General features: G+C 41.1%; 1 protein-coding gene across 5 annotated transcripts; it reads left to right on the top strand.

The window, feature by feature from the left end:
* The first annotated feature begins 441,979 nt into the window (after positions 1-441,979).
* pik3r3b (phosphoinositide-3-kinase, regulatory subunit 3b (gamma)) lies at positions 441,980-1,040,950 on the top strand. Of its 5 annotated transcripts, none has more exons than XM_072273711.1 (16): positions 441,980-442,176; positions 442,674-443,290; positions 606,338-606,430; positions 612,074-612,151; positions 750,672-750,803; positions 796,888-797,089; positions 798,834-798,919; positions 1,021,052-1,021,163; positions 1,021,997-1,022,095; positions 1,025,972-1,026,152; positions 1,028,002-1,028,127; positions 1,029,511-1,029,653; positions 1,030,591-1,030,767; positions 1,030,886-1,030,960; positions 1,032,543-1,032,713; positions 1,034,509-1,040,950. In XM_072273711.1, the coding sequence occupies exons 2-16, from the start codon at positions 442,966-442,968 to the stop codon at positions 1,034,705-1,034,707; spliced, it is 2,199 nt and encodes a 732-aa protein (XP_072129812.1). In that variant the 5' UTR covers positions 441,980-442,176; positions 442,674-442,965; the 3' UTR covers positions 1,034,708-1,040,950. The 5 variants fall into 5 exon arrangements, with proteins under 5 accessions (XP_072129812.1, XP_072129811.1, XP_072129813.1 ...); XM_072273710.1 differs by having other exon boundaries at positions 442,671-443,290; XM_072273712.1 differs by lacking the exons at positions 606,338-606,430; positions 612,074-612,151 and having other exon boundaries at positions 442,671-443,290; positions 1,034,509-1,040,948.
* Positions 1,040,951-1,153,433: the final 112,483 nt, after the last annotated feature.

Genomic DNA, 1,153,433 nt, shown 5'->3' with positions numbered 1-1,153,433 from the left:
ATCCTGGTATCTCTTTTGTGGCCACAGAATCTCCTTTCTGTCTCTCTAACTACTGAGTCCCGTATAACTACCACACTGCCTGACTTCTGACTTCAACTTTCCCGGTTGTGCCTTAGAGCCAGCCACAGTGCCTCCAGCCTGGCTGTTGCTGCCGTGCCCAATAGGTTATCCCCCTCCTCTCCGTCCTCCACCCCACCACCCCCCAGAACGGTGTACCTGTTGCCCAGGGGAATAGCCACAGGGGAACCCTGCAATGACTTCCTAATCTCCTTACCAATCCTGGTGGTTACCCATCTACTGTCTGAAGCTTGTACTCTAGGTGTGACCACTTCTTCACAATTCTTATAAGACCATAAGACAAAGGAGCAGAAGTCGGTCATTTGGCCCATTGAGTCTGCTCTGCTGTTTTATCATGAGCTGATCCATTCTCCCATTTAGTCCCACTCCCCTGCCTTCTCACCATAACCTTTGATGCCCTGGCTACTCAGATACCTATCAATCTCTGCCTTAAATACACCCAATGACTTGGCCTCCACTGCTGCCCATGGCAACAAATTCCATAGATTCATCACTCTCTGGCTAAAAAAATTTCTTCGCATCTCTGTTCTGAATGGGCGCCCTTCAATCCTTAAGTCATGCCCTCTCGTACTAGGCTCCCCCATCATGGGAAACAACTTTGCCACATCCACTCTATCCATGCCTTTCAACATTCGAAGTGCTTCTATGAGGTCCTCCCTCATTCTTCTAAACTCCAAGGAATACAGTCCAAGAGCGGACAAACGTTCCTCATATGTTAAGCCTCTCATTCCTGGAATCATTCTAGTGAATTTTCTCTGTACCCTTTCCAATGTCAACACATCCTTTCTTAAATAAGGAGCCCAAAACTGCCCACAGCACTCCAAGTGAGGTCTTACCAGCGCCTTACAGAGCCTCAACATCACATCCCTGCTCCTATACTCTATTCCTCTAGAAATGAATGCCAACTTTGCATTCGCTTTCTTCACCACCGACTCAACCTGGAGGTTAACAAGGGTATCCCGCACGAGGACTCCCAAGTCCCGTTGCATCTCAGAACTTTGAATTCTCTCCCAATTTAAATAATAGTCTGCCTGTTTATTTCTTCTGCCAAAGTGCATAGCCATACACTTTCCAACATTGTATTTCATTTGCCACTTCTTTGCCCATTCTTCCAATCTATCCAAGTCTCTCTGCAGACTCTCTGTTTCCTCAGCACTACCGGCCCCTCCACCTATCTTTATATCATCAGCAAATTTAGCCACAAAGCCAACTACTCCATAATCCAAATCGTTGATGTACAACATAAAAAGAAGCGGCCCCAACACGGACCCCTGTGGAAAACCACTGGTAACCGGCAGCCAACCAGAATAGGATCCCTTTATTCCCACTCTCTGTTTCCTGCCAATCAGCCAACGCTCTATCCACGTATGTAACTTTCCTGTAATTCCATGGGCTCTTATCTTGTTAAGCAGCCTCATGTGTGGCACCTTGTCAAAGGCCTTCTGAAAATCCAAATATACAACATCCTCTGCATCTCCCTTGTCTAGCCTACTTGTAATTTCCTCAAAAAATTGTAATAGGTTTGTCAGGCAGAATTTTCCTTTCAGGAATCCATGCTGAGTTCTGCCTATCTTGTCATATGCCTCCAAGTACTCTGTAACCTCATCCTTGACAATTGACTCCAACAACTTCCCAACCACCGATGTCAAGCTAACAGGTCTATAATTTCCTTTTTGCTTCCTTGCCTCCTTCTTAAATAGCGGAGTGACATTTGCAATCTTGCAGTCCTCCGGAACCATGCCAGAATCTATCAACTTTTGAAAAATTATTGCTAATGCCTCCGCAGTCTCCACAGCTACTTCCTTCAGAACACGTGGGTGCATTCCATCTGGTCTGGGATACTTATCTACCTTTAGACTATTCAGCTTCCTGAGTACTTTCTCTGTCGTAATTGTGACGGTGCACACTTCTCTTCCCTGCCACCCTTGAGTGTCCGGTATACTGCTGATGTCTTCCTCAGTGAAGACTGATGCAAAATACTCATTCAGTTCCTCTGCCATCTCCTTATCTCCCATTACAATTTCTCCAGCATCATTTTCTATCGGTCTTATATCTACTCTCACCTGTCTTTTACTCTTTATATACTTGAAAAAGCTTTTAGTATCCTCTTTGATATTATTTGCTAGCTTCCTTTCATAGTTCATCTTTTCCCTCTTAATGACCTTCTTAGTTTCCTTTTGTAAGCTTTTAAAAACTTCCCAATCCTCTGTCTTCCCACTAATTTTTGCTTCCTTGTATGCCCTCTCCTTTGCTTTAACTTTGGCTTTGAGTTCTCTTGTCAACCATGGTTGCATTCTTTTTCCATTTGAAAATTTCTTCTTTTTTGGAATATACCTGTCTTGCATCTTCCTCACTTCTCGCATAAACTCCAGCCACTGCTGCTCTGCTGTCTTTCCCGCCAGTGTCCCTTCCCAGTCAACTTTGGCCAGTTCCTCTCTCATGCCACTGTAATTTCCTTTACTCCACTGAAACACCGACACATTGCATTTCGGCTTCTCTTTTTCAAATTTCACAGTGAACTCAATCATGTTATGATCACTGCCGCCTAAGGGTTCCTTCACCTCAATCTCTCTAATCACCTCCGGTCATTACACAATACCAAATCCAGTACAGCCGATCCCCTAGTGGGCTCAACAACAAGCTGTTCTAAAAAGCCATCTCACAGACATTCTACAAATTCTCTCTCTTGAGATCCAGTGCTGACCTGATTTTCCCAATCCACTCGCATTTAAAATCCCCCACAATTATCATAACACTGCTCTTCTGACAAGCCTTTTCTATTTCCAGTTGTAATTTGTAGTCCACATCACTGCAGCTGTTTGGAGGCCTATAAATAACTGCCATCAGGGTCCTTTTACCCCTGCTATTCCTTAGCTCAACCCATAAAGATTCTACACCTTCCGATCCTATATCACCTCTTTCTAATGATTTAATATCATTTCTTATCAATAAAGCCACATCTCCCCCTCTGCCTATCTGCCTATCCTTCCGATACACTGTGTATCCTTGGACATTCAGTCCCCAGAGACATTAGCCATGTCTAAGTCATAGTCATACCTTATTGATCCCGGGGGAAATTGGTTTTCGTTATAGTTGCACCATAAATAATAAATAGTAATAGAACCATAAATAGTTAAATAGTAATATGAAAATTATGCCAGTAAATTATGAAATAAGTCCAGGACCAGCCTATTGGTTCAGGGTGTCTGACCCTCCAAAGGAGGAGTTGTAAAATTTGATGGCCACAGGCAGGAATGACTTCCTATGACGCTCTGTGTTGCATCTCGGTGGAATGAGTCTCTGGCTGAATGTACTCCTGTGCCCAACCAGTATGTTATGTAGTGGATGGGAGACATTGACCAAGATGGCATGCAACTTAGACAGCATCCTCTTTTTAGACACCACCGTGAGAGAGTCCAGTTCCATCCCCACAACATCACTGGCCTTACCAATGATTTGTTGATTCTGTTGGTGTCTGCTACCCTCAGCCTGCTGCCCCAGCACACAACAGCAAACATGATAGCACTGGCCACCACGGACTCATAGAGCATCCTCAGCATCATCCGGCAGATGTTAAAGGACCTCAGTCTTCTCAGGAAATAGAGACGGCTCTGATGCTTCTTGTAGACAGCCTCAGTGTTCTTTGACCAGTCCAGTTTATTGTCAATTTGTATCCCCAGGTATTTGTAATCCTCCACCATGTCCACACTGACCCCCTGGATGGAAACAGGGGTCACTGGTACCTTAGCTCTCCTCAGGTCTACCACCAGCTCCTTAGTCTTTTTCACATTAAGCTGTAGATAATTCTGCTCACACCATGTGACAAAGTTTCCTACCGTAGCCCTGTACTCAGCCTCATCTCCCTTGCTGATGCATCCAACTATGGCAGAGTCATCCGAAAACTTCTGAAGATGACAAGACTCTGCAGTAGTTGAAGTCCGAGGTGTAAATAGTGAAGAGAAAGGGAGACAAGACAGTCCCCTGTGGAGCCCCAGTGCTGCTGATCACTCTGTCACGAGTGATGGCCACAATATTATACCTGCCAATCTGTGGCTGTACGACAAGATCATCCACCTTATTCCTTATGCTGCGTGCATTTAAGTATAACACCTTAAGACCAGTATTTGGTACTTTTTGCTTTGATTGCACTGCAACTTCATTGCACTGCAACTCATCCCAATGGCTGCAAATTTGCTCCATCACCTGCCTGTCTTTCCTGACATCTTTACTGCTCACTATCTTAGATTTATTTCTGTTTTTCTCTTCCTCTGCTCTATCATTCCGGTTCCCATCCCCCTGCCAAATTAGTTTAAACCCTCCCTAACAGCTCTATTAAACTTTCCTGCCAGGATATTGGTCCCCTTCGGGTTCAGGTGTAACCTGTCCATTTTGAGCAGGTTATACTTCCCCCAGTAGAGATCCCAATGATCCAAGAATCTGAAGCCCTGCCCCCTGCACCAGTCTCTCAGCCATGCATTCATCTGCCTGATCCTACTATTGTTACCTTTGCTAGCACATGGCACAGGTAGCAATCCCGAGATTACTACCCTGGAGGTCCTGCTTCTCAGCTTCCTTCCTAGCTCCCGGAAATCTCTCTTCAGGACTTCCTCACTTCTCCTACCTATGTCATTGGTACCAACATGTACCAAGACAACTGGCTGCTCACCTCTCCCTTCAGAATATTCTGGACCCGATCAGAGACATCCCATACCCTGGCACCTGGGAGGCAACACACCATGTGGGTATCTCTATCAGGCTCACAGAATCTCCTGTCTGTTCCCCTGACATTGGAATCCCCTATGACTACCGCATTCCTCTTATCCCTCCTTCCCTCCTGCACAACAGCGCCAGGCTCAGTGCCAGAGATCCGGTCACCGTGGGCGTTCCCTGTCAGGTCATCCCCCTCAACAGCATCCAAAACAAGATACTTGTTGCTGAGGGGGATCTGTAATATCTTCAGCTTCCTGAATGATGGTGAGTATATCCAACTCCAGCTCCAAATCCTTGACCCAGTCAGTCAGGCACTGAAAAGTGAGTGCACTTCCTGCAGTTGTAGTCATTAGGGAAACCACCAGGTATCCTGAATTACCACATATGACAGGAGGAGCATTCTATCCTGACTACTCTGCACTAACAGAAAAATGCTTCCCTGTGCCTCTGCCTGCTCACTCCAAACACTGTTGAGCCAAAACCTTCCCGGTCTATCACTGGCACACTCAGACAATAGCTGCTCTGCTTGTTCCTGCCTTCCTTTTATTTGCAGCTGAGTTTAGGCCTCTGACGCTAACAGTTACAGTGCTGGCACGGCTGAAAAAGACTGACATTGCCCAAATCTGCTCCTTTTATGCTCCCTTTCCTAACTTCTGTAGGGCTCTGACACTGACACTGACACTCACACTACCCACGCCCGAGCAACCAAAAAAAGACCATATTTACCCGAGTCTGCTCTTTTTATGTTTGCACTCCAAACTTCAGTAGGCCTCTAATGCCGACACTTACCGTGCCTACATATTTGAAAAACATAAGCCTAGCCAAAATATTCCTTTTATATTCTCTTTCATGACTTCCTGAATTATGCAAATCGGTGACCAAGAAACTGGGTTTAAATCAGACAAAATAGCTACCATTCCTAAACCCTTTCAAAATGATATGAAGATAAAAAAGTGTCTGTGATAATTTCCAGCCATACAATATGTTTGATAAAGAATTTTTTTCACACTTCCTTTCAGCTTCATTTATTTTCTCATTGAGAATTGGTCATCAAAAAATTAATATATTGTTATTATGTAGGCCATGGAGTGAAATATCTGTGCTTTTATTGATTTTCCACTAAAATAGTCTTGACACATCAATTACATTGATAAATAAATGGCCTATATAATGTCTAATTATTCATTAATTCTATATGACAGTGCCTCATTTTATTTTATATTTGCTACTAAATCTTCAAGATCCTTTCACAATGTAATTACTTCGCTAGAGTAATCATATATATATTATTTCATCCAAACTTTTAAAATCTCCGTGTATAATCAACCAAATGTTTTCCCAATATGAAAAGAACTGAAAGCAAAAAAAAATACAGATGCTGGAAATCTGAAATAAAAGCAAAGATTGCTGTGAAAATTTAGTAGGTCAGACAGCATCTGTGGAGAAAGAAACAGTTTTTGTTTCATGGCCATGATATTTCGTTGTTTTCATAGAAATAGGAAAGATCAGTTATCTGAAAGAGTTGAATATAGAGCTATGGTGATGAAAGTGAACTTATCATCTGACAACCTATGTCTCTTGTCTCTCATAGACACGCTCCGATTTGCCCATCCCTCGGTTTATGTGGAACTATTTTTGTAGCACATTTATTTTCTAACTTTACCAAGTCTTTTAGAAGTGCCATTGACCTGACATGTTAACTCTGTTCTCTGCCTAATCTGCTGAGTACATCCACCATTCTCTGTTTTTGTTGTAAACGAAACAATGTCTCTCACAGTATCTGGAGCTACATGGAAACATAATGGGAAACAGTGATCTGGAAGCACTACAATGTGGAATAATTGCACTGAATTTCAGTTCAAGTAGACTTTAATATCACATTTGTCCTTCACTGGCAGGCATGATGGAAAATACTATTTGGCTGCCTCCAGAGATGGCCTACCCAGTAGTTACTGATTTAATTATCCTAAGCCATTTGGAATTACTTGAGAACGTAACAACTTGGCAACTTATCACCAACTATAATGTAAACCAAACTATATGCTTGAAATTTACAGGGAACAGGTATCTAAAAGGAAAAGTCAGTCTTCTATTAATCATTTTTAAAAAGTCTATTTTGTATGCTGGGTGCCGTTTAATATAGGTATTGGTTAGCTGAAAAAATCATTTCCAGAGCAGTTTTCTGGAATCTGTGGCTGCCAAATTGATTTGAGATTAGTTTTAGCAAATTTGTGTTCTGAGTTGCGTCATTGGTTGTTAAAAGTATGCAGATTACGAAGGTTATAATGCCAATCAGTTGAACATCACTATATTCTATGGTTGGTGGGCACAATTTTCTATCTTCTCAGAATATGACCCAGTCTACATTATTTCAGCAGCAAGATGGATCTGCCAGAAATTTTATTCAAACCAACTGCTGCTTGGGTTATTGCTGCCTGATTCTACGTGTTTTAATTTGGCATATGCACAATGCTTCCAGAGTTCTTTAATGAAGTGAAAGATTTTAGTCCAACTTCAAAGTTTCTTTGAACATATATAGTTTCCACCTATGGGTACATTAGTGCATATTAATGCACGGCTAAGAAAGTGAACAGAGGGCATGTGGAACCAGACAGGGTCTTTGGAGCCTGTAAACATATACCACCTGGATCAAGGACAGCTTCAGTCCATCGATTTAAAAATTTTTGAACATTTCCCTGGAATGGAACGATATCTTGTCCTCACATTGTGACTCTGCACCTTACACCTATCTGCACTGCACTTGCCTTTATTCTGCACTCTGTTACTGTTTTACTTTGCACTATCTCAATGCACCATTATAATGAATTGATCTGTATAGATGGTATGCAAGACAAGTTTTACAACGTAGCTCCATGAATGTGACAATAATCTGATTTAATTTATCAATTTTTCAGAAAGAAGTGCTCTTAGGAGGTCATATTAAGGATATATCCACCCAGGAGGTTGCAAGATCTTTATTATGTTGTATGCTGCACAAGCTGAGAGCTTACTTAAAGGGCAGTCAAGTGTGGAATTGGAAAATCTCTGACTGGATGTGAAAATGTAGCAGGAGGACCAGGGGTAGAACATAGACCTCTGCACAGTACAGTACAAGCCCTTTGTTGTGCTAGCTATTTAAACTACTCTACGATCAACCTAACCCTTCCCTTCTGCATAGACCTACATTCTTCTATTATCTATATGTCTATCTAAGAGGTTCTTAAGTGCCCCTTAGGTATGTTCATCTACCACCACTCCTGGCAGGGCCCTCCTCACACCCATCACCTTCTCTGTAAAGAACTTGCCTCTAATATTCCCCCTTATACTTCCTTTCAAACATCTTTAAATTATGCCCCCTTGTCATTGCCATTTCTGCCCTGTGAAAGTATCTCTGACTATCTACTCTATCTGTGCCTCTTATCATCTTGTACACTTCTATCTCCTCTCATCCTCCTTCTCTCCAAAGAGAAAAGCCCTAACTTGCTCAAAATGTCTTCATAAGACATCCCCCCTGGTCCAGGGAGTTTCCTAGTAAATATCTGCACCCTCATTAAAACTTCCACATCCTTTCTATAAGCCCCCCATTGGTAGGGGTCAACCATGGATGTCGCATCCTGGCTGCCTAGACAAGCCAGGGCAGTACTATAGGGAGAGCACGTTGTTGCCCATGCAGCAGGCTCCTCCTCTCCACACAGATGATGGATTGAAAGGAATAGCAGAGACCGATACAGTTTGGCACCAATGGCATTGCAGGAGTTGCCAGTCAGCATTGAACTCAACGTAAGACGACCTTAGGGACTCCAGCTCTTGGTTCTTCCTCGGGGTTCATTTCTGAAACTTTCCCATGAGTAAGTTTGGACGCAAGGCAGCAAAGGTTTCCTTCTCCTAGATGAGCTGCCAATTATGACTGATGAACCCCAGCTGCCTGGTGCGTCTGGTGTTAATGCACCAGTAACCCTCCTTTGCTGCTTCTCCTTTCAGTAAAAAGGGCTCCCCCAGGCTTAGTAGCTAGGCACATGGGTAGAACTATCAACAGGGCAGAAGAACCTTATGCAGGAAGATACAGGAGCCAGAGAAGCAGGGACAGTAGCTCCAGAACCAAGAGGACCAGGGTATGAACAGCAGGTTTATGAGTGGTGGGGCACAAAAAGCTTGACATGGACAGGAGGCCCTGGGACTGTGTGAGTCAGGCAGGAGGATGTTCTGGGATCAGGTGGCTGAGGCATGATTAGAGTAAAGTAAGCTGGGGAAGGATAAGAAGAGGGGCTTGGGCTGAGAAAACAGAACGGGTTACAGGATGTGGGGATGGAGCTGGAGGTTTCAAGAGGAGGTAGGAGGGGACATATGGGGTGGATCTACTGGTGCAGGAGAAACTGGTTAGGAGGTGTTGGGCAGGAGGGATGAGGAGCAGGCTCTGGGATGGGGCAAAACCACAATCCACTGTTTCTGCACATTTCTTTTGCTTGATGAATCCACTCCATCCAACAAAAGGACAGTTTAATACCCATTTCCATCATTCTTCTATCAAAAAAGATACAAATTGCATCTTGAATATGGACCAGATGGACTACACTCCAGGTATCTGGAAGTGTGTCCCCTTCCAATCATCTTTCATGCTCCACTTTCATGCTCCTATAATTCCCTTCACTCCACTGTAATACTGATACATCTGACTTTAGCTTCTCCCTCTCAAATTGCAGTGTGAAGTCTATCATATTATAAGCACTGTCTCCTAAGGGTTCCTTTAGCTTAAGCTCCCTAATCGAATCTACTTCATTACAAAACACTTAATCCAGAATAGCCTTTCACTTAGTTGACTCAATCGCAAGCTGCTCTAAAAAGCCATCTCAAGGGTATTTTACAAGCTCTCTCTCTTGGGATCCAGTACAAACCTGATTTTCCCAATCTACCTCCATGACTATCATAGCATTGCCCTTTTGACATGTTTTTTCTGCCTACTGTTGTAATTTGTAGCCCACATCCTGGTTAGTGTTCGGAGGCTTGTACATAGCTCCCATCAGGGTCATTTTATCCTTGCAGTTTCTTAACTCTACCCAAAAGGAGTCTACATCTTCCATTCCTATGTCACCTTTGTCAAAAGGTTTGATTTAATTTTTACCAACAGAGCCAGCCCATTCCCTCTGCCTATCTGCTTGCCCTATCAATACTGTGTGTATCCTTAAATGTTAAGCTTCCAATTATGATCTTCTTTCAGCCACAATCCAATGATGCCCACAATGTCATACTTACCAATCTCTAACTGCACTACAAGATAATCTACCTTATTCTGTATACTGCATCCATTCAAATATAACACCTGTATTTGTCACCCTCTTAGATTTTGTCCCCATGTTACACCGCAATTCATCCCACGAACTGCAATTTTGCCCTACCATTTGCCTATCCTTCTTGACAGTCTGACAGCACACTGCATCTAGTTGTATACCAACTGCCCCATCCTCAGCCCTATCACTCAGTATCCCATCCCTCTGCCAGTTTATTTTAAATCTACCCCAACAGTTCTAGCAAATCTGCACACTTGGATTCAGGTGTAACCTGTCCTTTTTGTACCGATTATATCATCCACAGAAGAGACCCCAACGGTCCAAAAATCTGAAGCCCTGTTCCCTGCTCCAGTTCCTCAGCCACACATTCATCTGCCAAGTCATCCCATTCTTCCCCTCACTGGTGTGTGGCACAGGCAGCAATCCAGAAATTACTATGCTGGAGGTCCTGCTTTTCGGCTTTCTAGCTAACTCCCTAAATTCTCTGTTCAGGGCCTCCTCCCTTTTCCTACCTATGTAATTGATGCCAATATGTACCAAGACATCTGGCTGCTCACCCTCCCCCTTTAGAGATTTCCCTGATCCTGGCACCTGGGAGGCAACTACCCATCTGGGCGGCTCTTTCATGTCCATAGAATCTTGTGCCGCCTACTCTAACTATGAAATCCTCTATCACTACTGCAGTCATCTTCTTTCCCCATCCCCTTCCCATCTGAGCCACATCGTCAGATTCAGTGCCAGAGACCTGGTCATTGCAGGTCCCCCTGGTGGGTTTTTCCCTTCAACAGCATCCATAGCAGTATTATTGAGGGGAACGGCCACAGGGGTGCCCTGCATTGGCTGCCCATTTCTTTTCCCACTGACAGTAACCAAACTACCTGCCTCCTGCAACTTTGGAGTGATCACCTCCCTGTAGCAACTATCTGTCACCTCCTCAGTTTTCTGTGTGGAGCTGAAGGTCATTGAGCTGTAGCTCCAGTTCCTTAACACTTTCTCTGAGGAGCTGCAGCTCGGTTCACCTCATGTAGATGTGGTTACCCTGGAGGCTGGCAAGCTCCCGGAACTCCACACCTTACAGAAAGAACACCACACAGTGCCTGGAGCCATTTTCACTGCACTAACTGATGAAGAATGCAGCAGGAAAAAACTTACCAGAAATGTACCTCGTCGAAGCCTGCCCACTCTGACACTGGCCCACTCACACAATGGTTGCTCCAACAATGGCTGCTCTGCTTGTCCCTACCTAATTTTTATTTGCCCTTGTTAATGAATCATGATTTGATTGGGCCACCGAAAAAACTGAAAATGCAAGAAAGCTCCTTTTTAAATCCCTCGCCCCAACTTTCAAGTTTTGATTGGGCAGCTGGAAAAAGCCAAAAGCCCAGAAACACTCCATTTTAAATCTCTCTATTGCCCTGACCAGTGTGTAGCCTTGTCTCTTAATTCTGCTGGAATGTTGGTCAAAGCTAAAAGCCCGTGGCTACTCTTTATTAAATCTCTCATCCTGACTCTGTGTAGCCTCTTCTCTTGATTTGATTGGGCCACCAGAAAAAAAGAAGACAGTTCCAAAAAAAAAAAGGCACTGAGCCAAGAAGACAGATCCAAAAAAGGCAATATGTTTTATTTTTCCATTTGTTCCTCCAGAAAGAGCTCATGGAATTGGTGTTCTGCACTAATTCAGAACATGAAATCCTCTTGTGATAGCTCCCAGGCATTCATCTGCCAGGTTTCCACATTTTCTTCCTTCCTGTTTGCCAGCTGCCTCTACCTGCTAAATCCAGAGAAGAAACATTGCAAGCAAGTCTTTGGAAGGGAAAAATTCCAGGCCTAGTGCTGTGGAGTTAGAAATAACCTACTTCCCACGTCAGTTGTCCCCCAGTCTGAAATAAACTCATCCTTCAATACACCACAACCTACTCATATTCTTTGGTCCATATATGTGGACAAGGAAGCTATAACTCAAAACTTCCAAACTGTAGCCCACTTCTGTTTAAAAGAAAAGTATGATACAATTTGAAATTTTTACAAATATTTTGAAACAAATATTCAGTCATTAATGAGCTATATTATTGAAAGTCATATTATAAATTCTAGGCATTGCATTGTCCTGGTTTATAAATCCATCCTCTATACTTCAAGGGCACAATCAACATCCAAAGTAATATAGTTATTATGTTGAGATTTTATGGCTCTTTATAATTACAGAAAGACATTTTCATTTGTAGAAATATCCTCTTATCGGTAGACAGAAAAATCCTCTTATCTGGTATCCACACGAGTGGAATTAGCAGTATCAATAGAATGTTGTCAGCAGAATGTAGCCTACTTAAAATGGATTTTGATATCCTACTTTTCTTCCAGGATTGAAAGTACTCAGAATATTTCTGAAGTAATTGTGAGCTTGAGACATTGATGCATTTGCATGTCCAAGAATGACATGTTCAAACTCACAGCAAGTTTGCTCCAAGCTCAAATCCTCCTCTTTTTAAACAGACTAATTTCCTGCTAAGAAGAAGCTGTTACATTTATTCTTTGACACTTCCAAACTATGTTTGTGAGGGTGCATGAATTCCAAGTCAAAGTCCACAGCCAACGCAGGACTGAGCCCAAGCTTCTATAGAGATAACTCGGTTGAAAGTCCATTGAGAGCAGCAATATTCTAAAAATTATTGAGTGGTCATACCATTTTATGATCTCTCCTTCACCTTCTTTTGCAAACGCCTTTATAAAATGGACACTGAACTGCATTCTATTACACATGTGTTATTTCTGTGAGTTCTAAATAGATGGGCAGCTCCACAGACAGAGTCAATTACAAGAACCAGGAGCTCAATTACAAGTACCAGGTGCTCAATGCAAATTCAAACCTGTTTCGTTTTGGCATTAATGCTCCAATGCTATGTCATTGCTGTGGCATAGCCAACATTACATGATCATTAACATTATGAGATAAGTTCATCTAAGAGGACCATCTACAGATGTAATACCTACCTCCTGCACTTCCATCCATGTCCTCTTTCTCATGTTTCTCTTCTCTTCACTTCTCTGATGGCTTTTTCTGATATCTGCACCCTCCTTTTCCCTTTTCCTTGTCCAACCAAATCACCACCACTCCTCCCAATTCCATTTTCCCTTTTGTCCTTCTCAGTGTTTTCCTTTATCCAGCTCCCACTCCCTCCAGCAATAACAATGACATCAGCAGCCAGAACACTGGAAGGATTCTCAGTGAGTCAGTCAGCACCTGTGGAGCCCAAAGGGGTAAGTTGGAATTTCAAGCTGAAAATATATTAGATGGAGAAGGAGGAGGAGAAATTGGCAGTGTATTGGAGTATATAGTGGGATGGATCAGAGAGTCTGATGGGTAATCGATTAAATCCACAGGAAAGGAGGTGTCAGGCAGATAGAACCAAGTGGGAGAAGGAACAAAGGGAGAAGAAAACTTTTCTTGTTAAATCTTTTTATTTATTTTTCCAAAGTTATAAACAAAATAACAATGTTGATACAAAGAGATTGGAATTATCTTATTGTTAATAAACATATACAGAAAAGATTTCAGCTAACACAGGTATAATAGACTTCCAAACTCATGATGTAATTAATCATAGAGAAAAAAGAAATAAAAAGAAAAAAATACAAAGAAACCCCCCCTAAAAAAACAAAAAAAAAGAACTAAATACTAAACCCAAAAAAACAAACGGAACAAAACAAGGCTAGCCCAATATCTTAAATCGAACATGTTCAGTAATGTTGTCAACTCTGCTCCTCTATTCATATATTTTAAGTTAATAAGAAGGATTCAGAAAGGCCAAATTACATCATATGAAAATATTGAATAAATGGTTTCCAAGTCTCTTCAAATTTAACCGAAAGATCAAAAATATCATCTCTAATTTTTTCTAAATTTAAACATAATATAGTTTGGGAAAACCATTGGAATGTAGTAGGAGGATTGGTCTCCTTCCAGTTCAATAAAATAGATCTTCTGGCCATTAAAGTAACAAATGCAATCATCCGACAGGCTGAAGAAGATAAAGATCTGGGAGAAGGAAACTAAGTGGATGGTTAAGTGTGTGCAAGAACACTGAGGGTGTGGGTTACCTGAACCAAATAATTCAATGGTCATACCATTAGGCTGCAAGCTACCCAAGAAGAATACAAGATGTAGTTCTTCCAGATTGCACTTGGCCTCTCCATATTAATGGAGAAGGCCAGTGACTGGTGGGAGAGTTAAAATCATGTGCAACTTGAAGTTCAAGATATTGTGTACTGAGCACAGGTATTCCACCTCATCTACACTTGGTCTCACTGATGCAGAGGAGGCCATATTGCAAGCACCAATTGCAATAGGTAAGTTTCAAGGAGGTGCATGTGAATCTCTGCCTCAGCTCGATGGTCTGCTTAGATCTCCTGATAGTGCTGAGGAAGGAGAAGAAGGAACAGATGTTACACCTCCTAAAGATGCAAGGGAAGGTCAAGGCACAGTCACTCTCAGTTTCCTAGCTTCAGTATAATTCTGAGAAAGATATTTACCAATGTATTTCACTAAAGCAGTACAGTGCTAATTGTTAGTTTTACTGCACCCCGCCCCCTGCTTCAGCAGCCTAGGTTTGAAACTGTCGATGTAGAGGAGGAGAAAGTTAATAGATACTACACAGATCAAAGGAAGATATTGTTTATCACTTCCAGTGTGTTTTTTTATTTTTGCTATAGGATTTTGGGGGAAAATGTAAGTCTTCTCTATCGTGAACTAAGCTAGGCTTTTCTCATATTTCCACGCAACATAAAAGGAAGCCACCTGGCCTCTCAAATCGTTCCCATCAGTCCCATTTCCCTATTAATAAACTGAGACACTCCCATCAGTCCCACTTCCCCGTTAATAAACGGAGACATTCCCATCAGTCCCATTTCCCCATTAAGAAACTCTTCTTGCTTGCATACCATTCAACACCACCTTTAAATCTTGCCAACCATCTACAACAGGGATAGCTTATAATAACCTATGAACCCATCCAGGGAAATCCATGCAGTCACAGGTGGAACATGCAAATGCCACCCAGGCAGCACCTTGACCCCTGTCAAACATACAGACATGAATTAACGCAGCTCGTGAAAGCTACACGTCTGTGCCTATCGCCTGGTATCCTCCATGGCACTGAACAGTTTTGATCAAGAAAACAAACTGAAATTTCATATTGAAGTGCAGCCTTTTTTTGGTACAGTTACACAAATACATTGAGCCCTGGCAGACACACGAAGATTACCAAGAGAGTTATAATTTTCAATGTTTTGGACAGCCAGCGCCTTTTCCCCAGGGTGGCAATGGTCAATACCAGAGGAGAGTAGTTTAAGGTGAGTGGAGGAAAGAGGTTTTTTGTACAGAGATGGTAGGTGTCTGGAGTGCACTGCAGGAATGGTGATATGGTCTGATAGAATAGAAACATTTAAGAGACTTTTGGATAGGCACATGGATTCAGGAGGGAAGGGTTAGATTGATTGTGGAATATGTTCATATAGAATGGCACAATATTGTGGGCCAAAGGACATAATACAGTTGCTGTACAGTTGTATGTTCTATGTACTGTACTATGTATCTGCATCTTTTTCTCCTGGAAAATGTATAATCTGGCTAAAAATATCTAACATTTCAAAATTATGTATTAATATTGCGCAGAACTTTAGATTAGATTATGAGAACACCCAGTCCTCTTTTATTGTCATTTAGAAATGCATAGATGCATTAAGAAATGATACAATCTTATTGAGGACTTTAGCTTTAAATCCTGTATGGAAGGCAAAGTAAAGATAAACTTTAAGGTTATTTTCACTTTCATTTTGACAACGTGAAGTGCTGAGTAATTGAAGTAATCCTAACAGGTTCAACACTATTCCAGTGCCATCATATAAGTTCTGAGTGGATTTCTGCACGTTTCCAGTACTTCCTGCTCTTGCCTCAATGCATATTATGTAGAACCCTGTTTGACTCTAAGCTAAGACTGCTCAAAACTTTACACCTGATCAAAATGACATGCAAAACTAGCAAATCTAAAATTAGCTTTAAGCAATTGAGTTTGCAATCAAGTTGGTGAATTTGTGATGTTCTATTGTGAAGGTTAACTGGAAAGGAACAGATGAGCAGGGCACAATATATTATTGTATAAGATTATTTTTATTTGACATCAATATTGGCAAATAGCCCTATCAAATCAACTACCAAATATAAATTGCTTGAGAAACTCAGTGAGTCAAGCAGCATCTGTGAGCACAGGGATCATTGATGTTCCTTGCCAGGACATCCATCAGGACTGAGAGTGTAGAAGGAGGGACACTCAATATAAAGAGGTGAAGGGGAGGGGTGAGGTAACATCTAGCGGAATATAGGTGGACCCAGGTGAGAAGAGGATAATTGACAGATATAGCCAGATGTGGAAAGGGAAGGGGTAGAATTGGAAGTCAGTGGCTGATGGATGATAGGTAGAGAGAAGGAGAGGGAGAAGTAAAAGGGAGCAGATAGATCATGATAAGGGGAGGGAAGGATGGAGATGGAGACAGAGCTGGAAGGTGATAAGTAGTTAATTACAAGCGAAGTGGAGATTCCAGACTTGACTGGAATGAATGAGGGATGCTCGACAGCTGTGGCAGGGTTTGAATGCAATAACCTCCTACAAAATTAAATCTAGTGACATAGGGGACAGCAGAGCTTTGCTTCCAGGTGATCTCAATGCCTTCTATGTTTGCTTTGACCACCCGATCAGGGAGGAACCATCACGTATCCCCATGTCTCCCGATGATCCTTTGGTCTCAATATCTGAAAATGACATGCGGACTATCTTCAAGAGAACGAATCCAAGGAAAATATCCAGTCTGGACGGCGAACTTGGCCAAGAGCCGAAAACCTGTCTGACCATCTGGCTGGTGTGTTCACAGATATCTTCAACCTCTCACTGTAGCAGTGTGTGGTGCCCACCTGCTTCAAGCAGACTTCAATCAAAATGGTGCCCAAGAAGAGTGTGGTAACCTGTGCAATGACTTTTGCCCAGTGGCACTTGCATCCACAGTGGTGTTTTAAGAGGCTGGTGTTGAAACATATCGGCTTCTGACTGAGTGGCGACTTGGGTCCATTCCAATTTGCCTACTGAAGAAACAGGTCTACAATGGATGCCATCTCATCGGCTCTTCACACAACCCTGGAACAGCTGGATGGCAAAGATGTTTACATCAGGATGCACTTAATTGATTACAGCTCAACATTTAATACCATCATCCCCTCAAAACCAATCAGTAGAGTCCTAGACCTGGGCCTCAATAGCCCCTTGTGCAATTGGATCCTGGATTTCCTCACTTGTAGACCCCAGGCAGTTCAGATTGGGGAAAAAAAATCTCTTCCACTATCTCCACCAGCAAAGGAGCACCACAGGGAAGTGTGCTTAGCCCCCTGCTCTACTCACTTTACACCTTTGACTGTGTGGCTAAGTACAACTCCAACACCACATATAAGTTTGCTGATGACACTGTGGGCTGTGTCGGGATGGTGATGAATCAGCATACAGGAGGGAGACTGAAAACTTGGCTGAGTGATGTAATAACAACAACCTCTTACTCAATGTCAACAAGACCAAGGAACTGTTTGTAGACTTCAGGGGAGGGAAACCAGAGGTCCATGAGCCAGTACTCATTGGAGAATCAGATGTGGAGAGTGTCAGTAGCTTTAAATTTCTGGGTGTCACAATCTCAGAAGACCTGTCCTGGACCCATCATATAAATGTAATTATGAAGAAAGCACAACAGCACCTCTACTTTCTCTGGAGTCTGTGGAGATTCAGCATGTCATCAAAAACCTTGGCAAACTTCTATATATGTGTGGTGGAAAGTGTGCTGATTAGCTGCATTACAGCCTGGTATGGGAATACCAATGCTTTTGAGTGGAAAATCCTACAAAAGGTAGTGGATTCATGGGTAAAGCCTTCCCAGCCACTGAGCACATCTACATGAAACCTTGCCATAGAGAAGCAGCATCCATCATCAAAGATCCTCAGTACCCAGGGTCTCTTCTCACTGCTGCCATCAGGTAAAAGATACAAGTGCCTCAGGGCTCACACCACCAGGTTCAAGAACAGTTACTACCCCTCAACCATCAGACTCTCGAGCAAAAAGGGATAACAGCATGCATTCTATTTCTGGTGATCCCACAACAGATGGTCTCACTTTAACAGCTCTTTATCTTGGTATTTCATGCTCTTGTTATTTATTGCTTTTTATTTATATATACACAGTTTGTTGCTTATTGATCCTTTTTACAATTACTGTTCTATGATTTGCCAAGTATGCCTGCAGGAAAAAGAATCTCAGGGTTGTATGTAGCGACAAGTATGTACTCTGATAATGCATTTTACTCTGAACTTTGAATTTTGAACTTTGAAGTGGTGACACTGGAGGCTGAGATGCTAAGCAGCACACAAAATGCTGATCTCAGCAGATCAGGCAGCATCTATGGAGGAAATTAGCAGTTAACAATTCGGGCCTTGTCTGGAGCTTTGAGCATCAGGACTGGAATGGAAAAAGGAAGAACCCAAAGGTAGCTGGGGGGAGTAGAAGGAGCACAATCTGGCAGGTGATAACTGTTAAGTTATGAAGGTGATAAGTGGATGTACGATGGGCAGATGGAAGCAGGTGTAGAGGAAATGGGAAACCCAGTTGATTAAGTGAGTGGGTGATTGCTCAAAGCTTTCTTGGGAGAAAAAAGTATCATTGGTTTGTGAGAAACCCAGCCCATATCAGCTAAAAATAGAAAAAAAATACACAACTAAGTACTCTACAACAGGAACAAGTCCAAGCAAAATCAGCAGAAGTCATGCTGAGCCTCTCAAACCATGAACACACCCATCCAGTGTTGTCAAGTGTCTCCTGCACTATGGCCTCAGCAGCTGCTGTGTTCGTTATTGAGGGCTAGTGCAGAGCACACCAGGATACCAGCATGCAGGATACTCAACTAAACTTTATTGATAACTGAGTGGAATAGGAATAACACTTTTAACTATCACCAAAGTAGCCACCTCTGAACCCACACAAATAGATTGGAAGCAAGTCATCCTTAACCTGAGGGACAGTCTAAAATTTTCACTGACACGCCTTTCCTCAATGTTTGCTTGGGTGATTCTAAGTCCACTTGAGCACAAAGGAGACAAGTTTATGCCCAATTGAAACTGGTTTTCTGAAATTTATTAAGATCCACCTCTGAGTTTCTGCTTCAGTTCATTGCCAAGAAATTTGTGCACCACAAAAACATAAGAGATTAGAAACTTGTATAAGACTAGGAACTGATTAGGTAGGTTTTAAAAACAATGGATTGTAGTTAATTGGGGCATATCAGGTCCAGTACATTTTGGCTTAATTAAGCAGCTGCCCCAAATAGCTGAAATTTCATTGAAATATTAAAAACATAAACTGGTATTTCACTGAGTAACCAATTATATATTTAAATGTAATACAGAACAAATTAAAACACTACCAGTACTACTACACTACTATAAAACTGTGTATTTCTTCCTAATAGTTATCAATGGAGGAATTCATTCGGTATATACTGTCTTTTGATTGACTGTATATGAACAAAATCAGCGCAAACACCCAGTGCAGATAATGGCCTGCCTTCATACAATACTTTCAACGATTACATCCTCCAAATCTTCATTTTCTTTGTAATATGTAAGATGATTGTTGATACCTTCAAATTGTTCATAGTCCCTAACTTGTTGACATAGTGAAACTTCACTTTCACTCCCTGCTATTTCTGGCATCTCTAAGCCTGAATGCTTGAAACCGCAGTGAGCAAAACAGTTCTGAATTGTCCTACTGCTTCCTTCTCGCCAACTATCATGACAAAATTTACTGCCTTTTGAACACAAATACAAGCAAATGATTCAATTTTAAGAACTGTTCATTCTAAACATGGTCTAATGATCACACAAGTGCAAGCCACTGACGCTAGTTAGAAGCTGCTTGGCAACAGACGCCTGTCCCAATTAAGCAGCATGGTGTCCCAAATAAACGAAGAGAATGCTAAAACAAACAAGGGAAAATCTGCAGATGCTGGTAATCCAAGCAACACAACCAAAATGCTGGAAGAAATCAGCAGGCCAGGCAGCATCTATGGAAAAAAAGTACAGTTGACGTTTTGGGTCAGGAGCCTTCGGCAGGACTGATGCGAGGGGTCTTGGCCGAAACGTTGACTGTACTTTTTTCCATAAATGTTGTCTGTCCTGCAGAGTTCCTCTAGCATTTTGTGTGTGTTGCTAAAGAGAATGCTAACTATTTTTGCCAATAGTTTTCTCTTTAAGAGTTGTCCTAAATAAGTGGATGCCACTGAAGGTGCCCTTCACCTTTCATAGTGATTGCCAAAATCTTCTTGAGTTCAAGCATGAGGAGGTATTCAAAGAATATCCATATTCGAAGAATATTCAATATTCCCTTTTATCAAAAGGGAATAAAGCTGTAGCAACTTTAGAGAATAGACTGCGACTTTTGCAAAGCATTTGAATGATTTATTAATTTCACAAATATTAATTTCTTGGGGACAGCTATCACTGGGTGAGATAAAATGGAATTTTTGCACTGAAGTTTTTTTACTCAAATACTGTATATTTTTTCTTTAATTAGTTTTAGTGGACTTGGTAGTAATGGAGAACAAAATTAAATCATCAGTAAAGATAGCTGCTGATAATCATTGAAAGTTTTATCCATAACATGATTAAAGCAGATGAGAGAGAGAGGGAATGAATCTACCCTGCGTCATTGATACCTTTTTGAACATTAGTCCTAAATTTGCGTTTTGCTTCATAGAATCAGATTTTCTATCACTGGCAGAGGTTATGAAATTTGTTGTTTTACAGCAGTAGTACATTGCAACAAGAAATATATAAGTAGTGCAAAAAGAGAACAAGAGAAGAGAAAAACAAAAGTAAGGTGGTGCACATGGGTTCATTGTGTATTCAGAAATCTGATCGCAGAGGGGAAGAAGTTGTTAATAAAATGTTGAATGTGTGTCTTCAGCCTCCTGTTCCTCCTCTTTGATACTAGCAATGAAAAGGTGATGAGGGTCCTTAATTACGAACGCCACCTTCTTGAGGCTTCAGCTTTTGTTGGAGAGGCTAGTGCTCATTGTGGAGCTGGTGGAGTCTACAACTTCCTTCAGCTTTTTCTGATCCTGTGCAGTGGCCCCTCCATACCAGGCCGTAAGGGAACCATTAGAATGCTCACCACAGTACACCTATAGAAGCCTTCGGGTGTCTTTGTTGACATAAAAGGTCTCCTCATACTCCGTACTTCTTTGCCTGGCACATATTGTGTGATATGATATATCACATTTCAATAAGTATACTAACTTTATCTGTTTCAAATGTCTGTGTTATGCCTTAGTGTCTTCATCATAAAATATATCCAGTTTGAGTATTTTGATTCAGTCTATTGTGTCAATTGGAATAGTGACCATTAATTAGTTCTGATGTGGGGTTTCGATCCAAAATGTTGACTGTTCCTATCCTCTCAAAGAAAGGAATTCTTCCATCTGGTTGTTTGTTGCACCATTAATTATAGAAATACTTCTAAAAAAAATAGTCTGAATTAACTCAAATCTTTCCATACTTGTCACTGGTGTATTCCAAAGTCGCAAAGATGGCCAGTAAGAAACAGAAAAACTATAAAAGTACAAACCAGCTTTCTTTTTCAAATTGCAGGAAATGGCAAAGAGTATTATCAGTATATCCTCCAACAGTTAGAGTTCTTTATATTATTCTGGAAGCTTCTTGGGGATTGCAATATTTGAATGGCGGCTGTCTGATTGGTTAACTCTTATCAACAAATTTGAATAGAATTAATTTATTTTCATTTATTTAGTAATACAGCATGGATTAAGCCCTTCTGTTCCTTCAAGTCATACTGCCCCTGACAAATCTGATTAATCTTAACCTAATCACTGTCTTTTATCTATGGTATAAGGAGAACAGAGCACATTGGTTCATCATCTTTTCTTTGTTCTTATTTCTTGCTGCTCTCTTCTCTTTGTTCTCTTAGCACTTGATAAAATGATCGTGAAGCAGCAGGTTTTGTGCTTCGTTCTTGAGTTCCAACAATTTGTCAATTTGCGATGTTTTAAGAGCTTGGGAGAATCTGAGACGAAGAGGAAATTTTCAGCACCAAAACTTAAAAGGAGGTGAGGACTCTTCCTCTATAAATTCAAAATGGTTTGAGTAAGTGGACTAGTTCTGGATTCAACACACCACCTAGTGGAAGCTTGAGTGAGGAACCTACTATACGTTGCTATTCTGCAAAGATAAGATCTGTAAAACACAGACCAGCTCTGAAATTAATATCATGCTGAAATTGAGTTGGTACAGGTTGGTGGCGTATGGGGAAATTTTCCAGCTGTAATCTAGTACTTAAAAAAAAATAAACCTAGATTGTGATTTAATGAGGACACAATCGTACAAAATTTCAGTTGCAAATTAGTAATAATATTTTGATTGCAATCTAGTGGTGAAATTTTAGCTGCATTCTAATAATGTTAGATCACAGGCCAAGTGATAAAAAAGTACAAATAAATTAAGTGGTACATGAGATTGAATTAAGACAATGGCCAAAGTCGTGAAACATAACTGCAGAATCTCCACTTATGTGTGAATAGATGACTGAGCTCTTGCCTGAATAAAACATTTTAGTTTGCTAAGAGTAATGAAAAAAAGCTGAAGAAAAATAACATCAATTTAAGTTTATTAAGAAGGCAAAGAGAAAGGAAATTATCTGGAAAATGTGAGTTAAAGATACAAACATTGGGATGCATACTTCAGATGCTCTTTATCGACTACATTTCAGCAATCAATACCATCATCCCCTTAAAACTAATCAATAAGCTCTAAGACCTTGGCCTCAATATCTCTTTGTGCAAAAGGATTCTTGATTTCCTCACTTGCAGAGCCCAGTCAGTTCGGGTTGTCAACAACATCGCCTCCATTATCTCCATCAGCACAGATACACTGCAAGGTTGTGTGCTTAGCCTCTGCTCTACTTGCTTTATAATTATGACAGTGCGGCTAAGCACAGTTCCTACGCCATATTCAAGTTTGCTGATGACACCACTGTCATAGGCCAAATCAAAGGTGGTGATCAATCAGCATATAGGTAGGAGATTGAAAATCTGACTGAGTGTTGCCATAACAACAACCTTCTACTCAATGCTAGCAAGACCAAGGAGCTGACTATTGACTCCAGGAGGAGAAAACCAGAGGACCATGAGCCAGTCCTCACTGGAGGATCGGAGGCGAAGAGGGTCAGCAGCCTTAAACTCCTTGGTATTATCATTTCAGAGGACCTGTCCTGGGCCCAGCAAGCAAGTGCGATTAGTTTAGATAAGATTATGAGGACACTCAGTCCTCGTTTATTGTCATTTAGAAATGCATATATGCATTAAGAAATGATACAATGTTCCTCCAGAGTGATATCACAAAAAAACAAGACAAACCAAAGACGAGAGTGTCTTGGACCTTCAGGTGGTCCATAGCCAGGGGTGATTGATAAGTTCGTGGCCTGAGGTAGAAGGAGATGAGTTATACCGCTGTCGTTACATGCACGTGCAGGTCAACTGTTTGAGTGAAAATGCAAGAAGTTTGAAGTTAATAACTCATCTCCTTCTACCTTAGGCTATTAACTTATCAATCACCCCTGCTGTGGACCACTTCTGGAGGTCCAAGACGCCGACTTCTACAAAGAAGGGATCTGTATGCTCCACGACCGCTGGATTAAGTGTGTAAATGTAGGAAAAATAAATGTGCTAGGTTTTCTAAAATTGACGACTTCTACCTTAGGCCACGAACTTATCAATCACCCCTTGTGTATATACTTCAATAATAAATTTACTTTGAACTTTGAACACGTGGTCAGTTTGATTAAATGTATGAGCAAGTGAAAAAGTTAATGAAGCAAGTAAAGCAATTAACTAAGCAATTGGGAAAGAAAAGTGAAACGTGATAAACTATGCACATGCTATGATAGAGACAGTAAGACAGTATAAACAGCAAATTTCTGCATTAACTGAACGAATGAAAAAACAATGTGGGAAGTGCAATCGAATCAAAGTGCATTGCATTGAGCTTCAAGACCAACTGAAGCAATATGTTAATGGAGAGTAGGACTGCACAAAGGTCCCACTGTCTGTCACATGGCTGTGAGACAGCACCTGAGAGACTCACCAGCCACTGATTCGAATATCATACAATACATGGCTGATGTCCCGATTACATCTGAAGTTGCAGACCAGCTTGAACATGATGTATTTTATTTTCTCCAACGATCACAAAGCAGCTCTAGACATGGCACAATTGCAACTAGAGGAAGTAATTTACTTGGGACAGAAAATTTCCCAAGGTAAGCATGAAATCACTGAGGATCATGCAAAAGTCTGCAAAGCCTCTTGCAACAACTTGAATCGTGTGTGTGTGTGTGTGTGTGTGTGTGTGTGTGTGTGTGTGTGTGTGTGTGTGTGTGTAACTACAACTGAGTATGGGTCAATTCATCTGCTGAAATTGCCCAACCACTCAACAATCTGCTGAAGGGACGTAAGCACTCAGATGACCCTATGACTCTTAATGAAGAACAAGTGAAAACGTTTCAAACTTTAAAGATGACATTGTGACTTTAGGAATCTCTGATACAGGTAAATCTTTTATACCTTATGTCTATGAAAAACATATGATGGCAGTCTTAACTCAAGAACATGGAGACCAACAGCTTCCTGTTGGTTATTACTCTGCCAAAGATCTGAATCTGTGCCGATACCTTCTCAATGATTAAGGGAGGCATTTGAATACCTGGATGGACTGTTGCTTCTGAAACTGAAATGCTGGCATCAGAAAGCATGGCTCCTGGTACCTCTGAAAAACAAGCAGAACTGAAAGATCTGATTTGAAACCTGTGAGATGGCAGAAGAAGGAAGGTCAGCTAATATCTACAGTGATTCTCAATATGCTTTTAAAGTTGTTTGAAAACCTAAGGAGACAAAGGAGATTTCTTACAGCTAGAAGAATCCTAATCAAGAATGGCCAACTAGTGCAAGAACTCATGAATGTTGTGCAATTGCTCTCAGAAGTTGCTGTATTAAAATGTAAAAGTCACTCCAAAATGACAATTGAAAGCTGTAGAAATGCACTTGTGGATGAAATTGTGAAAAAGGCAGCACAGGAAGGGGTAAAAGAAATAAAAGAAGTTAAAGAAGTTTTAAGAAAGGTCAAAGAATTAAAAGAATACTGAGAATTTAAGCATTGAACCCAACAACTGAAATTATGAAAATGAAGTTAAAATCTATATCATAGATGAAGATACAAGATAGTCAAGAGATGCTCGCTCGATGCTCCAGCCGGGGAAAGTTCTGGATGGAGAATGGTGTGAGGTTTAACAGTGATGGAGCATGGAGATATGACTATAATCATAGACTAGAAGCTCCAACTGCATTGCTTCCATATCTGACACAGCAGATAGACTCCCTAGGACATATAATGGAGTGGAAAAGATGATCAACAGATTTTCCCCATGGTGGTAGAATCCAAAGTTCAAGTAACAAGCTTGACAAATGTTTGAAAGATGCACGTCATACCGGAAAACTAATCCTGGAGCAGTGGAAAAGCTACATTGTGGGCTGAAGGGCCTGTACTGTGCTGTACTATTCTATGTTCTTTGTTCTACCACAATGGAGAGCTTCTGCTCCACCTGGTCCATCTTTACACTTACAAGTGGACTACGTTACTTTGTCAAAGTGTCAAGGATTCTCAGATGTACTGGTAATAGTAGACAAGTTTTCAAGATGTATAGAAGCTATTCCACCAAGGAAAGCCAATCCCACACACAGAAAAAAAACTCCCATCAAGGATTATATTCCTAGATGGGGATTGCCATGTCACATCAACTCTGATCAAGGTTAATATTTCACTGGGAATGTTTTCAGGAATTATGTTGACTGATGAACATTTAATAGTCTCTTCATTGTCCACATCACCCAGAGTCAGTAACACAAATCGAATGAATGAATGGAACCACTAAGTATCTTGAAGAAGGGGTACCCATGCTCTATGGCTCTTCCTATGGTCTTGTGTAGCGTCGCAGCAATCCCAAACAAGAAAACTAAGTCCATTCGAAGTAGTAACAGGATGTCCTATGTCACTGCAGAGAGCTCTTGATCTCTGAGAGGCTGATATATGTATTATGGCAGACTATTTAGATAACGATGGTGTGAAATTAACTCAAACTGTCCAGTCTGCTTCTCAACAGGTTTCTACTACTTGGAGTGAGCCATCAGAAGGAGAACCCTCCCTGATGCATGGTGAGTGGGTCTTGATTAAGAAATCACATAAGAATCATTGAGATCTTGAAAAGGAATGCCCTTCTCAAGTGCTGTTAGTTATTAACTCAGTGGAATCATAGCAGCCACTGCAAGCGGGTAAAGTGACATGTGACAAGGATAAGCTCTGTGATTAATGTATTAGTAACCTCTGGCTTAGTTCCTACACTGCTGGGCTACAGAGAGGAAATCATTAATCAGCCAGAAAACTTCAAGCAAGTCAACAACTACTGGAATGGAGGTTTATTCTCATATTATTAGTTATTATTATATGTAACGCTCTGTAAGGTTTCACTTCTAACGTAACGGTTTCTCTGTAGCAGCAGTGTTTGGGTTACATCTAGAGATAATGGGGGCTTTGGAGTGTACGGTGTCCAATGAGAGGCAGGTTGTTTCTTTCTTGTGTGTCTGAGAGAAGGGAATCACGGGCTTTTGTTCGGCGGAAAATGGAGAGAGAAGATACCAGAACGGAGAGGCCGTAGACTGCAGGATGGAGTGGACTTGGAGTGGAGCCGGGAGTCGACGATGCCCGGGGGGAAATCAATGGAGAACTAATGGACTGGAAAACAGTAAGCTCCAACGTGCACATTAGACTGTTTCATAAAAATGGGCCCTTTTTCTTTTTGTTTACTTTACTAACCCTATAGTCTAATTAAGGATTATAAAGCTCAATTGTTTGGTAACATATTGTGTACTGTTTGTTATGATGTGGTACTGATTTGTAACAGAGGAACACATCATGCAGCATCCATCCAAACAAGATTTCTCAAGCTTGGTCAGGCCAGAGGCTGTCTCCCCCTAGATTAACGAAACTGGCCGAACCTGAAAGTTACACATATATTATTCAATTTTCCCTACTCACATTATGCCAATTGAGATGATGCATAATGTATACTCGTGAGTATCACATGAATTTGCTGATGCTGTTAATGCATCTTTCTGTAGGTTATGTCAATATACCATACACTTAGAAATAGTTACCATGGGTAAGATAGTTCATCAAAATTGTATGGCTTTAGATCTTCTCTTAGCAGTTAAGGGGAGAATATCTACAATTTCAGGCAAGGAGTGTTGTACTTGCATACCCAAAGACCTATCTGATTCGGCAGATCATGTTCGTAAAGCTGCAGCTAAAATACATCAATCAGATGTATGAGATTTAGTTGATTAAATTCATTTCCGTGTAGGAAACTGGGGTTACCCAATATTACAAGTCAAGGTATTTGTCTTGATATGCTTTATCATAATTTACATATTTTATTATTGTATATGGGTGTTTGTTAATAGAGCAGTTCAAACTCCTGTAAGTGTACCTACTTTCAAAGACAATCTACCTGTCAATGACATAATCCTATGAATACCCTTTTGTTTGTCTATAACTTATGTAATTTTTGGATTATTTTATATTTACATAATTAGCACAAGTCTTCTGCCTCTGAATTTTCAGATATTATGATTATAAATGTATGATTTAGAATCAAATGGGGAATGTTGGATTAGACAGTATAATTGTTATTTTCTTTGCAGTTTAACTTTCTTACGACTGCTTGTATGTACATGCAATTGTTCAGTGTGTTGCTAGTGGTTACAGTTTGTATTATTCTGGAAGCTTCTTGGATATTGTGTTATTTGAATAGGAGCTATCTGATTGGTTAACACATCTACAAATTTGAATGGAATGTCTGTTATTAATCGTATAGGAAGAGCAGACCACATTGGCTCACCATGTTAGGAGGGTTTAGGAGGGGGAAGGGGAAGAGTCAGGTAATAGAGAGTACCCCGGTGGCTGTGCCCCTTGACAATAGGTACTCCTGTTTGGGTACTATTGTGGGGGACAGCTTACCCGGGGAAAGCGACAGTGGCCGTGCCTCCGGCACAGAGTCTGGCTCTGTAGCTCAGAAGGGTAGGGAAAGGAAGAGGAGGGCAGTTGTAATAGGGGACTCGATAGTAAGGGGGTCAGATAGGCGATCCTGTGGACACAGTCCAGAGACCCGGATGGTAGTTTGCCTCCCTGGTGCCAGGGTCCAGGATATTTCTGATCGTGTCCAAGATATCCTGAAGTGGGAGGGTGAGGAGCCAGAGGTCGTGGTACATATAGGTACCAATGACATAGGTAGGAAAAGGGAAGAGGTCCTGAAAGGAGAATATAGAGAGTTAAGAAGGGAGTTGAGAAAAAGGACCACAAAGGTAGTAATCTCGGGATTATTGCCTGTGCCACGCAACAGTGAGAGTAGGAATGCAATGAGGTGGAGGATAAATGTGTGGCTGAGGGATTGGAGTAGGGGGCAGGGATTCAACTTTTTGGATCATTGGGACCTCTTTTGGCGCAGGTGTGACCTGTACAAAAAGGATTGGTTACACTTGAATCCTAGGGGGACCAATATCCTGGCGGGGAGATTTGCGAGGGCTACTGAGGTGACCTTAAACTAGAATGGTTGGGGGGTGGGAATCAAATTAAAGAGACTAGGAGAGAGGAGGTTAGTTCACAACAGGGGGATGGGAACCAGTGCAGAGAGACAGAGGGTTGTAAAATGAGGTTAGAAGCAAAAAGCAGTAAGGTGAAAAGTAAAAGTGGCAGGCCGGCAAATTCACGGCAAAAATCAAAAAGGGCCACTTTTCAACATAATTGTATAAGGGCTAAGAGTGTTGTAAAAGCAAGCCTGAAGGCTTTGTGTGTCAATGCAAGGAGTATTCGTAACAGGGTGGATGAATTAAAAGTGCAGATTGTTATTAATGAATATGATATAGTTGGGATCACAGAGACATGGCTCCAGGGTGACCAAGGATGGGAGCTCAACATTCAGGGATATTCAATATTCAGGAGGGATAGACATGAAAGAAAAGGAGGTGGGGTAGCATTGCTGGTTAGAGAGGAGATTAACACAATAAAAAGGAAGGATATTAGCCGGGAAGATGTGGAATCAATATGGGTAGAGCTGCATAACACTAAGGGGCAGAAAACGCTGGTGGGAGTTGTGTACAGGCCACCTAACAGTAGTAGTGAGGTTGGGTATGGTATTAAACAGGAAATTAGAAATGTGTGCAATAAAGGAACAGCAGTTATAATGGGTGACTTCAATCTACATGTAGATTGGGTGAACCAAATTGGTAAAGGTGCTGAGGAAGAGGATTTCTTGGAATGTATGCGGGATGGTTTTTTGAACCAACATGTCGAGGAACCAACTAGAGAGCAGGCTATTCTAGACTGGGTATTGAGCAATGAGGAAGGGTTAATTAGCCATCTTGTCGTGAGAGGCCCCTTGGGTAAGAGTGACCATAATATGGTGGAATTCTTCATTAAAGTGGAGAGTGACATAGTTAATTCAGAAACAAAGGTTCTGAACTTAAAGAAGGGTAACTTTGAAGGTATGAGTCGTGAATTAGCTAAGATAGACTGGCAAATGACACTTAAAGGGTTGACGGTGGATATGCAATGGCAAGCATTTAAAGATCGCATGGATGAACTACAACAATTGTTCATCCCAGTTTGGCAAAAGAATAAATGAAGGAAGGTAGTGCACCCGTGGCTGACAAGGGAAATTAGGGATAGTATCAAATCCAAAGAAGAAGCATAGAAATTAGCCAGAAAAAGTGGCTCAGCTGAGGACTGGGAGAAATTCAGAGTCCAGCAGAGAAGGACAAAGGGCTTAGTTAGGAAGGGGAAAAAAGATTATGAGAGATAACTGGCAGGGAACATAAAAAGTGACTGTAAAAGCTTTTATAGATACGTGGAAAGAAAAAGATAGGTTAAGACTAATGTAGGTCCCCTACAGACAGAAACAGGTGAATTGATTAAGGGGAGCAAGGACATGGCAGACCAAATGAATAACTACTTTGGTTCTGTCTTCACTAAGGAGGACATAAATAATCTTCCGGAAATAGGAGGGGACAGAGGGTCCAGTGAGATGGAGGAACTGAGGGAAATACATGTTAGTAGGGAAGTGGTGGTAGGTAAATTGAAGGGATTAACGGCAGATAAATCCCTAGGTCTGCATCCCAGAGTGCTTAAGAAAGTAGCCCAAGAAATAGTGGAAGCATTAGTGATAATTTTTCAAAACTCTTTAGATTCTGGACTAGTTCCTGAGGATTGGAGGGTGGCTAATGTAACCCCACTTTTTAAAAAAGGAGGGAGAGAGAAACCAGGGAATTATAGACTGGTTAGGCTAACATCGGTGGTGGGGAAAATGCTAGAGTCAGTTATCAAAGATGTGATAACAGCACATTTGGAAAGCGGTGAAATCATCGGACAAAGTCAGCATGGATTTGTGAAAGGAAAATCATGTCTGACGAATCTCATAGAATTTTTTGAGGATGTAACTAGTAGAGTGGATAGGGGAGAACCAGTGGATGTGGTATATTTGGATTTTCAAAAGGCTTTTGACAAGGTCCCACACAGGAGATTAGTGTGCAAACTTAAAGCACACGGTATTGGGGGTAAGGTATTGATGTGGATAGAGAATTGGTTGGCAGACAGGAAGCAAAGAGTGGGAATAAACGGGACCTTTTCAGAATGGCAGGCAGTGACTAGTGGGGTACCGCAAGGCTCAGTGCTGGGACCCCAGTTGTTTACAATATATATTAATGACTTAGATGAAGGAATTAAATGCAGCATCTCCAAGTTTGCTGATGACACGAAGCTGGGCGGCAGTGTTAGCTGTGAGGAGGATGCTAAGAGGATGCAGGGTGACTTGGATAGGTTAGGTGAGTGGGCAAATTCATGGCAGATGCAATTTAATGTGGATAAATGTGAGGTTCTCCACTTTGGTGGCAAAAACAGGAAAACAGATTATTATCTGAATGGTGGCCGATTAGGAAAAGGGGAGGTGCAATGAGACATGGGTGTCATTATACACCAGTCATTGAAAGTGGGCATACAGGTACAGCAGGCGGTGAAAAGGGCGAATGGTATGCTGGCATTCATAGCAAGAGGATTCGAGTACAGGAGCAGGGAGGTACTACTGCAGTTGTACAAGGCCTTGGTGAGACCACACCTGGAGTATTGTGTGCAGTTTTGGTCCCCTAATCTGAGGAAAGACATCCTTGCCATAGAGGGAGTACAAAGAACGTTCACCAGATTGATTCCTGCGATGGCAGGACTTTCATATGATGAAAGACTGGATCGGCTAGGCTTATACTAGTTGGAATTTAGAAAATTGAGGGGAGATCTGATTGAAACGTATAAAATCCTAAAGGGATTGGACAGGCTAGATGCAGGAAGATTGTTCCTGATGTTGGGGAAGTCCAGAATGAGGGGTCACAGTTTGAGAATAAAGGGGAAGCCTTTTAGGACCGAGATTAGGAAAAACTTCTTTACACAGAGAGTGGTGAATCTGTGGAATTCTCTGCCACAGGAAACAGTTGAGGCCAGTTCATTGGATATATTTAAGAGGGAGTTGGACGTGGCCCTTGTGGCTAAAGGAATCAGGGGGTATGGAGGGAAGGCTGGTACAGGGTTCTGAGTTGAATGATCAGCCATGATCATACTGAATGGTGGTGCAGGCACGAAGGGCCGAAAGGCCTACTCCTGCACCTATTTTCTATGTTTCTATGTTTTCTTCACCTTTCTTTCTTCTTATTTCTTGCTACTCTCCTTTCTCCGTTCCTTTGTTCTCTTAGTGCTCAATAAAATGATCGTGAAATAGCAAGTTTTGTGCCTTGTTCTTGATTCCTGAAAGAACCTTAGATTAAAAATACCATAATCCAACAAGTGATAGTGCTTTATTGAGAGTAAGTTTAAAGTATAGTAAATTGATGTGCTAAGAATTAAATGTTTATCTACATCTGTTTTGTAGTAACTTCACCCTTAATTTCATTTTAATGTGAAAAATGGGCCAAAAATTGTTTTCTATATTTGAAACATGTTGAACTGTCATTACAGTGAGTTTCACTTTACAGTACTTAGGACTTGGAGCGATGGTGAAAGAGTTTAAAAGAGTTGGGTCTTGGGGCTTGCTTGTGAGTTTCATTTCACTGGAGCTGTGACTTGGAGCAGGAAAATTTAAAAGAGGTAAATCTGGGGCACTTCCTGGATTGTTCAGGCCATTAAAATAATTTTACTTGATTGCATATTTACGAATCTGCTTGTAACCAAAGTTTCTCCAGCAACAGCTGCTTTTTGCTATATCATATTTTTTTCCTCTGGAGATCACTGTGGGTCTGTCACGGACCAACTGCCCTTTAGCAAAATTTTTACAGATATACACCAGCCTTTATGCAAACACTGGGATCCAGCTCTCACTCTCTACCTACAATCTTGTCTCTTCTACTGGATGCATTAATACAGATACAGAAGTAAACTCTGGGCTGCAATGACTTCCAGATGGGAAGAGCAAACAATAGTGTTTGCCTCTCGCTGGAAATCTATGCTCCAGCCCTGCCATTGAGAATATCTGTCACCTCCCCGGAGACCCATGTTGAGCCAATGCTACAGCATTTTCCTTCACAAATAATCCTGTTAGTTCCTCAATGCCCTTCCCCATGGTGCTCCAGCTATACAGCACCTCAACTGTGACTTTTTGTGACCTCCCTATTTTACTGTTCTGATGAACAATCAATGAAATGAGCTGATGGCTCTGGCTCTGTCTCTGTTTCCACAGATGTTGATTGACCTGTTAAGAATCTCTAGCAGTTTCTATTTTTGTTTAAGATTTCTCCTTCCGCCACTCTCACTGTCTCATTAATCTCTCACCTTGTATTTCCAGATGGTTCTCAGTTGGTCTAAATTCTGTGTTACTAAACTTCTGTTAGTACTAAAGTCTATGATACATCCTGCATCAGTTGCTCCTCGCCTATTACACCACACCCCTCTGTGCAACATTGGCTAACAGACCCTACCACTCAAGTTTAAAATTCTCATCCAAAGTCTAAAGTCAAGTTTATTGTCATGTGCACAGGTACTTGTATACTGTACACAGGTGCAATGAAAAACTTGCTTGCAGCTGCATCACAGGAATTCACAAGAAATACATAAAGTATACACAATTCATACAAAAAATTGTGGATGAATTTCTTCACAAAAATAGAGAAAGTTAATTTTAGTGCAAAATGATCAGAGTGGTCATAGTGTTATTAAACTGTAGTGGTCAATAGTAGTTTGCCAATTGGTTCAAGAACAGAATGGTTGAAAGGAATTAGCTGTTCGTGAATCTGGTGGAATTTCAGGCTTCTGTACCTTCTGCCTAAAGGTAACAGCATAAATATGGCACGGCCAGGATTATGAGGATTTTTGATAATGGATGTTGCCTTCTTGAGGTTGCACTTCATGTACAGACGGTGGGGAAAGATTTGTTCATGATGTACTGTACTCTCTTCAGGTTCTTATGTTCCTGCACATTCGAATAGCTATGCCAGAGGATGATGAAACTAGTCTGGATACTTTCAACAGAACATCTGTGGACGTTTGTTAATGTTCAGTGACAAGCCAAAACTCCTTAACCTCAGAAGAAAGTAAGGACACTGGTGTGCTTTCCTAGTGACTGAATTTATGTTCTGGGCTGAAGTCCATCTGAGGCTATGCAACTCCCCGGTCTCTACAAACTTACACAGTTTGACATGGACTGCAGACTCGAGGGACTGCGGATGCTGGAATCTGAAGCAACAAACAATCAGGTCTTGATGCAGGATTTCAACCTGAAACACTGACGATTCCTTTCTCCTCTGCAGATGCTGCCTGACTTGCTGAGTTCTTCCAACAAATTGTTTGTGGCAATGGGCTCCACATTGGATTCGGGATGAGGAAAGAAATAGTGTTGTTCTGAAGTTGGGCAATCTGCATTTGTGGATCCTGAGTATAAGAGGAGTTTGTAATTTCTTTGTTGTTGCCTGCTTCTTGCATACCTGCTTACTGATTGACGGGCTGGCCTGGTGCCTAGGAATTCCAACAGCAGGCTTCCAGCTGTGCTGGGCTGACAGTGAGGAGATGTTGGAGGGGTCTGTAGGGAAAGAGAGATCGCAGGGATTGGGGTGGTATTTTCAGCTTGTAGATGTGGGATTGTGTCTGCCAGCTTGGAGTATGGGGTGCTGTGATGACAGTGGGTGAAGAAGGAGGCCTGTCTGAGGTGTGCTACGGGGTCTACTCACAGGAATGATACAAATGCAGTATGGGGGGGGGGAAGAGGGAGCTATTGATCACTGGGCTTCTGAACCCCTTGGTTGCTCTAGCTGTAGGGATTGAATTGTAGGATAAGAGCTGCATTTACTCATTTGGGCTTTAACGGCGCTGAGTTCCTAACCACAAGGGGGTACCAGTCATGGAGGAGCTCCATTTGTGGAGTGGAGGGCAGTGAGAATGTTATGATAACAAAAGGGATGATGAGCGCAAGTGGAAGAGGTAGTTAAGACGGTATGACTGTGGGGTGGATGGTGGGCAGAGGGATCAAATGCAAGAGTGAATGTGGAGGTTTGTAGTTGAGGGAAGAGCATTAGGTAGCAGACAGGAAGGGATGAAAAGTAATCTGGGGGAATGATGGTTGGGAAGGTGAGTGGGACAAATATTTGTGAGACGCATGGCATGGGTGAAAGAAAATAAATTGTGGACAAGGTTTGTCAGGTCTGAAAGAAACATGTCAGCCTGCAGTACCTGCTGCTAAGATACCTACCTCATGGATACAGTCCTTTCCATCTTCTCTCACCTGCCCATATTTCTAAAGTGTTGGAAGTCTGGCCAACCAAACTTCAGAATTGATTGAGCCTTAAAATGAAGACAGCTGTCTCATTTGAATGTTTAGGTATCAACCTGCCACCAGCAAGTGGGTTAATTATTTGTATCTCATCCCACTGGGATGAATAAAATCTTTCTTTTATGTTTCTTGAACGTTAATGTCCCTGTTGGCCAACCCACCTGTTTTGAGATACAATTCAACGTTTTTATATGCAAGTGAGCACTGCACCCTCCTTGTCATCATTTCCCATATTCTGTCTCTCAGCCTGCCAATCTTTCTTTAAAACTAACCTTAAAACACAGAATTAGAATGAGAATCAGATGCAGGTTTAATATCTTTGGCATGTGTTGAGAAATTCGTTGGGTGCAATACATGCGTAACACATCATAAAAACTATAATTTAGAATAATTTTTTAAAAAATAGGTAACTTAAGTAGTGCAAAACGAGAGCAGTAAGAAGTAATGAGTTGTCCATTCAGCAATCAGATGGTGGAGGAGACGAATATGAGTCGTCTTGCTCCTGTCCAGCCATATTGATGGTAGCAATGAGAAGATGGTATGTCCACAGTGATGGGGGTCCTTATTAATGGATGAGACACTTTGAGGCATCGCCTTTTGAAGGTGTCCTTAATGCTGAGGAGGCTAATGCCCATGACGGAACTGACTGAGTTTGCAGCTTTCAGCAGTTATTTTGTATCATTTTAGTAGCCCCTTCATACGAGATGGCAATGCATCCAGTTAGAATGCTTTCCATAGTATATTTGTAGACATGTGCACGAGCCTTTGGTAACATACACAATCTCCTTAAACTCCAATAAAATATATCCACTGTCATGCCTTCTTTGTAATTGCATCAATGAGTTGGGCCCAGAATGTTGACACGCAGGGACTTGAAACTGCTCTCTCTTTCCACTATGATCCCTTGATGAGTACTGGTGTATGTTCCCTTGATTGTCCCTTTCTGAAGTCCACAATCAATTCCTTGATCTTAGTGACAATGAGTGCAATGTTGTTGTGACAACACCACTCAACCAGCTGATCTATCTCTCTCCTTTATGCCTCCTCGCACCATCTGAAATTCTGCCAACAAAAGTTGTATCATTGGCAAATTTATGGATGGCACTTGAGCTGTGCCTGGGTGAGAATGTGGTGATGGGTGTAGAGAGAGTAGAGCAGTGGGCTAAGCATGCATCTTGAGGTGCACTGTTGTTGATTGTCAGTGAGGAGGAGATGATGTTTCTGAATCACATTGACTGTGGTTTCCCAATGAAGAAGTCAAGGATCCAGTTGCAGAGGGAGGTACAGAGACCTAGGTCTTGGAACTTGATGATTAGTACTGACTATATGATCAATTGAATTTATTTATTTAAATCTTACATCAGTCCTACAATATGAGGGAGTAAAAACCTTTGTGTTATGACAATGTTGCAATGCACAGACATATGAATTAATAAGTCTAATGGCTTGTAGAAAGAAGCTGTCCCGTAGCCTGTTGGTCCCGGCTTTAATGCAGTGGTACCATTTGCCAGACGGAAGCAGCTGAAACAGTTTCTGGCTGGGGTGACTGGTGTCCCTGATGATCACGCAGGCCTTCTTTACACACCTGTAAATGTCCTCAGTGGGGAAGTTCACTTCCACAGATGTGCTGGGCTGTCCGTACCACTCTCTGCAGTGCCCAGTGATCAAAGTTGATGCAGTTCCTGTACCAGGCAGTGATACTGCCAGTCAGGTTGCTCTCAATGGTGCCCTTGCAGGAGGTCTTGAGGATTTGGGGGCTCATGCCAAACTACTTCAGTTACCTGAGGTGGAAGAGATGCTGTTGTGCTTTTTTGCCACACAACCGGTGTGTACAGTCCAGGTGAGATCTTCAGTGATGTGTATACTGAGGAACTTGAAACAATTCACCCTCTCAACTGCAGTCCCATTGATGTTGATTGGGGCGAGCTGGTCTCTGTGCCTCCTGTAATCCATGATCAGCTCTTTTGTTTTTTGGACATTGAAGGAGAAGTTGTTATCCTGGTGCCACTGTGTCAAGGTGTCAACCTCTCCTCTGTAGGCTGTCTTGTCACTGCTAGAAATAAGGCCGATCAGTGTTGCCATCTGCAAATTTGATCAGCAGATTGGATTAAGCGTTCAAGGGAAAGAGATTACAGATCCTTCTCTCCACAACATTCATTTTGTTATTGCAAAGCATTTTGGCATATTTTTCTATATTAAAGTCACTTTATAAATTCACATTATTTTGCAGTTGTTCCAACTGCAAATAAATGGGAAGTGCAGACTTTTGAACGGTTGCCTGGTTCAAATCTGCTTTGAGTCTCACTGAAGATCACATCTCTGATATTGAGAAATGCATACGTTTATTTCATGGAATAGCATTAACACTATCCAGATGTCCCAAGTAAGTTTAGTTTGTGTTCAGTGGTTTTGCCTTGTTTTGACTAAATAAATGGAAGAATTTTGTAGCTGAAAGAGTCCCACCATCAATAACAACTTTGCAAAAGTGAACAATTGTAAAGAAGTCAGATAATTGTTACTGTCTTTATACCCTTCCCTAATCCCCTGCTCTTGCATTGAATTTTGACAGTGGGTGCATGTGACATTATGACAACTGCCTCTGAGGAATTACTGGATTTGACTGTGCAAGAGAGATGAATTTCAATGAGGTGAGGGGGTGTCATTGGTCGTGCTTCAGTGATCTTTTCGATTCAGGTGTGCTTTCATTCAGCAACCACACATGGTCAGCCTCAGCAGCTAATTCAAACCTGCTCCCCTGATAATCATCTTTGAAAATTAAAACAAAATCATGAGCAGTGAAAAGAGAGAAACAAATTCCCTGTGGCTCATTCTGCCTTCAAGCGAGATCCACTGAAGAATGAATTAGATTGAGTTTTGATCATGATCTTTACAAGCATTGCACTGAAACTCAGTTTTCTGGTCAGGGTATTAAGTACCTGGCTTATCCCACTAACAATCCACATGGAAATAAATGAATAATAACAGAAAGTGAAAATATCTATAAACAAAGTGAATTCAAAAAATAACAGTGTTGTTAAATTGAGACTAAAATTTGTTCTGCCTGGTTATCCATTTTTCTCTTTCATGTCTGACTAGTTTTCTAGAATCTCCTATGGTTGAACCATACAACTAACCATTGGTTAGACCACACAGAGCTTGGGTTTTCCAGAATGCAATTACCTTATCCTTCAGTATAAAACAAACGCAGTACAAAGTAATTCAGTAAAAGAGATTTCATCCAGATGTTGTGCACCTCAAAGGATATTTTAGACATGATCATTGGACGCTTCATTTATTTCCTGGACTGATATGATATGCAGCATACTTCCAGCTCAAAACCTGTTTCCATTTTGAGCATTTTGGTTTTGCAAAGGGAGCAGAACATTAGATTTTAGGTCAATACCTCCACCTTAGGCTGGATATAGACTTATTTCAAATACGCTTTCATGAAACGCTTCAGGGTATTTTCCTAAGTTAGACCTACTATGTAAATACAAAATGAAATTATAGAGAAACATTGGAAATACTGAGTAGGTCAGGCAGCGTATATGGTGAGAGAAACAAAGTTAACATCTCAAATGACATTGAATTGGAATTGAGAGAAGTTGAGAGATAAGAACATGTTTTGATGTGCCTTGTGAGAGGATGGGAAAATAGGGGACAAAAGGGGGAGGAGGTGATGAGAGGGATGATGACCAGGAAAGATTACATGACCAAAGGGTGAAATTGTAAATATAAGTACTGATTCTACAGCAAAACGTAATCGGCTTTTGAGATATTTCTCTGATGCTTGCATCTTGGATCAATTTTATTTGGCTATATACCGTACAGTATTTCTCAACAAGTCCCTCTGCAGGGTCATCAATCCCTCCCATGTCATTGCTGCTATAATCAGGAATATTTCAGTCCAGCTTGGTACAATTACTTCAAGGTAGATTTCACTTTTATCAAAGAACACCTCTTAATTATGGAATCCAAATATTACATGAGGAACTTTCACATGGAAATGCTACTTTTTACAGTGGTAGATGTTAAAACCCTTAAAGATTTAGAACATGAGAAGGCAGGAACGTTTAACACAAGGTTGTGTCACTAAGGACATTTTTGTGTGTTAAGTAGAAGGAAAGTGGTGTTGGGTTTCCTTCTTGAAACAGTATTGCTGGTGAAAGGTCTCCCATGTAGGTGTTAGATAAGGCAATGGGAGAATATCTATGTGGTTCTAAGCCAGTGTGATGTGGGACATGTAATGTCTCCTTGCCACAGCTCTGAACTGCTTTCTAGGTGGTAGAGACTGGGGGTTTGGGAAATCTCATTGGGTTGATCTTGATGAGTTATTGAAAGGGCTTGCAGCAGTATTGTAGCTACGGTACTGTGGAAGGAATAGAAGGATTAAAATCAAGCGAGATATTCCACACTGGATGTTATTGACCATCGGAAATCATAGGCACAAGCAACTCTGCAGTAATTGGAAATCCAGAGCAGCACATACAAAATGCTGGAGGAACTCAGCAGGCCTGGCAGCATCTATGGAAAGGTATAAGCAATCAACATTTCAGTCAAGACCCATCATCAGGACAGGAAAGGAAAGGAGAAGAAGCCAGAATAAAGTGGTGGGGAAAGGGAAGGAGTACAAGCTAGAGGGTGATAGGTGAAGCCAGGTGCATGGGGAGGGGAGGGAGGGGGCAGTTGTTGACTGTTTGTTGACTGATGGAATTGCACTGACACAGGGAAATAGAAAGTGCCCCACTATAGTCCTTCCTTTTAACTTGTAATATTGATAAGGCTTAACAGAGCCACAGAAAACACAGACTCTGATCTGTTCTTACAGGCAGAGGATTGATGAATCTGACCAAGTTAAGTTCCCTTTCAAAGATGACCTCAAGAGAATTGAGTGCACACAGCCAAATGTATTTCAATGAAATGCAGGGCCGTGCAGGTTAGATTGAACTTTTTGTATACTTGGAATTTTGGTCCATTTAATCCTCCTAATACACCTAATTCCACCAGCTCAACACATTTAAATTATCCTCATCTGCACACAGAACTGCTCAATTAATAGCTATTATTCTAAATAATGTATAAGATGCAATCTCAGTGTGGAGGAGTTGATGGCAGATCAACATTCTGGGAGAAAGCAGAGCTGTGGTGGGTTGGGATTGGTCCCTACCATTGGTGCTTCTCTCCAGTGTTGGCTCCGTGGAAGATCAGCAGGATTGTGTTCATCTGTGACTGCACTAGCATGTGATGAGGACAACACCCGATGTGTCATCAACCTTCCGGGCATGCCACTCAGGGACTTGGGTCATTATTATTAGTTATTTTTTCTCAGCTCAGGCTGGTAAAACAGGAGGTACAGGCATAGCCAAGCACACTTATTTCTCCAATGCTAGGAACTTCTGGACTATTCGAGTGGTGTTTAGTATTTTGCCTTTCTGAAGATTTACATAAATAATGCTGTGTAGGCCTAATTGCTTAATGCTATTGTGTAGTGAATTTGGGATGATACCAGCTGTAGATATTAATATTGTGACAAAGTATACCCTGTTCCTGTTCCATAGTCTTTCAATTTCCTCTTTTATTCTGACTCTAAAACTGGATCAGTTTTGTATTTATAGTAAGGTATGGTGTCTTTTGTGAGTTTGTATTTTAAAGCAAGATTTTGGTGAATGATGTTTCATGGCTCCACCTCCTCCTCCCCCCTTTGCCCTCCTCCCTCCTACTTCCTCCATCCTCCCTCACCCCTCCCTCCCCCTCCCTCCCCTCTTCTCCTTTTCCATCTCATCATCCTTCCTTCCCCCCTCTGTCTCATCCTCCCTCATCCATCATCCTCAGCTGACTATGGCAACAAATTCCACAGATCCACCACTCTCTGGCTAAATGAATCCCTCCTCCTCTCCATTCTAAAAAGATGGTCTTTATTCTGAAGCTGAGACTTCTTGCCTTAGACTCTCCCACCATAGGAAGCATCCTCTCTACATCCACTCTATCAAGGCCTTTCACCATTGGATAAGTTTTAACTAGGTCAGCCCTCATTCTTCTGAACTCTACTGAATACAGGCCCAAAGCCATCAAGCGCTCTTCATATGACAAGCTGTTCAATCCTGGAATAATTTTGTGAACCTCCTTGGAACCCTGTTCCATTTCATCACATCCTTTCTAAGATAAGGAGCCCAAGTGAGGCTAATGCTTTATAAAGTCTCAACATTATATCCTTGGTTTTATATTCCAGTAGTTTTGAAATGAATGCTATCATTGCATTTACTTTCTTCACCACAGACTCAACTTGCAATTTAACCTTTAGGGAGTCCTGCGTAAGGACTCCCAAGTCCTTTTGCACCTCTCTTTTCAGTATTTTCTCTCCATTGCCACTACTTTACCCATTCTCCTAATCTGTCTAAGTCTTCTGTTTCCTCTCTACTTCCTTAAAACTACCTGTCCCTCCACTTATCTTTGTATCATCTGCAAACTTTTCAACAAAGCCATCAATTCAGTCATCCTAATCATTGACATATAATGTAAAAAGAAGCGGTCCCAACTCAGACCCCTGTGGAACACCACTAGTCATCGGCAGCCAACCAGAAGACGCTCCCTTTATTCCCACTCTTTGCCTCCTGCCAATCAGCCACTGCTTTCTTCATGCTAGAATTTTCCTATAATAACATAGGCTCATAACTTGTTAAACAGCAAGATTTGTCAGGTAAGATTTTTCCTTGAGAAAACTATGCTGACTATGCCAATTTTATCATGAGCCTTCAAGTACCCCAAAACAACATCTTTAACATTCGGTTCCAACATCTTCCTAACCACTGACTAACTGGCCTAGTTTCCTTTCTTTTTTCTTTCTTTACGTGGTCCACTAACACCACAACAATAGTTAAGAAAGCACAGCAACACTTGTTTTTCCTCAGGACACTGAAGAAAGCTGGTCTAACTGAACAGATGCTTGTGACCTTTTACCACTGCACCATAGAGAGCATCTTAACATACTGCATCTCTGTGTGGTATCTCAGTTGTACAGCAGCTGATAGAAGAGCACTTCAGCGGGTTGTCTCTAGCGCACAGATCATTGGGACACAGCTTCCAGCCCTGGAGACACCTACAGCTCTCGCTGCCTAAGGAAAGCTACAGGCATCTGTAAGGACAATACACACCCATGCAATCATCTGTTTGAACTTCTTCCACCAGGCAGACGTTATAAGATTTTCTATGCCAGCACTTCCAGACTGAAAAAATAGCTTTTTCCCCAGAGCTATAATTGCTCTGAACCAATCGATCAAGCATCATCCATAAATTTGTTATATTACTACTTTAATACTGGTTTTATGACTGTCATGCATCTGAGTTGCATTTTTGTACTGCTGGACATTGCTTGTACTGCCTGTTTACTTGATTTTATTTATTGTTTATTTATTTTATTTGTTGTTTTGTAGCATTGAGTATGAGAGTTGTAAACTCATTTTTGCTGTCTTGGTGCATGACAAATTGTACTATGCAATGACAATAAAGATATTTCATTTCATTTTCTCCATTCTTGAAGAGTGGAGTGACACTTGCAATTTTCCAGTCTTTCAGAACCATTCCAGAATCTAGTGGTTCTTGACAGATCATAACTAATCCCTCCACAATTTCTTCAGCCACCTTTTTTAGAACCCTGGGGTGTACACCATTTGGTCCAGATGACTTCTCCACCTTCAGACCTTTCAATTTCCCAAGAACCTTCTCCTAGCAATGGTAATTTCACACACTTCATGACCCCCGACACCTGGAACTTCCATCATAGTGCTGGTGTCTTCCACAGTGAAGACTGATGCAAAACACTTATTCAATGTGTCTGTCATTTTCTTATCCCCCTTTATTAGTTCTCCAGCATTGTTTTCCAGTAATTCAGCATTCTCTGTCATTTCTCCCTTACACTTTATGTATCTGAAAAAACTTTTGGTATCCTCTTTAATATTATTGGCTAGCTTTCTTCCGTATTCCACCTTTACCTTAATTACTTTTTTAGTTGTCTTCAGTTGGTTTTTAAAAGCTTCTCAATCCCCTAACTTTCTGGTAATTTTTGCTCTAATGCCTGCTCTCCTTTTGGCTTTTATGTTGGCCTTGCCTTCTCTTGTTAGCTACGGTTGTGTTATCTTGCCTCTTGAATACTTCTTCTTTGGTATGTATGTATCCTGTGCCTTCTGCCATTACTGCTCTGCCATCATCCCTACCAGTGTCCTTTTCCAGTCAATTCTGGCCAACTCCTCTGTCATATCTCTGTAATTCGCTTTACTCCACTGTAACTGATACACTTGACTTCAGATTCTCCTTCTCAAATTTCAGGGTGAATTTAATCATATTATGATCCCTAAGGGTTCCTTCACCGTAAGATTTCTAATCATTTCTGGTTCATTGCACAGCACCCATTGCAGAATAGTTGATCCCTTAGTGGGATCAGCTTCATTGATCTAAAAAACTATCTCATAGGAATTCTGGAAATTCCCCCTATTGGGATCCAGCACCAACCTGATTTTCCCAATCTAACTGCAAATGGATATCCACCATGACTATTGTAACATTGTCCTTTTAGCATGCATTTTCTATCTGCCGTTGTAATTTGTAAACCTAACTACTGTTTGGGCATCTGTATACAACTCCCATCAGGGTCTTCATACACTTGCTCTTTTTATAGTATGAGTAAATACAAAATAATGATGATTAGTTGGTCAGTATGTTCCATTACATGTTGCTCGAGGAAGCTGAAGTCAGCTAACTCATTTATGAATGTTTTAAATTTTTATCAGAGGGTTTTATTACCTGCAGTGTTTGGTAGACCTTTAGGTGGCACTGCAATAACTGTTTTAAATATTAAATATTCTGCAGCATGAACTACTAACAAAAGGAGACCCCTCTTTCACCTTTTCCAATAAAGACCTTACTTTGAACCTTTTGTCCCTATATGTCTCATTCTTTTTTTTTACTTTTCTTGCTGAGGGCAGCTTTATTTACTTAGCCTCCACCTGAATTTAATTAGTTTTTCTATTGTTTCTGGGTGTCTTTATTTAAGTTTGTGAAATCCTTCCTCGGTCCCTATCTAATTCCTTATTTTTAGATGTGAAAGTAGTAAAAATGGAAACTCGTGGTGGTGGATGTTTATGTGCTTCTGGGAATGTTCTCCTACGTACGTGTGCATTAGTCATGATGTATTGATCAGACTCTGCTGGTAAGTCTGATCCTGCTGGGAATACATTCCAATGGGAGTATTTCCCGGGTAGGTTTGTAAGTTAATATGTGCACTAATAGGAATGACTGTTCTTGGGTATGTATGCTGCTTGGAATCAGTAATGGGTTTAGATGCTGCTGGGTTTGCATTCTGCTGGGATTATGGATTACCTGGATTCTGTACTGCTAGGACTGTATACTGTGTGGTTGGTGTTTAGCTGGAATGCTGTGTTGCTATGATGTCTGTTGGTACGGTGTGCTGCAGGTATCAGGTGGAACTGGATGGCGTTCTGCTGGGTTTGAGATCTGCTGGTATTGTGTGTTTCATTGGGTCTCCCCAGGCTTCACTGTCATGTGAAGCAAGCTCACAGCTGGTTGTCCTTGCCTTTTCTATTGTTCCTTCATTGCAGTAAAACCACTACCATCCTGGTAACTAAGAAAAACAAGACAACACACCTTAATAGCTACCATTTAGTGGATATGATATGCAAGATCATGAACTTGTTCAAGAGTCTGGTCATGGCATGCGTTAACTCCAGTCTCCCAGACAACCATAACTCACTGAAATTTGCCTACCATCAAAACAAGTCTACATCAGATACTTTCTCCCTGGCCCTTCACTTTTCTTTGGGGCATCTGGACAGTAAAACAACTTATAAGACAATAATATATTGGAGCAGAATTATGCCAACTGGCCCATTGAGTCTGCATGCCATTTCATTAAAGCTGATCCATTTTTCCTCTCAGCTTGAATCTCCTCCCTCTCCCCAAGGAGGACAGGGAGGACCGCACATTGTAGCATCGACTCCTTTCCTGGACATTACCTTTTCTATTCTTTGACAGTTCACGGATGGTCAGGGTAGCACACTGGTAGTTACTTGTGTAAATTCACATGTAGATAGGCACACAGGTAGTTACTTGTGTAAATTCACATGCTCTTTGTTTTAAACATGCAACGTATTTATCAGTAAGTACAGATCCTCTCTGTGCCTAACTGATCATTACTATTAAGGGCTAATCCTGGTAACAATTTAATATTTCAGGTAAGAGACTGTTTGTCAGAAGTGGCCAGCAGAACTGACAAAGGGTCTTCAGTCTGACGTAGAACATAAGACAGTACAGCACAGGAACAGGCCTTAGAGCCCATCATGTTGTGCTAAATTAATTATGTTAATGACAACTAATCAAATTAATCCATTCTACCATATCTTCTGCATAATTACATTCTCATCTTGGAACTTCTTAAACAACTCTTCTATATTTGTCTCTGCCATCACCCCGCCAGTGCATTTGACAGACCCACCACCCTCTGTGTAAATTTTTTCTCCTTTGAACTTTCCTCCTGTCATCTTCAATGCATGCCCTCGAGCATTAGACATTTCAGCTGGGGGGGAAAAAAGCTGTCTGCTCTATTTATGCCCCTCATAATCTTATAAACCTCTATCAAGTCTGCTCTTAGCCTTCAGAGCAAACAACCATAGAGTAGACCATAAGATACAGGAACAGAATTAGGCCATTTGGCCCATCGAGTCTGTTCTGCCATTTCATCACAGCTGATCCATTTTCCTTCCCAGCCCCAGTCTCCTGCCTTCACCCCCATATCCCTTCATGCCCTGATCAATCAAAAATCTATCAACTTCTGCCTTAAATATACATAATGACTTTGTCTCCTCAGCTGCCACTGGCAATGAATTTCACAGATTCATCACTCTCTGGCTCAAGAAGTTGCACTTCATCTCCGTTCTAAAAGGATGCCCCTCTATTTTGAGGCTGTATTCTCTGGTCTTAGACTCTCCCACCATAGGAACTATCCCTTCAGCATTCACTCTATCAAGGCCTTTCATCGTTCGATAGGTTTCAATTAGGTCACCACTCTTTCTTCTGAATTCCAGTATATTCAGGCCCAGAGCCATCAAACACTCTGCATAACAAAAGCTGTTTAATCCTGGAATTATTTTTGTGAACCTCCTTTGAACCCTCTCCAGTTTCAGCACATCCTTTCTAAGAAAAGGGGCCCAAAATTGCCAGTACTCTAAGTGAGACCTCGTCAGTGCTTTATAAAGGCTCAACGTTACATCCTTGCTTTTATATTTTAGTCCTCTTGAATTGAATGGTAACATTGCATCTGCCTTCCTCACCTCAGACTCAACCAGCAATTTAACCTTTATGGAATCCTGCACAAGGACTCCCAAATCCCTTTGCACCTCAGCCTTTTTTTGTATTTTCTGTCCATTTAGTCAACCCTTTCATTTCTTCTACCAAAGTGTATGACCATATACTTCCCAAAATTGTATTCCATCTGCCACTTTTCCCATTCTTCCAATCTGTCTCAGTCCTTCTGTAGCCTTCCTATTTCCTGAAAACTACCTGCCCCTCTTTGTATTGTCCGCAAACTTTGCAACAAAGGCATCAATTCCATTATGCAAATTATTGACATATAACGTAAAGAGAATCCGTCCCTACATAGATCTCCGTGGGACACCATTAGTCACTGGTAGCCAGCCAGAAAAAACTCCCTTTATTCCCAGTCTTTGCCTCCTACCAATCAGCCCCTGCTTTATCTATGCCAGAATCTTCCCTGTAATACCATAGGCTTGTAGCTTGTTAAGCAGCCTTATTTGTGGCACCTTGTCAAAGGCCTTCTGAAAATCCAAGTACACAACATCAACCGATAATCTACGTTAGATTTTTTAAATTGACTACAGCTTTGCGTTCAATACTATAATTCCAAACAAACTCACTTCCAAACTCATGGACCCAGGACTTAACACTTCCTTGAACTGGATTCATGACTTCCTGACTAGCAGATTACAATCAGTAAGGATGGGTTTTAACCCTTGCACCATGATTATCCTCAGCATTCATGACCCACAAGGCTATGTCCTCATTCTCCTTCTCTACTGCCTATACCCTCATGACTGCTTGGCCAGGTTCCCCGCTAACTCCATCTAAACTGTGTAGATGATACCAGCGTAGTAGTCCCTATCTCAAATAATGATGAGTCAGAATACAGGAAGGAGATAGAGTGCCTAGTGACAATGTATCATGACACGAATCTTTCCTTCAATGTCAGCAAATCAAAAGGGCTGTACAGTAGTTATTGAATTCAGGAAGTTGGGGGGGAGGGCACATGCTCCTGTTTACATCAGCTGTGCTGAGGTCATGATGGTCGAGAACTTCAAGGTCCTAGGAATGAACCTTATCGATAATCTGACCAAGTCCAACCACAATGATGCTGCAGCCAAGAAAGCTCAGCAGCATCTCTACTTCCTCAGGAGGCCAAGGGTATATATCCACTTTGAACCGCACCAATTTTTATTGCTGCACCATAGAAAGCGTCCTATCATACAACTTGGTGTGGCAATTGCTCCACTCATGAGTGCAGAGAGTTGTGGACACAGCTCAGCTCATCATGGAAACCAGTCTCCTCTCAGTGGACTTCTCGCTACCTTAGTAAAGCATCCAGCAGAATCAAAGGCCCACCCACCCTGGGCACTCTCTCTCCTTTCCATCAGCCAGAAGATACAAAAGCCTGAAAGCATGCACCACCAGACTCAAAGACGGCTTCTATCTCTCTGGTATAAGACTATTGAACAGTTTCCTATTTCAATACAATTGACTCTTGACCTTACAATCTACCTCATATGTCCACCTGCACTATACTTTGTAACTGTAAAACTTTATTCTGTAGTTTGTTATTGTTTTACGTTGTACTACTCCAATGCACTTGTAATGAATGATATGCCAGACACATTTTTCACCGTAACCTGGTACATGTGGCAGTAATAAACCACTTTTACAATTTAGATGTTTCCCAGAAACCTCCCAGTTAATTTAAGTCTTGTACAAAGGCATGGTCCTGTAAGCCCCAGTAAAATCAGTGGGCAATGACAGAGAAATGCATGGTCAACTAATAACTCTATTGTCTAGAAATGGTGGGAGAATTGTGATCTAGGAGTTAACTGGTGGGGTACGCATTAGGGAACTGCCTGAGCATAACAGTATTGCAAAGTATTCCCTTTAGCTTGTTTCTTCTGTCAGATATCAACTGGCCTTCAACTGGCAGTAGTCATGGAAAAGCAGTAGGGAGTGAAGATGAGTGGTGGCAGAGTGAGTGAGATCATTCAGTATGGGATTAGAAATCAGCAGCCAATGGAGAAGTGTCAGATCCTTGGAGATTATTCAGCACCTAACTCCCTGGCCAGGAACAGACCCATTAAGGAACTTAGGAGGAGAAGAGCTCCTCCAACGTTCAAGCTTTGCCAATTGAAAAAAAGATGCAGAAGTAATACTGAATGTGCTTTTTCAAAAAATATTGCACAGTCTTAAACTTCTATTAGCCTGGTTACCCCTGGGTGAGACAAGGTAAAACGCAAACACAAGAAAATCTGCAGATGCTAGAATTTCAAGCAACACACATAAAAGTTGCTGGTGAACGCAGCAGGCCAGGCAGCATCTCTAGGAAGAGGTACAGTCGACGTTTCGGGCCGAGACCCTTCATCAGGACTAACTGAAAGAAGAGCTAGTAAGAGATTTGAAAGCGGGAGGGGGAGGGATGGAGCCAAGAGCTGGACAGTTGATTGACAAAAGGGATAAGAGAGGATCATGGGACAGGTGGTCCGGGGAGAAAGAAAAGGGGGAGGGGGGGGAACCCAGAGGATGGGCAAGGGGTATAGTCAGAGGGACAGAGGGAGAAAAAGGAGAGAGAGAAAAAGAATGTGTGTATATAAATAAATAACGGATGGGGTACGAGGGGGAGGTGGGACGTTAAAGGAAGTTTGCGAAGTTGATGTTCATGCCATCAGGTTGGAGGTTACCCAGACGGAATATAAGGTGTTGTTCCTCCAACCTGAGTGTGGCTTCATCTTTACAGTAGAGGAGGCCTGTGGCTTCTTCCTCCACTATCAACTCTGCTCTCAAAAGCATCTCCCCCCCCCCCCCCCATTTCACGCACATCTGCTCTCATCCCATCCTCCCACCACCCCACTAGGAATAGGGTTCCCCTTGTCCTCACCTACCATCCCACCAGCCTCCGGGTCCAACATATTATTCTCCATAACTTCCGCCACCTCCAATGGGATCCCACCACTAAGCACATCTTTCCCTCCCCCCCCCTGCATTCCGCAGGGATCGCTCCCTACGCGACTCCCTTGTCCATTCGTCCCCCCCATCCCTCCCCACTGATCTCCCTCCTGGCACTTATCCTTGTAAGCGGAACAAGTGCTACACATGCCCTTACACTTCCTCCTTTATCACCATTCGGGACCCCAGACAGTCCTTCCAGGTGAGGCGACACTTCACCTGTGAGTTGGCTGGGGTGATATACTGTGTCCGGTGCTCCCAGAGTGGCCTTCTATATATTGGCGAGACCCGACGCAGACTGGGAGATTGTTTCGCTGAACACCTACGCTCTGTCTGCCAGAGAAAGCAGGATCTCCCAGTGGCCACACATTTTAATTCCACGTCCCTTTCCCATTCTGATATGTCTATCCATGGCCTCCTCTACTGTAAAGATGAAGCCACACTCAGGTTGGAGGAACAACACCTTATATTCCGTCTGGGTAGCCTCCAACCTGATGGCATGAACATTAACTTCTCAAACTTCCGCTAATGCCTCACCTCCCCCTCGTACCCCATCCGTTATTTATTTATATACACACATTCTTTTTCTCTCTCTCCTTTTTTTCCCTCTGTCCCTCTCCCTATACCCCTTGCCCATCTTCTGGGCTTTCCCCCCCCCCTCCCTTTTCTTTCTCCCTAGGCCTTCTGTCCCATTATCCTCTCATATCCCTTTTGCCAATCAACTGTCCAGCTCCTGGCTCCATCCCTCCCCCTCCTGTCTTCTATCATTTTGGATCTCCCCCTCCCCCTCCCACTTTCAAATCTCTTACTAGCTCTTCTTTCAGTTAGTCCTGACGAAGGGTCTTGGCCCGAAACGTTGGCTGTACCTCTTCCTGTAGATGCTGCATGGCCGGCTGCGTTCACCAGCAACTTTTATGTGTGTTGCTTGAGACAAGGTAAAACATCACTTGTATAACACAATTGAACAGTCATTTATTAATTCAATGTGTACTGCTGCTTGGGAACATGTCTCATCATTGATTTATCAACGTACTGTTGAGGCTCCTTCTCTGCTGGAAAAAGTAATTTTTATGAATCCTATTTGTTGTAAATGTATTGTTGTTTCCATACACCATCCTTTGTTTCTAAACACTGATTGAAAAGTGATAAGATATTATGTATATGTGTGCATCATGTTGGAGTGACATTCTCTAGGGACATCATGGCTCTAGAGGCTGCTAGGTATGCATAGTGATGTCTACTATTACATAACATATGGTTAGCATTACCTGTGCAATTTATTTTCCAGTTGATGGCATTTGAACACTGTAGGGAAACCTATCAAAGACCTTCATTTTCCTGGGGGTAGAGTAGTGAATAATCTACAAGAATGTATCAATTTCCATTGGTTCCTGTTCTCTATTTCCAATGTGAATGACCTCACTGACTCTGCTGTCACTGGCTTTCATTCCCTGCCATTGTCTCCTTGATCCCACTTCCTGACAATTGATCTCCTCTTTGGTATTTTTCATCTTCAGTCTGACCTCCAGACTTCTTCCTGAGTCCCCTCCTTGAATTCCCATTTCTTGCTCTCCATCTCTGATTAACACCCCATTCTGTAATCAGCTAAGCAACTCATTCCAAGCTTTCCTTCATGTCTCTCCCCACCTCAGTCATCTCCCTGCACTCATGCCCTGTGATCTTCTCTGCATGCTCATCTTCCATTTCCTATCCATACAGCAATGCCACAATGTGAATTTCTAGCCCATTGTACTTGTATACTTCTTTAGCATGTTCTGATGGCTTTGCTAAGTGCTTACATCTGATGCATGATCTTGGACTGGAGTCACTTTTATGTTGGCTAGTTTGCATGCCGCACGATCAGAAATAGAGTGGAGAAAGAGCAAGGGAAAGGAAGTGAGCAGAGTCCTTGCATCAAGATTTATTGAAGGAATTCTTAAACAGATTAGTTTTATTATTGAAGATGTCATTCTGTACACCACCGCTGCTGACTTTGAAGAATTAACCAGTTCTTGTAAAAGACAAAAGAGTTGGTGAAATGTATGTAGAGACAGAAGAGTTTGATCTCCACACAAATATAAGGTGCGATATATGGATTCAGTTAGTAGAAATCTCTGATAATGTACAAGAGCTAGCTCCCTGCATTTTAAATGACCCTGAATTGCTGAATATAGCTGCATACAATGGGATTCAGGAAATTGAATAGAATGTTGCCCTCCAGTTATTGTTAGGACTCTTATATTAATTCACTCAGATATTGAGTGAAAACAGAAACAGCTCAAAATTACTGGAAACCAGGGAACTGGAAGTTTTTCTATACCTTTCCTTGCACCTTGGCACAAATTCTTCAGGAAATGCCAGAGTTAATTTTGAGAAATATATGTTTTAACTGTAATGCTTTAGTTGATGTACAACCCTGATACATTCACAACGTGCAGAGACAAAGAAAGGAAAAACCTCATGATGAGCTGCTGTTCATTTATTGACCTCAACAACACATTCTGTCCTTCAACGACTATACCACTTGGGCCCTTCATACCTGAAATCATTCTCCAGTGTCTAGCTAAACCAAGGCTGCTTCAGCAATTAATCTTTCACAAGGGAAGTCTGTGACTGCCAAAGAATTCCTAACTTCACTTGCTGCTCCAAGTTTTGCAGTGTCCATTTTGCCAGTCAGCACAACAGCATGTGGAAACTATCAAACCTAAATGGTGTGAGATCTCCAGTGACTGGCTCATTCTCCATGTAAGGCTTCTGATGGGTCCGTTAACTCTTAAAGAGACACGGTTGCTGATTTACCAGAACCTGGAGACAGGCAGCTCAGCATAACTGAAGCTTAGGGAGCTGACGACTGTAATCCCTTCAATGATCAGAGCCTGAAAGTATCTAGAGTGCCCCTGGAGAAACTGTATCTTGAGCCACATCATAAATCTTCTCCTGGAGTATGGTATGAATGCTCTCATACACTGCTAATTGGAAACTACACTCATTGTTTAACCTCATTTCATCACTTGCCAATTGCTTGATATTTACTCAGATATTGCTGAATATCAAAATAGATTACACAAATCAGAATCAGATTTATTATGTGAAGTGAAACGGTAACTTAGCAGCAGCAGTTCAATGTAATACATAATATAGGTGATAAAAAAATAAAGTAAAAATAATAAATAAGTAAATCGATTACAGTATACATATATTGAATAGATTTAAAAATGTGCAAAAACAGAAATAATGTATATTAAAAAAGTGAGGTAGTGTCCAAGGGTTCAATGTCCATTTAGGAATTGGATGGCAGAGGGGAAGAAGCTGTTCCTGAATCGCTGAGTGTGTGTCTTCAGGCTTCTGTACCTCCTACCTGATGGTTACAGTGATAAAAAGGCATGCCCTGGGTGTTGGAGGTCCTTAATAATGGACACTGCCTTCCTGAGACACCGCTTCCTAAAGATGTCCTGGGTACTTTGTAGGCTAGTGCCCAAGATGGAGCTGACTAGATTTACAACCCTCTGCTGCTCCTTGCGGTCCTGTGCAGCTGCTCCCCCAAACAGCCTGTCAGAAACTAAAAGTAAGCACTAAAAGTAATCAAACACTAAATGTAATGTTCAATTCATGAATTTTGAGAATCATGAATTGAATCCATGGAGACTTGGTAGACTGGGCTCAAAATTGCTTTGTCCTTGGGAGACAGAGGGCAGCTGTGGAAGGGTGCTATTCTGCCAGGAGCTTTGTGAGTAGTGGCATTCCGCTGATGGAAATTTCAGATACAGGCCAATTTGCAAGGTCTGAAACAAAAGGAAAGCACACAATGAAAGGTAGGACCCTTCAGAGAATTGAAGTACGGAAGGATTTTGGGAACAAGTCCACCATTTCCTGAAAGTGGCACACAACTAGATAGAGGTGGTAAAGAAGGCATCTTTGTCAGTTGTGCTGTCAAGGATAAAATTTGGGAATTCATGTCACAGCTGCATAAAACTGGTTAGGCCACATTTGGAGCATTGTGTGCAATGTTTGTCACCACATTACAGGAAGGATGTGGAGGTGTTGGAAGGGATGTAGATGACGTTAACCAGGGTGTTGCCTGAATGAGATAGTATTAACTCTAAGGGGAGTTTGGATCATTTTTTCAGGGACTGAGAGATGACCTGATTATGAGGGTGTGGTAAACTATATATATGTTGTAACTGGGTTAACTGTCTGGACATGTCCCTCTGCTGACCGCCCCTGTGGCTCCTCCCACAGATTCATGAATAAATGTGTTTTGCCTTGCCCCTCCCCCTCAGTCCGGGGGCAGACACTCACCATGGAGGTCGTATTGTACAGCGGATAAAAGCCTTTCGGTATTCTATCTAACCTCAGTCTTTTGAGTTATTGAAGGTGCTTCAGAGGGGCATAGAAAGGGCAGAGTTTTTTTTTCCTGAAGTGGAAATGTCAAATATTAGAGGGTATAGCTTTAAGGTCAGAGAAGGAAAGTTCAAAGGAGATTTTCAAGAGAAGTTCTTTCACACGGAGAAGTGTAAGTGCCTGGAATGTCCGCGCAGGAGAAGTGGTGGAAGCAGATATGACTGAAGTATTCAAAAGGCATTTAAATAGGCACAGGAACAGGCAGGGAATGGACCATTTACTGGCAGGTGGAATTAGTTTAAACTGAGATCACATACCTCACAGACTTTGTGGGCCAAAAAGCCTGTTCCTGTGCTGTGATATTCTAAGTTCTATGTTCCAAATATCTTCTTCTCTCTTCCGTCTTGCACAATTGTATTAGGAGCCTGAACAGAGTCAGTTCTGATATTTCCAGGCAAAATAAATAGTCCTGTCAGTGTTCATGTCTAAGATTCAATGGAAGATGTGTCGCAGCAACACTTAATTATGGCTGCCCCCTTTAGGACAATAATGTAGGAGATGAGGAAGGGAGAATGTTTCTTATTGTGGGTCTGGAGTTGTCAGAGACATCCTGTAGATGGGCCTGTAAGTGCTACAAAATAGCTGAGTCTCCATATGAGATGATTGTAAAAAACTACTCCAGGGTTTCTCAACTAGCATTCTCAACTAGCATTCCTGTTTTTCCACGAGGGGTCGCCAGGGGCTCTCTGAGAGGTCGTAATAAAAAAAACATCGTTTTTTTGCATGTCGTGCAATGCTAGTGTTTGCAGTGGTTGGCAGTGACCGAGCAGCCCCATTAGCAATCTCGTTAGATATCTCTCAGCCCAGCATGGCTGTGCGCAGTAGGACTGTGGTTACTTGGTTGAGTCCATTCTCAGTTTTCGATGTGAGATAGGGGAGGCCTTTGATAATGGGTGAGCGCTGTATTGCACTGGAAGGGAGGTCGGGAGACTGATGAGGAGTGTAAAGTCTGGTTTCTGATTATTGAATGGACTTACTCAACGTGAGCTTTTAGAGGCTATTAACCCCTGTAATTTACAGACATGTCTGATGATCCAAAGTGGCGATTTTTAAAGTGGAGGTGTGAGATGGAAGAGGATGACTCTAGCCCTAGGTCTACAGACAATTCTGATAAGCTTAATGATGAAGAATTACAATCTTCTGAGTTACTTCACTGCATGAGTGCAAAACTGGACACAAAAAAGTCTATCTTCACAATGAAAACTACATATCAATGGGTTTTACATGGACAGGTGATCCAAATTGTCCTATTCCCTGTGTGTGGTCTGTGGCTCCATCAAAACTGAAAAAAAACTTAACTGCAAATCACAGCCATTTGTCACGTAAAAGTAATTAATGTTTTAAATGGCTATTGGAATCTCAAAACAAACAGTAAAATTTTTGTTAATAAAGTCATAGTCAGTAAAAGGAAACAGGAAGCAAGTTATTTAGTAGCAAAACTTATTACCCAGAAAAGGTTCTCACACAGTTGGTGAGAACCTCATAATGCCAGTATGTAAAATTACAGTGGATAAAGGCTAGGTCAAGATACAGTGACAGAAATTGAAAAGGTTTCACTCTCAAACAGTATAATAAGTCAACATATTGATGACATGTCACATGATGCTGAAGAGGTTTTGTGTGATAAACTGGAAAACAACAGCTTCTCTATCCAGGTTGATGAGTCAACAAATTTCACCAATAAATGGCATGTTATAGCATTTGTAAGATTTGTAAATGATGGTGAAATCCAAGGAAACCTTTTCTGTTGCAAAGTGCCGCCTGAAACAAGCAAAGGACAAGATATATTTAATGTTTTGTCTTCATATCTGGAAACAGAAGGTCTGTCTTGGAGGAACTGTGTTGGCATCTGTACTGATGGTGCCCCATCAATGGTTGGCTTCATCAGAGGTTTTGTTTCTCTTGTGTAAAAAAAAAGGGAAATCCTGACATTGTCACTACAACATACACAAAAAACTCAATAAGCCAGGCAGCATCTATGGAAAAAAGTACAATGGACATTTTGGGCTGAAACCCTTTGGTAGAACTGGAGAAAAAAGTTGAGGAGTAGATTTAAAAGGTGGGGTAGGGGAGAGAGAAACATGATGTGATAGGTGAAACCAGGAGGGGGAGGGATGAAGTAAAGAGCTGGGAAGTTGATTGGTGAAAGAGATACAGGCTGGAGAAGGGGTAGTTCTATAGGAAAGAACAGAACGCAGTGAAAAAAAGAAATGTGGGGGGGGGAAGAAGCACTAGAGGGAGTCAATGGGCAGGCAAGGAGATAAGGTAAGAGAGGGAAAAGGGGATGGGAAATGGTGAAGAAGGTGGGGGAGCATTACCAGAAGTTTGAGAAATCGATGTTCATGTGATCAGGTCAGAGGCTACCCAGATGGAATGTAAGGTGTTGTTCCTTCAACTTGAGTGTGGACTCATCGCGACAGTAGGGGAGGCCTTGGATTGACATATTGGAATGGGAATGGGAAGTGATCATTCATGGGAAAGCAATGAACATTTTGCTGCAGTTTTCAACTTCTTACATGTGTGAGCAAGCTTTTTCTTGTGTAACAAGCATCAAGAACAAGGATAGAAATTGTCTCATTTCAATTGAAGGTGAAAGCCATTTGTGTTTATCTCAAATTCGACCCAGAATAGAGTATTAGTGAAGCAAAAACAAGCACAGGTTTCACATGCTAGGCCTGTATTTGAACCTGATTACGTCATTTAGTAAGAAAACATTTTTTTTCAAAATCTTGTATAAAATTGTGTCTTAGGATATATTTTTATTCATATTGCTTTGACTTATGGATTTTAGTAGCTTTACTATTCAACATTGTCAATAAATTTTCATGCAACACACATGCAAGTTGCCGGTGAACACAGCAGGCCAGGCAGCATCTCTAGGAAGAAGTACAGTCGACGTTATGGGCCGAGACCCTTCGTCAGGATTAACTGAAAGAAGAGCTAGTAAGAGATTTGAAAGTGGGAGGGGGAGATCCAAAACGATAGGAGAAGACAGGACGGGGAGGGATTCAGCCAAGAGCTGGACAGTTGATTGGCAAAAGGGATATGAGAGGATTATGGGAAAGGAGGCCTAGGGAGAAGGAAAAAGGGGATGAGGGAGAAAACCCAGGATGAGCCTACCGTTAGAAAAATAAAATCCTATTTTGGCTTAAGCCAGTTATTTAACAGAAATTTATTATGTTTTCCTCGTGATTTTAAAATTGATGAGAAAGGAAAGAGATAAATTTCAGAAAAGGTAAGTTAAGCTTAGCAACCTGTTTTTTTAAGAAAGATTGGCAAAAAATTGATTCTCTAGTCAAAAGAGCATTGACAATTATTTTTGGATTATTATATCTACAACTTACTAATCACGCTGATGTACCGTGAGCTGTAGATATCATCATTTTTTATGCAGGGGTTCCCTGAGCTTTGAAAATTATTTCAAGGGTTCCACCAGGGCAAACAGGTTGAGAAAGACTGACCTAAACCAACATCTCAATCTGCTGGATATTGTTGGGAGAATTCAGCAAAGTGTGTTACTATAATGAACCTGACAGTTGGGTGAGCATACAGGGAGGTGGACAGTGAGCCGGTGATGCACTTTCACTCAGGGCACGTCATCTGAGATACAGGAGGGAAACAAGCCTACAGAAATGGTAATGACCACTGGGTCATCTATGTAGCTGAGTCATATAGACTTTGGATGTGGTTTAGCAGGAAACCAGGTCCCATGAGTGCTGAAGGTAGAAAAGCTGCATGTTATGCAGTCAGAAAATGCTGGAGGTCTTATCAACAGTAATCTTTCAAATATATTTACAAATTCCACCCCCTCCACTCCTTTCCCATCTAAGCTACTGATATAAATGGGAAATAATTCAGACCAAAGCACTCATCCTTGTGACCTCTTTTCAGGCAGTCATCTGGGATTGAGGTTTACTTATGTCTATTCCAGTTTTGTGGGTTCTGAAGTGGCTGATGAGAGAAAGGGGAGGAAGTGGTTGCTGGGGGGGCTAGTTCATTAGCTTGTACAATGATTGGCTCCCTCTGCTATTCGCACAGAACTCTGATGTTCTCCTGAAGCTTGGACTCTATGCTCCTTTTCAACTTGCAGTGCTCATAGGTCAAACGTTCTGTGGAAAGAGAAATAGAGTTAACATTTGGGATTGAGAAGCCTTCATCAGAGCAGGAACATAGTTTCTGCTTTGTATTAACCACCTTTATTAAGTAGTGAGGTCATACTCGATATCTTCCAATCTACAAGAACAATTCTGGACTCTGCAGAATTTTGCAAGTTGATAACCAGGACAGCTACTTCTTTAAAATCTCTGGAATACACATCAACTGGTCATTAGGATTTTTCATCATTTAGGGTCACCAAATTTTCTTGTAGTTTTCTTTTAACTAATGCCTATTTCATTTATTTCCTGATTCTTGATTTACCAATGGTACTTCTGGCAAGTTTTTAATGTCATTATCTCTGAAGATAGAGACAAAGTGTTATTTAATTTCTCCGACATTTCTTTTCTTCCCCATTATAACTTCTCCGATCTTTATATTAACCTCTTTCAGATATTCTATTACTGCTACGTTAGCATTTTTTTTCTTCTACTTCAGACTGGACTATCATCCTTGTACTATTCTGTTTTTTGCACTCATCACTGAATTGTTGTTACCATGCATACTGTTTACTCTGAGTCCCATTCAAAAAAACTCTATTACATTCTATTTGTATATGATAACAAGCTCATCTGAATCCGAAGTGATTCACATTTGCTTCTGCCAATTTTTTCTTCATTTACCAGTAGAAGGTCCTATATTTCTTTCTCATATTTCACTCTCACAATCCATCTAGCTTTTCATCATCGATTAACTCTCTGAATACCATGGGGGGAATTGTTGGGGGCTTGAAGGAGTTAGAGGAGGGTTTGCTGACCCTATTGTTCTACAGTCTGGCTCAGCCTGCCAGTTGATACCACAGGTCTGCTCTTGCGAACAATCAGCTAGGTTGCAAAGCCATTCCAATCAATAGGTTTGACCTTACTTACAGTAAAGTACATCATAAACCCATGATGATCAATGCTTCTGGATTTACCTTTCGTGAACAGGATTGTAAACCCATGCCAATCAATAGGTCAGGGTTTTATTGCAATGAGGATTGCCAATGTTTGCATTTTATTAACTATTTATGAATTTGCACTGTTGTTTTAATATGCACAAATCAATGATTCAGCAAGGAGAGAAAGGGATAAATGTTTTATCTCTCTGTACTCGAGTAGCACTGAAGAACAAATAAATCATTGACATAATTGTAAACATTTTCAGTGCTGACATCCCAAATCTGTTCCAATTACACAGGGGATGGATTGTAAATCCAAAGTGATTGAAGGACTTTTGGAGATTGCAGTGATAGGTTTCAAATCCCTGAAAGTGAAAGCAGTTAGTTTTGCTCTTTCAGTTAGATGCTATTTACAAACCGCCTAAAATCTAGTACTGTAAATGTTCTGCTCCCAAACTCCTTGCATAGCACATAAATTCACAAGATAATATACCAAAGCAAAGTTAAGGGGATGATGGAAAGCTAAATGAATAGAAAGTGATGGAAATGCTCAGTCAGTTGGCAGTATCTATCATGGCTGGGATGGGGTTGAGCTCTCAGACTGGTGACCTGGTAACTGGAGATGTAAACAAAAAAGGTTCTGGAGATGCTGGAAATTTTGAACAACACACATAAAACACTGGAGAAACACATCAAGTCTGGCAGCTTCTTTGTCGTCTTGGTCCAGCCTCCTCAACATTGGTAAGACATGACACAGATTGGGAGACCACTTCATTGAGCACCTTTACTCTACCAACCACAAAAGGTGGGATTTTCTGCTGGCCACCCATTTCAATTCAACGTCCCAATTGCATTCTGACATTTCGGTCCCTGACTATCTCTGCTGCCATGATGAGGCCACACTCAGGTTTGAGGAGAAACACCTCATATTCCATTTGGGTAACCTCCAATCTAATGCCACAAATGTTGATTTCTCTAACTTCTAGTAATTCATTCCCCTTCCATTTTTGTCTTTTTTGTATTCCCTATTATGGTTCTCCTCTCACCCGTTCTTGTCTCACCTGGCCATCGCCTCCCTCTGGTGCCCCTCCTCCTTCCCTTTCAAAATAGTCTACTTTCCTTTCCTATCAGGGTCCTCCTTCTTCAGCCCTTTACGTCTTCTACCTATCACCTCTCAGCTTCTTACTTTATCCACCCCCTCACTCCACTCTGGCTTCACGTATCACTTGACAGCTTGTACTCCTTCCCCTCCCCCCACCTTCTTATTCTGGCTTCTGCCTCCTTCCTTTCCAGTATGGATGAAGGGTCTTGGCCCAAAACGTCAACTGATCATTTCCCCCCCCTCCACCACAGATGGTGCATGACTGGAAATCTGACAGAATGGCAGCAGGAAACACAGCAATACAGTTAAGGGAAGGGCTGTTCTATTATTGTATGCTGGTATCTGAAATCAGAAAACATCAAGGAACATTGAACGTCCCTGTGCCGAAGTGTCCTGTGGGGGGCATGGCTTATTTTGTTGGTCAAAAGCCACTTCTGTTGTGTTGATTGTGATTGCTCAGTTTCAGAACCGTGTCAGCTCTTCCCACTGGTTGGCTGGCCTGCCACAGCACCTCGTGTCCAGTTTTAAACACCTCGGGGGTATAAAGGATAGCACATGTGAAAGATTCTTTCACTTTCCCATTGTCCCCAGAACTGCTGGGAAGGTATGCTCCACCTGCACTTTTAACTAAGTATCTGTTTGTTGAATATTTAGTTCTGTAGTTTGTGTAACTTGGGGGAACTTAAATGTTTGGTTTAATTTTTACTGTTTGTAAATAAATGATTAATATACTTATTCGTACTTGGTGTTTTCTGTCTCACTCACCAAACCGGTGAAACTGCTTCAACGATATATTTTGGCACTGCAAGCAGTGTTCGTTGTCTGAGCAGAAACTGCTTTTCTTTAAAAGGTTATTTAAAACTGAAGACCATACCCTTCCCCCCCCCCCCCCCACCATATGAGAGATGCTGAGTCCTGGGGTGGAGTGATAACAGTGAGGGCTTTGAGAGTCTTTCTAACCTGCAGCTAATGCATACGGAATGAAATTGGACGCCACATTGTGTCCATACTTAAAACATTGGGTTTGCCCAGGAGAAAGGATAGCTGGAGAGATGCTTTCCTGCTGTTTGCAGCGATTGTAAGACACCAGCATAAGATGATTGTGAATCTTAAGAATGAGCTGGAGGACTTAAATCACTGCTGCGTCATTATGAGATGGCCCAGATAGAGGCTGCAAAGTCAGAAGATAAAAATATAGAGATAGCTTGTCAGATAATGAAGGTACAGCAATTAGAGGCTGCCCAGTGAGCCAATTGACAGCCCGATCCTGTTAACGTTGGAACTTTCACGTGGCGGGGCAGTGATCCTGCTGTGTTGTTGGGGATGGGGATATTTGGTTGGATGATGAAAAAGAGGGAAAGAGGGTAGCGTGGACTCTTCGGTTTATTCTTCAAAATGATTGGCCTCTCCCCTGCATACCTGCCAGGCTAGTTATCACATGCTCCCACTCCCGCCGTGAAGACATTTGCCTGTGGCTTCTTAGGTAAAGAGCAGATGTCAGGGGTGAGTTTTCTACGTAGAGAGTGGTGAGTGCATGGAATGGGCTGCCAGCAGCTGTGGTGGAAGCAGATACGATAGGGTCTTTTCAGAGACTCCTGGACAGGTACACGGAACCTAGAAAAATAGAGGGCTATAGGTAAGCCTAGGTAATTTTTAAGTTAAGGACATGTTTGGCACAGCTTTGTGGGCTGAAGGGCCTGTATTGTGCTGTAGGTTTTACATGTTTCTATGCTTTCCCAGGAGGGGGAGGAGGGTCACGAATGTGGGGGCAATAGTACAATGGGCCCCTTCAAAACAACAGAGATCAAGGAGTCCTCTGCTAATGAATTAATGAGATTAGGGGATAAGTATAGACAGAAGCCTGGAAAGTCTCTGGCCGTGTGGTTGTTAAAGATATGGGATGAGGGAGTTACTGGAAGTGATCCTATCTAATAGAGGGACAAGTGTTTTAGGGAGCCTATCATCCCAACATGTGATCAATAACACCCTGAGAACACTGCTTGCTTCCCCTGAGCATAATGCATCACTAAGGGATCGAGTAGTAGCAGCAATTAGATTCAGGTGTCCTTCTATCTCTGAAAAGATTTGAAAACCCCAAGCAGAATGGAACACAGTAGAGTGAGGCACAACAACCCCCCCCCCCACTTTGCCTGGGGGCTCTTATTACAGAATTATACAGCGTTATGGGAGCCCACCAGAGGATGTTGAGCTAACATCTGGCCTTATAGGACATGTGGTTATAGCAGCAGCTTCCCATTTAAAAGGAATAGTGCTGTCTTTAATAGCACCAGCTGTTGGTTGGCCAATAAGTACAGAGATTCAACTATGACAAGGTCAGGAGTATGTAGAAGAGGGTATAGAAGTTGGATGAGCAGATGGGGTGTGGGAGATCCTGCATGTTCCGTAAGGGAGGATTTTGGTGTTGCTTAAAGCTGGGGTCATGGAGGACCAGGTAAATGGGATTCCCACCTTCACCCTCAATGCAAAGTGGAAGGAGTACTACCAGGGGAAGCGAGAAAAGGGGGAAGGGTCATTCAGGGAGAAAGGTCATTCTTCAAGCCCTCTCATAATAAGGATTCCTGTTGTCCTCTGCTGACAGACCTTCAGCACTGGGAATTGGGGGTCATTCAACCTGCACCCCTCTTTCCTGCAAACAGAGAAGGATTTGAATATGGAGAAATATTTGAGGTTGGTCACATCAATCAATTTTCTTGAGAGAGATAGAGAGAGTGTGTGTGTGTGTGTGTGGATTTTGCCTTTAAGAGGGATGTGAATGCAGAACAGTGTATGTTGGCCAGATGGGATGCATGGTGGAGCACAGGAGGTGTATCTGTTTGGGTTACCCAGAGAATTTGGTGGCAGCAGAACACTGCATTCGCAATGGCCATATGATTGACTTCGGTGGCACAAAACTACTGTGGCAAGCCAAGGGCTTATGGGACCACCTGGTAAAGGAAACCACTGGAATGAAGGTGAATGTCTCGCTCTAAGTAAGAACTGGAATTCGATTATAAACAAGGTGAGAGAGTAGAAACCTGATTGGATGAGGACTGACCAATAAACACAGATGGACAATGGGGTATAAATACCACTGGACTAGACATGCTCAGGCATCATCCCTGATGAAGATGACAGAGTACGCCATCGAAACATTGGTTATAATCGATACCTGTACCCCGCTAGAAGCCCAAGAAAAGTTTATTCAGTTTTAAGGATATGGTAGATGTGGTAGAAATTTGGGAAACTTTATTCTGAAGATGAGATGCCCACATTTGAGATGGATATATGTATTTGGGGACTTGGGGGAAATTCTAGTCATACTTTTTGTTTTTTCGAGATACTTGGTGACTAATCAGGAACAAGCGTGTTTGTATCTTCCTGCGTTACAGAATGGCAAAACAGTGGATGCAGACTTATGGTGGGAAATCTTGCGATACATTCCTGAGGACGGCTTTTGAATTTGCACACTGGAATATCAGGTCAGAATGATGTAAATGTATGAGAACTCTTTACTACATCGTGGACGGGATGCAACTAATAGCAATCCCTTTTGAGGACAAGGAAAAAGATTGCTGGGGAAAATGATCTGGCTTCTTGGGTTTGGCATTCTGTCTTGGGGAAGCTGGGAGGGAGTAGTCTATTCCAGCCAACGTCGACCCGGAGTTTGGTATCAGCCCTGAGCCTTCATATCCTTGGCAGAGTAAGTGTTTTAAGGTTGGGTACTCCCCTACGTAGCATTCGTTTAACTGGAAGGTCCCAACACTTAAAGTGATTTCCCCACCTGACAGAGCGTTGGTAAGCACAGGTACAAGGTGGATGGTAATTGTAAGCAGGAACAGTATGCTGGTGTGGCTGTGTCTTTGTCAAATGGTGTTGAGAAGGTGAGCGCTTGTTGGACACTGGCACTTACTGGGTATGTAGTTCCTCAGCTTACCCGTGGCTCCCCGTAGGGTGTTGCAGCTGCTATGTGGTGCCAGACATGTAGAATCCCAGTGCTCTGGATGAGTACCTTGCCAATGCCGGTTGGCTACTACAGAGGAAGGAAGGTTTTGAATGCTACCTTTTCCCTGTATGATACTGCCAGATTGTCTCAGGAACATCAAAATAGTGACGCTTGTCTCCCCTGTCATTGTGGAAGGAGTGATATCTTTTCTCTTTTTAGTGTGTGTGTGTGTGTGTGAGAGAGAGAGAGAGAGAACGCGCGCTGCGGGATGTCTTGATGCTGCTTTCTGCTGCATGTGTGTGGGAGGGCAGCGGGGGCTTTGGGGCTCTTACGGTCTTTCTGTCATTCATTCTTTGGGATTTTTCTTCTGTTTTGAGGATGTCTGCAGAGAGTAAGAATTTCAGGTTGGATATTGTGTACATTCTCTGATATTAAATGGAGGTATTGAACTGATATCAATGGCTTAGATTACCTGCTCACAAAAGAAAGGTCACAGATGTTATTGGTCAGGAATGCTGCACCTACATTCCTGATGAGTCAGGAAACATCACTCACCTCGCTGATCACATCTGAGAGTCAATGTATAGAATTAAGTGGGAGACCATCTCAATGGCTATTACACTCCGGGGGATGTATGGTGGTTTTTTGGGGCACAGGAAGGTTGCTGGACTACTGTAGTACACTGGGGGGGGGGAAATGACTATTGGGTTTACAGCACTGGGTATTGTACTTGTGTTTTATACGTAGATTAGTGGCAATTTCACAAGAGTCATACTAGTCTGAAGGTTGGATTGTCACGGTGTTGTGACTTTTGAGGGGTGGATGGTCCTGTGGGGGTGTGGCTTACTTTGCTGATCAAAGGCCACTTCCATTGTGTCCATTGTGATTGCTCAGTTTCAGGACTGTGTCAGCTCTGCCCACTGGTTGGCTGGCGTGCCACAGCACCTCGTGTCCAGTTTCAAACACCTCGGGGGTATAAAGAACAGCACATGTGAAAGGTTTTGTCTCTTTCCCTTTGTCCCCAGAACCGTTGGGAAGGTATACACCACGTGCACTTTTAACTAAGTATCTGTTTGTTGGCTATTTCATTCTGTAGTTTGTGTAACTTGGGGGGACGTAAGTGATTTGCTGATTTTTTTTTAAAAAACTTTTTGTAAATAAATAATTAATGTACTTATTCGCAGTCAGTGTTTTCTGTCTCACTCACCAAACCAGTGAACCGGCTTCAAAGTTATAAGTAGATGGCATCAGGTTAGGCGATGAGGATAGATTAAATGAGCTTTTTTGTTTGGAACAAAGGAGGATGAGAGATGTGCAAGATAAGAGGCAGAATTTTAGGCAGGAAATGGTGTTGGATAGGCTGTTGGGTCTGAAGGCTGATAAGTTCCCAGGACCTGATGGGCTGCATCCCAGGGTACTTAAGGAGGTGGCTTTAGAAATCGTGGACGCATTGGTAATCATTTTCCAATGTTCTATAGATTCAGGATCAGTTCCTGTGGATTGGAGGGTGGCTAATGTTGTCCCTCTCTTCAAGAAGGGAGGAAGAGAGAAGGCAGGGAATTATAAACCGGTTAGCCTGACGCCGGTGGTGGGAAAGATGCTGGAGTCAATTATAAAAGATGAAATTACGACACATCTGGATAGCAGTAACAGGATTGGTCTGAGTCAGCATGGATTTACGAAAGGGAAATCATGCTTGACTAATCTTCTGGAATTTTTTGAGGATGTAACTATGAAAATGGACAAGGGAGAGCCAGTGGATGTAGTGTACTTGGACTTTCAGAAAGCCTTTGATAAAGTCCCACATAGGAGATTAGTGGGCAAAACTAGGGCACATGGTATTGGGGGCAGAGTACTGACATGGATTGAAAATTGGCTGGCTGACAGGAAACAAAGAGTAGCGATTAACGGTCCCTTTCGGAATGGCAGGCGGTGACCAGTGGGGTACCATAGGGTTCAGTGCTGGGAGTGCAGCTGCTTACAATATATATTAATGATTTAGATGAGGGAATTAAAAGTAACATTAGTAAATTTGCCGATGACACAAAGCTGGGTGGCAGTGTAAAATGTGAGGAGGATGTTATGAGAATACAGGGTGACTTGGACAGGCTGGGTGAGTGGGCAGATGCATGGCAGATGCAGTTTAATGTGGATGAATGTGAGGTTATCCACTTTGGTGGTAAGAATGGGAAGGCAGATTATTATCTAAATGGAGTCAAGTTAGGAAAAGGGGAAGTACAACGAGATCTAGGTAATCTTGTACATCAGTCACTGAAAGCAAGCATGCAGGTACAGCAGGCAGTGAAGAAAGCTAATGGCATGCTGGCCTTCAGAACAAGGGGAATTGAGTATAAGAGCAAAGAGGTCCTTCTGCAGCTGTACAGGGCCCTGGTGAGACCACACCTGGAGTACTGTGTGCAGTTTTGGTCTCCATATTTGAGGAAGGACATTCTTGCTATTGAGGGAGTGCAGTGTAGGTTCACAAGGTTAATTCCCAGGATGGCAGGGCTGTCATATGTCAAAAGATTGGAGCGACTGGGCTTGTATACTCTGGAACTTAGAAGGCTGAGAGGAGATCTTATTGAAACATAGAAGATTATTAAGGGATTGGACACGCTGAAGGCAGGAAGCATGTTCCTGCTGATGGGTGAGTCCAGAACCAGAGGCCACAGTTTAAGAATAAAGGGTAGGCCATTTAGAACGGAGTTGAGGAAAAACTTTTTCACCCAGAGAGTGGTGGATATATGGAATGCTCTGCCCCAGAAGGCTGTGGAGGCCAAGTCTCGGGATGCTTTCAAGAAAGAGATGGATAGAGCTCTTAAAGATAGCGGAATCAAAGGTTATGGGGATAAGGCAGGAACTGGATACTGATTGTGGATGATCAGCTATGGTCACAGTGAATGGTGGTGCTGGCTCGAAGGGCCGCATGGCCTACTCCTGCACCTATTGTCTATTGTCTATTTGTGAGGATAGCCAGAGACCTTTTCCCTTGGTGGAAATGGCTAATACTTGGGGCTTAATTTTAGGGTGATTGGAGGAAAGTATGGGGGAGGGTGTCAGAGGTAAGTTATCTTGCACAGAGATTGGTGAGTGGAATGCCCTGCTGGGATTAGGCAGATACAATAGGAGCATGTAAGAAATTCTTACATGGGCACATAGATGATAGAAAAATGGATGGCTATGTCAGAAGGAAGGGTTAGATTGATCTTAGAGCAGGTTAAAAGTTTGGTACAACATCGTGGGCCAAAGGGCCTCCACTGATTTGTCATGTTCTCTGTTCTACATCCTATGACTTAGACTGTGGTCATAACAGACACTCTTAAAATGGTAGTTTCAGACCAATGTCACACTCCATCACTGCATAATACTTTGAAATAGTGAAAGGCTATGAGAAGAATGATCTCTCCATACCTGTAGAAGTCTTTATAACAACTGATCAGGTGTGATAATACTGCGTGGGGCTTCAGGTACTTCTCTCGCCTATATGACGAGGGGAAGCCACCAAATTGGATACAGAAATTATTATTGGAGCCAGTGCCATCTGCAACAATGGTTAAAACATAAAGCATCAACTTAGAGATAGAATGTTAGCAAAAAAAACTGAAAGCTCGCTTTACTTATGATGATGGCTATGCAGGAGGACAGGGTCAGAATGCCGGCAGTGCATTCCACGCACCCACCACTTCCTTCCTGTAGTGAGGTGACCAGAACCGAATACAGTATTCCAAGTGGGGTCTAACTAAGGTCTTATATAGTTGTAACATTACCCCATGGATCTTGAACTCAATCCCACGGTTGAGGAAGGCCATCATGCCATACACCTGCGGAACACAACTGGTCACCGATCTCCATGCAGAATACGAACCATCTACAACCACCCTTTGCCTTCTGTGGGCAAGCCAATTCTGGATCCACGAAGCAAGTTCTCCTTGGATCCCATACCTCCTTACTTTCTGAATAAGCCTAGCATGGGGAACCTTATCATGTGCCTTACTGAAATCCATATACACTACATCCACTGCTCTACCTTCATCAAATGGTGGAAAAGACGAGTTAGTGTTTATGGGTTTGTGGACTGTTCAGAAATCTGATGGTGTCAGGGAAGAAGCTGTTCCTAAACTCCTGAGTGTCAGTCTATAGACTCCTGCTCCTGTACCTTCTTTCAGATAGCTGGAACGCAAAGAGGGCATATCTCAGGTGGTGAGGGTCTTTAATGATGGATGCTGCCTCCTTGCGTGGGAAGGCTTGTGCCCATGAAGGAGCTAGTTAAGTCTACAATCCTTTGTAGCCTCTTGTGATCCTGTGCAGAAGCGGTTTCATACCAGGCTGTGGTGCAACCAATCAGAATATTCTCCACTGTACATCTATTGTATAACAATTTCAAGCAAAGCCATTTGGGCTAGTTCTGTGTAAAGAAATAAATACAGCTAAATACTTTGTTAATGACACTTTTTCTGTGGAAAAGTGTGGTAAACAATCACTGCAGACAAGGTGAGGCTGACTTGAGGTGTGCCGTGCAATGCAACGTCAGAGCAAGGTCGAGGCATTTTCAAGGAGAAGTGGTTGGAGCACGGTTGAGACATGGTGGAGATGGAGTTGGGGCGTGCGAAGCAAAGTAAAGTCAGAGTGGAGGAGTTTCAGAAGCCATTCACCTGAACCGAGAGTGAGGTCTGATCGATTTAAATGCCAGGTCAATTTGGATAGGTCAGGTATGGGCTGAAACATGGCAGCAAGGTCCAGACCCAGAGTGTATGGACGCGACAAGGCCCAGGTGCTAATGTGGGGAACGACCGGTGTTTGGACAATTTAAATGCTGGGCCAGATGGATTGAAAAGGCAGGGTGTCAGGACTGGAGGTGGGACTGGCTGGTTCTGGTCAGCGCTCTGTGGGGTTTGCTCTTCTCTCCGCTGCACTGAAGCTGAAGCTGGGGCCTACTTTGGCCTTCATGTCTATGGACTCACTTTTGTTCTGAATGCTGTTACTTGCTTTTATTCTTTCCACGATTTGTGTTTCCTTTTTCTCTCTGTGCATCAGATATTAGTCAGTCTTTTTTAAATGGGTTCTTTGGGTTTCTTGTTTTATGACTGCCTGTAAGGAGACAAATCTCAGTCCTATAATCTATACATGATTTGATGATAAATGTACTTTGAACTTTGAGATGTTATTCCGAAGCTTGTTTTCACCCTTCAAGAAAATTGACAGTTAGATGACTCAGACCACCTTTCAAAGTTGACTGGTTTCATTTATGTGGATTGGGAGTGGGTGAACCACAACATTTTAATGGATTGCCTTACATTTGGCATGTAATGGGAGAAGGGAGCATTTCATTTTATTCTTATTTGTTTTCTCTTTTCTTATATATAAATCCACCATTATCAATTACTGAACAATCCCTATGCTCTAAGATGTATACACACACACACACACACACACACACACACACACACACACACACAGCGCCTATAAAAATTATTCACCCCATTGGAAGTTTTCATGTTATTATCATTTTACAACATTGAATCACAGTGAATTTAATTCGACTTTTTTTTTTACACTGATCAACAGAAAAAGACTCTTTTGTGTCAAAGTGAAAACAGAACTCTACAAAGTGATCTAAATTAATTACAAATATAAAATAATTAATATGACACACCAAATCATCACTGGTGCCGCCTAGTTTTAGAGGTCACATAGTCAGTTCAATGGAGATCACCTGCGTGCAGTCAAGGTGTTTCAATTGATTGTAGTAAAACTACACCTGTGTCTGGAAGGTTCAACTACTGCTGAGTCAGTCTCCTGGTAAAAATGAGACCATGAAGATGAAAGAACACGCCAAACATCTCTGCAAAAAAAGTTACTGAAAAGCACATGTCAGGAGTTGGACACATGAAAATTTCCAAGTCACTGAATACCCCTTGGAGTACAGTTAAGGAAAGAATATGGCACTGCTGTGAATCTGCCTAGAGCAGGCTGTCCTCAAAAACTGAGTGATGGTGCAAGAAAGGGACTAGTGAGGGAGGCCACCAAGAGACCTATGACAACACTGGAGGAGTTACAGGCTTTAGTGGTTGAGATGGGAGAGAGTGCTCAGATGCTGTCACCCAGGTGTTTCACCAGTCACAGCTTTATGGGAGAGTGGCAAAGAGAAAGCCACTGCTGGAAAAGATCCTACATGAAATCTTGGCTAGAGTTTGCTGGAAGGCATGTGGGAAACTTCGATGTCAGCTGGAAGAAGGTTCTATGGTCTGATGAAACCAAAATTGAGATTTTTGGCCATCAGACTAAACACTATGTTTGGCATAAGCCAAATACCACACATCATCAAAAACACACCATCCCTACTGTGAAGCATAGTGGTGGCTGCATCATGCTGTGGGGATGCTTCACTGCAGCAGGCCCTGGAAGGCTTGTGAAGGTAGAGGGTAAAATGAATGCAGCAAAGTACAGGGAAATCCTGGAAGAAAAGCTGATGCAGTGTGCAAGAGAACTGCGACTTAGGAGAAGATTTGTTTTCCAGCAAGGCAATGGCCCCAAGGATAAAACCAAAGCTACACAGGAATAGCTTAAAAACAACAATGTTAGTGTCCTGGGGTGGCCAAGTCAGAGTCCAGACCTCAATCCAATTGAGAATTTGTGGCTGTTCACTCAAGATCCCCATGCAATCTGACAGAGCTTGAGCAGTTTTGTAAAGGAAAGGAAAGGTACATCGCATCCGGAGATTCTCTGGTTAGTGGACGATTTACCTCCACGCCTCTCTGAGATAGTGGGGAACTGCGTACAAGGTAAGTTACAGCAGTGGTTTGCTATTGCCTTCTGCCCGGTGAATTTCCAAAGAGATCACCAGCTCATAACCCAGCATGGATGGAAAGCGTGCAGGGGAGCCGGCTAGATTCGAAGTAGGGACGTTCTGTCCCGAAGTCCGGCACTGATGCCACTACACCACCAGCCGGGTCTCAGTTTTGTAAAGAAGAATGGGAAAAAATTGCAGTGTCCAGATGTGCAAAGCTGATAGAGACCTATCCTCACAAACTCAAGGCTGTAATTGCTGCCAAAGGTGCATCTAATAAATACTGACTTGAAGGGGGTGACTAATTGTGCAATCAATTATTTTATGTTTAAGAAATTTAGACCAATTTATAGAAATTTGTTTTCACTTTGACACAAGAAGGGTATTTTTCTGTTGACCAGTGTCAAAAAAGCTAAATTAAATCCATTGTGATTCAATGTTGTAAAACAATAAAACACAGAAACTTCCAAGGGGGAGGGTGCTGTATATATAGCAGGACTTCTGTCTGCCCTGTGGGTTCAAGGGTATACAGTAAATGAAAAAATGTTGAATTAGTTTGTTTATGGTTAGTATTTGATTATATTAATTTGAGACATATTAAGTTTCTTGAATTGTAGACAGTAATATTATATTACATATGACTTGTTAGACCAAGGAGATTTGGGGAATTGCAAAGATTGCAGACAACCCAAAGCTAGAATGCAGTTTCTCTGTATAATACCAAAACAGCTTAGCAATTTAGCAGCCATTTCCATAGATGTGTGAACATTGTGACGAGAATACACATAAATTAAGATGTTTTCTGGCCTGGGCTAGCATCAGTGGCATCAGCAGTTGGTCTGCCACCTGTCCTCAGGGGAAGGAGAGATAAGGAACAATGAAGCAGCATCTGGAGATGTGTAATGAAGGGACGGGAGAGAGAGCTGTCTGGAGCGGCTCCCCCTTTGAACCCTGAACTGTTTGAAGTGATGGACAGGCGATACCCCAGCAGGGGGATAAAAAGGGACAGGTTCGCTAAGGCAGGATACACACGACACCCGAGGTAACGAGACCCTGGAAGCGGTGCGCCTCTCACGAGTCGGTGGGAAGTACCGGACCATAAACGCACAGGGTGGAAAGGTACGATCAGCAGGAACCCGGTGTGTGTCCACCCTCGCTTGGGTGCCGGGTTCACTGCAGAGGATCGATCGCATCTGGAGGAGGGATCACAGTCGGTGACCTCAGGTGACATCACAAAGGACCCGCCCGAAAACTGCTTGTGAGCAATATCGCCGGTCTGTGAGTGGAAGCCGTTTCTGAATGATCAGTCGTTCTCGTTCTCTCTCTCCCTCCCCCCCCCACATTGTCCATCGCCATGGCAATGATTACTGCGAACTGAACTAAATCGAACTGGACTTTTGTGTCACTTTGAAATTGGTCATTTACCCCTAGACAACGATAGAGCTTGATTGATGCTATTATCTTAATTCTGTGCACATGTGTGTTTATCATTGCTGAACTGTTGCATTTATTATCCTTTCGATTACTGTGTTGCTTGTTTCTTTAATAAAACTTTCTTAGATCTAGTAACCCAGACTCCAACTGAGTGATCCATTTCTGCTGGTTTGGCAACCCAGTTACGGGGTACGTAACAACATCATCTCAACTTATTAAATCATTCTCTATAGCTTTAATCTGAATGATTTAATAGGGTTAAGAAGAAAAGGAGATCCTGGAGGCAAATGAAATATCAAAGGCTAGTTCTATGAATCATCTTGATTTTTAATGTTCAGATCACTTCCGAGAGTTGTAAGTAAAATTTGCCCAAAGACTTTACTTTTTGAGCCAAATTGCAGAACAAAATAGTGAAAACAAGTTTATTCATTGTTAAAATAGGAAAATCAAAATTTTATGGTTGTTACGAGTGTGGAAGAAATAGATTAGATTTTAAGGCTTCGTTCTTGACTGAGTAGCACAGTTAAGTACAACAGCAGCAAAAGTGGTAACTTATTACAAAATTTTAGCCAAAGGCTCCACAATTATTAGCTCTTTCTACATGACCCCTTTTCTTTCATAGTTGATTGCTAATTGCCTATTCTACCCTCAGTGTTTGAAGAAACACTATGCAGCCATATAATGTGTAGCCGAAAAGAATAAGAGTGAAGCACAATGCGGGCCTTTCAGAAAGCTGATCTATATTTCTAAACTGTCATTGTTCTAAAAATCTGCATATTGTTCTTATCAGCATCTCAGGTACAGTTAACTATGAAAATTTTCTCTTTCCTCAATGTGAAAATCAACCTTTCATGCAAATCATGCGAACTACTCAGCAGACAGTGACCTTACAGTGAACTCACTATTACCACACCATATAAGCAAGATTAATAGCTTTTATTTTTATTCATGAGTTTTCCACCAACAATGACGTATTGAAATACAACTTTTTAAGTGTTAATTATTTCAGTAAAGCCTTTGTCCAGGTAACACTAAGCTAGAGGACCTGCATTGAATTCCATTTTGGTATTGTGCAAACTAGTTCCAGTTATGTAGAATAATTGGCCTCAATATTCCTGGATTAGAGTAATGCGGTGGGAGTGGGGAGTGGGGGAAGAAAAACATGTTATGTATTAACTTACATAGGTGTGACCATACAGTTAGGAAAGAAATAGAACTAGTTTTGTTTCCTTTTATAGTGAACATGTTGGTGACATAATTCAAACAAGAAATAGCAAATAGAATGAGACATGGGAACAAATGGAAAAGTTCTAGACTGTACACATACAGTATAAATGGCCAAATATTTCATATATGGTTATGAATTTCATATATATACAAGCTGTCAGAAAAAGAATTTAATTTTGTTATATATGTGAGTTTAAATGAAGAACATTTAAAATGGTCTAAATTCTTTTTTAATTTTTAAGATAGTATTTTTTAATAGAGGGTTTCTTTCCTGCAGTTGGGCTATCCACATACTGTTTCAAGGCCATATTAGACTTTGTATTGGGAAACAAGCTGGCCTGGTGATTAGGGTTTTGGTGGGAGATTGTTTTGAGAACAGTGATCACTACATCTTAAGTTTTAAGATTGTTATGAATAAGGATGTCTGGACCACAGGGAAATTGGCAACTGGGGGAAGCCAAGTTACAACAGTATTAGATGGGATTTTGGAAGAGTGGGAGCAATTGTTTTTGAGCACTCCCAAATCTGTCATATGGGAGTTGTTTAAAGAGCAGCTAATTGGAATTTAGGATGAATATTTTCCGGTCTGGAGGAAAGACCAGGATAGCAAGGCAAGGAAAGATGGGAGCTGTAGTTTAGTGAAAAGGAAATGTACCGTCTGATGTAGGAAGCTGAAATCATACAGGACCCTTAATGAATATAATGGAAAGCAAGAAATAAATAAAGTGAGGCAATAGGAGGACCAAAAGGGCCAATGACATGTCCTTGGTAAGTTTATTAGGTAAATCTAAAGGCATTTTATACAATACATTTAAAATAAAAGGTTAACTAGGGAAACAGTCTGACCACAGGGACAAAGGAGAGAAATTATGCCCAGAGCTTATTTTGCCTAAACAAGGTAGTGGTGATTAAGAGACATTTATACATACATATGAATATACATGGAAATGGGGGGTATGGATCAAGTCTAGGCAGATGGAATTAGTTCAATTTGGCACCATGGTTGGTTTAGATACTATGTGCATTTTCCTGTGCTCTACTATCTATGTTATAAATATGACAAATTGTGTGGGCATCAGGTTAAAACAAAACTCACTTTGTAAGACATTTAGCCCATTATTCAGTTATGCAGATGTAATTGAAAGTGATTTGCAATTTTATCATTTCTATTAACCTAACATAAATCATCTGGAACTGAATAAGAGAAGGCAAATAAATTTTGATCAAATTCAGGGTTTCTTGAGTATTGAGCAGTCTGCTCTTGTCAATTGAGTAATATTGAGATCCATGAGGATGCTGAGGAGACTAAAGCCAGGAAAGCCAATTACAAACAGTCCCAGCTTTCTGTCAATCTTCCTGCTTTCTTTTGCAAAGCTCAATCCACAGACTTTTCAATTGTAGTTAATTATACCATTCATCATGAATTTGATTTTTGTCTAACAGAGGCCATTAGCTTTGATTTGCCTATTATTTATGGTGTTTAAATAACCTCTCATGATTGAATTTATTGAAATACTTTTGAATGTAGATAGCATATTAACTATTTTCACTAGGCAAAATCAATCCAGCTCTAGACTCCACTGTTAATATCTATAGTCTAAAGGTTATTATGGTGGATATTAATGTATGAATCACAAGCAAATGCATATTGTCTTCTGCCTTTATTTTACCACAAGATGCTGCTTAATGCCAATGCAAATTGCAGTTGAAAGAGTCAGGGAGTCATGGAGACCCACAGCATGGAAACTAGCCATTCTGCCCAACATATCCATGCTAACAGCGGGCAGTCAACTCCTCTAATTACATCTCCCAGTACATGGCCCATGCCCTTCTCTACCTAAATGACTTGAGCCATCTAGACACTTCTTAAATGCTGCCTGCAGCCCCTCATCATCCACCTTCTTGTGCAGTGCATTCCAGGTACTCACCACTCTCTGGGTGAGAAAGGTCTGACTGGCCTATGCTGATTCATTTCTAGGAGTGCTGTGTCAATGTATTTAACATTGACCCTCTAATATCATCCACGTTAATTTCTGACTTTGTAAGTACTGTTAGTAATTGTTTGTATTGCGATCTGATCCCTACACTCCCAACTGGTAAGATATTAGCCCCTCAGTGCACTTGTGATTAATTACCCAAGTAAGACAGAAGAAGGATCAGGGATCAGTGCTGGGTCCATTGTTATTTGTCATCTATATCAATGATCTGGATGATAATGTGGTAAATTGGATCAGCAAGTTTGCTGATGATACAAAGATTGGCGGTGTAGTAGACAGTGAGGAAGGTTTTCAGAGCCTGCAGAGGGACTTGGACCATCTGGAAAAATGGGCTGAAAAATGGCAGATGGAGTTTAATACTGACAAGTGTGAGGTATTGCACGTTGGAAGGACAAACCAAGGTAGAACATACAGGGTTAATGGTAAGGCACTGAGGAGTGCAGTGGAACAGAGGGATCTGGGAGTACAGATACAAAATTCCCTAAAAGTGTCGTCACAGGTAGATAGGGTCGTAAAGAAAGCTTTTGGTACATTGGCCTTTATTAATCGTAGTATTGAGTATAAGAGCTGGAATGTTATGATGAGGTTGTATAAGGCATTGGTGAGGCCGAATCTGGAGTATTTTGTTCAGTTTTGGTCACCAAATTACAGGAAGGATATAAATAAGGTTGAAAGAGTGCAGAGAAGGTTTACAAGGATGTTGCCAGGTCTTGAGAAACTCAGTTACAGAGAAAGGTTGAATAGGTTAGGACTTTATTCCCTGGAGCGTAGAAGAATGAGGGGAGATTTGATAGAGGTATATAAAATTATGATGGGTATAGATAGAGTGAATGCAAGCAAGCTTTTTCCACTGAGGCAAGGGGAGAAAAAAACCAGAGGACATGGGTTAAGGGTGAGGGGGGAAAAGTTTAAAGGGAACATTAGGGGGGGCTTCTTCACACAGAGAGTAGTGGGAGTATGGAATGAGCTGCCAGATGAGGTGGTAAATGTGGGTTCTTTTTTAACATTTAAGAATAAATTGGACAGATACATGGATGGGAGGTGTATGGAGGGATATGGTCCATGTGCAGGTCAGTGGGACGAGACAGAAAATGGTTCGGCACAGCCAAGAAGGGCCAAAGGGCCTGTTTCTGTGCTGTAGTTTCTATGGTTTCTATGGTTTAAGAGTGAAGGTTTAAAGAATGGCGGTGGCCATGTAAGCAGATACACAGAGAACGACTGCAAGGAGTAAATTTGGAGCTGTTGCTCAGCTCAGTGTAGACAGATAGAAAAAGTAAGGGAACATACTTTTCTCTAATGTTCTTATGTTCTCTGATTTTAAAAAAACAAATCATACATTAATCATAAAAATGTGAAATATATTTCAATTTGTACAGACACAGAAAAGTATTGATTTGGACATGTCTAAATATAATTACATGGAAACTTCAGCCCAACCGGTCGATAGAAGTGAGCCTTCATTCATTCATTCTTCATTCCTTTTCAATCAATGGGCAAGTTTGCTTGAGCTGTTGTGGAGGGTTTAGACTAGTTTAGCAGGGGTCGAGAAACTGGAGTGATGGGACTGAGGATGGGACAGTTGGTATACAAGTAGATGGAATTTGTAATGAGACTGTGAGGATGGACAGACAAAATTGGATAGGGAAAATTGCAGTCAGTGGGGTGAGTTGAGGTGTAATATTGGAGCAAAATTGAAAAGGACGATGAATACAGGACTGACAGTGTTATATTTGAACGTATCCCATATATGGAATAAAGGATATTAACTTGTAGCACATTTAGATATTGGCTGGTATGACACTGTGTACATCACTGAATTGTGATTGAAAGAACATTATAGCTGGGAGATTAACATCCAAAGATACACATTGCATCGAAAGGACAGGCAGGTAGGCAGAGGGGGTAGGGTGGGCCTGTTAGTTAAAAAAATGAAATCAAATCCTTAGTAAGAGGTGTCATAGGATCAGAAGATGTTGAATTCTTGTGGGTAGAGCTATGAAACTGCAAAAAGACCCCAACTGGAGTTATACAGACCTCCAAACAATGGCAAAGATGTGGCCTACAAATTACAATAGGAAATAGAAAATGCATGTCAAAAGGGCAATATTACAATAGTCATGGGAGATTTCAATATGCAGGTTGATTGGGAAATTCAGGTTGGTGCTGGATCCCAAGAGGGTGAGCTTTATATAACTTTAAAGAATTTTCTTGTACCACACAGCTTTTTGCTTTCAGAAAATAATCATGAAGTGCTACAAGACAACAACAGGAGCTTTGGCCACCATGTCATTTTGACTGTTCTGTCCACTTGCACTATTCCCATTCGCCCCCATTAGGCCCATGTCCTTCCATGCCTTACCTGCTTAAATGCCTGTCTAAGTGTCTCTAAAATGCTGTGATTGTAACTGACTCCATAATCTCCTCTGGCAGCAAGTTTCAGATATCAACCACTCTCTGCATTTTTAAAAAAAAACAAATTCCATTTATAATTCCTTCCTCTCACTTAAATCTATGTCCTCTTTTTTTTTGATTCTGACTGTCTACCCAATCTACCACTCTTATAATTTTGCATATCCTGATCAGGTTAGCCTCTAATCTACTTTTGCTCCAAGGGAATCAAACCCAGACTAATCAATCTCACCATGAACCAGGCAACATCCTAGTGAACCTCCTTTGCTTTCAGTCCAGTGCAACTATATCCTTCCAACTGGGTGACGACCAGAACTGTACCCTGTGTACCTCGAGCTCGCTCTAGACACTGTTCTGAAAAATTGCATTTTAAGTCCCAATTTTTATATTCTATGCCCTGACCCATTGTGGTAAACCATGTATATATGTTGTAACTCGGTTACCTGTCTGGACACACCCCTCTGCTGACTGCCCCTGTGGCTCCTCCCACAGAGTCCTGTATAAAGGTGTTCGCCTAGCCCCTCCCCCTCAGTCCGGGGGCAGACACTCACTGTGGAGGTCGTATTGTACAGCGAAAAAAAGCCTTTCAGTATTTTACCAAACCTCAGTGTTTTGGAGTAATTGAAGGTGCTTCAATTTTAATCGCTGTACGTTTTAAAACATGGAACAGTCCCTGAGACCAGAAAAATTAGACCTCAATCCGCAAACACCTGAAGCTGGAAACGCTTTCGAACTCTGGCTGGCCTGCTTCAAAGCGTATCTAGAGGAGATTAAAGCGACTGACCCCGTAGCGAAGTGCAGAGTTCTACTCTCCAGGGTCAGTCCACGGGTCTATTCGCTGATCAGAGACCAGCCGACCTACGACAGCGCAATGAACGCACTCAAAAGACAATACCTGCGGCCGATAAACAGCGTCTATGCTCGGCATCGCTTAGCAACACGGCAACAACGCCCCGGGGAATCGAGTGCTGAGTTTGTCCAGGCCCTACGGACACTCGTGCGATCCTGCAATTGCCAGGAGCTGACGGCGGTGCAGCATGCAGAGCTCCTAGTGAGGGACGCCTTCGTCACGGGGACCAGGTCAGTGTACGTGCGCCAGCGGCTGCTGGAAAAAGCCAATCTTACCCTAAGTTCGGCGATCGAGCTGGCTGGTACGTTGGAGGCCACTCTGCACAACTCTAAGGCTCTCCAGGCACGTGATCCCCCGATGGCCTCGTGGGTGCCGCAGACCCCGCAACCTGCTGGCGAATCGACCTCGGCTGCCACCAGTCGTGAGTCCGCGAAGTGCTACTTCTGCGGACTGGAGAAGCACCCCTGGAAATGCTGCCCGGCTCGACAAGCTCCCTGCTCTAGCTGTGGAAAGAAAGGCCACTTCGCCAAGGTCTGTAAGTCAAAACCGCGAGCGGGTTCGAGCAACGCCGTGTGCGAGACGTGGGGGTCGCCATCTTCCCTGCACACTGCCACCACGTGTGAGACATGAGGGCCGCCATCTTCCCTGCCGCCATCTTCCCTGCACGCCACCACCACATGCGAGACATGGGGGCGGCCATCTTGGTTGGCGCCACCTCCCACTGCCTACGACCACGCCGGACCAAGACAGCGACCCCACCCTGGCTTCTGTGACCCTCGACCAAAGCGCTCCCCACCAGCTCGCAAGGTCAATGATGGACATCCTGGCGGAGGGGCACAGGACAAGCTGCCTGTTTGACACAGGCAGCACGGAGAGTTTTATCCACCCGGCCACGGTGCAGCATTGTGGACTCATGATACGGCCAGTAAGTCGGAGGGTCACCATGGCCTCCAGGTCGCATACAACAGACATCCGGGGGGGTTGTGTAGTGACACTAGTGGTGCAGGGCACAGAATATCGGGACTTTACGTTACTGGTCTTGCCTCAACTGTGTGCCCCTGTGCTGTTGGGGTTGGACTTCCAGATCCACCTGAAAAGCGTGACAATGAAGTATGATGGGCCCCTCCCGCTAATTACTGTCATAAATCCCTGTTTTGTAGAGATATGTCACGTACCCCGCTACTGACGACACACACACACACACACACACACACACACACACACACACACACACACACACACACACACACACACACCGACCCGTGCATTCCACCCAGCACCATGCCAACTGCCACACTACCGACACCACTTGCGGCCTCTCCTCCCTCAGGATCCCTCCCCCACCGCTGTTCGCCAACCTGACCCCCGACTGTAAACCTGTGGCAACTAAAAGCAGGAGGTACAGCGCGGGGGACAGAGCCTTCATTAAGTCGGAGGTGCAGCGGCTGCTCAGGGAGGGGGTCATTGAGGCAAGCACAAGTCCTTGGAGGGCGCAGGTGGTGGTTGTTCAGAACGGGGAGAAGAATAGGATGGTCGTGGACTATAGCCAGACCATCAATAGGTTCACGCAGCTCGACGCGTACCCTCTACCCCGCATCGCGGATATGGTCAATCAGATAGCACAGTACAAGGTGTACTCGATCATAGACCTAAAATCCGCTTACCATCAGCTCCCCATCCACCGGGAGGACCGCCCTTACACTGCGTTCGAGGCGGACGGCAGGCTTTATCAATTCCTGTGCGTGCCCTTTGGTGTCACGAATGGTGTATCTGTCTTCCAGAGGGCAATGGACCGGATGGTGGACCAGTGCCAACTGAAGGCCACGTTCCCATATCTGGATAACATCACCATCTGCGGTCACGACCAGCCTCCAAAAATTTCTCCAAGCGGCCAAATCTTTCAACCTCACCTATAACATGGACAAGTGTGTATTTGGGACCACCCGACTTGCTATCCTTGGGTGTGTCGTGGAGAATGGAGTCATTGGCCCTGACCCCAACTGTATGCGCCCCTTGTTGGAACTCCCTCATCCCAATACCCTCAGAGCCCTCAAAAGGTGCCTGGGCTTCTTTTCATATTTCGCCCAATGGGTCTCTAACTATGCAGACAAGGCCCGCCCCCTGGTCAAGTCCACCACATTCCCCCTCTCTGCCGAGGCCCACGCGGCCTTCAACCGCATAAAAGGGGACATTGCCAAAGCAGCAATGCATGCGGTGGATGAGGCCATTCCCTTCCAAGTAGAGAGTGACGCCTCCGACTTTGCGCTGGCTGCTACCCTCAACCAGGCAGGAAGACCAGTGGTGTTCTTCTCCAGTACCCTTCAAGGCCCTGAAATTCGGCACTCTGCGGTACAGAAAGAGGCCCAGGCCATAGTGGAAGCTATAAGGCACTGGAGGCACTATCTTGCTGGCAAAAGGTTCACCCTGCTAACTGACCAGCGCTCAGTCGCATTCATGTTTAATAATCAACAGCAGAGCAAAAGCAAAAATGATAAAATTCTGAGGTGGAGAATTGAACTCTCCATCTACAACTGTGACATCATGTACAGGCCTGGGAAGCTCAACGAGCCCTCCGATGCCCTATCCCGGCGAACATGCGCCAGCGCGCAGATCGACCGGCTATACGCCCTACATGTAGACCTTTGCCACCCGGGAGTCACCCGGCTTTTCCACTTCGTGAAAGCCCAGACCCTGCCTTGCTCCCTTGAGGAGATCAGGATGATGACCAGGGACTGCCAAGTCTGCGCAGAGTGCAAACCGCACTTCTACCGACCCGAAAAGGCACCATTCATCAAGGCCACCCGCCCCTTTGAGCGACTGAGTGTTGACTTTAAGGGCCCCCTTCCCTCCACCGACCGCAATGTGTACTTTCTTAACGTAATTGACGAGTACTCGCGGTTCCCCTTCGCCATCCCCTGCCCCGACACCACTACCACGTCAGTTATAAAAGCCCTGCGCAAGCTCTTCACTCTGTTCGGATACCCATGCTATATCCACAGTGACAGAGGGTCCTCGTTTATGAGTGACGAGCTGTGCCAATATCTACTGGCTAGGGGAATTGCAAGCAGTAGGACCACGAGCTATAATCCCCGGGGGAATGGACAGGTGGAGAAGGAGAATGGCACAGTGTGGAAAGCCACACTCTTAGCCCTCAGGTCAAAGGGACTGCCGGTCTCCTGCTGGCAGGAGGTCCTTCCCGAGGCACTCCACTCCATCCGCTCCCTGTTATGCACGGCCACCAATGCCACCCCTCATGAGCGGCTCTTTTCTTTTCCCAGAAAATCGACCACTGGAACCACCCTACCAACTTGGCTGACGTCCCCGGGGCCAGTGCTGCTCTGGAAACATGCGAGGAGCAATAAATACTCCCCGATAGTCGAGAGGGTTCACTTACCTCATGCGAACCCCCAGTATGCCTACGTGGTTTTACCTGATGGGCGGGAGGACACGGTCTCCATCCGCGACCCGGCGCCTGCAGGAGCTCCGGGCCCCTACCCTGAACACTCCGTGGTGACTATTGACCCCGTACCCACCAATGTATGTACCTACGAGACACCGTGCAGCCCAAACCCTATACAGACACCACACGACACTCCCATACCGGGCGCGACGCACACGCACGAGGGATTACCGACACCTAATGTGCTGGCACCTGAAGTCAGGCCGGAGCCAGCACAACCGCCATCGCCGGTGCAATCACCGCCGGTGCTACGTATATCACAGCGACGGGCTCCACCGCCTGATAGACTTGACTTGTAAATATGCTTCTTGTAAATATTGTCAGTCACTTCACCCCGCGGGACTCTTTTTAAAAAAAGGAGGGGTGAATGTGGTAAACCATCTATATATGTTGTAACTCGGTTGCCTGTCTGGACACACCCCTCTGCTGACTGCCCCTGTAGCTCCTCCCACAGAGTCCTGTATAAAGGTGTTCGCCTTGCCCCTCCCCCTCAGTCCGGGGGCAGACACTCACTGTGGAGGTCGTATTGTACAGCGAATAAAAGCCTTTCAGTATTTTACCAAACCTCAGTCTTTTGGAGTAATTGAAGGTGCTTCACCCATGCAGGCAAGAATGCCAATTTAGTATCTTCACTCTATCTACCTGTGTTGAGGCTTTCAGGGAAATGTGGTCTTGAATTTTGAGGTTCCTTTGTTCATCAGCATTCCACAGTGCCCTACTAATTACTGAGTACGTCCTACCTGTATTTGACTTCCCAACATGCGTCACTTTGTACTTATCAGTATTAAATTCCTTTTGCCAATGCTCTGCTCAACTTTCCATCCGATCTATAACCTGAAGTAGCCTCAGACAACATTCCTCAATTTCCATCAGGCCACACACTTTCTTGTCATCCACAAACTTACTGACCATACTTAATTGTACCTCTTTATATAAATGGCCAAGTGGTTAAGGTGTTCGTCTTGTGATTTGAAGGTCGCTAGTTCGAGCCTTGGCTGAGGCAGCGTGTGTGTCCTTGAGCAAGGCACTTAACCACACATTGCTCTGCAACAACATCGGTGCCAAGCTGTACGGGTCCTAGTGCCCTTCCCTTGGACAGCATTGGTGGCGTGGAGAGGGGAGACTTGCAGCATGGGCAACTGCTGGTCTTCCATACAACCTTGCCCAGGCCTGCACCCTGGAAACCTTCCAAGGCGCATATCCATGGTCTCATGAGACTAACGGATGCCTATAATAATAATAATAAATATATAAATATAACATATACAAAATGGATCCCAGTATTGATCAGAAAAATTGGAAAAGTATCTTTCTACCATTATCATCCATCTCCTATCAGCAGGCTAATATTGGATCCAATTAACTTGTCTGATTTGGAAGCCATATGCTCTAACTTTGGAAGCACCTGCCATGTGGGACCTTATCAAGTAGACACTACCTATTCATTTCCTCCTGGTTGGTGACGCCAACTTTCACTATCTTTCAAAGCACCCTCACCATTGCTTCACTAACTTTTTTGTAATTTAATGGCTTGAATGTACTCAGCACAATTTTCTGAACAGTGTATTCCTGCAAGCCTAAACATTGGTAGGAATTTAAACACACACCAGTTGTGAAGGGATAATTTGTTAACCCATTGTCTCTGTCAGCCCCAAATACTTAACATTTTCATTTGTTTTGGCTGAATGATTTCGTTCATTAATGGTTGCCAATTGCTTTTCCAAATGAACCACAGTACTTCAAGGTTTTCATGTTTTACTGCTAAGATTTGAAATGTTTTGTGAAGCAATCCTGAAAACATTTTGCTAAGGGATTGTTTGGGAGGCTATTAAAATTTTAGGAAACATACACTGAGGTGGAAGTTAGTTATTTTGACATGATTTATTGATGCATTCTTTTATGATTATAAGAAATTATTCCATTTACAATGAGATAGGAAACCTGAAACCATTTTGTGATTACCTGCCGTGAAGCACTGAGATTTGTTAATATTTTGACATTCTTTCATGTGACCATAGTATTATTTATAGAAACTAATTTAAATAACACTTTACAACTCAGTGCCCCAGATTAGTTCTGTCATCTCTCTTACACGATCAAATGTGTGACTTCATTATTCAATAGGATTTAAAAGAAATAATCTCTGCTATTTCACTCTGTTCATATTTTATCTTGGATGGCATGGTAGCATAGTGGTTAGTGTAATGCTTTACAGTGCTAGTGGACCGGGTTCAATTCCTGCCACTGTCAGTAACTGTGACTGTGTGGATTTCCTCTGGGTCTTCCAGTTTCTTCCCACATTCCCAAGAACTACGGGTTAGTTGGTTAACTGATCACATGCGAGTAATTTGGTGGTGTAGGCTTGTTGGGCTGGAAGGACCTGTTACTGTGCTAAATAATAAAAATAAATAAATCTCACAGTCCCTCTGCAATTGCATCTCAGTATTTTTCTTACATTGGATAACACAACTGGAAAATATATTCTAGATATATTTTTCCTTTGAAGGACTGTAAATGCCTTTCATGCTTTGGATGGTGGTGTCTATGGGATATGAAAGGTAAAGAGAAACACAGCACATTTTGCAGGGCTCCAAATGCATGTTAAAATCTTGAGAGGTTTCTACACAAATGAGAAGGCTTTGATCTCAACCTTTGGATCTTCTTGGTATGCACAGGAGTATTTAAGATGATTTAAGGTATAGATAGAAACTATCTTCTCTCATGGGGAATCCAAAACAAAGGGGAATAAATTCACCAGCTCTAATAAATGAGATTAACATATTAACATAACCTATATCACAAAGTAAAGAAAGCATGAATTAAAGTCATCTCACAGATGAAGCAAGAATTAAGATGAAAGCTGGAAATGATGTACTGAAGTTTTCAAGTGATAGAAAGAGCCAGGATGTTTTTTAAAGCTTGTTATTTCTTTAATTTGGCAGATGCTTGGATGTTGCTATGATATTCCAAATCTCTCATAAAATGATATTCTTTTTGAACCTGCCTTATTTTGCATTTTTTTTTTACTTTGCTTTAACTTTTAAAAATTGCCACTAGCCTGCTCTAGTTACAATTTCAACTGTGGATAAACTGATAAATATTTTGAGAGAGATAAATTTACTTGATGTTCCTGCACATTGACCTGCACTCTTTCCTATTTGTTATAGATGTATATGCAAGTTTTGAAAATTAAGTACTTGACATGGTTTTGATAAGTGGTTTTAAAATATGGTCTAATAGAACAATGAAAACCTGAGATGGGAAGCTGCAATAAATAATATCAATGCTACTTGTCAGTTGAGCTACGTTTCTAAGAAATTATAATTAAATATTTGAGTGTAAAAATTGCCTTTGGTAGCTGTACTAGACAATTGCTATAGAATGGCCACCCCTTTAATTCCTAATTATGCTCCGCATTATAATTTAAGCAGTTACAGAATACTGACTGACAAATAGTAATTAATATCATTGTGCACCATAACATTTAATTTGCCCAATTAAAAAACATTCTTTTATTTTCTTTAAAGCAGCAGTTTTACAAATAAAAAGGGAAGAGTACTTTTTCTTTATTTATAATCTGTTCCATTGAATGGAATGAAATACATGGTCAGAAATTAGAAGAATAGGCAGAGGACATAATGTCCTTTCAGCATTACAGATAAATTCTTGCCCTTGTTTTCTTTGCAGTGTTAACACATTAATGTCTTAATGATTGAAGAAAATGCTTCTGCCATTTCGTGTGACCTTTCACACCACCAGGTGTAGAACTACTTGCACTGTTCTAGACACAGAAAACTAGAGAAAAATAACAAAGGCATTAAAGAAAAATCTTTGCATTTCTCCCCATTCTCTTTTGACATTTTTGCTTTAGGTTATTGGAACATCAGAGATAGTGGAACAGAAATAGGCTGATTTATGTGTGAGACCATATAATTTAATTTCCAAAAGCTACCCAACCAGAATTGGAAACCAGAAGCAGGAGACAGTCCTTTGAATTTGCTTGTAGTAACTGATGAACATTTGTGTTTGCCGCATTCAGCAGTATTTGATATTTAGCAAAAGTGCATCTACTTCCAGCTGCCCTGGTCTGGTTCTCATCTCTTCATATCGGTAAAACTAATCACACCTGATTTCAGTTTCACTCGGGTATCTGTGATTTTTTTTAAAGCTTTGACAAATAGCTTTCTGCTTTCAAAGTCATGAAACAACGCAACTCATTAAACAGAGGATAAATCATTGGGTGCTGCGATATGCTGTTCAGCTATTTTCAACTGATAAATACTGTCTCTTTAATGAAACTGTCATTTTGAATTTTGATGCCTCTGGAAAACAAAATATTGGAGCATCTAGCTTTTGATAAAGCCTTTCTTGTTCCACTTGGCACAATTTTATCTTAAACAAAATAGGTAGCTTGTGATTAGACCAACAAAAAAGTGTAAGAAGCTCTCTGATGGCTTGAACTGGACAAGATTAGGAGTTAAGGTTTCCATTCTATATCTTCTTTTGAAATGACAGGAAATTAAAGGAAGCAGTAAAGCTGATTTTATGAAAACACAATTAAAGGAATGGAAAGGGAGGATTTCCGGCTATGTTACAATGTTGCAGATAATATTAAAGAATATTAAGAAATGCAAGATTTATAAACATAAAAAAGCTACAGTACAATACAGGCCCTTTGGCCCACAATGCTGTGCTGAACATGTACTTACTTTAGAAATTACCTAGGGTTACCCATAGCCCTCTATTTTTCTAACCTCTATGTACCTATCAATGCATACTCAAATCAAAAGGTGTGGATGAACCAGGAGGTCTGTAGTCTGCTGAGGGTTAGATCTGTGGCATTTAAGTCTGGCAATCCAGGTCTGTACAAGAAGACCAGGTATGATGTGGAGGGCTATTTCAAGAGCTAAGAAACAATTCCAATTTAGAGGCAACATTGGATGCACATCAACTCTGCCATTACTTCCTACAAAGTGAAACCCAACATCATGAATGGCAGTGATGTTTCACTCATATGCGCTTGCTTCCCGGAATCTTCTCAGCGACAGTAAAGCACTGGGTCACACAAATGGTCTCCAAACTGTAAACCGCAGGCTCTAACAGTTCCAGAAACATAATTAAGGTGAAAAACAGATGTAAAAGAAGTAAAAAAGATATTTTTGTGAGCTATCTGGAATTGTCGATCAAGGGAGCATTTTGCGCTGGTGCCATCTTGACCAGTATTGACAGAACACTGGCACATTACTGGCAGTATTGCATCCTGCTTTACCCCCTGATCCTTGAAGATGCAGATTATCCATGAGGAGGTTCAATCAGCAAGTAACCTGGGTTTAAAGGTTAATAATGACAATTGACAACAATGTAGTAAACTGGATCAGGAAATTTGCAGATTACACCAACAGTAGGGGCACAGGGGAAACAAGCCAGGCTTGCAGTGGGATTTGGACCAGCTAGAAAAATGGTCTGAAAAGGTGGCAGATAGAATTTAATGCTGATAAGCATGAGGTGCTGCACATTGGGCGGACAAACTAGGGTAGGACATACACAGTGAATGGTGGGCACTGCGGAGTGCAGAAGAGGAAAGGGATCTGGGAATACAGGTCTATAATTCATTGGAGGAGATGTCACATAGATAGGGTGATAAAGCGAGCTTTTGGCACGTTGGCCTTCATAAACCAAAGTAGAGATTACAGGAGATAGGGTGTTATGTTAAAGTTGTATAAGATATTGGCAAGATCTAATTTGTAGTATTGTCTGCAGTTCTAGTCACTACCTATGGGACAGAGATCAATAAAAATGAAAGAGTACTGAGAAAATTTACAAGGCTGTTGCCGGGCCTTGAGGACCTGAGTCATAGGAATAGGTTAGGACTTTATTCACTGGAGCATAAGAGAATGAGGAAAGATTTGATAGAAGTATAAAAAATTGAGGGGTATAAATGAGGTAAAGGCAACCAGGCTTTTTCCACTGAGGTTGGGTGAGACTAGAACTAGAGGTCAAAGGTTAAGGGTGAAAGGTGACATAGCTAAGGGGAAACTGAGGGGCAATTTTTTTTCACTTAGCATTCGATGCAAGTGTAGAATGAGCTGCCGGTGGAAGTGGTGGATGAGGATTCTATTGCAACATTTAATAGAAGTTTGGGCAAGTATGTATATGGATGGGAGGAAGCTTATGGTCCAGGTGTATGTCCATGGGACTAGGCAGAAGAACAGTTTGCCATCGACTAAATGGGCTGAAGGGCCTGTTTCAGTGCTGGAGTGCTCTATGACTCTAAATGATAACTATGTGTTAAATGCATTTACTTTTGGCTTGTAAAATTGGACAATATGAGCTAATTAAGATTAATCAGAAAGTTTCAATATCCCCATTAAAAGAAGACCCCTAAGTAAAGAGGCATTATCCTTTCAACAATGTTTGGAAGCTGGAACAACTGCACTTTTCAATACTAGTTAATAAATTTTTTGTTGGGGTGGAAATTCAAGGAACATGAATCAAAGTTGGGCAAGCTTAGCGTTACACAATTACAGCTTGTGGCAATGGAGTTCAAAGTTCAATGCTTGCATTGTCTGTACGTCCTCCCCATGGAATATGTGGGCATTCTCTGGGTGGTCTGGTTCTCTTCCACAATCCAAAGATGTATTGGTTAGTAAGTTAATTGGTCTTGGTAAATTGTCCCATGATTATGCTAGGGGTTGCTGGGCAGCATGGCTCGAAGGGCATATTCCGTGCGGTATCGCGATAAAATTAAACAATAGACAATAGGTGCAGAAGTAGACCATTCGGCCCTTTGAGCCTTCATCGCCATTCTGAGATCGTGGCTGATAATCTACTATCAATACCCGGTTCCTGCCTTGTCCCCATAACCCTTGATTCCCCTATCCATAAGATACCTATCTAGCTCCTTCTTGAAAGCATCCAGAGAATTGGCCTCCACTGCCTTCTGAGGCAGCGCGTTCCACACCTCCACAACTCTCTGGGAGAAGAAGTGCCTCCTCAACTCTATCCTAAATGACCTACCCCTTATTCTTAAACCATGCCCTCTGGTACTGGACTCTCCCAGCATCTGGAACATATTTCCTGCCTCTATCTTGTCCAATCCCTTAATAATCTTATATGTCTCAATCAGATCCCCCCTCAATTCCAGCATGTACAAGCCCAGTCTCTCTAACCTGTCTGCGTAAGACAGTCTGGACATCCCAGGAATTAACCTAGTGAACCTACGCTGCACCTCCTCCACAGCCAGGATGTCTTTCCTTAACCCTGGAGACCAAAACTGAACACAATACTCCAGGTGTGGTCTCAGCAGGGGCCTGTACAAATGCAAAAGGATTTCCTTGCTCTTGTACTCAATTCCCTTTGTAATAAAGGCCAACATTCCATTAGCTTTCTTCACTGCCTGCTGCACTTGCTCATTCACCTTCAGAGACTGATGAACAGATACTCCTAGATCTCTTTGTATTTCTCCCTTAGCTAACTCCACACCGTTCAGATAATAATCTGTCTTCCTGTTCTTGCTCCCAAAGTGAATAACCTCACACTTATTCACATTAAACGCCATCTGCCAAGTTTCTGCCCACTCACCCAGCCTATCCAAGTCACCTTGAATTCTCCTAACATCCTCATCACATGTCACACTGCCACCCAGCTTAGTATCATCAGCAAACTTGCTGATGTTATTCACAATGCCTTCCCCTAAATCATTGACGTAAATCGTAAACAGCTGTGGTCCCAATACCGAGCCCTGTGGCACCCCACTAGTCACCACCTGCCATTCCGAGAAACACCTATTCACTGCTACCCTTTGCTTTCTATCTGCCAACCAGTTTTCTATCCATGTCAATATCCTCCCCCCAATGCCATGAGCTCTGATTTTACCCACCAATCTCCTATGTGGTACCTTATCAAATGCCTTCTGAAAGTCAAGGTACACCACATCTCCCGCGTCTATCTTCCTGGTTACATCCTCGAAAAAGTCCAATAGATTAGTCGAGCATGATTTTTCCTTGGTAAATCCATGCTGGCTCTGCCCAATCCTATCACTGCTATCAAGATATGCCACTATTTCATCTTTAATAATGGACTCTAGCATCTTCCCCACTACTGATGTTAGGCTAACAGGGCGATAGTTCTCTGTTTTCTCCCTCCCTCCTTTCTTAAAAAGTGGGATAACATTAGCCATTCGCCAATCCTCAGGAACTGATCCTGAATCTAAGGGACATTGGAAAATGATCACCAATGCATCCGCAATTTCCAGAGCCACCTCCTTTAGTACCCTAAGATGCAGACCATCTGGACCTGGGGATTTGTTAGCCTTCAGTCCCATCGGTCTACTCATCACCGTTTCCTTCCTAATGTCAATCTGTTTCAGTTCCTCTGTTACCCTATGTCCTTGGCCCATCCATACATCTGGGAGATTGCTTGTGTCTCCCCTAGTGAAGACAGAACCAAAGTACTTATTAAATTCGTCTGCCATTTCTCTGTTTCCCAATACAATTTCTCCCAATTCATTCTTCAAGGGCCCAACATTGTTCTTAACCATCTTCCTTCTCTTCACATACCTAAAAAAACTTTTGCTATCCTCCTTTATATTCCTAGCTAGCTTGCATTCATACCTAATTTTTTCTCCCCGTATCGCCTTTTTAGTTAAGTTCTGTTGCTCCTTAAAAATTTCCCAATCATCCGTCTTCCCACTCACCTTAGCTCTGTTATACTTCCTTTTTAATTCTGTGCTATCTCTGACTTTCTTTGTCAACCACTGTGGCCACTTTCCCCCCCTTTGAATCCTTCCTTCTCCGGGGGATGAACTGATTTTGCACCTTGTGCATTATTCCCAAGAATACCTGCCATTGCTGTTCCACTGTCTTTTCTGCCAGGATATCCAACCAGTCAACTTTGGCCAGCTCCTCCCTCATGGCTCCATAGTCTCCTTTGTTCAACTGCAATACTGACACTTCTGATCTGCCCTTATCCCTCTCAACTTGCAGATAAAAACTTATCATATTATGGTCACTCCTGTACATATCAATGGTGTAACATGCTAGAGAGGTTGAGTGGTCCACTCCTATTGCCCTCTTATTAGTAAAGCAAACTCTGATAATCTGCTATTTGATTATCCAAAATCCCATTGGTTCAGAATCTGTTGCTTACAAACTCACTGGGTACCCATTCCCCCACCCTTTAACATTGTCTGTTACTTGTACACACTTTCCTTTTAAACTGAACAGGTTCCATGTTTTCTATACTCCAACACACGAGAGGGCTCTTTTGCTCACCAGGTTTTGTTTTCCGCACTCCCTTTAAACTTACTGGGCTCCTATTTCCATTGCTACCTTAAACACACAGGGTTCTGCGTCCAGCTCGCTTTAAACTCACCAAGTTCACTGAAAACATGATGAGCACTTACCTACTTTGAAACACAAAAAAAAAGTGAAATTGAAATGGGTTGGGGCACTAATATAAATAACACTCAAAAATCCAGTGTATTTGTGGATTATGTAGAGAAAATTCCATTTTATAGATTGTGTATAATTGAAGTCACAGTTTATAGCAAATTTATTATCAACGTACAAATTTGTCACTAGATTCAATCCTGAGATTGATCTTCTAGCAGGCATTCAAAGTAAATACAAGAAACACAATAGAATCATTTGAAGTCAGGACCGATGAACAACCAATATGCAAAAGAAAACAAACTGGGCAAATACAAAGAGATAAATAAAGAAATAATACCAGTAAATAAAAAAAGTAATAATTATTGAGAACATAATATGAAGAGTTCTTGAAAGTGAGTCCATATGTTGTGGGAATAGTTCAGTGATGGGCAAGAGAAGTTGTCTCCTCTTGTTCAAGAGTCTGATAGTTGATGGGTAATAATAGTTCCTGAAACTGGAGGTGTGAGCTTTGAGGCTCCTAAACCACCTTCTTGATGGGAGCAGTGAGAGGAGAACATGGCCTAGGTGGTTGGTGGTCCTTGATGATGGACGATGTTTTCCTGTGACAGAGCTCCGTGTAGATGTGCTCAATGTGGGGAGGGCTTTACTGTACTTGTATTCGCTACTTTTTGATGGCATTTCCATTCAAGGGTATTGGTGTTTCCATACCAGTCTGGGATGCAACCAATCGATATACTCACCACTGCATATCTATAGAAGTTTGTCAAAGTTTCAGAGGATGTGTCATATCTTCACAAACTTCTAAGAAAGTACAGGCACTGCCATGGTTTCTTCATCATGGCACTTGTGTGCTGGGCCCAGGACAGATCCTCTGAAATGCTAACACCAAGGAGTTGAAAGTTGCTGACCCTCTCCACCTCTGATCCCCCAGTGAGGACTGGCTCATGGACCTCCGGTTTCCTCCTCCTGATGTCAATAATTAGCTCCTTTGTCGTGCTGACATTGAGTGAGAGGTTGTTGTTGTGGCACCACTCAACCAGATTTTCAATCTCTCTCCTATATACTGATTCATCAAAGGTTTCAAAGGTACATTTAATGTCAGAGAAATGTACACAATATACACATCCTGAAATTCTTTTTCTTCACAACCATCTGTGAAAACAGAGGAGTGCCCCAAAGAATGGATGACAGTTAAATGTTAGAACCCCAAAGCTTCCTCCAGCTCCCCCCTCCCACTTGTAAGCAGCAGCAAAGCGGCAACCCTCCCTCCTCCACCAGCAAAAAGCATCGGCACATCCACTGAGCACTCAAACGTGCAGCAAAGCATCAATAAAGACATAGACTTGCAGTACCTCAAAGATGACTTGTTCACCTGGTAATTTGACATACCACAAGCTCTCTCTCTCTCTCTCTCCCTAATAAGGGAAAAAGAGGCATCCCCGTCACTACCTTTGATTCAACCAACAGCTGTGGTATCAACAACAAACTTAACTATGACTTCGGAGTTGTGCTTAGCCTCAAAGTCGTAAGTATAAAGTGAGTAGAACGGGGGGGGGGGGGGGTGGCAAGGCACACAGCCTTCTGGTGCACCTGTGCTGATGGAGGTCGTGGAGGACATGTTGCTTCCAATCCGAGCTGTGAACTGAGGAAATTGAGGATCCAATTGCACAAGGAGGTATTGAGGCCAAGGTCTTGAGCTTGTTGATAATTTTTGAGGGATGATAGTGTTGAATGCTGAGCTGTAGTCAATGAAGAGCATCCTGATGTGTGCATTTTTGCTGACTAGATGTTCCAGGGTTTAGTGAATAGCCAATGAAATGGCATCTGTTGGTAGGCAAATTGGAATGGGTCCAAGTTGCTGCTCAGGCAGGAGAAATGACCTACAATATTTTAGTGACTGTAAGCACTTTGATTTCCCACTTTAGTTGAAATTAGAAATGTAGCCCCAGCCATTGACATGGCAGCTCACTGAAAGACGAAATAAATTTTTCAATAACTGTTTAATGAGAAGGCTTCATGCAATTGCACAGTGTTTTATAACACTTTGATTAATGCGTGTCTCTCCTGACAACCATGTATTTACCAGTGAGATAAAGGTAGGGTCAAATGCAGGTCTGGGCATAGAAAACAGACTATTTTGCAGCAAGCAGAAATTATTTTCTCAAAGAAGAGAGAATGAGAAAAACATTCAGTGGTACAGTAAGCTTGTTGAGCTAGTAATGTGGGGATAGCAATGAATGGTTTTTGTATGGAACCCTTTATGGAAGTATTTTATTACATGAATCATGGGCCCTTAGGATCGGTCTTACACAGAGAAGACACAAGCAAAAGCCCTTTGCCCTGCTGTTAGAGACCTTATGGAGTAACATAGATGGGTCGAGGGGGAATTAGGGGAGGGAGTTTACAGCTGACAAAGTTTGAAATTGAATCCAGGGGTTAAATATCATGTTGTCAAATCTCTGGTCAGTGTCTCTGGTTGACTCAGAAATTGACTTAGGCCATATCTGATGTTGGGGTTGTCCCAAGGACAGATGCTGTGAAGTCATTTAACACAATACTAATAATCTGGGAGTAAAGGAGTCTTTAAGGAAGAGTGATCATAATGTGCCTGATTTTTACTAACAATTGGCACGGTATTGTAGTGGTTAGCGCACTGCCTTACAGCATGAGATTTAAGATCAGGGTTTGATCCCTGCCACTGTAGGTAAAGAGGTTGTGTGCTCTCCCTGTGACCATGTGCGTTTCCTCTGGTGCTCCATCTTCCCTCTACATTGCAAAGGCATATCGCTCGGGTTAGCAAGTTGTGGGCAGGTTATGTTTGTGCTGGAAGTGTGGCAACACTTGCGGGCTACTCAGCACAACCCTTGTTGATTTGATTTGATGTAAATGATGCATTTCACTGCATGTTGTTAATGTGCATGTGGCAAATAAAGCTAGTCTTTTTATTTTTTCTTCTTTTAAAGTTTGAAAGTGATTGAGCGTAACCAGTCGATCATTATTTGACTTCCAGGCACCTTGGAGTCTGTGGCTGATTAGTAAAGATCAGAGGGAAATATTTCACATACTGTAAGAAACGTTCTGCCTGGTGGAAAACAGGGAAGATTTAAAATGACTAAAACACTTGTGCACCAACATTTATGCCTTTCCACAGAGTTCAGTTTTTCTTCCATTAGAAAATTGAACCCTGTACTTCCAATCTGCCCATTCCCCCTTCCAGTTCCTCTCCGTCCCTTCCTTTTATTCCATGGTTTACTGTCCTCTCCTATCAAATTCCATTTTCTTTAGCTGTTTTGTCTTCCCCACCTATCATCTCTCAGCTTTGTACTTCACTCACTTCCCCTTCTTGTGTCCCCCCCCCCCACCAAACTTGGATTGACCTATCTCCCACTAACAATTGCTCCCCATCCCCTACACTTTTATATTTGCTTTTCCTCTCTTTCTCTCCTGATGAAGGGTCTTGACTCAAAACATTGACTATAGATGCTGCCTGACCCACTCAGTTTCTCAGCATGTGTGTTGTTTCTGAGTTTCATTTTTAACCTGGTCAGATAGACAGGCAAAGACAACTTTCAGAAATCTACTGGGTCCTTTAAGAATGCAAATTTACTCTGATGTCAACAATACCCATGAGTGGCTTCTTGCTGTGAAGCCAACAGGAAGAAAGTGTTAGTTGTAACAGCAAAACTAATCCAAAACCAAAACAAAACATTACTGCTTGTCTGCAACCGTACAGACTGTTACACTTGAATGACCTGTCCACAGCTCTAATGATTGCTCCAAAAGTTCAACCCTTTATTAGCAATCAGAAAACATGCAATTTAAGCAAAATTCAGTGTAATCTCGGTGGTCAGCAAAAGAAATGACCTCCGCCAATCTCAAACCACAAACTGCAACGAAATAAGCAAGAATGCATGACTTATTTCCTTCACTTTTACCACGCCCCCACTCATGTGACTTGTTACCATCTGTGTACGTACATCTATTGATGCTTATACATGTCACTCATGTGACTTGTTACCATAATAAACATAGTAAGCACACAAGACAGAATACAAAGTCGATACATGATTCCTACAATAGTTTCCTAGCCCCTCAAGGAACATTAAAGGTTTCCCTGTCCCTAGTGCCCTTCTGACCAGGAAACCCTTCCTGTATTCTTGCAGTCTCCATTGGTTAGAGACATGGCAATTCTAGCTGATGGCCTGTTTCTGCTTTGCTTTGGTTTGGAGTAATTAACTTGCGACATGCAGGTGATCCACGGCCTCTGTAACTCCCAGACCACGTGCTGCTGAGGTAGGCACCTGGCAGGTTTACTGCTTACTCTAGCCCCCATCAGTTTATAACTGGGTTGTTTCAGTAACAGCTGTGCAAACCAGTGGAGGTTCCAATGCCTTTTTTATTTCTACTACTCATTCAAATCTCGCTTTAGGTGAAATAATTCTTGTTTTTTTCAGATGTGACAAGGAAACAAAAATTGAGGACTGTTTACAGATAATAGTAATAGCTCATATATGGCTTGTCTATAAATGGAAAATGGTTCAAAGAAATAATTGCTGAGAGCTAGTGCAAGTAATCCATTCCAGTCCACTTGTGATATGTGCATCTTGTCAGCCATGTCACAGATGTGAGTGCAAGAGTAAGAGCCTAGTAGGGAGTGAAGGCTCCTGAGATGCAATACACCAGTTATTTATTACAAACTGTCTGAAATTCCTGTATCACTGTCATTCTTTTCTTTGGTTTATTCACACCCCTCCCTTTTTTGTGTTAGTATTTTTCTTACTTCCAAATACATCCTTTTCTTGTCCTGCAGCATAGATTCTATTGAGATTCCAGCAGCAGTTACCAGGCAAGGCATGTTTGAGTATTCAGGTCAAACTTCTTAACTGTCAAAGTGATGAGAACGTGCAATGCCTCACCAGGGAGCAGCTGAGGCTCAAAGCATCGACGTGATGGACATGTTTAAGAGAAAGTGAGATTGGGGTAAGGGGAAGAGGAGGATTTAAATGGTACATTGATAGGGTTTAACAGAAACAGGAAGGAGAAACCTAATGGGGAACTTCCCACTTCCTCCAAACTAAAGGTGTAGCTATGGGCACCCGTATGGGTCCTAGCTATGCCTGCCTTTTTGTTGGGTTTGTGGAACAATCTATGTTCCGTGCCTATTCTGGTATCTGTCCCCCACTTTTCCTTCGCTACATCGACGACTGCATTGGCGCTGCTTCCTGCATGCATGCAGAACTCGTTGACTTTATTAATTTTGCCTCCAACTTTCACCCTGCCCTCAAGTTTACCTGGTCCATTTCCGACACCTCCCTCCCCTTTCTAGATCTTTCTGTCTCTGTCTCTGGAGATAGCTTATCCACTGACGTCTACTATAAGCCTACTGACTCTCACAGCTATCTGGACTATTCCTCTTCTCACCCTGTCTCTTGCGAAAACACCATCCCTTTCTCGCAATTCCTCCGTCTCCGCCGCATCTGCTCTCAGGATGAGGCTTTTCATTCTAGGACGAGGGAGATGTCTTCCTTTTTTAAAGAACGGGGCTTCCCTTCCTCCACTATCAACTCTGCTCTTAAACGCATCTCCCCCATTTCACGTGCATCTGCTCTCACTCCATCCTCCCGCCACTCCACTAGGAATAGGGTTCCCCTGGTCCTCACCTACCACCCCACCAGCCTCCGGGTCCAACATATTATTCTCCGTAACTTCCGCCACCTCCAACGGGATCCCACCACTAAGCACATCTTTCCCTCCCCCCCACCCCGCATTCTGCAGGGATCGCTCCCTACACAACTCCCTTGTCCATTCGTCCCCCCCATCCCTCCCCACTGATCTCCCTCCTGGCACTTATCCGTGTAAGTGGAACAAGTGCTACACATGCCCTTACACTTCCTCCCTTACCACCATTCAGGGCCCCAAACAGTCCTTCCAGGTGAGGCAACACTTCACCTGTGAGTCGACTGGGGTGATATACTGCGTCTGGTGCTCCGGATGTGGCCTTTTATATATTGGCGAGACCCGACGCAGACTGGGAGACCGCTTTGCTGAACATCTACGCTCTGTCCGCCAGAGAAAGCAGGATCTCCCAGTGGCCACACATTTTAATTCCACATCCCATTCCCATTCTGACATGTCTATCCATGGCCTCCTCTACTGTAAAGATGAAGCCACACTCAGGTTGGAGGAACAACACCTTATATTCCGTCTGAGTAGCCTCCAACCTGATGGCATGAACATCGACTTCTCTAACTTCCGCTAAGGCCCCACCTCCCCCTCGTACCCCATCTGTTACTTATTTTTATGCACACATTCTTGCTCTCACTCTCCTTTTTCTCCCTCTGTCCCTCTGAATATACCTCTTGCCCATCCTCTGGGTCCCCCCCCCCCTTGTCTTCCTTCCCAGACCTCCTGTCCCATGATCCTCTTGTATCCCCTTTTGCCTATCACCTGTCCAGCTCTTGGCTCTATCCCTCCCCCTCCTGTCTTCTCCTATCATTTTGGATCTCCCCCTCCCCCTCCAACTTTCAAATCCCTTATTCACTCTTCCTTCAGTTAGTCCTGACGAAGGGTCTCGGCCTGAAACGTCGACTGCGCCTCTTCCTACAGATGCTGCCTGGCCTGCTGCGTTCACCAGCAACTTTGATGTGTGTTGCTGGTAATGAACATTTAGGCTGAATGGCCACCTCTTGTATTCTAGAGTCGATGGACAGGAATTTGCTGATGAATGTCTGCTGTTCTGTATGAATCTGTCTGCTTAAATCCCAAATGTGAGCTCTGTTAGACATCTGTAGGTTGTGTGTATGCTGGGAAAGAGCTAAGGTGGGTTAGAGCAACACACATCAAAGTTGCTGGTGAACGCAGCAGGCCAGGCAGCATCTCTAGGAAGCGGTATAGTCGACGTTTCAGGCCAAGACCCTTCGTCAGGTGGGTTAGACCCAGTGCAGGATCCTTTGGTCTAGTTAAATCAATGGGCTTGTAAGGTTTTAGGGAACAAAGAAAAGAATAAGTTAGTTCATTTTTTTTTCTCTGTCATCTTATGAAACAATATTTGTTTTTCATTCACTGCAATACTCGTCTGACTTGGCAGAGAGCAAGAGCTTGCCATTGGATGTAGGTAATCCAATCACACTATGAAATATAACACCATTGTTTCACCTTCCTGGGCTGCAGGAATTTTAGTGTTATGTATAAATTGAAGCAGTAACAGGCCCACTGAGTCCTTACATCAATCATTAAGATTATTGCTGATCTCTTACCTTGACACCAATTTCCAACAAGAGCCCCATATCCCTTATTTCCCTTAGTATCTAACAACCAATCAATCTTTGTCTTGAACATAGTCAGCAGCTGAACCTCCGCAGCCTTCTTCGGCAGAGATTTTCAAAGACTGACTTACCAACCGTTAATGAAATTTTCTCATCTTAGCTCCACATGGCTGCTTCCTTATTTTTAGACACTAGCTCCAGGTTTTAAATTCTCAGCCAGGGGAAATTTCAAATTTGCATTAATTCCACCACACACTGTGCAAGAATTCTGTGTGTTTTGCTGGAAAATATTTGTAATACAACATAGAACAAAGAACAATGCAACACAAATTATGTCCACTCATATTAGCCGTTTCAGGCCTGGAAAGAAGTCGCTGGCTGTCCACTCTTTATATGTCTCCTATCAACTTCAGCCCACAATGTTGTGTTGACCTTTTAACCTACTCCACAATCAATCTAACACATCCCCCCTGCGTAGCCCTCCATTCTGCTTTCACCCTGTGCCTATTTAAGAGTCTCCTAAATATCCCTAATGTATCCACCTGAACCACCACCCCTGGCAGCCCTGGAAGCATGCTCTATGCCCCCTCCACACTGTTGTTTTTTTCAAAATCTACCTCTGATATCCTCCAGAAACTTTTCTCCAATCTCCTTAAAATTATGGCCACTCATATGAACCATTTCAGACCTGGAAATAAAGTTTCTGGCTGTCCACTCTATATATGTCCCTTATCATCCAACATATCTTTATCAAACCTCCTCCCATCGCCTTTCATTCAAAAAAGAAAAACCTGTGCTCTAATCCAGACAACATCCTGGTAAATCTCCTCTGTTCCCTCTCTATATCTTCCTCATCCTTCCTACAATGAGGCAACCAGAATTGAACACAATGCCCTAACTGTGGTTAACCAGAGTTTTATAGAACTGCAACATTATCTTGCAGTTCTTGAACTCAATCTGTAAACTAATGAAGGCCAAAACACCATGTGTCCTCTTAACCACTCTATCAACTTGTGTGGTATCCCCGAGGGATCTATGGAGTTAGACCTGAAGATCCCTCTGTTCCTCCATATTACTCAGAATCCTACATTTAACCCTGTACTCTGCCTTTAAGCTTGATGTTCCAAAGTATCACTTTACTGTTTTCCAGATTGAACTCCATTTGCTACTTCTCAGACCAACTCTGCATCCTGTCAATGTCCCCTTATAACTTAGGACAAACTTCTATACTATTAAGATCAGAAGACACAGCCACAGAATAGAGGGGCATCCTTTTAATATGGAGATGAGGAGGAATTTCCTTAGCCAGAAAGTGGTGAACTTTGCCACAAGCAGCTGTGGAGACCAAGTCCTTATGTATACTTAAAGCAGCAATTGATAGATTCTTGATTCGTCAGGGCATGAAAGGATATGGGAAGAAGACAGGAGGTTGGGGCTGAGAGGAAAATTGGATCAGCCATGATGAAATGGCGGAGCAGCCTCAATGGGCCAAATGGCCCAATTCTGCTCCTATAGCTTATAGTCTTAGGATCTTATCCACAACCTGAACAATCTCTGTGTCTTCTGCAAACTTGTTAACTCACCCTTCCGTTTCCTCAACCAAGTTATTTATAAAAATTACAAAGAACAGGGATCCCAGTACAGGTTTCTATTTCTGTGGAACGATATTGGTCGCTGACTTCCAGTCAGAATACACTCCATCTACTACTACCCTCTGCCTTATGTGGGCAAGCCGGTTCCCAATCCATGCAACTAAGTCTCCTTGGACTTCGTGCCTTCTGACTTTCTGAATGACCATGTCAAATGCCTAACTAAAGTCTATATATACAGCACATCCGCAGCTGTACCTTCATCAATATTTTTTGTCACTTCCTCAAAGAATTTGATCAGCTTTGTGAGGCAAGACCTGCCCCTCAAGAAGCCATGCTGATAATTCCTAATCAGACCATGTTACTCTAAATGCTCATAAATCCTCTCTCTATGAATTCTTCTCAATAGAATGTCCACCACTGATGTAAGACACACTGGTCTATAATTCCCAGAATTATTCCCATGACCTTTGTTGTACAAAGGAATATCATTTGCCACCCTCCGGTCCTCTGGTACTATTCCCATGGACAATAAGGATGCAAGGATCATCGCTAAAGGCACAGAAGTCTCTTCTCTCTCTTTCCATAGCAACCTGGGATCTATACCATCTGGTCTTGGGGCCTTATCTATTCAAATATTTTTCAAAAGTTTGAGACATTCTCGTCCTTAACATTGACGTGTTGCAGCGTATCAGCCTGTTTTACATTGTCTTCTGTCACTGATGAATTCTGAAGCAAAGAATTCCCTCCCTGTCTCTATGGAACTATCTAAACTCCAGAACATCCAGTAGCCATTCCTGCCCTCGGGACAGCTAAATCTCCATTAGGACCACAACATTGTGGTTCCATGTACTGATCCGTGCTCTAAGTTCATCACCCTTGTTCCTCTTACTTCTTGCATTCAAATAGATACATTTCAGCCCATCCAACTGACTGCATTTTTGCCCTGTCAACTGCTTAATCTTCCTTACAGTCTCTATACACATTGCATCTACCTTTACACCAACCTTTCCAGCCTTGGATCTATCACTCCAGTTCCAATCCCCCTGCCAACCTAGTTTAAAACCTCCCCAGCAGCTCTAGCAAACCTGCCTGGAAGTATGTTGGTCCCCCTCGAACTCAAGTGTCAACCCATCCCTGTAGAGACCACACCTTCCCCAGAAGAGAGACCAATGATCCATAAATCTAACGGTCTATGTTCCAAGCATCTCAGGTACTGCTCCCCAACTCTTCCACCACTACATTGACGGCTGCACTGGTGCTGCTTCATGCACCCATGCTGATCTTATTAATTTCATCAACTTTGCCTCCAACTTCCACCCTGCTCTTAAATTCAATTAGATCATATCTGACAACTCTGTCCCCTTTTTCAATCTCTCTATCTCCATCTCTGGAGACAAACAGTTGACTGACATTGTATATAAACCTACTGATTCCCACAGTTCCTTAACTATTCCTCTTCCCACCCTGTCTCCTGTAAAACTGCTATTCTCTTCTCTCAGTTCCTTCATCTCCACTGAATCTGTTCCCAGGACGTGGCTTTCCTTTCCAGGACATCAGAGATCTCCTCTTACTTTAAAGAATGGGGTTTTCCTTCCTCCACCATTGATGTTGCCCTCACTCATGCATCTGTGCTCACCCCATCATCTCACCACCTTAACAGTGATGGAGTTCCTCTGGTCCTTGCCTACCATTCCATGAGCCTCCACATCCAGCACATCATTCCCCACAACTTCCAGCATCTTCAAAGAGATCCTATCACTAAACATATCTTTACCCCCCAAACTCTCTCCTTCTTCCACAAGGACCACTCCCTTCACGATTCCCTTGTCCATTCATCCCTCCCCACTAATCTCCCTCCTGTCACTTATCCCTGCAAATGGCCGAGGTGCAACATCTGCCCATTCACCTCCTCTCTCGCCTCCATTCAGGTCTTCCAGGAGAAGATGAATCTGCTGGGGTTGTCTATTGTGTCCATTGCGCCTGATATGGCCTCTTCTACATTGCTGAGACCCATTGTAAACTGGGGGACTGCTACATTGAGCACCTCCGTTCCATCCACCAAAAGCCGAACTTCCTAGTGGCGAACCATTTTAATTCCACTTTCCATTCCCATTCCAACATGTTAGTCTGTGGCCTCCTCTTGTGTCACGATGAGGGTATCCTCAAGGTGGAAGAGCAACACCTTGTATTCTGATTATGTAGCCTCCAACCTGATAGCATGAATTTTGATTTTTCCTTCTGGAAAAAATAAATTTTCTTTCCCCTCTCCCCTCTTCTCCTATTCTGCACTCTGTCCTTTTGCCTCTTCTCATCTGCCTCTCATCACCCCCTCCCCCCGATCTCTTCCTCCTTCCTTTTCTCCTATGGTCCACTCTCCACTCCTATCAGATTCTTTCTTCTGCGGCCCTTTACCTTTCCTATCCACTTGGCTTCACCTATAACCTTCTAGCTATCCCCCTTCCTCACCCCCTACCTTTTAATTTGGGTATCTTCTTCCCGCGCTTCCAGTCATGAAATGTTGACTGTTCATTCATTTCCACAGATGCTGCCTGACCTGCTGAGTTCCTCCAGCATTTTGTGTGTGTTGCTTTGGATTTCCAGCATCTGCAGGATTTCTCTTGTTCTCTTTTCCTCCCCTTTTTCTCTTTGTACATTCTGTTTTGAAATAAGTAATTAATTTTGCTTATATAAATTGCATAGGAGTCTGCCCATGGCCAAATGCGATTAAATTGTCTTGTGCAGCTGGCTGTAGTTCTCTCCAGAGGCAGCAGGGTGCACGATAGAACAAAGCAAGCAAATGAAAATAAATGGATTCCTTAGAAAGGGGATGTTGAATCAGAAGATGAGAACTGATTAAAATCAATTTATTTTTGTGGGTTGATTTTGTAGACCAGGAGCTGTTTGTATTGTGATTTAATTCTGATTCAACATTCACCAGTTTGCTCCATATTTTTCTCTGTTTTATGTTTGCATGCCCGAGTAAAAGAACGACAATATTAGGCCAGTGAAGACGTGGCATGCTGTTCGATGGTGGTGATGTAATGCAGGTGCCTGGAAGTTGCCTAATTCCAGCTACAGCTGCCAAGTAGAGGTCAGGCATTTTTGGGAGAAGAGGTGGGAAACTGAGAAGAGCAATTAGATCAACATCTTATGCATGTCTTAATGATACCAGTTTTTCAGGAAGGTTGGAAGGGATTGTGATACAGTTGGAATAAATTACATCCTTGTACTAAATAGTTCAGTCTGTTTAGAAACAGGTTTGTGTGAATACGCTGATTGACCAGGAACATTAGAATGTTTTCTAATTGCAGGAATACTGCCAACTGCTAGGAAAATAGAATGAAAGGATTATATCTTGCTAATCCATGTATAATTCCCATTTTTTTACATTGTGAACATGAGAAAACCTGATTTAACCATTCTTATAAACGATTGCAAGAATTAATTGACCAGTTTGCATTCCTTGAGTCTGACTATGACCCTCCCAAAACTGCAACACTCCGGAATTCTTCAATTCTGCTCTTCCCCACATTTGGTCATTGCAGTTCTAACTTGCTGATTGATGTCCTTTCCTCTTTGCGGCTATGCTCCTGTCTCCCTACGGGAGCTTCTCCATCCACGCACTTTGGCTGCTTTCCACATATCACAACATCAACGTGATGCAGATTAATCTCTCCTTCCTCTTTGTTGTGAGTGAAAAAATCTTTAGTGTCTTATCCATCTTATTAGACTGTCTCTATCTGTAAAGTGTGGTTGATGTAACCATGGTTGGGATCAATCATTGAAGCTGAGTCACACAAAAAAATTGTATCATGTGACAAACTCCTATCGTGGTTGTTGTGGAAAGTTAGGGTCTATGTCTATTTCTTCAGCGAAAGGAACAATAAAAGATGCTGTCTTGGAATGCTTTTCTTTTACTAAATAAGCACTATTTAATATGTTACATACTTCATGGATATCTTGTGACTGTCTTATGAGGATGATGTAATTGTCTTGCGGAGGTCACATGATGTAATTTTCCCGCCGATGTGAGGTCACATGATGACCTGTTCTCACCAGGTATATAAGGGTAGACACCTAGTGACACAGTTAGTTTTCAGTTAGATCGTCAGTCAGATACACTGCTACGCCGCGTATTAGTCTCATGAAGCAGTATAGTTTTAAAACAGAGTTTTACTTTCTGTTGTAAGGTACAGAAGTGTTGGGCTGGCAGTTTCACCAATAGCTGCCAGATTTGTTGATGTACTTTTTCAGTAATATTGGAGAGTGAAGACGGGAACCTGAAGAAGTCGTTCAGTGGTTTTGGAGCAGCTCGACCATTATTGAATTCGTTCAAGTAAGAGTGATCTGCATGAGATAACCTCTGCTAAAAGTAGCAGAAAAGGTTGTGCAGCATCTAGTCTACAGAGGAAAAAGGTCAGTGCCTTTAAACCGTTTTATTTCCGTTGTCGTGAGTCCTGCGGACAAGGTGGGTTCCAGCTTGGATCAGCAGTAACGTCGCGTCTTCGAGGAATTCTTTACTTCATGAAAGTCTCTCCTAATTGACTGTATAAATATCTTGGACTTACAAATTTACCATTCTAAGAACTGTGTTCCAATTTACCACGTTAATACTGTGTTCACATCTACCGCTTTAAGAACTAGTACTGAGTTTGGCGGTTTGTTAAATGGCTGCATAGCAGCTTACTTCCAGTAAAGGTTTCATTTGTTTATCTTTTTACTAATATTGAGCAGAGTTTAATAAATGTTTATTTGTTTATAAAACTTGACTCATTTCTATATTCATTGTTGCCTGTCATGTGACAAATAAAATAGTTAGTTTGAATTACTGAATATTTTCCAGTATTTAAGATGAGCTACCAAGACTCTAACTTCACAGATTTTCATTTTCATTATTATTCAGAGCAACATTTAATTCCTTTGCCTAATTCACCTTCTGTTTGGTCCTTGAGCCCCATGATGAATACATGGGTCTTCTCTGAACGACTTGATCTTTTACCAGAACCAAGTTATCTCTGCTTGTGGGTTAGGTACAGAAAAATGGTTCAGGTTTCCGAAGCTGTCTGCTGTCCTGGACCTGTACAGCAACACCTTCAGAAAAGGAAGAACGGGGATAATTGGTGATCAGATACGATTTCTGATAACAATTGTCAGCAATGCATATAGTTTCAAATCTATTAATTAAATATACACAAGGCATTTCAAAGTTTTAAGTGAATTTATTATCAAAGTACATATATGTCACTATATACAATGTGAGATTCATTTTCTTGCAGGCATTCACAGTAAATACAAAGAACAACAGAATCGAAGAAAATCCTTACACAACAACATAGATAAGCAAGATAATAATAATAAAAAATAAATAAACAATAATCATGGGATGAGGAGTCCTTGAAAGTGTATCCATAGGTTGTGGGTACAGTTCAGTGTTGGGGTGAGTGAAGCTGAGTGAAGTTATCCACTCTGGTTCAAGGGTGATAACTATTCCTGAACCTGGTGGTGTGGGTACCATCACTCCTTCCTGATGGTAGCAGTGAGAATAGAACACGGTCTGGATGGTGATGGTCCCTGATATGGATGCTGCTTTCCTGCGACAGTGCTTCCAATAGATGAGCTCAATAATGGGGAGGGCTATACCTGTAATGGACTGGGCTGTCTCCACTACATTTTGTAAGCTTTTATGTTCAAGGGCATTGACGTTTCTGTACCAGGCTGTGATGAAAGCAGTCAATGCAGTCTCCAGCTCACATCTATGAAGTCTGTCAAAGTTTTAGATTACATGCCAAGTCTTTGTGAAGCTGATAGAAAGCAGAAGCTCAGCTGTGCTTTCTTTATAATGGCACTTGAGTGCTGGACCCAGCAGAGATCCTCTGAAATGATAACACTGAGGAATTTAAAGCTGCTGACCCTCTCCACCTCTGATCCTCCGATGAGGGCTGGCTCAGGGATCTCTGGCTTCCTCCTCCTGAATCAATAATCAGCTCCTCGGTCTTGCCGACGTCGAGTGAGAGGTTACTGTTGTGGCACCACTCAAACAGATTTTAAATCTCCCTCCTATATGCTGATTTTGTCGCAATCTTTGATTCAGCCAGTGAGTGTTGTTGTTGGCAAAAGCTCACTAAGTATGACATTGGAGCTGTGCCTATCCTCACAGTCATGATTATAAAGTGACACGAGCAGGGGGTAACTTTCATATTGCATAGACATTTATAGTAATGCATTCCAGGAGAGGGAAGCTTGGTCAACCAGCACTACCAGCTCTGAGTAACTTAGTGAGGTCACGTTACCAATTCTCAGTTCAATCTACTTGAACTTCAAGGAAGACTCTGCTTCCAGCAGTCAGATAGCTGTGTCCATACAGCATGTGTATCCAGCTGGTAACCTTCTAGCTGAAACTTAGCAGAGTCATAAATCACTACATTGGGCAAGTTCACATAATACTACATAGTTCACTCTAATGTGAAATGAACTCTTATCTCCTTACGTTGCAAGGATGTGGTCTGCATAAAAAGAATGATGATAAATTTCGTATTGCAATCAAACCACTGATCGGGTGTGCCCCGATTATTGAGTAGCTTAGCATGGCTCTGCCATTTTTTACTGTTTCTTCTAAATATTGCAATTAATGATCTGTGTCAATAGTCACTTTATTATGACTTTACAGTTTTGATTCGTTTTCCTAGTCTGGATAGAGTAAAGGTGGGAATTGATGCCAATTCAATGGTTGCAGTACTATAATGTTGCAGCTCTTAAACCCTGGTTAGACCATACCTGGAACGTTGTGTTCTGTTCATTATAGGAAGGACATTGATGCTTAAGAGAGCATGGAGAGGAGATTTACTGGGATGCTTTCTGGATTAGAAAGCATTCCTTATGTGGATCGGTTGAGCAAGCTAGGACTTTTCTCTTTGAATCAAAGGGGGATGAGAGGTGACTTGATGGAGGTGTACAAGGTAAGAAAAGTCATAGATGGAGTGGAGATCCAGAGACATTTCCCTAGAGGCAGAAATGACTAATAGGAGGAGAGAAAATGTTAAGGTGATTAGAGGAAAGTATAGGGGGCAATCAGAAGTACGTTCTTTACATAGAGAGTGATGAATGCTTGGAACATCCTGCCAGGGGTGGTGGTAAGGGCAGATACATCAAGAAACTCTTAGATAGCCACATGGATGCTATGTTTGTAGAAAAATGGAAGGCAATAAGGGTGGGAAGGGTTAAAATGTTCTCAGAATAGATTAAGAGGACAGCATAACATCAAGGACCAAAGGGCCTGTACTGAGCTGTAATGTTCTACACTTACACGAAAAAGTTTGGGAATTCTTTGCAATTACCTGGTTTTCAGCATTAATTATGAAATATAGTCTGATCTTCATCTAAGTCACAACAATAGACAAACACAATCGGTCTAAACTAATAACACAGAAACAAATGTACTCTTCATGTCTTTACTGAACACATTGTTTAATCATTCACAATACAGGCTGGTAAGAGAATGTGAACCCTTGTATTTAATAGCTGGTAGAACCGCCTTTAGCAGCAATAACCTCCACCAAATGTTTCCTGTAGCTGCTGATCAGACTTGCACAATGGTGAGGAGAAATTTTAGACTATTCCTCCATACAAAACTGTTTTAGTTCATCAATATTTCTGGGATACCTTGCATGAACAGCCCTCCTCAGGTCATGCCACAGTATCTCAGTTGGGTTAAGGTCTGGACTCTAACTTGGTCATTCCAAAACATGAATTTTCTTCTTTTTAAACTATCTGTTGTTGATTTACTTTTGTGTTTCTGATCATTGTCTTCTTGCATCAACCAATCTCTATTAAGCTTCAGGTGACAGACCACTATCCTGACATTCTCCTGTAAAATGTCTTGTTATAATTTTCAGTTCATTGTTCCCTCTATGACTGCAAGCTGTCCAGGCTCTGAGGCAGCAAAGCATCCCCAAACTATGATGCTCTTTCCACCATGCTTCACAGTTGGGATGAGGTTTTGCTGTTGGTGTCCAGTGCCCTTTTTCCTCCAACCATAGCAGTATGCATTTCTGTCAAAAAGTTCAACTTTTGTCTCATCCATCCACAGAACAATGTCCCAGAAGAATTGTGAAATATCTAGGTGGAATTTGCAAACTTGAGACATGCAGCAATATTCTTTTTTTTTGGAGAGTTGTAGTTTCTCTGTGCTGTCCTTCCATGAACACCCTTCTTATTCAGTATTTTCCTTATACTGGACACATAAACAGAGACTTTAGCAAGTTCTAGATATTTCTGCAGGTTTTTTGCTGTTACCCTTGGGTTCTTTTTCACTTCTTTCAGCATTGCACGTTGTGTTCTTGGTGTGATCTTTGCAGGATGCCTGCTCCTAGGGAGAGTAGCAATAGTACTGAATTTCCTCCATTTGTAGACAATTTCTCTTACTGTGGGCTGATGAACACTCAGTTCTTTAGAAATGGTTCTGTAGCCTTCTCCAGCTTTATGCACCTCTGAAAGTTGTTTTGATCGAGGCATGGTGCACATAAATAGATCTTTCTTAAGAACTGCAAGCTCTGTTAGTAAGCATCCTGACTCTGTGAGACTTTTTCATAGGGCAGGGCACCTTTACAATCCACACTTCCAATCTCATCTCATCGATGGGAACATCTGACTCTGAATAGCTTTTGTAGAAGGCATTATGCCAGAGGTTCACATACTCTTTGAACCTAGATTGTGATTGTTTAAATGGTGTACTCAGCACTGATGAGAAGAAATACAGTTGTTTGTGTGTTATTAGTTCAGGCAGATTGTGCTTGTCTATTATTGTGACTTAGATGAAGATCAGACCACATTTTATGAGTCATTAGTGCAGAAAATTAAAGCATTCATTTCAAGGGGACTAGAATATAAAAGCAAGAATATAACTTTGAGGCAGTATAAAGCACTGGTAAGGCCTCAGAGTGTTGTGAGCAGTTTTGGGCCTCTTATCTTTGAAAGGAGGTTCACAGAAATGATTCTAGGATTAATCTGTTTGTCATATGAAGACCATTTGATGGCTCTGGGTCTGTATTCACTGGAATTCAGAAGAATGAAGGGTGATATCATTGAAACCTATCAAATGGTGAAATGCCTTGATAAAGTGGATGAGGAGAGGTTGTTTCCTATGGTAGGAGAGTCTAAGACCAGAGCTCACAGCCTCAGAATAGAGGGGCATTCTTTTAGAAAAGAGATGAGGAGGAATTTCTTTAGCCAGAGAGAAGTGAATCTGCTATGGAGGCCAATCCTTTATGCATATTTAAGGCAGAGGTTAATAGATTCTTGATTGTTCAGGGCATGAAGGGTGGAGCAAACTCGATGGGCCAAATAGCCTAAATCTGCTCCTATATCTTATGGTCCTATGGGCTTAAAGCCAGGCAATTGCAAGGGGTTCACAAACTTTTTCTTGCAACTGTATGTTCTATTATAGAATCAGCCAGGTTAATTAAAACAAAACACTTCCAAAGAATCACTTGAGTTCTATAAGTGAACTTCAGGTAAGTATAGCAGTATTTCATGTTTCAACAAGAAGCATTCTCAACCCAGTACCTTACTGAATTGAGTCTGCTTCACACGTGAGCTAGGAAGAGATGTCAACGCCAAGCCCGAGCCTTTCTTATGTGTGCACATAGAGATATTATATGAAGATCACTGCTCAGCAATCAGATATGGGAACCCTGGCTAGTTTATTCCTGTAATTTTTCCTAATTCAGAAATATGAGGTTACTGTTCACTCCTGACTAGATCAAGTTGTGATCTAGTACCAGTGCAAATAGTGTATACAACGGACGAGACGTGGAGCTTGTAGGTGTTTTTTTAAAATTGTGCAGCTAGCATTCACCTGAATAAATCAAGAGCAAGTTTAAAAGAAAACATACAAAGCTGAAAACTTGCCATATGTGAACGCTGCCTTCTAGGGCTCTGTAGATTACAGAGAGAGTCTTGCCAGCCAAATTGCAACTGCCTGCTTTTGGGCATTGAGTCACCATGAAATCTCTGACTTCAGTACATTCACAAGCAATGACAGAAGTTTGAGATAGCTCAGCAGCAGTCACCCATGTTGTCTTGTGCAGTCCACCAGCAGAGACAGTCTTGCCAGGAATCCCCAACATGGTGTTGTGGACACCTACTGATTTCAAAGAGGATTCTAGGCTTGCAGAGTGCAAGGCCAAAAGTCCTTGTTTCACTTAATCTTAACCTTCACAATTATTTCTGTGTTTTCTATTTTAAAAATTTCTTATGTTTTGCTACTTGCATTTTAATGGATTTTGTTTGAATTTAAATGTCATGTTCAGAAACATTTTAATGACTGTTAGTGTTAACGATGATTTAACAGGAGGCAAACATTCACCTTGGAAACGTCATTGGCACTGCACTGCCCGAGGCCTGATTGCTGATGGATTTTGTTGCCTGATTCAAGCCTACAGAGGGCCAGGTAAGGGCCGGTGTGTGGAGAACATAGGCTGCATTATCTAGTCCATTTTATTTAGATGCATCTGTACACCTTGATATCAACACTTTTCTAACTTCAATCACTGACTTTTTTTTGTGCCCCATTTAGTATATATCTATAGCAATACACCAAAATAGGACTTTCCTCTTGCAAAGTACGCATGATTCTGATCTTCTTGCAGTTGGGTACAACAATTATGTTTTATTTGAGCTTTCATGTCTCTCTGGATTGGTACCATTTAAATTTATGAACAAAACAGCTGATAAAAATAGCACCTTCTGAGAAGACATAACTCATTACCCCATGAAATTTACTAGAAATTATTTAGTTTGAGAGAGAAAATTATGATGTGGCTGTACTCAGTACTGTATTTCCTTGTGCTGCAGAAGGAAACCTTTCAGCCTATCAAGTACATGCTGGCAGTCTGAGCAATATCTTTCTCCAACTTATTTCGCAAAACCTTTTTTCTCTTGGGGCTGCCATCAGTTCTGCTCTGATTCATCTAATACTCAGCTGCACTGAGGCAATTTACCTACCAACCAGCATATCTTTGGGATGTGAGGGAAAACTAGAAAGCACAGGGAAACCAACACACTGCAGACTCCGTATCTGATCAGCATCTGATGTCAGGGACAAACCCTCATCACTGGAGCTTTGAAACATTGGCAATAACAGCTCTATCATTGTGCTCCCATTGAGCATGTTTTGCTTGAAAATGAAATGATATTCACAAATGATAAATGCTGAAAACCTGGGATCTATGTCATGAAAATATCGGGACTTAAGTCGAACTTGTAATTGGGGTAGCAGGAAAATGGTCTACAGTTAAAGACTGAATAGTTATTTGGTCTCAGAACAGTAGCAAAGACAATAGAAACAACTAGACAGAAGCACAACCTGATTTGAAAGTACAAGTTATTTAAAAAGCGTATAAATATTAGGAGGGAAAAAACGTATCTAGCAAGATGTACAATAATTATTGAGAAAGCCACCGAGAAAAGATCTGTTCATTATTGCAGACAACTTCTCGCAGAAAACAATAAATCTATTTCTTCAGGATTATCATTTCAATACAAGTATAAAATGGAACCAAAGTGTCAGCCAGTTTTACTAGTTCTAGAAAATATACCAATTCTTCTTAAATGGTCATTTGGTCATTCTTAAATGGTTCAGGATGATGTGTTCCATTCCAGTCCTCTGGTTTCCGAGGTGAATAATGAGTGTTATGGGGATCCACAGATTTTGCCATAGCTTCAGCAGTTGGGTGAAATGATTACATTCATTGACTTTCCTTCCATTTCTTGTGCCCATTCTGCACGGAGCCTCCTTGCCGAATTGCCTTGGACCAAGAATTCTCAAGAGGTGGTGGGAGCATTGGGTATTTTTGAAAGGAAACTTTAAGGAGGTCCTTGAAACATCTTTGCAGTCTTCCTAAAAACTACTTTATTTGATGGGACTTGGAGCAGACTGCCTCCTTCAGGAGCCCACCAACTGAAGTTGGCTGAGGACATTGGCATGGGGGAGATCACAGACATTACTTTACCTGCCCTGCGTATAAGGATTGTACAGAAGCAGAGTTGATGGAGTTTCTCCAGTGCTTTGAAGTAAGTTGTTAATTTCTCCAAATATTAGTAATCGAGGACTTGGTGCTGTGGTTGATATCTCCATTTTACACTTCCTGTTCCTGTGTTGGTCATTGCTGATGGACTACACCACTGATACTTGACCTTTTTGAGACATGGCAGTGGAATAAACAGTCACAAACTAGATAAAAAATACTTGCGCCTGAGAGGAGCAGAAGACATTTACTGAAGTTGTTGGATTTATGAGAGATAAACATAGAAAGAATTTGTTGGCCTTGGTAATTAAAAGCAGCAAGGACATATGTTTCAGTTTGAACATTTTTCTTTTGTCAATGGCAGTGTGAAACTCATGATCCAATTGAATTGATTTCAGATTTCTAATTGAACTAAAGAAGAACAAAATCTTGGGCAAAAAGGGGGGGGAGGGACTGATGTTAGCAGCTCCAGGAGAAACAGTTAAAGTAAAGAACTAGATTTTAAATGATGCCAGATATTTCCAGCAGTAGAATTCATAACTTGTGAAACATCATAATAGCTACTATGGCAAGGCTTCCAGACCTAAAAGTAAAGTCCAAATGCTAAAATGTCCTCAGAAGAAAAGGAAGTAATAGGCGGCACTCACTCAAGTATCAGTGAATCACAATGCAGTGTCGCATTAGTTGCCAACTGACTGGCAGCATTAAAAACTTAGGAGTTAATTGTAAATTGAATCAGTTAGGTTTTTCCAACTGTGGTAGCCGTGGATGGGTCTAAAAAGGGATCTTGTCCTGTAATGTTGATTGTTTATTCCTCTCCATCAATGCTGCCTGACCTGCTGAGTTCCTCCATTTTGTGATTTGCGTGTGTTACAATAAAGGTCATGTTATTAGGCTCTGTTTTGTTTTTCTAATTTGTTTTCAAATGAATATAAATGCCATAGCATTAACTTAACCACACTTTAAGCTTCCTTCAGTATTAAATTCTGGAAAGCACAAATATAATATTGCTTGAATGTTTCTTAAAATGCTAGAGCCAGCATTTCTCTTGAAAGCTTACTCTGGCAATTGTCCAGGTGGCCCTTTAAGCAACTCTATGCCTTGACTGCAAAGTATCAATTAAATTATGACACATCTTTTATCCCTTTTTTAATAGTGCATGTAGCAACAATTTTCCCATTTGTGGCCACAAGTATCTTCAATCATTTTCCTAAGAAAGATCAAATACTATGTGAGTTTTCTCTGCCCTCTCTGGAGGATTGCTGCCAGCTGTAGATATGGAAAATAAAATGGAACTCTATCTTTATAAATGTATCTTTTCCCATAATTGACTGTTTTTAAACTTGGATTACTTGGCTATTTCCTTCATATGAATTTTCCATCTGTAAACCTGAAGAACACAACCAGTTTTCAAATTAGGACTGATCCATGATGCAAACATTTACAAGAAAAGCATTTAATTTATTTTGGAAGTATGCCATCCTGTTAGTCTGTTATCAATTTATACCTCCTCCTCCATCAATTTTAGTTATTTCATGACTTGCTCTGCTTTGTTACTTGTATTCACCCATAAGGACATAAGCAATAAAAGCATGAATTGGCCAATTGGCCCCTCATGCCTTCTCCACCATTTGATAAGATTACAGCTAATCTTGTACCTCGGTGTCATTCTTTTACAATATCCCAATGACGATTAACATCTAAAAAAATTCCATCAATTCCTGTTTTGAAATTATCCAGTGACAGCTCTGTCTGGGTAAAGACATTTCTCCTCATCCCTTCTCCTTTGATATATCAAATAGAACAGTGTTCTCTGTTGAATTCCGCTGCTTGGTCTTTATGCTTTGCACGTTTGCATTCTTTGCATGGCAATTCCATTCTATCTCCTCAGCTTATCTTTTTCTTTATCTTCAGGGCCAGTGAGCGTAGGCAAAGGTTGATAGGTCAGAGGAGGGAGAGCTTTAGATTTCTCGCTCATAAGGACTGTTTCTAGGGAAGACAAAATTACACCATCAAGAAGGATGGTTTGCACCTCAACGAGAACATCTTTGGTGCCCTTGCTGCTGGGGAGGATTTAAACTAATTGTCTGTGGAATGGCATGCAGAGTAGATGTACTGCTTTGGGGCGGGAGGGTAGAGGGGGTGGCAAGGAAGGGACATGCACATATAGACAACTAACAGCTTTGTCCTGTAGAAGGAGCAGGTCTGGGCATGCAAAGATACATAGGAGAACTGGAAGAACTAAATTTTAGAACACAGAACATTACATCACAGTAGAGGTCTTCAGCCCATGATGTTGTACCACATTTTTAAACCTTCCCTCCTACATAGCTCTCCATTTCTCTATCATTCTTTTGCCTACTTAAGGGTCTCTTAAATGTCCCTGTTTAGCTGTCTCCACTATTCCCATGGCAACACATTCCATGCACACCACGCTCTGTATACTGTATAAAAAACCCTTACATTTTCCTCTAATCACCTTAATATTATGCCCCCTCTTTTTAGCCATGTCCAACTTGGAAAAAAACTCTTCCTGTCCACTTGATCTATAGATCTTATTAGCTTTAAATCTCTATCAGGACATCGCTCATCCTCCTTCGCTCCAGAGAGAAAAGCTATAGCTCACTTAACCTATCCTCATAAGACACGCAATCTGATCCAAATCTCCTCTGAGCTCTCTCTAAAGCTTCCACATCCTATCTCTAATGAGGTGACAATATTCCAAGTGTGGACTAAGCAGGGTTTCACATGACCTTGTGGCTCTTGAACTCAGTGAGGACTTAGATAGTGTGTTGTGTGTGGTTCTGGTCACTATGGAACAGGAAGAGTGTGATTGCACTGGAGTCTATGTAGAGAGGATTCACCAGGATGTTCCCTTGGACGCAGTGTTTCAGTAGTGAGGAAATACTGGATGGGTGGGGTTTATTTTCTTTGAAGCAGAGGAAGCTCGGTGGGGGTGGGGGGACAACTCAGTAGAGGTATAAAAAAGTATAAAATTGTGAGGGTATAGAAGGTGTGGTGTAGACATATGGATAGTGAGAAACTTTTTTCCCCATAATGGAAACAGTAAAATTCTGGGGCATAGTTTTAAGATCATGAATAAGAGGGTTAGAAGGGCTCTAATGATTTTCTTTTCATTTAGAGAGTGTTTTAAATCTGGAACATATTGCTTGAGTGGATGATTTTCACAAATTATTTTGCAACATTTTAGGAAGCATCTAAATGAGTATTTGAATCACCAACACATCAAAGGTACAGACTAAGTGCTGGTAAATGGAATTAGTATGGATAAATGAAAGGTCTCAGCCCAAAACATCCACTGTTTACTCATTTCCATCGATGCTTCCTGGCCTGCTGAGTCCCCCCAGCATCTTGTGTGTGTTGTTTGGGTTTGCAGCATCTGTAGATTTTCGTGTGTAGTGTGGATAGTAGGAGTTTGCGTTGATATGTATAGTGGACTGTAGGTGCTGGTCTGGTTCCTTATGGTTGTTATATCCAGGACACATTCCCACTACCTATTAAATGCTCGTAATGGTGTGCACTTCAGATAGTCCTTTACAACCAGGTTTGGCTTCTGGCCTTCATGTGTAGCTTAGCTACTAAGCCTAGCAGAATCATTTCTACTGACAGGACAAGGGGCAAAGGTGGGTTACTGGCACCTGAAAACTAGTTGCTTTTGGCAGATGGGGCTTGTCAGCCATGGTTGACAGCTCATTTAGGAGAAAGAAGACTCTAATCTCGAACCTCAAACACAAAATACCGCTTTGTCAAGCACCTCCGCTCCGTCCGCCACAACAGACAGGATCTCCCGATTGCCGCCCACTTCAACTCTGCTTCACATTCCCATTCGGATATGTCCATACATGGCCTTCTCTACTGTCATGATGAGGCTAAACTCAGGTTGGAGAAGCAATACTTCATATACCGTCTGGGTAGTCTCCAGCCCCTTGGTATGAACGTTGAATTCTCCAACTTCCAGTAATTCCCTCCCCCTCCCTTCCCCTATCCCAGTTTCACTCTGCCCCCTCCCCCAGCTGCCTACCACCTCCCTCATGGTTCCACCTCCTTCTACGATCCATTGTGTTTTCCCCTATTCCTTCTTCACCTTTCCTGCCTATCACCTCCCTGCTTCCCCTCCCCCACCCCTTTATCTTTCCCCTTACTGGTTTTTCACCTGGAACCTACCAGCCTTCTCCTTCCCACCCTCTCCCCACCTTCTTTATAGGGCCTCTGCCCCTTCCCTCTTCAGTCCTGACAAAGGGTTCCGGCCCGAAACGTTGACTGGTCATTTCCACGGATGCTGCCCAACCTGCTGAGTTCCTCCAGTGTATTGTGAGTGTTGCTAATCTCAAACCTCAACTGCCTTGTGACTATACCCATTCACGGGGAAGGATTCAGGAGTAAACCCCGAGGGAAAAATCCGAAGCTGGATCCCCTAAGGCAGTCCTACACTGAGTTCCATGCCGACTACCAACTCCTGTGATGCTGCTGGTGCCAAACTGTATTGGTCTCTGCCGTTGCTTGGGGTTTATCTGCCGTTCCTTAGTGTTGCCTGGAGAGAGGGGAGCTTGCTACATGGGCAACAGTTCTCCTTATTGTGCTGGCCAGGCTTGCATATCGAGACAGCGAGGATGCAAAAACCCTGATCAACGGAGGCCTCAGTTTGTCACTCAGGTCCTGGCCTGTGCTATAGCTCTGAGAAATGAGCACATACTGCAAAGAACACCTTCCAATGTCTATGGTGCAGTCTAAATATAATAGGGATAGCTTCTTCCAAAACTCAGCTGCTGAGGTACTCACACAATGGATGTCTAATGTGATTTCAAATGTGTCTCTTCATAACTACCCTCATGGCCATGGCTCATTACTCAGTGTACAGTCAGGATTACAGGGTAGATGGCAAAGCAAAGAACTTGTTGACAGAATGCCACGAGAAACAACCCTTCCTCATCTGAATCTCTCCCTCAGTGAAGAGCGCATTCACATGCTCAAATTTTCATGTCCGGATGGCATGACAGCTTTCTCTGTTCAGTTCAAGGCTGTGTGGACTCTCATACAGTATACCTCACAGACCAGAGCTTTAGATAAAGGTAGGAACAGTATCCCTCTGTGGCAATCACAATAACCATTCCTTCCTGTGTGCCAGAGTGATTGTACCCTTTAGGGCCGAAGCCATTCTCTGGGTGCTGCAGAGCAAAGCACCAGGAGGTGCGTAAAGCTGGGCGATTTCCTGTGAGGAATCAGGCAACTATTGCCTTAGCTCTTGCTCCTGGCAGTAAACTACTCTAGCACTGTATTGGTTTATTATTGTCATATGTACTGAGGTGCAGCGGAAAAGTGTGTAGCACATTCTGTTTAGATGGCCCACACACAAAAGTTTTCACTGGGTATACGAATGCCATGCTCACTGAAGGAGAGGTGCAAACACATTTTGGAACAATGTTATGGGGAATCTGATTGGTATTAGGGCTTCAAAAATTGGTGCAAATCAATTTCTGGTCAATTTTTAAAGTTTCTGCACCCTGAGATATTAAAGTGAAATTCTGTATCAATACAACTGGTGAGAGATGCTAAAAAGTTGGAGCAGAGCAGTTACATGACTGGGTTGGTAATCCAGAAATAATCTTCAAAATGTCAATTTAACTCCACATTGGAAGTTTTTCAATTTGAATGCTGCTCAAAGTAAACAATTCTTAAAAACTTACAAAAAAAAAACAAATAAAATTTGTGTTACTTCAGTTCTGGCTAACATAATATTGGTCTGTACTTTGCAGGGAAACCAGCTGCTAAAGTTCCCCATGGAGGGATTGTAGTCAGCAGCGACAGTCCACAGTTCTAGTGGAACAATGTGGCCATTTTTTGAATGTACTGCTGAATCATACAGTGGTCAGGAAGAATTACTAGATTATGGTAATTTCCCACCGCTTGCATTTGGTATTCCTATAGAAGCAACCTTTGCAAGGTCAATGCTTTTTTTAATCTCATAAAGAGTGAGGTGGCATTTTTGGAAGAACAACATCAGATTGAGAGCATATTTTATTATTTCTATTTGACTGCAAAACCTTTCTCCATTGCTGAAGATGCTGCTTGACTTGTCTGTACAGAAATTTTGGTCCACTTACATACCCTGTGACGTTTTCATTGGTACCAGGAAGAAAATCAAATTGAGGAGATTAATTGAAGATGAACTATATGTGGTCACAAGCTATGGTTTGACTATAAATCTTTCCTATCTACATAATTAATATTAATGTTTTTTTGGGGGGAAAGAACCCTTTGGTGTCTAAAACCATTTAGTGGATATTGCAAGGAAGACATTATTAGTGTTGTCATAATTATGAAAAGATGTATTTAATGTTTTCTCTTATTTCAAAATACTCCAAAACAATTTATTTCTTTATTACTTTAAAATCCCATCACATGAACAAATGCTTCATGCTCCCTCAACCTGATTTTGCTTTGCTTTCCAGAGTGGTGTAACTGTACATACTGATTTTCAAGTGACGCTTCGCCAACACCCATTCAAAACAAGAAGCTGGCCCAGTTTTTAGGCAGTAGAACTTTTTCAGCTGCCTTCATTCGATTTTGTTGGTTTGAAAATTGTTTCCTTTCCCACCAGCAGTACAATGGCGTGGTGGTTAAGTTACTGGACATAACCAGAAGCCTGGGCCTTTAATTCAAAAATCTGAGTTTGAAATGTGTCTTCACAACTAAGAAATTTAAAGTTTTGTGATTAAATAAATCTGGAATAGGAATCCAGACTCAGTAATACTGATCGTGAAAGTACAGAATTTTATAGAATCCCAGCTGGTTCATGGATGTCACTCAGAGAAGGACTCTAGTTTGTCCTTGTCTGGTCTGGTTTGCATGTGACTCCAAATTCACAGCAATATTATGGACTCTTTACTGCTGTTTGAAATCACCCAGCAAGTCCCTTGCTAAAGGAGCAGTTAAGGGATAGTCAATAAATGCCTGCCTTACCAGTGCACACTAAATTGCTCTTCAACTTGTCATTAAAACTTAAGTTTAAGCACTATATATAAGTACCATCTGAGTAGTAGTGCTGATCTTAGAAGTTAACTATTTCAAGCCTGGACTCCTATCAGGTTTTGAAATTATTATAATGTTTTCATTTATTAATTTAATGTTTTGTTCACCCACTTTAAATCTTGTTCTTTCTGAGTTTAACTCAAAATCTTTTAAACTTTATCAGATTAGATTCCTGATTTAAATATGGTCCCAATTAACACATCCTCTCATCAATAGCAAGACTGTACACATCAGTGTTTACATTCCATCATGCCATGGCATGATTTGTGGCAGGCAGAATGTATTTACATTCAGGGCATTGATAGTAATTTTTGGCCTCTTGTGTGGAAAATGTGACAGCATTGCTTTAAAGCCCATTGACTTTAAATTGCAGTAATTAGAACCATGCCTACCTTCATATGACAGCTGATACCGTGCTCGACAGAGTCCTTGTTCATTAGTTATGGCATACGAAACCTCAAAAGACCAAAAAGAAAAGTGCTGCTCATTTGTTTCTATTAATTAGAATATACACTTTATTTGAGGCAGTGTGCAGCATCTTATTTACATTTCAAATATTGTGAAGCTGTGCTTTCCTGATGCCAGGATCTCTGAGCTTTGATTTTATGAGCTCTACAAGTGCATACCATGGAGCCTCGGGAGCCACATATAAAGATTCATTCCATTTTCCTATTAACTTGTAAACCCAGTTAGCGCAGCATTCCAGTTGATGATACCAGAAGACTTCAAAGTTCTGATTTGAAATTCGCCCTTTGGGGTGACAACAAGGCATAAAGCAACTATTTGAAAGCTTCCTATCCAGTACTTTTTTAAATGAGAAAAGTTGTTAAGAAAGTGTAAGCACTAAAAAAATACAGCTGGCTGACCCAATTGCAAATACTTTATGGATTTTTATGATGAGTGACGATTTGCATGGCAGAAAAGATTTTAGAAAATTAATACTTATTCTAAAGGCAGGAAATACTTTCTTAAAGTTAAGCAACTGTTTGCTAGAAGGATGGCTGGAGTGGGAACGAGGAAGCAGCAGTCTAGTGAGAATACAAACTTGTCTTTGAGCCTTTATCACTCATTGACTACTCCTTCTCCAATCTATTTTCCCTACCAAGGTTCCTGCATGACTACAATCACTCCTACACTCCTGATTGAAAAGCTACGGAACCTGAGCCTCTGTACCTCCCTCTGCAACTGGATCCTCGACTTCCAAACCCGACGACCACAATCTGTGCGGATTGGAAATAACATTTCCACCTCACTGACAATCAATGTTAGTGCATCTCAGGGATGTGAGCTGAGCCCACTGTTCTACTCTCTTTACACCCATATCTATGTGGCTAGTCACAGCTCAAATGCCATCTATAAATTTTGCTAATGGTACAACCATTGTTGGCAGAATCTCAGAGGGTGATGAGAGGGCATACAGGAGCCATATATACCAGCTAGTCGAGTGGTGTCGCAGCAACAACCTTGCACTGAATGTCAGTAAGACCAAGGAGCTGATTGTGGACTTCAGGAAAGGTAAGATAAGGGAATACACACCAGTCCACGTAGAGTATTCAGAAGTGGAGAGATCGAAGCAATTTCAAATTCCTGGGTGTCAATGTCTCTGAGGACCTAACCTGGTCCCAACATATCGATGCAGCCATAAGGAAGGCAAGACAGTGGCTGTATTTCTAGGAGTTTGAGGAGATTTGGTATGTCACCTGAAACATTCAAATTTCTACAGATATAGCATGGGGAGCATTCTAACTGGCTGCATTACTGTCTGGTCTGAGGGTGGGAGGTGTGGATGCTACGGCACAGGATCAAAGTAAACTGCAGAGAGTTGTAAAGTTAGTCAGCTCTCATAGGGCTACCCTCCATAGAATCTAAGACATCTTCAAGGTGTGGTGTCTCAAAAAGGTAGTATCCATTATTAAGGACCTCCACCACCTAGGGCATGCCCTTTTCTCACTGTTACCATCAGGTAGGAGATACAGAAGCCTGAAGGCACACACTCAGTGATACAGGAACGGTTTCCTCCCCTCTGCCATCCGATTTCTGTATGGACATTGAACCCATGAATACTACCTCACAACTTTTTATTTCTGTTTTTGCACTACATATTTAATATAACTATTTAATATACATACCTCTGGCTATCCATCCCATAGGATGATGATGGTTCCTTTCAGTCAGTTAGTGGGGTGGTACCCCACTCCTCAGAAAGGAACAGCGTGTGCGTGAATGGATTTTAGGTGAGTAGGGGGTTGCACAGTTCCAGACCCACCCTCTCAACATCCCCTCCCGGATCCAGCGACATGGTGGAGTCCAAGACGGCTGGGGGAAGTTCTGTTGCAGTGAATGGCCAGACCAAGCTTCAGTGCAAGGGATGCCCTCTCCGCGCTTCACGGCACGTGCTTGCTAGATGGCCATTGACCCTACGAGAGGGTTCACCTGCCCTTTGACAGGTCTTGTTTTTCGTCCTGCAGGGTGTCTAGCCACCCTCCTCACCAGGCAAGCCTGATGGGGGAGCTGGGTTAGTCTCTGACCACCTGACCATGCGACAGGTAGTAAGTACTGGGTTACACGGTACCAGTAGCACTCAGACAAGTGACCTGACCTGAATTTAATATACATATCTAATTACTGTAGTTCAGTTTTTTCTATATTACCATGTATTGCATTGTACTGCAGCCAGAAAGTTAACAAATTTCACAACATATGCTGGTGATATTAAACCTGATTCTGATTCTGAATAATGGCTCTCATTCTTCTTGTTAATACCTTTCAGGAGGAGGTACTCAAAACTTTGGGAACAGCTTCATCCACTCCACTATCAAATTTCTAAATTGACCATGAATCCATGAACACTGCCTTTTTATTCTTTTGTTTGCATTATTTACAGTGCCTATAAAATGTATTCACCCCTACCCACCCAACCTCCCCCCCCAGAAGTTTTCATATTTTATTGTTTTAAAACATTGAATCACAGTGGATTTAATTTGGCTTTTTTTGATTCCGATCAACAGAAAAAGAGTCTTTCATGTCAAAGCGAAACCAAATCTCTACAAAGTGATTTAAATTAATTACAAATATAAAACAGAAAATAATTGATTGCATAAGTAGAGATCTTATGTAGAGATCTGCTTTCACTTTGACACAAAAGAGCCTTTTTCTGTTGATAGTGTCAAGTCAGTATTTAGTAGATGCACCTTTGGCAGCAATTACAGCCTTGAGTCTGTGTGGATAGGTCTCTGTCAGCTTGGCACATCTGGACACTGCAATTTTCCCCCATTCTTTACAAAACTCCTCAAGCTCTGTCAAATTGCATTGGAATCAAGTCCAACCACAAATTCTCAGCTGGATTGAGGTCTGGACACTGACTTGGGCACTCCAAGACATTAACTTTGTTTTTTTTAAGCCATTTCTGCGGAACTTTGGGCTTGTGCTTGAGGTCATTGTTTTGCTGGAAAAAAATCTTCTCCCAAGTCACAGTTCTCTGGCAGACTGCATCAGGTTTTCCTCCAGTATTTCTCTGTATTTTGCTGCATTCATTTTACCGTCTACCTTCACAAGCCCTGCAGGGCCTGCTGCAGTGAAGCATCCCCACAGCATGATGCAGCCACCACCGTGCTTCACAGTAGGGATGGTGTGTTTTAGATAGTGTGCATAGCATTTAGTCTGATGGCCAAAATGCTCAATTTTGGTTTTATCAGACTGGAGAACTTTCTTCCAGCTGAATTCAGAGTCTCCCACATGCCTTTTGGCAAACTCTAGCCGAGATTTCATATGAGGCATTTTCAACAATAGCTTTCTCGTTGCCATTTTCCCATAAAGCTGCGACTGGTGAAGCACAGTTGTTATATACACAGTCTCTTCTATCTCAGCCACTGAAGCTAGTAACTCTTGCGGAGCTGTCATACGTCTCTTGGTGACCTCCCGTCACTAGTCCCCTTCTTGCACGGTCACTCAGTTTTTCAGGACGGCCTGCTCTAGGCAGATTTACAGCTGTGCCATATTCTTTCCTTAACTGTACTCCAAGTAGTATTCAGTGACTTGGAAATTTTCATGTATCCAACTCCTGACTTGTGTGCTTTTCAATAACTTTTTTGTGGAGTTGCTTGGAGAGTTCTTTTGTCTTCATGATGTAGCGTTTGCCAGGATATTGACTCATCTGCAGTTAGACCTTCCAGATACAGGTGTACTTTTCCTACAATCAGTTGAAATGCCTTGACTCCACACGGTAATCTCTATTTAACTAATTATGTGACCTCTAAAACCAATTGGCTGCACCAGTGGTGATTTGATGTGTCATATTAAAGGGGTAAAGAGGGGAGGAGGGATAAATGAATACTTATGCAATCAATTATTTTGTGTTTCATAGTTGTAATTAATTTAGATCACTTTGTAGAGATCTGTTTTCACTTTGACACAAAAGAGTCTTTTTCTGTTGATCAGTGTCAAAAAAAAACAAATTTAATCGACTGAGATTCAATGTTATGAAACAATAAAACCTGAAAACTTCCGAGGTGGGGGTGAGGTGAATACATTTTATAGGCACCGTATTTATTTTGTAATTTATAGTAATTTTTATGTCTTTACACTGTACTGCTGCAGCAAAATAATGAGGTTCACATCAAATATGTCAGTGATAATAAACCTGATTCTGAAAATGATGCAAACACAAGGAAATCTGCAGATCCTGGAAATTCAAGCAACTGGCCTGCTGCGTTCCATCAGCATTTTGTGTGTGTTGTCTGAATATGATGCTGTGGTTTTTGTCCATCTTTCTCTTAGTTCTCATTCAATCAAACTCTTGTATCTCTCTGGCATTATTCTGGATTTGTGAAGTCACAAAGAAACACTTGCTGCCTCTAGAGACTCGGATGCGTTATCTTTTCACAGCTTCCTCCGGTCCTCTGCAACCTTTGAGCTTTCAGTCCTTCCCTTGTGTTGAGCTCCCTCTCTTTTACTATATCATCTTTGAAAATACCATAAAATTGATGATAAAATGCAAAATAAAATACATTAAAATATTGTGGTCATAAAAAATTGTTAATTCAAAAGTAATATGTTTCCAAATTTAGTGCTGCTGCTGGTTTTGTGGCTATGGTCTTACTGACACTTGCTGTAAAATGGTGGTCAGAACACACACTTAGATGTTGAAATACAAGCAGGTCCAGATATCTTTGTATGTGCATTCAGATGCTGAATCCTCGAGCTACTGTATCTGAATGATGGATGAGAACATATTTATTAATAACTCTCCTTCCTGGGGCAGATACAGAGCTCATCTTGCTGAGATCATACTTGAGAATGAGTTCTTGGATGCTATATCCTGGCTCAGCATCTGACCCCCAAATGATTTCAGTGGTGATTGCAGAGCTACTGGGAAGACAGGGATGAAGCTAAGTTACTTTTTCAATGATTCATGTACTGTTTTAGGTTGTCTATTATTTAAACATCTTTTAAACTAATTATTACAATTTTCATTTTATTTTCATGGTTTTTAAATGTATCTGAATGACTGAATTCTGAATGTGGGTGGAAAATTATGAGAAGTGTATTCCTATGAAAGGTATTACAATGGACAGAATATATAAATATTTGGATAGATAGAGCCTGTTTAGGGACCAACAACATGGTTTTGTGTGTGGCAAGTCATGTCTGACAGACTTTCTTGAGGAGGTTACCAGGAAAGCTGGTGAAGGAAAGGCAGTAGACATTATCTACAAGGACTTGAGTAAGGCCGTGACAAAGTCCTGCATGGCAGCTGTGCCAGAAAGTTAAATTGCTTGGCATTCAGGATGAACCAATCAAATGGATTCAATGTTAGATTATTGGGAGAAGCCAAGGTGGATGGTAGCTCTTCACCCCAGGATAGGGGAGTCCAAAACTAAGAGACAAAGGTTTAGGGTGAACTGGGAAAGATTTAAAAGGGGCATGAGGGACAAATGTTTCACGCAGAGGGTGGAGAGAGTATCATTTAAGATGCACTTGGATAGGTATATGGAGGGGTGAGATTTATAATGATATGAGCCAAACACAGGAAATTGGGATTAGCACAGCGGGCACTGTGGCCATCATGAACTAGTTGGGCCAAAGGGCCTGTATCATGCTGTACTACTCTCCAATATTCCAATCGCTTTAACAGCTGAGGGATCTCATTGAAACCTATTGAATATTGAAAAGTGGAAGTGGAGAGGAGGTTTCACATAGTAGGAGAGTCTCGGAGCAGGGGGCACAGCCTCAGAATAGAAGCTTGTCCCTTTAGAGCAGAGGTGAGGAGTAATTTCTTTTGCCAGAGGTTTGTGAATCCATGGAGTTCATTGCCACAGATGGCTGTAGAAGCCAAGTTAATGGATACACTTAAAGTGGAGGTTCATAAATTCAGGGAGAGACAGAGAATGGAGTTGAGAGGGATAATGAATCAGCAGACCAGATGTGCTAAATAGCCTAATTCTACTCCTCCACTGGTGAGGCCTCACCTCGAGTATTGTGAACAGTTTTGGGCCCCTCATCTTAGAAAAGATGTGCTGGCATTGGAGATGGTCCAGAGGAGGTTCACAAGGATGATTCTAGGAATGAAAGGGTTATCATACGAGGAACATTTGATGGCTCTGGGTCTGTACTCACTGGAATTCAAAAGGGTGAGGGGGGATCTCATTGAAACCTTTCGAATGTTGAAAGGCCGAGACAGAGTAGATGTGGAAAGGATATTTCCCATGATGGGAGAGTCTAGGACAAGAGGGCACAGCCTCAGGATAGAGGGGCGTCCTTTCAAAACAGGGATATGGAGAAATTTCTTTAGTGGTGAATTTGTGGAAATTGTTGTCACAGGCAGCTGTGGAGGCCAGGTTGTTGCGTGTATTTAAGACAGATATTGATAGATTCTTGACTGGACATAGCATCAAAGATTACAGGGAGAGGGCTGAGAACTGGGGTTGAGGAGGAGAAAAAAAAAAGATAGGCCATGATTGAATGGCAGAGCAGACTCGATGGGCCAGATGGTCTGGTTCTGCTCCTGTGTCTTCTGGTCTCATGGCAAAACTGGGAAATAGGCTAACTGAGCTTTTGGGCTTTCCATCTATCGAAGAAGTTAAAGGCTGATCTACGTAGATGCAAGTGTTAGTTGCACAATTTTGGGCCCTTGTCCTTCTCCGGCCTTGCCACTGAAGTTTGGAACACTGAAGGTTAGCAAGTTAGATTTCTGCATCTGGTTATGTAGATTAGAGTGTGGACGAACCAAGGAAAATTGCTAGCACAATCCAGCTCAGTAGTGTGGGAAGTGATTTGGGGTTGGGGAAAAAAGTACCTCAGTGATCATGATAGCAGTGTACTGGGAGTTTCTGCTATTGTGGCAAATATTAAAAATGCATAGGTCCATTTATCAAGCAATGGAATATATTTATAGTACAATGGAATACGTTAGTACTGCATCTGGAGCATACTTAATGGATGTACTTAAATGTGCTAAAGAGGTAGAAATGAACATTGTTAATATGCTTATTCTGCAGAGAAGCGCAAGAAGTTCCTTCATGATCTCTTTGGTTGAAATGTGCTACTGATCAGTTATTCTATCAACAGCATCTGACAATGCCAAAAGTAGATGCTGGAAGTGGATTACGGAAAAGGATATGAGTGACTTTTTTGACTGGCTTAATAAAAAATGAATGCAAATTTGTTTTCCAAGCTCCAATCTTAGCAAGCTAAAATCTAGTTTCTCTTATCTCCATTAAGTAACTTTCTTTGAAAAATGATTAACAAGTGTGCTTGGGTTTATCACTAAAAATCTAAGATTGACATTGCACTAGGTGTTTTGTGTGGGTGCCTGACTTGTGGAAATGACAGAATTCTGTCTTGCTTTTGCATCTGAGGAACAACTTTTCCACACTGAGGATAGTGGGTATATGGAATGAGCTGCCAGAGGATGTGTAGAGCCAGATGCAATTAAAAGGCATTTGGACAGATAGGAAATATTTAGAGAGAAATGAGACTAGCTCAGGCAGGTAGCTTGGTTGGCAAGAAGGAACTGTGCAGAGGAGGCCATTTTTCAATGCCTCTTTTGCTTGCTGCCTATCAAAACACAGATTGTGGAAAACTCTAAAATTTCTTTTGAAAGCACACGCATGTTCTTACTTGATCCAAAGATGTAAAAGATAGAAAAATCTGGAAGTACTCAAGTTCAGCAGCTTGTCTGGAGAAGGAAACCCAATTAAGAAGAATGTATTGGCCATTCTTGTGGGGACAGGTGATATTTCCTACAACTCTTCACAACAATGATGCTTTTCCTCTTCCTCCACACTTGACACTAAATCTTTTACTCCCCACGAGGCCTTTAATCATGTCATAAAATAAAATACTTTCTAGAACTAAAGTATAGTTAGAGGTGGTATAAAGAGAACAGAAGACTAGGAATAGGTAATTTCAGAGGATATTGTTGCAGAACAAGCATTGCGTATAGAGTTATCTTATTGGTAAGAAATCCTACACCATTGGCGTGTTTGTCAAATTCACCACTGTAGTATAGTATATGGTCTTCCTCAGTAAGATGTTCACTGAGGTTTTCCACCTGATTTCACAGAGTCCCACGGTTGCCAGGTATGCCTCTCTAGCTCATATTCGAGCTCCTGCATTTTCCCTGTTTGGGCAGGTGTTCTCACATTCCACGTGGCAAATGAGATGTCTCTCCCACAGATCTTCTGTGTTGAGGTTACACCAGCAGCTTACTTAACACCTCCGCATCTGGTATGCAACGGATGGTGCAGTCCTTGGTGACCCAGGCGGTGACTGATCTGGTATGGGGTCTGTTGCTGTGTCCATCATGTCACGCATCTTGGGCTGGTGAGGCTTGGAAGCGCCAATCTCTCTCCAGGCCAGACCACAGTAGATGTCCTCCAACTTGGTGGCTCACCCTGGTCTCAAACACATGGCTGTTGTAGTTCTTTCAGGAACTCATCCTCCCAGGCTGGTGATTTCATCAGTGAGGTCCTTTGTCCAGTGGTGCTGTGTTAACACCACCCGCTCATGTTGTTTAATCCTGAAGCCATGTACCAGGATGCGCCACTTGGAGGTAGACAGGAGATGCCCATCCACTATATGAGGTAGAGTTCAGCTGCCAGACATCAAAGGTACTAGGTTCTATCTCTATCAAGAGCCCCCTACACCCTATGGCATGATGCACTCTGGCCCACAATGGTGAGATACAACCTGGGCCAAAAGTTGATCCAAATCATCAAACGGCTCTACACCAAAGCTAGCAGTGCGGTACTTGATTAAGGCACAGTTGGAGAGTGGTTCCACAGAACAGTTGGAGTCCAAAGAGGGTGCCTTTCATCCATGCTGTTCAACATTTTCCTGAAGGAAATAATGACTGATGCCTTGGAAGACTATGTCGGCACTGTCAGCATCAGAGGACAGATCATAACCAACCTCAGATTCACCAGTGATATTGATCGGCTGGCAGGAAGTAAGGGTGAATTGGTCTACCTTGTGGACCATCTGGACGATACATCTACCAGATATGGCATGAAGATCAGCACAGAGCAAACCAAGCTGATGAGAAACAGTGAGGAGCCAATCACAACAGAAGTCACAGTCAATAGACAAAAACTAGAGACTGCCAAATGGTTCAAGCATCTTGGTGTCATCATCAACAAAGGAGGATCAAAGCCTGAAGTCCCTGCAAGGAGAGTCCAAACAACTGCAACACTGGCTAAACTAAAACCAACCTGGAGAGACAATACCATCACTCTCAGATCCAAGTTGAAACTCCTGCATGCACATGTGCTCTCCATCTTCTTGTATGCAGGCGACTCATGGACTTTGACAGCAGAACTGCAAAAGGAGATACAGGCAGTAGAAATAAGATGCTGCAGAAGCATCTCGGCATCTCCTGCACAGATCATGTCTCAAACAACGAAGTACAAAGTACCATCACCCAGCATAGGAGACACTATAAAGTTCTACTGTCCACAGTAAAGAAGAAGAAACTGAGATGGTATGCCCTCATAACAAGACCAAGTGGACTCTCAAAGACCATTCTTCAGGGAACTGTGCAGGGGAAAAGAAAAAGGGGCAGACAGAGGAAGAAATGGACAGACAACACTGCAGAGTGGACCAGAGAGAGCTTTGCTACAACCCAGGTGCTTGCCCATAACCGTGAGAGATGGAGGCAACTGGTGCAGTGCTCATCTGTACAGAGCCCTGATGACTCAGGTGGGATGCAGCATCCGTAACCTTAACCTTTTCATCTCAATAGCTATGATGGTGGATTTTCCTACCTGCTACGTGGTTCTCACATTCCAGGTACCCAAGGTAGAAATGGACTTTGATGACAAAAGGGTTTTCAGCTGTGCAGGATCCTGATGATTACTCCTGCACTGCATCATGTGCTCACTCGATGATGAGCCTCTTCTCACGAAGTCAATGGTATGGTTGGAGTTCGTCAATGTATCTGAAATCCATTCTATCCTCTGAACAGGAGATTGGCCTATACAGCTTCATCGGAGTCCTGTTGGTTGGTCTTACTCATTCCACTAACGACAGGGACATAGGTTGGACTTTGAGAGGTTTATAGAGTTATATTGAATGGAAACAGACCCAAATCATCCATGAAGACTCTGTCGCCCAGCAAGCTAATTCCATCTCTCGCCTCTCATTTTAAACCTAAGCCTTCTTGTTTTTAGTACCCCCTCTCTGGGGAAAAAGACTATGTGCTTCCACCCCGTCTAAGCCCCTCATGATTTTATACTTCTATCAGGCCCCCTGTGATTCTTCTTTGTTTCAGCAAATAAAGTCCCAAGTCCAGGAAACATTCCTGGTAAGTCTTCTCAGCACCAACGTGTTTAATAATATCTTTCCTGTAACAGGGTGATCAAAACGTTATGCAGTACTTCAAGTGTGGCCTTAGCAATACTGTATATATGTGTAATCCATCTTCCCAGCTCCTATACTCAATGCCCTGACTGATGGAAGGCTAATGTGCCAAATGGCTCCTTCAAATTGAAGTTCAAGTTTATTGTCATCTGACTGCATATATATACAACCAAACAAAACAATCTTCTTCTGGACCACGGTGCAACCACATAACATATGACACACACAGTACGTAAACCAAAATATTACTGTAACTAAGTTAATAAAATATAAGTCAAAATGCATTCTGCACAGGTAAGCTGTTCAGAATACAGTAAATAGCTCACTGACCTAGTGACAATACTTTGTTGGTGGCAAGGCCTTTATTAGTTTCACAGCCTGAGGGAAGAAGCTGTTAGACAGTCTGGTGGTCCTAGTCCTGATGCTTCTGCACCTCTTTCTTGATGGTAGTTGGTCAAGGAGATTGTGAGATGGGTGGTAGGGATCCTAAACAATTCTTTAAGCCCATTGTTTGCAATGCTCTTGATAAATGTCACAAATGAGGGAAAGGAGACCCCATTGATCTTCTCGGTGGTTTTCACTGTTTGCTATAGGTCATGTGGCTTGATGCCTTACAGCTTCTGTACCACACAATGATATAGCCAGACAGGACACTCTTGATAGTACTCCTGAAGAAAATTGTTAGATTGGGGGTGGGGTGTCTTTCCATACCTCAATCTCCTCAGTGTAGACACTGCTGTGTCTCCTTCACTAGTGAGGAAGTGATGTGAAATCATCTGTTATATTCACACCAAGGAAATTTGTACTCTTCACTCTCTTCACAGCAGAGCCATGGAAAGTGGTCGACCTCTTTTTCCTGAAGTACACAATTATCTCTTTTACCTTGTCCGGATTGAGACTCAAGTTGTTGTTCTCACACCGTTTGACAAGCCTCTCTACCTCTCCATTTGCTGAATCACCATTGTTGCCAATGAGGCCAACTGCTGTTGTATTATCAGTGAATATGATGTGATTTGAGATGAATCTGGCAGTGTGAGACAGCAGTAGGCTGAGCACACAGCCCTGGGGGCCAGCAGTGCTCAGCATGATGGAGCTTGAGATGTTGCTGCCAACTCGAACTGACTGGGGTCTTTCCATTAAGAAGTCCAAGATCCAGTTACAGGGAGGGGTATTGAGTCCAAACAAGGACAGTTTACCCACCAGCCTCTGAAGGATGATCACGTTAAATGCCAAGCTGATGTCGATGAACAGTATCCCGGTGAGTGAGGCATTGTTTTCCGGGTGGGAAGGATACAGTGGAGGGCTGAGGCTGTGGCATCATCAGTGCATTGGTTTGAGCAGTAGGCAAACTGCAAAGGGTCCAATGTAGCTGGAAGGTGGCGCTCAAACACTTGATGATTGTTGAAGTCAGAGCCACTGGGCAGTAATCATTTAATTGTTCACTACCCTACCTATCAGTGGCACTACTTTCAATGAGCTATGCACCTGCACTACCAAATCCCGCATTCCATAAAACTCCCCAGCCCCCTATCATTCACTCGATGTTCTAACCTGGCTGGATCTCCCAAAATGCACTGTGCATAATTTCTCAATATTTGTCAAACATTTGATTAAATTAACTTTACCAATGAGAAGGCTGAGTTGAGGAAGGCTGACTGAATAGTTAAAGTCCATAGCAGAAGTATTGAGGTAATAAAAATGAAAGCTGCTGTTTGGTTTCAATTAACAGATTTATATTCAAAAAATCAGTTCTGTATGGAAAAAATGGAGAAAGTATGGGTTGGAGGGTGGAAAGGAAAAGGACTGAGAGAGGCGATGATATTCCTCTCAAGTTAAGAAAGATGAACCCAGGCATAAACTATCAAGAACATGGCAATCAAGCAAAATAATTGGAAGATAATTTAAAGATTAGCTTTCTTTCTCATCGAAACATGCAGCAAATATATCACTGGTATCGGGGATGTGCTGGGGTAGGCCACAAATGTTACCTTGCTTCTGGCCCCAACGTAGCATGCCCACAACTTACTAATACTAACTTGTACATCTTTGGAACAAGGGAGAAAACTGATGCATTCGGAGGGAACCCGTGCAGTCACGAGAGGACATACAAACTCCTTACAGACTGTCGAGGGAATTGAACTCCAGTATTACAGCTGGCACTGTAAGGTGTTGAGCTAACCACTATGCTGTCCAAAATAATTACTTTGATTACAATAATGGACAAATATTCAACCATTGTGCAGCTATGCAGGTAAGTTTGCAATTTGTTTTTCAGGGGGAGAAATGTCTGGTTTCTATTTTGAGCAAAAATAACAATATACGGATAGCAACCTTTACATAAGGAGAAGATGATCCCCATTCCTTCAGCAATGTTTATCAGACAACTGATACAGTCTGACAAGCCCTGCACTGACATCAATGTAGCAGAATGTATGCTGAAAGAGACATTGATCTTATAGCAATCTAATGTAAATCATGTAAGCAAGTGGAGCAATATTTTTAGTGCTGTGAATGGCCACATCAGTATGTACTGTTACGTGTATTTGAAATTTCAGTACCTTAATAATTCTCTTAATGTGATTCATGGACAGGAACAACCAGTCACTGGTTTTAAAATTACACTGCCCCTTTCCTTCCATTTAGCTTTCTATGTTAAAATGACCATGAGAGCTGCAGAAAAGGTACACAGCATCAGGATGGACTCTACCATTCACAGTGAAGTAGGTTCTTCCAGGTTTGTGCTGGTAAACCAGGATTCAGCTCTGACATCTGAGTCGAATCGCTTGAGCTCCTCTGCTGTCCCCGCTTGGGTAAGATTTGGATTGTTTCCCAGCAACTCATGCCTTGTCTGGCTGTAACCCAGGCTGTCCCCTACTCTATTGTTACCATTGTTTGTTAAAAATGCACAAATAGCTGATTGATTGACATTTTTAGTTTCATCTTCAAATCTTTTTGTTGACTTCTACACTACTCTTCAGCCAAAACAATCCCATTCCTTCATGACACTACTTTCCTAATTATGGATAACTATTTCTTATTTCAGATCTATTCACATTCTGTGGTAAACCATATATATGTTGTAACTGGGTTAACTGTCTGGACATGTCCCTCTGCTGACTGCCCCTGTGGCTCCTCCCACAGTTCCTGAATAAAGGTGATTTTGCCTTGCCCCTCCCCTTCAGTCTGGGGGCAGACACTCACCATGGAGGTCGTATTGTACAGCGAATAAAAGCCTTTCAGTATTTTACCCAACTTCAGTCTTTTGGAGTTATTGAAGGTGCTTCAATTTTATTCGCTGTAAATTTTAAAGCATGGAACATGCTCTGAGACCCGACAAGTTAGACCTCGATCCACAAACGCCAGAAGCTGGAAACACTTTCGAACTCTGGCTGGCCTGCTTCGAAGCGTACCTAGAGGAGATTAAAGCGACCGACCCCGTAGCGAAGTGCAGAGTTCTACTGTCCAGGGTCAGTCCACGGGTCTATTCGCTGATCAGAGACCAGCCGAGCTACGACAGCGCAATGAGTGCACTCAAAGGACAATACCTGCGGCCGATAAACAGCATCTACGCACGACATCGCTTAGCGACTCGGCGACAACGGCCCGGGAAATCAAGTGCTGAGTTCGTCTGAGCCTTACAGACACCCCTGCGGACCTGCAATTGCCAGGAGCTGACGGCGGCACAGCATGCAGAACTCCTAGTGAGAGACGCCTTCGTCACGGGGACCAGGTCAGTGTATGTGCGCCAGCGGCTGTTGGAAAATGCCGATCTTACCTTAAGTTCGCCGATCGAACTGGCCGACACGTTGGGGGCTGCTCTGCATAATTCCGAGGCTCTCCAGGCACGTGATCCCCTGACGGCCTCGTGGGCGCCGCAGACCACGCAACCTGCCAGCGAATTGACCTCGGCTGTTGCCAGTCGCGAGTCCGCAAAGTCCTCGAGAAGCACCCCCAGAAACGCTGCCCGGCTCGACAAGTTACTTGCTCCAGCTGCGGAAAGAAGGGCCACTTCGCCAAGGTCTGTAAGTCCAAACCGCCAGCGGGATCGAGCAGCGCTGCGTGCGAGACATGGGAGTCGCCATCTTCCCTGCACACAGCTACCACGTGCGAGACATGGGGTTGGCCATTTTCGTCGGTGCCCCCTCCCACAGCCTACGACCAAAGGGTGCTCACGGGACACCCTACCGCGCCGGACCAAGACAACGACTCAACCCTGGCTTCCGTGACCCTCGACCAAAGCGCTCCCCACCAGCTTGCAAGGTCAATGATGGACATCCTGGTGGAGGGGCGCAGGACAATCTGCCTGTTTGACACGAACAGCACAGAGAGTTTTATCCACCCGGCCACGGTGCAGCATTGTGGACTCATGATACGGCCGGTAAGTCAAAGGGTCACCATGGCTTCCGGTCGCATACAACAGACATGTCCTTGGAGGGCGCAGGTGGTCGTTGTTCGGAACGGGGAGAAAAATAGGATGGTCGTGGACTATAGCCAGACCATCAATAGGTTCACGCAGCTCCCCATCCGCTGGGAGGACCGCCCTTACACCACCTTCGAGGCGGCGGCAGGCTTTATCAATTCCTGCACGTCCCTTTTGGTGTCACGAATGGTATATCTGTCTTCCAGAGGACAATGGACTGGATGGTGGACCAATGCCAACTGAAGGCCACGTTCCCATATCTGGATAACATCACCATCTGCGGTAATGAATGGCAGGATCTCAACAACAACCTCCAAAAATTTCTCCAAGCGGCCAAAGCCTTCAACCTCACCTATAACAAGGACAAGTGTGTATTCGGGACCACCCCACTTGCTATCCTTGGGTGTCTTGTGGAAAATGGAGTCATTGGCCCTGACCCCGACTGTATGCGCCCCTTGTTGGAACTCCCTCTTCCCAACACCCTCAGAGCCCTCAAAAGGTGCCTGGGCTTCTTTTCATATTATGCCCAATGGGTCTCTAACTACGCAGACGAGGCCCGCCCCCTGGTCAAGTCCACCACATTCCCCCTCTCAGCCGAGGCCAGTGCGGCCTTCAGCCGCATAAAAGGGGACATTGCCAAAGCAGCAATGCATGCGGTGGATGAGGCCATTCCCTTCCAAGTAGAGAGTGACGCCTCCGACTTTGCGCTGGCTTCTACCCCAACCAGGTGGGAAGACCAGTGGCGTTCTTCTCCCGTACCCTTCAAGGCCCTGAAATTCGGGACTCCACGGGGGAGAAAGAGGCCCAGGCCATAGTGGAAGCTATTAGGCACTGGAGGCACTATCTCGCCAGCAAAAGGTTTACCCTGCTAACTGACCAGCACTCAGTCGCATTCATGTTTAATAATCAACAGCGGGGCAAAATCAAAAATGATAAAATTCTGAGGTGGAGAGTCGAACTCTCCACCTACAACTACGACATCATGTACAGGCCTGGAAAGCTCAACAAGCCCTCTGATATCCTATCCCAGGAATCGTGCGCCAGCACGCAGATCGACTGGCTATACACCCTACGTATAGATCTTTGCCACCAGGGGGTCACCCGGATTTTCCACTTAGTGAAAGCCTGGAACCTGCCTTACTCCATTGAGGAGATCAGGACGATGACCAGGGACTGCCAAGTCTGCGCAGGGAGCAAACCACACTTCTACTGACCCGAAAAGGCACAACTCATCAAGGCCACCCGCCCCTTTGAACGGCTGAGTGTTGACTTTAAGGGCCCCCTTCCCTCCACCGACCACAATGTGTACTTCCTGAATGTTATCGACGAGTACTCGTGGTTCCCCTTCGCCATCCCCTGCCCCGACACCACTACCACGTCAGTTATAAAAGCCCTGCGCAAGCTCTTCACTCTGTTTGGATACCCATGCTATATCCACAGTGACAAAGGGTCCTTGTTTATGAGTGACGAGCTGTGCCAATACCTGCTGGCTAGGGGTATTGCAACTAGTAGGACCACGAGCTATAATCCCTGGGGGAATGGCATGGTGTGGAAAGCCACACTCTTAGCCCTCAGGTCAAAGGGACTGCCGGTCTCCCGCTGGCAGGAGGTCCTTCCCGAGGCACTCCACTCCATCCGCTCCCTGTTATGCACGGCCACCAGTGCCACCCCTCATGAGCGGCTCTTTTCTTTTCCCAGAAAGTCAACCACAGAAACCACCCTACCAACTTGGCTGACGTCCCTGGGGCCAGTGCTGCTCCGGAAACATGTGAGGAGCAATAAGTACTCCCCGATGGTCGAGAGAGTTCACTTACTTCATGCGAACCCCCAACATGCTTATGTGGTTTTACCTGATGGGCGGGAGGACACGGTTTCCATCCGCGACCTGGCGCCCGCAGGAGCTCCGGGTCCCTACCCTGAACACTCCATGGTGACTATTGACCCCGTACCCACTGATATATGTACCCACGAGACACCGCGCACTCCAAGCCCTACACAGACACCACACGACACTCCCATACCGGGTGCGACGCACACGCACAAGGCATTACCAATGCCTAACGTGATGGCACCTCAAGTCAGGCTGGAGCCAGCACAACCGCCGTTGCTAATGCAGTCACCACCGGTGCTACGTAGATCACAGCGACGGACTCAACTGCCTGATAGACTTGACCTGTAAAAATACTTGTTTTAAGTATTGTCAGTCACTTCACCCCACGGGACTCTTTGTAAAAAAAAAAAGAGAGATGAATGTGGTAAACCATATATATGTTGTAACTGAGTTAACTGTCTGGACACGCCCCTCTGCTGACTGCCCCTGCGGCACCTCCCACAGAGTCCTGAATAAAGGTGATTTCACCTTGCCCCTCCCCCTCAGTCCGGGGGCAGACACTGAGCATGGAGGTCGTATTGTACAGCGAATAAAAGCCTTTCAGTGTTTTACCCAACTTCAGTCTTTTGGAGTTATTGAAGGTGCTTCACATTCTCAATTTCTGATTCCACAATCCATGCCTACTGTTTCCTTCCTCCATTAATGTAAAATTGTTTTTAACATACTGCAACATATATAATTATGTTAATATCAGCCATTGCCTCCATTGGATTTAGCCAGTTTTATTGCTATTAATAATGTTATTTTCTGTGATCTATAAGTTATGTTTTATGGAAGTGCCAATTATTTCTCTTTGGTTATTATCTTCAAAACCTTCAATATTCCCTTTTAAAAATATACACACATCCCTTTTTGGCAAATGTATTATCTTAAATATTATAAAGGAAATTCAGTATTCAAACTTGGGATACCTCACTAACTTCCATAAACAATTGGAGATTGGCACTATTTTATCAACCATTCTGAGAGTGGCTAGTTCAAGGAGCAGGAAAACAGTTTTAAAGCAGTCGGTAGATACAGAAATGAAGTTAGGGATAAAGAAAACTGGGGACTGACTATGATCTGGATTTCACTGCCTTTAGAGATGGTAAGCACAAAGTTATTAAAGGTTTCATGAAGGATTTATGTAGGCACTTGAATATTCTGTTTGTTTTGGCCGTGGTTAACTGGTACCTGGGAGGTTGTGGGTCCAAGCCCACTTTTGACTTCAAATGCTGTATAATAATTCTGGCTGAGTGTAATTGCTTGAAATGAAAACTCAACTGCCAATTATTTGCTTTTATATAGTAAGGAAACCTAGATCATTTCAACTGTTGGTAGGTCTGTAACAAATAAAGCTTCCCATCCCCCGCCTACTCCAATTAATCAAAACATAAGCATTTGTCTTTCTGGCTGCTGTGAGCATAACATCACCTTGACAAGACCTCATGAGCTTGAATTGCCATTGAACAAGAGTGTCAAACTAAAGTGCAATATCTATTAAATCTCGTAATGTTTGTGTCAAAATGTTTCTATTTTCCTGTTGCCTTTAGATGCTTTGACGTTGCTTTTTTACTATTTCTCATTATCATGCTGCCTTAGTTAAACTTGAAAGTCAGTTTCAGAATAAATTGACTGCTGATTTGGGTAAGTCCTTCAGTGATACTTTAAGGCAGATAAAATGCATGAAAGATTGCCCATGGTCTCCTGGGCAAACTAGCTCTGACATTATGAATGCTCCTGAGAGAGTGAATGGAGCTGATAGAACAGAACCCTCATCGAAACCTACTGCATCAGTTGCACTTAGTCCAGGTCATTGAATGAAATCTGTTTTACAGGATGGCTGATCTAATGGAGCTCATCAAAACCAAGACACAAAGAATTGTGTCTTGTAAACTGACCCCAGATTTCCAAGACCATTGATCTATTAAATCTATTCTACCAGGGCACCTAACAATCTATGCTTTCATAAACACGAAAGGGATTCTACAGATACTGGAAATCCAGAGAGATCCACAAAAAAATACTGGAGGAACTCAGCAGGTCAGGCAGCATCTATGGAAATGGAAAAACAGTCAACATTTCAGGCCAGAATCCTTCATCAGAACTGGAAAAGAAAGGGGGAATATGTCAGAATAAGAATGTGGGGAAAAGGGGAACACAAATTAGAAAGGATAGGTAAAGCCAGGTCGCTGGGGGAGGTAGATGAAGTAAGAAGCTGGGAGATGATAAGTGGAAAAGGCAAAGGGCTGGAGAAGAAAGAATCTGATAGGAGAGGAGAGTGGACTATGGGAAAAAGAGAAGGAGGAGAGGCACCAGGAGGGGAGTGATAGGCATGTGAGAATAGGTAGGAGGCCAGTGTGGGAAATTGAAGAAAAGGGAAGAGGAGGGAATTAAATTAGCAGAAGTTGGAGAAACCTTTGTTCATGCCATCGGGTTGGAGGCTACCTAGATGGAATATGAGCTGTTGCTTCTCCAACGTGAGAGTGGTGTCATCATTGCAGAAGAGGAGGTCACAGGCATGAGGGTAGGAATTAAAATGGTTCGCCACGGAAAATTCCTTTTTTGCAGATAAGACCATAGGACCATAAGATACAGAAGCAGAATTAGGCCATTTGGCCCATTGAGTCTGCTCTGCCATTTCATCATGGCTGATCCGCTTCTCTCTCCACCCAAGTCTCCTGCCTTCTCCCTGTATTCCTTCAAGCCCTGACTAATCAAGAATCTATCAACCTCTGTCTTATATATACCCAATGACTTGGCCTCCATTGCCACCTGTGGCAACAAATTCCACTGATTCACCACTCTCTGGCTAAGAAATTCCTCCTCATCTCTGTTCTAAATGGACGTCCCTCTATTCTGAGGCTGTGTCCTCTTATCTTAGTCTCCCCCACCATAGGAAATACCCTCTCTATATCCACTATTGAGTCCTTTCAACATTCAATAGCTGTCAATGTAATTCCTTTTCATCTTCTAAATTCCTGTGAGTACATGCCCAGAGCCGTCAAACACTTCTCATCTGATAAGCCTTTCAATCCCAGAATCATTTTTGTGAACCTCCTTTGAACTCCCTCCAACGTCAACACAGTAGTACTTTATTAAGCCTCAACATTACATCCTTGCTTTTATGTTCTAGTGAATGCTAATATTGCATTTGCCTTCCTCACTACCGACTCAAACTCCAAATTAACATTTAAGGAGTCCTTGGGCAGGATTGCTTTAGTCCCTTTGCACCTCAAGTTTTTGAATTTTCTGTCCATTTAGAAAATAAGCTAATTTTATTTCTTCTACCAAACTGTATGACCATACGTTTTCTGACACTATATTCTATCTGTCACTTCTTTGTCCATCTCCTAAACTTTGTAAGTCCTTCTGCAGACTTCATGCTTCCTCCACATTACCTGCTCCTCCACCTGTCTTCAAATCGTCCACAAACTTGGCCAAGAAAAAAGAAAAGAAAAAAGAAGCATTGTACTTTAGGTCATTGTCTGTTGTGGTTAAGCTGATGTTGCTTCACAATAAAAACACTTGAAACACAAACTTGGCCACAAAGCCATAAATTCTGTCATCCAAGTCATTGACATGTAACATAAAAAGAAATGGTCCCAACATAGAACCCTGCGGAACACCATTAGTCACCAGCAGCCAATCAGAAAAGGCTCCCTTTATAAGATGGGGCAGAGGTGTTCCCTTTGCTTTCACTCCAGAGAATCAATTTACTTTACGTTGGTATTTTGGGAGGTTTGATTGTTTTGGTTTGAAATGAAGTTGCATTGAGGAGAAGCTTCCTAAATGTTGCAATATACAGAAGATGGATAAAATCAATCTTGATGCTTGTATGTGGAATGGGTTTTCTCAAACATCTTTTGTAACCAGTATTGTGAGAGCTCTACCTATGAGTTTATCAGATGGCAGAGTATACAAATAGACTGTTCTAATGAATAGTGATCAACTCCTCACTCCCCTGGTTTGCTTTCAATGAGTCATTGAAAATATTATGATTGGCTCAGTTTATCTCCAGTTCCTCTGAATTAGATACTTGAAAAATTACAAAAGGTATAATAAAGAAAGAGGGGATTGCCTGAGAGAACAGCAAGAGATGGGCTGTATATCACTGTCCTAATCATCCTCATCCTCCCCTACCTTCACCTTACCAACCATAATTTACATGCAGCAACATCAGCCTTCTTCCATTCCTTGCCCAGTTTGATTCAGAAATTTTACTGCAAATTTGCAGTCGTTGCATCAGCCAGCAAACTACTCCAGAGGTCATAGCCCCTGTGGAACAAAAGGAAGCTGCTGATTTATTTATAGAAGTGCAGGGTAATCATTGTTTTTAAAATTGGGAGATAGGTTTTCTTTCTGACTGTAATGAATCATGTTCAGGTAACCTTTACGAGCGCAAATAGGCCAGGTCCTCAAGCATTACATTTGGTTATCAAAGAAGAAGGAATCCATGTGCTCCCAGTGCCCTTGCTCTTCAATTGTCAAAGGAAAAGTGTGATTTTAATTTGCAGGTCATGTCTCAAAGCTCCATAAATATCTGGCAGAGAACTTGGAGTTGTAATTCAATTTTTGAGTTCTGTGTAACGTTTCGAGATATTCGAATTTCTGCTATGATTTACCATATTACATAAAGTGCTCAATTGAATTAATCTCTTACAGCTGGCAAGTGTCCAGAGTCCTCCATTTATTGGTTACAGCAATATGGAAGGATGCAACAGATGACTAAGCAAAGATATCTAATCTGTATTTGTAATGATACTTCGCTTAGAAGGAATGCCACCATACACCACTGTTACTGTACTTGTAGAACCATAGTGTGCAAAGTCTGACAACACGCAAAGAACTGAGCATGGAGAGATTGAGATTCATAGATTGATTGAGCTAAACAGCTCAGAAACAGGCCTTTCAGCCCAACTTAACAAGGCTGGCCAAGATGCCTGCTGACACTAACCTCATTTGCCAACCTCTGGCTACACATTTCACTAAAACTTTCTGATAGATTGTAACTTTAGTCTCTGGGCTTCCAGCAGTGATTGGATAAAACCTTTTTTAACATAGGGACCTTTGGAAAACCTTCCCATAAAATTCTGTTTAGGTGCAGTAGCATAGTGTAACACTATTCCAGGCCTGCAACCTTGATTCAATTCCACAGCAGTCTGTAAAGAGTTTGTACACTCTTCCTGTGACCACATAGATTTCCTCCATGTGCTGCAGTTTCCTCCCAAATTCCAAAGTAGGCTAATTGGTCAATTGGATGTAAATGGACGGCACAGGCTTATTGGGCTAGAAGAGCCTGCTAACATGTTGTAATTCTAAATAAAAAATATATAAATAATAAAACAATTCTATTTCATACCACCCATTGTTTGTGAGTATGCAGTGTATCTCAGAATCATTTGATATGCCATTGCAAGCTATTGGATCAGATATTGATGTTATACTTGCAGGACATTAGGTATGTGCACCTGGTGAGGTCTACAGCAATGGCAGAGGGAAGGGGATAGATATAATGCAAATACTTTCTCCTCAAAAGGAAAGATTGTACTCAGCTTCTGCTATTCAAGATTCAAATCTGAGTTTTAAGAGTGAAACCAAAAGACCTGCGTAGTTGGCTGAGGAGCATAGAGGAGTCTAGGATGAGGAGACAGCTCATCCTTTCCAGCGTGGAAATAGTGTGGAATGCTATTAGCACACCTGCAGGTTTAGAAATAATCCAGCACCTGACATCCATGTTGCACTGCAACACAACCAGAAGCTAGTGAAAGCCTGTGAGTTGTAATGCAGGAGCACCTTCCGTGTCCAGTCTGATGTCATTATGATTATGATACCAATCATACTGTTCAAAAGTAACACATACAAAATACTGAAGGGGGGAGGGGATGAAATAAGATGTTAGGAGGAGACATCTTACCTCTAAATAGGTGTTTCTTTGGGGGTGGCGCAGTAGTATAATGGTTAGCACAATGTTTTTCAGTACAGGTGACGTGGTTTCAATTCCCACTGCTGCCTGTAAGGAGTTTGTACGTTCTCCCCATGACTTTGTGGGTTTCCTCTGGGTGCTCCAGTTTCCTCCCACAGTGCAAAGACGTACCAGTTGGTAGGATAATAGGTCGTTGTAAATTGTCCCATGATTCCGCTAGGATTAAATCGGGAAATTGCAGGGCAGCACAGCTCGAAGTGCAGGAAGGGCCTATTCCATGCTGTGTCTCAATAAATGAAAAAGTGAAGGGCTGGAAAAAGTAGGAATCTGATAGGAGAGGAGAGTGGATCGTGGGAGAAAGGGAAGGAGGAGACGCTTAGTAGAGATCATAGAAGATGCAACTGGACGCCTATTTAGATAGAAAAATAAAAGAAAATCTGGAAATCAAAGTGATACACACAATGCTGGAGTTCCTCCAGTATTTTGTATGTATAGATAACTGGATAAGAAAGGTATAGATGCAGGGCTCTAATGCAGGCAAATGGGCTAATATTCCCATTTACCAATTTGCTGGTCAGAGCCTCATAAATAACTGCTCCAAACATAGGAGAAAATGTCTTCCCGGATTAAAGTGCTATAGCCGCACAGTGTGTATGTGCCCTGAGGTGTGATGGTAATGCTTGCAACTCTGGAGGGAAAATGAGAGTGGAATGAAGTAGTTGAATTTATCTGATAAATGTGTCATAGAAAATCCTTACCTAAGGAACCCAAACTACTGAATTATTTTATTTTAATTGAGAGAATTTTATTTTCCAAGGTTGCTGGGGTACCTCCACATGCATATAGGGTTGATGATGTGGCAATTAAGTATCAGATTATGCTTGGTTGTCTGCGCAATTTTTCTAATGGTAAGGCTCTGTGAAATGCAAAACAGGACAATCAATACAAAATAATTACTGTCAGAAATGATCAGTTCTGACACAGTTACATGACTCTTTATTTGATACTGGATCCTGATGGCTACAACATGCCCAGACAGAAGATGAGCTGTTGAAGATTGATGAGGTTATTTCTGAAATTTGCTATCCTTAATGTAGCAGAAAAAGAGGCCACAGATAGATAGAATTGAGTGCTATGGAGAAATATAGTGGCTAATTTCCAATTCCATCATTTTTATTTAAGATCTTCAGCATTTTTGTCTTTTTGTGATTTTCAAGATGATATGCCCCATTGTGAAATTATGTTTTGAACTGTGTAATGAAGGGTTCTTGGAATTTATTAACAATTGTCAGCAAATGGCTGATAGGGGAGCACTGAATTGAACAATGCTTAAGGTTATTGATGTCCGTGGTGGGACAGGGATCTAAAAGATGGATTCTTTGACGGTAAGTGTGTTCATGAGGCCACCAAATGGCACAGCATCTTGATTCTTTTCTTGTAATTCCCGACTGCTCATCCCAGCTATCTCTTCCTGGAGTGCATTTTGCCTTTCCATTCTCACTCTAGGGTAAACTTAAAAAATTGAGGACCCTATTCAGTTCCATGCTGTGCCTGTCCTCGTTGTCTCCCAGGTCAATTTCAGTGGAGGGTTTAAAAGCAGAAAATGTTGGTAATAGATTAGGCAATGTGCCTGGAGAGAGGAAATAAAAGGATGGGCTAAACATTGGTTAATTCAATTTCCACTGATCAGTGATTTTCTCATTTTTATTTCAAATAGCTGGCATTCACTATTCATTCTGGCCATTTCAGATAACTACTATATTTCCCCATTTGTACCCTCGCTAATTTGGCCTTTGGTTCTCTTTCTCGTCCTGTACTCACTTTCCTTTGACCAACATTATCGTCCCTTTGGACATTCAACTGTCGCCAACCTTCCATTTTCGACTCTTCTCTTTGTCTTAAAACCTATTTTACTTCTAAATTTTCCCAGTTCTTATATCAATGACATAGTACATAAACTTTGTTCCTCCTGCTAAATATACTGTCTCACCTGCTGAGCATTTCCAGTATTTCAGGATTTTATTTTGGATTTACAACATGTACAGAGTTTTGCCTCAGTTGTCAAACGCTGTCATTTAGTTAAGGAACAACATTGACAGAAACGTAATCATCGGAGAACGGGACATTAATTGGGTCTAAACTGTGAAAGCTTAACCTTTAAAAGAACTGAGTTCTTTATGAAAAGCATTTAAAAATGAGATATCCTGGAACATTAACAATCTCAGGTCACTTTCAGTCTGTCCTCCAGCAGAATGTAATTTATTGATTTGTCTATTTTTCTTGACTATGATCTCACTTACTTTACCTGATCCACCAGATTCAAATGAAGTTTCATTTTTATATTTTAAAGCACTTGCTTTGATAAGAGATCATTTTCAGTACTGCATATAGACTTGTGTCCATGAAGTGAACATTTTCCATTAGCTCTTACAGGAAATTAACTCACACAGTTGCTAATGTCAAGCATTTTGGTGAATGTTTACACTACTATCAATTGACACTATAGTACCAATATCTCATATAGTACCAATATCTCATATAGTACCAATATCTCATATACAAATATACTATGCCCCTCATTAGTAACTATGAAAAATAAAACTATGTGGGACAGACATAAATTTTTGATGTGAATTTATTTTAACCTTAAATCTAGTGAATTATTATACTTAATGTGCACAAACAATGAAGCATATTCCAGATGAATTCAAAAGGAGAGCTTTTATGTGTGGATACTGTTGTGAATTTAGTAATATCTGCGAGTTTTTGTTCCCCTCTCCATCTTTAGTACAAACCAAGAACAAAGCTTTAGGCTTATTTGCTTAATTTGCTACATGCTTGACTGAACAGCACCTAGCAACCAGGACACTGGCTTCGGATTTAATGGCCATTTACACAGACATAAAAACAGTCGCCTGTCAACCATGGGAGAGAAATAGTCAAAGCCACAGTAGGTGGCTGTCAGATTTTCTTTCAATAGTAGTTCTTAATTGTGTTCTCATTTCTTCACTGTGTTAGTGGACAATTTAATGCTGCACACAATCTTTTCTGTTATAATTATATAAACAATGTGAGGTTTATGAACTGAAGTCTGGAAACATTAATAATTATATAACAAAAAATCTTGTGTAAAATTGATGATCGAATGAGTTAAGCTTCCACCTTGGGTGCAATTAATGCTTTGAAATAAAAATTGGATGTGCCTTCAATGCAATTCATCAAAGTTCAAAGCAAATCTATAATCAGAGTACGAACATGTTGCTATACACGACCTTGAGGGTCATTTTCTTGCAGGCGTTTACAGGAAAAAAGAAATACTATAGAATTTTATGGAAAAACTATATATAAACAGACAAAGACAGGCAAGCAACCAAAGTGCGAAAGGAGACAAACTGTGCAAATAAAAGTAATTCTGGTGATATGAGTCCTTGAAAGTGAGTCTGTAGATCATAGATTTTTTTTATTATCACCCCTGGGCCTGTGGACTTTCCACAGTAAAGACTTACTCCATGTGTCTGCAGGCACTTCTACACTGTGAGATCTATGAAGGAAAATTCTTGGAAATGGCCTCTCTCCTGCTGCGTGCAACCACTCTTCCAATCTTATCTCCGACACATGCCCACTATTTAATGCATAAGACCTTTGTGGACTACAGTGAGGGTTGGGACCTGAAGTAACTGGGCTTCTGAGAACCCAAATCAGAAGAAAAGGCAATTTAATCAGTAGGTGAAAGAAGGATTAAGTGCGGATAATTATAAACTAGACCAAAGATCCGGTGACTAAATGCCTAAAATTATTTGCAGTATGATTGATTACACAGATTGACTGTTAGAGCATGATTATTATCCTGGAATTGATATGGACCCTGAATATAAATAATTATTTTGTGAATTGGGTACATGTGATCGGTGGAAAGTTTAAGGAAATTAATCTATTCTTTGCAACTTTAACTTCAGTTGAGCTTCCTATTTTTAGCCTATTTTGTTGCTTTCTTCCCCCTGCATCCACATTATTCTAACTCATGTTTTCATTCTTTGATTTGAATTCTTCTGCTTTACGCTACTGAATTTTGATCATTCATGCTACTACTATTTTTGATTTTGATATTTCAGGAAATGGTCACTATTTCATTCCAAATCCCACCAATCTGTGAAAACCAGTCACTTTTGGGAAACTATTAATGACAAGGTCAAATATGCAAAGCCCAAGGAAACCACTGAAGTTATGGACAGAAACGAAATTTCAAAAAAATTTTTTTTGCCAGTGCTATTTTTACACAATTTAGAGTAATGCTTAGCTTTAAACATGTATTTTTTTTCTGTGAAAACCACGTTGCACATCTCAACTATTCCCTCGAGCAAAGCAATTCATAATCTAACAGTTCTGCTTGAAGAAATCTTTTCAAAACTTGCACCTCACTTTTATTGACCATTCTAAATCATAGGCATTTGTTTGTCTCCATATTCTTGTTGCTCAAATTAGAAGAAATTACTTTCCTCTGTTCCCCAAACTCCAGTGAATTGATCTTAATGTTGGATGACCACACGTACGGAGCCTAAACCCCATTCATTCTATTTTTTGGAGAACTCTGGATGAATTTCTATTGATTTTCAATACACTTGTACATAACGTAGACAATGCTCCTTCACTTGCTGAGCTCACAGCAATGGTATGATGAACAGATGTTTTTAATTCTTTTTTAAATATAGACATAAGAAGGTCTCAAACTTGTATGGAACAAAAAACACATTCCTTCTGACCACAATTAAAATAGAAAATTTGGGTTCAATTAGGCAGTGGCTGCAGTAACTCAAACCCTAAATCTATTACAAATTTTCAGATTTTAATTCATCTAAACGTTTACCTAAATGTTCAGCACATAAGAAGATGGTTCATACACTCGGCCATTTGTATGCCCTTGAAATGGAAACCTATCTCTGCTAACTGTGGATGAGAATGGGAGTTTATCATAAATTCATTTGTGCATTCAGAAATTCACTTCAAGCACTCCTGAGTCTTTTCTGGCAACATCTTCATTGAATATACTCTGGAAACTCACTGCAGTTAAATCTAATTGCAGTATTTCCTTGTAGTAAAATTATCTATCTGCATTACTGTCATAATTCAAATTCAAGTTCACATTCAAAATACATTTATTATCAAAGAATGTGCAGTATGAGTTACACAGCCTTGAGATTTGTTGCTGATAGGCAGTCGCAAAGCAAAGGACCTGAAAGAACCCAGTTAAAAAACAACGACCAACCCCTAATGCACACAAAAGAGAGAGAAAAAAACAAATCTTGCAAACAATGGAAGCAAACAACAACAGCATCGGGAAACAAATTGAGTCCTTAGGTCTAAGTCCCCTGAGCAGCCTGGAGAAGGCCCAAAGCCTCAGTATTCAGTTCATCACATTGGCGGGGCAAATCACCACAAAATTTGCAGTCAAGAAGCACAGCAGCTGGTGGCAGTCTCACAACTTTATCATCGTGAAGAGAGGAGCCCCCAGTCTATCTGGGCCAGGGTTTAAATTGTCCGAATAGCAGATTGTATCTCGCATTAGGATCCACAATCCGCTGCAGGGAATCATTCCAGACCTAGATTTTGCTGGCAATGAAACTAAACTCGATTTCTCCAAATTGGTCTGCACCCAGAGCCAACCTCGCCTGACTCTTGCCCGACGATTGTTTTGAAATCTTAGTGAAAGCATATGAAAAATTTGGGTTGCCTAATGCTACAATTTTTACTCCTCACGAGAGCATCTTTCCTTGGTTATGTGACAGGGGCATTCTTACATTTTGCTTAACTTTTAAAGTGAGGCCATGTTGTCTATAGGTTATTCTTTGTTTACTTTAGAAATTGCATATCTGCTGCATTGTGCAGATTGATACTGCAAACTGTTTACTTTAGTATGAAGTTTATATTTTCCACAGTGCCAATTACTTGTGTTATTAGGTAACGATGAATATTTAATATTTTTGTATAATGAATTCTAATGCGATCCTTTCTTCCTTGCTGCCTTTATTTAGAACTCGAGCTTTCATTGTACTGTGGTGACTTAGTAACCGTAGGAGCTTCCACTGCATCCTCAGATTTCTGATTGGTCCATGAACATTACCTTATTATGCCCCTTCTCGCATTATTTACTTATATTAATTCTATATCATTGCACTGTATTGCTGCTCCAAAACAACGTTTCACATTGTATAAGTCACTGATAATAAACCTGATTCTGATTCTGAGCCTCTATATTATAGAGTGATGAAGTCAAACAAAATACAAACAGACTCTTTAGCCAACCGAGCCTGAACTATCATGTGCGTTTACACTAAATTTTTATTAATCCCACTTTAGTTTCTTCACTTTCCCCTTAGTTCTCCTCAGATTCTATCCCAGTGTCCAATTAACCATAAATAGCACACTTTATCTTTCTAAATATATTATGAGGACCATTCCTTTTTTTTGTTGCTATATGTTGATCCAGATATTTTCAGATTTTTTTTGCAATGGAAACACTGGCAAAATCAAAGTATTTGGTCAAAGATTACATAAGGATGCAATTTTGAAAGTATTATGATTGCCTCCTTTAATAACTGAGGAATTGTGAATAACTTTTTAAGAGTGATAAACGGAAGCTCCTTATCTTATTGTCCACAAGGTGATGCCAGAGCCATATTATCTGATGGCCATTTTCTTCATTTGGGAGGTTTTATTGGCTAACCTTCTTGAGCCTCATTAGATGTTAGTTAAATTTTGTAAATGTTAAATCAATGTTTAATTTAGCAATTGTGGCAAGATAAATGATATCAGTTTTGAATGAAATCTTTCTATCGGATATGCCACCTTGAAACCTTTCAAATTCAGTCTTTTCATTGACCTTGTTTGATCGTAAGGGAAAATGAAGGATAATCAGATAGTTGGTCCATTTTCTTTCGTACCTTATTTTGGTCTGCACTCTGCTGATTGGAAACTGGATGGATACCCTAAAAGATTAACTTCTCACGTAAATTTATTTATCTGGATTCATGGTTAAAATTTCAGAGGGTGGAGCAAAGTCAAGATAGCGCTAAATGGCAACTCCTTTGCTTGCATTTTTGGAAACAGGTCTATTTCAATCTTTGATATCTCTTTTTTTCTCTTTTCAAGGTTCTTTTGAAGACCCTGCCCTGGAGTTACACTCTGACTTCAGTTCTTTGCGGGAATAGGACCCACTCTCAAGGTCTCACAATTGGCCAATTTTTGATATCCCAAGGAGCAGAGTGGAAGACTATTGTGCCTTCAGGGTGCCGGATTTTTGTGGCTCTGGACGTGGGCTGATTCTAGGCCAGTGCCCCTGACTGAGGCGTCGCGGGACAACAAGGAACTTCGAGAGCAACAGGTTAGCTGCCGTGGGCTGTGTGTCCAGAGACCTGAGCCCTGGGGCCAACTCTCTGGGTGCAGAGCTTGGAAAAAGCGATGCAACAGACTCTTAACATCAGAAATCAGTGAGTTGTTTGTCATGCCTTCTCTGTCACTGTGAAACGGGGACACTTTTTCCCTTATTGGGGTGGGGGGGGAGGGAGGGAGAGAGAGAGAACGCGAGCTTGTGGTATGTCGAATTACTGGGTGAATGAGTAGTCTTTGGGGTACTGCAAGTCTGTGTCTTTATTGATGCTTTGCTGCACGCTTGAGTGCTTGTTGGATGGTACCATTGGTTTTTTGCTGGTGGGGGAGAGGGAGATTGTTACCTTCCTGCTGCTTGTGTGTGGGAGGGGGGAGCTGGGGGGAGCCCTTTGTGTTCTAACATTTAACTGTCATTTATTCTTTGGGGCACTCCTCTGTTTTCGTGGATTTTTTTGCAAAGAAAAACAAGTTCAGAATGTATATCATATACATTTCTCTGACGTTAATGTACCTATTGAGCCAATTGATTTCCGAAGAGATGTGCTAGTAGTCTGGAATTTCTATTATTTAATGACATACTTCCTTGTTTATTTGCAAAGAAATGAATCTATCAGAATGGCAATTTATTTTTACTCCTGTATAAACTAAATAAGTGTATAAATACAGGCCATACCCAGATAATGAATGCCTTCCATTTTCACAGATGTCCAGAAATCAACTTGTCCATAAGTTAGAAAATACACAAAAATCCTCAATATGGTAATGATACATCCACAATATTCTAGTGAATAGCCTCAGGAGTACAAATACTGATAAGAAAGAACAATAATTAAAAGTGGAGAGAGAAGAAACTAGTTCAGCTATTTGTAAGAACAAACATATGTACATACAATAGACTTCGGACTTCAATAATATGGCTGGAGCTGTATGTAGTGTCCATAAGTCAGACATTTGTAGTCCAGAAACAGCCTTTATTCAGGATGATCAGTGAAGGAAGGGGAATTTACCACGATGCTGCCAGAATTAGATAACGTCTCTTAATGAGTGAGCTAGGGTTTTATTTTCTTTGGAACAAAGGAGGATGAGAGGCAACTTGTTAGAAGTGTATAAGATGACAGAGGCATTGATCAGGTGGACAGCCAGAGTCATTTCCCAGGATGGCAATGGCTAATATGAGAGGATATAGAAGAACTCAAATCATAGCCTACGCAGGTTAAAGATGACCTGGGACTCTGGTTGGCTGGCGTTAACAGGATTCCCTGTGAATATGGAGCAGTGTATATCTGACAGACAGGATGCATAGTGGAAACACACATCAAAGAGCACAGGAGATGTACCTGTTTGGGTTACTCAGAGAAATCAGCGGAAGCAGATCATTACAATTGCAATGGCCATAGGATTGACTTCGATGGCACAAAATTGTTGTGCCATGCCAATGGCTTTTGGGACTACCTGGTGAAGGAAATCATCGAAATAAAACTAGAGGCAAAGAATTTTAACAAAGTCATAGTCATAGTCATACTTTATTGATCCCGGGGGAAACTGGTTTTCATTACAGTTGCATCATAAATAATAAGTAGTAATAGAACCATAAATAGTTAAATAGTAGTATGTAAATTATGCCAGTAAATTATGAAATAAGTCCAGGACCAGCCTATTGGCTCAGGGTGTCTGACCCTCCAAGGGAGAAATTGTAAAGTTTAATGGCCACAGGCAGGAATGACTTCCTATGACGCTCTGTGCTGCATCTCGGTGGAATGAGTCTCTGGCTGAATGTACTCCTGTGCCTACCCAGTACATTATGTAGTGGATGGGAGACATTGACCAAGATGGCATGCAACTTAGACAGCATCCTCTTTTCAGACACCACCGTCAGAGAGTCCAGTTCCATCCCCACAACATCACTGGCCTTACAAATGAGTTTGTTGATTCTGTTGGTGTCTGCTACCCTCAGCCTGCTGCCCCAACACACAATAGCAAACATGATAGTACTGGCCACCACAGTCTCGTAGAACGTCTCTTAATGAGTGAGCTAGGGTTTCATTTTCTTTGCAAAGACGAAGGTCTCACTCTAAGTAAGATCTCGAATTCCATTGTAAACAAGGTGGGACAGTGGAAACCTGATTGGATGAGGACTGTATTCAAAATCAGGAGCAACAGGCTTCAGAGTTATAAATACCGCTGGATTAGGCATGCCCAGGCATCATCCCTGATGAAGATGGCAGAGTCTTTTTATCAAAATGTTGGCTACAATTAGCACCTGTACCCAACTGGAAGGCCGAGAAAAGTTTATTCATGAGAGGATATAACTTTATGTGATTAGAGGAAAGAGGAAAGTATAGCTAGAACGACAGCAGTAGGTTTTTTACACAGAGTGGTGGGTGTGTAGAACGTGCTTCCAGGGTGGTGGTCGATGTAGATATAGAAACATAGAAACATAGAAAATAGGTGCAGGAGTAGGCCATTCGGCCCTTCGAGCCTGCACCACCATTTATTATGATCATGGCTGATCATCCAACTCAGAACCCCGCCCCAGCCTTCCCTCCATACCCCCTGACCCCCGTAGCCACAAGGGCCATATCTAACTCCCTCTTAAATATAGCCAATGAACTGGCCTCAACTGTTTCCTGTGGCAGAGAATTCCACAGATTCACCACTCTCTGTGTGAAGAAGTTTTTCCTAACCTCGGTCCTAAAAGGCTTCCCCTCTATCCTCAAACTGTGACCCCTCGTTCTGGACTTCCCCAACATCGGGAACAATCTTCCTGCATCTAGCCTGTCCAATCCCTTTAGGATCTTATACGTTTCAATCAGATCCCCCCTCAATCTTCTAAATTCCAACGAGTACAAGCCCAGTTCATCCAGTCTTTCTTCATATGAAAGTCCTGCCATCCCAGGAATCAATCTGGTGAACCTTCTCTGTACTCCCTCTATGGCAAGGATGTCTTTCCTTAGATTAGGGGACCAAAACTGCACACAATACTCCAGGTGTGGTCTCACCAAGGCCTTGTACAACTGCAGTAGTACCTCCCTGCTCCTGTACTCGAATCCTCTCGCTATAAATGCCAGCATACCATTCGCCTTTTTCACCGCCTGCTGTACCTGCATGCCCACTTTCAATGACTGGTGTATAATGACACCCAGGTCACGTTGCACCTCCCCTTTTCCTAATCGGCCACCATTCAGATAATAATCTGTTTTCCTATTTTTGCCACCAAAGTGGATAACTTCACATTTATCCACATTAAATTGCATCTGCCATGAATTTGCCCACTCACCCAACCTATCCAAGTCACTCTGCATCCTCTTAGCATCCTCCTCACAGCTAACACTGCCACCCAGCTTCGTGTCATCCGCAAACTTGGAGATGCTGCATTTAATTCCCTCATCCAAGTCATTAATATATATTGTAAACAACTGGGGTCCCAGCACTGAGCCTTGCGGTACCCCACTAGTCACCGCCTGCCATTCTGAAAGGGTCCCGTTTATTCCCACTCTTTGCTTCCTGTCTGCTAACCAACTCTCCACCCACACCAATACCTTACCCCCAATACCGTGTGCTTTAAGTTTGCACACTAATCTCCTGTGTGGGACCTTGTCAAAAGCCTTTTGAAAATCCAAGTATACCACATCCACTGGTTCTCCCCTATCCACTCTACTAGTTACATCCTCAAAAAATTCTATGAGATTCGTCAGACATGATTTTCCTTTCACAAATCCATGCTGACTTTGTCCGATCATTTCACCGCTTTCCAAATGCGCTGTTATCACATTCTTGATAACTGACTCCAGCAGTTACATCCTTGATAACTGACTCCAGCAGTTATCTTAGGGAAATTTAAGAAACTCGTAGGTAAGCACATGCATGAATGAAAAATGCAGGGCAATGTGGGTGGGAAATGTGAGATTGATCTTGGAATAGGTTAAAGGGTTGGCACAACATAGTGGGTTGAAATGCCTGCACTGTGCTGTACTGTTCTATCTTTTATATAAGTTCCAAGGGCTATGATAAGGTAGATTGTGGGGTCAGGTCTGCCTTATCATGCAAGTAAATGTGCGTAGTTAGTTGTGAATAGTTTGGAGTTCAGAATAGAAGGATGTCCCTTCAGAAAAGAGATGGGGAGAAATTTCTTTAGCCAGAGGGTGGTCATTCTGTGGAATGCAAAAGCACAGGTGACTGTGGAGGCCATGCCATTTGGTAAACTTAAAGTAGAGGTTGATAGCTTCTTGATTAATAAAGATATCAAAGGTTACAGGAAGAGGGCCGGAGAATGGTGATTAGAGTGGGGATTAAATCAGCCATGAAGGAATGATGGAGCAGACTTAATGGGCTGACTGGTCTAATTCTGCTCCCATATCCTGTGGTCTTATGTTTTATCAAGCAGGAAGTACAGAAGCCTGAAGTCGCCAACCACCAGCTTCAAAAACAGATATTTCCCCTCAGTCTTTCAGTTCTTGAACTAACCAGTGAAACCAAATCATAGCATTGAGTGACACTAGGACAGCGTTAACTATTTGCACTGAAAGAGACAGTCTTTTTATTTTATTCTATTTGTATTTTCTTGTAAAACTTTCATAAATATATGTTCTTCCTTTGAATGCTGCTTGTATGATTGTATGTGCCTTTGCTGTGGCAAGCATGTTTTCATTGCATCTGTGCATACATGTACCTATGACAATAATCTCAATTTAGACTTTGAGTATGGATAGATTCAGCACTATGCCATCATAAGAAATTTGACTGCAAATAACACAAGAGAACTCAAAGTAGATTTGTTATTTATTTTATTATTTTGAATTCTGCATGGAGGTCGGTGACCAGTGATATTCCGCAGGGATCTGTTCTGGGACCCTTCCTCTTTGTGATTTTTATAAGTGACCTGGATGAGGAAGTAGAAGGGTGGGTTAGTAATTTTGCAGATGACACAAAGGTTGGGGGTGTTGTGGATAGTCTAGAGGGTTGTCAGAGATTACAGTGGGATAGCAATAAGATGCAGAACTGGGCTGAGAAGTGGCAGATGGACTTCAACCCAGATAAGTGTGAAATGGTTCATTTTGGTAGGTTCAATTTGAAGACAAATTATAATATAAATGGTAAGACACTAGGCAGTGTGGAGGATCTGAGAGACCTTGGGGTCCGCGTCAATAAGACACTCAAAGCTACTGAGCAGGTTGATGGTGTTGTTAAGAAGGTGTATGGTGTGTTGGCATTCATCAACTGTGAGATTGAGTTCAAGGGCCACGAGGTAATGTTACAGCTATATAAGACCTTGGTCAGACCCCAATTGGAGTACTGTGTTCAATTTTGGTCACCTCAGAATGCAGAGGAGACTTACAAGGATGTTGTCAGGATTGGAGGGCGTACCTTATGAGAATAGGTTGAGTGTACTTGGCCTTTTCTCCTTGGAGTGACGGAGGATGAAATGTGACCTGAAAGAGGTGTATAAGATGATGAGGGGCATTGATCGTGTGGATACCCAGAGGCTCTTTTTCAGGGCTGAAATGGCTAACACGAGGGGGCATAGTTTTAAGGTGCTTGGTAATAGATACCAAAGGGATGTCAGGTGTAAGTTTTTCCACACAGAGAGTGGTGGGTGCGTGGAATGCACTGCCGGAGGCGGTGGTGGAAACAGATGCAATAGGTTCTTTTAAGAGCCTCTTAGATAGTTTCATGGTGCTTAGAAAAATGGAGGTCTATGCGCTAAGGAAATTCTAGGCAGTCTCTAGAGGAGGTTACATGGTGAGCACAACATTGTGGGCTGAAGGGCCTGTAATGTTCTGTAAATTTCTATGTTCTATGTTAATAAGTATTTTCAGTTTGAATTCTAATCTTTAGTGAAATTTGAGAATGATAATTTGACTGTTGTTTTGAAGTAGATGTTCTTGTGTTTAGGAGGTCACACATGACCTAACCATATTTTCCTCTCACATTTAGTTTAGCCTGGAAGACCGGATTCTTTGTTGGCTTAACTTCCTTGTTATTGTTTCATGTCCTAATTAACTAGACATGATGTTTTAAGGAAGGCTGCCTGTTGTGTATTTAATATTTCACTAATATTAGGGTAATATATGCAAATATATTGTTTGATTAAGCCTTCTTTGGTGTTTACATAATGCATTGTATGTTATCTGTAGAAGTACATAAATTGCATACATCATCACACCACTACATGAAAAGTGAGCACCCCACTTAAATTAGAAACAAACTAAGATCCGTTCTCCTGGGCTCCCATCTTTTTCTTGTAATTAGATTTATGTTTTGGAGTTACAAAACACAACAGTGACAGCAAGGGATTTTTAAAATAACCTGAGATGTCTACCTATCTATTGAAGCACAATGAGATGTTTGAGTTTTTAAAAATGCAGCAAAACGGCTAAATAAAAAAGCAGCGCCTCACGTGTTCCTTCAGAAAAAGAGACAGAAATGATTAAGTTTTTAAAAGGCAGAAGTGGACTAAATTCACAGGTTAATAAACATTGAGTACCGGCTGATAATAATCATAAAAAAAGAGCAGAAATAGCTGGCTACATCAGAAAGACTGATGAATTTGATTACACAATAGATAACTGGATATTATATATGAAGTGGATTGAACAGTATTTTAAAGCCAGTGAAATAGCCAATGTGAAACAAATATCAGTTTTGCAGAGTGCATTGGGTATAAAGCATACAGTTCTCTTCAAAGTTAAACTGCTCCAACCAAACCAACCAAAATGAGGTTTGCTGATGAGCTTTGCTGAAATTGTGAAAATAATGCAGGAGTATTTAGAACTGAAACCATTATTGTTTGGAGAACACTTTAGATTTGATAAGTGGAATCATAACTAAGTGGAGTCCATTTCAGTGTATGGGACTGAATTAAAGAAATTGGCTGAGCTTTGCCAGTTCAGTAAAGGGCTTAATGATGAACTAGGAGATCATTTAGTTCTGGAATCCTACAATAAATCATTCAAAAATGGCTCCTAACTGAAGCACAACTTACACTTAAATGACAACAGCAGAAAGAAATGCAATTGAATTGCAGTCAGGAATGAACAAAATTGTAATATCTGGATGGAGGACTGGCTGGCTGAACAAATTGTGTTACCATCTTGGCAAGGGCTCACGTACACCAGACCAATGCAGGCTTACTTGCAGAAAATGAAACAAAGTAGGACACGTACAAAGATCTTATCAGACGGACAAAAATAAATGGACTGCAAAGGGAAGAGAAAAGGCTAAAAAGTCAAAATGCAGTTTCAAAAGAGCACTAATCTGCATGCTGTTGATGAAATATCTGATAATGATGAGAGTGGCTCATAACTGGGTAGCCTTGAGAATGACAAAGTGAAAACTAACACTAGACAAGCAATATATTTTATACCAGAAGTGAATGGTAAATTAATAAAAAAAGGAATAGGACACAGGCTTGGCTGTTTCAGTCATTCCACAAAATGAGTTTTAATGGCATTTCAAAGATACTGAACTGATGCCTGCAGATATTCAACTAAGTACTTATACTGGAAAAAAGATAACTCCTGTAGGAATGACATCTATAAAAGCAAAATGCAACAAACAACAAGTCACGTTGGGTATGTAAGTGGTAAAAATAGGAGGGTCAGCATTGTTGGGATGTGATTGGCTGAGACAATTACTACTTGATTGGAGATCTATCCACAATTTGCAAGCCCCATCCCCTGTAACAGAGTCAACTGAGAGCAAATTAAGAAAGGTACTGGATGATGTCAAAGCAGTGTTCAAGATTGTATTGAAAAACTCAAAGATATCAAGGATAAAATCGTGTTAAATGAAAATGCCACACCCAGGCTTTGCAAAGCCCTTCCAGTTCCTTATACCAACTGTGATAAAGCAGCTAGTTACCTAGATTGCATGGATGCTGAAAGAATTCTTACCAAGGTTCAGTGGAGCCCATGGACAATGCCACTGGTCCCGGTAGCCAAGTCACCATGATCATCATGTTAAAAGATTTAAAGATTTTAAGGTCACCATCAATCTAGTACTGAAAGTAGAGTAATACCCTCTGCTCAAGATAAAGGGTATCTTTACAAAGCTTCCTGGAGGAAAACACTTCAGCAAAGTGGGCTTAGCTGAGGCTTACCTACAGATGGAGATAGAAGAAGAGTCCAAAGTGTTTTTCACAAAGGGATTTATCACTATAATAGGCTCATTTTTGGAGTAGAATCTGCACCTGTGCTCTGGCAGAAAGCTATGGACCAGGTGTTGCAAGGCTGTCAGTGTTGCGTGGATGACATCTTTGTTACCAGTAAGGATGATAAGGAAAATTGTCAAAATCTAAAAAGATTAGAAGATTATGGGCTCAAAGCATGATGCAACAAGTGTGAATTCTTTAAACCGAGCATCGCTTGCTGTGGTCACACCATTGACGCGCAAGGTTTACATAAGTGTGCTGAGAAATTTCAGGTAGTGGTGGATGCCCCAAAGCCACAGGATGTGTCACAGTTGTGGTTCTTTTTAGAAATTTGTCATTTACTACAACAGGTTCCTGCCAAGCTTGGCAATGGTGCTCCACTGCTTGAACTCATTATAACAGATCAGCAAGAAATAACAATGGACAAAACAATATGAGGTGGCTTTCCAAAAGGTAAAGGAAATGATGACATCAGACACTGTACTCACACATTGTGATCCACATTATCTAGTGAAGCTTGCCTGTAAGATCTTGACCTATAGAATAAGTGCCATCATGTCGCATATGTTATGAGAGATGGAAGTAAATGCCCCACAGCCTTTGCATCACATTCTCTTACCACTGCAGAGAAAACTAACGCACAGATCGACAGAGATGCCTTGAGTGTGCTTTGGGTGTGAAATGTTTCAACAAGTACTTCTATGGGAGAGATTTGATCCTCATTACTGATCATCGACTACTAGTGTCCATTTTAATCCACAAAAGAGTGTCCCACTAACAGCAGCAGCACAAACGCAGAGATGGGCTCTGTTTCTTGGAGGATACGATTACAGGACTGAATTCAAGAGGACGACTAATTATGGAAATTCTGATGGATTGTCCTGTTTGTCCTTAGAAAAGGAAATAAACGGAAAAAGAGTACAAAACAAAAAGCACACTGTTTTGGATGTATTCTTGGTAATAACGCAAATCGGCAGAGATGACCCAAAGAGAAACCAGAAAGGGTCCCACCTTGTCTCAGGTCTACACAGCAACCCAAAATGGCTGGAATATGCAGCAGAAACTTCAGTTCCCCTATTTTTACAGGTGCTGGGATGAACTTGCCTTTCATGGAAGTTGCCTTATGTGGGGATTGAGAGCTGTTGTACCATCCAAGCTGAGACCCAAAGTGTTGGAGGAGCTACATATTGGTCATCTATATGTGGTTAAAATGAAAGCATTGGCTCGAAGCTTTGTCTGTTGGCTTGGGATAGATCAGCAGATTGAGCAGCTTGCCATGTACTGTTTGGGATGCCAACAGTACATTCAGAAGATACCAAGAACACTACCTCCTGTCCCTGGGAATGGCCTGCGTTTCCCCAGCAGAGGATTCATTTAAGTTTTGCCGGACCACTCATGGGCACAAGTTTCTTGGCAGTAGTGGATGCAGCTCCAGAATGGCCAGTAGTGTTCTCAATAGCCTCCGCTACAGCCTCGCACACTGCTGATGCGTTGAGAAGCCTCAGAAAGGTTTGCCCAGAGTCTGAAGACTGCACTGGAAGCAATGTCAGCTGAACACACCACACTAACCCTGATTCAGAAGCTCGCCAAATTCCTTCTTACATGATACAATGCAGCACACTCCTTAAACTGTCCTGGTGGTATTTTAACAGCAAATGCCATTTCAACTGTTTCTAAATGTTTTTGATGATTGGAGATACTTTGAAACAGTTTAGACCGGGGTTCCCAACTTTTTTTATGTCATGAACCACCACCATTAACCAAGGGGTCTGTGAACCCCAGGTTGGGAGCCCCCGGTTTAGAACGATTAAAAAAGTTTTAAAAAATATCAAAAATAAACTGACCTCAACATATTGTGATTTTGCACTATCCTGGACAGATGGTAATAGATGGTTTTCAATGGCAGTTCCTGCAAACCCTCACCCCTATCTATAACCCCTCCCTGCTCACTTTAGTTAGCTTCACAAGTTTTTCCTGAATATTGGGTATTGACTAAAGGCAGACTGGTTCTCAGATGGAAAACATCTTTCCCCTCTGGACTTTTCCTGCCCAGCATCACTTGGCCTGGTCCAGCCCAGCCTAGTCTTGCTCAGATCACTTCAGGATACTCATCCTGTCCTGAGGTAGAGTGGGGATGCTGAGGCCTGGCGGTTTCTGGATGATTCAGAGAAAGGAGGAGCCAGCTAAACAAACCAATTAGGCGAGAAGGAAGCAGTTTAGACTCCAACACATTCAGCTACAATAGAGATTTAACCATGTTTCAGCTGGTTAGACTGTTTATAGCCCACACACCTCAGCTTCTCTGCTGCACTCAATATCTGCAAAATTTGAGCTGCAGCTGGAGGGATGAGGCAAAAGAATATAGTATGTTATGCTGCTGTGCTACAGTGGCATTGCAACACAATTTTTAGTTTAATTAATTCTCAGCATAATGCAGAAATGGCAAGTGACAGAACAGTTCTAACTGAACCCAAGTTCGCTGGAGACCATTCTGACAGAAAGGTTGGGCCAAACGTGGGGAGGAATGTCGGCCCCAACATGTGTCACCTCTACAGTCTGAGCTTTCTGAGACTTTTCTTCTCACAGCTGATTTAGAATATAGTTTGTGTTTATTGAATAAAATGGGGAGATAACATGAAACTTGCCTGCCTAAAGTTGGTGACAGGCGTCATATTGTTTCTCCTTTATACCTTTTTACTCAATTTATTTATAGACTTATGTAAGAGATGCAGAAATTGAGTGCTGGTGTATCTGTTATGTTGAACTCTGCCATTTCCAGCAACAGATTGCTTTTAGTATTTTTGTTATGTATTCTGAGTTATAAATAGGGATCTCTATTCGTATAGTCACAAGTGTACTGTTTGCGCCATCGTACTGCATTAGTCATTAGAGCAGTATATTCATCAAAGAAAACACAAATATCACTCAGTAACACATGATCTTGTAATCAGAAAATAAATGCTACATAAGCATAAATCTTAAAATGCTATTAAGAGACAAAAGCTCAGAGAACAAAAAGATGTAACAATCTGAATATTTTTAGTATTATTAAAGGTTGGATAGGAAAACTGGAAAAGGTGGAGAGAGAATAACTTTTATTTCTGGTTAAATAACAATGAACTTTCTTTTAGCAGAGTACTTAATGCCAACTCACTTTTTATGTTGTCATAATGAATGTCAGGGGAAGCCTGAGGGGCTGAGGAGCCAATTTGTGTCCCTACTAGTATGTGTTCTGGTGTCCACACTCTAGTTTTGCAATCCACTGGATGAAAAGAAAGGCTGAAAGCTGAGTTGAAAGGTGGATTGGCAGACTCGCCACATCAAAGAGCATGATAGGAACCAGGAACAACTTTGCATATTGGCCGAGAGCTTGGAGTGATGAATTTCAGAAGGACAGCATAGGGTTAAGTCAGCTTTCCTCACTCATGTCATGATCTGCCTTCCCTGCATGTTTGTGGTGGGAGTTGATATTGAGAATATATTTGCACATGTAGTGCGGCTGAGCAAGCAGATTCTAAGCATTGTTCAATTGAGAAACAGAAGTTGTAGGAAATTGTTAGTAATCAAGGGGCAGGTGACAAATAAATACATTTTATGGTGATTTGGAAGTGTGGTGATACGTGAAAAATGAACATTATTATATTAAATATTATATTATATTATATTATATTAAATAACATTGAGCATTGCATGTTAAAACTGAATTTCCCTATATAATCCATTGAAGACTAAACAGAGATTAAGAGCACTTGGCAGAATTCTGTGAGATACTTGTGTAAATTTTGTGACAGCACTGGGCTCCAATGGACACCTCCATGTTATAAGTTGGCTACTGTTACTGCCAGCATTGGGACCACAGTCTGCAGCTGCGCCACAAAATGTAGAGATGTTGCTGCCTTGTTTGCAAAAGTACAACGTGTGAAAATGAAAATAAGGAATTTGAAGAACATGACTGAGGTCGCAACAGGACATTTTAAATCATGGTTCTCAACTTGCTGCATTGTCTATTCTTTTTGTCACTGTGAGGGAAAATGGGAAAATGGAAGATTGTTAGCTGCATCTTTTAGATCCAATTTCCTCCTAGACTGGAAAAGCAGGTTGATGATGTTGTGCTGTGAATTGTAGCAGGATGTGACTAGCCTATTTTCCTGGTCGTTAGAGTTTCAGTAAGAAATGGTGCAACCAATTTTAAAATGTGGAAAACGCATTTACGTATTAAAACTGGCACAAATATATTATCCTGTTCCGGTTTCCAAGCTACGGAGGCTGAACAGGGATAAAAGCACATTAAATGAATGCAAACAAAAATCAGATGTAATATGAGGGTAAGGTTTGGATTGTTTTCTAGAAGGTAGGGAATAGAAAAGCAGAGCACTATTTAAATGGTAAGAGACTACAAAATGGCGATCTTCAGAAAGATTTTGTGTCCTCATATGAGAAACAGAAAGTTAACAGTCCGTCACAGCAAGTAATTGTATATGAAGTATTATTCTTTGCTGAAAGGTGGTGGGGGCAAGGGAGCAAGCAGGCCTTGATGTAACTGTACTGGGCTTTTATGTGAGCACACTTTAAGTGCTGTAGTTCATTTTTTGTTTCCTTAGCATTAAAAGTATATTTCTCCCTTAGAGGTGCTGCAGTGAAGATTTATTCACCTAAATCCCAAGCTGAGAGGGGAGGATGAAAACTGCATATGGATCTAGGTTACTGGACAATAGGGGAACCGAGGTTTATGGGAACAGGCAGGAGAATGGTATTGTCTAAGATGAGTTTATTGTCATATGCACAGTACATACACACACAGGTGCGACAAAAGAAAACCTCCTTTCATCAGCATCATAGGCACATAGCATCATGTAAACACACACAGAATTCTGGAGGAACTCAGCAGGCTAGGCAGCATCTAGGAAAAGAGTACAGTCGATGTTTCAGGCCGAAACTCTTCAGCAGTATCATATAAGCCAAATTCACAAGAAAAACCTAAATTATACACAATTAGAACAAAAAACCAAAGTTCATTTTAGTGCAAAGTGATCATAGTGTTGCTATACTGTGGTGATTAGAGTTCTGCTGTTTGGTTCAAGAACCGAATAATTGAACAGAAGTAGATTTTCTTGAACCTGATGGTGTGGGTTTTCAGGCTCCTGTACCTCCTGTCCAATGATAGGGGTGAAAAGAAGACATTGCCCAGATGGTGAGGATCTGCGATGGACGATGCTTCCTTGAGGCAGTGCCTCCTTGCAGACACTACCAACAGTGAGGAGTGACATGCCTGTGATGAATTGGACAGAGCCCGCTGACTTCTGCAGCTTCTCACATCCTGTGTATGAAAAGTACCAAACCAGACCATGTTGCAGCCTGTCAGGATACTTTCAACAATACAATTGCAGAAGCTTATTTAGAGTGTTTGGGAGCTTGATGATGTTGAATGGCAGGACCAAACAGTTATATGGCCTGTTCCTGCTCCTATTTCTTAGGTTGCTATTTTGTTGTATTTTCATTTTTTTATTAATTTAAACTTCCTTATGCAGTTTCATTGATGTAATTATTCATGTACTTAATAGGAAGTTAATATCCATTTAATTCTTGGGTGAACAGAATTTTCCTTCAATTCTGTGTTAGAATTGAGACATTATCTTTATCCTCCAACACAAACTCCTTTCTCTTGTCTGATATAAGGTTCAATTGATGGGAAACAGTGACAGAGCTGATCTCTCTTCATAGTCGCTTGTGTTGTTCTAGTCTTTATTGGGCTAATGGTCTACCTGAGAATGGATCAAATTTCTCCAATTTTTTTCCTGAAATTCATGAATTAAGAAGTGCTTAATAGGCCTATTGATGCAGCCTGGCAAGTTCCCATTCATTAAACCTAGAGCCCTTCCTGTCTTCTTGTGCCGTAGAAGTCTCCTGAAAGGCTATATTCATTAGGATGTTCTATCTACCCTGGCAGCTGTGAATTATTAGGAATTCATAATATTATAAAGGAAATAATTTCAATAAGATCTGTGTTCTGAATATTGCTTCTTTTTAAGGCTGAGCTTCTGTGATCTGGACCTTTAGCTTCCTTGGCCAAAGTCAGTCATTCCTGCTTGCCCTTGAAGAAGCCTGTTTCCTCACAACCCTTTCAACTCTTTGCCTTACTCCCATTTCTCTGTGTAATACCAGCCCGGGATATCAATCTTCCTCATTGTTGGCTTAGTGCTAATGCTTTTCCTTACTCCACTTGTGGTATCTCATTGACATTGATTTGTTGGCATTTGTTACCATGCAGAGAACAAGACATTATAGAAGGTCTACAATTCATTGGAAATTGAATACCATAGTACATTTACAAACCTTCCATTGTGACAATGTATTTTGATAAACGCTGACAATAATTTCACTGTCTTTTATTCAGACACCATCCACTTTGCTCGGGGATACAAAGGAAAATAGAATGGTGCCAATAACTGAGAAGAGCACAAGGACTTGTTGCGGAGAGTTTCAATATAGTTTAAATAATTTTATTTCTTCTTTAGGGAACTGGAATGCATGAAGGAAATTTATGTTGCCTCATTCATTTCTGCATGTTAATGGGTACTAGAAGCTTTACCAAACTTAGCTGAGTGACCAGGTTCTAAATCCTATCAAAGAGCAGACAGATTGTACCAGCTCTGCCGACTCAGAGCTGCCAACTTTTTTTTGAGTCTACAACTCTGCTTTCCTGGGTTCCATACAGAACTTTTACTGCTATGATCACCTTGCCAATTCCAAAACACTTGAAGGCTTGTACACAGTATCCTGTCTCTTGCTGGTCAGTAGGCTAATATATTTCCTTCATGTGCTCTTGGCTTTATCTGTCATCTTTAGCAACTTTAACACCTTACAATAACACCTTACATTATATTGAATTCTACCAACCTATTGGAAGCAGTGGCTTAATAAGCTCCCCCTGCACCCAGCTGTAATGGTTAAAGAGCAGAAACCCTCTACCCATCACCTCCTTGAACAATGCTTTGTGTATCAGAGGTATGTGGGAGACCCACATTCCCCACAGTGCGATGCCTTGCCCAAATGTGCCTTCTAGTGATTATTTCTAACTCTGATTCTATGATAATTGTATTTTCCCATAATAGGCTGAATGGAATGGCTCTGTGCTCACAGCAGTTTTGAGAAATGAAAGATGATTGCACTGACATATTTGAGAGGGTCTGATAGTGTGGGAACTGAGTGTCTGCTTCCCTTTGCTCAAGAACACAGAACTAAGGCGGCTCAATTCACAGTCAAAGGTTACCACAGCTGTGGGGGTCCTAAGCAACCATCATCTTCCAGGTAGGACTGCCATAAAGTATGTACCCCTTTTGCTATGCACTCATCATCGCCAATGTCCTCGGGTAATTGCCAGCTGCAAACGTTCCCCAGCTACAATGGCTGTTCAAGCAAACACTGCCCTGAATGATCGATAGACATTCTCTCCCACTTCCCTCTCTATACTAATAGCGTTACTGTTAACCTATTCGATTACACACAAGGCCAAAGACTTTATGCATGATAGAAATCTATAGTCAATAGGGGACCTCCCACATTGCTGTTCTAGGTTTACCAATTCTGCTGCAATATAAGTTTTGGGTGCAGGATGATTTCTGGTCCAAAGACTTGTCCAAATTTACTCCATTATTACTATAACATAGAACATAGAACATAGCGCAGTACAGGCCCTTCAGCCCACAATGCTGTGCCAGTTCTCAAACCCTGCCTCCCATATAATCCCCACCTTAAATTCCTCCATCTACCTGTCTAGTAGTCTCTTATATTTCACTAGTGTATCTGCCTCCACCACTGACTCAGGCAGTGAATTCCACACACCAACCACTCTCTGAGTAAAAAACCTTCCTTTAATAGCCCCCTTGAACTTCCCACCCCTTACCTTAAAGCCATGTTCTCTTATATTGAGTAGTGCTGCTTTGGGGAAGAGGCGCTGGCTGTCCACTCTATATATTCCTCTTAATATCTTGTATACCTCTATCATGTCTCCTCTCATCCTCCTTCTCTCCAGAGAGTAAAGCCCTAACTCCCTTAATCTCTGATCATAATGCATACACTCTAAACCAGGCAGCATCCTGGTAAATCTCCTCTGTACCCTTTCCAATGCTTCCACATCCTTCCTATACTGAGGTGACCAGAACTGGACACAGTACTCTAAGTGTGGCCTACCCAGAGTTTTATAGAGCTGCATCATTACCTCGCGACTCTTAAACTCTATCCCTCGACTTATGAGAGCTAACACCCCATAAGCTTTCTTAACTACCCTATCTACCTGTGAGGCAACTTTCAGTGATCTGTGGACATGTACCCCCAGATCACTCTACTCCTCCACACTACCAAGTATCCTGCCATTTACTTTGCACTCTGCCTTGGAGTTTGTCCTTCCAATGTTTACCACCTCACACTTCTCAGGGTTGAACTCCATCTGCCACTTCTCAGCCCACTTCTGCATCCTATCAATGCCTCTCTGCAATCTTCAACAATCCTCTACACTATCCACAACACCACCAACCTTTGTGTCGTCTGCAAACTTGCCAACCCATCCTTCTACCCCTAAATCCAGGTCGTTAATAAAAATCACGAAAAGTAGAGGTCCCAGAACAGATCCTTGTGGGACAGCACTAGTTACAACCCTCCAATCTGAATGTACTCCCTCCACCATGACCTTATGCTTTCTGCAGGCAAGCCTATTCTGAACCCACCTGGCCAAATTTCCCTGGATCCCATGCCTTCTGACTTTCTGAAAAAGCCTACCGCGTGGAACCTTGTCAAATGCCTTACTAAAATCCATGTAGATCACATCCACTGCACTACTCTCATCTATCTGCCTGGTCACCTCCTCAAAGAACTCTATCAGGCTTGTTAGACACGATCAGCCCTTCACAAAGCCATGCTGACTGTCCCTGATCAGACCATGATTCTCTAAATGCCATAGATCCTATCTTTAAGAATTTTTCCAGCAGCTTTCCCACCACAGATGTAAGGCTCACTGGTCTATAATTACCCCAACTATCCCTACTATCTTTTTTGAACAAGGGGACAACATTCGCCTCCCTCCAATCCTCCAGTACCATTCCCGTGGACAACGGGGACATAAAGATCCTAGTCAGAGGCTCAGCAATTTCTTCCCTCACCTCATGGAGCAGCCTGAGGAATATTCCATCAGGTTCCGGGGACTTATCTGTCCTAATGTATTTTAACAACTCCAACACCTCCTCTCCCTTAATATCAACATGCTCCAGAACATCAACCTCACTGATATTGTCCTCACCGTCATCAAGTTCCCTCTCATTGGTGAATTCCAAAGAGAAGTATTCATTGAGGGCCTTGCTCAATTCCACAGCCTCCAGGCACATCTTCCCACCTTTATCTCTAATCAGTCCTACCTTCACTCCTGACATCCTTTTGTTCTTCACATAATTGAAGAATGCCTTGGGGTTTTCCTTTACCCTACTCGCCAAGGCCTTCTCATGCCTCCTTCTTGCTCTCCTCAGCCCCTTCGTAAGCTCCTTTCTTGCTACCCTATATTCCTCAATAGACCCATCTGATCCTTGCTTCCTAATCCTCATGTATGCTGCCTTCTTCCACCTGACTAGATTTTCCACCTCACTTGTCACCCATGGTTCCTTCACCCTACCATTCTTTATCTTCCTCACAGGAATAAATTTGTCCTTAATCTCCTGCAAGAGATCTCTAAACATCGACTACGTGTCCATAGTACATTTCCCTGCAAAAACATCACCCTAATTCACACCCGCAAGTTCTAGCCTTACAGCCTCATAATTTGCACTTCCCCAATTAAAAATGTTCCTGTCCTCTCTGATTCTATCCTTTTCCATGACAATGCTAAAGGCCAGGGAGTGGTTGTCACTGTCCCCCAGATGCTCACCCACTGAGAGACCTGTGACCTGACCCGGTTCGTTACCTAGTACTAGATCTAGTATGGCATTACTCCTAGTCGGCCTGTCAACATACTGTGACAGGAATCTGTCCTGAACACACTTAAAAAACTCTGCCCCGTCTAAACCAAAACATTCAACTGAAAGTGTCTAGCTGAAAACCAAATGTAATAAAATGTATTTTGAATAAAATAGTTGTTCCAGGAAAATCAGAACTGTAATATTTTTTGAAGTTAGCATTATTTTTCCATCATTATGGATGTTACTGGCTTGTTCCTATCAGGCCTTCCTAATTGCTTCCAGAAATTCCAGCCAATGCTGATCTGCCTTCATCCCTGTCAGTGTTCTTTTCCAATCAATTCTGGCCAACTCCTCTCTCATGCCTCTGTAATTTCCCTTTACTCCATTGTAATACTGATGATCTGACTATAGCTTCCCCTCAAATTCCAGGATGAACTCGATCGTATTATGATCACTGGCTCTTAAGTGTTCTTTTACCTTAATATCCCTGATCAGTTCCAGATCATTGCACAACACCCAATCCAGAATAGCTGATCCCCTAGCAGACTCTAGTAGACTCTACCACGAGCTACTCAAAAAAAATTCATCTCGTGGGCACTCTAGAAATTACCCTTCTGGAATCAAGCACCAATCTGATTTTCCCAATCTACCTGCATATTGAAATCCCCCATGACTATTGTAACATTGCCTTTTGAACATGCATTTTCTATCTCCAGTTTATATTTGTAGGCCAAATCCCCACCATAGTTTGGGGGTCTGTATACAACTCCCATCAGGGTCTTTTTACCCTTGCAATTCCTTAGCTCTCTCCACAGTGATTCAACACCTTCCAACCCCATGTCACCTCTTTTTAATGACTTGATTAATTTCTTTTACCATCAGAGCAAATCTGCCCCCTCTGTTTTCCTGCCTGTTCTTTTGATACAATGTGTATCCTTAGACATTAAGCTCCAAGCTATAATTGTCTTTCAGCTGTGATTCCGTGATGCCTACAATATCATACCTGCCAATCTGCAACTGTGCTGCAAGTTCATTTACCTTATTCCGTATACTGCGCACATTCAAATATAACACCTTCAGCCCTTTACAATTTTGTCCGCCTTTTACATTGCAACTCATCCTGTTGATTGCAATTTTGCCCAATCAACATCTTCTCCTCACTACACATTGCCTGTTTGTAAACCATCTACCTCAACTTCAGCACTATTATCCGCCTTTCCTACAGTCCTTCCTGCATTGAAATATAGGCAGCTCAGGACACTAGTTGCACTATGCTCAATCGTTTGATTCCTATCTCGTCTGAGATCTTACCAACACCTGCATCCACAACCTCTCCACTAACTGTTCTGGCACTCTGGTTCCCATCCCCCTGCAACTCCAGTTCAAACTATCGTGAAGTTTTAACAAACCTTCCTGCTAGGAAATTAGTCTTCCTCCAGTTCAGGTGCAAACTGCCTCTTCTGTACAGATTCTACCTTCCCTGAAAGAGAGCCCAATGATCCAAAAATTCTTAAGTCCTCCCTCCTAAACCAACTCCTTAGTCATGTGTTAAACTGTATAACCTTCCTAGTTCTGGTTTCACTGGCACATGGCATGGGTAGCAATCCTGTGATCACAACCCTGGAGGCCCTGCCCCTTAACTTAGCAACTCCCTGTGAGAACCTCATCACTTATCCTACCCATGTCCTTGGTACCTACATGAACTACGACTTCTGGCTGTTCACTCTCCCACTTAAGAATGCTGAGAACTTGATCCGAGATATCCCAGACCTTGGCACACAGGAGGCAACAAACCATCTGGGAATCTTGTTCTCGCCCTCAGAACCTCCTGTCCATTCCCCTATGTAACGAATCCCCTATCTCCACAACATGCCTCTTCTCCTCCCTTCCCTTCTAAGTCACAGAGAGAGAGACCTGACCACTGTGACCTCCCTCTGTTAGGTCATTCCCCCCTCCCCCCAACAGTATCCAATATGATATAACTGTCCTGTTATTGAAAGGGATGTCTACAGGGGTACTGTACTGACTCTTTAATCCCTTTCCCCTTCCTGACGGTCACCTAGTTTCCTGTGTCCTCCACCATGGGTGTAACTACCTCTCTATATGTCCTATCTATCACCCCCTCAGCCTCCCCAGTGATCCAGAATTCATCCAATTCCAGCTCCAAATCCTTAACACAGTTTGTTAGAAGCTGCAGCTGGCTGAACTTCTTGCAGTTGTAGTCTCAGGGACACCGGAGGTCTCCCTGCCTTCCCACACACTACAAGAGGAGCATTCAACTATCCTGCTTGGCATCTCCACTATCCTAGATATAAAGAAGGGAAGGAAAATATATTCTTTTCTTTGTCTTCTTTGACTGAAGCCTCTCTTCACTGAAACCTCGAAGAGCCAAAGCCTCGAGATCATCCCTCTGACTCTGTCCACTCGGACGAAAGCCACTGTGATAGCTGCTCGTTTACCCCTGCCTTCCTTCAGTTCGCTTATGCTAATCAATCCCAAAAGCCAAATGGTCACTGATTAAAGCTCTTTTTCATCATAGTGATCCACTGCTGCTTTTTGTATTCATGCTGTGTACCTGATTGAGGTCCCCTCCTCCCAAAACTTCTGATATCCGGATTGGCCGCGAACACGATAAGAAACATCCTCTCCGTTTCCAATGGGCTTTCAACATTTAATAGGTTTCAGAGACTCTTTCTCATTTTTCTGAACTCCAGAGTGTACAGGCCCAGAGCCATCAAACGCTCCTCAAAACTTTTCATTCCTAGGATCATTCTAGACTCCAATACCAGCACATCCTTTCTTAGAGAAGGTGCCCAAAATTGCTCACAACACCTCAACTGCTGTCTGACTGATGCCTTACAGGGCAAAACAAGGGGCTTAGCCTGAAACATTGACTGTTTGTTTATTTTCATAGATACTGCCTGACCAGCCTTTTGTGTTTTGTCCTGGATCTCTAGCATCTGCAGATTTTCTCGTGTTTGTGGCTCAGCATTACATCTTTGCCTTTGTATTCCAAGTCCTCTTGAAATGAATTCAAACGTTGCATTTGCCTTCCTTGCCACTGCCTCAACCTGCACAAGGAGTCCCATGTCCTTTTGCACCTCTGATTTCAGAATTTGCTCCCCATTTAGAATGTAGTCTATGGCTTTTTTTTCTACCAAAGTGCATGGTCATATACTTTCCTACACTATATTCCGATTTCCAATTCTTTACTCATTCTCCTAATCTGTCTAAATCCTTCTAAAGACTCCCTACTTCCTCAACACAATCTGCCCCTCCACCTATATTTGTATCATCCAGAAATTGGTCATAAAGCTATCAATTCTTCAATTCTGTCATCTGAGTCATTGACATATAACGTGAAAAGGAACAATCCTGACACGAACCTCTGCATAACACCACTAATCACCAACAGGCAAATGAAATAGGCCACCTTTATTCCCACTCTTTGCCTTTTGCCAATCAACCAATCTTCTATTCATGCTAGTATCTTCATACCGTGGGCACTTTTGCCTTGTTCATGTCTCATGTGCGGCACTTTTCAAAAGCTTTCTAAAAATCCAAGTAAGCAGCATCTACTGACTCTCTTTTGACTATCCTGCCTGTAATTTCCTCAAAGAACTCCAACAGACTTGTCAGGTAAGATTTCCCCTTAAGGGAAATGCTGACCTTGGTCTATTTTATCATGTGCCTCCAGTACCCGGAAACCACATCCTTATAATGGATTCCAACATCTTACTAACTACTGAAGTTAGGCTCATTGGCCTATACTTTCTATTTTTGCCTCTCTCCCTTCTTAAAAAGTTGAGTGATATCTGCAATTTCCCAGTTCTCTAGAACCTTTCTAGTACCTAGTGATTCTTGATAGACCACTACTAATACTGTACGTCCACAATCTCTTCAATTACCTTTCAAAACTTTGGGGTGTAGTCCATCTGATCCTGGTGACTTATCTACCTTCAAGCCTTCCTAAGCACTTTCTCCTTAGTAACAGCAGCTACACTCACTCCTGTCAACTGGCACTCGAATTTCTGGCATATTACTGGTGTAATTCACAGTGAAGACTGAAATAAAATACTTTTTGAGATTGTTGGCCATTTCTTTATCCTTAATTACTACTTTTCCAAAATAATTTTTCAGCTTGTTTATGTTCGCTCATCTATTTGTTATATTTTAATATTCCTCATGTGCAAATCTGTTTAGATAACAATTACAAATGTAATAAGATTATAATTAGATAATTAGAAACATAAATTGAAAACTGCTTTCTAGAAAAGCTGGTAAGGCTGTCAATTGGGAATATTGGTTCTGGTAAGATGGTGGTGCTTTCAATTGCAATGGCTTCTATGGGTTCAATAATAGGTGTTACTGTCCATTTTAAACGTATTTTTCATGAATGCAAGATCCTGCGAGACATTAAAGATTTACAGTCTGCCCATCAGCGAGCTGCTCATTGGTAGAAAAATTGAAGGAGCTGGACTTAGTGCAGTTTGTGTTGCTGCTTGCATTGGAGAGGCTTTGGAAGAGCTGGTATGCAAAGAAGGTGTGCAGTCTGATAGCAAGTGACCGTTGTAATCATTTTTCTTGTGATTGCAAGACCCTGTTTGGACTTTGTTAATGTGGAATGCTGCAATTCTGACTCACTGATTTATTTGCAGTCAGCAGGGGAGCTGCATGGCCTCAGTCATAGCAAGGACCAGGCCTCAAGCTACAGTGTTGCCTGTTTACAGCTGCCAGGAGAAAGGTGTGGAAGCCAGTGTGCTCCACCAGAGGTGATGTGGCATGGAGTCTAGATGGGAGATGGTGCTGCTCCCCCCCCGCCCCCACCCCAGTATTCGCTTGGCTGAAGACAAACCATTTTGTGGATTGTGGTCGACTGCAGATTTCTGCAGCATTCACGGACTCTGGGCCTCAAGCTGCAGTGTCACCTGTTTGCAGCTGTCAGAAGAGAGGTGTAGAAGCCAGCGTGCTCAAACAGGGGCGGCATGGCACTGTGTGCCACAGTGGAGTTGTTGCTGCCACCCCGCACCCCACCCCACCCCAGCGATCACTCGGCAGAACACAAGCTGTATTCTATTTGACTAAACATTTCTGAGGTGTACTGTACGTGGACTCAGGGTTTGGACTATTCTTTTTTTATTGATATCTAACATGTGCTTACTATCTTGTATGTGCTATTGTGCTTTGTGCTGTGTGTGACTGTTGGTATCGTGTTTTGCACCTTGATCCCAGAGTAACGCTGTCTTGTTTGGCTGTATTCGTGTTGAATGACAACTAAACTGAAATTGAATTGTGAATTAAAGGGCACAACACAAAGAAGGGATCAGCTTAAAATATTGCATTTGGTTTCTAAAATATTCAAATAAATTATCTTTTAAAAGTATTTGAGAATTATAAATCTTCATAACTGAAATAAAGAAATATTACAGAAATAATGATCGTCCAAAAATTTCAAAAGTAGCAGAAAGAAAAGATCAACACAAGAGTTGCAAGCACAATCTATAGTCCATATTTCAGCAACTGACGCTAATGCAGAGTAATTAAAAATAGGAAAAATGTCAGAATCTTTTATCTAAACAATATAGTATGTCGAAAAGAAGAAGGCAACAAGGGGGATATTTGCAGCAACATAGGTAAGCAAATTATTATAATGTAAAAAGGTCCAAAGCACAGTGCAATTTGATAGTTTTCCAGGGTTTTCATATCTACGTTTATTATAAGGGTTTCAATACTTCATAAGCCAACTGGCCATAATAAAGTATAAAATTCCAATTTAATAAGCCTACTACACCATTTTAGAAGGTATTATAAGTCTAGATATTTGATATTCTGCACTGTGTCACAGAAATATAAATAATTTTGCAGCTGCTTTGTCGGATGAATTGTGTTGACCAGGAGTAAAATGGGAATTCTAATCCAGGCAAGCTGTAATTTCAATGTAGTTGGAAACACAGCTACCTCAGATATTAGATTGACTGAATTGCTGCCTATTTAGGTCAACCTTCATCTAAATTCAAATATACTAAAAATAATCCAAACATGGATGCAACAGGAGCAGAAAATCAAGAAAGCCCTGAGTACTTTGAAAGATTCTTGATATGGAGTAAGAACAATGGAAAATCAATGAGATGTGTGCCTGCCTTTAATCCCTGAATATTTTTGTTTTTACTGTTACCGTGGAATTGCTGCTATAATATGCAAAGGTGAATTCCCATACCTTGGAATGCTAGATAATAACGTCATAAATGTCTGAAACAGGTAAAAGCAAGTGTATATAATTAATTGAATACTAGTAGTTAAGGAAACGAGATAATTTTACAATTGGAATTTTCTGACCAAAGGTATTGCTTAATATTCATCTTGAAGGGGCAAAGATTTACTGCTGCGTGTGGTACTGGTGGCCAAGTATTAAACAACCCTTACATAGTCAGTGCTGATTGAAGCGTGCTTCTCTTTTATTTGGACTTTCAGACCAGAACCAAGCCTCCTACACAAAAAAATGGCTGACGAATTAGGAGGCCTTCATTAGCAGCACTCTGAGCATATGGAAGATCATCTTCCATGTCGGGGAATTCTTGGTGCACACTTCCTCGCAGACCAATCAGATTTCTGTTTCTGATATGCAGGAATGTTGAATTATCTTGCTTAGGAATTTCCAGTGAAGAGTTCCAGTTCAAGTTTAATTGTCATTCAACCGTACACTTAAATACAGCCAAAGGAAACAGCTCTCCTCTGGGGCGAAGGTGCAAAACACAGAACTAATAGGTCATACACAGCACACAGCACACAGCACATAGCACATATAATTAGGATAGCAAAAAAACATACAGTTACAAAAAAATAATAATATAGCACAAGTCCCTGAGTGTCATGGCCTGTAGGTTTATGTGCATGGATATTGTTCTGTAGCCGCACCTCTGCAGAAAAAAAACCCGTAACATTCCTCATGTCGCTCTGTACAGTCACAGATGAAAGCAATCCACCTTGTTTCCCACCGTGCAAACACTGGAAGGCAGAATTGACAGGAGGGACCAGCGTGGATTCCAAAAGCACACAGGCAGATCCGGCTACAACAGGCAGCCCTGAGGAATGAAGGAAGGTTTGATCTGTGCCACAACTGAAGCCATGCAGCTCCCTGGCTGTTGGTCCTGTGAATCGAACTCACAGTATTCTACATTATCAGTGTCCAACGGGGTCTTGTGATCACAACGACATCTAAGAACACCAGCTGCATCGTTCATTGGATTGCACAGTGTCTAATGCCTTCATTCCTCGGTGGCTGAAGCAGGCTGCATCACAATGCACAGCAAGTCCAGCTCCACCACTGTTTACTAGCAACACACACAAAGTCATAGAGGAACTCAGCAGGCCAGGCAGCATCAATGGAAAAAAGTACAGTTGATGTTTCAGGCCGAAACCTTTCAGCAGGACTGAAGAAAAAAAGACGAGTAGAATTAAAAGGTGGGGATGGAAAATAAATATCACCAACAAGCGCACCTTTCCTGCCCCCCCCAACTTTCTGCTTTCTGCAGGGATCGATCCCTATGTGACTCCCTTGTCCATTCATCCCTCTCCACTGATCTCCCTCCTGATACATAGCCTTGCAAGCGGAACAAGTGCTACACCTGTCCCTACACCTCCTCCCTCACTACCATCCAGGGCCCTAAACAGTCCTTCCAGGTGAGGTGACACTTCACCCGTGAGTCTGTTGGGATCATTTACTGCGTCCTCCAGTGTGGCCTCCTGTATATCGGTGAGACCCGACGCAGGTTGGGAGACCGCTTCACCAAACACCTACACCCCGTCTGCCAGAATAAGCGGGATCTCCCAGTTGCCACCCATTTTAGAATCTCCCAGTGGCCACCCATTTTAATTCCACTTCCCGTTCCCATTCCGACATGTTTATCCATGGCCTCCTCTACTGTCACGATGAAGCCACACCCAGGTTAGAGGAACAACACCTTATATTCTGTCTGGGTAGCCTCCTACCAGATGGCATGAACACCGATTTCTTGAAGTTCCGGTAATGTTCCACCCCTTTCTTCCCAATTCCCCATCCCCTTTTCCCTCTTTCACCTTATCTCCTCACATGCCCATGACCATCTGTCCTCTCCTATTATATTCCCCCTTCTTCTTGTGCCCTGTATCTCTCTCACCAATCAACTTCCCAGCTCTTTATTTCACCCCCCCCCCACCCCCGGTTTCACCTATCACATTCTGTTTCTCCCTCTCCTCCCCTCACCTTTCAAATCTACTCCTCATCTTTTTTTCTCTAGTCCTGCTGAAGGATTTCGGCCCGAAACATCAACTGTACTCTTTTCCATAGATGCTGCTCGGCCTGCTGAGTTCCTCCAGCATTTTGGGTGTGTTGTTTGGATTTCCAGGATCTGCAGATTTTCTCTTGCTCGTGATTAGATCACTATTTACTAACCCACTAGTGGGTTACTCCTGTGGTAGCTGATGTTCCTGATAACCAGCAGTATCTTGCGATTGTGAAAAAGGTGCAAAGGATGAACGATTACAACTTTGGACCAAAAAAGACCGCTGCATCAGAGTGCACCATTATTTTATTGGAAATTGGAGTATGAGGCCACATTCAGTTTGGAGGAGCAACACCTTATATTCCGTTTGGGTAGCCTCCAACCAGATGGAATGAACATCAATTTCTCGAACTTTCGGTCATGGCCCCCTTCCTTTTGCTGACCATTCCCATTACCCTCTCTCACCTTATCTCTTTACTTGCCCATCATCAGCTTCCTGACTGACAGGGTGCAGCAAGTGAGGCCGGGGAGCATCATTTCTAGCACCCAGACAATCAGTACCGGTGCCCCCCAGGGATGTGTGCTCTCCCCACTGCTCTTCTCCCTTTACACTAATGACTGCACCTCACAGGATCCATCTGTTAAACTCCTGAAGTTTGCAGACGACACAACTGTCATTGGCCTTATCCGAGACGGTGACGAGTCTGCATACAGACGGGCAGTGGAACAGCTGGCCCTCTGGTGTGGTCAGAACAGTCTGGAGCTAAATACGCTCAAAACTGTGGAGATGACAGTGGGCTTCAGGAGGAGCCCCCCAGTACTCCCCCCACTCACTATACTCAACAGTATTGTGTCTGCTGTGGAGACCTGCAGGTTTCTGGGTGTCACAATCTCCCAGGATCTGAAGTGGACACCCAACACGGACACTTTATCAAAAAGGCTCAGCAGAGGTTGTATTTCCTATGTCAACTCAGGAAGTACAACCTGCCTCAGGATCTGCTGATTCAATTCTATTCAGGAATAATCCAGTCTGTTCTCTGTTCGTCCATCGCTGTCTGGTTTGGATCTGCTACCAAACGAGACAAGAATAGACTCCAAAGAACCGTCAGGGCTGCGGAATGGATTATTGGTGTGAAGCTGCCCTCGGTCCAGGACTATATGCATCTAGAGTCAGGAAGCGAGCAAGCAGCATCATTGTAGACCCATCACACCCTGGACATCACTTGTTCCAACTCCTTCCTTCTGGTAGACGCTTTAGATCACTGTATACCAGGACAAATAGGTACAAGAACAGTTTCTTCCCGTATGCCATCAGTCTTAAGAACACTTGAATTTTAATCTATTATAAACCAAGTCCACCTGTACATACACAGGTATACCTCATTGTATACAGTTCACGATTATTTACACTATTGTTTTGTTTGCTTTTTGATTCTGTACAGCGAGAACTCAGGGAAACCGGCATCAAATTCCTTCTAAGTGTCCACATACTTGGCGATAATAAAGGATTCTGATTCTGCTGCTCCTCCCAATCCCTTTCTTCCATGGTCTGTTGTCTCCTATCATATTCCTCTTTCTTCAGACCTTCCAGCTCTTTATCTCTTTCACCAATCAACTTCCCAGTTCTTTACTTCATCTCCTCCTCCTCCTCCTCTCCCAGTTTCACCTATCACCTGCCGCCTTGTACTTCTTCCTCCCACCCCCACCTTCTTACTCTGACTTCTGATTCTTTCCAGTCCTGATGAAAGGAATCAGCCTGAAATGTCAACTGTTTACTCTTTTCCATAGATGCTGCCGGGCTTACTGAGTTCCTCCTGTATTTTGTGTGTGTTAATTTCACTACTACTTATGTTAATCCATTCCAGGCACCTACCACCCTCAGCACAAAAAAATCTTGCTCCTCTGATCTTAAGATCTGTTCCTCTGGTGTCTGACAGTTCTACCTTGGGGAAAGTTTTTGTCTGTCTATGCTATCTTTACTTCTCATAACTTTAAAGCCTCTATCACGATTTCCCCTCACTCTCTGATGCTTGAGGGAAAACAGTCTAAGCTTGCCCAAGCTTTCCTTGTCGCCGATACCCTCTAATCCAGGCAACATTTTGGTAAACCTCATCTGTACCTTTTCCACATTGTTCCAATATTGGGATGCCCAGAACTACATGCAAAGCCCCAAGTGTGGTCTGACTAAAGTTTGATATAGCTGCAGCATGACTTCCTTTTCAATGAAGGCAAGCATCCTATATACCTGCTTTATCACCTTTTCCACTTGCATAGCTATTTTCAGTGAACTATGAACCAGGACCTCAAGATCCCTCTGTACCTCAATGGCTTTAAGGGGGCTGCCATTAACTATATACTTTCTTCTTTCATTTGACTTTTCAAAGTGCACCACCTCACAACTGCCTGGGTTAAATTCCATCTGATAGTTCTCCATAGTTAAAATTGATCTATATCCCACTGTATTCTTTGATAGTCTTTTGCCATTCCTGGTGTCATCCACAAGTTTACTCGTTCAACAATTTATATTCTCATCCAAGTATTTGATACAAACAACAAAGGTCCCAGCACCAATTCTTGCAGAACAACATTGGTTACAGACCTCATTTTTATTGTGTTCTGCATTGGATAAAATAACAACATATCCACTTGCATAATATAACAACATTTTTCTCACCCTTTTTATTTGACGTTCTGGATCTGAGTTAAAGTCTCTGCCAAATTAACAGGTTTTCTATACTGCTCAGTACCTGTTTCTCACTCAATGAACTAAGATTGCCTTCAAATGCATGCAGTTTTTTTCTCACCATGCTATCCCACTGGATGCATCTGCCGCCCTGAATTAAACACACAAATGTAATAACATACATTGGAAAATTAAAATAATTGAATCATATTAAATAAGGCAATATATCAGAAAATGTGCTCTAGATCAATACCTTGTTAGATTCTAGAGCATATGCACAAATTATACATTTAGAATTTGGTCAGTAATCCATTAATTATAGAATGCAATTGTTGTTTTGAAGAGAACACTGTAAGATTATTAATCATTCTTTAAATGAAATCTATGATTTTCTGAGATGTATGGATAGTACTGTCAATATATTGTAAATGTCAGCAGTTCAATAATTGCACTGGAAGCAATAACTACTCTCCTTGCTCAACCTGAACTGAAAAGAATGAGTAATTTATTAAAGCACATTTCCTTGTTGCCTAATGCAAGTCATGGCACATCGCCTGGTTTTATCACTTTGCACTTTTTACTTTGTCGTTCCACCTGCTACTTAATTCCATTTTAACAAGTACTTCCAAATTGTGGTTATTTTCCCTCTTTCTGTAGACTGAACAATTGTTATCTATAAATGAAAATTGACACTTGACAAAGAATTACATGCATTGAATATTGTTAACACGAAAATATCTTCATTAGCCGTCCAAATGGGTAATTTTGTTTATGGTGTCTTTGTTTTAAGTCAGGAAGGTATATAATGTTTACATTAAAATATAGATTACTTGCTATCCCAATTTCCATATTGGTGTATTATGATGCAAAATAAGTTGTCATAAACATCACTGATATTTGTACATTCAGTATGCTGTTTCTTAATAGTTCATCTTGAAACTTCAGAACTAGAAAGTTGTACAAAATACAGCTGTTTGTCCATGCCATAAAATGGCTTAATCCCAAATTAAACTGGAAAGAACATTGAGTGAAATGCTCAATTATTCCTTCTCAGCAGTTGGTTTTCCTCCAGTATATTTTTCAGAAGGAATGAAACTTCTCACAGCACCCCACATTTGACAATAATTTCAGAATGAATTGGAGATATTCAGAACAATAGGATATTGCATGTTAGTGATTGCAACTGTAAGAAAATTATAACTGAATGCTAAATACTTTATAATTATTTGAATATTTTCACTTTCAAATTATATTCGATTGATACACGTTTTCTATTAGGTGGAAGAGTGGTAACTGGCAGCTGTAAAAAGGATAATCTTGCCATCACATAGTGTTGCACATTCCCTCTATTCCAGGCAACATCCTGGAAAGCCTCTTCCGTGGTCTCTCCAAAGCCTCAGCGTCCTTCCTACAATGGGGCAACCAAACTGTAGGCAACACTCCAGATGCGGCCTTCATTGAGTTTTATAAAGCTGCAATATAACTTACTGACTTTTGAACTCAATGCCTCAACTAGCTAAGACAAGTATGCCAGATGCCTTCTTAACCACCCTATCAACCTATGTAGCCATTTTCAGGGAGCTATGAACGTAGACTCCATGATTCCTCTGCTCATCTTGCCCTTAACAGTGCACTGTCTATTTATATTTGTCCTACTAAGGTAATACTTTACATTTGGCCAGGTGAAACTCCATTTGCCATTTCTCCACCCATATCTGCAACTGATTTTATCCCTATGTGTTCTTTGCCAGTCTTCTATGCTATCCACAACACCACCAACCTTTAATTTATTTATTTACTGAGATACAGCATGGAATAGGCTCTTCTGGCCCTTTGAGCCATGCCGCCCAGCAATCCCCCAATTTAATCCAAACCTACTCACAGGAACATTTACAATGGCCAATTAACCTACCAACTGGACACGTCCAACTGGAACATCTTTGTATTTTGGGAGGAAACCGGAGCACCCAGAGGAAATCTGGCCAGTCACAGGGGTAATGTACAAAGTCCTTCCAGGCAGCAGCAGGACTTGAACCTGGGTCATCTGTACTGTAAAGGATCATGCTAATCACTACGCTACTGTGCCGCCTTATAGTAAACCTACTGATCTACCCATCTACATTTCCATCCAGGTCATTTATATACATCACAAACAACAGAAGTCCTGGTACAGATCCCTGTGGAACACAGCCCTCCAGCTGGAATAAGCCCCTTCGACCTCTACCCCCTGTCTTCTATGGGCAAGCCAGTTCTGAATCCAAACAGCCAATTCACCATGGATTCCATCCATCTTAATCCTCTGGATGAACCTCCCATGATGGACCTTGTCAAATGCTTTAATAAAATCCATGTAGACATCCACCACTCTACCTTCGTCAATCACCCTCATTATCTCATTTCCAAATAAATAAATAAAATCTCAATAAAGTTAGTAAGACACCACTTGCCATGCGCAAAGCCATGCTGTCTCTCCCTAGTTAGGCCATGGTTTTCCAAATGCTCATAATGCCCTACGAATTCTCTCCAATAATTTCCCTACCACTGACGTGAGACTTACTGGTCTATAGTTTTCAGGATTATCCCTGGTTCTCTTCGTGAATAATAGAACATAAGCTACTTGCCAGTCCTCCGCAAACTCACCTGTGGCTAGAGTAGACACTTAGGTATTGATCAATCTCCTCTTTTGCCTCTGTCAATGACCTGGAGTATATCCCATCAGGCCCTGGGGACTTATCCCCCTTATGGCTCTTTAAGAGACCCAGTGCTGCCTCCTCCCTTACCTTGAAATATGCTGGCACAAGGGATCCCAACCTTTCTAATGCCATGGACCAATGCCATTAAGCAAGGGATCTGTGCACCCCAAGTTGGGCAGCCCTGCTAGCATATCAATCTTCCTCTCCTCCAAGTCCATCTCCTTGTAAATACTGATGTAAAGTACTTAATTAGGGCCTCAACCTACATACTCTGCATCCAAGCCAATGATCCACCAGCCTTCCCTTATCCTTGTCCTACCCTCTCCCTAGTTATACTCTTGCTCCTGATCTAGGTACAGAATGCTTGGGACTCTCTTTAATCCTACTTGCCAAGGGCTTTGCATGGCCCCTTCTGGCTTTCTTAATTCCCTCCTTGATTTCTTTTCTGGCTTCTCTGTTTGATTCCAGATGATGCCTATACATTGAGACATTAAGCTAAGTTTCCATCTATCCTGACAAGTTCTCGCTGGCCAGTATTAATCCCTTCCTCAATATCACTTAAATAGATTCGAATTGAATTGAATTGAACTGACATTATTACTTACATCCTTCACATACACGAGGAGTAAAAATCTTTACGTTACATCTCCGTCTAAATGTGCAATGTGCAATTTATAGTAATTTGTAATAAATAGTATGTACCACAGGACAGTCAATATAGTATAGAAATACAATTGTATCAGCGTGAATTAATCAGTCTGATAGCCTGGTGGAAGAAGCTGTCCCGGAGCCTGTTGGTCCTGGCTTTTATGCTGAGGTACCATTTCTCGGATGGTAGCAGCTGGAACAGTTTGTGTTTGGGGTGATTTAGGTCCCCAATGATCCTTCAGGCCCTTTTTACACACCTGTCTCTGTAAATGTCCTGAATAGAGGGAAGTTCACATCTACAGAGGTGCTGGACTGTTCACACCACTCTCTGCCGAGTCCTGCGATTGAGGGAAGTACAGTTCCCATATCAGGCAGTGATGCAGCCAGTCAGGATGTCTCAATTGTGCCCCTGTAGAAAGTCCTTAGGATTTGGGAACCCATACCTAACTGTCTGAGGTGAAGGAGGTGCTGTTGTGCTTTTCTCATCACACAGCTAGTATGTACAGACCACGTGAGATCCTTGTTGATGCGTATGGAGAGGAATTTAAAGTTGTTCACCCTCTCAACCCCAGATCCATAGATGTCAATAGGGGTTTGCATGACTTTTTTCCTCCTGTAGTCACAACCAACTCATTTGTTTTTGCGACATTGAGGGAGAGGTTGTTTTCTTGACACCACTGTGTCAGGGTGATGACTTCTCTGTAGGTTGCCTTGTTATTATTTGAGATTAGGCCAATCTAATCATTGCCATTTTGCTCTTCATACGACTGTACTGTTTGATTCCCATATTACAACACTTACTTTGCATCATTATGTTGTTCATTTACTGAAAGGTGTTTTTGATAGTCCTAAAGATGTGAAAAGTGCCATACAAATACAGTCTTTCCTTATTGAAATAGATCGAGTAACTGCTTATTTATCTCATTCCTTTATTAAAAAGGATGTCTGGTACAGTCTTATTTTCCATCTTCCAGCTGAACTTTGCACATATAATCATTTTCAAATCTTTGCATTCTGATGCTTCATTGGTCTCTAGTACTGTAGAGCGTCTGTTCTATAATTCACTTCCCAGTTCTGACACCCCTATATGGCCGCACTATTTCCTTTCTCTATAATTCTCCAAGTTATTTAAGCTCGTCTATTTTTGACTTCTTGATCATCTCTTAAGTTAATCTCTCCACTAATGGTTGCCACGGATTCAGCTGCTAAGACCCTAAGCACAGGAATTCCACCCCCCTCCAAACCTATCCATCCCTCTCCTATTTTAAGACATGTCTTTAAACCTATCCTTTTGACTAGTCTCTTGTTTATCTGTCCTAAGCTCATATTTCTTAATATATTAGTGCAAATATTGACAGACTAACACTCGCATGAAGTGCTTTAGGTTGAGTTACAAAATTACAGATCCTAATTAAGTTCAAATTTTTGTTAAATTTACCTTGATTTTTACTATCAGTGATAGCTTTCATTGCTGCAGGTTACTGGAAAGTAACGTAAATGTCAACAGATATTATTTCAGCATTATGAGGCCCTCCATTTGTCGGGGTCGGGGTCGACCATGAATATTGCATCCTAACTGTCCACATGATACACAAGTCAGGGCAGTACGATCTGGAGAGCAAGCTGTTGCCCGCATAGCAGGCTCTCTCTCTCCATGTAGCTGATGAATCCAAAGAGAAGGCAGAGAGCAATACAGTTTGGCACCAGTGGCATCACAGGAGTTGCCAGTTGGCGTTCAGCTCAACGTAGGACTGCCTTAGGAATTCCATCTCCAGACTTCTCCTCACAGTTTATTCCCGAAGCCTTCCCCCTGAGTGGGTATAGCTGCAAGGCAGCAGAGGTTTGAGATCAGAGTTTTTCTTTTAGATGAACTGCCAACCACGGCCGATGAGCCCCATCTGCCTGAACTGACACGTTTTAAGGCACCAGTAACTCATCTTTGCCTCTTCCCCTGTTAGTATTTGCAGTTCCGCCTGTCTTAGTAACTAGCTACTTCTGAAGGCCAGAAGCTGGACTTGGTTGTCAGAGGTTATTTGAGACCGATGCTTTTGGGAGCATTTAATAGGCAGTGGGAACTTATCCCCACTAACACCCCTGGCTCTAACAACCTTAAGCAGCCTTCCCTCAGCATTATGCAATCAGTAATAGTATACAGCGATTCACCCTGTATTTTGTTGCCCTGATGTAGACATTAAGTTTCACTTTTTGATTGATAGCATGATCCTGCCGCACAACAGGTCCTGTAAACTTTGATCTTAACCCAAATAGGTTGCAAATAGTGCATTTATAGATTGAACTTTCTCCAACCTTTTGACGGTATTTTTATTATATTTTGAACAATGTCCTTTTTGCTACTAAATTCAGACAATTTAATGCCATGTCTAGCCAAGGGCATGCAGACACCTGTTGTGTAAAATTTTTCACTCATGGTATGCCAAGCAGACACCCTGTAATTTGCACTTCTTGATGAAGAACGTAGACCTCTGGATGTAAGATATTGACAAGCACTATCAAACGCAGCTTCTTCTTTCAGATTAGTTGTTTAAAGGTTCAAATGAATTGAAATATTTTCACTTCAAGTTGCAATTTACTTCCAAAATTCTAGTTGTGGAAATATTAATCCACAATTTCCTCAAAGATCATAACCTTCAGTTTATATTAAAATGGCAGAGAAACACAACAGTGCATGCTGAAATATTAAAAACTTGTGTAAAATGAGCAGGAATTTGTGTAAGCAAAACCAAGGAACCTGCAGCATGTATAAAAATAACCGATCAGAAGTCATGAAAATATGCTTATACAAGATATTGTCTAAATAAAGGGCAGCCGTTGTGAAAGGTTTAAATTTTTTGATGTTTCCTTTAAAAATAATTCAAATACTTTGTTCATCACCAAGGAATCTAATTGGGTTTTGTTTATACATCCCTGAAAAAACAAAAGCTGTTATTTCACTACAATGTTTGAAGGCTCTTTAAAATTGTGGTTTGCAAAAACAAAATGACAACCAAAGATCCATTAACAGAACATCTTATATTAAAGGCAGCAAATACAACCAGCCACAGAGTCCAATACAAAAGTGATATCATGTGATACATTTGGTCTGCAGTTGAGGATGCAGCAAGAATACTAATGGTTGAATCAAGGAAGGAAAAAAGCAAATTGCTGAGGAACCCAGCCGGTCAGGCTGTATCTGTGGAGGTAAAGGGATAGATATTTTCCCTCTGGTTTTGATTCTGCATTAGGATTGAGAGTGTAGGGTAGACAAAGGATAGCAGTACAAAGAGATGAAAGGGAGAGTGAGACGGGGGTTGGTAGGTGATAGGTCAAACCAGATGAGGTGCGATGCTGGGCAGATGAAGCAGGGTGTGGGAGAGCGAGATGACAGAAACAGGCTGATGATGAATTATAGGTTGAAATGTGAACAATGGAAATAAAAATCAATAGGCTTATTGAAGGGGAAGTGGAACCATATAAGGAAGGGGGTAATGGGCAGATGAAATCTGATGGAGGGTGTGCAGGGAGGTTAGGCCAAAGAAGAAGAAACACGTGTGTGAGAGTGATGGGCAAATGAAACTGGGAAAGGAAAACAAAGGAAAAAGAATCCTACTCTTAAATTTTATTGATGTAGTACATACATAGAAAAATGTTCAGAAGTTCATCCGGAATCATCTGAGCTGCACTATGCTCAGAGATGGTTTCTATGGTAAAGGTGGTGCTGAGCGATGGTCTCTATCAAGGTCATGGGTCTTAGTTGTTTTTTATGTTCTTGTCGATGGTTGTCAGGACAGAGTGGGGAGTTAGGGATCAGGTTGGGGTTTAGGGACGGTGGTGTGAGGTCAGATTAGGATTTAGGGACAGGGACATGAAGGAGTTAAGGGTCAGGCCAGTGTTTAGGCTTCTGCATTTGTAGGTCAGAGTCATGGATGTGTAATGAAGACATCGCATCCAGGCCTCCACTCTGCTTTCAAAGGCCAGTGCTGATAATGTAGGGTCAAGGACATCTGCAGTTTCGGCCTCCACCTGCACTTAGGCCTGTATGGATGTTGAAGGACATCCAGAGTCTTGGCCTACACTCTGTGTTCAAAGGCCAGTGACTAGGGTAGGTGATGAAGGGCGTCCGTAGATGTCGGGCTGTTCCAGGTTGGTGGGACCCCGGATCGGGGAGTCAGTGAACCCAGTGTTCGAGGCCTGGAGTTTGGTGTCCCATCATTATCTAGTCCAGGGGTCAATACTGAAAAATGAAGCCTGAAATTCAATTGGGAGTCCAGAAGTTGAAACCTGATGGCCAAAGCCGGGAGACTGGAGGCCCAGAGGCCTTTCCTGGGGTTGAGAACTGTCCATGAGGGAGTGAGGAAAGGGGCTCCTTTTGCTGTTGTTGATTGCTTATTCTGTGTTGTTCTGCTGAGCATTGCGGATATGTCTGTTGGCAACAGAATGTTTGGCGATATCAACGGGTTGCCCTCAGCACAGAGTTGGGGTTTGTTGATTGTTGATGCAAATGATGCATTTCACTACATTTCAATTGTACATGTAATTAAATAAATGAATCTGAATTGTAGGAATAAGCTTGCATCCATTCAGAACTGGCGTTAATACAATATTGCTACATTTCTTGTGTGGAGGGATGGATAATTTTGAAAGATTGGCAGGCATTTTGGCAGAATTCTCACTGAGTACATGACGATGGGAAAAATATTGGCTTAAGATCAAAATGACTGAATATCACTAATTCCAAATTGTTCTCCATCTGCTTTATCAGATAATGATTATTATCCAAAACCAGCCAAATTTGACCATAAGACCATAAGATATAAGAGCAGAAGTAGGCCATTTGGACCATCAAGTCTGTTCCGCCATTTCATCATGGCTGATCGATTTTCCCTCTCAGCTCCAATCTCCTGCCTTCTCCCTGTATCCCTTCATGCCCAGGCTAGTCAAGAAATACGCATTGATAATGTATCAATAATTTATACTTGATGTGGCTCTTGCATTTAATAGTTACAGACTGTAATTTAGAGGAGCAGTTAGTAAGTGTGACTGAGAGTGTTCATTTTATTTATTTTATTTGAAGATGCACAGTAAGGGGCTCTTTTGGCTCACTGAGTCCATGATGTCCGTTTACGCTAATGTGTCTGAAGTGTCCTACTAAGCCATACACCTTTGGAATGTAGGAGGAAACCAGAGCACTTGGAAGAAATTCACATGGGGTCACGGGGAGAATGTACAAACAGTGGCGGGATTGAACCCGGGTCACTGGTGCTGTAATGGTGTTATGCTAACTGTTATGCTACAATGCCATATTTAGATGAACTAATTACTTGGTTAGTTAATTGATCAATTATTATAGTAATAGAGGCCTTACACATTGGAGAAACTCATGCCTATGAAATGAAATATTTCAAAATATCCTTTCAGTGACCAAAGTAACAGGTAACTGATTGATGCAATGTTTTAATTGCATATGTATTCAAGAGCCATGCAATCCATGAGTAACCTGGGAGAATTATGGGATTGATATTGAGTGTACATTCAACTCTGTTCTATGTGTAAATTTGTTATTTTAATTTCACATTGTTTACAAAATCAAATTATCGTAAACCCAGATTCCAATAAAATCCATGAATTTGTTTACTTATTTATTCTGTAACTTATCTGGTAATTCAAATATGAATTTTAATTGCACCTCACAAAATATGTTGCTTTCTGTAAAATTGGGATTGCAAATCTTGACTCCAGAAAAAGTCGAAGAGAGAGAGGGTAACTTGGCACTAGGGCTTCTTAACTATGTGTTGTTATCTAAGGGAAAATTTATTCACCAAGTGATGGGAAATCTGGCAAAATGAAGGTGATAGCACAGGATTTAACATCTCTCTCACCAGCTTCTCCCTGGAGAGGATATGATCATAGGGGAAAAAGAAAGAAGAACAGACCCTCTATTAGTTATCAATGGGATCTTTCTCGCAGTGGAAAAGTATCCATGCCTAAACCAAGTTCAAAGTAATATTTATTATCAGAGTACATACAACCTCGAGCTGCTTTTTTCCTGCGGGAATGCTTAGCAAATTCATAGAACAGCATCTGTAAGCAGGATCAATGAACAACTAACTGTGCAAATCCAAATATAAATAAATAGCAAGAAATAACGAAAGCGTAAAACAACAAGATAAAGAGTCCTTAAAGTGAGTCCATCTGTTGTGGGTTAATCAGAAGCAGAATGCGTATGGTTATCCCCCTTTGATCGAGAGCTTGATGGTTCAGGGGTAGTAACTGTTCTTGAACCTGGTGGTGTGAACCCTGAGGCTCCTGTACCTTCTACCTGATGGCAGCAGCGAGAAAAGAGCGTGACCTAGGTGGTGAGGATCTTTGATGATGAATGCTTTTCTAGGGCAATGTTTCATGTAGATGTGCTCAATGGTTGGGAAGGCTTTACCCGTGATATGCTGGGTTGAATCCGCTATTTTTTGCAGATTTTCCACTCTCATACCAGGCCATAATGCAGCCAGTCAGTACACTTTCCACCACACATCTACAGAAACTTGCCAAGGTCTTTGATAACATGCCGAATCTCTGCAGACTCCTGGGTAAGTAGAGGGGCTCTTGTGCATTCTTTACAATTATTTTTATATGATGGATCCAGGGCAGATCTTCTAAGAAAATGACATGCGGGAGTTTAAGGGTACTGACCCTCCAAGTGAGAACTGCCTCATGAATCTCTGGTTTCCCTCTCCTGAAGTCTACAGTCAGTTACTTGCTCTTATTGACATCAAGTGAGAGGTTGTTGTTATGACACCGCTCAGCCAAATTTTCAGTCACCCTTCTGTATTCTGATTCATCATCGCCTTTGATATGGCCCACAACAGTGGTGTCATCAGCAAACTTGTTTATGGTGTTGGAGCTGTAGTTAGCCACACAGTCATAGGTGTAAAGTGAGTAGAGCCGGGGCTAAGTACACATTCCTGTGGTGCGCCTGTGCTGATGGAGATTGTGGAGGAGCTGTTTTTGTCAATCTGAACTGATTGGGGCCTCCAGGATCCAACTGCATAAGGGAGTATTGAGGCCCACATCTTGGAGTTTACTAATTAGTTTTGAGGGGATAATAGTATTAAATACTGAGCTGTAATTGATAACGAGCACCCCGATGTACACATCTTGGCTGACCAGACATTCCAGAGTTGCGTGAAGAACCAGTGAGATGGCATCGGCAGTGGACCCGTTGCTTCGGTAGGCAAATTGGAGCACCCAAGTCGCCAATCAGGCAGGAGCTGATCTGCTTCAACATCAGCCTCTCAAAACATTTCATCACCATGGATGTAAGTGCCACTGGGTGATAGTCATTTAGACAGATCACCATGTTCTTTTTCGACATGATCAATTGTTGAATTAGCTCTGCTGAATAGTATTATAGCATTCAACTAACCTTGACTATCTTACTTTGTTGCAGTAAGTTATAGAACATAGACCTTAGAACAAAACAGCACAGGAACAGGCCCTTTAGCCCATGATGATGTGCTGGACTAATTAAGCTAATGATGCCAAATAACACAAATGCCTTCTACCTGCACTTGATCCATACCTCTCCAAGCACTGTATGTTCATGTACCAATCAAAGAGCTTCTTAAATGCCTTTATGGATTATGCCTGCACTATCATCCCTGATAACACATTCCGGGTACTCACCATTCTCTGTGTAAAAACATCTTTCCTCAAACACCTCCTTTGAAATTCTCTCCCTCAGCTTAAATGCATGCCCTATAGCATTAGAAATTTCGACCTGGGACAAAGAACTGGGTGTCTTTTCATTCAATACCTCATACTTTTATAAACTTTCTATCTAGTCTCTCCTCAGCCTCCATCACTCCTAGTTTGTCTCACCTAATCTAGGTAGCATCCTGGTAAACCTTCCTTGCGCCCTCTTCATCATATTGGATTAAACAGAACTGAATGCAATACTTCTTAAGTCAGAGTTTTCCAAACTTAACCAGAGTTTAATAAAGTTACAACGTAACTTCATGACTTTTGAACTCAACTATTACAAGCAAGAATGCCATGTGTCTGCTTTAACACCCGATCAGCTAGTGCTGCCACTTTAACGGAGCTATGGACTTGAATTCCAGATTGGAGATGATCAACTTTTGAGTCTTCGTTTAGTAACCTGACCATGTTACAAAGTAAAATGCAGGCTCAAACAAGGGGAAGAGGTGGTGTTCTTGCAGCAAACAGTGATGACTGTTTACATCTCATAATTTGGTGGATGAGACAAGCTTCATGCAAGATCAACAAACATTGCTTTAGAACAGGGGCTCACAACCCTTTTTTATGCCATGGGTCCCTACTATACACCGAGAGTTCCATGACCTCAGGTTGGAAACCCCTGCACTAGAGGAAAAGAGGCTGAGAAGATTTTGGGCTCTTGTAGTGTGTGGTTCCACTGAAAGTTGATTGACCTATTTATTATTCACAGTGGCTGTCATTTTAATCTCATTAATGCAGAAATAGGCTTAAAATGAGTGCATTAATTCCAGCAGTGCAGCATTAATGTACTAATTTCTTTTTCCAAAATAGCTGGAGGTCCAAATAAATTGTCGAGAAAAAGATGTTGCATCCATCTGCACCAGAAATGATGGCATTGTTTGAGCTGCAGGTTCTACTGTGTTGGAATCTTCTGAAGAAGACTTTCTTTCATCCCTACTTACGTGACTCCCCCTTACCACCATCGTCACCACATAAACACTTTCTCACTGCTCTATATCAATGGAAGGTCCCACAAACATATTGTTGCAGGAGAGCTGTTGCTGAACAGAATAACAAATTAAAATCCTTTAATTGAAACTCAAGAATCAGTGTTCAACATAATTGTAGAATTGGAATTTAGCAGGCCTTTCCAGCCCACACTTCCTAGCAACTAAATTAAAATACCCAACAGCCTGAGTTGTAGATCTTCATTTTTATTGGTTTATTGTGGGGTTCAGTGGTTGTTTATATTCCAGTTTAGTATCTGCAAATGTACAATTGTTGCTAACTAGATGATGGAAGGCTGTGATATGCCAGAAAATTGGCATGTAATCTAACATAATACAGATCACAAGCCTGAAATTGTCCTTTAACAGTACACAGATGGTTCAGGAATTTGAAAGTTCTATTGTTAAGTATTCACACATGTAAAAGTAGAATAAAGGAAAGTTCATAGCTGTCCAAAAAAAACTTCTTTTTATTGATCAGCATTCTCACGCACCAGAATATGATAAAATATTTAAACCTGTGCGAAGCAATCAAATTTAGCCAAAGGCTAACCTGGCGATGAATGTGTATCTGTGTGTTATTCCACGGGTTTCAAGTTTTCAGCTCTGCTGTACTTCACATATAATAATTTCATAAAAAATAATTATAGTTCCTTTTAATATGGAAAACGGTGTGAATATATTTATTTATATACATAATTTCTTGCACTGGACAACTTTCAGATGGTAAAAACTAACCACTAACTTAATATTCTTACATCAATTTCTATTAATAATTTACATCAATTTAAGACAGTCAGCTTTAACCTAACACAACCCCTATAGACTCCTTGTAATATAATTTGTATAATATCCATTAATAGCAAAGAAGTGCCCTCCAGCTCCAATTTTGAAAAGTAGTCAATATACAGATTGTCCAAATTCTTATTCCTGTAGCTCAGCAGTTATTGTCTATTCAAGGTGGTGGTGATCTACTTTCTTGAAAATTACAACCCATTTGCTGATGGGCAGAGAGTTCCAAGATTTAGACCCAGTGATGAAGAAGGTACATACTGTAATATATTTCTTGCAGTATAATGTGTGACTTGCAGGGGAATCTATGAACAATGATGTTCTGATGAAGACTTCAATCTTGTTAGTGGTAGTGATCATAATTTCAAAGGTTGCTATCAGAATACCCAAGCAAGTAATGACAGTGGATTCTGTAGATGGCACACTACACAATGAAAGGTAAGGGGGTGGTGCAATACACCCAGGCTGTTCTGTCCTCAGTGGTGTTGGAGATTCTAGAAGGGGCTTAATAGAAATGCCGCCACCTTATCCATGTGATCATTTGTAGGGATTTTGTGGATATTATATCAGTTCAGATATGGTTAACATGAGTGACATCAGATAATATTAAATGTAGGACCCATGTATCTATTTCCTCTCTGTACTATATTTGGTGGAGAGTTGTTTGTTGCCTACTTTTATTAAATTGAATATCACCAGTGTTGTGTGCGACAAAGAGTTAATTGTGAGAGGCACAACTAGAGAAAGTAACATGAGTGTATTGAAGCATGGAACCGGTGACAATGATCCTGCAGTCAGGGCTTGCAAATGAGAAGCTAGAGCTAAAGCTTTCAAAAGGAGTATGAAACAAATGTGAACAAAATTAAAAGTTTAATGCCATCAATTAATGATCTTATTAGAATTAAAGAAAACGCTTTACAGGTGCAATCTCGTCTGAAGGATGACTAAATTCTATGAAGCTGTTAACTTCATTACTCCCCAAGATTGAGCAGGAAGGACAAAATGGATGGTTTTCGGGCATTGACAGCTATAGTAGTGCATTCATAGAGGTTATGAAACAATGGTTGAACCAGACATATTCCATTGAAGGTCATGTTGCTGCAACAAGTGAATATGTTTCTCACCTTCCATCAGATAATGTTTCTCAAATTCCAAGGCATGTTTTGACTACGCATGCAGCAGAGGGCCCACAGGATGATGTGAAACCAAATGACAGTGTGTCCAATGTCAGTGTTTGAAATTCTGCAGCACAAAAAACACTTTCTGTATCTAATAACTCCTTTGTACCCATTAATACAGAGGTTAATTTAGATGCATTGATCAGATGGCATTGATTACTGAAGGACAAACATGCTTTGGAAGAACAAGAGGAACAGCTATGGAAAAGGAAGAAACAGCTTCATTTGGAGGGGAAATTGCTGCACGGGTGACCAAAGTTAATGTGTGGTGAGTGCTAAAAGTGCTGTAGTAAGACAGGCCTATGGTGTGAGTTCCTATATTGAAGAGGCACAGAGAAAGACAAAAATACTCAATGCCAATGCTGATCCATTAGTTCCTCTAATCTTTGGGGTGCATGTGCAAGGCTCCCAAGATATAGTTCAGGTTGTTTAATCTCAGCCTGCACTCATGAGGCACTCTGAACCTATGGCACATTGAACAGCTCAAAGGACTCATGGAGACACTCACTTACTGCATGGAAACATTCCTTTGGACCTACCAAATCAGAAGACATGAAAGCTCTTTAAGACTATAGTCTTTTTCTTAGAGGCAATGCAATGGAAGAATTGCAGTACATGCGTGAGCTGGACATGCCTGTTAATATGTCAATTGACATAAAGAAATTGTCCTATAAGCTTAGGGATAAATGTAGAACAGTAGTCTGTGAACAGCAAGGAAAGAACAAGTGTAAGATTACCTTCACTGGCATTTTTGATTTTAGTGAAAGGCAAGTAAAGGTTGCTACACACCCACTGTTTGGGAATTTGCAGAATGCTACTTCTCTTGTAATTAACAAAAGTATAAACAAAACTGAGTCACAATTTCACTCTAAGGCTAAAGGAAACAACTTTGCCACTATTGTGACCACGGTGAGAAGTAAAGATAAAACTGAACCTGGAAGGAATGGAAAATGGTCTCATCAGCCAAAAGGGTTTGTCTGTTCTGTGAGAGTGAACACAAAATGGATATGTGCCCTCAGCTGGAGAAAAAGGGTCATAGTGAGAAGATTGCCTTCCTAAAGGATAATGGTTTCTGCTTTGGTTGTTTGTGTACGGACACATCAATAAGGATTGCAGGAAGCATACTTCATGCAAGGTATGCAGTGGCAAGCATCCCAGCATACTTCATATTCACTCTGACGAAAAGGGTGCAGAATCAAAACAAGCCATGGAAGAATCAGACAACAGTGAGTAGTGCTTTGGTATCCAGCGGCCTCACAGGGGCTGGCAATCATGATTGTAAACTTCTCATGATTGCATAATAAGTGAAGTCTAAGAAAGACAACAAGACAGTGGTTACTTATGCTTTCCTAGATAAAGCAGTTGTTATAAGGAGACATTGATGGCGGACCCAAATGCAAGACACGGACACTGAAGTACTAGGAACAGGACTAAGTTTATCAAGAAAGCAAGGGGAACCAGGAGGAAATGACGCTGGACATGGACACAGGCCCTGGACGAGACAAGGACACCAGGCCTGGGCTAGGACTAAGACTAGGAAAGCAGGACCAGTGCAAGGAACTTGGAACTAGGAGCCTGGGCTAGGATTCCGAGCCAGAGACTGGACAGGGACCTGGAACCTGGGTCTTGACTCGGGCTTGGACCCCAGATCTAGGTGAGGACAAGACGATGCTATAGGACTGGACATAGAACTCCTGCACAGGACGAGCCACATGGACAGGATGAGACCATAAACCTTAACTTGGACTTGATGAGGTTCTTGGACATGGCTTGGACTGGATGAGGTTCTTGGACTGGATGAGGTGCTTGGACTGAGTGAGGTGCTTGGACGAAGCTTGGACTGGACGAGGTTCTTGTATGTGGCTTGGACTGGACGAGGGATCTACAGCACTGGGCTGGGCGAGGTACTCCTGGGCAGGATGTGGCTCTTGGACTAGGCTAGGCTCGGCTCTTGGACTCGGCTTGGTTAAGCCCTTGGGTACAGAGCCGGAAGTCCTTCTTGGAGTGCAGGGCTGGGACCCTCCTAGGATGCAGGGCTGGTATCCCTTCCAGGATGCAGGGACGGGACACATTCTAGGATGCAGGACCAGGATGACTGCCGAGGATATTTGCTGAGGTAACTGCCCAGGTACCAGGTAACTGCCAAGGAGACTTGATAAGGTCACTGCTGAGGATACTTGACGAGGATTCTGATGAAGTGACAGGTGAGGTAACCATCGGGGATTCAGAAGGGAGGGGAAGGGAACAGTCCATCAGGGAATCCTTGGTTTGAGAGGTATTTATGTGCCAGCCTAAAATCAGAATCAGGTGCCTCAATTAAGGCACCCAGTGGAACAAGGGAAAACAGGAAAACCCGGAATAAGGAATCGACGGACCAGACCGTGAACCGGAATGCAGACTTCATGGACCAGACCATGACAGGAGTACAGCAGTGTTCTGCACAGTGAGCCTCATGAACAATTTCAACGTCACAGAAAAAAGCACGCACACCCTCTCACACACCATGAGTCAAGAGAAAGTCATGAGTAGCTACATTGTTTCAGGATTGGAAGTGGTTGGTTTGGATGGTGAAAACTATTGTGAACTACCTAACATCTATATGCAGGAAAGCATACCTGCCCACAAAGCTAACATTCCTCATCAGAGGGATCTCCAGGGATGGTCTCACCTGAGACATGTCCATTTTCCAGAGATTGATTCAGAAATTGAGCAACTCAGAGGGACAAATGTGGCTAAAGCACTAGAGCCATTGTAAGTGGTTCGCAGTGTTAATGATGGACCCTATGTAATAAGAACAATGTTAAGTTGGACTGTGAATGGACCACTGAAAGGAGACAATGGTGTTGGATGGAACTGTGCACAGCCAGTTAACAGGATCTCAGTTTTAAACTTGGATGAGTTTTGGCAGCAGCAGTTCTTCCCTAAATACAGTTAAGAGGAACCATCTGGTTTGTCAAGAGAAGTGCACAAGTTCATGGAGTTCATTGTAAATTCTGCAAAACAGGTGGGTGGCCACTACCTGATTCATTCACCTTTGAGAAAGATTGAGGTTAACATGCCAAATAACAGGAAGATTGCGGAACAGCAAACTCTAAATCTAAGGAAGAGGTTTAAGAGGGATTTGTCATTTTACTGTGACTACATAGCCTCTATGAAGGATATTATCTTAAAAGGTTATGCTGAAAGAGTACCAGCAGAGGATCTGAAATGTAATAAGAAAGTCTACATCATGGTGTTTACCATCCCAGAAAAGGGAAACTTTGTGTTGTGTTTGACTGTGGAGCAACTTTTCAGGGAATAACTCTTAATGCTCAGCTTTTACAGGGACCAGACCTTACTTGTTCACTGATTAGAGTCATAACCAGATTGAGAAGAGAACCAGTGATGATCATGGTCGATATTGAATCAATGCTTCATCAGGATAAACTACCGGTGAAAGATGCAGATCTGCTGGGATTTTTCTGGTTGCCTTATGGCGACCTCGGCCAAGATATGGTGGTCTTTAGAATGGTGGTACACCTCTTTGGAGCAAATTCATTACTGAGTTGTGCAAACTTTTCCCTTAGTAAGTGCACAGAAGACAATGAAGAACAGTTCAGTTGTGAATCAGTGGGCAAGGTTTTACATTCCTTCTGTGTTGATGACTACCTTATGTCAGTGTCCTCTGAGGAAAAAGTGTTGTTCTCTCTATCATGACCTTGTATCCATTTGGGCTAAAGGTGGTTTGTGACCCACAAAGTGGATAAACAACAGACATGGTGTGTTAGCTGTGGTATCAGAGAAAGACATGAAGAGCTTGGATCAAGATACATCTTGGGTGGAGAAAATACTGGGTGTGCAATGGTGCATTCAGTCTGATACTTTCAAGGTTAAGATCACAATCCATGATAGACCACTCACTAGAAGGGGGAACCTCTTCAAGTTAGTTCCATCTATGATCCTTTAGGAATCTTGAGTCCAGTCGTGCTATCTGCTAAGAAAATCCTACAAGATCTATGTAAGAGAAGGCTTAGTTCGGATGACACTATACCAAAATCAGTCGTGCTTGAGTGTACAAGCTGTCAAGAAGAACTCTGCCAGCTGGAAGACTTCAAGGTTGTTAGATGTTTGAAATCCCTGGATTTTGGAGAAGTTACTGCTACACATTTACACCACTTTACAGATGCAAGCGAAGATGGCTATGGAGCAGAGACCTACCTATTATTGCACAATATGCACAGTGCTTTTATCATGGAAAAATCTAGGGTAGTTCCATTGAAGTCAATTTCCATCACCAATGCTATGATGGCAAACCATATGGACACATTGTGGAGGAAGGAGAGAAACATGTAGCTTCATGACTCAGTTTTTTGGACAGATAGTACTTCTGTGTGGAAGCAAGTCAAGAATGAAACTTCCAGGTTCCGAATCAACATTGCAAGCAGAGCTCCACAAATTCTTGAGGTCTCACTGGCATCTCAGTAGAGGTGTGTAAACACTTCAGGCAGCTTAGCAGATGTGGCCTCTAGAGGGTTGAAGGTGGAAGCATTCCTGAAGAATGAGACATGGGTGTCAGGGCCTTGGCATTTTCTTCAGCCTGAAAAGGAATGGCCTGTGACTCCTGCTTGTTCTGGAGAACTCCTGCTAGATGATCCAGAAGTCAAGAGGAGTGTTACAATAAATGCCATGCAGATTGAAGAGGAGGCGGAGATGCTAACACTTACTATCCATCACTTCTCATCTTGCAGCTGTTTGAGGAAGACAATGGCCTGGATTCTCAGGTTTAAGAACCTACTCTTGTTTCTTAGTCTGAAGAGAAACCAATTGAACATTGCTCTTGTTCAGTTTGACTTGGATGAAGACCAACGTGGGTATTCTTTGCAGATAGAGATTGAAAGGGCCAAAGTTCAGATTGGACAAGGTTGTCTCTCGGTGGAAGAGCTCAGAAAGGCTAAAATGGAGGTCAATGGGTTTTGCCGAAGAAAGAAATTTCCAGATGAGACTCCATTTACGCATGTGGGAGTGGACTACTTTGGACCTTTTGAAGTGAAGAGCAGGAGGAGTACAGTGAAGAGATATGAACTCATACTTAACTGTCTAGCTATACGAGCTGTTGAGATTGAAATAGCATCTTCTTTAGACATAGATTCATTTGTTAATGCTCTTCAACACTTTATAGCAAGATCAAGATCGGTTCATGAACTGCACTCTGATAATGTAACAAATTTTGTTTCAGTTGTAAGAAGCCGCTGAGAAGTTGAATTATTCATTGATCAGTGATTTTTTTCCTCAGAAAGAAATCAAGTGGACTTTTAACCCCTGGGCTGGTTCACAGCATAGAGGAACATGGGAGAGATTGATCAGGTCGGAGTGAAAGGTCCTCAGATTCACCATGAAGGTACAGAATCCTAATGACGAGAGTTTTCATGCAGTCCTTTGCAAGGTAAAGGCCATTATCAATGGTTGTCCAATTCCTAAAGCATCCGCCAGTCCCAATGGTTTGGAAGCACTCATACACAACAGTCTGGTCCTAACTCTCCTTTCTACAAGGAGAGTTCAAAAGGAGGACATTTATGCCCGCCGTAGATGGAACCAAGTTCAATACATGTCAAAGTTGTTTTGGAGACAGTGGTCAAGGTGTATTTACCACAGTTACAGGAATGTCAGAAATGGTCAGATATAAAATGTAGTTTCCTCCAAGGAGACATTGTGCTTATAGTTGACAACATAATGCTTCAAAACTCATAGATCATGGGAAAAATCATTCAAGTCTTTCCAGACAGAAGAGTAGTTGTGTGGCAGAAGCACATCAAGACCAAGGTAAGCTGTCTGAACAAGCCTATAACCAAGATCTGTCTTCTACAGGAGGCAGAAATTTGAGGAGCTACAGAACTAGAAGCTTCAGGACTTTGACTTGACTTACTGACTTGAAAGAGAGTGGTGGTAAAGGTCACTCTGAACTGGGCTAATTGCTGGTAACCTCTGGCCTAGATGACTGTTGCATGACTTGACTGGAAGTAGAAAGAAAAAGGAGGACCTTCATATAAATATTACGATGTTTGTCCTTGAAGATTTTACGTCTTCTATTTTAGTAGTATGTAGTTGTAATTATTATAATGTAATAATTAGGGGCTGGGATGTATGAGCCATGTAACTATTTTCTGTCTGTATTGTATTTTGTAGCATGTTTATTATGGTAATCTGTCTTGTGGGTTGGGGCTTAGCAGAAACAAAATATAGCTACATAATCTTGCTTAGTCTAGTGGGTAGAGAGTGAGCTGTTGGGGTTGATATTTTTTGTCGACCGCTAACTAGATCACTAATTAGGGTTTGTATTGCTTAGTTATATCGCCATTTAGACCACTTAGTTATGCTGATTTGAATACTCAGATCGCTATATAGCTAATTTAGTTTTGTTGGTTTTTTAGGGCTATAAGATCGTTTGTCTTTGCTGGTTTTATAATAAAAGATCAAAGTACTTTTATCAATTTTGGAACTTCATTACACTGTGTCAATTATCCTGACCTTGTCTCTCAGCATTTTTGGTTTGTTTTTGAGTAACTGCTACATTAAGAACTTCAAATGATAAAGACAGATAATTTAATCAGTCCAAAAATTGTTCGGCGACAGTACATGGAATGTTAAACTACCAGGACAATTAAATGAAACACTTCATTACTTTTAGAGAAAATGTTGTTTCTTTGACACATTAAAATGATGCAGGAGTTCTGAAATATATAGAGTTGTGTTTTGCCCCCATGTAGCTTTCCCTGGCTAATTGTATTTCTGGTTTATTTGGTGAGGTAAAGTCAATGAAGGTCAGTCTGTGGGGAAAAAGAGAATTTGCTTAAAAGTAATCAACAATTTGATGATTCTATTTACTCAAGTATTGGAGTATCAACTTTAAGTTTTACACCAGATTTAGAGTAAGTACCATTACAAATGGATTGAGTGAGCTGGTTGTGATGCTTGCTGTTAATGACTTGGTGATCAATAAGTCAACAAAAGGAGATGTAATAAAAACTTTATTTATTTTACTTTGATTAAGTCACTTGAAACAGCTTTATTATTCATTTTCATTCATTCCAAAACCTATCAATGCAATAATTGTTGCACTTATAGAAGAATATATTTCTATGGCAACCTGCCCTAATGTTCTATTGATTCTATTGCAGCAGCCAGAGCTGGGCAAACAGTGGAAAATGGAGGATTATAGAAGAATTGTGGTGTGATTAGTGTTTCCTTTTTGGACAATTCATAGTTGCTATGACTCATTAAATTAGGTGATTTAATTAGCTTTGATTCACAAGCTGCTTTCCAAAATAGCATTTTGATCTGTTTTGCATAAAGAACGTACACTGGCAAATATCCAGCATTAACATGAAAGGTGGTATTTAAAAAGGAAATGTTGGAAATACCCTGCAGGCCAGGCAACAGCCATGGGGTGGAGATGGTTGAACAACAGAGGAGAAATACACATTCAGTTTGTTGACCTTTCTCTGCAGCTGCTGTCTGACCTGCCAGCTTTCAGATTTTCAGCATCCACTGCATTTTGTTGTTTTGCTATTTGAAGAGGATTTAATGCTATGAAAATAGATTGGTGTGTGTTTTTGAATGGACGGGCCATAAGTCTATACTTGGATACCTAGAAATAACAATTGAACTTTTAGCAAATATGCCTCTTGCAAATATACTATTTGGTCAAAATAGATGGCCTATATCATCTGGCTATAAAAGTGCCTATAATACTTTACTTTATTGTCGCCAAACAATTGATACTAGAGCGTACAATCATCACAACGATATCTGATTCTGCGCTTCGCGCTCTCTGGAGTACAAATCGAAGGTAAATATTAAAAACTTAAATTATAAAACCTAAATAGAAAATAGAAAAGGGAAAGTAAGGTAGTGCAAGAAAACTGAGAGGCAGGTCCGGATATTTGGAGGGTACGGCCCAGATCCGGGTCAGGATCCGTTCAGCAGTCTTATCACAGTTGGAAGCAAGCTGTTCCCAAATCTGGCCGTACGCGTCTTGAAGCTCCTGAGCCTTCTCCCAGAGGGAAGGGGGATGAAAAGTGTAATAATGAGTATATTAAAAATTTCTTTCCAAATTACTTAGTTTTCCAATTTACTTTCATGCTGCCTTCTGAATCCAGGTTCAACACACCTAATACACATGAATTACAAGCAGGAGAGGGTCACTTGGCACCTCAATCCTGCTCCAGAGTGATCTGATTGTGTCCTCAGCTCTCTATTCCCATCTTTCTGCAGTAGCCTTTCACCTTTTTGCTTATTTACCTCTGTCTTGGGAAAAAAATCACATTCTGTTTCTACCATCCTTGGAGTTCCAAAGACTCTTAATCATCCGGGAGGTAAAAGTTTTGCTTTATCACTGTCATTGAAATATAAACATTGGATCTGGCAGCTGCAGGAAAGCATTCACCCTTTCAAGACTGTCTCACCGTTCCATAGCATCTGAATTAATTCTCTATCTTAAGATCATTTTGCTAGTATTTTTTCACACTTCTTGATGCCTTACATGTTTATTGGTTCACAATCAGGGACAGTAACGCAATATCAAGAATGCTTTGTTAGAACGGCATAGAGTTATATAGCACAGAACAAGGCTCTTAAGCCCATGGAATCTGCACTACCAATCAAAACCCATCTGCACTAATGATACATTAATCATTTCTTATTCTCTCAATATTCATCAACTTCTCCATTCTCATCAGCCCATTTCCTAACATTCATAAGAACATAAGAAGTAGGAGCAGGAGTAGGCCATCTGCCCTGTCGAGCCTGCTCGCCATTCAATAAGAATTAGGCTGATCTGGCCATGGACTCATCTCCACCTACCTGCCTTTTCCCCAAAACCCTTAATTCCCCTACCATGCAAAAATCGATCCAAATTCATTGCCACAGTAGAGGCAGTTTACTGTGAGTAACCTACTAATTATATGTCCTTGGGATGTGGGAGAAAACTGGAGCACCTGGAGGAAGTCCATGCATTCACAGAGAGAACATATCACCTCCACACAGCACCCAAGGTCAGGTTTGCACCTAGGTTTCGAGCATCGTGAGGCAGTAGGTCTGCTCGGGGTGCCACTAGCCACTGGCTCTATTTTCTTTGTGACGAGTTATACATTGGAACCAGTATGGATCCTGTAGGAAAGTATTAAATTGGAATAGGGCAAATGATGAGAGTACATGTGAGTACCCTTTATCTGAAATGCTGATTGAAGAGGATTTAATGCTGTGAAAGTGGATTGGCGTGTGCTTTTGAGCAGCCAGGTTTGTACTTGGATACTTGGAAATAACAATTGAACTTTTCGCAAATATGCCCCTTGCAAATACGCCATTCAGTTAAAATAGATAATTCATATCATGTGGCTATAAAAGTACCTATAATAATGAGTATAAAAGGAATCTTAATTGAAACAAATTTGAAACAAATTTCATCCCAAATACTTACTTTTCCAATCTACTTTCATGCTACTCTCTGAGTCCAGGTTTAATACACCTAATACATATGAATTACAAGCAGAAGAGGGTCACTTGGCACTTCAGGCCTGCTCCAGACTGAACTGATTGTGTCCTCAGCTCTCTATTCCCATCTTTCTGCAGTAGCCTTTTACCCTCTTGCCTGCTTACTTACTTCTGGCTTGAAAGTATTCACATTCCATTTCTATCATCTAAGGTATACCAGTAAGAGAAAATCTGCAGATGCTGAAAACCAAAGCGATACACACAAAATGCTGGAGAAAGTATACAAGTTATTCTTTAGAAAAAGCTAGAAGTGATGAGAAAACGTACTGCTCAGTTCAGTGCTGGTCCACAGATTCAATGTAACCTCTTACATAAAGAACAAAAAAGGAAAATTGATCTGGAGTTTAGGTAAGGACAAATATTTATAAGTATACTGAGACATGGTAATGAATGAGGAAGCCAGCTGTTAAATCTTAAAGTTATTACTTGTATCTGGACTAAGAGAGGCTGAAAATATTTGAATCACTTAACTGAATAAATGACTTCTAATGAAGGTAACAGATACAAAGCACAAAAGAGAAGGAAAGAAAAGTATGATAATTAATAATTAAAATAAATAAGCAATACTCTTCATTTATCAATAGTAAAGTTCATATTTTGAGGTCTTCCTGCATTCATTGCTCTCTAGCTACTGTGCATGGACATATCTGGAGCGTGCACACACATGCTGCGTGTATCCTTTACTAAGCTATTGCACTTACTGACTTGGTGAAGGATTTGCCAAATGTGTTAAATGTGACAATGGCACCTCAGTAATACAGCTTTGTGTGAAAACAGCTGCAATCCTTAGTGCCCAGCAGCTGTGCGAATCTGTACATTTAGACAATCTTCAACCATTTAATAGCCTAAGCACTTTTAATTAATGTCTTTTCAGATGTTATTACAGGCAGAACAATTACCCTCTGTTTCTGATAGGTCTTTTCACAGAAATATGGTTTGTCCAAGAGTTTAAGTTACATATCCATAATATATTTTTCATTGGAGTATTGTTATTCTTTGATCAGCTGAACAGCCAGAACACAAACTGGACAGTGAACAAACATCACCTTCTTCCTCCCTTCTTGAAATCAGCTTAATGTGGAGCATTATGGATTGTAAAAGCCCACAGTGCAGAAGTTCCTGTTTGGGCCATAGATGCATTTCTTCCTCTTTATTCTTGTTTCTTTCCAATTCACTTTCTAAATGCATTACTAAACTTATTCCATAATTCTTGCAGTTAGAACTTTAAAGATCACATGATGTGCTGGTGAAAGAAATATTCCTCTTAGCTCTCTGTATTCTTTGACTACTGACCTATTCACCAGTGGAAACCATCTTTTTGGTTGCTCTATCAAGCCCATACATCATCTTGAACTCTTTCAAATATTCCTTAAACTCCTCTGCTCCAAGGAGAAAATTATCACTTTCTACAGACTTTCCACATTATCCTCTTTTCTCACCCATCATAATCTCTTTGAGGCCAAGACATCTTTCCAACTTAGTAGCATTTAGAAATGGAAATGACCTCTGATCCAAGGTTAGTGATCCACAAATCTTCAACACAACTTCTACATTTTTGTGGCCAATATTCATATCTATAGAACTATTAAATCCATTTAAAAAATAAACTTCATAAACACCCTGCCATCTTGGTGTATGCGATCCTCCAGCCCTCGTGGTTACTGCTGTACTTTAATATTGTAATATTTAGATTAAATTTAAAATTATTCCAAAATGCATCCATTCACATTTGCTGCAACAACATTGAATCTGTTCAAATTTAATCTTGTTTTGTATTCTGCCTCATCAATCAAATGTTTAAACCTGAATTGAGCAGATTTATCAATTTCACTGCCAACTTGTCAAAGGCTTGATATATCTCTGCATGGGCCTGGTTAAAAGCTCTTAGCTATTTTTCCATTGTGCTTCTCATTCCAGTTCAGCATTTGTTTTTTCTTCCCACGAATATGTGTGTTATGTGCTTCTCTTGTCAGCTCTGGCTGAGCGCATTCCCGTGAGTCAAAAGATGTTCGGTTCTAATTCCATTCCTGTTCCTTGAGCCCTTGCTCTGGACAGTCTCCAATGCAGAACTAATGGAGTAAAGCAATGGAGGACTGTTGTTTTCCAGACAAGGCATTAAGCCGAGACTCTTTTCAACCTGTTGGCTGGCTGTTAAAGGTTCCATGCTGACATTTGGAGGAGAACTTTCCTGACTCCCCAGGTAACATTATTTCCAGCCATTGTCACCAAAACCGCTTACTCACCTTGTTGCAATTAATTGAACACAGCTACATTTCTCTACTTTTCAACAATAACATCACTTCACAATGACTTTTTAGCAATGCACCTTAAATATTCATTCTCTCTCTTCTTACTCCTGTCTATAACTGGATCTATATTCTATGCCATTTAACAGCAGCTCTGCTGCAGTTTGTGCGATTCATCTGTAGCTGATAATCTCTCTTAGAAGGTCGCTACATGAGTCTGCTGACTATTACACAACCCTCTCTTGGCAGGCTGTAAGTTTTTTTCTAAAAATGAATTGGTGAGAACAGGGTGTTCCTGGAGAGATGGAATTTTTCCTTTTACTGAACGGTAATGATAGCCACGCTATTTCTAAAATGTTAACTGCAGATAGTGTTAATGTTATTGCCATGTTAAACTGCTTACATTGTTTTTGGCTTAATCACATGGCATTGAATGTGTGATAACTTATTTAACTCTCTCGTAGGACAAATGTAGGTTGTAATTAATTCTGAATTTGTTCACTTTTAGTGACAATGAGTTTACTTTTGAGAAGGTGATTTGAGCAAAAATATGACAGTGAAAAAAATTCTTTCTCTTGAAAATAAATCAATCACAGATCTGTCTCTTGAGTTAAATGCTTTGAGATTCATAGATTAAGTGAGGATGGAACTAGTTCTATGGTGCAGCTTGTCCATGCTAGCCAAGATGACTATCCATGCTAATCCTATCCGTCTACATTTTCTCTCTAGTTATACAGCGCAGAAAGAGGCTCCTCCATGCTGAATAAGATGTCTTTCTGAGCTGGGCCATTTGCCTATGGTATCCCTCCAATACTTTCTATGAATGTACTTACCTAAATGTCTTTTAAACATTTTGTCCACCTCTACAGCTTTCTCTGGCAGTCTGTTCCACAACTGACCATCCTCCACGTAGTAAAAAAGTTTCCTCTGGAGTCTCTTTTAAATCTTTCCCTTCTTGTTTTAAATCAATGTCCTCTAGTTTTCTAATGCCCAGGGAAAGAGATTGACCGTCCACCGTATCTCTGGCCCTCATGATTTTATACGCCTCTGTAAGGTCATCCCTCAGGCTCCCATGTTGTAGGGAAAAGAAGTGGCAGTCTATCTAACCTCTCCCTATATTTCAGGTGGCATCTCTGTGAATCTTTTCTGCAATTTTTACAGATTAATGACATCTTTCCTGTAGCCTGGCAACCAGAGCTACACACATACATTACTCCCAGGTATGGTCACACCAATGTTTTATACAGTTGTAACATGACGTCTCACCTCTTGTACTCTGTGCCCTGACCAATGAAGGCAAACATGACCAAATCAGCCTTTGTCACCCTGACTGCCCATGCTGCCAATTTCAGGGAACTGAGTACCTGCACCTGTAAGTCTCTCTGTTCTACAGCATTCTTCACGGCCCTGTCATTTACTGCGTAAATCCAGCTCTGGTCCCAAAATGCAACACCCCACACCTGTCTGAGTTAAGTTCCATCTGCCATTCCTGCTCTAAGTGAATGCAGAGGTGGAAAAACTTCAGACAAAAAATGTAATGGGTACTGTCTGAGAGAAATGTTTGCCAGCCAAAACATGTTAGCGATTTGGAGTTTTACACTGAACGTACAGAATTTTAAAAAAACTATTTAGAGATGTAAGAGGCCCTTCCAGCCCAATGAGGTCGTGCTGCCCAATTACACCCATGGGGCTCATTAACCTACTAACCAGTACACCACTAAAATGTGGGAGGAAACTGTAGCACCCGAAGGAAACTCACACGGTCTCTGGGAGAACTTACAAACTCGTTATATACAGCAGCAGAACTGAACCCGGTCACCAGTGCTATAATTGACTTACGCTTACCGCTGTGCTACCAAGCCGTCCCGTTTATCTGACCTAGTTTAAACTGCATAAACATTTATGCATTTATACTTTAATGAGATTATTGGAGCACCAGAGTATTTTTCTATATTGTACTGTTGAAGACAGAACCAAGGGACATATGGAGATGTACCCTTATCCAACACTACCTCATGATAATAAGGTAATAAGAAGTATGAAGCATTGCTAACTCAGATGGTGTTGTGATGATAAAGAACAACCATGTTGCCCACTTGTTAACAACTCATAAATAATCATAACATGACCCATTGAGAACTTGCAGAGTGTGAAAAGCATAGTTACTTGAGCAAAATGCAAACAAAATGCTCAGCAGGTCAGGCTGGGTCCTCCAGCATTTGGGGCTGAGACCCATCCTGATGAAGGATAATGATGATGGCTCCTGCTGAAGGCTCTCAGCCTGAAACTTTGACTGTACTCTTTTCCACAGATGCTGCCTGGGCTGCTGAGTTCCTCCAGCATTTTGTGTGTGTTTCCCTGGATTTCCAGCAACTGCAGAATATCCTGTGTTTATGACAGTTACTGGAGGCAGTCTTATGTGCTGTACTGCAAATTGCTAATGTGTTAAAAACCAGAATAAGGTTTCAGGGAGCAAGAGAGTATCAGAGGATATTGGTTCGATGCCAGTAAAGCATGCAGGATCAGATTCTGCTGAAATCAATGGGAGTGGAAGTAGAAGTAGGAACTCAAGAAGTAATGAGCCAGCAAACCTCTCTGTTTATCTTGGAGTTCTCCAAAATTAACTTTCATTCTAGTATTTGCTTCGTGGAGCAGGGTGAATTGTGCTCATATTTCTTTTAAAAAGTTATTTATCAGCAACCATAAGAAATAGGAGGAGCTCAGTAATTTTCTCGCAACTTGACATATTAAGGATCTGCTAGGCCTTCGCTGCAGAACACAATAACTGGAAAACCGCAGATAGAACAGTCTTCCAGAAAGTTCCTGACCTCCATCTTGGAAATATTAGACGGCAGGCAAGTAGAGGAGTCTGGATCACTAATTCTACATGAGCTTATCAGATCTATCTTTTCCTTTGAGACAAATAAAATTCCTGGAAGCAGTGGTTTACTTGCTGAGGTGTGTTTATCTCTGTGGGACTGGGAGGAGCTTGATCTACTGAGTATGTACAGAGCAACGCCGTTAGTGGCAGCATCTTGAAATTCATGACAAAGCAGAAAGGGAAGAAGGAAATGGTCAGAACTGATGACCCACCTCATTTCAAAGCCCTTGCCAACCAAGTCAAGTCTGCTCTGAGCTACACTACGTTCAACAGGGAGATATCTGACAGCCCGGCATTGCTCAGAGATATTATCACTTACATATGGGACAGGAGACCCAAAAGACGACTGATATTGTAATATGGAGCAAAAAACAACACAGAGTGCTGGTGAAAGCGAGCAGGGCACGCAGCATCTGTGCAGACAGATGGATGATCAGGACTGGTATGGGTTCTTGACGCAAAACATCAACCATCCCTGTCTCCACAGAGTCTGCCTGATACGCAGAGTTCCTTCAGCAGCTTGCTTTTGTTTTGCTTTACATGAGATATGTTTAGTCAGCTTGGACCAGGAGATTGTCTTTAACAGAATATTACACGTGTTTAAAGTTCAAATGTTCAAAGTGCACATATTATCAAAATACTTATACATTATACAACCTTGAGATTTGTCTCCTTTCTAGCAACCACAAAACAAAGAAACCCAAAAGAACCCATGAAGACAAAAACACTGTCAAACACCCAATGTGCAGAGAGAAAAATCACAAATCGTGCAAACAATAAAAGTAAGCAAATAGCATTCGGAACAAAAGTTAGTCCACAGACACGAAGCCTAGAGCAAGCTGCAGCCTGAGCCTCGGTTCTGCACAGAGCCAAGTAAATATCACAGAGTCCTCAGACGTGGAGCCCAGAGCAGGCCCCTGCCTGAGCCTCAGTTCAGCACAGAGCCAAGTAAATATCGCAGAGGCCTCAGACGTGGAGCCCAGAGCAGGTCCCAGCCTGAGCCTCACTTCTGCACAGAGCCAAGCAAATATCACAGAGGCCTCAGACATGGAGCCCAGAGCAGGCCCCAGCCTGAGCCTCACTTCTGCACAGAGCCAAGCAAATATCACAGAGGCCTCAGGCATGGAGCCCAGAGCAGGCCCCAGCCTGAGCCTCACTTCTGCACAGAGCCAAGCAAATATCACAGAGGCCTCAGACATGGAGCCCAGAGCAGGCCCCAGCCTGAGCCTCAGTTCAGTGCAGAGCCAAGTAAATATCACACAGTCCTCAGACCTGGAGCCCAGAGCAGGCCCCAGCCTGAGCCTCAGTCCAGAGCAGAACCGAGTAAGTGTTGCAAAGCAGTGAACAGAACCGACCCGACCCTTGCCTCGTCCCGACATCCTTTTCAATCCATCTAGCCAGGTGTTTAAATCATCCAGACATTAGGTTGTTCTTAACACTAGGACCCGGGCACCTTTGAATCGATATACTCTGGGCATGGACCCCACCGCCACATTTTGGCCCATACCCAACATTTCCAAATTGGCCTGCCGCTTAGATGGATCGAACCTCGTTCTCTGTTTAGGTGGACGTGCCTCGAATCTGCCTCTCCTCCACTCCGACTTTGCCTCGAATATGCCTCAACCTCGCACCTGCATGCTTCAACCCTTGACTCATCCTCGCCTTTGCTCACCTCTCCTTTGTTTGTGGTGATCGTTTACCATAAATACAAGAAAAAATGTTACTAATAAAGTATTTTTGTATTCTTTGCCTTGCTTGGCACCAGTAAGTAGTCACTGGGCTTTACCAGCACCATTTTAAATCAATGGCTTATGTTACACACAGACAAAAAGTTGCATTGTTTAATCGAATGCGTGGGAAAAGAAAAACTTCACAATCAAATCTAGGATCAGATAAGACTGCCCTCACTTTTTTGTTGTGTTTGTGTGTTGAACTGAGCCTTGTGCCATACCTATCAGGAAGGACACAAGTATCCGAGTGTTGATGTCCCAGGCAGACGAGGCAGTCAAGTCAAAGAGACAACGTCACTGTTTTCTGCTTGGAACCACTGTTGTCCACAGACTGAAGAGAATCTGTGCCCAGTCTGAACAAGCCTTGAGTGCCAGAATCAATCACAGCAAAAGTGAGTCCGTGTTCCCTTTACCATCAGATCCTTCCAATTACCTGAATCTGCTTCACAGGAGCTGGATTATGCGCCAAGAAATAGTAGAGTGCATAGTAAAACCAAAATAAAAACCAGAATGTGCTTCATCTTCGTTCTAGGAGAAAGCTGGAATATCAGCTTTTGTTGTTACTCTGTCTGACACAAGTGTGGCCCGTGCCCTGCTCATGCAGTTGGCATTCAAACCCTCTTTCATATAATCTAGGGATTCAAAATGGACTGTGTCCACGGGAATGTATAAACCTACAGGGCAAAATGCACCTAACTCAGCCCTGATCCCAATAGCCACTTTAATGAACACAAGAAATTCTACCTACGCAGGAAATCCAAAGCAACACACAAAATGTTGGAAGAACTCAGCAAGTCAGACAGAATCTATTCATTGATTCCCGGGGGAAATTGGTTTTCGTTACAGTTCCATGAAAAAGCTCCTTAGTCTTTTTCACATTAAGCAGCAGATAATTCTGCTCACACCATGTGACCAAGTTTTCTACCATAGCCCTGTACTCAACCTCATCTCCCTTGCTGATGCATCCAACTATGGCAGAGTCATCCGAAAACTTCTGAAGGTGACTAGACTCTGTACAGTAGTTGAAGTCCGAGGTGTAAATGGTGAAGAGAAAGGGAGACAAGACAGTCCCCTGTGGAGCCCCAGTGCTGCTGATCACTCTGTCTGACACACAGTGTTGCAAGCACACGTACTGTGGTCGGCCAGTCAGGTAATCAAGAATCCATGATACCAAGGAAGCATCCACCTGCATCGCTGTCGGCTTCTCTCCCAGCAGAGCAGGGCGGATAGTGTTGAACGCACTGGAGAAGTCAAAAAACATGACCCTCACAGTGCTCGCTGGCTTGTCCAGGTGGGCGTAGACACGGTTCAGCAGGTAGACGATGGCATCCTCAACTCTTATTCGGGGCTGTTAGGGGAACTGGAGGGGATCTAAGTGTGGCCTGACCATAGGCCGGAGCAGCTCCAGAACAAGTCTCTCGAGGGTCTTCATGATGTGGGAGGTCAATGCCACCGGTCTGTAGTCATTGAGGCCACTGGGGCGCGGCGTATTCGGCACAGGGACGAGGCAGGGTGTCTTCCACAGTACAGGAACCCTCCGGAGCCTCAGGCTCATGTTGAATACATGGCGAAGTACTCCACATTGCTGAGGGGCACAGGATTTGAACACCCTGGTACTGACACCATCCGGTCCTGCAGCCTTGCTTGGGTTGAGACATTGGAAATGTTGGAAGTGAATAACCAGACCCTTCTTCAGGACTGGAAAGGAAGAAAGATGATGACAGAATAACAAGGTGGGGGGGAGGGGAAGGAGGACAACTAGAAGGTAATAGGCAAAGCCAGGTGGGTAGGAAAGTTACGGGGCTGGACAGAAGGGAAGAGGAGGATAGGAGAGGAGGGTGGACCATAGGAGAAAGAGAAGGAGGAGGGGAACTAATGAGAGGAGATAGGCAGGTTAGAGGAGGTAAGAGGCCAGAGTGGGGAATAGAAGAAGTCAAGTCAAGTCACTTTTTATTGTCATTTCGACCATAACTGCTGGTACAGTACACAGTAAAAACGAGACAATGTTTTTCAGAATCATGGTGCTACATGAAACAATACAAAAACTACACTGAACTATGTAAAACAACACAAAAACTACACTAGACTACAGACCTACCTAGGACTGCATAAAGTGCACAAAACAGCGCAGGCATTACAATAAATAATAAACAAGACAATTGGCACAGTAGAGGGCAGTAGGTCGGTGTCAGTCCAGGCTCTGGGTATTGAGGAGTCTGATGATTTGGGGGAAGAAACTGTTACATAGTCTGGTCATGAGACCCGAATGCTTCGGTGCCTTTTGCCAGATGGCAGGAGGGAGCAGAGTTTGTATGAGGGGTACGTGGGGTCCTTCATAATGCTGTTTGCTTTGCAGATGCATCAAGTGGTAAAATGTCTGTAATGGCGGGAAGAGAGACCACGATAATCTTCTCAGCTGACCTGACTATCCGCTGCAGGGCCTTGCGATCCAAGATGGCGCAATTTCTGAACCAGGCAGTGACGCAGCTGCTCAAGAAGTCGGAAGGGGAAGGGAAAAAATTTTACCGGAAGGCAAAATTGATATTCATGCCCTCAGGTTGGAGGCTACCCAGACGGATTATGAGATGTTGCTTTGCCACCTTGAGAGTGGCCTCATCATAGTACAAGAGGAGGCCATGGACTGTCATGTCGGAATGGGAATGGGAATGGGAATTAAAATGGCTGGCCATTGGGAAATTCTGCTTTTGGCAGAAGGAATGGAGGAGCTTGACAAAGCGTCCCACAGTTGACAACAGGTCTCAGCAATGTAGAGAAGGATGCATCGGGAACACTGGATACAATAGACGACCCTAACAGAATTGCAGGTGAAGTGTTGCCTCAACCAGAAGGACTGCTTGGGGTCCTGAATGGTGGTGAGGTAGGAAGTGAGTGGGCAGGTGTGGCACTTAGCCAGGAGGGTGATTAGTGGGGAGGGACGAATGGATGTGAATCACAGAGAGGACGATCCCTGCAGAAAGCAGAGAGTAGGGGAAGGTAAAGATGCGTTTGGTGGGATGATCCCTTTGGAGGTTACGGAAGTTGTGGAGAATGATGTGTTGAATACAGAGGCTCATCAGGAGGTAGGTTAGGAAAAGAAGAATTCTATCTCTGTTAAGGCAGCGGGAAGATGGGATGACTTTTATGTGTGATTGCATTAAAAAGTGCTGACTGTGAGCAGAATCCTCCAAGTTTCCATCAGTTTGTTTCAGCATTAGATGATCAGTTGATAGACAAAGAAACGTACAGTATGCAGTGGCTAGGGTCTGTCCTCACCATTCACTTCCACAGACATTCCTTGAACTGTCTGACTGAAATTCATTTTACATCGATTTAGTTAAAATGTGGGGTTATTCAGAAGTATGCTTTGCCAAATGCTGTCACAATATAAATAAGACCCAGTGCAACAAAGCGTTTGATGACATTAACCTGTCTTCATCAGAAGTGTAAGTATATTACTTTTCAGGACTGCATGGGGTTATTATTTGCATAATGATCACTGACAGGATTTAGAAATCTACAGTCTTGGCTGAGATGCTTTAGCAGAGTAGGTGGCCTAAACTCCAACAGAATAAAAATACTTATTTGTATTAATGTGATGTTGAATAACAGTGGTGCCAAAGCCCCTTTTATTAAATCAAATCAGCATGTGGCTGCCAGATCTAGGTCACCTTCAATTCCCAAACATGTAAGTGAATTAATTCTCAATGCCACATTGAATATTACCAATTTTGTTGTAACTAATTTTTTTAAAAAGCATTTAACATAAATTAATCTCTGAAGAGACGTTATTAACAGCAAGTAACATTGGTTTAAAAAACAGCAGTACTCTAGATTATTTTCTTGTAAGTCCTTCTAATCCATTTGTTTTTCACCATACGCATACATTATACTTGGCATTGCTGAAGGACTGAATTTTAAAAACAGGTTTTAGATATGTATAAAAGGACCGAATCATGGAAGAGGATAGGATTAGAGAGGACAGGAAAATTTTTAATTGAGGAAGGGCAAATTATGAGGCTATAAGGTTAGAACTTGCGGGTGTGAATTGGGATGATATTTTTGCAGGGAAATGTACTATGGACATGTGGTCGATGTTTAGGGATCTCTTGCAGGATGTTAGGGATAAATTTGTCCTGGTGAGGAAGATAAAGAACGCTAGGGTGAAGGAACCATGGGAGACAAGTCAGGTGGAAGAAGGCAGCATACATGAGGTTTAGGAAGCAAGGATCAGATGGGTCTATTGAGGAATACAGGGTAGCAAGAAAGGAGCTTAAGAAGGGGCTGAGAAGAACAAGAAGGGGGCATGAGAAGGCCTTGGCAAGTAGGGTAAAGGAAAACCCCAAGGCATTCTTCAATTATGTGAAGAAAAAAAGGATGACAGGAGTGAAGGTAGGACCAATTAGAGATAAAGGTGGGAAGATGTGCCTGGAGGCTGTGGAAGTGAGCGAGGCCCTCAATGAATACTTCTCTTCGGTATTCACCAATGAGAGGGAACTTGATGATGGTGAGGACAATATGAGTGAGGTTGATGTTCTGGAGCATGTTGATATTAAGGATGAGAAGGTGTTGGAGTTGTTAAAATACATTAGGACGGATAAGTCCCCGGGACCTGATGGAATATTCCCCAGGTTGCTACACGAGGCAAGGGATGAGATTGCTGAGCCTCTGGCTAGAATCTTTATGTCCTCGTTGTCCACAGGAATGGTACCGGAGGATTGGAGGGAGGCAAATGTTGTCCCCTTGTTCAAAAAAGGTAGTAGGGATAGTCTGGGTAATTATAGACCAGTGAGCCTTACATCTGTGGTGGCAGAGCTGTTGGGAAAGATTCTTAGAGATAAGATCTATGGGCATTTAGAAATCATGGTCTGATGAGGGACAGTTAACATGGCTTTGTGAAGGGCAGATCGTGTCTAACAAGCCTGATAGATTTCTTTGAGGAGGTGACCAGGCATATAGATGAGGGTAGTGCAGTGGATGTGATCTACATGAATTTTAGTAAGGCATTGGACAAGGTTCCACATAGTAGGCTTATTCAGAATGTCAGAAGGCATGGGTTCCAGGGAAGTTTGGCCAGGTGGATTCAGAATTGGTTTGCCTGCAGAAGGCAGAGGGTTGTGGTGGAGGGAGTACATTCAGACTGGAGGATTGTGACTAGTGGTGTCCCACAAGGATCTGTTCTGGGACCTCTACTTTTCGTGATTTTTATTAACGACCTGGATTTAGGGGTAGAAGGGTGGGTTGGCAAGTTTGCAGATGACACAAAGGTTGGTGGTGTTGTGGATAGTGTAGAGGATTGTCGAAGATTGCAGAGAGACATTGATAGGATGCTGAAGTGGGCTGAGAAGTGGCAGATGGAGTTCAACCTGGAGAAGTGTGAGGTGGTACACTTTAGAAGGACAAACTCCAAGGCAGAGTACAAAGTAAATGGTAGGTTACTTGGTAGTGTGGAGGAGCAGAGGGATCTGGGGGTACATGTCCACAGATCCCTGAAAGTTGCCTCACAGGTAGATAGGTAGTTAAGAAAGCTTATGGGGTGTTAGCCTTCATAAGTTGAGAGATAGAGTTTAAGAGTAATGAGGTAATGATGCGGCTCTATAAAACTCTGATTAGGCCACACTTGGAGTACTGTGCCCAGTTCTGGTTGCCTCACTATAGGAAGGATGTGGAAGCATTGGAAAGGGTACAGAGGATATTTACCAAGATGCTGCCTGGTTTAGAGAGTATGCATTATGATCAGTGATTAAGGGAGCTGGGGCTTTACTCTTTGGAGAGAAGGGAGGATGAGAGGAGACATGATAGAGGTATATAAGATATTAAAAGGAATAGATAGAGTGGACAGCCAGTTCCTCTTGCCCAGGGCACCACTGCTCAATACAAGAAGACATGGCTTTAAGGTAAGGGGTAGGAAGTTCAAGGGGGATATTAGAGGAAGGTTTTTTACTCAGAGAGTGGTTGGTGCGTGGAATGCACTGCCTGAGTCAGTGGTGGAGGCAGATACACTAGTGAAGTTTAAGAGACTACTAGACAGGTATATGGAGGAATTTAAGGTGGGGGGGGGTTATATGGGAGGCCGGGTTTGAGGGTCGGCACAACATAGTGGGCCAAAGGGCCTGTACTGTGCTGTACTGTTCTATCTTCCTCTATCTATCTAAAAATCTAATTTCCAATGAGTTGCTTAGGCACAGCGTTTTATAAAAAATACTTAGTTTTATCCTTCACTGAAGAGGCAGATAAATGAATACAGATTATTGCCAGGTCCTTGAGCTAGTTGCTGGGAGATGTGGAAAAGAGTCTGTAAATTATGTGCCTGAGAGTATGAAACTAAAATAAGAAGAATCAGATTCCATCAGTCAGTGGTATCAGGCCTGCTCAGGCAAGCACCTGCCAGTCTCCACCCAGCTACCAGGAGTCACCTGCCACTCGTTTCCAACTCATCACTTGCAGCCTATTTAAACCCAGCACCCATCTTTAATTCTTGATCACTCATCAAACCAGCCAGATTAGCCTTCAGAAGTTCTCAAATGGCAGAGCTAGGCAACCGTGGCTAACAAGGGAAGTTAAAGACTGCATAAAAGCAAGGAAATAGCATATAAGGTAGCAAAAGTGAGTGGGAAGTTGGACTATCGAGAAGCTTATAATATGCAACAAAAGGCAACTAAAAAAGGTACAAGAAGGGAAAAGATGAAATATGAGAGCAAACTAGCCAATAATATAAAGCAGGATACTTAAAGTTTTCACAGTTTTATAAAAAGTAAAAGGGGGGGGTGAAAGTTGATATTGGACAACTGGAAAATGATGCTGGTGAGGTAATAATGGGGGACAAAGAAATTGCAGATGAACTTTAGTAAATACTTTGCTTCAGTCTTTACTGTGGAAGACACTAGCTGCATGCCAGAGGTCTGTGAGTGCCAGGAAGCATAAGTGAGTACCATTGCTATAACAGTGCTAGGCAAACGGAAAGGTCTTAAGGTGGATAAGTCACCTGGAACAGATAGACTACATCCCAGAGTCCTGAAAGAGGTTACTGAAGAGGTAACTGATTCATTGGTCATGATCTTTCAAGAATCACTTGAATCTGTCATGGGCCCTGAAGACTGCAAATGTCACTCCATTCTTTAAGAAGGGAGGAAGTAAAAGAGAGGATCTTATAGGCCAGTTAGCCTAACCTCAGTGGTTGGGAAAGAGTTGGAGTCCATTATTAAAGATGAGGTTTTGGAGTACTTGAGACAAATGATAAAATAAGTCAAAGTCAGCATGGTTTCTGTAAAGGGAAATCTTGCCTGGCAAATCTGATAGAGGTCTTCGCAGGAGTAACAAGCAGGGTGGACGAAGCAGAGGCAGTGGATGTCATTTACTTTGATTTTCAGAAGGCATTTGATATGGTATCACCCATGAGGCTGCTTAACAAGAAAAATTCCTATGGTGTAACAACAAAAACACTGGCATGGATAGAGGAGTGGCTGACGGGCAGGAGTGGGAATAAAGGGGCCTTTTATGGTCAGCTGCTGGTGTCTAGTTGTGTTCCTGAAGGGTGAATATTGGTACCACTGCTTTTCACATTGTTTTTCAATGATTTCCATAGTGGAATTGATGGCTTTGTGGCAAAGTTTGTAGTGATACGAAGATAAGTGGAGGAGTAGGTAGTGCTGAGGAACCAATGCGATTGTAGCAGGACTTATACAAATGGAAGAATGGGCAAAAAAGTGGCAGATGGAATACAGTGTTGGGAGATGTATGATAATACATCTTGGTAAAAGGAACGGCAGTGCGGACTATTATCTGAATGGGGAGAAACTTCAAACATCAGAGGTACAAAGAAACTTAGCAATCCTTCGACTCCCAGAATGTTAATTCACAGGCTGAGTCTGTGGTAAAGAAGGATAATGCAATGTTCGCATTTATTTCAAGGGAAATAGAATTTACAAACAAGGAGATAATGCTGAAGCTTAATAATACACTAGTTAGGACATATTTGGAGTACTGTCAACAGTTCTGGGGCCCCTTATCTCAGAAAGGATGTATTGTCATTGGAGAAGGTCCAGAGGAGGTTCACAAGGATTATTCTGGGAATGAAAGAGTTAACATATGAGGAGTGTTTGGCGTCTTTGGGCCTGTACTCAGTGGAATTTAGAAGAATGCTTGGGGATCTCATTAAAACCTACCAAATGTTGAATGAACTAGATAAGGTGGATTCCTCTGGTGTGAGTATCCAGAACCAGAGGACACAGCCTCAAATTTGAGAGGTGACCTTTTAGAACAGAAGTAAGGAGGAATTTTTTTTAGCCAAAGAGTGGTGAATCTGTGGAATCCTCTGCCACAGGCTGCAGTGAAAACCAAGTCCGTGAGTACCTTCAAAGCGGAAGTTGATAGATTCCTGATTGGTTCGGGCATCAAGGGATATGGTGAGAGGGCAGATGTATGGGGTTGAATGGGATCCGGGATCAGTCATAATGAAATGGCGGAGCAGACTCGATGGGCTGAATGACCTAATTCTGCTCCTGTGTCTTGTGGTCTTGTAGTCTAATCTACAAACCTTCTCTGCTACAGATACAGTATGTCATTATTTGAAATGCTTCATGCCTACCAAACCCTGTTTTCCCCATGGAGGAGCCAATGGTGGAGGACCCATCTGCCAGGGCCCTAGCTTGTTGCTGCTGGAATACTTGGAAGATGGCACGGAACATTATCCTAACTGCCAACCGCACCTCCTGCTACCAGGCCAACAGCAGGTGGCATCCAGTCAGGCTACTCTGTCTGGGGACCATGTCTGATTACCCACCTGAGATTTTCCCCTGCACATCCACTCCCGCAAGCTCTCGTCCCAGATCATTAGTCCCTTCAGGATTACCCATCATATCAATCCAGTCACTTATCTCCAGCTGCCACCATCCTGCAAAATCACACCTATCTTCCACCTGTCCTGCCTCAAGCCTGTTGTCCATGCACCATATTCACCCCACCTGAGCCTGCATTTCTGCGACCTAGAATGGAGGAAGGTAGTCCAGGTATATGGTTTGCTGGTTGATGGATTCATGGATGGGGTACACATTACTTGGTAGATTGGGAAAGGTACAGCCCCATGGAGAGATAATGGATCCAGTTTTATCTTGGATCTATCACTTAATGAGTTCGATCAGACCCATCAGGATCACCCTGCGCCGTCGAGTGCCCACTATAAGAGGGGGAGTCCTTTCAGGCAGTACAGGTCAGCGCCTTCCAGTCTCCAACCAGCTAACAGGAGTCACCTGGCACTCATTTCCAACTCATCACCTGTAGCCTATTAAAACCCAGCTCTCATCCACCATCCTTGTTCACTCATCAAACCAGCCAAGATTAATCATTTGATCCTACCCCTTAGTTACCTTGCTGCCTATCTGTTCCCTCTTGTTTCGTGCCCCCTCCGGCTTGTTATTTTGAAGTTTATTAGTAAAGTTAATGTTTGCCACTGTTCTGCTGTTGGATCAAGTCTCCACTATATTTCCTGACAAATGGTGCAAAATACCTCTATATGTCATGTTAAAATAATGTAGGTCTCAGTTTCTCTTTTATTTGTTTACCCCAGAGCTTCAACCTTTGGATTTGGGGAAAGGATAGGGCACCTGCATCCTCAAAAATGTATTCAAATCTCCTTGTTTTCATTATCACTAAAAATCTCTTTTGAAGGGAAGTGACAAGATAACTAATTAGCTTTTTCCATTTAAAATGATTTATTGGGACAATTCATTAGAGGTAGTGTGTTGCAATTTCCAGGCTTCATTTGTTTCAGAGATTCTCATCTGATGAATTAACATGAGGCCCGGGTCCTCCTTTATCCTGTCAAGTCTCTGACATTACTGACAGTGAATAATAGCTGATGGAGCATATCAGCTCGTGCAAAATTTCTGAATCTTTGCTTACCATCTCTACTATCTCTGCTCTGTAGATCCCTTTCTGTTGTTTACATTATGTTTCTTTTAAATAGAATGATTTTTTTTTCTTGCGTCATTTCATAAGAGTGACTGCATATAAATGAGAATGTTACTATCTCAGCCATGTTTTTGTGCTTTGTTCAACATCACGTCTAACATTACTGATTTATCGCAGCTTAGTTTTTTGAATGGAAAATAGTCCACTCTTACGCTGCTTTATGAATTCAGAATTCAATAATTTTCAAGTCTCTTATTTTGCACCATTTTAGCACCTTATTATGTATTGATTTGGGTACTTGGACATTAATCCTGTCATTTTTAACTAGTTGATTTAATTGCATCACCCAAATGCTTTCATATATTTTTTGGATCTGTACATACTTAAATGAAAGGTTATATTTGCACTAAATGTTTTGTTCACATAAATCAAGGACATGGCCTTATGAAATGTAGGAATACTTAAGAATTTGTTTGCAGTTAAAATATATTTTTAAATAGTTACATTATTGTTTCTTGGAACAAGAATTGTCAATCCCTGATCAGCCTAATCTTTGATCTATTGTATTCCACTTCTTCAGATCATTAATATATTTGAACATTACTGACAGCTTTAAATCATTCTCCATACCTTTGCTTCAATAAAAATGAAATGTTATTTACCTGTTTTTTGCACTATAATCTTCAGCTTAATTTGTTTCTTAAAGGATGCTACTTTTTCTTACAAAGTACATCCCATTTTGTTAATGCCAAGTCATAGTGATGACACTGTCACTGAGCCCTGTAAAGCCTGGTCAATCAGAGGAAACCTTTTGCTTTTCTGCATATGGCCTCGTAAGTGCATAATAATTACAGTGCTTTTATCTAGAATTATCCTCACTGTGGCTCAGTTTGACTGCAGCTCTCAGTAAACATAGTGCTCTGATGGAATGGTAGCTTTCTGTCTTGTCTCCCAGCTCTCACAATACCTCTGACCCAGCCAGTGCTTTAATTCCATTTCCAAAAGTCGGGTCCCAGCTATGCTTGCCTGTTTGCCGGCTACGTGGAACAGTCTATGTTCCAAGCCTACACCGGTGACTGTGCCACACTTTTCCGAGCTGCATCAATGTTTGCCTTGGTGCTGCTTCCTGCACCCCTGCTGAACTCGTTTATTTCATCCACTTTGCCTCCAACTTCCACCCTGCCTTCAAATTCACCTGGTCCATTTCCAACACTTCCCTTCCCTTTCTTGATCTCGTTGTCTCTATCGCTGTAGACAGCTTATCCAGCAAAATCTATTATAAACCAACAGACCCTCACAGCTACCTGGACTACACCTCATCCCACCCTGCTACTTGTAAAAATGCCATCCCTTTTTCTCTCAAATCCTACCTCTCCACCACATCTGCTCTCAGGATGAGGCTTTTCATTATAGAACAAAGGAGATGTCCTCCTTTATCAAGGAAAGGGGCTTCCTTTCCTCCACCATCAACACTGCCCTCAACTGCAATTCTTCCATTTCACCTACGTCTGCTCTTACTCTACGCTCCCGCCACACTACCAGGTATAAAGTTCCTCTGTCCTCACCTACCACCCCATCAGCCTCCGTGTCCGGCACATAATTTTCTGAAATTTCCACCAACTCCAACTGGATCCCATCACCAAACACATCTTTCCCTCCCCCCACTTTCTACTTTCTGCAGGGGTTGCTCCCTAGTCTATTCGTCCCTCCCTATTAATCTCCCTCCTGGCACTTATCCTTGTAAGCGGAACAAGTACTACACCTGCCCCGACACCACCTCCCTCACTACCATTCAGGGCCACAAATAGTCCTTCCAGGTGAGACAACACTTCACCCGTGAGTCTTTTGGGATCATATACTGTGTTCGATGCTCCAGGTGTGGCTTCTTGTATATCGGTGAGACCTGACATAGATTGGGAGACCACTTTGCTGAGCGTCTACGCTCCATCCATCAGGACAAGAGGGATGTCCTGGTGGCCACCCATTTTAATTCCACTTCCCATTCCCATTCCGATCTGTCCTTCGATGGCCTCCTTCACTGTCAGTATAAGGCCACACTTAGGTTGGAGGAACAGTTCCTTGTATTCTGTTTGGGTAGTCTCCAACCTGATGGCATGAACTTCAATTTCTCAAACTACCAGTAATGCCTCCCCCCTCACCATTTCCATCCCCTTTGCCCCTTTGTCATTTTATCTCCTTGCTTGCCTATCACCTCCCTCAGGTGCTTCCCCTTTTCTTTCTTCCATGGCCTTCTGCCTCTTTCACCAATCAACTTCCTAGCACTTTGTTTCATCCCTACCCCTCCAAATTTCACCTATAGCCTGGTGTTTCTCTCTCCCCTCCTCCACCTTTCAAATCTCCTCAGCTTGCTTTCTCCAGTCTTGCCGAATGGCTTTGCTCCGAAACATCGACTGTACTTGTTTCTACAGATGCTGCCTGGCAAAGTTTCTCCAGCAAATTTTGTGTATGTTGCTCCAAAAGTCACGCTCTATTTCTCCAGATGACAGCTCAAGCAATTTCTAGAATAGGAAATTAACTTATTGTTTTGATAACTGTTTGAATTGCTGCCCTTCCCTGGTATGCTATCCTTTTATACAAGTGAAAGCACAAGAATTAGGTTTATGGTAATCATAAAGAGTTGGTATTAATAAATCAAATAAGCATTCTTTATCAAAGAGTAAGTAAAAGCCGCAAATCATCTCTTTGAAAATGAGTGTCATCAATCCTATGGGCCTCTGTGGTGACCCATAGAGCACTGGGCTTGCAGGTTTCTCAGGCACCTGTTTTTATTCATTGTCTTAACTAGGGTCATTAAGCACTTCTGTTTAATCTTGTCAAGTTTATTGTGACTGGCATGGGGTTTCTTTGTTCTGTTATTTGTTTTAGTGGACTCCTGATTAGCTTTCATTGCGGGGTCCTTACACTGAGAATGATTTGTCTTGCGGTATTATTCAGTCATGCCACTGATATTCTGTTGGTAATCCTATATATGAACTCTTGTTTCTATCTCCACATGGGAGTCTGTTGTTCCTCCACACCTGGGTTCAGTCGTTGCCAGAATTTCATCGTGACGAAGACCTTGCCTTGATTTTAGAAGAAACTAAGGCAAAATTCAATTTGTTCACATTAATATGAAGCTTTTTTTCGTTCTCAAAACATTCTGGACATATTAATAACCATGATCTTGTAGCCTGAGTTGAGGTATTTGATAGCTTGAGCCAAACTTGTATGAACTTATCTTACTTGGAATGAAATGTATCGATGTTTCAGGTCCCAGTCCCCATCCCCTTATCAGAATGGATAAAGGGAGTTTTCTCTTGCAAGGAAGGTGAGGGTGGGGGATTGGAACAAAGAGAATATCTCTGATAGGAAAAAACAAAATTGAATAAGCATAGCATTTACAAATAGGTTTTGCCTCTTTTGTAATGTGAAATTAGTGAAGATTTTCATGTGTCTACATTCACAAAATTATTTCCCAGCAACATACAAAAGAGCTAAAGGCATTCAGTGGGTCAGGCACAGGCAGCATTTTTGGAGGGAAATGGGTGGTTGATGTTTTGGGTCAAGACCCTTGGTCCTGATGAAGGGTCCTTTGGGTGCTGCCACAATTTTCCAGCACCCACAACCTCTTGTAGTTCCATTTTTCTCTCTAGTGTTGTTTCCACATTGTAATAAATAATTAAATTAAAAATTAATAAAAGCTTCCTGCTATTGCAAAGAAAATATATCACATGCTGGATTATCATTGCTACCCCTGGGAATTAGAATAAACTCTCCATTTGTTCCAGCACAAAACTTCAAGGCACTGGCTTTCTATTCTAATAGATTACAGATTCTGCCAAAGGTTGCAGTATTAATCAGTATAGTTATAATGCAGTAAAACTAAATAACCTTGTTCTAAAGTTGGTGGTTGCAATACAAAAGGGGTATTAGAGCTTTTTTCAAAGCGGTGTAACTTGGGACCTCAAGGTTCAATGTATGGGAGGAAAGATGATTGTGGGGAGACCATAGGGATGTGATTGACCGCTAAGGAAATTGAGTTAGGAACATACTCGGCTTTGGTCCTGGCAGTGGGGAGTCAAATATTTCACTAAGCAGTTGAGCAAATTCTCAAGAATGGTTAGTTTTTCATTTGTAAATACACTGATACTGGTGAAGCCCACCAACTTGGATAGTAAATAAACTTGACCTTAAGAGCCAATTACATTCCAAAATGTAAGGTTGCTTGAGTGGTTGCAATGACATTTCTGAAAAAGTCACTTTTCTTAATGCATTAGTCACAGGCTGAGCAAGTGATTGAGTGCATATTTAATTCCTTGCAATCTGTATCCATGGAAAGTTAAATTGCTGCACTGCAATCAAGTGACCACAAAATAAGACCAAATTGACAGTGCTCTCTCGGTGATGGATTAATGCTTTCGTGATTCTACATCAAATCCTATGTTAAGTTCTTCATTGGATGCTTTAATATGAACAATTTGCCATCTACTTTTCACTGATCTATTTTCAATGCTTCCTTGTGCCTCTGACAAGCAATTGCCTGAAAGTGTCCTCATTTTTTTTTAATGCAGTCTCTCTTCTGCACATGCACACCATAAAAATAATAAAAACCAGCAACAGGAGCCCACTCCACTCTCAGTTTGATAATGGCTAATCTGTTCTTAGTTTCAGGTCTCCCTCCCTGCCCGTCCTAAAACCACTGACTTCCTGTAATGCCAGAAACCTTATCTCTGAATAGCGAGTTACGTAGCTTGGAGATAGCCCCTTCTGCCCATCTCCTCCATGCCAGCCAAAATGCAAATCTAACATAGTCCCTTCTGTTTGCATTTGGCCTGTACCCCTCTAAATATTTTCTACCTGTGTACTTCTCTAGATCTCTTTTAAATATTATAATTGTGTCTGTTTAAACATTGTAATTGTACCTGCAAAACATTGTAATTGTCCTTCCATGATTCAACCTACATGGAATTCTCTGCCACGGGAAGCAGTTGAGGCCAGTTCATTGGCTATATTTAAGAGGGAGTTAGATATGGCCCTTGTGGCTATGGGGGTCAGGGGGTATGGAGGGAAGGCTGGGACGGGGTTCTGAGTTGGATGATCAGCCATGATCATAATAAATGGCGGTGCAGGCTCGAAGGGCCGAATGGCCTACTCCTGCACCTATTTTCTATGTTTCTATGGATCTCTGGAACAGATAATTCGAAAGGTTCAGGTAAACAAATAACACAACCTTGTAAAACAGACCGGTTCTTCTTTTTACTTTAAATGGCTAACATCTTACTCTGAAAATGAGACCTTTAGCTCTAGTTTCACCCATGTTTGTGCCAGAACCGTTTTATGATTGGAAAACCTGAGTCATCCAATATTTCAATGCCAAAGTTGGGTAGGGGATTGAAAATTAGAGATCAGTGGGATTTGAGATGGATAGGATCTGGGCTTGAAGCTCAGCACACGACTAAATAGTGTCCAATTATTGACTGAGGAACTTTCATATCAGCCTGAACAGATTTTTCTATTTTTCAATGTAATTATTGAAAGGGGAGAGGTAAAAGATTTAACTGTGTTGCCTTGATTGGTTTGACACTGATTCAGCTGTTTCAAAATGAGTTTGAGAGGCACTTCAAAGATACTAAATTAAAGTCTGCAGATATCCAACTAAGAACTTCTACAGGTGAAAAGTTAACTCCTGTGGGAATGAAATTGAACTTGTATGTGGTATTAACAGAAGGAACTGCATTGTGGGACGTGATTGGCTCAGACGACTGCAACTTGATTGGAGATCCATTCACTATTTGCATGAATCATCCCCTGTAATAAAGCCACCTGAAAGTGAATCAAGAAAGGTACTGGATGATGCCACAACTGTCTCCATGCAGAACACCATGAATGGTTGCCCAGCAGAGGACAAACATGTGTTGGTGACAACCTCAGTACCTCTGGTTGGAAAGCATATTGGACTAAGGAAGGGCCAAGCTGCCCAGTGGAATTGTGAAAGTGATGAAAGCAGTTGTTCAACTACAACAGTTTTTATAGCAAAAAATCTGAGAAAGCTTCTGATATCTTAAAGAGGCAGTTACTTGTGAAATGTGATGATGAATTAAGTCGGAAAGAGTTCAAGGAGTTTCAGGAAAGTTGCATGAATTTAGCTTTTGTGAGTATAAAAACCAGAACCTACTCTATGTGCATCAAGATTGTTGCATGAATTTCAAGTGGGAGTCAAAAAGCTGCTTGTAAAAGTGGATGCAAAGACCCAAGCCCAGCTGGATGAATGGAAGGCCAAAAAGAAAGGAGTCAATGGAGATACATCAGATGATGTTGTGGATATAGAAACTAAGAGGAGAGATCAGATCGTGAAGGGAGTAATAAGGGAATACTCCACGAACTAAATACACCTTCCCATGATCATGATGCACAAATGAGAAGAAACAAAAGGAAGGTGAAGAAAGGTGTCCAGAGCTGTCAGAATCACTTCCTACAGTCTCAGAGTCGACTCCAACAACCACCACGGAGAAGGCACCAGAATCTGAGATTGGTTTCACAGCCAAAAGCCTCATCTGTCAAGCAGAGGGATCCCACTTGTCAGGAAAGATGTTATCCCACAAGAGTAAGAAAACCTCTGCAATGAAGAAATCTTTCACCCTAAACAGGACAACTTAAAATTTACTATGGTGTGGATGTCTGTATATAGTAGTAATATTATAAAATATACTGTGAGATGCATTCTACATTGAGTTGGAGCTTATAGCTAAGTAGGGAGGTGTGTTGTTTATTTAATATCTCACTGATATTTGAATAATCGTATATATATTAGTTGATTAAGCATTCTTGTTCATTTAAATGGGTTATATGTAAAAATATGTCAAGTCAAGTTTATTGTCATTTAATACATGAATATAATGTCTATAACTATATAATGTATAGAGAAACGAGACAATGTTACTCTGAACTTGGGTGTAAAGCACAGTAGTACACATAACACAATAACTTTTGAAAGTAAGGATAAAATCTACGGATGAATCACACATAAATAACAAACTAAAGTGCATTAATATTAAATATTGTAAGGTACGGAACAGATTAACCAGTGACACTTAGAATACGATGCGACAGGGAGTTCAGAAGTCTAAAGGTCTGAGGGCAGAGACTGTTGCTCATCCTGACCATTCTTCTTTTTATGCATCATAGTCTCCTGTCTGAGTCCATGATGCATAGTCTCAGGGAGACCCCTATGATCCTCTCAGCTGTTCTCGCAGTCACAGTCCTTTGTAGGGATTTCTGGTCCAATGCTCGACTGCTCCCATACCAGATGGAGATGTAACTAGTCAGGACGCTCTCAATGGTGCTCCTGCAAAACACAGTTAAGATGTGGGCGGGGGGGAGGAACCTTGCTCATCTCGGTCTTCCTAGGAAGTGAGGTGCTGCTGTGCCTTCTTGTTCAGGGAGGTGATATTAAGTGACCAGGTGAGGTAAGAAGGGACAAGCGGAGAGGCCATTGTTGGGAGTGAGAATGGGAGGGTCAGGATTTGGCTCAAATGAGTCCTCATCTTGGAAGAAGCATTGGATCTGGGTAAGTTTCTGTTAAGTTTCCCTTGTTTCCTTACCGTGTCTGGGGTACTTAGTGCAGTTTAAATGACAGTTGTGTCCTTCATGCTGCATGTTTTCCAGGGGACTACACCCGCATGGCGCATCCAGCTGCAGCTCCTCGAAGACCATGTTAGGGGTCTGGAGCAGCTGCTGAAAACCTTTGGCTTGTACAGGAGAGTGAAGAGATCACTGATTGGAGCTACAGGGAAATAGTCACCACTAAGCTGCAGGAAGCAGGTAGCTGGGTGACCGTCAGGAGGAATGGAAATTTGAATAGGCAGTTAGCGCAGAACACCCCTGTGGACATTCCTTTCAATAATAAGGATTCCATTTTGTACACTGTTGTGGGGGATGACCTCCCAGGGGAATGCTACAGAGACTAGATTACTGGCACTGAGCATGGGGCCGTGGTGCAGAAGGGATAGAAGGAGAAGAGGGGAGCAGTAGTAAAAGGGGTTCTATGGTCAGAGGAACAGACAGGAGATTCTGTGGACATGAATGGAACACACAGATAGTATGTTGCCTCCCAACTGCCAGTGTAAAGGATGCCTTGGATCGTGTCCACAGCACTTTGGAGAGGGAAGGAGAGCAGCCAGATGTCTTGGTACATATTGGTACAAACGACTTGGGTTGGAAAAGCAAAGAGGTCCAGAAGAGAGAATTTAGAGAGCTCGGCAGGAAGATAAGAAATAGGACCTCCAGGATAGTAATTTCTGGATTGCTACCTGTGCCATGCACCAATGAGGATAGAAAGAAGATGATTTGGCAGATAAATGCATGGTTGAGAAGCTTCAAGTTCTTGGATCATTGGGATCTGTTCTGGGGGAGGTATGATCTATACAAAAGGGATAGTTTGCCTGAACTTGAGGGGAACCAATATTCTCACTGGCAGGTTTTCTAGAGCTGTTGTGGAGGGTTTAAACTAATTTGGCATGGGAATGGGAACTGAAATGAAGGAACTCGGGACAGGATGGATGATAAAAAAGCAAAGGTAGTGTGCAGTCAGCCTGTCAGGAAGGGCAGGCAGATGACAGGACAAAATTGCAACCGGCAGAGTGAGTATCAGTGCATTAGGGATGCAGAATCAAAAAGGGTAGCAAATACAGAACTCAAGGTGTTGTATCTCAATGCATGGAGTATAAGAAATAAGGTGGATGACCTTGTTGCACTTTTAATGATCGTTTGATACGATGTTGTGGCCATCACTGAAACGTGGCTGAAGGATAGTTGTAATTGGGAGCTGAATGTCCACAGTTACACGTTGCATCGGAGGGATAGGAAGGTAGGCAGAGGGAGTGGCGTGACTCTGCGGGTAAAGAATGGCATCACATCACCAGAACAATATGACATAGGACTGAAAGATGTTAAATCATTGTGGTTTGAGCTAAAAACTTGCAAGGGCAATAGGACCCTGATAGCAGTTATGTACAGCCCTCAGAAAAGTAGCTGGGATGTGGACTACAGATTACAATGGGAAGTAGAAAAGACGTGTCAAAAGGGCAATGTTATGATAGTCATGGGAGATTTTAACATGCAGGTAGATTGGGAAAATCAGGTTGGAAGCAGATCGCAAGCAAGTGAATTTGTTGAATGCTTACGAGATGTCTTTTTAGAGCAGTTTGTCATTGAACCCACAAGGGGATCAGCTATACAGGATTGGGTGTTATGTAATGAAATGGAGGCAATTAGCAAGCTTAAGGTAAAAGAACCTTTTGGAGACAGTGATCACAATATGATTGATTTCAACTTGAAGTTTGATAGGGAGAAAGTAAAGTCTGATGTAGTATTTCAGTGGAGGAAAGGAAATTACAGTGGTATGAGAGAGGAGTTGGCCAAAGTAAATTGGAAGGGGCTGCTGGCAGGGATGACAGCAGAGCAGCAACGGCGTGAGTTCCTGTGAAAAATGAGGAAGGTGCAGGACAGATGTATTCAAAAAACCAAAGAAATACTCCAATGGCAAAATAGTACAACCATGGCTGACAAGGGAAGTCAAAGCTAATGTAAAAGCAAAAGAGAGTGCAGAGAGCTAAGCAAAAATTAATGGGAAAATAAAGAATTGGGAAGCTTTTATAAACCTGCAGTAAACAACTAAAAGAATCATTAGGAGGGAAAAGATAAAATATGTAAACAAGCTAGCAAATAATATCAAGGTGGATAGAAAAAGCTTTTTCAAGTATATATAAAAAATAAGAGAGATGAGAATTGATATAGGACCACAAGAAAATGACACTGGAGAGATAATAACTGGGGCCAAGGAGATGGCAGATGAACTTAATGAGTATTTTGCATAATCTTTCACTATGGAAGATACTAGCAGTGTGCCAGATGTTGTAGTGTGTGAAGGAAGAGCAGTAAGTGCAATTACTGTTACAAGGGAGAAAGTGCTCCAAAAGCTGGAAGACCTAAGGTTACATAAGTCACCCAAAGCAGATGAACTGCACTCTAGGGTTCTGAAAGAGGTAGCAGTAGAGATTGTGGAGGCATCAAAAATGACCTTTCAAGAATCATTGGAGTCTGGCATGGTTCTGGAGGACTGGAAAATTTCGGACGAACTCGGAGTCGGACTGTGGTGGGATGCTTCCGGGATGCTGCATCGGCAAGTTTGCGGTGCTGGAGGTTTACCATCTGCATGAGCTGACGGGGCTTTTGAGAGACTTTGAGACTGTACTGTGTCCATGGTCTGTTCTTATCAAATTACGGTATTGCTTTGCACTGTTGTAACTATATGTTATAATTATGTGGTTTTTGTCAGTTTTTCAGTTTTGGTTTGTCATGTGTTTCCGTGATATCATTCTGGAAAAACATTGTATCATTTCTTAATGCATGCATTACTAAATGACAATAAAAGAGGACTGCGTGTCCTCATATCTGAAAAAAATCTAAATAGCAAATATCACTCCACTTTGTAAGAAAGGAAGGAGGCAGCATGCAGGAAATTATAGACCAGTTAGCCTGACCTCAGTGGTTGGGAAGATTTTGGAGTCAATTGTTAAGGATGAGGTTATGGAGTACTTGGTGACACAGGACAATACAGGACAAAGTCAGCATGGTTTCCTTAAGGGTAAATCTAGCCTGATGAACCTGTTGGAATTCTTAGAGGAGATTACAAGTTTGGTGGGTGGCAGGTAGTATTGAGGAAACAAGTAGGCTGCAGAAGGACTTAGACTGATTAGGAGAATAATTTGGCAGGGAGATGGGATGAAATAAATGTGCAGACTACTTACTAAACGGGGAGAAAATCCAAACATCTGAGATGCAAAGGGACTTGGGAGTCCTTGTGCAGAACACCCTAAAGGTTAATTGCAGGTTGAGTCAGTGGTGAGGAAGGCAAATACCATGTTAGCATTCATTTCAAGCGGTCTAGAATACAAGAGCAGGGATGTGATGCTCAAGCTTTATAATCACTGGTGAGGCCTCACCTTGAGTATTCTGATCAGTTTTGGGCTCCTTATCTAAGAAAAGATATGCTGGCATTGTAGAGTGTTCAGAGGAGGTTCATAAGGATGATTCCGGGAATGTAAGGGTTACCATATGAGAAATGTTTAATGGCTCTAGGCCTGCAGTCGCTAAAATTTAGAAGGATAAAGGGGGATCTCATTGATCTCAAATGTTGAAAGGCCAAAACAGAGTTGATGTAGAAAAGATGTTTCCCCTGGGGGGAGTCTAGCGCAAGAAGGCACAGCCTCAGGATAGAGGAGTGTCCATTTAAAATGGAGATGTGGAGAATTTGTGGAATTTGTTATCACAGGCAGCTGTGGAGGCCAGGTCTTTGGGTATACTTAAGGCAAAAATTGATAGGTTCTTAATTGGCCATGGCATCAAAGGTTATGGGGAGAAGGCTGGGGATGGGGCTGAGCAGGGGAAAAAATGGATCAACCATGATGGAATGGTGGAGCAGACTCAATGGGTCAAATGGCCTAATGCTGCTCCTATGTCTTATGATCTTATGGTCTTCTGTGATGTGAACTCCCAGAAACTTGGTGCACTTAACTCTCTCTGCGGAGGAGCCATGTATTCACAGAGGTGGATGATTCGTCTGCACCTGGTTGAAGTCCACAATGATTTCCTTTGTCTTCTCCACGTTCAGGCTTGGGTTGTTCTTCTCACATCAATCCACCAGCCACTCCACTCCCTCTCTGTACTCCGTCTCATCATCATTCTTGATAAGGCCGATAACTGTTGTGTCATCCGCAAGCCTGATGACAAGGTTTGAGCTGGATCCTGCAACACAGTCATGTGTCAGCAGTGTGAACAGCAGTGGACTTACGGTTAGGAAGTCCAGTATCTAATTGCAGAGGGAGGTGTTGAGCCCCAGCAAGGACAGGCTCCCCACCAGTTTCTGTGGTAAGATGGTGTTGAACACCAAGCTGAAGTCTATAAACAGCAGTCTGGCATATGAGACCCCATTTTCCCGGTGGGACAGGACAGAGTGGAGAGTAGAGGCTATTGCATCGTCAGTGGATGGATTTGAGTGATAAGCGAACTGGTCAGGGTCCAATATAATCAGGAGAAAGGCTTTAAAGTGCTCCATGTCCAGCCGCTTAAAGCATTTCATAATGGTTGATGTTAAGGCCACCAGATGATAGTGACTTAGATAGGTTACCGTCACCTTCTTTGGCACTGGAATGATGGTTGCCACCTTGAAAACTGAGGGAACAATGGATTGTTCCAGAGAGATGTTGAATATATCCATCAGCCGGGCTGCAGAGTCTTTCAGAACCTGACCTGGTATATTATCGGGGGTTTGCGTGGGTTGTCCCTGTCCAGGGTTTTCCTCACCTCAATTTCATCCAGACAGAATGACTTTTCCTCTGGGGGCGGGGGGGGTACCTTCCTGCCAGCATTTTATTCTGTGCCTCAAACCGGACGTAGAAGACATTCAGCCTCTCAGGGAGTGAAGCATCCTGGTCACTGACGCACAGGGTAGACTTGTTGTCTGTAATCCTCTGAATGCCCTGCTACATGCACCTACATGCAGAAGTGACTGGAAATTCCCTGAGAATGCTCCCATTTCACTTTCCTGATGGAGAAGGAACACATAGTTCTTGTTCTCTTGACAGCTGTTGCATCCCCCGATCTACACACAGCATCACAATCCCTTGGCGATGCATGGACCTAGCAGTAAGTAGCGGCTTCTGATTTGCATATATCATCACTCTACCCCATGAAGCAGTGAGCTGAACACTGACCCATCCCTTGCCTCTGGACCTGACACCCTAATCTTTTCAATCTGGCCCAGCACTTGAATCAGCCAAACAGCAGATCATTACTCACTCTCGGGCACGGTGCTTAAATCAGTCAAATCTTGCTTGTTCCTCGCTCTCAGGCCTGGGCCCTGGTGCCGTGACTCTGCCTCACCTTGGTTCTGCTGTTTTGAATCTCCTTCCAGTCTGCTCCAGCAGCCAAACATTGGCTCATTCCCTGCTCTCGGGCCCCTCTACCTCGATTTGGCACGTAAATACCGTACCGCAACCATCCTGCACCTTTGAAACTTCAGTTCACACCAGAAAAAAATGCCAGGTCATGCAGGTGGTTCAAAAGCTCGATTCAGCATTTCATCAAGTTTAGTAATCACAGTTTCTCTTGTTTTGAAGAAAAAGTGTGATTAATAAAGTAAGCAGATGATATGCTGAATCAGCAGAAACTTCCAAGACAGTAGAAAACACTGCTGTGCATTCTTTGTAATGACACTTACACGCTGGTCCCAGGACAGGTCCTCTGTAATGATAATGCTAAGAAATTTAAAGTTACTCACTCTCTCCATCTCCGATCCCCTGATGAGGACTGGCATATGGATCTCTAGTTTCCTCCTCCTGTAGTCAATAATCCGCTCTTTGGTTTTACTGCTGTTAAGTGAGAGGTTGTTGTTGTGACATCATTCAACCAGATTTTCAATCTCCCTCCTAAATGCCAACTCATCACCACTTTTGATTCGGCCAACGCCAGTGGTGTGGTCAGCAAGCATGAACGTGGCATTGCAGCTGTACTTAGTCTCACAGTCAAATATAAATTGAGTAGAGCAGGTTTGTGGTGGAGTTGTGCTGATGGTGGTTGTGGAAGAGATGTTGTTGCCAATCCAAACTTCATGAGGTTCTGCAAGTGAGGAAATTGAGGATCCAGTTGCACCAGGAGGTATTGCAGCCTGGATTTTGCAGCTTATTGATTAATTTTGAAGAGATGATGTTGAATGCAGAGCTATAGTCAATGAAAAGCATCCTGATATCTGCATCTTCACTGCCCAGATGTTCCAGGGTTTAGTGAAGAGCCAATGAAATGGCATCTGCTGTTGACCTGTTGTGACAGTAGGCAAACTGGAGCAGTTACTCTTCAGACAGGAGTTTGATGTGTTTCATGACTAACCTCTCAAAGCACTTCATCACAGTGGATCTAAGTGCTACTGGACGATAGTCATTGAGGCAGGTTACCACCTTCTTCTCAGGGACTGTATAATTGAAGCCTGCTTGAAGCAGGTGAGTACCTCGGACTGCTGAAGCGAGAGGTTAAAGATGTCAGTAAACACTCCTGCAGTTGATTAGAACAGGTCTTCAGTACTTGGCCAGAGGCTTTCCATGGGTTCACCCTCTGGAAAGATGTCCTCACTTCGTCCTCAGAGAGTGAAATCACAGGGCCAACAGAGGCTATGGGAGTTCCTGAAGGCGCCTTCTGGTTCTGTCTGTCAAAGTGAGCATAAAATACATTGAGCTCATTTGGGAGTGAAACTTTGTCGTCACTCGGTTTTACTTTGGAGGAGAAGATAACATTCACACCCTGTTACAGCTCTTCAGCATCATTCTGTGATTCAAATTTGGTCTGGAATTGCCTCTGCATGTGAGATGGCTTTCTGGGGATTGTACCCGAACCTTGTATTTTTGATGGTGATGTCAAGATTATCCTATCATATCCGAGGATTGCTCATTAGTCTGAGAGTCGGGTCTAGAATTGAAGTGTGGGGGTTCAAAATCACATTGTTCAAAAGGTGGAGGACTGAGAGCTTTAATAGTCAACACTAAACCCAACATACAGTGTGTTCAAAAATATTAATTGCAAATGTTTATGGATGGACCATAAACAGCCCTTCTTAAGTATTTTTGAGTTGGAGTTTGTATAGTGGAGTTTATCGGAATGGAAAACAGAATTATAATATTTCAGAGAAGTATCATTCAGTAGATCTCTTTTATTTACTTGTGCCCTGGGGTAGAAACCATGTGGTGGTGAGGATACCAGGAAGGTCAACATCCTGGAAGATCTTGGTTTGGAAGAGGGGACTCTTCCACTTGCCAGGGAAAATATAGGAAGATTATTAGTCTGATGTTTTCCTTGGAGTAACATCCCTTCTCCCAGTTACTGCAATTTTGAACACAAACCAGGGAAACTAATAAATGCTTTTAAAAGTGGAGCCAAGTCAAACAACAACATCTGTTTAATTATTTTTTTCTATGGGATTTGTCCCACAAAGTAATTCACTGTACTTCCACTGGGTGCTGGGTGTGCATTTTTTAAGGCTATTTTACTGTTTTTGCCAAGTGTAACTTGGGTGCCAATGTTGTTAGTGGTTGTAATCATAGGTATAGAGCCTCTAGGGGATTTTGCCTAACATTAATCATTCTGCTGAGGACTAGCTACGCCCGTAACTCAGTGCCAGAATTTGAAAGGATCTCCAAAGGCCTGTGGTTGTGGTCTGCCATTCATCTGGATGGCTATTGCAAATTACAATAAGGTTTTCCTGCTATCCATTAGTGTATTTATTGGGAAATTCCTACTGAGAAAGTCACATTTGAGGGAGCACTATTTCCATTGTGTCCTTATCACCCAGTTCATATCCTTAGAGTGGCCCTCAACACCTCAAGCTAAGTACATTAGTAATTGATCAATATTTTCAGAGCATGTAAAGGAAGTAGAGTGTGTTGCCTTCTTTACTGGGGGTATTTATCCCCAGCCTCTTGGTCCTCTTCCCATTGCTCTGATTCTCTCAGGTGCTGTGAGTTACCCTTTGATAAGTTATGCAGGAAGCCATCATCACATCCCTTGTCTTCATCCTCTCACTTCATCCACATTGTTGTGCTGTGAACTATATGTGGGAGAGAGGAAAATGACCCCAGAATGAATGCCCTGGATGAGTCTTACTGTTGGATCTCATTAAGCACTTTAATAAATGCTGGCAGCTTACGTAATGTGTTAAATATATCTGTGTAATTTATATTAATTCTATCATTATAAAAATATAATTATATGGTCAAGTAGTACACTTGGATTTCCATCATCTGCAGATTTTCTCTTGTTTATAATTATCTGGTCTACCATTTGAGGACTCTGTTTATTTGTTTACATGGCAATAAGTTTGGATACAGGAGCCCTGTGGAGAAATTGCAGATGGATTTGTTGTCTCAGTGAGGAATGGCCTGTAGCCAACAAGCAATTTATCTTTGCTGTTCAATACTTCATCAAGTTGCTATCTGGAGTTCAATCAGACAACAACATTGCTTGCTTTTTAGATTTTAGATTATGAGGACATGCAGTCCTCTTTTATTGTCATTGCTTTAAGAAATGATACAAAGTTTTTCCAGAATGGTATCATGAAAACACATGACAAACCAACTTAAAAACTAACAAAAACCACGTGATTATAACATATAGTTACAACAGTGCAAAGCAATACCATAATTTGATAAGAGCAGACCATGGCACTGTAAAGTCTCAAAGTTTCTTGAAAGTCCCATCATCTCACGCAGACGGTAAACCTCCAGCGCTGCCAACTTGCTGATGCAGCATACTGGAAGCATCCGACCACAGTCCAACTCCGAGTCTGTCCGAAAGCTCCGGGCCTCCGAGCATCGAGCACCATCTCTGCTGAGCGCTTCGACCCCGACCTCGGCAACAAGCAATAGGCAAAGCCAAGGATTTGGGGCTCCGGAGATTCTTGATCGCACAGTAGCAGCGGCAGCGAAGCAGGCATTTCAGAAGTTACTCCAGGTGTTCCTCCGTACTCTCACGGCTGTCTCCATCAAATCCAGATTGTGCATGGCCCCCCCAGTTACACATACGATATTCATTCAGAACGGCTGCGTGCGCTGCCATCTTCTCCCCCCCTCCGGAGTGGGTCTTGCGGTGGATTAGCTACCTAAGGCTATTAACTGTAACACCCAGCAGGTCTTTCTGAAATATCTTCGGTAAAATCTCAGGTTCTGTACATAATGAATTGAGTTTGGTGCATCTTTCTGAATGTTATCTGGAGCCACTGAACTTTTATGACCATGAGCTGGCTACAACTATCAGCACCAAAAAGACCGAAGTTATGTACCAGCCTGCCCCAGGAAAGCCATACCAGGAGCCGCGCATCATGGTGAAGGGCCAGAACCTCCAGGCAGTCGACAACTTCACCTACCTGGGCAGCATACTTTCTCGCGCAGTGAACATAGACACTGAGGTCAACAACAGGATTGCCAAAGCCAGCGCCGCCTTTGGGAGACTCCATGAGAACGTCTGGGAGCGGAAAGGACTCAGCCTTACCACCAAGCTGAAGGTCTACTGTGCAGTGGTCCTTACCACCCTCCTTTACGCCACCGAGACCTGGACTGTCTACAGCAGACACGCCAAACAGCTCAACCACTTTCACCTGAGCTGTCTCCGCAGACTCCTCCACATCAGGTGGCAGGACAAAGTCCCCGACACGGAAATCCTGGAACGAGCTGGGCTCTGCAGCGTCTACACCCTCCTACTGAAAACCCAAGCCAGGTGGGCTGGACATGTGGTCAGAATGCCAGACAGCCGATTGCCTAAGCAGCTGCTGTACGGAGAACTGTGTCAGGGCAAGCGCTCAGTCGGGGGGGGGCAGAAGAAACGTTACAAAGACTGCCTCAAAGCGTCCCTCAACGGCCTGAGTGTCGACATCAACACGTGGGAGACGCTTGCCCTCCACCGTCCAGCTTGGCGCAGCAAGATCACCACAGGAGCCCGTGCAGCTGAAGTCAGGCGCATCATTGAGGCGCAACGAAAGCGTGCTGTGCGCAAGGCCTGAGCAGCATTCACTGCCACGACAGCACCCACCCACTTGTGTCCCACATGTGGGCGAGCCTTCAGGGCCCGGATTGGCCTCATTAGTCACCTCCGGACCCACCGCCACCAATCTCCCATTTGACTTTGAAGCCATGGTCATCTTCGACTACGAAGGACGAACAACAGCAACAATGACCATGATGATGCTAAGTGGTGACTCAGTCCCTAGCATTTCCCTTAGTACCTGTTTAGAACTTCTTGTTAATCTCCGAGCACATGGAATGGTTTCATTCTTCCTCTTTGGTGATCTTCCTCCTGCACTACAAAGTCCTGTGTATCAGCAGCAGCATCTCGGGAGCACTCTCATCTCTGTCACAAATATTTGAGAATCCCAATCCCATTTCAGAGAATCCAGTGAAAGGTCTAAGCAAAGCTAAGTTAGGATGATGCTCTGTTGAAAGGGAGATGAAGAGATGGCGGAGCTGTGTTTTTGGGTCCGACTTCATCCGGCCTCTAGGACAGACATAAAAATAACTTGCAGTGTCATTATGAGAACGAGCAGACTGTGGGTGTGGGAAACCAGTTAGACCCAAACAACAGGCCTTTCTGGAAAAGTAAAAGGCATTTATCTGGTCAGTGCCACTTTGCTGTTTATGACAGATTGCTGTTGAAAATTGGCTGCCATGCTAACTACATTTAAAAATCACTGCACTAGTTGTGAAGTATTCAGAATATCCTAAGGTTACAAAATGCACATGGTCAGTGTGAGTATTTCCTTCTTTCTTTCCTAATCCAACTAATCCCAGTTTGGTCAGTAGTTATATCAGTGAAGAAAGGCCTTACTCCGTAGCATTTGCACATGCACATATGAACAGCACACATATGTGCAAGCACAGAGACATGTGTGTACCCTAATATTTCATTTTATTCCATGTTACATTCTAGGTTGTTCATATAACGTTTATTAGGTCATTAAAATATATTCCTTTGATGTCCATCTGGGTTAATGTAATGCTGGCAAAATCTTCATTCTGATTGAAATTTACTGCTAGCTACATTAAGTACGTTAGGCATTTTCAAACCTGCTGATGTCAATGAAGCCATGTCTGTGTAAAAAAAAAAGATTCAGTAATTGAGGGAAAACTGATGGAAAAAAATCAAAGAATGGAATAGAACATTGTTTTAAATTAAGCTTTAATTCACCTTCAGAAATGTTGATGGTACAGTTGCCTGGCAACTAATTGAATTCCCAGTGAATGTACAAAGGAAATTGCAATGTGCCCTTTAGGTATTGAGGCATTGATAACTTTCTTGTCTTTGAGCAGAAGAACAGTGCTTGATTGCACAATAATCCTCCCTTAACCTTGATTTTTACTACAATACTTTCTTGAAATGAAGGACAATCAGTCCACTATTTCCAGTGGCATGCAAAAGTTTGGGCACTCCTAGTCAAAATTTCTCTTACTGTGAATAGTTAAGTGAGTAGAAGATGAACTGATCTCCAAAAGTCATAAAGTTAAAGATGAAACAGTCTTTTCAACATTTTAAGCAAGATTAGTGTATTATTTTTGTTTTGCAAAATTTTAGAGTGGAAAAAAGGAAAGGAGCGCCATGCAAAAGTTTGGGCACCCCAAGAGATTTGAGCTCTCAGATAACTTTTACCAAGGTCTCAGACCTTAATTCGCTTGTTAGGGCTGTGGCTTGTTCACAGTCATCGTTAGGAAAGGCCAGGTGATGCAAACTTCAAAGCTTTATAAATATCCTGACTCCTCAAACCTTGTCCCAGTAATCAGCAGCCATGGGCTCCTCTAAGCAGCTGCCTAGCACTCTGAAAATTAAAATAAATGATGCCCACAAAGCAGGAGAAGGCTATAAGAAGATAGCAAAGCGTTTTCAGGTAGCCATTTCCTCAGTTCATAATGTAATTAAGAAATGGCAGTTAATAGGAATGGTGGAGGTCAAGTTGAGGTCTGGAAGACCAAGAAAACTTTCTGAGGGAACTGCTCGTAGGATTGCTAGAAAGGCAAATCAAAAACCCCCGTTTGACTGCAAAAGACCTTCAGGGAGATTTAGTAGACTCTGGAGTGGTGGTGCACTGTTCTACTGTGCGTCAACACCTGCACAAATATGACCTTCATGGAAGAGTCATCAGAAGAAAACCTTTCCTGCGTCCTCATCACAAAATTCAGTGTCAGAAGTTTGCAAAGGAACACCTAAACAAGCCTGATGCATTTTGGAAACAAGTCCTGTGGACTGATGAAGTTAAAATAGAACTTTCTGGCTACAATGAGCAAAGGTATGTTTGGAGAAAAAAGGGTATAGAATTTCATGAAAAGAACACCTCTCCAACTGTTAAGCACGGGGGTGGATCGATCATGCTTTGGGCTTGTGTTGCAGCCAGTGGCACGGGGAACATTTCACTGGTAGAGGGAAGAATGAATTCAATTAAATACCAGCAAATTCTGGAAGCAAACATCACACCGTCTGCAAAAAAGCTGAAGATGAAAAGAGGATGGCTTCTACAACAGGATAATGATCCTAAACACACCTCAAAATCCACAATGGTCTACCTCAAGAGGCGCAAGCTGAAGGTTTTGCCATGGCCCTCACAGTCCCCTGACCTAAACATCATCAAAAATCTGTGGATAGACCTCAAAAGAGCAGTGCATACAAGATGGCCAAATAATCTCACAGAACTAGAAGCCTTTTGCAAGGGAGAATGGGTGAAAATCCCCCAAACAAGAATTGAAAGAATCTTAGCTGGCTACAGAAAGTGTTTACAAGCTGTGATACTTGCCAAAGGGGGTATAGCTAAGTACTGACCATGCAGGGTGCCCAAACTTTTGCTTTGGGCCTTTTTCCTTTTTTGTTATTGTGAAACTGTAAAAGATGGAAATAAAAAAGTAATTTTGCTTAAAGTGTTAAAGAATTGTGTCATCTTTAACTTTATGCCTTTTGGAAATCAGGTCATCTTTTACTCGCTTAGCTATTCACAGGAAAAGAAATTTTGACCAGGAGTGCCCAAACTTTTGCATGCCACTGTATATATTGGCCCTGGTTGTGTAGGGAATTGCTAAGTACCACAGAGCTGCAAAAACGTTAGTATCACTTTTCTTTTCGGGGGGAAAAAAAAGCTGCTCGTCTTGAAGTTGCTGTTAGTAGTTGATAGCCATTTTGTGATACTGAATTCAGTGTTGGGGCAGGATGTTATCAAGGTTCCCTACTATTTACTGCAGGGAATAGAATCACAGTGTTAAAGCAGCAGTGAAACAAGCCCTTCAGCCAAATTTGTATGTCCTGACTGATATGTCTGTCTGAGCTAGTCCTATTTGATTGCATTTGGCTCACATCCTTTTCTAAACCTTTTCTATGTGTGCACCTGTCTGAATGTCTTTTAGACATTCCAACTTAACCCACCTCTGCCATCTCCACTGGCAGCTCATACCATGTACAAAGCATCCTTTGTGTGAAAAGTTTCACTTAGATCCTTTTCTGTTCTCTCCTCCCCACCTTAAGTCTATGTTCTCTAATTTTAGACTCCTTACCCAAGGAAAAAGACTGCCATCTACCTTATCTATGCCCCATGTGATTTTATATACCTCGAGTTACCCTCTGCCTCCTACGATAGGAGGAAGAAATATCTAGCCTAATCTGTCTCTCCTTACAAGTCAAGGCCTCCAAACCTATTAACATCCTCATGAATCTTTTCTGCACCCTTTCCTGCTTACAGGAGTATTTACTGCCCTGAGTACTGAAGAAAACCTAGTTTAACTTAGTGAAATGCCACACCTTGCACTTGTCCAGGTAACATTCATGTACCAGGTTGGAGTTGGGGCAGGACGTATTTCCCATTCGTTTCGTTGGAGAGGAATGTCAGGAGACAATAAGGAACAATTAGTTAATTTAGATCTTTTCACTTTTTCAATTTATGTTTTAATTTTTTTTTATTGTTTTTGAATGTTTAGAAGATTCATTTCTGCTTGTTCTGGCAAACTCGTGGTGAGACTTGGCTAGCAGTAAGTTTGAACATAGAACGTAGAAATCTACAACACATTACAGGCCCTTCAACCCACAAGGTTGTACTGACCATGTAACCTACTCTAGAGACTACCTAGAATATCCCCAGCACATAGCCCTCTATTTTTCTAAGCTCCATGTACCTACCTAAGAGGCTCTTAAAATACCCAGTTGTATCCGCTTCCACCACTGCCATCGGCAGTGCACTCCACATAACCACCACTCTCTGTGTGAAAAACTGACCCCTGACATCCCCTTGGTACCTATTTCCAAGCACCTTAAAACTATGCCCCCTCGTGTTAGCCATTTCAGCCCTGGGGAAAAAGCCTCTGGCTATCCACACAATCAATGCTCCTCATCACCTTGTACACCTCTATCAGGTTACCTCTCTTCCTCCATCGCTCCGAAGAGTAAAGGCCAAACTTGCATGATCTTTTATGTGAGCAGGCTCGTTCTGTCAACCATTGCAATCTTTCTAAGAAGAGTGATTCCATTATGACATGGAAGGTGTTTTTGCTGTGTTGAGGTATGATTTGAAAGATCTGGACATCTGTCTCCCAAGCCCCACCACCTCCACAGGTTTCTTGTGGAAGCATTCCTGAGATAAATTAGGTTTTACTTAAGACGATAATGGCAAGCATGAATGACTCATGCTGACTGAATGTCTTGGTCCATCATGGGTATTCTATGGACTAATTGCTCGTAGGTGGAAGTAAATCAGAAGTAATGTAAGTGTGTGGCCTCTATTCCAAATAAAGCTACAGCATCCACCTACAGATAGAACTAATGTTGTTCTTTTTAAGTTATTTCAAAAAGTTCGTACAGTCACTTACAGATAAGAAAATCTATTAACGCAAACATGAGGAATTCTGCAGATGCTGGAAATTCAAGCAACACACATCAAAGTTGCTGGTGTACGCAGCAGGCCAGGCAGCATCTCTAGGAAGAGGTACAGTCAATTCTGCAGATGCTGGAAATTACTCCTGACGAAGGGTCTCAGCCCGAAACGTCGACTGTACCTCTTCCTAGAGATGCTGCCTGGCCTGCTGCGTTCACCAGCAACTTTGAACAAAATCTATTACCTGGTTTTTGGAAAGATGTCTCCAGTGAGATTTTTGTGAAAGAAATGCAGTTGCAGGCAAATATTGGAGAGGCAGCAGAAAGCCACACTAGACAGAATCCAGGCTGTCTGGATGTTTGTGGCATCATGATGAAAGGAACAATTAGAAACAAAGTGACTATTAAAAGTGGTTCCTTATTCAGGGGCATAAGTAGAAGGGAAATAAGAGACATCTCATTAGGTGCCTTGCACAATTTCAGAACATCCACAATGGTCGACTCATAAAGGAAAACATAATGACTTATACGCAAGGAATTCTGCAGATGCTGGAAATTCAAGTAACACACATCAAAATTGCTGGTGGACGCAGCAGGCCAGCCAGCATCTCTAGGAAGAGGTACAGTCGACGTTTTGGGCCCAGACCCTTCGTCAGGACTAACTGAAGGAAGAGCTAGTAAGAGATTTGAAAGTGGGAGGGGGAGGGGGAGATCCAAAATGATAGGAGAAGACAGGAGGGGGAGGGATGGAGCCAAGAGCTGGACAGGTGATTGGCAAAAGGGATATGAGAGGATCATGGGACAGGAGGCCCAGGGAGAAGGAAAAGGGGGGGGGGCCCAAAGGATGGGCAAGGGGTATAGTGAGAGGGACAGAGGGAGAAAAAGGAGAGAGAGAGAGAGAGAGAGAGAGAGAGAAAGAATGTGTGTATATAAATAAATAACGGATGGGGTACGAGGGGGAGGTGGGGCATTAGCGGAAGTTAGAGAAGTCAATGTTCATGCCATCAGGTTGGAGGCTACCCAGACGGAATATGTGTTGTTCCTCCAACCTGAGTGTGCACTGAAAGATTCCATATATATGAGACAAAATAAAATTGTCAATATGGAGCAATTTGGTTTACCAGGTCACCAGGAAAGCTCGTAAGTTCTATTTATTCACAAGTACCAATAGTGGGGATCACTCCTTTGTCTGAAAGAGTAGTGATGGTGTTGGTGATCTCTAGCATGGACCTTCATATTTTACTCAGATTGTGCCCTCCTCACACTGCTACTGTTGGGAAGGATGTACAGAAGCCGAAAGACACACAGTCAGTGATTCAGGAACAGCTTCTTCCCCTCCAGCATCTGATTTCTAAATGGATATTGAACCCATGAACTCTATCTCATTATTTCCTTTGATTCTTTTGCACTACTTATCTTAACTGTACTATTTAAAATGTGTAATGTAACTGATTTTCCTTCTATTATTATTTATCATGCATTTCATTGTACTGCTGCAGTAAAGTTAACAAATTTCATGACATATGCTGGTGATATTAAACCTGATTCTGAATTTAAATCTTGTTTAATTGGAGTTTGAATTTGCAGTTGTTCATTCTGAGAAAAAAAAATGTGACTAAGAGCTAAAGGTGATGCCTAACATGTGCATTGGATCCACTTACTGAGTATGCCTGCAAGAAAATGAATCTCGGGATTGTATATGCCGACGTATATGTACTTTGATAATAAATTTACTTTGAACTTTGAACTAAGGGGGGCAATTTGGGTTTTCTTTGGAGGTGCATAGCCTCCTAGTGTTTGCAAGTGGGGTCTGATATGGAGTGTGTGCATTTTTGGTGTAACCCTGGAGCATAAGTGTGTAGGTCTCCATTTTAAATTATTCACCTTCTGGGCTTTTATTGTCCACGCCTAATGGGGAAGGTGGTGATGGGCTTACCTTACTGAACTACTGCATTGCTTCTAGTACTCCCACAGTGCTGTCAGGTAGGGATTCCAGCATTTAGACTCAGCAACAAAGAAAGAATGATGAAAGATCGCCAAGTAATGATGGTGTTCGACTTGGAGCACAACCTGCAGGTGGTGGTGTTCAATCTGTTTGTTGTCCATCCAGGAGCACTAGTTTGAGAGGTGCTGTTAGACTAGCCTGGCCATGTAACTGAAGTGCATTTTGTGGATCGTACATACCACAGCCGTCGTATGCTGGTGGTGGAAGGAACAAAAGTTTAGGCCATTTAATGGGGTGCCAATCACGCAGGCTGTTTTGTCCTGAATGATGCATTGCTTCTTGCAGGTGTTTGATGCTGCACTCATCCATGCAGGTGGAGGGCATTCCATCACACTCCTGACTTGTATCTTGAGGAAGGCAGAAAGACCCTGGTGTGACAGGGATGCCTTATAAATGTTGATGGCATACAGAACGTGGAGAGGATAAAATCAGTAACTATGCATTGCTGGTTTGAAGCCAATGCTGTTCTCTTGAATGCCAGCAATCTTCTTGCTACAGATATTCATATCTCTCAATAATTCACAGTTGATGTGACATGTCTGGCAACATGTCATGGCTGGGATCAGAAAATAAACTTCATTCTTTGGATGTGCGTTAAACATAATAAGGAGCATACAAGGATTACTATATCAAATGGAAGTATTGATATGATAGATTTTCAATCTCCTGATTTATTTGTATAAGCAACATTTCAAATTCATCACCTGGGACATTTCTGAAGGAGGGGGCTGATCCATGGCACCAGACTGAACAAGGAGTATTTGCAGTACCTCTCTCTGACAGTTCAATCATTTCTGGTCCTGTTACATGAATATCCTTCCTTGGTTCTTCCCTGTCTAAATCACGATGCCACCTATATATAAAAAAAACAGACTATTTCAAGAAATGGAGCCATATCTGCTATAAATAGAGGATATTGGATGACTGCCGGCAAGTTTCAAAACAGTATTTCAGTTATCAGTGGGTTCAGATTTCATTATAATCCTGTGCAGCATCTGCCCTTCAAATGCAATCCAGTCAGATTACTTTCTGTAATCCATTGAGAGACAGCCAGGACATTTTCTTAGCTGGAGAGATTATGAATTTTCAATCTGAGGCAGTGTTTAGATGATATAGAGAAAGCTAGTTCATATATTGGGAAAATATGTGGAAAAAATCAATGTTTCAGAGTTATTTTGCCCAAAGCATTAATGAAATAAAGTTTATTTGCCAGAAATTTGATTTTCCTAGATAATATCATTTTAATCAAATATACATTGACTTTTTTTTATATCTGAAGATTCAGAAAATCCAAACCATTATTCATATTTGGGCCTATTCAATCTATAGTAAGAAAAAATTACCTGCAAATCTATTGTTTCCTTATTCTAAATTATCTTAAACTTGCTCCTTCAAATAATTGTTGAGAAATGTATGGAAAACAAAGCTGTTATAAATGAGAAACCAGCACCAGTTGAGGTTAACACCTTTGCTTTCTATTTCTGCTTATGGGAAGTGGGTAATATTCACTTCTACTACTTTGGAGAATGTAGAACCTTTGTGGGTGTTGGAGGCAATGTGTGGAATAATCAGCCAGCACAAAAGGTAGTTTCATGGAGAAATTCTTGAGAAATGATGAATTGCTTGGCAATGAAAAAACAAGTTAAAAAAAATAAAGCAGCCTGGGCAACATTTTGAAAGGAATAGAGTGATGGATAAGCAAGACAATCTAGGGAAGGAAATAGGTAATTTATTGATCAGGGAAAAATAATAGACTACCCACAAGAAGGTTAAAATGTACTGCAATAGAAGATTGCATGAGATGGTGGAAAAGCTAACAGGGATACTTTGGAGAGAACATATTAATATGTTGGCTACCATCTCTGCAAGCCATTAATAATTGTATCGAAGAGGCTTGGAATTGGAGCACTGTATTTTAAGGACATACCTATTGCAGCAAAATAAATCTCGAGTAAAATAAAAGCAACTATACCTCATGCCTCATCCTAGTGGAGAACAAGCCAATTGCCAAGGATCCTGACATACAGGACAATAGATGCAATGAAATAAGGTGAGAGAAAGTCGTGCCAAACTATGTAGCGATTACTTGTCCCGTTTGCCCACTTTCTGGCTTTCTGTGCACTATTGAAGGATTTTGACGATGTTTGAGATATCTCAGCAAGGTGAATACATTGAGAAGCAGCAGTGGCACTTGTAGCCAAGAGGAAAGGAGGCAGCTGTGAGAACGGAACCTAAATTAAAATCTGTACATGCCTGTGGAAAGAGGTGCTGCATTGTCATTGGTGGAAGAATGTTGAAGGTAGGAGACGTATAACTAGAAAGTTCCAGGCTGAATTAAATAGCTATGGTACTGCACTGAACACATGAGAGATATAAAAATGTTCTCCTTGTAGGGATGTTATAATTGGATCCTTGGAATTACTTCTCTCCATTGCTGATGGCTCACATGTACATCTTTCATTGAAGGACAAAGGGCCTTTATCATCCTGCTCACTTGTTCTGTAGATATCTCAGGTCACTGTCAAGGAAGCCATATTGCCTGCTGATCAGAACCATTGCTAAGAGCAGCTTTTCTGAAAGAACCTCCATGCTAAATTATTGTTATACCAGTTGAACTGTTGCCTTGACATGCTACTTCTAAGAACCACAATTGTTATAATTTCGGTTATGCTAACTGAACCTAAACACAAAACTGACTTGGGGCTTCTTCTGACTGCACAGTCAAAGGGGTAGAGTGACAGTTGATTTTGTATTCAAAACAATGATGAATATCTGTAACCCCTTAATGTGATTTAATGTCCAGAATTTAAGAGTGTCGCTGAGATTCATGAGTTCATCTGAAGAAAACAAGGAGGCTTCAAATTACATCTTAGTAAACTGGAAGATATGGATTTTTTAAAGACTTGCAGTGCCAGACAAGAAAGATTAATGCTTACACCTGTTTTTAAAGGAATTGAACAGAAGCTATTGCAGCTATGATTTTTTTCCCATGCTCTGACAGCAGACCACTCTTTAGTGCATGTTCTTGTAGAACACTATCTGGCTTTCCTTGGCTGGAGGCCACAATAATCATCCTAAACTAACATATCTAAAAAGGCATTTGTAGTGTAATATAGTGTGACTTTGGTGCAATTGATTTGATTATTTTCATGCCCGAACTTTGCTCTGGCTTTAGTAATAAATATTTACACCAACGCTTGTATGTTGTCCTTCTTCCATGAAACTAAACTTGGACCCATGCACCAATAATCATGCCATTAGTTGGCTAGACTCCTTAATCATTCAAATCCAAGTAGCATCTATTAGATTTGGGAAATCTGCGAACATATGCTTTATTAAGTTGCAAACTATGTCTCTCCTATGCTGCTGTATAATAAATTCTTATTACTCAAGTCTTATTTGAAAAATATATTGCTTGCAGGTAACCTTTTGAGAAGTCATGTGCTATTTTCTTTATATGCCCCTTTTACTTCTGCAGATACAAGATCATTCACTTACCTTATTTGTCTTTTAAATGTAAAGAAGGAATGAGAAACACACGCAAAATGCTGGAGGAACTCGGCAGGCCAGGCAGCATCGATGGAAAAAAGTACAGTCGGCGTATCGGGCCTATCAATGAGCATTGATTGTCATGATCTCAATGCTTTATATTATTCATTATTTTGGGTTGCAACGAATTCTATACTTAACCAAAAATCTTTGATACAAGCAACATGAAAGAAATTTCTCGTTATAAACAAAGAGAGGTTCTCGAGGCCACTGGAAGAAGTACTAGGCCATAAAACCATAAGATATAAGAGCAGAATTAGGCCATTTGGCCTGTGGAATCTGCTCTGTTATTTCATCATGGGAGGATCCAATTCTCCTCTCAGACCCAATCTCCTGCCTTCTCCCCATATCCCTTCATGCCCTGACCAATCAAGAATAGAGGACAACAAACATGAAAATTGGAATCAGGTTTATTATCGCTGACATATGTCGTGAACATTATTGTTTTGCGGCAACAGTACAGTGCAATATATAATATATTTCCTTTATAATTAAGTTTAAAAAATAAATAAGTAATATAAAAAAGAGAGAGCAAAAATAGTGGGTAGCATTCATGGGTTCATTGTCCGTTCATGAATCTCTTGGTAGAGAGGGAGGAAGCTGTTCCTAAACCACTGAGTGTGTGTCTTCAGGCTCTTTCTAATGGTGGCAATGAAAACAGGGCATGGCCTAGGTGGTAGGGGTCCTTAATGAGGGATGCCACCTTTTTGAGGCATTTCCCTTTGAAGATTTGAAGATATCCTTGATGATGCGCAGGGGGAGGCTGGTGCCCATGATGGATCTGGCTGAGTTTTCAACCCTCTGCAGATTTTTCCGATCCTGTGCAGTGGCCCTTCCATGCCAGACAGTGATGCAACCAAAAAATACAGCATTTAGAATGGGCAACCTAGGAAACAGCAAATAGTTCAGCTTAATATTGCAAGGGAAGAATTGGCAATAAATAATATGTGGAAAGAAGCTTAGCCTGCATTAAGCCAAAGCTTTTCTGCTGAGGACCAAGTATTGCAAGGCTAAAGGCATTATGTGCATTAGAGCAAACCTTGCATTCAAAAAATGCTCAGACAGCTTTTCTTCTTCAATTTCATCTTCCTCCCACCACGTCCGCATTAGGGAACAAATAAAGGAAAGCTGGTAGGCCTGTATTATAGGCCATTGAGGATGGGTTAATAGAGGTCAGAAGTTTGGTTTTGGGTGGATGGCCACAGGAAAGCTGATAGGGCATAAATTCTTCTGGCATGTGATGGGATCAACTTAGGCCAGGTCAGTTGAGACAAGGGCTGTAGTTGGAGGAGCCACGAAAGGTAAATTTGTCAATGAAAATGGACATCTGAAACCATTTCCAAATGCCAGACTCCATGGACCCCTGAAGCTTGTAGCAAAGCAGGCCTCAATTGTTTTGAAGACCTTCTGTTGTTTACATGGCTTGCTAACTCTGCAAATCACACATGTGTGAATGAAATCCACAGAAATAGAATCCTGATGTGCATTGTGCTTTTTTTTTACGATTGCACTGGGTGCTACCAGGCAGATATAAGGTATCAGATAAACTGAGCAACTGAAAGGTAAATCATTGGCTTTCTGATCAATGCAGCTTGACTCCAATTTCATTTTCACAAATCTTGTCATAAACATCAAATTGCATGGTGAATATAGATGTTGACTTCCATAATAGTTAATTTGAAGGACTTTGGCATAAGTAAAAAAGATTATTAATACAAACGCAGCTTACATAAGCTTTATTCTAAAAAGCTTCTAACGCCATTACTTTCACATTTTCTGCAAATGTGATTATGTTGTTTATTTGTGTCTCAGCTTTGACTTTTAGCTTTCAACTCCCTTTTCCTCAGAGGGCTGTTCTTAAATTCAAATGTGACTACTATTGCCTAATAAATACATTCTGATATTCTTCAGTGAGTGAATTACCTGAAATTTTCAAGCTTATCTAAGTGTAATGTCCTGGTTAAGATTTCTACTGCTATGCTCTGAGGTATTTTTATTTGAGCAATTTTCTACAAAAGCAGTGTGTCCTGCTGGTAAGAGTGTTTTGGCTTCGGCTAAAGATAAGGAGCCATGTTGTCCAGCTTAGGAATGTTGTGTCAGCCAGCCAGGATTTTCTTAGTATGTGCTGTAACTTTCTGCCCAGTGGAAGATTCGGAAGAGCTTGGCAGGATCAGATTTCTGAAGGACAGTAATTTGGTTCGGGGTCTTTGGGGCGGGAGCTGCTGAGCAGGGCACAAAGTAAAATGACGCAATATGCCGTTTGAAGGAGAAACCCTGTTGTAAGAAGTGCTTTGTGCAGGTGAATGGCTCCGAGGAAGATATGCCAATGCTCCTGACAGAGCCAGTTCATTTGAGATGATCTTCGAAGGAAGTTTGAAATGTGGCTAGTATCCTTCATGCAGAATGTGGGTTCAGCATGTGAGTAAAGCCATACACCTGACTACTCCAGAAATTAGCTCCAATGTTTATGTGCACATTAAGCTGCTTTAACTGTACTGTAATGGACTCTTTTAATTTTCTTTTCCTTTTCTGTAACTGCTTGTTAAATTTGAAATTTGTTAAGTATATTTCCTTCGTAATTTTATGGCCGTGTGTGATCTGTTAATTTCCTGGTAAAAGATAACTTTGCATGAAGCAGTATTGGCACAGCATTTGCTACAATCAATGTTCCTCCCCAGAACGTCCCAACTTCCAGTTTGGGTGAACCCAAAATCATACTGATCCTAGACGTATATTGCTTATGAAAGGTGGTCTTCTCACCACTGAGTCACGTGGCTGCTAGCAGAGTTAGCTAACAAGCCAAGCTGGTGTCCGAGCCCCAGTGAGAGGGTAGCATAAGTATTTGTCTCCTACCATGGGGATCATCTTCAAACTTAGTTGAGATCAATGGAACAGAAGTCTTTGACTTTGACTTTGTGTTTTAATTCTTGACTTTGGCCAAATTCAACACAGTTGTTTACATATACAGTTGTTTATGTACATACACAGTTGTTTACATATACAGTTGTTTATGTACATACACAGTTGTTTACATATACAGTTGTTTATGTACATATACAGTTGACCACCTGCTGTCTGAGATAAAGTCAGCTTCGCCTTTAAAGCTAGATCCCACATCTCAGTTAAGATTAGATTCTCTTGTTATGGGTTCAAATCAATTACCTTTTGAGTATCCTAGTGAGTGTAAAAGTTTAACATCATTAGTCAACCAGAGAAACTGGTCTTGACACTAGTCAGAAATTCTGTAAGGAACTTGATGTCAATATTTTCCTTGTATCAGTCTGTGTGCAGAAATGAAATTGGGTGAGATCACAAAGTTGCAATTTTTGTGTAGTGCTGTCAGATGAAGGAGTGAAATAGGATTTTTACTAAAGGGTGATAATTAGCTTTTTTTGTGTTCAGCAGCAGTGACAGTATTATAAAAGTCTGTCACTGGCAATAGATGCCATCAGGTTTTAGTGCAATCATTTTGACAACATTTTGATAAACACACTTACTAATATCCATCTCAAAGCCAACTTAGTTTCCTCATTGAAATCTTTCCAGTCCCTCTCTTTAAATAACAATGTAATAGTTCCTTCTTATAATTATTGTTTCTCTCCTTTTTATTGTTCTTAAGCAAGCAATGAAAGCTAATCTTCCAGTTTTGTTGAAATCAATATGTGGTACATCTTGTCCTACATTAATGCATTTTTTCTTGGGATCATAGTGTTATAGAGCATTGCAGCATAGAAATAGGCCCTTCAGTCCAACTAGTCCATGCTGACCACAGCATCCTTCCTGTTACTCCAATTGCCCATGTACGGCCCATACACTCCAAGCCTCCTCCCCACACCCCCCATGTGCCTATCCACTTGCTCTCTAAAATGTTGCAGCTGTACCCAGCTCAGCCACTTCCTCTGGCAGCTCATTCCAGATATTTGCTATCCTCTCTGTGAAGGACTTTCCTCTCAGGCCTCCTTATAAATCTTTTCCTCTTATCTTCTTTCTGCGCTCTCTAGTTTTATACTCTACAACTGTAGGAAAAAGACTGACTGTAAGCTTTATCCATACCCCTCATGATTTTAAAAGATTCAGTGAGGTCACTTCTCAATTGCCTCTGCTTTAAGAAATAAAAACCTCTCCCTATTACTCAGCCCCTTCAGACCGGGTCTGATGATCCTAGAATGCCCTGGTTTTCTTCATTTTCAATTCCTTACACAGTACGTTTAAATATCAAGCTCGAATGATTTATTCACCACTTCATGGTTTGTTGGACGATGAAATTCATCAGAGTCTGCAGCGGTGTGTTGACCATTGCTGTTGGGTCTTCAAAATTTATTTTGGTTATGGGTCCATCACTTAAAAGTTCAAGTTGCCCTCACTCCTCTGCCTGGACAGTCTGCTCTCAGCAGATGCTCAAGGCTGCAAACCAAACTGAACTACTAAATCTGACTGGGTTAAGAGCCCACCAACAGCCACAATTCAGAGCAATATCCACACAGCCCCCTCGGCTTTGCTCCGACTGGGAACAGATGGGATTCAGTGTGTCTGCAAGGTGAAAAATGCACGGTCAGCACAAGTGTGATTTGCAACCAGATGGCAGAATTTCTCGACTGGTACAATTCAATCTGGAAACCAGTGTGATTGAGTTCCATTTTGGAAAATACATGGCTCCATTTTCACATTTCTAGGCTACAATCCTCACTCCTCTGTCTGGATAGTCTGCACTCAGTTGGTGAAAAGGCAGAAAGAAACATGAGGCCTTAATCTTTTTTGTATGGGATTGACAGATGAGATGTAATTGAATGATCAGAGTATGTTTACCTCTTTGCTCACTTCATCTGTTGGGCATATGACAGAATGACTACTTAGAATGCCAGGCTTTAGATGTTTTAGAAAGGACAGGGAGGGAGTCAAAAGAGGTGGGGGTGTGGCACTGTTGATAAGAGATAGTGTCAGGACTGCAGAAAAGGAGGAAGTCATGGAGGGATTATCTACTGAGTCTCTGTGGGTGGAAGTTAGGAACAGGAAGGGGTCAATAACTCTACAACGTGTTTTTTATAGACCACCCAATAGTAACAGAGACATCGAGGAGCGGATAGGGAGACAGATTCTGGAAAGGTGTAATAATAACAGAGTTGTTGTGGTGCGAGATTTCAATTTCCCAAATATTGATTGGCATCTCCCTAGAGGAAGGGGTTTAGATGGGGTAGACTTTGTTAGATGTGTTCAGGAAGGTTTCTTGACACAACATATAGATAAGCTTACAAGAGGAGAAGCTGTACTTGATCTGGTATTGGGAAATGAACCTGGTCAGGTGTCAGGTCTCCCAGTGGGAGAGCATTTTGGAGAAAGTCATCATAATTCTATTTCCTTTACAATAGCATTGGAGAGGGATAAGAACAGAAAAATTAGGAAAGTGTTTAATTGGAGTAAGGGGAAATATGAAGATATCAGGCATGAACCTGGAAGCATAAATTGGGAACAGATGTTCTCAGGGAAATGTACAGCAAAAATGTGGCAAATGTTCAGCGGATATTTGCGTGGTGTTCTGTAGGTTCCAATGAAACAGGAAAAGGATGGTAGGGTACAGGAACTATGGTGTACAAAGACTGTTGAAAATCTAGTCAAGAACAGAAGAAAAGCTTATGAAAGCATTCAAAAAACTAGGTAATGATAGAGATCTAGAAAATTATAAGGCTAGCAGGAAGGAGCTTAAAATGAAATTAGGAGAGCCAGAAGGGGCCATGAGAATGCCTTGGCGAGCAGAATTAAGGAAAACCCCAAGACATTCTACAAATATGTGAAGAGCAAGAGGATAAGACATGAAAGAATAGGGCCAATCAAGTGTGACAGTGGAAAAGTGTGTATGGAGCAGGAGGAGACAGCAGAGGTACTTAATGAATACTTTGTAACAGTATTCACTACGGAAAAGGACCTTGGTGATTGTAGGGATGATTTACAGCAGACTGAAAATCTTGAGCATATAGACATTAAGAAAGAGAGTGTGCTGGAACTTTTGGAAAGCATCAAGTTCGGTAAGTCCCCGGGACCGGACGGGAGATATATCTGGCTACTGTAAGAGGCAAGGAAGAAAATTGATGAACCTCTGGCAATGATCCTTGCATCATTAATGGGGATGGGAGAGGTTCCGGAAGATTGGAAGGTTGCAGGTGTTGTTTCCTTATTCAAAAAAGGGAGTAGAGATAGCCCAGGAAATTATAGACCAGTGAGTCTTACTTTAGCAGTTGGTAAGTTGATGGAGGAGATCCTGAGAGGCAGGATTTATGAATATTTGGAGAGGCATAATATGATTAGGAATAGTCAGAATGGCTTTGTCAAAGGCAGGTCATGCCTGGTTAAATTTTTTGAGGATGTGACTAAACTCATTGATGAAGATAGAGCAGTAGATGTAGTGTATATGGATTTCAGCAGAGCATTTCATAAGGTACCCATGCAACATTTATTGAGAAAGTAAGAAGACATGGGATCCAAGGGGACCTTCCTTTATTGATCCAGAATTGGCTTGCCCACAAAAGGCAAAGACAGAACATATTCTGCATGGAGGTCGATGAACAGTGGTGTGCCTCAGGGATCTGTTCTGGGACCCCCTTCTCTTCGTGATTTTTATAAATGACCTGGATAAGGAAATGGAGGGATGGGTTAGTAAATTTGCTGATGATACAAAGGTTCGGGGCGCTGCGTTTAGTGTGGAGGGCTGTCAGAGGTTACAGCGGGACATCGATTGGATGCAAAACTCGGCTGAGAAGTGGCAGATGGAATTCAACCCAGATATGTGTGAGGTGGTTCATTTTGGTAGGTCAAGTACGATGGCAGAATGTAGTATTAATGGTAAGACTCTTGACAGTGTGGAGGATCAGAGGGACCTTGGGGTCCAAATCCTTAGGACACTCAAAGCTGCTGCACAGGTTGACTATGTGGTTAAGAAGGCATACGGTGCATTGACTTTCATCAACCATGGGATTGAGTTCAAGAGCTGTGAACTAATGTTACAGCTATTTCGGAACCTGGTCAGACCCCACTTGGAGTACTGTGCTCAGTTCTGATCACCTCACTACAGGAAGGATGTGGAAACTATAGAAAGGGTGCAGAGGAGATTTACAAGGATGTTGCCTGGATTGGGGAGCATGCTTTATGAGAACAGGTTGAGTGAACTTGGCCTTTGCTGCTTGGAGCAATGGAGGGTGAGATGTGACCTGACAGAGGTGTACAAGATGATGAGAGGCATTGATCGTATGGATAGTCAGAAGCTTTTTCCCAGGGCTGAAATGGCTAATGCGAGAGGGCACAGTTTTAAGGTGTTTGGATGTATGTACAGAGGAGATGTCAGGGGTAAGCTTTTTACGCAGAGAGTGGTGAGTGCATGGAATGGGCTGCCGGCGACAGTGGTGAAGGCAGATACAATAGGGTCTTTTAAGAGACTCCTTGATACGTACTTGGAGCTTAGAAAAATAGAGGGCTATAGGTAACCCTCATTAATTTCTAAAGTAAGTACATGTTCGGCACAGCATTGTGGGCCGAAGGGCCTAGATTGTGCTGTAGGTTTTCTATGTTTCTATGAACAGTGACACTTCTGAAATGTGAGATCCCCAAAAATAGGAGGGTGGTCTGTGACAAGGTGTGTCCTCTACCTGTCATCCTAATACAATCCTTCCCTTTCACTTTCATCAGGGCTCTATTGGAGTTGAGATGATTCCTGGCCTGCTGGGAACTCATGACTATCTGAAAGGAGGAAGGTATCCAGGTCGGTGAGGGGGTGGAAGAATGTAAGAGGTGAAATTATACGCCATTGCCATCTTGTGATTATTTGAGATGGGGGAAAATAACGTGTTGGAATAGGGTACAGGAATTAGCTATGATTCTGCCAATATCTTCAACCATCTCAGGACAATCGCTGACCATGGACTCTGTGAGGTCTAGTACAATTGTAGCCTGCAGTCCCTCAGTGTAAAGAATGATCTGTCAGGGCCACGTTCTTTCCCCATTGGTCTGTTGCAAATTGTGCAGCACCTTGTTCTACATGAGGGGGACATGTAGAAGTGCTTGTAATTGCAGGGGTTTGCATGGAGTACGTACAATAGATGAATAGCCAGCTGTGAGGTGTAGGTGTGAGCTGCAGTGGTGGTAATTGTGTGCATGTGTGCTGGGATATTTAAGGTTAGCTCTGGCTTATATTGAAACCATTAAATAGATATGGCATAGGTCTAACGTGGGCAATTGGAGTTAGTGTAGATAGGGAGAAAGGTTGGCATGAATGAGGTGAGCTGAGGGTTCACTGGTTTACAATACTGTGGCTCTATGACATGTTAGCAAATTCAAAACAAGCTGTGGAATGACTTCCACTACAGTTGCACTGCAGATGGTAGTCATGCATTTATAAAGGCTGACTTCAATTACTGTTAGCTCTTTTAAATTGATACATAAACACAAGTGATTCTGCAGATGCTGGAAATCCAGAGCGAGTCACACGAAATGCTGGAGGAACTCAGCAGGTCAGGCAGCATTTATGGAGGGGAATAAACAGTCAGTGTTTCAGGCTGAGACCCTTCAGTAGTCCTGATGAATGGGCCCGAAACACCGACTGTTTATTCCTCTCCATAAATGCTGCCTGACCTGCTGAGTTCCTCCAGCATTTTGTGTGTTAAACTGATGCAATTATCCAAAAAGACAGCTCTCATTCTGTTTGATGTTCTAGGGGAAAGAAGCAACCCAATTAACGTTGGATGCTCACTGAAATCATGCCCATTAACTGGCTGCACAAATTTTGTATGTGTTTTGCTCTGGGACATGGGATCATGGGCTAATCATAGTTTGTGATCCAATGCCTAGTTTCTGGTACTATCTGCTATAGCCACTCTCCTCCCATCCCTCCATGTGCTCTTGCTCCCTCCCACAGAAAGCAGAAATTGGATGGTACTATTAAACAGACCTGTGCCTGACAATACGTGATGAGCCTTTTTTAGCCAATGGGAGTTGTGTGAGAAATTTGTCCTCAAAACCTATTTGCATGATTGGATTGAGAAGCAAGTACTATGCATTACCTGATCACGGGTACATTCACCATAATACTGCAGAGGCTAGCACAAGCTGGAACAACCCAGTGAAAATCTGATCCTGGCCTGCATTTCTTCAAGAAACAGTTCCAAAGAATCATGGAACTATCATGGAATCATGGAATGCACATTGACATGGTGGAGAAGAGGAGGAGGAAGCCAACTTTCCTCAGGAACTGCTCTAGCAGCAGCGCTGGATGAGGTGAAGAGGCAGAGCAACACACACAAAATGCTGGAAGAACTCAGCGTGCCAAGCAGCATCTATGGAAAAGAGTACAGTTGACGTTTCAGGCCGAGACCCTTCTAGTTTGTGAGGAAGATGTTTTCTACACAAGGCAGAAAACTGTCTCGGCCATACTTTTGACCCCTTATTTAGACAGTGTCTGTGGAAGAAGAAGCAGAGCTATTAAATAGCTGGGACCGCTGCCTATGCTAATTGCAGGACTCACATGAGCTTAACACTATGTTCATTAGTGTTGGCCAGTTTTGCAGAGCTGGCAACAGTTCAATTTTCCATGAGGACTTATGTTATGCATTGCTTCCATGTGCAATTTCACTGCATTTACCATTGCCTTTATGGAATGACCAGCCATTGTATTTGGTGAAAATATCCACTACCTATTTGCTGATTAATTTGGATTAATTTCACCAACTGGAGCACTGATAAAATAAATGGTAAGGAAGAGCCAATGATACATGAGACATTGTCACTACTTTGATGTTAAGACAATGCATTGCTGGATATTTCACTTATTCTGAAGGAGTCAGTAAGAGTTGGTTGTATTTTATGGAGATCTAAATGACATTAATGAAATCCAGACTGAAAACATTGGTCTTTGCTGAAGTTTTTAATTTATTACCCTCATTAATCAGTTTTCACAGGACAAGAACACTTTTAGTTAAACCAAGAAGTAATTGTTAGTCTGTCAGAAATCACAGGGCACTGATGACTAATGGCACTGAAATTGCTTTTGCAAGAAGCCCACACATGAAGTGAGGCTAATTCTGGAGCAGAAACTGAGTCCGGTGATAGGCTGATGGCAGGAAAAGCATTCTAAGTGGAGGGACAGATGAAAGGAAATTAACATGTGGGTGGTTTAAGGAAAAAATAGCCCACCACCCTTTTTGACAAACCAGATTGTGGCTGTTTTAACAGCAAGTACTCTTCAGCTGGAAATGTGGGGCAGTGGCAGAACTTGGTTGATTGTCATATTGTTTCCCACTAACTTTCTCATTAGTTATTGTTTCTTCAAAATGATTTTCCACCAACTCCTCCAAAAGTTTATAACCCAAAGTCAAAGGAACTCTGCCAAATGCAGGCAGAATTTATGGTATCCAAGTCCTCCTCTGTGTCTCATCCAGCAGAATTTATTTATGCAGTTGAGGCATTTATTAGGGCTCAAGTATGACTGATCAGAAGCCAATTCCTTATTTTAAAGAATGTAATCAGACTGGAATAAATATTAATAAACTGGCTTTAGGAAAACTCCTCCTCAGTCCTAGCATGTGTTGGATTTCCAGTACTGACAATGCCTGAAAGCAATGTTGATTGGCTGTATTCTCTGCAGATTTAATCAAATCACATGATCTATTTTTCTGTATCACCCACCCCTATCCTCCCACTATTAGGTGTCTGTTGTCCATTGACCATTATTCAGGTCTATTGACCATTTTCCAGGCCATCTATCCACCACACAAATTGGGAAACAGTTTCTTCATTACCTGGTTGGATACTTGAAGACTCTCATTCAGCACTTTTTTGGCAATCCCACTATATTGCAGTTCCAAGTTTTTTTTTGCTGGACAGGAGAATGGAATAGAATTCCCACAGGAAATGGAGCAGGGCAATGTAGCCAGCAGTAGCAATCCTAACCCCAGAAAGTGAGATAATGAATCCAAGGAAGTGAAGGGAAGAATCAAAGAAGTGAAGAAGAATGTAGGACGGCCTCCCAGCTTCTCACTTCGTCCCCCTTCCCCAACCCATTTACCATCCTCATACCTAGTTTCATTTATCACCTTCCAGCTTATACTCCTTTCCCTCTCCCACCTTCTTATTTTGGCTTCTTCCCCCTTCCTTCCCAGTTTTGATCCAAAACATCAACTGCACAAAAAAGAATGAAGGATAAGGTTCCAGTTAGAAACTATATAGAATAACTTAGACCAGAATGTAGTTATGAATGTAGGTATGAGACGTGAATTATCTAAGATAGACTGGCAAATGATACTTAAGGGGCTGACGGTGGATATGAAATGTCAAGCATTTAAAGATCGCATGGATGAACTACAACAATTGTTCATCCCATTTTGGCAAAAGAATAAATCAGGGAAGGTAGTGCACCCATGGCTGACAAGGGAAATTAAGGATAGTATCAATTCCAAAGAAAAAACATACAAATTAGCCAGAAAAAGCGGCACACCTGAGGACTGGGAGAAATTCAGAGTCCAGCAGAGGAGGACAAAGGACTTAATTAGAAAAGGGAAAAAAGATTATGAGAGAAAGCTGGCAAGGAACATAAAAACTGACTGTAAAAGCTTTTATAGATATGTGAAAAGAAAAAGATTGGTTAAGACAAATGTAGGTCCCTTACAGTCAGAAACAGGTGAATTGATCATGGGGAACAAGGACATGGCTGACCAATTGAATAACTACTTTGGTTCTGTCTTCGCTAAGGAGGACATAAATAATCTTCCGGAAGTAGTAGGGAACCGAGGGTCTAGTGAGATGGAGGAACTGAGGGAAATACATGTTCGTAGAGAAGTGGTGTTAGGTAAATTGAAGGGATTGAAGGCAGATAAATCCCCAGGGCCAGATGGTCTGCATCCCAGAGTGCTTAAGAAAGTAGCCCAAGAAATAGTGGATGCATTAGTGATAATTTTTCAAAACTCTTTAGATTCTGCATTAGTTCCTGAGGATTGGAGGGTGGCTAATGTAACCCCGCTTTTTAAAAAAGGAGGGAGAGAGAAACTGTGGAATTATAGACCGGTGAGCCTGACATTGGTGGTGGGGAAAATGCTAGAGTCAGTTACCAAAGATGTGATAACAGCACATTTGGAAAGCGGTGAAATCATCAGACAAAGTTAGCATGGATTTGTGAAAGGAAAATCATGTATGACGAATCTCATAGAATTTTTTGAGGATGTAACTAGTAGAGTGGATAGGGGAGAACCAGTGGTTGTGGTATAGTTGGATTTTCAAAAGGCTTTTGACAAGGTCCCACACAGGAGATTAGTGTGCAAACTTAAAGCACACGGTATTGGGGGTATGGTATTGATGTGGATAGAGAATTGGTTGGCAGACAGGAAGCAAAGAGTGGGAATAAACGGGACCTTTACAGAATGGCAGGCAGTGACTAGTGGGGTACCGCAAGGCTCAGTGCCGGGATCCCAGTTGTTTACAATATATATTAATGACTTAGACGAGGGAATTAAATGCAGCATCTCCAAGTTTGCAGATGACACGAAGCTGGGCGGCAGTGTTAGCTGTAAGGAGGATGCTAAGAGAATGCAGGGTGACTTGGATAGGTTAGGTGAGTGGGCAAATTCATGGCAGAAGCAATTTAATGTGGATAAATGTGAGGTTATCCACTTTGGTGGCAAGAACAGGAAAACAGATTATTATCTGAATGGTGGCCAGTTAGGAAAAGGGGAGGTGCAACGAGACCTAGGTGTCATTGTACACCAGTCATTGAAAGTTGGCATGCAGGTACAGCAGGCAGTGAAAAAAGCGAATGGTATTCTGGCATTCATAGCAAGAGGATTCGAGTTCAGGAGCAGGGAGGTTCTACTGCAGTTGTACAAGGCCTTGGTGAGACCACACCTAGAATATTGTGTGCAGTTTTGGTCCCCTAATCTGAGGAAATACATTCTTGCCATAGAGGGAGTACAAAGAAGGTTCACCTGATTGATTCCTGGGATGGCAAGACGTTCATATGATGAAAGATTGGATGGACTAGGCTTATACTCTCTGGAATTTAGAAGATTGAGGGAGGATCTGATTGAAACGTATAAAATCTTAAAGGGATTGGACAGTCTGGATGCAAGAAGATTGTTCCCGATGTTGGGGAAGTCCAGAATGAGGGGTCACAGTTTGAGGATAAAGGGGAAGCTTTTTAGGACCGAGATGAGGAAAAACTTCTTCACACAGAGAGTGGTGAATCTGTGGAATTCTCTGCTACAGGAAACATTTGATGCCAATTCATTGGCTATATTTAAGAGGGAGTTAGATGTGGCCCTTGTGGCTAAAGGGATCGGGGGTATGGAGAGAAGGCGGGTATAGGGTTCTGAGTTGGATGATCAGCCATGATCGTAATGAATGGCGGTGCAGGCTCGAAGGGCTGAAAGGCCTACTCCTGCACCTATTTTCTATGTTTGTATGTTTTTATGAAATTGAGCTTTCATAGATACGTAATCAAAGAGGAGAAAATAAACTTGTGAAGTTTTTAAGCAAAGTCAGAATGGTACTGAACGGCGACTCCTCTGCTTCCATCTTCAGAAGGGCTCTATTTCTATCTTCGATATTTCTTTTTCCTTTTCAAGGTTCTTTTGAAGACCCTGACCCGGAACTACGCTCTGACTTTGGTTCTTTGTGGGAATGGGACCCGCTTTCAGGGCCTCATGACCGGCCGCTTTTCGATATGCCAAGGACGCAGCCTGGAAGAATAGCGCACCTTCAGGGTGCCAGATTTTTGTGGCTCTGGAGACGGGCTGATTCAAGGCCGGTGCTCCTGACTGAGGTGCTGCAGGAGAACACGTAACATCGGGAGCTGTATGTCCAGAGACCTAAGCTTTTCCAGTGCCGATTCTCTGGGTGCAGAGCTCAGGAGAAGCAACACAACAGACTTTTAACATCATAAATCAGTCTGTTTTGTCTCTCCTCTCGTTGTGAAATGTAGTCATCTCTTTTTCCCTTATTAGGAAGAGAGAGAGAGCCTGTGATGTCCAATTACTGGGTGAATGAGTAGTCTTTGGAGTACTACAAGTCTGTGTCCTTATAAATGTTTTGCTGCATGCTTGCATGCTCGGTGGAGGCTGCCGATGCTTTTTTGCTGGTGGGGGAAACTGGGGGGGCGGTTCATTGCTTTGCTGCTGCTTGTGCATGGGACGGGGGAGTTGGGGGGGGCTTTGAGACTCTAACGTTTAACTGTCATTCATTCTTTGGACACTCCTCTGTTCTTGTGGATGCTTGTGAAGAAAAAGAACTGTAAGAGATATATTGTATACATTTCTCTGACATAATATGGACCTGCTGAACCTATTGAAAAATAGAAAAAACTGAAATCTCCTCATAGAACAGGTTAGACAGTTCTGCATGGCCACTCATGACCACATTTCCTTCATGACTAATGCACAGTCCGGGATTATTTTCATTGATAGAGAACATAAATGCAGCCACACATTTTGATAATAAAACTATCAATTGCCACATTTCATATGTAGTTGGAAAAAGCAACAAGAACCACTCATGAATTCTGGTTATCCTACTGTGCAGGTTTCCCCCAGTGTCTGTGAACTGTCACTGAACCAGGCACGTGGCCAGCCATCAATTTCTTTGTCTTCTATCCTCATCCAGGACAGTGATCGGAGGGTAAGATGAGTGGGTGTTTATTCAGAGTTAGCATTGTGACTGCTTTGTTGGTCACTGGTATTTCATAATTAGGCAAAAGACAGGGCCTATTGATTAATTTCAACTTTACTTTTGAGTCATAGATTCATGGAGTAATGCAGCGCGGTTACAAATCCTTTGTCCATCCTGACTATGTTGTCCAACTAGCTACTAGCAATTTCCCGCCTGCAGATCTCATCCCTGCTCTCAATGCGTACATTGTACCTTCCAAATACAATTACTATATTAAATTTTTACTTTGCCATTGTTTTCCATTCATTGAAATACTTTCCAATTTCTTAAGTTCTTGCTTTCAGTTTTTAATTTGTTTTTTTTTTCTATCCATAAAGTTACTATAGTATTTCCATTGGGTTTCTGAATTCAAGTGGCTAACTCAAACCAAAAGCTGCAGAGGCCCTATCATGGTTCCTCGGTACATCCTGCACAGCACACCTTTCATCCTGTAACATCTCCTTAACCTTTCACAGTGTTTTTTTCCTTACCTTTCAACCAAATCATTACCCATTTCCAATGTTTGCCATAAATCTTTATTGCCATAATTTTTATTGCCTGATTTTAATGACATTCTTTATGATAAATACTGTCATAAATTTTCTGAAGGACTAAGTGCATGTGATGGCAATAGTTTCCAATTTTCACTTAGCAGTCTCAGTTGTCTAGAATAAGTCACTAATCCTATTGCTTGTATGCCTATTCCATGTTACTGAGGCTGATGCATTAGCTGGAAAGTATGCATTCATTATTGCAAGTACTGAACAAAAATTGGCCCTGATTCTCTTGTGATACTGTGATACAATTTGATTTGGATGAGATTGGCTGAAAGGAGTTGCCTCAACTTGGCAAGATGCACTTTTAATTAAAAGTACAGGAGGTCATTTATGTAATAAGGCGGGAGCATTTTCCAGCATCTTACTGAATATCATACCATCGTAACCAGCTGAAAACACAATAATTTATCCCCTGCAGGTTACATAAAATGAATGTCATTTTGCTTGGATTTCTTTAATGCCACAAACTATCTGATCAGTTCAATTTGTTATTTGCACCAATCCAATGGTTACTTTAACAGGATTTCAATATTCCTATAAATCTAGCTCTTTTATGAATGCTATTTTTTATCTTAATTTTGACTTCAACATGCCCATATATATTGCCCCAGAATTCTGCACCATGTATTCTGTATATAGGTGAAGAATCTGTTCCATTTACTCAACTGAGCAGTATCCTTCAACACCTTTCATTTACTTGTGGTTTCCATATAAAATGTGCTGACTGGCATCTAAATATCTACAGAAGACTATCATTAAGTAAATAGTTCAGCATCTGTAATTCCAAATAACAAATGTTGCTTTCCAAACAAAGCAATCAGAAGATAATCTATTCCATTTTGATTATTGAGCTATGTTCACTTGGTTTCTGTCTCTGCCACTTGCTAAAGCGGGGAATGAGGCAGCAGAACAGGATACAATTGCTATTGAAAATACATCCAATTCATCCGGTGAATAAAAAGTAAAGAACTATTTATTGAAGCTGACACCATGCCCATGCTCAAACTAGATTACATAGCTGGATGGAGAAGAATGAAGTAAATAGAATAGGGATCAGTGAATGGGGATTGAAGCATATGTGGAGGACAAACGCCAACATGAACCAATTGTCATGTTAGACTGCCGAATCCCATGTTTTAATATCAATGTAATTCCATGTTAAGCACTGGTTATGCAACAAAGCTGGCATGTTTAAGCTTGTAATCAGTATCTGGACTGGAAAGTTGCTATTTTTATAGTTAGTGAGATTTTAGAATCAGTAACTGAATAACACGCCCATTGCAACAGCGGAATACTTTCAGATCAAGGTAAAGGTCTTAAAATGAAATTAAAATTATACAGTGGAATGAATGATATTGGTGGCAAGTATCAAAATTCTGGCCATCATTCACCTGAATGATGCTAGTCTATATTTGGTATGCATTCAAGTTGCCATGACCTGAAACAAAAAGTAACAGTTAAATTACATTTCAGAGCAAAGGCTCTAATTTGATGATAGACAGAGTTCATGGACTGAATGAAATTAATTTGATTGATATACCGTATTGAAACAATAAAGCCAAGTAAATTTACGTAATAATGGAACCTATATCTAAAGAATTGACTCTGTGTCATAAGGATCTTGAGTAATATCTTATTATGGTTGTAGTTTGGGTTTAACTCTAGAGAATAATAAGTATTAATAGAAAATTATGCCAGGAAGGGAGTATTGCAAAGTCAAAACACATTTTCTTATCTAACCAAGGTTTAATATTGCAGGGTGAGAACCACTATTATAAAAAAGTTAGTAAATATATTGCCCTTGAGTGACAATCAAATTGAATATTGTAGTGGTTCTCACCTGCAGTGTGAGATTGTCTTGAGTAGGAAGGTGCATCTAAGTTTATAGGTGTTTTGTGAGGCATTGATCATGTTTAAGTAAGGTTAACAATAAAAAGTACAAATACACTTGACACATTAGTTGATGACCTTCCCTTCCATTGCCATCAGGAATTTAAGCAAGTTTTGTTAGTACGATAAGAAAATGATTCCTAATAAACATAGCTAAAATAGAAACTTATGCAAAACAGAAAAGGCTAAGGAGAGGACAGAGAAACATTTTGCATGTATCATTGGCAAGTCCAGGAGCACACTATATCGGTGGTGCTGGAGTTGCTTATAGATCAGACCAAGCTCAGTTGTTCAGAGATTATGTCTGAAAGAACTTGCTCCACTTGTAGGATGATAGACGTCACACATTTTCCCCTTTCCCCACTCCTCTCCCAAAGCTGACCATTAAAATCAACGTTGTTATTCGTTAAGGGTATATTAGATTTATGGAAACAAGTCAAGTAGATGCAGTTAAAGAATAGATCAGTCATCTTCTAAGTGAATGGTGGAACAAGCTAGAGAGCTTGTTTCTCTATGTATGATCCCACCCATGACTAGAGAATTGCATTATCAGTTTTTCATTTTGGGTGGAAAAGGGAAAATTTGGAGATGTTACTCTCCAAGTGTACATATGCAAAGCATAAATGGTTGCTTTAAAGCAGAGGTTCCCTACTTTTTTTATGCCATTGACCCCTATCATTATCCAAGGGGTTCGTGGACCTCAGGTTGGGAACGTCTGCTCTAAAGGGAGGGCACAATAATGTAGCATTAGTGTAGCACTATTGCAGTGTCAACAACCCAATTCTATTCTTCCCAGGCCATAAGGAGATTGTGTATCCTCCCCATGACCATGTGGGTTTCCTCTGGGTGCTCTGGTTTCCTCCCACGTTCCAAAGACGTACAGGTTAGCAGGTTCATTGGTCACATGGGTGTAATTGGGCAGCATGGGTTTGTTCGACCGGAAGGGCTGTTACTGTACAAATAAAATATATAAATCTGGCTATAGAACTATTAGCAACCAACCAGATCTTCTCAAGTCCTTAAAAACAGCAAGATATAATGCTATTGTACTTTGTGGATGGGGAATGGAGGAAGAATCAAGTCGGTGGTGAGGAAGGCAAATGCCATGTGTTACGTACCCCGTAACTGGGTTGCCAAACCAGCAGAAATGGACCACTAGTTGGAGTCTGGATTACTGGAAGCTAATAAAGTTTTATTAAAGAAATAAGTAACACAGTACTCTAATCGTACGGATATAAATGCAACAGGTTAGCAATGATAAAACACACATGTACACAGAACTAGGGTAATAGGAATCAATCAAGCTCTATTGCAGTCTAGGGGTAAAATGATCAGTCTCAAGTGATACAGAGTTCAGTTCAGTTTAGTACAGTTCGCAGTAATCACTGTTGTGCCGTTGAAGAGAGAGAGAAAGAGAGATATGCAAATCTGATTCAGCAGACCTCCGATGTTCACAGGTGGTTTTGGGCGAACCCTTTTTATGTCCTCTGTGGTCACCAACTGTGACCCCTCCGTTCCGGATACGACCGTTCTTCCGCGGTGAACCCGGCACCCAGGCAAGGACGGACACACACACCAGGTTCCCGCCGATCATACCTTTTCACCCTGTCAGTCTATGGTCGGTTCCCTCGAACCAGACCTCCAACTCCTAGCAACTTGTGGGGGCACACCACTCTTCCAGGGTCTCATTATCTCGTGATCTCGTGGTGTGTGTCGTGTCTTAGCGAACCTGTTCTTTTTATCCCCCTGCTGGGGTATCGCCTGTCCATCAAACTTCAAACAGTTCAGGTTCAAAGCAATCGGTCTGTCAATATCCGAAATGCGTTGCTTTCTCGTTAATCTCTCTCTTCTCTCTTATTAGCATTTTGAATGTTTCTCCATTGTCTCCCTTATCTCTCTCATCAGCATCAATCTTCTGATAACTTGGTTTGTCGTCACACATGTTAGCATTCCTTTCAGGAGGTCTAGAATACAAGAGCAAGGATGTGATGCTGAGGCTTTATAAGGCTTTATGAGGCCTCACCTTGAGCATCGTGAACAGTTTTGGGCCCCTCATCTTAAAAAGATGTGCTAACTTTGGAAAGGGTCCAGAAGTGGTTCACAACGATGATTTCAGGAATGAAAGTGTCATCATACGAGGAATTTTAGATGGCTCTGGGTCTGTACTCGCTGGAATTCAGAAGGATGAAGGGGAAATCACATTGAAACCTTTCAAATGTCAAAAGACTTAGACAGAGTAGATGTGGAAAGGATGTTTGTTGCCACATGCAGCTGTGGAGGCCAGGTCATTGGGTGTATTTAAGGCAGAGATTGTTAGGTTCTTGATTGGATATGGCATCAAAGGTAACGGGGAGAAGGCCGGAAACAGGGGTTGAGGAGGAGAGAGAAAAAAGGATCAGCTATGAGTGAATGGCGGAGCAGACTCGAATGGCTAGATGGCCTAATTCTGCTCTTATATCTTATGGTTTAAGAAATTGAGTTTTACCCAAGTTGTGATCCACTGGAACACACTGTTGCTTTGGAGCTCTTCAGTACCATTCTGTGTTGGTTTAAGTAGCTGTGGGAATCTGTTATTTATGCACTCCTGCTTTTAACATTAAAGTTGTCCTCTGGACAGATTTTAATAAGTATCGGGATATGGAATGTCAATGTTATTGGTGCTGGACACTAGCAAGCACTAAAAATTCACTGCTCAATTTTTTTCAATGAGGGCTTCTGTGGGATGGTATTGACCACAGGTACCTTTTCTTTCAAGGACTTCCCGGAACATCGCCACCAAATTTTTTATGTACATTTTGGATAGAATAATATCAGCAAATCCAAGCTCATTTGGCCTGTTAATATATCAGAAGAAGATTATTTAATTTTGCTAATTAAATAAGATGATGCTGATTTCAAACCATTTTATGAACATAATATTTTGTAACAGGATACACAAAACAGACTAACTCTCTATTGACATCACAAATCGCAAACAAAATAAATTTGAATATATGAATGGCTAAGTATATAAAATTTATTTAAATGTTATAAGTTTAGCTTAGTGAACACAATAAAAAAAATGTAGGATGATAGAAAATGAACCAGAAATTAATAAGAATTGCTTTCAGGATAAATTAAAAAAATGAAACCTTAAGAGTTTTGAGAGTGAAGAAATCCGGAAGTTGGCTAAAAGTTTGACAAATTATGAAGGTTGCTTTCAATATGGATATCGATACAACTTGGCTCAATCTCTGCGCATAAGAAAAAGTGCTCACAAAGTTATTTAAAACAAGTTGTCTAGACTATCACATTGTTCACAGTGGGGGGTGGGGGTGAGAGAGAGAGAGAGAGAGAGAGAGAGAGGAAAGAAAGAAAGTAAAAAAAAAGAGAAAACACTATAGCACTGAAACTGGTCTTTCAGTTCATGCCAAACTATTCTTCTGGCCAGTTCCATTGACCTGTGCCCCGACAATACCCCTCCCATCTATGTACTTATCCAAATTTCTCTTAAATGTTTTAAATCAAAACCACACCAACCACTTCTGCCAGCAGCTCATTCTACACTCGAACCACCTGCTAGTGAAGGAGTTCCCTCTCATGCTCCCCTTAAAGATTTCACCTTTCATGCTTAAACCATGACCTCTATTATTAGTCTCACCAAACCTCAGTGGAAAAAGCCTGGTAGCATTTACCCTATTTATGCCATTCATAATTTTATACCACTATTAAATCTTGCCTCATGCTCCTATACTTCAGGGAATAAAGTTCTAACCTATTCAATCTTCCCTACAACTCAGGTCCTTAAGTCCCGGCAACAAGAGTAAATTTACTCTTTACTCTTTCCATCTTATTGATATGTTGGTAGGTGACCAGAACTGCACACAATACTCCAAATTAGACCTCATCAATGTTTTATAGAACTTCAACATAGCAACCTAATAAACAAACTTCAAAGTTCAAAGTAAATTTATTATCAAAGTACATATATGTCACCATACACAAACTTGAGATTCTTTTTCTTGCAAGCATAAACAATAACTACAAAGAAACAATAATAATAAATAAGTTAAAAAATATTGAGAACATGAGATGAAGAGCCCTTGAAAATGAGTCTATAAGTTGTGGGAACAGTTCAGTGTTGTGGTGAGTAAAACTGAACGAAGTTATCCCCTCTGGTTCAAGGGCCTGATGGTCGACAGGTAATAACTGTTTCCGAACCTGGTGTTGTGGATCCTGAGGTTCCTGTATGTCCATCCTGACGGCAGCAGTGATGAGGATCATGGCCTGGATGGTGGGGATCTTTGAAGATGGGTGCTGCTTTCCTGTGATAGTGCTTCATTAATTCTGTGAGGATGGGACCTCAGAAAAGTATCCTTTTTGGGCATCCCATGTATTTAATTCATCTTCCTCCCAAAGCTGAAATGGAATGAATTAGTAATTAGCCTTATATTTAATAATTAACTCTCCAGTTCAAAATAACAGCCAACTTATTCAAGCTTGCTGGCTTATTCTTGAGTGTATTTTAATTTTTTCAATTTAAATAATTCAGCTCAGCAAACACAAGCAATACAAGCACCAAGCGTAGGTGAAAAAAAAATTGGCTCATGAATTATTTTAAGGGTAAATAAAAGATGAAATCACAGATTAGCAACCAAATAAGTCAAAGTTTGATGAAAATACTTAGAAATTTTGTACTTGTTAGTTTAAACTATCAGGAATTTGCTTTTTGATAAACAACACTTACTTTCTGTAGCATAGTTTAGAGTAATATTTTCACCACAGATCCTGTGCAGTTATGTTTCTAATTACTTTACAGTAATTTAATATATTTTAAATGCTATATAATCACTATTTTAATATTTATTTTGTTTATTTTATCTGTTTCAACTATCTCTGACGTGCCTGTAACCGAGATGCCACATGTGGGGGCCCTAACAGAAATATTTAAAATGTCGCTGTCTACGGATGAAGTGCCGGAGGATTAGAGAGTGGCTCATGTTGTTCCGTTGTTTAAAAAAGGATCGAAAAGTAATCCGGGACATTATAGACCGGTGAGTTTAACGTCAGTAGTAGGTAAGTTATTGGAGGGAGTACTAAGAGACAGAATCTACAAGCATTTGGATAGACAAGGGCTTATTAGGGAGAGTCAACATGGCTTTGTGCGTGGTAGGTCATGTTTGACAAATCTGTTGGAGTTTTTCGAGAAGGTTACCAGGAAAGTGGATGAAGGGAAGGCAGTGGATATTGTCTACATGGACTTCAGTAAGGCCTTTGACAAGGTCCCGCATGGGAGGTTAGTTAGGAAAATTCAGTCGCTAGGTATACATGGAGAGGTGGTAAATTGGATTAGACATTGGCTCGATGGAAGAAGCCAGAGAGTGGTGGTAGAGAATTGCTTCTCTGAGTGGAGGCCTGTGACTAGTGGTGTGCCACAGGGATCAGTGGTGGGTCCATTGTTATTTGTCATCTATATCAATGATCTGGATGATAATGTGGTAAATTGGATCAGCAAGTTTGCTGATGATACAAAAATTGGAGGTGTAGTAGACAGTGAGGAAGGTTTTCAGAGCCTGCAGAGGGACTTGGACCATCTGGAAAAATGGGCTGAAAAATGGCAGATGGAGTTTAATACTGACAAGTGTGAGGTATTGCACGTTGGAAGGACAAACCAAGGTAGAACATATAGGGTTAATGGTAAGGCACTGAGGAGTGCAGTAGAACAGAGGGATCTGGGAATACAGATACAAAATTCCCTAAAAGTGTCGTCACAGATAGATAGGGTTGTAAAGAGAGCTTTTGGTACACTGGCCTTTATTAATCGAAGTATTGAGTATAAGAGCTGGAATGTTATGATGAGGTTTTATAAGGCATTGGTGAGGCCGAATCTGGAGTATTGTGTTCAGTTTTGGTCACCAAATTACAGGAAGGATATAAATAAGGTTGAAAGAGTGCAGAGAAGGTTTACAAGGATGTTGCCGGGACTTGAGAAACTCAGTTACAGAGAAAGGTTGAATAGGTTAGGACTTTATTCCCTGGAGCGTAGAAGAATGAGGGGAGATTTGATAGAGGTATATAAAATTATGATGGGTATAGATAGAGTGAATGCAAGCAGGCTTTTTCCACTGAGGCAAGGGGAGAAAAAAACCAGAGGACATGGGTTAAGGGTGAGGGGGGAAAAGTTTAAAGGGAACATTAGGGGGGGCTTCTTCACACAGAGAGTGGTGGGAGTATGGAATGAGCTGCCAGACGAGGTGGTAAATGCGGGTTCTTTTTAACATTTAAGAATAAATTGGACAGATACATGGATGGGAGGTGTATGGAGGGATATGGTCCGTGTGCAGGTCAGTGGGACTAGGCAGAAAATGGTTCGGCACAGCCAAGAAGGGCCAAAGGGCCTATTTCTGTGCTGTAGTTTCTATGGTTCTATGGAGACACTGGCCTGAGCCAAGGTGGACAGTGGCTGTAGTCACAGAATGAGTGTGGGAAGGTGTCTTCGAAGTGTGAGCTGTGTCAAATGTAGTCCGGACCAATGACTCCAGATGTCCCAGCTTGTGGAAAGGGATGGGTTGGGATACAAGTCCTTTTCAATGAATTTCCCATTGGGTTGATGTAATCCAGATGATCCAAATGAATTTCTGATTAGTAAGATAAAGTTAGAGCATCATTCATAGCTCTAACACTCCAAAGCAATTTACACCTCATGTAGCATCAAATCACACTGATTTCAGCAGAGTAAATGAAATACATTACCTAACTAGAGATCATGAGTTTTCAAAGTTATAATACCCCAAAAATAACAAGGCCAGAATTTATCACTGAGTCATACAGTGCTATTTTCCTCACTCTCAGTTATTTTAGAATAGTTGACAAATGAAGCCATACAAAGGTAAATTAGGAAAAAAATCTATCACTTAAACAATTTTTAGTGAGTTATTTCATCTTCATCTGTAAGAATGTCTTCAGACACCCAACTGCAGTGTTTAACTTGTATTCAGCTTCAAGTCATTAAAGTGAATATCTTCAGAGAACCATATGTATTCATTGGTCTCAAAATCAATATAAAAGCATCAGAATAACAATGAAAGTGATGTGAATATAATACCATCATCAGATTAATATCAGGAGTAGAGGTAATTTAAATTTGTTTCTGCTATGGTGATATAACTAGTATTGTTAATATAACCCTTACCTGCTCATTGTGTTGGCCACTCTCTTACTGCTACTCCATATCTGCCCATACTGACCTACTGTAACTTCTTTAACAAAATTAACAAAAACAAAGGAAATGTGAATATTTTACTGGGATAATCCATATGGTATTGTGTATTTAGTAATGTTTACCTTTAAAGAGTGTACAAAAAACTTACTGAATATCTTTAAATCATCAAAAGTTAAGAAAACAAGAATGGAGGTAAATCTTTTTGATGAACATAACTTTCTGAGTTCCTGACTAAGTAATGTCTTTACATTTTCAGAACAAAGACCAGGTACTGTCATTCACCATTGAGCAGCTTATATATAAATCAATCTCTCTCTCTCTCACTCTCACTCACTCATTCGGTCTGAACTACAACTGAGCCTCCTGACCATGTAGGTATGCTTTTATGCAATGAGTTGCTGTCACGTGAATGGTTGATTATATATCTGCATTAACGAGCAGGTGGACCTAATAAAGTGGCCACATATACTTGCTCTATATTGACTGGAAATTTACCCACATATGATAACACACAATGTGGTGTTTTGTATCTTTGAAGTCTGGCTCCACAATTTATTCCATTGATTTCTATGGTGAATTTCAGAGCCTTAAAATCAGATGTTTAGTGCGCTGTTAGGCTAACTTTCCAAACAATGTTACATATTTTGACTAGAAGGGTAGCACTCAGATAATGTATGTTGAATGTACATCGGTGTTTTCTAGCTGAGGGATTGACGTAATTAAGCAACCAACTTCTTATTTACAAATTGTGAAGTTGCTTCCCTTTCGTGCATTAAATTCCAAGAAAATCTTTATAAAGTGCTTTAGATTTAAACAATTTTATCTTGCACTAATATTGGAATTGGGATACTAGATTAGACTTTAATATTCATGCTTAACTTCTGCAGTTGAAAAGAAAGACTGCATGGTGTAAAATCTAGTAGCCTTGCAAATGATATTTCTTATTTTAAGCCTCAGTACATTACTATTAAATGTTTTTCTTCTGTGGGCCAGCATCAGGAGGACTTGTCTGTCACTGGATCTTTGTCTGTTGCTACAATTGTTAACCATGTAAACATGATGTTATAACTTCATAATAAAATATTGCAGTCTGTACTTCAAGATGATGTAAAACATCAATCCTGAGCTTCTGTCTCTTTCACCAATCAACTCCGCAGCTCTTTGCCCCATCCCTCCCCCTCCAGATTTCACCTATCACCTGGTGCTTCTCTCTCCCCTCCCCTCCCCCCCACCTTTTTAAATCTACTCCTCAGCTTTTTTTCTCCAGTCCTGCCGAAGGGTTTCGGCCCAAAACGTCAACTGTACTTTTTTCCCTAGATGCTACCTGGCCTGCTGAGCTCCTCTGGCATTTTGTGTGTGTCGCTTGTTTACCAATATCATTTTCTGCTCAAACGACACCTTGATTGAATAACAAACCCTGACAGACAGTAAGCCAGAGAGCCTTATGTTCTGAATGTTTATATTTCACTGTGCAAGGCAGGTTTATGCAACACATTATCTGAATTAAATCTGTTCAAATTCTGATATTAGGGAGGGAAATATCATTCTTTTTACCATAGAGATAGGCTTGTTTCATTCGCCAACATTCTTATATGGACCTATTGAAAGAACTCATCAAGATCTCTGTTCAAAAATATCAGAAAAGTATTTGTAATTAAAGCCTTGAGGTAAAAGTTTCTGGAGGTGTGTTTCTGTCAAAAATGGAGCCAATTGGCATAATTTGTAGAAGCTATTCTATTTTTTCTCTTCCTGTGCACTTCACATAAATGTAAGTATTCAGATTCCTTTAATGTGCAAATGAAGAGACACATGTCAGTGATTTTGCTGTGAAGGTTGCAAAAGCAACGTAAGAAAATTCCTTCCAGATCATTAAAGTTCACCATCTCCAAGAGAGTTTGCATTTCTCTTTTTCAGCTGCTCACAGTTCCACTGCTTTCCCTCTTGAGAGACATAATGAGAAAAGCTGAAAGAGAGTGTGGATAATCTCTGGAACAATTCTAACTAATTCCTCTCCTGCTCTGGGAGATCGTGGTTAACCATGACCATTATCAAGGCAATTCAAACCAACCATTACACACCACAGATATTTTAATTTCTTTCAAGATTACAGTATGACTATTGATAGCAGCTACGCATTATTAACTGTGTAATAAAATATCTCTATTTCTTTGCTCTACCGTGACATAATGTCAAAACAAAGTCAATTGAATCTATTTTTTACCTTCCGTTGCAGGCCTCAATTACATTTTGCTGTTCAGAAACAAGATTGATTTTTTGGTGCATTAAAGCATTGTGTGCTTGGCACGACAAAAAACAAATCTAGAACAAGGCTAGAATAAGTTAAACACAGAAAGATATACTTGAGCAGGCCTTCATGGTGCCTAATGGGACCAGGTGCAATTGAAAGCAGCTCCCGTTACTTAGCTGCACAGCAAATACAGTCTTTAGTGACTATGCTCATTACTGCATTCAGACAGCAGTAGCCTGTGCAACAGATACCACAGCAGAGAAAGATAATGCAGCAGTGAAGCACCTTCCAAATCTACTGAAACAGATGCAGAAATCATCATTAGAGATATTTTGTATTTTGAAGCTGAATTATGTTTATTACCACTGACATATGTTGTGAGATTTATTGATCTGCAGCAGCAGTACAGTGCAACACACAAGCCTGACAGTACATTCCAAAAATAAATACGTGGTGCAAGAGAGGAGTAATGAGACAGGGCTCCAGGACCATTCCAAAATCTGATGGCAGAGGGGAAGAAGCTGTTCCTAAATCATCAAGTGTGGGTCTTCTGGCCCCTGTACCTCATCCTGGAGAGTGGCAATGTGAACAGGACAAGTGCCAGATAGTGGGAGTTTAATGCTGGACGCTGCCTTCCTGAGGCACTGCCTCTGAGTGACGTCCTTCATTGCAGGGAGGGTTGTGTCTGTGATGGAACTGGCTGCAACCCTCTGCAGCATCTTTTGATCCTGTGCATTGGAAACTCCATACTCGGATGTTTTGCAGCCAGACAGAATAGTGGCAACTGCACATCTGTAGAAATTTGCAGGAATCATTGGTGATATTCCAAATTTCCTCTAGCTCCTAATGAACAGAGGCACTGGTGTGCCTTCTTCAATATTGTAACAACGTGTTGGGTCCAGGATGGGAGTTCTGTGATGTATGTAGGTACCCAGGAACACGAAGCTGTTCATCCTTTCCACCACTGATCCCTCAATGCAGATTGGTGTCTGCTATCCCAACTTCCCCTTTCTGAAGTCCTCAGTCAGTCTCTTGGTTTGTTGATGCAAGATTGGTTTGCGACACCATTCAACCATCTGATCAGTCTTGCTCCTATATGCCTCCGAAATGTTCTGAAACATTTCTTAAATTCTTGACCATTTGCAATAAATATACTGCCATTAAAATTCCATCTCCCCTGCCTGTGAACTGTTGGATCCACTATTCAGCATTTCTGGCCCCTGTATTACTGAGTACTCTGTCTCTTATCTGTTTCTCATTATTACCTGTATTGCTGCCACCTGTGTCTCATTGTGCTCCACTATCATCTGCCTCTCTGTTTATTGCTCAGTGTATGTCAGTCCTGTGTTTTCACCTGTTTGTTGCCAGATTGTCCCAATGAATTTTCCTGAGCCTTTCCAGTATTCATATCTGTACTCTGTCTGTTTGAATATCAACTCTGCCTGTTTCCTGATTCTGGTTTTTGGATTTCTCTGGACGTTTTGATCTTTGCCTGAACTTTGACACCGACTTTGTTTGCACCTTGTGATTTGTTACTCAATTAATATCACTGTGTGCACAGTATTGGGTCTGCGATTGGATCCCTGCTCCAGCGTCCTGACAGTACAATCTGGCCAGAATGGATCCAGCAGACCCCGATTATCTGAGAGATGCCCTGGAACAACAGGGAGTGATGCTTGTGGAGACACCAGAACCAGATGGACTCCGTATCAGGGCAGTGGAGTTGCTTTCTGCCAAGGTCACCAATCTTATGGCCCAGACTCAGTCTCTCCATCTGTCCTAGAGCGCCCATCAACATTCTGTGACTGCATCTTCCGCCCTGCCCTCTGCGTCCTCGCACGGTCCTCCTGTTCAAAAGCCCTGTCTACCTCCTCCAGAAAAGTACTCAGGTGAGACCAGTACCTGCTGCTCTTCTCTTTCCCAGTGCACCCTCATTTTTGAATTACAGCCAACAACATTTCCAGCTGATTGAACCAAGGTATCCTACGTCATCACCCATCTGTCCACTGGGAGGCAGGCTCCCCTTTCTGCAGTAGTTTTCAGTTATTTTCTGAGGAGATAGGAGACGTGTTTGATTGCTCCAAACATGGGAGAGAGGCTGCCCATGAAATGCTGCACATGCACCAGGGGCGCAGATCTGTGTCAGATTACGCCATAGAGTTCTGGACCCTAGCCACCTCCAGCGGCTGGAACTCAGAGGCACAGTACGACACCTTCCTGAACGGCTTCTCTGAAGACATCAAAGATGAGCTGGTCACCCAGGACCTTCCTGCCCCCTTTGAAGCCCTGATGGATTTGGCCATCTGTATTGATGTTCACTTTCAGCAGTGGTACAGAGGGAGGTGTTCCAGAGGGTCCCTGGGGGCACTGGGTAAGTTCCAAGCTCCTCATCAGTCTGCATTACCCTGCCGTTTGCCTCCATGTACAATTTCCATCCCAGAGCCCAAGACCAAACATGTAGACTGTACCTGGCTGATGCTGACTGAAAGACAAAGAAAAGTCAGCACCTGCTCATGTCTGTACTGTGGCCAACCAAGCCACTTCATCTCCACCTGCCCAGTAAAAGCCAGTCCTCACTAGTAGGACGAGGAGTACTGGTGAACATGTCCCCTGTCCTGTCCTCCTCGACACCACTCACTTTCGTACCTGCTTCTCTGGAGTGGGGTGTCCAACACCGAGCAATCTCCGTTTTGGTCGATTCTGGTGTGGAAAGGAGTTTTATCGATTCTGGCTTGGCTGCCCAGTGGGGACTACCCACATCTGCTCTCCAGTCACCATTAATGGCCAATGCCTTGAATGGTCAGAGACTAGCTAACATCACCCATGTCACAGCCCCAGAGAGTCTCAGTTTATCTAGCAACCTTCATGACAGTTAACCCTTTGTTATTGACTCTCCTCATTGTCCTGGGTCATCCCTGGTTAGTCAATCACAACCCCCACATTGACTGGCTCAGTCACAAGATTGTAGGCTGGAGCCCATTCTGTCACTCCCACTGCCTCCAACATGCTCAGATCCCCTTGTCTCCAAACCCAGATCCCCCCGAGGAATTTCTGAACCTTAGTGCCATCCCTCCTGAATACATGGACCTCTAGGCTGTGTTCAGCAAGTCCCAGGCCACTTCTCTGCTGCCTCATTGTCCATATGACTGCGCCATTGACCTCTTGCCTGGCACACCTCCCCCAAGGGGCTGCCTGTACTCCCTGTCTGTACCTGAAACAGAAGCCATGAGTAAGTACATTAAAGAGTCTCTGGCTGCAGGCATCATCCGGCTGTCTTCCTCCCCTGCTGGTGCCGACTTTTTCTTTGTTGAAAAGAAGGATGGCTCCTTGTGTCTATGCATTGATTACCGGGGACTGAATGAGGTCACTGCTAAGAACCGTTACCCTCTTCCGCTCATGACCTCTGCATTTGAACTACTACAAGGAGCCTCAATTTTCACCAAGTTTGATCTCTGTAACGCCTACCATCTTGTCTGCACCCGTGAAGGAGACAAGTGGAAGACGGTTTTTAACACCACTTCAGGCCATTACGAGTATCTGGACATGCCATTTGGTCTCACCAATGTCCCCACCGTCTTCCAAGTCCTGGTAAATGACGTTCTCAGGGGCATGCTGATCCAATTTGTTTTTGTGTATCTCGACGACATTTTGATTTTTTTCTAAGTCCCTTGCTGAATGCACAGGTCACGTTCACAGAGTTCCCCAGCGCCTTCTGGAGAACCAGCTCTTTCTGAATACTGAGAAATGTGAGTTTTATCACAATATAGTCTCCTTCCTGGGGTACGTAATTTCAGGTGGTTCCACTCAGTTGGACCAACAGAAGGTCAAGGCAGTGGTTGAATGGCTCTAACCCTCGACTCATCGGGAGCTGCAACGCTGCTTGTGCTTCGTTAACTTCTATCGCCACTTCATCAGAACTGGCTGCATCACTCACTGCTCTTACCTCATCGACTGTCAGATTCTCCTGGTCCCCTGCTGCTGGAAAAGCATTCTCTGACCTGAAGGAACATTTCACCTCTGCCTCCATCCTGATTCAACCAGACACCGACCGACAGTTCTTTGTGGAGGTGGATGCATCTGACACTGGTGTAGGAGCTGTTCTCTCTCAGCGCTCGGCCAAGGATGAGAAGGTAAACCCCTGCGCCGCCTTCTCTCACCGCCTCACTCCCACGGTGTCGGAAACTAGGAGCTGCTGGCTGTGAAGCTAGCTCTGGAGGAGTGGAGGCATTGGCTGGAGGGAGCAAAGGTGCCATTCTTAGTCTGGACTGATCACAAGAATCTGAAATATATCTGTACTACCAAGCATCTCAACTCCTGTCAAGCTCGTTGGTCCCTGTTTTTCTCAAGGTTCAATTTTACTCTGTCCTTCCGCCTTGGTTTCAAGAATGGAAAACCTGATGCCCTCTCCCAAAGATTTCCTTCCTCTGAGACCCATGAGGTACCTGATGTCATCCTCCCGGCTCACTGTCTCGTGGGTGCAGTGCAATGGGACATTGAATCCATTGTGCAAGCTGCTCAACAGAGCGAGGCAGCCCCTAGTCAATGCCCCATTAACTGTGTTTATGTTCCCAGCTCTGTCCATTCACAGGTATTGCAGTGGGGTCATTCTTCCCGGTTATCCTGTCATCCTGGAACCAGGCGTACTCAGGCCTTCATCGGTTGGTGGTTCTGGTGGCCCTCCATGGGAGATGACATCTGCAACATTGTCTCAGCCTGCTCAGTCTCTGCTCAAGGCAAGAACTCTAACCGGTCTGTTACAACCCCTGTCTATCCCCAAGAGACCCTGGTCCCACATTGCCCTGGACTTTGTCACCGGTCTTCCCCCATCAGATGGTAATACCACCATTCTCACAGTAGTTGATCGTTTCTCCAAGTCTGTACACTTCATTCCTTTACCTAAATTCCCCTTGGCCAAAGAAACAGCCAAATTACGAATACTGCATGTTTTTAAATTACATGGTTTACCTGTAGATGTTGTGTCAGACAGGGGCTCTCAATTCACATCCAACTTCTGGAGGGCATTCTGTAATCTTCTTGGTGCCTCAGTGAGTCTGTCTTCAGGATTCCACCCACAGACCAATGGCCAGACCGAGCGGGCCAACCAACTGCTAGAGACAGTATTGTGGTGTCTGGTCTCCCAGAACCCCTCCGCGTGGAGTCAGCCGCTACCCTGGGCCGAGTACTCCATAAACTCTCATCTGTCCTCATCCACCAGTCTGTCCCCCTTCGAGTGCTGCCTTGGCTACCAACCTCCACTGTTTCCTGCCCAGGAAGAAGAGGTTGGCGTTCCATCTGCAGAGACATTCATCCGCCGTTGTCAGCGGACGTGGAGGCGCACTCGCTCTGCCCTTCTTCGTGCCTCTGCTAGGATCAAGCATAAAGCTGACCACCATCACTCCAAGACCCCACGTTACCGCCAGGGACAGCGTGTGTGGCTTTCAACCCGAGACCTACCCCTCAAGGTGGATTCCTGCAAGCTCTTCCCCCACTTCATCAGCCCCTTTCCCATTGCTAAAGTCATCAGCCCTGCTGCCGTCCGTCTCAAGCACCCCTCCACTCTCTGCCGCATTCATCCCACCTTCCATGTGTCCCGCATCAAGCCTTTCATTAGCCACCCCGTGTCCTGTCCCCAAACCATCTCCTCCCCCACGACTCATCGACGGGTTGGGGGCCTTCATGGTGCGTCGACTGCTGGACATTTGTCACCATGGCCTCCAGTGCCTCGTGGACTGGGAGGGCTATTGTCCTGAGGAGTGTGCTGATTCCCCACCCTTAACATCCTGGACCCCTCTCTCATCAGGGACTTTCATCGCCAGCACCCAGCTCTACCTATCGTGACAGCAGGAGGCGTCCATAGAGGTGGGGATACTGTCAGTACCTCCAGTTGAACTCTGTCTTTTTGTGTGTTTTCCCCCTATCTGTCAGTCTGTGGTTTTATATTGCCATGTGCTCCTGTCCCTGCTCTACTCTGGCCCCTGTATTACTGAGTACTCCGTCTCTCATCTGTTTCTCATTATTACCTGTATTGCTGCCACCTGTGTCTCATTGTGCTCCACCTATCATCTGCCTCTCTGTTTACTGCTCAGTGTATTTCAGTCCCGTGTTTTCACCTGTTTGTTGCTAGATTGTGCCAATGAATTTTCCTGAGCCTTTCCAGCATTCGTCTCTGTACTCTGTCCATCTGAATATCAACTCTGCCTGTTTCCCGATTCTAGTTTTTGCATTCTCACAAAGAACAGCCTGAACTCAGGTGGTTTTCTAGACAGAGGAAAAACCTAAAACTCTAACATATCCTGAGATAAGAAATCCTTTAGTGACGATAGTTCGGTTCCCTTTTCCAAGGTCTGAGTTCAGTTATTTCAGTCTTTTTGAGCTTTCACATACGTTGAACACCCCAAACCCATTACAGGTTTCCCCCACCATCCGAAGGTAGAGCGTTCCTATGAAATGGTTCGTAAGCTGAAATGTCGTAAAGCGAAGAAGCAATTACCATTCATTTATATGGGAAAATTTTGTGAGTGTTCGCAGACCCAAAAATAACCTACCAAATCATGTCAAACAACACATAAAACCTAAAATAACAGTAACACATGGTAAAAGCAGGAACGATATGATAAATACACAGCCTATATAAAGTAGAAATACTTTTCCACAATCATTACTGCACTGTTCTCCGTAGCGAAAATCACACGCAACTGCCGTCGGCAGAAAATCTCACGCAAGCGCTGTTGGCAAAAACACGTGCAAGTGCTCTCCAGTAACCTTTAAGCTATGAAGCTGCCAAATCATACCAAATAACACATAAAAATACACAGCCGATATGAAGTTGAAATAATGTATGTACAGTGTAGTATCACTTACCGGAATTGGGAAGACAGCGCCAAGCACACTGATGATGGTGTGTTAGACTGAGTCGTTGCAAGTTGGCTGGTGCAGTGGCCCCCACCCTCCAGGCCGCTGAACGATACATTGCCACGAAGAACGCAGGGGTCCAGCGGTAGCCGGAAGGTACACAGCACACCTTTAAGAAAAAAGCCGAAACAAACATGCTAATTAGGTGCCGCCCGTAATTGTTGGCCCAGATCAGTGCTGATTTCCGATTGCGTCGTCTCTGATCTGGGCCGACAATTACGTGTCGGCGGCACCTAACTAATTAGCATGTTTATTTCGGCTTTTTTCTTAAAGATGTGCTGTGTGCCTCCCGGCTACCTTTGCATTCTCCGCGAATCGGTATCTGTCCGTGGCCTGGGGGTTGGGGTGGTTGGACACTGGGGTGTCATCTCATCGCCTGCTTCCATTAGAGCAGGCAGCTCATCTTCTATCTCTGCCTGCCTCTATGTCGAAGGTCGAGGTTCGTCGTCTGCTGCGGCTGATGTGGAAGGCTTGCTTGATTGCTGAGCCTCGCGCATTTTTCTATCACACAGTTCTTTAATAAGGACTCAAACTATCCTGCAAATATCCCCTAAACCGACGTACCCTTTCAAAATTAAAGTTGTACTTTATCATTACTCATTCGGTTTCCATTGTTATCCTTTTTTCTTCCAATTGCATCATCTCTTCATCTGTCAGTTCTTGGTGATGGGATGCCAAAACCTCTTCAACATTATGTTCGTCAGCTTCCACAAGCCAAACTCACGTTGTCCTTACCTCGTTTACCACGATCAAAACGCTTAATTATGTCTAGTTTTACTGTAAGTGTAACACCCTTACGAGCTCTTTCAGGCTTTTCCGATACCATAGAACTCATCTTGCATACGGCTGCTCACAGGCTCGTGTTAAATCAATGCCATTCCGAATCCGGGGGAGAGTGGCTGCTCGGGGCACACTGCCTTTTATCGCGCGCTGAATTTTTTTTCCGTAACAGTGAAAACACCTTCTGAGAGCGAAAATAGGGTACTAATGTAAGTCTTTCATAACAGTGAGGTTTCATAAAGCGAACGTTCGAAAAGCGGGGGACACCTACAGTGCAATCTGTAGCATAAATTCAAATGGGGAGAGCGTAACCCAGGTTAAACCCAAAGATTTAATGTTGGAAAGCTCCACCTGTGGAGGGATAAAAATGAGGTTTATCAAGTTTGCGAGAACAAGGCAAATGTGGGAAGCAATAGAAATGCAGCAAACTATAGAAACTAATTAAAGATAAAACTGGAATTAGTAGTTAGTATCTCTACCCTACTCACTGGAAATCCTCAGGGTGAAACCCCTGGAGGAGAGATGATATTGATAAAATATTTATTGGAGGTATGGCTATAATGAGCACCAGCTATAATGAGATGATATCAGCAGAGAGTGTCCAAGATCTCCACCGTGTAACTGGGAATTAGCTCTGTTAAATCATACCAAGGAATTCGGTCAGTTTTTTTGTACAAGTATTATGAATCAACTTTCCATGGATGACCGATTACTTCATCCAATGAACCAAGAAACAAGATGGTGAGCCACCCAAGATCTACGAACCAGTGTAGGAACAAAATGTTTCAAGGTGTAGGGCACTTAATACAGTTGGATATATAACTTTGTTTTTCATTTGAAGGATCAGATTTTGATTTTCTGGAAGAACTAATTTTTTTTTCAAGACTAAGTTATTCAATGAGAGTTACTTTGTTTAAAAGTTGTGATGTTGGAAAATTTGTCATGAAAGGAGTTAGTGTTTTTATTTATCGGGATTGAATTTGTAGGCATACTGATCTGGATTGAAATTGAAGTTAACCATAATAATATTTGCAATTTTCCATTCCCCTGGAATCTAGTGATTCTTGTAAGGTTACTACTATTGTCTCCACAATCTCTTCAGCTACCTCTTTCAGAACCCATGAGTGTAGTCCATATGGTCCAGGTGACATATGTATCTGCAGACATTTCAGCTTCCCAAGCACCTTCTCCTTAGTAATAGCAATTACACTCACTACTGCCTCAACTTGGCTGGTGGCACAGTGAGATCAGTGTTGGGCTCGAGAATGGAGGTTCCCGAGTTCGATCCAGTGATAGACGGCTCCTGAGCGTGCTCTCCATCCATGCCAGGTTGATGTCGAGCTAGCAACTCGACCTTGTTTATATTTTTTAAAAAAACACTGCCACCTCCAGTTTAAATTCCCATGCGGAATATTGTGGAGGATCAAAACATCCAAACTCCTTTGATTTGCTAGCATGCTGCTGGTATCTTCCACAGAGAAGACTGACACAAAATACTTCTTCAGTCATAAGCTATTTCTTTGTTCTCCATTACTACTTCTCCAGCATCCTTTTCCAGTGGTCTGATGTCCACTCTTGTTTCTTTTACTCTGTATATACAGTATATATAACAAAAACTTTAGGTATTCTATTTTATATTATTGGTTACCTTACTTTTCATATTTCATTTACCACTCCATATTACTACTTAATTACTTTCTGTTAGCTTCCCAATCTTCTACCTTCTCATGAATTTTTGCTGTATTATATGCCATCTCTTTTGCCTTTATGGTCTCTTTGACTTCCCTTGTCAGGATGTTCACTCATCCTCCCTTTAGAATGCTTCTTATTTGTGATGAACCAATCCTGCATCATTTAAATTAATCCCAGAAACTCCAACCATTAGTGTTGTACTATCATCTCTGCTAGTGTTCCCTTCCAATCAATGTAGGCAGCTCCTATTCCATGCCTCTCTAGTTACTTTTACTCAACACATCCAATTTTATCTTCTTCCTCTCAAACTGCAGTTTGATGTAGTAGTAATATCTAAAAAGACAAGGAATATGGGGTAAAAGCTGAAGCCAGGTACTGAATTTAAAAGATCTGACATGATCATTCTGACTATGTAGCATGCTCAGTGTCAAATAGCCTTCTCCTGCCCCTAATTTTTATGTTTCTTCCATTAGTTTGATGGATTCTGTTTAAAGTGCAATATTGACACCTAGAGAATCCTATAGTGTTCGCTGTAAAACATGTTATATGCTTGAACGACTAGATGACGACTCAGTTGTAAATCCATTCTGCAGGTTGGTGCTTACCTTGCATTGCACTGAATTTTAATCTTAGGTTAGATGATTATGCTTCATTGTAAAGTAATCCAATACATGCAAACTATATGAGAAGCCAGTTTGCTTTATGACTAGAATTATTATTATTCTCATCACTGTCATCATTAATGGAGTTGCATTTTCAAGGGAAAATGGCCTTTTTTGATGTCTGCATACCAATATACATGGAGTCTTGGTGCCCTGAGGTTATAACTACGCCAAAAAATACTTCGCTTATTACTGTAAGCTCTGTGAAAGAGTTGGATGCAAGCCAATTGTAAGTCAGAAGGAAATTATCAACAACCAAAGAAACCCTGAAATATTTCACTTCCTTTTCAAACATAAGCAGCACTCTAAACAAATGTGTTTAGAAAGTAGAATAACTTGAATGACAGAATCACAGAAGGAAGCTCATTAGCTGTGGTGGGGCTTGAATGCTGTCACCTCCTACAAAATAAAACCGTTGAAATAATATCAAAAATATCAGGATTATCCTGAATTCTTTAAACATTTACTTACTTCCCTTCCTAATTTAAATGAGTATATGTTGATAATGGGCTGTGATTTTTAATTTTAATTTATGTTTGAATCCCATGTTGGATAGATCCACAAGTAGTCCGGCTTTACCAAATAAGTCGGCTACTATTATCAACTCTTTTATGTTGGATGCTGGGATTTCAAAAATTTGGAGATTTCTACATCCAAATGATAAGGAATTCTCCTTTTTTTCACATGTTCACCGTTCTTTTTCCCGAATTGATTATTTCCTGATTGACTCTCGTTTGATTCCATATGTAGTTGATTGTAATTATGATATTATTGCTATTTCAGATCATGCTCCATTGAAACTTTCCATCAAGTTAATGGATACCTTTTATACTACCAGACAATGGCGATTTAACCCTATTTTGCTTCAAGATCAGGACTTTGTCAAATTTATAAAGGAGCAGATTGATTTCTTCTTTTCAACTAATACTACGGATGAAGTTTCCAACGGAACTGTTTGGGACGCCTTCAAAGCTTATATCCGTGGTCAGATTATTTCCTATTCGGCCGGTTTGAAAAGACATATTAACAATGAAATACTTCTACTGGTTGATAAAATTAAAGAAGTTGATAAAAAATATGCTATTTCTCCTAGCAAGGAGCTGTACAAACACAGAGTTGAACTCCAATTGGAACATAGCTTATTATTAACATCCTTGATCGAAAATCAATTAATGAGAACTAGAAGTGATTTTTATATTCATAGTGATAAATCGGGTAAATTACTGGCTAACCAATTGAAATTTGATTCAGTTAAATGTCAAATTACTAAGATCCGCAAACAGGATGATACTTTCACAGTTGATCATGTTGGGATAAACCAAACCTTTCAAGAATTTTATACCTCTTTACATCATTCTGATTTTCCTCATGATTCTAATTTCATGCATGATTTTTTAAGTAAATTGAGTTTTCCGAAACTATCTCCCGAAGATTGCCTATCATTAGAAACTTCCATTTCAGAGGAAGAAATAATAACTGCAATCTCATCATTGAATTCCGGTAAAGCACCTGGTCCCGATGGGTTTACAGTGGAATTTTTAAAATTTTTTTCCTCCATTCTTTCTTCTAAGTTGTCTAGAATATTTAAGGAAGCAATTAGTTTAGGTAAATTACCACAATCGTTTTATGAAGCCTCTATTTCCTTAATTCTTAAAAAGAATAAAGATCCTACGGATTGTGCATCCTACAGACCGATATCTCTTCTGAATGTAGATTCAAAAATTCTTTCAAAAATTCTAGCTACTAAACTGGAGAAGGTGTTACCTCAAATTATTTCCATGGATCAAACCGGATTTATTAAAAATCGCTATTCATCTTTTAATATTAGGAGGTTAATGAATATTGTTTATACCCCCTCACTTACTACCCCAGAATGTATTATCTCATTAGATGCTGAGAAAGCCTTTGACAGAGTTGAATGGCCTTATTTATTTAGTGTTCTTGAGAAATTTAATTTTAATTTGACATTTATATCTTGGATTAAATTGTTAAATTACTCCCCGGTAGCCTCGGTCTGTGCAAATAATTATAGATCTCCTTTTTTTCGTCTTTTTCGCGGTACTAGGCAAGGTTGCCCTCTTAGTCCTTTACTATTTAATATTGCTCTTGAACCTTTAGCAATTGCTATCCGTGACTCGCCAAATATTGTTGGTATTACCCGTGGAAATGAAATACATAAACTATCATTATATGCAGATGATTTGTTGTTATATATCTCTAACCCGGAGAATTCAATTCCTGCTATCTTAGATCTGTTAGCTCAATTTAGTAACTTTTCTGGTTACAAATTGAATCTTAGTAAGAGTGAATTATTCCCTTTAAATAAGCATGTACCTATTTATGGATGTTTACCATTTAAATTGGTTACTGATTCATTTATATACTTAGGGATAACAATTACCAAAAAATATAAAGATTTATTTAAAGCTAATTTTTTTACCTTTAATTGATCAGATTAAACTTTTATTTACCAAATGGTCCCCAATCTCTTTGTCTTTGATTGGTCGGATTAATGCTATTAAGATGATCATTTTGCCTAAATTTTTGTATATATTTCAATCGGGTCCAATTTTTATCCCAAAATCTTTTTTTGATAACGTAGATTCAAAAATTTCCTCATATATTTGGCAGAATAAAAATCCTAGGTTAGGTAAAAGATATTTACAGAAATCCAAGAAGGAGGGGGGACTTGCCCTCCCAAATTTTAGATTCTATTATTGGGCAATTAATATTCGATATTTAAAATTTTGGCTACAAGATTTGGACGCATCTTTAAACCCTCATTGGGTAAATCTTGAATCTAATTCATTACAAGGGTTTTCCTTGGGTTCAGTTTTAGGAACTTTACTTCCTTTTACTTCTTTTAAATCATATAAACAAATGAATAACCCAATAGTTAAACATACTTTACGTATATGGTTTCAATTCCGAAGATTTTTTGGGTTTAATCAATTCATTCTAGCAAGTCCCATTATATCAAATTTTCTTTTTCAACCTTCCATGATGGATCAAGCTTACTTTGATTGGAAAACCAAAGGTATAATATCTTTTCGCGATTTATTCTTGGATAACTGTTTTATGTCTTTTGATCAACTCTCTAATAAATATAACTTACTCACTTTTTTAGATATTTACAGATTAGAAACTTTTTAATTACTGTCTCTCCTAATTTTCCACACCCATATCCAATGGACACTTTGGAAAAAATCTTAGACTTAAATCTTTCTCAGAAAGGTGTAATAGCAATTGTATATAATATAATTATGAATTTATGTCCTGATGCCTCTAATAAAATTAAAGCTGACTGGGAAAGAGAACTTGAGATTAATATACCGACTGAAAAATGGGAAAAAATTCTTCAGTTGGTGAATTCATCCTCTGTATGTGCTAAGCATAGGTTGATACAGTTTAAAGTAGTTCACAGGGCTCATATGTCCAAAGATAAACTATCTTGTTATTACTCTTATATTAATCCAATATGTGACAGATGCCAGTCTGAGATTGCTTCTCTAACTCACATGTTTTGGTCATGTCCCTTGTTGGAGAAAATAAAACCAAGTAGCATATGTGACAGCATGGCTTCACACCCAGATAAGCACAATGCTTTCTATGCTCACTTTGACCAACAAAGCATGGAAGCACCTTCACAGTCTCCCACACCCAATGACCCTGTGATTCCTTTCAACAGAGTGAATAAACGGAAAGCATTTGCCAATACCTGGCCAAATACTGAAGACCTGTGCTGATCAACTGGCTGGAGTGTTCACTGATATTTCTAATGTCTTCACTTGGCAGTCTGAGGTACCCACCTGCTTCAAGCAGGCTTCAATTATACCGATGTCTAACCTGCCTCAGTGACTATTATCCAGTGGCACTTACATTCACAGAGATTTAGTGCTTTTAGAGGTGGGTGATGAAACATATCAAGAGTGACTTGGATCTGCTCCAATTCGCCTATTGTCACAAGCAGGCCATTTCTTTTACTCTCCACTCAACCCTTGAACGTCAGGACAATAAAGATGCATACATCAGTATGCTCTTCATTGATTACAGCTCAGTATTCAACACTGTCATCCCCTTCAAAAATAATCACTAAGCTCCAAGATCTAAGCCTCAATACCTCCGTGTGCAACTTGGCTTTATACTAATCATTGTATGGCTAAGTACAGCTCCAAGGCCATATTTAAGTTTGTTGATGACGCCACCTTTGTTGGTTGACAAATCAGCAAATTGGAGGTAGATTGTAAATCTGGCTGAATGGTGCCACAACAACAAGCTCTCACTCAATGTCATCAAAACCAAAGAGCTGATTATTGATGACAGGAGGAAGAAATGTGAAATCCATGAACCATCCTTTATCATGAAATCAGAGGTGAAGAGTGCCTGCAACTTTAAATTCCACAGCTTTATCATTTCAGAGGGTCTATCCTGGAAACAGCACATAACTGTCATTATAAAGAAAGCATAGCAACACCTCGACTTTCTTTGAAGTTTATGCTGATTCAGTAAATCATCTAAAACTTTGACAAACTTCTATAGGTGCCCAGAGGAGAGTATGCTACCTGATCACAGCCTGATATGGAAACACCAATGTCAATGAATGAGAAGGCCTGCAAAAAGTAGTGAATGTAGCCCAGTTTATCATGGGTAAATCTCTCCCCACCATTGAGCACATCTACAAGGAGTGATGTTGCTGGAAAACAACACCCATCATCAGGAACACCCACCATCCAAGCCACGCTCTCTTCTCAATGCTGGCATCAGGAAGAAGAGGATCCACCCCGCCAGGTTCAGGAACAGTTATTACCCATCAACCGTCAGTGTCTTAAATCAGAGGGGATAACTTCACCCATCTTCACTCGCCCCATCACTGAACTGATTCCACAACCGATAGGCTCACTTTCAAGGACTCTGTACCTCAGGTTCTTGCTATTAATTGTTTATTTATTTATTAATATTACCTTTTTTTTAACTTTTTGTATTTTTTTTCTTTCTGCACAGTTTGTTGTCTTCTGCACTTTGGTTGTTTGTCTTTGTGTGCAACTTTCCATTGATTCAGTTGTTTCTTTGTATTTATAGTAAATGCCTGGAAGAAAATGAATCTCAGGATGGTGTATAAACATACGTATTCAGGTAATACTTGTACTCAGAACCTTGAACAACCAACCAACACACTCAGTGAAACTACTGTCACATATTGTTTAAGATAAACTTCAAAAGATGTGGCTGAACTATGTGCTAGCTGGTGCTGTCTTGTTATCTTATGATGTAGCTTACCAGACTGAAGTATTTTAATTAGCTATACATGCCATAACTTTCAGGTTATACACAAGTGGAACATAAATTTCCATTTAACTAGGAGTTTATATGATATTTCGTCCATTTGACACAAGTTTAGGATACATCTCTGAAGCACTGGAATTAGGTTATAGCCCATTAAAATCACCACTTGAATCCATTCCTGGAAAGTGACTATCTCTTATGCTAAATATCTGGATAAATTCTAATTGCAAATTTGATCTATCCAACATTTCAATTACTGAACCTAAAGGGTCAAAAGAATCTGCACATTGTACATTTGATCAATAACCATTATTTAAATCAATCACTATATTTATGCTTTCAATGAATAAATGTAGTAAAACTGAACATAATTCTATGTAGTTTACAGAAGTATGTAAATTTTCATATACACATTAATCCTCATTTCAAAGACACATGAAAACTTAAGATATATTCCATATTTGTGTTCCCCACTGTAGTAGTTTTGATCTGCATATTTGACTTCCTTGGCTGGAGATAAGACTGGTGGGGAAGATCACAAGACCTGTACAAAGAAAGGGACTTCCCTTCTTCCACCATCCACACTACCCTCAACGACATCTCTTCCATTTCACGCACATCCGCCCTCAACCCATCTTCCCGCCAGCCCACCAGGGAGAGAGTTCCTCTTGTCCTCACCAGCCACCCTACCAATCTCCACATCCAGCATATAACTCTCCATAACATCCACCATCTCCAAAGGGATCCCACCACTAAACACATTCCACCCCCCCCCCACTTTCTGCAAGAATTGCTCCCAACGCGACTTCCTTGTCCATTCATTCCCCCCCCACCCCCCCGCCTGCCACTGCTCTCCCTCCTGACACTTATACTAGCAAGCAGAACAAATGCTACGCCTCCCCCCCCCCTCCCCCCAACTACCATTCAGGGCCCCGTACAATCCTTGCAGGTGAGGCAACACTTCACCTGTGAGTCTGCTGGGGTCATCCATTGTGTTCAGTACTCCCGATGTGGCCTCCTGTATATCGGTGAGACTCAACGTAGATTGGGAGGCCGCTTCACTGAGCACCTATGCTCTGTCCATCAGAAAAAGCAGAATCTCCCAGTGGGCACTCATTTTAATTCTACTTCCCATTCCCATTCCAACATGTCAGTCCATGGCCTCCTCTACTGTCACGATGAGACCACACTCAGCTTGAAGGAACAGCGCCTTGTATTCCATCTGGGTAGCCTCCAAATTGATGGCATAAACATCATTTCTTGAACTTCCAGTAATGTTCCCACCCCCCCACTACCACCTTCCTTCACCATTCCCCATTCCTATTTCCCTCTCTGACCTTATCTCCTTACCTGCCTATCACCTCCCCCTGCTCCTCCCCCTATTCTTTCTTCCCTGGCCTTCTATTCTCTCCTATCACATTCCCCCTTCTCCAGCTCTGTATCCCTTTCACCAATCAACGTCCCAGCTCTTTACTTCACCCCTCCTCCTCTGCTAGTTTTACCTATCACCTTGTGTTTCTTCCTCCTCATCGCCTTTTTTTCCCTCCAGTCCTGATGAAGGGTGTCGGCTGGAAACATCAGCTGAATATTTTTCCATAGATGCTGCCTGGACTGCTGAGTTCCTCCGGCATTCTGTGTGTGTTGCCTGTACAAAGCCTGCCTGATTTTCATTCTATTGAATTCGGTAACAAAATTCAAATGGCTTCCACGAAGGTAAATGTACAAATATATTGCTTTAGAGTTTCTGTTCCTTGCAGAGGGCATAGATGATAAGATGACCGTGTTCCTGGCTATAGCAGCCACTGAGTCACCTGAATTTATGACTTCTGACATGCAAAGGGCAAACATAAAATCTGAGAGCCTCCCACTTTTCTTTTTTTAACAGCATAGGTCACCAACAAACGTGAACGTAAGCTGAAGTAGGCACTGGAGCCCATTGGGCCTGCTCTGCCATCAGGGCTGATATTTTACCTTGGTGTTACTTTTCTGAATTAACCAGCTTATCCCTGGATTCCTTTAACATCCAGAAATCTGTAACATCTGTCCTGCACAATCCTAGAATTCTATTTCACTTGTTCCAAGCTGCTTACCACTTTTAACTATCAATCTCACCTTCATTGATTTTTCTTTGTCCAATTCATTACTCAGTTCTTACGCATACCTTCCACTGCATCTATTTGTCTTAGTTAAAAAATCCAAAGGTAAGTAAAATTGCATTTGTTTATGCTCAGTGCTCTTAGTAGTATATTGTAATTACAAGGCTGAGCTGAGGCTCTGCCTGACATGGGCTTCATGTCTGAGAATCACTTTTCTTCCAAATACTATTTGCTTACTTTTTATTGCTTGCACAATTTGTTGTTTTTCTCTCCTTGCACATTGGGTGTTGGTCAGGTTTTTTTTGTGGGTTCTTTTGGGTTTCTGGTTTTGTGGCTGCCTATAAGGAGACAAATCTCAAGGTGTATAATATATATGTACTTTGACCTTTGAACTTTAAAACTATTACAAGAGCCATCATATGGTTGTTAGTTGTAAAGGAACTAAAATTTGAACTTTCATGGCAAATCCGTTGTTTTTAAAATGTCTCCAAATGATAGCATAGCAAGATGAGAAGTACAAGGAATTAAAAATACTTCGAACTGCTTATTCAGACAGAGGTTTTTTAGATTTTACATTTTAGAGGACATCAAGTACTCTAACCATGTTTATTACTTTTTATCAATTTTCTGTTCAAACCATTGTTAATCTTGGTAATTTCTTCATGGCAATAGCAGGCCTACTTAGAACTGGAAAGAGGTTTCTCGATGGATCTAATGCTACTAATCGATCTGATGGCTCCATGAACCATGCAATGAAATGCATCCAGAAAGCTAAGGTTTCCTGGTGACTCGCATCTTTGTCAAAATGTATTTTGTATTTAACATTGGTATCGTTTTCAAATTATCATACAGGCTATTTCCTCCAATGTGAGACAATTATTCCAAAAAAAATTCCAGCGTCTAATCAGCCACAGAGCCAGAGTATAAGATTCCATAATTTGTCATCTTTGGGTGAGTTTCATATTTAGTTGTTGCTATCTTTTCCTGATGGGCAGGTATGGTGACAGCTTCCTCTGTACTCCCACACTGGAGATGCAATCTGCACTTGATGCCCAAGAATCCTTGCTGGAATTGGAGAATGTCAGGACATCAAACTGACTCTCAGCCGGTAATGTTGTCTCTTTATTCCCTCTGTAAATGCTGCCTGACTTGTTGAGTTCCTCCAGTATATTGCACATATTGGTCAAGTTGACCTGTTGTCTCTGCTGCTTCCTGCAGTGAAGGAGACTGACAAGGCTCAACTGTGAGCAGTTTGCAGTGGACACCTGAGAAATCCTGGGGTGATGTCCATGTATTCAGGTAACAAAAGGTTGGAAGACAATTGGCAAGAAAGACTAGTTGAAGTTGATGACCCTTGTGCCAATAGTATGGTTACAACCAAAATAAGTATTCAGGAATGAGCCACTAATGAGTAATGTCACCACATCTAGAACTCCACCCTGTGTATTTGCAGGGATAATTTTATGTTGAGAAAGTTTTAAAAAGCTTCAGAGGGTTTTATAGCAGGTGGTAGTTTTTATGTCTAAATATATTAATTAATTCAAATTTGAATTGAGTCATGCAGCACTGAGAAAGATTTCATTTTGTCAGCCATATGAAAGATGTGCCATTTGTCTTAAGGGAAGTTATTGTAGAATAGCAGAAGTTTTTTGAGGCAAGAAACTCTTGGAGATGAGATTATGAACTGTTAAATAAAGCAATGTTTGCTGAAGAAGTTATGTATTCATTTATATTAGTCAGGCACATGGAAATTGACATATTGGAGTGTCCATGAATGTAGTTGCTTTGATCTACCAGAGCAACATTATAAGTGTCTGCACAAGTGATTATCAGCAAACATAAAATATATGAATTAGAAGTAGGAGGGAGACAAAGAGTAGGGAAGAAATCATGTCTTCTGATTGACAGGTTTGTGCTCATTGAGGATTTTTATTGCATCCTTGACTTTTCCATAATCTTAGGAGAGAAATGTAAATCCACATTTAAGAGATTGAACACTCTTTGACCCATATCATGTTGAGCAAAAGAATCAACATCTATCTCACAGCTTAGATGATTTCGGGTTAGGGGTAAAGTGGTTGCTTACTCAAGCAGATAGTATGTCCACCAATAGAACTTTAACTGGGTAGCTTTCTTCTCTTCATGAAATAAATACTTACCCCTTTAAATGGAGTCTAAAATAAATACTTACCCCTTTAAATTATAGGGTCTATAATTTTGAAAAGCAAAGATTTTTTTTGATATGGACAGTTTCACCCTGAGAAAATCTCAAGGAAGAACTATTTCCTGGACAAGAGCAGAGATCTGATAACAACTAGTGATATTCCTCTGGAAGCAGAAGTACATTTATAAATGCCCCTCCTGAATAAATAGTAGCAGTCCTCCACGAGAGTTGTACTTCATGATCAATGACTGGCCCAATCCAGGGTTGTACAGCAGGCTGTAAGAACTACATGATGTTTTTATCTGTAACTGACTAGAGATTTACAGTGAGATTAAACATAAAATCTGATGTCTGGATCTGATCTGAACATAATATCCTTTACCTGTACCACCAGTGTTATCCGTTATAACGTAGTTACTGCAAAACATTATTGCTGGAGTATGCTACAACGATATAGCTTTTAAGTTCACTTTAAGATGGTTCTTAATGATAAAAACAAGATATATTGAATAATAATTTCTATTCTTGTTCCATATCTCATTAAATATGAGAAACAAGCTAAATCCAAATGAACACAGAAAATGCTGGAGAAACTCAGCAGGTCAGGCAGTATCTATGGAAACGAATAAACAGACGACATATGGACAGAGCCCATTCATCAGAACTCCTGGTGGTACCAAATTACTCATATAATGAGTATTATCTCATATATATTCATAGATATGAGTGTATCTATGCATTACTTTGTAATATTTGAGGAAATTCAAACAGGGAGTTTGGTAGAACAATAGTAGGCAATAGATAAATGAATAATCTCATTTGCTAGTATAACTTTGACCTCCAAACATTTAGGAATGAAATAGCTTTTTGGTCCCTTCATCAAAAGCAATATAATAGAACAGAATGTTTTAAGTGGGCTGTCAAATGATCCTGTTGTCACGGTAGTATATAGCTAATATTAATGCCCGTCACATAATGTTTGAAAACCTAATGTGTCCTTGGCATTGAAAACCTCCCCTGCGAGATGAAATGCCTAATAATGCTTTTAACATAGAAACATGATGTCATTCTGTGAGTGCTTGCAAATCAGATTATCAATTAGGTAAAGTCACCAGGAGACAATAATGTAGCCTAGGAATATCAATTAATCAACTAGAATCTATTAGTCATTGATGGGCAATTTCAACACATTTTGTTTCTAATTATTTCTGTTCTCAATCTTTAAAGTTTCTGTTACATGTTTTGTGCTCTTTGTATAATTAAACAATTAAATCCTCTGTACACATTGTCCACTCCCCCCACCACCAACAAAGCATTGTCTTGGGTGACCGGAATCTGAAAAATTTTTGCTTTCTGAACACAAAAGCAGAATGATTAGAATAATTTGAGTACTTTCACAGCTTCAGTTGTTGCTTTTCTTCCAAAGTTGTTTGGAACATTGTGTTCTAATTGATTCTCTCGATGTTTTCTGAGTACCTGAATAGTAACTGCTGCTGACCTCATTGGGAGTATTGGCTGAGGAAAGGAATTGATCTCTCTGCTTGAAAGAGATAAATTACAGCATCCATTTGACTAAGGCGATCCACCAAACAACTTACCACGTTAATTTATCTTTGTTGCACTGTCTTAGTATGTTGTTTACTAATGTTCCGTTTCAATTGCAAAGGAAATAATCATTCCTCTGGATGTCATCTGCTGGTCCTCTGAGTCAGAGACAGTGCGTTTGAGTTCTATTTCAGAATGCTCATGATAAATTCTAGACATCCCTCAGAGACTTTGGATGCGATGTTAAACAGAAGCCTTCTTAGCTTGAAATTAAATGCACCATTTTGCTCTTCCAGAAGCATTGTGGGATTTTACTGTATGATGAACAATATTTATTCCTTAATCTATGGTCTTTATCACAATTCTGTTTGTAAGACAAACTGCCTGCTGTGTTTCCTACATTTTAAATATGACTTTGATTCTGAGGTACTACATTAGATGCAAGTTTTCAGAACATCCTGAGAATTGTGAAAAAATATTAATCTAAGTCCTTAACGTAGATGCCCAATTCTTTGCCTACTGGCAGGAGATAATATACTTGCATTGACTCAACTTACTCTGGACAGGCATAATTTCCCCTGATGTTTCCTTTGTGATCAATAAAACAAATTCCATTTGAAAAATCTCTTTCATATGGTGTTCTGGGTACCTGAGCATAGTTACATTACGAGGTGTTACAATGACAGTGTGGCAGCCTAGAAGAAACCTTGTCAATGTAAACATTTGCTTGACACATTCTTATCAGATGTTTTGAGAGAAGTGAAGCACAGAAAATAAATTGAGAATCTTGTTTCTCCACACTAGGGTGCTAAAAGTGAACAAAAATATGTAATGAGATTATCTTTTATAAACCTACTAATTCCCACAATTATCTTGACTATACCTGTCTCCTGTAAAAATGTTTTTTTTCCCTTTTCTCAGTTCCTTCATCTCCACTGCATCTGTTGCTAGGATGTGGCTTTCCTTTCCAGGATACCAGAAATTCCTCCATCTTCAATGGGTAGGGTTTCTCTTCCTCCCCTGTTGACAGTGCTCTCACCCGTATCTCTTCCATTTTTCAAACATCCACACTTGCCCCATCTTCCTGCCATCTTAACAGTTCCTTTTGTCCTCACCTACCACCCCATGAGCCTCTGCTTACAACAGACAATTCTCCACAACTTCTATCATCTCTGAAGGGATCCTACCACTAAACAATTCTTTTCCTCCCCCTCTCTCTCTGCTTTCCACAAGGATTGCTCCTTCAGTGGTTCCCTTGACAATTTGTCCCTCCTCACTAATCTCACTCCTTGCAACTGGCCAAAGAGCTGCACCTGTCCATTCACCTCCTCCCTTACCTCCATTCAGGGACCCAATCAGTCCTTCCAGGTGAGGTAACACTTCACCTGCAAATCAGCTGGGGTCACCTATTGTTTCCAGTACTCCTAATGTGGCCTCCTCTGCATTGGTGAGGTGTATCGTAAACTGGGAGACCGCTTTGTCAAGCACCTCCGCTCCATCTACCAAAAGTGAAGAGCGATGCCCAACATTTTAATTCCAATTCCCATTCTGACATGTTAGTCTATGGTCTCCTCTTGTGCTATGATGAGGCCACCCTCAGGGTTGAGGAGTAACACCTTATATTCTGTCTGGGTAGCCTCCAACCTGATGGCATGAATATCCATCTCTCTTTCCAGGAGAAAAAAAATTGCCTTTTTCCCTTCCCACCTGTCGTCTTCTATTCCCCGTTCTCTCACCTGCCTATCACCTTCCCCTGGGTCCCCTCTGCCTTCCCTTTCTTCTATAATCTACTCTCCTCGCCTATCAGATTATTTCCCTCCAGCCCTTTATCTTTCCTACCCACCTGTCTTCATTTATCACCGAGCTATCATCCTTTCCCTCCCCCCAACCTTTTTATTTGGCCATCTTCCACCCCCCCCACCCCTTTCCAGTTCTGAAGAAGGGTCTTGGCCTGAAACGTTGACTGCTTATTCATTTCCTTAGATGCTGCCTGACTTGCTGAGTTCCTCCAGTATTTTGTGTGTGTTGCAATGAAATTGTGACTTGCTTTCCATTATAATTTTCCAGAATATGTCACCTAAACTCCACTGCTGTGTAAAATAATTTTTGTTTTGAAATAAATTCATTTGCACCAATTTGATTGTGATGATTTCTCATGTTTGGAAACACCTTATGGACATTTATTGCAAGTTATTTCCACTATCCACTTAGATTCTTTTTGTTTGTTTCAGAGCATTCTGTGTAACAAAGTGAAGGTGCTTGAAATTTACCTTCAGTATAAAATTGGTATTTAAAACAAAGCAAAATAACAGCCTTGTATAATCAAGGACACGACCCACCTAGCCAACACACTCTTAGTCCCTCTTCCCTCCGGGAGAAGGCTTAGGAGCTTGAAGACTCGTACAGCCAGATTTGGGAACAGCTTCTTTCCAACTGTGACTGCTGAATGGATCCTGAGCTGGATCTGGGCCGTACCCTCCAAATATCCAGACCTGCATCTTAGTTTTTTTGCACTACCTTACTTTCCATTTTTCTATTTTCTGATCATGATTTATAATTTAAATTTTTAGTATTTACTATCGATTTGTAATCCAGGGAGCAAGAAGCGCAGAATCAAATATTGCTGTGATGATTGTACGTTCTAGTATTAATTGTTTGGCGACAATAAAGTATAAAGTAAAAGATACCTTTGCTCCATCCACTGTACTAACCAGGATCTCCTGGTGGCCAGCTATTGTAATTACACTTCCCATTCCCATGCCAACATGTCTGTCTTTTAGCCTCCTTTACTGCCAGCATCTCTCTCTCTGTCCCTTTCTTTCCTTTATCCCACCAGTTCTAATCACCCCATATCTTTCCCCTTCCCCACCCATTCAATCTGCCCGTCAAGGTCAAGTTTCTTGTCATATGCCCAAGTGCATGTCTGCTCAGGTACAGTGGAAAACCTTGTTCCAGCAGCATCACAGGTGCATAGAATTATATAAGCACAATTCTGAAGGAAAATATAAACAACATAAATTATACACAAATTTTCAAGAAAGAATACAATTAGAACAAAAAAGAATCAAAGTCCATTTTAGTGGAAAGTAATCAAAGTGGTCATAGTAATCGAGGTTTTGCCAGTTGGTTTAAGAACCAACTGGTTAAATGGGTTGAACAAGATGGTGACAGGGTGTACAGGAGTGAGGCAGATCAGCTGGCTGAGTGGTGTCATAACTACAACCTTGTACTCAACATCAGTAAGACCAAGGAATAGATTGAGGACTTCAGGAAGGGGAAGTCGAGGGAACATAGTCCAGTCCTCATCGACGGATCAGCAGTGGAAAGTGTGATTAGTTTCAAGTTCTTGGATGTCAGCATTGCTGAAGATCTGTCCTGGGCCCAACATTTTGATGCAATTACAGAGAAGCCATGGAAGTGGCTATATTTCATTGGCAGTCTGAGGAGGCTTGCTATGACACTAAAGAATCTCTCAAATTTCTAACGATGTATCACTGAAAGCACTCTAACTGGTTGCATCACCATCTGGTCTGGAGGGGCTACAGCACAGGATCAGAAAAAGCTGCAGGAAGCTCTGAACTCAGCCAGCTCCATCATGGGCACTAGACTCCCCAGCATTAAGGACACCTTCAAAAAGCAATGCATCAAAATGATAGCATCCATTAGTAATGAAGTCCAGCACGCAGGACATGCCCTTTTCTCATTACTATCCTCAAGAAGGAGGTATAGGAGCCTAAAGACCAACACTCAACATTTTAGGAACAGCTTGTTCCCCTCCACCTTAATTTCTGAGTGGACAATGAACCCACATACATTACCTCAATATTTTTCCCTCTCTTTTAGCACTACTTATTTAATTTAATATAAAATTAAATATTTCTTGTTGTAACTTATAGTTTTTAATATCATGTATTGCAATGTACTGCTGTTGCAAAACAAATTTCACAACATATCTCAGCGATATTAAACCACATTCTGATTCTGGGATTTGTAAACTTTGTGGTGTGGGATTTTATTGTTCTGTACCACCTGCCCAGTAGTAACTGTGAAAAGATGGCATGGCCCAGATGACAAGCCAGCTGCACATTCCTCAGTCCATTTCCACTCCTCAGCTTCCTTTTTTCACAGTCCACTGTCCAATTCTATCACTTTCCATCTTGTTCAGCTCTTAGTCACTTCCACCTATCACCTCCCAGCGACTTACATAATTCCCACTCTCCCTCTTCCCCACCTGCCTATCTTCCCTAATAATTCCCTAATAGCGGCCGTGGATGATGCATCCGAGCTGTCTAGACATGTAAGCCTGGGCAGTACAATATGGAGAGCAAGCTCCCCCTCTCCACACATCTGATGATCCCAAAGGAACGGCAGAGACCGATACAGTCTGGTACCAGCAGCATCGCTGGAGTTGCCAGTCAGCATTGAACTCAGCATAGGACTACCTTAGGGACATAATAAGGTAATAAGGAATGCAATTATTAGATTCAGATTGCTTCTACAGTTCAAAATACCATGTTCATTTGTATTTTGCTATAAGTGACAATCAGCTTTCTTTGGGGTTGAGAAGCAGATTTGAGGGTGATTTAGAGGGTGAGAGTGAGTGGGCCAGTGAAGGAGTGGAGCTTTGAGGCTTTGACTCGAGAGATTCTGGCAGTTTTGGCAGTTGGTCTGTGCAATCAAGTCAATCAAGATTTGAATAGATCAGCAGAAAGCTGTTGGTTGGACAATCAAGATTTGAGTAGCTCAGACTCAGCAGAAAGCAGCTGATTGAGCAATCGAGGTCAGGTGACCAAGCATTTTGAAAAGCTCGAACAGATAAATAGAGGGATAGCTCAAGCGAAGCAGCCAGTGAAGGAGTGGAGCTTTGACGAGAAGAGGCAGAGGACAAGCTTGCTCGCTTTTGCCTTTACAATGCCTCCTGAGATGGTGATGTGCCTCTCATGTGAGATGTGACAGTCCTGGGAGAACGCCCCTCTCCCGCAGAGTCATATCTGCCAGAAGTGCATACGGCTGGGTGATCTGATAAACCATGTAAGGAATCTGGAGCAGCAGCTAGATGACCTTCGACTCATAAGGGAGAATGAGGCAGTCATAGATGAGAGCTACAGGGAGGTAGTCACACCTAGGCTGTCGGAAGCAGGTGATTGGATGACAGTCAGAGTGGAGAAAGCAAAGGTGAGCAGACAGGTAGTGCAGAGCACTCCCGTAGCCATTCTCCTGAATAATAAGTTTACCGTCCTGGATACTGTTGGCGGGGACGACCGACCAGGTGTGAGCCACGGTGGCAGGGCCTCCGGCATTGAGTCTGACTCTGTGGAGCAGAAGGGTGGGACGGAGAAGAGGAGAGCTGTCGTCATTGAAGACTCTATAGTCAGGGGAGCAGACAGGAGATTTTGTGGACGTGAGAAGGACACCCGCATGGTTTGTTGCCTCCCAGGTGCCAGGGTCCGGGATGTCTCTGACTGGGTGCACGACATCCTGGTACAAGAGGGAAAGCAACCAGAAGGTGTGATACATGTTGGTACCAATAACATAGGCAGGAAGAAGGATGAGGTCCTGAAGTGTGAATTTCAGGAACTAGGCAGAAGGCTGAAGAACAGGACCTCAAGGGTGGTGTTCTCAGGATTGCTGCCAGTGCTACGTGACAGTGATGGTAAGAATTGGAGGAGATGGCAGTTGAATGCGTGGCTGAGGAGTTGGTGCAGGGAGCAGGGTTTTAGATTTTTGGACCATTGGGATCTCTTCTGGGGAAGGTGGGACCTGTACAGATTGGATGGGTTGCACCTGAACTCAAGGGGGAACAATATCCTTGCGGATAGGTCTGCTAGCATAGTTCGGGAGGGTTTAAACTATAATTTGCAAGGGGGATGGGACCCGGAGCGATAGAGCAGTGAAAGAAGTGCACGGAGTAAAGCCAGATCTAACATATAGAGAGGCTTTGAGGAAAGAGAAGCAGAATAAATGGTTTAAAGGTAGTAAGGTAGAAGGGCTGAAATGTGTGTATCTCAATGCAAGAAGCATCAAGAACAAAGGTAATGAACTGAGAGCTTGGATACATACATGGAATTATGATGTAGTGGCCATTACAGAGACTTGGCTGGCACCAGGGCAGGAATGGATTCTCAATATTCCTGGATTTCAGTGCTTTAAAAGGGTTAGAGAGGTGGGGGGGAAGGGGAGGAGGGGTGGCATTACAGGTCAGGGATACTATTACAGCTACAGAAAGGGTGGGTCATGTATCAGGATCCTCTTTTGAGTCAGTATGGGTGGAAGTCAGGAACAGGAAGGGAGCAGTTACTCTACTGGGGGTATTCTATAGGCCCCCTGGTAGCAGCAGAGATACAGAGGAGCAGATTAGGAGGCAGATTTTGGAAAGGTGCAAAAATAACAGGGTTGTTATCATGGGTGACTTTAACTTCCCTAATATTTATTGGCACCTGATTAGTTCCAAGGGTTTAGGTGGGGCAAAGTTTGTTAAGTGTGTCCAGGACAGATTCCTGTCATAGTATGTGGACAGGCCAACTAGGGGGAATGCCATACTAGATCTATTACTAGGTAATGAACCGGGTCAGGTCACAGATCTCTCAGTGGGTGAGCATCTGGGGGACAGTGACCACCTTTCCCTGGCCTTTAGCATTATCATGGAGAAGGATAGAATCAGAGAAGACAGGAAAATTTTTTAATTGGGGAAGGGCAAATTATGAGACTATAAGACTAGAGTTTGCGGGTGTGAATTGGGATGATGTTTTTGCAGGGAAATGCATTATGGACATGTGGTCGATGTTTAGAGATCTCTTGTGGGATGTTAAGGATAAATTTGTCCCAGTGAGGAAGATAAAGAATGGTAGGGTGAAGGAACCATGGGTGACAAGTGAGGTGGAAAATCTAGTCAGGAGGAAGAAGGCAGCATACATGAGGTTTAGGAAGCAAGGATCAGATGGGTCTATTGAGGAATATAGGGAAGCAAGAAAGGAGCTTAAGAAAAGGCTGAGAAGAGCAAGAAGGGGGCATCAGAAGGCCTTGGTGAGCAGGGTAAAGGAAAACCCCAAGGCATTCTTCAATTATGTGAAGAACAAAAGGATGACAGGAGTGAAGGTAGGACCAATTAAAGATGAAGGTGGGAAGATGTGCCTGGAGGCTGTGGAAGTGAGTGAGGCCCTCAATAAATACTTCTCTTTGGTATTCACCAATGAGAGGGAACTTGATGATGGTGAGGACAATATGAGTGAGGTTGATGTTCTGGAGCATGTTGATATTAAGGGAGAGGAGGTGTTGGAGTTGTTAAAATACATTAGGATGGATAAGTCCCCGGGACCTGACGGAATATTCCCCAGGCTGCTCCACGAGGCGAGAGAAGAGATTGCTGAGCCTCTGCCCAGGATCTTTATGTCCTCGTTGTCCATGGTAATGGAGGATTGGAGGGAGACGAATGCTGTCCCCTTGTTCAAAAAAGGTAGTAGGGATAGTCCGAATAATTATAGACCAGTGAGCCTTACGTCTGTGGTGGGAAAGCTGTTGGAAAAGATTCTCAGAGGAAGGATCTACGGGGATTTAGAGAATCATGGTCTGATCAGAGACAGTCAGCATGGCTTTGTGAAGGGTAGGTCGTGTCTAACAAGCCTGATAGAGTTCTTTGAGGAGGTGACCAGGCATATAGATGAAGGTAGTGCAGTGGATGTGATCTATGTGGATTTTAGTAAGGCATTTGACAAGGTTCCACACGGTAGGCTTATTCAGAAAGTCAGAAGGCATGGGTTCCAGGGAAGTTTGGCCAGGTGGTTTCAGAATTGGTTTGCCTGCAGAAGGCAGAGGGTTGTGGCGGAGGGAGTACATTCAGATTGGAGGATTGTGACTAGTGGTGTCCCACAAGGATCGGTTCTGGGACCTCTACTTTTCATTATTTTTATTAACGACCTGGATTTAGGGGTAGAAGGGTGGGTTGGCAAGTTTGCAGACGACACAAAGGGTGGTGGTGTTGTAGATAGTGTAGAGGATTGTCAAAGATTGCAGGGAGACATTGATAGGATGCAGAAGTGGGCTGAGAAGTGGCAGATGGAGTTCAACCCGGAGAAGTGTGAGGTGGTACACTTTGGAAGGACAAACTCCAAGGCAGACTACAAAGTAAATGGCAGGATACTTGGTAGTGTAAAGGAGCAGAGGGATCTGGGGGTACATGTCCACAGATCCCTGAAAGTTGCCTCACAGGTGGGTAGGGTAGTTAAGAAAGCTTATGAGGTGTTAGCTTTCATAAGTCGAGGGATAGAGTTTCAGAGTCGCGAGGTAATGATGCAGCTCTATAAAACTCTGGTTAGGCCACACTTGGAGTACTGTGTCCAGTTCTGGTCGCCTCACTATAGGAAGGATGTGGAAGCATTGGAATGGGTACAGAGGAGATTTACCAGGATGCTGCCTGGTTTAGAGAGTATGCATTATGATCAGAGATTAAGGGAGCTAGGGCTTTACTCTTTGGAGAGAAGGAGGATGAGAGGAGACATGATAGAGGTGTACAAGATAATAAGAGGAATATATAGAGTGGATAGCCAGCGCCTCTTCCCCAGGGCACCACCGTTCAATACAAGAGGATATGGCTTTAAGGTAAGGGGTGGGAAGTTCAAGGATATTAGAGGAAGTTTTTTACTCAGAGAGTGTTTGGTGCGTGGAATACATGCCTGAGTCAGTGGTGGAGGCAGATACACTAGTGAAGTTTAAGAGACTGCTAGACAGGTATATGGAGGAATTTAAGTTGGGGGGGGGGTATATGGGAGGCAGGGTTTGAGGGTCGGCACAACATTGTGGGCCGAAGGGCCTGTACTGTGCTGTACTATTCTATGTTCTATGTAATCAAAACAATGGCCTCAATTTCTCTGGAACAATTACACCTTTCATAATTACTGGTCCCCTGAACTGACCACATTCTGGTGCCATGGATCTACTTTGCTGACAAACTGCACACAATCCAGCACACAGTCTTAATAGTGGTAGAGCTTTCAGTAGCAAAATGGGAAAGTCCATCTTCTTAATCTTCTGACTTCAACCACACCTCCTGCATGTCCACTGATCAGTACATACAGGCTCTCAAAACTGCTGGGATTTTTTAATGTCCCTCTGTCTCCAATTTTTAAAGGCATCCAAACATGAAAGCAATTTTATAAATTAAAAAAATTGAATCTTTAAATAATAAAATCAACAAAACACAAAAAATGTTTCTTAATAATTAAAACCATTAAATAAATCAAAATTTATTGAGAACAAAGGAACTTGACTACAAGCCAATCTTCTCTGTAGTTCTGAAAGCTTCAGTGAAATCAATGGGCTCATTAGACCATGAAGATCTCATTGGATGTAAGACTTGAAATCTGATTTCCTGGTACTAATAATGGGAATCTCATCAAGATCCAGTTCTGTGCTGGACTTCTCAGTTCTGATGGTTAGGTGGACAAACAGACAGCTCCATCAGCATTTACCAGGAAAATCTAGGTCATTTGTAATAGTTTCATTTTACATTTGAGAAATTAAGTATTCATTTTGTATGACATGTTCATGTGTTTGTCCTTTTACAGGAAAGTCTTTTATTTTAAAGAGTGCATAAGACTCTGTACTCATATGGTATTAAGTTATATTTCAGATTAATCTCTGCAAAGTACAATTTTAAAGAAATAGGGCTTTGAAGAAAAATCCTTCAAGAAAATAAAATGGGGAATTATGTTCATGAGGACTGTGCTCACCAATTTTTTTTTTGACATCCTGAAGGAAGAAAAATTGTTGGTATAGTGTAACAAATTTATTTAGAAACAAACGTTTGATATTTTGCCCACTGATTACAGCTACTATCACCATGCTGGTGTTGATCTAACTCTACTAAGGTATATAAATGTTATTTTTCTCACTACTACAGGGTGTTTGTAGTGATGCAATAATGCTGTTATAATTGCTTTGCCCATGGCATTCTGTCAAGTAATCCTAGGGTAAGGAGATACGAAAGCCATCATCTATTTTTCAATCAATTAAGAGTGTGCTTTTCTAGTTAAATGAATATGTGCCCTTGATCACCTGTCTGACTGTGTAACTGATACTTGAGTCGCAGTAAGAATAATTCTGTGTGCTTAATTGCTCTGTTATTTGATAAGTCCGCAGTTCAAGCAAACTCCAATTTATATTTCGTGCTATTGTCATTGCAAGACTAAACAACTATTCACTTCAATGGAATGTTAGAATGGATTCAGAGTCAGAAAATTGCTTTAGGCACTGTGGAAGGAGAGAAGTGGCAGATGATTATAGTAGTGAGCAAACCACTACCCTTGTTATTGAAACCTATTGCCCTTTATGAGTAATGCTGGTTCAACGTGTGTATCTAGACAATAATAAGCTATCTAGATTCTAATTCTGATTCTATCTTTATCTGTAACGCTACAACTAAATTTAAGTAGTCTTCCTAAAAGATCCCACATCACTTCACAGCAACTGTGATGCCTTTAAAATGTGGCCAGGGTTGCAATGTAGAAAATAAGGCAGGGATTTGCTAGAAGCAATGATAATCTTTTTAATTGGTATTTTGGAACACTGGAATGAAATATTTTGGTCTTAATCATTATACCACACTACCTTTCAGAGCCACTTGAGAAGACAGGTTGTCACCCAGTAAATGTCATTTGAAAAGACAACATTTCTGGTAGTACAATCCTTGGTGGGTGCTTCTCTGCGGTTTCAGCCTCTAGTTCGTGCTCAAAGTTCTGGTCTGGGCCCGAAATAGTGAATTTCTGATTGTGACAAGAGTGCAGTCATTGGCTTACTACAATGTTCAATCTCTTCTCTGAGGATTTTCACCTTGCATTGGTGGAGATGCTTGTGAGTTCCTGAGACACCAAGAGCAATGCCATCTGTAGTTTTTCCATCTAGTGCTTCGCTCCTGGTAGGGTCACCCATGGTGGTAAGGTCAAGGGGGATGTTCCAGACAAACAGTGTTCCAACCAAACCTACAATGGTGGATCTGGTGGACGATGATGTTATACTACAGCAGCAGTGAAGGGTCCCCTGTTATCTTGCAAGCCATGCTATTGGACCCTGCCCCCGATCTGTCAAAGACTGTGTCCTGGCTGCCCATGCAATAGCTTCCCCATATAAAACAAAATCATGCACAAGTGTTCCCCATTAAGGAGAATCCACCCTAACATGCCAGTTATGTGGATCCTGGATTGACCTCTCGAGCCACCTGAGGACCCACTCATAGACAACCCCTTTGGAGAACATCACATTGGACTCGAGTGATCACGCTACTACTCAAGTGTGCAGCTTTGACTTGGATCACATACACCGAAACTCAGACTCCGACCTCTGCTGTTGACCAGTGTTTGCAACAATATCGCACATTTTATTTGTGATATTGATTAACATTATACACTGAATGTCTGGGTGCACTATTTTAGTTCTGCTGATTAAATGGCACTCATGAGTTTACAAAAACACTTCGAGTTATAGACTCTAGATTTTGGCAACAGAGCACATAGCAGACACCCATACCCATGCCAATGTGAATGTATTGGTTTAATACATTTATTGCACTTGATAACTTTCGTAAAACAGCATGAAGTGAATTTTAGAATGGAAAGAAGATGCAAATTCAAGGTGACTGTCAAACTGTAATGCTTTTACAGAGACAGTGAGAGTAGGTCCGCAGAAAGGCTGAGGTGTGTAAAAGAATATCATAGTTTGAAAAGCTGATGGTTATTCAAAGAGAATGATGTTTGGACTATAGACCAAGTTCCTAAAAAAAAATCATGTCCTCATTTCAGAGGTAAGAAGAGTAATGGTTGAGCATAATTCCTTTTTGAAATTCAGATATAATTGACATTTCCATTTCAAAATTTTCACTTTGATGTTGATTCCCTCTTTTGCATTTCCTTTTACTTTTCATCCACATATCTTTTCCTCCTGTCTCACTCTCCCTCTGTTTCTCTGTTCCTCTCTCCTTCTACTCACTCTCTCTCATCCTCTTTTTCCTTAGGACTCTCCAAAATGTCATCGTTTGCCAAACCTTTTACTTATTCATTATAATAACCTCTTGGCTCTGAATCAATTTGTTGTTTATTGTGTTCCTGTGAAATGCTTTGGTGTGTTAGATAATAAATAAATTCTGATCGCTGGATAAAAGAAAAACAACAGAATAAACAAAACACTCATTGGTAGAAGAACATATAATATACTCTTTAACTTTTTATATATATGAAATAGGATCAGGCAGGAAAGATTCTGCTGGTGATGAAGGGGAACTGCCTGTCGTTTGACTACTTTTCTTTCATCTTCACCATGGATGTGTTCTTCCCACACAACATGTAAATTTTATTCTTGTGTTGCTTTAGCCTTCACAAGCAGTATGCTTCTTTTGCACCTCCCATTCAGTAATCTTAAACTTATTTACAAACAATTGTGATTTTTGAATCATCCATTATTTTATTGTTTTCCCTTAACCTGCCTTCATTTTTTTCTGCTGCAGAATTGCTTGATCTTTCTTTAATCTTTGTTAGTTGCTAGTTTTGAAAAGTAATAACATGCATTGTAAATTGATAGAAGCCACATTACTTTATACGTTATACTTTATTGTCGCCAAACAGTTGGTACTAGAAAGTACAATCATCACAGCGATATTTGATTCTGCACTTCACACTCCCTGGATTACAAATATTAAACATTAAAAATATTAAAAATAGTTAAAATTAGTAAACATTAAAAATTTAAATTATAAATCATAAATAGAAAATAGAAAAATGGGACATGACATCATGACATCCATGACTAAGTGATCAAAGCTATATCGAGATCTCAGATAAGTGCAGTCAAATTTTGTATTCTATTCTTGAATTAGATTGACAGCTTGTTAATGTTATAAAAGAATATTTCCGATATGAACTGATTCATTGAATCATGGAGCAACCGACATTGTAATCAATGGTAAAACCGGACTTTCTTGCATCACAACAGTAAAAATGTTAATTTATGAAAAGATAAAATATACTTGACAACTGTTATTAAAATTGCTTTTGTTCCATTGACTTAGCATTTTGATGCCATTTGACCCGATGACAAAGATTGACATCAATTGTGAAGCATTTCCCCAGGTTTATTAGAGTGTGATTTTTACAATGTCAGATTCTACAGCATCTAGAGACTTGATAGAGTGAAACCTGGATGAACTGAATTATTTAACAAAGAATGGGGTCAGATCACGTTGTGACAAATTGTAAGCTCCAGGTGATTTTTGCACACAAGCGTGTCACAACATATATTCCAAACTCACAGGAAAAAAAATGGAAAATTGTTGGAACTGCCAACTGAGAGATGATGACCTCAAGTAAAACAACTCAATATTTTCTAGTTAAATCCAGCAAACAAAGAAGAAAGTAACATTAACAAGGTGAGTTGGGGTGGCACACTATTGTAGCAGTTAGCGCAATTGTTTGACAGCATCAGCGATCTGGGTTCAGTTCCCGTCGCTGTCTCTGAGGAGTTTGTCCGATCTCCCTGTTTCCCCTGGGGACTCTGGCTTCCTCTCACCTTCGGAAGCTGTACGGAGTAGTAGGTTAATTGGTCACGTGTGTAAAAGGGTGGCAGGAGCTCATTACGGCTTCTGTTACTGTTGTATCTCTAAATAAAATGTAAAGACAGCTTAGTCTGCCTCAATGTTTTAATGTGATTTAGTAACAATTTTCCAAGGAGAAAGATGAAACAACTATCAGAATAACCTGAACTATTTATTCGGAGACCAGGTTAGTCAGCATTTTGGTAGTTAGGGTGGCCATTAACAGTTTTTTATCCTTCAAAATGGTTGTTACAAAATGATTGTGTTGTGGAAAGATCTGTACACTTGATATGATGTAAACGCACATAATTTCAGGATTTATTTATCTCATGTACATTGAAATACAATATGAAATCCATTGTTTGTGTTAACATCTAACACATGCAAGTATATGCTGGGGACAGCCTGCAAGTGTTGCCATTCATTCTGACACCAACATAGCTTACCCACAATGTTCAACACAATAACAACAATGTAACACAAAACAACACAAGCAGCAACAGAACAAAACAAGACAACAGCAAACAAGCCCCTTTACCACCCTCTGCACACTGTGCCCCCAGCCCCTCACTCTGACCCATGAAAGGCTGCTGGGCCTCCAGTCCTTGGCTCCAGGCTCTCAGACAGCAGGTTTCCAACATCCAGTCTCTGCTCTGGATTTGTAGACTCGACCTGCAGGCCTTCACCTTTAGACTCACCAACATCATTCTTTGACCTTTCCGGCTTTCTACTCATGGACTTGCTAAACTTCGACTTTTCCCTCTGGACTTCACAACCTATGGCTATCAATGCCAGGACTGGTTGATCACAGGTTTGACCTTTGGGGCTCGGCCGACCTGACCCCTGGAATCTCTGGCCTTCAATTGTGAACTCACATCGACTGCTGGTCCTGGTGGCCTGCGTGGGGGTGGGGAGGGGGTGGGTGCGGGTGGAGGTGCCACTGGCCCACATGAATCCTGGCTGTATGGGCTTCTGACTCTGGTTTCACTGACCTGGGGGATTGTTGGTGTCCCTGGCGCCTGTCAACACCATTTGACCTTCAGATCGGGACCTTTGAATATGGAACGCTCCAACCTAGGCTCTGAACACAGGCTCATGCCTCTGGCTCTTCCTTCTCCCTTACCCCTGTCCCTGAATCCTAATCTGAACCTAACTCCCCTCACTATCCCCCAAACTATTCTGATGAATCTCAAGAAAAACTAACTGTTTGAGCCATGACATCAGCAGACATCACAGCTGATTGCCATTTTGACTTGAACACCAGTTCCTGCCTCTGTCTCTTCATTTTTTGCCTCTGACCTCAAATCTTCCCTCAAATCTTCCCTCATCCCTGTCCCTAAACCCTAACTTCCTGTGGTCCCTAATACCTTTGTGCAAAATGATTTTTTAAAAAACTGTGTCTGAGCCATGACATGGATAGATATCACAGCCCAACACCATCTTGATCAGAATTTAGTGGGGAAAAAGTCCCTCCATTTCACATCATAGGAAAATGCTGAATACAATTCTAACTAGAGGGATTTGAATGGTTTGCAGAGCTTGCTTGATAGCTCTTTGGAAGCTGGAGAGCTTACCAGCCCTAGAACTTGATTATCTGTGTTGTGTGAGAATTATGTCCTACTGGTGAAATATTCTGGCCTTCATCCAGACAAGTACCTCAATATGTGTCATTAGTTGTGATGGGTATTCGCTTCCTGGGCATTTTTCTCCTGTTTTGCTAAGCTCACTTCCTAAACACTGCAGCTACCACTTGTAAGATCAAACAGAAGTAAGTAAACTTCTAACTAGTTTTTCTTTGTTTAGTGTTCCATGCTCAACGAGATCTGGTTTTTTTTGTGAGAATGATGTAATGGTCTTTTGGAGGTCACCTGATGTGATTTTCCTGCCGATGTGAGGTCACGTGATGACATGTGCACCATGACTATATAAGGGTCGACCCAGATGACGTGGTAGGTTTTTAGTTTGTAGATTTCCAGGTAGAACGTGCTGTATCTCCATTTCTGTTGAGTGTTTGTTTTTGTGACACAGTTTCATTTTTAAAATGGTTTTGCGTTCTATTGCAAGATACCATATTATTAGACTGGAAATTTTTGGCTAGATGTGTTGATTTACTCAATTCAAATAGTAGAAGGGAGAGTGAAGAATTTATCGAAGTACAGGATCGAGAGGAGTCGGCATCATTTGGCAGTTTAACAAAGGATCGACCTTATTGAGTCTTCGTTGGCAGAGTAGCAACCTGCATCGAGGATAACTCTTGCCAAAAAAGAGCAAGGAGTTCATGCAACAGTTTGCTCTCTCTCTCTAAAAGAATTTAAGGTCAGTTGTTTTAAACTGTTTATTTACCTCCACGTGGATTCTGTGGACAGAACCAGCAGGAAAGTCGTGTCTGTGAAGAAATCCTTCTCCAGGGAAGTCTCTCCCAATTGAACGTGTAAATCTGTTGGATTTTTGAATTTATTGCTTTAAGAACTATATTTGACTTTTTCGCTTTAAGAACTGTTTTCGCATTTAACTCTTTAAGAAACCAGCGCCGAATGATGATTTGTTTGAACGGCTGCATACCAGTTAACTTCTGGTTAAAGTTCTCGTTTGTTTTTTTTTCCTTATTGTTTATCCGTGTTTAATAAATGTTTGGTTGTTTTTATATACCCTGTCTCGATTGATATTCATTGTTGCCGTTTACGTAACATCAGCTTCTGTTCACAAAATGGAATCAGTTCTTGTACTGTAAATGGAAAGCAGTAATCAGTTTGAAGTTAAAACAAAGTACTAACTGAGAAACAGTTTTGAAAACAAACTCTGTATATAGAAGACACCCTGTCTATAGAAAACAAATGTTGGTAACTGCATGTGGTTTATTACTGCTCAAAGAGTGCAGTATAAGACAATGGGTTATTTTCTTAAAGCTTGTTTCAAAACAGAGAAGCTGACTAAATTGCTCAGTTCAAGGAAGCTTGCAGACGAGATGGAAACAAACACTTACCATATAAATAATTGATCTATTAATGTTGGGAGTTCTATGTGCTGAAGGAAGTTAGCTTTATGTCATTAGCTGACATCTGTGTCTCTGAAAAGCTTTTTAAACTTTTGTGTAAAAAAAAGGGTATCCAAGGAAATATCAAATGTGCATGAGGTCACCCAAGTGGCAAAGAGAAAATGTATAAATGTAGGGAGCAGTTCATAATTATTAGAAAAAGTGTAAGGGACATCAAGAAGAATGACAGTAGCATGGGGTGAGCTAAAATTCATTCCTCTACCTTCAAATTCTGAAATGGATAATTCATTCTTCTGCATCGCTGATATGTCTTTTTAGTTTTTAGGAAATACTGTGGAAATCCTTTAATGTTTTAAAAATACTTTGTGTTTTGGAAAACCATTGCAGCTTGGAAATGCGTTGTGCTTTACAAATGGTTTGCGTTTTAGAAATGGTTTGTAATTTGATAATGTTTAAGATAGAAATTCTCAGTAAGCTTTAAATGTGTTTAAGAGTGTGCTTGGATTTAAATGCATATCACTGAAAATAAATGAACAGTTTTAAACCTCTTTATTAGCTGGGAGTATCTTCTCCTTGGTAGGGAGAGGGGACCCACCACTCAAATAGTTGGTCTTGGCAGCTAAACTCACTGTGGAGAATAAACAGGGAATTAAACTACTTTTTGAAGATTGGGTAGTTACAGTAAAAGTTCCCTTTAATGAGAGTACTCGAGGCTATTTATATCTGATAGGGACTTAAGGTTTTTGTTTGAGTTTAGCACTTCGTAGTCAGCAAACCCAATACCATCAGAGATTCAAAGGAACAATGCTGTTTTAAGTTTTGCAGCTATGGCCTGGAACAGAGTCAACAAGGCAACTGGAGGAGCATTGGAGGACACTATCAGGGATAGGCCATGCATACTCACCATCATCACAGCATTGCTGATTGCTAGTTCAACATTTACCTCACTTTTCTCCATTTATCTCGAAAGTCAAATGTGAAAGGTTATTATTTTCATTACACACACAGACTTCTTAGTCTTCTGGCACAGTAAGTTCCAGACTATTATCACCTTATGTGTAAAAACATAATATCTGGCTTACTCCAGAGTAGATAGGTACAAGTATTAAGATTGTTCCTCTTCATTTCGCAGTAGTTTTTCATAGTAAGTGTCCATCAAGTTGATTTGTCATTTTAAAGACTTGAAAAGTTTCACCCCAAAACTTCGAAATGAAAAATTATTATCAAAGTAATAGTGAGGCTGTGATTGTGCTGGCATTGGAGAGGGTTCAGAGGAGGTTCACAAGGATGATTCCGGGAATGAAAGGGTTATCATATGAGGAATGTTTGATGGCTCTGGGACTGGTACTCACTGGAACTGAGAAGGATTAGGGGGGGATCTCATTGAAACCTTTCAAATGTTGAAAGACCTAGACAGAGTAGATTTGGAAAGGATGTTTCCCATAGTGGGGGAGTCCAGGACAAGAGGGCACAAGCTCATAATAGAGGGGTGACCATTTAAAACAGAGATGCATAGAAATTTCTTTAGCCAGAGGGTAGTGAGTCTGTGGAATTTGTTGGCACAGGCAGCTGTGGAGACCAGGTCGTTGGGTATATTTAAAGCAGAGCTTAATAGGTTCTTGATTGGACATGGCATCAAAGGTTACGGGGAGAAGGTCGGGGAGTGGGGCTGAGGAGAGGCAAAAAGGAGCAGCCATGATTGAGTGGCAGAGCAGACTTAAAGGGCCAAGTGGCCTAATTCTGCTCCTATGTCTTATGACCTTATGGTTTATGTTCACGTACCAGAGCAATTTCTGATAAGGGCAGATACGAAACTGTATGTGGAGATCTTCAAAGTTTTGTAGGAGATGTAGTGTTTCCTAAGACATGGAGCAGAATGAGGCCATTCAGCCCATTGAGTCTGATCCATCATGGCTGACCCTGGATCCCACTCAACGCAGTACACCTGCCCTCTCACTGTATCCTTTGATGCCCTGGCCGATCAGGAAACTACCAACTTCCAGCTTAAATATACACATGGTTGTCCTCCACCACAGTCTGTGGCAGAGCATTCCACAGATTCACCAACCTCTGGCTAAAAAAATTTCCTCCTTACCTCTGTTCTAAAGGGTCACCCCTCAGTTTTGATGCTGTGCGCTGTAGGTCTGGATATTCCCACCATAGGAAACTTCCTTTCCACATCCACCCTTTCTAGTCCTGTCAAAATTCGGTAGCTTTCAATGTGATCCCCCTGCATGCTTCAAAATTCCAGTGAGTACAGGCCTAAAGCTGCCAAATGCTCCTTATATGTCAATCCCTTCATTCCCACAATCATCCCCATGAACCTTCTCTGGACTCTCTCCAATGACAACACATCCTTTCTGAGAGATGGGGCCCAGAACTGTTGACAATACTCCAAGTACAGCCTAACTAATGTCTTAAAAAGCTGTAAATTAACCTTCTAAGAGTCTTGCATGAGGATTCCTAAGTCTCTCTGCACCTCTGATGTTTGAACCTTCTCCCCGTTTAGATGATAGTTTGCATTATTGTTCCTTTTACCAATACGCATTATCATACATTTCCCAACACTATTCCATCTGCCAACTTTTGCCCATTCTTCCAATTTGCCTGAGTCCTGCTTCAATCGCATTGCTTCCTCAGCGCTACCTACCCGTCCACCTATCTTTGTATCATCCACAAACTTTGCCACAAAGCCATCAATTCCATTATCCAAATCATTGATAAACAACATGAAAAGCAGCGATCCCAAAACTGACCCCTGAAGAACACCACTAGTCACTGGCAGCCAACCAGAAAAGGCCCCTTTTATTCCCATTCACTGCCTCCTGTCTGTCAGCCATTCCACTATCCATGCCTGTACCTTTCCTGTAACACCATGCTCTGCCACAGACTGCGGTGGAGGCCAATACCATTCCTGTATCTTGTCAAGCAGCCTCATGTGTGGCACCTTATCAAATGCCTTCTGAAAATCCAAGTAAATGACTTCCACCCTGCTTATTACTTCCTCGAAGAACTCTTAACAGATTTATCAGACAAGATTTCTATTTACAGAAACCATGTTGACTTTGACTTATTTTATCTTTAGTCTCCAAGTACCCTGGAACCTCATCCTTAATAATGGACTCCAACACTTCCCCAACCACTGAGGTTAGGCTAACTGGCCTATAATCTCCTTTCGTTTGCCTTTCTCCCTTCTTAAAGAGTGGAGTGACATTTGCAATCTTCCAGTCCTTGGGGACCATACCAGAACCAAGTGATTCTTGAATGATCATGACCAATGCATCCATTATTTCTTCAGCAACCTCTCTCAGGACTCTGGGATGTAGTCCATCTGGTCCAGGTGATTTATCCATCTTAAGATCTTCGATTTTTGCCTCACAATTTTTCGTTTGTAATTGCAATGGCACTCACTCCAGCTCCCTGACACTCATGGACCTGTGGCACAGTGAAGACAAATGCAAGGTACCCATTAAGTTCATCTGCCATTTCTTTGTCCCCCATTACTTCCTTCCTAGCGTGCCTCACCAGAACGTCAGCCATTCTTGTCTGGCACGTGGTGTCAGGATTTGTCACCTTTCAGATTAACCGAGTCATGATATGAACGTTCCTGACTCGACCCTTGTTTGTCATGAGGCCAAGTGGCTACCTTGACGCTCAACCCAGCACAGATGGAAAGTGTGCTCGGGGGGGTGGCCCGATTTGGATTTGAACTTGGGAGCCTTCGCTCCGAAGTCCGGCACTGATACCACTGTGTCACCAGCCCCCCCCCCACCCCGCCTCAATTACTACCTCATCAACATTATTTTCCAGTGATCCAATATCAACTCTCAGCTCCCTTTTACAACTTATATAACTGAAAAAAACTTTTGGTATCCTGCTTTATATTATTGGCTGGTCTGCCCTTGTATTTCATCTTTTCCTTTCTCATAGATTTTTAGCTGCCTTTTGTTGGATTTTAAAAGCTTCCCAATCATCCAACTTCCCACTCACTTTTGCTACCCTATATGCCCTTTCCTAGCTTTTATGCAGTCCTTAACTTCCTTTGTCAGCCACGGTTGCCTACCCCTGCCATTTGAGAACAACTTCCTCTGTAGCTATCCTGCACCTTGTGAACTATTCCCAGAAGCTTCAGTCATCTCTGCTCTCCGTCATCCCCACCAGTATCCTCCTCCAATTCACCTGGGCAAGTTCCTCTCTCATGCCTCTGTAATTCCCATTATTCCATCGTGACACTGATACATATGTGTAATGCTTCTCTCTCTCAAATTACAGTATGAATTTAATCATATTATGATCACTGCCTCCTAAGGGTTCCTTTACATTAAGCTCCCTAATAAGATCAGAGTTTATTACACAACACTCAATCTAAGGTTGCCTTTCCCTGAGTAGGCTCAAGCACAAACTGCTCTAAAAAGCCATCTCATAGGCATTCAATAAATTCCCTCTCTTGCAATCCAATACCAACCTGATTTTCCCAATTGCCCCATTACATTTGTGTCATTGCCCTTATTACATGCCTTTTCCAGCTCCCTTTGCTATCTCAACCCCACATCTTGGCTACTATTTGGAAGCCAACATACGATTCCTATAATTTTTTTTACCCTTACAATTTCTTAACTCCACCCATAAAGATTCAACATTCTCTGACCCTATGTCACCTCTTTCAAAAGATGTAATTCTATCTCTTAATAACAGAGCCACATCACCGCCTAAACCTACTTGCCTGTCCTTTTGATACAAAGTATATCCTTTAATGTTAAGCTCCAATGATGGCCTTCTTTCAGCCACGTCATAGCAGTGATACCCACAGCATTATAGCGATCAGTCTCTAATTGCCCCATGGAGTTTGTCCACTTTATTCTGAAGGTTACGTGCATTTAAATACATCACCTTCAGTCCTGCATTCTTTGTCTTTTTGAATTTTGCCTCTATGGTACAATTTAACTCTTTGCTTTGTTTGCCTTTGTACCCAGTCATTGGCTTGTCCGTTCTTATATTCATGTTACACCCATCATCGGATTGTAAACATGCTGGCTCATCCTCAGCTCTATCATACTGGTTCCCATCCCCCTGCCATATTAGTTTAAACCACCCCCAAGAGCCCTAGTAAATCTACCCCCTCGGATTGAAGTGCAACCCATCCTTTTTGTACAGGTCCCATCTGCCCCAGAAGAGGTTTCAATCATCCAGAAATCTAAATCCCTGCTCCCTGCTCCAATTCTTCAGCCACACTTTTATCTGCCTCCTCATTCTATTTCTATCCTCACTGTCACGTGGCACAGGCAGCAATCCCGAGATTACTACATCCTTGTATTCTTTTTTCAGGAACTCCTCCCTTTTTCTTCCTATGTCATTGGTACCAATATGTTCCACAGCTTCTGGCCGCTCACCCTCCCTTTTCAGGATATTGTGGACACATCCAGAAACATCCCGGACCCTGGCACCTGGGAGGTGCTTCCTTTTTGTGTCCACAGAATCACCTGTCTGTCCCCCTGACTAAAGAGTCCCCTATCACTGCTGCCTTCCTCTTCAGTTCCCCTACCCTTCTGAGCCACAGGGCCAGACTCAGTGCCAGAGGCACGGCCACTGTTACTTCCCCCAGGTAGGTCACACCCCGCCCCCCAGCAGTACTCAAAATGGAGTACTTATTGTTGAGGGGGATGGCCACAGTGGTGCTCTCCACTATCTGATGTTCTCCCTTCCCTCTCCTGACAGTCACCCATTCATCTATCTCCGGCAGCCTTGGGGTGACTACTTTCCTGTAGCTCCTACCTGTCACTGCTTCACTTTCCCTAACAAGCCGGAGGTCATCGAGCTGCAGCTCCAGTTCCTTAACATGGTTTCTAAGGAGCTGTATCTCAATGCATCTGGTGTAGATGTGGCCATCGGGGAGGCTGGGAGTCTCCTGGAAATCCCACATCTGACACCCAGAACAGAGCACTGGCTCTGTAGACATGCCTCCTATTCTCTCAAGATTTAAATAAGAAATAATGAATGTGTTCCTCCAATAGCATCACACAAATGGTGTGACGCCTCTCTCTCTCTGATGCCTCATTCAAATAATTGAATAATATTAAGTGCCCTTTGTCCCAAAATAGAAACCAAACTGGACATAGGTTGTTCATTAAAGTAATTTAATTACCTTTTAGTGTCAGGATTGGTACTTGCTACTTCAATCAACTTCTCTGGTACTTAAAATTATTACATGTAGAATCTTATTCCTTTAGGTTTTCATTGGTATTAGAAATTATTTTAAAGATTTTTGTTTTACTTATTTTTGCTTTCTCATTGGTTTTCTCTCAATCTGATATTTCTTTCTTTTTCTCTCTCTCTCATTGCTACCTGATTTGATGTTGAATATGTGACCTAAAATTTTCACTTCTCACTGAGCCTAGGATCCTTCAGTCTGTTTGGTTAAGGGCATGCACGCTTTCTTACCCGATTCAAGCAGATCCCAGGTTTCTGTATTGGGTGCTGAACTGTTTCCATTTACCCTTGCAGCAACTTGCCCAGGATATCACAGCAATTAGACAAGAGCAAATGGCCACCGTTTGCTGATGAGTTAAAGGAATTTTCAAGCTAACATAATACAAGTGAAGTTGAAACAACTTATTTTCATAAAATAATCATTTAAGCCTGGTATAGTTCTACTCTCTCTCAAGGCTAATGGAGCACTAAAACTTGCTGTGATTATCCCTCACTAAAGAACTATCCGCAGTATGAATGCTAATCGTTTGTTCTCATTGCACACTCCCTGATCTACAATAGCCTCTTCTGAGGTTGGTCTAAAAACATCATTGCATACACACTCCAGGAACAACTATTCTGCAGTTTTATCATTAGCTAAAACCAAATTGCTGGAGGAGCTTAGCAGGTCGGGTGGCATCTGAGGAGGCAAAGGAATGAATTGTATTTCAAACTGAGGCTTTAGTAGTTTGTCTGTGTATGGTCCAAATTTTAGCATCTGCATTCTCTTGTGTCTCCATATCATTATTAATTTGGTTTGACACCAATGTCACCCCTATTACAGGTAGCTCTGATTTCTGTTTAGTTTCATTCCCTGCATCATCACTGCTCCTTGGATGTAAAAGATTCCATCGATCTGCTTTGAAGAAAAGAAAGCCTTGTCCAGTAAAACAGCAAATGGTAGAAATACTGTAATTTTATACTTGTCTCTCTTTCTCCAGTTCTGATGACAGATTATTCACTCAGAACATTACCTTAGTTTCTCCCTCTACAGATGTTGGCTGATCTGTAGAGGGAGATCTGACCAAGTGACATATTTGGCTTCACTCCCAGATGAGCTCAATGCCTTCTATGCTTGCTTCGACCGTCAAAGCACAGAGGAACCTTCATGGATTCCTGCAGCCACCAATGACCCTGTGATTTCATTCCTGAGGCCAATGTGAGAGCATGCTTCAGGAAGGTGAAACCACAGAAAGCATCTGGCCCAGATGGGGTACCTGGCCAAATACAAAAGACCTGTGCTGATCAACATTCGGTTTAAGATGGTACTGGCGAAGAACAGTGACTATGTGTTGATAGCAAACAAAACTACTAACTGCTTTATTAATTATACTTCTCTAAAATGACCGCTGCAATCAATACCCTGTAACTGCCCTTGCAGAGTTGAGCTTTTGAGCCACCTGCACGACCTGCATATCTGCCATGTAAACTGGAGTCTTGAAGGTGTAGGACTATTGTGGCGTGGCATGTAGGGACTGAATTGAGGAGGTGGGGGCCAGGGCCTGAGAGTGGGAAATAAGCCAATGTTTGGCCATTGCTGAAATGGACTTGGAGGCCATTTGAATAGGCAGAACTGAGATGAGGCTGAATTGAGGTGGGGGGGCCTGGGCCCAAGAGTAGGGAACAAGCCAGTGTTTGACTGATTTAAGCACGGGCCAGATAGGGCCAAATTGTGGCAGAGGTTTCTGCGCCCGAGAGCATATAAGATCATCAGTGCCCGGGTTTGAGAGCAAGGGATGACTCGCTGTTTGGCTGATTTAAGCACTGGGCCAAATTGAAAAGGTCAGGGTTTCAGAGCCAGAGGTGAGGGATGGGCCAGTGTTCAGCTCACTGCTTGGTGAGACTGGCTCATCTCTACACTGAACTGAGGCTGTGGCCTGCAGCTAATTTCTCCTGGATCAGCTGTGACCGGTTTCAGGGCTATGGGCTCACTTTCATGGACTGCAGTTCTGAATGTTACTTGCTTACTTTTATGGCTTGCACAATTTGTTTTTTTTCCCCTGCATATTGGACGTATGAATATTTTGTTTTTAATGGATTCTATTGGGTTTATTTGTTTTGTGGCTGCCTGTAAGGAGATGAACCTCAAGATTGTGTAAAGTATACATACTTCGATAATAAATGGACTTGAACTTTTGAACTGGTTGGAGTGTTCACTGAGATCCTTAACCTCTCGCTTCAACAGTCTGAGGTACCCGCCTGCTTCAAGCAAGCTTCATTTATACTGGTGCCTAAGAAGAATGTAGGAACCTGCCTGAGTAACTAACATCATAGCATTTACATCCACTGTGATGAAGTGCTTTGAGAGGTTGGTGATGAAACATATCAACTCTTGCCTGGGAAGTGACTTGGATCACTTCATGCCACTCCAGTTTGCCTACTGGAGCAACAGGTCCACAGCAGATGTTATTTCATTGGCTCTTCACTCAACCCTGGAGCATCTGGACAGCAAAGATGCATGCATCATGTTATTCTTTATCAACTACAAATCGACATTCAGCACTATTATCTCCTCAAAGCTAATCAATAAGCTTCAAGACCTTGTGCAATTGGATCCTCGATTTCCCCAGTTGCAGACCCTAGTCAGTTTGGATTGGCAACATCCCCTCCACAATCTCCATCAGCGCAGGTGCACCACAAGGCTGTGTGCTTAGCCCCCTGCTCTACTTGCTTTACACTCATGACTGTGTGGCTGAGCACAGCTCCATTGCCATACTTAAGTTTGCTGATGACACCGCTATCATTGGCCAAATCAAAAGTGGTGATAAATCAGCATATAGGATAGAGATTGAAAATCTGGCTGAGTGCTGCCACAAAAACAATCTCTCACTCAGTGTCAGCAAGACCAAGGAGCTGTTTATTGACTTCAGGAGGAGGAAACCAGCGGTCCATGAGCCAGTCCTCGTCGGGAAATCAGAGGTGCACAGGGTCAGCAACTTTAAATTCATCAGTGTTATCATGAGCCAGCATGTAAGTGCAATTATGAAGAAAGCACAGCTGTACTTCTACTTCCTTAGAAATTTTCAAAGATTCATCGTGACATCTAAAACTTTGTCAAACTTTGAAAGTTGTGTTTTGGTGACTAGTTGCATCACATCCTGGTCTGAAAACGCCAATGCTCTTGAATGGAAAAGCTGACAAAACAATGGATACAATCCAGTTCATCACAGGCATAGCCCTCCCCACCATCGAGCACATCTACACAAAACCACTATCACAAGAAATCAGCATTCATCATCAAGGATCCCCAACCCCCCCTGACCATGTTGTCTTCTTACTGCTGCTATCAGGAGAAAGGTACAGGAGCCTCAGGGCCCATGCCCAGGTTCAGGAACAATTATTACACCTCAGTAAACAGGCTCCTGAACCAGTGGGGATAATTTCACTCATCCCATTACAGAACTGTTCCCACAACCTGCGGACTCACTTTCAAGGACTCTTCGTGTCATGTTCTCAATATTTATTGTTTATTTATTTATTGCTCTCATTTCTTTATTCCCATTATATTTGCACAGCTTGTTGTCTTTTGTACATGAGTTGTTTGCCCATCCTGTTGGGTGTGGCCTTTTATTGACTCGATTATGTTTCTTGGATTTTTTTTCAGTGGGCCCACAAGGAAACGAATGTCAGGGTTGTATATAGTGACATATATGTACTTTGATAATAAGTTACTTTGAACTTTGTTGTGCCTTTCCACCGCTGTCTGCACCATTTGTGATTTATAGCATCTGCAATTTTTTTTAGAGATATCCCCAATATCTGGGTCAATATTTATCTTTGAACCATCGTGAAAGGAGTAACAAATCATCTGGTCATTCTGATCTTATGGGAACCAGCAATGGTCTTATTGGCTGCTCTGTTTTCTGTATCTCATTTGGGACCACACTACAACAGTTTAACGTTAATGACAATTTGGTGAATCGGCTTTTATTGCACCAGGCAGCAAATGTACCAGAGCTCAATGACTTCCAGAGTAAAGGACTGTTGTCGAGCCTCGATCAGGCAAATCATTTCCCACCTGATTGCTGGTTCTCCTTGACCTACTTAATTGGAAACAACTGTCAGCTCAAACATATACGACGCATTTTAATCATGCCACGTCTAGGTCTACATAATTTTAAAACAGAGTATTTTATTTTATGCTGATCTTGATAAAGTAGCATTAAACTGGGAATTAGTAGTCCTCCAGTGTACTCTTTCCAGAGGTTGTGAATCACTTACCATACAAACAGACCAAAACCTAATACAATGGTCTAACTTAGGCCCAACTAGGATCTTGTTCAGGACATAATAAACAGACCTATAAATGTACCTCAACAGTCTACTTGCTTGTATGATTTGACAGTTTGTTCCTCTCTTCTAAACTTACAGTGTGATTGAAGTATAAATTTAACATATAAGATAAAACCTACTCAAATCCAACATTTCCTGTAGTGTTGACTGGTTTCAAAGCATCACTCGCAGGAGGGAACAAAGAATGCTTCAATTATTGGAGGATAGATACATTCCATTGTAAAGTGCTCATGCAATTCATAAGCATGCAATGCAGGATCATATAAGCATTAGTTATTTTAATTCCATTAATATTAAAAAAAAGATAAATAACCTCCATAATTTTTTCTTGATTGTGTGTGAAGAAAAGTTAACTCCCTGCCTTTGGTTAAGTTGTCAGTGGTCTTTCCAAGAAACAGGCTTTTTCAATGCAGTGATTAAGTTAGCATTTATATTTTGAATAAAGAGAAATAAAACTTTACAGAGAGCAGTTCTGAGCCTACAGTTCATTCTTAATGCCATATTTGAGCTTGAATTTACAATGAGGCATTTTTTTCCCTGGGCATGATGCCAACAGTTATCAACTTTTGCTTTATGGCAAATGTTGTGCCAATCTTTTAGCTCTGGTTATTGTCACTGAGTAAAAGACATGGTTCTTAATTGTCAGCATAAAATTACTTTAGTAATATGGGTATTTTAGACAAAGGTGATTAATAATTTTAAGTCTTCGTGTTATCTTGAGATTAAATTATTCCCAGAGAAGATTTTAAAGTCTGTCAATTTTAAACTATACCTTTTCCATATCTTGTCAGTTCAGGTGTATCAGGTGGACAGTGTGAGACTATTTCTGTTGAAGGCCAATGCCCATGTAACTTCAGATCTGTTACATGCACAGAATTTGAACGCCGTGCCCTTAGCTGACATCACATTCGCTTCACCATAATTCCTGTTCTGGTTGATTTCCATTCCTTCCATTTTTCATATCTTCCCAGTTTGGAATTTGGAGTTGTATGCTTTAACTCTGACTTTGCGGTGCTCCTCTACTTTTTAACATCTCTATTAGATATGCACTTTCCCCAGAACTCTCCTTTTTGACTAGCTTTCTCCTTGCTGGCCAGACCTTGGAGTGCGTAGCTTCAGGGCTATGGGATTCCATTTTCAGCGAGTGTACTATTGTACTGTTCTATTTTCAACAGCACAGTGTGGGCCCTTTAGCCCACTATGTTGTGCTGACCTAAATACACCTACTCCATGACCAGTCCCTTCTACACAACCATTTTCATATCTATGTGCCCATCTAAGAGTCTTTTAATTGTTCCTATTCTATCAGATTCTTCCACCAACAACATCAGTGCAGTCCAGACACCCACTACTGATATCTCCCCTAAAATTTCCTCCACTCACCTCAAGCGGGTGTCCTCCAATATTAATCATTGCTGCCCTGGGCAAAAATTGCTGTCTGTCCTCTTGGGCTATACCTCTTATAATCTGATATACCACTGTCTAGTCGCCTCTCATCTTCCCTTGCTCCAAAGAGAAAGGCCCTGTCTCGCTCAACTTTTGTTCAGAAGGTATGCCCTATAGTCAGAATCAGAAAGGGGTTGAAAATCACTGACGTATCTCATGAAATTTGTTGTTTTAGAGCACTGCAGTACATTACAATATATAATAATATTTTTTAAAAACTATAAATTACAATGTGTATGTATAAATATTAACTTAAGTAGTGCAGAAAGAGGGGGTAAAATAGTGAGGTAGAGTTGATTGGTTCACTGTCCATTCAGAAATCTGATGGTGGAGGGAAAGAAGCTGTTCCTGAAACGTCTTCAGTCTCCTGTACCAGGGAACCAGGAAAAGTGAGGGCATACAAAGAAGCCAGAGCTGGTGGGAAGATAGAGGATTGGGAAGCTTTTAAAAACTTGCAGAATGAAACTAAGAAGGTCATTAGGAATGAAAAGATTAATTATGAAAGGAAGCTGGCGACTCACATCAAAGAAAAAACTAAAAGCTTTTTAAAGTATATAATGGTAAAAGAGAGTCGAGGGTAGATATAGAACCAATGGAAAATGACACTGGAGATATTGTAATGAGAGATGCAGAGAGGGCAGAGGAACTGAATGTGTATTTTGTGTCAGTCTTCACAGTGGAAGCTGTCTGCAGTATACCGGACATTCAAGAGTATCAGGAAAGTAAGGTTTGTGCAGTGAAAATTATGACTGAGAAGGTGCTTAGGAAGCATAATGATCTGAGGGTGGATAAATCTACTGGACCTGATGGAATGCACCCTCGGGTTCTGAAGGAAGTAGCTGGAGGGATTGTGGAGACATTAATGATGATCTTTCAAGAATTGATACATTCTGGCATTGTACTGGATGACTGGAAAATTGCAAGTGTTGCTCCACTATTTAAGAAGGATGGGAGACAGCAGAAAGGAAACTATAGACCTGTTAACCTGACATCAGTGGTTGGGAAGTTGTTGGAACCGATTGTTAGGGATGAGATTATGGACCACCTGGAGGCACATGACAAGATAGGCCAAAGCTAGTATGGTTTCCTGAAAGGAAAATCCTGCCTGACTAACCTACTGCAATTTTTTGAGGAAATTACAAGCAGGGTAGACAAAGGAGATGCAGTAGATGTGAGGGTGTACTTGGATTTTCAGAAGGCCTTTGACAAGGTGCCGCACATGAGGCTGCTTAGCAAGATAAGAGTCCATAGGATTTCAGGGGAGTTACTAGCATGGGTGGAACATTGGCAGATTTTCAGAAAACAGAGAGTGGGAATAAAGGGATCCTATTCTGGCTGGCTGCCAGTTACCACTGGAGCTCCACAGGGGTTGTTGTTGGGATCACTGCTTTTTACAATGTATGTCAATGATTTGGACTACAGTATTAATGGATTTGTGGCTAAATTTGCCAGTGATACAAAGATAGGTGGAGGAGCAGGTAGTATTGAGGAAACAGAAAGCCTGCAGAGAGACTTAGATAGTTCAGGGGAATGGGCAAAGAAGTGGTAAATGATATACAATGTTGGAAAGTGTATGGCCATGCACTTTGGTGGAGGAAACAAACAGGCAGACTACTATTTAGATGGGGAGAGAATTCAAATTGCAGAAATGCAAAAGAACTTGGGAGTCCTTGTGCAGGATACCCTGAAGTTTAACTTCCAGGTTGAGTCGGTTGTGAAGAAGGCGAATGCAATGTTGGCACTCATTTCTAGAAGTACAGAATATATGATCAAGGATGTGATGTTGAGGCTCTATAAGGCACTCGTGAAACCGCACTTGGAGTATTGTGTGCAGTTTTGGTCTCCTTATTTTAGAAAGGATATACTGATGTTAGAGAGGGTTCAGAGAAAATTCATAAGAATGATTCCAGGAATGAAAGGATTAACACATGAGGAACGTCTGGCAGCTCTTGGGCTGTATTCCCTGGAGTTCAAGAGAATGAGGGGGAACCTCACAGAAAGATTCCGAATGTTAGAAGACCTGAACAGATTAGATATGACAAAGTTATTTCCTATGGTAGGGGATTCTAGGGCAAGAGGGCACAACTTCAGGATTAAAGGACATCCATTTAGAACTGAGATGTGGAAAAATTACTTTAGTCAGAGGGTGGTAAATCTGTGGAATTTGTTGTCACGAGCAGCTGTGGAGGCCAAGCCATTGAGTGTATTTAAGGCAGAGATAGCTAGGATAGCTAGGTTCTTGATTATTCAGGGCATCAAAGGGTATGGGGAGAAGGCAGGGGAGTGGGGATGACTGGAAGAATTGGATAAGCCCATAATTGAATGGTGGAGCAGACTCGATGGGCTGAATGGCCTACTTCTGTTCCTATATCTTATGGTCTTTTGGTCTCATTTGGCAACTGGAGAGTAATCTGTGCATAAATCATGAGGATGGGGTTTTTATTGAATACTGAAAATCTGTTTTCACTAAGGAGAAGGACATTGTATTTGGAGAATTTGGGAAGAGAGATGCTGAAATTCTAGCACCTGGAAAGTGTTGATAATTTGAGAATAAAAAAATTGTAATTTTACTCAAGAAGGTCAGCAGAGATAAGCCAAGTGATTACATGTCTGCAAGTCTAGCATCAATGATATGGCAGTTATTGAAAAAAATTGCACTTGGAAAGGCTGGGATTAATTAAAACTAATGAACACTGCTTTGTTAGGAGCAGATCCTATCCGACCAATTTGACTTTTTCAAAGAGTATGGTATACTGATGAAGACTGTGAAGTTGATGTTATCTACGTAGACTTCGGCAAGGTTCCATGTAGGAGACAATTCCAATTCAATCCAAAATTGGCCTGTAAATAGAAGGTGGAGGGTAATGGCTGAGAGTTTTTTTTGTGATTGGAAGCCTGTAACCAATGGTTGCAGAGATCAATGCTTGTCCCTTTCTTTTTGTCAAATATACTGATGATTCAAATGCAGGTATATGATTTAAAAATAAAACATACCTGACACAAAAATTGATGGTTTTGTTGATAGTAAAGAGGGCTGAGTTGGGCTCCAGGATTATATTGGCAAGTTGTTGCGACGGACAGAGCAATGGGCGGATGGAATTTAATCCTGAAAAATGTACATTGTTACATTTTCAGAGGAATAATAAATTCAAAGACACACAATGAATTGGGGGGGGCGGGGGGATGGTGTGCAAGAGTGATTTTGTTGTCTATCAATATCTGCGTTTGGTCCCGGATCAGCACAATTTGACCTGGATTGGCAGTGTTCGGACCTGGGTCGGTGGTCACTCTTTAGCGAAGGACTGAGTTCATGTGGGTGCTCTCCTCATATGAAGATGAAAACATGTTTCCCATATTCTGAGATTTAAGTGATTATTGTACTGTACTCTATAGCGGGTTCTTTCAGTTTTTCAGTGCTTTTAATGTCTGATGGCCAATTAGCAGGTGAGTAATCTGTTAATTTTTGTGTGGAGGTGGGAGTGGGGGCTTGGGGGTTTGGTGCCACTGTTACAGTTCTTCTGCGACTGACAGGGTCAGGGATTGTGATGTGTAAGGGGGTCGGTGATTGTTGTGGCTACTTTTTGCTGTGGAGAAGGGGGGATTTTGGGGTCTGCGAGTTTTTTTTTCTTTTTATTTCTTTTCCTTTTTCATGCTGGGGCAGTGGAGTTGAAGTATTTTCTTTCATCAACACCCATGGTTTTTCTGTATTTCATGGCTATCTGGTGAAGACAAATATCAGAGTTGTATTGAACATGCATACTTTGACAATAAAAATTAACCTTTGAACCTTTAAGGTGGTTAAGAATGTATACAGCATACCGGCATTCACAAGCGAAGACATTGAATATATGATTGTGGAAGTTATGACACAACTTCACACAATATTAGACAACACTGAGAGTCCTGTGTGCTATTCTGGTCACAGCACTATAAGAAGGATATCATTTGAGAAGATACAGGAGAAATTCACCTGCATGCTGCTAGGAATGATGTATTTTGGTTGTGAGAGGAAACTGGATAGACTGGATTCCATGGTTTGGATAGGGGAGGCTGAGGAGAAAACTGATACGAGTGTACAAAATAATGAGAGGCATGAATAGGACAGATAATAGGGAATTATTCCCCAAAGCAGAGTTGACTGAAACTAGAGGACATAGGATTAAGGTTTGGTGAGGGAGGGTGTTAGAGGAAGAATTTCTTTCAGTTTGAGGACAGTTAGAATTTGGAATGCACTGTCTGAGCGGAAGGGTGAAAGAGTACTTGATTGACAAGGGTCTGAGTGCTGGTAGATGAGATTAGCAAAGATAGACACTCGTTAGTAGGTATAAACGTTGTAGACTGAATAGCCTATTTCTTTGTTGCATGGCTCTATGACAGTAATCTCGGTCAGATGTGCTTGACACAGTGTATACTTTAGCTAGAATACTGCTCTGAATCGTTCTTCATAATTTAATGAATTTTGAAGGATGTGGCTACTCTGTGGTGTCTTTCATCGTATGAATCTAAGAAGTGGTAGATAATATTTCCCTGCCTTGAAATAGCATTACCATGTTCAGTACAAGCCAGTGTGGGAGCAGCCAGCAGCAATATAATACAACTGCTTGGCTCCTTCTGTCTAAAAGGAAGGCTGTGAATATTTAGACTTTTCTTCCCTAGAGGACTATGAATGCTCATTTATTGAAATTATTCAAGACATTAATCAATAGGTATTTGGATTGTCATGGGACAAAAGGAAATGAAGATAGGAGAAAGTTCCATTATCTTATTGAATAGTGCAGGTTCATAATGCCTTATGGCTACCCTCTTTCGACTTCTTATGTACTTATTTTTTAAAACTGATATTTCACTAATTAACCAAAGGCCTAAGAAATGGATGAATGTCATTTCCACCTAGAGCCTGAGAAATTATGACATTATCTTCCATTTTCCCAGTGAAAGTTTATGATTCAAAACTTCATAAAGGATTGCATAATATCACCGGAAGGAGAATTAAAACAATCTGTAGACAAGAATCTTCTTCAAGACATCAATGCTAAATCACTGTAACAAAGACAGACAACTGCTTAGCAACGGATATTTCTGGATGATCAGGAGCAGCACAACAGAAAAAGATTCTTGAGATTATTTGATGTGGAGTAGTTTCTGGCATTTTGAAATCTAATATTACATGCCATCAAAGGAACTTGTCGTACAGATTTCAAAAACTCATAGGAGAGCTATTGAAAATGTTAACCCTATATATACTTAGATCCTGATACTTTGATGAAGTCAATGGATCATAATAAAATCAGACTATTTTGAACTTTGTTGTTGGCTTGAAGCCATCTGCGTAAAACTGTAAAAATGTTAAATGCCCAAAGAAGGAGAAGTGAATGAATTGTGCAGGGTGTGTCCACTTGACAGATTAGGTGATCCAATCATATTTCACAGTAATATATTTTACTCTGAAGACTGTTTATATATTTTTTTATCATTCTTACAATCGCTAATTTTATAAGGAGCAAGAATCCTCACCTAGATCTATTATTGGCAGATTATGTATAGTTGGTTGTAACTGTGAATACAATGGTTCTTCACTTAGCCTAGAAAACACTTAGAGTGCAGATTGTTTCTACTCATTTTTGATACATTAAGCGGTATAATGTTCAAGCTGGACTGTGCGCGTCTATACACGACCGGGAAACAGTACCATCGATTGCTGGATATTATTCTTCAGAGTCTTGGACCACATATATGTGTTTTGTTTTTCGAGTGACTAAGCTTATTTGCTCACTATTTTGAATTATGTTACTTGCTATTTTTAAATATTTACTTGCTATTTTAAATGTTTTACACCTGGGCCCCAGAGGAATGCTGTCTCATTCAGCTGTATCTATGTATGGTTTGAATGATAATTGATTTGATTTAATTAATAGATAACAGTTTTTAGCTCTAATGTCCATTTGAGCATCCCACAAAAAAAAACAATTGGCCAAAATCCAAGTTTAGATGGGATGGGCGTGGTTTACGCTCAGGAACAGTTGTTGAAACAGTTCTGCTTAATTCCTGAGGAAAAATTATTGTATATTTGTGTATCTCAGTACTTTGCAGTCATTAAAGGTGTCAGCCCACAAAGGCAGATTCTGCATGGTACGCACTCAGCAGAAATGTTTAGTAACACACAAAATGCTGGAAAAAGTCAGCAAGTCAGGCAATATCTATGAAGGGAAATCAACTTTCGACATTTCAGGCTGAGACTGTCATCGACCACCCTCTTATCATCCAAGCACACAGTTAGTCAGGTCACAGGGACGTATCTACCTCTATGCTCATGATGAGAGCCACCATCTCCTCTTTTTTAATATAGATATGTTTCAGGACAACACTGTTTTCTTCCCTAAATTCCCTAGCTTCCATTACTTTCTCCATGGTAAATACATGCAAGAAATATTCACTTAAGATCTCGTTTATTGTCCCTAGCACCACACATAAATGAGCACACCGCTCCTTAAGGGGACCTACCATCTCTCTGGTTACACTTCGGCTCTTAATATACATAGAATCTTTTAGGAGTCTCCATTATCTTATCTGCCAAGGCTATCTCATGCTTCCATTTTGCCCTCCTGAGTTCCTTCTCAAATATCCTCCTACATCCCTTATTCTCCTGAAGGGATTCTGTTGTATTCATTCTATCTAACGTGGTGGATGCCTGCTGCCTGCACCAGCAGCAGAATGAGGTTGTGGATGATGAGAAAGGACCTCCACTGGCAGCCAATTTGTTCTTCCTGCAGTTCCAGCTTGTGCTTCTTTAGAAGTTTCACCTCATGACCTTCAGAATGTTGAGCTTCTTGCTGTGGAAAGAGTAAAGTCGATGTTTAGGGCCTTCTTTTCCTAGATGCTGCCTGGCCTGCTGAGTTCCTCCATCATTTTGTGTGTGTTCCTTAGATTTCCAGCATCTGCAGATTTTCTCTTGTTTGTGATTGGGCTTCTTCCTGTGGTACCAGTTGTTGTCTAGGATGGGCTAAATTGTGCAACAAATCCCCATGTGCATTGCAGGGAATCCATGGACTATTATAAGAACAGATCCCATCTTCAGGAGCCCAGTGATATCTTCCATTAATGCACTCGTATGGCGCTTAAATCTGTATTCAGCTTGTGAGCAGGAGCACAAACTAACGTATGTAGCAAGATAAGTATAGCATAGTTCTCATCCCAGAGCATCTATCCTTGTAGTGAGAGTTTGATGCTGAAAATATCCAGCAATATGATCTCCCTCGGAATAAAAGAATCAGGCGTGTTTCTTTACCATATGGCATTCGCAACAGGATAAATCTCTTGTGATTTAAGCCACTTGCAGAATGAGGATTTTGAAACCTTTTCTGCCTATAATAATGTACAGTCATTGTGCAAATAAGACCATAAGGTATGGGAGCAGATGTAGGCCATTTGGCCCATTGAGTCTGCTCTAGCATTCAATCCTGGGCTGATCTAAGTCATCCAGTTATCCCCACTCCAATGCCTTCTCCCCATACCCTTTGATCCCTGGCTAATCAAGAACCTATCTATCTCTGCCTTAAATGCACCCAATGACTTGGCCTCCACAGCCGCTCGTGGCAACAAATTCCTCAGATTTACCATCCTCTGACTAAAGTAATTTCTCTGCATCTCTGTTCTAAATGGATGTCCTTCAATCCTGAAGTCGTGCCCTCTCATGCTAGAATCCCCTACCAGGGGAGATAACTTTGCCATATCTAATCTGTTCAGGCCTTTTAACATGCTACGAGATCCCACCTCATTCTCCTGAGCTCCTGAGCTCCTGGGATACAGCCCAAGAGCTGCCAGACATTCCTCATACAGTAACCCTTTCATTACTGGAATTATTCTTGTGAATCTTCTCTGAACCCTCTCCAATGTCAGTATATCCTTTCTAAATTAAGGAGCCCAAAACTGCACACAATACTCCAAGCGTTGCCTCATGAGTGCCTTACAGAGCCTCATCCCTGCTCTTATATTCCATACAACATTGTATTCACCTTCTTCACCACCAACACAACCTGGAGGTTAACCTTTAGGGTATCCTGCTCAAGTACTCCCAAGTCCCTTTGCATCTCTGCATTTTGAATTCTCTCCCCATCTAAATAACAGTCTGCTCGCAGACCATTAAGCTTCTCCAGCACCTTCTGAGTCGTAATTTTCACTGTACATACTTCACTTCTCTGTGATACCAGAGGCTCACTGCATTATAAGAAGTCAATAATGCTTTTTCTTCACTGAATAATATCCCTGGTGCTGCAGTGAACTGTAATGCTTGGAATGAAACTATTCAATGGAAGGAGAAATCAAGGCGTAGAATGTCATTTCCGTTAGCACGATGCTATTACAGCTAGGGATATCGGAGTTTCGAGTGCAGTTCTATGTTGTCTGTAAGCAGTTAACATGTCCTTCCCATAAAATTCACCCTCTGTGAATTTTAGAATGTGTAGCATGACTACATATTGTGGAACAGTTATAACAAGGAGACAAATTTCTACCAGGCAGCCAAATTTGACCGAAGTGATTCTTAGTCCCTTCTGGCTGAGTTAGCAAGCTATGTATGGTGGCTGGATCTGTATAAGGGCCACGGTTGCTTTACATAGAACAAGATACAAAAATCAAACATCAAATTTCAGGCAATATATAAGAGAATAAAATCACACAAGCAAATAGATATGATGAATAAAGTTACAGTGCGGGAGATTCTAATTAAAAGCTGCGGCAAAAAGAAAAGTTTTAAGCCTCGATTTAAAAGAGCTTAAAGTTGGGCCAGATTTCAGATCCTCTAGAAGGTTATTCCAGATATGTGGAGCGTAGTAACTAAAAGCTGCTTCACCACGTTTAGTTTTGACCCTGGGGACGGTAAGCAGACCTGCCCCAGATGACCTGAGAGCTCGGGAAGATTCATAATGCAGCAGAAGATCGGAGATGTACTTTGGCTTTATAAACCAGTAGTATCATTTTAAAGTCAATCCTCTGATGGACAGGAAGCCAGTGTAGCAATCTGAAAACTAGAGTGATGTGTTCTGCTTCTTTGGTCCTAGTGAGACAAAGGATTCTTACATTTTGAAGACAGCACATCACTGCTGCTCTGTGACAAAGTCAGCTGCACTGGTGATCCACACACACCTAGTCATTGTAAAAAGATATTATCCGCTCCAGCACTGGTTCACTTCCATTGTGGCATCTGAGGAATTCAAATACAACTCTCAGATGACATGCAGTGAAATCTGACATGTAAATAAGCATTTGGCAGCAAATACACTTAAAATATTTGTGGTCTGACACCTGTTACTGGAATTTTGTTTAACGATCTCCAGCAGCATTCATGTCAAGGAATAGTGAATCAAACCACCTATCATACATTACAGTTGGAAATGTCTCTTAGACTTCTTTAAATCAGCATTCACCTTCAGTCTCAGTGGACCCTACATTAGCTGTTGATTAATCATCTGAACCAATCCCCAACTAAATAAAAAAATCTTTTAAATGGTCTTTTTTCTTTGCCCAGATGGTTGAGTCATGTAAATTGTATCCAACTGATACTGTGCCTGGCATTCAAACTCTAAGAGAGGACTGTGAATGGGTAGACCAGATCTTCAGAACATATAGAATAAATGGAAGCAAATGAAAGGAAACAAGGGAAGGAAAAACATCCACAAATGCAACAGACCCAGAAGAATGGAAAATTAAAATAAATTTCTTTTGAGGAATGAGATTGGAATGTTCTAACAAAAGTGTTGATTTTTCCACTGCTGCTTAAAACACATTGAAGTGGATTATCTTTTTAAAAGCTTCCAAATTTCTCTTCCATTTTGCCAGCAGGGGAGTCCACTGAGATGAAGAACTACTGATAAATCAAAAGTTTTGTCAGCTCAGAGACTTGCCAAGACACAGACATAGTGAAGCTTTGGCCCAGGAAAGAAAACTGAGATCATTTTCAAAGCAGAAGAGAGGAAGAAAAAGAAGGCTAATGTCAAGTTCTGGAGGATGTAACTGTTTTTGAATGCTGCAGAGTATAGTGCCAACTCAATGTCATTTTGGCCCAATGATGTCTCGGCTTCAGATATTGAAGTGACAACGTACATTTTATTTCTTAATAAGAAACCAGACATTAGCTCTGTTCCTTGATAGCATTAAAGGAGATTAGCTAGGCTATTGGAGGATCAGTAAATCTTGTGCAATGCAGCTGCTTCTGTACTGATGTAGAACTTGCATTCCTAGTTTTGTGAGAGAGATTACAGAACACTTGACAGATGTTTGAATGTATTGATGACTTCACATCAAAGTTCTGCTAAATTTTGCATGCTATTTCATGTAAGAGTTGATGCAGAAATATTTGTGTGATTGGCACTTTCGGATGCATAGTAGAATGTCAAATTTAGTTGCTTTGCTCTTGGAAATCATGGACAATGGACAGCAGTGATCAACACTTAATCTCATACCTTGCTGTTGACTCCAGTGGAAAAAGAATTGGAGTATATATTTCCCAAAACTGCCTATTTTAATTTTCTGTGTTTTAGAAACATAGAAACATAGAAAATAGGTGCAGGAGTAGGCCATTCGGGCCTTCGAGCCTGCACCGCCACTTATTATGATCATGGCTGATCATCCAACTCAGAACCCCGCCCCAGCTTTCCCTCCATACCCCCTGATCCCCGTAGCCACAAGGGCCATATCTAACTCCCTCTTAAATACAGCCAATGAACTGGTCTCAACTGTTTCCTGTGGCAGAGAATTCCACAGATTCACCACTCTCTGTGTGAAGAAGTTTTTCCTAATCTCAGTCCTAAAAGGCATCCCCTTTATCCTCAAACTGTGACCCCTTGTTCTGGACTTCCCCAACATCGGGAACAATCTTCCTGCATCTAGCCTGTCCATTCCCTTTAGAATTTTATACGTTTCAATCAGATCCCCCCTCAATCTTCTAAATTCCAATGAGTACAAGCCCAGTTCATCCAGTCTTTCTTCATATGAAAGTCCTGCCATCCCAGGAATCAATCTGGTGAACCTTCTTTGTACTCCCTCTATGGCAAGGATGTCTTTCCTCAGATTAGGGGACCAAAACTGCACACAATACTCCAGGTGTGGTCTCACCAAGGCCTTGTACAACTGCAGTATTACCTCCCTGCTCCTGTACTCGAATCCTCTCGCTATAAATGCCAGCATACCATTCGCCTTTTTCACCGCCTGCTGTACCTGCATGCCCACTTTCAATGACTGGTGTATAATGACACCCAGGTCCCGTTGCACCTCCCCTTTTTCTAATCGGCCACCATTCAGATAATAATCTGTTTTCCTATTTTTGCCACCAAAGTGGATAACTTCACATTTATCCACATTAAATTGCATCTGCCATGAATTTGCCCACTCACCCAACCTATCCAAGTCACTCTGCTTCCTCTTAGCATCCTCCTCACAGCTAACACTGCCACCCAGCTTCGTGTCATCCGCAAACTTGGAGATGCTGCATTTAATTCCCTCATCCAAGTCATTAATATATATTGTAAACAACTGGGGTCCCAGCACTGAGCCTTGCGGTACCCCACTAGTCACTGCCTGCCATTCTGAAAAGGTCCCGTTTATTCCCACTCTTTGCTTCCTGTCTGCTAACCAATTCTCCATCCACATCAATACCTTACCCCCAGTACCGTGTGCTTTAAGTTTGCACACTAATCTCCTGTGTGGGACCTTGTCAAAAGCCTTTTGAAAATCCAAATATACCACATCCACTGGTTCTCCCCTATCCACTCTACTAGTTGCATCCTCAAAAAATTCTATGAGATTCGTCAGACATGATTTTCCTTTCACAAATCCATGCTGACTTTGTCCGATCATTTCACCGCTTTCCAAATGTGCTGTTATCACATCTTTGATAACTGACTCCAGCAGTTTCCCCACCACCGACGTTAGGCTAACCGGTCTATAATTCCCCGGTTTCTCTCTCCCTCCTTTTTTAAAAAGTGGGGTTACATTAGCCACCCTCCAATCCTCAGGAACTAGTCCAGAATCTAACGAGTTTTGAAAAATTATCACTATGCATCCACTATTTCTTGGGCTACTTCCTTAAGCACTCTGGGATGCAGACCATCTGGCCCTGGGGATTTATCTGCCTTCAATCCCTTCAATTTACCTAACACCACTTTCCTACTAACATGTATTTCGCTCAATTCCTCCATCTCACTGGACTCTCTGTCCCCTACTATTTCTGGAAGATTATTTATGTCCTCCTTAGTGAAGGCAGAACCAAAGTAATTATTCAATTGGTCTGCCATGTCCTTGCTCCCCATAACCAATTCACCTGTTTCTGTCTGTTAGGGACCTACATTTGTCTTTACCAGTCTTTTCCTTTTTACATATCTATAAAAGCTTTTACAGTCAGGTTTTATGTTCCCTGCCAGTTTTCTCTCATAATCTTTTTTCCCCTTCCTAATTAAGCCCTTTGTCCTTCTCTGTTGAACTCTGAATTTCTCCCAGTCCTCAGGTGAGCCACTTTCTCTGGCTAATTTGTATCCTTCTTCTTTGGAATTGATACTATCCCTAATTTCTCTTGTCAGCCACGGGTGCACTACCTTCCTTGATTTATTCTTTTGTCTATGAAAATATTTCATCACATTTAATTCAAAGTTACATGGACCATCATCAAATTCCAAACACTTCACTGTCACCAAATCTAGCTCAAGCAAATTCCTTTAGTTCTGTCAACTACAGAAATTAGATCAAAAGTTTGTGACTTATGCTATTTGTAAGTAACTCAATACGAACAGAAAGTTCATATTGCAAAGCAGTGTGCTATGTGTGACCTTTGGACTTACATATGTAAAAAGAGGTCTGTGATTTTTAACTTAAGAGTAATTAACATCAACAAGGTTCTATAAAAGTTAAGGAGCCTGTATGGTGTTAACTGCAGCCCTCACATCCCTCTGACCACGGGAGTTTGTAACCACCAATGGCGATGATGCATGGTCTGCCTGCTTTGTGGTCAGGAAAGGGAATTTCTGTGAAATGTATGTGACATCCTCCCTTCCATTTTTTCTACCAACACTTTTTCCAGTTCCTTTCTACACTTGTATTCTCATCTAATAAAATTCCCACGGGAAAAGAGTGAAATTTCATAACTAATGGGAAACTTTACAGTCCAGATTGATTATGTCCTAGAACCAAACTCACCTGAAACCAGTCATAGATCTGCAATATTTAGATGATGCTACCCTCAGTCAGCTCTTCTGGGCAGGCTATATCATTTACATATGCTCAGAGGCTGAGTTCCAAATCATTGATGACTTGCCCACTGAAATATATGAGGGGATGGGTCTTAAATGCAACATCTGCAAGACTATGACCAATCAGGCCCCACTGTTCCACACCCTTGGCAAGATGGTGAGATCTGAGAAAATCTGGAACACTTTGCATATCTCACGAGCCACCTCTCAATGAAGAGATGCCTCAATGAAGAAATTTACCATTGCCTTTAATGCACCAGAACAGTCCTTGGTTAACTGAAGAATGGGGTTTGAAGATCTCTTTCTTTGTTCACCAACCAATTTCTCTATTCTATATAAAACTTAATTGAAAGGGAAGTAATTTAACTTTAATATAAGGGAAAGACTTCAGTAGGTGGCAAGAGATGTTTTTACGTTTGCTCAGTTAAGCGTACTCCACATCCATATGATCGTCACTACCTGAATCCTTGGAACCAAAATATATGACAATCCTCCAATTAACTTCTTTCACAGGAGAGGTGAGGTAAGGAGAATTTTGTTTCATGATTCAGAATCAGAATCAGTTTTATTATCAATGACGAAAGTTTTGAAATTTGTTGTTTTGCAGTTGTGGTAGAGTAAGAGTAACTTGTGAGGGAGGGAGAACTGCAGGAGAGGATCTAATGGTGAGTGGTTTATGGGGTGGTGTACTTGTTTCCTCCATTTATGCATGGCTTCCGACTGCTCTTGATGCATAGACTTCTCATTCTCAACACAATCCTACAGGCTCCTTCTTTCTGACCAGTGATGGTCCAGGAATCAGGTAATTATGCTACAGCTTAATTAACCACTGCTTAGGCCACACCTAATTGCATCCAGTTCTGGTTGATCTGTAATAGGAAGGATGTGGAGGCTCTGCAGAGGGTGGAGAAGAATTTTACCAGGATGCTGCCTGGATTAGAGGGCATGTGCTTTAAGGAGAGAGTGGAAAAATGTGAGTAATTTTCTCCAATAATAATTAAGTAATAATAGAAATAATAAAGTAATGGTGATGGGGAATGTAGTGCAGTGAGTTAGTGGCTGGGGCTGTTGATCACCCTTACTGCTAGGGGGAAGTAATTGTCTTCCATTCTGGTGGTCCTGGTGTGGGTCCTGAGTAGCCTCCTCCTGATAGGAGTGGGACAAATAGTCTATGTGCAGGGTGAGTGGGATCCTTCATGATGTTACTGGTCTTTTTGCCAGCACATTTCTGTGCATTCATGTCTTTGGTGGCAGTTTTGACTACCCATTGCAGAGCCTTCCTGTCCTCTGCAGTACAGTTTCTGCATCTCGCAGTGATGCAGCATGCTAGGATGCTCTCTACTGTGCGTCTGCAGAAGATCATGAGTATTGATGTGCATAGTCCAGCACTCTTCAGCCTCCTCAGAAAGTAGTGAGCTTTCTTGATTGTGTAGGATGTGTTCTGGGACCATGAAAAGTTGTGCAAGTTGTGCCCCCCCAGGAGTTTGAAACTGCTTGTAGTTTCTGCTACTGTGCACCGATGCATAGAGGGCTGTGAGTGCAATCAATAACCATCTCCCTTGACTTGTTGCCATTAAGGAAGGGGTTATTTGTCACCTCTTCCACCTCATCTCTGAAGGCCAACTCATCATTGTTGGTGACTTGTTAGTATTGCACATTGGTCAAGTAACAAAAGTTACAGACTTGTAAACAACTTTATCTTACAGTGTCTGAATGGTCATCTAATTATGCATACAAACTTGATATATTGAAATCTATGTTAGCTTCCAGCCATTAGGTATAGTGTTATGTACTGTATTTTACGATTTGTTGGGATGTGTCATTGCATTGAGACCACCACTAATTTTAAAGTATAAGCCATATAATCAGAGGAAAATCTATCTTTAGCACTAAATTGACATCTTTCTTCTCATTCATATGTAACTGATATAACAGTTGTGTTGAAATTTTACGAGGATGCATAGTACCATGGCATTATACTGTTAGAGTGAGTTTTTGGGTAGATGTTTTGTTTACACTTAAATGACTTTGGCCACCAGACTTCTATTTGACAAAGTACTGTGGATTGAGTTCACAACAATGTGCTTCCTAAAAAGGTGTGAATACCAGATGCTTCTGGCGCCATAGTTTGACCAGATGCTGTAGTTTCGAAGACATTATTATCTATACTTTATAAATATTAATTGTCTTCTATGTTAGCATATAAAATACCAAATAAATGTATTGTGGATTTAACTTGCGTTCCTAAAGACTGTGGATACCAACCCAGACATGTTGGCATCAGAAGGAAAGGATGAAATCAGGAGGTGTGATGTTTGTATGTAGCTTCAACAGGAAGCATTGTCTATAACTTTGTAAGTAGTGATTGCCTTCGTGTTTAGCATATAAATATTGAGCCCATTGGGCTAGCAGACCTTTCTACCGAAAGTGTCTCTGTCTGTATGATGTCTGCTGTACCTTGTTGTGTCGAATAAAGAAGCTGCTTTGTATCTACCTGTGACTGTCTCTTCAGTGATTTCATCCACGCTACAACACAAGTTGTTATAATAATAATCTCCAACACTTTGCAGCCATTTTTCTGTACAGCACAGAAGCAAGCATTTCACCCACAATGTCTACCAATTCAAACTAATCTCAACTTCTACTGTACATGCTCTAATTCTATTCCTATTCATGAGCCTTTCCAGATGTTAAATGTTGCTTTTGTAATCTGCACCATCGTCCCTCTCTCTGGAAGTGCACTGCAGGTCCCTATGGCTTGGGGTGATAATAAAAAACTTGCCTTGTAAATCTCCTTCAAACTATTCCTGTCTCGTCTTTAATATATAGCCTCTAGAATTTGGCATTTCCTCCTCTGGAAAACGAATTTAGCTTTGATCCTACCTAATTTTATATACTTCGATCAGGTTACCCATCAGCCTCTGAAGCACGAGAGAAAACAATCCAAGTTTGTCCAACCACTAATCCTGGAGAACCACATCTACCTCTCCAAAAACTTCACATTTTACTTGCAATGCAGTGAAATGAGCTGCACACATTGTTCCAGATGTGACCTCGCTAAACTTCTATGCAGCTGCAACATGACAAAGTAATCGACTAATTGTATTGTGCACAAGTCAGCTCCCTGCCGACTCCACACCTGTACATTGCGACGGAGAGCTGAGGAGCAGGTTGGAAACCAGGTGCTGGCACATCTGCTTTCTTTGCAGAGTTGCTGGCCTCAGCACTTATCAACCTTTTCTGAATTATTCTCACTGCAATCTGCAGCATGTAATTTCCTTCTATGGAGTATACTTTTACATACAGATTTTACAATCTTCTGAAGGACTTGGTGGATTTGCCTCTCAAGCAAGCAGGTACAGCACCTTTAAACGGACTAAAGTTCATCACCATAGCCGGATGTGAAACAGAAAGGGGGGTCTCCAAGCCAGGCTGAAACAGAGGAATGAGATCCCCTCTGCCCAGCATCTTGCTGGCATGTGTGCAGTCGATGGAGAACAAAATTGAGGACCAGAACGCACGATTGATGTAACAGAGGGAAATGAGAGATTGTTGAGCTATGTTTGATTGAGACACGGCTTACTCCCAGTATGCCAGATATGGCATTTGGACCCGAAGACTTCTCGATTCACAGGATGGACCAAACTACTGATTCGGAAAAGGCAAAAGGTGGAGGTGTGTGTTTCATGATAAACTTCTCGGTGGTACCCTGATGTGGCGGTTTTGTCAAAATCATTTTCCCCTGACCTTGAGCACCTAATGATCAAATGTCATCCCTTCTACTTGCCTAAGGAATTCTCATCCGTGAACCAACCACCAACTATAATCAAGCGCTTGAGATACTGAATAATGCAAACTCCAAACAAGAAACAATCCATCCCAATGCGTTTCAAATCATGGTCGAAGACTTCAACCAGGCTTGTTTGAAGAAGTCCCTGCCCAATTACCATCAGCAAATAACCTGTAGCACCAGAAGTCCCAACACTAGACCACTGTTATACTAAGATAAGGAATGCCTACCGTTCCATGCCCAGACCACATTTCGGGAAATCTGATCACTTGGCTGTCCTCCTCCTACCTGCATACAGGCAGAGGTTAATGAGCAAAGCTCCAGAGATAAGGACAACAAAGAGCTGGTCACAGGAGGCAGATGGCCGGCTACAGGATAGCTTCGAGTCAGTGGAATGGGATGTGTTCAAGCACTCATCTGGGGATCTGAATGACTGTTGTGGACTTTATTAAAATGGTTGTAGGCAAGTGTGTCTCCACAGAATCATTCAGTCTTCTCCAACCAGGAGCCCTGGATGAACCATGAGATCTGTAATCTGCTGAAGGCCAGATCAGAGGCACTCAAGTCTGGTGACCAAGAAAGTTACAAGAGGTTCAGGTACAATCTCTGGAAAGAGACCTCAAAGGTGAATTAGTAATTCTGGACTAAACTTGAATCAATGAAAGAAGCTCAAAGTTTGTGATGGGGCTTGAATACTATCACCTCTTATCAAGTAAAATCAAGTGACATAGGTGACAACAAGGCTTCATTTCCAGGTGAGCTCAATATCTTTTATGCTCACTTTGACCATAAAAACATGGAGGAACCATCACAAACTGCCACAGCTCCAGATGATCCTGCAATTTCAGTCTCTGAGATCAGCTTCAGTCGTGTGAGCACCTTTCAGGCTGGTGAATCCAGAAAAGGCATCCGACCCAGACAGGGTACCTGGCCAAGCACTAAAGACCTGTGCTGATCAACTGGCTGGAGCGTTAATTGAGATCTTTAATCTCCCACTTCGGCAGTCGGAGGTACCTACAGACTTCACTTCCACTGGTGCCTAAGAAGAACTTGATAACCTACCTCAATGATTATCATCCAGCAGCATTTGCATCCACTGTGATGAAGTGTTTTTTGATGTTGGCGATGAAAAATATCAACTCCTGCCTGAGAAGCAACTTGGTTCCCTGCCAATTTGCCTACCATTGCAACAGTTCCGTTGCAGATGCCATCTCTTTGGCTCTTCGCTCAACCCTGGAACATCTGGACAGCAAAGGCACATATATCAGGATGCTCCTCAATACCATCATCTCCTCAAATCTAATCAATAAGCTTCAAGACCTTTCCCTCAATACCTCCTTCTGCAATTGGATCCTCCATTTCTTCACTTGCATGAGCCCAGTCAGTTTGGATTGGCAACATCTCCTCCACAATCTCCATCAGCTCAGATGCACGACAAGGCTGTGTGCTTAGCATCCTGCTCTACGCACTTTACATGTATGACTGTGTGGGTAAGCATAGCTACAATACCACATTCAAGTTTGCTGATGATACCACTTCTGTAGGCTGAATCAAAGGTGGTGATGAATCAGCGTATAGGAGGAAAATGGAAAATCTAGCTGAATGGTGTCATAACAACAGCCTCTCACTCAATATTAGCAAGACAAAGTAGCTGATTATTGACATCAGGAGGAGGAAATCAGACATCCATGAGCTAGTCCTCGTTGGAAGATGAGGTGGAGAAGGTCAGCAACTTTAAATTCCTCAGTATTATAAGTTCGGAGGACCTGTCCTGGGCATAGAATGCAAGTGGAATTATGAAGAAAGCACAGCACCACCTCTACATCTTTAGGAGTTTGCAAAGATTTGGCATGAAATTAAAAACTTTGACAAACTTCTATAGAAGCATGGTGGAGAGTATATTGACTGGTTACATCACAGCCTGATATGGAAGCACCAATCCCCTTGAACAAAAAATCCTACAAAAGTAGTAGAACTGGCCTAGTCCTCCAAGCCTACCCCCCACTGAGCACACCTATGCAAAGCTTTGTCACAGGAAAGCAGCATCCATCATCTGGGACCCCACTACTCAGAACATATTCTCTTCTCGCCGCTGCCATCAGGGAGAAGGTACAGGAGCTTTGGGACTCACTACACCAGGTTCAGGAACAGTCATTATCCCTCATCCATCAGGCTCCTAAACCAAAGAGGATAACTTCACTCAACTTCACTTTGTCATTGAACTGTTCCCACAATCAATAGACTCACTTTAAAGGACTCTTCATCTCATGTTCTTGATAATTATTGCCTATTTATGTATTATTATTATTATTATTATTATGTCTTTATTTTTGTATTTGTATTGTGGTTGAATGCCCAAGTTGATGCAGCCTTTCATTGATTCTATTATGGTTATTATTCTATTATGGATTTATTGAGTATGTGCACAAGAAAATAAATCTCATGGTTGTATATGGTGACATATATGTACGTTCAAAATAAATTTACTTTGAACTTTGAACTTTGAATCCAGGTGTGAAGCACAAGCTATTGCGCCTATCCACTCAATTTTATGGAAGACTTGAGTTTACTTACTCTTGTTGTTTTAGCATTTCCTGTTTGAAAAGTACAAATGGTTGATTAGTCAAAATTAAAGGAATTTAATTTTAATTGAAAGATTTTCTAATATTTTTTTAAACTGTTAAAATGTCTTTGATTACAGAGCCATTAAGGAGAAAAAGCCATTAGGATGGTCTGGGTCAGAGACTCCCCAACAGAATCTGCAGCCTGAGGACAATGTGCTGATCATTGACTGCACCACCTTGCCAGACAACCTCAGCAGCATACCCTTGACCTTATTCAACCCATGGAGTTTCAAAAGTAAGTACAGCCCCAGCAATAGAAAAATCAATTGTTAATTCCCCTCCATAGATGTTGCCTGACGTGCAAAGTTCCTCCAACATTTTGTGTGTGTTGATGAAAATTTCCAGCATCTGCGGAATCTCTTGTGATTATGAACATTGGCAATTTGTTGAGCAAGACACAATCCAGGCTAGTGCAATCATAACTGATAGTTTACAAACACTGCAGATGCTGAAAATCTAAAATAGAAACAGATAAAAGATGGAAATTCTCAGCAAGTCAGACAACACCTTTGAAGGCAGAACGAGTTAACTTTTCAGTGACCTTTCATCGGCTAATGAAGGACTTTCCCTAAAGCAGAAAAATTTGCTCTTTTCATGTACTGTAGGTTCTCCGTTAGGGAGCCTGGGCTCACAATCCTAATTTATGTGATCCATTCCATTTTCTATTTTCTAGAACGTTCCACTTCTGTGGTTTTTCCAAGAAACTAGTATGACCCTACTGTGCAGTACCAGTTTAATATGTTACTAAGAATAGATGAATTACTTAAGGCACAGATATTTTGTTCGGCAGCTTGCCTGGGTAGATAGATAATCATTGCTCATATGACCTCCCTCCTGAAAGATCTTTGCTTCCAATTTTCTTTGATGAGGATTAATAATTATAGTTTGAAGAATGAATGCTTATGCTACCTTTCTCCCCTTGTATTACGTACTGGGCTTTCAAATGACCTGCTATTTAAAAGGTACAAATGGTTGACTTATGATAATGAGAGGAATTCTGTTGCATTCATGCCATTTCATTCTGTGAAAAGTGATTAAAAATGATGATGCTTGATTCTGCAGTCTGTTGGTTGAGAACTGCACAGTCAGCTGTTGTGGGCCTTTGTGATAGATTCCATCACAGCTTTCAGCTTCAGCCAATATTTAAAAGCAAGGCTGTAAATAATGCTGGTCATAATGTATTTGGAGTGACAGGAAGGCCAATTTAAGCTGACATCAGTGGTTTTCTGCAGGAGTCACTTTCAATTCTATTTTGGTTAGTAGGCTTTGCAGTTTGGAAATATTAGTGTGAACCTTCTACTGCTGTTTCATCTTATCACTCCCCACTCTTGTAGCTGTAGAGTTTAGCAGTTTGGGCAAGAGTTCAGATAATGACATTATTTCAGGCTGTAACATTTTACATTCACCATTTTTGTTTGAAATTTCCACATAGTAACCTATTTTTGGTTGCTTCAGGGCTCTGAAGTGCAGATCAAGAGTCATGATTTTGCTTACATCACTGTTGAGGTTGTGTAGCAGGCTGTAATGATTGAATGTTAACTGCTGAGAATAGATGGATTTTGCAGCTTGTGGGCTGTTAAATTAGGGAAATAGTCAGCAAGTTGGGAATTTGACGCAAACCAACATGCTCCTGAATTTTAGAAACAAGAGAAAGTCTGCAGATGCTGAAAATCAAAGTAAATCATGCAGAATGCTGGAGGAACTCAGAAGGCCAGGCAGCATCTATGGAAAACTCAGTGTCTCAGCCCAAAACATCGAATGTTTACTCTTTTCTATTGATGCTGCCTGGCTGGCTGAGTTCCTCCAGCATTTTGTGAGTATTCCTGTATTTTACCCTAGGATTGTTAGCTAGTGATTGGGAAACCCCTGCAGGAGAGGAGAGCTTGTAGATTAAATGCTAATGGTTCTTTAGCAACAATGTTAACTGTAGTTTTGGGATTTAACCCAGAGAGCACTGTCTTCCTGGGCTCTTTCAAGCTTGTCTGTGAAACCCTGGGATAGAACAGAGTGCTTTGGACAGATGCTGAGGAGCGGAAAATACAGTTTCCCAATAAACACTGAGCTCCAGAACTGCTCTCCAGGGTAAGGCTTTCTTCACAAGAACTATTGGTTAACTTTCAACAAACTCAGGAGGAAGTTTTCAGAGACATTGCTATAATTTCATTGTTCAGCAACTACTCTTTGAAGCTGTTTACTTGTTTATTGTGATCACTGGATCATCACCAGATAGTAAAATTCATAATGCAATGGAGGAGCACAAGGACGAATCTTCAAATATGAATGGTAGTGGAATCCTGCTGGTGTCTTCGGCATGCCATGGAGAGTGAGAACTGTGGTCACTTTGACAGTCATTAGCAGAGCAAATCTGGGAAGTCCAGCAGAGCAATAAGTTAATGGCTTCGGTCATCAACATCGTCTTGATCAGCCGAACCAAACCTCTTTTCCAAGGATTAGAAAAGAATTAATTTATTATCAAAGTACCTAAATGATGCCACATACTACCTTGAGATTCATTTTTTGCAAGCATTTACATGAAATAGAGAAATAAAACAGAATTTATGAAAAACTACATATAAAGACTAACAACCAAGGTGAAAAACTGTGCTTCAACTTGTGGGACAATGCATATACGTACTAGGTTGTGAGTTTGTGTGTACAAACTCAACAGACCAGGCAGCCCTCCACCTGAAACATCAACTCTTTATTTTCTTTCTAAAGATGCTGCCTGACTTGTTGAGCTCCAGTAGCATTTTGTATGTGTGACTCTAGATTTCCAGCATCTGCAGAATCTCCTGTGTTTGTGAGTGTTGGATCTATTTTCTGATTAAAGTTAGAGTTTATTGTGTGAAATTCCTAGGCAAGAACCTTGTGGTGCAGAGCAGGCTGTCTATCATTGCATCTCTTCAGCACCATACCCCTCCAGTTTAAAGCAAAACCTCCCATCCTCTCCACAGTGAAGAGTACAGCTGTGCTGTCTACATACACGCAATCTTTATGTGGTTCCTTTCTACTGCTCCAGCAGAAGTCAATCTATCCTGCTGAATTTATGAACCATTCTCCCTCAGCTTATTTTTTAATTTAGTTTCTTCCACTTTTCTCCTCTTTTTAATCTGCTTTCTTAATAGCTTTGATATCTAGCTGGGGTTTAGTACTTGAGTCTTGTCTATTCAATTAGTTATGATGACATATTAGGAATTACAGAAAAAATACTGGGACCAATACAAGTTATCAAAAAGAGCTTTGACCAGGGCCAGTCTGGACAATGGAAGTTTATAAAGGAGGGACTTCAATCGGGTACACTGCTTGAGGATAAAAAGGCAGCAGCAAGTCATGGCAGCGAAAGAGAGCTTTGACACTCCTGTGTTTGGGATTGATTAGAAAGAGCAAATTAAAGGAAGATTCAGGAGCCAGTGCAGAGTACCCCTGTGGCCATTCCCCTGAACAACAGGTATCTCACTTTGGATACTGTTGGGGAGAGGAGGGGGGGAATGACCTAACTGAGGAAAATCACAATAGTTACGTCTCTGGCACTAAATCTGACTCAGAAGGGAACGGAGGAGAAGAGGCACATGCGGTGACAGGGGATTTGCTAGTCAGGGGAATGAGCAGGAGGTTCTGTGGGCAAGAATGAGATTCACAGATGGTATGTCACTTCCCGGGTGCCAGCAGCTGGGATATATTGGATTGAGTCCTCAGCATTCTTGTGGGAGGGTGAACAGCCAGAAGTCGTGGTCCATGTAGGTACCAATGACATCGGTAGGACGAGTCACGAGGTTCTGCATGGGCCGTTCAGGGAGTTAAGTTAAAGGGCAGGATTATGATCTCAGGATTGCTACCCAGGCCACATGCTAGGAAGGTAACACGTGGCTAAGGAGTTGGTGTAGGAGGAAGGGCAAAATATTTTTGGAGCATTGGCTCTCTTCCAGTGAAGTTGGGACCTGAACTGGAAGAGGACTAATATCCTAGTGGGAAGGTTTGTTAAGGCTGCACAGTAGGATTTAAACTAGAATTGCAGGGGGATGGGAACTGGAATGTCAGAACAGTTCGTGGAGATGTTGCAGAGGCAGATGTTAATAAGACCGCAGACAAAAAGTCAGGAATCTAAAGGTTGAGCATGATGCAACCAGTGTGCTGAGCTGCGTATACCTCAATGCAAGAAGTATCGTAGAAACGGCAGGTAATAGTGCTGAAGATGAGGTAGCTGGTTTACAAACCAAGGCAATGTGTAGTGAGGAGAGGCTGATGATAGGGCAAAATTGATGTCAACAGGATGAGTTGCAATGTAAAAAGGGGACAAAATCGAAAAAGGTGAATACAGGGCTGAAGGTGTTGTATTTGAATGTGCACTGTATATGGAATAAGATAGACGAACTTGTAGCACAGTTGCGGATTGGGAATTACAATGTTGTACACATCACTGAATCGTGGCTGAAAGATTATAGCCGGGAGCTTAATGTCCAAGAGTACACATTTTATCGAAAGGACAGGCAGAAAGGCAGAGGGGTGGCGTTGCTCTTTTGGTGAAAAATGAAAGTCATAGAGCACTACAGCACAGACACAGGCCCTTCAGCCCATCTAATTGATTCTGGCCTGGTTTTCTGCCTAGTCCCATAGCCCTCCGTACTTTCCTCATGAATGTACCTGTCCAAACATCTATCATTCTATACATTAACAGGACATTTTGACGTTCAGACTCTTATTTAGGAGAGATTTAAAGGTATTAAAAGGATAGGCAGGAAGGTGGGCGGGGGGGCTCATGTAAAAATTGAAATTAAATCATTAGAAAGAGGTGATATAGGGTCAGAATTTGTTGAATCATGAATAGAACTAAGGAGCTGCAAAAGTAAACAGACCCTGATGCGAGTTGTATATAGACCCCCAAACAGTAGTAAGGATGTGATCTACAAATTACAATGGGAGATTGGAAATGCATGCCTTAAGTCAATATTAAAATAGTCATGGGGACCTCAATATGCAAGTAGATTGGGAAAATTAGGGTAGTGCTAGATTACAGGAGGGGAAATTTCTACAGTGCCTAAGAGATGACTTTTTAGGGCAGCTCGTGGTTGAACCCACTAGGGGATCAGCTATTCTCGATTGGGTGTTGTTTAATGAACCAGAAGTGATTAGAGCTTAAGGTAAAAGAACCTTTAGGGGTAGGTGATCATAATATGATCTAATTCACCTTGAAATCTGAGGAGAATTGAAAACCAGATGTATCAGTATTACAGTGGAGTAAAGCGAATTATAGGGGCATGAGAGCAAAGTTGGCCAGAATTGATTAGAAAAGAGCACTGGCAGGGATGACAGCAGAGCGGAAAAGGCTGGAATTTCTGGAGGCAATTCAGAAGACACAGGATATATACATCCCAAAGAGGAAGAAGTGTTCTAAAAGAAAGATGACACAACTGTGGCTAACAAAAGAATTCAAAGCCAACATAAAAGCCAAAAAGAGGGCATATAGTAGAGCACAGGTTCCACTAGTCTTTGATGAATTGCTGGATACAACCTGAAGCAGATGCTATGTGCTGATTTGCTTTTTTTCATTGACCTAATATCTGAATAGGGTTAGCGCCAGTGTCACCTTGAACAATATGTTGGCACTTGAATTGCAGATGCCAATTGGACGAAAAAAGCAATCTCTTAGCCTATTATATGACCAAGAAATATCTAACTAAATTAATTTCATTCATGGAAAGCTTGGATAGACTAGATTTGATTCCTTTGTAGTCCAGAAGTGTGAGAGGGATCTTCATTTAAACTTATAAGATCATGAAAGATCCTGTGGGAAAATCCAAAATTAGTTATTCTTTAAACATTGGATAGATATATGGACAGGAAAGGAATGGAGGGTTATGGGCTGAGTGCAGGTCGGTGGGACTAGGTGAGAGTAAGAGTTCGGTACAGACTAGGAGGGCCGAGATGGCCTGTTTCCGTGCTGTAATTTTTATATAGTTATATGTTATATGGTTATAATGCCAGTCTTTTAAGACAATTATTATCCTCTCAGAGGACTGACTCGCCGAAAATCTCTTTTTCAAAGGGTGGAAGAAGCAGAAATTTTGAATACTCCTTCAACAGAAGTAGATAGTTATTTGATGAGCAAAGGGGTGGAAAATTATCTGAAGCAAACAGGATGGCAGAATAGAGGTCACAATCAGCCATGATCTCATTAAATGGTGGAAAAAGAATGAGGAGCCAAATGACCACCCCTTGCTCATAATTTGAATATTCATAATAAAGAAACACAGGCTAAAGACAAATGTGCTAGGATATTAGAAATAAATAGCTTTGATGGCAGATCTGTGATATTTCTGGATCAACTTAGTGGTGGTGTTATATGCTTTCAAACACAAAGTCTTTCACATTAGGCATGGACCATCTTGGTTGAAAAATCTGAAGCTGTTGTCTTTTATAGCATTGGGAAAAGAAAAATCCGTTGTATAAACATGTTGGGGTTAAACTAACCGAAAGTTACTGTCTTCCTGAATGTTCTGCATAAGACCATAAGATAAGCAGGAATTGGTCAGTTAGGCACTTCTCCTAATCCATCCTTCAATAAGATAGAGGGCTGATTTTAACCCTCGGTACCTTGTGATGTATCTGGATAAGATACTTTCTATGGTGCATCTATAAAAATTGGTAAGGATAATTTCTTTAGCTTTCTGAAGATGCACCTTCTTGGTCATAGAATGTACGTGGTTGGACCAGGACAAACTGTTTGTGATGTTCACTTCTAGGAACAGGAATGCTCTCAAACTCAGTGCTATTAATATAAAGAGGAGAATCTGCACTGCCTCCTTTCCTGGAGTCAGTGGCCAGCTCTTTAGTTTTGCTGATATTAAAGGAAAGGTTATCACGACACCATGTCATTAGGCACTCTATCTCTTTCCTGTACTCTGTTTCATCATTATATGCTCACTCCAGTTCTGTCATCTGCGAACTTGTGAATGGAGTTAGAGCAAAGTCTGGCCACGCAGTAGGGTGCTGAAGACCAGCCTCGTAGGGCACCAGTGTTGAGGATAATCTTGGAGGTGCTATTGCTGCCTATCCTTACTAATTGTGCTCTATAGGTCAGCAATTAAATATCCAGTTGTAAAGGGGGCTGTTGAATTACAGATCTAAGAGATTTGAATTTAACTTGCTTGGAATTATAGTATTGAATGTGGAGCCGTGGTCAATAAACAATAGTCTAACACAGAATATTCTATATTCATATAGTACTTATTTACATATTGCCTATAACACTGTTGGTGTTTAGGATAGCAATGAAGGTCCTCCATCTCTGCCTGTCAATACCATTGCACAGAGACAAAGGAGGATCCTTCATTGCTGTAACAGTTTTGCTTTACCAGTCAAGGGGTAATCTGAGCTGAACCCCTGAACCTGGAGGACCTGTGGACCACTCTTAGTCTGGTCTCTGCCATTTGACGTGTTTGGCATGGGTGACCCTACCAGGAACCAAAGCCGAAGGCCCTGACTCTAGCCAACACAGCTCTCCGGGTCACTGAGACACGCAGGCCTCCAATCCTATGACAAGGTTGTGGTCCTCTTGGAGGACATTCATATAATAGTCTGCATTATATGATCGAGTAATTCAACTGGATTACACTTGCACAACTGGATGATGCAAATAGTGAGGAATGAGTATAGTAGGCTTCTCCAATTACAACAGAAGCAGCTGATTTGAGAAGCTGGATAAATACTTCTTTGAAATCAGCTCGAAGATGTTTGAGACAGGTGTAGGTTTGTCTTCTGGGTTCTTTGCTGTTGAGTCCATTGTGTCATGCACAAATTTATTAGCCAAGTCTAACAACAGAAATCCAATATCATGATACTTTATGGAGTAGAAATACAGTCATCAGTATTAACTAAATACTGGAACATTAGCAGTCTCCCCTTCTGACATTCTACTTCATTGACTTGAGTTCTTCTGGCTTTTCCCAGAAGAATCCAAAGCAGCAAATACTTCTTTGTTAGAATATTTGATGTTTATTGTATTATTTGGTAGTTTTGCACGTATAATCAGCCAAGCAATCTAATGTGATTTATAATTGGCCATATTAAGATGACACAAAATGCCAATTTTACTTTTCCCATGGAATATTGAATGTTTCATAGATGTACAGCTTAATGTAACTTCAATAGTTTCATGACCCGATTATATCACAGCTCTACATACTGTATATGGTGATGATAAAAAGGAGATGAAACTTTTGGAGAAGGTGATAAATTAATGAGAAAAGTGTAAGAAGTGTTTTTTTTTAAATTAAGACAATTAAGACAATTTAAGAACGGAAAATGTTAAACCTAAAAAACTAATATACTTTACCATGTTATAAATACTGTCAATTACTTTTAAACAGTTTTATATACTTCAAAATATCTAAATTAGAAAGGGATTAAAGATTTCTTTAAATTCATAGAAAGATTTAAAGCTATGTTTTTAAGCTAATAAAATATATAAGATATATACAAGGGTCACTTGTAAATTAAAATCTCATTCTATTCACATCAATTTAAATCGGGGGAGAACATCCCTTCTCTGTGGTGAGCACTTCACGCAAGGCTGTGGAAGCCAACCACTGTTAAGTTGCTCTTTCATGGTTGGCATGGACTGAGCTGGCTGAATGTCTTCCTCTGTTCCATGAAACTCTACAATTCAATGATTTAACATTATGCCATAATCTGCTTGACTCCAGTGAAAAAATTATCTAACTTAAGTTTTTTTTTCTGAACTGTAACCCCTTAACCTGATCTTTGTCTCATTTTCCTCAGCTTCTATCTTCTTTGCCTGGTGCATAAATCAAGATAAAAAAAACTCCAATATAGCAGGTAATTGGACCTTAGGCCTCTAAATCCTAAGGCTTAGACTATTGATCAGGAAGCATGAGGAAATGTTCTACAACAGAGAAATTTAAATTTAATCAAATAAATCTCATATTAAAATGTTAGCATCAGGAACAGTGAACCTGAAAGCACAAGATTAAAGGAAAAACCAATCTGAATCACAATGACTACATGGAAAGAATTTGCCATCCTTTATCTAGTTTGGCCCAGCAGTGTCTCAAAGGTGAGTGTTAGGGAGCAGGAGTGAGTGCCATTCCTATTACAAAGGAAGAAGTGCGAGGCAAACTCAAAGGTTTGATAACTCAAAGGTGGATAAGTCACCTGGGCCAGATGGACTACATCCCAGAGTCCTGAGAGAGGTTGCTGATGAGATAATGGAAGCATTGTCCGTGATCTTTCAAGAATTACTTGATTCTGGCATGGTCCCAGAGGACAGGAAAATTGCAAATGTCACTCCACTCCGTAAAAAGGGAGGAAGGCAAAGGAAGGAAATTATAGGCCTGTTAGCCTAACTTCAGTGGTTGGGAAAGTGGTGGACTCGATTATTAAGGATGTCGTTTCATAGAAACATAGAACATAGAAAACCTACAGCACAATACAGGCCCTTTGGCTCACAATGCTGCGCTGAACATGTCCTTACCTTAGAAATTACCTAGGGTTACCCATAGCCCATATATTTCTAAGCTCCATGTACCTATCCAGGAGTCTCCTAAAAGACCCCACCGCTTCCGCCACCACCACCACCATCGCCGGCAGTCCACTCCACGCTCTCACCACTCTCTGTGTAAAAAAAACTTACCCCTGACATCTCCTCGGTACCTACTTCCAAGCACCTTAAAACTGTGCCCTCTTGTGCTAGCCACTTCAGTCCTGGGAAAAAGTCTCTGACTATCCACACAATCAATGCTTCACATCATCTTTTACACCTCTATCAGGTCATCTCTCATCCTCCGACGCTCCAAGGAGAAAAGGCTAGGTTCACTCTCCTCTGCTCCCTTTCTATGATTTCCACATCCTTCCTGTAGTGAGGTGACCAGAACTGAGCATACTACTCCAAGTGGGGTCTGACCAGTGTCCTATATAGCTGCAACATTACCTCTCCGCTCCTAAGCTCAATCCCATGATTGACAAAGGCCAATGCACCATATGCCTTCTTAACCACAGAGTCAACCTGTGCAGCAGCTTTGAGTGAACTATGGACTCAGACCCCAAGATCCCTCTGATCCTCCACACTGGGTACTCGGAGACTAATGATAAAATAACTCAAAGTCAGCATGGTTTCTGTAAAGGGAAATCTTGCCTGACAAATCTGTTAGAGTTTTTTGAGGAAGTAACAAGCAGGGCGGACAAAGGAGAGGTTGTGGATGTCATTCACTTGGATTTTCAGAAGGCATTTGATAATGTGCAACACACGAGGCTGCTTAACAAGGTAAAATCCTAGGGCATTACAGGAAAGGTACAGGCATGGATAGAAGAGTTGAGTGGGGTCTGGGATCAGCCATGATGGAATGGCAGAGAAGACTTGATGGGCTGAATGGCCTAATTCTGCTCCTATGTCTTATGGTCTTATAGTATTTTCATAGACAGTCCCTTAGTTATTTTACACATGTCTAATGTGGCCTCTGCAGACACTGAGGCAGAATGAGGCCATTTGACCTATCCAGACTGCTCTGCCATTTCATCATGGCTGATCCATTTTCCTCTCTACCCCATTTTCCTGCCTTCTCCCAATACCCTTTCATGTCCTGACTAATCAGGAACCTGTGAACCTCCTCCTTAAATGTACCCACTGGAGAGTGGCAATGAATTCCACTGATTCACCAGTCTCTGGCTAAAGAAATTGCTTCTCATCTCTATTCTAATTGGACTTCCCTCTATTTTGAGGTTGTGCTCTCTGGTCCTAGACTCGCCAACCAAAGGAAACATCCTCTGCACATCCACTCTAAATGGGCCTTTCAACACTCAAAAGGTTTCAATGAGATCTTCCCTCATTCTTCCAAATTCCAGTGAATACCTGCCTAGAGCCTTCAATTGCTGCTCACGTGATAACCCTTTCATTCCTGGAATTATACTTGAAAATCTCCTCTGAACTCTCTCACCACATCGTTTCTTAAATAACCAGCCCAAACCACTCACAATACTCTGTGAGGCCTCAGCAGTGCATTACACAGCCTTAGCATTACCCCCTTGCTTTTATACTCTAGTCCTCTTGAAATGAATGCTCACACTGCATTCACCTTCCTCACCAACGATACAACCTGCAAATTAACCTTCATGGAATCCTGCACAGGGATTTGCACATTGGATTTTTTAATTTTCTGTCTGTTTAATAAATAGTCTATGCTTTTTATCCTTCTACCAAGGTGCCTGGCAGTGTATTCCATATGCCACCTCTTTGCCCTTTCTCCTAATCAGTCTAGGTGCTTCTGCAGCACTCACTGGCCCTCCACCTATCTTCGTATTGTCCGCAAACTTGGCCACAAAGCCATCAATTCCATCATCAAAATCATTGACGTATGACATAAAAAGAATCAGTCCCAACACAGACCCCTGTGGAACACCATTAGTCACTGGCAGCCAGTCAGAAAAGGCTCTCTTTATTCACAACATTTGCCTGGTGCCAATCAGCCAATGCTCTTTCCATACTAGTATGTTTCCTGTAATACCCTGGGCTCTTAACTCGTTTAACAGCATCATGCGCAGCACCTTATCAAAGACCTTCTGAAAATCTAGGTACACACCATCAACTGATTCTCCTTTGTCTTTTTATCATGCTTGTTATTGCTTCAAAGAATTCCAACAGATTTGTCAGGCAAGATTTTCCCTTAAGTAAACCAGGCTGACTTTGGCCTATTTTGTCATGAGCCTCCAGGTATCCCAAAACCACATCTTTAACAATTAACTCCAACAGCTTCCCAACCACTAAAGTCAGGCTCAAGGGGATATAATTTCTTTTCTTTTGCCTCCCTCCCTTTTTGAAGAGTGGAGTGGCATTTGCAGTCTGTCAGTCCTCCGGAACCATGCAATTTTGAAAGATCATGACTAATGCCTCACAATCTCGTCAGCCACCTCTTTCAGAACCCTGGGGTGTGCAACATCTGGTCCAGGTGACTTATCCACCTTCAGACCTTTCAGTTTCCCAAGCAGCAGCCCTCTAATAACATCAACTGCACTCACTTTTGGCCCTTAACGCTCTCGAACTTCCAGTGTACTACTAGTGTCTTCCACAGTGAAGACTGCTTAAAATGCTTATTCAGTTCATCTGCCATTTCCTTGTCCCCTATTACTACCTCTCCTACATCATTTTCCAGCGGTCTGATATCCCCTTCCAAATCAATTTTGGTCAGTTCCTCCTTCAAACTTCTGAAATTCCCTTTACTCCACTGTAATACTGATCTATCTAACTTTAGTTTCTTCTCAAATTGCAGTGTGAATTCTACCATATTATGATCACTGTTTCCTGAGGGTTCCTTTACCTTAAGCTCCCTAATCATATCTGGTTAATTACACAAGACCCAATCCAGAATTGCTGATTTCCCAGTGGGCTTAACTATAAGTTTCTCCAAAAAGCCATCTTGGAGGCATTCCACAAATTCTCTCTTTTGGGATGCAGCATCAACTTGATTTTGCCAATCTATCTGCATATTGAAATCTCCCATGACTAATGTAATATTGCCTTTTTGACATGCTTTTTCTATCTCCCCTGTAATTTGTACCTCACATCCTGGCTACAATTTGGAGGCCTTTAAGTAGTCCCATTAGGGTCTTGTTACCCTTGCAGTTTCTTAATTCTACCCACAATGATTCTACATCTTCTGATCCTATGTCACCTCTTTCTAACGATTTGATTTCAATTTTTACCAACAGAACCACTCTTCCTCCTCTGCCTACCTGTCTTTCCTTTTGATAGATTGTGAATCATTGGATATTAAGCTCCCAACTACAATTGTCTTTCCACTATACTCACAACATCATATGTTAATCTCTAACTGTGCTATAAACTCATCTACTTTATTTTGTACACTGAGTGCATTCAAATATAACGCCTTCAGACCTGTATTTATCACCCTTTTCAATTTTCCCCCTTTTTACAATGCAACCCATGCACTGACTGCAATTTTGTCCTATCTTCTGCCTGTCCTTCCTGACTGTCTCACTATACATTTACTTTGCTTGTAAACCAACATCCCTATACTCGGCCCTATCACTCCGGTTCCCATCCCCATGCCAGCTTAGTTTAAACTGTCCCCAATAGCTGGAATTAAGAAATCCTCCTCTACAGGATGCATAAGATCAGCAAACGGATCCATACTAACAGATCCAGATAAAGTATTGAGAGGTGGATTCAGTATATAGAGCAGCTTTTTGAAGAGGGGAACCCCCAAAAATTCAACACCTTAATTCTGGCCGACCTATTACCAAAGAAGAAATAACTAAAGCAATGAAAAGCATGAAACATGGTAAAGCCACTGGACCTGATGAAATTTCAGTGGCTGGGCGTAGATATTCTTTTTGAACTGTTTAATGGCATATGTATATGAGTCTGATGTATTGCCTGACGATCTCTTGAAATCAGTATTTATAACTCTGCCAAAAATTCCTGGAACTATTGACTGTGAAAATTATAGAACAATCAGTCTTATGAGTCACATAATAAAGATTTTGTTGAGCATTGCTCTGAGTCGAATTAAAAACAAGTTAAGACCAGAAACTTCTAAACTGCAATATGGGTTTATTGAGGATAAAGGAACTAGGAACGCAATTTTCATACTATGGAACCATGAGGGAGGAACTGGCCAAAGTTGACTGGTCGGATATCCTAGCAGAAAAGACAGTGGAACAGCAATGGCAGGTATTCTTGGGAATAATGCACAAGGTGCAAAATCAGTTCATCCCCCGGAGAAGGAAGGATTCAAAGGGGGGAAAGTGGCCACAGTGGTTGACAAAGGAAGTCAGAGATAGCATAGCATTAAAAAACAAGTATAACAGAGCTAAGGTGAGTGGGAAGACGGATGATTGGGAAATTTTTAAGGAGCAACAGAACTTAACTAAAAAGGCAATACGGGGAGGAAAAATGAGGCATGAACGCAAGCTAGCTAGGAATATAAAGGAGAATAGCAAAAGTTTTTTTTTAGGTATGTGAAGAGAAGGAAGATAGTTAAGAACAATGTTAGGCCCTTGAAGAATGAATTGGGAAAAATTGTTATGGGAAACAGAGAAATGGCAGACGAATTTGATAAGTAATTTGGATCTGTCTTCACTAGGGAAGACACAAGCAATCTCTCAGATGTATGGATGGGCCAAGCACATAGGGTAACAGAGGAACTGAAACAGATTGACATTAGGAAGGAAACGGTGATGAGTAGACTGATGGGACTGAAGGCTAACAAATCCCCAGGTCCAGATGGTCTGCATCCTAGGGTACTAAAGGAGGTGGCTCTGGAAATTGCGGATGCATTGGTGATCATTTTCCAATGTTCCTTAGATTCAGCATCAGTTTCTGAGGATTGGCGAATGGCTAATGTTATCCCACTTTTTAAGAAAGGAGGGAGGGAGAAAACAGAGAACTATCACCCTGTTAGCCTAACATCAGTAGTGGGGAAGATGCTAGAGTCCATTATTAAAGATGAAATAGCAGCATATCTTGCTAGCAGTGATAAGATTGGGCCGAGCCAGCATGGATTTACCAAGAGCAAATCATGCTTGACTAATCTATTGGACTTTTTCGAGGATGTAACCAGGAAGATAGACGCGGGAGATCCTGTAGATGTGGTGTACCTTGACTTTCAGAAGGCACTTGATAAGGTACCACATAGGAGACTGGTGGGTAAAATCAGAGCTCATGGCATTGCGGGGAGGATATTGACATGGATAGAAAACTGGTTGGCAGATAGAAAGCAAAGGGTAGCAGTGAATGGGTGTTTCTCAGAATGGCAGGTGGTGACTAGTGGGGTGTCACAGGGCTCGGTATTGGGACCACAGCTGTTTACGATTTACATCAGTGATTTAGAGGAAGGCATTGTGAATAACATCAGCAAGTTTGCTGATGATACTAAGCTGGGAGGCAGTGTGACATGTGATGAGGATGTTAGGAGAATTCAAGATGACTTGGATAGGCTGGGTGAGTGGGCAGAAACTTGGCAGATGGCGTTTAATGTGAATAAGTGTGAGGTTATTCACTTTGGGAGCAAGAACAGGAAGGCAGATTATTATCTGAACGGTGTGGAGTTAGGTAAGGGAGAAATACAAAGAGATCTAGGAGTACTTGTTCACCAGTCTTTGAAGGTGAATGAACAAGTGCAGCAGGCAGTGAAGAAAGCTAATGGAATGTTGGCCTTTATTACAAAGGGAATTGAGTACAAGAGGAAGGAAATCCTTTTGCATTTGTACAGGGCCCTGGTGAGACCACACCTGGAGCATTGTGTGCAGTTTTGGTCCCCAGGGTTAAGGAAGGACATCCTGGCTGTGGAGGAGGTGCAGCGTAGGTTCACTAGGTTAATTCCTGGGATGTCCGGACTGTCTTACGCAGAAAGGTTAGAGAGACTGGGCTTGTACACACTGGAATTAAGGAGATTGAGGGGGGATCTGATTGAGACATATAAGATTATCAAGGGATTGGACAAGATAGAGGCAGGAAATATATTCCAGATGCTGGGAGAGTCCAGTACCAGAGGGCATGGTTTAAGAATAAGGGGTAGGTCATTTAGGGCAGAGTTGAGGAGGAACTTCTTCTCCCAGAGAGCTGTGGAGGTGTGGAACACGCTGCCTCAGAAGGCAGTGGAGGCCAATTCTCTGGATGCTTTCAAGAAGGAGATAGATAGGTATCTTATGGATAGGGGAATCAAGGGTTATAAGGACAAGGCAGGAACCAGCTATTGATAGTAGATGATCAGCCATGATCTCAGAATGGTGGTGCAGGCTCGAAGGGCCGAATGATCTACTTCTGCACCTATTCTCTATTGTCTATTGTCTATTGAATGCTTTCAAAAAGGGCAATTGAATATCAAAATGATGTCTTTTTATGTTTCATTGATTTCACTAAAGCATTCGACAAAGTGCAACATGAAAAATTATTTCAAATTCTCGCTAAACTAAACATTGACGGAAGGGACCAACAACTGCTTCAAAATTTATATTGGAACCAAACAGTGGCAGTAAAAATTGATGATAATATAGACAGTTGGACTAAAATTCAAAGAGGAGTTAGACAGGGATATCTTATCACACTGAAATTATTTATTATCTACAGTGAAATGATTCTCAGAGAAATAGAAGACCTAGATGGGATAAAAATTGGAGATGTTAACATCAACAATATAAGATATGCAGACGATACCACCCTAATAGCAAGTGCTGCAGAAGACCTACAACTCCTCCTGGACAAAGTAGTACAAACAAGTGCAGATTTTGGTCTAACCATCAACTGTAATAAAATCAAATGTATGGTAATTTCAAAACAGCAGGATACTCCCGACTGCCAATTGTACATCGGTAACCAAGGGACTGAACAAAAGACCAGCTTTAATTACCTTGGTCACTTTATATCACAAGATGCTAGAAGTAAAGTAGAAATAAAAAGAAGAATTGCCATTGCCAAAATCGACTTCCAAAAAATGAAACCCATTTTTACCAACGGACACCTGTCTATGACAACAAGGCTTAGGCTGCTAAAATGTTACATCTGGTCAAAGGGGCCTCTGCCCCTTTCCTCTTCAGAGCTGACAAAGGGTTCCAGCCTGAAACGTTGACTGATCGTTTCCACAGATGTTGCCCGACCTGCTGAGTTCCTCTAGCGTGTTGCGAGTGTTGCTTTGACCCCAGCATCTCTAGAGTATTTTGTGTTTACCTCTGGTCAATCTTGCTGTATGCTTCCGAAACATGGACTATAACACCAGAACTCCAAAGAAACTGAGAAGCAACAGAAATGTGGTTTCTTAGAAGAATGTTGAAAATATCATATAGAGATAGGGTAACTAATGAGACAGTACTCCAACATGCCCATACAAAAAGATCTTTAATGAGAACATTAAATGAGAGGAAACTTAAATTCCTGGGCCATGTCGTCAGAAAGGGAGAAATAGAATGCCTTACATTACAAGGCCTTATGCCTGGGAAACGCCAAAGAGGAAGGCAAAGAAGAAAATATATGGACACTGTGAAAGAACTAACAGATCTAAGTGTGCGAGATATCATTGACGCTGCGAGGGATCGTTCGATGTGGAGAGCCATGATCGCCCAAGCGTGTAATGCGCAAGACAAATGAAGAAGTTCTCTACTGCTTCTGCAAAGCAACAAGTTTCATGACATGACAGTGATAAGAATCCTGATTCTAATTCTGATTTTCTTTGGTCCCAGCTAGCAAAAACAGATTGGTTGATCTTTCATGTTCTTGCTGGGGAAGTTGTTGCTTGACTGTATGGTGCTTTCAGCTAAATAATAGCAATCCCTAAACTTCAAAGTGTATCATTATGTGAAATGCTTTCAGATGTCTTTGACAAAGCAGATTTGAAATTCAAGCAGCTATCTGGGGAACTGGGTAGTGTAGCGAGGAGATAATCATTCTACTTTGAAGACTGAAATACAGCCTGGACTGGAGAATAAAAATAACTCTTGCTAGTTTTAAGAATGCTTTATGTAGTGATAAAATAATTGCAATCTACTTTAATCTATTTTTTAGTGACATGAATTTATTTGTGTAATTTAGTGCAAATTAGTAACTTCACACCTCAAAGCCACTAAATGGCTGGTTTGAGATATAGGAAGCTTGTAAACCTGTTGTAATCAGGTTACATTTTCTTGACTGTGGTCTCTTAATAAGCAGAGAATAACCTCTGAACTTCAACTGTCTGAGGCAGAGTGCGATGTCCTCAGTAAGGGCCTCACCTTTGTCCCCCTTCACTCACACCTCAGCAAGTTCCACGTTCGCCATGACGCGGAACTGTTCTTCCACCAGCTCCGTCTTTGAGCCTACTTCTTCAGCAAGGACTCTCTCACCCCCACCGATGACCCCTTCTTCCACCTTCAACACTCCTTCTCTTCATGGACACCCTGCTCTGGTCTTCTGCCTGCTCTGGATCTCTTTATTGCTAACTGCCGACGGGACATCAACCGTCTCGACTTCACAGCACCTTGTTCCCATTCCAACCTCACTCCTTCCGAACGCTCTGCTCTCCACTCCCTCTGCACTAATCCTCACCTTACTATAAAACCCGTTGATAACGGGGGTGCTGTTGTAGTCCGGCATACTGACCTCTACCCTGCCGAGGCACAGCGACAACTCACGGATACCTCCTCTTATTCACCCCTCGATCATGACCCCACCAAGGAGCACCAGGCCATTGTCTCCCACACCATCACCAACTTTATCTGCTCAGGGGATCTCCCATTCACTGCTACCAACCCTATAGTTCCCACACCTCGCATTTCCCGTTTCTACCTCCTACCCAAGATCCACAAACCTGCCTGTCCAGGTAGACCCATTGTCTCAGCTTGCTCCTGCCCTACCAAACTCATTTCTGCATACCTCAACACTGTTTTATCCCCCCTTGTTCAATCCCTTCCCACCTGTGTTCATGACACTTCTCACGCTCTGAATTTTTTTGATGATTTTGAGTTCCCTGGCCCCCACCGCTTTATTTTCACCATGGATGTCCAGTTCCTATATACTTCGATCCCTCACCAGGAATGTCTCAAAGCTCTCCGCTTCTTTTTTGGATTCCAAACCTAACCAATTCCCATCTACCGCCACTCTGCTCCATCGAGCGGAATTCGTCCATACTCTTAATAATTTCTCCTTTGGCTCCTCCCACTTCCTCCAAACTAAAGGTGTAGCTATGGGCACCCGTATGGGTCCTAGCTATGCCTGCCTTTTTGTTGGCTTTGTAGAACAATCCATGTTCCAAGCCTGTACTGGTACCTGTCCCCCACTTTTCCTTCGTTACATCGACGACTGCATTGGCGCTGCTTCCTGCACACATGCTGAGCTCGTTGACTTCATTAACTTTGCTTCCAACTTTCACCCTGCCCTCAAGTTTACCTGGTCCATTTCCGACACATCCCTCCCCTTTGTTGATCTTTCTGTCTCTGTCTCTGTCTCTGGAGACAGCTTATCTACTGATGTCTACCATAAGCCTACGGACTCTCACAGCTACCTGAACTAATCCTCTTCTCACCCTGTCTCTTGCAAAAATGCCACCCACTTCTCACAATTCTTCCATCTCTGCCGCATCTGCTCTCAGGATGAGGCTTTTCATTCCAGGACAAAGCAGATGCCCTCCTTTTTTAGAGAAAGGGGCTTCCCTTCCTCCACCATCAACTCTGCTCTCAAACGCATCTCCCCCATTTCTCTCACATCTGCTCTCACCCCATCCTCCCGCCACCCCACTAGGGTCCAACATATTATTCTCCGTAACTTCCGCCACCTTCAACAGGATCCCACCACTAAGCATATCTTTCCCTCCCCCCCCCACCCCGCTTTCCTCAGGGATCGCTCCCTACGTGACTCCCTTGTCCATTCGGCCCTCCCATCCCTTCCCACCAATCTCCCTTCCGGCACTTATCCTTGTAAGCGGAACAAGTGCTACACATGCCCTTACACTTCCACCGTCACCACAGTTCAGGGCCCCAGACAGTCCTTCCAGGTGAGGCGACACTTCACCTGTGAGTCGGCTGGGGTGATATACTGCGTCTGGTGCTCCCGGTGCGGCCTTCTATATATTGGCGAGACCCGACGCAGGCTGGGAGACTGTTTCGCTGAACACCTATGCTCTGTCCACCAGAGAAAGCAGAATCTCCCAGTGGCCACACGTTTTAATTCCACGTCCCATTACCATTCTGATATGTTTATTCACAGCCTCCTCTACTGTCAAGATGAAGTCACTCTCAGGTTGGAGGAACAACACCTTGTATTCCGTCTGGGTAGCCTCCAACTTGATGGCATGAACATTGGCTTCTCTAACTTCCGTTAATGGCCCACTTCCCCTTCGTACCCCATCCATTATTTATTTATTTATTTATTTATTTTATTATTAAGTTTTTTTCTCTCTCTCCTTTTTCTCCCTCTGTCCCTCTCACTATACTCCTTGCCTATCCTCTGGGTTCCCCCCTCCCCCTTTCTTTCTCCTTAGGCCTCCCGCCCCATGATCCTCTCATATCCCTTTTGCCAATCAACTGTCCAGCTCTTGGCTCCATCCCTCCCCCTCCTGTCTTCTCCTATCATTTCGGATCTCCCCCTCCCCCTCTCAGTTTCAAATCTCTTACTAGCTCTTCTTTCAGTTAGTCCTGACGAAGGGTCTCGGCCTGAAGTGTCGACTGTACCTCTTCCTAGAGATGCTGCCTGGCCTGCTGCGTTCACCAGCAATTTTTATGTGTGTTGCTTGAAATTCCAGCATCTGCAAATTTGCTCGTGTTTGAGAGAATGATAGAGTTTACTTTGTATCTGCTTCTGCTGGTCCTAAATTGGAAGTGGTTATACCAGCATTAATACAAAACTTCCATTTAGAATAGAATGGAGAACTATAGTGTCCTTTTTGTCTAACAGTGTCTATTAAGGCCAGACATCTGACCAGAGAGTGTTCTGCGTATGTTCAGTCAACATGGGGCCAGAGCTTGCCATCTGGCTTGTCAGGCTATCACAAAGGAAACAGGGTCATAACCTCTTGCAGCATGAGAACACGCCCATTGGCCCAACTCATCGATGCCAACCAATATATTTTCCTGAGCATACATTTGGCCCATACCCCTCTAAACAAGTGGTTCCAGAACTTTGTTAGATTACTGCCTCTTGGCTCCCTGACCACATCCCAGGTGTTCCCCTCTCCCTTTCAGGCCATTACATAAAAACTATAACGAATTTAGATTTACAATGCACAGTGATGGAAACTAGGAACTGCAAATTCAAAGCAGTACAAATAATTGCAAAAATTATTCAAACCTATTTAACACTACAAATAAGATTATTTCTTTATTTGCATATTTACAGTAAAAACAATCTTCAACAACTTTAGAGTGTAATTTAGTAGTCCAGCTATTCACTACTTCATTGCTTTTTCACCTTTCAATGAGATGGGTGGGCTTGGTGCAGTGATATCAGCTTCTCAACATCAGGCTGAATGTCACTCAGGAGTTTCAGATCCCCATGTTCAGTAATTTGCAGTCTGTTTCGTTGCTTTGAAAGAAGATGGGTGACTGCACTGAAACCAAGCTTCATTAAGTATCATGTTCAAAAGGCAATAAAGAACATCTTGACCTTTTTCCTCTGGGCACGACAGCATTCAGAGATTTCTTTCTGCAACAGAAGCCTTGATATGATTTCTTTTGAACCTCGACATCAGTTCAGTCATTTTGCAGTGAGATCAGTTATTCCTCCATCTTTCCTGCTAATTCCTCATGACAGGTTTTCAGGAATGGATTTATTACCCAAATCTGGGATTTGAATTGAGAGAAGACCCTGAAGTCTCTCTGACATGTCTTTATGCAGCTCAGCCAGGTAGGCACAGGATACTGGGAGATCATTCTCTCCCATTCTTTCTTTCTCTTCCAACTCAGAGAGGCTCAGAAATTGGAAAAATATTGTGAAAGCTCATGTTGCAGATAAACAGAGTTAACTTGGGCAGAAATGTGGTGATGACTGATTTGACTTTGATAAGATTCACATCATTTCCCTGCAATTAAAAATTAATTTCATTAAACTTTGTGAATAATTCTGACAAATAAGCAATGTCATGCCTAATATTCTTGAGTTGATTACTGAATGAAGCATTTGAGTCTTTAATGAATTTTATTCCAGTTTCAAAAAGTGCATAGGCGTTTCCTTTTGAGAACTATCTGATTTCTATTTTGACCCCACTGACATTCAGCCAATATTTTACTAAATCTTATATGACATATTTCACCCCATGAATGTCTAGCAGGTCATAGACACATAAAGCTCTTCCTTCTGCTTAAAGGAAGAATACATATTAATGTCCCTTGGATGACTAAAACTAATATTACCACAATTATTAAAATATGAGAAATTATATAGATCCAAGGATTAACTTCAACATTCACATTAAAATATATGTCTCATCCCCAGGGAGGTGGAAATGAGTAAGATTTACAAACACTACGTCGTGCTCAAGAACGCAAAAGTCAAATTGCAATCAATTTGACACCTACTTGTTTCACAAAAAAAGTCTGGATGAGATCAGTCACTGGTATACAACATTCTCCCACACTTATAGTCTTGCCGAAGGGTCTCAGCCCGAAATGTCATCTGTACTCTTTTCAAAATTTTAATAAAATATTGCATAAATATTACTAAAATATTTAATATTTTAGTAATATTTAGATAATATTGTAAATGTATTATTTGATTAAACATTATTTGTTGTTCACACAATACGTTGACGGTTATATGTAAAAGTACATGAATGGCATATGTCACCATGCCACCAGGTCATAGATGCATGCCTCACTTAAAGTAAAAAGAAGAAACTAAGACATGTTCTCGGGATTTCCATCTTTTCCTTTCAATTCGATTTATGCTTTGGAGCTACAAAATAAAACTGTGATGATGAAGAAGCTTTAAATGAACCCGAGATGACTACCTACCTGTTGAAGCACAGTGAGACAGTCGAGTTTTTAAAAAAGGGAGAAAACTGATAAATTCATAGATTCATAAACATAAATAAAAAAGCAGAAATAGCTGACTACGCTGGAAAGATAGACCTGTTCAATTGCACAAGAGATAACTGGAATATGTAGACTGAGCAACACACACAAAATGCTAGAGGAACTCAGCAGGACAGACAGTGTCCATGGAAATGAATAAATAGTCTATATTTTGGGCTGAGACCTTTCTTCAGGCTGTAGGAATTTCCAGCTTCTATAGAATATCTCGTGTTTATTATATGTAAACTGAGCAAATTGAGCAGTATTTTGAAGAAAATAAATTAGCCAATGAGAAGCAAGTGCCAGTTTTGCTTGAATGCATCGGGCTTAAATGCATACAGAAATACTAACTGCTCCAATCAAACCAGCTGAAATGAATTTTGCTAATGTAGTGAAATTAATGCAGGAACATTTAGCACCAAAACCATTCTTGATTTCAGAACACTTTATATTTCTTCAGTAGAATCAAAATGAAGGGGAGTCCACTTTCAGCGCACATGGTTGAATTGAAGAAGATCTCTGAGCATTGTCAGTTCAGTAATGGGCTTAATAATGCATTGAGAGATTGTTTAGTTTGTGGAATCTTACAAGAAATAATTCAAAAAACAGTCCCTAACTGAAGCACAACTTACATTTAAAAGAGCAATTGAAACAGCTGTATCAATGGATACAGCAGACAGAGATGCAGTTGAGTTGTACTTAGGAATGAAAGTGTGTGTGAACAAAATTGCAATGTCTGTACAGAAACTGGCCTGGTTGACCAAATTGTGTTACTGTTGTGCCTGGAGCTCACTTACACCAGACCAATTCAGGTTTAAAGGCAAAAGTTGCAGATAATGCAACAAAACAGGAGACTAACAAAGAGCATGTCAGGCAAACAAAAATAAATGGACTGAACAAGGTAGAGAAAAAGATAAAAAGTGAAGTTGCAGTTTCAAAAAGAGCACTAATCTGCATGCTGTTGATGAAAAATCTGATAATGATAAGAATAACACAGTACTGCGTAGCATTGAGATTTAAAATGTGAAAACTAACAATAGAAAATTGTGAACAGTAAATTAATTAAAATGGAATTGGGTACTGGCTTGGCTGTTTCAGTCATTCTACAAAATGAGGTCGAACAGCAATTCAAAGATACTGAACTGAAGCTTGCTAAGAACATATGCTATAGAGAAGATAACTCTTATGGGAATGACATTTGTAACAGTGAAATACAACTAACTAACAGCCACACTGGGCTTGAGTGTGGTAAAAACAAGAGGGCCAGCATTGTGTATCTTTGATTGGATGTAATAACTATATCTTGATTGGAGATCCATCTACCACTTATGTGCCATGTCCCCTGCAATAGAGTGAACAGAAAGCAGATTAAGAAAGGTACTGGATGACACCACAGCAGTGTTCAAGGATGGCATAGGAAAACTCAAACATATCAGTGGTGAAGTATTGTAAGGTGAAAATACTGCACCCTCATTTTACAATGCCCATCAGATTCCTCATACCATATGTGATAAAGTAGCCAGTGAGCTAATTTGCATGGAAGTTGAAGGAATTCTTTTCAAGGTTGAGTGGAACCCATAGGCAACACCACTGGTCCCGGTAGACAAGAAGAATGGGTCTGTCAGGATCTGTGGTGATCTTAAGGTCACTATCAACCCTGTACTGAAAGTAGATCAATGCCCTCTAACCTGGATAGAGGATGTCTTTGTAAACCTTTCTAGATGGAAACACTTCAAAAAGTCGTCTTAGCTGGAGACAGAAGAAGACTCCAAAGTGTTTCTCACCATAAACACTCACAAAGAGCTTTATCGCTGTAATAGGCTTATTTCTGGAGCAGCATCTGTGCTGCATTCTGGCATAAAGCTATGGACCAGATGCTGCAAGACTCTATTTTACCTGGATGACATTGTTGTTACTAGTGAGGATGACCAAGAACATCTCCAAAATCCCAAGACAGTGTTAAAAAGATTAGAAGATAATGGGCACAGAACACGATGCAACAAGTGTGAACTCTTCAAACCAAGTATCACTTACTGTGGTCACAGCATTGATGCACAAGATTTACACAAGTGTGCTGAGAAATTTCAAGCAGTGGTGGATGCTCCAAGACCAAAGGATACGTCACAGTTGTGGTTCTTTTTAGGATTTGTCAATTACTATAGTAGGTTCCTGTCAAATCTAGCTACTGTGCTGCCCCCCCACCCCAAGGTCATTACTACTGGGGACAAAGGGAAATGACAATGGACAAAGCAATGTGAGTGAGGGGGCATTTGAAAAGGTAAAGGAAAAGATGAAGTCAGATACCGTACTCACACATTATGATCCACATTGTACAGTGAAGCTTGCCTGTGATGCCTCACCTTATGGTATAGGGGCCGTCACGTCACAAGTTATGAGTGATGGAAGTAAATGCCCCACAGCCTTTGCATCATGTTCCCTTACTGCTGCAGAGAAAAATTGCAGACAGATTGACAGAGAGGCCTTGAGTCTGGTTTGAGAAGTAAAACATTTCAACCGAACCTTTATGGGAGATAGTATACCCTTGTTACTGGTCATCAACCACTGGTGTAAATTTCAATCCACAGAAGGGTGTTCCACTAACAGCAGCAGCACAAATGTAGAGATGAGCTCTGATTCTTGGAGGACACATTAACAATATTGAATTCAAGACGATGATTATTCATGGAAATGCTGATGGATTGTCTGATTTATCCTTGGAAAATGAAATACCTGAAAAATTTGCAAAAGAGGATAGTCCTCTTGATGTGTCCTCCAAATGCAAACCTACTGCTACATAACAATAAAGAAGGCTTACCATTCCTTCCCGAAACCGCATCTTGGCAAGTTGGAACATTTGGCTGTACTCCTACTAACTGCATACAGACAGAGCAAGGCTCCAGAGATCAAGACAACTAAGAGGTGGTTGCAAGAGGCAGAGGGCTGGTTACAAGACTGCCTTGAGCCAGTGGACTGGGCCATGATCAAGAAACCATCTGAGGACCTGAATGACTACATCAGGGTCACGACAAACTTCATTAAAACGGCTGTGCATGAGTGCGCCCCATGAAATCATTCAGGGTCTTCCAAAATCAGAAGCCCTGGATGAACAATGAAAACTAGAATTTGCTGAGAGTCAGATCAGAGGCATTCAAGAATGCTACAAGAGGTACAGGTATGATCTCTGGAAAGCCATCTCTTGAGCAATGTGCAGATTCTGAACTAGACTGGAATCAACATCAAGTTCAGATTGGCAAAAACACCTCCTACGCAATCTCCATCAGCACAGGAGCACTGCAGGAATGTGAACTTAGCTCCCTGCTCTACTCGCTTTACACCTAAGACTGTGTGGCTAAGTATAGCTTCAATGCCATATATAAACTTGCTAATGATACAACTAACACACATAGAAGTTGCTGGTGAACGCAGCAGGCCAGGCAGCATCTCTAGGAAGAGGTGCAGTCGACGTTTCAGGCCGAGACCCTTCGTCAGGTCTAACTGAAGGAAGAGTGAGTAAGGGATTTGAAAGTGGGAGGGGGAGGGGGAGATTCAAAATGATAGGAGAAGACAGGAGGGGGAGGGATGGAGCCAAGAGCTAGACAAGTGATTGGCAAAGGGGATATGAGAGGATCATGGGACAGGAGGTCCGGGGAGAAAGACGGGGGGGGGGCGGGGACCCAGAGGATGGGCAAGGGGTATATTCAGAGGGACAGAGGGAGAAAAAGGAGAGTGAGAGAAAGAATCTGTGTATAAAAATAAGTAACAGATGGGGTACGAGGGGGAGGTGGGGCATTAGCGGAAGTTAGAGAAGTCGATGTTCATGCCATCAGGTTGGAGGCTACCCAGATGGAATATAAGGTGGTGTTCCTCCAACCTGAGTGTGGCTTCATCTTTACAGTAGAGGAGGCCATGGATAGACATGTCAGAATGGGAATGGGATGTGGAATTAAAATGTGTGGCCACTGGGAGATCCTGTTTTCTCTGGCGGACAGAGCGTAGGTGTTCAGCAAAGCGGTCTCCCAGTCTGCGTCGGGTCTCGCCAATATATAAAAGGCCACATCGGGAGCACTGGATGCAGTATATCACCCCAGCCGACTCACAGGTGAAGTGTTGTCTCACCTGGGAGGACTGTTTGGGGCCCTGAATGGTGGTAAGGGAGGAAGTGTAAGGGCATGTGTAGCACTTGTTCCGCTTACACGGATAAGTGCCAGGAGGGAGATCAGTGGGGAGGGATGGGGGGGACGAATGGACAAGGGAGTTGCGTAGGGAGCGATCCCTGCGGAATGCAGAGAGGGGGGGGAGGGAAAGATGTGCTTAGTGGTGGGATCCCGTTGGAGGTGGCGGAAGTTACGGAGAATAATATGTTGCACCTGGAGGCTGGTGGAGTGGTAGGTGAGGACCAGGGGAACCCTATTCCTAGTGGGGTGGCGGGAGGATGGAGTGAGAGCAGATGTACGTGAAATGGGGGAGATGCGTTTAAGAGCAGAGTTGATAGTGGAGGAAGGGAAGCCCCTTTCTTTAAAAAAGGAAGACATCTCCCTCGTCCTAGAATGAAAAGCCTCATCCTGAGAGCAGATGTGGTGGAGACGGAGGAATTGCGAGAAGGGGATGGCGTTTTTGCAAGAGACAGGGTGAGGAGAGGAATAGTCCAGATAGCTGTGAGAGTCAGTAGGCTTATAGTAGACATCAGTGGATAAGCTGTCTCCAGAGACAGAGACAGAAAGATCTAGAAAGGGGAGGGAGGTGTCGGAAATGGACCAGGTAAACTTGAGGGCAGGGTGAAAGTTGGAGGCAAAGTTAATAAAGTCAACGAGTTCTGCATGCATGCAGGAAGCAGCGCCAATGCAGTCATCGATGTAGCGAAGGAAAAGTGGGGGACAGATACCAGAATAGGCACGGAACATAGATTGTTCCACAAAGCCAACAAAAAGGCAGGCATAGCTAGGACCCATACGGGTGCCCATAGCTACACCTTTAGTTTGGAGGATGTGGGAGGAGCCAAATGAGAAATTATTAAGAGTAAGGACTAATTCTGCTAGACGGAGCAGAGTGGTGGTAGAGGGGAACTGATCAGGTCTGGAATCCAAAAAGAAGCGTAGAGCTTTGAGACCTTCCTGATGGGGGATGGAAGTATATAGGGACTGGATATCCATGGTAAAAATAAAGCGGTGGGGGCCAGGGAACTTAAAATCATCGAAAAGTTTAAGAGCGTGAGAAGTGTCACGAACATAGGTGGGAAGGGATTGAACAAGGGTGGATAAAACCCTGTCGAGGTATGCAGAAACGAGTTCGGTGGGGCAGGAGCAAGCTGAGACAATAGGTCGGCCAGGACAGGCAGGTTTGTGGATCTTGGGTAGGAGGCAGAAACGGGAAGTGCGAGGTGTGGGAACTATAAGGTTGGTAGCAGTGGATGGGAGATCCTCTGAGCGGATAAAGTCGGTGATGGTGTGGGAGACAATGGCCTGGTGCTCCTTAGTGGGGTCATGATCGAGAGGTAAATAAGAGGAGGTATCCGCGAGTTGTCACTGTGCCTCGGTAAGGTAGAGGTCAGTACGCCAGACTACAACAGCACCCCCCTTATCGGCAGGTTTAATAATAAGGTTAGGATTAGTGCAGAGGGAGTGGAGAGCAGAGCGTTCCGAAGGAGTGAGGTTGGAATGGGGACAAGGTGCGGTGAAGTCGAGACGGTTGATGTCCCGTCGGCAGTTAGCGATAAAGAGATCCAGAGCAGGCAGAAGACCAGAGTGGGGTGTCCATGAAGAAGAGGAGGGTTGAAGACGGGAGAAGGGGTCATCGGTGGGGGTGGAAGAGTCCTTGCCGAAGAAGTAGGCTCGGAGACGGCGGAAGAAAAGTTCTGCATCATGGCGAACACGGAACTCGCTGAGGTGTGGGTGAAGGGGGACAAAGGTGAGGCCCTTACTGAGTAATGATACAACTGTTGTGGGCTGTATCAAAGGTGTTGATGAATCAGCATACAGGAGGGAGATTGAAAATTTGGTTGTGTGGTGTAATAACAACAACCTCTCACTCAATGCCAACAAGACCAAGAAACTGATTGTAGACTTCAGGAGAGGGAAACCAGAGGTCCATGAGCCAGTAATCATTGGAGGATCAGAGATGGAAAGGGTCAGTAACTTTAAATTCTTGGGTGTCACAATCTCAGAGGACCTGTCCTGAACCCATCATATAAATATAATTGCAAAGAAAGCATGACAGCACTTCTACTTCCTCAGCATTCTGCAGAGATTCAGCACATCATCAAAATCTTGACAAACTTCTATAGAAGTGTGCTGACTGGCTGCATTATGGACTGGTATGGAAACATCAATGCCTTTGAGTGGAAAATCCTACAAAAGGTTGGGGATTCGGCCCAGTACATCATGGGTAAACCCCTCCCAACCATTGAGCATATCTACATGAAACGTTGCCATAGAAAAGCAGCATCCATCATCAAAGATCCTCACCACCCAGGCCATGCTCTTTTCTCACTGCTGCCAACAGGTAGAAGGCACAAGTGTCTCAGGACTCGCACCACCAGGTTCGAGGACAGTTACTACCCCTCAACCATCAGGCTCTCGAACAAAAGGGGATAACTTCACTCATTTAAGGACCCTTATCTTGTTATCTCACGCACATTATTTATTGTCGTTTATTTATATCTGCACCTGCGCAGCTTGTTTACTGTTTACAGTTCCTGATGATTTACAGTTTAAAAATTCTGTTTACAGTTACTGTTCTATAGATTTGCTAAGTATGCTGCAGAAAAAGAACCTTAGGGTTGTATGTGGTGAGAAGTATGTGCTCGGATATTAAATTTTACTCTGAACCTTGAACATCTCACTATTACTGCACAGATGATCCAAAGGGAAACCAGAAAAGGCCCCACACTGTCTTGGGTCTTATGGTCACCCAAAATGGCTGGAAGTTGCAGCAAGAATTCCAGTTCCCCCATTTTATTAGCCCTGGGATGAACTTGCCCTTGATGAAGGTTGCCTTCTGTGGGAATTGAGAGTTGTACTATCCAAGAGGAGAGCTAAAGTGCTGGAGAATCTACATGCCAGTCATCTTGGCATTGTCAGCTTCATCGGCTTGAAACTTTGTCTGGTGGCCTGAGATAGATCAGCAGATCAAGCAGCCTGCCATGCACTGTTCAGGATGCCAACACGTCCAGAAGAAAGGTATTCAGAGCTGTCAGAGCCACTTCATGCAGTCCCAGAGTCAACCCCTACAACCACCATGGAGGAGGTCCCAGAATCTGAGATTGTTTCACAGCCACAAGTCTCATCTGTCAAGCCAAGTGACCTCCAACCCCCAGTCAGGAAAGATGTTATCCCGCAAAAATAAGAAATTCTCCACAGTGATGAAATTTTTCATACTGAATGGGACAATATCAAATTTACTACATTGTGTATGTCTATATAGTAGTTGTATTGTACAGTATACCAAACACATACATACATACATACATACAAGGGGTGATTGATAAGTTCATGGCCTAAGGTAGAAGGGGTCAATTGTAGAAAACCTAGCACATTTATTTTTCCTACATGTACACACTTAGTCCAGCGGTCGTGGAGCATACAGATCCCTTCTTCGTAGAAGTTGGCATCTTGGACCTCCAGAAGTGGTCCACAGCAGGGTTGATTGATAAGTTTGTGGCCTAAGGTAGAAGTAGATGAGTTATTAACTTCAAACTTCCAGCATTTTCATTTAAAGGGTTGAACTGCACGTGCATGTAACAAGAGCTGTATAACTCATCTCTTTCTACCTAAGGCCACGAAATTATAAATCACCCCTGCTGTGGACCACTTCTACAAAGAAGGGATCCGTATGCTCCATGACCACTGGACTAAGTGTGTAAATGTAGGAAGGGACTATGTTGAAAAATAAATGTGCTAGATTTCTAAAATTGACTCCTTCTACCTTAGGCCACGAACTTATCAATCACCCCTCGTATATACTGTATGAGTTTATCAACGTGGAGCAGAAAGTGAATTTGTAACTCTGGTGGGAGTGAAGGAGGTTGGGAATGGCGAGTTGGAATGCCCTGGGAAGGATATGGGGCAGGTGGTAGAGAAGGATTGCCAGGAAGACGAATGGTGCAGGTACAGACATACCCACCCCTGAGATCATTTGATTCCAAACAATTGGTTTATTGATCAGGACAGAATGGCTCTCAGGTGCTTCCTGCTCCATCCCCTCTCCCTTCCCCTTTTCCCAACCGTGATTTTCCTCTCCTTACTCCCTACCCACTCTCAGTCCACAATAGAGACCCACATCAGAATCAGGTTTATCAACACTCACATATGTCATGAAATATGTTTTTATTTTGTGCATTGGTACAGTGCAATACATAAAATTACTACAGTACTGTGCAAAACTCATAGGCACTCTAGCTATATATACTCGCCTAAGACTTTTGCACAGTACTGAATGTATAGATGTGAATATCATACATCATCACAACACCACATCATAAATGTGCATTTCACTAAAAGTAAAAATGAAACTAAGACATGTTCTCTTGGGCTACCATCCTTTCCTTTCAATTAATGTTATGTTTTGGAGTTACAAAACATAACATGCACCATAGTGAGGAGTTTCTGGAATCGCTTCTGTAAAGGAAGGGGACCAACATTATCCATTTGCTAAATCTGAGCAGGGGCACATCAACAGAGAATAGCAACTAGGGGTCCCTTCCCATGTCCCTTCATCCTCTGACCAATCAAGAATCTATCAACATCTGCCTTACATATACATAAAGACTAGGCCTCCACAGCAGCTTATGGCAAAAAATTCCAGACATTCACCACTCTCTGGCTTAAGAAATTTCTTCTCATCTCCATTCTAAAAGGACACCCCTCAATTCTGAGGCTGTGTTCTCCGATCTTAGACACTCCCACCACAGGAAATATCTTCTCCACATCTACTCTATCAAGGCCTTTTACCATTCGACAGGTTTCAATGAAATCACCCCTTATACGTTTGAATTCTAGTGAATACAGGCCCAGAGCCACCAAAAGCTCTTCATATGAAAAGCCATTCAATCCTGGAATCATTTTCATGAATCTCCAGTTTCATCACGTCCTTTCTAAGGTAAGGGGCCCAAACCTGCTCACAATACTCCAAGTGAGATCTCGCTAGTGCTTTATAATGTTTCAGCATTTACATCCTTGCTTTTATATTCTAGCCCTCTTAAAATGAATGCTGACATTGTATTTGTCTTTGTCACCCCGGACGCAACCTGCAAATTAATCCTTAGGGAATTCTGCACAAGGACTCCCAAGTCCCTTTGTACCTCAGTTTTTTTTTGTATTTTCTCTCCATTTAGAAAATAGTCAACACTTGCATTTCTTCTACCAAGGAGCATGACCATACACTTCACAACACTGTATTCCATCTGCCATTTCTTTGCCCATTCTCCTAATCTGTCTAAGTCCTTCTGTAGTCTCTCTGCTTCCTGAAAACTGCCTACTCCTCCACCTATCTTCATATTGTCTGCAAACTTTTCAACAAAGCTACCAATACCCTTTTCCAAATCATTGACATACAACGAAAAAAGAATCAATACCAATACAGACCCCTATGGAAAACCATTAGTCACCTGCAGCTAGCCAGAAAAGGCTTCCTTTATTCCCACTCTTTGCCTTCTGCCAATAAGCCACAGCTTTATCCATCATAGAATCTTTCCTGTAATACCATGGGCTCATAGCTTGTTAAGCAGCCTCATGTGTGACACCTTGTCAAAGGCCTTCTGAAAATCCAAGTGCACATCAGCTGATTTTCCTTTGTCTATTTTGTTTGTTGTTTCTTCAAAGAATTCTAACAGGTTTGTCAGACAAGATTTTCCCTTGAAGAAACCATGCTGACTATGGGCTATTTCGTCATGTGCCTCTAAGTACCCTAAGACCTCACCCTTAAAAACTGAGCACGGACAGCTTATCTGACGTGAAGCATTCAGCTGACTAGTCCTCATCTCAGCCAGGACCAGTGGGTCCATCGTTGACTGGAACGTGACTGAAATAATTTATGAACATTATAAAATAGTTAGGAGGCTCCTAAATCTCCTGGGCAGGTGAGCCAGCTAGGCAAGAATTCCTCTGGCTGCTGATGTAGCCTTTGGGCTACGTCCTGTTGCTCAGTGATAGTGTAGTTTCAGATAGCGGTCTCAGTGGTGGCAGGGACAGCCACCGCAGCTTGATTTTGTTCATTAGCATTCCGGCATTCCTCTTTAACTTCTATATGTCTGAGGGGACGCGTCTCGATTATATAACTTCCATCAACATCAGACCAGATGTCCCTGTTCAAAGTATCTGTTTCCCAATCCTCCTGCAGGACCATAGATCGGATCTTTACAAGATCCGCCATCGTACAGCTGAGAAGCATGCAGCATTTTTGTATTATGGTAACCAATCTACAGGCCACAGCAGCTTGTTTAACTTCAGAGTACTCAGCACATTATTGCACCGTGTGTGCCATTTCGCTTAAAATAGTGTTCTGAGAACTCAAGAGAGGCTAGCTCACACAGCAGTCACTTGTTCCCTCAGAGTGCTCTGCTGTTTCAGTGCTCAACTGCTGCCATGCAGTCATCATAATCCACCGTACTTGAGGCAGAGAATCCCTCTTAGAGGCATTCTGATACTACACACAGAAGCTTAATGTCAGACAATTCAGCAAATACCTTCTCCCATCACCTGTGTGGACCCCATTTACTCAGAACATTAGCCAGTGATCTAAAACCCTTAGAGTTCGCTGTCCATCTGGGGACATGATAAGTCTTGGGTATGGTATCACTCGACTTAATTTGTCCACTTCCATATTTTCCTGGACCCTGCTTGCAGCACCAAAGTGTAATAGGCTTATTTAATGAGTCCCAAGCTATTCAAGATTTGGTAATAATCGTACAAGCACAATAAAATAACTTAAGGCTATTTTATTTTCATAAAATAGAATGCACAGAATACTAGATAGCAAATCACAAAGATTTTGAGGCTCACGATTCTTAGCCACCACTTGATAGTTACTGTTGTCAGGGGAACTCTGAATTCCAACTCACTGATTGCAATCTCTAGCCTTTGAAGAAGAAGAAGAACCTGGAAAAAGGACACTCACAAGCACAGAGACATACAGAAACAAACAAACTCTTTGATCTTTTGTCTCAACATTGCCTGTCTTTTTTCAAACACGTCCTGTGTTCATTAACACAATGTTCAGCATACCTTCATAAATCGATTAGATTAGATTAGATTCAACTTTATTGTCATTGTGCCGAGTACAGATACAAAGCCAATAAAATGCAATTAGCATCTGACCAGAAGTGCAAAAGAATAGTATTATTTACAAAATAATCGCGAATAAAAAGTAAGTGCTACAGCACACAAATATATAAATACTGAGACAGTACAATATGGGTGCAATACTGCTTAGCACTGTGATGTGAGGTTCAGCAGGGTCACAGCCTCAGGGAAGAAGCTCTTCCTGTGCCTGCTGGTGAGGGAGCGGAGGCTCCTGTATCGCCTACTGGATGGGAGGAGAGTAAAAAGTCCATGGTTAGGGTGAGATGCATCCTTGATAATGCTTTTTGCCCTGCCCAGGCAGCATTTATGGTAGATGTTCTCAATGGTGGGCAATTGGGTGCCGATAATCTGCTGGGCAGTTTTCACCACCCGCTGGAGTGCTTTGCGGTCCGATATGGGACAAATTGCCATACCACACTGAGATGCAGTTGGTGAGTATGTTCTCAATCGTACAGTGGTAAAAGTCCGTCAGTATACTAGGACAGAGGTGAGCTTTCTTGATGCTCCGCCGGAAATAAAGGCGCTGTTGCACCTTTTTGATCAGGATGGAGGAATTCAGGGACCAGGTGAGATCATCTGAAATGTGGACACCAAGGAATTTGAAGCATGATACCCGCTCCACTACAGCTCTGTTGATGTAGATGGGGACATGAGTGTGGCTCCTAGCATGCCTGAAGTCACAATAATCTCCTTAGTCTTCTGGGTGTTAAGAGCTAGGTTGTTATCGGCACACCCAGGTGCTGGACCTCGTCCCTGTAGGCCATCTCATCATCCCCTTTGATCAGGCCAACCACCGTGGTGTCATCTGCGAACTCGAATATGGAGTTAGAATCGTGTACAGGAATGCAGTCACAGGTGAAAAGGGAATACAGAAGAGGGCTCAGCACATAGCCTTGAGGCACGCCAGTGTTCAGGGTGAGAGTGGAGGAGGAGAGGTTGTCTAATTTAACTGATTGGGGCCCGTTCCTTCGAAAGTCCAAGGTCCAATTGCAGAGGGATGAGCTGATACCAAGCTGGCGAAGTTTGGCGATCAGCTTGGAGGGGATTACAGTATTGAATGACAAACTAAAGTCAATAAACAGCATTCTGACATATTGAAACATTGTAATGGTCACTCCTTACATTCCTTGTACTTACAGAAGGGCATTAATGTTTACATATAAGTGATAAGGCCAAATCCAAAAAGAATCCATCAACCCAACTATCAAACCACTTGATAGACATTCACATGTTAATGGTGCTTGAGATTAAGAAAGAATCCATCTACTATGAACATTCTACAGACAGTAACAGACCCTACATGCTACAACCTCCAAGAAGACCACAACCTTGTCATTGGGTTTTGAGGCTTGCATGCCTCAATGACCCAGGGAGCTACGTTGACTGGAGTCAGGTCTTTATGCATTAGCTCTTAGTAGGATCACCCATGCCAAACAGCTCAATGGGCCAGACTAAGAGTGGTCTACCACTCCTCCAGATTCAGGGCTTTAGCTCAGGCTAGTGCCCTTGACTGGTAAAACAGAATTGTTACAGAAACAGCAATGAAGAATCCTTCTACATCTGAGTGTGATGGTATTCCTGAGTCTCCACCCAGGACTTGCATGACAGACAGTAGTGAAAAACAAAAAGAAGCTACTGACATGATGAAGGAAGCCCTGAACACTGCCAGAAATGGAGGAGCTTCATTGCTGCCCTAAATGCTAATGGTGTAATGGGCAGTCAGTAAGTAATGTGCTACAAGATCAGAAAGAGCTAATTGTCATTTTGATCCTTCAGTGTTTTACAAAACCTAATATGATACACTCATCCAACTGCAGAGCAAATTCTGTTGTCCTAAGTATGTTGCCTAATGTGTCTTCCACATTCTCAGACAGTTCATCTATTATCTTTCCAGTGAGTTGTCACTGAGTGCAATTGCTTTAATTACTTGATCTAGTGACTTATGCAAAACCCTACTCAGAACCTCCCTTAGTGCTGGCAGGATCAGTTTTTCTCCAATTGTATGGGGCTTTCCAGATGTAGATATGATTAATGAAATGTACGAGGCTTGGAAACTATTTCTGTACTGTTGTGAAGTGCTGGCAAACATGCTTTGAAATGTTTTCTGTTTCTGAAAGTTTTGACAAAGTGACTGAAAAGAAGCCAAGTTCTTATTTGCTTCATCAGAATGTATTCCCTTAAAATGCTTAAGAAGCCTGGACATTGTCTTTGCCTTATTTGAAACAACTTTTTCACACAATAGACACATTGGCTGCCTTTGCTTGCTTGGTGCTGGAGTAAATCATATTTTCGATATTGCATACTATGCTGTCTACACTTTGTCATTTTGTCTGCTTCTGCCATTTACATTATGGATTAACATCCGCAGTCAATCACCTATTATTTCAGTCCATCCTCAAGTGCTATGATCAATAAAGGGGAAGTTATAATGTCATCAAAGCTCAGACAAAACCTGAGTCTCTGCCTGAAGGTACATAAAATGGGGTAGTGATATCTCAGTTAGGCTAGAGAAATGTGGTCAAGGCTATATGATAGGGCAGATTCTGAACTTTACCCCATTGCAGGCCATACCCTGATTCATAGGAATTATGTCATTGTGTGGTTAGAGTAAGGAAATCGCAGTAGCTAACATTGTACTATAGTAGTGAATGGCAATAATGCTCCGGCTGGGCCCGGAAATAGCACAATTCCTCCAGTCCAGATTTCTCATGGCGTGAATCTAGGAGTTTCACATTGCTTCTCAACAACGATAATGTGTTTTGAGCAAAGTCTAAGAGAACAGTAGGAGATGAGGTACGTGATCATTGTAATCAATTATGAGGCACTGAAGATCAAATTCTTATAATAAGTAATTAATTTCTTAAATTAAGCCTGTAAACCCAATCAGGACTTCAATCAGAACTTCACACAGTGTCCTGGTGCAGTATCACCAACAACTTGCAGAGATATAATATGACATTTGTACAAGCTGCATCCAGGTCTCTGTTTTATAATATTTTCCAAGATCTCGTCATTCAGTGTATACTCCATAACCTGACCTAGCTTAACTTCCCAAAATGCATCACCACACTTGATTGAGTTAAATTCCACTTGCCATTCCTTTACCCATTTTACCAGTTGATCTAGACCCTGTTGTTACCTTAGAAAACTTTCTTCACTGCCTACCCCACCATCAATTTTGGTGTCATCTGCAAATTTACTAATCCTGTCAATTTTATTCATGTATAATTCCTTATATTTGTGAATAATAAGAGGGAGATTAGCACTAATCCCCGTGGCACATCACTGGTCATATTCCAATTCGAAAACCAATTCTCCATGTGTGTGTGTGTGTGTGTGTGTGTGTGTGTGTTGCTCCACTACCACCGTTTGTGTCCTTCCACCAAGCCAATTTATTTATGCGTGTATTTACAGTTAACTTTTGTGATCGCTGCTGAGTATTTGATTGGTTCACAGCTTAGTATTTCTCCATTGGTGTCCCCTTTCTGCTATTTACATTACAAATGTGTAATTATGAGACCGGGCTGAAGCAAACACCTGAAAGATCCAGCACTAATATCACCGACGGGCATCATTTGATTGCATTGAAAATATCTCACTCGTTTTTAACTTTCTGGAAAACGAACTAATCAATTCCATCCTGTCACTCAGATTTGGTGTCTGATATGGGACGGATTTATTTTCCATACTATAACATCTGTCACTTCAGTAGATGCAATTTTGATAAATAAATCTGATACTTTCCATGCTCTAAAGCAATAACCAAGGAGACTGGTGCACCTTTTGACTGACTGACACCTGAGGTTCCATAGGCTTTGAAAAAGATGTGCGCTGATTTTAAAAAGGAAACATGATCTATTGCATCCTCTTGGTGCCTTTCATTTGCCCTAGCTGCTGTACCACATTACGAGGATGATACAGGCCGCTCGCAGGATCCAGGGTTAAGAGTTAAATGTAGAGAACATGGGTTAAAGGTGAGAAGGGAAAGATTTACAGGCCAATCACAGGATAGGGTCAGCTTAGATATGTGTGTTGCTCTCTGTGGAAGGGTTGAGGCAAATGGCCTGTTTTTGTGCTATGTTAATAAAGTCAGAGGCATAGAGTCATAGAAATGTACAGCACAGAAACAAGCCCTTCAGCCCATCTAGTCTGTGCTGAACCATTTACACTGCCTAGTTCCATCGATTTGTATCTGGATCATAACCTTCCATACCCATATCATCTATGTAACTATCCAAACATCTCTTAAACATTGCAATCAAGCACCCATACACCACTTGCACTGGCAGCTCATTCCGTGCTCTCACGACCCTCTGAGTGAAGAAGTTTCCTCTCATGTTCCCCTTGAACTTTTCACCTTTCACACTTAACTCATGACCTCTGGTTGTAGTCCCACTCAGTATCAGTGGAAAAAGCCTGCTTGCATTTACCCTATCTATACCCCTCATAATTTTATATACTTTTACCAAATATCCTGTCAATTTTCTACGTACTAAGGAATAAAATCGTAAACTATTCAATCTTTCCTTATAACTCATATGCTTTAGTCCTGGCAACATCCTTGTAAATTTTTTTCTGTACTTTTTGAACCTTATTTACATCTTTCCTGTAGGTAGGTGACCAAAATTGCACACAGTACTCCAAATTAGGCCTCACCAATGTCTTTACAACTTCAACATAACTTTCTGAGTCCTAATTTTAAAATTTGCTGCCTTTTTTCTTAATTTTCAGATTTGCTGTTTTCTGTACATCAAGCATTATAAAGTTGGGTCGCTCCTGAACTCTATAAATGCATATTAAGAAAGCAAGGGCAAGTATACACAATCTCTCATTATTAATCCCTTTAGTTTCGTTGAGTTTGACCAGTATATCTTGCTTGGAGAACAAGGCATGTTCATTTTGTAGCATTTTACACAATATTCAAACTCAGCAGATAAATCTTTTAGAGGGGACATTCAGAGATACAGCAACTAGTTGGGTGCATATACCTAATGAAGGGGCATTAAATTTTTACTTGGACAAAACAGATTTGAAGATTTAGAGTTTCTGCACCAAAGCACAGCAATTCAGAGACTCCTTCTGTGATTTTCCAAGGGAAGAACACTGTGAGGCCAGACAATATTAGAAACATTGGGACTTCTACTGTTGATACAGCTCCAAATAAAATTCGTATAAGGTCCTGATGCTTTTATATCGCTGCACAAAATGTGAAGTGTCTTGGTTTTGACATTTTGTACTAGTTTTACACACTTTCTACTTAAGTCCTCCATGACCCTTTGCAAAGATGGGGGTCACTGACAAAAGGCCAGTGTCAGCCAAAAAGTTCAATTACTTAAGTTCCAGACTGTTAACAATTATTGTTACAACAAAAATGATCTTTTTATTTTAAAACTTTTGAAGTCATGTTCTTTGTTAATAAGTAACTTTCCTTTCACAAACAGAACAGTACAAATATCTTAAAAACAAGCTAATTATCAAATGCTTTACATAATTTTCAGTTTTATGTTCATACTGCCAATACCTTAAACAAACATGTTCAGTCAGTGGGCAAAAGAGAACTTTCCAGTATGAACACAAAAGAAAACAGTCCAAGGACAAAATCTGAAACACAGAAAAGAATTAATAGAAACTGCTCACTCAGTTTTCCTAACCAGGCTAATCCTGGATAACAAATAGGTCCCATCCTTACAGACATCCATAAAATGATTTTGCCCATCCAAAGTACATAAAGATTATTCAATATGGTGACCATACCACTACCAGTATTGCAATGAAAGGTATCAAAACACATAAAATAAAACAATTACTGAAAATGGACAGAGACAGAAGCAGGGACAAGAAGAGAGAGACTAGTCCTGTCATTGATAAGAATTAATGTAAATTTCAGACATCTGAAACTAATAAATTGTGGGTACTTGTTCATATGTTGGGGGGGGGGGGGAACGTCGCTGTTCTTAACCCAGAAACAGCCTGTAGTACAAAATGACATTGAGGATGACAGAGAACAGCAATGGAATTAATAGAAGGAACTTACCCTGACCACTCATGTCTTGCCTCATACCAAAGGATGCATTTCAGATAGATATTGATCTGTTGTGCCAAGAAGCTGGTGAAGATCAGGGAGCAGTAGAAGGAGTGGCTACTGAAGTTGGACTGAAGGGGCATAGGACTTCAAGTCAGAACCAATGGATCCTGTGATGGAAATGCTTCTTAGCCACACATATGGATGAATCTTGTCAGGTGCTAGCTTCCCCTGGAACATATGACTGGGAAGACAGGGCAGACCATAGGCCTGAAAATGAATACATAGCGATATTGATTGTGGTCCCAACAGGCAATGAACCAACAGAAACCAGCCGTATCCTGGTTGTCGCAGATGTAGTCAAGGCCTGGGGGCCCAGAGTCATCTAGAGGTTTAGAATGTCCATTGGCCTCCCACAATCATCCAGTCTTACCATAAATTGCAAGAATCTCTCAGTGTCTGCATCTACAAGCTCAGATAACTGATAGCTTAGTCCCTTGCAGCACCACTGATGGTATTGGAACATTCGTCTCCTGAGGGGTGAACACAGGAAACCTAAGTCACTATCTTGTTTTGAAGGACAGCCATGACATAGGGTTTAAAACTATAATCTCAATGTGTGGGCAATGATAGTGTTAAGGCATCTTGCTGTCTGAGAAATACATCAATCCCGGTAGATATTAATTTAATTCCATATTTTTTAAAATTTAGAGATACAGCACAGTAACAGGCCCAGCTGGCCCAATGAACTCATGTCAGCCAATTACACCCCAAGTGACTAATTAACCTAATAACCCGTGAATCGTTTGGAATGTGGGAGGAAACTGGAGCACCTGGAGGAAACCCATGTAGTTGCGGGGAGAACTTACAAACTCCTTACACAGAATGACGGAAATCAAACCCTAGTCATCAAACATCAAAGGCATCCGTTAGTCTTGCGAGACCATGGATCTGCGCCTGGAAAGTCTTCACTCTTCAGGGCGTGGGCCTGGGCAAGGTTGTATGGAAGACCGGCAGTTGCCCATGCTGCAAGTCTCCCCTCTCCACAACACCAATGTTGTCCAAGGGAAGGGCATTAGGACCCATACAGCTTGGCACCAGTGTCGTCACAGAGCAATGTGTGATTAAGTGCCTTGCTCAAGGATACAAGACGTTGCCTCGGCTGGGGCTCAAACACACGACCTTCAGGTTGCTAGTCCAATGCCTTAACCACTTGGCCACGTGCCTACACTGGCACTGCAAACGCTAACTACTACACCACCATGCCACCCCATAGGCTTTGCAGACATCCAGGTTGGGTGTCGTTTATGTGAACACAAGCTGCAACCTGTTTGAGTTTGCAGTAAATAAAGCTTCTTGCTATAAGAACAAAGCATCTTATTCAGTGTCTAGATGGATTTCTACTAAAGCAGGCACAGCTAGCAAATTCAGTATATTGTTTGTGCACTATGAGACAGCTGTCACCCCACTGTAAAATCCCTATCATCTGATGCTCAGCAGCTGGCTGTCTTTAAGATAGTCATTTCTCTATAGCAAATTTCAATATGTGATTACTGAACTTTGTCCAGCAGAAAAAAAGTAAGTGAGTATTATTAGTGGCTTGCCTTGCCTGTCCTGGCCAGGTTGTTAAATTTAGACAATATTGTTCATGGATTCGTATGTTGACAGAGGTCACCATTTGTCATCAGTAAGATCAGAGAGCCTAGGCTGGATGATAAATCACATAGGTAATAAATTCCTTCAAAAAGCTCAATAAAAATGGATCCGGGATATTACACCTTTATTAACTTGCCATGTGCAAGCAGCCTGCTCCAATGGACTGCTATCGACAGCTCATAGAAACACATGGGCAGAGACAGGACTCAATGTGACTTCAGAAAGAAGTCAGAAACAAAAGGATGTCTTAGCAGTTTCATTGACTGCTTTGATATTTAGGAGATTACCAGGTGGATGGATGGAGATAACCTGCTGATGGAAATCAATCACGTTAATGTTGTTACCAGTGAAGTAGGCCATGATCTCGGTTTCCTGTACAAAATGACCACCCTCCCTGCTTTTAGTCCTGACTTACAATAGTCCGATTCTTATCGACTACTTTATGACTGTGGGATAGACGTGGAGCAGATCCATTTTAAATTGATGTGTCCTTCTTTACCAGTTTGAAAATTCCGCACTGAGTGATTCTCCACCAGCTACAAGGCACAAGTCAAGATTCTAATCGAATTGACTCTTTTAACCTTGTTGGGTCTAACATCAAAATCAAGAAGTTTGACAGCTTCCAGATTAAAGCAGCTACCTGAATGACAGTCCATTCACCATCTGTGACCTTTATTCCCTCCCTTCCACCATCCATCTGTTTAATCTCGTTTTGATTGTATCCTTGTGTCCAAGCAATTGCCATAATTATTTCCTCTCGTATTATCTTAGTTGCTTTGTCTACCTGACCATCTTCTCCCAGGAAAATTATACTTCATTCTAAATGAAAACAAAAGAAAAAGCTGCCAATGCTGGAAGTTTGAAACAAAAACAGAAGATTCTTGAAGCATTTTTCAACTCAGACAGCTTCTGTAAGAAAGGAGAACAAAATTAGTGCTTCTAGTCCAAAGACACTGCATTGGGGAAAGAATCTTGGACTTGAAATGTTAACTTTGGTACTCTTTCCTCTGATGTTGCCTGTCCTGCTGAGTGTTTCCAACATTTTCTGTTTTTATCAATGTATTTAATGTGTGTGTTAGGACAACTTCGTCAGGCCTGCCATAGGCAGGCGCCTCCCAGTCCCCTCCCAGCTAACTGGAGTCACCTGCCACACATTTCCAAGTGATCACCAGCAGCCGATATAAACCCAGCTCTCTCACAGTTCTTGTTCAGCCATTGAACCAGCCAGCATGAACCAGGTTAGATCAATGGGTGAACAAGGCTCCTAGCCTTTGGTTACCTTGCTGTGTTAAGTATCCATTCTATCTTGCATTGTGGCCCAGTTTCTTAATAAAGTGATTGCCCTCTGCTAAATTGACTCTGCAGTTGGGTCAAGCCTCCTCTTCGTTTCCTGACAATCTTGAGTTTTTCAAACCATTACTTTTGAAATTATTTTACTACATACCTTCCAGTTGCTTTAAAATTGAACTGGACGTTTGTGTAATTCATTTAGAAAACCTCTTTAAATAGCTTTAGAATTGAAGTAAAATTGCTTGTAGTTACATTTTAGAGTCTTGGGTACTTGCCTTCAAGGTTGAGTTTATTCGTATCAAAATTTCCCGAGCTGCTTGACCTGATTCAGTCAAAATGTTTATAGAATGAAGTCTGAGCAATGAGCTCAAAGATAACTGGAGTGTTTGATTTTGACTTTATGTTGTCATATGTAAAAGAGGGAATAAATTCTCATCTATTCATCAAGAACCCTTTTTACATACATAGAAAACCTACAGCACAATACAGGCCCTTGTTAATTGATCAATTGACATATTCAATTTGATTTGAGGAGCTATTATTTTATTATAGCAAGGAAACATGAAGCTTTCATTTAGCTTGTTGCAGACATAAAATTGATAGATCTCATTGTCATAACTGTAGTCAACAGAGGTCAATTCTACTGACATATAGAACATTGATGGAGCAAAATTTAGACCTTTTTGATCAGTACTAAGATGTTTGAACAGACTTTATCATAATTGCATTTTTCAGGCATTGAATGTGCTTTTACATCATTGCAGGGAGAAACAATGTTCTATTATTCTGAGCACGAGACAAGCATCGAATTGCACTTAACAATGAACTTCTGTTAATCTCTGTGCACACCCTAGTCACTAAGAGATATGGCCTGGCCTAAAAACCTGAACATGCAATTTGAACAAAGGTGTAATTACTGCTTTATCAAATCAGTACACGTAAATAGTTTTCTACTATATCACCTCCACAATGAATTTACTATAACATAAACTGAGTTTAGTTTTAAAGGGTTTTGCCAAGGATGTTGGCAAACCTGGGTGTAGTGCACAAGGTATCAGAAACCTTTGGATCTCAGGTCAATTGCTCCTGGGAAGGCTAGATATTTTGGGTTGAACAAAATGTTCACCTACATCTGCCACACTTGAATAGCAGGTTTAAAAATAAGGGAAAATTTTTGACCCACACCTTCTACTTCAAGGCAGCTACTGAAATTCTACCCAATTTACCTGTTACACCTCAAGAAGTTCTCACTATTCTGAGAAAAGGCTGAGCTTGTTGATGACTGTAGGAAGAAAGGAAATGACGTTGTTTATTAGTCATCGCTGAGCGCCTCAACTCTACTGTCGTATTGACAAGATGTTAGTAGTTTAACCAGAAATTTATCCTTGACTTGTATGAGGATTAGTGCTTAATGGAAATACAATTACAGAAACCATCTTTGCATAACAGAACAGGTTGTATATCAGCAAACAATAAGAGATTCCAACCTCGGAACATAATGGGATATATAAACAAGAGAAAATCTGCAGATGCTGGAAATCCAAGCAACACACACAAAATGCCGGAGGAAATCAGCAAGCCAGGCAGCTTCTATGAAAAAGAGTACAGTCAACATTTTGGGCCAAGGCACTTCATCATTCCTGAATGATGGTTCATTATTCCCTCTGGTTCATTATCCATTTCAGTTTACTTGATTATCCGTTGGACATTTTCTTTTCCTTTTCCAGCACTACATTGCTTGCAGTTAAAATAAGTCAAATTTGTGCAGAGTCCCAGACCCTCTCGTCTTCAGTCAAATGATAAAAATCTTAGGCTTCAGAAGCCCCGAGGAAACCTCTGAAGATAGATCTACACGTTAGCAATCAAAGCTGAGAAATGTAGTTTCAGGTCATTTGGTAGAGTGCACTACCCTGTGCGGCATTTTCAGCAGTTCCCATTGCTTTTATGGCATTAGCACTGTACACAGCCAGGGCAGGCTTGGTGCTGAATACTGCATCACCAACAGTCATCCCACAGGAGTGGAGCTAACCTTCAGAACTAATGGGAAATTGTTCAACCGACTGTGACAACACTGGAAAACTACCTGAACCTCCGGAGCTGAGCTACTATATGCCGATGATGCTTGTGTTCGTACATGATCAGAGAACAAGTTCCAAGTCATTGTTGACTGATTCATTGAAGCAAAATTTTGGGTCGGCACAGTGGCATAGCTAGTGGAATGATTCTCTCACAGTGTTGGAAGTTTGTGTTTACAACTGACCTTGAGAGCTGTCTGAGTATGCTTATTTTCCCTGAACTTCCTCTGTGTGCTCCAGTTTCCTCCTATATCCAACAGATGTGTGGGTGGCGAGATTAATTAACCACTATAAATTGTCCCTTGTGTATATGCAAGGTAGAATCTATGGGGAATTCAGAACATAGGGAGAATAAAAAAACAGGATAAATGTAGGTTTAGAGTAAAATAGGTCATTAATGATTGGTGCTAACTGAGTGTGACGAACTGCCTGTTTTTGTGGCCTATCTCTTGATGACTACTGAAAGACAAAGCTACTGTACCAATCTGCACTGCTGCCCCACATTCCCCTGCTGCAACAGAAGTTCATGAAGAGATCCTGCAAAATGTGAAGCACTTTGGCAGTCACCTTCACTGCACAACACAATTGTTCATTGTTATTGAGAATTTTAACACTTTAATAACCTTTCAACCAGGTTCCTTTTTAAAAGAAATTTTCTTCAAACCACTTTCTTTCAATCATAAATTTTGGCAAAAAGAATGAACTGCAACACTGCAACTTGTCACAAAAGAATTTCCGCTTTATCACTATTAAGCCATTTAGGAAGCTGGTGTTATCACTGATATAACCAGCAAGTACAGATCTTGCTGGTTAGAATTCTGCTGTGTGTGGAGCCTGAAGCATTCTTTATCCAGAACATAGCTTGCAGGTTATCTGAAAAAGAATTGGTACTGACCTGTCTCTCAGCATGGTCACCTGACTAGATATTTGTCCAAGGAATTGAAAACCTGCAAACCCCATCCCCCTGCAAACTAGAGTTCAAGGGAGATGGGAATCAGAACGCCAGAGCAGATAGTGTAATTGTGGAGAAAGATGTTAGTAAGCCTACATATGAGGTCAGGAATCAAAAGGTTGAGCATGGTGAGACTAATGTTCTAAGCTGCATATATCTCAATGGAAGGAGTATTGAAAAGCAGATGAGCCTGGAGCATGGATCAGCACCTGGACTTGTGATATTGTAACCATTAGTGAGACTTGGTTGCTGGAGGGCAGGACTGGCAGCTCAATGCTTTGGGTTTCCATTGTTTTAGATGTGATAGACCGCCAGAGAAAGCAGGATCTTCCAGTGGCCACACATTTTAATTCCACGTCTCATTCCCATTCTGATATGACTATCCACGGCCTCCTCTACTGTAAAGATGAAGCCACACTCAGGTTGGAGGAACAACACCTTATATTCCGTCTGGGTAGCCTCCAACCTGATGGCATGAACATCGACTTCTCTAACTTCCGCTAAGGCCCCACCTCCCCCTCGTACCCTATCTGTTATTTATTTATATACACACATTCTTTTTCCCTCTCTCCTTTTTCTCCCTCTGTCCCCCTCTCTATACCCCTTGCCCATCCTCTGGTTTTCTCTCCCTCCCCCTTTTCTTTCTCCCTAGGCCTCCTGTCCCATGATCCTCTCATATTCCTTTTACCAATCAACTGTCCAGCTCTTGGCTCCATCCCTCCACCTCCTGTCTTCTATCATTTCAGATCTCCCCCTCCCCCTCCCACTTTCAAGTCTCTTACTAGCTCTTTTTTCAGTTAGTCCTGACGAAGGGTCTCAGCCCGAAATGTCGACTGTACCTCTCCCTAGAGATGCTACCTGGTCTGCTGCGTTCATCCGCAACTTTTATGTGTGTTGCTTGAAATTCCAGCATCTGCAGATTTCCTCGTGTTTGAGCAGGTGGGATTAAAGTGTGGGGGGAGTCAGGGAAAATGTCATGGCAGTCCTCAGTCAGAACAGACTGTATAGCTTGTCTAGTGAAGAATTATGGGTAGAACTGAGGAATAAGAAAGGCATGACCTTGTTAATGGGATGATATTATAAGCTACCCAACATTCCATAGGATTTAGAGGAGCAAATTTGTAAATAGATTGCAGACTGTTGTAAGAAACATAAGGTTGTGATAGCAAGTGATTTTAACTTTCCACTTATTGACCGGGACACCCATATCCCTCATCCCTCATCCAAAAGGGATGGGTGGGATAGAATTTGTTAAATGTGTTCAGGAAAGTTTCCTTAATCAGTACATAGAAGTCCCAAGTAGAGAGAATGCAATACTTACTCTCCTATTAAGGAATGAGACAGGGCAGGTGACAGAGTTTGTGTAGTGGAGCACTTTGCATCTAGTGATCATAATGCCATTAATTTCAAGGTAATTATGAATAAAGCCTTAATGCCATAAGACATAGGAACAGGATTAGGCCATTTGGTCCATTGACTCTGCTCTGCAATTTCTTCATGTCAGATCCAATTTTCTTCTCAGCTCCAATCTCCTACCTTCTCCCTGTATCTCTTCATTCCCTGACCAATCAAGAATCTATCAATTTCTGCCTTAAATATATATAAAGATGATCTCCACAGCTGGCTGTGGCAAAGAATTCCACAGAATTACCACTCTCTGAAGAAGTTCCTCTTTGACTCCGTTCTAAAATGATATCACTCTATTCTGAGACTGTGTCCTCTGGTTTTAGACTTTCCCAGCATAGGAAGGTCCACTCCACATCCACTCTATTGAAGCCTTTCACGATTCGATAAGTTGCAATGAAGTCATCCCTCATTCTTCTGAATTCCGGTGAATGCAGGCTCAGAGCCATCAAACGTTCTTCATATGACAAGCCCTTCAATCCTGGAATAATTTTTGTGAACCTCCTTTGAACCTTCTCCAGTTTCAGCACATCCTTTCTAAGATAAGGGACCCAAAACTGCTCAAAATACTTCAAGTGAGGCCTCAGCAGTGCTTTATTACGTCTCAACATTACATCCTTGCTCATATATTTTAGTTGAAATGAACGCAAACATTGCATTTGCCTTCCTCACCACAGTTTCAACCTACAAATTAACCTTTTGTGAATCCTGCACAATGACTCCCAAGTCCCTCTCTGCCTCAGTCTTTTTTTGTATTTTCTCTCCATTTAGAAAATAGCCAACCCTTTCACCAAACTGCATGACCATACACTTCCCGACACTGTAATCCATCTGCCACTTATTTGCCCATTCTCCCAATCTGCCTAAGTCCTTCTGCAGGCTTACTTCCTCAAAACTACACATCCCTCCACCTATCTTCACATTATCTGCAGACTTTGTAACAAAGCCATCAATTCCATCATCCAAATCATTGACATATCTAACACCCTGGTTAAGATTTTACTGCTAATGCTGTAGGGTATGTGGTTTAATGGTTTTCTATAGAAGCAGTTTGTTCTGCTGGTAGTCTTTGGGTTTACCGCAAAAGATGAGGGGTTGTGATGAAAATGCTTAGGAATTCCGTGTCATCCAATCAGGATGTTAGAATTGAGAGAAGATTCTAGAGAACTCTGGGTGGAGAGCTTTTGTGATGGGCACTAAGGTGGGTGGAGGTCTCATGTACAGATCCTGTCATTTTTGTCAGTTGGATTCTGTCACTCTCCGAGAGAAACTACTCCACGCACAAATTGGAATTTCTGACATTGAAATGGGCTGTGATGGATAATTGATAATCTATGTGGTGCCAAGTTCAAGGTGAGGACTGACAACAATCCATTGACTTATATCTTGACCTTGGCGAATTTCGATGCCGCAGACCAGTGCTGGTTGGCAGTGTTGTCTGTCGACAATTTCAGCCTATAATGCCGGCCGGGGAGCCGGAACATTGGTGCAGATGCATTGTCCCGATGTTCACATGAAGGGCCAGAAATGGACTGAGAGTGAGAGAACATTCCTGCATCTGGAGTTAAAGCAAGGTGCAAGTTTTCTGCACGGGGAAATCAGAGCCGAAGCTAGGGCGGGATAGAACTGTGGATCATTTGGGAACTTCAGGTTGCACCATTCCACAAGCTTAATGCAACTTGACCACCTGAATACGAAAGAGTTGTCTGCGTTGAGTCCTGGGGAGGTGGCAGCAAGATGACCCTTGTATGGGAACCATTCGGTCAGCTGTTGTGGAAGGGGATATGGCCCAAGCTGAGAAGACAAAACAACCTGTCATACCTCTACAACTGAGAGAATGGAACAAACTGGAGTTGAGGAAACAGGTTCTGTACAGGGTCGCATCTCCTGAAGAGAGGCCTTGGCCTTCCCTGTTGGTTGTTTTGTGCATGGGCGTGGTCAACAGCCTGACCCTGCATTTCTAATGACCAGTACTGTTTACTGTTCTTGTGTTAAAATGCTTTTGTGAGATTACGGTGGGAAGTTCCAGTTCATTTATTGTTACATTTTAGCTTGTGTTATATAGTTATTTGCTTGTGTATTTGTGGGTCACCCTGACTGTAACCGGGGTGTGTGATGGTCACCTCCCCCGTCTGTGTGAGACTGGTTGGGTTTACTCTCTGGGTCATGGTGCCCAGTCTGTTTTGTGTCTATCACAATAAAACCGTTGTTGAGTGAAAGAGCTTCCCCGTCTGTCATTATAGACCAAATACTTGCCACAATATACTGTTTAAAAAGATAGGTCTGGTTCTCGAGTTGAGATTATACATTGGATAAAGACCAATTTTGATGGTATCAAAAAGGATCTGGAAAATGTGGACCGCTGCTGGTGACGTCCCAGCCGGTCGTTCTGGCCGGAGACTTCAACTGCACCATTGGTGCGGCTGGACGATCCAGCAGTGCCGACATCAGGCTGGACGGTACCTCCAGACTCCTGATGGAAATGGTGAAGGCAGCCAAGCTGCGTGACGCCTTTGGCATCCCCACACGTGGAGTACAGCCACAAGCCACCTGGACACGATCGGACAGCTCAGCCCGCACCCAGATCGACTTCCTCTTCCTCTCAGCGTCCATCTCGGTCAGGTCCAACCATGTCACGCTGGTGTTCTTCTCTGACCACTGCCTTCTGCAAGCCACCTGTCACTTACGGGAGGACCGGAAGACAGGCAAGGGGACGTGGAAGCTGAACGTAAAGCTGCTGACCCCAGAGAATATTAAGGAACTAGGGAAGGAATACACAGGTTGTAGAACCTTGAAAGCCTTCTTTGATTCCCCGGTTCACTGGAGGGAAGCCACCAAGGAGAACATCAAGATGTTATTAATTCGCAATGGTATCCAGAAAGCAAGGCAGGAGCAGAGGGAACTGCGAAAACTCCAGACTGAGTTGCAGCAACTCCTCCTTTCAGGGAGGAATTACGAGAGGATAAGGGCTGGCAAGCCCAACACTTTGCCGCTGGATCCTCCAAGATCATCTTCCGATCAAGGGCCCAAACCGTGGAGCAGGACGAGACATGCTCTCACTACTTCTTCCAGAAGGTGCACAGGAGGAGCTCTGTGATCCACAGCCTTATGGAAGAGGACGGCTCAGTCGCGCCCTCACAGACAGACATGTTGAGGATCTCCTTCTATGCCAGTCTGTACGACAGAAAGGCCACAGATTCCACAGCCACCCGCAACTTCCAGTCGTCTATCACGCAGGTCTTAGACGACGGCATGCGGGAGAGTCTGGATCAGCCACTGACCCTGGACAAGCTGACAGGCTCCGTCCGTTCCTTTGTGTCGAATAGGACTCCCAGAGGCGATGGCTTACTGGTTGAATTGCATTCGGCTCTGTGGAACTGGATGGGCCCAGACCTGCTGGAAGTGTACAATGCTATGCTTCTGGCCGGCAGCATTTCAGAATCCATGAAGAAGGGCATCATCACCCTCATCTACAAGCAGAAGGGGGAAAAGGAGGACATTAGGAATTGGAGGCCCATCTCTCTCCTGAATGTGGACTACAAGATCCTGTCCAAGGCTATCGCCAACAGGGTCAAGTCTGCTCTGGGACAAGTGATTCACCCAGACCAAACCTGTGCTGTACCGGGCAGGAAGATCTCAGACAGCCTCGCGCTGCTGAGGGACACCATCGCCTACGTGCAGGACAGGGGGGTGAACGCCTGCCTGGTCAGCTTGGACCAGGAGAAAGCCTTTGACACAATATCGCACACATACATGGCGGACGTACTCTCCAAAATGGGATTTGGGGAGGGAATCCGGAATTGGATCAGACTGCTCTACACAGACATCCGTAGTGCAGTCCAGTTCAACGGGTGGGAAACAGACAGCTTCCCCATCAGGTCTGGAGTCAGGCAGGGTTGTCCCCTCTCTTCTGTCTTGTTCGTGTGCTGCATTGAGTTCTTTGCCGAAGACGTCAGGAGGGATGAGGGCATAAGAGGGGTGACGCTGCCAGGCAGTGGAGGGATGCAAGTCAAAACCTCCCTGTACATGGACGATGTCACCATCTTCTGCTCTGATCCGAGGTCAGTTCGCAGAATTATGGACATCTGCGAACAGTTTAAGCTGGCGTTGGGGGCCAGGGTCAACCGCACGAAGAGCGAAGCCATGATCTTCGGCAACTGGCCCGACTGATCCGGTGTGCCCTTCACCATCAGGTCTGATCACATGAGGGTGTTGGGGATCTAGTTCGGAGGGGCCGAGGCGTGCAGGAAGAACTGGCTGGAACGGACTGCCAAGGTGAAACAGAAACTGGGACTGTGGGGAGGGCGCTCTCTATTGATAATGGGCAAGAACCTGGTCGTCAGGTGTGAGGTGCTCTCAGGGCTGCTGTACTTGGTGCAGGTGTGGCCCGTCCCCCACTCCTGCAGCTTGGAAGTCACCCGAGCTGTCTTCAGATTCGTCTGGGGATCAAGGATGGAGCGGGTCAGACGGGCTGCCATGCACGAGTCCCTGGACAAATGGGGGCAAGAACATCCTCAATGTCGCCCTCACCCTAATGGCCAGCTTCATGTGTGGCTGCATCAGGTTGTGCGTGGATCCCAGATATGTGGGCACAATGTACCACTATGTGCCCAGGTTCTACCTGTCGCCCTGGCTGCGAAGGATGGGTCTGGCCCCTTTCCAGCGCAACACCTCCATCAGCTGGTCTTTGCTGCCATACCTGTCCTTCATAGAGAAGTTCTTCCAGGTCAATGCCTTTGACAACAGGGCCATCAGGCAGTGGTTGGCACTAATGTCCTGCAGGCACTGCAGGAGAAGGACGTGATGGACACAGTGGGGTGTTTCCCTGAGCAGACCATCCAGTACATCTGGCAAAATGCCTCATCACCAGACCTCACCAACAGGTGCCAAGACCTCGCCTGGCTGGTGGTGAGAGGGCCCTCCCTGTCAGATCCTTCCTGTACGCCCGGGATATCGTCTCCACACCCTGCTGCCCACAGGAGGACTGCAATGAAGTGAAGTCAGTGATTCACCCCTTTGCACACTGTGGGTCCGCGAAGAACGTATGGAGGATGATGGAAAGGACGGTCTCAAGATTCATGCCCAGCAGCTGCGTAACCGAGGACTCCCTGATTTACGGGCTGTTCCCGGGGATGCACGCGGAGACCAACATCCGGTGCTGCTGGCAGATCATCAACTCAGTGAAGGACGCTCTTCGGTCGGCTTGAAACTTGATGGTCTACCAGCACATGGAGATGTCCGTGGCTGAATACTGCCGGCTGGCACATTCTCACCTGTAGGAAAATGTGCTGGGGGATGCACTGAAACTTGATGCAGCAACCATGAAGGCCCATTGGGGAAGGACGACAGTTTATTGTTTGTCACCCGCGGGAGTGGGAGGGGTCGGGTGGGGAGGAGTATACTCCTCATCAGCAGTGTGGATAGATGAATCGACATAGTGCCACAGGAGCAGCTGGTAATGTGGGAAGATATAGACCGTAAAGGAACTTCGGTAAAGGAATGAGAGTCAATGCCTGTTTTTGTTAAATTGTAAATAGTTTTATTGTAAATAAGTTTTATTCTCGACTAAGGATTGAGAGTCAACAAATGACTTATTGTAAACATCTTTATTTTGAATAAGGACTGAGAGTCAACGCATGATTTATTGTAAATAACTTTATTTATTGAATAAGGACTCAGAGATAATGAATTTTTTTTGTAAATAACTTTATTTTGTAATATTTCTGAATAAGTTATATCTTTGGGAAAAAAAACATTGTTGAGTGAAAGAGCTTCCTCGTCTGTCATTATGGACCAAATGCTTGCCACAATATACTGTTTAAAAGGATAGGTCTGGTTCTTGATTTGAGATTATAATTTGGAGAAAGACCAATTTTGTTGGTATCAGAAAGGATCTGGAAAATGTGGATTGGGACAGGCTGTTTTCTAACAAAGGCGTATTTGGTAAGTGGGGGGACTTCAAAAATGAAATTTTGAAAGTACAGAGTTTGTATGTTCCTGTCAGCATAAAAGGCAAGGATAATCAGTTGATGAAACCTTGTTATCTGAGAGACATTGAGGCCCCACCTCCGAAAAAGAATGAGGTACATAGCAGGTATAGGTAGGCAGGAACAATGAGGTACTTGAGGAGTATAAGAAATGTAAGGGAACACTTAAGCAGGAAATCAGGAGGGGAAAAGAAGACATGAGGTTGTTCTAGCAGACAAGGTGAAGGAGAATCCCAGGGGCCTCTACAGATATATTAAGGACAAAAGGATAGCAAGGCACAAAATTGGTCCTCTGGAAGGTCAGAGTGGCCATCTACACATGGAGCCAAAAGAAATGGTGGCGATCTTAAATAGATTGTTTACATCTGTATTTACTCAGGAGTCAGACACAGAGTCGAGAGATGTGAGGCAAATTAGCGTGGATAAATTCCTCAGGTCTCACAAGGTATTCCCTTGGACCTTGTGGAAAGCAAGTGCAGATATTGCAGGGGCCCCAGCAGAGATATTAAAAACATCTTTAGCCATGGGTGAGGTGCCGGAGGATTGGAAGATAGGCAATGTTGTTCTGTTGTTTAAGAAAGCCTATAAGAATAAGCCAGGAAATTATAGACTGGTGAGCCATCAGTACTGGGAAAGTTTGGAAGGTATCCTAAGGAAGCGGGTTTTGATAGACAGGGACTGATTAGGGATAGTCAACATGGCTTTGTGCATGGTAAGTCATGCCTAAGCAATCTTACAGAGTTCTTCAAGCAAGTTACCAGGAAGGTTGATGAATGCAAGGCAGTGAATGTCTTCATGGACTTTAGTAAAGCATTTGACAAGGTCCTGCTTGGGAGGTTAGACAAGAAGTTTCAGTGGCTTGGCATTCATGATAAAATAATACATTGGATTAGACATCGGGTTTGTAGAAGAAGCCAGAGAGCGGTTGAAGATGTTACCTCTCTGACTGGAGGCCTGTGACTGGTGATGTGCTGCAGGAATCGGTGCTGAGTTCATTGTTGTTTGTTATCTACATCAACTATGTGGTAAACTGGATCAGCAAGTTTGACGATGACACCAAGATTGAAGGTGTAGTGGACAACAAGGAAGACTATCAATGTATGCAACTGGATATGGACCAGCTGGACAATGGGCTGAAAAATGGCAGATGGAATTTAATTCAGACAAGTGTGAGGTGTTGGACTTCGGGAGGACAAATCTGCATATGTCTGCGTATGTAGGGCACTGAGGAGTGTGGTAGAACAAAGAGATCTGGTAATAAAGAGATCGGTGGGAGGAGAGAGAGCAGCGCGCTGCACGTGCGCAGCCCTCCGGTGAAAAATGATATCGTATCCATTAAATAGGGGCCGTGGACAATTCTGATTTGACGGAGAGGGACGAGAAAGCATAGAGGAACATCTGGAGAAATTTCTGAAGCGCTAGTTTGCTGCTGTCGTTACTGCATGGTCGGGAATCTTCCGGAGGGTAGGCCTCAAAATCCCCGGCTTTGCCTGCTGTTGGCGACTGAGATTGAGGTCGAATGGTTCGGACAGAGACGGCGCTCAGTACTCGGTGTCGGAGAGCTGATTCGGAGGCTCGAAGTTTTCGGATGATTCACAGTCGGACTGTGGTCGGGTATGGCAGGAAGAGTTTTTCTTCCTTCTCCCGTCTGCGTGAGATATGGGACATTTGAGAGACCTTGAACTTTTACTGTGCTCATGGACTTTTTCATCAAGTTATGGTATTGTTGAACTGTTGTAACTATATGTTATAATTATGTGGTTTTGTCAGTTTTTTCAATCTTGGTCTGGCCTGTGTTTTGTGATATCACACCGGAGGAAATATTGTATCATTTCTTAATGCATGCATTACTAAATGACAATAAAAGAGGACTGCGTGTCTTCATAATCTAATACAGATCCATAATTGCTTGAAAGTGGTGTCATAGGTAGATAGGATTATAAAGAAAGCGTTTGGCACATTAGCCTTCATAAATCAATGTATTGAGACAGGAGTTGGGATGTTATGTTGTCATTGTATGAAATGTTGTTGAGAACTAATTTGGAGTATTGTGTGCAGTTTTCGTCACCTATCTACAGGAAAGATGAAAATTGGATGAAAGAGTACAGAGAAAATTTACAAGAATGTTGCCAGGACCTGAAGACCTGAGTTATAGGGAAAGGTTGAATAAGTTATGATTTTATTCATTAGAACATAGAAAATTGAGGGGAGATTTGATAGAGGTATACAACATTATGAGGGTATAGATAGAACCTGCAAGCACGGTGGGCGAGACTACAACTAGAGATCATGAGTTAAGAGTGAAAGGTGAAATGTTTAAGGTGAACATGAGGGACAACTTCTCCACTCAGAGGGTGTGAATGTGTGGAATGAGCTGCTAGCGCAAGTGACGGATGTGGGGTCGACTTGTACACTTAAGAGAAAATTGAAGAGGTACGTGGATGAGAAGGGTGTCGAGGGCTATGGTCCAGGTGTAGGTCAATGGGACTAAAAAGTTTAATGGTTCGGTACAGACTAGATGAGCTTAGGGGCCTTTTTCTGTGCTGTAGTGTTCTATGACTCTACTGCCCATTGTATGAAAGTAGGATCTGAAAGGTGTAATACCTGTTCTACTTGTTACCCAGTCTGGCAACCAAGGATTCACATCTGAGCTACATACATTTATTTTTGAGTGCAATAATTGAAAGCTTCTTCACCAAGGTGACATAGGCTTACTTACACCAAATTTATTTGTGAAAGCAAACAATGCTCATTATAAGCTTCATCTAATTCCTGTCAGTTCTTCAACCACAATTAAGGAAAACTCACTCTTGCCGTAATCACCCTGAACCTAATTGGTTGTTTGCATAGTAACATTTAGAACAGGTGTAGGTGACCTTAAGCACAAATGATTTTCTAGCACGCGTTATTCATTAATTTGAGTCAAAACGTAACTAGATGTATTTAGATGGATAATTCCCATATTTCAAGTTTTCTATGGCATTTACCTGGCCCACCGTCTGCTCATTAATACGCGATCCGGCCTACAGAGGCAAAAAGGTTGCCTACCCCTGATTTGGAAAGTTAGGCAGCATCTGTGGAGACAGAGGGTTAATATTCCGGGACCGACTGAGTGATTTCCACATTTTGTGTTTTTATTTGAGATACACAGCATCTGAAGTACTTTCATATTTACATAAGCAGTTTAAGTTCATTTTTGTGCAGTTTATTCTGTCTTTGTATTTGTATACTGTATGTGAGAGAGGAGGGGGGGGATGAAAGATAATACGGGAAATACTTTGTATCCTTTTCAACTTTGAGGATTTGTCTGCCAAACTGTCAAGCAAGGTGCCATTTTACGCTTTTTAAGCTTCCAGGCTTCCAAATGCCATAAAGCTCAGAATCGCCCCAATCATAATCATAACATTCTTAAACACAAAAGGCTTTGCAGAAGTTAGAAATCCAGAGCAACATACAAAATGCTGAAGGAACTTGGCAGCTCAGGCAGAATCTATCGAGGGGAATTGATGTTTCAGGCCAAGACCCATAATCAGGACTACTTTCCCTATCTAACAGGACATCTTGGAGTGATAACTCTTGAAATCAATATCATAATATTTTAAATCTTACCATAATATTGAAGGTTTTAGCAAAAACATGCCTGCCTTTCAAGATTGTGAAAAATGAAGGAATATAATTTGGACTAAAATTACATTGTAACTTTCAAACTGCAGTTCAACCAGCTCAGTGTAGAAAACATATATATCAATTCTTCAGACCACAAACATAAGATTGTTTGCCAATTGAGCTGTTTTATATGATTTCCAACAAAAATAAAACGACACTTATCTTCTGACAAGTATTGGAGAGATTTAGCTAACCCTTATACCATGGCAGGTAATTCATCACAAGCATGAGAGAGTTTCAAGATATAATGGAAATTGATTCCAGTCATACTAGATCAAATGTAATGTGATCAAGTGTATTATTGTTAACTCCACCAATTATTAACCAGTTTACCTAGTTATCTGCTGTTTGGTGTTGAAAGGGAAACAGAAAACGAAGAACAAAAATTATTGTGCTTCTTGGCTTGAAAAAGTATTTTCAAGGGTTATACTGAATGACCCAAACAAGAAGTTCTGAAAATTACATTAACACAATTTTGTGCATATTTTAGTGGCTGTTGCAACATCCTCTCTTCATCTTCCAGCAAGATTTTCATGTTCTGGTTTGCAACTTCATGAAAGACATTGTCAGTTGGGCAACAATCACAATTCATTATGAATGAGGTTCTCAGCCATCCTAGTCTGGAAAGTGACCATGACAATGAAAAGTGAGCATTAAACTACCTTTGGAATGCTGCTTAAAATCTGCATTCATAAGCAGACAACTGCACAGTGCCCTGCAGACTGACTGTCCACTCACACAGCAGAATAAGCCATCCTGGCACATTCAAATGCTGTTCCTCAACCTCTACTGACTTTTGGGAAATGGTCTTGCCCAGGCCTCCCTGCTGCACAGCATGGAGCTACAACTGAGACCTCTAAGGCACCAAAGGCACTCATGCAGACCATGTTACAGAAATGTACAGCATCCACGCTTTATCCATCCATGAATTAGAGGGAGTCATAGTCAGGATCAAATTTATTTATCACATGTATATTGAAACATGCAGTGAAGTGCATCATTTGCATTAACAACCAACATGCAAAGATGTGATGGGGGCAGCCCACAAGTGTCACTACACATTCCAGTGCCAACATATTGTAGAATGTGCATCATGCTGGGCAGAACAACACAACAACGTATGCCCCGTTCCTCCCTCCTACACACCAATGCACAATAGTTTTGTCAACGGGGAGCAGACAGCGAGCTTGTAAATCTGGTGGGAGTAAAGAATGTTGGGAATGGTGAGGATGAAGTGCCACGAGAGGGGTGTGGGGCAGATGGCAGAGAAGGGGAGACAGGGGCTGGGGTTGGTGCGAGTACAGGCATGCCCAGCCCTGAGCCGCCAGGCAAGGTCACTCAATCACAAACAATTGGTTTATTGATCATTACAGAATGTCTCTCCAGTGCTTCCCGCTCCCTTCACCTTTTCCCAACCATGATTCTTCTCTCCCTGCCTCCTTCCCATTCAGAGTCCGAACTGCAGGCTCCCATGGGCAGTAGCATTGCTATTACCATCAAAGCTTCCCGGCTTCAGGAACATTCCAGGCTGCAGCTACACATTTGCAGTATGTCACCTCCCCGCCCCCCCAATGTTTTGCTGCTCACTGCTAACTATGGAGGCGTTTGCTTCACATTGGAGGCTTCATCTATTTTTCCTTCAGTGGACTGGAAGGGTCAGACCAAGGACACATATCCTGGACTTGTATTTATTTATTTATGAAACTCAGTGCAGAATAAGCACTGTATTCCAACCCTTCCAGCCGCACCACCCAACAATCCCCTGATTTAACCCTGGCCTAAAAATGGGACAACTTACTTCTTGACAGAAAGGCCACAGTGAGTCTGTGTTGGCAGAAACATCCTCTAGCTCCATCACACTGAGCTGTGTGCTCAGCCCACTTCTCTCCACGCTGCTGATGAGTGACTGCACTGCTAGATCCAATTCAAACTGAATCGTCAAGTTCACTGATGACACAACAGTGGTTGGCCTCATCAAAAACAATGACGAGACGGCATACAGCTAGGAGGCAGAGTGGCTGGTAGAATGGTAAGAGCACAACAACTTGAGTCTCAACATGGACAAGGCCACAGAGATGATTGTGGACTTCAGGAAGGTTTATTCTGACCACTCCTCACTGCACATACATGGCTCCTCCATGGAGAGAGTTAGGAGCACTGTTTTTTTTTGGAAGTGCAGTTGATGATCTCGCCTGGTCCCACAAAACCACCGCTTTGGTCAAGAAAGCATAGCAGCATCTCCACTTCCTGAGGAGACTGAGGTGAGTGAATCTCCCTCCACCCTCCATTCTAACCAATTTTTACAGGAGTACCATCAAGAGTATCCTGACCAGCTGCATCGCCATCTGGTAAGGCAATTGTAAGGTATCTGACCAGAAACACCTACAAAGGATTGCGAAGACTACTGAGGGGATTATCATGGTCTCTTTTCCATCCGTCAGAGGTACTTAATTAGAGGTGTTTTGTATGCAGGATCAGTGATCCCTCCCATCCATCCAACGATCTCTTTGACACCCCCCTCCCCCATCATTATCAGGCAGGAGGTACTGTAGCAATAGGACAAGGTCTGTTTGGATGGGAAACAGCTTCTTCTCCCAGACCATAAGATTACTGAACTACCTGCCACCACCCAGGTCTCTCCACATACAAAGCAGCAGCAGTGTTATACTGTTAACCTTTTAACTTGTGTCACAAATATGCCTTATTGTTTATTAACTTACTAGTGGTAATATTACTTTATGTGTTCTGTGTGTGAGTTATGTGTACTGTGCTGTGCACCTTTTGTGGTATACATTTGTGCAGTTGAATTACAATGAACTGAACTTGCTGCTTTTTTCAAGCTGCTGGCAATTGTACACTGAACATGTCTGCCCCTTGGTTGCTCGCATTCATGGCTCACAATGTTGGATAACAGAAATGTCTAAGTGCCTTGATATGCATTTGGTAGGAGACCACCAGAGAATTGTCCAACCAGTCAGCTTGAAATACAAGTTCACACAATAAATTGCTTCTTAGGTAGTCACAGCTGCCTATCTTGTTTCTAAATACATGCTGCATCATCTTGGGCAGAAGGCCATTCCTGGCTCCTGGTTACTACAACACAACAGATGGTCAGTGCTACAACAACAGCTACGCTCTCAGCTTTGTAGGGCCACAATAAGGTTGCTGCAATGTGATTACACATTAGCAGCACTCTTCAGCCTCCAGAACCCTACCAAAGGCTGGCATATAGAATATAGCTGTCCACTCCCTAAGGTCAGCACCGAAGGCCTACTGAACCCGGCTCAGCTTGCTGACGGTTCAGGAATAGCTGGGCTCTGGAGGACTGGGTCTTGGCTTCAGTGGATCTAGAAACCTGCCCTTTAGCTGTTTTGATTCCTCATCATTACCATTCACAGACAGAGGGGGGAAAGTCGCTACCCAACGTGGAACTGTAACTCTCCTTGCCATGCACCAGATCCTAGAGAATATAGACATGAACTCCTCCACACTTACTGAACTTACTCATCCCGTGAATCCATTCTAACAAGCTGGGTGCTATGCCAACTATATTAGGTGACCGTCTGAACCGTATGAACCTGAGTACTTTCTCTTTATGGAGTTCATTTGAGCCTTCCTGCTCAGCAGGTTATTCTGGCTTTAACCCATAGAGCCAAAGCATGCAGCTTGTTTTGCTCTTTTCTAAGGCCAGCATTTCCCCTCATGAAAGATGTTCCTCTGCACAAACATGTTCCCTTACAGTGCCCTTGTCTACACAGATACTTTGCCACAATGGAGACACTCTTCTACTGAAACAGACCATAGGACCATAAGATATAGCAGCAGAATCAGGCCATTTGGCCCATTGAGTCAGCTCTGTCTTTTCATCATGGCTGACCCATCTTCCCTCTCAGCTCCAATCTCACCCCTTCTCCCCATCATGCCCTGACTAATCACAAATCTATCAACCTCCGCCCTAAATACACCCAATGACTTGACATCCACAGCTGCCTGTGGCAATGAATTCCACAAATTCACCATTCTCTTGCTAAAGAAATTCCTCCTCATCTAAAAGGATGCCCCTCTATTTGGAGGCTATGTCCTTGGCTCTTAGAATCTCCCATATTTGGAAACATCATCTCCACTCTATCAAGACCTTTCAACATTCGATAGATTTCAATGAGGTCACTTCTGATTCTTCTCAATTCCAGTAAGTAGAGGCCCAGAGCATTCAAACACTCCTCATATGACAAGCCTTTCAATCCCAGAATTATTTTTGTAAATCTCCTTTGAACCCTCTCCAACATCAGCACATCCTTTCTTAGATAAGGAACGCAAAACTGCTCACAATACTCCAAGTGAGGCCCCACCAATGCTTTATAAAGCTACATTACATCCTTGCTTTTACACTCAAGTTCTCCTGAAATGAGTGCTAACATCACATTTGCCTTTCTCACCACCAACTCAACCTGTAAATTAAACTTCAAGGGACTCCTGGATGAGGACTCCCAAATCCCTTTGTACCTCATATTTTTGAATTTTCTCTCCATTTCAAAAATAGTCTGTTTTTATTTCTTCTGCCAATGTGTATGACCATACATTTTCTGACAATATATTCTGCCTTTCTTTGCCCATTCTCCTAATCAGTCTGTCCTTCTGCAGCCTCCCTAAATTCCACATAACTACCTGCCCCTCCACCTATCTTTGTATAATCTGCAAACTTGTCCACAAAATCATCAATTCTGTCATCCAAATCATTAACATATAACACAAAAAGGATTCGTCCCAACACCACTAATCACTGGCAGCCAACTAGAAAGGATTCCCTTTATTCTTACTCTTTGCCTCCTGCCAATCAACCACTGCTTTATACTTGCTAGTATCTTTCCTGATATACCATTGTCTCTGAATTTGTTAAGCAGCCTCATGTGTGTCAAATTGTCAAAGGCCTTCTGAAAATCCAAGTGCACAACATCCAGAGATTCTCCTTTGTCTATCTTGCTTGTCGTTTCTGCAAAGATTTCCAACAGATTTGTCAGGCAAGATTTTCCTTTAAGGAAACTGTGCTGATTACGGTCTATTTTACCATGTGCCTCAAGTACCCTGAAATCTCATTCTTAGCAATCGCCTCCAACATCTTCCCAACCACTGAGGTCAGACTAAATTGCCTATAATTTCCTTCTGCTTCTCTCCCTTCTTGAAGAGTGAAATAACATTAGCAATTTGCCTATCGCCGCAATAGGCCAATGGCAGATGCAATCTCAATGGCTCTCCTCATGGCTTTAGACCCCTAGACAACACAAACACCTACGTCAGGATGTAGTTCATCGACTATAGCTCAGCATTTAATACCATCATTCCCACAATCCTGATTGAGAAGTTGCAGAACCTGGGCCTTTGCAATTGTGTCCTTGACTTCCTAACCAGAAGACCACAGTCTGTGCGGATTGGTGATAACATCTCCTCCTCGCTGACAATCAACACTGGAGCACCTCAGGGGTGTGTGCTTAGCCCAATGCTCTATTCTCTATATACACATGACTGTGTGGCTAGGCAGAGCTCAAATACCATCTATAAATTTGCTGACAATACAACCATTGTTGGTAGAATCTCAGGTGGTGACGAGAGGGCGATAGGTGTGAGATATGCCAACAGGTGGAGTGGTGCTGCAGCAACAACCTGGCACTCAACGTCAGTAAGACAAAAAAGCTGATTGTGACTTCAGGAAGGGTAAAACGAAGGAGCACATACCAATTCTCATAGAAGGATCAGAAGTGGAGAGAGTGAGCAGCTTCAAATTCCTCAATGTCAAGATCTCCTAGGAGAAGATGGCGGCGCGACGCAGCACACAGCGGCCACTCCGGTGACACAATCCTGATTTGATGGAGACAGACGTGAGAGAATGGAGGAACATCTGGAGAAACTTCTGAAATGCCTTTTTCGCTGCCGCTGCTACTGCGTAATCCAGAATCTTCGGAGGAGAAGGCCCCAAGTCCTCGGCTTTGCTTGTTGCTTGACGGCCGGGGTGGGGTCGAAGCACTCGGCAGAAATGGTGCTCGGTGCACGTTGTCGGAGGGATGGTCAAAGGCTCGAAGTTTTCGGACGGATTTATAGTCGGCTGTGGTCGGGTGCTTCCAACGCATTTGCAATTGTCGGCGCCTGGAGGTTTATGGCAGGGAGAGTTTTTCCCTTCTGCCGCCTGCTATCGGGGACTATCAGGAGTCGATCGGAACTTTGAGACTTTTTTTTACCATGCCCATGGTCTGCTCTTTATCAAATTATGGTATTGCTTTGCACTGCTGTAACTATATGTTGTAATTATGTGGTCTTGTCAGTGTTAGTCTTTGGTTTGTCCTTTTTTTGTGATATCACTCTGGAGGAATATTGTATCAATACATGCATTTCTAAATGACAATAAATGAGGACTGAGCGTCCTCATAATCTAATCTCAGGATCTAACCTGGTCCCAACATACCAATGTAGTTATAAAGAAGGCAAGACAGCGGCTATACTTCATTAGGAGTTTGAAGAGACTTGGCATATCAACAAATACTCTCAAAAATTTCTATAGTTGTACCGTGGAGAGCATTCTGACAGGCTGCATCACTGTCTGTTTGGAGGGGCTACTGCACAGGACCGAAAGAAGCTGCAGAAGGTTGTAAATCTAGTCAGCTCCATCTTGAGCACTAGCCCACAAAGTACCCATGACATCTTTAGGGAGTGGTGACTCAGAAAGGCAGCGTCCATTATTAAGGACCTCCAGCATCCAGGACATGCCCTTTTCTCACTTTTACCATCAGGCAGGAGGTAGAGAAGCCTGAAAGCACACACTCAGTGATTCAGGAACAGCTTCCTTCCCCCCTACCATCCGATTCCTAAATGGACATTGAAGCTTTGGACACCACCTCACTTTTTTTTAATATACAGTATTTCTGTTTCTGCACATTTTTAAAAATATATTCAATAAACGTAATTGATTTACTTGTTTATTTATTATTATGTTTTATTTTATTTATTATTATTATTATTTTTCTTCTCTGTCTGCTAGATTATGTGTTGCATTGAACTGCTGCTGCTAAGTTGTCAAATTTCACGTCACATGCCAGTGATAATAACCCTGATTCTGATTCTGATTCCAGTCCTCCGGAACCATGCCACAATCAATTGATTCTTGAAAGATCATTACTTCACAATTTCTTCAGTCACCTCTTTCAGAAATGTCAGGGTGTACACCATCCAGTCCAGGAGACTTGTCTACCTTCAGACCTTTCAGTTTCCCTAGAACCTTCTCCATAGTAATGGCAACTTCACACATTTCTGCCCCCTGGCACTCTCAAACTTCTGGCATACTGCTGGTGTCTTCCACAGTGAAGGGTGATGGAAAACACTTATTTAGTTGGCCTGTCATTTCCTTGACCTCATTACTACCTCTGCAGCATAATTTTCTAGTGATCCGATATCTATTCTCATCTCTCTTTTACACTTTATTTAACAGAAGAAACTTGTTGACCGTGTGGTATGGGCAACAATTCAGAAATTATTACCTTGGAGGTCCTGTTTTTCAGCTTTCTACCTAGCTCCCTAAAATCTCCCTTCCGGACCTCCTATCCTTCCCACCTATGTCATTAGTGCCAATATGTACCAAGACTTCTGGCTGCTCACCCTCCCCCTTTAGAATACCGTGGACCAGATCCGAGGCATCCCTGACCCTGACCTCCACCATGTTTGCCTGCTTGGAACAGGCACTCATTCCTGCCTCTGTGCGGGCATCTTGGAAGGTAAATGATTACATATTACTTGATTGTGCTTAATTTTTAGCACCGCTGCTGAGTTGGTGGGTGAGTGTTTTGGTGTAGAGATGCAGTCATAATCATTATGTGTGCTTGAACTCAACTGGAGTGGAATAAGGGCATGGAGTTCTAATGCTTTTAATGTCTGTACGAGAGAGAGGGAGGGAAGGGGAGAGACAGATAGAAAAATAGAAAGAAACAAAGAGAGAGAGTGAATGGAGCATGAATTAAATGAGAATGTTTTCCAAATGAAGTCTGAGAAGTGTAAAAGCATTAGCTTAGCTTTGACTCTAGGAAAAGCTTACCACCTATCAAAATCTCTCTTAAGTTTCAACGTTGCCTTTGAAAAAGTATCAACTGAAGAGCTGGGAAGCAAGATCAGCCTAAATAGCCATCTTTGGTTGTCATAGGCATGATGGACAAAATGTGCCATTTAAAAAAAAAATTGGCTTTTACAAGTTCAATTTATTCAATGGTTAGATCTGAGAAGATGGAGGGCTCATGTTGTAAGGACAAATGCCTTACAACTAATTGAATTCTGAATGGTTTTGTCAATTTTTATCTATCTTTTCAGGACGTTAGTCATTTTGATCTGGCAACTTGAATGATGGATTTGGCCGTGCATCTGGAATTTACACAGTTGGTTAGTAAATAGAAGATGCATTGTTGTAGCTATTTAACTAGCTTTCATGAAAACATTGAAACTCATTTAATTAATAAAGACAAGAGGTCCTGCAGATGAGTAAATAGTCAACGGTTGGGGCCAAAACTCTTCATCGGGACTGGAAAGGAAAGGGGGGGGGGGCGAAGAGATGCCAGAATAAGAAGGCAGGGAGAGGGGGAAAGGGTAATCTAGAAGATGATAGCTGAAGCCAAGGTGAATGGGTGAGGGGGTTGAAGTAAGAAGCTGGGCAGTGATAAGTGGCAAATGTAAAGGGCTGGCAAAGAAGGGGTCTGATACCTATCACCTTCTTGCTTGTCCTCCTCCCCCTACCTCTGTCTTCTGGCATCTTCCCCCTTTCCAGTCCTGACGGATGGTCTTGGCCCAAAATGTTAACTGCTTATTCATTTCCATAGATGCTGCCTGGCCTGTCGAGTTCCTCCAGCATTCTGTGTGTATGTTGATCATTTAATTAATGTTCATGAAAAAAATTGCTATAAAATATTAGTAGGTAGTTATTTTTAAAATTCAATATTGTAGCACAGTTTGTCTATATGAGGTACCAGCAAGCAGTAATGAAGGCAAGAAACTCCTTTATATTTGAGTATGCAAAGATTCAGCATGACATCCAGTACCTTGACAAACTTCTATAGGTGTGTGGAAGACAGAATATTGACTGGTTGCATCACAGCCTGGTGTGGAAGCACCAATTCTCTTGAATGGAAAAGACTACAAAGAGTAGTGGATATGGCCCAGTCCATCACGGGTAAAGCCCTGCCATCCTTTGAGCACGTCTACATGGAGCGCTTTTGCAGAAGAGCAACATGCATGATCAGGGATCCTCAGCACCCAGGTCATGCTCTCTTCTCACTGCTGCCATCAGGAAGAAGGTACAGGAGCCTCAGGATCCACACCACCAGTTGCAAGAACAGTTATTACCCCTCCCCCCAACCAATAGGCTCTTGAACCAAGGGATTCACTCTCCCTGTCACTGAACTGTTACCACAACTTATGGACACACTTTCACAGACTCTTCACCTCATGTTTTCAATATTTGTTGCATATTTATTTGTTACTATTATTTCCTTTTTCTCTTTTGCATTTGCCCAATTTGTTCTCTTTTGCACATTGGGTATTTGTCCATCCTAATTCAGGGTCTGAAACCGACAGAAGAAATGCCTGAGCCTGCGAAATCCGCTCCGAAGAAGAGTCTTTGGCTTGAGAGTCTTCGGCGAGGAGGCTGACAGAGGAGACTACGCCACAGTTGGAGAGGGTGAGAAGTGGTGAAGAGATGACCGCTGGGCTGATTCAGTGTGCTGCGTGCATGATGTGGGAGGTCAGGGTCATTGATAGTGCCTCTGGCTCCTACACCTGTGGAAAATGTTTCCAGATTCAGCTTCTGAAGGACCGTGTTGCAGCACTAGAGAGGCAACTGGATGACCTTAGGTTCATCTGGGAAAATGAGAGTTTTCCGGACAGGACCTACAGTGAGGTCGTTACACCAAGGATACCGGAAGAGAGAAGGGGGGCGACGATGAGCAAGGAAAGAATGCTTGACGTACAAGAGACCCCTGGGGATGTGCCTCTCGTAAACAGGTTCACCCTCTTGGAAGCTGTCGGGACAGAAGATGATGCCAGCCTGAGAGGCGGACGGGTCTGCGAGTCAACAATTGGCGCTGAAGCAAAGCCGAGGAGACAGACGTCAGGCAGAGCCGTGGTAGTAGGTGACTCCATAGTGAGAGGTACAGAAAGGGGTTTCTGTGGCAACAGGTGAGATTTAAGGATGGTGTGTTGCCTCCCTGGTGCCGGGATCCAGGATGTCACAGACCGATTGCAGGGAATCCTCAAGAGTGAAGGTGAACATCCGGAAGTGGTGGTGCATGTCGACACAAATGACATGGGGAAGAAGAGGAAAGACATTCTACAGCATGACTTCAGGGTACTCAGAAAAAGGCTGAAAAGCAGGACTTCCAGGGTGATTATCTCCGGTTTGCTTCCAGTTCCTCGTGCTAGAGTAGGCAAGAACAGGGAGATAATGGATCTGAATGTGTGGCTGAGGAACTGGTGCAGGAAGCAAGGATTTACATTCTTGGACCACTGGGGTATGTTTCAGGGTGAGGATGAATTGTACAAAAAGGACGGGTTGCACCTTAATAAGTGGAGCACCAGCATTCTGGCAGGCAGGTTTGCCTCTGCAACACGGGTGTGTTTAAACTAAGTAGTGGGGGGGAGGGGATGAACTGGAAATATAAGGATGGAGATAAAGGGAAAGTGAGAATAAGAAAAGTTAAGAATGACAACAGAATCAACAGAGCAGAAAGCTCAAGAAGGGATCGTACAGTACGGCCAAGTGAAATAGGAATTGGTATGGGAGGTGAGGGGAGTAATGAATTAAAAGTATTATGTATGAATGCACGGAGTATAAGAAATAAAGTAGATGAGCTTGAGGCACAGTTGGAAATTGGTAAGTATGACGTTGTGGGAATAACAGAGACATGGCTTCAAGTGGACAGGGCCTGGGAAATGAATATTCAAGGTTATACATCCTAACGAAAGGACAGACTGATGGGCAGAGGGGGTGGGGTGGCTCTGTTGGTGAGGAATGATATTCAGTCCCTTGCGAGGGGGGACATAGAATCAGGAGACGTAGAGTCAGTATGGATAGAACTGAGAAATTCTAAGGGTAGAAAGACCCTAATGGGAGTTATCTACAGGCCCCCAAACAGTAGTCTGGATGGAGGGTGTAAGTTGAATCAAGAGTTGAAATTGGCACGTCGCAAAGGTAATGCTACAGTTGTTATGGGGGACTTCAACATGCAGGTAGACTGGAGGAATCAGGTTGGTACTGGACCCCAAGAAAGGGAGTTTGTGGAGTCCCTCCGAGATGGATTCTTAGAACAGCTTGTACCGGAGCCTACCAGAGAGAAGGCAATTCTAGATTTAGTGTTGTGCAATGAACCGGATTTGATCAGGGACCTCGAGGTAAAGGAGCCATTAGGAGGTAGTGACCATAATATGATAAGTTTTAATCTACAATTTGAGAGGGAGAAGGGAAACTCAGAAGTGTCAGTATTACAGTTGAACAAAGGGAACTATGGTGCTATGAGGGAGGAGCTGGCCAAAGTTCAATGGAACAATACCCTAGCAGGGATGACAGTGGAACAGCAATGGCAAGCGTTTCTGGGAATAATGCGGAAGGTGCAGGATCAGTTCGTTCCAAAGAGGAAGAAAGATCCTAAGGGGAGTAAGGGGAGGCAGTCGCTGACAAGGGAAGTAATGGACAGTATAAAAATAAAAGAGAAGAAGTATAACATAGCAAAGACGAGTGGGAAGCCGGAGGATTGGGAAACTTTTAAAGAGCAACAGAAGGTAACTAAAAAGGCAATACACGGAGAAAAAATGAGGTACGAAGGTAAACTAGCCAAGAATACAAAGGAGGATAGTAAAAGCTTCTTTAGATATGTGAAAAGGAAAAAAAATAGTTAAGACCAAAATTGGGCCCTTGAAGACAGAAGCGGGTGAATTTATTATGGGGAACAAGGAAATGGCAGATGAGTTGAACAGGTACTTTGGATCTGTCTTCACTAGGGAAGACACAAACAATCTCTCAGATATAATAGTGGCCAAAGGACCTGGGGTAATGGATGAATTGAAGGAAATTTAGTTAGGCAGGAAATGGTGTTGGATAGGCTGTTGGGTCTGAAGGCTGATAAGTCCCCGAGACCTGATGGTTTGCATCCTAGGGTACTTAAGGAGGTGGCTTTAGAAATCGTGGACGCATTGGTAGTCATTTTCCAATGTTCTATAGATTCAGGATCAGTTCCTGTAGTTTGGAGCGTGGCTAATGTTGTCCCTCTCTTCAAGAAGGGAGGAAGAGAGAAAACAGGGAATTATAGACCAGTTAGCCTGGCATCGGTGGTGGGAAAGATGCTGGAGTCAATTATAAAAGATGAAATTACGACAAATCTGGATAGCAGTAACAGGATCGGTCTGAGTCGGCATGGATCTACGAAGGGGAAATCGTGCTTGACTAATCTTCTGGAATTTTTTGTGGATGTAACTATGAAAATGGACAAGGGAAAGCCAGTGGATGTAGTGTACCTGGACTTTCAGAAAGCCTTTGATAAAGTCCCACATAGGAGATTAGTGGGCAAAATTTGGGCACATGGTAATGGGGGCAGAGTACTGACATGGATTGAAAATTGGCTGGCTGACAGAAAACAAAGAGTAGCGATTAACGGGTCCCTTTCGGAATGGCAGGTGGTGACCAGTGGGGTAGCGCAGGGTTCAGTGCTGGGACCGCAGCTGTTTACAATATATATTAATGATTTAGATGAGGGAATTAAAAGTAACATTAGCAAATTTGCAGATGACACAAAGCTGTGTGGTAGTGTGAAATGTGAGGAGGATGTTATAAGAATGCAGGATGACTTGGACAGGCTGGGTGAGTGGGCAGATGCATGGCAGATGCAGTTTAATGTGGATAAATGTGAGGTTATCCACTTTGGTGGTAAGAACAGGAAGGCAGATTATTATCTAAATGGAGTCAAGTTAGGAAAAGGAGAAGTACAACGAGATCTAGGTGTTCTTGTACATCAGTCACTGAAAGCGAGCATGCAAGTACAGTAGGCAGTGAAGAAAGCTGATAACATGCTGGCCTTCATAACAAGGGTAATTGAGTATAAGAGCAAAGAGGTCCTTCTGCAGCTGTACAGGGCCCTGGTGAGACCACGCCTGGAGTATCGTGTGCAGTTTTGGTCTCCAAATTTGAGGAAGGACATTCTTACTATTGAGGGAGTGCAGTGTAGGTTCACAAGGTTAATTCCCGGGATGGCGGGACTGTCATATGTCGAAAGATTGGAGCGACTGGGCTTGTATACTCTGGAATTTAGAAGGCTGAGAGGGGATCTTATTGAAACATACAAGATTATTAAGGGATTAGACACACTGGAGGCAGGAAGCATATTCCCGCTGATGGGTGAGTCCAGAACCAGAGGCCACAGTTTAATAATAGAGGGTAGGCCATTTAGAATGGATTTGAGGAAAAACTTTTTCACCCAGAGAGTGGTGGATATATGGAATGCTCTGCCCCAGAAGGCTGTGAAGGCCAAGTCTGGATGCTTTCAAGAAAGAGATGGATAGAGCTCTTAAAGATAGCGGAATCAAAGGTTATGGGGATAAGGCAGGAACTGGATACTGATAGTGGATGATCAGCCATGATCACAGTGAATGGTGGTGCTGGCTTGAACGGCCGAATGGCCTACTCCTGCACCTACTGTCTATTGTCTATTGTCTTTTGGGTGTGGTCTTTCATTAATTCTATTGTGTTTCTTGGATTTACAGAGTATCCCCACAAGAAAACGAATCTTGGGTTTGTATATGTACTTTGATAATAAATTTGCCTTGAATTTTGAATTAACTTCTAAACAATAATGTTTACTGACTAGATTTAATTAATTTAAATATACTATTTTTGCATAGCAGCCATCCTGGATGATTTGCCATCATTTGGTCAGTGCAATTACCACTCAAAAACTGCTTAGCTGTAACCTTTTGAAGGAATGATCAATTTAGCTGCATTGATCATTTGAAGACAGCCCTAACTAATGGCTGCAACTAAAATCCATTGTTCCTTACAACATATGTTATGTGCCAAGGAGTTGAGAAATAAATTATTTGCACTTTATATTGTTTTCACAAGGCAATTGACAGTCAATAAAATATTCATGAAGTTTGCTCACTGTTGTAATGAATGTAAACACAGACTCAGGTCTCACCAACAGCAATAAAAGAAAGAGTCCACATAGTGACACAGCAACTTCCAGCCAGAAGTGGTATGATTGCGTAATCATGCTCACAACCCCAAATCTGCTGCTGGTATTGCTGTAAGTCACCGATTTTATCCAACCACCCTCCACTCAATGTATTGCAACTGAAATCACAAAATAAAGAAACCGCAAGTGCTGGATCCCTCTCGGTGGAGTCAACATCTTTGTGAAGACTTTTCGGATCAGAGAACCTTAGTCAGAACTAGCAAAACTAAGATGAAGTAAGGTATTTTTTAAGTTGCAGAAAAGCTACCAGTCAGAATGCACATAACAAAAGGAATATCCATAATCAGTGGAGACCAGGTAAAATGATTAATAATGCAATTAATAGAACATAGAACATAGAATAGTACCACACAGTACAGGGCCTTCAGCCCGTAATGTTGTGCCGACCATCAAACCCTGCCTCCCATATAAACCCCCACCTTAAATTCCTCCATATACCTGTCTAGTAGTCTCTTAAACTTCACCAGTGTATCTGCCTCCACCACTGACTCAGGCAGTGCATTCCACGCACCAACCACTCTCTGAGTAAAAAACCTCCCTGTAATATCCCCCTTGAAATTCCCTCCCCTTACCTTAAAGCCATGTCCTCTTGTATTGAGCAGTGGTGCCCTGGAGAAGAGGCACTGGCTATCCACTCTATCTATTCCTCTTATTAACTTATACATCTCCATCATGTCTCCTCTCATCCTCCTTCTCTCCAAAGAGTAAAGCCCTAGCTCCCTTAATCTCTGATCATAATGCATACTCTCTAAACCAGGCAGCATCCTGGTAAATCTCCTCTGTACCCTTTCCAATGCTTCCACATCCTTCCTATAGTGAGGTGACCAGAACTGGACACAGTACTCCAAGTGTGGCCTAACCAGAGTTTTATAGAGCTGCATCATTACATCACAACTCTTAAACTCTATTCCTCGACTTATGAAAGCTAACACCCCATAAGCTTTCTTAACTACCCTATCTACCTATGAGGCAACTTTCAGGGATCTGTGGACAGGTACCCCCAGATCCCTCTGCTCCTTCACACTACCAAGAATCCTGCCATTTACTTTGTAGTCTGCCTTGGAGTTTGTTCTTCCAAAGTGTACCACCTCACACTTCTCCGGGTTGAACTCCATCTGCCACTTCTCAGCCCACTTCTGCATCGTATCAATGTCTCTCTGCAATCTTTGACAATCCTCTACACTATCTACAACACCACCAACCTTTTCACTGTCTGCAAACTTGCCAACCCACCCTTCTACCCCCACATCCAGGTCGTTAATAAAAATCACGAAAAGTAGAGGTCCCAGAACAGATCCTTGTGGGACACCACTGGTCACAATCCTCCAATCTGAATGTACTCCCTCCACCACCCTCCACTCTCTGCCTTCTGCAGGCAAGCCAATTCTGAATCCACCTGGCCAAACTTCCCTGGATCCCATGCCTTCTGACTTTCTGAATAAGGCTACCATGTGGAACCTTGTCAAATGCCTTACTTAAATCCATATAGATCACATCCACTGCACTACCCTCATCTATATGCCTGGTCACCTCCTCAAAGAACTCTATCAGGCTTGTTAGACACGATCTGCCCTTCACAAAGCCATGCTGGCTGTCCCTGATCAGACCATGACTCTCTAAATGCCCAGAGATCCTATCTCTAAGAATCTTTTCCAACAGCTTTCCCACCACAGACGTAAGGCTCACTGGTCTATAATTACCCGGACTATCCCTACTACCTTTTTTGAACAAGGGGACAACATTCACCTCCCTCCAATCCTCTGGTACCATTTCTGTGGACAACGAGGACATAAAGATCCTAGCCAGAGGCTCAGCAATTTCTTCCCTCACCTCATGGAGCAGCCTGGGGAATATTCCGTCAGGTCCCGGGGACTTATCCGTCCTAATGTATTTTAACAACTCCAACACCTCCTCTCCCTTAATATCAACATGCTCCAGAACATCAACCTCACTCATATTGTCCTCACCATCATCAAGTTCCCTCTCATTGGTGGATACCAAAGAGAAGTATTCATTGAGGACCTTGCTCAATTCCACAGCCTCCAGGCACATCTTCCCACCTTTATCTCTAATCGGTCCTACCTTCACTCCTGACATCCTTTTTTTCTTCACATAATTGAAGAATGCCTTGGGGTTTTCCTTTACCCTACTCACCAAGGCCTTCTCATGCCCCCTTCTTGCTCTTCTCAGCCCCTTCTTAGTCTCCTTTCTTGCTTCCCTATATTCCTCAATAGACCCATCTGATCCTTGCTTCCTAAACCTCATGTATGCTGCCTTCTTCCACCTGACTAGATTTTTCACCTCACTTGTCACCCATGGTTCCTTCACCCTCCCATTCGTTATCTTCCTCACTGGGACAAATTTATCCCTAACATCCTGCAAGAGATCTCTAAACATCGATCGGAGGAAAATTGTGCTTCCCTGATTCTCTGATGAGATCCATGGCATAAGGCCATAAGATATAGGAGCCAAATTAGGCTATTTGGCCCATTAAGTATACTCCACCATTTCATCATGGCTGATCTAATTTTTCTCTCAGCCTCAGTCTCTAGCCTTCTCCCTATATCCCTTCATGCCCTGACTAATCAAGAATCTATCAACATTAAATATACATAAGGACTTGGCCTCTACTGCTGCCTGTGGAAAAGCATTCCACAGATTCGCCACTCTCTGGCCAAAGAAATTCCTCCTCATCTCTGTTCTAAAAGGACGTCCCTCTATTCTGAGGCTGTGTTCTCTGATCTTAGACACTCCCACCATAGGAAACATCCTCTTCACATCCACTCTGTCAAGGCCTTTCACCATTCGATAGGTTTCAGTGAGGTCATCCCTCATTCTTCTGAATTCTAGTGAACGCAGGCCCAGAGCCATCAAACACTCTTTATATGACAGGCCATTCAATCCTGGAGTCATTTTCATAAACTTCCTTTGAACCCTCTCCAATTTCAACTCATTCTTTCTAAGATAAGGGCCCAGAACTGCTTACAATACTCTCAAAGAGGCCTCACCAGGGCTTTATAAAATCTCAAAATTATAGTCTTGCTTTTATATCCTAGTCCTCTTGAAATGAAGGCTAACATCACATTTGACTTCCTCACCACAGACTTAACTTGCAAATTAACCTTCAGGGAATCCTGCACAAAGACTCCCAAATTCCATTGTACCTCATTTTTTTTTGTATTTTCTCTTCGTTCAGAAAATTTCTGCTACCAAAGCGCATGAGCATACCTTACCTGACATTGTATCCCATCTACCATTTCTTTGCCCTATTTTACTAATCTAAGTCCTCCTCTAGCCTCTCTACATCCTCAAAACTACCTGCCCCTCCACCTATCTTCATATCCTCTGCAAACTTTTCAACAAAGCCATCAATTCCATCATCGAAATCATTGACATATAACATAAAAAGAATCGGTTCCAACACAGACCCCTGTGGAACACCACTGGTCACTGGCAGCCAGTCAGAAAAGGCTCTCTTTATTCACAATCTTTGCCTCCTGCCAATCAGCCACTTTTTTATCCATGCTAGAATCTTTCCAGTAATACCATAGCTTGTTAAGCAGCCTCATGCGTGGCACCATGTCAAAGGCCTTCTGAAATTCCAAGTACACAACATCAACAGATACTCCTTTGTCTATCCAGATTGTTATCTCTTCAAAGAATTCCAATAGAATTGTCAGGCAAGATTTTCCCTTGAGGAAACCATGCTGACTACTGCTTATTTTATCATGTGCCTCCAAGTACTGGTTGTAAGACAAAGTTTGGGCAAGGAATACTTCCTCAACATCCATGAAGGATCCTCACCACCCAGGCCATGCTCTTTTCTCACTGCTGCCATCAGGTAGAAGGCAGAAGAACCTCAGAACTTGCACTACCAGGTTCAAGAACAGTTACTACCCCTCAATCATCAGGCTCTTGAACAAAAGAGGATAACTATACTCAGTCTACTTCTGAGGTTCTTACAACTGATGGTCTCGCTTTAAGTACTCTTCATCTTGATATTTCATGCTCTCATTATTTATTGCAATTTATTTATATTTGCATTTGCACAGTTTGTTGTTCACTGATCCTGTTTACAGTTACTGTTCCATAGACTTGCTAAGTATGCCCGCAGAATAAGGAATCTCGGAGTTGGATGTGGTGACATGTATATACTCTGATAATAAATATTACTTTGAACTTTGAACTTTGACAGGGGATTCTATAGTCAGGGGCACAGACTGATGTTCCTGTGGCTGGGAGCCAGAGTCTAGTTTCCTCCCCGATGCCAGGATCAAGGATATCTCTGATATCACACAGGACCTTCTGGAATGTGAAGGTAAGCAGCCAGAGGTTGCTTTAGTACATTGGTACTAAAAACATATGCAGGCACAGAGATGAAGGCCTGTAAAGAGAATTTAGAGGGTTAGGTATAAAGTTAAAAAAGGTCCTCTAGGGTTATAAATCTGGCGAGGCAAGAAATAGTATAGTTAAGTGTGCCTTAGGAGCTGATGCAGGATATGAGGGCGGGGGTGCTTCAGGTACACGGAGTTCCGGGCTTCCTACCAGCCACGTAGCACCAGTTCAAGAAGAAGGAATGCACCTAAGCTGGAGGTGCACAGGTATCCTTGCAGAGAGGTTTGCAAGTGCTACTCAGGTGGGTTCAAACCAGTGTGATGGTTGGGCGGGAACCAGAGTAGTGGGTCAACGAGTGAGCAGCTGAGGGAAAGGTAGATATTGGGTCAAGGGTGAAAGGAAGAAAGGGCAGGGCCATGTTAAGGAACACTGTGGGGCTGATGTGCTGAAGTGTATTTTTTCAATACAAGGTGCATTACAGGTAGGGCAGAAGTATTTAGAATCTGGATTAGTACTTTACAAAAGCTTGGTTGGGATGACAGCAGGACTGACAGCTCAGTGTTCCAAACGCAACAGAGAGGGTGCATGGAAGAGATAGGGAGTTGCACTACTGAACAGAGAAAATGTCAGAGAGTGACACTCAGAGAAGTACATCTTGGAGGGCTTATCCTATGTAGAAACATGGGTAGAGCTCAGGGATAAAAAAAGTTTCAATCATGATGACGAGGTTAATCTACAGACCTCCTGAGACCCTGTAGAAAATAAAGGAACTGCTATTTTGGCTGATTATAGAAACTTAAAACAACAGGGTATTACAGTGAATCACTTTAATTTCTCTAGTATTGAAGGTTTGATGCAGTATGTTGATAGTCTTAATTTAGTCACAACTCTGAAGTTTGCCAGACAATTATGGACAAGGATAAGAATGGATCTCAGGGCCAAGTGCTGTATTGGAGAAGGACGTCTAAATCTGGCATGTGAGAGCTGTTTAAAGATCAACTGGTTAGAATTCAAGACCAACAAGTACATGTGAAGAAGAAAGACAAGGATGGCAAGATTCTGGAACCTTAAATGTTGAGAGATATTGTAAACTTAGACAGAAAGTAAACAAAGCATATGTAAGATTTAGGAAGATGAGATCAGGCAGGGCCTTTATGAAATCTAAAGGAAATAGGAAAGCACTTAAACAGGCCATCAAAAGTGCTAAAAGAGGGTATGAAGTATCTTTGGTCAGTAGAATTAAAGAGCACCCCAAGGCACATATACACATACAATGATGGTAGCTATGGGAGAGTAGGACCACTCAAGGACAAAAGCGAGTATCTTTGGAGCTTGAGGATGTGGGTGAGGTACTAAATCAGTATTTTGCCCGTCTTCACCAATGTGCCTCAGTCCGCATAGATCGCCCCAATCAAATCCCTCAAAAACAGTGAGAAAAGAATAACCAGACTCCAGAAGCACATGGAATATCAATCACAAAGTCCCCCAAAACGAACCTACAAACAGAAATCTCGTGATCAATCCTTGCAACTTTCCTCTGACAGCAACTAGTGAGAGGAAAAGGAATACCAGTCAAATGCAGGCAGGCAGTGCCAAACACCGGCCTGTCTTCCACTCTTTTTAATGGGTTATTTTGTGTTTCTTTCTGGAGATTCATGACTAGCTATGTTCATCATGGATCAGTGCTGGGACCTCTATTGTGATATACATTCAGTGGCCACTTTATAGCTGCAGTACATCTGCTCGTTATTGCAATTATCTAATTGGCCAATCATGAGGCAGCATAAGAGCATGCAGACATAGTCAAAAGGTTCAGTTGTTGTTCAGACCAGACATCAGAATGGGAAGAAATGTGACCTAGGTGACTTTAATCATGAAATAATTATTGGTGCCAGATGGTGTGGTTTGAGTATCTCGAACTGCTGATCTCCTGGGATTTTCACACACAACCGTCTCTAAAGTTTACAGAGAATGGTGTGAAAAACAAAAAAAAAATCCAGTGAGTGACAGTTCTAGGGGCAAAAATGCCTTGATTATGAGAGAAGTCAGGGAAGAATGGCCAGACTGGTGCAAGCTGACAGGAAGACAACAGTAACACAAATAACCACAGTGGTGTGCAGAAGAGCATCTGGATGGGCTACAGCAGCAGAAGAATACACCGGGTTCCACCCTGTACCTAACAAATTGGCCACTGAGTGAATGTAAATGAAATGGACAAAAATGTAGGTTGCCTGATTAGAAAGTTTGCAGAGGCCACAACAACTGGTAGAGTTGTAGATAATGAGGAAGGTTGTCAAAGATTTCAGCAGGATATAGACTATCTGGTAATTGAGCGAAGGAATGGCAGATGGAGCTTAATCTGTACACCTGTGAGGTATTGCAGTTTGTAATTGTAATTGGCTTATTAATGTCATAATAATAAGGATACCACTTTCCCAATTAGATCAAGCTATTTTATTTGCTTTCTTTAGTTGGAATACTGAGTAGTTAGTCCACATTTGGAGTCTTGACTGCAATTCTGGTTACTGTTTTGCAAGAAAACTCTGGAGGCTTTGGAAGTGATTCACTTGGATGTTGCCTGGATAGGAGAACATTAGCTATAAGGGGAGGTTGGTAAAACTTGGATTATTTTCTCTGGAGTGCCAGAGGCTGAGAAGGTGACCTGATAGAAGTATATAAAATTATGAGGGGCATAGGTAGGATACATAAAGATTATTTCCCAGGCTGGAAAGATCAAATATTAGAGGGCATAGCTTTAAGGAGAGATGGAGAAAGATTAAAGGAGATTTGAGGCAAGTTCTCTTTTTTTTACACAGAGTAGAAGGTTCTTGGAACGTGATGCTAGGGTTTAAATGGTGAAACTGGCTATGAGATCAATATTTAAGAGGTGATAAAAAGGCAGATGAATAGGCAGGGAATGGAGATGTATGGTCCACTTGCAGACAGTGTGGATAAATTAAAGTTGGCGTGATCGGCACTGACATTGTGGACTGAAGGGCCTTTTTTTCTAAGACCTCCTTTAAGATGTATCTTTTCATTTAAATATTTAACACCTCCACACTAGCTTCTTTTTCTTGAAGATTTTGTATAATGGGCAGACACTCAAATTGGCAAGACTAGTGTTTCTTACACAGTGTCAGAGCCATTAAAGTTCACTGTATTTACAACTGACAGAAGCACTACATCAATCTTTGCATGGACAAGGTAATGGTCAATGTTGTAAGCACTGTAAATCAAAGCATTAAAACACAAGGAGCTATCAATCAGTCGTGAAAAGACAAGAATGAAGCAAATGGATTTTTGCTTGGAACTTAGCAGATATAAATGATAAAAAGATGGAAACAAAAGTAAGACAGAGGTTTTGGAGTCCAGGTACTTAAATCATTAAAATATAATGTAAAGGCACAGAATATAATTAAAAAGGCTAACAGAGTGCAAGGCTCTATTAGCAGAACTCTGGAATTCACAAAGATAGAAGTTACACTGAATCAGCTGGTTATATCACACCTCAAGTATCATGAGCACCAACTACTTGGAAGATGTCATAGATGTTACAAAATGATATCTGGAGTCTGAGCTAAACTGTAAGAACAGTTACTGAAACTAGATACTCCCTGAAAATTAGAAGTTTCGTGTTTTCAATGTAAATTCAGATGGTAGATGGAAACAAAACTATTTTTGCTACTAATTGAGTCCAGGGCCTAGGACATGAGCCAAATTTGGATCCTGACTTCTCAAGAGTGAATAAACTTAGGAAGGTACTTTTTTATGTAAAGGATGTTGGAATTTTCTACGAAGAGATATTAAGTTGACTGGTAATTTTAAATTGAATACTGCTAGAGTTTTGTTAGCCACAGTTTTTAAGAGCAGTTGGACAGATGAAAGGGATATTGAGTTGTCTTGCAGCTTAGCCACTTACAGAAGGCAAGCTGCATCATGTGTACATTCATTTATACCTGCAGTGACGACAAAGAAAATGTGGCAGATGTATACAGGGGCACCTGTGTCTCAGATTGTAAAGCAGAATGTTATAAAAGGAAAGAAGAGAACATAATTGCCTGAAAACAAATATCATGCAAATCAAAAATGAGAGAAAATCTGGAAATGCTGGAAATCCAAGCAACGCACACAAAATGCAGGAGGAACTCAGCAGGCCAGGCAGCATCTCTGGAAAACAGTACAGTCGATGTTTCGGGCCGAGACCCTTCATTAGGACTGGAGAAAAAAAGATGAGGAGTCAGAGTAAGAAGGTGGAGACAGCTTAACTACTGACGTCTATTATAAACCCATTGACTCTCACAGCTACCTGGACTATACCTCTTCCCACCCTGTTACTTGTAAAAAATTCATCTGCTTCTCTCAATTCCTCCATCTCTGCTGCATCAGCTCTCAGGATGAGGCATTTCCTTCCAGAACTAAGGAGATGTCCTCCTTCTTCAAAGACAGGGGGACAGGGGCTTCCCTTCCTCCATCATCAACAATGCGCTCACCCGCATCTTTTCCATTTCACACACACTTACACTCACCCCGTCCTCCTGCCACTCTACCAGGGATAGGGTTCTCACTGACCAGCCTCCATGTCCAGTGCACAATTTTCTGTAGCTTCCTCCATCTCCAATGGGATCCCACCACCAAGCACATCTTTCCCTCCTCCCCACGTCCTATCTATTCGTCCCTCCCCACTGATCTCCCTCCTGGCACTTATCCTTGCAAGTGGAACAAGTGCTAAACCTGCCCCTACACCTCCTTCCTCACTACTATCCAGGGCCCCAAGCAGACTTTGCAGGTGAAGCAACACTTCACCTGTGAGTCTGTCGGGGTCATCTACTGTATCTGGTGCTCCCGATGTGGCATCCTGTATATCGGTGAGACCCAACGTAGTTTGGGAGACCGCTTTGCTGAGAACCTACACTGCATCTGCCAGAAAAAAACAGGATCTCCCGGTGGCCACCCATTTTAATTCCATTTCTCATTCCCATTCCAATATGTCAGTACATGGCCTCCTCTACTGTCGCGATGAGGCCACATTCAGGTTGGAGGAGCAACATCTTATGTTCTGTTTGGGTAGCCTCCAACTTGATGGCATGAACACCGATTTCTCAAACTTCTGGTAATTACCCCAACCCCCTTCACCATCTCCCATTCCCATTTCTCTCTCTCACTCTTATCATCTTACATGCCCAGCACCTCTCTCTGGTGTTCCTCCCTCTTTTCTTTCTTCCATGGCTTTCTATCCTCTCCTATCTGATTTCCAATCCTCCAGCCCTGTATCTCTTTCACCAATCAAATTCCCAGATCTTTACCTCATCCCTCCCAATCCAGGTTCACCTATCACCTTGTGTTTCTTCCTCCCCTCCCCCCACCTTCTTACACTGACTCCTCCCATCTTAGTTTCTCCAATCCTAATAAAGCGGCTTGAAATGTTGACTACTCTTCTTCATAGATGCTGCCTAGCCTGCTGAGTTCCTCCAGCATTTTGTGTGTGTTGCTAACATTGCAAATGTTAGAACCTGAAATAACTATAATTCCTTTTAGTGTTAAAAACAGAAATACTGAAAGAATTCAATCAGCCAAGAGCATCTGTGGAAAGAGAAACCAGGCAACAATTCTGTCAGCAATATTTCCTCAGAACTGGGGAGTAATAGAGTATAAAATACAAAGTGCTGGGAGAACTTAGTAGTCCCAACAGCAGCTGTACTGGTAAAGGGATCAAAGGAGGGTAAGAGGCCTGGTAGGGGTGGGTGTGAGTTATTTCAGGGGAACTAGAAATACTGGGGACAGATAGGAGTGTCATCAGGTGAGGGTTCATGGCCAAAGCAATAGAAGAAGAACTTGGCATAATCTGGGGCCAGAGTTCATTGAGGTGCAGACATAAGAGTACTGTTCTCATGTATCTAAGGTCTCAAAAGTTCAAAGTAAATTTATTATCAGTATACATACCACATGTCATCATATACTACCTTGAGATATATTTTCTTGCAGGCTTTCATATTAGAACAAAGAAATACAATAAAGTCAATGAGAAGCTACTTATCCAATGTGCAAAAGAAGATGAACTGTGCAAATAAAAAGTCTAAAGTTCAAACTAAATTTATTATCGAAGTATATACACGTCACCACGTATAACACTTGGATTCATTTTCTTGTGAGCATACTCAATAAATATATAGAACAATAATCATCAACGAAAGACTGCCCAACCTTGGTATTCAACCAGAGTGCAGAAAACAACAAACTGCGGAAATACAAAAAGAAATAAATAATAATAATAAATAAATCAGCAATAAATATCAAGGACATGAGATGAAGGGTCCTTGAAAGTGAGCTCATTGATTGTGGGAACATTTCTATAATAGGGCAAATGAAGTTCAGTTAAGTTATTCCCTTTGGTTCAAGAGCTTGATGGCTGAGAGGTAATAACTGTTCCTGAACCTGTGATTCCCGAGATTCTTGTACCGACTTCCTGATGGCATCAGTGAGAAGAGAGCATGCTCTGGGTGGTGGGGATCCCCAATGATGGATGCTGCTTTCCTACAACAGCATTCTAAGTAGCTGTGCTCAATAGCGCGGAGGGCTTTACCTGTGGTGAACTGGACCATATATACTACTTTTTCGTAAGGTTTTCTGTTCAAGTGCTTTGGTGTTTCCATATCAGGCTGTGATATAGCCAGTCAATAGACCTTCCATTACACATCTATAGAAGTTAGTCAGAGTTTTACATGTCATGCTGAATCTCCACAAACTCCTAAGGAAGTAGAGGTAGTGCTGTGCTTTCTTTGTAATTGCTGGGCTCAGAACAAGTCTTCCAAAATAATGACACTGAAGAATGTAAAGTTGCTGACCCTCTCCACCTCTGATCCTCCATTGAGGACTGGCTCATGGACCTCTGGTCAATAATCAGCTCCTTTGACCTGCTGATATTGAGTAAGAGGTTGTTTTTATGGCATCACTCTGTCAGATTTTCAATCTCTCTCCTATATACTGATTCATCCCCATCTTTGATTTGGCCTACGACAGTGGTGTCGTCAGCAAACATGAATAGGGCATTCGAATAATGATAATTCTTATTCTTGTAAATAACACGGACAGTATGAATTGCAGAGAACTTGAAAGTTAGAAACATAGGTTATGGAAATAGTACAGAGTTGAGGAGAATGAAGTTATATGCGTTGGTTCAGGAGCCTGATTGTTAAAGGGCAACAATTGTTCCTGAACCTGCTGGTCTGGGATCTAAGGCTCCTGTACCTCCTTCTGAAAGTCGTAGTAAGAAGAGAACATGGCCTGGATGGTGGGAGTTCTCTGCTGGGAGCGGATCACTTAGAGTCTGAGTTGGCGAGGTCAGAGGGAATGTGAAAATGTTGGGATTGGAATTCGGGGAAGATATGGGATCTGAGGAAAGCGAAGTGGAAGAAAGCTCAGGAGTGGTACTGGAAGTCAAAGGATGGGGAGGTTTACATCAGTTATTACCACAATGGAGGCAGCAAAAATGAAGTGTAACTGTGGGCTTTGGGATTAAGGAAGTTGATATGGTTGGAGAGCAAAGTTAATACATACATATGTAGATCTCAGGATGTAGTTATAACACTGCCTTAAGAAATAATGTACAGTTTGAACAAGTAATTGCCTGGCCTACTCCAACTTTACCTGGTTGCTAATTATGTTTCCTTTTTTGTACTACTGTATTTGTCCACATTCTGTCAATGTTTTGTCAATTATCTGAGGAAACTGCAGTCCTAACAATATTTGATGAGAGTGATGACGGTGTTTCTTGCTTTATCTTTAACAACAGTGATCCTCAGCTTGCTTTGAGTACAATATACAGTCCCTCTTCTACAACATCTCACTGCTACCCTCCGCGCTAAGTCTTTGCACACTAGAAAATCAGAACAGATGCACTGCCAGCAATGAGATGGAAGTTCTGATAATAATTGATTTTGGCAGCATACTAAACCACATATACCTCAAAGCACTTAATAAAATACAAAAATAAAGTCCTGTATACTTGATGCTCATAGACTTATTGGGATCTCACAAGCATTTCATTTTTATGCTTGTGACATGAGGTAGCACTCCCATCTTTGAGTATGAAGTTGTTACTTTCCTATTGAACGGCAAGAAATGTAGACACAGAATCCAAGTTATTATAAAGTCATAAATGACTACTGCACAGACACAGGCCCTTCAGTCCATCTAGTCTATTCTGGCCTGGTTTTCTGCCTAGTCCCATAGCCCTCCATACCTTTCTCATGAATGTACCTGTCCAAACTTCTATCATTCTATACATTAATAGGACACCTTTCCATTATTCAGACTATTATCTAGGTGGAGTTTAAAGGTATTGAAAGGATGGGCAGGAAGGCAGAGGGGACGGCATTGCTTTGTTGGTAAAATTGAAATCAAATCATTAGAAAGGGGTGACATAGGGTCGGAAGGTATTGAATCAGTTTGGATAGAGCTAAGGAACTGCAAGGATCAAAAGCCCTGATGGGAGTTGTATACAGACCTCCAAACAGCAGAAAGGATGTGGCCTACAAATTACAATGGGAGACATAAAGTGCATGCCAAAAGGGCAATGTTACAATAGTCATGAGGGACTTCAATATGCAGGTAGATTAGGAAAATCATGTTGGTGCTGGATTACAGGAGTGGGAATTTCTAGAGTGCCTATGAGACGGCTTTTTAGAGCAGCTCATGGTTAAGCCCACAAGAGGATCAGCTATTCTGGATTGGGTGTTGTGCAATGAACCAGAATTGATAAGAGAGCTTGAGGTAGAAGAATCCTAAGGGGAAAGTGATCATAATATGTTCAAATTCAGACTGAAATCTGAGAAGTAAAAGCTAAAGTCAGATGAACCAGTATTACAGTGGAGTAAAGGGAATTACAGAGGCATGAGAGAGGAATTGGCCAGAATTGATTGGAAAGGAACACTGGCAGGGATGATGGCAGAGCAGCAATGGTTGAAATTTCTGGAAAAAAAATTGGAAAGCACAGGATATATATATTTCAAAGAGGAAGAAGTATTCTAAAGGAAAGATAACTCAACTGTGGCCAACAAGAGAAGTCAAGGCCAACATGAAAGCCAAAGAGAGGGCATATAACTGAACAAAAATTAGTGGAAAGTTAGAGGATTCAGAAGCTTTTAAAAACAGACAGAAGGAAACTAAAGAAGTCATTAAGAAGGAAAGATGGAATACGAAAGTAAGCCAGCTAGTAATATCAAAGAGGACACCAACAGTTTCTTCAGGTTCATGAAATGTAAAAGATAGGCAAAAGTGGATAATGGACCACTGGAAAACGACACTGGAGAGGTAGCAATGGGGGGGGGGGGGGACACAACAAAATGGTGGACAAATTGAATAAGTATTCTGCATCAATCTTCACTGTGGAAGACACCAGCAGTATGGTGGAAGATCAAGGTGCCAGGGGTATGAAGTGTGTAAAGTTACCATAACTAGGGTTGGAAGAATTTACGAAGATAGTGAAGATAGGAAATTAAAATATTTGAAAATATTGTGTGAGCATTATGCACTTCAGCAAGGTAACAAGTGAAGACTGAATGATCTATGACAAAGCAGAATTTTAGAGTAATATAACTTTTCAGAATTGAACTAATCATTAGATCTATAATGACATCAACTTAATATCATCCTTATAGGATGTCCCTTAACTTTACTATGTATGGTATCCAAATGCCCCTCAAATCCATTTCAAAATACTTTTCGTATTATTTGAGTAAAGATATATCTCACTTCAATCTTGAACCAAATGCTCTAGTTTTTAAATTTGTCTGAAAATACTTTTATTATTATTATTATTGTCATCTGGAGGAGCCTAGATCATTTGTACACAGGATGTTTACGTATAGATCAATAAGATATTCAGTGGTAAAAATAAAATTTCAAGAGTATGTTGTTCTGCATTGTAGCTCGGGCTGTTGTGATGTGACCCATAACAATAACAACATTATTTATACAACCCTGAAATATTAAAATGTGTTTAACAGATGCACAATCAAAAATTGTATGTCAAAACAAATAAGGAGAGGGAGGAGTGACCATAAGTTTGGTCAACCACAAACAAGAGAAAATCTGCAGATGGTGGAAATCAAAGTAATAATCACGACATGCTGGAGGAGCTCAGAAGGCCACGCAGGGTCTATGGAAAAGAGTAAACAGTCGATGCTTCAGGCTGAGTCCCTTCATCGGGACTGGAAAAAGTAGATTAGAAGTCAGAGTAAGAAGGCGGGGGGAGGAGAGGAAGAAGGAGATAGGTGAAACCAGGAAAGGAGGAGGGTTGAAGTAAAGAGCTGGGAAGTCAATTGGTGAATGAGATAAAGGACTGGAGAAGGGGGAACCTTACAGGAGAGGACTGAAGTCCATAGAAGAAAGAAAAGGGGAGGAGCACCAAAGGAAGGTGATAGGCAGATATGGAGATAAGATGAAAGAGGGAAATGGGAATGGGGGATGATGAGGGATGGGGGGACATTACTGAAAGTTCAAGAAATCGATGTTCATGCCATCAGGCTGGAAGTTAACCAGATGGAATATAATGTGTTGCTCCTCCAACCTGAGTGTGGCCTCATCGTGGCAGTCGAAGAGGCCATGGACTGATATGTCGTAATAATAAGTTTGGTGAAAATGATTTTCTTGGAGAGAAGAAGATACACTTCAAAGATTGGTTTCAGGGTAATGCAACATAGTCATTAAGAGAAGCAGTAGGGAGATGTACAGGAGGGTGAAACTAACCGACAGGAGGGGAGATGCCTAGATGACTCTTTGCAGATGATGGGGATTGATAAAGTGTTCTTCTCAGGGTGAAGCCACTGGTCCTGCAACACCAGTTTGACTCCCTATAGGAGCCATAATGGCAGGACATAAGTTAACAAGGTGAAGACACAGAGGTCAAAGTGAGAGGTCAAACTAAGGAAAGGTTAAAGTGCAAAAAATTAGGATTAAAACACAGGGCCACTGTGGGTAAGCAGGGACTATAGTAATGGAGGTGTCTTTTTGAAGGGTCTTGGCCCAAAATATTGACCTTTTATTCCTCCCCATAGATGCTGTTTGAACTGCTGAGTTCCACCTGCATTCTGTGTGTGTTAAACAGACTTTTGCATAATGTGATAATGTATTTTATATTTCTGGCTATTCTCTTAAATGTGTTTTCAGAACAACTAGAACTAGACAACCAATGCTAATCAACACTGTAAGTACTTAGATGAAACAATGCCTACATTATAAACTCAGAGACACGAACCATCAAGGTCATATGCTCAGAGACAGCCTGTCCAAGATGCAAAATTACCACACTTTATCTGAAACTATGAAGGTTCTTTGTTAAAACAAAAATAATCAGTTAGTGAACAGAGAGGGAGGAGTGACAAAAAAACTAGCTTGTCTGGATCATACAATAACTGCCAATAATGCCAAATTAGTCCTTATTGTTAGTAAATAACAAACCACATTTAGTTACCTTGCTGGAATTTTAGCAAAATATCATATTGTTCCATTAGAAATTCTTCACACACTTTTTACGGTTCTGCAAAACTTATTGTTTACTTCAATGTTATATTTTCCTCAGATTTTGTCAATTCCTTCTTAATCACGTAAGTTCAAAGTTTAAATTACATTTATTATCGAAGTATGTATACATTATACAACCTTGAGATCTCCATGTAGGTAATCACAAAACCAGAAACTCAAAAGAACACATAAAAAAATGACAAATGCCCAATATGCAGAGAGGAGAAAAAGAAGAATTGTGCAAACAATAAAAGTAAACAAATAGCATTTATAAAGAAAATGAGTCCTCAGACATGAAGCCCAGTGCAGTTATAGCAGGTCCACAGTTCCCACTCTGTAGGGTTACATAGTTTTTCAACACAATTTATCCTAGTCACCTTTGAAACTTCAATTGTATTTCTAAAACTTACATTAAATTCAGTCATTTCATAGCCATTACAACACATCTTACTTCAAACTATAGTCATACAACAGCCCTTCATCCTGACCCATCCATGCAGACATAGATGCCTGTTTACATTGATCTCATTTTCCTCTATTTGGTCCATATTGTTCTAAACTTTTTCTATCCACATACTGTCCAAATGTTCTTTTTACTTGCCCCTATCACCTCTTCCGGCAGCTTGTTCCAATTGCCCACCACCATTTGTGTGAAAACTTGGTCCCCAGATCTCCTTTAAATATTTCCCATCTCACCTTAAAATTTCATGTGATCTAATTTTAGAACACCCTATTCATGGAAAAATACTGTGACAGTACAATATCTATGCCCATCATACTTCTATAAGGCCTCCTATAAGATCTCCATAAGATTTCCCTTCATCCTCCTGCATTCCAATGAGAAAAATTCCACCCTCTCCTTTTTCTCCTATAGTTCTCCATTCCAGATAACGTCCTTGTGATTCTCTTCTGGACCTTCTCTAGTGCTACAGCGTATTTTCTACAGTGTGGTGACAAGAACTGCTCACAATATTTTAAGTGTGGCCTAGCCAATATCAAATAGATTTCATCCACTACCACTCTGCACAAGTTAACAGTTTGTCTATGTCCCTCTCTATCCTGAAGGAATCATCCTCCTATCTACTCCTCCACCTACTTTTGTAATGTCAGCAAACTTACTTACCAGATCACAAAGGCATTTATGTGACAAAGGTGCCATATTTAGAACAAGTTACAAAGCTTCCAGCACTGATCTGCATAGTACACCACTAGTTACAGACTTCCAGTTAGAAAAATAACCTCCACCACTACCCTCTGTCTCTTATCACCAAGCTAATTTTGCATTTATTTTGCTACACATCTTGAACCCCATCCCCATCCATGTGCTCTAATTTTTGGACCACCCTCGCATTCTAGACTGTAATAAAAACCTTGCCAAAATCCATATATACTATATCTACAACTTTATCTTTATCAAGTTGCCTTGTAATCTCCTCAATAAACTCAGATTTGCGAGGCACAATTCTTCATGTATAGAATTATACTGACCTCGCTGCCCATCAGTCCCTATCTTTCCAAATGGATATAAATCCTATTGCTCAGAACTTCTTCCATTAGTTTGCCTTCTGGCCTGTAGTTACCTGGCTTATCTCTACCGTCCTTCTTGAGGTTGGGATTAGCAGTCTTCCAGTACCTCTGTTGTGGCTACAGATGATGCTTAAACTCCAGCCATCTCCTGCAGAACCCTCCTGGTAACTCCTCATAGACCTCATCAGGCCCTGGGGATCTTAATGTGTGTCATTATCTCTAATATGTCCTCTTTCCTGACACACACATATTGCAGACTATCAGTGTGCACTTTGCTTGACCCTCCATCCTCATCATCATTCTCCCTGGTGAATACTGAAGCAAAGTTTTTATTCAGGCCGCCACACATTTTCCCATGCTCCACATAAAGACTACTCTCACCTACCTAAAGAGGTGGTGGCCTACTCTTTCCATGGCGACCTTGCTTCTAAAATAGTTATAAGATGTTTTTAGAAATTGCTTTGGTTCTGTTAGCCAGGGCCATTTCATGTCTTTTTTTATTGTGCTCCTCACTGCGTTTTTTTTAATATCCCCCGTGCCCCCATACTTGGCTACAAACCTCAAAAGACTCACTTCATAAGAATTTCATATATTTTTCCTTATTTTCCTTGATGAAACCCTCAATATCCTTTGTTAGTCAAGGTTTCTTAATCTTGCCAACTTTGCTTCCTACCCCTACTGGGATATCTGACTCTGAACTCTTACTTTCTTGCTTTTAAGCACTGGTCATTTATCTGATTTTACTTGTCTCTGTATCAGCTACTTTCTCCAGATAAAATATACGCAATGCTGGAGGCCCTCAGCAAATGCTGACTTCCTCCAGCATTTTGTGTGTGTTGCTCGGATGTCCAGCATCCGCCGATTTTCTCTTGTTTGTGATTGGATTACTTCCTCCAGGTGCTGTCTTATACTACTGAAGTCAGACAAGACGAGCTTACGGAAAATGTTTATGTCCATACACAACACCTGCAGGGGTTTTAGCAACCTTATCCTTTTCCATGACTACCATAAATCATTCTGAATTGTCATTTTTCACATAGGTTTCCTCCACAGACTCTTCCATCACTTGTCCATTCTCTATTCCCTTTTGTCCTCAACCCCTTCACTAAAGGGAAACACCTACCTGTAGTATATTTAATATTTTACTAATATTGTAAATATACTGTTTAATTAAGCATTCTTCATTTGTTTATGTAATTCATTATGGGTTATATGTAAGAAGCAGGTGAATGGGTATGTCATTACACCACCACATCACATGTGTGCACCTCACTAAAGAAAAACTAGGTAGATGAATATCCTGGCTCCTTTGTTTTTCATTTGATTAATTTCTAGAGTTACAAAGCAAAACACCACCATTTAATCCAAATCCCTAGTTACATCTTTTTGCAAAATTATCCCTGTTCCATCTTTCCCAACTAACCTGCCTTATCTTAAGACCATATTACCTGCAATATACACCTTCCAGTCAGGCTCAGTCACTTCAAAGACAACTATACTGTAATATTGAAACTAAGTTTGTGCTACCTTACTTATCAAAACACACATACCCAAAATGCTGGAGGAACTCAGCAGGTCAGGCAACATCTATGTAAATGAATAAACAGTCGCCGTTTCGGGCTGAGGCCTTTCATTAGGACTGGTCAATGGAAGTGAATGAACGATCCTCCAACAGTTTGTGTATGTTTTTGCTCCAGATTTCCAGCATCTGCAGAATCTTAATTCATTTCTTATCTACTTGCACCTTTGTTGGGGCAACTGTTAATGCATAAAGAACTCAGTTCCTTTTTGCACAGTTTTTAAATATTGAAGAGATTTCTCCAATGTTGGTAAACCACCATTGCCCTTACCCTTCATCCCTCACCAAATTCCCTTCCCACCCCTTACACTTTAATCTGCACTTCTATTATTGCTATGATTATTTCAGTGCACTGCTGTAATAAATTGGTCTGTATGAATGGTATTTCACTGTACATGTGACAATAACACACCAATATACCAATTTCAATTTATACCTCATAAAATTCAATTAGCTCTTTCAAATTACATTTTCAAACTAATCTCATTAAACCCTTTTATAAGGTTGTAGTTCGTTTGTCAATTACTGTGAAGAGCATGTTGTTTAAATATTAAACCAAAATTGGTTTCGGTGTAGCGAGGATCTAATCTTTCCATTCTGTTCCATCCTTCCAGTCACTCACTGCCAATCTAATCATAACTAGTCTGAATACTGGCCCAATCTATAATTATGGGAATAATCCAGAGACAGCAATCTTAGAGACATTGTTGTACAGGACAGCAGCCCATCTTATCCATGTTGACAACATGATACCTACTGTATCTACACAAATCCTAATTGCCTGCATTAGGCCCATATCCCTTCACCTATTCCCTGTTGAAATGCCTGTCCAAGAGCCTTTTAACGACTGTAATTGTACCCACCCAAACACTTCCTCTGGCACCTTATTCCATACAACCATCACCCTACATGTAAAAAAATGATCTGATACTCAGATCAACTTCAAATTCTCCCCCTCACCTTAAACCTATACTTCCTACCTTTAGTCTCCCCTTTCTTAGTAAAAATGCAAACTATTTCCCCTATTCATGCCCTCATAATTTTATAAATCATAATATGATCATCCCTCAGGCTCCCACATCCAGTGAGAAAAGTTATTAGCCTATCCAAACTCTCCTTATAAAGTAAAAGGCCTCCATTCCAGGCACCATCTTGAAAATTTACTTTTTGATTAGATCCTATGTCATTGATTTCATCTGAAATTATGATCTTTGACCACTTGATCAGAACTTTTTTAAAAATGCTTGTTGTTGCTGAACCCCGTTATCTCGGAGGTAATATGCCATTTGGGGTTTTGAATCTTGTATACAAATATCTTTTCCTGAGAGAATCCCTTACAGTCACAACTCACCTATCCTTCCTATCACTGCTGTTTCCCTCATGATAACTCTTAAGGCTGATTTATACTTCTGCGTCAAATGGACGCCGTAGGTACGGCATAGCCGCGAGCCCTACGCAGTGCCTATGCGGATCTCTACGCCGTAGCCTGACGCGCACCTCTCCCAAAAAGTTACTATGCATCACGGCTTCACAGACCACAACAACTGTGATTGGTCCATTGCATTTCCTCCTACGCTGCAATAGCTTCTCATTGGGCGACTGAAGGGCAGGGAAGGAACTCTAGCTGCAATGCTTTCCATCAAGCTTTACAGACCTCTGAAATTATGGAGGACACATTTCGCTTTTACGTCAAAAGATGCTTGCTTTACCTGAGAAAGACTACCATGACCACGAAGCCTTGCACGGGCAGGTGTGTACGCATGCATGACGTGCGCAAATTGCAGAGCAACACAGACGCACCAACGCACAAGTATAAATGCTCACAACGGCATTGCCCACTTGCATAGGCTACAGCGCAAGCTTGACGCACAAGTATAAATCAGCCTTTACTTTGCACTCCACAGTAATTTTCATGGACACTTGCCACCAAATCACTTATTTGTTGATGTGACAAGTACCCTGACAAAAATGCCTATTGAGTGTATACATAGGTCCATTGACCAAGCTGCAAAGGACAATTAGTTTTATGAAGTAGTGATCATAATATGATTGAATTCATACTGCAATTTGAGAGGGAGCAGCATAAGTCACATGGATCAGTATCGCAATGGAATAAAGGGAATTACAGAGGCATGAGAGAGGAGCTTGTGAAGTTTCTGCGATGTTTTGCCTCACCTAGCGCTTCCACATGGAAGAAGTATCTGCTCTGGGCCAAGTTGTCCTACAAACACTCATCAATATCACAATGGAATTACTGAGCCATGAGAGAGTAGCTTGCTCAGGTGGATTGGAGGGGGATACAGGCAGGGATAATGGTTGAACAGAGGTGTTGAAGTTTCTGGAAATAGTTTACAAGGCGCTGGATGGATATGTCCCACAGAAGAAGTTGTTCTCAAATGGCAATGTTAGGCAACCGTGGCTGTCTAGGACTGCATAAAAGCCAAGGAAAGGGCATACAAGGTAGCAAAAGTGAATGAGAAGTTGGATGATTGGGAATCTTTTAAAATCCAACAAAAGGCAACCAAAACAGTTATAATATCAGAAAAGATGAAATATGAGGGCAAACTAGCCAACAATATAAAGCAGGTTACTAAAAGTTTTTTCAGTTATATAAGAGTAAAAGGGAGGTGAGAGTTGATATTGGACCACTGGAAAATGATGCCGGTGAGGTAGTAATGGGGGACAAAGAAATGGCAGATGAACTTAATAAGTGGAAGACACTCACAGTGTGCCTGAGGTCCGGGAGTGTTGGGGAGCAGGAGTGAGTGCCGTTGCTATTACAAATGAAAAATTGCGGGGCAAACTCAAAGGTCTTAAGGTGGATAAGTCTCCTGGGCCAGATGGACTACATCTCACAGTCCTGAAAGAGGTTGCTGTAGAGATAATGGATACATTGGTCATGACCTTTCAAGAATCACAATTCTGACATGATGCTGGAAGACTGGGAAATTGCAAATGTCAGTCCACTCTTTAAGAAGGGAGGAAGACAAGAGAGAGGAAATTATAGGCCTGTTAACCTAACCTCAGTGGTTGAGAAAGTGTTGGAATCCATTATTTAGGATGAGGTTTCGGGGTACTTGGAGGCTAATGATAAAACAGATCAAAGTCAGCATGGTTTCTGTAAAGGGAAATCTTGCCTGGCAATTCTGTTAAAATTCTTCAAGGAAGTAACAAGCAGGATGGACAAAGGATAGGCAGTAAATGTCATTTACTTGGATTTTCAGAAGGCATTTGTTAAGGTGCCTCACATGAAGCTGCTTAACAAGATAACATCTTATAGTGTTACAGGAAATATACCAGCATGGATAGAGGAATGGCTGACAGGCAGGAGGGAGCGAGTGGGAATAAAAGTGGCCTTTCCTGGTTGGCTGCCAGTGACTAATGGTGTTCCTCAGGGATCAGTGTTGGGACCATATCTGTTCACATTGTTTGTCAATGATTTATACAATGGAATTGATGGTTTTGTGGTAAAGTTTGCAGATGATATGAAGATAGTGGTGGGGTAATGCTGAGGAAGCAATACGATTTCAGCAGGAAGAATGGGCAAAAAAGTGACAGATGGAATACAGTTGGGAAATGTATGATAATGCATTTTGGTAAAAGGAACAAAAGTGCAGATTACTATCTAAATGGGGAGAAAATTCAAGCATCGGAGGTGGAGAGGGACTTTGGAGTCTTCATACAATACCTCCAGAAGGTTACTCCAGGTTGAGTCTGTGGTAAAGAAGGCAAAGGCAATTTTGGCATTTATTTCAAGGGAAACAGAATATAAAAGCAAGGAGATAATGCTGAGCCTTTATAAGACACTGGTCAGGCCGCACTTGGAGTATTGTTAACAGTTTTGGGCCCCATATCTCAGAAAGGACGTGTTGTCATTTAAGAGAGCCCAGAGGAGGTTCATGAGGATGATTCCAGGAATGAATGGGGTTAACGTATAAGGAGCATTTGGCAGCTTTAGACCTGTACTCACTGGAATTTAGAAGAATGCAGGGGTGTCTCATTGAAACCTACGAAATGTTGAAATAACTAGAAAAGATGGATGTGGAAAAGATGTTTCCTATCGTGTGGGTATCCGGAACTAAACGGCACAGCCTCAAAATTGAGAGGTGACCTTTTTAGAACAGAGGTAAAGAGGAATTTTTTAGCCAGAGGTTGGTGAATCTGTGGAATGCTCTGCCACAGACCAAGATGGCCAAGATGGTGGGTATATTTAAAGCAGAAATTGATAGTTTCCTGATTGGTCAGGGCATCAAAGGATATGGCAAGAAGGCAGGTGTATGGAGTTGAGTGGGATCCGGGATCGGCCATGATGGAATGGCGGAGCAGACTCGATCGGCTGAATGGCCTAATTCTGTTCCTATGTCTTATGGTCTTAAGGTCTTATAGTCCTAGGATCCTGCAGAGAAATGTTTGCAGCATCTTCGATGTGGGACAATGAACAGGTAGGATTCTATCCAAGGAATGAACAGCTTTACCACAATTCCCGTTGACTTCAAATTTACTTGTTTGCCATGTTAAAAGGTGCTTTGATGTCAAGCATACTCTTTCTTTTCTGTTATCCAGTTTCTATTTTCACTCCGATTCAGAAATCCATTTAATTCTGGCCTCTTGCTCATTGACAAATTGAATTTCTTCACTATTGCACCCACTCTTTTGTGGGCAAGATATTAAGCCCTGGGAACATTCCTCTCTTTAAAAAAAATACCTTAAAAGCTTCTTCTTTAAATAAGTTTTTGTCCTAATAACTCATGGAGTTTAGCATCAATTTTTGTTTGATATAACGCGCATCTTAACTAATAAGTTGTTTTGCTGCATTAAGCAAATGGAACTTGTATTTCATATATAGAACTCAATCCCTTTATCCAAAACAGGATCAAGGCTTGCTATGAGCTGTTGCTATAGAGCTTCGAATGGGCATCTACAGGTTATTGACACAAGAGGTACTGCAGTTGCAGGAAATCTAGAGCAATATACACAATGTGCTGAAGGAGCTCAGCAGGTCAGGCAGCATCTATGGATGGGAATAAACAATCCACATTTTGAGCTGAAACCCTTCATCAGGACTGGAAAAGAAGGGGGAAGAAGTCAGAGTAAGGTGGTGGGGGAAGGGGGCAGAAGTAAAGGTGGCAGGTGATAGGTGAGACTGGGAGTGGGGAAGGGGGTGGAGTGAAGTACTGGGAAGTTGCTTGGTGGAAGAGATAAAGGGCCAAAGAAGGAGGAATCTGATAGGAGAGGACAGAAGACCATGGAGGAAATGGAAAGGATGGGAGCAACAGGGAGAGGTGATGGGCAAGTAAGCGAAAAGGTGTGAGAGGTAAACAAGAATGGAGAATAGTGAAGGAGAGGATGGGGTCAATTATCAGAGGTTCAAGAAATCGATGTTTATGCTATCAGGTTGAAGGCTACCCAGATGGACTAGAAGGTGTTTTTCCTCCAACCTGAGTGTGGCCTCATCATGGCAGTAGAGGAGGCCATGGACTGACATGTCGAAATGGGAATGGGAAGTAGAATTGAAATGGGTGACCACTGAGAAATCCTGCTTTTTGTGGTGGACAGTGTGAAGGTGCTTGATGAAGTGGTCGCCCAATCTATGTCATGTCTCACCAATATGCAAGAGGTCACACCAGGAACACTGGATACAGTAGATGACCCCAACAGACTCACTGATGAAGTGTCACCTTACCTAGAAGGATGGTTTGGGTCCCTGAGCGGTAATGAGGGAGGAGGTGTAGGTGCAGGTGTGGGACTTGTTCCGCTTGCAAGGGTAAGTGCCAGGAGGGAGATCAATGGGGAGGGACAGGTGAACAAGGGAGTCACACAGAGAGGGATCCCGCAGAAAGTGGTATTTGGGGGAAGGGAAAGCTGTGCTTGGTGGTGTGATCCTGTTAGAGATGGCAGAAGTTACGGAGCATTATGTGCTGGATGCGAAGGCTGATAGGGTGGTAGATGAGGACAAGAAGAACAGGATCCCTGGTGTGGAGGCAGGAGGATGGGGTGGGGGTGGATGTGTATGAAATGGAAGAGATGCAGGGGAGGGCAGCATTTATGGTAGAGAAAGGGAAGTCCCTTTCTTTGAAGAAGGGAAACATCTGGAATGAGAAGCCTCATCCTGTGAACAAATGAAGTGGAGACTGAAGAGTGCGAGAAGGGAGTGGCATCTTTACAAGTGACATAGTGGGAAGAGGTGGAGGCAAGAAAGCTGTGAGAGTCAGTGGGTTTATAAAAGATATCAGTAGATAGACTATTTCCAGAGATGGAGACAGAGAGATTGAGAAAAGGGAGAGAGGTGTCATAAATGGACCAAAAAATTTGAGGGCAGGGTGAAAGTTGGTGGAAAAGTTGACGAAATTGATGAGCTCAGCATGGGTGCAGGAAGCAGCACAAATGCAATTGTGCAGTGTAGGAAGAGTTGGAGAGCGATGCCATTGTAGACTTGGAAATGGACTGTTCTGCATAGCCAACAAAAAGGCAGGCAAAGCTGGGAACCATGTGAGTGCCCATGGCTATACCTTGGGTTCGAAGGGTGGTGCCGAAGGAGAAATTATTGAGGGTGACGACCAGTTCCACAAGACGGAGGACAGTGGTGATGGAGGGGAACTGGTTCAGTCTGCTTTCCAGAAAGAAGTGAAGAGCTTTAAGGTCCTCCTGATGGGAGGGATAGAGCTGTACAGGGACTAGACATCCATAGTGAAAATGAGACAGGGACAGGGAACTTCAAGTTCTTGAAGAAATCGAGCGCATGTGAATTGTCACAGATTTAGAGCTGAGGTATGCAGACCTGAGTTCAATGGGGCAGAACAATGTTCAGGTTTATGGATCTTGGGTAGGAGGTAGGAAAGGGAGGTGTGGGTTAAGGAAAGTATGATGTTGGTGGCAATGGATGGGAGATCCCCAGAATTGATGAGGTTGGTGATGGTGTGGAAGATAATGGCCTGATGCTCCTTAGTGGGGTCCTGTTCAAGGGTTAAGTAAGAGGAGATGTCTGAGAGTTGCCATCTGGCCTCAGCAATGTAGAGGTCAGTCCATCAGACTACTGCAGCACCCAACCCCCCCCCCACCCCCATCTGCAAGTTTGATGTTGAGGCTGGGATTAGTGTGGAGAGAGGGGAGAGCAGCACGCTCAGGGGGAGTGAGGTTTGAATTGGAGAGAGGAGTGGTAAAGTTGAGATGGACGATGTCTCATTGGCAGTTAGACATAAAAAGATCCAGAGCAGGGTGTCCAAGAAGCGTAGGAGGGTTAAAGATGGGAGAAGGGGTCATTGGTGCAGGCTAGAGGGTCCTTGCCAAAGAAGTAGGCACAGAGATGGAGGTTTGTTATCGTCCATTACTGATAAGTGAGAAGAGCCTTATGGGGGTGAGGCAATTGGCTCTAATTGTGTTATTTTGTGGCCAGGGCATCCTTAGCATTTCAGGTTGTATATTCTATACATCCTCGGATATTAAATGGATCTATTGAATGTCTTAGTATAAATGCCAAATGCAAGATATTCTGCAGATGTTGGAAATGCAGGGCAATACACACAAACTGCCGGGAGGAACTCAGCCACTAAGGCAGCATCCATGGAGAGGAATCATCAGCAGATGTTTTGAGTTAAGATCCTTCATCAATATAAATGCCACCCTTATTGATATGCTGGAACAGAATGGCTAGAGGTGTCCCATACTTTGAACATGAATTCAACAGGACAAACAAGGTATTGTTGGGTCCCATAGCCTTTGGTGCATCCATTACACTCAGTATTTCTTAAAGTGATACAGTATTGGAAACAGTCAGATTCCCTGAGACTGGATTAAACGATACGGAGGAAGGTCATGCAGAATCTGAATTGAATCAGTAGCCCAGATAGGCCAGACTGGATAAACTCCACACACTTCCCTTCCTAGAAGGCATCCCTCAACCTAATAGGTTTCATGATTTGGCTACCATTACTGGATCTCTATTTTATATATTTAAAAAATTGTTAATTGAATGGAAATTCCTCAGCCGCTGTGACAGGATCTGAATCAGTCTTTCCAATTCACTTGACCAGACCTCTGGATTCCTCATCATCTTGACGCCATCTCACTCAATGGCATTATATTTTAATGCAATAAACAAAAAATACAGATGCTAGAAACCTGAAGTAAAATCAGAAAATGCTGGAAATACTCACTAGATCAGCCCAGAGCTGTGGGAGAGAAGCAGCGCTAATATTTCAAGTAGATGACTCTTAGTCAAAAGGGAAACTTGACCCAAAACGTTAATACGAGGAAATCTGCAGATGCCGGAATTTCAAGCAACTTTTATGTGTGTTGCCCGAAACGTTAATAACTGTTTCTCTTCCCACAGACGTGGCTTGACCTGCTGAGTATCTCCAGCCTTTTCTTCCATATAGTAGATCCTTAATTGGTAACGGTACGATTTGTTAATGGTATTAGATTAGATTCAACTTTATTGTCATTGTGCCGAGTACAGATACAAAACCGATGAAATGCAGTTAGTATATACAACTATTCATGTATTTTCCGAAACACCTACATTACAAATTGTCAGGCTTTTTACAACGATAATCTTGCTGGGGTACAAGTTTACTGCAGTCCTTCTCCAAGTCCGCGGCTCAGCGTACTTTAACGCAACACGTAGTGGCTCCAACCCAGTTAATGAACCGAGACCAGGTCCGGGTCCTGCTCGGTCCCAGCGAGGTATCAGCGCATCTGCACAGATTCTGCGGTGCAATGACCGACTTCCACTCGCAATTTATCACTGACAGTGGGTGTGGTTAGACACGTCACATTATAAATGCTGGAAGTCTGGCTGGGTGAAAGTGACTGCAATGAACAGTCCTAACTGCGGAGTTTCGGATGTCTCAGCAAGGAGCAACTAAAATAAAACAACAGCAGGGAAAAAAAACAACCATGGAACGATAGTGCGCGTCACTTCCAACACACCGTGTACTTGGGTCTGCCTGAACCCCCATCCAAGTGGCACTGAGCATCTCTACGACAAATCGCGTGGGATTTGGAGAGGTATGTATTTTTAACCCTAATGTTGAAAATTGGGGACGTCTGGAATTATTTTGTTTTAACTTGGTGTTTGTATCGCAAATTCTATAAAGAGCAATGCATCTTATTGTGGGAATTGCTCGTTTTCAAATTGCGTTTTTATTTTGCTTCACTTTCTCTTTATGTTCAATGTCAAAAGCTTCAGCAATATTTAAAAATTGGGGATTGGTGGGATTTGGTCCCCATTGGCCAGAACGGCTGAAGACGCATGTGCTCTGGAGATGAACTGCAGTGGGTTGGTTTTGCTCTGTGGTGAATTATAAGATTAACCTATTCCCAAACGCTGTTAGTGTGTCCCATGCACTTCCGCACAGACACCTCTAGTGCCTTGTACATATTAGATAATTATAAGCGCATGTAATGTCCTCTGATTTTTTTTTCTGGCCGCTTTAATGAGCTCTTCTTTTTTCTCTCGCTCCCTCTTTCTCTCCACCCGTCTCTGTCCCTGGTTAATTCAGTAGGATTACTAGAAGGACTTGAACCGGATGGATTCCGCTTGATTAGCATCTATCCGAAGCAGAAAAAACCACACAGCCAGCACACTTCGTGAAGTTTCACGGCGTCACGCAACTTGGGTGCCAGCTCTGTCGAAGTGTGGGGAATGGAAACTGCAGCAGGCGGAACAGCGGGCATTTCACACAGGGGGAATTAACAGGGTTTTGGCATTGACCTTGAGTCGGTGCTCGTCCTCAGGAGCTGCCACCATCTCTTATTTTTTAGACAGAGCATTTATTTCCTTCAGCCATACCAAAAATGTGCACCGAGGGTTTCCAATACCGGGCTCTGTTTGAGTACAAGAAGGAGCGAGAAGAAGATATCAACCTATTGCCGGGTGACCTGCTCACCGTTAGCAAGTCGGTGCTGCTGACTGCCAATTATCAAGAAGGAGATGAGAAAAATCCCAAAGGGTGGCTAAATGGAGTTAACGAAAGAAATAAGGACAAAGGAGACTTCCCTGGGACCTATGTCGAGTTCGTTGGACCGATTCGAATTGTGCCTCCAACTCCCAAGCCAAGACCGAGACCTGTTCCTCCTACCCCCAGCGGCTCGGCAGCGGCCAGTCCGGTCCCACTTTCTGGTAGGTGCCTCTTGATAGCAGTGTACAGACAGAGATATTTATAGTTATTAAAGATGAAATCAGCAGGAATGAGGTTTGGCCCGTTATTAACGGTGCACGGCGTTGATCAGACAAAATGGGTTTATTTGTGCTTACTTTATTGTTTCGTGGCTGCAAGTTCTTGGTTATTACTACGCAAGAATGGAAATTGCCCATATGAAATACAGAGGTTGAATTAAGGGGATGGAAAGTTATGCTATGCTTTGATTTTTGAAAATAAATCAACTGGCCTTTCTTGCCACCCAAGCATTCTATGTCTTTTTCATTGGTAGAACTCAAGTGAACACGCAGGGAATTAAAGAATTAAAAATTCTAAAATCCGTTGACATTCTGTATAAACATGTCTAACCTTTACTACCCAGAGCAATCTATTGGGAAAGCTTTGGAGATACTGGATTAAAACCCCATCCTCTGGCATGAAGTTATTATAACTTGTGCTTTTCGGTACCAGTGTATATTCTCAATAAGCTCTCTCGGGCTGGAATAAGCATGTTAACAGATAATGTATTGACCTACTCGCCTCTAGTTTCTAGTTGCTATAAGGAATATTCGCTAACGTCCTACGTTAATGGTGCATCATTATAATGCCATTGAAAGAGGATCGTAGTTTGTCTTGCTGTACCTAAAAAAAAGTTATTTGTTCTAGGGATGCTGTTCTCTTCCTGGAAAATCAAAAAATAAGATGATTATTAGTTGCTTAGTATTGCCACTAACAATGAACTTCAGCTTTTCAAAGTCCACTCAAATAGAGCTAGTAAATAATTCTGTATCTAGAGTGTTATGATTTAGCTACAGATACCGTTGCACCAATAGTTTCAGATATCGACGTATAAACTTCAGTAAATTAGGTTATGAGGGTGGCTTCCTTTTTGTGAAGCGATCAACCCTCTGCATCAATGTTTTGGGCAGATGTACTTAACCCTCAATTTCTGCACAATAGCTAGAATCTTGTTTTCTATACTTCTGAAAATCCATCAGAATTAAATTTCAAAGTCTTTAAGGTCATGGCTGGAGTTAAGTTTGAATTTCTGCAATTAGGGATTCAGATTCAAACTGTCACAATTTGGTTAAAGATATAAAACCATACAATTCCTCACAAGAGAAAGATGGAACAAAATATTGAAATATTTCAAATGGATTTTTTTGTTATATCTTGGCATTTTGTTTATATCTTTTGCATCAAAAGTTACTTGGATATCAAATTTAAAAATTCTTAATATTTTGAGGTTCTTGTTACAACTTCTGCAGCAATGGTTGGATAAAAGAACCAGGGATTATTAAATTTTTGCATTCCCTTAATTTAAGTACATTTTAACTACTGCACCCAATTAAAATAAAACTATGTTCATGTTCGAACAAGTGGCTAGTTGAGTATAAACAACAAAATATAACTTCTGATTATATCAATAATTTACAGCAATCAAGTAGCCTTTTGGAAGAAGTGATGATGTGAGCAGATGAGATGGTCGATTAGAGATTTGAAGCAGATAATTTGCATTTCAAATAAATTAAGTTAGATATGATTTTGATGGGTATACTTTTTATTGGCTCTACGTAAACTTTAAGTCACTTGGAAAAATATTGTCATTTATTCCATAATTAATATATCATCTTTTCTGTAAATAAACATTCTAATATAAAGAAAGTTTACATTTTAAACTTAAAGCTTCCATAGCGGCACTTTTGGCAAATTAATAACTGCATTCCTATGTGAAAACATAGGCTTTTTTTTGAATGAGCATACAGATAGTTAATTTGCTGTGTGGATATTGCCGTGGCTCATAAGAATGTGTATATGAAAGAGGTACTAAAAAATATTCTGACTTAACATTGTTACGAATTTTTGAAGGTAATTGAAAGAAGCTTATGCAGAATACTTTTACCAATATCATAACCACATCAAAGGATACCATAGTCTTTCATGGAAAAAAATGGGCTCATCAGAAGTGCAGAAAGATCTTGGAAATGGCAGAATTATCTTGGGATAGGTGAAAGATAATGCCTAATGCCACATAAACACTAAAAGCTTGCATATGTAGCTATTACACAAGACATGGAGTTGCTGTATTTGCTCAACAGAGTTCTATAGTTTTAAGAATGTTGATGTTACAATTAATAAAAGGCCTTGTTTAATAGCATGGTAAAGTCAAAGGCTATCAGAAACAAAGAACTGAAAGGTAGAATTTTGTTATAAATGCATTGAACTTATTTATCCAAAAAAATTAATGCAGTTTTTCAGAGAATAATTAAATACTATTTTTGACATAATTTAAAGGAAAAGTCTGTGAAATCAGTCCCCGTTTATAACTGTCCTTTAGCAATTGAATGTATATAACCCAAAACCTCACCTACTGTCTCCCTGCATTTCATGTTTCTGACTAGAAAGAAAATTTAAAATATGTAACATAATGTTCTTGTGCTTCAGTTTAGGCAGTTCAGCTTCACCTTGAGGTTCAGATTGTTATGTTTTGAAGCATAACTCACTGCAAGCAAAGGGTTTCCATCAACATATGGGTTTTTGAACTAATCAATAAACTGAGCGGGAGCCCGAGCAAATGGCTTTTCTTTAGCTTTTTTAATACTGAAGATCTCCGAGGAAATAGAGGGATAAAATGTTTTCAAACATGGGGATTAAACATAGTTAACAGAAGAGAATAAAATAATTATTGGTTAGGGAGTGGGAAATATCACTGCCGAATGCTATTGTGACTGCATTTTCATCTTTTGAACTGAATTTATTTTTCAGTTTGGCAGACAATTTAAAGCATTTTCCTTTTGTTATTTTATTGTTTAGAATAAATTATTTAGCATGTGAAATTAATTGCTTCCCAGTTTAAAAATGAAGTGTCTTGTTTGTCCATTTTTGCTGCTGGTATTAAATCAAAAAGAATGATTCATAAAAATATGCTAACAGACAGGATTTCTTCACTGTAGTCTTACTCCTTTGATAATTTTCAGTTAATTCAGATGACCTTTATTGATCTTTATTAACCTTTAGATCCTTGGTTTATCATGGAGAGTTCAATTTTGAGGACTAATACTCAGAATAAATTTTAAGTCAATTTTGATTTAAAGTCATTCAAGTTAAACAGTTAAAATTATGGACACTTCTGTTTTGTTTGAAATGAGTTTGTTAGCTCTATCTGGCGATTCCAGCAAAGTCACAAATGGATTGATCACATCCTGATGTGTAAAATTATACTTGGCGACCTGACTTTCAGTTAAAATTCCTGTTAAAATCTGTACCTATGGTAAATATTTCAGTGGAACTTCTCTCTCTTCTTGGTGTAGTAGGTTTATAAGTAACATGTAATAAGTAACATAAGTAATTGCTGTTTTGAAGTATGTTTTGACTCAGTCTCACATTCGCTTCATAAGTCATGCTTTTTGTTGAATAAATCTGACTGGATGCAATTCCAGCCTGGCACAGCAGCTAAGTAGCTTCAGCTAACTTGTTCTCTCAGGAAAACATGATGCCCACGCCCAAACACTGAAAGGATGCTACGGCCCTGGTAGGCAAAATATTTATTTATTGAGTGATGCACCGGTGAACAGGTCCTCCCTGACCACCGAGCTGTGCTGCCTAGCATCCCACCTGTTTAACCCTAGCCTGATCACAGGACAATTTACAATGACCAGTTAATCTACCAACTGGTACATCCTTGGCATTTTGGAGGAAACCCACATGCACACGGGAAGAATTTCTTACAGAGGATGACAGAATTGAACTCCCAAACTCTGACACCCTGAGCCGTAATAACGTTGCAATGACCACAACACCACCACAGCTCTACACTTGGGTTAAGAAGGTAATTCAGGCAGGAGGAAGAGATAGCAGCACGCCATGCGTGCGTAGCCCTCTGGTGAAAATGATACCATATCCGTTAAATAGAGGCCGTAGACAATTCTGATTTGATGGAGACAGACGTGAAAGCACAGAGGAACATCTGGAGAAATTTCTGAAACGCCAGTTCGCTGCTGTTGTTACTGCGCGATCAAGAAATCTTCCGGAGGGAAGGCCCCAAAATCCCTGGCTTTGCCTGCTGCTGGCGACCGAGATTGAGGTCGAATCGTTCAGATAGAGATGGTGCTCAGTACTCGGTGTCGGAGGGCTGATCGGAGGCTTGAAGTTTTCGGAAGACTCAAGAGTTGGACTGTGGTCGGGCATGGCAGGGAGAGTTTTCTTCCTTCTCCCGTCTGCGTGAGATGTTGGACATTTGAGAGACTTTGAACTTCTTACTGTGCCATGGACTGTTCTTCATCAAGTTATGGTATTGTTGCACTGTTGTAACTATATGTTATAATTATGTGGTTTTGTTAGTTTTCTCGTCTTGGTTTGTCCTGTGTTTTGTGATATCACACCAGAGGAAATATTGTATCATTTCTTAATGCATGTATTACTAAATGACAATAAAAGAGGACTGTGTGTCTTCATAATCTAATTGTTATCACTTTTGTGGGTTACAATCAGCCTCATCACTAGCATTCATTAAATCTTTCCACCAGAGTACTCTTCCTGGCTGCCACTGGGCTTGGCTTCTGTCTTTTTATTTCTGATAATATACTTTGTAGAAAATGACAATATATGTGGCGTTTAAGGACTTTTAATTAAAAATGGATTATTGCTCTCCCTGTGTCCATTAGCTTGACCATTTGCATGTGTGTTCTTGCACATCCATTATGCACATCTTGCACATGGGGTGGTATGATAGCATAATGCTTTACAGTGGCAGTGACCTGGGTTCAATTCTCACTGCTGTCTGTAAGGAGTTTGTACTTCCTCCCTGTGACTGTGTGGGTTTCCTGCTGGTGCTCCGGTTTCTTCCCACAGTCCAAAGACCTACCAATTAGTAGGTTAATTGGTCTTAGTAAATTGTCCTGTGATTAGGTTAGGATTAAATTGGGTGTTGCTGGCGGCTTGGCTTGAAGGGTCAGAAAGCCCTATTCCATGTGTTGTATCTCAATAAATAAATTAGCTTGCTGACACAAGTATATGCATCAAATGCTTTTTGTGGTAAATTTAAAGGTAGACTTTATAATCAAGTAAAGTACTGCCAAGTGTTTAGCTCCTTTCAACCAAGTCAGCATCGACAATATGTTCCGTAGCGGAAAGAGGGGCATGAATGAACTAATATAGGGGAAGAACCATATGGTATTAACTGAATTGATGGAGGTAAAAGTAAACAGGTTAAATTAACACAGAGGTAGAAGAGTTCTTGTATAAACTGTGAAGGTGGGAGTAGTGTTACAGTGAAAATGTGAGGGTTTGAAGGAGATACTAACCTCCTTTTCTTTCAGGTGCTTTTGGAACTAGAGTGTTGAAGACAAAATCAGGATAGAGAAAGTTAACCGCTGAACTTGTTGAAATTCCAAATGTATTTTAATCTTTTAAAAAAAACTATTAGTCATAATAGAGACAAACGCTGAGAAGTTCCTAGATATGCTATTTTTATTAACTTCGGACCTTCAATTATTTTATTAACCCTTCAGAGTTTTGGAATATTTATGATGCAAGTGAAGAAATTTATGTATATCTATATACAAAATTACGTATGGGTACTTGTCTTTAATGTAAGAGCTGTCTTTAAACTGTTGGCTGCTTGATTGCTCTAACAGTTTCACTTGCAGAAGATATGAAATTGGCCCTTGTTCATTTTTCTGGATTGCAGCTCCTAACAGTTGACCTTTGAGGATGTGGAAAGATCTATGCAAGTAGTTTTTATGGAAAAGGAGCAGCAAAAGAAACATCTCTTCTTTCTCATTTATTCTACACTTGTTTGCAAAATGACGTCTGAATGTTTTTGAAAGATCGTATATGTGTCGGAATTCAAGATTGTTTGTTGTCATTCCTCAGTAAACGAGTGTAGAGGAGAATGAAATGGTTGTTGCCACACACACAAAATACTGGAGGAACTCAGCAGGCCAGGCAGCATCTATGGAAAAAAGTACAGTTGACGTTTTGGGCCGAAACCCTTCAGCAGGACCAGTAAAAAAAGATGAGCTCTTCCAGTATTTTGTGTGTATTGCTTGGATTTCCAGCATCTGCAGATTTTCTCTTGTTTGTGAATGAAATGATTTTTACTCTGGATCAGATACAGCATTAAAAAAAAAAGCACCTTATCAGAACAAGGCAGCAATTATTCAAATCCTAAATGTCTTTTTCTTATTGGAAAGACGTTGCTATCATCTTGCATTAACAAATGATAGGCATCAGCCTCAGATAATTATTTTTGTATTAAACAGCAACAGATTGGCAACATTCTGTGCCTTTTATTGATTTTGTTTCTGCATGTAAGTAGTTTGACTAAGAATGGATATATTTTGCATTTTTGATTTAATGAGTAATATCTTCCTTTTGAAATGCTTTCATGCTGACATTGAAATCGGAACATTTTGTGGCAACGATCAGAGATGTCTTTGATTTGCCTAATTACATTTTCGAAAGAAACATTTATGAAGATTTCTTGAAACTTAATCCCAGCTATTTAACCAGGTAATGTAAAGAAGCTTGCTCCAGTAACATCAAGAGTTTAATGTTACATTTTAAATCATGGAAGATGTTGAAATAATTTCAGATCTCCTAAATCAGTGAACTGTTTTACAATCTTGAACAGTTTAGTTGAAGAACTCCATTTTAGGTGAAAATCAGTGCTGTATTTGGTTGAAGATATTTATTTTATCTCTTCATACTGTTGGCAGTAAGTTTGCAAATCTGAAATTTGTAATGCAGTGTTCAGTTTTTGTTTTGAAGGTGTATAATGTAGAAAATTATGTATCGGAGCTTAAAATATTTACTTGCTGCTTCAGTAGGAACGCACTTGTATTTTTCTGTACTTTATCTACCTTCGTATAATATGGCTTGTCTTGGGGAAGTGCATACAAAGATGATAATTGTCTAGTTATATTGGGCACAGTTTGACAATGAGATTAACAATTGGATTGTAATTTCCTCACTTTCAAATATGTTTATTAGAATCATTCTCGTCATAATTTTTCTGTTGCTTTAAGTTGTTACTAAATGGAATATTTTTCTTTGATTACATATTTTCTGTGCTAGTTATGCTAGTTAACTGTCAAATGATTGATGTTGTAGATCTCATCTAAGTGATCCTAGAGCCACCTCTGCAGCCAGATTCAAGCTCCACAGTCTTGCTGCATGCAGTCTTGAATGGTGGTGGATAAATGGCTAATGAGTGGAGACGGCTGTATGGTAGGACAGGCTGTCCCTGGGAAAGGAATTGGTTTTGTTTTCACTGATGTCCATAAGTTAGTTATTTTCCATGTTTCAGAAAATTCACTGGATGTGGTAAATGTACCTCTCCAGTATTGTAATGAACAGCATCAAATGCATGTAAGACTCGTCAGAAGTAACAATGATCAAAATTGGAAAGAGAGAGGAAAGTAGTTCTGCCATTTGTAGGAACAAATATATGCATGTTGGATTTTAATGTTATGGGAGCTTGTTTGTATTTAGGAGTCATGAGCTCATAATGTAGGGGGCAGTCTATTTTGCCCAGAAGTGTGTGCAGAAGGCAAGTCTAGGGTATTTGAAAACATTTCAGTAAATATTATAGGATCACAAAGACACCCTGTTTGTAGTGCTGAAGACTCGTGCAACCAAACTGTTTCACCATACCCATAGCATGGTATTGAGCCAATAATGAGAAATATTATCAAAGTACGTTTGAGCCACCAAGTTAGGACCAATTTATTCCAGATAAACTATCTGGGGGTTTTATTCACATCTAAGAACCATTGACTTCATTTCAGTTTGGACTTTGGGCCATAAAAACTCAAGAGAGGACAATGTAGTCCTGACAAAGTGGAAAAGGTGTGTTGTACATTTGCTAAGTCATCAAAGGCAACATATCCAGATCAAATGAAGGAAGCATTTAGTATTTAGTGGATGCTGAATTATTTTCCCCTGTACTTAATTCTTCATATAAGCACTTACCTTGCTTTTCTTTTTTGGATAATAGCTTGAATACAAGTAGAGGGAATATAATTATCATCGTCTACTGAAAATAAATACCTCCAAATCTTAAGTAACACACCAGAAAATGCTGGAGGAACTCAGCAGGTCAGGCAGCACCTATAGAAATAAATAAAGTTGTGTTTTGGGCTGATGCCCTTCATCAAGACTGAAAAGGACAGGCGAAGACCTTCAAATCTTGTTATTATGCTTGACTCTCAATTTAAAAATACTTGGCCATGTGCAGTGAAGTATTTTGTGCTGATAATACATTACACTCAGAGTGTTTGGTCAGTGCTCTTTCTGCCTAACTTAAATTGAAGTTTTGCTTCTATTTCATGTCAATATTACAACAAATGCTGTAAATATTGGATAACTTTAAAGTCATAATTTAAACAATACTTGCAAATGTTATCTTCTCAGGTCTTGCCGTCATGCTCTGCATTACAATCTGAAGCCTGTGGATAGATTACAAGTTTATTTTTATAGCCAGTCATACATATTTGCATTTTGTCTATGCTCTATATCAGAACCAAGTCTGAATAAGATTTCTTATCAGTGGGAAGCTGGTTTCTGCAGCAAACTATGGCACCTGTGAAAGATTTCTGGTGAAAGGCATCTGGCTCAAATATATTTGACAAAAAAATCTTGAACTTCACATTAGAAATCGCCAATTATTGGTTTACTAATTTTCTACTAATAGTGTATGCTGGAGTCTTTCTGGTAGTGGAATTTGACAGCTCTTTATTGCAATATAATTCAAAGATTCAAGCAGAACTATCATGCCAGAACTGTTAGAAAGACTGTTCCTCAATAATTTTATGGATATTTACATTTTAGTTCTTTCAAGAGTGCCAAAGCTTAATTTTTCATAGAATGCGAACAGCATATGATCCAGTCCCTGAGCAATTTTAGTGAGCTCTCTTTGAACAGAGTATTCTTTTTGAATAACTCTAATGCAAACAGAAGTTGAGGGGAAAAATGCACATGAGTTTCATATGTTTGTGAGTCAGTGATTACATTCATTATATAATTGAATCCTCCCCTCACAGACTAAAAGTGAAGAAAAGCAAAAAAAACGAAATGTTGCTTGCAAGACAGTTAATAGTACATGTGTCAATATGAATGTCAATGAATTGATGAGATTAAACTTTGAAACATTTTCTTTGGTGATCACAAAATATTATTGAAATAAACATCATCCAAAGGCTTGAATTTATAACACACATTTCTTGACCTGAGTAGATCAAGTATTTTGCCAGTAATGATTATTTTGAGGGAGAAGTCCTATTGTAATGGAGAAGAACGAACCCAATAGAGCACAGGAAATTACTCTACTCTTCCAGCGGGGATATAGTGGGTTCTTTTACATTCTCTTGAGAAATCAAATGAGGATTTGGTGTGACATTTTGTGTCAATGATACCACCACTGAATGTGCAGCAGAGGGATGAAGTCTCAGTCGAGATTATAAACGCAGTTCTTGGCAATGTTGTCTAAGCTCATCCACTCTGACATATACTGTATGTTTTGCATTTAAAACTTTTCCAATCAAAGATAAAGGAGAGTGATAAGAACTAACTTTGATTGTAAGTATCCAAGGAAAGTCTCTCTCTGCTAGATTACGTATTGCATTGAACTGCTGCTGCTAAGTTTACAAATTTCACGTCACATGCTGTTTATAATAAACCTGATTCTGATTCTGAAAGTTGCGCTCATGTAAATAAGGTAAATTAATCCTTTGATATACCTTGTCGGTCCTCTGGGATTAGGTTTTATAAATTAGTACTTTTCATGAAAAATTTTGGATACTAGATCTGTAAGGATGAATTTACTTATCTTTCAGTTAATACAAATCATGTGCCTCTCTGAACTTGGATCCTATTATTGATTCTTTCTAAATATAAGGCTATTTCCCTTCTCTAATGAGTTCAAATTTGTAAACATGGGGTAAAAAAATTGAATTCATGGTCCAACCGTTAATCTGAGAGAATGCAATACCCACCAGAGATTCCATCTGGTTTTCATTCCATTGCAAGTATAAGAAGTCTAGATTCAAGAATGTAAAACTACATGTGAATATCAAGTTTCATGTGACTATCAGTGGGGAAAATGTTCATGCAGAGATTCAGTACTATTCCACTGAGCATATTGAATTGGTTAGTAATCTGCCTTTGCCCTTTCTCTCCTCAGTAGAAACTGTTCCGCCGGGCTTAGTAACTAACTACACGTGAAGGCCAGGAACTGGACTTGGTTGTCAGAGGCCATTGGGAGCATTTATCATGTAGTGGAAACTTATCCCCCACTACCACCCTCCCCCCTCCAGCTATGACTACCTTAAGGAACCACTTAAAACCAGTCACTTTGGGCAGATGGGGCTCGTCAGCCATGGTTGGTAGATCATCTGGGAGAAGGAAAAATCTGATCTCAAACTGCTATCTTGTGGCTATACCAACTTATGTGGAAGGCTTTGGGTGTAAGCCTCAGGGAAATATCCAGCACTTGAGTCCCTCAGGCAGTCCTACATTGAGTTTGATGCTGACTGGCAAATTCTGTGATGCTCCTCTGCTGTTCCTTTGGATTCATCAGCTTCATGTAGAGGGGAAGCCTGCTGTGTGAGCAACATGTCTCTGTATCCTACTGCCCTGGCTTGCATACTGGCTTGTGTATCAGGTTGAGAGCTAAGACACGATATCCATGGTCGAGTTCGACCAATGAAGGGCCTCAAGTGAATTGGAAAAATGGGCTCAGTGAATCATGGACTATAGCTTTTATTGTTTTAATTTCTTATGAACTTAATTGTTAATGCATGGCTAGCTGATGGAATCTAATAGTATATTGGTTTTTGATGAAAGGGCGCGTGAAATTTCCTTTAAGTGTTGAATGTTCCGCTTCATCTGAACATTAAGTGATTTTTCTTAAATATAGGTCTATTAAAATTGCATTTCCTCTGTTAGTGTTTTTTTTTTGCTGACAGCGTGACACTCAAGGAGAAATCTAAACTGCAGTGCATATTTGCTTGACCATTTTAGCTCTTTCACATTAGCTTGACCAATTCCATGTGAATTGCTGTAAAGGCTGCCACATAACCTTCTGCAAGGAGCTCAGGTATTTTGAAACTTGCTGCACCAGACCCAGAAGTCATAAATTTAAAACCCATCAAGGAGAAATGTGGAAGTAAATTCAAGAAATTTGATAATTTAGGGACAATTGCCAAAATGGATTGGCCATGAAAAACTGCTTAATTTCAGTAAAACTTCAATATTCTTCCTTGAAAGTATCTGCTGCACATAACTGGCTCAGCCGAAATATAACACCACTCCAAGATTGCAGAAGAAATGTTTATAAATTTCAAAAATGTGGTATTTGCTTCCAATAAAACAGTTATATCTTCTGTCATCTATAATATTCACAGCATTAATTCTGACTGTAATTTTCATCTGGAATCTTTATGTAATTCTAAAATGTTGATTTTCTTATTGGGTATCATTTAAAGCTAATGAGCAGTTTCTGAGGAAGAACTATATTCAGCGGAGGATTGTCAACGCAAGATGATTGGTAATAAGAGAAGTTTTCTTTTCTGCATCAAGTGGTTGATGGCAGAAGGGGAGTGGTTGAATCAAATTCAACAGGAGTTTTTAAAAAGACAGTTGGCTATTTACTTGAATGCAAAAGTGCTTCAGTGTTATTGGAGAATCTATCAGTGACTGGAACTGAATGGCTACCTTTTTCAAAGATTAGTGGGCATGATGGGCAAAAGTCCTAATTCTATAATGTAGGAAGGATATTCTGGCAACTAAACATTTTTCATGAGTACATACATGTTTTGACCTTTGAGCCTTGTGGTCATTACTGCACGGTCATCTCTTTGGTCTACTTTAGTTACAATAGCACAAGTTCTTACTGTAAGAACAATACCAAAAGCTCAGACTTGTTCTTTAAAGACTTGTGCCATCAGTCTGGCAGTGGAAAGTGTTTGAGGTCCTGGAAAATTAGATCATCCACATTGGTGATAGTGAAGTATCTAATTTTGTAGGTGTATTTACTGGAGTTGAAATTTTAAAAAAAGTTAGCACTGCAGAGTTCGATTGCTTGTATATCAAATATATAAAATATTTCTACAATTATTTTATGTTTTAAGTGATATTATTCTGAATTAATGGAAGGATTTAATCTTTAATAAAAGACTAGCCAATTTCAATTATGATTTTCTGGAAATAAATCCATGTAGTTAGAACAAGAAGCTTGTTTTGATTTTTGGATTTCACTGATGTGCTTGTCCGAGATTGTCTGCTACATCACTTGACACTGCAGTACTGAAGCAATAGTGGCTGGCCGCTGAATGCTGCCATTGTGCAACTTTGTAAAACCAGAGTATGTTTTGGCACAATTTGGTGTTCTGTGAGATAGAACTGAAGCCAGCTGAAGATTGATCACAGCAACTGTTGCAGAGTGAAAGAAGGGCTTGTGCTTCAACTGAAACATAAATTTGGATAGGGCAAAAATTATTCTTTCACTTTCTGTAATCTTTCATTTATTGTCATTAATGAAAATAGTTTGTTGCTTTAAATGGACCGTAGCTTGTGAAATATGTGCATCATAGGAGTATTGAAGATGTTATCCTAGTACACATTTCCTGCCAGTCTCTGACCATAGGACATGAATCTGGATCACAGACAATTTTCTTCTTGGAGGCTGTCAAATTAGTTATATACAAGTTATTCTTTTCAATAATTTCTCCTTTATTGAAATTTACATTTTCCATTATCTCTTGCCAATCCACATTAATCCTAAGAATTAGGGACAAGAGGGACCAGGCTCCAATTTACAAGGAAGTTAGTGATCCATGATCTGAAAATAAACATACACAAAGTACAGCGGATGCTGGAAGTCCAAAATAAAATGGAAAATTATAGAAATACTCAGAGATAATGTTTGGGGTGGATGGCCTTTCATTACGATTTAGAATGGTGGGTTGTATAATTTTGAACAATGTGTGGATATGCACTGGACAGGGTGCTATTACAGACGTAAGATAAATCTTCCAGAGAGAGACATCACAGAAAGTACCTGGCTCAGAAGGTGTCCCTGGCCATACCCTTAGATACTGTGCAAATTAGCTGGCCCGGTTATTTTCAGACATTTTTCACCTTTCCCTGTTTCAGTCTGTGATTCCCACCTTTTTTAAGAAGAATACTGTCATCTCAGTATGCAAGGGAAAAAAAAACACAGGATTACATGCCTTAATAACTGCAACACACACAAAATGCTGGAGGAACTCAGCACGCCAGGCGTCCCTCCAGCATTGTGTGTGTGTGTGTGTGTGTGTGTGTGTGTGTGTGTTGCTCAGATTTCCAGCATCTGCAGATTTTCTCTTCCAGTGCCTGGTGGCTTTGACATCTACCACACGAAGTGGACCCAGGTATCTTGCTGACCACCAAAACTGGTCTACAGTTGATGCCACCTCCCTGGCCCTACACTCATCCCTGGAGCAACTAGACAACAAAGACATATATGTTAGACTATTTATTGTTTACAACTCTGCCTTCAAAACCTTGGAGCATTTTGGACACATCTCAGCAAGTCACATCAACCAATCTCCTGTCCATGGACTCTGTCTACACTTTTGTCTGCTTTGTAAAAGCAGCCAGCGTATTCAAAATCCCCGCTCACATGGGATATACTCTCTTCTTACTCACTCCCCCTCACCCCCGCAAAGGAAGAAGATCCAGAAAGCATGTGTGACTAGGCTCAAGGATAGGTTTCACCCTACTGTTAGAAGATGACTGGATCCCTAGTAAAACAAAATGGACTCTTAATTCCTTGTTCTGCATTCAGTTTTCGCTTTACTGTTTCCAGTTCAGTCTTAATATATTGCGGTAATGAAGTGATCTGTATGAGCTGTATGCAAGACAAGTTTTAGAATAAGCACCGGGAGAACAATCTAAGCTGAAAAGTGGGGTTAGTTAAATACTGTACTTTACTTGATACTTAATAGTTCGTCCTTTGGCAGGCATGGAAACAAGAATCAACATAGCATCTTCTTGCTTCAAGTTTCTATAATTCACCCAAGTGTTCATATTTAATAATATTGAAATGATTTCATGCATTTTCTATGGTCATATGTGGTAGAAATCCAAATTAAATGTTGCTAAGTTGAAGAAGAGTAAACAAAAACGAGAAGTGCTGGAAGCAATCGGCAGGTCAAGCAGGAAAGGTAGATGGTTAAATAGTTAAATTTCAGGTCCAGACCTTTCAACAACACTGGGGAAGAGAGGGAAATCAAGTTTTAGTAGCAAAGAAGATGGGTCAAGAATGGGTTGATAAAAAGCATATCTTTGAAAAGATGAGTCCAGATGGGCTAATGCCCATAGTCTCACTATTGACAACGCATACTTTGCTGGCATCTGTCCCATTAACACATCTGGACTTGCTCTGACAGAAATATTCCCTTTGTTCTACTCATCCGTCTGTCACCTCTTCTGTCTGAACTAATTTGTTCCCCTCTGTATCTGTTCTGATGAAGTGTTCCAAACCTGATGCATTAATTCTGTTTAGCTTTCCACAAATGCTGAATGACCCATGAGTATTTCCAGTATCTTTTATTTCAAATTTCCAGCAGCTGTAGTTTTTTAATAAAAAAATAACGGAAGTGTGTCTGCGAGGGTAAGCGTTAAATCAAAGAAGTTCTTGATTGATCGAATTAAAAAAACATTTTCTGACATGAATGCAAATACTTCTATTTCTGCTTTTGTTTGGTCAGTGGTTTTTCCTCTTTAGCTACTCTGAACAAGTCAGAAGAAAGATAATTTGCAAAAAAGAAATTTTCATCAACTGTGGTTCATCACTCAATGGTTTATAGGTTTTTTCCCCCACAAGAGAGGTACTGTAATGAGAAATCTGCATAAGTTGCCTTTTACAGTCTATGCTATGGGAACATTTTATGCAACATTGTCATAACTTGGTTACATCATTGGATGTGTATTGTCATCAGGGCAATTTTGTTGATTTTGTGGATTTTTGAAGAAATCCTGTTATAAATAAAATTCTGTTTCTATTCATTATATCCAGTTATGGCGGAAAATACTTGCACGGTATTTAGGACTGCATTTAGCATTTGAAATGTTTTGCCTTAAAATCAAAAATACTGTTGGAGAGGCGAATGAGATATATTTAGAACTGTGGAAAATAGTATTGATTACCTCTGATTAATCTTGATCTAAGATTTGTACTGGTTTCATTTATAAATCATCTCAGTTATTAAATTTGGCATTCCTTCATTTGAAGTATTTGTTAATTAATAGTGCTGGAGGGAATGCAGGTGGGGGTAAGCCTCTAACATTGTGGCTTCGATTCTTTCACTTGCACTTTGTTTATGTATAGCTCTTTACTGGAAGAATCGCTGAACTGATCCTATAGTTTCATGTGTGCTTTAAACTTGGATTATCTTCTGTGTATAGATTTTGAGTATAGTTGGGACAGAAATCGAAAGTGTAGCTTCACGTTACAAAATCTCCACATAGAGTCTTGTTGCTACCTCTCTATCCATTTCACTGTTCCAGATCCTATCGACCTTCATGGTTTCCCTCATTTTCATCCAGCCTGACAAAATGATTGTTCTTGTGTTCTGATTATTATGTAACTTGTTAATTTTTCTGAAGATCTGTCTTCTGGTTGCCTGGAACACATTAAGTATGTGAATTGTCAGGAAACACAATTATTTTGGAATTGAAGGACCTTTTAAAGTGTCTGCACAGATTTGAATTAAGTATGTTCAAATAGTTACAAAGCAGTTTTGATACTAAAATAAGAGGACTCTATCAATATGGTCATCTTGATCACTGCATTGACTGCTTTACGAAATGCTTCTGAGCATTTAAGGTGCATTTTTTCATTTATAGTACTGTTTTAATCAATTTTTATTGTTCTTCCATAATTATTTCACTGAGTGCAGTAGACTTATTCGAATTACTGCATCACCTCAGTGGGATCTAGCCAGAATTTGTTATCTCTCTGCTTACAAATCTTAAATAGGAGCTTGTGCATACCTGCGCTGGAGGAAGTGATTCTTATGTTCTAGTCATCAACAGATGTTGCTGTCTGCTCTTCTTTTAGTTAGTAATATTCTCCTAAAAATGAAGTTAGATCGTCACTGGTGGCATTCGGTTTTGGTCAAAACTGAAAATGATGATTCTAGTTGACTTATCTGATTTGTATGCAGAAAATGCTGCAAGTGTGGTCATTTTAAAATCCCTGAAAACTGCTGCAATTAAAACAAAGTAATTTCCAGAAACTTCTGGGAGGAATTGTTCAATGAGTATAAGTAGTGGTCAAGATTAGAATTTTTGTTTACTAAGTATGAACATGTTAGCAGAATACTGAGAGTATTCTAATTAAATCTAATATAACTTTCTCCTTTTCCCTTGGTGACTGAAAATTGTGGAGCTATCTGACCCATTTACTGTTTGTAACAAAGTAGAAGAGAAAATGTGAGTATGATGTATAGTTTTAGGATCTTGAGTCCAATAATAAAGAAAATACATTTCCTTGCATTCTGCTCTCATATGTGGTTACTCATCTAAACAGAGTGTCATTAAAGACTGTTCAATCTTAAAGGTCAGATAAGCTGGAATTGAACCATCTTGTGGGAAGGAAGGTTAAGTGTTTCTGTGATAACATTGTAGAGAAGTACAGCAAGCTGGGGTTTTCCTTTATGGGTCAATAATTAGAGCAGCATGAGAGCTGTAAAACAGTGGATTCTGGTTCACTGGGACATATTGGGACCCGTACATTTTGGCCCAATTAAGCAGCTGCCCCAATTAGCCGAAGTACATCGCAGTAGTTAAAAAGGCATAAAAAAAGACAAATTATGGTTTAACTGAGTGAAAATTATGTATTTAAAAGAAATGTAGGAAAAAAATTAGAAATCTACCAATACTACTACAAAGCTGCATATTAGTTCCTAGTATTGTATTTATAGATGGAGAAATTCTTCGAGTACATACTGCCATGTTTTGACTCTAAATGAACGAAGTCAGTGCAGGTGCCTAGTGCCGATAATCAAACCTATTATTGATTAATTACTTTCTTTGGACCTGATAGTGTTGCGTGTTTGTAGCCAAGGGAACTGTTTAGCATAGTATGATTTTTTTAAAGGCTGTTTTAGATACATTCTGCACAATTTTTGAAACAAGTCAGAATTTTGTAGATTTTCAGGTTTCTGCACTAACAGCATCAGCAGTATCTATTTCTTTCTCTGCTTTCTAAAATTTAAAGTAGTGCCAACATTTCCATTGCTTTAAAATCTTCATGACCCAGCTTCTTGGCTGTTTCCTCTGACTTTCTGACTTGTTTTTTTAATACTGGTCCACTGACATGCACACCTCACCCAACCACCCTGTTACAATGGAAAACCATTCATTAATGTCCTCTTCAACGGCTAGATCCCTACCTTCATGCTTTCATTTTTTGGTTGTTCCCTGTTGTCCTTTCCTTAAGCCCATTCTTCTTGCAGTTTATCTTGCTGATGTATCAAGAGTTTACTTGTAGATTTTGTCACTCCAGTTACCTCTGCCAGCTGAAGATGAGTGGTGTTAGGTGGATGGGTTTTAATTTGGGCCAGTAGGGTAATCATTTGGCTAGTGTCAAATCTTTTTGTTGCATCTTGGCAAGGGTCGGAATTTTTTAAAAGTCAAAATAAAAAAAAAAACAAAATTATCAAGAAAGACTGCTTTTTGAATCAGTGCCCATTAGCTCAAATGGATAAGCATGGTGTAATGCCTAGTGGTCATACAAATGCGCACGACTGACACTAGTTAGAAACTGTTTGGCAACTGTCTCTTGTCCCAATTACAGTGCCTTGCAAAGGTATTCAGCCCCCACAAATACTTTCACATTTTACTGTCTCATTTTCTAAATTTAAAATATATTGCATTGGGATTTTTTCAGCTAATCTATGAAACATTGTGCATTATGTCACATCAAAAGAAAAAAAAATCCAAAATCTGTCAACAATTTACTAAAAACTAAAAACCAAAATTGAGACTAAAAATTATTCATCCCCTTTGTAGTTACTATTTCCTCAGGTGCAATATTGTATATTATCTTATCTACTCACCCAATGTGATGATGTAAGAAATTGGAGGATCAGTTGAATAAATACACATTCTCTTTATGGTCTAACAGTATGGTAGATTTTCAATAGACCAAATCAAAATGAAGACCAGCATTCAAGACAAGTCAAGGAAATGATGACAGCTCTGGGGAAGGGTACAAGACCATCTCAGAGGCACTGAACATGCCTCAGACCTCAGTGCAGTCCATCACAAAAAAAGCAGAAAAAATATGAAACCACAGCCACACTACCTAGGTCAGGCTGCCCCTCTAAATGTAGTCGCTGGTGAAGAATTGAATCTAAATGTAGTCGCTGGTGAAGAATTGAATTTATAAGAGGCTACTGTGATGCCAGCAGTCACTCTGAGTGAGCTGCAGAGGTCATTGGCTGTGACTGGAAATGAAGTTAGTGGCTCCACAATCCTTGAGGCCTTGCACAGAAAAAGGTAATTATGGAAAAATGGCCAGGAAGAAGCCCTGGATAAAAAAAAAAATGCATCCTTTCCTGTAAAGACTTTGCAAAGCATCACTTAGAAGATACTGTAAAGATGTGGGAGAAGGTCTTGTTGTCAGATGAGACTAAAGTTGAACTTGGCCTGAAAACTAAGCCGTACGTGTGGTGTAGCTCTAATATTGCACATCACCATCCCTACTGTAAAGAATGGTGGAGGCAGCATCATGCTGTGGAGATGCACTTCAGCAATAGGGACTGAAAATATGGTCAGGATTAATGGGAAGAAGAATGCTGCTAACTACAGAGAGATCCTGGATAAAAGCCTGCTAGCCTCTGCCAGAAAGCTTAAACTGGGGAGGAAATTCGTCTTTCAGTAGGACAATGACACAAAGCACACTGCCAGAGCAGCCATGGAGTGGCTTCAAATGAAGAAAACTGATGTCCTTGAGTGGCCGAGTCAGAGTCCTGACCTTAATCTGATTGAGCATCTCAAGCAAGACCTCAAGATTGCTGCCCATCATTGCTGTCTAACGAACCTCACACAGCTTGATCAATTTTGCAAGGAGAAATGGGCAAATCTTGCTCCATCATGTTGTGCAAAAGTAGTAGAGACATAACCAAAAAGACTGCTGACTCTAATAGCTGAAGAGATTGTTTAACTAAGTACTGAGCTACGGAGGTTGAATGCTTTTAAACTGCTGACATTTCAGGTTTTGGATTTTTAGTGTTTCATGCTTTACAATTTTCCCTGTTTTTTTTTAAATGATATCTGCTGTTGACCTGTTGAGATGGTAGGCAAATTGGAGTGCCTCCAAATCACTCCTCAGGCAGGTGCTCGTGTATTTTGTCTCCAGCCTCTCAAAGCACTTCATTACAGAGGATGTAATTGCTGCTGGATAATGGTCATCGAGGCAGGTTACTATGCTCTTGTTGGGCACTGATATAATTAGACTGAGAGGTTAAAGATATCAGTTAACATTTCAGTACTCAGCCAGGTAGTCTGTCCGTGCCTGATGTTTTCCATGGATTCACCCTCCTGAAGGGTGCTCTCACGTTGGCCTCAGAGATTGAAATCACAAGATCGTTGGGGCTTGGGGAGTTCATGAAGGCGTCTCCATGTTTTGTTGGTCAAAGTGATGATGCGGGATGATGCAAATTTTTAAAGCTTAACTTTTGAGAGGTACAGTGGAAAGCTGGTGTCTGGATACAATAATCAATGAGTGTTTTTTTCGCCTAGTGATTAGGTAAAGAACCACATTAGAAACTAGTGCTTTGTGTTCTTTGACTTGACCGTAGATGAAGTTTGGACCTTTTACCAATAAGAGATGCCTGGCTTATCTGGAAGTGAATCCCGAATGTTGAATTGTTTATAACTTGGCAATTTCACTAAAAGAATCTCCAGTGTTTGAGAACAAGAGTGCTGCATAGAGGAAATGTTTTTTGTGTTGTTTTTGATGAGGAGAACATCATAATGGCACTTGATGAAAAATACAAGGAATTATCTTCTCTGAGTGTTAGCATATTACACAGCTAACAGATTAATTGAATATGCCACAGGTTTCATTTACCAATTGTATTCATGACAGACAAATATGAACTTTATATTAATCTCACTTTGTTTCAGGCATAGAGCATTGTATGTTGTCTCTTCTCCTTATATGGGCATCTAGGTAGTTTTAGAAATCTGCTTCTCCCACTATTCATTATCACCAAGTTCCAATCTCCATTACAAGGAAGTGACTGTGTTCCCTCAATTCACTTTTAATTCTACTTCAATCTTTATCTCCTCCTCTCTGCTGATGAAGAAATATAAATTACTTTTACAGCCTGTTGGCCATGCCTTATTGCACACTGCTCAGTTAAATATCCCTGGTTCTCTTTTATCGAGAAGAAAACAAACCGATCTTCACCAGTATCGGGGGTACTCCGTTCTCTCCTGTAGTTTGGTAACTACAATGTACAAAGTACTCAAGCTAAGGTCTGACTTGTACTTTTATAGAGCTGCGGTGTGATCTCCCTGCTTTTGTATCCTGTACCTCAGGCAATAAAAGCAAGTACCTTGCAATCTGTCTTATCCACCTTCATTGATCATACATTCCAAAGTTTTCTGTTATTATTATTATTATTATCTTGAGACCCTATCACTAATTATGCATTGTTTCCTCTTCTCAATGGCATTACTTCACTCTACTTCAGGTTGAATAGATTCAGCATGTTTTAGCAATCAAATTGATTTACCACACTGATAAATAATAGAGTAATTAAAGCCACTGGCTGAGTTAAAAGTTGAATGCATCAGCATTTTCTTCGAGTAATGTATTCAACTATTGCTCCCAAGTTTCCACATTTCTTTACCTTGGAATGAATCCAGTTCTAAATCAGCATCTTTCATAATGTTGAAAAGCAAATAGCAAGAAATCATATTATCTCTTCCTTTCTCAATGGATTAAACACTAAAGTATGTGTCTCTCATTGTATTTATTCCTTTAGGAATGGTTCTACTTTCTCGTGCTTCAATCTTATACAGTTTAGTCTAGAAATAACATAGTTTTCATGTAAAAACATTAAGTATATCTTCCTGTTATTTTAACAGTGGTACAAATCCATTCAGCTGGTAATATTTTAACATCTGGGAGCAAAGGTTGTGGCTCTGAGCCTGTTCCTTAAACTTCAATCCATAACAGTACTGTATGTAGGGAGAGCTGCACTGTCAAAGGTATTAAGTCAAGGACCATGGCATTATTTTGCCGGTATATATCCATCAAATAAATTATCTCACCGTTGAAATGTTGCTATTTAGAAATTGGTTTAGTGTGTCCTAGGATATTAAAAAAAATGATCACATGACACAAGTTCTTCATTGGTTAATAAAGTCTTTGCTATATCCTGAGTTTAGGAAAGGTGCCATATAAATGTAATTCTTCCTTTTGTGCTGTCATTTCCTGAGCGTAAATTTTAGCTAATTTCATTGAATGATCCTACTGTAGGTTTTTACAGAACTGTTGTAAATACTCCTGAAAATTGCCCTTCATCTTGTTTTAGAACACATTGGAATTTCAGGTTATGAAGCATTAGATAAAAATGATCCAATGCTTTCCCAGCATGGGCTTCCTGTCGGGTACAGGTATTGATTTTAATCAACATTTCAATGACAAACTCTGCCATCTTCATCAGCAATGATGCCTAGGCATGTCTAGCCTGGTGGTATTTATACCCCTGTCATTCGTCGCTCCTGATTGGTTAGTCCTCATCCAATCAGGTTTCTGCTGCCCTACCTTGTTACAATCAAATTCAAGTTCTTACTTTGAACGATACTTTCATCTTCATAAAATTCCTTTCCTCTAGTTTTACTTCAATGGCTTCCTTCACCAAGCAGTCCCAAACGCCATTGGCGCAGCACAGTAGTTTTGTGCCATGGAAACCTGCATCAAGGAACACAGGAGGTGTATCCGTTTGGGTTACTTGAAGAAAATAGTGGTAGTAGAACATTGCATTTGCAATGGCCGTGGGATTGACTTTGACGGCACAATACTACAGTGGCAAGCCAATGGGTTTTGGGACTACCTGGTGAAGGAAGCAGTTGAAGTAAAACTAGAGGAAAAGAATTTTCACAAAGACGAAGGTCCTGCTCTAAATAAGAACTGGGATTTAATTGCAAACAAGGTGGGACAGTGGAAACCTGATTAGATGAGGAGTAGCCAATCAGGAGGGACAGACGAGAGGGTGTATATATACTACTGGGCTAGTCATGCCTAGGCGTCATCCCTGATGAAAATGGCATTGAAAGATTGGATAAAGTCAATATCTGTACTCTGCTGGAAGTCTGAGAAAAGTTTATTCTAAGCATTAGAGAATCAGTATCTGATCTCTTTAGTGAATACTGTTGCTTAAGGATATTTGAAGTTATTCTGAACTGGGTGAAATATTTCATTGGCATCCAGCAAAATAATCTGTCTTGTTTGTACTGCAGCTAATAACAGGCAAGATGTTTCACACTTGGTTCAAAGGAAAGACAAATCAAATGTAAAGGAGACATATGGTTATTGAAGTGTTACTGACGAAGATAGATTTAAACCTTAGCAGTACATTATCCTATTATGAGTTTCTAGTAATTGAGAAATGTTTGGGAGAATTAATGGAGTTTGTTGTACATGTGTCCCTGATCCCAAATGGAGCAGCTTAATCAGGTAGAGGATATTTGCTGGAGCCATTACAGATTGTAACAGCAACCATGAATAAAGAAGGGAAAGACCAGCCATGGTTTCAATGTCACATATCTATTCCGTATTCCAAGCTAAATTTCGCTGTTGTGATATTTTAGTTCTCTTGAGAAATTAACTGTGCTCTTGAGTTAGACAGTTAACTCTACAGGGAAATGAGCTTGTATAGAAACCGGGTGACTATATTTGTCTGGGACATTATGAAAGCTGAATAGATTTCGGGTCCACTTTTGTATGTTCAAATAATCCATAAGGTATGTAGATAATGTCTTCAATTTTAAATATTTTTCTGTAGTGGCAACAAAATCTAAAAATAATTTTGTTACATGACACAGGGTATCAAGGCCTAGTCTTTGAAGCTTATTGATTAATTTTGAGGGGTTGATAGAGTTGAATGCAGAGCTATAGTTAATAAAGAGCATCTTGATGTATGCATCTTCACTGTCCAGATGTTCCTGGGTTGAGTTGAAGAGCCAATGAAATGCTGTCTACTGTTGACCTGTTGTGATGGTGGATCCTAGTCACTCCTCAGGCAAGAGGTTATATGTTTCATGACCAACCTCTCAAAGTGTCGTAGCTAATAATTTAAAAACTAAAATAACTGGGGCCCAGAACATTCACCCTCTTATGACTCAAACATAATTATTTTACTGGTGCTAAAGGAGAGCAGCATGGACACTGTCATCCACACTGTTCTGAAGCCTGGATAGAAAGCAGCTGTTTTTATACAGTATTGGGTTATCAGTTATGGATAATGGCCATTTGTTAAATTATATATGTTTGAATTCTTTACTAGCAAGATCAATTGTCATTCACAATAGAAGTGTTCAAAGTCAATTGAAACTTCCAGCTGACAGCCAAATATATTTTTAAGCTAGAAAAGCAATTGTTGCTGGGTGTACTTCACATCCCTTCTTTAGTCCTATCTTGTCTGTCTCTGTCACTCCCTATTCTGTAAAGGGAAGCTGCTGCATGTTCTTCAAGATTGATTGCACACTGCATAGTCATTCTCACCTATCTGTCCGCAGTCAGCGAGATGGGCTCTTGCGGTTTCACTTCAAAGGTCTCCCTTGTTTGGGTTTGACCATGCACCACTGCAGTCATCCTCATCTGGATGTTGTCTCTAACCCTTGCCTTACTGCAAAACCTCACAATGTACGTAATTGCTACTTGAACGATAGCCACTGAGGCAGGTTAACACATTGTTCTTGGGCACTGGTATAATTGAAGCCTGCTTGATGTTTGTGGGTACCTCAGATGGCTGGAGTGAGAAGTTAAACACGTGAGAACTTCAGCCAGTTGATCTGCATAGGTCTTTAGTACCCTACCGGTTACGCCATCTTGACCAGATTCTTTCCATGGATTCATCCTCCTGAAGGATGCTCTCATGTTGGCTTCAGAGACTGAAATTACAGGGTATTTGGGGGTAATAGGAGATGGTGAAGGTGCCACCATGTCTTCTCAGTTAAAGTGAGGATAAAAGACATTGAGGAGCGAAACCTTGTTGTCATGTATGCAAACACGAGGAGATCTGCAGATGCTGGAACTTCAAGCAACACACATAAAAATTACTGGTGAATGCAGTAGGCCAGGCAGCGTCTATAGGAAGAAGTACAGTCGACGTTTTGGGCCGAGACCCTTTGTCAGGAAGGGTCTCAGCCCGAAACATTGACTGTACTTCTTCCTATAGACGCTGCCTGGCCTGCTGCGTTCACCAGCAAATTTTATGTGTGTTCCTTGTTGTCCTGTATGTTGCTTGATTTTACTTTGGAGGAGGTGATAGCTTTCAAGCCCTGACCCAGCCGTCGAGCATCCTTCAGTGATTCCAGTTTGGTCTGGAGTTGCCACTTTGCATGTGAGATGGCTTTCTGCAGGTTATACCTGGACCATTTGTATTTTACTTCGTCGCCAAACCTGAACGCCAAGACCTGGCTCTCAGCAGATTGCTCATGTCTTGGTTCATCCAGGGCTTCTGGTTGGGGAAGACTAAATGATTTTGTGGGGCACACTCATCCTCAACTGACTTTATAAATCCCATGAGAGCAGCGGTGTATTCATGTAGAACCTCTGAGTCTTTGAACGGGGCCCAGTCCACTCACTCAAAGCAGTCCTGCCGCTTCTTTGCCTCCTGCAACCACCTGTCCGTTGTCCTTACTTTTGGAGCCTTGCTCTTTTTCCTCTGCCTGTGTGCTGTTGGGAGAGGGACAGCTAGATGAGCAGATTTTCTGAAATGCAGTCTATAGACGGAATGGTAGGCATTCCACATGGTAGAATAATGGTAGTGTGGTATAGCAGTGGTCAAGTGTATTGGGACCCCTGGTGCTGCAGGTGATATGTTGATGATAATTGGGCAGAGGTTTCTTCAAGCAAGCCTGATTGAAGTCCCCGGCAATGATTTGAAAGGCATTGGAGTAGGCTGTTTCTTGTTTACTTATCGCTGCACTCGATACATTGAGTGCTGGCTGAACATCGGCTTCTAGCTCTACGTAAACTGTGGTCATGATCACAGAGGGGAACTCCCTCTGTAAGTAGAATGGATGGCGCAATCATTAGATGTTCCAGGTCAGGTTTGTTAACTTGTTTGGCTGAAGGGCCAATATCCGTGCTGTTTTGCTACCTAACTTTATGTAAGAACAATTGAACCTAGAGATCCAAAATCACAAATCCTTGGTAAAACTATTAGATCAGCAGTTAAGTCAGTAGCCATGGGGCACTTGGGTTATAAATAGGACACTGAATGGAAAATCTTAATTATCCTTTGCAAATTTCTCATTATACCATAGTTGAATTATTAGTTTAAGGACTAATAGCTATACTCCAGGAATGATGTCATAGCCCTTGGGAAAGTGTGACGGGGGGGGGGGGGTTTGAGGGGATGTCCATACGAAGGTCTTCAATTACTTGTGTACAGAAATTCAATAAGCCAGTATCTTTTTATTTTAGCAAGGCAAAACCTAGCAGATATGCAAGATTCTATGAGATTTTGATGGAGTAAGAAAGGAAAAGCAGCTCAGTAACTTAATTAAAAATAATTAGAACAAAAGGGAAAAATGCGTACGACAAACTTGGGTGGGGCAGTATGTGGGGAGAAAAACAGAATTAGCCTTTCAAGCTGACAAAAAATTTTGAAACTGAGGTGTTAACTCCACTTCTCTCTCCAAGGAAGCTGCATGATTTGTTGGGTAGTTCCACAGTTTCCTGTTCTAACTTTAGATTTTCAGCATCTGAAGGTTCTGCTTTTTAAATTATGGCAACAGTGATAAACCCCAAACAAACTCAGAGCCACTGGGAATGTTGCAGGCACACCTTTGCAAACATCATGGATGCTGTATTCATAGTCATTGGTGTGAATTAGGATCTCACAGCCATTCTGAAGAGATTTTTTAAAAATATGAGCACGGGAAAAGCTTTCTCTTTTCACGTTTCAGAGTACATTAAGTAGGCAGAAAGACATCGGCAAGTAATTATCTTCCTAATATTTCTGATGGGTTAAACTTCAGATTATGCGGACTAAAGCATTTCATTGTTGATTCAATGTAAGAATAAAAATATTTTCTTCTCATCAGTTGACAATGTGTTTTTGTTAATGCTGTGAGTTTGCTCACTAAATTGCTCCAGGATTGCATGAATTATGAGTGTTTTTGAACAGCATTTTGAATATGGAATGCAAAATAATGAATAGAGATTTGTTGTAATTATCCTGTCACTATAAAAATAACATGTCAGCCTGGTGACAAATGATTTATTATCGAGATTCTACTTGGCTAAAATATAACTTTGGGATCTATTGCCAACTATTAAACCAAAGTAAATACCCTTTCAATCATGTGCAAAGACCATGATACTGGCCAGCTTTTCTCTTTTAACAAATAACTGGGATCTACTCCTCAGCTTTTTCTCTCCAGTCCTGCCAAAGGGTTTCGACCTGAAATATCGACTGTACTGTTTTCCTAAATGCTGCTTGACCTGCTGAGTTCCTCTGGCATTTTGTGTGTGTTACTAACAGGTTCTATCTGTCTTTGGTCCACTAGATAGACCTGGTACTTTTATACCAAGAAGTGCTAAATGATTCTATGGTACATTGTTCTACCCCTACAATCACCTTGTTGCAAAAGATAACATTGTTTTTAAAAACTCAAATTTATTTCATGTTTTTTTGATGTGTCTGAATTTAATCTTTACAGACTATTGGCAATTAATCTAATGCATGTTGCTGACATTTATATTTTCAAGTAAGTAAGCAACTAGTAAACTGCAAGCTTCATGTTAGTGCTGAGGAAACTATTGATGAAAAGTTTTAAGAGATAGGATTTGCATACATCTGAAAAGGCAGCGGCTTATCAGGGATAGTTAGCATGGCCTCGTGCGGTAAAGAGTGCCTCACTAATTTGCTTGAGTTTTTTGATGAGTTGATTAAGAAAATTAATTAAGGCAAAGATGTAGACATTGTTTATATTGATTTTAGTATGGGATTTGACAAAGTCCCAGGTGGTAGATGATTAATAGCTGATAGATGTTTAACCCAGGAGGTTAAGGCACATGGGATCCAACATAGTTTTGGTGATAGGCGAGGACAGTGGCAGAAGAATGCTTTTCTGATTGGAAGTCTGACCAGTGATATACTGCAACATTCATTGCTGGGAGTCGTGTAATTTGAGATTTATATTAATGACCTGGGTGTAAATGTGCAACGTACGAATAATGTGTGGGTGACATGGAAAATGGTGTTGGTGTGGATAGGAAAAAAGTTCTGTGGGTCTATTTGGGCAGAGTTTTGCCAGAAGGGATTTAATTCTGGCAAGTGCAAGATAATAAATTTTAAGAAATCAAGCAGTGTTAAGACTTATGCAGTATACAATAGGGTGTTGATGAAGAAAGTAACATTGGGGTTCTGGTCCATAGTAACCTATGAAATCCAACAATGGTAGATGAGATGGTGAAGAAAGCCTATGACATGTTTGCCCTCATGGGTAGGGGCATAAAATATAAAAGCTGCAGTGTAATGTTTTCAGAAACTTTGGTTAGAACGCACTTAGGCTATTATGTGAAATTCTGGTTGTTAAATGATAGGAGGGATGTGATTGCACCAGAGAGGGTACAGAGGAGATTCACCTAGACGTTGGAGGACTGTAAGTTATGAGGAGAGATCGAATAGTTATGGAATGAAGAAGTGAGGTGAGGGTTACTGCATCCTCCAGCCTTTGAAACCCCATTATCCTTTGAGTGAAAAATATTTTTTGTTTGTCAATTTTCCTATAATGGGTCCACCAATTAACTGAAACTTGTGCTACTACATGCAGACATTTTCTGCCATCTCCCTTTTTGTGGCCTGTCGTAATTTTGTACTCCTTAATCAAATGCCTCATCAGTCTCCTTCATTCCAAAACAGTAACGTACCCACAAACACGAGAAAATCTGCAGATACTAAAAATCCTAGCAACACACACAAAATCAGGGCCAAAGCTTCAACTGTGTACTCTTTTCCATAGATGCTGCCTGGCCTTCTGAGTTCTTACAGCATTTTGTGCGTGTTGCCAGTAACATACCCAGGCTGGTCAGCCTCTCCTAATAATGATGATTCTCCAGCTGTGGTAACACTACCATCTCTACCACTATATCACCTGCGTTCTATATATTCTGTACCTTCCCAAGTAAGTATTTCACTATATCTACCCAAACCACTCATTTCAAAATTGAGAAATAGAAACAGGAGTAGCCCATTCAGCCCGTCATGCTGATTCTGGCATTGAGTAAGATGACTGTTGATCATTTACCGTGCTTCTTGCTGCACCAATCCAATATTCTTTCATTTCTTTAATACATTTAATTTTATCTTGAAAATAGCAACTGACCATCTGAGCTGTCATGAGAAAACCAATAATTCACTGTTCACAGGGTGACAAGCTTTATTTTTATCCCTGTCCTTATTTAAAGAGTGCGATCCTTGTTTTTAGCACTTTAACCAGGGGAAATGTTATCTCAGCTTCGGCTGTCTTCAAACCCAGAAGAAATTTGTTTCAAGGAAAACAAAATCTCTTGTTCTTCTAAACTCAAGAGAATACAAGTCCAGTCTGCTTCATCTCATCAGGATCAATCTGATGAACTTTTGCTACACTCCCTCATTGAGACGAATGGAGATCAGATATGCGTACGATTTTCCACATGTGGTTCCATCTGGATCCAGTATAATTGCAGTCAAATGTCGCTGCTCTTGTACTCATTAGCCCTTTTGCTTAATGTATTTGCATAATACGTTTCAGCACATGGACAACCAGGCTTCTGAAAAACAATACCTTTCAACTTCTTGTTAAAAGAAAACACCTTCCTATTTTGTCTGACAAAGTAGATAACATCATTTTTTTAATGTTATATTCCATTAATCATGTTCTCATTCCTTTACCCAGTTGGTCTACGTCATCCTGACTATCTCATCATTGGAAAGCACAACACTACTCGATTTTTGTAAATATTCTTCTGGTTCACTAATGTTGTTCAAGGAAAGAACTCTGCCATCTCCGTCTGATCTGGCCCATCTGTGACTCCACATCCACCAATACAATTGGCTCATAAATGCATCCCGAATTCAGGGACAATCAGGAATTGAAAATAAATGTTTACATTGCCAGTGGTGTACACATATCTTAAAGAAAAAATAATAGCAATTGGTAATATCCAGATCACTTTAATGATTTGATTTAAAGACAAAAGCATGCAGGGTGTTAGGAATAATCTTCCTGCTTTATGAAATAGTGCAATGGGATCTTTGACAGGGCTGGAGGTTAATAATCACACCTGTAGGGCATCACCTCTCAGATTGCACTCCCTTGTTGTTACATTGAAGTGCCAGCCTTGACATTTGGAGACAGAAGAGCTCATATTTGTGGGAGGAGCTTAACAACCCAGTACTGATGAAGGGTCTCAGCCCAAATTGACGACTGTTTACTCTTTTCCATAAGATGCTGCCCAGCCTGCTAAGTTCTTCCAGCGTCTTGTGTGTATTACTTTGACTTTCAGCATCTGCAGATTTTCTCTTGTTTGTAATATTTGTGGGCCACAGTTGCCATCTAGACATTGCTTTTAATGTGGATGGCACTAAGCCAGAGCTATTCAGATTAGCATCTAGCCATATCTCAAATTACTTAAGTGGACATAGACAGTAAAGTGAACACTAAAGCTTAGAAATGGGACTTCTTTGAACAAGCTTTTGTGTATAAGTTTTGTCTGATAATGAATTTTAGTGGGGTAAATTACACTACTTTTCTTTGGGGTTCAATTAATGTTCATTAAGACATTTGCACAATCACTCACTCCGGCACATGGTTGTTCTGAATGCTACTGATGATTGCCCAGTGCCAGTTGTACAGCTTGTATCATCAGCATGTGTTAGTATTTTTACAATTACCAAATTTGTGCATGGAGATTTAACTTGTGCTCTTTTTCTATGAGGCACAGTTACGCAAGGAGCGAACCTTGTAAAGCATCGCAAATTAAAGTATATCCATTGTGACATTAGTGTTTAGCTGTCAGCCTTTTCTAGATTTAGTTTTGATTGGTCAGTATATATTCAGTGGCTTTAATGACTTTAATGCCAACACCCCCCACCACCCCCCAGCAAGGCTGTGTGGAGCCATTGACCGCATGGAACTAGATCAGGATATTTGAGAACTTCAGAAATTTATGCTCTCCACTCTTGTTGTCTGGCACGGAGAAAGGTGGTACTGACTTTTGTGCATGCGTCATTGCACAATGTCTATTTTTGTCCAGTTTTGTGAACTTTTTGATGCAGATCTACATGGGCATTGGCACTATACAACAAATGTCTGATTTGTCTTGAAATCTATCCACTGCTTCTTAATTATATTTCATGATTGTTTCCATGTGAAGAGTTTCTTATTATAGTCCTGAATGTCCTACCCTCTATCCTGAGAATGGCCACTTGTTTCTGACCCAACTCTCTTTCCCCTCTAACCTTCACCCCCCTCAGAGCGGGGGATACATCCTTCTTGCACCCACCTGTTGAGCCAGATTATTTACAGGTATATATGATATACTTCAATGATATCGCCTCTCATTTTTTCTAAACCACAGAGAATACAGGTACATTTGTCTAAACTTTTTGTACAGTACTTCCATCATTTCAAGAATCAGTTTGAATCTTCACAGAAATAGAAATGAAAGAAGTCAGCAAGTAAGCAGCATCTGTGGGAAGAGAAACCAGTGTGTGTTCTTCATGCTGGATATTGGAGTCCTGGGAGACCATGAGTCTCCCATGGACCTACATCTGTGTGAAGTGCATCCTGCTGCAGCTCCTTGAAGACCGTATTAGGGATCTGGAGCAGCAGCTAGATGACCTTTGGCTGGTGGGGGAGATCATTGATTGGAGTGGCAGGGAAATAGTCACCACTAAGGTGCTGGAGGCAGGTAGCTGGCTGACTGCCAGGGGAAGGAATGGGAAGGTGAGTAGGCAGTTAGTGTACAGAAAAACCTGAGGCCATTCCCCTCAATAAGTATACTGTTTTGGATACTGTTGTGGGGGATGACCTCCCAGGGGACTGCCATGGAGACCAGGGGACTCGATAGTTGGAGGAACAGACAGGAGATTCTATGGACATGAACGGTACACCCAGATAGTATGTTGCCTCCAAGCTGCCAGGGTCAAGGATGTATTGGATCGCATCCAAGAATTTTGGAGGGGAAGGGAGAGCAGCTTATTAGTATTAATCATATAGGAAGGAAAAGCAAAGAAATCCTGAAGAGAGAATTTAGAGAGCTGGGCAGAAAGCTGTGAAGCAGGACATCCAGGGTAGTAATTTTTGGTTTGCTACCTGTGCCGCATGCCAGTGAGGGTAGAAATAGGATGAGTTGGTTGATAAATGCATGGCAGAGAAGCTGCTACAGGGGACAGAGCTTCAGGTTCTTGGTTCATTGGGATCTCTTCTGAGGGAGGTATGACCCATACAAAAGGGATAGGTTGCACCTGGACCCGAGGGGACCAATACTCTTGCGGGCAGTTTTCTTGGAGCTGTTGGATAGGGGTTAATTTGGCGGGGGATGGGTATAGGTGTGTAGGTACAGAGGATAGGACTAATGGTAAAAAGGCAAAGATAGTGTGCGGTCAGACTGTCAGGAAGTGCAGGCAGATGATAGGACAAAATTGCAGCCAGCAGGGTGAGTATCAGCGCATTAGGGATTCAGAATTCAAAAAAGGTAGCAAAAATAATACTCAAAGTGTTATATCTCAATGCATGGAGTATAAGAAATAAGATGGATGATCTTGTTGCACTTTTACAGAATGTCGGGTATGATATTGTGGCCATCACTGAATCGTGGCTGAAGGATGGTTGCTGAATGTCCAAGGTTACACGTTGCATCAGAGGGATAGGAAGGTAGGCAGAGGGCGTGGTGTGACTCTGCAGGTAAAGAATGGCATCAATCATTAGAAAGATGTGACATGGGATCGGAAGATGTTGAATCCTTGTGGGTTGAGCTAAGAAACTGCAAGTGTAAAAGGATCCTGATGGCAGTTATATACAGGCCCCTCCAAGCAATAGCTGAGATGTGCACTGCAGATTACAACGGGAAATAGAAAAGGCAAGTCAAAAGGGCAATGTTATGATGGTCATGGGAGATTTTAACATGCAGGTAGATTGGGGAAAATCAGGTTGGAAATGGAATCCAAGAGAGTGAATTTGTTGAATGCCTACAAGATGGCTTTTTAGATCATTTGTCATTGAGCCTACTAGTGGATCAGCTATATTGGATTTGGTGTTATGTAATGAACCAGAGTTGATTAGGGAAATTAAGGTAAAGGAACCCTTCGGAGGCAGTGATCACAACATGATTGAGTGCAACTTGAAATTTGATAGGGAGAAAGTAAAATCTGATCTTAGCAGTATTTTAGTGGTGTAAAAGAAATTACAGTGGTATGAGAGAAGAGTTGGCCAAAGTAAATTGGAAGGAGATGCTGGTGGGAATGACAGCTGAGCAGCAATGGTGATGGTTTTTGGGAAAAAATGAGGAAGGTGCACGATAGATGTATTCCAAAAGCAAAGAAATACTCAAATGGCAAAGTAGTACAACTCTGGCTGACACGGGAAATCAAAACTAATGTAAAAGCAAAAAGGGCATACAACAAAGCAAAAACTGGCAGGAAGATAGAGGGCTGGAAGCTTTTAAAAACCTATAGAAAACAACTAAAAGAATCAATGGAAGGGAAAAGATGAAACATGAAAGCAACCTACCAAACAATATCAAGGTGGATTTAAAAAGCTTTTTCAGGTATATAAAAAAAGAGAGATGAGAGTAGATATAGGACCGCTAGAAAATGAGGCCAGAAAATAATAACAGGGGACAAGGAGGTGACACATGAACTAAATGAGTATTTTGCCACAGCCTTCACTGTGAAAGACACTAGCAGTGTGCCAGGTGTTGAAGGGTGTGAGGGAAGAGAATGAGTGCAGTTACTATTACAAAGGAGAAGGTGCTCAAAAAGCTGAAAGACCTAAAGGTGCATAAGCCACCTGGACCTGATGAACTGAACCCTATGTTTCTGAAAAAGGTAGTGGTAGAGAATATGGAGGCATTTGTAATAATCTTTCAAGAATCATTGGACTCTGACATGGTGCCAGTGGACTGGAAAATTGCAAATGTCACTATATTCTTTATAAAAGGAGGGAGGCAGCAGAAAGGAAACTATAGACCAGTTAGCCTGATCTCAGGGATGGGAAGATGTTGGAATCAATTGTTAAGGATGAAGTTTTGGAGTTCTTGGCAACACAGGATAAGATTGGACAAAGTCAGCATGATTTCCTCAAGGGAAAGCCTTGCCTGATGAACCTGTTAGAAATCTTTGAGGAGATTACAAGTAGGGTAGATAATGGGGATGTAGTGGATGTTGTATATTTGGATCTTCAGAATTCGTTTGACAAGTTGCCATACATGAGACTGCTTATCAAGTTAAGAGCCCGTGATATTACAGGGAAGTTACTAGCATGGTTAGAGCATTGGCTAATTGGTAGGAGGCAGCGAATGGGAATAAAAGGATCCTTTACCGGTTGGCTGCCAGTGACTAGTGGTGTTCTGCAGGGGTTGTTGTTGCGACCACGTCTTTTTATGTTGTATATCAATGATTTAGATGATGGAATTGATGGCTTTGCTGCCAAGTTGCAGATGATACTAAGATTGGTGGAAGGGCAGGTAGTGTTGAGGAAACAGGAAGGCTGTAGAGGGACTTAGATAAGGAGAATGGGCAAGAAAGTGGCAAATGAAATATAATGTTGGAGAATGTATGGTCATGCACTTTGGTAGTAGAAATGAATGTGCAGACTGCTTTCTAAATATGGAGAAAATCCAAAAATCTGAGATGCAAAGGGACTTGGAAGTCCTTGTGCAGAACACCCTAAAGGTAAACTTGGAGGTTGAGTCGGTGGTGAGGAAGGCAAATACCATGCTGGCGTTCATTTCAAGAGGTCTAGAATATAAGAGCAGGGATATGATGCTGTGGCTTTATATGGCACTGGTGAGGGAGTCTAGGACAAGAGGGCACAGTCTCAGGATAGAGGGGCATCCATTAAAATAGAGATGTGGAGAAATTTCTTTAGCCAGAGGGTGGTGAATTTGTAGAATTTGTTACCACAGACAGTTGTGGAGGCCAGGTCATTGGGTAGATTTAAGGTGGAGATTGATAAGTTCCTGACTGGCCATGGCATCAAATGTTATGGAGGAAGGCCGGGGAGTGAGGCTGAGGAGGAGAAAAGAAGGATTAGCCTTGATTGAATGGTGGAGCTGACTCGATGGGTCAAATAGCCTATTTCTGCTCCTACGTCTTGTGGTCGTATGGGCTCTTCTTCAGAACTACTGTAACTTTTCTGTTTATGTGAAGATTTCAGCAGATTTGTTTTCCATTATTGTGGAATCTTCATTGCCCTCCATTTTTCTTAGCTAGTACAGTCAGAATTGTACAGTGTTCTACAGTGACCCAGTATGATTGCAGTAAGATGTCCTTCCTCCTAAATATAAAAGCTCTTACAATGAAGCCCAGCGATTCACTTAACTTAATTGGCTGCTGTACCAACGTGTTTGCTCTATATCACTGGTGTACATGAGCACATTAAGATCTCTTTGTGCATCAATATCTCCTAAAGCATCAATTTTATCATATTTTATCTTTCTATTTTCTGTACAAAACTGAATAGTTTCACATTAATCAATTCTGTACTGTACCTGCTCTGTGCCCACTAACACAGCCTATCTTAAGTCACTTTGAAGCCTGTTTGCATCCTCTTCGCAATTCAAAATTATGCACAATTTTGTGTCAGTGGTAAACTTCAATATATGTACTCCAGATCACTGGTCAATCAAAAGAAGGCTGATTTGGTTTCAAGTTGGAGAATTTCAGATTCTATTGCCTGTACATCTTTTTGAAGTTTTCTTGTGAAACTTCATGCAGGTCGTGATCTGTATAATTCTACACAAAAAGAGCCTTATTTCTCTTTGTGATATTTACAAAAAAATAAAACCATGACTTTTGGATGTTCTGACAAATAAAGGATACTTTGTCATTCTTTTACAACTTTCATGAATTGGCACTAATCCTCCTGCAGGATGGTTACGTAATTCAGAGGGGTTGTCACTGTGATAATGTAGGCATTGAGGCAGCCATTATGCCCACTCAAGTTCCACAAACAGTAATGTGATAATAACCAGATAATCCATTTTAATGCTATTAGCTGAGGGAAGGATATTGTTGACCATCCCTCTGGAGATTCTATCATAACAATTGGCTGCCATGATTATCATGGGTCCAATATTGTGTCCCTGGAGATCAGTAATTACATCCCATCATAATACCGAAGTAAAAATGCATTTTGTACATTTGATAATGTTTCAGTTTTTAGGAAATTTAAGGAACTAGAATAGTTTGTTTCTTGTTTCCTAACATTATTCCATTTTGTTAGAAGTTTTGGTGAAGCTCTGCTTCAGGACTGATCTTACTCAATTCCTCCATTTACCCAAAACCCACATGTTTGTTGAGATTAATTAATGGGTGGAAACTGGTAAAGATAATCTTTTAAAAAGGAAAATATGCCCCAAGTTTCAATGATACCATATTCAGAATAATTAACATTAACATTTTATTATAGTTTAGTATTATGCAGCGCTTTACATGATTCAGAAATGGATGCATCTGCAATTGTTTGTGTCAGCTTTGTTAACCTTTGATTTGTCAGTGACCTTCAAATCTTATCATCAATGTCTCTCAGATCTCCAAAGTCTTTATTAAAGTGGGGTTGGAGGAAATAGTCATTTTCAGCATTAACTAATAATCATCTTTTGATCCTGGCACATTTTGCTTTTATTGTAGTCCTCTTCCTCTGGCAGCCGTCACTGCACCAGTTTCTGGCCTGAATATCCCTGGTAATTTGCCTCTTTAAATGGATGCAGGCGTGAGACTCTGGAAAAACTGAAGCCTTGGATATCCTGACAATGCTGTCAGTTCATTCTTCCAGCGGGCCCTCCATTTGGTGCCAGGATAGACCTGAGACACAGTCCTCTGTTTCCATAGGGATCATAGGGCTCTGAATTCAGAGGCAAAGTGTGTTTACTACTTTTTCTGCTGGAAGAATGAAACAGTATAAAGTATCAGGATAAGGTACAAATTATTTACCTCTGAAAATGACATTGGATTAAGTGATATATTCTACACTATATTCTGAAATGAGAATGTATATGCCCCAGCAATGTTTCTTATTTGTGCAAATAAACATTATGTAAGTTCTTTCATACTGGGTACAGCTCTTAATTGAGAGCATGTCATATGACAATTGAGTTTTTCCTATTGTACATTTGTGTTTAATTTTTGACGATGGACCAGTTGAATAAAACGCAGAAGTTGGTAACTGCACCAAAATTAGTTTAATTGTATTCATATCTAATGCGTAGATGACCACTTTTTACACACACAAATGAGTGTGTCTGTCCTACATTATTCCTAAATGGTATTGCCTAAAAATTTGAGGAGGTGGTACTGCTTCTTTTAGAGTTAGTTATCTCAAAATAACTTATTTCTGAAGTGGAACATGATTATAACCATTCTTGGTCAATTGCACCATTCTGCAAAGATTCGCCAATGTGTGCCTGGCTCAGTTTTCATATCAGTCACCTAAAGAGATGACATTATTAACTGTGCAACACTCTGTTTTAGGGGCATTGCTCTAAATTTGACAGTTATCCCATGAGTGATCGTCATTGGTATTCCTTAGCCAAACGGGTATTTTCATTTGCGTTGGGACCACTGGACATTTTATCCATCAAGTCCAGGCCCCACCAATAACTCCAACCAATTTTCAACTCTTTTTACGTAGTTATTTCATATGTTCAAAATTAAAAATCTTCTGTTCAAATATTTCCAGTGATCCAAGCTCCATAACCCCCAATGGTATAGAATTCCAGAGATTGTCTACCTTTTGCAAGAAGAAACTTGTAACCAGGATGCCTTATTCAAGGCACCCCCACAAGTAGAAATAACTGAACAACTACTCCATGACACGAGGGGTGATTGATAAGTTTGTGGCCTAAGGTAGAAAGAGTCAATTTTAGGAAACCTAGCACACTTGTTTTTCCTGCATTTACACACTTAGTCCAGCGGTCGTGGAGCATACGGATTCCTTCTTTGTAGAAGTCGGCGTCTTGGACCTCTAGAAAGTAGTCCACAGCAGTGGTGATTGATAAGTTCATGGCCCAAGGTAGAAGGAGATGAGTTATTACCTTCAAACTTTCTGCATTTTCACTCAGAGTTGAACTGCACATGCACGTAACAAGAGCTGTATAACTCATCTCCTTCTACTTTGCCCTGAACTTATCAATCACCCCTGCTGTGGACCACTTCTACAAAGAAGGGATCCGTATGCAACACAACCGCTGGACTAAGTATGTACGTGTAGGAGGGCACTATGTTGAAAAATAAATGTGCTAGGTGACTCCTTCTACCTTAGGCCATGAACTTATCAATCACCCCTTGTATATCTGTAGTTTTGCATGTCGTATCAACTTAGTTCCGCCCCCCCCCCCCGCCATTCTTAACTCTGACACCTACAGGTCTAATTTTTTTTCTTGTCAGGAACCTCTGCACTATCTGTCAAAAGTAGAACTTCCCAGTGGCCAATCATTTTAATTCCAATTCCCATTTCCGTGTTGACATGAAGAGGCCATCCTCAGGGTGGAAGAGAACCACCTTGTATTCCAACTGGTGGTCTCCAATCTGATGGCATGTATATCAATTGCTCCTTCCAGTTTTAAAAAAAAATCCCTCCTTCCCCCTCATCTCTTCTATTTCATGCTCTGGCCTCTTAGACCATAATACATATGAGCAGAATTAGGCCATTTGGCCCATCAAGTCTGCTCTGCCATTCAATCATGGTTGATCCTTTCATTTCCCCTCCTCAGCCTCACTCCCCAGCTTTCTCCCTGTAACCTTTGATGCCATGTCCAATCAAGAAACTATCAAGCTCTGCCTTAAATACACCGAACAACCTGACCTCCACAGCTGCATGTGGTAACAAATTGCACAAACTCACCACCCTCTGGCTAAAGAAATTTCTCCACATCTGTTTCAAATGGATGCCCCTCTATCCTGAGGCTGTGCCCTCTTGTCCTAGACTCCCCCACCATGGGAAACATCCTTTCCACAGCTACTCTGTCTAGGCCTTTCAACATTCAAAAAGTTTCAATGAGCTTCCTCTTCATCCTTCTAAATTCCAGCGAGTACAGACCCAGAGCCATCAAACGTTCTTCATATAATCATTTCATTCCTGGAATCATCCTTGTGAACTTCCTCTGAATGCTCTCCAATGACAGCACATCTTTTCTAAGATGAGGGGGCCCAAAACTGTACACAATACTCAAGGTGAGGCCTCACCAGTGCCTTATAAAGCCTCAGCATCACATCCCTGCTCTTGTATTCTAGACCTCTTGAAATTAATGCTAACATTGCATTTGTCTTCCTCACCACTGACTCAACCTGCAAAATCATTTTTAAGGTGTTCTGTACAAGGATTTCCCTTTGCATCTCATATTTTTAGTTTTTCTCACCATTTAGAAACAAATCTACATATTTATTTCTTTTACCAAAGTGCATGACCATACAATTTCTAACATTGCTGCTTTCTTTTGCTACTTTCTCGCCCATTCTCCTAATCTAAGTCCCTCTGCAGCCTCACACTATCTGCCCCTCCACCAATCTTCGTATCATCTGCAACTTGGCAGCAAAGCCATCTAATTCATCATCTATATCATTTATATACAGCATAAAAAGAAGCAGTCCCAACACTGACCCCTGTGGAATACCACTGGACACTGGCAGCCAATTAGGAAAAGGATCCTTTTATTCCCGCTCACTGCCTCCTGCCAATTAGCCAATGCTCTAACCACGCCAGTAACCTTCCTGTAATACCATGGGCCTTAACTTGGTAAGTAGCCTCATGTGTGGCTCCTTGTCAAAGGCTTTCTGAAAATCCAAATATACAGTACAATATCGACTGCATTCCCTTTATCTATTTGACTTGTAATCTCCTCAAAGAATTCCAACAGGTTTGTCAAGCAAGATTTTCCCTTAAGGAAACCATGCTGACTTTGTCCTATCTTGTTCTGTGTCACCAAGTACCCCAAAACCTCATCCTTAACAGTTGGCTCCAACATCTACCCAATCATTAAGGTTAGGCTAACTGGTCTATAATTTCCTTTCTGCTGCCTCCATCCTTTCTTAAGGAGTGAAGTGACACTTGCTATTTTCCCATTCTATGGAACCGTGCCAGAGTCCAATGATTTTGAAAGATCATTACTAATGCCTTGACATTCTCTACTGCTACCTCTTTCAGAACCCTAGTGTGCAGTTCATCTGGTCCGTGTGACTTGTGTACCTTTAGGTCTTCCAGCTTTTTGAGCACTTTCTCCCTTGTAACTGCATGCACTTCTCTTCCCTCAAACCCTTCAATGTCTGGCATACTGCTAGTGTCTTTCACAGTGAAGACTGATTCAAAATACTCATTTAGTTCATTTTCCATCTCTTTGTTCTCCGTTATTATTTTACTGGCCTCATTTTCTAGCCGTCCTATATCCACTCTCCTCTCTCATTTTTTATATGCTTAAAAGCTTTTTAAATCCACCTTGATATTGTTTGCTAGGTTGCTTTCATATTTTATCCTTTCCCTCCTAATGATTCTTTTGCTTGTTTTCTGAAGGTTTTTAAAAGCTTCCCAATCTTCTATCTTCCTGCTAATTTTTGCTTTGTTGTATGCCCTCTCTTTTGCTTTTACATTAGTTTTTACTTTCCTTGACGGCTACGGTTGTACTAGGTTCGCATTTGAGTATTTCTTTGTTTTTGGAATACATCTACTGTGCACCTCTCTCATTTTTCCCAGAAACTCATGAGATTGCTGTTCTGTTGTCATCCCTGCCAGCATCTTCTTCCTACGTACTTTGGCCAACTCCTTTCTCATATCACTGATTTCTTTTACTCTACTGAAATGCTGCTTCATCAGATTTTACTTTCGCCGTGTCAGATTTCAAGTTGAACTCAATCATATTGTGATCACTGCCTCCTAAGGGTTTCTTTACCTTAAGCTCCCAAATCACCACCTGTTCATTACATAACACCGTATAACTGATCCCCTAGTCAGCTCAATGACAAATTGCTCTTAAAAAACCATCTCATAGGCATTCAACAAATTCACTCTCTTGGATTCACCAACCTGATTTTCCCAATCTACTTGCATGTTGAAATCTCGCATGACTATCATAACATTGCCATTTTAACATGCCTTTTCTATTTCCCATTGTAATCTGTGGTCCATGTCCCAGCTACTGCTTTGAGAGGCTTGTATATAACTGCCATCAGGGTCCTTTTACCCTTGCAGTTTCTTAACTCAACCCACAAGGATTCAACATCTTCTGATCCTATGTCACATCTTTCTAATGATTTAATGTCTTTCTTTACCAGCAGAGCCATGCCACCTCCTCTATCTACCTTCCTGTCACTCTGATACAATGTGAAACCTAGGACATTCAGCTCCCAACAACCGTCCTTCAGCCACGATTCAGTAGTGGGCACAACATCATACCCGACAATCTGTAAAGGTGCAACAAGATTATCCTCCTCATTTCTTATACTCCATGCATTGAGTTATAATACCTTGAGTAATATTTTTGCAACCTTTTTAAATTCTGAATCCCAAATGCACTGATACTCATCCTGCTGGCTACAATTTTGTCCCATCATCTGCCTGCCCTTCCTAACAGTCTGACTGCATGCTATCTTTGCCTGTTCTACCATCCTTCCTATCCATCCCTTTACTCCGGTTCCAATCCCCTGCCAAATTAGTTTAAACCTACCCCAACAGCTCTAAGAAATCAGCCTGTGAGAATATTGGTCCCCCTTGAGTTCAGGTGCAACCTGTCCCTTTTGTACAGGTTAAGCATTTCCCTGAAGAGATCCCAATGATCCAAGAACCTGAAACCCTGCTCCTGTACTGTACTAACTTCTCAGCCATGCATTTATCTGCCAGGTCGTCTTGTTTCCACCCTCACTGGCATGTGGCACAGGTAGCAATCCAGAAATTACTACTCTGGAGGTCCAGCTTCTCAGCTTTCTACCAAGCTCTCTAAATTCTCTCTTCTGGACCTCTTTGATTTTCCTTCCAATGTCATTGGTACCAAAATGTACCAAGACAACTGTCTGCACCCCTTCCCCCTCCAAAATTTTGTGGGCATGATCTGAGACATCCCTGACCCTGCCAGCTGGGAGAAAACATACTATCTGTGTGCCCCATTCACAACTACAGGATCTCCTGTCTGTTCCACTGACTATTGAGTCCCTTTTACTACTGCTCCCCTCTTCTCCCTCTGTCTTTTCTGCACCATGGCCTCATGCTCAGTGCCAGTAATTTGGTCTCTGTAGCACTCCCATGGGAGTTAATCCTCCCCAACAATATTCAAAACAGTATACTCATTATTGAGGGGAATGTCCACAGGTGAGCTCTCTGCTAATTGCCTTTTCGCCTTCCTATTCCGTCTCCTGTTTGTTACCCAGGTACCCACCTCCTGCATCGTGGGCGTGATTACTTCCCTGTAACTCCGATCAGTGATCTCCTCAGTCTCCCAAACCAGCCAAAGGTCACCTTGCTGCTGCTCCAGATCCCTCAGCGGTCTTCAGGGTGCAGCAGCTGGATGTACCTCATGTAGAATATAGTTCCCTGGGAGATTCTGGGTGTCCCAGGGCTCCAATATCCGGCATGAAGAACTCTCAACAGCCATTTCAATTACTCTCTTCTTCTCACCTGCCTACCTCCTCCCCTTGGTTGTCTACTTCTTCCCTTTCTTCTATGGTCCAATGTCCTCTCTATCAGATTCCTTCCTCTCCAGCCTTTTATCTTAACCACCTATTTGGCTTCACCTATCACCTTCTAGCGATCTTCCTTTCCCTCTCTCCCGCCCACCTTTTTATTCTGACCTATTCCTCCTCCCTTTTCAGTTCTGAAGAACTGAAACATCAACTGCTTATTCATTTCCCTAGATATTGTCTGACCTGCCGAGTTCCTCCAGCATTTTGTGTGCGTTGCTTCTATTTTATTTTGTTTGCCTGTTGGTGATTGAAAAATCCTCTCATCCCAGGGATTATTTTTCTCCAATGCTACCTCCAATGCTAATATAAACTTAATTAAGGGGCTGAAGCCATGCAGTGCTCTAGGTGGAGCCTCAATATTTTAATGAATGTCCTTCTCATCTGTAGATATATTGGTCAATAATTGGGCATCGGTGACCTATGTTTGAGATGTAGGTGGAAGGATTGAATGAGAAAGACAAATAATGTAAAGAAATACAACATTTAAGTGGGGTACAAGACCCAAGTGAATGTCATGTAACTAAACCAGAAGTCAGATTTCATGGAGTCTGAAAAAGACAGAAGGTGAAACGGGATTACTGGACAGCCAGAGACTTATCTTTCCCCAGAATGGAATTTGCTAATATGAGTGAGCATAACTTTGAGATGTTTGGAGGAAAGTATAGGGGGATGTCACACGTAGGGTTTTTTTTTAAAAAACACAGTGGTATGTGTGTGTGGAACATGCTGCCGGAGTGGTGGTAGAGGCAGATTCATTAGAGACACTTAATAAACCCTTAGATAGTTGGAAGAAAAATGGAGAGCTATATGGGAGGAAAGGATTGATTGATCTTGGAGTAGGTTAAAATGTGGACAAAATGGCCTGTACTGTTCGATGAATGTTCCGATCTACCATAGATTTATATATTACGTAAATGGTAACTTATAAGTTATACTTAACTGTATAACATGATAATGTTTCAGTCTTTTGCACTTTGACTACAGATTGAATCAGCTTGGAATATTAAGCTTTCCTTAGAAAGGCCTGATGTGATTCAATGTGAAAATCATGGCAGCTCGTTAAATTATGAGCCAAAGGGTAGCACAGATCCTGCATTCAGGGCTGGAATGCCCCAGCTGTATTGCTTAAAACACATTCACTCAGTTTCATGAAGGAAGTGTGCAACTGGCGCCAGAATCCATTCCTTCCCCCAATTCATTGACTTCTGCTGTATACTTTGGGTTTATATACTGCAGACCTGCGACAACAAAATAACTCAAAGTATTAATTTGTTGGCCAGGCCAGATCTTGGTCTTGAATCTATTTGTCAACATGCTTGGATCAATAGCTGCTTCATGACAAGGCATCAATCAGATTAATGGAGTCTATTTACTTAATGGTGGATAATCCATTACCCCTACCATTTCCTTCAGTGTCACTAAGAAACATTTTTAGGTTTAAAGTGCTGCATGACATTAAACATGTTTTATGTTGCTATATTGAAGGTCGCTTCAATAATATTGAACTCTAGTATCTAAAATGACCCAATATATTACTATTTCAACTACTTTTGTATCTATGAATTGTACTTCATAAACTAATAATTTTGGCAGAAATGGTCTGAGTGAATGAGAATAAACATGTTAGAATGATATATCCTACATGATAGATAATAGTTGGGGTAATATTCTTATTCTACTCAGTAATGCAGATCCTAAAAATGAGCAGCTTAACAACTCAGTTCCCAAAACTCTGTGGGGTCCATGGTTCACTTCAGGTCTGACGTTGACTACTAAGTTTAAGATATGCCACACATATCATGTAGAAATTTCTGCTTGCACATGGAGAGATTCTCGTTTCAAGGTAGTAACTTTGATAGTTCACCTCATCTAATGATTTTGCTCTCTCTCTCTTTCTCTCCTCCCCCCCCCCCCATTTCCCACCTTCCATTCTGCACACTGCCCATTTTCCATAATTGGCTATATGTGTCCTGCATAATGATTCCATTATACATTGGCATTGAGTTATGAAAGTGCTTTTAAAGGTCATTTATGTGAGGTTTGAATCCCGAAGTATCTAAAATTGAGGAGGTTTTCAGGTGGCCCTCCATACAGTAGATTTTTATGCCTGGTTATACTACTAACCCAGCTGATGTGGGCTTTCTGTTTTACTTTGGAGAATCATCTTGCTGCTCATTAACAGTATTTGCCACTATACTAGATGTGGAGTACTCTTTTGTGGATTCTTACTTACTCTTCTACTTGGCAGCTAGAAGTTGAAGAGGGATATATTTTACAATATTTCAACTGAGAGAGTTCCTATTTGCAAGTATAAAGATCTAAAATGTTATGAATGCTTACATTGTTACAAAAATAAAGTATGGTCTCCACCCAAAAGATCTGTGAAGCTCCCTACCTGTATTGATTTAGAATTCAAAGTATTGCTGACCCTCATTTCTGTTTGCCCTGTACAATGTTCCTCTCCATGCTAATATATCCACAGCCTGCAAACTGAGCCAGAAATAGCAACATTACACAATGCCCAGAAACAAGACTGCATTTAAGGCGCATTGGAAGGTGACTACAATGATCAAGCCATCTGTTAGCATATTAAATTTGACAACCGTGCAATATTCAACAAAATTCTTCTCCATCTACTAACATTCAAAGTCTGTTTCCTTCATCTACAGTATATTGCTGATTCTGCTTATAATTCTAGGATTGCCTTATGCTCCACTGAGTCACCTGTTCTCCCAAACGTGTGCATCTACATGGGCCCCCTCATTTATTTTTACATAGATGTCCAGTTTCTCTTTAGCTATTTGATGCATCTAGAGATGACCAGTGACACTTTTAAAGACTTCTGCTGCCTGATAGTCAGTCCAGACCCAGTGATGCTTACGGAGCATTGTGTGCTGAGCATAGGGGACGCTGAATACTTAATGCAAAGTACTGATTTTACATAAATACACTTAGCAGGTTGCACAATGCCAGGATTGCATCATATGATTCTTCGAGCCCTATTAATGTTAGTTTTATTGAGGACATTGGAAGCTGTAGAGATGGCTTTGAAAGCTGTAGGCAGACTTTAGCAATGCCAGTATTTGGTTGATTTACTATGGGGGGGGGAGGAAATGCTCTTAAAATGCAACATTCCACAAGAAAATCTGAAAGCAGGTTTATAATCTGTTAATTTTATTTTCAGTTGTGCTGTATGCTCTGACTTGATGAGTTCCTCTTCCAACATTTATGTATTTATGCACCCTAATTCTGCCACACCTCATTCATAGCATTGATGATTCAGGACATCCCTGTTCACTTCCCTGAATTCCCTAGCTTTCATGAGTAAATATAGATGAGAATTATTCATTAAAAATCTTGCCCATATCCACAGATACACAACTGCAATAACCTTTAAGAGAACATATTCTCTCCCTAGTTTGCCCTTTTTACTTTTAATATACTTATGGAATCTCATGGGACTCTCCTTTTATCTTAAGTATCATTTGGGGCAACTGATGGATACCCTTAATCTACTGTTACAAATATTATTTTTTTGATTTTAATTAACTTGTGCAGCAGAGAAAATGAGGATTATGTATGTGTGTTGGAGTGTATTTTCAGATAAACCCCTGCTATAATGATGTACACGGAGAGTCTGTCACTTCCATTAGTCATAGGAAATTGGAGTCTGCATGTAGAAAGGGAGATGTAACAAGGTAGATATGACATTTTGCCAGGCCACAACTTTTTTGTTATTGTTAGCAGATCTCCTTTTGTGAAATAAATGGGTCTTCTGCACATATTAGCACCTAATCCAACACATTTTTTTTGTATCACAAAACAGAATTTGAGGAAAGTGTGTGTGTTGGGAAGGAAGTGGTGAAATCCTTTTTTGGATTTTAGTGTGAGGGTTAATTCACGGCTCATTTTCATTAGACGTCTCATAACCGTCCTCAAGACCGTTAATTTCATGAGAGTTGATGGGCTTCCTTCGTAGGAGCTCCCAATTCCTGTGAAAACTGAAGGTGAAACTCACTAACACAGCTTATATTTGTTTGTACACTTGGTCCTCAGAAGAATAATTCCTTCCCTCTTAAAGAGGACTTTTAAGGCATATGTCAAGCCTCTGCCCAATTAGTAGACATAGGTGTCGGTGAGAAGACAATGAACCTCAATGCTACGTACTTATTTCACTATCACAAGAGTTTTGGCAGGTGTTGGAAATCCAGAGTAACACACAGAAAATGCTGGAGGAATATAGCAGGTCAGACAAAATCTGTGGAAAGGATTAAAGTGTCTACATTTCAGGCTGAGACGTGTGCTGCCTGACCTGCTAAATTACTCCAGCATTTTGTGTGAGTTACTTATTTCACTGAGTTTTGTGGCAGGAATCAGTACATTTTTGCTGTGGTTTTGGACAATGCCCAATTGCTGCAGCGATGTCTGTTGCTCGTTGGAAAAGCAGTGGACTTCCTCTTTCCACTCCAGGAGTCAGCCTTCTGGGAACTCCATATCACCATGCTATTGGCCTAAGCCCAGGTGTAGATGGGCTCAAGTGAGATCAAAGGTGGTGAACTTCCTGGGATGGCTGCTATCCAACTGGCAGCAGGGGGTAAAATCAGCCTTTAAGTAGTGCACATGAGAGTACAGTACATGTGCTATTTGATTTATTCAATGTATTTTTGACACCATCAATCAACAAATTTTGGCTAATTGATGAACAATGATTGAACAACACCTCAATTAAACCAGCAGATTTTCATTGTTCATGTCTACTGGGTTCAGCATTTAAAAACAAATCATGAATGCTGGAGATCTAAAAATGGAAGCTGAAAGTTGTGGGAAGACACAGCAGGACAAACAGCACAAGAAACACTATCAAATGGAAACATCTCTCTCTGCAGATACTGCCTGACCTGCTGAGTATTTTCAGCTTTTCTTGCATTTATTGCAGCAAGTACCTGTGTTTACTTTGAAATAACCAAAGTTAAGCTTCATTAAAAGTTTGAAGGTTGTAGCAAGGAAACAGTGACTTCCCTGGAAGGTTGAAGCTTTACAATTCATTTTGACATCAGAAAGGGAATGACATTGCAAAAACATGACTGGCCAATGATTGAGAACATTGGATCTGTGTCTTATTAAACTGATATAATGGATTAATTTGTTCTTCCATATTATTGGAGAGTGAAGTCACTTTTTTAATATTCAGTGATTGCTTTCAGAACCACTTGGGGGGATAGATATATTGAATATTTTATTATTAGCTTGGGTATCATTTCTTTTGACTGCTTCAGCAAGATTTATTTTGGATAAAAGTGAAATGAATCGGGTGTGGGCATGATTGTTTTCGATATGATAACCAATGAAGCAGCAGATTAAATCTGCTGTGCTTGCTTGTGATATTACTGCATTATCACTAGCCTCCTGGTGGCTCCCTTCTGTACACAGTGAAGGATTCCATCTTCACTGCTTTAGTCACAATAAAAATAATATAAATACTAATGTTACTTGCCTCTTTTTTTTTGCATGAGAATATCAGAACATAAACAATAGAACTGGGATTAATCCATTTGGCCCCTTATCCCAAATGCACCATCAAATGGTTGGTTGATCTTTCATTTAATACCCCTTGATTCCCTTAGTATTTTAAAATCTAATGACCTCTGCCCTGAATATGCTCTGAGATAAAACCTCCACCACACTCTTGGCAGCTGAAGTCCAAAGATTTGCGTCATCTGGATAATGACATTTTTTCTTATTTATTCTGAATGACTGGAGGACCGGAGTTATAAGGAAAAGTTGAATAGGTTGGGATTTATTCCTTGGAAGGTAGAAGACTGAGAGGAGTTTTGATAGAAGTATAAAAAATTGAGGGTTACAAACAGGGTAAATGCAAGTAGCCTTTTTCCACTGAGATTGGGTGGGACTACAACCATAGGTCATGGTTTAAGGGTGAAAGGTGAAAAGTTTAAGGAGAACATGAAGAGAAATTTCTTCACTCAGAGGGTCATGAGAGTGTGGAATGAGCAACTAGCACAAGTGGTGTGTGTGAGCTCGATTCAGCATTTAAGCAATGTTTGGTAGGGATGGTAGAGGTGGGAAGGCTATGGTTCCAGTGCAGGATAAGACCATAAGATATAGGAGCAGAAATAGGCTATTCAGCCCATTGAGTCTGCTCTGCCATTCAATCATGGGCTGATCCAATTCTTCCAGTCAGCCGCACTCCCCTGCCTTCTCCGCATACCAGTTGATGTCCTGGCTAATCAGGAACCTATCTATCTCTGCCTTAAGTACACCCAATGACTTGGCCTCCACAGCTGTTCATGGCAACAAATTCGACAGATTTACCACCCTCTGACTAAATTAATTTCTCCGCATCTCTGTTCTAAATGAATGTCCTTCAATCCTGAATTTGTGCCCTCTTGTCCTAGACTCTCCTACCATGGGAAATAACTTTGCCTTATTAATCTGTTAAGGCTTTTTAACATTTGGAAGGTTTCTATGAGATCCCTCCTCATTCTCCTGAACTCCGGGGAATACAGCCCAAGAGCTGCCAGATGTTCCTTATACAGTAACCCTTTCATTCCTGGAATCATTCTCGTAAATCTTCTCTGAACCCTTTCCAATGTCAGTATATTCTTTCTAAAATAAGGAACCCAAAACTGCATACAATACTCCAAGTGTGGTCTCACAAGTGCCTTATAGAGCCTCAACATCATATCCCTGCTCTTATATTCTCTCGAAATGAATGCCAACATTGCATTCGCCGTCTTCACCATCGACTCAACCTGGAGGTTAACCTGTAGGGTATCCCGCACAAGGATTCCCAAGTCCTTTTGCATCTCTGCTTTTTGAATTCTCTCCCTGTCTAAATAATAGTCTGCCCGTTATTTCTTCCACCAAAGTGCATGACTATACACTTTCCAATATTGTATTTCATTTGCCACTTCTTTGCCCACTCCCCTGAACTATCTAAATCTCTCTGCAGGCTGTCTGTTTCCTCAACACTACCCGCTCCTCTATCTATCTTTGTATCACCAGTAAATTTAGCCACTAATCCCATAGTCCAAATCACTGACATACACTGTAAAAAGCAGTGGTCCCAACACCGACCCCTGTTGAACTCCACTGGTAACTGGCAGCCAGCCAGAATAGGATCGTTTTATTCCTACTCTGCTGATCAGCCAATGCTCCACCCATGCTAGTAACTCCCCTGTAATCCCATGGGCTCTTATCTTGCTAAGCAGCCTCACGTGTGGCACCTTGTCAAAGGCCATCTAAAAATCCAAGTACACCACATCTACTACATCTCCTTTGTCTACCCTGCTTGTAATTTCCTTAAAGAATTGCAGTAGGTTAGTCAGGTAGGATTTTCCTTTCAGGAAACCATGTTGGCTTTGGCCTATCTTGTCATGTGCCTAAAGGTATTCCATAATCTCATCCCTAACAATCGATTCCAATAACTTCCCAACCACTGATGTCAGGCTAACAGATCTATAGTTTCCTTTCTCCTGCCTCCCACCCTTCTTAAATAGCAGAGTAACATTTGCAGTTTTCCAGTCATCCAGTGCAATGCCAGAATCTATCGATTCTCGAAAGGTCATTGTTAATGCCTCCGCAGTCTCTGTAGCTACTTCCTTCAGGAGTGCATGGGTGCATTCCATCAGGTCCAGGAGATTTATCCAAACTCAGACCATTAAGCTTCTTTTTCAGTCGTAACTTTCACTGCACATACTCCACTTCTCTGACACTCTTGAATGTCCGGTATACTGCGGATGTCTTCCACTGTGAAGACTGATGCAAAATATGCATTCAGTTCCTCCGCCATCTCTCATTTCAATATCTCCAGCATCATTTTCTATTGGTCCTATATCTACCCTCAACTCTCTTTTATCCTTTATATACTTAAAAAAACTTTTAGTATTTTCTTTGATATTAATTGCCAGCTTCCTTTCATAATTCATCTTTTTCTTCCTAATGACCTTCTTAGTTTCCTTCTAGTTTTTAAAAGCTTCCCAATCCTCTGTCTTCCCACTTGCTTTGGCTTCCTTGTATGCCCTCTCTTTTGCTTTTACTTTGGCTCTGACTTCACTTGTTAGCAATGGTAGTGTCCTTCTTCCATTTGAAAATTTCCTCTAATTTTGAATATATCTGTCTTGCACTTCCCTCATTTTCCGCAGAAACTCCAGCCATTGCTGCTCTGCTGTCTTTCCTGCTAGTGTCCCTTTCCAGTCAACCTTGGCCAATTCCCCTGTCATGCCATTGCAACTTCCTTTATTCCACTGAAATACTGACACATTGGAATTTAGTTTTTCCTTCTCAAATTTCAAAGTGATCACAATTTCGGTCATATTGTGATCACTATTCCCTAAGGGTTCCTTAACCTTAAGCTCTCTTATCACCTCCGGATCATTGCACAACACCCAATCCCCAAGTGGGCTCAACAACAAGCTGTTCTAAAAAGCTATCCCTTAGACATTCTACAAATTTTCTCTCTTGAGGTCCAGTACTAGCCTAGTTCTCCCAATCCACTTTCATGTTAAAATCCCCAACGATTATCATGATATTGCCCTTCTGACACGCCTTTTCTATCTCCAGCCGTAATTTGTAATCCACATCCAGCTGCTGTTTGGAGGCTTGTATACATCTGTCATTAGGGTCCTTTTACCCTTGCCATTTCTTAACTCAATCCATAGAGACTCTACACCTTCCGATCTTATGTCATCCCTCTCTAATAATCTAATATTATTTCTTATACACATTGCCACACCACCCCCTCTGCCTACTAACCTATCTTTCTGATACACCATATATCCTTGGACGTTCAACTCGCAATGGCAGCCATCCTTTAGCCAAGTTTCAGAAATGGCCACAACGTCATACTTGCCAATCTGTAGCTGAATTTCAGGATGGTCCATTTTATTTCTAATGCTGCGTGCATTCAAATACAACACTTTTAGTCCAGTATTTGTTGAAGGGATTTGGCTGTTTAAATGGTTCAGCATGGAATACATGGGCCAACTGGCCTTCTGCTGTGCTTTACTTTTATATGACTAGGTCTAAACTGTCCTTTTGAGAGATAATCCTTGGTTCCAGATACCCCAACCAGAGAAAACATTAACTTAGCATCTGTCTTGCTAAGCCCGTAACAATTTGTATGCTACAATGAAATTACTCCCACTCTTCTATCTCAAAATAATGAAGGCTTATCAGCTTAATTATTCATATGGCAAAGCCGCAAATGCAGGACCCAATTTGGTGAAACATTACAGCAGTCCGTCTATTACAAGTATATTCTTGCATAGGTAAGAAGACCAAACTTTTATACAGTATACAGAGTACAGTCTCAGCAGGTTTCTGTATAATTGAAGTAAGATGTCTCTACTCTTATACTCTGTTCCTATTTCAATAAATTGTTTGATGAACTGTATATTAACATTTAATGATTTTATACAGGATGCTTAAGGCCCTTTGACACAAGCATCTGACAGTCTGTCACAATTTAATTATTCAAACTTTCTATTTTTAATACTCAAGTGGATGATTTCATATTTTTCCCACATTACATTGTATTTGCCATGTCTTTGCCCATTCATCAATTCTATTTCCTCCTAAAGCTTTTCTTCCATCTTCCACATTGTTAACACTTTCATCCGACTCTGCATCATCAGCAACTAGATTGTCTCATCTAAACAACTGGTAGAGGTTTTGTTTAATTTTGTCATGAATGGGATGTAAATAGATGGCTTCTGAAACTCCAGATCATGGCACATGATCTGGTTCAACCTTATCTGTTTGCTAGCTATAACTTCAAAAGGCTCTAGTGAATTTATCAAACATGATTTCTCTTACATAAATTTATGTTAATTCTGTACAATGCTCTTATTATTTTCCAAGAGCCTTTTATTTCTCTTCAGTACCTAAACAATGAGGTTACATTTGCAAGTGTCCAGTCTATGGCAACCCTTCCAGAATCTATGGAATTTTGGAAGAGAACAGCCAGCAAATCCATTAACTTCCTATTTTTCATTTTAAGAACATTAGGAGGCAAAATATCAGGCCCAGTGTATTTATTCACTCTTGTTAATTACAGACTCAAGGCACCAACGTTTATGGGGGGGAGGGAGAATGGGGTTGAGAGGGGAAAATAAATCAGCCATATTCTACTGGTGGAGTAGTCTCAATAGGCCAAATGACCTAATTCCGCTCCAATATTCTGTAATATTGAAAGAAAAGTGCTAATTTTGTTGACCTTATTTACAGTCCTCTACTATATTTAAGAAGTTTATTGTACAGTTTTCTCTGATACTCAATTTCTCTGCCAGTTCTTACTCCCCAATGTAATTTCTCCTGAATTGGTGGATATTGGATCAATATTAACTTTCATCAAAATTTTCCTTTTATATTTCTATAGAAACTCTTAGAAGTTGTTCTGTATCTTGCTAGCATTTTCTTTTCATGAATATCTTGGTCCTTGTTGGCTGATAATTAATAATCCTGAGGCCTTTTACTAATTGGGCTAATCTCAAATAATAATGAGGCAGCCTACAGGGAAGAAGTCATCACCCTGACACTGTGGTGTCAAGAAAACAACCTCTCCATCAATGTCGCAAAAACAAAGGTGCTGATTGTGGACTACAGGACGAATGGAGACAGGCTAACCCCTATTGACATCAGTGGATCTGGGGCTGAGAGGGCGAACAGCTTTAAATTCTTCGGCATAAACATCACCGAGGATCTCACATGGTCCGTACATACCGGCTGTGTGGTGAAAAAGGCACAACAGCACCTCTTTCACCCTAGATGGTTGAAGAAGTTTGGTATGGGCCCCCAGATCCTAAGAACTTTCTATAGGGGCACAGTTGAGAGCATCACTGCCTGATATGGGAACTGTACTTCCCTCAATCACAGGACTCTGCAGAGAGTGGTGCAGATAGCCCAGAGCATCTGTAGATCTGAACTTCCCACTATTCAGGACATTTACAAAGATAGGTGCGCAAAAAGGGCCTGAAGGATCGTTGGGGACCCAAGTCACCCCAACCACAAACTGTTCCAGCTGCTACCATCTGGGAAATGGTATCGCAGCATAAAAGCCAGGACCAGCAGGCTCCAGGACAGCTTCTTCCACCAATGAGTTAAGCAATCAGACTGCTTAATTCATGCTGATACAATTGTATTTCTATGTTATATTGACTGTCCTGTTGTACATACTATTTATTATAAATTACTATAAATTGCACATATCACATTAAGACAGATGTTTCCTGTTCATGTATATGAAGGATGTAGGTAATAAAGTCAACTCGATTCAATTCGATTTGGTTTTCGTATATTTTGTAAGCCTTTTCCTTAACTTTATCTTTTAATGTTTCTTAATTGTATATATGATTTTTTTTTGTGTTCTATCGCTGAGCAGCAGTGAACCATCAGATTGGCCTGTCAGAGTTCTCTTTGGGAACTAGTTGACTTGATCAGCATTTCTGATCTGGCTATTGTTCACGATTGCATTTAATAAAATAAATAAATAAATAAATCTTAACTTAAAAGTCAACACTGGATCATATTTCCTATTCTTTATCTGACAGGCATATATTTAACTTAAAAAATATGTAATAATTATTTAAAGGTTAGCCATTGTTATACAATGATCTTTATTAATTTATTTTCCTAGAATACCATAGCCAACTCATGGCTCATATAATCATACTTGCTTTATCCAGATTTGAGAGCATGGCTTCTGATTGAATTTAGATTGCTTTCAATTTCTATAAAATATTCGATCTCAGAGTTTTACATTCCAATCGTCATTTTTTTATGTTGATATATCTTTGTTCTTATCAAGCCCTCAATAGAAACAGCATTAATTCCAAATTAAACATTGCAATTTATTTTTCTTCTCTGACCTTTAAAGGAGGGATTTGTGCTGATGAAATAAAAATGAACGTAAGAATCTGAGAGATGCAGAAGCATCTTATCATTCTTAAATATCACTGATGTTTCTGGTGGTAAACTTAGATAAGCACAGAGATGATAGAAAAATGGAGAGATGTGAGGGAAAGGAGGGTCAGGTTGATCTTGGAGAAAGTTAAAAGGTCAGCACGACATTGTGGACCAAAGGCTCTGTAATGAACTGTCAGGTTTCACGTTCTATAACCATTCCTTTCTAATCCTCCTTTAACTGCTGCATCATCAGTATGACACTATCAATAGGGTTTGTTTACAAAAGTAGGAATTGTTAAAGTTTGTGTATAACAGCAACCCATGCCAAGCTGATCAACTGTAGAGTACATTGCAGCTGAGCTCAATGTCACTAAACGTGCTTTGAAGCAAAAGGTCATTCAACTGGCTGTAGTTTTGTTTTTGGCAAACTGGGTGATATTAGTACATGGAAATTTGTTGACAGTCTATTACCCAGTTACTAAGTATTAAATATAAACAAGGTCACTCTTTCATGGAAGGAAGTTTCAGGGAGAAGATATTGCCTTTTGAAAGACAACACTTTTGTATATGTATGTAAGTAATTTCAATTAATCCAAAGAGGCCTAGATTATAAATACTGAATAAGTATTGTCTCCAGTTGAAAATATCTTGATTAAAGAGAGGTTGCATCTTCCGTTTCTGAAGGATAAATCACTGATTGCCACAGATTGTTATGGTGCCAGCTTGCATGGCTGGGATGTTCCGCTTGATCTCCAGATTCCTACTGAAAGATAACGTGGCATACAATTCATCAATGAACAGAAAGATCTTTTAAATGTCTTAAAGCTTCTAACCTGTCTCACTACTATATCTTATTTGGGCAAACTATTACCATATGCTGCAGACAACCAAACACAATCCATACGACTGCAGGTATTTTTCAATGATTTCAGGGTAATACCCTTGTCTCTTTTCCTAAAAGACCACAGGGTGAAGTTCCCCATGTATGTGTTTAATTCCCTGGGCTTTCTTCCACAGTAATTAAAACCTTTCCGTGATTTCTGAGGGAAAGAACACTTGTCATCACGTTTAGGTTGCAGAACGTCAGCAGAAAATGAACATCTATTCCCATACTCATTGCGGTTTATGAAAATATAGCACAGAGTTTATAGGAGAATTGGAGGTGAAATTAAGCTAGGATTTTGATTGAATGTTAATCTGTAAAAATCCAGAACACTTATTTGGTCCAGATAAAGAAAGTTACTGAACTCCCTACTTTTTAGTAAAAGAAAGAAGGACTTTGTTTCCAGTGTGTGTAACAGCTGAAGTATTTTATAATAAAATGCCAAGAAATTTGGATATTATATACTCTAAAGGAATATTGTTCATACTGCACTCATTATGGTTTGTGGGATAAATAATGTTTTCAAGCTTTGGTGATGAATGAACAACATTTTTGTGACTGTTAGCTGGGGCCCCTTTAATTTCACTTTAGCAGTCTTTTTAAAATTGAGCCCAAGTCTTGCTCCTAAAGTTCCCAGCCTTTCAAACCACCATTGTGTATTGGAACAGGAATGTTTTTTCACATTCCATGGCCCCCATGGTGAACCTGTCAAAAATCCAGAGATCAGCACTTTAAAATTAAGTTATGCAGAGTGCACATGGGAGTCCTGCCAGCATTTGGTAAGACGTGCCTGAGAAGCTGAGAATATGTGGAAGAGGAGGAACGAAGTCATTTATGGGCAATGCTGCAAGACTCAGCACAGGGTTGCAATTAAAGTGGAGCCAACATCTCTTAGGAAGATGAAAACATGGCTCAAGAAACAAAGAAACTATCAAGCATTCAAATAGAAACAGTCTAGTGAAAATATGTAAATTTTAGTCATAAACCTTCTACAGTTTTGTTGATCATAATACATTAATGCTGTTCACACTTGTTGCTATTTTCCCAAGAATGAGAAAAGCTATTAAAGATTAGGCATATGATAGGGCAAAATTGCAGTCAATAGGAGCCAGGATGTGGGCTACAAATTACAATGGTGATAGAAAAGGTATGTCAAAAGGGCAATGTTATGATAGTCATGGGGGGTTTCAATATGCGGGTAGATTGCAAAAAGCAGTTTGGTGCTGGATCCCAAGAGAAAATTTGTTGAATAACTACAAGATGGCTTTTTAAAGCAGCTTGGGTTTGAGCCCACTAGGGGATCAGCTGTTCTGGATTGGATGTTGATTTGCCTCAGAGGTAGTGATCCTAATATGACAGACTTCATCCTGCAATTTAAGTGGGAGCTAAAGACAGATGTATCAGTATTACAGTGGTTGATAGGTTATTGATTAGTCAGGCTGTGAAAGGTTATGGGGGTAAAGCATGCGAGTGAGTTTGAGAGGGAAATAGATCAACCATGATGAAATGGTGGAGCAGACTTGAATGGCTAAATGTCCTAATTCAGCTCCTATGTCTTAAGATCTTATCGTGAAATCCATAATGACCTGGTATTCCCATAATATGTATTATATTCTAAAGGCTATTCAGTTTAAATCATGGGGTACTGTGCTTATTACACATGTTATACTGTTGTAGTATCAGGCAACAGTGTATGTATTTCTAATTATTTTATGTCACAGATAAACCCTTTCCAAATAAGTGCTTCTCTTATCCAAGTGCCCCTGAATATTTGGGTAACTTTCTTTGCCTGCTCAGCAAGATCCCGTAAGAGATTCTAAGAGTGTGAAAGGAGCTGATGGGAAGGAGGAGAGAACGCAATGGGTTTATTGAAGAAGTAGTTGTAAATGGTTCAGCACAGATGTTTAGGGATGAAGTGCATCGAGCTGCGGTTTCTAACAACTGCATTAAAGAGTTAGAGCTGGAACTGGATGAACTCTGGATCATTGGGGAGGCTGCAGGGGTGATAGATAGGACATACAGAGAGGTAGTTACACCCAAGGTGCAGGACTCAGGAAACTGGGTAGCAGTCAGGAAGGGGAAAAGGTCAAAGGAACCACTGCAGAGTACTCCTGTGGCCATCCCCCTCAACAACAGGTATATCACTTTGGATACTGTTGGAAGAATGACTTAATAGAAGAAAGTCACAGTGGCTGAGTCTCTGTCACTGAGTCTGCCTCTGTGCCTCAGAAGGGAAGGGGTGGAGAAAAGGCATGCTGTGGTGAGAGGGGTTTCATTAATTCGGGGAATGGACAGGGGGTTCTGTGGGTGAGAATGGGATTCCCAGTTGGTATGTCTCCCCCCTCCCCCAGGTGCCAGGGTGCAGGATGTCGCAGATATAGAGGGTGAACAGCCAGAAGTCGTGGTCCATGTAGGTAACAATGACATGGGTAGGATGTGTGATGAGGTTCTGCATAGGGAGTTCAGGGAGTTGGATGCTAAGTTAAAGGGCAGGACCTCTAGTGTTGTGATCTCAGGTTTGCTACCCGTGCCACGATTTAGTGAGGCCAGAACTAGGAAGATTATACAGTTTAATACGTAGCTAAGAAATTGGTGTAGGAGGGAGGGCATAAGGTTTTTGGATCATTAGTCTCTCTTCCAGGGGTGGTGGGACCTGTACTGAAGGGACAGTTTGCACCAGGACTGGCAGGGGACTAATATCTAAGTGAGAAGTTATGTAAATACTGCATGGTGGGGTTTAAACTAGAGTTGGAGGATGATGGGAATCAGAGTGCCAGAACAGTTAGTGGAGAGGTTGTGGAGGCAGATGTTGGTAAGACCCCGGACAAAGTTAGGAATCAAAAGGTTGAACATGCTGTGACTAGTCCTGAGCTGATTATATTTCAGTGCAAGAAGAATCGTAGGAAAGACGGATAATAGTGCTGAAGATGGAATAGCTGGTTTACAAACAGAGGCAATGTGTAGTGAAGAGAGGCTGTTGATAGGGCAACATTGCAGTCAACAGGATGAAAAGGTGAATGCAGGACTGAAAGTGTTGTATTTGAATGTGTGCAATATATGGAATAATGTAGACAAGCTTGCAGCACAGTTGTAGATTGGCAGGTATGATCACTGAACATTGGCTGAAAGATTATAGCTGGAAGCTTAATGTCCCAGGATACAATTTATATCAAAAGGATAGGCAGGAAGGCAGAGGGAGTGGCATTGCTCCATTGGTTAAAGAAAATGAAATTAATCATTCAAAAGAGGTGACATGGGGTCGGAAGGTGTTGAATCATTCTGAATGGAGTTAAGGAACTGCAAGAGTCAAAAGACCCTGGTGGGAGTTGTATACAGACCCCCATACAGTAATAAGGATATGGTCTACAAATTACAATAGGAGATAGAAAATGCATGCACAAGGCAATGTTACAACAGTCATGGGGGACTTCAATAGATTGGGAAAATCAGGTTGGTGCTGGATTCTAAGAGGGGGAGTTTCTAGAGTGCCTAGAAGATGGCTTTTTTAGAGCAGCGCGTGGTTGAGTCCACTCAAGGATTAGCTATTCCTGAATGGGTGTTGAGCAATGAAACAGAATTAATTAGAGAGCTCAAGGTAAAAGAATCCTTAGGGGAACGTGATCATAGTATGATCACATTCAGCCTGAAATTTGAAAAGGAGAAGCTTAAGTCAAATACACCAGTATTGCAGTGGAGTAGAGGGAATTACAGAGGCATGAGAGAGGATTTGGCCAGAATTGATTGGAAAAGAACACTGACAGGGATGACAGCAGAGCAGCAATGGCTGGAATTCCTGGAAACAATTCGGAAGGCACAGGATATATGCTTCCCAAGGAGACATATTCTAAAGGAAAGTTGACACAATTGTGGCGAACAGGAGAAGTCAAAGCCAACATACAAACCAAAGAGAGGACATATAATAGAGCAGAACTTAATGGGAAGTTAGAGGATTGGGAAGCTTTTTTAAAAAAAGACAAACAACAGAATGGAACTGAAAAATCATTAAAGTAAAGATGGAATATGAAAGTAAGTTGGCTAATAATAGAGAATACAAGAAGTTTCTTCAGATACATAGTGTAAAAGAGAAGTGAGAGTGGATATTAGATTGCTGGAAAACAATACTGGAGATATAGTAATGGAAAATTTCAGGCAAACTGAATGTATTTTGCATCATCCTTCACAGTGGAAGACACCAGCAGTATGTTGGAAATTCTAGGTGTCGGGGGCATGAAGTGTGTAAGTTACCATAACTAGAGAGAAGGTTCACTAAGGAGGACATAAATAATCTTCCGTAAATAGTAGGGACTGAGGGTATAGTGAGATGGAGGAACTGAGGGAAATACATGTTAGTAGGAAGTGGTGTTAGGTAAATTGAAGGGATTAAAGGCAGATAAATCCCCAGGGCCAGATGGTCTGCATCCCAGAGTGCTTAAGGAAGTAGCCCAAGAAATAGTGGATGCATTAGTGATAATTTTTCAAAACTCTCTAGATTCTGGACTAGTTCCTGAGGATTGGAGGGTGGCTAATGTAACCCCACTTTTTAAAAAAGGACGGAGAGAGAAACCGGGGAATTATAGACTGGTTAGCCTGACATCGGTGGTGGGGAAAATGCTAGAGTCAGTTATCAAAGATGTGATAACAGCACATTTGGAGAGCGGTGAAATCATCGGACAAAGTCAGCATGGATTTGTGAAAGGAAAATCATGTCTGATGAATCTCATAGAATTTTTTGAGGATGTAACTAGTAGAGTGGATGGGGAGAACATGGTTTTGGGGGTATGGTATTGATGTGAATAGAGAATTGGTTGGCAGACAAGAAGCAAAGAGTGGGAATAAACGGAACCTTTTCAGAATGGCAGGCAGTGACTAGTGGGGTACCGCAAGGCTCAGTGCTGGGACCCCAGTTGTTTACAATATATATTAATGACTTAGACGAGGGAATTAAATGCAGCATCTCCAAGTTTGCGGATGACACAAAGCTGGGCGGCAGTGTTAGCTGTGAGGAGGATGCTAAGAGGATGCAGGGTGACTTAGATAGGTTAGGCGAGTGGGCAAATTCATGGCAGATACAATTTAATGTGGATAAATGTGAGGTTATCCACTTTGGTGGCAAGAACAGGAAAACAGATTATTATCTGAATGGTGGCCGATTAGGAAAAGGGGAGGTGCAACGAGACCTGGTTGTCATTGTACACCAGTCATTGAAAGTGGGCATGCAGGTACAGCAAGCGGTAAAAAAGGTGAATGGTATACTGGCATTCATAGCAAGAGGATTCGAGTACAGGAACAGGGAGGTTCTACTGCAAACAACAGGAATTCTGCAGATGCAACGTTTCAGTGAGTCCTGACGAAGGGTCTCGGCCTGAAACTTCGACTGTACCTCTTCCTAGAGATGCTGCCTGGCCTACTGCGTTCACCAGCAACTTTGATGTGTGTTGCTTGAGGTTCTACTGCAGTTGTACAAGGCCTTGGTGAGACCACACCTGGCGTATTGTTTGCAGTTTTGGTCCCCTAATCTGAGGAAAGACATTCTTGCCATAGAGGGAGTACAAAGGAGGTTCACCAGATTGATTCCTGGGATGGCAGGACTTTCATATGAAGAAAGATTGGATCGGCTAGGCTTTTACTCGCTGGAATTTAGAAGATTGAGGGGGGATCTTATTGAAATGTATAAAATTCTAAAGGGATTGGACAGGCTAGATGCAGGAAGATTGTTCCCGATGTTGGGGAAGTCCAGAATGAGGGGTCACAGTTTAAGGATAAAGGGGAAGCCTTTTAGGACCGAGATGAAGAAAAACTTCTTCACACGGAGAGTGGTGAATCTGTGGAATTCTCTGCCAGGGGAAACAGTTGAGGCCAGTTCATTGGTTATACTTAAGAGGGAGTTAGATATGGCCCTTGTGGCTAAAGGGATCAGGGGGTATGGAGAGAAGGCAGGTACAGGGTTCTGAGTTGGATGATCAGCCATGATCATACTGAATGGTGGTGCAGGCTCGAAGGGCCGAATGCCCTACTCCTGCACCTATTTCCTATGTTTCTATGTTCTTGGAAAACTAAAAGGTCTGAAAATAGATAGGTCACCTGGACCAAATGGTGTACACCCCAGATTTCTGAAAGGGGTGGCTGAAGTGGTCATAGTGGCATTAGTAATGATCTTTCAACAATCACTAATTCTGGAATGGTTCTGGAAGACTGGGAATTTGCAGATGTCACTCCACTCTTCAAGGAGGGAGAGAGGCAGAAGAAAGGAAACTATAGGCCAGTGAGTCTGACCTCAGTGGTTGGGAAGATGTTAGAGTCAATTGTTAAGGATGAGGTCTCAGGGTACTTGGAGGCACATGATAAAGTAGGCCCTAGTCAGTATGGTTTCCTCAAGGGAAAATCTTGCTTGAGAAATCTATTCGAAAATCTTTGAAAAAATGACAAACAGATGGACAAAGGAGAATCAGTTGATGTCGTGTACTTGGACTTTCAGAGGGCCTTTGACAAGGTGCCACAAATGAGGCTGCTTCACAAGCTATGAGTCCATGGTATTACAAGAAAGATTCTCACATGGATAAAGCACTAGCTGATTGGCAGGAGGAAATGTGTGGGGAAACTTTTCTGGCTGGCTGCAAGTGACTAGTGGTGTTCCACATGGGTCTGTGTTGGGACCAATTCTTTTTACATTATATGTCAATGGTTTAGATGATGACATTAATGGCTTTGTTGCAAAGTTTACAGACGATATGGAGATAAGTGGAGTGGCAGGTGGTTTTGAGGAAGTAGAGAGGTTGCAGAAGAACTTAAGCAGATTAGGGGAATGGCAGATGGAATACAGAGTCAGGAAGTGTATATCATGCACTTCGGAAGAAGAAATGAAAGGGTTGACTATTTTCTAAATGGAGAGAAAATACAAAAAAACTGAGGTGCAAAGGGACTTGGGAGTCCTTGTGCAGGATCTCCTAAAGGATCTCCTTAATTTGCAGGTTGAGTCTGTGATGAGGAAGGTAAATGCAATGTTAGAGGACTAACATTCATTTTAAGAGGTCTAGAATATAAAAGCAAAGATGTAATGTTGAGACTTTATAAATCACTGGTGAGGCCTCACTTGGGGTATTGTGAGCAGTTTTGGGCCCCTTATCTTAGAAAGGATGTGCTGAAACTGGAGAGAGGCCAAAGGAGGTTCACAAAATGATTCCAGGATTGAATGGCTTGTCATATGAACAGCGTTTGATGGCTCTGGGCCTGTATTCACTGGAATTGAGAAGAAAGAGAAGTGACTTCATTGAAACCTATTGAATGGAGCAGATGTGTAGAGGATGTTTCATATGGTGGAAGAGTCTGAGACTAGAGGACACAGCTTCAGGATAGAGGGGTGTGTTTTTAGAATGGAGATGAGCAATTTCTTTAGCCAAAGAGTAGTGAATCTGTGGAATTCTTTGCCGAAGGCAGCTGTGGAGGCCGTCTTTATGTATATTTAAGGCTGAGGTTGATGAATTCTTGATTGGTCAGGGCATGAAGGGATACTGGGAGAAGGCAGGAGATTAGGGCTGAGAGGAAAATTGGATCAGCCATGATGAAATGGCAGAGCAGAATCATAGAAACATAGAAAAACCTACAGCACAATACAGGCCCTTCGGCCCACAAAGCTGTGCCAAACATGTCCTTATCTTTGAAATTACCTCGGGTTACCTGTGGCCCTCTATATTTCTGAGCTCCATGTACCTGTCCAGGAGTCTCTTAAAGACCCTATCGTATGCCTCCACCACCGTCGCCAGCAGCCCATTCCACGCACTCACCACTCTCTGCGTTTATATAAAAAAAAACAATCAAACTTATCCCTGACATCTCTGTACCTACTTCCAAGCACCTTAAAACTGTGCCCTCTCGTGCTAGCCATTCCAGGCCTGGGAAAAAGCCTCTGACTATCCATACGATCAATGCCTCTCATCATCTTTCACACATCTTACTTCATGGGCCAAATGACCTAATTCTGCTCCCATATCTTGGTCTTATGAAGGATTTATTTCAGTGCTCTATGACTCCAAGGTTCTATCTTGGCATTGGGTTTCTCTGGCTGAAGTGCTTCCACTTCAGAAAATCAGGCATTAGACCCATAAAAATCATGGAATTTGTAGCCTCGGCTCTTGTCCAAGGGTGGGCTCATTCTTCCCGCTCACTGCTGGCAAAACACAAGCTCAATGAAATGGTTGAAAAGGCTTATACAGGACAGGTTGGAATATATTTTTCTTCCCAAAGTGCTGGGGAATCTGGAACTCATTACCTTAGATGAAATCCTCAACTTTCTTAGGTACCTGGTTGAGCATTTGAAAAGCTACAGCAAGCCCAAGTGAGGTCTAAGTGCTAGAATGGTGATATCAATGTCAATCATTCTTTTACAGCTGGAATGCATGGGAAAAGCCTCTATCTGTGATGTTGATTCAATGAAGCTGTGTGTACTTGATAACTGGCAGGCTAAGGCCCAAGTTCCATCAACTTCCAAACCACTGGAATGCCAGAGGCATTAGGTTTTTTTATTCCTTATGTCATGAATATACAGAAAAATACTCATTTATTCTACCCATGATTGGTTAATAATTGAGATCAGCATTCTCACAACAGCAAAAATTTCTTCTAGTTTTTTATACAGCAAAAGTCAGCTATGTTCTTTATGCTGTTTACATTTCCTTAGTAGCATTAGCCAGCAGGAACTGTTCTGACAAATATTGAAAAGAAGATGTTCATTTGTGGTTTCCTGTAAAACCCCTCAGTTCAAACTGCAATTCACACATCATTTGCTCATTGCAGAGTTAATGTAAGGAGATTTATGTGTAAGGTTTATGGAGATAAAACTTTGAATGAGTTATAGAAATCTGAAGAAAATGTAATTGATGCTGTTCTTTCTCCCCCACAGGTTTCCTATGCTTCCCCATTGCACTTGCAGTAGGTGAGTGGGAGAGCTCCTACAGAAATTCAACGCTAGTATTTATACACCTGTCTCCCTCTAAATCTTTGAATGCTTATTTCCATCATTATAATGGCACTTGCAGCCAAAAGCATTGCAGTTTTATGCATGTGTACCCTTTAAGAAAAGATGCGCAGAATCTAAATGAAGAGAGTGGGTTGCACAAAGGGAAGGAAATTGTGGCTACCAGTATTTTGATTTGGTAGCACAATTATAGATACTACTCACTTACAATCTAGTCTTACAAAGCTGCCTAGGCCATCTATCATTCAGGTTACTTCTCATTTGGGAAGCTTGTTGGCTTTATAGATTTCAGCTAACTCTCACTTCTCAGTTCTTCATACCTCACGGTTTGGCACAAGTGGAACATATGGGTACAGATGCAGAGCCTAATTAAAATTCCAACTGGCACCTCACTGTATTCATCTTTTTCTGGCAACAGAAATATCCCTAGTTTTTACATCAAACTTGGGCCACTGGGGAAACTCATTATCTATGTATCTCAGAATAATGAAATAATTTAATTAACTGTGTCAAAGCTTGCTTTTGAAATACAAATGAAGTATTGCCTGAAAATAGTTTAATTTCTGCATCCTGAAATCAGTCAGTGCACTGCTGCGTTAACTTTTCACAAAAACATCTTTTAGAGTAAAACAGCTACTTTAAAAAAAGTTCAGAGCCTGAAGGAGGAAGAGGAGGAAGAAAAGGTTTTCTTTCAATATTTTTATTAGTTTCTACATAAAAGAATACAGAGTACAAGGAAGTATATATAAAGGTCAAAAATAACTATCAATTACATTATATCTACTCATAATAACAATCTCATTACCCCATATTCATGTAGGTTAAAGTTATATTGAAATATACTTATTTATTACAAAAAAAAGAATCTAACCCCTACCAAGACTGAAGCTGTTTATTAAGGAGAAAAAGGTAAAATACCTTCTCATATAATAAAAATTAATAATAGCCAACATCTAAATTTAAACAATGAATTGAGGGTTTTGAAAGTTTAGAAAATAATTCAGAAAGGGTCCCTGCAATGTTTGAAAGTCTTGACGAGATTCAGAAATTGAACAACGAATCTTCTCCAAATCTAAGCATGACATAATGTCGCATAACCATTGAGCATCAGTAGGAGGAGAAACATCTTTCCATTTAAACAAAAGCACCCTCCTAGCTATAAGAGAGCTAAAGGCCAAAATATGTAAATCCCATGTCTTCAACTTGATATCTTGTCCTGCAACAGTACCAAATAGAGCCATCAGAGGATTAGGCTTAAAATATACTTTGAAAAGTAAAGAAAAAGTTTGAACAACTTCCTTCCAATATTTTTCAAGACATAGACAAATCCAAAACATATGAACTAATGAAGCTTCTCCATTATTACATCTGTCACAGTAGGGAGATATATCCGAATAAAAACGAGATAGCTTATCTTTAGTCTTACGGACTCTATGTACCACCTTAAAAGGTTTTCTATATATTGTACTATAGTTGTAATAAATTAGAGTATTTTTAATCTTAAATTATGAAATGTATTGTAACCACTGAATTCATACAACACTTGTCCTGATTTAATTATGCAGACTAACAAAGATATTTGTAAAGTAAGGAGAAACTGAAACTCACATTTTAGGGGGGTTTGTTAATAACAAAAATATCTGATATTGCTGGTGATAAACACAAGAGGTTCTGTAGATGGTGGAATTCCAGCATGTCACACACAAAAGGCAGCATCCATGAAAAGGTATAAGCAGCTGACATTTCGCCATGTTTGTCATAGACTTTACAAAGGCTGTCTCAGTCAAGTGTATCCCCACAACATCGTTCAGTCTTCCCCGGCCAGAAGCCATGGACGAACTGAGAGATCCGTAAGCTGCTGAGGGCCAGGTTAGTGACACTCAGATTTGACAGCCAAGTAAAACACAAAAGTTCCAGGTGGGATCTCCAGAAATCCAGCCCACATGTGAAGTGGCAATTCCAGACCAAACTTGAGTCACTGAAGGATGATCGATGGCTGTGACAGGGTTTGAATGTTATCAATTCTTGCACAGTGAAACCAAGTGACATAGTTGATGACAAGATAAGCTCAATGCAGTTTATGCTCACTTTGACTGTAAAAACATTGAAGTATCTCCACAAAATCCCACTGTCCCTGGCGACTCTGTGAATTCAGTCTCAGGCTGACGTGAGAGCATCCTTCAGGAGAGTGAACCCACAGAAAGCATCTGGCCAGACAGGGGACCTGTGCTACTTAACTGGCTGCGGTGTTCTCTGATATCTTTAACCTCTCGCTTCAGCAGTCTGAGGTACTTGGGTGCTTCAAGCAGGCTTCAATTATTCCAGTGCCGAAGGAGAATGCAGTAACCTGTCTGTATGACTATTGTCCAGGAACATTTCCATCCACTGTGATAAATTGCTTTGAGAAGTTGGTGATGAAATATATCAACTCCTGTCTGAGAAACGACTTGGATCTGCCCTAATTTGCCTACCAGAGCAACAGATGCCACTTCATTGGCTCTTCACTCAGCCCTGGAACATCTAGACAGGAAAGGTGCATACATCAGGATGCTCTCATTGACTAAAACTCTGCAGCCATTGCTATCATCCCCTCAAAACTAATCAATAAGCACCAAGACCTAGGCCTCAATACCTCATTGTGCAGTCTGGTTGGATCAGCAACCACATCTTCTCCACAATTACCATCAACACAGGTGCCCCCTGCTCTACTCACTTTATAGCTTTGACTGTGAGGCCAAGTACAGTTCCAATGCCATATTTAAGTTTTGCTGATGACACCACTGTTGTGAGCCGAATCAAAGCTGGTGATGAGTCAGCATAGAGGAGGGAGATTGAAAATCTGGCTGAGTGGTGTCACAACAACAACTCAATGTCAGCAAGACCAAGGAGCTGATTTTTGACTTCAAGATGAGGAAACTGGAGGTCCCCATCAGGGGATCAGAATTGGAAAGTGTCAGTAACTTGATATTTCTCGGTGATATCATTTCAGGGGATCTCTCCTGGGTCCAGCGAGTAACTGCCATTACAAAGAACGCATGGCAGCTCCTCTACTTAGAAGTTGGCGCAGATTCAGCATGTCATCTAAAACTTTGACAAATTTCTATAAATGTGTGGTGGAGAGTATATTGACTGATTGTACCATGGCCTAGTATGGAAACACTAATGCCCTTGAATAGAAAAAAAAAACAAAAAAGTAGTATGACCGAGTCCATTATGGATAAAGCCTTCTCCAGCAATGAGCACATCTTCATGGAGTGTTATTGCAGGAAGGCAGCATCCATCATCAAGGACCCCCACCATCCAGACAATGCTCTCTTCTTGCTGTTACCGTTAAGAAGGAGGTACAGGAGCCTTAAGTCCCTCATCCACCAGGCTCAGGAAGTTATTAGACCTCAACCATCAAGCTCTTGAATGAGAGGGGATAACTTCAATCAGTCCAACACTGAACTGCTTCCACAACCTATGGACTCACTTTTAAGGACTCTACAACTTATGTTCTCAATATTTATTGCTTACTTTTTCCTTCTTGTATTGTCAGTTTGTTGTTTTTTGCACATTGGTAACTTATCCGTCTCTGTCATCTGGAAGTTTTCATTATTGTATTGTCTTTCTTTTTATTTACGGTAAATGCCCACGGGAAAATGAATCTCAGAGATATATGGTGGCATATAGTGTAAATACTTTTAGACTAGATTTACTTTGAAATTTGAGAAAGAAAACATTCCTACAATCAAAATGCTTTAAGGCATTGAGTCCTTTGAATGTTTTAGAAATACAGCAAAGATTTAAATTTACCACAAACTTAGTCTTATCTTGTGGTTATTACAATAGACATCCCAATACTAAATGACTTCAGAGGCTGTGGGAATTTGGTATATAATACATAATGCTCTTACTAAAACAAGACAGCTATAAGGACGTCTGGCTTCCCTTTTCAAGATGTGGATTCAACTGTCGAGGAGGAACTACAGTTTTTTTTTCTCTTCTCTATTATTTTGTTATTTTTCTCCTGCCTTCCATCCTGCCTTCCATCGGGAGAGAAGCTAGGCAGTTACTCCCTAGCCTCGTCACTTTGTGGCCTGTTGCTCAAAGGAAGAAGGATAACACTACAGGTTGAAGTAGAAAGTAGACTCTTCCCAGTGGGAATATGCCTCCTGGTTTGATTAATAAGAAGGAACGACAATCTTAGTCCATTCCTAAGTATTGCAAGTGTATTTTATTGCATTAATAAGACAGTCTTTTAAGGCATAATTGGAATAATAGGGTAAGGATACTATTTCCCTATCATCGCCAACACGAGGAAATCTGCAGGTGCTGGAAATTCAAGCAACACACATAAAAAATGCTGAAACGTCGACTGTACCTCTCCCGATAGATGCTGCCTGGCCTGCTGCGTTCACCAGCATTTTTTATGTGTGTTATTTCCCTATCATAATTGGTTTGATATTTTTAATAGAAAGAATCTTTTACCATCTCTGAGCACCATTAATAACCTTGGCTGCCAAAATTTTAGATGTGCTTTATTCGTGAAAACTGTTTTGAAGTGGCAATCACAGCCAACCATTTTCTTTACTAAGGTTCTGTTTTACCGTAAAAAGCAAAATTAGGGTGGCAGAATGGTGAAGAAGGTAGTGCCGCTGACGTGCAGCTCCTGCGACCTAGGTTTGATTCTGATTTTGGGTACAGTCTGTAGTGGAAATTGCGCAATCTCCTTGTGATTATGGGGGATTCAGTATTCTGTCACATCCCATTGATGTGCATGTTGGTGGGTTAATTGGATATCGTAAGTAGGTGGCAGCTGAAGGGTTGATTTGATGGGCCTGTGGGAGAAGATGGGTTTCAAAGTAATCGTGGAGGAATGGAACTGAAGAAATTCCTTAGAGTGCTGGCAGACCCTCGATTGATAAAATTGTCTCTTCCTAGGCAGTGAGAAAATATGTAAAATATTATTAAGTTACCTTAGTATACCAGTACTGTCCTGTATATGAATGTAGTCCTGAAAACTTTTAACTTATTGTATTTGTGGAGAAAGATATGTAATTCCAGATTTTATTTGGAATCTGCATCTTCTGTTCATCGTGTCCTGAAGGCTTTCTTCTTTAAAAATATGTAATCAAATTTTTATGCTACAGATGTGCATATGTTTTTTTTAACCCTATTAATAAAATGTGTCTGGAGTTGAGGTCAAATTGGAATGTTGAGGTCTGTTGGGACTAGAAAAATCTGTCTCTTTGGAATGCATGTCACCAGTTTGATTTTGAATTTTGCTTTAAAATTGTTTTTAGAAAAAAAAAGCTAGATCAAATAAATAATAGCAGTGGAATCACAGCTATGCAATCTCTCATTTTAAAATGGACCTGTAAAAACAAAATCGGACTAAAATTCTGATTGGAGCAGGATACACTTTCCTCCTTTTTCCCCTGTTGGATTAAACCTTGTAACTTCCCTTGGGTAGCTACTGTGCCTGTTGGACTCTTTAAAAATGACTCCAATCAAGTATAAAGTTTTGTTTGAAGCATGTATTTACATTTCACTTCATTTTTTTAAACATTGTGTCATATTAATAAGTCTTTCACTGCAGATTCAGAAGGATTTTCTGAGAAAGTCTGATGGGAAACCAGCTGTGGTGTTTCCTTGGGCACAAATTACTGGCGCACCCTTTTATTATACACCGAAAGTTACCTAGTTAAGTTCCTCATGGTTACCAGTTTTGTGTGATATAAAGAAATAGCCGCATTGTACAGATTTGTCATATTTAGATATTGGATCAGATGGAAATGAGAAATAATGAAACATTGTTTTATCCTGTGTTTCAAAATTAATTTGACAACTCTACTAATTATTATATCTGGAGACAAAGTGTCTACCTACGTATTTTTATAAACCTATTGATTTCCCTGGCAGCCTTGAATATAGCTCCTCCCACCTTGTCTCCTGTAAAAAAAATACTATTTCCTTTTTTCAGTTCCATTGTCTCCACCTCATCTGTTCAAGGATGAGGCTTCCCTTTCTAGAACATCAGTGTTATCCTCCTTCAAAAAAATGGGGTTTCCCTTCCTTCACCATTGATGCTGCCCTCACCCTCACACCTCTCAATTTCCTGGACATCTGCATTTACCCCATCTTCCTGCCACCTTAACAGGGAGAGAGTTCATCTTGTCCTCACCTGTCATCCCATGAACCTTCACCATAGAACACATCATCCAGCACAACTTCTGCCATCTCCAAAGGGTTCCTACCACCAAACACATCTTTACTCCCCTCCCCATCCTGCTTTCCTTAGGGATAACTTCCCCTTCCAATTTATTGCTCCCCACTCATCTCCCTCCTGTCACTTATTCCTGCAACCAGATGATGTGCTACACCTGCCCATTCACCTCCTCCCTCACATCCATTCAGGGCCCCAAACAATCCTTCCAGGTGAGGGAATGCCTCACCTCTGAAACTGCTGGGGTCGTCTATTGTATCTGGTGCTCTCGATGCAGCCTCCTCTACATTGCCAAGCTTTGTCAAACACTTCCCCTCCTCCTGCCAAAAGTAGAATTTCCTGGTGGCCAACCATTTCAATTTCAATCCCTATTCCCATTCTGACTTGTCGGTCCATGGCCTCTTCTGCTACATGAGGCCATTCTCAGGGTAGAGGAGCAGCACCTCCTATTTAGATAAGGTAGCCGCCAACCTGATGGCATGAACATAGATTTCTCCTTCTGGTAATTATTTTTTTTTCTTTTCCCCTCTCCCTTTCCTCTTCTATTCCCCATTCTGATCTCTTGCCTCTTCTCCTCACTTACCTATCACCTCCCACTGGTATGCCTTCTTCTTCCCTTTCTCTCGCAGTCCATTTTCCTCTTTCAGATTTCTTCTTCTTCAGTCCTTTACCTTTTCCGCCCATCTGGCTTCACCTATCACCTTCTAGCTTGTCCTCTTTCCCTCCCCACCCCACAACTTTTTATTCTAGCATCTTCCCCCTTCCAGTCCTGATGAAGGGTCTCTGCCTGAAGTAGTGACTGTTTATTCATTGTCACAGATGCTGCATGACCTGCTAGGTTCCTCCAGCAATTGTGTGTGTGTGTGTGTGTGTGTGTGTGTGTGTGTGTGTGTTACTTTAGAGTTTCAGCATCTGCAGAATCTCTTGAGTGTGTTAGATTAAATGAAGTTTTTATCAGAGATTTACATGATCCCTGTGCAGCACAGTATTGATGCATGTTGCCGAGATCTAGAAATAGAACTGGTTCTAGGGATTGGAAATATATCCTTCTCAGGTGCTGGTATCAAGTTCTGCATGAGCTCGACTAAAGTGAGCTCAGGGTCAATTCATCATTTGCAAACAAATCCCATCTACCTACCTGTCAGTGGCCCACAGGCGTTATCATATTGGCCTGGAACTTGCTGAGTGGTTCTCACCACTCATACCTCACTACTGAAGTCATATGATTGCCTGATTCATGTCTTCAGTGTTGACCTTGCTGGATACAAATGTTCAGGACACATCCCATGAGACCCTGTGTGGTGGCATGGCTTCATAAAATGCAGTCCACTTGTAGGCTGGCCAGAAAGAGCACAGCACAAAATAGCAGGGAATATCATTGACAGAGAACAAAGACACACCCTCCAGTTTTGCTTTCTGCCAAGCCTGCTGGTTTCTGAACCTCCAACAATTATACATAAATGTTCAAAAAGAATGTGCCAAAAGATCAAACCATGCTGAACTGGTTAGAAGCCTCTTAACCTATTGCTAAAAATAAGGAAGCAGAGGAGGAGTAAGAAGATTTATCTTGTTGTTTCCATATGATATAGCATCTGTTTGCAATCTAACAGGGTTGGGTGTGGGGAAATGTAGTAGGTTGAGGCTGTACTGTAGAATTCCATGTTGAGCTCAGCTCCAAGTCTGGGACCTAACACTGGAACTCCCAGAAGCTCTCAGCAGGTTCCAGTCCTTTTGTTTCCTAAGCAAAAACAGCTCAATATTTCAAATGGCTCCATGCCAAAAGAATGGCAGCCATTTTGATATCTGGTGACTCTAGGAACTCAGCAATGCCCAGAAGGATGATGCAAAGTGTAATAGATATTATGCATTTTTCTATGAAAGCTGCACTATTCTGGGACATACAAAGGAAATATCAGGTAAATCCAGAATTTCTGCTGGGTCTAGGTTTTTAGGAGAGAGCAGCATGGAGGTCAGAGACTAATGGAGAACTCTAGTCAGGAGGCCTCATGCAGGTAGATGGGTTAGACCGTTATCTGGCTTTATGATTGAATCAGGGTTTGGATTGAGACAGTACATCATTCCAGGAGCCAGTGAGCAACTGGAGTCACAGATTTGGTTTAATTTAATAGATTGGTGATGGAGACCAATCAGAAAGATCTTGAAGGTTAGTGTCGGTGGTGATTGGGGAGTTGAATAAGATTGGTTGAGGGAAGAGTTGTTACTGAGTAGTCTGGGGCCTGAAGGAGAGAAGGCAACTAAGGGAGCTGAGTTGATATCTTAGACTTGGAGAGCAGTGCAATTTCAAATGTAATTGTTTTGCGGGAGCTCTGTGACAGGCATACTTCAGAAAATCTTGATCACATTTCCTGGCAATAAACTAAGGGAGAATTACATGGGGATAGATGTCATTCCATGCATGTTTGATACCAAAAATATGTTACTGTGCAAATGTGACTTGTGACCAGAGAATCTGGTTGAATTTCCAAAGTGGTGCATTCCAACCCAAGTTTTACCTTCATATACAGCACTGAGAAAAATCACCAGGGCACACATAAAAGATTAGCTTTATTTGTCACATGAACATTGGGGCATACAATGAAATGGATCGTTTGGCATCACTGATGTGCTGGGGACATCGTACAAGAGTCACCACACTTCTGGCATCAACGGAGCATTCCCACAACTTACTAATCCTAGCTGTACATCCTTGGAATGTGTTGGGAAACTGGAACATCGGAGGAAACACACGGCATCGCAGGAAGACTGTACAAACTCCTTACAGACAGTGGTGTAATCTTTGACCACTGGCACAGTAAAGCGATTGTGCTTACAGCTATGTTATCGTGTTACTGTGCATATGAATTTCTTTGGTCAGATATATTCTAATAAATCATAATGGTGATGTAATCTCACAGAAATGCTTCAGATCTTAACGTATTTAAGACTTCTGACACTTTAAGGTCTTCTAAGGAAAATTATTGATTTCCAATTTCCATGGAGAAGTTCAAACTATCAAAGAATACATTTCCAAATTACAAATAGAATCCCTGAATAATTAAGTAATAGAAGCAGGTTTTGAATTATTTGTTCTTCGTTCCTGTACCTTAACTGAACCCTGAATTTTGTTGTTTCTGTTTTCATCTACTAATAATATTTGCCGTTTTGTGGGTGGATTGTCCTCTATTTCTATTATAAGTAAGAAAGCAAAACACTGGGTAAAGTAAAGATACTGTTGATTCTCAGCAAGTTTATATTGTAACTGTAAATAACCTGGCATAACTACTTGGGACAGTATGAATTTATTTTAAATTTCTTAATCCCAACCGACCATAATCAACTTACAACTTAATCACTTGTGTTTTGATTATCTATGGAAGTTAAAAAAATTTTCACACTAATAACCGCGGTTTAAACAATAATGTTTTTCAGTGGAGTGTGTCCTGCACTGTAAATCTCCACGATTAAATTGACAGCCTAATGTAATTCATTATTGTTGCAAATTATCAACAGGACTAGGAGTGTTATTAACAAAGGTAGCATTGGGACGACATGCATTACTTATGGACAGAAATTGGATTATTTCTGACTCAGTGATACAAGGAGCACATCATGTTGAAGATGGTGAATCATATGCAATTTAGTGTGTTCCTGCTGGGACATCATTTTTATTTTATAACTTACCATCCTGCCACATCACCACAGTAATAGAGACTGCTAGCAGGTGGTTCTGTGGTCTGCATCGTGAAAGCGTGAAACATGTTGGAGGTCAGACAGGGGTATTTCACACTTAAATCATCATTATTAGCACCCCTCAGCATAGCCTCCTTCACTTCAATAAGGCTCTCATTAAAAAGGTTAGTTCAGCTAAGCTGTTTGTTTTTCTCTTTTTTTCTCACTGTTTATTGTATTTGTATTTTAATTCATTTACAATAGGTCAATGTTTTAAATTAACACATTGTTTTTAATTTATTTTAATTATTTAACTTGCCTATTTTTAAATATTTCTGGATTTGGAATGCTCAGAAAATTATAGTGTGTGGAATATCACGTAGAGGTGGTAAGTAAATTATACGAGGATATTAATATTCCATACAAATGATGATGAATGGAAATTATATAGGACATGAGAATGCAATTTGCAAAATAGGGATTGGTCTGATGAAAGTCACTTAAATATTTTGTTTTTGGAAAGCCATTTAATTTGCCACCACCCACCCCAAACCGTAACACAATTCGTTTTAATCATTTGTGCTCTGAATATCATTGGCTAGGCTGCTATTTGGGGTAATTGGTTTACAAACAGAGGCAGTGAGAAGTGAGATTGCTGGCAAGGAGAGGCTGATGACAGGGCAAAATTGCAGTCAATAGGATGAGTTGCAATGTAAAAGGTGGCTAAGATTGAAAAGGGTGATTGAATACAGATTTGAAGGTGTTACATTTGAATGCACACAGTGCATAGAATAAGACCGATGTACTTGAAGCACAGTTACAACACAAAAATGCAATCAAAGCATTAGAAAGCAGTGACACAGAGTTGGAAGGTGTAGAATTGTTGTGAGTAGAGTTGAGAAGCTGCGAAGGTAAAATTACCCTATGGGAGTTGTATACAGACCTCTGCGCAGTAGTAAAGAAGTGGGCTTCAAATTACAATATGAGATAGAAAATGCATGTCAAAAGGGCAATGTTGCAGAGTAAGGTTTCTCATCACCGGCATGTGTTGTGAAATTTGTTAACTTAGCAGCAGCAGTTCAATGCAATACATAATATAGAAGAAAAATAAATAAATCAATTATAGTAAATGTACATCGGAGATTAAAAATTGTGCAAAAACAGAAACAATACATATTGAAAAAGTGAGGTAGTGTTCGCAGGCTCAACGTCCATCCAGAAATCTGATGGCAGAGGGGAAGAAGCTGTTCCTGAATCACTGAGTGTGTGCCTTCAGGCTTCCGTACCTCCTACCTGATGGTAACAATGAGAAAAGAGCATGCCTTGGGTGCTGGAGGTCCTTAATAATGGACACTGCCTCTCTTCTTGAAGATGTCCTGGGTAGTTTGTAGGCTTGTAACCAAGGTGGAGTTAACTAAACCCACAACTGTCTGCAGCTTCCTTCAGTCCTGGGGGATTTCAATATGTAGGTAGATTGGGAAAATCATTACATCTGTGATGGATGCTAAGAGGGGGTAATTTGTAGAAAAAGATCACTTTTTAGAGCAGCTCATGGTGAAGCCTACTTGGGGATCAGCTATACTGGATTGGATGTTGTGTAATGAATTGGAACTGATTAGAGAGTTTAAGGTAAAGGAACACTCAGGGGACAGTGATCATAATTTGATAGAATGCACCCTGCAATTTGAGATGGAGATGCTAAAGTCAAATATATCAGCATTATAGTGGGATAAAAGGAATTACAGAGAATCATATGAGAGAGGGGCTGGTCAAAAAGGATTGGAAGGAACACTAGCAGGGACGATGGCAGAGCACCAGTGGCTGGAGTTTCTGGGAGCAATTCAGAAGGGGCAGGATGGATATATCCTCAAAGAACAAAAGGTATTCTAAAGGCAGGATGGCACAACCATGGCTGACAAGAGAAGCCAAAGCCAACATAAAAGCCAAAAAGAAGGCACATAATAGAGCAAATATTTAGTGGGAAGTTAGAAATTGGGAAGCTTTTAAAAAACAACAGAAGGTAATTAAAAATTCAAAAATAAAGAAACTATGGAATATGAAGGTAAGCTAGCCAATAATATCAAAGGGGATACCAAATGTTACTTCAGATATATAAAGTGTAAAAGGGAGGTGTGTAGATATTGAACCACTAGAAAATGATACTGGAAAGGTAGTAATAGGTGACAAGGAAATGACGAAAGAACTGAATAAGTATTTTGCATCAGTTTTCACTATGGAAGACACTAGCAGTATGCCAGAAGTTGTGATTGTCAGCAGACAGAAGTGAGTGAAGTTGTTATTACTACAGAGATGGTGCTTGGGAAACTGAAAGGTCTAAAGTGGATAAGTCACCCAGACCTGATGGTCTACAACCCAGGGTTCTGAAAGAGGTGACTGAGGAGATTGTGGAGGCATTATTAATGATGTTTCAAGAATCATTTGTTTCTGGCATGGTTCTGGATGACTGGGAAATTACAAAGTCACTGCACTCTTCAAAAAGGGAGAGAGGCAGAGAAAGGGAATTATAGGCCAGTTAGTCTGACCTCAGTGGTTGGAAAGATGTTGGAGTCAATTGTTAAGGATGTAGTTTTGGGATACTTGAAGGCACATGATAAATTAAGTTGAAGTCAGCATGGTTTCCTTGAGGGCAAATTTTGCCTTAAAAATCTGTTTGAATTCTTTGAAGAAATAACAAGCAAGTTAGACAATGGAGAATCGGTGAATGTTTACTTGGATTTTCAGAAGACGTTTGACAAGGTGCCACATATGAGGCAGCTTAACAAGTTAAGAGCCCATGGTATTACAGGAAAGATACTAGCATGGATGGAGCATTGGCTGATTGGTGAAAGCAAAGAGTGGGAATAAAGAAGCCCTTTCTGGTTAGCTGCTGGTGACCCACGGTGTTCCACGGGTCCGCGTTGAAACTGCTTCTTTATAAGTTATGTATCAATGATTTGGTGATAGAATTGATGGCTCTGTGGCCAAGTTTGCAGACGATATGGATATAGGTGAAGGGGCAGGTAATATTGAGGAAGCAGAGAGACTGCAAAAGGAGCTAAACTGATGACGAGAATGGGCAAAGAAGTGGCGAATGGAATACAGTGTCAGGAAGTGTAAGGTCATGCACTTTGGTGGAACAAATAAAAGGGCAGACTATTTTCTAAATGGAGATAAAATTCAAAAATGTAATTGCAAAGGGATTTGGGAGTTGAAGTGCAGGATTCCCTGAAGGTTAATTTGCAGGTTGAGTCGACGGTGAGGAAGGCAAATGCAGTGTTAGCATTCATTTCAAGAGGACTAGAATATAAAAGCAAGACTGTAATGTTGAGACTTTATAAGGCACTGGTGAAGCCTCACTTGAGTATTGTGAGCAGTTTTGGGCCCCTTATCTAAGAAAGGATGTGCTGACATTGGAGAGGATTCAAAGGAGGTTCATGAAAATGATTCCAGCATTGAAAGGCTTATCATATGACGAGCGTTTGATGGCTCTGGGCCTATACTCACTGGAATTCAGAAGAATGATTAAGGTTTCAATGAGATCCCATTGAATGTAGAACGTACTCAATAGAGTGGATGTTCCCTGTGGTTGGAGTTTCTAAGGCAAGATGGCGCAACCTCAGAATAGAGGGATGTCCATTTTGAATGGAGATGAGGAGGAATTTCTTTTAGCCAGAGAGTGGTGAATTTGTGGTATTTGTTGTCACAGGCAGCTGTGGAGGCCAAGCCATTGGGTAAGGCAGAGGTTGATAGATTCTTGATTAGTCAGGGCATGAAGGGATATGGGGAGAAGGCAGGAGACTGAGAGGAAAATGGATCAGTGATGATGAAATAGTGGAGCAGACTTGATGGGCCAAATAATTCTACTCCTATATCTTATGGTCTTGGTGCCTATTCTTGTGTCTACTCGAGTAGGCAACTGTGGGCCACATTTTGGTGTTTGAAGTCAGGTAATGTTCAGAATGCAGTTGAGTTTCTATAACAAAATGGATGCCGTGGCTCAGCTGGTTGTAATCTGTCATCTGAGTCCTGGCCCATGGGTTCTGAAGCTCACGCTATAAGCACAATCTAAGGTGACTCCAGTGCAATTATGGGCAAGTGCTGTACTGTCAGAATCAATATGTTTCAGGTGAAATATTAAACCCTAATGACTCGTGGTTATAATTATCCCATCCAAAGGACGACAGGTTTATCCATGGTGTGTCAGCCAACAGTTTCAACATTACAAAGTAGAATAGATTATTTGGACATTATTGCATGGGGGGTGGGGGTTGGGTCGTAACCATGTACAGCCACTGTGTTCATTTGCAATGCATTATAATGACCTGGGTTTTACAAAACTTTGATCAAAATGTTTAATTTTACCAGTGGCAGATAATGGGCATTAAAGCAGATATTGCCCTGTTTGTACCCCCCACAAATTAAACATTTCTGCCTTAGGTTCCAAAAATATTATTGATGTTTTTTTTTGGTAGATCTCAACTGACCTCTCAGATTTGAGTAGTATTTGTCAGTTGAGTTCATAAATCTTTCCATGGGTAAATGGCTGAAGCTTGCTCCCCACCACCTGCCGAGTGTCTATAGAAGTGTGTAGTTTTCAGCCGGGCGATGCATTCCAGTCCATGGATCCAATAATAGAATACAGCACCTAGGGAGGCTGCTCAGCTCACAGTGTTGATAGAGTACCCGATTATTAACCTGCTTTCTGTCATGGGATTTTGTTTTCCCTTTCCAGGTAGTTAACTAGTTCTTCCCTAGATGTCACAATTTGCTTTCATGAGTCCTCAGAGTCACACATTCAAAATAGTTCAAGTTTGTTGTCATGGGCATCCATACACAAGGCATAACTGCCATGAAAATTGGTTCTTTACAGCCGCCAAGATGTACTTGTACAGATCATTTCATTGGGCAATTCATTAAGGGCTTTGTATAATGAGGTAAACTCTGCATAGTCTAAAATCCCAGATCCCATTCTGTGAATTCTTAAATCTGTAGATTAATTGTTGCTTATGGAATTAAAAAAAAACTGTAAGATCGCTAGATATGTGAATAATGGAAAAGTAAAAAGTTCCAATTTTGACATCCAGTGTCAATGTGAGGTGAGGCCTTAAAGAAGTGGAGAATGAAGCCTTCTTCATTTGTTCACAGATCGGTGCAGTAATGCAGTTGACCGTCAACATCATCACAAATACCTTTCCTAACCAGGCATTTTGTACAGTCCCTGAGGAATGTTTTCTATTTATTGAGCCATACCTGATTATATCTGATCTTTACATTTGGAAATGGAATGCAATAGAAGACTTCCATTAGCAGCAGTAGCTATGTTTTATTTCTAATATTTAGCAAGGTTATTGATGAGGGAATGTATTTTATAGCAGCAGTTTTTTAAAAAAAAAAAGCAAATTGGAGAAATTGCTCATCATGTGATTGCTTTAATCTAGAAGTTTTAAATTTAAATACTGCTCACTCTGCAGCAACAGTAACTACCTGTAGAGCAGTGACTTTGGATTGCTGGTACTAAATAAGTCATCTCAGAGTAATGGCTTATTTCTCCACCAACTCAACAGAGAGTAAACAATCTGCTTTACCGCCACACAGCTGGAGCATCGGTAACAAAGCACAACTTATCAGCAAAGCATTGGACCAGACGTTCACAAACTTTGAACATAGACAAAATTAAAATTGTATGGACCTTTGCATTGTTCCATTGAGAGGATTCAATGTCGATTAGGCAGGTGAACAGATGAGGCTTTCCCTATTGCTGTTGGATTTTTCCTGCACAAATATAATAGACAATAGGTGCAGGACTAGGCCATTCGGCCCTTCAAGCCAGCACTGCCAGCATCATAGCTATGAGGTACAAAAGGATCAGTTTTCACCAGCTGATGAAAACTGAATTCAGTAGGAAATAATATAGGAAAAAAAAGCTGCTGAAGTAATGATATTCTGGCTATGTGTATCTTTAGCATTATTTATTATGATACAGTATATGTAACATTCAATAAGCAGAACTTCAACTTATTCTTATTATTAATTTGTCAGTCGCCTATATGATGTTGAAATGAATCTTTTAAAATATTTAGTGCAAAAGTGATGTATGTTTTGCCTACCGGTCGTCTGGGCCAGCGTTTTTTTCCTTTTTCCAGCAGGATTGCAAGATTATTCTTGTACGCCTTTAATGGAGGTAATTTATTTTCCTATTGATTGTGGGGCAGATATGAAACCATTTATTGACAGCCTTCAATTGGATTGTGATTGCTTTTGCTACCCAGCCCAAAGGTGCTCTCATTTTTGCATGAATTGGCACTATATCAACAGCCACGCCTACAGAAAATAAAAACACAATTGCAGATGCTGGAAATCTGAAATAAAAACAAGCTGAAATAAAATCTGAAATATAAACAAGCAAAGTGAGTATGCCCACAAGAAACCAAATCTCAGGATTGAATAGTAATCTGGAACCATACTGTATATATACTTTGATAATAAATTTACTTTGAACTTTCGAACGTGCTGGAAGCACTCGGCAGGTCAGGCAGTATCTGTGGTAAAAGAAACAGTGTTAACATTTCAGGTGGTATCCCTTCATTTTTCCTCTCTTTCTTTCAATAATCTCTTAAACAGAAGGCTTCTTAAGCATTGAGGTCATCTTAGCAACCGTAGCTTCATCTGAGCTGCTACTTTCCCATTGTCCTACGTATACTGCTCCTCACCCAATTTAAAACTAACCTGTTTTTTCATATTTGCAGTCCTGATGAATGGCCTTTAACTTGCTGTGTGTTTCTAGCACTTTACAGTTGTCACCTCACCTACTACCAAACAGCTGATGTAAAGAAGCAGGATATCACATTGCTGCAGGGGCAAAATCATCTCAAGGTTCTGGCTAAGATACTTGAAAAGGGGAAAGTAGAGTTAAGAGTCCAAATTTAAATGGTGTTTATTTGACTTTGTTTAAAAGGCAACATTTTGCAGCACTTTCTATATTCCCAACATTGATCACTTCTGCAAGAGTTTAGAATTGAGAAGCTAACAATATCTAGTGCAAATCCTCATTTAGTTCCATTTCCCAACGCTGTACTGAAATGTACATTAATCGGTTTCATACCAGTTATCAGCACCACTACTATGAGTAGTAAATTTCCATTTTCATTCAATAGATTCCACCTTTCCCTCAGGTGATCTGTTGGAATCCTCATCCATGTCTTTTATACTTGAGCAAACAATATACCATTAATGGACCTCCCATTTTCTATCCTCCATCAATTCAAGGTTGTTCAATCTATTTCTGCTTGTGCTCCAAGCAGCAACACGTCAGGCTCTTCTTTACCCCTGCTCTCACTGATCTAGATTGACTCCCAGTTATCGGGTGGTTCAGTGTTAAAGTTCTCAGCTTTGTTTTCAGATCCCTGCACTGTATTGGCCCTCCTTTTCCTTAGCATTGTAATCCTCCGGGGTGTCAATACTCCTCCTGTTCTGGTTTCCTGGGTGTCCCTGAATTCATTCACTCATTCCATCATGAGTCTTGTACAATCAGCCACTCAGTTCCCGAGTTCTGGAATTCCATCTTTAAACCCGCCTGGTGGAAAAATGGCAAGGCAACTGCCTCTCTTTGTTCTTCGACCATCTTTATGGCCTTGTCATGGAATTATGTGCCATTGTTGGGGAACATGGTTGAAAAGTTACTTTGACTTTTAGCAACTCAGCCAAATCTTTCCACTTTAGCATAGCAGAAGTTCATAGAATTCAGCTACTGTGATCACTATGACTGAAATTTTGTGGTGATTCTTTTCATTGCTTGGGTGCATTTGGGAAACTCATATGAAATCCCAGAGAAGATGGATCAATCTTCCCTGAACTCTTAACACAATCATCCCACCAATCCACTTTGCAAAATATTCTTTAGCAACACGTATGAAAAAGAACAAACAGTCAACATTTTAAGCCTAACCTGCTGAGTACCTCCAGCATTCAGTGTAAGCTGCTTTGGTTTTCCAACATCTGCAGACTTCCTCATGTTTATTCTTTAGCAAGCTTTTTGTAAATGTTGTTGATACTGGTGTCTTGAATCTTGTTTTTAAGTTTGGCTAATTCTCTCCTTCTACTTTGCACATCTGCAATAATATTATGTCCTATGAGAATTGAGGACTGGAGAGAGCCCAGACCCAACTGGTACCAATGAATAAATTAAGTTCTTCAATCAAGTTGCAAATGAATGGTAGACAACTGGATAAAAGTAACTACTTTTTCCTACTTAAGTCTAACTGTTAAAAGTATTGAGCTTTGTGATTTTACATAAATATCATTACGCTGTAAACTTTCACTATAAGGACAGGCTGATGAACTTTGTGTTTTTTTAAGAAGTTGTTTAGTTGTTTAACTTTCTCTGTGGGGCAGGCTAAACAAGTAGATAAGGTATTTTTTTGAAAGCTGAAGGACAGGGTCATTAAAGGACTCAAAGATAACTGCTGCTACCAGGTGCGGTCTTTCATGGTTCAGGGTGATCAAACTGAGACAGTACAAAAGAATAACAACATAACTTGATAGGACATTATTACTGTGGAAAAATATCCCAGGGTGTTTCACAAAGCTAAAACAGTTAACAATTGTGTGAAAATAAAAGAGATACTGCATTTGGAATCAGGAAACATTACTTGCTGTTTTGCAACATATCTGACCTGTATCTTCTGTAGATTTTGATTGAAGTCTGTTGAGGATGAGAGAGGTAGAAGGGCATAACTCCTGCCCTAGGCTTAAACCCAAGGGAGGGTTAATTTCAAATAATCCCTTTCTCTTGAGGTTCGAGCCTGGATGACTGAGTGGAGAAGAGATTGGGAAATATACAAGAGGCAAAAGTTGAAGGAATGCAAAATTAGTTTTACAATATAAAATTTCAAGCTATGATAACTAATTGGTGTGGATTCTCCCACTGATGTGAACTCAATGTCACCATTGATTCATGGAGAACTATTAATATTAGTCTTAAAAAGCTTTATGGTAACATTTCAAATTAGACAAAATTGCACAGATGAACCGAACTGGCATTAAATCTTCAGATGAGAATATACGATTTAATCATTTGGGAATTTTGTATCTTAAAATGCTTTTGGCATTTTTACAAAACTCACTTCAGCAGCTGTGAAATAACTTTTGCAAATCTCGGTGGTGCCAAATTAAAATTTACTGCTGAGAGTTACAGCCAAGTAAGTTATGTTGTCCCATAATCCTTTGGAATCCCCAAGGATGCCGTTGGGTTTAATGAATTTTCTTAGATTTAACATCTGGTTCAGATTCTCTAACTTGTTATGATTTGTATTGATTAATAATCATCCTTCAATTAGTTTTCTATCATTCTGTGGGTGAAAACACCTCGTTAATGGAAGAGGTTAGAGGAGAATGGCTAGACTGAGTCTGGGTAACAGGAAGGCAACAGTAACTCAAGTAACCATGCGTGACAACAGTGGTGTGCAGAAGAGCATTTCTGAATGCACCACACGTCAAACCTTGAGGTGAATGGGATCCAGCAGCAGAAGACCATGAGCATGCACTCAGTGACCACTTTATTAGGTACAGGAGTCACGGATAAAGTAGCCACTGAGTGTGAAATAAATCGCACGGTTCAGGGAAATACATGTGATGTCCAGGCCTAGATTTATCACTCATTCAGCAATATTACATCAGATCATCAGATTATTTATTTTTATTGTTTATATATGGGATTGGACTGTTGTGCACATTGGATTCAATGGCAATAACATTTCAAAAGATAGTTAAATTGGCTTTTGAGATGTTCTGACCCATGAAGAAAGTGATATAAACTTAGGTTCATTCTTTGTTGATTTAAACATCACAGAACGAAGTGACAAAGCATGACAACTTCTGAAGGCGAAGTAAAATTCTGAGCAGTGATTAATTGTTGATACATGACAATAAATCTTGATTTCATACAACTGGTATAAAATTGATGAGAACAAGTTAGGAATCTGCTTGGTAGTTCTCCTAATTCTTCTTTCTATTATGGATGTTGTAGGTAGCTACACTTAGTGGCCACTTTACAGCTGTACACCTAGTTAATGCAAATATCTGATCAGCCAATCATATGGCAGCAACTCGTACATAAAGACATGCAGGCATGGTTAAGAAGTTTAGTTGTTGTACAGACCAAACATCAGAATGGGGAAGAAATCTGATCTCTGTGACTTTGATAGTGGAATGATTGTCGGTGCCAGACAGGATGGGTTGTGCATCTCAGAAACTGCTGCTCCCCTGCGATTTTCACGCACACCAGTCTCTATAGTTTACAGAGAACAGACAGCCTGGTTCAAGGTGCCTAATAAAGCGGACACTGAGTGTATTTTACACTGACACGGTGAACAATGACTGACTATAATAATAAAACATTATCTTGGCTTCTATGGAAAACCCTGTTTATTTTCCTTTCTACATCTCACATTTTAACTGCCTGTGTTAACTAGAAACAGTCAAAAAACAGATAGTTGGTGACCTCTTTCCAACTAGTGTATCTGGATGTATGATTCAGTACTGCAAACTTAGAGCCCAGAGAGCAGCTTTGGTCTCTTTGTTTATGTACTTACTTTGGAAACAATTCAGGGAAGGTTCATTGAGTTGTTTCCTGGAATAGAAGTGTGAATTTGAGGAAAGATTGTGTAAGTTATAGAGTTCAGAAGAGTAGTATGATTTTATCGAAACCTGCGGTACTAGAAGAGAGCTTGATTGGGTAGATGAAGAGTTTTGAGGAAAACCCAGTGACCTGAAATATTAACTGTGTTTCTCTGTATACAATGTAGCCTAAACTGCAGAAAATTCTGAACATTTTCTGTGGTTATTAGAATTTTAATGCTTGCAGTATTTTGCTTTCAGTCTAGAGGATGTTTCTCAGTGAGTGGGAGTCCAGGAGATAGACTTTCCAAATGACAGGGTGGGGGGAGGTGCGGAGGTTAGGTAGGTCACTAATTTAAGTCAGAGGAGGAGAATTCCTGATCCCAGAGCTACCTGTTGTGGTAACACACATAAAAGTTGCTGGTGAACGCAGCAGGCCAGGCAGCATCTATTGGAAGAGGTACATTCCACGTCCCATTCCCATTCTGATATGTCTATCCACGGCCTCCTCTACTGTAAAGGTGAAGCCACACTCAGGTTGGAGGAACAACACCTTATATTCCGTCTGGGTAGCCTCCAACCTGATGGCATGAACATTGACTTCTCAAACTTCTGCTAATGCCCCACCTCCCCCTCGTACCCCATTCGTTATTTATTTTTATACACACATTCTATCTCTCTCTCTCCTTTTTCTCCCTCTGTCCCTCTCACTGTACCCCTTGCCCATCCTCTGAGTTTTTCCCCCCTCCCCCATTTCTTTCTCTCTAGGCCTCCTGTCCCATGATCCTCTCATATCCCTTTTGCCAATCAACTGTCCAGCTCTTGGCTCCATCCCACCCCCTCCTGTCTTCTCCTATCATTTTGGATCTCCCCCTCCCACTCCCACTTGCAAATCTCTTACTAGCTCTTCTTTCAGTTAGTCCTGACGAAGGGTCTCGGCCCGAAGCGTCGACTGTATCTCTTCTTAGAGATGCTGCCTGGCCTGCTGCATTCACCAGCAACTTTGATGTGTGTTGCTTGAAATTCCAGCATTTGCAGATTTCCTCGTGTTTGCTGTTGTGGTAACCTCTATTTCGAAAAAGGCACACTCGACAACTTCATGCCAAAGAAACAACTTTATCTCAAACGTCAAAACCGTTTTATATATATATACAGAGGTTTTCACAACCCGTACGGCATGGCAGGAACACCATATACAAAGCACACTAGAAGTAAACCCCCCCATTATCCTAATTAGTATCAATTTGCTTTTAATAATGCTTACATTACAACACCTGTGATTCAGAGTTCCTTACCCTGATGCCTGTGGCACCTGATGCATTGAATGAATTAAAAGCTGAGCCAGACAAAAATTTTGGATGAGAGGGGAATTTGAAGGGGATGGGGAATAGGCATTAAAGTGGGCCTTAGTAAGATTGGATCATGATCTTGCTGATCGGTAAAGCAGGCCCAATGGAATATATGGCCAATTCCTGCTCCGATTGCTTCATGTATTGGAATATCTTCGGTGCAAATCTTGTTTCAGCTCTCAATTTTGCTGAAGGAGTGAGGGGTAACATCCAGGCTGCTCTGCTGAACAGCTATGGCAATGCCTTCTGTAGTGCAGTCAGGTTGTATGTCATTAGACAGTACAGTCTTCCTCACAGGACACCGCTCACATACGGCAGAATTCACACCGTATATGTAACTGTGGAGTCCCACACCACCCCCCAAATTCAAGTTCTTTGTTGTCAATCAGCATAAATAAATGCCATTAAAATCACTGCTTGCAGCAGCAGCATAGTACGCTACAAGGCAAACAAATTTACATAAACTTAAATTTACACAATATACACAACTTGCGTGCAAAATAAACAACAAAATAGTCATAAAATCCAAGGTAAATAAAAAGAAAAATCCGAAGTAGTGTTAAGAATCTTTGGTCAAGTCGAGAGCCAGCTGGCAGTAGGGAAAATTTATTGTTGAGCATCGAGGTGCAGGTCTTCAGGCTCCTGTACCTCCTGCCTCAGGGCAACAATCAGGGAGAGGCACGGGCCATGCATCATCTGCTAAATGCCTTTTAACCACTCTGTTTACCTGTTCATTGCTTTCAATGTACTCCTGGGTTCCTCTGTTTCATCACACTCCCTTATACCCCATCATTCATAGTACAACTCCTATAGTAGTTTGATTTTCCAAAATGCGTTGTCTCACACTTTTCGGTATTGAAAGCCATTTGCCACCCTTTGGACCACTTCCCTGACAAATCAAGGCATACTGAATCTCGTTAAACTTCGAAGAAAGTAGATATGCTGGCGTGCAACCTTCATGGTTGCATCTGGAAGATGATTTGAAGCCGCTCACCCTGTCCACTGCAGGTCCTTCAATAAGGATAGATTGTACACACTGCAGACACACCCTTCTGAAATCCCCAGCACGTGCTTACACATTGCTTTACTGTTCCCATGCACTGAAGCTAACTCTGTGTTCTCCTCACATTACAAGTGGCGCACTCTGTAATTGCTTTGTAATTCCAGCTCTCTGCAGTCTTCTCCCTTTGCAAGTCCAATGCCCTGATCTGCATCCATGTTGTAATTCAACGCTCTAAATTCCATTCCCACAAGCACACGCTGCGGTGTTCACTGCCACCCCAACACATTTTAGATTGAATGCTCCACAGTACATTCAACATACAAACATCGCTCTGCTCACACTGTAAAAACACCATGTTCAATCCCTTCACACTGCATCTACCACAATCTCCAGTCTCTATGTGGCAAATATAATACACTACTTTCACCTCATTTTGCAAATTCAATGGTCTATATTCCTTTTGTATGTAAGTGGAATGCTGTACCCTCGCATTGCAACTGCAATCCACTGCAATCTGCTCACATCAACGCAAGCGGCCCTCACAACGTAACAGGGACAGATCTGATCATGCATAGTGATGGAACGCTGTTGAACTGAGCTGATAAATATCTGTTTTGTTAGCTGCACAGAATGTGTTCTTCCTTCAGATTGAAAGTAATATTTCACTTTCGAAATCAGTGACAATTGTCAGCAATGACTGTAGGGTTAAAGGAACTGTGACCTTTGAACTGATGTCAGTGTTGAAATTTGTGTTTTCTCATTGATTTTCTTTCTGTCACGTGATCGGCTGCTCATATCAAGAGAAAAAGGCAAGCAAGTTCTCAGTTTCCTAGAAGTGCTTCCAATGCATTGCACACCTTATCTGCACAGTCCATCATGTGACTGGTTGGTGCACAGAGTTCAATGTGAACCTGAGCCAAACTTAGCAATGCAACCATCCATTTTGACATGTGAAGCTTCAAGTAAAGGAGACTTGCTCGCTATATTGTGTGCTCACAATCAGTGAGAAGCTGCTTAAATTAATTTTCGTTAAGGGAAAAATCTGAATAAGTGCAAGTTTTCACCTGATTCTCCCTTAACTGCATATTAGTTACTTTGAGCTAGATATATTTCCTCCTCCATCACAAATGCAAACAATGAGATAATTCATGTAGGATGTATATTAACCTGGACAATGAAACAAAAGACCTTCAATGTATTGCGGAGCGAAACAGTTGATACCAATAGGGATTTAGAGATCACTTCGTATTTGATCTTGGCAGAGGCAATTCAGCAGAATACGCTTCAGCAGTTTTAATAACCTGCAAGCAAAACAATTTTGATTGCAAATATGAAAATTATATTTCATAGACCATAGGGCAGTATGGAATAGGTGCAGTCTCCTCTGCCCACAGTGTTTACGTCAACCGTGATGCCAGTTTAAACTATTCCCTTTTGCCTGTGCATGCCAGCCAGAGGCGTGGTGACATCGGCACTAGACCTTGAGGCCCGCGGTCCCGGGTTCAAATCTGGCCGGCTCCTTGCACACTTCCAATCTTTGCTGGGTTGAGCGTTGAGCTAGCAACTCGGCCTCATAAAACAAAACAGGCTAATGCTAAGAAAACAGCAAAGGTTGCCACCCAGTGCACCACAAGGTGTGGAGAGGAGCACATATTTTGCTTGCACATGGTCAATATCCCTGCCTGTTCATGTGGCTGCATTACAGCTTCTGAAATGTTTGTTGTTATCTGCTTCCGCCACCTTCTGTCATTTTGCACTTCATTTCAGGGGTATTTCAGGCACCCACCATTCTTTGTGCAAAGCAAAAATTTTTTAAGCAAATCTCCTTGAAAATATTTTCCCCCTCACCCTAAATTTATGCCCTCTAGTATTTGATATTTGATACAGGTAAAAGATCCTGAAAATTTACCATATGCTATTGGGTAAATTTATGTCGCAGATCAAGTAGCAATGATTTAGGAAGGTATGGTTTTAATAGCATGAGGAATGAAGGCCTGGGAGGATTTCAACACATTAATGTTTCAAATACTGCAGTGTACTTGCATTAAGGGAAAATGGCTTAGGGTGCCAACAGGCATAATGAGGTCTTTCAGGACTCTGACAGAGACTATAGGGATGATGGGTAAACAGCAAATGGTCAGCAAGTTTTGTTTTGTGCTATCTGCTCTAAGACTTTGAGAAATAATAGAACTATGAACAGGCTTTGCCCTTGTACAGAATTAACAGTTGTTGAGGGTAAAATAATTTTTTGAAGCAGGTATTGTATCTAAAGCAATATTTGTGGAAGTGGGTGATTCAGTTGGCAGTAAATAGCAAAGATAAATTATGTTCCTGCAATAACGTAAACTAGAAACAGTATTGTGAAGACAGTACTGTGGCAGATGTAATTATTGTTATCAGACAGTATATTACTATCCATCTTCTACCAGGAGGCATTTTATACAACACAAGCAAAAATGCTATTGGAATTGGAAGTCTAAACTTAAAATAAAGTGCTTGGAATCCTCAGCAGGTTAGGTTGCATCCCTGGTGAGGGAAACGCAGATACCAATTCAAGTGCCTTTTCATTTTTAATACCAGTATTATGATGAAAACAATTGTGCTATTGAGCATATCATTTTGTAAGGCTTTGAAATAAAATGGCAGAGCATTGTCGTTACAGTAAACATCAAAACCTACTGCATTTCTGAAAGTAATTACTAGGTAGGGCAAGACACAAAACTCATTGAACGACGGACGAAGCTGTCAATAAACACAAATACGGATGAGGACTTTTTAAAGCTTTTAAAAACATGTAATGACAAAGGTCATGTTTCAAGTCACTAAACTCCTAAGTTTCTCTGTTAATTATTTATTTTGCATAAAGGTCACGTAAATTAATCTCTCAACTTTAATGCATTTGGTGAGATTCGTTTAGCTTCTCATCTACTAGTGGTTGGGTTAATGAGAACTATGCCATTTGTAATGTGTCAGGGGATTTGGGATTTGATTTTGTATTTGTTCCACTGTTTATGGGTTTATTAGAATATAGAAAAAATAGTACAAGTTCCAGAAGTCTGGCATAAACAGAAAATGTTGGAAGCAATCAGCAGATCAGGCAGCATCTGGAAACATTCTGCCTACAGAGTGTGCTGTAGCTAGTTAGCCATTCTATCTATTTCTAAACATTTGCAATTTTAACCGAAGTTTCCTGCTCCTTCTGAGAACCTGTACAGGTGTGTTTGTGTTTAATCATTGTACACTCTTCACTGAGAATGAAACTTTATGTAAAGCTAACTGAAGTCTGGAACTGAAATCGAGGCTATCATATTGCAGCAAATTCAGCCAATAGCATGGTACTCTGAAATGTACTTGCTCATTAATTATAATTGTCTGTAACCTTAAAGTATAGCATGCATAACATTTTTGGTGAACAATAGTCATTGCTCTATGGATGTCTCCCCTTTCTGGAGCATGACATGTAACTAACTGGGCTGAAACAGTGTGTACAGAGCAGTGGTTCCGAAACTTTATTGGGTTACTGCCCCCTTGGCTCCCAGTTCACATCCCCAGCAACCCCCTCTCCCTTTTCAGCCATTATATTAAAAACTACAAATAATTTTGATTTATGATGCACAGAGGAAGGACCTGGAACCCGCACATTCGATACCCTGACAAATAATTGCAAAAATATTTAAATCTATTTAAAGCTACAAATAAAATTATTTCTTAATTACAGTAAAAACAATTTTCATGAACAATTTTAGAGTGTTCATTTTTTTCAGCTTTCAGTGAGATGGATGGCTGGGTGCAGTGATATCAGCTTCTCAACATCAGGCTGAAAGTCACTCAGAAGGGGTCTCAAATCCTCATGTTCAGTAATATACAGTTTGTTTTGTTGCTTTGAAGGAAGGTTGGCGACTGTACTGAAACCATGCACCCCTAAGTATGATGTTGGAAAGGCAAAAAAAAACATATTGATCTTTTTCCACAATTCAGTATAGCATTCAGAGATTTCTTTCTGCAACCATAAGTCATAATGATTTTTCTGAACTTCGGCGTCAGCTCAAAGTTGTTTTGTATTGAGATCAGTTCTTCCTCCATCATTCCTGTTAATTCCTCATTACAAGTGTTCAGGAATGGATTTATTACCAATTTGGAGTTTGGATCGAGTGAAGATCCTGAAATTTCTCTGACATGTATGCAGTTCACCCATGTGGGCACAGTATACTTGAAGATCATCATCTGGTATTTTTTCCCCTCTCTTCCAACTCGGGTTCAGAAATTGGAAAAGGTTGTGACAGCAAGTGTTCAAACTGTTCATCATTCTTAGTACAAAGCTCTCGAAATAGTTAAGAATTGAGAGCATGGGCTTTGATTCTATTTACTGCTGTGATAACAGTATTTAATGATTTTTGCAGCTGATCATTTAGGTTTTTTGTGACAAGGGTAAATTCTGTTGGCCTTAAGTATGTTGCACAATGTGTCTTCCTGATTCTCAGACATTTCATCTATTCGTCTTTGAGCAGAGTTGTCGCTGAGCATAATTACTTTAATTATTTGGTCTAACCACTCTCAGAATCTCCCTTACTGCTGGCAGAATCAGTTCCTCTCCAACTGTATGGGGCTTTCTAGATTTAGCGAAGAGCAGTAGAATGTTGTATGAAGCACGCAAAGCACCACTGTTTATTTTTGTGAAGTGCTGGCAAACATGTTTTGAAGTGTTTTCCGTTTCTGAAAATTTTCACGAAGTAACTGAAAATAAACTAGTTTCTTGGCTCGTTCTATGAGAGTGTATTCTCTTCAAATGTTCAAGGAGCCTGGATGGTTTCATTGCCTCATTTTGGGAGGAAAAAGGTTCTTCACACAGCAGACATTTTGGCTGCTGTTGGTTGCTTGGTGCTGGTATAAACCCATATTTCAGATACCTCACGTGATGCTGTCAGTACTTGTTCATTTGGGCTGCTTCTGCCATTTTTTCTTAAGGATTAATAGCCATGGTCAAGTGCCTATTGTTTAAGTCCAACCATAAGCACTGTGATCAATAAAGGCGAAAGCTGTGGTGTCCTCAGCTCAGGCAAAACCTGATTCTCTGTCTAAAGGCACAATAAGTGGGGAAGTGAAATCTTGGTTGGGCCATGGGCTGGAGAAATATGGTCAAGACCATTCAAAAGGGCAAATTCTGACCTTTACCCCATTGAACACCACAGTCTAATTCATAGTAATTGCATCACTGTGTGATTAGATTATGGGAACTGTATAGCTAACACTGTACTGCAGTAGAGAGCGGCAATAATGTCTGGGCCAGGTCTGGAAATGACACGATTTCTTTAGTCCAGATTTCTCATGATATGCCAAATACAGAGGTGTCACATTGCTTTTCAACAACTATACATGCTTTAGGCAAAGTGTAAGAGAATAGTGGGTTAGCAGGAGATGGTGATTACATGTTCATTGTAATCAATTATGATGCACTGAAAATGTAATTAATTTCTTAAATTAAGTCTCTGATCCTTCAGCTACCCTCCTTGCTACTGAGCACCGCTCAAAGCCCCTTTATCTTACCACTCGCTTAGAAGTCCCCACTGCCCCTGGGGAGGGGGTGATATCACCCACTTTAGGAACCATTGGTGGAGAGAGTTTCAAAAGCAGTCTGTGAAGAATCCTTGACAGATTATTCTGCACCTTGTTTCGAAATCCTTGCATTTCACGCACACCAGTCTGTAGTCTGAACTTTATAGGAGGCTAAGATCTCAGTGAGCACACATACTGCATATGAATGACAATGTGCTCCCCAAGGAGGAATTAGATCATAAGACATAGGAGCAGAATTAGGCCATTCATCCCTTGGAGCCTGCTCTGCTATTCCATCAGGGCTGATCCCGGATCTCACCTTCTCACCATAACCTTTGATGCCCTGACCAATCTGGAAACTATCATTTTATGCTTTAAATATACCCACGGACTCGGCCTCCACACCTGTCAGTGGCAGAGCATTCCACAGATTTACTATTTTCTGGCAAAAAAGAAATCCCTCTTTACCTCTGTTCTAAAGGGTCGCCCCTCAATTTTGAGGCTGTGCCCTCTGGTTCTGGACATCCCCAACATAGGAAATATCCTCTCCACATCCACCTTATCTAGTCCATTCAACATTCAGTAGGTTTCAATGAGATTTCCCCCCCACCCCCCGTATCCTTCTAAATTTCCAGTGAGTACAGGACTCTGCCTAACACTCCTCATATGTTAACCCTTTCATTCCTGGAATCATCCTCATGAACCTCCTCTGGACTCTTTTCAATAACAACACACCCTTTCTGAGATATGGGGCCCAAAATTGTTGACAATACTCCTAGTGCAGCCTGGCTAGTGTCCTATAAAGGCTCAGCATTATCTCCTTGCTTTTTTTGTGTTCTATTCCCCTTGAATTAAATGTAAACACTGCATTTGCCTTCTTTACAACAGACTCAACCTGTAAATTAACTTTTTCCTTTGTAGTAGCAATGGCACTCATTCCTGCTCCCTGACACTCATGGACCTCTTGCACACTGCTAGTGTTTTCCACAGTGAAGACTGGTGTTAAGTTCTGCTTCCATTACTGGAGGTTGCATTAATTGAATAGGGGATTTGTTTAATCAGTTTAATAATTTAAGGGGCTCTGCAACAACCTATTGACATAAGATCTAGGGTGGCATGATTGGGCAATGGGAAGAGCTTTTTCTTCATTGACCTCATTCATCCCTGACCTGTGTTCCTGTGGAGCTTGCACGTTCTCCCTGTGACTGTATGGGTTAATCAAAGTACCCAGGTTTCCTCCTATGTCCTGAAGAAGTGCAGGTTGATGGGTTAATTATCCAGCCGTGGGTGAGTGGTAGAATTCGGGTGGAATTTTTGGGAATCTGGGGTGACTAAAATGACACAGTGATGTTGGTCATGGAGGTTCGCTTGGCCAAAGATTAAAGAGAGATCAGCTTTTTTTCTCCTGTGCATTGAAACGTGCAGTGAAATTCATTGTTTGCATCAGGAAGGATTGTGTTGGAAGTGTTGCCACACTTCTGACTCCAGCATAGCATGCCCACAACCTGCTAACCCTAACCATTAATATTTGGAATATGGGAGGAAACCAGAGCACCCAGAGGAAACCTGTGCAGTGATGGGGAGAACGTATAAGCTCTTAGCAGGCAGTGGTGGGTATTAAACCCTGATTTTATAATTGGTTCTGTGAAGAGTTGTGCTAACTGTGCTGCCCAATTGGGGAGCCTATGGCCAATCAATATCAGTCCTTGACTCTGAAGTTAAGTTCACAGAACATAGTGCAAACTAATATGTGGAAAATGCCAACCAACATATTATTACTGTGAAGCTTATGAGGCACAGTTCAGTGTTGAAGGATTTACAGTTTGTTCCAGAAGGTACAGAAGGATTTCTTTAAAATCCCCTGAAGGTCTCACAGGATAGAGTAGAATATATCCATAATTTCCTGGAATGTCAGTTGTAAAGCAATTACATAATCTCTACTTTGATCTAATGCACTTAGCTAGGCTGTAAGAAATAAATTACTCATTTGCTAGAACTCAGCTAAATGGTGTAAACAGTCATATTCACATCGAGCAAGTGGTGTGCATATACTGGTTACGATTATAAGCTAAAATAACTCTTAAGGTATTAACTCATAGGCCAGTATTTTTATGGAAGTATTTTGTTATAGCTTAATTTATTATTCATGTGATTTTGGTACTTCAGCAGGCTAGCGCTGTTCAAAGCTGAAGACTGAATTCTCTGCCTCATTCACAGGGTTTTGTAGTTCTGCATAAAATACTTGGGAGTAATTTCTTTCAGGGAAATTGTTTTTTTTTCCCCTCTCAATGTTTGCCTGTGCATTGCAAATGATTCTTCTATTCAGGCACACTGTTGTAAATAAGCTTCAGTCAAACAATCAGCTGCTTTATTGTTAAGATCATGGCAGCCTGGAAAATTGATGGTGTGCTCTGTTTATCTCCACACTGCCCAATTAAAAATGAAATTTTCCCAGGAAGAAATATAAAAACATTTCTGGGTCACTTCGTGTCACTATAAAAAACTAAATCAGGCACTTTGTGGAGTAGTTACGAGACATGCATCGAAGGGTACCATTCAGTATTTGGAACGCTGCTGGAGAAATCGGCCCACGTTGTCATGGGAGCAACCATCATTGGTCATTCCCAGGACTACCGTCCTCAGTTTGGCAACCTACTGAGATGAATCCCATATTTGTTTCTATCCTTTGGGTCTGTGCATCCCAGCCCAGTTCTCCCAGGAAATCCAACCCTCAGAACTCAGAAACTGTGTCCAATATCTCTAGTTTCAATACCACTCTTCACTAGCTCCTATCCCAGTCCTGGTATTCTGAATGCTAATTTCGCCTGCCCCTTGATCATTGACCCTCTCTTCTCTTTGGACATAGAACATGGAAAACAGTCCAGGACCTTTGTTGGCACAGAATGTTTGCCAACCTTTTAACTTGGTCAATCTCACCCTTCCCTACTACATAGCCCTCCCATTTTTCATCTGGCTATCGAAAACTTTCCTGAACGCCCCTACTGTATCTGCCTCTATCACTACCCCTGGCAGGGCATTCCACGCACTCAGCACTCTCTGCGTAAAGAACTTGCGCAGTTCTTGTCAATCCAATCTGTGCTTCAATTACTCATCAAGCTACCTTAACCTCACCACTTTGGTGATATCCCCACTGTACAGTCCCAATCTCAACCTTGATTCTTTAATTACCAATTATGCCTTCTGGGTGCATGCACTCTACCCCAGCTTGCCTCTTAAGTAGTTGGCAACCTCCAACTCTGCCTCTGTTCCCAACACCAAGGTCATAATGTAATAGAGTAATAGAAAACAGAAATGCGCCCTTCTGTCCAACTGGCCCTGCTGACCAAGATTCCCATTTGGCCCATTCCCGTCTAAAACAGGGGTTCCCAACCTGAGGTCTGTGGACCCCTCGATGAATGGTAGGAGTCCATGGTATTAAAAAGGTTGGGAACCCCTGCTGTAAAACTTCCCAAGTAGTATTTGAATTATGTTACTGTACTTGCCTCAGCCACTTCCTCTTGCAGTCCATTCCATTTAGTGACCACCCTCTGGGTGAAAAATTTGCCCTCTAGTCCCTATTAAAGCTCCTTTCACATTAATCCTACTCCTAATGGTTCTTGATTCCCCAATCCTAGGAAAAAATCTGTTCACTTTGGATTATTTAAGCTCTGGATCTGTCTCATCATCCCCATCCCCTCTCCCCCACAATATTTAGCCAGGACATTCTGGATTTAAAAAGTAAAGGGGCCTGTGTATTTTGACTCATTACCATTTTTCAAATTGTATTCGAAACCAACAGCACATAAAATAAATCCATTAAAACAAATTAAAGAAAGTCTCCTAAAATAAACTCGGGGAAAGAGACGGAGGGATGCTCCCGGAAATTTTCTGTGCAACGTGTGTGAGTTTATCTTACTACTGAGGCTAGATCAGAAGTCAAAGTGCAAAATAGTGAATTGGAATGTCCTTGCTTTAAGAAAGCATTACTGAGATGTATTGTTATTTTTGGAAAAACAGCAGCAGCAGCAACAGCAATCCCATTCTTACCCCTGGGCAATGGGGCAGCATTGTTGACGATGCCACTCACATGGAGCTGAACGGTGCGAGCATCACAACAAACAGAAGTGTGATGTGGGCAGAGGTAGAGGTGACAGCACTGGTCTTCGGAGGGAGGGCTGCCCTGGATATCCTCAGATGACCCTGACTCTCTGTCAGTCACACCATCAAGATATAAATCAGCACTTCATGCATGGCTTAATTTACACTGACTGCCAGCAATGAAGAAAAACACATATAGAAGAAAACACATCACTGTCAATGAACTTTAAGACATGAAAATAATATTCTGAGGGGACATTTTAAATCATGGCAGTTTCATTTCTTTAAACTGCATGCCAATATTCCTGTACTAAATTCCACATCGTTGATCCATTTTCTGCCGAAGTAAATAATAACCACTTTGCTTATTGTTGGCACCATTACCTGCACAAAATACGGCAGGCAATTAATGTCTGCGTTGGGGTGAATCATGTCAGCAAATGCTCGGGCCAATTTCCTGATAGGAGGGACCACACTGTGAAATTTCTGCAAACCCTGCAAAATGTGCTCAAAGTCACATGTCTTCCCTGATTTGCTCACTCAGAACGGCCACAGATTGATTTTCTCTAATCCAGTTTATAGGCTGTTTACTTCCTGGGGGGACAACATTATCCAGCTTCAAACTGAGTATGGCCACAGGTACAGATTCATGGAGAACAAATGAAATCACTAACAGTAGCTAGAAATGATACAATAACAGGATTCCAAGCAAGATCAGAGCAGTCTTGCAACGTAGCTCTCTGCCGAATGCTTTTCATTGTGGCTTACTCTATAATTAAAAATTCATTTTAAACCAGCCTGAATCAAAGACTGATTTTATGATACTGTTCACAAAATGAATGGGTCTCAATGCAACCTGGTTGTCTCAGGTTTGTACTTTATCCTTGTCTGTGATACCTTTATAACACAAAGATCCTGGACAAGAAGTTGTTCATCATTTGGAATAGTGTGTTAAGGCTGCAAATCAACAAACATTTTTTCCCAAATGTTTTCCTCTCCAAACTCGTGGAAAGTCACAGAATAAGGGTAACACGCAATAGTAATAATAATAAAATTGCATATTAAATTTATATTTTGCACAATGATAAATGCTCATTTTAATGACTTTTGCCTGATGTAATTTACACAATAACAATAGGTTCCTGGGAGGTCACTTAATGTCGGCAAATAATAGATACAATGGTGTATCTTTAATATGATCTTTTATTTTGGCTGTTCCAATTGTATTCAGTGGCCACTTTCCTAGGTACAAGAGGTACCTATTAAAGTGGCCACTGAGTGTATTTCTGTATGTTCGTGGTCTTCAGTTGTGGCAGCCCATCCATTTCAAGGTTTGAAGTGCTGTGTGTTCAGAGATGCTCTTCTGCACACCAGAAGATGTGTAGTTATTTGAGTTATTGTCACCTTCCTGTTAGCTTGAACCATTCCGGCCATTCTTCTCTCTCTTCTCTCATTAACAAGGTATTTTCACCTGCAGAACTGGGTGTTTTTTTTTGTTTTTCACACTGTTGTCTGTAAACTCTAGAGACCACTGACCATGACAATCCCAGAGGATCAGCATTTTCGGAGATGCTGAAATCGCCCTTTCTGGCACCCAACAATCATTCCACAGTCAAAATCATGGAGATAACATTTCTTCCCCTGTATATTGCTTGATCTGAACAAAAACTGGACCTATATGAGATCAAATCAGAGTTTAAGTGCTTAAAACTTTTGATCTTGGTAGACAGCATTGAAATATTTAAGAGTAACTTGGTCTTGAAAAACAGTTACCACAAAGCAAGTGGACATCTGGCCTGAGAGGAGTACTTCAGTGACAGTGGAAAATATAGAGAAAAGGCTCATGGGAATATTAACCCTGGCATTGACCAGTCTGCCTTTTATTGGGATTTGGGTCTTTTATAAAGCTCTGACGATAAAGTCTCAGATCTGAAATATTAACTCAGTATAATATTAACTCAATATTAATATCTGAAATATTCCACAGAAACTGCAGAGCTCTTTTCTTTAATATAATATTTTTTCTCAGCATAACAAAACTTACAGTTTCCAGATACACTTACATTTACATTTCTTCCCCTCACAGATATCAGGCATCAGAACACTGCCATCAAAATATAAACATCACCACAACATCCTATACAAAAGCCCTTATTAGTATAGCAGACAGGTTTACATCTATATACTGCAGAAAAGGTTGCCATGTTTTATGAAAGCTATTTGTTTTTGAGTGTACCATACATGTCAAAAAGTCCAAAGGAATGTATTCCTTTGATTAATTTATGCCAACCAGGAAGTCCAGGGGCCTTATCGGATATCCAACAAAGTAAAAGTTCTTCCTCGCACAAAAAGTCAGGATGTTTAAAAAGTTTTTTCTGATGTGCATTAATAATACAACTGCTGAGTAAGCCTAAGAGAAAAGACACTGGGTTCAGTTCAAGCTCCATCTTCAGAATCTTTTCCATTTCACCCAAAATATCATTCCAGTATGCCTAAAGTTTGGGACAAGTCCAAAAACAGTGGGTGAAAGTTCCAGTACAGTATTTACTTTACATTTAGAACACATTGGAGAAACCCCTGTCTTAAATTTCGAGAGACGATCTGGAATCAGATGGGCTCTATGCAGAATTTTGAGTTGCAATGTTTTGGTTCTATTACAAACTGAAATCTTCTTTGCATTATCACAGATGCCTTCCGATGTTTCAACTGTAATTTCTACTCCCAGACCTTTCCCAGCTGCTCAGCTTCTCCACAAGAACATTCCCTCAGGATGCTGTAAAAAGTACTAATACAGATTTCACCCTTAGAATGAAACACCCTCTTTTCTGTGTCAGAACTATAGAAATCAGTTAACAATGATGGCAGGGCTGCCCTTTATCACCACTACTTTTCACACTAGTGATCCAGCCATTGGCTGAGGCTGTTCGGCAAGACCCCAAAATATCTGCTCCAGACATAGGACTAAAGTCACATAAAATTACATTGTATGCAGATGATGTTCTAATTTCCTTATCAAACCCTGCTATATCAGTGCACCACCTTATACAATGCATCAATTCATTTAGCACCTTTTCAGGTTATAAAATCAACTTTACTAAATCAGAGGCTATGCCTCTGGGGAATCTGCAGCAGGTGCCTGACACTCAGGGTGTTTTCCCCTTTAAATGGTCGCAGACAGGTTTTGTTTACTTAGGCATATTTATCACACCTACATTTGATCAATTATTCAAAGCTAACTTTACACAGTTATTTGACAAAATCAAACAGGATCTTGAACGACGGAGCACTCTTCCCATTTCTTGGCTTGGCCGAATATCCTTGCTTAAAATGAACATTCTTCCTCATCTGCTCTACCCAATACGAATGATTCCAATCATTTTTACCCAGCAAATACTTAAAAAAAATAAATGGCTGGTTTGTTTCTTTCATCTGGAACAAAAAAAGACCCTGTATTAAAATGTTTAAGCTACAGCTTCCCAGTAGTCTAGGGGGTCTGGATTTTCCAGACATCAAAAAATATCATTTAAGTTCCTTTTATCTTGTGTGGTTGACTGGGTTTGCAGGGACCCCTCCTCAATTTGGCTAGGCATTGAAGCTTCACAAGCAAAATGCCCTCTTATTAATTTGCTTTTCCTCAATAAGATGAAACTAGTTAAGGAATATTGTCACAATCCAATAACAATTAATACAGTCAGGGCTTGGAGGGTGGTGCAACAGATTGAGGGCAACGCAGCTAAAATATCACCCTTTACTCTAATAACCGGCAATCCAGATTTTCAGCCTGGCGTAATGGATTCCGGATTTAAACTTTGGATTTCTAAGGGTATTTTCCGTCTAGGAGATTTGTTTGATGAAGGAACGATGATGTCTTTTAGTCAAATAGTACGGAAATTTAACATACCCAACAAGGATCTTTTTCGTTTCTTTCAGATAAGAGATTATATACAGAAAGAGCTCTTTTTTTTGTTCTTACTACTTTAATGTGCAGAAACTAAACTCATATCTAATCCAGTTCTGCCATCACAGATTTAGTCATTTCAGTTTAAGTTGAGACCAAGCCAAAGTTCAAAATAAATTTATTATCAAAGTACATGTATGTCACCGTAAACAATCCTGAGATACACGTTCCTGTGGGCATACTCAGTAAATCCAAGAACCATAATAGAATCGATGAAGGACCATACCCAACAGGTTGGACAAACAACCAATGTACTAAGGTCAACAAAATAATAACAATAATAATAAATAAATAAACAGTAAATATTGAGAACAGAGAGGAAGAGTCCTTGAAAATGAGTCCCTAGGTTTTGGGAATGATGGGGAAAATGAAGTTATTCCCACTAGTTTAAGAGCCTAATGGTTGAGGGGTAATAACTCATCTCGAACCTTGTGAGAGTCCTGAGGTTCCAGTTATGCATATGCCAAGTGAGACATATACCAACTGTGTGAAAAATGAATGACTAACGTTTGTGTAGGAAATTATTGGATACCTTCGTTTAGATTCCAGCAATGGAAAGGACAGAAACCCTTCATGGAATTTTTAATGGGATGTGCATTTAGTGCCTGAGTCAATTGCATAGTGCCAAAGGCAGATAAGTCAATTAGTTTAATCTATGTGAAGCTGTACAGGACTTCATCCATTGCTCTTTCTACAGCCTACTAATGAGGTTAGTTGGTACACATGGTCTATATTGAGCCAACAGTGATGGAATCCTGGAAACCTTATTTCAAGGCACAAAAGCAATTTCTTTGAAAAATCTGCTGCAGTGTACTCTTATTAAAATCCCAGTCCTAGCAAAAAATTGGTAAATTTGTTTATTATTGTCACATGTACTGAGAAAGACTTTTAAAAACTTGTCTTGAATATCTTCCAAACAGATCAATTCATTACAACAGTATATTGAGGTAAAATAATAACAGAATGCAGAATAAATCAGAATCGGGTTAGATATCACTGGCATATGTCATGAAATTTGTTGTTTTAGGACAACAATACTTTTCAATGCATAATAAAATCTATAAATTACTGTAAGTGTGTGTGTGTGTATATATCAAGAAAAGAAAGTAGTGCAAAAAAAGAGGGGAAAATATTGAGGTAGTGTTCATTGTCCATTCAGAAATCTGATGGCAGAAGGGCAAAAATGTTCCTGAAACACTGAGTGTCTCTGGTACTTCCTCCTTGATGGCAACAATAAGAAGAGGGGATGTCCTGGGTTATGGGAGTCCTTTATGATGGATGACTCCTTTCTTTGAGGCACCAACTTTTGATAATGTCCTGGATACTGGGGAGCTAGTGCCCATTTATGAAGCTGGCTGAGTTTGCAACTTTCTGTAGCTTTTTCCAATCCTGTGTAGTGGCCCCTCCATAGCAAGTGATGATACAATGAATGCTCTCCACAATACAGAGTATTTCATTGTAATTGCATCAATATGTTGGGCCCACAATAGATCCTCAGAGATGTAGACACTTTGGAACTTGTAACTGCTCACACTTTCCACTTCTCATTCCTCTGAGGACTGGTGTATGTTCTCTTGACTACCCTTCCCTGAAGTTCACAATCACTTTCTTTGCTTACTGACGTCGTCCAAGATTGTTGCTTCTGCACCACTCAAGCAGCTGATTTAACTCGCTCCTGTATGCCTCTTTGCCACCAACCGAAATTCTGCCAACAATAGTTTTGTCATCAGCAAATTTATAGATGCTGATTAAGCTGTGCTTAGCCACACAGTCAAGGGTGTAGGGAGAGTAGAGCAGTAGGCTAAGCATGCATTCTTGAGGTGTGGCAGTTTTGATTGTCAGCAAGGAGGAGATGTTATTTCCAATCCATACAGATTGTGGTTTCCCAGTGAGGAAGACAGGATTCAGTTGCAGTTGCAGGTAGAGGCCCAGGTTTGGGTTCTTTTTGATTAGAGGGTATGATTCTGAGTGTGGAGCTGTAACCAATAAGCAGCAGCCTGATGCAAATGTTACTGTTGCTCAGGTGATCAAAGACTGAGTAGAGAGCTGGTGAGATTGCATCCACTGTAGACATATTGTGCTGATACGCAAATTGCAGCAGGTCCAGATCCTTTCTTAGGCAGAGTTGATTCTACGTCTCAAAGCACGCCATCACCGTAGATGTGGGTGCCGCTGGATGATCGTCGTTGCTCTTCTTGGGCACTGGTCTGATTGCCTCCCTTTTGAAGCAGGTGGAAACTGCTGTCGCAGTGAGAGATTGAAGATGTCCTTGAACACTCCCAGCAGTTGGTTGACACAGGTTTTCAGAGGCCTACCTGGTACACCATCAGGTAGGGTTCTCCCTCTTGAAAGATGTTCTGACGTCAGCCTCCAAGACAGAGATCACAGGGTCATTAGATGCTGCAGGGATTCGCACAGGTGTAGTTATATTCTCCCATTAAAGGCATGCATTAAAGTGTTGAGCTCATCTGGGAATGAAGCATCACAGCCATTAATAATGTTAGGTTTTGCTTTGTAGAAACTTAATGGCTTGCAAACACTACCAGAGCTGATGTACATCTGATCTTGTCTCTGGCCTCAATTGAAATTGTTTTTTCACCTTTAAAATAGGCTTCTGTAGGATATACCTGGACTTTGTCAAAGTTCAAAGTAAGTAAAATTATTTCAAAGTGCATATATGTCGCCATATTCAACTGTGAGATTAATTTTCTTGTGGGCAATCACAGTAACTACAAGAAACAGAAGAGAATGGATGAAATACTGTACCCAACAGGATGGACAACAACTAATGTGCAAAAAAAAACTGTGCAAATACAAGAAGAAAGAGGGGAAAAAACATAATAGTAATAAATAAATAAGCAATAAATATTGAGAACGTGATGAAAGAGTCCTTGAAAGTGAGTCTGTAGGTTGTGGGAACAGTTAAGTGATGGGTGAGTGAAGCTATGCCCTCTGGTTCAAGGGCCTAATGTTTGAGGGGTAACTGTTTCTGAACCTGTTGTTATGGGTCTTGAGGCTCCTGTACTTTTGTCCTGATGGCAGCAGCAAGAAGAAAGCATGGCCTGGATGATGAGGGTCCTTGATGGATGCTGCTTTTCTGCAACAGAATTCCATGTAGATGTGCTCCTTGGAGGGGAGCGTTTCACCCATGATGGACTGGGCCACATCCACTAATTTTTGTATGATTTTCTGTACAAGGGCACTGGTGTTTCCATCCCAGGCCACGATGAAACCACTCCATATACTGTCTACCACACGTCTACAGAAGTTTGTCAAAGTTGTAGATAACATGCTGAATCTTAGCAAACTTCTAAGAAAGTAGAGGCACTCCCGTACTTTCTTCGGAATTGTAGTTATGTGCTGGACCCAGGCCAGATTCTCTGAAATGACAACGCAGGAATTTAAAGCTGCTAACTCTCTCCACCTCTGATTCCCTGATGTGGACTGGCTTTTGGACCTCTGGTTTCCTCCTCCTGACGTCAATAAACAGCTCCTTGGTCTTGCTGACATTGAGTGAGAAGTTGTTGTTGTGGCACCACTCAACCAGTTTTTGATCACCGGTCGTGAATGCCGTAGATCTAACTGTCGGCTGATTACAAATTTCCTCGTTCATGCAGAACTTCTGGATAAAGTGTTCCAATACCGAGAAGGTGGAATGCAAGTAGGCATAAGGTGCATTGTCACAACATGATGGTGGATTCTTGTTCTAGGGAAATGTAATAGAAACGGAAAATTAAGGAAAATACACATTTTGTATAAAATTAAATTAAAAATGTAATTTTATGAAAGTATTACTGTGTTTACCATGGTGTTTGAGTCTACTTGTGGACCTGAAATAATATCCAAGGTTCAAAAAATAATTACTCAAAATCAGTTTGAAAGCCAGTGTCTTCATGGAAATGAACAGGGTCTTTCCACCTGTCACTTCACCGGAGGAAAATTCAGTAGGATCAAAGAGCATGCACCTTAATTTTCAGTCTCCGATATCATCTGGTATGGGAAAATTTGGGACTGGAATGAAAACATAGCTGGACTTTCCAACATTGATTTGAATTTGCAAAGTTAGTCATAGGAATAGGGAACTGGACAAATCAGGTAAATGTATGCAGCAATATTCAAAAAACTTTTAATTTAATATTCCTCAGACAGATGCTTAAAACAAGGTTGTTCCCAGTAAGGCAATGGAGTAAATATCATTTACATTTAACTTGAGGGTCTTGCTTTCCATCAGGGCCAGACTTTAGGCAGGGCTAGGCTGGGCTACAGCCCAGGGGCCCGAGCTGCAGCGTGGCCCAAAATAGGTAGCTATCATCATGGCGGACAAAAAAAAATATGAGAGTGGAGTATATGAAAGAAAAAAGAAACAAGAAAAAGAGGACCGTGAGAAAGAAGCATTAAAAAAGACATTGAAATTGACAGAATTTTTTAAACCTGTTCTCGATGGTGCAGCAGTACCATTGCTCTGGTCACAGTCTGAGACCGGTGGACAAACAGTGACTTGTTCAACAGCTAGCGCTAGCACCAGCGTTAGCACAGGACCACCATCCTTGCCACAGTCAGCAGCTAATGTTGAGGAGGCAGAGAGCATGACTTTAGGATTCCCAACCACAGAGGCTTCCGAACAACCAAGTCGGGCCGTTGTTAACGTTACCGCTACTGAGGATCCTTACAGCACTGATCCTGCTCGCTGGGCTAAGAAAGGGCCGGAGTCCTGCCAGAATAAGGATGTGGATATCAAAGCTTTGAAACGAGTATACAAACAGCAGAGATTTTTTTCTCCAAATTTCACTTCAAACGCAAGCTCATAAATGGTGAGTACAATATCAAGGCAATGGCTCTTATATTCCCCTTCCACTGGCTGTGTGTTTTATGTTGCATGCCGCATCTTCAGTGATGGTAACTGTCAGTCCATCTTCAAAACTGGTTTTAGCGACTGGAAACATGCCGCTGAGCGCATAGGAGAGCATGAAAATAGCGAACATTACTGGAAAACGATACTGACCTACGTCACACTAGCGTCTGACAGTGGAAGAATAGATACAGAACTGCAAAAACAGTTCAAGTCAGAGTGTGTCTACTGGACTGACGTATTGAGAAGAATGTTGGTGGTTGTGAAGATTTTGGTCGAGAGGGGACTGGCTATCCGAGGCTCCAGTGACATATTTGGCAGGCCTGATAACGGCAACTACATAGGCTCAGATCCACAATGGGACAGGACAGGCTGAATCATCTCACTCTGATGTCACTTGAAAGTGACCTTGTTCGGAAACTGGATTTTAGTGATCTGATCAAGGACTTTGCTGCAAAGAAATCCAGAAGAACTAGGCTTTAATTTTGAAAAACAAGCATCTGACTTTGTAAATATCTGGGCTTGTCTGTCAGTGCTGTTGGTATTTTTGTGGCAATAGGCTAATAGTTGACTGTTTACAAACTTAGTAAGTAATAAGTGGTCTTTACTCTACAATCCACACAGTACAGCAATAGGTTAGTATGTGCTAGATCTCATTTTTCAAAAAGATTGTTGGAGTATTGTCAAGTTTCCTAGTTTGCCATAGTGCCATCTCTCTTGGCCTTTTTGTCTCTCATTTCCATTTTACTTTCTCAGAACACACGATTGAGAAAAATACCAAGATAAAAATGCTTTGGCATTGTTTGAGAAATAAGGCCTATGGTATGTGCAGCAATAGCTAAATAAAAATTTAAGATTGGGTACATCATACTTCATCTCCCTCATAGCTTTACTAAGCCAACTAAGCCTAGGTCAATTTTTGAGTGGTTTAACTATCCTTCAAACTAAGAATCTGCATTACTTTCTGTCCTCCCTCTTAAGGCCCGTAAGTTTATAGCCTACGTATTGTACTAAACCAATGTCTTGGTCCACAGCTTTGATATTTAGACCAGTATGACCTTTGCTCTTGTTCTTGCATTTTTTGCTTGGTACAGCAGCATCTTACGGTGTCGGCAGGGGCCCCGGCCCCACTAAATCCAGCCCTGCTTTTCATTGTTAGATTCTTACGCTTTCTGGAAATATCACTTTTGTGAATTTCATTTCTGAATGGTATTTGCTTATTTTTTATTGTTTGCATGATTTGTTTTTTTTTCCTTCACACTGGGTAAATGACAGTATTCCGTTTTAATAGGTTCTTTTGGGTTTCTTTGTTTTGTGTCTGCCTGTAAGAGAGGAGACGAGTGTCAAGGTCATGTATAGTATTCATACTTTGACAATAAATATATTGAACTTTGAATGCATAGGGTAATCAGACTATTGGTTCACCAAGTCTGTGTATACACTTAATCACCTGGACCATTCCTACCATGTGATCCACGCAGAGAAGTACTACCCAAATCAAACTCACCAAGCCTCAACATCTCCTGTTACCACCTCCCACTTCCTTCCCCCCCCCAGGTGATTTAGGAGGAGAAATGCAATGCCAATCATCTGAGAGACAACTTCATAGCTCTGTCCAGCTTCATATATAATCAATACAAAATGTAACACACACAAATTGCTGGAGGAACTCAGCAGGTCAGGCGGTATCTATGGAAATGAATAAACAGTCAGTGTTTTGAGCCAAGACCCTTCATCAGGTCTGGAAAAGAAGGGGAACATGACAGAATAAAAAGATGGTGGGAGGGGAAAGATGATAGCTGGAAGGTGATAGATGAAGCCAGGTGGGTAGGAAAGGTAAAGGGCTGGAGAGGAAGGAATCTGATAGGAGAGGAGAGTGGACCATGGGAGAAAGGGAAGGAGCAGGGAAACCAAGGAAGGTGATAGGCAGAGAAGAGGTAAGGAACCAGAGTGGGGAATAGAAGGGGGGAAAATTTGTTTTTTACTGGAAGGAGAAATCAATATACATGCCATCAGGTTGGAGGCTACCCAAAAAGAATCTAATGATGTTGCTCCTCCACCCTGAGGGTGATCTCATTGTGGCACAAGAGGTAGTATGGACCGATATGTCGGAACGCGAGTATGAGTCGGAATTAAAATGTTTGGCCAGCGGGAAGTTCTGCTTTTGGTGGATGAGGCAGAGATGTTCGGTGAAGCTGTCTCACAATGTACAGCGGGTCTTACCAACGTAGAGGAGGCTATGCCTGGAGCACCGTAAACCACAGGTGGCTCCAGCAGATTTGCAGATGAAGTGTTCCCTCGCTTGAAGGACTCCTTGGGACCCTGAATAGAGGTGAGTGAGGAGGTGAATGGGCAGGTGTAGTACTTTGGCTGCTTGCAAGAATAAGTGCTGGGAGGGAGATTAGTGAGAAGGGATGAATGGATGAGGGAACCGTGGAGGGAGTGATCCCTGCAGAAAGTGGAGAGAGGGAAGAGGTAAAGTTATGTTTGGTGGTAGGATCCCTTTGGAGATGGCGGAGGTTGCGGAAAATGATGCACTGGATGTGGAGGCTCATGGGCTAAGGACAAGAGCTCCCCCACTGTTAAGGCAGCGGGAAGATGAGGTGAGCACGGGTGTTCAGGAAAAGGAAGAGATGCGGGTGAAAGCAGTGCCAATGGTGGAGGAAGGAAAACTCTATGTTTGAAGGAGGGGGACACATCTGATATCCTGGAAAGGTACCTTTCCCATTATACATCAGTGATCAGGATGACAGAATTGTGGCCACGTAGCAGATGACACGAAGGTAGGTGGAGTGGCAGGCAGTTTTGAGGAATCAGGGAGCCTGCAGAAGAACTTGGACAGATTATGATCATGCACTTTGGTTGAAGGAATATTGGCGTAGACTATTTTCTAAATGGGGGTGAATTCAGAAATCTGAGCTGCGAGGAGATTTGGGAGTTCCAGTGCGAGATTCCCTAAAGATTAACTTGCAGGTTGAGTCAGTAGTGAGGAAAGCAAATCCAATGTTAGCATTCTTTTCAAGAGGACTAGAATATAAGAGCAAGGATATAATACTGAGGCTTAGTAAGGCATTGGTTAGGTTCCATTTGGAGAATTCTGAGCAGCTTCGGGCTTCTTATCTAAGCTGGCATTGGAGAGGGTCCAGAAGAGAGTTTAAAAGAATGATTCCAGGACTGAAATGGTACAAGGAGCATTTGATGGCTTTGGGCCTCTTCTCGCTGGAGCTTAGAAGAATAATGGCAGTGGGCGGGGGGAGGAGTACTCAGTGAAACCAACCAAATATTGAAAGGCTTAGATAGAGTGGACATGGAGAGGATGTTTCCTATAGTAGTAGAATCTAGGACCAGAGAGCACAACCTCAGAATAGAAGCATGGCCCTTGAGAACAGAGATGAGGAAGATTTCTCCAGCTAAAGAGTGGTGATTCTGTTCGCAGGCTGCTGTGGGGGCCAAGTCATTGGGTACTTTAAAGCAGAAGTTGTTCGGTTCTTGATTAGTAAGGGCATCAAAGGTTACAGGGAAAAGGCAGGAGGATGGGGTTGAGAGAGAAAATAACTCAGTCATAACTGAATGGTGGAATTCGACTCTTTTGTCTGATGCCTCATATCTTATTTTGGTCATTGAGGCAAAACCCAATACACTTCCCATTTGAAACTAGATGTTTAGAACTGAAATATTGACCTGACAGATTGAATTGAATTGGCTTTATTACTTACATCATTCATATACATGAAGAGTAAAAATCTTTATGTTATGTCTCTGTCTAAATGTGCAATGTGCAATTTATAGTAATTTATAATAAATATTAAGTACAACAGGACAGTCAGTATAACGTAGAAATACAGTTGTATCAGCCTGAATTAATCAGTCTGATGGCCTGGTGGAAGAAGCTGTCCCGGAGCCTGTTGGTCCTGGCTTTTATGCTGCGGTACTGTTTCCCAGATGGTAGCAACTGGAACGGTTTATGGTTGGAGTGACTCAGGTCCCCAACGTTCCTTCGGGCCCATTTTATGTACCTGTCTCTGTAAATGTCCTGAATAGTGGGAAGTTCACATCTGCAGATGCACTGGACTGTCCGCACGACTCTCTGCAGAGTCCTGTGATAAACAAGCAAGGAGAAGTAAATTCTGTTAGTTTTACAGTTAATCAAATTGTAGGAACAGTCACTTTTATTTGTGTGATGTAGGCAAGCAAGGTTTACTGAGCAACAAATCTGAATTTTAGAAAGTACCGACTAAAAATTGAGCCCCAAAAGACTGCAGATACTGGAATCTGGAACCACACACAATCTGGTGGGCAAATTCATTTCAAGCAGCATACTTGGGATTAAAAAAGATTTGTTTCAGGTCAAAGTGGTTTTAGCCTAAAAGATCGATATTTCCTTTCTTTCCACAGATGCTGTTAATTTCCTAAACCAGGTTGTGTTAACTAATGAATGGTCCTTTACATCATTACATTCAGATCAGACTCCTTCTACCAAGAGCAATATTCCAGTCCACTTCCACACCCATGGCCTTGACACCATTCAACAGCAGGGATAACAAGTGCATGGGACTATTCTTCTCCAAATAATACACCAAGTTAACAATTCATGGCAATATATTGCTGTTCCTTTTCTTGCTATTGGGTCAAAATCATATAATTTTCTATTTGAGGCCACTATCAACAGAAGGACTGTGGTAAAATCAAAGGGCGTTTCAGCTTAAGCTTCTGAAAGTCGCATAGTGTTGGGCATTACATGTTTTCCTTGCCGGTGATACCACATCCCATGTATGAATAAAGAAATACAAAGGCAAAAGGGGCGACAGCTGCTGGAGTCAATATAGAAAAGAAAGTTCTGGAAGAGCTCAATGGGTCAAACAGCGTTTTTGAATGTGATTTTGGGTTGAGAAACTGCAAGAAAACAAAGCTCTAAAATCCTCACTTTTGAGAAGATGTGTCAAACATAATTGATTTGGTTGTGTTGAGTGACTACATCCAAAATTCTTATATAAAATGCTAAAACATATTTTAGCGTTTAAGGGAAGCAGCCCAAATGTGTTGGCTTTTGACAGACATTTCCAGCACCATTTAGATAAAACAATTTTAGCTGACTTTTTTGAAGATCCACAAAGCTTCTGCAAATTTATGTATTTTGTCATATACCAGTGATGCTTATGCTGTTACCATATTAAATTCAGGTGGTCTTCTGCAATTACAATTAATTTATTTGCATGATAGCTTATAATTGGACTGTAACTGGAAAGCGCTGCTTGCAAATAGGTTAATTTGTATTCATGTTGTCTAATCATAATTCTTACTAGGATATAGGCTGCTGCATAAAGAAATATCTGCATCATTACAATATTAATTGGCTAGTGTATTCATTAATTATTTTAATCATCATGAATAAAAATGTCGCTTTTTTCTAATCTATGCAAGCATGTTATATTACTGCAAATGGAGCTATTTATCAGTTTGAATCCATATTCAAGATCTGGCTTCAGGTTGGAAGATGGAATGAAAGTTTCCTCTGTGCTGCCTGTAAATGCAGAATGTATTTTGGTTGACTCAGTCCACTGCTGAGTAGGCTGTGGATGGATTCACAGCAAAAAACAATCCCTTAAATGTTTAATGGCTGTGACAAAAGAATTTGACTGGCTCAGTAAGGGATACAGGAAAAAACTGATCATTGGTGGAGGGTGAGGGAGGAGAAAAGTGATATTTATCTTCATCTCCTCCAGATGTTTCTTTGGCATGGAGTACTTTGTTCTTCCTGCTGCTTGACCATTTTATATGGGCTTCTTTCCCTAGATTTAAGATTGCTGTTAGACAGTTATTGCCTTGTCTTCGTCTAGCCTGGGGGATCTCAGTGTTTATTAAATGTATTCTATTATCAGTTCCTTCTACCAACCCTGACACTAGTCACCTTGCTGCATACATACTTCATGCTCAGAATGTTCAATGCAAGACAATATTGCATATCCCTGCCATAAAATTTCATGGACAAGGTCTAAACAAAAACCCTTGAGGCCTTTATTATTAACAACAAATTATTTGAGGCTGTGACAACCATCAAATTACAATAATAAATGAAACTTTGTATTTTGTGCCATTGAAAGCGGACCCTGTAGTAAATTAAGAAATACTTTGACCGCTATTCTAGCAATTGAGAATCTAGCTTTTGAAGTATTGATGTTCAAGTCCTTTAAGTGATACTTTCCTTACTCCTCCACCATGTGTGCTACTGAAGCCCTTGCAAATGGCAGTAGTTTAAAGTCACTGTCCAAATGCTAGGTTTAGCATTTGGCACATTATTAACACAGCAGTAACCCTGAAAGTTGTTGAATGAAGCCCCCTGGCTGTCAAATGCTATTTTATGTCCTCAAAATAATTCTTTACAGTTTAATTTCCTTTTTAAAAGTAAAGTTTCATCAATTGCATACTTGTGTTCTAGTCTTCATTCCACATTTTGTAAAAGCAATCAATATGAATGATTACACTAGTTTACATCCTGCGAGAATTGATTGATCAACGTATCATCACTGCCAGGGACACCCACATTTCCAGGAAGTGGAAATACATGCTGTTAAAGTGATTGGTTGACTACCTTTGCAGCCACTAGCAAGGATTATTACCTCAAAGCTGATCTCAAAATCATATCTTGTTTCAAGTTCAAATTGAGAGTCTCTTCAGTTAATTTGTTCAAAGGTAGGAGACACCAGTGTTGAATTGGTTTTTTTGTCTAACAATAGCTTGGACATTAACTCTGATGATCAGAATAGTTCAGTCAGAGCTGGCATCACACAACAGGTAGGTACTGAACTCCAGAGAATAGAGAAGACAGGACACTTGGCCGAGTCTCTGTGTACTGAACATGCTTATAGACCTTAAAGTATCTCAAAGGGCTTTCAATTTATGATTCACACATTGGGATTAAAACTAATAAAGCATAGGACAGATTTGGGGTTAAGTGTGTGAGATAACTTCAGTACCATGGAGTTGTTAGAGGTCCCATTGTTTTTAAAAGCCATAGACCCCCTCAGTTAATGGTAAGGGTTCATGGCATAAAAGAGGTGGGAACCCCTGCTCTAGTAACATACTATGGTTTACTTTGTACATGGTACTGAAGGAAATTATAAAATTGTGAAGGTTTTTTACCAGAATTTCCCATCCCATTGTCATAAATAACTTGTTGAAACAGCTTCTTTACTTCTGACATATTTGCGACAGCAGAACAGACCTGCTCTGAAGAAGTCTCTACCTTTTGGCTGGTTTAGTGTTGTGTGTCATATCTGTTCACTGTGTGATGCTACTTAACTAAGCAAAAAAAATAGGTCAAACTTGTGTATATAATATTTCAATAATACTTGAGTAATCTTGTATGTGTGTGTATATATGTGTAATACTTGGCTCGACCAACTCACGTTCGTCTAAAGGAAGCTGCCGTCTGCCCGCCAAACTGTGTCTCACGTTTGCGTAGATGCTGTGTAATGCACCCTGGTACAAACCCACAATGTAAAACATCAGACAATACACAATATGCGATTAAATGATTACACTTTATAACTCTTATTTGTTGATGTGGTTAGTAGAAAAACAAGATAGTAAAGAACAAGGCGCCACTGTAGTTAATTTTAATTAGTCTGTGCACAAGTAAATTCATTGGAGCTAACGGAACCAGGTCTCCTTTCCACCAATCAATCTTCTCTGAACTTGGTTGACCCTCGGCTGGGACCACCCCTGGTGGCCTACCAGAGCGCTCGGAGTGCGTCCTCCCTCTTCTCCTCGACGAAAAGCCCGTGCACTAACTCCAGTTCCCACAGCTACAAGATAGAATAACATGACTTCCATTGGTTAGTTCCCCGTTATCTGTAGTTAAAACTCAAACATCGCAGCTACAAGAAACATTACCTCATCAGTTAGCATTACAGAGAAGCCATTTCATTATAACACTACAGAGAAGCCATTTTATTATTAGCAGTTAACATTACTGAGAACCCCCCCCCCCCCACATTTGTATGTGGTAACAAATTCCACAAATTCACCACCCTCCGGCTAAAGAAATTTCTCTGCATCTCTGTTTTAAATGGACACCCCTCTATCCTGAGGCTGTGCCCTCTTGTCCTCGACTCTCCCACCATGGGAAACATCCTTTCCACATCTACTCTATCTAGGCCTTTCAACGTTCAAAAGGTTTCAATGAAATTCCTCCCTTATCCTTCTAAATTCCAGCGAGTACAGACCCAGAGCCATCAAATATTCCTCATATGATAACCCTTTAATTCCTGGAATCATTCTTGTGAACCTTCTCTGAACCCTCTCCAATGCCTGCACATCTTTTCTTCTATAAAGAGCCCAAAATTGTTCACAATACTCAAGGTGAGGTCTCACCAGTGCTTTATAAAGCCTCAGCATCATATCTATCTATATATAATATATATATATAATTATTATAAATAATATATAATAAATGTGTGTATGTAGATATATATATATATATATATATATATAAAATAAATTTTTCTCACCCCTTATGGGTGGAGTGTATGTGTATTTTTCCCTCAATCTCAGGTCCTCCATCAGAGGCCTGGGAGTTTGTGGATTCAGCACAGTATCCTTGCTGTTCCTAGTAGTGCACTCTTCTGGACCGAGATCCTGGATGTTGTTCCCAGGATTTGTTGGAGCCACTCACCCAGTCCAGGTGTCACAGCTCCAAGTGCTTCTATCACCACTGGGGTTACTCTGGCTTTAACCTTCCACATCCTTTCTATCTGCTCTTTCAAGCCCTGGTATTTCTCCAGCTTCTCATATTCTTCCTTCCTGATGTTACTGTCATTCAGGATTGCCACATCTATTACTATTGCTTTCTTCTGTTCCTTGTCCAGTATTACTATGTCAGGTTGCTTATCAGCCGGTATTTAGAAGTCCCACAGGATCTTAGCTCTGTCATTCTCCACTACCTTCTCGGGAGTTTTCCCATTTGGACTTGGGAGTGTCCAGTCCATACTCAGCCCAAATGTCCCTGTGCACAAGTCCTGAAACTTGGTTATGCCGTTCAGTGTGTGCTGTCCCTCCCTGCACTTTACACCCTGCTACCATGTGCAGGATGGTTTCAGCGGATTCTTTGCACAGTCTGCATCTTGGGTCTTATCTGGTGTGATAGAGCCCTGCTTCTATTGCTGTTGTGCTCAACGCCTGTTCTTGTGCAGCCATGAGCAGTGCCTCTGTGCTGTCCCTCAGCCCTGCCATTTCCAGCCATTGGTAGGACTTTCTTACATCAGCCACCTCAGACATCTGGTGATGGTACATCCCGTGCAGTGGCTTGTCCTGCCGTGGCCTCTGATCCTCTGGCTCTGCTTCACCCACTTCCATTTCCATATCCCCTGCCTGCTGTCTGAGGTATTCTCCTAGCAGGTCATCCTTAGGAGCAATCTTCCTGACATGCTCATGGATGTTTTGCATTTCTTCCAGGACTATGGCCTTGACACTTCCAAGTCCCCATCCTCCTATATTCTGGCTGGTGTCCAGTTGCTCAACATTGGACTTCGGAAGAAATCCTCCATGTATTGTTAGTAATTTCCGGTTCTTGATGTCAGCAGCTTCCAATTTGTTCCTTGGCCAGCACACTATTGTGGCTGGGTACCTGATGACTGGTAGGGTGAATGTGTTGATGGCTCTGATTTTGTTCTTCCCATTCAGCCGACCTTTTAGGTCCTGTCACACACTTTGGAGGTATTTGGACGTTGCAGCCTTCCTTGTGTCTGACTGCAGTGGTTTTTGTAAGCAGCATATCTGTGAAAGATTCTGTTATGTTCATTGGGTAGTTACTTGCAAAATGTGGCTTGGCTATAAGCCGGAAAAATTCAGGGCTTCAGTAAAGTTGCAAGCATTAGGATTTTGTGAATATAAAGAACCAGAACTCTGGTATAAAGAACTCTGCATGCACTAAAGTTCTTGTATGAACTTCAAGTGGGAGACAAAAAGCTGCTTGTCGAAGTAAATGCTAAGTCCAAAGCCCAGCAAGATGAATGGAAGGCCAAAAGGAAAGGAGTCAATGCAGATATGAAAACAGAGGATTTGTCAGATGACGTTGCAGATGCAGAAACCAAGAGGAGAGATCAGATTGTGAAGGAAACAATGGAAGGATTAATAAGACTACTCCAGTGAACTAAATGCAACTTCCTGAGATCAAGGTGCACAAACTAGAAAGAAGAAAAAGGAGGGGGAAGATGGAGAAAAAGAATGTGAACTAGAAAGAAAAACTGTGAAAGAGAGAAGGAATGTGCAAAAGAAAAAGAAAGGCATCGAAGTAGGTGCAGAGAGAGAAAAAGGAAAAGAAAAGTGTCCAGAGGTGGAAGAACTAAGAGTTAACTTCTACAACCACCACAGAGGAGGCCCCAGAACATGAGATTGTTTCATCGCCACAAGTCTCACCTGCCAGGCAGAGTAACCCGTCCCCCTGTCAGGAAAGATGTTACCAACAAGAATAAGAAATCTTCCTCAGCAGTTAAATCTTTAGGCCTGAACAGGATAATTTAAATTTACCATGGTGAGGACAATATGAGTGAGGTTGATGTTCTGGAGCATGTTGATATTAAGGGAGAGGAGGTGTTGGAGTTGTTAAAATACATTAGGACGGAATATTCCCCAGGCTGCTCCACGAGGTGAGGGAAGAGATTGCTGAGCCTCTGGCCAGGATCTTTATGTCCTCATTGTCCACGGGAATGGTACCGGAGGATTGGAGGGAGGCGAATGTTGTCCCCTTGTTCAAAAAAGGTAGCAGGGATAGTCCGGATAATTATAGACCAGTGAGCCTTACGTCTGTGGTGGGAAAGCTGTTGGAATAGATTCTTAGAGATAGGATCTATGGGCATTCAGAGAATTATGGTCTGATCAGGGACAATCAGCATGGCTTTGTGAAGGGTAGATCGTGTCTAACAGGACTGATAGAGTTCTTTGAGGAGGTGACCAGGCATATAGATGAGGGTAGTGCAGTGGATGTGATCTATATGGATTTTAGTAAGGCATTTGACAAGGTTCCACGCGGTAGGCTTATTTAGAAGGCATGGGATCCAGGGAAGTTTGGCCAGGTGGATTCAGAATTGGCTTGCCTGCAGAAGGCAGAGGGTCGTGGTGGAGGAGGTACACTCAGATTAGAGGATTGTGACTAGTGGTGTCCCACAAGGATCTGTTCTGGGACCTCTACTTTTTGTGATTTTTAACGACCTGGATGTGGGGGGTAGAAGGGCGGGTTGGCAAGTTTGCAGACGACACAAAGGTTGGTGGTGTTGTAGATAGTGTACAGGATTGTCAAAGATTGCAGAGAGACATTGGTAGGATGCAGAAGTGGGCTGAGAAGTGGCAGATGGAGTTCAACCCTGAGAAGTCTGAGGTGGTACACTTTGGAAGGACAAACTCCAAGGCAGAGTACGAAGTAAATGGCAGGATATTTGGTGGTGTGGAGGAACAGAGGGATCTGGCGGTACATGTCCACAGATCCCTGAAAGTTGCCTCACAGGTAGATAGGGTAATTAAGAAAGCTTATGGGGTGTTAGCTTTCATAAGTCCAGGGATAGAGTTTAAGAGCTGCGATGTAATGATGCAGCTCTATAAAACTCTGGTTTGGCAACACTTGGAGTATTGTGTCCAGTTCTGGTCGCCTCACTATAGGAAGGATGTGGAAGCATTGGAAAAGGTACAGAGGTGATTTACCAGGATGCTGCCTGGTTTAGAGAGTATGCATTATGATCAGAGATTAAGGGAGCGAGGGCTTTACTCTTTGGAGAGAAGGAGGATGAGAGGAGACATGATAGAGGTATACAAGATGATAAGAGGAATAGATAGAGTGGATAGCCAGCCCCTCTTCCTCAGGGCACCACTGCTCAATACAAGGGGACATGGCTTTAAGGTAAGGGGTGGGAAGTTCAAAGGGGATATTAGAGGAAGGATTTTTACTCAGAGAGTGGTTGGTGCGTGGAATACACTGCCTGAGTCAGTGGTGGAGGCAGATACACTCATGAAGTTTAAAAGACTACTAGACAGGTATATGGAGGAATTTAAGGTGGGGGCTTATATGGGAGGCAGGGTTTGATGGTCGGCACAACATTGTGGGCCGAAGGGCCTGTACTGTGCTGTACTAATCTATGTTCTATGCTGTGGGTGTCTGTTTATAGTACCTGTATTATATAGTATACAGTGTATATAGTTGTGATGCGTTCGCTATTGAGTTGGAGTTTATAGCTAAGCATGGAGGAGTGTTGTGTACTTTATGTTTCAACAATATTTGTGTCATCTTATGTGTGTAGCATTTCTATTCGTTTAAATAATTAATTTTGGGTTATATGTAAAAATACGTTAATTGTATATGTTATCGTGCTACCAGGTGATACATTGGCAGCTTGCTTAAAGTAAAGACCAAGTTTCATCCGCATTCTCAGACTCTCTTGTCTTCATTTGAATTAATTTACAGTAATGTTTTGAAGTTGCAAAATGTAGAACTATTGTCAGAACAAACAAGAGAAAATCTGCAGATGCTGGGAATCCGAGCAACACACACAAAATGCTGGAGGAACTCAGCAGGCCAGGCAGCATCTAAGGAAAAAAGTACAGTTGAAGTCTCGGCTCCAAATGTCAAGTGTACTGTTTTCCATAGATGCTGCCTGGCCTGCTGAATTCCTCCAGCATTTTGTGTGTGTAACTATTTTCAGAATATCATTGATTGAAGTTTAAGACATTCAAAAAATCATTGGAATCTGGTACAGTAATCTAGCAAGATCACACCACTTGGTGCACTCAGTTCTTGGACATATATTTATACATTAAAGCAGATACAAGCTGTCAACCCAACCCTTTATACACTTGAAGACAATATACTGTATGTTCAATATTTCTACATGTACGCACAGCTCTCAGCTCAGCCTATTATAACTTTAATCAACTGCTTCCCTCCGTGATCTATCAGTCCTTCCCATCTGCAAAGGTACATGTTGATATCTCTGAAGAGCCCAGTGATTTTTTTTCTCAGCTTTAGTAGGCTGTGTAACATTCATTATTGTTGTGACTCCAACCCGTGCCTTGTTCAACAATGGCTGCATCATAGAGACCATCCAAAATTTAAATAGGTGCTTGATCTGAACATCCTGTACTTGATCATCATCTGTTCAAAGTTCAAAGTAACGTTTATTATCAGAGTACATACATGTCACTACACACAACCCTGAGATTCTCTTTCTGTGGTCATTCTTGGCAAATCTATAGAAGAGTAACTGTAAACAGATCAGTAAACTGTAAACATCAGGATCTGTAAACAAACTGTGCAAATGCAGATAATAAATAAATAGCAATAATTACAAGCATGAAATAACAAGGTAAGAGTCCTTAAATGAGGTAGTTAACCCCTTTTGTTCAAGAGTCTGATGGCTGAGGGGTAGTAACTGTTCCTGAACCTGGTGGAACGAGTCCTGGGGCACTTGTACCTTCTACCTGATGGCAGCAGTGAGAAAAGAGCATGGCCTGGGTGGTGAGGATCTTTGCTAATAAATGTTGCTTTTCGATGACAACGTTTCATGTGGATGTGCTCAATACTTGGGAGGATTTTACCTGTGATGTACTGGGCTGAATCCACTACCTTTCGTAGGATTTTCTGCTCAAAGGCTTTGATGTCCCCATACCAGGCCATAATGTCAACACACTTCCACAGAAGTTTACCAAGGTTTTTGATGACATGCCAAATCTACGCAGATGCCTGAGGAAGTAGAGGTGTTGTTGTTCTTTCTTCACAATTATGTTTATTTGATAGATCCAGGACTGGTCCTCTGAGATAGAGGTCTTGGGTATCACACAAATGTATTAATTGATGTAAAGAGCACTTTAGAATCACTTTGTCATATTGCACAGAAACAGGCCCCTCAGCCTGTCATGTTCATATTGACCATTGCATTTATCTGAACTAATCCCATTTACCTGAATTTGGTCCATTCCCTTGGTATTCATGTTCATGTCTCAATGCTTCATTAACTGGTCATTTGTTGCCCATTTCCACCATATAGTTCCGACATCCAGTACTTCCACAATATCCCCATGGTTCCATTTTGACAATCCATTGTGACCTGATGAACGGAGATCTTTTACAATGTCTCCCTGTGCTGAAACCATAAAACAATGACAGACATTCAAAGCTGTTTTGCTGGTGTCCTGAGACAGGGGCATGGCATAACTAGCTGTTAAAACCTCTTTAGCAATTGTATGCACAGGAAATGCTGTGGCCCCACCACTTGGTGGATTTTGTGTATAGAAGGAATCACACTGTAGGGCCTGTCAGTCCATGGAGGGATCCATGCAGAGAAGATTTAGAAGTTGTGGGGAGAGAAGTACCAAATTCAGTTGGCTTTTCACTGCCTTGAAATTCTGGCCCATTTTTTTAATATACGTCGGAACAAACAGTCGTAGGAAGACTTGCTACAAAAGTGAACCAGAGATGCCAAGTATGAAGCAGCAAGTTAAAGGTTCTGATGCTATCGTAATCAAATCCTGGCTGCTGGGAGCAAATGTTTGTCTCTGGCACTAAACAGTCAAATGCTATTGACAGAGAAATGGCACCGACTGCTCAATCTCTTCATGAAGTATCTGGCTAAGAAGGAGAGAGCTTTAAAGTACAGGATTTAGGCTTTCAGCTGGAATTTAGCAGTAGAAAAACAACTTTGATTAGATTCTGGGTGTCAGATTGAACTCAATGTATTCTTCCTTTGCCATATAAAACAGGAATAGTTGTGAAAGTACTGCCTTTAATTTCTGCTTTGTACACAAAATACCAAGGCCCTCTGATGGTTAGGGTTGACCATGAATGTTGTATTCCAACGATCCATGTGATATGCAAGCCAGGGCAGTACTGTATGGAGAGCAAGTTGTTGCCCATGTTACAGGCTCACCCTCTCCTGATGAATCGAAAGGAACGGCAGAGACCGGTACAGTTTGGCACCAGTGGTATTGCAGGAGTTTCCAGTCAGCATTGAACTCTATGTAGGACTGCCTTAGTAACTCCACCTGCAGATTCTTCCTTCGGGTTACTCCCGAAGCCTTCCGCATGGGTGGGTATAGCCACAAGGCAGTGGAGGTTTGAGGTCGGAGTTCTCCTTCTAGATGAGCTGCCAACCATGACTGACGAGCCCCATCTGCCGAAGCAACTGGTTTTAAGTTGTCGGTAACCTGCTTTTTCCTCTTCTCCTGTCAGTAGAAAGGGTTCTACTGCGTAGCCAGGAGCTGGGCTTGATTGTCAGGGGCTATATGAGATGCACTCCATTGTGAGCATTTAATAGGTAGTGGGAGCTTATCCCAACTACCAACCCCTGCTATAACAACCTTAACGAACCAAAATATTAATCAAAGAGTAAGCTAAAATAACATTATGTTCTGAACATTTAAAAATATATAAAATACTTTACTGGAAAACATGGTTATTAAAACATGCTTGTTTCAGAGGCTATCTCTTTATGCAACTCAGCATAAATTCTGCAGCTTTTCCATACATTTAATAACCCTGTGATGCAGCGATATCTCAGCACCCAGTAAAAGTCCAGAATATGGATTATGTTCTCATTAAAGTGTCAGTGCAATTTCCTCTGAGTAGAGAATATACAAATGGCTTTGTTTCTAAATTGAAACCACATGTTTGAAAACCTAGCAAAAAAAAATCCCTGAATACTTTTTGGTTGACCTGAAATGCAAATTGTTTAGGTATGTCGTATTTTATATACGGTCTGCAGTAAACCGTCTTGCAGAATGCTGAGTTCAGTCTCCCCATTGCCACAGTCCCTGTCCCCAACTACTAGCCAATAATTCTCTTTACTCTGCATTTCCCCATTATAAGGGGATTATATGTTGCAGCTTCTTTAAAATTGCTATTCCTGGCAACTTACTGTGTACAAATTACCTCGCATTTATGTCATGCCACATCTTTGACTGCAATACAAGAAGCATTTTATTGGCTGTAAAGCATTCTGGTTATGGTAGGGGTAATATAAACAGAAGTTGTCTCTTTTGTTGTACCTTGTTCCGCAGGGAGCATGTCAGAACAATTGGCGCCCTGTCACACTCATCTCATTTATAAGCAAATGCTTTGAGAGGTTGGGTTAAAGATTATATCTACAGCATGCTACCACCCATACTGGACCCTCCACAATTTGCCTACCAATGGAACCAGTCTACTGATGATGCCGTAGCCACAGCACTACACACCGTCCTCACTCACCTGGAGAAGAGGAATGCTGTTCCTGGACTACCGTTCAGTATTCAACTCCATAATTCCCTCCAGACTTGACAGGAAGCTCAGAGAACTTGGCCTGCACCCCACCTTGTGCAGATGGATCCTGGACTTTCTATCAGATTGCTGACAGGTGGGAAGGATGGGCACCCTCACCTCCGCCCCTCTGACCCTCTGACCCACAACACAGGTGCCCCTAGGGTTGTGTCCCTTTACACCCACAACAGTGCTGCCGCACACAGCTTCAATCTGCTGATCAAATGTGCAGATGACACGACATTGATTGGCCTTATTTCTAGCAGTGACGAGACAGCCTACAGAGGAGAGGTTAACACCCTCTCCCTCAAAGTCCAAAAAACAAAAGAGCTGATCGTGGATTACAGGAGGAATGGAGACAGGCTTGCCCCAATCAACGTCAATGTGACTGCAGTTGAGAGGGTGAGTAGCTTCAAGTTCCTCGGTATACACATCACCAAAGATCTCACCTGGACTGTACACACCGGCTGTGGGGCAACAAAAAAAGCACAACAGCATCTCTTCCACCTCAGGGGACTGAAGTTCTGCACGAGCCTCCAAATCCTCAAGACCTTCTGCAGGGGCACCGTTGAGAGCAACCTGACTGGCTGTATCACTGCCTGGTACGGGAACTGCACCAACTTTGGTCGCTGGGCACTGCAGAGTGGTACAGAACAGCCCAGCATATCTGTGGACATGAACTTCCCTCCATTGAGGAGATTTATAGCAGCAGGTGCATAAAGAAGACCTGGAAGATCATCAGGGACACCAGTCACCCAAACCATAAACTGTTTCAGCTGCTTCCATCTGGGAAACGGTACCGCAGCATTAAAGCCAGGACCAACAGGCTACGGGACTGCTTCTTTCTACAAGCCATTAAACTTATAAATTCACATGCCTGTACATTGCGACGGAGTCATTACAGAAAGATTTTTACTCCCTCACATTTGTCGGACAGATGTAAGATTTAAATAAATTCAAATTCACAGTCTGAACTACCAATGCGGTTGGGTAGGGATGTGTGGAGCAGATGGGTAATGTGTTCCCTCTGATTCTATGGATTTCCATAGCTGAAGATACAAAATGAGAAGACTCCATCTAAAAATCACACAACAAAATCAGAATATTTATTTATTCATTTCTGTCTTCAGAGGTACAGCACAGAACAGGCTCATCCAGTACAACAAGCTGCACCGCCCTGCAAGCTACCTATTTAACACTAGTCTAATCGCAGGACAATTTACGATGACGAACTAACCAGCTAACCAGTAGGTCTTTGGACTGTGGAAGGAAGCCTGAGCACCTGGAGGAAACCCACACAGTCGCTGGGAGAATATACAAACTCCTTACAATTGGACTTTGAACTTCAAGTTGTAATAGTGCTGCGCTAACATATACCACTCGTATTGGGCTGAAATTGAATGAATCCAGGTGGTGCAGTGTAATTTTAAGAATAATTTGTGCTGTCTTATCACTGAGAAAATTCTTCTCATCTTTTTAGGCACTATTTTCAATGCAAAGTCTCCCTAGGTAATATCAATACTCGGGCAAAAAGCAGAATTTTATCTCCAATGAGCTATTTCTGAAAAAAAAACAGTAGCTCCTGTGTACTCTCAGAACAAACAGCTCTTGTTAATCCCATTTCCAATAAAACCAATCTAATTTATGATTCAATGCCCAAATCCCATTCCTTATATTCACTGAGAGCTGTGATTTCCTGGACCTGCTAATACCTTCAAGAGGAGAAGTTTGAAAACTCATGAGGGAACACCAAGTAATTCCATTTTCAAAGACGCTTTAGGACACAGCTCATGATGCCATATTCATCAAATTTACTGTTCATTCCTTTCATTCACTGCAGCAAATCTGATAGTGCAGTATTAACTTTGAAGTGTATTTGGGATAGAAAATTGTTCTCAGTTGCGTGCACTAGATGCATATATGGCGAAGCATATATGCATATTTTCTGTGTCCAAAATTCAGGTCCAGGTATCAGAAGTGGACTATAGCATGCAGCAATTACAGCATCTGGTTTAGCATGTGGCCAAGCACAAACTTCCACTAACACAGTCTTGTTTAATTTGCCTCTATTAGAGTGATTTTTGGGTGTAGCACATTTACATTTAGCAAGTGACTTTGGCGACCAGTCTTCACATCTGAATATGTATTGTGAATCTAGTTTGGAGAACAGCTCTGAACTATGGGTTCCTAAAAGCCATGAATTCCAGACCAGACAGTGCTGATTAAAATTCATTTGCATGCGTGAGAATCAGGAGGTATGAAGTCTGTGTGTAGTTTTAAAGAAAGCATTGTAGATACATTGTAAATATGGAACTGTCTTTTGATGTTTAGCACATAAAATATTGAGCCCCACATCGGGCCTGCAGACCTTTTGAATGAAAGCGTCTCTGTATAATGCCTGCTATACCTTGTTTTGTTGAATAAAGAAGCTGCTTTGTATCTACCAGTACTTTTTTCCAATGACTTTATTTATGCAACAACAGTCTGTTGCCTTTATTTGGGCTTTAATGTGGGGCAAAGAGATGTCCATCTATTCTGTATGTGGTTATCTGATGAGTATATCCAGCACCACCACCTTCACCCATTAGATATCCCTGTTAATTAACAATATTTGTGTCATAAAATATGGTCACTACATTTTGCAATGTTAATTTAAGGTTATACTGAACAATTTGATACAGTGTAGTTCAAGCAAATAATTTCATATATACTCTATGTAGTGGGAGGATGAAATGAAAAACATTTAATTCGAGACTCCTTTTTAAATGAGAGATTAGCTGTTGGGAACATCACTTTCCTCAAAAATGGTTCAGATGCCTTTTACAGTTAGCTGTGTTCCAGGAATGAAATGTGATTTGAGGGTGGGTTATGAAGGTGACTGAATTTTCCAGTAATACTATTTATGAAACGCACAGGGTTCCCAAAATTGGGCTGCCTAATCCCATTTACCCAGACTAAGGCACGATTTGTTGGTTTCTATTTTCAATCACAAGTCACAGCCGGTATTTATAGCATGACATGTTACTCAGCAAACTGTGTTGTGTTGTGGGGGGGGGGGGGTGCAACACACATAGATGCATGCGGGGTAATCAGGTGATGAATTCAATCCTTGTGCAGTGCTGCTTTGAGCTCTGCTAGGGCAGTGATGATCCCACTAATGCCACTATGTCAACCATAGTGTATAATTTGCTGGAAGAGCCCAGTCCAACCCTGTTCCCAACCCCCCACACCACCACCACTAGGTATGCAGTTTAAAGAGATCCTCAATGATTTGAAATTAGAAAATAAACTGCTGGAGGAACCTGCTGACATGAACTTTCTCTTAAACGCTGACTACTGTTCTGCCAGAGCTACCAACACAAGGGCACTTGTCATGCTCCAGCAAAGATTTGGATACTGTCCTAGGTCTAGATATGAACTAGGGTGTATCTTGTTGCATCCAGTACAACGTAGACACCGCATGGCTACAACAGTTGGAGGAAGAGGTAGAGGATCAAGGGGTGGCAATTTTCATGCGCAAGAGGCTTTTCATCTGCACTAAGGAACATCAGAAACAACGGCAAGGCTCAGCGAACGAAACAGGCATTGGTCACATGGTGCAAAACATTCAAGCTTGTGCCGATAGGTGGCGAGAAGCGTCCATGTCCTACAAAAGATCAATGACTGTATCAAACATTTCCATACTGTAGCCAAAAGCCCCACCAGATCCGTGCTTGGGAGAGAGAAGTCAGCTTGGAGTTAGGGCAGGGTACAGGTGGTTAGGTGGAAGGGTAGGGCTGAAATCTTGCTTAGAATTTGATATTGAGGCCAGCTTTTGTTCTGTAGTGTGGGATGGTTGACGTTGTAAACATTGGAAGCAAAGTGTTTTTGATTAGAGTGCATAATGAGGCAGAGGAGGTAAATTACTTTGAAATGGCATGCAATCTTAAAATTTTTGCATGAAGCGATGAACAGCAGAGGTTATGCTGCCTGTACTTGCCAAAGTGATAGGGAGGTGGAAACAGGATCTTGTGTCTTACCAGCAGAATGTTTGACTAGTGTGGATTAGTTATGCTTTGCCATTCAGTTTTTGTTTACCACTATAGTCCGATTTCTTTACAAAGATTTTAACTGATTAAAAATACTGAAATATATTTTGTCCACATTCATTTTCAGAGTTAAATGCTGTGTTTGAGCTATGGATGGTGCAGTGGCTGCAGGCTCTATTTCTGTTTTCACCATTTGGAGGATGAGGCTTAGCACTGCGAATGTCCTTTGGGAATCTCCCACTTGGATGCCTGGTAAATGGGATTCCTGCCACATTACAGATGTCAATCAGCAAGCTAACATTTGGCATATATTTTCAAAATACTTGCAGGGCTGAAATATTTGTAGCTGGTTTTACACCTGACTTTAGAACCATGTTCAAATAACAGGTCGCTGTACACTAGATATTTAATTGTGAAACACCTTCTATCATTTTATCTACCTGAGTCACCTTGTTACCTGCAGGTAGGTTCAAACTCTGCCAGAAATTGGGCCAGCCTGTTCAGTTATGCTCCCTGTCTACCACAACAGACACAGCACAGGCAGGGTGAAGATGCTCAGCCACCAGGCCCTGGTTCCCTACGTTACGACCATTAATCTGTTCCTGGTAGACTCCTTCCACTGACCAGTCACCCACCTTGGGCAAAGTAAAATGGTTTGTTGCTGTGGGGTAACACAGCTAATGAAAAAATATACTTGATTTTCCAGAGTACTCTACCATGATGCTTAGTGCAATTAATCACTGTGTTCAATCAGTCTGTGATTAATTATACCAGGCAAGGCAAAGCTATGAAGCTGAAATCCCTCCAGACCACAGGCATTTTTAAGCTCAATGCTGTTAAAGTCCAAGCACTAACAAGTGAATATGACAGGCAGATGAAAGTCATTCTGACATGATCTACACTCATGACTCGGCATCTTGTAAACCCATAGCCCAGAAATATTCTAACAGAGTTCACTTGGCCCTGAATAGAATAAGCTCCAGGCGACAATGCTCTCCTTCACTGTTAAACTACTTGTGCTTTACAAGATGCAAGCCTAGCCTTGAACAAAAAGCCAGCTGCAAAAGCAACATGCCCCAAAAAAATCGTGGAGAAACTAGAAACCCTGAGCAGGTCAGGCAGCACCTGTGGAAAGAGGAGTGGTTCACAGTTCAGCTCATCAAATGAAAGGGTATCAACCTGAGCTCTTTTCTGAAGCTGTGGTGAATTAGCATACTCTGAACAAGATTGCAGTGTGTAGATCAGATTCACACTGCACTATGCCCAACAGCATACCTGTTCTGACTCTTGCACGGCTCTTGGCTGTCTGTCCTCAGTATGTCAAACTAAAATCGTATTTTGCTACGTAGGTAGTTTGGCTCCCTTGTTATGTTATAGAAGTCAATCCAGTCAAACTGAATCTATACTGCTGTAACAAAATAGGTTTTAGTTTTAAACCTATCTGAGTAATCAGTGGCAATTGCTTCTGTGGGATTGTGTTTTGACAAACATCAGCTGCGGTACAAATAATCTAATAACTGGCACTAATTTCTCCAAATAACATTCTACTTCTACTGGAGAGCTTCTGAAGTTGGAATAAATCATGTGTTTTACATAATTATGAATGTCTTTTTTTATTCTGAGTATTCTCCAGTAAATATGCAGAAATATTTACATATCACATATATGTTGGCATGTGGCCAAGTGGTTAAGGCGTTCGTCTCGTGATTTGAAGGTTGCTAATTTGAGCCTTGGCTGAGGCAGTGTGAGCAAGGCACTTAACCACACATTGCTCTGCGACAACACTGGTGCCAAGCTGTATGGGTCCTAATCCCTTCCCTCGGACAACATCGGTGGCGTGGAGAGGGGAGACTTGCAGCATGGGCAACTGCTGGTCTTCCATACAACCTTGCCCAGGCCTGCACTTTGGAAACCTTCCAAGGCGCAAATGCATGGTCCCATGAGACGAATGGGTGCCTATAGTAAACCATTGGTGGTTGTCTGCCATGTCTGATGATGACAGGAAAGCCTGCGCGGGAGTTTTGAAAGTGGAAAAGCCATTGCACTCTCTTGACCTTAGAAGTCCAAGTCAAGTGGTATCAGCAAAGGCAACAAACAGGACCTTGGTTGTAGAGAACGACCATGATGTCTCCTGTGTCATGTCATGCCCTTCACTCTCCATGGAGCGTTGTAGTACCACTTTCCTGCCGTTTGGATCTCATCCGCCCAGTCGGCCAGAGCCAACTTTACATGCTGGGACAGGCATGTCCCTAACTCACTGGGGTATGAAACCACCAGCTCCCCACATCTGGTTTAGCCTGCCTGTCGAAGTGGTGGATCGGGGTGTGGCCGCTGTCACATGTGAACAAGTACTTGGAGCCACAGGTGACAGCTGCGTGTCTGGTGGGGACTAAAGGTGAGTGAGCTGCCCCAGAATGGATATGACAAGTTCCTTCACCAGAGGTGCTACCCCCTGCTGGACACCCCATACACCACACATAATCAAAATTAATAAGTTATTTGTCATAAAGTAGAAATTCCATTATTTAAAAATATAAATAAAATATATTACTGTGCAACAATGACCCTAGTGATGTTTCTGATAACTTGATAACTATTTGGCTCTTCTGCATTGTCTTCAATCTTCCTAACAACATCTGATCCACTTAAAATAATATTCCTCACATTATTTTTCTATGGTTAAAAAATGAAGTTAGTTGCATTGCCTTTTTGTATGATGACCTGTACTCCATTATTCACACCTGTTGGGCACGTTGAGATAGTGTCTAATTACAGATGCGTGACTTGAAAAATTTAGCCAGTATTTACAGAAATTTGCAGATGTGACCATCACATTTTGTACATTTGTCATTAGACCATAAGACATATGCCAGATTTTGTGATAATCAAGAAATGTAGTTTGAGAAATCAGGGGCAGTGTATGCTTTAAATCACCACAGAATTGATTAAAAAAAGACACACTTTTTATACTTGTTCGGACATGGGGTTTAAAATGCAGATTGTACTATTTTATTGTGGGATAACTATCTAGAGTAAATTTGTTCATCTGCTGAATTTAAAATGTAGAGATCATTTAAGAGAATAAATCACCAAATTATTACAAGTTGGTGGTGTGTAGAGCACTGTCTGCTTTGTAATAAAACTTTTACTTGGAAGCTAATTGTTAAATATGGTCTGATGCTCACCATATTAACTCTGAAATTCACGATTTTGCTTCTGGGTTGTAAATGCAGATGATGTGTTAATGCCTGGAAACAGTTGAACATGCTGTGCTAGACTTGAAAGGAACAGTGAATGCATGAACACAAGTTCTACAATATTCTGCATGGCCTGCGGAGCAGTTCACTGAGAAACAGCTGCGGTTAGGTGGTCTGTAACTTTAAAAACTTGCACCTCATTAAGACTCTCCCTCAGGAGTGCCCCATCTCTGTTCCACTCAAAGGCAATCCTAAAACTGCCAAAAGAAATCAAACTTCACTCCCACCAACCAGACTGTGACATCAACTGCTTCCATTTACACTGCGAAGGCAAGATGGGAGTGAATATATTCCTGGAAATTCAAGGCGTATGCAACGTAGGCATGAGTTAGTAATGGTAAATTAGGAAAATACACTAAAAAATGACTAACACTTAAAGAACAAACACATAATATTAAATAATGTAAATCCCTATAAAAGGTAAGTTGGTCTATCTATGGCTTAAAGTGAGACCTCTTATTTTTTTTACGCCTATTCATCATATTTGCACCCTTTGATAGTAAAATAGAAAGTTGCAGAATTTTTTAAATGCTGAAAGACTGAAATTTGCCAGAGATCAAAGGGACCTATGTGCCCTTGTGTAAATTTAACTTTCAGATACAAGAAATATGGAAGGTGGATGCTGAGTTGAGCTTTATCACAAGAGAAGTGGAGGAGAATGGAAGCAATAACTTGTCTTATAATTGAGCTCTGGTGAGACTGATCTGGAATACTGTGTACAGGTGTGATCCTGCAGTCCATGTCAAGATAGGAGGAGAGCAGATGAATGTTACAAGTCTGTGTGCTGAGAAAACACTGAATACTGAAGGTTTCTTAACTTGTATATAGAGTAATGTGGCATATTTGTGTTTTTTTTTAATTAGACAATCTCTTTTTTCCTTTATGTCATCATTCTCACCAAACATAAAAACCACATAACCTTGTCTAAAAAAGATTAGTGGGATTATTAAAAACGCAAACAGGAGGAAATCTGTAGATGCTGGAATTTCAAGCAACACACATAAAAGTTGCTGGAGAACACAGCAAGCCAGGCAGCATCTTCAGGAAGAGGTACAGTTGACATTTTGGGCCGAGACCATTCGTCAGGACTAACTGAAAGAAGAGCTAGTAAGAGATTTGAAAGTGGGAGGGGGAGGGGGAGATCCCAAATGATAGGAGAAGACAGGAGGGGGAGGGATGAAACCAAGAGCTGGACAGTTGATTGGCAAAAGGGACATGAGAGGATCATGGGACGGGAGGCCTAGGGAGAAAGAAAGGGGGAGAGGGGAAGCCCAGAGGTTGGGCAAGGAGTACAGTGAGAGGGACAGAGGGAGAAAGAGAGAGAGAAAAAAATAATAATAATAAGTAAATAACGGATGGGGTACGAAGGGGAGGTGGGGCATTAACGGAAGACATATAGCCAGAGAAAGCAGGATCTCCCAGTGGCCACACATTTTAATTCCACGCCCCATTCCCATTCTGATATGTCTATCCACGGCCTCCTCTACTGTCAAGATGAAGCCACACTCAGGTTGGAGGAACAACACCTTATATTCCATCTGGGTAGCCTCCAACCTGATGGCATGAACACTGACTTCTCAAACTTCAGCGCTAATGCCCCACCTCCCCTTCGTACCCCATCCGTTATTTATCTATTTATTTATTTATTTATTTATTTATTATATATTTTTTCTCTCTCTCTTTTTCTCCCTCTGTCCCTCTCACTATACTCTCCTTGCCCATCCTCTGGGATTTCCCCCTCCCCCTTTCTTTCTCCTTAGGCCTCCCATCCCATGATCCTTTCATATCCCTTTTGCCAATCAACTTTCCAGCTCTTGGCTTCATCCCTCCCCCTCCTGTCTTCTCCTATCATTTTGGATCTCCCCCTCCCCCTTCCACTTTCAAATCTCTTACTACCTCTTCCTTCAGTTAGTCCTGACGAATGGTCTCAGCCCGAAACGTCGACTGTACCTCCTCCTAGAGACGCTGCCTGGCCTGCTGCGTTCACTAACAACTTTTATATGCGTTAGTGGGATTATTGTGTGTTTTAAAGTGTGATGGTATCTGAGATTAATCATTGACTTTTGTGCGAGATTCTTTTGAAATCCAGAATGTTTGAAAGGATTAATGATGATTGGTAAGATGATCCCTGCCAGTTCTGTTGTACGTCCTTTCTTTGGAAGTTGTGTGGTAATCAGTGGGTAGGTAGAGTCTTCCTGCTTCTGTGGTCCTGACTGATACAAATAACTCCCAACATGGAAATTCATTGTGCAGAACCACACCATATTGAGCTCGTTTCAGCATGCTGACCAGGCAACACACCATCATGTTGAATCACCATGACTGGTATTGAGCCTGATATTTTGGCCAGCAACATTCTTCTTCTTTGCTTGCAATGTCACTGTGGCATTGTCACACACTGCAGATTGCCAGCAGAAATAATGGATATGGAAAATAGGATTAGTCCGCAAAGAAAATATATGCAAAATAGCAACAGAAGAACTAATGTGTGTTCAAGGAATGCAACTGAGTGACTTATTACATGACCTATCACTGGAAAAGATTTTGACCAGGACTGTGATGTAATTCAACAGCCTTTCAGTAAACTATTAATTCAGTAACTATATTAGAAACAAAATCTTTTACATTCAGCATTCTGTTAATGTGTTTCTGTCGACAGCTTGGAAGTATTTTCTTTCTGTCTCCAATGCATAATTAAAAGATTCATAAAACTGTATGAGAAAGGTTGGTATAATCACAATAAAATCATAAAATGGGAAGAAAATAAAGCTCCACTGTGAACTCTCTCCCTGGTTTTAAGATCCCTTAGGAACATAAAATGAAATGTATCCAGTCCATGATATTCAGGTAGAGGACAGGCAGCAGCAGTCTTGTACATAATGATTTGAAACATGCCATTTACAGCTGTCTACTTTGCACTTCTAATTGAATAAAAGCATTTGAGTCTGATGGATGACACTGAAGATAGAATCTGTCAAGCATCTGCTGTCTTGCTTTCCCAGTACAGACAAGCACAGCCCAGTTCTGCAGTTTAATACACAGCTATTTGAGGCGAGAAGGTACTTGTGGAATTTGAACTGGTTGCTGCCCTTCGTGTTTCGGATGACTTGGTTGGTCCTTAAAAGGACAAAGAGAGGATTCTTGCCAGGGATAGGGAGTACTATTCAGGTCTATCAATTGGTGCATCTCTATAATTCATCTCTATAATCAATGAAATATTCTGCTATTCAGTTGACGGTGGCCAAAATGGACTTGGCTCTGGGTGGTGTTTGTATTACCCTTTATAAATTATTAGCTATTCCTGTAGCACTTTTGTGTTCATGTGTGTTATTGGAATAAGATCCTAATGTGCGAGATCAGTTTTCCTGGAGGTGTCTTGCTTTTATCTCGAGTGTTACTATAAATCAGCTTTTGACAGCCTGTCTAGTAATGGCAGACATTAGCTAAGAAGTTAAATTTGGAATCAAGATATATAAAAATAATTTACTAAATTCTGAAAGGTATTAATAAGACTGCTTGTGGCATGGTGGCCTTTTAAATATACTTCATAAGGTTTCATATCATAATATGATACTGTGTTATGATAAAACTGTTAATCCTTCAGGAAGTGGGTCAATGACATGATCAATAAACTGTCCTTCGTCTCATCAGCCATGTTTGAATTCAGACCTGAGCAATCTGTTCTCTATTGATTGTGAATCAGGCATTTCAGCATATAATTCAATCTATTTTCTAATGAATGAATGCAAGTATAAATTTGTGTATGTTTCACAAGCTGAACAAACTGGAAAATCATGACGATAACTGGTGTGGGAAATGTAAGTGCCCAACTATGGAATAGAAATAGAACCATAACACACAGGTTGATTACCCATCCTATCTGAACTTGGTCTTGGAAAATGAGAGATGAATCCATTATCCACAAGTTTTTAGAAATGATTTTAAACTTATGATTACTTACCCACTCACTAAGGAAACTGCTATTTTTTATACTTCATTAAAATGTCTGCCAGTTCACCTCTTCATGTTCTCTATTTCAGAGGGATAATCCAAACCTCTTTCCCAGCCTCATCTCATAACTTGTGTCCCTCTTCCCCTGCCGTGTCCTGGTAAACCTTCTCATACATCACTCCACCTGTGGCTCCCAGAATCAGCCAGTTACACTCCAGTGGACCCTAACAACTGACCTATAAATTTCTAGCATGATGTCTTTAATTTTGTTTTCCTACGTTACTCAAAGTAGGTAATCAATTTTATTTTGTAATAACCTTATCAATTCCTCTGTGGAATTCACCGAAGTCTTTCTGCTCACCTGCACCTATGTATATCACCCAGTCAATTGTATGTTCTCTTTACATGATTTCTCCCAAAGTCCATCAGTTTACTCTTCCCTTTGAATCCATCTGCCAGGCTTTTGCTTATCAATTTATGTTCTTGACAAGCTTGTATCATCTGGAAGCATTATAATACTGATAATATTGAGGTTAAGGTTGTTGATAAAATTTGCAAAGAGCAGTAGAACTAAAATTGGTCCTTGGCCATCATCACTGTCCTCAGGAAAATACCCTTTGCTTTCTGTCACTGAGCAAATATCATATGCACCACTTTCTCCTGAGCTCCATCTGCTAATAAATCTTCCTGGGACTCTTTGTTGAGGTTTTTCAGAAACTTGGTTTATGCATCTTCTTCAAGGCCCAATCAACCTTCTCTGCTGTTCATTTAACAAAATCAGTAATTTCTCCACCACCAATGTTACATTGATTGACATTTAGTCTCCCAGTTAATTTACTTAATTCCTTTAACATTGATGTAATTCTATCAGTCTTCCTGCCCTCTAAGGTCACACCAAAAGCCAAAGAAGTTTCCCACTTAAGACCAGGATTTGGGTAAGGGTGGAGCCATCTATCATTTTGTATTGTTTTCATTGTAGAATCACTTGATTTTCATGTTGAGTTCAGAACTTCAGTTAATAATTTTGAAGATGTTCGTTCCTTTCATTTTTGCCCCTGTGTTTACCTTGAAATCCAGAGAATGTCATGATTTTCTAGGTAAAAATAGCAGTGCTTGGTCGCATTTTTCAAGAATTGTTTTTATTTCTAAATTTGAGCCCCTGAAAGGAGAACGTGATCTATAGACCAAGATTGTATGCCCAATCTTGTAGCAACTAAAAGAGGTGAATGTTTAATTCTGGTTGATTGTAAATTACTTTTTGATACCTACAAAATCAATGATTATGCATGTATATGCATCGAGCCAAGAAGTATCAAGTTTAAAACAAAACAATCTTAGAAAAGTATTAACCTCATTTTGTAAACAAAGCTAAAGGTGAAATTTTCTGCCATGGCTGTGTTAAACAATCTTTTACTATTTTCACAATTCTATATTGTGCATCATCTCATTTTGAAATGCAGAGAAACGTACAGCTTGTCTCTGGCCTTTTACAGTTGGCAATTATGCTTTAAGTAGTTTTCTGGAAACCCAGAAAAGGAGCAGTAGAATGGTAGACTCACACTCAAATACAGAGCAAATTAGTTTCAAAGGTTTACATCAACTTTGACAGCATTCCTAGTTATCCTCCTGCATCTCCCCACAAGTTAAATTAGTAAATTGGTTTACCATTGATGTCACATGTACTGACGTAGGGTGAAAAATTTGCCTTGCACACCAACCATACAGATGTACATTAAGGTAGTACAAGGTAAAACAGTGCAGAATAAAGTGTTACAGTATGAGAAAGTGCAGTACAGGTAGACAGTAAAGTGCAAGGTTACAATGAGGTAGATTGTGAGGCCAATAGTCCATCTTATTATACAGGGATTCATTCAATATCTTATAACAGATGGATAGAAGCTATCCTTGAGCTTGATATTACGTGCTTTCAGGCTTTTGTATGTTCTGCCCAGTGGTAAAGAGGGAAAGAGAATGTCCAGGGTGGGTAGAATCTTTGATGTTGCTGGCTGCAGCATGGCCAGCAAAGTCCACGTGGAGTGGATAAGGGTAGAGAAAGTCCACGTGGAGCGGATAAGCGTAGACAAAGTCCACGTGGAGCGGATAAGCGTAGACAAAGTCCACGTGGAGCGGATAAGTGTAGAGAAAGTCCACGTGGAGCGGATTAGCGTAGACAAAGTCCACGTGGAGCGGATTAGCGTAGAGAAAGTCCACGTGGAGCGGATAAGCGTAGAGAAAGTCCACGTGGAGCGGATAAAGGTAGACAAAGTCCACGTGGAGCGGATAAGGGTAGGGAAAGTCCACGTGGAGCGGATAAGTGTAGAGAAAGTCCACGTGGAGCGGATAAGGGTAGACAAAGAGCGGATAAGCGTAGAGAAAGTCCACGTGGAGCAGATAAGGGTAGAGAAAGTCCACGTGGAGCAGATAAGGGTAGAGAAAATCCACGTGGAGCGGATAAGGGTAGACAAAGTCCACGTGGAGCGGATAAGCGTAGAGAAAGTCCACGTGGAGCGGATAAGCGTAGAGAAAGTCCACGTAGAGCGGATAAGGGTAGACAAAGTCCACGTGGAGCGGATAAGGGTAGAGAAAGACCACCTGGAGCAGATAAGGGTTGAGAAAGTCCACCTGGAGCGGATAAGGGTAGAGAAAGTCCACGTGGAGCGGATAAGCACAGAGAAAGTCCATGTGGAGTGGATAAGCGTAGACAAAGTCCACGTGGAGCGGCGGTTGGTTTCCGTGATGTGCGGAGCTGTGTCCACTCTGTTAGTTTCAAAGTCGTGGGCAAAGCAGCTGCTATACCAAGCAATAATACATTCAAAAAGAATACTTTCTATGTTGCATCAATTGAAAATTGATGAAGGTCAAAGGGAACATGCTAAGTTTCTTTCTTCTCTTGAGGAAATAGATACGATTATGAGCTTTCTTGGCCATGGCATCAATGTGGTTGTACCAGGACAGGCTGTTGGCAATACTCACTCCTAGGAACTTGAAACTCTCAACACCATTGATGTAAACAAGAGCATGTACACTGTCCTTTCTAGAAGTCAATAACCGGCTCTTTTGTTTTATTGATATTGAGGGTAAGGTTGTCATGACACCATGTCATGCAGCTCTCTATCTCCTTTCTATACAAAGATTGATTGTTGTTTGAGATCCAGCCCACTAGTTATATCATCTGGAAACTTGTAGATGGAGTCAGAGCAGAACCTGGTCATGTAGTCATGAGTGTGTAGGGGCTGAGGACGCAGCCTTATGGGGTAACAGTATTAAGTGGAATTAAATAGGTTATTGTCAATTGTTACTTAGCAGCGCCACTGTCTAATTGAAATTCTAACACTCCCTTGATCATGATTGTAGTGTATTCAATATTTCAGTAATATTTGTGTAATAATGTAATAGAGGATGATGCTATTGATGTTGTCTCCCTAATGCAAATCGAAAGTCTCCCTATTGTAGCAGAGATGATCCAAAGAGAAAGCAGAAAAGACCCCACACTGTCTCTGGTCTACACAGCCACCCAAAACGCTTGGAATGTGCAGCAGAAATTCCAGTTACCCTATTTTTTTTAACCAGCACCGGGAGGAACTTGCCCTTGACAGGAGTTGCCTAACGTGGAAATTGAGAGTTATTGTACCATCCAAACTGAGAGCTAAAGTGTTGGAGGAGCTACATGCTGGTCAAAATGAAAGTGCTGGCTCAAAGCTGTGTCTGGTGGTCTTGAATAGATCAGCAGATCGAGCAGCTTGCCGTGTACTGTTCGGGATACCAGCACGTCTAGAAGATGCCAAGAGTTGTGCCTTTTCATCCTTGGGAATGTCCTTGTGGTAAACCATATATATATGTTGTAACTGGGTTACCTGTCTGGATACGCCCCTCTGCTGACTGCTCCTGTGGCTCCTCCCACAGATCCCTGAATAAAGGCGATTGCGCCATTGCTCCTCCTCCTCAGTCCAGGGGCAGACACTCAGCATGCTGGAGGTCACATTTTACTGCGAATAAAAGCTTTTCGGTATTTACTCTACTCCCAGTCTTTTGGATTTATTGACAGTGCATCAGTCCTGCATTGCCCTGGCAGAGGATTTATGTGGATTTTGAAAGATCAGTCATGGCACATATTTCTTGGTAGTAATGGATGCAGCTACAAAGTGGCCAGAAGTCTTTCTAATAGCCTCTTCTAGAGCCTCACACACTGTTGATGTGTTGAAAAGCCTCTTCTCAAGAACTGGTGTTTCAGAACACTTAGTGACAACAGTCCACAGTTTGTTGTGGAACAGTTTCAGTCATTTCTGAAAATGAATGGAATAAGACATATTACCCGTATGCCGACCCACCTAGCTACGAATGGCTCAGCAGAAATGTTTGTCCAGAGTCTAATGATCACACTGCAAACAACATCAGCAGAACACACATCACTGACACTGAATCAGAACCTCACTAATTTCCTCCTTGCATATTGCAAAGCAGCGCACTCCCTAACCAACATCTCACCAGCTATACTGTTTCAGGGTGGTCCCTTGTGCTCATGCCTGAATCTCACCAAACCCAGTCTCAGGAGTATGCAGGACAAACACCTAAGAGAAATTGAAGGCTTGTCAAACAAAGAATTTCGATGTTTCACTCCTGGACAAACAGTCCTGGTGCGGGTCTAAGAAATGATCAAAAGTAGGTTCTTGAAAAGATTAAAGACAGAAATGACCACTCTCCTAAACAGTATAGATTGCGTCTCATGTCATCTGGAGACGACACATCGATCAGCTGAGGAGAGTAGAGTCAATTGTTAGAGAAGAAAGGTGTTCAGAGCTCTGATAACCAATTTCTACTGTCCCAGTTCCAGAGTCAGCTCCAACAACTGCCACAGAGTGGGCCCAAAGCCTGAGAACCTGAGATTGCTTCACAGCCACACGTCTCACCTGCCATAAGTGTGTGTGTGTGTGTATGTGTGTATGTATATATGTATGTGTATGTATGTGTATATAATATGTATATGTAATGCATATATACTATATATATATTTAAGGTGACTAGAGAGCAATACATAACATATCTGAGTTGAGATGCATTCTATATTGAGTTGGAGTTTATAGCTAGGCAGGGATAAGTGCAGGGTATTCAATATTTCAGTAATATTGTAAATCCATTCTCTGATTAAGCATTCTTTGTTTACATAATTCAATATGTGTTACATGTAAGAAGTACATGAATGGCATACATCATTATGCCCCCATGCCATGTGTGACTGCCTCACTAAAGAAAACTAAGTAGACCAGTATCTGGGCTTCTGTGTTTTTCTTTAATTCGTTTTCAGGAGTTACAAAACACAATGACGATGAATAAGCTGTTTAAATACATTGTGCTTGTAGAATTTTCCTGCATTTGAAGCAATTGCCTTTATATTCATTAATTAGGTGCAACGCAAATCTCAAACACAGCCTTCCCTATTCCTTTCTTTTAAATTGCCCCCTTGTGTTATCTGTCTTTATCCTTCTTTAATAAATTCAATGCCCCACTCCTTGTATTGCTCCCTAAGTCTTCCTGAATAATAAGTGGACTCTGTGGCACTTCAGATAGGGATAAACCAATACTGTATGGGATGAATAATTTCCCTTATCTGTAATCAGTTTCTAATCATATAAACTCTCCATGTTGAGTTGGATGGTGTTGTACAGCAGTAATATTGTGGGACTAATGCTCTAAAGGTTTGCACCAGCGGCTTAAAGACGCGAGTTTAAACTCACAGTGTTAATAACTGTGTCTATTGTATCAATGTAAATCCCTTTAGTTCTCTAATGTTCTTGCAGGCCACTAGGTTGAAGGGCAATTAGTGACAAGGTAGTGTTATGTTTCCCCACATATGGCTATTAACAATCAATCTCCATGAATTCAGACACTTTAGATTACTTCAGTTTTTATAGTATTCTTTGCTAGTAGAAATTATGATTAATTTTTAGCAGACATTGCATATTTGTTTCATGCCCTTGTGGCAAAACTGACGTCCAATAACTGAAATGAGCGCACAAAAGGAAAAAAACAAAGAGGAACATTAAGTCCTTAGTAAGATCATTTATCTTTCTTTCACCTTTGTCAAAGGGAAAAGTCAAATGATCTAAACATTCAAGGAAAGCTCAGCACAGAACAATTGGGAGACATTGAAAAAGATTTAAAATGCTGCAGTGGATGTTTGTTGTTTTACCTCAGTTACAATTGTAGAACCAAACTTGAGATCACCAAATAGTTCTACAAATTGATTCAGAAAATAAATAATCAATATTCTAGATAAGATGACAATTTCTGCCACCACTAAGTGGATGTTGAAATGCAAAGCAGTATATTTTAAAGTACATTTGGCAGTCTTGTCCTGTCTGCTCACTGTACTTGTAAATCTGATTGGTTGAAACACAACTCTTAGAAGCAGGAGAAAACTAATTATAGCATGAAGTGATAGTCCAAGTACCTAAATAACTTTGTCTGGTTGGCTAGTGCTGAGGGTGATCTGCAACTGTAGTTGGATTGACTGGTTTATGACTTTGTGGAAAAGATCCTGAAGAAATGCTTCTAATTTTCATCAGTAGCTCGAAGAAATAGATGCCAGAACAACTTATCTTGTTCTGAATCTCCTGTGAATTTAATAATAAATAGCATTATCATACAAAAATGGTGATGGTGAAACTCTGATAATGTGACTCCTTCAAGTCTGTACCAAACAGGCAGACATTCTGGACTATTATGTATATTAATACCCAAATGAACTTTTATTTCACTATTTAAATGTGTTATATGGCATTTAAAAGGAGTAGGAAATGGAATGAGTTTTAGCTTCTATGTTGCAGATAAAAGTGAGAAAAGCAGAACAAATGCAGATCAGTATCAAATTTATTTCACCGATATATGTTGTGAAATTTGTTCTTTTGTGGCAACAAAACAGTATCAGGCATAAATATTACTATAACTTAAAATAAAAAATAAATAGTGCAAAGGAGAAAGATCAAGCTAATGTCTTGGACCGTTCTGAAATCTGATGGCAGAAGGGAAGAAACGTCTGCTGGAATATTGAGTGTGTACCTTCAGGCTCCTGTACCACCTCCCTGACAGTAATGAGAAGAGCCCATCACAGATGGTGAGGATTCTTACTGATGGATGCGTCCTTCAAGCACTAACTTTTGAAGATGTCCTTGATGGTGATGATCTGAAACAAAAACAGAAAATTCTGGAACTACTCATTAGGGCAGGTCTGTGGGGAGAGAAGCAGAGTTAGTGTTTCAGGTTGGTGAACTTTTGTCAGAGCTCTGACTCCCATTTTCATGATCACAATCTTAACTATGGCTGCAAACCTCGCCCACAATTCTGAACCCAAGCCTGGCTGAAGATCTTTGTATACTTATCACTGATAGTAAATCCTTGACTCGTATAGAGTGAGCCAAATGCCAAACAATCAGATGCTGAGTTACTAGGGCTTTTCTCTATTACAATTCCATGACTATCATTGTTTTGAATTTCTCTGAAGTAAGTGAGTTCGTTATGCTAACCTAGGGAATCTAAGTCAAACATTAATGTACCCTTCCCATCTAATAACAGCTTTTCTTGTTAATATTTGTTCAGCACTTTCCCTGCATCTTTGGAATCAGTTTACCACTGCTAATTCAAAGATTTTTAAATCCAATTAACTTGGGCAAAGTCTGAATCTCATTCCAAGAGGACTTGACTCTGAAAATGCCAATTATTCATTATCAATTTATATTAAACTACAGGTCTAACTCCCAAGAGGCCATAGGGAATGGATGCTACCAAACTGAATGTGTTTGTGTTGGTCTAGTGGAAGGTTCTGTTCTAGGGTTAGCAGTATGCTGGATAGATGCAGAGGGATAGTCAGCATTAGCACTGTGATCTAAAGTTGGAAACCTTTATTTCTATGCTCCAACACAAACATGAAACCAGAGCTATGTAAAATTTAGATTTTGCTAAAAATCCATGTTCAACTCATTATTTATCTAGAACAGTAAATCTAAGGGAGAAGACATTTTATCAATGAACTAAGCAGCAAATATTATTATCTAGTTAAATTGCAGTGATGTGCTAATGGCCAAGAATTTGTTCTTCACTTAAGATAAGTGATGTTTCCATTTACTTCTGCTGAAATTACATTTTATCAGAGACGTTCTGTACGGAATAAAAACACCATGAACATCTAAGATGACATCTAAGTGCAGGCTCAAAAGTTCATGGTGTTGTGTAGTTTACTATTAGTTTTAGTGATTTTTACAGAAGTGATCACAACTTAGGTACAGACTTCAGGATGATAATCAAGAAAACTAGGGGGAGTAGCAGTCAGGGCAGGGTTTCTTTCTGCTCATTCTCCCCACTAACAGGTGGTGGTTGGCTTCTGTCTGACTCAAAGGACAATGGGTGATGATGATCATCACCACAAGCCTGGGCTATAGGTCTGGAGATCCTGAGATACCTAGTCATCAAGACCCCCCTCTCGGCCTCACCAGTGTAGTCCAAAAGGAAGCTTATGCACCAGCTTGGCTGCGGCAGCTGCTGGAAGGATGTTCAGTGACGTTCAGCCGTCTTAGGGGCTCCACTCTGGATTTGCTGTCCGGGTTTACGTCCATAGCCTTCGTCTCTCCTGACGGCAGTGGGTCTATTTACCCATCTGGTTCACAAGCACCAGAGTGTGTCCACATGCCGGTGGGCCTGCGTGCTATGTGTGCAGGGACCAGACCTCCTCCCCGTCCTCTCTAGTTCACCCAGGGTCCGAAAGGAGTTCAGTTTCCATGTGTCACTAGCAAGGAGGCACTACATGAGGCTTGCTGCTGGCAGGGAGAGAATTACACATTCAGCTCTCCTTTTCACAAGACTGCTAGCCAGCAGTGGAAGCTGAAAGTGAAAGTAACCAGCACTACCCACTACACTACCACACTAGTGTAGAAGTGTCTAATGAGTTGGAATTATAGGCCATTCCCCCACCACCACCACCACCACCTCCAAAAGTTACTGGGGTCTGGAGGAGTGGGTGTGTAGAGAAACTGCTCTTTGTTGTAAGAATAATAGATTTATATTAATGGGATATTTTCGTTCCTGGTATTGACTGGGCCACCCAAATTGAGAAAGGCGTAGTCAGGGTGGAATTTATGAAATGTGTCTTCATTAGTCAGCTGATTGAGTTCAAGAGCCACAGGGTAACGTTGCAGCTTTATAAAGACTCTGGTTAGACTACATTTGGAGTATCGTATTCAGTTCCGGTTGCTTCATTATAGGAAAGATGTGGAAGCTTTAGAGAGGGTGCAGTGGAGATTTACCAGGATGCTGCCTGGATTAGAGAACATGTCTAATGAGGAAAGGTTGAGCAAGCTAGGGCTTTTCTCTTTGGAGCGAAGGAGGGTGCAAGGCAATTTGCTAGAGGTGTGTAAAATTATAAGAGGCATAGAAAGAATGGGCAGCCAGCACCTTTTTCCCAGGGTGGCTATGGCTAATACCAGAGGACAGACCTTTAAAATGATTGGTGGAAAGTTTAGGGGAGATATCAGAGATAGGTTCTTTAAAACAGAGTGGTAGGTGCCGAGAATGCACAGCAGGGGATGGTGGTAGAAGCAGGTATGATAGAGACATTTAAGAGACTCTTAGATAGGCACATGGATGAAAGAAAAATGGAGGCTTATGGGCTATGTAGGAGGGAAAGGTCAGATTAATCTTGGAGTAGATTAAAAGGGTGGCATAACATCATGAGCCAAGTGGCCTGTACTGTGCTGCACTGCTCTGTCTTGAAAAGTTTTGTGAGTCAGCATACAGAGAGTCCTTCTTGGGATGGTGCAATAGTGCGCCTTGGGGAACCAGGCAGGCCAAATAACTGAAGTGGCAGCTAGGGAGCTATTCAGGATGTAATTTCCAGTGCACAGGTGTAGTGAAGAATGAAGATATTATTCCTCTGGATCTGATGCAGCGCAAACATATACACAATAAGATAAAGAACAGTAATAATTTTTAAAAAACAATAAATATAAGTACGTAAAATGGCTTATATACGTACATAGATTGATTGTATGCTCATAAAGTGACATACATAACTTAGCTCTAATGATCATAATTCTATTAGTTATAACATGGTGATGGAAAAGGATAGGACAGATTAATATCCGAAACTGGAGCAGGACTGATTTTTTAGAGAACTAGGCAGCAATCTCGCAGAGGTTAATTGGCTGAGTATGTTTGAAGGAAAATGAGCAGCTGGTAGGATTTTAAGTATGCAATAGCAAGAGTCCAGATGCAGCATGTTCTTGTTAGGGTGAGGGGTAAACCTGGCAAGTTTGATAAAATTTAGCTGATCAGTGATTGAGGCTCTGCCTAAGAAAAAGGAAGCGAACATTGGATTTAGAAAATCGGGGATTAGTGAATCCCTTGATGACTATAAAAAGGATTAGGAATTGTCAAAAGGAAACCAGGGTGGCAAAGGGGGTATGAGATGCTGGTCGGGTAGGATTAAGAAAAATCCCAGGAACTGTATTAAGAGTAGATGTGTGGCTAGGGAGGAAGTAGATCCCTTTAGAGATCTGCGGGGCTACCAATGTCTTGAGTTGATAGAGATTGGTGGGAATTTTAATGAATATTTCTCTTCATTGTTGACTAAGGAAGAAATCATGGTTGCTCAAGAGACAAAGAAACAAATGCTGACGTTTTGGAGGACATTCCTGTTACCAGAGAGCAGCTACTGCCTTGCAGATAATTAAGGCTGATAAGTCCTTGGGGCCTGATTAAAGGGAATTCTTTTTACTTTGTGAGAGGTTAGAGAGAAATTGCAGAAATCTCTGTGGAAATGTTTGCTTTCTTGTTCACTACAGGTGAAATTCCTGAAGACTGGAAAAAAAGCTCATGTTGTTTAAGAAGGGTAGCAAGGACGAGCCAGGAATCTTCGGGTCGATCAGCCTTTGAGTAATGTCATGAAGAACCTTAGCAGTGATGCGGACTGCAATAATTGGCCTCTGGTAGTATGATCCTCTTTCTATTAGTCCAGCTGTCTCAGCTTGGACCATCATCCCCCAGAAGTTATTGGGAAATAATTTGCGTGGGCGAACTGAATTGGTTCAAGATAGATCAAGTTGTCAGGTGGCTTGCTTTGTCACTTCAGCGAGGGAATTAGAGTCAGGTGCTTTGTATCAGATATGAACCAACTGTGGGCAAAGAGACGATAGTCGATATTCTCAAAGGACCAAAGTGGCTTAGAGATGACCTTTATTTAACCCCACCAGGGACAAATATATTGAACTAATTGCCTCACATCTCTTTGACAATTTGGACTCTCAATCTCAGAGCTACTTGTCCAGTAGCATGATCGGCCCACACTACCCTTGCAGTGTGGGCTTTAAAAGGCTTAATGCTTTGTATGTGGTTCAATAAATGCCTCATTAATCAAATAAATCACCAGATCGTTTACTTTTAATGTTTTCCAGCTGCAAATTTTTTTTTACATGTCAACTTTTTAAATTAATGTACTGTACTTTAAATAAAACGTAGAGACTTGCTGCGATGTCACACTACGTATAGCATGGCTGATTGGAGACCTAATTCATAAAGAAACTGCCATAGCAACCATAGAGCAAGATTAAATCAATAACATTTTTTAATTTAGAAAATCCCCTATTAATGTATAACATAAATCAGGAAACAGCTGGAAGTTAAGCTAAACGTTTGAGTTTTAATGATAATTGCTTTAGCTCATGTCACCCGGCTGAGCATCGGTAAATTTAAGAAAAAAGTGCTGAGAGCAGCAAAAGCAACAGTAGGAGAGATCTGTGATGGAAAATTTTTTTTTCAAAGGAGCAGCAATTTTTGGCGGCTTTCCATGGCAGGGGATAAAGGCTCCTATTTGAATCCCTGTTAGCATATGTTTGCGTGCTCGGCCTGCTTTAATTTGCTGCTGAAAGCCAGTTGAGATTTGTTTCCACTGAAACTGATAGTGACTGGGTGTCCTTGGCACAGCAGGGCAGCAAATACTGGCATGAATATTTAGAAAGCATATCACCCAGTGGAGTGTGAGAAAGAAGCTTTCCTGGCAGAAGGCAGCTGAGAAGAGAAATAAGGCCAAGATTATCACTTGTATGTTTTGACCACGAGATAAGTTTGTGAAAGATAGCTTTATCAAATATAAACTTTATGTCAAGATTTTAATGTAGACAAAATGGCAGATAATTTTTTCCCATTAACTAGCACACAGATTTTAAAATATCTGGGAAATTCTAAGCCTGTCTAAATACTGTGATATAATTTATACATTTTTCTATCATTGGTTTGTATCTTCACAGAATATTCGTACATTTTTCTCATCTGTTTTTTTGTCTTGTGCCTGGATACTCGTTGAAGGACTCACATTGTGGACCCTTATCCAGATTATTAATATTTATTGATCCATCCCTCTCTATTAAATGCCACTGCCATCTCCGGATCTTTTGTAGTGTACGCACACTTGCATGTTAAATATAATCCTAATACTTGACAAGTATGAAAAAGAAGAATTGAGCAATTTTTCTTTTGTTAAAATGACTATGAAAGTAGACATGGCTAAGCTGAAAATGTAATACACAGAATGTTGGGGTAACTCAGCAGGCTAGGAAATGTATCCTCTTTTTACTCAAGTCAGCACTATCCAGTGCTAGAGGAGAGGAGAGAGTCTGCTCTGCACGAAAACTAATCCGGAGCAGATGGTTCATTTCATGACAGCCTTCTGGGCCGATATTATTAATGGTACTAGGTTCTATTAGCTTGTCTTCTTTGTACACTGGAGTTGATTTAGAGTGCACTGCAAGAGATCGCTGACCTCTCACCTGTCAAACATGGTATCACCACTGTGGAAGATCCTTCCCAAGTTATTGTTCAGCTGAAATATGCACAAACTGTATCTTAAAATATGAAGTATAGTAATGATAAATGAAACATAGTAACTAATGAAAGGAGCAATGTTAAATATGTACTGTAAACCAATGGTCTCCAAAAGTTCAGTATACCCTGAAACAATCGTCCCAAAGTTCTGATGGAAAACTGCGTGACGTGGCATTAGTAATTGCTGGGAAGTTGATTGTTTGACTGGTGTCCCATGTTATGTGCAGGATGACTATAAAGCAATGGCGTTGGATTATAATACCTTCACAGTTCTGTAAATATACACAGTATTCTCAATTTTAAAATATCTGAATAAATAGGATGTGGGCTAGAAATGTTCACACATCTCTGTGGGGAAAAAAGCAACATTGTGCAGTTAAGTTAAAAATTAGCTTGACCAGGTGTAGAACAATTTTACACTCATTTCTATGTGTTCTAGTATTTATCAAGAATCCATCTGCTCGTTGATTGAGATTTCGGTTGCCCCAAATGTTTTTTTTTACCCCAGAGAGATGGTCCCCAAAAGATACCACCTGTACTGCAGAACACAACATATATAGACAGTGAGCTTTTCAACTCCATTGGCCTGAGAAGCATCTGTTTTTATTTACTCCCAGAACAACCGGATTTTGCTAGTCCTATTTCCCCTGAAAGCACTCAAACTGCTTTATGTAGCTGCAGAGATCTTTAAACTCTTATGATTTAAATAACAGCCTCGTGTGTGCCGTGACTGTTTAATACCCTCTGAATCATGTCAGGTTATACTATTGACCTTTGCTACATTTCACAACTTACTGTTTACTGCTGCAATAGGGAGACATCCAACCTCCATGGGCAGTAAAGCGGTTAGCTGAATAACCTTCCAGCGCCAACGATCAGCGATCAGGATACAATTCCTGCTATTGTCTGTAAGGAGTTTGAATGTGCTCCCTGGGGCCATGTGGCTTTCCTCCACATGCTCCGCTTCCCTCCCACATTCCAAAGGCGTAGGGTTAAGGTTCGTGAACTGTGGGTATGCTACGTTGAAGTCAGAAATGTGGCGACACTTGCGGTTACCCCCAGCATCGTCCTAAGACTATGTTGGTCGTTGACACAAAATGCTGCAGTTTACTATGTGTGTTAATGTTTCAATATACACGTGGAAAAAAAAAAGCCTTTTATTGATAAAATTAACCTCTCTGTCTCCAAACTCTATACTTAAGGAGAGAAGATCTCACCTCCTATTCCTTGAGGTGTGGTCAGAACTGGCATAGATATTTTCCAGCATTGCAGGTCTCCTTTATGTGCAGGCTCTTGGCTGACACTCCAGCATTGGTTCACATGGGTTTTGCACTATTGTGACATTCAAAAAATAACTAGAAGTAGAAAGGAGAAATATTACAGCGCTCCTTAGAGAAGGTCAAAAAGTGAGACTAACTAGTTACCCTTACATAGTGCTGGTAGAGACTTTATAGGCTAAGTGGATTGTCTTGCAACTGTAACCTTTCTATTAAATCCTCTGCACTTTCAGATAGCTAAAATTCTATGAATAATCTCTGCTGTCACATCTAATATTTACCCACAGTCAACATCACAAAGTCCAGTCAGGACGCTCCGCAAAAATTGTCTACACGACAACCATGGCAATGCTCCAAAACTACTTTATTGGCTGTAGAGTGCTTTGGGCCAACCTTGAGGTGCCTTTCCTTTATCCTTCACAAATTTCAAGTCTGGAACAGAATACAGGATGAATCTTTACAGGGTCCTCTCCTGTCAGTTGCAATCTTTTATGTAACGGAAGTTTGCCTCTACCTTTTTTCCAGATTTAGACCAATAGAGGAGATGAGCTGCCTCTGTTGCTGTGTGGTATCTGCTGGTTTATTTGTCCTTCTGGAAAATCATACTAATTTATTTGGTGTTGGAACTGTTGTGGCACCACTGTGTGGATATTACAAGCATTGCACATATTTTATTACTAAATTGTAAGGCAGTCACAGTTTTTATACAAATAGCATTATGGGCATTGTTGCATCACAATATTGTAAAACTTCAGGTTTGTATCATAATTATTCAATGCCAGTATTCTGTAAAATGGATAACCAATTATGCTGTAGTATAATATCCTGGGGTTGCCCCATTGGCTAATAAATCTGGATAATTTCTAGTGTCCATTCCTGCCTTATGCTATGTTAGCCAATCTTATTTTGAGGAATGGGATAGGGGGCAGAGGTGGTGCTGTGCTTGAAGAACAATTGGCTAAGAGGAAAAATTATTGTTGCTTCCATTCCTGCTCCCTCCCAGTGACCCCTTCTTGAACTGAATTGTTGACTGAAATGCCAGCTACTCTCAGTGAAAGCTAATACAGGATGAACAACCAATTCAGCAAAATAGGCAGTCAGTGCAGAGCACCCCTGTGGCCATTCCATTCAACAACAGGATATGGCAAGTGTGGATTAGGACAGGTTGTTTTCTGGCAAAGGCGTGCTTGATAATTGGGAGGCCTTCACAAGTGAAATTTTGAAAGTACAGTTTGTGTGCTGCTGTCAGAATAAAAGGCAAGGATAACAGGTTTAGAGAACCTTGGTTTTCAGGAGATATTGAGGTCCTGGTTAAGAAAAAGAAGGAGGTACATAGCAGATTTAGGCAGGAAGGAGCATATGAGGTATTTGAATATAAGAAATGCAAGAGAACACTTTAGAAAGATCAGGAGGGCTAAGGGAAGCCATGAGTTTACTCTAGTAGACAAGGTAAAGAGCAAAAGGATAGCAAGGGACAAAATTAGTCTTCTGGAAGATCAGAGTAGTCATCTATGCATGGATCTGAAAAAGATGGGGGCAATCTTAAATGGATTTTTTGCATCTGTATTTGCGCAGGAGGTAGTCGAATAGTCTATAGAAGTAAGGCAAAGCAAGAGAGGTCATAGACTATATATAGATTACAAACGAGGAGGTATTGAGGAAAATTAGGTTGGCTAATTACCCAGGGCCTGACAAAGTGTTCCCTGGGACCTTGTGGGAAGCTGGTGCAGAAATTGCAGAGCCCCTAGAAGAGGTATTTTAAAAAGCACTTACCCATGGGTGAGGTGCTAGAGTATCGGAGGTTAGCTAATGCTGTTCATTGCTTAAGAAAGATGCTAAGAATAAACTGGCAAATTACAGACTGGTGAGTCTGACATCAGCAGTGGGTAAATTATTGGAATTTATTCTAAGGGACTGGCTGTATAAGTTTTTAGATAGTCAGGGACTGATTAACGTTAGTCAACTTGATGTTTTGTGTGGTAAGTTCTGTCTAACCACTCGTGTAGTTTTTCGAGGAAGTTACCAAGAAAATTGGTTAAGGCAAGTCAGTGGATGTTGTCTACATGGACTTTAGCAAGGCGTTTGACAAGGTCCTGCAAAGGGGGCTGGTCAAGCTGATTCAGTCACTTGGCATGCAAGATGAGGTAGTAAATTAGATTATACATTGGTTTGGCAGAAGAAACCAGAGAGTGGTTGTAGATTGTTGCCTCTATTGGAGGCCTGTGACTAGTGGTGTGCTCTAGAGATCAGTGCTGGGTCCATTGTTATTTGTCAATTAGTCTAGTCAAGTCAAGTTTATTGCCATTTAACTATATGCATGTGTACCGTCAAACAAGGCAATATTTCTGTGAACCAGAGTATAAAGCACTGTAGTATACATCACACACACAACACAAAATATCGTACGAAAGTAAGGATGAAATCTATAGATAGGTTACACATAAATAAACTGAAGTGCATAAATTAAATATGATAACGTACAGAGTAGACTAACTAGTGACATTCTGAGTCTGATGCGGCAGAGAGCTCAGAAGCCTAATAGCCAGAGGGAGGAAACTGTTTCCCATCCTAACCATTCTTGCTTTTATGCATCAGAGGCTCCTGACTGATTGTATAGAATCAAAGATGATGCTGGACAGATGGGATCTATAGCAATGATCTGGTAGATAATGTAAAATGGACACCAAGACTGGGGGCGTAGAAGACAACAAGGAAGACTATCTTGCAGTGGGATCTGGATCAGCTGGAACAATGGCAGATGGAATTGAAAGCAGGCAAGTGTGAAGTGTTGTACTTTGGGAGGACAAACCTGGGGAACACTTAAATGGTAAAAAGTAGGGCACTGAGAAGTGTGGTAGAACAAAGCGATCTGGGAATATAGATTCATTATTCCTTGAAAGTAGCATCACAGGTAGATAGGGTCATAAGGAATGTTTTTGGCATGTTGGTCTTCATAAATAAAAGTAATGTGTACAGGAGTTGGGATGTTATGCTAAAGTTGTATAAGATGCTGGTAAGGTCTAATCTGAAGTTTTAGTCACCTTTCTACAGGAAGGATGTCAATAAGAGAAAACTTACAAGGATGCTGCCAGCACTTGAGAATCTGAATTATAGGGATATTTTGAATAGATTAGGATTTATTTCCTGGAGTGTATAAAAATGAGTAGAGATTTGATTGAGATATACAAAATTGAGTGATATAGATAGGGTAAATGCAAGCAGGCTTTTTCCATTGAAGTTGGGTGAGATTAGAATTAGAAATCCTAGATTGAGGTTGAAAGGTGAACATAAAGGGGAACTTCTTCAGACGGAGGGTGATAAGAGTGCAGAACAAGCTGCCAGTTGAAGTGGTGTATGTGGGTTCGATTTCAGTATTTAACAGAAACTTGGATTTGTACATAGAAAGCAGGGTTTTGGAGAGCTGTGGTCCAGTTGCAGGTTGATGAGACTAGGCAGGTTAGTATTTCAGCATGGACTAAATGGACCAAAGGGGTCTGTTTCTGTGCTGTGGTGTTCTATGACTTTATGACTCCAGTACCTGGACATATATCAGTTGCCGTGGAACTGGACTCCAGCTAAGAGTCAACATTTTAGGCAAGTATGAAGCACAGAGATTGGTGATCACTGCACAACATTAAAGAATAGTTTTAATCAAAATATAGCACAAATAACTCTCTTTATCAGTTGTAGTCAAAACGGATTAGCATAGTACCTTACCCAATAATTTTATTGGAGTTTCTCCCAGATAATGCTGTAGCTTATGCCATGGGGCAGGGAAGGTTATGTTTTGTAAACTGTGTATTCATGATTTTCTAATTATGTCATGGTGGTAAGGCAGAAGCAAACTCCTAGTCTGTATAAAGCAACTCTTTGATAGTGGTGAGTAGCAACTGCCTCAATATTACCCTTCAACCATCATGCTCCCGAACTAGTAACCTCAACACTGAACTGATCTCCACATCCCATGGACATTGAATGACTCTACAATTCTTGTTCTCAGTATTATTTACTTTTATTATTATTATTTGCTTTTTTTCTATTTGCACAGATTTGTTATATTTTGCACTTTGGCTGGTTGTCAGTCAGATTTGTTTGTAGTTTTTCAATGATTCTGTTGTATTTTTTGTCCTGTTGTGAATGTTTGCGAGAAAATGAATCTCATGGTACTATATGATCACATGTATGTACTTTGGTAATACATTTACTGTACTTTGAACTTTAATGGTGAGGCAACTTTAAACTTTTCAGAATGAGCTGAGGCGTAACAAGTTATAAGAAAGTGACGTGTGATGATCAGGCCTAATAGGATGTAAGAGAACTGTACAGATTTTATGGAGATTCAAATACAATAGTACTTACGCAAGAGTCTGAAGTAAATTGGAACACCGGTGTCAATGTAATTAATCTAACTCCATTTGGTGTGTAAACTGTATTGGATTTCATAAAGTGGTTGACCTACCCATCTCATGTTTTTGACATCAGTTTAGTTGGTCTGTTTTATTTCACTGAAGTGCTTGATTTATAGGTAGAATATGAAACACTATGATGGCAAAAGTTACGGCAAGCAGGATTTTTTACAGGCTTCCTCTTGAACAGGAGAAAAATGTTAAAGTATTTCCTCAAGCTGGCTCCAGAGTTGCAGTGGTAACCAGGGACCCAGGGCCTGTAGGGTGAAACAGTGGATAGCGGGATGTTAATGTACATTTAAAAAAAACAAAATTAGAGGCATTATTATCTTGCCAAAAGTGCCAGAAATGCATGTATCAGGCAGCATCTGTGGGGTCTTCGGGTGGGAGGAAAGAAACAGAGCTGATGTTTCAGGCAAATGACCTTTCATCAGAACTCCTTGTGTGTTGAAAGATCATCAATGCTGAAAGGCTAGGCAGCATCTATAGAGGTTCTTTCCTCACTAATGCCGCCTGACCTTGCTGTTCTGGTTTCTCAGCTATCCAGCAGTATTTTGGTTCCGTTTCATGGTGGGACACTGAAATTTCTGTTTTACACTGAGTCAAAATACATTTGTGTATGCGTTTGTGAGTGTGTTTGTTTATGCTTGTGTCTGTGTGCCTGTGTCTTCCCTACAAATCCTGGATACTCTTCTTGTGAAAGAATCTTCCTTGACATAGACCAGAAGACTAGGCTATAAACATGAAACATTTAATCCCTGATGAGCTTAACAGTAATAAATTTCCTCTGGGGGAGCTGGCTTTTCTAATTGTACATTTTACTTTACTTGTATAATACCTAAGCCTCAATAGCTCCCGAGTGCAACTAGATCCTCAGTTTCCTTACTCACAGACCCCAGTCAGTTGGGATTGGCAACAACATTTCTATCACAATCTTCATCAGCACAGGCACACCACAAGGCTGTGTGCTTAGACCTCTGTTCTACTCGCCTTATACTTATGACTGTGAGGCTAAGCACAGCTCCAGTGCTATACTTAAGTTGGCACAGGAGTCTCAAGACACACACCACCAGGTTCAGGAACAGTTGTTACTCCTCAATGATCAGACTCTTGAACCAGAGGGATAACTTCACTCACCCCATCAATGAACTACTCCCCCAACTTAGGGACTCACTTTTAAGAACTCCGCATCTCATGTTCTAAACATTTATTGCTTATTTATTATTAATTCTTTTTGTACTTGTACAGTTTTTCTTTGCCTTTTGCATATGAGTTGTTTGTCCATCCTTTTGGGTGGTCTTTCATTTGGTGTTATTGTGTTGCTTGCGTTTACTGTGAATGCCCACAAGAAAGTGAATCTCAGGGTAGTATTTGGTGACATATATGTATTTTGATAAATTTATTTTCTACTTTGAATTTGGTTGAAATTATGCATTTATGTTTACTGGAGCATGAGCTGTTGTTGCTGCTGGTTTCTCACAAAGTTTGTCTTTCTGGGGGAGCATGGAACAAAAGTACAGGAGAGTATTAACATTAAAATTCTACAGTTCATTTTCAGATGCTGGGCATTGCTCTTCCTCATTTCTGTTATCTTTTCCATTCTGAGAGCCCTCCATGACACCTGCAATCCTCTAATTCTGACCTTTTTGATTAATACTCCTAAGAACCTCTGGCTATGCTAAACATCATGAATAAATAGAAGTTGTTGTTATTTTTTGAACTATTTGTGTTAGTCTGGATCCCTGAGATTTTGTTCAGTGAAGGTGTACGGTAGTGAAAGTAATCAATCAAATTCAAAGAAAATATCTACGATATTCACTACCTTTTGATGTTATTGCAGGCTTGGATATCACCGTACCTAAAGACACAACTTACACAGTCTGAACTAGCTAACAAATTAATTGAAAGTCATATTTGATGACGTTTAATCAGGTTTGTGACGCCATTTCCTAAATAAACGAACATTTCCTGCTGAATTCAACTCAAAGGGATAGACTGCTATTATGCAGACTCAAGTTTTTGCTTGCTGCTTTACAACATCAGTACATGAACCTCACCTCATTAATACACATCTGGCAGGTTTAGGTCTGGGCCAGGTCTGTCGCTTGCAACGTCAGAATCCTGGCTGGTGTGACAGTAGGATATGGGATTGCAGGTAATGGATGGTGGTTCAGGACAGGTAGGTGTGCTTATTGTCATGACCAGTTGACCTGATGCTTCAATTAGAGAGTCCAGAGGAGTGGCTGGTTGGAAACAGATGCCTCCTTGGGCTACATTTGATCTCCAGCTGACTGCAGAGGCACATTGTACATCTGAATCCTGAAATACTAATCTGATCCACAAGAAAACCCTGATTTACATGCTAAAGCTGCCAAGTACTTGGAATAGGTTGGCTGCCTGACCGACCGCTGGATTCACCTTTGTCAGTGGCCTAAGTAACTAGTAGTGAATAGACTGTTAGTTAGTAACTCCACCCAAATTATTTTCCCATTCGAGGCAAATCTGTAAAATCTGATTCCTGCTATTTAAAATGATGACTTCTGTCAAAGCATACTTATTGTGGTTAGTTCCAAAACTCCTGGTCTGTTCGATGTACAGGAGGAACATTGATCACGTGTATTCATTTTGCATTTTCACTTTATTGACTTTGTAAAGCTGCCCTGGGGAAGGTCAGTCACTGAGGATCTCGAGGGATGAGCACAGACCTCCATTTTATTGTCTCCAGCATCCATTCAGTTTACTGTTATGCTAATTCCGAGACATTTTGCTGTTTTGACTCTTGTCTGTTTGTTCTTCTGAATTTTGGATAGCATTCCAAGTCTTCCCTCAGAGTAACAGATATGCATGTTTTTCCTTCAGAGACCAAAAACTTGGCTTTGTATGAAGTGTCATTACTGCAACCTTGAGGAAATTTGGGGCACATGTATCTTGTGAACACGTTGAGAAATGATAGATTTAGGAAGAGTCCATGGGAGAATGCTGCCGACTGGCACATTCTCGGCTGCAGGAGTATGTGCTGAGGGACGCACTGAAACTTGGTGCAGCCACCGCAAGGGCCCGGTGGGGAAGGACCACAGTATAGGTTTCTCCACCCATGGGAGTGGGAGGGGTCGGGGGGCGGGGAGTATACCCCTCAACAATGATATGGTAAGCTGAACTACTGGAGTGCCACTTGGGTGGCTATAAATACGGATATGTACTGACTATAATGGAAATGTATGTAAAAGATGAAAAGTTATTGAATGGTTTATTGTATATATTTATTTTTGAATAAAGTATATTTTGAAATATAAAAAAAAATCTTGTTAATTGGAAATTTGAGATTTTTTACTGTGAGGTGTTAAAATGTTTCATAGCAATTTGTTGTTGATCAGCTCAATACTCTATGGCCACAAAAAGAGTTGGATAACATCCAAACAACAGGAATTCTGCAGATGCTGGAAATTCAAGCAACACACATCAAAGTTGCTGGTGAACGCAGCAGGCCAGGCAGCATCTGTAGGAAGAGGTGCAGTCGACGAAGGGTCTCGGCCTGAAACGTCGACTGCACCTCTTCCTACAGATGCTGCCCGGCCTGCTGCGTTCACCAGCAACTTTGACGTGTGTTGCTTGAATAACATCCAGTTTGATTTGTGTGACTTTTCAATTAATAGCAAGTGTGTGTGTGTGTGTGTGTATGTGCATGATTATAAGGGTGTGTAAGTGTATTTTGTGAACATCCATACAAATATGTGTGTGTGTGTGCCTTGTTACATGTATGATTATGTATTAATGTGTTTTGTATCTGTGTATGATCTGCATGTGTATGTACTTGTGTATTTTTATTCCATGACTGCATGTGTTCTTTATGATTGTATACACATTTGTGTGGATGCCTTTATGCACTATGTGAATGTGCGTGCATGTATGTGTATGATTTTCATGTATGTGTTTGAGTGCAATCATTGAAGAGTCAAAGAGACTCCCTTCTCCTCATGCACACCCACACATCCACTCTGGAACAGCTGTTGTTTTATCTAATTTATGAACTGGTGAAGATTATCTGCTGTGTGTTCAGCTTTTTTGGCCAGCTTGTTCTTTAAATGCCATCTCATCGATTTATAGCACAAATTTGTGAAACAAAACAGCAACCAACTAACAGCATTAGTGAAGAATGCAAACTTTACTCAGGTACATGTATGCTACCCATGATGGCACAGTGGTGTAGTGCTTGGCACAACGCTTTACAGTACCAGTGACCCGGGTTCAATTCCCGCCACTGCCTATAAGGAGTTTGTATGTTCTCCTGTTTCCTCCCACAATACAAAGATGTATCAGTTGGTACATTAATTGGTAATTGTAAATTGTCAAGTGATTAGTCCAGGGTTAAATAGAGGAGTTGATGGATGGCATAGCTCAAAGGGCTGGGAGGGCCTGCTTCACAGTGTATCTCAATAAATATATAAAATAAAATATACCTGGGCAGCATCAATCCCACCATTCTCTGGGCAAGACTTCCTTAGGAATTTGAATCATGGAACTATAATTAATAATCAATGTGGGCTATGTACCAGAATGTAGTTCTGAACAGCAAGAAGATGTTTAATGAGGTGACCAGGGAGTCTGTTGTAGATCAGCATACATTAGACAAGTGGATGGTGGAGTATGTATTATCCAGAGCCAAGAACATTAACGTCATTGTATGGCCTTCAACAGAAGAGTTGGGACCCTGTATCCAGGAAAGACCCAAGGCATGCTCATCCAGAGACAGCCTGCTCTGCATCCTACATTACAGACACAACGCTGAATGATGGGATGGATCTTGGGAATAAGAGCTACTGCTTCTCTCCTGCGTACCTGGGCATGATTCAGTAGGAAATTGTAACTAAAGCAGTCTAGTGGAAAGTGCTATCACTATCCTCAAGGCAAGTGGATTAACTATAGGCACAGTGCTGAAGGGATTGGTGGCTACCCTCTCCGGCCTTAATCAGATTGGTGAGATCATGACATTTCTTCCAGCACTCTGGCCACATCTATTAGGCCTCACTGCTGGCATTGACTTATTCTTATGCCATTTCTTCTCAATCTCACTTTGTCACTGCCTGGAATTCATGGATTGGTTGGGGGATGGTGTTGCTTCCCGGTGAAGGATGTTGCAATCCACTGTGACCCCAGAGATGCAGGAGGCAGAGGTACCCAAGTATGTGCCTTTAGTTTCCCTGTACTTAGTAGCCTCTTTATTTTCAATGTTGCAGTGTCCTCCCCCAGGGAGAGGGCACACTGGTTAGTGGACCCAACATGGAGCATGCATCTGCAGAGGCCCAGTAGTCCATTTGTTATTTACCATCTTGTCTAAAAAGCTGCGTGTTGAAGTGGAAAAAGAACCCTAAAAGAATGCAACAATACTTGTACGCTGCTACTTGAGCCTAAATTGAAAGAAGTGTTCCTTTGCAATAGGAAAGAAAATTGTATTAAATTCGTGACATGTTTAAAACAAAGACAGATTCCTTGTTCACAAGATCACAAGACAAAAGAGCAGAAATAGGCCATTCGGCCCATCGAATCTGCGTCACCACTCCACCACGAGCTAAACTATTCTCCCATCTAGTTCCAATTTCCTGCCTTTTCCCCATATCCCTTGATACCCAGCCTAATCAGATACCTATCAATCTCCTCCTTAAACACCCTCAATGATCAGGCCTCCACAGCTGGATGTGGCAATGAATTCCATAAATCCATGACCCTCTGTCTAAAAAAATTTCTCCTTGTCTCTGTTTTAAATGGGTACCCTCTAATTCTAAGACTGTGGCCTCTTGTCCTGGACTCACCCACCAAGGGAAACAGCCTTTCCACATCTGCTCTGTGTAACCCTTTCAACATTCGAAATGTTTCTTTGAGATCCCCTCTCATTCTTCTATGCTCTAATGAATACAATCCAAGAGCCGACAAACGCTCCTCATATATTAGCCCCTGCATTCCAGGAATCATCCTCGTAAATCTTCTGAACTCTCACTAACATTAGTACATCCCTTCTAAGATAGGGGGCCAAAAACTGCACATAGAGTATTCCAAATGAGGCCTCACCAGTGCTTCATAGAGCCTCATCAACACCTCCTTACTCTTATACACTATTCCTCTTGAAATGAATGCCAACATAGCATCGCTTTCCTTACTGCTGATCCTTCCAAAATGTACAACCGTGCATTTCTGAACATTGTATTTCATCTGCTATTTCTTTGCCCACTCTTCTAAACTGACTAAGTCTCTCTGCAACCTTTCTGTTTCTTCAACACTTCCTGCTCCTCTACCTATCTTGGTGTCATCTGCAAACTTAGCCACAAAACCATTTAATCCATAACCTAAATCACCGATATACATTGTAAAAAGAAGCGGCCCCAACACCGACCCCTGCAGAACACCACTAGTAACTGGCAACCATCAGGATAGGATCCCTTTATTCCCACCCTTTGCTTTCTGCCTATCAGCCAATGCATCACCCATTCCAATATCTTTCCTGTAATTCCATGGGCTCTCATCTTGTTATTGTGGAAAATACAGTCAGTTCCAGAAAAATCAATTTAATTCAACTAATTGATAGCAGCTGAAACTCACTCCTTTACCACCTTCAATTGAGAGTTTGATTTTCAACATTGCCTGAAGGATTGATTTCTGTGACACTGCTTGCTTGGAAGTTACTGCCAGAGTCATCTCTTCTTGCACTGCTTACTCATTTAGTTTTTCTCACACTCTGTGCAAATTAGTTCATTACAAATGCAAGGAAAAACACCAACTGTCTGTTAGAATCCAGCCTTGTCTTTTGAAGAGTTTTAATAGAAAGATGATAAATATAGATGGTTTAGCTAATTTAAACATGTGGGCCAAGGAAATAGCATTATTAATGTTTGTGTTCATGGAGCTCCCTGCCTTTGAATTTCTGTGGTGCCTATAGGTATGTGTTAAAAACGGCCGCTGTGCAGAGTGCCAAATTCCAAGGCTTTGGCAATACAAGTCAGCTTCACACAGCCAAATTTCGTTTTCCACATTTTACCAGACCTCCACTGGCTTCAAGAAACTAACTGTAATGGAGACATAGAACATTTCATACTCCCTTGTTTTACAGCCTTAATAAATTCTTACTCTTTTTAGTCAAGTGATGCAAAACCACTTTTCAACTATATATATATATATATATATATATATATATATATATATGTGAAGAAAAGCATCCGTTAGTCTTGTGAGACCATGGATCTGCACCTGGAAAGTCTTCACTCTCCAGGGCGCAGGCCTGGGCAAGGTTGTATGGAAAACCAGCAGTTGCCCATGCTGCAAGTCTCCCTTCTCCACGACACCAATGTTGTCCAAAGGAAGGGCGTTAGGACCCATACAGCTTGGCACCAGTGTCGTCGCAAAGCAATGTGTGATTAAGTGCCTTGCTCAAGGACACAACACGTTCCCTCGGCTGGGGCTCGAACTCACGACCTTCAGGTCGCTAGTCCAATGCCTTAACCACTTGGCCATGTGTGCATGCATGCGCGCGGGCACACACATATATCAGCCCTTTGACTTTGCTGCACCATTCAATACAATTGCAGCCAATCCTATATCTCAACAGCATAAACCCACTCTCTCTGTATACTTTAATGCAGAATGAGTATAGAAATATACCTCTCTCTTTGAATATATTCATTTACTTGTCATTTACCATTTTCTGTGGTTGAAAATACTGTGTTAAGAGATTTTTCCTCATTCCAGTCATGTGTTCACTCTTTATTCTTAGACTATTCTATGCCTCCTGTCCGATTTGAATGATTCTTCCCACATCTGATCTGTGTACCTCCATCAGAATTGTATGTTTGAAAGAAGTTGGTGCTTTTGTTTGCTTTAATGCATTCCCTTTGCCTTCAAAATCACAAAGAGAATATTCCATACTTTATTCATTGTTAAGAAGCTTTTTGAAATGCATTAAGCATTATCTTCAGAGTAAGTGAAATAACAGTGACCTTCTACCAACACAACAGCAAAGATTAAGCGTAATGAACACTAAAGCATCTACAAGAGGCAATATGTCAGGAAGGTGGCGTCCATAATTAAAGGCCACCACCACCTAAGCCGTACCCTTTTCTCAATGATGTCATTAGATAGGAGGAACAGGAGCCTAAAGTGCCACATTTCAAGGTGCAGCTTCCCCATTGCTATTAGGCTCTTGAACCAACCTAAGAAAAGTCTAATACTACCTCGGACTATATTTCTTCCTTTTCTTTCTCTACTTTCCTTAATGTTGTTATGTTTATTTTATTCTGTATGCATAACTTTTGTTAATTTTTTGTCATGTTTGAACTGTATTGTGCTGCTGCTGTAAAAAGCTAATTAATATCCTGGGTACATATGCACATGACAATAAACTTGATTTGAACTTGAACTTCCCAAATATACCTGACGTAGGGCTGAGTGCACTGACCCTGTCATTAAAGCCTGGAATTTCCAGGAAATTTAGTTGATTCTAAGACACAGGACAAATTTCTCATGAGGAAATTTTTATGTAACTGGTATATACTTAAATATTGCTGTGTCTGGATTTCATTGATAAAGTACCAAACTTCCTTCCTTGTTTGCATAATTTTATCCAGATTACCAAACTATCTTCCCATGGAAAAGATGAGTTCCCTGAGGTTTTTGCACAAGTCATGAGCTGCTGTAAACTTAAACCCAACAATGCCACCTGTTACCTGAAGCAAGTGGAACTGAGCTCGGTGACACTCCCTTTCTAGTTAATCCTTGAATTTTATCATTAAGATTTGCACAACATCCCACAAGATGTTTTCAGCCTCATTCTGAACTCCTGATATTTTCAACTGAGTCATTGGAAAGACCTCTCCCTAGACATTATAATAGAAGAGGAAGATGTGAAGACAAGACAAAACAGAGCAAAGGGCAGTCAGTCATGGTATTGTCTCACTGGTAGCAACACATTCTTACTCACTTTAAACTGTTTTAGTGTTTTGGTGTTGATTAAACACTTAGCAGGAAATTTAAGTGCAAATTCCTAATAGTGGATGATCCCTAAAGGGATTTGTGCAGAAAGTGAAACTGAAGGAAGGGATCATCAATAATTGTAATGAATAGCAAAACAGGTAAGAAGGCCAGGGTAAAATTTCCATTGCAAATGGGACAAATAACTATGATTTCCATACAGGTCTGAAAGGTAAAATTCTAACTCGGTGTTCTTGCATTACTTCATTAACTGTAATTTGGATATATTCCTGGCAGATTTGCAAGTCAACAAAAAAAGATTGCTAGAGGACATTAGAATCAAATTCATTGCTTTGCACACACTGCTTTGTGAGCAATTTTGGGTCCCTTGCTAAGAAAGGATGTGCTGGCATTGGTTTGGGTCCAGAAAAGATTTTCAAGGAATGAAAGGGTTAATGTACAAGGTGTGTTTGATGGGTCTGGGCCTGCCTGTATTCACTGGAGTTTAGAAGAATGAGGGAGTGAAGCTCTCGCTGAAACCTTTCAAATATTGAAAGGCCTAGACAAGTGGACAGGGAAAGAATGATTATAATAGTCGTCGTCGTCGTCGTCGTGGCTATCCCTTGAGGTCGAGGATGATGCTCTTTGTTCTGAAGAAGTGGCCCACAGAGCGAAGACGCCTATGCGTGTATTTGTTTAACGTGCACTTGATGTTGCACTCTAAGAAGCACACGGTACTTCACAAATCAACCAACTGATTCCAATGGCGTGGAAACCACGACGATTGGAGCTGATGGATTTGTTGCAGCCTTCATCCGCCTTCACAGCCATTGAGTTTGAAGTAACTTCGTCCACCTGTTCCGCCGTTGAGGTCTTGGTTGGATTGTTCTTTGTCGGGGAACTCACCCTCGACCTTACCGCCATGGGTGACCCTACCAGGAGCATAGCTCCAGATGGCATTGCTCTCGGGATCACAGGATCACACAAGCTTCTCCACCACGACAAGGTGACAATCCACGGTTATAATAGTGGAAGAGTCTAGCACCAGAGAAAGTGTAACCTCATAGCCGAAAGATGTCCCTTTAGAACAGAGTTGAGAAATTTCTTTAGCCAGACGATGGTGAATCTGTGTAATTACTTGCCACAAATGGTTATGGAAGCCAAGTCATTGGGTGTATTTAAAGCAGAGGTTGGCGGGTTCTTGATTAGTAAGGGTATCAAAAGTTACGGGAGAAGGTGGGTAAATGGGATTGAGAGGGAAACAAATCAGCCGTGATTGAATGACAAATCTCGATGGGCTGAATGGCCTAATTCTGCTCCTATGTCTTAACAAATGATGAAAGGCCCAGATAGAATGGATGTGGAAAGTATGTTCCCTATGGTGGGAGTGTCTAAGACCAGAGGACACAGCCTCAAAATAGTGGATACCCTTTTAGAATGGAGCTGAGGAGGAATTTCTTTCGACAGAGTGGTGAATCTGTGGAACTTGTTGCCACAGGCAGCTGTGGAGACCAAGTCTTTATGTATATTTAAGGCAGAGGTTGATAGATTCTTGATTGGTCAGGGCATGAAGGGATACAGGGAGAAGGTTGAGAGGAAAAAGGGATCAGCCAGGATAAAATGTCAGAGCAGACTTGATGGGCCAAGTAGCCTAATTCTGCTCCTATATCTTATGGTCTTACAAGCACCCAGATCTTGCAGAATCTACCGCAATGCTTTCTGGCTTTAACTTCCAATGGAAGTGGCCCTAAAATAGTATTCTGAATCATGGAGAACTAGCTTTTTTGATTTAATCATGCATTTATTTACAGTTTGTGTTGTAGAGACTGTTGGGGTGGGTGTGGGATGTGAATGGTGATTATTACATGCCATGGTTAACACATACAGTGTAGTGGTTAAAACTTGGTACCTGTATCAGACAACATCGTATTTAGATTAGTAGCTTCAATCACCTCAAACTACTGATAGTTGAATTTGGGTTTCTGTGCCACAACCCTCCATCAGTACTCAATGCTGGGACAGCTCAGATATGCTTGACCTCACTGGACAGGTATTGTAGATAAAATGCAGAAATTATAGCTGCCCTATATTCACTACTGAACACCCAAATTATGCAGCCTTTGGGAGCATGGAGGTCAAGAATCCTGTCATGGATTAGTGAAGCTGTTGCCACTATTTGCTGAGTCATCTTTTTGTTTTCAGTCTCGGGCTCAGCAATCTTAAAGTGGGTGAGCCTAACTCACTTACTAAAGGCGCAGCACCTAAACTCAGTCATTAGCAAAAGTGTAAACTGCCATTATCTTATTTAAAAACACTTCTTGTAGGAATCGATATCTTTTTAAAAAAATAGCTTCTAAATGTAGTATTTTATATTTGAAATAGTTGATGTGAAGGAGTAATGCAGATAGAAAATGTCATCAAAGAACTCTGAAATATGCACATGTTCAGCTGGTCAGTTTTTCACCTGCAAGCTCTAACTTAATTATATTGCGGTTTCCAATTATGTGACTCTTTAACAGAAACTGTCCTGCACAAAGCAATGCTAGTTTATATAGCTACAATTGTAGAAATACCCCTTCCAAAGCTTCCGGTCCTGCTGGAATAGCCAACTGGACTGCTTGTCAAGAATGATAAGAATACATGTCAGAATACAAGATGTTTGCAGCTTGTTACATAATGGTTGTGATTAAAAATCCAGTTCAATTGATGCTCAGAGGAGTCTGCTGGCTGGCATAATAAATAGTCTCTCTGTGTTCTACATTGACAGTTCCCTCGGGGCAGGAGCTAACTGAGCTGTTAACTCTGCCGGATCAAGCACCGCAGATTGTGATGAAGCTGATTGAGGCCTTGGAAAAGCAAGGTACTGTCGTTAATAATTCTCTCAGTTACACTGTGTGGGCAAATCACAGGCATACACTTGCACAGGCGCATTCTAGTGTGCATGCGGTTCATTGCCAGAATACAGATTCTCCTCTTTTTCTGCATCAAAATTAAAGGGTTCAGGTTCCAGTCCATGCTGAGGATTGCGATAGGAGTCCTCATGTACAAACAGGAAGTGCTAGAAGTACTTGACAGGTCATCCATGGAGGGAGAAGCAGAGTTAACGTTTCAGGTCAACAACTCTTCGTCAGGGTCACTGGCATCAATCAGAGTCAGAGGCACCCACTTGGCTCCCCTTCAAACCTTCAAAGGTCAAGGCAAACAAAGCAATATGGCAGCATGACACTGCTCTACTAAGAATGTTGACTGTTGCAAGGTTTTGACCTGAAGCATCGACAATTCCGTACCTCCCACTGAAACTGCTTGAACTCGTGAGTTCCTCCAGCAGATTGTTTGTCTTCCCCCTCCCCCACCCTCGAACCCCCCCCCCGCCCCCCCACCGCAAGACCTTGCTGGCCTCAGAAAAGATTTTACCTGGCCTGAGTTTGAATTGCAAGGTTTTGGTCACAAACTGCTGGAGGCATTGATTCCTGAGAAAAGATTGTGATCATTCCTAAAAGAAAGAATATTGACTGGGCTGAGGAACATGTGAGGGAGCAGGATTTGGAATGATAGTTCACATGGGGAAGATCAGCAGCATAGCTGGCCTGCTTTCCTGCTGTGAGCTGTTGTGTTAGCAGCACTTTCCAATTCTCCAATGCTACTCAGAAGGGACTCTGAGATTGGATAGAGCAATGTGTCTTATTCTGTCCCCTGTAGCTGCCATGCCTCTGAGTGGGGTAGATTTGTGAAGGGTTAGTAAAGCGAGTTATACTCCTTTTAAGCTAAACTAACAGTTGACAGTGTTTACCTCTATTCTGCTCTCCGTTCCTTCTCTGCTCTTTGGGCTTTGACACTCACAGACCCACTTGGGTTCTTTATGATGTCTTTGCTTGGGATGCAATAAGGGAATACTATGCTTATGGAGAACTGTTGTGAGTGGAGGTACCTCACCAGGATCCAAGCTCACACCGTTGCTTTAAGGCTGGGTTCTGAAAGTTGTGTAATGTGTAATAAACTGTTACGTTGGATAGATGGAATTTGTTTGTTAGTTAGAAAAGAATAATTGTGCCCATGCAGGGCAGATGACCTGGCATTCCTCCAGCTCACCGTCCTTTGGGGCAGCTCGTACCTCTTCCAGATGAATCAGAGCTTTACGGCTAAACTAGGACACACCTTTAATATGCTCTGGCTTCCAAATTTACCAGACTGCGTTCCATTCATTTCAAGTAGCTGTAAACCAATATGTGCTTCAAAATTTCAAAGTATTTATAAAATGATGGAATTCTCTGTGATTTAAAGGAAACAGAAAGGAACCCTAACACAATGAGAATAGTCAACCACACAGCTTGTCATTAAGAAAACCGCAGCCAAACAAACCACTGAGGTGGGCTGAGTTCGTATCCATTTTATGTTGTGAAGTCTTCACCCCTCCAAAGCTTTCCATCTTTAAACCTCAGCAGTCTGGGACAATGTCCATATGAAATTTATGAGGAGATGGGAAAATACCTGACCTGTGTAGTCTCCCCTGCCTTGAATGGTTTGCAGGACAAACCTTTAATCCTCTGAGAGGCTCTGTTCTCCTAAAGCAACATGCTTGTGTCAAAGAATCAGGACAACTGACTTCCACATTTATAATTTTTTATTTGTACCATTTTATCTCAAAACTCTCTTGTTCCTCCTTCATTTGGTTCTGTGACAGAAGCCTTTCCCCATTTTTTTCAGGAATCAAAAATGACAGATTTCAGTAACTCTTGAATTCTAATACTCCTCCATATCTTTCTCACTTCCAATTCCCCTCCTTCCGCAGTTCTACACCTTGCTGAGTTTTTGGTCTCTCTGTTGGCCTTCCCCATTCTGATCGCAGACAAACAACTCATTTTTATTCCCCTACGAATTCAACTCAGTGAATTCTGAGCCGACATGATGCTGCTCACCTCTAACCCTGCAGTAAAGACAAACTCCAACATCGAATATGTTGACAAGGGCAGAGCTGTTGTTGATTGGCAAACTGATCTCCATCTCAGTGAGGCCGAAGACCAACTCAGTGCATTTCCTCATGCTTCTCACTGGGCCATGACCCCAACACTGGACATCAGGCCATTGGTTTCCAGTCACTGGCTTCACTTTCTGTGGCGATCCCTCTCCGCAACCTCCTGCCTCATGTTAACCCAGCGCCTCACAGCCCACTTCTGCCTCCTGGCAAAAGTTTACAAGCAGAACTGTCCAGGACATCCCATTACATCAGCTTTTTCTTGCTTCACATACGCAACACTGGGAATCTGCTATAAGTGGAGAGATAATTTCAATTATAGTTGCTGGGGTTGAGGTGGGTATTGGAGAACTTTCAGTTACTGCTTCCTTGTTTCTCTAATGAAGCATGTGACAAAGGAAAGTTTACTGGAGCCCGTGGATGACTTTTGCCCATCTAATTAGTATCCTGACAGCGTTCCACAGGGGCACCCCGGGCTCGTGCACAAGGACGGAAGGTGGAACCTGTATTGCTCAACTACACCCTAGTTTCTTGGGATGTGTGTGGGATCCTCTTCAGCATGAGACACCAATATGTCTTTCTAGAACACATTGCAGAGTGAGGGTGAACATTTAATTATGGTTCTTTATGTTGTCACAAATCATCTTGATCAAATTTAATTCAACCCGTTGGCAATTTACAATTGGATAGTGTTATAGCCTTCAGGTTCAGCAGTGGATAGGACATATTCCAGACTTGGATTTGGGAAGTAACATTATTTGAAGAATCTTAAAGGGGATATGTTTCAGCTCTTACCCTCCTGCAGCAGCCCCAGGGTTGCAGACAATCTTGGATCCCCTGCGCAGTTGATGCAAAATGATGGGTTGTACATTTGTTTTGTCTCAACTGGCAGGCCTTGTGGTTGAGCTTCTGTGCTTGGAGGGCAGGAGCTGATGACACACACACTAACTCTTTTAAGCAGCACCAGATTCCAAATTCAGAAAGTCCTAAAAGGAATGGACGGCTCCTGAATGGCAGCAACACCCACCCACGCGGGTAGACATCTTTCCAACATTTAGAGTTAACTGGTAATATTTTTAACTTTCCACCTGTAAATACTTTTGATGTGGTTTCATTAAGTCATTGCAACAGCAAGGGTCTTAGTCAAATTTGTTACATAGCTAATCCTCAGTGTGAAACTTGCCCTTGGAGGTCATTTCATTGGACTCGTTATGAGGCACATCTGTCTCGAATGCAAATAAAGAGAACTGCAGGTTCCAACGCAAATGTCAGAAGCATTGAATTACAGAGCTTAGACACAAAAGATTCTGCAGATGCAACACACACACACAAAATGTTGGAGGAACTCAGTAGTTAAGGCAGCATCCATAGAAAAGAATGAACAATCAATGTTTCGGGCTAAGACCCTTCATCAGCACTAGTAATGAAGGGGAAAGAAACGGGAATAAGGGGGAGGGGAGGGGGAGGAGTATGGGTACCACCCAGGACATGTTAAGTGAAGCGGGTGGGTGGGGTTGGGGATGAAGTAAGCATCTGGAAGGTGGAGGTAAAAGGTAAAAGGCTGGAGACAAAGTAGTCTGATTGGAGTGGAAAGTGAGTCTCGGAGAAAAGGAAATAGGAGAGGCATGAGGGGGAGGTGTTAAAAGAAGGAAAGCGTAAAGGGGATCCAAAATGGGGAATAGAAAAGGGGAGGGGGAGAAATTACCAGAAGTTAGAGAAATTGATGTTCTAACTTGAGTATGGCCTCATCAGAGCAGTAGAGGAGGCCATGGACCAACGTGCTGGAATGGTAATGGAGATTGGAATTAAAATGGTTGGCCACCAGGAAATCCTGCTTTATGTGGATGGAGCAAAGGTGCTCAACAAAGTGGTCCCCCATCTACGTCTGGTCTCACCAATGTAAAGGAGGCTGCATCAGGAGCATCAGATAGAGTAGGCGACCCCAACAGGTCGCAGGTGAAGTGTAGCCTCACTTGGAAGGACTTTTTGCGGCCCTGAATGGAGGTGAACGAGGAGATGAATGGACAGGTGTTGTACTTCTTCCACCTACAGGAATAGGTTGCAGGAGGGAGAAATAAACTAGGGAATCATGGAGGGAGTGAACCCTTTAGAAAGCAGAGTGTGGGGGCAGGGAAAGATGTGTTTGGTGGGAGGGTCCAGTTGAAGATGGTAGAAGTTGCGAAGGATGATGTGTTGGATGTGGACACTCATGGAGTTGTAGATGAAGACAAGAGGAACACTATCTCTTTTAAGGTGGCAGAAAGATGGGAGTGAGGGTGGATGTTTGGGAAATGGAGAAGATGTGGACAAGGGCAGTATCAATGGTGGAGGAAGGGAAACCCTGTTCTTTGAAGAAAGAGGACATCTCAGATGCCCTGGAAAGGAAAGCTTCATCCTGGGAATAGGTGCAGTGGAGACAAAGGAACTGTGAAAAGGGAATGGAATTTTTTTACAAGAGACTGTGTGAGAAAAAGTGGAGTCAAAATAGCTGTGGGAGTTGGTAGGTTTACAAAAGAGAGTTTGCCTTCACCCCATCCTCTCCCCCTTCCCTCTTCTGCAATTCTCCACTTTGACCCCCCTCTTACCCCTTCTCTTCTCCTCCCCTGCCTATCACCTTGCACTGGTGTCTCTCCTGCTTCCCTTTCTCCCATGGTTCACTCTCCTCTCCTGTCAGATTCCCTTTCCACCTTTCACTTCCCAGCTTCTCACTTCACCTCCTTTCCCCCACCCATCTGGTTTCACCTATCACCTTCCAGCTTGTACCCTTCACCTCCTCCCACCTTCTTATTCTGCCATCTTCCCCCTTCCTTTCCAGTCCTGATGAATGGCACTGACTGTTTATTTATTTCCACAGATGCCTGACCAGCTGAGCTCCTCCAACATTTACTGAACATGCATTCACTCTTCCACATCAGTCCTGTAGTTTACGTTCTACTCTGTTGATGGTTTTCTTGGTGACATTTATTTTTGGTATGCAAAACAAGAAGAATGAGTATAAAACTTGATTAATTGCTTTTGGAGGTATAGAGAATGCTGTGTCTGAAGTCACTGGGGACTTTGAGGGACATGTTAGCACAAATACTATGTATCACAGCAGAGTGCAATTTCTGTGTCCTTCTCATTTTACAACCTGCTGCTGTACAACTTGTTGGACCAATAATTTAATGAATATTTCCCACATACACCAAAAACCTTTAGTGTACTTCCCCAATCCTAAATGTGGCCTTGGCTTAGTAGAAAGTGTAATGACATACATGAAGAGTTTCTGCTTTTACAGACCCAGCGGGAACCATCCACAGTAAAAGATCACTGGAAGAACACTGTTGGTGGAGGTGAGAGCCTTGAAAGTGTAGAAACCCATCAATGGCAGCCACCTTCCACCTATCTGATCTTGAAAAGTTCTGTAGCGTCAGTGGCTGTGGTTCTTGTTAGGTACACCAGGTTAAACCCCAGGATTGTTGATTGATAAACTCACACAATGCAGTGACCTTATTTCCATCAGAAGTGAACTCTGTTTACTCTCCCTGACAGGTACAGAAAGTGAAAGCCTCTACCGGCCTCCTCCTGGCTCACACAATGGCTTGCAGATCAAGGAAGCTCTTGAAATTGGTAAGACATTAAGGGCTTCTAAACGCTTTAAATTAATTATTGTTTTCATTTGCAAAGACTGGAATTGACTTCCTCAAGATAAGGTGGATTTTCTTTCCTCCGTATTGTTCTCCTACTATGATACACTTATCTCCATGTGGGTTAAAAGCCTTGTGGTTACTTGTCCAAAGTGGGAATATTTCATCTTCAAGCATAAATAGTACTTGTTTATTTACTAAGTTTTATAAATATTAATAAAGTAGAAACCATGGCACATTCTCTCTTGCATTGCCCTCCTGTAGTCATCTGTAATGATAAGAGTTCTCCTGCCTCAAGTCCCGCAACACACAGAATGAGAATCAAATGAGACTCTCCTGTTTTGAATGTTTGGTTATATTGAAACTGAACTGCATTCTTTTGTGACCTCCATGATGTAATTTCATGCAAAATCATTAGCAGAAGGGAGTTGTAGACTGAATGTGAGTTCCATAATGCCCACAATTTACTTTAAAGTTTGTCACGTGTCTGATATGCTAAAATGCACATGACCCTGACAAGAAGTTCAAAGGCATAGACACACTGAGCTGGAATACACACAAAGGGTTTTGGGCAAACGTGTGACTCACAGACAACACGGGCGCTCCCTGATTCACCTTGTGGCTGTTTACCGTTGTGGATTTCTAAGTTAGATGCCCCTTTGTTGTCCAAGATAAAATCCCTGCCCCTGTTTCACCCCACACAGTCTGCTTGAGCTCCGTCCTGTCGTCTCTCTTCCAGGTCCATTCAAGCTCCAGCCACCCTGCTGGGTTCTCACCCACTATGTCCTTTCGCTGCTGTTTTTTTCCTCCTGCCTGCTACCTCTGCGCCTTCACTCTGTCATCACGCTGACTACTCGGGCTTCACCCTCCCTCACATCATTCTGTGCCACTTCCAATTGCCCTGCTCTCCTTGCTTCTCCCTGTGACCGATGATAACTGCACCTTCCTTGTTTACTTGCCCCCTTTGCTCTGTTCATTCTTGCTCTGAGTTCACCCTGCATCTTGTGCCCCTTTCAAGTCCACTTGGGTTTCATTCTACTGGGTCCACACCCAGTGTGTCAGAGTCACTTTGCATCATCCTGTCTCTCTGCACATCTCACTGCTGTCCTCTACCTCTGTGTTCCACCTCATTCACTCTCTCATCACACTGCCTTCTTCACCAGATCGAGCTTCACCCTCCCTGATGCACTGGCTCATCACCCTGCCCCTCCTCACGTGCTGGTCACCTTGCTCTGCCCGGTTCAGCCCATGGCCGATTCCTTCCCACTGTCCGTACCTGGTTCACCTTACCAACTCTATCTCCATCCGTATTCCTGGCTCAGCCTGCATGGTTTACTTGTGCTATATCTTGTAGTGTCCCTTTACAATCTGCTTGAGTTCCACCCTACTGGGTCTGCATCCAGCCTGTCTTCATCTGTTGCCTTTCCTTCTCTCCCATGGCCCACTACCTTCTCAGCCAGTTTGCGTTCAGCCTCCCTGGCCCACTGGCTCACTAACCTACACTTACTTCCCAGTTCTCTTCCACTTTACCCTACTGAAACTTGTAGCGGGATTGTTTAACTACGATGTACCCTAACCGGCCGCCCATTGTCTATCAATGCACCTTTTACACTGCTTGCTATTCAACTAACAGGCAATTGGCCTTAAAACAAAATCGTCATTGAGCCAGGGACTTTCATTGCAATGTGATATTTGTGCTGAAGTTAGTTTTCTTGCATTAAAGGAGCCAAATAAATGTGGCTATTGTCATGATGAAAGGCAGTGTCTTAATTTAATACATCCACAGAGATCTCTTTTGTTCCTGACAAGCTACAGTAGAATGTTTGCAGGGCTGATACCAATATCCCACTGCAACATCAGTGAAAACCTAGAGAAACCGAATAAATAGCTGCTAGGTTACCTGCCAGACTTGCGCAGGGATCAGGACAACCACCATGATAATTTTGAGCTGTTTTGGCTTCTATTATTTATTATTGTTCTTCAGCATGTGGTAAATACCAATTTATTCACTCTATTATGTATGGAGTAAGGAGATTGACAACTTGCTGTCTCGCTGTGTGATGTGGAGAAGTAGTTTGCAGTAATTGCTGTTGCCAGGCCTGGGTGTGATGAAGGGGAGCAGGCCGCAGCCAGCTCAGTCCTGCTGAGTTACAGTGGAGAGACAGCTAGGTGATAAGTACAAGTGAGTGAGTTAGAAAATAATTAGTTTGAAAAATCCTCTTTTAAAAATGTTTCAAGCAGATTATAAACTGAATTATCATTTGTCATTGAGGAAAAGTAAGAAATACATCAATCAAAGTGGTGTTTTATTGGCCCGTGCTAAGACTGGGTCACACAAGTGAGGCCGGAACATTCCGATTGCAAAGCACGAGGTCTAAGTACAAAGGGACTGCTAACCTGCTGGAGTCCTTGCTCTGTGAGTGAGATGTTTCATTGTGGGCAGCTCGTCAACCTGGCCAGTACAGATATTGGGATCCCTCCATACTCATGGGCATGTGCAAGAATTTCAATTTGCCAGCTTTGGAAGCATATGTGTGTCAGGCAGCCATAAAACTGTGTGGATGTGTTCACAAGTAACTATAGCTTTGTGTTACACGGTAAATATTGTTGAAGGGCCTTTGCTGCTCTTTGCCCGTTACATCTTGTGCACTCCTAATACTAACATTCTAAACATTTTGGGAATCACATGGTAGCCCACACAACATTTCTCAGCTTGTCAGATCTTACTTTGTGCAAATTATTAGCAGCAGTAAATGCATTTCCAATACTACGGCGCATTCTTGTCTGTGAAGCACTTTAGAAAGACATCATATGCATAGACATTTACCTCTGTTTTCAGATCTTGCGGCACTACATATTTAGCCTCACTTCCATGTGGGCATAAGCCATAGGAGCAGAATTAGGCCATTTGGCCCATCGAGTCTAATCCACTATTCCGTCATGACTGAGTTATTATCCCTTTCAACTCCATTCTCCTACCTCACCCCGTAACCTTTGGGAAATATACTAATCAAGAATCTATCAGTCTCCGCTTTAAATATACCCAAATGACTTGGCCTCCACAGCCATCTACGGCAATGAATTCCATAGATTCACTACCCTCTGGCTAAAGAAATTCCTCCTGATCTACACTAAAGATGAACCCTTACACAGTTTGCACAGAGGTGAATTTCAGAGCAATGATGACAACTGTAATCAATAACATCTTTAAAAAATGTGCAATCACTACTTTCATCTTCTTTATCAAAGTAGGTACTACACTTGATAAGGTCTTTACAGATGATGTCAAGGGCATATTCTTTCTGTAATAACTGACTAACTACACACATGAATGAAAAATTGGGGTGCTGGTATGACAAGGTGAATCTTGCCTTTGCGTTATCGTGATCAACTCATTTCTTGTACTGCATATATATACTGACTGAATAGTCTTTTCGATTGATTATGGAAGCTGAGCCTTCCTCTTGCAGATACTTGTTGCCCAGTACCAGACGTTACATGGCAATTTTCATCATAAATTGGATGATTCATACATGATGTAAAAATGTAACATCCTGTGCTTTTTATAATTTCAAGGGGACTTGATTGTCTTTGTAAATGAAAGACTCACTCAGAGTAAATGTCAGGTGCTGGGTTTCACAGATGTTGTGAGGTAGGGCTCTGACTGTTTGCCTTCTGACACTAAATTCATGCTCTGGTGTTTCTAACTTTACCTCGTCAACCTAAAGTGTACTTTTGTTGTTATGATTGCGGATAGGTGGCTGGAATAGACCAAATTGCCCTAATCAGGATCTGGGCCCCAACGTTCTGCTATAGCAAAGATTAAATCAGAATTTTGCTCTTGGGGGCACCACAACTCTCTGGGGCATGTACCAAGATATTACTAGAGAAAATCTTTGGAATAAGTTCTTTCTGGTTTAAGTGAAGCATAGAGAAGCTGTGTCTTGTCCAATGGTAATCACAACCCAAGTATTCAATGTTGCCACCATGTTTCCCGAATTGTGGATAGTGTGGCAACCTTTCGTTCATCAAAGTGGAAATATTTGGTTCAATTCCATGCTGCACTGAAATTACACCCAAATATAATCTCCCTCATTTATGAGAGCAACAGAGACTTCCATTAACAAAATCTTCTCATTCATTTGTGATGTCAATTAAGACTTTTTTGAAGACATATCTATGACCTACTTGGACCATTAACACTGTAGGTTGAAATGAAAGGAGCATTAAATTTTTGATAGGAATTAAGTAAACTAGTAGATGTTTAAAGAAAATGTTTATGATCCACTGGGAATTGACATATTTCTTAATACTTCACGTAAATTAATTGAAGTTTACAACAGAGATTTGCACCATTTGACCATTAACTGTTCTCTGCCTGTGATTCTATTCCATGTAAGCTTTTCTGTTAAATACTGCACTTGAAAATAGGCGGGTGGAACATGTCAAGTTGATTGTGGCGATGCTTGGGATGGGCTGATGGCAGAGGCTGCCAGAGAGTCTGATAATAGTATTCCCGAAACTGATTAACAGGAAGGAACTGCTATTCATCAGCTGAGAGACCAGTCTCAGTTATCTTCACAAAGGATGCAAAGCATCATTTAAAAGATGCTGCAATCAAAGATTCATCTTGCTCAACCAGCATCCCTCTGATCATTGTAAAATCATTGCCCCGTAAGCTACCTGTGGCATGCTAACCTTAAACTCCAAAGTTTCAGGGGTACATGTTTCCAATTACCATTCCAGAAAGGCAAATAAGCCCCTACCTGAAATAACAAACATTATTATCTGGTTTTGTCTTCATGCAATGCCCGTTGTGATTGTATTGATCTATTTTAACACATCTGTGAGCAACCTGACAACATTGGTGTGAGATGCTGCAAACTGCTGTGAACCCTTTAGAATGGAAATATTGTCGTCCCAGGCTTCCCAGTCCTAAGAGTATGAATGGGACAGAGTCACTTTGTCACACATTGCATGGAAGTCATGCTGAGCAAAAACAAAGGTTCCTGAAGGAGCAGTAATGTAATGCCACCACTGTCCTGGAGATATGTCAAACTCTCCACTGGTATTAGCCACAGGACTGTGGTTACTAATCGGTGGGATATTGGAGCTTTCAAAAGTGTGCACTTTCTAATATACTGGGGGGACCCAATCATATACCCTTTAGTTTGAGAAGTTGCGCTGTAAATTTGGCAATCTTTTTGATAGCTTAAATTACAGCTGCAACTATAAAGGTCCATTATGCACATCTCTTTCATAAGTACAGCTGGATAAATCACTATCACATTATACCTACAGTATAAACAACCTGTCACACATATAGCTATAGAGATCACAGTCGCATATGCATTCATAGACTTCACCATCACATCTGTATTTATTTAGATGTGACGGTGAAATCACATCTATTCAATTCAACATCAAATCAATTCCATTGTTAAAGAGAGCCCTGTCATATCTGTATACATATAGGTCCCAGTCGTACCAATGGCTATAGAGGTTCTAATCTCATTCTTAATGACTGAAGGTGGTGGAACAGCCGGAGATGCTGCCTCACATCTCTGGGGATCTGCATTCATTCCTGAACTCAGGTGGTGCCTGTGTGAAGTTTGCACATCATCGCTGCAGCCACATACGGTAGCTCAGGGCTAACAACTCTGACTGCTAAAACAAAACTGCAATGAAGAATCCTTCTGCATCTGCGTGTGATGGTGTTCTGTGACTCCACCCAGGGCCTGCATGACTGACAGTAGTGAAAACTGAGAGGAAGCCACTGGCATGATGAAGGAAGCCCTGACCACCGCCAGAGGTGGAGGACCTTCATTGCTGCCCTAAATGCTAGTGGCGTAATGGGCAGAAAATAAGTTCCGTCTCCTCCCATGTCCCAAAGGCATGCAGGGACATAAAATAGTTACTGTAAATTAACACTTAGTGTAGGCAAGTATCAAAAGAATCAAAGGGGAACTGATGGGTATGTATGAGCAAATAAATTGGAAACATAGAATAGTACAGCACAGTACAGGCCCTTCGGCCCACAATGTTGTGCTGACCCTCAAACCCTGCCTCCCATATAAGCCCCCACCTTAAATTCCTCCATATACCTGTCTAGTAGTCTCTTAAACTTCACTAGTGTATCTGCCTCCACCACTGACTTCTGACCACTGACCAGTGCATTCCACGCACCAACCACTCTCTGAGTAAAAAACCTTCCTCTAATATCCCCCTTGAACTTCCCACCCTTACCTTAAAGCCATGTCTTCTTGTATTGAGCAGTAGTGCCCTGGGGAAGAGGCGCTGGCTATCCACTCTATCTATTCCTCTTATTATCTTGTACACCTCTATCATGTCTCCTCTCATCCTCCTTCTCTCCAAAGAGTAAAGCCTTAGCTCCCTAGGGAATAGGGAGCTCCCATAGAAGGTGTAAGGAAATAAGGAAGGAGAAATGGGACTGATGGGTTTAGATTGCTGGGAGCTAGTATGGACCTTATGGTGTATGATCTCCTACACATCATGATATGTAAATTAACATCCACAACAGCAGAGTTCCTAGTCACGTCCATAGCTATAGAGGTCACAGTAAATTCCACATCTACAGAGATCCCAGTCACATCCTAAAGACATCCATACCTACAGGTATCCCAAAACCATCCAATTATTGCATCATCAATGTACAATACTTGGTATGGCTGAAGTAAAGGCTCAAGGATAATGACTCATAATCAGGATATTTTTTAGCAGCATATATTTTAGGTATTTTATTGGTAGTGGTACGTGGTTAGACGATTCGGAATCATATGGATTTTCATTGTGGGATTGGAGAGAAATGGTTTTCATCTAGTCCTTGCCTGTATTTCCTCTGACTTTTGCTGAGGAGCATGGTAAAAAGCAGCTTATAGATTCAGTGTAAAACTCAATACCACCAAGAAGCAAGTGAAGATTACATTCTTTTGTCAAGAGGGAAAAGAACTCAGGGCTGTTAATATTCACTGTTTCAGCCTTGAGGACATTCTTATAATTCTAATCATCTGCCCTGTCTCCTGGAGGATGGATGTTGGGAATCCCAATAAGCAGGCTAATAAAAGCTCTGTTCACCACTTGCTCCCATATAATTCAATGTACTTGTTACTTATGGAATGTAATGAATTTGATTTGTTCCTCTGGCTGGTTGAATGTTTGCTTGTGTACAGTACCAGCTTGAAAAGAGCAACGATGCAGATTCCAGATTGCAATATATCACAAATCAGATAACTATTGGTTTCAAGATCTATTCCCTCTGTAGGACTGGGAATAACCCGATGACAAGGGACTGTGCTTGCTGTTAGAAGCTAATCATACTTTATTCTATAAATTTAACAAAAACACGTTAACTTATGAATTAGTGACAGTGATCTTTGGGTGCTGAATGATTCAGCTCATAGGAACTCCATGCATTCTTCTATTTCTTCCTAGGCAGTTCCTCGGGATTGAGGATATTTATTCTGTCCAGTTTAATGGGTTCTCATTGCTTCATAGAGTCATACAGACAGAAACAGTCCATGTTAAGTATCAAGTATCTATCCATACTAATCCCATTTTCCAGCACTCAGCCAGCGGCCTCCTAATGTTATGGCATTTCAAGTGCTCATCTAAGTACTTAAAATGTTGCCAGAGGACCTGTCTCCACCAGCCACTTAGGCAACGTATTTCAGATTCCAACCACCTTTGGGTGTACACTTTCTTCCTAGAAATCTTTTATTTCTTATCCAAAACTCATGCCTTCTGGTTATAGGGAGCCCTGCAACAGGAAAAGGTTTCTCCCTCTCTCCCCTCCACTAAACCATTCCCTCATTATCTGCGCCTATTCCATAGATAACAAACCTATCCTTTCCGGTCTTTCTTCATAACGGAAACATTTCATTCCAGACAAGATCTTGCAACCTCTTCAGTGCAATGACATTTTTGCTGTAGCGTAGTGATCAGGAATACACACAGGATGTCCTCCAACTAACAGTTATTATGTTTGTACCATTATGGCTCTACTCTTCTATTCTATGCCTCTAACGAATGCAAATATCCCATATGTCAATTTACTAACGTCGGCTTACCTGTTGGAATTCTTGGATGTGTGCTCCAAGGTTCTTTGATTATTCATGAATTACTAGGTCCTTCCATTTATTGTGTCCATCCTCACCTTATTAGTCCTCCAAAATATATCACTTCACCTTTTTTTTTAAGAATGAAATTCCATTTACTATTTCTCTACTTATCTTACCGACTGACCAAGGCCATTATATAGCCAAAATCTGCCTTTCTCACTATCAATAATAATTATCAATCTTTGGGTCATCTATGAACTTCTTAATCACTCCTCCTACATCATAGGCAGATGATTAATGTTCAAAAGGCAGCAAGAGCCCAAGCACTGGTCCGTGCTGTACATCACTGATCACAGGCTTTCAAGATGCAAAATTAACCCTTGTTCATCATGTTCTTTGGGTACAAGGGGTGGGGCACAGTAGCATAGTGGTTAGCACAGCACTTAACAGTTGTGGTGACAGGGGTTCATTTCCCGCCACTACCTGTAAAGAGTTTGTCCATGCTCCCTGTGACCACATGGGTTCCTCCTCGTGCTCTGGTTTCCTCCTACATTCCAAAGGCATACTGGTTAGTAGGTCAGTTGGTCATTGTAATTTATCCCGTGATTTGACTAGCATTAAATTGGAGTTGCTGCCAGCGCAGCTCAAAGGGCTGTAAGGGCCTATTCCGCATTGTACGTTGAAATAAAAAAATAAATAAAATGTTTTCTTACCTTCTAGGTCTGTCCATGTACTGACTATGTCAACTGCATTCATTAACACAATGAGTTTGTTGAAGAAAGTGACTGTAACGAATCAGTTGCTACCTTTCCAAGTGCTAATTAACCTCAAGGTCAGAACTATTTTCATTAATTTCCTTACTACTGAGGAGGCTAATGGGATGAAGTAAGGAACTGCAGTCTCTACCACAAGCAAGTGGGACAAGTAGTGGCTGATCAGATGATAGTGGGGTCCTTTTCTTCTGCTGCTTATACAGGAACATGAATACATGGATGTGTGGTTCACAATGCCAGCCCAAAGAATTTTTTTTCTCCACTCTGGATGATTTTGGGTAGAAGAATGCTAGGAAATGGTGAGGATGTGCATTCATAGGGATGGTGCTGAACTTCTACCAAAACCAGGATGAGGGAATGTATCCTGTTCTAGCTACTCTGTATTGGCTTTCTGTGTCTTTTAGAATTGACTTTAAAGTTCTCTTACTTGCTTTTGAAGTTCTTAATGGCCTGGGACTGAAGTGCATCACAGAATTGTTTTTGTTTTATAATCTTGCTTGAGCTCTCCAATCTTCTTCCACTGGTCTCTTAAATTTAAACAATCTCCCTCAAAAGGTAATTGGCAGGTCAGCTTTTTTGAACTACGCTCCTAAACTGTCGAATTCAATGCTTAAAACTACAAGAGATGCAGACTCAGTTGACATTTTTAAACACCAGTTCAAGACCTCGCTTTTAAGTAATATCTTTTTGTTTTTTTATTTTCATTTTATTTTATTTCTTTTTTATTGTTTGTACTATTATCCTATTGTAAAGCACTTTGCTCTACATCATCTGTATGAAAAGTGCTCTATAAATAAAATTATTATTTTTTTCTCAAGGAGGTTTTGAAAGAATTTGGAATGGAGTGTTTGTTTCTTGAAGTCTGGTGTCAAGTATATGAGCAATATTTTTTGGCCAACAGAGTCAGCTGAGTGTAACTGGGGATGTTGGCCCTGGAGAGTATTCTACCACTGGTTCGCTGGTCATTCCAAAGACCTTGGAAGATTTTGCAGAGACAGTCTTGCATGTGACATGAGGTGAACTCTGGTAATTTGCCATCCTACGAGTTATCGCAAGATCTCCAGCAGGGTAATGCTAAAAGAGACCTACAGATACCAGTCTCAAAGATATCACCACCAGGCTCAAAGACAGCTTCTATCCCACTGTTATCAGATTCCTAAACCTACCTCTTGTACAATAAGATGAATTCTTGGCCTCACAATCTATCTCGTTATGATCCTACACTTTATTGTTTGCCTGCACTCACTCTTTCAGTAGCTTATACATTTTATTCCTGAATGTTCTTTTACCTTAATTCTAGCTCAGTGCACTATATAACAACTTGATCTGTACGAACAGCATGCAAGTCAAGCTTTTTACTGCATCTTGCTACATGTGATGATAATAAGCCAAAACTAATACCAAAGCCAAAAACCAATAGGATTGATGAAACTGACAAGAGGTTCCTTAGGGTGTAATAATTAGTCTCATATGAAATAACACAGTGAGTAGAAGGAGAGTGGTGAAGGCTGAAGCAGTTACCCACAGACATGTAGCATTTAGAATCAATGATCAAAGCTGTATTCTCTGAGAAAAGTACAATATAGTGTGTAAATCAATTGGACTCTCTCTGAATGAGACTGACTGAAGTTTTGTAAAATGCTGAAGTTTCTCTTCAGTGTAACGTTCCAGTGATATGTGGCACAGAACACCTATTACATTTCTCAGATGTGGCGTTATGTAGAACAACAGCAGAGGTAACAGGAATGAGTGACCATGGATATACAGTGGATTCTAGTTAATTGGCCACTGGTTAATCAGAGCAATTGCTTATTTGGCACAACTCTTAAAGAAGAAAACCAATTCCAGAAAATTGCTGGGATTCCCTTTGTTTATTTAGGACACAGTGCCGCTTAATTGGGGCAGGAGGTTTGCTGAACAGGTTCTAACTAGCGTCAGTCAGATGCACTTGTGTGGGTGTTAGATGCTACACCATACTAAAAACGAGCAGTTTTTAAATAGTATCAATTGCATGTGCTTGTTTTCAAAAATAGTGATTTTTGTCGCCGATAGTTGCCAAGAAATAAGCAGTAAGAACTGCTTTGCTCACTGCTGTTTCAAGCATTCAGGCTTGGAGAGGCCAGAAATGGCCGGAAGTGAAAATGAATCAATTTCATAGTTAGAAACTATGAAGAATTTAAAGGTATCTAATAACAATCATCTTGAATGTTGCAATGAAAGTGTAGATTTGGAGGATGCAGTCCATTATCTGCACTAGGTGTTTGCTCTGATTTTGTTCATTTACAGTCAATCAAAAGAACACCATCAATAACGATTAGGAACTAATACACAGTTTTATAGTACAGTAGTACTATTTGTGGTATTCTAATTTGTTCTGCATTTCATTGAAAGACATAATTTGGTATAGAGTTTGTCTTTTTCATTTTCTTAACTATTTCCATAAAACCTCAGCTAATGGGTGTATTTGCTTTATTGGGCCAAAATGTACTGGTCCCAATGTGACCCAATTAACCGAATCCACTGTATTCACTTTCCCATGGATTAGCAAGTAATAAGAAAGGCAAGCTGAGATTCAGTGAAAATGGAATATTGCCCGAGGAATTGGTAGCCCAAGAACTGAAGAATTTCCAAACTTTCATTGTAGCTAGTGGTAGAACCATGGGAAATCGGTTAACATGCTTGATTAATATATCCCTCCAAGATGTGAGCAGCAACTGTGGTGGGGCTAGGCCATTGAGTGAAGTGGGAGAGGGCGCTGGAAAGGGATGCATAGTGACTTTCCAGGTGTTGGTGGATTTTTACAATGTCTGGGTCACCAAATAGACCATTTATTGATGTTACTCAAAAAGTAATTTCTTCCTGGTTTCCTTATGCAAATGGTCAGGCATCTGAAGAGAATTACTTAAGGTGCCTGCCACCTCCCCTTTGGCCTCCGCCAAAGATGCTTCAGTATTCCCCAGTCAGCCTATCATCAGAAATATGTGATTGTGGAATGCTAACTTTCCTCTGCAACCATTTTCATCAGATGTATCCCAGAATGGAGATCTTCACTCCCCCTTCCTACAACTGATGTACAAGCTCACTCTTCCTTTCTGAATGTGCAGCATATATACTTTTTTAAAAATCACAAGTATTTGATTGTATCAGCTCAGTAACTTTGAGTCCACATTTAAAAATTAATCTGTACAGAGTCTGAAATCCTTTTGTGATCTTGTATTTCTGTCAGCTCTGAGATTCCTTTAAAAACTGGCTTTGCTGATGCTGTGTGGCCAAAATATGTGGATGTTTGAAAGTGCTTCAAGGCACAGGCAGCTATCGTGATTTAAAAACCTATAAATCTCTTGCAGAGTCGAGAGAGGAGAGTGGAGGTCAGTGAGAGGGAGCGCTGTTTCAATTCATTTTGAAACGATAGCCTTTGTTGGCCTACAGCAAGTGATAGTTTGATCTGTTTCCAAGTTGTATCTCTTTCCCTTTGATCCGCTCTGTCAACTCTGGGTCAGCTTCGTAAACTCTAAATCAGCAATGCACATTTCTCTGCAACTAGAATGGCACAGGAAAAGGACCAAGGGGAGCCAAGTTCATTACTGAAATAAAAGTGGTGGACTCCTTCAAAATGGAAAATGGTCAGTCAGTGCATTATACAACAGTGTATATTAATATCACTGTATATCCTGGTATTTTGTAACATTTAACAATCCAGTCTGATCTATTTTCTTGTGTACAGTTTTCGCCATGATGCTTTTCTCATTTATGTTTTATCTGGATCTAATAGCTGAATATTTGCAGTTAGCCACTAGGGGTTGCTGCTTTATCAGAGTTACAGCCAGCCATTTATCATTTTCCGGCACATCATTTTGGTTTCCCAGTAAAGCTCGATTGTGTAATAATTAAAATATATTGTCTTTGCATTAGTGTTATAGCAGAAATTCCCCTTCCAGGAAACCATTCATGTGCTACTAATTTATATGTGAAAAGGATTTTTCCGATCAGAGCTTGTGAGAACCACTGGAGAGAAATGCATATCTCTGGAACTGTAGCCCTTTCCCATCTGGCACCTTCAAGACAGGAGGCCACCTGGGGATTAAAAAAATACCTTTGATCTTGCTCTTTTTTCTGGAATATCTGTATATTCTTTTCCTCTACCATGTGCTTGTAGAGTAATAAATGTCTGTGTAACTCTGATTTCCAGAACTTCATGAATGCACATATCACTGCTGATTAATAGGATAACTGATTTGCTTGAAACTCTGATTCTTAAAATATATTTGGCAGAGGAAAGGTTAATCAAATGGTTATGTGATTTAAGGATTTTAAACTGAGTCTAGACATCAAATTAACTAATTGTTTTAGCGATTTCAAAAATAACATACAGCCTGGGTAAAAACTGTTCACACCACAGAATAAAAGCACAAACTACCAGTGTCCTAAGCAGTCCACCAATAGTTGCCCACAGATTGTTAAACACATGCATTTGTTATACTGAAAAGGTAATAACAGGCATCTGTTCTATGCATTTGATGATAGATGTCTGTAAAGGTGTTTTAAATCTGTGTTTACTGACAGAAAATGGATGTTACTTACTTGCCCTGATTTACACATGAATAGCACTAAATCTTAATTTCCTCTATGGTCTTCAATGTGTGCCGTGTCTGAGTGTACCTTTCATACACAAGTGCCAATGTAAATTGTGAGTGTCAAAAACTTGTTCGCTCATATTTCCCAGTAAGGGGCTAGCTGTTTCTACAATAACCTGCACTGTACACTTCCACGCAGGTGCTATCTGTCTCAAAGGGCAGGTTGTTTCAGTAAGGAAAGACTTTATTTAAATGTCCAGTCTTTGGAAATAAGAAAAAAAAACTTAAGCAAATCCACCATGAATCTCAAATGTGCTTCATAGTCAATAAAGTGTTTTTTTTAATTTGGAGATACTGCACGGTCCAACGAGTCCACACTGCCCAATTACAACCATGTGACCATTTCACCACAAAACGCATATACTGTCCTATCGAAACTAGCGTAGACAGAGGAAACCCCCATGGTCACGGGGAGAATGTACAGACAGCACCGGGAATTGAACCCAGGTCATTGGTGCTGTAATAGGGTTACACAGCGCTCTCTAAAGTATAACCATTGTTATTCTTGATCATTGTTATCTGTGACAAAAGATTTGGAAAACAATATTTGCTTAGCAAGGCCTGCTAGCAGCAGCGAATTGGGGAGTGACCAGGAAAGAGGGAGATGCTCAGTTCTTCACTGTTCTATGTACAGTACTGCTTACTGTCTAATTTCAGGTATACTAAACACTGAATAATTCTCTAGCTACGGTGAAGCTGCGCTTCCTGAAGTTTGCAGAGTCTAATTTTTTGCTAACCAAATATAGGCTTCACTCAGTCAAATTCTTAATTGATATTTGGTCAGGGAATATCACAGATTCAACTTCCACTGTAGGAGAACCTTGTATTCTCAGTTTATTTTGCATTTGTAACAATGTGCATTGTACATAAAATAGATCCATGTACAGATGTTAAGATCCTAGTCATACCAACTAAGCAACAAAAACTTATTCTGAAGAACTAGTCAAGATTCAGAAGTTTATTTGTTTAAATTTAAAGATAATGCATGGGCAATTTGTACTGTTACATATAGTGGATTCTGGTTGATTGGGAAGCATCAGGCCCACAACATGTTGGCCCAATTAACTGGCTGCCCCAATCAGTCAAAGTTTCAGGGATGTAGTTAAAAAGGTATAAAAAAGACAAACTTACCATTTAACTGAGTAATGAATTATGTATTTAAATGAAATACAGAACAAATTAGAACACCACTAGTATTACCACGATAAAATATTCTTAGTTTCTAATAGTTATTGATGGAAGAATTCATCTAGTGTACGCTGCTGCATTCTTTTGATTGACTGTAAATGAACAAAATCAGTGCAGACACCTAGTGCAAATAATAGACTGCCTTCATTGCCTTTCTGCATGAAGTAGTGTTGTAATCCAACAATAAATTTCCTGGCATCCTGGCATCGCATAATGCCCATTCTCCTCGCAGTTTATCTTGCTGCTGTATCAAGCGTGCAATTGTAGACTCCAGTTATTTTTGCCAGCCGACAATGAGTGGAGTTAAGCGGATAGCTTTTAATTTGGTCCAGTGGGGTAATTTTTTTCAGCTAGTGACAAATCTTTTTGTGGCATCTTGACAAGAGACTGAATTTTTTAAAGTCAAATAAAAAAAAACAAAATTATAAATACATACTCCTTTTTGAATTGGCATCCATCGGCCCAAATGGATAACTTAACATAAGCACATGCAACTAATGCTGCTTAAAAACTATTCACTCCAAGCATGATGTAGTATCCAATGGCCACACAAATGCACTCAACTGCTGCTAGTTAGAACCTGTCTGGCAACATTTTCCTGGCCCAATTAAGCAGCATAGTCTCCCAAATAAACAAAGGGAATGCCAACTATTTTCTCAATTAGTTTTTGTTCTTTGAGTTTTCCCAAATAGGCAGATGCCCCGATTAACCAATGGCCCATATAACCAGAATCCACTGTATTTTCTTCACATTGTGAGACCGCTAGAATAGCAGAAGTGTAAATGAGTCACTGCTTCATCTGTAGAGGCTGACTGGATGGTCGGAAAAGAGGCACAGAGACAGGGAGATGGTGATTGATTTTAGGAGGAAGAGGATTGTGACGAGTCCTGTATACATTCTGGGAGAAGTTGTTGTGGTAGTGGAGGAGTACAAATACTTGGTGTGCAGCTCGATAACAGACTTGGCTGGCAGACCAACACCAAGGCTGTTTACAAGAAGGGATGAGCAGACTCTATTTTCTAAGGAAGCTGAGGTCCTTCAATGTGTTCAGTAGTATGTTAGAGAACTTTGATCATCAATCTGTTGTGGTAAGTGCAGTCTTCTTTGCGGCTTTATGCTGCTCCCCCAACATTGGTGCTGGTGATGCAAAAAGCCTAAATAAACTCATCAAAAAGGCTGGATCAGTCCTCGGCTATAAAACGGAGTCGTTTGAGTTAGTGGTGGAGAGGAGGTCACTAAACAGACTGTTACCATTATGGACAATCTGACACATCCTCTCCATGATCTACTGAATAAGTAGCGGAACACCCTTTCAAACAGATTCATTCAGCTCCACTGTCACAAGGATCGTAACAGAAAAACTTCCCTACCAAGTGTCTGTTTTATTACTTTGTACATTATTATTGCACAGTATTGCACATTATTCTTGTGTATATTACTCTGTACTTTATCATTAGTTAAGTCTGCGCACTGCCAAGTGTTTTTAAATGTTGCTGCTGTAACGAAAGAATTTCCCACTCATTGTCAATGAAGTACTTATTAGTATTTGCTGTTGCAATTGTGTGGAAAGTGTGGGGAATGGTTGATGGGGATGGCAGGAAAATGAATCTCAAGGTTGTATATGGTATAGATGCTTTGATAGTAAATTTACTTTGAGCAATGGATCACAGAGTTGTTAAAAGAACAGTCTCCTTGAAATGCTGAGAAGGGCGGGGTGGGAAATGTGTGTCTGCTGGTGGAATCTTGCACAATGTGGCAGAAATTGGAAACGGCCCATTTAATGCAAAGGCTGAAAGGTGGGTGGGGGGAGAACTGAGGATGATGGGAAGTTGGAGGAACAGAAGGAATGAGAGCAAAGATGCAGGACATCAATGAGAGGTAGAGAAAGTGAGCAGCGTGGCATATTTGTTCAATGAGAGGACGTTTTCAGCAGTCAGTTGACTGTATTGGAGGAAGAGCGTGAACCAGGACTGCACTCACGGAAGAAGTTTGATCTCTTGGATCCTGCTATTGTGGGATGTTGGGATGAGCAACTGTGTGTTCATGAGCCACTCCTGTCCAAGAAATTGTAAACTGTTGAAGTAGCAGGGGTTCACCAAAGAGACTGGATCGGGAAGAAAGGATGAAGGCAAATTAGGAAGAAATAAATCCAATGGAGAAAGAGCAGGGTGATATGGGTCTACTCGCCGAGCCCTACAGGACAGGAGGTTAAATGGGCTGTGTGGACTGGCATACTACAAAAGCTGACACCTTGGAAATGAAGATCTTCCAATAGAACAAGGACTGAGACTGCATGAGAGACAGCTGATGTTTTGCCCTCGTCCAGAGGGAGTTAGGAAATTATAGCTGAGAGCTGATGTTCGGCCTCTGTGAGATCGCTCAGGAGATGATTGATGAGATTGTCTTTATGGATCCAGCTTTATCACCTCCTAGTTTGGCTAGGATCCTTGATGTTGAGTATTCCACAAACAGGAAAGGCAGCACTATGAGCAGGGACTGAATCAGAATCTGGTTTATTATTGTTGTGTGAAATGTTAGCAGTACTGTACAAAGGCATAAAATTACTACAAGTACAAAATAAATAAATATTCCAATGAGGTGGTGTTCATGGACCATTTAGAAATATAGCAGAGGGGAAGAAACTGTTCCTAAATTGTTGAATGTCTTCAGGCTCCTCTTACCTGGCAGTAGTAATGAGAACTGGACCTGTCCCGTATTTTGAGTGTCCTTAAGGATGGATCTTCCTTCTTAAGGAGCTGCTGCTTGAAGGTGTCTTCAATGGTGGGGTGACGTGCATGTGATGGAACTGGCTGAGTGTACAACCCAATGAAGCCTCTGTGCTTCAGAAACTCTATATCAGGTTGGCATGCCACCAGTCAGAATGCTCTCCACTATACATCTGTAGAAAATTGCAAGGTTGCATGCCAAATCCCCTCAAGCTCCTAATGAAATAGAGCTGCGGACTGCTGCTTTTGTGATTACATCAATGTGTTAGACCCAGGACAGGTCCTCTGAAATGTTGATGTCAAGGAACTTAAAGCTGGAGTTAACACATAAGAATTAAAATAATCTGATTTGACTTCTTTGTGGTGTGAGCTAAATCATGACCAGAGTGACAATGAAAATAAAACTTCTATTAACTCACGTCTTAAGTAATATCAACATTGCAAAGTAAAGTCAACGGTGCAGCTGACGTTCCTGGCTGCTCAGTATCTTGGTGACCTAAAGTTTGGAATTTCTGTACTAATCACTTTGAACTGCTGCCAGCATTGTACTTTGTGCCAATGGGCACTGAGCAACTGTGATCCACTGGTCTATGCCTAAAAATCAAGGCAAAAGTTTAGATAGAGACTCAGCTGTGTTTATTATTGAATCAGCCCTCAGCCTGTCAATGTAGTCATGGGTGAGCTAAACTATGGTTCCTTGAACCCACCCATATTACGAATGATGAAACATAGCTTCAGGGCTGATGTCTGGCATTTAGTAATTGGCTAAAAATATCACTTACTGGCACAGCTTCATTGCAATTTATCAGATTACGAAACACCAGTGTGGGGTGAGGTAGGAAATGCTTGAATGTTAATGTGAGGTGGAGAAGTCCATGCTACAGGCATTTAGCTTGTGAATATAATCAGGATTTAGCTAGAGGGATTAAGGGGTGAAACTGCAAAGCACACTTCTGATTGGGGCCAGGGATTGTGCCCAAAGGGAGGGGTTGGTCAGCAGAGGCAAGGGCCCTATGAATCATCTTCAGGACTTCAGTCTCTCTGTAAGAGATGCTCGTTTATAGTGATTCTTCACGATAAACCGTAAATAGGAAAGGTTTCAAAGGATATGACCAAACACAGACACATGGGACTAGCTAAATTATTCAACTCGGTCAGCAAGGATGAGTTGGGTCGAAGGGCCTGTTTTCTGTGTTATATAGCTCAAATTCTCAAAAGCTATCAGATTTAAATTCCTCTATCCTGTAAACATCTGGTTGGGGCTAAGGTGGAAGGTTGTATGGTACTGTTGGAGAAAGATTCTCAAAATCGACCTCTGTAGGTAGATTCTAATGCATATGCCTGGCCTTGAGTGATACGTTCTTCCCTGAAAACTATTAGTAAAACTTGCACCTACTGCTTTTTGTCAGAAGACTCTCAGACTTTGCACAAAGAAGTGTTTCCAATCTTCTTTCATGAATGGCCTGCCTGTTATTTTAAGGTTATGTCAGACACAATTCAGCTTGGCCCTGAATTGATGCCTTGTGATAGAAGCAGATGAACACAATGTCATTACTTTCTCTGCCCTCAGTGGAAACGTTATTCTGTTTAGAACAAATGGGGTTAACGCCTCCTCGCACACAGAGGAATTTCACAAATGTATTTAATTGGCATTATTTTCCATTATGTAATTGAAGAGCTTTATGTTTATGGTACTTGATGCAATCCATGAGACAGTTGAGCAGAGTTCAGGATGAAACACAAAGATAAGACCAAGCACTTCACCTGCCTGCCAGGCTTGAAATACAGCGGGGCTTCCAAGGGTCAGCTAGCTATTAGCAATGGTGGATGGTCGACTTTTCAAAACTCTTAACTAGATTTCAGGGACTGTCAATCATGTTTGATTTTTGGGGGAAAACTGAGATGTCCCCAGATGCATGTGCATTCACCCTTCTAAGCAGCTGGCAAGTGTAAAAATCAGGATAATTGGTGCCTAATTTCTAACCTCAACTTTAAATTGAACTATTTGTTAATGGTATCTATTGTAGAATATGTATGGTGTGGATGAGACCTCATTCTCCTTCCTTTCACAGCCCATACGTTTTGGGAATGTAAAGGTGACCTTTGCCATTGTGGCACTGACTCATTGAGCCTTCTTCGAACAGTACGAATCTGCCAGCTCACTTTGTTGGGAAATTTCCATTCAGCAGTAACATCTGATGCTGCCTTTCCATTACCGCATTCTCACAACGAGCGGCCCCAATCACGGGCTGTCATATCAATGAAGCAGCAGCAGACACCTCTGACAACTCAGAGGCAGAACAGAGAGCTTTTATTTCATCCCTGCTACTGAAAGCAAACGTGAGCTACCCCCAGCTTTCTTTCAGCTTCCACTGAGCTGAACGCTCAAGCCCCAAGAAAAAGGGCGATGTTCCTACAGCTGGAGACACTTGTATCTTGGAACTTAAGAACGATGGCAGCAGGACCAAACTTAAAAAAACTAAAGGGTGCTGTTATTTGTCTGCTGTCACCAGGAACACAAAACTTCCCCCCTCCCTCCCCCAAAAAAAGAAAGAATTCAGCAGACTAAACTTAGAGTAAAACAGGCTAAATCTCATCACTCCCTAGGTCTGTGTCTGTGCTTTATAGACTTGTCGCTATACAACAGCAGAACAGGCCATTCAGCCCAATTCAACCCTGCCAATCAATATGCCTACCTGAGCTAGTCCCATTTGCTTGTATTTTGCCAATATTCCTCTATCCGTGTATGTGTCTACATGTAGTTCACATACTGTATTCTAATTGTACCTATCACAACCACTTCCTCTGACAACTTGTTTCATAGACCCACCTCTGTGGCGGGGCGGGGGGGGGGGGGGAGAAATTGTTCCAAGGTCCCCTTTAAATCTTCCTCATCTCACCTTTTAAATGTCACCCCCCCCCCCCAATTGTAGACTTCCCTATCCTGAGGAAAAGACTGTGACCGTTCACCTTGTCTGTTCCCCTCATGATTTCATGATTTTATATACCCTGGTAAGGCTACTCCTCTTTGCTTCAGGAAAACAGTCCTGGCCTAGCCAGGCTCACTCTACAAGTCAAGCTCTCCATACCCAGCAACCCCCTATTCGGTACCCTTTCCCAACTTGGTAACAACCTTCCATAGCTCAGCAATCAGAACTATACACAATCCTCCAAGTGTGGTCTCACCAACATCTTGTACAGCAGTAAAATGTCACGTTGACTCTGACCAATTAAGGCAAATGTGCCAACTCCACTTTCACCACCCTTTCTACCTATGTTACCACTCTGAAGGAACTATATGTATTTACCCCGATGACTCTCTTGAGTTAAAATGTTGTCAAGGGCTCTACCAATGTCTTACCCTGGTTTAATTATATGATAAATATGTACAGTATCTGAAATACATCTTATGGAAATGTTTGTTTGATGATGAACTTCAATAAAAAAAATTACAAAAACAGGAGGAGAAAATAAATAAATAAATAATTTCCCAAAGGGCAACATTTTGCATTTGTCAGAATTATCTACCATTCCTTGGTTCATTTCCCCAGCTGATCTTGACCCTGATGTAATCTTAGATAACCTACTTTAATGTCTACCAATTTTGGTGTCATCCTCAACCTATTTTGTCACCCACATTTTCATTGAAATTGTTAATCTAGATGACTAACACCAGGGTACCCACCATTGATCCCTACAACACACCCCTGCCCACAGGCCTCCAGTCAGGAAAAAACAAACCCCCACTACCACTCTGATTCCCAGCACTAGGCCAATTTTGGATAGCTGACCATAGATCCCATGTGATCTAACCTTCCAGATCAGCCTGCCGTGTGGGACCTTTACACAGCCCCTGAGTTTCAAAGTTCAAGTTCAAAGTTAATTCATTATCAAAGTGCCTATGTCACCATATACAATCCTCAAATTCATTTTCTTGCAGGCATTCACAGTAAGCACAAGAAACACTGTAGAATCAATGAAAGACCACAACCAACAGGACAGACAAACAATCAATGTGCAAAAGGCAACGAACTGTGCAAATACAAAAATATTTTTTTCAAAGAAGAAAGAACTGCGCTGCTCCAAAGAGAGTTATATAAGGTCATTCTTACCCTCGGCCGTTAGGCTGTATAATGAGTCAACCTGTAGCTGGGAAGTGATGACCCCTCTCCTGCTAAGACTGTTCATGGTAACTTATTTTTTATTCTTTCTACTTCTCTTCTAATGCTACTGTGACATTGTAATTTCCTTTGAGATCAGAAAGTATCTGTCTTCTTATTCTTAATAATAGTAATAAATAAACAAGAAGTATCAAGAACATGAGATGAAGAATACTTGAAAATGAGACCTCAGGTTGTGGGAACAGTTAAATGATAGGGCAAGTGAAGTTATGCTCTGGTGGTTGAGGAGTAATAACTGTTCCTGACCCTGGTGGTGAGTCCTGAGGCTCATATACCTTCTTTCTGATGGTAGCAGCAAGATGAGAGCATGGCTTAGATGGTGGGGATCCTTGATTATTGACACTGCTTTCATATGGGTTCCGTGGTGGGGTGGGCTTTACCTGTGAAGGACTGGGCCATATCCACTAATTTTTAGTAGGCTTTTCCATTCAAGAGCATTGGTGTTTCCATATCAGGCCATGATGCAACCAACCTATATACTCTCCATCGCACGTCTGTATAACTTTGTCAACATTTTAGATGTCATGCTGAATCTTTGCAAACTTCTAAGAAAGTAGAAATGCTGCTGTGCATTCTTTGTAGTGACACTTACATGCTGGACACAGGACAGATCCTCTGTAATGAGCAAGTTCATGTAAACAATGTCTGCCTTCATCAATCCTGTTGGTCACCAAATATACTCCAAAATCCCTTGTACTCAAGGGATTTACATATCCAGTTGTTTATGCTTGACATATCCTGTTTCCTATCTAGACCTTCAATATCCTTCAACAAACAAGGCTTCATAATCATGCCAGCCTTACCCTTCCCCTTCACTCTCACAGGACTATATTAGTCCTGAACTCTTGCAGTTGCACTTGTAAAAGCCTCCCACTTGCCAGGGATCCCTTTACCTGCTAACCGCCTCTCCCAATCACCCTTTGCAAGTTCCTTTCTAATGGCATCAACATCAAAGTGCCAAAGGCTCATTCCAGAGAAGAATGGCCTGCCCTTGTTACAGTAACAGCATGCCCATCATTACCGTGCAACAATATCTGTCATCCACAAGTGTGGTACCACAGAAATTGTTTGCAGTGATCTCCTGCTTCTCTCCTGGCTGTTCTGTTAGTCTTCAGATATATAATTAGTGATTTTAAGGTCATGTTGGATGTATGTTGTTCGTTTAGGGGATACACAGGGCATTGTTATTGCCTGTCCCTAATTACACTGGGGAAGGTGGTCATGATCTGCCACTGTGTTTAATGCTCTCAGCCTTTGATAGGAAAGTCCAAGAATTGGACCCAATAGTGATGAAGAATAATTCCAAGTCAGAGTGGTTTGTGGTATTTTGAGGATGGCATATACCATAGCCACTCTGCATTGGTTAGTGGGTGGGATACCAGTCATGTGACTACTTTATCCCTGATGATGTCAAGCTTCACAGAAGTCATTGGTGTGGCACCCAACCAGGCAGGTGGACAGTGTTGACGAATGGGCCAGATGAAGAGTCTTGACCCAAATGTCACTTCATTTCCCTCTATAGATTCTGCCAGACCCAACGAGTTCCTCATTTTTTTTTTGCTGAAGTAATCATTATTTTATTATTTCTGCAACTTGTTCCATGGACAATAGAAAGGCCTTTAGGTGATCAAGAAGTAAGCCATTCACCCTGGAATACCCACCTTCTAGCAATGTAAATTCTTGGATTAATGCTGGATATATCTCATGCTGGAAGAAGGCTATTCAGCCCATCATGTCCATGCTGACTGCCAGGGAGCAATCTCATTGGTCATAGAGCCATAGATCATAGAGTCATAGGACACTACAGCAGAGAAGCAGACCCTTTGTCCCTTTTAGTCTATGCTGTACTATTAATCTGCCTAGTCCCATCGGTCTACACCATAGCCATCCATACCCCTCCCATCCAAATTTATTTTAAGTGTTGAAATCAGCCCTGTATCCAACACTTGCGCTGGTAGCTCTTTCCATACTCTTACCACCCACTAAGTGAAAAAAGAAGCTGTCCTTCATATTCCCCTTGAACATTTCACCTTTCAACCTTAACCCATAACCTCTAGTTCTAGTATCACGCAGACTCAGTGGAAAAAGCCTGCTTGCATTTACCCTATCTATACCCTTTCATAACTTTGTATACCTCTATCAAATCCTCCCTCATTCTCCTAAACTCTAGGGAGTAAAGTCCAAATCTATTCAACCTTTCCCTATAACTCAGGTGCTCAAGTCCTGGCAACACACTTGTAAATTTTCTCTGCACTCTTTCAATCTTATTTGACATCTTTCCTGTAGGTTGATGACCTGAACTGCAACCAATACTCCAAATTAGGCCTCAATAACATCTTAATACAACTTTAACATGACATCCCAACTCCTGTACTCAATTCTTTGATTTATGAAGTGAATATGCCAGAAGTTTTCTGTATGACACTATCAACCTGTGACGGCATTTTCAAGGAATTATAGATCTGTCATCTACCGCATCTAGATCACTCATCTACCGTACTCCTCAATCCTCTCCTGCTCATCGTACAAGTCTTACCCTGGCTTGTCCTCCCAAAGTACACCACTTCACACATGTCCACATTAAATTCAATCTGCCATTTTTCCATCTGGACCAGATCCCACTGCAAGCTTTAGTAGCCTCCATCTCTGCCCACCATGCCCCCAATCTTTGTGTCATCCACAAATTTGCTGATGCAGTTTATTAAATTATCATCCAGATCATTGATATAGATGAAACAACAGACCCACTGATCCCTGTGGTACACTACTAGTCACAGGCCTTCAGTCAGAGAGACAACCATCTACAGCAACTTTCTGGCTTCGCCTGGAAGCCAATTTCTACTTCAGTTTATTACCTCATCTTGAATGCCAAGCAACTGAACCCTCTTAACCAACCTCCCATATGGGACCTCATCAAAGGCCTTGCTGAAGTCCATGTAGACAACACCTACTGCCTTGCCTTCATCCACTTTCTTGGTAACTTCCTCAAAAAAAAAGCTCTATAAGAGTTTCGTTTAGACATGACCTACCACATACAAAGCCATGTTGACTATCCCTAGTCATTCCCTGACCATCCAAATGTGATTTATTCTGTCCCTTACAATACATTCCAATAACTTAGTGACTACTGGTATCAGGCTCATTGGCCTGTAATTTCCTAGCTTATTCTAAGAGATATTCCTTACCAGTGGAACAACATTAGCTATCCTCGAATGCTTCTGCATCTTGCCTGTGGTTAAGGAAGTTTTAAGTATCTCTAATTGGGCACTAGCTTCCCACAGAATCTGAGGGAACACCTTATCAGATCCTGTGGATTTATCCACACTAATTTGCTTCAAGACAGCAAACACCACCATGTACATGGTCCATGATCTCGCTGTTGTTTTGTCTCACTTCTGTAGACTTGGTGTTCATCTCCTGAGTAAATACAGATGCAAAAAGGTCTTCCCCCATCTCTTTTGGCTCCATGGATAGATGGTCACTCTCCTCTTTTAGAGGACCAATTTTGTCCCTTGTTATCCTTTTGCTTCTTGTATATTATAGAAGCCCTTGGGATTCTCTATCATCTTGTCTGCTAGAATAATCTGATGCCAACTCTTAGTCCACCTGAATTCCTTCTTAAGTATTCGCTTGCATTTTTAATACTCCTCAAGTACCTCATATGCTCCTTCCTGCCTATACCTGCTTACTACCTCCTTTTTAACCAGGGCTTCAATATCTCTCAAAAACCAAGGTTCCCTTAACCTGTTTTCCTTGTCTTTTATTCTGACAGGATTATATAACACTGTATTCTCAAAATTTCACTTTTGAAGACTTCCCACTTACCAAAAACACCTTTGCTAGAAAACAACCTATCCCAATCCACACTTGGCCTTTCTCCAATTTAGAATCTCAACCCGATGACCAGATCTATCCTTCTCTCTAATTATCTTGAAACTAATGGCATTATGATCACCAGATGCAAGGTGTTTCCCTGCACAAACATCTGTCACCTGTCCTGTCTCGTTCCCTAATTGGAGATCGAGTATTGTACTCTGTCCAGTTGGGCCTCGATGTATTCATTAAGAAAACTTAACTAAACACATTTGACTAACTCTATCCCATCCAATTCTTTTACTATACAGGAGACCAGGTCAATTTGTGGAAAGTTAAAAGCACTGACTATCACAACCTTATGTATCTATTTTCCTTCTCCCTGTACCTCTATTACTTACTCTCCCCCGCCCATCGATTCCTGATTGATATCTTTTTCCATTAAGTGATAGAAGCTAGTAAGCCAGCCAGCACGTTTTTGGGATGTAGTAATAAAATGAACCTCTCAGAAGAAAGCCACTTTGTCACGAAGGGAGGTTGCAAACCTCACACTCAAGATCAGGTCCAGGTTGCTGTGAGGTGACAGCTCTAAATTCTGTGCTACTGAGTGATCATAGCAATGGCTTGTTTTAGTAACAAGGCAAGGAGTCTGCAAGACTATAGCACTTCCTCTGCATTCAGGAACTAAGAAAGAATTACTTAATTAGTGCGGTAATTTAATCATATTTATACCTATTATGCAAACATATATTTTAATGAGCTGCCAGCAGAAGTGGTGGATGCAGGTTTGATTTTAACATGTAAGAAAAGTTTGGATAAGTACCTGGATGGAAAGCGTTTTGAGGGCTCTGGTTCTGGTGCAGGTGATGGGAATAGGCTAAATAATAGTTTGTCATGGATTAGATAGGTCGTAGGGCCTATTGCTGTGCTATAGTGGTCTATGATGCTAATTGAATTTTCAAAAAATACTGTATTTTCACTTGTATAGTAAAGATATCTTGCTGCCAATCTCTCCAGTTGCTTCTCAGCATGGTAGATTTTGAATCATTAACTTAAATTGCCTTGTGTACACCACGAGAGATACCTGTTAATAGAACTGCTATAGCTATGAAGGATGCAAATACCTCATTGGTGCAACCCTCATTTAGCAGTGAAGTGTGGAATACAATCTCTGGAGAACCAGACAGTGAGCAGACAATTTAGAACCCTTATATGAATAGTGGTTGAACCATGAGTACCTAGAGGCCTCCTGGTACTGTTAACGAGATCATATAAAATTCAAGCCTCAAGGCATCAGCTTCTAGACACAACACCCGGTTTCTACATTTGATATACCAGTTTAGAATATTCGAGAGTTGTTCGTTGGTATCACTACAAATCAACCCAGTGAAACTTGTTTTCAAGTAAAGTCATATACATATTTTAATTATGCGCTACATATAATCCTGACCCAATTTAAACAACTTAATCTCCCACCAACTGGGGCTAATGAATTAATATTGGGAATTCACTGCAGAGCATGGACAGTGTTTTCACCTTGCATGCAGCTATTCTGATTTATAATCATTTTTCTTGAATGATTGTAAGCATGACTTCATTCAGTAGCTGCCTGGGAGTAGGAAGGAGGCATTATCAATATTATACATAAGCCAAACACAATTTAGTAGTATTTCTATTTTCAGAAACTATTTTATACTTAATCGTTCTGTGTATTGTGCTTTTTTTTAATTTTACAGCTGTCATCAATAACACTTCAAAATGTAATCAAAGGCTGACCTTAAAGGAATGCAAATACATTGCATGTTTTATCTTGATATCATCCAAGATACCTCATAATAATGTAAGGAGAAGGGGCAGCAGAAGGCCAGGAAGTTTACATATTGATAAATGAGGCGCCTTGTTTACAATGATGTTGTGTACAGTGTTACAGCACCATTGCCTTATGAAGCACTAGGCATCACACTATTTCTGGCACAGTACCAGCTTACTTTTAGTTCATTGATGTATCTATAAAAGTTGTGCTGTAATAAAGAACATTTACTATAAGAATGATAGAATTGTATGAGCAGGGTGGGGCAGGAATGATGAGACACTGAACAAATTAACTACTTCACTTTGAAAACATTAAACTGTATTTTTGGCAGGAGATCAGTTGAGTTCATTCAGGTTAGCAATAGAAACTTTCCAAGCTGTCTTAAACACTTGCTAAATACAGACACCCTGATGTTTATATTGGCTAGAAATTACATATGATGCTGTTTTGAGACTATGATTCAATCCCAGATTACATCCCTGTCATTATTTAAACTGGGTGATTAATACATGTAATTATGAAACTACCAACCTTTCACCGGGAGCTGATGGATGAGCAATATCTTTCACTGCATTCCTCTGGCAAAATTGAAGGGTCTAAATTTAGCGGCTGCACTGCTTGCATAATGCGTGTTACTGTCCGCAAAATAAACTTTGTGTCTATCCAGATCTCTTAATCTATGAGATGTACGGAAAACATTGCTTTTAATAACTGCACACAGGAAGTTCAAACAATGAATAAAGAGGAAAATTCATGGTGTCCTTCCGCTCATATAAAAGATTAAATTAAATAGATTATTGAGGGTCCGTCACACCTCACTCATTTTTTCCTGTCTCCTGGTTTTGCTGAGGTATATTTTACCACTGGTGACCTCTTTGCTATTTATATGCACAAGATGAGACGAAGAGGCAGCAGTTTGTTCGGTAGTGGAAATGTCCAGCCAAGCCCACTCCTGTCCTCACTGCTTGGTGCGACTGGGAGTCGATGCAAAGTTTTTCTGTCGTCCTGTGTCAAAGTACAGAAATCACTTAGCTTTAGAGATGAGTAGTCAAATCTGGACTCTTCGTATGTTTCATTATTGACCTAACTGGTGTAATTGCTGTTGGGGGACGTAATTGTTAATTTTACTCTACAACTATTTCAGATCTGACCATTGTCTGTCTGCACAAAATATGAAGTAGATGGATTAAATAAGAATAAGGTTTCCCCCTTGTCAAGAAGGCGCCCAAGTTCCATCATCTTGGATGATGAATACTACACTTACATGGTTCAAACAGCCTGTCTCCATGCTTAAATTTCTATGTAATTTTGGAAGACCTGCATAATAGTGTATGTTGCTATTATTAAGAAGTTACAAGTTAGTAAGTCCACAGCTGCAAGGGAATTAGTGTCTGCCAACTTTTATATTTATAATGAAGCTCACAACATCGCAGTGGGCCTGTCAAGTCAATGCAGGCTCCTAGATCAATGTCATTCCCGATTTACTTCCTCGTAGCCTGTTAAACCCCCTCCACGTTCTCCCAACTGCATTGTAGGTAATTTGCAGTGGACAGTTAACTGACCAACACGTACATGTTTGAACTGGGAGAGGGAACCGGATCCACCCAGGGCAATTCCACATGATCACAAGGAAAGTGTGCAGTCTACGCACAGGCAGCACCAGGGATCGGGATCAAATCTGAGTTGCTCAAGCCTTGAGGCGCAACATTGCCTGCTGTGCATGGATTATTGTTCATCCCTAGTTGCCCTTTCATATACAGTGAAGATTTTCCTGAAATTAAGTTTGGAACCGAACACCAAGGATTAAAATAATAAAGCTATTCTGCAAAGGTAGAGCAAGAAATACAAAATATCAACAAATTAAGGACATAAGAAACAATTTGAAAAATGTTCACCAGGAATCTCAACAATCCCAGTTTAATTGACTGTCTGTGTCCAGGTACCATATCCAATGTGGACGTTGGTGACCATGGTTTTCCATATAGACCTATCCCTCGTTCTTTGGATGGCTTCCATTTCCTCGATGTGTAGCCACCTGGTGGCTACATAAGTCGAGGTCTTCCTCTAAGTTTGCTCCCCTTGATCTTTCCAGAGAGTATGAGTTTTTCTAGTTCATCTTTCCGCATGATCTGTCCTAGGAATCTGAGTTGTCTTTCTCTTATTGTTGGTATGAGTGATCGAACTGCTTGGGCTCTTCTGAGAACTTCTTCATTTGGTGTGTGTGTGGTCCATGATATTTGACTAGAAGTAAATGAAGACCTAAGAATGTGAATTCCTGCATCGCAGACATGATTCCTTACTACTCCAGTGATTGAGGAATGTATGTGGAAGTAGAGAATAAACTAAAATCAGTAAGAGACATGAAAATGGTTTAGGAATAGCTGTTGAGAAGGTAAGCATCCTCAACAACGGCTCAGCAGCAGATTGAAAAAAAGGCAATTTTAATGGACTGAAAAAATACTGGCTATGAAGTTAAAACTAATGAGAAGCATTTAGATATTTTAACATCATTGTTTCCATTGATGAATAAAGGTCTAAAAGAAGAGTGTAAAGAAGGCAAATAGAAAAAGAGTGTGATAAGAGGGAATGAGAAGTGATTGCAAGAGAAATCAGACGTCATTTAGGGTGGCAAAAAAAAACTTACAAAATTACATACAAGAAACCTAAATGAAACTGTAAATTATTTTACAACCACATAAATAAAAATAGGAAACATAGAATGAGAATGGGAATAAGAATGGACTGGCTAAAATCATAGATATTAGAATGGTAGAAATAAAATAAAGAAATACAATACAGAAACTTTTCTTTGGAAAAGGAAAGTTTTTTGGAAACTTTTCTTCAGGAAAGCCACTTTCCTGAACCAATGCAATGTGTCTGGTGAAGGTATTCTCATGGTGCCCATTGGGTAGGGAGCTCCAAAGTTTGGAACCAGGAAGATGATGCAGTTTCAAATCAAGATTTTGTGTTGCCTGGAGGGAGCCTGAAGATGCTACTTCCTTTCTTGGTAGCAGAGGCTGCGGGTTTGGAAGGTGCTGTCAAAGATGCCACACGAATGGCCACAGTGTATTTTGTGGATGATACACACTGCCGTGATGGTAAAATGGGTGAATGTTTAGCCTGGCAGATGGAACATCTATCCAGTATATTGGATGCTGTCAAAATTCTTGAATGTTGTTGGAACCCTCCTGACTTCTGCCTTGAAGACAATGGAAAGTTTTTTTTTCAGATGTTAGGAAATGAGTCACATTTGTCAGGATCCAGTCTTTTGCAGCCAGAATGTTGAAATAGTGAAACTATTTGTTAGATCTGTTTGTTAATGTTGAATTTCTGGTCATTACTCATCTACAGACTGTTGATGGAAGACTTGGTAAAGTTATTGAAAGTCAAGGGCAGGTGATTTTCTTGTCAGAGATGGTCATTGTCTTTCACGTCTCTAATGTCAATGGAATGTTTCACTGATCACCCCATACCCGGGCCTTGCTGCATGTAGTCATGGGCTGCTTCATTTATTGACAAGTTGTCAGTGGAATTGAATATTTTGCCATCATTAGCAAACATCTTTGATGAGATAGATGGTGCTGCTGAGCCCAGAGCACTGCTCTGAGGAAGTTATATGGTGATGTATAGCACTGGGATGATTGACCTCTTATAACCACAGCCATTTCACTTTGTGCGAGGTATGATTCCATCTATGGAGTATTCCCTTTGCCTTGATTCTGGCAAGTACTGCCTTGATGTAACTTACAACTCGCCTCTAAAATTCAGCTCTTTGGTCCACATTTAGACTAGGTTATGATTAGATGTAGAACTCAGTAGTTCTGGTTGAACAAATTCAAACTGAACATCAGTAAACAGGCTACTAGTAGACACACTTCACAGCATTGTTATTGACAGCTTCCTGTCGTTGATGATTATCAATAGACAAATTGGGCAGTAATTAAATTATATTTGTCCTGCATTGGTGTTGTGTGAACAGGGTATAATTTCATCTAAATAAAAGAGAAGAAATATGAAGTTAGGAAATTTGTTTATTAATGTTACATGTACAGTATAAAATACTGTAAAATTCTAAAGTACAGTGTGAAATTTGTCATCCATACCATTCTTACAGGTTAATTCACTGCAACGGGGCATTAAGGTAGTTAAGTAATAAGTGCTGAAACAATAACAGAGTGCAGACTAAAGTGTTACATGATAATGTTACATGGGGAGTAATTCCTCAAAGAATATAGTACTTTGACTCAAGATTAATAATAACCACATATTCAGAAACAAATCTAGAGAAGGATGTTATGTTTATAGGAAAGGTAAAGAAAGTATGGTATCAGAAATGTAAGTTGAAAGGGCGAACTGAATACATATTTGGGAGAGAAAGGAATGGAAGTTAATGCTGATGAAAGTAAATGAGGAAGAATGGGAGAGTCGTGACTGGTATAAGCACTGTCAAGGACTGGTTGAATGCTCTGAAATATATTCTTTGTAATTCTACATAATATTATGCTGTTGCGCTGTGCCATACTGTCCCATAAGGACTCAATCGTGTTTCAGCTGAGTGGCTTAAAACATTGGGTTGATTAATAATCTTAAATGAAGATTTATAAAGAAAGTCTGTGAAATCTACAACCAAACTATGAAGCAATTTAACAAGCAAATTGACACAATGGGAGTGTTAGATTGGCGTAAGAATGACTATTCAGACAATTTATATTCCCTAGGGCTACACAGTCTAGGTATTCCATAGAGTCTCTGGCACTTTAACAAAATGCACACATCTACAGTAGATATTACAACTGATAATTGGATCCACAGTAGAGAGTGAATGCAACAACTTGGTAATGGAGAAACAAAAAAAACTGCGGTGTTCAGGTGCATGTATTACTCAAGGTTAGATAATAGTAACCGGCTTTCTATGAACGGTGAGCAAACTAGATCCTTGGATGTAATCCCAGGTATATCGTAAAATAAACTGCATGCTATTTATGGGGAAATACCACAGAAAGAAACAAATTAAATAACATTGAAACAGAATGGAATTTGGGCGGAGGCAAGTAGAATGAAGCAATAATTTGTTCTCTTATTGTGATGCTGTTCCAAGAATGAAATGCATTATGTTAAGGCATAATAGGTCCCTTACATCTATTCCATTACCAGCTGAAAGGAAAATAATCCTGCAGGAGCACCAGGGAACAGAAGAAAGCACTCAGTCTTGAAAATGAATAGGAAGAGGAGAAATGGGTCAAGAGATCACTTCTGAATGGGACTGTGGATAAGGTTTTGATGGATGTGTGAAACAAGATCATTAAAAGGCACCATCCACCCTCATTTTCTTTGTCATATTCATTTGAAATGATTACTCATTCATTATCTTTAATATTCCCAGCAATTGTTTGGAAAGAGATAAACAAAAGGATAATTAAGATAATGCTAGTTCTTCAAAAATGAATGCCTTTCGCACTAATACATTTGCTTTTTTTGAATAAAAATCCTCGAAAATTGCATTACATGACATCACATTTATCTAGATTTTGTATTATCACTAAGATTTAAATTGTGATTGCACTTTCATCAAACAATATTTGCACAGTTTCTGAGCTTCACAAAAGGGCCAAAGCTTTACTTTGATGTGTGTTGTGTTGTCTAAACATTTTACCAGCATTTTTTGTATATTGGCATTCAGTGGAGTACTGATGGATAGATATATATATAATCTATAATGACAACTTTTTGCAGATTCTTTTAAGACAATACAACAATTATCAGTGGCCACATAAATCAACCCAATTTAAGCATATTAGTGAACTCCATAGTTTGAGAAACAAGAATTGAGAAACAGTGGAGGGATTGTATTTTCATGTCTGCTTGTGCCTGACCATAGGCATATAACTGATTATATTTAATGGTGCAATAAATAGAGCCATTAAGGGGCACAAATGGGCTTTGCAACTAAGGAAGTATCAGGTCAGAACCAAAAGATGAACAGTAATTAATCACAGTATTTTGTTGAAGAATAATAAGTTATCCTTTGGATTTGTATTGAAATCCACTATGAACTTATTTATTTAAGACCAAGTTGTCAGGGATACCATAAAAATAAAAGACAATAAAAATCAAAAACCCAGACAATAGGATAAACTTACAGTGCATTACAAGAGATTATTAGAGATTATAGAGGTAAAATGTGCCCCAGTATTTTCTCAGATGATTCTGTGTTCAATTGATATTACTATTGAGTTCAATCAAGTTAGGGGATACACCACTACTGTTATAGAACAGTTGATGTAGAGAGCAGCTGTTAAAAATTGAGTTGATGCTAGCAAGGTTATAACAGTGTTATTTCACAATAAGTGCTTAATTATTTTAAAATAATCAGCTGGATGGATACAGAACTTTCTCCCTGAGGGTATCATTCCAGAGAGCCTGGTTACTAATAGAATATTGGCCAGATCTTGCTAGATACTTAAAGTCATGTTGATGACATCACCAATATTAATCCACAAACTGACCAGCAATGTAGGTTGTAAACTGAATAGGCATGATTTGCAAATCATCCTGAATTAACTCCCTTTTCTTCATGCAAAGAACATTACACCTTGAACAGCCTCGGTTTAAAAAAAACGCTATAATTGTTTACCAAACTCACAAAACAAAGGTAAGCTTGGAATATGATTTTAAGTAGCTTTTTAACAATGTAATAATTGTTAATTCAATACCATTCCTTTAGAAAGGGAATAATTTACTTGTTAATCTGATTCCTGCCAGGAGTAAATCTTCTGTTTTACCTTCTTTATCTCTCTCACTTTGTCTTTAAGGCACCCATCAGTCGCCCCTCTATTTATACCTCATTCCTTGCATGAAATTGATCAAGGAGAAACTCTTAGAATTCTACCATTCATTGCATTCTCAGATATTTTGTTCCTCTTATGATTCAGCAAGTTACCATTCAAATTAAATTCAAATTCTAGGGTGCATAAAGAAATCCACTTAGCACCACGGCGTACATGTTGCCACAAGTAGGAGCAGGAGGTGGCCAAGTTGCCCTTAAGGCCTACAACACTATTCAATCTTATCATGACTGATCTCTGCTAGGCTTTGCTGCTCTTCTGTGTTGGTTCACAATAACCGTTCATTCTTCAAGAAGTCCAGATGTTTCCGCTAATGTGCCCTACACAACCAGTATCCGACCAGTTATTCCTAATGATGATGGCTAGAATTTGAAGTTGCAGTAATAGAAAACCTGCCGATACTCCGTCATTCTCTGTAAAATTAGCTACAACATTTGTGATTGTTAATTTATTAGCAGTATTCCAACAGCAACAATTGAGTTTTTAATGATGCATTAAATTGAACAACTCCTCTAATTCAGAAGAACAATTACTACGTTAGTGAAAAATCATTCTCTCAAAACATGAATGCAAGCAAAAATAAAAACAATACTTTTTGAAGATAAATTAAGTTGTACCCTCCAAAGTTTGTTTCAGCCTGACATTGATACTCTCATTTTTACTTTGCTTTGTGATAATAAGCCATAGGAGCATAAGATACAGGAGCAGAACTAGGAACAGAATGTTTGCTTTGTTGGTCTCTCTTCTTGCTGTGAAAGGGTGACATTTCTCTGTCCTTTTATTAGGGGGAGAGAGAGCCTGTGGTGTGCTGAATTGTCAGGTGAACGATTAGTTTTTGTTGTACTGCAGATCATGGTCTTTATTAGGGGGGCCTTGCTATTGCTTGCTGGGGGGGGGGTGGAGGGGGCTGATGCTTTTTTTGCTGAAATAAGTGGGGGAGGGGTGGTTGTTGTTTTGCTGTTTGTGTGTGGGAGGGGGAGTGGGGGTGGTGCTTTTGGGTTTTAATGTTTTTATTGTCACTCATTCCTTGGGGCACTCTTTTGTTTTCATGGATGTCTACGAAGAACAAGAATCTCAGGATGTATATTGTATACATCCTCTGAGAGTAAATGGAACACTTGAACTATTGAATTGAGACATTTTGCCCTCCAAGTCTGCTCTGCTGTTCTAGCGTAGTTCCATCTATTATCTGTCACAAACCCATTCTCCTGCATTCTCCCTACAGTCTTTGACACCCTGACTAATATAGAACATATCAACCTCTGCTTTCTGTGTACTTTATGACTTGGCAATAAATTCCACAGATTCACCACACACTGGCTAAAGAAATTCTTCCTCAAAGCTATTCGAAGTGGGCATTCTTTATTCTGAGGCTGTGCCCTCTGGTCCTAGAAGACTCCACTATGGGAAACATCCTGTCCACATCCACTCTCTCTAGGCCTTTTGATATTTGATAAGTTTCACCTAATTCTTCTAAACTCCGGTGAGTACAGGCTCAGAGCCATAAAAAGCTCCTCATATATTAACCCTTTCATTCCTGGAATCATTCTCATGACCTCCTCTGCACTCTTTCCAATGCCAGCGCATCTTTTCTGAGATACGGGGCCCAAAACTGCTCACAATACTCCGTGTGGTCTGACCAATGCTTTATAAGGCCTCAGCATTACATCTTTGCTCTTATATTCTAATTTTCCCAAAAATGAATGCTAACATTGCATCTACCTTCCTTACCACCAACTCAGCCTGAAAGGTGACCTTTAGGAAATCCTACACAAGGACTCCTAAGAGCTTTTGCACTTTTGACTGTTGAACTTTCTCCCCATTTTTAAAAAAGTGGACTTTGCCTTTATTCCTTCTATCAAAGAGCCTGACCCTACACTACATTTCATCTGGCATTTATTTACTCATTCTTCTATTCTAAGTCCTTTCACAGACTCAACGCTACCTGTTCCTCCACCTTTTTTTGTATCATCTGCAAACCACCACAAAGCCATCAATTCTGCCATCCATATCATTGGCATATAATGTGAAAAGAAGCGGTCCTAATACCTACTCCTGTGGAACACTACTAGCCACCAGCAACCAATCAGAAAAGGACTTCTCTTTGCCTCCTGCCAGCCAGCCAATCTTCTGTCCATGTTAGTATCTTCCCTGCAATTCCATGAGATCATATCTTGTTAAACAGCATCATGTGCAGCACCTTGTCAAAGGCCTTCTGAAAATCCAAATAAATAACATTCACTGACTCTCCTTTGTCTATCCTACTTATTAATTCCTCAAAGAATTCCATCAGATTTTGCAGGCTAAATCAGCCCTTAAGGAAATCATGCTGACTTTGGCCTACTTCATCATGTGTGTCGAAGTACACCAAAACCCTGTCCTTAATAATAGACTCCAACATCTTCCCAATAACTGAAGTCAAACTAACTGGCCTATAATTTCCTTTCTTCTGCATCCCTCTTTTCTAAAAGGGTGGAGTGACATTTGCAATTTTCCATTCCAACAGAACCATTGTAAGAATTACTTTCAAGAATTACTAGATTCTGAGTGCAGCATTGTGTTCTCAGTCCATGTCTACTCATGCTGCTAACTCACGACTGCATTGCCAGATTCAGCTCAAACCGCACCATCAGGTTCTCCGATGATACTACAGTAATTGGCCTCATCAGCAACAATGGTGAGTCAGCATACGGAAAGGAGGTAGGGAGGCTTGTGAAATGGTGCGAGAACAACCTGAGTCTCAACGTGGACAAGACAAAAGAGATGATTGTGGACTTCAGGAAGACACAGGTCGACCACTTTCCATTGCACATCAAAGGGTCTGCCATGGAGATAGGGAAGAGCATACAGTTCTTTGGTGTGCACATAATGGGCAATCTAACATGGACAAACAACACCACCTCACTTGTCTAGAAGGTACAGCTGAGGAGATTGAGGCATGCAAGTCTCCCTACCCCCCCTCCCACTCTAACAACTTTCTACAGGAGTGCCATGAAGAGTGTCCTGTCATACCATCATTGTGTAGTATGGAAGACGCAAGGCATCAGACCACATGACCTATAGAGGACAGTAAAAACCACTGAGAGGATTATCAGTCTCTCCCTCCGCCCCTATTTGTGATATTTACCAGGAGCCTACCAGTCTTCTCACAATCTCCTTGACCCAGTACCGTCAGGAAGCATCAGGACTAGGGGCTGCCAGACTGGGTAACAGCTTCTTCACTCAGGCTGTCAGACTAATGAATACCCTGCCACCACTGAGATCTCAACACTAGGTCAGCGAGCTGCTTACTGTACTGTTTACTGTTGCACTTTCCAAAATGCATTTGAATTAGATTTTATTAACTTATTTATGGTACAATATTTTGATTTTTGTGCTATGTGTGCTGTATGTTGTGTGGGTGCGCGGTGGTCCGGAGGAACATTGTTTCATTTAGTTGTATATATGTACAGTCAAATGACAATGAACTTCAACTTGATCATCACTAATGCCACCACAATCTCTTCAGCTGTCCTTTTCAGAACCCTGCTGTCACGTCCATCTGGTCCAGGGGACTTATCAAAAAAGTTCAGTCGTTCGGCATTCAGGATGAGGTAGTGAACTGAATTCACCATTGACTGTATGGGAAAAGCCAGAGAGTGCCTGGTAGATGGTTTCTTCTCAGACTGGAGGCTGTGATAAGTCCTGTGCCACAGGGACTGGTGCTGGGTCTGTTGTTGTTTGTCATTGATATTAATGAAAGAGTGGTAAAATGGATCAGCAAAATTACAGATGACTCCAAGACTGGGAACAAAGTGGACAGTGAGGGAAGCTTGCAGCGGTACCTGGAGCAGCTGGAACGATGGGCAGAAAATGGCATATGGAATTTAATGCAGACAAGTGTGAGGTGTTGCATTTTAGTCAAATTGTAAGCGGTAGGGCACTAGAAGTGCAGTGGAATGAAGGGATATGAGAATACAGATCTATAATTCCTTGAAAGTGGAGTCACAGGTAGATAGGACTGTAAAGAGAGCTCTTGACACATTGAACTTCATAAATCAAAGCTTTGAGTATCTGAATTGGCATGTCTAAGTCATAGAATATGTCAGTGAGGCCTAATTTGGAGTATTGTGTGCCGTCCTGGTCACCTACAGGAAAGATATCAATAAGATAAAGGAGTACAGAGAATATTTGCAAGCATGTTTCTGCGACTTGAGGATCTGAGTTACCAGGATAAGTTAAATAGGTTAGGTCTTTATTCCCTAAAGTAGTGGTATACAAAATTATAAAATTATACAAAATAGAATAAATGCAAGCGGGCTTTTTCCATTGATGTTGGGCAAGACTAGAACTAGAGGTCATAGATTAAGGGTGAAAAATGAAATATTTAAGAAAAATCTGAGGGGAACTTCTTCAGGTGAGGAGCAAACTGCCAGCAAAAGGGGTGGATGCAGGTGTGGAAGGCTACGGTCCAGGTGTGGGGAAATGGAGCTAGGCAGAATAAGCTTGGTATGGACTAGATGGGCTGAAGGGATTGTTTTGTTCTGCAGTGCTTTGACTCTAAATGCTAAGTGAATTCAGAAATTGGAAGTGCAAATGGACTTGAGAGTCCTGGTGCAGGAGTACCTGAAGGTTAACTTGCAGGTCGAGTTGAGTTAAGGATAGCAAATGCAATATTAACATGCATTTTGATAGAACGAGAATATAAAAGCAAGGATGTAATGCTGAAACTTTATAAGGCATTGGTCATAACATATTTGCAGTTTTGTGGGCAGTTTTGCACCCCATGTCTAAGAAATGATGTGCTGGCATTGGAGAGGGTCCAGAGGATTTTACGAGAATGATCCTGGGAATGAAAAGGTTAATGTATGAGGAACATTTGGCTCTGGACCTGCACTCTCTCGTTTTTAGTAGAATGGCGGGGGAAAATATCATCAAAAATGACAATTATGAAAAACCCTGGTAGAGTGGACGTGGAGAGGATGTTTCCAATAGTAGGAGAATCTAAGACCAGAGGTTGCTGATTCAAAATAGAAGGCTATCCCTTTACATGAGAGATGAATAAGATTTTTTTTTTAACCAGAAGGTGCTGAATCTATGGAATTCATTGCCACAGAGGACTGTGGAGCCCAAGTCATTATGTATGCTTAAAGCAGAGGTCGATAGGTTCTTGGTAAGTAAGGGCATCAAAGTTTATGGGGACAAGACAGAAGAATATGGTTGAGAAGGAAAATAAATCAGTCATGACTGGTTGAGGGGAAGTAAATCAGCCTTGATTGAATGGCTCTCAAACGGTCTTATGGAACGACTCTGAGCACAAGTTTCAATGCATTTGCATCAAACTCCTGTGCACTACTTTAACTACATCATTATCTTGCAGAATTCAAATGAATGGATTTGCTAAAGCAATGCATTTGGAATATCAGCTCTGTGTTTTGCTCAAGGAAAAAGGAAGTTATTTCATTGAGTAACAAAGTAATTCAGAGAAAGACCTGGTATGAAAAAATGGAATTTTGCTCTGAAAAGGAGAAGATTGTTTCAGAAATATAACTGGGCAAGAACATGTCATTTGAGGTCTGAAGCAGGCATCATGCAGCAGCTGAATATCTTTGTTTTTACAGGGGTGAAGGGGGTTTCTGCTTGAAATGGAGATTTCCTTCAGATGCTCTCATCTCCCTCAACTGCGTCAAATATCAATTGGTTTCTTGTAAATATTTGCAAAATACGCCATTACTACTCCAGGCGTATTGCATCATAATGATAAACAAGCATTTGTTAATTTCTTCTGGAGTTGAGAGTGATTGTAGATGTGTGTTCCATTAAGCCAGATGGTATTCAGTGTCACTATTTCAACTGTTTATGTAGCAAAACTGATTGTGAAATGTTGGAAAAGCAATTGGCAGTAACAAATACTGATTTAAATTTTGTTGATTCTTATAGGTTTAGAGACTAAAAAAGCCTATCATTATGCTTTGTGGTAAAGTGATTTTGCCACAGTATATTTTTTTTACATCTCGTATAAGAGGAGATTAATAGTATGGTTTATAGATAAACACTCGGAAATTCCAAAATTCATGTGGTCTTGATCTTGCTCATTAAAGTATTTTATCACAGTTTAAATAAATGTACTTCATTGAATTTTAAATTTTGTCACTGCTCACCTGAATGTGTCACATGGACAGCATGGTCACCTACTGCCCTATGTGAAGTGTTAATGCCTATTATTCCTCCATAAACACACTTAGATTGTGACGCTGACTGCTGTATCCTAAAATTAATCAAACTGAGGTCATATATTGAATACCATAATCATGTAAGTCAGTATTGTATTTAAATTTAAGATCAGGTGGCAATGTGAACTTGAGACACAGAGTGCACCTTGTGCAACAGCTTGAAGGGCTTTCACGCCCAATGCTGCTTTCTTCGTTTTATGTTTTTGTTGAAGTGCCAAAAATCATTGGAGTAATTTGGTAACAACTTTGCAGTGATCCTGCTTGCAGCTTCAGAAGCTAAAGTACACCACAGACAGCGTGCTCCCATTCCGTCTTGTATTTGTACATCAAGCCTAATGGAGGTGATTGAGAGGTGGATTTTCCATGATCTCTTGAGTAGAACTGAGCCCTGAATAGCCCATCTGGAAATGGAGTCTTGCCTTCATGCTAAGGCTCTTAGCCATTGTTTTGTGGTGCATAAATATCATGTCAAATTGTATAGCTTCAGAACAAATCTAACAATGCAAATTTGGGCACCCTTGAAGTGTTATAGACCAAGAATGTTTAATAGCACCTTCTCTTCTACAAACTCATGGTTTCATACTGTTGTTGTATTCTATCCATAACGCCAACCATAGTCCAATAGGGGTGCAGAAAGACAGGAGCAACACCGGGCAAACTTTAAAAATGAGGCAGCAACCTGGAATATAGCTGCATGGGATTATGAATATGTTAAAAAGGAAACAGTTTGCAATAGACAGAGCATAACAATCTCACAGCCAACAGTTCAAACTGAAGCTATACAGTCCTGCCATATCAGGTTGTGAGCGGTGTTGAACAATTACAGAGATAACGAAAAGCGGAGGCTCCATGTACTTTCCCAGTCATAACAATGGTAGGCGGGAAAATACTCAGCGGAAGCATTTGCAGCCATATTTAACGTAAAGTACTAGATAGATGATTCAACTCAACTTCCTTCTGCAAAGTCTACCCCAAAGCCAAGTGTATCAATTCCACGTGGTATGAAGAAACCTCTGAGAGCATTGAATACAACAAAGCTATGGGACCAGTTAGTATCCCAGCTGTAGTAGAGTGCTCCAGATCTTACCAAAAGCCAAGCTTTTCCAGTGCAGGTACAGCACAGGCACTTACCTAACATTATTGAAAATAAACTGTTCTGGTAGATCCTTTTCACAAAAATGATCTTCTTAGCAACCATAAAATCTGTCCGTTCCCAGTCTTCAGTAAGCTCAGAGTCATTGACCCTTTGTCAGGACTGCATAGGAAGTGGGAAGAAGTCAGAATAAGAAGGTGGAGAGAAGGAAAAAAGTACAAACTAGCAGGTGATGGGTGAAACTAGGTGAGGGGGAAGGTAGCTAATGGGGAGGGGAAGGGGGAGGGGGTTGAAGTGAGAAACTGGGAAGTGATAATTGGAAAAGGCTGAAGAAGAATGAATTTGATAGGAGAGAAGAGTGGACCATGGAAGAAAGGGAAGGAGATAAGCCACCAGAGGGACTGTTGAGAAGAGAAGGAGTAAGAGAGGAGCCAGAAGGGGAAAATAGTGAGTGGAAGAAATTACCAGACATTAGAGTAATCAATGTTTGTGCCATCAGGTTGGAAGCTCCCCAAATGGAAAATAAGGTGTTTCTCGTCCAACCTGAAAATAGTCTCATTGTGGCCGTACAGGAGACCATGAACTGACTTGCCGGAATGGGAATGGGGTGTGCAATTAAGTGATTGGCCACGGGGAAATCCGGTCTGTTGTGGACGAAGCAAAAGTATTCAAAGGATCCCAGTGAGTTCCTCCAGCAATTTTAGCACCTGCAGAATCTCTTGTGTTCTTGTTTCTATTTATCCACATTTATCATTTTAAACAACTCGAATGATTCCGCTGAGGAGTTGGATGCCATATCTAAGCAACCCTTCAAGTCAGTACGTTTGAGTTCCACCAGTGAGCTCATCAGAGGTTCTATCAGTAGAGTGGAAGGTGAGATATGACACCCCTCTGTCCTCCTGTTTGAACCTGACTTCCATCTTGCAACGCACAGTGTGTAAGTTTGCGGCAAGCTGACAGAAAGTAGGTGGTGGCTCTCTATGGAACCATCAGCGACAGTTGAACTTGACCTCAACTCAACCCCTCATGTGTTTTCTGCTTTGAAGTGCATGGAAGAGCAATGGTTAAATGTTCTGCAAAGCGTTGTGCAGATTGTTGTATCTTGTTGCTAATAATAGGTAATTTCTGTCCCAAACCAGTCTGATAGTCCTTGAGATATTTCTGCTATCTCAGCTTTAAGGAGTCAAAATCATATCTAGTTTGCTAAATACAGTAACTAGGCTTATTGTTTGATCACCAGACATTGACACATTAGAGCTGAATGTACAAAGTCACAGCCTTGAGCCCGAGCAACCAAACGTCAAATATAGCCATCGTTTTTGGCGTAGGACATGAGATAAGTATTTAAAGAAGAAACATCTAATAAAGAAGGATTTTAGAAAGTCTTTTAATATTTTAATCATGAAGATAAAGAAGTAGAGGAATAACTATGGATTTTCGATTTTTGACTTTCACATTTCTGAGCACCTTTTACAAATACTTTGTCAGTAGTAGGACACTAGGAATGAACGTTATTAAAAAACTAACATTTCTCAATTTGTTTATCCAAGTGGAAATCTTTATTTTTAATATGACATACAGTACATCAAGTAGTTACATTTTAAAATCAGTGTGAGCGACTCACTGTTACTGATTGGCATGAATGTGTGACAGAGGCAGTGGATAACTGGGCCTGGTGCCTGGCTTGGCAGAAACCATGGAGCAGATTGCCTTTGTTTCCCCATCAAACAAGGAAATTGGGTGGGATGGAGACAGTGAAACAAAGAGTTTTTTTTTCATTCTCACCGCACAGCTCTTTGTAGGGAGAAATAATTTGGTAAACTACAGCTGCCCTTGGGATGAGGAAATAGTCACTTGGCTTCTCCTAGATCCAGCTGAGGAGATGCCAACCACAGGGAACAATCTCACAACAATGACACACCTTTGGGGTTCCAAGTCACAGTTAATTGTGTTCATCCTTGATCCAGCCGAGTAGCCATCAAAACAGTCAGAATCTTTTGTTAACATCTTATATTAGAAGCTCTGCAACATCCTTCACTTAGAAACCATGAAGGTGAAATGAGGCAGAATTTATCACTGCATCCATTGCCATTTCTCAGTAGTGCGAACGATGTAAATGATGGTAAAACAAGCTCAGAGGCCTGTGTGCTCTGCTCTTGATTCTATGTTCCTACCGTACTTATAGCTAACATCTTTGGTTGCTACAAATAAATTATAATTTGCCTACAATTAAGGCATTCAAAACTTTGCTACTACCTTGTGTGTCTGAAACAACTACAAACAAGAGAAAATCTGTAGATGCCGGAAATCCACTCATCTATTTTTCTCTAGTCCTGCTGAAGGGTCTCAGCCCGAAACGTTGACTGTACTTTTTTCAATAGGTGCTGCCTGGCCTGCTGAGTTCTGAAACAACTACTGTTTTTTGAATGAGAGAAAATCTGCAGATGCTGCAAATCCAAGCAAAAACAACACACACACACACACACACACACACACACACACACACAGAGTGCTGGAGGGACAGAGCATCTATTAGAAAAGAGTACAGTTGATGTTTCGGGCTGAGACCCTTCATCAGGACTGGAGAAAAATCATGAGGTCAGAGTAAGAAGGTGGGGGGAGCGGAAGAAGACAATCAAGATAGTAGGTGACAGGTGAAACTGGGAGGGGGAGGGATGAAGTAAAGAGCTAGGAAGTAAATTGGTGAAAGAGATAAAGGGCTGGAGAAGGGGGAGGATAGAAGGCCATGAAAGAAGGGGAAGGGGAAGGAGCAGCAGAGGGAGGTGATGGGCAGGTAAGGAGATGAGGTGAGAGAGGGAGATGGGAATGGTGAGGGAGAGGTAGGGGCACATGACCAGAAGTTCAAGAAATCGATGTTCATGCCATCAGGTGGAGGCTACCCAGACAGAAGATAAGGTGTTGCTCCTCCAGCCTAAGTGTGGCCTCATTGTGGCAGTAGAGGAGACCATGGACTGACATGTCGGAATGGGAATGGGAAGTGGAATTAAAATGGGTGGCTACTGGGAGATCCCACTTTTTCTGGTAGATGGAGCGTAGGTGCTCGGTGAAGTGATCTCCCTACTTACTTTGGGTCTTATCGATAGACAGGAGGCCACACCAAGAGCACCAGATACAGTAGATGGCCCCAACAGACTCACAGATGAAGTGTCGCCTCACCTGGAAGAACTGTTTGGGGCCCTGAATAGTAGAGAGGGAAGAAGTGTAGGTGCAGGTGTAGCACTTGTTCCACTTGCAAGGGTAAGTGCCAGGAGGGAGAAGTGGACAAGAGAGTTTGTAGGGAGCAATCTCAGTAGAAAGTGGTGGGAGGAGGGAAGGATGTGCTTGGTGGGATCCTGCTGGAGATGTAGGAAGTTAAGGAGAATTAGGTGCTGATGCGGAATCAGATGGGATGGTAGGTGAGGTCAAGAGAAACCCTACCCCTGGAGGGGCGGTGGGAGAACTGGTTGAGGCAAAATGGAAGAGATGCAGGTGAGGGTAGCCTTGATGGTGAGGAAGGTAAGCCCCTTTCTTTGAAGAAGGAGGACACCTCGTTAGTTCTGGAATGAAAAGCAGATGAGGCAGAGATGGAGGAATTGAGAGAAGAGGACGGCATTTTTACATCTACCAGCGTGGGAAGACCATAAGACATAGGAGCAGAATTAGGCCACCTGGCCCCTCAAGTCTGCTCTGCCATTCGATCATGGCTGATCCTTTTTTTCTATCTCCTCCTCAACCCCAGTTCCCAGCCTTCTCCCTATAACCTTTGATGCCATACCTCATCAATCTCTGCCTTAAATACATCCAATGACCTGGCCTCCACAGCTGCATGTGGCAACTAATTCCACAAATTCACCACCCTTTGGATCAAGAAATTTCTCCGTATCTCTGTTTTGAAAGGGCGCCCTCTATCCTGAGGCTGTGTCCTTTTGTCCTAGACTCTAGAAGAGGTATAGTCCAAGTAGATGTGAGAATATCAGTAAAAGATATCAGTAGATAAGCTGTCTCCAGAGATAGAAACAGGGAGATTGAGAAAGGGGAGGGAGGTGTCGGGAATGGACCAGGTAAATTTGAGGGCAGGGTGGAAACTGGAGGCAAAGTTGATGAGCTCCACGAGGGTGTAGGAAGCAGCAGCTATGCAATTGTCAATGTAGCTTAGGGAAAGTTGAGGAGTGATACCAGTGTAGGCTTGGAACATAGATTGTTCTACATAGCCAACAAACAGGCAGGGAAAGCTGGGACCCATGCAAGTATACATGGCTACACCTTTTGTTTGAAGGAAGTGGGAGGAGCTGAAGGAGAAATTATTGAGAGAGTGGATCAGTTCTGCCAAACAGAGGAGAGTGATGGTGGAGGGGAACTGGTTGGGTCTGGTGTCCAGAAAGAAACGGAGAGCTTTGAGGCCTTCCTGGTGGATGATGGAGGTGTATAGTGAAAACAAGTTGATCAGGCCAGGGAACTTGAAATCATTGTAAAGATCAGGAGTGTGTGTGAAGTGTCATGGATGCAGGTAGGAAGGGACTAAATCAGGGGGATAAAACTGAGTCAAAGTATGCAGAAATAAGTTGGGTGGGGCAGGAAAAAGCAGAAACAATGGGTCTACCTGGACAGGCAGGTTTGTGGATCTTGGGTAGGAAATAGAAATGGGAGGTGCAGGGTGAGGAAACTATGAAGTTGGCGGTAGCGGATGGGAGATCCCTAGAATTAATAAGGTCGGTGATGGTGTGGGAGACAATGGTCGGATGCTCCTTGGTAGAGTCCTGTTTGAGTGGTAAGAAAAAGGAGTTTCCTGACAGTTGTCAGCTGGCTTCAGCAAGGTCAGTCGGCCAGATTACTACAGCACCCTGCTTACCTGGGTTTGATAGTAAACTGAAGCCCATATGCACTAATACCCGAACTCGGCTGGAAGCCCGAGAAGAGTTTATTTGTCACAGACACTGGGAAAGCACTAGATCCTTTTTGACTATATGTATATGTTTAACCTTTCTGTAATTCTGAGCATCTACCCATTACCAAAAGAGATGATTTGTTTAATACAGATCTGCTGATGACATCAATCAGTAGCCATTGTTGATGCATGAGTATGGATCTACAAGAAGGTCTGTACTGCCTGACCCTGTCGTCAGATAGTGTACAAGTGCAAATTCTGTCCACTTACCCCAACTGTAGCATCTGTTTCACTGATTCCACTGAGAATAGTTAACATTGATTTTTTTTTCAACAGTTTGCCAATGAGCCAAGAAGAATTCCTCTTCATGCTGCTTATTTGGCATTCTCCACAGTCAGTTGCCTGAATGTCACTAAAATGTATGTGAAGGTGGCTGTAAATCTGGAATAATGCCATGGCCCCTAAACCCTTCTTTCTTCCCCTCATGTGTTCATAAGAGGGGGCTATTAAGTTTAGATTGTCTATCAGACTATTCTTACTTTTCCCTTTTCTCCCACTTATTTTCTGTTCTATACCCTACTAGAAAACCATTCAGAGTCTTCTCCAGCCAGCAGCCCTGAATGAACCATGAGATCTGTAATCTGCTGAGAGCCAGATCAAAAGCATTCAAGTCTGGTGACCAAGAAAGTTATGAGAGGTCCAGCTAGAATCTCCGGAAGCCACCTCATTGGTAAAGTGGCAACTCCGGACTAAACTTGAATCAACCAACGGTTGTGGCAGGGCTTGAATTCTTCCACCTCTAATAAAGTAAAGTCAAGCAGTTTAGACAACAACAGAACTTCCCCTCCAGATGGTCTCATCGCCTTCTATGCTTGCTTTGACCACCAAATCATGGAGGGACCATCATAAACTCCCAGTTCCCCCGATGGTTCTGTGATTTCAGTCTCTCCGGCTGACACACGAGCAGCCTGCAAGAGGGTGAACCCACAAAAAGCAGACCCAGTCAGGGTACGGACCAAGTACTAAGGATCTGTGCGGATCAGCTGGCTGGGGTGTTCACCGAGATCTTTAACATCTCAATTTGGTAGGCTGAGGTACCCACCTGCTTCAAGCAGGCTTCAGTTGTTCCATTGCCTAAGAAGAACATGGTAACCTGCCTTAATGTGTATCACCTACTCCGAACTACTCCAATGTGCCTACTGGTGCAACTAGCCACAGTAGATGCCACCTCATCAGCTCTTCACTCAACCCTGGAATATCGGGACAGGAAAGATACATATGTCACGATGCTCCTTTTCAACTACAGATTGGCATTCAGTACCATCCTCCCCTCAAAACTGATCAATAAGCTTCAAGACCTTGGCCTCGGTACCTTCCTGTGCAAATGGATGCTCAATTTCCCCACTTGCAGTCCACAGTCAGTTCAGACTGCAGACAACATCGTCCGCAATCTCCATCGGTACAGGTGCACCACAAGACCACGTGCTTATCCTCCTGCTCTACTGGCTTTACATTTATGGATGTGTGCCCTAAGCACAGCTCCAATGCCTTTTTCAAGTTTGCTGACAACATTACTATTGTAGGCCGTACCAAAGGTGATGTTGAATCACCATATACAGTGGAAGGTTTGTGAACCCTTTAGGATTTTCTCTATTTCTGCATAAATATGGCCAAAAATGTATTAAGAACTTCACTTTTCCTAAAACTAGATAAAGAGAACCACATTAAATAAGCAACACAAAAACATGATACTTGTTCATTTATTTATTAAGAAAAATGATCCACTATTACATGTATTTGTTGAAAAGTATGTGAACCTCTAGGGTTATCAATTTATTTAAAGGGGAAATTAGCGTCAAGGGTTTCAATCAATGGATGACAATCAGGTGTAAGTGTGGGAGGCCTTGCCCTATTTAAAGAACATAAACCAAGGTCTTCACTGTCAAAGTCTGATCTTCACCACATAGGGTTTTGGTAGTGTGCCATGCCTCGATCAAAGGAGATTTCTGAGGACCTCAGAACAAAGGTGTTGTTGCTCACCAGGCTGGAAAAGGATACAAAACTATTTCTAAAGAGTTTGGGCTCCAACAATCCACAGTTGGATGGAACTCAGCACTGTTGTTACCCTCCCTAGGAGAGGTCGACCAACAAAAATCACTCCAAGAGCAAGGTGTGTAATATTCCAGGAGGATACAAAGAATTCCAGGATAACATCTAAGGAGCTACAGGCCTCTCTTGCATTGGCTAATGTCAGTGTCCATGAGTCTACCATCAGACAAACACCAAACAACAATGGTGTGCATGGCAGGATTGCAAGGATAAAGCCACTACACTCCTAGAAGAACATTGCTAACCTTCTAAAGTTTGCTAAAGGCCACGTGGATAAGCCAGAAGGCTATTGGAAGAACTTTCTATGGACGGATGCGTCCAAAATAGAACTTTTTGGCTTAAATGAGAAGCATTATGCTGGAATGCAGTGTTTGCTTTTTGCCAAACATAAGAACCTTATCTCATCTGTGAAACATGGTGGTGGCAGTTTCATGGTTTTGGGCCGGCCTTGCAGCCTCTGACCAGGATGATTTCCCATCACTGATGGAACTATGAATTCTGAATTGTATCCAGAACATGTCAGGATATCTGTCCGTGAACTGAAGCTCAAAGTGGGTCATGCAGCAAGAAAGCGACCCTAAACACACAAGTCAATCTACAAAAGAATGGTCGAAGCAGAAGAAATTTCGCACTTCGGAATGGCCAGTTCAAAGTCCTGACCTTAATCCTGTAGAAATGTTGTGGAAGGACCTGAAGCAAGCAGTTCATGCAAGGAAGCCCACCAACATCCAGAATTGAAGTAGGTTTGTAAAGAGGAATAGCCTAAAATTCCTCCAAGCCAATGTGCAACACTGATCAACAGTTACCAGAAACATTTGGTTGAAGTTATTGCTCTACAAGGGGGTCACACAAGCTACTGAAGGCAAAGATCCACACACTTTTCTGAAAATATATAATATTGGATCATTTTTCTCAATAAATAAATAAATGAAAAGTATAATGTTTTGTGTAGTTTATTTAATTGAGATCTCTTTAGGACTTGTGTGAAGATCTGATCACATTTTAGATCATAATTTATGCAGAAATAGAGAAAATTCTACAGGGTTCACAAACTTTCTAGCACCACTGTAAGAGGGAGATTGAAAATCTGGCTGAGTGGTGCCACAACAACAGCCTCTTACTCAATGACAGCAGGACCCAGGAGCTGATTATTAACTTCAGGAGGAGGAAACCAAATGTCCACGAGCCAGTCCTCATCAGTGGATTAAGAGGTGGACGGGGTCAGCAACTTTAAATTCCTGAGTGTTACAATTTTGGAGGACCTGTCTTTGGCCCAGCTTGTAAGTGCAATTATAAAGAGAGCATGGCAGCGCATCTAATTCCTTAGGAGTTTGCAAAGATTTGGCATGACTTTCTAACACCTTCACAAGCTTCTATAGATGTGTAGCGAAGAGAATATTGACTGGCTGCATCACAGCCTTGTATGGAAACACTAATGTCGTTGAATGGAAAATTCTACAAAGCATAGTAAATCAGGCCACCATGGACAAAGCTCTCCCCAACATTGAGCACATCTACACAGAGCATTGTTGCAGGAAAGAAGCATCTATTGTCAGGAACCCCCAACTCTCAGGCCATGCTCTCTTTATTCTGCCATCAGGTTCAGGAACAACCATCAGTCTCTTGAGATAGCTTCACTCAACTTCACTTGCCCCCATCACTGAAATATTCCTACAACCTATGAATTCACTTGCACGGTCTCTTCATTTTATGCTCTCGATATTTATTGCTTGCTTGCTTGCTTATTTATTTATCATTATTGCTATTATCATTATTATTGTTGTTATTATTATTTCATTCTTTTGTATTTGCACAATTTGTTGTCTTTTGAACCTTGGTTGAACACCCACGCTGGTGTGATCTTTCATTGATTCTATTATGGTTATTATTTTATGATGGATTTATTGAGTATGCCCATAAGATGATGAATCTCAGAGTTGTATATCATGACACATGTACTTTGGTAATAAATTTATTTTGAACTTTGAACTATTATCTCACACCCCAAGTCACCAACCAACCACTAAGATTAGGGGGCATTTATAATTGGCCAACAAACCTAACAGCACGCTGCCTTTCGTTCAAGGAAGGAAAGTGGAGCACCCAGAGGGAAACCATGCAGTCACAGGGAGAATATGCAAATTTAACATAGACAGCAGTCGAGGTCAGACTCAAACTTGTGTCACTAAAGCTAAGAGACAACTGCACCACTTGCAGAACCACCATGCTGCCTAGTCTATAGTAATTACAAATGAATAATTTATTTTGTATATCTGCCCCCTTGACCTTGCTCGATTCTTGGTTCTACTTTCCTCATAGAAGCAGGCCAATTACTCCATCTTGGATCAATAATTCATTGTGTATACTTGCTGCTACATTATATTGCTAAGAACTGGGAAATAGAAACAGGAGTCCTTTGTACTGTTCCACCACTGAATGATCATAGCTAATCAACATTAAATACTTGTTTCAAGCCCTTTCCCTCGATTCTTTTCTCTTCCTATATCCATTGATTCCTTGAATATTCAATTTTCATTGCTTTGCCATTTGAGATCCCAATAGTAATAGGAATTTCAGAATAAATCAGAAAATTGACATTTAGAAATGTGAAAAGTACTGTCTGGGAACTGGCCCTTTTGCCCACCATGTCTGTTCTGACCATAATACCAAATTAAACCTACTCCTGCATATGGTCTAATTCCCTCCATTACCCACCCTATTCATGTGTCTGTCTAAATACTTCTTAAACATTGCTGTCTTATCTGCTTCTGCCAGCATGTTCCAGACACTCGCCACTCTCTGTAAAAAGAAAGTTCCCATGCAGATCTTTAAATTTTCATCCCTTCTCCTTATACCTATGCCCTCTAGAATTTGATTTTTCATTTTCTCCTTTACTTGGTGACTGCTATCAGGACGATTCTCCTTCAGTGCCATTAGCTGTCTTTCTGATGTCACAGTTGTTGATATTGCCCCTGCCATCAGCAAAGTTCATTCCTGCTTTGAAAGGCTGCGCAGCCTGTGATCATTGTAGCTGGTGTTGGCTACCCACCTATATCTGCAACAAGGCTGTAGTTTGCATTCTGAGTCAATACTGCTAGCAATCTCCAGTGGGCATCCATCACTTCTTTTCCTCTTTCTGAATGCAGTCAGATTACCAAGCATTTATCCTTCTGATTGAACACAATGATTCTTACAACCCACTAATGTTTAATCATGTGATTATTTGTAAAACACTTTACAAATTCCTTTTTTCTTGTCTTCTTAACTATTTAACCTGTTAGTTTCAGGAAAATTACAAAATTACAATCCATAAACTATAGCTAAAATGTTGCACCATTCTAGCACTGCAATAAACTCTAATCAATTGTTAGCACATTACTATAGTATTATCCATTTCAAATTTAAAGGAAAACTTTTTAATGGATATATTCAGTTTTGAACATATTTCTTCCTTTACACATGTTCTTCCCTCTTATACAATTTTTATCTCATGTGATACTGTACCAGATCTCCAGGACTACAGTTGTAGCAGTGTATTAAAATATTTACTCTCTGGAATGTGAATTTAAATCCCTCTCAGGCTAATGGGATGAAAGTCTCCCTTTCTTTGTCACTGCAAGAGTCCCTAGCGAAATGTGTTTTGGACCAGTTTAGAGCAGTTACTGGTAAGTTTGACAACACATTTCAAAAGAAGTTGAAATTTTAGATTTTAAGCTACACTTGGCTGGGAGCATAATGATGGTTGTAAATGTGGTTATCACAAAGGATATGTGATAATGACCGTTTCCAGGTCATTTTGTGTCATTATGGAAAATCAACAATTCCTAGCATGTGTTGCAATTGTGTATTGATGTCATTTCCATGCAATGTTCCTTTCAGAACAAAGCAATTTTCTCCCACAAATGAGCACTGTTGGGCAATGCCAAGACGGCTATGCCCTTAGTGTGCTGATATAGTGAAAAATCAAGTGAGTTCTATAAAATCTAAAAATATTGTAAAAAAAAATTAAATTGAGTCCTATAGTTACATATTATGCATTGGTTCAATAGTTCATTACTATAAATTGCATATTGTACACTTAGATGGAGACATAATGTAAAAATTTTTATTCCTCATGTATATGAAGGATGTAGGTAATAAAGTCAATTCAGTTTAGTTCAGTTCAATTCATTTTTGCATGTATAGTACAACTCTGATATTCGTCTTCTCCAGATAGTCATGGTTGCCCCCTCAACTTCTGCTCTGGCGTTACTTCTCCAAACCACCCCCTCCCTTCCCACCACAGGTCACTGATCTCCCTGTAAGGTATCAGATCAATATAGACACTTCTTCATCTACTAACTGGCCATGCCCCAAACCTTGACTCAGTTGTTTCCTCTGAGGTCCCTGATGAAAATACCAATATTCATTCATGGTCTTGATCTCAACTGACTTCTGCCCAAAATTACTCCAGACTTAATCCCAGCAATGTGTCCAATCATCAACTTAGACTAGGCTCCAGACCATTACCACTGGCCCTTTCTCTTTGACCTCAGTCCCAGGCAGCAGACTTCCAGCCCAAAATAACTGCACATCTAATTAACAATGTTGGTGAAGTTGCATATGGAATATTGTCTTCAGGTTTGGTCACTGTTCTATAGGAAAGATGTCATTAAGCTGGAGAGAGTACAAAGCAGATTTATGAAGTTGCATGGCCCTGACGGACTGAGTTAGGGAAAGAAGTTGAGAAGATTGGGACATTTTTTAATTAGAGTGTAGGAGGGAAAAAAGGGTAGCTTATAAAGATAACTAGAATCATGCAGGGCATAGATAGAGTGAATGCATTGGGTGGGGAATCGAGAGCTAGAGGGCAAAGGCTTCAGATGAAAGAAGAGATTTAATAGGAACCTGAAGAATAACGTTTTCACCCAGAGAATGGTCAGAATGACCTGCCAGAAGTAGTAATTGAGTCAGATAGAATAACAACATTTAAAAGGTATTTGGACAAGTACATTCATAGGAGAGATTTAGAGGGAAATAGGCCAAACGTAAGCAAATGGGACGAGGTTAGATGGGAATCTTAGTTGGGACAAAGGGTCAGTTTCTGTACTGTGTGACTCTATGACTCTAATAACACCTGAGCTGAATCGTTGACCTTTTTCATTTTGAAACAAATTAGAACGACTATTTAACTTAAAGAGTAAAGAATTTTAGGCCAAGTGTTAAATATTCACATTAAGTAACCTATGACATTTGTTCAGTTCTTTTTCATTTACTACCTTGTTTGTACTGCATCTTGAGATGTCTCAAGAGTCAACAATATATGATGTCCAAAGGTCTTGTTCACTGTGTCATGCTTATATTCATCTGTTAAGGAGAGAGTTCTACACATTTCTGTGGAAACTAACAAGACCACTTCGAGAGATAAAATGTCTTTTGAGCTCATATATTAAAACCAGCTGTCTTTTATTGGTGGACATCCAAGTTCAAAAAGACAAAGACAGTGATATTTACGGAGAGCTAGGGAGTGTATGGGGGAGGGAGGAAAGCAAATGGCCAAGGAAGTTGCCAAGGCAAGAAATGCTTAAATCAGCAGCAGGACCAAATTTCTATTTTTTCCCCTTGTTCCCAGTTGCCAACAGCTAGAGGTGACATCCTATTGGAAATTTGTTTCCCTTTTTCCTTTCCTTCCCCTGTTCCCTATGCTCTCCTGCCTGTTAATAACGAGGCCGAAGCTCATATTGAATTGAAACGGAGATTGTCTTCTTCTCCCTCTAAAGAGTCAATGTGTGGGGATAGCAATTCATAGCCTTCACTATAGCAGTGGCACATTAAAGAGATAATCCTGGGAGATGATGCTTTGAAATTCCAGTCAGCTGTTATGTTTTTTTTCTTAAACTGAAAACCTATGGTTGGAACTTTAGAAATTGAAAAGGGATTTGCTGAGATCTGCTTAGATAATCCGTCTACTTTGTAACGGATACATAATGCACATGATCTTATGTCGAACAGGATGATTTTTTTTATAGTTAAGTAAATTTTGCACGATAATTCTAAGCTGAGGTAGCTGCAAGCTAACTTCAGGATAGCTCCTCTGAGTTTATGTTGTCTGGGCCAGCTCCTATAGTTGGTTACTGTCGGTCCTGACTCCGACTTGACAGGAAGCAATAAAAGACTTGTGGTGAAACCCTGCACTAAAACAAATGGCTTCGAGCTGTAGTTCATCCTATGTTCAATATGCTAGGAATGTCAGTTAATAAACTAAGCATGAATTCCATTTACCCAAGATGACCCCTGACATACTTCCTAACTGTAGATTTTGATGTTTCAGCTGATTTGCTTCAGCACTTTCCCTTTAAGGTAAATCTTTAGTGAGTTTCATACAAGTGCCCCTGAAGATACAACTCTCCATTGAAATCTGGAGTCACTCTTACTTACAAAGAACACAAAGACCTCTATTCCACTCAGCTGCATCCATTAGACGCACAACAATCTCCCGAATTTAGAATGAGTGGTGTGAAAAACGATAAAACATCCAGTGAGCGGCTGCTCTGCAGGTTAAACACCTTGTTAATGAGAAAGGTCAGAGGAGAATGGCCAGGCTGGTTTAAACTGACTAGAAGGTGGCAGTAACACAAATACCTATATGTTACAACAGTGGGGTGCAGAGGAGCATTTCTGAATGCACAACGCATCTAACCTTGAAGTAAATTGGATACAGCATCAGAACTCCATGAACATACACTCAGTACCTAATTGGGCACCTCCTGCAACGGATGAGAGTGGCCACTGAGTGTACATTAGCATTAAACAGTGAAAGCCAGTACCTGCTTTATAATAAATAACCTGTGCCCACCTGGGTCTCAGCCAAGTTATGGATCTGGACCAGCTCTGGGCCCTAGAGATAAGGCCAGACCCAACATGTGCCCTGGATCTCTCCTCAGTAGGTGCCTCATCCATGAGTACCTGGTCTCTGGCTCAGTCAGTATGAACCTGAGCTTACTTTGGGTTGCAAGAAACTTGTGTCCAAGAACTTGCAGAATGCAGGAAGCTGAGCAGAATATTGGGTGCCCCTTGAGGTCCATTCATATTTTGGGTCCCTGGGATCAAGATGGTATCAGATAGCCTCCAGGCACAAGGACCTAGTGAAGTGTAGCCCAAAGAGGCTGAGGTTCTCTCTCAGGTGAGCTCTGGAGAGTTTGGCTTGGGATTGGATGGGCCAGGGACCAAGTCAGTATTGGGCATGTTCAAAGAATAGGTTTAGTTGTCGGTTGGTGTAAGGTAGACCATTGGAAACTGGGTTTGGTATAGCGTGAACCAATGGGATTTTCGACCTGACCTTGCTGTTCTGTTGGCTCTGAAAGCCTGAGCTTTATTGTTTGGTTCCCAGAAACGTGATTCTGTTGTGCTGTTGGGCTCAGGAACTTGCCCTAGTTCAGAGATCCCCAGGCTCAAGGCTTAGTGTCGGGTGGCCCTACAAGACCTGGATTTGTGCAGATTGGGTCCCAGAGACTATGGTACAGTATTGGGCACTAAGGTTATGTCCCTCTGGCCCAGCAATGCTTTTAGGGATTTTTAAGGGAAAGTAACAACATATAGGATATTAGCTGATAATGTTGTGCTTGTGTGCTGTGTACAGTCCTCTCCACAGAGTTCCTACTTATCTTGATTTTAAAACAGGCTCATTTGAAAACATAATTGTATAAATATTTTGTGCTTGGTAATTTAAATGCCATGTAAAAGCAGGCATGAGAGAGAGATATTTATGCAATTTCCTAGGATACATTCAAGCCCAGCTGCCAGATGCGAAGGACATGAAAGCACTCGTGCTTTCACATCAATGTAACAGAGGCAGAGTCAAGACAAGAATTATTATTGTGTTGAATGCCTTGTTTCAGTCACTTTTCTTTTACAATGCCAATGATGTAACAGTTGGCACCAAACACTGGGAGGGGAAGGGTAATACATCTTAAGCAGGGTGGAACAAAGAATTCTTGTGATTCGGTTGGTGACATCAAGGCCTAAATTTGGTAATGGTCTCCAGGGTGTTTTGTAAGATCATCTGTTCATGTTATATTCCTACATGGCATGCATGTCAGAGGAATTATTGGTTTTCATGTGTATCTTGGTAGTTCTGCACATTATACCATTTGTACTTTTACCACTTTTGTTTGATTCTCTCCATGGGATAAAGCTGTCACGGGCAAGGCCAATATTTGCTTCCTAACCCAAGAGTACAACTCCTTCAAGGTAGAGTTGGCGAATGACCACCAAAAGATGATGCACATGATTAACCTCCTCAATATTTCAGCCGCTAATTGGAATGTTTGCTCCTGGGGTGAAGCTTCTCTCCTCTTTCCTTAGCTCCTCACTGCAGTCTGTAGTGGCATCTTTTGGGTTGCTAAGGGATTAGTGGAGAGGCTAAGTGGAGTTCTTGGCTACGACTTTTCCTTCTGAATTGTTGAAGGAATATTTATTATGAACTACCCTGCAGATAGGGGTTTACTTAGACATGAAAACATGAACTCTTTCATGTCCTTTGACATCTGGCAGTTGTTGAATGTGTCAGCAAAGTGCATAAACATCTCATTAATGAGAATGCTGCTATAGCAATTAGTAGAAAGAGAAGAAATAAGATGGCAGAAAGTGACCATGTCATGCTGTTAGGCCATGCTCTACATCCGTACTATCTACTTTGGACTTGTCTCCACTATTTCCAAACGTGGGCAAAGATGTAACTAAATCTAAATGTGATAAGGCTTTTGCACATATTAAACTTCCAGCAGCTTACAGTCACATCATACCTGCACTTGGGAATGTTGGCTTACTCAAGTGGAAATGTTATCATTTCTCCTTGATATTCACTGATATTATCATTGCTCAATTCTTCAAATTAACTACCCTGAGAATCACTGATGATCAGAAAATAATCTGAAGCAGGCACTTAATTGCTTTGACTGCAACAGTATACTGGAAATGAATAATGCACTGTACAGTCTTCTAGTAGTTCACGATGGTATGAAAGTGAAGCATCTACCGTGGGGGCACTTATTACTTTATAATTTTATTATCAACACTAGTCTTTGGAAACTAAAGCATCAGAGAACGGCAACCTTACTCCGAGTGTGTCTATTAATGCATCAGGTAATGGTTCTGTTGTTATATAACCTGATGTTAAACACAAGGCTATTTGCAATAGAAACTATTTACATCAAATACTTGGGATTAGGTCTTCTTCTTAATCAATGCTCACCTTGTAAGTGACAGTGAATCAGAAAGTACTCAGTTTATGAGAATTATTTGAATTAATACCTTTCCTTGGCAATTACTCGAAGGAAATATATGGCTACTTTTTTGTCAGCAAGGTGAACAGGTACTCTCAGGTCCTAATGAAGGGCCTTAGTCCAATTCCTATCCATAGAAGATGCTGGAGCTACTTAGATTCTCCAATCCATATTTCTAGCACCTGCAGAATTTCTTGTTTACTCTCAGATTTCCACAGTAGCTCCCCGGTGGGGTCTCAGCTGCGTGTGTAAAGATCAGTTCAAGAAATTTATTTCCCAATTCAACTTTAGTCTCTGTGCTATCTTTTCCAAAGCTAAAGTTCATATTAAGAATGCTGGGAGATTGACGACACAGGCCTTGACCCTTTTTCGATGTATGCATGTGGGTGTGTGTGGACGTTGATGTGTATGTGTCTGTGTAACTGTGTGTGATCATGAGTTTATTCCATGTTCATGCTTATGCAAATGTCTGAGTCTCTACATATCTGTGTATAAATAGTTCATTCAATCTAATATTTTATTATTACCCCAACATTTCCATTCGGTCAAGAAGCTGTTTACATCAGTAGCCCAGCACCTGGTGTGGTATTTAGCTTGATAGATTAGAAGTTCCATATGTGTGTTGATTGTACCTTCCTTCAACCCTGATCCCAGCTGCTGTGCTAAAATTGGTCTCCATAAACAGAATCATTCTTGGCTGCGATAGGATGCAAGGTCAAATAGCATAAAAACATGAATAATGGCAGCTGAAGGACCATCGCCTCAGTGTGGCAGCAATATTTATTCCTTTTGAAGATAAGTGGCACTATTGAGACAATAGCAACAAATTGGATATTCCAGAATGATTGTTACTGAAGTTTGTTCGTTGTCATTTTTCAAATTAGAAATTGTCACTCTTGGCCATTAGAAGAGAAAGATGCCACATTGTTGGAACAGCAAAGGTTAGTGCATTGTCCAGTTCCAGGTCACCATCTCTCATTGGGAAGCCCCATAATAAGAGTATAGTCAGTTAATAGCTGTATCTATCATTAAGGTGGTGGAATGACGATAAGTTTTTCAATGTAAAATGTCATTTAAAGACAACTGCTGAAACAACAATAATATGGTATATTGAAAATGAACCAGCACTTTGAACCTGAAATCAGACCCCGCTGAGCTGCATCATGACCCTGCCACTTCATGATGCTACAAAAGCTACATTGGCTTTGACTAAAGTATATAGAAATCGAGAAATTACATTAAAAATAGAGCAAGATTTGTCAAACTGGGGTGCTTTCAAACTTTAATCTCCAGGATGAAAACCTTATCATTTCAAGTCTACTACTAATGTTGATATCTGGTTCCCTTAATTCCAATTACAATAATCACAAGCAACATTGACATAAACACATCTGGATGCTCCGTCATTATTGTCAGAGTATGCCCAGAACTAATAGAAATATTTTTATACTATACACACAATAATGATGTATTATGAATCAGGCTCACTGTGCCTCTGATAGATAAAATAATTTACTTGTTATATAGTTTCTAATTTTAGCAGGTCTAGGTCCAAATGATATGTAAACCTTATAACAATATAATGGAATTCCATTACCTTTTGTGTGTCAAAATAATCTTTAGTCAGTTGGTTTGTGAATACTTTAAGATAGTGAAATGAAAGCTAGTACATTGCCTGTTGCCTCCATCCTTTTAAAAAGGCTCGAAACTCTATAGTAGAAAGGTTAAGGCGTTTAATTCCTTGTCCCATACTAGAAAATGGGACAAGTTATCAGTAAGTATTGGAAAGATTTAAAAAGAGAGCTAAGAATGAATGTTTTTAATCAAGAAATCACTGACTGGAGAAACTGTTTTCACTAAGACAAAGCAGCCAGAAGAGACAGCTACTGTAAGATAGTGAACAAAATAAAGTAAGGTCTTGATTAAAAATATCATTAGCTGACTTCTGAGTCAGTAACTAAATAAAAATAAATCATCAAATAAAGAGAGACAATTTAGGAAAATTATCAGTTTTATGCAGCAAATTAATAAAATTGTACTATCTGAAACAGTGAAAGCAGACTACTTTTGCAACAGATATGGATAAATATTTGTAAAAGAGCCATTTTAAGAGCTGCAGAAGAAAGACTAAAAAATAGCAACTTCCTTTCTAAAACAACAGGAGTTCTGCAGATGCTGGAAATTCAAGCAACACACATAAAAGTTGCTGGTGAACGCAGCAGGCCAGGCAGCATCTCTAGGAAGAGGTGCAGTTGACGTTTCAGGCCGAGACCCTTCGTCAGGACTAACTGAAGGAAGAGTGAGTAAGGGATTTGAAAGTTGGAGGGGGAGATCCAAAATGATAGGAGAAGACAGGAGGGGGAGGGATAGAGCCAAGAGCTGGACAGGTGATAGGCAAAAGGGGATACGAGAGGATCATGAGACAGGAGGTCCGGGAAGAAAGACAGGTGGGGGGGGGACCCAGAGGATGGGCAAGAGGTATATTCAGAGGGACAGAGGGAGAAAAAGGAGAGTGAGAGAAAGAATGTGTGCATAAAAATAATAAGTAACAGATGGGGTACGAGGGGGAGGTGGGGCCTTAGCGGAAGTTAGAGAAGTCGATGTTCATGCCATCAGGTTGGAGGCTACCCAGACGGAATATAAGGTGTTGTTCCTCCAACCTGAGTGTGGCTTCATCTTTACAGTAGAGGAGGCCGTGGATAGACATGTCAGAATGGGAATGGGATGTGGAATTAAAATGTGTGGCCACTGGGAGATCCTGCTTTCTCTGGCGGACAGAGCGTAGATGTTCAGCAAAGCGGTCTCCCAGTCTGCGTCGGGTCTCGCCAATATATAAAAGGCCACATCGGGAGCACCGGACGCAGTATATCACCCCAGTCGACTCACAGGTGAAGTGTTGCCTCACTTGGAAGCACATCTTTCCCTCCCCCCCTCTCTCTGCATTCCACAGGGATCGCTCCCTACGCAACTCCCTTGTCCATTCGTCCCCCCCATCCCTCCCCACTGATCTCCCTCCTGGCACTTATCCGTGTAAGCGGAACAAGTGCTACACATGCCCTTACACTTCCTCCCTTACCACCATTCAGGGCCCCAAACAGTCCTTCCAGGTGAGGCGACACTTCACCTGTGAGTCGACTGGGGTGATATGCTGCATCCGGTGCTCCTGATGTGGCCTTTTATATATTGGCGAGACCCAACGCAGACTGGGAGACCGCTTTGCTGAACATCTACGCTCTGTCCGCCAGAGAAAGCAGGATCTCCCAGTGGCCACACATTTTAATTCCACATCCCATTCCCATTCTGACATGTCTATCCACGGCCTCCTCTACTGTAAAGATGAAGCCACACTCAGGTTGGAGGAACAACATCTCATATTCCGTCTGGGTAGCCTCCAACCTGATGGCATGAACATCGACTTCTCTAACTTCCGCTAAGGCCCCACCTCCCCCTCGTACCCCATCTGTTACTTATTATTTTTATGCACACATTCTTTCTCTCACTCTCCTTTTTCTCCCTCTGTCCCTCTGAATATATCTCTTGCCCATCCTCTGGGTCCCCACCCCCCGTCTTTCTTCCCAGACTTCTTGTCCCATGATCCTCTCGTATCCCCTTTTGCCTATCACCTGTCCAGCTCTTGGCTCCATCCCTCCCCCTCCTGTCTTCCTGTCTTCTCCTATCATTTTGGATCTCCCCCTCCCACTCCAACTTTCAAATCCCTTACTCACTCTTCCTTCAGTTAGTCCTGACGAAGGGTCTCGGCCTGAAACATTGACTGTACCTCTTCCTAGAGATGCTGCCTGGCCTGCTGCGTTCACCAGCAACTTTGATGTGTGTTGCTTGAACTTCCTTTCTAAGCTTATTTTACCAGTTTTAAAGCTCGATCATGTAGGAAACATAGCAGAGCATTTGCACACAACAATCTTCCAAAGAGAGAAATATGATCACCTTATTATGTGATTTTTAAAATGATAAGTCGTACTGATTGAAGAGAAAAGATTAGTGAGAGAATTTGGAATGATCCCGAAATAGCACCATGAAATATGCAAATTAAAATAGATCAATTATTGATACGATTAGCATGTTACAGGGTTCAGTGAGAGAGAGAAAGAGGTCCAAGGAGTTGGAGATCTGGCGTAAGTCAAGGATCAATTGAAATTTTAAAGTCAGGATGGGCAGAAAATGTTTGTGTGTATTTGTATTTGGAGGGTGAGCTGTTTAGTGGCAATAAGCTGCAGGTAGTAGGATCAGGCTTGCTTTTAGATTGGGGGCACGTGTGGCATCTCAGCTGGATTCATCACAATTGGGTTTTGTCACCAGGTGGAGGAAGGGATGGGGAGCAGTTGAGCCCTCAGGAATGAAATTAAAATGGGTCTACCTGAAAGAGACTGGGTCCAGGATCTCGTTGGGGAGAGAGACCAGGGATCATAGACAGCAAGATGAAGATATGTATGAGGGTTCAGATACTGTTCAGTGATGAGGAAATGGTGTGCAATTGCTGGGAAGATGGGAGTTCTGTCTGATGTTAGATCAAATGATCAAAGGTTTATGTGATCTAGTCTTGAAGTGGTGTTGGATGATTCGGGCTTGAGTTAATGAAGGCTTTGGGTCGAAGGATTGGGGCTTGAAGGTCGGGTGAGAAAGGTTCAGTAAATTAAGCTCTAAGGGTTTAAGGTGCCCAGGGGTCAGGTAGACAAGGCTTCAGAGATTCAAGTCATTAGGGCATGAGAATTACATTTAGTTATATATGGGGCTCCTGAAAAAGGTTCTCAGTTTCAGATCCCTTTTACCAGCATTGAAGCAAGCTTCATGTAAGGTAAAGGGCTATTTTTGCATGGTTCTCATGAAAACAGTGTAGTGTATTTAATATTGTAGTAATATTTCAGTAATATAGTAAATATATTGTTTGATTAAGTGTTCTTTGTTATTTACATAATGCAGTACAGATTATATGTAAAAGTACTTAAATGGCATATGGCATTACATTGAAGGGTGATACATATGTGTCTCACTAAAAGTTAAACTCATGTTATGGACTCTCCATGTTTTCTGTTCAATTAGTTTTATGTTTTGGAGTTAGAAGGCATAACACACAGTACCAGCAGGACACATGTTAGTGATGTAGTATTCACAGAGTGCTCTTAGGCATCACAGTTTCTGTCCTGACACCACAGATGTACAGAGGACCAGAATAGATATAATTAAGGTCTTGAATTTCTTTCACAACAGTATTTGTTTTAAAAAATGTTAAAATGTAGTGCCCATTAATGTTTGTTACATAATAGAATCTCTAGGCCCCTTTCTTTACTTTTCTCAAATTACATCGCTCTACATGACATTACGTCTGAAACACAAAATACTCTGCAGATGCTGGGGTCAAAGCAACACTCACAACATGCTGGAGGAACTCAGCAGGCCGGGCAGCATCCGTGAGAACGATCAGTCAACGTTTCGGGCCGGAACCCTTCGTCAGGCTCTGGCCTGAGACGTTGACTGATCGTTCCCACGGATGTTGCCCGGCCTGCTGAGTTCCTCCAGCGTGTTGTGAGTATTGCGTCTGAAATCTACTTGACCAATCTACTAACAAAAAGAGAAAATCTGCAGATGCTGGAAATCTGAGCAACACACACAAAATGCCCGAAACGTCGACTGTACTCTTTTCCTAGATGCTGCCTGGCCTGCTGAGTTCCTCCAGCATTTTGTGTGTGTTGACCAATCTACCCATCTGAGTTTATGCTCATGTTGTCATGGCTGATCTGCTTCAGTACCATTTTCCAACAATATCCCCAAAATCCTTGAATCTCTTAATGTCTAGAATATTATTCCTAAAAAAACCAGTCTGGCCTTAGCTAATTCACATCTTATTTTTAATATTTTTTCCTTTAGGGCATATTTAGGTTTACAACTACTGGTGTTAGCCTTACCAGTTGAATTTCTCTACAGGAGTACAAAAGTAAAGGTCTCAAAGCCCTAGTACGAACCTCAACTCCTCCATAGTGTCTCAAAAGAAGAGTTGTACTTGAGATAGTCTTATCCCTTGTATAGCTTACACAGAAATGGCATCAGTTATAAGTGTGACTCAGTCGGGAAGTATCTAGAGGGACATCCAGATGGCACAAATAATTAGGGAATATCCATTATTGTATTTCTGCTTGGGTAAAGTTAATTTATAATCTAAAAGAACCAAGCAAATCACTTTGTGACTGTACTTGGCTTTAATTTCTACACAGCCCTTTGTTAACTTCCGTTAATACGACAAAGAAGTAGGCTAGTGAGCTTGTAAAAGCATAGGGTACTTGAGCAAGACACACAATATATTGGAGGAACTCAGCCAGTCAGGCAGCATCCATGGAGGGGAATTAACAGTCAACATCTCAGGCCTTCATCAGGAATGTTAAGGAAGGTTTTTATGTAGTGCCTGATCCCAAATAATTTGTAGCTACAGAACTGCGGATTATAGTGGGCTTCATAGATAGCCTAGTTTTACACCAAGAAGCTCATCTACAGTCCAGACAAAGCAGAACTATAAATGTAGTAATCAGATTACTGTCCCTGATGCTCCAAAAGTCTAATCAACTAGTACAATAGAGCAGAAAATAGATTAGAGTAAGGTGTTTTTCAGCTGATTTTAAAAAGGTCAATTAATCTGAGCAATTCTATCTGCACTGTTAGTGGTACAGCATACAGTATGTGAAGGAACATTAGTTAACCCATTCTTGCTTCTCTGTGTGAACAGCAGATCTAGGAACAATTATAAAGAACTGGCCAATACACTGTACTGTAAACAAAGTTTGTCACACAAAGATTGAAAGTGATTATAAGCTGCAACAAAAGCTAAACGTACACCACCATATTTTGTAATCATGCCAAAATTGTACTTTTGTGTAAGAAATGAACTATTCTTTAGAGTAAGGAAATTCTCAAGGTTTATGATCAATGTGCCCATGTGGAGTGTTTGGAGGGCTGCACGAGTCACTGGGTTTTTGGAGATAGAAGATCCTGGAAACTATGCTGTATTTAATGTCAATGGAAAACCGAATTGGTAATAAAACTGCCAAGAAGTGTATTTATAAAATCTACTCATAAAGAAATCAGTAGCAGAATTATGTTATCAAACTAACAAACTTTTGTTATGCTGGTAACTGCTGGGACATCCGCTAATCCGGAACAATGACTTCTGTCCAAGAAATGCAAATCAAGGCATTTTTTGATATCTATTTCCACAAATCACTGAAAACTGATGGATGTTCACAAGGCACCTACAACGGCTAATATCTGCCTTTTTCTCATGAGGGTTGTAATATAGAATGGAGAAAGCAATGCTCTATTGATAGTTTTGATGAAGACCCACTTGTCTTTATCTGTTTAAGATTAAAATTAAAGATCCCAAAACTCTATAGGTTCATTGTTGGACCTCAGATTTTCTGCTTGGAATCCCCTTGTAACCTACAAAGTATGTCAATCCACAAGGGGTTTAGTTAATTCCTGGTAGGTTGGGGCAAATGTCTATACAAAGAGCTAACTGTAGTCATACAGCAAGCTTAAAGTTCTGATTGAATGTGGAGATCCCCCCCCCATCAGATCGACATTAATTATCAAGCCCTCATCAACTGATAAAGATTAGCTTTATTTGTCACATTAATGTCAAAACGTACAGTGAAATGCATCGTTTGCATCAAATCAAATCAGTGAGGATTGTGCTGGGCCGCCCACAAGTATTGCCATGCAACCGGCGTCAGCAGAGCATGCCCACAACTCACTAACCCTAAGCATCTGCCTTTGGAATATGCAGTGAAACTGGAGCACCTGGAGGAAACCCACAGGGGAAGAGCATACAAACTCTTTACAGTTTGGGAATCGAACTTCGATCTCACAGCGTGGCACTAACCACTATGCTACTGTACCACCCCTCTGCGGATGAATTTAAGACATTTTGCAAGTAGGATAGGCAGCATTATAACAGCAGGATTTAGATCAAATAAAGAGACGCGAGGCTAGAATATCACTGGTAAAATTAATTTACCATTAAAGGTGGAACTAACCTCAAGGCGCTTTAGCGAAGTTGTAGCCAAAGGAAGGATCCCTAAACCGGAAGCAGGATTCTTTTCCAAATATTGGTTTCTTACTGGTACACCAGCTGCTTTGTGTAACTGTTACATTAAGGTTGTTGAGGTCACATTATCTTAAGCTGTCACACGTTAACTTAACAACATTATATGTTCAATGCTTCCGTTCTGAGTAGAGAGTCTGCTGTCACAATAAAACATGTTCCTTGATGCTCCCTGGGAGTTCACTTTATACTGTCAGCATAGTTACACAAATAACCTTTTCCAGGAAATACCCAGTTGAATTTCATTAATAGTATCAACTGATCTGAGAATAATTGTTTCACTTTGGGTAAAATAAGTTTTAATTCAGGCAATGCTGAAAATAACAATGTTATGGATCAAATATTTAGGTGGCTGAATCTTTCTAACACGGACATGATTCAGGCCATTAAGTCTATGTAGAGCTCCAATTCTGCTCTCCCAATAATCCTGTAAATATTTTAAATCTAAACATTAATCTATTTCCTTTTTGAAAGTTATAAATGAATCTCTATCCACCATACTTTTGGGGAATTCATTCCACATTATAAATGTTTGCAGCATAAATGATGTTTTTGTTTCCCTCATGTAACCCGATCTCTTGCCAATTGTTATAAGTCAATGTTCATTAGTTCTTAACTCTTTCATTACTTGGAACTGTTCCCCCCCCCACCATTTATCCTATCTAAACCCATTATGATTTTATATCCCTTTATTAAATCTCCTAATTTTCTTTGTTCCAAGGAGAAGGTCACCCCCCCCAACCCCACCCGAATGTGTAACAGGAACCATTCTTCCTTGAATTATTCTGATGAAATTTTGTTCATGAACTCTGTGAAGGACTGTCATATCCTCTTTGAAGTGTGGCATTCAGAACAAGAGCAATGCTTCAATATTGGCTAAGGTACTACAAACTATCTATGCACTTGGACTGTATTTATTTATGAAGCCCAAGATGTATATGCTTCACTAATTGCTTTCATATTCGAAAAGAGCTGTTACTAAAAAGAGTGTAACTGATGTAGATATCAGCCATTGGCATTGCAGCTTTGAACCAAAGTATTAACTCCTTATATCACAAGGTTTGGGATGCCATTGCTAAAGTTAACAAATTTCACGTCACATGCCGGTGATAATAAACTTGCTTCTGATTCTGAAGCTGGAGAGATGGGATCTGGAGCAGTGCACACAGTTCTGGTCACCATACTATAGGAAGGATATCAATACACCAGAGGGTGAAGAAAATATTCACAGGAGTATTGCTGGGATTGGAGGACTTGAGCTATGAAGAATGACTGGATAAGCTGACATTGTTTTACCTGCAGAGAAGGAGGCTGAGAGGTTGCATTATGGACATATATACATTCATGTTTAGCATATTTAAGGTGAATGGTCACTGTCTTTTCCCAGGATTGGAGAGTCTAAAACTAGTTGGTTTAAGAACAGGGGAAATGTTTAAAGGGCATTGGAGAGGCATTTAATTTTTGAGAAAGAGGGTTGTGGGTTTATGAAACAAGCTGCTAGAGGAAGGGATAGAGGCAGATATAATTACAATGTTGAAAAGACATTTTGACAGGTACAGGATGGGGAAGGGTTATGGGCACATGTGCTGACTGTAGGCAAATGATACTAGCTCAGGAAGACAATTTGGTGGGCAAGGACAAGTTTGGCCTGTTTCTTCACCGTCCAACTCCATAGCTCCATGCCTGTAATGCAGTGTGTCCCTAATAGCAGCATCCATTTAAAAGGAGAAATAAAGCTGCAGTAAAACAATAATAATTGAATTTAACAACAATGTAGTTTTGAGATTCTAATAATACTGACTAGGACAGAACTCTGATCTGTTATGGTGACTATAATTTGCTTATATTTTGTCTTTGGACTAAGTCATCACAGTATCTTCTCTAATAAGGAGTCTAGTTGGTGAAGCATTTCAAAATTACTTACAACTGAAAACTACTGAATAGCAGCTACTTCTAATGAAGAGAACACAAATCACCCTAATCTGTTGACCTAACTACATTATATAGTCTTGTGGTCACATGTATATATAAAATCTTTACCAATATTCAAAAGGACTTCAAATATTCATTTTCTGAATTTTGATGAACTGCATCGAGCATTAGACTTGTAAAACATCATCAAAACAATGTAATTTGATAAGCTAAGCTGTGATTATAAATCGACCATTCCCAGCAAATGCGTTTTTATGTTTGTTAATCCTTGTTAACTGAGATGTAAGAGAACTCCAAATATTCAAGAAACAGCAAATGTGCTGACTGATATGTTCTCTCATTAAGCTCAAGTAATGTGAGCACCACTGGATAAACATCCCCTTGGTCATGTTCAGCTGAAGATCAGGCAAGCCTATGCAGGTCCGAAAGTTTATCCAAAATAGCTGAAACAAAAATATTTCTTTTCGTATTTAGCTCCTTTGAGTAGATGCTTTTGTCTGTCTTCTGACAGGCTTCACAGATCTTTACTTGTGATTAGCATTAATCCACTGACTTTTTTCAACAAATTCCAGGTTTGTTTGAATTACTTTTCACTCAGCCTATGGAAGGGAAACCAACAGAATGACTGTGCTCTCACTTCTGCAGAGTGTTTTTACTTTTTGGGAAAAGCAGCCACAGTGGGGAAAATATTGAATATTTAGCTTCAACATTGACACTGAAGTGTCTTTAAAACCATCTGCCTCACTTGATGATTGCAGTTTGCTGAATCTGGCATTGAAACATGTGTTCTAAGTGATTACTAGCGGTGGCTGAATCTGCATTTGTGCTGCACATAATCACAGAGATTTTCCCCGTGCAAAATCAAATGCCAGCACTACAGAGAGAAAAACATGTTTTAGTTTCAGTGTGTTCCAAATTTTTCATGGATGCATTAAGCACATGGGGAAAGAGTGGTGGGCTTATTTCATAAAACAAAGGCACAAAGTTCTGGAAATTCCTGGTCACGATTTGGGAGTTCTTCAAAGAATCCACTTTCTGAAATATTTTCTGAGTGTGCCAAATGGGTAGAGGAGTCGCTCTCTGAGATGGGGGGTGATAAGGTAGGTGAAGAATAGGGAAAGAATGGGAAGGTGTAGTGGGAAATTATGGCATGCTGCAGAAAAAAAAACTGCAGTATTGAGAAAGCACTGCACTTGAAGCAATTGTGGCGGCCTGCACACGCAGGACTCGACCCGCCATTGGGAGCCACGGGCAGACACGCAGTAGTGTGTTTAGAACTGCCTGCTCGGGGCGGACCTTCTGGGGACAGTCTGACATCACGTCTGCCCCGCGGGTCGCAGGGGCCCATGCGAGGGGAGATTTAAGCACGCGATTTTGAATCAGTAAAGGCAATCTGAGTTCAGCTCTCTCTGCCTCCATGTGTTTCTTTAGTAGCGCGTTTGCGCGTGACTACATTGGTGACCCCGACGTTCCAGCCGGCATCTGGAGCCAGCGACTCAGTGACCAGCCATGAGTTCGAGCAACTCACACAGCGGGGTCTCTCTGAAGCTCCCAACTTTCTGGGCCACTCAGCCCCACGTTTGGTTCGAGCAGGCTGAGGCCCAGTTCAATATCAGAGACATTACAGCCGACGCCACGTGGTACTACGTGGTCAGCACGGTCGACCACGAGAAGGCAGGCTGGATCATCGACTTCCTACGCCAGCCACCAATGGAGGACAGGTACACTGAGCTTAAGGCGCTCCTGATCCGTACCTTCGGACTCTCCCGCCGCGAACGGGCCGTGCGGCTCCTACATGTGGACGGCCTGGGCGACCACACGCCATCCCAGCTCATGAATGATATACTGGCGCTCATGGATGGCCATAAGTCGTGCCTTTTATTTGAACAGTTGTTCCTTGAGCAAACGCCAGAGGACATTCGCCTCCTCCTCGCGAGTGAGGATTTCAGCGACCCACGCAGGGTCGCGGCTAAAGCAGACGTCCTTTGGCAGAGCAAGCAATGTGGAGCAGCCTCCATTGGCCTAGCCATGATCACGCGTCCCAAAGCCCAGGCCCTGCAACTGAAGCCATCGAGACCCACGGGGGAAAAGGATGAAAGTTCGGAACAATGGTGTTTCTATCGCCAAAGATGGGGCTCAGGTGCGTGCCGCTGCTGTCCACCATGTGCTTTTCTGGAAAACGCTGGGGCCAGCCATCGCTAATGGCTACGACGGCTGGCCATCGAGACAGCCTCCTGTACCTCTGGGACCGACACTCCGGGCAGCGCTTCCTGGTAGACACGGGGGCCGAAGTCAGCGTACTCTCCCCCTCGAACATGGACACTCGTAACGCAGTCCCAGGCCCCGAACTCACCGCTGCAAATGGCACCAGTATTCGGATGTACGGCCCGTGAACTATCTCACTGCGTTTCGGGTCCAGCCATTTTACTTGGACGTTAACGTTGGCAGCGGTGTCACAGCCACTACTAGGGGCAGATTTCCTATGAACCATCTGCCTCCTGGTTGACGTAAACGGCCGGTGTTTGGTCCATGCCGAGACGTTCCAGACTTTCCGGCTCAGAGAAGCCAAGCTACCGGCCCTCCACCTGGATTCCGTGACCCCCTCGGGTAACGAATTCGCCAGGGTGTTGGCGGAATTCCCCTCCATAGTAACCCTGCAGTTCTCCATGGCCGACCCCAAGCATGGCGTGCAGCACCACATCCCCACGCAAGCACTGCCACTGCACGTCCGAGCTCGCAGGCTCCCACCCGACAAACTCCACCTCGCCAAGGAGGAGTTCTGTAAAATGGAAGAGATGGGAATCGTACGTCGCTCAGACAGCCCGTGGACATCCCCGCTGCACATGGTGCCCAAGTCCGCAGGAGGATGGAGGCCCTGCGGAGACTACAGAAGGTTCAACGATGCCACAACTGGCGACAGATACCCGGTACCCCACATCCAGGACTTCACGGCGAACCTGCACGGCACGACCACCTTCTCGAAAATCGACCTGGTTAGGGGAAACTATCAAATCCCAGTGCACCCTGCCAACGTGCCCAAGATGGCCCTCATCCCCCCGTTCGGCTTGTTCGAATTCCTGAGGAAGCCTCTGGGTCTCAAGAATGCAGCCCAAACTTTCCAAAGGCTCATGGACTCGGTGGGATGCGGCATGGATTTCATTTTCATTTACTTGGACAATATCCTGGTGGCCAGCTGTTCACACCAAGAGCACATGGCACATTTGCACCAGCTCTGCCAACGCCTGAGTGACCACGGACTGGCAATCAATCCGGCAGTCCCAGTTCAGGCTGACAGAGATCGCCTTCTTGGGCCACAGAGTCAACCGACATGGCGCAGTTCCCCTACCTGACAAGGTCCAGGCCATCCGCCAGTTCCCCAAGCCCAGCCTGGTCAAGGGCCTGCAGGAGTTCGTAGGGATGGTCAACTTTTACCACCGGTTTGTGCCGGCGGCAGCACGCATCATGAGATCCTTGCCTGATGGCCGGCAAGGCCAAAGAAGTGGCATGGGACGAGGAGTCCATGGAGGCGTTCGAGCAGGCCAAGGAGGCGCTGGCAAAGGCCGCCCTCCTAGTGCACCTGAGAGTCGATGTACCCACGGTACTCACAGTCGACGCTTCCGAGACGGCAGTCAGCGGAGTCCTGGAGCAGCTCGTCGAGGACCAGTGGCGACCACCTGCTTTCTTCAGCCGGCACCTACGGCCACCAGAGGGGAAGTACAGCGCTTCCGACAGAGAGTTGCTAGCGCTCTACCTGGCTGTCCGGCATTTCCGGTACTTCCTCGAGGGAAGAGAGTTCACCTAGTATACGGACCACAAGCCCCTCACCTTCACACTGGCCACGGTATCGGACCCATGGTCAGCTCGGCAGCAGAGGCACCTGTCCTTTATTTCAGAATTCACCACGGACGTCTGCCACATCGCAGGGAAGAACAACGTCGTCGCCGACACACTGTCTCACCCCTGCCTCCATGCAGTAGGCATATCGTGCTCAGGAATAGACTACGCAGCACTGGCGGAAGCACAATGGTCGGACACCGAGATCCCGGCTTACCGCACCGCCGTTGTGTGGCTCCAGTTGGAGGACGTCTGCATCGGCCCGGCAGTCGATTGACTCCTGTATGACCGGCAAACCCCGACCTATGGTACCAGCAGCATGGAGGTGCCAGGTGTTGGACACGCTGCATGACCTGGCCCACCCGTCCATCCGGGCGTCCATCAAGCTGGTAGCGGACAGATTGCATGGTTTGCGCAAACAAGTCAGACACTGGGCCAGGACCTGTGTACACTGCCACAACGCCAAAGTCCAGCAGCAGGTGAAGGCTCCCCTCCAGCAGTTCCAGCTGACGCACAGGAGGTTCCATCACATCCACGTGGCCATCGTCAGCCCCCTGCCAGTCTTCCGGGGCACCAGGTATATCTTTACCATGGTAGGCAGGTTCACCAGATGGCCGGAAGCCGTATCGCTCGCAGACACGTCCACTGAGTCCTGTGCCAGGACGCTCATTGCGAACTGGATCGCCAGGTTCAGCCTCCCAACGAACATCACCTCGGACAGAGGGGCGCAGTTCACGTCTGGTTTGTGGACAGCACTGGCGCAGCTCCTGGGCACCCAGCTGCATCACACCACAATGTACCATCCCCAGTCCAACGGTTTGGTAGAGCGATTCCACCGGCATCTCAAGTCGGCCCTGATGGTGCACCTCAGGGGCCCCAACTGGACAGGTGAGCTTCCCAGGGTCCTACTGGGCATCCGCACAGCGCCCAAGGAGGACCTGGACACCTCGCCGGAATTGGTCTATGGCGCCCCCCCCAACGGTCCCAGGCGAGTTGGTACCAGAGGCCCGAGGTTCGGAAGAAACTCCAGCAGCAGTGCTAACGAGGCTAACGAGGCTGCGGGACAAGGTAGGGACCCTGGCACCGGTCCCGACCTCCAGGCATGGTCCCACGCCATCCTTCACCCCTAAAGACCTCTGAGACTATGAATATGTTTTTATTCGCAGGGGCATACACAGGTCACCTCTACAGTGGTGACCAGTACAGCGGCCGTACAAGGGACCCTTCAAGGTGATCCGGCACAATGGAACCACGTGTGTCATGGAGGTGGGTGGCCAGGAAGAGACTTTTACAGTGAACCGCCTCAAACCAGGGCACTTGGACATCGAGCAACTGGTGAGGGTACCTGCACTGCGCCGGTGAGGCCGGCCACCCAGGCAAGCCATACAGACTGAGGGCTCCACTCCCCCGATGGACATTTCTGGGGGGGGCGGGAGGTGGCTGCCCACACACGCGGGACTCAAACCGCCATCGGGAGCCGCGGGCAGACACGAGGTAGTGCGTTTGGAACTACCCACTCTGGGCGGACATTCTGGGGACAGTCTGACGTCACGTCCGCCCTGCGGGTCGCAGGGGCCCATAGGAGGGGAGATTTAAGCGTGCGATTTTGAATCAGTAAAGGCATTCTGAGTTCAGCTCTCTCTGCCTCCGTGTGTTTCTTTAGTAGGGCGTTTGCGTGCGACTACACAATGATATTTAAAGCAGTTATTTAACCGGCAATAATTCTAAAAAACTAGATAGCTGTTATAGAAACATAGAAAATAGGTGCAGGAGTAGGCCATTCGGCCCTCTGAGCCTGCACCACCATTCAGTATACGTGGCTGATCATCCAACTCAGAAACCTGTACCTACTTTCTGTCCATACCCCCTGATCCCTTTAGTCATAAGGGCCATATCTAACTCCCTCTTAAATATAGCCAATGAACTGGCCTCAACTGCTTCCTGTGGCAGAGAATTCCACAGATTCACCACTCTCTGTGTGAAGAAGTTTTTCCTCATCTCGGTCCTAAAAGGCTTCCCCTTTATCCTCAAACTGTGACCCCTCGTTCTGGAATTCCCCAACATCGGGAACAATCTTCCTGCATCTAGCCTGTCCAATCCCTTTAGAATTTTATACGTTTCAATAAGATCCCCCCTCAATCTTATAAATTCCAGCGAGTATAAGCCTAGTCGATCCAGTCTTTCATCATATGAAAGTCCTGCCATCCCAGGAATCAATCTGGTGAACCTTCTTTGTACTCCCTCTATGGCAAGAATGTCCTTCCTCGGATTAGGGGACTAAAACTGCTCACAGTACTCTAGGTGTGGTCTCACCAAGGCCTTGTACAACTGCAGTAGTACCTCCCTGCTCCTGTACTCGAATCCTCTTGCTACGAATGCCAGCATACCATTTGCTTTTTTCATTGCCTGCTGTACCTGCATGCCCACTTTCAATGACTGGTGTACAATGACACCCAGGTCTCATTGCACCTCCCCTTTTCCTAATCTGTTTTCCTGTTCTTGCCACCAAAGTGGATAACCTCACATTTATCCATATTAAATTGCACCTGCCATGAATTTGCCCACTCACCTCACCTATCCAAGTCACCCTGCATCCTCTTAGCATCTCCTCACAGCTAACACTGCCGCCCAGCTTCATGTCATCCGCAAACTAGGAGATGCTGCATTTAATTCCCTCGAACTTAAGAACACACCTTAAACTATAATGTACATGGCCCTCAGAGTGATGGAATGTGTAGTTTTAAGATTCTAAGAATAATGCAGGAAGCTGGCACAGAATAGTGCAAAGAAAATCAAGAATCTACAAACTATACAGAGCCTCCTATGTCTCCTTGCAGATAATTATAGAACAGCTTTGTCAGAGACGTGGGAATAGATCATTGGGCCATTTTCTGAGGCAAATAATGGATGGTGTTACGGGTTTGGAGAGACAGAGTAGGGAAACTAATAACTTGAGAGTGGAGAGAAATACACTTTCAGAATGATTTATAGAGATATAAACATTTACATGCACATTCACGGTATATGTAACCAGACATTCAACATTTAGCAGTCTACCTCTGTCAGTCAACTTTATAATGACTTAAGCCAGACTCGGGAAAAGTCCCTGCTCATCAGTGAAGATATATCAACTTTACATTATCATTAGTATTTGCCGGACATGTGAACAAGCTGGTTGAAGGTACAAACAAAATGAAGTTAGTTACTCTCCCAAAATGGGAACACAGGAGAGACTGCAGATGCTGAAAACCTGGGGCAACACACACAGTACAATGGGAAAACTCAGAATGTCGAAGTTCAAAGTAAATTTATATCAAAGTACATATATGCTCAGTGGCCACGGAGTATCTGTTCATGGTCTTCTGCTGCTGTAGCCCACCCACCTTAGGTTTTGATGTGTTGTACTTTCAGAGATACTCTTCTGCACACCACTGTTGTAAAACATGGTTATTTAAGTTACTGTCACCTCTTGTCTGCTTGAACCAGTTTGGCCATTCTCCTCTGAAGTCTCTCATTAACAAGGTGATTTTGGCCACAGAACTGCAGCTCACTGGATTATTTAATTTGTTTTATGCACCATTCTCTGTAAACTCTAGAAACTGCTGTATGAAAAAACTTCAGAAAATCAGCAGTTTCGGAGCTACTTAAACCACCCCATCTGGCACCAACAATCATGCCATGATCAAAGTCACTTAGATCACATTTATTCCCCATTCTGATTTTTGGTCTGAGCAGCAACTGAACCTCTTGACCATGCCTGCATGCTGTTGTCACATGGTTGGCTGATTAGATATTTGCATTAGCGAGCAGATGTACAGGTGTACCTAATAAAGTGGCCACTGAGTACCTGTCACCATATACTACCCTGAGATTCTTTTGCTTGTGGGCATTCACAGTAGATACAAGGAAACACAGCAGAGTCAATGGAAAACCTCACACAAACAGAGGCAGACAAACAACCAATGTGCAGAGGATGACAAATTATGTAAAATTCAAAAAGAAAATCAGAAATAATAATAAAAAATATTGAGAACGAGTCGTAGAGTCCTTGAAAGTGAGTCCATAGATTGTGGAATTGTTTCAGTGTTGGGTTGAATGAAGTTACAGTATCCACTCTCATCTCTGGAGGGAAATGGATTGTTCATGTTTCAGGTTGAGACAAGTGGGACAAATTTCCCTACAGTTTAGATAGTCATATTCTTAATGTCCCACGCAAAACCTTATTTCTAAGTCCAGATCAGTTATCTTCATAATCTTTCACTTTCATTTTCTTTAGGAACAGGATTAGCCCACTGTTTGATACTGCAGAAATCATAAAGGTTTCTGAAATACTCTTATCATCCTATACAACTATTTGTCTCCACCACAGTATATATAAAAAAAATCAATGTGTATATGTAAACTTTGTCTTGGGTTGAAGCCAATCTTGATTATAAGTCCAGGTGCACCTGCAAGAGATTAGTAATCAAGGAGCACCTGCAAGAACCTTTAAAGCTCTTTGGAGAATTTCACATCCTAACACAGGGACAGTGGGTATGTATAAACAGGATTTCAAATTGTGCTGTCAGGCCGCAGTAGAGCTTTTAAGTTGCATCATGAGTTAATTTATTCTGTGAAGTGGATGCCATGCAAACATATTAAGGTGATGACAGCATTACTGGCCAGGGAATTAACTTTTACAATCCTCTCCAACTGTTCTGCACTAGGATTTAAAGTAGGAAAGTTAAAAATAGAGATGGTGTAACTGTGAACCCTATACAAATATCATCAGAAGACAATACGGAGTTATTTTCATGGCAAGTTATGGGCTTGGGTCTCATTCCCCCACTTGTAGTTGAAGTTGGATAGAAAACTAGGCTATTGCTTGTCAAGTCAAGTTTATTGTCATTTAACTATATACATGTAGACAACATATGATGTATGCAGAAACAAGACAATGTTTCTTTGAACCACGCTGTTAAGCATAGTAGTACACATAACACACATAGCACATGATAACTTATGAAGGTAAGGATAAAATCTATAGAAGATCACACATAAATAACAAAATAAAGTGCATTAATATTAAATATTATACGGTACGGAACAGATTAACCAGTGACACATTGAATACTATGCAGCAGGGAGTTCAGAAGCCCGTACTTGTTTTTATGCATCAGAGTCTCCTGCCTGATGGTAGAAAGTCCAAGAGGATGCTGGATGGATGGGCAGGATCCTTAATAATACTAAGGGCCCTGTATATGCAGTGCTCCTGATAAATGTCCCCGATGGATGGTAGGGAGACCCCTTATGATCCTCCAAGCTGTTCTCACTGTCCTTTGTCGGGACTTATGGTCCAATGCTCGACAGCTCCCATACCAACTTATCAGGATGCTTTCAATGATGAGGGATGTGTAATCCATGCCTCAACATTGAACCTCTGATTCACCGGCACACTTCAATTTCACTGCGCTGATAACTGTTCCTGAACCTGGTGATGAGGGTCCTGACACTCCTGTACCCACCTTCCTGATGGCAGCAGCAAGATGAGAGCATGGTCTGGGTGGTGGTGGTCCTTAATCATGGATGTTGCTTTCCTACAATAGTGCTCCATCTAGATGTTCTCAACGGTAGGGTGGGCTATACTCGTGATGGACTGGGCCATATCCACTATCTTTTGTAAGATTTTCTGTTTAAGAGCATTGGTGTTTTCATACCAGGCTGCGATGCAACCAGACAATATATTCTCCACCACACATCTGTAACAGTTCATCAAAGTTTTAGATGTCATACTTCAGAAACTTCTAAGGAAGTCTGTCTAATTCCATTGCTAGGCAATGTTTCATGCCTTAGACAGATATCTTGAGACTCCAGTATTTATCAAACACCAATGGCATTAATTGCTAGCCTTATGCCATTTGATATGTCAAAAATAATATTCCGAGTACACAGGCAGATATTGGAAATTACATCACTGTGATTTGCCTTTCTTGATTGAAACATGTTTTATTTGGACCAACCAGCTCTTTGCCTTGCATGCTTTTTCTATTCAGAAAGCAGGGCAGGCAGAACACCTTTTCTCCAAGCCTCATGACAATGCTTTATAAAGCTGAACCATCCTCTGAGAAAGTGTGCTTCCATGTGGTTGGCAATAGTAAAAAGTCCTTCTCAATTTTCCAGATTATTAGTGAATTATGCTGTTATCTAACAAGCTTAAAAGTACTGTTGCAATCCCAATAGCAACAGAATCAGCACTGTGCAGTTGTTAAAATCTTGAGATAATGCTTGAATTTATATAGCATCTTTTCAAATCCAGCTGTCACAAACCTGCTATTGAAACATCTTGGTGTAGTTCTCCATATTTAAGGTTCTGTGTGCCTGAAAGTTGTTTTTATTTCTGATGCTCAATGACTGTTGTTTCAAGGGAGTAATTTCTTCTACATGTGTTGATATATGCAACAAAAGAGAATGTTACTTATCAGCAAGGTAAAACACTTCATCATATCCATATGCATATTTTTGCTACAAAATATTCTAGTCAACTTTACAATGTTGGAAACCAGTTCTGCTATGATTCTCCTGTCCAACTGGATGACTGTATATCCATACACACAGGTACACAGACCACTGATCTAAGACAGCTATCCTTCTTCCCTTAAAACGAAAATGTACAGTTTTCACACAGTTATAACCAGCTTTCCCTTTCAGATCAAGAACAGCAATACATCTAGTTTAGTAGTTACAGACTTTGATTGCACAAGTTTTTGGACTTTTTGTTCTGGGTTTGAACTCCCAGAAGCTTATGTTTCCTCCTTTGTGCTTGCTTTTGAATTAGTGTTTTACTTCCCAGAATCTGCACTAGTTCCAAATCAAACACAATTTCATGATCGTATGGCTCACTATTCAGACTAGTTTCCCCTCTGGCATATACAGTCACAAATTAAAATTCTCAGTTAAATTGATCAAAATTCCTGGTTGTAATCTTATTTATGTGAACAAAGGGTTTGGAGCTGAATACATTTTAAGGCACCGTATATGAACACAGAAGAGAGAACAGTTGTCTTTATGTTCGGTATACCCATGATGACTGTACCAAACATGATGACAATTTAACTAATCACTTCTACTTGGATATGATCCATATCCCGCTAATCTCTGCATATTCACATGCCTACCTAATAACTTCTTGAACACCACTAATGTATCTGCCTCTGCCGCCACTCCTGGCAGTGCATTCCAGGCACTTAACCATCCTCTGGGTAAAAATAATTACCCTACATACACTCATATTTCAACCCCCCGCCATCCCCCCCCCCCCCACATCTTAAAGCTATGAACCTACGCCCTTTAGTATTCGGCATTTCTACTCCGGGGCTAAAGAATCTGGCTATCAATGCCTCTCCTAATTTAACAAACCTCTATCAGGTCTCCCCTCAGCCTGGAGAAAAAATCTATGTTTAACCATTCCTTATAGATCAGACTTCCAATCCAGGTAGCTTCTGGTTAACCTCTTCAAAGCCTTCACATCCTTTCTGTAATCAAGTGACCAGAACTCCCGGTGATATTCCAAGTGCATCCTAACCATAATTTTCATACATCTTCATGGCTTCGTGACTCTTGTATGTTATGTTTCTGACACTTAAAAGACAATCGTATTATATGCCTCCTCTACCTCTCTATCTCCTTGTGTTGCCACTTGTTAAGAGCAATGGACTTGAACCCATGATCCATCTCTACGTCAATGCTGTCAAAGATCTTGCCACTAACGGTATACTTTTCCATTGCATGTGACCTGTCAGAGAGCAACTTAGTCATATCAAACTCCAACAAATATTTTTCTGCTCGTACCTTTGTCCTGTTGTATACTTTGACGATGATCTTCATTCTCTACAACTCCACCTCTGCAAGCTTACTAACCAACTCATTACATTTTCATCCAAGACTCTGGAGATCCCAACAATGATCCCTGCAGAACACCACTAGTCACATCTATCCAACCAGAATAACACTTTTCCGCAATTAACCTATTTTCTATGGACAAGCCAATTTTGTCTAAAATATCTAGTCACCATGCATCCTAATGCTTCTGATCAACCTTCCATGAGGGTCCTTGTCGAATACTTTAGTAAAGTCCATGTAGACAATATCCACTTCCCTTGCCTCATCAAGCGCATAAGGCTTCAAAGAAACTCACTCAAGTTTGTAAGACATGACCTGCTCTGTACAAAGCCATGTTGCTTGTCCCTAACAAGCCTATTTTCTAACAAGTTTGATTCCTAAGAATCCTCTCCAAAAGCTTCCCTACCACTGATGTACAGTTTACCAGCTGATAATTTAAATTATCCCTAGTTCCCTTCTTAATCAAATGAACATTGGTGACTCTCCAGACTTCCAGGACTTTACTGAAGCTAGAGAGAAAATAAAGATCTTCAGAAAGCCCCAAAGATTTCCTTATTTCTCTTCCTCAATAATCAGGATAGATCCAATCAGGCCCTGGGGATTTATCCACCTTAATACTCTTCAAGAAACCCAACACCTTCTCCTTCTTGATATCAAAATGTATTTGTGTATTAGAATACCCCACTCTGTCTCACTATCCTCCATGTCCTCAGTGAATGCCAATTTATTTGGTGCCTTGCTGGCATCTTCCAAGCCTAAGTGTAAATTCCCTGCTTTATTCTAGAGCAGTCCCGCCCTCTTCTTAGTCACCCTCTCGTTCCTAATGTATGTTAAAAAAAAATGCCTTGGAATTCTCTTTAATCCCACTTACCAAGAATATTTCTTGACTCCCGTTGTCTCTTCTAATTCCTTGCTTGAGGTCTTTCTCACTTTCTTTATGTTCTTCAAAGGCCCTATCTAATTTCAACTTCCCGAAACTTACCAGAATCAGGTTTATAATCACTGCCACGTGTCATGAAGTTTGTTGTTTAGTGGCAGCAGTACAGTGCACAAATAAAACATTTCTACAGGTTACAATAAGAAACAGTAAGTAGGGAGAGCAAAAAGTGCAGTATGTTTCCTTTCTCCTCGTGACAGAATTTACAACTTCGCTGGTCATCGGTTATCACCGTTGTCCTTCCCCCCCAAGTGGAGCATCAGTGTCCTGAACTCTGATCAGCAGGCCTTTAAATGACACCCATGTGTCAGATGTTTAGCAAATAACTGCTGATGAATGCTGTGAGAGCACCTGCCCCCACTAGTTCCTCAAGTTGTGTGTTTAAGATTTCAACCATTGAGGGGAAAAAAGTTTTCCTCAGAGCCCCTCTAAACCTCTTGCCCCTTACCTTAAACCTATGCTCTCTGGTCTTAGATGTCACTACCAAGAGGAAAGTTCATTGCAATCCACCCTCTCCATGCCTCTCACAATTTTGTACACTTCTATCAGTCCACAACCGCCCCCCAATGTGGAGTGTGCATTCCACACACTTATAACCATATAACAATATAACAATTACAGCACAGAAACAGGTCATCTCGGCCCTTCTAGTCCATGCCGAACTTACTACTTACTACTGTCTGTTTTTAAAAAACAAAAATTACATCTGACATCTCCCTATACTTTCCTCCATTTATCTTAAAGTTATGACCCCTGGGATGTGCCATTTCCCACCTGGGAAAGAAAATATCTGGCTATCCACTCTATCATCTTACATAGTACACCTCTATCATGTCTCCTTTCATCCATGTTTATTCCCCACATAGATACTGCCCGACTTACTGAGTTCCTCCAGCATTTTGTATGTTTTGATCTTTAAGGAAAGCCATTCATGGCACATGAAGATATGTTCATTTCCTCTGGCCCAGTCTTCATCATGACTATTATCTTCTTACAGTCACGTTGTTTTTGCCTGCATTATGTCTGTTTCTCCTTTAGCCTCCAGGATATTGGTCAGTCTAAATAACATATCTGTCAGTTTGATGAACTGTCAAACATGTTGGTCATTTCATGCACCCAGTCAAGATAATTATATTGTCCAACTCACACATTTATATATGTTATTTGATTGATGGGTCCATTGGAACACAAATGCCTTTGAACAGAAAATCCTACAAAAAGTAGTGGATTTGGCCCTATACATAATGGGTAAACCCCTCCTACCCATTGAGCACATCTACATGAAATGTTGCTGTAGAAGAGCAGCATCCATCATCAAATATCCTCACCACCCAGGCCATGCTCTCTTCTCAGTGCAGCTATCAGGTAGAAGGTAAAGGTCCTCAGGACTCACACCACCAGGTTCAAGAACAGTTACTACTCAACCATCAGGCTCTTGAACAAAAGAGAATAATTGCACACATCAATTGAGATGTTCCCACAACCAATGATCTCACTATAAAGACTCCTGATCTTATTACTTCATGCCCTCATTATTTATCGCTATTTATTTATATTTGCATTTCACCAGTTTGTTGTCTTCTATGCCCTTGCTGTTCATTGATCCTGTTTACAGTTACTATTCTATAGATTTGCAGGTAAAGGAATCTCAGGATTGTATGTGGTGACGACATGTATCCAACCTGATAATAAACTTTACATTCAACTTTGCATCCCTTGCCATTATTGGTCCTTGTGCTTTACACTCTAGTTACATGCCTAAGACAAGCAAGGTTCCATCTGAGTAGTTGCAGAAAATCACCACAGAAACTTGATGCTACATTGTCACTTAAACCCAACCACTGTGAATTATGAGTGTTCTTCAAAATTCCTGAAAAACTCACACGGGATCCATTGCTGTTGACAATTTTATTTGCATTCATGAAACACATGGAGGCTCAGAATGCTGCTATCTAAAGAGGTCATTGTTTATGTGTAAGGTAAAACATTTGACCTATGTACAGGCTGAAATTTCAAGCTTCTGTTACAGACTTAGTATTCCAGTCATTGTTACTTTGTTCCAAAGCAGGATTTCCGGAAGATTTTGCATAACCCACAGGATGCCCATATGCGTCGATACACAGATAGATACACTGTCATAGCAAGATATTGGATGTATACAATGAAGCTAAAGTCAAATAGGAAAGTTAGCTAGCACAAGAGAGCACTGTTGATATCCTTGGAGTACAATGCCAGAATGTGATAGAGAAATTTCAAGAGGAACAAGAGAGGGCAGTTAGGACATTCTCCACACCATAGTTCTCAAGGAGACGTTGGATTGTGCATTATTAGGCACATGTCAAGAGCCAATAAAAAGAAGTTAGGTTTAAGCAGAGTGGCCATTGTGTGAGTGGGCCAGTGTTAGAGTGGAGAGGTTGAGCTTTGGTTCTTAGAGACTTCAACGAGGAGAAGTAGAGGCTTTGTAGGTAGATTTTATTAGTTAGGATGTTATGTTTGTTTATTTATTTGGAGATACAGCATGGAATATGCCTTTTCGGCCTTTCGAGTTGCACTGCCAGCAACCTACAATTTAACCCTAGCCTAATCATGGGACAATTTACCATGACCAATTAACCTACTAACTGGTACGTCTTTGGACTGTGGGAGGAAACTGGAGCACCCAGAGGAAACTCAAGTGGTCACAGGGAGGACATCCAATCTCCTTACAGAGGACACTGGGATTGAACTCTGAACTTCCCTCTGTTCCCCCCCCCCACCCGAGCTGTATTAGCATTGCGCTAACCGCTACGTTACTTGCATAAGACATTGGCCCAATTTGGAGTTTCTGAGCAGTTAAGGGTAAAAGATGAAACGCTTAAGGGGAACATGAAGGGAAACCTCTTCACTCGGAAGATGGTGATAGTATGGAACCAGCTGCCAGTAGAAGTGGTGGATGCGGGTTCGATTTCAAATTTGGAGAGGTACATGGATAGGAGGGATATGGAAGGTTGATGCAGATTGATGGGATTTGGGAGGTTAATAGATCAGCATGGACTAAATTGGCCAAAGGGTCTGTTTCTGTGCTGTAATGTTCTAAGATTCAAATTTCAAACTAAGTTCAAAATGTAATGCCAAGACTTTGCTTCAGCTGGAGCAAGTTAAAATGAATATAACTCCCTATAAAGAAATATTCTCGTTCCACTAATGTGGATTGTCTGACTCCTGCTGAGCTTTCCTTTTCGCCGATTTAGCTCTGTTGCTCTAATTTGTATACTTGCCATATTTTCCTTTGAAGGCAAGAATGCTAGGAATTCAATTAATGTGCTTTGCAGCAAAATTTGGATATTTAGATCTCTTCTTCATTGCGGGCAGAAAAGCTGGAATCTGGAGAGTTTAAGCCTTAGGAGTGATGAAGTTAAATGCACTGTACGTTCCGTCAAGCAGAGAACAGCCAGCTCTGAAGAGCAAGGAGCAGGATCATTATGGAGTATGCGTCACTACTGAGTACAGTTTGAACTTCTGTAAGAACACTCAGGCATGTTCTGTTAGATACTCAAGTTATTGGTGCGTACCGAGTACAAACTGCTTGTTAGTTCTTGCCACCATCTTTCAAGTAACGTCCCCTAAAATGAAAGACTTTTTTTTCTTTGAGAGGTCACAATAAATATTGCCAAAAATCTGTGTTTTACATTTTTGCCACAAAACTGTTTGCTTCATCTAATCAAATTCCTGAAGGAATTGGGTAAGTGTTTTAAATGATGCATCCAGTGACATGACAGTGAATTCACTAGGATGTGATAAAGCTTTGGAAAATATTGCAAGCATACAAATACAACACAGAAAGAGCTCGTTCGGCCCTTCAGTTTATCCCATGCCTTTATTACTTGCATTTGCACAAACCTCTATTGTGTTAAATTGTTTCTCATTTGTTCCCAGAATGAATTACATTTGATAATACTGGTTATTTCTCTACATTTATGGAGTTGTTGATACTTAATGACTTATTATCCAAGCAAATCATAACATTTCCCAATACTTGGCATTGCCTTCGACGTCCATAAAGTTTGATGCCAGTGTTTTAAACTGACTGTAAATTTCAACCATAGACAACCTGTTTAAGTTTGTGTTGGGGTTGGTGAAAGAACATTAGCAGGAGTGTGAGAATGTTTATAAATTGAATAAAATTTGTCTTATGTTCTCTCTGCCATCTCCACTCTAACACCTGCTTTTTCCAGTCAAGCACCTGATGTGGTTTGAGGTTGCTGTGACATGTGTGCATGGAACATAAGGAGCATTATTTTTCACCGGGCATGTGTAAAGTAAAAACTTCATAATGCATGTTCTCTCCTGGTTACAACAGGGTTCGGTCCGTGACAGTGGTATATAACACAGACATTTTGCAGACTCCCAGCATTATACTTAAATATAAAAAATAGGCCTTCCAAGGACAACATGTTAGTTGAACCGTGAGATTTTGCTCATCCTTTCTGATTACTCTGCAAGATGCAATGATGTTGCTGAGAACTGAGTGTCCACATGTCAGAAGATGTTTGCAGCTCTACAACAGCAGGCAACTGCATCCCCCCCCCCTCCACCCCCCGGTTCATATGTGTGGGCTGTCCATAAGTTAGGCAGTCATAAAATTGAGAGGACCAGTAAAAGCAAAGGTTTGTTAGAAACATAGAAAACCTACAGCACAATACAGGCCCTTCGGCCCACAAAGCTGTGCCGAACATGTCCTTACCTTAGAACTACCTCAGCTTACCCATAGCCCTCTATTTTTCTATGTTCCATGTATCCATCCAGGAGTCTCTTAAAAAATCCTATCGTTTCTGCCTCCACCACTGTCGCCAGCAGCCCATTCCATGTACTCACCACTCTCTGCGTAAAAAAATTTACCCCTGACACTTCCTTTGTACCTACTTCCAAGCACCTTAAAACTGTGCCCTCTCGTGCTAGCTACGGTTCAGCCCTGGGAAAAAACCTCTGACTAGCCACACGATCAATGCCTCTCATCATCTTATACACCTCTTTCGGGTCACCTCTCATCCTCCATCGCTCCAAGGAAAAAAGGCCACGTTCACTTCACCTATTCTCATAAGGCATGCTCCCCAATCCAGGCAACATCCTTGTAAATCTCCTCTCCACCCTTTCTATGGTTTCCACGTCCTTCTTGTAGTGAGCCAACCAGAACTGAACACAGTACTCCAAATGGGACCTGACCAGGGTCCTATATAGCTGCAACATTACCCCTCGGCTCTTAAACTCAGTCCCATGGTTGATGAAGGCCAATGAACTGTATACTTTCTTAACCACAGAGTCAACCTGAATATCAAAGAACAAATGGACAATTTCATTATTATGGATTGTGGCTCAAAAAAGTGCTCGTGTATTCCATGCTTCTCTCCTTCCCACTTTAAGATCACAAAGTTCAATTTGCATTCAATGTAATTCCATCTCCCGGGTTTCAATAGCCACTCCACTAGCCTCTCTACCCCACAGCACCATCACCATAGCCTTCTCAACAGGTCTGTGCAACAGCCTTGTCATCATTCTGATGTTTGTTTGGATTAGTACAACAGGTTTTACTAGGCTGTTAAGATTGTTTTAAATAAAAAATCAAACAGCAGAAGACTTGCTTTTACAGGAACAGAAATCATTAATTTCAGTATTCCATGATGCATTAACATTAATATACAGTCATTATTGTCTGCCCATAACAAAACACAAATCAGAATTCAAGTTGCAACCATCCTGGTTTCTATCTACTAGTATAACCAGCCAGGTATATGATGAAAGATGCAGTCTTCAAGCACAAAAATAACTTGAATTCAAATTTTTCGAAGTTTTGCTTATATAGAAAGTTATTTCACCAAGTATGACAATGAAATTTAAACTTATGTGTGAAGTTTTTAAATCATTTTGTTGAATGGCAGTCCTTGAAAGCTAAATACCAGCAGAGACTACTGGAAATATAAGGGAAATCAGGGAAAGGATGGAGGGAGGTGTGTGAGGACAAAGAGTGGTGGTAATGGGACAGAAGGAAAGTGACTCTAGAGGTGTGGATGGATGCAGCAGAAATATTGGCTTAAATCAATCAGGCCTCAGACTGAAATTCTGAGGCCAAGTCATTTCCTGTGCCCTGTCTCTGGGCTATCCTTCACTTCTGGATCTTGTCACTCAGATCCTGCATTAGATTAGATGCTGACCCCAATTATTTCAGTGGGGATTGTTGACCTGTAGATTGAGGTGAAAGGGAAAGTTTCTACTTTCATTTACTTTGGTTTAGTTTAATGTTTTAATTATTTCTGTGCTTTTCCATGTGTTTAAACATTTTTTAAATGTTTGCAAATTGTACCTTAATTATTTATTTCAATTTTAGTTGGTTGACGTGTCTCTGAAAGCCATGTAATGAGAATTAGTGGTAATTTTGACAGAGGGCACAGATTTGCTCTCAGACATGGGTATCAGGAGCAAGAACAAAGTCCACCATTGTTGTTGCTCCGTGCTCCATGCTGCTAGAGAAAAAGTTACAGGGGCAGAGGGCCAGTGTGCTTGGGCTTCCACATCTGGCTCAGGTAGGCATGGAGACGCAAAAACAGTTGGTGATAATTCTGAGCCAACGGCCTGTCCATCTATTATCTGACATATTTGACATCTCAGTGTTGACTTTGGATGGCTGTATTGTGCAGGTTTAGAAGGTGAGGTACTGTTTCTAGAACATCCATTGAGCTTCTCTGGAAAAGTGCAGAAGACTGGGAATGCAGTTTAGAATTCATCTGTGGCTGAGCAGAGAATCAAGAATGAATGGTGGTTGTAAGCTTAGGGTCATACTTAGAGACTAAAAGGTGATATTCTGCAAAAGAGTTGTCCAGTCTCCAATTAAAGTATCCAAAACAATGACTATAGCACACAAGGCTGAGGAAGCACAAGGAAGATAAGGAGGGAGGAGAAGATGGTGGCGCAACGAAGCACGCATGGCCGTTCTGAATTGATATCGATCGGATTTGATGGAGACAGCCGTGAGAAGCACAGAGGAACATCGGGAGTAACTTCTGAAATGCCCGCCTCGCTGCCGCTGCTACTGTGCAATCGAGAATCTCTGGGGGGAAGGCCCCAAATCCTTGGCTTTGCCTATTGCCTGTTGCCGGGGTGGGGGTCGAAGTGCTCGGCAGAAATGGTGCTCAGTGCTCGGTGTTGGAGAGCTGGTCGGAGGCTTGGAGCTTTCGGACGGACTCGGAGTTAGACTGTGGTCGGATGCTTCCAGTATGCTGCATCAGCAAGTTGGCGGCGCTGGAGGTTTACCGTCTGCGTGAGATGATGGGACTTTCGAGAGACTTTGAGACTTTTACCGTGCCCATGGTCTGTTCTTATCAAATTATGGTATTACTTTGCCCTGTTGTAACTATATGTTATAATTATGTGGTTTTTGTTAGTTTTTTAAGTCGATTTGTCATGTGTTTCTGTGATATCATTCTGGAAAAACGTTGTATCATTTCTTAATGCATGCATTACTAAATGACAATAAAAGAGGACTGCGTGTCCTCATAATCTAATCTAATGGTTAATTCATCTGTACGTAGTGCTTAGAGCCATTGGGAGTAGGGGAGGAGAGTCAGGAAGTGAATAGAAAGACTGGAGATGCTTGACAAGAGACAAGCATGATCAGCACTTTGGTGGGATGTGTTGATGTTGATTATGAAATCAGCCTCTATATGGTGAAGAGGGTAGCTTTCTGCTGCAGAGAAGGAGACATGTAGGTACCATGCCGGAGGTGGAGAAATTACAGAGATCAGTCTGTTGCATGCGGCAGAAGATGAACGGTGTGTAGTGAGTACAAAAGGAGCCCTTTTGCACTTGGAGAGAGAGTGAGGAGTGGAAGCAGACGTGTGTGAAAAGAGGCTGAAACTATTGAGGGTTTTGTCAGTCACTCACTTTAGCTGAAATTAGATCCATCAGCCAGTTTTAAACTGGAAAAGCACGGGCATGCAGCCAGAGGAGGAATGAAATCCTCCAGCCCTTTGTGCTGTGGAGTTGATGGTAATCAGCACAAGTAAAATAAAGCACTGACAAAGTCTGAACGCGTCAGGCTTAAGTGCTTTGGGGTATTACTCGAAAGCACTTTCCCACAGCTCTGAGATTTGCTGATGCAGCCAGAAGCCATTTGGTATTGGTATTTCATGTTTATCAACAGAAAACGTTAAAGAAAGAACAGGATACTGGGAGTATGGATGGGGAAAAGTTAAAGAGTAATATTTGCAACCAAAGGTCCTCTATATAAACTGTAGAAGATTGTGACAATAGTAAACAGTTCGGCCTAATGTTTGATTTGGAGAAGTATTCGCTTGTGGCAGGGACAGTGAGCAACATCTGCTTTCTCTTCGCCCACATTTACTGTAAGCCTCCATGAAGCAGACTGCTGAAAGCACCGCCTGCGCATAAACCAAATTTCCCTCGGGATTAATAAAGTATATCTATCTATATATGGGTAAATAATTTATAGCATCCAAGTTAACATTTATCAAACTGAAATGAAAGTCAGAATTACAGTCATCCACACCACAAAGGGGGATATCTTTAACATTTTAAAATCAACTATTTTAGTGATGGCACCAAGGATCCTTGATTGATATTAATCCCACTGAAATACCTGATGGTGAACTGATTAATGCATGTATATACTAAAACATAGATAATAGGTAATTCTGATCATTATCAGCTCCTTTTCAGTCACTAGAAGAGCCATGGGGATTGAAGATAAGTGCGGGTGCGACTTTCTTGATGAATCGACATATTGATAAAGGTAAGGGCAGTCCTTGAGAGTTTTGCTGCGGCAAATAATGTGGTGAAATAGGCCACCTAAGTACTGAAGCAGCACTTACGCCAACTGGCCCACTCTGGAGGAGCCCTCCCATACCTTACAGAGAAAGGGTCGAATATTGGGTGGTCTGCTGCGTGCTACACAGTCTCATTATTGTGGGGGCTCTGCCCTTGTCCCCAGCAGATTAGCAATGGCAGGGTGAAGGGGAGGGAGAGGACAAGGAACAAGGCACCCAGCTTCCTTTCTGGTTGTGCTATCCATGCGCAAGCCTCACCGAGACATTCATAAGTACAAACCCAGTTCCTTGTACTGTAGCTTCATAACTTCCCATGGACACCAGAGACAAAATCAGAATCGGGTTTAATATCACCAGCATATGACATGAAATTTGCTGTTTTTGTGGTAGCAATGGAAAAATAGACACCTCCCTAAAATAAAGCATCTACATTACAGCTATGGATGGAATCATGCCCAACAGCATAAAACAGTTGGCCAAACACACTTAATCCCATTCTCCTCTGTGCCTTTCTCTGTCCTGGTGTTCCATAGCAATGCCATACTAGAGAATGCGGAGTAGCAGGTGGAAGGCTGCTGACTTCCAGTCGTGGAGACTGTAGAATAACTTTGAATCAAAATCAAGTTTATTATTCAAAGTTCAAACTATATTTATTATCAAAGAATGTATAACCTTGAGATTCATCTCCTTACAGGCAGCCACAGGAAAAAAAAGAAACCCAATAGGACCCATTAAAGAAGGCCATCAAACACCTAATGTGCAAAAAAAAACCAAGTAGTGCAGCAATAAAAAGTTAGCACATCACATTTAGAACTGAGGTTCCTGAAAGTGTGTTCACAATCACAAAGTTGGTCAATGCTGCAGCTGATCTAGGAGCTTTTTAACTGCAGACCACAACCTCAGTTCAGCGCAGAGAAAAATAAACCTTGCTGAGCAGCAAGCTGAACACCAGCCCTTCCTTCACCTCTGACCTTTTCAAACTGGCCTGGTGTTTAAATCTGCCAAATATCATGTCATTCCTTGCTCTTGGACCCCGGGCCCTGCCCCTTCAATATGCTCTCGGGCCCTGGGCCCTGCCACCTTGATGCAGCCCGTACAGACCTTTCCAATTGCTTAAATCAGTCAAAGTTTGGCTCATACCTCACTCTGTCAGGCCCAGGACCCACCACTTCGATTTGGCCCATACATGCCACACCACAGCCTTTGAAACTTCACACTGCAAAAATGCCAGGTCGTACAGGCGGTTTAAAAACCCAACTCCAAAAGGGAAGTTACAGGATATTGATTGCAGTGATCTTAAATCAGAAAAAGTGTGATTAATAGAATAATTAGTAATTTTGTTTGCTGCCAGCAAGGCTTTGCTGTGTTTCAGCAGCGCCATCTTAAACCAACAGATGTCATACACATTGATATATGTCATAAAATGTGTTGTTATGCAGCAGCAGTACAGTGCAATACATAACAATTGCTATAAAATAACATAAAATGTATTAAAAAGTGCAAAAAGAGAGCAAAATAGCAAAATAAGTTTGGGACCATTCAGAAATCTGATGGTGGAGGAGAGGAAGTTGTCGCTGAAATACTGAGCGTATGTCGTCAGGCTCCTGTACTTCCTCCCTGATAGGAGTAATAGGAGGTGAACATGACCGGGATGGTGAGAGTCATTAGTGGTGGATGCATACCAGATAGTGATGCAACCACTCAGAATACTCTCCATTGTACATCTGTAGACGTGTGCTTCTCTTTGATAAAGTACCAAATCTCCTCAAGCTCTGGCTCCTGCTGTGCCTTCTTCATGATTGCATCAATATGTTGGGCCCAGGATAGATCTTCTGAGATGCTGACACCCAGGGACTTGAAGCTGCTGACCCTTTCTGCAGCCGGCCCCTCAATGAGATGGAGATAGGGCTTCTGCCCCTTTCCCCTTCAGTCCTGACAAAGGGTTCAGGCCCGAAACATTGACTGATCATTTCCACAGAGGCTGCCCGACCTGCTGAGTTCCTCCAGTGTGTTGTAAGTGTTCCCTCGCTGACGACTGCTGAGCTTTCTTCTGACTTGCCCTTCCTGAAGTCCACAATGAATCCCATGCTCTGACTGATACTGAGTGCAAGGTTGTTGTCATGACATTACTCAACCAGTTGAGTAACCATCAGTTGTGTCATTGGCAAATTCATGTATGGCATCTGAGCTGTGCCTAGCTACATAGTCATGAGTTGGACCTTTGTGTTGTGAGGAGGAGATGTCATGGAGGATGACCTCAAGCAGACAGCAATCTGCACTAGCAACAGCAAGGGTGTTGGCAAGTGGCAGGGGAGGGAATTTTCAATATTGTCTTGTTGAGAAATGAAGGAAATTAATATACCATAGAACTGCTGATATTTCTGAGATGTTGTAGTTACCTGCTGGAGAACTGTTTGTTTACACTGAGGTACTGCAGACCCTATGATAATGTGTAATCTGCTGTCTCAATGAATATTATGGTAAACTGACATTGCTTATGAGATATATGTGCTTCAAAAAGCTTTCAGGCATTGAGAGGTTGCTGTTAGTGCTGCAATGAATGCAACAAAATGACTGAGAGCCAGAGTGAGTGATTGGAGATGCCTGCTTCAATGGAAAGAATGGGCACCTGTGCAATGTCAGATGCCAAATTGTTTTCAGCGCCTTCTAAACAAGTTAACGTGCTTTGATAACTATTGCCTGGGTAGCTCTGACATTCACCATCATGAGGCTGGTCATGGCATACATTAACTCCAATTTCCCAGGCAACATCAACCCATTGCTGTTTGCCTACTAGTGAAACAGGGCTGCAGAAGATGTCATGTCCCTGGCCCTACACCTGTCTCTAGTGCAGCTGGATAGTAAAGTCATCTACATTAGACTATCATTTACTGACTACAGCTTGGCCTTCATTACTATAATTTCAAGCAAAACCATCTCCAAATTTCTCATCCTGGGACTGAACATATTGTTTGCAACTGGATCTTTGCCTTCCTGACCAACAATCAGTAAATATGGGCAGTGACACCTCCACCATGATTATTCTCAATGCTGGTGCCCCACAAGGCTGTATCCTCAATCCCTGACTCTACTCTCTGTACACTCACAACTAGGTGGCCTAATTCTGCTCTAGCTTCATCTACAAGTTTGTGGATGATACTATCATAGTCACTATATCTCAAATAACAATGAATCAGAGTACGGAAGAGAGATAGAGAGTCCGGTGACGCTATCCTGTCTCTCAGTGTCAGCAAAAGAAAAGAACTGGTCATTGACTTCAAGAAGGGCTGAAGGTCGGGGTGTGTAGTGCTTGAGTCTACATCAAAGGTTCTAAGGTTGACATATTTAAGACTTTAAGTTCCTAGGAATAAGCACCACCAATAATCTGTCCTGATCCAACCATGTTGATCCACGACTAAGGAAGCTCACCAATGCTTCAACTTCCTCAGGAGGACAAAGAAATTCAGCCTGTCCGCTTTGACCCTCACCAATTTCCATTGATGCACCATGGAAAATATCCTATCTGGATACATCACAGCTTGGCATGGCAACTGCTCTGCTTGAGCTGTAAGAAACTGCAGAGTGGTATGACACTGCTCAGGACATCATGGAAGCTAGCCTCCCCTCCAAAGAATCTGTCTACACTTCATACTGCCTTGGTAAAGTAGTCAGCATAATCCAAGAACCCACCCATTCTGGGCATTCTTTCATTCCCCCTCCCCCACTAGACAAGAATCAGAAGCTTGAAAGAACCTACGACCATGCTCAAGGACTGCTTCTATCCCACTGTTATAAGGCCATTGAACGTCCCCAAGAATGATAAAATAAACTCTTGACCTTACAATCTGCTCTGTTTTGACCTTGTGTCTTATTATCTATCTGCATGCGTTCTCCCTGTAACTGTAACACTTAATTCAGCACCGTTATCATTTCACCTTGGACTATCTCAATGCACTGTTGTACTAAATTGATCTGGAGGAATAGGATGCAAGCTAAGTTTTTCACTGTACTTTAATACATATGACTATAATAAACCAATTTACCAACTTATGACTGGGTGCAGGAGTGAGTGACTGGAGATGTCTGTCACTCCGGAGTGAATGGGCTTTGACCTCCGTGCAATGCCAGGTACCCAATTATTTTCAGACCCCTCAAATCTCATTATAACTGAGAGAGAAGCTGAGCAGTTTTAGCTGTGAGGCCAGCTTTAACTGCTGTTACCCTTTCACAGTATTATTTACCCGTTGATGTCTGCAGCCAATGAATAATGCAGTTAGCCCTGGCTGTTGTGCTACAGTTGTGAACATTAGCAGTCTGCATTGCACTCAATGGTCTTGGATTAAATGTGCTTCGCGATCCCCAGATCTGTTTTCAGTGGCTATTGAATTAGGCCTCCAGAGGCCATTAATCAAGTCAGCTGGAATCTTACCAATGTATGCTTTTTGTGCATCTTCTTCCATACCAAAGTCTCATAGGATAACATGGGTTGATCTTTCCGGATTGTACATTTCTTCGGTCTGTTTATGAAGGCAGTATTATTTTATAAAATTGGTTGTAATGGGGATCAATGGGTTACAACTGTTCTTTCTCCTCAGGGATCTGTCTACAAATCTAATCCAGATAAATGGGGGAAAGTATCCTCCAACCACTGCTTTTATGAACTGTAAATTAAATAAGTTTGGACATTCCAAATTCTCAGCAGATGCCCATAGTACAAAGTGCTATATATTAAATATCCTTTATATTACAATGATTTTTTAACATACTGACAATTTCATGCTGTGCGAACCAACCTTGGTCGCATTCTGAGCAAATTCCACGACCCTTTGTGGTAACAGACCACAGGCTTAGTAAATAGGTGCTTTTGTAATTAGTTGGTGAGTTGCAGACTAAAGTTTCATTTCTGATCATGGAAGGAGTTGAGAGAAACCTACAAAATTTGCAGATAGCAAAAATCCAGAATAAAAACAGAAAATACTGGAGATGCTGAGTGGTTCAGACAGCTCCTGTGGAGAGAGTGAGATAGGTTTCGTATGTGAGATTGATGAAATCAGTTCTGTTGAAAGGTCATTAACCTGAAATGCTAACTCTGCTTCTCTGATGTCTGACCTTTGGAATATCTCCAGCAATTTTTCTGTTTAACTTCTTGACAGGGTTTAAATTTCAATTTGAGAATTTAATACCAACAATAAAACGCTGCAAATGGTGGATATCTGAAATAAGAACAGAAGTTTGAAAACTCAGCAGGTCAGGTAGCATCTGTGAAAGGAGAAACAGAGTTAATGCTTCAAGTCTGAGAACTGACAGTGCATCTTGGACCAAACACTTTCACACTTTCTGTTTTCACAAATGTTGCCTGAACTGCTGAGTGTTTCTAACACTTCTGTTTTTATTTTGGGGTTCTCGTCCTCACCTGGACTGAGTCTACAACCAGATTAACAACAGCAGATGTATTTCCCACCAGCAGTCTCAATAACTTCAGAGGCACCTAATGAAGGAATCTTTTAACAGTTCTAATGCTAAAAGCCCAACTGCCGTCCATGGCAAAAGGTAATGTACAATGTACAAGTTTTAGAAACAGACTTTTATGGCCAGGTATAGTCAATCTTATTTCTAAATGTAATTAAATTATTTTGTAAATATGATGCACTGTTTGTTGTGATACATTACTTTCTACAAGATTTTCTCTCCTGTGAAAAATTTGAAAGCTGTTACCTCCCAAATTTTCACATTTTATAACTTCTCCAATTAGTATTCTATCATATACAGGTGCACATTCCTTTATACGAAATTCTGAAATCCAAAAAGCTCCGAAAACCGAAGTTTTTTTCGCCAACAGCTGACGTTACTCAGGTATGACGTGGCAGCACTAGCAGATGCCGCCAGACGTCAGTTGTGGCTCAGCACTCGTATTGGTTACACGTGCATTTGCTGTTCACTGATATTTTGTGTTCACTGTTGACTTTGTGTTTAATTTCACTGTGAAAATGTCAAAAAGAGCTGCAGATACCCCTATGGGTAACAATGAGAAAAAGAGAAGGAAGCATCTATCATTATCAGTAACGCAGAAAGTGGAGTTATTGCAAAAGCTTGATCGTGGTGTGTCTGTGCGGCATCTTACTGAAGAAAATAGTGTCGGAACTACCACTGTATATGATTTAAATAAACAGAAAGACAAGTTACTGAAGTTTTATAGTGACTGTGACATTCTACATTTATTCCAATAAGTCATTTACCATGTGTTTGATTCGATTCGTTTGAAGCTGTATATTTTTATGTTTTATTAGAAATAAATTTTTTCTTGTCATTATTCCTTAAACAATACAGTATAACAACTATTTACATAGCATTTACATTGTATTAGGTATTATAAGTAATCTAGAGATGATTTAAAATATATGGGAGGATGTGCATAGGTTTGGTGTGCTGCCGGGTCCTAAAGTCCACTGCACTGAGACAGGTTAAATAAGGGACTTGAGCATACGTGATTTGTGGTATCGGTGGCGGGGGGGGGGGGGGGGGGCCTCTGAAATCCAAAAAATTCTGAATTCGGAAATAGTAATAGTAGTCATACTCTATTGATCCGGGGGAAATTGGTTTTCGTTACAGTTGCACCATAAATAATAAACAGTAATAGAACCATAAATAGTTAAATAGTAATATGTAAATTATGAAATAAGTCCAGGACCAGCCTATTGACTCAGAGTGTCTGACCCTCCAAGGGAGGAGTTGTAAAGTTTGATGGCCACAGGCAGGAATGACTTCCTATGACGCTCTGTGCTGCATCTCGGTGGAATGAGTCTCTGGCTGAATGTACTCCTGTGCCCAACCAGTACATTATGTAGTGGATGGGAGACATTGACCAAGATGGCATGCAACTTGGACAGCATCCTCTTTTCAGACACCATCGTGAGAGAGTCCAGTTCCAATCCCACAACATCACTGGCCTTATGAATGAGTTTGTTGATTCTGTTGGTGTCTGCTACCCTCAGCCTGCTGCCCCAGCACACAACAGCAAACATGATAGCACTGGCCACCACAGACTCGTAGAACATCCTCAGCATCATCAGGCAGATGTTAAAGGACCTCCGTCTCCTCAGGAAATAGAGACGGCTCTGACCCTTCTTGTAGACAGCCTCAGTGTTCTTTGACCAGTCCAGTTTATTGTCAATTCATATCCCCAGGTATTTGTAATCCTCCACCATGTCCACACTGACCCCCTGGGTGGAAACAGGGGTCACCGGTACCTTAGCCCTCCTCAGGTCTACCACCAGCTACTTAGTCTTTTTCACATTAAGCTGCAGATAATTCTGCTCACACCATGTAACAAAGTTTCCTACCGTAGCTCTGTACTCAGCCTCATCTCCCTTGCTGATGCATCCAACTATGGCAGAGTCATCTGAAAACTTCTGAAGATGACAAGACTCTGTGCAGTAGTTGAAGTCCGAGGTGTAGATGGTGAAGAGAAAAGGAGACAAGACAGTCCCCTGTGGAGCCCCAGTGCTGCTGATCACTCTGTCTGACACACAGTGTTCCAAGCACACGTACTGTGGTCTGCCAGTCAGGTAATCAAGAATCCATGATACCAGGGAAGCATCCACCTGCATCGCTGTCAGCTTCTCCCCCAGCAGAGCAGGGTGGATGGTGTTGAACACACTGGAGAAGTCAAAAAACATGACTCTCACAGTGCTCGCTGGCTTGTCCAGGTGGGCATAGACACGGTTCAGCAGGTAGACGATGGCATCCTCAACTCCTAGTCGGGGCTGGTAGGCGAACTGGAGGGGATCTGAGTGTGGCCTGACCATAGGCCGGAGCAACTCCAGAACAAGTCTCTCCTGGGTCTTCATGATGTGGGAGGTCAATGCCACCGGTCTGTAGTCATTGAGGCCACTGGGGTGCAGCGTCTTTGGCACAGGGACGAGGCAGGACGTCTTCCACAGTACAGGAACCCTCCGGAGCCTCAGGCTCAGGTTGAATACGTGGCGAAGTACTCCACATAGCTGAGGGGCACAGGCTTTGTGCACCCTGGTACTGACACCATCCGGTCCTGCAGCCTTGCTTGGGTTGAGACGTTTCAGCTGTCTGAAATGCAACTGGCCGCAAGGATTTCGTATAAAGGATTGTGGGCGTGTACTAATGAAACTGGGTATTGAAACTGTACAATCTCAACTTACAAAACGGACTCTGTGGAACTACTTATGCTACACCATCCTTCTTCATGCTTTTCAACCTCCCTTCAGTTCTTGTGATGGTGGCATCTGACTTCAATTCCTTATTTCAGCCTTTGTTTTGTGCTCCATTCCACTACTGCCAATCTGTGGGTAACAGCATCTCTCGTTGCCCCTACACTTTTACTTCTGAACAATTGAAGATCCAACTTTGGCTTCAATGTCCTACCTTTGTTATACTCCTCAATCTGTCAATATCCAGTCAGTTTTTAGCTAAATGTCTTCCAGTGAAAAGGGGTGAGGAAGGTTTCAGCTTTTGTCATAGAGTCATAGAGCAATACAGCCCAGATACACGTCCTTCAGCCTAACCAGTCCTTTCTGACCCTTTTACATTGACTTCAGTTTGAGCCAAGAACATTTAGGAAGGAAAAGTTTCCATTTATGTAGCACCCAACATATCATAGAGTGCTTTTCAACCAATCATGTACTCGTTGATCGTAGTCTGCTAGTAATGTGGTAAACACAGCAGCCTATTTGCACATAGAATACAATTAATGTTAATAAATAAATATTGGCTAAGACAAGAGAAAAACAAATCCATTCTCTTTAAAATAACATCATGTGACCGTATAGTTTTATGTGAGAAAGTAGGTGGGCCTCTATTTTAATACTTACTATGAAATGTAGTACTGCCAACAAAGCAGTAATTCCCAAAGCATAATCACTTATAATTCTATATTTCTGATCCTTGAGAAGAACTGCTCCTAAAACTGTCAGTCATGACTTTGTTGCTTTAGTTTATGACGATTCTGCTGAAAAAAAATAACAGGAGAAGCTGCAGATCTGAAATAAAAGCAGCAAGTCAGGCTGCATTTGTGGAAACAATATTACAGGTTGGTCACTGACCTAACACATTGAATCTTACCTTCCTCCCATAATGACAGCTCAATTTTCCAAGTGCCATCATAATTCTGTGCTCTTGCACCAGGTTCGGTCTGTTCTGCGACATACAGGAAAGGGTGGTTAACTGAAATTGATGAATTCAGTATTGAACTCCAAGCAATACACATAAAAGTTGCTGGTGAACGCAGCAGGCCAGGCAGCATCTCTAGGAAGAGGTACAGTCGACGTTTCAGGCCGAGACCCGTCGACTGTACCTCTTCCTAGAGATGCTGACTGGCCTGCTGTGTTCACCAGCAACTTTTATGTGTGTTGCTTGAATTTCCAGCATCTGCAGAATTCCTGTTGTTTGAACTCCAAGCATGGGCTCGATGGAAGATGAGATGTTGTGCCTTGAATTTACCTTTACTGGAAAAACATAAGAGGGCAAGCAGCGATGGCTCCATCCCACATGAAGTTAATACTTTCCTGGCCAGCCTCCTTTCTTCTTATCTGTGAGCCTCACCTCATCCATTGACTTAATTACACTATTTCCCAACCGAAATCCACCCAATCTTTACACACATCCCACTGGCATTTGACTCCCGGTGCTCCACATTTCAAATTGTCTGTATTGTGTTGAAATTGTTGTTTACTTCAATTGTTTGCATGATTTGTATTTTTCTTCCCCTTGGGCATTGAGGGCTGGTCTTTTATTTATATTTTTATTCTTTTTTTATCAGGTTCTTTCTGGTTTCTTGCTTTGTCGCTACCTCTAAGCAAGCAAATCTCAAGGTTATATAATTCATACATACTTTCATAATTTTTTTAAGCGTGTCATACCAGACATTCAGCCATTCTTGTCTGGCACGTGGTGTCAGGATTAACTGGTTCGCGCCCTTGTATTATTAACGAAGCTGAATGGCTAGCTCGACACTCAACCTGGCATGGATGGAGGGCGTGCTCGGGGGTGGCCCGACCTGGATTCGAACTCAGGAACCTTCGCTCTGGCACCGATCTCACTGTGCCGCCAGCCGGCTTACCTTCATAATGAATGTACTTGAATCTTGAAATTCTTCGTCTCTTTGCTCCCTGGGCTTTGTTATTCTCTGCCGCCATGAATCCTTCTCAATCTTCCTTTTCTATATCTCCCATTGTGTGCATTCTTCTCTCCACTCAAACTACCATGAATGGTCTTGTCTTCATTGACTCATCCCAGGATCTGAAACTCACATCCTACGTAACTCAACTTCTCTTATTCTTTACTTTATTCTTTCTAGAATCTTCCATAAAACTCACTTCTGACTAATTCTTCAGTCATCACTCCTCATATCATTATTGGCATAGCTTCCACTTTCAGGGTTTATCTCTGTTAAAATTCTTGGGCTATTTTTCTGAGTTAAAATTCCATATAAATGCAAGCTGTTCTTATTAGTTCCTGATGAAAGACATGAAGTTAGACAGATGTATAACTGAGAAGTGCTTTTGGGCACATTAATAATATGCGGCCATACAGCATTACTTTGATAAAACGGATGATCAGAAACAAGCAGAGGTGAAAACTGCATCTTACTCAGCACAACTGACAATAAATTCCAAGTGCCTCATAGGTCTCAAGTATCTAACTATGGGAATGGATGCTGTTCAATAGATGGTGTTGTTTTGGAACGGTGACTTCCTAACCAGTAAGTTCTCTCCATTCATGTATGACAACACAGGTTTGGTTCTGAACCATTAAAAGCTTGTGTGTGTGTGTGAGAATTAGTCAATTTCAGCAGTAAGAATCACTCTTTACTGCTGTGCCTCAAGTTAAGCAAGACATCTGCTTCTCATTGATGTGCGATTGTCAGTGCTGGCAATGTGTCTGCTTCTGATAGTGGCATCATGTAAAGCACCAATCATTTTGCATGCAGTAGATAAGCAAAAGAAAATAAATTAGGGGGAGAGAAAGGAGAAAGAACATTACTTTGTACTTCACTTGTGAGTGCTTAATAACACCTATGTTTTGATTGCTTGGCTTAATTGCATTATTTCCCAGCCATTCGTTGCATCAGCATGGCATATTGATTAGTTCAGTCAGTGAGAAAGTAATAATGAACTAATGAAAACTAAATGATCTCATAAGAATGGGTAATAATACAGCCATCATAATTAGCTATAACTTCAGATTGCTGGCCACATGCTCTGAACTTGTTAATTAATGACTAATTCGTGTATATAGTATACAGTATTGAAACTAGTACATTTATAAAATGGTATGATTAGCAGCTTGCTCAGAGTTAAGGAGCAAAAGGTGTAGTTTATCAAAGAGGTGGATTAATACATAAAATGTTGATTCTACCTTTACTTTCTTTTCTGGTTGTGTGTTTGATATTTGCCACTCACATGTACAAAAGAGTTATCCACTGGAATCCAGCTAATGTGTTGGATCTATTGCCTATACTCGAGAATGAAAGTCACCCCAACCTCAATAGTCCAAACTATAGTATGCAGACAGTGCTTGGTTATGTGTGTTTTCAAAGGCTAAGCTGCAAGACATCATTTACCAGAGCAAAGAAGTTTGTGAGAGGGGTCTGCTATTCTATCCCGTCTTGACAATGAAGATCTCTTGTAATATCCTGAAAGACATGGATCACTTCTGGTACCTCAGCAAAGGCAGACAGTGATTATGAAATCGGTGTCTCTAGTGCTTCTGCACTTTATCTCTCGAGAACAGAATCTCTGACCATCCAAGGAAAAGATTCAGTCCTCAAACTATGTACAAATCTCACATGTCTACCAGGCAGCAGGTACTCCTGTCATCTTATCTGCTTCTGAGACTGGGTCTTTACTTTACTTTATTACTTTATTGTCAACAAACAATTGATACTAGAGCGTACAATCATCACAGTGATATTTCATTCTGCGCTTGGCACTCCCTGGAGTACAAATCAATAGTAAATATAATAAAAATTTAAATTATAAATCATAAATAGAAAATGGAAAGTAAGGTAGTGCAAAAAAACCGAGAGGCAGGTCCGGATATTTGGAGGGTATGGCCCAGATCCGGGTTAGGATCCGTTCAGCAGTCTTATCACAGTTGGAAAGAAGCTGTTCCCAAATCTGGCCGCATGAGTCTTCAAGCTCCTGAGCCTTCTCCCGGAGGGAAGAGGGCCGAAAAGTGTTTTGGCTGGGTGGGTCGTGTCCTTGATTATCCTGGCAGCACTGCTCCGACAGCGTGCGGTGTAAAGTGAGTCTAACGACGGAAGATTGGTTTGTGTGATATGCTGCACCATGTTCACGATCTTCTGCAGCTTCTTCCGGTCTTGGACAGAACAACTTCCATACCAGGTTGTGATGCACCCCTGAAGAATGCTTTCTACGGTGCATCTATAAAAATTAGTGAGGGTTTTAGGGGACAGGCCAAATTTCTTTAGCTTTCTCAGGAAGTAAAGGTGCTGGTGGGCCTTCTTGGCAATGGACTCTGCTTGGTTGGACTAAGTCAGGTCATTTGTGATATTGACCCCGAGGAACTTAAAGCTTCTGACCTGTTCCACCTGCGCACCACCGATGTAGATGGGGTCATGCGGTCTGCTACTTCTTCTGAAGTCAACAACCAATTCCTTCATCTTGCTGACGTTGAGGGATAGGTTATTGTCTTCGCACCATGCCACCAGGTTCTTAATTTCCTCTCTGTACTCAAACTCATCATTACCCGAGATTCGGCCTACAATTGTGGTGTCATCAGCAAACTTATATATTGAGTTCGATGGAAACTTTGCTACACAATCATGGGTGTACAGTGAGTACAGCAGGGGGCTGAGTTCACAGCCTTGTGGGGTACCGGTGCTCAGAGTGATTGTAGAGGAGAGCTTGTCCCCTATTTTTACAGCCTGGGTCCTGTCTGTGAGGAAGTTGAAGATCCAGCTGCAGATCTTAGTGCTAAGGCCCAGGTTTCAGAGCTTTGGAATCAGTTTATTTGGAATGATGGTATTAAAGGCAGAGCTGTAGTCAATGAAAAGGAGCCTTACATATGCGTCTTTATTCTCCAGGTGTTCTAAGGAGGAATGTAGGGCCAGAGAGATGGCATCTGCCATTGACCTGTTGCTCTGGTAGGTGAATTGCAAAGTGTCGAGGTTGACCTTTCAGGCTATGGTTGATGTGTGCCATAACGAATCACTCGAAGCGCTTCATAGCAATTGATGTCAGAGCCACAGGTCGATAGTCATTCAGGCATGCCACCTTGCTCTTCTTCGGCACCAGGATTATCGTTGCCTTCTTAAAACATGAGGGGATCTTAGACTGAAGCAGGGAGCAGTTAAAGATGTCAGCAAACACTCCAGCTAGCTCATTTGCACAGGCCCGGGGAACCCGTCCCGCGATGCCATCTGGGCCTGTCGCCTTCGTTGGATTTATCTTCAGGAAGGCCCTTCTAACATCCTCCTCGGTGACGATGAATCTCGATGCCACCAGGTCCGGTTCATCCGGAGGGGGCAGGATGCTCCTCTTCTGTTCGAATCTTGCGTAGAATACGTTAAGTTCGTCAGGAAGAGAAGCGCCACAGTTATTGATATTCCTAGCCTTTTCTTTGCGCCCAGTGCTCACAGCAAGCAAGTCAAGGGGTATTGAAACTGTAATTGAAAATCAAAAACTGCAGCTTTTGAAACTGTAGAGTAAAAACAGCAAATGCTGCTAATACTCAGCAGGTCAGGCATCTGTGGGAAGAGAAACAAAACTAATGATTCAGATTGAAGCCACTTTGTCCGACAAAATAGTCTTTGGCCTGAAATTTTAGCTCTTTTTCTCTTCCCACAGATGTAGCCTGATCTGCTGAAGTTTTCCAGCATTATTATTTCAGAGTCCTCTGCCAGTCTGACGTCTGCAGCATTGAGGTTTAATTACGCTCAGTTGATTGGTGCAAGCAGACCTGTTATAGTCTTGTCATGGGACGAGATTACCGAATGAATGAAAGCCTCATAGATTCAAGCATATTCTCAAAACTCTTTGAAAAAGTTCAATGTACTCAGCAACAACTGAGGGTCCCTGGAAAATGATTACTCATAGTGGAGAAGGAGTATTCTAGTTGACGTCAAGAACCTCAGGTCCTTGTATTGAAAGTACAGTATGTAAGCCCAGCATAAACAGTAGTGGATGCACACCACCTCAAAGATTACCCACCTAGTCAAGTATACTTGTCCCCACCTTTGGCAGTGTTGGTGTGTCCCACTTGGGCCATGTCTTTTACACAGAACCTAAAGAGTAAGAGTGGAAGCAACCCATCCTGAAAGACTGCCAAAGATCAGTTTTGAATGACAGTAACATTTATCTTAAATCGCTAACTCTTTCACTTGAATGATTAAATGAGGAACAATGGATTACCTAGGTGCCTGCCCAACCAAAGGAGAAGATGCAGAATATTGAGCGATTCAATGCAGTTCAGGTCCAGCTGTTTTCTGTCATGAATCAACGGTGTCTCTAGCGCTTCTGCACTTTTTCTCTTGAGAACAGAATCTAGGCTGATAGTTCATAGTAGGGATTGAAAAATTGTATTGCTTGAAGATGGAAGAAAAAACTTTTTGACTTTAATCAACAACTTCAATAGATTCAAAGTAGTAGCCAATATATGCACATGAGATTGGTGTTAGCTTCTAGGGTTAAAATAATTTCATTCCGTTCTTAGAGTGAGGCATTAATAATTATCTCCCTGTGAAAATGAGTGTATAAGATTCCACCACATTATTTGAAAAAAAACATTGGGGCTAGGCTATCTCAGTTAACAAATATTCCCTGACCAACATTTATCTTTCCATCACTGAGAAAAATTAACTGCTCAGTCATTTCCCTCTGCCTGTGGGATTATAATTTCAACATAGAAACATAGAAAGCCTACAGCACAATACAGGCCCTTCGGCCATAATGCTGTGCCGATCATGTGATTTATAAGTACTAATGTGTTGCTATCTTGTCTACGTTAGAACAGGCTGCAGATACTTAGAGGTGAAAGGTGAAAAATGCCTCCATATACCATATGTGGCTAGGCACAGCTCAAATACCATCTATAAATTTGCTGATGATACAACCATTGTTGGAGGAATCTCAGGTGATGACGAGAGGGCGTACAGGAGTGAGATATATCCACTAGTGGAGTGGTGTCGCAGCAACAACCTTGCACTCAACGACAGTAAGACTAACGAGCTGATTGTGGACTTCAGGAAGGGTAAGACGAAGGAATGCATACCAATCATCATAGAGGGATCAGAAGTGGAGAAGGTGAGCAGTTTCAAATTCCTGGGTGTCACGATCTCTGAGGACCTAACCTGGTTATTGATGCAGCTACAAAGAAGGCAAGACAGCGACTATACTTCATTAAGAGTTTGAAGAGATTTGGTATGTCAACGCAAACACTGAAAAACTTTAATAGGTGTACTGTGGAGAGCATTCTGACAGGCTGCATCACTATCTGGTATGGGGGTGGGTGGGTGGTGAGGGGGGCTATTGCACAGGACTGAAAGACGCTTCAGAGGGTTGGAAATTTAGTCAGCTCCATCTTGGGTACTAGCCTACAAAGTACCCAGGACATCTTCAAGGAGCGGTGACTCAGAAACACAGCGTCCATTATTAAGGACCCCCAGTACTCAGGGCATGTGCTTGTCTTGCTGTTACCATCAGGTAGGAAGCCTGAAGGCACACACTCAGCGATTCAGAAACAGCTTCTTCCCCTCTGCCAGCTGATTCCTAAACGGACATTGAACCCGTGAACACCACCTCACTTTTTTATTATTTCTGTTTTTGCATGATTTTTAATCTATTCACTATATGAATACTGCATTTTATTTATTTATTTATTTTCTTCTGTATTATGTATAGCATTGAACTTCTACTGTTAAGTTAACAAATTTCACAACACATGCCAGTGATAATAAACCTGATTCTGATTCTGATTTTTATATATATATATATATATATACATACACACACACACATATACACACACACACACACACACACACACACACACACACACACACGTATATATACATACACACACACATATACATATATACATACACACACAGTAATATGTATTTAAATGAGATACAAAACAAATTAGAACACTACCAAAACTTCTCTCATCCACATATTATGTGGAAATATAGCCCAGTGAATTCTGTTTAACTTAAAGCTTTCACCAAGCTGACAGTGATTTTTTTTGACTTTTCAGCCAGTTTCTCCCAGCATTACCTCTGTACTAATTGCCAATAAATCAATAAATCCCATCAATAAATCCAAAAGCCTTATATTACTCTAAAATTAACAGTCTAATCTGTTTGAGGACTGTCTCCATTTTCCCCTACAGCTCATGTTGTAATCCTATATTTAGATAGAATTGTCATCAGAAAAGACAATAGAAAACACAGGGTTTTTTTAAGTTTCCCAGCATTTTGAACCTTGTTGGTTCGTATCCAGTCAGTGTTCTAGAATGTCAATCATAAAAATACCATCTTATGCCATTCAATTAAAGAGTAATGCTGATCTTTTGAAATTGAACTGTTCAGGTACTGGGTTTCAGCAACCGAGTCCAAGTGGCACATTGTATCATGGGAACCAGGTTTCAGTGGCTGCTATGAGAGAGCTGTATTACAACAAAGCCTAGTGCCAACTTAGGTCATGTAATCAGATATTCCCTCTGTAAAGTGTTATAGAGTATTTTCTCAAAGTGAAAAGTGAATTACTAAGAGCAGCTTGATTGGCCATGACTATTATTAAGCCAAGAGCCATAACACTGTGAAAACTAGGCATTAACTCATTGTGATAATTTGAGTTAAGAAAATGTGATCTCCTTAGACCCACTTTGATACTCTTCATGGAAAATTAATGTAGAGACATGGCAATCTGAACAATTCATTTTCATTTGTTTTTTATATTACAAATTGGCAAACTGCATTGGCAAATTAATTGAGATATATTAAGTACAATTCTGACCCAGAGTCTGCTTTGAGTGCAGAGATTATCTGGGACAATTACATTCCAGGATATATTTGTTCTCAGGAGGTTTTGTGTTAAGCTCAGGTTTCTATTACCACACATTTGAAAGTGGCCAGATTTAAAATCTACCATAAATTAGCAGCATCAGGCAGCTTTTAAAGGCAAGGATTTCAGCTGCTTTTTAGGCTGGTGGCAACTGCACTACTAGCTAACTTGCACTGACCTCTTCAACAGCAACACACAAAGTGCTGGAGAAACCCCTCAGGTCAGGCAGCTTTGATGGAGGGACTGGACATTCACTTGACTGTCTTATTTCCCCCCATAGACACCACCTGATCCACTGATTTTCCTCCAGAGTTTTGTGCTTGCTGCAGTTTACAGCATCTGCAGCCTCTTGTGTCTCTGTAACCTATTCCACCTATAGATAGCTGGTTCACCTTCATACACTAGCATTGTCTTGTGAAGGGAAGAGGGACAAAAAATGACAAGTCTTTATGTCGAAAGGCACTGTAATCTCTCCCACTTTCCCCAAAATACTCGGACTGCCTTTTAAAAAAACCACTGTTGACAAAAGTCTTAAAACTCTTCTTACTGTTAGATACATTCAAAACTGTTCAAAGAGATTGAAATTTCAAGTTTAATTATAGGCAATTTGTACTAAAAATTAAAATTATTAAGGTGACGTTAACTTCATAAATCCTTTACTTGTAAGTTACTCTTTTACTCAGGGTCAGCAACTCATTCAATTATAATGTATGAGGCTGAAAAATAAGAGCTGGCTTGTGCTAGCTGTTAGTGGCTCTGTACGGAATTGCTATCTTTAGGTAGGTAACATTTGAGCCAATGTGTCTGGCCAACCACCTGTGAGCAAGTTGTCATTAACCAAAAATTCTTCTTGAAGATAACTTACACAACCATTTACCACTTGGATTACTGTAAAGTAGTCCCATTCTTACTAAATTGAAATAAAATATTATTTATTTTTCTTTTCAACAGTTTTATTAATTACTTGCATAGACAAAAACAAAATACATTATGATATTATGGAAACAGAAACAAGATTGAAATGTCCCATAACTATGTATAGTAAATTAACCATAATATTGAAAAGGTATATTTTATTCTAATCTAAAGCAAAATCAAAACCTCATAACAAAATGAAAAGAGAAAAAAAATTATTTTTTAAAGCTTGATTTTCTGTCTTTGAATCTCAAAGAAAGACATTTATTTTTAGAAGCTACTCAAGTGCTTACAAATGTACTAAATTAGCTCACAAACTCACAATGATGATCAATTAATTCTCGAGGCTTTGGTCAGTCTATTGAGTGGAGTCAGTTGTTCCAACCCCGCAGGAAAGCTTGAGAACCTACCCAATCTGTGCCAGATAGATTTACTTTAGGGTGATTTCAGGTGAAATGTGCTTTTAAAAAAAAGTGTAGCGGAAACTCCTGTTCCTAAATATGTTCAACGGTATTCTAGATCTAAGTGCCAGCTGGTGCAGCCATGAAGTCCCAATGCTCATGTATAGAAGGTCAGTTCAGTCAGCCGTCAATGGTTGGAATGGTAAAGCAGCTACTACATTTGGCTTCAATACTGCCAACAAAAGAATAGAGAAAAAGCACAGCGGTGCTGGAAAATGGTATCTGTAGCTGTCAGATTCACTGATCTTGTCTTCCGTGTTTGAACCACTTGTGGACACTTATGATCTAAGATCAAGCATGGCCAATGTTGGCAAACTGCTTTCGATTCATACTCAGCAGGAGCATTGGCTTGCATTCCTTGCATTAATGTAATTTAAAGTAATTTTACTTCTCTATTAAGGTGCTAAAAGCAAATTATTCATGTTTTAAATCCAATTTTGTTTCCATTAAAACTTCTGTGTTCTAATGTCCAACAACCTGTGACCTCTCCTCTATGACTATGACATTAGAGTCATTGGAGCTAAACATGCCCTTCAGCCCATCTATTCTATCCCAAGCTATTATTCTGCCTAGTCCCGTCAACTTGTATGTAAACAATAGCTCTCCATATGCCTCCCAGGGGTATTGGAGCTATGGCTTAAATTATATTTTTCAGATAAAATTGGCAGAAAAGTTCCCCCCTCCCCCCCGTAAGAGCTTATGAGGACATTAAAAGCAACTTTGAGGACTACTGGTGCTGGAGGATATACTATGAAAATTAACAGTGAGCAGGTCTTCCAGCCTTCTTTAAACTAATTGTTCTTAGATACTGAGAAGTATTGGGTTGAAGACCGACAGCCAACACACTTGCCGTGATAACTTTCTCAAATCTTTTAGAACCTACATTGCCCCTACACCATCTCCATCACTGTCATTCGTGTCTGTAAACAATCTTTCCAGGTGAGCCAACTTGGAAAGTTCATCTGTAAACTTGCCAGGACCATCTATTCCCAACAGTCTCAGTGCGGCCTCATCTACATTGGTAAGACCTAATGCAGACTGAGGGACTTTTGTCAAATATCTTCACTCTGTCTGCCACAAAAGGCAGGATCTCGCGTTGGCCACACATTTCAATTTGACTTCCCCTTCCCATTCTGACATATCTGTCCATGGCCTCCTCTACTGCCATGATACCAAACTCAGGTTGGAGGAACAACACTTTATTTTCCATCAGAGTCACCTCCAAGCTGATGGAATGAACATTGATTTCTCTAACCTCTAATAATTTCTGCCGCATCCATCCTTCTCTCTTTTTCCATTCCCTGTTCTGGTTACACGCTACTCCCTTTTCTTCTCTTCACCTGCCAATTGCCTCCTTCTGGTTCCCCTCCTCCTTCCCTTTCTTCCCTGGTCCACTGGCCTCTCCTATTAGATTCCTTCTTCTTCGGCCCTTTGCATCTCCAACCTATCCATTCCCAGCTTCTTACTTCATCCCCCCTCCCCCCTGCACCCTCCCCCACACACACATACACTCACTCACACACACACACACACACACACACACACACACACACACACACACTCACTCCCCCTCCCCCTCCCCCTCCCCCTCTCCCTCTCCATCTACATCTCTCTCTCCCTCTCCATCTACATCTACATCTACATCTCTCTCTCCCTCTCCATCTACATCTACATCTACATCTCTCTCTCCCTCTCCCCTGCCCCTCTTCCCTCTCCCCTCTTCCCTCTCCCCTCTCCCTCTCCCTCCCTCCCTCCCTCCCTCCCTCCCCCTCTCCCTCCCCTCTCCCTCCCCTCTCCCTCCCCCTCTCCCTCCTCCTCTCCCTCCCCCTCTCCCTCCTCCTCTCCCTCCCCCTCTCCCTCCCCCTCTCCCTCTCCCTCTCCCTTTCCCCCTCCCCTCCCTCACTCTCCCTCTCTCTCTCTATCTCTCTATCTCTCTATCTCTCTATCTCTCTATCTCTCTCTCTATCTCTCGCTCTCTCTCTATCTCTCTCTCTCTCTCTATCTCTCTCTCTATCTCTATCTCTATCTCTATCTCTCTGTTTCCGGTTCTGAAGAAGGCTTCAGCGCAAAACGTGGATTGCTTATTCCCCTCCATAGAAGCTGCTTGACTTGCTGATTTTCTCCAGAATTTTGTGTGTGTTGCTCTAGAATAACATTTTGTGTTCAAGCAGCTTCCTATTGTGTAATCCGGCCTAAGTAACAATATGACAAAGTTTTCTTTACCATTCCATCTCTCCTTTGTTATCAGTTACCCCAACTTTCAACTGTCTGCCTGAAGCAAGATCCAGACAATATTCAGAACTGTGTCGGCATTTTAAAAGAAATGGTCACCTTTAACAAGACAGAATATAGTATGACCGTATTGTTTATGTTTTTGAGAGTAATACGGACAAGATGGAGTGTTTCTGCTAACGTGGCTGTATGGAACAAGGGGCATTACAACAGACTAAATGGTCACCAATTTAGACCATAAGATATAGAAGCAGAAGTAGGCCATTCGGCCCATTGTGTCTGCTCTGCCATTCAATCATGGACTGATCCAATTCTTCCAGTCATCCCTATTCCCCTGCCTTCTCCCCATATCCTTTGATGCCCTGGCTAATCAAGAACCTGTCTATCTCTGCCTTAAATGCACCGAATGACTTGGCCTCCACAGCCGCTCATGGCAACAAATTCCATAGATTTACCACCCTCTGACTAAAGTAATTTCTCCATATCTCTGTTCTAAATGGATGTCCTTCAATCCTGAAATCGTGCCCTCTTGTCCTAGGCTCTCTTCCCATGGGAAATAACTTCACCATATGTAATCTGTTCAGGCCTTTTAACATTCTATGAATTCCCCCCTCATTCTCCTGAACTCCAGGGAATACAACCCAAGAGCTGCCAGACGTTTCTCATACCCTTTCATTCCTGGAATCATTCTCGTGAATCTTCTCTGAACCCTCTCCAATGTCAGTATATCCTTTCTAAAATAAGGAGCCCAAAACTGCACACAGTACTCCAAGCAACACACACAAAATGCTGGTGGAACGCAGCAGGCCAGGCAGCATCTATAGGAAGAAATACAGTCAACGTTTCGGGTCGAGACCCTTCATCAGGACTAATGGAAAAAAGAGATAGTAAGAGATTTGAAAGTGGGAGGGGGAGGGGGAGATCCAAAATGATAGGAGAAGACAGGAGGGGGGGGGGATGAAGCCAAGAGCTGGGATATTGATTGGCAAAAGGGATACAAGGCTGGAGAAGGGGGAGTATCATGGGACTGAAGGCCTTGGAAGAAAGAAGGAAAGGGAGAGGAGCACCAGAGGAAGATGGACAACAGGCTAGGAGTTATTGTGAGAGGGAAAGAGAAAAAAATAAATAAATAAATTTACAACAAATTATCCTTGTAAGCGGAACAAGTGCTACACCTGCCCTTACACTTCCTCCCTCACCAACATTCTGGGCCCCAGACAGTCCTTCCAGGTGAGGCGACATTTCACCTGTGAGTCTGCTGGTGTGATGTACTGTGTCCGGTGCCCCTGGTGCGGCCTTCTATATGTTGGTGAGACCTGATGCTTATTGGGAGACCGCTTTGCTGAACACCTACACTCTGTCCACCAGAGGAAGCAGGATCTCCCAGTGGCCACACATTTTAATTCCATGCCCCATTCCCATTCCAATATGTCAATCCATGGCCTCCTGTACTGTCAAGATGAAGTCACACTCAGGTTGGAGAAACAACACCTTATATTCCGTCTGGGTAGCCTCCAACCTGATGGCATGAACATTGATTTCTCTAACTTCTGTTAATGCCCCTCCTCCCCTTCTTACCCCATCCCTAATTATTCATTTATTATTTTCTCTCTTTCCCTCTCACAATAACTCCTTGACTGTTCTCCATCTTGCAGTAGGTTAGTCAGGCAGGATTTTCCTTTCAGGAAACCATGCTGGCTTTGGCCTATCTTGTCATGTGCCTCCAGGTATTCCTTAATTTCATTCCTAACAATCGATTCCAACAACTTCCCAACCACTGATGTCAGCCTAACAGGTCTATAGTTTCCTTTCTGCTGCCTCCCACTCTTCTTACATAGCAGAGTAACATTTGCAATTTTCCAGTCATCTGGTACAATGCCAGAATCTATCGATTCTTGACAGATCATTGTTAATGTCTCGGCAATCTCTCCAGCTACTTCCTTCAAAACCCGAGGGTGCATTCCATCAGGTCCAGGAGATTTATCCACCCTCAGACCAGAGCACCTTCGTAGTCGTAAGTTTCACTGCACAATCTTCACTTCCCTGACACTCTTGAATTTCAGGCAGAGACGAGGACTGATGTATTCTCTCATGATCCTTGAGAATTTCTACCTCAGAAACCTATAGAGATGGGATCAGTAAATATTTGCAGATACAAGGGAGCTTAAGGGGTATAGAGGGACAGCAAGAAAGTGGCATGGAGAATGAGGTTGGATCAGCCAGGAGCTAAATGAACAGCAGAGGAGAGGGTCCAATTTGTCACAGCGGCAAGGTGAACAGTGGCTTCCCAGCCCATCCCACCTGTACAGAATCAGTCAGACGATCTCTTCATGTTCCAGATCCAAACAAGTCAAGAATATTATTGGGATCAACACCTTGCACTTAGCCACTTCCACCCTCTCCCATATGGAGCCAGCCAACAACAGTGTTGGGCAGTAAGGGTGATCCTGATTGGCAGCAGAAGTAAAACAGGAACTGGGTATCACATTCAGAGGATAGCAGCAGCAACAATGGAAGCAGCTTCAGGAGCAGGAGGAGAGGTGGTTGCCATTACCTGAGGAGCATGTAGTATGGAGCAGGAGAACAGAGCACAGCGGTGGAGGCAGTAACAAGAGAAATTACAATGAGCTGAGCAAAAATCTCATGAGAGGAGCCAGGAGTTCTGGAGAGGCAGCAGGATGCTACAGCCAAAGGAGCCTTTTTTGCACAGAGCACTTTCCTGTCTAGCTATTCAGTGTAAGTTTACTTTGTGAAATTTCCTGCATAATTGCAGTAACTTTATACACCCACTCAGAACACAATACATGCTGTCTTTTTGTATTGTCTTCAGCAAGCGTGCTAAAAGTGGTTTGTTCTAGACAGGGGCTCATTAACTGTGCAGGGTGGCTTTCAGCAGGATCACAATTGAACTGAGGGAAATATGCCACGAATAAATTATAGTGATGATAAACAACCTCCCTGAACATTCCTGTAATCTGCTTTGAGAGCCCATTAGATAAGGTATTGGGAAATAATGTAAGGGAAGACACCAGGGTTTCCACTCTTTCAGCCAGGCAGTCCTGACTTGATTATGTACTGATGAGTTTGAAGCAGTCTCCATGCCTCACCAGGCACCTTCCTCCAGTAAATCAACAAGTTGTTTTGTTTCTGTTGGTTTCCCCTCTCGCTGTGTGACGCCTCTCTGTCCCTTTATTGGGAAGAGAGAGAGCCTGTGGCATGTCGAGTTGTTGGGTGAACGATTAGTTCTTATTGTACTGTAGATCACGGTCTCTCTTGGGGCTTTGCTGTTGCTTGGCTTGTGGGTGCTGATGCTGTTTGCCGAAATAAGTGGGGGAATGGGAGGGGGAGGGTTGACGCTTTGCTGCTGCTTGTCCATGGAGGGGTGAGAAGGGGGTTTGGGGTTCTAACATTTTCACTGTCATTCATTCTATGGGGTGCTCTTCTGTTTATGTGGGTGTCTGCCAAGAGCAAGAATTTCAGATTTTATATTGTATACATTCTCTAATATTAAATGGAACTACTGAACTATTGGCCTGCCTAATGATAAGACAGGCCAGACACTGAGAGTGGGGTTGGATGCTGGTGGTGGCAGCACCTACCCGAGGTCGTGGGAACAGGGCCACGAGAGTAGGGCATTGGTGTTAGTGGTCGCTACATGGTACTTTGGCAGGTCAAAGGCAGCAGGAGCAGACGTTACAACGTATATCGTCCAACCTGTGTCATATCCCTCTTTGCCCTGTCCACTACAATTATGTGCTACAGTGCTTGCTCAAACCAGAATTGGCAGTAACATTTCTGCTGCCAACCATCAGGAACCCAATTTATCTCCACCAGTATCAGAAATATAGCGCAAAATACCTGCTCCCACTTCACCGTCATTGCCAGTGAAGCAGAGGGAAAAATGAAATGTTATTTAAAGAAATAAATTAGTGATTATGTCATCTCTGGAACTACCTTAATTGCTGTCACCAACCAAGCCTCTTGCACCATAGATCGTTAGCATAGGTGGTGATAAATCAAGTACCAGCTCAGCATTGGCTAAACCACCCCTCTTTTTTTCTAATGACATGTTTCACCCTTTATTGTTTTACTAAGACTCACACAATGATAAGGTCACTATCTGTGTATTGCAGGTATCAAACAGAAGTGTATAATATTGATAGGCATAGGTATGGTGGATGGTCAGAATCTTATTCCAAGGTTAGAAATGTTATGTACTAGAAGATATGTCTTTAATGTACGGGGGAAAGTTTAAAGGAAACATATGGTGCAAGTCTTTTTCTTTTATGTAGAGTGGTATGTGACTGGAAAGGGCTGCCGGGGTGGCAATGGAGGCAGATACGATAGTGGTGTTTAAGAGGATATAAGCCAAACACATGAATGTGCAGAGAAAGTCAGAGTACATTTAATATCAAAGAATGTATAAATTATATAACCTTGAGATTTGTTTGCTTACAGGTAGCCACAAAGCAAGAAACCCAAAAGAACTCAATTAAAGAAAAATGCAGGGATACAGATTATTTACAGGCAGAAGAAATTTAGTTTAATATGGCAATGTGCTTATGGCAGACATTTTGATCTGAGAGTACTCTTCCTATGCTATGCTGTTCTTTTTATCTGCCACAAAAGCAGGATTTGCCAGTGGCTTTGTCCATTGCAAAGGTAGCATCTCCTAGTAGCCCTGTCTGCCGCAAAAGGCAGGATCTCCTGATGTCTGCCCATTGAGATTCAACTCGCAGTCCCATTCTGAGGTATCTTTCTGTGGCCTACTGCCAGGATGAAGCCAAACTCTGGTTCCATCTGGGATGCCAACCTGATAACATGAACATCGATTTTTCTAACTTCTTTTAATTTATCCTCCCTCCCTTTTCTCTTTTTGCATTCCTCATTCTGGTTACCCCTTCTCTTCTCATCATCTGTCGCTCACCTTCCTCTGATCCCCTTCCTCCTTCACTTTATTCCATGCTCTGCTGTCCTCTCTTATTAGATTCTTACTTACTCAGCCCTTTGCCTCTTCCCCTCTTACTACTTTCACCCACCACCACAGACCCACCTCTCCCCCTCACCTGATCTCACCTGTCTCTCCAATCTTGTGCTCCAGACCCTCCGCCCACCTTATTCTGGTTTCTTCCCCCCTTCCTTTCTAGTCCTGATGAAGGTGGCATCTAAGGAGGGGAATAAACCTGCCACGTCAACTGTTTATTCCCCTCCTTAGCTTCTGCCTGACTTAAGTTCCTCCTGCCTTTTATGTATGTTGCTCAAGATCTCCATCAGCTGCAGAACCTCTTGTGTTTATTCTGGTCTATATTCTGTGACTTAGAATTGACTAGACAGTGTCTGATCAGGAGGAGTCAGAATGGCTTTGTACATGGAAAGTCATGCTTAACGAATCTTGTAGAGTTTTTTCTAGAGGTAACCAAAAAGGCAGATAAGGGTAGGGACTTTAACAAGGCCTTTGACAAGGTCGCACATGGTTGGCTGGTCTGGAAGGTGAGGCTCTAAGGAATCGAGAGAAAGATAGTTTGGTGGATTCAAAATTGGCTTGGAAGAAGAAGGAATGTGGTTGAAGGTTGTTTCTCAGATTAGAGGCAGGTGACTAGTGGTATCCTGCAGCAGGTGGTGTAGGGACCCTTGTTGTTTGTTATTTATATAAATGATTTAGATGGAAATGAAAATGCAAGATCAGCAAGCTTGCTAAAGATACTAAGTAGGGATTGTTGATAGTGAACAAGGTTCACAGATTACATGAAGATCTTGATTAGTTAGGGAGTGGGCTGAGTGGAAAAAAGATTTCAATGCAGGTAAGTGTGTGGTGATGAATTTTGGAATGTCAAGCTTGTACTAGTAAGACTTGTACTAATACTGGTAGGACACTAGGGAGTGTAATGGAACAGAACGACCCAGGAACAGAAGTACATAGTTCATTGAAAGCATAGCACACTGGTTTTCATCAGTCAGGCACTGGGGTGTTATGATTCAGGTGCGTAAGTAATTGGTGAGTCTGCATTTGGGGTACTGTGTGCAGTTTTGGTTATTCTGTTATCAGAAGGACACTGCTAAATTAGAATGAGTGCAGAAAAAAATCACGAGGATGCTGCCAGGACTAGTGGGCCTGTGATATAGGGTGAGATTGGAAAGGGTAGGTCTCTATTCTTTGGAACATGGAAGAATGAGGGGTGATCTTGCAGAGCAGCTTAAAATTATGAAGTAGATATTTTTTTCCAGGTTAAGGGAGTCCAAAACTAGTGGGCGTAGCTTTAGGGTGAGGGGTGAAAGATTGAAAATGGACCAGAGGGAGAATTTGTCCACACAGAGGGTCGTGAATATATGGAACAGCTAGCAGAGGAAATGATTGGGGGTAGATACAATGGTATCATTTAAGAGGTACTTAGATAGGTACGTGCAAGTGCAGGGCTTAGTGGGATATAGAAATTGGGACTAGCTGGGTGGTCAGGGGGATCTCCCCCTCCCCCTCCCACTTTCAAATCTCTTACTAACTCTTCCTTCAGTTAGACCTAACGAAGGGTCTCGGCCTGAAACGTCGACTGTACCTCTTCCTAGAGATGCTGCCTGGCCTGCTGCATTCACCAGCAACTTTGATGTGTGTTGCTTGAATTTCCAGCATCTGCAGAATTCCTGTTGTTTGGGTGGTCAGCATGCACCGTTTGGGCCAAAGGGCCTGTGTCTGTGTTGCGTTGCTCTATAACTCTGTGGGTGTAAGTACAGGCAGACTCGGCCTGTGCAAGGTCACACAGGAAGAACAGCCTATTTCGTGAGGTGGTGAGGAACCAGGGAGCTGCCGTGTCCTATGGAACCTTATCCAGTGTACATTGTAAAAGAGGAAAAAAATTACAGCACTTTAATAGTGATGGGATTTTAGTGCACTGATTTCAAAAGATTGTGAAATTTTGTTATAAAGCATTTACCTTACATGACTACAGATTCTGAAACTTAAAAAAAGGTGAGTGACTGGAATCTAGTTTCAGTTTTATTTGAGTACACAACTTTCCTTTGTGTATTCAGTAAGATTGCCATCAGGCTCCCAGTAATTCGTTTTATTTTACTGCATGCTTCAAATATCCCGGTGCTAAAAAAGCAGCATTATATCTCGCAGGAGTTGTTAGCTCAGCAGTGGAAACAGCAATCACACCTCTCCACACGGCTGGTTTAATTTTTCACTGGCCTACATTCTCAGTAATGATAAACGTGATCATTGTGTGCAAGTGTTTCCTGCGAAATGATCTGTCATCACAATAGGAGGCACTACAGCTGGGCATATCAGGTCAAGGCCAAAGTTCACTCCTGCACAACACAATGCAGACTTCCTTCTGTAATTTCTGATGAAAAATAGTATTTGTCCTTGCTGGGAAGTTATAATCTGACGCAGTTATCTGTTAATTTTCCGTGTTAAGAGTCACTAATTGGGACTGCATGCTCTCCCTCTTTTGTATTACCTCCAATCAACAGCTTTTCAAGTCTTTCCATAACTTTGCAGCAGATGATTTCACAAATGTGCTCAGAGTGGTGCCTGAATCTAGATCTGCAATTTGATTTTCATGGCAAATTATGCAGCATTGAGTGGGTGTTCCTTCAGATTGCTGGAGCTATTGTCACATGACTAGCCACCTCCAATCAAATTCCCCAAGACTACTCCCGCCCCTGGCTAGTTATCCACCTTTGTTCTGTATTTCCAGTACTTTCATAACAGTGTATAAAGGGGGAATGGAATATTTTTTTAACGTCACCATGATCCTTCTCTTGCGCTTCTCGACAGTGTTTAGGGGGATGAATGTTTTAATTCCTGTCGATTCCAGTGCTATACTGCAAGATTGACAACTCCCACCCACCACAACAATGCATCCTCACCCTTTGCCCATCTTTGTAAAGCCAGGCTGTTATTTTCAAATTCTACTTTGGAATGACAAGGCAGACTGTTGAAATCTGTGATAGCTGCCAGTCCCTGGAACAGACAAAGAGAACAGAATTTGAACAAAAAGACTTCCCCAAATAGCAGGGTGAGAGGTGCAATCAATCACTCTGCAGTTGGATAACTCCTTCCTCATGTTCAAAAAAAAGTGACAAGTCCCTTTGCTGCCAAAGGCAATAATTGTACACAAGGCTACAGAAATGTGCCTTAGAGCACAGTGCTCCTGAGATAAAACTGACAGGAAGGGAGTTCTGCAATAACTATATTTTATGCCCAAAATTGCACCCAACAGCAAAACTGGCAGAGATGGTGGAGGTGTTGTTCTTTCATTTGCTAGTCCTTGGGCAGTGAGGAGGACTTTGACTGAGACTAACTGACACAAAGTTGGAAATGAACCTTGTAACTTCCCGAACTGTACTGTGTGGCTGAAATCCAGCCTGGGAAATGTATCTACAAAGTGAGTCATTAGGGAGACAACCTGATTACTGTTTGAACTGATGTAAGCGCATGGGAAAACTGCGATGGTTCCTTGATAGATCGGTCAGCCAAATCTACACCAGGTTTCACATTTTCCTCATTCAATGACTTCTCCCATTCATACAATTTGCCCCAATCCTTACCAGTACAATAAGTTACAAATACAAGGTTCACTAGGGATCTCTTTATTATATTTAAAAATTTCAAAAATTAAGGGAAGCCTCAAAAATTTGTACAGGTTTGAATCAGTAAGTGTAGAACAGTTTAAGGGATTCAAGTGGCTAGAGGCTAATTATATATTGGTGGGAAATTCATTCTGCACTCTACTATCAATGCAGCAATGTTGGAACTTTGAAATTGCTCTCTGAAGTTTAATTCCATCAAAAGTTGAGTTCAATGCAGGTATGTTATTTTGTCATGTATTTAGTGCAGGTAGCGGAAGAGGAATTTTTACCCAGCATTTTACAGCTTCTAACTTGGACTGTTAATGCAGAGACATGAATTTGAACCCCACCATGAGAGTTGTGGAATTTGAATGCAATTATTTAAACAAATTGGGAATAAGAAGCTAGTGTCATTGATGGTAACTACAGAACAACTAGATAATTGTAAAGCCTCATTTACCTCACACATATCCTACAAATCTGCCAGATTTGCCCAAGCTAGCCAACATGTGACTCCAGACTCAGCAATGTAATTAACTTTCTACCACCTTCTGAAATGGACAGGAAGCACTGGAGGATGGACAATAATACCTTCCTTGCCAGTGAGGCTCTAACTCTATAAATATTAATTTTACAAAGTCCAGGATGTATGTTGATTACTCTCAAGGGGCTTTCAGCATTGATAGTTTTCTTTTGTATGAATTTTAAGTGATTGGTTCCTCACTGTCTTAACGCGCAGGTAAAAATAGTGTGGAATGAGGCCACATCTGCTTGTGCAAAGCCCTTGGTTGCCAGATTTTATTGTGCCAGAGTCCCAAGGGGGTGTGCACAATTATGCAAACTTCTTCCCCTCATACACACACAAAATCTTACCTCCACTGGCTTGAAATTTTTAACCAAGGGTTAACATGAAACACACAGAGGGCATTTACAGTCAAAGTAAGCAATTCAGTAAAAACAAGTGAGTGTCAAGTACAGGATGTATAAAAGCAAAAATTAATCCAAGATGTTATTATTCTTCCAAAATTACTAATATCTACAGGATTATGTGGCATAAGATGTTTAAAAGCATCCTTATTACTAATGTGGGTGCAGCATTCTTTCTTCCATCAAGGAATGAATTGTTGAGATTGGGACATCGGAGCCCAAATGGACGTGCATTTAACGAATAATATCGCTCCAAATGTTCTTAAAGTGCACAGCATCATTAGGACTCTCCAGCCCCTCCTTAGACGCATCATTTATTCTCAGTGTAATCTAATAGCAACGTTCAGATGAGATCATTGACTGCCAAAAGTGAAGCCTGAGAGGTTTATAGCCATTATCTGAATCTTACGATTAGATTACAGCCCTGAAATCTGTCGCTTGTCTCCTGTCTAATATATGTATTATTTAAATACTTGTACATGGTGAACATTTTTGTTTATATTTTTTAATTTCATGCTTTCAGTAGTGAAACAGCAGTTGCACGCAAATTCCATACTGTTGATAGATGAGGGATGCTTCAGTTTATAAAAGTACAAACAAGCAGCTTCTAGAGTCCAGCAGATTTATATTTTAAAAAATCCCAAATAGATAGAGATAGATATGATTTTATTTGCTGACCATCAGCAATTGGGAGTCTAATGGCAGAACTAGCATTGGTAGTGCTGGGGAAGAAATGCAGGCAGTTCCAGGATCATCAGCCTAACCACATTTGCAGGGGCAATTACACAGACACTGTTCACATATACCTGTCTGTACCTTGGCATTCTTAATGTGCTAATGATTATCGAGGAGGTGGGGGACTTTTCTTTGGTGAACCTCACCTTGTGCATATGCCAGGATCTCAGTAAAATTAAGGTGGTGCAGCACCGAAGCTGTCACAGATGAGAGAACACTGCTGAGTCTTACCTGCTTGACCCAGCATGGAGGGGCTAGCTATGGAGAATATTTGGAGTTAAATTGGAGGGATAGGAAGCCATTACAGGGACAAGGCTTGCTCCATTTTTGCACCACCTTTATGGTTGCCACTCCAGAGCTGGTGGCCGGGCATCACCCAACAATTCCTGAGACATATGACAAAAAGGATTATAGATGGACACATCTAAGACTATTTTGCAGTCAGAAGCCTAGGACAGAGTAGCCAGTCCCTGTGGTCCTGACTCAGATGATGAGAAGTATCCAAATTGGAGAAATATTGATTCCCTCGTCTCGCACAATTGTCACTTCCTGATTTGTGCATGGTCATAGAAAGGCCGCTTTAGTAAACCTTGAAGAGTTTCTCTTTTGAGGACATTATGTCAGGATTGAAATTCATTGATGAGAAGCTAAAGTCTATGTTACTCAGAACCATAAGGTGTGTCCATAAGGGGTGAAATTTGAAGAAGGAAAGATTCAGAGTGGGATTGGAATCCAAAGATCATTGTCAACTGAATGGAAAACATATTTGGATAAAGCAGCAGATGAAGTAAATGATAAAGCATAAATGTAGACTATGATCCAGTGAGATAGAGTGATTGAGTATATTGAGTAAAGGGGCAAAAATATCTGGCACAATCGTGAGAGAGTCACGGATAGTTTCAGACTTGCTGTCTTCTCAGTGTTACCATTGGGAAGGAGGGACAGAAAGAAGCCTGAAGGGAGATACTCAGCAATTCAGCAACAGCTTCTTCCCCTCTGCCATCCAATTTCTAAATGGACATTAAACTCATGAACACTACCTCACTACTTTTTTATTTCTGCTTTTTTTTACACTACTTACTTTAACTTAATTACTGTAATTCAGTTTTTTCCCTCTACGTTTATTTATCCTGTATTTCATTACAAATAAACTCTTCTCGGGCTTCCAGCCGGGTACAGGTAACAATTTTAACCAACATTTCGATGACAAACTCTGCCATCTTAATCAGAGATAATGCCTAGGCATGTCTAGTCTGGTGGTATATCTACCCAGTCATCCATCTCTCCTGTATGGTTAGTCCTCATCCAGTCTGGTTTCCGCTGTCTCTCCCTGCTTACAATTGAATTCCAGTTCTTGCTTAGAGAGAGACCTTCATCTTTGTTAAAATTTCTTTATCTCAAGTTATTTTTCAATGGCTTCTTTCACCAGTAGTTTTGTGCTGTCGAAGTCAATCCTATTGCCATTGCAAATGTATATTCTGCTGTCGCCAATTTCTCCAGGTAATCCAAATTTATACACCTCCAGTGCTCCTTGATATGAATTCCCACTGTGTGCCCCATCTGGCCAATTGTACACTGTTCCACATTCACATTCTACTGCTGTCATAAAGATAACAAATTTCACAACAAATGGTGGTGATATTAAACTTAAATCTGATTCTGGTATTTAAATGAGTTACATTCTAACCTTGAATTATTTCAAATAAATATTTATAAAAAATACTGAAACAGACAAATCAGAGCAATCTGTGGCTTGTACTACCTGTTGGCCTCATTTCATGTCAATTCATTGTATAAAGGTATAGGGCTCAGTCTTCACCCACTTAACATGCATTAGTTTTAGAGGTGGTTTTATTGATGTGAGTTAGAGCAAGTGCAAGCCTTAGTGGTGGAAGTCAAGGCCTTGTTGGTGTGTGGCTCTCAGAGAATAGATCACCAAAGATGAGAAGCAAAATAGAAAGCAATGAAGGTGAACAAGATGAAAACAAATGAAAATCCTACCAAAAAGAAGAACAGAGGTAATTCAAGGTGGGAATTCATGGCATGAAGTAGCACTAAATTCAGTAATAATCGAAAAATGAAACTGTATGTAAAAAGTTGTGTTGGAGGGTAACATAATTGGTGGAAATGTACATAATTCACAACCACCGTCATTGATTTGGGGTTTCACTTCGAGAGGCTGGTCTGATGTGGTGACGTAAATATGTAAAGGGTTTTTAGTGCACATTGAGTTCCATGTGTTTGGTGTTCAATAAATAAGTTGCTATGGCTTTTCTGAAACAAAATGCCTCTGCCATTTTATTTGCAAAAACCTATAGTGTAAGCAATGCAGTTCATTCAGCATCAGTGGAGAGATAATCAGTGAAGGTTGCAGGCAGATGATCTTTCAGAGGTGGAAGAACCCGGAAATATTAACTCCTATTTTGCTCTAATGGATGGCGCCTGAACAACTGAGAACTTCCAACAGTTTTGCATTTAATTTCAGTTTCAGAATCTGCAGTACTTTCCTTTTATGTCTTTATATATTTATTTCTGAATTATTGATTTTTCTACTTTGCAACAGTCTAAGTAATGAGCTCAGCAACTACTCTTTGTGAAAATGCTTTTGGAAGTGTAATGGCATCCATTTAGAACATGACCATTCTTTAATCAATACTTAGTTACATGCTTGTTGTTTTTTCCTCTTGCTGATCTCTGCAAGTCATAAATCTCCTGTGGAAAAGAGAGACAGGAATCAGAGTTCTGGATCTAGTGTGGTGGGGCAAGTTACTAGGAGGATTGCAAGAGCATCCAAGTTTCACTTTGATGTTCTTCTCCCTCTATGAGATCGGTTGTCTTCAGCTATAGAGAAACAGGCTCTTTGGCCAATCCAGCTTGTGCTGAACTGTTACTCTGTCTAGTCCCATGGACCCACACCTGGGCCATAGACATCCATAATCCTCCCATCCATACACTTTTCCAAACTTCTCTTAAATGTTGCCATTGAACCCGCATCCACCCCTTCCACTGGCAGGTGTCATAAATCATACACTAAGTATCCTATGATAAGTGACCTATCTATTGACAACTCTAACACATTCCATCATCTGCCAAGCACATCAAGAATTTAAGAGAATAATCTGGGCTTGCCTTTATGAGTGCAGTTGAACAACACTGAAAAATCTCTACACTTGATGACTTATTTGATAGGTACTCAGTCCACCCGGTAAGTTACTATGACACCATTTCCCAAACCCTATGACCTCTTCCACTATGAATGGCATGAACTCCAGTTTCATAGGCATAACATGACCCACAAGTTTCCCTCCAAGCGTCCAATGCCTCCTTAAGAAATTTAATAAATTATTTTTCAGATCTGAAATGCATTGGAAATTTGGCTGGCACCACAGTAAAGTGAAAGGAGAAATATTAATGGTTTTCTGTGCATAGTATTTGGTGTACTGTATCATCCTGACTTGGAAATCTACTGCTGTTCCTTCAGCATCACTGGGAATGCATTCTGGAACTCCCAAATGTGTTTGAGAGAACTTTCAACAGAAAGACTATAGTAGTCAAGAAGTTTGGTCACTGCTCATTACTCAAGGATATTTCAGTGTGGACAATCGATGTTAGCCTTTAAAGTGGTACCCAGATTGTAAAAAAAAAGTATATATTAGTGAAATACTAAGCAGTACCATCTGGGTTGGAGGTGTAGATAATCCTACCTGCTGTGAGTGGTCACCATGTCCATATGACCATTAGACAGGTCATTTGGCCCATTGAGTCTTCTCCAGCATTTCATCATGGCTGATTGATTTTCCTACTTAACCCCATTCTACTGCCTATTCCCTGTAATCTCTGACACCCTGACTAATCAAGAACCTATCAACCTCCACTCCAAATATTCCCAAAGACTTAATCTCCACAATCATCTGTAGCAATGAATTCCACAGTTTCGCCACTGTCTAGCTAAAAAAGGTGTGTCATGTCATACCTTTGAAGTTTTAAAGTAATATCGGACTGCCCAGTAGTAACTTAGTCACAGATAAACTGAGTAGTCATATTACATATAGATTGTCTAACTTATTAGATTCAAGATGTAAGCACAGCACTAAACTGAGAATCGGATGTATTGTGTAATTGCCAGGTTTTTATGCCTCCATAAGGAATGTAAATAAAGCATTTTTCAGATCTGAAATCCATTGTAAAATTGACTGATACTGCAGCAATGTGAAAGGGGAAATATTAGTGTTATATTAGTTTTTATGCTTGTCATACTTGACAAAGGGAGGCAAATTTATCCCACAAGATTTGAGGCACTGCAAAATTTTGCCCTTAACTGTTCACAGATCACATGGAATTATAAACAAAGTACAGCTTCAAACCAGACTAATCAGCCTACTTTGTTATTCTTGATGCATCAGTCCTCCTCGTCTTATCCATTATCTTGCTGCTCAGTTCCATCCATTGAAGGTTACACCGCTGTTTGAGATATGGTCTTATTCAGTAATTGGTAATAAGTCATTCAATACTGAGGAAAATTCTCACAAAATAGTTTTAATTCTGCCTTCATAAATAAAATCAGTGCAGAATGTTATTATGAAAAGAATTGTTTACTAAATCATTCAATTATTTTAATTTTTGGAGGGAGCTCCAGGTGGGATCCTGGACTTAGTGGAGACATGATTAGAATTTCAAATGTGGAAATGATAAATTGGAATACCCTCATGGGAGAAATTAGATTATAATTAACCTCAGTAGGTATATATGTCTGTCTACATATGTGCACTAGAAGATGTGTGAACTGGCTGTTCCAGACATGCTAAAACTTTCCCAGTTCAAAATGTTAGACACTGAATTATTACGGTAGGTCGGTTGACATTTTTTGGTATAATCTTCATCTTTTAAACGCTGATTCCTCTTCACTGACTTGTCAATTTGTCCAGTGACATTTGCAGATCATTGTTAAGAAAAGCAATTTTCAAGTTTGCACAGATGGTGAACTTGCTCACTGCTACAAGAAATAGTGTGGACTGCTCATTTGAGATTTTCGCTCATTTGAGATTTTCCAGCATTTGCTGGAGGCACTTGAGCTGACTCATACTGTGGTGTTGGAGCTAATTTTCCTGTGCCTACATGTTCTCTTACAATGGATAAACAGCAAAGCTGAGGATGCAGAGAAGATGAGATAATTCAATGAAGAACCAAGGAATTTTTTGAGCTGAGGGAAGGATTGTGTGTGTGTGTGTGTGTGTGTGTGTTTGTGTGTGTGTGTGTGTGTGTGTGTGTGCGCGCGCGCTTGCATGTGTGTGAGAATCTTGTCTACAATAGAACACAGATACTGTACATGAGTTCTCGATGGAATGGCAACATTATCGTTTGCCTGAGGTTAAACTTGGCTATGCCAGTGGCATTGAACAGAGTTTCAGTAGAGTGGAAATATTTACATCAAGAAAGTAAAATTATTACAGATAACTACTTTTCTTACATAATTTAGTTACAGCTTATTCTTCCTCTATTGTCATACTAAAACTTCCAATGTGACAGAGTAAAATTCGCTACTTAAAGTTTTCTACTTGTTCATCTAATCTATGTTAAACTGTTCTTTAGTTACGTATATATACATGCCTGCCCCCATCTTTTGGAAAGAGCCATTTGTCTCTCAGCACAGCTTGCTCTGGAGGGGTTAGAAATGGAGACTGTGTAAACGATGGTAAAAAGAAACCACATCCCCTGTCTCTTCTGTGTCACACTGAAGAACACAAAGGATCTGTATTATACCTTTCAGCGATATACTTCGGAATTATCACGGGAAGAATGGGCACTGAAACTTCAAGTGTGAGTACAGTTTCAGGACAGTATTCAAAAGAACTGGTTGCAAACCATAATCCAAAGTGAAACAAATGGTGTAAGTTATTGCAAATAACAAAATTATTATTGAGCTAAATTTTCCAGACAGTAGTAAACCTGTACTCACTGTTCCTGTTTTCACCATGATTACATTAAAGTGGATCAGATCTTCCTTCTTGAAATTTCCATATTTATTTCTGATTTTTATCATCTGCCGCTTTTTTGATTTTTAATTACATTTAACTTACTTTCCAAGATATGCAAGTTACTTGAATCTTACCTCCCCCTGTGTTACAACAGCTTGTCTCCATTTAAATATCTAGAGACACTGATTCAGGCTTTGTGAGCACACATCAAAACACACGCAAAATGTCAGAGGAGCTCAGCAGGTCAGACAGCATCTATGGAAGTGAATAAACAGTCGATGTTTTAGGCCGAGACCTTACTTCAGAACTGAAATGCCTGGAATGTTGACAATTTATTCATTTCCATAGATGCTGCCAGATCTGCCGAGTTCCTCCAGCATTTGGGGTGTTGCTTTGGATTTCCAGCATCTGCAGGCTTGTGCTTAAGATATAACATCCCTGTGGGGACTATGCAGGAAGTCAGTGTTCTGTCACTGGAATGCTCTGGAGTGAAAGGTGGGAACACAGTCAGGAAGTCAGAAAGTTAGGAGCTTGTGCATTCATGCACAAATGTGCTTGGATATTTAGTTACACAGAAATGAGCCTGCTTGACCAACATACCTAGGGCAAATGTATCTGTCCACAGTGGCTCTGATAGAAATGACAACCACATTATGCTTGGAGAGTTAACACCACATTTTCACACCAGGAGTACCCTTCTACAGGACGACTTGGGCTGCCACTCCTTGCAGTTGGAATGCTCAGATCCTGAAATGTGAACTAATAAACAAATGCATGTGAACTCATGCTATGTGGCCCAGAGTGGCACCCTTTGGAAACTGAGGAACGATTGGGCAGTCAGAGTCATAGACTGCTGATTCCTGCTGGTGCAGAGAGTGATTGAGGCAGACCTGTTCTCTCCCTGTTGGAGTGTTAGGTTGTATGGACTCGCCAAGTTAAGTCTGCTTTATCTCCTAATCTATCAGGGCAGCGGCTTTATTTCCTAAGAATCTGTGCAAAAGTGTCATCGGTTTGCAGAACTGAAGGCGTTTTCCTGTGCAGTTTCAAACTGTCTGAATTATTTGGAGCAATGTACACATTTGCTGTTATTAAATTTTGTGGTGAAGAATAAGGAATATTTAAAACAGATGGAATTGTGTATGTTTTAATCTATTTTTCAATACTCTGTATATAACACCAAATAATTAAGACCATTAACATGGGATCACTTTCCATGTATCTGTTGCGGTGAACAAGGAATTGATCTTCATGACGCTGTGGCAAATGACCTCATCTTCGCAATCTAAGGCTGCATGTTACCATCCCTTCCCCAACCCCCCCTCCAATCTGCCAAATAAGGTTTAGGTAATACCTATCTGGGGGGAATACTTATACATAATTTATTTTCTATTTTGAAGAATTTATGTTTCCTTTTTAAGTAGCAAGCATTACTAAATCTGCTGTGTTTCTTGTTAGGAATATTTTCGATCTTCTGGAAAGAAGTTCTGCCCTTTATTCCATAGCGACACAGTACACAAATATGCTTACTGCTTCATAATTACTTGGCGACCTATTGCAACCTGCAATTCTTTACTGACAATCATTGAAGCAGACAGAAGGCCTAGACAGCTAAAGGGCTAACATAGATTCTTAGAAGTGATCAACCTATTCTCTTATTGCACTGTACAGCAACGAAAGCTGTGACACTGATGTAGTTGCTCATTTTTCCATCTGTTCAGAGACTGTTAATTACATTGATCACAGACTGATGAATTGTTTAATAAACTGCCAGGGCTCAGAATGCCAATACACTGCAATGATCAGCTGCTCATTATACATTACTTATCACTATTCTTGCCATTAACTCGCTATAAAAAATGTTGTGTGCGGATCCTATGTCTTTTACAAAGGTATGTCTAATAATAGACCCTGATGACCTTTCCGTGGAGGATGATGCTGACATCATGCCAAATATCTACAATATAATCATCCATGCATTTATGGAGGAGATTTATATGATCACATGTATTTTCAGATTTTCCCTAAAACAAAAATGTCCTTTGTTGACCTGTGCCTGTCATGGTATTCTCAGTCTGCCTATAGGAAAGCGGTTGACTACTTATTTATGGGGCATAGCTGATCAAAATAACCCAATTAGCACAAATCCAAATGATACCACACAGCAGCACATCACCTTGGGGAGCAGCTCGTGCTTGTTTGTTTGTTTATTTAGTTAGTGATGCCGTGTGGAACGGGCCCTTTCACCCTGACAAACCCCACCACCCAGCAACCCACCTATTTAACCCTGGCCTAATCACAGGACAATTTACTACGACCGTATGTCTTTGGAATGTGGGAGAAAACCAGAGCACCCAGAGGAAACCCACGCACTCGTGTGAAGCACGTGCAAACTTCTTACAGACAGCAACGGATTTGACCTCTGAATTCCCTGAGCTGTAATAGCATCATGCTAACCACTTTGCTACCAGCTTAAAACCCTTGGAGCATTACCCTTACAGGAAGGCATTTAAAATTCCAGGAGAAAGTCACGTTCAGAAAGCACATAAGTGTAATCAAGTGCCAGAGACTAGATCTTGAAAAATGTTAAACTTTGCCTATTCATAATATTGTCACTGTGTCTTTCTTGTTAATCTTCCATTCTGCAGTCCTAGTTTACAGTTACCTCAAGTTATTTAATATTAGAACTGAAAATAGTTTGTACAGTGATAACATTGATGGGAAATGTTATCCAATCTGAAACAAAAGTCAACTATTAATTATAACCCAGTTAAATACAAAGTAGAAAGTGACTTGAAAAACGTGGTGGCTATGTTTCCATGCTATTCTTATACAAAAAAACATGTACAACATGCATAGATGCTGATTTGCAAATCAGGAATCCTATTTGAACTTTCTCTGTGAAGACGAAAATCTGTAGCCAATATACATCATTTGAAGTTAGTCAAAATGATGATGCAAATGATTTTGAATTATAGAGTAGCTTAGTATTGCTGTCCGCCCAGGAAATGCAAAGTGCCACTTTTTCAATCTCAGCTGGATTGGCAGCTAAAGGAGACTTGGTAGAAGGCCGGAGGTACAGAATAATACCAGAGATGCATCCCTGTGGTGCTGGGAGAAATATTCAAAAACAAATCGGTGCAGAGTGCTTGTTGATTTTTTTTAGCTTTTCTTTGGAGAACTCCACTGGAAGTTTAAGTAATAGTGCATGTCTTGCAAGAGGTTCAACAGCAGGAAAGCAATAAAAAAATCATTACAAACAAAGGTAGGCTTGAATAGGTCTGGGTAGGTTGTAGACCCAGAGTTCATTGCTGATGCTGCAACATGAGTCAATATGATTCAGCAAATGGCCTCCAATTGAAATGTTATTTTAGTTGTATTTAATTTGAACTTCAAAACCATCCATGTACCTCAAATGGATTGATTTTAGAAGTTAATCTATAAATATATCCATTTGCCAATGTAGCAATGCATTTGTCTGAAGGTAAGCATTGTTACAGTTAAAATGATGCTCCTTTCTTCAGCAAACCTCAGAAAAAGATTGTTTCAGTTCAGTGCTAATATCAGGGCAGCTTTGAACTTGACTTGGCACTGTCCATGCTCCTTACACAGCTAAAACACACAGCCAAGATCTAACTCACCCTACCTTGAAACTTTCATTACGTTTTGTGAATGTTTTAACAGGTTGCAAATCTGTTTTGTAGAACATATTAAACAGAACAGTGCAGTACTGGAATAGGCCTGCAGCCCATCATGTCCACATTAACCACGATGTTAATCTAAATAACCTCAAAGAGTAGTAAAATTCAACATTAAATCAAAAATCAGCAATGCATGAACAATGCCTCAAGGCTTTAAGTGCTGTACCTTAACACAAATGGAGATTTTTGCACATGATTAGTTAAAATTGAGTGCATTAAAGAGATACCAAGCTTGTTTTGCTTCCAGTTGGCCAAGGCTTCACATTCATTTGCAGTTTTCAATGAAACCTAATGAAATTCATTTTAAGGAACAAAATTGGTTTTTGAGAATAATTGAAAGGCAGGAGGCTTATTAAGGAGGGTCACATACATCACAAACCACAAGAACAAATCACAACACTGACATGATCCTGAATTCTCAGAAGAAGCTGTAACTTGAAATCATTCCTAAGGAGCAATAATTTCTAACACGACAGGACATATAAGTGAATTGCTCACCATCAAAAATTGTACTGGTCCCTGAGAAATACAAGAAATTCCACAAGACATTTATAACCAGATTCGGGACTCCCAAGTGAACATGGAAGTCTAGAATTGCTGACAGCAAGTTGATGGTGATTTCCTGGATATACTCCTATGTTGATCTGGGTGATTTCCTGAATGTGCTCCTATGTTCATCGGCAGCAATGCATGAGGTTGCAATTACTATGAACAACCTAACCAGGTTAGACCTGGCATAGAAATGTATTTAACGGATTGAGGACAAAAGACAAATGCAGTGGCTCCTTTAGCTATAGAAAACCCAATTTATGGAAATTCAACTTTATGCAAATTCTGTTATAAATATAGAACATCATTTTCAAGACAGTAATAAAATCATATATTTTGTGGTATTTATTAACTGCTGGATGCAGTTTATGTTCCATTAATGTAACTATAGATAGTGTTAGGATATAGTCAATGAAATTAAATTATTACATGAAGTGTATACACTTCAATGTGATATAGGTAGTTAAAGAAAATAGGCATTTCTAACCCATGGAAAAATCAGTTTATGGTCAGTTCTCAGGAATCGGCTCATGTAACTTGAAGTGCAAAACTGAGATTTTGTTATGAATTAACTGAGTTTCGCTAATTATTTAAATACTAATTTTGTGCCTTTTAGTTTTTCTCATCTTAATTTCTATGATTTGATTGTTTAATCTATTTTAATAACTTTATTGGAAACATTAAAAAAATGAAAACTATTTACAGCTTGAAAATGCAGGCACAGTAGCTCAGTTAACTGTCAAAGTTTTTCTTATCCTTTTTGTGGCTAGAGCTGATGTGGATCTTCATAAGGAATATTTGGGCAGTGACCTGATGTGCGAAATTAGCAGCCAAATGCTACAGCTATGCCGAAGATCCAAAAATGCCCCCAAGTGTCATAAAAGTTTGATAACTGGTTCACTATTTCAATTTGAAACTATAATAAAAAAAAAGCAATTCCAATTGGTAATATTTCATATGAATTACTAATAATTTTGAAGTGGACATGGTTTCTCTGCTTATTACTGAAATGCTGTATCCATTATACTGGTACTTCTTTTGTAAAAGTTAGACAGCCACAATGCAAAGAAAAACAATTTTAACATGGAGTTTCCTCATCTTTTCCATCAAACCTTACATTCTGTCTGGGTGGCCTCCAACTTGATGGCATGAATACCATTTTCTCCTTCAAGTAAAAAATTTCCTTCCCCCTCCCTTCTTCTATTCCCCACTTTGGCCTCTTACCTCTTCTCCCCTGCCAGTCACCTCCCCATGATACCCCTCCTCCTTCCCTTTCTCCTATGGTCCACTCTCCTCACCCTTTCAGATTCCTTCCTCTCCAGCCCATTACTTTTCCCACGTACCTAGCTTCACCTATCACCTTCTAGCTTGCCCTCCTTCTCCTCCCCCCAACCTTTTTTATTCTAGTGTCTTTCCCTTCCTTTCCAGTCCTGAAGAAGGGTTTGACGTGCTGAGTTTTCTTTCAGCATTTTATGTTGGATTTGCTTTGGATTTCCAGCATCTGCAGAATTTCTTGTATTTATGTCATGATTTCTTTTTGTTTTGCAGCAGTAGTGCAGTGCTGCTATATAAAATACACTATAAATTACTGTAGCAAATATATATTAAACAAATTAAATTCTGCAAAAAGAAAGCAAAAGTACTGAGGGTAGTGTTCATGGGTGCATTGACCGTTAAGTTAATTTGATGATGGTGGTCAAGATACTGTTTTTAAAATGCTGAGTGTGCCTACATTCCTGATGGTAGTAATGAGAGGAGGGCATGTTCTGGGTGGTGGGGATCCTTAATGATGAATGCCATATTTTTGAAGCATCACTTTTTGAAGATGTCCTTGGCGGTGGGCAGGCTAGTGCCCATTATGGAATTGGCTGAGTTTACAACCACTCTTCAGCTTTTTCTGATCTTGTGCAGTGGTTTCTCCATATCAGACCCTGATACAATCAGCTACAATGCTGTCCATGGTGTTTTTCAAGGCCCTAAACCAGCGGTCCCCAACCACTGGGCCACGGACCGGTACCAGGCCGCAAAGCATGAGCTACCGAGCTGCGAGGAAATGATATGATTTGACGATATGAGTCAGCAGCACCTTTCCTCATTCCCTGTCACGCCCTGTTGAGCTTGGACGCACACGTGGTCATTACCCGCGCGTTATCCATGTCAGCAGGGGAAGGGAGATCAACTCCTCGAGCTTGCAAATGACGGCGAGCTGAGTAGTATGTTTGACATAACATCTCTGCTGGCATTCTGGAGCAAAGACAAGGCTAAATATCCTGAGATAGCCATGAAAGCACTGAAAACGTTGCTTCCGTTTCCAACATATCTCTGCAATGAATTCAACGAAAACTAAATTGCAGAATAGACTGGACATAAGGAACCCCCTTCGAGTATCGCTGTCTCCCATCACCCCTCGATGGCACCGTCTTGTTGCAGGGAACAAGTATTCAGCCCAGGGCTCCCACTGATTCAGCGATATTGGTGTGTTGCAATGATTTTGTATGTTCATATGGGGAAAATATGTGCTGTGTGTTTAATATCCAAACATTACTTAAAATGTTATGATGCTACTGACTTATATAACCATATAACAATTACAGCACGGAAACAGGCCATCTCTGCTCTTCTAGTCCGTACCGAACGCTACTCTCACCTAGTCCCACCGACCTGCACTCAGCCCATAACCCACCATTCCTCTCCTGTCCATATACCTATCCAATTTTTCTTTAAATGATAATATCGAACCTGCCTCTACCACTTCTACCGGAAATTCGTTCAACTCTTACTTCAAGCTCCCCGGATAATTGACTTACCACTATATTCATGCAAGGAAAATATGCGCTGTGTGTTTAACATTAAATTCGTTAGATAAACCCTTTTAGATGATTAACCACCCCCCCCCGCCCCGAACAGAATCGCCAAAAACTATTTGTAGAAAAAAATCGGCAGGTACACGCATGTGCACTGATGCCCTCACAAGGCTTCATGGTCATTGTAGTCTTTTTTGGGGTAATACAACGTATTTGACTGCTACTGTTGTCCATTGGCAACCTTAACCCCTCCCCCCTGCCGGTCCGCAGTGCAAAAAAGATTGCAGACCCCTGCCCTAAACAGTCCTTCCAGGTGAGGCGTCTCTTCACCTGGGAGTCTGTTGGGGTCATCTACTGTATCCAATGCTCCCAGTGTGGCCTCCTGTATATCGGTGGACATGACATAGATTAAAAGACCACTTCGCCAAGTACCTTTTTGCTCCATCCACCAGATAATGCGGGATCTCCCAGTGGCCACCCATTTTAATTCCACTTTCCATTCCAACATGCCTATCCATAGCCTCCTGTACTGTCACGATGAGGCCACCCCCAGGGTTGAGGAGCAACACCTTATATTCTGTCTGGGTAGCCTCCAACCTGATGGCATGAATATCGATTTCTTGAACTTCCGGCAATGCCCCCTCTTCACCATTCCCATTCCCATTTCCTTTTCCTTCTCGCCTTATCTCCTTACCCACCCATAACCTCCCTCTCGTGCTCCTCCCCCTTTTCTTTCTTCTATGGCTTTCTGTCTTCTATCAGATTTCCCCTTCTCCAGCCCTGTATCTTTCACTAATCAACTTCCCAGCTCTTTACTTCACCCCTTCTCCCCCCCTCCCAGTTTCACCTACCACCTTGTGTTTCTTCTTTCTCCCCTTCCCTCCACAGCCTAATCCCAACTCCTCATCTTCTTTTCTCCAGTCCTGATGAAGGGTCTCAGCTCAAAATATCAACTAAACTCTTTTCCATAGATGCTGCCTGGCCTGCTGAATTCCTCCAGCATTTTGTGTGTGTTGCCTGAAATGGTGTTCTTGTTTGAGCTATCAAACTTGGAAATGTTGATGTCCAAGGCTTGAATATTCCACATTCCCTCTGCTGTTCACCCATCATAACTTGTCCTGACACTGATGGAGTCCTTTGGGAAGGGCAAGGAGTGAGTTACACACTCTTTAAACAAAACAATTGGTTGTACCACGAATAGAGAATTTCTAAGGGTAATGTTTGTAAAACTATTCTTCCATTCGTACACAGTATTGGCCTGTAATATCATATTGTTCATGTGCTTCGGAACTGGTTGCCAACATTGCTCATCTTCATTTTATTCATGATAAAAGTGAATAACTTTTATAACCTTTCTATGATATTTTCAAATAATGATCTTTCACTGTGTACCTTGACATCTTAATAGTGTTCCACAATTCATGGGCATGTGGCTTCAGGTTATAACTACCATTCATTGCTAGTTGGCACTAAAGCTTTCACATCCCGTAGGGATAGCAATACAGCAGATTCTGGTTAATTGGGATGCAACTGGACCAATCCATTTTGGCCTAAATAAGTGGCTACACCAATAAGCCAAAGTTCCATGGACATAGTTAAAAAGGTATAAAAACAAGACAAACTACTGTTTTACTGAGTAATAATTTCTGTATTTAAATAAAATACAGAACAAATTAGAACACTCTCAATATTACTATACTGTACTCCAGCACTATAAAGCTATTAGTTCCCACTAGTTATCGAATGAGGAACTCATCCAGTGTACCTGTTCTTTTGACTGACAGTAAATGAACAGTCAGCACAGACACCTAGTGTAGATAATGGGCTGTCTTCATGCAATGCTACCAACGATTGCATCCTCCAAATTTTCATTTTTGTTGTAATATTCAAGATGACTGGTGACACCTTCAAATTCTTTATAATTCCTAACTTCTTGAAGTAGTGAAATCGTTTCATTTTCACTCCCAACTGTTTCTAGCATCTCCAAGGCTGAATGCTTGAAACTGCAGTGAGCAAGACAGTTCTGAATTGTCTTACTGCTAATTTTGCACCAACTATTAGTGACAAAAAACACTACTTTTTGAACACAATCGCATGTGACTAACGCTATTTAAGAACTGCTCACTCGAAGTACAGGGTAGTGTCTAATGGCCACACTGTATGCATCTGATGTTAGTTAGAAAGTCGGCTACAGTCTCCTGCCCCAATTAAGTTGCATGGTTTCCCAAATAAATGAAGGGAATTCTGGATATTTTCTCGATTAGTTTTTGTTCTTTATGAGTTGTCCCAAATAAGCAACTGTGTCAATTAATTGATGGCCCAAATGTACTTAAAAAAAATGAAAGAAAGACGTACTAACATAACTACCTCAGACAACTTTTCAAGTTTTTGAAATTAAGTGATATCTTTAAAGTTGAGTGGTTGTTAGGCATTTTTACCACTGAAACCATTATTACTTGTGGAGCAGCCCAAATATATATAACAGAGCTACAGAGTGTCAACCTAATTGTTCCATAGAAAACTAGGAAGATAAAGTAAATTTTCAACCTAATGGACATGACTCACCACACCTCACCAAAATGCGAGGACTTCCTGCAGGAGGTCATAATTTCCATTATGCAGCTATGTTGTAATTCACGTTAATCAATAGATGGCAATGGGAAACCTTCTGAATTAATAAATCATTTCAGATTTGCTGATTAAATTAGAGTTTTAATAGTTTTACAAGTTAATCGAATAATTTTGGAAGAGATGCAATCTCAATTCAGTTTAAATGATCGTGTTGATTGTGTTATATGGGTTTGCTTGATTTACTTCATAATGAACTGTGTGGGTGGCAAGCTAATCTATACTCAATGCAGTAAACACAACCCTGATAAGCCACTTCTAATAGCAAAGTTGATAAGTAAGAAAAGTCAATATTCTCACTGTAGCAGTTTTAAGGATGAATTTTAAATTAATGTTGTCGGAGCTGTTGTCCCAGAACAGACCCCTTGTGATGATAGTGACTCCATTAAATCTAATGGCTAAGATTAAAATAGTTTGGATGATGTACCATTCCATGAGTAATATATCAAACCAGTTACTTCTCTCACAGTTTACGACAAATGCCATACACGGAATATTTACTGGACATCTGGATTATAACCATATCCTTCATTATCCTGCCACTTGGGAAGTTTCGAGAAATAATATTTAAGCTCAGTGTCCTTGATTTTAACTCGCAGCTAAAGAAGAAGTCAACCCAAGAGCAAATTAGCTATGAGACATGAGTTAAAGTGTCTTGTTAAGAGTTACAGTGGTCTGCATCTACCTGCCTGAGATTTTAATGTTCTTTGTGTTTCACACTTCATTGGCAGGTCTCACACCATTTGCTGCACTGCTGCATAGCAAAGATACAGTACATATTGCAAACTCTGCAGAGCGATGAATAGCTTGGGATCACTCACAGCGCAAGACTCAATCTGTGCAGGCATTCACAGTGGGTCAAGGAGTCACCACATTAAATGCATGTCTTACCCTCCCCATGTTCCCGTGTTTTCCTGCACCTCCATGGCAACTTCATTTGCTGCTGTACTGTGGCTGCCACTGTGGGATTATGCAATGTAACAATTGCAGTGTATAAACATACAAGGGTAGCATTTTTGCCGATATAATAGGAATGATTAAGATGTATTTAGACTGGTGCATGAATGGGGAATGAAGAGATACAAACCATTTTTGGGATTTGTTTGGGTTAGCATCATGGTCAGCACAGATTTCATTGGCCAAAAGCCCTGTTCCTGTGTGATAGTACTCAATGTTCTTTCAGGCTGAGTCTAAAATATCACCATCCACAGTGGCAAAAACATAGCCGTTGCACTCTCTGCTGTCAGCTACTCTTCAAGTTCAAAGTTCAAAGTATATTTATGATCCAAGTACACACTGTACACGTCGCCAAAAACTACCCTGAGATTCATTTTCTTGCAAGCATTCACAGTGCAACAATTAAGTACAATAACATCAACAAACACTACACACATGGACCAAAAAACAACCAATGTGCAAAAGAAGACAATCCATGCTAATAATAATAATAAATAAGTAAATAAATACTACTGAGAACATGAATTGTAGTGTCCTTGAAAGTGAGTCTATAGTTAAATTGGACCTTAGGTTGTGGAATCATTCAGAGTCTCATCTTAACACAGTAGTCATGGTGTTAAAACCTACCTAGTGTGTTTATTTATTTGTAACTTTTTTCCAATTTCATCATAGTAATAGGATCCCCCGATTGGATGTCAGCACTAAATACAGCACCCTTTTAGCCCTCCCAATAAGGAGGAAGTCATTTTTTTTTTGCGGGGGGATGCATGCGCAAGTTATTGTAATTTCAGAGCTTCCTTACTTCAGGAGGAAACCATAGGAAAGGATTCTGAAAATAAGACCATAAGACATAGGAGAAAAATTAGGACATTTAGCCCATTGAGTCTGCTCCACCTTTGAATCATGGCTGATCCTTTTTTCCTCTCCTCAGCCCCACTCTACGGCCTTCTCCCCAAAACCGTTGATGCTGAGTCCAATTAAGAACCTATCCCTCTCTGCCTTAAATATATCCAACGACCTGGCCTCCACGGCTGCCTGTGGTAACAAACTCCACAAATTCCCCAACCTCTGGCTAAAGAAATTTCTCTGCATTTCTATTTTAAATGGACATCTATCTATCCTGGGGCTGTGCCCTCTTGTCCAAGACTCCTCTATCATGGGAAACATCCTTTCCACATATACTCTGTCTAGGCCTTTCAACATTCAAAAGATTTCAATGAGAACCCCTCCCATCCTTCTAAATTCTAGCAAGTACAGACCTAGAGCCATCAAATGTTCCTCATATGATAACCCTTTCATTCCCAGAATCATCCTTATGAACCTCCTCTGAACCCTCTCCAATGCCAGTACATCTTTTTTTAGATGAGGAGCCCAAAGCTGTTCACGTTACCCAAGGTGAGGCTTCACCAGTGCCTTATAAAACTTCGACATCACATCACTGCCCTTGTATTCCAGACCTCTTGAAATAAATGCTAACGTTGCATTTGCCTTCCTCACCACCTTTATCCTTTAGGGTGTTCTGCATAAGGACCCCCCCCCCCAAGTCCCTTTGCATCTCAGATAGCTCTGATATGAATCAGAGGCATACCAGAACAGCAAGACAAGATTTTTTTTTTAAGATTCCAAGGCAAACTGACAACAAAGAAAGTACCTTGTGGAGGTGGGTCTGGCAGATTCAAGTATCTGGTATTCCTAGTGCCTTAATTTATGCACTCTAACCTGGAGGGATGAACAAATTAAATATATTGTTACCTCAACATTGGTAATCACAAACAATGCCAGCGACAAGGCTACTGTTGGCTATCTAGGTGCAGGAAGAGCACTGATGAATTGCACTAATAAAGATACTGTGGTCTCTAACCTCCTTCATTATGTTGCAGATATGGCAGCTGTTGACATCGATCAATATGACATCCACACCATTGCTGATGCTCTCAAGCATTACTTACGAGGGTTGCCTTCACCTGTGATTCCACCAGCTATTTACAGTGAGCTAGTCTACACTGCCCAAGGTAAAATGATGCCTGATTCTCAGCTTCTTTATAAATCTGTAAATAAAAATCTATTCTACAATGTAGTGGTGAATAATAGTCTGATAAATTGGTGGTGCTTTTCAGTTCTCCTTTTCCAAAAGCTCGGTCACGTTCTTTTCATTTAAGAGTATTGTTATACCTATCAATTTTGCTTGAGAAACATCAAAAGGCTTAAAATCAGTATATCTGTTTTATGTAGGTTTGTTTCTTGTGGAATGTTAACTGATCCTGCAACTGATTGTTTATAGAAACCAATTATTTCAGCGATGGACTAATGTAAACACCTTATAGATTTTGCATTAAACTATAATATTCATGCTTCTTTCTGAAAATTTAGATTTAGTTCTCAACTATCTAATTAGAGCATTGCATATTTTATCTTAATTAACACAGTGGCAACATGAATAAGTACTCAACTCCAAGTGCTTTGCAATAATTTAGGCCGGAAATATTTAATGTTCATGAGGTGTAAGGATCTAATAAACTGTAGCCAGGTGAGGATCCACAATCCTATTCAGAGACATAGGATGAATGTATGGAATCATTATACCATTGGCAGAGGCCATTCTGTTTACCAATCATCTAGTGTATCATCATTTCTCACCCCATAGCTCTGCAATATTTTCTCTCTAGTTCAACAATTCCAAACCTTTTTTATGCAATAGAGCCTCACCATTTACCAAGATGCCTGTGAACCCCAGGTAGGGAACTCCTGCTCTAGTACCTCCTGAATCACGTTACTTCTTATGAAATCAGACAAGATGTCTAATTATTCAGCCAATGATATCTCACAACTTACTGTAAAATATCACGTGAAGGCAGGATCAGGCACTGAAACAGTTGCGATGTCTCACCAAAGATAAATATTGTGAGCTGTCGTCAAGCCCTTCTGAAAGACGGCAGGTCTTAGTTTCTGGTGCCTACAGAACTGCATACACTTGTGGGTAAAAGGGAGATGCAAGAGAGAATAAAAATGGAAAAATTGTCAGATCAGTATATCTTTAGTTGAGCTTCAAGTCAACAGGAGCCAATTTATTATGAATAAGAAGAGATTATTGTCAGCGGGAGCAAATAGATGACATTGCACTAAGAAGCAAAAAAAAACAATACTGTTCTGGAATTAGTTCCAATTTCAGCCAGCTGGCTGCAAGCATGCAATTAGACCAGAACACAAGACATACAGAAACAGGCCACTCGGCCCCCAGTGAGCCTGCATTCCATCATGACTGATTTATTATACACTCAATCCCATTCTCCTGCCTCTCCCCATAACTTCTGATATCCCAACTAATCAAGAACCTATCAACCTCTGCTTTAAATATACCCAATGATTTGGCCTCCACAGCTGTCCATGGCAATGAATTCCAGAGATTCACTACCTTCTGGCTAAAGAAATCCCTCCTTATCGCTGTTCTACAGTATATGGATGTTCCTCTATTCTGAGGCTGTGCCCTCTGGTCCTAGACTCACCTGCTATAGGAAACATTCTCCCCACATCCATTTTATTCAGACTTTTCAACATTTGATGGGTTTCTATTACCTCATTCTTCTAATCCCCAGAGGCATCAATCACCTCCTAAACTGAATAATAACCCTTTCATTCCTGGAATCATTCTTGTGAACCTCCTCTGGACCCCTCCAATGCCAGTGCATCTTTTCTTAGATAAGGGGCCCATAACTGCTTGCAATTCTCCAAATGTGGTCTGACCAATGCCATATAAAGCCTGAGTAACATCCTTGCTCTTATATTCTAGTCCTCCTAAAATGAATGCTAATATTATTCCATGTGCCTTCCTTACCACCGACTCAACCTGCCATTTAACCTCTGGAGAATCCTAAACGACGACTCCCAAGTCCCTTTGCACCTCTGAATTTTGAATTTTCTCCTCGCTTAGAAAATAGTCTATGCCTTTATTCTTTCTACCAAAATGCATGACCATACACTTCCCTACACTATATTCCATCTTTTACTTCTTTGCCCATTCTCCCAATCTGTCTAAGTCCTTCCTCCTGCAGCCTCCCTGCCTCCCCAACACGATCTATCTCTCCACCTATCTTCCTGCCATTTGCAAACTTGGCCACAAAGCCATCAATTTGGCGTTTAAATTATTGACAAATAAAGTGAAAAGAAACTTTCCCAACACCAACCTCTGCGGAACACTGCTAGTCACTGGCAACCAATCAGTAAAGGTCCCACTTTTTGCCTTCTGCCAATCAGCCAATACTCTACCCATGTTAGCACCTTTTCTGTAATACCATGGTACCTTATCTTGTTAAGCAGCCTCATGTGCGGCACCTTGTCAAAGGTTAGTTTACCTTTATATTTCATCTTTTCACTCCTTATGGCTTTTTAGTTACCCTTTATTTTGTCCTTGACTTGCCTCCATGTAGAATACTGTGTTCAATAATAGCTGCCATTTATTAATTAAAGTCAAATGTTAGTCCAATGTTGATACTGGAAGTAATGTACTGTTCTGACTTCATAAATTACTAATTATGAACTTATTTATCATTCGAATCCAATATTTGAGGTCTTGATATTTAGTATTGTTATTTTTTGTGATATGGAGTCAATGTCAGGCCAAATCATTTGAGAGCTGACATGCAGAATCTTCATCTTCATAAAATATTACTGAAGTAATAAAAAATATCAATCAGTTCCTAAGGCTATTATAGATGGTATATCTAAAACTGGAGCAGGACAAAATGCTCTGCATTGATCTGAAGGGAAAGCTTTGTTGAATCAAATAGATTTATGAAAGCACACATGCTTAAATATTGGAGCCAATGGTTTGGGTATAAAAGGTAATAAAGCACCAACATAAGGTGCCAGGGCAGGGGAAAGGAAGGTACCCTCGCAACTGTTTCCCTGCACCAGGGAAAGCCATTGGTTGTGGTTGTTTTGGGGAACACTTTGAGAGTATGATAACATCAAAGTTCAAACTAAATTTATTATCAAAGTACATTTACAATGCTGAAATTCATTTTCTTGCAGGTGTACTCAATAAATCCATAATAGAGTCAATGAAAGGCCGCACCAACTGGGTGTTCAACCAATGTGCAAAAGACAACAAACTGTGCAAATACAAAAAAGAAAGAATAATCATAAATAACAGTAATAAATATTGAGGACATGAGATGAAGAGTCCTTGAAAGTGAGTCCATAGATTGTGGGAATGCTGCAGTGATGGGGCAAGGGAAGTTATCCCCTTTGTTTCAGGAGACTGATGGTTAAGGAGTTAATAACTGTTCCTGAACCTGGTGCTGAGAGCCCTGAGTCTTGTGTTCCTCCTTCCTGATGCACTATGAACCACTGTTAGATTATAGCACAAGGAGATCACCTCAACTAGGTAGAAATTAGAGTAAGCTTTCTCAAATAAAGGATACTAATAACTATTCCTCTACTATGCATCTTTTGTGAAAAGTTATTAAAATATCTATTATGCATTAATATGAATTTTGACGTCCACCATTATATATCTCTGCATAGTTTGAATTTAATGCAGCTGGAATTTAGAAGTCCTTGCCCCTTGAAGTCCTATGTCTTTGAAGGTGTTCCCATTTCCTCTATTCCACCTTCTTTATCTGAATGTATAAATGAAGCTTAATTTAAAGGAATAGGGGTATGTAAAGTATATCTGTAACTTACCGGTTACAGGAATAATCACACAAGTTATTAGCATTTAGTAACTTTCTTGTTGCTGCTAGCTTGAGTATAACAATAAAAGAGAGATTATGGATTTGGTGATTAATCTTGCAAAGGAAATATTAAATACATCATAAACTTGTCAGCTGAATGCTCTAACTGATAAAGGAGCTCGATCCAGCTCCATAGTGTGCCAGGTTGTAATGTAATAACACCATTGATAAAAGCCAGTGTAACAACAGGAAAAGAAAATAAACCTAATTCATCACTTACTTGTGTGTGCAAAACATAATGCAAGTACTGTACGTTTATAACTGAAGCAGAAAAGTGGTGGAAACAATTTCCAGATAAGGATGCATCATGTGTGATTCTTGAGTACAGAAAATTGCCAGAGTGTATGTTTAATAGATTCTTGTCTTGATTTTTAAGAAACACTCAAACTTCTCTTACTGTCTGTCCTATGTTAATTGTCCTCCTCCTAAATATTCTCTGTTATCCTGCTGGGGGAAGTTTACTAAACATTTGTGGTGTCAATGAAAACCAGAAGCTATGCAACAATGTATGATACCTAACAACAGATACTTGAAATAGGTACTCTGTTCTAAGCTCCATCATAGGAAAGTACTAGCCAGATGGATAAAAAGATTCACAAATGTTCTCATAACTTCTCCACTGATCCCTCCGAACCTCTGGCCCATGATAGCAGGAGCACTGAAGATGTTTGTGAGATTCTGGAGGCCGTGCATCACACAAAGGCCCTGTATAAGTTGCAATGAATAAGCACACCGAATGAGCATGAAGTATTCAACGAAGCTCACTGCAAAAGTCTGTCTAGCATAAAAAAATTGCGGATGGATTTCCATTATCTGGGTTGAATCACTTGGATTGACTAACTTCAGTGACATTAAATTGGGGTAGCAACACTACAAGTTAATACAGAGAAAGGAGTATTTGACAAGGCTTTTTCCTTACTGATCAATAGCTGGCGACATTTGGTTGAAAGCACTAAGCACTGGAACAGACTAGACAGTCAGTTCATTACCCACTACATTCAATAGGAAGCTATTTGAGAGAGTTACAGATCAATGCTCCTACCCACAGTAACATGCCAGGGTATATTGCCATTCATAAAGTGCAAGAAGCCTGTTCTGTCATCAATAAATTGTGGTTGGACTTCTAATCAGTTTCCCTTACTATTCTGAAAAGTTTTGTTCCCTAAGACCATAAGACAAAGGAGCAGAAGTCGGCCATTCGGCCCATTGAGTCTGCTCCGCCATTTTATCATGAGCTGATCCATTCTCCCATTTAGTCCCACTCCCCCACCTTCTCACCATAACCTTTGATGCCCTGGCTACTCAGATACCTATCAATCTCTGCCTTAAATACACCCAGTGACTTGGCCTCCACTGCTGCCCGTGGCAACAAATTCCATAGATTTACCACCCTCTGACTAAAAAAATTTCTTTGCACTTCTGTTCTGAATGGGCGCCCTTCAATCCTTAAGTCATGCCCTCTCGTACTAGACTCCTCCATCATGGGAAACAACTTTGCCACATCCACTCTGTCCATGCCTTTCAACATTCGAAATGTTTCTATGAGGTCTCCTCTCATTCTAAGAGGCTGAGAATTTGCTTGTCTTAATCTTGACAATGTTTAATGACCAAGCATTCCAAGAATTCCAAAGATCCACTGCCTCCTGAGTGAAAAAATGTCTCCTCATCTCAGTACTAAATGGCCAGCCCCTTATTTTATAGATTCTAGAGGTACCGGAAAATGTCAGAATTAGAATCAGAATCAGGTTTAATATCACCGGCATTTGTTGTGAAATTAGTTAACTTCATGGCAGCAGTACAATGAAATACATGATAAGTAATACAGGCAGTAACAACTGAATTACAGTATATATACGTCTATTAAATAGTTGAGCTGAAATAAGTAGCAAAAACTAAAGTAATGATGTAGTGTTCATGGGTTCAATATCCATTCAAAAATCAGATGGCAGAGGGGAAGAACCTGTTCCTGAATCGCTGAGTGTGTGCCTTCAGGCTTCTGTACCTCCTGCCCGATGGTAACAATCAGAAGAGGGCTTATCCTGGGTGGTGGGGATCCTTAATGATGGATGCCGCCTTCCTAAGGCACTGCTCCTTAAAGGTGACTTGATACCACAGAGGCTTGTACGCATGATGAAGTTAATTAATTTTACAAGTTTCTGCAACTTATTTTGATGTTGTGCAGTAGCACCCCCCCCCCATAAGAGACAGTGATGCTCCCCATGGTACATTTGTAGAAGTTTTTGAGTGTTTTACTTGACAAACCAAATCTGACTTGCCTTCTTTATAGCTGCATCAGTATGTTGCATCCAGGTTAGGTCCTCAGAGATATTGACACCCAGGAACTTGAAATTGCCCACTCTCGCCTCTTCTGATCCCTCTGAGGATTGGTTTATGTTCCCTGGTCCTACCCTTCCTGGTCTACAATCAGCTCTTTGGATTTGGCTGCTTTGAGTGCAAGTTTTTGCTGCCACACCACTCAACTAACTTGTATATCTTGTTCCTGTATGCCCTTTCATCACCATTTGAAATTCTGCCAACAATGGTTGTATCATCAGCAAATTTATATATGGCATTTGAGCTGTGCCTAGCCACACTGTCGTGGGTGTGAAAGGAGTTGAGCAGTGGGTTAAGCACACATCCCTGAGGCGTGCTGGTGTTGAAAGTCATCGAGTTGGAGGTGTTATTTCCAATCCGCACAGATAGTGGTCTTCCGGTTTGGAAGTCGAGGATCTAGTTGCAGAGGGAGGTACCAAGGCCTAGGTTCTCTAGCTTTCCAAACAGGACTGTATTAATGATGGTGTTAAGTGCTCAGCTATAGTCAATAAACAGCATCCTAACATAGGTGTTTGCATTGTCCAAGTGATCCAAGGCCACGTGGAAAGCCATTCGGAGTGTGTCAGCTGTAGACCTATTGTGGTGATAGGGAAATTGCAGTGGGTCCAGGTCCTTCCTTAGACGAATGCTGATTCTAGGCATGACCAATCTCTCAAAACATTTCATCACCATCGATGTGAGTGCTCCTGGATGATAATCGTGAAGGCAGCTCACTCTGTTCTTCTTGGGCACTGGTATTATTGTTGCCCTTTTAAAGGCAGGCAATTTGACTGTAGCAATGAGAGATTGACAATGACTTTGAATACCCCTGCCTGTTGGTTGGTACAGGTTTTCGGAGTCTTTCCAGGTATTCCATCGATCCCTGCCACCTTGTGAAGGTTTACTCTTTTGAAAGGCAGCCTGATGTTGGCATCCGAGACAGAGATCACAGGGTCACTGGATGCTGCAGGGACCATCATAGCTGCATAAAAGGCATTGAGCTCGTCTGTAGTGAAGCATTGCTGCCATTTATGATGTTGGGTTGGCTTTGTAGGAAGTTGGGGCCTACACATCCAGCCAGAGTTGACGTACATCTGATGTCACCTCTAACCTCTCCCAGAATTGTTTCTTGGCTCTCGAAAAAGCCCTCCGCATGTCATACCTGGTTTTCTGGGTGACCAGAATTAAATGCTACAGATCTAGCCCTCAGAACACTGTGAACCTTGTGGTTCATCCACAGAGTTTGTTTTCATAGGCGCACTCTCATCCGCGCAGCTTTCAATGAAGTCAGTAACAACTCTGGCATACTCATACTCATCCAGACTCAAAGGCGACTCCCTGAACACTGATTCAAAGCAATCCTGTAAGCGCTCCTGTGCTTCCCTGGTCTATGCCTTCCTGGTCCTCACTACCGGTGCTGCAGTCTCCAGTCTCTGCCTGTACTCAGAGTACGAAGTACAGCCAGGTGATCAGACCTTCCGAAGTGTGGACGTGGGATAGCACGGTAGGGACTATACCATGCCCAGATTCCAAAGGGCAACAAATGAAAAGCTTTTATCAGCATCGACCTCGACCAGTGCCCTAAGCCTTGTGTACATTTCAAAAGGATCTACTCCCTTTTTCCTAAACTTGAGGAAATATAAATTATAATATAATTTCTCTTAACATGGGAATCAAATTAATTCTGCCATAAGCAAGGAGGCTAAAAGTGTGCTCTCACCAGGCCCACGTAACACCAGGAAGATAGCCTTACTTTTATCCTCCAAGGTTCCCTACAGCATACTCCCGTTAGTAAAGACTTACATAAGGCTTTCGGCGGGGGGGGGGGGGGGGGGGGGGGGGAGGGAGTCATGTAATTTTGCATAATTGCTATGGGGTACCCTGACCATTGTTATCAGCTTTGCCATGCGCTCACAAAAGAATAGCCAGGTAAAGTGCAAGACCTTGCAAAGAAGTCTAAGTGAACATTGAACAGTAAATGTGGACTAAATTGTCTTTTATTGTGTTTATTCATTTTATGAGATAAGAATAACACTGGTAAAATCAACATTTATTGCCCACCAACAATTACACTTCAGACAGTGGTTTTAGTGAACTGCCTTACTGACTTGCTGCACTTCTGGTAAGGATAACTCCATTGGTCATTGGATAGGGATAATCAGGATTTAGAGCCAATAATGACGAAGAAATAGAATGGTGATTTGGACTGAATACTCCAGCTGGTGTTGTTTGTATGTACCTATACTATCCTTGTCTGTTTAGGTGGAATTAGGAAATGGTACAGATTCACATTGGTAAGTTACTGCAGTTTCTTTTTTCTGCAGTGTGTCAAGATTACGTATTTATATTAAAAGTATTTAAAAACTTACAGTGCAAAGAGTCAATTCTGTTAATGTCAGCTTGAGCCAAATCCATGTATGATTATTCCATCATAGATTGGCCAGCCCACACCATTTATTGATCTTCTACTTCAACAAATAATACTTGGCTTCACTAACCTCCTCTGCAAAAATAATGATGCCATTAATCTTCTCTAAAACCTTCAATCCCGTTTCGTTATTGATCCAGTTCCATTTTAAAGATGACAATTGAACTCCCATAAAATACCTGTCCTTGGAGCTTGTCCAGTATCTCACTAAACCATGCTTCGGTTTTGTGGCCCATTGTGCTCTGATTAACTATATTGGAGCATATTTATTCATGAATTATTTTGATTCAGGTTATGTCTGGTTGAACCTTGCATTCAGATAAGAAGAATTACAGTGTCAGTGTGTTTGTGTGTCTGTTGGGCAGTGGAGAGACAATGGAGAAATCTGGAAAATATTATGTTCTCATGGGCTCAGATCAGGCCCCAATTTTCTCCCACATTTGTCACTAATTTCCTGAATACATTATTGTTAGTTCAAACCCCACTCGAGAGACTTGAGCACATTTAAATCTCATCTGACACTCTTGTGAAGTGCCAAGGGTTTGCTGTACAATTAGATCTACTAACACTGAGATGAGCTGTTAAACTGAGGCTTACCGACTCTCTCAGGGAAACAGAAAAGATCCCATGACACCATTTTAGAGAGGACCAGACAAGTACCCTGTGCCCTGGCCAATATATCTATCATTTAATATACATTAATCAAGCAGATTATTTGAACAGTATCTCATTGTTTTAAATAAGGAGCTTGCTCTGTGAAAATTGGCTGTGACTACACTTCAAAAGTTCTGTGCTGTAGAATGTTTTGAAAGGGACATGAAAAGGTGCCAAGTTTTGTATTTCTCTATTGAATTTAATATATCTTCATCTTGATTGCTATATAGGAATTTATGAATTTTGTGTACATTTTTGTTCACTGCCTAGTGAATATTGTAAATTTGCACCTAATCTGCATTGTACAGGTCTCCCCTTGGTCTTTTCCTTTCAAATGTGTATTTTATTTGTATACACAGTAAATACAATCAGACCATGTTTTTTCTGCATGCATTATAACATTTAATCAATATACTCTCTTGCATTGTGTCAATGCCCCAGCGTGTCTGTAGATGTGAACTTCCCGCTATTCAAGACATTTACAAAGACAGGTGTGTAAAAAGGGCCTGAAGGATCATTGGGGACCTGAGTCACCCCAACCACAAACTGTTCCAGCTGCTGCCATCTGCGAAATGGTACTGCAGCATAAAAGCCAGGACCAACAGGTTCCAGGACAGCTTCTTCCATCAGGCCTTCAGACTGATTAATTCATGCTGATACAATTGTATTTCTATGTGATATTGACTGTCCTGTTGTACATACTATTTATTACAAATTAGTATAAATTCCACATTGGACATTTAGACTGAGACAAAACATACAGATTTTTACTCCTCATGTTTATGAAGGATGTAAGTAATAAAGTCAATTCAATTCAATGCAATACTTCCTCAAACAATGCACCAATGAAATATTTGTGAGGCTGTTACTCAGCTCCTCAGTGTCCTGTGTCTGGAACCCTGGACTGTGGTCTTTCCCAGAGAACCTTTGCAGTGGCTGCACCATGATTCAGTGAGTCTGTCAGCATGTGTCCCTGGATCTTGGAGAGTGGGTCAATCGGCAACATTCACTTGCAGACATCTCTTTACAGTGGAACAAGTTTTAGTAAGGAATAAAGTGCATTTTCGCCAAGTTGATGTCTGTCTCAGTCTGGATCTGGCTGTCTTTACCCCTAAAAACTTTTTATTGCACTTTAATCCACCTAAGTTTAGGAGCTGTGTGCTCTCTCATTTTTTTCTAGTATCCTTTTTAAAGTAGGCTGACCAAAATATGCACTGCATAGGAGAGAAATAACCCCACTGGTGATCCATGCCATGTGGATCTGAGTCTTGTTTCTCTATTGATGCTTCATAGCTACCTCATGCATCCAGATTTGTCAGGAAGGAATATCATACTACATTTTTAGGATCTTGGCTGCAGATTACAGAACTGTCTACATTTCAGAAGTGCTTCACTGACTGTGACGCACCTTGTGATGCTCTGAAAGGAACCTCAGACATGATATATAAATTCTTTTTTGGTGATAATCTCACTATTGGAGAGACAACATATCTTTTAAAAGCTCTCCTTGTTCAGCAGCAGTGGTTTTCATTTCTTGTGTGAAATATTCAGCCTTAGCAAATTCTGGGGGTAAATGGGAAGGGCAGTGTTTTTGTTCTTGCTGTAATGTGGTCAGAAAGATCTATTTGCAGTGCTGTTTCTGAAGTAGGGGTGTCAACCAGATGCATACAAAGTACAGAATATTGTGCACCTTTTAATGGCCAAGTGGGGATCAGAAACAACAAATCTCTCCAGGCTACTAGGTGCTATTCCAGGAATTGTGTGCCTCTGAGAATTCCTGCCTTTCGTGTTATTCTATGATCTTGTGTAATGGGCAATGAGAACCACACCAAGTAGGGAAGAGAATGGCAGTGGAAGTGCAGCATGATGGGACAAGGCATGAAAGATGCCAGCATAGACCAAGGGGAATGTAGCCTTTGCTGAAGGGGAAGGAGGGATGAAAACAGTCTGCATGAACTGAAGAGGTGGAGAGTACTGAGCGAACCATTTGGGGAGAGAGTGACAAAGCATGAAGTAAAGACTGTGGGTGTGTGGATGGTGTTTGAAAAAGCCAGCCTGCGCTGGAGAGCCAAGAGAAAATTAGTGATATGAACTGAAATGAAAAGGGTTGAAAAGTTTCATAAAAATCTGGGAAACTGACAGTATCTGTGCATGTGCAGGCAGAGAAGAATGAGGGTTTAATGTTCAGGAAGAGTAAATGATAGATACCAGACTGGAGGAGAAAAGATGAATAATACAGTTCTGTAAATGGAAGAGATGGAAAGAAACATTCATAAGTAGGCATGGGTAAATGGAGGTGCGGGGCGGGGGAATTTTTGTGGAAGCTATTAGATGAAATTCATTCCAGGAGCCACCCTCAAGCTCCTGACTTAGTGATAATTTGGATGTTGGTGCCGTGAGCCGTCACAACAGTCAGGAAGGAAGGAATTATTCCTTAATATTTAAGGTTAAAAAGCCACCAATTGCAAGTAATATAGGTTTTTGAATGCAGAAGGTAATGAGTTATTTCTGGGAGTATGCCTCTGGATCCTAGTGATCTAAAAAGGGTTGCAGAGTTGATAAGAATAAGTTCAGTATGAACTGTATGTGATTTGCTGTCCAGTGGACTCTAATGCCACACCATTCACTATATTCACTCATCAAGCCAAAAGAAAATGATTTTTATCAGCATCTCCTGTCCTGCAATAAAATAGAAATTGTGCTCACATTGATTGGTTAACTACAATCAATAATGATACCGAATTCAAAAATTCTGTGGTAAATGTATACCTGAATCACAGGAATAGTGACTCTTTTTCTTTGGTGACAAGCACACCAATAGCACCTCTGAATTTAGCATGTACATTTCCAGTTGATATGCAAAGGTTTAATGTATTAAATCAATAGATGTAAAATGTTAATATAAATCGTACAGATTTTAGTCTCTATTTTCTGCATAAACATTTTGTAGTTAGTTGCCACAGCATGACGTTAATTTCACTACATAATGTGCTGTGCATGTATATATTTATTTTTAAAGGTATAATATCATACTATGCCATATTTATATTTAAAAGCTTTTAATAATATGTATTCCACCTAAACCTAGAAATAACTAAACTGCAGGTAAACCTGTTTTTCCATCAGTGCCACAGCATTAAATAAATTGAACTTTTTTGTTTGTTTGCCAGAAAGGATCATTTCTGGTTCATTGATATTTGTTTGATTAAAACAATTACAACATGCTAATCATTTATAAATAGCCTTTTAAACATATGCAGATTATTAAGAAGATTTTGAGTGGGGGTCCATCTGGGCCTGAGATTATACATACAGGTTTTAACCTCCTGAAGTATAAGGGTCATTCGAAGCAGCAGTTGACTGAGTTTAAAGTTTATTGTGAGCTTCCATTGTAGAGCACACATCACTGGTAATCACTGCAAGGAAAGCAGCAGGGAATAAGTAATGTTCCAGCCATGACAAACCATGTTGGATCAAGGGCAAGTCTTTGCATTCTAATTAATCCATCCTTGCTGAGATAGGCTTACCGCCCATTCATCATCCGCAAGTTTACCAATGAGCTGGTGGTGACCTACAAACTGTAAGTGCTTGTATTATAATAAATACTTCAATAAGATATAGATCCATCAAGGCATCTTGTCAGCATGGCTATCATAAAAACATTTTGTTCCAGAAGAAAAAAATAATTTACAAGCCCTTGTATACACACACTCGCCTGAGAATATTATGGTTTCTTTTGCATTGTTCCTGAATTATATTTCCAATTTTTCTTAGAATTCATATCAAAATATCTTTGCAGCATAATAATTTCCAGCACACATCTGCAAAAATATCTTGTGAAACCCTGTCAATTACGTAGTGAGAGGTTGATTCCAAACCAGCACTTTGGGTAGCAGTCAGTGTGCTGCTGCGAAGCATTGTTCATTGTTCTGCCTGCTGCAGACAGGCTGTGTTGTTGCTTCCGTTCCCAGCCAGTCTTTCTTTTAATCCCTTATTCACCTAATACCATTTTCTATTTATGCCCAAATTCATTAATTTTCCCCCTTCTCTCTCAAACAGAGCAACTAAATCTATTTTTCCTTTTGCTGGAAGCAGATTGCTATAAATAGTTGGACAATATTTGTGTTCAAGCAGATAACATTCTTCTGTATATGGATTCGACATACTAAGAATCAGTTTCCCTTTGCCGTCAAAATTTTGTCCAGACAATATTATAGGTGGGTCTTAGTTTTCACTGTGGACACAACACTTAATTTTGGAAAGATAAAGTTGTGAGTACTCTAGTGACACAAGGCCAAAACTGAAATAAGCTAATGTATTTTACAAGTGATGAATGCATGAACAGAATCATGTATGTACAAATTGTGACCTGGTTAATAAAAATTCTAATCTTTTTTTTTTGTTTTTCTATGCAAACATTGTAACTATACACCATACATGCCCTGTGAATATGATCAGTAAGCTTTTCTGATCAATAGCGTTCCTGATCAAACCAATTGAGGAATTGAAACCAACATCAGTGCCTGAGGATAAAGGGTCACTGAATTAGCAAGGATATTTTTCTGTGGTTGAAAGATTCAAGATTGCTTAATGTTCAAGTGTAAGGAGAACAAAATATTTGTTACTCTGAATCCAATGCAGCACCAAAAACACAAAACATAAGGAATACAATAATAATTAAAAAACATAATAATTATAAATGCATAAGATAGCTTATATCCAGAGATGGATTGTATGTCTATAAAGCGATGCTCGGCTGTACAAAAGGTGACTGATGGGAAATAATAGAGTACTGGTGGAATTAGTGGGTGGAGATGTTCAACAGCCTTACTACTTGGGAAAGGTCATTGTTCCTGAGTCTGGTCATCCTGGCATAGGTGATACATAGCCTCTCCTTGATGGGAATGGTACAAACAGTCCATGAACATGGTGTGTGTGATCCTTCATGATGTTACTCACTATTTTCCAGCATCTTTCTGTATATGTGTCCTTGCTGGTGGGTAGGCTGATGCCAGTGTTGTGTTGGGCAGTTTTGACTGCCTGTCATAGAGTGTTTCTGCCCACTGAAGTGCAGATTCCATACCAAGTAGTGATGCAGCTTGTTAAGATGCTCTCTACTGCACACCTATAGAATGACGTTAGGTATGGATATGCAAAGACAAGCTCTCTTCAGACTCTTCAGAAAGTAGAGGTGTTGGTGAGCTTTCTGTTTAGGTTGTGGTCTGGGACCATGAGGTTACGTGTGATGAGGATGTGGACTCCCAGGAGTTTGAAACTGCTTGAGTTTCCACTGTTGTGTCGCCGATGTAAAGAGGTGAGTGGTGTGAGTTCTCCTGAAGTTGCCCTTTGTCATTAGGAGCAGGTTACTTGTCTGGCACTGTGCCTCAAACTCTTGTACTTCCTCTCTGTAGGCTGCCTCATTGTTGGTGATGAGCCCCACCACTTTTGTGTCTTTGGCAAACTTGATGATGTAATTACTCAGGTCTATGGCTGTGCAATCATGTGTGAACAAAGAGTACAGCAATAGGCTCAGTACAGAGCCCTGGGGGTGGGGGGTGAGGGGGCAGGCACCTGTGCTGAGCATGGTGGGGAAGGAGGAATGGTTGTGCACCCTGTCTGTTTGAGATCTGTTCATTAGAAAGTCCAACACCTAGTTGCACAGTGGTGTACTTGGACTGAGGAGTAAGAGTTTGTTGACCAAAGTCTGTTGGATAATGTGTTGAATGCCATGTGGAGCACCCCAAAAGGTTTAATGGGCCTTGTCCACATGTTTCTTCAGCCCCCAGTAGTGGAGGCATCCAACAACACCTTGCCATTTCTGTCGGAGTATAATCTTTCACTCTTCCTTGCACATTTTCAGAGCCTTTCCCTCTTCATTTAGAAGCATGTTTTTCATTTTCTGTGACAAGTTTTATTATTGACAATCACAGCCATATTATTCTTTCTCATTATTGGTATCCAGGTCTTCAAAGATGTTTTGCCTCTCTATGAGAAGACCACAAGAAATGATCTAAAGACAGCCTTACCTCCTTCTTCCAAACAAATCTATGATAAAAATCACTTCACAAAGTGCTTGACCCTTCTCACACATATCCTGATCTGTATATACATATCTCTCATAGCTGGAATTCTCCATTCATCTTGTTGATAGTCTTCCCACTTTTGAAGTTTGAAATTGACTTCAGAAATCATTTTGTATCTGTTCTCACCCACTATTTATATCCCAACCTCATTCATCTTCACTGTCCATCTCTGTTGGAGAAATGGTATGATAACCATTGCCATTTCTGATTCACAAGTCTTTTGTTACCCTCACAACACTTTACCTCTGTGCTTTCCTTTTATGCTAAGCATCTCTATTTTTCATTCACAGCTGTGCTCCCATCCGTTCCTACTGACCCCATCCTCAAACTCTCTCATCAATATTGTCCTACCAGCAAGAAGTTCCCATCTTAGAACTAAACCTGGTAGAAAATATCGTACGTTCTATTGTTTGCTACTTTCCTATTTTATTCTCTCTCTTCACAATAGATTTTCTTAAATAAAGGTTGAAGCTGACATAAATTTCAAATTATTAATGATGCAGTCAGTTTTATTGGCAGTCTCAGAGGTTTTCCACCTGCCTCTGCAGTTGTATGGAATGAATGGAATTCATCAGAGTGTGATAAATTTGGATTCAGAATCTTAGAGATGATGAGTAGAATCAAGTGTACAGGACATTTATTCCCCTTTAGTGAAATAGCAAGGGAGGCTGACTGGATGACTCATAAGAAATCACAAATGAATTTGTGTCTGTCAGGCCTGCAGAATCATTGATGGAAAAAAAATCTATTTGAGGTGCAAGTATTGAGTACTTTATCAATTATACTGATTGTGTTTTCTCATGTTTGAGTTGATCCATCTAATTTTCTTTTCTGTCCATTAAAAGAAAGATGGAGAAATCAGCCGACAAAATCATTAGGAAGCATGATTAGGCTGCAGTGATCAAACACAGAGAGAAGATTTGTGGTTGGAGTGACTCGGGTTGACACATAATGGACAAATAATCAACACGTGTTGAATGAAATGGAGACACCATGCCTCCTTTATGCAGCCTGCCAATTTGCATCATTGCCACAAAACACTCAATGGGGCTGATGCACAATCTTGATTCAAGACATTGACTCTCCCTTTATTCGAATGGTTGAGTTCCTTCAACAGTTTGTTTTCTGACCCATTGCTGTCTATCTCTGCAATGGCTGCATGCAACAGGCGGCTAAAATCATAGCATCATAACATCACCTCATTCTGGTCTGCACTTCCTGAAAGGAATGAATTCTAAATGGTATAGGTAGTGGGAGGTATGCCTCAACATAAAATGATGACAAATAGTGCAACAGGATAAAGAGTGTCTCTAATGCTTTTGAATAAAGCACTGAAGGATAGGTTGAAATAGTGGAAAGGAGAGATGCTGGGTGATACATCAGTCATACCTTCAGTAGGAAGTAGGAAAAGCAAGTTGAGTGTGTCAGTGCCTAGTCTCTTGAACTCGTGCTCTCAATCCAGTGCTTCAGAAAGTTCAAGGACTTCAAAGTTCAAAGTAATTTTATTATCAAGGCACATATTTTTATATTCTTTATAGGCATTCGTTAATCTCATAAGATCATGGATTTGCGCCTTGGAAGGTTTCCAGGTCGCAGGCTTGGACAAGGTTGTATGGAAGACCAGCAGTTGCCCATGCTGCAAGTCTCCCCTCTCCACGCCACTGATGTTGTCCAAGGGAAGGGCATTAGGACCCATACAGCTTGGCACCAGTGTTGCCGCAGAGCAATGTGTGGTTAAGTGCCTTGCTCAAAGACACAGCACGCTGCCTCAGCCAAGGCTCGAACTAGCGACCTTCAAATTACTAGACGAGCGCCTTAACCACTTGGCCACGTGCCAAGGCACATATATGTCATCATATACAACCCTGGAATTCCTTTTCTTGTGGGCATACTCAATACATCTGTAATAGAATAATAGAATCAATGAAAGACCACATCAACTTGTGTGTTCCACAAGTGTGCAAAATTCAACAAGCAGTGCAAATACAAAAAGAAGGTAATAATAATAATAATTAATAATTAAGTAAGCAATAAATAATGAGAACATGAGATAGTGTCCTTGAAAGTGAGTCCAGACCATAAGGTGTGGGAACATTTCAATGATGAAGCTTAACAACAGAAGAACAGAAAAATACAACAACATGAACATGAGGAAAGTAGAATTTGCCCAGATTTTCAACCTTTGATAGACCTGTTTATCCTATGTCTATAGTAACAAAATATAAAGGTGGGATGAGATTTGTGTGGGATCTTCAGATTCTGCCAAAGGTAGATTAAGACATGCTTAATAGGGTAGGTGTGTAGATAGTGTCCCTCATGCATTTTATACTGGGTTTTTGTGTGCTCCTGATGTGGAGTTTACTCATTTTCCATGTGGTTGAGTGGGTTTCCTCCAAATGCTCCAGTTTCCTCCCAAATCCAGGTGATCTGTGGGTTGGTAGGTTAATTGGCCGTGGTAAATATACCCCTCATGTAGATTATGGTAGAGAATGTGGAAAAACAAAATAGGTTACAGGAGAAATTAAGAAAAAGGGATTTTTCCATGAGCCAGGATAGACACAAAAAAAGGAGAAGGAACCTGTCCCACCACACAAAATGCTGGAGGAACTCAGCGGGACTTTACTTTCAGGTCTCGTCCTGAAACATTGAAATGTTTATTCCCCTCCATAGATGCTGCCCCACTTGCTGAGTTCCTCCAGCATTTTGTGTGGTTGCTCTGGGCCTCCAGCACCTGTAGAATCTCTTGTGTTTAATCATAGCTGAACTATGCTGATCTCAAATAGATGTACCAAAAAATCTCTTTCCATGCTGTAAGGAAATGTAGACAATAGGAAGCACTATAAATGCCAGAAAATTGGCATTGTATACTCATTGTCTCCATAAAACCAAATTCAGCATCCACTCTCAAGCTAGTACCCAGCTGTGACTCACTGATTACACTCAGCTGGTTCTGACAGACCAGCCAGATTCTTCACATGCCAGGCACCAGATTCCTGAATCATCCTGTTCTGAGGGATCCTGTGCAGATACTTGAATATGACTGATTCTGGAGGGAACCTTTAAATAGATGTGTATTATGCACGTAGATGCATATCTCCCCAAAATACACATTATTCATAATAGATATAGAAGTGCAACTGGGTCAAGTCATGATTTCTGTTCACAATACCAAGTGATTGGAATTGGGTGGTAATCTCAGGATTGCTACCTGTGCTACGTGCCAGTGAGGGTAGGAATAGGATGCTCTGGAGGATGAACAAGTGGCTGAGGAACTGGTGTAGGGGGCAGGGTTTCAGATTTCAGGATCATTGGGACCTCTTCTGGGGCAGGTGGGACCCGTACAAGAGAGACGGGTTACACTTGAACTACAAGGGGACCAATATCCTTTCAGCGAGGTTTGTTAGTGCTATTGGGGAGGCTTTGAACTAGATTTGCAGGGGGATGGGAACTAGAGTGCCAGAGCATAAGTGAGGCTGAGGTGAAAATAAATGATGTTAAAAGTTCAAGCAAATCCGCTGATAGAAAGGTTGTGAGTGGTGGTAAAAATCTTCTGAGGTGTATATATTTCAATGCTAGGAGTATTGCGGGGAAGGCGGATGAGTTGAGGGCGTGGATTGACACGTGAAATTATGACATTATAGCAATTAGTGAAACCTGGCTACAGGAGGGGCAGGACTGGCAGCTTAATATTCCAGGGTTCCGATGTTTCAGATGTAATAGAGGCAGAGGAATGAAAGGTGGGGGGGGTGGGGGGTAGCATTGCTTGTCAGGGAAAATGTTACAGCAGTGCTCAGGCAGGACAGATTAGAGGGCTTGTCTACTGAGTCCTTATGGGTGGAGCTGAGAAAGAGGAAAGGCATGGCCACATTAGTGGGGTTGTATTACAAACCACCCAATAGTCAACGAGACTTGGAAGAGCAAATCTGCAGAGAGATAGCAGGCAACTGCAGCAAACATAAAGTTGTAGTGATAGGGGATTTTAATTTTCCACATATTGATTGGGACTCCCATACTGTTAGGAGTCTAGATGGGTTAGAGTTTGTAAAATGTGTTCAGGAAAGTTTTCTAAATCAATATATAGAGGGACCAACTAGAGGGGATGCGATATTAGATCCCCTATTAGGAAACGAGTTAGGACAAGTAACTGAAGTCTGTGTAGGGGAGCACTTTGGTTCCAGTGATCATAACACCATTAGTTTCAACTTGATCATGGACAAGGATAAATCTGGTCCTAGGGTTGAGGTTCTGAACTGGAAGAAGGCCAAATTTGAAGAAATGAGGAAGGATCTAAAAAGCGTGGATTGGGACAGGTTGTTCTCTGGCAAGGATGTGATCGGTAAGTGGGAAGCCTTCAAAGGAGAAATTTTGAGAGTGCAGAGCTTGTATGTTCCTGTCAGGATTAAAGGCAAAGTGAATAGGAATAAGGAACCTTGGTTTTCAAGGGATATTGCAACTCTGATAAAGAAGAAGAGAGAGTTGTATGACATGTATAGGAAACAGGGAGTAAATAAGGTGCTTGAGGAGTTTAAAAAGTGCAAGAAAGTACTTAAGAAGGAAATCAGGAGGGCTAAAAGAAGACATGAGGTTGCCTTGGCTTGGAGTGAAGGATAATCCAAAGAGTTTTTACAGGTATATTAAGAGTAAAAAGATTGTAAGGGATAAAATTGGTCCTCTTGAAGATCAGAGTGGTCAGCTATGTGCGGAACGAAAAGAAATGGGGGAGATCTTAAATGGTTTTTTTGCATCTGTATTTACTAAGGATACTGGCATGAAGTCTATGGAATTACGCGAAACAAGTAGTGACATCATAGAAACTGTACAGATTGAAAAGAAGGAGGTGCTTGTTATCTTGAGGCAAATTAAAGTGGATAAATCCCCAGGACCTGACGGGGTGTTCCCTCGGACCTTGAAGGAGACTAGTGTTGAAATTGCAGAGGCCCTGGCAGATATATTTAAAATGTCAGTGTCTATTGGTGAGGTGCCGGAGGATTGGAGAATGGCTCATGTTCTTCTGTTGTTTAAAAAAGGATCGAAAAGTAATCCGGGAGATTATAGGCCGGTAAATTTGACGTCGGTAGTGGGTAAGTTATTGGAGGGAGTACTAAGAGACAGAATCTACAAGCATTTGGATAGACAGGGACTTATTAGGGAGAGTCAACATGGCTTTGTGCGTATTAGGTCATGTTTGACCAATCTATTGGAGTTTTTCGAGGAGGTTACCAGGAAAGTGGATGAAGGGAAGGCAGTGGATGTTGTCTACATGGACTTCAGTACGGCCTTTGACAAGGTCCCGCATGGGAGGTTAGTTAGGAAAATTCAGTCGCTACATATACATGGAGAGGTGGTAAATTGGATTAGGCATTGGCTCAATGGAAGAAGCCAAAGAGTGGTAGTAGAGGATTGCTTCTCAGAGTGGAGGCCTGTGACTAGTGGTGTGCCACAGGGATCAGTGCTGGGTCCATTGTTATTTATCATCTATATCAATGATCTGGATGATAATGTGGTAAATTGGATCAGCAAATTTTCTGATGATACAAAGATTGGAGGTGTAGTGGACAGTGAGGAAGGTTTTCAAAGCTTGCGACACACATCAAAGTTGCTGGTGAACGCAGCAGGCCAGGCAGCATCTCTAGGAAGAGGTACAGTCGACGTTTCAGGCCGAGACCCTTCGTCAGGACTAACTGAAGGAAGATATAGTAAGAGATTTGAAAATGGGAGGGGGAGGGGGAGATCCAAAATGATAGGAGAAGACAGGAGAGAGAGGGATAGAGCCAAGAGCTGGACAGGTGATTGGCAAAGAGGATATGAGAGGATCATGGGACAGGAGGTCCGTGAAGAAAGACAAGGGGTGGGGGGAACCCAGAGGATGGGCAAGGGGAATAGTCAGAGGGACAGAGGGAGAAAAAAGAGTGAGAGAAAGAATGTGTGTATAAAAATAAATAACGGATGGGGTATGAGGGGGAAGTGGGGCATTAGCGGAAGTTAAAGAAGTCAATGCCTGCCTGTCCTGGCAGACCTATTGTCTCAGCTTGCTCCTGCCCCACCGAACTAGTTTCTGTATACCTCAACACGGTTTTATCCCCCCTTGTTCAATCCCATCCTACCTATGTTCGTGACACATCTCACGTTCTTAAACTTTTCAATGATTTTAAGTTCTCTGGCCCCCACCGCTTTATTTTCACCATGGATGTCCAGTCCCTATATACCTCCATCCCCCATCAGGAAGGTCTCAAAGCTCTCCGCTTCTTTTTGGATTCCAGTCCTCATCAGTTCCCCTCTACCACCACTCTGCTCCGTGTAGCGGAATTAGTCCTTACTCTTAATAATTTCTCCTTTGGCTCCTCCCACTTCCTCCAAACTAAAGGTGTAGCTATGGGCACCCGTATGGGTCCTAGCTATGCCTGCCTTTTTGTTGGCTTCGTGGAACAATCTATGTTTTGTACCTATTCTGGTAACTATTCCCCACTTTTCCTTCGCTACATCGACGACTGCATTGGCGCTGCTTCCGGCACGCATGCTGAGCTCGTTGACTTTATTAACTTTGCCTTCAACTTTCACCCTGCCCTCAAGTTTACCTGGTCCATTTCTGACACCTCCCTCCCCTTTCTAGATCTTTCTCTCTATCTCTGGAGACAGCTTATAAACTGATGTCTACTATAAGCCTACTGACTCTCACAGCTACCTGGACTATTCCTCTTCTCACCCTATCTCTTGCAAAAATGCCATCCCCTTCTCGCAATTCCTCTGTCTCCGCTGCATCTGCTCTCAGGATGAGGCTTTTCATTCCAGTACAAGGGAGATGTCCTCCTTTTTTAAAGAAAGGGGCTTCCCTTCCTCCACCATCAACTCTGCTCTCAAACGCATCTCCCCCATTTCACGCACATCTGCTCTCACTCCATCCTCCCGCCACCCCACTAGAAATAGGGTTCCCCTTGTCCTCACCTACCACCCCACCAGCCTCCGGGTCCAACATATTATTCTCCGTAACTTCCGCCACCTCCGACGGGATCCCACCACTAAGCACATCTTTCCCTCCCCACCCCCCACCCCCCCTGCTTTCCGCAGGGATCGCTCCCTATGCGACTCCCTTGTCCATTCGTCCCCCCCATCCCTCCCCACTGATCTCCCTCCTGGCACTTATCCTTGTAAGCGGAACAAGTGCTACACATGCCCTTACACTTCCTCCCTCACCACCATTCAGGGCCCCAGGCAGTCCTTCCAGGTGAGTCGAAACTTCACCTGTGAGTCGGCTGGGGTGATATACTGCGTCCGGTGCTCCCAATGTGGCCTTCTATATATTGGTGAGACCCAACGCAGACTGGGAAACCGCTTTGCTGAACACCTATGCTCTGTCCGCCAGAGAAAGCAGGATCTCCCAGTGGCCACACATTTTAATTCCACATCCCATTCCCATTCTGACATGTCTATCCACGGCCTCCTCTACTGTAAAGATGAAGCCACACTCAGGTTGGAGGAACAACACCTTATATTCTGTCTGGGTAGCCTGCAACCTGATGGCATGAACATCGACTTCTCTAACTTCCGCTAATGCCCCACCTCCCCCTCGTACCCCATCCGTTATTTATTTTTATACACACATTCTTTCTCGCACTCTCCTTTTTCCTCCCTCTGTCCCTCTGACTATACCCCTTGCCCATCCTCTGGGTTCCCCCCCTCCCTTGTCTTTCTCCCCAGACCTCCCGTCCCATGATCCTCTCATATCCCCTTTGCCAATCACCTGTCCAGCTCTTGGCTCCATCCCTCCCCCTCCTGTCTTCTCCTATCATTTTGGATCTCCCCCTCCCACTTTCAAATCTCTTACTAACTCTTCCTTCAGTTCGTCCTGACGAAGGGTCTCAGCCTGAAACGTCGACTGTACCTCTTCCTAGAAATGCTGCCTGGCCTGCTGCATTCACCAGCAACTTTGATGTGTGTTGCTTGAATTTCCAGCATCTGCAGAATTCCTGTTGTTTGCGTTTCAAAGCTTGCAGAGGGATTTGGACCAGCTGGAAAAATGGGCTGAAAAATGGCAGATGGAGTTTAATACAGAAAAGTGTGAGGTACTGCACTTTGGAAGGACAAACCAAGGTACAACATACAGGGTAAATGGTAAGGCACTGAGGAGTGCAGTAGAACAGAGGGATCTGGGAATACAGATACAAAATTCCCTAAAAGTGGCGTCACAGGTAGATAGGGTCGTAAAGAGAGCATTTGGTACATTGGCCTTTATAAATCAAAGTATTGAGTATAAGAGCTGGAATGTTATGATGAGGTTGTATAAGGCGTTGGTGAGGCCGAATCTGGAGTATTATGTTCAGTTTTGGTCACCAAATTACAGGAAGGATATTAATAAGGCTGAAAGAGTGCAGAGAAGGTTTACAAGGATGTTGCTGGGACTTGAGAAACTCAGTTACAGAGAAAAGTTGAATAGGTTAGGACTTTATTCCCTGGAGCGTAGAAGAATAAGGGGAGATTTGATAGAGGTATATAAAATTATGATGGGTATAGATAGAGTGAATGCAAGCAGGCTTTTTCCACTGAGGCAAGGGGAGAAAAAACCAGAGAACATGGGTTAAGGGTGAGGGGGGAAAAGTTTAAAGGGAACATTAGGGGGGGCTTCTTCACGCAGAGAGTGGTGGAAGGTTGGAATGAGCTGCCAGACGAGGTGGTAAATGAGGGTTCTTTTTAACATTTAAGAATAAATTGGACAGATACATGGATGGAAGGTGTATGGAGGGATATGGTCCGTGTGCAGGTCAGTGGGACTAGGCAGAAAATGGTTCGGCACAGCCAAGAAGGGCCAAAAGGCCTGTTTCTGTGCTGTAGTTTTTCTATGGTTTCTTTTTATCTAGTACACTCACAACTTATCATTAATGTTTCATCCTTAAAAATTGCATCGGTGAAATACTTCAGAGGCTGTTACACTTGGGCCTTCCCTTCTGTTCTATTGTCAGGTGTTCTTCAGCCAAAACTCTTGCCCAGTAAGCTTAAAATTTTTGCAGAGATTAATTGCTAAATCCTCACTAATGTGGCATCAGATGGACAAGTGGGTGTGTTTGTCCCCAAATGAAGTGTGCTGACAGCTCCAGAGTCTTTTGAATGTTCTTCCTCAAAGGCAAGCCGAAGCAGAGTTCTGAATATTCTTAAGGTAGAGATACTTCATTAAAGGTACTTCATTGGCAAGAGATACCGAGTTATAAAAGTAGGTGGTAACATTGAGCTGTAGTTAAAATCGGATCCGCCATGATGTTACTGAATGGCAGAACAAGCTGGAGGAGAATAGTGGCCTATACCTGCTATAAATTTTAATGTTTATTATATGCTTTCATTCAATTTTATCTCCTCTTGCTTAATGACCACGAGAATTTTGAGAAACATTCAGAGAACTAAAACAGTAATGTTTATGCCCCCAGCAGGGAATTGAGCTCAGAGGAACTGTGTATTAGAAATAAAGAAATCACTGATACTAAAGTCTGCCTCAGATTTATCAATCTTATCCAAATCAGAAAGTTGGCGACTAATGATGCACTCCTGGATTTATGCACTTGATTCAAGAAGGAACACTACAACGTTACAGATGCTGTGATTCAGTTGTGATGCTAAGCTGAGGGGCGTCAACCTAGTCAGACTGATATAAAAAAATCCTCTTTCTTTTCTTTTTAAATCTTTTTATTAATTTTCAAAGTTATACACACAGTAGCAAAGTTGATACAAAGAGATTAGAATAATCTTAATAAGCATATACAAAAAGGATTTTAAGTAACATAGGTATAATAGACTTCCAAACTCATAATGAAATTAGTCATAAAGAAAAAAAAGAAATAAAAAGAAAAAAAATATGTATATAAACAAAGAAAAACCCCCAAAGGAAAAAGAAAAAAAAAAGCCCAAAAAGAAACAGGACGAAACAGGGCTAGACCAATATCTTGAACCAGACACATTCAGTAATGTCATCAACTCCGCTCCTCTATTCATATAATTTAAGTTAATAAAAAAAAAATTCGGGAAGGTCAAATTACATCATATGAAAATGTTGCATAAAAGGTTTCCAAATTTCTTCAAATTTAACTGAAGGATCAAAAATAGCGCTTCTAATTTTTTCTAAATTTAAACTTAATATAGTTTGAGAAAACCATTGGAATGTAGTAGGAGGATTGGTTCCCTTCCAGTTCAACAAAATAGATCTTCTACCCATTAAAGTAACAAATGCAATCATCCGACAGGCTGAAGAAGACAAAGATCTATGTTCTACCATTGGCAATCCAAAAATTGCCGTAATAGGATGGGGTTTTAAATCAAAGCCTAGAACTGTTGACATAATATCAAAAATATCTTTCCAATATTTTTCCAAAAGAGGACAGGACCAAAACATATGAGTTAAAGAAGCCACCTCAGAGTGACATCTATCACAAGTAGGATTTATATGGGAATAAAAATGGGCTAATTTATCTTTGGACATATGGGCTCTATGTACTACTTTAAATTGTATTAATGTATGTTTAGCACATATAGAAGAAGTACTAATTGAAAAATTTTGTCCCATTTCTCTATAGGTAGACAAAGTTGAAGTTCCCTTTCCCATTCATTTTTAATTTTATCAGATATACCTGGCTGTAATTTCATAGTTATATCATAGGTAATTGCTATTAATCCCTTCTGAAAAGGATTTAAACCTAAAATTTTATCAATAATATCAGTAGGATTTGAAGTTGGAATGGTAGGCAACGTAGTAAAAAAAATCCTCAAACAGAAGTTTTGGGTTTCTCCCAATAGTCAACAATCAATGCATCAAAGCTGTCAAATTAGATTGGTGAATTGCTGCCTGTTTGACTCTGATAAAATCCAAAACAACAATACTTCTTGAGCCTTACCCTTCTGAGCACACTGCCCTCCACTCTCTCCGCACCAATCCCAACCTGACCATCAAACCAGCAGACAAAACGTGTTCAGTTTTAATGAGGTGTACTGAACTCTACCTTGCTCAGGCCAGGCAACAACTCTCAGACACCTCCTCATACCTCCCCCTTGAAGAGAACCCCACTCCAGATCATCAGAAAATTGTCTCCAACACCATTAATAACTTCATCAACTCTGGAGAACTCCCATCCACTGCCATCAAACTCATAGTTCCTTTACCCTGCACTGCTTTCTTCTACCTCCTACCCAAGATTCACAAACCTGACTATGTGGATAGGCCCATTGTCTCTGTATGCTCCTGCGCCACTGAATTGTGTCCTTATACCTGGGCTCTATTCTATCCCCTTGGTTCAGTCACTTCCCACCTACACTCGCAACTTTTCTCATACTCATGTTCTCCTCACTAACTTTCAATTCCCTGACCCTGGCTACCTCATTTTCACCATGGATGTCCAGTCCCTATGTGCTTCTATCCCCCATCAAGGAAATCTTAATGCTCTCTGTTTCTTTCTCAATAAAAGAACCAATCATTTCCCCTTCACCACCACCCTCCTCCGTCTGACAGAACTGGTAATCACACTCAACAATTTTTCATTTGGCTTCTCCCACTTTCTCCAGACTTGAGGAGTAGCCATGGGTACTGCGTGGGCCCCAACTATGCCTGTTTTTTGTTAGTTATATAGAAGAGTACATGCTCCAAGCTTTCGCTGATACTGCTCCCCAACTCTTCAAACACTACATTGATAACTGCATTGGTGCTGCTTCATGCACCCATGCTGAGCTCATCAATTTCATAAACTTTGCCTCCAACTTAGACCCTGCACTTAAATTCACTTGGCCCATTTCTGACATCTCCATTCTTGATCTATCTGTCTCCATCTCTAGAAACAAACTGTTAACCAACATCTTTTATAAACCTAAACAACAGGAATACTGCAGAAGCTGGAAATTCAAGCAACACACATCAAAGTTGCTGGTGAACGCAGCAGGTCAGGCAGCAACTGTAGGAAGAGGTGCAGTCGACGTTTCAGGACTTCGAAGGGTCTCGGCCTGAAACGTCGACTGCACCTCTTCCTACAGATGCTGCCTGGCCTGCTGCATTCACCAGCAACTTTGATGTGTGTTTCTTTTATAAACCTACCGATTTCCTCGGTTATCTTGACTATACCTCTTCTCAACATAGCTCCTGTAAAAATGCTGTTCCTTTTTCTCAGTCTCTTCATCTCCACTGCATCTTTTCCCAGGATGCAGCTTTCCTTTCCAGGATATCAGAGATGGCCTCCTTCTTCTAAGAACAAGGTTTCTCTTCCTCCACCATTGATGCTGCCCCCACGTGCATTTCCTCCATTTTCCAAATGTTAGTGCTCACCACATCTTCCCATGTGCCATAACAGTGATAGGGTTCCTCTTGTCCTTACCTACCACTCCATGAGCTTCCACAACCAATACATCATTCTTCATAACTTCAGCCATCTATAAAGGGATCCTTCCACTAAACATAACTTTAACTCCCACCTTTCTCCACTTTCTGCAGGGATCTCTGTGATTCCCTTGTCCATTCATCCCTACTCTCTAATCTCCCTGCTAGCACTTATCCCTGCAAGTGGCCCAATGCTACATCTGCCCAAACACTCCCTTCCTCGCCTTCATTCAGGGCCCCAGACTGTCTTTCCAGATGAGGCAACACTTCACCTGCGTATCTGTTGGGGTTGTCTGTTGTATTCAGTGCTCCTGATGCAACCTCCTCTCCACTGGTGAGATCCATTGTAAATTGGGGGACCGCTGCTCCATTAGTCAAAAGTGGAACTTGCCACTGACCAAACATTTAATTCCAATTCCCATTCCCGTTCTGACCTGTCGATCCATGATCCACTGTTGTGCCACAAGGAGAAATCGATATCCAACTTGATGGCACGGATATCGATTTCTCATTTCGATTAAAAACTTTCCTCCCTCTCTCTCCTTCTTTATTGCGCACTCTGGTTCGTTACTTCTCACCTGCCTATCGTCTCCCCCCAGATCCCCTCCTCCTTCCCTTTCTCTCATGGTCCACCCTCCTCTCCTATCACATTTCTTCCTCTCCTGCCTTTTACCTTTCCTACCCACTTGGCTTCTCCTGTCATCTTCTAGGCATCCTCCTTCCCCTCCCACTCCGGAACTTTATATTCTGGTGTCTTCCCCCTTCCTTTCCAGTCCTGAAGAGTAATAATAAAGTAAGTCAAAGTCTGCATGGCTTCTGTGAAGGGAAATTTTGCCTGACAAATCTGTTAGAATTCTTTGAGGAAGTGGCAAGCAGGGTGGACAAAGGAGAAGCAGTGAATGTCTTTTACTTTGACTTTTAGAAGGCATTTGATAACATGCCTCACATGAGCTGCTTAACACGATAAAATCCTATGGTGTTACAGGAAAGATATTGGCATGGATAGAGGAATGGCTGACAAGCAGGAGAAAGCGAATGGGAATAAAAGAGGCATTTTCTGGTTGGCTGCCAGTGACTTGTGGTGTTCTTCATGGGTCAGTATTGAGACCACCTCTGTTCACATTGTTTGTCAATGATCTCGATAGTGGAATTGATGGTTTTGTGACAAAGGTTGTCGATGATATGAAGTCAGGTGGAGTGGTAGGTAGTGCTGAGGAAGCAATGCAATTGCAGCAGGACTTAGGCAAATTGGAAGAATGGGCAAAAAAGTGACAGATGGAATACAGTGTTGGGAAATGTATGATGCATTTTGGTAAAAGGAACTATAATGCAGACTATTATCTAAATGGGGAGAAAATTCAAACATCAGAGGTGCAAAGGGACTTAGGAGTCCTCATGCATGACTCCCAGAAGATTAATTCATGTCTGTGGTAAAGAAAACAAGTGCAATGTTGCCATTATTTCAAGGGTGTAACATTTTTACTATGAAATCACAGCTGCTGATGAGTCCATTCAGAATGCCTGTCTCTTGATGTGAAACCCTGAATGGCTGTACACCTAACTATCTGAAGTTAATTTTGATTTGTGAAGATGATATCCTGCCTTCGTTTATCATGTTTTATGTAAAGGGCTGCTCAACAGATCAAAGTTGGTTTGTTCAATTCTAAACATTTTATATAATCACTTAGAAAAAAATGTTTGGATTATTTTAAGGTATTGAGTGAAAAACCCACAAGTCGATAGGGATAATTTGCACTATAGAATGTTGGCTTTCTTTACTTACAGTCTGTTGCTGTAACTTGATACAGGGTCTCAAACCAAAATGTTAACTATCCTTTGCCTCCATCAATGCTGCTTAATGTACAAAGTTCCTCCAGCTGTTTGCATTTTATTTATTAATTGTATTTAGAGGTGCAGTGTGGTAACAGGCCGATCAGTCCAAAACTGCTCATGCCACCCAATTACATGCGTGTATCCAATTAACCTGCTAACTCATCGGACCATAAAATATAGAAGCAGAATAGGACTATTCAACCCATTGAATCTGCTTCAACATTCCATCGTGGCTGATCCCTCTCAACCCCATTCTCTTGCCTTCTCCCCATAACCTTTGATGCCCTTACTAATTAAGAATCCATCAGCATCTACTTTAAGTATACGCAATGACTTGGCTTCACAGCCGTCAGAGGCAATGAATTCCACAGACTCCCCACCCTCTGGCTGAAGAAATTCCTCTTCATCTCTTCTCTAAAGGGACAACCTTGTATTCTGTGGCTGTGCCCTCTGTTGCAAGATTCCCCACTATGGGAAACATCCTTTCCACATTCAGACTACCTAGGTCTTTCAATATTCAACAATTTTCAATGAGATACCCCCCTCCTCTTTCTTCTAAACACCAGCAAGTACAGCCCAGAGTCACACGTTAACCCTTTCATTCCTAGAATCATTCTCACAAACACCCTCTCCTATGTCAGAACATATTTTCATAGATAAGGGGTCGAAAACTGTTCACGATGCTCCAAGCGTGGTCTGGCAAATGCCTTACAAAGCCTCAGCATTACATGCTTGATTTTATAATCTAGTCCTCTTGAACTAAATGCCAATATTGCATTTGCCTGCTTTACCACCAACTGAACCTACAAATTAATCCTTAGGGAATCCTGAACATGGACTCCCAAGTTCCTTTGCACCTCTGAATTCTGAATTTTGTCACTGTTCAGAAAATAATCCATGCCTTTATTCCTTCTACCAAAGTGTTTGACCATACACTTCACTACACTATTATTCATCTGCCACGTCTTTGCCCATTCCCCCAATTTGTCTGAGTCTTCTGCAGACTTCCTGCTTCCTCAATGCTATCTGCCCTTCCATCCATATTGGTATCATCCCATACTTGGCCTCAGATCCATCAATGCATGAGGTGGAACGGTAGCGTAGTGGTTACCTTATACTTTACAGTTCCAGTGACTAGGGTTCAATTTCTGCAGCTGCCTGTAAGGATTTTGTATATTCTCTCTGTGACCACCAAGGTTTCCTCCAGGTGCTCCAGTTTCTTCCTACAGTCCAAACACTTACCAGCTGGTAGGTTAATTGGTCATTGTAAATTGTCCCGTAACAGGGTTCAGAGGAGTTTCACAAGGATGATTCTAGGAATGAAAGGCTTTATCATACACGGAATGTTTGATAGCTTTGGGTCTGTACTTGCTGGAATTTAGAAGGATGGGGATCTCATTGAAACCTTTCGAATGTTGAAAGGCCTAGCATGGTAGATGTGGAAAGGATGTTTCCCATGGTGCGAAGTATAGGACAAGAGGGTGCAGTCTCTAGTTGCCAAAGAGTGGTGAACTTGTGGAATTTATTACCACAGGCAGCTGTGGAGGCCAGGTCGTTGGGTGTATTTAAGGTGCCTGATTGGGCATGGTTTCAAAGTTTACAGAGAGAAGGCCGGGGAGCGGGGCTGAGGAGGTGGAAAGAAAAGGATCAGCCATGATTAAATGGCAGAGCAGACTCCATGGGCCAAATGGCCTAATTCTGCTCCAACATTTTAGGATTAAATCAGGAGTTACTGGGCAGCAAGGCTGCAAGAGCCGGGAGGGCCTATTCCGTACTGTATCTTAATAAATAAATAATTAAAATTCCCTCATCCAAAACATTGACACATAACATGAAGAGAAGCAGTTCTGACTGCTGTAGAACACCACCAGCCACTGGCAGCCAAGCAGAAAATGCTCCCTTTATTGACACGTTGTCTCCTGCTGTCAGGCAGTCTTCTGTCTGATCTTTCCTGTAATTCCGAGAACGCTTATCATGTTTATCAGCCTCATGTGCAGAACCTTGTCAAAGGCCTTCTGAAAATCCTTGTAAAACCCGTGCATTTTTGGAATGCGGGAGGAAACTGGATCACCCGGAGGAAACCCACGCAGTCTCAGGAAAAACGTACAAACTCCTTACAAACTGCAATGAAATTGAACCCTAGTGCTATAGTGCTGTAATAGTGTTATGCTAACTGTTATGCTACCATGCCACCATTATTCCATAACCCTGTAACATTTACCACGAATACATAAACACAGCCAGGGTTTTAAAACATTTGTCTGTTGTTTGACTAGAAGCAATCAACTAACTAGAGCTGAGTGACTGCACAGCTATTCTGTCATCGGATGTTCTTCCTCCAATACTCCTGCGCAGCAGGCTGATTTGCTTTGCTGTAGAGGTGTGCAGTTTCCTTGAATCAATTATCTGGGAGATTGCCTTTAGGTAATTGAAGTCTGTATCAAGGGGAAGCTGAAGCTAAGAATAAGTATGCCTGATTTTTCAATTGAGAGATAAAAAAAACCAGGCAGATCTAAGAATGTGAAGCAGATTAAATGAAACTCTTTCACTACAACACCTGTGAAGCATTTTCCCTTTTCAGGGATGAGGGAGGGATGGATGTTGGGATGCAGCTGCAATGTTTAGAAAGATATCACCTTATGCTGTCTCTGCCAAATCTTCCAAATCCATTGGCAAAGTAAGTGAACCAATGCTGTGTTTAAACACGCTGACCTTGTCTGCATTAACGTCCTGTTTACAATTAATCCCTCAGGTCAGCAGACTATGCCGTTCACATGTCTGACACCCTATTCATGAAAAATACTCCGCTGAGCTCCTTAATGTCAACATTCAAGGTTAAATTGAGTAGGTGCCTGAACATAGAGCAAGAGATTACTTGACATAAAAATGAATTGAAGGGGATTCTCCAGAACTCTTTGAAAAAATGTAATGTCCCCACATATTTCTGGAGTTCCCTAGTTCAGAAGTGTGAAAGTGTGTTTGGATGTCTTTTGGAAACTCACATCTATTCATCAGGAACATGAAGAAGCCCAGCATAACTGTTTGAAAGAGAGAACTTCCCAAATTACCTATGTATCTGCCTTTCCCATCAAACACATCCAACCCCATTGGGGGCAGAATCTCTGAGTGTCACAATGGCCTTATCAGCAACCGTAGAAGCTACAGAACTAGATTGGAATCTCAAGTCATCCTTGGTCCCAACAGACTATTTAATCTGAACAGATCTGATCCATTTACAATGCCAGATTTGGGTATTCTACATAACATTGCTGAATAAAACCAAAGTTACAGTACATTTATCTTTTGGTGCCATTTTGAAAAAACAGTTCTGCAATAGTAGGTCAGGTTGCTGGTACTTAAAATTGTCAACATTCTAATGTAGTGTAGAGTCCACGGCAGCCAAAACAACACAAAACAGCTGCTCCTACACAAGCTTGCACATGTGCATTTATTTTTAACAATGCATCTGATCACTGTTTGTTCCCAAATGGCACCATAGAACAGAAAGCAACTGGTAGCAATTAGGAAACATTGCTCCCTCTGACTGTAAGTCTGGTTTCCAATTATGTCAACACTGAGGATGGCATTACAACTGGAGATGCTCACACTGGTGCAAATGAACTATAGAGAGAGAGAACAAGATTTGCGTCATTACGGAAACAGTCTGAGATGCAGAAGTAGGTTAAGAGTCACATCATGCATTTGCACACAGCCTTCCATTAAGTAATTACACTAAAGCAAACTAATTCTGCTCTTCTAGGAATGAATGAGTAATGCAATGTGTAACATCCATAGCCACAAGCATATCATCATTATCATTATGTGCTGTGTCATATGACATGGGCAATCATGGTCTATGACCATATCTGTTCCTGGCAGATTCTACAGAAGTGCTTTTGCCATTGCCTCTTCTGGGCAGTGTCTTTACAAGATGGGAGACTCCAGCCAGTGTCAATACTCTTCAGAGATTTTCTGTCTGGTGTCAATGGTCACATAACCAAGAATTGTATGCACCAATTGCTTATACGACCATCCACCACCTGCTCCCATGGATTCGAGTGACCCTTATTGGGGACTAAGCAGGTGCTACACCTTGTTCAAGGGTGAACCGCAGGCTAGCAGAGGGAAAGAATGCTTTACACCTCCTTTGGTAGAGATCTATCTCCAACCCGCCACTCTACAAGTATATAGAAGCATAAATACAAGGAATTCAAAATGTTGAAAAGAGATCTCTTTTTACACCAAGATTGTGTTGCAGAGAACGGGTGAACCTAAACGCAGGACACTGACATGGAGATAGACTAATCTAAAGAGTGTTTATTAACGGTTATAGGGAAGGCTGGGGAGCGAGCGAGGCTTGAATGGGGATCGAACATGGGTCAATGCAGTGAGAGCGTGGCGCTTACCCACTGAGCCAATGGAGAGTGTAAGCGGGCGGCGGAATGAGGCAGAGTGGGGAAAACTTATCTTGACACGGAGCGTGGCTGGAGCTGAACGGCAAACAGGAGGATGAACGGAAAGGCAGGCGGCAGGCAATGCTTCTCTTGACATGGAGAGATAGAGCTAACGCAGGCAAACCGCAGTGCTGAAACAAAACTTAGAATACACAATCCTAAGCGGCCGGGAACGTGAACTACCACACTGGCTGAATCAATGATCTGGCCACGAGTGGATGCAAAACCGGGGTGTTTATGCTGCAGGTCTTGATGAGAATCAGGTGTGCCACCATCAAAGGGAAATAGGAGAAAATGAGGAATTAATGGAGGGACCATGACAGATTATGATATTGTGTCAAGTGTTCAAGTTGGATGACTCTATGAAGGAAAAAAGGATTGATTTGGGATGAGAACAGGGCGCAGTCAAGATTGTCTGCTCAGCTTCAGTATTTAATAGAATTGTAAAGTTACTACAAAATGATGTGCAATTTTCCCATTATTGTTGTTGGATTATTGTGGACCAAACCAGTTAGTACTATTCCTCTTAGTGCAGTAGTCTTTAAACCTGTAAAAGTTTGTTTCTACTTTCAAGAGCACTGTCACAGGTCACACTGTCGTAAAAGGTGAGCATGAGTCCAGATTTTAAGTGTTGGGTCCAAATCATCCTCAGAGTACTGTAAATTAGGGTGCTTGCAATCAAAATTGATACTAATATCGCCAACTTGCTCTAATTGCCTTGGACCTGGCCATGGAACTTACAACGTCTTTAAGCAGAGCAGTAGTTTATTAATCTCACCAACATGGGAAGTGCCTGAAACAAATTCGTTGCAAAAGCATGAAAATTATTGTTGTGCAATGACTATAGAGACGTTGCTGAAACAATTGCAAATCCTGTGCATGTGTATTTATTCTTTCTACCCTTTCTAGCTCCCATTGTGATTGGGGCTTTGTGTTTGCGCAGATAAGAATTAACTCCCTGGCCATGTAAAGTTCAATGGTTTATTAAAGTCATGTACACTGTATAGTCAGGAAAGCTGAATTAGACACCCTATCCTGATTTACATCCAGCCAATGGATTGTGGTACACCAGTTCATTTGACACATCTCTGTTTTCGCTGTATTTTACAGTATTTTTTCTCTGTGTTCTTCTGGTTTCCAGGGTATATCATAAGTCTTACACAGATATTCCATCTTGAACAAAACAAATAAGCATGTAGCAAAAGTGTATATTTCTCTTTTAGATTATCAATTAGAATTGTTTCGTACCAGAAACTGCAAACACATGAATGATTTACATAGATTGCTCACTTCCATAGTCTGTCTGTGCTTCACTCCACTGCTGTTGAAATCCTTTTCCCAAGCCCTTTATCAATTCCAGCTTTCTCCAGTGCTCCCTCAGCAAACTTTCTATTTTCATTAAGATAAGCTCCTCCAGGCATTTTCCAACTGCAGTCCTGCAGTGTTCTGCTAACTAATCATCCATGCAATTAGCTTATGTTTCCCCAATTGCTTAATCAAAAATTTGCATCCTCATGAACTATGCCCCTCATGCTTCATCTCTTCCTGTCACACATTCCCTCTACTCCCAAGTCTATCGCTTACCAAACCCTTCCCAGCTACCTAATAAGTTCAAAGTTCAAAGCAAATTTATTATCATATATGTCACCATATATTGTACACCCCTGAGATTCAACTTCTTGCGGGCATTCACAGTAAATACAAGAAACAATGAAGGACCGTACCCAAAAGAATAGACAAACAACCAATCTGCAAAAGACAACAAACCTTGCAAATACAAAGACAAAGGGAAAAGAATTATTAATAATAATAACAAATACATCAGCAATAAATATTTAGAATATGAGATGAAGGGTCCATGAAACTGAGTCCATAGATTGTGGGGATATTTCAGAGATGGGTGGTGGTGTGGGTCCTGAAGGCTCCTGTACTGCCTTCATAATGACAGTAGTGAGATGAGAGCAGAGCATGGCTTGGATAGTGGGATCTCTGATGATGGATACTTCTTTCCCGTGACAGTGCTCCATGTAGATGTGCTCAGTGGTGGTGGTGGGGGGGCTTTAAATTTGTAGGACTTTCCATTCAAGGGCATTGATATTTCCATACCAGACTGTGATGCAACCAGTCAGTATACTCTACACATCTATTGAAGTTTGTCAAAGTTTTAGATGACATGCCAAATATTCACAAACTTCCAAGAAAGTAAAGGCACTTTCTTCATAATTACACACACATTCTGGGCCCAGGGTAGGTCCTTCGAAATAATAACACCAAAGAATTTTAAATTGACCTCTGGTTTTCTCCTACTGGAGTCAATAATTGACTCCTGGAACTTGATAACATTGAATGTGAGGTTATTTACTGTGGCACCACCCAGCCAGATTTTTCAATGTCCCTCCCATATATTGATTTGTTACCACCTTTTATTTAGATAGTGATGTCAACAAACTCACAGTCATGTGAATAAAAAGAGTAGAGCAGGGTGCTAAGCACACAGCCTTGTTGTGGAGCTGTGCTGGTGGTGATTGTGGAGGAGATGATGTTGCCAATCCAAACTGACTAGAGTCTACAAATGAGGAAATCAAGGATCCAGTTGCACAAGGAGGTGTTAAGTCCTAGGTTGTGAAGCATATTCATTAGTTTTGAAGGGAAGCTGATATTGGATGCTGAGCTGTAGTCAGTGAAAAGCATCTTGATCTATACATCTTCTCTGTCCAGATGTTCCTGTGTCGATTGAAGTGCCAATGAAACGGCATCTGCTGTTGACCTGTTGTGACAGTAGGTAAATTGGAGTTGATCCATGTCACCTCTCAGGCAGGAGTTGATATGTTTCATCACCCACCCCTCAAAGCACCTCACCACAGTGGATGCAAGTGTGACTGGATGATAGTCATCAAGGCAGGTTACCACGTTCTTCTTAGGGACTGGGGGGTATTGAAGCCTGCTTGAAGCAGCTGGGTACCTCAGGCTCCTGAAGCGAGAGGTTAAAGATATGGGTGAACTCTCCAGCCAATTGATCAACGCAGGCCTGTAGTACTGAGCCAGATACCCTATCTGGGTCGGATGCTGTCCTGGGTTCACCATCTGAGGCCATCTTCTGTTGGCCTCAGAGACTGGAGTCACAGGGTCATCAGGGGCTATGGGCGTTTGTGAAGGTATCTCCATGTTTTGATGGTCAAAGCACATAACCATATAATTCTCTGACTTGGGTTTCATGAAGACATCAAACTCCAATCCTCTTTCTCTGGGGCAGTTCTGCATGTTCCTGTCTGTAGGATCAGGGGCCTGAGTATGTATATGTGCTTAAGTCTGAAGGTGGCAAAGTGCAGCCATTTGGGAATCTGGGGCATTTTAAAGAAAGACTCCATGACAAGGATGTTACGTTGCAACTTTATAAAACAATGTCTTGGCCACACTTGTAGAAGTTCGTAAATTGTTTTATCATTATCACTTAAGAAACTACAGTAATTTGCAAGGCAATGGAAAAAAAAAACACTGAAGAGTGGACTGGCAGGATAGCTCTTCTTGTGGCCAGTACACGTGATGGACTCAATACCCTGCCTCCGGCTGTTCTAGGACTTTGTCTAGGAGTCCTTGATTCATCTCAACACCAGTGGCTATGTCTGTATCTCTGTCCAACTGTCTGGATTTTTCTTCCCAGAAAGAAGGACTTGTATATAAATAGCATGCTTTCATTTGTCAGCCAGTGGAGCACTTGTATCGTCACTGCTGTATGGTAGGAAATGTGGCAGGCAATGTGTGCAGAGGAATGAGATACCAACTAGTCATACAATCATGGAAATTTCCACATTGAGATTGGCCAAATTCTTGTCAGCCAAAAATGAGGTTTCTCCCTTCTTATAAAATTCAGTAGCGTCTAATAACGTAAATAATTGGAGAAAAGCCAGTGTTCCACATTTTGGTTTGATATTGATTGAGGGAAACTGTTAAAGAGTCATGGAGTTACACATTACAGAAACAGTCCCTTTTGCTCAGCTCATCCAAGCCAACCAGGCAACTATCCTGAACTTGTCTTTTAAATATTTTAATTGTCCAGCCACTCCACTTCATCTGGCAGCCTGCCTCACCTACCCACAATCCTCTATGTAGAAAAGTCTCAAGTCTCCTTTAAAGCTTTCGTCTGTCATTTCAAACTTTGCTCACTAGTTTTAGATTCCCATACACTGGGGAGGGGAAAAACTGTGGCAATCCACCTTATATATACCCCTCTCATGATTTTGAAAACCTCTTTTAGGCCACACCTCAGCTTCCTTCACTCCAGGGAAAACAGTTCCAGTCTATCCAGTATCTCCTTATAACTCAAATCCTCTCGTCCCAGCAACAATTTTGAGGATCTAGACAGTCTGAAGAAGCTCCTGAAATCCTTTTGGTTGTCTGTCATCTCTTCCTTCATTGATTTCATTTTTGATCACCAGCCATCTGTATCTTTTCTTTGGCTGAGTCTGAATCTAATTGCACATTATCTGAATGCAGTTTGTTCATAACTATGAGTTAATATTGTGAGCAACAGCCATATGTTTCAAAAGAAAGGTCTAGTCTTGTTTAAGAACTTAAGAGATAGGAGCAGGAATGGGTCATAGGGGAATTCATCGTTGCTGTAAAAAGATCATGACATCATTTTCCAAGAATATCTCTATATTCACTGATGTACTTAATATCTATTAATCTCTGTTTTGAATGAACGTACCAATTGGACTTCCAAACATTCATGATCTTCTGAGTGAAGAAATGTCTCATCATCTCAGTCTTACATGGCCTAACCCTTATTTGCAATCTGTGGCCCTCTTATCCTAGACTCTTTAGCCAAAGGAAACATTTTTCCTGCTCTTAGACTTTAAGGATTTTGTAAGTTTCAATTTGATCACCCCTGTCCTCTAAACTTTAGAGAATATAGGCTCAGTCTTTTCAATCTCTCCTCATAGAACAATCCCATCCCTCAAACCAATCTGGTGAATCTTCAGTAGACTTCCACTGTGGTATGTGCATCCTTTCAGGTACGGAGATCAGATCTGTACAAAATACTCCGGGTGCAGTCTCAACATGCCCTACTGGATTGAAATAAGACTTCTTTACTCTTGTAAACAAACTTCGTCATGGTAAAGACTGGCATATCATTTATTCGCCTAACTGCTTGCTGCACCTGCCCGTTTCTCTTTGGTGACTTGTGTACAAGCACATCCAGGTTCATTTGTGTATCAACACTCCCCAGTCATTCATTATGTTACAAGTAGTCTGCTTTCCTGTTATGCTCATCACAGTGGATCACCTCAAAATTTTCACAGTATATTCCATCAGCCATGTTCTCATCCATCCATTTGATCTATATCCCCTTGGTGCCTCTTTGTATCCTCCTCTGTACTCTGAGTCCCACCTAATTTATTTTGTCCATAGCTTGTTTCTGTGATCAGCTAAGTTTATATTTTAAAGCAGTGACTATTTATCGCATGACTATGTTGTACCTCTTCTGATATTTGCAAGAATGAAGAAAACATTTAAGTCTAACTAGTCTGTATATTTCATAACCAAACTTCCCAAAATTTTCCATTAATTAACCTGTACAACTTAAGTCTAGGTTTTGTAATGAAATGTTTGCAGATGACACTATCTCAAGGATCCATAGCATTTAACTTGGAGTAAAACTGGGCTAGTTTCTCTTCATTACAATGGTTCCCCTCGAAGAATCAGCATCCATTTTCAGAGTTTAGTATATGTTGATAGCTTAATCTTCACTATTTGGATAAACAGAGAAAGACGGTCAAATTTATGAAGTACAGTAAGTATATTGTTTTTACTGGAAGTCTCTCTGCTCTCTTTAATTAACATGTTTTTTTTATATGACACAAACTGCAGACTAGTGAAATATACAGTGGATTCCAATTAATTGAGACACATCAGAACCAGTATGTTTTGGTCCAGTTAAACGTTGCCTTAATTAACTGAATTCATGGAAATAGTTAAAAAGGTATAAAAAAAAGACAAACTGCCATTTAACTGAGTAAAAAATTATGTATTAAATCAAATACAGAACAAATCAGAACACTGCCAGTACTACTACAGTACTATAAAACTGTGTATTAGTTCCTACTAGTTATTGACGGAGGAATTAATGCAGTGTACACAGCCATGTTCTTTTGATTGACTGTAAATGAATAAAATCAGTGCAGACACCTAGTACAGATAATGGACCGCCTTGAAACAATGCTTTCAATGTTTGCATCCTCTGAATCTTCATTTTCATTGTAGCATTCAAGATGACTGTCAATACCTTCAAATTCTTTGCAGTTCCTAACTTATTGAAGTAGTCAAATCTTTTAATTTTCACTCTTGGCAGTTTCTGTCATCTCTAAGCCTGAATGCTTGAGCCCACAGTGAGCAAAACAATTCTGAATTGTCTTAATGCTTTTTTATTCATCAACTATCAATGACAAAATCATTGCTTTTGAACAAAAACACATACAAGTGACTCTATTTAAAAACTGTTTGTTCTAAGCACAGTGTAGTGTCTAACAGCCACACAATGTGCTAGTCAGAAACTGTTCTGCAAAAGTCTCCTGTCCCAATTAAGTGGCATTGTGTCCCAAATAAACAAATAGAATCCCATCTATTTTCTCAATTTGGTTTTGTTCTTTAAAAGTTGCCCCAAATAAGCACCTGTTCTGATTAACTAATGACCCAATTATCTGCAATCCACTGTATATTCACTCTGATTATTGAATCTTAAGAGAATAATGTGCTAGCATGCAGTATATTTCAGTGGCAGGAGTTGGTGTTTAATTTTTATGAATCACTATGTTGTTCACCTGGTTATTTGGCAGATTTAAGGTCCATGTAACATCAGAGAGAGTCCATGTTAAATGCAAAGCAAATCAGGATTACAGATCTGGGAGCCTCAGAAGAATTAAATGAAGCCTAATATCAACCGTATGATATATTCTTAAATATATAGGAATTCAAAGTCTGTTGTCAAACCGAGAAGCTTTCAATATACCCCTGAACCTTGGTTATGTACTAAACAAACAAATCAAATTCAGTGCGATAAGTGACTAAATTTTGTTCTGTGCAGAATGAGGAATGGGAATTCTATGACCAGGTTTTGTGCCTCAACAATGACAGGGAAAGTTCCTCTCTCATTCCCACTACTGGAATTATTCTACGTAGACATCAGTTGGGGTCACTTACCATATAGACTTTACCATATGTGATTTTTCTGTTTCTCACACATCTAGTTAATTCACACTGATATGGAACACAATTTCAGGCTCACAAAAATCATCCAAATAAGAGGGGTGATTGATAAGTTCATGGCCTAAGGTAGAAGGAGTCAATTTTAGAAAACCTAGCACATTTATTTTTCAACGTATTCCCCTCCTACATGTACACACTTACTCCAGCGGTTATGGAGCATACGGATCCCTTCTTTGTAGAAGTGGTCCACAGCAGGGTGATTAATAAGTTCGTGGCCTAAGGTAGAAGGAGATGATTTATTAACTTCAAACTTTCTGCATTATCACTCAAAGAGTTGAACTACACGTGCATGTAACGAGAGTGTCTTGAACCTCCAGGTGGTCCACAGCAGGGGTGATTGATAAGGTTGTGGCCTAAGGTAGAAGGAGATGAGTTATAACGCAAACATGAGGAATTCTGCAGATGCTGGAAATTCAAGCAACACACATCAACGTTGCTGGTGAACGTAGCAGGCCAGGCAGCATCTCTAGGAAGAGGTACAGTCGATGTTTCGGGCCGAGACCCTTCGTCAGGACTAACTGAAGGAAGAGCTAGTAAGAGATTTGAAAGTGGGAGGGGGAGGGGGAGATCCAAAATGATAGGAGAAGACAGGAGGCGTAGGGATGGAGCCAAGAGCTGGACAGGTGATTGGCAAAAGGGATATGAGAGGGTCATGGGACAGGAGGCATAGGGAGAAGGAAAAGGGAGGGGGGGGAAAAACCCAGAGGATGGGCAAGGGGTATAGTCAGAGGGACAGAGGGAGAAAAAGGAGAGAGAGAGAAAGAATGTATGTATATAAATAAATAACGGATGGGGTACAAGGAGGAGGTGGGGCATTAGCGGAAGTTAGAGAAGTCAATGTTCATGCCATCAGGTTGGAGGCTACCCAGACGGAATATAAGGTGTTGTTCCTCCAACCTGAGTGTGGCTTCATCTTTACAGTAGAGCAGGCCATGGATAGACATGTCGGAATGGGAATGGGACGTGGAATTAAAACGTGTGGCCACTGGGAGATCCTGCTTTCTGTGGCGGACAGAGCATAGGTGTTCAGCAAAATGATCTCCCAGTCTGCGTCGGGTCTCGCCAATATATAGAAGGCCACATCGGGAGCACCGGACGCAGTATATCAGATGAGTTATACAGCTCTCGTTACATGCACATGCAGTTCAACTCTGAGTGACAGTACAGAAAGTTTGAAGTTAATAACTCATCTCCTTCTACCTTAGGCCATAAACATATCAATCACCCCTGCTGTGGACCACTTCTGGAGGTCCAAGACACTGACTTCTACAAAGGAGAGATCCGTATGCTCCACGACCGCTGGACTAAGTGTGTAAATGTAGGAAAAATAAATGTGCTAGGTTTTCTAAAATTGATTCTTCCTACCTTAGGCCACGAACTTATCAATCACTCCACGTATTTATGATCAGCTTCTGTAACTTTGAATTTCTTAGAATCTAATGGGTGACTGGAGGAGTGCAAATGGATGTGTGTGGCTTAGCATTATTGACCACACTAATAAGAGGGCCTCACATTCCTTATGTTCTACAATATGTTCTAGTGAATTTGGTCCAGTACATCATGGATAAAGCCCTCCTAACTTTTGAGCACATCTACATGAAACTCTGTCGTAGAAAAGCAGCATCCATCATCAAGGATCCCCACCACCCAGGTCATGCTCTCTTCTTGCTGCTGTCATCAGCTAGAAGGTTCAAGATCCTCAGGACTCACACCACCAGGTTCAGTAACAGTAATACCCCCCAACCATCAGGCTCCTGAATAAAAGGGATAACTACACACAACATCCTTTGGACCATCATTGAAATATTCCCGCAACCAATGATCACACTTTCAAGGACTCTTTATCTCCTTATCTCATGTTCTCGTTATTTATTGCTATTTATTTCTTTTTCATTTACACAGTTTGCTGTCTTCTGTGCTCTGGTTGGCCTTTCATTGATCTTGTTTAGTTAATTTTCGTCTTTTGATTTGCTGAGTGGACTTCCTCACCTTTGCCCCTCTGACTCTCAACGCAGGTGCCCCTCAGGGCTGTGTACTAAGCCCCTTCCTTTACTCTCTGTATACCCATGACTGTGTTATGACCCACAGCTCCAATCTGCTAATTAAATTTGCTGACGACACTACACTGGCCAAATCTCAAGTAATAATGAGGCAGTTTACAGAGAGGAAGTCATCACCCTGACACAGTGGTATCAAGAAAACAACCTCTCCGTCAATGTTGCAAAAACAAAGGAGCTGGTTGTGGACTACAGGAGGAATGGAGACAAGCTAACTCCTATAGACAACAATGGATCTGGGGTTGAGAGGGTGAACAGCTTTAAGTACATCAGCATAAACATGATCAACTATCTCTTGTGGTCTGAACGTACCAGCTGTGTGGTAAAAAAGGCACAACAGCACCTCTTCCACCTCAGACACTTGAAGAAGTTTGGTATGGCGCCCCCCCCCCCCACCAATTTCTAAGAACTTTCTATAGGGGTATGACTGAGAGCATCCTGACTGGCTGCATCACTGCCTGATATGGGAACTGTACTTCCCTCAATCGCAGGACTCTGAAGAGAGTGGGGTGCGAACAGCCCAGCACATCTGTAGATGTGAACTTTCCACTATTCAGGACATTTACAAAGACAGATATGTAAAAATGGCCTGAAGGATCATTGGAGACTCGAGTCACCCCAACCACAACCTGTTCCAGCTGCTACCGTCCGGGGAAACGGTACTGCAGCATAAAAGCCAGGACCAACAGGCTTTGGGACAGCTTCTTCCATCAAGCCTTCAGACTGCTTAATTCATGCTGATGCAACTGTATTTCTATATTATATTGACTATCCTGTTGTACATAATATTTATTATAAATTACTATCATTGCCCATTTGAGCAGAGACGCAACGTAAAGATTTTTAATCCTCATGTATATAAAGGACAAAAGTAGTAAAGTCAATTCAATTCAATTGTTTATGCTCAATATTTTAATAAAATCATGCATCGTGATTATTTAGTAGCACTTTTGCTGCAGTCATTCAAAACTCCAATTTCACAAACGGGACGACATCATCCTCAGTCTGTGCAGGAGGGAGCTAGAGTGTTCACAAACATCAATAAACCTGGAAGTCAATCACTTATTCCATGAGAAAAATGATTGGACGAAGGTAAAAATAAGGGCAAAATGCAATTTCAAATTAACTGATCCAAAGTTAGCAGTTTGGGGAAATAATAAAAAATTAAAAATTCAAAAGTCTCCCAAGGTTGTTCTTGCACGTCGGTATCATAGTTGCTGGAGTGAAGGGAATTAGAATAAAAATTACATAATTGTACTTAATCTCTAAAGATGACTAATTGAAAAGGAGTTATTGGCGTTAATGGGCTGTGCAGCTTCTCATTCCTAACTTGCACATCTTATGGCAGATATCTGAAGTACCAATGTGAGGAATTACCTCATTTCACATGGTCTCAGTGGTGGGCAACTGTTGTGCTCTGAGTCCATTGCCAGCACCAGTAGGTAGTTTAAGAATTCTGTATCACACTTCATTTGATTTTAGATATTTTCCTGCCTTAGGGCTCATGGCAGGTGGTTTTTTGCAAGCACTGGTGATGTATCAGAAATTACTCAAAGTCAAATGTCAAAGTCGACTTTATTGTCACTTGCTCGAGTATTTTATGCATAGGTGCACTGAGAAAGTAATGCAGCAGCATCAAAGGCACAGAACAGCAGATAAGCAGCATTCAGAAGAAAAGCATAAGTTATACATAAATTATATATAATGTTTACAAGAAACAGTACAATTTGACAATAAAGAACATATTACCATCCCACTAGCCTCCACATCCAGCTCATAATTCTCAGTAATTTCCACCATCTCCAAAAGGATCCCATCCCCAAGCACATCTTTCCCTCCCTCCCACTGTCCACTTTCTGCAGGGATTGCTCCCTAGATGACTTGCTTGTCCATTCATCCCTCCCCACTCATCTCCCTCCTGGGACTTATCCTTGCAGGTGGAACAAGTGCCACATCTCCTCCCTCACTACCATTTAGGGCCCCAAGCAGTCCTTCAAGGTGAGGCAACACTTCACCTGTGAATCTGTTGGTGTCATTTGCTGTATCCAGTGCCCGGGTGTGACCTCCTGTATATCAATGAGACCTGACGTAGATTGGGAGACTGCTTTGCTGTGCACTATGCTCCATCCACCAGCAAAAGCGGGATCTCCCAGTGGCCACCCATTTTAATTCCACTTCCCATTCCCATTACGACATGCCAATCCATGGTCTCCTCTACTGTCGCAATAAGTCACACTCAGGCTGGAGGAGCAACACCTTATATTCTGTCATGGTAGCCTCCAACCTGATGGCACGAACATTGATTTCTCAAACTTCTGGCAATTTCTCCCTCCCGCACCCTTCATTATTCCCCAATCCCGGTACTCTCTCTCTCCTTGTCTTCTTAGCTGCCCATCAGCTCCCACTGGTGCTCCTCCTCATTCCCGTTTTCCCATGGTCTTCTACCCTTTCCTGTCAGATTCCACCTTCTCCAGCCCTTTATCTCTTTCACCAATCAACCTCCCAGTGCTTTACTTCACCCCTCCCCTCTTCCAATTTCACCTATCACCTAACATCTTGTAGTTCTTCTTCCCTCTCCCCATCCTCTTACTCTGACTTCTCACCTCTTTTTCCAGTCCTGATGAAGGCTCTCAGCCTGAAACGTAAATTGTTTACTCTTTTCCATAGATGCTACCTGGCCTGCTGAGTTCCTCCAGCATTTTGTGTGTGTTGCTTGGATTTCCAGCATCTGCAGATTTTCTCATGTTTGTGATACAAGGGAAAGTCCATTTGTACTGCATAGTGGTCAAAGTGGTCTTCGGGAAAACGATGAGTAGCTACACCTTACCAATTTATGGGGAATTGAAGCACATGTATAGTACAGAGTACACAAATCATGAAGTTTTACCTGAAGTAACACATGACATATGTCTCAACGTCATACAATCTATTTTATTCAGAAACCCAGAACGCTGATGAGTGTGTCCAACAAATCAGAAGAATTGTGGAATCTCCCAGCATGCCTCTGCCACACTGCCTTATTCTGCAGCACCTAGTGAAGCACTTTTGTAAGGTGTGTCAGTATGAAGGTGCAAACCGTCCCACACCAAGGCTTCTGGGCGAAATCTTCAGTGATGTCTTGTTTAGGCATTCACTATCAAGGTAAATGACATAAGAAATTAATCCTTTTTCTTGTATTTTTTAATATGCCAAACTCTGTATAAAAGCCATTTACTAGTCAATACACTGAATATTTAAAACAAATTAGCTTTAGGAAAATAGCAGTTTAACCTAAAAATGATGCATGCACTTATGATTGACTATATCCTTATGATCCAAAGCATGCCACTTATATGCAGACAACAGAGCAAGGTGTTGGCTATATGGAGTTTATGGTGATACCGCATTTTAATTCGATATGATTGTGAGATTCTGCCACATCAAATGTGGCATTTTTTCTAGATATCCTGAAATATATTTATAACTCCATAGTGGTTTCTTAGCACTAAGGTCCTGCAATAAATTCTCACCATAATAATACCTTCTGGAAGATTGTGAAAATAGTAAGAAAGAAGATTCAAGGAAGGAGTTTCATGGAGATAGTGTGTAGCTAGTGGTGCTGGCAGTAACTGTGCTGATATATTTGTGGTTGCAGTCTATTCTTACACTAGACAGAAACATAATCTCATGTTTATTTTGTGTCACATGAATTCATAATGAGATTATTCCATTTTGAAATGGTTTATGAGATTGGTTCCTCATAGTGCTGTATTTTTAGTTAATTATTTTAATTGGTAGAAGAAAAGCAAATAGACATGCCTTTTTTAATTGACTGTTTGGGATAGATCAGGGTTTACTTTGCGGGATGAGTAGATCAAGTGCAGTACTGTAGGTTAGAATGGTCCCCATTATAGTTCTGTGTGTTGTGTCATTGAAATGTAATGATAATGAGATGATGATGCAATCAATAATAATGAGACCAACCTAACAGACCACCTTTCTGTCAACAGTTACCTGTATTTTAGGTGACTTCTACCATTGATAAAAGACAGTCATATGATGACATAAACTGCAGTGATTTTAATTGAATAGAAAATTTCCTTCCTGACAGGGTATGAGATATTTCACTGAATCTTAATACCAACAAAATTATCTACAGTGGTTATGTAAAATGCTGAATGGCTGTTATGTTCCAGGTTATTGGAAATTTATAGTACCTTTAATCAAGTTTCTATAATTGGATCTTTATTTAATTAACTGAGAAATATGGGTGCTGGGCCAATATCCAGAGTGTAGATTATCATGAAGTTTGAACCATGTTGTTGAGAATATGAAGTAAATCAATGCTGAGGTTAACTGTTCAAAGCATGTAGTGGGTAGCAGTAATGGAAGGTGAGGATGGGTGGAAGAGGGAGATGGCGAGTCATTTATCAAACTTTTATTTGGTATATTTCCAGTTCCAATCTCACTTGTTTGACTGACAAGTTAAAATTGGTGCACCAATATTAAATAAATATTCTTTGTTCCAGCAGTAAACCACCTCCAAACTTTTCAATGCAACTCTTTGTTGACCTGGCACATATCAGAGGACAACAAATCAAATGTACTTGTTGCATAGTCCAAGGCTGGCACGTGATTATAAGCTTTTGTCAGCAAATCTGAAAAGGCAGAGGAAGCTGTAGGAATAATGGGTCTATTTGAATTTCTCTCAGTGACTTGCAGCATTACCATGTCTCGCTCTTGATTACTATTTATTAAACACTTCTCTGTTCAGTAAATTGAAGTCAGTGGCAAGAATTTGTAGAATGCCTATGTCATGCCAATGTTGTAAATTGTGTTTGGAACTGACATTCTGCCAGGCTGAATGTATACAGAAATGTTAAATGCTTGTTATATTTGCTTCCAGTGCTGATGTGAATCCAGAGCTCCACGTTAAGATCATTGAGGCGCTGATCATGACTGGAGGCTTGGCTGAAATGCAAGTAGCACCAGGTAGGAAGCCAATATTCCTTTTCTGTGCTATGAAATCTCCTTGGCAGATACTTTTTTTTTTCATCAACCAACATCATGAGGTATTTCTAAAAGTATCTTAGATAGCAACTAGTTACAATAGTCTCTTGTTGGCCTTCACACAGAATCCATTCAGATACAGAAACTATTTTCAATATTTTTTTGGATTTCTTCAAGTTTGTCTGAACCACTGAAGTTTTTTCTAAGATGATGCATGTGGGATCTTGACCTATTAAAGGAACACTGATTTTATGTGGAAATATTCATCAAAATTGATTTTTATTTGTATGGTTTGCAAAGGGGCGATGATTTGTTATGGTGGCATTTCACACATTCTGCATTTCAATGTATTTTGTAACTGTGTCATTACATCAAGCTGAAATATATCTTATTTGCCCTATTATCTTTCTCAAACTATTTGGATGATTGAACTGGATCCAGGCATAAAGCAAGAGGAATAAATTACCATTTTGATTAGCTTGTAAAACAGTTTGATATGGTACTAACTCATGCCTTATAACTAATCATAGATCAGTTGTTCTTATGTCCCATTGATCTGTACTGAGTTAGTCTGAGGCTAATGAATACCCATGAAACTGTACCCTAAGGGAGCTTGGTGTCTGCTAGAAAATACAGGAAATAATGAGTCCCTTCACTTAGCAAGACATTTGTGTCTTCCAATTTGGATTTGAGTCAATCCGTTGTCTTTAGCGAAGATTATACAGTACTGTGCAAAAGTCCTAGCACCCCTAGTTTTTTTTTAATATGGTTTCACCTGGTACGGCTTCCAAATAGCCCTGATCTCAACATCACCAAGGCTGACTGGGATTACTTGGAGAGACAAAAGCAAGTGAGACAGCCAAAGTCTGCAAAGGAACTGTGGCAAGTTCTCCAAAATGGAACAACCACCAGTCAAGTTTCTTCTAAAACTGCATGACAGTGTATCTAAGAACATTAATGCAGTTTTAAAGGCAAAAGGTGGTCACACCAAGTATTGATTTGATTTTGTTTTTTTTTATTGTTTACTGTTCTTTATAGTAATATTTTTTGATATTTAGAAACGTTTCACTTCATTATTTTTGAAAGCATCTTATAGAAGTTTTTACACGTACCAGAGAATTTTGCACAGTACTGTTTACCTCTGAAATAAGCACAGTGTCCGTCTTATGTTGGGTGCATTGTTGTATGAGGAGTGAAACTGTGCTTCTGAAAGAAATAAAGCATAACCTGCCTGATGAAAAGGAATATTTTCTCTTATGCATTTTAATTTCTGAAATTACAGCTATGTCTGCTTAAGTATATTGAGGGTTGTGTATTCTATTGTCTCCATTCCCAGAGACAAAATTGGATGGCACTCGTTCACTTTTATATGATAATTCTTAATTGAAAAATCATTTGAGTTGCTATTACCTACTGGCTGCTGGCTTTGTTCTGCAGATGGCCAATTAAGACTAAAGCAATTTGTAGTTAATTGATAAATGAATTTTGTTCAGGCACTTATTACTGTAGCTAGAAACTGCAGAGACCCTTGTGTTATTAAGTTTACATTTGATTGGTGGCTTTATTTATTTTGAGAAATACATCTTTCCCTTTCAATTGTTGATCAAAGTAAAGGGCACTTCATGTATTCTGCTTCCAGTTTATTAGTCATTTAGAGTTCATCATGGGAAAGGTGGGAGGTGTGTGAGAGATAAAAGAGATTGTATATGGTTATCTTTAGGAATGATAACTCAGAGCTTGTGTTATTTTAAGTCTTGTGAAAGGATACCATTTGTTTGTTGTGTGATGTGGGAGGAATAGCTATATGCCATGATCTATTTTAGTTGGTTGTATTTGCCTCATATTTTATGGGACTGAGCACTCAGATTATTTTTGTTTTTAATGAACCTGTTCTGTTAATATACAGCCCAAGAGTCAGTTTAATGGAACGCTAATTGTATTCCTTTCTAGAGTTTACCAGATCTAGAAGAAATTCTATGACAGAACAAAGAAACTAAATATACCTAAAAAGATTTATCTCTTCGTACAATGTATTGTATTATGTATTTGGTTTTAGAGGGCAGTGCTGTGTTACAGGAATTGAATTGAATTGACTTTATTATGTATTTCCTTCATATACATGAGGAGTAAAAATCTTTAGGTCTCCGTCTAAATGTGCAATTTATAGTACTTTATAATAAATAGTATGTACAACAGGATAGTCAATATCACATTGAAATACAATTGTATCAGCATGAATTAATCAGTTTGATGGCCTGGTGGAAGAAGCTGTCCCGGAGCCTGTTGGTCTTGGCTTTTATGCTGCGGTACTGTTTCCCAGATGGTAGCAACTGGAACAGTTTGTGATTGGGGTGGCTCGGGTCCCCAGTGATCCTTCGGGCCCTTCTTACACACTTGTTTGTCTCTGTAAATGTCCTGAACAGTGGAAAGTTCACACCTACAGTTGCGCTGGGCTGTCCACACCACTCTCTGCAGAGTCCTGCGATAGAGGGAAGTACGGTTCCCATATCAGGCAGTGATGGAGCCAGTCAGGATGCTCTCAATCATGCCCCTATAGAAAGTTCTTAGAATCTGGGGGCCCATACCAAAATTCTTCAACCATCTGAGGTGAAGGAGGCACTGTTGTGCTTTATTCACCACATAGCCATAATGTACAGACCATGTGAGATCCTTGGTGTTGTGTATGCAGAGGAACTTAAAGCTGTTCATCCTCTCAACCCCAGACCCATTGAAGTCAATAGGGGTTAGCCTGTCTCCATTCCTCCTGTAGTACACAACCAGAACTGTGTTTACAAGAGCCGTGTAAGGCTGATTACAAGAATAATGATCTAAAATAAACCCATGAACAAGAGGGAAAGATGCACCTTGCTTCCACCATAATCATAATGTAATTAGGATATTCAAAAAGTTTCTTCTGTCTATTCTGAAGGCATCTATGATAAAGTACAGAATAGATTTCCTAATGCCTTGTACTTACTGTGTGTTCCCGAGCAGGCACCTATAGGTGCTCTGTTCTTTCTCACAAACATAAGAAACATGAAGTAGTCAAGCAAGGTAAAGAGAAGGAGGAAGAAAGAAAGTGAAATCAGGAGAGCTTTTCCTGAGTGTGCTGCAGGCAGAGTCTGACATCTGGTGCAGACTAATCATTGCAGCAGACATTCCCAACAGAAAAGTACCACCTCCAACAAGAGAGAAACTGACTAGGCATTCAATGTCATGGCATTCACTGAATCCCCATCTTCAACATATTGTGACATTTCATTGATGGAATGTGTAGTCAAGGTCTGGCAATGCTCCCTCTCAACTGCAGGAAAGAATTTGTTCTTCGTGTAATACTACAGATATAGTACTCACCCAAGTATAGCTTCCATTTTATCTGGAGAGCAAAATGGAGGTTATGATGCGCACATCTCCAGAGGAAAGGGGAAAGAATGTACTGAATGGAGCACTAACCTTGGCCTGTGCCGTTGTGATCTTTGGATCAAGCTGCGCAGGAACTCTGTGTTTACAAATACCATATCATCTGATATTCAGTCTGCCTCTGGGAATGTGAGGGTGGGCCCTGTCTGCATTTCAATTGAACAGTGATAGTGAATCCCGTCAGATAATTCTCTGAACATTCTATCAAAAGTATTTGACAGAATGGCTCATTAGCTGAAGTCCAAGTTGAGCACCAAGACCTTGCTTAGTTGCCAGTAAGAATCCTGACCAGCACCCCATCTCAACTCCCAGCGCTCTCTGTAAAATCCTTTATGCATAGCCAATTTCTCAATACCACTCCAATCGTCCTAGATGTGACTGCAGTGGGAAAGAGACATTCAGAAAGGGACATCTCCTTCTGGAATGTGCATAGAAACATAAAAACATAGAAAACCTACAGCACAATACAGGCTCTTCGGCCCACAAAGTTGTGCTGAACATGTCCCCACCTTAGAAATTACTAGGCTTACCCATAGCCCTCTATTTTTCTAAGCTCCATGTTCCTATCCAAAAGTCTCTTAAAGGACCCTATCGTATCCATCTCCACCACCGTTGCCAGCAGCCCATTCCACACACTCATCACTCTATGCATAAATAACTTACCCTGACATCTCCTCTGTACCTGCTCCCAAGCACCTTAAACCTGTGTTCTCTTGTGGCAGCCATTTCAGCCCTGGGAAAAAGCCTCTGACTATGCACACGATCAATGCCTCTCATCATCTTATACATCTCTATCAGGTCACCTCTGATCCTGCGTCGCTCCAAGGAGAAAAGTTCATAAGGCATGCTCCCCAATCCAGGCAACATCCTTGTAAATCTCCTCTGCACTCTTTCTATGGCTTCCACATCCTTCCTGTAGTGAGGCGACCAGAACTAAGCATCTGCTTAGAAGACCTGAAGTACCATCCATGTTTCATCTGTTCATTTGTGCAACACAGGGCTCCCAGCATTTTGAGATATTCCCTGAAATTGAGAAAGAAGTCACCTTCTGCTGAAAGATGTACTTTGGATCATCCCAAAGCTTGTTTGTCTTTCCAATGCAAGTTTCTGTCAATAATAAAATGCACATTCCCGTGTCTGTGGCCTGCTGAGGAATACACACATGTCAGGGAAAGGACATGGTTGCATCATGTCCTGCATACTGCGGTTCTGAAATTCTTGTTAAATACCCCTGAGACTTATTGCGTGTGGAAGGTGTGAGAGGGGGAGGGAGCGAGAGAGAGAAAAATAGTAAAGAAGTTAAAAAATATATATATACCAACTTGTCAGGAATGGAATGAGAAATCTTACACTGTGACTGATGCACTGAATTATTTACTTGCAAATTTTATGAACTAAGTACATTTTGATAAAGGAAGTACTGCAGAACACCATTGAGCAGAAAATTATAAAAGTAGCTCAGAGGTTGAGTGAATAGGGTGAGGGACAACTCCTATCTTCCAAAGCATTTTCATCATTTACAAGCCATTCTCTGTCAAGTGGTAAATGTTATTAGCTGAAGAGAAGAGAACCAGCTCAATTCCTTTGCACTCTCCATATAATAATCCATGCGATTTGTCTGAGGCAGATTGTTGGGTTGATATGAAGCCCCTGCGGCTTCATATATCAAGATCTCTGGTTGGGAGCAGTTTAATTTTGCACAGCAGATATTGAGCTTCCACTGCCATACATGGTTGTTGATTGACTTCTTCTGCAGTGGAAGGGGAGACTTGGCTGAGAGACAGAAATAGCGATTGGGTCCACGAGTCCGAAATTGAACTTGACTTTCACTTGCAGCACTCTCTTGGCTGAGAGGTGTTGTTATCAAAACAAACAATTCTTTGGGGCTTTACAGATTAGACACAGGGGGCAGATGCTTCCAGAGGCAGGAATCAGAGAATCAAAATAAGGGGCTAGCTTTTCAGAACAGAGATGAAAAGGAATTTCTATACCCAGAGATTAGTGAATCTTCAGAATCTTCTACACTGGAGGGCTATGGAGACTCAGTCAATACCTCAAGGTGGAGACTGATAATTTTTTTTAGGTAGTGAGGAAATATAGGGATGTGAGGTTAGTTCAGGAACATGGCACTGAGGTAAAAGATCAGCTATCATTTTATTGGATGGTGGAACAGACACATGAGTAAGTAATCTACACCTGTTCCTAATTCAAATACTCTCAGTAGCAAATGACCTTTGTTTAGCTTTCACAATGTTACTGCTGTTATTACTGATAATATTAAATATGGTCAAAGGCAGTAATTAAAATGGGTGGCCACTGCGAGATTCTGCTTTTTCTGGCGGATGAACCATAGATGCTTGACGAATCAGTCTCCCAATCTATGTCAGGTCTCACCGATATACAAGAGGCCACACCGAAAGCACCAGATACAGTAGATGGCACCAACAGACCCACAGGTGAAGTGTCGCCTCTCCTGGAAGGTCTGTTTGGAGCCCTGAATGGTAGGGAGGCTCTTTACTTCACCGCTCCCCCGCTTCTGATTTCACCTATCACCTTTTGTTTCTTCCTCCGTTCCCCCCGCCTTCTAACTGTGACTTCTTATCTTTTTACCTCTAGTCCCGATGATGGATCCCAGCCCAAAACATTGACTATATTCTTTTCCATAGATGCTGCCTGACCTGCAGAGTTCCTCCAGCATTTTGTGTGTGTTGCTTGAATTTCCAGCATCTGCAGATTTTCTCTTGTTCTTGATATATGCTGGTTGCATTGAGTCAGATAGTATGGACATTTATGAGGATGATATCATAAAGTTGAGCAATAGAGGATTTGAGCTGTACATCTTACAGTGGGAAAACTATTTTTCTTGATTTCTAACTTAACCTTCATTTTATCGTAGCAACTATACGTGGCTACAAGTAACATTGGTGTTCAACTAGCATAATCAAGTTTAACTTGGCTGCAAGAATCATATAATGTATTTACCAAAGCTATATAAGCTTGGCAAAATAAAGCTCATAATGATTTTGTTATAATAGGAAAACTGTATTGTTTTCTTAATTTATTTGCCCAAGACCAACATGATAGCACGCTCACAATTACAATAACTTTCCTGGGTTGGGACTACACATAGCACAATGTGAAACATAAACACTTCGACTAAACCCATGATATAATTTGAATAGTTTATTTTCCTCACGTAAACATTTTTGGTTATATAAAAGATCATTGACTCTTTGACTTATTTTTGTTGACCACTCCTGTTGATTGAAATGGCTCACGTGAGGATGAGAGGAGCTTCTTCATTTCCTTTTGAATTACAGAGGTGCAACATGATCCTGTCCCCAAAGAATAATGGCTCCCTGATACAGTATATTCACAGGAAGTAAATTGGAAGTGGCCATCCAGGAGATGCGGTAAAGGCTCTGTTATCAGGCTCGTGGCAGATTTGACATATACTAGTTTATCAGAAATATTGGTTAAGCTGATATCAACCCAGGCACTCCCTCAGCACTGCCCATGTGCTGGCCTTCGGTTGTCTCTGAAATGACAGTTAGCTAAACTTTCAATATGCATGATACTGCTGGCTAGCAGGAAAGACAGAAAAGTTATCTTTCCTGCATAGGTTTCGGAATTGTATCTAGCGTTTTAAAACCTGTTTGGTGCTACACACATTACTTTCCAGTCAAATTGCAGAGTTGAGCCCTTTCTGCAGTATTCAGCTTTATTGCACTCTACGTCAAGGAACTCTTTGGTCTATATTGTATTTTCATGATTGTTGTTAATATGCAGTTAAGCAACCATCTGGACTTTATAGCATGACAAACACATTATTTTTGACTGTGACTGTTGTACTGTGTGACAAAGGATCTTAAAAAAATTACAAAGGGGTTTCTATGTTATTATGTAGCAAAGTGCTAGTTTGAATGATTAAATGACAGAGGCCACACTCTACTGCTGCTGTATTTTCCTGGAGCCCTTACAAAGGAGGGTCAGTACTGTTGCTGATGTCTACTGAAAATAAGCCCACACTTTGCATGTATTGTCCTTCTGCAAATGTTAAACAGCATCTGGGATGTTGCTTCATGGATTGTGAATATTCAAACCAGACCTGCTGACTTTTTTGAACCGTTTTGCTGATGGCTCAGCGAGTTTGCTGAATTTGCTGAATAGCTAAGTTGGTTGGCGGCTAAGAAACCTCTCTCAGTACTGAGTCAGCTGATGTCAAGATGAAGCAGGAACAATGCCCTGGATTCCTGCAGATGACTGCTCTCCTGCTGTTGAGTGTGCACATGTAGTTGTCAGTTGAGAATAGGAGCACTGTTGGCTGTTTTCCAACAATTATCTAAACATGCACTTTTCTCCCCCAACATGCCCCCTGTTTCTCTCCCCCTCAACTTCAACCTCCCCATCTCCTGGATGTTGACAATATTGCTCAGGATGTGAACTAGTAACCTATAGCACACATGAATTGGAGCCAGGTTCCAGATTTTTGCTTATCTGCTCCTCAGGGGATATTAGTTGTGTCAGGAATTCAGTGGGAAAGGGTAATAAAATTGACATGCCATCATGTCTTATAGAAATGCAACATTGCAGCTCAACCACAAACATTACTCCATTTCTCCAATAGTTTGAAATGGAACAGTAAACCCTGGCTTTTATAAAAATATACATGTAATCCTTTAACTCTTTTGGGTGATAAACAGCAAGGAAAATGTTTCAATCTTATAATTCAGTTTTGGTTGTTCTGGTAGCTTTATGAAACTACATAGTTGCTTTGGATTATCAGTCTAGTCCTAATGAAGGATCTCTGCCTGGAATGTCAACTCTATATTCCTTTCCATGCATGCTGTCTGATTTACTGAGTTCCTCCAGCACTTTGTGTGTGTTACTCTGGGTGTTGTGCGGGCACATGGCCAAGTAGTTAAGGCGTGCAAATAGCGATCTGAAGGTCGTGAATTTGAGCCCCACCCAAGGCTGCGTGTTGTGTCCTTGAGCAAGGCACTTAATCACACAGTGCTCTGCGACGACACTGGTGCCAAGCTGTATGGGTCCTAATGCCCTTCCCTTGGACAACATCGGTGTCGTGGAGAGGGGAGACTTGCAGCATAGGCAACTGCCAGTCTTCCATACAACCTTGCCCAGGCCTGCGCCCCGGAGAGTGAAGACTTTACAGGCGCAGATCCATGGTCTCGCAAGACTAACGGATGTGTTTTGTAACTTCAAAACATTAACTAATTCAAATGAAGATACGGGAGTCCAAAGTGTAGGTCTACTTTCAAGTTTATTTTAAACAAGATGGGCACGTAAAAACGTGGTAGTGTGGTGATGTATGCAATTGACGTATTTATACATATAACCCATAATAAGTTATTTAAACAAACAAGAATGCTTAATCAAACAATATATCTACAAGATTAATCAAATATTACTTTAATATTAAATACATAACACCGGATTTCCAGCATCTGCAGAATCTCTTGTGTTTGGGTTCTTGCTCTATCTTTCCATTAATTCCGAGTCATTCCAACTATCTACTATTGTATCATGCACATTATTATCTTCTACTAGATAACTGTTGAAAATATTCATCATTTGGATGTCAGGGGTAAGTTTTTTATGCAGAGAGTGGTGAGTGCGTGGAATGGGTTGCTAGCGACTGTGGTGGAGGCAGATACAATAGGGTCTTTTAAGAGGCTCCTGGATAGGTACATGGAGCTTAGAAAAATAGAGAGCTATGGGCAACTGTAGGTAATTTCTAAAGTAAGTACATGTTGGTCACAGCATTGTGGGCGGAACGGCCTGTATAGTTCTCTAGGTTTCCGATGTTTCTATGTTTTTAATTGCTTCATGACGGTCAACCTTTCACATTGACAAGCAGAGGATATTATCTTTTTTTTTGTTTTGCTGAAATCTTTTAAAAATTAATATTTCTAAAGCAAAATGATATTCAGATGTTCATACAAAATGGTCACAATCTCTACAGAATACCTCTTAGAGATTATTGTCATTATTATTAATATAAATTCTTACTTTTCTTCAACAAGGTTGATTGCTCAAGTCAAGCATTTAGTTTGGCCCAATAAAATAGCAATTTTTCAACAAACTCTGACCAACCGCAAGCTTTATTTCTTCAGATGTAATGTTTTATACATTCTGTCATCATCAGATTTGCACATATTGTACAACAGAAATTATTTCTGAAAAGTTGGGAAAAAACTAAACTTTGAACTTAAATGTGCAGATATAGATGAAAGAGAGGTTCAAAAGTTTGAAAATATACATTAATTATTTTATTTGTTTGGACAAGGTATATAAATGTGCTGAATTTGCTATTTGCATTAAGATATTGTCATATGGTTTATGCATATTAGACATTTCTAATTTATTATATTAATATCCAGTTATTCTAACACATCCTTGGCGATTTGACTCTCAATTGCCATGGGTATTTTATAATGAGAAACAGACAAGTCTCCACTAAAAAAAATATTCACAGTTGGATTTTCAATAAGCCTTCTCCTGTTAGCCATGGTAATTGTAGACATAGCTGCTTGAAATGTGACAGTTTGACTCTCCACAGTGTCATGCCTAAAAGATGGGAAATCCAGCTCAGAGCTCAAACTGGGCAGGGTCATTGATGCATTTGCTACAGAGAGAGCGAGGGCAAGCCCAGGCAGCCAGTCCGCCCCTATCCAATGTCAAATGCAATTTGGGATGACTTTGCAGATGCTGGATGTGATTTATGAGGCTGCACTCTGAAACGGCTGGAGGAAATCGAATCTTTCCCCATTTTCTGCACAGCTCAGGTGAGGAGATATTGGAAAAATGTATCTGAAGGACGCTGCCTTGAACTAGTTCAGAGCTTGGGAAGTTTATCAAAGAGCCTTTATCTGATCAAAGATCAAATAGTAATGTCTGGGGACCAGGATGTGTCATTGCTGTATTGGATGACAAATACAAGAGTAAGGGGCTTGACAGCAGTTGTCCCTGTGGATTAAAAACTGGCACAAAGCCAAACCTTGTCTGAACAGTTAGGGGCCTGCTTAGATTTCCTGTTTATCTTTTCTGTAAGAGAGGTTAAGCTTCATTATAATGTTAATTTATTTGATTTTAACAAAATCTTTTTCTGATGCATTCATTCAGTTAGTTTCAATGTATTTATAGCCTTAAGGCTAAATGTTAAAAGCATTAAACTTTAAACTGGTACAAGTTTGCTTTTACATACACAATCCTTGTAATATCTCATATTTCCACCCAGTTTATTCACCAATAATAGAGCAATTAAAATTTGAAATTCTCGGAATGGAAAGGGTGCAAATATGTTTTGAGGGCTGGAGGAGATTAAGATTTTAAGTGAAAATTTAAAGTTGAGGTATGGCTTAACCAGATGGTCATATAGATCAGGACTTTAAATGTAAATATAAATGGGACTTTATCTGAGTTCAGAAAAATGGAACATAATTATAAAAGGAGGCCAAAAATAGGGGAGGGAATCAAGAATTGTATGCACCTGCTCTGCACAGACATTGATATTACAATCCAACATAGTTTCCCCATCAAACCTAAGGCATGGTTGCTCACTCTCTCCTGTCTTGTCAGTATGCCAAATAGAACTCTTTGCAAAGTGCATCAGGATGGATGCAGCCATAAAAGCGACATGCCAAACAGTGGGGGCTGCCTCCACGTGGATAATGTCACTCTCATTTTGGAGAGCACGTTCATCATGTATGTGTGCGATATTTTGCCAAAGGCCTTCTCCTCATTCGAACTGTCCAGGCAGGTTCACTGTCCTGCACATAAGCAATGGTTTCCCTGAGCAGTGCAAGGCTGTCAGAGATTATCTTGCTGAGTATACAGCAGGTTTGGACCAGCATGATCACCTCTCCAAGAACAGAATTGAACATATTGATAATGATAAATGAGAAAATCTGCAGATGCTGGAACCCCAAGCAACACACACAGAATGCTGGAGGAATTCAGCAGGCCAGGCAGCATCTATGGAAAAGAATATTGTTGATGTTTCGGGCCGAGACCCTTCGCCAGGACATATTGATGATGACCTTGAACAGTTCCTTGTAAACAACATTCAACAATGATATATACCTGGGTCCACCCAATCCCACAGACCCGAGTACAACCCAGCCAGTAAGCCATTGTTTCTGAGAAGTTTTATTACATTCCAGGATATGATGGAGCCCTGTTCCTCTAAAGTCGGTTGCTGGTCCAGACCTTCCTGCTTGCTGTCATTCTAAATCTCCCTGTAAGAGGATAGGAAGTTTCAGGAGGTGTGTCGCTATGGCCTTTCTATGTGCAGACTGGCATAGAAGAAATTGCAGATCGTCAGTACGTCCATCTATTTGGATGCTACTGAGTCACCTTCTTCATAAAGGCTGTAGATTACAGTGCTCCCCTGCTGATTGGACAATGACTTGGAGGGTTCCAAGGCAAAGAATAAGGCTTGCTGGCTCCTCACACTCTCACATTCACCATGACCCTGCCTCCGTGACTGCAGAAGTAACAGATTTTGCAAGTATATCCAGAGTTGACGCAATCTTTTCGATCTTGTTTTCTGAGCTGCTAAGTCAAGGAGGCAGATATAGCTAGTTGTAGTGATAGTATAAGCCTCCAATGTGAATGCTTGTTTGCTGTTTTTTTTAATTACAAATGCTGTCCTTTTGGGTCACCTGGGAAACCCCAATGAAAACGATCCTATTGTTCTGCTATCCACAATGTGAAATAAGAGCAGGAAACAAAAATCATGTTTACCCTCATTCTGGAGCTCTTCAAGTTCAACATGATTTAACTTTTGATTGAACCAGTCACACATTATACTGAATTTACAAATTACACTATTCCTTCAAAGGTGGGCAACATATGCTGTGGACATCATGGCAATGCAAAGTGTTCAAGCAGAATTATGTTCTATCTGAGCTTCTGGTAGTGGTTTTTCAGGCACCAAAATATGATGTGTCAATTGGAGAAGGCTACTTCTGATGGGTAACTAAAAGTTAGATAATGGAAACACCCACACCTGGCTGGCATATCTAAAAAAAAGTTGCTGTTGCAGGTCCACGCAAACCTCCTACAACTATTGACAAAGGTAGTTGGTTCCAAGTAGAAATAATAATACTGCACAAGTTTGCAAAACGTACCCTTCCTTGTAAATTATGTGAAAATGGAAATAACAGCCAGAATCACAAAACTGCTTCTGGAAATACAGATACTATAAAGCTAGCTAGGAAAGTGCATCACAATAAGAAGAAAGAAGTGGTTTATTAGCGATTAAAAATGAGCTTCACTTGTCACAGGTACATTGAAACATACAGTGAAATGTGTCCGTTGCTTGAAATCAAATCAGTGAGTATTGTGCTGGGCGGTCCGCAAAAATGTTGCCACATTTCCGATGTCAACATACAATAGCATGCCCACAACTCACTAACCCGAAATGTACATTTGACATAAAAAAAGTGAAATGATCAGGTAGTGACTTGTTTCAGCCAGCTTGCTGTCAGGAAACCAGGCTCCTATGACTTAGAACACTCACAACCCACTTCCTGATGGAGGCAAATCACAAAATGGTTAAAGCGTGGAAGGAAGCAAGTTTAGGTACGAAGTCCATATTGGCTCAATGCAAGTGTGTCCCTCTTCTCACTCCACAATAGATCAGAATTATTTATTTTTCCCTGCAGATGCATTTCCAGCTCTCTTTTCAATGCTACAATCAAATCTGCCTCCAGTCCAGAGCACAAACTGCTCCTATCTCTACATTAGCTGAACTATAAGATTAGGTTCCCTTTTTAAGGAAAGCATATCAATTCTACTTTTCTGTAAATAGAACTGTTCAAATGTTCTAAAGCTGGAATAAGTCATACTGTTGTAGCAAAGCTCTTCTCTGCATCTTGCCTGTGTTGCAATTGACCTGGGGTGCTTGACCTGAATTCTAAAAGTAGAAAACATTTCCATTCTGCCATTGGTAACCCTGGTGAGCAGAATAATTTATTGAAAGTCAACAGTTCATACAAGACAGAAGTTCCGATTTAATATACTTGTTCCAAAATATATTACATAACCAAGATTAGCCATAGTGTTTATTCTATTCATTATCTGTTCTTTTAAAATATCTTCTTCTCCAAATATTAGACTAATATCCCTTTGACATTGAAACTGATCTGTCGTTACTCAGTTTGACAGTGCATGGAAGATAAATTACATAATTTTGTAAAATTAAGGTACATTTACAAGAACGACTGCAACAAAACTGGCAATACCATCAAACTCTCACACATCCAGTTAAATATAGATTGCCTTACTGAGCAGTTCAAAAACACTGTCCCAGGGGAAAGAGTGCAAATAGGCTATAAGATTCAATAGTTTCATAATCATCCTTCTCTTCATCTCTGCCTTTTTGGGATGTCTCTTAAGATCAAGCATGGCTCATTTCCTACAGTGCTGTAGGTTCTGGGGTGACTGATGAGGTCAGTGTGGGATCTGCAGACTCTACCGCAGTTGGGGCAGTGGGAGGGGGGTGGCGTGGTAAGATGTATAGTTTGTGAGATGATGTATTCCTTCCACTATTTATGAAGAGCTTCTGTATATTTCCAAGGGCATGGAATCACAGACACTGGTGGCAGTTTTGAGACCATCCTTGAGTATTTTCCCCTCTCCACCCAGTAATCTCTTGCAGCGGAAGAGTAGCAGGAAAGCACTGTGTTTTAATGGAGACTCGGAATTTTCATGGTGAGGGCTGGGTACTGACAACAGGAGAGACTAGTTCAGTAATGTAAGTTGTTTAAGAGCTGTCGTGTGATTCCACACATCCTCAGCTCCAAAAGGTGATTTGAACTGTAATGTGTTCTTCCTCATCTGTGGGCAATTCCTTCATGTCATTTCAGCTCCTTAACAAATATTCCATTTAATGTGTTTTGGGAAAGTGTATCCAGCCATCAATAGTTCAATACTCTCTGAGGCAGAGTGTGCAACAATATACGGTACCCTGCTTCTGGTTAATTTATATATATTTTTTTTCCAACGGACTTTTCATTACTGCTTTGGTCTAAAAGACTGCCTGCAAGCACTGTCCCCTTACCTCCCTTTAGGCCATTTCTGCTGTCGTGAACTGCAGTTTGCATATGTTGGAAAATGTCTGTTGACAGCCCTCAACACTGACAGATTGCTGCGAACTCTAATGAATCCTCATGGCAGCTTTTGTTAGCTCACTCCTCAGATGCCAAAATGAAAGCCCTAAAACCTATTCCAGCTAATCCCTTGTGCAAGCATTCTCTGAAAGGAAAGTGCTCTGATAACACCACAGTGACACTGAAAGATGGGTTTATTGCATCGTGCTTCAACCACCACCTTGTGATTGAGATGCTAAACACAGAAGATAAAGGGCTCACATAAAGATGATAAAAATTAAGGACCAGAAAATTAAAAAGGCTATAAATACTGCAGGGATGAAGAATGATGTCACCTCATTTGCATGATCTGTAATTTCAAGCTACTTGCTCCTGAAGCTCTTGTATTGTGCAGCAGAGGGGAAAGAAAATCAATAGAATCAGTCAATGTGTAGAAACGTTGATAAAAAATTACCGTTGAATGCTTTTTCTGATGCAGCTCAGAGCAAAAAGCTAAAGGGATGAGTGAAGATACATTGAAGAACAGGTCAAAAAAATGAGTTGAGATGCCCTTTCTTACCAGTCTTGCATATTTCTATGAATATAGTTTTGATTTTTTTTCCAGGATATCCTCCAAAAAAAAATCCATTAGAAAACGGAGAAAAAGAATTGTGATGTGCCATTGACCGTTGGAGATGGCATCAATAGTAGCAGCTAATAATGTGCTAAACTTTTGATACCACCATATATTTGTCAGATTAGCATGCACCCTGCATTCTGGAGACATATAGAGATGTTTTTTTCCCTCTCTTTTTGAAGCATAAGCACAGCAATTGTACTGAAAATAGGAAAATAGGCAGGAAGTAGTATGCTCTCTGAATGCAGTCATTTTAATGTGCACAAATATTTAGTGTGTACGTGGCTCTGTGACCTCAATCTGCCACAGAGACTGAGAAATTTGAACATAATTGTACACACTTTTTCAAGTAGCCAGCACACAAGTGGACTGATAAAGTGCCAAGAGCACTGGCGAACCATGGGATCATTCCGCCATTTCCCACTCATCCAGATCTCCTTCGTGGCTTTTCTTTCATGGAGTCCTAGCATTGGTCATGAAGTGCTTCCTTAACTGACAACCTGCCACACAATCTTATATTGGAGGGAGTTGGGAGTTGGTGCTGAATATGCACTTGCATATTCTGTACCAACCTCTGCCACTCACACCCCTGTATGTGGCACAATAAGACCTAGGAAAAAAAGTAAGTTATTTTCTAACAGAAATTTACTGTTAGCATAGTACAGATTGTGGAGAGAGGGTGGGGTAGAGCAATTGCCTTTATGCAGCATATTATGCTCCTCTGTTCACTTTTTTTTAGCTTTGAAGAAGGGCCCTTGACTCAAAATGTCATCTGTTTCACTCTCCACTAGTGAGACCCGGCCTGCTGAGAGCTTCCCGCATCCTCTGCATTTGTTTCGGATTTTCAGCAGCTGTGGTTTTTTATTCTCTGACTAATCATCAGTGCCATCAGATGTAACGCCTTCCAACATGCAAAAAATATTCATTTTATCATGAAACATAATAATTCCAACAACATTGAAAATACCCACATGATCCTCCCAGAAAATCCCAACAAGTACTGAGAATAATGCAAATTAGTATCATAAAATAAAATGAAATGAATAGTTTTTCTGTTGTGTTTGTCGATTGCTACCTCATTCATTTCAGGGCTTTATCTCGTTTCAAGATGAAGAAAAATTTAGTCGGGAAGCTGAAACCTTCTCAATGACTTCCATGAATCATAGGAGACAGATATAAGGCAGGAAGCCAAATAGTAATCCTTATCAGGCCAATAAATATCGTAAACATAGCATCAAATTTTGAGGTCAGAGTTCCATTTCCCAGCCATATATAAAATTTGTAAAAGGTACTGAGACAAATGGCAGGGATAGAACTAAAAAAAGCATCTCTTATTAAAGGTACTCAACTCTGAATGAATTACAACATTCCAAATCACATTACATGATACGTTTAAATCTTAAAAGCACGCCAATATATGTATATCATATTATGTGGTTATAACTCATAACTACAATTATATAATCAATTAATCATTGGCACTTATGTAATTATGCAATCTCTAATTATTGACAAATTATTAATATACTCTCCTATAAATGTAACCAATAATACATTCACCCTGTTCTTTAGACTTTTAGATTTTTCATCTGCAAGTTAATATCATCTTCAGCAAGAATATGGCCTCTGCCAGACTCCATTAAAATGGCCTGACCACAGCATCATTTTCCAAGACTTCTGCCCTATTTGTGGACTCTTGAAATGAGATAGACAAGGTCCTAGAACACCAGTGAACATATCGAGTACAGTCTTTTCATTATGTCCTTCATACCTAAGAAGAATCTGGTTAAGCCATGGAGAATTCCAGAAGGTTACTCTCCAGAAATATTTTATTGGCGAATGTCTCATCTTGTTTTGCATTTGCTACCTCTATATAATTGTTTCATGACAATACATGTATCAGCAATTCTAAACAAAAAATGTTGGTCTAACATGAGCTTAATAATTCTATGCTTTCAGTTACATTTAATTTGCCTCATTACTTGATACCATGTAATCAATCAGTATAATTTCTATTTTAGTTTCTCCTTAATCTCACTATTTTGTGCCTTTGTTTTCACTTTGATGTCCTGCAGACATTTGGCCTACTTTTCCTCTTCTCTTCTTTTGAAGTCACAAAACCCATAAGACCATAAACATAGGAGCAAAATTAGGCCATTCAGCCCATCGACTCTGCTCCACCATTCTATCATGGCTGATCCTGGATCCCACTCAAACCCATACATCTACTTTCTCGCCATATCCTTTGATGGCCTGACCGATCAGGAACTATCAACTTCCACCTTCAATATACCCACATACTTGTTCTCCACCACATTCTATAGCTGAGCATTCCACAGATCTCTACACTCTGGATAAAAGTTTCTTCCTTATCTTGGTTCTAAAAGGTTGCCATCTCAGTTTTGAGGCTGTGCCCTCTAGTTCTGGATACCCTCACCAGAGGAAACATCCTCTCCAATGCATCCCCTCTTTCAGCCATGACTCAGTGATGCCCATAATATCATACCGACCAATCGGTAATTGCAGCACAAGTTCATCCACCTTATTCTGAATGCTACATGCATTTAAATACAGCACCTTCAGTCCTCTGGATTTTGCCTCTATGGTACAATTTAACTGTGCTCTGTCTGCATTTGTATCCAACCATTGGCTTGTCTTTCCTTACGTTCATGTAACATCCATCACCTACTTGTAAACCTGCTGGCTCAGCTCTCTTGTACTGGTTCCCATCCTCCTGCCATATTAGTTTAAACCAATTCCAACAGTTCTAGTAAACCTGCCCGCAAGAATATTGATCCCCCTCGGATTCAAGTGCAACTCTTCCCTTTTGTACAGGTCACACCTGCCCCAGAAGAGGTCCCAATTATGCAGAAATCTGAATCCCTTCCGCCTGCTCGATTCTTCAGCCACACATTTATCTGCCACCTCATTCAATTCCTATCCTCACCGCCACATGGCACAGGCAGCAGTCCTGAGATTACACCCTTGAGGTCCTGCTTCTCAGCTTCCTTCCTATCTCCCTGTATTCTCTTTTCCGGAGCTCCTCCCTTTTTTTAATCTATGTTGTTGGTACCAATATGTACCACAGCTTCTGGCTGCTCACCTTCCCTTTTCAGGATATTGTGAATAGAAGCATTGCGGATCCTGGCACCTGGGAGGCAAACTACCATCCATGTTTCCTTTTCGCACCCACAGAATTGCCTACCTTTCCTCTTGACTATAGACTCCCTTATTACTGCTGCCCTCCTCTTCAGTTCCCTACCCTTCTGAGCCACGGGGTCAGACTCAGTGCCAGAGGCGCGGTCACTGTTGCTTCCCCCAGGTAGGTTGTCCCCTGCAACAGTACTCAAAATCAAGTATCTGACTTTCACCATCTGACGTTTTCCCTTCCCCCTCCTGACAGTCACTCATTTATCTGTCTCCTGTAGCGTTGGGGTGACGACCTTCCTGTAGCTTCTGCCCGTCACTGCTTCACTTCCTCTAGCAAGCTGAAGGTCATCAAGCTGCAGCTCCAGTACCCTAAAGCGGTCTCTAAGGAGCTACATCTCAATACACCCGGTGCAGATGTGGCCATCGAGGAGACTGGAAGTCTCCTGGAAAGCCCATATCTGACACCCAGAACAGAACACTGACTCTGTAGACATACCCCCTACTCTCTCAAGAGATAATTCAGAAAAAAAAGAAATAAGAAATAAGGAATGAACTTACCTACTAGTTGGGCACAGGAGTACATTCAGCCGGAGATTCATTCCACCGAGATGCAACACAGAGCATCATAGGAAGTCGTTCCTGCCTGTGGCCATCAAACTTTACAACTCTTCCCTTGGAGGGTCAGACACCCTGAGCCAATAGGCTGGTGCTGGACTTATTTCCTGGCATAATTTACATATTACTATTTAACTATTTATGGTTTTATTACTATTTATTATTTATGGTGCAACTTTAACGAAAACCAATTTCCCCCGGGATCAATAAAGTATGACTATGACTATGACTACTTACCTTGCCTCTGCCTGTTCTTGCTGAAGTCTGTTGAGCCAAAGCCTTACTACTCTGACTCAGACTACTCCGAGCTGACTGCTCCACAAAGTGGGTCTCCTCCTTCATGAAGACTGGCTTTTTAAAGCTTTTCACCTGACCTGTGCAGAAACACTTCTGTTGCATCTACGCAAAGTCCAATCAATGACTCCCTTGGAAAAAATTCTTGCTTTTAAAAACTCTTCACCAGACTTGCGTGGGAACATCTCTGTTGTGTCTGTGCAGTACTCCAAGTCACCTTTCTGAATGTAAGAGAATGAGGAGCAGCATAAGAGAAATGTTTAAATTATGAGAAACAAACAAAAGTTGGATGGTAACAGTCTTTATGCCAGGGTAGGGGATCCCAAAATCAAGAGGCAGAGATCTAGTGTGAGAGGGAAAAGATTTAAAAGGCATCAAAAGGCAACATTTTCATGCAGAGGATGGTGACTGTATGAAACAAGCTGCCAAGGAAAGTGGTTGAGGTATGTACAATAGTATCATTTAAGGTACATGTAGGAGCAGGGTTCAAGGGAATATGGACTGTACAAAGGAATTTGTGGCTCGCTTTGTGGTATCATGCTCAGCATTGACTGGTTGGGATGAAAGACCTCTATCAGTGCTACATTGCTCTATGACTCAATATTGTAAACATTCTTTGAAGCATCCAATTAAGTGCGATCTTCGACATGAAACATTAATTATCTTTCTCTATCCAAGTGTGTTGCTGAGTATTTTGAGCGTGTTTCTTTTTGTTGTTTATTTGTCTGTTTTTATTTCAAATGTCCAGTATCTGCATTTTTCCTTTTGATTTTCATTTTAGTCTATTCAGTGACTTTGTAGCTAAATATAAAAAGCTCTATTGACAAAATCACACACAAAGTTCTGGAGGAACTCAGCAGGTCGGGCAGAATCTATGGAAATGAACAAACAGTTGACATTTTGTGTCAACACTAGACACATTTCTCCAGAATTCCCTCAGATTCATCTTACCCACCTCTTTTCATTTGTACTGGATTGAATTGAAATTAAAGTGTTGAGCCTTTTCTTTTATCTGTAATGCCATGGTAAATGCTTGCCATTTACTTCAATTCCATAGCTATTAAAATACTAAGTCACCCTTCAATGAGCCTTTGATCTGTGCAATTGATAATAAACAGTCCTTCACTCTGAACCATCTGACCATGGTCTAAGTCACAGCTCCAGCTCCAACATCTTGGGTTCAATCCTGCTGGTGAGGAGTTTCCACTTTCTCCCTGTTCCTGCATGGGTTTCTTCACACATTATAATGCAATGCGTGCTCCATACATTCTCTTTATCTCATGCAAAGTTGATATTGTTGACTTGCATTCCAGATACACCCTAGGGGATATCACATTTCTGTTTAACTCAACTCCAGTCACCATACTGCTCAATATTTTCTCAATCTCTGTTACATGCGAATCCTCTCTGCAGAATCTATCTTCTGACGAAGGGCCTCGGCCCGAAACGTCGACTGTACCTCTTCCTAGAGATGCTGCCTGGCCTGCTGCGTTCACCAGCGACTTTTACGTGTGTTGAATCTACAAACTCTTCTGATAACTTTACCTTGATCACACCTATTTTCGCTGTATCCTCATTCCAATTTGTACCTGCATCATAGTGATGTTCTTTCCTATCACTGTTTCATTGGTGCTATTGACTGCAATTCTCTATGTCAGTGTTTCTAAAGTATAGTCTTCTTGCCAGCTCTGAAGACCACCTCAGCTCTGATTAGTTTGGGACCATGAATAATGTAGGAGGTACTAATGCATCCAGAAGCATGAATGGCTCCTGGATCTCTTCACTGATCCTTTCCAAATGCAGAGTGCTTGAACCTGAATGATTCAGTCACCCATAATTATTTGGTGCATGCAAAAGGACCATCTGCTTTCACTGGCAACTTGTATCTCCTCCGTTGTTCAATGAATCCCTCCCCGACAATGGTCCAACAGAATTTTGCAGACACTGCCATGAAATGAAATTTGATTATTTTCAATAAAGGATGTTTGGTTGGTAGCTCAGCTCAATTATGTGTTTTAGTCTGCAGTCACAATATCTAGTGTGTGGTTACTGCAAACAGGTCATGCCAGATGGACATGATTAAATTCCTTAAGGGGGTGATTAAAGTTATGTTTGGAAGAATGTCAACTGATGTTATTTACGTTGACTTCCAGAAGGAATATGATCCATTTGTCAAAGTTGACTCTCGTGGGAATGCAAGCAAACTATTGTTGAGGCAAGCAAAAAGCCCAGTGTCAGAAGGAAAATAGCTCTGATTTGAAGGATGGACTCCAGCATTGTGCACATGCATGATTTCCTGGGGTGGAGGTCAGCAAGTGAATCATATATTGCATTTTAATAAGCAGCAAGGCAGAAACAGTCCATTATAGAACAACGTCCATCACAGACTCAATTCAAGTTTAATTATCAATCAACCATACATGAATACTCATGAATACAGCCAAACAAGACAGCGTTACTACAGGGCCAAGGTGCAAAACACAGTACTAACAGTCACACACAGCACAAAGCACACATAGCACATCACAGATAGCAAGCACATAGAGGTATCAGTATGAGACAGCCACACAATAAAGGAGTCCAAACTCACGCTATCAGTGCCGCAGAAATTTGCAGTTGATTGCAATATAGTTTGTCTTCTGCCGAGCGGACAGCACCATCTCCAGCTCGGATACTGCAACACAGCGCCCCCAGTGGAGCACCCTGGCTCCAACACCTCTCTCCTGGTGCCTGTAAACAAGCAACACCGTGGCTTGAGGCCTAGTGCTCGCTGTGACCAAGGCCACGCAGATCTCCTGCCATCCACCCCGCTCTCTGCCAATAAATCAGTGACTCAGACTTGCGGCATTCCACATTGACAGTGTCCAAAAGGGTCTTGCAATCACAAGAAAGGTGACCAAGACAGTCACTTGCTTTTAGACTGTACGCCTCCTTCAACTCAAGCAGCTGCACGATGCGCAGATCCTTCATTTTCTCCTCCAACGAGTAGCTCGCTGATGGTGTAGACATGCAGTACTTTAAGTTTTTAATGTATAGCAGGATCTTGTGATCATTAAAAATACTTTTAAATAGGACAGTATCACCCTTTGTTGACTTTGTAGAAGCCGCTGTAACCAAATGCATCTCCATCTTACTGGAAGACTGTGTGATATCTCACCTACTGACATCCGTGCAGAGTTTGTGACTTCTCTCCATTTTTATAAATAACCCTAGATGGGTAAGAAATCCTATTCCTGTTCATTAAAGATGTAGAAAAGTAAAATGAAAACAATATTGACGGGAATATTAAACTATGAAGTTGCTTAATAGATTAAGAGGGTAGCCAAATTTGGAGAAAGCAGATTCCAATGCATGCAAAATTAGAGCAAACAGATTTCAATGTAAAGTCATTAATTTGAACATTAAAAAATAAACCTATGACTAAATATCATGAACAGCTGGAAGCTGTGGAGATCAATGTGCATAGCTCCTAAAATGTCATGGACTAAATCAGGAAGTAATCAAGTCAAATAGAATTTATTGGACTGGACTGCAAGAGCTGAGATATGCCACAGCTATCTGAAGCCCAGTTTGACCACGTCTGGAGTATCTGCACATCTGGCTACCACAGCCCTCAGTTAAAATATGCCAGGGAGGGAGCGAGTGCAGTGTGGATATACAGGAATGATGCTTGGAGTTCAGGGTAGGGATCGGGTTTAGAAAAGGTTATACAAACTATTGTCCAATCCTGAATGTTGAAATTTAGAATGAATAAATTAAAATATTAAAGGAATATTGTTAGGGTAGGTAAAGTGGAAAAGTTAATATCATCAAGAGAATATTGGACTAGAGGACATTATCTGTAAATTAAAGAAGAGTTTTCAGGATTAAGGGAGAAAATACTTTCCCATGTAGAGAGTGCTAGAAATTCAGAATGATTTTCCACAAATAGCAATTGAAGCCAGATCAAATGGCAGAACAAAGAACTTTGTGCTCTTCACTCTCTCTACAGCAGAACTATTGATGTGCAACGGGGAATGGTGGACCTGTGCCTTCCCGAACTCCGCAATCATCTTTCTTATCTTGTTCAGGTTGAGACTCAGGTTGTTGTTCTCTCACCATTTGAGAAGCCTCTCTGTTTGTTAACGCACCATTGTTGCTGATGTGGCCAACCACTATAATATTATCAGTGAACTTGATAATGTGGTTTGAGCTGAATCTCACAGTGCAGTCATATGTCAGCAGTGTGAATAGCAGCAAGCTGAGCACAAAGCCCAGGGGTGAGGGAAACCAGTGTTCAGCGTGGTGGAGCTTAAGATGTTACTGCCAACTCGGACTAACTCGGGATTTTCCATCAAGAAGTCCAAGATCCAGTTACAGAGAGGGAGGGGCATTGAGACCCAAAGAGCACAGTTAACTTACCATCTTCTGAGGAATGATCATGTTAAGTGCAGAGCTGAAGTCAATGAACAATATCCTGGCATTTGAGGCATTACTTTCTAGATGGGACGGGACAGAGTGGAGAGCCGAGGTGATGGCATCATCAGTGAACGGGTTTGAGTGGTAGGTGAACTAGAAAGGGTCCAATGTAGCTGGAAGGTGAAATTTTATTTGATCCATTACCAGCTGCTCAAAGCCCTTCATGATTGTTGAAGTCAGTGCCACTGGGCGATAATCATATTGGCCAGTTACCATTGCTCTCTTGGGCAATGGAACTTTGGTAGCTGCCTTGAAGCCTGCAGGGACAGTGGACTATTTCAAAGAGATACTTAAGACCTCTGTTAGCTGGGCTGTGCCATCCATCAACACCTGAACAGTTACGTTTTCCAGCACTGCAGCTTTGCATGGGGTTACTCTGATTAGGATCCTCCTCACCTCTGCTGTGGCCAGACAGGGTGCCTGTTCCTCAGGGGAACAGGGGGTTTTCCTTGATGTCACATCATTCAGTGCACAAAATTATCCAAAGAAGACATTCAGTCGATCAGGAAGGGAGGCATCGCTGTTGTTGACGTGCAGGTGGACTTGTCATATGTTGTAGTTTGCATACCTTGCCACATTCGCCGCATGTCCCCGGCGTCACAAAGGTGTCTGTGGGATTTTTGTGTGTATTCAGACTTTGCATTCCTGATGGCACAGAAGAGCACAGCTCTTGCTGACCTTAGAGTTATCTTGTCCCCCAGTCTGAACGCAGCATTCTGATCCATAAGCAGGGCATGAACCTCTGCAGTCAGCCATGGTTTCTTGTTTTCTTGGCAGTGCAGTGTTTAATCACAGCAACGTCCTCAATGCAATTTCCTGTGCAGCCAGTCACCATGCCCACATATTCATCAATGTCAATGTGATGATTGTAGGTAGCTGCCTCCTGAATAGGCTACAGTCTGAATTTGCAAAGCAATCCTGCAGCATTGAGGTGGCACCTTCTGGCCAGGTCCTGATCTCCATGCGAACTGGTTGGTCTCGTGTAACCAGTGGTCTGTTATGCAGAGGTTAGCAAAATGCATACGTGGTCTAAGTGTCTGAGGTGAGGGCAAGAGGCCGCCTTGTAGGCTCCATGAATATTGGTATAACCAGGTCGAATATATTCTCTCCTCTAGTTGGATAGTTCACACGCGGGTAGAGCTTCGGCAGGATGTTTTTCAGCTGGCATGATTGAAGTCCACAGAAACAATGAAGACACTGTTACAGTGAGTTTTTTTGGGTGGATGATTTGTTTACACTTAAATGACTCTGGCCACCAGACTTCTATTTGACAAAGTACTGTGGATTGAGTTCACAACAATGCGCTTCCTAAAAAAGTGTGAATACCAGATGCTTTTGGCGCCATAGTTTGACCAGATGCTGTAGTTTCGAAGACAGTATTATCTATACTTTATAAATATTAATTGTCTTCTATGTTAGCATGTACAATGCCAAATAAATGTATTGTGGATTTAATTGCATTCCTAAAGGCTGTGGATACCAACCCAGACATGTTGGTGTCGGAAGGAAAGGATGAAGTTAGGAGGTGTGATATTTTGTACGTAGCTTCAAAAGGAAGCATTGTCTATGCATTGTCTACAACTTCTTAAGTAGCGATTGCCTTTGTGTTTAGCATATAAATATCGAGCCCACATTGGGCTAGCAGACCTTTCTACCGAAAGTGTCTCCAACCGTATGATGCCTGCTGTACCTTGTTGTGTCGAATAAAGAAGCTGCTTTGTATCTACCAGTGACTCTGTCTCTCTGGTGATTTCATCCATGCTACAACATTTGGTGGCAATGGTGGGATTTGAACCCACGCCTCCAGACACCATTGGGGTTAGTGGCTTGGGGTTGCACATGGCACCATAGAGCTCCTGCAGTGCTTCCCCAGCACTTGTACAGGGGTGGGGAGGGAATGTAAACAGCAATCATCACAATGGCAGTGAACACGAACGGCCTGCACTTCACTATTAAAAACTCTATTTGCAGTGAGCAGTGGGCTGTTAGTACTGAGGCATTCACACACCAATTCTTATGATGAGACATATAGAACTCCTCAGCGGGTCTTGCTGGAGGTCACATCATTTCCGTCAGCTTGAAGAGAGATTAGTCTTTCTAGCTGCATGGCCGAGTCTGGAATGGTGTCCTGGAGCCACCTTTCTGTCAGGACGAGTGTGCAGCACTCCCTCATTTCCTGCTGGCTCAGACACAGATGCAGGTACTCTGTTTTACTCTCTGGTAATCAAACGTTAGCAAGTAGAATTGTTGGCAGCGTGGGCCTGCAGGGACCCGCCTTTAAGTCTCGCCCGAACACCGACGCACTTACCATGCTGCAGTTTTTGAGCTTGATGACTGCTTCCCTGAGTAGCTGTAGTAGACTGAGGGCCTGCTCCCCACATTAGTCCATAACTGCGCAGCATCTTCGATATTCTGCTTACTGACGAGGTAGGCTTTCAGATTTTATCATCAGCAGCATTTTCCAATCAGAGAAAAGGTGAACAGGACAAGAAATTTCACCATTGATTGCAGCAGGAGTGGCCGCCATGACAATGCGCACTACCATCTTGTGAGGAACTGTACTTGCCTGTCACCTGATGTGGAGGGCAACAACCTGACAGGATATCCTATGGCAAGTTTCCTGAGAAACCTAGTGAGACCTCTGAGTGATGACCAGCTCCCCACCACCACCAGCCTCCTCCACCTGGCTAAACAGGTCCGCACCCTCAACAGTTTCTCTTTCGGCTCCTCCCACATTCTCCAAGCTCACGATATAGCCATGAGCAACTGCCTGGGCCACATCTATGCTTGCCTTTTCATTGAAAGTGCTACATCTGCCCATTCACCTCTTCCCTCACCTCCATTCAGGGACCAAATCAGTCCTTCCAGGTGAGGCGACTATTGACCTGTGAATCGTTGGGGTCACCTATTGTACCCGGTGCTGCCGATGTGGCCTCCTCTACATTGATGAGACCCGATGAAGATTGGGGAACCACTTTGCCAAGCACCTTCACATCATCCACAAAAAGCAGGATTTCCCAGTGGCTGATCATTTCAATTCCAATCCCCTTCTCATTCTGACATGTCAGTCTATGGCCTCCTCTTCTGCCATGATGAGACCACTCTCAGGTCGAAGCAATACCTTATGTTCCATCTAGGTAGCTCCCAAATTGATGGCATGAACATCGACCTCTCCAATATCTGGTAATTTTCCCCCTCCCTCTTTTTCATTTCCCCACTCTAGCTCCCGCTCTTTCCTCTTCTCCTCACCAGCTTATTACCTTCGCTGGTGAACCTCCTCTTTCTCTTTCTTCCATGGCCTTTTCCCACTTCTATTAGATCACTTCTTCTCCAGCCCTTTACCTTTTCCACCTATTACCTCCCGGCTTCTTCCTTAATCCCCTCCCCTTCTAGTTTGTACTCCTTCCCCTCCTCCCTCTTTCTAATTCTGGCATCTAATCTCTTCCTTTTCAGTCTAATGAAAGTTCTTGGCCGGAAACGCCAACTGTTGATTCATTTCCGTCAATGCTGTCTGACCTGCTGAGTTCCTCCAGCATTTTGTGTGTGTTGCTCTGGATTTCCAGCATCTGTAAAATCTCTTGTGTTTGAGGCCTCAGTGTGAACAAGTCTTGGGCAGCATACCGCTGAGGTCCCACCCCCAGACTCCCTGACAGCTTTGATAATAGCCAAGGCTGGAGGCGAACCTCTGGCTTTCACACAGATTTCTAAGTCTTTATATGTCTCTCATACTTAGAGGTATTTGAAAGCTATTGAAACTGCAATAAATAATTCAAAACTATTAAAAGCCTTTTTAAGTTTAATTTAAAGCAGATTAAACATGAAGAAACAGTCAAATTATTTAAATAAAGTATTATGTATAAAGAATTTTTTTTAAAACCTCTTATTTATATCCATGAAGTCTCCACTCCTCAACTAGATCCGGTTAGTGTAGACTCAGAGAAGCAGATCCCCATCATAATACCAGTGATATCCTGCTTCAGTGGATGTCACTCATCATATCTCTGACCTGCATTCAGTCTGTATAGGTCTAAGACATGCTTAGCTGGAAGCAACTGATCAGTGACATTTCCCTTCAGAGCCATAGACCACCACCTACTTAATTCACCTAATATTTACGTATATAAAACAGTGCTTTGTTGAACATCAATTAATCATTTTTCCATTGCTTACATCTCAGTTTAAATAATGACACCTTTGCCCTTTAAGAGGAAAGCATGTTGAGTTAGACATCAGATTAGGGTGAGTGAAGTTGTGATATAATTTTTCGCTCTCACTAAAGTTCTGCTGATAGAAGCAAAATGAATGGGAGCATTGTCAGGTAGAACTCCCTGCATGTGGAGGAAATAATAAAACACCAGTCTCACTTTTCTGAATGCAGGCATTGTGGAAACAAAAATGGAATACAATGGATTCCGGTTAATTGGGCTATTGATTAATCGGGACAACTGTAAAAGAACAAAAGCTAATCGAGAAAATAGCCAGGATTTCCTTCAGTTATTTGGGATAACTTGATGCTTAGACACTACACTGCATTTAGAGCTAACAGTTTTTAAGTAGTAACAGTTGTGTGTGAATGTGTTCAAAAAGCAGTGATTTTTGTCACTGATCGTTGTTGAGAAACTGTTGAGAATTCAGAATCAGAAGCAGGTTTATTATCACTGGCATGTGACATGAAATTTGTTAAATTAGCAGCAGTAGTTCAATGCAATACATAATCTAGCAGAGAAAAAAAATAATAATAAAAAATAACCAATAAACAAGTAAATCAATTACAAATATTGAATAGATTTTTCTTAAACGTGCAAAAACAGAAATACTGTATATTTTTAAAAAGTGTCCAAAGATTCAATGTCCATTTAGGAATCGGATGGCAAAGGGGAAGAAGCTGTTCCTGAATTGCTGAGTGTGAGCCTTCAGGCTTCTGTACCTCCTATCTGATGGTAACAGTGAGAAAAGGGCATGCCCTGGGTTCTGGAGGTACTTAATAATGGACGCTGCCTTTCTGAGACACCACTCCCTAAAGATGTCCTGGGTACTTTGTAGGCTAGTACCCGACATGGAGCTATCTAGATTTACAACCTGCTGCAGCTTCTTTCGGTCCTGTGCAGTAGCCCCTCCAAACAGACAGTGATGCAGCCTGTCAGAATGCTCTCCACAGTACAACTATAGAAGTTTTTGAGTGTATTTGTTGATATGCCAAATCTCTTCAAACTCCTAATTAAGTATAGCTGCTGTCTTGCCTTCTGCTCATTGTGGCTTCAAGCATTTGGGCTTGGAGATACCAGAAATGGCCAGGAATGAAACTAAATGATCTCACTATTTCAATAAGTTGGGAACAATGAAGAATTTGAAGTTATCGATACTCATCTTCAATGTTACCATGAAAATGAAGATTTGAAGGATTTAATAATCAAGAGCATTGTTTCAAGGCAGTCTACTACCTGCACTAGATACTGGCCCTGATTTTGTTCATGTACGATCAATCAGAAGAACATGGCATCGTACACTGGATGAATTCCTCCAATAACTATTAGGAACAAATGCAGAGTTTTATAGTAGGATTGGCAGTGTTCAGATTTGTTCTGTACTTCATTGAAATACATAATTGATTATATATACTTGATTATATGGTAGTTTGCCTTTTTTAAAAATAGCTTCTTAACTACCTCCATGAAATTTTCATTAATTGGGGCAGCCACATAATTGGGCCAAAATGTACTGGTCTTGATGATAGACAAAATTGCAGTCAGTGGGATTAGTTGAGGTGTAACTGGGGGGCGGGGAGGGGATTGAAAAGGGTGATGGGTACAGGACTGAATGTGCCATATTTGAATGTATGCATTATACGGAATAATGTGGATGATCTTGTAGTACAGCTGGAGATTGACAGGTACAACGATTCAAAGATCATAGTTGGGAGCTTAATATCCAAGGGTACATGGTGTATCAGAAGGGCAGGCAGGTAGGCGGAAGGCATGTGGTGGCTCTGTTGGTAAAAAATAAACCAAAAGCGGTGGGAACCAGACCCGCTTATAGCCATGCTTGGAGCAACAAACTCCCTATCTTCAGCCAATATGTATGAAAAAGTGGCTGTATTGTTTGGCATGGTGATTGCTAAGAATTTAATCCTGCAAATGTGGAAAATGGACTCTGTGCCTACGTACGATCTGTGGCTGAGAGAACTGGCAAATACATTACATTTGGAGAGACTGAGATTATGTAATGAGGACAGAGGGGACATCTTTGAAAGGATATGGGGCCCTGTACTGGACTTTCTTACGGGGTGAAGAGTGAGGTTTTTTGGTGCAGTGCACCTCTGCTGTGCATGTTTACTTTTGCCTTTATATTTTTCTCCCTTTTGCTGCCCAATATTTAATTAGATTTTGTTAAGGTCGTGGTTTTTGTAGATGTGCTGTTTTTTTGTTAATAAAAAAAATAAAAATTAAAAAAAATTCTGTGGACTAGTCAAGAGATCAAGGTCCAATCTTGTTAAATGAATTTTTCAAGTACATCCTGATCTATATGTCTCCAAATTACCTCATTTCATTTCTTTACTTAAATTGATACTGAAGTGTGTTGTGCTAATTTAACAACAATTACAATAAAATAAGGCAACTGGCTGATTGATTCTGATATGAAAAAAAGAGGAAATTGCAAAAATAAAAAGACTGATGGAAGTTAGAAGCCTCCAAATAGTAGTTGGGATGTAGGATACAAATTATAATGGGAGATAGAAAAGGCATGTAAAAAGGCCAATGTTATGACAGTGATAGGGCATTTCAATATGCAAGTAGATTGGGAAACTAAGGTTGGTGCTGAATCCCAAGAGATAGAATTTGTAGAATGCCTACAAGATGGCTTTTGAAAGCAATTTGTGGTTGAGCTTACTAGGGGAAAGGCAATTCAGGATTGAGTGTTATGTAATGAATCAGATTTAATTAGGGAGCTTAAGGTAAGAGAACCCTGAGGAGGAAGTGATCATAATATGATAGAATTCACCCTGCAGTTCGAGAGGGAGAAGCTAAAGTCAGATGTGTCAGCATTACAGTGGAGTAAAGAGGCAAACAGAGGCATGAGAAAGGAGCTGGCCAAAGTTGATTGGAAATGGACATTGGCAGGGATGATGACAGAACAGCAACATCTAGAGTTTCTGAGAACAATTTGAAAGGCGCAGGACAGATATACCCCAAAGTTGAAGAAGTATTCTAAGAGGAGGAGAGAGAATTGGGATGCTTTTAAAACCCAACAGAGGGAAACTAAAAGAAGCTATAAGGAGAGAAAGGATGAAATATAGAGGAAATCTAGCCAATACTATGAAAGAGGGTACAATCTTTTTTCAAGTATATAAAGAGTAAAATAGAGGTGAGAGTGGATATTGGGCCACTGGAAAATGACCATGGAATGATAGTAACGGGGGAAAAAGAAATGGTAAACAAACATAATAAGTATATCACTGTGAAAGAAAGTAACAGTATACCAGAGATTAAAGTGTGTTGGGGCAGAAGTGAGTGGCGTCTTCTCCCTTCCTTTCCAGTCCTGAAGAAGGGTCTCGGCCCAAAACATCAAATGTTTATTCATTTCCATAGATTCTGCCTGACCTGCTGAGTTCCTCCAGCATTTTGTATGTGTTGCTCTGGACTTCCAGCATCTGTAGCATCACTTGTGTTTAAGAAGTGACTGTAGTTGTTATTACTAAGGAGAAGGTACTTGGGAAACTGAAAGTCACCTGGACCAAATGGACTACAGTGCAAAGTTCTGAAAAAGGTAACTGAAGAGATTGTGGGGGCAGTAGTAATGATATTTCATGAATCGCTAGGTCCTGGAATAGTTCCGGAAGACTGGAAAATTACAAACTCCACTCTTTAAGAAGGGAGGGAGGGAGAAGAAAGGAAATTATAAGCCAGATAGCCTGCCTTCAGTGGTTGGGAAGATTTTGGAGACCATTATTAAGGAGGAGATTACAGGGTCCTTGGAAGGCACATGATAAAATAGGCCAAAGTTAGCATGGTTTCCTTAAAGGGAAATTTTGCCTGACAAATCTGTTGGAAATCTTTGAGGAAATAACAGTCAGGATAGACAAAGGAGAGTTAGTGGATATTGTTTACGTGGATTTTCGGAAGCCCTTTGACAAGGTGCTGCACATGATGCTACTTAACAAGACAAAAGCCCATGGTATTACAGGAAAGATACTAATATGGATAGAAAATTGGCTGACTAGCAGGAGACAGGGTGGAAATAAAGGGGGAGACCTTTCTCTTTGGCTGCCGGTGACTAGTGGTGTTTTTCAGGGGCCAGTGTTGAAACTGTTTCTTTTCACGTTATACAGTACGTCAATGATTAGATGATGGAATGCTACGAAGATAAGTGGAGGGGTACGTAGTGTTGAGGAAACAGAGAGTCTGCAGGATTTAGACAGGATAGGAGAATGGGCAAAGAAGTGGCAGATGAAATCTAGTATAGCGAATTGGTAGAAGGAACAAAGGCATAGACTATTCTCTAAATGGATAGAAAATCAGAGGTGAAAAGGGACCTGGGAGTTCCTGACTTAAGGATATTAGATAGATGATCAAATAGTTTTGTCAAACATTGCCCTATGAATGATAGAGACAATTGTAAATATAAACAAGCTCTGTCAGGGAGCACCTGCACATTGTGAAACCCAGAGATGGGAGAAAGGAGCACTAAATCCAAGAGCATGTGATAAATCTGTTTCATTAATACCCTTTGAAAAAGAAGAAGCCGAGTCAGGCTTTATTGTTCTGTGCTGAGCTGAGTCAGATCTTACTGACAGATTTACACACAGGGTTGTTCTTTAAACACTAACATTGTTCACAAATGTGGAGTTTATTTAATGTAGAATTCACCAAAGTTAATTCATTTTGCTATTATTCACACATTGCATGACCTACTAAATAAATCGGCAGGAAGAATATTCCAATAAAGCTCTAATTTGTCTTTATTTTTGCAACAACTGGTTAAATCATATTCCATTGACTTTCCATGAGCATTCACGATTAAAAGCTTTGGGACAGTCAAAGAGACAGTACACCAGCAAGTTTTATTTGTTTATGTTTTGGGCAGGGTAAACCCTCCCAAAGTATAATTTGGACTAGTTGGAAATAGGCTGGCAAGTTTGCACTAAATGCTCTTCTCAGTAGAACCATTGTATCAAAGGGAAAATACTTGAATTATACAGTATAGCATTAAAATCTGATTATTTGTAGTTGTGCTTGAGGTTCATTTTGGTTTGGTGTTCTTTTCTATGCAAACACACTATGCATATAAACTTAATTTAGTCAGAGCCAGCAAACAGGAGAATATTTTTAAATGAAGATTATTGAATGCTACTGCCAGTGTGATGCTCTGGCTGTGGTGCATCACCTTAACAAATGTATCTTGTTAACTTGTTAGACTAATCAGAGGGAATATCAAGTAAATTATGTTAACATTGAAGATGATAAATTAATCATGCTTTGACATCCTTACGCAATTGTTATTTATATTAAAGGAATCCCTGACTATATCAAAGTTTTCTTTTTGTGCTGTCTAATTACCTTTTTAAGCTTTATTAATATTGAGCCAAGTATGATATATTCCACACCATTTTAATGGTATTTATTCAGGCACAAGCTGCCTGATAATCTTTTCAAAAGTAAACTGTGGGTTACAAATGAATAAATATTTAAGGTGAAAACTGTGGTGCATGAGCAAAGTACACAGGGCAGATGGGTAAAGAGAACTAAATGCCCTCGTAAAATGAAAGGCCTTTCAAACCAATTTCAAAATTATTTTGATATCTGTATCTTTGAGGATTTTACTAAGTTCTATCAATCCTTGTATCACTGAGTTGCACAAGGGAGCCACACACATCATTTACAGGAAGCTCAGGTAACAAAAGGAAGAAACCGAACTATTTCAACAATTCTCATTTTCATTATCACCTCATTCTCTGTCTCACTCTCTTTCACCTTCACTCACTGTCTTCCTCCCTCTTCCTCCCCCACTATGTGTGTGTATATATGTATATTCTCCTTCTTGTCCTCCTTTGGTCTGGGTCGACCATGAATGTTGAGACTTGGCTGACAAAGTCAACCTGCAAGCCAGGGCAGTACAATATGTGTGCAGCAGGCTCCCACTCTCTACACATTGTCTGGGTAGCAATATTTGTACACAGGATACTTTTCTGTCACTCTTAGCCTGCCAGCAGTGTCAGTGAGCCAGGCAGGTCAAAGCATTCTACTAATTACATACCGAAATTTGTAAAGAGCAGGGGCATCTAACAATTTGGAAGGCAGCAACGTGGCAACATCTGATGACTGTGTTCTGCTCCTGTTGCCATTCAGCGGAAAATCAGATGGAACATCAACCAATTGCTTCTTACAGTATATCTATAGACTCCCAAAGGCTGCTGGAGCATGCTAGGTGGAAGCCAAAACCAGTGAAGCAGGGGTAACTTACTGCAGCTGCAGAAGTTTCAGTACGTGGGAGGTGTGTACTTCTGTAAGATCAGCATTTATTTCCTATTTCCATAATTGCTCAGTGGTGAGCCAGCTCCTTGAAATGCAGCACTTCTTTTAGAGAAGGCATTGCTAAAATACTGGCAGGTAGGAGCTCCAGGCTTTTGGCTGGAGGTTACAAGAATGAGGGGGAGGGATTTTATTGAAACTTGTCAGATATTGAAAGGCCTACATAGGGAGGACATGGAGAGAATGTTTCCTATCGTGGAGGAGTGTAGGACCAGAGGGCACAACCTCAGATAGAGAGGTATCCATTTAGAACGGGGATGAGGTGGAACTTCTTTCGTCAGATGGTGAATCTATGGAACTCATTGCCACAGATATCCATTGGGCATATTTAAAATGGAGGTTGATAGGTTCTTGGTTAGTAAGGGCATCACAGATTATGGGGGGAAGGCAGGAGAATGGGATTGAGAGGAATAAAAAAATTAGCCATAAGAAAATGGCAGAAAAGACAGTGGGGGGAATGGCCTAATTCTGCTCCCATGTCTTATGGTCTTTTAGCTCAACAATATTTTAACCAAATACAATGTATTTCAAAATCAGGTTAGTATGTAAGTTTGAGGTTGTATATAGGTGCTGCATTTCTTTGTTTAAGAAGGGTATTTGGGGGTGGGAAACGAAAAAATATAGGCCAGTAAGCCTTAGACCAGTAGTAAGGAAATTATTGGAGAAGATTCTAAGGGATAGGATCTACTCACAATTGAAATGCATAAACCCATTAGGTATAGTAACATGGGTTTTCATGGTGGGGGTGGGTGATGGGAGCATTCATTTCTTATAAACTTGATTGTATTTTCTGAGGAGCTGACACAGAAGATTGGTGAGAGTAGGGCAGTGGACATCAGCTACATGGCCTTTAGTAAAGCATCCAACAAGGTCCCTCATGATAGGCTGGTTCAAAAGATTAAGGTCAGTATGATCCATAGTGACAAAAGAGACTGCAGATGCTGGAATCTAGAGTGAGAAACAAAATGGTGGAGGAACTCAATGGGTCAAGTGGCAACCATGCAGGGAAATGAATAGTTGATGTTTCAAGTTGAAACCCTTCATCAGGACTGAAATATAGATGGGAGATAGCCAGTAGGTGAGGTGAACAGGGGAGGGAGCAAGTGCCTGCAAGCCATAGATGAGTCAAGATGAAGAGGGGAGATAGGCAGATGGAGGAGGGCAGTGTGGAAATGGTGACAGGAACAGAGTGATAGGTGCAGGCACCAAACGACTAAAGATGATGGAATGTGATCGAACAGGGTAGTGGAGTATGGAATGGAAGTGGGGAGGGCAGGTGGCGGTAAGGGAACCAGTGGGAGGAGTGTGTGGGCGCAGGACAAATGGAGTGGATGGAAGAGGGGGAAGCAACAGGGTAACTGGGGCTGTGGTGAATATAGGAAGAAACGGGTAGGTCAGAAGGGGAATGGGACAGAGAGGGAGCAATTTAGTTGAAATCGAAGAATTTAATAGACCACGCCATCAGGTTGTCATCTACCCAAGTGGAATATAAGATGCTGTTCTCTAGGTTATGATTAGCTTCGTCCTGGTAGTGGAGGAAACCAAGGAGAGAGATGTCAGTGGAAGAATGAGGAGGAGAACTAAAAGGGTTTGCAACTGGGAGCTCTGTCCACTGTGGATGTCTGGAGCTCCCAGTTGTAGATGGTGAGGATGGTTGTCAAACGACACAGGTCGGTTGGATAAATGAGTGGAGAATTGGCAGATTCAGTTTATTCTAGTGAGGTGTGGGGGTTGCATTTCAGGTCAAATGTTAAAAGTAAAGCAGGACTCTTAGGAGCAGATGTGTGATTAGTGTTTAGGGTGCATGACAATAGCTTCCTGAAAGTTACCACACAAGCAGACAAGATGATAAGGAAGGTGTAAGGCATAATTACCTTTATCAGTCAGCTCATTCAGAGTAAAAGCTGAGAAGCCATTTTGCAGGTGTGTAAAACTTCAGTGAGATTCCATTTGGCATATTGTGTGCATTTCTGATCACTGCATTACAGGAAGGATGTGGAGGCTTTGGAGAAAGTGCAACAAAGATTCACCAGGGTGGTGCCTGGAATAGAGTATATTAACTACGGATAAAGAGAGCTTGCACAGACTTGGCTTGTTTTTTTCATGAGTGTTGAAAACTGAAGGGTGACCTGGTATAAGTGTGTAAGACTACGAGAGGCAGAGATAGGCTAGATGTGTCAAATACCAGAGGGCATAGATTTAAATTGAGAAGAGTAAAGTTAAAAGGAGCTTTGCAAGGCAATGATTTTACACAGGGAGTGCTAGGTTCCTGGAGAAGACTGTCGGGGGAGGTAGAAGAAGTAGATACAAACTCAATGTTTAAGGAGCATTTAGAGAATCACATGGAGAGTCAGGGGATGTGCAGATGGATGGGATTAATTTAAATTGGCAATATGGTCAGCGGAGAGAAACATGGTAAATTGAAGGGACTCTTCCAGTGCTGTACTGTTCTGAGTCGATGTAGATTCTGCTCCTGCCTGTCACGTTTGTGGTGGTGATGGTTTTGAAGAGCCTTGCTGGGTCACCAAGTATGCTTTGTAGAAAGTATACATTACAGTTATGCTTCAGTGGTGGGGAGAGAATGGATGTTTAAGACGATGGTGGGATGTGAATAAATCAGGCTTCTTTCTTGTAGATTTTGTTGAGAATTGCTGAAGCAACTGGAAATATTTCATCACAGTCCTGACTTGTGCCTTCTATTTGGTCAAACAACTCTGAGAAGTCAGTGTGTGAGTCACAGCCTCTGACCTGCACCTCAGACCACAGTGTTTATGTGGCTAAACGCAATGAGGTACTTTGTATGCCAGGAGTGCCCTTCCTGAAATTAGATCCTGGTGCTCGGCAAAAAGCATAGTCCTTAAACAGTTAAACAAATCTTCACTAGGGGATTGGAGTCAGATATTCAAAGGAATAAATCTTTATTGGACCATGACTGGGAAGTTGGCTAATCACCGTTTACCAGGCATATCATCACCTTGCTGCTAATGTCTGCCACCACGATTTCCCCAACTGATCAGCTTCAACCAATCATCACTGCTGTTCTGTTCTTCTGATTATGTTGACAGGTATTAACCATCTCATTGATTGAATGCCTCATTCACCAGCCTATTGTCTAAATGGTTGGGTTCTGTTCCCTCTTGCAGAATCAGATTTTGATTTATTTAACACATGTGAAATTCATCATTTGTATTATCAACCAATGCACCCAAGGAGGTGCTGGGGCAGTCTGCAAGTGTTGGCACACATTCAGCACCAACATAACATGGTCATGATGTTCATCAACCATGTCCCCTCCAGCTCCTCCGCTCTAGGGAGAAAAGACATAGTTTCACTAGTCTCCTCCAATAACTGAGCTGCTCCATCTGAAGCAGTTTCATGGTGAGTCTCCTCTGCACTCTCTCTGGAGCTATCACAAGCTTTCTATACCTTGGTGATCAGAAATGCAAGCAGTATTTCAGCTGAGGTCTAGCCAAAGTTTGTAAAGTTGAAGCATAACCTCCTTACTTCTGTACTCTGTACCCCAACCAATGAAGGCCAGTATCTTGTATGTCTTCCCAACCATGTCTCCCTGTAGTGCCACCTTCAAGGATCTATGGACTTGAACTCTTGGATTCCTCAATACTCCCTAAGACAATACATTGTGCTGGCCTCATTAGTGCTACCAAAGTGCACCATCTCCTATTAGTCTGGAATAACCTCTATCTGCATTCTACCAAAATATTAATGCCGTTCTGCAGGCTAGGACTTCTGTCCATATTATCAACTACTCTGGCAATCTTCATGTATATGTGAACTTATTGATTTTACCTCCTATATCCACAACCAAGATACTTATTTATATTACAAACACAGATCCCAACATTGATCTTTAGGGGACTGCTAGCCACAGTCATCCAATTGCAAAAAAAATACTCTGTACAGCAATTTTGTCATCTTTTGACAAGCTAATTTTGGTTCCAGTTCGCCAATTTTCCTTGAGTCCCATGGACTCTAATCTTTTGCGAAAATCTCCCATGCTTAGGCATATTCTGCCCTTGACAAAGTCCTTGAGCTGGCCCAAATTTGTCCCCGCCTTTCCAAGTGATCATTCATTCTCCTCTCAGAAATGTTTCTAATATCTTCCCCACCACTGATATTAGCCTTATGAATGTATCCTAACTGCCTTTCGTGAAAAAGGGGACCAAGTTTGCTGTCCTCCACTTATCTGGTACCTCACTTGTGTCCAGCAAAGATTTAAAATTCTCAGCCACAGTCCCAGCAATCTCTTCCCTTGCCTTCACTAGCAGCCTGCGATAAATACAATTCTGTCCAGGGATGTGTCCACCTTTAAAACTGGCAAGGCATCAAGTACTTCCTTTTTCTTAATGAAGACCTGCACCATCCATTCATCTTCTCCTTCAGTGCCTACTATTTCACTTGTTATTCTTTAGCCCTTAATGTACTTAGAAAATGCCTTTGGACTTAGTTTAATCCTGTCTGTCAGTGGTTTCTCATGACCCCTCTTTGCTTTTTTACTTTTCTTTTTAAACATCTCCCTCCACTTTTTATACTCTTGATGGGTCTTCACCATTATTAGATACCAATTCTTGTCATCTGTTTATTTTTTTAATATTTCTCCAATTCCAACTATTCGTCAGGATCCGGGGTTTCGTCTATGCGTTGCCCATGGCTTTCATCCTTACAGAAACACACTGGCATAAAATTCTTGCTCTTTCTCCTTTCAGTGCAATCCACTGTGCACTTAATTGGAAGTAGATGTTCCAAGCCAACCTTTATGTTAATGAAATTGGGCTTACCTCAGTTTAAGAACTTAATTAATGGTCCATCAATATCCTTCTCCATCATCACTTCAGAATGTGGTGAGGTAGAACAAGAACAACTCAGCACAGGTCCTTATCTGTAATGACCATGATAATATCTAATCCCACACACCAACACATGGACCATGTTTTTTTTACTCCTTCCCTGATCATGTATCTGTCCAAATGACCCTTAAATATTGTTATCATATTTGCTTACAACTTCCCCAAGCTGTGCGTTTCAGGCACTAATACTTCCTGAGTAAAACAAAGCTTGCCCTCCAAATTTCCTTGAAACTTTGTCGCTTTCATGTTAAATCTATGGCTTCTAGTAAATACACTTCCAACAAAGTGAAAGTGGTGGCCATTTTGTTTCCAATCTTTATTCGTATGACCTTATTTGAGGAGCCTTTGAGGGTATCCTGCCTTCGTACCAAGGTACCACAGTCTTTAACTAGGTACAGAACAACTTCCCCTTTTACTCCCCCTTAACTATTCACAACAATAGCATAGACCCCCATATTAATTTACGTTTTGAGTCATCTATTTTACTAATGATGCTCTCATTAAAATAGATGCAATTTAGCATTGAATTCCCTTGATTGGTACCTACTCAGTTCTTCTCCCAGCAGGGTTTACTATTTCTTGTCCAGGTTATTTGTTACTCTGAGCTCCATACTTTAGTTTAAACCTACCTCACAGCACCAGCAAACCACCCTACAAAACTGGAATCAGAATTGTTCGTTATCGCCAGTGTACGTTGTGAAATCTATTGTTCAGCAGCAGTACAATGCAAGACATAAAAATTACAATAACGTACAAAAACAAATAAATAGTGCAAAGACAAATAATGAGGTTGCGCTCATGGGTTCATGGGCCATTCACAAGTGCGGTGGCTGATGAGAAGAAACTGTGCTCAAGCCATTGAGTGTGGATTGCTAGGCTCCTGCACCTCCTCCTCAAAGGATTTTTAGATGAAGTTCGGGTTTGAGTAGATGTTGGTTCTGTTCTGGTTCAGATCAACAGAATCTACCTTCCCCAAAGACAGTAAACCTAAATCCCAGCCTCCGCACCATCCTTTCAGCCATGCATTTATGTGACCTATCCTTATTTATTTATTCAGAGGTTGTATGCTTTGCAGGCTGAGCCAGCATTTAATTGCCCATCCCTAATTGCCCTTGAGAAGTTAAAGGTGAGCTGCCGTCTCAAATCACTGCTGTCCCTGAGGTGTGGATATATCCACAATGCTGTTGGGAAACATTTCCAGGGTACTGACCCAACGAGAATGAAGGAACATTGATGTATTTCCAAGTCAGGAAAAAGTGTGGTTTGGAGAGCAATTTCCAGAGGGTGGTGTTCCAAGGTTTTTGCTTCCCTTTTCCTTCTAACTGGTTGAGTTTGTGGGTTTGGAAGGTGTGGCTCTGTCTAAGGAGCCTTGGTGAGTTGTTGCAGTGAATCCTGTCAATGGTACAAACTAGTCCCACTGTGTATCAGTGGTGGAGTGAATGGGTGTGGATGAGGTGCCGATCAACTCTGCTGCTAATTCCTGAGTTTCTTGTTTGTTGTTTAAGTTGCATTTATCCAGGCAAGTGGACAGTATGCTGTCACACTTCTGACGAGCCTTGTAGATGAAGGTCAGGCTTTGCAGAATGAGGAGATGAGCTCAGCACCAAAAGAATCCTAGCCTCTGAAGATGTTGCAGAGTGTATGCACTTCTCCATGCTTTGCTCCATCCCTCATCTTTCGTTCGTAGGAATCAGACATGTAGGAGAGATCCTGTAATCAAAATTTAACAAAGATCGTGTCTTTTTTGTTTACATGCTGCAGTAATTTGCATAGATTATTTTTGCCAAATAGTTATTTAAGCTGGCTGTAGTAATACCCATTAAGTTCTGGACCTACACAACAATTGTATGTGTATCACACACATGCATATTGCAACAATTCTTCACCATAAGGTATTGTGTATTTTGCCACATAAACCAGTAAGTAAATCTAGGTCAGAAAAGTTGTGCCCTTATAAAAAGTAAACTGCACAGTTCAGAACTGTTAACTCCACAAATATACAAAAGTTAGACGGAGCCTCTGCAGACCCTGTCATCTTCCACTCATTAGTCTGACCTAAATAACCTTTATAAGATTAGCCACAATTCATTGTTAGATGTGCACAGCTTACCACGCAGGCTTATCATGTGATGTACTCCCTGATTATCATTTTTGGCCTAAGTGGAGGATTTCCAGCTTTGTTTCTTTTCTGTCTGTGCTTTGTAAGCTTTTTTTTAATCCTACATAATTTCAGAGCCAAATTAATTAAAAATCTTACAGATGCATCAGGCGTTAATAATTTGTACGTTGCCACTAATTACTGTTGTAAGTGCAAATAATGAACATGTTTGTCTCCTTAACTGAACAAAAGGAGGGTTTTTAATTGAACTTAGTGCTTTATTTATTTCATTTGTCTCCCTTTGTTGCACGCGATCCACAATTAAGACAGTAAAGACGACTAAATGCCGAGTCTCTAGAGTTCATATGTCTCTGCATGTTCTGCATTTGTTTCTTTTACAGTTTCTCTTCCTTCAAAGGACTTAGCATTTGATTGCTCCTTCCAAGAACTTCCCAAGTGGGCAAAGTCTATGCTGCTCTGCTTTCAAATTCAAAGAAATATGAATTGGGGCTGAATATTTCTTATAATAGAAAGATCGTGGGACTCCCTGCAACATCAGATTTTGCAACAGGATTTCTATATTTTTGTTCTGTCAGCTTATTTAAAATAAACATTCAAAACACCAAAGTAGTTATTTGTTTACAGACGTCATTGCATATTTGCATAAAATTAAGTTAGTCTTGCGAGACCATGGATCTGCGCCTGGAAAGTCTTCACTTTCCAGGGTGCAGGCCTGGGCAAGGTTGTATGGAAGACCAGCAGTTGCCCATGCTGCAAGTCTCCCCTCTCCACAACACCAATGTTGTTCAAGGGAAGGTCATTAGGACCCATACAGCTTGGCACCAGTGTTGTCGCAGAGCAATGTGTGATTAAGTGCCTTGCTCAAGGACACAACACGTTGCCTTGGCTGGGGCTCGAACTCACAACCTTCAGGTCGCTAGTCCAATGCCTTAACCATATAAATATGGGAAGAATTGGAGTTGCTCCCTGAATCAGCAGTTATGATTAGTATTTAGTCAAAAGCAGGAGGGGGAGTCACAACTCCAGCAACACATCCTCAAAATGACACATTGACAAAAGTCTTGTTTATGCTTGTCTAATCATCTGGTAAAAATCAAACCAATAAACATGATTTAGTTTCAGGTAAACCCAATATACTATAGCTTGTTATGCTAAAGCCCACTTAACAATCAGAAAATGCTGGTAATGGATGGACAGGTGAACAACCAGCAACAAGTTTATTTGGTGCAGCCTGAGACTGTGGAGATGTTCGCTGATCATGTCTTTGTTGTGGTGGGGAGGCTTCTGTCTTCTTAGTAACCTCAGGGTTCTGCTATCCAGATTACTGTTCTCCTGGAAGGATCACCTTTGGTGAAAGGGGTGATTTCTAAGCAAGGTGGATGCACACTCCAAAATCTCTAATGGTGGATCAGAAGGAAGGGAACATTGAGGTAGCAACTGCATGGAAGGCAAATGAGAGTCTCAACAAGAGAGATAAATTGCCAATTGCCCACAATTTTCATTAGCACTTGTTTCTCCTTATCAAGTTGACATGGTTATTGTACTGCATTACTTTTCTACAAGCTAAAACAGTCCGGGTTCTATCACTCTCATAGCCATACTTTCAATCATTGTGGTAACAGATTATCAGCATCAGAGACAAAACCAGTGCCTCTGGTCATTGCCAGCTGCAAATGTAAATGTAAGCAGTGACTGGTACAGGGGGGCGAGTTGATACCATAGTATCAGGAAATAGATTTTTTTGGGAATCTCTATTGTTGTATGCTAAATTAATGAACAACAAACAGAAATAAAAGCTAATGCTAGAGGTGAAAAGCAGATCAGGCGGCATCCATGGAGGGAGGAACAATCTCAGCCCACGAAGTCAACTGTTTTCCCTTTTCCATAGATGCTGCCTGGCCTGCTGAGTTGCTCCAGCATTTTGTGTGTGTTGCTTGGATTTCCAGCACCGGCAGATTTCGGGAGAAACAATTAATGCTTTAAGCTGTAGACTTTTCAGCAAAACGGAAATGTTAGTTTGTTCCTCCCCTCAGAGACTGTGCCTGGCCTACTGCGTCTTTCACCTGCAACTGGTGAAAATGCTAGGTTTGTGAGATTGAAAGTGGTACCTATCTTCAGGGTCAAAGATACTTACCTCAAAAAGATGCAGACTGATTTAAATAACAGGATATTTCACATGAACTTTCAACGTTGCTGTTATAAAATCATGCACATAAAATGTTCAGGCGCTTAAACAGCTGGAAGCTGAGACTTATATTTATAAACGTTTAACAGAGATCAACTATTTAACTCAACTGAGTTCATTAGGTCAAGTGAAGTGATTTACATTCAGATACTGGAGTTTCAAATGAACATGTAGACAATCAAGGAGAATTCAGGACTGGCTGCCCAAATTATGCTCCCTGCCTGGGACCTCCAGGTGGATTGACTAGGTCATGACTAGGTCCTTGGTTTTACTGGCTGGAATTGGACCAAAAAAAGCAGTGCTGTTCCAGTTTTCTCCCACATGCCAAAAATGTTCAGGTTGGCAGGTTAATTCACTTCTGTAACTTGCCTCTAGTGTGCAGTTTAGTAGAATCTTGGGGGGGGGGGGAGGGGGGAGGGGAGAGTTATTGAGAATACGAGAAGATGAAAAAAACCGGATGATTGTTGGTGGTCATCTGATGGTTGGTGCGGACTAAGTGAATGGAAAATCTGTTTTCATGCTGTATCTCTCCACCACTCTAACTTGATAAAGTGTTTTGATGAAGCAGCAGAGAAGGTCAATTGGAAACATGCAATCGATGTGATATATATGTGGCTCAAAGTACAAAAGAATCTGGCTTTTCGTGTGCATGAATCAGAAAGAGTTAGGCAGGTGCAGTAAGTGTTTAGGAAGGCAAATGACATGTTGACCTTATTTGCAAGAAGACCTAGAAAAATATTGTTTCAATTGTCCAAGCCACTAATGTGGTCATACCTGGAGTGGTGCATACACGAGTATTCCTATTAATTAAGAAAAGAAATACTGGTGTTGGAGGCAGTCCGGAAGAGATTCAGGAGACTAATTCATGGGATGAGAAGGCTGTCCTATCACAAGTGGCTAAACAAACTATATTCATACTTTTTATAAGTTTATAAAAATGAAAAGTGACCTTATTGAAACACACAAGATCCTGAAGGGGCAAAGCAAGGCTGATGATTTCATGAATGGGATCATCTTGAATGAGGAAAAATAGTGACAAGATATGGAAGTGTCATTTAATGCTGAGGTGTACAGGATGAGAATCATGAATTCCCTTCTCCAGAGGATCCAGGAACTAAACGTTGGATGGTATTTAAAGAGGAAGATGATGAATTTTTGGAAGATTAGGGAATAGAGGGCTCTGGGCAACTGCACAGGAGAGGAGCTGAGGCTGGGGCAGATAAGCACGAGCATAGTGAATGGTGAAACAAGCCTGAAACCTATTTTGCCCGCTGCTCCTCCTATTTTCCATTTTTCTCTCTGCTGGAATCACGTCCAGTGGAACTTGCTCTTCCTGCTATGAAGTTCACATCATACATTATTAATTTCAAAATTCTAGAGTGCAAATAAATGGATAGCTACTTTCAGACTAAAGGAAATATCTAACAATGCATACATTTCTTCTCACAGAGCCAATGTAGTGATTACCAGTTGATAGTACAGCTTCAATCACTCTTCCATGTATTATAAGTAATAAAATTGTGTGGTGCGTTAATGTGCTGTCCTTTCACCTCAACTGTAATCCATTCTTATTTGTCTTGATAAAACCTTTCTTCCTGTATTAGCTGTTTCCCACAAGACCCATGCAGGGTAAAATATTCCACCCATCCAGAATTAGTTTGTCTGATTATCTTCAAAGCCAGCATCTGAATTCAGAGCCAGTCTGAGGAAACTATTGATACTATAATCTGGATGTGTTATGTTATACTTAAGCAGGTGAAAAGGGAGATGACAGGTTGAGACTCTGAGTTAGGATGATTAATAGGAGCATTCAAATGCTGTTTCATTTTTGAGCCTTTTCACTGTAAGTTAAACTGATTCAGGACTGTTTGTGATACAGAGCAGTTAGCAAAGCTTACAAGACATTTCTGCAAATATTTGGGCTACAGTAACATCCCATTTAAACTAGGTTCCACGAAAAGTGAGCAATATTGTTTATGTGACAGACATTATTGTATAGTGTTATGGGCATGGTCTAGGCCCTAGACCATATCTATAATATCTTAAACTCTAGGGTAAAGCCTGTTAGTGTAAAAGGCAAAAGTAATTGCTTCTGACAATATCCAATCAGTGAAACATGGCTTTTTTTGGTATGTTATTTGAGCAGAACATTTACCAGGTGTGAAATAGCCTGGATCATCTGTGCAGTGCCTCAATTGTTTGCTTGTTGATAGGAACTGTTGTCAGTAAAAGCAAACATGTAGAATTAGGAGTGGAACCAAGAAGCTATGATAGTGTGTTTGAACAGAAGGGCAAGAGGGCAGGAACAGCTAAGACCTCTGTGTGCACACAATTGTTGCTGTAAGGCTTGAAAGTCATATTTAACTCTCTTCATGCTTCACAAAAGAGCAGATGCAAGTAAACAGCAGGATAAAAAGCAGCAATGGATCATTTTTACAAGAGGTTCTGCAGATTCTGGCAATCCAGAGCAACACACACAAAATGCTGGAGGAACTCTGCAAGTCAGGCAGTATTCATGGAAATGAATCAACAGTTGACGTTTTGTGCTAAGGTCCTTCATTAGGACTGGAAAAAAAGGGGGAAGCCACCAGAATAAAAAAGATGGGGGGGGTGAGGGGAAGGAGGTTAAATTAGAAGGTGATAGGTAAACCCAGGTGAGTAGGGAAGGTTAAAGGGTGAGGGGTGGGAAGGAATCTGATAGGAGAGGAGAGTGGACCATGGAAGAAAGGGAAGGAGAGGCATCAAGGGGAGGAGAAGTGGTGAGAGGCCAGAGTGGGGAATAGAAGAAGAGGGAAGGGGGAAGGGACAAAAATTACCGGAATGAGGAACCAGTGTTCATGTCTCCAGGTTGGAGGATACCCAGACGGAATATGAGGTGTTGCTCCTCCACCCTGTGAGTGGTTTCATCTTATCAGTTGAGGAGGCCATGGACTGACATGTCGTACTGGGAATGGGAATAAGAATTAAAATGGATACCAGGAAATTCCGCTTTTTGTGGATGAGGCAGAGGTGCTCAACAAAGCGGTCCCCCAAATTACGCCAGTCTTACCGATGTAGAAGAGGCTGCATTGGGAGCACCGGATACAATAGATGACCCCAACAGATTTGCAGTTGAAGTGTTGCCTCACCTGGAAGGACTGTTTGGGGCCCTGAATGGAGGTAAGAGAGGAGGTGAATGGGCAGGTGTAGCATTTCTGTCACTTGAGGGATCATTTGTACCAAGGCTGAGACTTGGTCCCATTGTTAAAATGTGTTCATGGAAATAAAGAGAGAGGAAGGCCATTAAGATTTCCTTTAAAGTCTTTCCTTGATTTATGTCATTATCAGTTTCTTCAGGCCAAACCAAAAAGTTAAATTTCCATATACATTGTGTGTGGTTGTGTTTGAAAAACAGTTACATTTTGGAGACTTTTGACACAGGATGATTATCTGATTGATAAATTATTGATTTGTAAAGATTGCTGAATCTCTATCTGCTTTACATTTATCTATTTTTACATATGATGCTGTGAATTTATGGAGCTCTAGAGATACAGATATAAGTTCTACCTTCATTCCCAGACAGGTTGGCACTTGGGCTGACTCTGCTGGGGAAGGTTTGACCTTGTCCCTCCCCCCAGTCTCTCAGCATGAACACACTCAGGTTACCTATAATCCTCCTGAGGCGAGTGTCTGAGGTTCAGCACAGTTCCTCACTGTTTTTTGAGAGCAAGTAAAGACACACTGCAGAAATGTGAAGATAAGATACTCCATTCTATAGAATCTCAATTGTAACACATCCTGTTTGCTACGTTACTGTGGCTGGAATAGTCAGAGCTCTGGGTAGAGTCTTTGTTTCTCCTCAACACAGTGAGAAAGCGGTGCTGAATGCTGGCATTGACAAGAGCACAATGATATCTAATGTTTACAGGGTATCACTTTTAGAGGGATGGATATTATTCCTGCAGCACCTGGGATTGCATTAGCAAATCCAGGGTGAAGAATAGGATTGACTTTTGGCTCCCATGATGAAAGATGCTGTCACATGGAACAAGCTGAACTGAGGTCACCAACTTGTGTCAATAGCACATTCAGCATGGTAAGAGTTTGTAAAGAAATCCAGCTGGTAAAGAAGATATTTCAGCTACCTGATTGCTGTATGTATCAAAAAGTTGGATTTATGTTGCATTCAATATGCCTCGCAGGAAGACCTTTCTGAACTTTATACACTAGAAGATGATCTGTGTGGGGAGTTAAGGGATAGGCGAAAATTTGAAAACAATTTTGAACATATTATGAATAGATAGGTAGGTATATACAATAAATTTTTCTTTGTGAACATTGTTGAATCTATTATCTCAGTTGTACATTGCAAAATCCAGTGTAGCACGAGATTGTACAAATCAGAAGGTGCTGGTTATCAGTCATTATCTATACTAACTTAGTCAGGACTCCAGAGGTGCAGAAAATCACTTTCATGTCCTGGGTTTAGAGAAGTGTGAAAAGTTCAAAGTAAATTTATTAACCAATATACATTTATAACTCTGAGATTCCTTTGCTTGCAGGAATACTCAATAAATCCAATAACCTTAATAGAATTAATGAAAGACCACACCAACCAATGTGCAAAAGACGACAAACTGTGCAACTACAAAAACAGAAACAAAAAGATGTAATAATAAATATAGAAGCAATTAAAGAAAAAGATAAACCATATAAATGTCTGCAGGTTGCATGTCATATACAGTACTTGAGGATACAGTGCTTGATTGTGTTGGTTAAATACTCTGTTGCACAGTGAGAAATATTAAATGATTGCTTGAACAAATAAACCATAGCAGCCTGACCAACCACATTCTAATAAGAAATAGGAGCATAAATAATAGCTGCAGGATTAGGTCACCTGGCCCCTTGAGCTGTTCTTCCATTCATCAGGATCATAGATGATCTAACTGTTGCAGACAGTTTCTTGTGGATTTTACTCGTCAGTTTTAAAAAGCGAGCAGGGCCTGTCAAGATTTGGCTGCAGAGTGGGAGATTGCTTGATTTAATAGTAACTTTAATTAGCAAGGACCAATAAAAAGTGGAATGGCCATTGTGTGAAGGGCCAGGCTTCAACTCAACAGGCTTGGGCGCAGGCTAGAACTTAAGTTTGAGAGGTTAGACGCATAACAAGTGTAGGCACAATGGTAATTAAGACAGTGGAGTGCTTCTCCTGTGAGATGTAGGATTTCAGAATATCTAATATAATGTGGTAAATTGGATCAGCAAGTTTGCTGATGACACTAAGATTGGAGGCGTTGTGGACAACAAGGAAGGCTTTCAAAGCTTGCAGAGGGATCTGGACCAACTGGAAAAATGGGCCAGAAAATGGTAGGACATACACAGTAAATGGCAGGGCACTGAGGAGTGTGGAGGAACAAAGGGATCTGGGAGTTCAGATACATAATTCCCTGAAAGTAGCGTTACAGGTAGACAGGGTTGTAGAGAAGGCTTTTGGCATCCCGGCATTCATAAATCAAAATATTGAGTATATGAGTTGGGGTGTTATGGTGAGGTTGGATAAGACATTGTTGAAGCCAAATTTGAAGTATTGTGTGCAGTTCTGGTCACCTAACTATAGGAAGGATATCAGTAAGATTGAGAGAGTGCAGAGATTTACTAGGATGTTGCCGGGTCTTCAGGAGTTGAGTTACAGGGAAAGATTGAACAGGCTAGGAGTTTATTCCTTGGAGCATAGAAGAATGAGGGGAGATTTGATAGGAGGTTTACAAAATTATGAGAGGTATAGACAGGGTAAATGCGAGTAAGCTCTTTCCACTTAGATTAGGAGAGATAAATACGAGAGGACATGGCTTTAAAGTGAAAGGGGAAAGGTTTAAGGGGGAACTTCTTCACTCAGAGAGTGGTGGGAGTGTGGAACGAGCTGCCATCTGATGTGGTAAATGTGGGCTCACTCTTAAGTTTTAAGAATAAATTGGATAGGTACATGGATGGGAGAGGTCTGGAGGGTTATGGACTGGGTGCAGGTCAATGGGACTAGCAGAATAAAGTTTTGGCACAAACTAGAAGGGCTGAATGGCTTGCTTTCTGTGCTGTAGTGTTCTATGGTTCTAACCGTGTCTCTGATGACTACATTTGCAGGAAGTGCACCCAGCTTCAACTCTTGACCTACAAAGTCAAGGAATTGGAGCTGGAGGTGGACACTGTACACTCAGGACCATCCAAGAGGCTGAACACTTCATGGATGAATCTTTCACTGAGGTGCATTCGGAGTGCAGGCTTCTGAAAGTAGATGAGGGTCCACCAGGAGAAGGAAGGGGAGTAAGCTGTCAGTGCAGGTTGCCGCTGTGGCCATTCCCCTCAGCAACAAGTATATCCCTTTGGATACTGCTGGGGGATGAGACCTATCAGGGCACAGCAGCAGCATCCGGGCCAGTGGCACTGTGGCCAGCTCAGAGGCTCAGCAGGGAAGGGTGAAGTCATGCAGGTGGGTAGTGGCAGGAGACTGGATAGTTAGGGGGACAGACAGGAGATCCTGCGACTGTGAAAGAGACACCAGAATGGAGTGTTGCTTCACAGCTGCTAAGGCCCAGGATATCTCACAGCTGCAGAAGTTTTTCAAGAGGAAGGTGAGCACCAAGAGGTCATGGTGCACACTGGCACCAATGACTTAGGTAGAAAGGGGGAAGTGGTCCTGCATAGTGAGTTTAAGGACTGAGGGAACAGGCTGAAGAACAGGACTTCCAAGGTAGTAACCTTTGGTTTACTCCCTGTGCCAAGTGCTAGTCAGGGCAGTAATAGGATGATGGTACAGATGAATGAGTGGCTGAGGAAGTGGTGCAGGGGGCAAAGTTTCAGATTTCTGATTCATTGGATCTCTTCTGGGGAAGGTATGAACCTGTACAGAAAGGACAGGTTACACCTGAGCCCAAAGGGGAACAATATTCTTGCAGGCAGGTTTTCTAGAGCTGTTGCTGAGGGTTTAAACTAATTTAGCTGGGGGATGGAACTGGAGTGATAGGCCTGAGGATGAGGCAATTGATCTCTAGGTCAATACATTGTGAAGTGAGACTGTGAGTGAGGATGGACAGGCAGATGATAGGGCAAAATTACAGACAGTGGGATGAACTGAAATGCAGCATGGGGACAAAATCTGAAAAGGTGAGGAAAACAAGACTGAAGGTTTTATATCTGAATGCACACAGTATGTGGAATAAGGTAGATGATCTTGTAGCACTGTTAGGGATTGGCAGGTATGATGTTGTGGGCATCAGAGAGATGTAGCTGTAAGAAGATCAGAGTTTGGAGCTTAACATCCAAGGATACGTCATGTATTTGAAGGATAGACAGGTAGGCAGAGAGGATGGGATGGCTCTATTGGTAAAATAATGAAATTAAATCCTTAGAAAGAGGTGACATAGGATTAGAAGATGCAGAATCCTTGTGAGTAGAATTAAGAAACAGCAAGGGTAAAAAGACCCTGATGGGAGTTTTATATACACCTCTGAATAGTACTCAGAATGAGGGATACAAATTACAGTGGGAGACAGAAAAGGCATGTAAAAAGGGAGGTGTTATGATAGTCATGGGGGGTGTGGTTTCAATATGCTGGCAGGTTGGTAAAATCAGATTGGTGCTGGATCCCAAGGGAGGGGCTTTGTAGAAGGCCCATGAGATTGTTTTTTAGAGCAGCTTGTGTTTGAGTCCACTAGGAGAAAGGCAATTCTGGATTGGGTGTTGTGTATTGAACTAGATTTGATTAGGGAGCTTAAGATAAAAGAACCCTTGGGAGGCAGTGACCATATTGTGACTTGATGCACCCCATAGTTCAAGAGAGAGAAGATAAAGTCAGATGTATAAGTAAATCGAAGTAAAGGGAATTACAGAGAGGAGATGGCCGAAGTTGATTGGAAGGGGACACCGTCAGGGTTGATAGCAGAAAAACAATGGCTGGAGTTTCAGGGGCAATTTGGAAGGCACAGAATAGATGCATCACAAAGGTGAAGAAGTATTCTAAAGGGAAAATGAGGCAACCATGGGTTACAAGTGAATTCAAGGACAGCATAAAAGCAAAAGGGAGGGCATGTGATAAAGCAAAAATTAATGGGAAGTTAGAGGATTGGGAAGCTTTCAAAAAACCAAAAGATTGCAAGTTAAAAAAAAACGTAAGGAGAGAAAAGATGAAATATGAAGATAAGCTAGCCAAAATATCAAAGAAGATACCAAAAGTTTTTGCAGATATTTTAATAGAGAGGCAAGAATGGTTATTGGACCATTGGAAAATGATGCTGGAGAGGTAGTAATTGAGGATAAAGAAATGGCAGACAAACTTAACAATAATTTTGCATCAGTCTTCACTGTGGAAGACATTAGCAGTATGCCAGAAATTCAAGAGTGTCAAGGGGCAGAAGTAAGTATTGTTGCTATCACTAAGAAGACTGGGAAGCTGAAAAGTCAGAAGTTAGATTAGTCACCTGGAACAGATGGACTACACCCCAGAGTTCTGAAGGAGGTAGCTGAAGAGATTGTAGAGGCATGCGTAATGCTCTTTCAAGAATCACTAGATCTTGGAATGGTTGAGGACTGGAAAATTGTAAATGTCACTCCACTATTTAAAAAGGAAGGGGGGGTGGAAGAAAGGAAGTTGTAGGCCAGTTACCCTGACTTCAACAGTTGGGAAGATGTTAGAGTCCATTATTAAGAAGGAGCTTTCGGGTTGCTTGGAGTTGCATGATAAAGTAGGCCAACATCACCATGGGTTCCTTAAGGGGAAATCTTATTTGACAAATCCATTAGAATTCATTGAGGAAATAATAGGCAGGATGGATATTGTTTACTTGGATTTTCAGATGGCCTTTGATGAGGTGTCTCACATGAAGCTGCTTAACAAGATAAGAGCCCATGGTATTACAGAAAAGATACTAGCATGATTAGAGCATTGGCTGATTGGTGGGAGAGAAAGAGTTGGAAGAAAGGGAGCCTATTCTGGTTCGCTGCCAGTGACAAGTGGTGTTCCAGAGGGCTTGGTATTGGAACAAACTATGTTCATGTTATATGCCAGTGATTTGGATGACAGAATTGATAGCTTTGTGGCCAAGTTAGCAGAGGATACAAATATAGGTAGAGGGGCAGGTAATGTTGAGGAAACGGGGAAGAACAGTTTGGGAGAATTGACAAAGAAATGGCAGTGGGAATATAGTGTAGGGAAGTATGTGGCCATGCACTTTGGTTTAAAAAAAGGCATTGACCATTTTCTAAATAGGTAGAACATTCAAAAATCAGAATGCAAAAGGACTTGGGAGTCTTTTTGCAGGATTCCCTAAAGGCTGACTTACAGGTTGAGTCAGTGGTAAGTAAGGAAGGAAAATGCAATGTTAGCATTAAGTTCATGAGGACTAGAATATAAAAGCAAGGCTATGATGGGAGGACATATAAGTCATAGGTCAAACAGCACTTGAAGTATTGTGAACAGTTTGGGGCCTTTATCTAAGAAAGGATATACTGGCATTGGAGAGGGTCCAGAGGAGGGTCATGAGAATGATTCCAGGAATGAAAGGGTTAACATACAGTATGTGGAGCATTTGAATGGCTCTGGGCCTATGCTCGCTGGAGTTTAGAAGAATGAGGGGAAGATCTCATTGAAACCTATTGAATGTTGAAAGGGCTACATAGAGCAGATATGGAGAGGATGTTTCCTGTAGTAGGTGAGTCTAGCACCAGAAGGCACAGCCTCAAAATAGAGGGGTGTTCATTTAGAACAGAAAGGGGAAATAATTTCTTCAGCCAGATGGTGGTGAATCTGTGGAATTTATTGCTACAGATGGCTGTGTAGGCCAAGTCATTGAGTATATTTAAAGCGGAGGTTGATTTTAAACAAAGTTCTTAGTTAGTCAGAGTGTCAAAGGTTACAGGGAAAAGGCAGGAGAGTGGGATTGAGAGGGATAATAAATCCAACCATGATGGAATGGCGGAGCTGATTCGATGAGCTGAGTGGCCTAATTCTGGTCCCATGTCTTATGGTGACATATGCAGTACATACTTCGATAATACATTTACTTTGAACTTTGAAGTTTGAACTTATTAAGTTCGCCCTGTATCTGCACATCCCTTGGTTCCCTCAGTATTCAGTGATCATTGTTTTGGACAAACCTAACAAATGAGTCTCCACAGCCCTCAGTGGGTCAAGAATTTCAGAGATTCACTGTCTTCTACATGAAGAAATTTCTCCTCATCTCTGACACAGACTGGTATGGAAACACCAACGATCTGAAATGGAAAATCCTACCAAGGTTCGGTGGATACAGACCAGTCCCTCACAGTTAAAGCCTTCCCCATCATAGAGCACACCTACTCAGAACGTTGTCACAGGAACGCAGCATCCATCATCAGGGACCGCAACCACCCAGGTCAGGCTGTCTTCTCGCTGCTGTCATCAGGAAGAAGGTACAGGAGCCTCGAGACTCATACTACCACGTTTAGGAACCATTATTACCTCTCAGCCATCAGGCTCTTGAACCAAAGGGGATTACTTCACTCAACTTCACTTGCCTCATCACTGAACTGTACCCACAACCTATGGAGTCACTTTCAAAGACTCTTCGTCTCAGGTTCTCGATATTTTTTGCTTACTTACATAAGGACATAAGAAATACGGGCAGCAGCATCTGGCCTGTGTTGCCTGCTCTTACTATTCAATAAAATCATGATTGATCTGGCCATGGACTCATCTCCACCTACCTGCCTTTTCCCCATAACCCTTAATTCCACTACCATGCAAATTATTTATTTATTATTGTTATTTTTTTGGGGGGTCTCATTTTGTACTGTATTTGCACTGTTTACTTTTGCACACTGGTTGGCCTCCCTGTTGGTGCCGTCCTTCACTGATTCGATTACGGTTATTGGATTTATTGAGTATTGCCACAAGAAAATGAATCTCTGGGTTGTAAATGGTGTCATCTATATACTTCAATAATCAATTTACTTTGTACTTTGGGATACACAGCCTACCTTATATTCTGAGATTGTGATCCTTGGCTCCAGAGTCCTTTAAAAATTTAGTGAGGTTGTCAGATTTCATCTCATTCTTCCAAATTCTGTGGAATACAGGCTTTTGCTACTCAGTTTCTCCTCATTGGAAAAACCCACCATCCTTGGAACCCATATTTTCTGTGTTCCCTTATGCCAATTAGCATTAAAATGGAATAATCCTTCAACCTTTTGCCAACTCATGAAATTTTCCTGATTATTGGAATTTATTTATATTAATATCTCAACATTCTGTTATCTCCCTTTCAAGAATTGTTACACAGTATAGGAATAAATATTCCAGTGAAGTGAATAAGCTGAAAGAGAGAGCATGAAACTTGGTCCTGGTTACTGGAAGAAGGAAGCTCAAACTGGGGCCCCAGTGGTTTGGTAGGACATGTGAAATCCAGGCCCTCAGTGATTTTGAAAGAGAAAGTGGGAGCTGGGGCCCCAATGTCTGAAGATAGCACGGGTACCGGATTCCCAGAGAGTGGGGTGGGAGTACAGCCAGCAATACCCAGTGAGCCACATACCATACCATCGGGTTTCCTGACGGCCGGATAGAGGATCTAGAATGTGCTACCAGGGTCATCGACTGGGTCAGTTCAGCCACAGTGTTCAGAAGAGAACTGGATGAATATCTGAAAGGAAATAAGATGGATGGCAGAAGGAAAGGCTGAGAATCAGGATCAGCAGGATTGCTATTGTATAGGGTGTGAATGGAGTTGATGAGCTGAATGGTCTTCATTCATTGGCATTGGTAACACATTGCAGTAAGGTTGCTTACAACAATGTGTATCTTTAAATGCTTAATATTTTACATTACATCCATTTGTTCCATGGAATCCAATCTTTATTATTCCAAATAGTAAATTATTCCATAAGGAAAAATGAAAAAGATCATAATCGGAAATAATTTTTTTTCGTATTTTAGATTTTCAAGTACATGTTACAACTCCATTATTATTAAAAAGTAATTTATTTAATTCATTGCTAGAATGTTTTAACACACAATGAGCTTTAAAATCAAGTATATGCAGTAAGAGTATATCAGCATTATTGGAGAACTTAGATAAAGCACGGAGATCTACATGCTGAGGAAACTTTTTTATTATTGAAGAATCGGTCAAATAAACAAGAAAAATAGTCCGGTTCATTGGAAAGGAGAATTTGAAGGATCCTCAAATGTTGTCTGTTGCTCATTCACAATAACAAACTTTAAAAGAAAATACAATTACAGGCCTGAAGAAAATGGGCAATCTACATCTGGTTGATTGGGCATTTTTCTTCCTTTGTCCTGTGTCTCTGCTCTGTTGCTGCATATCTGCTGAGAATGGGTGGGGGCGGGAGTCACTGTAAGACATCAGCGTGGGACTGATTGTCTCTATTGCCTGTTCAACACCACACCATTGTGCATTTTTTTGGATTTGGATTCCCCATGGGATGCAGCTGAAACACTGTATTCATGGAAATACCCTTGTTTAAAAAGCTTTGTAGGAATAGATCATATCAGTCAGCAGAGAAAGAAAAGTTGACAAACTATTCATTATCTTTCAGTTTTATTTTCATATACAGACTGGTATAAAGCGATTAAGGTTTGGTCTGTTTATTTGCAGGTCATGTGTCTATTCATCTTTCTTCTCATATTTAATAATGTAAGGGATTTTACTTGGAGTTCTGTAGCTAACAGCTTATTTTTTTTAAAGAATAGATTTCAGCAGAAAGTTAGTTAAAGCAAAAAAATGACACCGAACAGCAGACTGGAGTATTATACACAATCGGGTGCTCTTCTCTGCTTTTCCTTGTGTTTAATTACACTGCTACATTGAGCTAACATATTTTGATGCAAACGAGCAAGTCTGGCTCCCATGAAACAAGACTTTTTCAAAGAGTCAGTAACACTAAACTGGGTAGCATAGCAAATCGTCCATACACCATGCCCGAGGATGGTACATTATGAGTTATCACCATCCACTCTTCACGTTGAGAATCTTTGAGATCAGTTGGGATGTGTTTTCCATTCAAGTACAAAATAGAGTATAATGGGTATGGAAAAGGGCCTGCATCAGTATTCTGTCATGGTCTTCGTCAGAATGCTGCCGGCAAACTGTGGATGCCAAATAGCCTTCCAGAGACAGCTCCTTTTATGCTGTTGGACAGATTTGCTTCTCTAAGTAATGAGAACCAATTTCTATCCTTGGACTGAATCCTTTTTTTTAGGAGGAGGGGAAAAACACTAATTGGCCACCTTATTAGTTACACCTGTACACTTGCTCGTAAATGCAAATATTTAATCAGCCAATTATGTGGCAGCCACACAGTGCATAAAAGCATGCAGTCATGGTCATGATTGTTCAGACCAAATATCAGAATAGGAAAGCAATGTGGTCGAAGTAACGCTTTATGTGCAATGATCGTTGGTGCCAGGCGGGTTTTTTGAGTATCTCAGAAACTGCTGATCTCTTGGGATTTTCACGCACAAGTCTCTAGCGTTTACAGAGAATGGTGCGAGAAACAAAAACCATCCAGTGAGCAGCATTTCTGTGGGTGAAAACTCCTTGTTCATGAGAGTGGTCAGAGGAGAATGATCAGACTCGTTCAAGCTAACAGGAATGCGACTGCAACTCAAATACTTACACGTTACAACAGTGTTGTGCAGAAGAGCATCTCTGAACACACATGTCAAACCTTGGGAGTGGATGGGCTACAGTAGCAGAAGATCATGAACATACATTCAGTGGCCACAAACATAGAACATAGAATAGTACAGCACATTACAGGCCCTTTGGCCCACAATGTTGTGCCGACCCTCAAACCCTGCCTCCCATATAACCCCCTACATTAAATTCCTCAGGATGTACCTAATATAGCCACTGAGTGTATTTTAGCTGTGTTCAGTTTGTTGAGTATTGAAACCATGAACCACTTAGAAGATGAAGTAATATTAAAACAGATGTTGTATTCATTATGAGGCTGATCTGCATGTTGTGAAACAGGTGCAAGCATAGAAAGATGGCTTGTTTAAATGCAAATGGCACTAACAATGTAAGGCTGAATTCTGCTGAACCACAATCTTTGCATTTCTGCAGTTTCTTGGGCCAGATGTAAAGACCCAATTGCATTGGTCGTCTACATTCTCAAATCAGGCCTCCAGGAAGGGAAGATGATGCTGCAGAGGTTTTGCCTCTGAAATTTTCTTGACAGGTTTTGACAGAAGGCAAATCTAGGGGCAGAGCTTTGTATTCTGACAAAGCCGCTATGGATTTTAGCAGAACTTCAACACCTCTCAACACTCAGATATTTTAAAAACATCAAAATTTAAATTAAATATTAAATAAAATATATTAATATTCTGATGAGTTAAAGCTAAAAGTTAATTAGAACCATGTAAAATTATTATGAAATAATTGAAAACATCAAGCCAAAGTATATATATTTTTTAATTACCTTCCATTTCACAACCAAATCTTCAGACCTGGAATCTCCATTGATTTCAATGGAGGATCTCAGAATTTCCTCCAGGGGGCTATCTGGTGAAGAGTAAAATCAATCCATGTCCTAGACTCATAGCATGTGCATCTGGGTCCTGAACTTACTTCAATTCAAGTGGCTGAATGCCAACAATTGCCTTTGGAACTGCAATCATGCTTAGCAAGTTTCACCCAAAGTGGTTATGAGATCATATCTGTGGTGTCGGATATTGTGGGAAGAAATAAAAAGTGTGTGAGGTAAGGAGTTTCACTGATCCATGTGTTCTGCCAAGCGTGTGGATTTTCTGTGGTGAATTTGAATTGCAAGTAATGATGTATGAGTTAGCAGTATGCCAGAAATTCAAGAGTGGCAGGGGGCAGAAGTAAGAGTTGTTGCTATTACTGAGGAGAAGGTGCTTGGTAAGCTGAAGGGTCTGAAGGTAGGTAAAGTCACCTGGGCCAGATGGACTGCACCCTAGGGTTCTGAAAGAAATCGCTGAAGCAATTGTGGAGGCACTAGTAATGATCTTTCAAGAATCACTAGATTCTGGAAGCCTGGAAAATTCCAAATACCACTTCACTCTTTAAGAAGGGATGGAGGCAGAAGAAAGGAAATTATAGGCTAAGAAGGTCGTGGAATCCATTATCAAGGATGAGGATTCTGAGTACTTGGATGCATACGATAAAATAGGCCAAATTCAGTATGGTTTCCTGAAGGGGAAATCTTGTCTGACAATCTCTTGGAATTCTTTGAGGAAATAACAGGTAAGATAGAGAAAGGAGATTCAGTGGATATTGTTTACTGAAAGCCTTTGACAAGGTGCCGCACATGAGATCGCTTAACAAGACAAGAGCCCAAGGAATTACAGGGAAGATACTAACATGGATAGAAGATTGGCTAACTGGCAGAACGCAAGGAGGTGGAGTCAAGGGGTCTTTATCTGATTGGCTGCTGGTGACAATGGTGTTCTGTATGGATTGGTGTTGGGACCGCTTCTTTTCATGTTACATCTCACTGATATGGATGACAAAATAGGTGGCTTTGTGGCCAAGTTCGTGAATGACATGAAGATATCTGGAGTGCAAGTTGTGTTGAGGAAGCCTGCAGAAGGACTGCAGTTGTGAATACAGTGCATAGTATACAGTGAAAGACGCACTGAACCTAAGGTAAAAATATCATGGCAGTGGCTTCAGTTGGGAAAGTTGAAGAATTTGATAGCAGTAATGAAGGCTAGGAGTCCGATATCGAGAAGGTGGAACTGTATTGTAACCAGAACAATGTGGAGGAGCAAAACAAATCCTCTACACTTCTTAGCTTAATGGGCCCAAGAATGTACCGTCTCTTACGCAACTTAGTAACCCCTACAAAGCCAGCAGACAAGATGTTCAACGAAATTGTAACAATTTTACAAAATCTCTTGACCCCAAAACCACTGGTAATAGCTGAGAAATTTAGATTTTACAAAAGGAACCAGGCAAAAGATGAAAGCATTTTCTGAATACACTGTAGAACTGCGCAAACTTCCTCAGTATTGTGACTTTAGTGATGGACTTTCTTGAAGCATTGAGACAGGCTTGTATGTGACCTGCCAAGTCAAAGAACCCAAAAGAGGCCATTATCCAAAAGAGACCTAACCTTAGAACAGGCATCAACTATTGCAATATTTTTAGAGACTGCAGCAAAGGATGTAGCAGAACTATAGAAAAGGAGGTTAGAATGTGACATGCAAAAAATGTCCCTGAATGATGCAAAAAAAAAGCCAAAGATGTTATCGTTGTGGCAAATCCTCCCATGATGCAAATAACTGTTGGTTCAAAGAAAAAGTCTGCAAAAAATGTCACAGACAAGGTCACATAGAATGTGCAAAGCAGACAAAAAGCAAAACTGAGTGAAAAGCCTCAGCAAATGCATGAAGTTACTGAATGTAAAACAGAATCAGACAACACAGAGTCTGACAAAGGTGAACAGTCATGCCTAGAACAGCCTAGTATATCTGAAGCAGATCACAAAATCATTTTGATCACAATAGATGTGTCTGCTGTAAATTGAAAATGGAGCTGGATACAGGGTCACGTTTGTCCATAATTCCAGAGGTTGACTACAACAGATTGTTTTCTAAGATACCATTAGAGTAGACCTCAGTGATGCTAAAGACTTACATTGGTGAAAAAGTGTCTCCCAAAGGCAAAGAGAAAGTAAACGTGACTTATGGAGGCCAAACACAACAGTTAGAGCTTCATGTATTGGAAAGTGGAGGGCCAGCACTTTTCGGGAATGAATGGTTGAGAAAAATTCAACTGGACTGGCACTCAATCAAAGCTCTCAGTATGACATCAACAGGCATGGCAGCACTAAATAGAGACTGGCACAGTTGCTTAATGCTAATGAGAAGGTGTTTGAGAGGGCTTTGGTAAACTTAAAGGTATGAAGGCCAGAATTGAACTTGATGACGCAGCAACACCAAGGTTCCACAAAGTGCATCCAGTGCCTTACCCTTTATATCCTAAAGTGGATGCTGAACTTCAGAACATGAAGGTGCCTGGAATTCTCTCCAAGGTTGAGTGGAGTGATTGGGCCATGCTCATTGTCCTGTTCTTCAAGAAAGGGAAGGCCAGATCCATTTGCATACGTGGGGATTTCAAGGCGAGCATCAACCCTGTTCTGCATAATGTGCAGTATTCCCTGTCACGAATAGAAAACATTTTTTGCATCTTTGGCAGGTGGGGAGAGGTTTTCAAAGATTGACTTGTCACAAGCCTACAGTATCTGCAAATGGAGATTGAGAGTCAAGCAGGAAGTCCCTCACAATCAACACTCACAAAGGACTGTTCCAGTATAATTGTCTCGTCTTTCGCGTCGCATCAGCTCCAGCATTTTGGCAAAGAGCAATGGACCAAGTGCTCCAAGATATCCCAAAAAAACAATGTTACCTTGATAGCATCATTGTGACTGGAAAAAGTGATGAAGAGCACCTCCAGGACCTTGATAATGTACCTAGCAGGCTGAGTGAGTATGGTCTGCATGCAAAGTGAGAGAAATGTTGAGTTTTTCAAGAATAAAATCTTATACTGTGGACATGTCATTGACAAGCATGGCTTACATAAGTCACAAGAGAAGATTGAAGCTGTGCCACAGGCACTCAAACCGGAAAATGTGTCACAACTCAGGTCATACTTGGGCCTTGTAAACTACTACCACATTTTCTCCCAAACATTGCTACAGTGCTGCATCCACTGAATGCACCATTACAGACAGGAGCAAAATAGGAATGGTCAGAAAGTGGTGAAGAAACACTCAAGGAAACAAAGAGATATAACATCCAAAGAACTGCTCACCCATTATGACCCATCAATCTGGTGTATGATGCATCCCCTTATGACATTGGACCTATTTTGTCACACATTATAAAAGATGGATCTGAATGCCCGATTTTGTTTGCTTCAAGATCACTGTCAAGTGCAGAACACAACTATGCACAGATCGACCGAGAGGCCCATGGTATAGTATGGGACATAAAGAAATTCCACCACTACCTCTATGATCAAAAGTTTACAGTAGTTACTGATCACCTGCCCCTTGCGTCCGTTTTCAATTCCAGGAAAGGAATTCCAGTGATGACTGCTACCCAGTTACAACTTTGGGCACTATTCCTAGGAACCCACTCTTATGAAATAGAGTTCAAGGGTACCAAGCAACACAGCAATGCTGATGGCTTGTCACTTCTTCCACTATTGGCAGCTGAAGAAGAAACGTCTTCATATTGTGGCCCAGCAGAAGTGTTCCACAGCATTGATGGACCAATTGCCAGTAGCAAATTCCAAAATACAAAGGGAAACAAGGAATGACTCAACATTGTCAAAAGTCTATGAAATCACCATACAAGGATGGCCAGCTCTTGGTAACCCTATGTTTTCAGAGTTTGCAGTGAGACAAGACTAACAGTTGATACGTTAAAGAATGCTGATGTGTGGATCTTGTGTTGTGGTTCCCTCTAAACCATGCACCAGAGTATTAGAGAATCTGCTCGAAGGACACCTGGGTACTGTCATGATGAAGAGCCTCGCCCAGAGCTACGTGTTGTGGCTAGAAATAGAAAAACAGATTGAAAACTTAGTCATAAGCTGTTCAGGATGCCAAAAAGTTCAAAATGCTCCCCCATGGGAGTGGCCATCATCACTGTGGCAAAAAGTACAGAGTGACTTTGCCAGGCCATTCATGAATCCACGTTTCTGATTGTTGTGGATGTTCATTCGAAGTGGCCGAAGGTTAGACCAATGAAGTCAACCACCTCAGCAAAGACTGTCTCTGACTTGAGGAATATCTTTGCCAGAAACAGCTAACCCAAACAAATTGTGACTGACAACGGACCACAATACACAACAGAGGAATCCCAACTGTTCATGAAGAAAAAAGGCATCAGACATTTCAAGTCAGCTGCTCGCCACCCAGCAATGAATAGTTAGCTGAATGGTTTAGCCAAACCTTCAGGAAGTCCATTAAGCGATGGACAAGGAGGACATTTCTCTACAGCACAAGGTAGGTGACTTCCTTTTTGTGTATCACAAGTCTGTTCATGTGATGACAAATCAAACACATGCAATGCTGTTCATGAACAGGAATCTGAGATCTCACATAGATCTCCTGAAGCCAGATCTACAGAGGGAAGTGTAAACAATTCAGCCTGTTGCCAAGTCAAGCAGCAAAGAACTTCATGATTGGACAGGAAGTCCTAGTGCGTGATTACCGAGAAGCCAAGTGGACACTCGGTAAGATAGCTACAAGAACTGGACAACTGATGTTCACAGAGGATGCTGGAGATCAGACATGGAGACATCAATTAAACCAGATACTGGATGCTCAACTGAAGAACACCCCTGAGTTGACTGCATCTAATAAAGTGGACACATTACAGTCACTGGACTTACCTCTCAGTGATGATGTCATTGACAGCAATGTGACACTGGAAGCAGAGAATGTTGTCTTAGACAAGACACCTACCAAACCTGATGACAATCCACAGGTACAGATGTGTGACAAGAACGTTATCGTTGACAAGACACCTGCCAAACTGATGCCACTCCACAGGTCCAGAGGCGATATCCTGAAAGAAACAGAGTGCCAGCCAAGAGACTGAATCTTTAGAACTGTGAAGATAGTTATGGACTGTTATTGTGAAAACATGTTTATTTGGAATATGGATTAATGAAAGGGAAATTGAATGCTTTGTACATATACAGTTTTATGTTGCATTAATCTAAAGGGGGAGGAAGTGTGATGTATGGATCTACTTCTTTTAGAGTCATGACCCCCCTTAGCACTATATATTGATCTTTTGTCTGTGCGTGCTGTTCTCTACGCATATGCATTTTTTTCTTTCTCTCTCCCCCTCTCTCCCCGCTCTCCCCCTCCCCCTCTCCCCCTCTCCTCCCTCCCCCTCTCCCCCTCTCCTCCCACCCCCTCTCCCTCTCTCCTCCCACCCCATCTCTCCGCCCTCCCCTCCCCATCTCTCCCCCTCTCCCACCTCCCCCTCTCCCCCTCTCGCATCTCCCCATCTCCCCTCCCTCCCCATCTCCCCATCTCCCCTCCCTCCCCATCTCCCCCTCCCATTTCCCCTTCCCTTCCCCCTTCCCTTCCCCTCCCGCTTTCCCCTCCCCCTCCCCCTCCCCTTCCCCTCCCGCTTTCCCCTCCCCCTCCCCCTCCCCCTCCCCTTCCCCCCTCCACCTCCCTTCCCTTCCCCCCTCCACCTCCCTTCCCTCCTCCCCCCCCTTCCCCTTCCCTCCCCTCCCCCTTCCCCTCACCCCTCTCCTCCCTCCCCCTCTCCCCCTCCCACCTCCCCCTCTCCCCTCTCGCATCTCCCCATCCCTCCCTCCCCATCTCCCCATCTCCCCTCCCTCCCCATCTCCCCATCTCCCCCCTCCCCTTCCCCATCTCCCCCCTCCCCCTCCCCTTCCCCCTTCCCCCCTCCCCATCCCCTTCCCCCTTCCCCCCTCCCCATCCCCTTCCCCTTCCCCCTTCCCCTTCCCCCCTCCCGCTCCCCTTCCCCCTTTCCCCTCCCCCTCCCCCTTCCCCCTCCCCCTTCCCCCTCCCCCTTCCCCCTTCCCCCCTCCACCTCCCTTCCCTCCTCCCCCTCCCCTTTCCCCTTCCCCCTTCCCCCTTCCCCCTCCCCTTCCCCTTTCCCCTTCCCCCTCCCCCTCCCCCTCCCTCTCTCCCCCTCCCCCTCCCCCTCCCTCTCTCCCCCTCCCCTCCCCCTCCCTCTCTCCCCCTCCCCCTCCCCCTCCCTCTCTCCCCCTCCCTCTCTCCCCCTCCCTCTCTCCCCCTCTCCCTCCCCCTCTCTCTCTCTCAAATATGGGGGGAGGGTGGGGATCTCATTGAAACTTATTGAATATTGAAAGGTCTTGATAGAGTAGATATGTGGAGAGTGATTCCTGTAATGGAGGGCTCTAGGACCAGAGGCACAGCCTCAGAACAGAGGGACATCCATTTATAACAGAGATGAGGAGGAATTTATTTAGCCAGGGGGTAATGACTCTGTGGATTCATTGCCATTGGTGGCTGTGGAGGCAAGTCACTGAGTATATTGAAAGGGGAGGTTGATGGCTTCTTGATTAGTCAGAGCATCAAAAGTTATGGCGAGAAGGCAGGAGAATAGGGTTGAGAGGGATAATTAATCAGCCGTGATGGAATGGTAGTTCAGACTCATTGGGCTGAATGGCCTAATTCTGCTCCTGTACCTTATGGCCTTGTGGAGTTGTGTTCCTCAGCCTACACCTGTGTTAATTTATATAATTAGCTCTGGGAGGAAATGGGATGGGTGTGCCTTAAAATAGCTGGTCACCATGTAAAATTAACTATGGTTGTGGCATGGCCGAGTTAAATCTGGAACAGTTGTGCTGGTGTTCCCATGACATAGATGAATAGATTTTACCACACATTTAAATAACGTTTCCAAGTGCATTTACTGATATCATCAGTTTGGTGAAAGAACCGCATTAGCTAAAGCTTCGTGTGAAGACTGATTTTGCCATGATGAGCCAGTGACATGAATAGATATTGTTCATGAAGAGACCCTGTTAAAGTCATTTAGCATGGTATTAGTGGATTTTCCGAACGGGAGGGTGATTTTGCATCAGTCATCTTTTCATTTCTTAATTTGTAGCAGTAAGCAAAGATTGAATAAAATAGGGTCTAGTTCTTTAAGGCTAAGTGGAGATTTAATTGAGGTGTATTAAAGTATGTGGCCTACAGACTGCTGGATAAAATATTAGTATAATAGGCATTATTTGAAAACATTCTGTGGGGGAGGATTAATGTACAATTGGTAAAACAGGAATAAACCAATGATAATCAGCATGGCTCTGTTAGTGGGAGATCTTGTCTGATCAAATTAATTTAATTTTTCAAACAAAAATGAAGTGTATTGACAAGGACAATGTGGTTATAATTTCTTGAGATTTCATTTAGGGTTTTCATGGGAAACTAGTCCAAAGAATCCATTAGATCATGCTCAATTTGCATATTGGATCCAAGACTGGCTCGATTGTAGGAGGCAGTGAGCAATAGTGGAGGGTTGGTTCTGTGATTGAACCCTATGGCCAGTGACATTTCACAAGAACTGTTGATTGGGCCCTCACATTATTACATGCCTTGATAATTTATATATGTATGCAGAAGGTATGATTAATAACTTTGCAAATAATCCAGTGGTAGTGTTGATCTGCAGGAAGGGTGTCTCAGGCTATGCAATAAGAAGAGCAGAGCAATGGCAGATGGAATTTAAACCTGACTGAAATGAGCTGATGGATTTTGGAAAGACTACTAATGTAAGGGCAATAATGATAAGGCTGTCAGGAGTATTCGGAGACAAAGGCACCCTGGAATACATCCATCATCCTTGAAGGTTGCATTACAGGTAGATAAGGGAGCTTGGAATCTGAAACACACTGCTTGATAGGATGGTGAAGGCATATATTCTCATTTAACAGGTAATGAGAATTAGTATGCACAGAAGGATATGGGTCAATGGCATTAGTATACTTGAACTCAGTGGTCAGCATAGATGTGGTGGGCCAAAGGAATTCCTTTTGTGATGCATGACTCTTAATACCACTTAGATTATTTCGATAACTACTACCATCATTGTGTGCATGGACAGAATTTGTAACGGTGAACTGAGATGGTTTCCAATTCTTCTACTAAAATTGACTAAATTGTTTTAGTGTACAATTAATGACAAAACAAAATCTCTTACTTTTCTGGTGACTTCAAGGACACATTGTTTCACATTGATATAAGATCCCTCATTTATGCCAAATGGACTGATTACGATCAGGACAGCAGTTATAATATTAGCTTTGGCCATGAAGGGAAAAGAAGATGAAAGCTGCCAAATTATGTTGTAGCTGTATGAAACTTTAGTCAGGCCACACTTACTGGGAGTGAAGATGTTAAAGCTTCGGCGAGGCTGCAGAAGAGGTTTGCCAGGAAGTTGCCTGGTTTGGAGTGTACTAGCTATAAGGAAAAGTTAGGCACTCAGATTATCTTCTCTGGAGCATTGAAGACTGAGGACAAGCTGATGGAAGTATATAAAATTACATATGGCATTAATACGGTAGATAGTCAATGTTTTTTACTCAGGGTGACAATATCAAATACTATAGGACATAGGTTTAAGGTGATTTGCAAAGGAAACCTTTTACACGCAGAGTAGCTGGTGCCTGGCACATGCTGCCAGAGGAGGTGATAGAAGAAGAAACCACAGCAATGTTTAAAAGGCACTTACACAGACACATGAACAAGTAGGGACGAGAAAGATATGAACCATGTGCAGTCAAATGCGATTAATTTACGGTCTTGCATTAACTCAAAAGCTGTCCTAACCAATAGATATTTAAAGGGCAGTAATCTCATCAAGGATGTTAAATGATGCCAAAATTTCCAGGGTGTGGAACCTTAAACTGTTTGCAATTGTCTTTTGCACCTGCTGTACGATGACAGTTCCAGAGTCATGCCCATCTATTCATTATCTTCCTTTTATTAGGAAACTTCATGTTGTGGTTCAGGAAGCATTGTTTCATAACAATGGGATTCATGATAATAGAAAATGAGGTAGGTGTGACAGCAGGAAGTGTAGTTGCCACATGTGTTTCCAAATATTAATGATGGATAGCCCAGGTGCTGTGTACCATTAACTAGATAATATGAATCCTCTTTAACTGGCTCTAAACTCTCCTAATCTTTCTCTGTTCCTTTTTTTTCTCCCTCTCTCTTTCTTCCTTCTACCCATTAGTCAAGGTAAATGAGTGAAAGAAAAATGGAGGGCTTTGTTGGAGAGAAAGGTGAGATTGATCTTGGAGTAGGTTAAAAGGTTAGCACAACATCTTGAGCTGAAGGGCCTTACTGTTCTGTGTTCTAATTCATTGTTTCCCATCTCCAATATGCCTTTCACGATCAATTCTAGTTCCTGTCATCATGATAAAATATTGTAATGTCTGGTTGAAGATTTTCACAGTACGAACCAAGGTATCTTTCGAATAAATAATAAATTTAAATGTTGCCTTCCTGGTAATTTTAATTTGCATTAGTTTAAATGTCTCAGAATTTTGGGTTTTTCTAAGAGAATGATTTTGTTTGGAAGAGCGTAATGCCTTGGAGCAGATGAAATACATTTTCCTTTGTGCAAAACGGATTTAAAACATATTTACACAAAGGATTATTGAAGTGGCAAGAAGGCACATCAGCAAAAGGTGGAATGGGATGATATAACTTTACACCCGTTATTCGCCATTGTCACTTTTCTGGTCTTGGCCAATTATGTGAACAATGCTGTGAGGAACAAAGATGTATAAAGCATTTATTAGATTGCTTGCCAATAAAGCAAGATGGGAATTGGACTTGAGAACCACTTAACTGACAGAGCCAGTCTGGAATGAAGTTTGGCACAGTCATCGTGATACAAACATCCATCTGCTCGATTTATTAATGGTTAAATTTACTAAATGGCAAGGAAAATGCAAGTGAATGTTCAAGCACAGTGTGCTACCAGTTTGTTAATAGGCATAGATAGCAGTATATCTGGGGCACAGGTTTGGAGAAGTTTTATTATTTAAATCAGAGCCAAAAGTTGACATAGGAGCAAGTTGCATCAAGTTTGGATGATCTAGGAGCAGCATGTAGAAATTATGTTGAAAATAAAGCTTGTCCGTCAAGCAGATGGTTGATGAGAAGTGCAGCTGCAGCCTGCTCCCCTGATGCATTGTAATTGGTGCTTTCAAACAAAGGCAGAAAGGAAAAACACTGGAGCTAAAGTAATGCTGTCTCATAAGTCCCGATAAAATAAATTAAAAACTAGGTTGTCCAACCTCACCATACAAAGCTTTGAATTGTTTTGCATGCAAGGTAATTGGGAACAAAAATAAGCAATCAACAAAATTTCATCAAAATAATTTACATAATCATTTGCATTTATATAGTTCCTTTGAAGAAGGGTAGCTGTTTGAGTACTGTTGGGGGGGACAGCTTACCCCGGAGAAGCGACAGTGGCCGTGCCTCCGGCACAGAGTCCGGCCCTGTAGCTCAGAAGGGTAGGGCAAGGAAGAGGAGGGCAGTTGTGATAGGGGACTCGATAGTAAGGGGGTCAGATAGGCGATTCTGTGGACGCAGTCCAGAGACCCGGATGGTAGTTTGCCTCCCTGGTGCCAGGGTCCGGGATATTTCTGATCGTGTCCAAGATATCCTGAAGTGGGAGGGTGAGGAGCCAGAGGTCGTGGTACATATAGGTACCAATGACATAGGTAGGAAAAGGGATGAGGTCCTGAAAGGAGAATATAGGGAGCTAGGAAGGGAGTTGAGAAAAAGGACCGCAAAGGTAGTAATCTCGGGATTACTGCCTGTGCCACGCGACAGTGAGAGTAGGAATGCGATGAGGTGGAGGATAAATGCGTGGCTGAGGGATTGGAGCAGGGGGCAGGGATTCAAGTTTTTGGATCATTGGGACCTCTTTTGGCGCAGGCGTGACCTGTACAAAAAGGACGGGTTGCACTTGAATCCTAGGGGGACCAATATCCTGGCAGGGAGATTAGCGGGGGCTACTGAGGTGACTTTAAACTAGAATGGTTGGGGGGTGGAAATCAAATTAAAGAGGCTAGGCGTGAGGAGGTTAGTTCACTACAGGGGGATGGGAACCAGTGCAGAGAGGCAGAGGGGTGTAAAGTGAGGGTAGAACCAAAAAGTACTATGGAGAAAAGTAAAAGTGGCAGGCTGACAAATCCAGGGCAAGCATTAAAAAGGGCCACTTTTCAGCATAATTGTATAAGGGCTAAGAGAGTTGTAAAAGAGCGCCTGAAGGCTTTGTGTGTCAATGCAAGGAGCATTGGTAATAAGGTGGATGAATTGAAAGTGCAGATTGTTATTAATGATTATGATATAGTTGGGATCACAGAGACATGGCTCCAGGGTGACCAGGGATGGGAGCTCAACGTTCAGGGATATTCAATATTCAGGAGGGTTAGACATGAAGGAAGGGGAGGTGGGGTGGCGTTGCTGGTTAAAGAAGAGATTAACACAATAGAAAGGAAGGACATAAGCCAGGAAGATGTGGAATCGATATGGGTAGAGCTGCGTAACACTAAGGGGCAGAAGACGCTGGTGGGAGTTGTGTACAGGCCACCTAACAGTAGTAGTGAGGTCGGAGATGGTATTAAACAGGAAATTAGAAATGTGTGCAATAAAGGAACAGCAGTTATAATGGGTGACTTCAATCTACATGTAGATTGGGTGAACCAAATTGGTAAAGGTGCTGAGGAAGAGGATTTCTTGGAATGTATGCGGGATGGTTTTTTGAACCAACATGTCGAGGAACCGACTAGAGAGCAGGCTATTCTGGACTGGGTTTTGAGCAATGAGGAAGGGTTAATTAGCAATCTTGTCGTGAGAGGCCCCTTGGGTAAGAGTGACCATAATATGGTGGAATTCTTCATTAAGATGGAGAGTGACATAGTTAATTCAGAAACAAAGGTTCTGAACTTAAAGAGGGGTAACTTTGAAGGTATGAGACGTGAATTAGCTAAGATAGACTGGCAAATGACACTTAAAGGATTGACGGTGGATATGCAATGGCAAGCATTTAAAGGTTGCATGGATGAACTGCAACAAATGTTCATCCCAGTTTGGCAAAAGAATAAATCAAGGAAGGTAGTTCACCCGTGGCTGACAAGAGAAATTAGGGATAGTATCAATTCCAAAGAAGAAGCATACAAATTAGCCAGAGAAAGTGGCTCACCTGAGGACTGGGAGATATTCAGAGTTCAGCAGAGGAGGACAAAGGGCTTAATTAGGAAGGGGAAAAAAGATTATGAGAGAAAACTGGCAGGCAACATAAAAACGGACTGTAAAAGCTTTTATAGATATGTAAAAAGGAAAAGACTGGTAAAGACAAATGTAGGTCCCTAACAGACAGAAACAGGTGAATTGATTATGGGGAGCAAGGACATGGCAGACCAATTGAATAATTACTTTGGTTCTGTCTTCACTAAGGAGGACATAAATAATCTTCCAGAAATAGTAGGGGACAGAGGGTCCAGTGAGATGGAGGAACTGAGCGAAATACATGTTAGTAGGGAAGTGGTGTTAGGTAAATTGAAGGGATGGAAGGCAGATAGATCCCCAGGGCCAGATGGTCTGCATCCCAGGGTGCTTAAGGAAGTAGCCCAAGAAATAGTGGATGCATTAGTGATAATTTTTCAAAACTCGTTAGATTCTGGACTAGTTCCTGAGGATTGGAGGGTGGCTAATGTAACTCCACTTTTTAAAAAAGGAGGGAGAGAGAAACCGGGGAATTATAGACCGGTTAGCCTAACGTCGGTGGTGGGGAAACTGCTGGAGTCAGTTATCAAGGATGTGATAACAGCACATTTGGAAAGCAGTGAAATCATCGGACAAAGTCAGCATGGATTTGTGAAAGGAAAATCATGTCTGACGAATCTCATAGAATTTTTTGAGGATGTAACTAGTAGAGTGGATAGGAGAGAACCAGTGGATGTGGTATATTTGGATTTTCAGAAGGCTTTTGACAAGGTCCCACACAGGAGATTAGTGTGCAAACTTAAAGCACACGGTATTGGGGGTAAGGTATTGGTGTGGGTGGAGAGTTGGTTAGCAGACAGGAAGCAAAGAGTGGGAATAAACGGGACCTTTTCAGAATGGCAGGCGGTGACTAGTGGGGTACCGCAAGGCTCAGTGCTGGGACCCCAGTTGTTTACAATATATATTAATGACTTGGATGAGGGAATTAAATGCAGCATCTCTAAGTTTGCGGATGACACGAAGCTGGGTGGCAGTGTTAGCTGTGAGGAGGATGCTAAGAGGATGCAGGGTGACTTGGATAGGTTGGGTGAGTAGGCAAATTCATGGCAGATGCAATTTAATGTGGATAAATGTGAAGTTATCCACTTTGGTGGCAAAAATAGGAAAACAGATTATTATCTGAATGGTGGCCGATTAGGGAAAGGGGAGGTGCAACGAGACCTGGGTGTCATTATACACCAGTCATTGAAAGTGGGCATGCAGGTACAGCAGGCGGTGAAAAAGGCGAATGGTATGCTGGCATTTATAGCAAGAGGATTTGAGTACAGGAGCAGGGAGGTACTACTGCAGTTGTACAAGGCCTTGGTGAGACCACACCTGGAGTATTGTGTGCAGTTTTGGTCCCCTAATCTGAGGAAAGACATCCTTGCCATAGAGGGAGTACAGAGAAGGTTCACCAGATTGATTCCTGGGATGGCAGGACTTTCATATGAAGAAAGACTGGATGAACTGGGCTTGTACTCGTTGGAATTTAGAAGATTGAGGGGGGATCTGATTGAAACGTATAAAATCCTAAAGGGATTGGACAGGCTAGATGCAGGAAGATTGTTCCCGATGTTGGGGAAGTCCAGAACGAGGGGTCACAGTTTGAGGATAGAGGAGAAGCCTTTTAGGACCGAGATTAGGAAAAACTTCTTCACACAGAGAGTGGTGAATCCGTGGAATTCTCTGCCACAGGAAACAGTTGAGGCCAGTTCATTGGCTATATTTAAGAGAGAGTTAGATATGGCCCTTGTGGCTACGGGGGTCAGGGGGTATGGAGGGAAGGCTGGGGCGGTGTTCTGAGTTGGATGATCAGCCATGATCATAATAAATGGCGGTGCAGGCTCAAAGGGCCGAATGGCCTACTCCTGCACCTATTTTCTATGTTTCTATGTTTCTATGTTTCTAACATGGAGCCTTTGCAAAAAGATTGGGAGAGATGACAAAATTGTGTTTGAATACATGACCATCAATTGTAAAGCACATGCAAAATCCAGTCCTGAAATAATGGTGGTCAGTGTTCAAGTCCCCAGGTTCTTGTGGGGCTGCTAGGAAGACATAGCCATTGCAAAACAGATGTCGGGTATGGGAGGGGTTCGTGGGTGGAAACAAAAGTCTGTGATTAAATCTAGAATTAGGCAAAGCTGCCCTCTCTCCGTCTGATTCTCAGGTTTGTAGATACTTTATACTTTGTTGTCGCCAAACAATTGATACTAGAGCATACAATCATCACAACGATATTTGATTCTGCGCTTCACGCTCCCTGGAGTACAAATCAATAGTAAATATTAAAAATTTAAATTCTAAATCATAAATAGAAAACGGAAAGTAAGGTAGTGTGAAAAAATGAGAGGCAGGTCCGGATATTTGGAGGGTATGGTCCAGATCTGGGTCAGGATCCATTCAGCAGTCTTATCACAGTTGGAAAGAAGCTGTTCCCAAATCTGGCCATACGAATCTTCAAGCTCCTGAGTCTTCTCCCGGAGAGAAGAGGGACGAAAAGTGTGTTGGCTGGGTGGGTCGTGTCCTTGATTATCCTGGCAGCACTGCTCCGACAGCGTGCGGTGTAAAGTGAGTCCATGGACGGAAGGTTGGTTTGTGCGATGTGCTGGGCTGTGTTCACGATCGTCTGCAGCTTCTTCCGGTCTTGGACAGGACAACTTCCATACCAGGTTGTGATGCACCCTAGAGGAATGCTTTCTACGGTGTATCTATAAAAATTAGTGAGGGTTTTAGGGGACAGGCCAAATTTCTTCAGCTTCCTCAGGAAGTAAAGGCCTTCTTGGCAGTGGACTCTGCTTGGTTGGACCAAGTCAAGTCTTTTGTGATATTGACCCCGAGGAACTTAAAGCTTTTGACCTGTTCCACTTGCGCACCACCGATGTAAATTGGGTCGTGCCATCCGCTACTCCTTCTGAAGTCAGCATCCAATTCCTTTGTCTTGCTGAGGTTGAGGGATAAGTTATTGTCTTCGCACCATGCCACCAGGTTCCTAATTTCCTCTCTGTACTCAAACTCATCATTACCTGAGATACGGCATACAATTGTTGTGTCATTGGCAAACTTATATATTGAGTTTGATGGAAACTTGGCTACACAATCATGGGTGTACAGTGAGTACAGCAGGAGGCTGAGTACACAACCTTGTGGGGCACCGGTGCTCAGAGTGATTGTAGAGGAGAGCTTGTCCTCAATATGACCGACATACTGTATATGTATTTGGATAATAAATTTACTATGAGCTTTGAACATTTGTTATATTAAGGAAGGTGGTGGCTACAAGAGAATTAATGACTCAAGATGGTGAAAGTGCTCTGGTCAACACAAATGTACATGGATGATATTGTCATCTCCTGTTTGTAATCACTGTCAGTCATAAGATTGCCGAGCACTGAGATTACTACAACTGGTTTGAATTGGCCCTGGGTATCAGAATTAAATGCATCAAAAGTAAGGCAATTTTTTTTTAGCAACTGGTCTGACTGATCCTTTGTCCTCTTTACTACCAAATCTAATTACCTGAAGGTCCTCTACCTCTGGTTTGGAGAAGGTAAAGCAGATCGCTAGGTAACTGGGTGAAACGTGTAGCCAAGACATTGCTGGGGGAACCAGATCAGCAGGTTGCAAAGTTCTCTTGGTGTTGCTGTAAATTGTGAAGGTTGTGCCCAAACCCTGCTCTCACGCTGCAGCAAGTGCCTGGATTGCCTTCCACTTTTTCTGAAAATGGATTATATCTGCAGAACTTCAAACCTCCAGACGAAGATGGAATAAAGTTGGCCCTTATCCTGATACTTCTGTTTAACAATGGGTTCATCTACAGATAAACCCCGGGTATGCAAACCCCCACAACCACTATCTGCTACCTGTCCACAGCTTGCAAAGGATAGGTCAGGGTGCAGTACTGCCAATCAGCTGGATAATGTGTCCTTCAGAGAAAAGGTGGTGCAGAAGGATACCTTTGGCCATAATGTCCTTAGGATGCTGGAAGAAAAAGGAGAGGGTGGATTCTGCCTCAACACCAGTGCCAAGCACCAAAGCTGTGCTTGACAGGTGGGAAAAACTGCTCTCCTTTCTAATCTGTCAATTGCTGCCATACTCAGTGCCACTGTATGCCTCTCTAGCCTAGCCTACTGACTACGCTATTCACGGAGACACACAATGAGACAGTGGGCTGTCCATGACTGAACAATGCCCATCACTTCATTACAAAGTCCAGGACTATGTGCTGAGGGGTATGCTCAAGCTTCATGCAGCCACCTCAGTGGCTCTGTGAGTAATGACCAAAGTTTAATGTGCTGCCACCACATTAAAAACTCCGAGATTGTTGCTCCAGGAGAGGTAAGTTTATATCAAGATAATATATTATAAATGGGTGTTCTTTATTTTATACTTGCATATAGTGTTAATTAGATATGATGTCAGAAAACAAAATTACACAGAAACAACCGAATATGATAATAAGGTAAGTGGTAAAGTAAAGAATAAATATGCTGTAAGCATTAAGGCAAAAATTTAGCACATGGGGTATAATATGGGGAATATGAGGTTATCCACATTGATCAGAAAAATAGAAAGATAGAAAATTGATGAAGTGGAGAAACACTGCAGAAGGCTGTGCTGTCTAGGGATTTATGCGTCCTTGTAAATGAAGCAGTGTTAACATGTGAGTGAGAAATTAATAATGAAATTTCTGCCTTTCTTGCAAATGGGGTTAAATATAGAAGAAAATAAGTCCTGCTATAACTGTAGAGGATGTTGAGGAGCCCATACTTGAAAGGCTGTGTACAATTACAGTACTCTTTTTAAAAAGGGATATCGAAACATAAGAAATAACAGTAAGAGTAGTCATCGAGGCTTACATCCTGCTGCAACTCCATCAAGGTCATGGCTAATCTTTGGTTTTCCTACCATTTCCCTGCACTGTCCCCATATTCCTATGGTTCCCTACATATCCAGGTCGTTCAAATCATGACTGAGTCTCCTTAGCGCTTTAAACAGCTTTTCATATTTCAATGAGATCTTCCTTCTAAGTTCCAGCGAATAAAGACCTACTTGAAATAACCTCACCTCATATGGCCAACCCATTATCCCTGGGACAGCCTTGCTATACTCCCTTTATCGCAAGTTCATTCTTTCTTAAATAAGGTGTCCAGAACTGTACACAATATTCAAGTACAGTCTCACTAAGGCCCTACATAATTGCAGTAATCTACCTTTCTCCTGATTCAAATTCTCCTGCCCTAAAAGATAACATTTCATTTGGCCTCCTCATTATTTGTTACACCTGTATGTCAGTTTTCAATTACTTATGTTCAAGCACACCTCAGTTTCTTTGGATGTCATCACTCCCAGTCTCTCACCACTTATTTTGTGCAGGGTAGTATAGTAGTAGGCACAATGCTTTACAGTACGTTCTTCCCATCAAGGCATGAGTTTCCTCCAGGTGCCCCAGTTTCCTCCTACAGTCCAAAGTCCGTACTGGTTGGTAGGTTAATTGGGCATTGTAAGTTGTCCCACGATCAGGGTAGGGTTAAATCTAGAGTTTCTGGATGCGTGGCTCGAAGGGCTGGAAGGGCCTATTCTGGGCTGTATCTCAATAAGTAAATTAATAAATAAATAGATAAAAATTTCTCATCCTTCAGCATACAGCAATTGCAAGGTCTTTAAAAATTTAAAGGGAGGCCCAGCTTGTCTGTGTGAATTATGTCCATGTTGTTAAAGAGTGAACCTGGATTAGCTGGCCTAACCTGGAGTTGTGAGGTGGTCGTGGGAGCATCACTCTGCTCAGTTGATATGAGTGACTCTAGTGGAGGCTTCTGAGAGAAGTATAAACAGAAGAGAAAGGGAACAAACAATGGCAAACTGGCAGAAGTGATTCTATGGCAAACATTGGTAATGAGCTTTCCATTGACTGTTCAGTCTCTTTCACTCAAGCCAAACTTTGTCCTCCCTTTAAGGCCAGGGTTTATAATCAAGGTTAACACAATCTTTTCGTGAATATGTGTGCTTCACTTTTATCATGGATTTTGCTAGACTTTTTGTTATTTGTTCTCTTTTCCTGAAGCATACTGAAAAGATGAGACTGCCCAAGGGTAGTGAGAATGTAGCTACGTCTAGATCACAGGAGAATACAGTGGTAGATTTTACCCTGATGAGAAAATGTCAGGTTACAGGTCACCATTGATGCCTAGGTTCACAGAAATTATCTCAGAACGGACAAGGCATGCAATCCTGAAACGTACTATACAAGGTCCACTTCTTCCTGAGTCAACAAAAAGTTATAGTCTTCAAGTCTGGTGTGATTCATTGATATTCCTTCCTAAAATGTAAAGCTGTCACTTTTTCAGCTTTTGCTTTGAGAGCAAAAACGTTTTAATGAGCATTCTAGAAACCCATCTGCCCACAAAGGCGATCCTGCAATCTCCATGCAGACTGTACCCGAGGCTCGAACTGAACCGGAGTTCCTGAAGCCAGGAGGCAGCAGCACTAACTGCTCTACAATAACAGGGTGTTACGCACACCTCAGTACCCTGTCTGGGAAATTAGAAGGATCTCCAGTATTTCCATTGTACTTTGCTGTCAAGTTATGTAACAATGGATGTTTGCCAGTTAAAATATAATATATTTTTATTTAAACTATAATATAGTTTTAATAATATGATTATATACCTGCTCTTAATTGTGAGATCCTCCCATAAGACCAGAAGACATTGGAGCAGAATTAGGCCATTCAGCCCATCAAATCTGCTCTGCCATTCAATTATAGCTGATTTACTTTTACTCTCAATCTCACCCTCTTGCCTACCCCCATGAAGTTTGACATTCTTACAAACCTATCAACCTCTGCTTTAAATATACACAATGAATTGCCCTCCACAGCTATCTGTGGCAATGAATTCCACAGATTCACCACCCTCTGACTAAAGAAATTCCTCCTTGACTCTGTTCTAAAGAGAGGTCTTTCTGTTCTGAGGATGTACCCTCTGGACCTAGTCTGTCCCACTGTAAGAAACATCCTCTCCATGTCCACTCTATCTAGGCCTTTCAATTTTCGATTGGTTTCAATTAGATCCTTCCCCCCATTCTTCTAACTCCTTGCAAGTACAAGCCCAGGGTGATCAAACGCTCCTCATACAATATCCCTTTCATTCCCAGAATCATCCTCATGAACCTCCTTTGGATCCTCTCCAGTGTCAGCATATCCTTTCTTAGATAAGGGGCCTAAAATGGCTCATAATACTCCAAGTGAAGTCTGACTAATATCTTATATTGTCCCCCACTCCACCCTCAAACCATTCTGGTTTGGAGCATCTAGTATTCTAGGCTGACAAGAGGAGTTGATTTTATAGAACAAATCTGTATATGGTGGATCTCTGTGCGTCATTCGGGGTTTCCTTGAATGGGCAGTTCCTACTTTCATCTACTTTCAGCTGTACATCATAGGAGGAGGTAGAATTGCAGGGACAGCATCAGTTGTTAAAGTTCTGCCAGACTCGGTCCTGGTTATACTGTCTTGGTAAGTTCCATAATACTAACGCTGGCCAAAGTGGGATTCAGCTGACTGTGAAGACCAGATTCTTTGCAGCAGTGAGGCTTCAAATTCACATTACTGAAGCCACTGCCAAATTTGCTGCTCTCTTTCCTTTCCTTCCTTTTCTCTAAATGTTTTTGTCTGTTTCCTTTTCTGTGTTCCGTCTCTGTCTGTCTGACTCTCTCCCTCTCTCATTCTCTCTCTCTCTCTTTCTGACTGTCAGTAACATTTTCTCTGATACCCGTCCTCTTCAATGATTTAGAGGCAGAATCTGCCATATTTTCTTTTTATAAACAACCTTTTTTCCCCAAGTCTGACATGAATAAATTGAGTTAGTCACACTGTTAGTGATTAAAAAAAGACTGGAAAATTTCTCAGTACATCCAAACCACAAATATTAAATAAATTTAACCACAAATGCTCTTTAGTTATGTTAATTGGCTTCTCAAGCAGACAAAGCTTTCTGTGCCATAAAAAGTAAGTAGGACATTAATCTATAAATTCAACCTCCTTTATAGCCCAGAATGAAATGCAGGTTCTAATACAAATGTATCTACCTTGGGCCTCCGCTATTCTAGGCTCCAAATCTCAACCTGAGTTCCTTCACTGGAAGCTTGACCTTGTATGGTGAGCTGGTCACTCCAGCCCTGGTTGCAATACCCTGCTGACTGATTTTTCAAGAGGGAACTAGCCACAACATAAACACGAGGATATCTGCAGATGCTGGAAATTCAAGCAACACACATCAAAGTTGCTGGTGAACGCAGCAGGCCGGGCAGCATCTCTAGGAAGAGGTACAGTCGATGTTTCGGGCCGAGACCCTTCGTCAGGACTAACTGAAAGAAGAGCTAGTAGGAGATTTGAACATTGACTTCTCAAACCTCCGCTAATGCCCCACCTCCCCTTCGTACCCCATCCGTTATTTATTTATATACATACATTCTTTTTTATCTCTGTCCTTTTTCTCCCTCTGTCCCTCTCACTATACCCCTTGCCCATCCTCTGGGCTTTTTCCCCCCTCCCCCTTTTCTTTCTCCCTAGGCCTCCTGTCCCATGATCCTCTCATATCCCTTTTGCCAATCAACTGTCCAGCTCTTGGCTCCATCCCTCCCCCTCCTGTCTTCACCTATCATTTTGGATCTCCCCCTCCCCCTCCCCCTCCCACTTTTAAATCTCTTACTAGCTCTTCATTCAGTTAGTCCTGATGAAGGGTCTCGGCCCGAAATGTCGACTGTACCTCTTCCTAGAGATGATGCCTGGCCTGCTGCGTTCACCAGCAACTTTGATGTGTGTAGCCGCAACATAGTTGTTCTGCTGAAGACGACCCAGAGAAGGCATGTGCAGGGTGGAATCATGGTGTCCTCAAACCTAATAACCATTTTTTTTAAAAAACGGAAAAACTGGAGATACTCAGCAGGTCAGGCCACCTCTGTGGGAAGAGAAACAGAGGCAATGCCTCAGGTTGAAGACCAATTGGCAGAACTGGGAAGGCTAAAAAAGAATCTCGTCAACCTGCAGGGAGGACGATGAAGGGTTAGGGGCAGACCGTACTGTGAATACCAAATGCAATACTGGGAGAACTCTAAGTGACTTGCTTCTTTATCTGGAAAGTCATTTGAATCCATAGATGGTGAAAAGGGAGGAGGTGGAAAGACAGATGTTACGTCACCCGTGGTTGCAAAAGAAGGTGCTAGAAAAAAGGGCTGGTTAGAGAGGATGGACGAATGAACTAGGGAGTCACAAAGGGAATGATCCCTGTGAAATTTTGAAAGGGGAAAAGTTGAGAAGGCATGTCTGGTGATGGAATCTCTGAAGAAATTTCAGGGAATGATCTGTTGAGCGTGAAGCATGGAGAGATGGAAGGTGAACTGTCCAGGAAGTGAAGGACTGAGAGAGGAGTCATGGAAATAGATGAGATGCAGTCAAGAATTTTGTTGACAATGTTAGAGGGGAACCCATAGTTCAGTAGCAGTGATAGAAGGTCTCATCATTACAGCAAATACAACAGAGTTGGAGGAATGGGGAGAATGGGGAGGAGGAAGGGTGAAACGATGAATAGTTGATACAGCTGTAGGAGTCAGTAGGCTTGTAATGGATTAATGCAAGAGACAGCACCAGCATTGATGTACCAGGAAAAGAGCTGAGAGAGTGGGCCCAGGTAATCCTGGAACAAACGCTGTTCCACAAATCCCACAATTATGTGGATCCATAGCTATACTTTTGATCTGGAGGAATCGAATGGAGTTGAAGCAGAAGGTATTCAATGTGAGAGCAAATTCAGCAAGGCAAATCAGCTTTTTTGGTAGAGAGGAACTAGTTGAGTCCTGTTCTGAGAAGAACTAGAGCACCCTCAGAGCATCCTGATGTGGAATGGAGGAGTAGAGTGGCTGTATGCCTATTGTAAACAGAGAACTGGAAACAGTCAAAATCAGAGATGTAATTGGAAAATTACTAGAGTAGAAGAGAAAGAATGGAGTCAGAGTTGGAAGAAATAAGTAGGATCAGGAAAAACAAGCTGAAGCAATTGGTCTGTTCAGGGCATTTTGCCTTTAGATTTTGAGCAGGAGATAGAAGTGAACTTTGCAGGGTTGGTACACCTAAGGTTAGAAGCTCTGTGGGGAAGATATCATGAGAAAAGGAGGTCCATGATTCTCTGGGAAACCATGGCATGATGTTCTGTAATGGAGTAATGATCCAAAATGACAGGGAGCTGATGTCTGAACTTTTCATGCCATTTCCAGCAGGATTCCACCACCAAGCACATCTTTCCACAGGGATCACTCCCTACGCAATTCCCTGTCCATTTGTCCCTCCCCACTGAACTCCCTCCTGGCACTTATCCTTGCAAGTAGAACAAGTGCTACCCCTGTCCCTACACCTCCTCCCTCACTAGCATTCAGAGCCCTAAACAGTCCTTGCAGGTGAGGCAACACTTCACCTGTGAATGTGTTGGGGTCATCTACTGTATCTGATCCTCCCAGTGTGGCCTCCTGTGTATCGGTGAGACCCGACATAGATTGGGAGACCGCTTCACCGAGTACCTACCTCTGCCAGGAAAAGCGGGATCTCCCAGTTGCTACCTGTTATAATTTCACTTCCTATTTCCATTCCAGTGTGTCGATCCATGGCCTCCTCTACTGTCACAATGAGGCCGCCCAGGTTGGAGGAACAACACCTTATATTCGGTTGGGTAACCTCCAAACTGATGGCATGAACATTGATTTCTCGAACTTTGAGTAATGCCCCCCCCGCTTCACTATTTCCCATCCCCCTTTCCCTCTCTCATCTTATTTCCTTGCCCCCCCCCCCCCCATCGCTTCCCTCTGGTGCTCCTCCCCCCTTTTCTTTCACCCATGGCCTTCTGTCTCTTTCACTTACCAACTTCCAAGCTCTTTACTTCATCCCTCCCCTTCAGGTTTCACCTATCACCTTGTGCTCCCCTCCCCCGACCCTTTAAATCTACTCCTCGGCTTTTTTTCTCCAGTCCTGCCGAAGATTTTCGTCCAGAAACATCGACAATATTGTTTTCCATAGATGCCGCCTGGCCTGCTGAGTTCCTCCAGCATTTTGTGTGTGTTGTTTGCATGATGGAAGTCTGGTTGCCAGACCACAGCTGTACTACCTCTGTCAGGGAGTCTGTCTGTTGACGGTAATGGGGTTGGTTTTAGTGAATGGAGTGCCCCCAACGTCAAGAGGAGGCAGTGTGAGAGTGACGTTGTATTGGCAGCCAACAATGAGTAGATCTAGAGAGGGTAAGCAGCCAGAGGAAGATGTCCTGCTGGATCAGGAATACTGAAGATGAGTGACAGGGTTCACAGTTTGGGGTGAAGACTCCTGGACAAAGAAATGGGCACGGAAGTAGAAGCAGCTGAAAAGGATTTCAACATCATGTTTTGTTTGGAATTTACCAAGATGGAGGTGTAGGGGAACAAAGGTGAGGTTTCTACTTCTGATTGATTGCATAGGCGGGGAAGATCAGAAAGGTTCAAGGTTCAAGATGGTTTAATGACATTTGCAGTACACAAGGATAAAGGAGAACAAAACAATTGACGCCAGATCCGACACAGCACAAACAAAGCAGAATAAACTAAAGGACACAATAATAAAAAAAACTCAATAAATATAAGTACATAAGGTAGCTTATATACAGTACATAGATTGATTGTTCAGTAAGTGATACTAGGCATAGGAGTGTCTGTACACAAGGTCACTCTGACTGGAAATGATAAAGTAGCGGTGATGGGCAGTGTAGTGAGGTGGGTTAGTGAGTGGAAGTGTTGATCCACCTTACTGCTTGCAGAAGGGAACTGTTTTTGAGTCTGGTAGTCCTGGTGAGGATGCTACGTAGCCTTCTTCCTGAGGGGAGTGGGACAAACAATCTATGAGCAGGCTGGGTGCGATCCTTCTTGACGTCGCTGGCCTTTTTCTGGCACCTTTCTATATATGGATATGTCTTTGATGGTGAGTAAACTGGTGCTGGAGATGTTCCGGGCAGATTTGACTACCTGTTGTAGAGCCTTTCTGTCCAGTCTCTGATCTATGCAGTGATGCAGCATGTTAAGATGCTGTGTACTGCGCATCTGTAGAAGACGTTGGGTATTGATATGCATAGACCAGCTCTCTTCAGCCTCCTCAGTAAGTAGTGGCATTGCTGACTGTGTAGACTGTGTTCTTGGACCATGAGTTTGTGTGAGATGTGCACTCCCAAGAGTTTCAAACTGCCTGCTGTTTCCACTACTGTATCACCAATGTAAAGGATGGTGAAAACATGGCACGTGGTGTGTCAGAGATGGATCCAGAGGGATATTGGAATGTAAGAGCTGTTAGACTTTACATTTCTTGACATTTGAGAAAGAGAAAAATTGTCTATCGCGCACCTAATGTGACAAAAAATAAAATGGAATTGTGGACCATGATAGCTTTGAGATGAAGTGAGTTGGTGTGGTATAGCATTGAGTGTGGATCTGAGGATGCGTAGTGAACCATCGTCTAAAAGAAACTCGATATTCTGGTTGCCCTGTGACATTTAGAAATGTTGTGACTCCTTCTAATAAACACATCCCTGGTAGCTGGCTCACATCAACAGCCAAGTCAGTCATCTTGCCTTTTTTTCTGTTAGGAGATAAAAATGCATTTGAATGATATTTATTTCTTTCAGAATCTAGCAATCCTTCACTTTTTCTTAGAAATGTTTAATTTGAATGTTGTTTTTTAAAGTTTTTAGCGACTGGAAATAGTCATCTCCTATATCATCCAACAGTCTCTGGCTGAATTTCTGAAATGTTGTTATAAATTCGATCTGCTCTGAGTAAGACAATACCTCCAATTTCTGTTACTTTTGCTCATTTCTCAAGGATCGTTGGCCTGTTAAAAGGACCAACTTCGTACTTTTCTTTTTTTCATGCGCCAGAGGCGGCTTCAGTTGAATCCCTCTCTGGACAGTAAAACTTGGTTCTTTATGACTCAGTAAGAAGTCTGTTTACATAGATATGTTTTTCATGGATGAATGCCTACTTTTTTTAGAACTCTGGGAATAAGCCTCCTTTGTAAATGTTCCTTTTTTTATTTTCTTTGGTGTGTGTTATGAATTCAGTGTCACATGAATATAGGGTTATCTAAGTAAAAGCAATGCCTTTAACCCACTACATTCTTCCTTCAAATGTTTCACTGCTTCGTAGACATATGTATGCATGTCCTATGGACTGGATCACATCAGTCATTAATTGAGCCATGTAATAGCTTTAAGACTTAGTTGGAGAAATAAAGTTTTGTAAAATGTATGGCCACTTTGTGTGACATTGTGACTTAACTTCAATAATTTTCAAATTACATTGAGAAACTTGTAGCATTTAACTTTAAAGCCTCCCCTACAGTAGCTGTGTTTAATTTCTTTGCTTTTAAATAGTATGCCATTTAGTTTGAAGCCCAGTTTTAGAAGCATATATAATATAGAGTCTCATATACTGTATATAACCGGAATGCACATGTGTTGCAAACAAACAAGTATGAATTCCTTACTTAATTAAAAATATCTATCACTTGACCAACAATAATTACAAAATCAAATCAATATCATGAATTCATCATTTTGGTCTGATAGTAAATGTATACTCTTGATAAACTTGACATACTACAGTGATTGAAAATATGACGATGTGAGATTTCTCCATTTATTTAGTTCCTTTTTTAAAAAAGGCAATGTTAAACAGCAGATGTTGGGCTCTCTAGTAGTAGGAAGTACAGCTGAGCTGTGTTGGCTGGGTGTGTGAGCATCAAAGCACTATCAAGGGATAACAATTAAGGAGTAGTTTGCTCATCTCCTCTCCCCTATATTCAGCACCTGCTTTTAATCTCATGGCCTGGCCTAGAAACTCTCTGTTTGCACGACCATAATATTAAACTGATCTCAGACCGTCTTATCTCAACAAAAAGAATAGTATTTCTTGGTTCAAAAGTCTTCACAATATTTAGATTTTTTAAAAGGCAATCTGCAGAAATGAAGTGGGCTTTTCTCTCTGTTTAGAGTAGTCTCTTGTTTTATCTAACCAGCAAAGTCGTCAGTGTTAACCTACAACAAACGAGTAGCATCAAATTGGAAGTTTGACTTCTGAACCAAATCCTTTATTCTCATGCCATGTGCAGCAGCAGTAGGTTTTAATGATTAATTGGACTTTTCTGTATCCATGTTATCATCATGTGGGTGATGATCAGTCTGGCTTTATCAAGACTGTCTACAGGCCTATAATAGACCATCTGTGCTCGATCAAAGAGAGTTACAAGCAACTGCAATGCTGTTAATGATTTGGCCAACAGTAGACTGATCTTGTGAAATTGTTATTCTCAGTGGTCAACTTATATTAACCCTTTCATTTAAAATTATCCTCAATAACAGCTCAATTTTTGTAGATATTTCACATTGAAAATATGTAAAGATTGGCTATGACATCACTGAATGGTAGAGAGGCTCAAAGGGCCCTTGGCATACTCTGGGTTCTTTTTCATGTTACATAGTGGATTGCCTTTGATTTTCCTCCGTATGAACTGGCAAATTTTTCAATTACTTTGTTTACAAAACTGGTGAAACGTATTTAGGAAAACCACACAAAACAGAAGGCTGTTTCATGCACTGGTAGGTCAAAAGAAATGTTGGAGTAGAAGTTCCTTCTCTGTTACTTATACTGAATGTGCAATATTATTTTGAAAACAAATTTTGGAAACAGGGTACCAAGTTTGCTGCTTGAGTTTTACGTGTTGCATACATGAAATTTACTCACGGTCACATGAGCAAATTTCTACCCCTTTGAATATGAGCCTGTCCCCGATATCCTGCTGCTGGATTATACCCGTCTGAAATTAAACCTCCCTTTTTCAGTATTTTGCTTACTCATTTGTTCTTTTGATTTATTATCTTCAATTCTGTGTTCAATGATCCGTGTTACTTCTATCTTGTCTTTTTTGTGCTTTATCTACTGTATATTGATTGCCTTCAGTCCACAGTTCTTGGTTGAAAGCCTCTTCCTTGACGATCAAAATCTCTTATGCTTTCTTCATACTACCTCAACATCTTTTCCTGCCATCCATCTCAATCTCCTACCTACTTCATTCCTCACTTACATTCATTTTACTTACGCATGACCTCTTGCTCATCCTGTCTCCTCCTCCATCTCCATTTTGTGTAACTCTTTGGAAGAAATACATGAAAATATCTTGAACCCTTAGAAAGCTATGGAAATATTCCCTAATTCAATGCAGATACTGTGAGGGCACAGGTGGAAGGTCATAATCAGTGGCAGCGAATCCAGGAAAGGGGTATATTAAAAGGAAAGTGGCCAAGAAGCCAGGAAGCTAAAGAAATATTTTTGAGATATTCTACAATGGCATGGGGCAAGGCCACTTCCAACCCATAAAGATGTACAACAACAGCACTTAGTTTTGGGTAGCTCATAACAATAGACACCTCTCACATTCTGTCTGCTACTCTTAAATTAGTACATTGTCTATCCTAGTTCCTGTATTACAGAGCAGACATTACCCCCAAATATATATTCAGAAATTATTAGCTATCTTCTTTGAACCCTTCCATCAATTTTCTATGGTAACTGTCTGTGGCTAAATTTGATGACTTACAACTTCGACCTCATTTTTGCTCTGACCAAACTTTTTGATTGGTCGACAATATAACTTCTTATAGCCTCTACAATTCTCCATTGATGCTGCATCTCAGGTGCTTCTGGAACCTTCATCCATGTTTTTGTTACTTCTGGACTTGATATCCGGGTGGCATCCTTCGATCAGATCTCCATCAATGAGGGCATACAAAATTCTGATTTGGACAAAGATCTATTCACTCATTACCTTTCTTGAATGACTTCTTGATCTTCCCCAAATTTTAACTCTATATTATGATGGCCACCCTTTACTTGCCAAAGCCGTGAGTACTGCAGTTTCAATCCTAGCTTTGTCTTTTCTTTGTGATGCCCTCTATACATCTATCATTTTGACCAGTGTCTTGGGAAAATTGCCCAATATCTGCATATGAGGCTTGATTTTAAATGTTGTTAGTATTCCAGTAAAAAACCTTGGGAAGTTCTACTATGTCAAAGATGCTGCACAATTAAAAGATTTTATTTTACAATTTTTACTAAGTATCATCCCAACCTTTATTTTGTCAGAAAGAAGCCTAAAAACGGACTCAAAACTCATGAAATAAATTAGTAGGACATACTGTACACATATGGTGTGATATTTCATTGTTTCACCTTCCATATTTTGTACGCTTTTACCCTTTTCCTATCTGGTCTCTCTTTTTATTCCTTTTTCCTTTCTTGCTCAAACTCTTTCTGCTTTCCTCTTTTTTCTAACTCCTATCACTCACACCCTATTCTTGTGCACAAACTTGTCAAACAGTGACAAGCAGAGAATGGGATTGCAAGGTGACTTCATATGGCAAATTTTTATTATTTTGTAAATTCAGACATAGGAATTTAAGGGCTTGAAACACTCTAAAATTTTTAAGATCTTATGCATGTGATGTGACCTATTTAACAGATTGCTACTGAGACCAAAATAGCTTTGCCTCATTCTCATTACAAACTTTTAAGTTATAATATATTAATGTAAGCACTTTTCCTTCTTTAATTCTTAATTAGCATTTCTATGTAATGTTCAGAGATGTATATTAATGTAGTAACAAACTTTCTGGCTTCAAGAGTATTGAGTCACAGAGGAAAAACAGTGATAAATCGGTATTTAACTTTTTGATGACAATTAAAAGGTACAGAATGTTGTTTTGGCAACCTTAGTGAAATGAACAGCTGTGTTTTACAAAGTAGCTCCCGACAATGTAAATGTCATATTAGCCATATTGAGGTCACATGAAAATAATGCTCTCAGTATTGCAGTTGTACCAAGTTATCCAATGTTTAGTGAACTTCAAGTCTTCTAAAATAAACTGTTCTGTGCAATGAACTCAAGTTACCTCTTGCACATTGCAAATTAAAATAATCGGACTGTTATAGTTACAGCTATCACTCTTTCAGTTCACTCTCCTCAGACCATGTCAGTAGCTGCCAATGGTTTTATTTATAGTAACATAGAAAACCTACAGCACATTACAGGCCCTTCGGCCCACAAAGTTTTGCTGAACATGTCCCTACCTTAGAAATTACTAGGCTTACCTATAGCCCTCTATTTTTCTAAGCTCCATGTACCTATCCAAAAGTCTCTTCAAAGGCCCTATCGTATCCGCCTCCACCACCGTTGCCGGCAGCCCATTCCACGCACTTACCACTCTCTGAGTAAAAAACTTACCCCTGACATCTCCCCTGTACCTACTCCCCAGCACCTTAAACCCGTGTCCTCTTGTGGCAACCATTTCAGCCCTGGGAAAAAGCCTCTGACTATCCACACGATCAATTGTAGTTCTATTGTAGTTATTGTAGTTCTGTTCTGCTGTCCGTTAAGTGAAAACATCCCATCATCATTGTAACTATTTAACCATCTCTCTGTAGCAAAAATGTTTAGCTTAATAGCTGTTAATAATTTAAAGCCTGTGCCATTTGGGTTTTAGTACAGCTGTTTTTGAATCTGTGTTTCTTCTTCATCTTAAGCCTAAATCATTACTGGTCATCTGATGTATAAAAGTCTTTCATTATTGGATGACTAACCACAAATTGCCCTTCAGTGAAAGAAACATGACAAGACGGCCTCTCTTAAATTGATGCATTCACATTGACATAGCCAGTGTCAAAGCTAATAAGTGGAACCCCTATAAACTTTAGGGAGCAATTTTCAGTCTGAGTAATTTTCACATTAGATACTTTTCTTCTTTGGGCCACACACATCTCATCAAATTTCCCAATGTTGTAATGTAGTATTTCTCTTCTCATATTTTAACCATTCCTGCTACCCCTTTGTATGAGGTTTCGATGACTGATACTGACTTTCAAGCAATTTTGTGGTATTGGCTGCCACAACCAAAAACCGTTTTGGCATAAATCAAGCTCATTTTAATTAAACTTTCCAATAAAACGTCATCAACCTGAAGCAATAAATCTGTTTCCCTCTCCAGATGTTGCCTGACTATCACCATTATTTTATTTCAGAATTTCTACCATGATAGATGGAATCTTTTCCCCAGGATGGCAATTTCAAATACTAAAGGAAATTGTTTTAAGGTGTGAGGAGAAAAGTTTAAAGGAGATGAGTGTGGCAGGTTTTTTACACAGAGAGTGGTAGATGCCGAGAATGTGCCGTCAGCTAAGATGGTGGAATCGGACACTCTGGCAGCACTTAAGGGGAATTTAGGCAGGCTTGTTAACAGGCAAGGAATGGAGAGATGTAGACCATGTGCAGTCAGATGTACAGTTTAATTTGACGTTCTGGTCAGTGCAGACACTGTGGACCAAAAAATCTGTTCCTGGCCAGTATTGCATTCTAAGTTCTATGTTCCATATAGGTTCTCTGTGCTCTGTTTCCAGAATTTGCAGTACTCTGCTTTTGTTTCAGAATGAATCAAACTCATTTCATTTAAGAAGCTTATGAGGTGGTGGGAAGCAGAGAAATCATCTTTTCAAGATCCAAGCTCTATCTAAAAAATTAACATAAAAATACTATAACTCTACTTTGCTATCCAAGCCTCTCTCCTAATCACCTTCCCTAGTTAAAGCATTTTGATGTCTCATATTAACCTTTTATTCCAAAGGTTATGTATTATGCATCTCTTGCAACTACTTATTAAAAGGTTTTCTGTACCTTTTCCAATGTGCCCAGCAATATTTTGCCAACAGTGGCTTATTATCGTGATAGCACAAGTGTTACAGTGCAGTAGGCGGATTTGTTCAGGGAGCGAACTTTTTAAAAAATCTACACCAGTATAGGCATGCAGGGGTAAAATACTGTGTTTAAATTACAAACCTACTTACCCAGAAGGCTAACAAACGAAAGCCATTGAGTTCAAACCCCACCATAACAGGTACAGAAGTAAATTGTTTATAATCTAGATTTAAAAAAAGAGGAGAGTAGGTGTTTTAATGATGATCACAAAACTATTATCTGTTTCACTGGTGCTCCTCAGAAGAGGAATTCTGCCCTCCTTACCCAAACTGCCCTTGTGTGCCCCCAGATTAACAGTAATGATAAAATGAATTAAGTTGTATCAATTCACCATATTGAAGCAGAAAGGAAGAATAAATATAAATGAATCACCTAGCAACAGTTACGGCATGGAATATGGACATGACAAAGTTCCTCCTAGTTCAGCGACCTTATAAGTGGAAAGAGTGACAAATTTCAAGTTCCTGGGTGTCAACATTCTGACGATCGATCCTGGGCCCAATATATCGATGCAGCGACAGAGAAGGCACAGCAGCGGCTATATTTCATTAGGAATTTGAAGAGAATTGGTATGTCACCAAAGACACTCACAAATTTCTACAGATGTACCATGGACAGCATTCCAACTGTCTGGTCTGGGAGGGCCAGGATCGGAATTAACTATCTGGAAGGGGGAACCGAGTGTAATGTATCTAAATTTGCTGACGATACTAAATTGAGTGGAAAGGCAAATTGTGCAAAAGATGCAGAGAGTCTGCAGAGAGATATAGATAAGTGAGAGGGCAAGAGTCTAGAATACAATGTTGGTAAATGCAAGGTCATCCACTTTGGAAGAAAAAATGAAAGCAGATTATTATTTAAGTGATAAAAAATTGCAGCATGCTGCTGTACAGAGGGACTTGGGAGTGGTTGTGCATGAATCACAAAAGGTTGGTTTGCAGGCGCAGCAGCCTATCAAGAAGGCAAATGGAATGTTGGCCTCCATTGCTCGAGGGACTGAGTTTAAGAGCAGGGAGGTTATGCTGCAACTGTACAGGGTACTGATGAGGCCACACCTGGAGTACTGTGTGCAGTTTTGGTCTCCTTACTTGAGGAAGAATATACCGGCTTTGGAGGCAGTGCAGAGGAGGTTCACCAGGTTGATTCCAGAGATGAGGGGGTTAGACTATAAGGAGAGATTGAGTCGCCTGGGGCTGTACTTACTGGAAATCAGAAGAATGAGAGAGATCTTATAGAAACATATACAATTATGAAAGGGATAGACAAGATAGAGGCAGGAAAGTTGTTTCCACTGATAGGTGAGACTAGAACTAAGGGTCATAGCCTCAAGATTCGGAGGAGTAGATTTAGGACGGAGATAAGGAGGAACTGCTTTTCCCAGAGAGTGGTGAATCTGTGGAATTCTCTGCACAATGAAGCATTGGAAGCTACAAGGTTGAATAGATTTTTGCATAGTAGGGAAATTAAGGTTTATGGGGAAAAGGCATGTAGGTGAAGATGAGTCCGTGGCCAGATCAGCCATGATCTTATTGAATGGTGGGGCAGGCTCGACAGGCCAGATGGCCAACTTCTGAAACTTAGTCAGTTCCATCATGGGCACTAGCCTCTAAAGAATCCAGTTCATCCTCAAGGCATGATGCCTCAGAAAGGCGGCACCCATCATTAATGACCCCCATCGCCCTTCTCTCACTGCTGCCATCAGGGAGGAAGTACGGGAGCCTGAAGGCAGACACTCAACAATTCAGGAACAGCTTCTTCCCCTCTGCTGTCCAGTTTCTTAATGGACATTGAAGCTGTGAACACTACCTCACAACTTTTTTAAAAAATTTCTATTTTTTGCATTACTTATTTAAGTTAATTGTTTAATATACTTTGAGGCCTTGGTATAATGCACAGTAAAAAAATTCAGTCAGAAAATGTTCCAAACATGTTGGACACGAGGTGAAAGGAGTTATTGAATGACCATCTTGCTTATATAATATATATTATAAATAAATACTCACTGTAATTAACGTTTTTTTCTCTATTATTATGTATTACATTGTACTGCTGCCGCAAAGACAACAGATTTCACAACATATACCGACGATATTAAACATGATTCTAATTCTGAAGTTCTCCACATAATTATCTACAGATTGATAGTTAAATTGAAGGAGCTCTGCCCCAGGATGGGCAAGAACAACTTGACATAATTACCCTCTTAAAATCATTCCATATTGGCATTTATTTTTCAAGTTCCTTTATTACTGTCTCTGGATACTCTAGTATAACTGTAGTTAGTGTCTATCAAAGTTGGAGTTATCTCTTGAACAAAGGAAGATATTTGTGGTTGTGGAAGTCAATTATCCCTGTGCCAGAATATCGCTGCAGTCTTCCTTAGGGCATTTTTCTAGGTCCAATCCTCTTAGGCTGTTTTACCAAAGGACTTGCATTCATCACAATTTCAGAAGCAAGGATGTTTGCAGAAAATAGGATAATGTCCAGGATAATTTATATCTCTTTATCATATGAAGAGATCCATGAAGGCATTCTGCAAAACTATCAACTTTAGGGCATGGCCTGATAAGTGACAAACAACACTGGTACCAGACAATCACCTTCTCTACCAACAGATAACCTGACCATGTATCCACAACATTCACTTACTGACCACTATTGAGTTTCCCACCATCAACGTAGATACATTTCTCTTAGTAGTATGGTTCTCATACCAAAAGGGCACCTATTTGTGTAAACATATATTTAGTTTTCAAGGGAAATTGGATGGAACTGAAGAGTGTGAACCTCAAAACTCCATTTAGAAAGGAGGGGGTGGATTCAGAAGGCAACATCAGCTACAGCTTTTGGTTTTAGAAGAAGTACTAAACAAATAAAGGAGCAGATTATGGTCGTGTGTTGGGAATTGTTGGTCTAATAGATCTATGCAAATGCAAACTGAAATAAGGAACAATGCCTGGAAGAATTAATGATTATCCTCATAAACAGTAAGTTAGTTTGCCTTTTAGTCCTAACTCCAGTTTTGCTCGCTGTCACTGTTGTTGGTGTGACTTACTGGAGTTAACAATGTTCGCAATGTATGTTTCTCCCATTGTGTGTGTGTGTGTGAAAGAGATAAGGATAGCGAAAGTACGTGACTGGTCAAATATATGAAAAGACTTAACATACTCATAAAATAGAGCCTTCTTTTTCTCTTAGACTTGGGGCTGGCATTTATGAGTCAAGTGTTCCGGGACAAAAGCAAAAGCAGTTTTGTTTTTAATGTAATAGCATACAAGTAACTATTTGTACAGTGTAACTTTAGCTGTATCCCATGGGAGGGTGATAGCATTGATCAAATGAAACCATTATTCACATAAGCAAGATGGCCGTTCAATGACCCCTTTCACCTCGTATCCAACATGATTAGAACATTTTCTGACAGTGAATTTTTTTACTGTGCATTATACCAAGGCCTCAAAGTACACAAATATCAATGAATCAAGTATGAATCAAATGTATAAATGATTAAAAGATCCTTTTGACAAATATTTTGACTTTAATTGATCGTGTCAGCATGAATAATTAACCTAGGTTGGTAATAAAATTGGAACTTGTTCCTCATGCAGAAATTACTGTACATTTCTGGTTATAAAACTAACCATTCATTCTGAGTAGCTTGCCATTTTTGGGACACTGTTACTACATGTAAAATCCACAACTTACTGTGAGATATACTGTAGGTCAATGACTTCAATAATGCGTAATAGTGGTTAGCATCAGTGAAATGCAGAACATTATCCTTTTCTACTATAAATTCTGTTGAGAAAGTTTATTCTCAAAAAATGATTCTGAACTATCATTTAAATTTGGACTAAGAGGAAAGCTGCTGTCATTGGATAACAGCTGGATGAAATGATGTTCCTAATGACTCTTGGATTAAGTTTGATATTAAACAGTCAAGCAAGACTGATGATAAAGAAATGACATCCATTGATGCCAATGGAAAGGAAGTTTGTGTAATATGCACTGCTTGTCCAGTATTGCCCATTTTTGTAGTATAACCAGGGAATTGGTTCAGTTAAAATTTTGGACACAAAAAAATCAAAATACTGGAAGAACTGTGGGTCAGGAAATATCTGTGGAGGGAAATAGATAGTTGGAATTCCAGGTTCAGAAACTTACTCTGAATTTTGGCGCCAGCTTTAAAAAAAAAACAAATGGGACCTGTTGAGATGTTCTGCAAAAATTGAGATCGTATGGGGAATTATGCACTTTGCAAGGGCTAATAAAAAGAAGTTAAGTTTAGGTGGAGCGGTCATTGTGTGAGTGGGACAGAGTTAGAGCGGGGAAATGAGGTTTTGCCTCAAGAGGCTTCAGCGAGAGGTGGAGTCTAACTGGAGGTTTCAGTCAAGTTTCTCTTTCTTTTTTTTATTAGTACCTAGCATCCCAGATCAGTGGTATGCTCCTTATGCAAGATTTGAGAGATCTTGGAGACCTCCAGTTTCACTGATTTTTACATCTGTGCGAAGTGCATCTGGGTGCCGATCCCTACAGACTGTATTAGAGGACTACAGCTGCAGCTGCATGGCCTCTGGGAGAATGAGGAGGTGATAGATAAGAGCTACAGGGAGGGAATCACACCCGAGTTGCAGGAGATAGGTAGCTATATGACTGTCAAGAGAGGGAAAGGGAATAGACGGATAGTGCAAAATATCCCTATGGCTCTTCTCTTCAATAACAGGTATACCATTTTGGATACTGTTGAGGGGGGCAATGGGGGATGGAAGATGATGTGTAGGGGAAAGACACAATGACCAGGTCTCTGCCACTGAGTTTGACTTTGTGCCTCAGAAGGGAAGGGGGAAGAATAGCAGACAAGTGCTGATAGAGGATTCAAAATAGTTAGAGGAACATACAGGAAATGTTGTGGATGTGAAAGAGATACCTAGATGGCACGATTGTTCCCTCCTAGGTGCCAGGGTCAGGGACATCTCAGATCAGATCCACATCATTCTTAAGGGGGAGGGTGAGCAGCCAGACAGAAGTTGTGATACATATTGGTATCCACAACATGGGTAGGAAAACGGACGAGGTCCTGAATAGAGAATATAGGGAGCTTTGCAGGACCTCAAAGGTAGTAATCTCTGGATTGCTGCCTGTGCAAGAGTAACAGTAAGAATGTGTGGCTGAAGTGCTGGTGTAGGGGGCAGGGTTTCAAATTTCTGAATCATTGGAGCTCTTCTGGAGAAGGCATGACCTGTACAAAAGGAAGCGGTTACAATGAACTCGAGGGTGACTAAGATCCTTGGGGCAGGTTTGCAAGAACTGTTGGGGAGGGGTTAAACTAATTTGTCAGGGAGATGGGTCCGGAGTGATAGGACTGAGGATGGGGCATTTGGTACATAGGTAGGTGCAGTGGGTAGTGAGACTGGAGGAAGGACAGGCAGATGACAGGGCAAAATTGCAGTCAGTGGGATGAGTTGAAATGTGTCTGTTTTAATGTGAGAAGTAACATGAAAAAAGGTGAAGAACATAGAAACATAGAAAGATAGAAAATAGGTGCAGGAGTGGGCCATTTGGCCCTTCGAGCCTGCACCGCCATTCAGTATGATCATGGCTGATCATCCAACTCAGAACCCTGAACCAGCCTTCCCTCCATACCCCCTGATCCCTTTAGCCACAAGGGCCATATCTAACTCCCTCTTAAATATAGTCAATGAACTGGCCTCAACTGTTTCCTGTGGCAGAGAATTCCACATATTCACCACTCTCTGTGTGAGGAAGTTTTTCCTAATCTTGGTAATAAAAAGGCTTCCCCTTTATCCTCAAACTGTGACCCCTTGCTCTGGACTTCCCCAACATTGGGAACAATCTTCCTGCATCTAGCCTGTCCAATCCCTTTAGGATTTTATACGTTTCAATAAGATCCCCCCTCAATCTTCTAAATTCCAATGAGTATAAGCCTAGTCGATCCAGTCTTTCATCATATGAAAGTCCTGCAATCCCAGGAATCAATCTGGTGAACCTTCTTTGTACTCCCTCTATGGCAAGGATGTCTTTCCTCAGATTAGGGGACCAAAACTTGGAGCATGGATCAGTACATGGGACTAGTCGTATAGTGTGATCATGAAAGTCAAGTGTGATGTTCTCCAAAGGGGTTGTCTCTTTGTGGGTCTTTGACACGGAACTACGTCTACATGGAACTATAACGTTGTGGCCATTACAGAGATTTGGTTGTCACAAGGACATGAATGGCAGCTGGATGTTCTGGGTTTAGCTGTTTCAAAAGGAACAGGGAGGGAGGTAAAAGAAATGGGCAAGTAGCATTGCTGATCACTGATAGTATCACAGCTGCAGAAAGGAATGATGTCATAAGGAATTGTCTACTGAGTCAGTGTGGGTTGAAGTCAGAAACAGGAATGGAGCATTCTATAGGCCCCCTAATAGCAACTGAGACACTGAGGGGCAGATCAGAGCCAGATTTTGGAAAGGTAAAAAAAAACAAGGTATTGGGAAATGAACCTGGTCAGGTGTCAATCTCTCGGGAGTGCATCTTGGAGGTAGTGATCACAACTCTGTCTCCTTTACCATAGCACTGGGGAGGGATAGGAGCAGACATTTTGGGAAAATATTTAATTGGGGTAGAGGGAAATATGATGCTATCAGGCAGGAACTTGGGAACAGATGTTCTTAGGGAAATGCACAGCAGCAATGTGGCAAATGTTCAGGGAACATTTGCATGGCGTTCTGCATAGGTATGTTCCATTGAGGCAGGGAAAAGATGGTATGGTAAAAGAACCATGGTGTGCAATGGATGCAGAAGATCTAGTTAAGAAGAGAAGAAAAGCATACGAAATGTTCAAGAATCTAGGTACTTTAGAGCTCTTGAAAATTACAAGGGTGCCAGGCAAGAGCTCAAGAATGAAACTCGGAGAGCTAGAAGGGGCCATGAGAAGGCCTTGGTGAGCAGGATTAAGGAAAACCCCAAGGCATTCTACAAGTATGTGAAAAGCAAGAGGATGTGCAATGTGAGAATAGGACCAATCAGGAACGATAGTGGTAATGTGCATGGAGCCAGAGGAGGTAACAGAGGTACTTAATGAATACTTTGCTTCAGTATTCACCAGGGTAAAAGACCTTGACAATTGTGGGGATGGCTTGCAGCGGACTGAAATGCTTGAGTGTATAGACTTTAAGAAAGAGGATGTGCTGGAGCTTTGAAAGGTATTAAGTTAAATAAGTTGCTGGAACAGGACAAAAAATACCCAGGCTACTGTGGGAAGCAAAGGAGGAGATTCCTAAGCCTCTGGCAATGATCTTTGCATCATGAATAGGGACAGAAGTAGTACCAGAGGATTGGAAGGTTGCAAACGTATTCCCTTGTTCAAGAAAGGGAGTAGAGATAACCCAGGAAATTATAGACCAGTGAGTCTTACTTAAATGGTGGACAAGTTTTTGGAGAAGATCTGGAGAGGCAGGATTTAGGAGCATTTGGAGAGACATAGTCTGATTAGGGATAGTCAGCTTGGCTTTGTCAAGAGCAGGTCATGCCTTACAAACCTGATTGAATTCTTTGAGGATGTAACAAAATACATCCTCAAAGCAGTGGATGTAGTGTATATGGATTTCAGTAAGGCATTTGATAAGGTTCCCCATGCGAGGCTCATTCAGAAAGTAAGAAGGCATGGGATCTAAGGAAAGCTTGCTTTGTGGATCCAGAATTGGCTTGCCCAAGAAGGCAAAGGATGGTTGTGGATGGTTCTTATTCTGCATGGAGGACGGTTACCAGTGTTGTTCCTCAGAGATCTGTTCTGGGACCCCTCCTCTTCATGATTTTTGTAAGTGACATGGATGAGGAAGTAGAAGGGTGGGTTAGTAAGTTTGCTCTTGACACAAAAATTGGAGGTGTTGTGGATAGTCTGGAGGGTTGTCGAAGGTTACAGCGTGATATCAGTCGGATGCAGAACTGGGCTGAGAATTGACAGATGGAGTTCAACCCAGATAAGTGTGAAATGGTTCATTTTGGTGGGTCAATATAATATTAATGAATATAATATTAATACTCAGACTTGGCGGTGTGGAGGATCAGAGAGATGTTGGGGCTTGGGGTCTGTGTCTATAGGACACTCAAAGCTGTTGCGCAGGTTGACAGTGTTGTTAAGAAAGCATATCGTGTGTTGACCTTCATCATGAGTTCAAGAGCCGTGAGGTATTGTTACAGTTATTTAAGACCTTAATTGTACCCCACTGTATTCAGTTCTGGTCACCTCATTATAGGAAGGATGTGGATACTTCAGAGAGAGTGCAGAGGAGATATGCCTGGTTTGGAGAGAGCCTTATAGAATAGGTTGAGTGAACTTGGCCTTTTCTCCTTGGAGCAACAAAGGATGAGAGGTGACCTAATTGAGGTGTATAAGATGATGAGAGGCATTGATCAGGGGGAAAGACAGAGGCTTTTTCCCAGGGCTGAAATGGCTAACATGAGGGGGTATCGTTTTAAGGTGCTTGGAAGTAGATACAAGGGGGATGTCAGAGGTAAGTTTTTCCACAGAGAGTAGTGGGTGGTGGAATGCACTGCCAGCGAAGGTGGTAAAGGTGGATTCAATAGGGTCTTTTAAGAGACTCTTAGATAAGTACATGGAGCTTAGAAAAATAGGCAGTTATGCAGTAGGGAAATGCTAGGCAGTTTCTGGAGTAGGTTGCATGGTCGATACAACTTTGTAGGCTGAAGGGCCTGTAATGTGCTGTAGATAACAGGGTTGTTGTCATGGGTGACTTCAACTTCCCTAATATTGATTAGCACCTGCTCAGTGCCAAAAATTCAGGTGGGGTGCAATTTACTTGGTGCGTCCAGGAAGGATTCCTGACATAATATGTAGACAGGCCACACTGGATCTGGTACTGGACAATGAGTCTGGTCAGGTGACAAATCTCTTAGCAGGTGAGCAATTTGGAGATGGTGACTACAACTCTGTGACCTTTGCCATAGCCTTGAACAAGGGCAGGTGCAGACTATTTAATTGGAGCAAATTATCATGCTATTAGCCAGCAACGTGGAACATAAATTGGGAACAGGTGTAATTAGGGAGATGCAGAATGGAAATCTGGAGTTTGTATCAGGAGCACTTGCATGGGGTTCTGGATAACTTCATTCCATTGAGGGAGGGAAAGGATGGTAGAGTGAAGAAACAGTCTAGTCTAAAGGAAGAAGGAGGTTTCTTAAGATTTAAGAAGTTAAAGATCTGATAAGACTCTTGAGAGTAACAAGGTATCCAGGAAAGAGCTTTAGACTGGACTTAGAACTAGAATGGGGTATGAAAGGGCCTTGGTAAGTAAGATTAAGGAAAATCCCAAGGACCGAACAGTGATAAAAGAGGAAACATGCCTTAATGAATACTTTACTTCAGTAATCATCAGTGAGAGGGACCTTGACAAATGTGAGGACAGTGTAGTAAAGGCTAATATGCTGAAACATGTCAATGTTTAAAAAAAGGATGTGCTGGAACTTTTGGAAGCCATTAGGATAGACAAGTCCCCAGGGATGACCAGATATACTATACGAAGCAAGGGATCAGATTCTTGTGCCTTTGGTGATTACTTTTGCATCCTCAGTGGCCACAGGAGCAATACCAGATGATCAGAGGGTGGTAAGTGTTATACCTTTGTTCAACCATGGGAATTATAGTGAGTCATAGGTTAGTGATGAGAATATTCTGATTTGGGATCGTCAGCATGGCTTTGCGAGGGGCAGGTCGTGCTCACATACCTGATGAAAATCCTTGAGGAAGTGACAAAAAAATTGATGAAGGTGGAGCAGTAGATATAGTATATATGGATTTCTGATGCGTGACAAGGTTCCGCATGGTAGGCTCATTCAGAAAGCCATAAGGAATAAAATCCAGGGAAAATGTCTGTATGGATTCAGAATTGGTTTTCCCTCTGAAGGCTGAGGGTATTAAGCAAACCAAGCACATTCTGCCTGATGGTCGATGACCAGTGGCCTTCCATAGGGATCTCTTCTGGACCCTTTACTCTTGGTTAATTTTGATGGCATAGAAGAGTGAATTAGTAAGTTGGCAGATGACTTGACAGTTAATAGTGCTGAGGATAGAGTGGGAGGTTGTTGCAAACTACAATGTAACTTTGGTCGGATGCAGAGCTGGGCTAAGGAGCAGCAGATGGAGTTCAAGCTGGGAAACTGTGAAGTGACACTTTGGAAATTCCAACTTGTAGCTAAAGTTCAAGGTTATTGGTTAGATTTTTAGCAGTGTGGAGGAACAGAGGGATCTTGGTATCCATAGCCATAGATCCTTCAACATTGTTGGGCAAGTCAGGCAGACGGTGAAGAAGGTGAATGGAATGTTGGTCTTCATTAGTTGGGGAACTGGGTTCCAGAGATTTGAAGTAATATTGCAGCTCTATAAAACTCAGTTTAGGACACATATAGAGTATTATATCCAGATCTAGTCACCCCACTATAGTAGTAAGGGTGTGTGTCATCACTCGAGTTGAGTATGATATTCTCTGGAAAGATTATTCCCTTCATGGACAATGCCTCTTCATGACTTTGTTTAATGTGGGGAGGCCGATGCACAGGCAGCCACCATGTGGTCCTTGACAAATCAGGATTAGAGTCCAGTGACAAGACATGAAAGCCTGGGTCCCCTGCCTGTTGCAGCCTTCCTCTGCCTTCACTGCCATTGTGATGCGCCCTCTTCTTCCACCACTGAGCTCTTGGTTGAGTCGCTCTTTGACTGGAACCTCCCCCTTGACCTTACCATCATGGGTGACCCTTCAGGAGCTAAACTCTTAGGATTTGAGGCACTCACAACCCTCTCCATCATGATCCTCAGAGAAACCTCATTGGAGGAAGGATGTGGAAGCCTTCGGGGGGGGGGGGCGGGTGTAGAGGAGAATTACTCGGATGTTGCCTGGATTAGAGAGCATGCCTTAAGAGCGTAGGTTGAGCGAACCAGATCTATTCTCTTTGGAGTGAAGGAGGATGAGAGATGACTTGATAACGGTGTACAGGATGATAAGAGAGAGAGTGGATAGCCGGAGACTTTTCCCAAGGCAAAAATTGCTAATATGACTGATATAATTTGAAGGTGATTTGTGGAAACTATAGTGAGTATGTCAGGGATAAGTTTTGTTTTGCACAGAAAGTGGTTGCTGTGTTGCCAGGAGTGATGATAGAAGAAGATGCATTAAAACCATTTAAGAGACTCCTAGAAAAGCTCCTGAATGAAAGAAAAATTGAGAGCTGTGTGAGTACGAAGGGTTAGTTTGATCTTAGAGTAGAGTTATGAAAAGGTTGGCACAACATCACAGGGTGAGGGGTCTGTACTGTTCTATGTTCTATTTTTTGAACAGAGAGGAGATGGCCAGCATAACCTCAAGAGCAAAAGCTGGAAGGTAATGTTAAAATATTTCTCTGGATTACTTTACTGGCTGTGATTATAGAATAGTCATTATGAATGAAAGATGCTTTTTTGGAGGTTTGAATCTCACTGACAATACAAATTGATTCAAGAAAATTAATTGTGAAGTATAAAGCAAATAATTGCCCAGATCAAAGGATAAAATGGAACTTGTGTCATCTTACAAATAATCATGTAAATATGGTAACTGTAGTGGCTAAATGTAGAAAAAAAATCAAATCACAGACTTGCTACAGAATGTGGGGACTGCTTGGTAAGGTAGATCTAAAAGAAGCATTTGAGAACATTTGTTTAACCCATGGTGCTAGGGTAGACAAAAGGACAGTGGTAAAGAAAAGAATGTTTCTCAATAGACCTACACTGTTGGATAGTGTGCCTGATTGTCAGTAACTGTAGTATTGCCTCGGGCACTGTCTGAAATCAAAAGCCATACAAGAAAGGTTAAGCCAGGCAAAAGGAAGGCAAGTCATTCTTTTCAGTCGGGCACTTTATTGTTACTGGAAGCTAACATCAGCTTGTTCACTGGGACAATAGAAGCATCTTTTGAGCAATCTAAGGTTACAAGATTATTTGCATTAATTAGTGAGTTGCCTTCATTATCTGGAAGGTTCTCAATGGACACATTTTCGAAAATGAGCTCGTCAAGCTTTTATTCTTCCTAGTTACAGGGAGATCTTTTGTAACTTTGGTTAGTGAAGTCTCCTCATTTCGAAACTTGATCAGGCACTTTCTGGCTGCTTGGACAATGTGAAATAGAGTTGATATGTCAAGCCAATTTCAGGGATTAATGTAATTTTCTGTATGTCGTAGTTGAGTTCCAGCGTTGACCATTCACACGTACAGACCAGCTGATGCCATAGCAACTGCAGTGGACCAAACATACTGACCAGTATGTTATGCTTTAAGTGTAATGTTGAACAAAAGTCTTGTGTTTAAAAGTAAACCAAGGGTGGATTTATAATCACACAGGAAACAGTGTACATGGATATGGAAATAATCTATTTATTGACTTTGGAAGTGACTTGAATTTGTCAACATATCGTTGTTGAAAATACATGTCTTGTTGAAATCTTGGGTGATGACTCCGCCCACAGACACAGTACTCAAGGTGCAGACTGGTTGGTGCACTGGAGTTACATCCCCCAAATGAGCCCTCTAAATATCTTTGGTCTTAATTTAGTTTTGTGTTTACTTTGTAGATTGTCACACAGGCGCCGTTTGTATCATGTTCTGCTTGGTATCATCTCTGTCCTCAATGATCTATGTTAGCTTCCCGGTCTCCAATATGTCTAACTTAAAATATAGCTCCTTGTCATTAAGCCCTTGCTTGTCTCAATCACCGGAGCAGCTGGCCATCTCATTTCCCTATTCCACCTTTTGCAATTCTGTTGACTTTGCCTCAGTTAGCAACGGAGCATTCATTCACAAATGCCTTTGGCCCCAATTTTGCGCAAAACATGTTACACAGAGGCAGCTGGAAGATTCTATGTATTGAAGGCAAGACTAATAAATTTTGATATTGGTACTACTATATAGCATATTTAACACCAATTGGGAATGTTTTTCTTGGGCATTTTATCTTTTTACAAGCCACTTAAAACCTATTTGTTTCATTGCCTTAATTTAAACCTTTTGCCTTGCTTTCTTTTGTGTCCACCTGAAGTATCTTATCTGAAGATTTTGCTGCTGGTTATCTTCTGGGTGTTGTAGTATTCAAGTTGTCAATTTTATTGCTGCAACAGAATGGTAGAATATGTGAAAAGCATAGTTGCTGGCCTAACTACATATCTTTCATTTCACCCTTCATAAAGTTCAAGACTATTTTGAATACATAACTGTAACAGACTAAGACCAGCTAAGTCTGTTTCATGTAGGCAGCTGGAATTACTGGACATCATTCTGCATGGATTCCAGTTTCAGTTAGTTGCATCATCTTCTGAGAGAGGCAAAGCATACAAAGTGCACCACTGTTACTCATCAGGGCTAATCTGGCAGCATTTCCACACGACATAGTTTGCACCACAGGCAGGACAAGGCCAGCAGGGACGTGTGGACAGCATGATCTGAAAGTTTACCTCAAAAGTGTTCACCGTACATAAAGTATGTTGTTGAACCTATGTATCACCAGATTTATTTCCTGGAACTTCCAGCCTAACATTTCTATGGGAGTAATCTCACCAGAAACACGAAACAGTTCAAGAAGTTGTTTCACAAAAACCTTCTCGGGCCAATAAGAACAGGCAATAAATGCACATCTTGCCAGTGTTGTTCACACCTAGTCAGTAAATGGCTTAAAAGATGAATAGAAGAAAACATCTGTAGACCAACATCCAGATTGATTATCTTTACCAGTCAATGTAGACATGCAAAATAAATCCAGAAAGATGACAGTGACTAAGGCAAACATCATCCAAAGTAAAGGAACAGCCTTTTGAATCCATATCTAGATTAATAAACTACTAGGATTTTTGCCATTAGAGCATAGAATGCTGAACAGTGCAATGTAGTACAGACCCTTCAGCCCATTATATTTCTGACCTACCCTCCCACATAGCTCTCCATTTTTGTTTCATCCATGTGCCCAAGGGTCTCTTAAATGCCCTTAATGTTTCTGCTTCTACCACCACTCCTGACAGCACGTACCATACACCTCTGTGGGGGAAAAAACGTGCCCCTGACATCCAGCCTCTATACTTGCCCTCCAGCTGCTTACATCATGCCCCCTTGTATTAGCCATTTCTGCTCCGGGTAAAAGTCTCTGACTATCCATTCAATCTATGCCTTTTATCATACACTGTACACCTCTATCAAGTCACCTCTCATCCTCCTTCTCTGCAAAAAGAGAAGTCCTGGCTCAGTCAACCTATCCTCATAAGACATGCTTTCTAATCCAGGCAGCATTCTGCTAAATCTCACCTGAATCATTTCTAAAGCTTCCACATCCTTCTTATAATGAAGTGGCCAGAGCTGAACACAATACTCCAAGTGTGATATATGCAGAGTTTTATGGAGCTGAAAACGTTACCTCTTGCCTCTTGAACTCAATCCCCCAACTAATGAAGGCCAACACACCCATGGCTTCTTAACCAGCTTTTTCACTTGCGCTATAAAATTTAGGGATCTATGGATGTGAACCCCCAATTCCTCAACGCCATTAAGAACGGTGCCCTTAACCCTGTACTCTGCCTTTATGTTTGATTAATTATGTTTTACTGCTGTATGATGATGGGCAAATCAGAAAAGCCTTGTTTATTCCTTCCTGACTTTTATTCTCATCAGAAATGTAGGTTGGAGGCACAGAATTTAGCACTGGAAACTTCAGCTTAGGAAAGGAAAATATAACTAGAGGTTGTATTCTTGGCAGCTATTATTTTCTAAACACAAGAGATTCTGCAGATGCTGGAAATCTTGAGTGACTCATATAAATTGCTGGAGAAGCTTAGCAAGACGGGCAGCATCCATGGAGAGGAGGAAACAGTCGTCCAAAGTTGTTGTCTTGTAAGAACATGAATGAATCTTTGTTTGGTGGCCATCCTGGTCAAATAGCTTCTTTTAGCTCAATGCCCCGGTAGACACCTGAGCAAGATATCAGAGAGAGGATCCACACAGAGACCCATTTTGGAGAGAGAGGCCTTGCACGAGAGGATACGGGAGGATGCAGCTGCACACGGGGGATATTGGAGCATGAAACTGTACACAAGAGGATGTTAGAGGGTGAGGATATTGGAGGGCAGAATTGTATGCAGGAGGTTTTTTTGCAGAACTACATGTGACAAATACTATATGTCCCAAGGACATTTTGTTTTGAACCACTGCAAAAATTCTTGCCTTTTAAGGAAAATTTTAAGCATAAGGAGTTACAAGTTACTACATTAAATATAAGCTACCTGCATTTTACTCCCGAGCACAAGAACCTGTCTGTTGTTTTCAGTCCTGATTTGACAACAACAGGAATAGTTTGTATTTTCATGTGAGCCTCTGGGCATGTTGGAAGTATTCTGTCATTTTTTGGGAGTGGAAATATCCATCTAGATTTTAGCAGTGAGGAGTTGAAGAGGGTCTCTGCTCAATATGTCATTCCTATCTTTAATGAAATGTTCTAAAGTCTTTCAAACTGCCTACACTTTAGTGAACTGCACTCAATAGTTTTGAATAAATGGTCATGCCTGATCTTAGCTAGTAACTGGCTTGGTAAACAGCAATACAATCTTACAGGACCAAGGACCAGAAATTTGTCTAATCACTAACCACACTATTAAACCTGTGCAATTTCTCAGAACACCCATTTCACTGCTGAAATCTGGTTCTATTGAGCAAAGTAGAACCCAACTTTGAGAAAGAAATGAAACCCTATATAATGGTTCCTGTTTAGTGCAAGTAACCAGAGACAAACTCAGTGTCCACCCTTGCCATTTTCATTCAGGTGTAAAAATATGCAGACGGGCTTTAAGTGGATCTGTTGGAAGCAGCAGAATTTGTAATCTCCATCCACACACTTGGCTAAATTCCCCAGCACACTAAAAGCTTCAGCCTGTACTTTATCAGACACACAGAAAGATTGAATTCTTGGGAAGATTTTGATTAGAAAGGGCCAGATGATATCTGCTACTAAATGATTTAAGTGCTTAGAGAAACATGACAGCTCCTCACTGTCATTCTTCTTGGTTGTCATCAGGTAAATCATTGCACACAGCATTTGTTGTGAAGACTGCACTATACTGAGAATTTCAATTGCAATTATCTCCCAGTTCCTTGCGAGAGCAATTGCATGGTGAAAGAATAGAAATGACACTTAAAGAATCTGCTCTTTTGGGTATCTATGGGCTACCGATTTGAAGATATTGGAAATGCTAAGAAGCCTTCATTGAAGACAATGTAGTTGACTTTTTGCCAACCATGTATAGTAAGAAGTTGCAAGTTACTTAAGGCCAGATTCTGATTTGTGTGGCATCTGTAGAAATCCATCATTTACCATTTCTTTGTCCTTTACCTGATTCAGCTCAGCCATACAGTCCTGAAGAAGGTCTTGGCCCGAAACACCGACTGTTTACTCTTTTCCGTAGATGCCACCGAGATGCTGTTAGTTCTGCTGAGTTCCTCCAGCATTTTGTATTTGTTGCAGCCATACAGTTTACATAGATGTCATTGTCCATAAATTTGGCTGTATGGCCAAAGTTGACTGGAAAGGGACACTAGCAGGAAGGACAGCAGAGCAGAAATGGCTGGAGCTTCTGTGAAAAATGAGGGAAGTGCAAGACAAATATATTCCAAATAAGAAGAAATTTTCGAATGGAAGAAAGATATTACCGGAAGCCAAAGTAAAAGCAAAAGTGAAGGCATACAAGGAAGCCAAAGCTAGTGGGAAGATGGAGGATTGGGAAACTTTTAAAAACTTGCAGAAAGAAACGAAGAAGGTCATTAGGAATGAAAAGATGAATTATGAAAGGAAGCTGGCGACTAATATCAAAGAAGATACTAAAAGCTTTTTTAAGTATATAAAGGGTAAAAGAGAGTTGAGGGTAGATATAGGACCAATAGAAAATGACGCTGGAGATATTGTAATGGGAGATGCAGAGATGGCAAAGGAACTGAATGCATATTTCGTATCAGCCTTCACAGGGGAAGACATCTGCAGTAGACTGGACATTCAAGAGTGTCAAGGAAGTGAAGTTTGTGCAGTGAAAATTACGACTGAGAAGGTGCTCAGGAAGTTTAATGGTCTGAGGGTGGATAAATCTCCTGGACCTGCTAGAATGCACCCTTGGGATCTGAAGGAAGTAGCTGGAGAGATTGCGGAGGCATTAACAATGGTCTTTCAGGAATTGATAGATTCTGGCATTGTACCAAGTGACTGGAAAATTGTAAATGTTACTCTGCTATTTAAGAAGGGTGGGAGGCAGCAGAAAGGAAACTTATAGACCTGTTTGCCTGACATCAGTGTTGGGAAGTTGGAATCAATTAGGGATGAGATTGTTATGGAATACCTTTAGGCACATGACAAGATAGGCTAAAGCCAACATGGTTTCCTGAAAAGAAAGTCCTGCCTGACTAGCCTACTACAATATTTTGAGAAAATTACTAGTAGGGTAGATAAAAGAGGCAGTAGATGTGGTGTACTTAGATTTTCAGAAGGCCTTTGACAAGGTGCCATACATGAGGTTGCTTAGCAAGATAGAGCCCATGCAATTACAGGGGAGTTACTAGCATGGGTGGGGCATTGGCTGATTGGCAGAAAACAGAGTGGGAATAAAGGGATCCTACTCTGGCTGGCTGTTTGTTACCAGTGGAGTTCCACAGGGGTCAGTGTTGGGACCACTGTTTTTTATGATATATGTCAATGATTTGGACTATGGGATTAATGGATTTATGGCTAAATTTGCTGATGATGCAAAGAAAGGTAGAGGAGCGGGTAGTGTTGAGGAAACAGTCTGCAGAGAGACTTAGATAGTAAGGGGAATAGGCAAAGACGTGGCAAATGAAATACAATGTTGGAAAGTGTATGCTCATGCACTTTGGTGGAAGAAGAACTTTACAACTCCTCCCTTGGAGGGTCAGACACCCTGAGGCAATAGGCTGGTCCTGGACTTATTTCCTGGCATAACTTACATATTACTATTTAACTATTTATGGTTTTATTACTATTTATTATTTATGGTACAACTGTAACGAAAACCAATTTCCCCTGGGATCAATAAAGTATGACTGTCTATGACTAAGTAAATGGGCAGACTATTATTTAGATGGGGAGAGAATTCAAAATACAGAGATGCAAAGGGACTTGGGAGCCCTTGCAAAGGACACCCTAAAGGTTAACCTCCAGGTTGAGTCAGTGATGAAGAAGGCAAATGCAATTTTGGTATTCATTTCTAGAGGTATAGAATGTAAGAGCAGGGATGCAATGTTGAGGTTCTATAAGGCACTTGTGAGACCACACTTGGAGTATTGTGTGCAGTTTTAGGCTCCTTATGTTTAAAAAAAAAAAAAGATATACTGACATTGGAGAGGGTTCAGAGAAGATTCATGAGAATGATTCTAGGAATGAAAGGGTTACCGTATGAGGAACATTTGGCAGCTCTTGGGCTGTATTCCGTGGAGTTCAGGAGAATGAGGAGGGACCTCATAGAAACATTCAGAATGTTAAAAGGCCTAAACAGATTAGGTATGGCAAAGTTATTTCTCTTGGTAGGGGAGCCTAGAACAAGAGGGCACAATTTCAGGATTGAAGGACGTCCACTTAGAACACGGTTGTGGAGAAATTACTTTACTCAGAGGGTGGTAAGTCTGTGGAATTGGTTGCCATGAGCAGCTGTGGAGGGCAAGTCCTTGGGTGCCTTTAAGGCAGAGATAGGTTCTTGATTAGCCAGGGCATCAAAGGGTATGAGAAGAAGGTAGGGGAGTGGGGATGACTGGAAGAATTGGATCAGCCCATGATTGGATGGCAGAGCCGACTCGATGGGCCGAATGGCCTGTTTCTGCTCCTATATCTTATGGTCTTATTCGCAAAAAGGAAGACAACCTTTTTGCGGATGAAGATTGACACGAGCTGAGATGGATAATCAAGGCTTGTTGACTGAGAACATAATTTGATTCAAGACTAGGTGTTGGATAATTTCTACTGTAGAAAAGATGCAGTAGCCTTTTATTCAAGGGTTGCATTTGTGTCAAATTCACATTGACATTTTTCTCCAACTATTTCAGAGTTCTCTGTAAAAGGTGACCTGAAAAATGTTGACTTTTTCTTTAGTCTCTGATTGCTCTCGAACAATATCCAAAATGTAAGCAGTGAAGTCGGTATGCATTCCTCCATTTCATTTCGCTCCTTTCCAACGTGGGTGAAACTGAGACAGCCTAGAGGGAACATTAAGTTAGGGGACTTTTGATTCCGTTCAATCTTCTATGTTTAGTCTCTATTGAAATTGGGATTCAAACTACATATCTGCATATCTAAATGTGTATTATAATAACATTCAAAAGACAAAAATATGTCATCCTTTATAGTTTCTGTAATTTGTACCTCAACTGCTCTGGGCACCTATGGTCTCTGGCATCTTAAGGCTTTGAAGTTGGCAGAGCAAGCAATCAATTGCAGTTGTCAGATGCATGAACATTTCTTTTGGAACATTCATCCAGCAACACAAAAGTTGCTGGTTGCCTACGCAGCGAAGGGGCTGCCACCATTCACCCTTCTAGTTGTGAAGACCAACAAAAAGTCCAAGCTGGAAAATTGGTTGATGGCTGAAGCCTGTGTGTATGACAGATAGAGGGACCTCAATATGACGCATGCAATTCCATGCCACAAAGGCCAGTGTCTAGAATATTAACCAGTGTTCACAATATGGCAGTCTTGCTGAAATCCTGTTAATGGCTGACAGGATTCTCAGGCAAAAAAAAATCATGATTTATTCCCAATTCTTCAGATAATAATAAGACAGGAACTCAGTTCATCTTGCTTTGTCTGCAGTATGCATAAACTTTTTTTTTTGCAAACACATAACACATAAATGATCTGTCTTTTGTCTCCCAAAACATTCCTGGCGCTGACTCTTCCTCTGCTTGTTAGTGTATTTCAATAAAACTGTTAAGTGCACATCACGTTAATAGTTCCCCACTCTGCATTAATGCTGATTTTTTTATTTGGGGAAGAAGTTTGAGGGCAAAGTTGAGCATAAAATGTTTGCAAGTGTTCAGTCAGAAACTGAGTCCTGCTTTGTATCACAAAGTCCGTCCTTAACATAACTATCAACTATACATACCGCAGAAGCTTCTTATTAAGCAATAAGGGCAATGCCAATCTCCAAGCAGTGTGCCTCTATTAAAATCTCTCTCACAAGACTTTGGCAGGAGTACAGATTGAGCTTTAATCAGAGGATTTATGAAAAGGCACAGCAAACGTGATTGTAGTTTAACATCTCCACCATCTCTCTATCTCTACAAAATTGTTCATTTCCCGCTTGCCAAAGACAGGAAGATAAACTCATCCACCTCAACTTTATTTTTGGCAAATTCTTTTGAATGATTCAGTTGAGTTCATCCTCAGAGCTAGCACTGACACCAGTTCACCAAACTAGCTTTTGTGCCATTAAATTTCATTGAGGAGAATATTTAGCTCAGAAAAGGTCATGATTGAGAATCACTCTGCTCAGCATTTAGAGTACAAGACACACAAAAATCCAAGAATGATTCTTATCTTACAATCCTGTGTGTGTATTACAGGTAAAGTTCATCCATCAACTTCATGCACTCCACAGTCAATTCATAACTTCACCAGCAAGAGGTACTAGTAAATAATCAAATTCCCAACAATTGATTGATTATAGAATGAATGGCCCTGACTATTGCTTCCTAAATTAATTGGCAAGTAATTTGATATTGCATCCTACCACCCCTCCCCGACTCCAACCCCAGTTTCAAATTTTATATAAGCATTTCAAGATGTCTGGAATAAAGCAAAATTTTTCTTTGGAAATATTAAATAGGCACCATTAGTTATACAAAAGTCTAAAAGCTGCAGATACTGGAGATCTGACATAAAAGCAGAAGTTGCTGGAAACACTTAGCAGGTCGGGCAACATTCAGGAAAGTGAAATGGTTACCATCTCAGGTCCAGGATCATTGTTGTTAAACCAGACCTGAGAAAAGTGCTTTGAACCTGGAACGTCAACTGTTTATCTATCTATGGGTATTAATTTGATGATACCCTATGGAATTTTGAACATTTGTAACATCAACTGATGGTAACCTAAAACTCTTATGCTCTATAGGTTCAATCTTTTCTTTAGTGATATTTTACCGATTATCTACCAAAACAAATGCAAATCAGAAATTTAAGATTAGCCTTATTTGTCACGTACATCAAAGCTTTGAAAATTCAGTAAAATGCATCATTTGCATCAGATCAGATCAGCAAGGGTTGTTCTGAGCAGTCCACAGGTGTCACCATACTTCTGGCAGCAACGTAACATACCCACAACTCACTGTACATCTTCAGAATGTGGAAGGAAAGCAGAGCACCTGGAGGTCACAAGGAGAATCTCCTTACAGATAGCGGTGAGAATAGAACCCCAGTCCTACAACTGGCAGTGCAATGCCTTGCTCTAGCCACAGTGCTACTGTGCCAACCCGGCTTGTCCCCTTGCTTTGAACATTACCAATGTAAGAAGCATTGGGAAGTTAATAATGTATTAATGGAATATCATTTGTGTAGAAGGTATTCAAATTCATTATTAGTGTTGCAATAACGATGCAGTTGGATAAATAGGAGCTGATCAGGGAAAGTCAGATGGATTTGGAAGTTCATGTTGAATACCTGGAGTGTGGTATTAACATAGTTAGTCTTTTGCATATTTTTATAAACTATCAAAAACAGTCCAAAAAGTGCCAAATGGAACCGAATGGTAAATGGAGAGATGGATGCATGAATTGGAAGTCTGATGAAAGATGAGAGCAAGGAATGCAGATACTGTAATGGACAGATACACAGATCAGCAGGATGTGGTCAGGATTGTTCAGGGATATGTGGGCAGTGCACTTGCCCCCAGCATTTTAAAATGATTAACCTGAAGGAAGGAATGCAAAATCACATCATGCCAATGCAATGGTAATATAGTAGAGCAAATAACATAGATGTACAATCAAAGGGTGTTCATAGATTAGGTAGGTGTCAAATTAAATTCTGTGAGGTGCAATGTGAATCTAGTGATATTGGATTAAAACATTCTGATTTATAAATGTGGAAAAAATGGGGACTATAGATCAGCATAGTGATTCTGGGGTCTAGGTGTAGAAATTATTAACAGTTGGCTGGCAGGTAGTAAAAATAAAGTCAATATTTTATCAGCTTCTATAAATTATGGAAGAGCTGGAATATGTAGAAATCAGAAAGATTAAATTGAGAAGACAGGTTATAGATATAAGGGTTATAACCACAAGGTGATAGAAAATGTGATTTAATTGAGGTGTTTAAGATGTTTGAAAGATTTTCATGGGTAGTTGAAGCAAGGTACTTCTGTGGTGGGAGACTACGAGGCAAAGGGAAGAACCTTAATATTATGGAGCAGCAGTTTAGGAAACACTTATTAACACACGGGGTAGTGAAATTCTACAACATAATCAATTCTGTCTTTCTCTCCTCGGAATAGAAAAATAGCATTTATCAGATTTCTCATAGCTCGAATTTTAGACCAAAGGCAGCCATATAGGGTTAAGATGAACATAAGCCATTACATAATTAATTAGCATAATTGGTTAGAGTAGTTGATAACCTTCTTCTGTTTCTGTATTCCCAAATTCTTTAAGCAAAATCGTGACAAAGTTGAAGGGTGATTGGGTAGTATCTTCCATAAAGGCCCATTAATAGCAAAACACAGTGCTTAGATTTAATAACAGTGATTTAAGTCTTCTGTATCAGAGTTCTGCCGTCATCCTCCAAAACAGGTTTTGTGAAATCAGGGTCTCTCAGCTGACTAAAGGAGGAGCATAAAATGTCTCCTTTTACTGCATCAGGCAGAAAGTAGAAAATACACATCTTTGCTACCTCAGTTCAAACCTTCAATCACTTCAGTAATCCATTGCATGGCGAAAGATAAAGGACAAGGAGTGTCCATCTAGATTTGATTCAGAACTGCTCTTATTTGCTCTCACTTTCTCTCTCTCACACACACACTCTCTCTCTCTCTCTCTCATACATACACACACACACACACACACTCTCTACGTATCGTTTTTTCTGTTTAGTGAAAAATTCAATTATATTTTGAAAAGAAAAATTAAATTTAACATTAAACAAGCAACCATTAGTTTCAGAAGAAAAAGTAAAATGAGTTGTGAATCTCTACTGCTCCTGAAAGAAGACTTGAGTTTGTTCAAAACTTTTTAAATTCTGGTTGGGTGACTTTTTACACACTTCAGCATTAAGTAACTTCATGGGAGGTGGAAAATTGTCTTCAAGTAACAAGAAGCACTAATTTGAATAGAGGTATTCTGATGGAAGCATTTCTGCAAATGGTAACTTCACATGAGAAAGGAAAACAACCTTCTTGACCTTTTATTCCTCTCAGAAATTTCTTCACTCAGGTCTTCAGCTGAAATTTTATCTGACTCTCAAACAACATACAGCCAAAATTAAAAGCTCTGTAGGATTTGGCTATATTTTCATTCAAACTAAACTTCAGTCTTAAAAAAAAATGTACACAGGATACAAAAACCAGTAATTGGTTTCATTTACATTCATAGTCTCATCCAACTTGCATTATATATTAATAGCATTGGCAATCTATTACACTTGTATTTTCGTTAGTACATCCATGTACAAAGCACCAGGTCCACTCATTATGGTCTATTTGAACAATATCTTCATGTATTTGTTGGGGTGGATGGTTGTATCAGACTCAGCCCCTCAGTATCTAGTGGCAACTACATTCTAGATTACAGTCCTTCCCCACAAAGCATTCGTATTGGATATAACAAGCTTAAGTGCTTCCCATAGCATGTGCTCTAGCAACCTGGAAATGACCACATGGCAACATTTATTCATGGACATTTTGTACTGGAAAACCAACAAGCATCCTTCATTGAGCAGATGATCTTCCAACTGTAGCTGACGTTTGTCCCTGTATGGACCTTTGGTAACAGCCCTGTAGATAACAGAGTCTCTGATATACAGCAGCTCAGGTTGAGGTAAGGACCCTTACATATTTTAAGGCCTTCTTTGCAAACACACAGATCAGAAAAAAGGTGGGTGATCGACTCATATTCATTGCAACCATCCTAAGAACAGCATACATTGGGAATAAGACACTAACTCACTAATTGTGCAGGAAGGATCTGACTGCTGAGCTCCTCTCATTGCCGGTTAAGTAAGGCCTTGGTGCTTATTTCTGAGTTCTGGTGATGATACATTCTGCCAAATAGTTTTGATGGTCTTCTAGGGGAACTATCTCACAAGATCCATTGTGTTCTCCATCGTTGGCTACCTGCAGGGCACACCCTGCTGAAGCGATATTGATTAAAGGTGCTTTCCCACGAATAACAGACCACCTTTTCACTTCCTAATTAATATACCTTTTAAGATTTAAAAAAGGACAAATCAAAAACTACAACAGCCATGCCACAAGAAACGTTGTTTCATAAAGTAATTTCTCACACAGATGCATACACATTTTCATTGTGCAGAACAGAAGAGCCCAAGCAGTTCGATCACTCATACCAACAATAAGAGAAAGACAACTCAGATTCCTAGGACACATCATGTGGAAAGATGAACTAGAAAAACTCATACTCTCTGGAAAGATTGAGGGAAGTTAACCTAGAGGAAGACCTTGGCTTATGTACATCAAAAGCATAGCCAGGTGGCTACACATCGAGGAAATGGAAGTCATCCAAAAAACGAAGGATAGATCTATATGGAAAACCATGGTCACCAAAGTCCGCATCGGATATGGTACCTAGACAGACAGACAGAACAAAAGAACACCCACCCTAAATTATGCCCCAAGATAGTTTTAATTAGTGTTGCCTTTTGAACTTCCTTTAGAAGGAAATCTCTTAGGTGAAAAATTGTGGGAGTTGAATAGCTTCAATATATTTGAATATCCTTGGAAATGAAATGCATTGTATGTACTCCAAGTTCACAGTCCAGCAGCTCTAAATCTAACTTTGGGCAAAAACATTGAGACTGTCTAATCATTTGGGAAAGCCTTTGGCCTTCAGATTAAAATTTCAACAAAGAGTAGTTTATGTTGTGAATAATATAATTGTGCCTAGTGCCATGATTTTGGGACTGAAAATTTCAATTTATTCAGAAAAGTAACACAACTTAAAGAGTTTGTGAATATCCAGTGATTAGATTGCTCAGTATCAGTTGTGGACCAGAAACTCAGTCAGTAGATTAATGATTGTGAAATGAGCTGAAGTTGATTTGAGGATAAAGCCCTCTGAAAAATGTAAGGAGAAAATAACACCCTTTCTTTCATAATATTTTCATTTTCAGCATCTTGAAGAGGGCATTCATCCTTAAAAAGTAGCATAATCACAAAAGTTGGAAAACCACAGAGGGGGATATGTCATGCCAGAGCAAAATGCTACATTGACAATTTACTAAGCTGTTCAGTTGGAGATGAGGTGTTCAGAACTGCTTTTGATTTGGGCAACACACACAAAATGCTGGAGGAACTCAGTAGGACAGGACGCATCTATGGAAAAAAAGTACAGTCGATGTTTCGGGCTGAAACCCTTAAGCAGGACTGGCCTGCTGAGTTCCTCCAGCATTTTGTGTATGTTGCTTGTATTTCCAGCATCTGCAGATTTTCTCTTGTTTGTGCTTCTGATTTGGATTCTTTGGGAATTGTGGTGATTCTCACAAATGAGAAAATAGAAAATGAGGATTTTTTTTACCACAATTACTCTGACTGGCAACCAGTGGGCATTAGCATCATTTCCAGAGGTAGTTCAAGGACCAGACACAGTTCCAGAAATAGATCGAAAATATCCAGATTCATATGACTGGTTATATAATTAATACTTCATTGAACATCTAATATTTTTGCCAGATTTTAATTTGTGTAACTTCAGTTAATAAAATACATGAAGTAAAATGTAGATTATTTTCTCAAAGCATTAGAAGCAAAACAATTTCAGGACCCCGGAGCTGAAATTGTGCGGTCAGTATATATACATCCTTTTATTAACAACCAACCACTTGTGCGACTGAGCATGTGAATAAAATTCTGAGAAATGGGTATTATTTGCCTTGGTATCACATCACTTCATGTGATGTATTAGTCATATGCTTGACTGACCTTGAATGAAGGTCTTTGTGGAGCCAAAACTTTAAGCTGACCCATCTAACGAAGCTTCAAAGCTGGCTTCTTTCCTTCATTTCTGGCAAGCGATCAATTTTGGTCTCAAAGTTTGTGTTTCAATGGTGAGAGTTTTTTTTCCATTTATGGCATCCCCTGTTAGCATCAACTATGATCAATTTTTCCAGTTATATAACAGCACAGGCTGAACCCCTTGCAAAATGATCTCCTTTTCCTTTCAATTAACCACGTTACCCACATTCCCATAACTGTATTGCATACTTTACCAATGTGATAACCTTCATTTTTATTGTCCACCAACGTAAGGGCAGAGTCAACTGTTTTCTCTGCTTATTTAATAAATTGGTTCCCAAAAGTTAAATATCAATATAAATCACAGTGTTACAGAGCTTGAATGGAAAAAAAAGGACACATTTACTACCCATTCTTGATTACTACTTATCGCTATCAATTATTTTGACAATATTATGGCCAAGTGAGTATAGGAAGAAAAGTTCAAAGTTATGACAATTTTCAGTATAACAGACAGTGGCCTTTGCATATTTATACAATGGTTGCTTCTCTTTAGTGCAATCTGTGCCAAAATGCTCTTCCTCTCATTGACACGATATACCTTTCCATTGTACAAGAGGTGAGTTTCTTGCATTTTCTTTTGTTTTGAATGACTGTCAATATTGTGCAAAAATGTTAGTTGTAACAGGACAACACAAAATCTGTGCCTGATTTGAGCAACTTCACCTGTGAAGTTTCCAGCTATTTCTGATACAGCCTGGAAGCACTCTTGGGCAACCTGATTGATTATGCTGCAGGGAATTTGGCTGGATTACAAGATATCTCAAGAGAACGTATGAATGCCCTGGCCAGCAACATTGGAGGTCGACAGCAACATTGATGCTTCTTTTGGGCATATGAATATCCCCAATGTGCAGAGATGATGATCTGAGTATGTTTTGTGCAGTAGTATAAATGAGGTGAGGTAGAATTACAGCTGCAGTTTTCTTTATCACGCTGTGTTCAGAGCAAACACTCCCGTCACAAATTCTAAGCCGTTTTATGTTCCATGTTTTACTCTATTTCTTACATTTTGAGATCTTCTGCCAAATGTTCCTCCCTCTGCTTACACATTTCTGCTCAGATTGGCTTACATGTGTAGGTGATTTCCAGAGCTCATCATGTAATGAATCAGGGAGCCAAGCACACTGCCTTCCAGATGGTAGCAGCATTTATACTTTGCTAGCAAAAGAAATATTAATGTTTTCCAAGAAATTCCAGTACTAGTTCAGTTAATTACAGATGGCTTGACTTGAAGTTGAAAGCTTTCAAACTGTGCACTTGTCACTTCAAACTTAGAACAATTGATGTGAGTGACCTTAAGATATAGGAGCAGAATTAGGCCAATCAGCCCTTCGAGTCTGCTCCACCATTCCATCATGGCTGATCCCAGATCCCACTCAAACCCAAACACCTGCCTTCTGCTGTCTGTTTGCAATGTTGCTGGCCAGGGGATTCATATGTTCTCTTGAGATATCCTTTGATGCCCTGACCAATCAGGAAACTATCAATTTTCGCTTTAAATATACGCATGGTCTTGGTCTCCACCGCATTCTGTAGCAGAACATTTCACAGATTTACTACTCTCTGGCTAATAAAATTCCTCCTTACCTCTGTTTTAAAGGGCCATCCCTCAATTTTGAGGCTGTGCCCTCCAGCTCTGGACACCTCAACCACAGGAAACATCCACTCCACGTCCACACTACCTAGTTCTTTCAACATTCGGTAGGTTTCAATGAGATCTGCCCGCATTCTTATAAATTCCAATGAGTACAAACCCAGAGCTGACAAACATTCCTCATATGTTAACCCCTTCATTCGCAGAATCATCCTCATGAACCGCCTTTGCACTCTGTCCAATGACAACACATCCTTTCTGAGATACGGGGCCTAAAGCTATCAACGATACTCAAACTGCGACCTGTCTCGTATCGTATAAAGCCTCAGCATTATCTCCTTGTCTGTATATTCTGCTCCCCTTGAAATGACTGTCAATGTTGCTTTACCATATTCAGGATATTGTGGATGCGTTCAGAAACATTGTTGACCCTGGCACCTGGGAGGCAAACTACCATCGGTATTTCTTTTTCACATCCATATGGTCGCCTATCTGTCCCCCTGACTATAGTGTCCCTATTACTGCTACCATCCTTTTCAGCTCCCTACCCTTCTGAGCCACAGGGCCAGACTCAGTGCCTCCTCTCAAAAAGTACGCAAAATGGAGTGCTTACAAAATGGAGTGCTTTGTAATGAGAATCCAGATTGAACATGAAACATTAAGTTGAGAATGATAAAATTGTTTCACCAACTTTAATAGAATTAGAATCAGATAATAAGCTAAGTAAATTTGATAGGGAAGAATTGTTTTTTTTAATCAGATATTTCAAGTCAAAGTAAATTTATTACTAATTTGCACATGTCACCATACATGACATTGAGATTCAATTTCTTGCAGGCATTCACAATAAAACAAACAGATACAATAGAATCTGTGAAAAATTGCACACAAATATAGACTGACACAGCCAATATGCCAAAGAAGACAATCTGTGTAAATATAACAATAATAATAATGATAAATAAATACCAAGAACATGAGTCGTCGAGTGCTTGAATGTGAATCCATGATTGTGGAATCAGTACAGAGTTGAGGTGAGTGAAGTTATCCACACTCATTCAGGGTAATAAATAACTGTTTCTGAACTTGGTGGTGTGGGAACTAAGCCTCCTGCCCTCCTTCCTGATGACAGTAGTGAGAAGAGAGCATGACTTGGATGGTGGAGGGTGCTTTGCCTGTGATGGACTGGGCAGTATCCACAACTTTCTGTGGGCTTTTCCGTTCTGGTGCATTGGTGTTCCATATCAGGCTCTGATGCAATCAGTCAGGATACTCTCCACTGTGCATCTATAGAAGATGTCAAAGTTACTGATGACATGCTGAATCTGTACAAACTTATAAGAAAGTAGAGGCATTGTCATGCTTCTTTTGTTACGGCATTTAGGTGCTGGTCCCAGAACAGATCCTCTGATGTGATAACACCAAGGAAGTTAGGGTTACTGACCCTCTTCAGCTCCAATCCCCTTAGAGCTGAGTATAAGTACTTGCAAATAGAGATCTAATTTGTGTTGTTATAAAACATAATGATATTCAAACCTTGTTATTAGTTATTGTTTCAGCACAGTCAATGAGCAAAACTTTATAAGGATCCATCTCTTGGCAGTGATGGAGAAAGTATTGTTTGTTACAGAGATCAAACCAATTGGATCAAAGAAGGGAAACAAGAATTCAGTGTTCTGTTATAGTGCAACAAGGCCAGCTGACATAGTGCTATCAATTATAGGATTTTACCCCTTAATTAAACACATTGATGAAGGTAGAGCAGTGGATGTAGTGTATATGGATTTCAGTAAGGCACATGATAAGGTTCTCCATGCAAGGATCCTTCAGAAAGTGAGGAGGCATGGGATCCAAGGAGACCTTGCTTTGTGGATCCAGAATTGACTTGCCCACAGAAGGTAAAGGGTGGTTGTAGACGGTTCTTATTCTGCATGGAGCTCAGTGACCAGTGGTGTTCTAGGGCCCCTCCACTTTGTGATTTTTATAAATGACCTAGACGAAGAAGCAGGATCTCCCAGTGGCCACGCATTTTAATTCCACGTCCCATTCCCATTCTGATATGTCTATCCATGGCCTCTCCACTGTCAAGATGAAACCACACTCAGGTTGGAGGAACAACACCTTATATTCCGTCTGGGTAGCCTCCAACATGATAGCATGAACACTGACTTCTCTAACTTCCATTAATGCCCCACCTCCCCTTCATACCCCATCCGTTATTTATTTATTTGTTATTATTTATTTTATTTCTCTCTCTCTCCTTTTTCTCCCTCTGTCCCTCTCACTATACTCCTTGCCCATCCTCTGGGCTTCCCCCCTCCCCCTTGCTTTCTCCCTAGCCCTCCCATCCCATGATCCTCTCATATCCCTTTTGCCAATCAACTGTCCAGCTCTTAGCCTCATTCCTCCCCCTCCTGTCTTCTCCTATCATTTTGGATCTCCCCCTCCCCCTCCCACTTTCAAATCTCTTACTATCTCTTATTTCAGTTAGTCCTGACAAAAGGTCTTGGCCCGAAACCTCGACTGTACCTCTTCCTATAGATGCTGCCTGGCCTGCTGCGTTCACCAGCATTTTTTATGTGTGTTTAAGGAGTAGAAGGGTGGGTTAGTAAGTTTGTTGATGACACAAAGGTTGGGGTGTTGTGGATAGTCTGGAGGGTTGTCAGAGGTTACAACGGGACACCGATAGGATGCAGAACTGGGCTGAGAAGTGGCAGATGGACTTCAACCCAGATAAGTGTGAAGTGGCTCATTTCAGTGGTTCAAATTTGAAGTCAGAATGTAATATTAATGGTAAGACTTGGCAGTGTGGAGGATCAGCGAGATCTTGGGGTCCATGTCCATAGGACACTCAAAGCTGCTGAGCAGGTTGACAGTATTGTTAAGGAGTATGGTGCATTGGCATTCATCAAACATGGGATTGAGTTCAAGAGCTGTGAGGTAATGTTACAGTAACTAAGACCCTGCTCAGACCCCAATTGGAGTACTGTGTTCCGTTCTGGACACCTCACTACAGGAATGATACGGATACTATAGAGAGAGTGTAGAGGATATTTACAAGGACGTTGCTTGGATTGGAGGGCTTACCGTGTGAGAATAGGTTGAGTGAACTTGGCCTTTTCTCCTTGGAGCAACAGAGGATGAGAGGTGACCTGATAGATGATGAGGGGCGTTGATCGTGTGGATAGCCAGACGCAAAGCACAAGACTAACACAAGGAGGCATAGTTTTAAGGTGCTTGGAAATAGGTACCGAGGGGATGTCAGGGTAAGTTTTTCACACAGAGAGTGATGGGTGCATGGAATGCACTGCCAGCTGTGGTGGTGGAAGAGGATACAATAGGGTCTTTTAAGAGCCTCTTAGTTAGATACATGGTGCTTAGAAAAACAGAGGGCTGTGTGCTAGGGAAATTCTAGGCAGTTTCTTGAGTAGGTTACATGGTCGGCATAGCATTGTGGGCCGAAGGGCCTGAAATGTGCTGTAGATTTCTATGTTCTATGTTCTTAATCTAACCCACACTTCCCCACTTCGCCACTTTCATGACTCACTCCAAAACAAAAAATGTCTTATTAGCTCCACCAGCTGCAATTTAGTGATGTCAGTCTTATTAATACTTATATTAGGTAGGTTCATTTTTGGCCATTTAAAATTAATATCTTTTTCCACCATCCATGGGACAAGGAATGAAATGTATTGTCACCATAAAAAAATAATGTAACTTTCACATCACCTTCCCCAATAACTGAATGAAGAGAGCTTCTCAAGTAATCTCCATGCTTCACATGTTATGGATGTTTTATGGCATGCTTTTAGACCAATGTTTGTGTTTCGTTTCAGATAGATATTTAATAGATGTAGCAAAGAAAGCCATCTGTAGGCTGTAATTCTTCCACCACTTTACTGGAAGCTGTAAGAAATTATTGCAAGAAAAAGTGAAAAGCAAAAATGGTTAAATATGTCTGTTGTTGCTCCTTTCCGTGCCTTGTGGCGCACCAGGTGGAAACCTTGCTATTTCTTTAGCATTTTTGGCTTTTTTTTTATGAGGCCGAGTTGCTAGCTCAACACATGACCCAGCACAGATGGTGCAAGATGTTGGCTGGATTTGAACCCCGGCCACTCGCCTCAAAGAACGAACCACCAGCCGGCTATCTTTCTAGTTGTATTTATTGTGTTCTGGAATGAAAGCAGGTAGAAGATACTTAAAATTTTATTTTAGAATGTGGTTATATAAAACATTAATTATGATTGCAATGGGTGCAATATTAGCAAGATCAACGTCTGTACCTGTTTCTAGTTGCCCTTGAAAATGTGGCATTGTTTATTGGAAACATTGCAGCCTGTAAGATAAATGGGCCTTTGCAGATGAGAGTTTCAAAATTCTGGTACAGTAGCAGTAAAGAAATGTGAATATACTATACATTCAGTGGCCAATTCATTAGCTACCACCTGTATCTGCACACCACTGTTGTATCGTGTGGTTGTATGAGTACTCTCGCCTTCCTGTCAGCTTGAACCAATCTGGCCATTCTCCTCTGATCTCTCTCATTAACTAGGCATTGTTGCCCACACAACTGCAGCTCACTGGATGTTTTTTGTTTCTTGCACCATTCTCTGAAAACTCTAGAGAGGCTGCTGTGCGTGAAAATCCCAGGAGATCAGCAGTTTCTGAGTTACTCAAACCACTCTGTCTTGCACCTACAACCATTCCACTGTGAAGGATACTTAGATCACATTTCTTCCCCAGTCTGATGTCTGGTGTGAAGAACAACTGAACCTGTTGACCACATGTGCATCCTTTTATGCATTAAGTTACTGCCACATGATTGGCTGATTAGATATTTGTATTAATATCCAACTGTAAGTACAAAGTATACCTTCTGATGTTACACACTATAGCCATAGAATTGTGGTGAGGCGTTAGATTTGTTGTGGTGTTGATCAGACCCACTGTTATGGCTGTGTTAATGATGATAGAAGGGAAACATACATTTTACTTTTTAGCGTACAGAAGAAATTGTGTCGTTGATTGCCTTTTAAACATGGAGAAACAGAATGTCAGCCTGTAATGTTTTGCTACTGGTATATTACTGCCACATATACCATGATACAGTGAAAAGCTTGTCTTGCATACTGCTTCTGCAGATCAAATCATTACACAGTGCATTCAGCATGAGTAAAACAGTAACAATACAGAATCAAGCATAAAATGCAGTGCAGATAAACTATAAAGTGGCAAGTTCATAATGAGCCAAGAGTCCACCTTATTGTACAAGAAGTTCATTCAGAAGTCTTAGGACAATGGGATAGAAGCTGTTCCGGACCTTTAAGGCTTTTGTATCTTTTACCTGATGGGAGAGGGGAGAAGGGAGAATGTCTGGTGTGTGTGTGTGGGGAGTGGGCCTCTGATTATCCTGGCTGCTTTAAGGAGGCAGCAAGGAGTGTGGAGGGGAGGCTGGTCACTGTGATGTGCTGTGTCCAAAATTGCAGTTTCGTGTAGTCATGTGGAGAGCAATTGCCATACCTAGACATTATGCGTCTAGACAGAATGCTTTTTCTGGTGAATTGATAAGAAATGGAAGAGTCAGTGGGGACATGCCCCCTGAGGAAGTAGAGACGTTACTGAGTTTTCTTGGCCATGACATCAATGTGGTTGGACCAGGCTAGGCTGTTGGTGATGTTCACTCCTATGACCTTGAAGATCTCAGTCTTCTCAGCTTCAACGCTATTGATGTAAACAGGAACATGTGCTCAGCCCCATTCTGAAGTCAATGATCAGCTGTTTTGTTTTATTGACATTCAGGGAAAGGTTACGGACCCTGGGTAAAAGTGGCAAATTTCATTCTCTGAATTTCTTTGTTGAACCAAACTCTTTTTCGTGACAATCTCACAGACTCATGGCTCTCATTATCGATTTTGGCTTTCTAATCCAGATTTATTTAATTAGCTAAATTTAATATCTCCAAATGGTGCAATTTGAAATCACTCGTCCAGGCATTTTGTTTGCTAGTCCAGTAACATGAGTACTATGCTATTATTCCCACTTGCATGAGATTGAAAGAAATAAAGAAAAGCATTCGCAGAATACATTTAATCTCAGGATTTTCTCAAGCACTTCACATGCAATGTTGTGCTTTTGGAAGTGTGAAAATTACATTCTGTGAAAACTGTTGTAAATATTAAACAAGTAATATCCCAATGATAGCAATTATAAAATGACCAGATAATCTGTTCTGTGCTTATGATAGATTGATTAATTGATTTTGCCATGAATATTGTTTGGGAATTATGAGAACACTCTAGTTTGCTTCTGTATAGACCTATTGGGTTACTTAAAGGCAACACACAAGATAGTTGGTTAAGATAATTATTCTACTTAAAGGTAATACAGTACCTACCTCACTGTCAGACTAAAAAACGCTCCTGATTAAACACCCAGACTGAAACTTGCTTGATTCAGTGTCTCAACCCAGAAGGTTGACAACTCCTTCAATTCCTTCCTAACAGCCTCCCCCCCGCCCCCACAGATGCTGCTCGACCTGTTGAATTGCTTAAGCAGCTTGATTTCGTTTCAGATTCCAGCATCTAAAGACTCTTGTGTGCTTTGTCAGGCTAGACTGATTGCGCTCTGGCAGGGGATTTGAACTCATAACATTCTAACTTAAGCTTTGAAGTAGTGTTGCCAAGGCTATGTCAGATTCATGTTTATACTGCAGCCTATGACATAAGCTCTACCACAGGCTTGATCACTGAGGAAATTATATATAATTCAAAATGGGGTGTCTAAGGTGAAATATATATGCATTTAGAAGGTAATTTTTTTTGCATGATAGTGAAACAAATTCTCTTGAGCAAATTAAGGGTGATTCCGATGGTATGGCTGTTTGGGTAATAAATATATGCCCTTATAGCATTCACAAATCACTACCCAAAAATTTAGGATGTGGAATAAAATTCACTCTTTAGGAGTTTATGTAAGGAAACATAAATAAAAATAAAATATTTTTCAATTCTTGTTTCTTCATGTAATGCTTTATGACTGTTTACTGGAAATGCAATACCCTGACACAAGCAGAACTACAGTAGTGTTAATCGGGACACATCAAGACCAGTACATTTTGGCTCAGTTAAGCAGCTGCCCCAATGAGCCAAAGTTTCATGAAAGTTAAAAATGTATAAAAAAAAAAGATAAACTGCTCTTTAAATGAGTAACAAATTACGTATTTCAATGAAATACAGAACTAATTAGAACACTATCAATACCACTCATCATCATAGCTTGTCACACTGGACAGCCAGCCACTCTAGTGTTGTTTAGTTGATGTTGAACAGGTCAGTGTCAGCTAAATCAGGTGAGAGTGGGCAGTTGCGCAGAACGTGTTCGATGTTCTGCACCCTTTCGCCACACTCACAGGATTCGCTGGTCTTTAAACCCCACTTCACCATATTGTCTCCCATCCTACAAACTCCCGCTCTCGCTCTGTTGAGAGTGCACCACTTCCGTCTGTCAAGCAGTGCCCCGTCTGGTAACATTTCTGTGGGGTCTTGCGCTGTATTGTTTGGTGGGGTTCTGGCTTCTGTTTGTTGCCAGAGGTCAATCCTGTATGTTTGGGGGGATGTTCCGTGCGGTAGTTCCTCCACTGTAGCAAAACTTTTCCTTGATTTTAGACGGTTGGAAACTGGCACATGATGATGTAGTGGGTGCCGTGGATCCGAGTTCTGTTTACCTTTTTCAATTTTTGTTGTAGTGTGTCTTCAGATCTCTGGGGGAGCAATGCCTGCAAGTCTGTAAATGATGTTAATGGGTGTGGGGCACAGTGTGCCCGTGATTATTCGGCAGGCTTCGTTAAGCAATGAGTCTATTTTCTTCGCATGGGCTGATCTGCCCCACTCAGGTGCACAGTATTCTGCAGGTGCATAGCAGAGTGCTAGGGCAGTTGATCTAAGTGTGTGAGCATTAGCTCCCCATTTCATGCCTGCTAATTTTTTCAAAAGAGAATTGCGAGAGCCAACTTTCCCTCGGAGTTTTTGGATGTGGGTGGCAAATGAGAGCGTCCTATCCAGTGTCATGCCCAGGTAAATTGGAGTCGGATGGTGTTTGAGCTCCTTCCTACACCAGAAGGTCTTGAGTTTCTGAGCTGCTTCTCGATTCCTCAGGTGGAATGCACACACTAGAGTTTTTGCTGGATTTGGGTTCAGAGACCATTTTTCATAATACTGCTTCATTGCTTCGAGGACTGCTGTAAGTCATACTTCAACTTCTTGGAAGGAGTTAGCTTGTGTTGCTGTGCATAGGTCGTCTGCATAGATAAACCTGCGTGTGTTAGGAAGGGTCGGTTGGTCATTTCAATACCAATCAATACCACTACAGTACTATAAAACTGTATTATTGGCTAATAGTTACCGATGGAGGAATTCATTCAGTGTACGCCTTCCTTTGATTAATTGTAAATGAACAAAATTCGCGCAGACACCTAGTGTAGATAATGGACTGCCTTCATTCAATGCTGTGGATGAATGCATCCACCAAATCTTCATTTCATTGTAACATCCATTCAGCACGCAACTATTTAAAAACAGTTTGCTCTAATCCACTCCGTGTCTAATGGTCACACAAGTGCAGACATCTGATGCTAGTTAGAAACTGCTCGGCCAGTCTCCTACCCAAATTATGTGGCATAGTATCCCAAATAAATGAAGGAAATCCTGGCTATTTTCTTGATTCGTTTTTGTTCCTCAAGAGTTGTCCCAATAAGCATGTGCCTAGATTTACCGATGGCTAAATTAACCATTATCCGCTATATCTGTAACTATTATTTTCGTATGGTTTGAGAGTCTTTAGAGTCAATCAATAAAGGACAGTGCATGAAAAGTGTTAGCAGCAATTTAATCACACCTGAAGGACCCTCTTTTGAGCTTTCATTTTCCGCTGGTGTGATCTGGTTATCCGTTTGCATCGACAGACGTGACTGGATAAAGTGAAAAATGAGTATGGAGCATCCCGAGACAGGTGTTCAGGCCAGCTGAAGTGAGCAGAGATAAGACCACTGTAATACACAAAACGAACATATCTCTTGTGAGCTTAGCTGTGATCAAGATAGATTATTTCACATGATATGTGAACAAAACAAATAAAAGTGAGCTCTCCTAACAGACAAAAATTATCCATACCCAGTTGTATTTCAATGGTTCCTTCTCTTATTACAAGCTAAACTTTTGCTCAAAGCATTTTTGGCAAGAATGGTTGGAAACAATTTTTTTTCTGTGTTTCAGATCAGCTTGGTTACTCATTAATTGCAAGATATGGTGTCAAAATGCTCCCAGGAACAGAGCTGCCCTCAGTTTCCTTTACCTTATAACTAGAACACATTGCATGGTTCCTTTGTGCAGGGGACCGTTGAATAATGTGACAGAATCAGACATAGAAAGAAACTTCAGCTACCATACCAAGAGAATGAGGAAATAGCAGCAGTTACACAACATTTGTCTTTTTAGAAGTTTTTAAGTTTCACTTGCACTTCATGTAGTATCAGATAAATAGTTCACAATTATTTTGTTCAGCTATGATGTGAGGAGTGTTATTTACTTAGCAGTAATTTTCCTTTTCTCACCTTTTGTGAAAATTATTTGGATTCTGTTCCAAAAAGACTAATTGATTCCAAAACATCGCAAAGTCAGAGTGAAGTCAGCAGTTATTTAAATTCAACAAAAGTAACACATCAAAATTCCATTTGTACAAATCACCCTAAAACTTGAATTTGAATCATATGGCTGACAATGCTGATTTAGCAAGAAAAATGTATTAATGTGAGCTAGAACATTTGTTAGTGAGTGAAACTGGGAGACTTGTGCACCAGATAAGAAACTTTCACAGAATACTTGGTTTTGTAACATACTTTCAGATGCATTTATGCATCAGCTCACATGACCTTAATAAGTTGGCTTTATGGCATGATATTTTCAACAAAGCAATGTACAGCAGTGGTGTACCATAGAAACATAGTACCAGAAACATGACAACCAACTTGCACGTAATTAGCTTCTGCAAACAGAAATTAAGAGATAATCTTTACATGCCTATAGATGGGTTTTCAATATTAACCACAGGACAGTAGAGAACAGTTCAGGCCTTTTATGCGAACCTTTTAACCTACTCTTAAAGTGAGTGCTGCTTGGGCGTAATGGCTAGCATAACCCTAATACAGCGGCAGAGACCCGGGTTCAATTCCCGCTGCTGCTTGGGAGGAGTTTCTACTTGGGGTTCCTCCGGACACTCCATTTTCCTCCCATGTTCCAAAGATGTCCCATTTAAAAGGTTAATTGATCATATGAGTGTAATTGGGTGGCATGAGCCTGTTGGGCTGAAAGGGCCTGTCACCATGCTGTAGCTCTAAATAAAGTAAATAAATAAATAAGCAATCTAACTCTCCTCTCCTGTAAAATTCCTCATTTTACTTTCATCCATGTGCCTATCCAAGAGTTTTTTAAAAGGTTCTAATGTATACAACCACCATTGGCAACACTCAGTGCATTCCACACGTCCACCACTCTCTGTGTTTAAAAAAAACAACTCTGATATCCCCCTATATTTTCCTCCAGTCATCTTAAATTGATGCCCTCTTGTATTAACCAATTCCACCCTGGGAAAAAGGTGCTGTCTGTCTACTCTATCCATGCCTCTTCTCATCTTATACACTTCTATCAAGTCACCTCTTATCCTCCTTCGCTCCAAAAAGAAAAGCCAGAGATCACTCAACTTTTATTACAAGGGAGCACTTGACTTCTAAGATGAAGTAGGTTCCCTACTTTAATCAAAAGTGTACATTTACACTCAGCGGCCACTTTATTAGGTACACTTGTACATCTGCTCATTAATGCAAATAGTTAATCAGCCAAACAGGTTCAGTTGTTGCTCAGACCAAAGATCAGAATGGGGAAGAAATGTGATCTAAGTGACTTTGACTGTGGAATGATTGTTGGTGCTAGATGGGGTGGTTTGAGTCTCTCAGAAAATGCTGTTGCCCTGGGATTTTCACACACAAGTCTCCAGAGTTTACAGAGAACGATGTGATAAACCAAAAGCATCCAGTGAGAAGCAATTTTGTGGGTGAAAATGGCTTGTTAATGAGAGAGGTCGGAGGAGAAGGGCCGGGCTGGTTCAAGCTGACAGAAAGGCGACAGTAACTCAAATAATCATATGTTTAAGTAGTGGTATACGGAACGGCATCTCTGGATGCACATGTCAAACATGCTGGTGAATCTAATAAAGTAGATACACCAGTGTTTTGTTCTAATTATCAAATGGTAATTGAAAATTAGGACATTCTACTTACTTCAGAATTAAAATAGTTGTTATTGTGAAATATTCTTCATCCCCCACTGAATTTACTTACACAAATGTATAGACAGCAAGACAAAATCCAGCACTGCTGAACACTCTTTGTATTTTGTCTCACTCTCAGTCTTACCTCGATTTTGGTTTTATTCCTGGTGGGTAGGTGGGTTCAGGAGACTTTCAAACACCATCTTACTCCCAGTTTCACTTGCCAGTCAGGGCAGGAATAAGATGATGGTAGAGGTGGAATACCTCTTATCTGAAATTCCAAAATCAGAAAACCACTGAAATCTGAAATTTTTTGAGCGCTGACATAACATCACAAATGGGAAATTCCACAAGGCACCAGGATGGTTCTCAGGCAATGCGTAGGTCTCTGAGCAGAAGTTAATGAAAAAAAAATAGAAGCACTGCATAAAGCAAAAACTGAAGATCTTGATTGTGTACTGAAAGAGTGGATTTGTCAGTATCAGAGTGAACGTATGCCACTTAATGGTATACTGATCATGAAACAAGCAAAAATGTATCATGACGAACTGCAAATTGAAGGTAATTGTGAATTTTCAGTAGGCTGGTTGCAGAAATTTAAGGAAAGAAACAGCATTAAATTTCTAAAAACAAAGCAGCAGAGAAATTCATGATGGGTTTTAAAGATTGTTGCTGAGAAAATCTAACACCAGAGCAAGTCTGCAATGCTGATTGTTCTTATACCTTACATAAAACCTAAAAAAAAAGTAAAACAAATAGTCTTACTGTAACCTTTTAATCAAAACTCATGTAGGTGTAGAGTGAAACCCTGCCATTGTTGTTGATTAACAGTTGATTCAGGTATTCTCCTGATGCTGCTGTGTTGCTTTTGTTACCCTGCACACATTAGATTTTCATTATAATAATTGTATATATTTGGGATAGAGCAATAAAAGGAAGACATTTACATTCAATTCAGAACAGAGTAGATATGGGAAGTAGAAGAGTAAAGCAGAAGGAGCAAGTAATTATAAGTAGACTGAGAATTGGGCACAGCAACCTTAATGGCACTCTGGCCATCATAAATAAACATCCAACAGGTTTTTGCGATCTATGTCAGGAGACTGAAACAGTAGAGCATATCCTTATTTCATGCCGGAAATTTGCACAGGAAAGGCAACAAATGTTACAACAATTACACAAAATAAGACTGGTAGAGAACAGTGTTAAAGGTTTATTGCAATGTGGGGAGAGTGATCGAGGGAGGAAATAGTTGTTTAGTTTTTTAAGGGCGACAGGACTGGAAAAGTAGCTTTAAAGTGAATGGACAATGAGGGACAATAAATCCTGAAGATGGCAGTAATGCAACAGTGGGGATGCCAACTGCCGTAAAAACTCGAAGAAGAAGAAGAAGAATTGTATGTAATATATTTTACTGTTAAGTACATATGTATGATGAACAAGTGGAAGACAAAGACTGCTTACCAATAGCACATAAATTCAGAGTCAGAAATGATGGTGATCCCAGGCTGTCTCATTTGTTATGTGCCATGTCGTATGACATAGGTGTGATCGTGGTCTTTCCATGACCATGATTGTTCTTGGCAATTTTTTCTACAGAAGGGGTTTGCCATTGAAGCCTCCTGGGCAGTGTCTTTACAAGATGGGTGACCCCAGCCATTATCAAAACTTTTCAAAGATTGTCTGCCTGGCATCAGTGGTCGCATAACCAGGACTTGAGATATACACCAGCTGCTCATATGACCATCCATCACCTGCTCTCTTGGCTTCACATGATTCTCATGGGGTGGCGGGGTGGGGGTGCTAATCAAGTGCTACATCTTGCTCAAGGGTGACAGTGGAGGTACATCTCCATTTGTAGAGATGTATCTCCACCCCGCTATCCATTATATATTCCAAAATCTGAAAAAAATCACAAATCCGAAACCAGGCATTTTGGATAAAGGGCACTCAACATGGACAGATGAATGAGTAGCTATAAGGGGCAGAGTTTCAAATTTCTGGACCTTTGGGATCTTTGGATCGGTACGCCTGAACCTGAAGGGGTTCAACATCCTTGCAGGCCAGTTTACTAGAATTGGTCGGGAGGGTTTAAACTAAGTTGGTAGAGGGATGGAAATTGGAGTGATAGGGCTGAGGATGGGCATTTGGTTTACAGGTTGATGAGGTGTGTAGTGAGGCGGTGAAATTGGACAGGCAGATGATAGGGCAAAATTGCAGTCAGTGGAATGAAATGAAATGGAACATGGGGGCAAAATTGTAAAGGGTGATGAGTACAGGATTGAAGGTTTTATTTTTGAATGCATGCAGTACAGGGCATAAGGTAGATGATCTTGTAGTGAAGTTAGGAATTGGTAGCTTTGACGTTGTTGAAAGATGATCGTAGTTCAGAGCTTAACATCCCAGGATACAACTTGTATCGAAAGGACAAGCAGGTAGGAAGAGGGGTTGGGGTGGCTCTGTTGGCAAATAAAAAAGAAATCAAATCCTTATTAAGAGGCGAGATAGGATTGGACGATGTAGAATCCTTGTGGGCAGAGTTAAGAAACTGCAAGGGTAAAAAGACACTGATGGGAGTTATAAACAGGCCACTGAACGGTAGCCAGGATGTGGGATATAAATTTCAATGGAAAACTGAAAAGGCATGTAATAAGGATAATGTTACGATAATCATGGGGGACATCCATATGCAGGTAGATTAGGAGAGAGAGTTTGTAGAATGTCTGTGAGATGGCTTTATAGAGCAGCTTGTGGTTGAGCCCACTAAGGAAAGCCAATTCTGGACTGGGTGTTGTGTAATGAACTAAATTTGATTAGGGAGCTTAAGGTAAAGGAACCCTAAGGAGGCTGTTGGAATAAAATGCTGGAATTCACCCCGCAGTTTGAGAGGGAGAAAGTTATGTCAGCTGTATCAACAGTACAGTGAAGTAAAGGGAATTACAGAGGCATGAGGGAGGAGCTGACCAAAGTTGATCAAATGTGAACACTAGCAGGGATGCCGGCAGAAACACTAGCAATGGCTGGAGTTTCTGGGAGCAATATGGAAGGCACAGGGTAGATGCATCCCAAAGATGAAGTAGCATTCTAAAGGGAGGATGTTGTAACTGTGTATAATAAGGGAAGTCAAAGGCAGCATAAAAGCAAAATTGCGGGCTTATAATATAGCAAAAATTTGTGGGAATTTAGAAGACTTGGAAGCTTTTAAAAACCAACAGAAGACAACTGAAAACAAAACATAAGGAAGGAATAGATGAAATAAAAAGGTAAGCTAGCCAAATAAACCAAAGAGGATACCAAAATATTTTCCAGATATATAAAGCAATGTTTTAAGAGCTAGCAAAACAGTGTTAATAAGAACTTTAATCTCCTCTAGGTTTAATCATTTTCACTCTCATTCACCTGCACTCTCACAAAACATACGTAGCAGGCCTGTAGCGGTTAATGAAAGATTTTCTTGCTGGAGCTTTTGCACACTGTCCATATGTGATTTGCTTGCTAAATGACACTTTAAAAAGTCAAGTTTCCAAATATCTCTCCACTTCTTCCCACTTGCAAATTTTCCAGCTACTTTTGCATCATGATGATACATGCAGATAACACCAGTTTCTGTATAGCACATAAGTATTTCTCATAGTTCCTGACCTCATGAAATTTTGGTGTGCAGTTTCTACTGTTTCATTAAGCCTTTCATTTTTAAATGAACTAGCAGTTCTTTTGTGCTTCACGCCCTTTTTTTCTTTGGAATTCAACATAGTGAATCAATAATTTCTTCAATAAAAACAGTATAAATAAGCTAGTTCTAAAATCTGCAGACAAATCACCACAAGCTCCATGCTGTCCACATCAGAACCCAGAAAATAAAATATGCTTGTGTAGGATTGTGAAATATACTTACCAATGAGATAGAGGGTGACAATCTTTTTTGCACAGTTTAAATTCCTTTGTGCACTAGTAGCAGGAATTGTGTGTACACACACACACCTTAGAGGAAACATTGATAAAGAGTAAATGAGAGGTGAGAGTGAATATCAGATGGCTGGAAAATTATGAGAGGTAGTAATGGGCAACAAAGAAATGGCAGATAAACTTAATAAGTATTTTGCTTCAGTCTTCACTGTGGAAAACACTAACAGTATGCCAGAAATTAAAGAGTGTCAAGGGGCAAAAGTGAGTGTGGTTGCTATTACTAAGGAGAATGTGCTTGGGAAGCTGAAAAGAAGTGGAAAGAATTTCCCACTTGGGATCAGTAAAGTACTTATATTATTATTGCTATTATAAGTCAGAAGATAGAGAAGTCACCTGGACCAGATGGACTACACTCCAGGGTTCCGAAAGAGGTAACTGAAGAGATAGTGGCGGCATCAGTAATGATTTTTCAAGAAGCACTAGCTTCTGGAATGGTGTTTGGAGAACTGGAAAAACTGCATATGTCACTCCACTCTTTAAGGAAGCGAAGGAGACAGATGAAAGGAAATTATAGGCCAGTTAGCCTGACTTCAGTGATTGGGAAGATATTGGAGTCCATTATTAAGATGAGGTTTTGTACTTGGAGGCGCATGATAAAGTAGGCCAAAGTCAGCATGGTTTCCTTAAGAGGAGATCTTGCCTGAGAAATCTATGAGAATTCTTTGAGGAACTAACAGGCAGGATAGACAAAGGAAAGTCAGTGGATTTTGTTCACTTGGATTTTCAGAAGGCTTTTCACAAGGTGTTGCATCTTAGGCTGCTTAACACAATAAGAGCCCATGGTATCACAGGAAAAATATTAGCATGGATGGAAGATTGGTTGATTGGCAGGAGGCAAAGTATATAGGTGGCCTTTTATGGTTGGCTGCAAGTGACAAGTGGTGTTCCGCAGGGGTCACTTATGGGATCGTTTCTTTTCATATTACATGTCAATGATTTGGATAATGGAATTGAAGGTTTTGTGACCAAGTTTGCAGACAATATAAAGGTAGATGGAGGGGCAGTTAGTGTTGAGGAAGCAGGGAGTCGCAGGACTCAGACAGATTGGGAGAATGAGCCAGGAAATAGCAGATGGAATATATAGTGTAGGGAAGTGTGTGGTCATGAACTTTGATAGAAGGAATAAAGGTGTAGACTATGTTCTAATGGGGAGAAAATTCAAAAATCAAGAGTTGCAAAGGGACTTGGGAGTCCCCATGCAGGATTCCCTGAAAATTAACTTGCAGGTTATTGATGGTGAGGAAGGGAAATGCAATGTTAGCATCCATTTGGAGAGGACTAGAATATAAGAGTAAGGATATAATACTGCGGTTTTATAAGGCATTTGTTAAACTGCACAGAGTACTGTGAGCACTTTTGGGCCTATCTTTAGCCAGAAAGTGGTGAATGTGTGGAAGTTATTGTCAAGGATGGCTGTGGAGGCCAAGTCATTGAGTATCTTTAAAGAATAAGTTGATAGGTTCTTGGTTTGTTGGGGTGTCAAATGTTACAGGGATAAGGCAGGAGAATGGGGTTGACAGCGTTAAGGAAGGAGAATGAGGTTGACAGGGATAAGAGAGGAGAATAGGGTTATGGGGATAAGACAGGAGAATGGGGTTATAGGGATAAGGAAGGAGAATGGGGTTATGGGGATAAGACAGGAGAATGGGGTTATGGGGATAAGACAGGAGAATGGGGTTGACAGGGATAAGGAAGGAGAATGGAGTTATGGGAATAAAACAGGAGAATGGGGTTGACAGGGATAAGACAGGAGAATGGGGTTGACAGGGATAAGACAGGAGAATGGGGTTATGGGGATAAGACAGGAGAATGGGGTTATGGGGATAAGACAGGAGAATGGGGTTGACAGGGATAAGACAGGAGAATGGGGTTGACAGGGATAAGACAGGAGAATGGGGTTATAGGGATAAGACAGAAGAATTGGGTTCTGGGGATAAGGAAGGAGAATGGGGTTAACAGGGATAATAAATCAGCCATGATGGAATGGCAGAGCAGACATGCTGAGCCAAGTGGCCCAATTCTGCTCCCGCATTTTATGGTCTTATCATTGTTTGAAAACAGCTGTAAAAGCAAAATTGAGCTTATTTGAATACTCGTGGTGCAATTCCAGAAACTAAAGCCGGGGAAAAGAGAAGGACATAGGAGGAGGAGAAAGGCATACATAGGGGTGAGAAAAGCAGAATGCATTTATTTTTATCTCCTCACCCAAGTGTAAATGGTCTACTCCAACTTACTTCAGAATGAATCTGTAGTAATACTGCAGCATTCATTTAAAGTTATTGTGCAAACACCAATTTTCAATGACTTGAACCTCCAATATTTTATTTGCAACTAGAGGTTTCAGTGAGCTTTGATACATACATGACTTTGATATATGTGATGCCTTGAACATTTCAGGTGTGGCATGAAGAAATATCATGGGTTATTCTTCTTGAAGTGTATTTGTTTAGTTGGATTCAGTAGTAGATGCTGCATGATTTGTTTTTGCAATAGAACCATTGGCAATCTCAGACAGTCCCATTTGGACTCTAAAAAACAAAACAGAATATTGTGGAAGAACACAACAGGTCAGGCAGTGAACAAATTAACAACCCAAGTGTTGAAGCTTTTCCCCAGAACTGAAGGATGTTGTTGATTAAGAGCATGCAAAAAGAAACAAGAGAGACGATGGGAAATTTAACATGAGTTTAAAAAAAATAAAACTGAAAATAGTGAAGGCGATGTAAGAATGAAGCAGCCAGGAACTTTGATTGGAAATAAGATGTATGTAAGTAACCCAGAATATGTGTGAGTAGGTAAAAACTTAAGGTGAATAGACAATTCAAAAAGGAAACAAGAAAATCTGTCAGTGCAGAGCAATCCAAAGATCCCGAAACCAGGCAGAAGAAAAAAAGAACAGCAGGGCACCAAAGCTGCACACCATCCTGCCAGCTGACCTTTGCCAACACACAAACAGAGTTGCTTCCTCCTTCCCCCCAAATGCTGGCAGTCACACAAATTTCTAGAATTTCTGCTGCAAAGAAAATGGGAGGTTTAGTTAAAGGCTGAAATTACTGTTCTGCCCTCAGGCTGAGCACTCTAAACTAGCTCACGGAAAATCTGCTGCAGATTGTATTAAACACCATTGAAATAGGGGCAAGATGCACAGAGGACAGATTGAGATTCAGAAAGAAAGTCCAATTGACTTGTGGGGCCTTGCTCGTGGCCAGGAGGGTAAATATTGGCAAAGTGAACATCTATTTTACATTTGGGCTCTTTTGAGTGGGGTTCTGTAATGTTCACTGGGTATTGTATTTTAGATCAAAGGAAGTACATGTAAATAGTGCATTTATTTATCAGCAGTGCAAGAGGAAGACAATTCTTTGGTCTCTTGCACTTACACTGAAGGTGCCAAAGCAAGATGAAGCGATAGGCCCAGAGGAAGAATGAACCAGGGTCTTGCCGAGGAACCAATTTCTTTGGAAAGCTGAGTTCCCAATTTTCACCAGATGTAGTGCTTTGCTTCTTGTCACTAAATAGATCCTTGAACTTTAAGTGCTCATCACTACAGACTGTATGCATTGGATTGAGATGTAATAGATACAGATGTATGTACTGAGAAATGAATAAGGTGAATCAGATTGGAAAAGGAGAAGTCAAAGCCACAGAAATTGCTAAGTCTTTGTGTGCAGCTTTCACTGAGATCAGCATTAAGTGCCTTTACACCTAAGGAAACTCACATTCCCACAGGGAGCTTGTTCAAACTACATAGAAAACACCCGGGATCAGGTTTGAACTCAGATCACTGGAGATGTAAAATCGTAGCGCTAACTGCTGTGTGATTGTGCCACCTGCTTACAATCTCCTTTATTTCCCTGTTAAAATTATCATAACATTTGTTTGAGATCGTTCTCAGTGAAACATTTTTTTTATGTCTCTGTGCATGTGACCATTGTACACCTTGTTCTACACCATTTCCCATATGCAAATATGCAGTATTTAAAGTTAGGCTCCCTCTTCAACCCTCTGAATGCAGCAAACCTGAACTTTAATTCAACTTTCCCCATTATTATTGTTTGACTTTTACCTCCTGAGGTACAGGTGGGGTAAGTCAAAGGTCCTCCTGAATCCATGCCAGAGCTGACTATGGTGTGTAATCTGATTATGTCCTTTAGTATAACCTAAGCACTATGTCAACTATGTGCAATGGATGATGCCTGATATTTGTATATTGTGATTTTTCAATTTTTCATTTAAATTTACTGATACATATTTTTTGGTTAGATATTACCTTTAAAAAATAATCTTTCACTTCCCGGGAGTAGAAGTGAAGTGTCAAAGTTCATAAAGCGGTGTACAGGAAAAGAAATAGTTAATATCGGAGTCAGAAGGAATACTGTTCAGCTGTTTCTGCAGCTAAAAGTATAAGCCTTTATCAGCTAATTGGCAACAATTTGATATTGCACAGTGTATTCATACATAAATCTCATTTGTCTAAAATGTATTCATAACATCTGCAATATCCCGACTGTCAGGTGTTAAGAGATATCAAGGATTTATTATGCAAGGATTAAGTTAAATAGGTGGAGACCTAATAATTCAATAACGCTGGAAAGAACAATGCCTGCAGACTTATCCAAAACCAACTGTGGCCCATGATGTCATCACAAGGTACTTTTGAAGGAATAATCTTAAAGGGATTGAGTGGATGCAGACTGTTGCAGTGCTAAATTGCCTGCCCTGTTGTACTTCATTACTCTTTAATTTACAGATGCCAAATAGGATTTTGGATCAGAGGCAGTGAAGCAGAAAACATGTACAGGTCATCAGTATTTGGAGTTCCTATTTCCAATCAAGCATTTTAAATACACGTAATACCAAGAATCTATGAAAGCTACTGTTAATTTTGGCAACATCATGCTGGGTTTCAGCAGCATGGAAAAACATTCCTAATCATATTCAACGAGGGATACAAAACATCAGTTCATTTCTATACCAAACATATTCTGAGCCAGCCACGTTTCTCTAATTTGTGGGTATGCTGCTTCGTTCCCTGTTAGGAATGATATTTAGAAATCTCTTTTCAGTTCGTGCCATTATCTTTAGTAAGTCTGGTAATAAATTGTGCTCTTCTAATGTAATGGCTGCAGTGAAAGGCACTTACCTTTTATGTGATTGCGTCATCTATAGACTCCCTTTGCAGCCTGTTCAACAGCAAGGTATTAGCCCTGCAGTTTTTGCACATGGGAGGCAATCTAAAGGCAGCAAACTCTTCTGAATGTCTTAAAACATGTTTATAAATCAGCCTCTAGTACACAAAGAAAAGCTACCATGGGAACTGCATGCTATCTATCTGAGAGCTCAAAAACTAGCCTCCTCCTCTTATGCGTGTATATTCTAGGGCCTGTAAAGGGTGCTTATGATTAATCATGTGCACCACACAGTTTCCAAATATGTTTACCAGGACTTGAGAATGCAATTAAGCATTAAAGGAAGTATTTATCTCCAGATAAGCCGTAACTAATCTGAGAAATCAATTTGTTTAAATAATATCATTTGCAGGTATTCAGCTGCTCGCTGAGGCTGATTTTACATGGTGACATAGGCCATGGAAAACATTTAACATTATAGATTTCTATTACACAGACTTGAGCTCTTTTAAGTTTATTTCATTTACAGTCTCTGAAATATTTGACATGCAATTAAGACTATGAAATCTGGTAGAAGTAGATGCCTAATTAGCAATTTGGATGCCTAGCATAACCTACCAAAAATAGCTTCATTCAGCAGGTTCACATTCTGTAAAGCACCAGTGCTAACTGCTCTGTGTAAGACTAAACTATTCTCAGTTGCTTGTATGTAGTCTAGATCCCTCCATTCCATGAGTCTGTCTAAATGCCTCAAATGTCACTATTGTATCTGCTTCTACCTCTTACCTTAGGAGCATGTTCTAAGCACCTGTCAATCTCTGTGTAGAAGAATATATCTTCCTTGCCTCCTTTAAATTTCACCCTTTCACATTAAAGCTATGCTGCTTAGTATTTGACATTTCGATCCTGGGGAAAAAGACCCTGGCTGCCTATCCTATTTCTGCATCTCATAAACCTGTATCAGGTCACCCCCTCCCGCCCCCCAGCCTTTCATTCCAGAGAAAACAAACCAGGTCTCTCCAACCTCTCCTTATAACTGATACACTTTAATCTAGGTGACATCCTGGTAAACCTCTTCTGCAGTCCCTCCAAAGCCTGCACATCTTTCTTGGAGTGCAGTACTGCACAAAATGCTCCAAATGTGCCCTAACCAACGATTTACACAGCTATAACATGACTCCAAACTATTATACAGAGAGTCCCAAACGATGAAATCAGGCATTGCTGTACACCTTCTTAAATACCCTGTCCATTGATTTTGCCACTTTCAGGAAACAACTGATTTACATCCCAAAGTTTCTGTATATATTAATACTCTTAAGAGTCTTTACATTTACCAGATATTTTCTCCTTGTATTTAAACTGCCAAAATGCAACACCTCACGTTATTCTGGGTTAAACTCCATCTGCCGTTTCTCAGCCTATATCTACACTCAGTGACTTTTATTAGGTACAACAGCATACCTGCTCAGTAATGCATAAAAAGCATGCAGACATCGTCAACAGGTTAAGTTGTTGTTCAGATCAAATACCAGAATGAGAAATGTGATCCAAGTGACTTTTGCCATAGAATGATTGTTGGTGCCTGACATGGTGGCTTGACTATCTCAGAAACTGCTGATCTCCTGGAATTTTCACACAAAACGAAGTTTATTGAGAATAGTGTGAAATAAAAAAACAAAAATCCAGTGAGCAGCAGTTCTGTGGGGAAAAATGCCTTATTAATAAGAAAGGTCAGAGGAGACTGGCCAGACTGCTTCAAGTTGACAGAAAGGTGACAGTAACTCAGGCAACCATGCTTACAACAGTGATGTGCAGAAGAGCATCTCTGAGCTTATCAAATCATGAAGTGGATAGGCAATTGCAGTGGAAGACCACGAACATACAGAAATTCACTCAGTGGCCACATTATTAGCTACTTCCTGTACCTAATAATGTGGCCACTGAGTATATATCTGCTAGATCATTCAACAACATTCTATACTGTCCACAACTCCTCCATTTTTTGTGTTTTCTGTAGTCTTGCTAATACATCCATTTACATTTTCATTCAAATTATCTACATATATAAGATGGTGCTAGTGAATAATGTGACCAAGGGCAACATCCTCCCGACAATTCACAAAACTACTTAATTCACTTCTTCTACATTTTCCTTTTCTTTCATATGTGGTTCTGCTATTGTTGGAGCCTGTGATCTACAGCCTGATGGTGCGTTTTCAAGCCAATTGAGCGATCTGGCACTTTGTTGTCTTCGAGTGGTTTCCCTGAGGCATGTGTCCTTGAGGTCAAGAAGCCTGGAGCCCACAATGGATTCTGTTTCTCACTGATCTTGCAATTAAAGATTGAAATCATTGAGGCGAGTTTGGAAGGTGGGCTAGTGTTCAGCGTCGTCTACCAGCTTCTCACTTACTACTGCTGGAGGAAGAAGTCTCTCCCTCTCGCTTGCTACTCCCGAGGAAGGTCCTTGCATTCAAATGGTCCCTCTCTCCCTTGATGTTGCCTGAGGATGGTGCCAGAGTCCTGAGTCTTGGGCAAGGCTTAATCGATGCAGTTTGTGGATTGCACTCTGTAGTTCACGTTATGATGTGTTTCCGGTTTCTGGTTGCTCCTCTTTTTGTTGCTATTTTGGGCAACTTTGAATCAGGGCGGCCTGCAAATAATGAACACTGAGCTGAACTAAATATGCCTGGACTCATTTGATTTTGCGCTTTATACTTTGAGCTTTTCTCTCTTTTTTTGTAGCTGTTTGTGTGATTTGTTGTTTTTTTTTGCACAAGGGGGTTGAATGTTTTTCTTTGAACAGGTTCCACAGTTTTCTTCATTTTGTGGTTGTCTGTGGGAAAGGCAAATCTCAGTGTTGTTTACCATATGAATACTTCGATAATAAATGTACTTTAAATCTTTGAGTCTTTGAAAACAACAGGCCACATTACTGAGCTTTGCAGAACATCACTGGTCAAAAAATGGCAGTCAGAATAACAACCTTCCACTTCAATCTTTTATCTCTTATGGCCAAGCCAATTCTGAATGCAATCTATCTGACCACCCTGGAACTCTTGTACATTAATTTGTGGATCAGCCTACCACAGGGGATCTTGGCAAATGTCTTTCTGAAGTCCATGTATATCCACGCCCCTTCACTCATCGATCATATTTGTCTGTTCCCAAAAGAACTCAGTCAAGTTCATAAGATGACCTACTCTGCACAAGGTCATATTAACTAGTCCTAATAAGCCCATGCTTTTCCAAATGTGATATGTCTTATTTTTGTCTTATGCACTGAGGTAAAGAGTAAAGCTTATCTTGCTTATATTGCATACAAATCAGATTACTACACAGTGCATTGAGGTAGTACAAGGTAAAACAGTAACAGAGTGCTGAATAAAGTTCATCCACAAAGTGTGGTGCAAGTAGACAATAAGATGCAAGATCGTAATGAGATATTCTGTGAGGTCAAGAATCCATGTGATGTACTAGAGAACCAGTCAATAGTCTTATAGCAGCAGGGTAGAAGCTATCCTTGAGCAGGGTGGTACATGCTTTTAGGCTTATGTATCTTCTGCCTGAGATGAGAAGGGAGAATGTCTGGGGTTTGTAGGATATTTGATGATGCCAGCTGCTTTACTGAGTCAATAAGGAGTATAGACAGATTTCTTGGAGGGAGGCTTATTCAGTGGTATGCTGCATTGGTTCACAACACTCTGCTGTTTCTTGTGATCAGAGCAGAGCAGATGCCATGCTAAGTGTGATGCATCTGGATAAACACCTTCTATGGTTCATTGGTAAGAGTTGATGGGGACACGCCAAATTTTGTTAGCCTTCTGAACCCTGGTGAGCTGTCTTAGCCATAGCATCTATGTGCTGGACCAAGACAGGTTGCTGGTGATGTTGGCTCCTAGGAATTTGAAGCTCTCAACCACCTTAACCTCAACACCGTATATTAAATCATGAGCATGCATACTACCCACCCTCCTGAACTCAATGACCAACTCTTTGGTTTTTGTTGACATTGAAACAGCAAAGGTTATTTTCATGATGCCATGTTACTACACACTCTATTGTCTTTCCCAGCAATCTCCTCTCTTGCCACTGTCAATCACCTGGGGGGGATCTCCATCCGACCCGGGGGACAAAACCACATCAATATTCCTCAAGAAATCCAACCCTTCCTTGATATCGACATGCCCTGAAATATTAGCATGCTCATCCCTGACCTCACTAACTCCAATGTCTGTCTCCTTTTATGAATTATTTATTGCACTTTTAATAGTTCAACATTATAAATTGCTGTTTAAAAATAAAACTTTTACTGTCACTCTTATTTAAAATTGTTTTACAAAACTAAAATGATGAATTAAAACTTATATCTTAGTTCTAAGGATCCAATAGTGTATTCTCAACAAGGCCCTGGTCTGTCACTGGACTCCCTACGGAGTCGGGCACTGCAGCACAGGCCGGGAATTGCTAATCAATAATTTGGGGACTTCTGCATTCCCATAGGTGTGAGATTTCTGCTGAAAACTATTGGCAGGTGAATGCTTTTCATCAGTAAGGAGAAACCTCAGTTAGCAAAACCAAGCCACATAAACTGCAACATTATCCATTTCATTGTCACTTGTCCATGATACATGGGTAGGGGTAAGGTAAGTAAAGGGAAGAGGTGTGTTATCAAATACAAACTATTATTGGAATGTTGAAGCAATAAGTTGTAATATTGATTTTGTATAAAATGAAAGTTAATTATCTAATACAGGCATTTCCCTGTTAATGACAAAGACTTAGAAATTCTATGATACAGCTTAATGTTTACAGAAAGTAGCTGATTGCATTTCAGTGAGAAGCCTTCTGTTACACAAAATCAGGGGCTTACTGCAGGACTTGTAAAGCCCGTAGTTTTCCTTCTTGGTTCTTCTAGAGGCTGACACACTAGTGTGTGGATCTGCTTGCACTTGCACTGTGTTATCCAGCAGAATGCAAAGCATGCACAATTTCTGTGAGATTCCATCTCTTCCACTATCTGGGCCTATTAATAGGAGTTCAGGTACTCTTAAGCTTCCTGGTTTCTCAATATTCTTACTGTAAGTATAACAAATTCCCCCCTATGATTTCAATTCTTAATTACTTCTAGTTTTCATGAAACAAACACGGCGTGTGCTATTCTAGTTAGATAACATGGACTTCCATTTCCACAAAGGACGATGACAGCAAGCAACTGAGAACATCACCAACTTTCAGGTTGCCCTCCGATGTTTAGAAGCTGCAATGATGCATCATCATTACAGGGTCTAAATCTTGAAATCCTCTACCTAACTACACTAGGGTATCTTTAGCAGAAGGACCGCAATGCTTCAAGATTGCTGCTCAACACCACCTTTTCAAGGGCAATTAAGAGTGGATGAGACATGTCAGACCTATCAGCAACACCCACGTCCTGTAAGACTGTATAAAAACAAGTGAAATTATGACAGTGTAAACTTGTCAATGTAAGCATTTCCTGTTTCTTATTTTGTAGGGCACGTTCTGAGACATATTGCTATCAAAATGGTTTCTTCAGCTCTATGCTGGAATACCAGCTTCTGTTTTTTAAGCACGTATTAAGTATGTCGGAAAGAAATCAGATAAGCCATTACTGTTTACTAAGGGATTTATATGTTTGGGAAAGTCATCACTAAGTGCATCCAAGTACCAGAAACAATTAACATGAGGCACCAATTTATTAATCAACATAATGTAAACAGAACCGTCTGAAGATAGACTGCATTTGTCCAACACTGGGAGTGGACATTGCCAAAACTATTGACGTAAATAACTTAAGCGTGTGTTATGGAGTTTCCTCTTCAAGTAAAGTGTCGCTGCATCTTGGATTGACTTCTCAAGGCAAGGCTGTTTTTTGAAGGGTTTTGTGGTTAGAAAGTTTGGGCATATTTTCCTTAACCTGGAATCAACAGATTCAGACCTGACATGATTCCATGGTAGGAAAGTTTATATCATTTAGTCTAACGTATAGGATAAGGGCAGCTACTCCCTTGTTTATCTTTGTTTCTAATAGCTTCAGAGGGAACCATTCAAGGGAATATGGGGTCGCTTAAATAACCCTTTTATAAATTGATCTGAAGCTGGCGTTCTATTTGATTCGATTTCAGTAACTTGTCGTTTGCTACCGTAAAAGAGTAAATCCCTCAATCAACTCATTTTGCAGTGCATCATAGTTTAAGAGTGTCTGGGCTAGCTGTTATTAATGAATGTCTCAGTGGATGGGTAGCTTATGGAAATTCTAAAGTCAAAGACAACAAACGTGTCTAATGCTCACCCAAGCCATGCTGTCCAGATAGCATTGCTTACAAGATCTTGTCTCAATTCACAGAACACATGCTTACTAATAAGATCTAAATTTAGTGTGAACTGCACAAGATTTCCAAAAAAGTTAAAAATGTGTCAATATTAACTGCAGACAAGAATGTTAGATTAAATCACATGTTTCTATCAGGGACTTGGAGCCTTCTGTATTTAGCAGTGTTAGAAAAATAATAAAATTCAAACCAAAAATTAAATGTGTACTAAAGATCAAAATAAAACCACACCCAAGCCCCTAAATGACTTGTGCACAAATTATACCAAATAAAATGGACTAAAGTAGGTTATAAGACAATACAGATCTTGATTAGGATGAGTTACTTTTTTCATGAAGGCTTTCATCTGCTTTTCATAATACAAAATATTGTACTCAATTATTTTGGAGGTCTTAATAATATAATAACTTATTGATAGAGCACTCTTCATATAAATGATGTAGTTCAAAGTGCTTTACAATGGGATAAAGTGCAAACATGAAAATAAAAGACAAAATGATGTTAGTTAAAAGCAAGGTTAAATAAACAACTTCTGAGCTGGCGCTTAGAAATGTCAATTGAGTCTGCATCCCTTATAGTTTTAGGTATTGAGTTCCACGGTTGAGCATAATTTTTAAAAAAAGTTGACTTGGCAATTTTCTTTTGAGGGAGATTGTTGAAATTTAAGGGACTGGCGGAAGTAGACCTCAGTTTAAACAAGATTACATAACCAAAGTGATTCTGTGCTGTACTCTGGAAAGCTTTAAAACCAAGTAAGAGAACTTTAAAGTCAATTCTTAAAGATACAGGAAGCCAATGCAGGTGTTTCTTCATTCAGATTTTTAGTTAAAAGTCTAGTCGCAACACTCTGAATGAGTTTAAGTTTATCAGTAGATTGCTTTGGAAGGCCAGTAAAATGTGCATTGCAGTAGTCTAGTCTATTCAATATAAAGGTGTGAATTAGTTTTTCAACATCAGTATGTGATAAAAACAGATGTACCCCTATAATATTTCTTAAATGTAGAAATGCTGCTGTGGTCACTGTCATTATGAGGGATTTAAAATTCAAACCTGAATCAAGGATAACAACCATGCTATTTACTTCTGATTTTACAACAGGAGCCAAGTTCCCAAGTTTATCAAGAAGATTATCTCCTTAGGCTTTGGGACCAACTAAAAGTATTTCAGTTTTATCTTCATTTAGAAATTGTTGCTCATTCATTTGTTTATTTTAGCCATACCAAAAGTCAGAGAAGATGGGGTGTTTTCATCATCAGGCTAAACCGAGATATACAACTGTGTGTCATCTACATAACTCTGGAAATCAAGTTTATGCTCTCTAATGATGCCACTTAAGATGTTACCTAAGGGGAGCATGCATAAGGAGAAGAGTAGGGGACCAAGACAGCTTCTCTGAGCAAACCAAAAGCTATATCGTATCACCTAGAAAGATGGTCTCCAAGAGAGACAAAAAAAAATTCTCTCTGAAGTATATGAGCGAAACCAATTAAAGGTGCTACCAGAGGCTAACCCATTTCTCAAGGCAATCTAGGAAAATGTTGTGGCTAATTGTGTCAAAGGCACCACTTGTATCTAGGAGAATTATAAATGAGACCTTGTTGGCATCAATGTTGAGCCTCTGGTCATTGACAGTTTTGAGAAGGACCATTTACTTGCTGTGGTTTGCACTGGAACCTGATTAACACTTTTCTAGAATATTGTTCTAAGTAAGAATGTTGTTGAGTTGGTTGAAAATAACGTTTCTCAAGAATCTTACCCAGGAAGGGAAGATTTGAGATAGGCCTGTAGTTAGCTAGTACCTCACTATCAAGGTTTGGCTTTTTAAGTAGGGGTTTGACAACCACAATTTTGAAGGCGTCTGGAAATGTTTCCAGTTTCAAAGGATGTGTTAATAATTTTTCCAACGTAACTGAAAACACTATTAAAAGAATCCTTAAAAGTCTTCTGCAATACTAAGAGGAAAAGGGTTCTATATAGCCTTCTGTTAAACATCAGATATATAAAAGCAAGTATCCAGGCCTACTAATTAGGGTTGCTAGGATCGCACAAGGGGAACACTAAACTTGTATTCCACTGACAGTTACCTATTAATCTCGGCATAGTGCACAGGCAAAGGGAACATTTCAAAATAACATCAAAATCAGCCTGAAGAAATTCAACATTATATCTTAAAAACTGGGAAGACATTGCACTTAGTAGATAAACCTAGAAGAAATCCATTCAAGAGGGAGCTGTGCTACATGTGAACGACCTCTGCACTGCCGCTAAGGACAAGTAGCAGCTGCACAAGGAGAAACCGAGAAACCAAAAGATCCGACCATTAACCACAGCCACCACTTACTCTTGTCCACCCTGCATCAGAATATGTGGATCCTGGACTGGTCTCACCAAAGACAACCTTTTAGGAGAAAATGTCAAACTTAATTTGAGTGATTGTATTATTACTACTATTACTATGACTAGTAGTGAATTCCAACTGATAGGGGAGTATGTGGCTATGTTTAGGTCAGTGTATTTAAGTTGAGTCCATCAGAAAGATAAAATCATCTATTTTGTAAGTAGTCTGAGCACTGTTTATTTTAAAATCATGTAGAACACCATGAAGAATTTTTCAACACCCACAAAATGCTGGAGAAACTCGACAGGCTGAGCAGCAACTATGGAAAAGAGGCTGCCTAAGGGTCTCGGCTCGAAACATTGACTGTACTCTTTTTCATAGATGCTGCCTAGCCTGCTGAGTTCCTCCAGCATTTTGTGTGTGCTGACTGGATTTTCAACATCGGCAGATTTTCTCTTGTTTGTGATGAAGAATTTTTCCTTTTCTCTACTGAGTGGAATCATGTTGCTAATAGAGATTTTGACTACCAACAAAAACAATTGCTCTTTAATCAGTGGCATCTTAATTGGGGATCTTGCTATTTGTCACTTAAGAGAGAGGATGTAAGACCTGTTAGAAAGATCATTTTTCTTAAAACGTAAACATCTTTTACTGCTCTTCTAGTGTTTTTGGAAATTTTTTGTTAAGGAGTAATTGCTAACAATGTAATGAAGGGTGTTGCCTTAATATTGTCTTGTTGCAGATACCATCAAAAATACATCCATTGCCTAATTCTTGGCTTGGATTTATCACTGAGCCTCAGTAAAGAAATGAAGTGAACATTAATAATGAAGCAATCATTACCTTACATTTGTTTCAGATGATGCTTTCTTTGTTGTTTGTATCATTATTGCCAAAAATTCTTAGACATGATATTGTTCAATTGTAGCTCACCATCAGCAGTGTGGAAGGATTTTTGGAGTGCACAGTGCAGTAAGGTCATGGAATAGTGGCTGTCTTTGTCCTGCCCTTTATTACTGAATAACTTGCCAGATGATTTCTGTCTCAGCATACAACTGCCAAATAATTACAGAATGCTGGCATGCCCTAATGTACTTCAGCTTTGTGAGGGTACTGAGAAATGAGGAGAAAAATAACTAAGGGAAAGTAAAGATTTCTACTCTGTGTCCCTGAGAATTTAAAATGTGGACATGTGTTATGAATTAATGATTTTCTTCTTGTGCCAGTCACTGTAGCCGAAGTTCATTCCAATGACAGGCACATCACAAAGCTCATGAGCTGGCCTCACCAAGTTCTTCAGCTGTATAGTTTCGAGCTTTGAAAAGTGAGGAGGTTCAACAGTTCGACATAGTGTATCACTGTAGTCACAGGTCTCAGACATTTTACTGGCTTATTTTATTCTATTCATTAGTGTACTCTTGATTAACCACCTTGTGTTTGGAGCAACCTTCTGGGTGGTCCATTCATCCCCTGCTCCCGTTGAAATTTAATGCCCAGGTTGACCCCACCTATATTTATTGTGCTTGACACATAATGGCATGGATGGCACTGTCACTGACTCCCCTTGTTGTCAGGAGGAAACTCCTATCTGATGGCCTCTGTTTAATTCTGATTGGTTAGAAAATCTATACAGAATGTGTTCCTCATCGTGCTGTTACATTATAAAGTAATGTTGTTGAAGAAAAAAAATATCTATTATCTACAGTTCAAAGTATGCAACCCTGAGATTTGTCTTCCTGATGACAGCCACAAGTCAAAGAAACACCATGGAACCCACTCAAAGAAAAATTTCAGGCACCCAAAGCGTGGAAGAGAGAACAAATTGCACTAACAGCAAAAAACAAGCAAGTAACACACATCAAACTGCAGAGTCCTTGAAACAAACTGGGAATGTTCAATTTAGTTCAGTTCAGCTGTGCCATTCACTGACTGCAGACCGCAGAGTCAGTGTGCCCTGATCAAAGTTGTGTAAAATAGCAGTAGACAATGGAGTAACAGAAACAAGTATAACATGAACTGCAGAGTCCTTTAAAATCGACTCCAATCCACAAACTGCACCAATCAAACCTTGCCCAAGAGCTAAGGCTCCAGCACCTTCCTCCAGCAGCAACAAGCTAGAGGGAGACCATTCAAACGTAGGCAGACGGTGCTGAACACTCGTTCACCTTCCGCTGTCGTCCTTGTTGATTTCAATCTTGTTCAATACTTTAATCAGCAAGATTGGTGAGAAATGGTATCAATCATGGGAGTGTGCCCATGGTGCCCAGGCCACACACTCTGCACCAAACGTCACCAAACTTCCTCTGAGATGGCAAAGAGCCAGACTGGCCCGAAAACACACTATCACAATGTAAATCACAGGTTTCAATTGCATGCAGCTTAGTATTGAATCATTTTTGAAAGAGAAAGAAGTAGTTTCATGAATTGTCTGAAGAACAGTTGGTTGCATTGTTCACTAGTGTCGTCTTGATCTTCCCAGCTTCAATTCAAAATAAAAGACATGGAAGAAATTACATTTTAAATAATAGAAATATATGAATAGTGTTTTGCATTGCATTGTTGAATGCCATCCTGAGAGATACCATAGGATAACACAAGAGTGAGCCCCAGACCTTCGTACATAGTTTTTAAAGCAGAGAATATTATTCTGGACGTGTATCAGCATCCTCCCTGTCTGCAATGCCAACTGCAACTAATGGTTTCTTTTTATGCATGGAATAACGGCAGCTCCATGGGAGGTTTAACTACTAACTTCCCTGCTGAATGATAAGGATCTCTCTATGATAAACATCAGTGGCTTAGGCCATCACTTTAAGGCAATGTCATTTCGAATAATAGCACATCTGTGAATTCCTGTAAATGAAGCAGTTTGTATTAACTGATTATTTTTTAGAATCAGCATTATATACAGTGTTTGAAAGGCAAATAAAAGACAGCCATCCTTCATGTAAGATCATTGGGAGTACTGTGGGCTTTCTCACCATTAATTAAAAAGCCAATTACACTGCAGCTCTTGTGTTAATTCAGATATTGCTCTATCACCGCAATGCAGGATCTGCAGTGTGAATGTAGAGTAAGACATCAAATTTCATCACAAGTGAATTGATCAGAAGTGGTGAGGGGCTGCCCTGAAGTAATCTTTCACTCCAGCAACAGTGGGTCTGGATGGCACAAAGTTTTACCATTTTCAAGAGTCATTACTTATTTTAGAAAAGCCCAAGAAGCACAAATGCCAGGAAGTGTGTCTGCATGTGATTCTATTATAACAACGGGAGAAACCATGTTCAAAAGGATCGGTTCTCTTTTACACTGGCCATTAACAATAATCAGAGTGCAGTTCTTAGCTAATGAAAAGAACACATTTTCTCCCATAACATTCCTGAGGCACCTCGAATGTAGGAGTAGATGGTGCTATTGTTCAATTCCTCTGAATTATTTTGCATGGAAGACTGTCTGCCATACTCTACAGATGTTAAAGAGATTTAGGTATTTTAAGCATTCCTAAAGTGTTTGAAAGAAGCCAAATATATCCACTGGAGAGAGGAAAAACTAGGGATTTGTTATACCCATGATCAAATTTTATTGGAGTTAAATTTTATTTTATCTCGAAACATAAACTTACCCATTCTCTATTTGACTATGAATTTTAGCCAGCAAATTACTATTACTCAAGTGCTGTTGAAAGTAAGTTGAGGAGTAGGTTGGCGCTTTGCTTGACCTCAGTTTGTATTTACTGAGTCTGTGGTGGACTAACTAGTCAGGAACATGGTTTATGAGTAAAATGTAGCAAATATAGAATGGTGATTTATTTCTGAGAACACAACCTTGAGAAGGATTCGCCACAAATCTCATAGCTATCTGTACTAGCACATTATCTGTTTTTTTTATTATTGTTCTGCTTGAACTGGCTATATTTGCTTCTCATTAAAACAGTGACTACACTTCAGAAATTGCTTAATTAGCTTTGATGTGATTTGGCATGACCTAGGCACTTGAATTTTCTAGACATAGAAGGTTAATGGCCAAGTGTTGGAGGTGAGTGCCCTCTAGTTAGTGCAGAGATGGTGAGCTAAATGGCCTGTTTGCACGCCGCATGACTCTACAGCTGAATTTCTGGGACTCCAAGGCTGTGGAAGGAGTTATAGAAATGAAATCTTGTTTTATTTTTATACACTGAAGTTAAAACCAGTACTTTTTAGCCATTGATGAATCTAACCTCGTTTGAGTTTTTATGACTTTCACACAAAATGCTGGAGGAACTTAGCAGGCCAGGCAGCATCTATGAAGGGACATAAACAACCAATGTGTCAGGCCTTCACATAACCCTAACCCATTTATACTAGACATGGGAGATTGTTGAAGCCTGGTGATCACAGTCACGAGGTAACATCTTAATGTCTTTTGTTTTCATCTCCATTCTCTCCAGTTATTTTAATTGAGTAAGTAATATCAGTTACTGCAGCTAGTTTTCAAATCACACATTGACAAGGTGGAGATTCTAAGCACATTACAAATTTGGCACAAGGAAAAGATGTTTCTAAAGGACAAATAATACTGCTGCATCTAACCCCTTGGCACCTGAACCATGTCTGTAACTCAAACAGTCCAGGGACATGTCAGAGAAAGCTGTCTTCATTGCTTCAAGATGCCTTCTGCTGCATTGTAATCTGGTTACAGAATCTGGGTTAGGCAGATCTCTTTCTGATACCATAGTATGTAGACAGATTAGTAGATTTTTTTCAAGCCACCTCTGGAGACAATTACCACAACAGAAGTACAACATAAAGCATAATCTTCAAATGAGTCTTAAACAACTGGTGTGCTCACATTGGCCAACAGGATGGTACTTGTAATTAATCAGTTGTGAACATGTAGTCCTTACATCAAACACATGATCTCCATGAAGAGGAAAGGCTTGTAATATGCTCTTACTCTGTCTCTTTCTCCCTTCTCCTGGTCTACCCAATTCTTTCTTAGCACACCTCGCTCCATCTCCCCCCATCTGCCCATCACCCACGCATACCTCCCATTGGGTCTCCCTCTGCCAGTGTTCCTGTCTGCCCACCCACCTCTATTATTTGGGTTCATGGTCCACCTTCCTTTCCTGTTGGATTCCATCATCTGTGCAACCCTTTGTTGCCTTCACCTATCACCTCCCAGCCTCTTTCACTATGTCCACCCTTCCCTCCTCCATCTGCCAGTCACTCCTCCTCGTCTGGATCCATCTGTCACTTGCCATCTACTGCCCCACTCCTTCCCCTTCACATCATTACTCTGGCTGTCTCCCCTCTACTCTTTCAGTCCAGATGAGAGTCTCCACCTGAAATACCAACTGTCCACTTCCTTCCACAGACGCTGCTTAACCCAGCAGCTAAGTTCCTCGAGCAGATTGTTTATTGCTGCAGATTCCAGTATCTACAGTCTCATGTGTTTCTCTATTAAAATGATATTGACCACAGTAAAATATTTGTCTCTGTGAGTAACCACTGAGCTGAAAAAAAACATTATGGCTTCATAGTGCCTACGTTGTCTGCAGAAACACCAACTGAGTCGCTCTGAAGTGAAAATAGTTATATTCTTATGGTCACTACTCAAGTATACAGTAAATCTACTTGTGAGCTGAGCAGGTTTTGCTTCTCTTCTGCTCACACCTTTCACTGGTTCCCTTCCTTTCATCCATGGTCCACTCTCCTCTCTGACTAGATTCTTTCTTAATTATTTACCTCTTCTACCTATCCCCACCCAGCTTCTTACTTCATTCTTATTTGGAACCACTTACTTCATTCCCCCCCTTCCCCCAACCACCCACCACCCACCTATCCCCTCACTTGGTCTCACCTATCACCTGCCAGCTGGAATGGGAGAATAGTTTAGCTCATGGTGGAATAGCCGAGCAGACTCGATGGGCCAAATGGCCTACTTCTGCTCCTTTGTCTTGTGAGCTTGTATTCCTTCCCCTTCCCCCACCTTTTTTATTTAGTCTTCTGCCCCCTTCCTTTCACCTTGGCCCAAAACATCGGCTATTTATTGTCCTCCATAGATACTGCCTGACCTGCTGAGTTCCTTCAGCGTTTTGCGTGTGTTGCTAATATTCCCAGCATCTGCAGAATCTCTTGTGTTTAAGTTTTTGCTTCCTTTTGATTTCAGCTCCTCCTAGCTTCACGCTTCGATGCCATTAAGAATCGGTATAAAAGGCTAATAGCTATGTCAATGGTTGGCATGTCATGTCCCAGTGGTTTATTAGTACCCAACATAATGTCATGCCATACTTCATGAGCCCCAGGAGAGGTTTCTGTGAGGAATGTGCACAACTTGACCTTGATCAACTTGCACTTCTGCAGCAAAGTACAAGGAATGGGATTGACTGAGTTGTTTAATTACTGTCCTCTCTCCCTGTAAAAAGCTGCACTTTTAGCAGTGGTGGCCCTTGCATTAAGAATCAGAATTAAAATCTGGTTTATTATCACTAGCATATGCCATGAAATTTGTCATAAAAATACTGTATGTTACAAAATGAAATACATAGTGCAAAAAAAAAAGGAATAGCAAAGTAGGGATTCATGGGCCATTCAAAATCTGATGATGGAGGGCAAGGATCTGTTCCTAAAATAATGAATGAAAGTCTTCAGGCTCCTGCCCCACCTGCCCCACCTTCCCCTCCTTGAAGCCCACTGTCAGTTTCTGATTCTTGCTGATGTTGAGTGTGAAGTTCTTGTTAGGACAGCATTCAATTAGGTGACCTATCTCAATTCTGTACACCATTTCAGCACAATCTGAGGTTCTACCTATAATTGTGGTGTTAGTAGACCATTAGCAAATGTATAGATTGGTGTTTGTGCCGAGCTTATCCACACAGTCATAAATGTAGAGAGACTGGACCAAGCACACATCCTTGAGCTGTTGATTGTTAGTGAGGAGATGTTATTTCTAATCCACACTGACAGTGTTCTCCTGATAAGGAAGTCAAGCATCCAGTTGCTGAGGGAGGTACATAGACCCAGATCATAGACCCAGATGCCTCTACACCTCCAAATCCTCAGCAATAATAGGAAACAATGTACTCATTGGGATCTACTCAGCCTCAATCACAACTGACTCTCACAATTATTTGGCAGCCCTTCTACAAATTGCAGCTGCAATTCTCATTAACTTACAGGTTTCATCAGGTAACTTCCATCGCCTCACCTATTGAAACTAACTTTCTCTATTGTTTCTACTATTAGTAAACAAATGTCATAAAAACCATTGAGGGAAATTCTTTCACCCATTGCAAGTGCTAAATATATAGCTTAATAATGGCCTCTCCTGCCTGAGAAGTGACTTAGATGCTTTCCAATTTGCCAACCGGAGCAACAGGTCCATAGCAGATGCCATCTCACTGGCTCTTCACTCAACACCAGAACATCTAGTCAGCAAAGCAGCATACATCAGGATGCTCTTTATCGACTATAGTTCAGCATTCAATACCATCATCCTCTAAAAGCTAATCAGTAAGCTTTAAGACCTTGGTCTCAATGCCTCATTGTGCAATTGGATCCACGATTTCCCTACTTGCAGACCCTAGTTTGTTCAGATTGATAACAGCATCTCCACAATTTCCATCAGCACAGGTGCACCATAAGGCTGTGTGCGTATCCCCCTATTCTACTTGATTTACAATTATGATTTTGTGGCTAAGCACAACTCCATTGCCATATTTAAGTTTGCTGATGACACCACTGTCATAGGCCGAATAGTATGTAGAAGGGAGATCGAAGGTCTGGCTGACTGGTGCCATAATGACAGCCTCCTGCTCAATGTCAACAAAATCAAAGTGCTAATTGTTGATTTCAGGAGAAGAAAGCCAGGGGCCCATGAGCCAGAGAATCAGGTGAAGGGTATCAGCAATTTTAAATTACTCAGTGTTATTATTTTGGATGACCCAGCACAAAAGTGCCATTACAAAAAAAGAACAGCTGCACCTCTATTTCATTTAGGAGTTTGCGAAGATGCGGCATGACATCTAATACTTAGACAAACCTCTATAGATGTGTAGTGGGGAATGTGTTGACTGGCTGCATCACAGCCTGGCATGTGCCCTTGAACAGTAAATCCTACAAAAAGTAGGGGATACCGCCCAGTCTGTCATGGGTGAAGCTCTCTCCACCATTAAGGATATCTCCATGAAACGCTATTGCAGGAAAGCAACATCTATCATCTGGGACCCCGACCACCAAGGACATGCTCTCTTCTTACTGCTGCCATCAGGAAGAAAGTACAGGAGCCTCAGGACTCACACTTCCAGGTGCAGGAACAGTTATTACTCCTCAACCATCAGGCTCTTGAACAAAAGGGAATAACTTCACTCAACTTCACTTGCCCCATTATTGAAATGTTCCCACAACCTCTGGACTCACTTTCAAGGACTCTTCATCTTATGTTCTCAATATTTATTGCTTATTTATTAATGATGATGATTATTATTTCTTTCTATTGTACTTGCAGTTTGTTGTCTTCTGCATACTAGTTGAATGCCCAAGTTGTTGTGGCCTTTCATTGATTATGTTATAGTTATTATTTTATGGATTTATAGATAGATACTTTATTGATCCCAAAGGCAATTGCAATGTCATGGTGGCATTACAAGTGCACAGATATACAAATATACAAGTATTAGAAGAGAAGTAAGAAAGAAAGAATAAAAAATAATTTACCACAAACAGTCTAACAGGAGGGGTCATCACTTACCCGGCTATAGGTTGACTCATTATAGAGCCTGATGGTCGAGGGTAAGAATGACCTCGTATAGTGCTCTTTGGAGCAACTCAGTTATATTAGTCTATTACTGAAAGAGCTCCTCTGTTCAGCCAAGGTGGCATGCAGAGGGTGTGGAATATTGTCCAGAATTGCCAGGATTTTCCGTAGGGCCCTTTGTTCTACCACAGCCTCCAGTGTGTCCAGTTTGACTCTTATTACAGAGCCAGTCTTTCTAATCAGTTTATTGAGCCTGTTGCCATCACCCATGTTGATGCCATTGCCCAGCACACCACAAATAGAAGATTGTACTGGTAACAACAGACTGGTAGAACATGTGAAGTATGGAGTATAATTACAAGAAAATGAATCTCAGGGTTGTACATGGTGACATATATGTACCTTGACAATACATTTACTTTGAACTTTGAACACTCTTTCTGAGTTTTGGTTCCCAACAGGAAACCAATACGCCATCACACATTATTCACAATGCCCTATGCTTTTGCAAATTCTTAAAACTCTGTCGGAGATTAATTCCTGAAGGCACCATGAAAGTTAAGGAAGATTTGGTCAACCAGCAAGCTTTTCCTGTTCGTGCTCCCCGTTCAAATTCAACTCAGGTATTCAGTGTATCTTGGGGTAAAACTGCGGCACAGGCATGTGCACTCTCAATTTGTCAGGACTGAAAAATGAGGGCTTAAGTGTTTGATTTATTATTGTTTGGTATTTCTGAGTTCTAATTAAACATTCTTTTTTTAAATTCCAGTACCTTCATCACAATGAGGTAACCTGATCACAGTTACACCATTACATTATCTTCCACACAAAAAGATTGCCATGACAACAAGCCCTTCTGAGACAAGTGATAGGAAGGTGAACAATGTCTTAGTCTCATCTCTCTAAAATGAATACACATCCTTTTTTATTAACTGTGGATGATAGCAGAGCTACCTGAACAGCAGTAGGATTGTTCGCAACAGTGGATTGATTGGTACATCAGAACCAATGTTCACGAGATCACAAGGGCCAGACTTTCAGGTTCAGAGATTGTGACAGTTTTAAAAATAGTCATAAAAAATCTTGACTCACACCAGCATTTGAAATTCTAAGCTCTCTTTAAGAGGTGTTGAGAAATTCTGCATTCTGTTATTATTTTACCTTGTCTGTGTACAATGATTTGATCTATAAGAACCATATGCAAGGCAGGCTTTTATGTCTGTTGGTACATAGAACATAAATCCTTCAGCCTATGATGTTATGCCAACCTCTATAAACATACTCCATGATCAGTCTAACCCTTCCCTCACACACAGCACATAGCCCTCCATGTTTCTTAGATTCATGTGCCTATCTTTAAGTTTTTTAAATGCTCCTTTTGTATCAGCCTCTACCACAAACCCCTCCATTCCTGGCACCCAATACTGTCTGTGTAAAAATGTTTATTCTGACATTTCCCCAAAACTTTCTTCCACTCACCTTAAACAGATATCTCATTATATAGGCCATCACAGTCTGGGAAAAAGATGCTGCTAATTCACTCTATCTGTGCTTCTCATCATCTTATACAACTCTAGCATGAATTCAGCCATTAACCTTGTATTCCACCTTCAAGTTTGACCTTCCAAAGTGAATCATTTCACACTTTTCCAGATTAAACTCCAAAGGCCACTTCTCCACCAAACTCTGCATCTCTGCATTACTACCTCACTTTGTAAAAAATATACAGTATTTCTGTTTTTGTACGTTTTTAATCTATTCAATATAAGTAATTGATTTACTTGTTTAATTATTATTACTTATTATTTTATTTATTATTATTTTTTCCTCTGCTAGATTATGTATTGCATTGAACTGCTGCTGCTAAGTTAACAAATTTCACGTGACATACCAGTAATAGTAAACCTGATTCTGATTGTCTATATCCGGCCTACATCCTACGACAACTTTCTACACCATCCACACCTCCAACATTCATGTCAGCTGCAAACTTAATAAACTACCCTTCTACTTCCTCATCCAAGTCATTTATAAAAATCATAACGAGCAGGAGCTCAAAAACAGATTCTTACAAAACACCAATATCCAGGCAGAATACTCTCCATCTACCACCACCCTCTGCCTTCTGTGAGTCAGCTGATTCCAAATCCATGCAGCCAAGTCCCCATGAAGCCCATGCCTTATAACTTTCTGGATGAGCCTACTATAGTGGACCTTGTTAAGTGCCTTCTAGAAATCCATATGCACTCTACCCACTGTTTTACCTTCATCAATTTGTTTGTTTCCTCCTCAACCAAAGCTCATTTTGGCTCACGGCCTGCTTACCTAAGATAATGCTTATCTAAAAGCTCATGAATCCTGTCCCTAAGAATTCTCTCCAATAGTTTGCCAACTACTGGCATGTCTCACTGGTCTATAATTCTCAGGATTATCGTTATTACATGTGTTGAACGACAGGACGACATTTGCCTTCCTTCAATCCTGTGGTACTCTCCTGAGGCCATGGAGAATACAAACATTATTGTCAAAGCCCCAGAAATCTCTTCCCTCACTTCCTGAAGTAACCTAGGATATATCTTGCCCTGTCCTGGTGGCTTATCGATCTTACAGTTCTTCAGAAGATCTAATACCACCGCTTTCTTAACCTCAACTTGTTTCAGTACTTCAGCCTATTCTATGCTGACATCACATTCAGAGAAGCTCCCCCTCCCTGCTGAACACTGAAGCAAAGTATTCATTAAGAATATCTTGTATTTATTCATTAAAAGGACCTCCCCTATTTTCTCCGCATCTAGGCACCTGTCCCCCTTTTATTCCTGAGCAGCCCTCCCCTCAATTTAGTCATCCTCTTGTTCTTCATGTACTTGCAGAATGCCTTGAGGATTTCCTTAATCCTATTTGCCAAGGCCGTTTCATGTCCTCTTCCAACATGTGACAATAATGAACACTTCCACTCCAGAAACATATATCGGAAACACTTAAATTGTAATAGGACATGGAGAGTGTGGAAAAAAACCACAGATGGACTTGCATTGTTTTCTATTTTATTTTGAGTTCCTTAATGTCTTCCTTTATGGCTTATTGGGGACACTAATCACCAAGTGGTTTAAGACAAAAAGAAGTATTGATGAAGAAGTTCTTTACCCATAACATATTTCCATAAACAGTAATGTGTCAATGACTACAGAATCTCTTTTGACCACTTATTGAGAGCAAATTATTAGTTCAGACACTATGCATGATTCCGCTCCTCTTCTTCAGGTTAGTGCCATGAATGAGATCTTTTGCATGCATGGGAGTGCACGGACAAGGCACACCATACCTCATATAAGAAGCATTGTACATGAGCATTCTCTAGAATTTTCTGTTCATTTCTCTAAAGTTGCATTCTGTATAGCTTAGTGGTGGCAATTTTGTATATGAGCCAGAAATCCGTGAGTACTTAGCCTTATTTGGAGACTTAGGTGCATGATTACATCTTCCTTTTCATTGCATTACTAAAGGAGGTGCCATCTTTCAGACAAAATATGAAGTCACAGGGTGGTTGAGAAAGATCCCACAATGAAATTCAGAAAAAAGCAGGAGAGGTTTTATCATATCCGTGGCTGACAGGTAGCCTGTATCAATATCATTAAATCAGATTATTTAGCTGCCTATCGTATTGCTATTCAAGGGAACTTGTTACAGTCTACCTGTTTCATTTCCCCGAAGTACAGAACTGACTACATTTCTAAGGTATTTCACAAGCTATAGGGCACCTTGAGATTCTCAAAGGTTGTGAAGGTGAATATAAACCAAAGTTTGACTCCAAGGCTTGGACCCTCATGGGAAAGAAAGAAGGCTGGTGTTGAAATGCTGCAATAAAATTACTCAAATACTAACACTTTTGTGAGCATTAATAAGAAAACATTTTTCTGTGAAAGTCTGATAATTGAAAATCTCTAACTCTGGTGAAACATGTTATTTTATGTATGGTTGTTTAGTAAATTCTACAAGTCAAAATTGCAGAAAGCCGAGTTTAGAGTGATATCACTGTAAAATTAGAGAAGAGCAAATTCTTATTAATATACCACTTCAAATACCTGCAATATTTCTAGAAATATTATGTTGTGACTATGTTCAGAAATTGTAATTTTTTTGTGTATTTCTGCAGACTCTTTTTAACTGCTGCCATTTAAAAGGCAACTTCTTTCTTGCAATTTTAGGCCATATAGACGTTTTGCACAGAGTCAAAAACAGGAAAATGAAAGGATTCAAACTTACTTTAGTAATCCTCATACACATTCACCTCTGATTTCTAATTGTGGTAGTTTCAGAGTTAATGCTTGGTCTCTAAAACCAGACCAGTAGTCTTCTTCACTTCATGTCATTAGGGAGCAATGTGACTGTTCCAAGAGTTGAAAATCTGAAATTCTCCTGGAGCCTCACTTAACTAAGAAAGTACTGTGGTTCAGAAGGGTTGTCCTTAGCCATTAATAATTTTATCTGGATCCTTGTAGGAAATCTTCTGGCTTGAACCTTTTATGATGATGGTTATTTTTTGCTATGCAGACACTTACTGTTCTGTAGCCAAGGCATGAAACAAGCCATCAAACTTTTGCAATGGGGTCTCTCTGGAGGATAACTTTTTGCAAAATTTACTTTTGATTCATTGCTGCACAACCTGCCCAGTTTCTTCTCCCTCTCTCTCCTTAATGTTTTTCTAAATAAAAACATATTTGAAACAGTAATTTTTCCGCTGAGATTGTAAGATAAACAACTTGAGAAAAAAAACCTTTTAAATACTCGTTTATCTTAGAATTCCAGTCGAAAAAAAAAACACATTTGGAGGAAGAAACAAAAGATATACACCCCCTCAGTATCTGGGTAGAAGTACAAATTTTCTTAGCTGTGTACAAATACTGCAAAAATTTTTTTTTGCCAAAGTGTTCACATTTAAGAGAGTTTAGCAGTTAATTTCTTTTAGCACAGCCACAATTTTATAAGCAACACAAAGTGCAGAAGGACTAATTATGGACTAATCGGCACCTAATGTGATTAGTCCATGAGACCATAAGACATAGGAGCAAGATTAGGCCATTCAGCCCATCAAGACTGCTCCACCATTCCATCATGGCTGATCCCAGATTCCACTCAACCCCATACACCTGCTCTCTCTCCATATCCTTTAATGGCCTAACTGATTAGGAAACTATCAACTTCTACCTTTAACATACCCACAGACTTGGATTCCACCAGAGCTCTCCACATCCACTCTCTCGAGTCCTTTCAACATTCGGTAGGTTTCAATGAGATCCCCATGCATTCTTCTGAACTCCAGTCACTACAGCAGTCAAACGCTCCTCTTATGTTAACCCCTTCATTCCTGGAATCATGCTTGTGAACCTCCTATGGAACTCTCCAATGACAACACATCCTTTCTGAGACATAGGGTAAAAAAAATGTTGAGAATCCTTTATGCAGCCTAGTTAGGGTCTTATTAAGCCTCAGCATTATCTCCTTGCTTTTATATTCGATTCCACTTGAAATAAATGCCAACATTGCATTTGCCTTCTTTACCACAGACTCAACCTTGAATATTAACCTTCTGGGAATCATGCACAAGGACTCCTAATTCCCTCTGCACCACAGATGTTTGAACTTTCTCCTCATTTAGGTAATAGTCTGCACTATTGTTCCTTTTACAAAAATGCATTATCACACATTTCCCAAGACTGTATTCCATCTGCCACTTTTTTGCTCAGTCTTCCAATTTGTCTAAGTCTTGCTGCAATTGCATTGCTTCCTCAGCACTACCTACCCCTCCAACTATCTTTGTATCATTCGCAAACTTTGCCAGAAAGCCATTAATTCCGTTATTCAAATTATTGACAAACATTGTGAAAAGTAGCAGTCCCAATACTGATCCCTGAGAACACCACTAGTCACTGGCAGCCAGACAGAAAAGGCCCCCTTTATTCCCACTTGCTGTCTCCTGCCTGTCAGCCATCCCTCTATCCATGCCAGTATCTTTGCTGTAATGCTATAGGATTTGATCTTGGTAAGCAGTCTCATGTGTGGCACTTATCAAAGGCCTTTTGAAAATCCAAGTAAATGACATCAATTACCTCTTCTTGGTTCACCCTGCTTGTTACTTCCTTGAAGAATTCTAACAGATTTGTCAGGCAAGATTTCCCTTCACAGAAACTATGCTGATTTTGACTTATTTTTATTATTAGTCTCTAAGTACCCTGAAACCTCATCCTTAATAATAGACTCCAACACATTCCCAACCACTGAGGTTAGGCTAACTGGCCTATAATTTCCTTTCTTTTGTCTTCCTCCCTTCTTAAAGACTGGAGTGACATTTGCAAACTTCTATTCCTTCAGGACGATGTCAGAATCAAGTGATTCTTGAAAGATCATGACTAGTGCACCAGCTATCTCTTCAGCAACCTCTCTCAGTACTCTGGAATGTAGTCCATCTGGTCCTGGTGACTTATCCACCTTAAGACCTTTGAGTTTGTGCATATATTTAAGGTGGAATTTGATTGTTTCTGATCGGTCAGGGCAGCAAAGGATAAGGCGAGAAGGCAGATTTTTAGGGTTGAATGGGACCCAGGATCAGACATGATATGGCAGAGCAGACTCGATGGGCTGAATGGCTGAATTCTGTCCTATATCTTATGGATTTTGCCTCACACTTTTCCCTTTGTACTAGCAATGGCACTCACTCCTGCTCCCTGAGACTCATGGACCTCTGGCCCACTACTAGTGTCTTCTACAATGAAGACTGATGAAAAGTACCCATTAAGTTCTTCTGCCATTTCTTTGTCCCCCATTACTACGTCACTGGCATCATTTTCTAGTGGTCCAATATCAATTTTCACCTCCCTTTTACTCTTTATATAACTGAAAAAAAGTTTTAATATCCTGCTTTATATTAATGGCTAGTTTGCCCTGATATTTCATCTTTTCCCTTCTTCTTTTGGTTGCCTTTTGTTGGATTTTAAAAGCATCCCAATCATTCAACCTCCCACTCACTTTTGCTACCTTATATGCCCTAACCTTGGCTTTTATACAGTCCTTAATACAGCCTACTCCTGCCATTTGAGAACAACTTCTGTGGGGCATATCTATCCTGTGTTTTGTGAACTTTTCACAGAAACTTCAGCCACCTCTGTTCTGCTGTCATCCTCACCAGTATCATCCTCCAATTCACCTGGGCAAGCTCCTCTCTTATGCCTCTGTAATTCCCTTCATTAAAGAAAATCTACATAAACTCTCTGGTATTCTTTCTCTATAGTTTTCATTACTGTCATGTAAGAGGAGAAAAACAGAAGTTTGTGCACACTGCAATTCAAGAACGAAATGGAAGAATAAGATTAATATTGATTCCTTCAGATGCCTTTTGGGAAAAGGAAAAATTTGCCTTCAAGTTCAAAAGGCATTGGAAATAAACTCCCAAGACTTGCACTTGCTGCAGATACAAGTGAAGCAGTCAGAGACCAAGACCAAACATGCAGGCTTCCTGATGCAAGATGTTTGATGCTTGACACATCATTCAGGCACATGACTAAAGGCTACCCCCGACTAAACACACTTGGCAGCTATCCCTGAGAGATCACTTTCAATTTGGGTCGTTCTGACCTCGTACTAAATGTCATCATGCATGGATTGCAACATAAAGTGCTTTAAACATTAATCTACCCAGTACACTGATTGTACTGTCAAACATTCCTTAATAAGAAGCAAAATCACGCTATTACATATATCTCTTGAGACCAGACAGTAGCGCTTCCAAGAGTCAAGATGGTAAGATTGTCACGAATCTTGCAGATTTCTACACCAACCTTGCAGAGTTCTTGTTAAGAATTGTTAAAATGAAAATTAAATAGTATGAAGACTTGAGAAATCTTTAACATTTGGGGAAAATAGTAATTCCTTGCATTATATTTACACCAAATCTGTATGGTAATCTGCCCTTGGAACTCAAGTACATGCTAGTTAATTGAGTAGTATAAACCTGTTTTAATTACTTGCCCTAACATGAACATTTTCAAATTTCAATTTATATTAAGTCGAGTTTTAATTTAGTTCCCTAATAATTAATTGACAATAAGGCAAGCTGTAAATGGAACATTACAACAGTAAAAAATACCTAACATACAGTATAATGTGTAGACATTTATGTCAGAGATTCAATGAGAAGTCAATTTCTTCTTTGATTGCTACACTGTACCTAGCTATCTCATGGTCCCCTCAGCTTGCCTTACACTGTTGACAACACATTGAGATGTTCATTATTTTGGTTCTCTCCCACTGCAATCATTCAACCTGCCCCCTCCTTCTACACATCCCCCCCGCCCCACCACCACCACCATTCCACATTCAAATCTTTGGTAGTTATTATTTTTTCGGGATTTGTATTATATTTTCAATGCGGCCACCGAAACTAAAATAAATAATGTTGCAAGTGAAGGTACTTAATTCTTCAGTATGCTTAAATAACATTGTTTCTTGAAGTGCTTTTGAATGAGGTGGGTTGGCATGTCTATGACTAAAGTAATTTTTTGCAGCTCACTATTCTTTGACTCAACTCATGAAAAATTGATTTGCTTAATTGTTGTAAATATGATGTCAGCAATTGGATACCTAGTTTCTGAGGCCTACCTGAATTTCAGTTGCTTCTCCTGGACAGTTTGGAATGTGTGGCAGGAAGATAAGGCATGAAAAATTTAAAGTAAATTTTTTTCATTGAAGTACATATATGTCACCATATACAACTCTGAGACTCATCTTTCTTGCATGCATCCATAATAGAATAATAACCATAAGACATAGGAGCAGAATTAGGCTATTTGGCCCATCGAGTCTGCTCTGCCATTCAATCATGGCTGATTCTTTGTTCCCTCCTCAGCCCTACTCCCCGGCCCTCTTGATGTCCTGTTCAATCAAGAACCTATCAAGCTCTGCTTTAAATACACCCAACGAGCTGGCCTCCACATCTGCATTTTTGTTTTCCAACATTGTATTTCATTTGTCACTTTCTTGCCCATTCTCCTAATCTGTCTAAGCCCTTCTGCAGCCTACCTGTTTCCTCAACACTACCTGCCCCTCCACCAATCTTCGTATCATCTGCAAACTTGGCAACAAAGCCATCTACTCCATAGTCCAAATCATTGATATACAGCATAAAAAGAAGCGGTCCTAACACCGACCCCTGTGGAACACCACTAGTCACTGGCAGCCAACCAGAAAAGGATCCTTTTATTCCCACTCACTGCCTCCTACCGAACAGCCAATGCTCTAACCATGCCAGTAACTTTCCTATAGTACCATGGGCTCTGAAGTTGGTAAGCAGCCTCATGTGTAGCACCTTGTCAAATGACTTCTGAAAGTCCAAATATACAACATCCACTGCATCCCCTTTATCTACCTTACTTGTAAGAATTCCAACAGGTTTGTCAGACAAGATTTTTCCTTCAGGAAACCATGCTGACTTTGTCCTATCTTGTCCTGTGTCACCAAGTACTCCCTAACCTCATCCTTAACAATCGACTCCAACATCTTCCCAAGTACCCAGGTCAGGTTAACTGGTCTATAATTTCCTTTGTGCTGCCTTCCTCCTTTCTTAAAGAGTGGAGTGATATTTGCAATTTTCCAGTCCTCTGGCACTATGTCAGTGATTTTTGAAAGATCATTACTAATGCCTCTACAATCTTTACTGCTACCTCTTTCAGAACTCTAGGGTGCAGTTCTTCTGGCCTGGGTGACTTATGTATCCTTAGGTCTTTCAGCTTTTTGAGCACCTTCTCCCTTGTAATAGTAACTGTACTCACTTCTCTTCCCTCACACCTTTCAACATCTGGCACACTCCTAGTGTCTTCCAAAGTGAAGACAGATGCAAAATACTCATTTAGTTCATCTGTCATCTCCTTGTCCCCCTAAATTATTTCTCCAGCTTCATTTTCTACTGGTCCTATATCCACTCTCATCTCTTTTTTATTTTTTACATACTTGAAAATGCTTGAATAACCATAATAGAATCAATGCAAGACCGCATCAATTGGGTGTTCAACCAGAATGCGAAAGAAAACAAACAGTGCAAATACAAAAAGAAAAAAAAATAGGTAAGCAACAACTATGGAGAATATGAAGTGAAGAGTCCTTGAAAATAAGTCCATAGGTTGTGGAAACATTTCAGTGATGGGGCAAGTGAAGTTAAGTGAAGTTATCCCCTTTGGATCAAGACCCAGATGGTTGAGGGGTAACAACTGTTTCTGAATCTGGTGTTGTGAATCCTGAAGCTCCTAGACATTCTTCCTGATGGCAGAAGCAAGACAAAAGCATGGCCTGGGTGGTGGGGGTCCCTGATGATGGATCCTGCTTTCCTGCTACAATGTTGCATGTAAATGCGCTCAGTGGTGGGGAGGGCTTTACCCATGATGGACTGGGCTGTATCCACTACTTTTTGTAGAATTTTCCATTCAAGGGCGTTGGTGTTTCCATACCAGGCTCTGATGCAGCCAGACAATATATTCTCCACCACATATCTATAGAAGTTTGTCAAAATTGTAGATGGGTATGAAGCAGCATTATTAATGTACTACTTTTTGTCATTCCAGGAAATTCAGACTTTATGCCTCTGAATGAATCCTATCAATGTTATATCCAGTCATTAACTTCCTCCATTTAGTAACTCTTTATTCCATTTTGTAACTTCATGTGCCTGTAAACATAATGGTAACTGTAAATTACTTGCATCAACCACTAGTGGTGGCATGGTGTTTGCATGTTCTAGCTGCTTAACATAATACAGAGATACCAAAAGGCTCCAGCCAAATTCTGTTATTCATTTAAAAATATCTGTAAATTTCAAGGTATTATACAAATGGTGGAAAGAATATCTTGAAAAAGGAGTCAGATGCTCCAGCCTTACACCCTGTCACCACCTCCCTCCTCTGAACAAAGGATCTGTTCATTATATGCTGCCCATTGGGAAACACTATAATTACTCTAAAAAAAACTTGGGTTGTCAGTAATTTCTGAAAGTAAGTTTGATAAAACGGTGTAATACATTTTTGTAATAAACTCCAGCTTCCTGTTCAGAAATTGGGGATCAGCAATAGTTATTTCCACTGATTATGTGAATTTCGTCTCCGAAAGTGGTTATTGTAGTTTCTTCTACAGCATAAAACATTTTGTGGAATTGATTAGTTGGTGGATTTGTTCCAGCAATGCTGACCTTCAGTCAACTTTCACAGCCCTTCGACACCATCATTGATCCTGCACTCACTTTATTCTGCTTTGGTTATGATGACTACATTTCTCTCCAAATATGATTGATGCCAAGATCAATACAGACCAAGCTTGGAGGCAATGAGTGTTATGTCCTGGTAATATAATGCTCCAGACAATTGATTAACTGGATTCTGGATCTGGTCGTATGAATTAGGAGTTTTATGAATGGCTTGCTGCTTTCTTGGTTTTCCTATAACTGAGATTTGCTGGTGTGGCATTCTTGTAAAAATGGGCACTTCATACAAATTATACTATCATGAATAAATGGAAGTTCATGGATCTTAATAGACATCATAACAAATGAATTGTTCAATGCTAATCCTTCCTACCGTTTTGTAAAGATTTTGGTTTAGTTTTTTTTTTGAAAATCTCTATTTTCTACTGAATCAGAAATATTCTAGTTTGCATTTACTAATGAGTGCTATTACATACTTGGGTAGATGTCCCCCCCCCCCCCAACTCCCTCGATGATTTAGGCTCCCCTCAATGCCTCACAAATTCATACAGGCCCTCACAGATTTTTAGTCTGTGCTGATGTGGCTAATCACAGCCAGGGGAGCAATTTAAATTAAAAATAATAGATTAACTTTCTGGCATTTATATGTAGGTTCAACTTGTATGGCTTAGTTATCAAATGGTTAATAGAACATTTAAATTTGATCGACTGTTATGTAGATTAGAACCTGAGTAGTAAAGATGAGAAAAATTAGAGCAAATATTCATTTTCTATTTCAAGAAATCTTGTCATGATACATGTGTTTATTTGTGATCTGTTAGTGAAACCTTGATTATATACTGTATAATGAACCAGAACAATCATTACTCATTGCTGCCTCAGTATTCAGTAGTAAGTAGTACATTGTCAAACCCACCCCATGTTCGGCATTTTTCATCTCTCCACTACGATATACAATACCAATCAATTAAATAAATCCAGAAAACTTTACATTCTACAGGATTTTGGTGAGAGTGTGTGTTTTTAAATAAGAAAAAAAAGCTGTCTGTAAAGCAGGCGCAGTATCCAGCAAGGAAGCAGACCACAGGTATGCGATCTTTCTTTAATAAGCAACAGATCAACTTGTTTTATATGTGACAATTATAATATAACAAGATCTGTCAAGAAGCTTGGTAGAATTGTTATCACATTTGACATTAAGCCACACAAGGAGATGCTTAGAAAGATGACTGCATGCTTAAACAAAGAGAGAGGCTTTAACGAGCATTTGTACAAGGCAAAAAAGTAAAAATGTACTGAGATTGAAGGGAAAAAAATCCAAAACTTGGAAAGCTGAGTGCTTAATGGCAAATATGCTCAAGAGGTCAAAAGTGGAGCAGCGTAGACATGTCAAAAGGTTATGGAGCTGGAGGAGGACGTAGTGTTAAGAAGGAGTGAGGATTTTGAAATTAAGATTGATGATTTTAAAACTTTGGTGGTTTTAAGAGTGCAATGGAAGTACAGTGTTTTTAAAATAAGCTTGAAATGAAATATGATGGTCTAAATAGAACCATGCGGGGTGGCAACATTTGGCAGAGGCTGGGGGAAGGGTTGTGAGAAGAATATTTCTGATTCACAACATTCTATAGTTTTGAATGCCTGTGGCAGGTAAAGTAATTGAAAATGATATTGCAGAGGGAAATCAACCTCAACACCAACTTTTAACTCCATCTTCTCAAATTGTGTCCAATGAATCCCTCAGGAGAGGCATGTTGCCAATTTCAATATGTCAGTGTCACAATTAGAATGATGTTAAAATGCTTTTCCAGCTTCATTGTAAATCTACAGGATTTTTGGATTACTGGAATTTGCTTGTGGCAATGGCAGAGCTGGGCTGTGGCCGTGGTTGAGGGCTTTGGCAGATGTCTAAACTATAATTGATTTGTGATATATTTTTTCAACTTGAAGTAAAAAATCATTATTGATTTCTAAATACATAAATAATCTGAAGGTCAAGCATTTTTGTAGAAAGAAAGATAACAATCCTTCCTCCTTGTTTCCTTGTTTTGCCTTACAATCCCCATCAAAACCAAAGACAGGTCATTCTTCGTTCAAAATCTAAACTGATGTAGGATTGGAGAAACAATGCATGTGCAGAATTTGGGGACTTTCTGTTCACTGAAAAGCCGAATGCTTGCAGTTCTGACCATAACCATCAGGAAGATCCAGGCCACTGTAATCTATGTATGGATTTGAACTAAACTCTGCACTATGACCTTAAACAATTCTCTGCATTATCCAAACTGTTAGTGTTATCAATCACCGTACCCAACATCTCTAATGATATGGTAATGCCACTTTAAAAAGAACCCTCTTGTAGTCATTTCCCTTCAAAGCAGAAACACTACATACTCTTTCATACTTTATATATTCACCGTGGTGTGATCATTCTTCATCATGAGACATATGCAAGTGAAGCTATTGAGGAGAATTGAAGTACCTTCACGCTTGTAGCATTTCACAGATCTCTTTTTTTTCAGAGGGAGGATGTATATAGAACCATTTGCAAGCTTGTAGCACTCCACAGCACCTTGTATTGCTGAATGTTACAAAAGAAAAATTATAAATCAGAGTTTAAACCGACTTTCTTTAGAAACAGCCTGCTGCTACGTTTTCTTTTTTAAGCTATCATTGTAGAATATATTATTTCTATCACAGCCTGCACTTTTATGCAATTAAAAGGAGATTTATTTTTTCCTTGTTACCTCACTTATTTAAATACTAAACATAATGAAAGACAGTATGCAGACTTATACTTATTATAGAAGTCAGACACTGAAATATGGCAAGCAATCAAGAATCAATAAAGTACGCTTTCTGGAACCTTTGTCAGGCCTTCAAGTTTCCAGAACACTCAATCCCATATGCAGTTTATACTTATACAAAAAAATTTTCAATAGTTAAAGAGGTTACCCTTAGCCTTGCAATGCCTCTATTAATTCTCTTACTGAAGTTACTCATTATTACTTTGTATGAATAAAGACATGATAACTTAACTGAGAGTGATAAGCCATTGGAAACATTATAAGCAATGGAAGCAGTAAATAGAAGATGATTAGACTTTCAGTGGAATATAATCCTGTGTCTATTAATTTGGCAGTCTTTATGTTGAGTCTTTAGTACTATATGTAATCAGCATTCTTTGACACAGAACTTGTGATCAGTAGTTCCTCACCCCTGATATGACTAAAAAGGTTACTGCTCACATTGCATGGCTCTCCTGATAGGTGGCGGAACATTCCTCTGGTAAAATAGTTGATGGAGAAGTGATCGCAGACCCAAGTTGGTATGATTGTGGAAAGCCCAAAGCTGTTGCAAATTCATGTGTTTCTGACATTCAGAGCTATTCAACACTATTAGAAACAATCAAGAATGATTCAAACAACTAAACATTTAAAAAATGAAAACAATTATCAAACACAATTCCTTTAATCCCTCTCAACTAGAGATCAATGAAAAGGTGGTCTCTGCAGTGGTTTAACTAAACTCAGGTTGGTCAAACATATTTTCTGTAGTAATTGATCAGGAAATTCTGCAACATTATACTCCTCCATGGATTGTAGATGAAACTTGACCCAAGAGCATGAACAATTATTATTGCCAGTGAACAGCTGCCAGTAATTTGGGGCTTTTGTATCTGTAGACACCTTGAGAGGATTGCTGCCTTTGGTGGAAAACTGGCAGTTACATAGAGTGATGACATTATATGGAACTGTTAATAGGGAAGAAAACGTGAGGGGAGAGAAATGCAAATTTAGTAGGCATTAGATGATGACAGTTGATGCTGTTAGAGAAAGGAATGTCCTAATCCAATCATAATCCATCTGGTGAGGACAACAACTCACGTTGGTTTGAAAAACGGAAATGGCTTAGTATTGCAAGTCTAACTTTTATTCTGAGATGAAGAGTTAAGGTAAGTTTTGTAAACTCTCTTGAATTCAGTGTTTTTTCTTTAAATATTTGATCTTTGGATGTAGGCATACTGGTAAGTCTATATTTATTCCTCATGCTCGGTTGCTCTGAGAAAGCAATTGCAGGTCAGTTTGAACAACTGAAGTCTTTGTGGGAATTCAGAAGCAAAATAATGCATATGCTGGAAATACAAAAAAAAATACATATTGCAAGTGCTGAATTGCAAAACCCAACTTTAAAGGAAAAAGCCTATCACCCTTACTTCAAGAAAGGTGAAAGAAAGATGTAGACACCCAGATTCTGGCATCTAATGAGTTGAACTCAATAGAGTGATGTCTCAGTGAAGGTTTGGGCTCAATGTCATACAGTCTATAGGTTTTGTGCCATGTAGATGACTTGATCTTTACAAGAAATTAGGAGATGACCTCCATAAAGCCATAAAGCAGGGATCAGCAACTTTTTTGCCTCTGTGGGCCGGATCGCGTATTAGTAAGCGGACAGTGGGCCAGATAAATGCCATAAAAAACTTGAAATATGGGAATTATCCTTTTAAATACATCTAGTTATGTTTTGCCTCAAATTAATGAATAACGCTTGCTAGAAAATTATTTGTGCTTAACCAAGGATGCCAATAAGTAATCAAAGAACTCAGTTTAGTTGCAATTTATTTCAATCAAGGCATCTTTTGAATCTATTAAAAGAACAAAAAGAATCTTTAAACGTAAAACGTATGAACATGATACACTGAATGGTGGTAAATTAAGTATAATAAAAAAGAAAATTTTAATGCAAGCAGTTGATAAATCAATGTGGAACTTGATGCTGTTTGTTGCTTGAAAGCTTCTCAATATTGAGTGTCAAACTTGTAGATGCCAACAGCAAGACATTATCCAGATGGGCATCAGTCAATCTTGTTCTCAAATGGTTCTTGGTGTGCTTCATTTTTGAAAATAATTGCTCACACAGATAAAGTGCTGCCAAACAATGATGCCATCTTTTTTGCATGGTCCACTAAGTTAGGATACTTCCCACTTGGATGAATATATTTTCTATAGAAGTCAAGAACTGACACATCTTCAGAATGAAATTTTTATCTCAATATGTCGTCACACTGCATCTCAATCAATTCCATTTGAAAGATTTCTGATGCAGTGTCCACTTCCACATCAAATGGAGTAGGTCAACTCATTTGCATGCAAGCGAAAATCAGCAAAATGAGATGAAAACTCTCTTCTCAATTCTTGGACCATATTCACAAAAATACCTGGATCTTGTGCTTTACTTTTTTGAAAAGTGGGAAAATGTGCACAATTTCCTTTTTGAAGCTGGTACTCCCACAATTGCAGCTTTCTTTCCATTATGGCAGGTCTTGTAATGTCACCTGATTTGCCACCTTCTTCACAGCAACAGTTTCTAGGCAAATGAGACAAACTGGTTTCCCAGCTTGCTCGATGAAGAAGTAATCTCGTGTCCAAGTGTCTTGGAAATCCCAGCAATCAGTGTCTACCTTCCTGGGTTTTGCATTCGTTGCCATTGGAACTTTTTTTCTTTGATTTTATTTTGAAATGCGAGTTATTCAACAAGTATCGTAGCACATGTAAATATCTGGATTTAGCGTGGATTTCTTGTTAAAACACAGTGACACTGTTTCTGTTTACAAATTTGAACGACTCCATCTGAAAACCTACGCGTGCACGGAGAGTATCTAATACATATTAATAAAGTAGTCTGCCTTCCCGTCATTCGTATATACCAGTGTTCGGTTTGGAGCAAAACGGAACCTGGGGCCAGTGTAACAAGACGCGATGTATGTCCATCAGTGTGGTCATGTGAAACACTCAGAATAAGGAAAAATCGCTCGCAGGCCGGATCTGTCCCGCGGGCCATAGGTTGCCTACCCCTGCTATAAAGGATGCCAAGAGACAATACCAGACCAAAGTAGAGTCCCATACAAGGAATTAGTTGTGGAAGCGCTTACATGCTATAAATAGCTACAAAACAAAGTCAGGCAGCATTGCCAACAACAGAGAAGAGCTTAATACATTCTATGCACATTTTGAACAGCCTCCAATGTATCAGAACCCACAGTCACTGTTGTGACATAAGATCAGACTTCTGCAGAGAGAACCTGCGCAAAGCATGGTTTCCTAGCTATGTTCTTGCGTCTTGCACAAGTCAGTTGTAAGGGGTATTTGCAGGCATTTTTAACCTCTTCTTACTTCAATCTAAGTTTCTACCTTTTTAAGGAAGACCACTATGTAACACCTGTGTAGTGCTTGTCTTATCTTGTGTGACTGCTCTCCGCACTCTTTATGAGAAAATCTAATTACATAGCACTACACTAGGTGCTAGTAGGCCATCTGAAGCTCTCTGTATCGGAAGGAGGCAGTGAATAGAAAACACACACTTCTGGAAGTAAGTTTCATTATAAAACTAGCAATACATACAAAATATTTACATGAGTAAGAATAGAAAATTCGAACATTCTGTTTAGGTTCCAAATCTGAGATATCAAATGAAAGCCAAGTTCCTTTTTAGTTAGAATCAGTGAGATTCATTGGAATAACCTTTATTACTCCAGCTTCTCTAACTGATTAGATCTAGTGTTATTCCCTACTTAAAGGTTTACAGACTTTGCATTTCTATAGTTAGAAAACTAATTGAATTCCTATTCTTAAGTAGTATGGTTATCTCCAGTTTCAGTTCAAGTCAGTATGTCTACAAATTGAAATCCAGCACCAAAAAAAAAATACATATACAACTTAACTCATTTTATGGCAAATTCTCCAACATCACAACTTTTAAGCAAAGTAAATCTCATCCAGTAACTCATCAAAGTCTTTGCAAAAATAATCAGTTCTTGCAGAAAATCAAATTCAGATCCTCCAGATGAAAAATAAACTTGTACATCCAACCCATACTGAATCCTCTACATCATGAAACAGTTCTTTCCCGCTCTGGTTGTTCATCTTGGGTGGCTCGTCATCTTGTTTCGTGTTTCATTGGATGAAATAGTTGATCATCCATGGAAAGTTGATTCACAATACCCAAACAAAATAAAAAACCCTGACCAAATCCCTTGGTGTGATTTAACAGAACTAATTACCAGTTACATGGTAGAGATCTTGGACGCTCGTCTCTGCTGATACTGTCTCACTATAGTTGCTGCTTGTTATTGCCGTAGCTTCAATAAACCTTTTATCAATATCATCTCTCCTCAGGTGGTTTCTTCTTGTTGTTTTCAATTAAGTAGGGTAGATATACCCTCTACTAATTCCACTTATAACAGCTTTATATCTTTAGTTTCTAATCATTTGCTGTGTTTCTATCACTGGTCTGCACCTGCGTCAGGCTTGCCTTGTTCTTGCATAGCTTTTTTTTCCCCAAGTTCTCTTTTTTAAAAAGAATTTGGTGAACCTTGTTTTCATCCCTCCTTAGGTGGAGCTTTCTAACATCACATCTTTGGGTTTAATTAACCTGGGTTACAACTATCATCCCTAAGAAAAGCAAGGTAATGTGCTTTCATGACTACTGCCCAGCGGCTCTGATGTTCACCATCATAAAGTGCTTCAAGTGGGTGGTCATGGTACATATTAATTCCAGCCTCCCAGAAACTTTGATTCACTGCAATTCGCCTGCCATTAAAACAGGTCTACAGCAAGTGTCATCTTCCTGGCCAAGAAAGCTCATCAGTGCCTCTACTTCCTTAGGTGCTAAAGAAATGCAGCATGTCCTCTTTGACCCTTACCAATTTTTTATTGATGCGCTATAGAAAGCATCCTGTTTAGGTGCACCACAGCTTGATACAGCAACTGCCCAGCTCATGACCACAAGATACTGCACAGAGTTGTAGGCACAGCTCAGCACATGACTGAGAAACAGCCTTCCCTCAGTAGACTCTGTCTATACTTCGTGGTGGAATGGTCAGCATAATCAAAGGTCCCACCCACCTAAACATTCTCTCTTCTCTAATATCCCACCAGGCAGAAGATACAAAAGCATTAAAACACATACCACCAGGCTCAAGGATAACGTCTAACCTACTGTTATAAGGTTATTGAATGGTCTCCAGTATGATAAGATGGACTCTTGTCGTTACAGTCTATCGCACTGTGACCTTGCACCTTACTATCTATCTGTACTGCACTTCATCTGTAGCTGTTACACTTTATTCTGTTCTCTGTTACTCTTTTACCTTGTACTACCTCAATGCATTATTGTAATGAATTGACGTATGGTCGGTATGCAAGATACGTTTTTTCACTGTACCTCAGCACGTGACAATAATAAACCAATCTGGGGTTTGATGGAGCCGATTTTAACTGGGGCTCGGTGCGAGAAGGATGAAGATTTAAGGAGCCCCATAGCCTGCAATCTGAGATAACTCAGACCTCAATCTGTCAGTCTCCCCTGCCCCCAATAGATACCATGGGTAACTTGGAACTCAGCTTTGTGAGGGGTGCCAGACCAGACAGGATGGAAGCCCCTTATGAGGCCAGGAGAGCTACTTTTAATCTGCTTACCAGCGGGAAACAAAATGTATTTAATTTATCTGGATGTTATCTTCCTTGTAAGTTGATCTGATGACAAAGACATAACCATGCAGTCTTTCAGTTCAATTTTTATAATGGCCCCAATAACTTCTCCATACTTAGAAAAGGAACTCAGTTGAAAAAAACAGGTTAGAACTGCAACATTTGGGAAGGTAGATGGATAAATGTGGGCTGAATCACAATATATTTCCATGTCCACCAGACTTCATCGGTGTTAGCTGACTAACTGAGTGATGACAGTGGAGTCATTTCCTACCACATTGTATCTGTCACCCTGTATTCAATCTCAGTACAGTTTCAACATGCAAACTTCTGGACCAGAGTCAAGCATATCACTGCACTACTCTTAATATCTGAATAAAGAGTAGAATTTGAATCCAAAAGTAAAATCCCCTATCTTCCTTATGAGGAACAGTAAATGAAAGCCAACTCCAGTCTTCGTCAAACCCTAGGTCTTGTTGAATTTCCAAAAGAACAAATATTTTATCGAAATCTTGTCAATACTATTTTGGAAATATAAATTTTTCCCTCCAATGTAACATTTTGAAATTGAGTTCCGTGTAGCCTCAGACGATTGGGAAAAAGAAATCATAATTTGAAAAGCAATGACCAGTACAGTATACGACCAGCAAATGTTCATTTTCGTTCAAACTACTGAAATTCTTGTTAATATATCTGGAAGATGCCAATATACCTGAACATATGGGTGGAAGATAGATCTTGGCCTATTTGTCTTGAGCATGTTATTTATAGAAAACTATTTTGTATCTGTCATAACAAGGAATTACCCTTTTCGTAACTTTCTTTACATATGTTTGCAATTTATCACAGTTGCAAATTTCTTTTCCTATTCCTGTTCCTCATTATATGAAACTTAAATTTAAAACTGATAAGGTAACAAAGCTTATGGCCTACATGAAGCCTAATGTTTCAACCAATTACAATGACTTGATCTCCTGAGAAACTTAGCTGAGGTAGCACTAAGGAAAGATTTGTTCAGCAAATTGCAGCACAATCCCTGCAAGTCCCTGATTTGATGTTTTCTGCAAATATATCATGTAAGTTTAAAATAAGAAGTTATTAGATTGGTAATAGTATAGCTCATAACTTAATCAAAAGGAATAATGAATAATTAGATTCCAAATATCTGGGATTACTTATATAAAAATGCTTAATCTTATCTCATTTCACATAAGTTAACTAGAATAATCTCTGCAATATGCATAAACATAGAACAATACAGCACATTACTAGCCCTTTGTTCCATTATGTTTTGCCAACATATATAAACCTACTTTACAATCAATCTGACCCTTCCCTCCTGGCACAGTGCATAAGACCCCATTTTTCTTTCATCCATGTGCCTACCTCAGAGTCTCTTAAATGTCCCTCGTATATCTGCATCTACCACCACTCGCAGCTGTGTGCTCTGTGCGCTTACCATTCTCTGCAAATAAAACTGTCTCTGACATCGCCTCTATACCTTTATCCATTCAGCTTAAATGTATGCCCTCTTGCATCAGTCATTGCCACCCACGCATTGGACATCCGCGCTAACTATGAAGTTCTAAACTCAAACAAAGCTCATAAGCCCTATCGGATATAGATAGCTATGGGTATACTTACTAAAAGGAGGTTATAATGTAACTACGCAATCTTCAAAAACTAGTTCACTTTCTTGTTTATCATCCACGGCGAGTTTAGCTACCAATACCTACTATTTGAGTGGAAATTCTCCCTCTACCAAGGAGGAGAGACTTCCAGCTAACAGAGTGGTTTAAAAACAGTTTGTTTATTTTTAGTGATACATACTTAAATCCAGGCAAAACTCTTATAAACACATTTAAAATTCACAGGGTATTTTCCATCTTAAAACAACATTTCCAAATTTCTAAAACACGAAGTATTTCCAAAACATAGGTACACCTCCTATAAGCTTAAAAGACTTACCAGTGATCCAGATGAACAAATTGTCCATCACAGAAATTGAAGCCAGAGAAATGGATTCCAGTCACGCCATCTTTCTATCACTCTTCTTGATGTTCTTTAACTATTTCTAATAAGCATGAACTGCTCCATACATGTACACAGTGCGTTATTTCTGCCACTTGAATGACTCCATGCATAATGATATTTCTTCAGATACCCTTTTTACAAAATCAATTTAAAAGCTTCTGGGAGACACAGTTCCCAGATTTCCACAACTAATGCTGTGAAGTTGATTCTGAGCATACAAACTTCACAACTATTACCAGATCATCTATTTGATATGCTAAATGATTTTATCCATCAGGTCTGCAAGCTTCCTTAACCTAAATAATTTAGCCAGTTTGTCTGGTTTGAAAAAAAACCAATTAAATTACCCATTGTCTTACACTGCACGTCTTAAGAAGTCAGTCCAGGTGCTATGAGCCAATATCCTGCATTCTGTAGACAGTGCATCTGTTGCTAAAATTGTCTTTTCAACTTCAAACTGATTATAGCTTGCCATTTAGATTAAAAACTGAATACTGGTTCCCGTTTATGACAAGAAGCTCTACAAAGAATTTTCATTGGAAGTGTATTATTCAAAAACATCCCTTTTATCTCTAGATGTGTCAGCTGCTTAGTTCAGAAAGGTGAGCTTGACAAAAAAGAAGAGGCCCCCGGACTAGAGAACAAATATTTATCACACCAAGTTGTTGACTAGTACTTTAAGATTTACTTACTTTATTCTGAAGCTTACTGAAAATTATAAATATGTTTAGTTAATGGGTCAATGCTGAGATTTTCTACAATCACGGAGACAGTATAGAGAAAACTGCAATTTTCCTCTGGCCAAAGCTAGTCTCCAGCAGTTGCCATTTGCCTGTCCCTTCTCTAGTATCTGGGGCATCTGGACAGGAAATAAACCTACTTTAGACTATTGTTTATTGACTATAGTTCCACCTTCAATTTTATAAATCCAAGCAAACTATCTCCAATCTCCTGGACTAGAAGTCTATACCATTCCTTGCAACTAGTCCTTAACTTTCTGATCAACCAACCACAATCGGTAAGGGCAGGTAGCAACACCTCTGCCACAATTATGCTCAACACTGATGCTGCACCCAACTGTACTCCATATACACTCACAACTCTGTGGTCAGATTCAAATCTAACTCCATCCATAAATTCGCAGCCGATACCACCAGAGTGAGCTGATTCTCAAATAATGGTAAGTTGGAGTACAGAAAGCTTAGTGACATGGTGTCATGCTGATAACTTTTCCTCAGTGTCAGGAAAACAAAAGAGCTGGTCGTTGACTTCAGGAAGGGTGGGATGAGGTGGAGAACAGCTCTGTGTAATGTTATGTTTTGTCATTTGAATACCAGAAAAGAGACTGGTGAGCACTGCCACAAATGTGGAAGCTTGAGGACTTGGAAGGAAACATTTCATCATTCATGGAAAATGTCTTGAAAACCTGATAGTGCAGAATTAATCAGATTTACCATGACATGAACTTTCTTATCATGTAATGGTAAAGGAAGAATTTCAGAGTGGCGAACCCTGAACACTGCGGAATTCCTTACTTCCAATCCCCAAAAGAGCAACAAAGTTCCTTTAAAAACTGAATTAGTCATAATGGCAAAGATGACTTGAAATCCACATCTATTAACCTATTACTACATGTAGGCACGAGCCTGATATGGCAAAATTTTGCTTACAAAGGCAACGTGGCAGCATGACTGGCACATTTATTTATTTATTTAGAGATTCAGTGCAGAATAGGCCCTTGCACCCCTTCGAGTGGTACAGCCTGGCAACCTGATTTAACCCTAGCCTAATCACGGGGCAATTTACAATGACCAATTAATCTACTAACTTGTACATCTTTGCATTGTGGGAGGAAACCAGAAAAAACCCAAACATTCCACAGGAAGGAAGTACAAACTCCTTACAGAGGATGTCATGATTTAACTCCAAACTCCAATGCCCCAAGCTATAATAGCATCGCACTATTACAGCACCATCAACCCGGTTCTTTTCCCACCGCCACCTGGAGGAGTTTGTACATTCTCCCCATGACTGCATGAGTTTCCTCCCACATTCCAAAGACATATGGAACAGTAGGTTAATTGGTCACATGAGTGTAATTAGTTGGCACAGGCCTTTTGGGTTGGAATTGCCTGTTACTGTGCTATATCTCCAAATAAAATGTATAAAACAAAAATAAGTGAGCATAAGGTATGGGTTATTGTAACTTCCGACTTTATCTAGGTATTTGTGGTTGGTAGCCACAAAAAATAGGTAAAACGTGCCCAGAGATAGGATTTCTGGGGAAAGGGAGGGACTAACTCTACTGTGCAGAGCCAAGAAATGAACTCCAAGTCTAATAGGAAATTACAAAAATAAACTGGAATAGCACAGCTGACTGAGCCATTTCTCTACCCTTCTCTTCCCAGCAGCTTCATCTGGTGGGACATCTTCAATAGTACTCCTAATCTTACAAGATCAAAAGTCATCCAATCTCAGGGATATAATTGGAGCCCACCTCAGATATTTGGAGAAAGACTCTGCAAATTTTTGGTTCCTTGTGCCAAATACAGTTCTAAAGTAACAATCAATTGTGTGGAATTATATTTTCCAAAAATATTTGTTGTGTAGAATTCCAGTCTAATCTCTCCCATTTTTCAGTACAATAAAAGCTCCCTAACTGGGCTTGATGAGGCAGTACCCTTTGTCTACACTTCCACAGTCTGCAATTACAATTCATTTCCCACTTACTATTACAGTATAAGCTTCCTAAGTGAAAGGCCAAGAAGTTCCTAATTAAGTTATTTTCTTTAATGTTGAGTAAAAAGTATGGTATTTTGCCTTCAAATTAAACTTGAGACAGCAGGAAACCTCCAAAGTCTGGTCAATTATAGCTTTTAGTTTAGCAGGTGCCATTGTATGATTAGACAAAAAAAAATGCTGTAACTAAACAAATAGACTTCAGCTCAGAGATTTTCCAATTGATTAGTTTATTGAAATGCTTGGCTTCATGGCCAACCAGTTATGTGTTTATCACAATTATCCTGGTAAGGCATGAAAATGCCCAACGCAGGCCTCTCATGGTCTGAGTCAACGTTCCAAATCCTGGTGGGAGATATTCACCATGCATTTTAAAACCTCAATCAACTTCGGTACTGAGTTGAAGTAAAGTTGACCCAGATCAGAATTTTGCCAAAAGAGTCAGTCATTGTGTGACTAAAGCACGCTGGACAATGCAAAAGGTTTCATAACTAGCACAACAATTTCATTTACAAGTGCAGAATTGTTTGTAATTCAATGATGTAAAGCCAATTTTCCATATTTCTGCTAAGTGTAATCATGGAAATATTGTGATGTTATTTTCTGCTTCTACAAAAATGAAATAATACTCAGCCTTTCAGGTAGTACAGATGATAATAAGACCATAAGATATATGAGCAGAAATAGGCCATTTGGCCCATCGAGTCTGCTCCACCATTTCATCATGGCTAACACAATTTTCCTCTTATCCCCAATCTCCTGCCTTCTCTCCGTATCCCTTCATGCCCTGACCAATGAAGAATCTATCAACCTCTGCCTTGAATATACATAAAGAGTTGGCCTCCACAGCTGCCTGTGGCAAAGAATTCTACAGATTCGTCACTCTCTGCCTAAAGAAACAACGTTACCCTTTTGGCTTTAAGCAGCACAAATGATTGAAAAAGGAGCACTGTGTTTTAGGTCTCATGTGAATAATGAATGAGATGATACTACATTAAAAATATGAAGTGCCAAGGAAGAGGCTGAAGCATTTGGGACATGCTGTTGCTTAGCCTAGCATATTTTGACCTAAGAAAGGTGATGCAAATTTCACAGTAATAGAAATAAATGAGTGGCATAATGTATTCTTCCTGACTGTGAACTCCGTGTAAAGTAAATCAGAGGCTGGATATAGAATGATCAGTTGGTTTTGCTGGCAAGGAGGATTAAGCTTAAAGGAACCCCCAAATCTGATGTACCATAGCATTTCAAGGGCAGTTTTTAAGATGTTTTCTTTAACCATTAAGTTTCTTAATCCTCTGTGCAATGCCCATGTGACTATTCTTATAGTGGATTGGACGGTGAACGCTGTCTATACATCAAGTGATGTGGCGGTACTCCATTCGCTCTCACACCAATCATGTACGGAGCACTTGACGTGACCATCATTCTGACTGATGCATTGCTTAGGCCATAGTCACTCACGTTACAATATTTATGCAACCTGAGTTTGAGTGGTGGAAAGTATGCACAACATTGTCTCTGGCTTTGCTATAATAATTACTTAAGTATAATGTTCCTAATGTACTAGCAGCATCTAATCTTCAAACATTAAATTTCTATAAGTCTTTGATATTAAGTAATGCAGTGTCAAGCTGGATTAAAGAAATAAACACCATTGAATACAGGGATACACTATTAATCCAACATACTCAGAAATTTTGGTGGTTCCAGATTATTTGATTTTTCTGGACAATTGGGTATTACTCCTATTAATACCTCACACACTGTTAATTCAACTTAATACCTAACAGTAATGTAATAATTCCAGTGAATCTGGTGAGTTTCAAGTGATCATGGGACACAGAACTTCGGTAACCATAAAACAATACAGCACAGTGCAGGCCCTTTGGCTCACAAAGTTATGCTGACCTTTTAACCTGCTCTAAGATTAATCTTACCATTCTCTCCTACAAACCCTCCATTTTCCTATCACTCATGTACCAATCTAAGAGTTTTTTAAATGCCCCTGATATATCTGCCTCAACTAGCATCCTTGGCGGAGCATTGTGCACACCCACCGTTCTCTGTGTAAGGAACTTGCCCCTGACATCCCTCTATACTTTCCTCCAATCACCTTAAAATCATGCTCCCTTGTATTAGATATTTCCACCCTGGGAAGAAGTCTCTGGCTATCCATTTCATCACTGCCTTTTATCATTTCAAGTCACCTCTCATACTCCTTTGCTCCAAAGAGAAAGGCTCCAGTTTGCTCAACCTGTCTTCATAAGACATGCTCTCTAATCCAGGCAGCATCCTGCACACACTCTCTAAAGTTTCCACATGGTTTATATAATGAGCCACCCAGAACTGAGCACAATATTCTAAGTGTGGTCTAACCTTGCGGCTCTTGAGCTCAGTCCCCCGACTAATGAAGGCCAACACACCATACGCCTTCTTAACCTATAGATTTGCATGGAAACTTTGAGGGATCTATGGACGTGGACCCCAGCATCCCTTTGTTCCAAAATACTACGAAGAAACCGCTATTAACCATGTACTCTGTCTTCAAATTCAACCTTCCAAAATAACTCACTTTTCTGGGTTGATCCCCATCTGTCAGGAACTCCCAGAAAGTGGGAACTTGGACCTCAGTGAATAAAGTGAGTTTCAAGTGGTCGTGGGAAGCAGAAAGCCCTGGTGAGCTTCTGCAAGGTGAGAACTGGGGCCCCAGTGATTTCACAGGAGTATGGTCCCCTTGATGTTTAAAGGAAATGCTAGGAAGCAGGTTCCTAGTGATCCAGACGCCGAACAGTTATGATTTCAAAGAATGGGATAGCAGACTATCAGATCATTACTGTAATATCCAATGCACTTTTATTTTCCTTAAGCTGTTAAACAGTAGTAATAAATTTTCCAGTGAACTCAAATGAGTTTCAAGAAAAAACAGAGAATGGACACTAGTGAACTTCAACTGTGCAGAAAACACCACCCAGTGAGATAGATACACAACCATTGTGGTTTCTAAATTCTTGAGTTTTCAAGAATTTGAATTTCCAATGTTTTTCCCATAATTATTTAATCAACCTAGTACAAAATTTATTTTACAATATGTACAGAACTGCTTCTCCATTTCAGTTTAAGGACAAACCAAATCACACAGCAGAAAGTGCAGAAAGGCCAGCATGGTTGTGTAGTGGTCAGCATAGTGCTTTACAGCATCAGTGACTGGAAGATTATGGGTCAATTCCCACTGCTGCTCATAAAGAGTTTAGTACATTTTCCCTGTGACTCTGGGTGTTCCAGTTTCCCCCACATTTCCTAAGACATACTGGTTAGGGGTTAGTAAGCTGTGGGCATGTTTGTTGGTGCTGGAAGCATGGTAACACTTGTGGTTTGCTCCCAAGACAGTCTTGGACTTACTCATCATTGATGCAAATGACACATTTTACTCTATGTTTCAAAGTTCAAAGTACATTTGTTATTAAAGTATGTGTGTCATATACCACCCTTAAGATTTATAAGACAAATTAACCTGATCTTTAAAATGAAGAAGCCTTATGTGTCGTTTATGTTATGTCAGGGACTTTAGCAAGGGAGATCCAAATGCAATTACTCATTAAGGTGTACTTCCCACACATCCAGATGCTTCAGTATAGTGAGGTTCAACTGTTATGTTGTGCTTCATTGAAAAGTAAGCCTACCTTTCTGTTGTGGTTACAATCAGCCAGCACTGATGAGCTATAGACATAAGAGACTGTGGATGCTTGAATCTGTTGCAAAGGAATAAACTACTGGAGGATACAGCCTAAACCCAAATGTCAGCCATCCCTCTGCCTCCACAGATGTTGACTGATGAATCAATTCTTTCTTGAATAAAATTGAAGTAAGTACTGAATTTTCTTCATTTTCAAATGCACTGGACCTAAGAAACCCTAATTAGAACATTGTTGAAACCAAGCAAAGTATGAACACATACCAATTATCTCAGAATGACCAGGCTATTGATTCAGAAATGGCATCATCTAATGTATTTTTTTTTCTACTACATAGATATAGAAACATAGAAAACATACAGCACAATACAGGCCCTTCGGCCCACAAAGCTGTGCCGAGCATGGCCCTACCTTAGAACTACCTAGGCTTTACCCATAGCCTTCTATTTTTCTAAGCTCCATGTACCATCTTAATAACTATTCAGGAATATGTAATTATAATCCTAAATCCTGACAATATTTCTTGGAATAAAGTATTTCCAGTAGTTTATATATGATCATTCCATATTTTGAGTCTGCAGTCTATATATAAACCACTTTACTGAGTGGTCAGCTAATCTCTTCTCGTTTCCTTCTGGATATATTGGGATTTTACTTGCCTGTGGTGGAATCTCTGGTCTTTGTGTGCATTATGACTGAAGAATTCCATTCATGACATAACATGAGATGAGAGTGCAGCCTTTGCAAAGCTGATAAACCAGCAATTCAAAACCTATTCTTCCTTCATCACCTATGATGAATATTTCTCTTAAAGTTTGCTTTCTGATCTATGGTCTATTCCAATCTCCTTGCATCTATGTTTAGAAAGACCAATGATTTCTGATTAGAAATCAACTTTGTGATTCTTAACTAGGAGAGGGGTAACTTCTACTTGCTTTGCAGGCATGGGCACTTTGTCATTTTAACTTGCAAATAGGCTGCTCACTACTTCAATAGATATGATAACGGCAGATCCTTTATTGCTCAACATTGGTTATCCTTGATTGGCCTCCTGCTCACTGTTCCAAAGGGAACTCAGCTCCCCATAGTCTTCATGGCCCAGCACAGCACAGAGGCTGTCTCAGCACTGGCTGCGCTCACAGAGATGCTTTGTCAGCTGCTGAGCAGCCTATTGTCACCCCATGATTCAGAGGCTGTCAAAGCTCTATGTGTCATCAAATGCCTTTGCCACTTACAAAAATTCAATAACATTGGTGACACAAACAAAATAAAAGACTGTTTCTTTTTATGTTCAAAATGATAAAGCGCATCTCCATACACTAAACTTCAAATAAATTAATTTTTAAAATCCCCTCTTACCCCTTCTCACCAGCCCATCACCACTTCTCTGGGGCCTGTCTTCCTTCCATACATCCCTTGGTCTACTCTCTTCTCCTATCAGGTTCCTTCCTTTCAACCCTTTATCTCTTCCACCCATCATTTCCCAGCTTCTTACTTCAGCCCCGTCCCTCATCCACCCACCTTTCCCTTTGCACGGTTTCACCTACCATTTGCCAGCTTGAACTCCTTTCCCTGCTCCCCATCTCCTTACTGTAGTTTCTTCTCCCTTTCTTTCTAGTCTTAATGAAGGATCTCAGCCTAAAATGTCGACTGTTTATTCCCCTCCAGAGATACTGCCTAACCCCTGAGTCTCGGCCCGAAATGTTGACTGTTTATTCATTTCCATAGATGCTGCCTGATCTGCTGAGATCCTCTAGCATTTTGTTTGTGCTGTTTTGTGTGAATTGCTCTGGATTTCCAGCATCTACAGAATATGTTGTGTTTTCAAATAAATAAATTTTACTTGAATGAAATAGTACAAGAATAATTAGTTCTTCAAGGAGCTGACTGCTCCTATTTATTTGCAGGTTTAACCTGTGCAGGCTCAATTAATATATTTCCTTTGCCAGTAGCTAGATTGTACATGCCCACTGGAGGAGAGGTAATACCAATCAGTGAGGATGGGGCAGACGTTGCCAATGCCAATCTAAGTCAAAACTAATGCTCATGGAAACCCAGGTACATTAGAAAATCATTATGATGGAAGATCTGTCCCAATGATTCGGTCCAAAGCCAAAACTGGACATAGGTCTGACATTCAGTATACAGGTCTTCTCCAGGTTACGACAGAGTTCCATTCTGGGTTCAAACAGTGCACAAGAAAATCTGGTCACAGAGTCATTTATCACATGGCAGAAGCCATCTACAGCCCTGCAGTAGCTGGCAAATCCTGCCTGCCAAAAGCTTCTGTATCTCCAAAGTGCTCTTGTGAATATATGGGCTGTATATAAGAATAGTAGACAAGATAAATGCTGAAGGTGAACAATTTGGAATGAAAATAAGTGCTGCAAAGATGAAGATGATGGTAGTATCGCGGAAGAAAGAAGTCCCCAAAACCAGTATCAAAATTAACAGCGTAGGCATAGAGCAAGTCAAGAAGTTTGTGTACTTGGAACGGATGGTCACAGAAGATGGGAAATGTGATGCAGAAATTAGACGAAGCATTGAGATTGCAAGATCAGTGTTCTGGAGCCTGGGTGACATGCTGTGTGGCAAGAGGTTGGACTTTGAGCTGCGTTGTAGAATTTGGAAATGCTACATCTGGAGCAGTCTGTTGCATGGAGTCGAATCGTGGACCTTATGCAAGGAAGTGGAACGACGACTGGAGGCATTTGAAATGTGGTGTTTAAGGAGAATGCAGAAAAATAGATGGGTGATGAAGGATATGGAAGTGTTGAAGAGAGTGAGGAGAGAAAAGGAGTTGCTGAAGAATGTGCAGAAGAGGAAGCTGGAATATGCCGGGCACTTGTTAAGAGGTGGTGGACTGCAGAAATTGTTATTGGAAGGGATGATAGAAGGAAAGAGGGAAAGAGGAAGGCAGCGAACCTCTTGGTACAATAATGTGAGGTAACGGACTGGGTTGAGTTACGCTGAAGCCAGAAAAAGAGCGCAAGATCGAAGAAGATGGAAGTGCATAGCTGCCAACCCCGGGTTCAGGACAGCACCCAATGACTGACTGATATAAGTCGGATGTTCCTAAGCTGGAGAAGACCTATATTTAGTGTAGATATAACATGAAAAATATCTTGCTAACTTCGGTCCATTCCTAAATCACAATCCTCACTCATTCCTGAGGCTTGTATTATTTTTGTCAATGCTACATCTTGTGATGAGCATTCAGAATTATTTGTGCAAAACAATGAATTTGTATTCCATCCATGGACAAAGGTTTTCTTGATGGATGTTAAGACATTACAGTAGTAATTAAGTTTTTGTTGACCTAGTTTTCAGGTCTAATATTTGTTTTGTGTCAAAGATTTGAATTATAACCCTCCTGTGAAATATCATAGACTATTGTCCGTTGTTAAATGATATACTTTATTAATACAAATAGCTGTCATTTATAAACTGGGAGTGAGGTTTTTTATTTCTCTATGCCACATCTGCAAAGGTATTGACCACATATGACAAAGGTTGGAACAGGTGTGAACAGAAAATTATAAACAAATAGATATATTTATCAGAGAGTGGAACAATATCTCTCCATGCAAATTAAAAATATCCAGTGGAAACATCATCAAAGCTTGGATATTGCAGATGTGTTCTCTGCATTTTGCTGAGAAGTGGAAAATGTTATAACCTTAACAAAGATAACTCAATTGAAACATTTATTGTCAAATTTAATTATTTTTTAGTAAAGAATTATTTATGCATGGAAACAGTTAATTGTATTTTACATTCAAGAAGAGAGGGTCAGACTCAACAGGAAACTTGGCAGAACTGACATTCCACAAGGAAAGATAGGCTTTGGGCCTGGAATGTATGTGAGCACCACTGTTGATTAATGTGATATAAGGATTTATACCTGCATACCAGTGGCTCTAACAATGTACTTCATTATCATTATCAGAGTTTAGTTATTACATCAGTTTTACAAAGCTGGCACTAAGTAGTTGTTCCATGAACCCTTCATGAATGTAGGCATATTGGAAAGGACGTTGAAGCATTAGTTTGGTATTGGTTAGTCCCGAAAATATATTATCTTTTTTTCCCAGTATACTGTTCTTTCTTCAGTCTACTCCAGGCCTTATTTTGTTGAAAGTTATATAATTTCAGAAATACTGCTGTCAGTTTTCTTCTATGATTCTGAAAGGTGCCAGCAATATTATATAATTTCGAGAGCCTCCAATGCCTAATTGTTAATTTTTCACGCATTATCACAGGCAGTTCCTTCTGTGAGGCTGTTTGACCATGAAAAAATATCAATATTGGGTCTACCAAAACATAAATCATTGTTTCACATTCATATTAAATATACATTCTGACATGGTCACTGGATAATGATCAGAAACAAGGAAGGAATAGAGAACTCTGATTTTTTTCTTTCTCGTACTTTAAGTCAAGTCAAAGACCTGTGAAATAATGTATAGGATAGATGTAGAAGAAGCCACGTGCTAAAAGATTTATATTCTTTGGAAGTGGGTAAATAACCAGCACCAGTTATTTATCAGGATGTTGAAAGAAGTAAGGAGGAATCTGCAGAGGTTTATTTTATATTTTTCAATTATCATTGGTGACAGAAATGGTGATAGAGGATTGGAGTAGTCCTGAGGTTGTAGGAAGGAATGGACAAACAGAATAATTATAGATCAAAAAATGAACTGGAAGAATTCAGCGGGTCAAGCAGTATCTGAGAGAGGATTGTTGATATTTCAGGCCAAGACTCTGCATCAGGACTTTCCATAAGATTTCAGCATCTGCAGACTCTCATATCCCTGATCACAAACCTGTTAGTTTAACTTTGCTGGTAAGCAAATTATTGGAAGGTTAATCCGGAAAACCCAGAATGAATTTGTTAAGGGGAATTTTGTCTGGATTAACTTAATTGGTTTCTATTAGGTAACAAGGAACACCAAGGGAAGCAATGCATTTGGTGATGTCGATAGTCATAGTCATACTTTATTGATCCCGGGGGAAATTGGTTTTTGTTACAGTTGCACCATAAATAATTAAATAGTAATATGTAAATTATGCCAGGAAATAAGTCCAGGATCAGCCTATTGGCTCAGGGTGTCTGACCCTCCAAGGGAGGAGTTGTAAAGTTTGATGGCCACAGGCAGGAATGACTTCCTATGACGCTCTGTGTTGCATCTCAGTGGAATGAGTCCACATCCACTATGTGGATGTTAGCAAGGTTTATGATATGGTTCTGCATATCAGGCTCATCAAAATGGGAGAAGTTCATGGAATCCAAGGCAGAGTGCAAATTATGTCCCAGTTTGGTTCAATGGCCAAGCAAAGGGTCATGGTTGATGGGTGTTTTTGTGACTGGAAAGCTGTTGCCAATAAATTTCCACAGGGCTTAATATGCATTTCTTTAATTTTTTGCAGTGTTGTATATAATATATATGAACAGTTTGAAATTAAATCTGGGGCTACAGTGAAGATGTTTGCATATGATGCAAAATTGGTTAGGTGATGAACAATGAAGAAGAAAGCTTTACATGGCAAGAAAATATGAATGATCCGGCTGACAGAGGGAAAAATGGCAAATGGCAAATTAGCATTCACTTCCAGAAGATTAGAATATAAAAGTACGGATGTAATGCTAAGGCTTTATAAAGCAGTGGTCGGACTCATTTGGAGTATTGTGTGCAGTCTTGGGCCCCATATTCCAAAAAAAGCATGTGTTGGCATTGGAGAGAGTCCAGAAATGTTTATGAGAATGATCCCAGGAATGGAATAGTTAACATATGAAGAGTGTTTGATCGTTCTTTGCCTGTACTTGTTGGAGTTTAGAAGAACGAAGGAGAATCTCATTAAGACCTACCAAATATTGAAAGCCTTTGATATGGTGCATGAGGAGAGGATATTTCCAACAATGGGAGAATGTAGGACTAGATGACACAATCTCAGAATAGAAGGACATTCCTTTAGAACAGAGATAAGGAGGAATTTCTTTAGCCAGAGGGTGGTGAATCTATGGAATTCATTGCCACAGACAGATTTGGATGCCAAGTCAGAGGCTGATACGTTCTTGATTAGTAAAGATGTCAGTTTATAGGGAGAAGGCAGGAGAATGGGGTTGAGAAGGAAAAATAGAGGACAGTGAGGGAAGACAATTGAAGTACATACAACCATGATGACCCTTGACAGAGTAAGTGGAAGGGTGCCAAAAATCGGAAGGAATAACTTTAAAATAATTGATTGAAAGTTAAAAGAGGACATGAAGGAACACCCAGAACGTAGTACAAGTTTGGAATACAGTAAATGAAAATCTGGGACAGGGGGAACCTTCATCATATTTATACAGTGCTTTAGTGTGTTTGAAGAGCTGGAAGAGCTATAATTTTTGTTCCAGAATCAGGCACCTGCAGTTTCATGTGTGTCCAAAAGATTGTGGAGAAGCAAAATGCAGAGCAGAAGGACAGTCCCAGCTGGTCATGTTGGGCAACTCTTCCACTCACAGAGAGACAAAAAAAGGAGGAAAATAAAGACAAGCTGAGTTAACATTACAGATATATTGGTGTTCATTTATTATTGTCAGATGCACCGAGATACTACAAAAGGCTTGTCTTGCATACCGTTCGTATGATCATATCATTATGCAATGCATTGAGGTAAAACAAGGTAAAACAGTAACAGAATGCAGACAACAGGAATTCTGCAGATGCTGGAAATTCAAGCAACACACATCAAAGTTGCTGGTGAACGCAGCAGGCCAGGCAGCACGAAGGGTCTCGGCCTGAAACGTCGACTATACCTCTTCCTGGAGATGCTGCCTGGCCTGCTGCGTTCACCAGCAACTTTGATGTGTGTTAACAGAATGCAAAGTAAAGTGTAGCAATTGCAGGGAAAGTACTGTGTAGGTAAACAATAAGATGCAAGATCATAAAAAAGGTAGGTTGCAAGGTCAAGAGTCCATCTAGTCCTACCGTGAGCAGAATGGAAGTTGTCTTTCAGCCTGATGGTAGGTGCTTTAAGGCTTTTGTATCTTCTGCCCCATGAGAAGCAGGAAGAAGTAAAGACAAAGATCGTGGAGGGGAGGCTTGTTTCCATGATCTGCTAAGCAGTGTTTACGATTCTCCGCAGCTTCTCTCAACACATGCAGAGAAGTTGCCATACCAAGCCATTAGGCGTCAGATAGAATACCTTCTATGGTGCGTCGATTAGGATGGATGGGCTATTCCAATTTCTGTAACCTCCTGAGGAAATTGAGGTATTGATCAGCTTTCTTGCCTGTGGCATCTACATGGATGGGCCCAGACATCTCTGAGACCGTACTGATAACTGTGAATCTCTGGCAAGGTTGTCTAGATAAAGGAATCACATATGCTTCTTGAACTGTGTCTATTAACCCATGGAAATTCTTCATATCATCCACAATAAGCTGCACATTGAGGGAGCATCCTTCCTGCAGAATAGAAGTTCTGGATTCCTTGAATAGCTGTCTATATGCACAAAAAGTCAGCAAAGTCAGCACATCATAGTGCTTGAGATATCACCTGTTCCTCAGTGAAATTAAAGTAGATGGAATATCTATTTGCAAATATAGTTTCTGTATGACCTCTCTGATATAGCAAATTGGAAAAATATGACAGGCATCCACAGCAGTTGTTTAGAAAAATCTTATGATAAGGAAGATGAGGATCAATGTGATCTTGATCTTCATGCAGAGGGCGGTAAATGTACAAAAACATGGCTGCAGGTTTTCCTGCACATTGTCACATACCTTGGTATGCATGCCTTAGAAGATCTGAGAATGTGAGTGCATTGTTGATCAGGGAGTTCCAAATTGGAAGCAGTGTTTGTGAAGGTACTCAGAGAGAAGAGCTTTTGCTGCACACTTTCCCTTGACCCCTACTCCAAATCCCTGATGCATAATGCCTCTGGAATTCAATTCAGGGCCCCAAACAGTCCTTCCAGGTAAAGCAGCACTTCACCTGAGAATCTGTTGGGGTTGTCTATTGTATCTGGTGCTGCCAATGAGGCCTCTTCTACAATGGTGAGACCCGACATAAATTGAGACAGCTTTGTCGAGCACCTCCGCTCCATCCGCCAAAAATGAATTTCCCAGTGTCCAGCCATTTTAATTCATATCCACATTCCCATTTCAACATGTCAGTCCATGGCCTCCTTCTGCTACAATTAGACCACTCTTAGGCTGGAGACGAACACCTCATATTCCATCTGCATAACCTCCAACGTGATGGCATGGACAGTGATTTCAGTAAATTTTTTCCCCCCCTCTTCCTTCTTCTATTCCCCGCTCCGGCCTCATACCTCTTTTTCCTCACCTGCCTATCACCACTTCCTGATACCCCTCCTTCTTCCTTTTCTCCCATGGTCCGCTCTCCTCTCCTATCAGATTCCTTCTACTCCAGCCCTTTACCTTTCCCACACACCTGGTTTCACCTGTAACCTTCCAGCTAGACCTCCTCCCCCTCCACGCACCTTTTTATTCTGGCGTCTTCCCCCTTCTTTTCCAGTCCTGATGAAGGGTCTCAACCTGAAACATCGACTATTTGTTTCTTTCTATAGGTGCTGCCTGACCTGCTGAGTTCCTCCAGCAGTTTGTGTGATGCCTCTAGCCATGTCATCATTGAGGCCCAGATGGAATAAACATTTTGACAGATAAACACTGGAAAACTAAACACTATATTTTATTTTAAGCACATAGAGCAGTCATAGTCATAGAGCAGTTTACAGTGAATTTTGATACTGCCTATAGATTGTCCCAGTATGAGCACCCTGTCCCTTCAAGTAGTGCAAAGGGATCAAACTGGTCCAAAATGAACACAGCCCACAATGACAGTAGCTTAGAGCTTTGAGCTTCAGTTAATATTGACATGAGTAGCTTGGGGCAATACCTGAGTACAGGTTTCCCCCGCCATCCGAAGGTAGAGCGTTCCTATGAAACGGATTGTAAGCCAAAATGTCGTAAAGCGAAGAAGCAATTATCATTTACTTACATGGGAAAAATTTGTGAGCGTTCGCAGACCCAAAAATAACCTACTAAATCACACTAAATAACACATAAAACCTAAAATAACAGTAACGTATAGTAAAAGCAGGAACGATATGATAAATACACAGCCTATATAGAGTAGAAATACTTTTCCACAATCATTACTGCACTGTTCTCCGTAGCGAAAATCTCGCGCAAGCGCCGTCGGCAGAAAATCTTATGCAAGCGCTGTTGGCAAAAACATGGCGCAAGTGCTCTCCAGTAACCTTTAAGCTATGAAGCTGCCAAATCATACCAAATAACTCGTAAAAATACACAGCCGATATAAAGTAGAAATAATGCATATACAGTGTAGTATCACTTACCGAAATTGGTTCACCGCCGAGCACACTGATGATGGTGTGTTAGGCTGAGTCATCACAGGTTGGGTGGTGCAGTGGCCCCCACCCTCCAGGCCACCGACCGATACCGAACCGCAAAGCATGCAGGGGTACAGCGGTAGCCGGGAGGCATCCAGTACATCTTTAAGAAAAAAGCCGAAATAAACAAGCTAATTAATTACGTGTCAGGTGGCACCTAATTAATTAGAATGTTTATTTCGGCTTTTTTCTTAAAAATGTGCTGTGTGCCTCCTGGCTACCGCTGCATTGTCCGAGAATCACGGGGTGGTATGGGACACTGGGGTATCATCTCATCGTCTGTTTCCATTAGAGCAGGCAGCTCATCTTCTCCTATGACTGCCTGCCTCGATGTCGAAGGTCGAGGTTTGTCGTCTGCTGTGGCTGATGCGGAAGGCTTGCTTGACTGCTGAGCCTCGCGCATTTTTCTGTCATACAGTTCTTTGTAAGGACTGAAATATCCCCTAAACCTATGTACCTTTTCAAAATTAAAGTCGTACTTTATCATTGCAGTGAAAATCTCAAGCAGTTGCTTCACGTTCAGTTCCTGGACAACTTCACTTTCGGTCCGTTCGCTACTGTATTCAGTTTCAATTGTTATCCTTTCCTCTTCCAATTGCATCAGCTCTTCATCTGTCAGTTCTCGGTGATGGGATGCCAGAACCTCTTCAACATCATGTTCGTCAGCTTCCACAAGCCAAACTCACTTAGTCCTTACTTCGTTCACCATGATCGAAACGCTTAATTATGTCTAGTTTTACGCTAAGTGTAACACCCTTACGAGCTCTTTCAGGCTTTTCCAATACCTTAGAACTCATCTTGCAAACGGCTGCTCACAGGCACGTCTTAAAGCAATGCCAGTGAGAATCCGGGGGACAGCAGCTGCTCGGGGCACGCGCTGCCTTTTATCGCGCGCTGATTTTTTCGCACGCTGATTTTCCCCGCGCGCTGCTTTTTTTTCGTAACAGTGAAAACACCTTCTGAAAGCGAAAACAGGGTGCTAATGTAGGTCTTTCGTAACAGTGAGGTTTCGTAAAGCGAACGTTCAAAAAGCGGGGTCACCTAATTATATCATTTGGTGCACACCTGATACCATAAAAAGGTAAGGAATGCTGATGAGGAAGTGGCTAATCCAGTTTCACAAATAATGAAAACTTTCACTATGAAACCAGTTACGTGATATGGATGGGAACTATGCTATACAATATTTAGGTAATTATCCTTTCAAAACCAAGCTGACCATTTAAAATGTTTCTAATTACATATTGGAATAGTTTTTTTTTCGGTGCATATATACAGATCATATAAATAATAAGTGAGTTTCTTAAATGATCTATGTATAGTTCTCATGGAAAGCAGCTTTGAAAAGACTATTTAGTCACAGCTAGATCTAGCTTGCCTACAGCATTAAAATGAGAACACAAATCCATCTATCTGTAGCCATCCTTAATTCTGCGGGAATGGGGATGAGCTTTTCCACATCATTCAAAGCTATTCTTTACAGGGCAGATTATACAGCAAATGAAACTGAGATTTTATTAGCTCCAAAATACACCCCTTTCCCCACTAATGCACACACCAGACCCCACCATCACCATTGCTCCCTTTGCCTTTACTACATTTTCTGTCAGTAATAAAATGGAATTGACTGTTAAACTTCAAGCATGACCAAGAGGAAGGGAATGAGATGGAGAAGGAGGGGAAAAGAGATCACACGAACTAACCTTTCAGCTTCCCATAGTGACATAACAGGACTTTCATTTTTAGTGTTTCTCCAGTCAACACTAGCAATCACAGTTAAATATCTGGGGTTATGCAATTTATTCTAAAAGAATAAATATCACACTATTAAAAAAAGAAATAATGATAAATCTTGAGATCAGTCCTCTGCTTATGACCATTATAGGTTTTTAATTTAGCTCTTATTTTGCTAATACTTTCTTAAAATTGCATATAGATGTGTATGGAAATACATGATCTATTACTGTGTTCTCAGTGCCAATTACTGTGTACCACTCTTCTTGAATTTTGTTTTAGATTATATTTTTTCAGAGTCTAGGACTATTTATAGAACTGTAACCCAGCGTATTCCATTATAAGTAACAGAAAATACTGGAATAGAAGATAAGAGTGAAACTATGGTGGTAAACAAAAATAAAAAGAAACACTGCTACAATAAAATGACTGAATGCATGAAATTGAAGCTAAATGTGAGAAAATTAATGATCTTTAAATATGGCATTTCAGTTTTTCAAGAAATCATAGAAGTTAGATCATACTCAGTGTGGAAGTGTCTGTCGATCTTTTGTAGTACAACTTGTTGAGACAAATCTGAAAAGTTGATGCCTTTTTGTCCTCTTCATTGTGGCAGCACTTCTGCTTACTGTGACCCAGTCAACCAAGAAACACTGTTCATGGGAAAGCTGACAAAGGCTGAGAATGAGATACAAACCCTATTTTCAGGGTCTGAACTTTGGCACAAAGTGGTTTTCTGCTTAATCAATCGTGTCACCATCTCAGAATCACTTATCAAGCACCTGATGAATGGAAAACGGACTCAAAAGAATTTTGACAAAGTTCCAATAATTTCTTGTAATATTTAACGTTTATGGTCATTATGCACAGATAATAACCTCAGTATTTTTCTTTGATAAACTAGCTGGCATTCAGAAAATTTTTCATTTTCCGTAAGCCAATAGCAGTGCTGTGCTTTGACAATAACACTTTAAAAATGAATTAAAATCTGTAATTTGACAATAAGGAATATTCCAAGACAATTCATGAAGATTGCCAAATAATCCTCTGCGAGTCTGAGAGATAGATTTTCAAATTATGTCGGTTTTTAAGTATAAATTGTAAGTATAAAATTGATTCTTTTTACTTCACAGGTAACTGCTGGATGCTGAAGTTATTCTTTCTTTACCATTACACAATCTCATTAATAATGAAGTCAATTTACCAGTTGAACAGGATAGAGCAGAAATAAACAGTCTACATAGCTCTTCGTGCCAATCCAATCAGAAAACAATTTTTATTATTGAGCAATATAAAGATAAATCCAAGTGTAAAGGATTTTTTTTTTATAATTAGCTTCAAATTTTAATCATGGCAAAAATGTTTTGGACGCTGTTTGCTTGTCATTGGCTACAATAGAATAGATTGAGATTGAAGAGTTCCTGTGCTCCATCTTCCGTACCAACCATAAAATTAGGTCTAGGTATATTAAATTTAAAAGTACAAACACGAGAAAATCTGCAGATGCTGGAATTTCAAGCAACACAAATAAAAATTGCTGGTGAACCTGCAAATTAAATTTAAAAGTCCTCATTTAATTTATAAAAATGTAGTACTTTGCAATAGTTTATGTGACATTATTTGTAAACAGCTTGAGTTGCTGACTGATAATGAAATTTCTGTGTTAATTATGGACTACTTCAATAAAATCCTGTTTGCTGGTGGAGTTGACTCCAGGGAAGTGAACACCTTACTGTATTGCTATGCAATGACAACATTGCTTGACGTTAACCTAGTTGATCCTATCTAATCTGGCACTGCATCGTGTTTTAATTCCACTGGCATCAAAGGTGAATGGTTGCCAAATTAGTACCACTGTTCTTTACTGCCATATGTACATACATGTATGATTCCATTGATATCAATGGAGTTATAAAGAAGGCAAGACAGCGGCTATACTTCATTAGGAGTTTGAAGAGATTTGGTATGTCAACAAATACATGGAAAAACTTCTATAGGTGTACCGTGGAGAGCATTCTGACAGGCTGCATCACTGTCTGGTATGGAGCGGGGGGAAGCTACTGCACAGGACCGAAAGAAACTGCAGAGGGTTGTAAATTTAGTTGGTTCCATCTTTGGTACTAGCCTACAGACTACCCAGGACATCTTTAGGGAGCAGTGTCTCAGAAAGGCAGTGCCCATTATTAAGGACCTCCAGCACCCAGGGCATGCCTTTTTCTCACTGTTACCATCAAGTAGGAGTTACAGAAGCCTGAAGGCACACACTCAGTGATTCAGTAACAGTTTCTTCCCCTCTGCCATCAATTCCTAAATGGACATTGAACCCTTGGACACTACCTCACTTTTTTAATATATATAGTATTTCTGTTTTTTGCACAATTTTAATCTTTTCAATATATGTATACTGTAATTGATTTAGTTATTTATTTATTATTATTTTTTTTCTTCTATGTTATGTATTGCATTGAACTGCTGCTGCTAAGTTAACAAATTTCACATCACATCCCGGTGATAGTAAACCTGATTCTGATATGGTAGTGGAAAGGTTAGCTGGGTTCTGTGAATTATCCCCAGTATAGAACGAGGGTAGGAGAATAAAAACAGCAGCATGTGAAAGGGAATAGGTTACAGGTCACTATGAGGAGGAATGGTTCAGGTAGCATTATTCTGAAAGCTGACTTTGGCTCAATTGTATTTTATTAACATGTTTATAGTGTAATATTTTGGTTTATGAGCTGTGTGTGATATATGTTTTGTGGCTGCACCGTGGTCCGGAGGAATGCTGTTTTGTTTGGTGGAATATATGTATGGTCAGGAGACAATAAGCTTCAATTTGAACTTGATTTTCTGCAGGTGCCTGAAGTCCAGAACAATAGACACAAAATGCTCGAGAAACTCAGCAAGTCAGGCTGCATCTATTGAAATGAATAAACAGTTGACATTTCAGGCTGAGACCCTTCTTCAGAACTGGAAAGGAAGGGGAAGATGGCAGAATAAGGTGGGGGAGGGGAAGGAGTACAAGCTAGAGGTGATAGGTGAAGCCAGTGGGGGAGGGGCTATGAAGTAAGAGGCTGGGAGGTGACAGGTGATCAGTTTCTCCAACTTCCAGGAATACATTTTCCTTCTCCTTCTATTCCTTTCTCTGGCCTCTTACCTCTTCTACACATCTGCTTATTACCTCCCCCAGTGCCCCTCATCCTTCCATTTCTCCTATGGTTCTCTCACCTCTCCTATCAGATTGCTTCTTCTCCAACCCTTTACCTTTTTCACCTATCTCCTCGCAGCTTCTGACTTCATTTCCCACCCCTCCCCCACCTTGCCATTCACCTGGCTTCATCTATCACCATCGAGCTTGTTTCCCTTCCCCTCCTCCTACCTTCCTGATGGGATCGTCCCCCTTCCTTTCCAGTCCTGATGAAAGGTCTCAGCCCCAAACATTCGTTGACTGTTTGTTCATTTCCATAGATGCTGCCTGACCGGCTGAGGCCCATTATAATATCTAAATATGATGGGCTCAGATTTGGCAACATCCCCCCAGTGCTTCCCTTCCCTTCCTCAACACCTTCCAAACTGCCCATGGAAAACATGATACTGTTAAATCTTATGGTCAAGGCTCAGGAATGGGGAATAATCATGGGTACAATGGGAATGCAGGTTGCTTTGTGTGGAACCATAATCTAACAAATCTAACAAGGCCAGTTAACCTACCACCATTATAGAAATAAAAACACAAAGACAGACACACGCATGTATGCACACATGGACGCAAACACATGCACACGGACAAACACACATATACACACACTCACATTCTCATCACGCACACACACTCTCACACACACACACACAAGCACAAAATGCTACTAAATTCACACATACTGTATACTTTTTGCATACTATGAGTTTGACTTCAATATGTCAGTTTAATTTACCAAGATTATCAGAAGTAAAAACTTTTAAGTTTTTTTCCCCATCTTAATTACAGATGTAGCCCCTTTCCCAAGTCCTTGCTGCATTCAGTTTATCAGCATGGATTAATCCTGGGAATTTCTGCTTTGTACTCATTGATACATGTACTTACTAATCCCGCTGGAGCATTCCTTTACTAGAATTTTTGAATAGAAAAAAAATTAAATAAGACTGAACATGGGCCTATCTTGAAAGCCAGCATTCTCACCTCATAGTGATTTATTTAGAAAGCAAATTACTGTAGCCCAGAACATCACTTAGGTTAGTAATTTGGTAATAATAACAGATTTCCCTAGCAACAGAAAGAAATGGGGTGATACTAACACAGCCTGTGAAACGCAAAATGAGAATTATCGGGAAGGAAAGATATGATGCAAAATAGTCTATAAGTGGAACAAAAGGAAAATATTGTGACCTGTCAGAATTATTATAGTATTGCTGCTGGTTCTGTTATGAACAGAATTAAACCTTACATTATAATTTTATTTCTTTGCTTCAGATGAACAAAATCCAATTCATTCTTCACAGTGGAGGTAGGATCGTGCTTGCAGCTGATAGTAGCTCGGAATAAGAATGACTTGCTTAAAATGGTTGGCAGACTGTTGCATCAGGCGAGAGCAGGTCACATTGCAGTTAAGCATGACATCACCGTGTTGGTGAAGCCAGTGTGAAGCTAAGTATGCAGTAGCTAGGACTAGGGATTTCCATAATTCACAGAGGCAATTCGGGCTAATGCGATGAATGCATTATTGATCTCAGTTATTAACCCAAAGCAGTGCATCATTTTTGCATCTTCAATATATAAAATATTTTTAACTGTCTTTTAGAACACGAAAAATTAGGCATTTTAAAATAATACTAAAGTTGCTGCCAGACTAAGCCCTAATAATCTATATCAGTGGTTTAAAATTATTTCACATTTTATTTATGCCAATTTGACTTATTTAATTGCTTAATTTACTTATGCTCCCATACTTTCAAATGTTTATACAGTAAACAGTAGCTGGTTTTGATTTTAATTTATGAAATTGACATGTAGACTATCAGAAAAAGGATGCTGCTGCTGACATGACCTTCATTAGAGGTTTATGTTACAACAGTTAAGAGGTCCAGGACAAGGCGTACTTGAGCTCATAAGAACATGTTGATTTTTGTTTGAAACTCCATTTTATATATTAAGATATCGTGTGTTTATCTAAGAAGGTCAATTTTAACCAAATGTATAACAGTCCAAGGTTGTCTCAGTTAAGTAATTAGGTTTCTAGGGGGGAAATTAAGATACATTTTCTTTTAAGCTAACTGAGAGATTTAGTGATCCTTTAGGAATTGTTGCACTATTAAAGTGACTTTACCAATAGGATCTAAGATGGCAGTGAATTGGGACTACTCAATTCATTTAAAGAAATACTGGCTTAGAAGGAATTAAGTATTTTAAAGGTAAGTTGCTAGAAGATCATGAACTAGCATTTGTTCCGAATTGTATCATACCCAGTCATTGCATCAGCTCAAAAGAAACATTTGTAGATCTCTAGATTTCTCTGGTAATGTCATCCTGTGACTCAGGAACCGCCATGCATTTTAGAGCTGCAGTGAAGACAAGAGATCAGATACCCCACCTAGTGGAGAGTCTGAGAAATATCATTTTTTTCAACTAACTCAGCATCCAGTTGAGTTAGGATATTGTCACAGAATATACCCAATGCCTACAAGGAAATATTACCCTTTTTTTTGGGCCCACTTTATGTTAACGCAAGTCAGTATGGTGGCTAGGATTGAGAATTGAGGAATTAGCAAGGGAGAGATCAGATGCCTTATTTGAAATCAAAATGATCAATCTATTATGTACAATGAGTTTAATCTGAAATTTGAGATCAGCATTGTTTTATAATCATAAAAAAGTATACCATACATAAATTCATTGTTGAACTGGATATTTGTTGTAGCTTTGCATCAACAGAAGGTTATGCTTCTGTTTTGACAATGCTGAATAGTGTATCAAGTTCCTGCACAGATTGGTTATGATAAATTAGTCTGCCAAATGAATGTAAGATTTAACACCAAAGTTTTCCCTTTGCATGGAACCGATAACACAGACACCAAAACAATGGCTGCTGAAAAAAAATTAAGGAGTTTCTTACTTCATTAGCTTGGACATAAGGTTAAAAATTGCTTAAGTTTCTGTAATTTTTTTCATTTATTTGAAATTTTACTGACTGTTCAAGGCAAAGAATGACTAATGTGTAAATGTGACTATAGGTTAGTATTGCATTGGAGATAGTGTGTTAAAGGAGCAAGCTATTAACGCTGTGATTACCATTGTGCTATTGTCAGTATTCATTTTCCTCTTTATCCTTTATTTCCGTTACAATGCATAGAGTTAAAGATCAAGGCAATAATTAAAATGCCTATTCTCAGCTATAACTAAATATTTTAAGTAAAGTTAATCGAGCATTTGCTATAAAATACTATTTTAGCATTTTTTAAAAAATGGATTGGGAAGCTTCTTTTGTGGAAGCCTACGGATTCCTGGCAAAATAGTCAATGATCTTAGAATGACATAATCTGAACAATTTTTAAGGCAATAGTTTACAAAAAAAATCAGGTCTAATGGTTTAGTGCTTTACTGTAACGATTTAAATGTTCTTACTGGTAGGCGAAAGAGTTAACAATGGTTGAATTCACTGGGGATTTAAGGTCTCCTGCACTACTTCGCAGTCAATCTTGTGTTCCTTAGCTTTGCAAGCAGCAAGAACTCTTGGTGCCTGAGCGATCTATAACATAGGTTATTGATTTCTGTTCATACGGTTCAGGTATTTGTCTCCTAAAAGCACCCGCACAACGGCAGGAAGCTCTGTTCAGTGAATAGCAAAGGGGGGTTAGTTGGTGGACGGGGTTAAGGTGATTTCAGTTTGCTTATGCACTCGGCTTTTCAGCCATCTGTTGGTTCCCCCTTGCAGCTAAGCAGAGAGAGAGAGAGATCTGTCAGTTGTTCTATTTCAAATCAGCCTTTCCTTTGTCCCTCTTAGTAACTGTGGAGCCAATCAGCCTGCGCCTGCCAGGGCAGCTGGGAGGGGGTTGGCTGAGGCTGTGGCACGGTGCACTCGAGCAGCCTGTGAGAGAGCAGACAAAGGCCGGGCTTGGCAGCCCCATTCGCTGTGCAGCCCGGAGCTTTGCGTGCCGCGCAGCACCAGCCCTTGGCAAGGAGGCGACCCACTCGGGCCCTACCACCAGCGGGGATCCGGAGGGGAGGAGAGGAAATGACAAGGCAGGAAGCTTAGCTACATGTGCTTTATCTCCATGTAAACATTCCTCTCTCACATTTAAGGGCAGCCCGAAGAGCACAGAAATTGAAGTCAGTACTGGGGTAGACCTTTTGCATTGATTGAACTGTGAGTGAGTTACCTGTGAATCCTGCCTTTAAACGCTGATCAATTGACAGCCCATAGCTAGTGTTCAGATCCCCCCCCCCTTCCCCGGCTTGCAGTGGCACGGCCTTGTGATGTCAAAGGTCACTGGTCAGCCCCTTCAGCTCTTAAAATGAAGTCTAGCCCCTTGCTTCAAGGAAGCTCAGAATCGTAGAGCTGGTTTCTACATTCAGCCCATGACTGTTAAACTACTCTCCCTCTACCCCCCACCCCCCACCCGAATCACCAGTATTGAAAGTCAGCAAGAAATAACAGCAAAAAAAATCAAAAATAGGATTTTTCTTTGAAGAGCACAACTGAAGCAGGCTTTCAGAAATACTGCAAAAGTGGAAGCTGTATGACAGCATTTTATATAAAAGTAAATATTAATACTGCGTAGACAATGTACAACACAGTTTGGAATATGGACAAATCTGATGCAGACTGGAGAGAAGTGATGATGCCCTATTCAACAGAGCTAATATTCTACATTGAAATGGACCCTCCAGGTAACATAAGTCTTCATATTTTACCTTGGTCTGGTTATTCTCGCATTCTTAGACTACTTAAAGCCTTAGTTTATTGGGCTTTCACTACGTCTTTGTTCCTTTGTGTATTGACTGGTCTGTGCATAGTCTTTGCAGTATACTCTGTCCTGTTGCTGGTAGGGCCTGTTTCATATTTCGTAGAGCTTTATCTTTTATTCCTTGAAAAAACATTTGGCATGTCGATTTTGAAATCAAAACTATACGTTTTTTTTGAAAATGACAATGCTGTATGTATAATCATATTGAAAATATATTCTGTCTGAAATAACTTCATAAAAATAACTTGAGTGAGAAATATTTTAATTAGAAGTTGTTTGAATAGTTCACTCTAAAAACAGGTTTTTGACAGTATAAGCTGGTCTATGTGGAATGGCAGCAAACCTCTTATCATAAGCAGGCGAGGGAAAGTTTTGCGTGCAAAGGAATTGTGTGAACAGCATAAACGATAAGAGGAGCTCTTTGTAAGCCATATCAGTTCTGAATAAAGCATTATAAAGTGTCTGCTTTGTAGGGATCTAAGCACTATTTCTAAAGATTAATGTTGCTGTAGTCTCTTTTAGAGAGCAAAAAAGATAGCTAGAAATTGTGTGATAGTTTTTGTAAGAGATTAATGAATTCTGTAGTTGTATTTTGGGGGGAAATGTGCATTGTAATCATCATTGACCCCTTAAGTACTGTGGTCTTGCTTATCGTCAATAGACTATGGAGTTAAATTGACAATTTTGGTGATTTTGCTGTTTGCAGTTTTTTTTGTGAGTGAAAAGTGGCACGTAATTTGATTTCACAATGGTAGCCCTGCTATCATAACATGCACTTTGCAGGCAATCTGGGTTAGAAAGGTTTCATTTTGAAAGTTTCCAAGAGAATATTGTCCTCTTGGAGTCATTAACGAAAAGATGAAAGTTTAATAATGCTGCTTTCTTTAAAATACAGCTGCTGACTTTTAGATAAAGATTGCCAGCAGAATAGGAGACAATAGAAGAGGGTAAGGCTCTAACAATGTTCAGATAGGGATTGGGGGGGTAATGATTGGGTTGGGGGGGAGAAGAGGAGGAGTTTCTTCAGCCTTTTCTCCTTTAATATTTATTGAAGAGAAACATGAGTCTGTTTGAACTTGGCATCATTTCTGTTGGAAGCTGTGGTCTGCTTTATGAGCTTTGAATGCATAATCGGTGTGTGAACTCAGCACTACCCTGATCCACTCTGGCCAGCCTCTTCCCAATAGAGTGCTATACAGACCATGAAATTCTGCTAGCTTGGCGACTTCTGGATGTGATTGTAATGATAAGAGTTTGGCCAGACACTTTCTCTTAACACCCACACTCTCCCCTCCCCACCCGATTCTTGCTGCTGTTCTCTTTGGATCACCGCAGATCACGTTGCAGTATCTAGGGATTTTTTTAGGTGAGATTATAGAGGCATCAGCTATTTCTGCAACAGGCCATTTTAATCTTTATTTCATGCTTAGTGATTCAATGAAGTAGACGTGTAAGAATAGTTGATATGCCCATTTAAAGCATTGCATTGCTTCTTAATCCTATCCATTGCAAAGAAACTGGTTTGCTGTCTTGCTGCTAAGCCATAATTTGTAGACCAGCATTTGCAAAGATATTTGTTAATGCTGCCATATTGATCCAAATGGATTAAAATATGGAGTATGAACAGTTTCTCTTTTGGAAAAATTACAGCCATGTTGCAGTTTGGGAACTTGCACTCTGTTGCTGACAAGAATATCATTTGCATTCTGAAGATGTGCAGACATCAGAGTCTTTGCAAATGATGTCACTCATATTTGAAGACAATAGTGCATAGAGTGATACTCCAACGGCAGTATATTTCCATAACAGCTCTCCAAGAGTGGAAAGTGAACTATGCAGTTCCATCAGAGCAGTGGCCTATCTATAGCCACAATTTTTATTTGCATACTGTTACCAGATCCAGTGTAATGGGAATTAACAAAACCCTTATTATATTTTTCCGGCTTTCACATCCCAACGGGACTTGGCTGGATACATTATTCAGCTAAGGTTACACGAGCAGTGAAGAGGTTGGTGGTGTGGAGTTTGTTGGGGGGGGGGGTGGTTGGTGGTTGCTGGGTGTCATGTCTCAGCCCCTGATAATGTCACAGCAGCAAGTCTTCTTAAAACAGCTGAGCTTTGTGCTAGTATTCTGTCAGGATGTTGCTTGACTGTGTTGCTCCATTTGCCATTTGATTCACTTTTGCCAACCTGGTGATTGACAATAAAGTACTAAGTCCTATATGGAAGGTCATTGTAGGAGTAATATGTAAACCACATTACATTCAAATCCTTAAGAATATTGCTTCAAATTTAGTTTAATGCTTGTGATTCCCTATTTTATACTTGACAAAATTCATTTTCATTGTAGAAGTTAAAATATAATATGCCAGGTCAGTTTTTCTGTAAAATTTTTGATAAATGCTGCTGCAAGTAATTCTTATTATTAATGTTGATAGCAAATGGTGAAGATCAAATGATAACCTACTAGGATGTATAAGTAGTGATGTGTTCACATTCCTAGTTGCGCACTAACTTGTGTCCAAATTAGTAAGTGTGTCCAAGAATTAATCAGTTGTGCTATCTGAGTTTTGCTTGCATCTGAGTTTTCACCTTTGTCCTGTTAATGTGGAAGAAATGCAATCTGATTGCAGCAGCAATATTAAACAATTTGCAAAAAGAAGTCTTTCCAGTTGTAGAGTCAGAGGACTCGGCAGGGTTTAAGCTGTGAGTTACTTGGCCAGTTTGTGAGAGATAACTTTAGGGAAAAGTTTTGATTAGTTCCAAATAATATAACTTGTGACTTGATAAATATGTCTGTTCGATGCCCTCTGTCCACAGATTGAATTGAGAGAACCCATCCAAAGTAAATTAATCATATTGTTTAAAACTCAATGCAATTAATAATGTTTTCTGCTTCTGCAAAGTTTTTCCCTTCTTATTTCACTTTTCTAAGTAAGTTGAACATAATTGTCCAGCTAATTCAATGCCAGCTTGACTGTTACACTGAGGTTGGTAATGATGTGGGGTGGGGTGGAGGTAGATGCCAGTGAAGCATTGATAATGATGCTTTCTTGTGTGACAGCTGTACTCAAATAAGATTGGTATTTTTCTTGCTCGAGGATGTAACCAACAAGCTAGAGGCATTGTGCCAAGAAAGACCCTTCTTCTGAGTAGCTGTCCTCGAGGGTTTTGTTGGATTAAGCCAGGCAAATAGTTCAAGTTTACTGGCAGAAGTTGCCTTTAGGAGTAGTTACCCTTTTTAATATAGAAATCATTTCTTCTGGAGGTTTTGAATTGCTGATTGCTAATCACAATATTATTTGTACCTGTACTTCATACTGAGGCTGATAGTAATTACGTGATTGAAAACCATTTTGTTGAAGAGAATTTGGAAAATACCCATAATTTCCTAACTGAGCTGTCAGTATTAGGAAGAGGAATGGTATCAGACTATGGAAATTTGGGTGCTGCTTAATGCTACTGTCTCACAGCACAAGGGACTTGGGTTGCAGCCTCCTTTGGGTGCTGTATTTGTAGAACTTGGACATTCTCTCTGTGACTTTAGTTCATTCCCACATCCCAAAAATGGACCCATAGATTCATTGGCTACTGTAAATGACTTCAGTGTGGTTAATGACAAAGTGAATTAAAAGCATGTGTGACACTATGTGACAAGGGCACAAGGAAATAAGGAATGAAGGAATGAGGGAATGGGAGAAAGGTGTGTGATTGTTTTCCTGGGAGTTGTATAGACTGATGGGCTGAATTGCCTACTTCTGTTGGTAAACATTTAAGATGCATGAGAACAAGGGCAGAACTGGAATATTCTCAATGAGCAATTAGATTGTCTATGCATAGAAGACTGAGTGAAGTGCTGCAAGATCGGAATAATATGACTGGATGCCCACTAGTCAACAAAGATGTTGTGGGCCAAATGGCCTGTTCCCATGCTGCATAATTCTTTCATAACCGTTGATCCATTTATCCATTGACAATTCAGACACAGAAAAGAGCATTGTTTTCCCAATATTTCCTAACTCTCAAAAACACAATTCGAGCTTTGTAAACTTATCTCAGAACATCTATGGGTTTTGGGATCCGATCTGACCGGTTACTGAAGAGGGATGCAGGGGTTTCGAAAAATTGAAGTGATTTGCATCAAATCAACCAGTGAAGCAATGTATAATCTATGGATGGAGGTGGGAGTTGGGACAGATTGAATTTGGTTCATATTTGATTTATAGACAATGAAGTCCCATGGCTTGTAACCATCAGTGTGCAATGTTAATATTTTGCATCTTAAAGCCAATTTGACTTTGTACTTTTCACTATTGAGAGACTTTCCCCTTTAAAACAGGTTGAATGATCATGATACAGTAACTATAGTAGGAAGCATATGATAGAGAAGCAGTTCTTCATTAACATTCTCAAAATAAAACCATAAATCCATTCCAATTTATTGTGCCATTTTGGGAAAATAACCTAAATTAAAATTCCAGTGTTATTGTGAAAGAGGTGATAGACGGTATTGTATAAGTAATGTTTTGGATTTGAAAGGCTTATTCTGTACTTGCAAATACAGCTTGGCACATAGAAAAATTGTGGGTGAAGGTAGAAATTATTCAGATGGTACTATATTACCTTTTGTTTAATCATAGCTGTGCAGTGCCCAAGCAATACTTGTCCCATCTGTAGAGCAGTCCCAAAGAAACTATGAGCTGATTACATAATGAATAAAATGAGAATCATCTAAACCTCCTGGAAATTTGAGGCTTTGGAGATAGTTTGGAATAAATCCCTAAAGAATATTTGCACAAAGTGACAATACTGATAAATATGCGGTTGCCTTTTGTTTTTATATGATAACACTTTCTGTACTTAAGGCAAAAATTAGATTAGTTTTTCTGGTGAGCAAAGCCATATTGATGCAAATAACCCTTTGAATGTGTTGGGGTAGTAGCATTAATGAAATGTTTACCCCCATTGGCAGTAATAGTTGTGGGGGAAAGGATGGAGATGGCATACAGTACCATCTGTGTGCAATTGGTCTTAACTGTTTTTTAAATACTGGTTTGGAATTGCCTGAATATTTTTTGGATGCACAGCTGCAGATTAACAAAATTTGTCATTTGAAGGAAAATAGTTGAAATTAACTGAAGAATAAAAAACGCTGACTAAACCCTGCTGGAGTGAAGTGAAATGTTATTATATGAAGTGATCTGGTTCCAATGTTAACTTTTCATGGAATGAAGACCTGGTCTTGTCTTTCTGAGAGATATTGGGGTATGTGTTGGAACATATGTTCCCCAGTATTTGCTGAGTGCTTATTATTCATCACAACTTTAGAAACATACGACTTTTATACAGTACCAAGATTGAGTAACACTGCTTTCATTCAGAAGGTTAGAACTACCAGGTGGTTCTGATACAGGCCTTAAAATTCAGCAGTTGCTGAATCCAGCCTTATTAGCTGGCATGATACTGTGCAGTGGAGTGAATCCGACACAAATAAAGGAACTGACAATGCGTGAAGTAGATATCCTGAACATAGTAATACATGCCAGCCTTCTATCAGAAGTGTTTGCCATCCATAATAAGGCAACAAAGACGTATTTCTGAATTGTAGTTTTAAGTAGAAAGCTAATTGAAAGGCACATTATTAGAGAGCAAGGATTAAAAATTTAAGCATGAACATTACAATTGCATAGCTGCATATTAATTTCTGTTGAAGTTTAAGCATTGATTTGCTTTTTTATATTTGTGTACTGATTTATTTGTTGGGTAGTACTCCAATAAAATCCGTGATGTTTGAACCTTTTTTACCAGTTAATTAAATTTGCTGTCAGTCTTGTTTATGTAATTGTGTATAACATTCTTATTTATCTTTTTTCATAGCAAGTGCTCCTTTTCTTTGAAATGATAATGCAGAATTTAAAAAAACACTACTTTTCAACATGGCTGCCTCCCTTCAGTGATATGACAGAATAGATTACAACTATATACACTAATTCAGCTCTACCTTATTCTAACCTGCATTGTGAGAATTGGATTAAATTTATATTGAAATTGTGTGGTTGCTGAGTTAGAATACAGCTTATATCTTGTATATCTTATGATACCTGGAAGCACGAAGTGTGGATCTAACAAACGCATTTAATGATCTCAGGTTTTAGTGATCATATATTTTGTATCTAGAGTTGGAGCAGATTTGGTACTAGCAAATAGCCTGTCTAGAAATTGCAGTGGTCTAGAAAAAGCTCTCTGCATGGTTGTTGAATGGCACACCAATAAATGTTGTAGGCGTGGATCTGCTGTAATGTCTGAGGTCTCAACCTAGATTGGAATACCCAGAGTCAACTCCAAAGTAAATTTATGATCAAATTATGTATGTCACCATATACAACACTCAGATTCATTTTCTTGAGGGCATACTCAGTAAATCAAAGAACCATAATAGAATCAATGAAAGACTGCCCCAACAGGGCAAACAAACAACCAATGTGCAAAAGACAATAAACTGCACAAATACAAAAGAGAAGAAAAATAATAATAAATGAATATCAAGAGCATGAGGTGAAGAGTCCTTGAAAGTGAGTCCATAGGTTGTGGGAACAACTCAGTGATAGGACAGTGAGAAGTGTAGAAAATTGCCTGGCTTCCAGCATTGTGAGAGAAGTAATAGAGATACCGACATTAGTGAACTGTTCAGGACCTTGGAAAAGATTTACACCTTAAGTGATGCATTGGGATTGAAATTAGGGCTTTTATTATGAAGTTGTTTTTGATGGCTGCAGATGTAAGTGAAGTAAATGAGACTTGGTGACATTGGAGTTAAACACAGAGTTATTAAAATGTAGCTGTTCAGGGGTTTCCCTGTGAATTGGAACAATTTGTCCCATGATTGAAGTGACTGGAACAAGGAAGGCACATTTCAAGCTGTAAGCAATTAAGGTGCCAAGATTACTACCTGAAATTCATGGCTGCAAGGGTGAAATTGACAGCAAACTCCTGCATCTCCACATGCCCAATCTGAAGTATCTATCCATGTGTTGCTGTCAGTAATACCCTGCTCTTCCACAGAGGGCAATGTTGCAGTCTTTGCAGATCTAATCAACGTAGAATAAATGATCTAATGATAACTCCAATTCTGTTTCTCGAGTCATTCTTGCTATAAAAACATAAATGAGGGACAACTGAGATTTTAAATGCTGTTGAAAAAATTCAGCCCTTTTTAAAAAAAAAACATTTTTATTTGCTGTATAATATAGTTTCCTTGGGGACAAGTTCTGAAATTTCAGTTTTAAAAATATTTTAAAATTTCAGTTTCCACCTTGACTTCCAAGCTTTGCTGTCTGTAAAATTACTAAATGCAAAGGTAATTTTGTTCTTTTTTTGATATAGGCACCACCATAGCAGCACAAAGTATGTTTATACCTGCTTTGTTTACCATGCTGATTTTGAGTATCTTTGCCCAAAATGTCTTTGTGCTGCTTTATTCTCCTTTCAAATGCAAAGGAATGTACAAAGCATTTCCATGCAAAGAGATGAAGTGCATTGGAAAGTCCTGTTTTAATTTTGCAACAAAACACTTAACACCAGTTAGTCCCAATCTATAAAATTTGATTTTATACTTCTGTATAGTCTTACAGTTATTAGGTAACTGATAATAGCATAAGATGATGCTTTGGATTTGGTGTTCTTCTTTCTATGATCGTAATACTACTGTGACATGATGTTGCCTTGAAATGTTTGAATTGCTATTTTGTGGCTATTAAGCCTTTTGGTTTGATTATTGGCTAGAGCATAGGATCCTATAATCATCGAATACCGGGGTTCACAAGTAATACATAGATTATATTATTGAACTCGGACTTGGATGTTCTTCATTTCTTTTTGATATCTGTCAAAATGTTGCAAAGTTTTCTTAAGGAGTAGAAATATAATTACATTTTAGTGAAATACATAATGAGAAAGTTAGGCTTGAAGTATCCTCACGAGTATGTGAAATATGCAGGCATCATGTTTCAGTAAAAAGTTGTATATCCATACGTTGTAAAGTGAACAAAATTTATTGGGATCTGACACTGAAACGTTAACCTTTTCATATTGCCAAATGTGCTTTTTTAAGCAAATTTTTAAAAAAACAGTCATGTATCTAAATATCTTTAGAGGAATCCTTCAGCATTATTTTGTTTACTTACCCTTAATTGAGTCTGAGATTGTTGCCACATCGTACAAAAAATTCAAATTTTCTATGCAACTTATTTGAGTACCCATAATACACCAGAACAAATTTGGGTTTTGTGAAATATTTCATTCTTGTTTGTGCAAAATCTGCTGTAAAGGAATAGAACAAAACTTTATTTACAGACTTTAACACTTGTGTTATTGGGTATGGGGGCGAGATTAGCAGATGGCACCAAATTTATTCATGCCTGTTCAGGAGCCAGATGATAGCTCTTGAGCTTGATGATGTGGCACCTAAAGCTGTCTGTACCTCCTGCCTGATGTTTATAGCAAGAAGAGGGCATAGCTTGGAGGATGGAGGTCTTTTATGATCGATGCTACCTTCTTATGGCAGTCTTCCATGTTAATGTACTCAGCGGTGAGGTGGGCCTTGCCTGTGATGGATGGTGCTGTATCCACCACTCCCTGTGATCTTCTTCTGTTCCTTGGCTTTGGTGTTTCCATACCAGGCCATGATGCAGCCAGTTAGGATATGCTCTACTGTGTATCTATAGAAGTTTGTCAGAGTTTTTGGTGATATGCTGAATCTGTGCTAACTTCTAAGAAAGTGTTGTGCCTTCATTGTGATGACACTTGTGTGCTGGTCCCAGGACAGATCCTGACGGGTATCCTTAATATTCACAAGGCTTGAGTTACTGTGCCTATAAAAAGTATTCACCCCCTCGGAAGTTTGCATGTTTTCTTGTTTTACAACATTGAATCGCAGTGATTTAATTTTTTTTTGACATTGATCAACAGAAAAATATTTTTACTTGTTAAAGTGAAAACAGATCTCTATAAAGTGATCTGTGTACATACATCTATTGATGCTTCTGGACACATCTTCAGTGATGTTCCTGGAATCATCGGGTGTTTCGGGTCTTTCAACATCATACAACCTCCTCCAGGTGATCCAGCCGGGGCTGATCAGACCCCAACTTGTGTCCAGATGGCTAGCTACTTATGACTAGCTAAAATATTTTTACTTGCTAAAATGAAAACAGATCTCTATAAAGTGATCTAAATTAATTACAAATATAAAATACAAAATAATTGATTGCATAAGTATTTGTCCCCTTCACGTCAGTATTCAGTAGATGCCCCTTGGCAGCAATTACAGCCTTGAGTTTGTGTGGATAGGTCTCTATTAGCTTTGCACATCTGGACACTGCAATTTTTCCCCATTATTCTTTACAAAACTGCTCAAGCTCTATCAAAATGCATGGGGATCGTGAGTGAACAGCCCTTTTCAAATCCAGCCACAAATTCTCAATTGGATTGAAGTCTGGACTCTGACTTGGCTCCTCCAGGACATTAACTTCGTTGTTTTTAAGTCATTTCTTCGTAGCTTTGGCTTTATGCTTGGGGTCATTATCTTGCTGGAAAACAAAGCTTCTCCCAAATCGCAGTTCTTCCAGAACCTGCCGCAGTGAAGCATCCCCACAGCATGTTGCAGCCATCACCATACTTCGTGGCAGGGCTGGTATGTTTTTGATTATGTGCAGTGTGTGGCTTATGCCAAACAACATTTAGTCTGTTGGCGAAAAAGCTCATTTTGGTTTCATCAGACCATAGAACCTACTTCCAGAGTCTCCCACATTCCTTCTGGCAAACTCCAGCTGAGATTTCATATGAGTGTTTTTTGCAACAGTGGCTTTCTCTTTACCACTCTCTGATAAAGATATGACCTGTGAAGCACCCAGGCAACAGTTGTATGCACAGTCTCTCCCACTGAAGCTTGTAACTCTTTCAGAGTTGCTATAGGTCTCTTGGTGGCCTCCCTCACTAGTCCCCTTCTTGCATGGTCACTCAGTTTTTGAGGATGGTCTGCTCTCAGCAGATTTACACCTATGCCATATTTTTTCCATTTCTTGATTGATCTAACTGTACTCCCAAGGGATATTCAGTGAATTTGAAGTTGTCTTATATTTATCTCCTGACTTGTGCTTTTTAATAGTCTTTTCATGGAGTTGCTTGGAGTGTTTTTTTGTCTTCATGGTGTAGTTTTTGCCAGGATACTGACTCACCAGCAGTTGGGCCTTCCAGATACAGGTGTATTTTTACTGCAATTAATTGAAACACCTTGACTTCACACAAGTCTCCAAAAACAGATCTCTATTTAACTAATTATGTGACTTCTAAAACCAGTTGGCTGCACCAATGATGATTTGGTGTGTTACTTTTGCAATCAATTAATTTGTGTTTTGTACTTGTAATTAATTTAGATCTCTCTGTTTTCACTTTGACACGAAAGAGTCTTTCTGTTGATCAGTGTCAAAAAAGCTAAATTAAGTTCACTGTGATTCAATGTTGTAAAACAATAAAACATGAAAACTTCCTAAGGGTTGAATACTTTTTTATAGGAGAGACTTCATAGGCTAGGACTTGTTTTCCTTGAAACAAAGGAGGCTGAGTGGGTGACCTTATTCATAAGGGGCACAGATATTGGTCAGTCTTTTACACGGATAGGGATTCTAAAACTGGGGGGGGGGCATTAAATTAATGTGTGAGGGGAAAGATTTGAAGGAGAACCTAGAGGCCTCTCTTTCACACAAAAGCTGGTGGGTATGTGCATTGAGCTGCCAAAGAGATGTGTTAGGGATGGGTACAATTACCTACTTTAAAAGATACCATGGATAAGAACAGTTTAAAAGACTATCAGGCAAATGGCATTAGCTCAGGGAAGCTCCTTGCTAGGCCAGGATGAGCTTGGGATGAGCATGAGGATGGGCCTGTATCCATGTGGCATAACTAACTCTTTCATTCTTTTCTGTTCCAAATCAAAATGCAAGAAACAATAGTTCCAATAGGCACTGATTTTTATTACTGAGAAAGGAAGGCCAATTACAATGGCCAGCCAATAGTATGGAATCTAAGGTGGGCCAGTGGTAAATGGCCTACAACCAAACAGGGACACTCAGCCAAGGAGGAAAAATTCAGGCAGGTTGTCCATAAGTAATCTCTGTCCAATGACTACTGCTGAATGCCTGTCCATTTTAGGGATAGTCTTGTGTTCACACAATGCCTTTATCAGGAAAAGCAGATATGGTGCATTGGCTGAAGCCTCATCCAGAGGTTAATTTCAAAGAGGAGTATAATGGGCAGAGTTAAATGGGAAAAGGGGAAGAATGGAATATCATGCAAGAACCAGATGAAAGTGAGTGCTCTTTCTCTTTGTCTTCAGATTAATGGAAGTGTTTTTCCAAGTATTGTGGCTATTGTTAGATTCAACAGATTAAATCTCCATAAATATGTCTCTAAGCTAAGGGTTCCTAATGAGGGGTCCTTGGGCCCCTTAATGGTATTTGGTCCATGGTATAAAAAAGGTTGGGAAACCTTGCTCTAAACCAATCATCTATATTTCTGGACAAAGCATCCTAGGTGCCTTCTAAAAATAGAAGGTGATTACCCTTGCACTAATTTAAAATTATTTTTTAGCTATTCTATTAGTGTGGACTAGAGTTTAAACTTTGATTTTTGGGATGAAACTAGAAATTTCTCAGCCACTATCAACCTCTAACCTGAAAAATTTCCAATGAAGTGGTCTTTTTTTGTTTTGCTAGAGTTAATAGCCCACCATGTAGTTTCAATACTTTACAAAATTGAATGACCTTGTTTGGTGTTAGTGCCTTGAAATCTGTAGCTTGTTGATCAGATGAGTTTGGTCAATTGTTGGATAGCTTGTTCAATGAAATTTATGTTGTGGAACCCTGAGGGAACTGTCTGATAGTTGAATAACCAGGAAAAGATGTATGTGGAAAGGAGTTCTTGGCTGATGGATTTTAAGTTGCTTTTCTTAATTCTTCATCCATTTTATGATAGGAAGTCCCACAGTGAGGGAAAACTTAGACTTTGAGATTTGTTAGAAAGGTTTGGATTTCTTACAAAATCCATGTAAAACAAAGTGAGTTTGGAAAACCAAAGGGCAAAATTTGACCTTTGGACCTTGTGATTTTCAATTCTCTGAAGCCAAGAGGTTTGGACCAGTATTTTATTTGCTAAATATTCTGTTGTATCTTCCCTGTCAAGTGTGAACTAAGCTCTACTGTGCGTTATGAAAGAGAAATTAAAAGTTATTTAACAGTTTAATTGAAAAGATCTTTTTCAACGGTTATTGAAAATAAGACAATTTGGCATATTAGTTTGAAAGTGAACGCTTTATATTTCATGCTTAAACTGGCTTCTTGAATTTCATGCAATTGACTATATTTAAAAACTTTATTTTTAAGCTTTTGCAGGTTATAAATGTGTTCGTATTGCTGTTATATAGTTGGTTCATCATTGGATGGAAATTACAGTATTCTTAAATATCCAGTTATTTCAAACCAATTATATTTAATAGCTTGATTTGCAGAGATAAGGTAAGGACCTTGAATGATTTTCTTTCAAAAAGCTAGCATGTGGAAAATTATGAATAATAAATTGGAAGGAGTCAAATGTGGATCATTTCTGTGTTTGGTATGTAATCTTGGTAAATTTGCAATCAAGACCATGATCCAAATCAATTGAAAACTTTTTATAACCCAAAAAGAAGGCCAGTTATTCCTGGAGTTATCTTTGCCATTTTGTTACATAATAATTAGACTTTATCTTAATTGTATATTTCTACTGTCCATTTCTTTCATTTTCATTTGACTAAGGCGTGTGTCAGTAGGGGTTGGCAGTTTGGGCTTTGATCTTTTGTGTGAAGTGCATCTAATCATAGCAACTGATCGGGCTCTGTTCTTTGTCTTGGTCTTCCTCTGATAAATTATTCTTTCCCTATGTCAAATCATTTAGTCATCTTTAATACTTCAGTTAATTGACACTTTAATCTTCTGTGCTGAAGGAAATGCAAACCTTGTGAATGCAGTCTGCTCTTGCAATTTAATCCTTCTGACTCTGGTTTCATTCAAGTGAGTTTGTGTTATGCCCTTTCCAAGATTAATACATCTTTTTTCAGTGGGTGCTCAGTTTTGAGTACAGTCCTGCAGATGAGACTGTTCATCTATAGCAATATGTGTAACCTTTGTATTCCAGCCAGAGATTCCATTAGCTATTTTAATACATTTTTATCTGCTTCTCCCTCATGCTTTAGTAATTTCATAGTCCACTAAAAGTCTTTAGTCTGCTATTTATAAATTTCTTGCCATTTACTATGCCATCCAACTTAATCAACAAATTTAGATCGAGAATTCATTATTCCTAATTTATAAGTATAACAGAAAGCAAAGGCTAAATAAATGATGCTGAAGGACAGTGCCTGTTATGTCCTGCCTGTCTGAATACATGTACTCTATTTCATAACTCCAAGCCAATACTTTTTTTTAAACTCAATAAATAGCCTGCAGTTCAGCTTGTACTTTTATGTTGCAAATGACATTCAAAGGCTTTCCCTCGTCTCGTGTTGCTGCCTGAAAACCAATGGCATTTATTTCATTGCACTTTATTCAGAATTTGCCCCTGACAGATTCCAGCATCAAAGACCAAATAGCTTTACAATTTAGTATTTTAACTTGTCATTAAATAATAGAGCACGTTTATGAATTTTTCAATGCACAGAGACAATTCCTGAAACCATAGACTGGCGCATTAATAATTATGTTTTTTAAGACTCTGGTGTGGAAACCATTGGATTCCAATTTATCATCTTAAATTATATTAAATTTAGTTACTACCTCCTCTCAACTTATTTTGCTTTTCCTTGTAGCTCAGGTAATATCAAATTATTGATATAATAAGTATAAATGGCCAGTGTAGACAGTGTTAGAGTGGTTAGGCTTTGGCTCAACAGGCTTGGGCAAGAGCAGGCAGAGACTCTTAAGTAAGTTTCTAGTTAAATTTTATTTTTCTTCTTTCTTTGCCTAGTACATGGCTATCGCATTGAGAGTGGATCCAAAGTTAGTGTTATGTTCTTTGTGTAAGATGTGGGAACTCTGGGAGACCTCCAGTTTCCCTAATAACTACATATGCCTGAAGTGCATCTAGCTGAAACTCCAGCTGGATGACCTTTGGCTGATAGGGAAGAATGAGAAAATGATGGATAGGAGCTCCAGAGAGGTAGTCACCCCTAAGATGCAGGAGGCAGGTACCTGGGTGACTGTCAGGAGATGGAAAGGGAATAGGCAGCCGGTGCAGAGTACCCCTGCAGCCATGCCCCTCAATAATAATAATAAAACTGCTTTAGATACTGTTGGGTTGGAGAATGACCTATGGGGGCATGCTGTAGTGACTGGGTCTCTGGCACTGAGTCTGGCTCTGTGGCTCAGAAGGGAAGGGGAGGGAGAAGAGGAGTGCCCGAGTGGTAGGGGATTCCATAGAGGAGCAGACAGAAGATTTGGAGGCTGTAACGTAGACGCGCGGATGGTATATTGCCTCCCAGGTGCCAGGGTCAGGGATGTCACAGATTGGGTCAGCAGCATCCTAAGGAGGGAGAGTGAGCAGCTGGAAGAATTGGTACCAATAGTATGGCCAACTGGTGGCGCAGTGACATCAGCGCCGGACTCCGGAGCAAAGGTTCCCGAGTTCAAATCCATTCGGGCCGCTCCCGGGCACGTTTTCCATCTGTCCCAGGTTGAGTGTCGAGCTCGCAACTTGGGGGGATAAAGAACTGTGCTGTGAGAAGGACGTGGGGGACCACTCACAGAATCTTTCCTCCAAAACAACCACTTGAAAAGTGGTTGCCAAGGCTCTGGCAGAGTATGGTACGCAAAAAAAAAAATATGGGTAGGAAAAGGGAGAACATCCTGAAGAGAGTTATAGGGAGTTGGGTAGAAAACTGGAAAGTAGAATCTGAAGGGTTGTAACCTCTGGATTGTTGCCTGTTCCATGTGTCAGTGAGGGAAGGAATAGGAGGACTTGGCAGATGAATACGTAGCTGAGGAGTTGGTGCATGAGGCAGTGTTTCAGATTTCTGGATCATTAGGATCTCTTCTGCAGAACATATGACCTGTACAAAAAGGATGGATTACACCTGAATCCAAGGCAAACCAATATCCTTGTGGGCAGGTTTGTTTGAGCTGCTGGGGAGCATTTAAACTAATTTGGCAAGGGGATGGGAACTGGAATGATACGGCTGAAGATGGAACAGTATACAAGTAGGTGCAGTTTGTAGTGAGTCTGTAAGGAAGGACAGGCAGATGATTGGGCAGAATCACAGTCTGTGGGATGAGTTAAAGTGTAACATGGGGGCAAGATTGAAAAGGGTGATAAATACAGGTCCAAAGGGGTTGTATTTAATTGCATCCAGTATATGGAACAAGATAAATGAACTAGTAACAGTTAGAGATTGGCAGGTAGGGCATTGTAGGCATCACTGAGTCATGGCTGAAAGAAAATCATAGTTGGGAGCTTAACATCCAAGAATGCACATTATATCAAAAGGATAGGTCGGGCCACACCCGGCAGAGAGGCTGGGGTGTCTGACTCTGTTCATAAAAGTGAAATCAAAACCTTAGAAAAAGGTGACAGGATCAAAAGATATAGAACCCTTGTTGGTAAAGAAACTAAAAGGGTAAAAAAGACCCTGGTAGCAGTTATATACAAACCTCGGAACATTTGCCAGAAAGTGGGATACAAATTACAATGGGATATGACGAAGGCATATAAAAAGGAGAATGTTGTTATTGTCATGGGGGATTTCAATTTGCTGGGAGACTGAGGCTTTATAAGGCCACACTTGTAGTATTCTGAGCAGTTTTAGGCTCCTTATCAAAGATGTACTGGCACTGAAAAGGATCCAGAGGAAGTTAACAAGAATGATTCCGGGAACGATGAGTGTTTAAGGGCTCCGGGCCTATACTCACTGGAGTTCAGAAGAATTGGTGGCGTATGCATCTCATTGAAACCTATAGAGTTTTGAAAGGCCCAGATAGAATGGATATGGAAAGGATGTTTCCTATGGTGGGGAAGTCTAGCAGAGGGCACAGCCTCAAGTAGAGGGACATCCATTTAGAACATAGACGAGATGGTAGTTCTTTAGCCAGATGGTGGTGACCCTCTGGCAACAGAAGCCATGGATGATCGCGGAGGTGCGTGCGCTGCTGAGGACCAGTGACTCCGCCTTCAGAGCAGGCGACAAGGCAGCCCTAACAACAGAGAAGGCCAAACTGTCCCGGGCCATCAGAGAGGCAAAGCGTGCACAGGCCCAGCGAACCCACAGTCACTTTCAGGGCAGCGGTGACACGCGGTGCATGTGGAAGGGCATTCAGGACATCGCCAACTACAAGACAACACCACCTGCCTGTGCTGGTGGTGCCTCCCTCCCAGATGCGTTGAACAACTTCTACGCTCGTTTTGAGGCGGAAAATGAAGTGGCGGCGAGGAAGACCACCCCTCCTCCAAATGACCAGGTGCTGTGTCTTACCGTGGCCGATGTGAGGAGAACCCTGTGCAGGGTCAACCCACAGAAGGCTGATGGACCAGACAATATTCCTGGCAGGGTGCTTAGAGAGTGTGCAGACCAGCTAGCTGAGATTCTCACTGACATCTTCAACATCTCCCTGAGCAGCGCCGTCGTTCCTACGTGCTTCAAGGCCGCCATCGTCCCCATGCCGAAGAAGTCTTCAGTGTCCTGCCTCAACGACTACCATCCCATCGCACTCACATCCATCATCATGAAGTGTTTCGAGAGGCTCGTCATGAGGCACATCAAGACCCTGCTGCCCCCCTCACTGGACCCCTTGCAGTTCACGTACCGTCCCAACCGTTCAACAGAAGACCCCATTGCCATCACCCTCCACCTGGACAAAAAAGACACTTACGTTTGAATGCTGTTCATAGACTTCACTTCAGCATTCAACACTATCATTCCTCAGAAACTGATTGGAAAGCTGAGCCTACTGGGCCTGAACACCTCCCTCTGCAACTGGATCCTAGACTTCCTGACTGGAAGACCTCAGTCAGTCCGGATTGGAAGCAGCATCTCCAACACCATCACACTGAGCACAGAGGCCCCCCAGGGCTGTATGCTCAGTCCACTGCTGTTCACTCTGCTGACCTACGACTGTGCTGCAACACACAGCTCGAACCACATCATCAAGTTCGCCGATGACACGACCAAGGTGGGTCTCAGCAGCAAGAACGATGAGTCAGCATACAGAGAGGAGGTGCAGTAGCTAACGGACTGGTGCAGAGCCAACAACCTGTATCTGAATGTGAACAAAACAAAAGAGATGGTTGTTGACTTCAGGAGGACACAGAGCGACCACTCTCCGCTGAACATTGACAACTCCTCCGTAGAGATCGTTAACAGCACCAAATTTCTTGGTGTTCACCTGGCGGAGAATCTCACCCAGTCCCTCAACACCAGCTCCAGCAAAGAAAGCCCAGCAGTGTCTCTACTTTCTGCGAAGGCTGAGAAAAGTCCATCTCCCACCCCTCATCCTCACCACATTCTACAGAGGTTGTATTGAGAGCATCCTGAGCAGCTGCATCACTGCCTGGTTCGGAAATTGCACCATCTTGGATCGCAAGACTCTACAGCGGATAGTGAGGTCAGCTGAGAAGATTATGGGGGTCTCTCTTCCCGCCATTACAGACATTTACACCACACGCTGCATCCATAAAGCAAACAGCATTATGAAGGACCCCACACACCCCTCATACAAACTCTTCTCCCTTCTGCCATCTGGCATAAGGCACTGAAGCATTCAGGCTTTCACAACCAGACTATGAAACAGTTTCTTCCCCCAAGCCATCAGACTCCTCAATACCCAGAGCCTGGACTGGCACCAACCTTCTGTCCTCTACTGTGCCTATTGTCTTGTTTATTATTTATTGTAATGCCTGCACTGTTTTGTGCACTTTATGCATTCCTGGGTAGGTCTGTAGTCTAGTGTAGTTTTTGTGTTGTGTTTATGTAGTTCAGTGTTGTTTTTGTATTGTTTCATGTAGCACCATGGTCCTGAAAAATGTTGTCTCGTTTTTACTGTGTACTGTACCAGCAGTTATGGTTGAAATGACAATAAAAAGTGACTTGACTTGACTGTATGGAATTCATTGCCACAGACGGCTGTGGAAGCCAAGTCTTTAGGTATACAGTCGGCCCTCCTTATCCGTGAATTCCACATGCACGAATTCAACCAACTGTGAATCGGGAAAACCTGGAAGTTCTCTCTCTAGCACTTGTTCGAGCATTGTTCGCCTTGCGTCTTATTCGTTCACTACTTTGTTTCTGTGAAAAAATGGCTCCTAAGAAGCAATTACATAGTCAAAGCAATTCCTCAAAGGCTAAGAGGAAGCGTAAAGTGCTCTCTCTCGCTCAGAAATTAGAAATATTAGATCTTTTGAAAAGTGGCATGTCACATTCCGAAGCGGGCCGTAAGGTCGCTAAGAATGAATCGAGCATTCGCACAATAAAGTAGAAAGAAGCTGAAATTCGTGGAAGTGTTAGTGCCAGGGATGGCTGGCTGTCTCTGTAAAGTGCTACAGCCTCAAGAACTTAAAGATCACCGGGAGAATCGACATCAGCTGATGTCAAGGCAGTATCAGCGTTCCCAGAAGAGCTACGATGGTTGTGTCTGTACTGAACATGTACAGACTTTTTTTCTTGTCATTATTCCCTAAACAATACAGTATAACAACTATTTACATAGCATTTACATTGTATTAGGTATTATAAGTCAACGGAACAGAAACACTGCGGGTGGCAGGTCCTGTGCTGCCCTGGGTCCTAAAGTCCACCCGTACTGAGACAGGTTAATTAAGGTCAGGAGCTACCCCGGGTCCTAAAGTCCACCCGCACTGAGACAGGTTAAATAAGGGACTTGAGCATCTGCATTTTTTGGTATCCCTTGTGGATAGGGAGGGCCAACTATATTTAAACGGGAGGTTGATATGTTCTTGATTCGTATTGATTGATGTGCTCCAGATCCACAACCTAATTGCCTTTGTTTCTACCGGCTCCTGCCCCACTGAACTCATGTCCTCAATTTTTCATTTCCTGATGCAGGATCTTGGCCTGAAATGTCAGCTATCCATTTCCCTCCATAAATGCTGCCTGACCTGCTGAGTTCCTCTAGTGTTCTGTGTGTTCAACCAGTGTAATAGTATGTTCCATTTAGATTGTCTTTTCCTTGTAGAAAAAATAAATGTAATGAGCTCTACAAGGGAATTCCTCATCACTTTTAGCCAGGAGCAGATTTTACAACAACTTCTGTTTGTCAATCCAGTACTAATTATTCTCATTAAGTCATATTTTTTTCACAGAAGGTTTATTGGAGAATATTGTCTAAGTCCTTTGCACAGTGGCAGACAGAGCTTATGTTATATCTCCCAGTACCTGCTATCTTAGTCATCATTCATTTGAAGTGTGCATCAATTATTTGTTTGGCCAAGTAAGATTTTTTTGGAAGTTTTTAATGTAGTTTGTAGAGTGTGGCATGAGAAATTCATGAACAGTAGTAGAATAAACTATAAGACCTTAAGATGTAGGAGCAGAATTAGGCCAATCAGCTTCCAGTACAGGTTTTGCAAATTCCCAGAGTAACATGCACATAATACTAGAGGAAGTCAGCATGTCAGGTAGCATCTATGGAGTGGAATTAACAGTCAGCATTTCGAGCTGAGACTCTTCATCAGGACAGTTGCAAAGTTACAGATGCTTAGATGTGAAGCTGTGACTACAACAATCCAGAGAAACTCAGCCTTAACCAAAGATGCTGAAGATCAAGTCAACACCTAAACCATATCTTTGGCTGATTACTGTGCACTCCATTCAGCCATGTATTTGTGATGCAAAGCAAATACAGAGGATCCTCTGGTGTTTCTGCATTAATTTTGTTTTCTATTGCTTGCAGCTCTTCCTCCAAAGCCACCTAAACCTATGATGTCATTATCTGCCAATGGAATCAAAGACAGTGGAAGCATATCTCTACAAGATGCTGAATGGTACTGGGGAGACATATCTAGGTGGGTATTTTATGTGCCTCTAATCTTCATCTGCACTGTTTGCTACTTATATATATAAAAAAAACCATTGCCTTGATCCTTGATAACCATGGGCCTCAACATAATTCAGTTGTTACTACTTCTATTTCAACAGAAGCATTTCAAAGTCAGATCAACATAGCTTATAAAAAAATGTTTTCTAGCAAGCAGCGTCTTGAATATTAAACATGTCCATGAAGGCTCGAACAAGAAAACCAATGACAAATCAGGATTTTTCTGCATTAAAAAAGATACACAATACAAAAAGATGAAGAGGTATCACCATTAAATGCTAATAGAATTAAAGCATATAATTTGGGGAGGCGTGGTAATGAAGTATTTAGTACAAAGCTTTACAGTATCAACGACCCAGGTTCAAATCCCACCATTATCTGTAAGGAGTTTGTATGTTCTCCCCGTGACCACGTGAGTTTCTTCTGGGTGACCCATTTCCTCCCACAGCCCAAATGTGTATCGGTTGGTAGGTTAATTGGTCATTGTAAATTGTCCCATGATTAGGCTAGGGTTAAATTGGAGTAATGGTGGGCAGTGTGTCTCAAAGGGCAAGGAGGACTTACTCCACACTGCATCTCAATAAATAAGTAATTAAGATTTGCAAGCGCAGGTATTGAGAATTGACTATCAGACACAGTTCGGCAATCTGACCCATCGAGTCTGCTTTGCCATTTGATCATGACTGAAGAATACTAGTCTTGCTGTGGTGGTAATATGTTGATTTTTTGATAGGGACCGTTTTGTATAGATAAATCACTTGCTTTAGAGCCTTCTAATCCTTCCACTTCTTTTGTTCACAGGGAAGAAGTGAACGACAAGCTACGTGACATGCCAGATGGTACATTCCTAGTGCGGGATGCTTCTACCAAGATGCAGGGAGATTATACTCTGACCCTCAGGTATATAGTAATTCGGAAAATATGAAGTGTTTTCTGAAAAATTGTAATGTATTTCACATCTTTCATTAAGCAAGCAGGGTTCTAGTGAGGATCAGGATGCAGTTGTTGAATTTTAAACAGGTACCATGCTTTTTGCCTGTCACCTGTCAGCCATACAACATGTAGCACACGTTTTGAACCGCACATGGACACGTCTTTATGTTACAACTGTACAAAAACCTCCAAGGACATATAATGTGTTTTCTAAGGGACATTTTAGTTATTTGGATAGCAGGGCATGGAGGGATATGGGTCAAGGACAGACAAGAGAGATTTAGTTTAACTTGCCATTAATTTGCACCAAAAATTTGTCCTGCTGTCTCTACTGTATCTCCCAGAAGAGACTAGAATTGCTGTTTTAGGTAAGAGCAAGGGAGGTTGAAATGATAAAAACTGCAATCCAACCATTGAAGTCAAGAATCCAGATTGGTATTGATTGACAATGCCAGATTCCGGTGCTAAAAGAATCCATAGCAGTCAGCTTTGTGACCTTTCAGCCTAGGTTGCCATTCAATAAGTTGTTGAGTGATCCTTTATCTCCCATGTCTTTTTCCACCTAATCCTTGTATCAAACAATTTCATTAATGAATCTTCATCATTCTCCGTATTCTTGCTTATAGAGTACAGTCCGAGAGGAGATCAGCTTCATTACTTAGCATCCATCATCTTTGGAGATGGAATGATGGATGTAGATAAACATAATTCCCATCATCTCAGACCAAAATGACTGAACCTTTATTCTGGTACAATAAATCCAAGCAAAGAAAGCATCCTCTTAGAATCGACCCTTAACATTTCAATGCAATAAATGAGATCACTTCTGCTATTCTCTTTAGGGATCCCCTCATCCAGGAAGCAATTGAGCAACTGCACATCATATTGTACAGAGTGAGGATATCCTTGTCTGTCAACACTGAACTTCTACACTTCTGCTGTTGTGTCAGCAAAACCTTGTACAAAGGCACTTGGGCTTTTTCATTCTCATATGATCCTCTAAGAATACTTTGGATTTCCAGCACTTGCAGATATTTACTTTACAATTAGTTCATTAATTTGTGTAGTATTCTTGAATTTTATTTATGTCAGCAATTTGAATGCTATATTAACCCTAACCTCATTTCTTCACCCCTCCCCCCACCCATGGACGTTTTCAGAAAATATATTTGGTTATACTCTGGTTTCCTGACAAATAAGTTGATGGTGGGCCAGTTTCAATCAAACTTATTGGCCATCATGTGACATTGATTCTTTGGTTGTTTTGACTGCATACAATCCAATGTTTATTATCAAATGGATTAAATGTGAAACATTAGTGGAAGAACAGCAGATGCTGGAAATCTGACACAAACAGAAAATATGGAAACACTCAGCAGATTAGGAGGCATCCTTGGAAAGGAAAGCGGCCAATGTGTCATGTCTGTGACCTTGTTCGTGGAAATAATTTCATTCAGTGTGTCATGACATTAGTCATATCTGACTTCCATTCATTTCTAACTCCCGTCTTAACCATCAAATTGAAACTGTAGAGTCAATTGCATCCTTTTTCCCCCATTCTTGTACTATTAGTTCGGGCTGTCTCTCCTTAAGATTTAATTTGTGGTCTCTCCCATTTCTTTAACTGCATACAAAGTTCAACATAAAATTTATTATCAGAGTACATACATGTAACCACGTGCAACCCTGAGATTCTTTTTCTTGCAGACATATGTAGCAAATCTATAGAACAGTAACTAAACAGGATCAATGAACAACAAACTGTGCAAATGCATATATAAATAAATAGCAATAAATAATGACAGTGTGAAATAACAAGATAAATAGTCCTTAAAGTGAGACCATCGGTCATGGAAAACACCAGAAATAGAATGAGTGTAGTTATCCTCTCTTGCTCATGAGCCTGTTGGCTAAGGGGTAGTAACTGTTCTTGAACCTGTTTGTGCGAAACCTGAGACCTTCTACCTGATGGCAGCAACAAGAAAACAGCATGGCCTGGGTGGTGAGGACTTTGATGATGGATACTGTTTTTCTACAGCAACGTTTCATGTAGAATGTGCTCAATGGTTGGGAGAGCTTTACTCGTGATATACTGTGCTGAATCCACTACGTTTTATAGGATTTTTTCAAAGTCATTGATGTTCTCATGCCAGGCCATAATGCAGGCAGACAATACACTGCTAATGAGCAACATTTTCTTTCTGAAAGTCTGTTTCCACACATACACTGAGAACACCTAAACCTGCCTCCCTAATTTTGATATTTTTTTTTACCACTTTTCAGTCTCAAGTGTGAAGATTTTTACTCTGTCACCAATTTATCATCTTAACTTACAAAGAATCCTTGCACAAATAATGTTCGTCAAAGGGTTTTCTTTTATTCATATGCCTTCTAACTGACTTATGTAATGTTTCTAAAAATATTGCCAGTCTTGAGTGTACATACACTCATCCTTCTGAGTGTCAATTTTTACTCCAATTCTACTTTTTTAAGCAGAAACTGAAGAGTGCCTATACAAACTTCTTTCTGCTTCAACTCTGCGAGCTTTTCCTATCTGAAGACAGAGCAGAATTGTTTATGCCACTATGACTTCTTAATTCTTACCTATGAAACTCCACGCTTGGAAGCACCTTGCTTAACCTGCCCTTGGTAATGGCCCTGCAAGCCACCTAGTTAAGGCAAAGTGGGAGATGGGTTTTCAATGCAGGCTTTGTCATTGACAGCCTACATTTCATGACCAAATTGCTTACTGTAAAGTGAGCATCTAATTTTGAAAATGGACATGAATAGAAGAGGCTTAGTGTAAATAGAAAGCAAATACCTTGTTATTTTGAATTGGATTTTTTAGTTGTTTCAGGGAATTACACTTAATAGTCTACATTTTAAAAATTCTACTTTGATTAAAGTGTTCAGATGAATTGCTTCACTATACTGAATCCCTAGTTTGAATCCACACAAATTGAAGTAAAATCTATTTTGTTGACTTGAGCTTAGGTGCATGTAATGATGGTGTCAAACCTGGTATCAATGGATGGCCTTGTATGATGACAACATTCACAATGAAGTCACATTGAGCTGGTGGTGCTGTCTACATGGTATTGAAGTTTATGGCATAGAAACATAGAAAACCTACAGCACAATACAGGCCCTTCATCCCATAATACTGTGCCAAACATGTCCTTACCTTAGAACTACCGAGGCTTACCCATAGCCCTCTATTTTTCTAAGCTCCATGTACCTATCAGGAGTCTCTTAAAAGACCCTGTCGTTTCCGCCTCCACCACTACCGCCAGCAGCCCATTCCATGCACTCACCACTCTGTGTTTATATAAAAAAACCTAACTTTTATATACTTTGAAATATAGTTAAATCTATCAGCTGGATGCCCCTGACCTGGGTCAAGAGTAAATTTCCACTAATAATTGCTTAGAATTTTCTGTGATAGTGTTATAATTGATTTTTCAAACCAAATGATGTAAAAAAAAATATTAAACTTAAGATAATCAGTATACTTGACATTGCACCAATTATTCAAGGTGTAGTACACGGGCTACAAGTTATCTTTTCTTTGGGGGCTACCTCCTGTGATCTGAGCATCCCTGCTAAATGACTGGTAAACAAATTTGAAGTAGAGGACTGGAGTTGAGCTCAAATCTTTGTGGAATAGTCTAGTATTCTACTACCAAAGCTGTTCAGGTGCAGTTTAGGTTGTGGTATTGATTTATTTTAATGTATTCTTTAAATGAACGACACAAAAACCTTTCATGAATTTAATTGCAACCTATTGATATATTTCTGTATATAGTTTCTCAGATAATCATCTATCTATCTTGTCTTTTACAGGAAAGGAGGCAATAACAAGCTAATCAAAATATACCATCGAGATGGAAAATATGGCTTCTCTGACCCGCTCACTTTTAACTCGGTGGTGGAACTCATTAACCATTACAGACACGAGTCCCTTGCCCAGTACAACCCAAAGCTAGATGTGAAGTTAATGTATCCAGTCTCAAAGTTCCAGCAGGTCAGTTAAGCCTTTATATTTCTTGTGTATAATATTAGAATCTCTTGATGCGGTACCTTGCTAATCTAACACTAGAATATATCAATAAAGTATGGTATTGGAGCATTTAGAAATTTAAAAAATTGACAATGTTAGCAGCTGTTCATGGAATCATCATTTTTCTGAATTTTTATACGTTGATTATTAAGGGGAATCTGAGATTTAGTGTATTCGAATTTTCAAAAGATATTTGCTAATATGCTGCATGCCTATGTATATTTTATCTCGAATGTGACAAACCATCCTGAGGATCTGATGAGAAATAATATAGGCATAAATCAGTTGTTTTCAGAACAAGTTTTGAATCATTGTGACATAGCAGCTAATTTATGCAATCTCTACAATTTCTATCAATAACTTAGGTGGTTCAAGTTAATGTAGCCAGGTATAATGACAGTACAAAGCCAGGTAGAAATAATGAGGATGTGAAGTGGCTGGAAAAAAAAAGGGACTTGGGAGAGGCTCTCCATTCAGGGTCGATTATGAATGTTGCATCCCAGCTGTCAACATGATAAGCAAGCTAGGGCAATACAATATGAAGAGCAAGCTATTGCCCATCTAGCAGGTTCCTCCTCTCCATGTAGCTGATGAATCCAAAGTAACAACAGAGATCGGAACAGTTTGGCACCAGTGGCATTGCAGGAGTTGCCAGTCAACATTGAACGCGATATAGGAACTTCAGCTCCGGATTTTTCTTCAGGGGTTTACTCCCTAAGCCTTATGAGTGGGTGTAGCCGCAAGGCATCAGTAGTTTGAGATCAGAGTTTTCCTTCTCCTAGTTGAGCCCTCAGTTATGTCTTGACAAGCCCCATGTGTCTGAGATGGGACATGAAGGTTAAGTGAATGTGAAAGTAAATACCAGATGGAACTTAATGAGACATAGGAAGTTTTCCATATTTTTCTCAAACGATGAGAGACTAGGAAGTTGGTAGCCTGAACGTTTAAGGACACAAACCGTGGAGTCAACATGTAAGTACAGCAAGTAAAAAGAAAGATCATGTTTTGGCCTCATCACAAAATGATAAAGTGTACAAGTGCAGAGAAGTCATCTTGATATTAAATGGGACACTGCCCATTTTCTATGTATATTGTTAGACTCAGTTCCAAGCAAGGATATTCTGGGAGGGAATATAGTGGATCAAGGTGACAGGGTCACATTTAAAGAGTAAGTCTTTCAGCACTGCGATTCAGGAAAAAAAAAATGCTTCATTCAAAGGATTCTGAATCTTGAAAATACTTTATCTGTGAATGATATGGAGACAATAATTTGGATACAAAGAGCCACTGGATATGAAAATACTATTAGCATTATCTTACTGAATGGTGAAAGACTCACGAGGCCAGTGGACAGGCTGAATGACAATCTGCTGTTGCAGTTTCTCATGGGAGTTACTCAATCCTAACAGAGGTTACTGTAACAAGGCAGTCTGCCCTTTAAAAGGCTGTCCATTAAAAATGCAGGCAGTTAAAGTAATGTAATGACAGATCAATCTGTCATACCAAACATTTAATCATAAGTGAATCTGATGCATCAGGTGCTTCACGAGTTTGCCTTATTTTTTAGATTGATTATTTGATGCAGAATTCAGTGCAAGCTCTGCTGCCTTGGAATTCAAGTTTTATTTGGCTCTGTACAAAGGGTTTTTCTCTGCACATTAAAATATTGTGTTTATTATAGTCAGTATCTGGTGAGAAGAAAATTATGGGGAAAAGGTTTTTGGAAATGTATTTTATGTGTAATTATTAGCCCTGTATTTGTAGTGAAGCAACTCTGGTTATTCTATGATCTGCTGTTCACTTTATTAAACAGGATCAGGTGGTGAAAGAAGATAATATTGATGCTGTTGGCAAAAAACTGCAGGAATATCATAACCAATATCAGGATAAGAGTAAAGAATATGACCGGCTTTATGAAGAATACACAAGGACATCACAGGTGTGTGAACCAATGCTAGGTCATGTAATAATATTTGTATTACAGAGCACATGTTAGTTCTTACTTTTCATTCATCAATTCAAATAATAGATGCTACTTTTTGGTCATTTTAGTTGGATAAATGGCCAGCAATGATATATTGTAGATTAGTGATAAATTGAAGACCTTTGTCCTTTGTGGTTTGCTTCAAGTCATACAGTGTATAAAAGCCAAGTCCTTCAAACTGCACCTTTACAGCCTTTGCTTTTATAAAAAGTTTTGAATGAAGTTCACTAACTTGTCATTCTCAGATTTGTAAAATTTGTTACTAAAACCGTCAAAGATTAGATTATATTATACAAATCCCAAACTCCCCATGCCTTTTAAGAAGGAATAATCTAGTGCTTATTTTAATTAAATTCTGGGTGTATTTGGTTAAGTTTATATTAATGCTTATAATAATACAATAATGTTCGATGTGGCTTGATGATATCTGAATTCATTTTAGTAATATTTCTAAGAGTGCTAAGTTTGTCGTAAAACTGCTGCTTTCTTTTGGTCATTGTAGAATATTGATGCATTTCCCTAAACATAGAAAACCTACAGCACAATACAGGCCCTTCAGCCCACAATGCTGTGCCGAACATGTACTTACTTTAGATATTACCTAGGGTTACCCATAGCCCTCTATTTTTCTAAGCTCCAGGAGTCTCTTAAAAGACCCTTTTTTATCTACCTCCACCACAGTCACTGGTAGCCCATTCCACGCACCCACCACTCTCTGGCTAAAAAAACTTACCCCTGACATCCCCTCTGTACCTACTTTCAAGCACCTTAAAACTGTGCCCTCTCATGTTAGCCATTTCAGCCCTGGGAGAAAGCGTCTGACTATCCGCAGGATCAATGAACTTCATCTTGTGACTGTTACTTGGTGAAGCCATTCTACTGTCGCAAGTGTAGTACTGTGATATAGCATTATAGGTTGAATTTCACAGCACTGGAACAAAGTTCTTCTTTGTTAAGTACATCACTTTTTAAGCTCTGGTTTACCGACTGGAAGCACAGATCCATGGCTGATAAACAGCATTGTACAGACTACATGAGCTGCTTGGCACCAGAGCTCTGAGACCGCATCTCAACATGGACATTTAGCTTACTGCTGGAGAAACTCCAGTTAACATTTCAGGCTGTGACCCTTCATCAGTCCTGATGAAGAGTCTTAGTCCGAAACACCTCTCCATAGATGCTGCCTTGATCTGCTGAATTCCTCCAGCTTACTCTGGATTTACGACATCTGCAGAATCTCTCCTGTTTATTAATAGCAATTAATGGACAAAACTATTGAATTGTTTATAATTTGTTAATTGGTCACTTAAAGGTAAAACTGAACTGACTCTTTAACAGGAGATACAAATGAAGAGAACTGCAATTGAAGCCTTTAATGAAACAATAAAAATATTTGAAGAACAGTGTCACACTCAAGAGCGTTACAGCAAAGAATATATTGAGAGATTTCGCAGAGAAGGGAATGAGAAGGAAATTGAACGGTATGTGATTTTATATTTTTTCCCAAATCATAAATTTATAAATTAGCCCAGTTAATCTATCACAGTATTCTGTTAATAGGGACCTTCATTTAAAAGTTGCAACACAACACATGTATCTTTAGTTTATGTCCTGCACCCGACTCCTTCCACTTTACCGTATGCTTCGAAGCATAAGTTGACTTCCTCTTGTCATGTCCTTGTCTTGGCAAGATCTACTGTTGCTGTAAATCTGAAATAAAACAAAAAAAAATGGAGAAAACTCTCCAAAATGGGTAACAGTAATTTTTTCAGGTCAATGACCTTTCATCAGGAGCTGGTGCATTTTTTCTGGTTTTATTCCCCTTAGATCTGTTTTTAAATAATTCCCCACTAAGCATTTTTTTCCAGTGGAGTAACTACTCCTCTAATTTGATATCATCAGCAAACTTTGATATGTTCAGAATTTGAATATCACTTCACAATGAAAATCTTCTCCATAATGCACTTGTGTGCTAAAAGACTAGGAAGTGTAGAAACAGGAGTAGGTCATACAGCTTATTCAAGTTAATGGATAATCAATTATACCTCAAACTGTGTCCCAAAAATCCTGACAACTCAATGAGTGAAATACTTTCTTGCTGTCTTCTGTCAATCCTTTCTATCTCAGAAATTATCTAAATATGCACTATGTTTGAAGGCATGAGGTAACTGGGATAATTTCATTTTCATAAAGTACACTCTGATTATACCTAGCTTAAGTGAGTAGTAAATTCACTACCTGTAGCAAGTTAGAAAATACACTAAAGATAAGCACCTATGAATCTGGGAAGGAGAAATAGAATTAAGTAAAATATACAATTGGATGGAAGGTGGGTAAGTTTAAAACCATTAGCACCATGAATCAGATCCTGGTGTGCATTTGTTACTAAACTGAAGCAAATCCTTCTTTGTGTGGTAGGATAATGATGAATTATGAAAAACTCAAGTCTCGTCTTGGGGAGATTCATGACAGCAAGATGCGCCTCGAACAAGATCTGAAGAAACAAGCATCTGATAACCGGGAGATTGACAAGAAAATGAACAGCATAAAACCAGACCTTATTCAGCTGCGGAAGATCAGGGATCAGTACCTTGTGTAGGTGGCAACACAAAATAAATGACATTGAATTTACTTGATTGAGGGGCAATACTTGGCTGGGTATCACAATAATTAACAACTCGTGATGTCTTGTGCCTCTGTTTCTATTTTGCAGATGGCTCAATCACAAAGGAGTGCGCCAAAAACGAATAAATGACTGGCTTGGAATCAAAAATGAAACTACAGACGAGTGAGTGTAATTGTTCTTGTAAATATTTCTGAAACCTTAGGCTGAAATAGTAGTATGTTATCCCTACAATCTTTAGAGGTTTTCTTTTGACATTCTCAAATTTATAAATGCTGATATAATCTTTTTGAATCTAAGTCCCATACAGTAGCTTGAAAAGATATTTCTACAGAAGTGTGAATTTTTTTTTTTTTTTGGTGGTTCCCTCCCCCCCCCCTTTGAACTGCTAGCTGTAATTGAGAAACTTAAACTGCTTCTGTCTGAACTTCTACTCCATGTTGTGAGTAATTAAGATTCACCTTCCACAATTCCCATTTGTTGTGATAATGCAACAAGAGTAACATTACAGATATGGTGAAGGAGATAGTTATTTGTAGGGCTGTCTTTCACAAAGAGGAATTTTTGCTATCTTGGTGTACTTTGATTTCTTAGTGTATTAGGGATTGGTAATTTAGGAACAAATTAATTGCTTTATTAGTAACTTAAAAAAAGGAATGGATTATCAGAATATCTTTACAATGCTTCTAATTTCAGACTTGTATTATTCAAGTGTTATCTTGGCTTTTGTTAAGAGATGGCTAAATACCTTTTTTTTTCTGTGGAGGACTTCACTAATTTTGGACTTGATATCTAATATCCAGGAGTCTTAAGATATGGTGATATTGCTTCTCATATTTACAAAGCAGAGTTTAGAGCTTGAATCTTTGTGATAACTTCTGGCAAGTACTTGTGCAATTAACTGAACTGGATGCTTTGGTTCTATAGTTGTGCATGTCAACCCGTTAATTTGAATAGGTGGGCCTATAGACGTATATTGCTCCAAGAGCAAGAATAGATGATTTAATCTCTTTATGTTCTACATAATGGAGCAAAAACTAGATTGTTTACACTCAGTTGATCTCTTTATATGGGCTTGTTACTCAGTTGTTTAGGAAGACCTCTGTTATTTTGCATGCCATTATACCATAAGACATGGGAGCAGAATTAGGCTATTCAGCCCATTGACTCTGCTCCGCCACTCCATCATGGTTGATCCTGGATCCCACGCAACCACATACACCTGCTTTCTCGCCATTTCCTTTGTTGTCCTGACTGATCAGGAAACAATATGCCAGTTTAATACTCTGAAAACGCTGCAATCTTGTGCAACTAGGTTTCCTTTTTAGAAACGAGAGAAAATCTCCAGATGCTGGAAATCTGAGCAACACACAAATGCTGAAGGAACTCATTAGGCCAGGCAGTATCTATGGAAAAAAGTACAGTTAGCATTTTGGGCTGAAACCCTTCGGCAGGACTGATTTCAGCACAAAACGTTGACTGTACTTTTTCCATAGACACTGCCTGGTCTGCTGAGTTCCTCCAGCATTTGTGTGTGCTGTACCTTTTTTGAAAGCCTAGTTTCCAGTCACAGCACTAAGTATTTTAAAAACTGCAGTGATAGAAACATTTAAACTATTAATCTTTTGATGCAGTGTCATTAATGCTATAATTGAAATTAAGTTATAAAATGACAGGTTGCTCATGTCACACATCAAGTACACTGAGGGCTTCATAAAGTAACTTGTTATCTACAATTTCACCTTAGCACATATTTCATGACTGAAGAAGATGAAAACCTCCCTCACTATGATGAGAAGACGTGGTTTGTGGGAGCCATTAATCGAACACAAGCTGAAGATTTGCTTCGAGGAAAATCAGATGGTGCCTTCCTAATCAGAGAGAGCAGTAAAAAAGGCTGCTATGCCTGTTCGGTGGTGTAAGTAACTTTTATGTTTGTTTTTAAAAAGTATTTTTTAAAGCAATAAGTATTTGCCTTCCTCACCACCAACTCAACCTTCACATTAACCTTTAGGGAATCCTGCACAAGGATTCCCAAGTCCCTTTGCACCTTGGATTTCTAAATTTTCTCTGAATTTAGAAAATAGTCTACGCTTTTATTTCTTGTACCAAAGTGCATGCCCATACAGTTCCATCTGCCACATTTTTTCCCCTTTCTCCTAATACAAGTCCTTCTGCAGCCTCCCTGCTTCCTCAACATTACCTGCCCCTCCACCTGTCTTCGTATCATCCACAAGCATGATGGGATATGTAGTGTCATTTGATGTGATGGAGTACACAGGACAGGATTCAATGATGATCATATGTTTTATTTGTGATGTGTGGTAAAGACCTGACTTATGCAAGATGAGTATCTTAAAATGTTTTGGATATACCAATTCATTTCTACTATTCCTGTTCCATCTTGTTCTAAGAAGACACTTCCCTTTCTGTCAGAGGTTTTTCTAATTTTTCACTCAACCAATTTCCACAGCTTGGGGCCAGACCTAGGGTAAATCTTGTCCTATGGGAAGCTAGCATTTCAGAACTGGTATCAAGGGATATATTGAAGGCTCTTTGTCTACACGCTCTGGCACATGACCAGTACTCTATGGGACACACTGAGCAGTTCGATATGCTTCAGAAGGATGATTGTGTTGAAAAAGAATGCCTTTGTGCTGCATTCACAATAAACCTCAGTAAAAATCCAAAATCTTGCTGCCTCAAGAAATTAAAGCAGTCTTTCTTTTGGGTGGAAGACCTTGGTGGCACTTTGACATCTGCGCGGATAAATTTCTATTAATAGTTGCCAATGTAACACATGGGCATAAGTTTATACGGGAGGTCTTTATTAATTCACTGACTGTCTAAAAAAAGCCACATGAAGGAGACATAGTTGTGCAAAAGAGCTGGATTTAATTTCTTTCTGAATTGCTTGCAATTACTAACGAACTTTACTAGACGTTCACCATTTTAAAAAATCACCATTGCATTTACAATGACAGAAACAGAAGTGTTAGTGAGTTGATGGGAATGTTCCTACCATTTTTAAGTTTAAGTGAGATCTTTCAATTGTACTTCATGTGCAGTCAGTGTTTGTACTTGTACTACAGGAACAATTGCAAACAATTGATAGCCAGGTCTAATAAAGATGTATTAAGGACACGGTCTACTTTTTTGTATAAAAGTTAACAAAGGGATATGATAACTTTTGAAGATTTGGAAGGAAATCTTCATTTTCGCATTCAGCATCAAATGAGACTTTTTATTGGTATTTCCAAGTAACTGAAAGGAAACTGACACTAATCTTTGGACAATGAATTTGGAGCAATAGTATTTGAACCAAAGGGAATATCAGTTAAGATTCTTCTTACCATGCATTCTACCTACAGACAAAAATTGGATTTCTCAATAAATCACTCGTGAATGGTGTATAGGGAGGATTGAAGTAATCAGAAAATAATGGTAGGATACAATAAGTATAGAAGTATAAATACAAATTTTTCTGTCTTGGGTTTTTCAGCAATGATTACAGGATTCAATATGTTTAGCTATTGCATTATTTGAAATAATGAGATTTATTTGTGTTTACAGTTACGTTGCCTAAATATACAAAATGCATTTTACCCATTTTAATGTTCCCAAGTACCATCGAATGAAAGGAATGTTACTTGAATAAAATGTGCTGTTATAGGATTTTCTCACTGATATTTTGTTTCATTTTCTCTTTATAGTGCTGATGGAGAAGTGAAACATTGCGTGATTTATAGCACGCCAAGGGGTTATGGATTTGCCGAACCATACAATTTGTACAGCACGCTTAAAGACCTCGTGTTGCATTATCAACAAACTTCACTGGTCCAGCACAATGACTCTCTGAATGTGAGACTGGCTTATCCTGTCTACAGTCAGATGCCCTCTCTGCGCAGATGAATGTTCAAGAGTTGGCTGTGAAAGATTACAGAATACTGAGGGCATTGTACTTGGCTGCTTTTGCACAGTGAGTACAGAATGTGAATCAGGACAGTGGTGTACTCAGAGTTCAGGTGACCTGGTGCTACCTAAACTCCAACTGTGACTTTGTTTTCTGCTTTTATTTCAATCAGAGAGAAACACAAAAAAAAACTGGAAATGTATCTAATATTTTTCTTTTGGTTTTTGTTTTGGTGTCATTCGTGTGGAGCTGAAACTTTAGTCCAAATAATCTGGTGCTGATGGCTCTGGGCTACTCATCTTACGAGTTTAAAATTCTCCAGCTTTCAGATGTTCTTTTTCATGGAACAGCCAGTAAGAGCTCTGATAGTCTTAACTTCAAATCTTTACAACATCTAGTGCAACTCTTACAAGAGACCCAATGTATGAAGAAGACTTATTTACGTTTTTAGTTTAGTCAACATATTCTTCTTGAACTAGACTCGACCAGATTATCTGATTTCTTTCACTCGTTGGATGACACTGAACTTGGTGTGAAAGAAGACCAAAGGCATTCAGGAGAGCTTCTGACAAAATAAACTCTTGGAATTTGGGAAAAAAAGTTGCACAATGGGTCGCTTTTCAATGTACTGGAGTACAAGTAAAAAAGAAATACAAATAAAGAACATTTTGTGGCTTCTGTGACTCTAGAGCTCTTCACAAAAAAATATAACCAAAATGAAAAGACCAGGGCATCTTTTGATGTTGGTTTTAGCACTTAATATTCAGTCAGATGTCTGCAGCCGCACATATTTGCACCAAAATTTGTGTTTTTAAAGAATAAAAACACTAATGCGTAATGTTATTAACATAACCTTGAAATTTTGCAGTTTTATTTTGACTAGTCATACATAACCCATAAGGTAAGCTTCAGATTTTAGTTGTAAGAAGGCAATTACTTTAAAGGTACTTAGAATTTGATTTAAGAGGGAAGTAAGCATTGCTTGAAACAAAATACTTTTGTTTCATTGCTCAAGAATGAAAAATGCAATTTGTAATGCTTCTGGATGGCAAAGAAAGATCATGTTGCTTAAAGGGAGTATTGGGAAGAATGGTTATGGGGAGTACTAAATTGGTGGGTAGTTACTATTCCAATAAAAAACACAAGCTGAATTACTTTTCATATTCATGGAATCAGATTTATGTAATATGGCTGGAAATATACAACAGTAATTTTTTTGAGTTGGATGGAAGTCTTTGTAGATTATGTGAACAATTTAATTTTAAATGAAGCAAGAGACTACTTGTTAAATCCACTGAGCATGCTCCCTAATATACCATGTTTTAAAAATATTTTAAAAAGTCAAGGAAACAAGTCCCCTTGGATGCACAGGGCATTTTGTTTAGGTATGTGCAATTCAAATTAAAAAAACATTTTACAGTTCTTTTTCCAAAAGAATAAAATGATGGCAGCTAATTTTCTGCAATAATTGTCTCTTTCTTGAATCTAATATTTGCTTCAAATTCATTTTAGGAGCTGGATCAGTCATTTCATAATATATTTAAAAGTATTTTTGACCTTTTCCTGTCTCCTGCCAAAACTTTGAGACCTAGCACAGTTAATTTCCTTCAGTAATAATTTGCTCCTCCAAATTTTTCCCCTCTGTTGCACTCCCCTCTATTACTCCATTTATGCACCAACAAAAATTCTGAAAATGCTATGTTCCTTTTTTGTTATGAATAAAAGCAATGGGCTCACTCTGAGAAATGTAATTCTTTTGAAAATTACCTCCAGCATTTAGAGAGAGCCAAGGTAAGTTTTCTGTATTTCTGGTTCCTTTCCCAAATAATTTAAGAATTTACAAAACCTATTAAATGGTTGGGATTTCTTTTTCTAGCCATCCAGATGCGGTTGATTTTAAGTATGTAGCGGTTTTTGATGTTGTTGCAGACAACTGATGCACTATGTATCAAGTTATTTTAACAGTGAAGTTGGCAGAAGTAGGGGCAGCTTAAAGTATTGAGGGCAACTAGAACTAAATAAAACATTGACGTTTTATTTTGTAAGGATCCCTGCATTGCTGCAAGTAATGGCAAAAGTAGAATTAGCATATTATTACTTCACTGTGCACAAGCTGGTACTTAGCCGGCATATATGAACGGTGTGGCTGTTAACGGTTGCCCATTTACTTAAAAAAAATCTTTTCTTGGTACTTAAGCAATCTTATTTCTGTTACTGAATGTTTTTATTTGTACTGGTAAAGAAAGCTGGACCCTGGAACATAGTCGAACATTGTTTCTTGGATTCATGGGAGGGGGTGGGAATGGCATTAGTGGTAGTAGGTGATTATTATTAAGTACTTCTAAAAGGTATTAAACGGCAGATGAGAAGCACTTAGACTGGAGTGTTCTTGCTAATATTTAGATAATGTTTTTTAGTGGGTATATTGCATTTTACCCTTTTCTGAGAAAGTGTTTAAACACCAAGTCTGGGTAATTTGGTCACATTTTTAGGAAATGTTTTTAATATCAAAACTTCGCAAATTGAGTCCTTTTGGAAAGTTGCAGGAATATTGATTGGTTGTATTGATGTTATAGATGCCAATACACATTTTTATTTATCCCCTGCCATGCCTAGTGTCTTGCAGATATGTGCAGTTTTAATTATTATAAACATGAATAGGAGTGATATACAGTCCACACCGAATCTGCCAGTGAAGTGTTGTGCTCTGAGGTGTGGATCAGCCACAGCTGGTATTCTCCAGCTGGATTAATATAAGTCTTTAATTTGGAATATTTCCTCAGTTGTAGAGAATTCCTGATAGATGATTTGGAGGAAGAAAAGGAAATTAATATGGAGAGCAATCTTGCATCTCATTAACTGCGATTGGTGTTTTTTGATGCTGACATTATTCTTCCATCTGTCCAACTCTTGCAGCCAATAAAGACAATGACCGAAAATGAAGAAAGGAGGAGATTTTTCAAAGTGCAGTTGTGAGTGAGAGTAGGACATTGGGATGGAAGAGAGTAGGAATGTCCTGAAACTTTTAAAATACTTTTTTACCAATCAGTTTTAATAAGATGGCAATAAGATAACGTGCGGACTACTCAGAACATGCTGTCAATTTATATTCAGTTCAGTTAAGATAAATTTGAAAGTGCTGTATTAAAATTAAAAATTGCAATATTTAACCTGATTTTTCCAGATGAATAGTTCAATCTATCATCAATATTTTTTCATATGCTTATGTAGTAGCCAACAATTAAACAAAATTTGAAATAAGGTGCCATAAGGGCTAAAATATATAATATTTCTTGACTTGTTCTTAAGGATTGTTTCTCTTTCCCACTTATCCTGTTCTTCTACCCATCCAAACTGCACAGACTGACTGACTCTTCTGTGCCCCTAACTGGTAGAATGGGAAACCAAACTCTTGAAGCTGTTGCTTCTGAGAAGGTGGATGAGAAGGAAGGAATGTGAAATGGGATGCTTTTACCAAGGCATCTTAATTGCAGGCTACATTCTGATGCTTCCTTGGAACAAACAAATCTTTCAAGACATCTTGAAATTATTAACATACATGATTTGTAATGAAACTACTTAAACTGGAATACTTAATGAATTGTTCTTTACTGGGATTAAAATTCTAACTTGATGAAATTTCTCCTTGAGTATTAACTGAGTGAGTTTGGGGAGAAAGCTTGGCAGGTGGAACTGGAGCTTGTAGTTATAAAAGCCACTTTTTTACATCGCCATTTTACATAAGATGACCAATGATCTTGACGAAAGAAGTTTTATTGTAGCAGAAAACATGGTTTATGAAGTGTTTTCAATTTTACAGCAAAATGATTTTTAAACAAAATCCTTGTATATTATTTGAAAGAGGGAAAGTTGATTAATCTCTGTTATTATATTTTGTATTTTTAGTTGTTTAAAAGCCATATCCATTCACTTTTTGAAACTTCTCAATTTTGTTTTTTAAGTAAATTTCATAGTATCACCACTTTTGAACATGAAATAAATAATTAAAAGCCAACCAGAATAAAACAATTAAGAGCACCTGGTTACATAGGAATACTTCATCCTTTCTGTACTGGGATCTTGATTTGAATGTAGTGTGAGCTGGTAGAATGGACATTGCCCTTCTGCCATGTGCTAGGGCCCAAAGTAAAATGCATTTGTTGGTTAATGCTTAGTCCCCAAAGAACAGAGGTCTGGAATTTAAAATAGCTTGTTAGTTGGTACCCAATTAAGTAATAACTACTTGGACCACAAAGTGGTGATGGTATTAAAAATGGAATGTATTAAAATCTCAGATTGATAGGAGGTTGACAGGAAAGGAATGGCGATGAAAGCATAGCAGAAGAAGTTTTACTGTATAATCTGGCATGTTGTGCTTGATTTGATTGTTTGATGCTGATAACAAAGTGGTCTTCATTCTTGTTGCAATAGACAAAGCTGGCACAAACCAAGCCTTCAAAATTGTGTGCAACTAGTATTTCCCCTTTTCCCAGTGTATGACTGTAACATCAAATTAAGCAAATGAGGATGGAACTTAAACATGTGCATAGCTTACCAAATTAAGAACCCGAAAAAATGGCAGATAAACCTTAACTCGTAAGTGTGAAAAGCATCGACATTCTGCACAAAATAATACTAAAACTGCAAAACTTCTGTTTAATTAAGGTCAATATCTCCAGTAAAATAATCACATCAATCCTTGCCAAAATTATTGAAAAATGAAGCCCTTGAGTACATTCCACTATGGTATTCTTAATTCCAAACTTTGGAATGTGATGATTTTTTTTTTAATCCACTGCAGTCTTTCCAAGTTGCTCATTTAGCACTGAATTAAAAGCTACGTTGAGCTTAGTATTCCCGTCCGTTGGATTAAGACCATCCAAGTTAAATTAGTTTGTACTTTGAGCTATTAATGCTGATTGCTGATTTATTTGGGAAGGGAGAGGAAGAAAATTTTTGTACTTTCCAGCATTGCCATCTCCTGCTACCTGATCTTTTGTAGCATTGTTTTTCCTACCCTTGTGAAGAAAGCACATTTATTTATAAACAGTTGACAACACAGAATTCCCAGCTTGGTAGAAACTCCTAATGATGGGGCAATGCTGTGATTCCAGTGGCATCGTCACCAATTGTTAACTTAGTGTTGATTGATAACTTTTTATGCATTTCTAGTCAGTATTGTATTTGCACATTTTTATTTCAAAATAAGTTAGGTGCAGAAAAGTGTGCTTTCAAGTTTTTTTTTTAATGAACACTTTAAAATTCTAGCCTGATATACTTGCCTCATTTGAATTATTATATTCTTTGATCATTTTAATTTTGGATTGTTTTGGTTCTCTGCAGGACAGAAGGCTTACATGATTTGTTCCAGGCAGTGAAGTCAAAAAAAGACATTGTGCATTCTTCTTTCCAATTTTGCTCTTTCACTTTCATTGTGTCATCACTTTCAAACTTTATCTTTCTCTCGCTCAAAAATTTCATGTGGAAATTTCATGCACTTTTCAGAGACAAAAACCCAGCATGTAACTTAAGTATGTTGACTGTTGTATCTGTGTAATTCAACTTTGTTCTGTCTGTAAATGGTGTAGTTTTAATATGAACTTATGTAGCTTACAAGAAAAGGTCACATCGTGCATTACAACTAATAGAGTAGCATTTGCTCCCATTCCTGGTATGTTATACTTTACAGAAAACTGTATCTGCACTAGGTTGTATCAATTGTGCAAATCTGTTCCTAGTCTGCAGCTGAGTCTTTTGTGACACCAATAACAGGTCACAGCATGTATGGGATTTTCTGCATTATAAGCATTGACTCTGTGTTTCACTCTACACACAGTAACTGCTACTGTCTTCACAACTGGTGATATTTTTCCTTTTTTTGTCAAGTTGCCATAACTTCATATTATTCATCTATCTTGAAGAATAAAAATGTATTTTGTTGAGAATCAGTGTGAACGGTTTAACTTTTTAACAAAAATAAAACCGATTTCACTTACTAATTTCTACTTCTGCGCTGTTGATTGTGATGTCCTCTTCTATATTGGGGGAAAGATAGTTCAGTACAATTCCTACATAAATTTGCACCAAAGAAATTCTCATGAAATACCTTTGCAAATCTATTAGATTCTATAAACACCTTCAGGATGCTTTATAGAAACACTTGGGAACTTGTGTAATAGAAAAGCAATGCAGACTAATTTTCCATTTTAAGTGGAAGTAATTAATCATAAACTGGAAAAGTTCACTGTAATGAAAATAAAGCAACTATGCTAAATAATTTAATGATCTGATTTATTCAACTGCTTGGATACATTTGGAAAGTTTCAGGAATAGTAAGTAAAATTCTTTAGAGTAAACATTTAGCAAAAATAAATGAACTTGTAACCTGAAAGGATTTGCATTCCTCCAAAATGTTTTGGTTGGATTTCCATGCTGTTTTAATAATGGATAAATCAAAATACCGAATAATTTGCTTCCTCTATTAGAAATATGATGCCATTCAGCATGATTGGTTGTAAAATAATGGGAGTCCCAAGTTCACAAGCCAGTTTCCTACAGTGTCATAATATATACTGATATCATGTTTGTAATGATGTCTGAGACTTAATTTCTATATCTTCCATTTTACCAAATGCATAATAGGCTTCAGCTGAATAATTGTACTTGCTTTTGTAGGAAACAAATCTGTTAGTAATGAGTATTCCAGTAATGAGAAAGACTTGGTTTATATTATTTAAAGAAACTCACTAGATTTAAGAGAGGGCTATAAAATCTGACATAATGTATCAATGCATTATATTGAAGTAGGAGATGGCAGGGAGATTTTTGAAGTGTAGTAGATGAGAAAGCTGAAAGTTAAAGAAAGCAAGTCCAAGAGGCAGGAAAGGGACCAAGAAAAGTCGGATAGGGCAAAATGCATTTATTTTAATGTATTAAGGCAGCTAATCTCAGAGTATGGATTGGCACATGAGTTGTGATATTATCACTATTTGGGAAATGTGGTTGTGGGACACACAGAATTGACAGCTCAGTGTTCTGGAGTATAGATACTAGAGGCATGATAAAGGGAGGGTCCGTGCTTTGCTGGAGCAGGTGGGGAGAGGGAAAGGGTTGATGCTTTTGATGGTGTTTGGGAGGGGTGAGGGTGGCTTTGGGGTTCTCACATTTCTATCATTCATTCTTTGGGCTTTTTCCTGTTTTGTGGAGGTCTGCGAAGAATAAGAATTTCAGGTTGTATACTATATACATTCTCTGGTATTAAATTGAACCATTGAGGTACGAGAGAAGGGAGAGTTGTGTAAGGCATTGCAGTACTTGTAATGTTACTAGGGAAAGAAGGTTCAATGAGTGTACATGGGTAGAACTTCAGTGTGCTAGGCAACTGCACACAGAATTGGCTCGGTGAAAGAAGTGAGGGTGATAATGGGCCGTAGTTTTTTTTCCCAGAATGGAGGCCTATAACCACCGATTTGCCACTAGGATCAGTGCAAGGTCCCCTATTGCTAATCAGAAATGAGTTGGATGAGAATATAGGTAGCATGATTAAGTTTGTAGATGACAGCAAAATTATCTTGTGGTGGAACTGATGAATCTTGTCTTAATTTTACAACGGGATCTAGATAAACTGGGAAAGAGGGCAAAGCGAAGGCAGATGGGTTTTAACTCAGACAAGTCCAAAATGATGAACTCTGCAAAGTGAAACTAGGGCAGGAGCCTGGGTTAATGTTGTAGAACAGAGGGATTCTAGAGTACAAGTTTATAAGTTCCCTGAAAGTAGTGACAGAGTTTGGATGTCATGTTGCAGCTCTGTATGATATTGATGAAACCAGATATGGAATATAGTGTACAGTTTTTGCTACTATAGGAAGGATGTGATTCACCTAAGACAATGCAGGAATAATTCATAAGGATGAAATTGGGGTTGGTGGGCTTGAATTATGAGGAGCGATGATAAGCTGAGGGGCAAAGGTTAACTAAAATGTGGACATAGATAAAATAGATGATCTGTGTCTTTTCCCCCAAGGTAGTGGAGTCTAAATTGAAAGAGCATAAGTTTGAGGTGATGATTTTTTTAGGAAGATTTGTCACATGAGCATTGACACAGAATGAAATGCATTGTTTGCTTCAAAACCAAGTCAAATCAGTAAGGATTTTGCAGTGTCACCACGCTTCTGGTACCAATGTAGCTTGCCCACAACTTACTAATCTATATACCTTTTGGAATGTTTTCACAAAGTGGGTAGAAAGAACAAGCTACAAGAGGAAGTGGTAGTGGTGAGTATAATTATAATGTTCAAATAGACATTTGGATGGGGAAGATTTAGTGTGAAGTGGGCCAAATACAAGGCAAATAGGACTAGCTCATGAAGGCACCTTAATCAGCATGGATGAGTTGGACCCAAGGTTTTTGAAAAGTAATTACATGGGAAAAAGGCCATGCTTTCACCTGTAAGTGAAAATGCACAACTCAGGCTGTTGAACTACCATGCATTAATGTATTATGTTGTGATTGAATGATGCAGACCACACAAGTGCAACTGCTAAACAGGAGTTCAATTACACCAATGAGTATCTAATACTTTATACTGAATAATAACATTTGGTTTCAGACTATGCAATAGATTCAGAGTTTTACAACTCTAAAATGAGTCCTCAGTCCACCATATCCATGCCAGGACTTTTGTCTATCCACATTAATCCCATTTCCCTGTCTAAATGTGTATCTGATCTCCATACCATCCCTGGCAGCAAATTCCAGATATCAACCAGTCTGCATATATTTAGCATAATGCTTTTCAGTACAGTACCAGTGAAGGGAGTTCAATTCCTGCCGGTGCCTGTAAGGAGTTTTACATTCTCCCCATGACTGCATGGGTTTCCTCCAGGTGCTCCATTTTCTTCCCACAGTCCAAAGACAGACCAGTTGGGAGGTTAATTGGTCATTATAAATAATCCCCTGATTAGGCTAGGATTAAATCAGAGGATTGCTGGATGGTGCAACTCGAAGGGCTGCAATTTATCTAAATAAATAAATACATAAATATCCTTCCAGTACTGTGGTGACCGTAAATGTGTGCTATATTTCAAGTGTAGACTAACCAATGTTTCAGCATAATGTCTCAATTTTTATATTCTATGCCCCAACTTGTGAAGGAAAGCGTGCATTATGCCTCCTCACCGCTTATTTTTCCACTGTCGGAGAACCGTAGACTTGAACCCCAGAAATCAGAATCAGGTTTATTATCACCGGCATGTAACATGAAATTTGTTAACTTGGCAGCAGCAGTTCAATGCAATACATCTCTAGCAGAGAGAAAAAAATAATAATAAACAAGTAAATCAATTACGTATATTGAATAGATTTAAAAAACATGCAAAAACAGAAATAATATATATATAATTTTTTTTTAATGTCAGATGGTGTCCAAAGATTCAATGTCCATTTAGGAATCAGATGGCAGGAGAGAAGCAGCTGTTCCTGAATTGCTGAGTGTGTGCCTTCAGGCTTCTGTCTGCACCTCCTATCTGATGGTAACAGTGAGAAAAAGGCATGCCCTGGGTGCTGGAGCTCCTTAGTAATGGACACTGCCTTTCTGAGAAATTGCTCCCTTAAGATGTCCTGGGTACTTTGTAGGCTGGTAACCAAGATGGAGCTGACTAGATCTACAGCCTTTTGCAGCATTTTTCGGTCCTGTGCAGTAGCCCCCCCATACCAGACAGTGATGCAGCCTGTCAGAATGCTCTCTACGGTACATCTGTAGAAGTTTTTGAGAGTATTTGTTGACATGCCAAATCTCTTCAAACTCCTAATGAAGTATAGCTGCTGTCTTGCCTTCTTTATAACTACATTGATATGTTGGGACTACGTTAGATCCTCAGAGATCTTGACACCTAGGAACTTGAAGCTGCTCGCTCTCTCCACTTCTGACCCCTCTGAGGATTGGTATGTGTTCATTCACCTTACCTTTCCTGAAGTCCACAATCAGCTCTTTTGTCTCACTGACGTTGAGTGCCAGGTTGTTGCTGTGGCACCACTCCACTAGTTGGCATATCTCATTCCTGTATGCCCTCTCGTCACCCCCTGAGATCCTACCAACAATGGTTGTATCGTCAGCAAATTTATAGATGATATTTGAGCTATACGTAGCCATAGAGTCATGTGTATATAGAGGGTAGAGCAGTGGGCTAAGCACATACCCCTGAGGTGTACCAGTGTTGATCGTCAGCAAGGAGGATAGGTTATCACCAATCTGCGCAGATTGTGGTCTTCCAGTTGGGAAGTCAAGGATCCAATTACAGAGGCCCAGGTTCTGCAACTTCTCAATCAGGATCGTGGGAATGATGCTATTAAATGCTGACCCCTCTTTTATAAACATTCTGTGGTATCCTATCTTTACCATATATGACTTGACCCTACTTGATTTCCAAAAATGCATCACTTTACATAATGTGGGATTGAATTCCATCTGCCAAAATTCTGCCCAGCTTTCTTCAGATCTTTATCCTGTAGTAGCCTTAAGTGACCTTCATCACTATCTACAACAACACCAACTTTTGCATCGTCTGCAAAATTAATAATGAAATCTCCTACATTCACATCGCAGTTATTGTCATAGAGTTGTACAGCACATAAAAAGGCCCTTCTGCTCAGGTGTACCAAAGATGATCAAGATGTACGCAAAATACTGGAGTCTTACTGAAGGGTCTCAGACCAAAATGTCGACTGTGCTCTTTTCCATAGATGCTATCTGGCCTGCTGAGTTCCTGCAGCATTTTGTGTGTGTTACTTGGATTTCCTTTTCTCTTGTTTGTGACCAAGATGTATATCCAGTGGCCACGTATTAGGTACAGGAGTGAACCCAGTGTGATCTTCTGGTGCTATAGCCTATCCACTTCAAAGTTTGATATGATGTGCATTCAGAGATGCTCTTCTGCACACTACTGTTGGAAAGTGTAGTTATCTGAGTTGTTGTTGTCACTTTCCTGTCAGGTTGAATGAGTCTAGCAATTTACTGACTTCTCTCATTAAGTGTTTTCACCCACAGAGCTGGCTGGATAGTTTTAACCATAAGACCATAAAACATAGGAGCAGAATTAGGCCATTTGGCCCATCGAGTCTGCTCTGCCATTCAATCATAGCTGATTCTTTTTTCTTCTCTTCATCAACCCCAGTTCCTGCTTTCTCCCTGTAACCTTTGACAGGTTCCTGATTGGACATGGCATCAATCTCTACCTTAAATACACCCAATGACCAGGCCTCCACAGTTGCATGTAGCAATAAATTCACCACCCTTTGGCTAAAGAAATTTTTCCGCATCTCTGTTTTGAAAGGGCGCTGCTCTATCGTGAGGCTGTGTCTTCTTGTCCTGGACTCTCCCACCATTGGAAACATCATGTCCACACCTACTCTGTCTAGCCTTTCAACATTTGAAAGGTTTCAGTGAGATTCCTCCCTCATTCTTCTGAATTCCAGTGATTACAGACCCAGAACCAACAAACATTCCTCATGTGATAACCCTTTCATTCTTGGAATCATCCTTGTGAACCTCCTCTGGACCTCTCCAGTGCTAGCACATCTTTTCTAAGATGAGGGTCCCAAAACTGTTCACAAAATTCAAGGTGACGTCTCACCAGTGCCTTATAAAGCCTCAGTATCACAGCTATGCTCTTGTATTCTAGACCTCTTGAAATGAATGCTAACATGGCATTTGCCTTCCTCACCACTGACTCAACCTGCAGGTTAACTTTTAGGGTGTTCTGCACAAGGACTCCCAAATCTCTTTGCATTTCAGATATTTGGATTTTCTCCCAGTTTAGAAAATCCCGCACATTTATTTCTGCTACTAAAGTACATGACCATGCATTTTCCAACATGTTTTGCTTCTTGCACCATTCCTTGTAAACTCTAGAGACAGTTGTGTGTGAAAATCCCAGGAGATCAGCAGCTTCTGAGATGCCCAAACCACCTTGCCTGGCACCAATAACCATTACACAACATCGCATTTCTTCCCCATTCTGATGTTTGGTTGAAAAAACAACTGAATCTCTTGACTATGTCTGTATGCTTTTATGCATTGAGTTGCTGCCACATGATTGGCTGATTAGATATTTACATTAATGAGCAGATGTACCTAATAAAGTGGACACTGAGTGAATCTTTAAGCTAATTTCATTTACCAGTGCTTGGACCCCATCCTTCTAAACCCTCGTCATCTACATATTTGTCCACGTACAACCAAAATGTTTCTATGTCAACCACTTCCTCTGATAGCTGGTTCCATTTTGTGTGCGTGTGTGTGTGATAAATAAATATTTTTTTAAATCCTCTCAGGTTTTCATTAAACCTTTCAGCCCTAATCTTAAAACCACATCCTCTAGTTTTTCATTTCCCTGCTTTGGGGAGGAAGGCCACTCACTCTATTCCTGCACAGCATGGTTTTATTCACCTCAATGAGATCATCCTCCACACTCGTCTGTTCCAAGGAATACAGGCCAGCCTGTCTAAGCTCTCGCAATAACGCGGTCAGTCCCTTGAGTCCCGGCAACATCCTTGTAAATCACTTTTGCACTATTTCCAGTTGAATCACATCCTTCCTATTACAGGGTGACCAATACTGAAAGCAATGCTCCAAGTGTGGCCTTGCCAATATTTTGTAAAATCACACCATAGCTTCCCAACTTCTATACTCAATACCCTGACTGATAAAGGCCATTATGTCAAACACCACTGCCACCACCCTATCCATCAGTGATCCCATTCCAAGGGAAATACACTTGTACTCGAAGCTTTTTGTTCAACAGCGGCCTTTCATTTGATGTCAAATTCCTACATTGGTTTGTCTTTTTAAAATGTAATACTTCATATTTATGTGAATGTAATTCCATTTGTCATTCCTCTGCCCACTTATCTTGCTGATCAAGATACTGCTGCAATTCTTGATACTTCTATTCACTGTCACCCTAGTTTAGTGTCACCTGCAAATTTCTTAACTGTTCCACATATATTCTCATCTAAATGATTAATATTGATGTCAAAAAGCAATGGATCCAGTACCAACCTCTGTGGTACACCACTATGCACTGACTTCCAGTACAAGAAATCTCCCTCCACTGTTACCCTTTGTTTCTTACCATCCAGCCAATTTTGTGTCCAGTTTGATAGCTCTCCTTGGATGCCATGCAATCTAACCTTCCAGAGCAGCCTACCATACAGTACCTTATCAACACCCATATTGAAATCCATATAGCACATCTACCACCCTCCCCTTCCACCTTCCTCATTGCTTCATCAAAAAATACAATCAAATTAAGCCAAGTTGACTACATGTAAGTATAAATTACCCCTCAATGTTTTTCAGCTTCTTACCTACCTTGGATGTTAGGATAACAGGTTTTAATTAGTGGGTCTATCATTATAACCCTTCTTAAATGCACCACATTTGCTATCCTCCCATCTTCTGCATCTTGCCTGAGGATGGTGAAGTTCAAATATCTCAGCAAAGACTCCTGCAATTTCTTTAGCATCTCCTCGTGTCCTTGGATATATGTCATCTGGTCCTAGAGATTTGTCTACCTTCATATGTTGTTGACATATCACAAAGAACAGGAGTTGCAGCACAGATCCTTGTGGCACACAGCTAGACACAGATTTCCAGTCTGAAAAATATCCTTCCACCACTTCCCTTTGCTTCTTATTATCAAGCCAGCGCTGAATTTAATTACCCAGCTTATCTCAGCTCCCACGTGCCACAAACATTTTGTCCAGCCTAACATCTCAGACTGCGTTGATATGGACTTTAGTATGGGATTGGACAATGTTTACCACCCTGTCCTTATCAGTCTTATTAGTTACCACTTCAAAAACTTTGCCAAATTAGGAAAGATTTATTCTACTTAATGTCACTCTGACTATCCCTGATCACCCCCTGCCTTTCCAAATGTACATAAACCCTATCCTTTAATATTTTCTCCATGTCCCTACTACTGATGTAAGCTTCACTAGCTGGTAATTAACTGACCTATTGCTAAGACCTGTCTTAAGTAAATGAACATTAGCTTTCTTTCTGTCATCTGGCACCTTGCCTTTGGCTAATGAAGATGCAAACATTTCTTGTAAGGGTTGTAACTATCTCCTCCTTATTTCCCACAACATTCATGCACAATTCTCATCCAGCACTGAGGATTTAATAACCCTGTTTGACCAGTTCTAAATTATCTACATACCTCTTCCTGACTTCACCATATTTCATAAGTACAGATAAGTATTTGTTTAGAATCTTGCAGAGATCACCTGGCTCCACACATAGAATACCCCTTTAATCCCTAAGGACACTCTCCCTTTCCTAGACTACCGTTTTGGTCCTGATATGTAATGTCTTGGGATTCTTCTTAATCTTACCTTCCAAGGATGGTGCTTATTCTTTGCCCTCTAACTTAGTTAAGTTCTCTTCTATACACATACTAAAGTGACTTGAAATAGTATTCAGCCCCCACAACTATTTTCATGTTTTACTGTCTCATTTTCTAAATTTAAAATGTATTGAAATAAGGTTTTTGAGCTCATCTACAAAACATTGTGCATCATGTCAATCAAAAGGAAAATTCCAAAACCTGTCAACAAGTTACTAAAAATTGAAAACCAAAATTGTGAGGCTGAAAAAGCACTCATCCCCTTTGTAATTACTGAGCTAACTTTCCTCGGGTGCAATACTGTGTATTACCTTACCAACTCACCCAATTTGTTAATGCAGAAAACTGGAGGATTCATAAGAATATATACTCCCCTCTTTGTGAGGCCTAACAGTATGGTAGATTTTCAACAGACCAAACTAAAATGAAGACAAAAGAGCATTCAAGACAAGTCAGGGAAATGATAATAGAGGAGCACACATCTGGGACTGGGACGGGTACAAGATCATCTTGAAGCCACTGAACATACCTCGGAGAGTGTCCATTGTGGAAAAAGTGGAAAAAAAATGAAACCACGGCCACACTGCCTAGGTCAGGTCCCCCCTCTAAACTTAGTTGCTGAAGAAGTCTGGCACTTGTAAGAGAGGCTACTGTGATGCCAACAGTCACACTGAATGAGATACAGAAGTCAGTGGCTGTAAATGGAGAGCGAGATCATAGCTGCACAATCTCTAAGGCCTTGCACAAAACGGTATTAGGGTATTTATGGAAGAGTGGCAAGAAAGAAGCCCTAGCTTTAAATAAAAATATCCTTGCCCATAAAGACTTGGCAAAGTGTCATTTAGAAGATACTTTAAGATGTGGAAGAAGGTTTTGTGGTCGGATGAGAGTAAAGTGGAATTTTTTGGCCTCAACACTAAGCAGAATGTGTGGCATAGATACTATGCATCAGTGAGGTAACACCATCCCTATTGTAAATTATGTTTGAGGTAGCATCATGCTATTGGGATGCTTTTCAGCAACAGAGACTGGAAATTTGGTCAAGATTGTTGGGAAGGTGAAGGCTGCTAAATACAAAGAGATCCTGGATAAAAGCCTCCTAGCCTCTGCCAGAAAGCTTAAACTGGGGAGGAAGTTTGTCTTTCAGCAGGACAACAACCCAAAGCACTCTGCCAGAGCAGCCATGGAGTGGCTTCAAATGAAGAAAACTGATGTCCTTGAGTGGCCCAGTCAGAGTCGTGACCTTAAAACCTCCTCTGGTAAGACCTCAAGATTGCTATCCACTGCCACTCCCCTACTAATCTGGCACAGCCTGAGCAATTTTGCAAGGAGGAATGGGCAAATCTTGCTCCTTTGCATCGTGCAAAGCTAATAGAGACTTATCCAAAAAGACTACTGGCTGTAATAGATGTGAGAGGTGGTTCAAACAAGTACTGAGCAAAGAGGGATGAATACATTTGAACTGCTGACATTCCAGTTTTAAACTTTTAGTTTTTCATGCTTTGCCATTTTCCCTGATTTTGGGGCTCTACTGTAAACAAAATGAGCATGTGATTCACAAATTAAAAATTCTCAGTTAACTTGATCAAAATGCCTGGTTAGAATACTCATTTATGTGAACAAAGAGTTGGTGGCTGAATACTTTTACAAGACACTGCACATGATATTCCTCAAGACCTTCCTGATCCCAATTGTTTCCTTTTTAAAATCCTGATCAAGCCTTCAATATATTTCATCGTCCAAGGTTCCCCAATTTTATTATCTTTGACCTGCACCCTTACCAGAATGTACTGGATCCGAATCTAGAAACACAGAAAATATACAGCACAATACATGCCCTTCGGCCCACAAAGCTGTGCTAAACCTTAGAACTACCTAGGCTTTACCCATAACCCTCTATTTTTCTAAGTTCCATGTAGCCATCCAGGAGCCTCTTAAAAGACCCCATCGTTTCCGCCTCCACCACTTCTACTCACTGGGTCTGTGCCTTCTAAAGTGCACTGATGGCATCTGCAAAGCAAGACTTTGTCCAGAGCGCATTTCCAGCTCAGAAGGAAGATCTAAGCTATGGTCTGATGCTTTCTTAATTTGAAGTGTTCTTAACAACATGGAAATATTTTGTTATTGATGCTATTGGTCTTAAGGCAGTAGGAAACAATGTACTGCCACCAAGCGTTGAACGAGACATGGTGTTGAAGGAAGCTATATGAAAAGTTTTGCTGTTTGCAGTTATAGTGACATTTAGCATGGATGCGGGCCTTTCAGGACATCAAGTCCATACTGTACACCAACCACCATTTACGCTAATCCCATTTTATTCTCGCCAATCCCCCTCAACTCTCTTCCCCCCCCCCCCCACCTTTCCACCCCCCAATTCCAGATTCTATCACTCATCTACATACTGGGGACAGGTTACACCAACCTGCACACCTTTGGAATGTGGGAGGAAACCGGAGCACCTGGGGAAATCTACGCTGTCATGAGGAGAATGTGCAAACTCCAAACGGACTCTAACAGAGGTCGGGATCTCCGGACTTGTGTTTCAGCAGCTCTACCTGCTGCCCAGTTGTGCTGATCTCCATCTATTGATCTATGAGATGAAGGAACAACAACAGGGATGGAAGAAAATAAAATAGTGCTAGAACTGAGAGATAGAAAAAAATACATTCTTGGAAATCGGAAATAAAAAAAGGCTGGAATAAATCCAGCAGGCTATGTTGCATCTGTTGAGAGAATTTACAATGCAGGTTGTGACATTTGTGGTCAGAAGTGGTCAGATTCTAACATAAACTGATTGACTTGCATCTATCACATAAATAGATGAAAGATGAGAAACCATCTCTGAGTGTGTGTTGAGATTTGTTGGAACAGTAAAAGAATGAGAGTGGGAATGAAGACAAAGTATTGGGCCTCAGCAAGTTCAGGATAAAACCTTGAGGATAAAGCTTGAGAAGGTGATCAGTTAATCTGTATTTGGTTTCTCAAATGTAGAGATCATCATATGAGCACATACTGTGTAACTGCCTTTCATGTTGGCAACTAGTCCCCCAACAGGTCATTATTTAAGGTTCAATGTCAATCCACCTTTCTGATCCTCAAAAATCCAATTCTTTAGTTTTTCAAGTATCTCAACCTGCATATTTAATTGTATGTTCAATCAAGTTTGTTTAATTTTTAATACTGCTCTACCATAGCATATTTTTTTTACATGAAGCTGTTTTTGGCAATGGTTTCCTTTTACGTGCTAACAAAAATAAAGAAACATTCAGAAATAGCTTTTCAATTACCAAATGGGCTTTGGTATAAAAAGTTGGCCTGTACTTCCCTGAATGAAGATGTTTGGCAAAGGAGCTAATTAAAACTTTTTTTAAATGCAGGGAGGTGTTAGGGTCTGGAATGTACTGCTGGACTGGAAGGGAAAGAATGGGTAGTTTAATGGGAAGAGCTTTTGGGGATGGAACTAGCTAGACTGTTCTTGTACAGAACCTGCACAGATTCACTTCTTCATTCAGCCTTTATGTAATTTTCTGCTTCAAGTTCTGAAACAGAGTTCTCTTTGTATTTAGCATGAGGTAAGAGGACACTAATGTTTTTGAAAAGTTATAGTACCCTTGACTAATTAAAAAAATGATTTTTCATGCATTTTCTGAAATTAAAATGCCAACTTGTCCAAGGGCCGTAAATATTATACTGTTAATGCATGAAGATCTCCCTGTTGGCACAGTACATATAAAGTTCCTTGTGGAATGCTCTTGACCTCACTGGTTTATTCTTGGATATAACGAAGAGATCTCTGTTGATTATAGAACTGTCTAAAATGTAGGCCAGTGGATTTACATTAAGTAACAATGATTAATTTGTTTGCCAAAAATTCAAGGATTTTACCATATTTCTTCTTTCTGAGCACCAGGTTCTTTTGACTTACAAAAACTCAGCTTCTTAATGACTTTTAGGCAATAGTGCTAAAGCAACTATGAAGGTGACTAGATGTCTAAGAATTTTTGGTTTTTGTTCTGTGGCTGAAATCATTGGAAAATGTCAAGCCTAAAAACAGGGCCAGATGTTCCATTCAGCCAAGCACTTGCAGATGGATCAGCGATCCTCTAATAGTTATATTTTATATCATGTGATGTAATAGGAGAAGCAAAAATCTGTTTAAATAGACAAATCAATATTGAGCAAACTCCCCCATCAAGTGCTGGAATTCTGGCAGCATCTGTGGGGTGGGGCGAGGGGAAAAATTAAAATTTATAGTCAAAGTCTCTTTGTCTGAAGTGCTGAGAGATTCTGGAGTTTTCTATTTTATTTCCACTGTCCGCTCCCCAGACAATTAGAAAATCCATAATCCTGCTATCCTCTGGAAAAAAGGATGTCCCAACCCCACCTAATTCTCCCATTCCATAATTTATACAGTTTGCATCTTGCTCTCCCAACTTAAATAATCCTGCTTCACACCATTATTGAGAATTCAACTCTTTTTGTCCAGTGAACACAAGGAATCAAATTACATCTTTTTCTAGCAAGGCCGAGAAAGAGTTGACGTGGAGAGGATGTTTCCTTTCGTGGGCCCAGCCTCAGAATACAAGTATGTCCCTTTAGAACAGAGATAAGGAATTTCTTTAGCCAGAGAGTGGTGGGTGTCTTTGTCCCACTTTTGATCTTGCATCTAATGATTAAGTGCCAACCGTTGTTCTGACAAAGAGTGTTCTCCTCTGTGATTTTGACCACACTTTACATACTGACAAAAGTTGAAGATTATCAGGCACTTGAGATATTGAATGCTGCCATTGCCAAAAAAGAAACTGTCCACCCCAAACAAATTTCAAACCATGGCCAGGGATTTCCGTCAGGCTTCTTTGGAGAAATTTCTACACAATTAACATCAGCATATATTCTGCAGCATTAGGAATTCCAACACACTTGACCACCGCTGTATGATGATAAGGAATGCCTACCGTCCCATACCCAGACCGCATTTCGGGAAAGCTGATCACTTGGCTGTCCTTCTACCTGCGCACAGGAAGAGGCTAAAGAGCAACACTCCAAAGATGAGGACAACAAAAAGGGGTGGTTGGGGGAGGCAGAGGAGCAGATACAAAATTGCTTTGTGTCTGTCGACTGGGTCATATTCAAGGATTCATCAGAGGGTCTCAATACGCCACAGTTGTCACATACTTTATAAAAGCAGTTGTAGGTAAAGGTGTCCCCATAAAATTATTGATTCCTCCCTAACCAGAAGCCCTAGCTAAGCCATGAGATTGGCAACCTGCTGAAGGCCAAATCAGATGCATTTAGGTCTGGCGACCAAGTAAATAAAGTAGGAGGTCCGGGTACGATCTTCAGAAAGCCATCTCTCAAGTGATGTGGCAATCCAGACCTAACTTGAATCACTGAAGGATACTCAAAAGCTGTAGCAGGACTTGAATGGTATTGTAGGTTTCTGCAAGTAAAACGAAGTGAGGTGCTTTATGTTTAATGAACCTGTAACATTTTATTGAACTCCAAAACCTACACAACAAAAGCACTTTAAAAACCTTTTACGTAATAACATCATCATGTCAGACCAGCCTCTTAAAGTAAAACCCCATCTCAATGTTGGTGGTTGCGAGTTATGTCCATTTTTCCCGATTACATTATCCTAGACATTCAGTAAAACTGGCATTGTGAGCCTGTCCGGAGCTCGGACAAGCCGCCCGGCTCAGGTCCAGTGTTCCATGAGTGGAGGAACAGCAGGAGCTTCTGGCTCGTCCAGACGTGTACTGACACGCTCATGGTCATGTGACACCAGGGGCAAGGCAACGGAATCCTCCAAGTCTTGGTGGGTTGCCTTAAGGCAATCCACCGAAATTCATTCAGGTTAACCCCTCTTATCTATGATAAAAGACTTTTCTTCCCATTCCAAAATGTGGAACAGGCCATCATAAGGGGGCCTAAAGGGATGCTGGTGTGAACCATGGCAGACGAAAACAAACAAGGTAGGATGTAGGTCATAGGAACCCAAGAGTGCTGTATGCAATGTGGAGAGGTAGGAACAGGTGAAAATGAATTGATTTTACTGAGGGTGGAATGCTACTGAGAGGCCAGCCAAGTGGTCATCGCATCAGGAATGAAATCACCTGGCAATGGTAATGGCTGCCCGAATATCAGCTCTGCCATGGGTTAGGTCCGAGCCCCAAGGGGACCCACAGGAGGCAATCATGTCAATATTCGTCCATAAGGGAAGCCCTCAGAGCTGCCTTTAAGAAGCAGCGAAACCGCTCGCATAGGCCATTGGACTGCAGGTGATACGCAGTGGTGTGATGTAGCCTAACACCAAGGTTCTGGACCAGAGGTCTGAGATGAACTGGGGACTGTGGTCAGTGGAAATATCAGATGCGGTGTCAAACCCAGGTTCTGATGAATGCCTGAGCCATGTGAAGAATGCCTAATGCATTGTTGATGCTAGAGGGACAACCTATGGCCACCTAGCGGTATGGTCCACCACGGTGAGGAGGAGTGTGAAACCACAGGAGGGTGGAAGAGGACTAACAAGGTCCATATTGACATGGTCAAAGCGTTACTCAGGAACCTCAGAAGGCGCCAGTGGTGCCTGAACATGAGGGTTAATTTTTGCCCACTGGCACTCCACACAGGCTGCCGTCCAATCATACACGCCCTTTCTGAGGCCATGCCAAACAAATGTTGGTGCAACCAGTTTCTGTGAGGGCTTCCGGCCTGGATGTGAGAGGCCATGTATGGAGTCAAAGACAGTCCGTGTCCAGTTTGCGGGCATGATGAGGTGAGGGCGACCGGTTGAGCCATCACACAGGAGAGAAACCCCAGCTTCGCCAAACTTAACGTCAGTCAATGACAGGCCCATGACTACTGTTCGGTAAGCCTGGACCTCTGGGTCAGTAACTTGATTGGCAACCATGAGAGGCAATCGGCCTCACCATTATTTTTCCCCTGGCATTGCTCCCGTGCAGCTGTTTTGGGAATGTCCTCTGAGCACACAGGCACCTGATGGTAGTCCTGAACTAGATTGACTGAAATAAATTAACTTTCTGGCCAAACATGCTGAAAAGTCTTGAAAGTGTGGGACTGGGTAATGATCAGGGCTGGTGGCCTCATTAAGGTGTTGGTAGTCACCACATGGACCGCAACCATCATCGGACCTTAGGACCATATGGAGGGGTGAAACCAAAAGGCTATTCAACTGGCGTACAATTCTGAGTCTTTCCATGTTGGCAAACTCAGCCTTCGCAATTGCCAGTTTTTCTGAGTCTAGTTTACATTCACAGACATGGACTGGCGGGACAGTTGTGGGAATGCGGTGCTCGACCCCCATGTTTTGCGACTGTGTAGAGAATGTTGGCTTGGTGAGGTCTGAGAATTCACCCAGCAGTCAAGTAAATTCACATGCAGTGGTGCAAGTGCTTGATAGAGTTGTTATGGGGAACTTACTGGGCTAGCAGGGTAACAACCCAAAATCCTGACATCCTCAAACCGGCAGTTCTTAAGATTGACTGACAGTCATTGGGCACACAGGAAATCTGCTCTGAGCAAAGGTCTAGCCACTTTCGCCAGGACAATGTCACATGTGTAACGTCACCCACTGAAGCAGAGCATCACCTGTCATGTCCCGCAAGTCTGGATCCTGCTACCATTGGCAGCCTCCAGCGAGGTTTTGTCGCTCTTTGTCTTCTCATCAAAAGGCCATGCTGGCAGCACACTCACTTGAGCACCCGTGTCATACAGGAAACGTTGCCCTGAAAGGGTGTCCGTAATGAACAGCAGATGACCCTGGCAGCTGGAACCCACAGTGTTCACAGACCTCTGATGTCCCAATGCGCTGGCACTGTTGAAGCTGCAAGTTGGTTGGCACTTCCTAGCATTTTCAAATAAGAGTGTGGCAAAAACGCAGGCCCAGCAGTGTCTCTTTCACAGCTGCAGGTGTCCTTGCCTTAGGGGCCTTGCTGATCAGGCTTATTGAGGCAGAGAAAGGAGGAAGAATGATGCACTGCTATCCAGCTGAGTGTAGACCATCAGCCATTTTAGCAAGCTCCCTATGGTCCTTCGCGGGTGTGTTAACGAGGGCTGTGTGAACTCGATCAAGCTTTTGTTGCATGAGGAGTTCTTTAAAAATAAAACAAGCATGGTGATTTCCCAGGAGAGACAGAATGTGGCCCATTAGCTCAGAAGGCCTAGAGTCACTGAGATCGGGTAAGGAATGCAACTGTTTGGTGCGCTCAGACTCCGATAGTCCGAAAGTCTGGAGAAGTTGAGTTCTCAGTGATCGGTATTTATTGTGTTCAGGTGGGTGTTATAGCAGACTCACCGCTCTCATCGCCGTGAAACTGCAGAGCAAAGCTACCACATAGTAGAATTTGGTGTTGTCAGCAGTGTGAACTGGGCCTCAGCTTGTACAAGCCAGGCGATGGTATTTTGCTCATAAAACTCCAGCAGTTTTAAAGCGACTGCGTAAGCCGACATGTTCGATAACTCTCGAATCTTTCTAGAGCATCCGGGTCGCCAATTTAGGTTTCTGCAAATTAAACAAAGTGAGACATTTTATGTTTAATGAAACCCATAACACATTTTATTGAACTCCAAAACCTACGCAACAAAGGCAACAAGGTTTAACTCCCAGATAAGCTAAATGCCTGCTATGCTCACTTTGACTGTCAAAACGTGGAGGAACCATTGCAAATTGCCCTAAGGACCCTGTGATTTCAGTCTCTGAGGCAGACGTGAGAGCTTCCTTCAAGAGGGCGAACCCATGGACAGCATCCATGCCAGATGGGGTACTGACTGCTGAAGACCTATGCTGATAAACTGGCTGGAGTGTTCACCGATATCTTTAACCCCCCTCCTCCGTAATCTGAGGTACCCACGTGCTTCAAGCAGGCTTCAATTACACTGGTGTCTAAAAAGAACGTTGTTACTTGCCTCAGTGACAATCCTCCAGCAGGATTTACACCCACTGTGAGAAGTACTTTGTTGGTTATGAAGCATATCAACTCTTGTCAGAAAAGTGACTTGGATCCATTCCAGTTTGCCTTCCAACACAACAGGTCCACAGCAGATGCCATTTCATTGGCTCCCCACTCGACCCTAGAACATCAGGACAGCAAAGATGCATATGTCGGGATGTTCTTTATCGATGACAGTTCAGCATTCAATACTATCATCCCCTCATAACTAATCAATAAGCTTCAAGATCTTGGCCTCAGTACATCCCAGTGCAATTCGATCGCAGACCTGATCAGTTCAGATTGGCATAAAAACATCTCCTCCACAATCACCCTCAGCACAGGTAAATCACAAGGCTGTGTGTTTAGCCCCCTGTGTGTTTAACTCACTTTATAATTATGACCATGAGGCTAAGCACAGTTCAAATGCCATATTTAAGTTTGCTGATGATTGGCCAGATCAAAGGTGGTGACCAATCAGCATGTAGGAGGGAGGGAGATTGAAAATCTGGCTGAGTGGTACCACAACAACAATCTCTTACTCAATGTCAGCAAGACCAAGGAGCTGATTATTGACTTCAGGAGGAGGAAACCAGATTTCCATGAAGCATTACACATTGGGCGATCAGAGACTGAGAGGCTTAGCAACTTTAAATTTCTCAGTGATTTCATTTCAGAGGACCCAGCATGCAAATGCAATTACAAAGAAAGCATAGCAGCACCTCTACTTTCTTAGAAGCTTGCGAAGATTTAGCATGTCATCTAACACTTGACAAACTTCTATAAATGTGTGATGGTGAGTACTGGATATTAACTAGTTGCACCACAGCCTGGTAAGGAAACACCAATGCCCTTGAACGGAAAATCCTACAAAAAGTAGCAGGGAATACAGCACAGACCATCATGGGTAAAGCCCTCCCCACATTGAGCACATCACGGAGCGCCGTCACAGGAAAGCAGACCTATCAGCAAGAACCCCCACCACCCCGGCCATGCTCTTTTCTCGCTACTGCCATCAGGAAGAAGGTACAGGAGCCTCAGGACTCACACCACCAGGTTCAGGAACAGTTATTACCCCTCAACCATAAAGCTCTTGAACCAAAGGGGTTACTTCACTCATCTTCACTTGCCCCATCGCTGAACTGTCCCATAACCTATGGGTCACTTTCAAGGACTTTTCATTTCATGATCTCGATATCTATTGCATATTTATTTATTATTAGTTTTTTCTGTTTTGCATTTGCACAGCTTGTTGTCTTTTGCACATTGCTTGTTTGTCCATCCTAATGGATGTGGTCTTTCAGTGACTCTATTGTGTTTCTTGGATTTACGGTGCATGCCTGCAAGGAAACAAATCTCAGGATTGTGTCTGGTGACATATATGTATTTTAATAATAAATTTACTGTGAACTTTGCATCTGTGGAGCCAAGTAATTGGATATATTTAAAGCAGAAGAGAATAAGTTCTTGATTAGTAGGAGTGTCAGAGGTTATGAGGGCAAAGCAGTAAAATGGGATTGAGAGGGATAATAAGTCAGTCATGTTAGAATGGCAATAGACAATAGGTGCAGGAGTAGGGCATTCGGCCCCTTCGAGCCAGCACCGCCATTCACTGTGATCATGGCTGATCATCCACTATCAGTATCCAGTTTTCTCAAATTTTCGGCATACAGTACCCTTGCTGATTTGATTTGATGCAAGTGATGCTCTTCACTGTATACTTCTATGTACATGTGACAAATAAAGCTAATATTTCTTTTTAACTTTCTTTCTTACTTTTTTTTAACTTTCCTTTTTTTCTTTCTACTGTGAAGCAGAAGCAGAGGAGATTTGCATCTACTGTGAGAATGCAAACATTATTGCAAGTACATTAATAAGTAAAGAGTAAGGAGCAAGGTGGTATGCAACATACTGGGTCAGTGAAAACGGAAGGACACCAGGCTAATGTTAACTCAAAAAATGTTCTTGAGGAGGCAAATAGCAACAGCAGCAACCATAATACCATAAATTGACGACCTGCATTTCTATAGCTCCCTTTATATAGTAAACATTCCAAGCTCCTGGTTAACACAGGCTGGATCGGATCCTGACCTCCGCTGTCACATAGAGAATGCATGTTCTTCCTGTGACCATATGGGTTTCTCTTAGGTGCTCTTCATCCTGCATCCCAAAGGTTGTGCTGATCAGTTATTTGACTACTGTGAAATTTCCCTTAGTGTATGCAAGTGGCAAAAGTATCAAAGTAGAGTTGATGGGTGTGTGTGAGAAAGAATTATTTTAAGGGGAAGGCAGAATAGAGTTGATGGGTGTGTGTGAGAAAGAATTATTTTAAGGGGAAGGCAGATAGTTTCAATAGAATAGACAATAGACAATAAGTGCAGGAGTAGGCCATTCGGCCCTTTGAGCCAGCACCACCATTCACTCTGATAGTGGCTGATCATCCACTATCAGTATCCAGTTCCTGCCTTATCCCCATAACTTTCGATTCCGCTATCTTTAAGAGCTCTATCCATCTCTTTCTTGAAAGCATCCAGAGACTTGGCCTCCACAGCCTTCTGGGGCAGAGCATTCCATATATCCACCACTCTCTGGGTGAAAAAGTTTTTCCTAGACTCCGTTCTAAATGGCCTACCCATTATTCTTAAACTGTGGCCTCTGGTTCTGGACTCACCCATCAGCGGGAACATGCTTCCTGCCTCCAGCGTGTCCAATCCCTTAATAATCTTATATGTTTCAATAAGATCCCCTCTCAGTCTTCTAAATTCCAGAGTATACAAGCCCAGTTGCTCCAATCTTTCGACATATGACAGTCCCGTCAACCCGGGAATTAACCTTGTGAACCTACGCCGCACTCCCTCAATAGCAAGAATGTCCTTCCTCAAATTTGGAGACCAAAACTGCACACAGTACTCCAGGTGTGGTCTCACCAGGGCCCTGTACAGCTGCAGAAGGACCTCTTTGCTCTTATACACAATTCCCCTTGTTATGAAGGCCAGCATGCCATTAGCTTTCTTCACTGCCTGCTGTACTTGCATGCTTGCTTTCAGTGACTGATGTACAAGAACACCTAAATCTCGTTGTGCTTCCCCTTTTCCTAACTTGACTCCATTTAGATAATAATCTGCCTTCCCATTCTTACCACCAAAGTGGATAACCTCACATTTATCCACATTAAACTGCATCTGCCATGCATCTGCCCACTCACCCAGCCTGTCCAAGTCACCCTGCATTCTCATAACATTCTCCTCACATTTCACACTGCCACCCAGCTTTGTGTCATCTGCAAATTTGCTAATGTTACTTTTAATTCCTTCATCTAAATCATTAATACATATTGTAGACAGCTGCAGTCCCAGCACTGAACCCTGTGCTACCCCACTGGTCACCGCCTGCCATTCCGAAAGGGACCCGTTAATTGCTACTCTTTGTTTTCTGTCAGCCATCCAATTTTCAATCCATGTCAGTACTCTGCCCCCAATACCATGTGCCCTAATTTTGCCCACTAATCTCCTATGTGGGACTTTATCAAAGGCTTTCTGAAAGTCCAGGTACACTACATCCACTGGCTCTCCCTTGTCCATTTTCATAGTTACATCCTCAAAAATTTCCAGAAGATTAGTCAAGCACGATTTCCCCTTTGAAAATCCATGCTGACTCGGACTGATCCTTTTACTGCCATCCAGATGTGTCATAATTTCACCTTTTATAATTGACTCCAGCATCTTTCCCACCACCGTCATCAGGCTAACCGGTCTATAATTCCCTGTTTTCTCTCTCCCTCCTTTCTTGAAGAGAGGGACAACATTAGCCACCCTCCAATCCACAGGAACTGATCCTGAATCTATAGAACATTGGAAAATGATTACCAATGCGTCCACGATTTCTAAAGCCACCTCCTTAAGTACCCTGGGATGCAGACCATCAGGTCCCGGGGACTTATCAGCCTTCAGACCCAACAGCCTATCCAACATCATTTCCTGCCTAATATAAATTTCCTTCAATTCATCCATTACCCTAGGTCCTTTGGCCACTATTACATCTGGGAGATTGTTTGTGTCTTCCCTAGTGAAGACAGATCCAAAGTACCTGTTCAACTCGTCTGCCATTTCCTTGTTCCCCATAATAAATTCACCCGCTTCTGGGGCAGAGCATTCCATATATCCACCACTCTCTGGGTGAAAAAGTTTTTCCTAGACTCCGTTCTAAATGGCCTACCCATTATTCTTAAACTGTGGCCTCTGGTTCTGGACTCACCCATCAGCGGGAACATGCTTCCTGCCTCCAGGGCTTCAAGGGCCCAATTTTGGTCTTAACTATTTTTTTCCTTTTCACATACCGAAAGAAGCTTTTACTATCCTCCTTTATATTCTTGGCTAGTTTACCTTCGTGCCTAATTTTTTCTCCGTGTATTGCCTTTTTAGTTACCTTCTGTTGCTCTTTAAAAGTTTCCCAATCCTCCGGCTTCCCACTCGTCTTTGCTATGTTATACTACTTCTCTTTTATTTTTATACTGTCCATTACTTCTCTTGTCAGCCACGGCCTCCCCTTACTACCCTTAGGATCTTTCTTCCTCTTTAGAACGAACTGATCCTGCACCTTCCGCATTATTCCCAGAAACACTTGCCATTGCTGTTCCACTGTCATCCCTGCTAGGGTATTGTGCCATTGAACTTTGGCCAGCTCCTCCCTCATAGCACCATAGTTCCCTTTGTTCAACTGTAATACTGACATTTCCGAGTTTCCCTTCTCCCTCTCAAATTGTGGATTAAAACTTATCATATTATGGTCACTACCTCCTAATGGCTCCTTTCCCTCAAGGTCCCTGATCAAATCCGGTTCATTGCACAACACTAAATCTAGAATTGCCTTCTCTCTGGTAAGCTCCAGTACAAGCTGTTCTAAGAATCCATCTCGGAGGGACTCCACAAACTCCCTTTCTTGGGGTCCAGTACCAACCTGATTCCTCCAGCCTACCTGCATGTTGAAGTCCCCCATAACAACTGTAGCATTACCTTTGCGACATGCCAATTTTAACTCTTGATTCAACTTACACCCTCCATCCAGACTACTGTTTGGGGGCCTGTAGATAACTCCCATTAGGGTCCTTCTACCCTTAGAATTTCTCAGTTCTATCCATACTGACTCTACGACTCCTGATTCTATGTCCCCTCTTGCAAGGGACTGAATATCATTCCTCACCAACAGAGCCACCCCACCCGTCTGCCCATCAGTCTGTCCCTTCGATAGGATGTATAACCTTGAATATTCATTTCCCAGGCCCTGTCCACTTGAAGCCATGTCTCTGTTATTCCCACAACATTATACTTACCAATTTCCAACTGTGCCTCAAGCACATCTACTTTACTTCTTATACTCCGTGCATTCATATCGGAGCAGATCGATGGGGTGAATGGCCTAAATCTGCTTCTATGTCTGATGGTCTAATGGGAATTTAGTCATAATTTGGAGGACATTCAGGCAAATATATGTCATGTCCTCACTGACTGCTCCCTCCCCTGTTCCCTCCACTAGCTCCGCTTCACAGCTGCTGTCTTGCTTTTAAAGACTGACTGTTTCAAACAGAGCAAATCAGTCGATGACTTGAGCAAGGAAGTGGAGCAGCACACTGCACTGATGGCCGATGCCAAACTGTTGCAGTTTTGGAGAATCTGTACACTGCAAAATTGCAATTTAAATGGATCTTTGCCAGGCCAGAATAGATAAAATTTATACATTGTTCCATGCTACCTTATCAACTGTCTCAAATTATATGTCTTCAAAAATTAGCAGAATTCCATTTAAATGTGTTCCTGTTTGGAGGAAAAATATTGTCCAGGTACAAAGGACCTAGAAAATAATGAAAGATGATTTGTACTTGGAGATTAAACTTTCAAGATCTGTTTTTCTTGTTCCACATGTCTAGTTGAGCATGAGATTCAAAATAGTCTCACTAGATTTAATGAGTCTGACTTGGGGCATGACCCACAGCTCTTTAGCAGCTGAATACACACTAGTTCTTGGCAGATAATTCTTCACGAGGCTGATTAAATCTAAATTGACCCTTTTTTGGTCTCGGGCTATGGATATTGTCCTGTAATAGAAGCACTCAAAATGTATATTACCCCTGCCATATACTAATGATGGTACAACGAGTTTTGAAATGAAATTGTTCTGAGTTAAAAATACGCAAGTATTTTTTTAAAGAGTTGACAGAAATATTTTCAGCAAACTTTTAAGCTAGCCTTATGTTCTTTTATCATGTTTTAAACTTGAATAGGAGGAATTTTGTTCCATATTTGTTAATGCATTATCTGAAGAGGATGATTGATGCTATGTGTGAGCAGTGTTTTTAAATTGGAATATTTGTTGAGGAGAAAAATGCACTAAAATATAAATTTGCGCCTATCTGCTTTAATTAGCCGATAGTCCTGTAAGAGAATTAGTCCCAAGAAATAACAAGCTTTAAATAGTGGTAATAAATAATTAGAATTTGATTATTGTCACATGCTAAGCCACAGCTGAAAAATTTTGCCTTGCACACCAGCTACGCAGTTCAGTTCATTACAACAGTGCATTGATGTAGTACAAAGGGTAACAACAATAGAATACAGAATAATGTATTACTGTTACAGAGAAAGTACAGCACAGGCTGACCATAAGGGGCAAGGCCATAATGAGGTAGAATGTGAGGTCAAGAGTCCATATTGTTGGGATAGAAGCTGTACTTGAGCTTGGTAGTATGTGCTTGCAGGTTTTTGTATCTTCTGCCTGATGGGAGAAGGGAGAAGAGAAAATGGATATGTATGGTCTTTGATTATGTACGTTGCTTAACTGAGGCAGTGGAAAGTGTAGATAGTCCATGGAGGGGAGGCTGGTTTCCATGATGTGCTGTGCTATGTCCACAACTCTCTGCAGTTGCATATTAGCAAATATTCATTTTATCCTTGAGAACACCAAGGTGTTATTAAACTTTGACTCTAACCAAGTTTTACATATCTGAGTGGTGTACTAATATGTAGAAGTGATTTATTTCACTATTAGGACAGTGAATAATTTCTAAAGGAAACTTAAATCATGATACATTTCATTTTTAAGACTATAAGATATAGGAGCAAAACTAGGCCATTTGGCCCATCGAGCCTTCTCTGTTATCTTATCATGGCTGATTCATTTCCCCCCTCTGCCCCATCTCCTGCCTTCTCCCCGCCACCCTTCCTGCCCTGATTAAGCAGGAATCTATAAACCTCTGTCTTAAATATACCCAATGACTTCGCCTCCACAGCAGCCCATGGCAACTAATTCCACAGATTCACCACTATCTGGCTAAAGAAATTCTTCCTAACTTCTGTTCTAAATGAATGTCCTATTCTGAAGTTGTGTCCTCTGGTCTTAGACTCCCCAATATAGGAACCATCCTCTCTATATCCACTCTATATAAGTCTTTCAACATTCAATAGGTTTCAATGAGATCTCCCCCTGATTCTGCTGAATTCCAGTGAGTACAGGCCCACAGCCATGAAACACTCCTTATATGATGAGCCTTTCAACCCAGGAATCATTGTGTGAACCTCCTTTGAACTGTTTCCAATGTCAGCATATCCTTCCTTAGGTAAGGAATCCAAAACTACTCACAATACTCCAAGTGCGGTCTGAACAATGCCTCAAAGCCTTAGCATTACATCTTTGTTTTTATATTCCAGTCCTCTTCAAATGAGTGCTGGCATTGCATTTGCCTTTCTCACCACAGACTTAACCTGCAAATTAATCTCGAGGGAATCCTGCGCTAAGTCTCCCAAGACCCTTTGCACCTCTGATTTTTTGAATTTCAACTCCATTTGAAAATAAGTCTACACTTTTATTTCTTCTACCAAAGTGCATAACCATACATTGTTTCTTTGTTTCATGGCTGCTAGTTAGGAGACGAATCTCAAGGTTGTATAATGTCTACATACTTTGATAATAAATGTATTTCGAACATACACTTCCCAACACTGGATTCCATCTGCCACTTCTTTGCCTATTCTCTTAATCCGTCTAAGACCTTCTGCAGCCTCTCTGTTTTCTCAACACTACCTTCCCTTCACCTATCTTCATATCATCTGCAAACTTGGCCACAAAGCCATCAATTATGTCATCCAAATCATTGGCATATAATATAAAAAGAATCGATCCCTGTGGAACACCACTAGACACCAGCAGCCAACCAGAAAAGGCTTCCTTTATTCCCACTCTTTGTCTCCTGCCAATCAACCAATGCTCTATCCATGCTAATATCTTTCTTGTATTACCATGGGCTTTTGTTAAGCAACCTTGTCAAAGGCCTGAAAATCCAAGTTCACAACATACACTGATTCGCCTTTGTCTGTCCTTGTTGATATTTCTTTAAAGAATTGTAACAGATTTTTCAGGCAAGATTTTCCCTTAAGAAAACCATACTGACTTCGACCTATTTTATCATGTGCCTCCAAGTCGCCCGAAATCACATCCTTAACAATTGACTCCAGTGTCTTCATAACCACTGAGATCAGAATACCTGGCCTATGATTTCCTTTCTTCATCCACTCTCCCTCCTTGAAGAGTAGAGTGACATTACCAATGCCTTCACAATGGAATTAGTTTCAAAGTAAATATGGAAAAAGATAAGTCTGTTCTCTGGGTTAAGCTTCTAAATTGGAGAAAGGTTAATTTTGATGGTATCAGTAGTGAGAAGGTATTCTAAGGGACCGGATATATGAGTATTTGGATAGACATGGACTGATTAAGGATGGACAGCATAGCTTCGTGCATGGCAAGTCATGTCTAACCAAACTCAAAGAGGACGTTACTAGGAAATTTGATGAAGGCAAGTCAGTGGATGCTATCTACATAGACTTTAGCAAGGCATTTGACATGGTCCCACATGGGAGATTGGTCAGGAAGATTCAATCGCTTCTCATTCAGGATGAGTTAGTAAATTGGACTAGACATTGGGTTTGTGGGAGAAGCCAGAGAGTGGTAGTAGACGTTGCCTCTCTGACTGGAGGCCTGTGACTAGTGGAGTGCACCAGGGACTGGTGCTGGGTCTGTTTTTAACTGGATCAGCAAGTTTATGGATGACACCAAGATGGAGGTGTAGGGGACAAAGAGAAAGACTATCAGAGCTGTGGGATTTGGACCAGCTGGAAAAATAGGCTGAAATATAGCAGATGGAATTTAATGCAGTCAAGTGTAAGGTGTTGCACTTTGGTAGGACCCAAGGCAGGTCTTACATAGTCTATGATAGGGCACTGAGGAGTGCTGTAGAACAAAGGGATCAGGGAATACAAGTCCATAATTCATTGAAGGTTGTGTCACGGGTAGATAGGGTCGTAAAGAAAGCTTTTGGTACATTGGCCTTCATAAATCAAAATAGTAAGTACAGGAGTTGGAATGTTATGTTGAAGGTGTAGAGGATGTTGGTGAGGCCTAATTTAGAGTATTATTTGCAGTTTTGGTCACCTACCTACTGGAGAGATGTAAATATGTTGAAAGAGTACAGAGAAAATTTACAAGGATGTTGCTGGGACTGGAGGACCTGAGTTACAAGGAAATATTGAATAGATTAGACTTTATTTCTAGAAATGTAGAAGATTGAGTGGATATTTGAAAGAGATATGCAAAATTATGAGGAGTATAGATAGGGTAAATGCGAGCAGGCTTTTTCCGCTGAGGTTGGTTAGACTATATCTAAAGGTCATAGGTTAAGGGTGAAAGTTTAAGGGAACATGAGGAGAAACAACTTCACTCAGAGGGTTGTGAGAGTGTGGAATGAGCTGCCAGCTTAAGTAGTGCATGTGAGCCCATTTTAATGTATAAGAGAAGTTTGGATCGGTACACAAATGGTAGGGGAATGGAGGGCTATGGTCCCAGTGCAGCAGGCAGTCTTAATGATCCGGCACCAACTGGATAGGCCAAAGAGGCTGTTTCTGTGCTGTACTTTTCAATGACTCTATGGCTAGCCACCTTTCAGAACCCTGGATGTAGACCATCTGACCCAGAGAATTTAGCTACTTTCAGATCTTTCATTTCCATTAGTAATGGCAACTTCACTCACTTCTGTCCCTGACGCTCTCAAATTTTCAGCATACAGTACTGCTTGTGTCTTCCACAGCAAAGATGATGCAAAATACTTATTCAGTTAATCGGCCACTCCTTTGTCCTCCATTACTACCTCTCCTGCATCATTTTCCAGCGGTCCGATATCTACTCTTACCTCTCTTTTATTCTTTATATATCCGAAGAAACTTTTGGTATCCTCTTTACTATTATTGGCCAGCCTATCTTCATATTCCATCTTTTTCCTCTTTATGACTTTTTAGTTGCCTTCTGTTGGTTTTTAAAAGCTTCCCAATCTTCCAACTTCCCACTAACATTTGCTCTATTATATGCCCTTTCTTTGGCTTTTATGTTGGTTTAAGTCCCTTGTCAGCCACAGGTGCATCATCCTGCTTTTAGAATATTACTTCATCTTTGAGATTTATCTATCTTGTGCCTTCCAAATTGCTTCCAGAAACTTTCACCATTGCAGTTCTGCCATCAACCCTGCTAGTGTCTCCCTTCCAATCAACTTTGAGCATCTCCTCTCTTATGCCTCTGTAATTCCCTTTACTCCACTGCAATGCTGATACATCTGACTTTAGATTCTCCCTTTCAAACTGCAGTGTGAATTTTATCATAGTTTGATCACTGTCTCCTGAGGGTTCTGTTACCTTAAGCTCCCTAATCAAATCTGGTTCATTACACAACACTGAATTCAGAATTGTCTTTCCCCTAGTGGGCTCAACCACAAATTGGTCTAAAAAGTCATCATGTAGGCATTCTACAAATTCCCCCTCTTGGATTGAGCACCAACCTGATTTTCCCAAACTGCCTACATATTGAAATCTCCCATGACGATCGTACCATTACCCTTTGGACATGCATTTTCTATCTCCCATTGTAGTTTGTAGCGACATCTTTTCTACTGTTTGGAAGATTCCCATCAGGGTCTTTTTACCCTTGCAGTTTCTTAGCTCTACCCACAACGATTCTACCCGTTCCAATCAAATGTCACCTCTTTCTAAGGATTTGATTTCATTTTTTTTACCAACAGAGCCACAGCACCTCCTCTGCCTACCTGTCTGTCCTTTTGATACAATGTGTATCCTTGGTTGTCCAGCTCCCTGCCACAATACAGCGATACCCACAACGTCATTCTGGCCGATCTCTAACTGTGCTACAAGTTCATCTACCTTATTCTGTATGCAGTGTGCATTCAAATACAACACTTATAATCTTATATTCATCACCTTTTTCAATTTTGACCCCATTTACATTGCAAATAGTGTCATTGACTGCTATCTGGCAACATCATCAGACTGTCCTTGCTAACAGTCTCACTAGACACTGCTTCTGTTTGTAAACCAAATGCCCCATCCTCAGCCCCCTGCCAAATTAGTTTAAACCCTCCTGAACAGCTCTAGCAAACCTGCCTGGAAGGATATTGGGTCCCCCTCGGGTTCAAGTGTAAACTGTCCACTTGTACAGATTGTGCCTTCCCAGAAGAGAGCATTCTGACAAGCTGCATTACTGTCTGGTATGGAGGGGTGGGGTGGTGGTGGTGGGGGCACTGCACAGGACCAAAAGAAGCTGCAGAGGGTTGTAAATTTAGTCAGCTCCATCTTGGGTACTAGCCTACAAAGTACCCAGAATATCTTCAAGGAGCGGTGTCTCAGAAAGGCAGCATCCATTATTGGGGACCTCCAGCACCCAGGGCACGCCCTTTTCTCACTGTTACCATCAGATAGGAGGTACAGAAGCCTGAAGGCACACACTCAGTGATTCAGAAACAGCTTATTCCCCTCTGCTATCCAATTCCTATGAGACCATAAGGTATAGGAGCAGAAATAGGCTATTCAGCCCATTGAGATTGCTCTGCCATTCAATCATGGGCTGATCCAATTCTTCCAGTCATCCCCCCTCCCCTGCCTTCTCCCCATACCCTTTGATCCCTTGGCTAATCAAAAACCTATCTATCTTTGCCTTATATACACCTAATTACTTGGCCTACACAGCCTCTCATGACAACAAATTTCACAGATTTACCACCCTCTGACTAAAATAATTTCTCTGCATCTCTGTTCTAAATGGACGCCCTTCAATCCTGAAGTCGTGCCTTCTTGTCGTAGACTCTCCTACTATGGGAAATATCTTTGCCATATCCAATCTGCCTTTTAACATTTGGAATATTTCTATGATATCCCCCCTCATTCTCCTGAACTCAGGGAGTACAGCCCAAGAGCTGCCAGACATTCCTCATATGGTAACCCCTTCATTCCTGGAATCATTCTTGTGAGTCTTCTCTGAACCCTATCCAATTTCAGTATATCCTTTCTAAAATAAGGAGTCCAAAACTGCACACAATTCTCCAAGTGTTGTCTCAGAAGTGCCTTATAGAGCCTCAACATCACACCCCTGCACTTATATTCTAAATGCCAACATTGCATTCGCCTTCTTCAGCACCAACTCAACCTGGAGGTCAACCTTTAGGATATCCTGCACAAGGACTCCCAAGTCCCTTTGCATCTCTGCATTTTGAATTCTCTCCCCATCTAAATATTGCCTGCCCATTTATTTCTTCCACCAAAGTGCATGACCATATATTTTCCAACATTGTATTTCATTTGCCACTTTTTTGCCCATTTCCCTAAATTATCAAAGTCCCTCTGCAGGCTCTCTGTTTCCTCAAGATGGACATTGAATCCTTGAACACCACCTCACTTTTTAAATATATATTATTTCTGTTTTTTTGCACAATTACTGCCTCACCAGCATCATTTTCCAGTGGTCCAATATCAACTCTCTTTACTCTTTATATAACAAAAAAACTTTTAGTACCTTGCTTTATATTATTGGCTAGTTTGCCCTCATGTTTCATCTTTGCCCTTCTTATGGCTTTTTAGTTCCCTTTTGTTGGATTTTAAAAGCATCCCAGTCATCCAACTTCCCACTCACTTTTGCTACCTTATATGCCCATTTCTTGGTTTTAAGGCAGTCCTTAGCTTCTCTTGACAGTCATGGTTGCCTACCCCTGTTACTATTTGGAGGCCTATATGTCATTCTCAAAATGAGGGTAGAAACAGGATGATTTGGCAGATAAACACGTGGCTGAGAAGCTGGTGCAGCCACAGGGCTTCTGGTTCTTGGATCATTGGGTTCTCTTCTGGGGAAGGTATGACTCGTACAAAAGGCAGATGACAGGACAAAATTGCAGCCAGCAAGTTGAGTATCAGTGCAGTAGGGATGCAAAATCAAAATGGGTAGCAAATACTGTACTCAGTGTTATAATCTCAATCCATAGGGTATAAGAAATAATGTGGATTATCATGTTGCACTTTCACAGATTGTTGGGTATGATGTTGTGGCCATCACTGAATCGTGGCTGAAGGATGGTTGTAGTTGGGAACTGAATGTCCAAGGTTACACATTGTATCAGAAGGATAGGAAGGTAGATAGAGGGGGTGCTGTGGCTCCGCAGGTAAAGAATGTCATCAAATCATTAGAAAGATGTGACCTAGGATCAGAAAATGTTGAATCCTTGTTAGTTTAGAAATTGCAAGGGTATAAGGACCCTGATGCCAGTTATATCCAGGCTTCCAAACAGTAGCTGAGATGTGGATTAGAGATTACAACGGGAAATAGAAAAGGTGTGTCCAAAGGTATTATAGTAGTCAAGGGAGATTTTAACATGCAGGTAGATTGAGAAAATCTCTAGTGAGTGAATTTGTTGAATGCCTATGAGATGTTTTTTTAGAACAGTTTGTCGTTGAGCCTACTAAGGGATTAGCTATACTGGATTAAGTATTATGTAATGACCCAGAAGCGATTAGGGAGTTTAAGGTAAAAGAACCCTTAGGAGACAGTGACCACAGTATGATTGAGTTCAACTTGAAATTTGATAGGGAGAAAGTAAAGTCTGACATAGCAGTATTTCAGTGGAGTAGGGAAATTATAGCGGTATGAGAGAGGAGTTGGCCAAACTAAAATGGAAGGAGATGCTGGCAGAGCAGCAATGGCTTGAGTATCAGGGAAAAATGAGGAAGATGCAGGATAGATGTATTCCAAAAACAAAGAAATACTTACATGGCAAAATAGTACAACCATGGCTGAGAAAGGATGTCAAAGCTAATGTAAAACCAAAAGAGAGGGCATACAACAAAGCAAAAATTAGCGGCAAGATAAAAGATTGGGAAGCTTTTAAAAACTTAAAGCAACTAAAAGGGTAATTAAGAGGCAAAAGATGAAAGATAAATGCAAGCTAGCAAAAAATATCCAGGTAGAGAGAAAAAGCTTTTCAAGTACAAGTTTGCCCTGCCATCCGAAGGTAGGGTGTTCCTATGAAACGGTTCGTAAGCCAGAATGTCGTAAAGTGAATAAGCAATTACCATTTATTTATATGGGAAAAATTTGTGAGCATTTGCAGACCCAAAAATAACCTGCCAAATTACGCCAAATAACACATAAAACCTAAAATAACAGTAACATATAGTAAAAGCAGTAATGATATGATAAATACACAGCCTATATAAATTAGAAATATTTCCCTACAACAATTGCCTGCACAGATCTCTGTAGCGAAAATCTCATGCAAGTGCTCTAGGCAGAAACACTCTCTCCAGTAACCTTTAGGCTATGAAGCTGCCAAATCATACCAAATAACACGTAAAAATACACAGCCGATATAAAGTAGAAATAATATATGTACAGTGTAGTATCACTTACGGGAATTGGGAAGACATCGAGCAAACTGATGATGGTGTTTTAGGCTGAGTTGTCACAGGTTGGGGTGGTGTAGTGGTCCCCGACCCTCCGGGCAGCGAACCGATACCGATTGGCGAAGCATGCAGGGGTACAGCAGTAGCCTGGAGGCCCACAGCACATCTTTAAGAAAAAATCCAAAATAAACATGCTAATTAATTAGGTGCCGCCCGGCATGTAATTGTTGGCCCAGATCAGAGGCTGCACCCTTACGAGTTCTTTTAGGCTTTTCCGATACTTTAGAACTCATCTTGTTAATGGCTGCTAACAGGCACGTGTTTAAGCAATGCTGGCGAGAGTGCCGTTCCGAATCCGGGGGAGAGCAGCTGCTCGGGTCGCGCGCTGCTTTTTATCACGCACTGCCTTTTTTATCACGCGCTGATTTTTTTTCCACGCGCTGCCTCTTCGTAACAGTGAAAACACCTTCTGTTAGCAAAAACAGAGAACTAATGTAGGTCTTTCATAATAGTGAGGTTTCGTAAAAGGAACGTTGGAAAAGCCGGGGACACCTATATATAAAAAATAGAGAGATTAGCGTGGACATAGGACTGCTAGAAAATGAGGCTGGAGAAATAATAACTGGAGACAAGGAGATGGTAGATGAACTAAATGAGTATTTTGCATCAGTCTTCACTGTGGAAAACATTAGCAGTGGAAGGATTTAAGGGAAGAGATGTGAGTGCAGTTACCATTTTAAGGGAGAAGATGTTCAAAAAGCTGAAAGACTTAAGGGTGCATAGGTCACCCAGACCAGATGAACTGCACTCTAGGGTTCTGAAAGAAGTAGCGGTAGAAATTGTGGAGGTAATTAGTAATGAATTTTCAAGAATCATTGGACTCTGCATGGACTGGAAAATTCCAAATGTCACTCCACTGTTTAAGAAAGTTGGTAGGCAGCAGTTAGAAATTATACACCAGTTAGTCTGACCTCAGTGGTTGGGAAGATGTTGTCAATTGTTAAGGATGAGCTTATGAAGTATCTGATGACACAGGACAAGATAGGGCAGTCAGCATGGCTTCCTGAATGGAAAATCATGCCTGATGTACCTATTGGTATTCTTTGAGGAGAATACAAGTAGAATAGATAAAGGAGATGCTGTGGATGTTGTATATTTGGACTTTCAGAAGGCTTTGACAATGTGCCACACATGAGGTTGCTCACCAAGTTAAGAGTGCATGGACTTACAAGAAAGTTACTAGTATGTTTAGAGCATTGGCTGATTGGTAGGAGGCAGTCAGTGGGAATAAAGAGATCCTTTTCTGGTCGGCTGCTAGTGACCAGTGGTGTTCCGCAGGGGTCGGCATAGGGACTGCTTCTTTTTATGCTGTATGTAAATGATTTAGATGATGGAATAGATGGCTTTGTTGCCAAGTTTGCAGATGATACGAAGACTGGCAGCGGGGCAGGTAGTTTTGAAGAAACAGGAAACAGGACTTCAACAGATTAGAAGAATGGGCAGGAAAGTTGGAAAATGCATGGTCAGTAGAAGAAGTAAATGGGCAGAATATTTTTAAAATGGCGAAAAATCCAAAAATCTGAGATGCAATGGCACTTGGCACCCCAAACAGTTGACTTGCAGGTTGAGTCAGAGGTAAGCAAAGCAAATGCAATGTTAGCATTCATTTCAAGAATTCTACCATACAAGTGCAGGAATGTGATGTTGAGGCTTTATAAGGCACTGTTGAAACCTTACCTTAAGTATTGTGTAAGTTTTGGGCTCTTCACCTAAGAAAAGATGTGCAGGCATTGGAGAGAGTTCAGAGGAGGTTCACAAGGATGATTCCAGGAATGAAAGGGTTATCATATGAGGAACGTTTGATGGCTCTGAGCCTGTATTTACTAAAATTTAGAAAGATGAGTGGGGGGAGGGATCTTATTGAAACCTTTCAAATGTTGAAAGGCCTAGACAGAGTAGATGTGGAAAGGATGTTCCCCTTGGTGGTGGAGTCTAGGACAAAAGGGCACAGCCTCAGGATAGAGGGATGTCCATTTAAAATAGAGATGCGGAGAAATTTCTTTAGCCAGAGGGGAGTGATTTTGTGGAATTTGTTACCACAAGCAGCTGTGAAGGCCAGGTTGTTGGGTGTATTTAAGGGGGAGATTGATAGGTTCTTGATTGGCCAAGGCATCAAAGTTTACAGGGAGATTGACAGGGAGTGGGGCAGAGGCAAGGAAAACAGGATCAACCATGATTGAATGGCGGAACAGACTCGATGGTCCAAAGACCCAATTCTGCTCCTATGTCTTATAGTCTTATCGCTGCTCACCCTCCCCATTTAGAATGCCATGGACCAGATCTGAGACATCCCTGATCCTGGCATCTGGAAGGCAAATTATCATTCAGGTGTCTCTATTGTGTTCACAGAATCTCATCTTTGTTCCTCTAACTATGAAATCACTACTGCAGTACTCTTCACCTCTATTCTCTTCTGAGCCACGGTGCCAGAGACCCGGTCACTGCAGTTCCCCCAAGTAGATTCCCTCCCCGCCACCTCCCCCAACAGTGTCCAATACAGTATACTTATTATTGAGGGGAATGGCCACATGGTGGGTACTCTGTACCGGCTGCCCACTTCCTTTTGTTCTCCTGACAGTCACCCCGTTACCTGCCTTCTGCAGCCTTGGGGAGACTACCTCTCTGTAGCACCGATCTATCACTTCCTGAATCTCCAGTATGAGCCAAAGGTCATCTGGCTGCAGCTCCAATTCCTTAACACATTCTCTGAGGAGCTGCAGCTTGGTGCATCTGGTGCAGATGTGGTTATCCAGGAGACTGGAGATCTGCCAGAATTCCCACATCTCACACAAAGAACACAACACAGCCCTGGAGCCATTTTCAGTGCACCACCTGTGCCCTCACAGATGAGGAATGAAGAATAAAGAAAAAGAAGAAACTTACCAGATACTTTCCTTGTCCAAGCATGATCTCGCCAAAGTCAAAGCTTCCCCACTCTAACACTGGCCTGCTCACAGAGTGGCTGCTCCACTTGCCCCTGCCTTATTTTCATTCACCCTTGCTAATAAATGCTGTGCTATGATTGAGTGCAGTTCAAACTTCAAAAACTGCAGTGAAGTGCTCCCATTCACTGATTGGGTGCAGCTCAAACTCTGTTTTAATTGTGCATTTCAAAATTAAGTACCAATATTTTTAAATGGATGAAAACAGATAGCATTAATAATCCTATTACTATTATTCAGAAATATCAGAGTTGAAATGCCTCCCATAGAGTTTATCCCATCTCTTCCCCCCACCCCTCCCGCCCACCCCCTTATTAATCCTCAAATCTCTCTCCTTCAATTCGGGTGTCTTGTATATCCTTGATTTTGTTTGTTTCACTTTTGACAATCATGTAGTTCATTACAAAAGTACTTGGTTACATTCAGCACTAATAGGATCGCAGATGTGTTCAGGTCTATTCTGGGTTCATGTGTGTGGGGTACACAGGGGAGAACAGAAATCGTGTTAATAGTTAGGTCAGGCAGCACCTATGGAGAGAAATATTTTGAGCAAATTCCTGTAGGGGGCAGAAGTGGAGAGATTTCAAAAGAAATTCACGTGAATGATTCCAGGATTGAAAAGCTTGTCATATGAAGAGCACTTGATGGCTCTGGGCTTGTACTCACTGGAATTCAGAAGAATGAGGGATGACCACATCAAAACCCATTGAACGTTGAAAGGTCTCAATAGAGTGGACGTGGAGAGGATGTTTCCTACGGTGGGGGAGTCTATGACTAGATGATCCAACCTCAGAACAGAGGGAACATCCATTTAGAACAGAAATGAGGAGGAATTCCTTTAGCCAGAGAGTGGTGAATCTGTGGAATTTGTTGCCACAGGTGGCTGCAGAGACCAAGGCATCAAGTATATTTGAGGCAGAGACTGATAAATTCTTGATTAGTCAGGGCATGAAGGGATACAGGGAGAAGACTGAGAGGGAAATTGGATCAGCCATGGTGAATTGGTGAAGCAGACATGATGAGTCAAATGGCCTAACTCTCCTCCTATATCTTATGGTCTAATGGTCTTTTGAAACATTCTGCTGAGAGGTATTGACTTCAAACTTAACTCTGTATTCTTCATGAGAATTACTGCCCGCTCTTCTGATTATATCTTGTATTTTTATTTCAGCATCAGCAGTGTTTTGCTTTTGTGTTTCCCAGTACAGAGACTTGTCTTCTCTCTACCCTCCTCTCCTTCCCCTTCTGAGGTGCCCTGATGCCTGGCAGCAGGAATGGTAAGAGTAGAAGTTAGCTCTTCCCAGATCAAATACATCAGAACAGATCAGGTGACTTTTGTCTTCTGTTAATGTTTTTTATCGGCAGTCGCTGAGGGGAAGCATTCTGAATTGATTTCTGCTTGATATGCATGATTAAAGCATTAAAACACATGAATTAACAGTACTGATTGATGAGGCAGATTATCTTCGATATAGTCCGATCCCACAGTTCCCACTAAACCACACTCACTGGATACAAAGGGCTCTTGCCACACACTCTACTCAGAACTTCTGTGGATGTAGGCATGATGTTCTGTCAGGCTTCAACAAGAGGAGATGTTGGGGGATTACTCAACCTTGCATCAAAGTTGTGAAGCAGTTTAATTGCTAAATGTGTTTGATATTATGAGACATTCGAAACACTTTTTTAGCTAACTCTCAGATTAAGTAGTATAAAGTATTGTTCTACCAAGGGGTTCTTACAGAGTATATAACTTGGGATTTTGGTGAGCGTAGGAAAGGAGCACTGTGAAAAGAAACAATGGAAACATTCAGCAGGTCAGGCAAAACAGTGTCAAATGTTTGGGTGAGTGACCATCCTGGAAATGGATTCAGATTCATTGATTTATTATTATTACGGAGGTGTCTGATAAAAAGGTCATTGAGTTACAGAGAGATATAGCAGAGAACAGGTCTTTCCACCCACCAAAACTGCGCTGACCATCAACCATTCCTCTGGGCCAGTTCCTCAGATCGAAATGTACCTCTGATTCCACTTCAGAATTGCTCAATAGCCCACTGTGTATTTTAAGCATTTCTTGACTTCCAGCACCTTAAATAGTTTTCCTTTTAGAAAAAAAGAGCTGAGATTGCATCTTAAAGCATGTTAGTGTTGATTTAATAAGAAGAACTAGAGGTAGCAACGCAAATCAAACATTTGAGAAACAGGAAAATGTCAAGGCTTTTCTTTATTGGCTGGCGAGTATTGCCATTCTTTGCACTCTTACATATGTTCATTCTAAGTTTTAATCCAGCAGTAAAATGTGACTAAATAGTCATCCTAAACTAGGTTAGATTATAATTACAAACATCCAGTTGAAACATAATTTAATTTGTAATTATGATGAACACGTAAGGCAGGACTTGCTTTGTATCTGCAGTACATAACAAATCATAGAAATCACAAGTCACCAGGCCCACATCTGCAGCTTCAAGTTCATCTTAAGAGTTGATTAGCTTCAGATACCACAGCAAGGAAAAGATCACCTGAGCACATTTACAGGAAGCAATCATAACCCCTCCCTCCCCCCACTGAACTTAAAAATTGAATATTTGGGTTGGTCAGAAGACAAAGTGTGACTACAACTGAGGCAGCTATGTAGATCCAAACAAGTACATCATCCTTCCGGTCTGTGGATCAGTGTACATATTTGAAGGCAGAGTGAATAGCTGGAAATCAATGCAGCAGTGCAAAGAGCTATTCAAGTGCAGGCATCAGAAAGGGGAGGTAGTTGTTGTAGATCAGAGCATTGTTTGGGGTCTAGTCAAAGAAGGGACAGTAGATGTTGTTTACTTGGATTTTCAGAAGGCCTTTGACAAGGTTCCGCATGTGAGGCTACTTAGCAAGGCCAGAAAGAGCCCATGCTATTACTGGTAACAAGTCAGTGTTGGGACTGCTTTTCATGTGTACTTCAATGATTTCAGTGGCGGAATTCATGGCTTTCTGCTTTGTTGCAGGTGATATGAAAATAGGTGGAGGGGCAGGTAGTGTTGAGGAAGCAGGGAGTGTGCAGAAGGACTTAGACAGATTAGGAGAATGGACAAAGAAGTGGCAGATGGAATTGAGTGTAGAGAAGCATATAGTTATGCAATTTCCTAGAAGGAACAAAGGTGTAGATATTTTTCTAAATGGAGAGAAAATTCAAAAATCAGAGATGTAAAGATACTTGAGAGAGGACTAGAATATAAAAGCAAGGATGTAATGCTGAGGCTTTATAAGGCATTGGTCAGAACACATTTGGAATACTGTGAGTAGTTTTGGACCGCTTATCTAAGAAGAGATTGCATTTGAGAGGGTCCAGAGGAGGTTCACAAGAATGATTTTGGGAATGGAAGGATCAACATATGAGGAGTATTTGATGGCTCCAGGTCCATACTTGCAAGAGTTTAGAAGAATGAGGGGAAGGATCTTATTGAAACCTATCAAATATTGAAAGACCTAGTTAGAGTGGGTGTGGAGAGGATGTTTCCTATAGTGGGGAGTTTAACACCAGATGGCATAACCTCAGAATTGAGGAAAAGCCATTTAGAACATGGACAAGGATGAAATTCTTTAGCCAGAGGGTAGTGAATCTATGGAATTAATTGCCACACATAGCTGCAGAGGTTAAGTCTTTGGGAATAATTGAAGCAGAGGTTGATTAGTCAGGGCATCAAATGTTATGGTGAGAAAGCAGGAGAATAGGGTTGCGAGGGATAATGAGTCAGCCAAGATGGAGTCGCAAAGTAGGCCTAATTCTGCTCCTATGTCTTATAGTTTTATAGATGCATGTGCAAGTGAGAGTCCAGAAGGCCATCCTGCTTGCTCACTGCTAGGATTAGGGATATCTCTTTGGGAAATGAAAGGGGGAAATAAGAAGGAGGGAAATGATCCAGTTGTTATCCATGTACGTATCAATGACATCGGTAAGTCAAGAAAGAGTGATTCTGTTGATAGAACAGCAACAGCTAGGATTTAAATTAAAAAGGAGAGCCACAAACATGCTAATGCTGGATTACTACGTGTGGCACGTGGAATAGCATGCCACAGGGTCACCGAGATCAGGAAAGTTGAATGCATGGCTGAACAATTCGTGTGGAAGGTTTGGGACTTAATTCATGTGTGCTGGCACCAGTATTGGGGGAAATAGAAGCTCTTCTGATGTGATAAATATCCTGGACTATATGTTCAGTGGAGGAAGAGGGGGCTGTGGTGAGAGTCTAAGGTGAGGAAAGATTTGGAAAGTCAGGCAGAATGTTCAAAGTAATAGTGCAGGGTAGTAAAATGAATCATAAGTTACAGGTAATTGTGGAACAAGGGACAGAATTTCTGTAAATGAAGACACAGAAGGAAGAAGACAACATTCATGGCTTTTTATTATTCTTGCGGCTTTCAGAATGAAGTAAATGACACAAATTGATATAAACACATAACCTTTACAGAGACATGTTTTACAAGATGACTGAAGCTGAGAACCAACTTCTGGGAACCAGGATACATGACATTCAGAAGGATAAAAATGAAGTGGAGTTGGGGGATAAACTCTGAAAATGAGAATCAGCACTAATGAGAAATAACTTGGTGCAGATGATCAGAGGGAATGTGTGGTCAGTCACTTTGGTAAAGAAACTGAAAGGTAGTACAGGGTATATTTTTTTAATGGTTAGATATTTGAAGAGGGATCTGGGTATCCTTTAACACAAATCATTAAAAATAAACATGCAGCAAGAAACAGGGAAGGTAGATGATACACTGTCCTTTAGTACAAGAAATAATAGCAGTAGAGGATTTTAGTACAAGAGTTAAAATATTTTGCTCAAGTTATATAGGGTCCTGGTGGGACTGTATCAGGGCTGGCCGCTCGGCCTAAAAGGGTCCAGCCGTGATGGAGGAAGTGCAGTGAAGATTCACTAGAATGATTACTGGGAGGATACGTTTGTTGCTCACAATCAAAGGAGAGCCTAAGGTTATTGGATCTATGCTGCCTCACGTTTAGAATAATGAGAGGTGATCTTGTTAAAATGCATAAATTTCTTACTGGGTTTGATGATAAATGTGGAGCTGATGTTTCTTTTGGTTGCAGTGTCTGAACCACAAACTCAATACAGAGGTTAATGATTCAAGACAGATACAGAAATTTCATTCAGATGGTAGTGAATCTTTAAACTTCACTTGCAAGAGTGCCGTGAAGGCTTGTGGTTGAGTCCACTTAAAATGGAGATTAGTGATTTATTTTGTAAACAGTAACAGAAATGCGAGGTATGGATATATTTCAGAGACAAGGCACCAGAGGTAAAAGATCAGTTGAATGGTGAAGCAAATGCAAGGATCTGATTGAGCTTCTCCAGATTATATTTTCGTTGTTTTTTATCTTCTCCAAAGCTGATTCCACTTAAGAAATAATAAGGGAAAGGTGTAATGTTTGGGTCTGCTTCGCTCCTAACTAACTACACATTAAGATTAGAAATAAAGGGAACCCACTAGAAAGGTACTGCAATAATCATGGGTGACTTTAACATTTGTATAGATTGGATGAATTCATAGAATGTATTTAGGATAATTTCTGAAAACAATACCTGAGCAACCAATAAGGTAGTGTACTATTTTGAATATGGCCATTTCTAAAGAACAGGATTAATTTATTAATGATTTCATAGTAAAGGATTGCCTGGGGAATAGTAATCATAATATACATTTCTTTCCCCTTGAGAAGCAGGTCTAAAATTATAGTGCATCAGAATTTAAGTAGTGGCAATTACAAAGGTAGATAAGCACAGTAAGTCAAATGAACGAGGAAAGTAGATTAGAAGATAATGTAGTAGGTAAACAGTTGCAAGAGTTTAAGATATTAAATAATTGTAAAGACTGAAAAGAATACCCATACACAATTCTGGCCAATATCAAATTAACAGGAAATGTGTATGTTATTTGGAAGATCAGTACTAGGCTGGAAGATTAGTAAGTTCTAAAATTTTATTTTGAAGATTCTTTTAAAAAAAAGAGAAAAGCAGATGATGGAATTTAACTTGTAATCTATATAGAGTAAAAGATTCGAGAAGTATAGAAAAAGGTGAATTGCCATTAGTACATTGCAATGCAAGTCTTGGGAAGTAATAATTGGAAATGTATGTATCTTCAGGGTAAAAAAAATACCAAAAAAAAATTTTCCTACTCAAGCTCATACTCCTGCCTTCTCCCCATAACTGATGCCCATACTAATCAAGAACTCCACTTTAAGTATACACAATAAATCTTCTAGATTCAGTAGAATACAGGCCATGACTACTAAATCATTCCTCGTAGGCAAGGCTGCCACCCCCAGGACCAGTCCAGTGAATCATCACTGTGTTCTCTGACAATTACCCCTTTTTAGGGAAGTAGACCAATGCTGTGATCTTACCTAGACCTTGTATAATTGCTACAGTACGTCTTTACTTCTTAACTCAAACCATTAGACTTCTTAATCACATGTTGCACTTGCCTGTTAGCTTTCAGTGATGTTTGTGCGAGGACAGTTAAGGATGATTTATACTTGTGTGTACTAGCTTATGCCGTAACCTACACAAGTGGGCTACACTGTTGTGAGCATTTATACTTGTGTGTTGGTGTGTCTGTGTCACCCTGCAATTCACCGTCAAAAGGCTAGTTGGCGGTAGGGTTTCTATGCCACTGTGTTGAGTTTCTTTGTGTTGAAACTCAACACAAAGAAACTCAAACTTCAAACAATGGCGACTGAAACTGAAGGAGGGTGAATTTTCTGTGCTTGTCGGGCCACTGAGAGACAGGGACGAGGAAATGCATTTCAAATATTTTCAGATGTCGGCAGTTAGATTTGACGATTTGGTTCATCATCTCCAACCACTTATTTCGCCTCAGTGTACGTGGAGTATACTCAGAGACTGGCAATCACCATTCGAGTTTTAGCTTCAGGTGGAAGTCAACAGGCTGTAGCAGCTAGCTACAAACTGGCATCAAGCACAGAGTCCTCCATAAATTCAGAGGTCTATAAAGCTTTATGGAAAGCATTGCAGCCACAGTTCCTTCCCTGCCCTCCAGTCGCCCAATGGCAAGCTATTGCAGCGTAGGAGGAAATGCGATGCTACCAAGCAGACCATTCACAGTTGTTGTGGTCTGCGACGCCACAATGCGTAGTTAAATTTTGGGAGAGGTGCGTGTTAGGCTACGGTGTAGGGTTCAGCATAGATACAGTGTAGGGTACGCTGCTAAGCTGTACCTACAGCGTACATTTGATGCACAAGTATAAATCAGCCTTTAGGCTACTTTTAACATCAGCATCACCCAACTCTTGCCATTTTCTTTATATTCTGCTTTTCAAATTTTAGTCACTATTGTAGATAATGTCACATTTATCTGCATTATTTTGTGTCTGCCATGTTCTTGCCTGCTCAATTAACTTTTATTGGTCAGACTGCACTTGGAGCATTGTAAATAGTTTTGGGCCTATTTTGGGGAGAAGGCGGAGGAATGGTGTTGAGACCATGATGGAATGGTGGAGCAGACACAATGGGCTAAATGTGCTAATTCTGTTCCCATGTCTTGTGGTCCATGTTCCTTGAAGCCTTGACATCCTCCTCCTAGCACCCACACCACACCAACCTAATTTGGTATCATCAGCACATTTGCAAATCTGACATTTTGTTCCCTTAGCTAAATCACTAATATAACATAAATAGCTAGGGCCCAAGCACTGATCCCTGTGACCCACCACTATTCAAAGCCTGCTCTACTTTCTGTCTGATAATAAATTCTCTTTCCATACCAGTATATTACTCCCAACTCCTATCCCCTTTGATCAAACTACAAAAAGGGACCATATCAAAAGCCTTCTGAAAATTTAAATACACCATATCCACTAGTTTCCCTTTATATACTCACATCATCAAAGAACTCCAATAAGATTAGTTAAACATGATTTTCCTTTCAGAAGTGCTTGCTGGTCCTGCTCAATACTATCAATTCTTTCAAGGCATTCTGCTATTACCTCATTCATTACAGATTTCAACATTTTCACAGCTACTTCACACTTACACTTGGGTAGATCCTCTTTCTCTTTCCCCCTTCAATAGTTGGGTTACATTTCCTTCTCTCCAGCCCAATTCCTGGATTTTCACAATTTTGGAAGGTGATAACTGGAGGAGTCACTGTCTCTACATCCAAGGCTCTTGAAAGAAGTGGTAATGGCTCATCTGTTCCTTGAAATTTATTGACTTTTAGTCTACCTAAATTCTCTAGTTCTTTTTCTGAAACCATCACATATTTTCTTTATTTCTTCATTCTTGATAGATTTTTCTGCAGTTCTGGCAGATCTGTTACACCCTCATTGATACAGTAGTTGTTTAATTCCTCTGCAATTTCCCTATACCTGAATATAAATTCTCTCGTCACTGGTTGTAAGTACCTCATATTTATCCTTGCTGTTCTTTTTCTTTTTAGATACTGTTAGAAGCTTTCATGGCCTTTTTTTTTGTTTCTTTCCATGTTGTCTCATATTTTATCTAGCCTTTCTATATCAAAAAACTTGCATTAGATTAGCACAGACTTATTAAGTTTATTCCTGATTTCAGAAGGGTGTCTTATTAAGAAAAGATCAAGCAGATTGTGTGCAGTTTTAGTCTCCCGGGTTAAGGAAGGACATCCTGGCTGTGGAGTAGGTGCAGCGTAGGTTCACTAGGTTAATTCCTGGGATGTCCGGACTGTCTTACGCAGAGAGGTTAGAGAGACTGGGCTTGTATACGCTGGAATTAAGGAGATTGAGGGGGGATCTGATTGAGACATGTAAGGTTATTAAGGGATTGGACAAGATAGAGGCAGGAAATATGTTCCGGATGCTGGGACAGTCCAGTACCAGAGGGCATGGTTTAAGAATAAGGGGTAGGTCATTTAGGACAGAGTTGGGGAGGAACTTCTTCTCCCAGAGAGTTGTGGAGGTGTGGAAGGCGCTGCCTCAGAAGGCAGTGGAGGCCAATTCTCTGGATGCTTTCGAGAAGGAGCTAGATAGGTATCTTATGGATAGGGGAATCAAGGGTTATGGGGACAAGGCAGGAACCGGGTATTGATAGTAGATGATCAGCCATGATCTCAGAATGGTGGCGCAGGCTCGAAGGGCTGAATGGTCTACTTCTGCACCTATTGTCTATTGTCAGATTGGACCTATATTCTTTGAATTTGGAACAGTGAGAGGTGACTTTACTGAAACATAAACGAGATTCCCAGCAGGACTAATTGGATAGATGGTGAAAGATTTCTTCCCTCCTTGTTGGGGAATCAGAACTGGGCCCATGTTTCAGAAAAAAGGGTCACTCAATAATTTGGAAGAATTGTTGTTCCTAAAATGTATTGCATCTTCAGAATATTCAGCCACAGAGGGCTATGGAGATTGAATCATTAAATTCACTTCAGGTTGAGATGGCTTTTGGGGCAGTAAGAAAGTTGAAAGTCATGGGGCACATGCAGGAAAGTAGAGCCAAGATCAGATTAGCTATTATTTGAATGGCAGAGCAGGTTCAACGGACCATATGGTCTACTCCTGCTTATTTTTCTCAGTTTAAAAAAAAATGAAAACAAACCAATTAACTCCCTGTATTTCATAGGAAGAGTATTGCCATTCATCCATTCCTATTCCTACACTGGGTTTGACTTGACAGTTGTATATGTCACTCAGTAAAACCCAGATTTAGCAGGTCAAGACTGACTTCTGTAAGGAATGTCTGAAATCTTAAATTCCCTTTAGAACCATCAGCTTGTAACACAAAAATAATCACTTACATTTTTCTTAGCTTCTTGTTCTGAACATTCCTTGGTAAGTAGGTTTCTGTTTATGTCAGACAACTGTCTACTCAAACAATATCATGCCTTAGTAAATCTGATGGCGCATCTGCCCTACAGTCACTTATCACTTGCCTAGACGTAACATCCTATAAATAGATGATTCATTATTACAAGAAGCATATTTTCATAGCTGATGTTTAACAGTGGAATAAAATATGCCAAAGGTTAATTAGAACATCATTTAATAGGACAACGAGTCCTAATTCAATTAAGTACATTGGTAGCTTTTCACAACCATTATGTTGGTTTGAACCTGGAGTCTTCAACTATTATATTAAACAGAAGAGGGAACGGGTTTAATTGAAGCTCTGCCTGTTACAGCTCTACATTTAACATTACTCCAGTGAGTGAGTCAGTTTAAAATGGTAAATGAGTTTTTTAATTAAGGAACTAAATAAACAAGAAAAAGGAGGATGCTATCCGGGTAAATATAACAACACTATTTCAAAGTAAACGTGATTGTGGGTCCAGAAAAAATAAAAATACATTTAAAACATGAAATTAATATAATTAAGTATTGCATTCACCTTGAATACAATTTTAATTTTTGCTACTTGTCCAGCATATCTTTTTTTTACTTAGAGATGAAAATGTAATGTGACAACAAAATATTCTGAAGTGCTGTCTACATTTCAGTAAAAACTTGAGCTTAATATTCTGGAGTAAAATCATTCTTTTTTGTCGAGATTAGTATAGAATTCAAATGAGCTTCTAAGGAAATCTACTACTCTGTACGCTCCTTTTCAATAAATGGTTTACTGTGCGAACACTATATGACATTCATGGGAGAAATAATCCTCTAATTTAATAACATACAAGAGCACAATTAGCACTAGGTTTTCAAATCCTCTAGCCTGGTTCTCCTATTCAATAAGATTATATCTCATCACTACCTTGTGATTGTATTGGGTTAACTGATCGCGAAGTTCTAAATTCAAACAAAGATCTTAAGCCTTATTGGATATAAATAGCCACGAGTACTTTCATTAAAGGGAGATTTTACTGTAACTAACCAATCTTCAAAGACTAGTTTATTCTCCATGATGAGTTTAGCTACCAATATCCACTATTTGAGTGGGGGGTTCCCCCCACCCCCACCATGGAGCAGATAGTTCCATCTAACAAAGTAGTTGAAAACATAGTTCATTTATTTTTAGTGATGCATGTTTAAATCAAATCAACACTTTTCAAACACAAAAAGGATTTCTATCTCAAAAAACATTACCAAATTACAAAGAATTTCTAAACACAAACCATTTCTAACATACAAAGGATTTCCAAAACACAGTTACAATTCCTATAAACTAAAAAGGCATACCAACGATGCAGACAAATCAATTGTTCATCACAGAAATAGAAGCCAGAGGAATGGATTCTAGTTCACCCCATGTTTCTTTCATATTTCTTGACGTTCCTTACCTCATTCCGAATAACCTTGAACAGTTCTCTACATTTATACCCTTTTTCTGCTCCTTGAGTGACTTCATGCATATATGATATTTACCCTGATACCTTTTTTTACACAAAATGTCTGAATGTTTTTTGGAGACACAGTCTCAGCTACCCACAGGTAATGCTGTAAAGCTAACTTCTCTGAGTATATAAATTTTTGAACTATAAAGGCATCAGTTATTTGATATGCAAAATGATATTATCCATCTGGTCTGCAAACTTCCATGAACTAAGCAACTTAGTCAGCTTGTTCGTTTTAAAACAAGCCAAATTAAATAACCCATTGTCTTAAACTGCACCTCTAGAGATGCAATAAACCAGGTGTTGTGGGTTAATCGTTTGCTCCATAGACCAAGCTTGTTTGCAAAGCTGTGGTATAACTTCAAGCTGCCTTCCATTTACATTTTAAAAACTGAAGACTGGCTTCCATTTACGCCCAGAAGTTAAACAATGTTAGTTAGAAGTTTACTTACAGCTCTTTGATCTTACATGTGGTAGCTGTTGTATTTAGAAAGCCGAGCTTGGCAAAACATGATGCCCCTAGGCCCAGGAAACTAATATCCATCACAACCTCAAGTTCGTTCTACCTGAAATTGCCATATCCTTGATTCTCCATTGATCTTAGCTTAAAACATAGAACATAGAATAGTACAGCACTTTACAAGCCCTTCGGCCCACAATGTTGTGCCGACCCTCAAACCCTGCCTCCCATATAACTCCCCACCTTAAATTCCTCCATGTACCTGTCTAGTAGTCTCTTAAACTTCACTAGTGTATCTGCCTCCACCACTGACTCAGGCAGTGTATTCCACGCACCAACCACTCTCTGAGTAAAAATCCTTCCTCTAATATCCCCTTGAACTTCCTGACCCTTACTTTAAAGCCATATCCTCTTGTATTGACCAGTGGTGCCCTGGGAAAGAGGTGCTGCTATCCACTCTATCTATTCCTCTTATTATCTTGTACACCTCTATCATGTCTCCTCTCATCCTCCTTCTCTCCAAAGAGTAAAGCCCTAGCTCCCTTAATCTCTGATCATAATAGTCATAGTCATAGTCATACTTTATTAATCCCAGGGGAAATTGGTTTTCATTATAGTTGCTCCATAAGTAATAAACAGTAATAGAACCATAAATAGTTAAATAGTAATATGTAAATTATGCCAGTAAATTATGAAATAAATCCAGGACCAGCCTATCGGCTCAGGAAGTCGGACCCTCCAAGGGAGCAGTTGTAAAGTTTGATGGCCACAGGCAGGAATGACTTCCTATGACACTCTGTGCTGCATCTCGGTGGAATGAGTCCCTGGCTGAATGTACTCCTGTGCCCACCCAGTACATTATGTAGTGGATGGGAGGCATTGACCAAGGTGGCATGCAACTTAGACAGCATCCTCTTTTCAGACACCACCGTGAGAGAGTCCAGTTCCATCCCCACAACATCACTGGCCTTACGAATGAGTTTGTTGATTCTGTTGGTGTCTGCCACCCTCAGCCTGCTGCCCCAGCACACAACAGCAAACATGATAGCACTGGCCACCACAGACTCATAGAACATCCTCAGCATCTTCTGGCAGATGTTAAAGGACCTCAGTCTCCTCAGGAAATACTGACAGGTCTGGCCCTTCTTGTAGACAGCCTCAGTGTTCTTTGACCAGTCCAGTTTATTGTCAATTCGTATCCCCAGGTATTTGTAATCCTCCACCATGTCCACACTGACCCCCTGGATGGAAACAGGGGTCATCAGTACCTTAGCTCTCCACCGGTCTACCACCAGCTCCTTAGTCTTTTTCACATTAAGCTGCAGATAATTCTGCTCACACCAAGTGACAAAGTTTCCTACCGTAGCCCTGTACTCAGCCTCATCTCCCTTGCTGATGCATCCAACTATGGCAGAGTCATCCGAAAACTTCTGAAGATGACAAGACTCTATGCAGTAGTTGAAGTCCGAGGTGTAAATGGTGAAGAGAAAGGGAGACAAGACAGTCCCCTGTGGAGCCCAAGTGCTGCTGATCACTCTGTCGAACACACAGTGTTGCAAGCACACGTACTGTGGTCTGTGAATCCATGACACCAGGGAAGCATCCACCTGCATCGCTGTCAGCTTCTCCCCCAGCAGAGCAGGGCGGATGGTGTTGAACACACTGGAGAAGTCAAAAAACATGACCCTCACAGTGCTCGCTGGCTTGTCCAGGTGGGCGTAGATACGGTTCAGCAGGAAGACCATGGCATCCTCAACTCCTAGTTGGGGCTGGTAGGTGAACTGGAGGGGATCTAAGTGTGGCCTAACCATAGGCTGAAGCAGCTCCAGAACATGTCTCTCCAGGGTCTCCATGATGTGGGAGGTCAATGCCACCGGTCTGTAGTCATTGAGGCCGCTGGGGCGCGGCATCTTCGGCACAGGGACGAGGCAGGACGTCTTCCACAATACAGGAACCCTCCGGAGCCTCAGGCTCAGGTTGAATACATGGCGAAGTACTCCACATAGCTGAGGGGCACAGGCTTTATGCACCCTGGTACTGACACCATCCGGTCCTGCAGCCTTGCTTGAGTTGAGACGTTTCAGCTGTCTTCTCACCTGTAGAGCTGTGAAGCCCACCGTGGTGGTTTCGTGTGGGGAAGTGGTATAGTCATGAGAGCAGAGTGGGGGACTGTGAGGAGGGGTAGGAAAGCTAACACCCCATAAGCTTTCTTAACTACCTGTGAGGCAACTTTCAGGGATCTGTGGACATGAAGATACTTATCAACTAAATATCCACAGTCATTTTGGGGAGAATTTCAAAGATTCACAAGCTTGTTATTTCTTACCTCAGCTCCTAAATATAAGGTCTCCTGTCCTATAGTTCTTGTCTTTTCATTAAGAGGGAATTGGCTCTGTGCATTATCCATTCAGGCCTTGTATTTCAATGACATCACTTCTCACTGAAATGAAAATAGCCTAAAATTCACAATCTCTTGTTGCAGGACAATACCCTTTGTTGCTCCAACAATGAGTCGACTGAATCTACTTTGTTAATCCTTCCCCGGGTGTAGGGAGCAAAGCTACAGACTGTACTCTGGATATGACCTCAACTCCTGCTAGTTCCTTACTCTTGTACTCCAATACTCCTCAAGCGAAGGCCAACATATTAATTGCCTCCTCAGTGATTGCTATTACCTGTATATTTACCTGAATGGTCATGAGAAAAGCTACCATTTACCTCCATAGCTTCAGTAAGTTCAGAGCATGTGGACACTCAGCCTATACTAATCTCATTTTAATCTTCCCACATTCCCAGCAATTTTATTAGGTTTTACCACTCACTAGGGACAATTTGCAGTGGCGAATTAACCTACTAATCCACATGTCTTTGAGATGTGAAGGGAAGTCAGAGTACTCCAAAGAAACCCACACAGTGAACATGCACAGCTGCGATGCTGCAGATTTCCCAGCAGCACCGCTCAAACTTCAGTGGCTGAGGGAAAGAGGCAAGTACCAGGTAAAAATTTCCTAATTATTTGTTTAATGGGTTTTCTATTATTTGTGTTTTAATTCTTTTTTAAGTCACTTTCTTATTCTTGAGATTACTTTTTAATAGTTTTTTATTTATACAATGTCTGAAACATTTGAATTGCCAGTTTAACATCTTTAACTCTTGGTTAAGAATGCAGGAATTGCTTCGCTTGCTGTCAAAACTCTTCTGCAACCAGGCGTCTTCAGACCCCACCACACACAAAGCCATCTACAACCAAAATTGCAGGGTCCCGACAACGAGGTTTGAGACCAATCTATAGACATAGTTGCTACTGGAATATATGCACAAAATACAGAGTTGGTGAAGGCATATGACCTGCCACCCCAAGGAAATTTACAATGAGGGAGGAAAAATTTAATAGAAGCCTGCGAGCTAACTTTTTTTCACCCAGTATCAGTGGTCAGTAGGTAGAATGATCTACCAGAGGACGTGAGTGAGGCAGGTACATTAGCAACAATTAAAAGGCTATTTGACTGTTACATGGATAGGAAAGGCTGAACGTTGGCAAATATGACTTGCTAAGATGTGCATCTTAGTCAGCATTACCAGTTGGGCCGAAGGGCCTGTTTCCCTAGTGTATATCTCTATGACTAAATTCAGCTTCACTAACTATATACATTTCATGTAACAGCTCAGCCAGATCAGGTTCCCTTCTGAGCCAACATTTACTAAATTCCTACCATTTAAAATATTCCATTTTTCATTCTTCTTCCCAAAACGAGGTACAAGGCAACCTGAAGTGTCCACATTACACTTCAACTGCACTTGGTTTTAGCCTCTTTGCTGACTATGCATCATTCTTTCAGCTCACCTTTCTAGCCAGGTTTCTGTCAGCAGAATACTTGGATGCAGTGCAGCTTTAAATTTCATCTGACTTATAAACATAGATTGTAGGTAGCTGACGCCAACAGTGACACGCTGAACAATGGGTTGCCAACCCGAATATGACTCTTCTTCTCGTCCTGCATTCTTTTAACTGATCATCTGGCCAATCATGCAATGGTGAATGTAATGGTCTTTCATTAGATTAGATTAGATTAGATTATGAGGACAATCAGTCCTCTTTTATTGTCATTTAGTAATGCATGCATTAAGAAGTGATACAATATTCCTCCGGTGTGATATCACAGAAACACAGGACAGACCAAGACTGAAAAACTAACAGAAACCACATAATTATAACATATAGTTACAACAGTGCAACAATACCATAACTTGATGAAGAACAAGGCCATGGCACAGTAAAAAATTATGCATCACAACTGGATTTTCAAAACCTTCCTTTGGCTAAACTAGCTCCTCCTTATCTGCCTTGTCAGTTACACTTTCAAGATAGTCTATTAAATTTATTAAGCGTTAAACATGCTGACCCTGTCTTGAAAAACAATCCTCAAAAAGTCTAAGTGATGCCTCAGAGGAGGTATGCATCATTAAGAACCCCTATCACATGTCCTCTTCTTATTACTACCATCAGTGAGGAGGCACAGCAGCCTGAAGGCACGCACTCAGTGTTTTAGCATTGGCTTCTTCCCCTCCGACATCAGGTGAGCCTCACTATTTTCTCTTTTTGAACTACATATTTAAATTAAAATTGTTATATACATTTCTTACTGTAATTTATAGTTGTTAACGTATTGCACTGTATTGCAGCCACAAAATAACAGATTTCACAGCATATGTCAGTAATGTTATACCTGATTCTGAATTTGAAAATCTGGGGGTTTTGCAAAATGATTGATAATGTAAGTGATGGATATAGCTAAAAACACAAGAATGAAAGCAAAAGGAATCAATGTTGCCCCCGAGCCGATACCACTCCGTGAGACTATGTCTGATCCTGTACCTTGACCACTTTCCTGCCAGATCACAATAACCCTATAAGTATTCAAAAACTAACAATCTCAGCCTTCAATATTTTCAATAAAATAAATCCAATAATTGGCGACCACCCATATAAAGTAAATTTCCTCAGTCCAAACCAGTCGAGCCCTTATTCTGTGACACAAAGCACCTTTTTCCACACTTTCTAAGAAACAGCCTCTTTCTATCCATCCTGTCATTCACTCTTAATATGGAATATCTCCTTGAGATCATTTCTCAGTCTTCTAAATTCCATTAAGCTAATGCCTACCTTTCTTAATCATTCTTTCCCTAATGTATGTGCCTTTACCAAGTAGCAGCAAGTTCCATCTGTTTTAAAAAAAAACTACCTCTGACATTTTATCTATCATCATCATCAAGTGCCCTGCCCAGTTTGAGGTTTGACTGCCATGGCCCACACACTCCTGTTTCGGGTCAAGCCGATCAATTCATTGGTATTCATTTCCAGTTCCCTGGCTGCTGTCTCCATCATCATTTGTCTTTGTCTTCCTCTTGCTTTCTTCCCTTCAATCTTTCCCATAGTTACCGTGCATTCTAACTCCTCTTTCCAAATCACATGTCCAATCTATTTTATCTATACCATCTTAAAATCATGCCCTTTTATATCTCCCATTACTTCCTTTGGAAAATGGAACTGGTTGTCCACTCTATTTATCCATCATAGTATCTTGTATACCCCTGTCAAGTCACCCCTTATCTACCTTCACTCCAAAGAGAAAAGCCCTAGTTCACTCAAACTTTCCTCATAAGACATGCTCCCTAATCCAGCTTCTTGGACCTTTGGGATCTCTTCTACACTAGAGACAACCTGTACCTGTAGTGGGACGGGTTGCACAGGAACCATAGAGGGATTAATCCTTGCAGGAAATTTGATGATGATAAACAGAAGAATTTAAACTATATTTTAAATGGGGTGGTACTCTGAGGAGGAGCAGGTTACGTGATAAAACAGCAACCAGCAAAAGCAAGTTTAGTAATCAGCAGCCAAGATCATAGTAATAGTTGGTTGAGTTGTTCTCCAATCTTGGCAGTTTACTGGCAAACATTTCGTCACCACACATGGAGACATTGTCAGTGCGCTGTTGATTGTGAAGTTTCCTCCAAATGCTTGGCCTTTATATACCTTTTAATCAGCTGATTGGACGTTATTTCGGAAACTCAGTTGCGATGTGGGAAGGAAATCTCATAGCTGATTGGCTGTATAATAAACTTCTTGTGTTGTGGTCTGGAATTTTTTCCGCATTAGCTCACAAAATACGATCCAGGTCTACATATTTGTTTACAGAAAACCACGCCTCTAGGAGCAAGGTAAAGGCAGGGCAAGTAACTGAAGTGGCATCAGGGAACACTGGCCAGCAGTGAAGAAGTTACTGGAGAGAATTTTGAGGGGCAGAATATGCCAGCATTTGGATAGAATAGAGCAGTCATCGTGGCTTTGTGCATGGGAAATCATGCTTCACTAACCTTGATTATTTGAAGGTGTAGCCAAAAGCTTAGAGTTGTGGATGCTGTCTACTTGGACTTTAGTGAGGCCTTCAACCAGGTCATGGTAGTCTGGGTCTGAAGGCTCTCCACAGAAGCCAAGTGGATTCAAAATTGGCTCAGAAGTTGGAATCAGAAGCTGGGACTGAAGGTTGTTTCTCAAATTGAGGCCAATGACTAATTGTGCGCTGCTGGGATGAGTGTTGGAACCTTTATTATATGCTATTTATATAACTGATTTGGATGCAAATGCATAAAGATTGATCAGTAAGTTCGCAGAAGACTCAATATTAGGAGGCGTTGTTGATAGTGAAAGTTATTATAGTTTACAGGAAGATTAAAATCCTGTTGGGAAGTGGGCCATGGAATGGCAAATGGATTTTAATTTTAGAGTTCCAAGAATTGCATTTACACTCAAATAGTCTTGTGTGTTTGTGTGATACAAATAGGTGGTAGTCACACAAAAACACAAGAAACTTGGTAAAGCAGTAGACCACCCAGGTCGATCTACCCCTTGACTCTAACTACTTCAATGTGTGTACAATGATGCATTTTGGAAAGTCAAACCAGTGTAGGACTTAACTATGAATTCTAGGGCACTAGAGAGTGTATTGGAACAGAAGGACTCGAGAGTACGTGCCCAGTTCACTATAAGCAATCTCACATGTAGACAGAGTGGTGAAGAAGGCATTTAACACACTTGCTTTAATCAGTCAGGGCATTGAGTATTACTTATAAAACACTGATGAGGCCACACTTGGGGTACTATGTACAGTTTTGGTCATCTATTAGAGGAAAGATGTGGTTAAACTGGAAAGAGTGCAGGATCAATTTACAAGGATGTTGCTGGGATGAGAAGCCCAGAGTCAGAGGGAGAGGTTGGCCAAACTAGGTCTTCACTTCTTGGAATGATGGAGACTGAGGAGTGACCTTATTGAAATGCTTCAAATTATGGGAGACAGAGGTAAGATGGATGGTAGCAGTCTTTTCCCCAGCACAGGGGAGTCCAGAACTTGGAAGCAGAGATTTAGAAGGGACCTTCAGGGCGACTTTTTCAAAAGTAATCTGGTGAGTATATGGAACAAGCTGCCAGAGAAAGTGGCTGTGGCATGTATAATAATACCATTAATGAAGCTTCTAAGATTGGTACATGGAAGGGCACAAAAAAAATGGTCAAAGGAATAAACAACCCCAGGCTGATCTGCACTTTTACCTCAATTCCTCCACTGTGGCTGATCCCAAAAACTCTTAATCCTAGCTTGCTATCTTCCAGAGACAGAGTTCCAGGGATCCCAATTTCTATCTACTTGGGTTTTCAATGACCATCTCCCTAAACTGAGCATGTCCCATCACTTGAGATTCCCCACTAGTTAAAACATCCTGTTATGCCCCTTTAAAATCGTATGTTTCAATAAGATCACTCTCATTCTTCTAAACACCAAAGAATTTTTGATTTTTTTTTTAATTTGTTTAGCCTATTGATAGCACAATCCTTTCATCCCAAGAATTAGCTCAGTGAATCTCTTTTGGACTATCTCCAATCCTACTATATCCTTAATCTAGTGGCTTTTTAATAAAGACCGATGTTCCATTTGCCTTCTTAACTACTTATTGTCTCTAGCTTGCACTTCCATGCGCAGTAAAATGTTAAGACAGATATATTTATTAGTGGCACTGTATTGGAAATATGCCATACGGAAATGGTGGCACGTGGTCTATAAAAAGCAGAGTCTGAGTCAAAGTTTGCAGATGATGTGAAGATAGGCAAAAGGAACAATAGAGCGGACTATTATCTAAATGGGGAGGTTTAAATACTAGAGGTGCAGAAGGACCTGGGAGTCCTCATGCAAGACTCCCTGAAGGTTAATTTTTAGGTTGAGCCTGTGGTAAAGAAGGCAAATGAAATGTTGGCATTTATTTCAAGGGGAATAAAATATAAAAGCTCTAGGAGATCATGCTGAGGCTTCATAAGACACTAGTCAAGCTGCACGTGGGGTATTGTCAACAGTTTTGGGCCCCTTATCTCAGAAAGGATGTGCTGTCATTGGAGTCCAGAGGAGGTTCAGCAGGATTATTCCAGGAATGAAGGGGAACATATGAGGAACATTTGGCAGTTTTGGGCCTGTACTCACTGGAATTTAGAAGAATGCGTGGAGATCTCATTGAAACCTATTGAATGGGGCTGGCTGGTGGTGCAATGACATTAGCGCTGGACCCCGGAACGGAGGTTCCCGGGTTCGAATCCAGTTGGGGCCGCTCCTGAGTACACTTTCCATCCGTGCCGGGTTGAGTGTCGAGATTGCAACTCGACCTCATAAAATAAAAGAGAAAAATACTGCGAAAGTGTCTGTGTGAGGAGTGGCACGCCACGCAGTCTCTCTCTCGCTCCGCGCCTTGTAAAGGCTTGAAAAAGACATCATCACACATATGCACGGACACACGTACACGCACAGACATATATGCACACACATGCACAGACGCACACGCATGCCAAAAAAAAACCTACTGACTGTTGAAAGGATTAGATAAGGTGGACGTGGAGAGGATCTTTCCTTTGGTGGGGGTATCCAGAACTAAAAGGCACAGCTTCAAAATCGAGAGGTGACCTTTTAGAACAGAGGTAAGGAGGAAGTTTTTAGCCAGGGAGTAGTGAATCTGTCACGGACTAAATATACTCAAGTCCTTGGGTATTTAAGGCGGAAGTTGACAGTTTCTAGAATGGCCAGGGCATCAAAGCATATGACAAGAAGGCAGGTGTTTGGGGTTGAGTGGGATCCAGGATCAGCCATGATGGAATGGTGGAGCAGACACAATGGGCTGAATGGCTTAATTCTGCTCATATGTCTCATAGTCTCATACCTTCTGAATAGATGCACGGTGAGAACCATGGAATTTTCAACACTGTTCTGCAAAGGAACCATGATAAATAAGTTGTTAGCATTTTGCTTGCTTCCATATTTATTGAAATATTGAGATGCTCACCTGATAAGCCTGGTGTTCTCTCAATTATAGAGACAAAATGTAGAATAAGTACCGCAATCTAGAATATATCCTTCAACAGCAGTTTAAAAGCTATGTCAAATTCTCATTGAATATGAAAGTGCTAATGGCAAAATTCGATTCCAAACTTGCCACGACTGAGCAGAAGTTGGTCGTCTTTGCAGAGGGGTCATCTTATACTGCTTAGTGGAGTTCAATGGCCCAAAATATTTTCTGAATTTAGCCTAGTAATTATGCCTAGTAAGTACTTGAATTACTTTATTTCTTATGTCCTTCACATACATGAGGAGTAAAAATTTTTATGTTACATCTCTATCTAAATGTGCAATGTGCAATCATAGTAATTTATAATAAATAGAACAATGTAATACAGAGTACACTCAAATCAGTGTGAGCTCATCAGTCTGATGGCCTGGTGGAAGAAACTGTCCTGGAGCCTGGTGGCCCTGGCTTTTATGCTGCAGTACCACTTCCCTGATGGTAGCAGCTGGATACCTCAGAGTAGGACAGGAAATAGTTGGAACCGAAGGTATTGGCAATTAGTTTATTACTGAAGAAGCCATGCTTGAGCAAGAAGTGGAGCTGTTTCACTGTTTGCTGTATTTTTCTGCAGGTAGTGCAGTGAAGGAGAGTTGCCATGCTTGTCATGTTTAGATGACCGCTCTAATGTTTAATCCTGAAAATAAATACAGGAACTTGTCAAGGTAAGACCAATCATTATTATATTATATTAAGTAAGTGGAGGAAGGTGTTTCGCTCCTTGTTTCCCTTCACATTTTACAACCACAATCCTGTTCCATGCCAAGTCCTTGGAAAATATTTGTTCCTAAGCTGAGCACCCTTGCCTATACTCAGCAACTCATGAAAGCAATTGTCCTCATGTGGCCTTCTGGAAGAATAAATTACAGAATCTATCTCGTATATTATAGGGCAAATAATTTATAAACTGCCCAACATAGAGATATGCTCACTTAATAGAAAATTCAACTAGCGAGTGTCCAGAAATCTCAAATTATCTACAATTTGTAAAATTATACCCCTCATGCTTGAGAGTGCCAGTTATAGGCAATAGACCCCGACCATAAAAATGCCTGAGATTGGGAAGCAGGAGGATTATGCTGGTTCAGCAAATGTCAGCTGAACTTTTGTTTCATTTGAACTTACACAGAAATAAAATGGAAAACCTGCCAGGTGGGCTCAACACCTACAAAGAATGAAGGGGACTGTGCCAAAGTAAGAAAACCTGAATTATAGCTAACTGCATATGGAGTTATAGAGTAAATTAGCTGTTACTTAACTACCTAAAGAAGAGAATTATGATAATTTCAGACTCTGATTGATGCCATAATTAATACTTCATTAATACTGAATTTATGGCGTGACATTTAAATACTGTGACTTTCTTCCTTAACTATATTTAAGTTGCCGTGTGACCATTACAACATTTATTTGTATGTAGAGGTTGCTTGTGGATATCCAGATCATGGGTTCAAGTGTTGTGGTTGTACACTGGGCACAACCAGTGTTTACTCTTGATGAGTGGTTTTGGCCCAATACGTCAACAGTTTATTCATTTCCACAGATGCTGCCTGACCTGCTGAGTTCCTTCAGCATTTTGTGTGCATTGCCTTAGATTTCCAGCATCTGCAGATTTTTTTTTTCGTGCTAGTGTTTATTTCTTTTTTTTTAAATCTTTTTATTAATTGTTACTGAAAATCAACAACAAAAAGAAATACATTGAAATAATCAAGTCAGCATATCAACATGTACAATAAGAGTTAAACTATCAACCACATTAAACAATATATCAATAATAATAAGAAAAAACAAAATGTTAAAGCTATTTTTTTTTGGAAAAAAGAAAGAAGGATAAAGAACCCCTACTACTAAAACAAAAAAACCCTAACAAAAAAAGCAAAAAAAAAAATCCCATTTGGAGCACAAACCCGGAGCTATACGCCACACAAGCTTCCATAAAAGAAAGACATCAATGCACCAACCAAATCCATTTACCCAAGAATCAGAAGGGGACCATCTTAATTAACTCAAATCAAATGATAGTAGCGGGCAAAAGAGCCCCACCTTTTCTCAAAGTCAAATCGAGGATCAAAAGTTCGACTTCTGATTTTCTCCAAACTAAGACACAACATCACCTGGGAAAACCATTGTATCAAAGTGGGGGCAGAAGCATCTTTCCATTTTAATAAAATAGCCCTTCTGGCCAATAGTGTGACAAATGCAATTACATATTGGTCTGATATAGAAACACAGTGAATAGTGTTTATTTCTTGATCAGAAGAGAGGGGAGAGTAAAAATCCTGGGAGGAATTAAGCAGATATTTAAGATTTGTTCACTTCTTCTTGCATTTGCAAAATGACCAAAGAGATTTAAGGATGTAGTGTGATTTGAGTTTACAGGGTAAAACTTGGCATTAGAGAAAAGGACCTGCTCAGGGGGACAGATGGTGCAGCAGACAATCACGGCATGCCTGTAAAACTCAGGGTTTCCAAGATCAAAGGGATTGTATTTCAGAAAAAGGGCAAAGGAAATACAACCAAAAGAAGACCACATAATCCTTACACCCAGTTCTTCCAGTTACTAAGATTGTCCCCTCCTATCCCTTATCTACTTTTCCATTCAATCATCATCATCTAGATCTCCTTGATCATCAAAATTCAATTTTGCAATCTTGAATTAATGACTGAGCATTCATAGCCCTCAGTGGAAGGGAATTTCATTAAGATCTACAGCCGCCTTTTGTGAAGTACTTTCTCCTTAGCTAAGTGTTAAATGATAGAACCATTAACCTGAGATTTTTGTGCCTTTCACCTTTTAGAATTTTTCATGAATCAAAAATCATCTTCAACACTTCCTACCGATGAAAAAAAGTTTTCAGTTTTATAGCATCTTTCATAACTTCAGTTCACCGCCAAGCATTTGGTACCACTCCTTTACTTCAATAAATACAACTACCAATTTTCACACAGCCAGTTCCCACAGCAGCAATATGGTAACACCCACATTTTATAGTAGTGTGGAATAAGAGATGAATGCAGCCAAGACATGAACAATTCTCCTTTTCCTCCTCCAAAATAATGCGATGGAAACTGCAAGACCTCAGTATAATATATTTTAAATAGAAGAGTGCTTTTGTACAAGTGAATTTGGTTGGTGATAGTTTTCCATAATTAAAGGACACAAATTTAAAATCATCACTATAAAATACAAATAATCCAAGATTAAGTATACTGTAAAGATTCCTTTGGGAAGGCAATTAAGATACGGAATTCTCTTCCACATTTCCAATATGTATTGGAAACAGTCTCTGATGTTTTAGAAACTTCCTGTTTTGAAGGGAAGATAAGAGAGATATTAAAGCCAAGAAGTGGAATGCTTTCACAAACAAGATGTTGGAAATCCAAACAACACACACAAAATGCTGGAGGAACTCAGCAGACCAGGCAGCATCTATGGGAAAAAAAGTAGATGCTGCCTGGACTGCTGAGTTCCTCCAGCATTTTGTGTGTGAAGTCAAATGCTTTCATTTTGAACAATCCAAGACCAGTGCCCAAGTATTTGAATGGCCATACCCTTGGTATGGATATTCATTCTGCAGGATATTTCAAATAATTTTATGATTTTAGTTGCCCACTTACTCAATTAAGTGAAAGAATCCAATTTGAAAAGAGTTCTTCAAGCAGTCAGGGAAGATTTCGATTTTGTAATTCCTTATGGCATACTAGAGATTAGATTGCCTATCAAGCCTGTGCCAGTTATCAGTCATCCCATCAATTCCCTCTTTTTCAATCATTATCAGCTAAATTCAAACCCACATTCCAGAAGTAACATCAAATATTACAGATGCAGGAATTCTGAAAACTAGACCAGAAAATATTATAAATATTAGAATTTATCAACAGTTGATATTTTGGGTGGGCTGAATATTTCCTTATTGTTTTATTTAGATCGCTTAAGATTGCTGCACATTAAAACAGAATGATGCAAATAATCAGCCACAGAGGGAAAAACAAACAACTCCACTAGTTCAGCCATTCTGTTCATTTACAAATGTATTTCAAGGGTTTGGAATATTAAAATTGGTTTTAGTTTTCAATATTTTATACACATCTTTTAACTTAAACTTTCTGCCCGCTCCTGATAATCTCCAAGTAGGCTTTCAGTTTTGGTTAGTATCGATTCAAGATTCAAAAAACTTTATTGTCATTCTAACCATACATCAGCTCTGCAGGGCAGAATGAGACAGTGTTTCCCAGGAGCAGAACAATCATAACATAACAAACGCAACACTAAATAACAATAAATAGTAAAACACAACAGCCACATGTCATTTAAAATCAAGTTATAGGTGTCCAGTGCAAGTTAAAGGTGTCCAAAGTTGAGTCAGGTAGAGCAGCTATTTAGCAGTCTGACTACCTGTGGGAGGAAGCTGTTTGGTAGCCTTGTGGTTTTAGTTTTGATGCTCCTGTAATGTTTGCCTGATGGCAGAAGAACAAGCTATTTCAGTAGTATTCCTAATCTAAAAAGATCTCTGCTCTTAATTAATTATGTTTCCTGTTTTGTTTTCACTGCATTATTTGCTTACTCCCACTATTAGAGATTCCATTTATCGGTTCCACTACAAATCTTTATCAACTAATGAAACAGTCATCTACTTTGCTATCTTTCCACAACACCCACTGTCTACAATCCTTGGGTTTTACCTGCCCAGGGTTGTACCTCAACCTTTCTCCTTATGGATTTTCATCAGTCCCTCAGTAATGGCCTAACTCCTCTCTTGCAAAGACATTTCTTACTATCTTTACAATGGTCTCATCTTGGCACCATCAAATGTCTCTAATTTCCACTCTGAAACATTCCAGCACTTCCATTCAATTTTCACATAATTGCTTCACATCTACTCCTATAATATTTCATAGGCTTTCAGAAAATTCAAATTATGCCATCCAAATTTTGTATTTTGAAATTTGCTCTAAAGTCTGACCTCCATATGAATATGACATTTAATACATTTTATCTAATAATTCATAGGCACATTATATAGTATAGCTGGGAATCTTTTCACATCCAATCATGGCTGCATTAAATTTGCCATTTGTGTAGAATGACAATAGATCAAAAGTTCCCCCTTTTGTGTGCAATATGATTTATTCAAGTTGTAGGAAAAGCCCGTGCAAAAAGAGGAGTGAAGATGCATTTGTGTCATGCTTTTTACACCAAGAGAATGTCTTATCGGATTTACAGCTCCTCAAATGTACTGGATGTATAAAGCAGGAAAGCACGTCAACTGATTTATGTTTATTGAGGTGTCATACCAAAGAAATAAATGAAGAGATGATGTGGGTTTTGGTGGGATGTGAGAGTGTATGTTAACTTCATATTCTTTGAATGGTGTTATGGGATCTATTTAAGCAGGTAGGCATGGCCTCATTTTAACTTCCTGCCTCTTAGACTGTGCAGGACGCATTGCTGCACACAAAAGCCAGATTGAATTAATTTAAAACCTTGACCTTCAAAGTAACATTTTACTGCAGGTTTCATATAATTTACATTATTTGCTTGGGGGTTGGTCTTGTTATTTTCACAAAACTTTATGGAAATGAAGACATGAGAGCTAAATAATGTGAACTGTGTGAACTATTTTCATGTCTTCTCAAGTATCATTTTATCTAATTTTATGATTGCTCATAAGCATTTCTCTTTCCACAGCTCTCTAAAATGCATACTACCATTCTTTATTATTGAAAGTGGAGTTCAATATCTATGCAAAAGATTGACTAACTTACAGTGAAGTCTTGAGTCCTCAACTGTATCTACAGTACATGCACCACTGCAAATATATTGTATCTACAGACAAGATGATGAGAAAACTTTTATTGAACTCCACAGAACCGGCTAAAATAAAACTAAGTAGAAGATTGATATTCAATATACTAAGAAGGGCACTTGGCTTATTTTCTCCATGATGGCCAAAGAAGGAGAATTTTAGATTACTTTACTTTCCCAGCAGGGATAGTCGGGAGTTGAGGTTTAAAGCCTCCTTGTTTAAATCATACCTGTAGACAGGTTCAGTTTATGATCTTCCATTTTTTTGAAGGGGAATTGCACTTGTAACCTGAGTCTGCAGTCCGGGATTTTTCAATTTTTGAGTATTGATAGATTTTTGTTTTAAACTTAGAATGATGTTGCTTACTGACGTACCCATGTTATGGCTGTATTTCAGCTGTAGTAGTCCTGAACAGGAAAATTTGATGATTCCCATTGGAGCCGCATCCAAAGAGTCATCCCTTATCAGCACCATCTTAATTTTTTTTCAATGAACCAAATACCTATCTTCAGAATAGCAGCTGCACATTGACGAAAAATTAATAAATATTCCTAGTATTTCTATAATGAATGATAAAGCACTATCTATGGCTACTTGTATTAATAACTAATTTCAATTACCATATGAAATTTGGCTCTGACAGGCACTATTATGTTGATTCCAGCTGAATTTCCCTGAAGAAATGTCTTAATTACATCAGTTTCCATATGTGTAACAGTAAATTCTATAAGTACAACAGAAACCTAATTGCATATGTTTATTGGAGTCAATCAGCATTTACCTATGCTTTATTTATTGTCCCTGAATATCATATTTGGTATATCCATATATCTAGCCAGAGCTCAATTGCTATCCATTAATTGCGAATGTTGTGAGTTTAAATACAGTTTCTCACAATGATTTGGCAAACAGCATTCTGCAAAAATTGCATTGTCGTAATTTCCAGAAGTTCTTTTAGAATTTAGAATCAGTCACCTAGGTGAAGGCTACAAATCCAGGCTGGTAAAGAGAAAAGTAATGAAGAGTCCATTTTGCAGCAATTTAATACAAAGACGGCCATTTTCTATTCCATTATTACTGCCCAGGAATTGTATCCAATGAAACAAGCGATGTCAGATTTAAATATGTGGCTTTTCAACTTGGAAGGAAAGGTACTTTATATTGAACTATTTTATCTATGTTTGTGCAATGCAAATAAATGAGTTCTGATTTAGATACAAGTAATTGTTAATTGTCACAAACTTTGCAGGTCTAATCATTCTAATGTCAGATATTGTTGCATTTTGAAACAGTGGTTAATAAATTAAAATGTTGAAATTAATTACTATGCAAGTAATCACAATATTAAAGGTGCTTCCTGTTAGTCACATGAAAGAGATCAAATATTGAAAAACAATTAAATAGACAGATAGGTAAAGATCAATGGTTCCATTTAATATCAGAGGACGTATACAATATGCAACCTGAAATTCTCACTCTCCACAGCCATCCTTGAAAGACAGATGAAAAACCCCAAAGAATGAATGACAGAACAAAGTAAGAATCCCAAAGCCCTCTACTCCCCTCCACACACAAGCATCAACCCTCCCATCCCCTCCCCCAACTTATTCTAGCATAAAGTATCAGCATAAATTAAATACACCATAAATAAAAAGTAAGTTTGGTAAAGCAATACCAAATGCCAGGTGAAAAGGAATGTTTGTCTATGAATACTTGGCAACATTCACTGAAAATGATTATTGATTAGATGTCAAAAAGTTTGCTCAAGTGAACTTTAATATATTTATCAATTGAATTATTTTACTTACTGGCCAAACTGAGTTTCCCTAGTTCTCTCCTGAAAAAGTATTCCCCAAGAAGAGTAGAGTTAGACTGTGACTTTGACATCCTGTACAAGCTTGAAACCCCAACAAAACTATTTCCGCTACACATGGTTAACTGCCTCTGAAATCTTCATATGCCAATCACTGCTCAACAGCAGCTAAATCATTACCCTTCTCAGAACTTCACCGACATTTAAAGTAAATTTATTACCAAAGTACATATTTGTCACTATGTACAACCCTGAGATTCATTTTCTTGTGGGCATACTCAGTAAATCCATGAACCATAATAGAATCAATGAAAGACTGCACCCAACAGGGTGGACAAACAACCAGTGTACAAATAGAAAAGAGGAAAATAATAAATAAATAAATATCAAGAGCATGAGACGAAGAGTCCTTGAAAGTGGGTCCATAGGTTGTGAGAACAGTTGAGTGATAGGGCAAGTAAAGTTGAATGAAAGTATCCCCACTTCTTCAAGACCCTGATGGTTGAGGGTTAACAACTGTTGCTGAACCTGGTGATGTGACTCCTGAGGCTCATGTACCACCTTCCTGACGGCAGTGAGAAGAGAGCATAACCTGGGTGGTGGGGGTCCATGACAATGGATGCTGCTTTCCTGCAACAGCACTCTGTGTAGATGTGGTCAATGGAATTCAAGGTCTTTGGTGTTCCATTTGAGGCTGTGATGCACACAAGTCAACATACTCTCCACATCTGGGCCCAGGACAAGTCCTCTGAAATAATAACACTGAGGATTTTAAAGTTGCTGGCCCTCTACTCTGGTCATCCGAGGACTGGCTCATGGACCTCTGGTTTCCTCCTTCTCCTCAATAATCAGCTCCTTGGTCTTGCTGACATTGAGTGAGAGGTTGTTGTGGCACTACTCAGCCAGTTTTCAATCTCCCTCCTATTTGCTGATTCATCACCAGCTTTGATTTGCCCAGTGACAGGGGTGTTGTTAGCAAACTTAAACATGACATTGAAGCTGTGCTTAATCACACAGTCATAAGTCTAAAGCGAGTAGAGCAGGGGGCTAAGCACACAGCCTTGTTGTGCACCTGTGCTGATGGAGTTTGTGGAGGAGATACTGTTTCCAATCCAAAATGATTGGGGTCTGCATGTGAGGAAATTGAGGATCCAGTTGCACTGGGAGGTAATGAGGCTAAGGTCTTGAAGCTTATTGATTAGTTTTGAGAGGATGATAGTATTGTATGTTAAGCTGCAGTCGATAAAAAACATCCTGATGTATGCATCTTTGCTGTCCAGATGTTCCAGAGTTGAGTGAGGAGTCAGTGAAATGGCTTCTGCTGTGGACCTGTTGTGTTGATATGCAAACTGGAGTGGATCCTGTTTGCTGCTTAGGCAGGAGTTGATGTGTTTCATCAGTAATCTTTCAAGGCACTTCATCACAGTGGATGTAAGTGCTACAGGTTGATAAGCAAGTTACCATGTTCTTCTTAGACACTGCTATGACTGAGGTCTGCTTGACAAGGATGGGTATCTCAGATTGCTAAAGGGCAGATTAAAGATAATGGTGAACATTTCAGCCGGTAGATCAGCACAGGTCTTTAGTAGTTGTCCAGGTACCCCATCTGGGCCAGGTGGTTTCTGTAAATTCACTCTCCTGCAGGAGTATATCCAATCCAATCTGACTACTCCCAACCTTCTATGACTTCTGGCCTCCTTCCCCGTGATTACGTAATTTTCAAATCTCAGGAAATTCTTCCTGACCATACTTTACTCTTCCTGGTCTTCTTTGAACTAGCTCTGCAGCTTTTGCCCCCTCTATTACAGGGTATGTGTGCTTCCTCTCAATCGCCATGTTCCAAAAGCTCTCCACTTAACAAATTTGAACTCCTCTGATTCCTGGTTTGAAAGATACTTTTGTGCTGCCAAAGGCTATTTATCCTGCTATCAAAATTGAATATGATTGGTGTGATGAAAATTGAAGATGGCTCCAGTTTGTAGTGCTTGATTGAGAAGATAGGTATTTGCAAATGAATTTCTCTTACTGAAGCACATTGAACAAAAATGTCATTCTGAGTATAATGCAGATTGACTATGCATTGCATAATGGTCTAAACTAGGATCTTTGTCTCATTGTTCATTATTTCATGGCCAACATTAATATTACTAATGCCATCCTGAGATGTGATAATGACATAATGAGCTGAATAGTCTTGATATTTTCCAACATGATTCTGTTCCCCAGAGCTCACTGCATTGACTCACTAACTCAGATTATTTTCATATAAATAGCCACTGCTGCTTATAGATATTTAAACAGGATCTGGAAATTTTAATATTGTTAAATATGTTTAAATGAATCTGTGTGTCATTATTATCCATTATGTAGTTCATCTTACTTGAATAGGCAGACTGATTTCACAAATTTCAAGGAAGGTAAAACTTCATCCACATAAGATTTTGGCATCTTAGATAAGCTGAAATCTCTGCTGCCAATTTGAGAAAGAGCCCCAATAGTTGTCGATGAGCAGGCTAGAAGTCTATTAAGAATGTGGTCACTTATCCTCGGTGGAAGATAGAAGTAAGTTCTATCTTGAAGAGAAAACTCCGAAAGATGCTGGGTGACTCATCTTTACATCCTGATGGATTTCACCTGAGAATCTAAAAAGCAGCAGCTGGTGAGATAGTTGATGCAATGGATTTAATTTTCTAAAATTCCTGAGATTCATGGAATACTCCATCAGATTGGAAACTAGCAAATGTAACTCCTTTATTCAAAGCAGGAGGGACTCTGAATGCAGGAACGAACAGACCATTTTAAATGAGTGGACGAAGATGTGACAAAAGAGTAAAATGTGTGAGAAAATGTGGAACCAATAAATTGGTTATCTAAATGGCGAGATATTACAGAGCTGAGAGAAGCGGCAATCTGAGCTTTCCAGTGGATGATTCACAAAAGGCTGGCATGCAGATAGAGCAAGTAATTAGAAAAGCCAACAAAAATTATGATTTATTGTGAGGAAAATTAAATACAGAAGAAGTGAACTTATGCCCCAGTTGTCTAAGGGATTGGTGCTATTGTTAGGAAGCAGAGAGAGGTTGTCAGATGATATAGTAATAAGAATAATTAATGATAAGCAATCACCAGTCTAAGACTTATTTTTATCATCCTCTATATTGTTAACATAAAGCCTCCTTTCTCCCAAAGATGTTAAAAGAAATAATTGGCAATTTAAATCACCAGGACACACTGGGGTCAAGAAAGGCCACTGCCTAATGTGTGGCAAACTGGCAGCTGTATGTGTTTTTTTACATGAAGTGCAGCCACATGACATACAGTTCCTATAAAAAGTATTCACCCCCTTGGAAGTTTTCATGTTTTATTGTTTTACAGCATTGAATGTCAATGGATTTAATTTGGCTTTTTTCACACTGATCAACAGAAAAAGACTTTTTTGTGTCAAAGTGAAAACAGATCTCTACAAAGTGATCAAAATTAATTACAAATATAAAACACGAAACAATTGATTGCATGTATTTCGAGGAAGAGGTACAGTTGACGTTTTGGGCCGAGACCCTTTGTCAGGACTAACTGAAAGAAGAGCTAGTAAGAGATTTGAAAGTGGGAGGGGGAGGGGGAGATCCAAAATGATAGGAGAAGACAGGAGGGGGAGGGATGGAGCCAAGAGCTGGACAGGTGATTGGCAAAAGGGATATGAGAGTATCATGAGACAGGAGGCCCAGGGAGAAAGAAAAGGGGGAGGGGGGGAAACCCAGAGGATGGGCAAGGGGTATATTCAGAGGGACAGAGGGAGAAAAAGGAGAGTGAGAGAAAGAATACGTGTATATAAATAAATAACGGATGGGGTACGAGGGGGAGGTGGGGCATTAGCGGAAGTTTGAGAAGTCAATGTTCATGCCATCAGGTTGGAGGCTACCCAGACGGAATATAAGGTATTGATCCTGCAACCTGAGTGTGGCTTCATCTTTACAGTAGAGTAGGCCGTGGATAGACGTATCAGAATGGGAATGGGACATGGAATTAAAATGTGTGGCCACTGGGAGATCCTGCTTTCTCTGGCGGACAGAGCGTAGGTGTTCAGCGAAACGATCTCCCAGTCTGCGTCGGGTCTCGCGAATATATAGAAGGCCACATCGGGAGCACCGGACGCAGTATATCACCCCAGCTGACTCACAGGTGAAGTGTCGCCTCACCTGGAAGGACTGTCTGGGGCCCTGAAGTCTCAGGATGAGGCTTTTCATTCCAGGACGAGGGAGATGTCCTCCTTTTTTAAAGAAAGGGGCTTCCTTTCCTCCACCATCAACTCTGCTCTCAAACGCATCTCCCCCATTTCACGCACATCTGCTCTCACTCCATCCTCCCACCACCCCACTAGGAATAGGGTTCCCCTTGTCCTCACCTACCACCCCACCAGCCTCCGGGTCTAACATATTATTCTCTGTAACTTCCCCCACCTCCAACGGGATCCCACCACTAAGCACATCTTTCCCGCCCCCCCCCTCCACTTTCCGCAGGGACCGGTCCCTACGTGACTCCCTTGTCCATTCGTCCCCCCCATCCCTCCCCACTGATCTCCCTCCTGGCACTTACCCTTGTAAGCGGAACAAGTGCTACACAAGCCCTTGCACTTCCTCCCTTACCACCATTCAGGGCCCCAGACAGTCCTTCCAGGTGAGGCGACACTTCACCTGTGAGTCGGCTGGGGTGATATACTGCATCCGGTGCTCCCGATGTGGCCTTCTATATATTGGCGAGACCCAACGCAGACTGGGAGACCGCTTTGCTGAACACCTATGCTCTGTCCGCCATAGAAAGCAGGATCTCCCAGTGGCCACACATTTTAATTCCACGTCCCATTCCCATTCTGATATGTCTATCCATGGCCTCCTCTACTGTAAAGATGAAGCCACAGTCAAGTTGGAGGAACAACACCTTATATTCCATCTGGGTAGCCTCCAACCTGATGGCATGAACATTGACTTCTCAAACTTCCGCTAATACCCCACCTCCCCCTGTACCCCATACGTTATTTATTTATATACACACATTCTTTCTCTCTCTCTCTCTCTCTCTCCCTTTTCTCCCTCTGTCCCTCTCACTATACCCCTTGCCCAGCCTCTGGGTTTCCCCCCACTCCCCCTTTTCTTTCTCCCTGGGCCTCTTGTCCCATGATCCTCTCATATCCCTTTTGCCAATCAACTGTCCAGCTCTTGGCTCCATCCCTCCCCCTCCTGTCTTCTCCTATCATTTTGGATCTCCCCCTCCCACTTACAAATCTCTGCTTTCAGTTAGTCCTGACAAAGGGTCTTGGCCTGAAACGTCGACTGTACCTCTTCCTAGAGATGCTGCCTGGCCTGCTGCGTTCCCCAGCAACTTTGATGTGTGTTGCTTGAATTTCAAGCATCTGCAGAATTCCTCATGATTGCATGTATTCACCCCTTCAAGTCAGTATTTAGTAGATACACCGTTGGCAGAAATTATAGCCTTTAGTCTGTGTGGATAGGTCACTATCAGCTTTGCACATCTGGACACTATAATTTTTCCCCATTCTTCTTTACAAAACTGCTCAAGCTCTGTCAGATTGCATGGGGATCATGAGTGAACAGCCCTTTTCAAATCCAACCACAAATTCTCAAATGGATTGAGGTCTGTATTCTGACTTGGACACTCCAGGACATTAATTTCATTTTTAAGCCATTCCTGTGTAGCTTTGGCTTCATGTTTGTGTCAAGCAAATGCTCTCCCAAGTTTCAGTTCTCATGCAGACTGCATCAGTTTTCCTCCAAGATTTCCCTGTGTTTTGCCGCATTCATTTTACCCTCTACCTTCTCATGCCTTCCAGGGCCTGCTGCAGTGAAACAACCCCACAGCATGATGCAGCTACCACCATGTTTCATGGTAGGGATGGTGTGCTTTTGATGACGTGTGGTGCTTGGCTTACGCCAAACATAGTGTTTAGCCTGATAGCCAAAAAGCTCTGGTTTGATATCAGCAGATTGTCAGACCATAGCACCTTCTTCCAGCTGACATCAGAGTCTCCCCATGGCATGAGAAAACTTCAGATGAGATTTTATGTGAGATTTTTCCCCGCAGTGGCTTTCTCTTTGCCACTCTCCCATAAAGCTGTGACTGGAAGCACCTGGGCAGCAGTTGCTATATGCTCAGTCTCTCCCATCTCAGCCACTAAAGCTTGTAACTCCGCCAGAGTTGTCATACGTCTCCCTCAGTAGACCCCTTATTGCATGGTTACTCAGTTTTTGAGGATGGCCTGCTCTAGGCAGACTTGCAGCTGTGCCTTATTCTTTCCATTTCTTCATTGACTTAACTGTACTCCAAGGAATATTCAGTGACTTGAAAATTTTCTTGGATCCATCTCCTGGCTTGTGCTTTTCCATAACCTTTTCATGGAGTTGTTTGCAATGTTCTGCTGTCTTCATGGTGTAGTTTTTGCCAGGATACTGACTCAACAGCAGGCGCATTTTTACTGCAATCAATTGAAACACCTCGATTGTACACAGATGATCTCCATTAACTAATAATGTGACTTCTAAAACCAAATGGCTGCACCAGTGATGATTTGGTGTGTCATATTAAAGGGTGTGAAAACTTGTGCAATTAATTATTTCGTATTTTATGCTTGTAATCAATATAAATCACTTTGTAGAGATCGGTCTTCACTTTGACACAAAAGAGTCTTTTCCTGGTGGTCGGTTTCTCTCTTGCTCTCCCTCAATGAGCGAGAGAGATTGCTGTTGATTCTTGAGTCGGAGGTGCTTGAAATGAACGACATTCAGACTAGAAAATTGAAACATTGAGCTGTTGGCCTCCCCTTTCACTGTGCAGGAGTAATATCTCTCTCCCCCCATTAATGAGAGAGAAGGCCTGTTGAGATGTCGTGGTGTCGTGATGAGCCGTAGTTTTTGATGGACTATGGATTTTGGTCTTTGGAGGCTCAGTGGGTGGTGGGGACTGATGCTTTCTGCTGAAATAAGTGGGGGTAAGTGGGGGAGGGTTGATGCTTGTGCATGGGAGGGGGAGGGGGTCTTTAGAGTTCTAATCTGTTTCTGTCATTCATTCTTTGGGTTTTTTTCCTGTTTCGTGGATGTCTGTGAAGAGTAAGGATTTCAGGTTGTATACTGTATACATTCTCTGAAATTAAATTAAACCACTGAACCATTGAAGAGTCCTTGGAAGTGAGTCAATAGTTTGTGGGAACAGTTCAGTGTTAGGATGTGTGAAGTTAAGTGAAGTTAGACTATACAATGTAGGAGCAGGATTAGGCCATTGGGCCCATCGAGTCTGTTCTGCCATTTCATCATGGCTGATTCAATTTTCCTCTCAGCCCCAATCTTCTGCCTTCATGGCCTAAACTATCAAGAATTTCTGCCTTAAATAAACATAAAGACTTGGCCTCCACAGCTGCCTGTGGCAAAGAATTCCACAGTTTCACCACTCTCTGGCTAAAGAAATCCCTCCTCATCTCCATTCAAAAAGTATGCCCCTCTATTCTGAAGCTGTGTCTTCTGGTCTTAGACTCTCCCACCATAGGAAACATTCTCTCCACATCCACTCTATCAAGGACTTTCACCATTTGATAGGTTTCAATGAGGTCACCCCTCATTCTTCTGAATTCCAGTGATACAGGCCAGTGCCATCAAATGCTCTTCATATGACAAGCGATTCTATCCTAGAATCATTTTTGTGAACCTCCTTTGAACCCTCTCCAGTTTCAGCACATCCCTTCTAAGATAAGGGGTCCAAATCTGCTCACAATACTCCAAGTGAGGTCTCACCTGTGCTTTATAAACTCTTGACATTACACCCTTGCTTTTATATTCTAGTCCTCTTGAAATGAATGCTAACATTGCAATTGCCTTCCTCACCACAGACTCAACCTGCAAATTAACCATTAAGGAATCCCGCACAAGGAATCTCAAGTCCCTTTGCATGTCATTTTTTGTATTCTCTTTCCATTTAGGTAATAGTCAACCCTTTGATTTCTTCTACCAAAGCGCATAACGATGCACCTCTCGACACTATATTCCATCTGCCAGTTCTTTGCCCATTCTTCTAATCTGTCTAAGTCATTCTATAGCCTCTCTACTTCCTCAAAACTACCTGCCCCTCCACCTGTCTTCATATCGTCTACAAACTTTGCAACAAAGCCATCAATTCCATCATCCAAATCACTGACCTATAACGCAAAAGGAACTGGTCCCAACACAGACCCTTGTGGCAAGTTATCCCCTTTGGTTAAAGAGCCTGACGGTTGAGAAGCAAAACCAGTAACTGAACCTGGTTGTGTTAGTCCTGAAGCTCCTTCACTACCTCCCTGATGTCAGAAGTGTGAAAAGAGCATGGCCTAGATGGTGGGGTCCTTGATGATGGAGGCTGCTTTTCTGTGACACTGCTCTGTGTAGATGTACTCAATGGTGGAGAAGGCTTTACTCATGATGGACTGGGCCAAATCACTACGTTTTATTGGCTTTTCCGTTCAAGAGCATTGGTGTTCCCAGAACAGGCCTCGATACAACTAGTCAGTTTTCTCTCCACTGCATGTCTATAGAAGTTTGTCAAAGCTTTACACAAGATGCCAAATCTTTGCAAACTTTTAAGGAAGCAAAGACATTGCTGTGCTTTCTTTGTAAAAACATTTATGTGCTGGAGCTAGGACAGATCCTTTGAAATGATAACACCGACAAATTTAAAGTTTGCTGACTTTCTGCACCTCCAAACCCCAATGAGGTCAGGCTCATAGACCTCCAGTCTCCTCCTCCTTTGGTCAATAATCAGCTTCTTGGTCTAGCTTTTATTCGGTAAGAGTTTGTTGCTGTAGCACTTCATTGACTACTGCTTGGCATTCAGTACCATCTTTCCCTTAATATTAATCAATAGCTCTAAGATCTCAGCATCAAAACCTCCTTGTGAAATTGGATCCTGAATATACTCACTTGCAGACTCCAGTCAGTTCATATTAGCAACATCTCCTCTGCAATCACCATCAACACAGGGGTACCACAAGGCCATGTGCTTAGTACCCTGCTCTACTCGCTTTATACTTACAACTGTGAAGCTAAGCCCAGCTGCAATGCCATGTGTAAATTGCTGATGACACCACTGTCACTGGCTGAATCAAAGGTGGTGACGAATCAGCTTATAGGAGGGAACTTGAAAATCTGGCTGATTGGTGCCACAACAACCTCTCTCAATCAACATCAGCAAAACCAAATGGCTGATTATTGACTACAGGAGGAAGAAGCCTTAAGTCCATGAGCCAGTCATCATCGGGGGAATCAGAGGTGAAGAGTGTCAGCACTTTAAATTCCTTACTGTTATCATACCAGAGGATCTGTCCTGGCTCCAGCACACAAGTGCCATTACAAAGAAAGCACGGCAGCATCTCTAGTTTCTTAGAAGTTTGTGAAGATTTGGCAGACATATAAAACTGTGGCAAACTTCTATAAATGTGCAGTGGAGAGTACACTGATTGGTTGCATCACGGAAAAGTCTACAGAGGTAGTGGACACGGGTGCGGGGGTAAAGCCCTCCCCACCATTGAGCACATCTACAAGGAGTGCTGTCACAGGAAAGTAGCATCTATCATAAAGAATCCCCACCATCTCAGGGAAATATACGGTAACATATATGTAATTTGAAAATATAAGGGACAAAAACAGCTATTCTTAGGAAGCAGGCAAGACATAAGTGACTGACACAATGTATCTGAGAATTATGGTAACTGGCCTATTGTAACACAAAAATACCAGGGGAAGTCCTTTGTCTGAAGTGAATGGAGTTCTGTGTTCAGTTCCGGTCGCCTCACTACAGGAAGCATGTGGATCCTATAGAGAGAGTGCAGAGAAGATTTACAAGGATGTTGCCTGGATTGGAGAGTGTGCTTTATGAGAATAGGTTGAGTGAACTCGGCCTTTCTCCTTGGAGCGATGGAAGATGAGAGGTGACCTGATAGAGGTGTATAAGATGATGAGAGGCATTGATCGTGTGGATAGCCAGTAGCTTTTTCCCAGGGCTGAAATGGCTAACATGAGGGGGCATAGTTTTAAGGTGCTTGGAAGTAGGTACAAGAGGGATGTCAGAGGTAAGTCATCACACTAATCACAGAGAGTGGTGAGTGTGTGGAATGCACTGCCAACAATGATGGTAGAGGCAGTATAATAGGGTCTTTTAAGAGATTCTTAGATAGATACATGGAGCTTAGAAAAATAGAGGGCTATGTAGTAGGGAAATTCTAGGCAGTTTCTAGAGTAAGTTACATGGTTAGCACAACATTGTGGGCCAAAAGGCCTGTAATATACTGTAGATTTCTATGTTCTATGAACGCATTGGACAAAGACAGACCCAACCTGACCAACAACCTTATCAACAATGGTTATGCTCACATCAAAATGATGTCAGTTACCTGCAACACATCATTATTTTGTAGAAGTTCTACATAACTCAAAATATGTTGATTCTCAAGGAAACTTCCCAACTGATCTCCCGTGTGCATACAAGTCCTTTGCAGGAGATGAGTACCCAACTTACAGTATATACAGACCACACATACAAACAAGCATTTGGGAGACATTGCAGAAGATCTCCATATGAGACGATTGTTGGTAGAATCTCAGATGGAGTTAAGAGGGCATACAGGAATGAGATATACCAACTTCTGGAGTGGTGTTGCAACAAAAACCTTGCTTTCAACATCAGTAAGACGAAAGAGTTGATTGTGGACTTTAGGATGGGTAAGATGAAGGAACACATATTAATCCTCATAGAGGGTTCAGAAGTGGAGAGAGTGAGCAGTTTCAAGTTCCTGGGTGTCAAGATCACTCTGGACCTAACCTTGTCCCAACAAATTGATACAGCTACAAAGAAGGCAAGACAGCAACTATACTTCATTAGGAGTTTGAAGATATGGCATGTCAATAAAAACACTCAAGAACTTCTATAGATGTACCGTGGAGGGCATCCTGTCATCTCCACCTTGGGCACAAGCCTACACAATACCCAGGACATCCTCAAGGAACGGCGTCTCAGAAAGGCAACATCCATTAAGGACCTCCAGCACCCAGGGTGTGCCCTTTTCTCATTGTTACCATCAGGGAGGAGGAATAAAAACCTGACGGCACATACTCAGCGATTCAGGAACAGCTTCTTCCCCTCTGCCATCTGATTCCTAAATGGACATTGAACCCATGAACACCACCTCAGTTTTATTAATATATATTATTTCTGTTTTTGCATGATTTTTAATATATATGCACTGTAATTGATTTATTTATTTTTCTTCTATATTATGCATTGTATTGTACTGCTGCTGCTAAATTAAAAAGTTTAACGACACATCCCAATGATAATAGGTAAACCTGGTTCTGATTCTGAGGATCTGCCAGCTGCTCTGGGGCTGCTGGCATCTTTTTCTGTCCGGGACCTCGGTTTGCAGCCTACATATGGTCAGTTACCATAATTCTCAGATATATGTTGTCTGCCTACTTGTGTCTTTCATTTCTGAATTGCAAACTGTCTAGGTTGCAGATAGTTCACAGGAATGGAATACCAGTCTACTGGAGGATCATCATGGGCCAAGCGGCAGAAGAAATGAACTTCAATATTTCAGGATGAATCCCTGCATCTGGACTGAGTCTGATGCAGAGTTTCAACCCAAAACTGTGACAATTTGTCCCCTTCCCCACAGATGCTGCTCAACCCACAAGTTCTTTCAACAGATTGTTTGCTGCTCCAGCTTGCAGCATCTGCAGCCTCTTGTGTTTTACAAGACTGGAACTCTGTTATAAACTGCATGCATTGATATTGAATAAAGGCTCATTTGAAGTCAATTACACACAATGGTTTGTCATTCCAATGCTTGAACAATTTGCTATGTGCTATTTTCTATGTATTTAACTGAATGTTGCATTAATTTAACAACCTGTTTATGAACAGTATTGGTCTCCTGAAGGACGTTGAAAGCTTTTCAGAGATAGTTTATCAGACTCATACCTGGTTTGGGTGAGTTGCCTTGTCCAGATTTGTGCCTGCTGGGAGATGAGAGAAAGTGAGAGAGATTGAATTATAGAAGATCCTCAGGTGTTGATATAGTTGGTGTGGAAAGAAATTAGCATTGAGGAATCACTGTCTAAAATTTAATGGGTGTTCATTCAAGACTGGAAGGAGGCGAAAATGTTCCATCAGGGGCTTCATGTCTTTGAAAAAAAATTCATTGTATTTTTAAAGCAAGAGTAAATCGAACTTTATTAGGTAAGAGTGTGAAAGGTTACTGAGGTAGACAGATATGAAAAGATTACAAACAAGAGAAAATCTACAGATGCTGGAAATCCGAGCAACACACACAAAATGCTGGAGGAACTCAGAAGGCCAGGCAGCATCTATGGAAAAGAGTATTGTCGACGTCTTGGGCCAAAACCCTTCAACAAGACTGGAGAAAAAAGGATGAGGAGTCAATTTAAAAGACGGGGGAGGGGAGAGAGAAACACAAGGTGATAGGTGAAACCTGAAGGGGGAGGGATGAAGTAAAGAGGTGGGAATTTGAAAGAGACAGAAGGCCACGGAAGAAAGAAAAGGTGGGGGGAGTAGCACCGGAAGGAGATAACGTGAGAGAGGGAAAAGGGAATGGGAAATGGTGAAGGAGGGTGGGTGGGGGGCATTACTGGAAGTTTGTTAAATCGATGTTCATGCCATCATGATGAGGCCACACTTAGAACAACACCCAAATGGAATATAAGGTGTTGTTCTAAGTGTGGCCTCGTCATGACAATGGAAGAGGCAATGGACAGACATATTGGAATGGGAATGGGGTGGAATTAAAATAGGTGGCCACTGGGAGATCCCGCTACCTCTGGCAAAGCTATCTTGCAGTCTACATCGGGTCTCACCGATATACAGGAGCCACACCGAGAGCACCGGATACGGTAGATGACACCAATAGAACCACAGGCGAAGTGTCACCTCTCCTGGAATGTCTGCTTAGGGCCCTGAATGGTAGTGAGGGAGAAGGTGTAGGGGCAGGTGTAGCATTTAATCTGCTTGCAAGGATAAGTGCTAGGAGGGAGATCACTGAGGAGGGTCAAAAGGACAAGGGAGTTGAGTACGGAGCGATCCCTGCGGAAAGCAGAAAGTGGGGGGGGGGGAGTGAAAGGTGTGCTTGGTGGTGGAATCCCGTTGGAGATGACGGAAGTTTCAGAGAACTACGTGCTGGACGCAGAGGCTGGTGGGGAGGTAGGTGAGGACATGAGGAATCCTATCCCTGGTAGGGTGGCGGGAGGATGGGGTAAGACCAGACATATATGAAATGGAAGAAATGCGGTTGAGGGCAGCATTGATGGTAGAGGAAGGGAAACCCTTTCTTTGATAAAGGAAAAATCTGCTTCATTCTAGAATGAAAAGCCACATCCTGAGAGCAGATGTAGTGGAGACAGTGGAACTGAGAAAAGGGGATGGCATTTGCTGCCATAGATGCTGCCTGGCCTGCTGAGTTCCTCCAACATTTTGTGTTATGTGAAAAGATTACAATCAGATTGGCTCTGGCCTTATTGAATATGGCAGCAAGTTTGAGGTGGTGAGTAACCTATTCCTCCTCCTAGTTTCTTTGTTTGTATGTAGGCCCAATCACATCTTGCATTAAAATCCATGAGTCCTAGTATTTTGTGAAGATTGGCAGTGGAGAGAAGCATTCTTGGTGAGAAATTTGGGGATGATTATAAAATAGGAGATTCAATGCAATGGAGCAAGTAGTCTGTGTAGTCGTAGGTCCCATGAAATGACTGTCTATGAAATGAAAGTTCTGTGAATCAGAAAGTGGGACCTGTAAAGTTAGAAGGGGAATCATCATTATATTTTAAAAATCATTAGTTGAATTATTTTCCTTCTCAATAATGGAGGAAGCTAACCTCGAACACATTAATGTTTATATTAATGAAATCCATCTCATGGGAAAACTGCATTGTAGCATTTGTCTGTTGCCCATGTTAGCCTGCTTTTGGAAATTAATATGATTTAGCTTAATGACTAAAGTTTTTTTTCCTTGGAGCTCTCTTAAATATAATTAGCTCAACTCCATGTGTAATGATAAATATTCTGAAATGGATTAATTATGAATGACTAATCACTTTATGTCAAAAAAAATCTATTTCCATCTTTGGAACATAAAACTCATAATTGTACAACACTGAAAGGGAGTCTGAGGTTCACAGAGGCTTCATTATAGAGTTCACTGTCCCTATCTCAGTGGATTTTTTTGCGACAATTTCCTTAATATATGAATGTCCATTCAAATTCCTCTAAGCTTTCTCTTTTCTAAGGATAAGTATCCCAGCCGTTCTGCAATACCCAAAAGGAAAAGTATAAAATGGTTGGGATACAAGAGAGGGCAGATGCTGGAATCTGGAGCAACACAAAGGCACTGGAGGAACTTGGTGCGGTCAGGCAGATTCTGTGAGTGGAATGGACAGTCAATGTCTCAGGTTGAGACAAAGGTCTGAGATTGTCCATTTCCTTCCATAAATGCTGCGCGACACTTCTTCATGTTAAATTACTCCTGGCCGTATTTTCCCATTTCAGGATCCTTTTGCAGCATTGTCAGTCTCTCAGGTAAAACTTTCATTGTGGTGAATAGTCACATATCATCCCAGTAACATGAATGACTAAATATAACCAGCAACTGAAACAATCAAAATAGCCAAAATATTGCAAAATATTAAGTACAAGTGTTTATATCTAAAGAAAGGTAGGATTCAGTACCATGCTATCCACACCTTTCTGAAAATATTTCATTAGAGAATAGTGCATTTGCATCATGTTATATTAATGAGATGGAACAGTAAACAAAATTGTAAAAACATTACTTTTGGAACAGTGGATCTGATTACTGGATTAATTAAACATATTGTATAGCCTTTAGATTTCAGGGATGAATAGTGGGATACAAAATGAGGTGTTAATAAACAGTGGAATGGATCAAAAAAGAAAAACTCACCAATTTTTTTAAAGTCCTGACAAAGAGTCTTGGCCCGAAATGTCAACTCTTTATTTCTTTCCATAGATGCTGCCTGATCTGCTGAGTCCCTCCGGTATTTTGTGTGTGCCAATCTTTTTAAATCCCCCTTAATTTTACCATGTGGCAAAGAAGCTCAGGATAGTACCAAGTACACTGGACAGCAAAGATTTTGCTTCCTGAATACCTTCAGGCGTATCTTAGAATTTTGGGCTACTGATCATGAAAATCACCATGAAGTTTCCCTATCACGCACCATTTTTTGAAATCACTTATGTTTATTATTTTAATTCATAATTCAAGTCAATTAAAATGTTGCCTCCATGATAAGCTGGAATGTTTCCTATCTTGTCCAGGCACGCTTGGGCAAGCTGCATGGCAGCACAAGTTTTAGTAATAGTTATTGGGTTCAGGACTGTAAGGATGGAATTTGCTATCACCAGGCACAAAAATTTCTATGAAGGATTTTAATATTTGAGACAAGTGCTTCCCAGAATAATTGATGCCAAGATTAAGGAAAGCATTTTTGTTGGTCCACAAATCAAACAGGTCATCAGTGACAGGCAATTTGAAGAATTTCTAGTGGGACCACAGAAAATCACATGGAAGGCATTCAAGGAAGTTGTTGAAATTTTTCTTGGCATCTACAGAGCACCAAACTGGTTGAAAGCATGTTTCAAGCATGTAAAACCATGAAATGCAACATGTCACTAAAGATTCGTTTTCTGCATTCCCATTTAGACTTCTTCCCTGCAAATCTTGGTGCTGTCAGTGACGAGCATGGTGAAAGGTTTCACCAGGACATTGCGGTCATGGAGAAAAGATACCAGGGCAACTGGAATCCATCAGTGCTGGCGAATTATTGTTGTGACACTTAAGTGAGAAATCTCAGACAATGAGTACAAATGAAAATCATTAACAAAATATTTTTAACTTAGTTGAACTATTGCAAAGCATCAGCACCATTATGCAATTAAACACGTTATATTCAATAAAAGTTAATTCGTTGTTTCTCCAAATTCCTACATGATACAAGTAGTTTGAAATTATATTTGTGTTCATCTTCAAGCAGTCTATCATAAACAAAAAAAATTCAGAGGAAGCAACACTTTTGAAAAAAATTGTTGTCCAGTGGTATCATGAAAGTTGTCTGAATAAGAAGCCACTGCTTCCAGGGGCTCTGGATTCCACCAGAACAGCTGAAAGTCACTATTACCTTCAGAATTAGCATTGCAATATCAGTGTTCATAATCATAAAAATGTGGTTAACTATTAAAAGTCGTAGACAGTGTCAAGAATATATACACATGTGGGGCAGGTAAATTCAAATAAAATTTATTTCAGAGGAATGAAGTTAACAATATTTTTATGAACGATTTAAGGAAATTCATGCTAAATAACAACACTTTATAGAGCAGTCACTTAAATAAAAATGAATGAAGCACGTTGCTTATTTTAGAAAGCTTATGGACACCTGAGTTTTAGAAGCAGCTGAATAATACGCAAACGTAAAAGGAGAATCCTAAAATTACAGAATATAGTGAAGTTAGGATATTAGATTTAGTTTTCGTCACTCTTGGGAGCATACCTAGGTCACCAACACCACATTAGATGTTGTAAGCAAAAGGAGAAGCAAAGAAAATAGGCTCTTCTTATTAAGACATGGAATGTTAAGAGGAAATCTGATAGTGGTGCTTAAACAGGGAAAATATATTTCCACAGTCCTGTCACTAGCAAAAGGACAAAGGGAGAGAATGAGGGGACTTTATAATGCAGATGGCTGTTAAGGCATTGAATGCCCTATCTCACACACTGAAGGAAACATAATCCATTTTAGTTTTTAAAAGGATAAATATTTGAAAAAGTGTAAAAGGATATGGGAAGTTGGCAGAGGAATGGAACTAAATTGGATGGTGTTTTCAGAGGATCATCACAGCACAATTGGTTGAATAGTTGGAGAATTCTATGACTATGATTCTGTAATTCAGCACCTTGCAACCTATTCTGTACAGAAAGAATTTAGAGTACCAGGAACCTTAGGTAATGCTGCAGATTACATCATCAGATGTGTTGGTAATGTCTCAAGATAAAAATATATAAATCTTAGCCAGATCTCTAATTATTTACCGCAATTAAAAAGAGAGGTACAAGTACTTTTTTCTTGACTTTGAGCTTAATGATAACATTTACTGACATTTTTTATTAATGGATTTACAGTGAAAAATTAGAGAAAACTGCTGTAGTCCAACACAAAATATAATCTTAATTTCTGAGCAGGAGGTGCAATAATCTTTCACTGTTTTCCAATAACATTCTAAACTGTTAGTTCTTATGGGATGCCAGTGAATAAATTGCAGTCATCCTTGTAGAGATACTTGCTACATTGTTATCTGTAGGCGAAGTTCCAGAAAAATCTCATTATTCAAGAAGGGTAGAGAGGACTTCAATAGTAGGGAAGTTATTGGAGGGAATTCAGAGGGACAAAATCTACTATCACTTGGATTGTCAAGGCCTGATCAGGAATAGTTATCATGGTTGTAAGAACGAGAGGTAATGTCTAATGAATCTTTTGGAGATCTTCCGAACAGGTAACCAAGGGGATATATAAAGGTAGGGCAGTGGGTGTTGTCTATATGGGATTTAGTAAAGCCTTTGACAAAGTCCCATGTGGCAGACTGATCTAGAAGGTTAGAATGCATAGGATTATGGGGAACTAATGAGGTAGATTCAGAAGTGGCTCAATAATTGGAAACAGAGTCAAAGTCAAAGTAAATTTATTATCGATGTACATAACATGTCACCATATGCTAACTTGAGATTCGTTTTCTTACAGGCTTTAACAGGAAAATACAATAGAATTTATGAAAAATGAAATAACAAAGACTAAAAAACAAGCAATGTGCAAAAGAAGACAAATCATGCAAATAATAAAAAAGTAAATAAATAACACTGAGAACATGCATTGTAGAATCATTGAAAGTGAGTCCATAGGCTGTGGGATCAACTTAGTGTTGAGGTGAGTGGAGTTATCCTCACTAATTCAGGAGCCTGATGGTTGTATGACTGTTCCTGAACCGGTGGTGTAGGACTTAAGGCTCCTGTACTTCCTACCTAGTGGTAGCAGTAGGAAGAGAACGTGGCCTGAAAGATGGGGGTCCTTAATTAGAAATATTGCTTTTTTGTGGTAATGCTCCATGAGCTCAAGTGCTCCATGATAGGGAGGGCTTTGCCTGGGATGGAGCAGGTTGTATCCACCACTTTTTGTAGACTTTTCCATTCCTGGGTATTGATGTTTCCATACCAGGCTGTGATGCAACCAGTCAGGATACTTTCCACTGTGCTTCCATAGAAGTTTGTCAAAGTTTTAGATGACGTAACAAAGCTCTGCAAATTTTAAGAAAGCGGTAAGGCTCTGTTGTGCCTTCTTTGTGACAGCACATCCTTTAAAATGGTAAGACCAAGGAATTTAAAGTTGTTGACTTTCTGCACCTCTGAACCTCCAATCAGTTGGGCCAAAAGGCTTGTTTCTGTGCTGCCTTACTCTATAGCTCTATCTGACCCAGGTCTAATTATCAAATTATGGTTACGAATGGACCATATTTTTAAAAAAAGCTTAGCACCTGAAACAGTCATGCACTTTGGACACATATCAGCATAAGAATTAGCAGCAGATTCAGGCCACCTGGTGCTGCAGTCTTCCTTAACTATTCAGCAAGTTCATGATTGAGCTTTTACTTCTACTCTATTTTCCTGCCTTATCACACATCCCTTGATTCTGTTAATCTTCAAAAATCTACCAATCTCAGTTTCGAATGAACTTGGTGTCCGAAGCTTCACAATCCTCCAGGATGTTGATTCCAAGGTTTACTGCGCACTTGGAGTGAAAAAAAATTATCTGAATTTGAATCCTAAATGACCTAGTCCTTCTTTTGAGACCATGTGTTCTAAAGTCCTTGGGAAAATATCTCCATATTCACAAAATGCAGGAGGGACTCAGAAAGTCATGCAGCAACTGTGGAAATGAATAAACAGTTGATATTTCAGGCTGAGAATCTTTTTCAGGACTGAAAAAGAACTGGGAAGATAACTGAATAAAAAGATAGGGGGAGGGGAAGGTACACCAGTTAGAAGCTGACAAGTAAAGTAGGAGGGGCACCAGGGGGAGGTGATAGGCAGGCGAGGAGAAGCGGTAAGAGGCCAGAATGGGGAATAGAAGAAGAGAGAATGTGGAGAGGAAAAGAAAAATATTGGAGGGAAAAATTGATGTTCATGCAGTCAGGTTGGGGGCTACTTAGGCGGAATAGGAGATGTTGCTCCGCCATCTTGAGAGTGGCCTTATCATGGCAAAATAGGAGGCCGTGGACTGACATGTTGGAACTCGAATGGAGATAAGAATTAAAATGGCTGGCCAATGGGAAATTCTGCTTTTGGTGGATGGAGCTGAGGTGCTTGTTAAAGCAATCCCCCAATGTACATCAGGCCTTACAACTCCTTAGATTTAGATTTAGATCTAGATTATGAGGACACGCAGTCCTCATTTATTGTCATTAGTAATGCATGCATTAAGAAATGATACAATGTTCCTCCAGTATGACATCACAGAAACACAAGACAAACCAAGACTGAAAAACTGACAAAAACCACATAATTATAACATATAGTTACAACAGTGCAAAGCAATACCATAATTTGATAAAGAACAGACCATGGGCACAGTAAAAAAAAAAAGTCTCAAAGTCTCTCGAAAGTCCCATCATCTCACGCAGATGGTAGAAGGAAGAAAAACTCTGCCTGCCATGAACCTCCAGCGCTGGGAAGGCACATTAGGAGCACCAGATGCAATAGATGACCCCAACAAGTGTTGCCTCACTTGGAAGGACTGTTTGGGGCCCACAATGGAGGCATGGAGGTAGGGGAGGAGGTAACTAATGAAGTGTAGCATATCTGCCGCTTGCAGGAATATGAACCAGCAGGGAAATTAGTGGGGAGGGATGAATGGACAAGGGGATCACAGAAGGAGCAAACACTGTGGGGGGGTGGGTGGTGGTGGGAGGTAAAAATGTGCTTGGTGGTAGTACCTTCCTACCATCTTCAACTTCCGCCATCTTCAATGGGATCCTATCGCCAAACACATCTTTACCCTAGTGCCCCTCTTTCTCCCATGGTCCATGCTCCTATTCAATTCGATTTTTTCTTCTCCATCCCTTTACCTTTCCCATCCACCTTGCTTCACCTATCACCTTCTAGCTAGTCCTCTCCCTCCATCCCCACACCTTTTTATGCCAGTGCCTTCCCCTTTCCTTCCCAGTCCAAAAGAAGGATCTTTGCTGAAATGCTGACTGTTTACTTATTTCCATAGATGCTAAATTCTTCCAGCATTTTGCATGTGATGCTCTGGATTTCCAGCATCTGCAGAATCTCTTGTGTTTATCTCCATATGCGTTCTATAGATTACTTAAAAACTCTGATAAGCTTCAATGAAATCATTTTTCCTTTTTCTAATTCTGCTAAAGAATACAGGCCTCATCCATGAAAACCTGCCATCCCAATAACCAGACTACGAACCCTTGTTGCATTCCCTCCATTGTAAGTGCATTCCTTTTTGGATGAGGAGACCAAAACTGTGCATAGTTATCCAGGTTCAGTCTCAGAGCAGCCCTGGTTAATTGCAGTAACAGACCCCATGATTCCTGTAGAGGGAATGATGAAGCTAACAATCCCAATTTGGGGTCTCTCAGAAAAAGCAAAAATACCATGAAAATCAATGTCTGAGATCCAATATTCTTTACACACAAAAATTCTTCCATTATACTTTATCCTATCACTTTTACAATTCTATTTTGACACTGCTTATAAGCAATGAAAATTCAAATTTGTCCAACTTACCTCAACAGCCATGTAGTGGCAAATGTCCTGTTTATTATGTGAATTTTCAAAGCTTGTCTGTAAATGATTCCTGTAGCCTCATGTGAATGAAGTTATTGGCAAATTATTGGCTGTCTTAGTTTACAGATCTATGGTGGCAAGGATTTCAAGTACGTTTATTATCAAAGAATGTATGTAATATACAACTCTGAGATTTGTCTTCTCCACGGACAGGCACAAAATAAAGGGAACCATAGAACCCCTTCAAAGAAAATCATCAAACCCTCCATGCACCTCCAAACAGCATCAGGAAAGAACGAGCAAAAATACAGAATATTAAAACACAAAACCATAAAAATCCATATTCAGTTCACTAGCTGTAGGAACCAGTGTAAAATGTCTTTTGTATGACACCTTTACAACCAACAAACAGAGAAGACTTTCATTTGAAAACTGAAGTGTAACCCAGGTCCCTGGGATGAGGGGACAAAAACTTTTGTTTCATTAAAACATTTATTGATTCTGATTACAGTAAATGTTATCAGTGAAAAATATTTTTTAATTCGTTAAGCTTCTATTTACAAAACAAATAACCAGAAATATTGTTTCAACCATAAGACCAATAGACATAGGAGCACAATTAGACCATTCAGCCCATCGACTCTGCGTCACCATTCCATCATGGGCTGATCCTGGATCCCACTCATCCCCACACACCTGCCTTCTCGCCACATGCTTTGATGCTGACCAATCAGGAAACTATCAATATCTGCATTAAATATACCCACAGACTTGGCCTCTACCGAAGTCTGTAGCAGAGCATTCCACAGATTCACTACTTTATGATTAAAAGACTTCTACCTTACTTCTGTTCTAAAACATCAGTCCTCAGTTTAGTGCACTCTAGGTCTGGATACCCCCACCAGAGGAAATATCATCTTCACCTCCACCCTATCTAGTCCTTTCAACATTTGGTAGATTTCAATGAGATCCCAAAGCCTTCCTCTAAATTCCAGTGAGTACAGGCCCAAAGCTGCCAAACGGGCCTCATATATTAACCCTTCATTCCCAGAATTATCCTCATGAACCTAATTTAGACTCTATCCAATGACAACACATCCTTTCTGAGATATGAGGCCCCAAACTGTTGACAATACTCCAAGTGCATCCTGACTAGTATCTTATAAAGCATTAACTCCTTGCTTTTATGTTTTATTTCTCTTGAAATAAATGCCAACGTTGCATTTGTCTTCTTTACCAGAGACTCACCCTGTAAATTAACCTTCTGGGAGTCTTGCACAAGGACTCCTAGGCCCCTCTGATTATTAAACCTTCTCCTCATTTAGATAATAGTCCGCACTATTGTTCCTTTTACCAACATCCATTATTGTACATTTCCCAACACCGTATTCCATCTCCCACTTTTTTGCCCATTCTTCTAATTTGTCTAAGTCCCACTACAATTGCATTGCTTCCTCAGCACTACCTACCCCTCCACCTATCTTCGTATCATCTGCAAACTTTGCCAAAAAGCCATTAATTCTATTATCCAAATCATTGACAAGCAATGTGAAAAGTAACAGTCCCAATACTGACTGCTGAAGAACACTACTTGTCACTGGCAGCCAACCAGAAAACACCCCCTTTACTCCCATTTGCTACCTCCTGCCTATCAGCCATTCCTCTATCCATGCCAGTACCTTTCCTGTAACAGCATAGGATTTTATCTTGTTAGGCAGCCTCATGTGTGGCACCTTATCAAATACCTTCCGAAAATCCAAGTAAATGACAACCACCGCCTCTCCTTTGTCCACCCTGCTTGTTACTTCCTTGAAGAACTGTAACATATTTGTCAGGCAACATTTCCATTCACAGAAACCATGTTGATTTTGACTTTTTTTTTATCATTAGCCTCCAAGTACCCCGAAACCTCTTCCTTAATAATGAACTCCAACACTTCCCCAGCCACTGAGGTTGAGCTAACTGGCCTATAATTTTTTTTTTTGGCTTTCCCCACTTCCTTAAGAGTGGAGTGACAATTGCAATTTTCCTGTCCTCCAGGACCATGCCAGAGTCAAGTGATTCTTGAAAGATCATAAACAAAGCATCCGTTATCTCTTCAGCAAACTCTCTCAAGACTCTGGAATGTAGTCTGTCTGATTCATGTGACTAATCCACCTTATGTTCTCTGAGTTTGCCAAGCACTTTTTCCTTTTTAGTAGAAATGACACTCGCTCCTGCTCCCTGACATGGACCTCTGGCACACTGCTAATGTCTTCCACAGTGAAGACTGATGCAAAGTACCCATTAAGTTCATCTGCCATTCCTTTGCCCCCATTACTACCTCACAGGATTATTTTCCAGTGGTCCAATATCAACTCTCACTTCCCATTTACTCTTTACTCAATGGCACGAGTTTCTGGGAAAAGTGAGGAAGGTGCAACATAGATGTATTCCAAAAATGAAGAAATCCTCAAATGGTGAAATAGAACAACTGTGGCTGATAAGGGAATTCAAAGCTAATTTTAAAGGCAAAAGATAGGGAATACAGCAAAGCAAAAATTAGTGGGAAGAGAGATTATTGTGAAGCTTTTAAAACCCTACAGGGAGCAAATAAAAGAATCATTACAAGGGAAAAGGTGGAATATGAAAGCAACAATATCAACGTGGATAGTAAAAGCTTTTTCAAATATGTAGAAAATAGAAAGATGAGAGTGGATATAGGACTGTAAGAAAATAAGGCCGCAGAAATAATAATGGGGGCAAGGAGAAGGCAGATGAACTAAGTGAGTACTTTGCATCAGTCTTCACTTTGGAAGACAACTAGCAGTGCGCCAGATGTTGAAGGATGTGAAGGAAGAGAGGTGAGTGGAATTTCTATTACAAGGGGAAGGTGTTGAAAAATCTGAAAAACCTAAAGGTACACAAGTCACGCGGACCAGATGAATTGCGCCCTAAGGTTTTGAAAGAGGTAGCTGTGGAGACTGTGCAGGCATTAGTAATGATCTTTCAAAAATCATTGGACCAGTTGGGTGTAGTTAGTCATGATGGCAGTGGAATGGAAAATTGCAAATGTCATTCCACTCTTTAAGAAAGGTAGAAGAAAGCAGAAAGGAAATTATAGACCAATTAACCTGACCTCAGTGGTTGGAAAGACATAGGAGTCAATTGTTAAGGATGAGGTTATGGAGTACTTCATGACACAGGACAAGGTAGATAAAGAGGATGCAGTGGATGTTGGGTATTTGAACTTTCAGACGGCCTTGACAAGGTGCCACAAATGAGGCTACTTACCAAGTTAGGAGTCCATGGTATTACAAGAAAGTTACTGGCATTGTTAGAGCATTGGCTGATTGGTAGGAGGCAGCAAGAGGGAATAAAAGGATCCTTTTCTGGTTGGTTGCTAGTGACTAGTGGCTGTAAGGGGTCGGTGTTGGGACCGCTTCTTTTTATGCTGTATACCAATGATTTAGATGATGAAATAGATGGCTTTGTTGCCAAGTTTGCAGATGATACAAAAATTTGTGGAGGGGCAGATAGTGTTGAGGAAACAGGTAGGCCGCTGAAGGACTTAATCGGATTAGGAGAATGGGCAAGAGAGTGGCAAATGAAATACAATGTTGGAAAATGCATGGGTCATGCACTTTTGTAGTAGAAATAAATATGCAGATTATTTTTTAAACAGGGAGAAAACCAACAATTCTGAGATGCAAAGAGATTTGTGAGTCTTTATGCAGAACACCCTAAAAGTTAACTTGCAGGTTGAGTCAGTAGTAAGGCAAATGAAATGTTAGCATTCATTTCAAGTGGTGTAGAATACAAGAGCAGGGATGTGATGCTGAGGCTTTATAAGGCAATAGTGAGGCTCCACCTTGAGTAATGTGAACAGTTTTAGGCTGATCATCTAAGAAAAGTTATGCTGGCGTTGGAGAGGGTTCAGAGGAGGTTCACAAGGATGATTCTGGGAATGAAAGGGTTATCATACGAGGAACATTTGATGTTTCTGGGTCTGTAATTTAGAAGGATGAGGGGGGATCTCATTGAAACCTTTCGAATGTTGCAATGCCTAGACAGAGTAGATGTGGAAAGAATGTTCCCATGATGGGGCAGTCTAGGTCAAGAGGGCACAGCCTCGGGATAGAGGGGCATCCACTTAAAACAAGGTGCGAAGAAATTTCATTAGCCAGAGGGTGGTGAATTTGTGGAATTTATTACCACAGGCAGCTGTGGAGGCCAGGTTGTTTGGTGTATTTAGGGCAGAACTTGATCGGTTCTTGATTGGATAGCATCAAAGGTTATGGGTAGATAGCCAGGCAGTGGGGCTGAAGAGGGGAAAAAAGGATCAGCCATGATTGAATGGTGAAGCAGACTCGATGGGCCAAGTGGCCTAATTCTGCTCATATGTCTGATGGTCTTATGATCTTTATATGACTGAAAAAACTTTTAGTATCCTGCTTTTATATTATTTTATATTATGGTTAGCAAGAACTAGCCTTGATGACATAATAGATAAATATTAATCTTAAATAAATAACAATATTTATCTTATTCCAGAGCATTGCATCTGGGATGAAACAAAACCACAGTCAGAAAATATTGATTCCTGCAGTGAACTATCAATGGGAGCTTTCTGGAGTTAATGCTAACATTGTGCATGATTATTACATAATAAATCTCTGGAACACTCTACCCAAATTGGACTTCAGATTTTACATTTGTGCTAAGTTTTAAGAACATGTTTATTTAATGTGACACAACATAAAAACTGACAATAGTCAATAAAATACCAAAAATATGCAGCATTATTCACATTTCAGCCCATCTATAGCAGAATGCAAAGATGGGATGAATGTTTCTCAATAGATCTTTTTCCAGTGATGGTTTCTTCCAATGTCCTTTCCTTTGATAAATATGTAACTTTTATATATTAGTAAAACCAAATTTATTGGTGACAATGAACAATTGGGAACATTTTTATCAGGAGTTTTAAATAATATATAGCAAAGTAAAAGTGCATGTGGTCATTAGATCTTTTGTGATTGTTCATAATGTTAAGAACACAATATATTTCACAAACAATAGTTGTCTAATTTTCTAAAACTTACCCACATGGTTGGCGGTGGCATTAAATTACAAAGTGGTGAAAGGTCAAATAGTGGTTCCAAAACCCAGCACTACAATAGACAATGTCATCAGGTTAAATCCACTGCCTTGTAATAAAAATAAACAAAATTCATTTTAGATTGTTATAGGAAAAGTATTGTCATTCAAATCCAAAAAAGCAATTAAACATTGTTTATTTCTTAAAGAAATGATTCAAATACACCTCACGGGGCAACACAGGAATGTTTAGATTAAAATAAGAACACATCTCTAGCCTGTTTACCTTCTGATAGCCCTTCATCTGCATGATGCAATGATAAATGGAGTTGCTGATTATTATGGTCATTTAAGTTACAGGGTACCTAGGCACGTAGAAAGGGTAAAAAGCTCTGTATTAGGAAGGACCGGAACATTTAAACTGAAAACCTCTTTCTAATAAGCATTTAGATAGCATGTTGTGTTTCCTTTGAAAGCAAGGCCTTTGACAAAGTCCCACATGGGAGGTTGGTCAAGAAGGTTTAGTTGCTTGGTCTTCAGGATGAGGTAGTAAATTGGATTAGACGTCGGCTTTGTGGGAGAAGCCAGAGAGTGGAAGTAGATGGTTACATCTCTGTTTGGAAGGTTGTGAGAAATGGTGTACTGCAGGGATTGGTGTTGGGTCCATTGTTGTTTCTCATGTATATGCTATCAAAGCTTGCAAAGGGATCTGAACAGCTGAAAAATGGCAGGTGGAATTTAATGCAGACAAGTGTGAGGTGGTACACTTTAGGAGGACGGAACAGGGTAAACCTTACACATTGAGTGGTAGGGCAATGCAGAGAATAGAGGGATTTGGGAATATAGATTCATAATTCACTGAAAGTGGTGTCACAACTAGATTGGATCATAAACAGAGCTTTTGGTATATTGGCCTTCATAAATCAAAGTACTGAGTGCAGGAGATGGGATGTTAAGTTGAAGTTGAATAAGATGTTAATGAGGGCTTTTTTGGAGTATTGTGTCAAGATCTGGTCACATAATTTACAGGAAAAATATCAATAAAATTGAAAGAATGTAGAAAAAATTTACAAAGGATGTTTCCAGGATTTGAGGACCAGAGTTATAGGGAAAGGTTGAATAGATTAGGACCCTATTCCCAAGAGTGTAGGAGAATAAGGGGAGGTTTGATAGAAGTATACAAAATTATGAGGAGTTTAGATAAATTAAAGCAAGGAGGATTTTTTTCCACTGAGATTAGGCAAGACTAGAACTAGAGGTCTTGTGCTAAGGGTGAAAGTTGAATTGTTTGAAGGGACCATGAGGAGGGTCATCTTTCCTCAATGGACGTTGAGAGTGTAGAACAAGCTGCCAGCGGAAGTGGTGGATTTCCTTTCAATTTCAAAACTTAGGAGAAATACGAATAGGTAAAATGGGAGGGTTATGGAGTGGTATGGTCCAGGTGCAGGTCAATGGGACAAGGCGGATTAATGGCTTGGTACAGACTCATTGGTTTGAAGGCCTCTTTCTGTGCTTTAGTGTTCTACGACTCTTTATACCATATAACAAATTATTTTCTGAAAAAGTATCTATCTCATCTGGATTTCTATTTTTATCAACTCCCCAGGAAATCTTTTTTTTTTACTTACTTATCACTCACTTCAGTAATGTAATGCTGGTAATATTCCCGCAGGTTGCTGTCAGCCCTGTACTCACAACCCTTGGGGTTTCATTGGTCAATCAATCACACATCTATTTCAACTGCTTCTTCCTTCATTTTCAGAACCAGCCTTTTTGAAGGGCATACACAAATCCAAATGTTCCCCCATTTGTTGTATTGTCCTTTTCTGTAATATGACTTGATACAAAAAATAAAATTTTCTAGGTCAGCTGCATTTTACTGACTGGATCAGTCAAGAATCTTATGGAAAATATCAAACTAGGTAGCTTCTGAAATAAAACCATTGGGTATTTTTTAAGCAATCATTATCTTGACAGATCACAAAGGTCGCAGGTGTGATTGCTGGATTAAACTGAATTAACTAAATTGGTTTGAGAGACACTAACACTGGAATTATTTTTAGCAGATGCAGCAGCATCTAACCGGCAGAAGATGAGCACAGATGTAGATCATTAGCTACATTGAGGTGACAGTACTGGGCATAATGGAACAATATTACTAACAGCTTGGTAAGTGACAGGGCTGAAATAATAGAAGTTAATGGTATCCTCATGCCTATTGCTCCTTCTCCCACGCCATTCCTCTCATCTTTCAAGCTCTTCTGATTTCTGAGCTGCAGATTATGCAATTCTTACTTTCTTCCCTGCATCCTTGTACTTTGTGATAGCTGAGAACCTGGAACTTGTCAGACGGTAGCAGAATAAACAGATTTTTATTTTCAAACTACTCATTTTCCAGGAGATGGGCAATGTTAACAAGGTAAACATCTACTGTTCATCCATGAATGGCCTTGAAGTCGTGATGGTGAGCCAGCCTTTTATGTGCAGCAGTCTTTCTGATAAAAGTCACCCACAACATTGATGGGTAGCGAGTTCCAGTTCTCAAATCGAACAAAATTTAAAGATTTAGATATATATTCCCCTGCTATTATGTTGTGCGACTTGCAGGACAGCATGCAAGCATTGTAGTCTCCATGTGCCTAAAACCACTTCTTTTCAGTGATGGAGGGTCCAGCTATGGAGATGCAGCTGATTTAGCCGAGAGAAGTAAAGATCACATGATTTGTGCAGCCACAGTGCACCACCGGTGTTGGAAAGGATTTGGAAAGGGAGTCATTTACTGAAGGATTCTCTGCTCCTGACCTGCTCATGTAGCTACAGTACTTGTGAGACAATCCAATTGGGTTTTCTCATCAATAGTAATCTTCAGGATATAGATCCTAAGATATAGGAGCAGAATTAGGCCATTTGTCCCATTGAGTCTGTTCTACCATTTGGTCGCAGCTGACTTATTTTCCCTCTCAGCCTCACTGTCTTGCCTTCTCCCCATAATACCTGATAACCATACTAATCAAGAACCTATCGAACTTTAAGTATATCCAGTGACTTAACTTCCGCAGTTGTCTCTGGCAATGAATTCCACAGATTCACCATCTTCTGACTAAAGAAAGTAATTTTCATCTCTGTTCTAAAAGGATTTCCTTCTATTCATGGCCACAATGCCATCAATTCCATCATCCAGATTATTAATATATATCGCATAACACTGACCCCTGCGGAACACCACTGGTTGCCAACAGCCAAACAGAAAAGGCCCCTTATTTCCCCTGTCTGTCTTTTGCTAGTCAGTCAATCTTCTATAAATGCTAATATCTTTCCTGAAATAGCATGAGCCTTTATCCTGTTTAGCAAACTCATGTGCTGCACCTCTTCTAAAAGTCCAATTAAACAGTATCCATTGACCCTCCTTTGTCTATCCTGCTTGTTATTTCCTCAAAGAATTCCAACAGATTTATCAGGGAAGACTTCCCCTTAAGGAAACAATGCTGACTTCAGTTTATTTTATCATGTGCCTCCAAGTGCCCCAAAACCTCATCCTTAATAATGAAATCCCTCCCTTCTTAAAGAGTGGAGTGATAGTTATGATTTTCTAGTCTCTGGAACAACTCCAGAACCAGTGATTCTTGAAAGATAACTTCTAATACCTCCACAATCTCTTCAGCTACCCATTTCAGAACCCTGGTTTGTAGTCTATCTGGTCCAGGTGGCTTACCTACCTTCAAATCTTTCAGCTTCTCAAACATCTTCTCTTTAGTAATAGCAACTAGACTGTCCTCTTTCACCTGACACTTCCAAACTTCTAGCATGCTGCTGGCGTCTTCCATAGTGAAGACACAAAATACTTATTCAGTTTGTCCGCTATTTCTTAGTTCTCCATTACTTCCTCTCCGCTGTCATTTTCCAGCGGACTGATGTCCACTGTTGCCTCTCTATATATATCTGAAAAACCTTTTGTTATCTTCTTTTATATGATTGTCTAGCATGTCTTCATATTTAATCTATTCTCTCCTTATTGCTTTCTTAGTTGTCCTTGGTTAGTTTTTAAAAGCTTCCCAGTCCTCTATCTTCCTGTAATATTATTCTATATTGTATATCCACTCTTTTGTTTTTATGTTGTTTTTGACTTCACTTGTCAGCCACAGTTGACTCATATTTTCTTTTAAATGCTTCTTCTTCATTGGGAAGAACTGATCCTGCATCTTCCAAATTATTCCCAGAAATTCCGGCCATTGCTGTTCTGCCATTGTCCCTGCTAGTGTCCCCTTCCAATCAACATTGGCCAGATCCTCTATTACGCCTCTATAGTTGTCTTTACTCAACTGAAATCCCTCTCAAACTTAAGGTAAAGGGTTTACTTACCCTAAGCTCCCTTATCAAATCTGGTTCATTAGTCAGCATTCAATCCAGAATAGCCTTTACCCTGGTCTGCTCAACCACAATCTGTTCTAAAAAGCAATCACATAGGCGTTTTACAAATTCCTTCTCTTGGGATCCAGCACTAACCTGATTTTTCCAATCTACCAGCATATTAAAATCCCCCATGACTATCATAATATTACCCTCTTAGCATGCCTTTTCTATCTCCCATTATAATTTGTATACCACATAAAGGCTACTGTTCGGAGGCCCATATATAACTCTCATCAGAGTTTTTTTCACCTTTGCAATTTCTTAAATCTACCCACAAGGGTTCTACATCTTTTGATCCTATGTCACTTATTTCTAAGGATTTTATTTTATTTTTACCAACAAAGCCACCCTACCACCTCTGCCCACTACCCTGTCCTTTCAAAACAACGTGTATACTTGAATGTTAAGCTCCCAGCTGTGATCTTCTTTCAGCTACAACTCTGTGATGCCCACAACCTTATACCTGCCTATTTACAATTATGCTACAAACTCAAATACATCATTATGCATACTGCATGCATTCAAATATAACAACTTCAATCCTCTATTCACCACTCATAATTTCAAATTTGTCTCCATGTTGCTTATATCTTTAAGAAGCCTTTCTAAACTTTCTATTGTATTCTTTATTCTGAAGACTTAAGTAACCTCTCCTGCACCCACCTTCCCTTTTACTTTATCCATATTTTCTCAACTGTTGACCCCCCCAACTATTTAGTTTAAAGCCCTATTCACAGCCCTAGTTATGTGGCTTGCCAGGATCCTGGTCACAGCTTGGCTCATCTGAACTGCTCCCTCCTTCCCCAATACTGGTGTCAATGTCCCACAAATTCAAACCCACTTCTCCTACAGGAATCTTTGAGCCACACATTTAACTCTCTGATCTTATTAACCCTGTGTCAATTGGCATGTTGCTAAGGTAGCAATTACCTTAATGGTTCTCTGTTTTTATTTAGTCCCTAGCTGCTCAAACTCCCTCAGAAGACTGCTTCCCTGGTCCTTACTATATTGGCGGTAAACACGTGGACTATAACTGTATCTTTCCCTGCTCTGCAGGTCAGATGAGATGTCCTGAACTTGAGCACCAGACAGACAACATAGCCTTCAGAACTCATGATCCTTGTGAAAGAGAATTGTGTCTATTGTCCTGAGTATACAATCCCTAGTTACAACTATATTTCTTTTCTCTCTCCCCTCTTGAATGGTTCCCTGAACCAAGTGCTACAGCTAGTTGCTCATCCTTCCTACAGCCCCTACGCATATTCTCACAAGGAGCAACAATCTTGCATCTGCTGGGTTAGCTCAAGGGCTGAGGCTCCTCCAGCACTACCCCTCGAATCCCCTTTCCTGTCTCACCTGCAGCTACACCCTCTTGTCCCTGGCCACAGACTGAATCTGAAGTTGTGCATCTAATGGATATGCCTGCCTCCTGAGACGTGGTGTTCAGGTACCCTCCCCTTCCCTGACGCATCACAGTGTTTGAAGTTCAGATTCCAGGTCATCATCTTTGAGTCTGAGTTGCCTAAGCAACCAACACTGCTGCAGATGTGGACATCAGGAACCATAGTGGGCCCACCTGGTCCCATGTCATGCAGATACAACACATCACCAGATCCTGCATGACTACTTCATTTAATTAATTGTAATTTGGTATCGTTTTTAGTCAACTACTATATTAAAAATATATATATAATGACAGAGGGGAACTCAGCAATGGTAATGCCATTGAATATCAAGGACAGTTTGACCCTTTTTCTGGCATTTCATGTACTAATAAAATATGTATACTTATCAGTCCAGGTCTAAAATTAATTTCGATCCTGCTACATATAGGCATGGTCTGTTTTATTTGTGAATGGAATTTAACTTTCCGTACTTATCAGCAAACATCCTCCATTCCCACTTCTAACCATATGATGGAAGGAAGGTCCTTAATGAAACAGCTGAAGTCTGTCAAGATGAGGACACTACCCTGAGGTTGTCCTGCAGTGATTTCCTACAGCTGGAATGATTGACTTGCAACAATAACAACCATTTTCTATTGTGCTAGGTATCACATCTGTAGATGTGAACTTCCCACTATTCAGGACATTTACAAAGACAGATGTGTAAAAAGAGCCCGAAGGATCATTGGGGACTCAAGTCACCCCAACCACAAACTGTTCCAGCTGCTGCCATCTGGAAAATGGTACCACAAAAGCCAGGACCAACAGGCTCCGGGACAGCTTCTTCCACCAGGCCATCAGACTGGTTAATTCACACTGATAGAATTGTATTTCTATGTCATAAAGACTGTCCTGTTGTACATCTATTTATTACAAATTAATATAATTGCACATTGCACACTTAGAAACATAATGTAAAGGTTTTTAATCCTCATGTATGTGAAGAATGTAAGTAATAAAGTCAATTCAATTCAATTCCAACCATTGGATTATTTTGCCTTTGATGCCCATTGACTTTGGTGTCACCATGGCTCCTTTATCTACAAAGTACAAGTCAGGATTGTAATGAAATGCTGTCAATATGTCTGAATGAATACAGTGCCAACAACTCTCAGGCCCAATAAAGGACAAAACAAGCTCCTCGACTGATATCTCATAACCACCATAAATGACCATCCTCCCTACAACCAATGCGCAGCAGCTGCAAGGTGTAACATATACAGAATGCAATGAGATTATTTGCCCATTCTACCTCCTACACCATCCTGAGAAATATAGCACTGTTCCCTTATTTTCTTTCTGATTAAATTTTGCATTTCCACAGCCAAGAGTAATGCAAGAGTATCCACTGTATATCAGGACTGTAATTCTAGAGGCAGCTCACCATCACCTTTACAAGGTCATTTAGTAGTTGACAATAAATAATGGTTTAGCCAGCCACATTTGACTGCCAAAAATGGAAGCAAAAATGCCATATTTGGCTAAATGCTGCCTTAATATCAAAAGCATTCTATCTCACGTCACTAATGGAATTCAGCAATTTAATCTGTTTGGACCAAGGCTGCGATAAAGTCTGGAGCCAAGCAGTCCTGGCAGAACCCAGAAATCGGACATCAGTGAGCAAGCTAATTAGTGTGCCCTATTTGATAAAACTGCCAAGGACACTTTCCATCAGTTTACTAATGACTAGGAGTAGACTGAGTGGTCAGTACTTGAGTAGATTAGTTTCTTTTTGCTTTCTTTTTCGGAACAGGGCAATTTTAAATAGTGATAGGCTTTAACCAGTTTGTTCCAACGATATTGTAACTGTTTGAAACAAACTGGTTGAAAGGGCAACTAGTTCTAGAACTCAGGTCTTCTGTACTACATCTATAATGTTTGGAATGAATTGAATGAACTGAAGTTTGGCTTTTTAGATGGTGGGCCTCTCGGCTGGAAGTTAAGATCGATCATCCCACTTGGAACCACTTCCTGTAAATCTTGTTGCAAATGCTTTAGCCCTGATTTTGGTGCACTTATACTGGACTCTGCTTTTGTAAGGCTGTGAATGCTCTAGGAAACCCCTATTCCCAATATGTAAACTATTCACAGCCATTCATGACTAGATGTGACTGCACTGAGGGCATTAATCTGATCTGTTGCTAGTTAAAACCTATTATTATGGAAAACTACGATCTCGTGTACGTGTTACAGCTGGGTTCAGCCAATTTGGACATTGATGGTGCTACCAGATACATTAAGTAATGGAAGCTGAAGTCCAGCACCCATAGTATGTTCTATACATTTGTTATTTTCAATGTCTCTTCCAAGTTCTGTTCAACAAGGGTGAGCACTTATACAGCAGCTGAAGAAGGACAATTAATGGTAATTAACAAGAAGCTTCTATACCCATTCTTGCCCAAATATTACAAGTCATCATGACATCAGGAATCGATGCTGAACACTCATGGGGCTTAGACCTCCTACCTGTACACCATTGTGCTGTTGACCCTGGTGAACATGTCCTATTGCTAGAATGCTCCTTGCAGGGATTGTAATGGCACATTGTATGCAAGATAGAATTCTGAAGATAATTACTTCAGACTGCAATTTGGCTAGTCTTTGAGACAGCAAGCAAATTAAACAGTTTCCAGATGTTTGTGTGGTAGACATTGTAAGGTCAGCTGGATTGGAGGTGACTTTGCCAATTCAGTGGTCAATGGTAGACTTCTCATCTGGTTTTATTCTTTCCCTGCTTTGTGGTGGTTAGGGTACAACTGAGCGGCTTCCTCTGCCACCTCAGAAGCCTGTAGAATAGCCACAATAGTGGGTCGGATGCCAGTAGGTCTGGCGATGAGGTCGATCCATCAATTAATCCAATGCATGTGGCTCAGATGATAAAATTAGACACAATTCACAATACCTTTTGCAGATAGAATTTGCATAAGATACTGAGGAAATAAGATTAGCTTTATTTAACACATGTATATTGGAAAATCAAAGCATACAGTGAAAAGTGTTGCTTGAATCAAATCAAACCAGCAAGGGTTGTGCTGTGCAGCCCACAAGTGTTGCCAGACTTCTGGCTTCAACATAGCATGGGCAGAATTCACTAACCCTAACTGTTTATCTTTGGAATGGGGAGGGAGGGGAACTGGAGACCAGAGCACACCGAGGAGACCCACACAATCACAGGTAGAATGTACAAATTCCTTACAGGCAGCAGCAGGAATTGAACTCTGATCAGTCATCGCTAACACTGTAAAGTGATGCGCTAACCTCTACACCAACATGTCTCATGGAGCAACCTGCAGAGGTGGCAGCTGATATAGCAAAAGAATGCCTGGTGCATTGGCTGGTCTGTTAGATAACCTGTGCATATTGTCAGGAAGGAAGGAAGAGATCAGTACCTTTTTTGTACCATGCCTTGTGGATCATGAAGCCCATTTCTTCCAGCGTGAAAATTGTGGGCAATTCCACTGGAAAATTCAACTTTCTACAGCATCTACCAACATTTCAGCTTCTACTGTAGCATCTGCAGAGACAGCTTTGAAGTTTGGTTATACAAACTGATGGGGTTACAGTCAGCATGGTGAAGAAGGCATTTGACATGCTGGCTTTCATCAGTCAGACCTCTAAGTAGAGGATCTGAGAAGTTTGGTTGCAATTATATAAGACCATAAAACATAGCAGCAGAATTAGATAATTCTGCCCATGGAATCTGCTCCACCATTTCATCAGGGCTTATTTATTATCCCTCTCAACACCATTCTCCTGGTTTCTCCCCATAACCTTTAATGTCCTTAGTAATCAGGAAACAATCAACCTCTACTTTAAATATACCCAATGACTTCCCCTCTACAGCCATCTGTGGCACTGAATTCCACAGATTTACAACCATTTGGCAAAATAAATTCCTCCTCATCTCTGTTATAAGGGGATGTTGTTCTACTCTGAAGGTGACCTCTGGTCCTAGACTCTCTTGCTATAGGAAACATCTTCTCCACATCTATTCCTATGAATAGAGAAGTATGTATACATTAATTGATACCACAATTAGATGAGCTGTTCATGGTCAGCAAAGGGAAATTTCTCTTTTCTTCTCCCTTTCCCTTCTCCTCCTCTTGCTCACAAAAAACATCTGTACTTAGACACAGAAGGAAAGATCAGCATGCTTGCAGATGGTCGTAAGATAGACCACATTGCTGATCGTGTGGAAGGAAGTTTTATGCTGCATAGATATTGATGTGTTGGTAAAATGGGTGAAAAAATAGCAGATGGAGATGTATTTTTGGTATATAAATGAGGCTGGGACATGCACCATGAACGGCAGGGCCCTGGGGGGTATGGAGGAACAAAGGGACCTCAGATTACAAAGATCCTTGAAGATGGTGATACAGGTAAATAACTTGGTTAGGGAGCCATATAGGATCCTGCCCTTTAGGAGTTGAGGTACTGAATACAGAAAATAGGAGGTTTTGTGCTAAAATTTTATTCTGCTGGAGTACCGCACAGAGTTTAGGCTTAGAAAGGACATGATAGCACTGGAGAAGACGCAGAGGAGTTTCTCCAGGATGTTGCCTGGGAACAGTTCACTTATGAGTAGAGATTAGAGGAGATAGATCTGTTCTCCCTAGAGTGCAGGGGACATGACTGAAGTATATAAAATTGCTACAGATATAGGCTGGACAGGTGGCAGGAAAATTTACCTATCTCAGACAACATCTTTAGGATACGAGGGAAGAGATTTAACGGTTCATTTATATTAAAGTATAGTTGGTATATGAAGAGGATATTCAACATCCAGGGCGTGGAAAGTACCTGCAATTCACTGCCTCAGAGTGAGGTTGAAGCTGAGTCAGTAACAGCATGTAAGGATCAGAATCAGGCTTATTATTACCGGCATGGGTTGTGAAATTTGTTAACTTAACAGCAGCAGTTCCATGCAATACATAATATAGAAAAAAAAACAAAATAAAATAATAATAACAAATAAATAAATGAATCAATTATAGTATACATACATTGAATGGATTAAAATAGTGCAAAAAAACAGAAATAATACATATTAAAAAAGAAGTGGCTGGATGAGCACTGGAATCACTTAGACATAATAGACAATTGAATAGGCCATTCGGCCCTTCGAGCCAGCACCACCATTCACTGTGATCATGGCTGATCATCCACTATCAGTATCCAGTTCCTGCCTTATCCCCATAACCTTCGATTCCACTATCTTTAAGAGCTCTATCCATCTCTTTCTTGAAGGCATCCAGAGACTTGGCCTCCACAGCCTTCCTGGGCAGAGCATTCCATATATCCACCACTCTCTGGGTGAAAAAGTTCTTCCTCAACTCCGTTCTAAATGGCCTACCCCTAATTCTTAAACTGTGGCCTCCGGTTCTGGACTCACCCATCAGCGGGAACATGCTTCCTGCCTGCAGCATGTCCAATCCCTTAATAATCTTATATGTTTCAATAAGATCCCCTCTCAGCCTTCTAAGTTCCAGAGTATATAAGCCCAGTCGCTCCAATCTTTCGACATATGACAGTCCCGCCATCCCGGGAATTAACCTTGTGAACCTACGCTGCACTCCCTCAATAGCAAGAATGTCTTTCCTCAAATTTGGAGACCAAAACTGCACACAGTACTCCAGGTGTGGTCTCACCAGGGCCCTGTACAGCTGCAAAAGGACCTCTTTGCTCTTATACTCAATTCCCCTTGTTATGAAGGCCAGCATACCATTAGCTTTTTTCACTGCCTGCTGTACTTGCATGCTTGCTTTCAGTGACTGATGTACAAGAAAACCTAGATCTCGTTGTGCTTCCCCTTTTCCTAACTTGACTCTATTTAGATAATAATCTGTCTTCCCGTTCTTACCACCAAAGTGGATAAGCTCACATTTATCCACATTAAACTGCATCTGCCATGCATCTGCCCACTCACCCAGCCTGTCCAAATCACCATGCATTCTCATAACATCCTCCTCACATTTCACACTGCCTCCCAGCTTTGTGTCATCTGCAAATTTGCTAATATTACTTTTAGTTGCCTCATCTAAATCATTAATGTATATTGTAAACAGCTGCAGTCCCAGCACTGAACCCTGCGGTACCCGTTAATCGCTACTCTTTGTTTTCTGTCAGCCAGCCAATTTTCAATCCATGTCAGTACTCTGCCCCGAATACCACGTGACCTAATTTTGCTCACTAATCTCCTATGTGGGACTTTATCAAAGGCTTTCTGAAAGTCCATGTACACTGCATCCACTGGCTCTCCCTTGTCCATTTTCATAGTTACATCCTCAAAAAATTCCAGAAGATTAGTCAAGCACGATTTCCCCTTCGTAAATCCATGCTGACTCAGACCAATCCTGTTACTGCTATCCAGATGTGTTGTAATTTCATCTTTTATAATTGACTCCAGCATCTTTCCCACCACTGATGTCAGGCTAACCGGTCTATAATTCTCTGTTTTCTCTCTTCCTCCCTTCTTGAAGAGAGGGACAACATTAGCCACCCTCCAATCCACAGGAACTGATCCTGAATCTATAGAACATTGGAAAATGATTACCAATGCGTCCACGATTTCTAAAGCCACCTCCTTAAGTACGCTGGGATGCAGACCATCAGGTCCCGGGGACTTATCAGCCTTCAGACCCAACAGCCTATCCAACACCATTTCCTGCCTAATATATATTGCCTTTAATTCATCCATTACCCTAGGTCTTTTGGCCACTATTACATCTGGGAGATTGTTTGTGTCTTCCCTAGCGAAGACAGATCCAAAGTACCTGTTCAACTCATCTGCCATTTCCTTGTTCCCCATAATAAATTCACCGGCTTCTGTCTTCAAGGGCCCAATTTTGGTCTTAACTATTTTTTTCCTTTTCACGTACCGAAAAAAGCTTTTACTATCCTCCTTTATATTCTTGGCTAGTTTACCTTCGTTCCTCATTTTTTCTCTGCATATTGCCTTTTATGTTACCTTCTGTTGCTCTTTAAAAGTTTCCCAATCCTCCGGCTTCCCACTCGTCTTTGCTATGTTATACTTCTTCTCTTTTATTTTTATGCTGTCCATTACTTCCCTTGTCAGCCACGGCCTCCTCCTACTCCCCTTAGGATCTTTCTTCCTCTTTGGAACGAACTGATCCTACACCTTCCGCATTATTCCCAGAAACACTTGCCATTGCTGTTCCACTGTCATCCCTGCTAGGGTATTGTGCCATTGAACTTTGGCCAGCTCATCCCTCATAGCACCATAGTTCCCTTTGTTCAACTGTAATACTGACACTCCCGAGTTTCCCTTCTCCCTCTCAAATTGTAGATTAAAACTTATCATATTATGGTCACTACCTCCTAATGGCTCCTTTACCTCGAGGTCCCTGATCAAATCCGGTTTAAAGGAGAATTCAAGAATAATTCAAGGTTCAAGATTGTCTGACGTCCTTTCCAATACACAAGTGTAAAGAAGAATGAAGCAATTGTTACTCCATATCTGAATCAATGCAAAGAAACACAATAAATATAAATACATAATATAGCTTATACACTAAGGCTGATTAAAGTAGAGTGACGCTAGATACAGAGTGTCTGTACATAAGGTCACTCGGACAGGGAATGATAAAGTAGTGGTGGTGAGGGGTGTGGGGAGGTGAGTTGGTGGATGGAGGTGTTGTCCAGCCTTGAGGAAAGTAAATGTTTTCTAGTCTGGTGGTCCTGCTGTGGATGCTATTTAGCCTCCTATATGATGGGAATGGGATTAACAGTCAATAAGCAGGATGGGTGGGATCCTTCATAATGTGACTGGCCCTTTTTGGCACCTTTCTGAATATATGCCCTTGATGACAGGTAGGCTGGTGTTGGTGATGCATTGGGCAGTTTTGACTACCCATCGTAGAGCCTTCCTGTCCGCCGCAGTACAGCTTCCGTGCCGAGCGGTGATGCAGCTTGTTCGGATGCTCTCTACTGCAGATCTGTAGAAGGACATGAGCATAAATGTACATAGTCCAGCTCTCTTCAGCCTCCTCAGGAAGTGTAAGCGCTGGTGAGCATTCCTGATTGTGTAGAATGTGTTCTGGGATCACAACAGTACGTAATATTCCATGTGCATAGTCTACAGTTTCCACTGCTGTGGCATCAAAGTAAAGAGGGTGTGAGTGTTGCGAGTTCTCTTGAAGTCAGTAAGCAAATACTGGCAGCAGCTGATGTAGATGATAAACACAAGAGGTTCTGCAAATGCTGGAATCCAGAGCAACATGTACAAAACAGCATGTCAGGGAGCGTCTGTGAGGGGGAATAAACAGTTGACGTTTCAGGTTGAGACCACTCATGAAATGCCAACTGTTCGTTCCTCTTTACAGATGCTGCCTGACCTGCTGACTTCCCTCAGCATTTTCCATGTGTCGATGCGGAGGAGTAAGGCTGAATTGGCTGATTCTATGCTATAATTCTATGAAAGCAGGGTCTGAGGTGATACAAAGCAGAGATTGTGCACCAGAAAGCAAGTCACCACAAGTCATGAGACTTATTTAACTGCCAATTGGTGAGCTACACCAGGTGACGAAGACAGCAGAATCTTTGCAGAGCTCACCTAGAGAAGCACTTTCGTATTTTATGTGACCTTCATTATATGCTGGATACACACCCATGGGTTTACTCATTAAATCCAAGACCCATGTCATCAGTGAAGCATTCTTAGCAACCAATGGAACTTAGGGGTTTATCCTGATGACTGAAAACTTGACATAAAAGCAGACTGTAAGAGGGTAAACCCATCTGTGCCTGCAGCCGGGCTGTCATGCAGTCTGCACAGCAGCTGGAAACCCTTGGTCTTGTGCAGCCTCTCAGAGACGATATAGGCTACCTGCCAAACGACGTACAGGCAGTGAATGATATTCTGCGGCTTGGTGAACACTACAATCCTAGTGAAGCTGTGCCTTTACACTGGCTGTGCTCCCTGGCAAGTTGCCCTTGATTAGAGATAGGCTTGGTTTTTCTCCCCCATATAAAACCTTGTAGTTCCCTCAGCTTGAGCCTGAAGGAAACTAACGCATAAAAATGCTAAGCTATGGTAGGCCATAATCAGGCTATGATAATCCATTGTTTGCCCTGGTCTCAGGATCTAGTGTTATGGGAACAGATGTCATAAGCACAAACCTATTGAAGTCTAAACATCTCCCACACTTCTGTGCTGATGTGCAACCAAGTGAATTGTTCCATGTATATGATTGTTGGGTAAGAAAATATGGATTCATCTAATGTTCCAGTGCATAACGTTTAAAGAAAATATGCTCTGATTTAAGTGCAACAATAGGTGTCAAATTAGCATGATGTATCACTTTCACTTGTAGTTCCTTATAGGAACTAATTTGGTTTCCACACAGCGCCAAAGCATGCTACAGAGCAGACTTTTGCATCACATGAATTGGAGTTGGAAGACTAAAGCTTTAAGTCAGTATTCAGCATTGTATTATCTGAATAGGTCACACCAGTTTATCAATGCAAATCTGCAATTTTTACTATTAGGCTTCCAGTACTCAACAACCATGACAACCTTGAAAAAATGAGCCTCAGGAGACTGATGAACTCAAAGTTTGAATTATCAGTGCTTTCATATGCATTTCACCGCAGCATAATTTGGAATTAATGTGACAAATTAATGTTCTGAGGTGTAGTAGTAAAGTAGAAAAAGACACAAGTAAGCATAAGCTAATCTAATAAAGTTGTCTTCAAAAACGGTCAGCAAAACAACATTTATTTTAGCTTCTGATATTAATTTCTTACATAACTGAGTTAAATACTTGTATTTTTAAACTATCCTTTGTTCTGCTATATCCTGTGCCACCAATTTTCAATATGAGTGGTAGAAAGATAGGAGATTGGGAGAAGGGAACTAATGAATACTAAAGCAATAATTATTTTGGAATTAATTATTTTCAGTTTGCACTGAGAATAAATCACATTGCCCTCAATATAATTATCAAATAGGCATTTTGCATAATACAAATTAAATGCTCATAATGAGAGCCTTAGTTGCATCCTTTGCAGGGATCCTTCTCAGCATGAGAAGTTAATTATGTTTATACCAAATATACCTGATTTGCAAACACTTTAGCCTGAGAAAACAGATTTATTGCAAACAATGGCTTGGATCATCTGCAAAGCAAGGTTGAGTGGTCAATTTATCAGCAATGTGAGACCTCATTCACATTGGGTTCATGCTATTCAACATGCTCAGCGAGTGTCGTAGCACAGCTTGTCTAGCTTCATGGCAGAACCAGCTGCATTGAGCCTGTGTGAGAAAAGTGAAGTGTGAATGAATTGTGAAGTCTGTATGAGTGAGTGTGTGTATGAAGTTTGTATGGGGTTGGAAGTGTCAGCTGTGTAGTTGTTTGTGCCTGTAATGAGAAGGGTGTCTATCTGAATCAGTACAAGGGAAATATGTATTATATAAAATGTATGTGACAACTTTCAAGTATTGCTTTATGGATAGAGAGACAAACTTATTGCATTTGATAATCTCAGATGTATAATTCTATTTGTCATTTCTGATAAACAATGTGCATTAATGCATATAACAGAGTAAAGTGCACAACTGGATGTGACAGTGATTCTAAAGGCCACCCAAATCAATCTTGTTAAAATTCCACTGTCATTGTACTTGCCTAAATCAAGGCCACCTTGCCAACCTCATATATATGATACTTACTTTTCACATGACGTGGATTCAAACAAAGTAAAAACATACATTTCTACATTTCTTTGGAATCAGCACTGCTGACAAAGCTTCCACTCCCATATCTCTAACCCCTCCTTCCAGTGCTCAACAACCCCGGAACATCAGAGCTCCCATGTGACAGCCCCAGAGATTAGATTTCCCTATTGGACTTGGACAGTTTTCAAGTGTAAGTTCATCAAGTTCCCTTGAAAATTTCGATACAAGCATTTGCTGGGTCTCTGCCCAATCTTGGTTATGTCTAACTCACACTGCAATGTTTTAGTGTGCAAGAAGCACCTCCCATTTCTTTTTAGAGGATGGATGGATGCAAGTTAAACTAAAATTGCACCTTTCTGCAGTTCTCTGATTGATATTGTTTTCTTTCTTTATTCATCTGAAGCAGCCTGTTAGGTTATGATTAAGGGATGGTTCCAACAGAGCAAGGTGATAGATAATGGAAGGTGGAGTAACATGGCCTGTGTATACATTCAAGGATGGTCTACTTAAGGGGGAGGAGATTATAGTAGGTTGAGTTTACGGCAGAATTAAGAAGCACAAGGTGTTCAGGAAGAGGTTACGACACAGTCAGGCCCAATTACTGGAGGATGGAAAAGCCCACAGTGCTTTGAAATTCTAAACGTAATTAGTAGGCAAATGGGATTAGTTCAGAAATAACGTTGTCAGAATGACCAATTACTCAGGGATCAGGGATCGGTTACTGTGGTGGGAGTTTCTGGGAATTTTTTGCAGTACTAGGGCTGCAAAAGCTGAAATGCTTGCTACTGACTCTACAAACTAGGAGGGGTTGGATTTCTGCTTTGCATTTTTACGTTTAAAAGTATCTAACTGAAACAAGTCTACCCTAAGGCTCCCCAAATAATTAAAGCAAGAATGTATTTATTTAGCGATTTAGCGGACAGTAGACACTTCTGGCCCATTGTGCTGAGCTGTCCCAGCAACGTCTGACAGCTCCAATTTAACCCTAACTTAATCATGGGATAATTTCTATTGCTAATGATCCTACCTTTTACGGCTTTGGTCTAAGGCTTGAAACTAGAGCAACAGGGCAAAACACAGGCATTCTGAGAGATGTACTGACTCCTCTGCCAGTAAAGAATGGCATCAAATCATTAGAAAGATGTGACAAAGATGTGGAATCCTTGTGGGTTGAGTTAAGAAACTGCAAGGGTAAAATGACCCTGATGGTTTTTATATACAAGCCTCCCAACAGTAGGTAGGAGGTCCACCACAAACTACAACAGGAAATAGAAAAGGCGTGTCAAAAAGGCAATGTTATGATAGTCATGGGAGATTTCAACATACAGGTCGATTGGGAAAATCAGATAGGAAGTGGATCTCTAGAGACTGAGTTTGCTGAATGCTTATGAACTGGCTTTTTAGAGCAGTTTGTCATTGAGCCTACTAGAGGATCAGTTATACTGGATTGGCTGTTATGTAATAAAATGAAGGTGATTAGGAAGCTTAAGGCAAAAGAACATTTAGGAGACAGTGATCACAATATGATTGAGTTCAACTTGAAATTTGGTAGGGTGAAAGTAAAGACTGGCATAACAGTATTCAGTGGAGTTAAGGAAACTACAGTGAAATGAGAGAGGAGTTGACCAAAGTAAATTGGAAGGAGATGTTGGTAGGAATGAGAGCAGAACAAGAATGGCAATGGTTTCTAGGAAAAATAAGGTAGTTACAGAATAGATGTATTCCACAAACAAAGAAATACTTAAACGGCAAAGTAGTACAACTGTGGCTGACAAGGGAAGGCAAAGCTATTGTAAAAGCAAAAGAGAGGGCATACAACAAAGCAAAAACTAGTGGGAGACAGAGTACTGGGAAGCTTTTAAAAACCTACAGAGAATAACCAAAAGAATCAAAGGGAAAAGATTAAATATGAAAGCAAGCTAGCAAAAAATATCAAAGTGGATAGTAAAAGCTTTTTCAAGTATGTAGAAAATAGAAGCGAGATGGGAGTGGATATAGGATATAGAAAATGAGGCCAGAGAAATAATAATGGAGGACAAGGTGATGGCAGATGAACTAAATTCGTATTTTGCATCAGCCTTCACTGTGGAAGGCACTAACAGTGTGCCAGATGTTAAAGGGTGTGAGGGAAGAGAAGTGAGTGCAGTTACTATTACAAGAGAGAAGGTGCTCAAAAAGCTAAAAGACCTAAGGGTACATAGGTCACCCAGACCAGACAGACTGCACTATAAGGTTCTGAAAAAGGCAGCAGTAGAGATTGTGGAGGCATCAGAAATGTTCTTTCAAAAATCACTGGACTCTGGCAAGGTTCCTGAGGACTGGAAAATTGCAAATGTCACTCCATCCTTTAAGAAAGGAGGAAGGCAGCATAAAGGAAATTATAGACCAGTTAGCCTGACCTCAGTGGTTGGGAAGATGTTGAAGTCAATTGTTAAGGATGAGGTTAGGGAGTACTTGGTGACACAGGACGAGATAGGACAAAGTCAGCATGGGTTCTTTAAGGGAAAATCAATCTTGTCTGAAATTCTTTGAGGAGATTACACGTAGGATAGATAAAGAGGATGCAGTGGATGTTGTACATTTGGACTTTCAGAAGGCCTTTGACAAGGTGCCACACATGAGGCTGTTTACCAACTTAAGAGCCCGTGGGATTACTGGAAGGTTACTGGCATGATTAGACTATTGGCTGATTGGTAGGAGGCAGCAAGGGGGAATAGAAGGATCCTTTTCTGGTTGGTTGCCAGAGACTAGTGGTGTTCTGCAGGGGTCGATGTTGGGACCGCTTCTTTTTATGCCTCATATCAATGATTTGGATGATGGAATATATGTCTTTGTTGCCAAGTTTGCAAATGATACAAAGATTGGGGGAGGGGCAAGTAGCGTTTAGGAAACATATAGGCTGCAGAAGGACTTAGACAAATTAGGAAAATGGGCAGCAGAGTGGCAAATGAAATATAATGTTGGAAAATGTATGGTCATGCACTTTGGTAATAAATGTGCAGACTATTTTCTAAATAGGGAGAAATTTGATATGCAAAGAGTCCTTGTGCAGAAATCCTAAAGGCTAACCTTTAGAGTCAGTGGTGAGGAAGGCAAATGCAATGTTAGCATTCATTTCAAGAGGTTGAGAATAAAAGAGCAGGGATATGATTCAATACTGAGGCTTTATAAGCCACTGGTGAGGCCTCACCTTGAGGATTATGAACAGTTTTGGGCTGCTCATCTAAGAAATGATGTATTGGCATCGGAGACAGTTGAGAGGAGGTTCACAAGGATGATTCCAGGAATGAAAGGGTTATCTTTGAGAAATGTTTAATAGCTCTGGGTCTGTACTCGCTGAAATTTAGATGGATGAGGGTGGTCACATTGAAACCTTTCGAATGTTGAAAAGCCTAGGCAGAGTAGATGTGGAAAGAATATTTCCCATGATGGGAGAGTCTAGCACAAGGGGGCACAGACTCAGGATGGAAGGGTGTCCATTTAAAACAGAGATGTGGAGAAATTTCTTTAGCCAAAGGGTGGTGAATTTGTGGAATGTATTACCACAGGTGGTTGAAGAGGCCAGATCGTTGGGTGTATTTAAGGCAGAGCTTGAAAGGCTCTTGACTGAACATGGCATTAAAGGTTATGGGAAGAAGGCTGGGGAGTGGGGTTGAGGAGGGGGAAAAGGATCTGCCATGAGTGAATGGCAGAGTAGATTCAATGGGCCAAATGGCCTAATTCTGCTCCTATGTCTTATGGTCTTATGGTCTTAGGTGATGCCGGAATTGAATTCTGATGCCCAGAGCCGTTATGCTACTATGGCAACCAAATGACTAAAGCCCAAAGCCTAAGAAACAGAAAAGCCGTGAGAGCTTGACTGCAAAAGTACGAGAATAGAAAGAACCTAGCTGTTAACTCAGTACAAGAGGGAGACAATATCTACCTTTTCCCTCATTTACAACCCTTCATATTAACCAAATGCCTTTAATACAAAAATATTGTAGTCTTGGATTTCATTGCACGTGCAAGCAAACACTAAAGAGTTACCATTGGGAAATCTGGTGCCAACTGTTCTTGCTCTTATCTTATATGAGTACTCCTGTATCAGGGAGCAACAATCATGACGTTCCATTCATTATAAGCAGGGTTAGTTCAATATTATGCCTGTAGCAATTACAGCAGAGTGGTGTTGGATGACAAGGTTTTAAAGGTGAGTCAAGTTGCTGTAAGAGAGGGTGTTATTGCAGTGCCTACAGATCCATCCCACTCTCACACACAGACACACACACACACACACACACACACACACACACACACACACACACACACACACACACACACACACTGCAACACACTTCGCTCTCTCCCAAAGGTGACAGTTGCATATAATGGCTGTCTTCAGAGGCCAAATGGAAAGACCTCAGGTTGCCAACAGTTCTTGTTGTTTTGAGGTCAGCATGCTGCTGGTCTTGACTCATGTAGCCAGTGTCCAATCCTCCCTCATCTCGACTTGTGACTTACAGGGGCTGCATCATCAAATATGGAATTAGCACTCTCATTGTATTTTATGACGCTTTCATCTTGCCTCAACAACTGAAGTGATGGTCATAGAGTTATACAGCATGGAAACAGGCGTTTAGGCCCAATTTGTCCAAGTGGACCATAGCATCTTTCTCGCTAGTGTCAGTTGCCCCAGTCTGGCTCATAATCTTCCAAGACCCTCCCCTGTATGTACCTATCCAAATACCTCTTAAGTATTGCAATTGTACCTGCCTCAACCACTTCCTGTGGCAATTCAGTCCATGAACTCATTACCTTCTATTACTTATACCTCTCTTCTTATCTTGTATCTGTGCATCCTAGTTTTGCACTCTCAAATCTTGGGGAAAAGACTATGACCATCTACCTGATTCATACCCCTCATAATGTTATAAACTGTATACCAGGGGTCCCCAACCTTTTTTTGCACCGTGGACCGGCCGACCCGGGGGGGGGGGGGGGATAGGGTTGCCAATGGACAAGAGTAGCAGTCAAATACATCGTGCTTACCCCGAGAAAGACTACCATGACCATGAAGCCTTGTGCGGGCACGTGCGCATGCGTGTACGTGCCAATTTTTTTCTACAAATCGTTTTTGGCGATTCTGTTTGTGGGGGAGGGTGTTAATCATGACCAGAATATTGGTGATAAGAACTATAAGTCACTTATAAGTGGCTAATACACTCAATTTTGTTTCTAAAAGGGTTTATCTAACGAATTTAATATTAAACACACAGCGCATATTTTCCTCGCATGAGTAAGTCAATTATAGATCACTTATAAGTCAATAGCACCATAACATTTTAAGTAACGTTTGGATACCAAACACACAGAACATATTTTCCTCGTATGAACATATAAAATCATTGCAACACACCAATATCGCTGAATCAGTGGGAGCCCTGGGCTTGTTTCCCTGCAACAAGACGGTGCCATCGAGAGCTGATGGGAGACAGCGATACTCGAAGGGGGTTCCTTATGTCCAGTCTATTCCGCAATTTAGTTTTTGTTGCATTCATTGCAGAGATATGTCAGAAATGGAAGCAACGTTTTGTGCTTTCGTGGCTATCTCAGGATATTCAGCCTTGACTTTGATCCAGAATACCAGCAGAGATGTTATGTCAAACATACTTTTCAGCCCGCCACCATTTGCAAGCTTGAGGATTTGATCTCCTTCCCATGCTGAAATGGATGATACGTGGGTAATGACCTCACGTGCGTAATGACCTTGTGTGCGTTCAAGTTCGACAGTGGGCGTGACAGGGAATGAGGAAAAGTGCAGCCGACTCATATCGCCAAATCATATCGTTTCCTCGCAGCCCAGTAGCACATGCTTTGCGGCCTGGTGGTTGGGGACTGCTCCTGTATACAATACCACAAGTGAGGTCTCACCAACGACTTATATAATTAAAACATAATATCCTTAGTCCTAAACTCAATGCCTTGACTGATGAATGTCAACATATTAAATGCTTTTTTCACCACCAAGTCCACTTCTGTGGCCACTTTCAGGAAACTGGCACACTTGCACTTGTTCCACAACAGTCATCAAAGCCCTGCTGATCACTATATAGTTCCTACTCTGATCTGAATGTCAAAATGCATCACTTCACACTTATGTCAATTGAAATCCATTTGCTATACTTCAGCCCATCTCTCTAACTGATTAAGATACCTTCGC

Source organism: Mobula birostris, chromosome 12 (assembly GCF_030028105.1).
Source record: "Mobula birostris isolate sMobBir1 chromosome 12, sMobBir1.hap1, whole genome shotgun sequence".
Taxonomy (NCBI): domain Eukaryota; kingdom Metazoa; phylum Chordata; class Chondrichthyes; order Myliobatiformes; family Myliobatidae; genus Mobula; species Mobula birostris.
The sequence above is the reverse complement of the archived record's forward strand: the minus strand, read 5'-3'. Positions and strand labels throughout refer to the sequence as shown.

Coding starts and splice junctions, on each gene's coding strand:
- pik3r3b (XM_072273711.1), top strand. CDS start 442,966: ATGTGCACCGAGGGTTTCCAATACCGGGCTCTGTTTGAGTACAAGAAG. Junction 612,152..750,671: donor CAAGGAAGCTCTTGAAATTG/GTAAGACATTAA, acceptor ATTATGTTGCAG/ATATGGCAGCTGTTGACATC. Junction 1,030,768..1,030,885: donor ATCAGGGATCAGTACCTTGT/GTAGGTGGCAAC, acceptor TCTATTTTGCAG/ATGGCTCAATCACAAAGGAG.